The 1153378-nt window shown below is 40.2% G+C and overlaps 31 protein-coding genes and 2 long non-coding RNA genes across 77 annotated transcripts; 20 read left to right on the plus strand and 13 right to left on the minus strand.

Moving 5' to 3' along the window:
• Positions 1–1815: 1815 nt before the first annotated feature.
• On the plus strand, positions 1816–7691 carry naa30 (N-alpha-acetyltransferase 30, NatC catalytic subunit). Its single transcript, XM_047388959.1, has 4 exons — positions 1816–2853; positions 4541–4664; positions 4803–4858; positions 6306–7691. Exons 1-4 carry the CDS (start codon positions 2029–2031, stop codon positions 6441–6443), a joined length of 1143 nt encoding a protein of 380 aa, XP_047244915.1. The 5' UTR covers positions 1816–2028; the 3' UTR covers positions 6444–7691.
• A 589-nt stretch (positions 7692–8280) lies between these two features.
• Positions 8281–29017, minus strand: LOC124882522 (armadillo-like helical domain-containing protein 4). Of its 4 annotated transcripts, XM_047388954.1 has the most exons (9): positions 28224–29007; positions 25744–26612; positions 21705–22067; positions 21077–21220; positions 20828–20986; positions 20711–20742; positions 16080–16229; positions 15887–15985; positions 8281–12742 (listed from the first exon to the last, which is right to left on the minus strand). In XM_047388954.1, the coding sequence occupies exons 2-8, from the start codon at positions 26585–26587 to the stop codon at positions 15911–15913; spliced, it is 1767 nt and encodes a 588-aa protein (XP_047244910.1). In that variant the 5' UTR covers positions 26588–26612; positions 28224–29007; the 3' UTR covers positions 8281–12742; positions 15887–15910. The 4 variants fall into 4 exon arrangements, with proteins under 4 accessions (XP_047244910.1, XP_047244911.1, XP_047244909.1 ...); XM_047388955.1 differs by having other exon boundaries at positions 8281–15985; positions 21705–22064; positions 28224–29017; XM_047388953.1 differs by having other exon boundaries at positions 8281–15985; positions 25744–26609; positions 28224–28999.
• Positions 29018–29713: 696 nt separating this feature from the next.
• On the plus strand, positions 29714–36761 carry actr10 (actin related protein 10). The gene is made up of 13 exons (XM_047388957.1): positions 29714–30083; positions 30920–30992; positions 31073–31155; positions 31314–31422; positions 31693–31800; positions 33991–34058; positions 34188–34267; positions 34613–34648; positions 35022–35101; positions 35671–35744; positions 35889–35970; positions 36088–36289; positions 36441–36761. The coding sequence occupies exons 1-13, from the start codon at positions 30007–30009 to the stop codon at positions 36620–36622; spliced, it is 1254 nt and encodes a 417-aa protein (XP_047244913.1). The 5' UTR covers positions 29714–30006; the 3' UTR covers positions 36623–36761.
• A 7801-nt stretch (positions 36762–44562) lies between these two features.
• On the plus strand, positions 44563–51936 carry pgfa (placental growth factor a). 2 transcript variants are annotated; one of them, XM_047388692.1, is made up of 7 exons: positions 44563–44719; positions 46335–46368; positions 46603–46799; positions 46875–46936; positions 47013–47042; positions 47118–47172; positions 51556–51936. In XM_047388692.1, the coding sequence occupies exons 1-6, from the start codon at positions 44657–44659 to the stop codon at positions 47167–47169; spliced, it is 438 nt and encodes a 145-aa protein (XP_047244648.1). In that variant the 5' UTR covers positions 44563–44656; the 3' UTR covers positions 47170–47172; positions 51556–51936. The 2 variants fall into 2 exon arrangements, with proteins under 2 accessions (XP_047244648.1, XP_047244649.1); XM_047388693.1 differs by having other exon boundaries at positions 47121–47172.
• Positions 51937–54955: 3019 nt separating this feature from the next.
• On the plus strand, positions 54956–61234 carry cipcb (CLOCK-interacting pacemaker b). 2 transcript variants are annotated; one of them, XM_047388855.1, is made up of 4 exons: positions 54956–55378; positions 56990–57172; positions 57255–57427; positions 58475–61234. In XM_047388855.1, the coding sequence occupies exons 2-4, from the start codon at positions 57061–57063 to the stop codon at positions 59348–59350; spliced, it is 1161 nt and encodes a 386-aa protein (XP_047244811.1). In that variant the 5' UTR covers positions 54956–55378; positions 56990–57060; the 3' UTR covers positions 59351–61234. The 2 variants fall into 2 exon arrangements, with proteins under 2 accessions (XP_047244811.1, XP_047244810.1); XM_047388854.1 differs by having other exon boundaries at positions 54957–55386.
• Positions 61235–63081: 1847 nt separating this feature from the next.
• znf410 (zinc finger protein 410) lies at positions 63082–79757 on the plus strand. Of its 4 annotated transcripts, none has more exons than XM_047388301.1 (11): positions 63082–63434; positions 63591–63648; positions 63727–63859; positions 68254–68439; positions 68998–69219; positions 73839–73998; positions 75024–75205; positions 76799–76888; positions 77014–77133; positions 78292–78411; positions 79231–79757. In XM_047388301.1, the coding sequence occupies exons 2-11, from the start codon at positions 63616–63618 to the stop codon at positions 79329–79331; spliced, it is 1347 nt and encodes a 448-aa protein (XP_047244257.1). In that variant the 5' UTR covers positions 63082–63434; positions 63591–63615; the 3' UTR covers positions 79332–79757. The 4 variants fall into 4 exon arrangements, with proteins under 4 accessions (XP_047244257.1, XP_047244255.1, XP_047244258.1 ...); XM_047388299.1 differs by having other exon boundaries at positions 63082–63334; XM_047388302.1 differs by having other exon boundaries at positions 63082–63270.
• Positions 79243–92200, minus strand: entpd5b (ectonucleoside triphosphate diphosphohydrolase 5b). 2 transcript variants are annotated; one of them, XM_047388304.1, is made up of 15 exons: positions 92043–92200; positions 86754–86974; positions 86392–86471; positions 85153–85296; positions 84685–84760; positions 84244–84279; positions 82902–82990; positions 82725–82807; positions 82420–82481; positions 82031–82132; positions 81152–81295; positions 80822–80878; positions 80523–80638; positions 80074–80193; positions 79243–79380 (listed from the first exon to the last, which is right to left on the minus strand). In XM_047388304.1, the coding sequence occupies exons 2-14, from the start codon at positions 86965–86967 to the stop codon at positions 80110–80112; spliced, it is 1287 nt and encodes a 428-aa protein (XP_047244260.1). In that variant the 5' UTR covers positions 86968–86974; positions 92043–92200; the 3' UTR covers positions 79243–79380; positions 80074–80109. The 2 variants fall into 2 exon arrangements, with proteins under 2 accessions (XP_047244260.1, XP_047244259.1); XM_047388303.1 differs by lacking the exon at positions 79243–79380 and having other exon boundaries at positions 79859–80193.
• Positions 92201–93653: 1453 nt separating this feature from the next.
• Positions 93654–104823, minus strand: LOC124882117 (methylmalonate-semialdehyde dehydrogenase [acylating], mitochondrial-like). 2 transcript variants are annotated; one of them, XM_047388296.1, is made up of 12 exons: positions 104666–104823; positions 104349–104393; positions 102035–102109; positions 100689–100850; positions 100514–100592; positions 97842–98144; positions 97135–97256; positions 96843–97032; positions 96513–96694; positions 95555–95734; positions 94762–94860; positions 93654–94646 (listed from the first exon to the last, which is right to left on the minus strand). In XM_047388296.1, the coding sequence occupies exons 1-12, from the start codon at positions 104711–104713 to the stop codon at positions 94542–94544; spliced, it is 1590 nt and encodes a 529-aa protein (XP_047244252.1). In that variant the 5' UTR covers positions 104714–104823; the 3' UTR covers positions 93654–94541. The 2 variants fall into 2 exon arrangements, with proteins under 2 accessions (XP_047244252.1, XP_047244254.1); XM_047388298.1 differs by having other exon boundaries at positions 104675–104822.
• A 141-nt stretch (positions 104824–104964) lies between these two features.
• LOC124882120 (sterile alpha motif domain-containing protein 15-like) lies at positions 104965–108116 on the plus strand. 2 transcript variants are annotated; one of them, XM_047388305.1, is made up of 3 exons: positions 104992–105277; positions 105421–105519; positions 107900–108116. In XM_047388305.1, the coding sequence occupies exons 1-3, from the start codon at positions 105206–105208 to the stop codon at positions 108071–108073; spliced, it is 345 nt and encodes a 114-aa protein (XP_047244261.1). In that variant the 5' UTR covers positions 104992–105205; the 3' UTR covers positions 108074–108116. The 2 variants fall into 2 exon arrangements, with proteins under 2 accessions (XP_047244263.1, XP_047244261.1); XM_047388307.1 differs by lacking the exon at positions 105421–105519 and having other exon boundaries at positions 104965–105277.
• Positions 108117–111149: 3033 nt separating this feature from the next.
• lrfn5b (leucine rich repeat and fibronectin type III domain containing 5b) lies at positions 111150–139303 on the plus strand. The gene is made up of 6 exons (XM_047388295.1): positions 111150–111286; positions 127134–128049; positions 130126–130300; positions 133300–133633; positions 134381–134681; positions 137630–139303. The coding sequence occupies exons 2-6, from the start codon at positions 127159–127161 to the stop codon at positions 138323–138325; spliced, it is 2397 nt and encodes a 798-aa protein (XP_047244251.1). The 5' UTR covers positions 111150–111286; positions 127134–127158; the 3' UTR covers positions 138326–139303.
• A 20446-nt stretch (positions 139304–159749) lies between these two features.
• On the minus strand, positions 159750–168050 carry yy1b (YY1 transcription factor b). 3 transcript variants are annotated; one of them, XM_047387431.1, is made up of 5 exons: positions 167317–168050; positions 165672–165834; positions 162490–162586; positions 161881–162039; positions 159750–160842 (listed from the first exon to the last, which is right to left on the minus strand). In XM_047387431.1, the coding sequence occupies exons 1-5, from the start codon at positions 167861–167863 to the stop codon at positions 160660–160662; spliced, it is 1149 nt and encodes a 382-aa protein (XP_047243387.1). In that variant the 5' UTR covers positions 167864–168050; the 3' UTR covers positions 159750–160659. The 3 variants fall into 3 exon arrangements, with proteins under 3 accessions (XP_047243387.1, XP_047243389.1, XP_047243388.1); XM_047387433.1 differs by having other exon boundaries at positions 162490–162550; positions 167317–168047; XM_047387432.1 differs by having other exon boundaries at positions 165672–165822; positions 167317–168046.
• A 1857-nt stretch (positions 168051–169907) lies between these two features.
• On the minus strand, positions 169908–226546 carry evlb (Enah/Vasp-like b). 6 transcript variants are annotated; one of them, XM_047387429.1, is made up of 13 exons: positions 226159–226546; positions 192224–192392; positions 186118–186295; positions 178386–178452; positions 174815–174879; positions 174449–174696; positions 174207–174304; positions 173414–173453; positions 173191–173242; positions 173017–173074; positions 172860–172920; positions 172603–172660; positions 169908–170659 (listed from the first exon to the last, which is right to left on the minus strand). In XM_047387429.1, exons 1-13 carry the CDS (start codon positions 226161–226163, stop codon positions 170598–170600), a joined length of 1161 nt encoding a protein of 386 aa, XP_047243385.1. In that variant the 5' UTR covers positions 226164–226546; the 3' UTR covers positions 169908–170597. The 6 variants fall into 6 exon arrangements, with proteins under 6 accessions (XP_047243385.1, XP_047243381.1, XP_047243380.1 ...); XM_047387425.1 differs by lacking the exon at positions 226159–226546 and adding an exon at positions 214077–214731 and having other exon boundaries at positions 173414–173450; XM_047387424.1 differs by lacking the exon at positions 226159–226546 and adding an exon at positions 214077–214729.
• A 7568-nt stretch (positions 226547–234114) lies between these two features.
• LOC124881712 (echinoderm microtubule-associated protein-like 1) lies at positions 234115–243150 on the minus strand. Of its 2 annotated transcripts, none has more exons than XM_047387455.1 (7): positions 242926–243150; positions 238669–238866; positions 236981–237110; positions 236374–236475; positions 235413–235447; positions 235220–235246; positions 234115–234938 (listed from the first exon to the last, which is right to left on the minus strand). In XM_047387455.1, the coding sequence occupies exons 1-7, from the start codon at positions 243065–243067 to the stop codon at positions 234664–234666; spliced, it is 909 nt and encodes a 302-aa protein (XP_047243411.1). In that variant the 5' UTR covers positions 243068–243150; the 3' UTR covers positions 234115–234663. The 2 variants fall into 2 exon arrangements, with proteins under 2 accessions (XP_047243411.1, XP_047243410.1); XM_047387454.1 differs by lacking the exon at positions 242926–243150 and adding an exon at positions 239453–239797.
• Positions 243151–247087: 3937 nt separating this feature from the next.
• LOC124881697 (bromo adjacent homology domain-containing 1 protein-like) lies at positions 247088–314558 on the minus strand. 2 transcript variants are annotated; one of them, XM_047387422.1, is made up of 7 exons: positions 313954–314558; positions 262599–264356; positions 259540–259895; positions 259300–259459; positions 253158–253237; positions 252458–252549; positions 247088–252333 (listed from the first exon to the last, which is right to left on the minus strand). In XM_047387422.1, the coding sequence occupies exons 2-7, from the start codon at positions 264334–264336 to the stop codon at positions 252144–252146; spliced, it is 2616 nt and encodes an 871-aa protein (XP_047243378.1). In that variant the 5' UTR covers positions 264337–264356; positions 313954–314558; the 3' UTR covers positions 247088–252143. The 2 variants fall into 2 exon arrangements, with proteins under 2 accessions (XP_047243378.1, XP_047243379.1); XM_047387423.1 differs by lacking the exon at positions 313954–314558 and adding an exon at positions 286923–287304.
• A 94-nt stretch (positions 314559–314652) lies between these two features.
• Positions 314653–363327, plus strand: magl (MAX dimerization protein MGA-like). 7 transcript variants are annotated; one of them, XM_047387416.1, is made up of 22 exons: positions 314653–314768; positions 334062–335254; positions 343032–343494; positions 343618–343714; positions 343832–343966; positions 344060–344185; positions 346427–346540; positions 346712–347048; positions 349570–349765; positions 349840–350002; positions 350829–351001; positions 351107–351314; positions 351411–351634; positions 351770–351994; positions 355911–356139; positions 356307–356944; positions 357038–357129; positions 357212–357257; positions 357378–357524; positions 359739–359850; positions 359996–360643; positions 361669–363327. In XM_047387416.1, the coding sequence occupies exons 2-22, from the start codon at positions 334098–334100 to the stop codon at positions 362541–362543; spliced, it is 6405 nt and encodes a 2134-aa protein (XP_047243372.1). In that variant the 5' UTR covers positions 314653–314768; positions 334062–334097; the 3' UTR covers positions 362544–363327. The 7 variants fall into 7 exon arrangements, with proteins under 7 accessions (XP_047243372.1, XP_047243370.1, XP_047243371.1 ...); XM_047387414.1 differs by lacking the exon at positions 314653–314768 and adding an exon at positions 331127–331627; XM_047387415.1 differs by lacking the exon at positions 314653–314768 and adding an exon at positions 331127–331301.
• On the plus strand, positions 327547–328476 carry LOC124882492 (CX3C chemokine receptor 1). The gene has a single exon (XM_047388917.1). The coding sequence runs from the start codon at positions 327547–327549 to the stop codon at positions 328474–328476; it is 930 nt and encodes a 309-aa protein (XP_047244873.1).
• A 2318-nt stretch (positions 363328–365645) lies between the features above and the next one.
• Positions 365646–395346, plus strand: LOC124881469 (mitogen-activated protein kinase-binding protein 1-like). Its single transcript, XM_047387030.1, has 33 exons — positions 365646–365819; positions 367468–367559; positions 370837–370899; positions 370994–371051; positions 372121–372291; positions 373589–373726; positions 373842–374024; positions 374531–374691; positions 374924–375113; positions 375842–375973; positions 376081–376262; positions 376345–376436; positions 376529–376654; positions 377073–377143; positions 377980–378101; positions 378196–378271; positions 378387–378498; positions 378613–378676; positions 381528–381638; positions 381767–381924; positions 382146–382180; positions 384179–384379; positions 384459–384592; positions 384693–384832; positions 385513–385695; positions 386067–386133; positions 388254–388397; positions 388536–388699; positions 388941–389561; positions 389667–389754; positions 390687–390763; positions 391165–391253; positions 393603–395346. Exons 1-33 carry the CDS (start codon positions 365718–365720, stop codon positions 393840–393842), a joined length of 4587 nt encoding a protein of 1528 aa, XP_047242986.1. The 5' UTR covers positions 365646–365717; the 3' UTR covers positions 393843–395346.
• LOC124881470 (galectin-3) lies at positions 394916–402764 on the minus strand. 4 transcript variants are annotated; one of them, XM_047387034.1, is made up of 8 exons: positions 402633–402764; positions 402383–402521; positions 402028–402170; positions 398213–398223; positions 397468–398001; positions 397285–397373; positions 396118–396289; positions 394916–395448 (listed from the first exon to the last, which is right to left on the minus strand). In XM_047387034.1, exons 4-8 carry the CDS (start codon positions 398216–398218, stop codon positions 395290–395292), a joined length of 960 nt encoding a protein of 319 aa, XP_047242990.1. In that variant the 5' UTR covers positions 398219–398223; positions 402028–402170; positions 402383–402521; positions 402633–402764; the 3' UTR covers positions 394916–395289. The 4 variants fall into 4 exon arrangements, with proteins under 4 accessions (XP_047242990.1, XP_047242988.1, XP_047242989.1 ...); XM_047387032.1 differs by having other exon boundaries at positions 398177–398223; positions 402633–402762; XM_047387033.1 differs by lacking the exons at positions 402028–402170; positions 402383–402521 and having other exon boundaries at positions 398177–398223; positions 402633–402727.
• Positions 402765–412234: 9470 nt separating this feature from the next.
• Positions 412235–536881, plus strand: pak5 (p21 protein (Cdc42/Rac)-activated kinase 5). 3 transcript variants are annotated; one of them, XM_047388233.1, is made up of 12 exons: positions 412235–412650; positions 470532–470755; positions 473139–473183; positions 513075–513914; positions 525541–525750; positions 526070–526211; positions 526294–526448; positions 527530–527663; positions 532159–532285; positions 532706–532831; positions 532927–533061; positions 535132–536881. In XM_047388233.1, exons 2-12 carry the CDS (start codon positions 470552–470554, stop codon positions 535285–535287), a joined length of 2274 nt encoding a protein of 757 aa, XP_047244189.1. In that variant the 5' UTR covers positions 412235–412650; positions 470532–470551; the 3' UTR covers positions 535288–536881. The 3 variants fall into 3 exon arrangements, with proteins under 3 accessions (XP_047244189.1, XP_047244190.1, XP_047244191.1); XM_047388234.1 differs by lacking the exon at positions 473139–473183 and having other exon boundaries at positions 412237–412650; XM_047388235.1 differs by lacking the exons at positions 412235–412650; positions 470532–470755; positions 473139–473183 and adding an exon at positions 489464–489657.
• Positions 536882–538685: 1804 nt separating this feature from the next.
• On the plus strand, positions 538686–539724 carry LOC124882080. Its single transcript, XR_007041812.1, has 3 exons — positions 538686–538972; positions 539072–539128; positions 539465–539724. It is a non-coding gene; the product is annotated as an uncharacterized LOC124882080 (long non-coding RNA).
• Positions 539725–542340: 2616 nt separating this feature from the next.
• Positions 542341–548110, minus strand: lamp5 (lysosomal associated membrane protein family member 5). The gene is made up of 6 exons (XM_047387327.1): positions 547528–548110; positions 546932–547110; positions 546373–546504; positions 545938–546034; positions 545224–545412; positions 542341–543320 (listed from the first exon to the last, which is right to left on the minus strand). The coding sequence occupies exons 1-6, from the start codon at positions 547586–547588 to the stop codon at positions 543145–543147; spliced, it is 834 nt and encodes a 277-aa protein (XP_047243283.1). The 5' UTR covers positions 547589–548110; the 3' UTR covers positions 542341–543144.
• Positions 548111–553184: 5074 nt separating this feature from the next.
• Positions 553185–658223, minus strand: LOC124881650 (1-phosphatidylinositol 4,5-bisphosphate phosphodiesterase beta-4-like). Of its 4 annotated transcripts, XM_047387324.1 has the most exons (39): positions 657911–658223; positions 631812–631877; positions 605747–605844; positions 600465–600545; positions 598437–598496; positions 592378–592521; positions 583936–584015; positions 583688–583741; positions 582914–582995; positions 582727–582827; positions 582249–582306; positions 581286–581394; positions 579845–580055; positions 579111–579204; positions 577919–577998; positions 577749–577833; positions 577569–577659; positions 577375–577470; positions 573956–574104; positions 573189–573275; positions 572941–573085; positions 572753–572837; positions 572195–572319; positions 568989–569040; positions 568469–568571; positions 568143–568307; positions 565254–565458; positions 564615–564703; positions 564379–564535; positions 564240–564289; positions 561449–561514; positions 560840–560955; positions 560638–560713; positions 560367–560542; positions 560094–560195; positions 559616–559673; positions 559255–559341; positions 558745–558781; positions 553185–558105 (listed from the first exon to the last, which is right to left on the minus strand). In XM_047387324.1, the coding sequence occupies exons 3-39, from the start codon at positions 605828–605830 to the stop codon at positions 558029–558031; spliced, it is 3717 nt and encodes a 1238-aa protein (XP_047243280.1). In that variant the 5' UTR covers positions 605831–605844; positions 631812–631877; positions 657911–658223; the 3' UTR covers positions 553185–558028. The 4 variants fall into 4 exon arrangements, with proteins under 4 accessions (XP_047243280.1, XP_047243279.1, XP_047243281.1 ...); XM_047387323.1 differs by lacking the exon at positions 631812–631877; XM_047387325.1 differs by lacking the exons at positions 631812–631877; positions 657911–658223 and adding an exon at positions 657402–657502.
• Positions 658224–664552: 6329 nt separating this feature from the next.
• Positions 664553–836261, minus strand: LOC124882233 (1-phosphatidylinositol 4,5-bisphosphate phosphodiesterase beta-1). Its single transcript, XM_047388485.1, has 33 exons — positions 835904–836261; positions 829775–829852; positions 787795–787863; positions 741298–741438; positions 741125–741204; positions 735850–735903; positions 733360–733435; positions 731428–731528; positions 730318–730484; positions 724274–724420; positions 723122–723279; positions 717301–717383; positions 716985–717069; positions 707869–708043; positions 706999–707085; positions 706540–706610; positions 703785–703881; positions 703402–703486; positions 700648–700772; positions 700402–700556; positions 699969–700133; positions 699409–699508; positions 699130–699234; positions 698933–699048; positions 695412–695550; positions 695236–695289; positions 694770–694989; positions 693689–693857; positions 692430–692506; positions 692249–692338; positions 692066–692123; positions 690873–690959; positions 664553–668342 (listed from the first exon to the last, which is right to left on the minus strand). Exons 1-33 carry the CDS (start codon positions 836000–836002, stop codon positions 668118–668120), a joined length of 3738 nt encoding a protein of 1245 aa, XP_047244441.1. The 5' UTR covers positions 836003–836261; the 3' UTR covers positions 664553–668117.
• A 53041-nt stretch (positions 836262–889302) lies between these two features.
• bmp2b (bone morphogenetic protein 2b) lies at positions 889303–896365 on the plus strand. Its single transcript, XM_047387160.1, has 3 exons — positions 889303–889719; positions 890511–890878; positions 893627–896365. Exons 2-3 carry the CDS (start codon positions 890524–890526, stop codon positions 894529–894531), a joined length of 1260 nt encoding a protein of 419 aa, XP_047243116.1. The 5' UTR covers positions 889303–889719; positions 890511–890523; the 3' UTR covers positions 894532–896365.
• A 41301-nt stretch (positions 896366–937666) lies between these two features.
• On the plus strand, positions 937667–952708 carry fermt1 (FERM domain containing kindlin 1). Its single transcript, XM_047387057.1, has 16 exons — positions 937667–937819; positions 939200–939353; positions 943102–943199; positions 946166–946301; positions 946420–946560; positions 947668–947851; positions 947926–948028; positions 948165–948272; positions 949523–949654; positions 949832–949881; positions 950181–950305; positions 950675–950781; positions 950901–951125; positions 951217–951341; positions 951428–951569; positions 951681–952708. Exons 2-16 carry the CDS (start codon positions 939203–939205, stop codon positions 951852–951854), a joined length of 2001 nt encoding a protein of 666 aa, XP_047243013.1. The 5' UTR covers positions 937667–937819; positions 939200–939202; the 3' UTR covers positions 951855–952708.
• A 9176-nt stretch (positions 952709–961884) lies between these two features.
• Positions 961885–970290, plus strand: trmt6 (tRNA methyltransferase 6 non-catalytic subunit). Its single transcript, XM_047388314.1, has 12 exons — positions 961885–962211; positions 962362–962492; positions 963681–963790; positions 963991–964082; positions 964165–964248; positions 964354–964478; positions 964618–964788; positions 966289–966449; positions 966568–966653; positions 967309–967411; positions 969082–969168; positions 969780–970290. Exons 1-12 carry the CDS (start codon positions 962105–962107, stop codon positions 969939–969941), a joined length of 1419 nt encoding a protein of 472 aa, XP_047244270.1. The 5' UTR covers positions 961885–962104; the 3' UTR covers positions 969942–970290.
• On the minus strand, positions 970275–975811 carry chgb (chromogranin B). Of its 2 annotated transcripts, XM_047388313.1 has the most exons (8): positions 975659–975811; positions 975473–975519; positions 975294–975384; positions 972783–974085; positions 972372–972650; positions 972112–972211; positions 971824–971934; positions 970275–970645 (listed from the first exon to the last, which is right to left on the minus strand). In XM_047388313.1, exons 1-8 carry the CDS (start codon positions 975696–975698, stop codon positions 970565–970567), a joined length of 2052 nt encoding a protein of 683 aa, XP_047244269.1. In that variant the 5' UTR covers positions 975699–975811; the 3' UTR covers positions 970275–970564. The 2 variants fall into 2 exon arrangements, with proteins under 2 accessions (XP_047244269.1, XP_047244268.1); XM_047388312.1 differs by having other exon boundaries at positions 972372–974085; positions 975659–975808.
• Positions 975812–990432: 14621 nt separating this feature from the next.
• Positions 990433–999107, plus strand: LOC124881758 (solute carrier family 23 member 1-like). Of its 4 annotated transcripts, none has more exons than XM_047387522.1 (12): positions 990433–990696; positions 991067–991249; positions 993528–993685; positions 994030–994189; positions 995890–996071; positions 996337–996388; positions 996483–996639; positions 996722–996975; positions 997110–997274; positions 997372–997480; positions 997635–997730; positions 998700–999107. In XM_047387522.1, exons 1-12 carry the CDS (start codon positions 990649–990651, stop codon positions 998918–998920), a joined length of 1785 nt encoding a protein of 594 aa, XP_047243478.1. In that variant the 5' UTR covers positions 990433–990648; the 3' UTR covers positions 998921–999107. The 4 variants fall into 4 exon arrangements, with proteins under 4 accessions (XP_047243478.1, XP_047243475.1, XP_047243476.1 ...); XM_047387519.1 differs by having other exon boundaries at positions 990434–990696; positions 996268–996388; XM_047387520.1 differs by having other exon boundaries at positions 990434–990696; positions 991097–991249; positions 996268–996388.
• An 11759-nt stretch (positions 999108–1010866) lies between these two features.
• Positions 1010867–1033438, plus strand: gpcpd1 (glycerophosphocholine phosphodiesterase 1). Of its 4 annotated transcripts, none has more exons than XM_047387744.1 (20): positions 1010867–1011694; positions 1012473–1012563; positions 1012693–1012777; positions 1014448–1014523; positions 1016745–1016786; positions 1017858–1017981; positions 1018194–1018425; positions 1018503–1018665; positions 1018753–1018882; positions 1019227–1019281; positions 1019363–1019455; positions 1019528–1019602; positions 1020349–1020388; positions 1020970–1021028; positions 1021134–1021199; positions 1021287–1021423; positions 1021610–1021745; positions 1021882–1022042; positions 1028192–1028261; positions 1032156–1032300. In XM_047387744.1, exons 1-20 carry the CDS (start codon positions 1011568–1011570, stop codon positions 1032162–1032164), a joined length of 1971 nt encoding a protein of 656 aa, XP_047243700.1. In that variant the 5' UTR covers positions 1010867–1011567; the 3' UTR covers positions 1032165–1032300. The 4 variants fall into 4 exon arrangements, with proteins under 4 accessions (XP_047243700.1, XP_047243698.1, XP_047243699.1 ...); XM_047387742.1 differs by lacking the exon at positions 1028192–1028261 and having other exon boundaries at positions 1010876–1011345; positions 1011579–1011694; positions 1032156–1033438; XM_047387743.1 differs by lacking the exon at positions 1028192–1028261 and having other exon boundaries at positions 1010876–1011345; positions 1011596–1011694; positions 1032156–1033438.
• Positions 1033439–1036553: 3115 nt separating this feature from the next.
• napbb (N-ethylmaleimide-sensitive factor attachment protein, beta b) lies at positions 1036554–1045757 on the plus strand. Of its 2 annotated transcripts, XM_047388969.1 has the most exons (11): positions 1036554–1036763; positions 1038420–1038499; positions 1040107–1040223; positions 1041129–1041175; positions 1041553–1041630; positions 1041738–1041793; positions 1042624–1042708; positions 1042793–1042897; positions 1042979–1043047; positions 1043129–1043179; positions 1044702–1045757. In XM_047388969.1, the coding sequence occupies exons 1-11, from the start codon at positions 1036663–1036665 to the stop codon at positions 1044801–1044803; spliced, it is 891 nt and encodes a 296-aa protein (XP_047244925.1). In that variant the 5' UTR covers positions 1036554–1036662; the 3' UTR covers positions 1044804–1045757. The 2 variants fall into 2 exon arrangements, with proteins under 2 accessions (XP_047244925.1, XP_047244926.1); XM_047388970.1 differs by lacking the exons at positions 1036554–1036763; positions 1038420–1038499; positions 1041129–1041175 and having other exon boundaries at positions 1040116–1040223.
• Positions 1045758–1046816: 1059 nt separating this feature from the next.
• Positions 1046817–1053591, minus strand: gzf1 (GDNF-inducible zinc finger protein 1). 2 transcript variants are annotated; one of them, XM_047388947.1, is made up of 9 exons: positions 1053345–1053591; positions 1052162–1052373; positions 1050349–1051343; positions 1050078–1050261; positions 1049821–1049987; positions 1048558–1048652; positions 1048304–1048471; positions 1048056–1048213; positions 1046817–1047967 (listed from the first exon to the last, which is right to left on the minus strand). In XM_047388947.1, the coding sequence occupies exons 3-9, from the start codon at positions 1051326–1051328 to the stop codon at positions 1047251–1047253; spliced, it is 2469 nt and encodes an 822-aa protein (XP_047244903.1). In that variant the 5' UTR covers positions 1051329–1051343; positions 1052162–1052373; positions 1053345–1053591; the 3' UTR covers positions 1046817–1047250. The 2 variants fall into 2 exon arrangements, with proteins under 2 accessions (XP_047244903.1, XP_047244904.1); XM_047388948.1 differs by lacking the exon at positions 1052162–1052373.
• Positions 1053592–1079755: 26164 nt separating this feature from the next.
• LOC124881509 lies at positions 1079756–1090531 on the plus strand. 2 transcript variants are annotated; one of them, XR_007041675.1, is made up of 4 exons: positions 1079756–1079971; positions 1082800–1082874; positions 1090112–1090217; positions 1090344–1090531. It is a non-coding gene; the product is annotated as an uncharacterized LOC124881509 (long non-coding RNA). The 2 variants fall into 2 exon arrangements; XR_007041674.1 differs by having other exon boundaries at positions 1090112–1090531.
• Positions 1090532–1115107: 24576 nt separating this feature from the next.
• On the plus strand, positions 1115108–1122577 carry trib2 (tribbles pseudokinase 2). Its single transcript, XM_047388601.1, has 3 exons — positions 1115108–1116366; positions 1117892–1118184; positions 1120362–1122577. Exons 1-3 carry the CDS (start codon positions 1116097–1116099, stop codon positions 1120831–1120833), a joined length of 1035 nt encoding a protein of 344 aa, XP_047244557.1. The 5' UTR covers positions 1115108–1116096; the 3' UTR covers positions 1120834–1122577.
• Positions 1122578–1153378: the final 30801 nt, after the last annotated feature.

A 1153378-nucleotide genomic window follows, 5' to 3' on the forward strand; every position in this document is an offset into this window, starting at 1 on the left:
TAGAGACAGTGTATGGAGAGAGCAGCAGAGACAAACAAGAGCGATGTATATTGAAAGCAGGGAGGAGAGGGGGATAAAACGAGGAGTACATTGGCAAGGGGTAGAAAAAGGCAGAGGACGGGCATGTGAGAAAGAAGATAGGCCTAAATAAATATAGGCTCAAAGCAGCCAAATGTCTCTGGCAAGACACTTGTGCTCTTAGTCCCAAGCAAGCAGAGTTCTCTAAGTGATAGAGAAAGTAATTAAGAAAAGCCTGTTCGAGTAGATAGGCCTGTAAAGAAGATTTGAAGGGCAACTGATTGTGCATGTCTGATTCCAGCTTTTCAGTTAGTTTTCAGCCTCAGGCTTAGCTTTAAAAGAGCCACCTCTCTCCGATTCTCTTTCTTTGTGGTAATTCTTTAGATACAATATATGGCTTTTATTTCCTCAAAATATCTCATCATAGATATGAAAGAAGATTTCAGCATTAGCTGAGAAATATCTTAATTTAGACGTTTTTTCTGTTAGGCCACATGTGTCATGTGCACATGGTCATTTGGGTTTGAGGCTGGAAAGTTCTCACAGTGTCTTGACCAAACCGAATCACCTCCAGATAAACGGACCTGCATGAGGACAAGGTGGAGCAACACTGCCACCCAGAAAAAAGCAAAAAAGGTGCTCTCTTTACTTGATGCATCCAGGAACATCATAAATACTTTTGTGTGTCTGTGCTGCAGTAAAGCCACAGTTTATATCTAAGGTGTACATGTGGTCATGCTTCAAGAAGTATCACAATGTGTAGAGCTGTTATCAATCCATTTTCTATACCTGCTTCTTCCGTACGGGAGCTGGTGCCTATCTCAAGGCAAGAGGCAGGGTACACCTTGGACAGGTTGCCAGTTCATCACAGGGCAACTCAGAGACACAAAGGACAAACAACCATTCATACCTAAGGGCAAGGTAGAGAGACCACTTAACCTAACAGTCGTGTTTTTGGACTGTGGGAGGAAGCCGCAATGATTGTGGGAGGAATTAGTAAACAAAAACTAAAGTTACACATAAAATTGTGAAATCTTTCGAGGTTGGTTATGTCAAGCTAATCTACTAAAGCCACCTGCTGGAGAAACTGGAGTATTGCAGTTATGAAAGTAATAGCATCAACTTTGCGCCCTCTTGTGGTAAAGAGATTATGAACGTAAAAAAAAAACTATACATGAAAATAAAATATGAACGTTAAAACTGTATGTGAAAATAAAATAAATGAAATAAAATGTATACATTTATTGCACTTTAAAATATCCAAAAAAGAGGACCAATGTGCATAGCAATAAAACCAGAAAAACCCTTGATTTGCATTTGTAAATCACTGACACATTATTTAGAAATATTGATATTTTTACATAATATCCTACATTTTTATTAAATTATAAATAACTTTGTATTAAATACATTATTTATTATGGGGATTTTTGCTCCTATGGCCCCTTTATTAATATCCCATTTTTATTTTTCATTCATTTTTAGTAAACTAAAATATATAGCATAAATTGTCCTGTACTACACAAATAAAGAACTTGTATAATAGGAATAATAATATGTTGTTATTATTATTATTATTATTGAGGTAATAATTTTGCAGTCACATCCAAATAAACAGCGTTTGCAACAATCAATCTTTATCTATAACATGAAAAAAAATATTTAATTATTTCAAATTTGTTTCCTGTTGCATTTTGCTTTTTGAAAAATATTTTTTCTCAAGTCTGAAAAAATATTTTTTTTCATCAAGGCTTGAAAACTACAACTCCCACAGATTACGCTGCTGTCGTAAAACGTCTTTTTCTGTTGCAATGGCGTTTGCAGCAGCAGGGAAATCGAGGGGAGAGCAGTGACAAACGTCGCCAACGGTCACATTATCTCCTCAAAAGTGCTCGGATTTTTACGATATTCGGCTAACGGTCTTAGATATTGGTTGTGTAATTCTTCTCCTTGTGGATGAGATTGTGTTGGACGTTTCCGAAGCGCGTCTCTCCACTTTAATGCTGTGGGATGGCCACAGTGCCGCCTGGGCCTAGTAACGCACTGCCTTCATCCCCGGTTGAAGTTGCCCCTTTCTCCGGGGCAGGGAGAGGGGAGCCGGCGGTGGAAACCGGAGAGGCGCCCTACCGCGTGGAGGACTGCGTGTCCGCCGGTACGGGCAAGAAGTCGCAGCCGGTGAACGAGGTCAAAAGGTCGGCCAAGAAGAAGCATAAAAACATGCTAGCCAGGGCTAGCCCGGCGGCGCTCCACTTGAAAATGCAAGCCGGAGAGCAACAGCAGCTAAACGGCTTGGTCAGCCCCTCGGAGGACCCTGATGACCACCAGCGCGCAGGAAGCCGACCTGACAATCTCAACCCGTTCGAGGACAACTGTGACAGCAGCTGTGGCTACGAGGCTGCGGCCGCCATAAACAGTACGGAGCATTGCCAGCACGAAGGCCACAACCCCTTCTCCAAAAACGGCGACCACTCTCCTGTGACTAACAGCAGCGTGAACGGGATGCCGGCTTTCACGAGAACTGTGGCGGCCCACGAAGGCGAGAACCAGTTTGACCACACGCAGCCCACAAGAGCGTCGGGTGACAGCGACGGGCCCGGCGGAGAGGAGTGCCTGGCTGATCCGCAGCTGCAGCCTCCGGCCGCGGAGCTGGCCCGGCTCGACCTAAGCGGCTCTCCCGGCGGAGCAGGAGAGAGCCACGGCATCCGCTATGTCCGCTACGAGTCCGAGCTACAGATGCCGTGGATCATGAGACTAATCACGAAGGACTTGTCTGAGCCTTATTCAATTTACACGTACAGGTACTTCATCCATAACTGGCCGCAGCTTTGCTTTCTGGTGAGTACAACCCTGAAACCTGCTGAGATTTTGTCCTCAAGTCTCAAATATGTAATGTCCTGTATTACTGAGCATTTATCACCTGACAGTTTGTCCCACAAGACGTCAGGAGCATAAAGCAACAAAGATTTGATATTTATGCAGATTCACAGCAACTTAACTGTTATCAAAACAGATAAAGGTTGAATATTAAGGTATGATGACTTTGAATAAAAATACCATAGTTTGACAGTACACATACTCTAATAGATTTTACCTGAAGCAGGAACAATCTACAGTACTTTTAACATTGATTGTTAGAGTTGTAGAAGTTGCAGCAATCAATCGGCCAGAGATTGACCAAGTTTCCTTTAATCAGCTCCGATGATTAGTCTGCAGATAATGAAAACTCTTGATTTTTGTTTTTCTAATTGTCACATTTATCAAAACAATACAAACAAGAACTACCACCTTGTTGTGGTCTAATAAACAGATCAACAGCCAACATTTGATGCTCTTTCTTTTGAGTTTAGTAAAACTCAGATGTTTGGTGACGAGCTTTAATGCATAAATGAGGATAATCTTGTGACTCCTTCATGTTCTTTGTAGTCCTACACTATATATTACCATCTGTATTAGGGTGTGTCTCATCAGTATTGCAACAGGCTGACTGGAATGCACAATTCGTCATCTATTACTTTCCAAGTACGAGGATTTCATAGTTTGCATGCCGATAATATAATCTCAATTTAGCAAGTGTAGCGGCATCACATGATGTTATTTTTTTTTTTTCATATCTTGCAGTTTTAAAACATTTTTCCTTTTGTGCCATCAGCCTTAGAGGACAAAAATGGAATCTGCGGGTCAACAAAGAACAGATTTTGGTTTTATCCAGGAAAAGCCTGATCAGTGCATCTCTAGTTAGAATAAAGGTCTATATAGTGACTTTTTAAATGTTGGCTTAAGCTCAGATATTGAATAAAAAAGCTGCAAGTCTAGTAGTTATTTTGAGGTGCTTATTGTTGACGATATTATAGGTTACTTTTTTCTGTTGTTTGTAAAGTCACCCAACTTTAACCAGCTGATATTAGCTGGTTAATTAGTTAGGCTTTCTGATTGGGTACAGCTGCTGTTGTAATTTTCTGCGGACAGCTTGAGATTGTCAGGACGGCTTCCTGCGCGCTGGTGGCCAATCAAGGTCCACGGAGGGGCCGACCAACCGGTTCAGCGGCTGCCTAGATGTGCTGCTAGTAGGTTCACAGCTGTAGTTCTGAAACATTGTTGCTTTATTTAGATGAATTTGTAGTGCTCTTTTAGTCTCCCCACCAGGACAGTGTAGAAATATTTCTAAACAATGGAATTTGTCGTTCTTTACATGAGTGAAAACTATGTTAGACTAATTTCGGTCAGCTGTCCAGCAGTGCACAGCAACGGTTAAGGGAGATAAAAAACCTACATCTTTACGTCTAGAGGAAAGTCCGGTGGTTTGTTCCTCTGAAGTCCCATGAGACCCGAGGTTGTAAACTTCCCATCCCCAGTGGGTCAGGACTGCCACATGAGCTAGCGGAGGACGCATGATGAAATGAAAGTCAGAGGGCAGCTTGGGGACCCGGTAGATCTGACGGGATGACAGGTCTGCTGGCGTCCTGCAGCTCACCCCAGCTGACACACAGACGACCTAAGTGCTGAGTTTGTGCCTCTGTTACAGGCCATGGTGGAGCAGGAGTGCGTCGGGGCCATTGTTTGTAAGCTTGACATGCATAAGAAGATGTTTCGTCGCGGCTACATTGCCATGCTGGCCGTAGACTCCAAACACAGAAGGAAAAGTATTGGTGAGTGGCATGAAATGCTCTAAAAGTCTATAGTTCGTCCTGACTGCCTTCACTGATATGTTTTGATAAGTTGTAAGAACTTCTTTTTGGTTGCACCTTACTCACTCTCTCTGTTGGCTCGTTCTCGTTTCGTTTCAGGCACCAATTTGGTGAAAAAGGCCATCTATGCCATGGTGGAGGGGGACTGTGACGAGGTAACACCAGTCAACCAGCTCAGCTAAATCTCTCTTCTTGTTTATGAACCCAACTTTAAATGAAACTGTGAATAAAATACAGATTTCATTGAATTTCTCCACCACAGTTATTATTTGTTTAGAGCCAAGATGCCTAGATAAAGCAACACATAGAAAATGTTTATTAGGATCTGAGGAAATAGGTTTTTACTGAAGCCTATTACTAAAAGAGAAGAAAATGTGGAGGGAAATGCTGCTATAAATTTTATTTCTAGGCACGCTTGACCATCCCATCAGAAGAGTGTTTTACTTGCCCTTCCTTAAAATAATCAAATATGTCTCTAACCTTTTTCTACATCTAGAGGCTTGGTCAGATTGGATGGAGAGTTTCTTCAAACATCAGTTGTCCAAGTCCTTTACTTTGACAGGACCATTCTGACACGTAGATGGGCTTTGACCTAAACCAAGGATCACCCACCTTAACGATCCAGAGGGCCACCCTTCCACTGTCTCTTACTGAATAACATTTGTCTAGAGCTGCAAAACCTAAATGACCTTTTAGAGAAAATAACTTATCAAAAAGCCTGTTTGTTTTGCAGTTAACGAACCACCGTTTTTAGGTTTTACATCAACTGAAAACATCAAACCTTTATCAGTAGATAATGAATTTCTTTTTTAAATGTAATATTCATGGGACATTAAGAAAAGAAGCCTCATAGCTGGTGATCTAATGACAGAAAAAATCAAGTGTCATCCTGTTGTGAAAGTGATTGAATTAAAACACATTTAAAAACGACTAAAACTATCCTTATTTCTTACCATACTTCGCATTTCTATATAGGTTATTTGGCCAAAGCCACAGTGAGCCACATGCAGACCCCTGATCTAAACCATTCTATGTAGTCCTGAATGCATGTTAAGGGTCCGTTGTTATTCTGCACGGTTTTCTCTCTATTTATCTTCATGCATCTCCCCACCAACTCTGACCAGCTTCTCTGTCCCTGTTGAAGAGGAGCATTCCTGCATCATGATGCTGCCACCGCTTTGCTTCACTGTTGTGTGCAGAGCGTTTCACATGATTGCTGTCTCCCCAACATGGCTTTAAGCAAACTGCAAGAGAGACTCCTTATTCAATTCAATTAAAATTCAATTCAATTCAAAGAAACTTTATTGATCCCCGAGGGGAAATATGTTTCTTTTTTTGCATCTCTTCTATAAAGATCACACTTTTCGGATTCATATTATGAAGAATTTTGTAAGCTAGTTATTCTTTTTCTTTCATATTACGATTGTGCACTAACTTGTGTTGCTCTTTCACCGATAATCCCAGTAACACTCACTGTGGTGTGAATATTAGAAAATTCAGAAAAGCTGATGAATGCTTAATTGTTGCAATTTTGTTTGTGACGTCAAACTTTTGAACTTTGACGGCCTCTGCTCATTTACGCTGTCTTCTGTGTATCCCCAGGTTGTACTGGAGACCGAGATCACCAATAAATCCGCCCTGAAGCTGTACGAGAACTTGGGTTTTGTCAGAGACAAGCGGCTGTTCAGATACTACCTGAACGGAGTGGACGCGCTGCGGCTCAAACTGTGGCTCCGCTAGAGGGAAGCAGAAGGGACTGAGGGGTGGGGGGGGAGGCGGGTCTCCAGGTGCTGTTCACCTCTAACAGCCTGAGCTCTGCCCTTTCTCATTTCACCCCTACAACACATATATACCTTCGCACACACAAATGCACCCACACCCAGCCACCCCTGTTCAAACGCGAGGAGCTCGCATCGACACAGACACACCTTCCTTTCCTCCTCGACGTTCGAACAACTCTTGCTTAGGTGGGAAAAGACTGAAATGCCAACAGACGTGTTTTATTTTTTACGAGCAGAGCGGCTTCCGGGATGAACCTGGCACCTCATCGCACTGTGACGTGACAGAATCCGAGAGGACGGGGGGCATCGCACCAAATTATCCTGCAGAACACTGGACTGAGCAGACCTGCATGAAATGACACACAGGAAAGCAGGAAGCGCGGCTGCAAACAGCGACCGGGAGGAAATTATTTGTGAAGTTTATTTTTGGGGTTTTTTTTGTTGTTTTTTTAAGCCTTGTTTGATTGGGGAGGGTTAATGATCTAGTCTGACTCGTGTGTTTTTACTGCCACATGATTTGTTTTTCGGGGTGTGTGTGTGTGTGTTTTTGATTGTATGTGCTGCTGTTGGTTTCACTGAAATCTAAGCGAACATGTTTTGGGTGACTGCTTGGATGCGCACTGTATGGGTTTTTTTTGTTTTTTTGTTTCTTGTCTGTCCACTGGGCGTGGCGCCCCGCTGCTGTCTCCCCCATCACCTGGACCAGAGCCTGTAAAACACACGTGCTTCTGTTTATTTTAATTTGAGAGCAGGAGGAGAAAAAACGTAGCTCCTTCCTCTGTTTGGTCCAGAGCAGTTGTTCAACACAAATCAACCCACAATCATCTCAACCTTGCCCATCTTCGGGATAAACCACCCTTTTTTCCGCTTTGATGTCTTTTGCTGTGTCCAACCCTTTTACGGTGTGGTTTAGGGAGTTTAATTTCTTGTATTTTTCCTGTTTTTCCCTCGGGTACACTGCCAGCCTCTGCAAAACGCCCCCAAAACAGACTCTTTGCCAAGGATGGTGTGGTCATATATGTCCATCCGTCTCTGTTTACTAATTGACATGAGAAGTCCCATTCTTAAGTGCCACTCAATCCATTAGGAGTGACGGGAGGTAGATCTGCACTTCTGTTCCCAATGCTGGATTCCTGTTTGAGTATCCTGTGTGTATTTAAACTGTTGATAAAAAAGGAAAATAGACAAGTATTCTTAGCAGATAATATTTCGTTTTTGCTCGGTTTGTTTAGGACTTGTCCACAGTACACATGAAAAAGCAGTTGGGTCCGCAGTGCTCTTCTTGGGTGCCCTAAACTCCATCCACGACCCACCTCCAGAACCTTCAAAGAGCTCTCCAGTTCACACTAATTGGCAAAGAAATACTGCTTCAGCTGCTTTGGGTTTATTTTTTTTTTCTTTTAAAGTAAAATGAACAAAGTCAGATGCACTTCTTTGTAAATTGCTGCAGTGTGTGAGTAAGAGTGTGTGTCCTGCGACTTTAACAGCAGTGTGGATCGGTTCTGTCAAAGTTTCTGCATGGCTAAATTGGCGTTCAGTGCTTGTTATGCCCAAAATCTGCTTTTTTTTTTTGCCGACAGTATTCGAAGCACTGCAGGATGCTGGCATGTGGCGCTGTTGGAAATGTTTTACCCATTGTTAACAAGTAGGCATGGGCTGGTTTTCACTTTCCAGCTATTCCACAGTATTAAATTGTTGCAGCTTTAAAATCGCTGATATTTTTAATTGTACTGTTTCTAAATTCTTGTAAATTAGATGGGCCTGAGTCTTCCCTGGCTACTAGGAGCATTGACTAAACCAGTGCTGCCCCTCCTGTACTTGTTGCTGCTGAAAGAGGGCTACTACAATTTTCTCTTGCATCCAAGAAAGACAAATTTATCTCTTGGGAAATATTTCCAGCCACAGAAAACAAGCAGTCATTGTCGGGAAGGTAGAGAGCCACCCATATCTCTAAAAAATATTGTAAGGTTTTAAAACTACTGTTGGCAAGCTCCTAGTGGCTTCAAAGTTCAACTGGGAAAGTTGGAGGTCACCAAGCGACCCAGAGTTGACTATCCAGTTTGTATCTGATTTAACCACTGCTGTAAGATATCTATTTAAGAACATGTTTTGTTTCTATCTGAACACATAAAATACAGAGAAATATATTGCCTTGTTAATGTTAGCTGGCACCAAAGCAGATGATGTCCTTCCAACTTCCAGCATATTTATGAGCAAACGGAGAGAAATGCATGATCGGTGTGAGCTGCTAGTATTAGTCAGCAGCACAGCTGGTTAGTGTTCGGAGTCGCAGTTAGACCACGGTCAACGCCAGATCCAAGCTACAACTTCCGAGGGTAATTGAACACACCAGCTGTACTGTGTATCAAAAGTTTCAATTATAAAACTAACATAACTATTGATCCGAATCGTATGTCTATAGATTTTTAGCAGCAGTGGGAATAATAGTTGCTTTTGTGTTCTTTAAATAAAAGCAATCGCAACATGTTGGTTTTAGATTAGTTTATAAATGCAGTGAAGCTGAGCTGATGACTCCCGGCCCGGCCCATGCCTATTAATAGAACAAATATCTGCGATAATTAGAAGCTGCCATAATAGGCTGAGTGCCTCTTTTGAGATTTACACTACATGCGTTTGTTGACGGTTCCGGTTTATTCTAGATGAGCTCTTACTCTACAAGCCGAGGAACAGAGCTGCCAACCCGTCTGTGTGCATTTGAAGCCACTGATAGGATTCCCTATTTTTCGTCATTCAAATTTGTGTAACGGTGTTTTTTTTTTTTTATCACCTGTGGGGGTTGGGCGGAGTTATTTGAATATAATTCTTGTTTGTTTTTCATTTCTGTGCTACTTTAACCCATTCAGAGGTCCAGTGTGAATGATGAGCAAAGAAAAAACAATCAATATAGACCCCCAGATGCAAATTCCTGCTCGCCTGACGCCGTTCAGAGTTTTATTATGACCCTGTTTGAACTCCCGGGTCATTCTGACTGAATCCTCTGTCCCCTTGTTGGACACCCGATCCAACCGGTTGGTGTTGGTTTTAAAGGAAATGATCCCTTCTCACAACTCTCCCAAGAACGTGTCACTTCTTTGAATTTAAAACGCCTCCATTCAGATCATGATCACAGACCGAAGGGCTCTATCATCAGTTCATAGCCATGGCTTGTGGCGTCGCATTTGTTTTGTCAAATAACGTCTCAAAGATCTGGCGTTTTTAAAAGTGTCGGCCAGTCCAACTAGGTCAGCCATTCTAGCAAAAGATTTCCAGCTTTCAGTTTATTATTGGCATAACCAGCTTTCACGGCAAGGTTCCTGCAGTCCTTCAGAGATGGGCAGCACCACCTCCAATGAGACCCATGCAGCAGGAAGGGGGGAGAGCAAAATGTTGATTTATGCATGTCTGTCCCCCCCCCATGTCCCCCCTCCTCTTCATTTTGATCTGGAAATGTCAAATAGGTTTTATTTAATGTGGAAAAAGAACACAGAAATAAATTATTTGATTTCTTTTTTTAATGCTGGAAAATTGAATTGTCTTGTCTGCTGTCTGGAGCGGGGGTTTAAAACATGACACACTTTCAGCTGTTCACATGCTTGTTATCAGCACGAATGGCATAATAAGGGGCTTTTAAAATGCATTGGATCTGTTATTTCTTTTTCGCAGTGGAATTTGACATACACAACATCAATGGTCATTTGTTACACAAGTGTGAATCTATTGCAAAGTTTCTCTAACACACAAAACTACGCATACAAACTTAAATCTATACATACAACCCCATTAATATTTGGATAAATGTTACTGAGTTTCCACCAGCAACATTCTGATTGAATATTTGACCACTCTTTTAAATTGGTTTTCTTGCTTTTTGGCATTTTTAACAGGACTGAGGTCAGGTTTATGGGGAGGCCAATCAGTAAGCCTTCCACACCAAGTCTGGATTTGTGTATGTTTGTGTACCAGACTTGCCAAGAACTGGACTGGTGTTCGAAGGAGCTACATAGTCTGGGAGGATGCTAAACGAAAAATAAGCCTTTGCAGTAAATAAAAGACGACTCCTTTGAGCACGACAGAAAATGACTGTTTTCCACACAGACGAGCCTAATTTCTCCAGGAGAAATGTTTTATAGGCAGATGAGATAAACACTGAGCTGTTTGGTCATAATGAGGTCGAATGTTTGGAAAAGTCAAAGTGAGTTTTTCTTTTTTCCCCTTCACACTGTCCCAGTGGTCTAGCATGGTAGTGATAGCATCATGCTGAGGATGTGTTTTGATGCCATTGGTACCAAAACTTGGCTATAATTGGGTGTTTTAACTGGACGATTTCAAACACCCATCAAAACCAGTTTTGGACTAGATGGATATGATGTAAAGTCATAAACGCTCTGGAAAAACCCCAAAATAAAAACAAATGGTTGAAATACATCAATAAAAGTCCATTTTTATGATAAACTTCTGATCGGAACAGATTTAATTTTTTTTTTTGTAGATTTTATTTTAATAGTACATTTAAATACCGTTTGCTCTGTACATTAAAGCATTTTAGAACGCCAGCAACAAATTAAAGAACAACGAAGGTGTTTTTTTAAATTTATTAAAATCAAAACATATACAACTGGTCATACGTGGTTAATAGAATCAGACAGCCACAAGAAATGTTTATTAGATAACAACCCTTTCATATTTACAGAGACCATAAACGATTTACATCACACTTCCATTGAAACTGTATTATTGCGTATAGACAGGCACGAAGCAGATCACACTGATCAAAGGTTTCTTTATAAACAGATGTTTAAATCAGACCTTGTTGGTTATTGCTTAAAATCATCCCAAATCATTTGTAATCTTCAGCTAAGTTCATAAATCTGCTCTTTGAAGGCAGGTTAAACAAACGGATGGAAGCTCCCAGAGGTCTGGAAAGATCTAACCTTTTCCCTTACTGCCCTCAGTGTGTCTGTTTTTCCAAGCACGATTTATCCAAATATGGATCATGGAGGTCAAGGAATAGGAAAAGGTCTAGCAGAAATAAGTTTATATAGGAGTTATTTTGTACATCAGAGCGTATTTTATGCTACATGTTTTAAATAGGATGATGGCGTTCAGTGATGTTTAAACTAGACATAATGTTTACATAACTACAACGCTCAGTGAGCGTTATCACAGGGAATTGCACGTAGAAATGCATTTCCAATTAAATTACAGTCTAGTTCCACTAAATCTCATGAGCAGCAAGCGGTGGGGAGCTCCAAAGAAATGTTGAAAGGTCAACATGTTGCTTCTGTAAGACTGGTACCCATTAGGAGAAGAACAATATAGAACCTGGTTAAAGCTGTGAAGCTTTTTACAGCAACTTTACTGCAGGTAGTCACAAATGACGGCTAAGAATTTGGTACCCATAAAACAGTAAATGTTTTTTTTTGTTTGTTTTTTTACTGTGGATTCTGTACAGATTGAAACATTTTGGTCCCGTTGGTTCCTTTCTACGGCTCTGGGCGCATCGTCAGCCAGCTGGGACACCGTTCTCTTACTCCAAACAATTTACTTGGATATGAAAAGACTATATGTGGCAAGGAGAACAACCAGTATCTATACAAACAGCTCCTTGCAAAAATATTTACACCCCTTGAGGTTTTTCGCAGTTTGTCACGTTACAGAAACAAATGTCAATGTATTTTACGGGGATTTTGTGTGATAGACCAACACAAAGTAGTGCATACTTATGGACTTAAAGAAAAAGGATATGTGGCTTTCATCACGTTTTGCAAAATAAAAATCTGAAAAGTGTGGCATGTGTTTGTATTTAACCCCACACACCTGAGTCAATACTTTTTAGTTTTTGCCACAGATTCTCAACTCAACTCTCAAATCTTTCCAGGGTTGCCCTGTATTTACCTCTGTTTATGTTCCCATTATTTCTGACCCGCTTCTCTGTCGCTGCTGAAGAAAAGCGCTCCCACAGCATTATGCTGCCACCATCATGTCACACATTGGGAATGGTGACTTCATGGTGATGAGCAGTTTTCCTCCACAGACAGAGCTTTGCATGTTGTTCAAATAGTTGATTTTGGTCTCATCTGACCAGAGCACCTTCTTCATATGTTTGCTGTGTCTAACACACTGTCACTTTAAACTGGACTTCTGATTTTTCTGCAGATTCTCCTTTGAACTGGTTGTTCTGGACTGGCAACCTGTCCAGACTGTACCCCGCCTCTCACCAGTAGAGTGCTGGAGATAGGCACCAGCTCCTCCGTGACCCTGTACGGAAGAAGCGGGTAAAGAAAATGTAGAGTGGATGGATGGATGGATTTAATTAGCTGCATAAAATACCTGTAATATACACTGACATTTGTAGCTGTAACATGATAAAGTGTGAAACACAGTACGAGGTATGAATACTTTGCAAAGCACTGCATGTACACAATTGTGTGACATTTATCCTCACCAAATAGATCTTAATAAGGATTTCATATTTCATATTACTAGTGTTTAAAGATATTAATATACTATGGCCCAACTTAGTTAAAGCTTTAGTTCATGGCTAAACAGGTGTCAAGTTAAGCTATTTACTGTCAAATTAAAGTTTTTACTTCTTTTATATAAACTATCAAGAAAAGATGAAAACTGATTAAAGGATTGCTTCAGTCTTTCACATACCCAAATTATAAATCAGGATTTAAGCAAAAGTAGCTGTAAAAATACATATTTTTTTCAAAATATTTTTAGCCATTTTATGGCTGCATCGGTCCTTAGTGGCTAAACATCACAATTCATTTCAGGCCTCCTGGTGTTTTCAGCATCAAAGACCGGTAGGTCACTACCAAGGCCTTCCCAATGAATCTCTGTAGCTTTTATCAACACAGTTTTGGTGTCAGCATCTCAAGGTTTTGACGCCAGCACACTCTTCATCAGGCTTATCTCTGAAAACTGGATTCCAGCCAAAGAGACCTCTGTTTCTCTCAGTCAGGCCAACTAAATCCCACCTCGAGTTCTTAAAGGCTTATCAGGACAAACAGAAGAGTGTTTGCTCATCAGTTCTGAACAGTTGTTTTGGACACAGGACTGTTGCATAAACCCTGTCACGAGTTCTGGAGGTAAACATCAGAATGTGTGCAGAAATGCTCTTTTTGGGGATTCCTCCAACAGAACAATAATTAGAAACGTGCAAAAGTGAAAAAGAAACAATAAGCTGGACATTGCAAAAGTTACTGAGAAAATCTCTAAATAATTTTGAACTACGTGTAGAAATGACTCCCTTTTTGCCAACTCAAATATATTCTACAAATAGTTCTCACTGTTAATAAATTATGACATGAGTATGAATAACTTTGGGATCAACTGTGCAAAACTCTGTTGGTGTGTTTTTTTTTTCTTTAGGTTTTCAGCCTTTCACACATGCATGTTTATAATTATGGTAAACAGAAAGAATGCTCTCTTTAACATCGAGAACTTTGTCTATCGGAGCATTATAACAATTATTGGGTCTCCAGATTAAAAAGTGACCTAAAATGTTTCAATCGCCACTGCAAACCACATTTATTGACAAAATTAATTAACTAGCTGGTTTTTGCGATAAGCAATTCAAACAGGAACAATTTAAATGGCTCAACACTGATTTTGCAAGTAATTTATCCTAAAAAATACAAAAGGTAACTTTTAATAATGGCTGCACATTCACAATAATTCAACCCCTTCATGACAAGCATATTTGCTACTTAGCAGAGCACCTTTTTGCTTTAGTGAAAAATTACTGGTTCATAGAGAAACACCAGTTTCTGGCAGCGTTCCTAAGGTATTTTGGCCCAGTCCTCATGGACAAAGGCCTCCAAAATACTCTCGGGTTTGCATTTTTCATTCACCTTTTTCAAATCTCCCCAGAGATTTTCAAGACTTCAAGCCAGGTTGCTATGATGGATACTGTAGTATCTTCCAAGACCTTTACTGAAACTGAGCCTTGGTGGATTTTCAGATGTGCTTGGGTCAGTGTCCTGTTTGAAAGACCAATAATACCAAAGCTTCAGTTTCTTTAAAGATTGCATAATATTTTCTCTGAAGATTTCCTGGTACTTGATTAAATCCAAGTGGTCCTCCGCACGCTTCCGGCTTCCTGTTTCAGATCAATCAACACAGCCCTACAGCATCACCAAAACACTGCTATGCTTAACTGTGGGCATGGTGTTCTTTTAGTGGTACCACTGATCCATAAGCCCGAAACGTTTTGGTTTAGATTTTTCGCTCCAAATAGCAAAATCCCAAAACCTTTTTGGCTTATTTATCTTTCTGAGCCCATTGGACCAATTGTTTCTTGTGCTTTTGGGTCAGTTGTGGTGTATGTCTTGGAGTTCAAGCATGGGGCTTCTCCATGTTAAGTTTGTGCCTTACTTTTTGTACCCTTTTACTTGGTCGTACAATGCAATGATCTCTTCTCTGAACTTTCAATAATTCTGGCAACTTTCTAACAAACAATAAAACATCACCTTCAACAGTCAAGATATTGGAGGTGTTATACCTCAAGCACACCTGATGCAACAAATGAAGCCCTCTCACACCTGATTAGTAAATGTTCTCTTCAAGGGTTCAAATCGTTTTGAGACTGCAGCCACCATTAAACGAACGTTTAGTGTTGAATTTGGATGAAATGTTTGTTATTTTAGTTTTACTTACCTACCAAAACTGTTCTTGTGTAATTGGTTTATTGCACTTGAACAATGGTGCTGATGAACCTAATATGCAGTGGGGGTTGAATCCTTTTAGGTGCAGCAGTAAATCCGACTTCTAGTGTACAAAAACAGACAACAGATTGGGTGTAAAAGTTGCCACAAGAAAACCAATTTCGAGATCCTTGGCTGCAATCAAAAACACCATGTTTGGTAAAAGTCAAACACTTCCTACCAACTGTTAAGCACGGTGTTGGAAGTGGAATGATTTTGGGATGTGAACACATTGAAGTCATTGACTGGATAACAAACTCCTCTCTGTATCCCAAAGTTTGATCTTGGCCAAAAATAGGTCAATGAGTGATCCAGCATTCCTGTTATTTTATTTTAGATTGGGACAGTGTGGGATCTGTTATGTGTTTCTGTACACTTGACTGAAATAATTGTACACCCTGGGAAAAAAGATAATTTTTGTAATTGCTAGAATTAAAAGAGCATGCACTTTCTTTCTACCATGACTTTGTATAACTTGACAGACTTTCAGAGCAGTACATACATTGCAACCAGAAGGGGGTTTAAAGCTGACCTGTGTGCCGCATGTCCACACTGTGCCCTCTACTCAAGTTACATTCTGTATATCAGATCAGCCGTGCCCAAACAGGCAAGGCTGATGGGAAATGCAGTTACAGTGGCTGAGACAGTTCCCAGACCAGTCCTACAAGACCATCAGCTAAAGATCGCTCACAAAAAGAAGCCTGAAAATCCGTCCTCAGAATTCATCCTCGGAGCTGTCAGCCAGCAGCATGGCCTGATCCTGAAAACTGGTGCCAGGCTCCCGTGGTTGCTGTGGAGGAAGAAATACACGGACAGTGAGAGAAAAGATGAAGAGCTCAATCAAAGGTGCCTTAACTGGAACAACAAGTAACTGGAATACCAACCTCTGGTTGTCTGGCCTTCCTTCTCTGGTGTTTGAAGCTGTTTCTTCTTTTGCGGTGGAGCATTCGGATGCTGTAGAGGGCGCCGACAATCAACAGGGCCCCCGTGATGCCGATGCCGACGGGGGCCAACATCCCAGACACATAACCAGCCTGAAGAAGATTAGGGACTTAAGTATTTGTCCATTCTTTGTAAAATAACTCTCAGTTGGATTGGATGGAGAGACTCTGTGAACTTCAGTTTTCAAGTGTTTCCTCAGATTCTCAACTGGATTAAGGTTTGGACTTTAACTGGGCCGTTCTGACACCTGAATATTTGAACTAAACCATGCCATTGCAGCTCTGGCTGTAATTTGCAGCCATTGGTCCACAGTCAGCTCTTTGTGAAAAGTTTTTCTCTCTAGCTATATCCATGTTCCCATCTGGCCAACTTCTCTATCCCATCTGGCGAAAAGCATCCCCACAGCATGATGATGCCACCACTATGCTTCAGTGCAGTTTTCTAGTTTTATTTTCCACCAGATTTGTTTATTTGTATTTAAAATGTCTGTACATTGAAAGCAAAGTGGAACTGAAGTCACATTCCTTGTTTGTGTGCACACATTTGGTCAATAAAGTTGATTATTATTCAGATATGCTACGTTAATTTTTTTATGTTTGACACATGGGCCAAATAGTTATTTTATCGGTCATTTTTAGCAAGAACATCTTCTTCCACGTGTCTTCTGTGTCCCTACATGGCTTGTGGCAATCCCCCTACGGCTGTCTTTTAACAGTGGCTTTGTTCTTGCCATTTTTCCATAGAAGCCAGCTGTGTGGAGTGCATGACTAAAATTTGTCATGTAAATCAGTTCTCCCACCTGAGCTATGAATCCGTGCAGTTCCTCTTGGATTAGCATGGATTTCTTGTCTGATTCTCTAAATAATAATCCTCTTGAAAGTCTGCATCAGTTTAGGTGAACAGCCATGTTTTGGAAGGTATGTACTTGGTATTTTGATTCCATTTTCTGCTGTGGTCCTTGGGCTTCAAGATGCTGTTTGTTCTTTAATGCTCTCTAACAAACCTCTAAAGGGCCTTCACAGAAGAGCCGGGTTTGTACAGAAATTACATCTGAAAGCAACCAGTTGCATCGGATTTTCAGATATATTTATTAAAAAAATTGTAGTTCTTTTTTGCTTTTGAAAAACTAAAAAAAAAAAAAAAAACGTCCCATTTTCCTTCCACTTTATAAACTGTTAAAATGAGTTGATCTATCACATAAAACTAGAAAAGCACTCATGGAGTGCAGTCCTCCGCCAAGGCAATTCAATTCAAAAATACTTTATTAATCCCAAAGGGAAATTAAATGTTGTTGTAGCTCATATTATGAAGGTTTCCTCAAAGAGCCGTTGTAGATGCTGATGGCTGTGGGCAGGAAGGATCTCCTGTAGCGCTCCGTCTTACAGCAGATCGGAAGAAGCCTCTGACTGAAGACACTGTTGTTGTAGGACAGTCTCATGAAGAGGATGCTCAGGGTTCTCCATAATGTTCTTCATTTTATGAAGAATCCGTCTTTCCAAAATGATCTCCAGAGGTTCCAGAGGAGTCCCCAGAACAGAACCAGCCTTCTTTATCAGCTTGTTGAGCTTTTTTAAGTCCCTGGCTCTGATGCTGCTTCCCCAGCAAATGATGGTAGAAGAGATCACACTTTCCACAACAGACTTATAGAAGATATGCAGCATCTTTCTGCAAACACCAAAGGACCTAAGCTTCCTCAAGAAGTACAGTCTGCTCTGTCCCTTCTTGTAGATGGGTTCACAGTTGCATCTCCACTCTAGTCTGTTGTCCAGGTGAACACCGAGGTATTTATACTCCTCCACCACCTCCACTTCTTCTCCCATGATAGAAATAGTTTTTGACTTATTCCTGTTTCTCTTAAAATCTACAATCATCTCCTTTGTTTTAGTCACATTCAGGATGAGATGATTGTTTCCACACCATGCCACAAAGTGGTCCACCACCTTCCTGTACTCAGCTTCTTGTCCATCTCTGATCCACCCCACGACTGCAGAATCATCCGAGTATTTCTGCAGATGACAGGAGTCTGTCTTGTACTGGAAGTCTGAGGTGTTCAGAGTGAAGAGGAATGGTGAGAGTACAGTCCCCTGTGGTGCTCCTGTGCTGCTGACTACCTGGTTAGACTCATAACCCTTCAGTCTCACAAACTGTGGTCTGTTTGTCAGGTAGTCTTTGATCCAGGAGATTGTTGAGGCCTCCACCTGAGTCTTCTGGAGTTTCTGACAAAGCAAATCAGGTTGGATTGTGTTAAATGCACTGGATAAATCAAAGAACTTGATCCTCACAGTGCTGCTGGCTTTGTCCAGATGACAGTGGGTTTGTTGAAGCAGGTGTATGATGGCATCTTCAACTCCAACTCCACAGCGATAAGCAAACTGAAGGGGGTCCTGATAGTTTATTATTTGGTTACTCAGGTGGGCCAACAGGAGTCTCTCTAGGACCTTCATGATGTGAGATGTCAGGGTAACATGTAGAAGCAGAAGGGTCTAGGGCTGAGGTGGAAGATAAAAAATGTGAGGTGTTACAGGACAGCTGTGGGTCCTGTGGGTCAAAGGAGGGTGGGATGTCTGTTTGGCTGTGAGCAGGAGAGGAGGATGCGAAGCTTGTTTCTGAACTGAACCTATTGAAGAATGTGTTCAGTTCATTGGCTCTGTCCAGACCTCCATCGGTCTGATCATCCTTCTGCTTGAAGCCTGTGATCTTCTTCATCCCTGTCCACACATCTCTGATATTGTTTTGCTGGAGCTTGCTCTCCGGCTTCTTCTTGTACACCTCCTTGCTGTCTCTTATCTTGACTTTAAGTTGCTTCTGTATAATCCTCAATAATTCTCTGTCTCCCTCTCTGAAGGCTCTTTTTTTCTTGTTAAGCAGGTCCTTCAGGTCACTGGTGATACAAGGTTTGTTATTGGGGAAGCATCTCACGGTTCTGGTGGGGATTATGTTATCCACACAGACGTTTATATAATCGGTTACACACCGCATGGCATTGATGTCCTCTCCATGTGGCTGGCACAGTGCGTCCCAGTCTGTAGCCTCAAAGCAACCTTGCAGATCTTCTTCAGCTTCTTGTGACCATTTTCTCACAGTCCTCTTTATTACAGGTTGCCTCTGAACAAGGGGCTTATATTTCGAGCAGAGAAAAACAAGATTGTGATCTGATTTGCCTAGAGGAGGTCTTGCTGTAGTGATGTATGAGTCCTTGACATTTGCATAAAACAAATCCAATGTTTTGTTTTCTCTGGTAGAGCAGCTGACAAATTGTTGAAACGTTGAAAGTGTAGCAGAGAGTGAAGCATGGTTAAAATCACCAGAAATTGCCACAAAAGCATTGAGGTTTTGTGTCTGTAGCTTAGCAACAACTGAGCTGATGGCATCACATGCAGTGTCAGAAACAGCAGAAGGTGGAACGTAAACTGTTGCCAAAATAACTCTCTGGGTAACTCTGGTGAACTCTCTGGGTAAATAATATGGACGAAAACTTACTGCCAACAGTTCAATATCTGGACTGTGGAGATGACACTTCACAGTAACATGTCCTGGATTACACCATCTGTTGTTCACAAGTACTGCCAGTCCACCTCCTTTACATTTGCCACTCCTCTTTAAATCTCTGTCTGCTCATATGGTTAAAAAGCCTGGCAGAGAGACGCTGGAGTCGGGGATATGATCCTGCAGCCATGTCTCAGTAAAACACATGCTACTGCATGCCCGGTACTCTGGCTGGGTCCTTTGTAGGGCTTGAACTTCATCCAACTTGTTTCCCAACGATCTCACATTGCCCATCAAAATCGATGGAAGAGATGGTTTGAACTTCCTCCTTCTCTCTCTTCTCTTAGTTCCTGCTCTGCATCCACGGCGTCTCCTTTTCAACTCATCAGGGATTTGGGGTTGTAGCTTAAGTATTATTTGAGCTTTTGAGATATTAATCAGCTGCTCCCGGTTGTAAGAAACAACCCCGCTGCCATGGCAATGCATCATAACAAATGTCCAAAAATAGAAAGTATTAAGAAAAATCCTCCAAGCTGCACAGCATCCGACACTGGAGTGGACAGTCATCCAAAAAAAATCAACTGTATCCACCACAAGAGGAATAGTTCCCAAAAAAGAATAAATCAGAATCAAAAGTAACAGAGCTACTCCAACCTGCTGCCACCTTGAGCGGCGCAATTCTAGAAATAGGGTCAATAGGGTCATTGACAAACGTGAGCTTTTTTCTGTACTGATTAGCTTTATTCTTGATGACTTCTGGGCACTGCATGTCAGCTGCTGCCAGGGTGAGGAATTCCAAGTTGCCCCACCATGGTCAAGAAATAAAGAATCCTGGATCTAGATGGTGCTCCGCATCACCACCAAAATCTAATCATCTGTTCCTTGTTCTAATACGCACCCCAATAACCAAATTTGTTTATAACCTTTTCAGATATTTTCCAAACAGACGGAGAGACATAACTTCGTTGGCAGAGGTAACAAGATACATTGAATGTGGTGGTTGTACAGTAACAATAAATTCATTTTGAGGACATGCATGAAGCTCTAAAACCAGGTGACATATGATAACAACAAGGGGCAGTCTTACCTTTTCTTTGATCAGCTCTGCCCAGCTACGCACTGGAATAAAAAGAACAATGTTGATATGATAAACCCATCTCTGGGCTGTTCACAGCTTTGTAAAGATGTTCTTGTGTGTTCATACTCAGCCCTTGGTTGCGTTGAACCCAGACTGGCGGTGGAGGGATGAGACTGTACGGTGCCTGAGTGGAGGATGTTTTAGTCATTTCTGTTAAGTCTTCTTCACTGTCTTCTTCCACCGATTCTTCAGAGTTCTCGTCGTCCTCATCCTCATCTGGCACCTCTGAGGAGAGAAAAAACAAAGACTGCAACAGTTTAGAAGGGACTTTGCCCTAAAAATGTAGAAATAAAATACACATATATCATGTTGTACCCTCAGGCTCCATCCCCTCAAACCCTGTTCTGGATTTGTGCAGGAGCTGATGGCTCGCCATGGTTGTCATTGCACTGTGGAAGGATGGGTGGGAGGATCCTACTGATGGCATGTTTGCTTCAGAGTTTGTGGTCCTCACAGCATCTACATGTATTAGATAGATAGATAGATAGATAGATAGATAGATAGATAGATAGATAGATAGATAGATAGACAGACAGACAGACAGACAGACAGACAGACAGACAGACAGACAGACAGACAGACAGACAGACAGACAGACAGACAGACAGACAGACAGACAGACAGACAGACAGACAGACAGACAGACAGACAGACAGATAGATAGATAGATAGATAGATAGATAGATAGATAGATAGATAGATAGATAGATAGATAGATAGATAGATAGATAGATAGATAGATAGATAGATAGATAGATAGATAGATAGATAGATAGATAGATAGATAGATAGATAGATAGATAGATAGATAGATAGATAGATAGATAGATAGATAGATAGATAGATAGATAGATAGATAGATAGATAGGTCATTATTACATGTAGAATTTGGTCACCTTCAGACTAATTTATAATGCTGCTCACATCAAATTGCCTCTCTCACCTTTCCCCAGATGATCTTTCTGCTCAGTTTGGAGACCCAAGGTGCTGACTGGCTCCAATAGCTCAAAGCCAGATGCCTGCCAAGGTGAAGTCCAGTCAGATAGAAAGACTGGGGGTTCTCTGGAAGGGCCTTCGCTGTCTGTGTTCATTGCGACGAGCTGGTCCGGGTCCACCTCCGATGCTGGCAGCAGCCTGGTTGCCAAGGTACCAGGAGACCTGACTGGTGTGTGGGAGACCACCATTGCCGCCCCGGCTGGTCCCTCCTCTGTGACATCTTCAAATGGCTCGAAGATCAGAGGAAGAGCCTCTGATGACATGGTGGCCTCTGTGGCGTCATCCTGAGAGACTGGGACCGCCGTGTCTGCTGAAGTTTGTATCAACACAAGAGCAGATATACAATGCCTTGCAGAAATATTCATTTTTCATATTTTTTCACTTACAACCACACAATTTAATGTATTTTGTTTGATAGATGAACACAATGTAGACCCTAATTGTAAAGTTTAAGACAGATAATGCAAGGTTTTTAACATTTTTTACAAATAAAGTTCTGAAAAGTGTGGCGTGCCTTGGTATTCACCCCTTCAACATCATACTGTGGGTATGCTTTTCTTCAACAGGGACAGAGAGGCTGGTCAGAGCTGATGGAAAGATGGGTGGACCTACGTACAGGGTAATCCTGGAAATAAATCTGTTAGAAGCTGCAAAAGACCTCAGAATGGGAAAGGGATTCACCTTCTAGTAGGACAATGAACCTCAACAGACAGCCAGAGCTACAATGGAAGTGTTTAAGTGAAGGCCTATCCATGTATTAAAATATCCCAGTCATAGCCTAGATCCAAATCCAATTGTGGATATAGATCCAGAGTCCACAGACTCTCCCCATCTAATATGGCTGAGCTTGAGTCATTTTGCAAAGAAGAACAGGCTAAAGTTTTAGTCTCCAGATGTGAAAAGCTGGTGGAAACGTCCCCCAAAACACTTACAGCTGGGACTGCAGCAAAACGTACTGACTCAAGGGGGTGAGTATACTATAAGTACACAGCACAATTTTCACATTTTGTTTGGTAATAAATGTTGATAGCCATATAACATTTGCCTTCATCTTCACAATCATCCATGTCTTTGTGTTAGTTTATCACATAAAATCACAGAGAGAAAAAAAGCTAAGGGGTATGAATACTTATTAGAGAAGGTTATTAACATGCGAATTTAAATTAAAAGGGTCAAACGTTTTGGAACATTCAAAGAAATACTGCAGTCTGACACTGTTTTGTGATCATTTTGGGTTCAATACTGAAAAAAATTCAGAAACAATGAATGTTGACTCCTTCAGTCTTTTAAATAAAACCACATCTGACAGCTGAAATAAAATATGTATGTTTTCCACTGGAAAACAACAACAGATCCAGTAGCATATTTAGTATTTATGACAGAGTAAAGCTGCTTGGAAGTTAAGGCAGTCTATCATACAAAATAAAATAAAAACTTTAAAATGCTCTTTGAGAGAATCAAACATCAGCAGTGGGATAGTCTAAAGAGAGAAGTCAATTTAGTTTAGGACATCTCTAATGAACCCCTTAGGTCCATGTCTTATCCATAATCCTTTCACATGTTGTCACTTTAAGAATTGGGGCTTTTTGTCAGCTTCATTTTCTTTTTGAAATAGGCCTTCCTCAACAGGCAATCCCACATGGGCATATACAGGTCCTTCTCAAAATATTAGCATATTGTGATAAAGTTCATTATTTTCCATAATGTCATGCTGAAAATTTAACATTCATATATTTTAGATTCATTGCACACTAACTGAAATATTTCAGGTCTTTAATTGTCTTAATACGGATGATTTTGGCATACAGCTCATGAAAACCCAAAATTCCTATCTCACAAAATTAGCATATTATTAAAAGGGTCTCTAAACGAGCTATGAACCTAATCATCTGAATCAACGAGTTAACTCTAAACACCTGCAAAAGATTCCTGTGGCCTTTAAAACTCCCAGCCTGGTTCATCACTCGAAACCCCAATCATGGGTAAGACTGCCGACCTGACTGCTGTCCAGAAGGCCACTATTGACACCCTGAAGCAAGAGGGTAAGACACAGAAAGAAATTTCTGAACGAATAGGCTGTTCCCAGAGTGCTGTATCAAGGCACCTCAGTGGGAAGTCTGTGGGAAGGAAAAAGTGTGGCAGAAAACGCTGCACAACGAGAAGAGGTGACCGGACCCTGAGGAAGATTGTGGAGAAGGGCCGATTCCAGACCTTGGGGGACCTGCGGAAGCAGTGGACTGAGTCTGGAGTAGAAACATCCAGAGCCACCGTGCACAGGCGTGTGCAGGAAATGGGCTACAGGTGCCGCATTCCCCAGGTCAAGCCACTTTTGAACCAGAAACAGCGGCAGAAGCGCCTGACCTGGGCTACAGAGAAGCAGCACTGGACTGTTGCTCAGTGGTCCAAAGTACTTTTTTCGGATGAAAGTAAATTCTGCATGTCATTCGGAAATCAAGGTGCCAGAGTCTGGAGGAAGACTGGGGAGAAGGAAATGCCAAAATGCCAGAAGTCCAGTGTCAAGTACCCACAGTCAGTGATGGTCTGGGGTGCCGTGTCAGCTGCTGGTGTTGGTCCACTGTGTTTTATCAAGGGCAGGATCAATGCAGCTAGCTATCAGGAGATTTTGGAGCACTTCATGCTTCCATCTGCTGAAAAGTTTTATGGAGATGAAGATTTCATTTTTCAGCACGACCTGGCACCTGCTCACAGTGCCAAAACCACTGGTAAATGGTTTACTGACCATGGTATCACTGTGCTCAATTGGCCTGCCAACTCTCCTGACCTGAACCCCATAGAGAATCTGTGGAATATTGTGAAGAGAACGTTGAGAGACTCAAGACCCAACACTCTGGATGAGCTAAAGGCCGCTATCGAAGCATCCTGGGCCTCCATAAGACCTCAGCAGTGCCACAGGCTGATTGCCTCCATGCCACGCCACATTGAAGCAGTCATTTCTGCCAAAGGATTCCCGACCAAGTATTGAGTGCATAACTGTACATGATTATTTGAAGGTTGACGTTTTTTGTATTAAAAACACTTTTCTTTTATTGGTTGGATGAAATATGCTAATTTTGTGAGATAGGAATTTTGGGTTTTCATGAGCTGTATGCCAAAATCATCCATATTAAGACAATAAAAGACCTGAAATATTTCAGTTAGTGTGCAATGAATCTAAAATATATGAATGTTAAATTTTCATCATGACATTATGGAAAATAATGAACTTTATCACAATATGCTAATATTTTGAGAAGGACCTGTACATGTAAATATAATTGTACACCTTGTTTTCAATTAACAGTAATTAACCACATTTTATGGTTCAATTTCACAAGCAACACCCTGGTCTGATTAGCAGGTGTCCTGGGGAATCAAGAAATCCCTTAACTAGAACCTGTCCCACAACATCAAGTAAACTTAAAGGTCTAGAAAAACAACACACCATGTCCCAATCTAAAGTAATTCAGAAACAGATGAAAAGCAAAGTCACTGATATACATGGGCCAGGTTGATTTGGGTAACATTTTTCCTTCATATATAAAAACCCTCATGAAATCCATTAAATAATAACCTGCTGGTCTCTTTACTGTAGCCTATAGGTGGAGAACGCTGGATACAGCAGTTGGTTCTCCAAAGACTCAGATAACAAACCCAGCCACCAGCCCTCTCCTGGCTGTTGTGATGTTCTCTTTTTTCTGACTTGAATCAAGAATAGAAAGTAATTAGACTGCCACGGGTCCCCGCTGGGGTTCAAAGTGGAGCGTGGAAAAGCAGGCGCTTTCTTTGTCAATCATCAAAGCCAATCTTTGCCTCCACATACATTTTTAATGAAACGTCTTAGAGAATAATGAGGCAAGCTGGGAAATATGTTGACTTGAACATGGAAACTTTAAAGGCAATTAAAAAACAAAAAGAGAATGTTTGGCCCAAACTAGAATACATTTTCTATCAAGTTTGTTCCTGCATGCGTAAATTTTAAATATTACCTCCAGCAGGTCTTGCTGCCTCAGTCCACAAGCTTTCCAGGCCATCATCTCTGGGCATCAAGTTTAATGGTCCGATTTCAGGTAAAATACGATCTGAAGGAGAGGATTTTGTTGGTCCATCATGGCCCCAGACTGTCAGATGTGTGGAAGTTTGAGGAGTGACCAACAATAATGGAGGTATGGGACTGAGGGAGGCCAGTTTTGGAGACCACAAGGGAGTGTTTGGGGGCTTTGTGGAAGACTGCAAGGTTTCTTCAGAGTATTCGTCCTGTCCATCAAAAGCAGACGGCCTTGTCCTGTCTGTTTCACCTTGTTTGCTCTTTTGGCTGTAGAAAGAGTCCATCTGTGGTGTAATGGAGGCCCAAAAACTACCTGGAGTCCGTGTGTGGGTATTCATGTCAATGTCCACCTGTTCTCTCCAATTTTTTGGACCTAAACGCTCACCGTTGACAGGTTTGTCCTCTTTTACACTATCTACATCTTCCTCTACAGATATGCTCTCAATCTTCTTTCGTGCCTCATGACCAGCCTTACTCAACCCAAATTGTCTATGAACGCTGTCCCCATTTTTTGTCTGCGTCACTGGACCTATCCCCTCCGGTCCTCCATGTGGGCCAGTCCCTCCTCCTGCACCTACATTCAATATGAAGCTGGTAACATGCACTTTATCCAAGGGAACCGACTCTGTGGAGTATGTTACCTCATCTGTTGGTACTGAGCTGGTACAGTGCTCTTCACGGGAGCTGTCCTGCATCTGGTTGAACCCCGGGATGTAGGTGGGGGCTCCATAGACATAGAGAAAGGTCTCTGCCAGGAGGAACCCCTGGAGAATAGGGGACATCATCTTCTCTGTATCGTCTCAGTGCCTGCTGACAGACAGTAGGAGCAAATGAATAAATGCTAACAGGCTTAAAGAGAGGTGGGTGGAATACCTGCCTACGGGTTTGCAGTGTTACTAGACATACATGTGGTCGGAGCCAAACCAGGGGTGACAAGGCACAACACATTAAGGTGTCAGAATTTCATTTGAAGGCTTTTTAACATGTGCTAACCACAGAAAACAAAATTGACTGAACATTTTCAGATGCCTTGTTTTGATTTTGGAGGTGCAGCCAGTTCAGGTATTGATATGAATGATATGGCTCATCACCCAGGGCATCATCAAATCAAAGGGAGAACTCACACTTGAAAAATTAAACAAGGTTATGTCTCATTTAGACAAGTAGGTAATTGTTTTTTTTGCATGTCCCGTCAGTGGGGAAGCTGGCAGGGTCAGGAAGGTGTCCTGTTTTGCACAAAATTTCTGTCGTCTTTTTCCCCACCATAAGACAATAAAATATGGCATTTTACATGTAAGTGTTTTGCTTCTACTTTCACGATAATAAAATATTTTTGCTAAAAAAGCATTAAGCATGTAAAATGCATTTGTTTATATATTTAGGTAAGAATTGGTTCTCCATTCTCTGGATGAGCCAACATCTGCAATTTGTGGCTGAAGGCTGCAGCACTAAATATCAGTGTCATATCATTGCAGCTCTTTTTAAAAGACCTGCAGTCAAACAAATTAATATATTTTTTTAGTTCTTAGTAGTGCTGACCAGTCATAAAATGATAACTGTTTCTTGCAGAATATTTTCTGTGCAATGGTTCAAATCTTAACAATTACTAATGGGTTTGTGGGGCTGCAGATTTATGGCTTCACACAGGTAGTGATAGGGAGTTTTTGATGGTGGTGAGGGGATAAACACCATTTGCACCATTCATTTTAGAATTGCCAGTGGGTGCAATCTTTCAAATTCAGATCAAAAGCTCTTTCGTGTCAGAAAAAAAGAAGGGAATGCAGAAGAAAAATAAGAATGAGGAGGAGGATACAGAGAGGTAGAGGGAAAGTGGCAACCAGACGGAGAAAGAGAGATGAAATCTGACACAGCAGTCATCAGCCCCTCTTCACTTCTGCTATAAATAACACTAGGTTCCCTATCCTATAGGATCAACTTCAGGTGGCTGTTTGAATGCAAATCTGTGCATTATATAGAAATGTACACCCAAGAACAAATGCAAAAGGTACCCCGCATGATTTGTGCAATAATCTCCCCTATAACATAATTGACAGGTTGACATCCATTTTTACTGTCTCAGGCAAGAGAGAAAAGAATATCTCACCCAGTCGATGCAACATACAATCAATGTTTCAATCAAACCCACTTTCCCTGCCCGTGCAATCCCAGTACGATCAATAGACTCGACCAACTCTGTCAGTATGCGCATGCAGACCACCTCCCACCACCCGACAACATGACCACGCCAGCATCTAGACTGTAAACAAAATCCCCACTGCGGTACTGGGTCACATTTACCCAGTATGACAACTCAGAATCAGCCCTGAAACCGCAACACCATCAACGTCGCAGGCTGCTATCGAGAGCCGGATCCGCGCAAAATCAGCTGAGTCGCAAACGGCTGAAAATAAAATTAGTTACCTTTTTGAGCTCATGATGGATTTTTTTTGCATTAGGAGATTGTAAAAAATGCTAAATGACTCTTGTATGTCCAAATACAGGCTATCAGCGTGGTCCAAGGAAGAAATCAAGCTGGAGAGGCTTGTTTCTGTGCAGCTCAACGTCACTGTCTCTATACGTCTGCTTCTTAAGTGCTGCCACCAAATGCTTACAACATGCAAGGAAAATCCGCCTCTTATTTTCAATATTTCGTTTTTTTTTTTTTCTTCGAGAGCACATCTTGCTTATTTTATGGTCATTCTTCGATACGTAAGATTTGCGATCCACTTGTTCCTGCTTTCCGCCGCCCTGCAGGGACACAGCCCATCAGGCGGACTGTGGTGCTGAACGGACAGCTCTTTCACCTCAAATTACAGGTGGTCTGCTGCAAATAAACAGGATAAGACAAAGTCTCGTTTCCAGATTATCACAAGCCACTTAGAATGCAGAGAAAACATATGAAAGACGAAACCAAAAGTCCACTTTTTGACCTACATGCAAAACGGCAGGTGTGACATAAAAGTAACGCTGCACGTAACCCTGAACACACCATCCCCTACTGTGGCATTCTTCAGCATAGAGAGTGATGTTGGTCAGAGTTGTGGAGAAGATGGATGGAGCTAAATACAAGGCAATCTTGAAAGGAAACGAGTTTAGAGGCTGCAAAAGATTTGAGGCTGGGGCAGCATGGAAGTTGCTCTAAACATTCAGCCAGAGCAAGAATGGAGACGTTTAGATGCAAATGTATTCATGTGTTAAACACTACTTCTCTTGATCTATCATATAAAGTCTGAATAAAGGTTAGAGGTTTTCGGTTGTAACTCAACAAAATGTGATTTTATTTTTGCAGGCTGCTAGTTTGACATTCATTTTATAAATTTTGTTGGACCAACTGTAGGCTAACATACTGATTTGAATACAAAAATACTTATAAAACATGCTGTAGAAGTATAAGGAGACTGTATATTCATTGCACATCCAAGCAATCTGAACAAATGCGTCAGACCTTTTACATCAATAATAACACGCCATTACAGAAATCAAAATTTAATATAAGGGGCTCAAATAATATGGCGGGAAGGGTTTGATTATGTTTTCTTTTTTAACGACTTTTCATTTTAAAAAACTTGTTTTGTCATTTGTTTAATGATATTAAGTCGCTGTGCTAGTATCTGCACTCATTCGTGGGAAATTAGGTCAGCTCTAACCAGGACAGCAAATAGGTGACGTAGCAAAATAAGTCGATTTATTTTAACGTAGTGATCTATTTCTAGTAATCCTCAGATTACCTCCTTAACTGTACCTATAAATTATTATTGTCGGTGTCATTATAATCAGGAAAAATAAATCAACAGCACTGTTTTTGTTTTTTGTTTTTCTTTTTTGCGGAATTCGTGTAGAAGAGGGTCGTTGCCAGGACAACAACTGCGTTTCAGTGCTTCAAGGAAACTAGAGATGATTCAATCAGACTTTGCATTGTGAGTTTAAATCTGCAGTAAACCCGTTTGTTTAGACGCGGCTTTATAAATTTAACGATGCTAATTTAAGTCTTGTTTAATCTGAAATTACTGGACGGAAAATTTGCCTCTCTCTTACATGTTGCTAAGTTTCTGTCTTCTCATTTGGATTTTCCCAACTATCCCTCCCGTCTTTGAAGAAGCAGCCCTGGTCAAGAGGAAGAAACTCGTAGCTTTTAAATATACAATGCAAAGTCGTGACTGTCGCAGTTAATTACTAAAACCATTTTCACCAATAAAATAGTAAAATGCCAATATTTGATGGGCTGGGAAGTGGAGGAGAGAAGACAGCGATTGTGATTGATTTGGGAGCGGCATACACAAAGTGAGTATGAGTTGCTATCACATCATGCTACCGCTACCAGGTTAGCATGCTAACACGTAGGCTTTGTTTATTTCAGTTTTTGCTTGTGTGTTTATTACGGCGTATGACAGATAGGTAAAAATTGACCGTTAGTGGTTAATTCTGACATTGGACTATATTCATTCAAGATAACAAGGTGGTGGGTGTCTCTTACATGCTAAGCCTAATAGCTAATGCTAGGTTAGCTATAACTGTGCTTTTTAGCTAGGCTACGTTGAATTATAAGTACGATGAAAGCAAAACAATTCTAAATGCCATCTATTTGATTGTAACTATGTTGCCAAATAGTGTCCTACTCTTATTGTTTGGGTTTTGTTAAGACAACTGTACATATTTAGGTATAGAGAAACTGACTTCAAGTCACATGAAGATCAAGATGACTTCTCTTTCAAATAATGATTTCCTTTGTCCGTCCCACAACATTGGACACAGAGGCCCACTGCTAATCTATAAATAGCTGAACACTTTTTAGTGATTTCCTTGTTCTTGATCAGTTTTCTTTATATGATGAAGTTGTTTTAATTAAGTAAGAATAATTTTCTGCATTACTTTAAAAAATCCCAATAGGTTAAGGTAGTGTACAGATCTTTCTGAAATTTTCAGTGTGAGATTCTACTATCGCAACTGGTATTTTAGGGCTTTTTTCACATCTTTGCCATGGGTGGCAAAAAATGTGTGCTCCTTTGTGCACCAAAAGCCTCACTCTGCACCCGTATTGAAACTGATGAGGCTTGGTTGTAGATCTTACCAGATCTGTCATAGATGCCAGCTCTGCTGAAGGAGTCTGTTCCTTGTAGATGCGGCTTTGCAGGGGAAACGGGGCCCAGGTTCATAATTCCGAGCGAGATCCGGAAACCGGGGCAGCAACAGGTAACTTATGATTTGTTGTAAGTAAGCAGTGTGTGGGATAGCATTATATGTGTCCTAATTGTATGTGGTGTCTCATTCAGGCCACCAAAGTGGTCCAGTACAACATCAACACAGAAGAGCTTTATGCCATCCTCAAAGAATTTATCCACATATTGTACTTCAGGTGATGTTTTCTTTTTCTCTGTAATGAGTATCGTTGTTACAGAACTGTTGTATAGTTGCAGTAACCAAACATCACAGATCATTCCCATCAATGATCCATAACATACATACATAACTGAGTAATGCAGCCTAATCAAGCTAGAATGTATCCCTGATCAGGCACCTGTTGGTGAACCCTCGCGACAGAAGAGTGGTGATCATCGAGTCCATCCTTTGCCCATCCCACTTCAGGGAGACCCTCACCAAGGTCTTCTTCAAACAGTTTGAGGTACTGCAAGAAAGAGAAACTGTGATAAAGGACAACCACTGATCATGTTTGGTGTACGGGTTACTGGGGATGATACTCTTCTTGACTAATGTTAGACCAGAAATAGTAAACCTAATTGTTTTATCCACTGCTTCACAAAACAATACAAGCTCAGTTGTAATGAATGATATAAGAACTTATCTGATGCTTCTAAAAGACAAACGTTTGGATTCAGGTTGAACTCTTTGGCTCTAAATCTATGTTAATTTATTTTATTTTATTTTATTCCAGGTGCCGTCTGTGCTGTTTGCTCCCAATCACCTCATGGCCATCATGACTTTAGGCATCAACTCTGCACTAGTGATGGACTGTGGATACACAGAGACACTGGTGCTGCCTGTATCCTTTACATATTGGTTGTGTTTAATAACCCCCCCCCCCCCAAAAAAAATAAGTGGCAGGACTTTAATGTGGTGTTATGCAAATAATTTAAAGGGAACATATACGATATCTAATGTAAGTTTCTGTTAGGAGGTTAGTAGCAGTTCGTGTCTTTCCTACAGTAGATCATTGGATATGAATCCAGATGAGCTTGTCTTGGAGGCTCAAGCTTACGACTAATAAAGAGTTGCCAAAACTAAAACGGACTTTTATGGTCTTAAACACCACCAATCTTAAAAAGTAAAGCAGTTTATTCAAAGGTGTTCTTTGATAAACTTTTAAACGGTTACATTCGACGCTTATTTTTGTAAAAACCGGCAATTATTTCCACAGAAATTGATGTAGGTGGCATTGCATCTCCTGGGATGTTTCTGTATTGAAACATATTGTTAGAACTGAACTTACAAATCAGTCCAGGCCAGTATAACTCTGATTTAAAAGCAAGGCAGAGTAATCTAAAACCACGGTATGTTTTTGTCTATTATACCAGATAGTTACTCTGACCGTAAATGTTTTACATGTTTCATTCTTGGGTACATGTGTTATTAAATAATCATCGATTTAACTGTAAATAACCTCACATTGTAAATATGACGATGGTTTAAAGGTTAATGGCATTGTTCCGATTGGAGTTGTTTCAAGACGCTTATGACCCCCTTTCAGTCTAGCTTAGCTTAAACCTCCTGAAACAACTAATATGGATTGATAGCAAATGGAGACGCCAATATAGTTAAATTGTAGATATGATGTTAATAGATGTTCACTTTAAAAATCCCAAACTATCCCTTTAGAGGCTTGATGCATTATAGTAGATACATGGTACTCTGAAAACTGAAGCAGCCATTGCTGGAGCTTTAAACGCAAAAATATTTCTATTGTTTTTGGTTCATAATGCTTTAAGACTTGACTCCATTATTCAGTTCTGGTTTTTTTTCAAGTGTGTGTGTGTTCTTGTACTTGTTGCTGAGTGAGAACCATTTTTTGTATTTTTATCGCAAAGTGAGGACATTTTGACAAAGTCAAAGACATTTTTCTGGTCCTCACTTTTTCAAATTCCGTTCTTGGGACAGGGGTTAGGTTTAGGACTAGGGTATGAATTGAGTTATTGTTAGGGTTAGGGTTAGGTATTAACTGGTTAGGGTTAGGTTTAAGGTCAGGGTTAGGCACTAAAAATCAAGGAAAATGAATGGAAGTCAATGGAAGTAACCGAAAAGTCCTCATAAAGGTAGTAAAACACGGATGTGTGTGTGTGTGTGTGTGTTAGCAACTTTACTGAAAAAGGTGCATGTGAATTCTAAGGAATTTATTTACCAGAATTGTGTCTTAGCCAACGGAGGGATCCATTTAATTTTGGTTGGAGTTTTTTTAAAGGATTCTTCACCATTATGGGATAGGGCCAACTTTAACACTTTTCCATCTATTTCCACCATAATTAAGTTAAAACATAATCATATGTTCTATCGTACGGCAAAGCTTCTTGATGATCGCAGCAGAATTCCAGATTGGGTGATGAATGTGGAAAAATATGGGGGCAATAGAAAATGTGTTAGTGTAAGGAAACAAATAAAGCTAGAGATTTAAAACTTACACCAAATTATAGCTGGAGCTCTACTGGTTCAATAAGGTGCTAACAGATTTGTTAGTTTTGAACTAATAGTGATATAAATGTGAATCCAAGTGCTAGTGGTAAGAAATCAAATATAAAAACTCCAGAAAGCATAGAACTGAAGCTTTGTTGTTCTTTCACTGAATTGGAGTAGCTCACTTTGCCACGTGGAAATCTACGGTGTCAGTGACCCTACGTTGGGTGGAGGAGATATGCAGTCTCTGGCTGTCTTGTTGTGTTAAGTAATACTTCTATCCAATAGTTTTTGTGGTAACAAACATACTTTGTAACGCAGTTCTTTCTAACTTGTTGTTTATAACTTTATGTTATTAAATAGGTAATTTAAGTTTAACATTAAACAATATTCTGCTTATGTTGGTATTTTTATCGTAAACGTGGGGGTTAAAATTAATCCTATTTTCTTCTCTCAGCTTCTTTAGTACATAAGGTTCTACAGTGCTCTACTGGTGTTATTTGAAAAGTTGTAATCAGGATGTATTTTTGGTATTTTCCTGATTGCCACCTTCACTTTGCTACATCAGATTTATGAGTGTACTCCGATCCTGCCAGCCTGGGAGGCTTTGCCTCTTGGAGGGAAAGCCATTCATAAGTAAATACCTCATTGCGATTTCTTAGCCCGTTAATATTTTATTTTCCGCTCACTTCACTGTAGAGGTAATGCCTGTCTGTTCATTTAAAATGGCATAATTTGTTCTTTCATTGTGTTTTCTTGTTATAGAGAATTAGATGGATTTCTTGCGGAGCAGTGCACCGTAGACACAGACACCACCACTGGGCAGAGCGTGCCAGCTGCCATTGGTAATTCAGATCAGTAATTAAAAACAAACAGCAGATTGAATCACTGACTAAGTCTTAGCAGAAAGCACAGCAGGACTGGTATGAATTTAATGATCATTTTCTAGTTATAAGAATAAAGACTGGCACATACTCTGAGATCCAACAGTAATGTAGAATATAACAGCAGTCACAGCTGCTAAAACAGATTAGAAACCAGTTGAATCCTAATTAAATGTAACACCAAGCAGTTATAATGGATGGTTCTTTGCAGCAGTGTCGGTTTATATTCTTGCATCAAGTGATTTTAGCATCATGGTTCTAATTTAGTGATACCTTTTAAAACAAATGAAGCAATGTTTTCCTCAGGAACTATCCCAGAAGAAACGGTGGAGGACATAAAGGGTGAGTTAAATTAGCACTTTCTTCAGTTGCTCAATGAAGATCATGAACTGATTGCAACCAAATGCAGCATTCATTTTGTTAACGATGAATGAGACACAATATTTCAGTAACAACAAGCAGAATGAAAGTCACATAACTTTAAATGTCTAACTCAACAATAAGCTAAAGCTACTGGTGTAACTCTATCATTGGGTGGATTATATAGAACAACTGATCCGATAAATATTAAAACGTTTCTACTTAGTGGTCGTTTCTCATGGGTTTAATATATGGTCTAACGTGCAGGTAATGCCTTGGTTCAGATGTCTCAATAGATTGTTGATATTCACTGATTTATTGTCTTGATTTATGTTTCCTGTTCTGCTACTTGCAGTCAGAACATGTTTTGTCAGCGACCTGCAGAGAGGCCTCAAGGTCCAGGCGGCCAAATTTAACTTGGATGGTACAGCAGAGGTTAGTGGGATATTTGCTCTGCTGGTTGCTATAAATTGTGCGAATCAAAGGTTTGGGTTAGCAAGGTACCATTTCATTTGACCCCTTCACCAGATCGTAATTTTAACCCGTTCTTTCTGTCTGGCTGGTATTCTTGTAAATTATAGAGGTAAATACTCAGATTTTATATACGTTTTTATTTGAATATTATCTTCTGAACACTTTGTGTTAGACCCTGTTACCATTAATTGTGGTTCTTATTCCCTTTCGGGCCACCCGCTCTTATGAAGTAGGATAAATTCATCAAATCAAATTAACTAATTTCTTGCCACTGCATATTATTTTGTTCGAGACATTTACCCACATTTCCTTTCTGTAGATGATGAATTGAATATAGAATATTACTATAAAGGAGGCACAAGATCCATGGTTTGGACCAAACATCTTGTTATGGCTTCTTTTGGTACCACAGAAAAGTTGGATACAAAAAGACCAAAACCCAAACAACACTTAAAGGCAAATGGGATAAATGACCAGCATTCATGCTTTAAGGTTGTGCTGAAATCTCCGCAACTTGTTTGTCTTTACAGCGTCCGGCCCCGCCTCCAGATGTTGATTATCCTCTGGATGGAGAGAAAATCCTGCATGTCAAAGGGTCTATTAGGTAGTCTTGAGATCTTTTCAGTGGGTTTGAGTTTTTCTGTTTAGTAACGAGTTAAGCATTTTCTCTGGTATTTCTAACTGAAGAACATTTAGTGTCTGGACTGTGCCGTTTTAGTTTTCCAAGTTATTTTGTCCGGTCTTGTAGGGACTCAGTGATGGAGATCCTGTTTGAGCAGGACAATGAAGAGAAAAGTGTGGCGTCTCTGATCCTCGATGCTCTTGTGAAGGTCACTGTCATTCACTAAGTACAAATAGCAAATGAATATGTTGTACTTTGTACCTTTTTATTTTATTAATCTTTAAAAAGTTTGTGTTTGACCTGTGGAAATTGTTTTTGTCCTCAGTGCCCTATTGACACTCGTAAAGTGCTTTCCGAGAACCTGGTGGTGATCGGAGGCACAGCCATGCTTCCCGGCTTCCTGCATCGCCTGCTGGCTGAGATACGCCTCCTGGTGGAGAAACCAAAGTATAGCAACGTGCTGGCTAGCAAGAACTTCCGCATCCACTCCCCACCTGCAAAGCCCAACTGCACCGCATGGCTCGGAGGTGCTCTATAAGATTCACTTGAAGCATTTTTGTTATTACCTGCTTAACTGCTGACCCTCTGAGTGAGCAGATTTAAAAAGTGACCTTGTGGAAAAAATTTTTTTCCATTTTAAAGCTTTTCTCTCATTTTGCATTTCTCTTGTCCCCTCAGGTGCCATTTTTGGGGCCCTTCAGGATATTCTAGGCAGCAGGTCAGTGTCCCGGGACTACTACAACCAGACTGGACGCATCCCAGACTGGTGCTGCTTGAGCTCCCCTCCTCCTGAGTCTTTCTATGAAGCAGGGAAGACCCCTCCTCCACTGATGAAGAGAGCTTACTCTATGGAAAAGTAAAACAAAGTCAGCTAGTTTATCACAGAACAGTTCAGTAACCTTTTACATAACATCTCCATGCTTTTTCAGAATAACATGTTGACTTCACAAACAGCCATTTGAATGTCAGCTATGTAATATTAAAGACTAAAAATATGTATTCATGTTCTCCTTGTTTGCATGTGTAATATGGACGAATTCTCACCATAATGAAATCCCTACAGTACTTTGCTGAACGAGTAGGTAGAGTACGATGTTAATACAGGTCCTTCTCAAAATATTAGCATATTGTGATAAAGTTCATTATTTTCCATAATGTCATGATGAAAATTTTACATTCATATATTTTAGATTCATTGCACACTAACTGAAATATTTCAGGTCTTTTATTGTCTTAATACGGATGATTGTGGCATACAGCTCATGAAAACCCAAAATTCCTATCTCACAAAATTAGCATATTTCATCCGACCAATAAAAGAAAAGTGTTTTTAATACAAAAAACGTCAACCTTCAAATAATCATGTACAGTTATGCACTCAATACTTGGTCGGGAATCCTTTTGCAGAAATGACTGCTTCAATGCGGCGTGGCATGGAGGCAATCAGCCTGTGGCACTGCTGAGGTCTTATGGAGGCCCAGGATGCTTCGATAGCGACCTTTAGCTCATCCAGAGTGTTGGGTCTTGAGTCTCTCAATGTTCTCTTCACAATATCCCACAGATTCTCTATGGGGTTCAGGTCAGGAGAGTTGGCAGGCCAATTGAGCACAGTGATACCATGGTCAGTAAACCATTTACCAGTGGTATTGGCACTGTGAGCAGGTGCCAGGTCGTGCTGAAAAATGAAATCTTCATCTCCATAAAGCTTTTCAGCAGATGGAAGCAGGAAGTGCTCCAAAATCTCCTGATAGCTAGCTGCATTGACCCTGCCCTTGATAAAACACAGTGGACCAACACCAGCAGCTGACACGGCACCCCAGACCATCACTGACTGTGGGTACTTGACACTGGACTTCTGGCATTTTGGCATTTCCTTCTCCCCAGTCTTCCTCCAGACTCTGGCACCTTGATTTCCGAATGACATGCAGAATTTGCTTTCATCCGAAAAAAGTACTTTGGACCACTGAGCAACAGTCCAGTGCTGCTTCTCTGTAGCCCAGGTCTGGGGAATGCGGCACCTGTAGCCCATTTCCTGCACACGCCTGTGCACGGTGGCTCTGGATGTTTCTACTCCAGACTCAGTCCACTGCTTCCGCAGGTCCCCCAAGGTCTGGAATCGGCCCTTCTCCACAATCTTCCTCAGGGTCCGGTCACCTCTTCTCGTTGTGCAGCGTTTTCTGCCAAACTTTTTCCTTCCCACAGACTTCCCACTGAGGTGCCTTGATACAGCACTCTGGGAACAGCCTATTCGTTCAGAAATGTCTTTCTGTGTCTTACCCTCTTGCTTGAGGGTGTCAATAGTGGCCTTCTGGACAGCAGTCAGGTCGGCAGTCTTACCCATGATTGGGGTTTTGAGTGATGAACCAGGCTGGGAGTTTTAAAGGCCTCAGGAATCTTTTGCAGGTGTTTAGAGTTAACTCGTTGATTCAGATGATTAGGTTCATAGCTCGTTTAGAGACCCTTTTAATGATATGCTAATTTTGTGAGATAGGAATTTTGGGTTTTCATGAGCTGTATGCCAAAATCATCCATATTAAGACAATAAAAGACCTGAAATATTTCAGTTAGTGTGCAATGAATCTAAAATATATGAATGTTAAATTTTCATCATGACATTATGGAAAATAATGAACTTTATCACAATATGCTAACATTTTGAGAAGGACCTGTACATCATGCATGAAAAAATATAGACAGCACCAGAAATTACCTAATGACTTGCAGAAGCATATACTGTGTTGAAATTTTAAATGCCAACAGGTCTGCAGTCACATTACGCAGGAACATGATGTACGTGTATCTTCACACTCATTCAAGATTTGCATCAACTTTACTGAAAAAGTGACTCAAACAAAAATTCAGCTGAATTAAGCAGAAATGATCAAGATGGTGACTTAGTCATCTTTTGTTTTTAAAAACAGAGTTGCTTAAGTAACGTTATGTCTGTTGGAGTGCAGAAATTTCACTGTGACTGTCAATACCCATGGATATTACGAATAAAGATTTTGCACTTATTTATTATTATAGTTAGCTGTTGGAGGTGGTTTGTCATTATTTCCTCAAACCTAAGAGGTTCTGCGTAAATTGGATCATTTTATCCTCCTAATTAAATAATCTAGATGGTTTAAAATTTAGATACGCACACAAATGTGTTAGCATTAGGCGGATTAGATGTTGAATTCAATCACACGATTTAGACACTCTTGACAAGAGGTGAAATTCACTTATTTAAGTGATAATATGTTTGTGTGTGTGTTTTGGGCTATTTAAAACATTCCTATGAAAATAACTCTGTAAACCATCACAGCTACAAATAAATGTTCAGAATTGAGTCTAATCTGGATTTGATTTTAATTTTTTCATCTACGAATCAGTCTTTCATAAAACAAAACCTAAACCTTATTTTCTGATTGTAGGGATTTACTTCTGGATATCACCTTGAATAGTCCACGGATGGTTGGTAATCAAACGAGCAAGCTATTAATCGCATTCTTTTAAAGTAATGATACTGAGTGTTCATGACCCAAAGGTTATGTATTCAAACGGGCCAGATATTCACTACTACTAAGAGACTAAATATAATAAAGCATAACACCATACCTTGCCACTGACCTTCCAGAAAAGTCTACTGCTCTTTCACAAGATGTTATGTAACATTTGAGTCATATTGGTGTTATAAAACAGTTTGACTCTTAAAATTGTGAGGGCCTAATAAACTGTTAGATTAAAGAACGCCAAACATTTTAACCAAGAAAAAGCTTATTTTCCCTCAGAGTGATGAAAAGACATAAAAAGTAATTTCATTCTTAGTTAAATCTTTGAGGTCTAAATGTAAGTGGCAATAACCACGTATCAGAAAAGCAATTCTGTATTACATTCTGAACACTATAATTAAGGATTATCTCATTTATCCTCAGGATGAAACGTGATTAAAAAGAATGCAAAAACATTGGTGTTGTAAGCAGCAATGTCTACAGTCATTGGAAAGTTAACCTACTTTAACTGCTTCAAGTCCCTTCAAAATAACCTCATAGGAGCAGAAGTCTAGTTAATTTGAATGCAACCTGTTAAGGTTACTGTTCAGTTTTATAAATTTTAATTTGCTTATTCAGAAAGGTTTCAAATAATCCATAATCAACTGTACGTATCAACATTATTAATTCCCTGGATGATAACGTGATGATGTTTTAAATTGTTAAAATGTGAGATATTTTGCCTACTGTGATAGCTTGTTGACATTTTAAGAACTCAGAAAAGCCTCTCTAACGTCTGAAAATGTCTTTTAGGAAGATAGTGGAATCCATTGTTTATTGGTTGTCTATGGTGACATAGCCCCCAGGTTACCCCGAGTCTGCTTCTGATTGGTTGATCAGTCCCTCATGACGACTCCTCCCGCTGAAGTGCTTCTGAAATTTGGACTCTATCTTTTGAGACTGGTTTGTTTTAAACATGTTGTAGTTTGCGTCATAAAAAGTTACAATCTTCAACTTTTGGGTAAAATACCTCCAAGATTTCATTTAGCTTTTTTCACTGTACGCCTCAAATGTATATTCAGTGTCAGTAGATTCTTTATATACACTACTCACAAAAAAAAAACAAAAAAACGCAAAACTGTTAGATCCAACGTTAACTTCTTCAAAAAAGAAAGAAGAAATTCTTGACCTTCGATTGATGTTTAATGATTCTGTCAGACCTGTCTTATGGAGCTACTGTCTGATCACAGACTCACAAAACTGCTCTCAAACCACTGGATAGTCTTTTCAATCAGGCCTTGAAGGTTTTGCACCAAAAGCCAATCAGATTTAATCACTGCAATATTTTAGGTAGATTCAGTATTTTCAAATGTCTCAATGGACTTGCACCCAAACCTCTAAGCGACTTTAGAAATAAACTGGAGTTCCACTAAAGCAGCCTCAGATGGCAAATGTAAGGTGCCTTTCCATAACACATCTTTTGCTCAAAGTATTCTCTCTGTGAGAGGTACTGGATTTTGTAACTCGCTTTGTGTCAATTTTAAGTGTGTGACCAGATTCAGCATTTAAAAAAAAAAACAAAGTCCTGGCTGTGTAAGTAACAGCAGTGTAATTATGTATGTGAAAAATGTGAAAGATGCTGTATAATGTAGGGGTGTGACGCCGTCTGCACAGCCATTATTGCCCTGTTGAGTTAATCTCTGCCTTCATGAACAGAGTTGCATCTGTTTGGTCTTTTGGGTCTCATAAATCAGTCGGCTCTGCTACGTCTCGCTACTGTGGGCTTGGGAACCAGTAGTATAACCCACAATGCACCTGCAGCAGCTGAAAGTGTGGGAATTTTGATAGTTTGGGGATTTAACATCGGCCGTAAAAACAATTAGCAGAGCACCAAAGTAAGTATTTCTGATTAGGACCCTATTTGCCTCTCAGTCAGAAAGTGTGGCGTGTATGTAATTCTTCACCAAACCGTCTCAGTGTTATGTTTAATGTCCGGCCTGTGAGGTTTTTTTTTTCAGCTATGACCTTGTTCACATTTACAGCAGTCCAGTCCCTCCTGCTGCTCCAGATGAGGGCAGCCCCACACTCCTGCAACTGGAACTGGGACCTGATCCTCAGTAAGGTTCCCAGAGACAGGAAGCAGCAGCTGTCCGTCTGTCCTCTGTTTGTCCAACCTGGATGTCAGGAAGGGGATTCCCTGTCATGTGGCTGAGGAATGATAAAGTAGTTTTTAAGACTGGAGTTTCATTATTCTCATTAAAGATGTTATTGTTGTCTTTTGTTTCCAAATAATATAAGGCCTTGCAATAGTTTTCAGATCCCTTGAACTTTTCTACATTTTGTCACATTACAGCCACAGACGTCAGTGTATTGAGATTTTGCATGACAGGCCAACTAGTAGTGCATAATGGTGAGGTGGAAGGAAAAGGATGAATTGTTTGCACGGATCTGACAGCCATGCTACGCATTTGTATTCAGAAGTTCTGAATCAGTAGCCAGAGAACCATCTTGTCCTGAAATTACAGCTGCAGGTTTGTTAGGGCGTGCATCTACCAGCTCTGTAACACTGTAATTTTTGCCAATTTGTTTTTTTTCAAAATACCTCAAGCTCCATCAGATTGGATTGAGAACATCTGACCAGCAATTTTAATTTTTGCCACATATTCTCAGATTTAATTCTGGACTTTGACTATACCATTACAAGACGTTCCATTGGCCTCATGTTTAGGATGAACCTCAGTCTAACTCTCCAATCTTTTGCAGCCTCCAACATGTTTTTCTTCCAGGATAGCCCTCCATTTAGCTCTGTCCATCTTCCCTTCAGCTCTTATCAGCTTCCCCTTTCCTGCTAAAGAAAAGCATCCCCGTGGCATTATGCTGCCACTGCCATGCTTCACTGGAAGAATGTTGTTTTCAGAATGATGTGCAGTGTTAGTCTTCCACCACACACAGATTACATGTTGCCCAAAAAGTTCAGTTTTGGTCTCATTTGACCACCTGAGTGCCTCTTAGCAGTTTCTCTGATTAATGTTAGGTTCAAGGGCTGTGAATACTTGAACACAATGAAATGACATTTTTTATGGTCATTTACAATCTCATGCGCCGTAGATCTTCTGTAATGGATGCTTATTTGGCCCAACATCAAAATTAATAGTGATTTGTGATCAGATGGCAGGCTGCTTCCATCTTTGTCTTCTCCTTTAGAGAGACTGAGTGTAATAAAAATTCAGGCCAGTTATCCAGTAAACAACATTTACTCACCAAAGACGTCTGAGCTTGTCCTTGAAAAATGTGAAAGCAGCTTAGTGCTGGTGGTCCCTGCCATGCTGAAAGAGGAAACAATGCGTTTGACAAGGCTGGGTTCGCTCCCTCTGTAGACAGCAGGGATGGAAACTGTACAGTCACACAAACCATACAATAAATCTAGACAGTCACGCACTCTGTTATCTCATACACATGACTGCATATAAACATGTCAAAGACAGAAGAAGATGGGGGTTTGAGGAACATTCTGATCATTCCCGTAGCATCTGTATCGATCATGCAACAGCCAGAAGTTCAGATCATGAAAACAACGCTATTGAGGTGAAATGTTTCAACTAATAAGATGTGGAGCCTGATCCTGCAATCCAGGATTAGTTTACAAGCTCCAAACAAAGAGCTCCTTAAGTCTGTTTTAATGGTTTCAAACCATGTTCATATTCTGTCAGTTACACAAAGCATACCATCTGCAGTTGTCTTTTTTGGATGAGGTGATTATTGCAAACTCTGTCAGACTGGTAGACAGTCTGAAAATTGTTAGGTGCTGATTTAATCGAAATGCCCACGCCATGACAATTTATAAGCTTGGAGAAGTCTGAACAGACTTGAACTGGAAAAGAAAACTGTGATGCATTTCTATTGCTGTGGGTGTAAAAGTAGTGATTCATGTTCACATTTGTCGTGTTGCAACCTCAAACATGTGTATTTCACTGAAATTGTATGAGGTTTAAACAATGTAGCAAATGGTTTAAAAAAAACTCCCAATAAAAACCTGAAAAGAGTGGTGTGTATTTCTATGCAGTCCCCTTTACTCTGATACCCTTAAATGAAATCCAGCAGAACCACTTCACTTCAGAAGTCATATAATGAATAATATATGTAATTTAACCTCAGTATAAATATACCTGTACAATGAAGGCCTCATAAGATTTTAGGAGGACATGAGTGAACATATACTACAAGTCACATTCACCCATCTGCACTCACAATGTTCGGACATACGTACACCAATCCATAGAATCAATAGACGCCTTGAAGTTCATTGCCTTCAACATGTGCGAGGTGACCACTTGTCCTTTGAGCCACAGTCAAGTTGCATACTCTACAAATCTGTCCTTAATGAAATAGTGCCGAGAAAAAGCCTTTGTTGAAAGAAAGCCACAAGACGTCCAGTTTGCAGTTTGCCACAAGCCATGTAGGGAATGCAGTAAACCTGTGGAAGCAGGTCCTCTGGTCAGATGAGACCAAAGTTAAACTTTGAACTCACATGCAAAACGTATGTTTGATAGAAAATCTAACACCGCATATCACCCTGAACATACCATCCCCATGTCGAAACATGGTGATGGCAGCATCAGTCTGTGGGGATGCTTTTCTTCAGTGGGGACAGGTAAGTTAAAGTTGGCAGAAACATGGATTGAGCCAAATAAAGAGCAATCCTGAAAGACAACGTGTTGGAAGCTACAAAAGACTTGAGGATGGGGTGAAAGTTCACCTTCCAGCAGGACAACTACACTAAACTAAAAGCCGGAGCCACATGGGATAGTTTAGAATGGGCCAGTCAAAAGCCACAATTAAATCCAATTGAAAGCCTGCACCAAGATTTTAAAATCAATGTTCACAGACAGCCTCCGTCTAATCTTACTGAACTCTAGTTATTTTGCAAAGAAGAATGGACAAAATCACCATCCTCTAATGTTGAAAGCTGGTAGAGACATACCCCAAACACACACAGCTTTAATGGCAGTTAAAAATGGTTCTGCAATGCAATGACATGCCTTTCATTGCAGAATTATGCATTAATTTGTGTTGTCACATACATTTTCAATTAAATATATTAGAATCAAACAAACAATAAAAACAAAATCTGAAAAAGTCTAAGGGATGTGAATAGCTTTGCAAGGGGCTGTGCTAGTCTCACACTGTAGTAGTTACAAAAAACCAAGATTCATGAGTAAGTAAATGGAAGATGATGTAAGTGAAATTTCTCTTGAATTCTGACAGTGCTTTCCACTTAATCACTGGCTGCTCATATAATCCCTCTTGCCGTGCAATGGTACGTCTCCAGTTTCCAGCTGCTCCTCGCCCCATTTGTTTTACGTTTTCATTTCTTTCTGACCATCTGGAAGAGAAGACAGGGTAAACTCATCCTCTTCAAGCATGCAAAGCCTCAGTGACATAATGTGTTTCCTCCTGGTTCTTCTGCTACCGGTTCCTGTGCAGGTAAGAGTTTTTGCTTTTTTACTTGTTAAGGATTACCAGCCCACTCATTTCTTATTTTATGCTACTATTACATTTTCAAATTATTTTAGAAACTTTATGTGCAGTACAAACGTTTTCCTTTAACAGTTATGTTTTTTGATATCATAAGAGTCTATACTTTAAGCCCACAGCATCACAGATGTACCACCATGCTTACCAGTGGGCAGGAGGCGATTTTCCACATATTTATCTGTTGTTTCATGGCAAATTTGGCTGGACTGTTTGTTGCCAAAAGGCTCCATCTTAGTCTCATTTGACCATTTAAAGTTCCAGTAATGCATATTTATGCTTGTGATGGTAGAACATAAACAGATATTAAGGGGTAACAATAATCGTTCCAGTGAGGACTTTGTTAAAAGCTTTATTTTTTTTAACATGGATTTTTTTTCGCCAATTGTATAAATGCACTTAAATTAAGGTTCGACACATTCTAAAATTTTCAATTTGAATTCATGCTACTGCAGTAAAAGGTTAATTTATTTATGTTGCTTATCAATGCGCCAGGCTCTATGAATCATGTCACATTGGTCCCGAATTGACATAACTCTATTTTGATGTCAAATAGTAAATGCAACTCAACTATTAGTGGGATTCTTTCATCTTAATTTTTTACATGTTAATAAACATAATTCTGACTGAACCAGAAGAAATAGAGAAGTTTCAACACAGGTTTAATGTTCCAGATATTCAGAAATTTGAGTCCCCTTTTTCTTGACATAAATTCCCCACTTAGGCTTTCTGGTTCTCCAGATCTCTGCAACAATGCTCAAGGTTTGGACAGTAATGAGGGCTGATAATTACATTTACAGAACTGGATCCTTTCCAAATCGGTCCACAAAGGAAAAATGGCTAAAGCAACTATTAGTCTTAGTATTTAGGATTTTCTAGATTGATGCATGTATTTTGCATTATTTAGGTAAAGCATGCTGTGGAGCTCATTGTGACAAAAACGTAGAGCCATGTATAACATCTGTTTTAATAATGAGTGCAGCTGTTGCATGCAGCTGGTGGGGCTCTGTTGCGTCAGTTCCTAAATAATCAGAAACATATTAATGTCATCGTCCAAGTTCCTGAGTGGTCCCTGAACGTAGCAATTATAGGAGAAAATTGTGACTTGATTATAAACTATCTTATGGTTGAACAAACAAAAAATCCAAGTGCCTTTAATTGTCAGATAGTTACATTTCTTTACTGCCCTTCAGTGGACACTCATTCCCAAAATTATCACTTGCAGATTTATGTTTAAAGTATCTTTTAATCTTTTTTTAAATGCAATGTAAATAATAGCAGATACATTATATTTTTTTCTAAATTTATGCTCCTTTTACATTACGTTATCTTTTGATAGATACCTATCCAATTTCCTATCCAAAACAAAATTGTTGATCATCTATGCATTTTTTTCTTTGAATGAAATTTAGAGCATCATTATCTTACCACCGCTAGAGGGAGCTATGCGACTGTTATGTATTTGTGCCCTAATCCTTATACTAGTTCGCAGAAATAGAAAGAAAGAAAAAGTGTGTATTTTTTGGTAAAATTATTTTGTTGTTGTTTATGTTTTTTTTTTTATTAGATGTTAAACCTTCAAGGGAATAAAAGCCCAAAGGGTAAGAATGACACATCGTTCTTCTTATTTTCTGTTCTACCTTAGTACAGTTTTGTAATTTCAACTTTTAAATCTAATTTAAACACTAATTTATTGTTTGACTACTCTTTGTATTTACTACCTTGTTAATAGTCAGTTTTACAATGTATATATGTAATTAGAAAAACATAACTGTTCTATTCTATATTTGATCCAAAGTGTTTCCCGACTTTTACATTGCACCCTTTTTATGTAGCCATGAGATTCATGGAGGTGCAAAACAAGAGTATGTGCCGACCGATTGAGCAGCTTGTGAATGTGGAGGGGGAGTTCCCTGATGGTGTGGAGCACATCTACATACCTTCTTGTGTCCCACTGTTTCGCTGCTCTGGCTGCTGTACTGATGAGGCTAAGGAGTGCTATCCTACCAATAAACGCAACATCACCTTAGAGGTGAGGAAAGACCAAAAAATACACGAAACATCCAGCCATCTATTTAACCTTGCCCCTTTCCCCTTGTTTCTGTAGGTGAATCGGTCGAGTCTGTACGTGAACCTCACGTTTGTGGAGCATCAGGAATGTGGAGAGAGGTAGACCAATGTTAAACGTGACAGAAGCGTGTCCATTTTTATAAATCTGTGATACTAAAGTTGTTCTCCTTTTTAGGCTGAAAGAAACATATCAAAATAATACACGGTCAGTAAAAAAACATTTTATCTTTAGGATTTGCTCTCATCGGTATCTTAAATATAGTTTTCTCTTCCTGCATAGCAGGGACAGACCTCCAAGGAGAAACCGCAGAAAGGACAAGCAGAAGCTGTGAAAAGTAAGACTGATTTGTCTCCTTTGTGGTGCTCACACACAGGCACTTTCTCAGCATGTGCGCCTTTAAAGCTGCATTTATCAGGGAACAGGTGGAAGCAGAGCGGCTTAACCCAGACTGAAGTTAGTGTTAAACCTGAGAGCTGACTCAGAATGGGCTAATTGTAATGTAGCGCTAATCACATATTCAACCAGCAAGACATGAGGTGGAGGTTCACTAATGAGCATCATCAGGGTCATGATGAGAGACTTTCACCTGAGTTTACAGGTCAAGTTAAATGGCCTGGCAGTGATAGAAAACAGTAGGAACCCTCTCTGTGAACTTCTAGCTGGATCTGCATCATGATGTGAAAAATAGCTGATCTTTAGTCCAAAGGTTCATGAAAGGAGGAACATATTTTAATGAAATATTAGGATAGCTCACTGCATAAATAAAAGAAATAAATGTGGTTTTACAGGGTTACCATTCCATTAAAATCTAAGAAAATCAATTTTATAGCTGTTTTCTTTTTAGAAATGTTAGAAATTATGACAATGGAAACTCAGATGTGGGAGAGAGAGTGAGAGAGTAAAATTTAAACAATTAACTTACATAGATGAGAAAATAAGCACATTTATTTGAGCCACAGTAAACATAGTTTCTCTGAGTTTAAGAACAACTTTAGTCGGTTGGACTGAAGAGAAAGTATTTTCTAAATATCACAAAATGTGTCTTTATCTGCTTCAGCCAAATGTTTTGTTGCATCAGTTATAAACTGTTAATCTTCATCCTTCACTTAAACAACTAATAAAAAATTAATACCAAGTCAAATTATTGTGAAGCTTTGTGGAACACCACAATGCGGCATTCATGACTATGAAGGTGCTCTAAAAATGTTAAATATTTGGTTCTGTTAGAAAAAAGATGAAGTAAAAGTAAGCTTTTTATTCATTGCTGAACTGATTTTGAACAGAAACCCTGCAGAGTAATACAAAGAAAACAGGAATGTTAGGTAAATCACAGAAAAAGCATTGGAATGAATTTCTAAAACCAGAACGCAAAATTAGCCTGACTCCTTTTACAAAAGTAAATAAATAAACAACTAGGCAGAGAACTTAACACCCCCCCTCCCCCAAAGTTACGCCCTTGGTCGACTCTAAACCAAAACCAGGTTTAGGTTGATGTGAAGTTGGAGAATTTGGAGGTGGTCCTATATCTTCATCATTTCATCCCCCTTCTGCAATGCACCATTGCCACTTGCATCAGAGCAGTCCCACACCATGATGCTGCCACTGCTATGCTTGACAGTTAGTACAGCATTCTTTGGCTTGAAAGCTTCATCTCGTCATTGTGGCTAAATAGCTCAATTTCTGCCTGGTCTGACTAAAAGTTTTCTCCAGAAGACATTTGACTTGTCCATATGGGTCGCTGCAGATTTTAGTCTTGTTGGGGGAGGAAACAGAATACGGGTGAAACCAGAAGAGAGGAAGTAATCTTAACCACAAACAGGAAGTGCTTCATTAAAAAAAAAAAACAAGAGGTAATACACTTGTGAAAACAGAATCTAAAAAATAAAACTCATATTAAGCAGAAGAAACTATTTAACAAAGACACTAAGACAAAGCCGTAAACCCTGACAAATGTCAGCACTGTTACAAAAAAAGCAATCACTGTTTTTACATTCTATATTGCATGAAATTTGCTGGTAAATTAATTGTAGTTTTAAAATCAAAAGAAAATGACCCCCCAGGTGAAGAAGCAGCATGTAACCACTGTAAAAAAAAAAAACATAGCTGTACACCTCAGCTGGCAAATGATGTTGGCAGCTAGATCCTGTTTAAGCTAAGTTAGGTCTTCACTGTGCTGGATCGGCTCTAGTTCAAAATCTAACCTACCCAGACCAGCAAAACCTAAAAGGAAAAATTCTGCAATGAGCAGAGATTCTTTAAAACTCAGTCTGCATCTAATGAAACCTTAACTCCCTATCAGAAATCACAAGGTCTCTCATTTTTGTCCACTCAGTATTGTGTACTGTACAAAGGGCAAAGAAGTAGAGGCTCGCCCAGGGCACACTGTAATCATTATTATTAAGTTTTTTGTCTTGATCAAATGGCAGCGTTTTTTTTTTTTTGGAATGTTTTAGTGGTCTCTTTCAGTGGTATATATTATCTATGGCTGTAGTGTCACTATCAGAGATTTTTATTTTTGGGGAACAAGAGGGAATTTGAGGATTCTGGGTCAACAGCCTGCGGCACTGCCTGCAGGGTGTCACCAACTCTTCTGCTTCAAAAAGGAGAACACAGCAACAAAAGACCTACATTTTCTGAATCACTTTGCATAGAAGCTGCACATTTTGGGCTTCAGGTTACTGACAGGGTACTGTTGTATTCAACAACCTTTTAGGTTCCCTGTCATATAGTTGGAGTATGGGATGCAGACAAAGGTGGAAGGCCACAAGGTGAGGAATGATGGTTAGTTTTATAAATAAATAAATTCAGGCTTACTGGGTAGATCTTAGACTGGAAATACAGACTGGATAACATCAGGGCAGCAAACAGTAGGAACCAGTGACAAACAATGAAAACCAGAGAGCTTAAATGCTGAGGGAAGTGGAGTACGAACCAATGAACTGAGAGAGGAACTAATCAGGAGGGATATGAAACAGCTGGTGACCAGGGATGCAGGAGAACTGAGGATAAGTGACTAATAAACACAAAATGAGCAGAGAGTGAACAGAACACATCTAAATGAACTGAAGCAAGTACACAATGAGATAAATTAAAGGACATTAACACAGGGGAACCAGATCTACAAGGAAATAGTAACAAAACTAAACAGAAGGAATCTAATAAACGTGAACTGAACGAAGAACCTGGCTGAACAGAAAGTAAACAACCACAAAAACCTAACACAGACAGATCCTGACATTCCCAAGAAAAATATTTGTTGTCTCCTCTGTTTTTTCATGATCCATCCACTTAAATGAGCTTTAGAGAGAATTTGCTTTGAACATAAAGTGTTAAAACATGCTTTAGGCAACAAACAGTGTCTTGCAAAAGTATTCATGCCCCTTAAACCTTTTCACATTTTCTCACATGATAACTACAAACTTTAATGTATTTTCGAAAGATTCTGTGTAATAGATGAAAACAGTGGATTTCATAACAGTCAATAAGACGTTGGTGACCCCTACCTGCTGCTGAGAACACAGAGACTGTTTTATAGGCTTTGATACCCCAAAGGTTAAAGGGCGGAGGAAGGAGGTACTCATCATGGGTTCCATTTATGCAAGAACAGCCACCGCCTCCATCTATCTTCCTATCAAATCTGACTGGTTTCCCTGTCACTGCTGAAGAAATGTATCCCCACAGCATGATGCTACTACCACTTTGTTTCCCTGTGGGTGTGGTGTGTTCAGGCTAATATGCAGTGTTAGTGGTCCCTTAGAGACCACATTTGCCTGGTTGAAAGTTCAGTTGTGGTCTCATCTGACCAGAGCACCTTTTATATGTTTATTGCGTCCCCTACATGACTTGTGGCAAACTGCAATCAGGACTTATGGTTTATTTTTTTAACAAAGGGTTCCGCTTACCTCTCTTCCATAAAGTCAGGTTTGGTTGAGAACACACTGAGTAGATGTGCTGTCAACACATTCTTTCACCTAAGCTGTGGATCTCTGTAGCTCCTCCAGAGTTACCATGGGCTTATTGGATGCTTCTCTGATTAACACACACCTTGCCCGGCCTGTAATTTTCAGTAGACGGTCATGTCTTGGTAGGTTTGCAGTTGAGCCATACCCTTTCCATTTTCAGATGATGGATAGAACAGTACCTCTTGAATACTTTTTAAAACTTTGTGCTGTTTTAAACTTCTCAGCAGCAGCTTAATGCCTGACCTGTTGGCTGTATTCCTAGCTCACTGTAATGCTTTGTGTTCACTGATATTCTCTAACAAACCTCTGAGGCTTTCACAGAGCGGTATTTATATTCAAATTAAGTTACACACAGCTGAACTCTGTTTACTAATTAAAAAAATGTGAAAAAGTTCAACAAACTAAGATTTTTCTTCTTGGAGTTTCTGCTCGAAGATGCTCCGGAATTAAAATGAAAATGAACAGCTTAACTTTTTTTTTCTTAGTGGCGAAAAAGATTTTAAGACTTTCAGAGTTGCACAGAAAGCAAAATACTACACTTATTATGGCCAGAGTTTCATTTCGTGTTTAGGTTGCTCTGTACATTAACTAAATATATTTTTAGGCATCAAATGGTAAATCAAAAGTGTTGTAAATCAACACCAGCTGTTCAAAATAGGTCGGAATCTGAAATTCAGTTGAAATATGGGAACAAAGGAAATGATCATACAATTTATACAAATTTGAATTCATTTACTTGTATTTTGTCTTTCCAGGTGCTAATCCTCTCAAAAGAAGATAAATCTTTATTGATGAAAAAGTGAGATCAACATTTTCATCCTCTGTACATAGCTACCTTCCTGCAGTCATCCCACCAGAAGGCAGTTCTTCTTCTGGAAACTTCTCTTCACTATTTATCAAAGAAAAATTTCCATTCTTTGATCCTGGCTGCTGTTTGTTTTGGACCAAAGTCAACTCAGTCTTTAAAACCTACCTGTTCTTATGTGAGGTTTGGACAATGTAAGTAAATTACAGAATACAGAAGACTTTATGTGTATTTAAACTTATTATGTAACCGTTTGTAAACACAAATGCCATGAATAATTTATAATCAGTGAGGCATGTATGTATTTTTGTGAATAAAATATATGCAAACACCAATGATTCTTTGGGATTATTCTCTCTGAAATTTATGATGACCATTATGATCTTCATATGCAGACCCAGATTTTTTAATATACACACCAATACATTGCCTAGCAAACTTATTCAAACAACCGTTGAACCTTTCCACATTTTGTCATGCAACAACCAAAAGATTCAATGATTTCTTTGAGATTTTATGTGACACACGAACAGAAGGTGGTTCATACATGTGAAATTGGAGGAAAGGTTGCATGGTTTTCAACATTTTCATAAATAAATAATCTCTAAACAGTTTATCACCAGAGAGCTGACATTTTTGCCCATTTGTCTTTGCAAAATAGCTCAAATTCAGTCGGATTGAATGAATAACTTGTGTTTTCAAAGTCTTTCCACATATTCTAAGTTGGAGTTAAGCTTCTAACACATGCATATTCTTTGACTGACACCATGCCATTGTAGCTCTGGCATGTTTAGGGATGTCATCCTGCTGGAAGTTGAAAGTTCCCCAGTAAGGAAGACCAAGCATGCCATAATTAAGAATACTTAAAGAAATAAATAAATGAATCAAAAAATAATTACTGGGCCATAGAGTGGCTAGACATATAAATTAGAGAGCCATTACCTGCAACAAAATAATAAAAAGAACATATTTATTTAATAACTGATCAATTGATCAAATATAAATAGATATTTCCATGTTAATCTTCAACTATTGTAATTTATCTCTTTGCTATCTCTATGCTTATTTTTTATTAAAGCCACAAATTTTCAATCATACTACTTTTCTTGAACTCTATATTTTTCCTTAGTTTTTGGCAGTTTTATTTTTTCCTGCCATTTTATGCCTTTCATATTTATTACCACCCAACATTTAAAACATGTTGTTTTCCTCAAAAATAATAAATTTTTCAAATTATTTTACTGTCCTTTTATTTCTTAAGCACTGATATATTTTATCCTCAAATGTATCCTTGTTGTATTTTCTTAACCAACAGATTTCCCTGAGCTCATTTAACACTCATGACTTCCTGTATGTATTCTCAATTATGGCACTTTTGGTCCTCCATACCCTTGAGGCTCAAGTCTTTTGAAATCTGAAACAGGTTTTTTTCCGGGATAACCCTGTTTCCGCTCCAGCATCCCTGCAAAATGATGCTGCCACCACCATGTTTTGCTATTAAGATGATGCATTCAAGTGATGTGTTGTGTTAGTTTTTCACCACACAAAGTGTTTGACATATGAGCCAAATTTTGGTCTCCTCTGACCAGAGCAGTCTTCCACATGATTGCAGTTTCTCTTACATTGCTTGTTATAGACATGATACTGGATGTCTAATGGCTTTCTTTCAACAGTGACTTTGTTCCTGTTTCTCCTCGTCAGATATGTGGAGCACCACTAATAGTCGTCCTCACAGCAGATCCTACCACCTGAGCTGTGGTTCTCTGCTGCTCCTCTTGAGTTATAATGAGCCTCTTGGCTGTTTCTCTGATTAATCCACTCCTTGCTAGGTGAAATGTGATTTGATGTTTATTGAAATTTGTAAAGTACAATACAAAATCACAGTAATTACTGAGTGCTAAATGTTCAACAGAGTGGGTAGAAGTATAAACTTATAACCCACCCCTTCTCCAGCAACATTGCAATTACAGTCTCTTCCTGTTTACACAGAGTATCATACCAATATACATTCATTCTAATAATTTGCTCTCCATACATACATTCAATGACATGCTATCTATATTGACATATCTTATATATAGTACATTCTCTGATAACAAATAAATATATTCGTGACTTTTCAATATACTTCATTTTACAAAACTACTTGACATAAATCACTAACAAGAACACTATAATAATAATAATAATAATTGTAATGAAATAGCAAGATATTCATAGTTCGAACCTTAAAAGATGTTGAATTTATATTTGCCCCTTAGATTATAAAGACCTTTCTCTGAAAAAAGGTATTTGAATATTTTCTAGTAAGTGCTTATTTTTGGCTTTAAAAAAAGATACGCACTGTTTGTAAATCCACCAAGTCAGTAAGTTTCCCTAATGTAGTTACATTAATGGCTGTAATATACAGTAGCTCTGTAATTGTTGCCCCATAGCTCTGCACAACAACTGAGGAAATGTAAAGTAACTGTTTAGTTTTATTTATTTTATTAGACCTTTTCTTGGTAGGTTTGTAGCTGTGCCTTACTCTTTTTTGTCATTTGTGGATGATGGATAGAACAATGCTCTGTGAGATATTTATAGCTTAAGATATTGTTTTATAACTTTCCACAACTTTATCCCCGACCTGTCTGGTGGGTTCCTTTGTCTCAATTATGCTGTTTGTTCACTTATGTTCTCTGACAAAACTGCTCGAAACTTTGAGGTAGTAATATCACCAAATGTAAATGGTTCAAGTGGTGTTAATACCTTTGGTAAGCACTGTAGACACGCACAAAAGGTTGCTGTTTTCAATGGGTTTAAAAAGCATTGTCTTTTGCACAAACGTGAAAAAATAGAGGTATGGTTAGATTTAACAGCAAGGCTTTCTCTCCAAGTAGCCATCAATTTTGTATCAGTTAAACCTTCAAAACTTGGTCTTTTAAGATTTATTTTCTCCCCACATGTGCATGCATAATTTGCATAATCCGTGATCTTATCGTTGGCTGAACGATATGCGTAAATGCTAAGATACAAGCGGCATGCATGCACGTGTTGACTTTTTACAGGCACAGAGAGGCAGAGCTTTGTTTACTCCATGGGACATGCAGCAGAGAAGACTAGTACTTCTGCTAAGGTTAGCTCCGGGCCAAACATTTATGTAATACACCAGACGCCCTCACGTCACTATGCTCTACGTTGCCTCCGCTGTGTACAGTTGAAATCCCAATGGCAAGACAAACGCGTCGTCCTTAACTTGCCACACATTTGGCAGTAGTCACGTTTTTCAGCTGCTGGCGGCACTGACCAATCAGAGGCCCGGAGTACACTCACATGGGAAGGGGTTGCGGCCAAAACAATGTGACGTACAGAATACTCCCGAGCTGACCACGCCCTCAAGTACCAAAAAATGGATCTGCTGCTGAACTAAATATATGGTTTCTTCCCGTTTTGGGTTTAAATAACAATGACAGCTGATTTAAAGTAAGGAGAGCGATGTACTATTGTTAAAACATTCTTCGTTTAGAAGCAAACAGGACAGTTAGAGAGCAGATGATGTCAACTGTCGCCACCGTGCTCCGCATGTGACCCCGCGGGCGGGGAGGAGCGCTGGGTCCCGTGTACTGCACCGTGGGACAGCCCCATCCAGACCGTGTAGCCGGGCGGCAGCAGTGAACGACCACACTGAGGAAGACAAAAAAAAAAAAAAAAAAAAAAAAGAAAAAGTCAGCCGTAACCTGAATGAAGGTTCCTGTTCTTAGCTCCGCTTCGTAGGAACAACATCTCTCCTGAAAGTACGTGGGTGAGTCTGTTTTCTCTTGCGTATTGCATCGTGTTTTTGTACATTTTAGGTGAGTCACACTTCGTGGGAGTCGTCCTTCATTAGCATTGCTTAGCGTTTACACTGTTAGCTCTTTAAGTAGCAAACAGTAACTACAGTCCGGGGGAAAATAATCCTTTTACTGTTTCGCTTTGTTGAATGCTGAAATGTTTGAGCTATTTAAGCCCGACACACGGAGTGTTAATTTACGCATTTATACTTTGTTTTTCTGCCAGCGTTTACATTACTGACTACTGACAGGCCTAGCCAGGTCGAGGACTAGCGTCGATATCGGTTTTTCCAGAATTGCTGCGGGTTAGAGATTAAATAAAGTTAAATTAGTCTTACATGAACAGTGCCCTGCAAGGATATTCATTCCTCTTGAACCTTTTTCACATTTTTATCTCGTCACGACGCCACTTCAGTGTGTTTTATTTGATGCTTCAACACAAAGTAGCGAGCAACCCGAAAGTGAAAAGTAATGGATGCATTTATAAAGAACAACCTGAAGACGTGTGGCATGGGTTCAGGCCCCTTCACTCTGACGCCCCTAAATAAAATCAAAAGCAGCGGACTGTCTTCCAAAGTCGCCTACTTATCAAACTGGGTGTGTAGTTTAGTCTCTGCATAAATCCTGGCGTTGTCCGAAGGCATCAGAGGTTTGTTAGACAAAGTTGGTGCGCAAACTATTACACAGACCAAGGAGCACAACAGCAATGGGTTGTGCATCCTAACAAATTTAGAATTAATAAAATAGTGGCAGGAAGAAAGCCATAAGATTTCCACTTCGCAATAAACCTTGTAGGAGGGCAGCAAACATGGAGAGAGAGGCTCTGGTCAGATGAGATCAAAACTGAACTTTCTGACCTACATGCAAACACTAAATGTGGCTGAAATTGAACACATTCCCCACATTGAAATGTGGGCAGAGGTTCACTTTCCAGTGGGATAAACTTGAATGGCTTTAATGGAATAGGTTAGAACAAAGCATATTCATGTTTTGCAGTGGCTCAGTCAAAGTCCAGACCTGAATCTGTTTGAGAATCTGGGGAGCAGATAGACATACTGCTAAAGATCAGCAGCTGTAACTGCAGCGTACGGTGGTTTTACACGTGTTTACCTAAGAGGGCCACATTTGTTTGTGAAAAATAACTGAAGACTGTATTTAGCTGCTACTTAACATTTCCCCCCATACTTTGTTGGTCCATCACATACATTCCCCGTAAAATGCAATGATGTTTGTGAAAGTAAAATTACAAACGTGAAAAGGTTCGAGGAACATGAACACTATTGCAGAGTACTGTAAATGGAGAAAATGTAAAGCAACCGTAACTAATCATGGACGTTTAACTATATATTTCCAAAAGAATTGTAAATTGTAGCACCTTACCACCAAAGCCAATTCCTCGCACGTGTGAAATAATACTTGTTCTGAAGAAAGTATTTGTGGTATTTTTAATTTCTTGCCAAGTTGGAACCACAAATATCTACCTGCAACTTTAAATGTTTCTGCTCGTGTTTGTTTACTTGCCACTGTGTAATATGTCATCGGTTTGAAAAGAGGGTCTACTTGTTTCATTCACAGCTTTAACACTGAATATGCTGAGCTAGTTTTGTGAGGACTTCCAAGGACAGTGTCAGTGAAACAGGAAAAGGATGATGAGCCCCAAGAGGAAGGCAGAGAATCTCCTGAGGGCAGTAAACCAGCCGTGCATCATGAAGTGCCGAGGTTCCCACGCGGATTCAGAAAGAGACTCTGGATTTTCAGGTTCTCCCCAACCTCTGTCGCATGTTGAAGCAGATTAGTTATCCCACCTGAACCGCAGTTAACCTTTCTGTCTACTGTACAGATGCCAGTTCAGAGCACCTGAGCACAATGGAAACCACAGACTCAGAGGATTCGCCCCAGCGGGAGGCGAAGGGTGCTGGTTCCGCCCCGAAGCCCTCTCAGCTGGCGGTGGTTGGGGGCTCCTACTCCGGAGTCTCTCCTATGATCATAATGAACAACGTTGTGCTCAAGCAGGTAACATATTTGAAGCTTCCGGTCTGAAATGTGTCACCTCAGCTTTTAAACCTACATGTTCTAATTAATTCTCAGTTTTCCCCCTAAAACCGTAACTTTGAGAATCAGACATCTAATGTCTTTCTTTTACATTGTTGGCATTTCTGTCTTTGTTTTATTGTAAGATGAATATGAGTGTTCTTAAATGTGCCTATAAATAAAATGCATAATAATAATAATAACATCAACCTTTTTTGTTTAACTCTCAGTAATAAAGTTGCTATAACACTTTATTTGGATCAACGTAGAACCCATGTTTGGGTTTGACTGGGTAGATCAATCGGTAATAACTGAAGTATACCCACCAGTAGATGATAAAGATGCCTGATATTTGGAAAACAGTTTGACGTTGTTGTTGACTATTCCAGTGGCGATCATTTTGCTCCAGTCACTTTCAGAGAGCTTTAGCTTCTCCGTCACTAAGATCTCTTATCAGGTGTGAGCATCAAGGGCAAGGATTGTCCACGCAACTGCCCCAGTTTAGCAGTGCTTGAATGCAAGGTACCCAGGGTAAGATGTAAAAGCCAACCAAGTACTGCATTCAAGTTGTCCTTTGCAAATGCAATTTCATATAAATTGATACAGGGAGAGCAATTTGATATGTTGTGCAGCTCTTCTGCCTGAGATCATCTGGAAAGCTTTTTGATGTGGCAGAGAACTGGCGCAGGTGCAAAAATAAAACATTGAGATTTCAATATCAGACGTGGAAATTGTACCAACAAATTTTAGTGGCTGATTTAAATAATTGCAGTTTGCTTAAATAAATGTGATCAAAACATTTAAGATGTTCTGATGAACAAAAGCCACTTCAGGACATCTAGAGGCAGAGAAACTGAGCATTGGTCAGAGTGACTGAGGAGAAACCAATTTAGTTTAATTTTGTGGGTTTTTTTAATCAGTTTTATCTAAAGATCCCAAACAAAGACCACCTGCTTAAACTGCCATTTGAAGATTTAGGAATTAAAGAAGTTGTGGCACTGAATCACAATTCCCATTTTTCTTTTGCAGCCTGTAGAGAACCCTCCTGCTCTGAAGCCCTGGGGGTTCAGTCCCACTGTGGAGGTGGTGCAGCCTGTGGTCCCACAGCCTCAGGTGGTCTTTCTGCAGCCCGTTGTCTCCCGTCAAGCATCACGAGCCTCCAAAGAGGCCACCTCCAAGCACAGACGCTCTAAAAAGTATCTTCCAATCTTAAAGTCATACCCCAAGATTGCCCCACATCCTGGGGACAGTGTTGGTTCCTCGGGGAGAGGAACTGCTTTTTCTTCTTCTTTCTCCTCTTCATCAGGGTCAGAGAAATCTAGCTCTTTGACCTCCAGCGTTTGGGAACAATGTCAAAGAGAGAAGGTGCAGCGATCTCTGTGTAGTAGCACAAGTGACTCTGGAGCTGCTTCTCCTAGTCTTCCTGGTACCCCCAGAACCATGTCACCTCTGCTCCAGAGCAGACTTTCACTCCCTGCAGCAGAAACCAGCACCAGTGTCAATCTCGCCAAGGAGAGGCCTTCAACCGCAGTCAGCCAGGCGGGGTTACCCTCCCCCCTCTCTTTCAGTCACTCCAAAAACCAGACTCTGGCCTTGGACAGTATCTCTTCTCTAGAATACAACACGAGTGACGGCAATTGTGACACAAAGAGGAAGCGCTTTTGCAACACCTACAACATTCTGAGCAATTCCGGCCTGCTGGACATCACGCTCCGCACCAAGGAGCTTCTCAGGCAGAACCAAAGCACTCAGAATGACCTGGACCGACTTAAAAAACAGACAGACCTGTTCCTTCAGGCCCTTCAGAGCAGAGACGCCTGCGTTTGCATGAAGCTGCTCACCAGTCTTCAGGAGGAGGACAGGGAGAGAGCTGTTCAGAACTGCCTGAAAGTAGATCAGACCTAGACTGGGGCTCGGCAGTAATCCATTAGACTCAGAGGAAGACCATGATGGGGGTGGGTGTGTTCAGAGGCAGATGGACGGAAAGTAATGCGCTCTACATTACTGAGCCCTCCCCCAGACTCTCAGACAGACAGCTCACTGTGGCCTGCATTTTAGCAGTCATTTGCCTTTGGTCCCTTCCTAACACACCGAACTAACCTAAAAATCATCAAAGTACTTCTTTTTCCTTTATTTTTCATACCATCACCAGACAGACATATTTGCATTACAATCACACACCCACTGCAGCCTGAATGCAGCAGTCATATATTGTGGTCCATAATTAACATAGCATAAAAAGGATGGTTATATAATTTGACTTGCCAGCTAAACTGTTGTAAATTACACACATTTATTCCATTTTAATGTACTTCGTTGCAGAGGTTTTAATGACTAAATATTTTGTTTTTGCTTTAATCGACATGATAACTGTGCTCCACACTAAATGTCATTTGATGTCTGTATGAGGCACAGTCCGCATTATAAATTGTTTTTTTTTTTAAATAAATATAAAGTGGATGGATTTGTTGCTATTTCAGTCAGAAAAACAGTGAGCTAAGTAGAGCTTTGCTGTGCTTTGAAGATGTTTGAGGTCATCATCACTTCTCCCATTGTCTTTTACTGTAGTGCTCCAGACAGCAGACAAGCCTTACATCTAATCTTTTAAAGTTTTATGGTCTGCTGATAGATATCCTCCAAACTTTGTGAGTTAAAGGCTTTCAGATTGACTTTTCTCACACAAAGACTCTCCAATTGAAACAGTTTTTCTTTTTCTTTTTAATGCAATATACAAATAACAGTCCCGAGGTGCGCCCTGATTTTTGAGTGCTGCTCCAAAACCCTGCAGGAGGTCACAGCTTAGAGTTCAACTTTTATTTTTTTTTTTTAGATTTTCCCTTAACTCCAAATAAAACTTCTGATTTGTCATGCTTGCTCTTTAAAGCCTTAAAACGTCCAAAATTAGAAGAAAAGTAAAGATACTCCTGTAGCTGTTACAAACATGTAGAACAAGACCTGGAAAAGGGGGAAGAAAAGAAAGTGTACTTTTCCTCATGGAAAAAATGGTTTCACAGGTTCGTCTGAGCCTAAATAATTGTTTTGAAATCTTTCGCCTCAAAGAACAGCTGTAGAATGTTTTTGAGATTGACGTCAATAATCTACCTAAAATGTCATAACAGTCCTGCATCGGAAATTATTTTGTCCTGTTGGATACACGTGCACTGGCAATTGACCAAATAATACATAAGTATATAAAAGATCGGTGTAGCTATGGTTGTATATTGCCCAGTAACAGAAATGATCTACAATATGCAGAACTTCATTTGCCAGCTGCCACCACATCCTACCTCCCAGTGCTGTTTACTGTGAGGAAGTCACGTTAGGTAACCAGAATAAACCATTTCAACTTCCAAAATGTTTTCATGTACGATGGAAGGCTTTTAATGTAGTCTGAAAATTGGCAGCTTTAAATTCTGTGATTTGTGGTATAATTTAGTATTTTTTAAATTTTTAGAAGAATTGAATTTGTCCTATCAAAATGTGGACAAACAATAATAGTGTAGATATTGTGAGCTCACATAATTTCTAAAAGGTGTAAAAAAAGAAAAGGCAAAGGAACTATGTTGAATTAATTTAATAGTCATCTTGGCTTCCAGGTAATGTTTTTTTTTAATGTAAAATCCTTGGTTGTTGACCCATAAATAACTGACCAAATCATGATGTAAATGGGTTATATTGTGAACTCACTTCAACAAATCTCAGTTATGGGTTGATTCAAAATCCCGTTGGGTTGTTTTCTATGTTTAGGTTTAGGATGTAATTGTGGAATAAATATAATTTTAAAATGTTCTTGTGCATGATGTCATTTGTAATTTTATATATACAGGTCCTTCTCAAAATATTAGCATATTGTGATAAAGTTAATTATTTTCCATATTGTCATGATGAAAATTTAACATTCATATATTTTAGATTCATTGCACACTAACTGAAATATTTCAGGTCTTTTATTGTCTTAATATGGATGATTTTGGCATACAGCTCATGAAAACCCAAAATTCCTATCTCACAAAATTAGCATATCATTAAAAGGGTCTCTAAACGAGCTATGAACCTAATCATCTGAATCAACGAGTTAACTCTAAACACCTGCAAAAGATTCCTGAGGCCTTTAAAACTCCCAGCCTGGTTCATCACTCAAAACCCCAATCAAGGGTAAGACTGCTGACCTGACTGCTGTCCAGAAGGCCACTATTGACACCCTCAAGCAAGAGGGTAAGACACAGAAAGACATTTCTGAACGAATAGGCTGTTCCCAGAGTGCTGTATCAAGGCACCTCAGTGGGAAGTCTGTGGGAAGGAAAAAGTGTGGCAGAAAACGCTGCACAACGAGAAGAGGTGACCGGACCCTGAGGAAGATTGTGGAGAAGGGCTGATTCCAGACCTTGGGGGACCTGCGGAAGCAGTGGACTGAGTCTGGAGTAGAAACATCCAGAGCCACCGTGCACAGGCGTGTGCAGGAAATGGGCTACATGTGCCGCATTCCCCAGACCTGGGCTACAGAGAAGCAGCACTGGACTGTTGCTCAGTGGTCCAAAGTACTTTTTTCGGATGAAAGCAAATTCTGCATGTCATTCGGAAATCAAGGTGCCAGAGTCTGGAGGAAGACTGGGGAGAAGGAAATGCCAAAATGCCAGAAGTCCAGTGTCAAGTACCCACAGTCAGTGATGGTCTGGGGTGCCGTGTCAGCTGCTGGTGTTGGTCCACTGTGTTTTATCAAGGGCAGGGTCAATGCAGCTAGCTATCGGGAGATTTTGGAGCACTTCATGCTTCCATCTGCTGAAAAGCTTTATGGAGATGAAGATTTTATTTTTCAGCATGACCTGGCACCTGCTCACAGTGCCAAAACCACCGGTAAATGGTTTACTGACCATGGTATCACTGTGCTCAATTGGCCTGCCAACTCTCCTGACCTGAACCCCATAGAGAATCTGTGGGATATTGTGAAGAGATCGTTGAGAGACTCAAGACCCAACACTCTGGATGAGTTAAAGGCCGCTATCGAAGCATCCTGGGCCTCCATAAGACCTCAGCAGTGCCACAGGCTGATTGCCTCCATGCCACGCCGCATTGAAGCAGTCATTTCTGCAAAAGGATTCCCGACCAAGTATTGAGTGCATAACTGTACATGATTATGTGAAGGTTGACGTTTTTTGTATTAAAAACACTTTTCTTTTATTGGTCGGATGAAATATGCTAATTTTGTGAGGTAGGATTTTTGGGTTTTCATGAGCTGTATGCCAAAATCATCCATATTAAGACAATAAAAGACCTGAAATATTTCAGTTAGTGTGCAATAAATCTAAAATATATGAATGTTAAATTTTCATCATTACATTATAGAAAATAATGAACTTTATCACAATATGCTAATTTTTTGAGAAGGACCTGTAATTGAGAACTGTTTCTCATTTGTGACTGGTTATCAGCAGCATGCTTTGTTGAAAAAAAAAAAGCGAATAAAATATTAAAAATAATGTGCAGGCAATTGCTAAATTGCAAGCTGAGTATATCTAAATTAAATACTATTTTTCTTGGTGAAAATGAGCACTTTTTCTCTGCCCTTACTTTAGTTTACATGTATGACCGCTGGGTGGCGATGGTGAGACGCAACAGTTTTGTGCGAAAGAGCTGGAACATTGTACCTCTGGAGCCTCCGTAGATCAAACCTGTCCACTGTTTAGAGAAAAATGTCATGCTAGTCGACTCTGAGGATGTGTCGCAGCTAAAGCGCTGTTGCAATGAGAAGTATTTCGTTTTTAGGAGGTTGAAGAGTTTAAAGACCCAACCACGCACCCGTCGGAGTCCAGGTTTCATAAGGAAGGGTAGCTGTATTTTCGCGTCATAACCCCGGGTAGCTAGTTTTCTGCTGCTAACCAAACTAACAAGGTAACCTGTCAGCTTTATCCAGCGCGGTTTTTACTCGACACCGTCTTTTTCAGCCGTAGCTGCCCTCGCCATCAGTATTACTTTTATTCAACAACTTCAGGTGTATGTAGCTGTTTGTTGTTGTTAGCCGTTTGATGACTTTGACTCAGAGATGACCTACAGCTTCTGACCCACAGAAAGTCTGCTACTCCTTCGACGCTGATCTCATAGTTAGTTATGTCGGCTGATTGGTTAATGTTGTGTTTGTGTTAAACAGCTGAGAGCTTCACACAGGCTGACTCATGCTTTCTGATGAGCTGGACTCTAAACCAGAGGTAACAGTTTTATCATTTACATGCTGTACTATTATTACTATTATTATTATTATTATGGTTGCTTTTTTCTCTTGTCAGCTGCTGGTGCAGTTTGTCCAGAACGCCTCCATCCCATTGGTGCAGAGTCTGGAGGACTCGGGGTCCAAGCATCCCTGCCTACCTCTGTTGGCCCCAGCTGAGGGGTCCCTGTGCTCTCCTCTGGAGCTCCCACGTAGGTTCACGCTCCTGCTACTCCATGTTACCCCATGCTTTGCCAAAGCTAGGGATGTGTTTTCTTTCGTTTTTAGTCTTTTACTTTAATTACATCATAATGCAAAACAAACAAGTATTTTTATTTATTTATTTTGTAGATATCTTCTGTCCTGGCATTCATGCCCAACATATTTTTTTTAGGCACTAGTGGCATTTATTTTTTCAATTTTCTCAAAAGTGAGCTGATGGGAAATAGGGTGAAGAGAGGGTGGAGGACATGCAGTTTACCCCATGCCATCACAACGCCCCACTTTGTATTTTATTTTTAGGTGTGACATGGCAATTCTGGTTTTGAACTCTTCAGATAATTTTTTTTATTGTAATGGCTTTCACACAGAACCAGTGGGCTGCAGGTTTTTTGATAGAGGTTGTAGTGTTGAATGCAACAGAAAATCAGGGTACTATATGTCCCTAATGAGGGATAAAAGCAGATGCACCTGATCTTGGAGATTTTCATTGAACTTAAAAAAAGTGGATCATAACACATGCTGCTGGTGGATCTGTTTATAGACTGAAAATGTAGAGAGCGGGTAGTTAGGTTAGTTTAGTTAAAGTTACTATGTAGTAACAGGTAGTTACTACATAGTAACTACTATGTGCCTGTCAAAACTGAGGAGCAGGAAATGACAGCAATCTGGCCTTTTGTTTATGGGAGTTTTCTTGATTTTGCATTTTATTTGTATTAGAATACAATTCAATAAAATATGCTTAAAATAAAAAGTGAAAATAAATCAATTTCATAATTGTTCTGAAATCTCTACATTCATCGATATTATTTATGAATTAATTTAACTTATTTATCCATTAAGGTTTTTGTTTGTTGCTGTTTTTATCCTGGTGATATTTATTTTTCCGTTAATAAACAAATCAGGAATAAATGTGGGTAAAATGTCGCACTGTACATCTGAAACAAATTTTGGTAAACATTTTTTTTTGTGAAAATTTGGCAGGTTTTCTGATTTGCAATTGAAAATGTATATCTGCTATTTAAAATGCACTTTCAGCTTGTGCAAATACTATAAAGAAATCAATAAACACATTCTGTCAACTGGCAGACTTTATTTTTTAGAAAGTTAAAGTTTGGTGACAGCAATACAGTCAGCGGTCAGTTTTTTTTAAATCTAAATAATTTCAGTGTCTTTTAAGGGGGAAAAATCCTCCAGCTTTGGTTAGGTGCAGTAACGTTGATGGATCTTGTTCCCGAAGCTAATGGTTGAAGAAACCTACCCAGAGTATATCTGTAGCTTGTACTTTGTAACCGCTACAACAGAGCAACTGCTCTGTGACTTTGTTTTGTCAGGACATCAGTATTGCAGCAATTAGTTCTGCGAAAAGCAATTGTTGATGCTTTAACGAATCACAAGCAAGCTGAAGAGCGTTTTCCTAGATTGCAGAAAAGGAAGCAGGTGCAGTGAGGACGTTCTGCAGTAGTGAAGTGGGACTGACTGTCCAAGAGAAAATGGTAAATATGTTCCAAAATGTCATTTAGCTGTATCTGTTCTAGTGAATCAGAGGATGTGTTGTTTTACATGTCCGTTTATTTAGCGGGAAGCTGCAGTTGTAGTTAATCTGCCTTTGGATCTTCTCGTTTTACCACATCTCTGCAGTGGTGCTGCATTGCTTCCTCCCTAATGTTCACATCAGCGTCCTCTAACACCGTCTGGTCTAATGAGAGCTTACTGAGAGAGAAGAGCACAGGATCAGGCTGGGATGGATCCAGAGAGATCTGGCTTCAGTAAAATTACTGAATGCCACAGTGATAGTTTTTATTGTGGAAATTCCTTAAAGCCTTATAGATACAGTAATGTACGTTTTTAATTATTATTATTACTATTAGGGCATGAGATTTACATGGTACAATAGCCTTGAACCCCTCCTCCCATTTTATTGTATCACGACCTAAAGTAATTAAACATATTGATTAATATTGGGAACAATAATGTTTAACATTTATAATTCAGAACAGATGTAGTTTTCTTCTTTGCTCTGATAGTTTTTGTACATCTGTCCTTTTATTAAGTTGACTTTTAAATGTGTTAACAGCAAACCCCAGAGGTAGTTCGTCATAACAAGTAAAGCTTCAGAGACTGTAATTAAATAAGATACAAAACAGTTCTTCTTTAAGGACCACAGATTTGGAACAATTTGTCATCAGTGATAAAACGGTTGACTAGTTTAACATTTTTTATACCCCAGATAAAAGAAACGCTTAAAGACAAATCTGTGAACATTGAAGCACACGCAGTCGAGCCCCGAATCATTCTGACCCCTGGTAGATTTAATCTTTTAATTTCATCAACATGTTTTTTCTGGATGGAGAGCCCACACTGGAAACTGACAGCGGGAGCTTAAGATGAGGGTCATGGCAAGGAGGCCTTCTAACCTCATCAGCCAAAACACCAGTGGAAAACATGCAGAAAGCTGCTTAGCAATTATAAGAAGGGTTTAATTGCTGATAATTAAGATTGGTTTAAATATTTTTTATATGCCACTTTTAAATATATTTAAATAAAAACTGCTGACTTATTCGTACACGTCGTCTTCCGCTTATCCGGGACCGGGCTGCGGGGGCAGCAGACTCAGCAGAGACGCCCAGACGTCCCTCTCTCCGGACACCTCCTCCAGTTCCTCCAGGGGGAGCCCAAGGTGTTCCCAGGCCAGCTGAGAGACATAGTCCCTCCAGCGTGTCCTGGTCCGTCCCCTGGGCCTCCTCCCGGTGGGACGTGCCTGGAACACCTCCCGAGGAAGGCGTCCAGGAGGCATCCGGTATAGATGCCCGAGCCACCTCAACTGGCTCCTCTCGATGTAGAGGAGCAGTGGCTCTACTCCAAGCTCCTCCCGGATGGCCGAGCTCCTCACCCTATCTCTAAGGGAGTGCCCGGCCACCCTACGGAGGAAGCTCATTTCAGCCGCTTGTATCCGGGATCTCGTTCTTTCGGTCAAAGTTCATGGCCATAGGTGAGGGTAGGAACGTAGACCGACCAGTAAATTGAGAGCTTTGCTTTTCGGCTCAGCTCTCTCTTCACCACAACGGACCGGCACAGCGCCCCCATTACTGTGGCAGCTGCACCGATCCGTCTGTCGATCTCCCGCTCCATTCTTCCCTCACTCGTGAACAAGACCTCGAGATACTTAACCTCCTCCACTTGAGGCAGGAACTACCCTCCAACCTGAAGAGGACAAGCCACCCTTTTCCGGTCGAGAACCATGGCCTCGTACTTGGAGGAGCTGATCTTCATCCCAGCCGCTTCACACTCGGCTGTGAACCGCCCACTGCATGCTGTAGGTCTTGGCTAGAGGGGGCCAGCAGGACCACGTCATCTGCAAAAAGAGACGAAATCCACTGGTCCCCAAACCAGACCCCCTCCGGCCCTTGGCTGCGTCTAGAAATCCTGTCCATAAAAGTTATGAACAGGACCGGTGACAAAGATCAGCCCTGCCGGACTCCAACATGCACCAGGAACAGGTCCAACTTAGTGCCGGCAATGCGAACCAAACTCCTGCTCCGCTCGTACAGAAACCGGATGGCCGCTAATAAAGGGCCCCCGATTCCATACTCCTGGAGCACCCCCCACAGGGCATCACGAGGGACACAGTTGAATGCCTTCTCCAGGTCCACAAAACACATGTGAACCGGTTGGGCAAACTCCCATGAACCCTCGAGTACCCCGTAGAGGGTATAGAGCTGGTCCAGTGTTCCACGGCCGGGACGAAAACCACACTGCTCCTCCTGAAGCCGAGGTTCGACTATCGGTCGGACTCTCCTCTCCAATACCCTGGTTTAGGCCTTACCAGGGAGGCTGAGGAGTGTGATCCCCCTGTAGTTGGAACACACCCTCCGGTCCCCCTTCTTATGTAGGGGGACCACCACCCCAGTCTGCCAGTCCAGAGGCACTGTCTTAATCTTTTTTAAATGTATACTTCTTTAACATTGTTTATCTTTTGACATAAACAAAATTCTTGGTTGCATGAAAATTAATTTAAATCTGAATTTAGCAGTGCTGTAAGTGTTGTTGTTTCCACACAATGTCCGTCTGATTATTCTGAATATTATGAAAGTTTCATGCTTCATAAGGTCAGTTTTGTAAGTGAGGTGTAGTAGTCTTCTTTCAGCCAGCTGACTGGCGGTGCAGAGCAGAATCTGCTTCTCTATTTTCTTCGCTATACAGGCAGAGAAAAATCAGGTCATGTTAAACTCGTTAAAATGACTTTAATCCACAGAAATGATTATGTTAGAAAATGTAAGATTTTTAAACATTTGGCATACCTGAATACCAGAAACTGGGCCGTGCGTAATTATCATGATTTTTAGGTTTCTTGCAAACGTGTCTCTATCTTTAAAATGTTTCCCAGATGGAAGTCTGAGGCACAGGCAGGACACTTCGCCCTCGTTGCCGGAGTTTGGTGGCGTGCCACAGCAAAGCCCGTTGGTGGTCCAGTCACAGCCTCAGCCACAGGCATCTCCAAGCCCCCCAGCTATCCTGCACGACTTACAGCAGCCGGACAGCACCTCCTACGTCCTCCTAAACCTCGCGAAAGGTAGAATCGCCTTGGACCATTACTTGGTACACTGATCTGTTCATTTATTTATTTTGGGAAGTTCCTTTCAATCTGCACTGTGCGAAATCCTGAATAAACACCCAGTTATTTACTGGTAATGATTCCCAGCTGCATGTCTGGACCCTAGAACAGAAAAATGGAGAGTTCAGTTCTGAAACTGTTGGTGAATTTATCATCAGAAGGTAATTAAAAATTAACAACAGAATAAATAATAAAAGTAATGCTCTTCTCTGGTCCAGATCCAGTGGAAATAATTTTCACAGCAGAAACTCGGATCTGATCTTGTTTCTGGGCTTTTATGTTCTCAGCTCAGCAAAGAAATGAGGTGACACATTTTTATGCAAAGCACAGAATAAATTGGGCGAGAAAGAAAAAAGTTCTTTGGCAGGCGTGTTCTTGACATGCACCTTGTTTCCTGGGTCTGTGCGTTCTACCTGGTTTAAATTTAGAGCTCTGACCTAGAAGGATTCAGGCAGTTTGCTTCACCAAACTCTGGGTTTGATATCTTCTTGATTCTCATCTTCTCTCCACTGTCAGGCATCACAGCTTCCTCGGAGTCCCTGATCTTTGCTGCCGACGGTGCCGGGGACGATGAAGATGGGGGGGTTTCGTCGGGAGACTACGGGATTGACGGCACCGCCCCGTGGTATCTGAGGGTTCAGGAGCTGGCACACGACAGCCTCATCGCAGCTACACGGGCGCAGCTTGCGAGAGACGCAAAGGCCAGCCAGGACGCCAGAGCTGCAAGCGTCAGTAATGGTAAGGGGACTTTGTTTGGACTTTTTGCCCAAAATTAAAACCAGACAGAACCATTCCTTAGCGATTTTAGGTTCTGCTGAATAATATAAGTGAAAACAAGAAAAGCAGTGAAAATCATCTGGTCCAATTACTGCAAGCATCGAAGACTAAGTAGAAATGAGGTCAGGGAGATGAAAATGTTGCATAATCAGCAGCAACTAAAGCTGAGCACAGCCCTTGTCATCATAAGGCTCTAAATCAGAATGAATTAGTCACTTTCTCTTGATGGTTTTATGAGTTTGACAGCAAATATCCTCTGGACCTGTAAACATCACAGCATTTCCAGCCATTGATCATCATCTACTGCATATGGTTGGGCTCTGCTGCTCATCCATCTAACCAACCCAGCGCCAAGCACACATCATGAAAGTACCTTCACAGTTTGAACTCTTAGCTCGCTGAAAACAATTTAACAAGGAAGTCGTGAAAATGAGACATTAGAGATTCGAATTGAAGCTGGGACGAAACGAAGACATCAGGGTCTGAGCCATAAATAAATATGCAGACTATTATGTGTAATTTTACTGTATGTTACTTTTTAAAGACTGGAAAAATTGTTTGTGGTTCTAAACCTCATTTAGGCTACTGGACGTTTAGGAAATATCTTAAATTCTGACCCCTGTTTAAACCAACATGACCCCTGCTGGTGCATTGAATATTAAAGAGTAACATTATTACATTTAGTCACAGTAGACGGTTATGTTGGAGTTCGAGGTGATACATTAACGTCGAATTTTAAAACGGGTTTAAAATATACAACCCATCCACATCTGTAGCACTGAACTATGTCTGCATAGTTCAGTGCTTATTTTAAAGTAGGCCTACACATGCACACTGCACTTCTGTTTGTTGAATTCTGTGGTAGCAACATGTAAAATAATAATAATAAAATGTAAATTTAAAAGTTTATTGTTATCTTTTGCGGCTCCAGGATTTTTTTCTTTGGTGGAAGAGGAAGCAAAATGGCTCTTTTGGTAATAAAGGTTGCCGACTTCTGCAGTAGACTATGAGCAAAGCTTATACCTTCAGTAATCGTTGGTCAAAGTGGGCATGAAAGTCAAAACGGTGGGTGTGAACGCATGCCCGGTCAGCACGAAACAAAGCGGCTAAAAGGGGTGAAATGATCTGAAGTCATCAGAAGGTCGATTCCTTTTCTGGATCATTTTCTTACATCAAGTTGACAATTTAATGTCTGAGTTCAAACAGCAGCATGCAATAAAGCTGAAGCATCTACGAACATCGGACAGGTTCAACAGGGACGAGAGGTCACTCATGTGCATTAAGGTTATATTAGAGGAGTTGTTTTTGTTCACTGTTGCATGGTGTCCCTGCCGCTCTATAACTTTAGTACCTGAGCTGCTAAAAATCCACATCAGGTGAGAGCATTAAGGACGGTTGGGCCATCGACTGTCCAAAAATATGAGCTATATGCAGAGCATGAACGCAACCAAAGCGGTCGATTGTGACACTGCACGCCATCACGTTGCCATGAATTTCTGGTTCAAATGGAGCTCCTGTCTACATTGCCGATTTATGGGAAGACATTCTGTGGGCCGGGAGGCATTTCAGGATAAGAACATCATACTTGCATTAAAATACGGTGGCGGTAGTATGATAGTCTGGGGCTGTTTTGGTGCTGGCTTCAATTGATCGGACCTGCTCTCTACTAGAAACTCCTGAAGGCGAATGTCCAGGACCCAGATTAAGATTTTATGCTCAGGTTCTCTTGGATTCTGTGCCTGGACATTAATCCGAAGCACACCAGCGAGTACAGCCCTGAATAGCAAAAAAAAAAACCAAATATCTAAATTAAGGTTCTGGAGGGACCTAGTCAAAATGTGGGCTTAGATCCTTAAACGATCCTCCAGTGTGGCCAAATTAAAATAATTTCACTTAGAAGAAAGGGACAAAATTCCTCCACAGTGACTGAAACCACTAATTACCAGGTGTCTTTGTCTAATAGGAACATATGTTTGAAGATCTTTTGCTGTAGTCCAGTCAAATATAAACCTAAAAAAAGTCACATCAGTGACTTTTTTTGTTGCAGTTAAGTGTTTTATTACCAGCTGCTCACAAAAAAGCACGCATTAAACAATAACTAAAAATTTGCAGTGCAGCTAATAAACCTCAGGAATGCGCTGGCTGTCTCTAACTCCTATATTAAACCAATGAAAGTAAGACGCATGATAAACGGGCTTCTGTTTCAGAATTTATGAAGCCTGTAAAAAGCCTTGAAATACACCCGCCTTACAGAATAGTGTCACTGCTTACTAGCTGCTGTTGCCAAACTGTTTACACAAGTCTCTTTCTCCAGTTTCTGCGCATTATCTATTATTTATGGCGATATCAGTCTGGGCATTCATCCCCTCTTGCTGTGAAGCTTCTGCTTTGATTTGAAACCGACCTTCAAGTCTTGCAGCACGCAGTGCCGTTGCAACCTATTGACTCACACCACAAGTCAGCACTTTATCACAATCCGTCCTCAGCTGCCTCCACAGGCCGCCGTTGAGAGAATTCACCCATGACATTTAGGGCATTATGGCTCCCAGCTACATGTCTGATCTTTGAACACCTCCTGAGTCAGACTGTGGCTGGAGGTTGTGGCTGAAACGTAACGTGTTATTAAGTTTTCATCACCTGTCTCCGCTCTCCTGCAGGTTTATTTTTTTCCCCTGCCACTTTCAACCTTGGATGCTGCTTTTTAATGTTGTTTATGATCATTTGCACATAAGAAGTGCAGTCAAATACATATATCGTTCATGATTGGTATTTGTTTACCTCTTGCTTTGCATGTTGGAAATATAAATGACAGAGAATAGCATCATTAAAACTAAACTTCTAAATTAAAGAGCGATTTCCAGATAAAACTGAGCAGAAAATTATTTTCTTAAACCTTTTAGGGCAATTTGTGTGATGCCAATTCCCAACTTTTCAGTGAACTACAAGACTGGCACATCATTGAATTCACAGACAAAACACAAGTACAGCTAAAATAATTACTATATGATTTTTCAGTCAGTGGAACCCATATTTTATTCATTACACATAGAGTGAAATGTTTCAAGATTTAATTTGTTATTTTCATGATTCTGGCTTACAGATAACAATGAAAACCGAAGATTCAGTGTCTCAGAAAATATAATTGTGAAAAAGTTATAGCATACTCATAGAAAGTTGACTGAAAGAAAGAAGTGTGGTAGGAAAAAGTGCACCGCAGCCTTGAGATGATTGTGAAGAAAAATCCATTAAGAAATTGGAGCTTAACAAGGAGGGGACTGAGACTGGAGTCGGTGAGCCTCTACACATAGACAAATCTTACACATGGGCTACAAATGTCACGTTCCTCATGTCAGGCCCATCCTGAACCAGAGACGATGTCGGGATTCTATTAACCTGGGCTAAGGAGAAAAGAGACTGGACTGTTGCTCGGTGGTCTCAAAATTCTTTTTTCCGGTAAAAGTAAAGTTCATATTTCATTTGGAAATCAAGGTTCCAGAGTTTTTAGGAAGAGGAACAGAATCCAGGTTGCTTAAAGTCCAGTGTGAAATATCAACAGTCAGTGATGTTTTGGGGAACCATCTGCTGGTGTTGGTCCAATGACTTTTCTGAAGTCCACAGTTAATGGAGCCATCTACCAAAACATTTTAGAATGCTTCCTTCTGCTGACAGCTTTATGTAGATGCTGATTTCATTTTTCAGCAGGACGTGGCACAGGTCCACACTGCCAAAGGTACCAGAAGCTGGTTCTGTGACCACGGTGAATCCCATACAGAATCTCTCAAGTATTGTCAAGATGATGAGAGACTCCACACCCTAAAATTAAGATGACCTGAAGGCATCTATCAAAGCAACCTGGGTTTCCACTACACCCCAGCAGAACCACAAGCTGATCAGTTACATGCCACGCCGCATTGGTGCAGTAATTCATGCAAAAGGAGCCCCAACCAAGTATTGAGCGCATAGAAATAAACATACTGATATTTCTGTTTAAAATATCCTTTTTTATTGATCTTATGGAATATTCAAATTTTCTTAAGACATTTTGGGTTTTTATTGTCTGTGAGCCACAATCAACAAAACTACAAGAAGTAAAGGCTGACATATTTCACCCAGTGTAATGAATTATGTTTCACTTTCTGAAATGAGTGACAAAAAATATTGAACATCTTCATGATATTCTAATTTTTTGGACTTGTACAACAGCCCACATGGTGATGTGTGCGATGCTTTTGTTTAGTGTGGAACTGAAACTGCTGGATCCAGGCTGCTGTAATTGACGCCCTCCCACTAACTTGCATTACTTTAGACAAGTTCCCATCAGCTATAACCGCTTTACTGTCGGCTCGTCACTGGCAAAAACGGGGTCTGTTAAAGCAGTTCGAAGCAGGGAGTCTGGTCCGGCTAAAAGGGAGTGATTGCATTCAGCTTTGAATTGTTTTCTTTTCCCTGCAGCTGTTCAGCGGGTCGCAGTCGGTAGCTGGTGATTTCATAGAGTCGGGGCTCCAGAGGCCGGCCACCTTGCACTCGTGGTTTTATTACTGCACAGCCCTGCTCACTTTCTCCTCTTTCCGGTTGCCTAGGTGACCACACACACAGCTTGATTGAAGACGGGGACAAGCGGGAGCTGCTGTCTCGAGCCGGCCGCCCCCTCAACAAGCAGATCCTGCGCTGCTCATTTGAGGACTGCGGCAGGACGTTCACCTGGCCGGCTCACCTCAAATATCACCTCAAAACGCACAGGTAACATCACAGAGAGGAGGAGCAACTAAAGCTGGCAGCAAAGCACATAGAGAACCTTGCAAAAAACATTCATACCCCTTGAACTTTGACACATTGCAACCACATAAATGTATTGTATTAGTCCATCATCTGAAAATGGAAAAAGTACGACAGAACTGCGAACCCACAAACACCCGGACCATGAATCAGATAAGGAGCCAATAGGCATATGGTCACTCTGGGGGAGCTGCAGAGATCCACAGTTTAGATGGAAGAATCTGACAGTACAGCTATTAGATATGTACTCCACAAACCTAGTCTTTATGGAAAAGTGGCAAGAAGGAAGCCATAGGAATAGTTGCCTCAACCCAACTGTCTGAGGAGATGAAAATTGAACTGACATGCTGAACACCTGAAACTGCCCATCCCCCTGAATGCACGCCCCCACACTAGAACAGGGTGGTGGCAGCATGATGCTGCGGGGATGTTTTTCTACACCAGTGCCAGGTAAGCTTGTCAGAATTTTTGGCAAGATGGATGAAGCTTAATAGAGGGCAATGCTAAACAAAAAACTATTGAAGGGAACCCAGATAGGGAGCACATCACATTTGCCACATCTTGGATGTGTTGTCTTGAAGTGCGCCGTGACTGGATAGGTTACTGGACTCCAGGTTTATTTTATATATAAGCATCAACGCTTCTGAATAGAAGCTTTGTAAAAAATATTTAAAGCAATTAGAAAATTTCCTTCAGGTCACAAAAGTCCTTATAAAATACATTAAAGTTTGTGGTTGTAACGTGACAAAATGTGAACAAGTTCATACTCCTACAAAGCCCTGCAAATACACCTTATTTTAGGTCTTAATAATAGATCTTACTGAGAGATGCTGCAAATCCCTCTGGGTTTACAGCCATCAGTCACACACTGGGAGCGGTGCAAGTGGGATCTAACCTGGGCAGGAACCTTAGGGATAAGCTGAAGGAGCTTTTCTAGCTTCCCGCTAAGTCCCATGTGTATTTTTATTTTATGTTTGCTTATTGTCCAGGAACGACCGAATGTTCCAGTGCAGCGCAGAAGGCTGCGGAAAGAGTTTCTACGTGCTGCAGAGGTTGCAGGTTCACATGAGGACTCACAATGGCGAGAAGCCCTTCATCTGCAAGGAGAAGAACTGTGGCAAGACGTTCACCACCGCAGGAAACTTGAAGAACCACCGGCGCATACATACAGGTGAGAAGGAGGGGAGATGCTGGAGGCAATAACTAGGATCATTTACCGCTGGAATGCTTCCTTGGTGCAATAAGGCTGCAGATTTGAAGAGTCAGCAGAGCTGGTGCCTCCGTTTCACTGCTGCACTTAATTCAGGGTGACTTTTAGATCTTTGATGGTCAGTTTTATAGTCTGAATCCTTTAATGATTAGTTACCAGACCACATGCTTCAAATAAGACTTTTACTCAGGAAAAAAGCTGACCTGTTTGGATCATACAGTTTAGCCCAAAATAATTTTGTGATCAGATTTTCCAGTCCAGGATATTTCGACTACATTCCTCAATTCTTCTGCATTCCTTGGTTCTGGCTCCCAGAACAGCATGTTTGAGGTCAGCCCACCCGTTTTCTATTTCTATAAGGTCCAGGGATTTGTCTGACCACTCTATAACGTCAACTGTGTTGGTCTGGAACCGAGATGCTGCTCCCTTGCTAGTGGGTTATGGGTCGTCATCTTATTAAACCCCCATTCAGTAGCATTTTCTCTCCAGTATAAGGCGATATGACTGGTATGTAATAAATAGGCCTGTTACTATAGTACAACCCTACATCATGCTTCATTGTTCTCTGGCTAGACCCAGAAAGAACACTCCTGCTTTCATTTATCCACAAAATGTTGCACAGTGAACCGTCTTCTCCTATAGCCCATCAATGTGGCAAATACTGTTTTTCTGACTTTGTTTTAGCTTTTTCCCAAACCGTTTTCTGATTGTTACAGTGATTACACGTAGTTCTCTCTTTCTCATCTGTGCTTCCGTCACTCTGTGACCTTTAGCATTTTGAGCGATGTCATTAGTGTCCAGTGAGAGCATCTGCTGCTGTGAGACTGCCCAATTAGCACGTAAAACGCAAGTTCATAACACTTGGGATATTTTAGCTAAAATTATTGCACTCCAAACAGTCATCTACGATATGAATATTGCAATGACGATATATTTGCCATATATTGTGCAATAGTAACTTCTTTGATCATCCTGGAGCTGATCAGGGAGTCTTTGCCTTTTCAGCTGTTCCACCATCCATTTGAAAGGTACCTTTCTGTTTTCTTCCTCAGCATTTTGTTTTTGGGATTATTTTAGCTGAGCAGCCTCTCATTTTCTGTTATTTTCCGTTTTCCCCTTTTCCATCAACTTTTCAACCAAAGTACACTGTTCTTCTGATTGTCTGGAAGGACCTTTCAAAGAGGACTGCACGATGACCAGCATGTGCAGCATTTGTTGCCTCATTACAGAATGACCTCGCTGATTGAACACGTCCCGTTTAATTGATGCCTTAATTATACAGAATCGGCAGCTTGCATGTCATGAGTGTTGGGCTCGGTTGCTTTCTGTCACCCTACTACACCAACTAGTTAATTATCTACCATCTAGAAAAATAATTTCTACTAAAAACAGAGATTTATCCCGTTAGTGATGTTGGACTGCCTTTATTCTGAATCCAATTGTTTGTAATGTACTACTAGCTTGTTTTGAGTGGCACCTGTCGATGTCTCACTTTAAACACAGTTTATTTATGCGTTCTGTTTTCATATATATGTGTTGGTTGGCTTCTTTCAGGTGAGAAACCTTTTCTGTGCGAGGCAGATGGTTGTGGGCGGTCCTTTGCAGAGTATTCCAGCCTACGGAAACACATGCTGGTGCATTCAGGTGAGCGATGCAGAGTTTGCAGCTGCACAGCAGTTGTTTTCTTCACGCAGTCCTTTAGATGCAAAGAGATGGCATCACTTCAGAGGGGTCTATGATGTCGCCTTTTGATCGCCTGTGTTTCCCAGGTGAGAAGCCTCACGTGTGCGTGATCTGTGGAAAGACGTTCTCCCAGTCCGGCAGCAGGAACGTTCACATGAGAAAGAGACACGGAGAGGAGGGGCTCAGTAGTGAAAGTAGAGAAACAGGTTTGCATCTCACACGCGCGTGCGCCCACTCAGTGTGACAGGTGAATATGTTGATGGTTGGACTACATAGCTTCTAGCAGCCCATACTACTACTAAAAAATGTGCCCTAAGATGGAATTAATTTAAGCTTAACGTGAGGAATCGTGTTTGAAATCAGTACCTTTGTCACTTTTTTTGAGGACCAGCAGTTGAATTGTTCCTGAATGAACTGTAATATAAAAAGCAAAGACAGACGGAGGCCTGTTAAAATGACTAGTCCATAAAATGACACCTTTTAGTTTTGTACTCCTAAAGAGACCCCACCAGGCAGAACTAAATTGTCTGTTACACACATGGCCTCTAAACATGATTCTGATAAACAGGTGGATGCATAAATGGATAAATAGATGCAACATTTAGGAAATAGGACAGGAATATTTTCATATTACTTTAACTCTTTCCAGACTCAGGATAATAGTTGAATCCAATCCCAGTCTTCCAGTGTGTGTAGGATCCCTGCTTTTTGACTTCACAAATTACCGACATACGTGGTATGTATTTGGGAATCTACTGTTCTCTCATACATCAGCCGTCAGAGGGGCAAACCTGTTCCTGCCTTTTTCTCTAGGCATCATTTTCACCACCTCTTCGGGATGACAGCATCCCACAATGAGCTCTTCCCATTTCAGACCCATTGCACAAGACACCGAAAATGCATGCTTCGACAGAGACAATGACAGCAGACAGCGCATCCTCGTCTGTCATTTTTATTTTTTGCAGTAGCAGTGGGGAAGCGTCGGAGCTGAATCACCGCAGGAAATGCTGCCAAAGCTCTAATTATAAACAGATTTATTCGGGTCACCCTCCCTGAAGAGGCTGGTCGTTTGTAAGAGCCGAGCCAGGGAAGATGCAGTTACACAACAGACGGGTAGTCTCTGCGTTCTGCATAACACAATTACTGGATGAATTATTAAACTGACTTTCCTCAGGTCTAAACAACATGAAAAGGCTAAGTCGGAACGACAGCAGGGAACAGATTCATTTTACCAAGAACTTGCACTGAGATTTCCAGAAGGATTCGTTTAAAATCAGAATAGTTTATGATTGTGTGCTTTTTTTTCTTCTTCTTTTTACTTATTACAAAAATGAAAAGTTTTACTCCCTGTCTGCTCTCCACAGGAGAGGCTTTAACACAAAGCAGCCTGCTGGAGGCAGATGGTGAGAATGGAGGTGGTTTGGTCACCATGACAACAGCTGTGGAGCCCATGAATCTTCATCACGTGATGTTGAGATCACCAGGTAGGCATTGAAACGTGTGAGGGGGGGGGGGATATCTCACAGACCTATAGTTAGCACATCTGACAGTGTTACCTTGATGCAGTAAACACTTATTTGGAGCAAGCTCATAAATATCCTGTTGATGTCAGAGATGCTGAGTCAGCGTATGTTACCGATGTCCTGTTAAATTGTCTCTGTCAGTGGGGAGTCTTACTCATGCCTGATCCTTTTTAGCAGCCTAGATTACCAGGCTGCTAGTTCTAATGTTTTTACTACCTTTTATCAATCAGCATGCAGTCTCCCTGTGGAAGTTGTTTTATTTAAAACTGTAGTTTAACAACTTTATGCAAATAACGAAAAGAACTCCCCGTTTCCACATTTCTGTACCCTTTCAACTTCCAGTATTATGTGATAGACCAACACAAAGCAGAATTAATGGAGGGGTGTCCAGATGAAAGCCGTAAGAAGTCCTGGCTGCAGTTTTACACAAGCCATGTCGGGGACGCAGTTAAAACCAACATTTAACTATTGTTCAGGGAAGCATGGTGGCGGTACCGTCATGCTTTGGGAAACACCAATGCATACCAAACCTTTCAGATTTTTTTTTTTTTACCAATTTCAAAAACATGTTTTTCTTCCATTTCACAGTTCACTACTACTCTGTGTTGGTCTAATAAAACAAATGTGAAAAGAAAAAGGAGAATACTTGCTATGAGGCTGAAAGAGTTCTTACTGTAACTGGATGCAGACTGAATGGCATCTCATGGAAGCATTAGTGCAATTAGGATGTTCTCCATCCTGTTTAACTTGGCTTTTTTGTGCTTGCTTCTTTCATCACAGGTTCTGCGGACTCAGTGGTAGTCCTTTCTCAGCCGCATGAGCTGGTGACCATGACAACAGAGGGCCATGCTTACGGAGAGGACGTGGTTGCTCTGCTTTAGTCTCCCACCCTGACATACATCACGCGTGGTCTATTTCAGCAGCAGTGAACTGATGGGCACAAGTGGGGGGAAAAATCAAGACGGATCACAGTCTTTAACACTTGTAGATATGTGTAATTAGCAAACAGTTTTATTTTGATGTGCGTGACATGGCGGAGTTTGTATGAGCAACGTTTTTCCCTTGTGTTTTTGAAAACAAAACGCTCCCAAAGAAATGCAGAAACGGGTCGGAACAGATTATGAAGCTGAGACGGATGTTTCGTCAGCATCATCAGGTTTGAGATTGATATGCAGTTGATATTTGCAGACGGGGAAAAATGGTTACCTGGAAGCCCCGTTGGCTGATCTGACAGCTTACATTGTAACACACATGTACCATTATATGGTAAAAACTAACTCTTTTAAATAAAAAAATAAAAAAACTGATGTAAAAGATGGATACTGCACCACCAGCCAGCCAAACAAAGCCAAAGCACCATGTTCATCACCTCTAGTAAACATCCATTTGAAGCAAATGCAGTTCTGGCCAGTTTCAGATGACATCTTTTATTCAGCCTCCAGTGCTTCACCGGCTCTCGCTAATGCAATACTTTACAGATTTACAGCAGAATATATTGACACCTGAGAGATATAGCTTCTTAAAGTCTGTTCAAATTTAATACAAAGTTATTTCTGTCAGCTGCTGGCAGACGTACGCGTTTAGAAAAGATGGTAAAGATTGAATGTGTCTGAAGGTGAGCACCATATAGGTCAGCCGCCGTTTGTTCTTCACTGCTCCTTAGTGGATCTTCAGGTTGTGAAAGTGGTCCAACATGGCACCTAGAGCCCAGCTAGCCTCAACATTCTTCACTTTCTTGGTTAACTGGGAAGGGGAAAACAATCACTAAGTCACTTAAATATATGCGTATTTACTACAACACAATAACGGTTCGAGCAGTTACAGATAAAATTAACTTTGGCTATTTTGTTAAATTTGCCGGGTGACTAAATGATCAGACATTGCTAGTATGGTAATAAAAAAAAGTGCTCAAACTAATTTATGCAAAACCATGCTTTACTATTCAACTGAAACACAAATAGACAAATTTACAACGCCTCACCAGCCTATAAAAATGGCTGTGCTATTCCCACTGTCGCACCATAAAACAAGGCCATCCACATTGCTGGCGGTGTTATAAAAATCTGTCCAACCTGCAAGACAGTGCTGTCCTTGAAGCCAAAGCCGTCCTTTAGCAGACAAGTGATGTAGGTCAGGTCCATGCACAGGAAAGGACTGTCAGGCGGGTACTTGGTCATCTTATTGCACACTGAGCAGAAGAGAAAGATAATCTCCGTTAGGTTGAATAATCAGTCATTTGTATTCTGCTGACAGATGAGGGTCAGCATTTCAGATAGAAACCACTCAGGGTCCATTGAGATGCATGCTGTATGTCAAGTGCAGGGAGCAGCAGATCTGTCATAGTAATGATGCATTCCTCAGCCAGTCTCACCCTCTTTAGCTCTCTTCTTAAAGTCTCTGACCTGCAGCATTCCTCCTTGGACATTATCTACGACAGGGGGGATCATTACACATTTAAAATGCCAAAACAGTAATTACAACAGCTCATCTACATGCACATTTATATAGTACTAATAACAGAGCTGATGGCCTTTCAGTGCAGACTGGCAGTGGGATGGCAATTTCTATAATAACCACACAACTATGGCTCATCAAATCCCCTGATACAGGAGCAGATGACTCACATTTTTCAGCCTGTCTAGCATGCAGGTGCTGTGTAATATAGAAGGTGTGGACAGCAGGGGTGTGTGCACACACTTACTGATAAGGCCTGCATCCACGGCTCTGTCAAAGTAATAGGAGAACGCGTAGAACACATTGCTGTCTTGGAGCTCGTATGGCTGATGAATAATCCCCTTCACCACTTTAAGTACCTCCTGATAGCAAAGCTTGTATCCTGCGTGACCTGAGGGGAAAACAGAGACAGTCTTGCAAATCATGTATATTCTCTTTGAACACCGTTTACTGAAATTCTTAGAGACGTCAAGATGCATTATGCTCAGATTTATCGCATGCCCTCATTTAGTCTAAACGTTTCAGGTAAAATGACTGATTTAACACAAAGACAAGCAGGATCATAGGTTCCCTTCAACAACTTGTATAGAAATCAACTTTCGCTGCAGCCGCCAGTCCTTTGGGGTATGTGTCTATCAGCGTTGTGATCTAGACACTGAAAACTTGTCTGGTCGACTTTGCAGTATAGCTCATGCTCCATCAGATCGAATGGAGAGCATCTGAATAACAAATTTGAATTCTTGCCACAGACTCTGAATTTGATTTCGGCCCGACCTTTGAACGGGCAATCCAACACAAAGCTTGGGATGTTGTTTTCTAACTTCATTTCTAACTTATCCTGACCTGTAAGGAATGTACTACTACTTTACTATTTAGATGCTGTCTAAAGGTAATTGGTTGCACTGGATTTATTTAGGGGTATCAGAGTAAATGGGGCTGAAAACAAACTAATACCTTACTTTACAGATTCTTGCTGGTCTTTCACATAAATCCCAATAAAATACTGTAATTTGTGAGCGTTGTTAAAACATGGCAAAAAGTGAAAAAGAGTGGGAATACTTTTGCAAGGCATTGTAGTTGTTGGGTTAACTGGCACATAATCTCTCATACTTAAATCAGATCTTACCATCTGGGTCTCCGCTCACTTGGTAGGTAAGACCTCCGAAGCTCCAATCATCCCTGAACTTACTCGGCAGGCAGGAACTTTTAAAAACCTGCCACTCCAACCCTGGGAGAGCACAGACGTAATTAATCTTCTAAACGGTTCATCAGCTTCACACAAGCTTATCACGGGCTGAGCCCGCCGATAGCACACAGTTTTTACTGAGGCGCTTCTCTGATTAATCTCAGGCTATAACATGAAATGTATATTAGCATAGAAACTGGAAGTACACCCTTTATCTTGTGATCTAGATGGAGCAGGAATGAAGGAAGACACACTGATGAACTCTCCTGAGTCCATGCAGTCTTTAAGTGGCAAAGCGATGGCATTGAAGCACATTTAGGTGTGTGTACCTTCCGCGCCCAGAGCACCCAGAGTGGCGAGTCGGGCAGCCATTAGTCCATTTCCAAGATAACTGGAGGAAATACAAAGTTACGTACAGTTAGAAAACCAACCAGCGCATATAGCAGGTCACTGAAAAAACTGCCTATTAAAAACTGTGACATCAGTAAGATAACAGCAATTTTAAGTCTTTAAATATATATTGGCATTACTTTAAAATAGAGAAGTTCAAAACAAATTTGAAGCAATAATGTAACATTCCAAATATTAAATTAGACTAGACTTTATGAGATATTGGCATAATAAGATCTGTTACCTGTGAGTGTACAGTTCAAACGTTGAGTTGAGGAAATCAAATCTGGCAACATAGTCCTCCTTGGGAGCACTCTCAATTGTTTTCTGCAGCAAGACATCCATAAAATGACTCAACCGATCCAGCTTGCAAATTTTTTAATTAAAGAGTTGCTTAAAAGAATTTGCAAAATAAGCCGACCTTCAGATTGGGCAGGAACGTGATCTGTGTGGACCCTCCTCCCAAATCCAGGATTCCCACAGTGTTCTTGGCGTGTGAGTTCAGATGACCTGAAAACAATTTATCACCTTAATCCAGCATCTGCAGGAGGGAAGAGCTAATCGCTTCACACTATCTTCAAAAAGGCCTGCTTCGGCAGACATGTACCGTCTGAGAAGCATAAACATTCCTGCTCGGTCCGAGAAAGATCACAGATTTGGCTTCAGGCAACAAACTCATCCTTCATCGTTGGCTTCTATTTATGGACACAGGCGTATAATGAAATAGGATGGCAGGTCAGGAAAATGCACGCAGTCTGGATAAAACACAGAACCAAGAAACCTGGTGGTTTTGTTGAATTCATAGTGCCTTGTTAAGGTATTTGCAACACTAACCTTTTTTTCTTTGGTCTATTACCTAAATTAGGAATTTAGGTAATAGACCAACACAATGCAGTGTATTACTGAAGATTGGTGCCTTGATGAACGACAAAAAATCTGCCTCGTAACAAAAAGGATTTTTACAAACCCAGAAAACTAAGAGTATGGTGGCTTTGTTATTTATGCTTTAGGAACCATTTGTTTTTCTACTGTTTGCTCCATGAAAGTGTCGAGAAATATCACTATTTATTAAGGTCTTAAGTGCAGATTAACTGTACAGCTGCAGTACTTAATGTGGTTTGTGTAGTGAAGTAGCCAATTTGTTCAGGGGACATTCTGAATTTTCCTGTTTGTTCGGCTCTGACCTGATGCCTTTTAAAACATTTTTATCACTTTTGTTTTGCAACAAATGCCAAAACATATTGTGATAAAATTCTAATTTTATATTGCCCATTCAGATTGTAAGCGGAAGGAAAAGGATGCATAATTTTCACAATCTTTTACAAACATCTCAAATTTGAAAAGTGTGGCATGCATTTAAATTCAGCCCCGATTTTCAGCCCAAGAAAAATGTTCCCCAACAGCATGATGCTGCCACCACCGTGTTTCAGCATGGGGAAGGTTAGGGTGTAGGGTGATGTGTAGTGTTAGTTCAACACGGTCACACAAAGCATTTTGCACGTAGGCCAAAAAAGTCCACTTTGGTTTTGACTTCCTCCACATTTGCTGTACTCCACAAACGGTCTTCTCACTGCTTCTTTTTTCTTTTAAAACGTTTCTCGTTTTCTTCCACATCACAATGAAACGCCACTTTATGTTGCTCTATTGCATACAAATCCAAAAAGATACACCGAGGTTTGCTGTTGTAACGAGACAAATTGTCAGAATTTAGGCAGTGTGAATACTTCTGCATAGCCCTATAGACTTAGGTTTCCAGTACTTGCCTGTTAGAAAGTTCAGAGAAATCCAAGCCAGAATGCCTACATTTGAAAAAGAAATAATCACATATTTTAAAAGCAGTCATTTCAGGAGAAAACATACGTTCACTTTGAAAACCCTCCTGACAAATTTCACTGCAAGCACATACAAGAAGAGCTGAAATGCTGACAAACCAATTATACCACTGTACAACAGCCTGGCTTTTTCCACCACATAATTACTGGCTTTTAGGGTCAAAACGGCCGTGCTGAGAGGCTTTTGTTGTTTTTATGTGTCATCACAAAAAACATCTATAATCTTCTGTAATTTAGTTAAATGCCTTCATTAAGCTAAGGTCCTAACAGAAACTCAGCGGCGGATTTAACGAAGCGCCTCATGGATAACAGACACCTTCAAAACAACAATGCAGACGGGGGCAAAAGGGCTCGTTGGGGCAGATGTTATACCTTCGTTTGTGCCGTTCATAATGCTGACGCCGTTGTCTGGCACCAAAAACGGGGATTCGTCAAACACATGTTGAACCTGAGAGAGAAGAGGAGGAAGATGACGTGAGAATGAGAGCGTGGTAGTACAACGGTAAGCAGTTAAATGGGCCGAACATTACAGGCTGTAATGGCAGCTCATCCAGAGGTGCCCTCCGCTGGATGGGATTAATTTGTTCCCTTAGGGGCGGATTATTAAAGTATCGTTCATCTTCCAAGGTGCCTCAGGGCTATACCTCCCCCCCCCCCTATCCCCAGAAAAGATAGGCTTTGACACGGAGCTTGCAGCACTCCAGCTGCATTACTTTTCTCTGCAGCTTCGATGGATAAAAAGTACTTTCCCACGAAAAAGAGTCAGAGGTTATGAAGTCTAACATCTATCAGGTCTAACTGCTCTCTACATTGGCTGAATCTCGGAGATGCGAGTCTGACCTGGTCCAGAAGTGCCTGGGCTTTGGCCGCAGGCAGCAGGCGAAGTCCAGCCGTGGCTCTGAGGACCAGAGGAGTTCTCTTCCAGTCCACACGAGGAACTGTTTTTTTGGCCACCTTCAACAGCATCCTTACTGTTTCACCGGCCTGTGAGAAATGAAACATGAACTATAAACCAGCAGTGCTCTGACTGCTGTGGTGAGATTAAGCTGATAAACTAGTGAGATTTTATCGCCACTGGTTTGTTTAGTTCTGATTATTGACAAGTACTGCACATCAGCATGTATAACATTAGCATATTAGCAAAGATCATCATAAAAGTTTTAAATGCAAATACACAGCAGGGTTAAAAACATAACACTCATTATGACCCAAAGATTAATTTAACAGTACCATGAAATTGGAGAAAGAAAGACAGTGATTATTCCTAACAATGTTGTTGGTCCTTCTGCTTCAGTTTTATTCTAAAATGATAGAATTTTTGTTTTGCAGGTCAGAAAGTCCTCATGTTAACCCCTCATATAGAAAAGGATGTTTGACGGAAAGGGACCTTATAATTTCCACTGGACACTCCTCGAGTTGTCCTCACCATCTACCTATAAACTGCATTATCAGCATACATGACCCCTGCACTAGGACATGAACCTTTCAAATCATCTATGTGTAAAATAAAAAGAACTGGGCTAAGGACTCAGACTTGGGGTACCCCTGTCTTAGCTTTTCAAAATTATGATTTTCTGTTGATTATCACATTATTTACAGGTTATAGTATTTAATTTAAATTACTCTAAACCTATTATATATCAGTCTCATTAACTGGAGCTTAATTAGCCTTTGATAACCCTATATAAACCTGCCAGATCAACTGTTACAGATATGAAATTGAAAAAACTCTGGACTGTTTCCACTTGCAGGGAAACCTCTGGTAACCGTCAATGTCCATTACCACTGGACATGCTAGTAATAGTTGGCATCAAGAATATACTTCTGTATTTGCTCAAAAGCTCAAAGCTCTATTTATAGAAAACATCTTTTCAATGACTATTTGCTAGTTTATTTGATAAAATGGGACCACAGAGTTCTGAGAAATAAATGGCATGCATATTTCTACATGCTTTATTGTTTCAAATTTTTCTCCTCTAAATTGTTTTTCATCAGAATCTCTCATTTCAGTTTAGAGGGCATTTCTGACCCTTCCCCCTCACATCAACAGCACTGACCGGGTCCCGACAATTAACTCACCGTTTCAGGGTAGTCGGCGTATGCTGACAAACCCGGCTTTATGGAATGGAACATCTCATTGTCCAAAACAGGCAGCTGCTCTGAAAAAGCACAACATTCCACCCACATCATCAAATATGAAGCAGCTGTTAAAAGCCCTCAAATGCCTCAAACCTCTTAGCATACATATGCATGATTTATCAGGCAAATTAAGCCCTATGTGACTTATGCCCTCTGAATTTACAGGTTTAATGAAGCATGAAAGCAGAGTACACGACGAGCAAATGTGCTTGTTGATATTCACGTCGATCACCCAAAACACAAATTTGGCCTGTTAAAGTGTTTTATATGCAAAAGAGCCGGAAGGCTGTTCTTCGTTTTACCTGAGTAGCTCTGGATGAAGGTGTAGACGTGGATACGCGTCCCCGTGCTCCCCGCGTCAAACATCACAGCGTAGAAGATCCGGCTGTGGTTGGCCGGTCGGCTGAGGCTCGGGAGGATCCCGGACAGATCCAGGTGAGAGGTCTTGAACTGGGCTCGGTTTAGCCCTGCTGCGGCGAGAAGGACCAACAGAAGAAGCAGGATGGTTGGCTTCATCTTCCCTCTGCGGCATAAATGGGGGGGAGGAAATGAATGCAGATGAGTAGATGTTTTGAACAGCACTAAAGTCGCTGAAATGGCTGAAGACTTGTTCTGAGAGTTGTTAAATTACAGTGTTCCAGGTAACATGGTTGTAAGACGCTATCAGGTTATTTACACCGTCAGATCCGACCACACCTCATCACTGTCCAGCCAATAACAACGTTTACCGTCTTTGTCAGCTCACAAAGAAAGTTTAAAGATATCGCTTGACACTCCGTGGAGGCAGCTCAATAAGTTTGAACATTTCTCTACAAAACAAGTAGAATAAAATCTTTCATTTCCCATGGTCTCAGGTCAAATGCTAGAAATGCTAAAGCTGCCTGTGTGCCTCTTACAGGATTTACATGATTGCAGGGTTGTTTAATAACTGCTGCCAAAACCCCTCCACCTGTACTACTAAACACTTCACTGAGGCGTTTCTGAGTTAAGAGGCTTTTTAGATCCATTTCCCATAGATGGAGTCCTACTCAATTATTACTGGCTGCTGTGTGATGGTAAAATAAAACTTCAAATTGCTTTCGTTTTTGTGGTCTAGATGTTTGCTCATTAAATCTGCATCTGCAGAAAATGTTGCAACAAAACCCAATTAAATCTGACTGACGAGGTGTAATGCTGTCTTGCATGTAATCACATAATTTGGCTTCTCATTTTACACCTTTCAATCCATTTTAGCTGTGTTTTCAACACTTAGAGGACAGCGTAGGCACAGAAAACAGGGTCCCCTAACGTGTTTCAGGTCAAAATGTCGATTTTCCTCAACATTTCTACAGTTCTGTCCATTTCAGCTAAAATGTTGTATAAATACACAAGTTCTATATTAAATATGCCACCGATATTTCTGTTGAGGTTAGGCTTAAATGTGGAACTGACAAAAATCACACTGTAAGGAGATGGATGAATGATGGACGGACGGATGGATGGATGAACAGAAGGGAAGATGGATGGGAAATGAAGAAGGGTTAGAAGGATGAATGAAAAAGATGGAAAAACAGATTGATTTAGACAATGAAACAGGGTATAAAGTCTGGAAATACAAATATTCTTCCATACTCTTGTTTTCTTTTCCCATACCGATCCAGGTCTTGAAAATACTTCAATTCCATACTTATGCACAGGAACCCAGTAAAGGAGAAGCACGTTGAAAAATGCCTTCACTCTGGTAGTGTAACTACAGTCCACTGTGTCGTTGTAAATCAATTATATTTGCACTGCATGCTCAGCCAAAAATCATAGACCAGAGCTACAAAGTGTGTCCATCCTCCAGCTTTCACTGTGAACCATGACGCAGAAACACTAAGTGCAATGTGATTATAAATCCTTATTGATCAGACTGAAAAACAGTGCAATCAAGTGGTATTTGTACTGTAACCGTTTGAACGCTTTTTGCTGAATCAATCAACTCTGAAGCACAGATAAGGACACTTTCATTTTAGATCCTTCATTTGAAGCACGGATCCTTACCAGAAGCAAATATATAGCTTTATGTAAATCAAATGGATTATAAGTCAAGGCTTGGTTTATCTACAAGTGTGACCCCCTCTCAGGGTTCCTTACACATTTTCATATGACGATCCCAAGTTTTTCCAGACTTAACATTCCATGGTTCTCTGTCCTTTACACCCCTTTGTTGTGAGTTAGCACTATACATACAAACTGAACTGAATTAAATTGTAAAATACAAAAGTTCACTATGCATTCATTGCAGTGGTCTGGCTTTAAATGTGGACCATGTGAAAAATAGAAACAAGAATTTACAAAGGAAGACATAACAAGGAAAGATAAAGAGATGTAGGGGACAAGGTAGCATGGGAGGTAGGAGATAAGGAAAGATGCAAAGAAAAAAGGGAGATGGGAAACAAAGAATTAGGAAATAAAGGAAGAAAGGTGGGACACAATGAAGATATTATAGATTGGAGGAAATATGAACAATTCTTGCTGCCTGTCAATCTAGGAAGAGTTATGAAGTCATTCCCGAATAACTCCCAACATTCAGCAGCAAGAAATATTATTTTAAAATGGAAACATGCATGAAATGTAAGAAAATTATAAAACCAGAAACAACAGTTCCTTCTAACTATAGCCGCTTGTGAAATCCTTAAAATAAAATCTAATTCTCATTATAGTTCCCAGAAATAATAAACACTGCACTTCATTCGGTGTGTAAAATTTAATCCAGAATCGAGGATGAACTTGTAGAGTTTCACATCCCTAGACTGTTCTGAACTCATTTTTCAATGAAGATATGCTTGAAACTACTCAGCAGGAACCGCTAAACTAACCAGCTGCAAGTATGAAAAAAAAAAGCAAAACATTTGTTTTTAGAGGAAACAAGACACTTTACGAGTGTCAGATTACTTGAAAGCAGATCACATATTTAGGGATTACATTTTAAATACACTGCTCAATAAAAATAAAGGGAACACTCAAATAACTCATCCTAGATCTGAATGAATGAAATATTCTCATTGAATACTTTGTTCTGTACAAAGTTGAATGTGCTGACAACAAAATCAGACAAAAATCATCAATGGAAATCAAATTTATTAACCAATGGAGGCCTGGATTTGGAGTCACACACAAAATTAAAGTGGAAAAACACACTGCAGGCTGATCCAACTTTGATGTAATGTCCTTAAAACAAGTCAAAATGAGGCTCAGTATTGTGTGTGACCTCCACGTGTCTGTATGACCTCCCTGGGCATGATCCTGATGAGACGGCGGATGGCCTCCTGAGGGATCTCCTCCCAGACCTGGACTAAAGCATCCACCAACTCCTGGACAGTCTGTGGTGCAACGTGACGTTGGTGGATGGAGCGAGACATGATGTCCCAGATGTGCTCAATCAGATTCAGGTCTGGGGAACGGGCGGGCCAGTCCATAGCTTCAATGTCTTCATCTTGCAGGAACTGCAGACACACTCCAGCCACATGAGGTCTAGCATTGTCCTGCATTAGGAGGAACCCAGGGCCAACCGCACCAGCATATGGTCTCACAAGGGGTCTGAGGATCTCATCTCGGTACCTAATGGCAGTCAGGCTACCTCTGGCGAGCACATGGAGGGCCATGCGGCCCTCCAATGAAATACCACCCCACACCATTACTGACCCACTGCCAAACCGGTCATGCTGAAGGATGTTGCAGGCAGCAGATCGCTCTCCACGGTGTCTCCAGACTCTGTCACATCTGTCACATGTGCTCAGTGTGAACCTGCTTTCATCTGTGAAGAGCACAGGGCGCCAGTGGCGAATTTGCCAGTCCTGGTGTTCTCTGGCAAATGCCAAGCGTCCTGCACGGTGTTGGGCTGTGAGCACAACCCCCATTTGAGGACGTCGGGCCCTCATACCATCCTCATGGAGTCAGTTTCTAACCGTTTGTGCAGACACATGCACATTTGTGGCCTGCTGGAGGTCATTTTGCAGGCCTCTGGTAGTGGTCCTCCTGTTCCTCCTTGCACAAAGGTGGAGGTAGCGGTCCTGCTGCTCGGTTGTTGCCCTCCCACGGCCTCCTCCACGTCTCCTGGTGTACTGGCCTGTCTCCTGGTAGCGCCTCCAGGTTCTGGACACTACGCTGACAGACACAGCAAACCTTGCCACAACTCGCATTGATGTGCCATCCTGGATGAGCTGCACTACCTGAACCACTTGTGTGGGTTGTAGAGTCCGTCTCATTCTACCACGAGTGTGAAAGCACCACCAACATTCATAAGTGACCAAAACATCAGCCAGAAAGCAGAGGTACTGAGAAGTGGTCTGTGGTCCCCACCTGCAGAACCTCTCCTTTATTGAGTGTCTTGCTAATCGCCAAAGATTTCCCCCTGTTGTCTATTCCATTTGAACAACATCATGAGAAATTGATCGTCAATCAATGTTGCTTCCTAAGTGGACAGTTTGATTTCACAGAACTTTGATTTACTTGGAGTTATATTGTGTTGTTTAAGTGTTCTCTTTATTTGTTTGAGCAGTGTATTTAAATGTTTAAATGTTTAAAAAAAATCCTTTATCATCTGTCAGGGGACAAAATAATTGTATGCTGCTGCATAACAAATGAGAATTTATCTTACTATTTTTCACAGATGTGAACATCAATAAATGTGAATTAAAAATTAAGTGACTTAGCTTAGTAATAAAGTAAATATATAAATTCTCCTTAAATACAAAAGTATAACATAAAGAAAGAATATAGATTCTTTGAAAATATCCAGATCTTATTTTTATAAATGAATTAGTTAAAGCATGGAAAGGTTTCTTTTTTTTTTGTTGCTAATTTAGGATTGTTTAAATAAGGCAATATCAAAGTTTTCCACAAAATATCTGAGGATTTCCTTGGAAATTTTGAGATAATTCTTGAAAACATACTTGGTACCCTTGTTTAAAAAAAAATCCACATTGCTCTAATATGCTATTGTTCTGATTGGCAATAAACAAGCAACTTTTCAATTTTTTAATTGAATCAATTGCACCAGAAAATATATTTAGGTAAGTAGCTATAAATTAATTGTTGGGATATAAAGGATGAAAACGTGTATAGTGCCTCAATACAGACAGGAGTAAAGGAGATATGTTGAGTATAAAATAAAATTGTATTTAAAGTGCAAACGACTTTAACCGGAAGTGGCCCCCAATTCACCTTAAGGCCTCATCAAACCTCTGGCCGCCTCTGGCTGTGAATATCTCCTATAACTTAGTTGTTCATAACTGAAACTGCCTTTAAATTGCTCAAAAGCGACCTTTACAAGACGTGTTTCAACCCTTTTAGTGTCAACACTCTTAGTTTATTTAAAACTGAAGATAACTAGTTAGATAATTTCATCAACAGTTACGATGATTAGCATTCCTGCTACATTAGAGAAAGCTAACGGCTGAAATGTAACAAGCTAACATTAAGTTGCCAACGGTTACAGGGCTCAGCGGTGGACCAAAAGACTAGTCTTTGTTTTATCACGAAGTCCTTAAAACAGAAAAAGATCACAGCTTAGTGTCTGTGGCTAACTCGATGGAGTGGTATCTAAAGGCTAAACACTGCAGCCTCACCATGATGTCCGACTGACTCCTTCCAGTGGTGATTTCAGGAGTCGTTTGGGTTTGGTGCCGAACTAACACCGGGTTCTACGTAATAAACTCCCAGAACCCGAATCATCAGCTTGTTCCGTCTGTGATGGTTTATTTTACCCCGGAAGTAATTTCTGTCTATTTCTAAGTCATAAACGGTCAAAACACCAATATAGAATTAAGTAATTAGCCTTTTTCAGATATAGTTTGCCACTTATAGAAAAACTCGTCAGTCAGTTTTGCATTAGTTTTGCTATTTTATTATTATTATTTAGTCAAGATAAATCTAACCTTCCCAAAAACAAGCGTCCACGTGGACACGGCTTTAGTGACATCACAGGAGGCACAAAGCAACTGATCCTCACCAATTTGCAACTGGCATTTTATCCACATTACACCACACTGAATCATTTTTATGTTGCATTCACTCATTTTAATAAATTGGGGAAATAATTATAAAAATGTTAAAATCCTATGTGTAATTTGATTTAATTCAAATATTATCTAAAAGTGTTGTAGTACACTATTTTCATTAACACTCTTCTCAATTTGGGACAGTTAAGTCCTATAAAATACATGAGATGAGAACCCCTGATTGATCCAAAATAATTCAAAAACCTGATGTTTGCTGGATCTTTAGGCTCATTTCCTTGCAGAAGACTATCTGTATGCTATACTCAAGTACCTTTAATCGGTGCTTGTCAAAGCGGATAAAAAACGCCTCCTAATGGCACCAAAGAACCCAATACATGCAAAGGTACGATATGGTAAAAGGGAGGTTGATCAACAATGCTCTTTCTTGAGAGGCATTTAAGGCTCCCAGTCAGGTGGTATTTGCAGCTGCGGTCGTCCGTGCGTACTCTTCTGCCAGACATGGACAAGGCTCAATTTTTACAACCACTCTGCGCAGCATTGACAGGTGCATTGGTCATCTTCGTCCCTAGTGTAGTTTAATGGCCTTATATACCACTTTCTTTTATTTTTGTTTTTCCAAAGCTACAAAGCAAATTAGCTCTTCCTCTCATACGATGACGCCATGGCAGAAAGTGTTGGAAATGTAGGAATTTATCACCAAAAATGTGGGAAATTGGTACGCTTGGTTATGAAACCTCAAACGTCCACGGACAGTGCTCGCAGAGTCCACACCGATCACAGTACGCCCGACTATGTGGGACCCTTTCACTTGTGTTCTTTTTACTAATGCCATCTGATCAAGTGGATTTTTGTGCCTCTTATGATGTCATTGACCCAAATACACTCAATGCAGAACTAGCCGTTTTTCTTTCTTCAGAGCTCCTTGAAAACTTTGTGTTTTTATACTCCTGCAGTGGAAATCCATACTTCATTAACAAGTTATGTTTTATTACCAATATACAATTTCTAGATAAAAAAAACCCAAAACAGTACTAGATCAAATCTTTAAATCATAACCATCCTGATCATCAGCTTGGACATTCCTTAGTAGTTAATTTTACTCCAGAAATAATTGCCATCTATATATAATTCATAAACCGCTGAAACAGGAGTGTACAACATTAGTGTGTATTACTGCATGGCTTAGATTAATGAATAAAGCCCAAATGTGCACAGAAATCAATGTTCACTTCACTCAAATGACTTTTTATTACCACAGCTCACAGTGCTCTTAATGTTTTCTCTAATAAACTCAAATCGAATCGAGGGTACAAGGTTTAAAGCGGCAACATGATTAATGCTCTGATTTCAAATACTGCAGCATTATCAGTATTAACAGTTTCATCTCAGATATTTTATCACACAGGCTGATGTAGAAACCTATGACTCAAGTTCATGAGATCATGCACAGCAATCTAATCCAACCTCAACACCATTAAGGCTCCAAACTGAATCTGACAGTAATGCTAGTCAAACCCACAACACAAGACAGTATGTAGTGCAATCATAAACACTTACAATAGAAAAAGTAGAGTGTTTAAATGTTGATGAAGTAAATCAGCAGCTTTGTTCGTGTTTGTGTGTAACAGCTCGATTCACAAATCAACTGCCCTAACATCGGATAAATAAAACTGCTTGTTCATAACCCTGCGTGCAAAAATTCTAGTAGATCATTGTTTGGCAGCTCAGGAACAGAATTTCTCTCCTTGTGGAATAATTTGATGCCAGAGCTCTCAGTGGACTATAAAACTGACTGACCGTGATTAAGTCACCATCCCCCAGGTCTATTCAGGACCTGCAAGAAAACAGGTGGGGAATATAACGCCTGAAGATGGTCTCAGAAACATCCCGTGCTTATGTGCTCCCTATACAAAGAAAACATGGCTGTAATTTGTTGTTATTCAACAACTTTCACATTTCAAATAATCCTCGTCTAAAAAAAAGAAAAGGGTTTCATTTTTCCAAACAGTAAAAAGGGAAAGTTGACGATAACCGTTTCCTGAACTCTTCTGGGGCTTCTTGTTGAGGCAGGCAAGCAGTCAGTGAGGCATTAACTGTCTCTTTAGCTTAGCGTCCCATGGTTGGCATGGTGACAGCTGGGCTCGTTACGGTGGCATCTTCTGCCTTCCATTGAGACGTCACAGTCTTGATCTGAGTGAAGAACTGAATACCCTGGTGGTGAAAATGGAGCAAATTTGTCAGCGAGTCAACAAGAAAATACTATTTAAGATTATTAATGCAGAGCATCCTGAAAGAAAGGACACCATTTTTTGGTGTGTATTTTTACCTGCTTGCCATAGAAGTTGGTATCTCCTCTGAAAGAGCCTCTGGAGCCAGTGAAGGAGAACATGGGCAGAGGGACGGGGATGGGTACATTCACCCCAATCTGTACAAATGCATGAAATCATCAATGTATAACTGCAAAAATGAGTGGAGATGTCTAAAGCAGAATGAACAGACCAGAAACCAAATGGGTCTCTTTATTCCCAGGAGCTGAAATCTGGATTTTAAGGATTAAGCAGAATCTAAGAGGATTTGTTGCAAATATTGATGGAACCAGATGAATCTGAGAAGTCATACTTGCAATGCTACAACATAACACCACATTTCAAACAATTCATCTTTTTGATAAGGGGCATGTTTGATAATTACGACTGCCTACTGGAGCTCTGCTGAGCAATTTCATTCAGCACCATGTTGCACATTTTGTCGCTCAAATTGGTTTTAGGTCCATCCAACTGCATCCTGAGGCAAATTGGTCTGCGTTATTAATAACTCCGCCTGGAAACTGACAATGAACAGTGAGGTTCCACAGTGTTGTGCTTATACAAATTCATCACGCAATGACAGGCTAAGATGCTGATGCAAATGAGCTTCAAGACATAAACCACTGATGCTTTATAAATATTTTCAGCCAGCAGGAAAGAAGATTATCACAACACACAAAAAGCCCCACCAATTTAAGGTGTGCAGCTGAGATTAGCATCACTAATTCAAAAGCAACCAAATCTCCAATTAAGCTTAAAAACTTTAAAATAAAACTTCATTCTGGCATCTTTTATCAAAAAACTCTCCCTCACCTGCCCAACATCCACTTCATGTGTGTATTTGCGTGCCGTGGCTCCATTGGTAGTGAAGATGGCTGTGCCGTTGCCATAAGGGTTTCTGTTGATCAGAGATATGGCTTCATCTAAGGTGTCTGCTTCCAGGACTATGAGCACCGGCCCAAAGATCTCCTCCTTGTAGCATTTCATGTCCGGCTGAAAAGAACAGGCATTAATTAGCTCCATGTTTATACCAAATCATGCCTAGACCACATACAATAACACCCAAAAATAATGTCAACAGAATCAGGAAAGAAATAGGGAAAGCAGGACCAACTATTGCTCCAAATTAGAAGCAGCTTCCCCGAACACAGATAATGAACAAAGAGATTGATTTGAGGTTTTTTTGCCCCGATGATAATCCCTTTAGCTCCAAATAAGTTCTGCAGAAAGGAAAATTTCCTTATTAAAATTATTCCCATTCCATTTTCAGAACCTCCTACAGGAATATGCAGCCCCAGAGGAAAATTGCTAATTTTTTCAATAAAGAACCATTATAGAGACACCTGAAATCAAGTTTGTCCATGGGCCCACATTTTGTCCCACCTATAATGCTTAACCGTTTTACATTTTGTCATGTAGCAACCATAAACTTTAAGGGCCTTTTCTGGGGATTGTATATGATGGACCAAAGCGAAGAAGTGTATAATTGTGAAGTGGATGGATACAAGGTTTTCAAAAATATTTACAAATAAATATCTGAAAGCTGTGGTGAGTATATACTTACTGAATACAGACGCCTGGCGCACTTTGTAATACTTATCAAAAATGACTTGCAAAACCATATATCCAGTTCACAATTCTGCACTACTTTGTTTTGGTCCATTACATAAAATCCGAATTGAATACACCGAAGCTTTTGGTTGTAACGTGAAAATGTTTAAGGGGTGTGAATACTTTTATGGGATGCTGTAAATTCAGATTCCCAGCTCACCGTTACGTTGCTTAAGATCGTCGGTCCAACAAAGTTCCCATTTTCATATCCTCTGACGTGAACGTTCCTCCCATCCAGCAGCAGCCTGGCACCTTCATCCACTCCGCACTGGACCAAATACTCCACCCTGGCCTTTGCTTCAGGGGAGATCAGGGGGCCCACGTCAGCCCCGGGCTGATCACCTGCAGCAAAACAATGTACATCTTTAAGAAGGGCAGCATTCTGAACCAGCATTTTCTGATAAAATGTTTAATAACTGATGATACTTTAGGGCCCTTTTGAATAAAAGCACTCAACTTCTGTTGACACAGTTCCTGAGGGGGGAGTTACCTGCATTTACGCGCAGCGATCTGGAGCGCTCTACCAGCTCTGGGAGCCAGTCACGAGACTCCCCAACAAAAATAGCAGTAGAGAGAGCCATGCATCGCTGACCAGCTGCTCCAAAAGCAGCCCCCACCAGCTGGTTGATCGTGTTCTCTTTGTTGGCGTCAGGCATCACCACACCGTGGTTCTTGGCGCCCTAAATGCCAAAATTGAGGACACTTTCTGATATGTGATTTAATCACAGGAAATAATGGGTTCTCTAATGAAAGAGCGGTGCTCAGTGAAGCACTCTGAGTACCATGTTGGACTGCACCCTCTTTCCATTCTTGGAGCCCCGCTCATAGATGTACTCTCCTGCTTGGTTGGATCCCACGAAGCTGATGGCTTTGATGGCCGGATGGTCACAGATAAAATTCACAGCTACACAAAAGGAAAACATAAAATGGTTGAGCCTTTTTTTAATCTGTACCTTAGCTCTAAAGGAATAATTTGCTTCTAGATTACAATCTGGTGTCTCGTTCTTATATTCCCAGTGTGAAGTGGAAGGAAAACCTAACCAATAAACTGTGGCAAGACTTGAAAATGATCTTCACAGACAGTCTATCTGATCTGACTGACATTGAGCCATCTTGTGAAGAAAAAGGGGGCATCTTTCCGTTTCTACAGGTGCAAAGCTGGTACAGACATAGCCCAATTGTCTTGCAGATGTAACTACACCTAATAATGGCTCTACAAAGTATTGTCTCAGATCAGGTAGAATACGCCACACTTTTCAGATTTATGCGTTGCTTTTCAATTCACAATTATACAGTGCTTTGTGTTGGTTTATCGCTTAAAATCACAATCAAATAAATTAAAGTTCAAGAGGTATGGATACTTTAGCAAGGCAGTGCACACATAACGCCATTGTTTATTATTATGGGGAGTTATTTTTGGACTGCTCACTATTGTTTACCACAAACTCCCACTGAGAAACCCTGAAACATCAGGGAGCCGCAAACTCACCTGCATGCTGCCCGTGGATGATATTTAGAGCACCATCTGGTGCCCCCGCATCCTGGAGCAATTTGGCCAGGAGCATGGTGCAGCCTGGGACGCGCTCAGATGGCTTCATTAAATACGTGTTGCCGCACACCATCCCGACAGGGAACATCCACAGAGGAATCATCGCAGGGAAGTTGAAGGGGGCGATGCCGGCGCAGACTCCGAGGGGCAGGCGGTACGTGTACGTGTCCATGTCCTTGGTGATGGAAGGTAAGGTTTCGCCGAGCATGAGGGAGGTGATGCTGCAGGTGTGCTCCACAACCTCTGAGGGGGGAAGATAAAAAGGAAATACTTCACAATGACAAAACCTTTTTGGACAGGTCATACATATAAAAAATATGGATAAAATGTAAACAAATATTAGTATGATTACAGAAATCAGACATCTATTAAAAAGGATATGAGGGCCAGAACACGCTTGTTAAGTTCACCAGCCATTATTTGCATGCAGGTAACTTGATACCAATCAGAGTTATTGTTAACATAATCAAACATTTCACACTGCATTAGTGCCAACACAAATGCTAATTGCCATGCAACCTAAAGCTCAAATGTGATTGGAACCAGACAGCTTTCGTTGCCAAACGTCTTGTCCCCCACCCACAGGCGCTGCGTATTTGTATGCAGATATCTGTTTAAAGAGATTAACCTGTTACCCTGTGCCTGATTGTGTTCATTAGGGACAATTAAGAGGGCTCACACCAGCCCCAGTAAGCTCTCACAATAGATGGTGTGAGTCGGGGATAAATCCAAAGCGTGACATGAGGAGGAATGCCAGCGGACCAGTGAGACAGGATGACGTTCAGGTCTAAATCTGGAGAAGAACGTGCCAAGGTTTATGCCCAAAATTTACAGAGCTTCTTCAACTCAAGATTCTGTGAGATAGATTGCTTTTATTTCGACAATAAAAATAAATATCTGTAAAAAGTGTAGCATGCACTTGAATTCTTGCCCCTTTTAAGATGGTACCTCTAAATAAAATGCAGTGCAACCAACTGCAAAAGTCTCCTAATCTGTGAGGAGTAAAATTGCGTGTGATTTAGTCTCAGTATAATTCCAGCAGTTCTAAGAAGGCTTCAGAGGTTTGTTAAGGAACATTAGCGAAGAAACAGCATCAAGTTGTGGAGAAGTGAACTTTGAGGCAGGGTTAGATTATAGAAAAATACTCCCAGCTTTAAACATCTCTCAGAGCTCCGTTCACTGAGAGGCAGCCTAGAGGGCTTCTCTCCAGCTACTCTGGCTTCCTCCAACTGTTCGGTTAATTGGTTACTCTAAATTGTCCTTAGGTATGAGTGTTCATGGTTGTTTGTCCTGTGTGTCTGTGTGTTGCCCTGTGATGGACTGGCGACAAGCCCAGTGTGAACCTTGCCTCTCGTCCAATGACCGCTGGGCATAAGCACCAAACCCCCCCTGCGACCGTGCAGGGGGGGTTCGTTGTCAAGGACAAGTGGGTATGGACAATGGATATATGGATGGATGACGCAGCCTAGATGTCCAAGGCAACTCTGGAGGAGCTGCATAAATCCACAGCTCAGGTGGGTGAATCTGCCACCAGGATTAGTAGTGTTACATATTTGGCCTTTATGGAAAAGCGAGGGACACAGTAAACATGCAGAAGAAGGTTCTCTGGCCTACATGTAAAACACAGTGCCTGGTAAACAGCTGACACTGCATGCCACATGTGAAACATGGTAGTGACCACGTGGGAAAACGTTTCTTCAGCAGAGCGAGGGAAGCGGGTCAGAGTTCAAGGGAAGTCGAATTGAGCTAAACGCAGGTATGCAAAAAGCACTCCATAATATCTTTCTTATCGCCAGTCATTGTTAGAAAGCTGTGCAGCACTCAGTTAGTAAAACCCAATAGGAATCCATCTGTAAGTCTTTAACATCAAATAATGACACCGTGGTTCTTTTTAGTTCTGAGTCAGTTCCTTTCCTACATCACTCTGCCAGCTAAAGTTTGTATTTTAACCTCCAAACTTCATTTTCCAAGTAGTAAACTGTGACAAAAACTTGAACAAACTTCAAGCACCAGTGCCGCCCTGTTCAGCAGAAAATCTCAACTGCAGGCAGCGGCACTCCTAATGGAGCCCGTCTTTCGGCTGATAATAGGAACGTTGGCATGCCGGGATAATCTGAGTGACAGGAAACTGGGATCTGCACCAAGTACTGAAAAAATAAATACACTTTTTTTCCACAGCTTTATCTTGTAGTTACTGAAATACCTCTTTTATTAAAGTGTGCAGCACTCTATCAGTTTCTCAATATGCTTCTTCTCAATGTAATGCTGCCAGAAAGAATAAGTGCTACTCAGTGAGGCGAACTAAACAAAAGCATAGCCTGTAAAGTTGTTCTCATTGGGCAGTTAAATACACTATGTGGTCAAACTTTTATATCTGGACTGAATATTCTGATGCTGTAGCAAAACTGCTCACTGAACCATGTGGTTTCATACAAATTATAAAAAACCCTGCAGCCACCTGAGTGTCAAACTTGAAAAACAGATAAAATTCGAGACCGTTGCAGCAGAGGAATTAGGATTTCTGATGTTTTATTCAGCAGCACTCTAGTCTCATCTGGAAATCAAACCCCAACAATTCATGCCACCAGAAGAAAAGTCAACATTTTACTCACGGAGTCCTCTAAACACGTCTCCCTCTGCATCAGCAAGCGTCTTGCCCTGCTCCAAGGTGATCATTTTTGCCAGTTCTTTCTGAAACATTAGAGGCAGAAACATCCGCAGATCAGTTCAGCAGATGGGAGATCATCTACTCTGGGAGGCACATGAGAAGCCAGCAGCTTTCCCTACGATGTTATCCTTGATAAGCTGCTGGTAGCGCAGGAAGATCTGCTGCCTGCTGAGGATGGAGGTCTCCGACCACGAGCGGAAAGCTCTGGAGCAGGAATCCACAGCTGCCAGCATCTCCTCCTGAGTGGCTTTGGGAACACGTCCCACCACTTCATTAGTGGCCTGAGGAGAAAGAGATACAGCATTCAGAGTTGACTGGCAAAAAAAGAAATTATTACTTGGCATGATGTGCTGGACATTATTCCATTAAATTAACAACAGATTAAGTTTTTTTTTTCCTGTCATCTAAAGCTTTGGATTTTTATGTGATGAGATGGATATGTTCCAAGGCAATAATCACCCATCACATTGTAGCTAGACGCTAACGCTTGACAGGCTCCACAGCAGGCTGGACTCTAAGCTTGTTTTCTCTTGCTTTACAAATAACTTCACGTGAAACACCAACACAAAGTACTGCAAAATAGCAAAGTGATGAGAAAATGATGCATGGTTTCCTGTTTTTTTTTCACAAATAGAAATCTGAAAAGTCTATCGTTTGTAACCCATCTTGGCAGCAGTGGAGTTTCATCCAGTTTTTGCCCGTCCACAAACTGACCTTTTTTTCTCATTCTTTGCAAAATAGATCAAGTTTAGTAAGACTGGAAGTAGAGCATCTGTGTGCCCAGCATTAGGTCTGGACTTTGACGCATGAATATGACCCTTATTTGCGTATTTGACTTTATATTTACAGATTTAGAGTTGTTGCCTTGAAGGAAGGTCTCAGGTCTTTTGCAACCTCGACAACTAATAGCTGTCTTGCCGAGACATCCCGATACATTCTCCCACCTGAGTTGTGGATATCTCCAGCTCCACCAGAGTTTCCAGAGCCGCCATTCCCAGTCTGTTCAGGCGGATTATCATGTACTGGTAGACTGAACGGTCCAAAGATGTTCAAAGCTTGGGATATTGTCTAATTCCTTTAAACGTCTTCAGAACTTTCTCCATGATCTGTTCCTTGGTCTTGATGCTGTTTGTTCACTAATGAGCTACAAAAACGCCAGAAGCCTTCACAGGTGGGTTTTATTTAGGGGCATCAGACTAAAGGGGACTGGAAACAAATGTGTTTATAAAAATGTTATTTTAAAAACCATACATCTTTTTCAGTCCTCCTGACATTTATGCACTATTTTGTGTTTATTTGTCTATGGCAAATAATCCTCATAAATCATATTGAGGTTCGTGGTTGTAATGTGACAAAATGTGAAAATAAGTCAAGAGAGATTGAGTTTGCAAGGCACTGTAATCTCCAAAACAAGGGCAGCTCGTGCCGTCATGTGTCGCTGCTCCAGGCAGGTAGGAATACTCACAGGGTTGTGGATGTCCAGCCACTCAGACGAGCTGGACTCAACAAACTTGCCATCAATAAATAGTTTGGTTGTTGGCTGGAAGATGAAAGAAGCATATAATTAAAACCCCTTTCCTGCATGATTACATTCTTAATAACTTTACTGAAAACATGTATCAATCACTACAAAGTGTGCAGAGAGTTTTATGCCTCCTAGAAGCATTGCACGGTTGCCTGATTGCAATTAATTGAGCTGACAACACTTATTTGGTTTTATGGTTTCCATTAACCTGCGGAACGCATTATCAAAAACTATAAAGCAGGAAAAGCTGCTGGAAATAACCTGAAATTGTTTGCAAATTCAGAAAATGAGATAGTTGGTTGTCCATTTTGCCTCGGCTCAAACAAGGCTTGGAAAAGTCTCGCTGCGTGATATTAAAAGGAAAAAACTTATTAGCGATATTGTTGTTAAATATTGCCATGACAATTTCAGATGCGATAAAAACCACACTTTCCTGACTTCTCTTTCTAAACTGTGACTACGACGCTTCCAGCTCTCTCTGTGACTTTTAGCAGCCTGGGAACTTGTGTCAAGTGTGAGCTGCTGATGCAGCAGCGAGACTCCACCCTGATTGGCTGAAAATCTTATTGGTATGCAAAATGTGAATTGCTGACACTGGAAATATTAAGTAATTACCATATTCCAAAACAATCCTTGGCCATATTAATATTGCACACACTGTTATGGCTAGGATTAAATATTCGTGAGGTTCTACCTCACAACTTTTCCATTACCTCTCTGAACCACTGCCATCAGGCAAACAGTACCATAAAATCATTAGACTGCACATTATTATTGTAATACTTTGCTTTATGGAGTTGTCTGTTACCAGTTAAATAGTGCAATGAAAGAGTATTTGCCAGCTTACATGTTTCTTTTGTTGCTGCTGAAGATCTAGGCAACATGTCTACTTGGTAAATCACAAATTACTTGTGATAAACCACATTTCTTTGATTAAATATAACCAGCCACAACCAGGGCTAATTACAGCCTGACCCGTCGAATCCAGTAGAACCTGTGTGACAACATGAAGTAGGCTAAAAGATTTCAAAAAGCAACACATCATGTTCCCGAACTAAATTCTTTCACAAACAGATGAGAAACAAAGTTATTGACATCTATCAGTCCAGAAAAGTCTACAAGACCATTTCTAGTGATTTGTGACTCGAATGAACCACAGTGAGAGCCATTATTCACAAATGGAGAAAAGGTTAAACAGCGGAGAACCTTCCAAAGAGGAGGCAGCCTACCAAAATTAGCCCAAGAGTGCATCACTGATTTATCTAGGATGTCACAAAAGATCTCAGAACAATATCGGCCGACCTTACTTAGGGTCAGTTTTCATAATTCAACAAAAAAAAAAATGACATGCAGGAGAGGGTTCCAAGGCCAGAACCAATGCTGACTAAAAAGAACACCAAGGCCCGCCTTATATTTGTCAAAAAAAACATCTGGATGTTGTCCGAGACTTTTGGGAAAGTTCTGTAGATTGACAAGACACAAGGTGTACATCCTGTTACATCTGGCGTAAAACCGGAGAAAAACAGTACACCAACCGTCAAACATGGTTGTGGAAGAGTGGTGGTCCGAGCCTGCAATGCATCTTCAAGATTTGGATGATTTACCGTAATTAATGGAACCGTGGATTCTCTACAAGAAAATCCTGAAGGAGAAAGTCCAGCCTTGTCTTTATTACTTTAGGCAACAAGTCCACCTCTGAATGACTCGGGAGGGAAAAAGCTTTTGGGGTGGCCTAGTCAAAGTCAAGACTTTTATCAGATTGAGATACTGAGATCTTAGACAGTTTGTGCTTGAAAATCCACTCAATTAAACCAATTCTGCAAAGAAGAGTGGGTCAAAATTCCTCTACAGAGATGTAAAGACTCATTGTAGGTTAATACACACACTTGGTGGTGTTTGCCGCCAAGGGGGACAAAAACGTTTTTAGATTTATTGGGCAATTACTTTTTCACATAGGGATGAGTAAATCTGAAGATCTTTTTCACATGAACACAAAAATTTGTATTTGATAACAGCATTTTGTATTAATTGGGGTTATCTGATATAAATTTTGTTTATGGATGATCCGGGGGTGACAAAAACTGAAGAAATCTGTAAGGAGGGTACATACTTTTGCTCTGCACTGTAAACACATTGAAATCTAACAAAGAGACACATCAGCTGAGAGCTAGAAGAGACTATACAAAAACAAATGATGAGCACTGATTTATTTCTGTGTTATAACAGCAGCTGGGTGTCAAGTGATAGAGCTTACCACTGAGGAAGAGGAGTAGCACATGCGACCGAGCTGCAGAGGAGCCTGAAGGAAAAATAAACCACATTAACAAGCTCAAACTTAACTTGTTGCCAACGAAAAGCAGAAAGAATAAAAATCTTGTCTGAATGCATCATAGGCTTGTTATTTCTCCACATGTAGCTAAAAAAAAATCTATCTAAAACGGACATAAACTACTTGAAGAAAATGGGGAGAGAGGTTTTCAACGTGCATGACTTTGCTAGCTAAATAGCTTCGTAGCCTCGCTCAGTTAAACATGCATTTAAAGAAAAAAAAGCAATGTTTTGAAGAATTACCAGTTTTATCTTGTAATTTAAGAGTGACCGGAGGACAAGCGCTGCCATTGTGTTGAGTCAGATGTCAATTTTTCCCTCAACCGACCCACAGTCCGAGAAACTTCAGCTCCAAATGTCTTCCAGAGGACAGGACAGAGTACCTGCAATTTAGCCGATCTATAATACATTTACACGGATTGCAACCAATAAGGAGCGGCGCAGATGATTAGTAGGTCAGTGAAAACGGGGCTTAGCTCCCGTTCGCTGTTTCTTATAAAAATGGGCGGGGTAGAAATCGTTAACCACCAATCACTTCACGGCATTTAAAGCCGTGAAATGAGAAGACGCGCATTGGTTCTTGACTAGAGAAAATACTTTTTTAAATTTAAATTATTTTTTTTTTGTTAAAATGTTTTATGAAATTCAAATTTGTTTTATTTTGTTAAAATATTAGCTAAATAGGAATGTTCGAAGTCTAAGAATTAATTTTTCTTGCTCGCCATTGTTGACGCAAATATTCACGTAGCCTTCTGTTTCCATAGCAACATTTTCAGAGGCAGTATGGAGTTCTTGCAGTGGGACAGTCGAGATGTTGCAAGATGGATTGAGTCTTTAGGATTTCCGCAATACAAAGTAGGTGAAAACTAAGTCAAAACCAAATAACTACATGGGAAGGTAATGTTAAGGCAATGCTAACATTCTTAGACATTAATCAAAGTGTTCAAAAGGTACTAGCACTATTAAGTCTCTAAATTCTGGCATCTTGTCTGTTGCAGGCTTGTTTCACTGATAATTTCATCTCTGGAAGGAAGCTCATTTATGTAAACTGTAATAATTTGCCAAAACTTGGAATAACAGATTTTAAAGACATGCAGGTATAAAGAAAAGACAGAAATGTCATTATAAAAGCTTGTTTACATGGTAGGCCTAACAAAACTGTACCATTAGATAAATTTCAACTGGCAGAGTTGCATCAATGTAATATTAATGATGGCACTGCTAAGTGCATGTGCTGCACTTTATTAGTTAATGCTGAAACATCAGTGCGTTTCACATCCCTTAAGATGTAACTTTAGTCTAATCTGTTCAAAGAATTACTACAAGTCTCTTCTGAGTGCTCTGACAGTCATTTACAAGTCTCTCAGTGTCAGCTTAGCGGTGTCACACATCCTGCTCAACTCTGTTTCTTTGCATGAGGTGGCATCCAATTAAAGCTGCATGTTGTAACCGAACATTTCTTGCAACAACATATATGCTTCCAGCTCTACTAAGAATCATTTTAAGCATAAGATGGTGTGTGTGAGCTGGTAATGAAAAGACCGCAAATTTATGTTAGTTTGAAATACACCGTGCATGTGTATTCATATCTCCCGGATTTGCTTCGCATTTTCTTACATCACAACCTCAGACTTTAATGTTTTTTATTGGGATTGTGTGTGTGTGTGTGTGTGTATGTGTGTGTGCGTGTGTGTGTGTATGTGTGTGTGTGTTTGTGTGTTATATCAACACAAAGTAGCATAACTGTGAAGTGGAAGGAGAGTATACATGTTTTCAAAAAATGTTTTAGAAATGAAAATATGAAAAGTGCAGCATGTTGCTTTTATTCAGTTCACCGGAAACAATGCTTTTAAAACGAACTTATGTTACAATTACTGCTGAAAGTCTTTGGGGCATGTCTTTACCAGTTGTGCAAATACAGACTGTCTGTAATAGAGATTTTTTTTCTTGCTTGAATCTCATTTAATCTCATGTGTTGAACTTTGCTTTCCTTAATCTTCTTATTTACTTAACTTTTTGTTATATTATGTCTTTTTTTATTATTATTATGATTATAAGACACTGGGTGAGACTCGGCTGTGCATCAGAAGGTTGCCAGTCTGTTAGAGCTAAGCTCTGCAGCTTCAAAGCAGGATATATTAACAAGAGTCAGTTTCCATAATAACTTGACTTGTAGATCTCACTGTGGGTTTCGTAAATATATTTAGGATTTCTTCTGTCCTCTGTATAAAAGCATTTCACTATCTGTGTAAGTTAGAACAACTCTCTGACACACTTGCGGATACATTTGCTCTCATCTGGCAAATGGGCCTCACTAATTGATTTATACCATAATGGTGCTTGGATAATCTATTTTTTTCCTCAAAACGTCTTTGTGAAACCGCTCAACCTTGGTCAGATTGGATGAAGAGCATCTGTGAACATCAGTTTTCAAGTCATGCCACTGTTTCCTTATTCGGATGAGGTCTGGACTTTGACTGGGCCATTCTAACAAATTAATGTGCTTGATCTAAACCAGTCCATTGCAGCCGTGGCTGTATGTTTAGGGTCTTTGTCCTGCTGGACATTGAATCTCCTCAAGTCTGTTGCAACCTCTACAGGCTTCCTTCCAGGATTGCTTTGTATTTATCTCCATTCATCCTCCCATTAACTCTGGAACCGTATGTAGCCCTGCTGAAGAAAAGCATCATCACACAGGATGACCCAGATGTTTCACCATGGGGATTGTTTGTACTGTGTACTGAGCAGAGCCCCCTCATCCATAATTGCTGTGTCTCCTTCAGAGCTTGCTGCAAAATAAAAATGGGACATCTTGTGGCTTTCTTAAAACAATGACTTTCTTCTTGCCACTTTTCCATAAGGGCCAGATTTTTGGAGTGCTTGACTAAACGTTGTGCCAACAGATTATTCCACCTGAGCTGTGGGTCTATGTAGCGCCTCCAGAGTGACCATGTGCATCTTGGCTGCTCCTATGATAAATTGTCCCCTCGCAAACAGGCTATTTATTAATTAGGTTATTTTTGAAGGTATTTGGTTACACTAGATTTTATTAAGAAGTATCAGTAGTGGGGGCTGAATACAAATGCACCCCACACTTTGCAGATTTTCATTTGTAAAAGACTTTGAAAACTGGGTATAATTTTCCGTCCACTTAACAATCAGGCACTTGTTTGCTTTGGCCTGTCACATAGAATCTCAACAAAATATATTACAGTTTCTGGTTGTGACATGACAAAATGTTAAAAAGTTCATAAGTATGCCTTTTTGCATTGAAAAGGTATTACTTTGCAAGACACTGTAAGTCCATGTAGTAAATTGCTATAAAATGTTTGTTTTTGTGTATCTTCTTCTTATTTGCCAGTGGTTATGAGGTCTCTTAGACTATCCATTCTCTCAGTGGGGATCCTTTATTAAATAGATTTAGATCGTGTAAAGCCTGCATTATCAAAGGCCTCAACCCTGCTGTGCGTCCCGCAGGTCATCTGTGCTCGAGTACGTGAACTGCTGGGGATCACGGAAACCCTGTGGAGTCGCAGCATCGCTGACCCCCGGCAGGACCCTGTGGCCCTGTTCTTAGAAAAAAAGAGCCGCACGGGAGAACATGCTGAGGCCCTCACCTTCCAGCGGTTCCTGTATGACTTCTATCAGTGAATCACAACAAGTAAAGAGCAAAGAGGAAAAAAAGAAAACAAAAGCATCTCAGTGTCATTTCATAACACCAACTGTCAGCTGGCGATGACACAGATGAGACACTTACAGTAGGTCAGAGACAGGCCCTGACATTAACACCTCCCAGCAGCAAAATGTCACTGTTGTCAGTGTGGCCGATAAACAAAAGAGAAACCTTTTAAGTGTGGTTTCTGCTGACTGTCAGCATGTGTTTAAAATCACTTCAAACAGAAATGAACTGCTGGAAATTTACTGACTAGTGGGTGATCTCACTAAATGAGGGAAACAACAAAGACTGATTGCAGCACCTTTTTTTTCCCCAGACATATCTATCAGATTGTGCAAATGCAAAACAGCGTAATAAACTGATTTCTCATTGATCTTAGGTGGATGTTATGGAACAGGTTTAGGTAATTGATTCCAACTAATCCTTGGGGTAATTTTCAGAATGATCACAATAAACAGCTATTTTACAGGAAGTTCTAGAAGTGATCTTGGGCATTGTTTTCAGAAAATAGTCTTGTAAAAGTGTCCAAATCTCTTGATTACCTCTTCATTACAACCACTGAATTTCATGTTTTTAATGTGTTTTTTTATGGAAAGTTATGCATAATTGTGAAGGGGAAGGAAAATGACACATGGTTTTCAAAATCATTTGCAAATATGTTACTAATTAGTTGATACCCATAAATAAATTCAAATTATTCCCTTTTGAATTCGCCTGATCAGCAAAGAAAGTCCAGCTCTGTGTAATTTAATCTCAGTATAAATGCAGCTGTTGTTGTGATGGAGTGATGGACTCAGACCTTCAGTAAAGAGCAATAGGGAACAGTGCAAAGTTGTGCAGAAGTTTTAAGCAGCATTGGATTATAAAACACAATCCTAAACTGTGAACATGGAGCACTGCTCAAACCACCATCTGAAAATTAAAAGAGAATGACAGAACTGCAAACCTACCAAGACATGATAATCCATCTAAATTGAGAGACTAGGAAAGAACAGCATTAATCAGTGATGCAGAAAAGCAGCCCATGACAACTCTGGAGGAGCTGCAGAGATCAACAGCTCAAACAAATGACAGCTCTCACTTGTAACACTGGATGTCCATGGACATCTATTTATATCTAATGATCATTGCCCAGTCCTTGTTTTATTTAAGCTCAGGAAATAGGACTTTTTATTCCATATGTCCCAATTATATTGAGCCTAAACAGAGACATTAAGAGTCACGTTCGATTAACCCATTTTATCAACCCCCCACCACCTTTCAGCTAGGGCTGGACGATGGGAAATTATGCAATGGCATAGCCATAGGTTAATATTGTCATGATATTTGTGTGAGTGCACACTTTTCTCCCTTCTCTCTGTCTTTCATCTGTGGATCCAACACTCTTTGTGATCTTTGGTGTCTTAGGAACTGTCATCCGTGTCAGGTGTGGTCATCTACTGCTGTGGCTGTCAGTGAGACAAAAATTACATTGTGTCATTACAGAATGAGCTCATAACACTTGGAATATATGACCCAGCAAATGTTGCTTTCTACAGAGGGCTTTGCTATATTTATGCTGTTAACACTGATATTGCAAGGCTTTTCACCTTTTAGAAGAAAACAATTATTAAAGACAGCCATAAAAATTACTGTTTGCACTTTGCTATGGGTTTGCTTTTCTTTTGTGTTGGGAAGATAGATGGAGCTAAATACAGGGCTTTCTGGAAGAAAAGCAGTTAGAGTTTGCACAAAGCTAGAGACTGGCCTGGAGGTTCACTTACCAGCAGGGCAATAACCCCATACATACATACATACAGCCAGAGCTACAATGCAATCGTTTTGATCGAATCATGTTCTTGTGATACACATCCTAGTCAAAGTCCAGACAAAAATCCAATCTGGAATCAGTGGCATGAATTACAAATGTATGATCAGAGACACTTGGCTATCCAGTTAAAATGAGATTTGCAAAGACAAATGGAAATAAATGGTGTTCAGACGAGCAAAGGTGTTCGAGGTATGGATACGTTCGCAAGGTCCAGTAAAACAAATGAAGACTAAAATGCCTCAAGACAGCTACCTTATTGTCAACCTATGCACTTACAGGGCATACTTTGCCAACTTGCACAAAAGGCTATGGGGTGGGTGCATCAGATAATGATGGATTCAGTGCCAAGTAGACCCAAAGGGAGCCAGGCTTTTTCTGTTTTAGCCAGCTCAACACTTTCTTGCCAAAATTTTATGGAACAAATAAGGGAATGTTCAGCTATACAGGCTGCTATTTTTAGTTTCTCCCAGAAAAAAATGCTGGCCCATGCCACAAAGATTTTATGCTAAACAAATTGATGGATTTTCAATACCGCTTGGCTCACCTTTCATCTCATGTATGGTGAATCTGATCAACCCAGCTTTCTTTTCATAAATTCTCATAGATTATAGGTCCACTTCATTTTAATTTTTTTTTCGTGCAGCAGAGTTCAGTCTACATGAATAAATTATGATGCCTGCCTGCGAGATAGGCTGCGAGGTTACTGCTGCATCTGCCTGTGCACACAAATGGTCTCTGTGCAGCTCCGAGCGCACGAATTACCATTCCGGGCACAGCGGTGCTGGTCAAGAAATGGAGCCGGGTCGGTGGCAGACAGCGGTCCGGGGGCAAAGCGGGGAGTTCACCGCCAGCAAGCTCTCTGTCAATCTGGATTAACTCGCACTGACTGAGCCCTGCGTTGCGGACTGAAAAAAAGCCAGTGAAAGGGAGACGAACATCTGGTCGGATTCAGCGCAACACCAACCACCCAGCGCCGTGTATTAAAGCAGACCCAGCGCTCCCTACTAAAGGCGTTTTCTCCTCATCTGGATGCGCAGTAGAGGCGATCCCGCACTAGAAAGCCATACCGGGACCCCCCTTTTACCCCATCTAAAAATGAAGACATTTCAGTGTTATCTAATGGTCTGCGGGGATCGCTGGAAGGAGGGATTGCCCTTTATCCACCGGGTATGGATTTCTTGAAGGACATCGCTCCTTTTACAGGCCGTCACATATTATAGGAGCCGAGACGCATGCTTTGGGATAGCTACCTGAAATATCTCCAAGAGGCGCCGTCAGTCCCATTTTAGGCGAGCCACCCTCAGTATGCCATCAGAGCTCCTGGGAGGAAATAACAGCCAGAGCCTCCTTTGACTGGGCTTGATGCTTCATTTTCAAGGTAAATTTAAGATGTTATTGCGTGGATTTCTGCTCTGAACTCAGTTTTTTTTAAGGAAAGCAAAAACGCGACTTAAAGTAGTTCTCATTTGAATGTGACAGGGATTCTCATGACACCACTCTTGTACCGCAAGGTCAAAAAAAATCTCTTCATTCTTCGAAGCATGCCATCAAATGTAATGATTTTATTTATAGTATCTCATTGGATGCATTTCGAGCTGTTTTTTCTCTCCTACAGGTGAAACTGAGAATGGTGACTGATGTGCCCCATTATTGAGTCTTCTCTCAGCATATCTGCAGGAAAAGATTTGTTTTAAGATGTTCTAACAGCCCAGAGGATTCAGTCATATGTCTTCTGTGATTATTACTGATAAACTAATTGTACTCTATGTTAATTGTACTCATTAACATGGGATGAAGTCCCAATTAGTCTAAATAGCAAAACTGTTCAGTCCGAGAAGAGCCGCATGTTGCCAGGTGACTGAAGCACCCGTAAAAAAACAACAACAACAACAAAAAAACAACAAATATGATCATTATTGCCAGATAAGGGTCTTGCCCTTTGTGGGGTGTTAGTTATCTGTGTCCTATTATTCATGAGTGCCTGAGGCCCCATTGTAACTGCTACCCCATTGAAAGCAAGCCCACGCCTCATTCTGATGCCTCTGTTTGCTCTTGCTGCTCTGTGAATGTGCTCAGTGTTGGTACTTTCTGTGCTGCCTATACCTTCCACTGATTGCTGAGATGTGATAGGTGGCTCCTCGGTAAAGGCTGCTCTGCACACCAGCCTCACATTCACTGACCCAAATTTACACTTGCTTTAAATGAGCTGAAGAAGGGCTTTTTTTTAAGGAACTAGCCAGAGCTTTCCATTAAATAAATCCAGCTCTCTTTGGATATAATTTGTCATTTATAGAATGGCATTTAATGGTCAGGTGTATTTATTTTGTTGTAAATTGTAATTTAACCAAACTGATATTTATCTTCTTTTTCAAAAACAAGCTTCCATGCACATGCATGTGATGATTTCATTTGAGGTATAAGAAATGTTGAGAGGTTTTTTGAGCATATCAGTTTTGTTTCTGGTTTTAAATCAAATTTCTCCTTCAAATGTCTACATGGATTTCTGGAAAAACAGTCCAAAAAAATACCATGGAAGCAGTTTGTGAAGAGGACCAGTGCAGACTGGAATGTCATTATTAAGGATCGACAAAAATCATTTAGAGATAATGTTAAAGTCTGGTAGATGTGTTCCATTAAGATGATTGTCAAGTCCCAAAGATTAGAGATGCACAATCAGTCAATCAGTGATCGGTTATCCCCTGAGGAGGAATAATCTTGTAATTCATTAATTTTTCACTGGATTAAAAACTACTACATCTACCAAAAACCAGCAGCAATAATTTTTTCTTTAAGTGTTTTTAGTCCTTAGAAATAAAAAAAAATCAGAACAGGTCAAAAATCGGAATTTGGTCAGGATTAGCCTAATCAGTTAAACTCTACCAAGAACATTTCCTGCAGAACTGCTGTATCCCTGATTCAGTTGAAAAATTACTTTTGTCAAGAGCCCAATCCTGCTAATTAGAACCAACATGCATTCACCTGCTGTTCAGCACATAGCATCATCATTATTCCAGCCAACACAAGAGAGAAGTGAGAAAATAATCCCATCTCTAGGTGGTCAGAAGGAGAGATTTTTTCAGGTAAACTAAAGCAGTTTGAGCTTCATTTCCACTGGAAAATCATAAAAAGGTTATACCAGCAGAGAATGACATTTACTTGTTTTATGAGTGGCAAATATGCACAGAAACCAATCACATGGGAAAAATTAAAACAGAAATATACACACATTTATACCAGGTAAAGTTCTGAAGGTGAACATTGTCATCAGAGTCAAACTCTGGCTCAGACAAGGATGGAGACCTTGAAACGGAAACGATTTTGAATGCTTCAGAATCAGAATGTCAACATCTGTCTGAAGTTGCTCGTCCACCATAGTGTGTTTGAACACCAGTTGATCATCTCGGTTTTTGTGTCTCTTGTGATGTCACAAACCCACATTCTTTATTGCACTTTGTTTTTTGCGAAATCCTATAGTGGAAATCAATTTTTCATTACCCAGCCGTACTTTTTTTTTGTTAGTGGATTTTCTTAGAGAAAAACACACCACTGGATAGTATGTTTAAAATTCTGAATAGGTATAAATGCCACACATATGCATTTGGTCCACCAGTGTGAGCGTCATAATGTATGGCTACATCCTATTATTTAGACAATTTGTTGCTGTATGAGGCAGAAACCACAGTATCGCAAATGTCTTCGACATGGAGAAAAAAAAAAGTAGGTGCAAAGATAATTTCTTTTTGTCTGCCCCTGTTTTCACACATATAAACAAACCACAAAAAACTCCCATTAATCGTGTAGAATATTTTCAACTGTGGTATGGTGTAGTATCCAGCTTCTGTCATCTAGTACCTACCAACAGCATTATATTCACCATATTATGATTACACAAACTGACTGCAGTCATTTTGTATGTTATTTTAAATTGTCTTCAGTCATTTATATGATAATCAGCTGGGTGAACATCACAGAAATGTCACTATTCCATCACTGTTTTCACACAATTTTCCAGAAATTTGCTCTCTTGTCTTCTGCTACAGTTTATTGGCACTGGTTGTTTATCTTGAGGCATTCAACTTCAGATATTAATCTGACTGCATTTCGATGGGCATCTACTGACATTTACTTCACAGCAACGCTATGATTTCATGTGGGGGTTTAAGGCAAATGAAAAAGAGGAGCCCAATAACTTAGAAGCAATTTGTCAGATTGGTCCCTGTTGGGTTAGCTTTGGCTTTTAAAATGGAAGACCCAAATAGGGCCTATGTGAGTTTAGAAACGAATTAACAGGGTAGCATACATAGGACTGTGCATATATAGTACAAGTGAAACAAAGCAGAGGTCTTGTTTTCCTACTAAGGTCCACACTGGTATTCAATATAGCAAATACCAGTGGATAATGCCTTTCAATTACTTGCCATTAATAATGTGATATCGTGTTTGCTCCTCAACCCGTCTGGAAGGATATCATTCTTCGCGAAATAAACCTTTATCATGATGGCTAATTTTCACCAATAATAAAACAAATTCCTCATTTACACAAAACTGATAAATTATCTCACTGTAATATTTATCTGCAAGTGAGCTTAAAATCATTCCCATCAGCCTTATTTTGAAGCCATGGCTAAAGGAAATTTCAAACTGTTATTTTTGAAACCTCCTGCAGCAGGTAGCTTTGCTGCAACGCTAATGCTAGCTTGTATGCAAACAAGAACAAGGAAACATTCAGTGTCAGTGGTGTGATTTTTATTTCTGTGCTATACTAGCACCACAGCCTTATTTTCGTTTGCTTATCTGCTAATGAATAAACGAAATACTGTTTATTGCTAATTGTGTAAAGTTTGTCTTAAGTTAAGCTAGCAAATTTTACGCTGCCATAATAAGAGCTGTAGATCCAGTGAGCCCTCTAAGCCAACTAATGTTTTACGGAAATAAAACATTTGCACATACATTTTAAAACACTTATGGGGATCCCAGCTTAAAACTGTGGTTAAAAATGAACATAAAAATACTTGATCTTTTTATGTGCATGGCATGTCCTTGAACCGCCACCTTAACGTGGTGGAGGGGTTTGAGTGCTCAAATGATCCTAGAGGCTATGTTGTCTGGGGCCTAAATGCCCCTGGTAGGGTCTCCCATGGCAAACAGGCTCTAGGTGATGGGTCAGACAAAGAGTGGTTCTAGAATCCCTCATGAGGACGAAAACATCGAGGCACGTGACGTCGCCCGGTACAGCGGAGCCGGGGTCCCACCCTGGTGCCAGGCCTGAGGTCGGGACTCACTGGAGAGCGCCTGGTGGCCGGGTTGCTCCTCGCGGGATCCGGCCGGGCCAAGCCCGAACGAGAGATGCGAGGCCATCCCCCAGTGGGCCCACCACCTGCAGGGGGAACCGTGAGGGACCGGTGCAAAGAGGATTGGGTGGCGGACGAAGGTGGAGACCTCAGTGGCCCGATCACCAGATGCTTAGGCTGGCGCTAGGGACGTGGAATGTCACCTCGCTGGGGGAGGAAGGAGCCTGAGCTTGTGTGGGAGGTCGAGAGATATCAACTAGAAATAGTCGGGCTCGCCTCCACACACAGCGTGGGCTCTGGAACCCATCTCCTTGAGAGGGGTTGGACTCTCTTCTACTCTGGAGTGGCCCACGGGGAGAGGCGGCTGGCTGGTGTGGGTTTGCTTGTTGCCCCCCAGCTCAGCCGTCTCGTGTTGGGGTTTACCCCGGTGGATGAAAGGGTCGTATCCCTGCGCCTTCGGGTTGGGGACAGGCCTCTGACTGTCGTCTCGGCCTACGGGCCGAGCGGTAGTGCGGAGTACCCGGCCTTCTTGGTGTCCCTGTCGGGGGTGCTGGATAGTGCCCCTCCCGGGAACTCCATTATTCTGCTTGGGGACTTCAAATGACAGTGACACCTGGAGAGGCATGATCGGGAGGAATGGCCTCCCCGATCTGAATCCGAGTGGTGTTTTGTTATTGGACTTCTGTGCTAGTCACGGATTGTCCATAATGAACACCATGTTCAAACATAAGGGTGTCCATCAGTGCACTTGGCAACAGGATACCCTAGGCAGGAGGTCGATGATCGACTTTGTTGTCGTATCATCAGACCTACGGCCGCATGTTTTGAACACTCGGGTGAAGAGAGGGGTTGAGCTGTCCACTGATCACCACCTGGTGGTGAGTTGGATCCGCTGGAGGAGGAGAAAGCCGGACAGACTTGGAAGGCCCAAGCGCATAGTGAGGGTCTGCTGGGAATGCCTGGCGGAGCCCTCGGCCAGGGATGGATTCAACTCCCACCTCCGGGAGAGCTTTCACCAGATCCCGGGGGATGTTGGAGACATAGAGTCCGAGTGGACTATTGTAAACATGAATCTGAGAATATTATTTAATATTTAATATTAATATTTTAATATTTTACCAAATAATATTCCGGTCTGTTAAGGATTGTCCTGTGAATACCAGCCCCATTAAGGCGATGGTATTAGGGCAGAATAGAAAGGTGTGAGACGAGCTCTGGCATTATTGAACAGCATAGACTCTGCACACATATGGAATGAATTCACACAATTTCTTAAAATACAAGAATTTATTAAGAAAAATAAGTCAACTCAAAGTCAAACATATTTCAATCCACAAACTCTTTACTATGCTAAAACAATCCAACTAAACTACCAAGCAGAATTAAAGAATAATGAAGACTAATGGGCTATGTACAATATAAACAAGTTGATTAAAGATGATTAGAAATCATGACCAAAAAGATTGATGCAACATTACCATGCAATGTTTATGTTTGAGAACCAAGGATTATCTTGAAGAATCTGGAAGTGAAGTTAAGTTAGTTTTGGAACTAACTTAGAAAATAATCAGCAACATTTAGACAACCCTTCACAATGCAAGATCAGATTAAATATTATTTTAATAAAATAATGTTTTAAATAATGATCTGCTGAATAAAACCAACCTCCTGGATGACTAATTCTCAACGGTGTCTAATTAACTGCCTTTATTTATTAAAATAATATTTGAAGAAATATTATTGAGTATTTTGGAAAAGAGCCAAATCTTTCTGGAGAAATGGGGCTTAATGGTGTTTACTTAGTTATCAACTCTAGCAAATGATGTTCAGGGACTATTATTCACTAGCTTGAAAACTAACAACCTTTCTGTTGACTAGCCTTAATGCTAGCACACGTGTTCTTACCGGCTGGCCGTTGAGCTTACAAAGAAGCTAGCTAAAGTGCTAAGCTAGAAGATAGCTTAGCACCAGAATCAACACATACCTTTAAAATACCAGGGTTAAAATGCATAAGTGAGGACGGCACATTATGAACAATGTTCTGGTTGAAACCACCCTTTAAATAAAGTTTATCTTAACTTTAAAACATACAAAGAACACGGAACCGGCGCGTGCCGTAGCTAGCCTACTAGCGCTAAAGATCGCCAGGTTCCACAAAACAGAACTTCATAACATGAAAACGTTTAGATCATTTCATCCTAAATCTATCTGTTAATCTGCCCAAACCTAACCTCTGACCATGGTGAGTAAACGTTGTCCAAGGGGGATGAAGTTTGAATAAACGTCCACAGTCAACAAGCGGTTGGTTTTCAGCTAACCTCTGCGTTCGCTCTGTGAGCAATAGCGTTAGCTCCGGAGGGCTGGGCGGCTGTTCGTTACCGTAACACGGTGGTGCAAGCCGTAGTCCGTCCTTGCGGCTCGGCTTGTAGAAACAGCTTCTCCACCGGAATCTCTCCTTAATACAGTTTTGCTTCTGTGGGGCCTCGAAGAGAAAATGTAAGCAACTCTTACACCTTAATTTCCCCGTTCATGAATGAAAATACTGGATACACAGACAGTATTTCATTCTACTTAACTTTGCATATGATCGATGATCGTATGGCTTTGGATCCAGTTGAATTTATGTTTTTTTGCCAGCAAAAGACATCAGCGCGCTTTCCTCTCCTATCCAGTACCTCTGGAAGGCCGCGTGGAAGAGGAAGACTTGTGGAAAGGTGGGGGCTTTTATTTGGGTAATAGCGCCACAGGAAGTCCGCAGTTACTCCCCTTACTGGCTGTGCTGGAAGAAGGTTAATGCACTTTATTTTGAAAAGTTCCAGGAAAGTATGTACCGGAGTTTTAGTGTTGAAACCCATGGCTGTGGTCCCAACAGGACCATGTTTTCCGCATCTATTGTCGATGCTGCTGCCCGTAGCTGCGGCCGTAAGGTCTGCGGTGCCTGTTGCGGCGGCAAACCCAGAACCCGGTGATGGACACCGGCAGCAAGGGATGCTGTCAAGCTGAAGAAGGAGTCCTATCGACTCTGGTTGGCTTGTGGGACTCCTGAGGCGGCTGACGGGTACCGTGAGGCCACGCGTGCTGCGGCCCGGGCGGTGGAAGAAGCAAAAACCCGGGCCTGGGAGGAGTTCGGTGAGGCCATGGAGAAGGACTACCGGTTGGCCTCGAAGCGATTCTGGCAAACCGTCCGGCGCCTCAGGAGGGGGAAGCAGTGCTTCACCAACACTGTTTATAGTGGGGGTGGGGAGCTGCTGACCTCGACTGGGGACATTATCGGGCGGTGGAAGGAGTACTTCAAGGATCTCCTCAATCCTGCCATCACGCATTCCGTGGTGGAAACAGAGGCTGGGGTTGGACTCTTTCATCACCCAGGCTGAAGTCACCGAGGTGGTTAAAAAGCTCCGCGGTGGCAAGGCTTCAGGGGTGGATGAGATCTGCCCTGAGTACCTCAAATCTCTGGATGTTGTTGGGCTGTCATGGTTGACACGCCTCTTCAACATTGCGTGGTGGTCGGGGACAGTGCCTCTGGACTGGCAGACTGGGGTGGTGGACCGGAGGGTGTGTTCCAACTACAGGGGGATCACACTCCTCAGCCTCCCTGGTAAGGCCTACGCCAGGGTATTGGAGAAGAGAGTCCAGCCGATAGTGGAACCTCAGCTTCAGGAGGAGCAGTGTGGTTTTCACCTGGCCGTGGAACACTGGACCAGCTCTATACCCTCTACAGGGTGCTCGAGAGTTCATGGCAGTTTGCCCAACTGGTTCACATGTGTTTTGTGGACCTGGAGAAAGCATTCGACTGTGTCCCTCGTGATGCCCTGTGGAGGGTGCTCCAAGAGTATGGAATCGGGGGCCCTTTATTAGGGGCCATCCGGTCCCTGTATGAGCAGAGCAGGAGTTTGGTCCGCATTGCTAAGTTGGACCTGTTCCCGGTGCATGTTGGACTTCGGCAGGGCTGCCCTTTGTCACCGGTCCTGTTCATAACTTTTATGGACAGGATTTCTAGACGCAGCCAAGGGCCGGAGGGGGTCTGGTTTGGGGACCAGTGGATTTCGTCTCTTCTTTTTGCAGATGACATGGTCCTGCTGGCCCCCTCTAGCCAAGACCTACAGCATGCACTGGGGCGGTTCGCAGCCGAGTGTGAAGCGGCTGGGATGAAGATCAGCTCCTCCTAGTCCAAGGCCATGGTTCTCGACCGGAAAAGGGTGGCTTGTCCTCTTCAGGTTGGAGGGGAGTTCCTGCCTCAAGTGGAGGAGTTTAAGTATCTCGGGGTCTTGTTCACGAGTGAGGGAAGAATGGAGCGGGAGATCGACAGATGGATCGGTGCGGCTGCCGCAGTAATGGGGGCACTGTGCCAGTCCGTTGTGGTGAAGAGAGAGCTGAGCCGAAAAGCGAAGCTCTCGATTTACCGGTCGGTCTACATTCCTACCCTCACCTATGGCCATGAACTTTGGGTCATGACCGAAAGAACGAGATCCCGGAAACAAGCGGCTGAAATGAACTTCCTCCGTAGGGTGGGCGGGCACTCCCTTAGAGATAGGGTGAGGAGCTCGACCATCTGGGAGGGGCTCGGAGTAGAACCGCTGCTCCTCCACATCGAGAGGAGCCAGTTGAGGTGGCTCAGGCATCTATACCAGATGCCTCCTGGACGCCTTCCTCGGGAGGTGTTCCAGGCACGTCCGACCGGGAGGAGGCCCAGGGGACGGCCCAGGACACGCTGGAGGGACTATGTCTCTGGGCTGGCCTAGGGAAACCTTGGGCTCCACCCGGAGGAGCTGGAGGAGGTGTCTGGGTAGGGAGTCTCTGCTGAGTATGCTGCCCCTGCGAACCGGTCCCGGATAAGCGGAGGAAGACGACGACGACGGCATGTACGTAGCACCGACTACTAAAAATGAATATTACTGCATTCCGATGGGCATCCACTTCACAGCAATGCTATGGTCTCATTTGGGGGTTTAATGAAAAAGTCCGATAACTTAAAAGCAATTTGTCAGATTAGTCTCTGATGGGTTATGCATTGGTCTCAAAATGAAAGACTCAAACAGGACCCTTGTGGGTATAGACAAAAGTTAATATGGAAATACACATAAGACAAATCTCACACGTGTATTCTATAAAACAAATATCAGATCATTCATAGGCATTTTTCATTAAAAGGGGGAGTTTGTTTTTTGCTTTTAATAGATTTTATTTTAAATGTGTCATTCATAGAAAGAGAAAACTCCTTTATTGTTCCACATTGAGAAACATTTATCATTATGGGTAGTCGTCATCAGCAAAAGTTTCAGCAACAAAAGTAATGAAAACTGCTAAATACACTTACAATAATTATCAGCCCAAATGCTTGCTGTCTGCCAGATCAGATCATAAATAATCCCATTAGCCTTTGTGTAACTTTGAAGCAACAGCTGATGGGAGTGTTTAACTGCTATTTTTCTAACTTCCTAGATAGCTGTGCTTCCATCTAAATGGTGTATCATCTTTTACCCCTCATAAGATAGCTCCAACCACACTTTTGTTCACATGAATGAACAAAATATGAATACCAAATGAAGACATAAAATATTATTTACTGTTAATTTTGTAATGTGTCTCTTAAGTTAAGCTTGTAGATATTTTACTCACTAGAACAAGAGTGGGATAAATCCTGTCCATGTATTCGGCACAACAAATTCCAACAGACAATTCTTTTCATTCATTTCTCGATAATAAGATGATATTGTTTTTGCTTTTCATAGACTTTTTTACATAAACCTTTATTTATCCAGATACAACCTCATTGAGTTTAAAAATCTATTTTCCAAGAGGGACCTGGCTATACGGTAGCACCATTTACTATACAAGTATCAGCAGTTAGATTCATACAGGGACATATATTCATATAGTTTAAAAGCATAAAAGTTACAATAATTAAATCAAATCAGTAAAAACATAACTGACTCACGAGCAATTGCAGTTAATAAAGCTGGCAGAATATCATTCATTCTTGGAAAATCATGGTGTTCAACTATCACCAATAATAAAGCAACATCCAGTTACACTGATACTGAAAAACTATTGCAATCGCTCACCACATTAATTATGATCTGAAATTCCTGTCACTTGGCAGTAGAGAGGGAATAGATGGGTCTTTGAGGGAAGCCAGAGCTTGTGGATGTGTTACATTCAGTGTGCCTTTCAAAGGCCCAATTTTAAATTTAGATATTTTTAAGAAGCAATAGTCAATAGCTAAGTTTGTTCTTTAATGTCACAAGTCTATAGAGCCATGATTAATGGGAATTTCAGTTTTCCACTTTTCTAACTTCCTGTTGCAAAAAGCTGTGCTGCAGTGCAAACAGTATCTTGTATGCAAACAAGAGTAAATGGAAAAAGTTTCAGCTGTCTTATTTTTACTATGTCCTCCAGAACAGTACAGCTGGTTTTGTTAGAATCTTCACTTATGGAAAAAAAATAATAATTTGCTCTTTTACGCACCACAGGGAAGGTTGTAGCCCCAGCAACCCCCCACTTCCTGAAGCAATGAGATAAAAACACAATACATTTGGCCAAAAGGAACCAAAACAGTCCCATATGAGGCATAATTGTACAACAATTTGTAGGTATGTATAAAAAACAGATTTTGATGTCAAGGTTGAAGTTGCCAAACCACTAGTGAAATTAATTATGGCTGAAAATGCAATGAAAACAGTTTATTTAATATATCTGATTTGCAGTTATAGCTGTCAAGAAAAAAGCAATCTTGCTAATTATCACATCTCTGCCTTTAGGCTAGCAGCAGATATTATTCCCAGGTGTTGTTCAGAGATTCTCCATTTGTCAGCCTAGAAGTGAAATCCAGGTTACATCAGGATATGTTGCAATGGTGCAAGAATAAAGATCCAAATCCAATTTATGATTCACATTAAGATCTGAATGAGATTTGTTTTCACCAGCTCAGCTTAGACACAACATGGAAAACAAGAAAAGAGTTTTGACCGACGCTCCAACTGGGAAATATCCTGCAAATTATGTTAACATGGAATATCTTGTGATGCTGTGTGGAGTAAAACACTTGGAATTACAAGGAGGAAATGTAGATTCTAATGAACAGCACTTCTATTGATGCAGTGGGCTCTGCTTAGTATGCTATCCCCCTGACATACACACACACACACACACACACACACACACACACAGACACACAGATACAGATACACACTCACACACACAAGTCTTTCTCACTGGAAAATAATTTCAACTGCATCAGGTTTCCCATCAAGTCATTTAGGTTTTTATAATGAGCAACACTGGGAAAAGCAATTGAGACATAAAATCCAATACAGAATTAGCTGAATTTGCAGTCTCCCCGTGTCATAAATGGTGCAGCGGGTCCGTCATGGCCTTCAACCATAACCTTTCCTGTAGATCATGTCAGGCTGTCGGAAAATCAGCTGCTGATTACTTTGCACCTCAAACTGACGTTTTCAGTGTTGCCATGGCATCAAGGCTGTCACCCAAGAATTATAGCACTCTAACACTCGCAGACTTTGCAGGAAAATGAGTGTCACAGCACACACACACACATTTACACCAAAAAGGGAAAGAGATGTATGTTAGAAGGTTCACAACAACATGGTCAGGGTGGTTGGACTCAGACAGCAGCGTTCACGTTACAAAACAGAATTTCTCCCAGCTCAGTGAAAATATGATCCACTACACGGGATGCGGCAGCTCCATTTGGCTTCATATAGCAGGTGGAGAGAAGACCTGTTTCACTGCTTTGTCGATACCATTTTGCCATCATGTTGCAGCATCAGTTTACCTCCTTGACACGTCCATGCCTACTTCTGGCAGCCGGAGAATGCCCGGCTGCTCTTCCCCCAGTAACCCGGGTTACACGCTGCCATTTGCTGTTGCGTCTACAGATCTCATTAACTTCCTCACATTGGGGCTGATTTCCCTGATTTCAAGCCCAGAAATGAATATGAGAGGCATTTTCACATGATCTTCACCATAAGTTAGACCATCTGAAAACATATTCCCCTCGTGACCTCACAGGCTGATTGGCATGCGGCATGCTGCATAAGGATTTTCTTGGCAAACGCTACCCCAGGGAGACCATAGATATCCTCTGCTAAAGTATGCTGCTGCAGCACATGAGTGTGCCTCTGTAGCTGGAGGTTGTTGTGTGGTTAGCTGCCTCTATTAGGCACAAATCCACCCACCAGTGTGCATATGTGGGTGTGGGTTGTCAGTCTGCTCCACTCTCTAAGGGTGGAAGTACCTGCTCAGAGGTATTAAACAAAAGTTTGATTGACAAAAAGCAGGACTTTGTTGTCGATGCATTGATATGTTGTCTACTTTCTTGTTTATTCCTGGGCCTCCATGTCGCACAACTGTAATGAAAGCTGTAACCTGGCTGATAATGATTTTCCAGGGGCTGTGACATTTAAAGATCAAGTGTGGGATTGATGAAAGCATTAATTGATTATCTACCTATTTGTTAATGTACCTGATGAGTGCAACCTGTTATGCAAATCTTCGTGGAACAAAACAGCCGTAATTAAATGCAAATTAAAGACAGGGTAACAGAACATTACAGAACAGATTGTTTCCTGCCAGGCCCCTCTGCAGCGAGGCCGGAGAGACGGAAGGAAGATAGACCGTCCTTTTTGGCCTCACAGAACAAATCTTGAAAGCATTACCACTGCAACAGTTCTCTTCATGTTTGGCTGAGTTTTTTGCAGCAAAAAAGGCCTAGTCTCTGCAGAGTGAATCAATATCACGTCTTCAGCACCATTTGAGACTGGAAATAGCAGGTTCTCTTTGCCTCAGTGCACAACCAGACCATTCAGCAGAGGTGTTTGGAACAGAAACGTGAACACACGAATTACACCTCAGCTGTTGAAGCCTTTTTTTTCTCAGATATATATGCAGACATATTTTAAGGGAGAAAATACTGCGATTGACTCAAGTACAGCTTAAATTATTTTTGTTTAAGCTCTAAATGTGGGCTTGTTACAACTTTAAAAAATCTATATATTTATTGGGATTTTATGTGCATTTGTTTATGCCCCTTCACTTTGATTCCCCTAAATTAAATCCAGCCCTGCCAATTGCCTTTAAAAGTCACCTAATCAGTACATAGAGTCCCCCTATGTCTGATTTACCTATCTGCATTAAAACAGCTGTTCTGTGATGGCTTTAGGGTTGTGTTAGAGCACATTGTGAACAAACTGCTTTTCTATGCCAGGGGCAGGAAAAGTGGTCATATTAAATGGTAAGATGGATGAAGGTGAATAAAAAGGCAGTCCTGGAAGAAATCTTGTAGAGCTTGAACTCTTTTGAAGAAGAAAGGGGAAACATTTGCGTCTCTACATGTGCAGGGCTGGTAGAGACATACCCCCACTCCCCGCCTCCCCCCATCCCCCAAAACCCACAGCTACAATTTGAAAAAAACACCAATAGAATACTGATCCAGACGGGGTTAAATACAAATGCATGCCACAGTTTTTAGATTTTTATTTGTTAAAAATGTAATAAATGGTCTAACCTTTTGGGTTGTTCTGTTACATAAACACCCAACAAAACAGGTTGAGGTTTGTGGTTTATGGGTGGCAAAACTAGAAAATGTGCAGTGGGTTGGGATACAAATATTTTAGTAAGGCACTGTGATCATTGCTTTGAGAATAAGGACCCTGGCAGCACTCGGTTACATCTCTACACTCCATTTCTCTCTTAACTCAGGTCCACGCACCACCACACAAAATCCACAAATCTTGGCGATTTGCTGAAGTTGTCCCACATAAAAATGGGTCAGGGGAAGACGTTTATTCCTTGTCGCTTCATCAGCAGCGGCTCATAAAAATGTCAGCATGTTCTCCCCAATAATATTCCTCCCCTTGCTATTATGTGCCATTTAAAGACGACCTCGTTCCTGCCTCCTTGTCAGGCTGCACTACTTTTTACCCAGCTGTCAGCGGCTGCCAACGGGCTTCCTTCTCTGTCATCCTCATGTGAGGAGGGGGAAAAAAACACAAAGCGTGCCCCCACTGGGGTTGTGTCACTCTTACTCTGTGTGCTGTTTTCTTTGTGAGCTTTTCAGCATTCTCAGATAGGCAAAGTTATTACACTGTGAACTGCGCGTCGCCGCTCAGGTGCAGAAGATGCTTTCGTAGCATGACAGTTTATTTACTCTCTGAGAGAGCTAACATCAACATTATAGTTAATTATGGCAAATTGTTGTAATGTAACTGCAGCTGTTGTATGGCAAACAATTTTAATCATAAATCAGCCATTCTTTTTTGGTTTTTAAGATTGGTTTTTGTGCTTTTGATTAAACGTTTGTACCTTTTATGTGCACTGTAAGGGGCCGCCCAGAAGGCTGGAACCTGTATTATATAATAACTTGCAGTGTCACTTATGCTCTGATACATTGTGGCTCCCCTGTAAAGCTGTGATCTGATCTCCAAGGTCTTAGTTTTATGACATTCCACATCCCTGACAGCATCCCTGGATTCATCAAATGGATCTCATCTTATCCTCTCGTCTCGGCTGTGTCATAAGTAAAAGAAGCAGCAGAGAGAGAAGAGAGAAAATCAATAGTGAGGCATAGCACATCGTCGCTGAGGCTCCGGGTCCAATCATCCCTTCCTATTGGCGATATGATCCTGAGAGATATCAGTGGAATTCTTATGAGGCCCCTGAACTGCCAGTCTAGACTTTCATCCTTCTGTACACAAACATAAAAGCGTTGGCATTATCATATCAAAAAAAAAAAAGTATGATGAGGGGAGCGGGGCTTTAAAGGGAAGGCTGCCACAAACAAAAAATAAATTATACAAGGTTACTAACGATGTTTCACTCAAGTCTGCAGGTGACTAATTAGCTTCATGTGTAATTGCACAGCCTTTGTTTGTTTGTTCAGGCATTGACTTGCTTCGCCCACAGTTTGGATTCCGTAAGCCTCTAGCTGGCAACATTTGTGTTACAAATGCAGCGGAAAAGCTTCAGCTTTCCAGGGGAGAATTCCCTCATTTAAAAGGGAGTTATCTCACCATGTGGGTGATCACTCCAGCATTAAACATTTCACTTTGTTAATGGGGACACAAATAATATTTTCATGGTTTACATTTTTTTCTGCTTCAGAAATACAGGGTTCCTACCCATTGTTTTGTTAAATGACGTTTCCAGATTTAGCATTCCAGTTCTCAGTCCTCTATGTTACAATATAAAATACTAAAGTTCACCATGAGTTCGCCAAATATATCTACAGTGGCAAACAGAACCTGAAAGGAAGGAAGGAATGAATTAAGAACAGTAGGGCACAAAGAAGGAAGGATGGGAGGATGGACTGAATGAAGGAAGGAATAGAAGAAGGACACTAGGAATGAAGGGAAGTAGAAAACAAGGAAGGAAGGAAGGAGACTCGGAACAAGACAGGTAGGAAACAATGAAGGAAGGAAGAACACTAGGAATGAAGGGAGGTAGAAAACAAGGAACGAAAGAAGGAAGGAATGAATAAAGGATGCTACGAATGAAGGTAGAAAACAGGGAAGGAAGCAATGACACTAAAAACCAATGTAGGTGGGACACAAGGTCACAAGAAAGGAGGTGATGAAGAAATGAAGAAAATAAGGAGAAATGAATGGATGTAAGGAAAGATGGAAGGACAAGGACAGAAGTGAGGTAGGACACAAGGGAGGAGACAGGAAGGCAGGATGCAGGGAGTGAAAGAAAGGAAGGACACATGGAAGAAAAGAAGGTCCTAAGGTAGTAAGGAAGATAATGAGAAAGGAAGGCAAAAAGGACACACAGAAAAAAGGTAAGAAAGGGAGGAAGGGAGTAAGGACACACTCTGTTTCCATACCTGAAAAACACTAAAATCCAATTCCCACCTTTTCATACTATGTACTAACCCTAGAAATAGCTCAACCATTCTTGTCTTGTTTGTGTTTTTAGGTCTGGTAACCTGATTCAAAGTCAAATGGAGTTGTTCCTGGTCTTCCTGATAGTCCTCGGTGTGGCTGTGAAGGCGCACAAAGTTCAGATCTGTCCCAAACGCTGTGTCTGCCAGGTGCTAAACCCTAACCTGGCAACGTTGTGCGACAAAAAAGGGTTGCTGTTTGTGCCCCCTAACATCGACAGGCACACGGTGGAGATGCGGCTCGGGGATAACTTTGTAACCGGCGTTAAACGCAAAGACTTTGCCAACATGACCAAGCTGGTGGACCTGACCCTCTCTCGCAACACCATTGGGTCCATTGCACCATATGCCTTCAAAGACCTGGAGAACCTCCGTGCCCTTCACCTGGACAGTAACCGGCTAACCCGCATAACCAATGACACCTTCAGTGGCATGTCCAAACTGCACCACCTCATTCTCAACAATAATCAGCTCACCCACATCCACAGTGGGGCTTTCAATGACCTAACAGCACTGGAAGAGCTGGACTTATCTTACAACAACTTGGAAAGTGCCCCATGGGTAGCCATTCAGCGGATGTCCAACCTCCATACACTCAACTTAGACCACAACATGCTCAGCTTGATTCCAGAGGGCACATTTTCCGGGCTGCAGAAGCTTAAGAGGCTGGATGTAACCTCCAACAAGCTCCAGAAGCTCCCTCCTGACCCTGTTTTCCAAAGAGCTGGGGTCCTGGCAACCTCTGGGATTATGGGTCCCTCTTTGTTTGCGCTGAGCTTCGGTGGCAACCCACTGAGGTGCAACTGTGAGCTGCTTTGGCTGCGAAGGTTACAGAGGGAGGATGATCTGGAGACCTGTGCTTCCCCACAACACCTGGCTGGGCGTTATTTCTGGACTGTTTCAGAGGAAGAGTTCTTGTGCGAGCCGCCGCTTATCACCAGACACTCTCAGGTATAATCTCCAAATTGAATTGTTCACTGTTAAGACATAACACACTCTACTGTTACAGGCTCTGAGCCAGAAATGGCTTTAGCTAATCCAAGGTGCCACGTTGGGCTTTCCAGTAACTGTCTCAGCAAATATTAGCTTTCGAGCATGAGGAGTCTTAAAGAAATTGCTGGACTCACAGTTGGCAGAGTGTTGTCAAATGTCTACCAAAGAATTAGTCTGTTGTAAGACTTTTAAAGCAGGTTATCATAAAAGGAGAATATTTTCCATTGTGCAAAAAATTCGGAACATATTTATGATTGATTAGAGCTCTTACACCAAAAGCCAAAATTACAAATAAAAATCTGAAATGTGTGACAAGGATTTGTATTCAGCCCCCATTACTCTAACACCCCTAAGTCAAATGCAGAGCAACCAGTCATCTATATATTAATAAGTCTAACTGTGTGTAATTTAACCTCTGTAAAAAATCAAGCGGCTTTGTAATGGCCTCAGAGGTTTCTGAGAGAACATTAATGAACAAACAGCATCATGAAGACCAAGGAACACAGCAGACAGGTCAGGTATAACGTTGAGGAGAGGTTTAAAGCTGTGTTAGGTTATTAAGCAATATCCCAAGCTTTAAACATCACAGAAAATTATTCAATTCATCATCTGAATATCAAAGAATTATGGTACAGCTGCAAACCTACCAAGCATTTAAAAGAGAGGCAGCCAAGATGGTGATGGTACTTCTGGAGAGATGGAGGATCTGTTGACAGGGCAACTGACTGTCACACGCGTTAGAACATCTGGCCTTTATGGAGGGGAAAGAGGCAAGAAGAAAGCCATTGTTGGAAAAAGCCATAAGAAGCCCTGTTTACAGTGTGTCACAACACATTTAGAGACACATGAGACACAGCAAATATATGGAATAAGCTCAACATTTCACTTTCTGACCTACATTCAAACAGCTACGTGTGAAAAGTAACACACTGTGCTTCATCCAGATTACATTACATTTCCACTGTGAAAACATGGTTGTAGCGGCATCATGCTCTGGGCATGCTTTTTTCTTCAACAGGGACAATCAAGCTGGTCATAGTTAAGGAGGGGAGGGATGGCGCTAAATGTTGGACAATACTGGAATAAATCTTGTTAGAGGCTTCAAAAGACTTGAGACTGGGGCGGAGGTTTCATTTTGCAGCAGGACCAAGACTCTAAATCTACAGCCAGAGCTACAACTGAATGGTTTAGATCAAGTGTATCGGACTTCAGTCCTCAAGAGCTGCTGTTCTGCAACGTTTTGATGCATCTAAGATCCAACACATCTGAATCAAAGTGCTGAATTTCCTGCATACCATGCAGTTAACTTTGACACAGTCCTTCTAATGACCTAAATATTTGATTCAGGTGTTTAAGCAAAGACACATATAAAGGGTGCACTGGTTTGAGATCCTTAGTTTAGATTAGAGCATATTCATGTAGTTTAAAGACCTAGTCAAAGTCTAGACAGAAATGCAATTCAAGATCTGTGGCAAGACTTGACATTTGATGTCCACAGATCCTCTCCATCCAATCTGACTGAGTTTAGTATGTTTAGCAAAGAAAAATGTACAAAGCGTTCAGTCTCTAGCTGTGCAAAGCTAGTAGAGCCTTATCTGAATAGACTTTATTTGTGTTTCTACAAAGTATTCACTTAGGTAGACTAATTACAAATGCACATTAAACTTTTCAGATTATTAAATTAGCAGTTTTAAAACCATATGTCCCAATCTTTCTATTTCACAACTATGCACTACATTCTGTCTTTTTATAGTAGAAAATCCCAAATACACTGAAGTTTGTGAAAAGGTTAAATGGGAATGAATACTCCTGCATTAAATTGTCTTCAGCAGATCTGTTCTATGTAACTACAGAGAAAATGAACTTTAAGCTAGCTGAAATGTAGAAATACTCTCTCATATTGATGAACTTTTAAGAATTTCAATTTTACAGGGAAAAATACATTAAACAGGACCTTTAATGTCATCTCTTATCAGTGTGTCACCTTATATAATGTTTCCTGCTCTTTGGCTAACTTTTATCCCTCTGCCTCAGGAGCTGCACGCTTTAGAGGGCCAGAGTGTGACACTACGCTGCAAAGCCAGGGGCGACCCAGACCCCATCATCCACTGGATTGCGCCAGACGGACGACTTATGTCCAACTCTTCCAGAGCCGAGGTCCACACCGACGGCACACTGGAGATCCTCATCAGTACCGTCAAGGACTCAGGTCTGTTTACAAACCCCCCACCGGCTGTGCCTGTGATGTTGGCAGAACAAAATGACATGTTTACTTGGCCACAGAACATCCTAAAGATGAAGTATGTGTCTGCACTGCTGAGATAGTGGAGACCGATAAATAAATATAAAAGGAAAGGTTGAGTGACTTAGTTTCTGCCATGTACAGTACTTCCAATCATGTTCGGTCCCACAACTTAAGTGAACATTATAACCTAGTTTAAAGAACCTAACTCCCCCCTTGTGGGGTTTCTCCTGTCTTTTAGTCTTACACTATATAGCTTATGTAATTAAAAAATCTCAAATTAGACACCAAAGGGAGTCGTTACTTGCTCCACAAAAGACACAGTGCTGCTGAGTTGCCAGAAAGCTCTGTCATATCACAATGAAACATAAGTGCCTGGTCTGGCAGCAACCAAATAATTACAGTAGAAACTGTCTCTGATGTTTTAACTAATTATCTGACCAATCAGAGATTTGATCTTTTGATTTGTGTCCCTAAAGAGAGAGAAGTTTTGGTATAAAAATGTACTAGCATAGTATTCTATACTTTTAAATGAATCAAGAAATTCAGGTGTGCGACCTTAAGACAAAAATACTATATGTGTAGAAACGATTTGCATTTTTGAATCAGTTTTGAGCAGTTTTTCAGCCTTTATGCCTGATTGGACAGTGAGACATTGTTGAGTTGCATTTATATTTCTCCAGAGGTGTGTATTAAATCGCTTTTTCGACACATTTCTAAACTTTAACAGTCGACACACATTTTATTCGAATAAAACGTTTGATCAGGTTATAGTCATTGTTGATAACAGAATATTACAATTACTTTTTATAAAGAAATCTTTGAACTCAAAAGGATAAGTAATTAAATTCAGCCCCTTGTTTTGAGAGCAATATTTTGATATTTTATTTCTTTATTAATTTTTCTCTTCATTTAATGATGACAAGGCTACACACACAGGAACAAGCTGCAGTCTTTCCCACTTTTACAGAAAAGTAACGTGTTGTGGAATAATTTACAATGTTTTCTGTGGGTAATCGGGCTAAAGCCACAATATGACACAATGTTTCAAATGTTTGATATATTCATGTTTGTTGAGATTATCTGGTTTACCATTTTTACAAACTTACGATTACCTCTCCTGTCATCTTGTGAGATTTGCCAGTTTTCCACTAGATTCATCTCTTGGTGGTTTCCTATATCAGCCCTCATGATTCTTTTAAGAATGTACGAGAATGACCTTAAGTCTTATTCGAATCATGCCCCAACAATGCCCTTTCTCCTGTTTCCGTCTGGCATCCTCCAGATGTAAGACTGAAACTGAGATCTATTTCTTCTTTGCACCAAGAGCTTTATTTTCTATTATGAGGTTTTTTATAGTAAACCCCAGGGATCATGTTTTTCTGGCATCATGATACTTATCTTGACATGAGCGGGTGAGCCAAACCACTTATGGGGTTGCGGACTTTTACTTTTGTTATCTCTGGCTTGTAGATGTTTTAAGAAAATGTGCAAACATTATGTCATTTATATAACTTATTAAAAATGTAATTTTAAATACTACACAATAGTAGTCTAGATCAGTGTTATGACTAGGATTTTCAAGGTTCCTGTCTGCATTCAAAAATCTTCCAGAGAAAAATGAGGCGTATGGACTTTGTGAATATACCAGGAGATTTTATGTTAATGAATCGCCACATGGTGCAGAGCTTAGATCCATTTAAAAACTCTGATACATGTTTGAGAAAACTGCACTCATAGACAGGGAATCATCATAAATAGAAGATCTTTGTGATCTAGACAGCCCATTTTCTAGAAAAAAAATGCAGCTGGTTTTGTTAAACAGCCAATCAAACTATGCAAGCGAGTTTGAATAAAACAGAAGAGAGAGAAGCTGCTGGTTATCAAATCCCCATCAGCTGTGAGTTCATGTTGCCACGGTGAGGTTAAATGCAGCGCTGTGTCTGACTCAGATCAAAAAAAAAATCACCAATGGTTGGTCCTGCTCAGCAGCTGCTCACATAAAAACCTCTGCTAATGATTCCCTTTTGCAGCCGTGATAAAAACGATGCATTCACTAGCACATACTGGTGGCATGAAAACAGCCGAGCGAGGTAAAAAAATTTAAGCGGCTTCTGCTGCTCATTTTTATTGGACTAAATGAGGCTTCTGGTGCAAAAGGTGTTCGTCTGGCTTACAGATCTAGGTTGTTTTCAAGAAGACCTTTTTATGTCATTTCTACATAAAAATGATGCATGGGAAGGTGAATCTGCTGGCATTGTGGCAGATTAAAGAATTTGTTTTCAGCTTCTAGCTCTAGCTGATGTAGGTTTTCATTTTTATGTAGATTTTTTAAATAAATAGCTGATTTCTTCAGCATTTAAACAATGCCCCTATCTTAAGAAGTTAAGGGAGAATAATAAAAAAAAATATGATCACAATAATTACAGTAAGCCTTTTATAAAACAACAGCTTAGATCGAACTAGCACAACAATCTCATAGATAAATTCATTCATCTTTGAGAAACAAAAAGTTGCATAAAGTTTTATAAGGTAATCAAAACATTGCCTTGGCAACGGGAATGCAATCCAACAACAAATAGCTTCTCAAACATCTAACAGAAAATGACCAGCAATTTATTTGATCAATGACATCAGTAACCTTTCCCAGCAGCCCAGGTTTATTTCTAGTTTTATTTACTCTTCAGTACATAATAATTTTCATTTTATGAATCATGGTCAGCTTGAAGGTAAAAGTAAAATTTTGGATGTGCTTAGGCAGCTTTTTTTTTTTTTTTTTTTTAGGTGTTAGGTGTCTTTGTTTTCCGTTTGTATGTAAAGGAACAATACCGAAAATAATCAAAACGATATTTCCATTGCCTTATTTAAAAATCTTATTTACTAAGTATATTAAATTAGATTCAGTCTAATGTTGCATTTTGTCATCATAATCCATTATGCTCCAATCTCCGTGGCTTGTGTTTCAGGTTCCTTCACTTGCGTGGCTTCCAACCCAGCCGGAGAGGCCCACCAGATGGTGGATCTGCTCATCACTAAACTCCCTCACATCACCAACGACACAATCGCGGAGCAGGAGCCCGACCCCGGCTCATCAGATATTGCCACGGTGACCAAGACAGGGGCCGAGGCGGGAGGGGTGCCCTTGGGGAATGCAAAGACCAGCCAGGAGAAGAAGGTGGTAATCGCTGAGGCCACCTCTACCTCGGCCCTGGTCAAATTCAACTTCCACAGAAGCATTCCTGGAATCCGTATGTTTCAGATCCAGTATAATGGCACCTATGATGACTCGTTGGTATACAGGTAAGTAGAAAGATTGAGCTGGATATAAGGTTATTAATGAAAAAATTTAGTTTTCTTTGAAGTCAGAAATCCGAAACATTTTCTGATCCCATGAATCTTCATATTATACTATGAATGTCTGAATGTTTTAGGATGTTAACTCATTAAGAGCTGGCCCGGACTGTTTGCATCATTGGTGGTATCACTTAATCCCATCAGGAAGACATGAAGACTAATGCACTGCACATGAATTCATCTCCTTCAACTCCTAATCCCCCTTGTGTATTATTTACTATATGCAAGGCATTGATAATGCCTAATCAACAAAATCAAAACAGAATGTCAGCACTAAGCTGCAGACCCGTGGGGAGATAAAAGAGCCATCTTAGATTGTTTCACAAAGAGCATCAGATGCTTCAGATGCCTATCTGAAGAAACACAGCACACAGCATTCTTTCATCCCTGCTTGTGTTCACAACAGATTTACTGTCAATCACAGAGATTTCATGGGATCAATGCACCAGCTGTTTTTCCAAATGAACATTAGGTCAGCAGCACATATGGTTTTTCAGCGGTGGTTGCTAAATAAACAGAGGCGTCCTGCCCTCCCAAGCAGCTTTCCACCATTGATATTGTTGAAAGAATAAATCAAATGTCAAATAACAGATTGTGTTTAGAAAGATCCTAAGTAGCCCCCTGAGAGATAAGCAATTGTCGTGTCATTTTAACTAAACAACAGTGATCTTATTAATCTGCGTCCCACTGCAGAATGATCCCCCCGACTAGCAAGAACATCCTGGTGAACAACCTGGCAGCTGGCACGCACTATGATTTGTGCGTCCTGGCCATCTACGATGACCAGGTGACCTCGCTGACCGCCACCAGGGTGATAGGCTGCATCCACTTCACCACCGAGCCGCAGTATCTCAGGTGCCATTTTATGCAGTCCCAGTTCCTTGGCGGGACCATTGTGGTCATCATAGGAGGGATTATCGTGGCGTCGGTGCTTGCTTTCATCATCTTCCTCATTGTGCGTTACCGAGTGTGTAACCAAGGTGAAACAGACAAGGTCAGTATGGCAGCTGTTGGGTTATTTTTCAATACTTTTGTAAGTCCTTACCTTCATAAACCACTTTAAATTTTCCACATTTTGTCAATGTATTTTATCGGGATTTCATGTAATAGACCAATGCAAATTTGTGAAAAAATGACTCATTGGTTTATTTTATATTTTTTACAAATAAAAATCTGACGTTTGTGAGTCAATACCTTGCAAAACCACATTTTGGTGCAATTCCAACTGTTAGTCTTATGAGGTATGTCTCTATCTGCCTTTCACATCTGGAGGCTGAGATTCTTGCCCCTTCTTCTCTTCAAAATAACTCAAGCTCAGTTGGATTGTATGGAGATCATCTATGAACATTGGTTTTGAAGTCTTGCCAGAGTGTCTTCATTGGAGTTTGGTCTGGACTTTAACAAAAATTTTCAAACATTTCCTCTTTTTACATTTTGCATTACATACAGGTCCTTCTCAAAAAATTAGCATATTGTGATAAAGTTCATTATTTTCCATAATGTCTTGATGAAAATTTAACATTCATATATTTTAGATTCATTGCACACTAACTGAAATATTTCAGGTCTTTCATTGTCTTAATTCGGATGATTTTGGCATACAGCTCATGAAAACCCAAAATTCCTATCTCACAAAATTAGCATATCATTAAAAGGGTCTCTAAACGAGCTATGAACCTAATCATCTGAATCAACGAGTTAACTCTAAACACCTGCAAAAGATTCCTGAGGCCTTTAAAACTCCCAGCCTGGTTCATCACTCAAAACCCCAATCATGGGTAAGACTGCCGACCTGACTGCTGTCCAGAAGGCCCCTATTGACACCCTCAAGCAAGAGGGTAAGACACAGAAAGAAATTTCTGAACGAAGAGGCTGTTCCCAGAGTGCTGTATCAAGGCACCTCAGTGGGAAGTCTGTGGGAAGGAAAAAGTGTGGCAGAAAACGCTGCACAATGAGAAGAGGTGACCGGACCCTGAGGAAGATTGTGGAGAAGGGCCGATTCCAGACCTTGGGGGACCTGCAGAAGCAGTGGACTGAGTCTGGAGTAGAAACATCCAGAGCCACCGTGCCCAAGCGTGTGCAGGAAATGGGCTACAGGTGCCGCATTCCCCAGTCCTGGGCTACAGAGAAGCAGCACTGGACTGTTGCTCAGTGGTCCAAAGTACTTTTTTCGGATGAAAGCAAATTCTGCATGTCATTCGGAAATCAAGGTGCCAGAGTCTGGAGGAAGACTGGGGAGAAGGAAATGCCAAAATGCCAGAAGTCCAGTGTCAAGTACCCACAGTCAATGATGGTCTGGGTTGCCGTGTCAGCTGCTGGTGTTGGTCCACTGTGTTTTATCAAGGGCAGGGTCAATGCAACTAGCTATCAGGAGATTTTGGAGCACTTCATGCTTCCATCTGCTGAAAAGCTTTATGGAGATGAAGATTTCATTTTTCAGCAAGACCTGGCACCTGCTCACAGTGCCAAAACCACTGGTAAATGGTTTACTGACCATGGTATCACTGTGCTCAATTGGCCTGCCAACTCCCCTGACCTGAACCCCATAGAGAATCTGTGGGATATTGTGAAGAGAACGTTGAGAGACTCAAGACCCAACACTCTGGATGAGCTAAAGGCCGCTATCGAAGCATCCTGGGCCTCCATAAGACCTCAGTGCCACAGGCCTATTGCCTCCATGCCACGCCGCATTGAAGCAGTCATTTCTGCAAAAGGATTCCCGACCAAGTATTGAGTGCATAACTGTACATGATTATTTGAAGGTTGACGTTTTTTTGTATTAAAAACACTTTTATTTTATTGGTCGGATGAAATATGCTAATTTGGTGAGATAGGAATTTTGGGTTTTCATGAGCTGTATGCCAAAATCATCCGTATTAAGACAATAAAAGATCTGAAATATTTCAGTTAGTGTGCAATGAATCTAAAATATATGAATGTTAAATTTTCATCATTACATTATAGAAAATAATGAACTTTATCACAATATGCTAATTTTTTGAGAAGGACCTGTAAATATGCTTTGATTTGAACCATTCCATGAAGCTCTGGCTTTGTGTTTATGTTCGTTGTGCTGCTAGAAGGTGAACCTCCACTGCATTCTCAAGATTTAACAGGATTTCTGCTGGAACTGTTCTGCACTAAGCTCCAATCCACTCGGATCACCTTCCCTGTCCCTGCTATTGCGTATTCCCACAGGATGATGCTGCCAACACAATGTATTACTTTATTTCAACAATGGCTTTCTTCTAACCACTCTTTCATAAATGTCAGGTATAGAATGCAGAACAAATTTTTGTCCTATCAGCAGATTCCCCCACCTGAGCTGTGGATCTTTGCAGCTCTTATTATAGAGTTATCATGGTCCTCTTGGCTGCTTCTCTAATTAATGCTCTCCTTGTCAGGCCTGTCATTTTAGGTGGACGGCCATGTCTTGGTAAGTGCAGTTGTGCTATACTCATTCCATTTCCTCTCAACAGCTTTATCCCTGTCCTGTCTGGAGCGTTTCTTGATCTTCATGATGCTATTTGTCCACTTCTCTAACAACCCCCTGAGGCCTTCAAAGAACATCGGCATTTACCGGTATACTTAGCTAACATTACACACTGGTGGACTGGTGAAACTGGCTGCAATGGATTTTAAGTAGAGGTGTTATAGTGAAGGGGGTTGTAATTCACACCATTCTTTAAAAAAAATAATTCATTAATAAAAAAAAACATACATCAATTTTCCCCTTCATAGTTATATACTGCTTTGTATTGGTCTCTCATATAAAATCCCTAAAAAACACATAGCAATTTGTGGTTGCAACACAACAAAATGTGGAAAATGCGCAAGGGTACGCATACTTTTGAAAGGCACTTGTACTGTGTTTAAAATCAGGGTGTGTACAATATGTACCATGTTTCCCTTCTCTCTTTTATTTATCTCATGTCGAATCAGGCACTGGAGATGGGGGACATCCGATCGCTGAGCAGCGATGGACAGCTACAGGGTTGTGGGATCCCCAAGTCCCTCTCCAAAGAGGTTCTGCGTCCGGAGAAGAATGACAAGGAATGCCTCAGAATTACCCTCCCACCTCCAGAGCCAACCAACCAACGACCTCCTATCTCTGTACCCACCACAAAACCTTCTGTTCCGGACTGCACGGTTTCTACCTCTGCCGGCAGCCATAGCTGGCACCCAGCCTCTCCAGGAGCACCAAGACCCAAGCGTTCAGGAGCTCCACCAAAATCCTCGGAGGCCCGGCGAGCTGAAGCTCAGGCAGACGTTGAGCTCAACAACATGAACCGCAATAACTCCTCAGAGGTTAAAATGGCCACTGCCACCGCTCTCCCAGGGCCTGGCCAAACCCAGAAATGGACTGGTGCTCCAAGAGGCCCACGACCCCACCAAGGTTCCCGACATTATATGACTGTGCCTGCAGGAGGGGTGAGAGTGAACCGCAGGCACTCGCTAAATGCAGACTCATACAGGGAGCGGTGCTATGTGGCCTACCCCAAGGCCGGAGCCAGCCTGCGCTCCAAACGCAGCTTGTCGATGAGTGGAGAGCTTCCGCAGCTTGAGAGCACAACAAACATCCATCGAGCCAGGGACAAACTATCCAGGTCTGAGTGGCTGCTGGAGAGCACTTTATGATTTCGACTTCACAACCTGTGCATTCTGGTTTTCCCAGATTGGATCAGACGTCTGATGTGAAGCATACTAAGAATTTTCTGCCTTGTTTCGAGCTCCTCGCTGGGGGACATGTGGAGGGCAGGCACACAGGGTCATGGGAAATGGTTCACATTTGTTTTCTACCTTATAACCCATCAGAGTCCTCTTTATATCGACTTCAGAAAGGCACAGCAATGTACAAAACAACACCATGTAGAAAAATGTTTAGTTGTGTGAGATACCATATATCTCAGTACAACCATAAGTGTTCATGTGGTTTTGAATGCAGTAATCTAAACATACTGTATAATAAGGAGAGCATCATACAGGGGATTGGGTTAATATACTGCCTGTTACCTGAGGTGACAGAATCTCTGAAGACTTTGAACATTTAGATTTCTTGTCTTTTGACTCCACAAACAGATGGTGACATGTCTTAATTACTTTTTTTGGTGGTTTTCAAGAGATTAGGAATGTGATTTACATCCCGCAGGTGCGGGAACAGAATGTAGACAGCGCTCCAGCTCCTCATCCCAACACTCCCAGATCCAGCACAATGCAGCATTTCTTTTTCCTTTTTTCTTGTGGCACACGTAGACTCAGCCTAATACTGCCCTCCGGTTTGAATCGATACATTTTTATCACATAATTACATAAAGACTCCGCTCGGATAGGATTCCTGTCATGACCGATTCAAGCGGCAATTTGAGTGAGCACCGGTGGCATGACAGGTGCTGCAACTAATCTGTTATTACGTGTGGGTGAGATCCAGAGGAACGGTTTCTTTCCATATTTTATACTCGCAGACGTTTATCTTGTCACGCCGACAACAACCGTTGTAAATTAACTTGTCGATGTAAGAGGAGAGATAATCACCAGGACGGGAGGCCGACCGCTCTTGATTTTGCTGTTGTTTCTGTTTGATGTTTACCAATATAAATAAACCAGTGATAAAAGAAAGATTGATCTCTTTTTCAGCTTTCCCTGTGAGCTTCACCACATTTTAACTTAACGAGGAAGCCTTAAAAAAATTATCTTTTTTCCTGCACCCTCAGCCTGCAGAAGTGGTTACAATTTGGGGCTTTCTGTCGTCTTGCAGCAGCTTAATTCCTGTCTCTCCGCAAGTGGTGGACCTCTGACAGATCCCCGAGCTCTCGTGTTTGTTCAAAGAGAGCAGGGAGGCAGATGATGAAAAGAGGCCTCGCCAGTCACCGGGGACGCCGCTCGCTTGCAGATCTCCTTGCTCATCTAACAGCGACGTGTCTGTTCTCTCTGAAGCCAGCCACTGCAGAAACCTGACGCAGAAAAGGTTAAACACAGCTTCCCGCAGTGGGAACCTCTGCGCGGCTCATTGTACTTCTACAATGGCAGGACTGATGCCTTATCCTCTGAAACTGGATGTGTTTTGGATGCTTCAGGACTGATTTTACATACCCCAAACATCAGCTTTATAGCAGGGGGAACCTTTCAGGATCAGCCTCTGAGACTGTAAGTGTAAGACGTGAATTAATCCCTGTCATCTGAAGTGGTTGCATTCATCATTTAATGCTCATTACAGGTGATTAAAATGCTGAGATGCTTGGGCCAGGCCTTGGTTCATTTTGTTGGCGGGAGTCGAAGGTGTTTGTTAATAATAGATGCTTTTCTGGAGTGAGACACAGGCAGAGAGGGGTGGAGGCAAAGCGAAGAGGCCTAAATGGGAGTTTTTGTGAAACAAATACAGTGAGGAGGGTGGGAGGCTGAGACACGGGTGGAGGATAAAGAAGCAAGAGTGTGGAGAAGATAACTCAGAGATTTAGAGAGAGGTAAGACTGAATGTAGAGCAGGGGTGCAAGGGAGGCAGAAAATAGCTACCTTTGTGAGGCAACCCTGCAGCCTCGGGCTCTTAGGTATTCAGCACACCTTTTCTGACATGGTAAGCATGGAGAGGAGGCTGCAGTGGGGCGAGAGACTTTGACTGGAGGTCAGATGACAAGCAAAGCAGAGTGTAACCCTGCAGCAACATCCAAACCGCATGGTTCCTTCACCAAAGTGCACAAGCCTGACCCACTTTCTAACCCCTGTAATGTGTCTCCTGGCCCCTAAGTGGCCTCTCCCCTCCTGGCACCAACTTCTGACCCCACACTCTATTCCTGTCATGTTTCTTAGCAACTACCATCACAACTCATAATCTCAGACAGAATACAATATTGAGTCATCCCTCATTTTATATATGTTGCTTCCAATAAGCCATGCTTATTTTTTCAGGCTTTTTGAAGGTTCTTATTTTTCTCCAATTCTTGGTTGCTGTTTCACTCATTTTCAGTCCAGTACTTCCCAGACTGTGGGATTTCTCAAGTACTGGGCTATACTGGACTAAGCTTCTCTGTTGAGCTGCTCCAAAACTCAAGGGATGGATATTGTGGATTGTCTCTACAAAAAAAAAAAAAAAAAAAGCAAAGAACCGACACTTGAAATTGTCAATTATCATGGCATTTTTAAATAGTCAGAATTGGAATTCCTGACTAAACCCAATTAAACGTACATCAAGGATTAAAAACACTTGAATTCACTTAAGTTTTCCCTCGTACTGTTCCTGCTGTTCAAAGTCCATTTCACCAGAGAAAGAGCTGAAATGACCAGGGTTATTCCAAAGTAACGTGGCACTGCCCCTTCCCCATCTGTTGCTGCACCCATTTTTAAAACTACAGCTGGCAAGCCACCAGCAACATCTCTGTTAAGCAGCTGACTGTAGACTATATATCCAATCCAATAGCCTAATTGTTCCAATTAACCATTATTAACCAGCGAATATTTGTGTTACTCTATTCAATTCAATTCAGTTTTATTTATATAGCACCAATTCACAACACATGTTGTCTCAAGGCTCTTCACAACAGTCAGGTACATACATTCCAATTAATCCTAACCATTGAACAGTGCAGTCAAAGTTAGTTATTTATTCAAATTGGATAAAATGTTTTTCTGTCTAAACCCAGCAGATTGCATCGAGTCAGAGATTTGTAGCATTCACTCCTCCTGGATGAGCATGTAGAGACAGTGGACAGTGACTGGTGTTGACTTTGTAGCAATCCCTCATACTGAGCATGCATGTAGCGACAGCGGAGAGGAAAAACTCCCTTTTAACAGGAAGAAACCTCCAGCAGAACCAGGCTCAGTGTGAGCGGCCATCTGCCACGACTGACTGTAGGTTAGAGAGAACAGAGCAGAGACACAAAGAGAACAAAGAAGCACTGATACAAGAGTACTTTCTATGGGATGGAAAAGTAAATGTTAATGGATGTATCTCCTTTAGTCGTTTCACCTAGAAAGAAAGAACAGATAAACTGAACCAGTTTTCAAGGTTAAAGTCTGAAAGAGAGCACATAGAGTTAGTCACAGTAAAAGCTCAGTCATTTGCCATGTCTAGGAGAGAGAAAGGGTTAAACACTAAAAGACAGGGCTATGTGGATCATCGGTGTTGCCACAAGGATTGGGATACCTCCCTCTGTCAGACTGATTATAACCATTGGAAAAGAGAAGGGGTCATACAGGTAGCAGAAATGGAGGGTGTGTTTGCATCTCAACCATAACTGAGCCAGTTTAGGCTAAACCTGACTCCCCCTTTCTCCAACCAACAGGGAGGGAGGAAGGCTCCCTCCCTGATAACCTAAGCCACTCTAACTATAAGCTTTATCAAAACGGAAAGTTTTAAGCCCGGCCTTAAAAGTAGACAGGGTGTCTGCCTCATGGACTAAAGCTGGGAGCTGGTTCCACAGGACAGGAGCCTGATAACTAAAGGATCTGCCTCCCATTCTGCTTCTAGAGACTCTAGGAACCACCAGTAAACCTGCAGTCTGAGACCGAAGTGCTCTGTTAGGAACATATGGAACAATCAGATCTCTGATGTATGATGGAGCTAGATCATTAAGGGCTTTATGTATGAGGAGGAGAATTTTAAATTCTATTCTGGATTTAACAGGGAGCCAATGAAGGGAAGCTAAAGTAGGAGAAATATGATCTCTCTTTTTAATTTTCATCAGAACTCTTGCTGCAGCATTTTGAATCAGCTGAAGGCTTTTAACTGCATTTTGTGGACATCCTGATAGTAACGAATTACAATAGTCCAGCCTTGAAGTAACAAATGCATAGACTAGTTTTTCAGCGTCACTCCTTGATAGGATATTTCTAATTTTGGCAATGTTCCGGAGATGAAAGAAGGAAAACCTAGAAACCTGTTTAATATGGGATTTAAATGACATGTCCCGGTCAGAAATAACACCAAGGTTTTTTACTTTATTACCGGAGGTCAATTTAATGCCATCCAGGTTAAGTGATTGACTAAGCAATTTCTTTTTTAAAGACTCCGGTCCAAAGACGACAACTTCTGTCTTGTCTGAATTTAGAAGCAAAAAATTTAAAGTCATCCAAGTTTTTATATCTTCAAGACATACTTGTAGTCTATCTAACTGGTTGGGTTCATCAGGATTTATGGATAAGTAAAGCTGAGTATCATCAGCGTAACAGTGAAAATGTATCCTATGTTGCCTGATAATTTGACCTATTGGAAGCATATATATAGTAAAGAGAATTGGCCCAAGTACTGAACCCTGTGGTACTCCACAATTAACCCTGGAGTTTAAAGATGATTTATCATTTACATGAACAAACTGGAATCTGTCAGACAGATACGATTTAAACCAGCCTAGCACTGTTCCCCTGAACCCTACAGCATATTCCAGCCTTTTTAAGAGAATATTGTGATCGACTGCATCAAATGCAGCACCGAGATCTAACAGAACCAGTACAGACACAAGTCCATTATCTGAGGGCATACGAATATCATTAGTGACTTTCAGCAGAGCTGTTTCAGTGCTATGATGAGCTCTGAAGCCTGACTGAAACTCTTCAAACAGGTCATTGCTGTGTAAATGCTCACACATTTGATTAGCAACTATGTTCTCAAGAATTTTAGATAAGAATGGAAGATTGGATATAGGTCTGTAATTTTTCAAGTCATCTCGATCAAGCGAAGGTTTCTTAAGCAAAGGTTTAATTACAGCTAACTTAAAAGCTTGTGGTACATATCCATTTACTAAAGATAGATTAATCATATCTAAAATGGGGCTGGTAATCAAAGGGAACACTTCCTTAAATAATGTGGTTGGGATTGGGTTTAACATACAAGTTGAAGGTTTAGATGAAGCTAATATTTCTGATAACTCAAGAAGCTTCACAGGATCAAAACAGTCCAAACACAAATTAGGTTCTGCAGTTATTTCCAATGTTGTCTCACTTGCTGAGGATGAAGTAATCATCTTCGGGAGTATGTCAAAGATTTTATTTTTAATAGAATCAATTTTATTTAAGAAGAATCCCATAAAGTCATGGCTGCTAAGAGCTAAGGGAATGGATGCCTCAACAGAGCTGTGACTCTGTGTAAGTTTAGCAACTGTACTAAAGAGAAACCTGGATTATTCTTGTTCTCTTCTATTAATGATGAGAAATAAGCTGTTCTAGCTTGGTGAAGTGACTTTTTATACAACAGTAGGCTATTTTTCCAGATTAAGTAGGAATCCTCTAGGTGTGTAGACCGCCATTTTCTCTCCAATGTTCTAACATTGTGCTTTAAAGTACGCAGCTCTGAATTAAACCAATGACCTAGCCTCCTATGACTGATTACCTTCTTTTTCAAGGGGGCTGCATTGTCTAATGCATCACGCAATGATGAAGAAACACTGAACAAAAGAATCAATTTGTGAAGGGGCAGAAACAGAATTATTGCCCTCCACTGTGCTTTTCAGTGATAATGAGGAAATTAAAAGTGGAACAGATTCTTTAAAGGTTGCTACAGCATTGTCTGATAATGATCTACTGTAATGAAATTTTCTTTCAGGTGTGGACTACTTGGTTAAATTAAACTCAAAGGTTATTAAGAAATGGTCAGACAGGACAGGGTTATGAGAAAATATTGTTATGTCTTTACACTCAATGCCATATGCACAAGGTCCAGAGAATGAAGACAAAGGTGGGTAGGTTTGTTAATGTTTTGAGCAAAGCCAATTGAGTCTAAGATAGCATTAAACGCTATATTTAGGCTATCACTTTCAGCGTCAACATGAATGTTAAAATCCCCCACTATAATAACTTTATCTGTATTTAACACTAAATCAGATAAAAGGTCTGAAAACTGATCTAAAAATTGAGAGTAAGGGCTTGGTGGACGGTACAAAACAACAAACAGAAGTGGTTTAATGCTTTGCAATTTGGATGAGGAAAACTAAGGATTAAATGTTCAAAAGAGTTGTAGCTATTGATTGGTCTGGGACTAATCAATAAATCGGACTGAAAGATGGTTGCTACTCCTCCTCGCCCAGTATTTCGAGGAATGTGAAAATTTAAATAATTAGTAGGAGTTGACTCATTTATAGTAACATAATCCTCTTGCTGCAGCCAGGTTTCTGTGAGGCAAAATAAATCAATCTGATTGTCACAAATCAGGTCACTAACTAGCAAAGTCTTTGAAGAGAGAGATCTTATGTTCACTAAGCCACATTTGTTTTATTTTTCTTTTCGGTCTGAGTTGTGTTTATTTTTATGAGATTTTCCTGATTTCCTCCTTTTAGATTATTTTTTAACCTATTCAATTTTGGCCGTGGGCGAGACACTGTCTTAATAGGGTAATGGGTGGGTAGCAGTACAGAAGCTGCAGAGAGGAGTGTTAAACTACGACCCTGCTTCCTGGTCTGAACCCTGGGTTGTCAGAGTTTTGGAGAACTAATAAATTCGGCCATATTTCTAGAAAGAAGAGCTGCTCCATCCAAAGTGGGATGGATGCCGTCTCTCCGGATCAGACCAGGTTTTCCCCAAAATGTTCGTCAGTTATCAATGTAGCCCACATTGTTTTCTGGACACCACCTAGACAGCCAGCAGTTGAATGACAGCATGCGGCTAAACATGTCGTCACTGGTCAGAAAAAGCAGAATGGAAAACAGGGACTGTGAGAACTGGGACCATGCCTACTTCCCGTACTAGTTGTTAGGCAATGAGCTGTTCAGACAGTTTTTAAAAGACCGCAAATAATTTTTATGCTTGAAGCTTGCAAAACTGTATTACATCAACCACCAACATTATTCTGTAATCTAAAAAATCTTCTTTAACTTAAATTGAATTAACTTTAATTCCTTATTTATCATATCCTGCGGAAGTTTTTGGTAAGGACAAAATGGCTTATAACCCCGGGTGGCATGCTCTCAGGGGTGGGCCAGGAACACTTGAAAAAACAATAATTAAAACAAAACATATTTTTAGGTTGCCCTCCAAGTTGGATTTATGTTGGTTATTTGCCTGTTCAGTTCATGTTTTTGTGCTCAGTAAGAAAATTCTTCTGTATGGCGCAGCTTGGCGTAGAGGTGGTATCTGTTATGCAGCTCTAAGTAAAAGGGCTTTACGTTTTGAAAGAATTCAGACCGCATTTGATCACCTGTAGCACTCAGACTGGTCAGGTGTGACTTTATTTGATTTAACATTGAACAGGGACTCTTAAAAAAGCAGTTTAAGATGCATGCAACCTCTATTCTATTTTATTTTATTTTATTCTATTCTATTCTATTCTGAAAGAGACTTTTTAATTTTTTTTGTTTGTTTCACAATTACTTTAAACTGAGACAAGCCTGAAAAGCACAATATATAAATATATATAGGTCAGTCAAACCTGGAGTTATTTTATGGTGATTACAGAATTTATTAAACACAGTTGGTGATTTTGATAAATTATTTACTTTTATAAGGCCCAAGATCTAATATCAAAAAGATCGATAGTCTTTCAGTTCCTAATTGTCCTTTTAATTTATTCAATAAAAACTTTCAGTTGTTCTGCATCATGGGCTACATCAGACGAGCGTGTGTGGGGGTGGGTGTGGTAGAAAGCTGCTGGAGGAAGGGGTACATTTTCACTACAGGTTAGGTCGGTGTCCTGGCAGCTGTCGGTGTAGTGGAAAGCTGTGCAGAGAGCAGCTGAAACACTAGTCGGTGTTCAAAGGAAAGTTTATGAAGCAGGAGAACTACGTTTTATGTATTTTGTTTGCACAGGAACAGCTCGAGCCGCTCCGAAATATGTTATGACTTAATTGTTAACGAGTTGTGTAACAAAGAGGAAACATGCTAACGTTAGCCAAGTACTTCAGACAGCTGTTATGCATGAAAACAGTGTCAGCAGGAGTAAGACTGTAGCTATTAGTGAAAAAATTGAATGCTGCAGCATTTAAAACGTCATTGGTCAGTTAATACTGATGAAATCTAGTGTGTTGCTGTACTGTGATTTAAAGTTATGGAGATTTAAGGTATATACATTGCATAGATTATTATGTAGACTGGGACTTTGTATAGGCAAATGCCTAATCTTACGTGACTCTGAACATTATTTGGGACAAAAAAGTCCTAATCAGGACACTCCTGCCTGAAATAGTATTTAAATTCTAACATAAAAAAAAGCTTTTAAAAAACTAAATACTAACAATAAGTAATTCTTTAGCTGACAACATAACAAGCAGGAGATGATACACCAAAGGATGGTGTTGTTTTTATCTATTTATTAGACATGACTTTCAGATAACACTCATCTGTTGTAGATATTTTTTTTTCTTTTGTCCCCACATCTCTATTTTGTCCCCCAATGATCCACTTTCTGTATTTTTTTTAATTGGTCCTAAGAACAATTTTACAAACCCTTCAGGAAGCCTGGAGAAGTTTAAATCTACACAACTATTAAAATATAACATGGCAGAGTTGCTCGTTGGAAGCTCATTGGGCTTTTCATGGGATTTTTAGTTGTATCTGACAAATGGTGAACTTCCTCCAACATGGCGTCTGATAACACAGCTGACTGCTTTTAATGACCATCATGTTGTGGAGAAAAATTACATCGGGGCCCTGATGTGTCCAATTGGTTGCCAATTGTTTTATTTAGAGAGATCATCGTGCCCACTTCAACGAACTGAAGAACCTTTCAGCAGCCCAGTTCGAGGGGAGTAATGGGAAAACTGAGCTCCTTCAACAAGTGCGTTATAGCACCTTCCACTGGCAGTGTTACATTATCTACTACCCAGCAGGCAGTGTTAGTCAAAGTCACACATGAGCCATCATTTTTCTGGCAAGCAATTGTTCCTGGGAGGACACGTAAAAAAAAAAAAAAAAGAGTGAGACCGTTGAGCACAACCAAATCATCACCAGATTCATTTTGGTGGAGGAAGAGGTGGCATTGAGTAAAATATGCACAGGCAATTCCAAAGACTATGCATTATTGAGAGGAGTAAATGGGTCTGGAATGAGCATCATGGCTCATTAATAGTAAATGTGATTACGGTTTCTGGGAACACAGCAGTCTGAACAAGAAGAAAGATCATTTAAAACGGTCAAATACCAAACTAAAGGTTTGCTTGCTTACTCAGCACCAACTGTCGCATCAAACCCATGACTAAAGCCGAAAAGTGTCTCTGCCAAGTGTCTTGTTGTGATTGCCGTCTCACCCTGAAAAGCCTCTCATCTCCCTGTTGTCTCAACTAGTGTCGGCCCATGTTTGCCAGGAAAGTTTAGAGACAGGTTGGGGTGATTTTTAACAAAACTGAGACAGGAAATGTGTGAGCAGTTGGTGCCTGTGGAGTGACTCCCCTCCTGGTTGACAAACAGACTAAGTGACACACCGTAATCTGGAGGCACATTCAGAAGATCTGATTTGACATGAACCCTAATTATTGTGTTGCTCCCCCAAGGGTTTCCCACGCTGAATTCCCTCCTTACTTATCCTCTCTCTCTCTGTCTCTCTCAGCCTCCAATCTTTCTGTTATATATGCTTCAAGGTGATGGACGACTGGAGAGGCTGGCTGCAGTTTACGCCAGGCGAACATTAGGAACCATTTTCTGCTCATTTCCCTGATAGCTGCTATCTCGTATAGAAGTGATTTGCTCTTCTTCTCTGGACTGTGCTCTTCTCCGCCAGTGATGGATCTCCCCTTGATTCCCTGGTGCAGGAGATCACTGAAAGAGCAGTGCAGCAGCCAGGCAGATGTGCCAGTCGGCTCTCAACTATTTATCAACTGCTGGTGAAGGGGGATGTTTAAAGCTTCAATCACGGTGATTTACTTCAAGTGGTAATCTTGTTATCACTTCAGGCTTATGAAACCAGAGAATATGGTGTTATTTGAGGTCTTGGGTCAATATTATTAAGTGCAACCAGACATTTACAGGGTCTGGTATAATACCACCTTTTTCACACTTATAACAATAATCCTTAATGTATCAGTTTATTACTGGGACCTTAATAGCAACCAACACAAACAAGGACATAATTATGCATAGGAAAGGGAGTGTTACATGGTTTTATCTCTTTTATAAATAAAAAATGTGTAGTGTGAATTTGTATTCATCCTTTTACTCTGATACCCCTCCACAAATCCAAAGCACTATATGAATCTAGCCTTAATGGAAACATTTTTTGAAGAAAGCTGTAAGAAGTCCTGTTTTTAGTGTGCCAAAATCCATGTAGAAGAACCAGCAAATATATTGAAGATGGTGCTCTGGTCAAATGAGACTAAAATGAAACTTTTTGTCCTACTTGCAAAATGCAATAACATTTTTCTAGCATGCTTTTCTTCAGCAGCGACAGATAAGCTGGTCCAAGTTGATTCAAAGATGGTTTGGGCTAAATAGAGGGAGATACAGGGAGAAAACCTGTTAGAGGCTGCAAAAGACCTGAGACAGGGGCAGGAGTTTACTTTCTGGCAGGACTGTGACCCTAACCATACAGCCAGAGCTACAGCATTGTGGTTGTAGAGGGGACCCAAATGCAAGCACGAAGATGGCAGGTAGAATGCAGTCAGAGTTATTCTATGAATGGCTTGCTTCCAAATACAAAGTCCAAAGTAAGACAAGAAAAGCCAAACCTGAGACCGAGACCAGTAGGATAGGAAGAGGCATCAGTAGGATCTAGCACAGGATGATGGAAAACAGGAGGTCGATTTACTAAGGGAAGTTGATTACTGGGATAGGGAGCAGGTGAGACTAACTACTGAGTAAATACAGCTGGTAAAGAAATTTGAGGATCGAATTGGATTGATTGCTAAACAGAAATAAACACACAGAAATTAGAAAACTACATCAAGCAGAATGAAACTCAGCACAATAATAAGTCAAAACACAAACCCAGAAAGAAAATCAGAATCTTGATTAAAAGGAAAAGAGGAAGTAAATGGAATATAGTGCACAAAAGAAATAAGACTAACTAAAATGAAAAGCATTACACTAGCAATTAAGGAACTGGGGACTGAAACTAAACTGGTCCATGACTGATACATAAGACTATGACGTACAGAACACAAACATAAAATCAACATATCATAGCACATTCCCTTTGGAATGGCCCAGTCAACGTCCAGACGTAAATCAAATTGAGAATAAATTGCAAGACTTGAAAATTGATGCTGCCAAATGTTCTCTATCCAATCTGACTGAGCTTGAGCTATTCTGCAAAGAAGAAAAGGCAAACATTTCAGTGTCTAGATGTTCAACGCTGGTAGAGATGTACTCCCAAAGACTTGAAGCTGTAAGGTGGTTCTGCAAACTATTGACTCTGAGGCCCTGAGTACACAAGCACACCACACTTTTTTAGAATTTTTATTCGTAAAACAAATGTGGAAAAACAATGTGTCATTTTCCATTCACTTTACAAACAAGTTCCAGGGGTATGAATACCTTTCCAAGGCATTGTAGCTGTTAATCTATGTTACTCATGTTAATCCATGTCTCCATTTCACTTGCATATTGTTGAATATCCACTCAGAAATTAGAATGGCTTCAGGCCTTAAATAACCAGCTCATGGAGAGATTATGAAATAGCAATGTTTCTAAATGTTAATCTTATTTGTTGCTTAGAGTGGAGCAAGTGTACCTTGTAAGATGATACAGAAAACTGCAGCATGACATATAACATGAATTTTACACTGGGATCTGACTGAACAGCTGATGGGACAGAGCACCTGCAGATGGTCCTCATATTTAAGCCTGTGAAGGCATCTTTATTTAACTAAGAGTCTAATTTCAATATAAAGTCTTCAGGTTGATCATGTCCCTGCACTTCCACACAGTAATTTGAAATGTAGATGCAGGGGCTTCGCTCCCTTTTGATGCAAGTTCACCTTCAGCTAGAGTGAGAACGTGACAGGGATGCAGAAATAAAGCAATAATCAAACAAAGGTGTATTTGTGACTGACACGTGACGCCTGATGTTAGACTAATACAGAGAGGGGAGGAAAAACAAAGCACAGAGATAAGAGCAAGTGCACGGGATGCACACGATGTGGTTGAACAAACGTGCCATTCAAAATGTTTGCACATCTGCAGCAAATCCATAATGTAACCTAATGCCACTGGAAGCACCAAGCAGAATATAAACAGACAAGTGGCCAGACAAGTTTCCGGATGTGAAAATAACGTTCAAAACAGAAACACAGTTCTGTTTTTATGCAAATACTAAATAAAAAATTACTTTCTGAAACTAAAAGACAGAAAAAAACGGTAAAAATAAAATCAAAAGAATTTAATATGATAAAGACTTGGAGAGGAGAGCTTTGCCTATTGTACTAGTGAGGATGCTTCTTTAATTCTTTATTTAAACAACCGTTTAAAGCTTTGGTGGAAAACTTTGTAATTATCTTCCCTTTGGTTCCTTTCACTGACCAGTCACAGCAAGGGCTAAAAAAGAGCTGATTTTCTAACATGTTAAAATAATCTTTTTATAAAGATTCATGCAAACTCTATTTTTCAAAACTTTAGGCCACCATCATAAATGCATTTATGATTTTTATTCACACAGAAGCAAAACAGAGTGAGTGGAGTTTATTTAGCCAAAGTAGCTACCTGACTAAAAAGTAAGGTAGTGTGAAAATATATAGGTTTTTTATCACTCTATTTGTTTAATGTTGCAGTATTTTGAAACAGATAGTTACTCTAGTCAGATATTCTTAATTTATTCTGTTTTGCATTACATTTGACACAGTAAGGTCTGGTTTTTAATTCAGGTAACATGGTTCCCCGCCCAGAGCGTCTTTCCAATGCATTCAATAAAAGTTATCTTTAATTTGAGTCCAGAGCACGTTTTGTATTGCTTGTTTGTACGTCCAGTCAACAGTGGCATTGCAACGTAATGACACTGAAGAGGGCATCTGATTCATAGCTTCTGACTTGCTGTTAAATTAAAATTACAACACTTAGACTAATCAAATTGAACTTAAGTATCTTCTATCCTGAACAGAGATTTTTTAAAGGTATAATTTGAGATTCCTGAAACCTATATTGTATTATTTTTTTAAAAAGCAGGATACATTTTTTTTTTAGGATTTTCAACCACCTTAAATTAAGACTAACATTACAACTGCATTAATTTAGACTAGTCAAACTTCGACTGAATTGTTATTATTTCATCATTACATATAGAATAGAATATTTTTAAAATGGATATTTTTTAAATCAATGTTTCAGTAAGATTTGTCTTGAGAGTTTTCTAACTTGCCTTTACAATGTAGCTTTAATCACCAGTTATTTTCTGCAAGGAAGATCATCTTCATCGTGTTATAAACTCCAGTGGTGTTAGCAGGATGTGTTGTTACACATAAAGCTGGTTTGTTCTGGAAGCTTTTCCTAAGTGAGAATTTGCAGAAGGAAACCAAGTCTTGCTTTATATATTGTTCTGTTTTGTTCTGACTTTCTCAATATGTTGCTTTGCATTGAGGCTTTTGGCCTTCAAACAGATAACAAAAGCCCATTCACTAAAAAATATTACCAATGTCAAGAGGTCACTCAAATGACACTATAAGGTGTCAGGTAAAAAAAAAAAATTGCTTTTTTTTTTTTTTTTTTTTTAGCAATTTCTTTTTTTGAAATCCTATCAGTGAACCATAGTAGATATGAACCAGTAAAAAACGTCTTTACAACTGAAGAAGAGAGGCTTTTTCAATAGAATAGAGTGATGGTCAGAAGTTGACATGAATTCATCACTGGCATGAATGTTGTATTGATTTTAAGCTTTTATGCGTCTGAACCGCTCTTTTTTAAGGGTGGAATGGTGATACAACAAACATTTTTAGTGAGTTTTAAAAACATGACTTAGGTGCACATGTCAGATCAATACTTGGATCAATGTGCTTCAGGAAGCTGCTGAAGTTAAGGCAATTCTAGAAATTCCATGTAGGCCCTGCTTTATCCATTCCAAGACTAGTTTTGATGTATTTCGGGAACATTGTTCTTTTGGAACATCTAATCACATCCATGTTTCAACCATCAGACTCAAACTGTCATCATCAAATGAAAGGAAAGTGATCAGGTTGTTCAGGAACAACCGAGGAACCGCCAAGGCTCAACCCCATCATAAGGTAGAAGAGGGTGGAACGCCAGTGTCCCTGTTCACAATAAAGTAACTTTAACAACATCATGAGCTGAGAGGGACCATGACAGGTTCTTTAAAAGAAATACATCCTCAAGCTTGACCCAAATTTGCAGCTGCCCGCGTGGAGGATCCTAATGCCTTCTGGAGAAAGGTTTTATGGTCAGACAATATAAAGATTAAGCTATTTGGCCACAAAGACAAGAATTATGTTTGGGGGGAGGGTGGAAATTTTAAGGTGAGGCCTTCAAACATGAGAAAACTGTACCAATTGGCAAGCATGGTGGTAGTAGTATCATAATGAGGATCGGTCTTGTTGACAATTGTACTGCTACCTTGAACAAAGTGAAGATGATGAAGATATTGAAGATGCAAAACTACTGCAAATTTCAAAAACTCAGGGGCGGTGCATGGTGTAGAGGTAGATTGTGAGCACCATTTACAGAAGCTGTGAGCTCAGGGTTCAAATCCTGACCCTGTGCCCATTGCTGCATGTCTTTCCCCTTCTCTCTTTGCCCATTTTCTGTTAGTATACTGTAAAATAAAGGCCACTAGTGCCACAAAGTTAAAAAAAAAGGTCACTTCAAAGCAACAGGTAGGTGGTTGAAACCTTGGCACATTTAGGTGTCCCCATAGGACAGTATTCCCAAACATTGCTTGTTAATGAATTAAGCAGTGTAAAGTTAAGCTTCAGTAAGCTTCAGCTTTTAACACCAGTTTCTGTGACAGGAAACTATCAACTAATTTCTGTCTTTTGATAGCTTACTTGAGAGAGTGGAAGACTGTAGGTAGCTGGTTCATATCTGGTTTGAAGGACATCCTTGGATGTTTGTGTTTTCATCATATCCTTGTGGTTAATTATTTTCTTATGGGTCTTACTGTATTCAGTTGTTAATTTTGCCACATTAGTTCATTCCATTGAGTTTGGTTTCTTAGTTTTCTCTTGTGTTCTGTTCTTTGCGGATTTGGATTTAGTTCTCTTAGATCAGTGTTAGTCTTTCCCCTTGGTTAAACAATTTCTTAGTGTAGTAGTTCGTCCCTATTTGTGTTGATTAGTCTTCCTCCATCCGTCTCCTTGCTTTCCCTCTGCCTCAGCTGCTCCACATTATCCCCTGATTAACTCACATGCATTCAATGTCATTTTCCACTCTTCCCTCAGTACAAAAGGTCTTATTGTTCTTTCCTGCATTCTTCCTTTTTGTTGCCTTACTCCACCCGTGCTCCATGTCTAGTTCTTCTTCTTCTCCTGTCAGACCTGCAAGTTTTCTGTTTTATTAAATTCTCCACCATGCTCATCACAGATTCCTATCTGCACTTTGGCACAAATGTACTATTCTACAACACATTATTATTTTCCATTAAGGATCTGCTGTCCAATACTCCACACGTTGTACTTTGCCTTCAGAGTTTACATTTATATTTCCTTGTTTTTCTATGTGGTTTTTATTTAAATTGTAGGTTGTTTTTTTTTTTGTTAACTCAGAGACTGTTACTGCATCCTCAGTCACCAATTCTATTCAGTCTCAGCGCAAACTAGAATATCAATAAAGCCCTCTTTGAATCCAGTTTAAATAAACTCTACTGATTCTGATAAGAAGCGCGAGTCAAATATCTGAGCAGGATTATACCAGGACCTTACTCATGGCCCATTTGAAAAATTCTGACCTTGCATGGATTAGAGAGAATTCTCAATAAATTTAAATAAAAGTTGTGTCTCCATTTCTTGTTTTTAAAAGTCATTAAAGTTTGTTGTCATGCATACACTCTTTATTGCCTTGGCATACTGCGCAGTGTCTTAATAAAAAATTGACTTTAAAAATAGGTCATCATTCTGTCTGCAGTGCAGTATTGTGGTGATTTACCAGTCTGAAACTCCGATTGATTTTAGTGTCCTCGTAAAGCATATGTAACCTGCATCAGCATCAAGGTAGCTGTCCAGCGAAAGAGAGGATACAGGATGATGCTCTGATTGAGGAGAAACTCCAACTGAGGCAGAAAGACAGGTAAGCTTTCTATTTTTAGGCTACCGACAGGTTCTGGGAGAACTGATAATGGGACCAGAGGTGAGACATCTAGACAGGACAGGAAGCTAAAAAGTAAATTACATCATCTTCTGTGAGGAAAACAGCTAGAACTGAAACATATAGGTGAGTTGACATTTAAAAGCTTCCCAGAAAGACCCTGAGATGTTGATGTTTGCATGTTGGCAGGGTGGAGCACTGCGCTCTAACATCTGCAGCAGCAGCCCTGGTGTTCAGGGAAGGTGGGGGGGGGGCTCGGCCTTTTTCTCTTTCTCTCGCTCACACACATGCTCGCACTTCTCTGTTACCTTGGCAACGTACTTTCTGCATAGAAATAGCATCTCCTGCTGTGCACCCCCTTCACACACACACACACACGAAGCAAACTTCAAGAGATTTAAATGTGTCTTGAATAGATTTGACCTACAGAAATGGAGTTATTACTGTTCGACTTGTCATACAAGCAAATTGATTGTGTGAAAAAGCAATTTAGGAGTTAAGGAGGGATTCCCATTGGCAGGCTCTCATTTTATAACCAAGGGCGTAGAGGAAAGAGTAACCTCTAATAAAATGCTGCATTTTAATCTAATTTAATCTCTCCCTGAACTAGAATTAAGTCTAGATTATCTGATTTTTAACATCAGATCCTGTGTGGCTGCAAGCTTCAGCTCAACAAAGAGGTGGAAGATCCTTCCATGGGTGTTTTTAGGAAATGTAAAACAAATGTTAAACCAATGCAGAGAGAGCTGCAAATTTAGTCTCTCCAACAAACAGACAGAAAGAGGTTTAGTCTTATTTCACTCACTTGGGCCCAGCAAGATAAACCTGCTCTCGCTCACTGTCAGACCAGCACAGAAGAGGCAGACGAACTAATGAAAACAAATTCAGGACCTGAGATTGCTGGCGAGATCCCACTCAGCTGCAAATAAGCCAGGACTTGACCAAATCAGAGAGCGAGAGAGACAGAGTGAAGGAAATAACAAAAAAGAGATCAGCAGCCAGGTAAACATGCAGGATAACTTTTTTTTCCTTTAAAAAGGGGTTTGAACTCCTGGGAGAAAGAAGCTATAATGAAATAAGCATCTGAAAGAGAGCAGGTGTTTAAGGGTTGACAGACTTCAGCTGCATAACAAGTAGTGCATTCACTCTTCTCCCCCTGCTTTTGTCAATCAAAACATCCAGCGCTGTAAATAAATGCTCCTTCAGAAGAGGAGAAGAAGAGACAGATATCCCCAAGAGGAATCAGCTTTACATACTCTGACTTGCTTTCTCACTGGCGAACAAAAACAGGAAGGGGAGTAGGGGTGGGCTTGAACGTCATTCCAGTCAAAGTAAGTCCCAGGTAGAAGAGAAGAAAACTGAGCCTGGTTCTGAATTTAAAGCAGGAGCACCGCTCCTTCTCGGAGGCTAAAAAAGCCAATAAGACACAGAGAATGCACTGAGCAAATCACTTGATTTCCTCGACTAGCGGACAGAGGGGACAGGAGTTTTCTAGCAGGGAGCAGCTCAGGAGGAAACCAAATATCATCGACAGTTACTTGTAAAAAGATTCATGTCTTGTTACAGTGCATTTTAGGGTATTTTAATAGGATTTTTTGTGATGATCAGCACAAAGTAGTCTAGTGTATTATTGTAAAGTGGAAGGAAAAGGGCACATTTATTTTTAGCAATTAAACCTGTGGTCTACATTTGTATTCAGCCCTCCTGCGTCACTACACTGTAGAACCACCTTTCGCTGCAGTTATGCTGGAGAGTAACGCAATTAACACTCTCCCTGGTGTATGGCTGTATCTTGGTAGGTTTGCCTTTGTCTTCAGATGACGAAGTGAACGGGGCTCAGTGAGATTTTGAAAGATAAAAATATTATTCAATAACCTAGCTCTGACCTGTCTGCTGTCTTTCACTAACAAACCTCTGAGGCCTTCACTGAACAGCTATGTTTATACTGTGATAAAGTTACACTGTTTACTAATTAACTGATGTTTGAAGGCAGTTAGTTGTGCCAGATTTTATTTAGGGGTAACAGAATAAATGGGGCTGAAGTGCACATCACACTTGTCAACATTTTTAAACAATGTACCCTTTTCCTTCCACTTAACAATTATGCACAGCTTTCTCTTTGTCTTTCACCTAAAAATTCCAGTAAAAATATCTTAAGGTTTGTGCTTGTAACGTGACAAAATGTGTAAAAGACACGCTGAGAGTTGGTGATTAAATGTCTGGCGGCCTGGAGATCAGCACCATGGATAGCCCTGTCACTGCTGTTTGAAGCCTGGAGGGGGCCAAGTGGTGGGTGGGTCAAAGAACAAGATCTTAGCGGGATGCTGACACAGCTAGTTGTGCTAATCCTGCTGGCTGAGCAGAAAAAGGAATGGGCTTATGAGGAGACTCAGAAATGGCCAGCAGAGCCCCGAGAGGGGAGGATGGAAATCCTCCTGAAGGCATACAGCTTTTAGGATGTGATCCTGAGCTGAAAACGAATTAAAACTGACACAGACTGTCCTTGTGGACAGTTAGATTCAGCATGGTTTGATCCTGAAAGGAAATACAAGGATGCAAGGGTCTTGTAGTCTTATATTCTTACTAATAACATCTGTAGTTAAGAAGTGAGATTGCACTCTGGAAAATGTCAGCTACTAAATTTAGCTGGAAATCTGTTTTCACCCAATGAAAATATATTTGGCACATTTTTTTAGCCAGCCGTGTATGCACAGCATATTTAGGATGTACCTGAAGATTTCAAATGATGCTTAGATCAGAGGAGGGCTGCTCCGAAACCTGCAAGATGTTTTTTAAAAGTCAGCCTTCTGGCTTTAATTCTCTGGACTTGCGTGACATTTTTCAGCTGGGTTTTTCTGATATTTACTTGAGTCCCGGCACCACACAGTCAGTTCTGCACCACCTGTAGCAACCCGACTCCCAACCAGAACACTTTAATGGGTTCTTTTCACCAACCAGTTGTCTGTTTTACTCAGAACTAACCTTTTATTATTTAAAGGTCCGTATTCGTTCTGGGAATGGTTCAGATGTTCTGTATGCTTCAGTCTAAGGCTTCATTTTGACTTTCAAAAAGACCAGAGCTGGCTGCAGCATTTATAGGGCCCTGAGCAGAGTTTTTGGGGTCCCATTTTCAGTTTGAACCTTCTTTCTGTCAATACTTAAACTTGAAAAAAAGTTTTTATTTAACTTTTCAGATTTTTTTGCACTGTTGATTTAACATAACTGGTTTTACAGATAAGCCGTAAGCTGATAATGATATAAAATGTGTGGTCAGTAGGGGGCCCAAAGCTTTCTTATACCTTCAGCTTTCCCTGATGGAGATGCGTTTCATTTTGAAAACAAAATACACACTTCTCATCTCTGGGAGCATTGGAAACGTACCTGCAGACTACAGGCCTTTTTGTCTCTTTTGAAGGATCATCAGTTGGTTACTTAGACGTGCTTAGACATGGTTTTCTTACACAATCATAAATGTTCAGTATGTTACAAATTATATTATTAAAACCCTAAAGGGGAAAAACAAACTGCCTCATTTTCTAATGAAGTCATGGCCTAAACCTTCAAAAGTTGTCAGGTGTACAGCATAGCACGTCAGAACTTCAGGCTCAAATTTCTTTGGATACATCTCTGAAAACTACTAAAGATAAAGTTGTTAAAAACAGATAAAATAGAATATTTAATCTGTCTAAAGAGCTGTTAACTAAAAGCTTGGCACACAGTAGGAAGATGTGACAACTCCACACCTTCCAAAATTGTGCTATAGTTTTAGTTTTCACTTCAAAGTAACTATTGATTAAACTGCTAACTGCAAGTGCAGCCTTTTAGATTTATTTTGTAATGTTTTATAATGTTTATGAATGGTTTTTTTTAGTACTTCTGGACACGTTACTTTAAAGGCTTTTAAAACATCTTCATAGGCACTGCCAAGACCAGGACTGGAGAGTACTATAGATAAACAAAATCCTAAACCCTGACTGCAAAATGGTACACTAGTCTTGATGTGGCAGAAAAATAAATGGTAACATCATGGGTTCTAATGCTTATCAGGAAGTAAAAAATAAAATCTTTAGAAATCCAGAAATCTATCAGAAAATACATTTGGGATTCATAGAAACACATTTCCTTCAGGTACAATTCTCTATTTTTTATTTATCTTCCACCTGGAGAAAACATAAACCACACTCCTTCATTTTAAAGACTTTGTTGGAACGCAGATTCTTTAATGTTGTCACCAAGTCAAAAGATTCAGAGTGAAAGGTTGATGGATGATGATGTTTAAAAGATATTAGACAATATACTGCTGGCACACGCTGTCATGCGAAGACATATTTGGCCATATAGTGTCATGGCAGGCCACCATGAATTCTATCGTGTATCAGAGAACACTTGAGGAAAACGCGAGGGAAGCAGAACTGGACCCTGTGACATGACAGTGACCCAGAGTATAACAATAAATCCACCAAGTACCAGCTGGAAATTAAGAAATAGAAAGCCCTGGTCAAAGCCCAGGTCCTGATCTCATTGAGTTAAAGTTCTGAGCTGCTTGAAACGGGCTTCACATGCAAAAGGAACCTGTTAAGCATCTCACAGCGGAAAGTGACGAGTGGCTCAGATTTGCCTCAAACTGATGTCAGAAACTGGTAGATGGTCTCACTGAAGATATTTCAACCAAAGCTGGTAACACCATTAGGGAGGGTGCCCTAACTTTTTTCTCAGCTAAAAAAACAAAAAACAAAAAAACCCAAAACATTTTTTGTTGATATATTTTGCTTGATGAGTAAAACAGTTATTTTAATAAACATAGTTATTTCCCCTTCTGTTCTCAAGATAAAAACAAAAGTTTACACATCGATATTTGAACATTTCTGTCAGAATTTCTTCTTCTTCTTGCTTGGGACCAAAAAACCCCAAGAAAAAGTACCAACATCTACTGAGAATCCCTCCCAGAAAGATACAGAGAAAAACTTTAGAGTAGTTTGACAGAGTTGGAATGACCCATTTTATTGTGGGCAGCTGAAATACATGGGTGTAAATAGCAACAAAAGGAAGATAATGGTTGACTTCTGTACATTACATTCTAACAAAGAAGTGATGGTCTCGCAGTCTTTTCCACGTATGCGCCAGACCCTTCAACCGAGTACGATTATATTACTCATTCATCTGTGTTAAGACAGTTATTATAAAATATAAAGCAACTCAGGACTAAAGATTTAATTGGTTAACACTTTAAAAATCACACCTCTATCTATGTCTACTTAATTTTAATACAGCCATACAATGCAAGTATACAAGGTTATTCTGTGGTTAGAGGGGAAGTACAACCAAAGATGCAAACATACAGTTGGTTTTTTTTAAACTCCTCCTGTGTGTGATTCAGAGGGAACAAGGCTGAGGCCTTTTTGTGTCATAGTTATGATCTTATAATGCAGCAAAAGAAAAAAGAAAAACTTTTTTACTAAACACAGCCTGAGACAAGTGTACAATATGCACACTTGGAGGGAAATAAAAGCAACGCCGCGACAACATAAACGTACTAATATATACCATTGTTTCTCTGACTTCTCAGGTAAAAATAAATCTCTGATGTTTGTCCTTGGGTTCCATCTTCTGGTAGCAAAGTGCCAATAGAGTAATGGGACAGGTGGCTGGATTGTTGTGGGGGAGGCTTCTTCACGGTGCTCCTCATCCAACGTGACAACAGGCAAAAAGGGGCTTTGAGGGAAAAAAAACAACTCAATTTCAGTGTTTTATGTCTTTTAAACTGTCAGATTTTTTCCTTTTTTTTAAATTTTTTTTATAAATCAACAAGTCTCAAGGTCTTCATCACGTCTTCAAAAGAGGTTGTTTTTCGCCTTTGTGGCTCGACGTAGACGAACGGGTTCTCATTGGTTGTTTTTGGCTTTGGCGTGTGTGAGAATGTGAGACTTCAGGTTGGTGGACTGGGCGAATTTCTTATTGCAGCCGTCGAAGGGGCACACGTAGGGTCGGTCTCCAGTGTGGATCCTCACATGTGTGCGCAGGTTGAAGTCCAGAGAAAACCTTTTCCCACAGCCTTCAAAGGTGCACTGGAGGGGGAAAAAAAGGCATCCCTGATTAATCTGTTGACAGGGTGCAGTTCTTGGGTTGTTTCTGATTTGTTTTGAACAATCTTCAATGTACTGTGTTGGGAATTAATATAATAGTGAAGTGGAGGGAAAAAGATTCATATATGGAGAAAAACTGAAATTTCTAACACTGCACTTCACCATCCCCACAGTGAAACATGGTAGCAGAAGCATCATGCTGTGCAGACGTTTCTCTTTAGAAGTGATGGAAGATAGCAGAATCTTAAAAAAGAAAAAGGCATCCAGAGACTTGCGACTAGGATGGAGCTACAATAAAATGATTTAGATGGAAGCTTATTTGTGTGCTAGAATGGGCTAGTCAAAGTCCAGACCCACATTTAAATGAGAATCTGTGAAACATGGTGGTGGCAGTATCATGTCAAAGGAAGAGTTTTCTTCAGGTTACAATGGAGTGGTTCAAATCAAAGCATATTCATAAGGTAGAGTGGCCTAGTTAGAGCTCAGACCTATACAAATTTAAAACCACCGTGTCTCATTTTCCTTCCACTTTACCACTCTGTTATGCATTACTTTAATAAATAAAATACCAATAAAATAAAATAGATTTGTAGTTCTAACTAGGGATGGGCATATATATTGCCTGGCTGAGTATGCAGGTCACTAAAGTCAAAGGCCAAAACTTACAAATCATTGAGCGGGCCTCTTTGGGACACCAGTGACATGAAGTAATGCAATTTTATGATTAAACGGGATAAAGGAGTTGCATTTAATCATGTTTTTAAAACATACTGACATTTATTGCTGCTTTTATTAAACCAACAGTAAACAAAATAGACCGTCCCAATCCGAAAATTACTTTTAGTTTTAGAGTAGAGATCATTGTTGTCATGATAACTCCTTTTTTCTATACTGTACTGTAAAATATTTGTTGAAGAGATCTTGCAGAAATTGTTAAATCAGAGAGATTTATGTGCCAAACCCAAGGTGAGCCGATAAGTTAATAATGTGTCAGAGTGTGTAATTAGCCCTGATGCCAACCTGAAAGGGTTTCTCCCCTGTGTGAACGAGCTGGTGGCGTTTGAGCTTGGAGCTCTCGACGAACGCCTTGCCGCACTCAGCGCAGACGTGCACACGAGGTCCGTGGGTATGAAGATGTTTCCTCATGGCCGAGTTATCCCTGAACATCTTTGTGCAGCCCTGGGGGAATCAAACGGAGCACAGCCCAGAGTTGGCAAACAAATAATGGGAGGCTTGTCTCAGTGAGGATGTCAATATTCTATTGATGCGCGAGGGGGTTATGTTTCCTTTCATACAAATGTCAGCGACAAGTGCTCTCCGCATTTTGTAGAGCTTTTAGAAAAAGGCTCTGAAAAGAGTAGAACAACAGATCTATAACACGCTGAAGTGGTGATGCTCTGTTAACAGCCCAAACTAAAAGAGCAGACTGCTCGCAGAGCAAAGAAAAACCATTTACTTTAGCAGCTCTAGATAAAACCTGATTGTAATTGTGCATCAGTGCACTTAGGTGCTATCAATGCTTTTCAATAACCTTTAGGAAAAAGAGACCAAGCAACAATGGGCAGCATTAAACGTGCGTGAACAGTGAATTGACAGGGTTCCTGCGAGAGGCGGCATCTTTAGACTCACTTTATGAGGACAGGCTATCGTTCGGGGAGCATCATCTTCTTTCACCTTCCTGGGCTTCATTCTGATAAGAGGAGGGGGGAGTAGATGGTTAGAGGTACTGAAAAAAAAACAAACAAAAACAAAACAAACATATAAAGACATTCTGTTAACAAAAGCTTTAAACTGAAGTTTAATGTAACTCATTAAAGTAGAGATGCACCAATCAATTGGCCAATTCTCTGCTTAATCGACTCTGATCTGTTCAGCAGGTCAAATAAAATCAGATAAAGGTAGAAATAGATGCTTTGATGCACAAATGGCAATGGTGGTGTAATTCTTCATACCTGTTAGATTTAAAACTGATCTATCAAAGAACCTGCAGCCCTTCCCCTCCTCTTATATGTTAGAAAACAAATAATCTGAATCAGAATCAGCAGGCCAGACCTCAAAGAAAACAGGAAATAGCCTGATCGTTGCATCTCCACTTGAAAGCATTAATGTTTTAGCTGAGAAATCACAGTTCAGCCTAAGAGGATGTTTGCTGGTAAAGGAAACAGTTCAGTTAAGTTTCTAAGGAAGAAGTATTCCAACAAATTACCCTTTCCCTGATGGTTTTATAAAGCTAAACTACAGTCACCAGCTGGTTTGTATTTACGCAGAGGACGTTTTTCTGCTAGGATGCTGCAGCGTCCGTGGTATTTTTACAGCGACATGCCTTAATTATTTCCCATAAAACGCACACAAGTTTAGAGTTGTCCGTGTTTGATGTGTTACACAGAGTCGGCCTGACATGCAGGGCGCCACACCAGCAGCAGCCTGCTGCAGTACCTCCTGTCATAGTGAGGATTTTTACTCAGAGGTACTTTGTAACATTTTCAGCTGAGCCATTCTCAGGGCCAGGCTAAAAAGAAACAGAATAAACAAAAATAATGCTGCTGGTACTTCTGACACGTTTAAGCATGTTATTGTGACAAATTCTATAATTTTCCTGCTTTAAACCTCTAGCTTTTTATTCCCGCAGTTTCTGTTAAGATTCTTGAATTTTGACTACAAAACATTTACCTTAATAATGCTTGACCAGTAGTTGGGTCTTAATATCAGCACGTTTAACAAATCATCATTCAACCCAAAGCTGAAGCTTGATCCTGATTTGGGAGTGTGATAAAGGGCTATTTCACTACTTTTTTGCCATGTGGACTAACTTAGAACAGCTCTAAGTAAAAATGTGACTTTTCACAAGTACACCGGATTACAACAAATTCAGAATCTGCAAAGTAGTTGGATATTTCAAAGCTTTATTCTGTTTGGTTTTGTTAAATGGCAGTTTTAATGCTTTATCTGGCAATATAACCAAATCCAGATTTAAACTTGTCTAGATTTCAAGATTTTTAAGTTCTTAGTACCTTAAAACCAAAATACACATGTCTATTATGTTGAACTCAAGGTGTGATTGGGCAAACCTAAAGATATGTAATTTAAACATAAATCAATGTAAAATACATGTTTTAAGTCTTTTAAGTCCCTGCTTTTCCAGACTCTTCAAGACTGCAGGAAGCCTGGGTAACCAGCCTTACCAACAGGAGAGCTGGATAACTGCAAGGGCTTTGTAAACTACAACTAATGCCTGGAGTGAGGCCATAAATGGTACACAGGTTGAAATTTACTAGACTAAAATTGAAGATCTCTAAAAAAAGATATATAAACCAGATGAAAATTGGGTCCTTCCAGCACCACTAAACATGGCTTTATGACTATAAGTATGAACAGAGCATAGCTAAATACAACTACCTCAGCTTGTTATGCTTTTTATGCCATTATTGGCTATAACAGCAAGTTTTCATAAGGAATTTCTATATTAACCATTTGCAATAGATTTCAGATTTTATCATGTTTTTAATTTATTTATTATATCTTAGAATAAATATATGTGTCAGAGATGCATCAACATTATTTCCTCGTCAAGAACAATGATGTTCACGTTAGTCAGCGTAGTTAGTATTTTACACGGTAATAACACCAACTTTCTCTTTAGGATGGGCTGCTTTCATGTCTTGAAAAAGCTGCAGCTCCTACTGTTTAAAGTCCTGTTGATTAGATGCCAGAGTAAGCTTTCTCAGCCTGTTGCTGCAGGCTGCTGGTCAGCTGGCTGAAAGAAGGCTACTACACTCACTAAGGTAATGGCGTTATGAAACTACAATTGACAAACTCCGAAAAGCCTGTCTGCAAACGGTGGACTGAGGATTCTACCCGAGCAGATTATTCATCAGCTAATGCCAGCTTGTTGTCTTTGTGTGACTCTATAAAGAGCAGAATGGCAAAAAGGAGTAATATGAGCAATAAGTCAGTTTGCTGGAACACTACAACTAATTTTAGTGGATATTTGTTCTATATTTGTGCATAAGTCCTTAATCAAAATCTAAATAATAATAAAACACACAATTAATATTATAACTGTTGTAATTATAAATGTTGTTGCTTTAGTAGTAGTAGAAATAAATGTGGGTTCTCTGTTCTACATGAAAGCAATTAGATCATATCATTATCTGTGTAAATACTCATTTATCTATTGTTTAATCTATTGTTGACATCTAACACAACGAGGCAGCAGTGAAAGGCATCAACATCTGGATGTGAGGTCAATATTCTGATCATTAAATGCTTATCATATGAAAAATCATACTCTAGCTTAAACAACACTGGACTTTTACATACATTTTCATCTCAAAATCTAACAATACTTTGACAAGCAGGTACTTTGCCTTATTAGTCATTTTTTAACTTACATTTTGAAACATGTTCTGCAGTTTTGGGTTCTCTAAAATTAACCCCCTTTTCACCGCCTCCCTTATTTTTCATACCCTGCACACATAAACATATCCGGTCTTTATGCGTGAAAATATGGTTAAAATGTGTAGAAGCTACTGTTTAACAATAAAATAATTTTAAAAGAAATCTCTGTTACATACCACACTGTGTATACTATCAATTTCACTTTTCACAGCTTTTTTTCCCACATAACAGAATTCAAGCGTGTATAAAATAGCCCTAACATTTTAAGCTCAAATCTAAAAAAGACATGTTCTGACCTGAGAAAATCCCTTGAACAGCAGCCATAGCAGCTGCCTGCTCGTTTAAAGGCCCTGTGTTGACAGTGTAAACACGTCTGTTTACCGCTGGGAGCCGCTGACGGCGGAGACACTCACCTGGCAAATTCAGCCAGCTGTTTGGGGTCTGAGAGGTCGATCCCCGGGATGCCACCAGGGGGCAGCTTCTTCCCCGTCATGTACTCGGAGTAATCCGGAGGAGAGTTCTCCCCGACGATCTGCTCCTCCACCACTGACTCATGGTCGATGTCTTTATTGTCATCTAGGAACACATTACAGAGACTGAACCGATAACATATTGGTGGGACCCTGGCTACAAGCCTCGGGAGTCTGAAAACATCTGCTACAGCCTGCAGGCCACCTGATTATGTTAACAAGCACTTCACTGCAGCATAATTACTGAATAACATGAATACATTTACCACTTCCTCACATCCAATTTTCCTCACAAACACAATCATTTGTAAAATCTTGTTCAAATGCCACTACTTACCATGTTATTTTTATGGTTTAAAACATTTTAAAAAGTAGATTTAAGTACACTTTACCAAGCATTACATCTGAGACCGAATTTTAGTATGCCATTTAAAATAACGGGCTTTGAGAACAATAAGTGAGGGTTTATATGAACCATTTTAATAAAGGTCTTATAGTTATCTCAATACACTATCAATGCCTTTGAATTTGTTAGAATAAATCAATGTAAAAATTGATTTATTAAAATGCAAAACATCAGAAACGTTTTGCTTTCTCTGTTATACTGAATAAAAAGTGCTATTTAATCGTAGCGGTTTTAATCATCTATATCATGCTACATATTTTAATACAAGCCTTTGGGTTACCACAGAAGTCACAGAGTTTGCTCTCTGTTAAAATGATTTCTCAACAACTTTCCAAATCACATTATATTCATTTTATAAAGTACTATTTACTAATTACTATTTATTTTCTTAATTCTTTACCATAGAAATGCACTCATGCGTTAACATTACTCTTCACCAGCCAGCAGAGAGCACTAAAAATAGTGTAACACATAAAAAAGGTATGTCTCTGTCACTAAGCAGGCTACACGACTTGTTTTACCAACGCGTTTAAAATAATTATTGGAACTAGTAAATACGAGCTCTGGAGTGTCTTTTTAAAAGCTATTTATATAATGGTGACTGATTACTAACTGGTTGCTGCGTCTCTTCGCACTCCGTCGCTTTTAAGGCTCAAAGCTAAACGGTGAAGTTAACTGTCAGCCACAGCAACCACACAGAGCTAACGGCTAAATAATATACTGAAAAAAATAGTACGTAACTACAAGAAAATCATCTGTATAAAACTTAAGTCCGAATTAATACAGTCGCCTTGAGCGATAGCGACTATGATGGCACAGAAAGTGCGCCACAGTTTTGCGGCCTGCAGAGATGTTAGACCCAGTTCTCTCCCGACCCGGAGCACGGCCGCCATCTCTGCCCGGCCGCGTCTATCGCCATCTTTTCGGGGCCGCCGCCATACTTACGAGTCTCGGGGAATATGGCGGCGCCCAGCAACACCTAAAACATGGCTTCCCTTCAAAACAAAAACATTTCCATATGGTAGAGCGGGGTTTTTAATCGAAAAAACAGACTAAACGTCGCTTTTCACAACAGCGCGACTGAGCACTCCAGGAAATAGTCTGGTGCAGCAGGACAACGCCCTGGTAATGAGGCCTCTTTGCAACGGAGCTTACAGAGACTGTAAGGGTAAAGTTACTTACCCGATGCCCACATTGTAACAGAAAATTCTCCCTCCAGAGTCTTTATTTGCACCTGCTTCTGTTCCCATTTTCTCCCACCAGCCTCGGCGCCGCTTAAATAGCTCTTTTTGCCTGCTTTCTTTCCACCAGTGCCGCCTCCTCGTTTCACCCGACCCACCGAGCTCTTCCCAGCCACAGTCACTAAAGTCTGCTCGATGTATTCATCCTCGACCCCAGGAGCCGGTACCGGGATGAGGATCTGATCCTCGAATCCGCCTCCGCCGTCCGTATGCAGGTCCGAATCGTCGCCGCCGACTACCTCCTCCCGGGTCTGGACCAGGATTACCTCCTGGTGGTGGTGGATCGAGCTGGGGTCGTCCGTGACCAACGGTTGCAGGGCAATCATGGGCTGCCCGTCGTCGTCGTCGTCGTCGTCATCCCCGCCGACCACCGTGGTCTCAATAGTCTCCACCGGTATCGTCTCCACTTCTATTTCGTGCAGCTCCACGATCTCGGCCGGCATCTCCGAGCCGTCTGTCTCAATGTACAGCGTATCTCCGGATGCCATGTTGAAATCCGCCAGTTTGACTGTCTCATTCACGCCGTGTTGTGCGCCTTGTTTTCGGACCTCGCAAACACTCTCTCACACACACCCCCTTGGTCCGCTCCTGTCTCCTCTCCCTGTTCTTCGATAACAACTCTCCTCACTCCGTTCCACGCCAGTTCTCGTCGCCACTACGCTCTCATAGCCGATCATCGCGAGATTTTGTTGTGCCCAGTAAGAACGGTTTTGCTGTGATATGGGGGATTCCAGTAGGTGATTCCAACCTTTTGGATGTAAAATTTAGACAATGTTGCATAATGTTCGTAATTTCTTATCTTTTTTAAAAGTATGTTTTATTAAAGTTTACTACCTTGGTTTACCATGGTGATTACTTCACAGCTTCTTTCATTTAACTATCTCGGTTTTTCTTGTTTATATGTTATTTTTCTGATTGCCGAACAAGTCTGGAATTATTGTTTAAACTGAGTTTAAACTTATCCAATATATGGAGCATGTCAATAAAAATTATGTGTTTTAGTCAAACAACATAATCATATTTTAAATTCTCGTGCTTTCAAGAAGCATGCCCCTCGTTTTTTCACATTCACTTGTATGGGATGAGGAAGACCGTAAGTGCCACTATAAAATAAAAGAATTAATTGAATGCATAATATAAGTGACAATCTTCATGAAATATAAAATGGATAAACTAAAGTAAATGCGTAAATAATTCATTAAATAAAGATAAAAACCCATTTAAATAATGGAATTTATTACTTATTATTAAATGATGTAATTATTAAATAATTCCTTTATTCTTTTGGTTCTGTGCTGCAGTGCACAGTGGTATAATTTAAACTGTCACAGTGTCTCATCAACAAAACCTAAACAGACTGGTTAATCAATCACCTTTAACTATAACAGTGTTTGTCCCACTGACCCGAACCTTCAAATCTTTCAGGCTCAAAAGTGTCACGAATGAATAAATAAGTTGTTAATTATTACTTAAATGTGTCATGAAAGAATAAAAATTTGACATAAATACCTACATTTTAATAAACATACTTTTAATTAACTATGTTCTTAATCAAAATATTTTTATAGTTACAAAAACCATCTGCTGTGTCGAAAAACATATATTTTTTGTTTATCTGTCAGGCTAAGTGCTTAAAGTTAGTGGGTGGGATTAACACTGCTATAGTTGAAGGTGATTGGTGTAAAGTGCACTTCAACCAATCAGATTTTAGGCTCTATTTGTTCAGCCTTGAGACAGTTTAAATTGTTTCATGGTGGACTGCAACTGTTTGTACTGTATGAAATAATTGATTAAATCTCAAAATAACTAAGTCTTCAACATATTTTCTACATTTAATTGTTTAATAATGTATATAAAAAATATGACACCTTGATAATAATTCTGGATACATCTGTTTATTTATTTCTTGTATGTTTTTACAGTTTTATTTTGATTCCACATTTGGCCTTCCACACTAGGTTGAGTGTAGAGCTGACAATTTTTCAGTCTGATGATTGTATTTGACTTGCCTTGTCTATTGCTTTATTTATGCCTCCATATTATATGTACCTAAAATGTTTTATAGGCCTACATTAGTGGTTTTTGTTCAGTTAAGTATGCTTAGTTCAGTTAAAACTCCCTACTGTGGTACCTACAACTGTGCAAATACTTGTAACTCACAAGTTTCCTAGGTAGTTGTTTTTACAGTTGCTATGAGCTGCAGCATCTTATGTGGGCTAAAAGTAGGGCATCAAACTGCTTAATGCATGTATAAATTGGGGTTATATCTAAATTGCAATCCAAATAAAATCTCGGGATTATTTACTAGCAAGATTTCTAACATGTAATGAAAGATTTTAAATGATTTATCTTATTGGTAAGGTTTTCTGCATGATGGTTTCAACCGTAATTATCTTTAAACACAAAATGGCTTTTAGAAGCTCAGATGTTATCCAAATATCTGTGCAGCATCAGCTGTACCTTTGTGGTCCCTGTTTATTAATATGAACAAAAACCCACCAAAAAAAGCATAAAATAAACGAGACACCCTGATTTATCCAAGACATGTACAGTTTTATTTGAATTGATTTTAAACTCATTGTGTTTCTTTTTTTCCCCTCAAACCAGGAAGCACTTTTGTCATAAAGGGACACAATAAAATAGACAATACATCACCATATCCTTGCAGGCTGATAAAAATTTTTTATCAACAACATGATCACAAATACTCTGGTGTTTTGTTTTTATTTTTTATTTCTATTTTTACCTCAGAAGACTGCATTATCAAAAGAAGTGTACTTTATTCTTGGTTTGAAGCCCATTGTTTCTTCTTTGAGTTTCTGCCATGGTTCCAAATGTACTTGTGTTGGCAAAAAAAAAGAGTACATAAATAACAAAAAAAAAAAAGAAATGTTTCAGGTCAGGTGATTAAAGCAAATACATGGGACCCCATTGTGAATGTAGTTCAAACAAAGCGAAATAACAAAAGAAAAAAAATCTGACTCACACAGATGTGCAATAAAATATTAAAATAAACTAATAAAATAATTGTATATTTCATAAATTTCCTTTGGGCCAGAGGCAAAGGGAAGAGATGGGTAGACAAACAGACAAAGCATGTTAATGAAACAGAGTAATCAGTGCGAGAATGTAGTCCATTCATGTCTCTGGCGAAACAAACAAGGTGTTACAGAAACGGTGCCGCATTGCTTCAACACCACAGCTGAACACGATAAGTAGATTTCACAGTTTGGGCCTCTGTTCCTGACTTCTCCTCCTCCTCGTCTTCAGGGCCTCAGCAGCGGCTGCAAGGGCAATGGTTTGAAAAAAGCGATTCAGGTCTCAAAAATTATGTCGTGCTAACTCGGCTGAGTTCATTTCTAATGGCTGTGGGGAGAGAAGATGTTAAATAAAAAGTTAGGGTTAAACCGCAGGCAAGTAGGTTCAGGTAATAACCGATAAAATCGATTCTGAAGGGATGGTTCTCATGTTTTTAAATGGGGTTCTGTGGGGACATTATGTGCGGTCAGAGCTGTCTACTGCGGATAAGATGCTAACAGATTCAAGTAAAAATGAAAACGGTTTTCCTTGGACCCTGAGGGTAAATGGTTGTCCGAGATGTGGCCAGACCAAAGGGAACTTCTACTATTTTAATGCTAATCTAAAAGAAAAAAAATATGCAAAAACTCAAAAACTATTCATGTAAACACTCTTTTAAAAGCTTTTAGACTTCTGTCACTTTTAATTTAGGCAGTTAAGTGAATGATTATTCACACAGAAGATTGAGTTGGTTTGTGGTCTTGTACCAACAATGTTTCATATGAAAACACTTTGCAACATGGATGGTGATGAGATGGCAGAAATCTGCTTTGGTCTTGGTCCTGCTCAGAGTAGATGTTAGCTTTGGACTCCAGGAAAAACAGGCCTCTCTTTATCCAAACATTGTTTAAAAAGCTATCTACTGCAGATATTTTTAACTTCTCCACCAGAACACCACTTAAAAGAATCAAACTATCCCTTTGAAGGGCATTGCATGAGTTAGAGAACAGATACAGCACATATATAGAGATATTTGTTTTTTCCCCGTTGTAAGTGAAATACCTCCACATTTATTGGAACCACTAGTAAAGGTTTGTTAAATGCCTTAAAATAAATGCATCTTTTAATGCTGAAGCATAACCTCACACCAAAGATTAAAAAAAAAATCCAGCCTTTAATTTGTGTACAATTGTTTTTTTTACTTTTTTACAAAAATCACCGGTCCAACTTTGTTAGCACTCCTAAAAATCCTTTTAAAATAAATGAAACCGAATAATTTATACCTTACAATTTTAAGTTGATCAGAAAATCAAAATGCCTAAATAAAAATCCATGACTTCCTGTTTCCCTGTAATATAAATATTACCTGACAGACAGGATCCTTTTTGCTTAGATGCTCTTTAAAAAATGGGAAAGACAAGAGAACATGCAACTGAGCTAAAGCATGTATGCTGATCTTCATGAGTCAGGAAATGGCAGCAAAAATATAGTTGCTCACCTAAACCTGTCCATGTCTACAGTCAGTGCAGTTATTTTCAAAGGTTTAGGCTGGAACAACAAACAATGCTGGATGAGGACTCTGTAGCCACGGCGCACAGTGGAAGGATGGTAGGGAGGTTGAAGCAATCACCAAATCTTGGTTTAGAGACCTGGACCAATTTTTAATGGTGAAATACTACTGGTGCAAAACTTCATTTTAAGGCTGTTTACTCATCTTTATTAAGATTTGCCAATAGTTTTAAACAATAATGGGGCATTATTGTTTAATTACCTTTGCTAAGTTTTGTTATTATATATTTATACAGTTACTCAAAATGTAATACTATTTAATACTGTAAAAGAACATTACATGAACAAGGAGTGTAAATGTAATGAGCAACATTTATATTTGTTTTGCTTATTACAAATTCAGAGGTGTTTTTTTTTTACTGTATTTTCACAGTTTAGCTACACTATTCATAACGTTGCACAAAATGGAATTTGACTTTCTGGTTCTAAAGCATCTGCTATACATGCATTGGTTTTACTGCAAACATTTAGACCAGGTTTTGGAATTTTAATATTTAGTTTTCTGAGAATCTAGTGCAACCTAGTGGTCGCAATTGCACATAACTGGTAGACTGGTGCAAACCCACTGGATTAATATTCCAAACATATGGATCAAGACAGAGTCCCATCTTTGAGGTCAAGAAGTGAAAATGAAACGTACCATCAATGATTTCATCCTTCACTTTGTGCAGTTCACGGAAAACCTCATCTAAGATTTCCTATAGAGGTATAAAGAAAGAAATAAAACAAATTGGACATATTCTATAATCTGTGTGAAGTGCTGATTATCAGTTATTAGTAAATGTAGCTGATGGAAAACAGACTAATTTTACTGTCAATAAATACCAACATTAAACAGCAAATTCTGCATTGTATTAATTTCCCCTATGTGCTCACATGCAGTGTGTTTTACTTCACCTGTTTCATCCTATCAAGATCTAATGAGTCTGAGTCGCTGACACTTCCTGCTGTTCGTAACCTGTGTGATAAGAAAACGTTATATTTTTAGGAAATCCTCTTTCACTGACTGCTGCTGATCTTCTCAAGCCTCGTGCGAAGGGCTTCCAGCTCTCACCTTGAAACCATTGACCTGTCTGCAGAGTTAGCTCGGTCCCAGGGCTTCTTCGTGCCATCTGTGTGACAAGAACAAAACCACTGGATAAAATACAACAAATTTCTCCCGTGCATCAGATGATATTTGAATGTTTTGTGCAGCTCTAATATGGTTTCCTGAGCTTTGTTCTCCTACCTGTGGAATTCTGTGCACCCCGAGTGTTGGGTGATGGAGAGTTTGCATCATCCTAAAGTTAAACACAAGCGAGAGAAAAAATTTGGCTTTTAAATTTTGTATTTATTCTCATATAACTCAGCAAACACTGACAAGTAACAAGGCCTTGATTGTGTGATCACCATCAACATTATCACCATCCCTAATGAAGTCATCATTGCAGCTACAGTGCCAGTCCACTTACATTTTGACTGTCGTCAGGCTTCTCTGAAGCTGCTTTCCTTCTGGGGGAAAGAAGAAGCCTCAATTAAGAATGACACATTTCACCTAAATAAATTAATCCCAATATTGTTTGTTTAAGAAAGAAAGAAAGAAAGCAAACTTTTATGCTATGGCAAAAGAAAGTTTCCACAACTGGCAAGACATTAGTGAAAAACTAAACACACCCTATTATTCAGCAGTTCATAGAACCACCTTCAGCAGCAATAACTTTAGTCCTTTTCTGTAGACCTTTATCAGTCTCCCACATCATTTTGGAGAAGGTTTGGCTTCATTTCATTGAATCTTTAAGCCATTTGTTTCTGCACAGCTCACTAAGGTCCCGGCACATTTCAAACAGGCTGAGGTTTGGACTTTGAGCGGAGCATTTCAAGACCTTGAATCTTTTTTAATCCATCCTGTTGTAAATTTACCTCAGTGTTTGGGATCATTGTCCTGTTGAAAGAGCCAGTTTCAGTCAGGCTTTAGCTGTCAAGCAGATAGCTTCACATTTGACTCTAAAATAGAGTGATGTATAGAGGTGTTTAGATTTCTGCAGTTATGTTGCTGTACTCTACCTTGGTCTAATTTGTCCAAATAACTTGATCCAGAAGGCTGAAGTTTCATTAAGAGGCAACTGTGCAGACCCAAGTCTTGTTGCCGTATTTATTTTAGGAAGGAGAGGCTATTTCCTGGCAACCCTTCTAAACAGGCTGCTTATCCACAACTGTTTGAAAAGAACATAAATCTGTGGAGGTTTTTGGGTTGATTGCTCAGACCTTCGTGCCAGGAGAGCGTTCATCTCTTCCATCAGTCCTCCACTCCCACCACTTGTTCGGTTGGCTTCATTTTTGGTACCTGAAGAGCCTTCCTCAGGCTGACATACAGAAAGGAGAGGTCACCAACTTCTTGTTACTTTCAAATACAAACACCTAAGAAGGTGTCTGAGTCAAGGTCAGAAGACATAATCATGGTATGTTTCATAAAAATCGTAAGAAATCTGCAAATGAAATGTTCTTACTCTTTGGACACGGCGTAGTTTGGCTCCAGCTATCATTGCGGCAAGACCCGTTGGTGCAGGGGCCTCGTCCCCCTGGTTGCCTCCTCCTATAGGCAGCGGAGGAGGGAGAGGAGGCTGAGGGGCCACTGCTGATGGAGGTGGAGGGCCTGGTGGCGGTGGAGGAGGGGGAGGACCGCCCATGTTCACAGGTGGAGGTATTACAGGTGGGGCTACGGAGAGCACAGCAGGGTGACCTTGGAATGAAGAACCTGGAAACAAGTAAAACGTTAAGAAAACTTTTTATTCAACTCAGCATCCAGTAATGAGGGTTCAGTTTTTTTGCGTGTGAGTGGGAAAATGAGAACTTTGTGTCCTTTGTGTGTGTACCTGAGTTAGAGGACCGTCGTTCCCGCTCCATGTGCGCCTGCATCTGCTGCTGTTCCATCATTTGCCTAAAGGCAAAGGAAGAAAGCACAGCTGCTCACTCAGCATCAGTAAAATGCATTCATTAAATATTTGATTACATTCAACCGCCGTAACAGCTGAGACAACCTTTTAACACGGGCAGAGAAAGGTCTAAAAATTTGAGGATTTTTAGACCTTCAGTCACGTGTCAGCATGTCTCCCTCACAAAGCGTACAATGACTCGCAAAAGTATTTAAACCTCTTGCACTGTTTCACATTTTATCATGCTCCTTTCTGAGTATTTTGCTGCATTTACCAGCTTTTCTCAAATAATAGAAGGGATAAAATTATTTTCTGTTCCTATTCCTTTTATCTATTTATAACTTTTAATTTGTAGTTTCAATGTGAGAAAAAAAAAACAGTAGTCATAACAACATAAGAAATGGTGGTACATTTTCTTTTGGTAACAAAAAAAAAAAAATCAAGAAGAGTTAGGAAAAAAAAAGAAGAAGAAAAGCTAATGTTGCATATGTCTTGTATTTAAAACAAAAGATACATTATTTAAAAGAAGTAATGCAAAAATTGAGAGTGAACATGTGGCTGAAATAAAATGCATAAAAATAAACAATAAAATGTTTTGGGGGGGGTTGTTGCACTATGTTTAGTCATGTCAAAGGTTTAAATACAGTCCAGGCACAGACAGGATATTTTTGCAACTTACTCATTTTAGTACTTAAATAATAAATCTGTTTGCAAATAAGATGATGTCTTTAAGGCTGAGATCATTCAGGAGGAAGCACTCATTTAGGTTTCTTTTAATCACAATTAAAACATCTGTTAACCTACAACACTCCTGTTCATCTTAACAATTCTTTCTTATGAAAATCATATATCTTTTTCTCTCTTTCTTGAAGTCTTTTTGTGGCATATGCCTGTTTTAATGCACAAAGCATATGTATGTCACAACCCAGGAGAGAAACGAAGGAGACAGCTCCTGGGGAAGAAGCGGAGTTATCCAGCTATGAGTTGGACAGGAGAAGAGCTGAGACAGCAGAGCCTCTAATGTAACAGCAGAGCTCCTGCTGAAGATAGCATCCACTGAGAAAAACACACAGATCTGAAACTCGCTGTGTACACACAATCTCCTGCCACAATCACAGCACTAATCCTGGGAATAGTTCAGGGGACATGGGATCTGGCTGAGCCATAACTCCCTTTTCTACAGTATGTGTTCTTCTAAGCCCTGGCATTTGGATCAGCCAATAAGCTAAGCAGAAGTAGGTTCAAAAGCTGAAACAAAGACCCAGTTGTGCCAGAGACTGTGTGTGAAGTGGGTGAAGGAACAGAAGTAAAGAAAGATGAAGTGTCTTTCATAATATAAACCAGCAAGAATAATCAATCCATCCATCCATCCAGAGTTTATCTGTCAGAACACAAGTCAATACACATGCAGCAAAATACATGAGTGATAAACATTTCAGATGTCAGCTCTAAATGTCACATCACCACTGCAGAGCTCTAAATATAGACCAGAATCCTTTCTTCCTTTCCAGCACTTCAGCTTTCTCAGTGTCATTCTGACTGTTTTCCTGTGCTTTGCTCTCCTCAGGAGATGGCAGCTTCTTGTTAGAAGTGCAGAGATACTACAGGAAAACAAAGCCAGTGCAGTGTGTTTCTGTCTACTTGGAGTTTAAGCAAAACCTAATTTCATCCCACTGTTACGGCTTGAGCAATGGACGAACCCAGAATGCAGTCTAGCAGGCAGCATGATGTTAAGAGGAAAAATATTTAATAACAAAAAAACTCACTCACAGGAGGTGACGGCAAAAACAGACATGGGCAGGCTTGGCAAGACGAGGCTTCGTGTGAACAGCAGGACATGAACATGAAAATGTAAAATGTTTCCGCGCCGACTAACTGAACAAGGTGTGTTTAAATGGAGCATGATACAGGTGGAACACAAAACTGATTAACATGGTGCAGGTGAACCGAATAAACTTAATTGACAGAACAAAACGTGACTGGAGCAAAACATGGCTTGAACAGAATGCAAATCCAAGGAAACAAACTAATAGAAACATAACTAGAAAAACATGAAACGAAAGCATAACCAGATCCAAAAACTTAACTTGACCACACATGAACTAGAAGACAAAATCTAAAGCATGACTAGGAAAATAATAAACAGAGACATGATTAAAGACTGGAGCAGTGAAAAACATAAGGAAAAAACCAGAAACTCAAAACCAAACAACCCCAAATCATAACACCCACTTATGCAGTATGTACGATATCAATCAATATTTTTACTAACCCTTATCTAAGCCAGAGTAATCAATCAGTTCACATATTTCAGATCATGGAAATTACCTGAAAGTTTTAAGGGTAGTATGAGTTGCAATTAATCTGAATCTGAAAGCTGCCTTGCAACATGATGGTCTTGGGTTGAAATCCCAGCCGGCGACTTTTCTGCATAGAGCCTGCATGCTATCAAAGTGCATGTGTGGGATCTCTCCAGGTACCCCAGCTTCCGCAAAACAATCCAAAAAATGTGTCTGTTCACTCTAGAGGTACTTTAACTAGGAGTTGTGCATGTATGTGTCTCAGTGTATTCCTGTGATAGACTGGTGACCTGTCTAGGGCGTGCCCTGCCCCTAGTCTATTAGAAGTTGAAACACGACATCAGCACCACTGTGACCCTGCAAGGATAAGTGGGTATAGAACATAAATGAATGGATGGCCTTTTTTCTTTCCTTTGATTTTCTTCTTCTCTTTTCCTTACCCCAATCATTTGTATTTTTGTACTTGGTAATATCATGCTTGGGTATGGTTATCTGTTATCAACAGCATTTCCCACCAGCTGGAACAAAAAGTTTGAATTCTCTTTATTTTAAATCCAAATTTGTATGATGTTTAAGTCTGTAAAGTAATCTTTTTATGTAAGTTTACCGCTTCCTTCCTGTTTTTTTTTTTAAGGTCTCTCTTTTGGCATGGGTAATTGATATTATTCTTGATCAAAAAATCTTTAAAATAATAAGAAAATATTTCAGATTACCTTTCTGATGTCTTAAAATGTATACTGAAAGCTGCAGAAATACTAGGAATAATCTAAAAATAGGCACCAACGTAAGCAAATCCTTAACAATAGGTTTCCTACAGATCAAAGAACACAGAGAATACTCCTAAAGGTTGTACTAAAGTCACTTTGGGTGATTTGATTTCACCTTTTAAATGAAGACAAAAAAGGCTGAAATAAATCTGAATTTTTGTGACACATTTTTCCCCTCTCTTTCTGTCCCCTTAACAGTGTTGTTAACAATGTCAAATAAATCCACCAGCATCTATAAAACTAATATTCCAAAAATATTGAGATCAAACTAAGTTTATGCATTTATCAACAAAGACAGTGAATTAAAAGAACTGTTTAATTTTGGCTCTACCGCTCAGATTTAAGTTTTAAGTCCAAACACAGAGGCTTTATATTGTGGAGCTACAGACATAACCTCTGTGTCACTGTGCTGTCATTCGTGTGTTCTCAGAAAAGATGTTTCACCTTGCTCTCTGAGCTTCGATGTCATCTGAAGTGGGACCATTCTGGACCTGACGCTGGAGAGCTGGACCTGCAGAATTAAGTGAAAGCAGAAGCAGAGAAAGAAACACAGATAAGGCAAAGCTGTGCTTAATAATCTATTACCATTACTTTAATGATCATTATAATTAGTGCCAGTCAAGACAATTAATCACCAAGTGACAAGGAGTTAAAGAGGAATTAACCATTATGCTAGCTCTTTGTGGGGTACTCACTAATGTTGGATGAAAAGCATATTAATCCATGGTTTAAATGAGTGCCCATTGATTCATCAAGCTCTTATGAAGGCAAGTTAAACACCTCAGAGACATGCATCCCGGATTATCATTCATAACAGCGTCAGAAGCCTTGCAAAATTATTCAATTCAATTCAATTAAAAATAATTTATTTATCCCAAAGGAAAATTAAATGTTGTTGTTGCTCATATTATAAAGGTTTCTTCAGAGCTGGTTTAGATGCTGATTGCTGTGAGCAGAAAGGATCTCCTGTAGAGGTCGGTCTTACAGCAGATCTGAAGAAGCCTCTGACTGAAGACACTGTTGTTATATGGCAGTCTCAAGAAGAGGATGCTCAGGGTTCTCCATAATGTTCTTCATTTTATGAAGAAACCTTCTTTCCACTATGATCTCCAGAGGTTCCAGAGGAGTCCCCAGAACAGAGCCAGCCTTCTTTATCAGCTTGTTGAGCTTTTTTAAGTCCCTGGCTCTGATGCTGCTTCCCCAGCAGATGATGGTAGAAGAGATCACACTCTCCACAACAGAAGATATGCAGCATCCTGCTGCAAACACTGAAGGTCCTAAGCTTCCTCAAGAAGTACAGTCTGCTCTGTCCCTTCTTGTAGATGGCTTCACAGTTGCATCTCCACTCCAGTCTGTTGTCCAGGTGAACACCGAGGTATTTATACACCTCCACCACCTCCACTTCCTCTCCCATGATGGAAATAGTGTTTGACCTATTTTTGTTTCTCTTAAAATCTACAATTATCTCCTTTGTTTTAGTCACGTTCAAAATGAGATGATTGTTTCCACACCATGCCACAAAGCGGTCCACCAGCTTCCTGTACTCAGCTTCTTGTCCATCTCTGATCCACCCCACAACTGCAGAATCATCTGAGTATTTCTGCAGATGACAGGAGTCTGTCTTGTACTGGAAGTCTGAGGTGTACATAGTGAAGAGGAATGGTGAGAGTACAGTCCCCAGTGGTGCTCCTGTGCTGCTGACTACCTGGTTAGACTCATAACCCTTCAGTCTCACAAACTGTGGTCTGTTTGTCAGGTAGTCTTTGATCCAGGAGATTGTTGAGGCCTCCACCTGAGTCTTCTGGAGTTTCTGACAAAGCAAATCAGGTTGGATTGTATTAAATGCACTGGAGAAATCAAAGAACATTATCCTCACAGTGCTGCTGGCTTTGTCCAGATGACATTGGGTTTGTTGAAGCAGGTGTATGATGGAATCTTCAACTCCAACTCCACAGCGATAAGCAAACTGAAGAGGGTCCTGATGGTTTACTGTTTGGTTACTCAGGTGGGCCAACAGGAGTCTCTTTAGGACCTCCATGATGTAGGATGTCAGGGCAACAGTCATTGAGAATTGATTGGTCAGTTTTCTTTGGTATCGGAACAAGACAGGCAGTCTTCCACAACACTGGAAACTTCTTCTGGGCCAGGCTAAGGTTGAAGAGGTGCTACAGAATCCAACAAAGATGCTCTCTGCACAGGCCTTCAAGACTCTAGGGCTGAAATGATCTTGACCTGTAGCCTTAGTCTGTTTCAGTCTATCCAGTTGTCTCTTTACCTGACTTCTGGAGACATACCAACACAAAGTATTGCATAATATAGTAGAGATCATCTACCTAACAACCATCTACTTAAACTGACAGGTCAGGCTAAGATTTACAAGAGATGCAGCCGAATCCCATGGTAACTCTGGAGGAGTTGCAGATATTCACAGCTCATGTGGTTGAATCTGTGGACTGGTAACATTTAGTTGTGAGTTGTCCACTCCTCAAATCTAACCTTATGGAAGAGTGGTAACTTTCCATGTTACAGAAAGGCACTGTTTTGCCAATTGGATACAGTGAAGTTTGTGGTTGTATCATGACAACATGTGAAAAAGGGCATGAAGACCTATGCAAAGTGATGTGTCGGAGGACAGGAATATTTAAAGAAAGAGTCTCTAAGATACTGCCACAGAGTCTCCTCCTCATCTCTGCTGTTTTTTACTGTTTGTGCTGCGGGGTGCCTGCAATGTAATCCTTTTAACACCATTAGGGAAATCTGCAGATGGAGAACCAGATAGGGTGTGCGTTTAATTCAAGACATGATAAGATGGGTGCAAAAGCCACTTCAGCCGAGGGATTACAATTGAATCAGTGGGATATATCATCTTTTTACAATAAAGCATCCAATTTGACTGAACTCCAATGGTAACACTATTAAATGTGCTAATCTGAAGAACAGTTTCAAAGATGTTTTTTATATATAATATGCTTTAAAGAAACAACTAATTGGATAAAGTATGACTGCGATCAATCGATCTTTAGGTTTATCACAGTTTCCCTTTAGTGATCTCATTGTTTTTTGTGTAACAGAGAGCTATGAGACAAAACAGAACTAAAAATATGTTTATATTGACCATATACTGTTTTGTCTAATGAAAAGTGGGCTTTACATAATGGAGTTAGGGATGTTTTCATGGTCAGTACTCTCTCCACTGCTTGCTGCTCTGATGGAAGTGGCTTTGGCAGGCCAAGGGTGCTAATGGCTGCTATTGATCAAGTAACACAGATTCAAAAATAGCACAGACCGAACTAAAGGCGTGAGTCAAACCTGGTATCAGGTGCTTTACCTGATTTTAGACATGTGAGCACAGTATGCGCAGTGTTTACCTTACAAACAAAGAAGTTTGTATCCATATTTTTATAAAGGAAACGATAACACAAGACTCTTTGTTTCAATTGAGTCAGTGCAAAATTTACTTGACCCTCAAATAGTAGTACTTTTAAGTCCTTAAGTTGAGGTCCATCAGAATACAGAGACATACAACAACTTAAAAGTAGCTGACGAGGATGATGATGCTCACATGCAAACACCAAACCTGTGTGCCACACTCATCTGAAACATGTATCACATTTTCCTTTGAAACAACCAGACAAAAATTGTTTTTAGCAGGCCGGCCAAAGACCCAGTAACACCAGGTGAGTCCTATTTCACCATTTGCCCTTACGACTTAGCCCTTTCCCTAAGTTTGGCATGTTATACTGTATATCTGTGTCCCAAACTATTTTTTTTAGATACACATTTTTAATAAAAGGTTGAAGCTGCACCATCAAAACACACACCGATGAGAGTATATTTTCTCTTCTTTCTATGTTTTACTGCCATGTTAATCATTTTGATGCCTTGTACTGATGAATTCTGCTGTAGTCTCTTTGGTATCTTCCTTACAAGTATGAAAAAATAAGGCTGTATGCTGATGACATTTTGGTTTCTTAATTGGGTGTCTTACAATATTTAGTATTAGAATATTTCATTTTGCCTCAGTTAGTGCCTCTGTCAGCATTTTGACCAATCACTGAAGGCCGGCACTTACTCTGTAAGAACTGAATCAGTTGTTGGTTTAATTGTTGTGGCAAGAAGATTGTGTTTTTTTGGCGAGGACAATTCATACTTCACCAGAAACTCAAAATTGAAGAATTCCTGGAAAGTCTGCATCCGTGGAAAGGCTGGAATTACAAAATTTCACTTTTCTGCATTAGCCACACCCATTTAAATACCTGACCAATAACACAACTGTTGTTGGACACCAAACAAGAAAATCAAGTTCTGCCAAATTACAGTTGTGAGAAAAAGGGACATCATTCTTTTCTGACAACAATAAGAGAGAAAACAGGAAAATGTCTCCTTGAATATCTCCTTGACCCGACTAACTCAGCCCTCTTCAAATTACTACTTTCTAATTAGGTAACTGTGTTTTGTTTACCAAACATGCATTCAAATGCAACAGTGCCATGTTTTTGCAAATGTCAAATTGGATCTATTTACATTTTCTCTTAAATAATTCCTAACATTGTCTTTCATTTAGTCCAGTCAATAACCATTGATTTCTATGCACACACGCAAAGATAAATTAAAAAACACAAGTTAAGCATGGTTTTAAACACAAAAGAACACACAGCATACATATCTTTACCTACATGACATACTGAAGAAGAGAAGCCGACCGTAGCACAGACAGAGACATTGACAGACGCACTCTCCTCTGACCATCTCTTGCCTTAAGCCACCTTTACTCCTCCTCATCATCACTGTCCTCATCCATCACCTCCCTTCCCATGTTTCTCCCTCTCCTCACCTGCCCTCCTTCTTTCCCCGCTCCCCCTCCTCCATTGAACCAATGGTATCTTCTGTCATCTTCATGTAACTGACACCAGTAGCAGTTGCAGCAGTGGCAACGGCAGCAGCAGTGGCAGCAGCCGCGTAGCGCGCATCTCCGGTTCATGTTTCAAAAGGTCAGGTTTGTCTGTAGGCTGCACAGTTAAGGCCCATCCTCTGTGCATAATATGAGATTCATTTCATTCATCAGGGCTCCTCTGTGAGCTCCTGCATTATAATTTTAAGAGTCCATTGTTTTCATTTGCAAAGTAAATTCAACCAGTCTAGAGAAAAAAATATTTTGCATCAACATCAATCAAATCCCGCACAAACTTGACACAATGAGAAAAAATACAAAGAGTTGCTTATATTTTTAGATTTTTTTTGGTTTCAGCTATTACATTTCACAGTGATAGGATCAATGGAAAACTTATTGAAAACAGATTTGAACATTAAAAAGATATCAGATTAATCTTATATGAGGTATCAAAACATCACAGTAAAGAACATGTTTAGCAGAACTGAAAAATTGTGATGGAATATTACTTTTTCTAGATTTTTCTCGATACATGCTTTTCATCCAAAAAATTCAACAAGCTTTCATAGTCATATTTATCTCAAACATTGTTGCAAATAATTTTATTAAAAGGTTAGTCTTGATTAATAATATTATTTTTGATATACTATTAGTCAAATATTTTGTTAAACTAATGTATTGTTAACCTTATGGCATAATTGCCTAAGTCAAATTTTTGTTTACTGTTAAAATATCAATAAAAATACAATGTGTTTTGTCTTGTTTTCGAAAATGTTCAAATATGACTTAGACAATTATGCTATGAGGCTAACATCATGGTAAAATACATTAGATTTATTACATATACTCAATTTATCACATACGGTACATTACAGAACCCTGACACATTCTGGTGATTTAAAATTGCTTGGTAGCACCACATAATACAGACAATACTTTTCTAGAATTTAGAGGTTACTTTCAAAGATTTCTCCTGATAATTACCGGCTACTTTTAAAATTTGAAATTTTCATGTAACTTACTGGTTACTTTCCCAGATGTAATCAGGTACTTACAGGAACTTATTGGTTTTCTTCCCCTTCTGTAGTTCCAGCAAAGTTACAGAAAAGTGACCTTTGAGTTTCTGAAAAGTACAGGTTGTATGCCACCATTTTTTTAGTTTGGGCTAAATATAGTATAGCAGGAAAAATGGTCATGGTTCTTTCAGCAGTTTACCTTATAAAAGGGTTTCTGTAGTCTAATTCAAATAAGGAGTTGTACACATTTGTGGTATCTTGCTTTAAAACAATAATAAAGTCAGAACTGGTAAGGACCACACTGATGTTTGTGCGGGTTTATTTAGCTCGACTTCTGAAGTAAATCCATCAGAAAATGTGGGATTGTGAGGACAGAAGATCCTGCTTATACCCCCCTCACCACTAGAGGGAGTAGGAGACACATCTCTAGTGATCGAGAGAGCAAGAAAACATATTGTTATGACTTTCTCAAATTATATCATCCATTCTAGGTCAATGAATGTATTTCTTCGTTTTATTTCCCATACAAACATTCAGCTAAAAAAATCTAAGTTACTAATATTGTGCTTTCTGTATAGTGCAAGCATGTGTAATATGTACATCCTCTCATCTATTGGTGAGCTCGTACTTGGCAGTTGCCACTCAAGCCTCTTTGCGCCCCCGTCCCATGTCATTAAGCAGATGAAAAGGTCTGCACTCTCTAGCACGGGACCCGGGGGAGATCTTCTCAATGACTCATTCAAATTAAGAGGCTGTGGGAGGGAACACACACTGCTGCTGGTGAGGGGAAATGAGCGACAGGCTGTGAAAGCCACTCTTTCTCTGTCTTGTTCTGTCACTCCACACTTTATATTTGCCTGATTCTCTCTTTGCTACTAACCCTGATATCCACAGAGAATACTGCAGGACAAATTGCTCATCTCAGATGTGCATTCAGTGCTGACACAAAGTATTTAAAGTAGGACAAGATACATTTTATGAAGCAAACACAAACAGGAGCAGTACAATTCACTACAGCTCCTATAAACCCCTGATGACTCCCAGCAAATCAAAGCTTTCATTAATGTTATCAGTTGCACTGGTGTCTGTTATGTCAGTGTTAATAACATTAGCCAGAGTTTGTTAGAGGGCACTGTTACCAACCTCAGCTTGATTTTGACAGCTTTTATCACACTTGAGGAGGTTGCTGGACTCTCTAGGTCAGCATTTATGGTTTGTTTGCTGAGGATGCTGTGTCATGAACCAGGCTGCAGTTAGGAGATGGTCTAGGAGTTTCACTGATCTATGCTTAAGGTCTCAGGATATAGCCGATAGCAAATAAAGGAGAGTTCAGCAACGACCTTTCCGTTAAGGAACTAAAAATTAATGGACTGCAGAATGCACCTATAGGATAAATAATAGACTTTTGATGAAAAGACTACTGCAACTCTTCCTGGACCAATGTTGAAACTGACTGTAGAGGTGAAGCGAGCCATCTGCAAGCATATGCCCTTCAATCAGCTGCTTAACAGACTTGCTGCTACTAGGTTGCCGAATGTAGTTTTAAAACGTCACCTTCATGAAAGTGATAGGTGATAGTTTCTACACCATGACTGTCTTTTTTAACCAGCGGACCGCCATGCACAGTCATACCTTATATGGTATGATGGAAAACTGTAGTGGTTTTGAAACAATAATTTTCTAAAACATTGGTATACTTTGATACCAGTAAATGGCCCATGTCTTGTACGTGGATGTTAAAACAAATAGGTTTTTGGAGTTTGTGTGTTTCTATTAGGACTTATTTTGAACATATGAAATCTTAGAATGGTCAAAAATGCAAAACTCTCCTTTTGTATTTTATATGCAGCATTTTGCCTCAAGATTAAAAACAATATTTATAGTTAATGGTAGTACGGGAATAACGGGCAGCTCTACACCCAGTATATGCACTACAAAGGATATAATAAGTCTTTTACAAACAGTAAGTTCTGACATTCATTGTGCTACAACTTGAACTACACTTTCTACCCTTGTTTAGGGTAATAAAGTTGCTGTAGGCATTTTAAACTATGCATTTTTAGAAAACCCTAACCAAATATTCAAAGTGGGCTAATAATGCAATACGCTGATAATCAATAAGAACTTGGCAGTTTTTACTTAGTTTTTGCAGACTACTATTACTAGCAAAACAACTTTCCTTCAGAGAAAACAGCAGTGCATCTGGGCATCAGATATGAGCCTATTTGTGTGTGAAGTGCTTGTGTGCTGTAGAGAGGGGAAACCACACCTCCATCCTGAGCGCTGAGTACATTGAGGGCAAAGAGCATGGCATTGGAGAAGGTGGTGGCCTCTTCCTTACTGGCAAAATTGAGGCCGTAGACCTGCCTGGCATCCCTCCATTGGTGAAAGGTCGGAGTGGCTTGGTTGTACTTGAGACCTTTCACTATAGAGTAGTTGATAACCACCTGCAAGAAAAAGACAAAAGAGAGGAATGGGTCAGAGGAAGTAAAGATAAACTTTTTAAACATATTTAAGATAAATATTTTTACATCTAAAGATGGAAGACTAGGGATGTGAAAACAATTTTTCTCCTTAAGACCCAACTTTTCTTAAAACAGGAAGACAATCATTTTAATTCCCTGATTCTATTGCCCTGGTACATGACATGATTATTGGATTTTGAATTATAGTTTCATGAAGCTTTAACAGTAAGATTTGACATCTTGTGTGTGCAAGTGCATCTCAATAAATTAATCAATAAATGAAAGTTAATTTCTTCATTTCACAAAGTCAAATTCATATAGATTCATTACAAATAACGAGATGCATGTCAAGTGTTTATTTTTATGTTAATTTTAATATTGAAGACTTACAGTTAATTAGACCCAATATTCAACTTCTTCTTTTAAAATTAAATAAGACCAATAAAAAACTGTTTTTAATACAGAAATGTTGGCCCACACAATAGGCTGCTGATGTGAGTTGTCCTACAGGCATTCAGTGACACCCTCCACAAGAAGGAAGAGCAACAAAAGGTCATTGCCCAAGAAGCTGGCTGTTCACATAGTGCTTTATATCCAAGCATATTGATGGAATGTTTAGTGGAGGAACAAATGTAGGGATAAACACAGGAATAAATGCAGCCATGAGAGGCTTGAGAGGATTGTTAACCAAAGCCCACTTATGAATTTCAAGGGGATTCATAAGGCTCTAATTGTAATGGTAAGCTACATTGTAGCGACAGCTGCCCTGGGGCAGACTGACAGAAATGAGGTTGCCATACAATCGGCGCCACCAAGTCCTCTGGCCACCTTCAACAGGCAAGGTAGGTGAAGTGTCTTGCCCAAGGACATAACAATTGAGACGGAAAAAGTGGGGGTTCGAATTGGCAACCCACCGGTTACAGGACGACCCCCTACCAATGTTGACAAGTAAATAGTTATTAAACGTGTTGAAAACTTAGCTGAAAAGACTTTACAAACCAATAAAAAGCAGACGTGAGTTAAACTTTTTCTTGCCAAATAGTGTTTATGCATCAGTGTTTGAATTGGCCTTACAGCTGCTTCATAACTGTTGGTCATTTCTAAAGAATTTTACATTAATTATTAACAGGAATGTAAACTAGTCATGAATTCTTTAAAGTGGTAGTAAAGTGGTGCCCTTCAAACCGTATCTGTCACTGATTCTCAGTTAAGTGAGTTAACTAATGTAAGTACTGTTGTCTGTGATGATGTTCTAGTTAGCCATGTGCTACACTGAACAAATGTAAATTACTAATAAAAACAGTAATGTAAAATGCCTTGACTGACACCCCTAGCTAAATATTTACATGCACTTGTGGACACATTGCATGATGCTCTGCTTGGCAGTGAATGGCTGCTGTAAACTGAGTGGGCTGACAAATGTTATGCAGAAAGAGTCGTCAATATTTCTCATTGAGGAAGGGATGTGGTTGTCTGCTGCTGCATAGTCAGACTGTTACACACATCTCTTCACTCTGGTATGTCTGGACTTAGGAGATGGAGAAAAAGAAGCAAGTGTCTGACAGATGTTTGTATATACAGTGTGGAGAACAAGTATTTCATACACTGCTGATTTAGCATGTTTTCCCTCTTGCAAAGCATGTAGAAGTCTTTAATTTTTATCATAGCTACTCTTCATCTGTGAGTGACGGAATCTACAACAAAAATCAAGAAAATCACATTGTGTGATTTTTAAGTAATTAATTTGCATTTTATTGCATGGCATAAGTATTTGATACATCAGAAACAAAACTCAATATTTGGTACAGAAACCTTTGTTTGCAATGACAGATATCAGACGTTTCCTGTAGTTCTTGATGAGGTTTGCATTCATTGCACTCCATCATACAGATCTTCTCTAGATCCTTTAGGTTTTGGGGCTGTTGCTGGGCAATATGGAGTTTCAGCTCCCTCCAAAGATATTTGATTGGGTTCAGGTCTGGAGACTGGCTAGGCCACTCCAGGACCTTGAGATGCTTCTTAGTTGGCCTGACTGTGTGCTTCAGGTCATTGTCATGCTGGAAGACCCAGCCACGACCCATCTTCAATGCCCTTACTGATGGAAGGAGGTTATTGGCAACATGGCCCCATCCATCCTCCCCTCAATACGGCTGTCCCCTTTGCAGAAAAGCATCCCCAAAGAATGATGTTTCCACCTCCATGCTTCACGGTAGGGATGGTGTTCTTAGGGTTGTACTCATCCTTCTTCTTCCTCCAAACATGGAGAGTGGAGTTCAGACCAAAAAGCTCTGTTTTTGTCTCATCAGACCACATGACCATCTCCCACTCCTCAGCGGCGTAGTGTATTACTGATGGTCTTCTTGAGACTGTGGTCCCAGCTCTCTTCAGGTCATTGACTAGGTACTGCAGTGTAGTTCTGGGCTGATCCCTCAACTTCCTCATGATCATTGATGCACCACGAGGTGAGATCTTGCATGGAGCCCCAGAACGAGGGAGATTGGCCGTCATCTCGAACTTCTTCCATTTTTTTTAAATTGCGCCAACAGTTGTTGCCTTCTCACCAAGCTGCTTGGCTGTTTTCCTGTAGCCCATCCCAGCCTTGTGCAGGTCTACTGTTTTATCCCTGATGTCCTTGGACAGCTCTCTGGTCAGTTTTGTTTCTGAAAAATCGCATACTTATGTCATGCAATAAAATGCAGACTAATTATTTAAAAATCACACAATATAAATTTCTGGATTTTTCTGTTAGATTCCGTCACTCACAGTTGAAGAGTCCCTATGATAAAAATTAAAGACTTCTATATGCTTTGCAAGTGGGAAAACCTGCAAAATCGGCAGTGCATGAAATACTTGTTCTCCCCATTGTAGTTCAGGTGGAGCTATAATTATGGTCTCAGTCTTTTTGGTGTTTAAAAGAAGGTAGTTGCCAGAAAGCCAATCGCTAATTTGAGATAAACGGTGGACAGCATCTCTAGCTGATCAGGCTTCAAAGACATACAGCTGAATATTATCTGCATAAAAGTGATAAAAAATGTCATTAAATGTTTGATTGATGCCAGCCAAAGGGGGCATCTACAAAGCAAATATTATAATAGACTCAGAACCAAACCTTGTGGAACCCCTCAGGTCAGAGAGGCGATCTTGGATATTAACTTGTTTGCTTTAACAGAAAAGTCCTCCCAGATAAAAAAGAAGAAACCCGGTCAAGTGCAAAACCAGAGATATAAGCTAAGATCATCAGCCTATTCAAAACTGTTATGGTCAGTGAGACAAACGAAGATGTTTTTAGCTGTTTTACATTTGTTGTTTTATTATAGTACATCAGAAAGCTTTTTTAATGGGTAGCAATTCAGTCTAACTTTCAGGTAATGGTGAAACATATGTTAACAAAAGCTGCTTTATTGCAGTTTATATAAGACAACAGAACAGAAGACAATCAAACAGAAAGAAACTGGCATAATTATGTAAATAACATGCCAGTTAAGAACTTCATCACATCTAAATGCCTAGAAATGCGAACCTGTAAATGTTGGGACTCTAGATTTAGCACAGAATTTTCTGTTGTTGAACTACAGTTATTGTGAAAAAAAAGGTTTTGATGTGTAAATAATCTGGGCCCATATTCACAAAGACTAAGATTAAAAGTAGCTACTAGCGATGTCATTCTAAGACAAATCTTAGAATTTCTCAAATTCTCAAATTTTTCTTATTTCACCTTTGTGATAAAAGTTATTCACGAAGCATCTTAATCCTTAAGAGAGCTCCTAACGTGAAAAAATGTAAATGAGGTGTATTTGCTGTATTGTACATGTTGATGTCAGTAGCCTAAGCCTAAATGGTCATCTACAACGCTCCTCCGTCTGTGGAAAAGCTCTCTGGTGTGCTGCTATCTCCTCTATAGCTTGTGATTGGAGCAGGTACCAGAGCTGCTCACATTCCAGGCTGGTGCTGAAAGCAGAGGGAATGACCCATTGATCTGCTTGGGAATGCCTGTTTGTTCGCACCGTGATCCCAGGACCAAATTTACCTTTCAACACTCCTCTCTTCTCCTCCACCAGCTGGCTCTGCTCCTCTGTCCAGTTCGATTTTCTCCACCTTTTGTGCTCCAGTTTGTTTTGGTCATTTTACAAAACAAAATCTAATTATACAAGAAGGCGATCACAGTAAAATGCTGAATTTTCATATTAATATTAAATTAATTAATATGAAATAGACGCAGTATGAGAACGACCAGCATGGCGAGCATATAAATAAGCTACGTTCATTTTGCTAAGTTTTATCATCATAATTTACACATTTATGAATCCAGTCTAAATTCTATCATCAGTTAATTTCTCTCAATTGATAAATTAACCGATGAATACCAAATGCGCTCAATACTAGGAGCGCATTTGTTTTTTTTGTTGTTGTTGTTTTTTTGCAACAACCAATCACAGCTCTTAGAAGACAGCGTCACACCTAGCAAATGGGGTCAACCACACCTCTTCACTAAAATAGGAATTTTTGTTGTCTCCTCGCTCAGAGTCTCTCTCAGCAGAGAACAGAATCACCCTTAAGCTAGAAGTCCTTGGTAAAATTGTTTAGGCTTTGAAAGGAGCTCTCTAAAAGGACTCTGAGAATCTTTGTGAATACGGGCCCTGGTCCTTACCAGGTTCTAAAATAATTTCAACCTAAAGTTAAGTGTCCAAAGCTGTTCACCACAGATCGCTTTAATCTGTGTGAGCCTGATTTAGAATGAGCTCTTGTAAAAGTCAGCATTGCATGTAAAATAATACTTGTAGTGGGTATAATATATAAAAATGATTTTAATCTGGGAATTCAGTATTTTGTTCTGGTTTCATTTTGGCTATAGTTCACAGTACTTCGCTAAAGGCATCATACCGATGATCCACATAGCCCTGTCTTTCAGTGTTTAACCCTTTCTCTCTCCTAGACATGGAAATTGACTGAGCTTTTACTGTAACTAATTATATGTGCTCTCTTTCAGACTCTAACCTTGAAAACTGGCTCAGAGTTTATCTGTTCTTTCTTTCTAGGTGAAATGACTAAAGGAGCTACATCCACTAGCATTTACTTTTCCTTCCCATAGAAAGTACTCCTGGATCAGTGCTTATTTGTTCTTTTTGTGTCTCTGCTCTGTTCTCTCAAACCCCCAGTTGGTCGTGGCAGATGGCCGCTCACACTGAGCCTGGTTCTGCTGGAGGTTTCTTCCTGTTAAAAGGGAGTTTTTCCTCTCCACTGTCGCTACATGCATGCTCAGTATGAGGGATTGCTGCAAAGTCAACGCCAGTGACTGTCCACTGTCTCTACATGCTCATCCAGGAGGAGTGAATGCTGCAAGTCACTGACTGGATGCAATCTGCTGGGTTTCCTTAGATAGAAAAACGTTTTATTCAATTTGAATAAATAACTAACTCTGACTGCACTGTTCAGTGGTTAGGATTAATTGGAATGTATGTACCTGACTGTTGTGAAGAGCCTTGAGTCATGTGTTGTGAATTGGCACTATATAAAGGCATCATGTTATTCATTACAACAAAATGAAAATGAAATGAAGAATGAAATGAATCAACTTAGGAAGTTCTAATGAAATGTTTGACTGGCTGAAGGTTAATTTTTCCAAAGAAGTACTGGATTGTCTTACTTGATCAATGCCATTCTAACTGAAAAAATAAAATGGTGGACTGAACCACTACAAAAACCCACTACTGTATTTCTAAACCTAAATCATTGTTTGTTTGTTTGTTTTTTTAGATTAGTCATTACACACAGACACATGCATGTGAGTATATGTCTACAATATAAATATCTATCTTTTACTTGCAGCTAAGTGTCTCAGTGTGAATTCGTGGGTAGCCTAAATGTGTTTCAGGCCTCCCACAGTGTAATAAATGTCACTCCTCTTGTTACCTGCTGGTCTTGCAGCTTGACGCCAACCACTCTGAAGGTGTTGCTGGCAGTGTTGTGGTAGATGTTGATGCGGCTGAACCCCTGCTGGCCAGGCTTGATGGGGACCCACTTCTTGCTGGTGTCATCGTAGACCATGACAGAGGCCCGCGCCTGGCAGATGCTCTGCTCGCTGACAAAGACAAAGGGACGCAGAGGAAAACAAATGGTTGAGGAATATCTAAATGCTTCTTCAACTCTTCATTATTAGGCATAATGTTGTTCCTGGTTTAGTAAGATCATGAGGTTTTCAAGAAGGGCTCTTATATCTAAATGTCAGATTGCAGTTTCTAAAGTTTACTCAATGTGGGAATATTATTTATATCTGCCATTAGTACAATGATAGAAATGGAAAAACATCTAGAGTATACACTTGTAAACAAATAAAATATAATTGAATGCTCCTAATAGAGATTCAAACTTTCAAAATATTTGAAATATTAAATTTACATTTGGAAGTTTTAGATTTTTGTCTTGTGAATAGCTGAAAAGCTCAAAACTTAAGTAACAAAAAGTATAAACAAAACTGTGTATTCTGAGGTAAAAAAGTAGAGACACATTAGTGTTTCTGACATCAGTCTGTTGAAGGTTTGATCCACTCCTCACATTCAGCAGTTTAAAGGAATTTCTTGCAGATTAAGATCTGAACTTTGACTGAGCCCAGGAGTTTCCATTTGTTAATTCTTGCTGGTATGTTTTGGGTCATTGTCGTGTTGCAGGGTCCCATGCTGCTTCAGTTTTTTTCTAAAGATGGTCTCACATTTTCCTCATGGTGGGTTCTGTGATGGTGAGCTGGCCAGGTCCTGCTGAAGCAAAGCATCTACAAATCATGACATGTCCACCTCCATGTGTCACAGTTGGTGTGAGGTTCTTTTCCTTGAATGATGTATTGGTTTTTGCCAAACATGTCCTGTATTCTGGTGTCCAAATAATAGAATTTTAGACTCACCTGACAAACTTCAGTCTGGGCTTCATGTTTAACAGCCAGTGTTTCCTCCTTGCACACCTACCATGAAAGTTAATAGTAGCGAGAGCTGCTGTAGCTCCTGCGATGACGTCTTAGGGTTTTTGGAGACTCCTTTTAGCATCTTACTGTCTGCTTTCAGATTGAACATGCTCAGATGGCCAGACTTGGGCACGTTGGCAGTAGTTTTAAATGTACACTATGTTTTTCTTTTAACGAAAGGAAACAACTTGTTGCTGCCACCTTCCTGCCTCTTTTAGACTATGGCTGTCTAACATGAAGGCCAGACTGAAATGAATGGTTCTGCACATAATTTGCACTTATTAGAATCTGCTTATCATTGAGTGCTAAGGTTTATAATGAGAACCTCTTACCTATCATTGAGCTATGTATTCCTTAGTTAAATGGGCATCTCTTTCTAAACATAGTTTTCCATTGGTACAATTTAATCTATAATCTATTTATTCTTGGCTTGTTGCCTTCATATTTATCTTCTTATATGTCACGCAAACACACCATTTACAACCTCTGATCCCAGGATATCGTTACTTTCTGTGTTCCCTCAGCCCATAGAGAATTAGACAGACTTCTCTTACTCTGAACCATTAACCTGGAATCATCTGCAAAAGGTAATGAAACTCTCTGATCTAATTTATCTGGGTGAATTTAATATATTCAGGTCATAAATATAGAGAGAATGGCAATAGGCTCCTGCTTTTGTTCCTAATCATTGTTTGTGATGTATTATTATCTTAAACACTTTGACACTGCGTTTTGATAAGCACTTGTTCTGTACTTAGAATTTTATATAATGTTGGAACAGTTCTCTCTTGAAAATGAGAATTTATTTCTCAGTAAGATTTATCCGGAATAAATAAAGGTAAAATCAAACAAAACATTTTCTGTATGGATTTCCTTTAAGTTCATAACAAAGACTCATAAGCTGCTATTGTCTTTCTTAAGGGCCTCAGACAGCCCTTTGGATCTCACCATGTTTTCATTCTCATCTCATCAGTCAGAAGCGCTCCAAACTAACTAACTAACTAACCTAGGTTTAAATGGGACCAATCTTCTTCTTATCATGGTCACCTGGGTGTGATTTTAGCCATTTTTGAAGGGAATAAATGTGGTGGTCTCCTATTTTATTTCTTACCAAAAATTGCATTATATTCTACAGAAGGTTTGTTTCAAAAGGTCTGTTCTTCAGTTATAATTGTTTGGCTATATTACTTAACTTTTGTATTGTTGAAGTTAATATTAAAGAGCCACATATCCAAGTATGCTCTTGTAAGGTGTAGCACCCTCCCTCCGCAAAGCTCCACCCTGAGGGTCCAAGGTAATATTAAAACGTCTACATCCCTACCACAGGTGTTTGGGTTTGTGTTTTTACTTTGACACAGTGGAAATGGAGGGGGATGAAAAAGGACTTCAAAAAACTACCAATGCTCCCGGAAAAGGTTCCTGAGAAGGAAATGCACTTTATGTGTGTTCTACACCACCTTGCTTAAAAAACAGAACACCAGAAGTGGCATAGAGAAGAGAAATCGTTATCTAGTGAATATAAATAAGGCTTCACATCAGCAAACCTTTGAAATGAACACTCCATTTAGAAAAACAGCTGAACACAAAAACAAAGGTTCTGCAACCGAGTGAGGAACCTCAACAAGCCTCAAAGTTCACAACACCTCATATTACTGTGGACTAAAAACTATACATCAACTCATTCTTCTCTGTGACATTCACAGCCTAATTCAGATGTAATGAAGCACATGTCCTGCATCTGTTACTGTTTTTAATGGGGCACAACTGTAACGTGTGTGTGTCTGTAGGCTCCAGTGTTGGGACTGATCATTCTCCCATCTGACAGCATGCACCACAGGCTACCAAGACTCTTATTTCTCTGCGTTCTACCAGTGTAATAAAAAAAAACAAGCATATGCATAGTGTCCTGCAACCAGGACTATCCATTACTAGAGAAGATCAACAAAAGCCCATGCTGGATGTAAAATATATTAACAAGATCCTTGCCATGTGATGATGATGGTGCTTCTACAAAAACAAAATGGAGAGGTTAGAGAGCGGTAGAAGCTGAGACAGAGTAAATTAATGGCTTTACATACACTGAAGCCTATGGTAAAGATCTGCATGATAAATGTGAATAAATGAAATAGCTTGACATTATGCGTTTCAGTAGACTGGGACTAATCATATATTTATTTACTTACTTATTGCTATAGTAAGGTACTTTTTCCAGAACCAAGGATTAAAGGGGCCTTTCTAATACCTCATTGTTTCCATCATGAAAGACGTTTTTTTAAACTACAATGTTTCCACAATGGTTTGGAACAATCATATAACCAATCATATGCCAATAATTTTTAGAATGACAATCTGTAACTGCTATAAAAGATTAGCTTATTTTAACCTTTTTTGTACATACTTCCTGAAGAAAATCAACTGAAACACACAGTACCAGAATCAAACTATGTACCTCAACATTATTACATGTTCTCCTGCTTTACCGAGCTGGAGGCATCAGTAGGTATCTCCTGGTTTATATCTTACTGTTTAATCTTAACACCGCATGAGTCACTTTCAAGTGCACTCGAGATCAGCTCCAACAGGGCAATGATGTGTTTAATTTATTTTGGTTAACTCACCGAGTCCATTCATTTTTTAAACAGCGTTCTAGGCAGCTGGCTAAAAAAAGCCACCGCAGGCCTGGAAGCATGAATAAATAAGGTTCTTGTGCTAAAAGAGACTGGAGCAGACATGCAGGAGGGGATTGAGTGGGTGAAGAAAAAGGAGAGACATTCATTCTGACTGATATTTAAGGGACGCAGACTCAAACACAAACATGAACGCCTCGTGGATCACTCCATGCCATATGAGTGGAGTGTTCAGCAACTGCTGTGCAGAGCATGAATAAATCAAATGTTTATGAATTTACCATGATGTCACACACTTGTGCACCCATGGATGCATGTAAACTCAAGGCTGCAGAGGTTAAATGTCATCATCCAAACTCAGTATGTTGCCAAATAGAGCAACAGTAAAATCAAGCCTACTGGGACAGACAGAGCTGCTGCTGAATAATTTTCTCCAGTCACTATCGCAGATATATTCAACAGAGGAAAAAAAGATCTCCTTTGCATGACAACAACTTTGAGTGAATGTGTTCTTATCTTGTCTGGATTAAACAGACAGTAATCTGCTTCCTCTGAAATAAATGACGGCAGGGAAAACAATGACACCCACAGGCCACGAAAAATCCTCAAATCAACCCCATGAGGGAACAAATGCACGGTCTCTCCATCACAACAGCAGCTCTTCTTCCTGTTCAAATCTGTTTTAGTTTTGCTGCCACAACTGTGGGAAATGCTCTCCGAAGGCAAAGCAATCTCTAACACAGCATGTAGAAGGAATCCTGAGTGCAGCTCTTAAAGGGAAACTAAAACCTGAAATGGTGAAACCACACAATGCATCCCATTGGGGTGTTTAAAATCAAATGTGAGTTGCTTTTGGAAGAACAATGCTTATCTATAAAACCAGATGTTTTAGTATAAACTCTAAGAGCCAGAATATGGAACTGACCCGGAACTGACCGACGTTTGAAAGGTTCAAGACAACAGAAAAAACTGTTTCGAGAACAATTGTGTATTTATGTGTATGTGAAAGTTTGGGCAGGGCTGTGTAGATCTTACATAAATCTTGCCATGCAGAATATATAAAATACAACAAATTTCATCATGTTGTTGATTTATTTCAGAAATGTGTTCAAAGATTTTTTCCCCGATCAAAAGAAATCCCTAGAAGACTGTAAGGGCAAGTCTGTCTGTTTTAACTGAGCATTTAATAGTTGAAAAAAAATCAATGTTTGTATCTAAACGTATTTTACTTAACTAAGATAGCCTTAAAATGGTGCATATAATGAATTTTTTGCATGAAACAAGTTAACACGCATCTCTACCAGTCTGAAATCAGATTAATGAGGTCCTGTGATGATAAATACATGAATTATTCATTCAGATTCCCCAAGTTCTCACATGTTTTTAACCTCTTTAAAATATCAGATCTAAAAGGATTATTATACACACACAACACACCCACTGAGCTTTTATCCTCTTTGTCTCAGGGTGTTTCAGGTGTTTTATCAAAACCTTTTTACTCCCGTCCTCTTTCAGTCATCAATTATTAATTTCTAGGGAAAGGTGTTGGTAAAAACCTGGTTTTTTTTTGTTTTTTTTTCTCCTCCTATCTAACATCTGGTCTTGTCACATTCATTCACTCTAACCCATGATGTCGAAGCGTTAAATTCCTCTCCATCTATATTTCTGGTGCGTCCTGTCTGGTTGCAATAAAATGTCCTCTTCCAGCATCATCCCCCGATTTGAAATGAGCAGCGCAGCCATGAGCTGTCAGAGTAAAAGGATATGCTGTTGACTCACAGAAATCACAGACGAAAAAAACCCCACCACACATAATTAAATCCTGCACGCATCAAAAAATGAAAACCCTGAAGCAGGAGTCATCAGTAGCATTTTGATCTTCTCTTCTCTGGATGATTTGACAGAATTTAAATTCCCACAATAACTGGTTGGTAACAGTCTGACTGGAGGCTGATTTTCTTACATGTCCGCCTTATTTAGAGCCATCAACTGAAATCGTACTTTTCTGTGAATTGTTTTGAAGCAGAGAGCAACCTGTTATTTTTATCTGCTTCAGCAAACCATGAAGTCTTGGTTTATTCAACTATGGTAACTTACAGAAGTGTTTATAAGCTTGTTGTGTAAAATACAAAGATGTAGTGCAATTGTGAAGTGAAAGGAAAATTCGACTTTTTTGCCAAAGCAATTCTACAAAGTGTGTCATTTAAGGAGTAGGAATATATTTGCAAGGTGCTGTATGTGCATTTCTGCCAGTATGTGTAGCTTTGGGCATATACATTTGTCAGTCATGTTTCTTACAGTAATCTGTGCTGGTAGGTGGCTCAGCTATCCACAAGACAACTCAGAGCAGATATTACAGCGTAGTACACTGCAGACATCACAGCATCAAAGCTACTCTGTTGTTGCTCCACTTTCTGAGGGCCATGCTGCTCAAGGCAGCGGTACACAGACAACAAAGACAAATCGGACTAAAATAGCAGCACACACGGCTGTATGCTAATTTCAGTACTCAGGCAGTGAAGATGCATATCTACACACTCCAGTTTTGGTGCATTAAGACTGGCAAGGCATTGAAAACCTAGTAGCTGTCCTTATATTAACTCCAAGTTGAAAACAAACTTCCAGACTAAGCAAAACTAAAGGCGACATTAGGTTTTATAATGATTTAAAAAAATAATAATGTAATCTGCAAGCTTCCAAGTATGAAACAGGCTGATATAATCTGAAAAGCCTTTTTTTACTACTGTTTTAAAGGTAGCAATAAATACTTGATGTTTCAGATTCTGCAAGGCCAGCCTAAGCCACAAAGCATGTGTTACCTGGAAATGAAAAGAGTAAAGAAAGTTAATAATACACCTTAAACTAGTCATTTTAATTGTGTGGAAATTACATTGTTGTGAACAACATTTTCTGATGTAGCTGTAGATTTTCTCATTGCTGATATCCCTTTTACTCAAGCCAAAATAATCAACTGTTGACTTGTGTTGCAGCTGTTAGCAAAGCTCAAGAAATCAAGAAAACTGGTTTCAATAAGAGTTTCTTCAAATTAGAGGGAACACAAAACTGCACATACAACATAAAAACATGAACACGGAAACAGCTTTAAACTAGCCAGAAAAAGAAAATAACCACATGCTTGAAAAAAAACCTAAAATATGAGTCACTGGATCTCTAAGCCTACTTTGTCAAATGCACAACAAACCACTAAGTTAGTGTCTAAAAAGGAGCAGCAGTACAACACAAGTGACAATGCTTTTACAAATATAAAGCAGAGGGCAAAGACTATGAGGTGAAGCATCATTTCTGTCTACTGCCAAATAAAGAAGCTGTAGTTTGATGTGTAAAGCTGTAGCTATGAAGCTTTGAGGTCAGTGAAGTTGTTTGAGCAGCCCAATGAATCACTGCACCATGCTGCTGGGGTCAATGAGTCATCCACTGTTGAAAACAAGAGTACGAACCCTAATTATGTGGATGCTTGCATATTTGTGTGATGCCTGGACTATAGGAGGTTCTGAAATGTAATTTTACACAAACAAAACTAAAAAGGGCACTTTCTTAAAACTTGGGATATTTAAAGAGTTTATATCATTGTCATTTACTGGCACTACAAGCATTTTGCAAATATATTGAAGGGTAAATTGGACAAGCAGGAAAAGAAAAGCCTGGAATACAAACAATGTGATCTGTATTCTAGGCACAGTGTCTTGATTGAGACGAAGGAACTTTCCATTTACACCTTTTACTTGCAAACAAAAGTCTAACACTATGCAGCAAGGAAATCATTCCAAGAGGCATAATATTACCCATTAAACATTGCACCAAAGTTGTTGGGACCTAGATCATTTTAATCCCATTCTCAATCCGTAAGGCGTAAAATGATGTCAAGCCAACATTTGATGCTTTACCAGTTTCAGTTAGCTTTACAGAAGGAGTGTATTTATGAAAATATTTGATCATCCTTCCTAAAGAGCATTTCTGAGGTCAGGCACTGATGTTGGACATGTTGTAATTATGAATATGAATAGTTTTTTAATATTTGATATTAATACATTAATATTTGATTAAATAATATTTCGGTCTGTTAAGGGTTGTTCTGTGAATACCAGCCCAGTAAGGCGATGGTATTAGGACAAAATAGAAAGGTGTGAGACGAGCTCTGACATTATTGAACAGCAAAACTCTGCACACATATGGAATGAATTCACACAATTTCTTAATATACAATAATTTATTAACAAAAATAAGTCACTCAAGTCAAACATATTTCAATCAACAAACTCTTTACTATGCTAAAACAATCCAACTAAACTACCAAGCAGAATTAAAGAATAATGAAGACTAATAGGCTATGTACAATATAAACAAGTTGATTAAAGATGATTGAAAATCATGACCAAAAGAGTGATGCAACATTACCATGCAATGTTATTTATGTTTGAGAACCAAGGATTATCTTGAAGAATCTGGAAGTGAAGTTAAGTTAGTCTTGGAACTAACTTAGGCAATAATTGGCATACCTTTAGACAACCATTCACAATGCAAGATCAGATAAAATATTATTTTAATAAAATAATATTTTAAAGAAAGATCTGCTGAATAAAACCAACCTTCTGGATGACCAATTCTAAACAGTGTTTAATTAGCTGCCTTTATTTAGTAAAATAATAATTAAATAAATATTATTTTGAATAAAAACCAAATCTTTGAGAAATGGGCTTAATTGTGTTACTTAGTTATCAAGTTTAGTAAAATAATATTTAGGGAAATATTATTTTACTTTCTGCATGGAGTTTGCATGTTCTCCCCGTGCATGTGTGGGTTCTCACCGGGTACTCCGGCTTCCTCCAACAGTCCAAAGACGTGCCTGTTAGGTTGATTGGTCACTCTAAATTGCCCTTAGGTGTATGAATGAGTGTGTGCATGGTTGTTTGTGTGTTGCCCTGTGATGGACTGGCAATCTGTCCAGGGTGTACCCCGCCTCTCGCCCATAGCCTGCTGGAGATAGGCACCAGCTCCGCCGCGACCCACTATTGAATAAGCGGTAGAAAATGACTGACTGACTGACTGACTATTATTTTACTAGATTGAAAACTAACAACCTTTTTGGGTAAATGATCTTAGCAGGCAAGCACGTGTTCTTAGCTGTTAAAGCTAACAAAAGAAGCTTGTGGCTTATCATCAGAATCAAACACATACCTTTAAAATACCATTAATAAAAGGGTTAAAATGCATAAGCATGGACGGCACGTTATGGCCGATCTTCTGTGTTTAAAATCACCCTTTAAATAAAGTTTGTCTTAACTTAAAAAAAAAACACAAACACAGAACACATAAACTGAGCACATGTGCTGAGCAGATAATCTGCTAGCACTAAGATAGCTGAGTTTTCAACACAAATAAAACCAAACATCATAAAACAAAAAATGTTTAGATTATTTAATTCTAAACTACTTCTCTCTGCCCAAAACACAACCTCTCACATGAACCGTGCTGAGGAAAAGTTGTCCGGGCGACGAAATTGAAGAAAGCATCCACAGTGAACAAAGGGTTAACTGCAGCTAACCTCCGTAGCCGTGGGGTGGGGCGGCTCGTTCTGTCGGCCGGCCGAACTGCACGTTACAACTGTAACCATGGTGATGCGGTCCCGTTGTCCTTCCTTCAGACCGGGAAAACTGCTCCACTTGGCATTGTAGAGACAGGGTCTCTGCTAGGAGCTCTCTGGAACACAGTTTGCTTCTGTAGACCTCAGAGAGAAAAGTCAAGCCACGCTTTCCCATTCATGAATTAATACCGGATACACAAACAGCAATTCATTCCTACTGCATATGATCGTGTGATCGTATGACTCTCTTGGATGCAGTTTGAAGAGTTATGTCTGTTTGCCTGCAAAGAGACATTAGCGCGCTGTGTCCCCCGTCCAGTTCCTTTGGGGACCTGCGTGGAAGAGGTCAGTTTGTTGCAAAAGCGGGGATTTTATTCGGACAGTGACGTCACGGGAAGTCCGCTGTTACCCCTTTTCCTGGCTGTGCTGGAAGTAGGTAATTTTGAAAGTTTCAGAAACGTTCGTACTGGCCTTTCATTTTGTACCCATGGCTGGGGTCCCAACAGACAAGAAGACCTGCCTTGCATTCTCCACTCAAATTCATTCCTAAGGTGTTCTATTAGGTTGAGATGTGGAAGTTAATGGCTGCCAGGAGCAATGGTGGCTCAAGTGGTAGGGGGTTTGTCCTGTAATCGGTGTCCACTGTTCGTTTCTGATGTTGCGTATTCTGGCAAGAATACTCATGCCTTGGGCACCGCGCTGGTGGCATATGGGGTTAAGTCCACAACCTGTGTACAGAGGCCTCAGTCCTCGACGCAGGCTGTTGCGAGATTGAATCCCAGTCCGTTGATGCTTTCTGCACTCCCTTACCCCACTCTTTCTACACCATTTCCTGTCTACCTACTGTCATAAAAATTACTTAAAAATAATAAAGGCCACTAGAGCCTAACAATAACTTTAACAAAAAGAATACACCTGCCTTGTCTGCTGAGGGTTGGTGGTGACGATTGTATAGCAGCCCCACAGTCGGTGTGTGAATGTGAGTATGAATCGGTGGATGACTGATTGTAGTGTAAAGCGCTTTGGAGTCCTTAGACTTGATAAAGCGCTATACAAGAATGTTTTACCTTTCTTAAATATAGAAAGTACTCCTGGATTAGCCCTTGTGTGTTTTTTCCATGCATGCTCAGTCAGGATGAGGGATTGTTGCAAAGTCAACAACACAATGCAAGCATAGATTACATGCATGGACTACATGCTTATCCTGGAGGAGTGAATGCTGCAAGTCACTGTCTCAATTAAATCTGCTGGATTTTCTTAAATAGAAAACTTTTTAACATATCTGAATAATAAACTGAGTTTGCCTGCATCGTTTCATAACTAGCATACATTTTGAATGTACTGTATGTATTTGACTTAGAATCTTTCTGATTGGATTGAATTGACTTTATTTGACGATATTTGTTGTAAATCGGAACTGAATTGAAAATTATATATATTTTAAATGGATAAACACAATAGACACAATGGCTAAATCCACAGAAATAGTGATCTGTTCTGTTTCGTCATACCTCAACATGATGCATTAGTTAAAAAAGCCGAATTTGACCCGTGTCAGAGGATACACCGCATGTCGGTGCTCTCGATGTACAAACTCCTTTTAAAAACCAAGTGAAGTTTGGAGGTCTATAGGTACTCACTGGATAAAGCTGGTGACCTCTGTGCACTATGCACCTCCACCATACTCTGTGATTTTAAATGGCCTTCCACTGCATGGTTCAGTGTTTGAGTATCATTCTTGCCTAGCTGCTGGATCTTATGCACCTGTGGCCATGAAAGTAGTTGGAACAACTGAATCGAATTATTTGGATAAATGAGAAAATATCTTTGGCAATATACTGTAACTTTCATTATCAGGAGCAATCTGCAGAGAAATCCTTCGTCCCTCTGCTCCTAATTGTGTACAATCTTAATATTTAACTGTATTTAACTTCTTCTCATATGTCTCAGTAGATTCTTCTGTCTGCAACATTGTTTTTAATGTTCACAAACTCAAAATCTAGTTTGATGTAAAGAAACAAACAGCATTTATATTCACAAAAGTTAATCTCTTTATATCCTAATGAATTAAAGTTTTTTTTTCCGAATTTGTGGATGAAGAGAAAAAGGCAGACCACAGAAAGGCTCTTTGTGTCCCGTGGCCGGCTGCTTACAGGGAACAGGGAAATCTCCAGTGAGCAGGCAGAACAATCGACACCATAAATTGTTTGTCTCTTTTTCTAAGTCCCTCAGAAAATGTTCTCTGTTTTTGCAGACGGCAAGACAATGATGAAGAATCCTCTGGGCTGGGAAGCAGCCAGAAATGTCGCGCAGTGAAACTTCTTCTATATGCCAGCAAGTACATGTTTCTGTGTTTGTGAGAGCTGGCTACATAAAACATCAAAGCCGCATAAAGCAGAAAGAAGAACAGCTGACAGCTTAAAGATTCATAAGTGTGCTAAGGCAACAAGACGGAGCCTCAGCTAAACCTGAGCTTGCACAGAAAATGGGATAAACTGTGTTAAAATGTCTCTGCAGGCCAACCTTTGGGGCAAGTAGGTAAGATATAAGCATTCCTTCATTAACCTTATTAATTTCTGCACCAAACACGAATCTTAATGAAAGTTGCTCAAGCAGTAGCAAAATTAGTTTTTTTTTTGTCTTTGCTGTTGTCGATGTAAAGATAGAGCACATGTTGTTGGGTGTAAGCTGGTATTGCTCAGCAGAAACCTTCTGCACCTCTGGAACGTACAGTGACTGTAGATCACTTCCAAAGTATTTTTGCAGCATGCATTTGTGTTCAGCCAGAGTTAATAATTTGGAAAGTGACTTTATGCAGCAATGACAGCTGTATGTGTTTTGGCGTGAGTCTCTATTAGCTTTGCACATCTAGAGATTGAAAGTTTTGCCCATTCTTCTTTTCAAAATAGTTCAAGGTCAGTCAGAATGGATGGGGAGCATCTGTGAACAGAGAGGTCCTCCCAAAGATTCTCAATTGGATTAAGGTCTTGAGTTTTACTTATTCTAATACAAAAAATTCTTCCAACAAGTTTTCTTCCATGATTGTCCTATATGTAACTACTTCCATCTTACCATCACCTCTGACCGGGTTCCCTGTCCTTGCTGAAGAAAAGCAACCCCACAGCATAATGCTGCCACCACTGTGTCTCAACATGGAGGATGGAGAGTTAGTACCAAACATTACACACAGATGGACTGTAAATACTAAGTAGGTGACTTCTGAAGGCAATTAGTTGCTCTGGATTCAATTATTATTATTATATTTTTTATAAAGCACACTACAAACCAAAATGTAACCAGTCTAGTAGTAATAAAAGCATAAATAATTGTCTTAAGGGCATCATGGGGAGGATAATCATTGACTTTATAAACCTCAGATGATAAAAGCCAGACTGGATTACTGCACTGACCTGTTTAATGAATTTAAAATCAGTCATGGTGACATCACCTACATAAGATTAGGAATGACACATTATATGTCTGGAAAATGGACCCAAGGGGGAACATATACAAGGAGAAACAATCGGACCTAATATGAAGCCTCGAGGCACCGTATATTTAAAAGGAGCTACAGAGAATGTAAACTGTCCCAACTGGACAGAGAAACCTCCATGACTACGTCTTTAATACCAACAGGCTCTAGCCTAAAATGTCAGGATCATCAGAATAAGCAGTTAGAAGTAAATCGTTCCACTCCCTGAACTTTTCATGAATGTCATGAAGCTCCTGTGTTCTTGTAGCTGAATAAAAACCATCTTCTCTAAGACTTTAGAAAGAAAGGGCACTCAAGAAAAGGGAAATCAGCCAAGGAGACTGGTAAAAAATCAGCCAAACGTTTGAGAGAACAGTAGAATCCAAACATCCTTTTAAGAAGAGGTAGGACCACAGCATGTTTAAAAGCAGCTGAAACACAACCTAAAGAAAGAGAGGTGTTAACAAAATTTTAAATCCAGTTTTTAAATCCACTTAGTAAATTTTTATTTGTTAACATTTTTGAAAATCATGTATCCTTTCTTCCAGGGTTTAATTTCTGATGTGGTAAAAAATACTGAAACAGTTTGAACTGAAACGCAAACAATTTCTCCGACGTGAAGTGATAAATCAGCGGAGCATTACAGTTTGTGCTGACATAGTCCTGTCCTGAGGGGAAAAATCATCTCATGTTTATGTGGCCGAGCTTAAAGAATGTAAACCATCATGCTAAATGGTGGACAGTAACGTAAGCGGTCTGCATGCTCGGCTGTATTTCTCAAGTTTAGGTGGTGCTGATCTGTAGAAAGAACGGAGCTAGTGAGAGCAACATAGAAAACTCTGGAGAGGGGAATTGACAGCTAACTTTTACACAGCCAGTCTGCTCTAATACAAACAGTTATAAAACAAACCAAATGGATCAACTGCACAGAAGAAGTCTAAAAATAACTGGCCCCGGCTGAACCAGGTTCCATGTCTGCAAATCATGCTGGGTAATGTTTGGAGCTATGACAGGAACACTCCTGAAACGTGAACATAGAACAGGCTTGTGCTGTGAGCAATCGTTAAAAAAAAATAAAAAAAATTTAACAAAGTAATATTCATTAATGTTGATCCTGCAGATTAACACCAAAAACAGAAGAGCAGTTTTTAGAAGTCTTTTCAGCAGACACTAAATTGTAAAGTAACTTAAGCTGTGCCCGTTGCATAGACACAGGTGTCTTCTGCAAAACATAGCAATGATAGTCCTTTAATTACCCAAGAAAATTGCTGTAAATTCAGCTTGTATTTGTAAAGCCCAGTCCGAACCTTAAGACCCACCAGAGAGGAAACTCTCCCATGCATGCAGTGTCACATTCTCAGGGTTTATCCTGCTGCCTGTTTCAACAACGCTACGGCATGCTAATCTGTTGGCATGACAACTACAGTGGGATATTAGCTTGGCCTAGAAAATATGGCTGTGCAGAAAAGATGAATGAGCAGCAAAACATGAATAAAAGACAGCCTCAGACAGCATGCACCCTAATTACAGACTCCTCTATCTTTGCCATAAGACTGCACAATCTCCTGTCTCACTGAATAACTGTCGCTGCATGCGTCATCTACATCCTTGTGTGGTTGTATGCATCCTACTCCACATCTCTCCTTGCTTTGGAAGTATTTTGTTAGTGCATTAGAGGTTATCTGGGATGACCAAAAAATACAAGAGCCCATTTCAGCGCCATAAAACAGATCTGAATTTATAGTTTAATTCCAGCTGAAAGCTTGTGAAGAGTGTGCACAGACAGGGTGAGTTTTATTGCTGCCGCGCATGATTTCGTTAAGCATTTAGGAGTTTTCTTACCTCTCTGAGCTAATGCTGAGCCTCAGAAAAGCAGTGAGAAAGCATTTCAAGCAGGGAACAGCCACAAGAGGTCGAGTCTGAGATCAGGGTGTCAAAACATCCATGTGTGGTCAACATGCATACATTATTAATTCTAGAGGATATAAAGCTCAAATTATTATAATATGGTTAATTTGGTCAGTTTTTTATTTAAACAAACTTTTTTTGGTACAAAACTTTAATAACTGCTGTCACAAGTGGCAGTTCATGGATGAATGTCACCCTGGGCAAGTTCCTCTTTCAGCCACTCCTCATACTAAAAAACATTTATTATGTAACTTATTAGAAATGTTAAGACTTAGAAGATGTAGATCTGACAATATTTGACTTAGTCTATTGCCATGTTTGTCTCAACTTATAAAGGCTCTTATGTTATTCCAAAATAAAATAAAAAAATTGATAAATCTCAAATTGTGTTTTAAAGAATAACAGTTCAGTGTGGAATAATTCACATTAGTCTATCAGGCTATGTAACAATATGTAGGATTCCAAGCTAGATAGTCAATGTAGTTCAAACTCCTTAGGAAAAAACATCTATTTCATCCTTTAATTTGGCATTAAATTCTAAACTCTGAAACAGATCCTAACTTCATCAGGCACTACTCGATTTTCTTACATTGCTCATACTCTGCATCCTGTGCGGCCCACAGGAAGACGCCTTTTCCCATTGACTGGACAAGCAAATAAGCCACAAAAACCAGTCTGCACAACTGGCAGTTTTTTTCTTCCTCATGTCGCTCCCTGTGGTGTGCCGTCCCTGGGCAGAGAGCCATAATGCCCATGTCTGGCTGCCACATCACAAAATACCTATCCCTGCATCATCTTAGGTACTCCAACCTAATCCTTCCAGTCTAAGAAAGGACAAAAAGATGTCTGTATCTGTATCTCGGTGTTCAAAAGTCTTTTGAGCTTTTTTTCTGTTTTTGTGACTTTGCAAAGACATCCAAAGCCTCTGACATAACAGATGCATCAGCAGACAGTACACAGGGTCACTGGATCCCAGATTAGTTAACTGTTGCCCTATAAAAACAAGTTAATCTATCGTGAAACCCCTATCAGCCAACTGATAGGGTAGAAAATACACAGGGGCTTTGCCCATTTACTAAAAACGCAAAGTAGTGAACTATCCCATGAGGTTGCAGCTTTAGAGCTCCAAACTGCTCTGCTGGGTTGACATCTCTGGAGGACCTTAAGGGGTTTTTACTGTGGCTGCTTTTGTTTTCAAGGCCCAATTTTGCCCAATTTGTTGCTTTTCTGCACCTGTAATAAACTTTTTTACCAGTCTCCTAGTCTTGACTGCAGAAAAGCATTCTGACAAACTGAGGCTGCCATCACCTAGTATGACAGCAGGGAAGAGATTATTGAGCTAATTTTCCCGACGGTTTCTGTTGCATCACTATGCAGTAACAAGCTTTTGTAAAAGACCATGGTAAATCATTTTGTCCCCCTTAATTGGGGCATATGTTCTGTACATTTGAGGGAAAATGAGGAAAAGGTCAAATGAAAACTGATCAGAGAAGCATCCAAGAGGCTGACAGCAACACTGAGAAATCAGCAGAAATTTCTGTAAGCTAACATTTTCCAAAATCTTGTGGTAGATTGTGTTATGGTCTGATGAACCAAAGATGAACTTTCTGGACATAATTCCAAAAGGTAGGTTAGCATATAAATTAGATGGTGCATCACCCAAAAATACAACACACACAGTAAAACTAATTGGTGGCAGTATCATGGTGCGGGGTTATGACTTTTTAACATGAAACAGAGGTTTTTAATTGAAGTGGATTTGAATTATAAGTTCCAAATACTAGTCCGTTTTCACCCAAACCGTCAGCCAGAAAGCTGAAGATGAAGAGAAATTAAATTTTTAGCATCACCATGTGTCGTAGCATACATCCAAGTTAACAATTAAGCATGACTTCACCTGGAGAACATTAGCATTTTGGAATGGCCAGAGTCCAGAGAAAAATCGGGCAAAATATGTGGGCTGACCTGAAGATGGCAGTGGACATGAGATGTCCTCACAGTGTGTGAGGTTTGGATAACCTCACACACTGACCAAGGAAGAGTGGCCAAATATTACCTAGTCAAGCTGGCACACTGGTAGACTCCTACTAAAGAGGACTGAATGCAGAAATTATTTTTAAAATTTCTTCATGAAAGTTTTATTCTAAGGGTGTGCAGGCTTATGCCTTCAGATTATTGCAGCTATTTTATTTTTCACTATTTTATAACAGGGTGTGTGTACTTTTTAGCTTTTTGGGACTAAATATGTATTTTTGTTACAAAGGGGTTTGCCTCTATACTAAACAGCCAGACAGGTGTTGTGCTCCAATGATTGCTTGTCTGTAGCATTTTTCCATCTTCATGAAGGGAGCCATGCCTCTTTGTTAAATACGGTTCCACTGCAGACAGAACCAGAAAGTCTGCTGATGGTTTCACCATCTAAAAATAATGGAGCCTGGTGGGTTTTTTTAGAAACATAAAGGCTTCAATAGTAAGACTACCTCTAGCGAGTTTATCTACATCCGCTTAATTTAGGATATCACAAGTGGACTTGGATCTAAGTATAGAACCTACCTCTCTATGACTAACAGAAGCAAGACATTGCATTGTCAGAGCAACACAGATTCCCAATAAAAATATTTTTTATACTACATAATGAAAAACTATACTTTAAAGAAACTTTTAAAGGAATTTTTTTCATTGTAATGTTTGAGGTATTGTCTTGCAGCCAGACATTTTGTGAGAAGTTGGATCTTGTCTTAAATCAGATTTGATCAGGATGTTTCATACCATGTCCAGACCCTCAGGCTGTACTCATCTGTCCAACCGAAGCAGTGAGATCATGCTATAAACATACTGTTTTACAAAATTCAAACCTCCCATGGTGAGTGTGCAGTACACGTGTACAGAATGATCGGTCGATCGATCCCAATCAAGTCATGCATTGGTTAATTATCCAAATGAATGGGCAGAAGTACTTTGAGCTCCTGCTGAGAGGAGACAGAGCTGAAAAATGCTGGAACGAAATACAGTATATGTGAAGAGAAAACAAGGTGAAGCAAAACCCAGACGAAAGCAGATGGATAGAGAATATATAAGTTGGAGCAAAGAAAATAAATGCATGCATGTTCATAAAATAAATATCCTAAACAGTAACATAGCAGGAGCATTGACTTGGATTGTTTTTAAGACAGTACATGAGGAACAAATGCAGGGTAGGTGAAAATAAAGCTGGGGAGAGACCCTAAGGCGTCGCTCCTCTCTGGGAGGCCATTTAACTGCTGCTTTTCACACACACACACACACACACACACACACACACACACACACACACACACACACACACACACAAACATACGCACACAGAAATGCAGACAGTTCATAAATGATCCATTTTACAGCTAAACGTTTTCTGAGAAGCATTAGATTGAGTGCTTTCCATCAAAGACCACACTCAGATGTTGATGGTATGTATAAACACTCGAGGACAGGAATCCATATCTGATCCACCCTGCTCTGAAAAATACCACATTGTGGACACACTAGCCTTCCTGCATGTGCTACGAATCATCGGCCAGTGCATTGAATGACCCAGAATGCTTCACAGATTTCCAGCAGTGCTCTCTTATGATTGACATACATTCACAACAGCCTTCCTCTCTAATCTGTCAGATCACAGTGCAACGAGGGGTGGGGAATAATAATGCAGACATTTGGTCTCCTCTGGAAATCCTGAAAACCCAAACGCCTCTCCCTTCACCCTAAAACATAATCATCAAGCAATAGCATTATATCATCTCTTGAGTTAAAGTCAAAAGCTTTTAAGGTGAATGAGCAGAAAAGGTTGCACAAGGGTAACATCCCAGCAAGAACACACTGTCGTGGCATGTGAAACTTGGTGAAATCATTATTACATGGATAAATTTTTCAGTCATGGACAAAGGTTGGCATCCTTACAAATATATGAAAAAAAATCCTTTGGTTATGTATTGATGATGATTGGTAGGGGTTGTTGCTGAAATAAGTACAGGACAAGAAGAAAATTTCAAGACAATCAAAACAACCTGGACCAAAATATAATGGAGTGTATAATGGAAGTTGCAGAAGAATAAATAATCAAAACTGAAAATTAATAAAAAATAAATAAACCAGAGCATAGTGCAGTGGGTTAAGCGTGAGACCTGTGTATGGAGGCTTTAGTCCTCGACCCAGCCGTCCTCGGTTTGAGTCCTGGCTCTGTGACATTTGCCACATTTCTTCCCCTTCTCTTCGCCCCATTTCCCGTCTGCCTACTTTCAAAAAAATACTGGAAAAATAAAGGCCAGTAGTGCTGCCAAACAAATCTTTAAACAAACCAGTGACTGGCCAGTTCTAAAATCAAAGATCTGATCTTTTATCAATCTGTAAACTGTCCACCCTGGCCTTTCCACACCAAACACCTGCCTCTTCACAAAAACACATTGAGATTGTGTACATGAACACCACAAACAGGATCAGAGACAAGCAGCAGCCCTGATGGAGGACCTTTACTCTGTAGGGGCACTGGGAACAAGCTCTATTTTGTGCTGAGATTACACACACAGCTGTTTCTGTGGGCATACAAGGACTGGATAGCTTTAAAAGCTTCCCAAGTAAAATCAGTTGTATTCAATTGTACCTAATCCAACTTATCTAAATAGAATTTAATACAATCTAATTTGAAATTTTTAAATGGACAAAATCCTTTTTTTGCTGTCATTTGTTTTAATCTTTAAGGAAAAAAGTACGACAAAGCTGTTAGTGTAACTGGAAGAGTCCCTGTGTGGTCTTCTTTACATACATCCACCATGTGTTTAGCTGTGGTTGAGAGGATTGGCCAGCACTGGTTGTCATGGTTTTCATGCTATCATGTGGTGATCCTGTGGTAACCATGGAGCCCCTGACTGGTGCACATTTCTCAGTATTCTCCCAAAGCTTTTTCCAAGACATATGGCACATCTAAATAAAACATGTTTAAATGTCATTTTTTTTCACAGTCAAACCATCTTCTCCTTTCTTCTTTAATCCCACCTCCACCTATCTAACCCAGAGTCTTGTAAACATCTTCCTCTTTATTTGCTTTGGTTTTCTCACCATGCATCCCCCTCTCCCGCTATTCCTTTCTTCCCCTTCTCTGTTTCATCTTATTTCCATCATCTGTGCTTCTCAACCTCCCTGTCTCTTTTGGTTTCTCTGGAGGTCAGAAATCACTACCACCTCAAATCCCCCCACAAAAATAAGAAGGAAACTATGTTTAAAAGATATTATATAGTGTTAGTCTAAGGTCTACTTTCTGCATGTAAACATGCTCTAATACAATAATGCTTTACTTTTTACATTATGTGTAAAATCTGTCCATAGAGCTCATTTTGAAATACACAACAGGAGAAGAGATGGAATTAAATGTTTCTCGTTCTCTCTGCAATAGTATGCACAAATACCCAAAGTGGATATTCAGTTTTTAAAAGGGATTCTCTCTACTGGGTGCATGTGTGCCACAGCCCACAGTTCCTCTAGAGACTTGCTTAGTGATTGCTACAAGCTGGTCAGCTCGCCTTTATATATCTCATAAATTTGCAGCTCTGAGCTCTGCATCCATGTGCATTAAAATGTCTCTGCTATGTTTGAGTATCCATTGCATTAAATCGGATTTGCTTAACAAGATTGCTTGAATTAGTTAAGTGAAAACATCTGATTTTTAATCTCTGCAGAGGGTCACAAATATTTCTGAATATGTTTGTCTGAGAACTAAAGACGAGGTGTAATGCACAGCAGGAAATGGTCTATTGTCACATTGATTATGTAAACGACTCCACAGAAGGTCACTGATAAATACTCAGTAAATACGTCATTTTTCTCCTGACCTGGGATTTATTGCATAGAAATGACATGTTTGGTATCCAGTTAGAGAAAGATGAACTGCTATCACAACCATGAATACATTTACATTCCTGCCTTTGAAATCCTGAATCATTTTGCTTACTGTTGGTTCATGGTCCAGCTGTGACTTCCACGGGAACTCTGCCAGGCCATGACAGTGACACGCTTTAACCCAAAAAAAGCTGATTTACCAGCAATGAAGCCTGGCCAGACTAAAAGCTGCTTAGTGGGGCAGCTTTCAGACAGAGCTGTTAGAGGAGGACTCGTCAAAAGTATTTTATATTGGATTACAAGGACATCCCAAACCAGCGATGCAAAGATTGTTCCCTGGGTGATTGTAATCACTCAATTTTTCCAATTCATTAGATGCATTAAAATTAAAAAACTCCCACAAATTTTGGTCTATAAACACGTCAACCCTCACATGCCCTTTGGTGTAGTTTTTTTTGTTTTATTAAAATCAGATAAAGATAAGGAACATATGCTTTGATCCATTAATCCGTATAATCTTGTAATTCCTTCATTTGCTGTTGTATTCAAAATTATCATCTCTATTAAGGAACTTGCAGCAATCTGTTAAAATCAGAACAGGTCAGAAACAAAGAAAAATCGCAAAATCGGTAACAGCCAAGAAAAGCTTGATCAGTGCATCTCTAGGTAAACCATATTGTATTTCACGTCTTAGTTCTTGCAACACCTGAGTGCAACAGCTCCGTCCAGCACAATCACATCCCAGCAAGACAAAGAGAGTGTAAGCTGTTGCTGATCTGAGCATGCGCCTTCAGTAGCACTGCGAGCATGATGGCAGCTGTTGGCTGTCGGATGCAACAAGCCACCCTGAACACTTCCAGTTTTGATTGGAGAAAGACTAACAAAAGAAGAGAGAGAAGTACATACAGAGAGAGGACAAAAGAACCACACAGGCTCCCAAAAAGAGGACTACACATCCATTAATGGCAAATTTAAGCCAGCTGCAGCAGTATCAGCCTCTGAGTTGTGAACTTGGCCAGCTTCTTCATAGACAATCAATGCCCCCTGGTTCACCCAGAGCCTTAACACTTTTCTGCACAGCTAGCCAATGCATTATAGCATCCAGCTCCTTCCCCCTGCAAGGGCAGTCAGACACTCACAGCAGCACTCATCACATACAGAACTGCCTTATATGCTGCAGCAGCAGCTGGAGGATCTGTTGGAAAAAACAATCATGTGGCATTAACTCAGTTCTGTGTGGAAATGAAAAGCAAATGGCAGTGATGAAAGGCAGGGGATTTATCATTAATACTTGACAGATTTCTCATTCATTTATGGATTCGCTGAAAGCCTACCTGACTTTAAACTCAGCAAGCTGCGGCTGTACACCAGGTTCAGCACAGTAGATCTGGGGGAAGTAGAATCGATGCGACTGAAGGTTGATGTCCATGATGAAGGATGCAAGCCTATAGGCTACACGGGTGAAGTCCTGTTATATGCACAAAAAACAAAAAGGAAACGGCCGGTCTCAGGTGCTTTCTTCTTTGTCTGTCCTGAAATCTGTTGCTGACACTCCCACTAAAGGTCGGAGTCAGACAGGAAGATTCCAGTTACCTTTTCCACGAATGGTTACAAAGGTTGGAGAATGCTACTGCCAAAAAGGCATCTCCTTCCTCTTCATCTTCTCCATGCACTGAACATAGTCAACTCTGCTGTCTGGCACCAAAAAGGCACACTAACCTATTTCCCCACTAGCAGCTACTGTACACTCAGCAGCTGTGAGCACAAGAACAAAGATAGCTCCTGTAAAAGAGGCTCTCTCCCAAGAATTAAGAGGAAAGATGCTGGATTTCAGTCACAAAATCATCCTTTAGAAGGTAAAGATGCAAGTGTAGGCAGAAATAAGAGAAAAAGCTCAATTATGGATGAAAGACTTGCAAGAAATACGAGGGCAGTCCTCAGCCACATACAGAAGACTGGATGGGGAATGAGAGTTCTTTGGTTTTTACGCTTCAGAGGCAGAGAAAGAAGAGGGTGGGGGAGTCAAAGAGATGGAGACTGAGAGAGAGATTCCCGGTGATGTGAGGCGTTGTCCTCACACTGCCTCTCCCCTCTCTGTCTCATTGGATTATCTCCTCCCTTTCTGTGCCCCCTCCCATTCTTCATCCCTTCCCCTCCCAGCTGTTACAGGGGGGAGATGGGCTACCAGCCCTGGTTGCTGTTGGCCTCGACCCCTCCTCCTACTACCGCTCATGCCTCCTGATTGGCCAGGGTGGGAATGCGTAAGCCCCTGATGGAGAGAAGGAACAGGGGCGAACAGGACGAGCAACAGATTTTAATTCATCTGATGGGCCCTCGTTGCTTCCTCATGTATGATTTGACGTGGCATGCCAGGCTGGGGGGGAGCACACACACACACACACACACACACGTAGCCACACTGATCCAGCAGCTTATGCAGGATGTTCATTAACCTAAAGTGACGCAGGTAGAGAGAGAAAAAGAAACATGTCCATCTGCTCTGCATATTTAAAGAGCAAACATGTCTAAAGCATGTTGTATACCTCAACTTTAATACTATATTAAATAAATCATTGAAAGCTTAGAAAAGTGAGCAACAATGTTTGAAGTAGTGGTATTTGTGCGTTCAATATTGAGTTCATATTATTGAGTTCAATATTGAGCTCATTTTTGCAAATAGCGCTCTGTAGCACCAACCTGAAGGTAAAAGTCTAAACAGTTTGTGTCCAGGATGTGTTGGGTCTGCAGAGATGTTAGCTGCTCTTTTCCTGACCCCAGACCTGTACATGTCCTGGATAGAGGGAAGGTCAGCCCTGGTGATCCTCTCGTCACACCTAACTGGAAATGAGCCACAGCAGACAGTGTTGTTGAGGGTGGTGAGGGAAGAAAGTGTTTTCCAGAAGTCCATCATCACCACCACTATCTTGAGCAGGTTAAGCTCCACTCCTGGTTTTCTGCGGACATTAGGAGTTTCACAGATGGGTCCACTCAGGTGCAGTCAGGTGTGTACAGAGAAGAGGAGTGGGGAAAAAACACTCCTGGTGGCGTTGGTGCTAATGGTTCCTTTGCGAGAGAAGATGCTCCCCAGTCTCACCTGCTGCTGCTGGTCAGTCAGGAAGCTGGTGATCCAATGACAGGTAGAGGTCCGCACTGTGAGCTGGGTGAACTTTGGATGGAGGATGTCTGGGCTGATGGTGATGAAAGTCAAAATGAAGTCGACAAAGAGGATCCTGGTGTACGTCCCTGAGTGGTTGAGGTGTTGCAGGATGAAGTGTTGTCTCAAGTTGACTCACTTCTGCTGACCTGTTTGCCCAGTAAGCAAACTGTAGGGGGTCCAGCAGGGGACCTGTGATGTCCTTCAGATGCTTCAATACTAGTCACTCAAACAGGGTGTCACAGACAACAGGGTGACAGGTCTGTAGACATTTACTTGTTAAAGGATTTCACTGAAGAAATGAGAAAGCTAAAAATATGGTTTGATGGTAAAAAAAAAAAACTGTCTTTAAGTGTGAGCAAAACAAAGATAACACTGGAGAACAGTAACATGAACAAGGAACTGAAAACACAGATAAATGAAGCGAATGTTGAAATGGTAAACAAAGTCAATATTCTTGATGTTTATTATTGATGATAAACGGAACTGGAAACTTTTAAATCAGATAAGTTCAAAGTAAAATATCCAAACGTATTTCTATATCGCACAGAGCTAAACATTTGTAAGATAAAAAAGCACTTCTCACTCTGTGCTGTTTCTTAGCTTTACCATATTTAAGTTATTCTGTAGAGGTTTGGAGAAACAACTACAAAACACTACAGTCATTAATCACAATTCAGAAAGGAGCATTAAGAGTAATTAACAAGGCTCTGCACCTGGATCATACTAAACCACTATTTACACAATCACTATTATTAAAACTTGCTGACATAGTTAAACTCCAAACAGCTCTAATAATGTATAAAGCTAAAAATAACCAACTGCCAGAAAATATTCAAAAAGTATCCAAGAGAATGGAAGAAGCTTATGAGCTGAGAGTCACACGTCGATATTAAACACAGATGATTAGAACAAGAAACGTTTTCTGTATTTCTATCTGTGGGGTGAAAATTTGGATTATACTGAATGTGGAGCTTCAGCATGGTCCAACATGAAACAGTTTAAAACACGGTATAAAAAGATGATTTTAGATTAATATCAGACTTAAATAATAATAATTATATTACTACTATCATTATCAACCTTTATATTAGTGTACATTGTATTATTGTCTAAAAAAGATACGGGGGTAGCGTTATTCTGCGATGTCATTGTGTCTTCCTATTGACACAAAAGGTAGAAAACCAAAAACGTGACAGGGGCATTAAATTTAAGCTCTTTGATTAAACTGATCTTATAAACATAAACAATGAAAACATATTTTATGTGTGAAAGATTTGTGTTTGTCTTCTGCAAGTAATGTGAAAAACATTGTATATTACATTAATGCAAGCCTTACTGTGAAGATATTAGCTGGACTCAATTGCTAAGGTAATGGAAATATATAAGAAAACATTTTTTAAATATTCCTAAAATGCATTAGTTGTTGAGCTGTTTGGCTTGATCATACTTTACACACAAATGAAATTAATTTAATTGTCAGTCAGTCATTTTCTACCGCTTATTCCATAGTGGGTCGCGGGGAAGCTGGTGCCTATCTCCAGTCCTGCAGTATTCCATCTTTTTCTGCCCAAGCTCCAGTTGTGTAGCATGAACGGGGCCTGGGGCACCTCAGGCAACCTCCCCAACTCCCCAACAAAGGCTTTATTCTACAAATATCTTTTAAAAAAGTTAAACTATATTAGCCCTTGTACAAAATAAACAATTAAAAGTCACAAGTGACACCTTCTCAGCAGTTAACAAGGTCTCCAAACAGCCCACTCCCCATTTACTAGATATTCAATTAAGCTACTAGAAACTCATTGTGGGTACAGATAACTTATTCTTCTGTTCCTGATGCTACTAAGAACAGTCCTCAGCGGTGAGTCATGCAGCCAGTTTGGGAATGGCAGAGGAAAGGACAGATGGGCAGACCAGTATAACAGTATAACGCCTCAGTGAGGTGGAATGAGTTGCATGGGGAGAAGAAGTGGGGAGAGTGACACCCATGGAGGAGGGATGGGGAAATGATGGGGGCAGAAAAGAGGAGAAGTAAAACAAGTAGATAAAGGTAGAAGGGACCTCCAGCTCAGTCTGTGTGCACCCATCCCCCACCGTCCCCTGCCAGGTCAGAGCCAGCAGCAGCAGGCTGTATTCTAATATTAAACCCCACAACTCTGCTTGGAGTGAGTAAACACAACCCTCTGTGTGAGCATGTGAACACTGCAGCCAGCTGCTCTAACCTGCCTATTAGCACACAGCAGGAGGGATGGACGGCCTTCTGTCTGACATGCAGCATGTGGGGGAGACCTCCCTACAGGATGACATGAGGAGAATGTGATCGACCTTCAGCTAAATGCTTGAATCACAGCGAAGTAAGATCAGGAAAACTGAATGTTACAAAACAAACAGAGCTGATTTTCTTTTGTACATTTACACAAATAAAAGTGTTTAAGGCATTGGAAGGGGATTTTAACAGTTCATTTGGAAACCTAGATCTGTTTCCTTAATAATGCTGGCTCAATATGGTGTACAAAAGGTACAAATATATGTACTAACACAAAGAAGATGAGAGTGCATCTTTGCACATAGCAGGAATTTGTTTCAAAAGTCAAAAGACAATCTCACTTAAGAGTCCGACTTCTGACACAAAGATATGATTTACTGCAGGTTTTCACAGGTTCGAAGCAACATTAGCTGGAGAAAAGAAAGGCTATATTTTAATTTTTCACTGGCATCAAGTCAAAAAAAGCAAACCTTCCTCAAATACAGTTGAGGACAAATTAATTATCCCAGCAATGAAATATCATTGTTTAAAAGTTTTTCCTAACTAAAGTTAACTAAAGTCATACATTTACAACATATTCCACAAAAAACGGGATCAAACTGTTAGCCCAATAAACAACTGACCTTTTTATTGATGTTGGGACCCACAGCCATGAGTTACAACAGGAAATGCGGTACGGACTTTTCTGGAACTTTCACAATAAATTGCATTAACCTACTTCCGGCATAACTTAGGAATTGGGGGTAACAGCGAACTTCCCATGATGCCACTGTCCACATAAAACCCCCACTTCCCCCACAAGTCTTTCTCTACCATCTGGACTCTGTGTGAGGCTGGCCGGTGAGGCAAGCGCGCTAATGTCTCTTTGCTGGCAAAAAGACATAAACTCTTCAAACTGGATTCAAGGGTGTCATACTATCATCGATCATATGCGCTAAGTTAAGTACTGATGAATTACTGTTGAAAAAATCTGGTATTCATTCATGAACGGGGAAATTAAGGTATAAGAATTGCTTACTTTCTCTCTGAGGCCTGCAGAAGCAAACTGCCCCAGAGAAGTCCCCAGTAGAGATGCTGTCTCTACAAGCCGAGTGAAGCGGTTTTCCCTGCCTGAGAGAAGGACAACAGGAGCCGCATCACCGTGGTTACGGTAACGGGCAGTTTGGCTGGCCGACAGAACAGCCGCCACTCCCCACAGCTAAGGAGTTAGCTGTAGCTAACCGTTTAAAGACTGTGGACGTTTCTTCAAACTTCGCCACCTTGGACAACGTTCCTCACCACAGTTCATGAGGTTAAGTGTTTTGGGCAAAATATAGATGTGATTTAGATTGAAATGATCTAAATGTTTTTCATTTTATGAAGTTTGGTTTTGTGTTCTTTGTTTGCATGTTTTAAAGTTAAGACAAACTTTACTTGAAGGGTGGTTTTAAACAGAAGATTGATCATAACGCGCTATCCGCGCTTATACATTTTAAACCTTTTATTAACGGTATTTTTAAATGTGTGTGTTTGATTCCGGTGCTAAGCTTTTAGCCTTCTTTATTAGCTCCAACTGCTAACAGGTAAGGACATGTGCTTGCTGCCAAATAATATTTACCCAGAAAGGTTTGGTTTTCAATCCAGTAAGTAATAGTCCCTAAACATTATTTTACTAAATTTGATAACTAATGAAACACCATTAAGCCCCATTTCTCCAGAAAGATTTGGCTCTTTTCCAAAATATTCCCTTAATATTTCTTTAAATATTATTTTAATATATAAAGGCAGCTAATGAGACACCGTTGAGAATTAGTCATCCAGAAGGTTGGTGTTATTCAGCAGATCATTATTTAAAACAGTATTTTAATAAAATAATATTTAATCTGATCTTGCATTGTGAACGGTTGTCTAAACGTTTGCCGATTATTTCCTAAGTTGGTTCCAAGACTAACTTAACTTCATTTCCAGATTCTTCAAGATAATCCTTGGTTCTCAAACATAAACATTGCATGGTAATGTTGCATCACTCTTTTGGTCATGATTTTCAATCATCTTTAATCAACTTGTTTATATTGTACATTGTCACGGTTTACTTGATATCGGACCCCAGAATGCAGACGAGCAGGCAGCGTGATGTAAGTGAAAAAAAAAGGTTTAATAACAAAAACTCACTCACAGCAGGAGGCAGGAACAAAACAAACGGGCAGGCAAGACAGGCATGGCAAGATCAAAAAGACAAGACTTGGTTTGAAAACAAGACATGAGCATGAGAATGAAAGATGTTTCCGCGAAGACTAACAGAACAGGTGTGAATATATGGCGTGAAAACCAGGTGGAGCAAGGAGACAAATTAACTTGAAGCAGGTGAACTGAATAAACTTAATTAACAGAACAAAACGTGACTGGAGCAAAACAGACTCTTGAACACAAACTAGAAAAACATGAAGCAAAAGCATAACCAGATCCGAAAACCAAACTTGACAAAACATGAACAAGATGACAAAACAAAAGCATGACCAGGAAAATAAACAGAAACATGATTCAAAACTTGAACAGTGAAAAAGATAAGGAAAAACCCTGAAACCAAAAACCAAACAACCCTACATCATGACAGAACATAGCCCATGAGTCTTCCCTATTCTTAATTCTGCTTGGTAGTTTAGTTGGATTGTTTTAGCATAGTAAAGAGTTTGTTGATTGAAATATGTTTAACTATGAGTTGACTTATTTTTGTTAATACATTTTTGTATTTTAAGAAATTGTGTGAATTCATTCCATACATGTGCAGAGTTTATGCTGTTCAATAATGTCAGAGCTCGTCTCACACCTTTCTATTTTGTCCTAATACCATCGCCTTACTGGGCCGATATTCACAGGACAATCCTTAACAGACCGAAATATTATTTGATAAAATATTAAATTATAAAAAGAGTCTTAGAGTCAGCTGAGGAAGCATCTCATGCTAAAAACACAGTACATCAGTTTGGACTTGAGAAAAAGAATTGTTATTGCTCACAAAGAAGGAGGAGGATAAAATTAACACAGCATCATGAACTGGAGTATCAACAAGAAACTGAAAGAGCGCCGCAGCGCACAGGACGAGCCTGCAGAGGTAGACAGAAACGCCAGAACAGCAGCCAAGATCAAAAAAATGAAAGTCTCAAAGAAGTTATTACTAGAGCTCTACACTGGGATTGACTGCTAGGTTGTAACCAATAAAAAAAAAAAATCAACTTCTGCAGAGGACACACCTTGAAGCCAGATTGAAGGATGGGCAGAACAGCCTGGAGGGAGATTATGCCATCTACTATGCTAATATTGCTGAATAACAGCAATCCCCTGAGGCAGATTGGAAGCATTTGAAAGCTGTCATATGTCAAAAAACACAATATTTTTCCAGCTTTCCAACTATTCCTCTGTTATTTACTTAAATAGCTTTTTGTACTCTAGAAACCAGAATATGTTTTAGCTGATTTGATCATGAATTTTTGACTAACGTGGTTTATGACAGTTTGTCTGGAGGCCATAGACAAACACTGATTACCACGGTAAAAATGAAGACCATTACCAAAGCATTTTATAACCCCACACTGTGACTGGATGCCTCTTGGCTCTACATCTAGATTCAGATAAAACCAAACTAACTGAATATATGTTCAAATAATATGACTTAATTTACTAAATGTCTTCTCCACTCCCATGCAATGCTACATGGTGTAATCTGCTTTTCATCCCTTCATCTCTGTGAATCCACCCGCAAGCAAAGTGATAAGGAGGAAGAAGGGATTAAAGGATGATGAGAGGTGTGACAGAGAAATCTCATAAGTTTTCTGTCACACACTCTTTTCCTTTCATGCCTCCGGACTGAACAAGAGAGCAAGCGAATACAAACACTGTGTGACTCAGATGAGCCATGCTTTTTATAACACAGACCAATAGGGGAGATAGAGAGAGGGGAAGAGCAGAGATTGCTGCAAAGGAGGCGGAGAGCTTTTCATTCACAAAATTTAATTATCCCTCTTTGAACCCCCCCCCCCCGACACACACACACACACGCACACACACACACACACACGCACACACACACAAACACACACACACACAAACAAACACACATCAGGCACATGTGTGTTGATCAGCCTGACTGTGCTGCCTCTGCATGCTTAATTATGACTCATAAACTAGGCTGCTCTCACCTAAAATGAACCATTTTCATTCTAACAGAGGCAGGCACGTGTACTCACACCTGCCGCTGGGTCCAGGGTAATGTGAAGCATCCTTCTCTATATGACAGACTGATTTTGGACAAATATGGCTTTTATCCCACACAGATGTATTGTAGCTTCAGATTCATGCCCGGACATCATTGGCTAATCACCTTTCACAGATAGACCTTTCAAATGACTAAATTAACAGTGGAGGTACATGTCAAAAAGTACCAGAGTCATGCCTGTTTGACTTCAAATCGAACCGCACAACTGAGTGAGACATCTGACCTCCACTGGTGCTCACAACTCCCTGACTATCGAGACAAACTCCATCATTTATTTCAGCTCAGGCACCCGATGTACGCAAAACACTTTCTACTCCTTCAAATGTTTCACATTTTGCTATGTTATAACCAGAAACTCAGATTTTATGGGATAGACACACACTAAGTAGTACATTATTGGGACATGGAAGGAAAATAAGGCATAGTTTTCAGAATTTTTAAAAATCAAAACAATTTTGGGTTTTATGAGGAAGTTTTTGTCTTGACAATAACGAGGACAAAGACTTTAAAGCGCAAAACTGCACACTTTTGATGGCGATGAAGTTAGTTTTAGGTTGGATATTGGATATTCGTGCTCTGCAGGTTCAGCAGAGACATCCTCCTGTTTGACCCGATGCAGGCAGTCTGATTACGGGCTGCTGCTTCCTCCTCCTGCAGACGCTGGTTCACTTAAGGGCCATCAATAAATTTCTGAACCAAACACGCTATTTCATGGTGATATTGTTTTGTGTGTTTCAGGGGAAATGTTTGTGTGTCAGAACAACTGGTTTTATGTGGGATCAGCTGATTTACGATGTTAATGAATACAGTGTGCTGCCTGCGTGTAATTCAGAAAGCTGACAAGGTGACCTTTTTTTAGCCTTCAGGCATGGTTTATCATTTTTAAATAGTAAAATTATAGGAGCATAAGTAGAGCTTGTGGAAACAGGGCATAAGAGAAGTCTTGTGAACAGATCCTGCAACCTGAGCTGTGGATCTTTGTAGCTCCTCCAGAGTGGTCATGGGCCTTGTGGCTGCCTCTAATGAATGCCCATCCATTCCAGTAAGTTTGAAGATGTACCATATGCTTTCAATTTTCCCAGCCTTAGTGATGCGGTTTGTTCATTAATGATCTCGAACAAACCTCAGAGGGAAATTGGTTGCAAATGTGTCACACACTTTTCTGATTTTTATTGAAATCCGTGTATCATTTTCAACCCACTTCCCATTTATACTACTGTATGTGTATTTGTGCACATCTACAGGGCAGTTCTGTCTGTCCAACATCCATTCAGCAATCACTGACCCATTATAGTCGTTGTGCAGTGGATACCACCAACTGCTTCTGTCGATACACATCAAGCACCACAACTGTTACTGGCTCAATAGATTTCACACTCTGCTTTTAGAGTTTCATGAAACAATCCAGAATAAAACAGTTGGGGCATTAACAATGAGAGGAGGCCACAGCAGGAAAGATCATCACTGTTACCTAGCATGCAAGCAGAAAGACATTCTCTCGATAGTTTATTTTAAACAGACAAACACTTTGCAACACTTTTCAACAGAAGTTAACATATGATTATCATAAACATAAGTAATCTGAAATATTTCTTTACAATATTTCAATTTTCCTTGGTCAAGCAGGCATGGAGAAGATTTTGAATATAAGTATAACCAAAATATTAATCCATATATTCCAATTTATGGAATTTGTTTTAGTTTGCATTTCTTGTTTTTGTTGTACTCTAAGGACAAAACACAAATAAGGTGTAATGCAAAGAGTAACATTAAATGGTAAAACACAGGTGGCTCTCTAGACACCACCTGATGGCATGCATAAAAAAAACCTAGCTCTAGCACTGTACTTTAGTGCTGCATCATCAGAACAGAGCCTTAAACTCAAACCAACAGCTTCTTGTGCTCAGGTTGGACTTGGACTAAGCTCTTGCAGGAATTCAGATGACCCACGTGAAGTTGCAGGGAAGTGGTGGTTTGTTCAGAGGCGCAGTGGATGTTGCCACCTAGAGAACTACTGCATGTAGTACAGACCCTGCTGTAAGTGGCTACATGAAGAAAAAGCCCCTTAAAAAAAAGCTTTATTTGACATGAGGTCGGTAATGTGTTTGGTGAAATGCAAAGCTTGTTTTGGTATAATTACTGGAAGATAGAGACGTAAAAATTATTCTACATAACACCGGAGTTGCAGGATTTTTATTTACCTACACCTACTCCTGTGCACACCATTGCACTAATAAACACAAACATGATGCCTAGAGAAAAAGCGTTTAGGTAAATTAAGACTTCAGTCATAGAGATGCACTAATCAGGCTTGTACTTGCCAAAATGGGTATGTATGTTTTTCTTTCAGGCTTAACTTGCACTTTATTTCCAAGCGTTAAACCACAAACAATCTTATTTGAGTTAAGCTTGTCCATTTGATCGATTAAATGTAAGAAAGACTGACCATATAAAGAAGCCTAGTAAGTTCCTTAAAAGATGTAGTAGTTTTGAATCCAACAAACAATGAAAAGCTTGTCCAAATCTGTGTCAGAGCAGATTTTACAAATAAAATCTCAAAGTTGTGGTGCACGTTCGTTATCAGGCCCCTTGAGAATGCTTTGGAGATCCGCCATTTGCTGCAATAACAGCAACAAGTCTTTTGGGATATGCCTGTCCAGAATTTATTTGTGACCGAATTTATTTTAGGTCTTTCAGAGTATTGCGGGAAGAACACAAATGCATGTCACTCTTTACAAATTTTTATTTGTAAAACATTTTAAAAAGCATATATATTAGTTTCTTTTCACTTCCCAGTTATGCACAATGGATCTAGCACATAGAAGACATAAAATACATTACAGTTTTTGTTGTAACATCTTAAAAGCTGAGAAAATTCAAGGTGAATTAATTTTCAAGGCACTGTCCAAGCACATCAAACCTTATCCATAACTTTCAGTCATTACAGTTTAGGCTGGGGACTTCTAAGTCCAACAAAATCCATTCCAAAATATGCATTCCTGGAAAATAAATACCAATTAACCAGTTAATTCCTAATTCTTACACCAGTCACCTCATGATAACTCCTGTTCATTGTGGCTAACACCCAAGCTCTTAAGCCCCACCCAACGTCTGTGCAGCAGCACTGCAGCTGATTGGGTGGAGAATTTGGCTCCCAGTTACATTTCTGCTGATAGGCTCTCACGACCGGCCAGTAAACCCAGTGCTTGCATCCCAGAAACAGAGACGTCCATGCAGACGAGTATACTCTGAGCCGATTGGTTCCCAGGCTGGTAGGTGTGTGAGGGCATGCAGGTCTCAATCCATGCTCACATGATGATGATGATTTTAGTTGACTGGAAACGCTGGTAATTGCTTTGCAGAGCTGTGAAATGAATGGATGTAAGTCATATGAGAGCACCCTATACATGCCTGATTTTCTCAGGAATAATTCGTTTATACCTGCAGACAGCCTCCATGTGACACATGGCAGAGAGCGCCATAACACAGATTTCCCTCCCAACCTTCTCAACTGATCAAATCGAAAATCTGCAGCTTTTCTCTCGGCCAAAGGTCGATCTGCTGATCTCACAACACCGACGACGCGCATGTGGTGATGCGGAGACAGGTCTCTGAATAAACTGCAGCTTTATTTCCATACAGATATCATCTCACACAGATATAATCTAATGTGAAAACCCTGCACAGAAAAAGCCCAGCAATCGTTGATGTTTGTGCAGCTAAATTCTAACTCCTGCTCCTTACCTCATCTTCCTCCGCTTTCCGTCTGAATGATGTTCTCTTTCTCAAGTTCTTTGAGTCTTTATTTTCGTCCCGAATGATACAAAAACACGACAAGGATCCAACAACAGCCGCACGTCTGGGTGTCTGAATAGAAACCAAGCAGCGCAGCCGCCAGTCTGTGCAGATGTTGGAAGATGTCAGGGTGTGGGGGAAACGCCGCACAGATCTCCACAGTTTTTGCCGATATCTTTTAGAAATAACGCATCATTGTGCGGATGTCTGTCAGGAGGCTGCTCGGTCTGTCGGAGCCATTTCAGAGGGAATCACGCCACCTCCCCAGAGACAAGAAGCCAGTCGGAGTGGCTGACAGCGGCTTCTGAGGTGCCATCTTTCCCTGCCTCCGACCACTGAGAGGGAGGCTGGATGAAGAGGAGGGGAGGGAGGCAAAAGGAGCGCAGCATCTGAAATATTTATGCCAGGGTGGGTTTGTGCTGCACGGCAGCGCCCTCACTCCACTGATGGAGGAACTCGGTAGGAAGGCTGGCGACAACATGATGGAAGCAGTGGCGACACCAATGGGTGGTAGAGGGGGCGGGCGAGGGGCAATGGGCACCCAAGTCCCCCTTGGACAAATGAAAAAATATATAATAGGAATATTAGTTTTCAAAATATGAATGTATTAAAAGGAAGGGAAAACTATCAGTGGATTTCAATATTCATGTATATTTGTGTCTAGGTCACGTGCTTTTTAACGTATCTTCGAAGCTTGCTGTGATTGGCCTTGCTCCAAAGCATACTGCATAGATATCTTGTGTTGCTTTGATTTCCATTCACGCTAATGCATTATAGGAACACAGCACACTCCATTCAGAACCAAAACATGAAGCAAAGTTTGTCAGATTTGTAATCCCTCCACAGAGAGTGAGGAACTATTTATATCATGGAAGAAGAAGTGGAGGTGGTGGAGGAGTATAAATACCTCGGTGTTCACCTGGACAACAGACTAGAGTGGAGATGCAACTGTGAAGCCATCTACAAGAAGGGACAGAGCAGACTGTACTTCTTGAGGAACTTAGGTCCTTCAGTGTTTCCAGCAAGATGCTGCATATCTTCTATAAGTCCGTTGTGGAGAGTGTGATCTCTTCTACCATCATCTGCTGGGGAAGCAGCATCAGAGCCAGGGACTTAAAAAAGCTCAACAAGCTGATAAAAAAGGCTGGCTCTGTTCTGGGGACTCCTCTGGAACCTCTGGAGATCATTGTGGAAAGAAGGATTCTTCATAAAATGAAGAACATTATGGAGAACCCTGAGCATCCTCTTGATGAGACTGTCCTACAACACCAAAGTGTCTTCAGTCAGAGGCTTCTTCAGATCTGCTGTAAGACGGAGCGCTACAGGAGATCTTTCCTGCCCACAGCCATCAGCATCTACAACGGCTCTTTGAGGAAACCTGCATAATATGAGCTATAACAACAATTAATTTCCCTTTGGGATTAATAAAGTATTTTTGAATTGAATTGAATTGAATTGAATAAGGAATTTCAGAATTTTCAAAAAAAAAAAAAAGGATTTTCTGTATTTTTCTTTATTGTGTAAACTGGAAAATACCTGATTATGTAGCTTTTCTGTAAACTGAAAAATGAATATTTGGTTGAAAAACCACTGTTTCTGAGAACTGCTCCACATTTGAGTCGGCCAACTTATGGCACTGTTGAACAAGTGTGTCCCTCTCACACGATTGGACCTCATTCAACACTTCTTCTAAATTTCTTACTTTTGCATCAAGTTTTTCAATCATATTTAGGGTTTTGGCTGTTGTTGTCTTATTGAAGCACCCATTAAATGGTATCAGCATTGAGCAACATGTAATTTTCAAGTATTTCATTTATTCAAACTGATACATGACTCCTGGTATGCAATAAATAGGCCCAACACTATAGCATGAGAAACATTTCCATAACATGTCGTTTGCTGAAACTCCGCTGTACAGCGGGTAAAATAAGTATTTAAGATATCACCAGTTTTCTAAGTAAATATATTTCTAAAGATGCAATTGACATTAAATTCTCACCAGACGTCGGTAACAGTCCAGCCTGTCCACACACACAAAGAAATCCAACCGTATCTGTACATAAACTGGGTAAGGTGTAACAAAATGGAATAACGCAGGGAAAAGTATTGAACACATGTAGAAAGGGAGATGCAAGAAGCGATGGAAAGTTATGACAGCCGCCAGCTGACATCCATCAGTAACTGGAAAGTAATTCTGTCACTCAGTGTGGATTAATATCAGCTGGGACTAATTGCCTTTAAAAAAGTGTCTCATTACACTGAGAATAAACCTACCGGCAGACCCCCCTGGCATGTTTTAGGCGCATGCCCAAAAAATCAAGGTGGACGACTCACTGGAAGATCTCAGCAATTAAATAAATTAGAATGGTCAGAATTACAGAGAATTGCCCCTGTTTCCCCTGGGAAAAGGAGACTTCGACAGCGAGCTGCTGTCACGACAACTGATAGGAGTGAGACAGCTGGAAATAATGGAGTTCCCCTCCAGAACAGATTTGCTCCACTACAGAATGAAAACCAGGAAAATTATCCATCTTCTGACAACAATAAAAGGTTTGAGAACAACCTTCATTCTAAACAGTCTTCTCCTAAATTGCCAGAGAAAAAGCACCCCACCAGACCAAGAACCCTAATAGTAGCAACACAGCTGTGGATGGGATTAAAAACTTCTGCCACAAGAAAAACACAGAAGTTATGATTGTTACCAGTAACACGGTCTCCGATATCTCAGGGAATATTCTTGCAATCACAGAAAAGAGCCCGTCTCTAGAAAACCTTATTATACACTGTGGAGCCATGGATGACGTGGCTAAGAAAAAATCAGAAGGACTGAAGGAGGATTTCACTCGTCTTCTGAATATTGTTGGAGGTCTCAATATCAAGGTGTTTCTCAGCGGACCCATTGCATCGATTTTCTGTGGAGATGAGATTTATTCGAGACTTGTGATGATTAATAAGTGGTTGAAAAAAACATGCCACCACATCTGTGAACCTCATTGATATTCCATATTTTTTGGGGGAAAAAAAGACACCCCTTCAAGCAAGATGGTTTCTGCTTGAACAAGCCAGGAGCCAGACGTCTCACATCTAATCTCTTCTATTCAGTAAATAATTCGCCAGCAGCTTCGACCTTCAGCAGAGAACATTGAGTATCAACAACAATGATAACGCTGCCTCCAACAGCTCCTGCAGAAACAATCGGCCAGTTGGCAGAGAAAGAGAGGTCATCAAAAAAGGTCTCCCCGTCGAAATCCACAGGAGAAGTGGACCCCCCCATTATACCCCCCTCCCCCCAAACCCAGACCCAGACCGACCTCCCCGTTAAACCCCAGACCCCGACCCAGACCGCACAGAACTCTCCCATCTCCCCACTGAGCCCGTTTTTTGCTTTACTGGATTCTGATAACATGAAAGGAGCTCTTAAGATTGGGACCCGAATGATTCTGACATCTTCTCCATTCAACACCCCCCATGGCCGAGGCCCTGCTACTAAACCAACATCTTCCAAATGCCGCAGAGCCCCACCACCTCCTAATCTATCTCCTCCTAATCAGGACATTCAAATCACTTCTCTGTGATACAGTCTGGGCCCTAGTGGTAACTCTATCAGAAATGAGCATGTCCAGGAAAGACTTGGGCCCCTAAAAGGAGATAGTTGTAAAATCTCTGTGCTTATACGTGACAGAAAGAGCAAAGCCAAAAGGATAAGAGACAGTAATAAACAATCAACAAAAGCCATAAACTGTCAGGTACAACCACACACAGAGTTAATATCAGCAACTAAATCATATAAACTGGATTTACTGAACATTAGATCTCTGTCAGGAAAATAATTTTTAATCAATGACTTCATTACTGACCACGATCTTGATGTTATGTTTTTAACAGAAACATGGTTACATGAGTTTAATGAAGCTCCCAGTCTGATAGAGTCGACGCCTCTAAACTACAATTTTCTTTGTGAGAGCAGACAGCAATGAAAGGGTGGAGGGGTGGCCACTTTGTTTAAAGATTTATTAGATTGTAAAAACGTATTTCTGGGCAAATTTGATACTTTTCAATATTTGGCTCTCCAGGTAAAGAGCACGGTCCGAACCATGTTCTTGAATATTTACAGGCCTCCTAAGTCCAAAACAAACTTTTTCAGTGATTTTAATGAGCTTTTATCTGTGATTTGTGTTGATTATGACTGTTTAATTATTGTGGGAGACTTCAACATTCACATGGACAATCCTGAAGACAGAAGTGCAATAGATCTATGTGACACTCTTAGAAATTTTGGTTTGACTCAACATGTTAAACAGCAAACGCACAAACAGGGACATATTTTGGACTTGATCATCACTAAGGGTCTAAACATTTCCAAGATGTCTGTAACTGATGTTGCTCTATCTGACCACTTTTCTGTTATTTTTGAAAGCATCATCTGCAATGACTCAGTTTGCCAAAGAGACATGATAAGAAAACGCATCTTTAAGGATGGTGCTGCTGAAATCTTTAACCAGATTTACTCTTCTACCTCCACTTTGCCCTGTAACACTGTAGATGAGCATGTAGATAACTTTCATTCTAACATCTTGGACATCATTGACTCAATTGCTCCAATTAAAGTGAAAGTCATTTCTGGGAAGAAAATGTCTCCATGGAGAAGTGCTCCACCAGTCAAAAGTGAAAAAAAGGAGTGTCGAAAAGCTGAACGCAGGTGGCGAAAGACTGGACTCCAGGTTCACTATATTATCTATAAAGAGAGACTATACAGATATAACCTACAACTGAAAAATGCAAGGGAATCCTTCTTTTCTGAGATTATCAGCAAAAACATTAACAATGCTTGTGCATTATTTGCCACAGTTGACAGGTTAACAAACCCTCCTGTAACTGTAGCATCTGAACTCCACTCTACCAGGGCCTGCAATGAATTTGCTAAATTCTTCAATGAAAAACCCAAAAGATCAGAGGGCAGTTAGCATATCCACATCAACTCCAGTACCAAAGTTGTCTCCAACTAGAACTGATTTTGACAAAATTTCCCAATTTCACTAAATAAACTACAAAATCTTAGAAGAAATCTTATACCAACTAAGCTCTTCTTCCTGCTGTCTCGATGTTTTACCCACAGCTTTCCTTAAGAAAGCTTTGCCTGTAATAACATCTGATTTAACACCAATAATAATCACTTTTGTCAGGTGTTTTTCCTCAGGCCCTAAAAACAGCAATTATCAAACCTCTATTGAAAAAGAGCAACTTGAACAAGCTGCTACTATAGAACTACAGGCCTATATCAAACATCCCCTTCATCAGTAAGATTATTGAAAAAGCTGTGTTTCAGCAGTTAAACAACTTCCTAACAACGACCAACCGCTTCAGTGTCTTCCAGTCAGGCTTCCTGCTCACCACAGTGCAGAGACTGCTCTTGTCAAGGTGTTCAATGACATCCGTATGAATGCAGACTGTGGAAGAACCACAGTGCTGGTATTATTGGACCTTAGTGCAGCATTCGACACTGTTGATCACTACATTTTATTAGAGCGCCTAGAAAACTGGGTCAGCCTTTCTGGTACAGCACTCGATTGCTTTAAATCCTACTTGAAGGACAGGGACTTTTTTGTGTCAGTAGGTAACTTTACATCAGAGACCACAAAAATCACAGGTGACGTTCCCAAGGGTCCATCTTAGTGTCCCTCCTATTCAATATCTACATGCTCCCCCTAACTCAGATTTTAATAAACAACATCGTAAGTTATAACTATGCAGACGATGCACAGCTATACGTTACAATGTCACCAGGTGACTATGAACCCATTCAAGCGCTGGGTAAATGCTTCGAAGAAATCAATGCTTGGATGGGCCAACATTTTCTTTGCTCAATCAAAACAAAACTGAAGTAATAATCTTTGGACCAAAAGAAGAGCGTTTAAAAGTTAACACACAGCTTCAGTTAATACAGCTAGAAACCACCAGTCAGGCTCAAAACCTGGGTGTAGTGATGGACTCAGACCTGAACCTTCAGAGGCAAATAAAGACAGTAACAAGGTCGGCCTTGTCTCAGCAGGACCTTGAAAAACTAATTCATGTGTTCATCTTTAGTAGAACTGATTACTGTGTCTTCACAGGTCTGGGTAAAAAGTCGATCAGACAGCTGCAGTTGATCCAGAACGCTGCTGCCCGCGTCCTCACTAGAACTAAGAAAGTGGAGCACATCACCCCGGTTCTAAAGTCCCTACACTGGCTCCCTGTAGCTCAGAGAATAGACTTTAAAATACTTCTGTTAGTCTATAAATCACTGAATGGCTTAGCACCAAAATACATTACAGACTTGTTGTCAGTGTATCAAACACCCAGACCTCTCAGATCTTCTGGCTCAAATCTACTCTGCATACCCAGAACCAGAACCAAACATTGAAAAGCAGCTTTTAATTCTTATGCTCCACTAATCTGGGATAAACTCCCAGAAAACTATAAAAGCGGTGAAACCCTAAGTTGCTTTAAATCAAGATTTAAAACTTATTTGTTTAGAGTGGCCTTTGAATGTATTATCTAAACATTATTAGTTAAGTTTTCAGTCCAATTTTGCTTTTGTTTTCTTATCCATCATTCTATTCTCTTTATTTTTTTTATTTACCTCTGTTGTTTGATTTTCTGTATCATTGTAATGTTTTTCCTTATGTACAGCGCCTTGAATGCCTTGTTGCTGAAAAGCGCTATATAAATAAACTTGACTTAACTTGACTTAAAGTTTCACACAAGAAACGTCTCATATAATAAGCTCAACTAATAAGCTCTCTCAAAACCTTCGCAACCTAATTGTTGCAAAACGTGCTGATGGCAGTAGTTAGTAAAGAATTTCTACATTACTGAAGGTCCCAGTGAGCACTATGTAATCCGAGAGTGGAAAGAACATAATTATTACCATAAACCAAACACAACCAGGTGATTTTACCAAGATTTCAGACAGAAGACTAAAAAGATTCATCAGAAGAATTGTCCAAGAGCCAAGGACCACTTCTGGAGAGCTTCAGAAAGACCTAGAATTAACAGGTACACTTGTGTCAAAGACAACAATAAGTACTCCAGGTTATCACCATGGCATATATGCACACTAACCATGCAAGACTCCACTGCTGAAGGAAAAGCCTGTTGAAGCTCTGAATTTGCTGAACAACATTTAGTCTGGTCAGATAAGACCAAAACCAAACTCTTTGGATGCCATAATACACACAGTGTTTGGAAGTCAAAAAGGAATGCACACCACCCCAAAAACACAATAGCAGTGAAGTTTGGATGTTGGAACATGATGGTTTGGGGCTTTTTTTCAGCATAGTGAGTTCCTTTACCGAGACATGAATGATAAAACTTTGCTGCCATCTACCAGGATGATGAAGAGTAAATGATTGTGGGCATTTTAGCAAGACAATGATACCAAATATTCAACCAAGAACTCACAACTGGTCTGACAAAGAAAATAAAGTTGTAATCAGCCAATCAGATGATCTGAATCCTGTAGAAAAACAAAGGCTTTTGTACAAAGGAGCCTACTAAATAAATTTCAGTAAGCATGTTCAATACTTTTTACCTTTGTAAATTTAATATATGGACATTTGGACATTATAATGTATGTTTGAAATGTGATTCACCTTTTTACCGGTAAATTTAAACTCACCGAGGTTATATTCTGGCACCATTATGTGTCCTATGTTGTTCATTCAGCTCAGGGGGTCACTTTGCATAATTTCTAGTAGCTTCCTTTCTATCACAATGTTCAACGGGCTTGTGTTCTGAGCAGACCTGCTTTAAAGTAATCAGAGAAGTGTTACATAAGCTGGAGTTTTCTTTCTCTGCATCTTGAAGAAGTTGAGTCACTTGAAGGAGAACAAAGTCCAGAGTTCACCAGGCTCTCTACTAGACACGTTATTTAGACATCAGCTTTTTATTGTCTCCCCTGAAAAAGAACGGACATTTTGAGGTGGGATGGAAACTAACATCAAACATCAAATACACAAAAGAAATCAGTGCACACAAGTGAGTCAGTCTCCCTGACATTAAACTGTTTTGTCATGTACATTCTCTTGCTTGAACAAAGTGACAAGATCTTATGCAGAATGACAGAGCTTTAACAGAAAAGGCAGCAGTTTCAGGAAAACAATGCACAGGTTTTAGCATGCGACTAATACAACTACAGCTACGCTGTGGTAAGCAGCAAAACTAAAAATGCAGACAAGTGTTCGCTATTCTCAAAATAAATAAACATAAAACACAATATTTGACGTAGTCAGATGTGTTAGCCACAGATAAGTCCATATCAGCAACTTTAAGTGACTTGGTGAGGTGTTTTTTGGGCGCAGTTTCACGTAGATCTCCATAAAAATCCTTACAGTTTTTAAATTTTTTGCTTTACATTTTTATTCAATATTAACTTTGTAAAAACCTTTCAAGAGGAGTTGGGAATGTCAGTCTGTGTCAGTAACAAATCTGAAAGTACTGGCTGGGCGATTTGACTGGGCTGATGTAACTGGATGTTTCCAGCACTGAACTCTGGCTGGTTATGGTTTTCTGGAGGTTCAAGGTGAAGGACGGGTTCGACTTCTTCATCTGCGGCTGGCTGCCCTTCTTAGTCGGCAGAGGTCCAGGGCTGGCCATGGGTCCACTGTATGTGGGCATTGTAGATGCAGACTTGGCCTCCTCAGAAGACCCAGTCTTTCTTGCGAGGGGGCTCAGATAGATCTGCATAGTCACTAAGTTAAGTGGTGAAATGTGGTGAGGAGGCCGGGAGAATGAAAAGGGTTTGGGAAAAAGAGACATTAAAGAAACCGAAGGGTGTGAAAGGAGGATAATTCAGGAGGAAATGGGGTAGAAGAGAGACAGAAATGGATGCAAGAAGTGGGGTGAGGGTGCACAAGTTATGGTATGATGTGAAAAATAAAAAACAAAAACAAGAGCTCACACACAGTTCTATCAACTACATTGTTTTCTTCTAAATTGAAGTCTTTCTTTTGCTCAAAGACACAAAACCTACCTTTGCAGTGTGTCACGCGCCTTGTTCCTGCACAAAAAAAAAAAAACAGACACACAGAAATACATTTGATAATTATGCTCCAAACAGTAATGCTGTGGTGACATGTCTTTTGGCAAGTGATGCCGTCTCTTTCTTGGCATTTTTCCGGTCAGACAATAAAACTGTCTGAAGGCACACAGAAATGTTTCCTTACCTACACTTGGAGCAGGCTCGTTGGACTCGTTGCTTCTGGTTTATTGACACACAAAGAAGTCAGCAAGAGAGGAAACAGTCAGTGAAAGGAACAAAAATCCAGCGAAAAAATTCAGTTAAAGAGTGTTGCATAGACACATCTGTTACAGGTAAATAAACAACAACCACAAGCGGCACATAAGTAAGAGGTGGAAAGAAGACAATGGAAAGAAATGATGCATCGTTTCCAAATGTTTTTACAAACAAAACTCTGAAATGTGTGGCGTGAACTGATGCTGTGCTCTGCAGCATGAATATGATTTGATCTAAATCAACTCCAATGCACTTCAATGGAAGGTGTTTTAGATAACAGATCTTATCTGATCAGATCACCTTCTTCCACATATTTACTGTCTCCCCTGTACAGCTTGTGTCAAACTTTAAATGATAATTCTCATGACTTTCTTCTTGCCTCTCTTTCTTTATGCCAGATTTGTGAAGTACATGACTAATAGATGTCCTGCTGACAACGTCTCCCACCTGAGCTGTGGACCTTTGCAGCACACCCATAGTTTCCTGCTTCTGTGATTAATGCCCTCCTTGTCTGGCCTGTCAGTTTAGGTGAAATAGAAAATGCAACTGGTTGTGCTAGATTTTATTTAGGGGTATCGGAATAAAAAGTGGCAGAATACAAATGCATGTCACACTTTTCAGATTTTTATTTGTAAAAAAATGTTTTGCACATACCATGCATTCTTTTCTTCCACTTCACAATCGTTCACTGATTTGTGTTAACCTATCACATACCAATAAAATACACAGAGGTTTGTCGGAGTAACATGACAAAATGTCAGTCTCTTTGCAAGGCACTGTGCATGCCATAAGATGTAAATGGTTTGTTTATCAGACATGTTTTGCTGCAGCAACACTATAACTCAAGTTATGTACAGTGTATAACCTCATAATGACTGACATCCTCTTACCCTTCTGGAACTTTCTTGAAGACTGAGGCTGCAGACGTGGGTCGTGTTTTAGTGGTCTTACATGGACTGTCCTTCACGCTGCCTGGTGGGCTCTTCACACCACTAGAGAGAATAAAAGCATATTGAAAGTCCAACAGAAAAGAAGTGATGTGAACTGCAAAGAAAAGATGGAGATGAAATAAGGATTTTTTATGTCTTGCATCATCGTAGTTAGAGACCGGAAGCCTTAATTGAGCAGAGATTTACCTCTCTCTGTGTGATTATACCAGAACACCACAGAAACAGCGACAGCAGATTAAGAGACCATGGAGAGAGACCATCAGGCTTTCTGACAAACACTATCTAATGTCAGTATCATTTGAAAGGCAATTGAGAGGAAGGGGTTGCTGCTTTGAATTAAAGCCCAGTGTAGGGATAATCATTGAGCATCCATGTGTGGTGTCTCTGAGATAATGAAGGATGCCTGCTGATTGCATGCTCCATAATGAAACAGAAAGCTTCACTCTGATTAGGATGCTTTCCCATCAGTGATTTATGATGCAGCTTCCTCTCTTCTCTAATTGTCTTCATCATCAGCATGCTCAGAAGGGAGGAAATGAGCAGTTACCTTAGTGGTGGCGCTGGGCTGTAATTCCTGGCTTTAGAGCTGGAGGGCACTGTTGAGCTCTTTTTGAGGGAAGCCGCACTGGACGTCACCATGGAGATTCTGGGGGGCAGAGCCAGGGAGACAGGCCTGGCTGTGAAAACACAAATACACACAAACAAAGAGGAAGATAAGCTTGACTTTCGTTGATATGTTACTGTTTACAAAGTTAAAGTTTTATACATTTTGAATATTTTTAAGTCACTCTCAAAGCAGAAGCAGAAACAAATTACGTCAGTCACTCTCTCCAAATCTTTTATTTTAGAGATAGTTGTCCAGTCTCTTTCTGTCACTGGAATATTTCATTCTTTTCTTTATTTGTTTGTTTGGTTTTTTTGTAAAAGATCCACAGAGGCTTAAGACTGCAACAACTAATATCCTTTTCCAAAGAAGGCAAGTGCTTTAAAGCAGCCTAAAATATCCAGAATTATGGCTGCCAAGTAGACTGAAGAAGAGAGGCCAAGAAATTAATAAAAATCTAATTAAATTGTTTATGAAGGATAAGAAGACACAGCATGTTGGATTGTAGCTTTTTTTTTCATGAGTCTATTCATTGAATGTCGCTTATTTCTTATAGTAATAATTATAATAATAAGTATTATCAAAACTATTAATAATCCCCCAGGTAAAAGATATGTAAATAAAATGACATCTTTTTACCACAATAGCATTATCTCACCCTGAAAGATTTGGTGCAGTTTTCTTAATCTCCCTGACCTCCCTCCGCACTATGGCAAACAAACTTGGGTCCTCGCCTTGTTTGCCACAGTTTCTGTCATTTTAAACTTTTTAATGAATCCTCTGACAGCAGATATGGGAAACATGTGTTTAGAAGCTATTTTCTTGTAGCCATTCTCTCACTTATGAGGATAAGCACGCTCCTGCTTTACTGGAGTGGCATGTTCTCTAGTCTATCCCATTTTGAAGAGCAGTTATTAGAAATGACCCTCCACATGTTGAAATATTTATGTGCTAGGGAAATAATTTCAAGTTCTATTCTTTTTTTTTTTTTTTTTTTATTATTATTAATGAATATATGTACTCATGTTAAAGGTTGTTTTAGGTGTTTTACACATCTTTACTAGGGGTGCTAAAAATGTGGAGGCTGATGTATTCCAAATTTATAGCTGGTTAAGAAAAAATATACATTTTAACCTCAACAACAAAAACATCAACACTGCAGAGCCTTGCTGCACATCTCCAGCTGGAAGATAAAGGAATATCGTATCGTATGTTTAAACAGGGGCCTTGAACTGTGCCATCATTTTGGATCAACAGGGCATAATAGGGCTTTATCAAGAATGGCCTTAAAGAGACAGAAGCTGAAACCATGGATTTTAAATTGTGGACAATTAGTATAACAGCCATGTTAAAAAAAGGGAATTTGTTTTATATTTTATTTAAGTATGAGAGCAAATTTGTGCGGTCTCTTTAAAATAAGATTATGAACTTGCAAATACGCATTTGCTTTAGTGTTTTTTAAGGTGACACCCTTATTTTACTTAATAATAAATAAAAAACCCAAGCATGTTATATTACCAATCCCTTTGAAATCTGTTATTTTCAAGTTCTCAGTGAATCTCACACCCAAAACACTTTACTATTTACTGACCTTTAAACTATTCAGTTTCAAGACACAGACTTTTGCTCACCTTTGGTGCCTGGTGTTCTCCTTCCTGCAGCTGCTGCAGACGCAGCTGGTTGCTCATCAGTAATGCTGAGCCTCTTGAGGACATCAGCCAGCGCCAGCTTCAGCAGCTGGATCTCATCCTCCTGCATCTGCATCCTCTGCTCCAGGTAGGTGAGCCGGTCGGCCACATCCAGGCCGCTGGCTGCCGAGCTGCGGTCATCTGAAGGAAACGAAAGGAATTCAGGAGGTGAACGCTGAAGATAGATTTTATTGGATGCTTTTCTCAGCATTTCTGGTTGTGCAATCTTCAAACAGATTGTGTGAAATGTACGAATGCAAAGATTATATGGCGATCATTTTCCATAACATGATATAACAAGTGAGACAGGAGCGCTACTACATTAAAAAGAGCTTTTGAAAGGATCTAAAACCTCACTATTTGTTTCACAATGTAAACAGCAAACTTGCAGAATCTGTCCTAAAAACGTAGCTTACCAAATTATTTAGAAAAGAAAACATTTGCACATGATTTGTTTTGCAAAAAAATGATATGTTTACAAATAGAAAAAGGTTTAAGACTAAGAAAATCCCTTCCTAATGGCTATGTGATTAAAATCTGGACAATGAGGTCACACAGCTGTTGGAGTCTGCGGATCATCCTCCCTTGCTGCAGCATGTAAACAACAATAACATCAAATCAATATCTATCAAAGATTCCTCTCCTTATGATACCTTTGCTGCTATTAATTCCTACTTGATCTTCTCTTACACCAGTACCAAGGGAACAATGGATCAGAGCTGGGTACCATATGAGCTGCTGGATGCTGATGAGAGGGTAGGGTATCTCTGCTGACTGCTGCCACTGTCCTCAACCAGCCCAGACGTCTTCCTCCTTTTCTTCTCTTCTCGTGTACATACTTTTTCAGTCCTCTGTGCTCCTTTTGCCCCCGTCAGGTAGCCCTGTTCGGCCTCCATGTTATTTAGCCTGTGTCCTCTAAGATCTCATCTCTTTTACTCCATTCATGTTGCGTTCAATGATTGCTGCTTAAAGGGTGTTGAATTTCCAGCATCCAAGTGGTATTACAGCATGAGAGGAGGGTAACACTGCTCTTGTGCCTGGCTCACTCTAGGACATTATGTTGATTTGCTGAGGCTTTAAGCCTCTAGCTCAGGGTGTGTGTCTATGAAGGTGGGGGTGGGGGTGGGAAATGCTTAAAAACTAAGAAGTCTCCCAATTCGGCCTGAATTGTCTCTCCCCTTGTGTACGTGGAATTGCATGAGTGTGTGTGTGTGTGTGTATGGAAGTGGAGAGTACAATGTTAATCCCAATCCCAATGTTAATCTCTTTGACCCCACCCACACAGATAATCCCATGTCACTATTTGAGGGAAGCACAAAGTAGAAACATCAGAGCTAGACCTAAAACTGCATTGTGGAGCTGTGAGGATTCACATCTCAAATGTTGCAGCACAGGTCATGAGGGATAGTGGTTATGAAGGAGAGCGAAACAAAAACTGATGCATGTTGACGTTGATTTGCGTAAAAATAGGAAGCATCTTTTCTATGGAGCAATTTTTCAGCATGATCTGAAACAAGGCTTAGTTATAACTACAGCTGCTAATCAGTGGCTTATCCACTTTGTCACCATGATTCTGTGGAACAAGGACCACCTGTGGTACTTAGACTGCTGTTAAAGTTACTCAGCAGATATTTTGGTATAACTTATTTGTAAGTTAAATACATATTAATTAACTGCGATGAAGAGAACAACTCGGGAATGATCCAACCCAATTTAACCACTAATGGTCACACTACTACTAGCAATACGAGATAATAATGTATTTCTCTATCGCAGGATATAAATGGGGCTGCACGCTGGTGCAGTTAGTAGCACTGTTGCCTTGGAGCCTGGGTTCAGCTCCTGGCCGGGGTTTTCTGCATGGAGTTTGCACGTTCTCCCTGTGCATGAGTGGGTTCTCTCCGGGTACTCCGGCTTCCTCCCACAGTCCAAAAGCATGACTGTTCGGTCAGTTGGTCTCTCTACATTGATCTTAGGTGTGACTGAGTGTGTGCATGGTTGTTTGTCCTGTGTGTGTCTATGTTGCCCTGCGATGGACTGGCAACCTGTCCGTGGTGTACCCCGCCTCCCGCCCATAGACTGCTGGAGATGGGCGCCAGCTTCCCCACGACCCACTATGGAAGAAGCGGTATACAAAATGACTGACAAATATAAATTATCAGAAGTGCAAATAAATGTTTTTTTACTGCAGTGAACACCACGTGTTATAATATAAGGGAACAATCTTGGATATTGGGGTGGGTGTTAGCTGGGAAGCTTTGAACTTCACGAACCTTTCAGTTAATTTTTCTACCTAAAAATGTAAACTTCTGAGCAAAAATCTAACATACTGTACTGTAGCCTAAGAATATGCTTGATACGACAGTCTGAAAAAGTCCTGCTGAACCACCGTTTAACAACCCCTATCCAGGTTGTAGTTTTTGAAAAACTGAGTATTTACAAAGATGGTACTTGTCATAAAACGTTTGACATTATGAAACACAAAGTTTGGTTTACTACAAACTACACCAGGGCCTAGACCTGGACCCCACAAATGGGTCAGCGCCCTGAAAGGTACACTGCAAAGAAGCGTGTTAGCTAAGTTAGCTATATGATGTTTACAGAAAAAGCTGAGTGTTAAAATTAAAATAAATAATTGGCTAGCAAGTTACATTAAACTGCTACAAGTTCAGATTGTAAGAATGGATGTTTACAAGTGAAATAAATAGTTAAAAGCGTGATTTTGTAAAAAACAAAAAAAAACATTTAGCTAAAATTTAACCGAAAGGGGGCGGCTACAGTCCTCGAAGCGGCCGTACCGGGTTCGAGTCCCTGACCCGGCGACATTTGCCGAATGTCTCCCCCTCTCTCTACCCCTCTTTCCTGTCTGCCTACTGTAAAATAAATAAATAAATAAAGGCCACTACTGCCGAAAAAACATCTTAAAAGTTAACCGAAAAGCTTGCTAAAAAGATCTGCCAAGATTTCCAAGTTTTAAATAAACTCCTTGTGGGGTTATATCTAATAAATAATTTGTATATAATAAAAGAAATCATTATTCAACAGTTAAATAACGTTGGTATATTTGTATCTGGAAAAGGTTTGCTAACTGATTTCAAAATGAATGCATAAAGACAGGAATTTATTCTTGCCCCCCAAAAAAATTAATTACAGTCTTACAGCTTTATGAATAATTAGAAATAATAAAGAACTTTAAAAATACATCTAGCACTGCTTAGTTAAAAACAAAACATGAATAACTAAAACTTGATAGGTTGTGCTGAGTTACCACTGTGTGTCACATTAGATTCTTGCATTTTCCCAAATATAAGAAGTTATCTTATCCACCTTTTTGGTGCCACTTTTTAGACATATGACCTTTTCCTCCCAACAATGATAATCTGCTGCGAGTGAGGACTTTATGTATAATTACTAAAGCATTCAGCCAGCAGTAATCTCCCTCTCACTGAGGACCATGATCTGTGTCTGTGCCTGTCCTGGTCGTGACTTCATCCACGTGCCACTTCCATAGTCTCCATATGGGATTGGGATTAGAATAGCGCAATAATCCGGGTGCTGTAAGAGAGAATTAGCAAATGCCAAGCTCAAACTCTGCTCTAACTCAGTAACAAATAATATGTAGTCAGATTTCTTTGATTTTGTGCATAGTGATTAATGCATGCATATATCAGGAGCATGCATTGAAACACGTGTGTCAGTTTCAGAATTCATACATCTGTTTTTCCAATAATAATTGTTAAGACTGAGGCATAGCAAGTGTTTTAATCTGTATTTGCAAATGGAATAATTCAAATGACAGAACGACATCTGTCTGTTCACATCAGCTCTGCAAGGATTGACACAAATTGCAGCCATTTGTGCACAAGCATCCCTCTTATATCACTGATACGCATGTTTTCTTGTTCTTTTTCCTTCTGAAGAATTTGAAGTGAAATATACCAACATTAAAGAGTTGCCACACCTCCAGCTATATGTGTAGGCAATTGTGTTGGTATGAATACGTAATTTGTTTCTAGACTTCTGTTCAGGTATGTTGCTCTCTTTCCTTTGAGCAGCAGTGCACCTCTGAGGATCTGTAAAACAAAATGAAACCGCCTGTTCTCACATCTTTCCATGGCGGACAGAGAAAGGAACCGCCTGTGTTTAACTGATCTGATAAATTTTAGTAAGTCAAATTCTCTTAAACTCTCTCAGCTTTACCTGTCATGAAATCAGTGTCACTGTAATAGTTCTCCTTCAGAGAAGGTCTTCTCAGCAGGCTTTGGGCTGTCTCCTCCATCTGCAGACTGTGGTCATCCAGTTCCTCCATGTGTGCGTCCCTTTCTACTGTGACTGCTTGCATGGCTCTGACTAAAGATATGAGTGTCTTTTTGTCTGAACTTCCCCACAGAGCTGATTCACCTTCCCCAGTCCATGATCCCCATCTCCTGCTTTCCCTCCCTCACTTAATATCCTGTAAGCAATATGTGCACAGGGTGATGTCACTCAAAGGACAGATTAAAGACCTGGTAATCCACCTGAAGCTCGAGGGAGAACAGGAGTGTGCAAGAATGTTTTTTCTCTCTCAGTAGGTAGATAAATGTTGGAGGTAAAGACAGAATAGAATTACATAAAACCTCCTAAAATTCCTGAAAGTGTCACAGCTGCAGCACACAGCTACCACTTCAAGGAGGCAATGTATAGTGGTAGTTCCTGACCTTTCGGAAGGTCAGGAACATGTTTGAAGACAAACATGCTCCTAACAGAAAATGAAACACGGCAGAATAAGCCTGGAGAATTTGCTGCTGCATGCAAAGTTGCAGACAAGCACACAATTACACTCCCTAAAACAGCTTACATTAGGCTGCCATCCGGTGTGGTCAGCCTGGGCCTACTGTAAGGATGATGAGATCCAGAGATTAGGAAGCAGAATTTGATTAATTACAGTCATCAGGAGGACAATAAGCCGGTTGTGGTTATTAGACTAACAGGGGAAAAATACATTGCTAGATGACAAGCTAGTTATGCGATTATGTTTGGGTCTCCCACCTTGAGTGAGACAACTTTTTGTCTATTTTGCAATTTGTTGGATTGATTCTTTATACAACAGATGAGCCCATTGGCTGATTATTCAATGCATTCTGGTCAGTCGTCAACTTAAAAGAATGAATGACCAAAATGAACGAAACAAAAAATGATAAACAAACACGTTTTATGTGATCATTTATAATCTAAAGTTTTCTGTTCCTCACATGCTCATGTTTACTCACCCCTTTTATAAAGGTCCAGTCTCTTTAGTCATCATATCTCATTGTTAGACATCCTGCTGAGTCTGCAAGCATTTTGACGTGCGATAGAATATGTTTTTTGTTTTCAGAAATGATTCCTACACCATGATTTTCACATTTTGACAGGTTCCAACTACAAACGTCAATGTATTTTGCTGAAATTCTATGCGGATGATTAACCTAAAATAATGCATAGTTGTGAAGGGAAAGAAAAATCTTAAAGGTCTACTCCACTGAGTCAATTTTTTGCTGAACCACCTTTTGCTGCAGTTACAAGCCACAATTTGCTACAAATTCTCAATTGAATTTAAGTCTAGACTATGAAAATGTCCTGCTGGAGGATGAATCTTCCCCACGTTAAATATTTTGTAGTCTCCAAAAGATTTTCTTCCAAGATTGTCCTGAATTTACCTCCATCAATCTTCTTGCTGCCACAACCTTGCTTCACCGAGAGGGGCGGCATCACCAATGGAGGCTAAAAACCTACCAGAGCACCTTCTTCTACATGTTTGCTGTGTCCACAGCAGGGCTTGTGGCGATCTTATGGCTTTATTTCACCTTCCTTATGGAAAAGAGACTTTCTTCTAGCCACTCTTCTGTAAGACCAGACATTTGGAATGCACAACTAATATTTGATGATCTGACATATTCTGACCCAAGTTGTGGATCTCTGCAGCTCCTCCAGAGATGCCTTGGTACTGGTGGCTGCTTTTCTAATAAATGCTCTCCTTACCCAACCTGTCAGTTTAAGTGGAGGGCGATGTTACGGTAGGTTTACAGCTTTGCCATTCTCCTTCCTTTTTCACATATTGGATTTAACACCGCTATGTGTGATGTTCTAGTTTTTCTTTTATCCAATTTGCTTTAAATATTTTCACCAATTTATTATGACACAATCCCTTTGTCTTAGTTGTACCTTAATAAAGCAGAAATATAAGAGCATAGACAGTTTATACAGGTCCTTCTCAAAATATTAGCATATTGTGATAAAGTTCATTATTTTCCATAATGTCATGATGAAAATTTAACATTCATATATTTTAGATTCATTGCACACTAACTGAAATATTTCAGGTCTTTTATTGTCTTAATACAGATGATTTTGGCATACAGCTCATGAAAACCCAAAATTCCTATCTCACAAAATTAGCATATCATTAAAAGGGTCTCTAAACGAGCTATGAACCTAATCATCTGAATCAACGAGTTAACTCTAAACACCTGCAAAAGATTCCTGAGGCCTTTAAAACTCCCAGCCTGGTTCATCACTCAAAACCCCAATCATGGGTAAGACTGCCGACCTGACTGCTGTCCAGAAGGCCACTATTGACACCCTCAAGCAAGAGGGTAAGACACAGAAAGAAATTTCTGAACAAATAGGCTGTTCCCAGAGTGCTGTATCAAGGCACCTCAGTGGGAAGTCTGTGGGAAGGAAAAAGTGTGGCAGAAAACGCTGCACAACGAGAAGAGGTGACCGGACCCTGAGGAAGATTGTGGAGAAGGGCCGATTCCAGACCTTGGGGGACCTGCGGAAGCAGTGGACTGAGTCTGGAGTAGAAACATCCAGAGCCACCGTGCACAGGCGTGTGCAGGAAATGGGCTACAGGTGCCGCATTCCCCAGGTCAAGCCACTTTTGAACCAGAAACAGCGGCAGAAGCGCCTGACCTGGGCTACAGAGAAGCAGCACTGGACTGTTGCTCAGTGGTCCAAAGTACTTTTTTCGGATGAAAGCAAATTCTGCATGTCATTCGGAAATCAAGGTGCCAGAGTCTGGAGGAAGACTGGGGAGAAGGAAATGCCAAAATGCCAGAAGTCCAGTGTCAAGTACCCACAGTCAGTGATGGTCTGGGGTGCCGTGTCAGCTGCTGGTGTTGGTCCACTGTGTTTTATCAAGGGCAGGGTCAATGCAGCTAGCTATCAGGAGATTTTGGAGCACTTAATGTTTCCATCTGCTGAAAAGCTTTATGGAGATGAAGATTTCCTTTTACAGCACGACCTGGCACCTGCTCACAGTGCCAAAACCACTGGTAAATGGTTTACTGACCATGGTATCACTGTGCTCAATTGGCCTGCCAACTCTCCTGACCTGAACCCCATAGAGAATCTGTGGGATATTGTGAAGAGAACGTTGAGAGACTCAAGACCCAACACTCTGGATGAGCTAAAGGCCGCTATCGAAGCATCCTGGGCCTCCATAAGACCTCAGCAGTGCCACAGGCTGATTTCCTCCATGCCACGCCGCATTGAAGCAGTCACTTCTGCCAAAGGATTCCCGTCCAAGTATTGAGTGCATAACTGTACATGATTATTTGAAGGTTGACGTTTTTTATATTAAAAACACTTTTCTTTTATTGGTTGGATGAAATATGCTAATTTTGTGAGATAGGAATTTTGGGTTTTCATGAGCTGTATGCCAAAATCATCCATATTAAGACAATAAAAGACCTGAAATATTTCAGTTAGTGTGCAATGAATCTAAAATATATGAATGTTAAATTTTCATCATGACATTATGGAAAATAATGAACTTTATCACAATATGCTAATATTTTGAGAAGGACCTGTATTATTAAGACTCATAAATGATTTGTTCATCTGTTCTTCCAACCTAACAGACAGTAAAGCTCTGCTGTCTATTGTTTGTTCATGTTTGTTGAGCATTTACAAGCCTGTGAGGCTTGAAGACAATGTTGAAGGAGTTGAAACCTTTCTCCAGCCATTTTCATATACACTGATAAATATGGACTGTGTGTGCAGATTAAAACCAACTACTTGGAGGTCACAAGAGAATTTAACAGCCATCTGTTGCTGGTGACTCACTACTGCCCTTCTGTGGACATGATCAGTATAACAGCTGAATGGAAGGAAACGCCCACTTCCTGTTCATATTCTTGCACCGACCTTTGTCTTCTTCCTCTCTCTATATAAAATCATATTTAAATAATTACAAATGCTTGACCTGGTTTGCTAATTTAACAAGTATGTAATTCAACTGAAGTAAGGGATTTAATCAGAATAAACTAAAAGGTACAATCTGATCTGCTAAGTTAAATGTAGTGTGTGATGATTAAAAATAAGACACCCAGAGTCAAAGTTTTCACAAAGGACTTAAATTTTATAAATATTCTCTCAACATTACATTAAATCAGTTGGGATGATATAGTCTTTCAAATAAAATAAAATAAAAAAATTCAAGAGATCTTCAGAGAGCATGACAAAGTGACAGTAATCTGATACACGTAACTCTCTCTACTCCAAAAATATCTAAACTGTATATCCAACATTTTTCCAAATATATCAAAATATATGCCAACAATAAGCATCAATACAGGCCACAGAGAAAGCAGAATCTCACAGGTTGGTCGGGTGCTTTTGTCTAATGGAGTGAACACACACACACACACACACTCAAACACACGTCAGCGAAGGTTAGTCATTGTTTCACATCATAGTTTGCTAAACTTCTTATTCCTGAGTGCTTGCCAAGCCTTGTTGCATGGAAATTAAGGATATAACTGTCTCCATGCAAGAGCCTGTGGTTAATTTAGTTACTAAATGACAGTAGGCTATCTAAGTCCATGCATTTTGCAAGGCTGGCCAGCACTTGGGAGGATAACCCATGGGTGGCTGAGCTTTCCTTGGCTGCTTTTCTAGCAAGTTTTTGCATCTAAGATGGGGATGCAAGAGAAGAAGCTTCTGAAGCTTCACTGTAAGTGATGTTGGTGTGACAGGATCTGCACATTAACCTGAACAAGGCAGAAAGAGAGGCTCTTAGTGGTGATTCAGGCCAATTTCTTTTTCAGAAATTACTGTCAAAACCTAAATATTGCTTTCCCTCTTTCATAACTCACACCTGATCGTTTGTCCTGCAGGGTTTAATCTGAGGAGGAGGAACATGTTCTCAGTTCAGGATCTGTGGGGAATGTGCTGTTCCTCTTCTCCCGCTTCTGATTTCTCTTTCAGTCTTCAGCTCATCGGTGAAAACTCAGGTGACCATGCTGCCATTCTCCCAAACTACAAACCTAAAGAGATAGTTCAGAACTATGTAATAAAGGTTAAAGGTCATAAACAGTCAGTTTCTTACCCGCAGTAGTTATGATCTTCCTCTTCACACACATTAGCTGGTAGTCAGAGACAGACCAAGACCAAAGGAGACTTCTACTGAACAAAAATGTGTAACCCATTTATGCAAACACTATAATATTGACTTTTGTCTTTTGAATGACTTTTCTATAAAACCAGAAATGTTAAAAGCAGCAATTCTACGATAAATTTTGATTTTCACTAGTTTAAAAATAAAGCAAACATGCAATTTCTTAATGAAACAATAGTCTGATGTGTAATATCTATGGATCCAAAGCCATCTTAAAAGAAACCCATACAGGTTTGTATTTTTGTGGGCTCGTAATTTTCTACAATTTTGGTCTTCTTTTCCAAAGTGGTAGTTGGATTTTTTAAAGTAAGGTCATGTAAAGTTATTGTCACTAATAGTTCCTATACATGTAGCAGACAGATATCCTACTGCTGTGAGTTTAAACTAGGGGTATCCAAAAGTGCAGCCCACAGGCCACTTGTGGCCCTCCGAATGATTTTCAGTACGTGTTTCATCAGAACTAACATACCATCACCTTTTGGGATTAAATAATCACTGGCTTCAGTGTAGATATTCACCCAGTGCAAACATGACTACATTTTAACGTTTCATAAACTGTATGAAACTTTGGAGATTGTCCTCTTTGGTCTTGACCCCTCTTCTCTGACTAGCTTCCCGGACCAGCTAATCTACGTTCATAGTAAATGACGACACCAAGAGAATCATCTAGTGCTGGTAAGATTTCAACTGAACCTCACATAAAAACACTTTCTATCCCTTTACGATCGGTCCGGTTTCTGTTCAGCCACTCAGACTGTTATTTGACCAAATTTAGAGCTCTTGGCCTCAACAAAGCTAAACTACACATTTCTGCTATCAACCTCACTAAGTTTACTAAGGTTACAAATAAACAAATTATTTCAATCCTGAAGCACAAATAAGCAGGATATATAAAATTAGTCCCAAATAACTTAAAACTGACATCTTAATATATTCAATTGTTTTCTCCATTTAAATATTCGTTTCTTACTTTAAATATAATTATTACAGATTTTGCAAGGAAAAAAAAAAAATACTACACTGTGCATTGGCTGTCTGCTTGTTTAAAGAGTGCCCTGTGCTTCAGATATGTCCTCCTTATTAGAGGTCGTCTGGAACGGAGCTCCTAGCTAGCTCATGAGATGGCATCGGCTCCCTTATTTCTCTTTGTTAAACATCGACTAAAAACCAACCTGATATCAACTGAAAAAAAAGAAATACATATTTTTTTTCAAGATTTGTTAAGTTCATTCTTCAAAAATAGTAAGTCTAAAAATATATTGCATGTGCCATCTTAGTAAATTGACATAATAAAATATTCTTGAGGAGAAATTGTAAAAGTAGGGGAAAACTTTGAACAATCCAGGGGATTTGGGGTTTGATTTAGTTTGAGTCAGGATTCATGAAGTTTATATAGAAGGGGAAGTTAAAGATGGCTCCAGAGTGTGGGGGACCTTTCACAGCTGTGCAGGAAAGCAATCGGGTACTTGAACGAACACTGACGGGAAAACAGTTGCAGGTTTGAAGACAATGGAAGAGCGCATGGTTTGCAATCAGCAAAAAGTGTGGAACACCCTACCCCTAACCCATAATATCCCCCACCCCACCCTTTCAATCTAAACACACATCTATCACAGTGCTACATTTGCCTGCAAAGCAAGTCAGGACTGTCTCCTGAAGCCTTCTGCACATCTAGTCACATTAACAGTGTGAATACATACATAAATATACCGAGTATTTATAGGACTATATGTGAGAGCTGAGTTAAAAGGAATGACTCCAGAGCTATACTGATTTCATTCAGTTAGAAGAGCATCAAGTAACATGACAAACATGTTGGTTGACTCCTCTCTGGTCATAAAAACCGACAAACATACGCAGCCGTTACATCCGTAATGTCTCCTTCTAAAAAGACAAAAACATTAAAATAAAGGCAGTACGGTAGGCCTCACCATTCACATCCTGCCACTCCTTTAGCAGCTCCAATACAAAATGAAGAGGTGGTTAGGTGTTATTGTGGGAATGCTGTAGTGAAACAAAACATGGGAACAAGTGCTGATGAGGAGGAGAGGCATGAGGGAGGAGATGGGGAATTTCAAACTTGTGCCACATTTTTTGGTTCATCTCGGCTGGGCTGCAGAGGGCTGGGAGGGCGTGAGAAAACTAATTAAGAATCAGAATGGGCTGAACAGACTTAGTGGGCGAGAGATACGTTAACGTGTTAAACTGGAGACTGGAAATGGACTGGAAAGACAGTAGTTTGCAAAAGTATTCCCAGCTCTTGAGCTTTTTTATGTTTGGTCACATTACAGCCACAAACTGTGCTTTACTGGGAGTTTAGTGATAGAAAAACACACAGTAATGTCAAATTAGAAGAAAAACAATTTAATAAATTTATTTGGAAAAATTTGTAAAGTTTAATGTGCATTTTTATTCACCTCCCTTTGCTCTGGTACACACATAGCCTTTATAGGTCACCTAACTGAACTATAAGCTAAGTACTCCACAAATCTGGCCTTGATGGAAAAGTGACTAAAACAAAGCCGTTATTGAAAGAAGTCCAATTTGCAGTTTGCTCACAAGCCATGACGGCGACATAGCAAACATGGGAGAAAGTGCAGGCCAGATCAGTTTAAAAATAAAACGTTTAGCTTGTGTGCAAAACACTTTGCTTTGGGGAAAACTAACACTGCAGGTAACCCTGAACACACCACGCTCACTGTGGAACATGATGGTGGAAGCATGATGATATCGGTGGTTATGCAAAACACTGAATAAGGAGGGCTAAATACAAATGCATGCTACATTGTTTTTATCCAGTTTTAATTAGTAAAAACTAAATTCAAAACTACTTCTTAAAATACACTAAAATCATTGGTCGTAATGTGGCAAAATGTAAAAGAGCTTAAGGTGAATGAATACTTTAGCAAGGCACTGTTTTTGTTTTCTGGACTGTTATGTTAAGTGCATAAAGTCTAAACATTAGACATTATGTGCAACCTGACATCAGCGTAGTCTCCCTGTTAACAACGCACTTGTCAGTAACTTCTCCAGTCAATCAACAAATAAATTCCCACTTTTTGGGACTACAGATATCCTTGTTTTACAGCTTTCAACTCAGATGTGATACGAATAGCTGCTTCTGTCTCACCATATAAGTGATAATCATACATGTCATATATTATAAACAATATATGGTCATCTTCATCCTTGAGCCCAATATGAAATCGGTAATGTACTTTCAAATTTGCTTAAAGTTAAATCATTTAACTCAACTTCAGGGGGAAAAAAAAGATCCACTTCACCTAAAGCTGCTTGATTGGTTTGATTACCTGAAAGCCTCCCAAATGTCACTATATATAACCCCAGTGCCAACACCGAACATATACACCACACACACACACACACACACACACACACACACACACACACACAATGTGCAGAGTCAAATCGGGGGAAAAAGGATGACACTCTCCATTAGCTGCTCCTTCATCCATGCTTGTCGAGAGGCGTTAACACAGAGCTGACAGGGCTAGGCTTGTGTTTCCCTGGCAGCACCTGAGCGCAGCGCCGGACTGTCCCTGTGCCAGCGGCTCTCAAATGGAACAAACATGATTGTTGAGCTAAGGTGCTTTAGGGGAAACACGGTTCTGACTGGAGCCCCTCTCGACCTGGTGCTCAGCCTTGCTGGCAGTAAAGGCATGGTGGGGTTGAGGAGGGGGAGTCAAGATTCTATAAAACCAACAAGAGCTAAGCTAAGAAAAATCTGAGTGGATGGATTGAGTTTAGTTTTCCACACCAGGAATGATCGGTGCTCTGACTGAGCTGAGATTCCCTACAACATTCTAACTTCTTGGTATTTAACTAAAGGGATCTGTGCTTCATAATGTGTACATGCCAAGCCCCATCCACACACTTTTCTGGTTGTGAGGGCTCTTCAGTCCTTCAGCTGCCCGTCCACTGTGCAGGAGGGTGGACAATTTTGACGACCGATTCAAAGGTGCAGGGGGCTCCTGCTCTACTGCAAGTTCTTCAAGATGCGTCCATATCGAAAGTCGTAGACGTGCCGGCAGAGGTACACCAGCTCAGGGTCGACGTCTGTGGGCACGCAGCGGTGGGAGGGAGGGGCGAAGTCAGGGCGGAAGGGCACCATGCTGGCCCTGCCAGGTGGGGCGCCTTCGGCGCGCTGCTTCACCAAGGCACAAAATCTACGAGAAAAAAAAAAAAAAGTTGAAAAACGATGTGAAAGCAAATCTGTCAGAAAAGAGATGCTGAGAAGATTTGACACAGAAGAAATAACTTTCAGTGAAGGTTCTGAGTGTGTTTACTCACCGACAGTACTGGGCTAGAGGGAGAACATAGCATCTGTCTTCTATGCAGGCCACACTATTTTCATCCTGATGCCGAGAGGCGAAAATCTCATTCTGAAACCAACAGTGGGTGTACAGCGTCACATCACAAGTTTCTCATGCTGTGCCGAAAGACAGCTCAAGAAACAGCAACACTTTGCAGCAGTTAGCACACAGGAAACATCAACTGTTCATTAGAGATATAAGAGATGGTGTTTTCTTTGTTTTACAAGCCTCAATGCAAACAAAAGCCTCCTCTACTAAACACACTGCTGCACACTTTCACTGGAAATATTTTCAGAGAGTGAAACTGTTCTTCTCCTTGTTCTGGGGTTTCTGCAAGGCTGAGGTCAAAGAGATAACGTCTTTTTGACATTGTGGTTAGGTTGAAGAACCAAACCACTATCAACACTTTCAGGGCTGCTGAGGCAAACACAGTCACTGTCCACACACTATTATGAAAAAACAAGTGGCTTTGATCACCCCTTCCTTGCACAACATTTTGGTACATCTATCATATCACTGCTACTTGTAAGATTTAAATTAAAGCACATAAAATATGAACTGCAATAAGCCCACCCCATAACAAGAAATGTATTTGTGACACACAAAACAAGCTGTGTGATTGTCATCTTCCCACTGGGAGAAATTAATTCCAAGCTGCAGTCTGCTGTATGCCTCACCTCACTGTGTGCTCCGGGATCTCGGCCTCCCTGGGTGTGCTCAGGCCTGTAGTACCAAAAAAGGCTCATCATCAGCTCTCCTGGGGACGGGAAACATATATCAGCTGAACACTTTCTGCTGTACATTCTTGCATAGAAACAACTGGATCAGCTGATCTAAATTAAGATAAATCAATATTTAAAGTTATTACCTTCCAGGTATTTTGTCTTTAGAGTTTCTTAATTACATTTTGAGACAAACGAGACGAAGCGTTAAACACAAGTTACAATTTCACCAAATTGTAACTTAAACCAAAATTGCCAAATATGAATCAGAGGCCAACATCAGTGCCAACATCAGTGCTTATTTTACATAAAATGCATATGAATCATCTAAGGGGCACTTTCATTCTCACTTAAAAAGAAAATGGTGTCGGATCAGCAGATTGATTCCAAGCAAGCCAGGTTTCATTATTCCTAAGGTGGAAAAGCTGTAGACAATCACACATGTCCATAAAAAGCTGCGTAAAGTTGCATGTTATTGTTTTTTTTAGCGATCCTACTGATCTGCTGACACATGATGATGCATAGATTTGCCACTTTAGATTGCCCAGGGAAAATATTTTGGAGCTCTGCACGGAGCTGGCCTCAGTGTTACAGAGGGAAACCAGGAGGAACCTTGCGTCTCCAATGCCAGTTGCAGTTCTCATTATGCAGCGGTCCTTTCAAAAAGAGCTTTCAAAGAGAGCTGACTGACAGGTTGGGTATTTAAATGTCATCCCTGAGCCCGGCCATGCCAGCCATATGTTGCTCAGATGTATAAAGTTCCGCTGAACTGTGGCTTGATTTCTGAACGTTATCAGAGCTATAGACTGCACTCATATTGCTATAAGGGCACCAGCTGTAGGTGAGTATGCTTTTGTGAATAGAAATTTAATTAAATATATGTGCAACCTATTTGTGATGCGCAAATGTGTCTTACTAATGCACGTTGGCCTCCTGAACTCATGATTCCTTTTTACTATAATAATTATAATTAATCTAATAGTAATAGTTATGTTGGGAACAAACCTCCATTAGATGGCTGGCTTCTAGGTCATTTTCTATTTATTTTATGTGGCCTCCTGAATGGTTGTAAAGATTTAAAGTGTTTCACACAGTGTGTGTTGTGACAGTCTTCCTTATAGAAATGTAGGAGGCATATTCACGTCCTTATGATGATCAGCACTGAGCTATAAATGAGCTTAGTGCAGCAGCTAGACAGCGCCGTTTAGTTTAGATACACACATTGTAGAACTAAAGAGGTACGAGCCGACAAACGTTTAAATTTCAGCCAAGTTTAAGTCGCCGATGTCATTCAAGTAGTTGTTGGTTTGCTGTAACTGACCACAAATAGCAGACATGGCGTGTAGACACAGTATCTCCTAGCGTTTTTCCATCAAAGTCAACCGGTTCGACTGTCACGGCACCGTTGCTGTTGTTATTCGGACACGTGGTGGGTGCCTTCCAGTTATTTATACTACTTTGCATATGTATTTATGGGCGGACACCGGGCTGTTCAAGAAAATGGTCAGAATCAGAATCAGCTTTATTGCCAAGTTTGTACAGACAAACAACAACGTGTGACTCCGGCACACATTGCTCTCAGTGATTTTTTTAAAATAATATATAATAATGAAAATAAAAAAAAATCTTTTTAAATGCACATAAATAGACAATTGATTTTACAATAGAAAAAATGTCAGATCAGTCCAAGTATGCATGGTGTTGTTCTGGAACTCTGACAATCAAATGTTCATCAGAGAAACAGCCAGGGGGAAGAAACTGTCTCTGTGGCAGCGGGTTTTAGCAGACGGCGCTCTGTAACGCTAACCCAAGGGTAGAAGTCTAAACAGTTTGTGTGCAGGATGTGCAGGATCTGCAGAGGTTTTAGCTGCCCTTTTCCTGACCCTAGACTTGTATAAGTCCTGGATAGAGGAAAGGTCAGCCCAGATGATTCTTTCTGCAGACCTGATTGTTCGTTGCAGTCTGGACCTGTCCTTTTTTCGTGGATGAGCCAAACCACACTGAGATGGACGAAGACAGGACACACTGAATTATGGCAGAAGATGGTAGAAGATGACCAGCAGCTCCTGTGGAAGGTTCTTCTCGAGGTGCCTTATGAAGTACAATTTCTGCTGGGCCTTCCTCCGAACATTGTCTATGTGTGAAGACCATCTCAGGTCTTGAGAAATGGTGGTTCCTAGGAACCGGAAGTGGTCCACAGCAGAAACAGTGTTGCTGAGGATGGTGAGGTGGGTATCTGGGGGTGGTGTTCTCCAAAGGTCCACCCTCATATGCACAGTCTTGAGTGGGTTAAGTTCCAGTTGGTTCTGACCACGCCAGTGTACCAGCCGATCGTCCTCTAAGATGAGTCTGTATGGAGACTCATCACTGTCCTGAATTGGATCAATAACAATGGTGTCATCTGCAAACTTTAGGAGTTTCACAGATAGGTCCATTGAGATGCATTCATTTGTGTAGAGCGAGAAGAGGAGTGGGGAGGGAACACACCCCTGGGGGGCACCAGTGCTTATTGATCTTGTGCGGGAGAAGATGCTTCCCAGTCTCACCTGCTGCTGTCGGTTCTTCAGGAAGGTGTTGATCCACAGACAGGTGGAGGCAGGGAATTTGAGCTGGATGAGCTTCTGGTGGAGGATGTCTGGGCTGAATGTGTTGAAGGCCGAGCTGAAGTCCACAAACAGGATCCTGGCATACATCTCTGGGTGGTCGAGGTGATGCAGGATGAAGTGCAGTCCGAAGTGGACTGCATCATCTGCCGACCTGTTTACCCGGTAGGCAAACTGCAGGGGGTCTAGCAGGGGGCCTGTGATGTCCTTCAGGTGCTTCAACACCAGTCGCTTAAAGGATTTCATGACCACAGACATCAGGGTGATAAGCCTGTAGTCATTTAATCCTGTGATGGTGGGTTTCTTGGATACTGGGATGATGGTGGAGCGTTTGAAGCAGAAGGGAACCTCACACAGCTCCAGTGACTTGTTTAAGATCTCAGTGAAGATGGGTGCCAGTTGGTCGGCGCAGGCTCTCAGGCATGATGGGGAGACATTATCAGGTCCTGAGGCCTTCTTTGTTTTCAGGCGCTGAAAGAGCCTATTTACATCTTCCTCTGAGATCCTTATTGCAGGAAGGGGGTCTGAAGGTAGGGGGGTGGTTGGTGTATGGAAAGAATTTGTGTCTGAATGGGATGTGGAGAAGTTGGGTTGAGTTGCGAACTGCTGCTTTTCATACCTGCATTAGAAACCCTTCAATTAATTTGCCAGGCGAGGATTCTGCTCAAGGTTGGGGGAATGGCACCTGTAGGCAGTCAGGTTTTACAAACCATTCCAAACAGCAGAACGTCTCTATCTCAGAAGCTTTTCTTTAGCTCCTCACTGTAGCTTATCTTCACTGCTGTGATCTCCTTGGTCAGTTTGTTCCTGGCCTGCTTATACAGGGCCCGGTCCCCACTGCTGTGAGCCTCTTCCTTATCCCTACGCTGCTGCCACAGATGAGAAGTGAACCTACGTTTATTGTCATGGTATGTGCAGAAGGTCTTGGTCTGCACACACATGTCCTCACAGAAACTAATGTATGATGTCACCACTTCAGTGAGTTGGTTTAAATAAGTGGCTGACGTTTCAAAAACAGTCCAACCTGTGCAGTCAAAGCGGGCCTGTAACATCTGCTTTGAGTCAACAGTTCGAACCACAAGTTTAAAAGCTTTTAGTTACTGCCTGCAGGTTGGGATGAGATGGATCAGAGAGTGTTCAGGAAGTCCCAAAGCAGCCCTGGTGAAGTTGTGTAGCAGTGGTCCAGAGTGTTCTAATCACTGGTGGGACCCCTAATGTCCTGTCTGTATTTAGGAAGTTGATTGGGGAGGTTTGCACAGTTAAAATCCCCAAGAACAATGATGAGAGAGTCTGGATGTTATTATATGTTTTTTCCATGTCTGTTATCAGCTCAGGCAGTTGTTTTTCAGCTTCTGAAGTGGAGGCTTGAGGTGATAAATAATCGCCAACCAGTACAAACGAGGAGAATTCCCTCAGTGAATAAAACACTTTACAATTCATGAGAAATGATTCCAGGTCAGGACTACAAGACTACAGGACTACAGGTCAGGACTACATGTCTTCTTCAACACTTTGATATCTTTGCACCAACCCTCGTTTATATAGAAGCAGATTCTGCCTCCTCGTTTTCCCCCCACCGACAAGTCTGCTGTGCGGGGCGTTCTTAACAGCTGAAACCCTGGTATCAGAAGTGCGATGTCCAGGGTGTTCTCACTCAGCCAGGTTTTGGTAAAGCAGAGGGCGGCAGATCCGCAGAGGTCCGAGATTTTACAGGTGAGAAGAAGCAGTTCATCCATCTTGTTGGCCAGGGAACGCACATTTGCCAGTTGGATTGAAGGCAAGGGTGCACGAAGCACCCACTGTTGGAGGTCCACGAGCACGCCGACTCTCTTACATCTCCGCCGTCTCCGGCGGTATAGCCCATTGAGAGTCACCGCTTCGCTAGCCAGGATCCCTGTGAAGCTGGAGTTGATGAATTATGGTGAAAAATGCTAACACAGGATTGTCTGATGTTTAGAAGTTCCTCTCTGCTGAAAGAGACCATTGAGTGGTGGCAGAAAGCACCACAAAAACATGCATGTTCCTTTCTATTTACTCAGTATTTGGTTGGGGCTCCTTTTGCATGAATTACTGCATCAATGCAGCGTGGCATGGAGGCGATCAGCCTGTGGTTCTGCTGAGGTGTAAAGAAAGTCCAGGTTGCTTTGATAGTGGCCTTCAGGTCTTCTGCATTGTTGGGTAGATACTCTATGGGGTTCAGGTCAGGTCAGTTTGCTTGAAAATCAAGTGCAGTAACACCATGGTCACTGCACCAGCTTTTGATACCTTTGGCAGTATGGGCCGGTACCAAATCCTGCTGGAAAATTAAATTAGCATTTCCATAAAGCTTGTCAGCTAAAGGAAGCATGAAGTGGTCTAAAATGTCTTGGTTGTTGGCTACGTTGCCTGTGGACCAACACCAGCAGATGACTTGGTTTCCCAAATGATCCCTGACTGTGGAAACGTCACACTGGACTTCAAGCAAGGTGGATTCTATGCCTTTCCATGCTTCCTCCAGACTTTGAGACCTTAATTTCCAAATGAAATGCAAACTTTACTTTCCCCTAAGAAGAGAACTTTGGACCATGGAGTAAAAGTCCAGTTGTGTTTCTCCTTGGCCCAGGTAAGAAGCTTCTGACGTCTCTGATTCAGGAGTGGTTTGACCTAAGGACTGTGACATTTGTAACCCATGTGTAAAATTTGTCTTTGTGTGGTGGGTCTTGATGCACCGACCCCAGCCTCGGTCCACTCCTTTGGGAACTCCCCCAAATTCTTGAATGGATTTTGTTTGACAATCCTCTCAAGGCTGCGGTTATTCCTGTTGCTGATGCACCTTTTCCTAACACTCTTTTACCTTCCACTCAACTTTCTATGAATATACAGCACTCTGTGAACAACCAGCTTCTTTGGCAATGATCTTTTGTGGTTTACTCTCCTTGTGGACGTTGTCAATGACTGTCTTCTGAACATCTGTCCAGTCAGTAGTCTTCCCCATGATTGTGTAGCCTACTTGACCAGACAGAGAATATTTAGAGGCTTAGGCAACTTTTGCATGTGTTATGAGTAGCTGATAAGGGTGTGACACCATGACTTTCCAATATTAAACTTTTTCACAATATTGATTTCTTTTTTAGATGTACCTGTAATTATTAGTCAAATTAATAGGTCATGCTGTTGATTCCAGTTTCAAACATCCAGCATCCCGAGGCGAGTAACTTTTCATCAGTTGCGACAGAGTTACCATATTTTTGCATAATATTAAGTATTGTTATTGTTGGGTCATAGAGTTGTGTATATGCTGTAGTGTTAACACAGATGTCATATACATATCCTGAGAGTCGCAGTGCTCATCCAGCAGAATTAAGATGATTTCTACTCATCCTGCAGAAAAAAATTCTGTCACTTTCTAGTTCAGCTGTTAATCAAATTATTTATGTTAAAATGAAATGTTTTTTGTGTGATTTATAGATAATTTGCACCCTGACTTCTACCACCCTTCTTGTTTTTTTGCTTACCTGTTTTAGGGTCCTCCCACAACGCTGATATCTTGGCAACATATGGTAGGGATTTCTTCCTTGGACCAGATCGTAGTAGTACAGTGTCTCTGACACGTATCACTTCGCCGTCCCTTTCCACTCCCTCGTAACACCTCCGCATTGCCGCCTCATCTTCTCCCTGACATTAAAATTCTCTTTATAAAGAGAAACAATGTGGGAACTATCCGATACTTTTCTTTCTAGAGACAAGTAACCTACCGCAATAAAGACCTCCCTCTCTGTGGGGATGCCAACAGGCCGCCAGCCATTTGTGGCACGTCTACGGCTGATCTTCTTCTGTTTGCTGGTGCCAAGGATCGGCACTGGGGACGCCTGTTTCGCTAGGAGCCGTGTGTGGCCCATGGAGGAGCCGTTGGAGGCCTTTGTGCTCTGAGGGCATTCCTTAACTAGCTTTAACCTGGCCTGGGGCTGATCTCGGCCAGACAGGGGGGTCAAAAGGTGAGCTTTAGTCTGTGTTGAAGTGGGCACGCTGGATAGTGGACATTGGGAAATTGGCATGGTGGGGGGAACCAGAAGGGAAGGACTGTGGTCACTCTGTGGGGTTGTGTAAGCCTCTGCAAAAAAGAACGGAGGTATATTATAAATAAAAACAAAAATTTACTTTCATCCACCCTGGGCATTTTAATTTCATCCCAGTTTCATTGTACAGACTCAGTTGGTCTGGTATAACCTTAATCTTAATTCAGACAATATTAGCAAGAATAACTTACAAAGATATAACATGTTGGGCCTTGACTTGGCTAAATTAAGCAATTTATAGTACTGTAAAAACTATTTGCCTCTTTACAGATTTCCCCTTTTCTCTGCTCAATTGTTAAGTGTTTCAGCTCATTAAACAAATGCTAATATTGATCATCTGAGCAAATACAAAAATATTTTTTCAACTGATGATTTCATTTATTAGGGGAAAAAGCTATCCAATCTAGCCTGGCCCTATGTGGAAATATAATTGCCCCAGTTGTTAAATCATAATAAATTGTGATCAGTCTGAAGTGTCCCAAAGCCATTTCTAAGGCTTTGGCACAGCGGCGAACCACAGTGAGAGAAATTATCCATAAATAGGAAAAAAAAAAAAAAAAAAACATTGAACATGGACTAAGAAGAAAAACCTTTTGGAAGGTATGTGTCCTGTTACATCTGACGTAAAACTATCACAGCATGTCAAAAGTAGGACTGTGAAATTCTGGGCCTAGTTTGCTGTTTAAGGACCTCAATGACTTACCACAATTGAAATGTTGAAGGTGAATGTCCGGATATCAATTTGTGACATTAGGCTCAAGAGTACTTGAGTTATGCAGAGGGACAATAATCTAAACATCCAATCCAGTTTGGTTTGGATAACCTTTTTCCCTTAACTAATGAAACAATCATTTGAAACATGGTTCTTGCATTTCTCCACTTATCTTGAGTCTAATGTGTGATATTAAAATTTGTTTTAATTATCTGACACATTCAAGTGTCACAAAAAAGCAAAAACAGCAGAAATCTGTCGGGGAGGCAAATATTCTTTCATCACATCGTCATGCATTGTGAAAATATAATAAGATCACAGTGAATATGAATATGAAAAGATGGCAGATATAGAGAGTACAGACGCTGTGTTCTTGGATGCATCTTTTGGGATACAATGAATTTAATTTTTACCTCTGTTTATGTTTAAACACACAAAGCCTGCAGGCAAGGAAGTATGTTTCTGCTCCCAGATGCTTTGTGGTTTCAATTTTCAGTTTGTAGTTATGTTAAGAAATCATGTTTTAGGGAATATTTGCACACATTTAGAAACAGTACAACAGAGAAAAAAAACATACTAGGTGAAACATAATGTCAGAATCACCCTGAGCATAACATCCCCATTGTAAAACATAGTGGTGGCAACATCATGCTGTGGAGATACTTTACATAAGGCAGGAACAGAGATGCTGGTTTATGGAGAGACAGATGGAGATTAATACAGGGCATTCCTAGAAGAAAACCTGTTAGAGAAAGGAACTCAAGTCTCTTAATCTGCAGAGCTGCTACAGACACACATGAGAATAGCTGCAGCTTTACGTGGAAGCAATAAAACAAAGACATCAGCTATGACCCAGGCATCAATAAAGACAACCTACTGTCTAACATTATCAGTTAACAAGAGCAGAGCCATGAATTGCTCAAGGCTGCTGTTCTTCTTCCAACATGAAAACAGTCAGTTGCAGGCATCTAGAAAAAGGTTGCTTTTGTTTTGATGTGTGACATCTTGATTTATTATTGGCACGTATGTGGAATTATTCCACGTATGTGGAATAATTTAAGGCATCCTTGGGTATGTTTTCTACATCTCTGAAGGTGACACATTCATCTGCTCCAACAATGTCCAACTGTCATATATATTGCTCAAGAAGGAGACGGGTTCTGTGTGCCGGAGATCAAGTTCTGTATCGAAATGGACTGAGGAAGCCACTCAGAGAAGCTACTACTCCAAAGGCAACCTAAAAAGACAGATTACAGTTTGCAACATGCACTCAGGGGCCATAGCCTAAATTTTTGGAGACATGTCCTGTGATCTGATGAAACACTCCCGCTGTGTACAGGGGTGGCACTATCATGTTGTTGGGGTGTTTCGATGCACGTCAAAATGAATGGAATAACAAGGAAAGAACATGATGAAGAAATATTGAAGCCACGCCTTAAGGACGTTACAGCTTGGGAACAAATAGGTATTCAATGACCCCAAACATACCGCCAACTTAGATATAAAGTTAATGTTTTGGAATGGCCATCACAAAGCCCTGAATTTGGTGAGCAGAGCTGAAAAGGGGTCAGTGAGTTAGATGGGCAATAGTCAGACTCAATTACACCAGTTCTGCCAAGAGGAATGGGCCAAAATTCCAGCAAACTATTGTGAGAAGCTTGCAAAACCAAAACCTTTGAACCAAGTCATACAGTTTAAAGGAAATTCTAATGCCTTTTAAATTCTAAATTAGATAAACAAAATGTAGAAGAAATTATTTATCTTAATTCTGGCATTTAGCAATTTGAAAAGGTATCCTAACTGACCCGAAACAAAAAAAGTTTGTTTCAATGTTCGACAGTGACAAAAAAAACAAAAAACGCTATGTGTATGTAATGTATGTAAATATTCAGTTTTACCTGTATTTAATTATTGTCAAAAACAACCTATTCATCATTAATTATTGTTTTAACACCGTCGGAAATATATTTTACTTGCTTCAGTGAGTTAAGCTGAGAGGCTTCAGTGGTTTTTAATTTTCACTCACCTGTCTTAATGCTGTGTGTGCATCTGGTACAGCCTGCACTGAAAGAACAACCCCTGCCCGTTACTGCAGGCAGTGCGCTGTAGCTGTAGCCACTGATCCCGCAGGCATCGCTATAACAGGGGGAAGCCACAGAGTTGCAGTACGCGGGATGGCCTAAACTCGATGGGTGCGACACCTGACCTCCTAGAAGCTTGGATCCAGTAATATGACTGGGGCACAAACTCGTGGAGCTAAAGTTGAGAGGCCGTGTGGCCAGGGCTCCTGATGTCTGTCCAGTGTGTGTTGGGTGGGTGATGTGAACGTAGTAGCTGGGGAAGCAGTGGTCAGCAGTGCAGAGGCATGGGTGGGGGGTAAGGGTAAGTGCTCTGTGTGGGTGGGAATGTGTGAGAGATGATGGGGTTACTAGGCACTCTGGCTTCACGGGGGTCATGGCTGAGTTTAGTGACTGGTCATCTGAGTCCCCGTAGGGCTGCTGGCCAAGGAAGCAGGCCAAGCGGTGGCAGTACTCCACAGACCCCTCTGGGGGACAGCAGTAGTATGGGCTAAATTCGGTCTCCAACTGCTCTTCCTTCACCTGCTTTAGTGGGTATCCTAACATGCTACGAGACTGATAACCTGGTTTGGTCAGGCGTTGGGTGCAGTTACCCGTCTCCCACTCCACCTTGGGCTCAAAGTCTGCTTTCTTCTTGCAGGCTGTGCAGCCACTGAGCAGGGGCGGGAGCTTTTTGCCTTTCTGCTTGTGGCGCTTGTTTTGGGGTTTGACGCTGTGGTGCTGCTTTGGGGTCGAGGCTTCAGTAGGAGCCATGGAGTTGGCTGTGACCGTTGCTGTCGGTATGGCCTTTACTCTCTGTTTACTGGTGGCAGAGGAGCTTGTTAACTTCAGCAGGGCTGCAGCGTTGAGTCCAGCTAGTCGTCTTGGTGTAGGTGCATCTAAACATTCCTGACTCATCCAAACAGTTTCATCACCTCGACTAGCTTTAGCCTTCTTCTTCAGCTTAGGACTTTGGCACTGCTCAACCTTGTTGGGTGTAGAGACTTTAGTAATGTTCCCTCGTGAAGCTTTTAGACTTCTGGCTGGATCCAGAGAAACTGCTCCATCCAGAGATTCCTTCTGCCTTCTGGCCTGTTTGGCTGCTGGTTGGGCATCAGTGGCTCTTTCAAGCAGTAAACTATTCACCGCCTCAGCATTGAGAGATGCCAGTCTGCGCTTGCGTGGTTGTAAGTCTTTGAGCTCAGGATAGTCAGCTAAACTTTTATGTTTTGATTTTAGTTTATTTTTTGGTGATGACTTTGCCTTTAATCCGGCTCTGGTTTTGCCCATTTTGGATTTGGTTTTGTGCCTGTGTTTTCCTTCTTTACGTTTAGACCTGACCTTTTCACGTGAGCTTTCTTCCAAACGAGTAAGGAGAACATGGCAACTTAGCCCCTCCTCCTCTGAATTTCCAGTCCGACCACGCAGAGGGTACAACTTTCGGACTCGTTTCTTTTCTCGCCTTTTGTCAAACTTCCTGCTCTCATCTAATCTTCTTCCTTCCCTCTTCTCATTTATCCTCTTGACGTTCTGGTCTTTCCTTTGTCTTATGATCCCACTAATCTTCTTTGTCCTGCCAAAACGTAATGTACGCTCAGGCCAGTCACCGCCCATAGTGCCACCATGAAGCCAGGTATGGCTGGTATCCCACCAGTCAGAAATAGTGTGGTTCTGCCCGAGGGAAGCTGTCTGCCTTGTGTGAGCCATCACATGTTTCTCCAAAGTGCCTAAAGAAAAGAAGCAGAAGTTGGGTCAAAACTTTCATTTTTGCACATTCAGATCTCTGTATCTACAGAACACAACCCAAACCGAACCTTACTCTCTCAAATATGAAGTGCTCTAAATTCTTCCTGGTAGGGAGCTGCTTTGACTTTGAACTTGATCAAAAACAGTGGACCAGCACCAGCAGATGACATGGCACCCCAAATCATCACTGACTGTGGAAACTTCACACTGGGCCTCAAGCAATGTGGACTCTGTGCTTCTCCACTCTTCCTCCAGACTCTGGAATCTTGATTTCCAAATGAAATGTAAAATGTACTTTTATGTAAAATTAGGACTTTTGACTGAGCAATAGGGCAGTCTTTTTTCCTTAGCGCACGTAAGATGCTTCTGACATCTTTGCTTCAGAAGTGGCTTAACACAAGAATTGTAACAGTTGTAGCCCGCGTCCTGGTTAGGTCTGTGTGAGACGCCTTTTGAACCTCTGACCCAGTCATTGCCCATGCCTTGTGTATCTCTACCAAATTCTTTACTTGGTCTTTGCTCCACAATCCTCTCAAGGCAGCAGGTATTTCTGCTCCTAGTGCACATTTGTGAACACTTTTTCTTTCCACTTCACTTTCCTTTAGAAGATGTTTGGATACAAAACACTTGAAAACAACTAACTTATTTTGCAATGAACTTTTACTCCCTTTGTGGAGGGTGTCAATGTGTGCCTGTTGGGCAACTGTTAATTCAACAGTCTTTTTCAGAATTGTGTCTGCCACAACATCTGTGTATTAGTTTTATTATTTTTAAATTGGTCTTATGTAATATTCAAACTTTTCTGAGAAACAGAATTAGCTGTAAGCTATAAACATTAAATCCTTGAAATATATCACCATCTGATATATATGAGTCCATATGAGTCATATTACTAAAATAAAAATTGCAGTGCACCTTTATTGCTATGGCTTTATTGCCATGACTCCAAACTAGACAAAGCTAGACGAAGGCTCAATAATTATTTTGCTGTGAGACTCAGAAACAAAAGCAAAACATTTTCATATAGCTTTGTCACTTTAAATGGTTTTATTTCTAGCATCAACATCAATCAGAATTATTACATCCACTAAAGACAATCCCACTAAACGAAATATTTAAAAAACAGATTTAATACCTAAGCAATGAAATTGCAAAACAAATGATAAAACACACATTGAAAACAGATAAAATAATCCCCATTCATGCATTAATCCTTTACTATTGGGTAAATGGTAAAGCAAGGTCATAAACTGGAGGTCATAAAGCTTGGTAGTCCAACTGCCAAACTGGATGTTTTAAGATTAGTGAAAAAATTGTTATTAAAGCTGACAACTGTTGGTAATAAACTCTGGTAAATACCCTCATTTCCCATTTCATTTTATGGCATCGTAATACAAAATCTCCACCTCTGAGTTAGTAGAGCTATTTCATTTTTCTTAAAGGGATAGTTCAGATTTTTGTAGGTGAGGTTCTGAGGAGTTGTTATCAGCTGGCACTAATGTGCAGCAAACTCTAATGAAGGAGTCATGCTAAAGACTGGTCACCTTAAAAGAGCTAAAATCTTCAAAATGTTATACCAGTCATGTCAACTTCAATTTGTTTGTTTTACACAGCACTATTGCCCCTTTTCCACTAGCTTGTTATAGGCGGCATGGCTCCGCTCCACTCGGTCTTGCTCTACTCGGCACGGTAAATGTTGAATTTCCATTGACCTACTGACAGCTGGAGCTGTGGCTTGAAACCCCTCCTCCAGCCATAAGTCCAAAAACATGACTGGTAGGTTAATTGGTCTCTCTCAATTACCCTGTGTGACCAGTCCAGGATGTACCCCGCCTCTAACTTGTAGACCGCGTGAGATAAGCACCAGCTCCCTGCAACCCTCTACGGAAGAAGCAGGTATAAAAAAATGGAAGGATGGATGTGTCTTTAGTTATTGCCCTAGTTGTAATTTTGGACGTCAGAAATCCACTCTGGGATTGCCTTTAGTCAAGCTACTTTACAAAGGAAACTGTTGCTTTAAAATTACAATGCAGTACAGACAGTGTGATGATGGCCTGTCCAACTAAATCTACAGCAATACATATTGTCACTGAAATTCAGCACCACAAGTTAAAAGCCATAACAGAAGTCAGGGATATGAAGCAAACGATGCAGAAAAAGAGATGATAGCGTGATATTTCTATTAGTTTCATTCAGTTGTTTTTACATAAGTAGGCAATTACAAAACTGATGGCAGTGCCTATCGAGTGACAATGCAGAAATTGAGACAAACCTGCTAGTAACTGCATTTAAAGAGCTCATTTTATACAGATTTCCACATATAGCCATCTATTTGGGAGGCACACTGGAAAAGGTTTTTACGCTTCATTGTACATAACACATTTTTCGCCCCATACTATACAGCAATCCAACATTTATTGCTCCCATTTGAAAAGCTTAATTTGAGCTGTGTAAAGTTTGACTCTTCATAAAAGGCCCATCTGCTCTCTGTTATGGCAAAAGCAGTGGGTGGAGACACCAAAAACCAGCTGGTTGCTAGGTACTTTAATTTTAAGAGGAGAGAGATTTCTACGACCAGAATCTGAAGAAATGCTTCTAGAGAGTTAGTGTGTAAAAGATTCACGTGCTTTAAGGAAATAGTCACAATCACTTGTAAACACAGCTGTCAAATAGCAAGGTCTGTTTTCACAGCTCTATTTGAAAGCAGAAATGACCTCAAGTTATTGTTTCTCCAGAATGCTCTAATGACATCAGAGCAGTCCTATTATTAGGTGTCTTGAACAAATATTCAAATCTCTTCACAATTTGCTTTCACATTTTGTCACCTTATTAAAATAAACTTCGAGGTACATTACTGGGGTTTGATGTGACGGACCAACACAGCAGTCGTGCATAAATTGTGAAACAGAAAGAAATTTATACAAATAAAAACCTGTAAAGTGTGGCATGTATTTGTTTTCAGCATCCAGGGTAATTGTTTTGCTCTTTGCTGTTATTACAGTTGCAAGTCTTCTGGGGTATGTCTCTTCCAGTTTTTGTAAATGTTTGACAATTCTTCTTTGTAAAAAAAACTCCAGCTCATTGGATGGAGATGTGAAGCGTATTGCAACAGATTCTCTATTGGATTCAGGTCCAAACTCTGACTAGTCCATTCTAACAGATGATTAAGCTTTATTCTAAAGTATTCCATTGTAACTCTGGTGGTAAGTTAAGGTCCGTTGTCCTGCTGGAAGGTGAACCTCCACCCCAGGCTATGGCAGCCTGTAACAGATTTTCTTCAAGGATTGCCCAATTTATAGCTCAATCCATCTCTCTAACAACTCTAACCAGCATCTCTGTCTCTTCTAAAATAACAAATACCCACATGCTGCTGCCACTACCATGTTTTATAATTGATCTGAGGTGTTAGGTGAGATGTGCAGTGTAGGTTTCATGCCAAACATAGTTTTTTGCAAGCAGACCTAAAGGTTTAAATTTGATCTCAGCTGACCAGAGTGCTTACTATTGGTCCACCTAAATAAAACCTAAATAAAATACATCTAACTTGACAAATTGTTAATAAAGTCAGGTGAAATCACTTTTACATGGCATTGTACATTGACACTGAGAATGTTTTTTTTATTTTTCTAAAGCAGCGCTTAAAGCAATGACTCAATGTTTATCTACACAAGCTATTCAGGCAAATATTTAATAATTGTGATGTACGTTTAAAGAACTACCTAAAGAAGTAAAGAAGTAAGGGAAACTCTGGAGGGAAAAGTGCCTTCAACTGGAAAGAATAACTTTCTTTGCACATGACTTTAGCCCACATACTTTGCAGACCTTTTACATGTGCCTTTAAAATGATAGCAGTTCAACTAGACTTACTAGATCAATCACTGTTTTTGGTAGAAATCATATTACTACATGGCAAATAACTTACTAGTAGGTGTAGTAGAGTTATAGAAAACTAACACAATCAACATCCATTAAATGCATGTTCCTGAGACAGTGTAACTGAGTAATTGCTTGAAAGAGGCGTGTTCAAAATAATAGCAATGTGTAATTCAATTACTGAGGTCATTCATTCTGCGAAGAAACAGGTGTCAATTCGGTGGCCCTTATATAAGGATGACACAAGCACATGTTAAAAATAAGACATTGATTGGAGAGGGGAAATCATATAAACAAGTGCAGAAGATGATAGGCTGCTCAGCGAAAATGATCTCTAAGGCTTTATAACAGAAAGCAAAACCAGAGAGATGTGGAAGAAAACAAAAGATTCGAACAGATCGAAAAATATCCAGAGTGGCAAAGACTCAGCTAATGATCAGCTCCAGGGTGATCAAAGAAGGTCTGAAGTTAACGCTGAGTACTGTGACAATTAGAAGGCACCTGTGTGAAGACAATCTAGCAGCAAGAAGCCCCACACAAAGTCCCAGTGTTAAAAAAAAGACGTGCTGAAGAGGATACAATTTACCAAAAAAAAAAAAGACATCAACTGGCCTAAAGAGAAATGGGGAACATTTTGTGGACTGATAGAAGTAAGATTGTTCTTTTTGGGTCCAAGGGCAGCAGACAGTTTGTCAGATGACCCCCAAACCCTGAATTAAAGCCACAGTACACACTGAACACAGTGAAGCATGGGGTTTCAAGCATCAAGAGATGAGGGATGTTTCTCGTACTATGGTGTCAGTCAAAAAGTCTAGTTGCCTTATGCCCGAGAGGAAATTCACTTAAAACGGGTGTTTCAACAAGACGCTGCTCGGACCTTAATCAGAGCAGCATCTTGGTTCCAAACCAAGAAAATCAAAGTTATGGAGAGGTTAGCCTAATCCTCAGACCTTAATCCAATTGAAAACTTGTGAGGTGACATTAAAATGCTGCTTCTAAGACAAAACCAAGAAATGCAGAGGAATTGTGGAATGTTGTCAAGTCATCCTGAGCTGGAATACCTGTTCACAGGTGCCAGACTTTGGTTGACTCCATGCCACACAGATGTGAAAGACTTCTCAGAAACAGTGCTTGCAACTAAATATTAGTTCAGTGATTCAGAGGGATGATAAATCGTAAAACGTTTTCAGTTTATACAGCAAATATCTGTGTTTGTAAAAGGAAAATGGAGACACTGCTATTTTGTTAATCAATCCAATGTTCATTTTTCTTCATTTTCTGTCATGTGGTTAAAAGATGGATACAATTTTTGCATGTTTTTAAACACACTGCTATTGTTTTCAAAACAACTGTACCAGTCTACAAGCTACATATTGATTTTTTACCCACAACAAAAAACCTTCTACATGATGTCATGAAAGAAGTTTATCCTTGTTCTACTTTCCCCAGACTAATTATCTTTTTTTGGTCCAGCTTACAAGCACTTTTTGTCCTATGCCATTATGTTCCATAATTAGTCTCAATAGGATAATGAAATCCTCCCCATACAGCCACTTGACATGCATTTTTATCCAAATGTCTGTCTCTATTCCCCTCTTGTTAGAGATGTGAAGAGATACAAATGCTGTCATTAAAATCAAACACATTTGTTTAAATGAGCTTTTGATCACACTGTTGTTAAGAATTTAAGACCATTTTGCCAGGTTTAAATACATTTTAAAAAATGTTTTTAAGTTTTATCTGTGGTGGAGCAGACAAAAGCTGCAGACTGCTTAAACTTCATAGTCGATCCAGATTTGTCTGTAGTGTAAACACATTATAGGCTCACAACTTCAGCTGAACTGACATGTCCTTGAAAATTGAATGCTGACAGGACTATTCAGACATGTGGGATTCTGTCCGCCCCAATCTGACTGGGCCTGTGCAGCCTGAATGAGATGAGTGCAGCGTAAATGTGTGAAGCTGGCAAAAGCGAAGTGAACTTAGCTGCTGGGTTTCTGGACCAGATTGCTCGGAGAGTCTGTAACTGAATCAGCGAGATCTCAAAACGTCTGTGTGGTGCCCCACCTCACTAAATATTTACAATATCAAACAGCTTCAGGAAATGATGTCCTTACAGTCTCCTAACAAAACATTATCTGAGTGTTCATGAATAACAAAAACGGGTAGTGTACTGGTATTATGCGTCGTTACAGAGTTACTGAGAGGGAGACTCTTGGTTGTGCCTCTTGGCCAAGGTGTAGTTAGAGTGCCTTGCAAAAGTAATTATACCCCTGGAATGAGTCTTTTTTTTTTCTTTTACGTGCCTGTCCGGCAGAGTAGTACTCAGAATTGTTGTCCGAGTGCCAAGAAGAGGCCCAACAGATTTACTTTCACAAGTGGAGCATTACGGCTAACGCTATAATGCTCCACTTGATACATATAAAATTTTAAAAAACCCTTTATTCCGACTACTTTGGAATTATTTTAATTGGAATATACACGGAGACGGAAACAAATGGGAAAAAAAAAGAAGCAAGGCCCCAGCAAGAAGCCATTAGGAGTGAGCCAGCACACACCAAAGCACCCAGCCCCAGACACCGAAAACCACCAATACACCAGAGGGCATAGACACCAGAGACCGGCAGGGAGTGTTGCGGGGGGGAATCATTTAATGGGGGGCCACAGCCGATCCAAGAGAGGGGGCAGCCCAACACCCAACCTGACACAAAAACAGGCGCAAACAGTCACATTCACATTCCCACCCTCATGCGTACAGAGAAAAACACTCACACCCACACACCCAGCGTAAAGACACACAACAATGGATACTCGTATACTCACACACACACACACCATATACATACTCTCTACTCCCAAGTACAGATACAGATTCCCCAAAGGAGCAACTAGCATCCAGACCCAGGAGGTGGTACCCTTTATTCCGGGTTGGAGACAGGTAGACCACCCCAACACCAACCCAGAATAGTGCTAGCACTGCTCGAACTCGAACAACTCCGGCCCAGACCCCAACTCCCCACTCTGACCACAATCCCCAACGACCCCCGTCCTTATCCGGAGAAGGAGCCAAGAACAAAAAACGGGTCCACCTGGTTCAAACGAGCCCGCCAACCAGAGCCATCCAAGGAAGAAACAGTCCCAACTCCCCAATGAATTCCAATTTCAACCACATGAGCCCCCCACCCCCCATTGACCCCGACATGAACTTCCCAACAACCAGGACACAGACATCGAACACTATCCCCTAAACCCAATCGCCATGAATACCCTCCCCACAGGGGCACACTCCCACAGATGAGCTTCACCTGGAAAAGTCGATGAAGACACATCTATACACCTCCACACAGTGCCGCTCCAAGCAACCCCGCCGCATCCCGCCCTCCACATAGATAAGTCATTTTGTCACGATACAAACAAGAACCTCAACGTATTTTATTGGAATTAAATGTGAAAGACCATTGTGCAGCATTTGCATAGGGGTAAAGTGCCTGCCCCATGTAAAGAGGCTACAGTCTTTGACGCAGCTGTCACAGTTTCGGGTCCCCAGCCTGCTGACTGTTACTGCATGTATTCCCCTCTCTCACCACCCCAAATCCTGTTGTTTACCTTACAAAACAAAGACCACTAGTGCCACAACATAAAAAATAATGTGACAGACCAGCACAAAGAAGCAACTAATTGTGAAGTGGAAGGAAAACATTACAGCACTCTTTACTCCCTTCGTCATCATCTTCCACTTCATTCAGGACTGGGTCGCTGGGGCGGCAGACTCAGTTGAGACACCCAGACATTCCTCTCCCCAGACACCTACTCCAGCTCCTCTGGGGGAAGCCCAAGGCGTTCCCAGGCCAGCCGAGAGACATAGTCCCTCCACCGTGTCCTGGGCTGTCCCTTGGTGCTCCTCCCAGTGGGACATGCCTGGAACACCTCCCGAGGAAGGCGTCCAGGAGGCATCCGGTATAGATGCCAAAGCCACCTCAAGTGGCTCCTCTCGATGTGGAGGAGATGTGGCTCTACTCCGAGCTCCTCCCGGATGGCCGACCTCCTCACCCTATCTCTAAGGGAGTGCTTGGAGGAGCTGATCTTCATCCCAGCCGCTACACAGTCGGCTGCGAACTGCCCCAGTGCATGCAGCAGGACCATGTTATTTGCAAAAAAAAAGATGAAATCCACTGGTCCACCTTGGCTGCGCCTAGAAATGCTTTCCGTAAAAGTTATGAACAGGACCGGTGACAAAGGGTGGCCCTGCTGGAGTCCAACATGCACCGGGAACAGGTCCGACTTAGTGCCGGCTATGCGGACCAACTCCTGCTCCACTTGTACAGAAACCAGATGGCCCCTAATAAAGGGCCCCTGACTCCATACTCCTGGAGCACCCCCCACAGGGCACCACGAGGGACACAGTCGAATACCTTCTCCATGTCCACAAAATACATGTGGACCGGTTGGGCAAACCTCCATGAACCCTCGAGCACCCTGCAGAGGGTGTAGAGACCCTTTACTCCAATATCCTTAAATAAAAGCCAGTGCAAACAATTGCCTTCAGAAGTCATACATAAACTGTTTCTGGTTTAATCTCAGTATAAATCCACCTATTCTGTGAAGGCCTGAGTTGTTTTTAAAGGGAAACAGTAAACAAACAGCATCATGAAGACCAAGGAACGAAGCAGACATGTCAGGGAAATATGGAGTTAGATTGGGGCCATAAAGTTTGTCCGAAAACATTTTTTTGAAATTGAAAAGTAATTTTGAAACTGAAAAAAAAAAAAAAAAGGATTTGAAAGTTAAAAAAAATAAATATAAGCTGAAAAATATTTTAGTTTCAGTATTTAAATCTACAACACTTTTTCAGTTTCAAAAATATGTCAGTCAGTCAGTCATTTTCTACCGCTTATTCCATAGTGGGTCGCGGGGGAGCTGGTGCCTATCTCCAGCAGTCTATGGGCAAGAGGCAGGGTACACCCTGGACAGGTTGCCAGTCCATCACAGGGCAACAAACAACCACGCACACACTCATTCATACACCTAAGGGCAATTTAGAGTGACCAATTAACCTAACAGGCATGTCTTTGGACTGTGGGAGGAAGCCAGAGTACCCGGTGAGAACTCACGCATGCACGGGGAGAACATGCAAACTCCATGCAGAAAGACCCCTGGCCGGGAATCAAACCCAGGACCTTCTTGCTGCAAGGCAACAGTGCTACCAACTGCGCCACCGTGCAGCTCAAAAATATGTTTCAGTTTCATATCCTTTTTTTTTCAGTTTCAAAAAAATATTTTCAGACAAACTTTATGGCCTCAATTTAGCTCCACAGAAGTTTTGTTTGGGTTATAAAACAAACCCCAAGGCTTTGAGCATCTGGCGGGGCACAGTTCTATCTGAAAGAGAAGAAAGTATAGCACAATAGCAAAACCACCAAAACAAGACCATAGATATAAACTGAACGGCTAGGCAAGGAGAGGACTGATCAGAGAGGCAACCAAGAACCCCATTGTAACTATGGAGGAGCTGCAGAGATCCACAGCTCAGGTAAGAGAAACTCTTGACAAGACAATTACCAGTTGTGCACCCGTAAAACGTGGCCTTTAAGGAAGAGTGGCAAAAAGAAAGCCTTTTTGAAAAAAAGAAACAGTTTGCCACAGGGAGATGGTGCCAGTTCAGCCCAAAAATTAACTTTTTTGCCCTATATGCAAACAATATGTGGCAGAAAACAAACACTGCACATCACCCTGAGAACGCCACAGTGAACCATGTTGGTGGCAGCATCATTCTGTGGGGATGTGTTTCGTCAGCAGAAACAGATAATATGGTGAGAGCTGATGGGAAGATGAATTCAGCTAATTATGGAGCAAGGTTATCTGGCCTGTATGAGGAGACAGTGGTAAGCAAAGCATATTCATGTATTAGAAAGGTCCAGTCAACGTTAAGACCCAATTAAACATTTTTATTATTTAATCTATAACCAAGACCTGAAAGTTGTTGCTTACAGACTGACAGTATACTGCTTATATCCAACCTGACTGAGCTTCAGCAGTTTTGGAAAGAAGAATGGACCATGTAAAGTTGTGCAAAGCTGGTAGAGACACACCTCGAAAGCCTTGCTGCTGTGATTACAGTAAAAGATGATTCTACAAATGTGGACACTACACACATTTCTGATTTTATTAGTGTAAATCTTTAAAAATAATGCATGGTTTTCCTTCCACTTCATAAGTCTACACTACTTTGTGTTGGTGTATCACATAAAATCCCAAAAACATACCATGAAGTTCGTGGTTTGGAGGTGACAAAATGTAAAAATGTTCAGAGAAAATAAACATTTTTACAAGGGACTGTAATTTAGTGGTGTTACCTTGTGGTCTGAGAGAGACACTTGGGTCTCAAAAGACATTTTAAAGACTAAAAGGTGCATTTAATTTTGTTCCAGTAAAATTAATCAAATATCCTGACAGATAAATGACTCTTAGCAACTGAATAATCAACATCCATCATTTTCTGTCAATCACCACTTTCCAGTGTAAGACCGACCCAATCAATCACTCAGCCTTCATCAGGTTTTTAAACCCTAAACACAACGATCCACAATCCAGTAGATCCAATCAGGAGGTACATGCAGGTTAATATTTCATGGTGCGACCTCCACTAAATGTCAATCTCTCGTGTGCAAGCTCTCTGACCCAAATGCAATTTAGTTCTTTAAACACAGTTGAGCCTGGTGATCCTCAGGAAGTAATTTCCCACTTATGGGAAGATCAATGACCCTGTGCTCTATCTCTAATTGGTTGGAAAGCAGAGCATTAGATTCTCTCAGGGCATCAAACAGCAGACGCACCAGGACTCTTTCACTGTGCTCACATGCGGACAGTTTCTCAAGAATCCACTCGAGATCTCATGGACTCAACAATAAAGAGACATTCTCTCAGAAGATGCACTGGTTTCTGATTATTTTAATGATATAAAAGCCAGGAGCTGTTATAGATTTACTACATGCCTACATTCAATTCAGTATAAAAATACAAAGGATGTGATGCAAACTGCACATGAAATGTGATAACATTAGTTCAAGGCATTATCTTCAAGCATAAGCTGGACCTCCCAGAGGGTCCAAACATAAACTAAATAGAATCACAACATGACTTCCAAAGGGAGTATTTTACCCCACTTTGAATAATGAACCATTTATAAATGGCTCCTCAGATTTTTGTGTAATGTCTTACTGCTAAATTGACAATATATCTGGCACATCCACAGAATCCATTAATGTTTCACGAAGGGTAGCACTATATAACAACATTAATAAATAACTATGTGATAGTTATATGTGGGCAGTTTGCTATGGAGTATTTGGTTTGGTATAATGAAGTTTGTCCTTAGAATCAGTTAGGTTGGAAGGTAAGGATTAAATCTCACTTTAAAGCCTTACAAAAAGGCCTAAAAACAAACAAGTAGAACATTTGCATATGATAGGGTAAGACTATTTTAAGCTGTAAGCATTATATTCCACCTAATTAAGGTGTTCAGATCATGAGTTACAACCATGGCAACAATCATCATGGTAAAGACTACATTTTCTATTCTAACATTGCATGTTTGGTATAAATTCAGGCATGAAAGGACATCATGTTTTAACTTCTTTTTTCCACCATGGCAGCCTGTGATTGGCTACAACAGAGTGGAAAGTAGTGAGATAAACAAACTGTTATTCAATAGTATAAAGTAGGTCCCATGTGATGAAATACAGCCACAATAAAATTAAATGTGTAAAAAACATTAAGTTACTAATAAATCCTACTGGGTCAATGAGACTATGATACTTCCCCAAGGGCAGATGTTTTATCCAGTTGGTTTGTGTTTCTGGAGGTTTCTGGAGATAAAACCTGGTCCAGAAATCTCACCAAGATCCTCTGTTTTACTGTTAACACTTACCTTTAACTGAACTTTGCTGTTTCACAATTTTTACACAAGCTTTGAAAGAAATCCCCCCCCCCCCGTTTTTATTATCATAAAGAGAAAAACAGGCACATAAAAGCAACCATCTACCCATATACAGTACAGACCAAACGTTTTGACACACCTTCTCATTCAAAGAGTTTTCTTTATTTTCATGTCTATGAATATTGTAGCTTCACACTGAAGGCATCAAAACTATGAATTAACACATGTGGAATTATATACTGAACAAAAAAGTGTGAAACAACTGAAAGTATGTCTTATATTCTAGGTTCTTCAAAGTACCCACCTTTTGCTTTGATTACTGCTCCACACACTCTTGGCATTCTGTTGATGAGCTTCAAGAGGTAGTCACCTGAAATGGTTTTCCAGCAGTCTTGAAGGAGTTCCCAGAGATGCTGAGCACTTGTTGGCTCTTTTGCCTTCACTCTGCGGTCCAGCTCACCCCAAACCATCTCGATTGGGTTCAGGTCCGGTGACTGTGGAGTCCGGGTCATCTGTCGCAGCAGCCCATCACTCTCCTTCTTGGTCAAATAGCCCTTACACAGCCTGGAGGTGTGTTTGAGGTCATTGTCCTGTTGAAAAATAATTGATGGTCCAACTAAACGTAAACCGGATGGAATAGCATGCCGCTGCAAGATGCTGTGGTAGCCATGCTGGTCCAGTATGCCTTCAATTTTTAATAAATCCCCAACAGTGTCACCAGCAAAGCACCCCCACACCATCACACCTCCTCCTCCATGCTTCACGGTGGGAACCAGGCATGTAGAGTCCATCTGTTCACCTCTTCTGCACCGCACAAAGACACGGTGGTTGAAACCAAAGATCTCAAACTTGGACTCATCAGACCAAACCACAGATTTCCACTGGTCTAATGTCCATTCCTTGTGTTCTTTAGCTCAAACAAGCCTCTTCTGCTTGTTGCCTGTCCTCAGCAGTGGTTTCCTAGCAGCTATTTTACCATGAAGGCCTGATTCACACAGTCTCCTCTTAACAGTTGTTCTAGAGATGTGTCTGCTGCTAGAACTCTGTGTGGCATTGACCTGTTCTCTAATCTGAGCTGCTGTTAACCTGCGATTTCTGAAGCTGGTGACTCGGATGAACTTATCGTCCGCAGCAGAGGTGACTCTTAGTCTTCTTTTCTTGGGGCGGTCCTCATGTGAGCCAGTTTCTTTGTAGCGCTTAATGGTTTTTGCGACTGCACTTGGGGACACTTTCAAAGTTTTCCCAATTGTTCGGACTGACTGACCATCATTTTTTAAAGTAATGATGGCCATTCATTATTCTTTACTTAGCTGCTTTTTTCTTGCCGTAATACAAATTCTAACAGTCTATGCCGTAGGACTATCAGCTGTGTACTGTATCCACCTCCTGCACAACACAACTGATGGTCCTACCCCATTTATAAGGCTTGAAATCCCACTTATTAAACCTGACAGGGCACACCTGTGAAGTGAAAACCATTTCAGGTGACTACCTCTTGAAGCTCATCAACAGAATTACAAGAGTGTGCGGAGCAGTAATCAAAGCAAAAGGTGGCTACTTTGAAGAACCTAGAATATAAGACATATTTTCAGTTGTTTCACACTTTTTTGTTCAGTATATAATTCCACATGTGTTAATTCATAGTTTTGATGCCTTCAGTGTGAAGCTACAATATTGATAGTCATGAAAATAAAGAAAACTCTTTGAATGAGAAGGTGTGTCCAAACTTTTGGTCTGTACTGTAGTTACAAAATACCTCCAGACCTATCAGCTCATTCAGGTTAATTCGACAGTGCTGCATACATGCTTGGACACTCCCGGGAACCAGGGTGAAATGGTACACAAAACTCATGGTTCGGGATGTAAATCAGTCCCAGGCCACAAAATGTTGTTTGTTCAACGGTGTGCAAAGAATGTTAACATTGTCTGAAAATACTTTGATTTTAAAATGATTAAAAACGACCAGTATGGAAGTGACTGGAGATTTGGACCATTCAATAACGTCACAGATAAGCAGGCTTAAACAGTGCATGGATAGATTAAACAACAAAAGAATCACAGGAAAATGGTCAAGGTTGTTGATGAGAATTTTTAAGTGTGCTGACATTTGATTATAAAAATAAACTTAAGAGTTGTCTTAATAGACAAATCCAGACAAATCCAGTATATGAGTTATACTTGAATGCACCATAGAAGTGCATAGATGGGAAACGCCTCCTGATTGATGGACTCCCCTTAACACAGTAGCAACATTTTGTCATGTGTCTTCTGCCATAAAGGCTGGCAAGCAGCTGGATTTGGACTTCAGTGGACTTTTATATTTATAGTTTTTGTTTACATTTGGCTTGAGGTCATTTCAGGTGAGTAATTAAATTTAGTTTAGTGAGTGAGTTTTGTGCCTAATAGCTGTTGAAAAACACTCCCATAAAACTTTGGTATGCTCCACCTTTCTTTTTCCATTGTAGCTGAACAAGAAACTATAATGATCCCAAATAACAGACTTTTAAAGTTTTTAAAGTTCCACACTGGAACATATGCCCCTTTTTCACTGGCTTCGAATTTACCCCACTTGACTCCACTCGGCTCGCTTTGCAAGCATTTTCATTACTGTTTTTTCCGTACCGGTAACTACTTATTTGGTCCCTGCTCCTAAGCAGGTCTGACTGGGGCTGAGTCGGGACTACAAGTGACATGAACATACTGAAGCAGGTTCTTCAAGACAAACACCTTCAGAGCTTCAAAAGACAATTCTTCAAAATACTTTGTGATCAGATGAAGAGATCCGAAGCAACAACGGTGGAGTGTGAACAATCCTGTCTCCTGATCCAAGTCAGTTTGTATTGAACAAAATAAGAGAAACTGACATCTGGGCTCCACATCTGTCCTTTATTGATTTCAGATTCACCTTCGCCTGTTGTACTCATGGTGATGCAGCAGGTTTTCGTCAACTTATGTAACCATTGCTGCTCTTTGCGCGTAATGCACGGATGTGCAATGTCACCCAATAAAAAGGAAACACTGTAATTATAAATGAGGCGAATACCGAAACTGAATCTGATATTGGCATTGACATCTATGTGCTGCTTGTGTTTAAAATATCAGGTGAGTGCAATGTTTCTGCTTTCTATGGTTTATAGTATGTGTGTCATTTGACCTGAATATGATATATGCACACCCAGCCTCCACAGTGCATAACAGAACTCAGATAGAGGATTTGGTAAATGACTAACAAGGAGATGCATGGTATTGATCACTGGGACGTCAGCGACAGCTGTTAAAAGGAACAAGAGTCTAGACTTGCTAAAAATATAGTTTTTTTCACTATGACACCAATCTCAAGACTATTAGGATCTTCAAATAGAGATTTGCCAGATTTTTATTTACACAATATAAAAAGACGCATCATATAACTTATTTTCTCACAGTCTGATGTTAAATCAGACTAAAAGTTTAATGTTTTAAATCAGTTAGAATTTTTACTTAATTCAAATTCCTAAGTTTTCATACACTAAGATTGCTATGCTTAAAAGCTACTGGAGAAGTCCAGATGATGGTGTCATGGCTTTGTAAGGTTCTCCCAGGTTAATTCACAGCAATAATTGGAAGCTCACCTCTGGATGTATTTTAATGCAACCCAAACAAACTGCTTCCAAAATGACATCATAAAAAAGATTTTTTTTTAATTCAAATAAATCACCCCACATATCAGACAGATCTGTGGACCTCCACAAAAGTCTTCACAAATCTGGTTTATCCAGTTTTTAAATGCCTGAAGGTGCCATCTTGATCTGTATGTGCATGGGAATTTCCAGTCATCGTACTATTCCGGTTGGGTTCAGAGATGAACATGTTTTGGTGTGAAATGTGTGCATCATCTCCAGTAAAACAGCAAAAAGACCTTGTGAAGATGCTGACAGAAGCTGGTAAGGGAGTATCATTATCCACAGTGAAACGAGTCCTGTACTGATGGCCTGAATGGCCGCTCAGTGATGAAGATGACACTACATTAAAAGTCAGATTACAATGTTCCAAATGTACTCAATGGCAAAGATACAAATTTGTTTAGAGGAAAGGTGTGTGAGCAGGGTGGCCTATAAACCTGATTCGTTACACCAGTTCTGTTAGGAGGAATGGGCCAAAAGTCCAGGAAACTATCGTGAGAGGCTTGAGGAAAAAAAAAAAAATTCAGTTTAAAAGACAATGAAACCTTTAAGAAACTTCTCTTTCTTGTTGTTCTGGCATTTAGCTAATAGTTATGCCTGTGCTCGTCCTAACTGAGCTAAAAGACTGAACATTTATTTAGACTTAATGTCAGACTGAGAAAAAAAACTTGGGTCATTTCAAACAGTGAGTGAAAACATCTGGTTTTAACTGCATTAGGGCAGCACAATATGAGTAACCTATTTCATTGTAATACTACTGAGGAAAACTTTTTTTACCGTTTCACTACGTCCCCTCAACTCTCAGTGAGTTTCAGTTATCTGAGCCGTTAAAAATATGCATCCAGAGTGGGCTTTAAGGGCAGACAGAATCCATCCATCTGAACAAATATATAATCAATATACAGAGTGTGAATGCCTGACACTTGAAATATAATATCCTAATAAATACTGATTCAAGCAGTCGTCTGTGACTGCAATATAACACACACCGGGAAATATGGCATCAGGCTTAGAGGAGCTAACTCTCATTCCAGTAGCTTTGCACTCAGCTGTGAACTGCTTCAACCCACCCTAAGAGTCAGGGCATAAGACACCAACAGAAGCACCTCACCTCCAGAAAGCCAAGATGAGAACCTTACTACACCTTGAGATCCTGTCTATTAATAACACAAAAAGGATGGTTGACAAGGAGCAGCCCTGATGGCCAACCTTGGCTTTGTCCTGAGGAAGTTGATACAGCTTTTGCTTTTGGTACAACGGCTCGATTGCCCCTAAACGCATCCCAGGCACCCTGTCCTCCAATCAGCTCTGCTTTGTTAGTAAAGCAAAATTCTCTCTTCTGGTTAATCGTTTCAGTGAATATCGATTAAAATAAAGGATTTGCCAATAAAGATGGCTAACCAATCAATCTGAGCACCTTGGGTTAGATCCCAATCAACAATAGAGAAAGTAACTGCAGGGCAAAGGAGACACCAGGGAGGACACAAACAGTGCAAACCACATAAGAGTTATAGTTAGAAGTCAGAGGGAAGGAGATACATCTAATCTCTGACAGTGAGGTTAGAAATGTAATCTGTGTTTGTGTTTCAGAGAGCGAGTGCACAAGAAAACCTCATGGTCACAGAGGTTTAATAACAGCCCATTCTTGAGACAGACGGCAATCAGGCAACAACTTCTTGTCAGAATAACAAGTCATGGCCGAGCCTCGCAGACCCCGTCCTGTGCAGCTAGATGTTCCCAAGCAATGGGGACAGATAAATATGCCGGGGTTTTAAAATAGGAAAATAAAGATTGTTTGCATTTATAATTTAGCGTCCAACTGATTATGTTTGTGCCCGGTACCAGCAGAAGCTATAGTGACACTGTGGCTAACAAATACAATAGATGGTGGAAAAAGTTTAAGCAATGGTGAAAAACTTCCAAAGTCCATGTTGACATAATGCAAATAAAGGATTGAAAGTGGACTGAGTCAGAGAAATGCTGTGTTTTTACTTCATTTAATGGCAATTTGAGTAGTGTTCAAGCTCGACTGAAAAAACACCTATTTAAATCTAGAAATGATCCATGTATTGATTCAATGTTAAAAGATGATTTGAGTAACTGCTTACAGATGAATAGATCATTCAAGCTTCTATCTGGCCTGCAAAGACAGCATTATTCACAGAGGCAGTGTAGAGAACCATCATAACTCTGGAGAATCTAGTGACAGAACAACTATTAGTCCTTCACTCAACAAAGAGTCTGAAGAAGAGAGCCATATGAACCAGGTGCTCTGGTTAGATGAGACCAAAATTCAACCTAATGATTTACATGCAAATCCTAGGTGTGGCATAAAAACTAACACTTCACATCCTCCTGATGACACATTCCCACAGTGAAAGATGGTAGTGGCAGCATCATGCTGTGACAATGCCGTATGTGGGTTGATGTGAAGATGAATGGAGCTAAATGCAGGGCAATCCAGGAAGAACACCTGTTTTAGGCTGCCAAAGGCCTCAGACTAAGGTAGAAGCTCACCTTCCTACTGGACGACAACCCTAAACACAACTCAGAGCAACCATGGAAATGGTTTAGATCAAAGCATGTTCATGTGGCGGCATGGTCCAAAGTTCAGACTCAAACCCAAAAAAGGATCTGTGTTGGGACCTGAAAATTGATATTCTCACACTCTATGTAATCAGACTGAGCTTGAGGTGGTTTTGCAGAAGAATGGGCAAAAATTTCAGTCTCTAGATGTGCAAAGATGGTAGACACATACCACAAAAGACAAGGGTTCTACAACGTACTGACTTAGGCAGGCTGAATACAAATGCAAGCCGCATGTTTTAGGCTATTAATCATAAACTGTTTTAAAAACTATACATACTTTCATTCCACTTTACAAATATATCCTAAGAATGCACAATATATTGCAAGCTTATCGCTACGGCAATATCACTGTACGTAATATCCATATATATGCATATTGCAAAAAACTGCCTGGACTGCAGCAGGTTTTAGCTAATTATTTAAGTAGGAGGCATTCAGGCTCTCTATGCCAGTAATATATTTGGGCACTACTACTGCTTGTCCAGTAACTGGGTAAACTACTTATCATCTGGGGTCTATGTTTGCTATGAGTGCAAAGCAAAAAATACATCAACAGTCTTCACTGATTTTGTTATTTATCACAAGTCATATAGTCATCATTATCATATAGTCAACATAAACAAATGTTTCCACATTGTGTAAATATACAGGTCCTTCTCAAAATATTAGCATATTGTTATAAAGTTCATTATTTTCCATAATGTCATGATGAAAATTTAACATTCATATATTTTAGATTCATTGCACACTAACTGAAATATTTCAGGTCTTTTATTGTCTTAATACGGATGATTTTGGCATACAGCTCATGAAAACCCAAAATTCCTATCTCACAAAATTAGCATATTTCATTCGACCAATAAAAGAAAAGTGTTTTTAATACAAAAAACATCAACCTTCAAATAATCATGTACAGTTATGCACTCAATACTTGGTCGGGAATCCTTTTGCAGAAATGACTGCTTCAATGCGGCGTGGCATGGAGGCAATCAGCCTGTGGCACTGCTGAGGTCTTATAGAGGCCCAGGATGCTTCGATAGCGGCCTTTAGCTCATCCAGAGTGTTGGGTCTTGAGTCTCTCAACGTTCTCTTCACAATATCCCACAGATTCTCTATGGGGTTCAGGTCAGGAGAGTTGGCAGGCCAATTGAGCACAGTGATACCATGGTCAGTAAACCATTTACCAGTGGTTTTGGCACTGTGAGCAGGTGCCAGGTCGTGCTAAAAAATGAAATCTTCTTCTCCATAAAGCTTTTCAGCAGATGGAAACATGAAGTGCTCCAAAATCTCCTGATAGCTAGCTGCATTGACCCTGCCCTTGATAAAACACAGTGGACCAACACCAGCAGTTGACACGGCACCCCAGACCATCACTGACTGTGGGTACTTGACACTGGACTTCTTGCATTTTGGCATTTCCTTCTCCCCAGTCTTCCTCCAGACTCTGGCACCTTGATTTCTGAATGACATGCAGAATTTGCTTTCATCTGAAAAAAGTACTTTGGACCACTGAGCAACAGTCCAGTGCTGCTTCTCTGTAGCCCAGGTCAGGCGCTTCTGCCGCTGTTTCTGGTTCAAAAGTGGCTTGACCTGGGGAATGCGGCACCTGTAGCCCATTTCCTGCACACGCCTGTGCACGGTGGCTCTGGATGTCTCTACTCCAGACTCAGTCCACTGCTTCCGCAGGTCCCCCAAGGTCTGGAATCGGCCCTTCTCCACAATCTTCCTCAGGGTCCGGTCACCTCTTCTCGTTGTGCAGCGTTTTCTGCCACACTTTTTCCTTCCCACAGACTTCCCACTGAGGTGCCTTGATACAGCACTCTGGGAACAGCCTATTCGTTCAGAAATTTCTTTCTGTGTCTTACCCTCTTGCTTGAGGGTGTCAATAGTGGCCTTCTGGACAGCAGTCAGGTCGGCAGTCTTACCCATGATTGGGGTTTTGAGTGATGAACCAGGCTGGGAGTTTTAAAAGCCTCAGGAATCTTTTGCAGGTGTTTAGAGTTAACTCGTTGATTCAGATGATTAGGTTCATAGCTCGTTTAGAGACCCTTTTAATGATATGCTAATTTTGTGAGATAGGAATTTTGGGTTTTCATGAGCTGTATGCCAAAATCATCCGTATTAAGACAATAAAAGACCTGAAATATTTCAGTTAGTGTGCAATGAATCTAAAATATATGAATGTTAAATTTTCATCATGACATTATGGAAAATAATGAACTTTATCACAATATGCTAATATTTTGAGAAGGACCTGTATATCTAATATCATGCAGCTCTAGTTTAGCCCATAAAATCTTATTAAAATACATTGTATTTTGTGGTTTTAATGTGAGTGTTAAAAAGTTCAAATAGTATGATGGTTTCTTACTGTACAGTAGTCCTGAACTGCCTGTGTTCTATCCAAACCTTATTCAATATACTCTCCGATAAAAAGGGACTGAAAGTGGTTAAGGTAACAAGAAGATGTTGATTTTTATTCCTTAAACAAACTACAATAAGCAACTTTCAAGAGCAGAATACCACCACGAGTTCACAGACAAGGTTAAATACACAGTAATGAATTCCTTCTGACAGGGCTGCTCGCTACCATGTATTATGGGCCTTGTAGTTTTCAACAGCATACTAACACCAGATTTCTATTTCCATGACTACAAAGCAGAGAACAAATTAAGGCAGCCAGCGCATTTTTCAAAGTAGAAAAAGCAATGAAAGAAGAACAAATATAAACATGCAGGACATCACTACGTGCACTTTAAGGTCTAGTATGGAAAATCTCAATATATTTAAGAGTTTTTAATGTTTAAAATCGAGATTATTACATTTATTTGTGATATTTTGAGTGTGATGTTTCTTGTTTTTCCATTTCACCTCTAGACATGCTCTTCACTTCTATAAAATGCTAATTCACCAACATTTTAAAATCAAATACAACTCTGTGTGCTGCATGTCCTTAAATTCTGAGCGTTAGGTGCGGGTTAGATCTGGATTACAGTTTCTATCCATCCATTCTGTGCATAACTGTTGTTCTGTAGGGAATTGCTTGGGACCGCCTATCCATGTGTGATGCAGTCCATGACTGGCTAGAAAAACAAAGACAAAGGCAGACAAGCCTGCTCATATTCATACCTGTGCCCAAATCATAATCGCTGTTTGAACCCAGCATGATTTATAACTTTGGAGTGGAAATCAGAAGACTTCAGTGGAAGCCACACCAGCTCAAGCCAAGCAGGCAGGACAACTTGCAGATTCTGCACAGACAGGCCCCAGTGGGCAGCAGGTTCAAGCCTTAAAAACACCCTTCATGTTAGGTAACAGACCTACATCCTGCATTTTAAAGCCAGCCAGTAAATTACAGCATACCATTACATATCACACGTTTCCCCCAGCTGAAGCTTAAAGAGGTGAAATATAAGTTAAATGTTTGTGATGAGGTGGAACAGCCCAGATAGATTAGATCTGGGTAAAACTGAGTATAGTTCATCAGACTTTCTAGGAACTTCTGGTCCTAGAAAGTAACTAGAAAATAACTTCCTATTTTACTAGGATGTAAATATGATGTGACAATGAGCTCCTTTCTTCAAACTAGGAAAGACAAATGAACATGACATTCAAATTAAAGGTATTTGTTTGTGGGTCACCTGATCTTACTCATCAGCCTATGTCTAAAGATAATATTTTTATTTTCAGAACAGATTAAACACATTACTTTATAATCTGGTTCTTTTTAAACCAAACTAAACTTTGAGATTAAATTCTTCTTCTGCAGCTTATTAAGCCTTTATGAAAATAAATTATGAAAGCGAAGAATCACTTTTCCGTGAAATTAAAGAATATACAGGTGGCTATGTTCAAAGGCGTATGAGTCACATATTCAGAACACATTGCATGATAAAAAAAATAAATAAGTTGCTGGCTATCAAAACCACTCTCATCATCACCCTGTATTTCACCTGCAAATAAACATCATCCACTCGCTTCTGCCGGCAAGTTTCAGGGTTCCTTGTGGAGCCACATCAAACGCAACGCACGCATCAAAAATAAATAACCGGTCAGGTGAGGAAGCTGAGAGCTTCTTACTTCACATTTTCCGTGCCAGATGGGCTGAACCCGAGCCGCCGCGCTGGCTGGCACACAGAGTCCGATCAAGAGGAGGTAAGAACCTGAACCATTAGATCACTGCTCCTGTTTTCACCGGGACAGTCTCTCCAGCTTTGATCTGGATTGGCCACTGATGCAGAAATCCACACGTTTGTATTAAGAGTGTAGAAATATGCAGACAGAGGCCCAGGAATACGGCAGGATGGAGTGTACAGTACAGCCTGCCGTAGCTGCCCCTCTGAAGTAGCCAGCCAGGCTCTAAATACGGGCTGGGGAGAGGAGGAGATGAGGAGGAGGGGGCGCTTTACCATAACACACACAACTAAAGGGCAGTCACCCCTATCCTGAACACACACCTATGATTGTCCGGGTTGTGTATTACTCACACGGTGGCTGTAACGGTCGCGGTCCTGGTGGAGCGCTGGGAGGTTACGGCTCGCAGCGGCAGCCCCGTGTGTCGCTTCTGCTGCACGAAGCGGAAAAATGGGCTCCGCGTTCCGTTCCTGGCGGTCGGAGCAACTTCAGACAGCGACGCGATACACCGAGGTGTTAACTCCTTCCCTTTCCTCCTTTTTCACCAGGCAGAATGGGGGGGGGCTGCAAATCCGCAGCGAAGGAGGGAGGCAAGGCGGGGAGGTGGAGGGAGTCGGGACTGGTGCGGCGGCGGAGCTCCGCGAACTGGGAGAGCTGGGGAGGAGTGGAGCGGGGAGGACGGTCGGTGGCGCTGCCTGCTAGATCTTCTCTCTCTCTTTGTGTGTGTGTGTGTGTGTGTGTGTGTGTTTGTGTGTGTGTGTGTGTGTGTGTGTGTGTGTGTGTGTGTGTGTGTCTGTGCTTCCTGGTTGGGCTTCCACCGAATAACAGAAACTTAATCTAAAGGCAACAGCGCCAGCACGGACCGGCCCGACTGGCTTTATGGACCAACAGCTGTTCCTGGATCAGAAGGTGCGGTGCGACGGGAAACTAAATATGTGCAAATTTCTCGGTTCCTCTCCATTAAAACGCTCTGCGCTACATGCTGAGAGATTAATGTCAGGCCACTGCCACCAGTACACCTACCGAGACCCGAGTCAACCACCAGTGTTTTACTTTTAGATCTATTTTAACAGGTGAATAAAAGAGACCTACAGACTAGAGTGGTTTTAGTGTCAAAACTCAACACTTAGTATAGTTTACTGTGTAAACGAATGTCATTCCGTTCCCTTTAGATTAAATTATTAATAATAAATTAGATCAAAAAGGAAATCCGACTAAATGTCTATATGAGATGAGTTTCTGTAAAATGTTCAGAAAATTCAACACTTTACTGTGTTGATGCGGTAACATGACTCAATAAGAGGTCTTACTGTAATAGTTATCACAAGAGCTGCAACCCTCCAAATAACAGATTAAAACGGTTTCCTTGATAGAGATGGTAGGTTTAAATCCAACATAAAATTAAGGAATTACAAGATCATGCCTAGTATTGCATCACAGCATATGTTTCTAGCCTTCATCGAATACTTATTAAATAAAAACAAAGAACATCAAAGTACATGCTCCTGGTTGATATGTTTTTAGACAAAAAACAGTGGGTGTATTAGTTTGGTTGCATTTAGTGAATAGGAAAAAAAACAAAAAAACTGCCAATTACTATTCAGAGCAGATCAAGAGAAAATTTACAGGTTCTGGTCTCTGGCCAGTTCTTTGCAGCATCTCTAATTGTTACAGACTTAAAAAGGAACTAATGGAAACTACACTGCTCTTCTGTAAAAATAGAAAATTACAGGAGGTACCATTTATTTATTCTTCATCGCTTCCAAGAAGCCACTACATCTTAGAATTTTCTAGGCTTTCTGGCGATACCTTAGTTTTTTCCTGGACATTGAGGGCTTCTAGTTATTTTTAGTGCTTTTATCTGACAGTTTTCAAGGGAAATGAATGTGTCCATTTAGCAACTTTAACCTTTACTGGCCCATCCATGCAAAAACATCCTAAAGAACCTTAATAGTACCCTTAGAGACTTTTTGACAAGCAGCATATAATTACATTATTGCCATTTTTAGTTAAATCTACAAAACCCTTCACAGTTAGCAGTTTTCACACAAACTAGATGATTTTTTTCAACCAAAATAAGCAACTACAACAATGTCTTATTTCTCTCTACTTTATGAGAAAATCTCCAACAAACATTTGTTTATGTTTTATGTTTTAAGGATGAGAATTTTTGTTTTTCTGTCTCCGTATTAACCTTGCCCCAATCTGCAATGCAAAAAAGTTAAAAATGCTATTTTATGCTGTGTCAAACAACGTAATTCTTGGTCATTTTTAAAAACAAATATACAACTGAAATGCAAACAAATAGTGTTTTCTCAACCCAAAAAAAAAAAAATTTAATGTTTTTTTAAATAGGTTTGTTATACGTGGACACAAAATTGTTCATGTTTTGAGTAAAGTTAATAGAAAATAGTTGAGTAAAGTTAATGGGACAGAGTTAAAATGCCATTTCCAGAAAAGCTCTATAAGACTTTCAGAGCATTTGGAGAACTGAACCATTGCCAGACCAATTTAAAACGATCAACAAAGTCTGGCATCTTGGAGGCAAAGTATTTGCAAATAAGGAAAAATATGAAAATCCTTCACAGTGTTGTTGATCTTAACCAATATCTTCAAATCTCTGTTAAAAATTGATAGTTTTCATTTGTTTATTTGAATTTTGCCATAATTCAATCGTTTAGTATTTAGAATTATATTAAAAGCCTATTTGAACAATATGAACAAAACATAAAGAAGGGAATCCACACATGCTCTATATATTAATAAAGGAAGAGGAAGTGGCAGTCAGCTGAGTCATAACTAGCACTAGCTACCTCTTTCAGTTTTACTTGTCAAAAAGTTATAGTTTTAATAGTTTACTAAGATTTCATCAAATGATATCCCTGCTGAACAGTTTTTGAATCAATATGTAACTTTGTCATTCTAAATAAAACAAGGTTAATTACTGAAAGTTACCATTTGTACAACAGTATGAGTGTTTTTTTCCTTGTCTGTCATTATGGCTGAAAAGGTTATGGCCCCATTAAATTGGCAACTCTTATAAAGATGCTTACAAAGCTTTAAAACAATTTGTTGTCATTGAGACTGTGTCCCAAAGATGCCATGTCTTATTGCACTTCTCTAATTGTGAGCTTTTTTTTTTTACTTCTTTTGCCATCCTCCTCGTTCTACATGGTGCTGAACTGTTAATTTTGGCAGTACATTTAATTTTAGCATTAGTCTATTGACTAAAATGTCATTTCAGCAGACTGCTCCCAAAGAGAAGTGTCTTTATTGGCTAGTTTGTGACTGGATTACCTCTTCCTCTAACATTTAAGTCATAGTTGTATTCGTTGACATAAATGGCAAATGTTTACGTTCCAGTTCTTGTCTTTCTAAATTTGATTTTATTTTGCTTTTCGTACATAAAATGGTCATTAACACAATACCTTCTTCACAGTTTTATTCAATAAAATTAAAAGTAATGCTGAGTCTGCATATGGGTAAATTTAGAGGAGCAGCTATTTTTTGCAGGCATTTCCTGATTTATTTTAAAAAAGGTATGTTCTCTATTGTTCCCTATTTTGAAGAGTGACTAAGACAAAGGAGCCTGTGTGTAACATCATTTAAACATGGATTACTAATTAACAAAGTCTAAACATTCTGATAATTGTAGAATATGTTATTATATATATCTATGATATATTCTAGAATTGTGCCACTCAAGGTGGCAGCTGGTTGGAGTAGCTCTACTTTTTATTCTGACAAATTCTTTTTAAGAACTCAAATTCCTCTTGTGTTGGATAAAAATAGGTTTTTTTGGAAGATTATTCTCTCCGGTATCAGATGCTGTGCAGCTGGAAGGATTTTGCTGAACTCTTTTTACTTTTGGACATTTTTTAGGATGCGTCACCTAGCAACAGGGTTGTTTTTTTTTTTACAACCAAGAGCAGCTGATTAATATCTCAAAAGCTCAAATCCTTGATGAGTTGAAAAGGAGGCACCATGGATGCAGAGCAGGAGCAAAGAGAAGAGAGATAAAGAGGAAGTTCAAACCATCTCTTCCATAGATAATGATGGGCAATGTGAGATCATTGGTAAACAAGCTGAATGAACTCTAAGTCCTACAAAGGACCCAGCCTGAGTATCAGGAATGCAGTATTATGTTTTTCACTGAGACATGGCTGCAGGATCATATCCCTGACTCCAGCGTCTCTCTGCCAGGGTTTCTGACCATAAGAGCAGACAGATACGGAGAGGAGCAGCAAACACAAAGGAGGTTGACTGGCGGTACTTGGGAACAACAGATGGTGTCATCCAGGGCATGTTACTGTGAAGTGTCGTCTCTGCAGTCCAGATATTGAACTGTTAGCAGTAAGTTTTCATCCATATTATTTACCCAGAGTTCGACAGTGTTATTTTGGCAACAGTTTACGTTGCACCTTTAGCTGTTGCTGATGCTGCATGTGATGCCATCAGCTCACTTGTTGCTAAGCTACAGACACAACATCCCAATGCGTTTGTGGAAATATTTGGTGATTTTAACCAAGCTTCACTCTCTGCTACACTTCCAACGTTTCAACAGTTTGTCAGCTGCCCTACCAGAGAAAAGAAAGCACTGGATTTGTTTTATGCAAATGTCAAGGACTCATACATCTCTACAGCAAGACCTCCTGTAGGCAAATCGGATCACAATCTTTCCACAATCTTATTTTTCTCTGCTTGAAATATAAGCCCCTTGTTCAGAGGCAACCTGTAACAAAGAGGACTGTGGGAAGATGGTCACAGGAAGCTGAAGAAGCCCTGCGAGGTTGCTTTGAGGATACAGACTGGGACGCACTGTGCCAGCCACATGGAGAGGACATCAATGCCATAACCATAACCAACTATATAAACTTCTGTGTGGATAACACCATCCCCTCCAGAACAGTGAGATGCTTCCCCAATAACAAACCTTGGATCACCAGTGACCTGAAGGACCTGCTTAACAAGAAAAAAGAGCCTTCAGAGAGGGAGACAAGAAATGATTGAGGAGTATACAGAAGCAACTTAAAGTCAAGATAAGAGACAGCAAGGAGGTGTACAAAAAGAAGCTGGAGAGCAGGAGTCAATAAACTAAAGACATTCTTCAATAGGTTCAGTTCAGAAACAAGCTCAGCATCCTTCTCTCCTGCTCACAACCAAAGAGACATTCCACCCTCCTTTGACCCACAGCTTTCCTGTCACACCTCAAATGTTTTATCTTCCAGCTCAGCCATGGACCCTTCAGCACCTCTTCAACCTTAGCCTGGCCCAGAAGAAGGTTCCAGTGTTGTGGAAGACCTCCTGTCTTGTTCCGATAACAAACTCACCCATCAGACCTTTTGCCCTGACATCCCACATCATAAAGGTCCTAGAGAGACTCCTGTTGGCCCACCTGAGTAAGCAAACAATAAACTATCAAGACCCCCTTCAGTTTGCTTATCGCTGTGGTGTTGGAGTTGAAGATGTCATCATACACCTGGTTCAACAAACCCAATGTCATCTGGACAAAGCCAGCAGCACTGTGAGGATCATGATCTTTGATTTCTCCAGTGCATTTAACACAATTCAACCTGATTTTCTTTGTCAGAAACTCTAGAAGACTCAGGTGGAGGCCTCAACAATCTCCTGGATCAAAGACTACCTGACAAACAGACCACAGTTTGTGAGACTGAAGGGTTATGAGTCTAACCAAGTAGTCAGCAGCACAGGAGCACCACAGAGGACTGTACTCTCACTATTCCTTTTCACTCTGTACACCTCAGACTTCCAGTACAAGACAGACACCTGTCACCTGCAGAAATACTCAGATGATTCTGCAGTCGTGAGGTGGATCAGAGATGGACAAGAAGCTGAGTACAGGAAGGTGGTGGACCACTTTGTGGCATGGTGTGGAAACAATCATCTCATTTTGAACGTGACTAAAACAAAGGAGATGATTGTAGATTTTAAGAGAAACAGGAATAAGTCAAAAACTATTTCTATCATGGGAGAAGAAGTGGAGGTGGTGGAGGAGTATAAATACCTCGGTGTTCACCTGGACAACAGACTAGAGTGGACATGCAACTGTGAAGCCATCTACAAGAAGGGACAGAGCAGACTGTTCTTCCTGAGGAAGCTTAGGACCTTCAGTGTTTCCAGCAAGATGCTGCATATCTTCTATAAGTCTGTTGTGGAGAGTGTGATCTCTTCTGCCATCATCTGCTGGGGTAGCAGCATCAGGGACTTAAAAAAGCTCAACAAGCTGATAAAAAAGGCTGGCTGTGTTCTGGGGACTCCTCTGGAACCTCTGGAGATTATTGTGCAAAGAAGGATTCTTCATAAAACGAAGAACAGTATGGAACCCTGAGCATCCTCTTCATGAGACTGTCCTACAACAACAGAGTGTCTTCAGTCAGATGCTTCTTCAGATCTGCTGTAAGACGGAGCGCTACAGGAGATCCTTCCTGCCCACAGCCATCAGCATCAACGGCTCTTTGAAGAAACCTGCATAATATGAGCTACAACAACATTTAATTTCCCTTTGGGATGAATAAAGTATTTTTGAATTGAATTAAACTTAAAAAAGTGAAATATAGATAACAAAAATGAATAACATTTATAGGAATTTTTGGGCTTTCAGATGATTGTTGTACTGAGGATTTTGGTATTTCCCAACATGTTTTTACTCCTAATGAATAAACTTACTATGTTTCTGCAGTAAAAAAATGATTTGTTTAAGGGATTATTACACACCCTTATCATCATAGGTGCCAATAAATGCTGAGGGTGCTGTACTTCAGTGATTGAGTCTAACTAATCTTCATCGATTTGCCACTTTTTAACCACAAAACTTAAATCTGAGCTCTTTCTTATTCCTTCTTGTAAAAAAGATACAGTACAGGCATGGACTGTCATTTTAATTCCATATTACCTGTAGATTGTGTCTGTTTTATCTTTTACTAATGCCACAGAAGTGCTTAAAAAGCTTTTCTGTTGAGTGTTATGTAATCTGACAGAATCAAACGCTGCCATCAATGAAGCAGCCACTTTTCAACTTAATCTCAACACCAGATCTCTTTCAACACTAGAAATGGAAAATAATCTTGACAAAAAAAAAAAATCAGACAAGGTGAAGCGGCCAAATGCACACACATGCAGCATGAACCTGCATGTATAGAGACTGAATCAATAAACACAATTGCAAAAGTATAGGCTGAGCTTTTAGTGCTTTACGAAAGCAGTGCGAATGATTTTGTCACTGTACAACATTAAATAACCAATATGTCAGATTTTTACAGAAGCTGATCTAATCAGCTGTTTTATAACATTTAAAAAGATAAAAACAAAAGTGGCACAGTGGTTTGAGCGAGCAAGTCTCTGCACAAGCCCCTGGGTGCAACTTGCATAGTCTTACCCTATGATACGATGCTGAGAAAAAGTATTTGTGCCTTTACAAATTTCTTCTGTCTGGCTTTTTTGTTACTCTTAAATGTTTCAGATTATCAAACTAATTTTAAAATCAGACAAAGATAATCTAACTAAATACAAAATGCAATTTCCAAATGATTATTTCACTTAAGGGATAGGAGCTATCCAGAGCAGTCTGGTCCTATGTGGAAAAGTATTTGCCCCCTAAACTTAATAATTGGTTGTGCCATCCTCAGCAGCAACATCTGCCTTCTGGCATTTGCACCAACTGGCAATTAGATTTTTTTCTACAGGAAACTGGAAACCTTTGTCCCACTCTTCCTAGTAGAATTATTTTAAATTCATCCACTTTGGACATTAACAGCATGTCAAAGGTCTAATAGAAATGCCATAGCATCTCAGTCAGTAAGTCATTTTCTATACCGCTTCTTCCATAGTGGGTCGTGGGGAAGCTGGGGCCTATTTAAAGCAGTTTATGGGCGGGAGACGGGGTACACCTTGGACAGGTCGCCAGTCCATCGCAGGGCAACACAAACAATCAAGCACACACTTATTCACACACCTAAGGGCAATTTAGAGAGACCAATTAACCTAACAGGCATGTGTTTGGACTGTGGGAGGAAGCCGGAGTACCCGGAGAGAGCCCACGCATGCACAGGGAGAACACCATAGCATCTCGGTTTGGTTCAATTTCGAACTTTGACTAGGCCACTTCAAAACATTTTGGACTATTTTGATTTTATGCTGTTTTTTTAAACCATTCACAGGTGGACTGGCTGTTGGCCCGAGTGTGCTTGAGCATAAAGTCACAAACTGATGGCTTGACATTCTCTCTCAGGAAATTCTAGTACAGGGCAGAGTTCATGATTCCATCAATTAGGGCAAGTGATCCAGGTCCTAAAGCACTAAGCACTTCTATGTACCAGTATCATCACAGTACCTCCGGTACCTCTCATCTCCTGTTTTTATTTAGACTGGAACAGGATGTGTTGGTTTTGGAAATCTTTTAGCCTACTTCACATGTAAGACAGATTCTTACTAAGGTTTTTCTTGATTCCACAAATCTGACAGTATTTAGAGCTGGGTGCGTTGGGGAAATTAGACTCAGTTTTCCAAAAGCATGTCATTAATTACGATCAAAATTATCATTTAATGAGGGAGGCACTTTTTCCAAATGTTTTCTCTTAATAAATGCAATCATCATTAAAAAATAGCCTTTTTTTCTGTTTTTACTCCTGTTTTCTTTTATGTTATTGAAATTAGTCTGAGGATCAGAAACATGCAAGAGTGACAAAAACGCAAAAACAGAAGAAATCTATAAGGGGGCAAATACTTTTTCTGTTTCGAAAAGCAGCACAAAAAAGTGACTTGTAACACATAATTGAAACTAGCGCTCCCATTCAAAAGGTGTTGATGCTGAACAAAATGCTGAAACTATGGAAACTGAGACATGTTTCACAATTTCCAGGAGAACTAAGCAATCTCTCTCAGTGAATCCATGCTCATCCAATGAGTAAATATTGAGATTCCAGCCAGCTTTTCCAAATGTCTCAGAAAATGCACTGAAAAAGCCAAATAGGAATGTTGCCTTTCTTTTTTGTCCAACTTTACTATAAAGGTTACATAGCATCACTAGGAAGCAGCTGTTTTCACACAGAAAGAGAAATCTTAGAAAAATGTATAAGCAGACGATATTGGTCACACTAAATTTTTGCTGAACAGCATCAACTAAGCTTACCAAATAAAGTTAAAAAAGACAAGAAATGACCATCCAGATATTAAAAGCACAGGTTATTTAGTGACGGACTTGCACAGTCCTGAGCTGGATGTTGAGCTTTGCCAGCTCCGCAACCAAAACGCTTCGTTACCTTTTCATTACGACAGACACCATCAATTTGTCTCAGGACGCAGTCTTCCACCCAGATACTGAGCGAGTCAGAGTCCTATCATTAGAGGACTATTACACCCTGTCCGATGCTGTAATGTTTTCGAACTGTGCTGGAACAGAAGGAAATAGCATCCGATCCCCCTGCCTCGCCCACAGGTGTATTCATTCTTTCATCCTTAACTGCCACATGTCAAAGATGCCCCTGTCTCCCACAGGATCTTAGACAGTTATTACACTGTGCTTAACATCCTGATGGTAAAGATGCTGCTGGCACTGGTGCAAACATGGAGTCCTATATGAAAGGGGTTATTAATAACAGGAGGCTATAAGAGAGGCCAGGCTTCCGATGAAAAAGAAAGCATGAAAACGAATATAATGAACGCTACAGAAGTTTTCTGCCAAGGTCTGTTTTTAGTATTCATGTCCACAGTAATGACACCCAAGACTTATTCTGCTGTAACAGGCCAACCTCTCTGCAGCAGCAACTGATATTTAGAAGGGTTTGAAATAACAATTGTTTTATTAGGTATGTAATGATGTTGTCAGCCCAGGCAGGAACTGTCACTGGGGAGCAGAAGCGTGCTACAGATGGAAAAATTTGTCTTCTAACAGGAAGAGGACATTGTGAAAAGGTCGGTATGACGGCACATTTTCTCTAATAAATTAGAAGTGAAGCAAACAAAATCAAACTAAATAGCTAAACATGCTAAACATTTTTCTTTCATTAGAGGGAAATATCTCCAACAAAACATAAATCATTGAAATACCAAAAGAAGAAATACCAAAAAAGCACCCGTTACTGTTCACTAGCAACAATTATTCAGCTACTAAAATACTATGACATATTGGTTATTATTGTTACCAAAATGTAAACTGTAACATTTATTTTGATACTTAGAGTTAAGCAACAATATCAAGTAAAAACCTGTTAAATTCAGTTTTAGGTCCAATGTGATTATTTCACTGAACATTATCCCTTTTTGCCTCTTTAACGAGGGTATAGCAACCAAATATTATCTAGTTAATTAGTCAGGCTATCTGCTCTGGTGGTCAGCTTATATTCACTTGCTTAACAGACATGCCACTCATGGTATGACCGTAGTTTTTAAACAGTGTTAACATTAATAAGAGTAATGGGTTGCCCTATCAGCCTATTTCACAACCTCAAATATTTCTGACAGACAGACAGACAGACAGACAGACACACAGACACACAGACACACAGATAGACAGACCACAAGTTCAAATTAATAACAATAAAATATTTATAGTGTAAAGTCAAGCCAAACAAAACTGCAAAAGTGTGCTAACGTTATAACATCTCAGACAGATTTACAGGATCTATAAATCAATGGTACAACTAAAGCATGAAAAGCATTGTTAGTGTTGTATCCATCTTGGAGAAATTAATAATTCGACATAAAAATAAGTGCTCCAAATAGTGCTCCCTAATAGTATAATTAACAGATTATGCTCTCAGGTTTTTAAATTCTATTGAAATTCTATTGAAATAATCCAATGCAGCTTTTTGGACCTACTGATCAAACATAGTGGTGCAGGATTTTTCATACAGTCAAGAAAGATTTTATAAGGAGTATCAGTTCAAAGCTGAGAGTCTTACTTTAGTCTGTCACTGACTGATTAACATATTTCCCACAAGTCAGAGCAGCTAATAGAGACACAGTGTGCGGCGCTCCCAACAGCTGCTCAGCCTCTGTAGACATCTGCTTTCGTCAAATCCTTTTTCCTAAAATCTGTTCAGAAAAATCTTCAGCCGAATGTTTGACTATTTCACAATGGTTTATTTAAAACTGGATTACTATTTTATATCACAGAACTCCGTGTCAAGCAAGATTACCCAGAATGCAGTTATACTAAATGAAATCAAAACGCAGAGGTCTACTTTCATAACGCCTCCCTCCTAACTGTCCATCTGGTAGCTTGAAATACACAGAGCAAAGTCCAATTTGAAGCCTAACAGCAAACTTCCTTTTACAGAGAGTAGACTATAAGAAGAGTGGGTGGTCGATTTGTTTTTCCCAGCTCCCCAGGAAAGCAACTATGTTCGCAGACATACACCGGCACAAAAAGAGACACACCTACAGCAAACTCCAAGGTCTGAGAGAGGGATTGCTGGCCCAACAGACTCAGTTTACCTCACCCACAGATTTAGACCTGATCGCAGGCATAAAAATGTCAGAAGCTCCCTGGACCTGGCAGGGCAATGAACATAACTTCAGCTATTAGGACAGAGGTTTAATACTAAAGAGGTCATAGGAGGTTAATTACAAAATTACAGCTAAAGCACAGTATTATTCCTCTGAAGAACATGACCAAAAGGCCAGCTGCCAAACTAGCAAGGTGAGACAGATGTAACAACCAGAGGAGCAAATAAACAAGAACAATCTTTTCTCAATAAAATCAGGCAACCATGACAGTAATCTTGCTCCTTATCAGACGATGCCTGTACAGGGTCGCTCAAACACCAGCAAATATTTGCTGTATATTTGCTGAAACACCAGCAAATATACAGGGGTTGGACAATGAAACTGAAACACTTGGTTTTAGACCACAATAATTTATTAGTATGGTGTAGGGCCTCCTTTTGCGGCCAATACAGCGTCAATTTGTCTTGGGAATGACATATACAAGTCCTGCACAATGGTCAGAGGGATTTTAAGCCATTCTTCTTGCAGGATAGTGGCCAGGTCACTATGTGATACTGGTGGAGGAAAACGTTTCCTGACTCGCTCCTCCAAAACACCCCAAAGTGGCTCAATAATATTTAGATCTGGTGACTGTGCAGGCCATGGGAGATGTTCAACTTCACTTTCATGTTCATCAAACCAATCTTTCACCAGTCTTGCTGTGTGTATTGGTGCATTGTCATCCTGATACACGGCACCGCCTTCAGGATACAATGTTTGAACCATTGGATGCACATGGTCCTCAAGAATGGTTCGGTAGTCCTTGGCAGTGACGCGCCCATCTAGCACAAGTTTTGGGCCAAGGGAATGCCATGATAAGGCAGCACAAACCATCACTGATCCACCTCCATGCTTCACTCTGGGCATGCAACAGTCTGGGTGGTACGCTTCTTTGGGGCTTCTCCACACCGTAACTCTTCCAGATGTGGGGAAAACAGTAAAGGTGGACTCATCAGAGAACAATACATGTTTCACATTGTCCACAGCCCAAGATTTGCGCTCCTTGCACCATTGAAACCGACGTTTGGCATTGGCATGAGTGACCAAAGGTTTGGCTATAGCAGCCTGGCCGTGTATATTGACCCTGTGGAGCTCCTGATGGACAGTTCTGGTGGAAACAGGAAAGTTGAGGTGCACATTTAATTCTGCTGTGATTTGGGCAGTCGTGGTTTTATGTTTTTTGGATACAATCCGGGTTAGCACCTGAACATCCCTTCAGACAGCTTCCTCTTGCGTCCACAGTTAATCCTGTTGGATGTGGTTCGTCCTTCTTGGTGGTATGCTGACATTACCCTGGATACCGTGGCTCTTGATACATCACAAAGACTTGCTGTCTTGGTCACAGATGCGCCAGCAAGACGTGCACCAACAATTTGTCCTCTTTTGAACTCTGGTATGTCACCCATAATGTTGTGTGCATTTCAATATTTTGAGCAAAACTGTGCTCTTACCCTGCTAATTGAACCTTCACACTCTGCTCTTACTGGTGCAATGTGCAATCAAGGAAGACTGGCTACCAGGCTGGTCCAATTTAGCCATGAAACCTCCCACACTAAAATGACAGGTGTTTCAGTTTCATTGTCCAACCCCTGTATATATATATATATAGAGAGAGAGAGAGAGATAAATATAACAGTGGTGTATGAAATATCTGAGTGGGAAACTGGAAAAGGCTTAATGAATAGCCATTTAAACACAGATATCCTTGAAGCAAAACCCTTAGTGAATATGAATTGTAACAATAGATTTCACCGATATAAATCAGTCAAGAGAATGTTAAACACAGTGAAGACTTTGTTTCAAATGCTTCCTCAAAAAGGACTCCAGTCCAGATTTTGTTGGAAATGCTTTCTCTGCTTGACTTCTATAAAAAAAAAAGTACATTTGGTTCATGGTCACCATTTTGGAGAATAAGGACAAACTATCTGCAAGAAGATGAAGAATGCAGGAAACAGAAGCAGCAGTAACAATATCCTTAAAGATAAAAATGTAAATACTGTAGGCCCTTTGCTTTACCTGTGATGCATAGAGACAACATTGGTTCAGCCTTTTTGTCTAGTAGTTACCCACTGGGAACATTTTCAGAAAACATCAGGTACAAAACTTGAACTCAAAACAAGTAAAAGAGCAGAAGCTTTTAAAAAAATGGAGGGGCGTGGCGCTGATGGTGTAGGGGTGAAAGCGTGCGACCTTATGCAGAGGCTATAGTCCTCAAAGTGGGTGTCCAGGGTTCGAGTCCTGGACCCGGCGGCATTTGCCGAATGTCTCCCCCTCTCTCTACCCCTCTTTCCTGTCTGCCTACTGTCAAAAAATACAAAAATAAAGGCCACTAGTGCCAAAAAAAATATCTTTAAAAAAAAAGAAAAATGGAGCGCAACAGCTAAATATTTGCATTTAACGTAATTATTTAAACAGTGTTTTTGGTTTTCACTGGCTCCATTGGAACGCCACTGAATCCAGTTGGATGAACGAGAGGTGTTGGCAGCTAACATCTTTCCATCCAGACAAAAGCAGGGGGTCCCCTGTGAAACCTACATGTGATGATGTGACACATCTGAGCTAAAAGCTGAATGGAAGTGGTGGGACTGTATCGACAAGTTCTCCTTCCAAGACACAAAAGCTTAGATTTTCAGTTTAAGTGCAGTCCTTGTTTCCTAAGCAAAATATTCTATTGCTCTCCCTTAAAACTTTTCTGCTTAGTTTTTGTTTTTTATTTCCTCTTCACAGTTTCTTTCAGTTAAGGCAAATAGCAATATTTAAGCCAATTTTGTCGAATAATAAATGCATTATCTGAACTCATCAAGACTATTGCAATGCACTTTATGCCGTGGTCAGTCAAGCATCCCTTTCACGTTTTGAGCTTCTTCAAAATGATTGACTTTTGACTGGTACACACAGACATGGGAACGTCTCTCCTATTCTGTCCTCTCGCCATTGGCTCCCTGGGTAACAGTCCCAACTAATAGAATGGTAGTGTATGACTGTGACATCACTGCATTCTTTGGGGTGTGCTTGTTTTATTCGCCGCCGGCATTGGTAAACGAGCAAAATCCAACCATGCGAGCTGCTGATGACAGCAGCTGAACTTTTGTTTTTAGTACTGATTTGGTTTCAATTGTTCACACCTCCAATTAGAGGGCACCGTAGACTGTCTCAGACTCATTACTGACAATGACAACAAAGATAGACAGGAAGAAGCAGCTTTGGGTTGACAGAAAGTCAAAAGATCATTTCAGGGCACAAAACAGGTTTTCAGGCAGAGCAGAGCATATTTGTACTTTTTTTTTAAGTGTAATAACTGTCTATGATCCATACCTGTGGGAGACAGGGGCATCTTTGACATGTGGCAGTTAAGGATGAAAGAATGAATACACCTGTGGGCTGAGGCAGGGGGATCGGATGCTATTTCCTTGTGTACAGGCTTTTGCAAAGGATTATTAGTTAATGCCCAGAGCTGGGATAAAGGAACCGAAAATAAACACATATGTTTTATATAACAAGTCAAGAACAACTGTAATTACAAGTATTTTATACTTAATTTAAGCTTTGAATTTTATCTGTTGGCAGGAATCCCTTCCTAATTCACCCTGGATTGCTTTTATGGCTCACCTATTAGACCTGCATAGCTATAAAATAACAGGTCTAGGTGTGAGTCATTAGAGGACTTCCACATTAAATTCTATGACATTTATGGCTCAGTAAAATGGGGCGCAGTCTGTTAGCTCAACGTGAAAAATCTGGTAAAGAAGGTAAAGGAAGTCTGTTAAAAATACCTTTTAAAAGATTAATGTTCAACTATAATAGAGATGTATACCACAGGGAGTGGCCTGGAAGATCAGTGCACTGCACGACTGCTTCATTTCAGCCCAAAAAAATACATTTGGCAGAAAACAAATCATACAGTCATGCTAAAAAGAAGTAAAACCTCTTTGGATGCAACGGTAAAAAGTATCAGGTCACTACCAGCCACTACCCTGTCATTATTTATCAAACAAAGACAAAGCCAAAAAGCAAAGTCATTTTAGCCATCTGTAGCAGCGATAACTAAAATAAGTGCTTTTTAATACAGAAAAGCACTTTTTTAGGTTATTAAGTTTCCCAGACTGTTGTGGAGAATTTCAACCCACTCTTGTTTTATGAAATTACTCTCCAGCTGCATGACCAAAGTTCAACTGGCCTTCATCTGACATGAGGATGCTATCCTATTTAGAGTCCATGGTCAACTCAGTGATTACAAGGTGCCCAGGTCCTGTGGCTGCAAAACAAGCCCTCAACCACCACCCGTGACAGTTGGTATAAGGTGCTAACACACTGTGTTTGGTTTTCCCCCAGCATGGCGCCGGGCATTTTGGCCAGACTTCTCTACTTTGGTCTACTATGTTCACAGGAAGTTGTCCCAGAAGTCATGCAGTTCGTTCAGATGCAAATATAAGCCTTACTGCAATATTCTTTTCGTAGAAGAGGAAACATATTCAAATGAGCCATAATGTTTAAGGTTTTTTTATTCTAATGTCATAATGTTTAGCATTTAACATGCTAACACTAACTACGATCACTAAACAGTTTAACTTTGGGGGGGATTTGCTTTGACATCCACTACTGAAGGTACTAGCAATCAGGATTTCCCACTTGCAAAAAATTTCTCTCTCTCTATAATGAGAAAAAAGAGTTTGGAAACAGCCATTTCCAGATTGACGGCCAACAACTGCTTCTCCAAGATCATTGCTGATGTCTTTCTAACTTGGCACCCGAATGCTCCAGATCGAAGGTGCACCTTGCCTTTTGTCATAACTATTTATTTTAACACTCCAAGAAAACTCATAAAAGGCTAACAGTCACCAGTTGCAAACTATGTGCAAAGGAGTAGCCAACCGAGATCTTTTAGAAATGTCTTTAACTAACCAACATTTCTATTTCCCCTGACTAAAGGCTACAGATTCAAACTTGGACAGACCACTGGTGCGCCAGGTTTTAATATTATTGAAAAGGGTTGTGAGGCGAAATAAACAAAAACAAGTCTGCTGAGGTTGTTACTCTTTCTAGAATTTTGTTCACCATAATTTTAAACATACAAGTTTAATTTTTTAGTTTACACATTAAAGTTCCCATGCTATTGACTCGCCACCCTAACGTGGTGGAGGGTTTGTGTACCAATGATCCTGAGGACTATGTTGTCCGGAGCTACAGCTAAAGCGATTCATAGATCCCGATGAAATGGGTGACCACAGAAAAAGGTGAACCGCGGGAGAGTGGGGCAACCTCCTGGCAGCAGACCTAGGGGTAAGAGCTCGCCGGCGAGCGTCTGATGGTTGAGAATTGGCTCCTGGGGCTTGGCCGGGCACAGTCCGAAGAAGCTACAGGAAGCACCTTCTATGTTGGCCCACCATCTACAGAGAGGAACATTGGGATCAGGCACCATCCAAGTTGGGTGGCAGGAAAAGGACTGAGGACATCATTGTACTATGCAAGGAGCACGTTAAAGATCTCCTCAATCCGGCCACCATGTCCTCTGCAGAGGAGGCAGAGCCTGAAGTCTCAGGAGAATTTCGATTCCATCACTGTGGTAAGTCACTGAAGACTGGAGTGGCAGTCCCAATTTTTTAAGAAAGGGGACTGGAGAGTGTGCTCCAATTATTGAAGGATCACACCTCCATCCAGTACTATTCCTAAAAGTCCCACCATTATTCATACATGTCATATTTATTTATCAACAGTGCCCATTAAATTTCATTCACCGAGTATGTTTTGCCAACACTTATGTGTTTTGAAACAAACAAAAGTTTGATAGCAAAGCTGTAGAGGGTTTTTCCAGTGCTCATCCCATGTCTACTTGAGTGGTTTAAATGCTTCAGGTACTGCTTTGTACTTCACATTTAATAAAATGGGTCAAAATCTTGCCTAGTCATCTCCAATATACATCTGTGGAAAATTAGGGGAAGCACTTGACTTTGAATTAATGCAACAACCATTAGCCTATGGTTAGCAGATTCCCATCATATCAAATAATAATTATAATTATTTGATATGATGGGATTTCCTATACGTAACCCAGAGCAACCAAAAATCTAGGCAAAAAAAACTTCAAACAGCTATTAGCTACTAAAATAGCTAATGATATAGAGGAGCAGGATGCAGTGTACAGTCAATCACTCAAATTAGAAATAAGGGGGTAATATCTACTGACAATATAGATGTAAACACAATGGTTTTTTTTTATTCTACCAGACATTGCACAGTTCCTCCTCACATATATTAACTTTTTGGTTATTGAGAATTGGTTTCAAAATATCAATTTGCCTATTTTGGATCAAGACATAGTTTTTAGTTTGGATAGTTTGGAAAAACCAATTTCCAACGTAGAAATTAAAGTGGCCAACAAGATGGACGAATTGCTTTTTCTCACCTGTAAAAATGCGAACCTCTGCGGCCGCCCTCTGCTTTACGAAGCTGAGTGAGAACACCCCGGACTGCGCACTTTGGATACCAGGCTTTCAGCTGTTCAGAGCGGACAGCAACGCGGACTTATCAGGAAAACAGCGTGGAGGTGGAATCTGCTTTTATATAAATTAAGGTTGGTGCAGAGATATCAAAGTGTTGAAGAAGACATGTAGTTCTGACCTGTAGTCCTGTAGTCCTGACCTGGAGTCATTTCTCATGAACTGTAAACTGTTTTATTTACAGAGGGAAGAGGTTCACAGCAGTGGGGACCGGGCCCTGTATAAGCAGGCCAGGAACAAACTGACAAAGGAGATCAAAGCAGCAAAGATAAGCTACAGTGAGAAGCTAAAGAAAAGCTTCTGAGAAAGAGACGTCCTGCAGTTTGGAATGGTTTGACAAACCTGACTGCCTACAGGAGCCATTCCCCCAACCCTAATCCTCGCCTGGCAAATCAGTTGAATGGTTTCTAATGCAGGTATGAAAAGCAGCAGTTCACAACTCAACCCAACTTCTCCACATCCCATTCAGACACAAATTCTTTCCATACACCAACCACCCCCCTACCTTCAGACCCCCTGCCTGCACTAAGGATCTCAGAAGAAGATGTAAATAGGCTTTCAGCGCCTGAAAACAAAGAAGGCCTCAGGACCTGATAATGTCTCCCCATCATGCCTGAGAGCCTGCGCTGACCAACTGGCACCCATCTTCACTGAGATCTTAAACAAGTCACTGGAGCTGTGTGAGGTTCCCTCCTACTTCAAACGCTCCACCATCATCCCAGTACCCAAGAAACCCACCATCACAGGATTAAATGACTACAGGCTTATCACCCTGATGTCTGTGGTCATGAAATCCTTTGAGCAACTGGTGTTAAAGCACCTGAAGGACATTACAGGCCCCCTGCTAGACCCCCTGTAGTTTGCCTACCAGCCAAACAGGTTGGCAGATGATGCAATCCACTTGGGACTATGCTTCATCCTACATCACCTCAACCACCACCCAGGGGTGTGTTCTGTCCCCACTCCTCTTCTCCCTCTGCACAAATGATTGCATTTCAGTCTGTGAAACTCCTGAAGTTCACAGATGACACCACTGTTATTAATCTGGACAGTGATGAGTCTCCATACAGACAGGAGGTGGATCGGTTGGTACACTGGTTTGGTCAGAACCAACTGGAACTTAACCCACTCAAGACTGTGGAGATGATGGCAGACCTTCGGAGAACACCACCCCACATACCCCCCTCACCATAAACAACACTGTATCTGCTCTGGACCACTTCTGGTTTCTAGGAACCACCATTTGTCGAGACCGGAGATGGTCCTCACACATAGACAATGTTCAGAAGAAGGCCCAGCAGAGGCTTTACTTCCTAAGGCAACTCAAGAAGTTCGTACTTCCACAGGAGCTGCTGGTCATCTTCTACACTTCCATAATTCAGTCTGTCCTGTGTTCCTCCATCTCAGTGTGGTTTGGCTCATCCACAAAACAGGAGAGGTCCAGACTGCAAAAAACAATCAGGTCTACAGAGAGAATCATCTGGGCTGACCTTTCCTCTATCTAGGACTTATACAGGTCTAGGGTCAGGAAAAGGGCAGCTAAAACCTCTGACCCCACACATCCTGCACACAAACTGTTTAGACTTTTACCTTCAGGTTGGTGCTACAGAGAGCTGTCTACTAAAACCAGCTGCCACAGAGTCAGTTTCCTTCCCCAGGCTGTTTCTCTGATGAACACTTGACAGTCAGAGTTCCAGAACAACACCATGCATACTTGGACTGATCTGACATTATATTTTCTTGTAAACTCACTTGTACATCACTTATACATCTAAAAAAATATTTTTTATTTCCATTATTATATAAAACAAAACAAAGAAAATCTTCACTGAGAGCAAAGCGTACCAGAGTCTAGTGCTGGGCGATAAGACAATACATATCGTGGGGACTTCTCTTCTATCATTTCTAACATCATTTTATCAATTATTCAAGCACATATTTCATAAAGTAGGCTACAATGAATTTATTAGTGTTGTCTCTTTGCATACACTCAGTTTATATATGTGATAAACAAGAATAAAAAATAGGTTTTTCACAAAGAAGCTCCATCTTGTGATTTTGCGACATGACGCTGCTTTACGTTATGTGACTCACATGCCGGTTTGCGACAGGCTTTACGTTATTTAACTCATGAGTGCTGAATGATGGAGGCGACAGAGGCTGAAGTCACATACCCGGGGTTGCAACAAACAGAGACAGGTACGCAGGCAACCCTCTGCCCCCTCCCTTCCCTGAGGACATCTGTGGACCTGCTCAGAACTTTGTGGCCGGTTGATGTACATTCCAACGAACCATCAAGGACAATGGCCTCTGTGACAGTGCTTAATGGACTCACTTGCACACACTCACTTGCACACACACACATGCTCAAGATAAACATATGCACCCCTCACACCACCTTCACCGTTCCCAGCATGATGTTGTTTTGTAAACTTGTTGCTTCTTTGTGCTGAGGTTTTTTGCAATCTCAAACTGTATCCTGCTAAGGATAAAGTGTGAAATATGATTTTTTCCCTCTACTTACCTAATGTGGCCTCTTTTCACATCTAGCATGGGCTAGAGTGGGCAGCAAAGCCTCGGTGACCCGTCCCCCCCCTTGTCTTGTGTCATGATGTATGTTTGGATGGGTTGTACTGGAATTCTAATTTCCCCTTGGGGATCAATAAAGTATCTTTGAATTGAATTGAATTGAAGAAGCTCTTTTACCAAAATGGGGGGTATATCTGTGATTTGGATACATTTTGGGTTTAAGAAGCTGCTACTGCAGCTCTACCTCTGCCTCATCTGTTGTCATTTGATACACATACAGGTCCTTCTCAAAATCTTAGCATATTGTGATAAAGTTCATTATTTTCCATAATGTCATGATGAAAATTTAACATTCATATATTTTAGATTCATTGCACACTAACTGAAATATTTCAGGTCTTTTATTGTCTTAATACGGATGATTTTGGCATACAGCTCATGAAAACCCAAAATTCCTATCTCACAAAATTAGCATATTTCATCCAACCAATAAAATAAGTGTTTTTAATACAAAAAACGTCAACCTTCAAATAATCATGTACAGTTATGCACTCAATACTTGGTCGGGAATCCTTTGGTAGAAATGACTGCTTCAATGCGGCGTGGCATGGAGACAATCAGCCTGTGGCACTGCTGAGGTCTTATGGAGGCCCAGGATGCTTCGATAGCGGCCTTTAGCTCATCCAGAGTGTTGGGTCTTGAGTCTCTCAACGTTCTCTTCACAATATCCCACAGATTCTCTATGGGGTTCAGGTCAGGAGAGTTGGCAGGCCAATTGAGCACAGTGATACCATGGTCAGTAAACCATTTACCAGTGGTTTTGACACTGTGAGCAGGTGCCAGGTCATGCTGAAAAATGAAATCTTCATCTCCATAAAGCTTTTCAGCAGATGGAAGCATGAAGTGCTCCAAAATCTCCTGATAGCTAGCTGCATTGACCCTGCCCTTGATAAAACACAGTGGACCAACACCAGCAGCTGACACGGCACCCCAGACCATCACTGACTGTGGGTACTTGACACTGGACTTCTGGCATTTTGGCATTTCCTTCTCCCCAGTCTTCCTCCAGACTCTGGCACCTTGATTTCCGAATGACATGCAGAATTTGCTTTCATCCGAAAAAGGTACTTTGGACCACTGAGCAACAGTCCAGTGCTGCTTCTCTGTAGCCCAGGTCAGGTGCTTCTGCCGCTGTTTCTGGTTCAAAAGTGGCTTGACCTGGGGAATGCGGCACCTGTAGGCCATTTCCTGCACACGCCTGTGCACGGTGGCTCTGGATGTTTCTACTCCAGACTCAGTCCACTGCTTCTGCAGGTCCCCCAAGGTCTGGAATCGGCCCTTCTCCACAATCTTCCTCAGGGTCCGGTCACCTCTTCTCGTTGTGCAGCGTTTTCTGCCACACTTTTTCCTTCCCACAGACTTCCCACTGAGGTGCCTTGATACAGCACTCTGGGAACAGCCTATTCGTTCAGAAATTTCTTTCTGTGTCTTACCCTCTTGCTTGAGGGTGTCAATAGTGGCCTTCTGGACAGCAGTCAGGTCGGCAGTCTTACCCATGATTGGGGTTTTGAGTGATGAACCAGGCTGGGAGTTTTAAAGGCCTCAGAAATCTTTTGCAGGTGTTTAGAGTTAACTCGTTGATTCAGATGATTAGGTTCATAGCTTGTTTAGAGACCCTTTTAATGATATGCTAATTTTGTGAGATAGGAATTTTGGGTATTCATGAGCTGTATGCCCAAATCATCCGTATTAAGACAATAAAAGACCTGAAATGTTTCAGTTAGTGTGCAATGAATCTAAAATATATGAATGTTCAATTTTCATCATGACATTATGGAAAATAATGAACTTTATCACAATATGCTAATATTTTGAGAAGGACCTGTATATTGCTGCACTAAAATGTATTTTTCTCATTTGTGACAGTTCAGTTAAATGTTACGGAGCTCGCAAGGGGACATGGGGGATTTTTTTTTCTTTTCCGTCCCCACACATTATGTTTGCGTTCGCTCGCCATAGTTTGTGGGAGAGTTTCAAAACTAGATAACTGCAAAAATGGAAAAAACACTATACCCGTTTTTGAGATTTATTGAGTTTTATTTTGAAATCGGCCTTAAATAAAAGGATCTTCAATCAGACTTGAAGACAGTTATTATCCACAAGCTGTCAAACTACTGAACTCTGGACAATAATACTGCACGAAACCACATCGGTGACACTTTATTTGCTTATTGCTGCTGCATGATGTGTACTTTTTTTTGCACGCCATTAGTGCTTTTGTTTTTATTGTGATTTGAACGGTTCTTCTTATCGTAAGCATTTAATCGCATTGTTGACTGCATGTGAACTTGCATATGACAAATAAACCATACCAATGCCATATCTGTGCTGTTTGTTTTGTGAGCAGTTTTTCATCTGTGCTGCTGTTCCAAAATGCACAGCTTTCTCAAGGTGTTTAACAACTTTTGCGAGCGAACGCAAAAGTATTGCATGGGGACACAAAAGAAAAAAAATCCCCCATGTCCCCTCGCGGGCTCCGTAAAATGTCACTTTCAAATAAAGTTGGAAAAAAGTAAGCGATTATATTATTATGTCATATTTTTCAGAGAATAACAGAAAAATTGGGGGTATATTGTGATATATATCGTTATTGTGATATAATATAGTCTATATCGTGATATATGGTTTTTTCCATATCGCCCAGCACTACCGGAGTCAAATTCCTTGTTTGGCAATATAGCTGATTTTGATTGAGACACCATTTTTCACTCATTTCATTATTGTTGGTTGCACCACCTCAAAGACACTGCATGTTCACTCCATCTATCACAGATGAAGCATTAAAGATACAGTTAAAGTATGGAGTTAAATCAATGTATGTGAGGATGCATTCAGTACTTTTAAACAGTACTAATACTTAATATTGTTAAAACACATTTCTTTAGATATCTGCAGCTCAGAAACTTCATTTCATGTAAAATTGATTTTTGTCCCTTCATTTCCATTTCCATCTCTCCTGGATGAAATTTTCAAATGTAAACCACAAGATAATGGTCCTGTAGGTACAATCTATGAAATATTGAACATTTGAGTCACTAAAGATCAAAGGAGGGAGATTTAGGTGAACAAATTTATGAATAATTGTGGCGAAACATTATAAATTGTCATGATCTGAGGGTATTTGGGATTTGTTTTGGACCTTGTTCATGATTGTTTTCCATGTGGTGCTTTGGTTCATTTACTTTAAGCTTAGCTTCTTGTTCTGATTATTGTGTATGTTTTCTAGATGTCACCTTTATTCCTTACTTATTGTTGTATTCTGTTCATCATGCATTGTAGTTTATGTTCTGTAAGAAATTCCTTTAGCATCTCTGTTCAGCCCCTATATGTTGTTTCCACTCCCTGCCACAGTCAGCTTGCAATCAGCTTCGTTTGGTCCACCTGCCCTTTGCTAATCAGTCTCCTAGCTTCACCTGTGTGTATTTTGCCAAGCCAGTTTTATATCCAAGCCTTTTTTGTCCACTTCATGTCTGCCTGTAAGTTTTTGTGTATTTATTAAACCTTTTATTTTCACCGATCTGCCTCTGTTACTTCCTTTTTTTCATGCTTGGCTGCCTTTTTTGAACATTTTAAAATTGCAAATGATGAGAAGAATTAAATGTAATATGTAAGTGTGTGTGATAATGTATTTATAGTTTATAAACTTTTAACAATACTTTAAATACATGTTATTGTTATTTGTAATATAATTTCTAATGTTCCAAATGTATTTGCTTTCTCTTAAGCTCTCTGGCTATTGTATTCATTAGCTTTTTTTGGGAGAAATGGGTAGTGGGGGATAATGGGTTTGCTGTGGTGATTACAAAAGGGAACAGCCAAAAAAGAAGGAGACAACGTTTTCTTGTAGGACTAAAGAGTATAAATACCAGCAGATGTAGTCTAGTGCTATTGAGATTTGACTGATCTCATAAAGAGCTCTGGGTTTCTATCTTGGTTTTAGTCCTGAAAAAAAAATGGAGTGATCAAAAGGAATAACTCCATACATCACTTTTTGCTCTCAGTGCTGAGAATCAGCTAAGGCCCCGGGAGGGTTTATCTGTCATGTCTTATAACAGCATAACCCGTTTAAATGAGCTCATTGGCAGAACAGACAAACTACAATGTGGGCTAATTGCTCTGGCATTTGTGAAGCCTCTTCATTCACCTGAGCAAAGAAAGCAAAACCAGCACCCGGTTACTCCAGTTTTGTTCAGTGGATTTTCAATAGCTCATTAGAGGCTCCACCCGATTCACACAAAACAAATTCCACAAACATGAAGTACCTTAGAAAAACATTAATTCCATTTAAAATTTCCCCTTAAGTCCAGAGTTTTATTTGCTTTTGCTGGATACAGTCTTATGAATACCAATTAATAATGTAAAGTAAATAAATAATTCAAATGTATTTGTTGTCTCTTGCCTTTTATTTTCATTTATGGAAACACTGAGGCTTAGTGTTTCAGTTTAGACCAAAATAAATGTGTTTGATGTACCTTAAAAATTGTTGTTAGTTGTTTTAATCACCCAAATGATCTGTTAGGTAATTTTTTTTTTCAAATAAATATATACTGAAAAACAGATTTGATACAGAGGCAAACACTTTATAACCCTGTGCAAGGTCTGGTTTTCCATCTACAACATGGGCAAAAGGACTTATTGTTTTAAAGATGAAAATATAATTCTACTTTACAAATGGGGGCTTTCGACTGAGTAAAAAGAAATGCTACATGTCAGTTTACTGACTTTTATTTTAACTACTTAAAAAGACAAAACATCAAAGGATCACAATTAGCGTTATTGGCCAGGATTGGGTGCACAAACAAGGAAATTGACTGATTTCGAGAGCTTGCAGCATACAGAAATCAAGTATAAAAATGTTAACTTTAGAGGAAATAAAATAAAGGATAAAAGGAACAGTATGTACATATATGTGCATGTACAGCCATGTTTAGATAAAGAAAAGAAAAATTAGAAATGCAGAAAGGCAAGAATATTTGTTGATGGCTTTATGGCAAATGTAAAATAATTTTTTCTAATTAAGCATTCTTTTTGCGAACTGCCTCGAAACTGCTAATATGCAATTTGATGGCAGTGAATTACCCCAGAATTTCAGCTTTTAAAACACCACGTTTGTCTTAATTTCTAACCAACATGAATGATCTTGGCATCATTTGAAAATTCTTTAAATGCTCTTGAGAAAAAGCCCCCCTTCCACTAGTTAAATAACAAATTAACTGGGCAATACCACGTTTTTTGAGTTTTTCCAGTCAATGCCAGACCTGATGGCTACTGAACAAGTAGAATAAAGAAATCCTCTGAATAAAACCTTTCGGACAAAATGAGGTAAGCCAGAGCTCTCCAAAAACAACACACCATGTCTTGATCAAAAGAACAAATTAGAAAGAAACTCATTGACATCCGTCAGTTTAGAAAGGGTTGCAAGCCATTTTTAGGCTTTGTGACTCCAGTAAACCACAGTGAGACCAAGCATTCACAAATAACAAAAACATTAATCATGAGTGAATTTGGAACCGTGAGTTTTATCTCTCTAGCAGAAAATCCCAGCCATCAGTTTGAGACTTTTAGCTCAAGGTTACAGACAATGATCTGAATCACAACAGCACGTCCACTTCTGGATGGCTTTTTTTCTCTCAAAAAATTAAATCATTGTTTGAAATGTGCTCTGTTTACCAGTGTTATCTTCGTCTTACATTAAAATTTGCTATGTGATGTGAAACACTTAATAACACACACACTACTTTATTTTCTCATTTTTATTTCTAAAGAAAAAATAAGGATTAATTTTCCTTCCATTTCAAAATTATACACTACTTTGTGTTAGTGTATCACATACATCCATCTTCTATACCTGCTTCTTCCATACAGGTTCACCGGGAAGCAGGTGCCTATCTCAAGCGGTCTACGGGCGAGAGACGGGGTACACCCTGGATAGGTCGCCAGTCCATCGCAGGGCAACAGAGACACAGGACAGACAACCATGCACACACTCATTCATGCCAATTAACATTTAGTCATGTTTTTGGACTGTGGGAGGAAACCAGAGTATCCGGAGAGAATCCACGCATGCACGGGGAGAACCTGAAAACTCCATGCAGAAAGACCCCGGGGCAGGAGTCAAAGCCAGGACCTTCTTGCTGCAAGGCAACAGTGCTACCAACTGCGCCACAATGCAGCATGTAGCTATCAAAAATAAATAAATTGAAGTGTGTGGTTCAAGGGGTGTTAACACTTCTACAAGCCACTCTATTCACCATAAAGTTTTAAATCCCACGTGAACGCGCAAGCACACATGCACACCCTTTCCACGTCGATCCCACCACCCCGTTACCCCCAACATGCAGAGACACATAACATTACCCATGTCAGAAGCTACAGGGTCCAGGCGGTTGATCTTGTGGGACTCCTTTTCGGGGATAAAGTACTATTATCGCTTTCCGCTTGTGCTGTGTGCTGGAACAACACATTCAGTCCGATTGTGCAACACTCCAGCATCCTGGTTATTATATATATATATATTATTTTTTTTTATTTCATATATATAAATATATATATATATATATATTTTTTTTTTTATAATATATTTTTTATGTTTTAGATAGATAGATAGATAGATAGATAGATAGATAGATAGATAGATAGATAGATAGATAGATAGATAGATAGATAGATAGATAGATAGATTGATAGATAAGCGGAAAAATTGGCCATGCAACCCTAGCTCTGCCCGAATAAAACATATAAATAAATAAATACAACCCAAGAGGGAAGGTAATGTGGAGCACCCGCTACTTACCGTAACGTAGGTTTGTGTGTCTCAACTACCTCTCCTTGTCGCAGGCGTCAGAACAAAAAAAACCTTTTTATATCAAAAGGTAACCCTCATCCGACTGGTTAACCCTCGCAGCTCCACTGAAGGGAATTATCTCAGATATCACCGATGTTTCCCCGCTCCAGTCGAGAGACGACCTCAGCTGAAAAGAGACAGCAACTGAGTTCCCGTAAGAGAAGGCAACACTCCTTTTTTATCCGAGCTCTGCTGGTGGTGTTTTTTCCCCCCACGCTATCCCGTCCACTCTTCCAACAAAACCTTTAAAGAGTTGCCGTTTCCGAGAAGGTCGCAACACGTCGCTTTACATCCGCCACTTAGCATTAAAACGCAGCTTTCCGTTTGCGCACCAGCTACTGAACAACAACTAGCAGCAGCAGCAACAGCAGCGGCGGCGGCAGCACAACACGACTGGCTGACAGACTGGGTGGGCTGAGCCCCCCTCCTGCCGTGCGTTGCCGAGAAATCCTCTGAAAAGGTCTTCCTACGCTTCTTTTAAAATATAAGTGACAAATGAGCTTGACACAAGAGCAGACACAACATCAACATCCTACTTTTCTGCGCTGAAGCATGTGATGGCAACATGGTGTGCCTTTTTTTTTTTAAAGGGGAATCAACGCGTAAGTGCAGGCGGCATGGCGGGGAGGGGGGCGCATCATCGGAGCCAGTAGCTTCCCTCTTTACTTTCTGGAAAGGATGCGCTGTGGCAGTAATTGGACACGGTGATGAGTGCGAGGAAGCCCGGAGGCACCGGCGTGTCTAAAAGTCGGGGCCGGACTGAGGTATAACCGAACTTTGCAAATGTTTAGGGGGCCCCAGGAGAGCTTGAATGCAAATCGAATAGGCTAATAAGTGCACTAGCTCTTCCCATACAGTTGCAGGTCGATTGGAATATCTTTAAAAAGTTTATTCATTGAAATAATTCAATCCAACGAGGTAACCTAGAAAAAATATAAGAATGTTTAACACGTCATAAAAACATCAGCATTTGTGTGATGACAGTGTGTGTGGTACGCCATTGACATCAGCACCACTCATAAAATCTGTTAGGAGGCTCCCCTTAGCAATAATGGCTAACAAACTGAGCATAGCGATCCTGTTGTCTGCAGAGCAAACGCTTCAGATTTAGATTATATATCCCACCTTTTTACTTCTCTCATCAGAAATAATTTCTGAGTCTTGTTTATGCTTTCAAATCCTGCTGCTGGTTGGTTGCACAAACCATGTCATCACTACATCACTCCTTCCATGTGTGAAGCCGGCTCACCCTCATGCAAGTCAGCTGATGGGGTGGGGATTGTGACTACCTCGCTTGGCAAGTCAATCACGTAACAGGGTCGGGTTGACTTCAACTCCCCTAATTGCATTGGTTCTTCCACAACACACACATTGATGGCAAAAAGGAGCCTTATCCCTCCTTCAAGTGCATTGTGAAACAGTCTGTAGATTCAATCACACAAAGTCATTTATTTCAACCATTTAGTTCTGTTCGTTTTGCCAATAAGGGCTTACAGCAAATGTAACTAAATTTAGATGTTACACAAGACCTGTTAAAAACACAATTTTTAATCACAGAAATGTTATGTTATTCATCCATTGTCAATCCCCATTTATACTTGCAAATGGGGGGATGGTTATCTCAAGTGGTAGTTGGACAAGGCCATGGACAGGTCACCAGTCCATCACAGAGCCAGTCACACACAAGACACGTTTTTGGACTTTGTGAGGAAGCCACAGGGCTCATGCATGTGAGAACATGCAAACTCGATGCAGAAAGACCCCGGGATGGAATATGAACTCACAGCTTTCTTGCTGGTACCAACTGTGCCATGTCTGCAATAGCCATGTTATGCCCTATATAATCAAGGGAATGCCTTAACAGTTGTCCAGTGGACAGGCTTTGACATCCTCAATTAGGAGCTTATCCACAAAAGCTCAATGCTAATGAAGCTGGATGTTTACATATGGCCTGTTTCATTTTCTCTGAAGTCAGAGATTGGATCTGAGAATACGTCAATTTCCAAGTTCAGTGCGTTTTGCTGTAAACCAGTAGGATCGATAACAACAGATTTGTGAAAATTAAGTGAGTTCCAACACTAAAGGAGCATGTTCATGAACATAGTGTACTCTGTGGAGCCCTGGTTCACTGAGCTACATGCCATCAGCAGTGCTACTAAATAGTTTATACTATTATTAAATTATATATAATTTTCACTGTGTTTTATTTCTGTGGCAACCATGTTGGATAGCGAACTGGGAGTTGCTAGACCACTGATCCTTTTAGACAAAATTCCAATTTTGGGGGCGTAGTTGTCATATTACTGTCTTGGAAGTTGGAAAATCTGACCTTTGAGTACCAGGAAAATGCACTAATAGTGCTGCATGCAGGTAGATTTTTATTTGGCTGTATATGATCAAGAGAGCTAACCGCAGTCTTGTAAACACTGAAGAGTAGTCTTCTGGTAATCGAACTGTTGTGAGTTCGATTCCAGCTTCCACTTTTCCATGTGTCTTAGGGCAACACTCAACTCTTAAGTTACATACAGATAACTGTATTGTACATGCATCTGTGTGTAAAAGGGTAAATCTGACTTACATGTGAAAGTGCTTTGAATGAGAAAATAACAGTGGGTTAAACAGCCTTTTGCTAATTAGGCTCCGCACTCTGTATACGTGAACTGTTCAATGTCCTTATTTTTCATCTCTCTGCACCAGTTAGGATAAAATACACGAAAAGTCAGCAGCAGACAAGATTATTACCTGACCCAAGTATTCATCGATTTCACTATTTGCATAAATGAAAAACAGGAAAATAATATCCTGATTATTTTTTACCTTTATGCATCTTTTGAGCTCAGCAGAACTTTATAGATTTACAACAGAAATCAAAAATAATAAAATGGAAATGTTTAAAATGAGCACATTATCTAAGGTCCCATTTACTCAAATACTTTTAAGTGACATGACATGATTGTCAAGCAGAGCATGTTCTGTGATCCAGTCAGTTGAATTCATCAATGGCTTACAAATGAACTGTAAAACAGGTTTTATTGTATGCAGAATATAAAAAAGCATGCACAAAAAAGAAAGCCTGGAGAATATAAAAGGGAGCTTTGTTGTGTTGCACTAAGGCCAGAAAACTTTACAGGAAATAGCAAAATTCCAGTAGGAGTTCACATTCAATACATTAACTATTTGTCTAGTAGACACAAAACCTTCATACAAATAAGCAGGTGATGATCAACTGTAGCAAACCTTGCTGTATTTTGTTTGCATGACCTTATTAATGAAAGTTATTGGAAGATCCAGACTTTGAGACCCTATACAGTTTCTTTTTCGAATTGGCTACCCTGATACAAGAAGCTGAAATAAGCTTCCTTCATTGGGAGGCTAGACTCACTCTTAGAAGAAGGCGAGGAGCTCCCTCACCTGGAGGACTACAGAGTATAGGTACTGCTCCTCCACATCCAAAGAAGTCAGCTGATTTGATTCCGATCTGGCACCTACCTTTGGACATTTTCCAGGCATGTCCCACTGGAAGTAGATTCTGGGGCAAGCCCAACATTCACTGGAGTATTGACTGTATGCCCCTGTTCAAAAATCTTAAGACTGGGAAAAAAGTTACAAAAACATCCAGATCATGGGACCATGTAGCATGATTCAAAAGAGGGATCCATGTTATTCTCTTGGAAGAAGTCCTTTGCCAGACGGGTGTTGTGAACTGCAGCTTTGCCCTATTGAAAGACCCAATCATCACCTTTTAGACTAACCCCTACGTCAAGAGAGATGCCTGCTGCAACAATACAGATAGCCAGTTGTGCTATGATGTCCCTGCACAACCTGAACCTGAAAAAGCTCCCAGACCATGATAGATTCTCTTCCATGTGCCACGTGGAAAACATCTGCAGAGGCATCTTTTTGTCATGTCAGTAACGTTGAAAGTCACCAGGACTGCCTGTATATTTTCTTTCTCCGCAGAGAATAAAACGTTCTAATACGTTTCAATATCGCATGTTTGGTGCTGGCTTCTAAAGTCCAAAATCTGGACAAAACCTGGCCATTTAAGATGTTTTTATTCTTTAAGTCCTTCTCTCACAGATGCACAGTCTCATGGTTATTGGACTGCAGTCCCCATCAGTAGGGCCCTTCATTTCGGTCGAGAACTGTCTGTATCTTCACAGACAATCCATCAGATCCTCCAACTAGAATAATTATGGCGGGGCAGGGGTCTACCACTTTTCTTTTGTGTCTTGTCTTTTGAGAAATTTATAATGATTCTTACTCAGTCCAATCTCGCTTGTCAAGCTCAACATTCCTGCGGAGTTTAAATAGAAACAGAAAGACATTTGCCTGTGCCCACAGTGGCTCATGACATTGTTAATACCTGACAGAAAATGACATACAAGTCAGATTTATGCACAGATGTTGTGTGTTAAAGTTATGGTCTTACACACCTGAAAAGCAGCCAGTTTGTGTTTATATATGATTTAAAATAGTTTTTCTTTTTTATCTGTTTTTTTCTCTTCCTATTTGTTCTTTTTTAATTTTGAAGCTCTATTTAGAATCTGGTTAAGATCCACCAGCACAAAATATGTACACTTGCAATGTCTTCCACAGTTTTAAGATTGTGATAAGGAGTGTAAATCTCTTCTAGCCTAGGAACACCTTGAGATCCCCCTGAATAAGATGGAGAGTGTCATTATGTCGAGGAATGTCTGGGTATCCATCATGGACCTGTTGCCTCCACAGCCCCAGTTCAGATAAGCTGAAGATAATAGATGCCGTTCCAAACACCGAGATCATTGGTAAACATTGGTTTGGTCAAAAGTATTAATATAAATTAATCTTTAAATGGTAAATGACTTGTACTTGTTTAGCGCTTTTATCAAGTCAAGAGAGACCCCAAAGCGCTTTGCACTACAATCAGTCATCCACCCATTCACACACTAACAGTGGTAAGCTACGTACATTGTAGCAACAGCTGCCCTGGGGCAGACTGACAGAAGTAAGGCTACTATACACTGGTGCCACCAAGCCCTCTGACCACAAACAGCAGGCAAGGCGGGTGAAGTGTCTTGCCCAAGGACACAACAACAACGGGTGGGAAAAAAATCCAGTGTTAAGAAATATCTTTGCAACACTTCTCCACACTATGCTGTTATTATTTTGGACAACTCTCTTTTACCAGTAGAACAGCACTTAGTCTTCTATGCGAATATTTCACAAAGAGAGAGTGATCTCCTTTAATTATCCCTGTTTACACAATATCTCTGGAGAGTTCTGAGTCCTGGGTCCCCATTGTCTTCTTCAGTTAACCTCATGGGTCTTCTAGAAAATTTTAAGTCTAAGATGGTGGTAGAATACGCTTCTGTGTTGGTACGGTGGTATGCTTTGGGTCACTGTCCAGCTAAAAGATACAGTAAAGACCATTTTACAGTTTTCAGGTAGAGGCCACGAGATTTTTTTTCTGGAAAATGGTCTGATATTTAAGAGTCCACGATGCTATGCATTCTTACATGGTTCCCAGAGCTTTTGGAGGAGAAAAAGGCCCACAGCATATCAGATACTCCACCATACCTAACGGTAGGTGCTTTTCTACATATAGTATCCATATTTTGTTTCTTGCCAAACCCACCTGGAGTGACTGCTTCAAGCCTCAATGTTAGTCTCTTATGATTCCAGTTAAAGTTCCAGTAGCATTTCATAACTTTGTATATTTATGCCTGACGTGGTGGGAAGGAAAAATATTTCCTGGTAATGATCCCAGACATTCATTTGGCCTGTAGATCTAACTCTAGATGGCCAGTTGTTATGGAGACTTAGTTGCAACATGGCACTCTATGCTCAGGTTATCTAGAGCAGTATATAAGCATGTTTATGCCAACTGTTATTTTCTTATAGACATTTCCTAACTTCTGAACACACGATATCACACATCTTCGTTTGAATGGCATGTTCTGTTGTTTTTCCTATTTAGAAGAGTGGTTAAACGAAATGGACCTTGTCATGAATTGGTGAATGCAGGCAGGTGAAAAGAAACAATGTTACTTAAAAAAGGAAATTCAAAAACTAGAGTCTATGGAGGAATCCAGAAAAAAAAAAACCACAAGAGGACTTGACCGGAGGATCTGAACAAGAGCTGAGTGAGAGATATTTAAATTAGAGAGGTGATTACTGATCAAGGAGCTGGTGGTTGATTAGTAACAGGATGCAGCTGTGAGGGAAGGCAAGTAACGAAAGTTACGAATGTAACTACGGTTCTATAAATCCAGAGGCAGTGCTTCAAGCACTGAATGATCATTCTTGCGCATGCGCAGGTCGAGAAATTAATAACATGGTCTTATGTGACCTACCGGTGGCTCACGTGAGTCTATATAGTCACATGACAACGGGAGTCCAGTCCCGACAATCTTCTCACGAGCACGCAGAGACCGAGGGACCGAGCGCTCTGGCGGTCATCCGGGATTCATAGAACCGTAGTTACATTCCTAACTTTTGTTCTATTTCATCCCTACTGACTGCCAGAGGCGGTGCTTCAAGCACTGGATGACGCATACCAACAGGGTCCCGAGGGATCCCACGGAGACCCCAAGGAACACAGCAACACCACTAACCTCAGCGGGACGCAGAAGGCGGGTGTTCCAGTATTCCCTGCAGGGGATGCGGCGTGGCAACGTTCACCCTGTAAAACTTGGCAAAGGTGCTTGGCGCCGTCCAGGAAGCAGCTTCACAAATGGCCTCCAGAGGCACCCCAGTCATGGCAGCCCACGAGGTGGAGAGGCTCCTAGTGGAGTGACAACGCACGCCGCCCGGCAGGGGCTGATCCTGCAAGGAGTAAGCCACAGAGATCATCTCCACAATCCAACGTGCCAACCGCTGTCTAGAAAGGGCCTGACCCTTCCGAGAGCCAGCATAACAAACGAAGAGACAGTCAGTCCGACGAATGGGTGCCGTGTAGCGGACATATGCCTCAAGCGCTCGGACAGGGCAAAGAGGCTCAGAGGGGGCACCAGGATTAAATCGGGAAAGCCGGAACGACAGCACACTGCCAGCCACTGCAAGCACCTTTGGCACAAAGGAAGCAATAGTCCACAATGTAACACCGGAGCCATCCGGGTTCCACCGACAACATGGTTCAGACATAGACAGAGCATGCAATTCCCCCACCCGTTTGGCAGAAACTATGGCCAACAGGAAGGCGGTTTTCAGGGAGAGCCACTTGAGGTCCGCCCTCGTAACGGGCTCAATAGGGGGGGACTGAAGAGCCGCAAGCACTAGTGACAAATCCCACATAGGGGCCACAGGGCGCCTGGGCGGACACAAGCGCCTGGCACCCTTCAGGAACAGTGCGACATCCCCATGCCGGCCAACAGAGCAACCACCAAACCCAACATGCCAACGGGAAATGGCTGCTACATACACCTTCAAGGTGGAAGGGGATCGCCCTAGATCCAGCAACTCCTGAAGGAAGGACAGCAAATGGGAAACAGGACAGCGAATAGGGTCCAGTCCCTTACCACGGCACCAGCCGGCAAATACCGCCCACTTAGCACCATAGGCGGCCCGCGTGGACGGTGCCCATGCGCCAGTCATGGTCTGTCCAACCCTGCCCCCATAATGGGAGAAGGCAGAGCCTGCACCTGTAGAGGCCAAAGCCAGAGTTTCAGGCGGCCCGAATCGGGGTGGAGAATCGGCCCCCCATCTGGGAGAGGAGGTCTCTCCTGGAGGGGAGGCGCATCGGCAAGCTGGAGCAGAGCCTGCGCAGCAGAGGAAACCAGGTCCTCCCCGGCCAAAAGGGGGCTACCAGCAGAAGCTCGTGCCTGTCCTGAAGAACCCTCAGAAGCGTCTGGGGGATCAGGGGAAACGGGGGAAAGGCGTAGAGAAGGGTCCGGGGCCACTTGTGTGCCAGTGTGTCGCAGCCCAGAGGACTGACACTGTCCATCAGGGAAAACCAGAGGAGACAGTGAACTGCATCTCTGGAGGCAAACAGGTCCTCCTCTGCCCTGCCGAAGGTGGCCCAAATGCGATCCACCACCTCCGGGTGAAGCTGCCACTCCCCCAGAAGTGGCACCTGCTGAGACATTCTGCGGACCCGGAATATAGGCTGCCCTGAGGCTGGCAAGGCTTGGTGCCGCCCAGACCAGGAGCCGCCGGGCCAGGGACAGTAGTCTCAGAGACCTGGACACCCTTGGTGATTTATAAGGAAGACAACCATGGTGTTGTCTGACCGGACCAACACATGTCGTCCCAGCAGCCCTGGAAGGAAAGCACGGAGCACCAGGAACACAGCCATCAGCTCCAGAACATTGATATGGACCCCACACTGCCGCGGGGACCACACCCCTGAGCCGCACGGTCTTGCCAGGTCGCTCCCCAACCCTTGGAGGAAGCATCCGTATGGACGACTTCCCTCCGACACGGAAGGGGGCCGAGCTGGACACCTGCCATGATGTAGGACCCGCTCCGCCACTGGGACAGAGACTGTAGGCACCGAGGCACAACCCAAAGCCGTCGGAGCCGGTGAGTACGCCGGGAGGGGTCCAGGCCGACCCCGTTCAGCCACATCTGCAGGGGCCGCAATGAAAGAAGCCCCAGAGGCACCACGCTGGCGGCAGCAGTGAGCATGCCCAGAAGACGCAGCCACTCCACAAACCGTGGAGCCCTGCCAAGACGGAAGCTTGGAAGCACGGCCAGGATATTGCCGACGCGCCGAGGAGAAGGACAGGCGGTCATGGAACCAGAATCTAGAACCATGCCTAAGAAAATAGTCACCTGGGAGGGGATCAGGCTGCTCTTCTCCAGGTTCACCCTCAAACCCAGCTGACGTACATGGGCGAGCACCGTCCGGGTGTCTTGGATCGCCTGATCGCGGGTTGCAGCACAAATGAGCCAGTTGTCCAAATAGGGCAGGATCCACAGTCCCCGTGCCTGCAGGGGGGAAAGGACCGCTGCCACACACTGGGTGAACACCCGAGGAGAAAGGGAAAGACCAAAGGGAAGAACCCGGAACTGGAAGTGCCTCCCGTGAAAGGCAAAGCGGAGAAACCGCCAATGATCCGAAGCAATGGGTACATGAAAATAGGCGTCCTTCAGGTCGATAGCCGTGAACCAGTCTCCCAGGGAGATCACCTGTAGGACCTCCCAGGTGGTCAACATATGGAAAGGCAGAACCTTGAGAAAAGTGTTCAGACCCCGGAGGTCCAGAATTGGATGAAGACCGCCGCAAGGTGCAGATATCCCGGTCCAGGGCCCGAGCCTTCATCGGGTCGCAGATGACGGTCATCTTGGCTTGGCTGGGGATAGGAGGCCGGCGGCGGAACTGAAGACGGTATCCCCGGGACAGAGTGGACAACACCCACGAGTCCGGGGCGTGAACAGCCCAATAACTGAGCTGGCCCGGGGAGAAAAACCCGACCGCCGGCTCCAGAACATCACAGGCGGGCCCCCTGGCCCCGGGAGGGCCTGGGGAAACGCCGACCGGAATGAGCAGACCAAACTGGGTGCAAACCCTGGGCCCCACCATGGTCTCTTTGGGCCCTAGTCGGTCTCAGTCTAGGAGCCGTGCTTGTGGACCCCAAGAAAGGGACAGGAGGGGGGAGGGAACCCCGGAACAAGTCCCCAGCTGCCCCAGCAGCAACTGGCCGGCGGGGAGGTCTATGGAGACCCGCCAGCTGCTGCCGTGTTCTTGAGGCCTGGGCTGTACGCTGGCCTGCAGAGAGGCGTCCAACAAGCCCTGAGTCGACTGGTCCAAGGGAACCGACTCCAACAAAGAGGAGAGGCCCAACATCAGATGGGAGGGGGAGTTCCCTATGCGGCCCATCCGGGCACCTGAGTCGTAGGCCCTACACAGCAAATCGTCCGTGACACGGCATTGCGGTCGTGGACAACGGGCATTAGTCCTCAACACCTCATTGGGAGGAACGATGAGGGAGGCAATGGCAGACTCGACTGGGGGCATGCAGCCCAACCCAAACTTGGGTGCCTCGTGCATGGCAGCCAGGGCCCTGCCATCCGCTGTCGGGCGGGAAAAGGCCCTTGTGTCCGTCCAGCAAGCATGCAGCTCCTGGACGTACTCTGCTGAGGGAGGAACAACAAGGGCGACCTCGGCATCACAGCGCCAAAAGAAGGCACTAGATGGAGCAGGCTGGGCCAAGGGAATGTCCAGCTGCAAACAGCCCAGAGCCGTTTTAATAGCTGCAGTCACCGGTTCCCCCGCACCTCCCAGGGAGGCACCGGAGCCCGAACCTAAGGTCCAGGAGCCCGATTCCGGAAAGAGGGTGCCCGAGGCTGCAACCGAAATAACATCATCCTCGCAATGCGAGGACCCGCCCTGTTCAGGAGGGGAAGACTCACTGCGGCCACCATCCGCCCGGAGAGACTGAAGGAGGGCCTTCATCTGGGCCAGCTCCGTAGAAAGTTGGTCCACTCTAGAGGACAGCCCTCGCCGCTTGGCTCTTCTCCCAGATGCCAAGGGCACATCCTCAGCAGACCGTTTCGTGGAGGCCGCACCCTGTCCAAGCGGCAACGGATCCTGCTGGACAGAGACCGTCCAGTCAACAGGCTGCTCCACCGAGGACAGCCAGGCCAACCGCACCGCTCGGGGCAGAATGCTGCAATTAGAGCAGGCATGATCTGAAAGCGCCTCCCTGTGATGGTCAACACCAAGGCAGGGAGGGCACATGTCATGACCGTTCTTCAGTTGTAGGGGAGCCGAACAGGACGCACAACAAGGATTGTCCATGACCCAGTGGACAGATGGGGTCGAACAGGCAGAAAAAACGCCGTCAAGACCCTGTTACAGCAACAAGCCGTAGGACTCAGCACGAGCAGAAACGCCACCTGCTGGTCGGACAAACAGGAATAAACAAAAGCGAGCAGCAGCTACTGCCGAAAACTAAACGGACTCAGCACGAGCAGAAAACGGCACCGGCGAGTCAGACAACCAGGCGAGCCAAATCAAAGCGAGCAGCAAACCACTGCCGAAGAAAGTAAATAGACTCAGCACGAGCAGAAAACACTACCAGCGAGTCAGACAATCAGGAATAGCAACGTATAAATGAATGAACGGACTCCGCACGAGCAGAAAACGCTACCGGCGAGCCAAACAAACTTATCAGAAACCCTGGAAGAAAAGGCAGCTTGCGCAGCCTCTGGAGGGCAGAATCATCCGCAGCTCTGACCACAAACGATCACGAGGCTCCCAGCAGCAAGCAGCAAGAGGAACGAGGAACAAACAAACACAAGTCAACACCTGCATTCATCAACCTGCGTGCGAGAAGAAGGAAGGGACTGGGCTCCCGGTGTCATGTGACTATATAGACTCACGTGAGCCACCGGTAGGTCACATGTGACCATGTTAATTTCTCGACCTGCGCATGCGCAAGAATGATCATTCAGTGCTTGAAGCACCGCCTCTGGTGGTCAGAGGGATGAAATAGAACTGCAGTTCAACTGAGAAAATTGAAGAAAAGCATGAGGAATCTGAAAACAAGTGAGGAACACCAAAATAAATCTAAACATAAAACCAAGTCCTAAAGATTATGACAGGCCTTCATGTCAAATTATATTTATAACCAGGAAAAACATCCTGGGTTACTAATTAAAGGTTCCTAGACAATTGGATCAACCTAAAAAGTAACAAAGTAAATATAAAAATTATTTGGTTACAATAATTTTAAAGAAACTGTTATGCGGCACCAGAAATTAAAAATAAAATTCAGAAGACTTTTTTTTTCCACAGAATAAACACAAAATTAAACAACAGCTTTTTAAAATTATTTTTTTATTATTATTTTGGTAATATTATACCAATGCAATAAAAAACCCATTTATTTCAAATGTTATTACCACAGCCCTGCAATGGATTGGCCACCTGGGTGTACCCCGCCTCTCGCCCATAGACCGCTGGAGATAGGCACCAGTTTTCCCACAACCATGTACGGAAGAAGTGGGTATAGAAAATGGACGGATGGATGGATGTTATTAACACATTCTTAATCGGAAATGCTAATAACTTTGGAGGGGGCTCTAGTAATCTTGGTATTTGTAACTTGAAAGTTTATAGCTGAGATTAATGTAGTATTTCCTTAAAGCTTTTAAAATGGGTACATATTTACTATTTGTTAGCAAGCTATTTAATTGTGGAAACTGACAAACACTAAATCAAGGAACTAAATGTTTTTAGGCTATTTTAGCATGTTAGTATTGCAAAGTGTTTTCTGGCTTTTAAAATAATAATGCGCAGCAATCCATTATCTGTTTGCATTTCTATCAAATACAATCTATCAAGTGATCTGTAAACAAAAAAAGGACAACAAAGCATGACAGAAAGAACAGTTAATTTAGATCAGACCTGTAGTCACAAGTTTTTACAGTTTATAGTTAAAATTTGTATTCTACAGTTGCTGGGCGGTGGTAGAATGACTACAACTTCCCCCACTGTCCAAGCTCATTGTGCAACACACGGATTACCAGTTTACTGCCAGTGTGGGGCTTATCCTTAGTTACATGCGCTCTCTGGGATTCACAATCAAGCTGAATCAGGATGCAGGGCTTAGTTAAAGAAAACGAAGGCTAACAAGACAGTACCAAACACAAAAAGAGACAAGTCGGAACATGACCTGGTCCTGCGCCAACACCAAGAGTCCAGAAGCCCCTGTTCCATTAAAGTGCTTCCTCTGTTTGTTGACTGCGCACACAAGGGAACATGTAGTAATACTGCCATTCTCTTCCAGTCAGAAAAACGTACAAGATTAAATAAAGTTTTCTTCTTAGAAGAAAGAGGTTGACAAGAGAAGGTTATATCACAACTCATCAAGGTATTATAGTGTGGTGTGAATGTGTATGTTGTATTTCTCTAGGAAGCATCGAAGGTTTAATGCTTCTCCTTAAAATGGATTGGTTCTTTTTATCTTTTCAAATGTAGAATCATTTACCTGCTTAGATGAATCTAAATCCATCCACCTATTTCCTATACCTGCTTTATCCTCGCAGATTGGTCCCTCAAGCACTAACCCTCTAGGGGTCAATGGGCGAGAGGTGGGTTGCAACCAGGACAGACGGCCAGTGCGTCGCAATACAGGAATACACTTGCAAGGCTAAAAGCAAAATGTATTTAGAGGGAATTTATTGTCGCACAGAAAAATCATTATGTGTCAGTTTTACAAGAAATGTCAAATAGTGTAGCAGAAAACATCAAATGCTAAAGTTTTTCTAAAGCCACTTAGTGGAACAAACATGTTGTTCTCTAAAGTCAGACATTGGTCTCTAGATGAAGTGTTGAAAAGCTCAGCAGTAAGACTTTAATTACTCCCAGCCTTCCATGTTTGCAACAGCCTCTTGTTTTTCTGTCTCTATAATCAGCACAGCCAATCACCAATTTAGATGCCTGCCCTCTTTGAGACCTTGATAACAAGGTTGTATGGCTAGTGAGGCAGTATGATAAGGAGAGACAAAATGAATTTCAAAACTTTGCTTCTTGTAGGAAAGAAATTTTGCTGCCTCATTCTTTGAAAAGACCACAAAAAAAGAGATTTTGTTGGATCCAGCTTAATTTTAACAATGTTTCGCCTTACTGTCAACCTCTTAGGCTTGAGAATGTTTGTTTTTTGCATAGGATTGGTGGGTAATATGTTTGTCATCCTTTCAATCGTCCAGACCAAAGTGTCCCACATTAAATCGTTTGACCTGTTTCTCCTGGGACTCACGTCAGCCAACCTAGAGGAAATTGTCATCATAAACATCTACAATGTTAACATTGTTGAGACTTTCTTCATCACCACCAGCGCTTGGTGGTGTCATTTGCTTAAGTTCATGACTACCTTTGGTAAAATGGCCAGCATCTTTTTCACGGTCGTAATCTGCATCTTCCGCTACCAGAAGCTGAGAGACATCAAGCACAGGGGGAGCCTCCCGATTTGCCTGGACAGCATCACATCTGCCTGGACGCTGAGTGGAGTTGGCGTGATGCTCTCCACCCTTCTCAGTCTCCCAATGTTTGCCATTACTCCTCAAGGATCTGTGGAAAACATGACGGAAAACGGTGCGAGCTGCCATCCTGACTTCTTTCATTGTGGTGAGAATTACTGTCCCACCCTCAACCGTGTGTATAAATACCTGATCATGCTCCTGTGCCACCTGCTTCCCCTGATCATTGTAACGTTTACCAGCTGCTTGACCATTACTGTGCTCATGAGCCAGACGAATATGGTAACAACGGAGGATAATGTTAGATGCACAAACCACCACATTGGGAAGAGTAATGGACTCCATCGAAGTACGGTGGCTGTGCTGGCAGCCATGGGATTATTTCAGATAGACTGGACTCTCTACCTAATCCTTCAATGGACTTTTAGCCTCAGTGACAATCCTTTTTGGGCTGAAATAGAGTTCTTTATTTCAACTTCCTATACGTCTTTTAGTCCATATGTGTATGGGATAGGGAGTCCCTTTTTTTCTTTCGAGAAGTGTAAACAATTGTTTAAGATTTAAACCCGCTTTGCTCTGAATTGCTTAATCATTGCCGAGCTCTTCTTTTTTTGTAACAGCACAGTAAAATCTTTAAACTTAAACCGCTGGATTATTAGATAGATTTACATTTACTGCCAAATTATGGCCCTGCTTGGGGAAAATATTTTTTCTCATTTCTTAAAAAGATTTCAGCCCCTATATATTAAATTTAGTCTAAACAGCAGCCTTTTTAAACAGCCCAACAGGTGATCACAATTCAAATAGTGCCTGTTCTTTTAATGCACCTCTAAATACAGTACAGAGGCTTTTAGTCCTGTGAACAGAACATCATGTTTGTAGTACAAATGAAGAGAAGAAGCAAATCATTTCATACAAAGACCTGACATCAAGCAGTTGGAGACAGCACACCTGTTCCTACAAATTAACGACTCTTCAGTGCAAATTTTCCTGACAGCAATTGTGAATACACTCATCTTTGTGAAATTTGTTCCACATAAATGTCCCAGTAGCCCAATTAATCTGATTGTAAATTTGGCTAAGCAAGTCAGACCCAAATCCAGGTATAATGACATTATAATTGCTGTTTATTATGCACTATCATGTATTTTCCTATATTCAACATATACATATGAGTAAAATGTAAATGGTGTTTGATTTTAGTAACTCAGGTACATGCATTTGAACTAAATCTATACTCCCAGAATCGTTACCCGTAGCTTTGTATATGATTAAGCAACATAAACATGGCTGCTTTATGATCTTATAGTCTTATATTAGAGTTTTATAACTGTAATTTCAGTTATTATTTATTATTATATTTCATTTTGGGACCCATATAAGTATGAACATGGGTTGAAATTGGGCTAATATGACAGATTAAGACCCCAGATTAAACTAACAAAAACACAAAGTGACATCATGGTGGTAGGTAATATTTATTAGAGTTACATAACCACATCTGCCTACAGTAGACTATGAGTTTGATATAGAAAATGATCTTAAATCATCAGTTGTCAAAACTAATAAATAACATCCCCATAGCCATACAAATTACTGTACATTCAGTAGGAAACACCATCAATAGAAGGCACTTTTTTACTGAAAAAATCTGTACGAAGCAAACCAAACAGCAAACATACTGAATGGAAGGGGTACAAATATCTTCACCTAAGAGGGTTATTTAATGTCAAGGGTTGTCAAATGTCAAGAGGTTTCAACCAGGACAACTCTGGGAAAAAACTTGGACCCATTTGGGTATGTGTTACAAAATTTGAATAGATTTTCATTAATAACTGTTTGAGACCCAGCTAAGATCTACGTAAGGCACTGAACTTGTATTGCTGAGATGAGTTTTATTTAGATAACATGTGGGTCCCCTACAAAAGCCCCATTGTGAACCCGAGCTACTTATCCAGCCTGAGCAAAAACCAAATGGGGCCCATAAACACACATTGGTTGGTCACTTTCTGCAGCTGATGGTTAAAGCATCTTATTGGAAGTTACTAGTAAAATACATGAGGTTATTGATGGCTGTAAATTTTTTTTTTAAAGCGAACAATCTACAATACTGTATTAAGTGCTGTAAAATTAGGTAGCATAATAAAAAAATCTCCTGATAAGTTTGATGGTTACTTCTAGAGATAGCTATTTTTAAATCGTCGTCCTAAAAGGACACTTTCAAGGTTTGCAGAATGTTTAAATATCCACCTATTTCTTATCACCCAGGACACAAGAGCCATTTTGTTTCTAATCTGCCAAAGACTATTACCTGAGTTTTTACTACATCTAGACATTCTTAAGTCTTTGGCAGGAAGGTATTACAAGCACTTAGAAAACAAAAACGTGTTTATGTAGACTCAACACAGCCTGGACTATATCTGATCTGAGGAAATCTACAGTCAATACAACTAGAAGGAAGTAGTTTTTTTTGGTGTTTTGGCTTATTTGTGAATGTGCACGTTTGTATAAAAGGGCCGTTTAATGTGTAATTTGACGACTCAGACGCAAATGGCTTTTAACATTCAACATATTTTGGGGTGGTGTATGAACATAAAATATGTTCAAATTACGAAAGGCAAATAGTGTTACTGTAGACGACTTAGAAGTTTTTTAATAAAGTTTTGGTTAGGTTTAGGTAAAACATTAAGCTAGTTTTACACAGTTTTCAATGAGCCTACTGATGTGTATCAGTCCATAAGAATATATGCTGCATTTGGTATGTGGTTTTCTATTTAGTATCAAACAAACTCAAGGAGAATTTAATATTTTCCATTTTAATTATAACCAATAAATAAATACGATGCTTTATTTTTCGCTCAAACCGCGTGCCGCCATCTTTTTAAACCCCTAGGCCAATCAGCTGTGGCAAGATCTTGTTTAGGCTTAATACTTTAAATTTAGTTGTGTTGTCAAATGCTGACTTGTTGTGGTCGTTAATTATTTAAAATAAAATGTGAATCTCTGTGCTGTTGCTCAAAAATTACTTTTTTCGGACATTTGTCGTGTTTAAAAAGCCATTTACAACATGCTAAAACGAAGTGACCAGTAGAGTTGTCCGAGGGGAGCAGCCTTCCCATTGGCTACCGGAGCTGTACGGTTTTGCTGAATGTGCTACGTCACAGCCCCAGAGCACGGATATGTGTGTGTGAGTGGGGCAGTGAGGACAGTGTGTTTGTGTGTGTGTGACGCACAGTGGGTAAGAGTGGAGATGAGATCGAAAAGGTTGAAGTGAAGGAAACCCACAGGAAGAAAGGCGAAGTGTCACGCCTTTTACAGTAAGACCCGCGAAGCATTCAGCGCGACTTGCACAGAGTTGTCTCTACCGGCTCGCGGATAGCGAGCTCGAGGTGAGAACAGAAGGAAATAATAATAATGAGCTCGTGGATGTTGCCGGACTCCCGCCTCTCTCGCGCCGGCGGGTCGGGAATCACGCGCCATTGGAGGGGGTGATATACTGTGCATGCGCTTCTGGCTCAGCGGCGTGCACAGGTCGGTCGATGCGAGCACAGCGGCGTGGCTCTCGGCCTCCATTTGCCAGTTTGTGTTCATGTTCGAGGAATTTGCCAAGGGTGGTTTTTGGGGCCAAGACGACGCGCAACAGTTGGAGTTTTGCCGCAGACGTCACCGTTACACCGTGCCTGTTTGACACGAGGTGTCGGGACTGCGCTGGGAGGTGAGGTTTTAAGGAAACATGCAACTTTTCCAACTCTGTGAGCGGCGGAGCGGTCGGCCTTCCTCCCTGCTGCAGCGTGTGAGAAAAAAAAGCTGTTGTTTAACTCCTGATATTAAAAGCCTGACTAGTTCTTTTTTGGATGGAAAATACTACCGTGTATGACGTGTGAGTAAATATTGTTACCACGCTGGTTGTAACCAATATAATCCGCTCTTTGGCTTTATTAACACCTTCATTGTGGAGTATTTGTCTGCTGGTGTGATTACACCAGCGTGGGGGGCAGGATAACAACAAAAACAGGTCACCTTCCTGGCTTGATGATTGCTGTTTAACCAAGGTGGTTTTATTTAAGAGCCTGTGGAGAATGTTTTTGTTTTTTTACGGAAAAATACAGGCCCGCGTTTCAGCTACGGATGACATCGAGCAGCCGATTGGTCAGCCAACTAAAAGTGTTTTCGTGCTCTATTTCAAAGTCTGCCATTCTCGGGCTGTACATAGAAATGGTTAGGGTAAACTTAAAAAAAAAAAGACATACATGGCATCCTGTTGGTAGAGATTTTTATTTAAACATTGCATCGGGAAATGTAGCCATCAAATGTAACTTGTGACCAAATTTACTAAAATATCCTAAAGATTATTTACATCAGTTAGATGTTTAAAAATACAAATTTCACACTTGATGTGGTAGAACTCGTCAACATTGGCTTCCCCTGAGGCCGGTGTTGAGAAGTTGTCCTAAACTTAGCAGCCATGTTTTCCAATGCTGTGAACTGCTCACCGTCTTGTAGTGGTTTTTCCTGATATAGGAGTTTGAATTTCATCTAAAAAAATATGTTCTATAAATCATCAATATTACTCAGATTACAGCTTGAACAGTCGTTTCAGGAGCACATTTGGATCTTTTTCAAAAAAATTCTGAATGGCTGTTTAGGTGCTGGTTTTGTGCTGTTTAGGCACACATCTTCTTGGGTGTAATGATTGCGGTCGCTACACCTCTGTGACTTTTGTCGCCATTTTATAATCAGCTGTTGGTATTTCATCCCTACCTACTCCCATGTTTGTTCCTGTAAACAAGCTTTGTACCTATGTACTTAAGCATGAGTTATCATGGTAGGGTTGCTTAAGGGTTCTTGTGGTGGTTACAGTGCCTTGCAAAGTATTGGCTGTTGAGCTTTTTCACATTTTGTCATGGTAAAAAATATTCAGCCACACCTGAGTCAATACTTTGTAGAACCAGCCTCTAAAAGCTTTGTACACTTAGACACAAAAATGTTTGCCTCTTCTTCGATGCCATACTCTTTCCATTTTCAGATGATGGACTGAACAGTGCCACCTGAGATGTTCAAAGATTGGGATATTCTATTAATGCTTTAAAATTCCCCAGAACTTTCTGACCTTTCTACAGTCACTAATGCTCTCTAACAAACATCTGAGGCCCTCACGGAACAGCTGAGTTTATACCAAGACTTAATTCAGCTTTTTTGTAACATGCTCTAAAAAAGCTAGGACAGGGCCATGTTTACCACTGTGTTACATCACCTTTCCTTTTAACAACACTCAACAAGCATTTGGGAACTGAGGACTAATTGTTGAAGCTGGAATCCTTTCCCATTCTTGCTTGATGTACAACTTCAGTTGCTCGACAGTCCAGCGTCTCTGTTGTCATATTTTGTGCTTCATAATGTGGCACATTTTTAATGGGTGACAGGTCTGGATTGCATGCAGCCAGTCTAGTACCTGCACTCTTACTATGAAGCAATGTGGTTGTAACGAAGAGAATGTTTCTAGGCATAATCATGTCAGAAAGTCAACAGACAGGTCAGAAAGTTCTGCTGGTTACCCATGCAATGGGCACTACCACACCCCCATACCATCACTGATGCTGGCTTTTAAACTTTGCGCTGATAACAATCTGGATAGTCCTATTCTGCTTTGACCCGGAGGACACAACATCCATGATTTCCAAATACGATTTGAAATGTGGACTCTTCAGAGCATAGCACATTTTCACTGTGCGTCAGTCCATCTCAGATAAACTAGGACCCAGAGAAGCTGGCGGCGTTTCTGGGTGTTGTTGATTCATGGCTTTGCATGGTAGAGTTTTAAGTTGCACTTGCAGATGTAGCGACGAACTGTGTTAACTGGCAATGGTTTCCTACACCCGTGTGGGTGCCCATCTGTTACAGAATCATGTCTGTTTTTAATGCAGTGCCCCCTGAGGGGTCGAAGGTCACAGTCATTCAGTGTTGGTTTTCAGCCTTGCTACTTACATGCAGAGATTTCTCCAGCTTCTCTGAGACTTTTGATGATATTATGGACTGTATGAACTTCTCTGGATTTGGGGTTGTATGTTGAAATTAGTTGTTATAACCTGACAAATTGTGAAATAAGATCAAAGCATAATGTTTCAGTAAAATTATCCTTGTTTTCTCAGGAGCCAAATGCAGTGTGATGTTCACAGCCATTGGTTATGTCTGCTTTGAACTCTGAACTCACAGCCACGGAGGTCACCCATGCACTGGAGGAAGAGGAGGGCAATTTGCCCTATGTTCTGCTCACAGACCCCCCTTCTTCCGTCCCTACTTCACATCCCTCCCGTTTAACCACTGAGAGACCCAATTTCACCACTGACACCATAATGGAGAGTCAAGCCATCTCCATGGCAAGTAATGAATGTACTTCTACTCTTTCCTCACCTGTTGAAGGAAGCCCAGCCAAGCCTCCTGTTACACCATCTTCTATACTTGAAGAGACTTTTGGCCACAGCCCCGCTACCTCACAGATGGCACCTGCATCAGACTCTTTAAAAGGCCCAGGAACAAGTCTAATTTCCATTTCCGACTCGCCACCTTGGGTTTCTACGTTGCCATCTAGCACATTTGGCTGTCCAGACTCAGGAAAAGATTTTCCTACTGTGCTCACATTCAAAGGTGTCACTGTCACATTGGAGAATAACAGCATATGGAAGCAGTTTTGTGAGTGTGGAACTGAGATGATTCTTACTAAACAGGGTCGCCGCATGTTCCCCTACTGCCGCTATCGTCTGTCTGGTCTAGACCCTGATCGGATGTACAGTCTTGTCCTGTCCATTGTTCCATCAGGTCAATATAGGTATCGGTGGAATACCTCCAAATGGGAGGCCCACGGGCCGGCAGAGCACCAGTCTCAGGGCCTGATCCGAGCCTTTCCCCACCATTACTCACCCTGTCCGGGATCAGAGTGGATGAGCTGCTTGGTGTCTTTCTATAAACTCAAGCTGACTAATTACTTCCAGGATCAAGAGGGTCATATGATCCTGCACTCCATGCATCGCTACATTCCTAGGCTTCACATTATTCCAGTTCTGGATGGGGAGGCACCCACACCTGACAAACCTGTGGTCATGGGACCTGAGAGCATTACCTTTACATTCCCACAGACCGAATTCATGGCAGTGACGACTTATCAGAACTTTCGAATCACCCAGCTGAAAATCAATCATAACCCGTTTGCCAAGGGCTTCAGGGAGGACGGGAACAACCCCCGTCTTAACCGAATCCTTCCACTTCCTGTGAAGACTGAAACCCAAACAGAGGTTCTGAAACTTGCTGAACCCAGTGAGCAACAAGAGGAGGTGATGGATCTGAGGTAAGTTGCTATGGCTTTCTTATGCACCTCACACTTCGTTGGTATTACTGTTATATTTATGACATTTTAGACTACTGACAAAAATTTCCAATGAATTCTGGGAACTTTGTTGTGTATTGTGGAGTCAGTAGTTTACACTCACATTCACCATGGGCAAGAACGTCAGTGATTAATGGCTTTTTAAAGAAACATCCTGTTTTTGAATTGTAGTTTTTATAAACTAGAATTGGTTCAACAACTCTGAATATATTTGGAATTTCTCTGGTCAGCACAGTGTTTTAATAGAAATATACACCTTCTTTACTATTTGATTAAATGTTTACTTTGCAGAGAAATCACACATTTTAAGGATAGTTCTGATTGGATACTTAACCTCTTACCTTGCCAGAAATGGTAGAGCTTGTATAAATTGCTTGGTTTTCTGGCATGAATCTAGCCTTTAAACATAGAGCCTAAAAAAATTCAATAGGCTTGCTTATTGTTAGCCTTCAATGTCCTGATGGATCCCCCAGTAGCATGTACAGGGGTTGGACAATGAAACTGAAACACCTGTCATTTTTGTGTAGGAGATTTCATGGCTAAATTGGACCAGCCTGGTAGCCAGTCTTCATTGATTGCACATTGCACCAGTAAGAGCAGAGTGTGAAGGTTCAATTAGCAGGGTAAGAGCACAGTTTTGCTCAAAATATTGAAATGCACACAACATTATGGGTGACATACCAGAGTTCAAAAGAGGACAAATTGTTGGTGCACGTCTTGCTGGCGCATCTGTGACCAAGACAGCAAGTCTTTGTGATGTATCAAGAGCCACGGTATCCAGGGTAATGTCAGCATACCACCAAGAAGGACGAACCACATCCAGCAGGATTAACTGTGGACGCAAGAGGAAGCTGTCTGAAAGGGATGTTCGGGTGCTAACCCGGATTGTATCCAAAAAAACATAAAACCACGGCTGCCCAAATCACGGCAGAATTAAATGTGCACCTCAACTCTCCTGTTTCCACCAGAACTGTCCGTCAGGAGCTCCACAGGGTCAATATACACAGTCGGGCTGCTATAGCCAAACCTTTGGTCACTCATGCCAATGCCAAACGTCGGTTTCAATGGTACAAGGAGCGCAAATCTTGGGCTAAGAAACATGTATTGTTCTCTGATGAGTCCACCTTTACTGTTTTCTCCACATCCGGGAGAGTTACAGTGTGAAGAAGCCCCAAAGAAGTGTACCACCCAGACTGTTGCATGCCCAGAGTGAAGCATGGGGGTGGATCAGTGATGGTTTGGGCTGCCTTATCAAGGCATTCCCTTGGCCCAATACTTGTGCTAGATGGACGCGTCACTGCCAAGGACTACCGAACCATTCTTGAGGACCATGTTCATCCAATGGTTCGAACAATGTATCCTGAAGGCGGTGCCGTGTATCAGGATGACAATGCACCAATACACACAGCAAGACTGGTGAAAGATTGATTTGATGAACATGAAAGTGAAGTTGAACATCTCCCATGGCCTGCACAGTCACCAGATCTAAATATTATTGAGCCACTTTGGGGTGTTTTGGAGGAGCGAGTCAGGAAACGTTTTCCTCCACCAGTATCACGTAGTGACCTGGCCACTATCCTGCAAGAAGAATGGCTTAAAATCCCTCTGACCACTGTGCAGGACTTGTATATGTCATTCCCAAGAGGAATTGACGCTGTTTTGGCCGCAAAAGGAGGCCCTACACCATACTAATAAATTATTGTGGTCTAAAACCAGGTGTTTCAGTTTCATTGTCCAACCCCTGTAAGTTTCAACCACCAAGCTGTGGAGGTGGAATTGAAGATTTTTAATGTATTCCTTCGCATGATGCGAAGGAATACATTAAAACTGTATGGTTGTGACTGCATGTCACAGCAATCAGAGCCCCACATACACAAATACTGCTCTTAAAAAAGCACTATTTTATAAAAAGGTTCTTTAGGACACCAGTTACAAAAAGAAGTGTGATTTTTTTTTTTTTATAATCACTAAACTGCACACAGGGTTCAATTCCCGACCGGGGGTCTTTCTGCATGGAGTTTACATGTTCTCCCCGTGCATGCATGGGTTCTCACCGGGTACTCCGGCTTCCTCCCACAGTCCAAAGACATGCCTGTTAGGTTAATTGGTCACTCTAAATTGCCCTTAGGTGTATGTATGAATGAGTGTGTGCATGGTTGTCTGTGTGTTGCCCTGCGATGGGCTGGCGACCTGTTCAGGGTGTACCCCGCCTCTCGCCCATAGACTTCTGGAGATAGGCACCAGCTCCCCCGCGACCCACTATGGAATAAGCGGTAGAAAATGACTGACTGACTAAACTGCACACAGTTTCAGTTGCATTTTATCATATTCATAAATATATTGAAATCTATATACAGGTCCTTCTCAAAATATTAGCATATTGTGATAAAGTTCATTATTTTCCATAATGTCATGATGAAAATTTAACATTCATATATTTTAGATTCATTGCACACTAACTGAAATATTTCAGGTCTTTTATTGTCTTAATACGGATAATTTTGGCATACAGCTCATGAAAACCCAAAATTCCTATCTCACAAAATTAGCATATCATTAAAAGGGTCTCTAAACGAGCTATGAACCTAATCATCTGAATCAACAAGTTAACTCTAAACACCTGCAAAAGATTCCTGAGGCCTTTAAAACTCCCAGCCTGGTTCATCACTCAAAACCCCAATCATGGGTAAGACTGCCGACCTGACTGCTGTCCAGAAGGCCACTATTGACACCCTCAAGCAAGAGGGTAAGACACAGAAAGAAATTTCTGAACGAATAGGCTGTTCCCAGAGTGCTGTATCAAGGCACCTCAGTGGGAAGTCTGTGGGAAGGAAAAAGTGTGGCAGAAAACGCTGCACAACGAGAAGAGGTGACCGGACACTGAGGAAGATTGTGGAGAAGGGCCGATTCCAGACCTTGGGGGACCTGCGGAAGCAGTGGACTGAGTCTGGAGTAGAAACATCCAGAGCCACCGTGCACAGGCGTGTGCAGGAAATGGGCTACAGGTGCCGCATTCCCCAGGTCAAGCCACTTTTGAACCAGAAACAGCGGCAGAAGCGCCTGACCTGGGCTACAGAGAAGCAGCACTGGACTGTTGCTCAGTGGTCCAAAGTACTTTTTTCGGATGAAAGCAAATTCTGCATGTCATTCAGAAATCAAGGTGCCAGAGTCTGGAGGAAGACTGGGGAGAAGGAAATGCCAGAAGTCCAGTGTCAAGTACCCACAGTCAGTGATGGTCTGGGGTGCCGTGTCAGCTGCTGGTGTTGGTCCACTGTGTTTTATCAAGGGCAGGGTCAATGCAGCTAGATATCAGGAGATTTTGGAGCACTTCATGCTTCCATCTGCTGAAAAGCTTTATGGAGATGAAGATTTCATTTTTCAGCACGACCTGGCACCTGCTCACAGTGCCAAAACCACTGGTAAATGGTTTACTGACCATGGTATCACTGTGCTCAATTGGCCTGCCAACTCTCCTGACCTGAACCCCATAGAGAATCTGTGGGATATTGTAAAGAGAACGTTGAGAGACTCAAGATCCAACACTCTGGATGAGCTAAAGGCCGCTATCGAAGCATCCTGGGCCTCCATAAGACCTCAGCAGTGCCACAGGCTGATTGCCTCCATGCCACGCCGCATTGAAGCAGTCATTTCTGCAAAAGGATTCCTGACCAAGTATTGAGTGCATAACTGTACATTATTATTTGAATGTTGATGTTTTTTGTATTAAAAACACTTTTCTTTTATTGGTCGGATGAAATATGCTAATTTTGTGAGATAGGAATTTTGGGTTTTCATGAGCTGTATGCCAAAATCATCCGTATTAAGACAATAAAAGACCTGAAATATTTCAGTTAGTGTGCAATGAATCAAAAATATATGAATGTTAAATTTTCATCATGACATTATGGAAAATAATGAACTTTATCACAATATGCTAATATTTTGAGAAGGACCTGTATGCTCTCGTGAAACCAACAGTGGAGAAAAATTTTAAAAATAATAACAGCCAACTGTCAAAACAATACAGTCAAGCCATGTTTTGCCATTTGAAATGGAATGGCGATACAAGGGTCTATAGGTGCAAAGTAAACTTTCAGGTTAGGGGAGTGTTTTTCAATTCTGGTCTCCGAGGCACACTGCCCTACATGTTTCAGATGTTAACACACCTGCTTCAGATGGTTGCAGTTCAGCAAAAGCCTGTTAATCAGCCATCAATTAAAATCAGGTGTATTGAAGCACGGAAACATCTAAAGCATGCAAGAAGTGTGTCTTGAGGACCAGGGTTGATCAAAAAATGTAGAACAATCCCTCAATAGAATGCAGTGGCAGAATAGAGGCCAGGCCAATTGATGAAGCTTCTTGTTTGCTCCCTAACATCTTGTAACTTTGAATTTAGCTCATTTCACCCATTTGGAAATGTTTATGTGAATCATGTAGGCAGAATATACCAGATTTATTTTTTATAATTATTTAACTACACTGTTTAATGTCAGATTTCAAAGTTCACGTTGATGCATTTGAGCGGCAACATATTAGCCTTATACAGGGCATCTCTACACTATAGTATAATAGTGTTGGATGGTAGTGGTATCAAGGATTCCTATATAACTATAGTGAGAGTAAGGTCTGTACCTCCGAATATGGCAGCTTTAGTTTGCTGTTTTGCTTCAGACACTGAAAAAAAAAAAAAAACAGATGCCGAAACGTATTGGAGGAGAAACCGTGAAGTAGAAAGTGTTACAGTACTGTTATTACACATACTTAAATAATTGAAAGATTAGTTGCACCATAAAACAGATTTCTGTCCATTATAGCTATGCTTAGGGACATGCTGATGAAACCAGGAGAACTGTGCAAATCCAATTGTTAAATACTGTTTAAGGCATAAATTATTCACACCCCTGGCAAATTTAGGTTTAAAGGAAGTCTTTTGGTTTAATTAACATATTTCTTCAGACTGGAAGTAATATTAATATTTTCAAGGGGCCCAGCCAGAGTCTAGAATTTATAGAGAGAGCTAAAGATTATGGTGATGACAAGGAGGTCTTCAAGCCTCCAAGACTAGAAGCTCATCACCATAGTTGAATAGTCAAAATACCAATGGAATAATGTGGAAAGCTGGTCAGTAGTATAAAAACTGTTTAATCTCTATAAAGCCAGGTTAGATGTTCCACATTTTTGACATCGCATTTTTTTATTTAACTGATAATAAAAACTGACACTCCTTTTACATGCATTTGTTATCAGAAACAAGCTTCTTGGTTGAATAAAAAACAACCTTAAATTTAAACCTTCCAGAGGTATAAGAAATTCTGGGCTTAACATTATAGATGAATATATATATGTATATTTACTTAAGCCTTCATATTGAAGCTTGTTTTAACGAAGACATGCAGTTACAGGGGAGATTTCTATTTTAAATTTAATGTAATGGATCAACACAAAGTAGCACGTGATTTAAAAGTAAAAAATATTTGTTTTTAAAATTTCCTAGAAATAAAATTCTGAGAAAGTGTGGCATGGGGACAGCACATTGGAGCCACCATTCCCACAGTAACACATAGTAGTGGAGGCAACATGCTGTGGGGATGCTTTTATTTAGCAGGGAGGGGTAATGTGTTCAGTTGATAGGAAGGTGGGTGGAGCTTAGTAAAGGGCAATACAGGAAAGAAACCTATTAGAGGTTGATACTGGAGTGAAGGGTCACCTTCCCACAACGACCCTAATGATACAAATTAAGCCATCCTGTGAAGGAGAACTGGCTTCTGATGTAATTGCAGTGAAATGTGGTGCTGCAAAGTGTTGTCTCTGGGTAGTAAAAGACAAAGCACACCATATTTTACAGGTTGTTAGAAAACTACATTTCCTTTCTTCCACTTCAGTAAGAAAATGCACATACAATCCTTATAAAGGAGAACGGGGTTTGTGGTTATAACATGACATAATGCAAAAAAAAAAAAAAAGAAAAATTTAAGGGGAATAAGTACTTTTGCATGACACTGTAGAGTTGTAATAAAGCGAGTACAGCCACCTTTGATTTCCAGATGTTTTGTACATACCTGGGGTTTTTTCAAACCTTCCAATTTTGGTTTTGGTTCTTCTTTGTTCAGTAAATAATGATATGTTGGAGTCTGTTGTGAAATACAGGCAGATGTCCTTACAGCATAATTACTAGTCAGGGTGCAGAGACTTGATGCACATCGGGCAGGTTAATATTAAACATACTGCATCATTTGCAATGAGGATTAACTCTAATATACATTTATTTAATATGGACAATACAAACATAAACTACACGCATCGTTCCTAAGTGTTGTAGCAGACTTGCTAATTTTCAACACCTGTCCATAGAATGAAAGACATTAGGTCAGTGTTTAAAAGAATATTCATTACATCTTTCCATGTGAACAGGTCAGCCCAGAATTAACCTATGGCTTTAGGCCTCATACTAAAGACGTTAATGTCCGTCTTTAGTATGAGGTCAGTGGGGAGAGAGTTCCAGAGTTTGGGTGCCTTAAAAGAGAAACAGCACTGTTCAATGGATGTTTTAAATTAGAACTAGACAGTGCTCACGGACAGAGGCTTGAGTGGTAGGTCTAAGAGAGCTTTGACATCCTAATAATAATATAAATTTAAAAAGCCAGCTGTGTAGGTATTTTTACCATCACTTGGAACAACCTTTTAATTCAATTCAGTTTTATTTATATAGCGCCAATTCACAACACATGTTGTCTCAAGGCACTTCACAACAGTCAGGTACATACATTCCTATTAATCCTAACCATTGAACAGTGCAGTCAGATTCAGTTATTTATTCAAATTGAATAAAAAGTTTTTCTATCTAAGGAAACCCAGCAGATTGCATCGAGTCAGTGACTTGCAGCATTCACTCCTCCTGGATGAGCATGTAGAGACAGTGGACAGTCACTGGCGTTGACTTTGCAGCAATCCCTCATACTGAGCATGCATGTAGTGACAGTGGAGAGGAAAAACTCCCTTTTAACAGGAAGAAACCTCCAGCAGAACCAGAACCAGGCTCAGTGTGAGCGGCCATCTGCCACAACCGACTGGGGGTTTGAGAGAACAGATCAGAGACACAAAGAGAACAAAGAAGCACTGATTCAGGAGTACTTTCTATGGGAAGGAAAAGTAAATGTTAATGGATGTAGCTCCTTTAGTCGTTTCACCTAGAAAGAAAGAACAGATAAACTCTGAGCCAGTTTTCAAGGTTAGAGTCTGAAAGAGAGCACATAGTTTGTTACAGTAAAAGCTCAGTCAATTTCCATGTCAAGGAGAGAGAAAGGGTTAAACACTAAAAGACAGGGCCATGTGGATCATCGGTAGAGGGTGAGCATTAATTAAGTTGTTGCCAGCAGAAGCTCGGACGATTCCCCTCTCCAGAAAGGTGTCACAGGTAGACACAGAGCCAGGCCAGGTGTAGCTTCTAGGAAGAGAAAAGAGAGAAACAGGTTAAAAGCTGAAATAACAGCAAATAATGCATAATTTAAAATCACGTAATTGTATGAATGTAGTAAATGTTCGTTGTAATTGGTTACACATCGTCAAGAGTTTCCCAGCACACCCTGTGGGTGTCGCCAACTTGTAAAAATGTGCTGCACGCATTTCCACCATCCCTTTGTACACAAGGCTCGGATTATTGTGTGTACTTTCTTTCTATTGACATATCTTTACATTTTGATTTTTCTTGCTGTTAATAATCATCTCTCTGTTTATGTAGCGCAAAGAGTCAAGGTCCCTCAGCTCCATCTACAAATGCACAAGAGACTAGACTGGTGCTGAAGCCTATAATGTCCATCCCATCTAGTAATGGTGATACATATGTGCCCTGTATAAGGGGCAAACATTCACTGGGTGAGATTGTTCTCGGCCAGAACCAGCCTTGTGTTGAATCTAAGAAAGAAGACAGCGCCATTGTTACTCCCAAGGCAAACTTATTTTTGAGGATACCGCCTAAATCAAGATCCAATAACTCTAGTTCCTCAACGGCGACCCCGGGAACATCATCTCGGTTTCGTAAGAGTAGGAGGAGGATCAAGCGACGCTGGACAATGCACAATGGAAGGTCTTGGAAAGCTGCAGCTGCCTCTCCCAAAGTGGCCCACAGCCCATCATTGACCGTCGCTATGCAACCAGAACTGGATGAGATAGAAGGCCTGCTGTTTGTGTCGTTCACCTCAAAGGTAAAACGGCTAATGAGGCACACATTTCAAAAGATTACAGGCTGTACCACAATGAGGAGATATAAGCTTGTTGGGTTGTTATTGAGATGATTCTCCTGAAGCCTTAACTGTTTTATGTGACAGGAAGCACTTGAGGTTCACGTCAGAGACAAATTAGCAAACACCTCATCATCAGTACCCCCTGTGACCTTAACAGGGCTGATGGAGACGAAGAAGTTGGGTAAGGAACTGAATAACCTTTCTATAATTAACTATGCAAACATTGCTTGGGAAAATGCAAATGCTGTTTTACGGTTTAGCTATATGCATATAAATATTCCTGTTAATGCTCCTGTAGAAGACTTCTGTGGCGTCTCCATGGAGGAGAATCCAGAGACTGCGGAGGAAAAAACTGCTCAATTAGAGTCTCTCCTCCTGGATGACCTGAGCATTCTCAAACACAGGCAGGTCATCCATCCAGTGCTGCAGGAGGGTGAGTTCATTTAAACACCTAAACAGGCACAGAGTAAAGGCTAAATAAGGCTGTGTGAATATATTCACCAGTTTACTCTTAATCTATATTCAGTGGGCTTGAAGTTGAGCTCCTTAGACCCAGGCACGCCTGTTGACTTGAAGTATCTGGGTGTTTGTCTGCCACTACCCCCTTCAAGCCTGCACGACCAAAGCAGCGCACCAGCTATATCTCCTGCTGGTAAGTTAGACAGATGTGGGATGTTTCTTTTTTTAATACCAGTTGCACCATTTAAGCTCAGATTCTGATTTATTTTTAGACACAAAGCACAGATTTAATTGAGTAACTTGAATCAATTGAAACGTTAGAATGTCTCTCCTCACTGTTAGCTGCTTAAGCTAAAAGAAAATGATAAAGTAGGAACTATTTAGTCATAACGCAATAAAAAATAACTGCTACATCATCAATTACTAATTTAAAAATAGAAGTAAAACGATGCCCTGCGATGGACTGGCGACCTGTCCAGAGTGTACTCTGCCTCCCGCCCATAGACTACTAGAGATAGGCACCAGTTCCCCACGACCCACTATGGAAGAAGTGTAGAAAATGACTGACTGAAGTAAAACTAAACGTATAATTGTTTATGATATTTAAAGTTTAAAATTATTTGTGCAAAACAAAATCTAACAAATTTATAAAACTCAATATTTTGGATTGATTGCCTGGATTCAGCATTATATTAAAAGTATTATCAATATTTACAAACATACACCGAAGACACCAGAATGCCTTTTGTTTTAAGTTATATATGTTTTTGGCTGTTTAAAACTGGCCTGTATGGCTCTCAGTGATATTAGCTGAGTTAAAAATCTTTAAACCAGAAAAACAGAAAGAAAAAAAACATTTGCATTTTCTCGAGACAGTGGCAGTAATATAGTCTCTGTTTTGTCAAATAATGTGAACTAGTTATTTTGTTCTAGGACTGCTATCTATTATCTAACAATGGGACTAAGCTACCAGACCTCTGTCTAGTGCAGCCATTTACGGTCGCCGGGCCACACCCAGAATCAATGATTTACGGTGAAGAAAGCACAAGGGTTATTTAGTTTTGACAACATTACCCTGAAATGAGTGCACTACATATCTTTGAATAGACCTCTAGCAGGAACTTTGCAGCCTGATAAATGTTTAACATGAATCGGTGCATTTTACATTTGAGTGAATCGGTTAAAGGGATGAATCGTTCAGCTGTGATCTAGGAACTGCAGCAGTGCATTAAAAACACCCTCATCAGCTGACTTGACAGCATGAGTCCCCACATGATTCACATGTTGCTCTTTTGGATTTTTTGGGAGGAGGCTCAAACTTGTCAGGACCTGGAACGTTCCCTGAGGAAATCTTTTTTCTTTTTGATCACAATGGTGAGAGGTCATCTGCAACCTTCTACATAAATAGATGGAAACTGCATCCATCTGCTGGAGTTGATGGCCATGTTTGCATCCCCATGTACTCGATCTGCTTTGTGGATCCGGATGCAGAAATTGGGCAAATTCTGGGGTGAAGTGCAAAGTATCAATTATCATCCTAGAGACAGAATAGAGGAAATAACATGATGAGAATACCTGACAAATAAAAATATATATCACCTCTAGTCCTTGCAGGAAAAACAGAGGACATGATAATACTCTTCTCCTGGAACTTTCGTTTAACCTTTTATTTTACCCCGGCTGTCAGTTTTGTACGTTTACACTTTGGTTTCCACAGCTTGGCTGCGTTACGTAGATTACATCCCACAAAGAGGGGGTTTCCTAATCGAGGAGTGTTGCTAGGATCTGTGGGACACAGATCTCTGCCCACTGCAAAAGAAGAATCCAGAATGCGATTAAAACTGTGAAATAAGACAGATAAAGTATTTAGATTGTTTCACTGTGGTTATGGTGGCTTTCTGGAACAACACACAGAATACAGACAAAATCAACTGTCTGAGTTTTAAACTGGGCAAACCTCTTTAAACCTGCCATGTAGCAACACTCTACGTTTCTGATGAGTTATGCTTGTATGTAATTTTAGATGTTTTAAGTGGGAATAAATGTGTGGGTTTATCCCTGACCACAAATAGCAGTTTTTAATAGCAGTTTCTTATTGTTGTTAAAAGTTTTAGAAAAATACAGGTTTCATAGGGTGTTGTAGTTTTTTCTACAGACCTGTATGTTCAGTGGGGAGAAAACCAGCTTAATGTCTCGCTGTTTTCAGCTGATTCAGAGACCCCCTTCCTGTTGTCACCCACTCAGCCAATTAACCGCATACCTAATCTTCTAATTAGTTTCACCATAAAAGTCGGCTTTAAAAACATTTTGAGACTATCTTTAGCAACTGAATACCATTGGTTTGAAGAGATTAATGGAGCCACTTATGTTTTGAACTCATGTCTGAAGGGCCAAAGATCGCTTAGAGCAGTAATTCAGTATTTGTCCTTCGCAGATGAGGAATTACCCTTTATCTCCAGAACAGGAAAAACAAGCGATGTAACAAAAATAAAGGGGTGGAGAAACAAGTTCACCAGAAGCCAAGAAACATCTGCTTCTAGTAGTGAAGGTAAGGACTGTTTCTCTTGTAGCTTTGGGGTTCCTTTTATCAAGCAGTTGGATTAGTGTAGTCATTCTAATTACTAAAAGATTAACTGAACTGAAACCAGCAGCTTGATGCGTTTGTGTCTGATTCATTATTCTTCCTAAATAAATTCAAGTTTTTTTTTTCTTCCTGAAGGATTACAGAAGAACCTGTCTGCCTTCTGCAGCAACATGTTGGACGAGTATTTGGAGAGCGAAGCTCAGCAAATCAGTGAGCGTGCTGCTGCCTTCTCCTCAAACCCAGAGGATGCAGTGGCCTATCAGCTGCCTGCCAAGAGTTCCAGCTATGTGAAGACTCTGGACAGCGTACTGAAGCATCGAAATGCTGCATCCAGAGTCTCAACTGGTGCCAACAGACCTTGTCCTTTGTCTCGCAAAACCACACCATACTCAGCTCCTGAAGCCCCCAGTCAGGCCTCATATACAGATCTAGAAGGTGCTGCTGGGTCCAGTTACGCTGATTATTCACAAAGGTAGGGATGAGGCTTTTATCTCCCATCTGATGCTTCACATTTTGTCACATTTTTGATGTGGTTTATTTGTCTTGAGAACGAAGCTGATTTGCTTATGGAGAGGTTTCTCTACTATTATCTGCAACTTGCTTGTTTCCAAGTCCTATGGGGCATACATTTTGTCAACATGTAGGGTTGTTCAATAAGCACCACAAAAAACCCAACAAGGGCTAAGAAAAATGCAAGGGGCACTGGTTTTAGGAAGATGCCAACTGAGAAGATTAATTTTTCATTTATATTTACGGTTTATCTTTCAATAGCTTTAAAGAAGCAGTTTAATTATGAATTTGTGAAATTAAAATTTGAATCTCAAACCATAGCACTGAATTATGACATGTTGCATTCCATGTTCATGAATCTTCATGTAAACTTCATGTAGATTTTCAAAGACCAATGCTGTTTGTGACACAGTAAATACGGTACGCTAGAAGTTGGTGGTTTAAACCGAAGGAAAAAACGTGTAAAAAAAGTGAGCTTTTTTTTAGAGTTTACATGATTGAAAATTCAGTCTGAATACATCCTGTTATTTTCAATATACCCATTGATGGAAAAATCAATGGGTATAAAATCCCTAATCCTTTCTGTTACCTAAGAAAGGCTTAGTTTCTATTGTTCTGATAGGAATAAATAAGTGTTTATGCCTTTATCTGATAAAGAATTGTTACTTGTTTATCACGTTTTTTTTTACTACATATAGGTAGGTAATGGATACATTTATTCATTTGCTTGGACTGTGGCACTTTTAACACTCCAAAAACATCAAGGCTTTAAAGTTGTGCTTTCAAACTTGGTAAAATTTCATTCATACATATTAGTGCTGGGCGGTATGACAATATTTATTTATTTTTAAAGATTCTGACGATTTCATGGTATATCACAGTATTTTTTCTTTTATCTATTTATTTATTTAATTTTTTCCATGACTGGGCTTTAATATGTTTGTGACTTATTTTACTGTCAAAAGTACAAGAGCACAAGGCTGCAATCAAAGTATCAATTACTTTGTCCCATAAAATTGCACAAATATGAGTCAGTATGAAATTGCAGAAGAGTTGCCGAATGTATGCTGTTTATATTGTACAAAGTGTAACATTAAAAGCAGAAATAAAAAGAAATATACAAACTTTAACACGGCTTCGTTTTCCAAACAAAATATTTTAAGAGGGTTCAATAAACACTATAAATTAACCTAAAATGCTTAATATTATTTTACAATATATTATTCTTAAAGCCAAGGCATTAAAGTTTTTAAACGTCACAAATAAAACATGTAACAAATAAACCGTCTAAGTTTCGATGTGCATTAATATTCACCCTGGAATGACACACCTCGTATCCACAGTTTAAATCATTTATTTGAACCCGTCTCTCTCGACTGTCTGTAGTGGGACCATGTCCTTGCATAGGTGGATTGTTCCTACACTCGTAATATTGCTCCACTTGTTTTTTTTTTTGGTCATATGCGGTGCCTCGAGAAAATCCTTGTTCAAATGATGTCTGACCCTTTGGCTCAACTGTTTCACTGCTGCTACTGGTTGACGGTGTTGAACCCGACGACCGTGTGACATATATTCTTGGTATTCCAACACATGTCTTTTGCTGAGGTGTTGAAATAAGTTGCTAGTGTTAGGACGCCTGCAGCCACAGTGGCTCGACATACTTTAAAATATACAGCCTTTTGGTCTGCGTCAGATTTTTTTTAATCCAAAACACATCCAAACTAGAGACACAGCTCCTCTCTTGGGCACAAGTTGTTCTTTTTACATCTCTAGTCTCACTTTCTTTCTATCCTCCATCTGTTTTCTGTGCTTTAATCTAATTTACAATAGTGACAGAGACTTTCCCAGCTGTTAGCTAACAGAATGTTATGCTACCTGGCTAGCTAGCAAGCTCTACCTTGTCTGCCGTTTAGTGATGCCGTTCCACGCAACGCTCTGCAGGGCTTCTAGCGGCGAACAATGTTATATAAATTGCTCCCTGTTGGAAGTGTCGCATTTCGCTCGTGAAGAACATTGATAGTAAGGATCTAATGACTAAAGGAGCTCCAACCATCGCAGATTTAGATTTGTTTTCTCATTATTAGGGTGAAGTGTTTTAAAGCAACAGTTAAGTTGCTGTTAAGTCAGCCTATCATAATCAAAATAAAAATAAATCCATGCTTTTCGATGACATTGTTATAAGTGTAATTATCAATGTTTTAAATTGCTTTAGCAGCTGTAGAAACACACATCTATCTCTGTACAAAACCTTTTTTCTGTGGTTTTGTGTTTTATGTTTTAATTTATTCCAGCGAGTTTGTCGGAGCTTGCTTAAGCAAGCTCAGTACTAACTGATATTTTTCCATCAATGGGTATTAAATGATCTCCTTGTATTTTTTTTATCTTCACTCCAGAAGTTCCGGTTATGTTAAACTTTGTTGTTAATATGCAAATGAATCATTTTAGCAAATGAAAGGTTGCAATTTGCCCCCTGTCTGCTTCAGATTGCCAACCAGCCAGTCAGGAACCTATCACAGACCTGGTCAGAGCCAGGGCCAGGCACACAAAGCTGCAGGCTTCACAAAGATCCAGTTCAGACTGATGCAGATGGAGAATACAGCATTTTACCAGGGCCTGAGCAGGACACACCTGACTCCAGAAAGGCTTTCTACAGCTCTGTCTGTCATAATGAGTAAAGAGGTAACAGAGACTCATCAGAAAGATAACTTACGGGAGAAAAGTGCCTGAACTTACCATGTCTCTCTTTCAATCAGACCATGCCCCACGAGATCCCGTTTCGACATAATACTGTTGGACCTCAGTGTGGTCAAGAGTTCTGCAGACTGGGCTGTGTGTGTCAGAGTTTGCAGCAGCTAAAGACAGCCCCCGACCACTGCAGACGGCCTGAGTGCATGTTTACCTGTAGCTGCCTCAAATGTAAGATCTTTAAGCTGTTTCAAATGGGACGAGCCCAGTCTGATTACTTTAGGGTTTTTGTTTAGTGTTTTTCTGACAGGCGGTGTGGACAACCCCTTTAACATTTTCACATGTTGTCATGTTACAACCACAATCTTCAATGTGTTTCAGTGGGAGTTTATGGGATGTACCAACATAAAGTAGTGCATAATCAGGAAGCAGCAGAAGAAGGATACATGGTTTCATTTGTTTTTTTACGAATTATATACTAAACATGTGGCCTGCATATGTATTTAGTCCAATGAGTCAATAATTTTGCTGCAGTTACAGCTACAAGTTTTTTTTTGGAGAAGTCTACCACGCTGTCTAGCCCTCAAGGGCTGGTGTCCTGCAATTTTTAGTTGTGTCTCTGCTTTAACTCACCTGAATCAACTAACTAGGCCAGAACTAAACGTTCCCTGCATGCTGAGGAGACAATTCTGCCATTTGATTTAGGTGAGTTGGATTAGGGACACATCAATAGCTAGCTCTTTGGACAATGGTCAGGTGGGATAGAGAGCATCTGTTGTGTCACAGATTCTCTTAAGCGTTTAGGTCTGAACTTTGACTAGGCCAGGTTAGTGAAAGGGGCTGAAAACAAATGCACACCACAATTTTCTAAATTTTGATTAGAAGAAAAACAAATTAACTCATCATATTATTCCTCTTGACATTCCTTTATTTAAGTTTAACTTATATAAATATTTAAAACGTCATAGCTTTTCTCCTCCTAACCTGCAGTGATATTTCTACCTGCTCATATTACAGATTTGATTGGTTAGCTAATGCTTTTTTCCCTATCCTTCAGCCCGGATGGATACAGAACAATCACCCCAGCCTCACTTTGGTTCCCATGCTGGTAAACTGTGGAACCGCAGCGTTTATGATGAGGATGTAGAACCGCTTTACATGTCCAAAAGCGCTCCATCTTTAGCCCCACCAAAGGTCCAGAAAACCTGGACATTTTGTCCAGCACCCCCGGTAAAATAAAATTTCTCTCTTGAATTAGATTGTGTTTTTCTGATTATTTGCCATATCTTTAGTAGTGATAAAAAAAAAAAAAGTGAATTAAAATCATGATTGCAGATACGTGAAGAGGATAAGGATCCCGTGTACAAGTATCTGGAGAGCAAGATGACATGCGCACGCGTCAGAGAGTTTAATAGCCTGCCACCACCTGTCGTCACCTTGGGCACTGCACTTTTTCACCAGAAAGACAAACCAACACCACAGAACGTTGTTAAAGTCGTCACTAAACCGGACAACATCGCTGAAGTGACTGATCAAAAACCAGGTAAAGAAGTTAAATTAATATTGAAACACTTAAAGGCTGCTCTGTGGTCTTGTATATTAAATGTATGCATCACTGTGTATTTATGTGCCTGTGCAGTAGAAATGCCTTCTCAGGATACAAAAGCAATAAAAGTAAAGAAGCAAATCCAGATCCAGTCGATGTGTCAATGGAGAATGGACCGTAAAATGGTGCTGGAGGGTTTGTGTGAGCGCATGAACCAGAATCGGCTTCACCTGCTTTTCTACATCGGGCCTTACTGCATAAGCCCCGTGACCAGAGTCATCTTAAAGACACCCAGCGTCACCGTCATCACCTACAGGGTGGGTTTATGTTGTGGCAATTTGTCAGCAGACAACAAATCGAAAGCGTATTTGACTCTTTGTTATTTCTGTGAACGTTTTACTGGCTACCACTACAGTGACAATATTGTTGGATTTTACCCCATGTGCTTTTAGATGCAAATCAGTAAACCAGAAAAAGTGAGCAACTGCAAGGAAGAATCTGATGAAGGTGAAGAGAAGTGTGACGGGAAACGCTTTGATGGAAATACTGAGGAAGAGGTGGCGGGGGACCCTGGTAATCGTTATGGGGCGATTCCTTTCCAGAGTGGAGCGATCCCTGCTGGGAGACTGAGAGCCCGGAAAAAGCCTCCAGGCTGTAAAGCATACGGACTTATCCAGGTACTTTTAACATCAAAGCAGTGCACCTTTTCAAGGCTGTATTTTTATTTTGGCTTCAATCACAATATCAACTTATTTTATAAAGAAACAATTGGTGTGATTATTTTTGCCAAATTCTGCTTCCTCTATGACTTCTGCAGACCCATAAGTCTACTTTCAAATTCAGACTGTTTTGGAATTTGTTCATAGGAGTTTTTTATCCTATGCGTTGAGTTTTTAGACTGAAAGATCAGTGGCTGAGTCTGAAATGGTCACTCCAGCTTCTGATCTGTCTTTAATGGGATCTGCAGAGCTGTTACCGACTTAGAGCAAAGACATCGGTCCGTGAAAAAACAAGTGTGTTTGGGGCTGCTGGTCAACTGCAACCCTCTTTAAAACACGTTATGAGCTGCAATATGGAAGTCATATCAACACAGAGAGGATGACAAGCCCGCTTTGGGATTCCTCATCATCAAGCTCCTCTTCTGATGCAGAGATCATCAGGAGAAGCAAGAGTTGAGCTAAAGAAGAACCTTGCAGCCTTATGTGTCCACTTAGATATTCGTTTACTTATAAGTGACAAAGCTGCACTGGTTTTAGGTTGAAGGGCTGTTAGAACATCAGAGAAGTTTTCTCAAACTGTTAAACCCATGTTGGTGCTGAGACGGCTGTCCTGTAGACTGAATGTCTGAGCATCTCCTCACAGCCATTTTATAATAATAAAACGTGAGTTACTGTAGAAAAAGCAGTTTTTAATGATGTTTGAAACATATTTGGGTCATATTTAAATGACTGAAAGCTGGATTTGTTTTACACACCTAATTTTACAAAAAACATTTAGCGTTTGGTTTTACTGAAACACTTTTTGCTGTGTTTATTATTGATATTGAATGTGGTATATTTCTTTATCGAATTGTTGAAACAACCGAATGATTAGGCAATAAAGTGTTTGAAACTTGTTAAATGACCGTAATTAATAATTGTGGTTTTATTTTATTTGCTATTTTATTTTCTATAATTAATGCCATAGATAAAATGTAAAATTTCTGATCCAGTGACATAAATGTAACATTTGCTACAAACTCTTACTGGAGTTAGGACTTTTCTAAATAACTATAGATAATTAAATGCAAGATTTACAGTTTGAATTAACTATTAATTCCTTTTTTTATTGAATCAAAATCAAGGTTTAATTAGAAAAGCTCATGGTCAGAGGTCCATTCAGCATTCACTTTTTTAATCCATTGCTCAATAAAATGCAGCCAAAGTGCCACCTCTAGCATTACAATAAGTATTATTTGCTTATTTATAAATCTTCAGTCCAGAACAGCCTAAATATTCAACTTATTAAAGACCAAGGAGCACTTATTTAAAATGTAGTAGAGACTGTAAGATACAGATGAAACCAGATGTGAGAAATAATTTTTATTCATATTTCTGAAGTTTACTCACACTTTCTTTGTGTTTGGAGGAATTGGCTTTGAAACTGTAGGACTTGGGTCCAACGTCATTGGTGTCCCTCTTATCTCTTAAATTTTGGCCCATTCCTCTTGACAGAACTGGTGAAACTAGGTGTGTAGGATGCCTTGCTCACACACACCTTTTAAAATCTGCCCACAAACGTCGATAGGACTGAGATCAGGGCTTTGGAATGGCCACTCCAAGTCATTGACCTTTGGTTTATTGTCCACTGGTATGACCCATTTCTGGTATGACCCATCTGTGTCCATGCTTTAATGCTGTGGGTGGTTAGAGACTTTTTAACATAAAGTTCTTTCCTCGTGGTACCGTCTATATTGTGAAGGGCACCAGTCCCTCATACCTTGACGTGATGCTGTCACACCAAATCATGCATTCCTGAGACACAGAACCTGTCCCCTACCTGAACCATATGATGGCTAGATGCTCCCATGCTGTTTAAACTTCAGTGTAATTGTTTGAACAGATGAACCAGACATCTGGTAGTCCACAGTTCTCCTCCTGTTATCTCGGCTGATTTCTTGTGATTTTTCTCATGATGTCACCGAAGGAAGCTGTGTGTTTGTGATGTTGCCTCAAAATAAACTGTTCAAACAGATTAAATGCTTTTGAGTCAGAGTTTAATATCAAAGCAGTTAAATCTCTGGAATATTGATCTGGTCAGTTCAGCTCAGCAGTAGAGGGGGTTGTTAATCAGTTTCTGCTGAGTTGGTGTTAATAACAAATGCACTAAAGGGGCAACAGTGAGACGACCCCAAAAACAGGAATAGTTTACCTCGACCCTACAGGGGTTGCACAGGCAGTCCAACTCCACCAGGGTGGTACATCAATGTGTGCCGTTGCCTGAAGGCCCAGCATAGTCTGAAGAGCATGGACGAGATTCCAGGAGACACTACTCTAGGAGAGCTGGAGAGGGCTGTCGGTGGTCCTTAACCCATCAGCAGGACCAGTATCTGCTTCTTTGGGGAAGAAGGAACAGGATGAGTACTGGCAGGGCCCTACAAATTAAAACCTCCAGCGGGCCACTGGCGTGAATATCTCTGGCCAAACTATTAGAAACAGACTTCATGAGGGTGGCCTGAAGGCATGATGTCCTCTTGTAGGCCCTGTGCTCACTGCCCAGCACTGTGGAGCTAGACTGGCATTTGGCAGAGAACACTAGAGTTGGCAGTTTTGGCACTGGCACCATTTTCTTTTAACAGATGAGAGCAGGGTCACTCTGAGCTCATGTGACAGACGTGAAAGGGTCAGGAGAAGCTGCAGTGAATGTTATGCTGCCTGTAACATTGCTCAGCATGATCGGTTTGGTGGTAGGTCAGTGGCGGTCTGGGGAGGCATATCTATGGAGGGACTTACAGACCTGTACAGAATTAACAATGGCACCCTGAGTACCATTGGATATCGGGATAAAACTATTGGCCCCATTGTTAGACCCTTCCCTGGTGCAGTGGGTCCTGGGTTCCTCCCAGTGCGAGATATTTCGCGGCCTCATGTGATAAGAGTATACAGGCAGTTCCTGGAGGATAAAGGAACTTTTACCACTCAGTGGCCTCTACGCTCTCCTAAATCCAGTACCTCTCTGGGACATCATGTTTAGGTCCATCTGACACCATCAGCTTGCACCTCAGACTGTCCAGGAGCTCACTGATGCCCTGGTCAGTATCTGGGAGGAGATGCCCCTAGACACCCTCTGTCGTCTCATAAAGACCATGCCCCAGCGTTGTCAGGCATGCATACAAGCACATGGGGGCCATACAAACTACTGAGTACCATTCTGAGTTGCTGCAATAACATCTTAGCATATTATACTAGCCTGTCGCAACAGTTTTTCAGTTCATATGTCTCTGTGACTTCAGATTAAGCCTTCTGTGGGTTTTCATCAAATGATGTGGCATCCTTTTGTCTCTAAAACATTACCCATTCCATATCAGTATGGATATCCAGCATGATTTGTTTGTCATTTGAAATCTGATGTGTTTTCAAAGTGTTCTTTTAATGTCTTGGAGGTAGTATACATCCACGTGTGTTTATCCATTTAACTTAAATGAATTAATCTTTAACTGTAATAAACTTCCAACTTGGAAGAAAATAGTAAAAAATTCTCTCATTCTGGCATTTAGGAAAGATAAATAATTTTGGTTATCCTAACTGACCCTAACAGGGGAAAGGGTCGGTCTGATTTAATGTCTGATAGTGGCTTTTTATGATCTATGTTATTTTTCATTTGGATTAGCTGTATGTAGTAATGAGTTTGTGAGGTTATTAATTGAAATGTTATCTGTCTCTTCACTGTAAATTGTGTTTGCAACGAGCAGCGGTAAAATTCAGTTTGCAGGCTTCATGTGTCGACAAACAGCAATAATATTGATCACTTGCGTTAATGTCAATCTCCTGGATCATAAAAACCAGCCCTAATGAATACTTTTTTTAACAAGTTTATCTTGCTGTTTGTTTTCAGGTAAATGATAAATGCTACAATCACGCCGCGCTGTTGCTTGGTAACATGGGGTCTCTGCATCCTGCCAACCGTCTTGCAGCCCATGTCACAGGCCGACTACAAGCTCATAAAATGCCTCGGATGCAACAGTCAACGAACGCAACCACCTCACCAGAATTACTTCATGTGAAGGCCACAAGCACCTTCGTCCCTCTGTTTATGGATCAGAAGGCAGAACTGCAGCCCAAAGGTGAGGTCGTCTGACATAAATCAGACTGCTGTCAAGCTTTTGTTTTGGACTAACACAACAGAACTTTCATGTTTCCAATCATCTTGTTTCCCATTGTTGCGTCATGTAGAATCATCTGGTAGTTATATTCCCATCTAACTACTGCTGCATATTTTCTGTTTCTGCAGCTGATTTACCCAAACCAGACTCTTTGAGTAACAGCTCCAGAAACATGGTGCAGGGTTCACAGAAGTTCCAGACTGGAAGCCCATCTGGGCAGCCATTTGTCCCCATCCAGCAAAACATCCACAGCAGCTCCACGTCCTCGCCCGTCTCCCTCACGGTCTCGCCGTCGCTGAAAAGCCCCAGCTTCCTGGCTAAGAGTGGGACTTACTCATTTAGAATCTGCCCTCCATCCACCCAGGCCGACGGAGGCCAGAGGCCTGGCGGCGTGGCCCTGCCGGGAGGCTTCACCCTCATCCAGCTCCCAAAACCCGGAGCTGAAGGAGCCGGAGAAAAAGCGAAACCTCTCGACGCTACGGGCAACACTTCAGCTGAGAACAAAGACAGAGTTTCTAATCTAAGCCACTTAGCGAGGGAGTGGGTCGGTTTTGACACCTTCAGCAAAGTTAGGACCTTACTAAGTAGCGACTTGCCTGAACCGGACTCCTCCTCTGGGCAACTTTCTGAGGAGAAGATGCTGTCCGGTAGGAACAGCAAGGAAGATGACCTGCTGCAGACTGAGAATCAGCAGGGGTTATATTTCGATATTTCCTCAGAAGAATTAAGCTCCGACTTTTCGGACTACGATGAATGCGAAGAAGAAGTAAGCCCTTTTGCCTCTATTCCGAAAAGATCTTTAATATATCGTATTGTCATTGTAGTGGCTCTGTGAAATTGCTGAAATTTGTTTCTTCAGGATGAGATAGTGGATATTGAAACTGTAGAAATGAAACAAGAAGCCATTTCTAAAATGAAAAAAGATGCTTTGGTGAGATTACAACAATCAAGGTAATACATTTGGACATTTTATCATTGAGGTATCAAAAATACTAAAATATGACTGAATGTGATGATCTGTCTTTGTCTTCAGGGATTCTGCAGACTATTGTGAAAAAATGGAGGAGCTCAATGAACCGGTACTGGCTATAAACCGCTAACTAACCCTTTTCGATGGAGCAGTTAGCTTATATTCATAACACAACTAATATGTGTTATTCTTGTCATCTGCTTTGTGTCTGATTTAAATAAAAAAAAAGAATGCTGAGTACAAAGAGATGAGGGCGCGCAGGAACCACTCGGCGGTGGAGAAGCTGAGACGCTGCGAACAGCGAGTCCTGTTCGATAGACTGCAGAGTCTCCTGAAACTGGATTCCAGATCTTCCAGGCTCCACGTGCTTGCACTGGTCAGTAGTCCTCCAGTCTAGGTGGAAAACGGGCCTTGGAAGTATAAGGCTTTAGTCCAAAAATGGGTTTTAGGGTTGTGCCTGTTCACTTAATCAGCTCCAAGCGACAGATTCGCGCATGAACTTTTCCTGTTGATTCAGGCACTGTGAAGAATACTGAGCAGAGCACAGAGAACATCTGTCAAAGTTGGTGAAAATATCCAGGATAAGCCTTTTTGTTCACGTTGCACCATGACTGATAACAGGGACCAGAGGAGTGAACATTTGTTTCAGTACCTGAAAATCCTTTGACCATTTAATCTGGCAAACATTTCCAGAAAATAATGATTCTGCAGACGTCTGCTAAAGATTGTGGTGTGCCCTACTAATGTATTCATGACCTCTATAAGTTTTTCAGGTTTTATCACATTACAACCACAACATCTAATGTATTTTGTTGAGGATTTATGTTAAAGACCATAAAGGCCATTGAATGCCATTCATTTGTATATTCAAGGCTTTAAAGAACCACCTTTAAGTGATCTTACAACTGTAAGTCTTCTATCCATATTCCCCTTAGCACTGATCAGTCTCCTTGCCTCTGCTGAAGAAAAGCATCCCCACAGCATGATGCTGCTTCCACTGTGTCATGGTGGGGTGTTGTGTTCAGGGTGTTCAATGGGGGGTTTTCATTGACATCACTGAGGTCGCCGGTCTGCCATCTTGGGTGTCTCCTTATAGCTTCACGCATTTCAACATTGCAACGTTGCATACTTTTTCAACCATGTATAATTATCTAGAGTCGTTACAGCCTCCTGATAAGGCCATGTACCTCAAGAAAATTGCGATCATCAACACGGTGGATCCATGTGTTCTGCCTGTTGGTTGGTTCGCACAACAATTTTTTCATAGTCACAACATAGGCAAAAATCCATAAGTTCAATATTGCCTTTTATTGGGTAATTGCATATTAGTTATATTACTAGATAATACATTTACAGTATAACAGTAAAGGTAAGTTGCAGCCTACATCTAGCTGGTCAAGGCGTGAGAGCGCAGCTTACTGAAGTAGGTCCCAGTGCTGAGTGCAGCTCAGCATCAACTGATCAGCTCACAGTCTTGGCAGACTACCTTCCAGAATATTATTACAGTAAATGTAGACGATCATTATTTATTCACCTGTCACAAAATGTGCACAGGCGTGAGTGAGGTTCAAGCCGTCCAAATCCACCCTGGATATCCGATTCAGCCACTGTAGTGGATGTTGTGTACTCCGTGTTTTTGTTTTCTCACACTGATTTTCTATCATGGTTGGCAGACGTTAGACTGAACGTTGGTCTTGACCACCACGCACAGCACAACCCACAATTAAGCACGTTTTCCCCATAGCTAAGTTGAATGGTCTGGAATTTTGCTTAACTGAAAAGAGGCTGCAGCTGCCACCCAAGATAGCGATCGCGAAGTGTCACGTGACCGCGACGTCATGTGAGAACCCCCCATTCACCCAACACCAGTGGGCAAATAATTCAAATTACATCGTGGCAAATTGCAAAAAGGACTTCACATGAGTTACTTTCAACAGTGGCTTTCTTCCTGCCTGTCTTCTATAAAGGTCAGATTGGTGGAGAGGATAACCATTAATTTAAACAGGTTATCCAACCTGAGCTGTTTGTCTCTGCAGCTCCTCTAGAGTTACCATAAATCTGTTGGCTGTTTTTCTGATTATTGCCCTCCCTGCACCTGTTGGTTTTAGGTGGGTTGCCTATGTTCTCTTAACAAACCTCTGGGGCCGTCATAGAACCGCTGAGATTAAATTATACCCAGATGGACTCCTGACTGACGGCAGATGGCTGCAGTGAATATAAATTCAAGGGACTAGAGTAAAATGGGCTGAAAATAAACTAATGCAATACTGTTTTATTTGTAAAAAGTATTAAAAACCATGTATTTTTTTATTTCACGTAACAATTGTACAACGTTTTGTGTTGGTCTATCACTTAAAATCTGAATAAAAAAAAAAACATTTAAGTTTTAATTGTGACAAAATGTAGAAGTTCAGTGGGGGGATAATTTCTTTTAAAGCGCTGGAGTTTTATGTAGATTTTTTTTTTCATTGAATACATACTGAATATAAAGAGAGGTTTTACTGTTGCAAGGGTTTCTGCTAGTTGTACCTTTCCTTAGAAAGTGTGTATCATCATCATCACCCTTTTTTTCATGTTTCTGTGTTTCTAGGCTGTAAAAGAAATTGAAAGTCTGGGCAAGACGTTCAGATATCTTAAATCGGAGAAAGAGAGGCTGCTTCAGGCCCAGTCTGTCTTTTTAAAGAAACTGTCCATGTTGGCTGGTAATTAGTTTGTGTTTGACTGTCAGCAGATTTTATCTTTGTCTAAGATTAGGAGATGCAGCTGCTCATGATTTGAATATATGTGTAGGTGTTTGCTGGTTCCTTAATAACCCAAACTTGTGTTGTATAAATTTCTGCTGTTTAGGGAAATCTGAGAGCCTGATTGAAAGCAAGCTGAAGGAGATCTTTGAGCGGCAGAAACAGCGCGAGAGGAATATGAAATGGAAGCCTTTCTTCTCTCACCTTCTGCAGAGCAAAGCTGCTCTTCTTCAAGCCACTGCCCCTCCTTCTGATCTCCACCCCTCATCGCCACCTCAGCATGACCTCAGCCCTACAGGTCAAGCCAACCTGTCTGAGACTGCAAGAAACAATTTACAAATGTTGCTCTCCCTGCTTCATCCTTTAAAAAGGCTGGAAAAGGCTCCTGATCAACCTATTGGGAACAAATCTATGCAAGGTTCTCAGCCTAAAGTGGTCCCAGACCATGTAGTCACTGCACCATCAGCACCACAGATGGAGGTTCACCAGAGAGAACCTGGAGCTTTGGGCCAACCTCCTTCAAAGTTAGATGAGAACCAGAAAGAACCTGTTAATCCAAGCCAGAGCGCCATGCCTTCTTCTTTAACAAACAACCTACAACTCCTGGATAATTTGGCACTGAAAGTCGCTGCAGCCACATCTGGATCCTCAGGAGCTAAAAAAAGAACAGTAGTTATCCCTTCAAGGCCGTTTGCTCTTCCTCTGATTCGTTCCAAAACTGGCAGACTCATACTTCCCTCCTCCATGAAACCACGTAAGCTAACAGGAACCTTTTTACACTCATACTCTGATATTATAGATGCATCTCTCTGTGAATTAGAATATCATCAAAATTATTTTATTTGAGTAATTCAATTAAAGTGAAACTCCTAATTCATAGAGCCAATAAAAATGTTTCAGATGTTTACTTCTGTTCATTTTGATGACCATGGCTTACTGCTAATGAAAACACAAAATTCAGTTGAAGGCTGCTATTTAAGCAACCTGGGCATCCTTTAACACCTCAGCAGTGCCATAGAATAATCACCTCAGATCTGATGCAGTAATTCAAGCAAAAGAAACCCCGACCACATACTGAGTGAATTCATTTACCAGCCCCTTTATTAGGTACACCTTGCTTGCACCAGGTAAGCCTCTTCATGCTTTCAAAACTGCCTTAATTCTTCACGTTCTTTATATATTTAGGTTCATATTGACATAATATCATCACTCAGTGGCTGCAAATTTACCGACTGCACATCCGAAGTACAAATTTCCCGTTCCACAACATCCCAAAGGTGCTCTGTTGAACTGAGATCTGGTAAATGTGGAGGCCACTGAAGTGCAATGTTGCGTGTTCAGACGTTATTCTGCAGATCTTGGTTGTAGCAAGGAAGTATTTGAGCTTCAGCTGCCTTTCTGTTATCTCAAACCAGTCTACCCATCATTCTCTGACATTACGAGGCACTTTTATCCAAACCTCACATGATTAGAACTATGTGATTTATTTGAGTAAACGAGCGACTGAACAGGTTTACCTATTGAAGTGGCCACTGGTTGTATACTGAACAGCACCCATGTATTATTCAGACTTTCTAATGAAACTGCATTTTGGGTTTTTATTAGTCTTAAGCCAAAAATATCAAAAGCAACACAAGTAAACACTTGATCTATTTATCACTTCCTTAGAAACTTCACTTTTTGATTTGAATCATTTAAACTTTTTGCTGATATACTAATTTATTCAGGTTTACATGTTCTTACAGTAAGTTTAATAAACCTTATTGTATTCTCTCACAGTTGGTAAAGGTTACTACACCCTTATGGTGATGGAGCCCAAGAAGGGCGATGGGGATAAGGCCAGCTCTTCATCTAATGCGGAGCCTTCTTCTGTGAACCCTTCCAAGAGTTCGGAGAAAACCACCTCTTCTTCTGAGCAGCCTTCAGTACCAAAAAGCAGATGTGCAATGATGGACAAAACTGCACCTTCAGAATCTGATCCAAAGAGTTCAGGTGCAGCGAGTCCCCTCTCTGACCTCTCCTTTCTTAACAAATCAATCGTTGTACCGTTGCTTGACACACATGCCACTGAGGAGGACCAAGAAGAGACGGTTCCGGTCTTGATTAGAACTTCAACGACTCACTTGTGTTTGAAACCTGTAGGTCAAGTTCCTCCGCCTTCTGCCAAGCCTGAGCAAGATTCTAGCCCTCTGTTTGTTCCTTCGAAGAGCCATCAGAGTCCAGATACTAACAAAACTGAGGTAGAACCGACCAAGATGAGTGACGGTAATGTACGCCGGCTACATGAACTGAAACAAAGTGATATTACTGTGGAGGAGATAAACGTAAGGGTACAGGACACCCCAGGAGCAGTGAGGGAAGCTGCTCATAAACCCACCTCAGTCAAACGAGGCAGAGGAAGGCCTCCGAAAAAGAAAGTTGTTGAGGGGCGAAGTTCTGCTGTGAAGCGACCAAGAAGTCCAGACTCCAATGATTACACCCCCATATTTTCTATGACGTCTCTCAAAAGCCCCAATTCACCAACATCACAAGGGGAGGGGTTCACTTCCAGACCGTTAACACGCGCCTCTCTGGGAAAGGACTTCCCCAGTGCGAAGAAACGGTCCTGGATAGATATAGAAAAGGAACTAGAACCGGACCTCGAGTTTGTATAGCCTCTACAGGACAAGATGGACTCACTCAGATTGGTACCTCACAGTTCTCTGCTGCAGCAGCGTTTTCAAACTTGACATTTTTACCTCCTTTGCTGTTAATTGGTGTCAACATCAAACGCAAGCTTCACCACATGTGCCTGTTTAAAAAAAAAGACAAACGTTCAGGGCCGTGATTAACTACCTTACGCTGCTGTGTTTTTATATGTCGGTGAACTTCATACTGTAGAGAAAAGCCGCATACAAAGAGCATCACTTGACTGCTGAATGTATGAGTAAAGTGTGCTTACTACCGCAATCAGCTCTCATCAGGACATTTTCTAAAAAGAAGTTGTCTATAAATGTGACAAACATGTATTTCTTTTTTTAAAACCAGCTCGATTACGTTGTACTTTAACTTGTTGGTTAGTGTCATGCAGAAAAGAATAAAAACTGTAAAGCCTGAAGCCTTAGGAGGGGAAGTCTTACCAAACCATGAATTGCTACAATAACGAATTCTCTGTTTTTACCTTTCAATTAAATCTTTTTTTTAGTTGCACTTTATCTTTCTGGTAGAACTCAAGCAATAAAACATGTTTATTCTTCAGCTTGTACAAAAAGGCTACTGACCTCTACTCTGAGATGTTAGTCAGAGGTATCCTCATTATGTATAAAGCTAATCTTTAGGGATTAGCCCACGTGAATATTTTGTTTGCTTTTTTTAATGGAAGACTTTGGTTATGATTATTTTGAAACACTGGTTGTTAATTTGACTGATTAATAAAATACCTGGTTTTGAAAATGAAAAGAAATCCGTATTCTTTGTTTTATTTTGAAAATGGTTGCTCATAATTAAGCCATGTTCTTTAAAGTTCCTCCGAAAGGACAAGCACTATATGGTGGCTCTCAAAAGAGTTCACACCCCTGCTAAAGTGGCAGGTGTTTATTATTTTAACATTTTTCCCACTGTCCTCCTGAAATCCGTCAGAAGGAGAGCATATAGGTACAATAGCCTGGTTGCATAAGTGTGGAAACCCTTAAAGTAATACTTCAATAAAGCTCCCGATTCAATTTTAGCAACTGGTCATTTTAAGCAGGACTTTATAAGCATTCCACATCTACACACTGCCCACTCTGCCTTGCAAAAGTCCTCACACTGTGAGGACTTTCTTGAGGCTACCCCACAGGTTATCTTCTAAGTTTAGTTCTGGATGCTGGCTATCCATTCAGCCACCCTCCGGAGGAAACTGATTTCGCCCACTTGTATCTGGGATCTCATTCTTCCTGTCGAGTTTCATATCTCATGACCATAGGTGGGGGGGTTGGAACATAGACGAACCAGTAATTCTAGAGCTTTGCTTTTAGGCTCAGCTATTTCTTTATAAAAGACCAGAGCATTACTGCATTCCTGCTGATGAAGCTCCAATCTGCCTGTCCATCTCCCGTTCCATCCTACTATCACTGGTGATCACCAAGATACGTAAACTCCTCTGCTTGAGGCAGAGACCGACCACCAATCCAGAGGGGACATTCCACTTTTTTCCAGTTGAGAACCATGGCCTCAAACATAGAGGAGCTGGCTCCCCACTCAGCAGCGAGCCACTCCAGTGCACGCTGGAGGTCATGGCCTGAGGAAGCCTACAGAACAACAAAACTTTAATCTTCCTCTCAACCATTACCACTTAGATTTGAACGTATACTTGGACTCTGTGATACAAAAAAAAAAACATCCCTCCATCTTTCTAGCAGAGAGTTTGGGGTCAAAACTAGTATTTAAACCTGCTCATCACTTTATCTGCTTTGATAAACACCCCACTACTATCTATAGAAATGTTGACGCTGCCAGCACCATGTTTTACTGTGAACATTGTGTTTTGTTGATGATGCATCAGTGATGTTATTGTGCCAAATGTACCTTTTAAATTTGATGCTCAAAGCTTCAAGTTCAGTTTCATCAAACTAGAAGATATTCTACCACAACATTTTGAGATATTTTAGAAAAATGTGTCATTAACCACAAGAAGACAAACCTGTGGGCTGAAAGGCCATGCGGTGAGAAAAAACCTCTTGAGAAATGAACATTATGTGAAAATATTGAAGCAACATCTGAACACATCAGCCAGGAAGTCCAAGCTTAGGCACATAAGGATCTTCTAAATACACAGCAACCCAAAGTATACAAACAAAATCGACTGTTGTGGAGTTTCAACGAGTCACAAAGTTTCTGAGAAAATCTGTGGAAATGTGTGTGTGAGCAAGGCAGCTTTACAACCTGACTCGGTTACACCAGGAGGAATGGGCCAGTGAAATATATGACTTCTAAAACTCATATCACTTAAAAGGCAATTCAATCAAAAAGGTAAGTAAATTATGAAAACTTTATATGAAAAAAAAAAAAGTTTCAATTATTCTGGCATTTTTCAAATAAAAATAATTTTGGTAATCCTGACTGAAAACAGGAAATGTTTAGGTGGGTTTAATTACACAATTAGAATATAAGGATTTTTTAAATGCAGTGTATGAAATATTTTTGTTTTCTCTCTGACATGTTTGAAATTAAAGAAAAAATAACTACAAGCAAAACATTTTCTGCATGTTGTTCAAACACTTGTGTGTGCTTACTGTGCAGGTTTCATATTATAGCACAGCCGCTGAATGATGATTGTTTATCGACTGCTCTTATAACAACTTTAATACACCTTCAGTGTTTAGACGACGCATATAGCCTTTCATTACTAAAGGAAGTGCAGATTGTGTTCATCCAGAAAAGTACTGAACTGTTTACGTCTTTATCAATCCTCAATAAAGTCCGATGTGAAAAGCATTAAAAATGGGCTACATTTTCTTCATCACGCTTGAGTGAATCATTGTAAAAATGTAAATAGGACTCTTAAATTGCTTTAACTTGTCCATTAAGAGCCGACTGATACGTGTGAGATTAGAGAACCTTTTGGTCGCCAAAAACAGCCGAGGACACACAAACATCCGCCAATCAGCTCCAGGGCTGGCCCCATATTCCTCTCTAATCCCATTAAACCAACAGAGCCGCAACAAAAGGAATCATTGATGTAATCATGGGACCAGAGATTAGGGTCCACATGTCCCTGCAGCACCAGCGCTGTCCGACCTTGTAAAGATCTGCAGTTTGATCGTGGAAGGTGATCTGTTGGTTTTGTTTCCTGCAGGACTGCGCTCAAAATGCCCGGCGACGGGTTCACCATCAGAAGTCGCATCAGGAATTTACTGCGGTCACCTTCAATCAAGAACAAGAAGAAATGCAAGGAAAACCTCACCAGCAAGGTAAGAAGTCCTCCATTAGCGACGGAGTACTTTGACAATCTGAGTTCAGGCAAAAACATTGAGTTAGTGCATGTAACAAGTGTTCAAGACAAAGATAAGCGTGTTTCTTTATAGTATAGTGCAGGGGGGGTTCAAAGTATAGCCATTGGAATGCTCCTGCGCACCCCCCTGAAATATTAAGTGCAACAAAAAGGATTCATATTTCATTAATATCCTTTTTTATTATTTTATTTTGCTTTGTTTTCATTCAAATACCATAAACATTTAGTGATTTCCACACAAAGCGGGCTTTGGCGTGCCCACTCATTAAACTGAGCTCGATTCAGAAAGTGTCTTTTGATGCAGGAGTGACCTCTGTCCTGTTTCTTGTTAAGATTAGGCGAAACCACTTATAGACCCACAGAATAGAAAACAATTGCTCTCCAAAAAAGTTAGGAAATTGTAAGGATGTCTTTAAATAAGGCAAACATGGAAGACATGTTGTGAATCTAAAATGATTTGAAGATCCCTTTTGTATAAAAATCTTAAGTATTTTCGTAATTTCTTTAAAATATTATGTTTAGTTTATTATTGAACAGATGAACATAAAAAGTTGGCAATAAAGTCGTTTTTTGTTTTTAATTGAAAAAAAGAGTATTTTAGACTTAGCAAAAATGTTTGAACACCTGTAGTGCACTCCTAACCGTTAGTTATAGATGCATGCAAAGCTACAGCTGAACTGGTGATTTAGATAATTTAAAAGCTAAAATTTATCATTTATTTTCAAACCATCAATGCCAACCCAAGGTATAAGCAAACTCAGCAGCTTAGGGACCCCAAACCAACATGAGTCCTTGACTTCTTACACGGACCATAGATCTCAGTATTTAAATTTGTAGTTACAGTAATAAAGCCACTGAAGCCATGCGTTTTTATGTTAGCCTGATATTGTTCTGATCAGCTGTTGAGTTTGTCATTATGACTGCATGTGTGTTAGTAGGACACCATAAACTCATTTGCATTACCCTTACACTTCGTTGACACAGACTGTGCTTCACAGTGCCTAAGACAGGCAGCAGGAGTTGAGCTAGTTGTCACACCTACTGTTAAAGGCAGAGCTTCAACATCTCTTCTAAAATGCTCATTGTACATGAAAGAAAGAATACAATCCTTTTTTGTCATTTGAAAATCAAAAGAAGCACTTGAGGTTATATGCAAAGTGTGAAAATGGTACTACTGTGCCAAAGCTTTTAATTTATTAGCATTCCAGAATCAGATGCTGAAATCACATCAAACTTTAATATGTTCAAATTTGTCACTGCTTTTTTAGATCTCCAAAAGTGCAACTTAAGAAAATCTCAATAAATTAAAAAGGGATTTAAATATCTATATAATTTTCTAAATATATTCTGTTTGTTAGTTTTGTATGTTATTTCTAGCTTTGTACAGTATTTTTGTCTATTAGTCAGTGTTTTGCACCTTACATCTGTTGCATTAACTCCACTGGCACACATGTTGTGACCTGCCTCCCTCTCCTTGTGTTTTCATTCATTGACACGGATGCTTAGTTACGTCACTGTTGGCCGGGCTTCCATCTGTTTGTCCACAAGCTGTTCTCAGAGTGATAAAAACCTTAGTAAAAAGAGATCTTTTTGTTGTGTCTCTACAGGTGACTTTGGAGAAGGTGCTGGGGATCACCACTTCAGGAAACAGTGGGTTGACCTGCGATCCCCGATCTGGACTTCTGGCCTATCCTGCAGGGTAAGACAGTTATCCCAACATCTGCCCTTTATCTTATCAGCAGCACACTCTTGATCTTGTATCATATCTACCTTTTGCAGACGTTTAGTGTGCAAATTTGTGTGATCAAGTATCTGTGAACCATCTGAGGGGAGCTGAGGAGGAGGGGCCAGTCGGCTTCCTCAATCAGAGAAAGTCCAAATTTTATTTATGCCGTCGTTTATGTCTCTCTGGGTTCTATTTAGGCACGGATTCTTGTGTAATGTCACACATTTCCACATACAGGGACAGTAGCTGTGTTTACCTTCCCAGATAAATATTCAGCTGTGTTACCTCACAATCCTGGGCTGCACGGTGGCGCAGTTGGTAGCACTGTTGCCTTGCAGCAAGAAGGTTCTGGGTTTGAATCCTGGCCGGAGTTTGCATGGCGTTTGCATGTTCTCCCCTGGTTCTCACCGGGTACTCCGGCTTCCTCCCACAGTCCAAAGACGTGCCTGTGAGGTTAATTGGTCACTCTAAATTTCCCTTAGGTGAATGAGTGTGTGCATGGTTGTTTGTGTGTTGCCCTGCGATGGACTGGCTACCTGTCCAGGGTGTACCCCACCTCTCGTCCATAGACTGCTGGAGATAGGCACCAGTTTCCCCACGACCCACTGAATGTTCTTGAAAATTTAACTTAACTGAAACAGTTAAGTAACATTTAGTCATGCAGTATAAGCACAGTTTCTGATAACAGTGTTGAATCTGTGCTGCATGAAGTCAACCAACCTGTTAACTGGTTAAAGGACTGCATTCCACTGTTTCTCCGGGTTGCCTGGTTTTGCATCAAAAACATAATTTTTAAGGTCAAAGAGCAAGTTTTACTTTGGATTAAGGTCCAAGGATTACAACGGCCTCTCCAGAATGTTAATCTTGCTGCACACCCACTTTTCACAGACTGAATGACCTCACTGATTAAACTCCAAGATGCTATTATTCTATTATTCCCATGTGAAATAATGATGTAATCACACAGAATCAGCAGCACACATGTCATGATTGCTGGGTCTGTTGGTTTTGCATGACTCTACCACACCTACTTATGAAATTTACAATGTAGAAACACAATTTCTATAGATGAATGTGTTTAGTAGTACTGAACTGCTATTTAGAACACAGCTGGACAGATAATACTGCTATACAGGTCCTTAAAGTTGCAGCATCTTGAGATGTTTTTGCATGGTACATCTTGTGCTGGTGTACATAGGCTCTTCTCAATGAATATGTGTATGTATGGTGTTTATCAATTTAGGCATTAAACTTCATAAATTGAAATCTGGCATTCCACCTGCTGTCTCAGTTTAAATCTGTACAAGCTGTGGTACAAGGAATGTACTTTCTTGGCACGGCTCTCAAGAACTAGCTGTTCTGCAACAGGAGGACCGCTAATCTGTGAGCTGCCAATGAACAAAGTGTAAAGAGGAAGTGCTTCTCACAGGAGGCATTGTTCTATCTCAGTGATTTGAATATGGCAGAGAACATTTACAGATCCATTTTTACCTTCTTATCAGAATTTCAGTTTTACTGAGAGATTTTCAGAGCAATAAAGAGGCAATTTATTGTAAAACAAAAAGACATCAATATACAAACTTTTTTGTTAATTGTTAGATTACCACGTTCTCCCCAAACAAAATAGTGTCATGCAGATTTAAGAAAAGACAGCATTTCTCTCTGTCTACAATGTCAAAATGTGTTTGAAAAGTAAAAGGTGGAAAACACCTGCATAAATATGTTTATTGTTGTCTAGCAATAGCTGCAAAGTGGTTGAGGTTGATAAAATGGACCAAACATGTCTGACTTTTAACATGGCTGTTTAGTCTAAATTCTGATGGGATTTACGGGCTAAATAAGCCCAGTTCAGTGTTTTTCTTATCTAAAAACAATGAATGATAAAACTTTAATTGCCAAATAGCGATATCCAAGAAACCCTAGTGTTTGTTTTTGTTGTCACTTTCAAGTTTGTGTATTGTATTTGAAGCTACGTAGCCTAGCATAGCAAAGTACTGAAAAAAGCTAAAGGGTTTCAGTAAAAGTAATGATTTTGGACACTCAGATTGGCTTTGATTAAAACTAACACATTCCAACACCACCTAACAACTTTCAGACACACTTATTAAATAAACTCAGTGATTATAGGTCAATTTTATTGTCTTTGAATACAACAACCCGTCCTTAGCTAACTGTTGTAGCTTTATAGGTAGCACACCTATTGAGAAAGTATCAGAAGTGTATATTTTCTAACTCAATATTCAAAATTGATACATAAAACCATTTCTAGCTTTAGAACTGACCCTTAGTTATATTTGTTTTTGGACAGATTTAATTGAGGTGACTACATGGAGCTATGTCGCTAATTATAGCTTAGACTCAGATACAGTTTTAAGTTAGCAGTGTATGTTTTGTGTAATAAGTGCTATTTTGTTTAAAGACTACACTCTGAAAAGTACTAATCAATTAATTATCATTTGATAATCACTTAAAAGTGAAGATTTTTCATTAAAATGATGCATTCATATAAAGTGTTTAATGATTTGGTCATTCTTTAAATTTTTAAAGGCTTCATTGGCAACTGGCAACACAAATCATTGTCATTTAACAAAAAAACTAAATCTGTACAATAGGTTTCTGTGTGTTTTGCTAGAGGAATTACAAGGACAACATAGTTTAAAGGTAATTACAAAGGTATGATTTTGGATAATTAAACTAACAATTAAATGCTGCACATTATTTCTTAAATAATATTTAGCAATAAAACACTAATACACTTGTCATTTTTTTAATTAACTACTTTTGAGAGTTGATAAAAAGACGTACTAGTACTACGTCATTACCACACATGAACTAGTAACAGATGTGCTGCAGGTTCTTCAAAGGGTAGCAGTTCTGAATCAGAAAATTAAGGAATAACAAAACTATTTGCATCTGTCCCTAACCTTTATCTGATTTTTATTAAACCCAACAAGGTGCATCAAAGTGCATGCCAAATCAAAAATTGTTTGAATTTCTAAGTTTTGATGCGTTAATAAATAGGGGGAAAACAATAATATTTTTCAGTTTTAAACCTGCCGATCGATGATCAAAGCGGATAAAGGGAAATTTTGACTCTTCCAATCTCTGGCTGATTGATTGGTGCATTTCTAAAAGTAAGGGTGGTTAAAAATCCTTTGCCTATTCATACGCAAGAAACATTTTCCCAGATCATTTCCACCTCTCATGTAAGTATGTATTTCAGCTGTTTTTTTTTCTTCTCTTTCTGAAGGTGTGTGGTGGTCTTGCTGAACCCCAAAAAGAACAGACAGCACCATATTATCAATACTTCTAGGTAAATCTGATCCATATTTATAAAGGGGCATCATAAACTGTCAATATTTCCCGAAAAGTTAAATGACGATACATTTTCTGTCTCACTTCCACAGGAAAACTATCACAGCTCTGTCATTTTCCCCTGATGGGAAGTACCTGGTGACTGGAGAGGTCAGTTTCCTTCCTGTCAATATTTATAGAATAAAACTCTATTTTACAGTAGAAATGTGATTACTTGCTAGTTTGACTGCAAAAGACTTCATTTCTGCACTGAGTTGATAGTTTGCACGCTTTATCCCTGCCAGATGCAGGCTTGTTGCTGAATAAAGTTTCGTTTATTTTGATCCATCTGTCTCCATGGGTATAAAGTGTGCTAAAACCTCCACCCCTTTGAGGCATTCAGGTTTTGTCGTGTCTCAGCCTAACATGTCTTGTCATTGAAGCGTCTTTACTCCACAGTCTTGGCATTACAACATGGGCCTTGGTTCGATGTGCTACCTTAATTCTCCCCTGCCAACCAAAGCCGATTACAGACTTCTCAGGACAAGTAGATGGACATGCGCTGGTTGATATGAGGACGGAAATCAAAGTTCAAAAGACCAAAATGCACCAACTGTTGGCACATTTTAAGTGTTGCACCTTTCAATCTGAAACAGCTGAAGCTATACTACTACAGGCCACTTTGCTCTGTGCTATCTGTACACTTTTATGCTCAAAGGTGCACAAAAGCATCATAGCTTTTTACATGATTTAATTTAAGCCTTTAAAAAGTTGATGATGTTTCTGAGTAAATTATCTGATATCTTTTACACACCCTCATTTATCAAACTGAGGCTTATTTGGATTCAAGGAAAAGCTGACAGCAGGCGGGATATCTGTCTTGTCTTTCCTTGTTTTCTTTTTGTCTTTTCCACATGCAGTTTAGAGTTACTTTAGTTCAGTATCCTTCAGACTGGCAGTCCCAATGTCCATTGATTGCAGCCTTAATAAAAAAGGAGAGCACAAATAGCCCGCCAACCTTTTGATCACTTGGAGGCAAACGTGCACAGGTAGAGACAAGTAACTATTCTCAGTCAGAGGACAGGGAGGATTAGCTCTTGCACAGACAGGGAGACTGGATGGCCAGGTGAGCACTGATCTTAACCTGGCAAAGTCCACTACATTTCCACAATGAAAACAAAGATGGCACATTAATAACTACATACTGTTGTTCTCTTTCTTCCCAACTTCCTTTCATCAGAGCGGTCACCTACCAGCAGTGAGACTGTGGGATGTTGCCGAGCGAAGGCAGGTGGCCGAGCTCCAGAAGCACAAATATGGCGTTTCGTGTGTGGCCTTTTCTCCCAACAACAAATTCATAGTCAGTGTAGGAAACCAACATGACATGATGGTTAACGTCTGGGCCTGGAAGGTTTGTACCATTTCAGAGGTTTGCAGTAATCTTCATTCATCTGCTCACCTTTGCCATGTGAACATTTTATGTCAGTCCGAACTGGTATTAATGGAGTAAAATAATATGAATATCCAACAGCTGCTCTCAATTTTTTATATTCGTACTGAAAACAAAGTAACTGTTGGGAAGGGGGGTTATAAAAAATAACAAGAAATGGCAATGGTTCCATACGTAAACACACATTTAAACTGATTCATTTTAAATCAAGTGACAGCACTGAGTCTTTCTTGGCATGAGTCTAACAGTGTGCCACATCTTGACTTAACAATTGCTCACTCTGTCGTGCCAAAGCTTAAAATCTGTCAAATTTTTGAGGAGTGGTTGGATTTAAACCCTTTGCCATTTTAAACCTCGCATTTCTTCTGAGGAAGTCAATTTCTGGTTAATTTGGATGGAGTTGGACGCGCAGTGATGCTGAAGAAAATTTATTTTTATCTTCAGCTTTCATCTAAAAAACAAACAAAACAAAACACAATGCTGCCACCTGTTTTACTCTAGATATGGTATTTATTTTGGTGATGCTTGATTATTTTTATACAAACTTTTGGCATTGGGACCCAAAAGTTTGAGTTTGGTTTCTTCAGACCAAATTCTCCTACACAGACCTGTTTGACTTGCAAAGTGCATTTAAATGACATTGGCACTACAGAAATGAACCAGATTACATTTAATTAAATGTAAACCTTGTCTTTATAAAAAAGCTTCTGACCTAAATTGTATGTTTTACTAAAATAAATGTAGAAACTAAATTAGCAAATACAGATGCACTCACAAAATATACAGTCCTGTAGATTGGTCATTTCAAGACTAAAGATGCATAAATTCTTTCATCCATCCATCCATGCATCCATCCATCCATCCATCCATCCATCCATCCATCCATCCATCCATCTATACCTGCTTGTCCTTGCAGGGTCAAGAGAGGGGTGGTGCCTCTCTCACTAGGCAAGATATTGAACATTATAACGTTTAATAGTCATCTTCACCTAAAAGTGGCTGATTTTAAACAATTGTTTCAAAAAACCCACCCATTTCCTCCTACTCTTTTGTACTGAAAGGCCAAGTGGATGCAGACTGGCTTATTGTTTAACACACAAACACTGAGCGGGGGGGCAGATTGCCCATGGAGCGCTAAACAAGCACCGCAATGTCAAGTTAGACTTTTTTACGGATTCTAATATTTGACATAAAACTAAATATTGCTATCAACTATGTAGATCTGGTTCAAAGGTATCTTTGTGCTTTTCTCTTACAGAAAGATGTAGTTGTGGCTGCAAACAAGGTGTCCAGCAAGGTGACAGGTGTTTCTTTCTCTGAGGACAGCTCTTACTTTGTGACTGTTGGGAACAGACACGTCAGGTTCTGGTATCTGGACCACTGTAAGGCCAGCAAGGTATTAAAGAGTTTTTGTCTATGGTAATAAAGAAACTGGATTCTCATACTTGAAGTAAAAAGAAAATGAGCCCATGTTTCATCTGTAATAATATTTCCCTTTATGTTGGATACAGACCAGTACTCCCATGCCTCTGCTGGGCCGCTCCGGGCTGTTGGGGGAGCTGAGGAACAACTTCTTCTCTGATGTTTCTTGTGGGCGGGGCTCTCAGTCTGACTCCACCTTCTGCATAACCTCCTCTGGTCTGCTGTGTGAGTTTAACAGCAAGAGGATGCTGGACAAGTGGGTGGACCTGCGGGTGAGTGACGTTAATGGATGCTTGTTTGGGCCTAGTAACTCACTCCCCTGTTGACCACAGAGGATATCAGTGATGCTTTGTTATTCCATTCAGCGAAATGTGATGTACTGGAGCTGTTGGATCTGGTCCAAGCACTCTGCATCATATTCATCCAGCCATTATTATGGTTCTAATTGCTGTACGCCATTAATACTTTCGATAAGTGACCATCTGTTATGTTAACCCTGTAATGGCAAATGTATCACTTTTGATATATGTCTTGGATGTCTCCTTCTACAACAAAGTCCCAGTGGTGGGAACAAGTATTTGCCCCTCACAGTTTTCTTCTGGTTTTGCTACACTTTTAGGATGATAAAGCTCATTTGATGGTCATTTACTTGTTTTCTGCCCTCTGGTGGAGGATCTAAATACAAGAAGTGGCAAAGAGTCAAAAATGGCTGTGCTTGTTATGATTGTAAACAGAGCTGTGTACTAAGTTTGTCCCCTTGTTGTGTCCTCTCTCTCAGACTGGTGTGGCTCAGTCCCTGTCTCTGTCTGAAGATATGATCTTCTGCGGCTGCGCTGATGGAACAGTGCGAACCTTCAGCCCGGTCGACCTGCACTTTGTCAGCACGCTGCCGCGGCCTCATCCCCTCGGCTCTGACGTCTCAGCCGTCACCGAGGCCAAGTGAGGAGGAGCTCAGGAGTAACACAGCACTTTCTGGCAGCCATCCAGTGATGGGCCAAATCAACGACTCTGTTTATAGAGCTTCTTGTCTCACGTGGCATTAGTCCACATTCTAAAGCCCTCCCAAATGCCTCGTTTGTTTTTTTAAAGTAGTATAAGCTGAAATTTACTCTATTCATTCTTTGATACTGATTATTTTTTTTACAATTTATTCCAACGTTTCCTCTCACAGCCATCTATTTAACACCAAAACAGAAGACCGATGCCCAGACGTCATTGCAGTCACCTATGATCCTGTGAACCGCTGGCTCAGCTGTGTGTACAATGACCACAGTTTGTATGTGTGGGATGTTAGAGAGGTGCACCGGGTCGGGAAGGTGAACTCTGCCCTCTTCCATGCTGCCTCTGTTTGGGACCTGGAGGTAAACACATGCAGCATTAAGAGGTTGTGTAAAAAAACCTCCTCTGACACAATAACCCCTGAATGGCCCCTTAACGATAAAACAACAGAGTGAATGATTAGGTTATTGATGGATAATTGATAAATAGATAGATACTGATGGCAGATCACTTCCAGAACTTTTAGGAATTTTTCCACATTTTGTCACGTTACAACCACAAACTTCCATGTATTGTGCCGAGCTTTTATGTGATAGACCAAAGCAGAGTAGCTCATAGTTTTAAAGTGGAAGTAAAATGAATTTGTCAGCACAAATCTGTAATGTGTGGCATGCATTTATATTTATTCCCTGCATGAGATCTGTTGCAATCAATTGCCCTCAAAAGTCATCACATTTCTGAAAAAAGTCCACCTGTGTGTAACATAATCTGAGCATAAATAAAATCGTTGTAACAATAGAGTTCTCCCAAGCAAGGTATAATCTAACTTCCTTACTGTTGTACCATCGATGCTTTCTTAGTACACATACTGCAAACGAGGAGTTGATTTCTTTTCTTCCTATAATTCCTTGTGAACATCATCCATTGACTAAAATGATAATGAAGATGAATGATAATTTCTAAGACTTTTTCTATTACTTCTTCAGTTCAAAAATAAAAATAAAATAATAAAAAGTGTGTATTCACACTTTTTGCTGTTGCAGCATCCTGCTGAATTGAATTAATATTCCCCAGTCTTGTCATCATTCAGGTGTTTCCAGATGTTCCTGGGGGGTTGGCCGCAGGTTTGTCGTTAAGTACATTCTTTACTTGTTCAGCTGACAGCACCATCAGAATATGGAGGACGGAGGACTCAACACAATCCCAGAACATCCTCAGCAATGTAAGTTTGGCTTTATGCTACAAGTTTCTTTTTTTTCAAACATATTGAAACTGAGGTAAAATACCCCCCATGATTGGTCGGCTTTGTACTCATTATTTGTTTTACAGGATCTATTGAAGATAATTTACATAGATGGAAACACAGGCAACCTGCTGGATCCAGAATGTAATGTGAACACAGAAAAATCAGGAGATGTGCAGACTGCAGAAATCAAAGCAGGCATCAGGACCATCTGTGTCAGTCCTGATGGCAAACACCTGGCATCTGGAGACCGCAACGGGATGCTGAGGTGATTTATGGGGGCAAAAACAGAGAACAACTGATGGACTTGTACGACCTTCTGTCTGTAACGTGATACCACTCTTGTGTAGGGTACATGACCTCAGCAGCATGGAGCAGATTCTTAAAGTGGAAGCCCATGATGCTGAGATCCTCTGTCTGGAGTACAGTAAACCAGAAACAGGTCAGTTGTCTGTGCCTATGCCTGAAATGACTGAGTGTGTTTTAGGATAAATTTACAATCGCAGTGCATTGACATGGTTTCATTACTGCCAGGTCTAAAGCTGCTTGCCACAGCTAGCAGGGACCGTCTGATCCATGTCTTGGACGCAGATGATAGCTACAGCCTGGTGCAGACGCTCGGCGAGCACTCCTCATCCATAACAGCCGTCCGCTTTGCTGGTGAGCCACTTGAGACGCCAAAGACATCTGACGGCTAATCTATTCTTAATCCTTGCTATTATCACCGCTCAGTCACACACAAAGTCCCACTTTTGTGAGCTTACAGGAGCGCTTCTTTACATAATTAATGAAATCTACATGCATTGTTAATTTGGGTTTTATCTGTTTGCTGGAGCAAAGTCCTGCTTTTCCCTCATTTACCTAACATATGTGCATCAGTTACAGTCGTTGATTTATTATTAAGTCTGTAATTTATGATGCTTAACTAGTGTGGCATCTCTAGATTTTTCCATTGGCTGTAAATCATAATTAAACACCAATAAGAGCATTTTGATAAGAGCTTACCCATTTATTTTTTTGCCCATCATAAAAGTCTGGCGATAAATAAATCATTTAATAATTGTATTTTGTTCTCTAGCCAATGACAACAAAGTGAGGATGATTAGCTGTGGAGCAGACAAGAGCATCTACTTCCGCACAGCACACAAGGTAACATCTGAGCAACATTCTGTCCTTCTTTTATTACCTTTTATCTGACATTTACTGTGGAACATACAACAAGCACACTTCCAAATACACATGGGTGATGGTGCAGTGTTAGACTCTTGCCTCAAATGCTGATTTGCATGTAGGCTAAAAAAATCCACTTTGGTCTCATCAGAGTAGAGCCTTCTTCTTCTGCATGTTTGCTGCCCTCCTATGTAGCTTGTGGCAAACTACACACAGGACTTTTGATGTCTGTCTATCAGCTCTGCCACTATGCTGTTCTGTCAATAGATTCTCCCACCTGAGCTGTGGATCTCTGCATCTCATGGGTGCTTCCCTGATTAATGCTTTCCTTGCCTGGTCTGTGATTTTATGTAGAGAACCATGTATTGCTGGGTTTGCAGTGTGCTGGGTGATGTGTTGAACAGCGCTCCATGAGATGTCCAAAACCTGGATATTGTTTTATAACATCTTTCTTCTTGAAAATTCTCCACAAATGTGTCTCTGACCTGCCTGGTGTATTCCTTGGGTGTAAATACTTTTATAAGGCACTGTAAAATGCTGTGTAAACTTGCTTTTGGTTCAGTCAGAGTTGCATAAGCTACATATAGCTTCATAAACCTCATACATGATTTAAGTCTGGGCCTCGAATCAATACATTATGTTCTGTGGCAGAAGTGGCTGGTTAGTGTTTGTAGTTAAACTTTCCATCAGCATCCAAACATTTATTGAATCTTAATGCTAGTAGGTAATCTGGAGTTTAGTTACACAGTTCAGAGTTTTTCTATGAGAAAAAATGTGCACCTCTCTTGCTGACATTTTGATTTTTCATGCTGCAGACTGACAGAGGAACAGAGTTCAGGCGTTCTCACCACATGGTGAGGAAAACCACACTTTACGACATGAGTGTAGACGCCACCTGCAAGTACGCAGCTGTTGGCTGTCAGGACCGCTGCATCAGGTGAGTGTGTGGGGCCTGTGTGTTTTTTTTTTCTTAAGGGTCACATGGTTGGCGGTTTGAAACATCCTCAGGCTTGTTCTTTTTCTGAATACAGGATTTTCAACATCAGCAGTGGCAAACAGAGAAAGCTCTACAAAGGATCACTGAGTGAAGATGGCAGTCTCCTCAGGGTAACATCTCTTCTCCAGTTCACTGTGCAGAGGCTGCAATATATATACATATATACACACACCACTTATACACACACTTCAGGAAATAAGGAACTCTCTTTATTTGTTCCAAAAGGTTCAGATCGATCCATCGGGTCAATATGTGGCCGCCAGCTGCTCCGATAAAAACATCAGCATCTTTGACTTCTACACGGGGGAGTGTGTTGCCACAATGTTCGGTCACTCAGGTAACGGAACCGCTTCGAAGATTACGTCTATGAGCTGCTATTCGTATTTATCTGAAAAGAAATAAATACTGTTAGCCTGGGTAACATCATAAAGTGTCGGTTTTTGTTTTGTAGAAATTATCACTGGGATGAAGTTCACCAACGACTGCAAGCATTTAATCTCTGTATCAGGAGACAGGTGAGAGAATGGTCTTTACTTCCTACTCACACAGGAAGGTGACTCAGAACCTGACACTTAATGTTCACAGTGACCCATTCTTGACAAGTTAACACAAGAACTGCACAATGTATTTTATTTAAAAGGCTGTTTGTGGCCTTAGATATCTGACTCGCTGATGGATATGTTGCTACTTTTGATCTGTGGGAGACAGGTCAGCCCTTTATTCTAAGGAGCAAAAATTTTGTCTTTTGCAAATTTCACTACTCAAAACATTGTGTTTGAACAGAAGGACACGGCACCCTCAGCCATCTGGAAATTGTACCATAGATATGGTACAAGTCAATGTGGACCTCCTCAAGTCGAACTAGACTTGAGGAGGTCCACAAATGCCTGTTCTGACTTCTTTTGATTTCTCTGTGATGTCTTACAACAAAGTTGTGTTTTTGATGAGTCGCCTTAAAATACATCCAAAAGTTTGCCTCCAATTAACTGAAATGTTTCAGAGGCTTACAAAGCTATGATATCATCATCTGCGTGCAAATAATCTTAGTGTATGTAAACGTCTGACTCAATAATCCAACTGACCTTAAAAAGATAAACTTTTTGTCTGATTCAATGTAAGACTGTAAGTTAAAAAAGGTTATGGGTCTGGTTTCAGCTGTATTTTAAGTGACATAATAAAAATTAAGATGGTTGTGGATTAGATTAGACCACAGTGAACTAGAATCAAACCAGTCAAAAACAAAAGCACATCTTTTCCGTGGGACGCAGGTGGACTGTCAGTGCTGCATGTCCAGCTGTAAATAATCCATCCTCTAAGCAAAGAACATAAGCAGGAAAAGGTATTAGTGTTGTAGTTGTTTTATGCTCTAAGGTTAGCGGCTCTGTTGTCCAGACCCCATCTCCAGGCCCGCTGTCTAATGTGTGTCCTTTCTCGGTTATCTGGCTGCCTAATACCTATAAAATAAGGCATTTCTAAATTGCACCAATAGTGTTACAATTCCACTTTGATTAAGCAGCAAATTTAATTGCACAACTGTCATGTAAAGCCTTACCCTTCTTTTAATAAAACAATTTACCCTATTGCACTTCAAACAAGAAAACACACATTAAAGTGCACAACAACTTCCACCTAAAAATCGACCCTTTTTGCTTTCCTTGATAGCAAGGAAATACATTTTATTTTTTACTCAGTACTCAGTAAATTATTTTAAATGTAACTGAGTAAAATACTTAAATCAAATTGTACTCAAGTAAGAGCAAAAGTTCAGCTTTTGTAAACTACTGAAAGAAATGCAAAGTACAGACAAATTGTATTTAATTACAGTAATGCAACTTAATGTAACTAGATACGTCCCACCCCTGATTAGGCAATAAATCCGTTGTTGAGAATTAGCCTAATAAAATACTGAATATTTACTGCAGGCTAACATAACTTTCCCAAGTAATGTGAAGTGATCTAGGACTGTCATTCTGACATAGCAAACAGCTAACAACTAAGATAAAAACAAACAGGCCTACGTATATGTCCAGTTTGTGAAATATTTGGAATAGGAAACAAATCAATTAGAAAAATCAACACCACTTCCAGGTAATAACTATTTAACACAGTACAGGCTACATCACAACATCATTACCTTTAGTAATTATAGTAGCCCAATGTTATTTTCCCATGTAGTAGTTTAGTTTTAGAAGAATTTCAATCTTCAAAAGGGTAATATTTTCTGCTGAAAACCAAATGTCGTCCTAATCAGCTAAACGTAAACAGCGTCTAACGTTACTAATTAATAGTAAGCATCTTGCAACAGGCTACAGCCAACATAAGACTTTTTTAGCTCCAAGAGATGACACAGCTGCATACCTTTATTTTTTACTTGTTTTTCCTCATCTTCGTTTCTCTTTTTCCTAAACTGGACACTTGAAGGTTTTGAAATTTTTTGTCCATCTTCCATGTGTGTAATTGGCACTCAAGCAGAGTAGTAGGTTATCACCACCAATGCCCCAACATCAGTCAAAACTACTTAGGCCTGAAGTAATTTACCCTCTTTGGAGTGCAGATTCATTTTTGTTTCATTTTTTTTTCTGCGTTTCATGCAAATAAACTGCTATATTTACAATTTAATAAATGAAATGTGCTTTGTGATAGCAAACTAATTGTATTAGATGCACTATAAGATGCATCCCTGGCCCAGCAAGGGAGACCAGAGAATCCTCCGCTCCCCCTTCTTCCACAACATGTGTTAGACCTCAGCAGCAAACTACACCTGTTGAACCTGGTGGAGAAGGAGGGCGGTGGAGGGGCAGGCACTCATGGAGCCCTTGACAAAATGCCACCTTTGGCAGCTGACTACATCACCCATATCAAATACCACAGTAGCAAAGCAGTAGTAGAGTGTTTGTGCAAACTGGTGAACTTATATCTAAGCCTCTTTTAATCCTCATCATCACTCAGTATAAATACTTCTAAATTACTAGTACTATTAGACTCTTCCTCGCAATTTTGATTTCAGGAAGCCTTTTGGCTGTTGTGTTTACCTTTGAGGCTGCATCTTTGACACTTTGTCATAACCGTTAACTGCAAGCTTTGGTTCGGGTTTGGCTATGACTGAAAGAAGACTTATCTTTTGTTTGTTGTATTTTTTTTTTTTATAAAACTAGTTCACCAACTGGTTTATTGAATCATTTATTACAAACAATAATAAAATAAATCTTAACAAATTCTGTATTGGAGCAGTGGTCATATGTAATAAATTTCCATCTTCTGCATTAGAGGAAATGACTCTGGAAATGTGTTTGCAGATGGTTTCCATAATTGTTACAATGAGATGAAAACCTAAATATTTAATGCTTGTATGCTTTTCTCCCCCAGCTGTGTCTTTGTCTGGCGCCTTGCTCCAGAACTTACAATTGCCATGAAGGAGAGGCTTTACCAGATGGAAAAACATCCAAACTCACCTCGCTGTGGGGATTCAGGAATGAGGTGGAGACACACGTGCTTATTTTGAGCCTTCACAACAGAACCAGCGATTCTTTCTAATGAGTTCTGTCCTTTTCATACTGATGCCCCACAAAATCTCATCATTATAACGCCTTGCTGCTTTATCGTAGGCAGGAGATGTACAGTGCTCCTGCTCTGGTTGGTCTGTCCTCTGACAGCGACCAGGAGAATGAGGTGGAGGACACGGAGGAGAATGAAGACACTAATGATGCAGATGACAGCAAGAGCAGCGGCTCCTCTAACAGCTGCCATGGAGAGGATGACACAGGTAGTGTCACAATGTAAAAAGAGCAACTTTAATAAATGTATTGGTTAATAAATGGATGCCCCCCAGCAATAGACATGAGCAGCTGATCAACAGTTGTTTTGCTCTGTTTATAGTTCCATGTGGAGGGCTAGCAAATCTAACAAAGCCATGCAACAGTAGAGATGTCATTATAACTTTATGATTTTTCAACCACACTATTTTTCTCTTTTATCCAACATTAGGCTCAGAAGAAGAAGAGGACTGGGAGGAGAGAAAGGTAACAAAGTTAGAGGTTTTAAATAAGCTAATAACAAATCAATTTGAAAAACGCCAAAAACGTTGTATTTGGCTTACAAGAAGGCATGAATGTTTCTGTGTATGCACTACCCTGAAAAAGCATTCATACCCATGACACCCTCCACATGTCGTCAAGTCACAACCACAAACCTCAGTGTATTTTATTGACATTTTATGTGATAGACTAACACAAATTAATGCGGAATTGTGAAGTGGAAGGAACATGATATTGTCAGGAAGAGATGCTAGAGAATGCAGACAGGCAGGTAGAAGCAGCTCGGTGAGTAGAAACAACTTAATAATAAAAAGGCAAAAACTTACATCTTGGTATGAGGCAAAAAGCAGGCATGGACATAGATAGACTTGGCATGAACAAACATAATTAACCTGCGAAGGGTATAAATGGTGCCACATGCAGGTGAGACAGGGAGACTGATTAGTACGACGCAGGTGGACTGAATGAAGCTGATGATGGTGGTAATGGGTGAGAGTGGGAACCAAAACAGGACTGGAACTAAACAGAAAAACAAGGATGCAATCTAACCAAAGGAAATATCTTAAAGATAAAACAGAACTAAAACACGCACCATGAACAATAACGTGCCACCTGGAGAACATAAACAATAAATATCAAAAGCAAGACCCAAGAAATAATAATACACAAATGGTGTAAACAACCCCATTAGAAGACAAACTAAACCCAAAGATCTACAAATCATGACAGATACATAGTTTTCAACAGTTTTGTATACATAAAAAAGTGTTGCATACATCTCTATTTAACCCCCCTACTCTGATATCCCTAAATAAAAATCCAGTGTAACAATTGACTTTAGAATGTTAATGCCAAAGTTATTCATATAGTACATTTAAAAACAACTAAAACTGCCCAAAGTGCTTCATAATTTCACCAAACAATAATAAAATAGAATACATAATAAAGATGTAAATAGAATATAATAAGGCAAACAAGAGCAAAAATAATACGGACTTTTAAAAACTATGTCATGCTCTAATCCGTCAAAGGCCAGGAAAAGGAGATGAGTTTTTGAAAAGGAGATGAGTTTTTGAAAAGGAGATGAGTTTTTGCCAGACGTTTACAGGATTCTGTGCTCTAAGCATTACAGACATATATAGGTGTCTTATTCCACAGTATTCAGAGATCATCTAATAAGCGAATAAATTCCATCTGTGTGTCACATATTATCAATATACTGTAAATCCAGCTGTCCTGTGAAGACCTCAAGGAGCACCTTACAGGTTTTGGAGAAGTTTAAAGCAGGGTCACTTTATAAAACAGTTCCCAATGCTTTGAACATCTCACGGACCTCTGTTCAGTTGAGGATCGCAAACAAAAAAATCAAAGCCCAACTGCAAACCTACCAAGACTTGTTCTTGCAAGCAGAGTGTTATTCAGAGCCAAGAGTCTCATGGTAACTCTGGAGAAGCTGCCGAGATCCACAGCTCAAGTAAATGTGTTAAAAGGGACAACCAGTAGTTTGTACACCACAGCTCTTGCCTGTATGGATGAGTGGCAACAAGAAAGCCATTGTTGGGAAAAACAAGTCTTGAGAACCCCTGTTAGCAGTTTGCTACAAGCCACAGCAACGATGTAAAAGGTGTTCTGGTCAGACAAGACCAAAACTGCATCAATTTACACTTCTCCTTATCCTGTTTCACAGCATCCCAACTGTGAGCATAGTGGTGGCAGCATCATGCTGTGGAGATTATGCAGGGACAGAGAAGCTGGTCAGAGTTAATGGGAAGATGGAGGGATCTAAATACAAGGCAGTTCTAGAAGAAACCTGTTAGAGGCTGCAAAATACGTTTCTTCCACTTCATAATCATATGCTGTTTTATGATGGTCTGGTAAATCCAGATAAAATACCCTAAAGTCTGTTTTTGTAACATGACAAAGTGTGAAAAGCCTGGTATAAAGCACTGTACTGCATCTGTTTATTTCCTGTTTCCTGTCCAGCATGGGGCTGTCAGCCACGTCATTTCTGATCCCACCAAACAACCACGGAGACGTTGGTCTCGTCGTATTGGTTCACTGGAACTGATGGTAAAATCCATGCTGGACTTGAGGCAACTGGAGACCTTTGGTCAAAAGAAAACCCCCAACTGCCCCACTCATGAAAGAGAGAAACAGAGCAGCTCCAGCCTCCAAGACCCTGAGGTGAACAGATGTTTGTGCCTTACGAACTAATGGTAGGGATTTGGATGCAGGTTTTTAAACCTGGAACGGTCATTTTCAGGAGCAGCAGTTGGAGGAGAGATGTAGAAGGCGCCCAGCTTGGCTGCAATCAGCCACATCAAAGTGTGTCAAGGAGATGGATGGATCGGTGCTCTTCCCAGAGGAAGATAAAGATGACACAAGTCCAGTGGATGGGTAACTCTTCAATTATTCCACGCTGTTTAAATCAAGGGAAAGCAATGTTAGGTGTTAAGTGTTTCCTCCCTGTTTCCATGTCCCTATTGATGCCCTGCAGTGATTACATGGTGACAGTGCAGCCCTGCAGCCCACAGAGACAAATGATCCGCACTGAGAGCCAGGACAGCCGCAGCCCAGACAGCGCCTGCTCGCTAGGCTACGACAGCAGGGAGTCCAGCCCAGATCGCATCCTGGATGGTGAGGTCACTCTGATAAGATTCATACACCCTTCAACTCTTTAGCATTTTGTCACATTACAAATGCAAACTTTAATGTATTCCGTTGTATGAGTTGAGCAAGGACTAATTATTATTATTATTGTTTTTGGTCTACATGCAAATACTATTCGTGGCGATAAAAGAACATCAAACATCGCCCCAAAGGACACGATCCCTTTGGTGAAACATGGTGATAGCAGCATCATACTGTGGTGATGATTTTCCTCAGTAGGGACAGGGAAGCTGGTTAATGTAGATGGGGACATGGATAGAGGCAAATCCTTGAAATAAACCTGTTGGAGGCTGCATAAGGCTTAAGATGGAGGCAGAGGGGGACTTTCCGGCACAACAACCCATGTATCATTTTCCTTGTACTTCATAACTATGCAGTGTCTTGTGTGGGTCAATGTAATGACATCAAAATAAAATGCATTAAAGTTTCTTGTTCTAACATGACAAAATGTGAAAATGTTTTTAGGGATATAAAATCGGAAGGTATCCACCAAGGTCCGGCTTGACATTTAGCTGGTTTAGAGCGACCTTTTACCCAAATACTAAATGCTATACAAGCAGGAAAGTCGAGTGCTGAAGTGGTTTTCCTCATGTCTCCTTTGTGCTACAACTTCTGTCAGTTCCTCACCTTGCTTTCATTTCCTGCAGATGTGGACTCTCTAAGTTGTGGCAGTCCTGATAAGGAGAACGAGGAGGAGGAGGCTGAAAGGAAGACTGTGCTAGTAACGAGTATGGATGAAGCTCTGAGAACAGTGAACGACACTCATGATCACAGTCAGGAGGACTTCCTAAAGCAGAACTTTGAGACCTTGGCAGAAAGCTGCAACTCAGGTAGGGCTGAACAAACCTTTACATATCCGTTTAAATTAGCAGTGACCAGACTGAGTTCTCTTTAATGTCATTACTCTCAAACAGAGCCCAGCTATTGGAAAAGGTGGATGTGAAATGTTTTCTTTCTGTAACAAAGTAATCCAGATATAGACTGTGAAGTTTTGTTCTGACCTCTCAAACTCTTTAAGATATTGAACAGAAAATCCCAGTTTAGGCATGGCCTTAGGCCTTTTATGTCTCACAGTATCTCAGTATTTCTTTCAATGACCCCACATCCATGTGCAGAGACAGACATTATTGATTCCTCACCTGGTCTCACTTCCACTTTCTGTTTCTGTCTCCATCTTTCTGTTTTTTTTTTCTTTCTGCAGCTGAGCAGAGCAGAGTCCCAAGGCTCAGCATGTCTTCACGCTTCCTGGCCAAAGGACATAATAACAGGTACTGCTTACCACCTCGGGCCGATATGGACCCTCGACTATAATTATAAACCCTTGTGGGTGCTGACAGGCTGCTCTGTTAAACCATCTGCGTACCTTCCTGATCTAGCTAAGATGTCAGTTTGATGTTTCTCTTTAGATTAAAGTGATTTGTTTTTTCCTTTTATAATAGACTGCATGGCTTTTCAAGCAGAAAAATATGTTTAATAGTTTGATATAAAAGGGGAAAAGTCCTTTCAGAATAAGAGATACAAAGCATTGCATTTTGTTACATTGCAACCACAAACTTTAATGTAATTTATTTGGATTTTATCTGACAGATCAACACCAAGTGGTGAATAATTGTAGAGTGGAATAAAAATTATACAGTTTTCCATTTTTTCTATATTTTATAAACAGTATTCCAGAAAATGTGACATTGATTTATTCAGACTCAGTCATTTGTTAGTTTGTAAAAACCACCTTTTGTCAGTTCTTTCATCTAGAGACATACATTATATTTTTGAAAAAAGCTGAAGCTCACCCAAGTTAGATTTGTGAACAGCAATTTTCAAATCTTGCCCCAGATTCTAAGTTGGATTTAGGCCTAGACTTAGGCTGGGCCATCCTTGCCATGACTATGCTTAGATCCAAATCATTTCATTGCAGCTCTTGCTGTGAGTTTAGGGACATTGTACTGCTGCATAGCGAATCTCCGCCCTGGTCTCCAGTCTTTTCTTTCAGTGTTCCACTTTCAGCCAGTCAGTCATTTTCTGTACTGCTTCTTCCATAGTGGGTTGCGGGGGATCTGGTGCCTATCTCCAGCATTCTATGGGCAGCAACACACAAACAACCATGCACACACTCATTCATACACCTAAGGGCAATTTAGATTGACCAATTAACCTAACAGGCATGTCTTTGGATTGTGGGAGGAAGCCAGAGTACCTGGAGAGAACCCATGCATGCACGGGGAGAACATGCAAACTCCATGCAGAAAGAGCCCCGGCGGGGAGTGGAACCTTCTTGCTGCAAGGCAACAGTACTACCAACTGCGCCACCGTGCAACCCTGTGTTGCACTGTACTAAACCTTATCCATCATCCCATCAGCTCTGACCAGCTTTCCTGTGCTCACAACATGATGTTGTCACCACCATGCTTCACTGTGGGGATAGTCTGTTCAGGGTGATGCGAAGTGTTTTTTGTGACACAGAGTATTTCGCATGTAGACCAAAAAAATTTAGTTTCCTAAACGTAATATTATTTTAAAATCTAACCATGTTTAAAACTACTGTCTGCTGTGTTCCTTGATCTTTCATGAGGCTGGTTGCTCACCAATGTTCTGTAACAAATTCTGAGGTTTTCACAGAACAGCTGGATTTACACGTAGATTAATTACACTCTAATTAGGAGACTTCTAAAACACTTGATTTAATTTACGGGAATTGGATGTAAAAAAACATGCATCCATTTCCTTCCATTTCACAATAATAGTTTACTTTGTGCTACTCTAATGCCCTTTTTCCATGGGCTCTACTTTCTAATTACTGGCTTTTCCAGCCTGGTACTAGTTGTCTTGGTTCTTCCTCATCTGCATCGGGGCTAAGAAGGCCAGAATGTATGTGAACAGACTGCTGTTCACTGGTTGGCCATGAATGTGGTCAGCCGTATGTCAGCGGCACAAGAAAGTGTTCGCGGAGGTAGTGGAGACAACGACAAGTGCAGGAAAAAGATGTAATGCAGTGCAGTCCTGTACAAACCATTTAAATCAGTCTCCCTATTATCAGCAGCTTAGCAGGGGGCACCAACTCCCTATTGACTCCACATACATAAAAGCCATGGAGAAATTGTTCAAGGGGCAAATTTTTTCATCTTCTGTTCGTTTGGCCCACTTTATATGTTGCCATGGATAACTGCCATTATAGCCTGTATTAAAAACTCCCAGTACAAGTGATACTGTATGAATACTTCTAGCAGCAACTGCAAAGCCCCAGCAGCTTTAAATCTCAATAACTGACATAGTATGGACTTGATTGTACTTCACACACCTTAGCGTGATATGGTCAGCTTCACTACCAAAATGTGCACAAGGAAAATAAATGTTTGCTTTTGTCACTCTGCAATCACTTCCCTCTGTTTAGACCAGTACCTCCATTTGCCAGAGTGACTGAATCGGAACAAGAAAACAAATCTGCTAAGCCTCCCGTGTCGAAGGTTCGGCCCTTGATGGATGAGAGCAGAAGGATGGAAGACAGGATGCCTGTGTCCCCCATCAGAACTGAGAGGTAATGAAAGCCCAGACCTTTGTCAGAAAAAAGTCACCATTATGAATTTTTCATCTGTTTACATGGAAATGTATGTTATTTTCTCATTCATTTATAACTTTAGAATCAAATATATAAAGCTGCTATGTATCATCTCAGCAGGCCTCTGGAGAGTTCTTCTCCTAAACTTCGGCCACTGAAGAAAAAGACGTCCTGGTCCCCTGAATGGAGGAAGTTGAACCCTACATCAACAACTACATCCATGCTAGACATACCAGCTGGTTTCCAGAAGTCCCGTTCTGCACAGAACTTATCTACCAACTGTATGTTTTTTTTATTTATTTGTTCCTATAATTTCTGGCTCTGACTTTGCAGCGACATTTAATGTTTCCGCCTGGCTGCATTTGTTGTTAATCTTATTTCTTCATCTTTACGCAGAATTTACCTTTAATCATGCTAAATTAATCAATTTACAAATGTTAAACTATCTCGTGTACATATATAAAATAAAGCAAATATTTTGTTTGAAGAATTCATAGAATCTTCTTATCTCTCCTGTTCTAGCTTCTCACTCCCCTGTGCCCACTAATGTCCAAAGGGAGCTGCAAAAGAGACCTCAAGAGCTGCTTTTAAATAACAGCACCTCCAAGCCTTCCTTTTATTTCTCTTCCCCATCCTCTGGGTCACCACACACCCCACCATCACCCCCACCATGGGAGAGCCCCAAACTAAAGCCCCAGCACTCCTACATGAACCCCACAGCAAGCTCCAAGGCCAAACGAAGCCGATCCACCTCTCCAAGGGACAATTTCCAGTCTTGCTCACCTCCTCATTCCCCATGCTTCCCTGAAGCCAGGTCACCCTTGGAACTGGAGGTGGAGTCTAGCCTTCTCCCCTCATCCTCTGTCATCACGTTCACATCCCCCATCTCATCTGACTCCTCCATTTCATTGGGTGCTCTCTCAAAATCGTCCTCTCTGGCTCACCCTCATCATACAGCAGCCCGTCTGACCCAGAACACCCAGCCCTCTCGCATCCCGCTCCCAAAGCAGCCTCTGGGCCCTCGGCGCAGCTTGTGCCTGGATGTGAAGCCGATCCCCGGTTGCTCTGCATCCAGGCTCAGGGCATCCACCTCTACTATGGATGTTCGCTGTGATATTTCACGGTCTCCTGATAAAACACAAGGTTAGACAAAAAGAGAAGCACACGCTGTGGAAGTTGCACACTGACACACAGCTAAGGAGCCAAATACTGTATCTAACAAGATGTCTATACCTCTGCTGTTTTCAGCACGATGCAGACAGCTCTCTTTAAGTTTGGATCCTTCTTTTCCAAGTTCACTGCCAGTGAGGCAGAATAGAGACACCTTTCCTGAGAGGTATAGTTAAACTTGGTTTTAAAGAAGCAGTGGTATACATTGTTTTTGCCAAGGTTTTTACACCTCTTTAACTTTTACACTATTTGTCACATTGCAACTGCAAACATCCATGTATTTTATAAGATTTTATGCGATAGGCACCAAGGAGACTAGTGGATTACTGTGACACCTAAGGAAAGATTCATGGTTTCCAAAATCTAAAAAAAGTGTTGAGTGCATTTGTTTTGCACTGGTTTTCTCTTATGATTGCCCTCTACTCCATCTACCTTCCCATTAACTCTGACTTTCCCTGTCCCTGCTAAAGAAAAACATCCTCACAGCATGATGGTGCCACCACTATGTCTCACAGTGGAGATGTTGTATTCAGGGTGATGTGCCGTGGTTGGCAAAGCATTTTGCATGTAGGTCAAAAGAAAAAGGATTCTCATCTAACCAGATCATTTTATACTCTATGCCTCTGGTGCCACAAAGAAAAAATAAGAAAAAACCTCTGCCTATAATGTCTTGTTCCTTCTTGTTCATGATGCTGTTTGTTTACCAATGTTCTCAAACAAACCTCCGAGGCATTCACAGAGCAGCTAGATTTGTACTGACAGTAAATTTAACGCTGGGGGACTCCCGACAAGGAGCTCTCTGGAGTTGCACTGGATTTTATTTGGCGCTATTAGAATAAAGGGAGCAAAGTAAAAAATGATTGCCACACTTTTTGCATTTTTATTTGAAATCATTTTACTTCACAGGTATGCCATACTTTGGTATGGTCTTTAACATAAAGTTCCAATAAAATAAATTGAACTTTGCAGTTGAAAAGTGACACAATGTGGGAAAAAAGTGCTTTTGCAAGGTACTCTTAGGCATTTCTCAGTATGTTAACTTTCCTAGGAGCAACATTCCCTCTGTAATTAACATACATTTTTGACATTTATTCCCAGTGTTATGGACGGAGTTCAGGTTGCTAAAGAGCGCCCTCTGGTGTCGGAAGAAGAGCGTACACCGAACCCACAGCCAGGTTTGACCTTTCAGAATACAAATTATCTTAATCCCTGCAGTTTCTATGTGCCTTTCGTTAGTTTGTTTTTATCGCTCACTTAAGATCCTTTGATCATAAATCACTGTTCATATCACACGCTGCATGCAGGATTATTATGACATTTCATGCCTCCTCAAAGGGTGCACTCTGTTTTTAGGTGTCAAATCAAGTCATTCACAGAGAGATTTAACTGCATGCACTATAAATTTTGTAAACTGTTTTGTTACTTTTCATTATCTCGTAAAAAATCATCTCCGATCTCTGATCAAAACTGCCTCCAGAGAGAGACACATTGTTGCTTTGTTTTCTTATATTTGGAAAACTCTGATTTGCAGCTCGCTGTGATAAACCTGAAAGTTATTCTTTCCATCTCCTCGCAGCAGATCACTCAGTCACCTTGGAGACTTGCAGACGAGCCGTTACTGATCTCCACCAGAGTCTGAGGGAAGCTGTCGTTCTGTATACTGCGGTGAGTGAGTTTGGAGTGTGTGTAAGTAGAAAAATAAGGCAAAGCGACTGTAAGAAGGAACTAAAAAGAAAAACAAAGTGCAGAATAAATACATGAGCAAAAACATCAGAGACAGCCCGTTTTTCTGACAGAAACAGTTAAGCAAATTTATCTAATGTATGATTTTTTTATTTGCATCTTTTAAGAAAAGAAGTTGAAGCACTGGCCTTCATGGTTGTTTCAGTTATGACATTTCATGATCTCAGCTTTTGCAGACTTCCTGTAGCCACCTGCAAGTTTTCACGTTAGGAGTTTTTAACTCCATTGTCTTGAATCAGATTTTTGCAAATACATTTATATGCGGGCTGCACGGTGGCGCAGTTGGTAGCACTGTTGCCTTGCAGCAATAAGGTCCTGGATTCGATTCCCGGCTGGGGGTCTTTCTGCATGGAGTTTGCATGTTCTCCCTGTGCATGTGTGGGTTTTCACCAGGTACTCTGGCTTCCTCCCACAGTCCAAAGACATGCCTGTTAGATTAACTGGTCTCTCTAAATTGCTCTTAGGTGTATGAATGAGTGTGTGCGTGGTTGTTTGTGTGTTGCCCTGTGATGGACTGGCGACCTGTCCAGGGTGTACCCTGCCTCTTGCCCATAGACTGCTGGAGATAGGCACCAGCTTCCCCGCGACCCACTATGGAATAAGTGGTAGAAAATGACTGACTGACTGACATTTATATGCCTTTCTGTCAACTTAATAAGCTTTTTGCCAGGGACAAATGAAGTTTGTTTTCCTCTTCATTGGTGAGAGGTGTACTTAAAAAATCCAATAGTTTATTCATTGCAGATCTTTATTTGCACAGTTTTGGTGCCATTTGATGACTCATTAATAATGTTTGCTGGTGTAGATGAAAATTTGAATTCCAGAGTCTGATGAAGATCCCCGAAGTTCTTTCGCTGTCAAATATGGAGATTTCGTATAGCGTAATGGCAAATGTAGAGGCAGTTTGGTCTGACCTATTTTGCAGACTGTTTGCAGTCTCCACTGTAACAGCTAACTACTGTCTATTTTTTATTTTTATTACATCCTAAACTCATGACAACACATCTACATGAAAACTTAACAGACAAAACTCTATCATCTAAGACCTCAGCCCAAACTGCACTCTGAAATAAACTCAAAATGTTTACTCAATAGCTCAGTGAAATTTCTTTTGGTTCCACTGTGGACTTTGATTTGGATATAAAATATATTTGTTTTTCAACTTTTCTCCTTTAAGGCACATTTCTAATTTACAACGTGTGGTTTCCTCTTGTGAATTAGAGACGTTATTCATACATTTCTATGATCTAACTTAAATTACTTTAATGACCTGTTTATAGGATTAAATAAACCATCTCTTTCACAGCTCCAAGATATACCAAATGCTTCTTCCAGACTGCAATAATGCTCTAGTAAATAAACTAATATTTCACCTACTTTATACTCACGACTAACTCCCAGTACATTTTTAGTTCTGGTTTTTATTCCCTTTTTTATTTTACAAAGAGAGGCCCGAGTGGCCAGGCTTAGGATTTGTTAGTAGAAAAATGGACCTTCAAAGTAATGCTAAAGAAAAACCTCCCTGCAGCATGATGCTGCCACCATCAGTGGGGACAAGTTATTCCGAGTGAATTGGTATTTTTCCTCCAAACATAGTACTTTGCATGTAGACCAAAACGTACCTTTTTCCCATGGGAGCTACATAGCTCATGGGAGACTTCAAATAGGACTTCTTGTGGCTTTCCTTGAACAAAGGCTTTCTTCTTGCTACTCCTCCATGAAGACCAGATGTGACTGCACAACTAATAGTTGCCCTGTTAATGGATCCCTCCTGAGCTGTGGATCTTTGCAGCTCCTCTAAAGTTGTCACTTGGCTTCTTCTCCTACTAACCCCCTCTTTGCTCTCCTGTCAATTTGAGTGATGTCTTGGTAGATGTTCGTTTCCTCTTCATATGTTGGATGTTTTTTTTTTTTTGACTTATTTGCCTCTTCTCGTTTTGCCCCTTTGAAACACTGTGGAGTCAAAGTGGCGAATAGAGTGAGAGAGGAGTACAGATTTAAAATTCACTGAGAGGCATTAACCCTTTTTTCTGAAGTTGAGGCATTTCCTAACCAATTTCCCAATGAAATTATGCATTTATATTTCAGCTGCATTACAAACTGTTGCTCCAAGATTTAAGAATTTAAAATGTTTCACCACACTAGGTTTAATTTAATATAAAGATTTATCATGTAAATTCTAAGAAACAGAATAAGACATTGACAGGCTGGATATACATATCCATCTCCCTTATGTCTGAATGACTGGCTTACTCTGTGTTTTTACCACAGTTACTTAAAAATGACCAACCACAGACCGAAGACCAACAAGAGATGAGGAACCTCCTGTCTGAGGCCCTGTCCAAGGTTAAGGCCGAGCTGTACTCGCTGCCTCTCAGTACCTCACAGAGCGAGGGGCCCCCGGCGACCTCGGTGTTAAACAGCGGCGGAGACAAGGCCCTGGCTCTGCTGGAGCAGTACACGGAGCTGCTGCTGAAGTCTGTGGAGAGAAGACTGGACACTAAGACCTGAACAGATGGGCTCATGTTCAGTAGCCACAGACGCTGTAAAGAGACTGGACAGCACAGTGAACTGCACCGTTTCTATTTGCACTAAGTGCAAACATTTTATGCACACACTGAAAATCCTATTGTTAGGATAACATGGAATAATGGTTGCTGAATTTTAAGCACTGAAATAATTCTTAGTTTATGTTTTCTTCTGTAAGGTTGCCTTGCTTTTAATGTTGCCATACATTTTTAAAAATATGTTCAATAATGTTTATGTTCCTTTCATACAGGATGTTTTTCAGTACTTCCAGAAATACAATGATTTTGTTAATGACTAAGAGTTATTGAATGAAAAATTAGCAATGCTCATGGATTTCAGTGGATTTCCCTTGAAAATAGAGCAAAAAAAAAAAAAAAAGTCTGCATTGGAAGCTCTGTTGAATATTTCTGTGCCAAGAGGATCTTTATTATTGCTGAAATAGGTGTATTCTCAGTGCAGCCCTTACTGTTTAATATCTACGTTTGTTGATTCAAATCCTGTTTATACTTTTGTGTTGATTTTTATGCTCTGAATATTTTGCAAAAACTTGTTTTAATCTGTGTGCAGTTTAAAATCGCTGCTCTGTACCCTTTAAATTTGTATTTAAGAATCATTCCACTTCACAGAACACCTTAGTGTCACATGTTTACTTCACAAAAACATCTTAGTTATTGACTTTATATTTAATAAGCAAAATAATGTAAACAATTAAACTCTTCAAACAGACAAATAAAAATGCAATAAACTATTAACTTCATTACAGAGGCTGTAGTTTGTGCCTGCTGTAGCTCCATGTAAGACAAATGTACTTATCCATTATTAATGTATCATGCAAATTTGCTCATAAAAGAATTTGCAAGTCAAACATTGCATGGATATGTGCATATTTTGATGCATTTCTATTTTATTTACCACATTCACTAAAAAACATGAATTGAATCAGTCAAAAAATAAGAGAAAAAGCTTACAGTTAGTCAGAGTTTTGTCATCATGATTTTGTAAATGTAAGGTTTGAATTATGTGTGTCAAGAAGAAAAAATATATAATAACTGGAGCAAGATCTGGATATTGCTTTAATGTTAAATTACTGAAAAAGCAACATTATTATTAGTTCAAACAGACCAGTTCAATTAATGACCCCTAGAAGTAAACATGTTGCGGCAACACTATTAGACTTTTTTGACCCAACAAATATGTTAATTTCAATCAACAAAATAAGCTATACTCTGAGAAAAACCTAAATTGTTCTCTGAAGTTTGATACATATTTGTTTTTTATTTCTAGTTTTACTCAGTCATTTTTTAAGTGTAAAATAAGAAACAAACTGCAAAACTCTTTATATTAAAGCATATCTTTGTTTCAGTCAATCACTCGTGCTTTTTTTCTGAGTTCACAGGCAAACAAAATCTGTCGGCGGTTTGTTTGTTCCTTAGGGAAGCGTCTCCACATTGACATAAGTGAGGATGACGTCGTTCAGGATGTTGATCCGGTCGATCTGGTTCAGCTCTCTGATGCGGTGACGGAACTCGAACAGCGGGATGTTGTTCACCGCCACCCTGAAGGCCTCAGGGGTGCACAGGATCTTCATCTGGGAGAACACAAAACAATGGAGCAGCACTTTCAGCCAAACTGGGAATTTTTTATGAACCTGGTTGCCCAGTAAAGAGCGAAACATCTAAAATATCCCAGTCACTGCTTCCATGACACATTCTGTGTTCTGCCACACCTTTTCCTAACACTGCAGACAGTAGCACTGCCGGACATGGCTCCTCAGATTAAACGCCTCTTGGTTGTTACATGTAATTATTGTTGATGTTACAGAGCAACATGAGACCCCCACTGACCTCCAAGAGCCTCCCTGCAGTAAAGCAGCACTCTTATCTAGGATCCGGCTGCATAAACGACTTTCCAACCCTTTCCACCTTTTCCAAACGTTAGCCTGACATTAACCATGAGAAAGTGAACCATGAGAAAGTGATCTAGAGTCAGTTACATGCTGTACACCATTGTTAGCCTAATTCAACATTAAATGTTGAATTCCTGCACATTCTGCTGGCAGTTAGTAGATCCCAGGTGTGTCATTGTATCTTAATGTGAGTTTAAATTACAATGTTATATATTTCTTTATGTAATTGATATCTTACTCAGTTTGATTTAATGTAACAAACAGTAACCCTTTTAGAGGAGTAAAAGATGATCTAAATCCATTCAGTTAGGTCTTAAATCCTATGTCAAAGTCTGAATCTGGTTTGCTCACCTCAAAAGGGCTCCCAGGAGCAAAAGGGAAGGGTCCCTTAAGGTCCCTCTCTTCCGGGCCCCAGCGATCACCAACTTTGTGGTTCCGGACCACCACCTGCTTGCCCCCCTCGGTAAAACGTGGGTTGATGTGAAAGGCAATGTCATTGCCTCTCAGGAAGTTCACTGTGAACCTGAGGGGAACCAGGTTGCTTATATTTGATCCCTTCATTCTCCGCATAAAGTTTTTGCACAATATCATGCATGCCATTTAATGTCATGTCAACCACAAATGCCTTTGTGCTTTTTATTGGGATTTAATGCAATAGACCAACAGATAGTAGTGGATTACTGTGAAGAAGAAGAATATGTATTTTTCTTGTCAGAGAACATTAGTGAACAAACAGCATTATGAAAGCTAAGGAACATAGCAGACAGTTGAGGGGGGAAAGTTGTGGAAAAGCTTCTAGCTGTGTCAAGTTGTCAAACAATGTCCTAGACTTTGAATCTCTCCCAGAGCTTTGTTCAATTCATCAGACACGGAAAGAATATAGCACAACTGCAAGCCTACCAAAACATAGCTGTCCACCTAAATTTAGGTGGGAGAATCTTTCAACAGGACAACTACTGTAATCGTCTATAACTTCACAAATCTGGCCTTTATGGGAAAGTGGCAAGAAGAAAGCTGTTGTTGAAGAATGCCGTTTACAGTTTGCCATAGACAATGTTGGGGACACAGCACATATATGGGAGAACGTGCTCTGCTCTGATGATCCAAAAATAGCACTTGTTGGGCTACCTGCTAAATGCTGGAGAAAAACGAATACTGCACAGTACCCTGAACATAACATCCCACCTCTGTGAAATATGGTGGAGTCAGTATCATGGTGTGGGCATACATTTCTTCACCACTACTTTCCCTGGAAACAATGCGAATGCGGATTTAAGAGTATGAAGCTGAATAGACAAAGACATCTATTTATAAATAAAGAAAGTAAAGGACTGGTCAGGCTTAAAAAGCCAAACGAAAGACATCCATGGACATCTTGTGTTTGGGTGATTCTGTTGGTCTAACACAAAAAATCCCAATAAAATACATGAAAATGTGTTTGTAACATGAGAAAATTTGAACAAAGCTCAAGAGCTGTGAATACTTCCAGAAAGCACTGCGTGTTAGATATATGCTCACATTTTGGCATTAGGTTTGACATGGCCCAGGATTGTCATCATCATTTTGTCATATACTCCTCGAGCCAGGTTTAAGTTGTACGGCACACTCTGCACAGTGAGAGAGAAGCATAACAAAGCCTCATGAAAGCACAGCAACAACACTGTGTCGTAGATTAATGTTGGGTTCCTTGTGTGTACTGACCATAGGTCCAGATGTAGGGGGAAGCCAGTGTGGTGGCATCATTGATGGATTCTGTCCAGGCCATCCTGACTGTCCCGGGTTATAAGGCCAACCAGGGTGAGCAGGCCAGCCTGGTAGACTTGGATGGATGGTGGCAGTTGGAGTAATAGCTGGAGCAGGGACCTGAGTTTGAATTGGAGCAGGTTGCTGAGGCGGCTGGTACTGAGTGACTGGCCAGCATGGCTGACAGGGCTGTTGGACTGCTGGAGATGGAACCTGAACTGGTGCTGGGACCATAGCTGTGGTTGGTGCTGGTGGTGTTATAACTTGATTCGGTGCTGAAACTGAAATTGGAGCAGGAACAGAAACTGGAGCGGGTTGTGAAACGGGCCAGCAGGCGGTGTTTGGTTGTCCGGTCCAGCATGGCACAGGCTGGGTGGGCTGCCCAGGCCACGCAGGGAACCCAGCTCCGGACGGTGGCAGGCTGGGCCAAAGGGTGCCGGCCTGTGGAGCAGAACCAGACGGCGGGCAGCTGCCACACAGAGCATCAGCATGCTGAGATGTAGGAGAGGGGGAGTATGGAGAGAGAGGGGGGTCAGGAGCCAGCAGGGAGATACGTGGGAGAGACAGAGTGGACAGGATGGAGGAAACCAACTTGCAGATGCAAACATAAGCAAACAATTAAGCATTTATATTCAGGGTGAAATAAGAACAAATATCTCATTCTTACCAGTGTGGAGATCTGAGAATTTGATGTGCTACTTACATCCATGCTGCCTGTTAGAACAAGAATGGGTTCAGTTCACTTACTTTAACTTCTGTTTTCTTTCACAATCAAAAACTGACAGAAAAAGAAAGAAAATGGTCAATGAAGCAACTGCAAGTAATGAATTTTCTTGAATATTATTTACTTGACATGATAATGCACTGCAGCTTCACAGAGCAGAGCTGAAATAATTCTTCCAAAAGTGGTCCCAGCTGGTCAGTGGGTTGATGTACCAATAATTATTATTTCTAGGTAAAAGCTACTAAACCTAATTTAGGTTTATAGTTTCAGTTTTTCAGGGTGTTCAGATTCCATAACCTCAACACAGTTGCATTTCCTAATGCAACTATTTTCTATTCCTGCACACAGTTGATCAGACATTTATGGATTATATTATATGTAACATTTAACACCTAACATACAGGTCCTTCTCAAAATATTAGCATATTGTGATAAAGTTCATTATTTTCCATAATGTCATGATGAAAATTTAACATTCATATATTTTAGATTCATTGCACACTAACTGAAATATTTCAGGTCTTTTATTGTCTTAATACGGATGATTTTGGCATACAGCTCATGAAAACCCAAAATTCCTATCTCACAAAATTAGCATATCATTAAAAGGGTCTCTAAACGAGCTATGAACCTAATCATCTGAATCAACGAGTTAACTCTAAACACCTGCAAAAGATTCCTGAGGCCTTTAAAACTCCCAGCCTGGTTCATCACTCAAAACCCCAATCATGGGTAAGACTGCCGACCTGACTGCTGTCCAGAAGGCCACTATTGACACCCTCAAGCAAGAGGGTAAGACACAGAAAGAAATTTCTGAACGAATAGGCTGTTCCCAGAGTGCTGTAACAAGGCACCTCAGTGGGAAGTCTGTGGGAAGGAAAAAGTGTGGCAGAAAACGCTGCACAACGAGAAGAGGTGACCGGACCCTGAGGAAGATTGTGGAGAAGGGCCGATTCCAGACCTTGGGGGACCTGCGGAAGCAGTGGACTGAGTCTGGAGTAGAAACATCCAGAGCCACCATGCACAGGCGTGTGCAGGAAATGGGCTACAGGTGCCGCATTCCCCAGGTCAAGCCACTTTTGAACCAGAAACAGTGGCAGAAGCGCCTGACCTGGGCTACAGAGAAGCAGCACTGGACTGTTGCTCAGTGGTCCAAAGTACTTTTTTCGGATGAAAGCAAATTCTGCATGTCATTCAGAAATCAAGGTGCCAGAGTCTGGAGGAAGACTGGGGAGAAGGAAATGCCAAAATGCCAGAAGTCCAGTGTCAAGTACCCACAGTCAGTGATGGTCTGGGGTGCCGTGTCAGCTGCTGGTGTTGGTCCACTGTGTTTTATCAAGGGCAGGCTCAATGCAGCTAGCTATCAGGAGATTTTGGAGCACTTCCTGCTTCCATCTGCTGAAAAGCTTTATGGAGATGAAGATTTCATTTTTCAGCACGACCTGGCACCTGCTCACAGTGCCAAAACCACTGGTAAATGGTTTACTGACCATGGTATCACTGTGCTCAATTGGCCTGCCAACTCTCCTGACCTGAACCCCATAGAGAATCTGTGGCATATTGTGAAGAGAACGTTGAGAGACTCAAGACCCAACACTCTGGATGAGCTAAAGGCCGCTATCGAAGCATCCTGGGCCTCCATAAGACCTCAGCAGTGCCACAGGCTGATTGCCTCCATGCCACGCCGCATTGAAGCAGTCATTTCTGCCAAAGGATTCCCGACCAAGTATTGAGTGCATAACTGTACATGATTATTTGAAGGTTGACGTTTTTTGTATCAAAAACACTTTTCTTTTATTGGTCGGATGAAATATGCTAATTTTGTGAGATAGGAATTTTGGGTTTTCATGAGCTGTATGCCAAAATCATCCATATTAAGACAATAAAAGACCTGAAATATTTCAGTTAGTGTGCAATGAATCTAAAATATATGAATGTTAAATTTTCATCATGACATTATGGAAAATAATGAACTTTATCACAATATGCTAATATTTTGAGAAGGACCTGTATGATACTTAAGCAGGAGTGGAAAACATCGGTGTGTAATGTTTATTTTGGTCTAAGTCTACCAGGGCAGGTTGAAAAAAATCTAAGTAAACTCTTTAGCTGTTGTGATATCCTTTGCTTTTAACAGCAAAATCTCGTCTGAAATTTCCCAATTCACTTAATATCACAAAGCACTTACTGTTGAAACCAGGTGTTTACATACATAGTAGGAAAAGAAACATAATGTCATGGTTCTTGGGTGTTTTGGTTTTGTTTTTCTATTTGTGTTTGTGTTTTAAACATTTTTGAGTTCTTTATTACCACATTCAGTTGTTTATTATTGTAATTGTGATTTTGCCATATAGGTTCATTCCTTGTTATAAGTTTCTTAGTTATGTCTTGTTTTCGGTTTGTTGTAGTTTCCTTTGTTTCTAGTTCTGTTCCCTCTCTGTTTATTATTCACCTTCGCCTATGGTCTCTTTGTTTTGTTCTCCTCCACAGCTGTTCCAAATTTCCCTGATTAAGCTCACCTGAATCCTAGTCCACTCTCCACCTTCCCCTCAGTATTTAACCTTTTATTGTACATTTCTGGTTCTTTCTGTTACGCTACCTGGGCTCCATGTCCTGCTTACCCTATGAACTCCTTGTAAGTTTTCTTTGTTATTTCAGTACTGAAGACTGTTCTCATTTGCTCCACCATCAATTTCTGCACGTGGGTCCTCTTACTAAGCACAATATGGCACATCATTTTTTTTTTCTCAATCACACTAAACCTTTTCCATTTTAGGTTAGAATTATTACTATTTAATAATAAATGCTTGAGTAATGAGAGAGAACATTTTTTTGAGATTTTTTTAACTGACTTTCATTACAAAAGTTCAAAATAGAATATCATAGAAATAACCTTATTGTCCCTAAGTGGGGAAATTCAGGTGCCTTTCTTATGTTTTAGTACTTTTTCCTAGTACATTTTCTTAGTATTTGGTAGAATTTCTTTTAAACTGTATGATTTGCATCAAACATTTTAGGTATCCTTTATCAAGCTTATATATGGAGATGTTGCTCCAAAATTGACTTAATAACTTATTCCATGATTATATCTACTTTGTCAAGTGCACCAGTCCCTTCTGCAGCAAGACACCCACACAACATGCATCTGCCACCCTGGTACTTCACAGTTGGTATGGTGTTCTCAGGCTTGCAAGCTTCTTCTGTTTTTCTCCAGATGTAACGATGGTGATTTTCACCAAACACTTTAATTGTAGTGTTATCAGACCACGGGACATGTCTACAAAATTTGATATAATTTTTTTAACTGATGAACTGATGAAAATGGCACCATCAGACACCTGGAAATTGTACCCAATATTGAATCCGACTTGGGAAGGTCAAACGTTCTCCTCCTTGTACCTCAGCTGATTTCATTAGATTTTCCTATGATATCCGACTCAGACTTTGAGAATTAACCTATCAGAAGCTTAGTAAACATTTGGTTTCAGCTGTTTGTCATGATGTTTGGTTTTGTTTGTCCCTTTTAAACTTTGAATTTTAGTCATTCAAATGTGTTAATTTAGCAGTCTCAGGGTTATGTTGCCACTGCTTGGCATAAGTTTAACCTGTCTTCCCTTGCAGCAATATAAAGGTAACGCAATACTTTTATGAACATGCAATACAGTTTAATTAGGATTTATGTAATAATAAAGTTTCAGTGTTGCTGCAGAAATTTTATTTAAGTAAAATAATGTAAAGTTATCTTCCAGATTGGTAGGAAATCTGCAACAGAAACGGATAAGAACATTGGTTACCTTTCTTTGGGTTTGGTCCTCAGGTGCACACAGAAGCAGGCTGCTGTGGCTCAGGATGTTTGACTGTGGCCGATCACAAAGTAAAAGCCTTTTATAGCCCCAAATCCTCACACCAGCAGGCCCCTCCTTGCCTCATCATCTGCCTGCCAGATTAAAACGTGAACCCCCGCCCCCCCCAAAAAAACAAAACCTTTTCCGTTATCTTCAGGGTATTTCACACAAGTTTAAAGCTTAAATGTTGCCACATTTTAGAGTTAGAGTTATCTTAAAATACAAATATAGGCACGGAAACAAAAAAGCAACAAAGTGGGCACTGTATAATTTTTAAATCTTACTGTGAATCATATAAACATACCAAACAAAATGTACCCGGGGATGAGGTGCTGTTGTTCCAGATGAATTTTTCTTTATTTACCTAACCAAGCTCCGAAAACAGACAATGGATTGTTTTTTATGCTGACGGTGGTCCAATTCACCACTAAGTAGTCATGGGACTGTGAAAGTGTAACACAATTATTTAAGATAGTCGAGGAAGTCAGGACCTGGTGCTGTTTGCTCTGTGGTCACACGATTCACGCACTGATGGCTGAAAGGTCACACATTACCTCCTGTTTTACCTCCACGTTGATTTCATTGTTTCCCTTCTGGTAGAACTCCTGCTTTAATTCTCATGATTATTCTTTCTCCACCAGCTTCGATCTGCTCTTCATAAACATGAGGGATTGCAGGGTCAAACTCTGCCAAATAATTTTTTCTGTGATTATCCAATAAATCACCATGACAACAGCATCATAACAACACACGTGGATCCACACAGTTAATGTGCTTTGCATCACCTCGTTATTAGATTACCTGTCATCTGAGCTGAAAAATGTCTGAAAAAGCAAATGCTCAGAGAACGACACAATCTTGCAGCTTGCAGTTCTTGTGCTGGTTTTACATTTTTAAACTCCAACTAAAGACAGAGAGCTTGCCAGTATGTTTACGGCAATATTTTCTGTCACCAGTGGCCCCAGAGTCTAAAAGCCTTTAGGCTGGATTTCAACAATTTGAAATTACTGCTGCAACAATGGGAGGTTGTTAAACAGTGAGAGCGAAGCACAATTACAATGATTTACTTATGTTCTGGTAAAAATAAATTTAAATAAACTTACAGTTATTTGCTAAAGTATTCATATGTCATGGAATGTTTACATTTTGTCACACTACAGCGGGGAACTAAATTCTATTTTAGTAGGATTCTGTGCGCTAGGCCAACACATTGCAAAGTAGAAGAAAATACTTTTTTGCTGAATGGTTGAAATTGAGTCAGATTGGAGGGAGTGTAACTGGGAATTGAAGTTTTGTTGTCCTGCTGGAAAGCAAACATTTGATCCAGTTTCAAATCTTCTGCCTCCACCAAGTTTTCTTTTAGGATTATCCTCTACTGGGCTTTCAACAGCCAATAAGTCCATGGTAACTCTGGAGGAGCTGTGGAGTTAAAGCTCAGGTGGGGGAGTCTATCAGGCAGTCACTCTGAACACCATCTCCTCAAAAAAACATGGAGGCAGCATAATGCGGTGAAATTTATTTTTTGGTGTAGACAGGAGAGCTGGTCAGTTGATAGGAAAATGCATGGAGCTAGGTACAGAGGGCAATCCTGGACTAAAACCCTGTTAGAGGCTGTAAAAGACTTAAGACTGAGGCAGATGTTCACCTTCCAGCAGGAAAATGTCAGGATCTGTGCCATGTTTGTTTGTTTGGTGCTGTTTGGTGTTCTCTATCCCCCTGATTACCTGCTGAGGAGTATTTAAGGAGAAGGCTGCCAGCAACTCACTGCCAGAGTGTTACCCTTAGTGGTACAGCTCAAGCCACATTACCTTTGTCTTGACCTTGCATTGTACTTTTGTTAATTTTGTATTTGTTACCTTGCAGGTTTACCTGAACCTGACTTTGCCTTCTGCATTGAACCCTGCCTGGATTACCATCTTCTGGAAAGAAGCTATCCAGCTCCATGAACAAAGACTCAAGCCTCTTGTTACTTCGTTGGATCACACCGGCTGGCAGCCTCCTGATTCCTTCATTCCTTGGATCTCCTTCTACGAACCCTGTCCACCCTCATCCATCCACTGCACCAACTTCAGAAACTCTTGGACCTACTAAACATCCTGGCACACCAGTATTCACCATCTCCTGTCTCACGGGTAAACAACCCCTTGGTCTTTCCACCCCCCTCAGGCGGATCTCCATCAATCCAGTAAGGCAGAATTATTATTTAAGAATTTAGATCCAGAGTTATCCCTTGCTTACCGTTCTGTTTATTTTACAGTTGGTATCCCGGTTCCAGTTCCCTGCACATTTCATTACACTGTAAATAAACTCATTACCGTTAAACTCAGTCTCCTGAATTGCTTTCTGCATGTGGGTCAAATCTGTTCGAAACATTATGACAGAAAATGACTCTAAACATACAGCCAGAGCTATGGTACATTGTAATGGTTTAGATCAAAGCATATTTATTTGATAGAATGGCCCAGTCAAAATCCAGACCTAAATCCAAATGAGAGTCCGTGGAGTTTCCAAAAGCCCTCTATCTAACTGAAGGAGAATGATATGTTTTTTAAAGAAGGGGCACACATCCATTGAAAGGTGTTTCTACACACTGTTTTACTCATGGGTTCTAGATACACATGCACATCAAACTTTTTATATTTATATCAATAAAGTTTTAAAAACCACATTCCCTTTTGACCTGTCCAGGGTGTAGCCCGCTGCATGCCCAATGACTGCTGGAGTTAGGCACCGGTCCCCTCACGACCCTGAAAGAATGAGCGTGTATAAAAGATGGATGTATGGATGTTTTCTTTTCCTTTGTGTTGGTCTGCTACATGTAATCTCCACAAATTACGCTGGAGTTTAAAGTTGTGTTATAAATGCGAAAAACTATTACAGGGCTCTGCTACTGACTATGTTGGCCTACATTGTCAAATTTGACAGCATTTCAAACATAAATGTTCCTCTAAGGATTCATGGCATGTTTATTTTCTTCCTCTGCATAATGTCAGAACAGATCTTTGCTGGGCAACATCCCAAAGCATTTGGTCCACAGTTTGCATCCTTGAGCCCTCCTAGAGTCCAAACTGGCAACATTAACTTCCTCAACCCTTCTAAGAACTCCATTTGGCCTCAGCAGCAGGACTAATTTGATGAAGAGCAGCGATAGACACATACTGCATGCATAACAAATATAGCTCAGTTTCAACTTGAGAGCAAATTACAGTGCTTCACTCCAGTGGATGTTTACCATGTGGTCCTGACATGTGCCTTTCAATGAGAGGGTGAGAGTAATGATGTCACTCACAGGAGATATTCTTTTGTCATTTCAGCCAATGAGAAAAAAAGGAGGGAACCATGAGCCATGCTGCTGTTAGGCAGAAGAGAGCTCTCTGGCAGGAGAAGGGCTTTCCAGAGTGACGAAGCAGGATTTAGCCTCTAGTAAGCTCTGGGCCTTGTTCCAGAAATCGTAAGCACCAATCTTCTCACACCCTGACGCCTTCTATCCTATCTGAACATCATGTCTTTCTTCTTAAATGCACAATAACTAAATGAGTGAAGTGCAAACAGGCAGCTTTGTGAGGTAATCCCACTGTGACTGGCATTTGTGATTTATTTTGCTTTTGTGCCTTCAAAGACTGAGTGAAAGATGAAATCAGGGGCATTGTGTGTAAGAGATAGTAAGAGTGACACAGATACACTAGACACACTATTGCCACAGTTGCCATGGGGACAGCAGTGTGCATGTGTGTGTGTGTGTGTGTGTGTGTGTGTGTGTTTATTTTAGAGACCTGAGTGTTTGAGTGTTTCTGAGAGTCTTTCTTGATTGTCAAGTAGCCAGATTACTATCACAAATTACAACAGTGTTGTTCTCCACACATGAGCGCTTGTTTACGTTTCAGCCGTAACCAACAGCAAAGTAAACTCTTTATAAAGCCATGCACTTCTATAGTCCACCACTAGATGGAGACAATAAAATTTACCCTTCAGTGTGAGTGAGATCAATGCTCATTTGGTAGTTAACCCAATAAATGTTCTGTTCCATCTGCACAGCTGACATCTTCAAAGCAAACATTGCCACGTATGTATGTGCTTCACTAAGAAGCCGGATCATCAATTAAAACACCACAATCGGAAAAATGTTTTCTCTTAATACAATTTCCCAAATCATTCTATCAGTCTTGTTACGACCAGCATAGAACAAGTTTGTCTTTTCATCATCCTTCACAAAGCTTTAAAGGAACCTGAAGCTTTACTTTAATGAACATCAATTCAGAGCTGTTGTGTGCCAGACCTTCCAAATAGATTTACCCACCTTGAATCTTTTTCACATGACAGCCACACACTACGATCTATTACAAGATATGTTAGTGTCTATGAACATCAGTTTTCAAGTCCTATCATGTATTCTCAAATGGATTTAATTGTGGACCTAAAGTGGGCCATTCTAACACATCAATATGGTTTCATGTTATTATTGTAGCTCAGGCTGTATGTTCTGGGTTGCTGTGCTGCTGGAAGGTGAACCTCCACTTCATTCTTAAGTCTTTTGCAGCTTCTAACAGGTTTTGTTCCACGATAGCCCTTACTTGTAATTAGATCCATGCATCTTCCCATCAACTCTGACCAGCTCTCTTGTCCCTAAGGAAGAAAAACATTTCCCAGAGCATAATACTGCCACCACCATGTTTCACCAGGAGACACCGTGTGTTAAGGGTGATGTGCAGTGTTAATTTTCCACCAAAAAACGTTTTGCATGTAGGTCAAAAAGTAAAATTGTGGTCTATCTGACCAGAGCACCACCTTCCACATGTTTGCTCCACCTATTGCCTAATGTAATCACAAGAATTCTTATTCTTTGTTTGTTTATTCCGTTGCGTCTTTGCGGGACAATTTGGGGACTTTGCCATGCACCAAAACGCGTAGGATTTTACCCAAAATTGTTCCCCGCGTGAAATTCTTGTTCCTTAATGTTGTCGTCAGTGGGCGTGGCCAAACCACTTAGCCACGCCCCAAACGTGAGATAGGCCGAACCTAAGTCCTACAGATCTGAAATTTGGCACACTGCTAGAGCTCCTCAAACCAAGAAAAAAAGTATCTTGGAGGTATGCCCTAAAACGCACAGGAAGTTGGCCATTTTGGGTCAAAGGCCAATTTTTGTCCGTTTTTCACTTTTACTCACCTCGAACTTTAACGAACTCCTCCTAGGGATTTTGAGCTATCGGGTTCATATTTGGTCAACATGCAGTTAAGGGATGGGGGATTAAAAATTATCAAAATTGTGAGTTTTCGGCCATGTTTAGGGGGCGTGGCCGGGGCACGAACTTGGCATTTGCGCCGAAAGTGAAAAATTGCAATAACTTTCCCAAAGAAATGTCAAATCACACCAAAGTTGCCATGAAGGAGGACATTCGGGTTCCCGACGATCATATGGGGTCATATGCTGACATCATCAAAGCCACACCCCCTGAGAACAGAAAATCACTTTTTTTACTGGGAAAGGTCGCTATCTGTCTGTCTACACTCAATCAACTTGAAAGTGTGTCAGAAGACAGATAACTAGTGGGTCTAACTTCGTTTGAAGCACACTGACTTTTCATTGAAGGGCGTGGCGTGGTGGTGCGGCGTAGTTGGATGTCACGCCATGGCCATACGTTTGGCTTTAATTTCCACATAGATCATCTGATCTGCACCAAATTCAATGTGATTGATCCTTGTCCAGTCCCCAACAGACATCTGATGACATATTTGGTGGGCGTGGCCTAATTCGTCCACAGCGGCCCTAGAATATTTAAAAAAATCAGCCCCAAGCCATGCTTTGACCGAGAATTGTGAAATTTGGTACACATATGTAACTTCTCAGGACCTACAAAAATATCTCTTGGAACATTGGTCCAAACCCCACAGGAAGTCGGCCATTTTAGATTGAAGTTGCCATTTTGACCCTGTTTTGGGCGTTTCTAGCCCGCATATCTGAGTGAACTCCTCCTACAGCTTTTGACTTAGAGACTTGAAAATCACTCAGTATACTCTTAAGCCACTGGGGATCAAAAGTTATCAAAAGCTTTTTGATACATGAAAGCGTGTGGGCGAGGCCACACCTCAAAATATGACTTCTCGCCATAAAAGACGAAATTAATATAGCTCCTACAAGGAAACTCACAGAGACCTGAAACCTTCTGAGATTGATCTGCCTCTGGCCCTGAACAATATTCACTGATCAAATGCTGACATCATTGAAGCCCCGCCCCCTGAGAGCAGGAAGTGTCATGTTTTCCTTTAGAGAGTCAATTTTTGATGTTCTTCACCTAATCAATGTGAAACAGTCCCAAGTAACAGATACCATAATGGTCTAAGACAGTCGCCAGTACTTACTGCTTTAGCTGGAGAGTGTGGCTATGATGGCGTGGTGAATTCTGATGCCACGCCACAGCCATACATTTGGCTCTAAATTACACATGCATGGTCCGATTCACTCCAAAATAAATATGGTTGATCTTTCACAACCCCCAAACAGCTCTATTGGATTACATTGGAATTTGGATAAACAGCGCCCCCTAGGTCACTTCAAGGGCTATATCTCCCTCATACATCGTTGGATCCACTTGAAATGTGGTATACATGATCATGAGTTAATGATGGACATGTTGACACAGTCAATAGATGACATCACTTTAGCCCCGCCCACTACTAAATAAATGAGTGTAGCTTCCATATGGAAGGTCCGATTCACTCCAAACTGAATATGGTTGATCTTTGTCAGCCCCCAAACAGCTCTATTAGATTACATTGAAATGTGGATCAATAGCGCCCCCTAGGGCACTTCAAGGACTATATCTCCCTCATATGTCATCGGATCCACTTGAAATGTAGTATACATCATGACTGATCAATGCTGAACATGTTGACACAGTCAGTTCATGATATCATTTCAGCTCCACCCACTAATAAAAAACTCAGTGCAGCTTCCATCTGGAAGGTCGGATTTCCCCCAAATTTTAAATGCTTCTCGCCAGATGAGAACTCTGCATGACTGAAGATCATATGACATGTTGCTCACAATCCCTCCTAGTGGCAATGTGTGGAACTTAATGGCAGCCTCATCGGTCATGCGCAGCTGGCGATGCCAGGCTCCCACGGTTGCTGCACAGGCCGAGTTGCGCTGAGGTGCGAGGGCCTTCAAGGCTGCTTGCAGCTTTAATTACTTGTTGTTTTCTTTCAAAAGTGGTATTCTTATTGACACTTTTCTAAATTGCAGATTTATGGAGTGAACAACAAATTCCAATTTACTATCTGCAGATTCTCCTACGTGAGCTATGGATCTCTACAACTCCTCCAGAGTTACCATGGGCCTCCTCATTGCTTCCCTGAGTAATGATCAATTTACCCAACCTGTTAGTTAGGTGTCAGTTGTCTTGGAAGCTCTGAGAGTGTTGCAAGATTGGGATAATGTTTTATAACCTATCCCTGACCTTTCTGCTGTGTTCTGTTGGTCTTCATGATGCTGTTAATTCACTAATGTTCTCTGAGGCTTTCACAGAACAGCTGTATTTATACTGAACTTAAACTACACACAAGTGGACTCTATTTATACTTGATTTCTGAAAGGAATTTGGTGGCACTGGATTATCAGAGTAGATTCTTTCAGGTTATTTTGTAAAAAAAAATTAAACCTTCTCTCCTTTTGCTTCTTCTTATAATCATGTAGTCCTATTATTATACAGTGTTTTGTGTTGGTCATAACTATTAATCCTAATAAACGACACAGAGATTTGTAGTTGTAGTGTGATTAAAATCTGCTGCTACAGCCAAATTAGATCCCACCCTGGAACTCATATATATTGTAAATGAAAGAAAACATCTCTTGCCTGACTCCATCTGTGTTGAAATGTGAAAAATAGATATGGGTGTCAAGTAAACCCATAATAATTTAGGCTTTAGCTGTAAAACGCTGAGCCAGTGGGGTGTTCCCACTGCTTGAAGGGGCTCACATTTCCCAGGAGATTTTTTTTTTTAGGTAGATAAAAGAGGAGGGAAGATGGTGTCAGTTTCTAAAGTGCATGTCTAACTTTCCATAAATCTGCGGTGGTGTCACATATAGGCACCAAATGTTATATATAGGAGCCAAACTATACTGGCTAAGAAAACATAGTGATTACTTCCACTGTCTACCAGTAACACGAAAGGATGTTATTGCATATTTTGTCTGTAACTCATTCCCACTTATTAAAGGAGAGATTACACACAAGCACTCTGCTGTCACAGTGGGTCAAGCTGACTGGCTCCTTAACATTCCCTGACTGCAGTCTTTGGAGGAGCCCTGTGCTACAAACTGGATGTCAGGAAGTGAGATGGAAGATCAATGAGGGCTGTGACACTGTGAGAGTTGGCAGGCAGTGTCACACTGTGTGTACTCTCTACTGTGGGGCAACAGACTGTGTCTCGTCTTATTTAAGAAACTCTAACACATGGACTTATGCCTAAATTAACCTTCATTAGCTCTTAACTTTATACAGAACTGACTTGCAGGTTGTTTTTTAAACCTGAAGTGAAGTTCACACAATTTACATTTTGGTTTTTTTCTTCTTGTCTTTAATGCAATTTTTCTAAAACAGGATTTAATTAAATATACCAACACAAAATAAATATACAGTTAAAGGGAAATGGAAAATGCTTTTCAAAATAGTGTTTCATATAAAAATCTGAAAACGCGACAGTCATTTGTTTGGTTTTTAGCAATTTTTACTCTGACACACCAGATTAAATCTGGTTGGGAAAAAAATCCTCTTTAATCTTGTTAGACAGTGTCATGATCCACCTGTGTGAGTTGTCTTCATTTGTATTTGTGTTATGATCATTGGGTTTTCTTATTTTTCAGAGCTTTCCATGTTCAATTTATCTCTGTGTTCATTGTTATTGCGTAGGTCTGGTCATATTAGTTAATTATTTTATGTTAGTGATACACTTTTACTTTGTTTTGTGTTTTGGTTCATCTTCCTCTCTGTTCAAATAGTCTCCTTCACTTGGTTTCTTGTGCTCGGTACTCTCCCTCCGCTGTTCTGCATTCCACAGCGCTTGGTGAAGCTTGGTGGTGTTCGCATCGAGCTGTGGGAGTACTTTTCTTCAACAGGATTTGGGATGCTGGCCAGAATTGATGAGAAGACTGATGGAACTAAATACAAGGTATTACACACAACAGCCAAGAGGCCCATTGTAAATGTGGGCACAACTCAGGTGGAAGGACAACTAGAGAGGCATTCCACAAATCCGAATTTTAAGTGAAAACAGGAGGAAGGTATTGTTAACAAAAAACTCCAAGAAATACCACTTGTAGTTTGAGATAATATATGTAAGGGACATAGCAAAGGTCAAAGCAGGTGCCAAATTTTGATGTTTTTGCCTACATACTAACCTTTGTGTCTTGTGGAAAACTAAGGTACAAAACCAGCCACCACCATGGAAGATGGTGGCTGTATCATGCAGTGGGAAAACCTTTCTTCAGTGGGGACAGGGAAGCTGGTCATAGTTGATGAAATGATTAATAAAGAAAAATACAGGGTGGTCCTGGAAGAAAACGTGTTGGAGGCTGTGCAAGACTCAAGAATGGGGTTGAGGTTCATCTTCCAGCAGGACAGTGACCCAGAAGATGGTCAGCGCTAGAAAAGAATGCTTTAAATCAGTGTAGATTCATGTGTTAGAATGGCCTAGTCAAAGTGCAGAAAAGAATCCATGTGAGAATAATTGACAAGACATGGAAATTTCAGGTCAAAGATGCTCTCCATCCAATTTGACTGAGCTGAATCTATTTTGCAAAGAAGAATGAATGTTTTTTTGTAAAGCTGGTAGAGACATACCCTAAAAGTCTTGCAGCTGTAACCACAGGTATTGACTCAAGGGGGCTGAATACAATGCATGCCACAACTTTTCAGAATCTTAATTGCAAAAAAACTCGTGACCCTTCAAACTTGCATAAACTGTCGCATAAAACTACCATAAAATACATGTCTTTTTAATGTAACATTACGTGAAAAGTTTCCTGTTGTGTGAAAACTTTTTTAAGATACTATAGTAGTAATCTTTAACATTTTCTATAATTATGGACCTGTATGCTCACAAGTAATTCAAACAACAAAATCAATTGTACAGCCCATTTGTTTTTTTGTTTTTTTGTTTTTTTAAATCATTGCTGTTGCTTTTTATTTTTTGTTTGTTTCATCCCTGAACGAATCAGTGATAATCGACATGAAATTAATCTCTCACTCAGTATGGCTTAGCACATGACAGCACTTTAAGCCTCTGGTGCAAACGTGAACCTTGTCGTACGGTATCCATGAGTGGAAAGTGTCTCTGTGGTGCTGCACAGTACAGGTGCTCCGAATATCCAGTCAGCTCTCCGCCCTTCTCTGCGCTCATTCGCTCTCCCCAGCAGCCCGGATGTAGCGCACAGGACCGCACAGTCCTCCACTCAAGAGATAATAACATGGCGCTGGCAGACACATAACGGTGCTCATCACTCTAATAATATGAACAAGAACAGACTAAATACAAGCCGGCGGGACATGTGAGCTCTTCGACCCCCAACACAAGCAGGTAGGTGCGGAGGAGGATGCTAGCAAGACGCGCTCTGACGACGCGATAATGGTTAAATCAAACAAAACGTGTCTGCTGTTATCTTCTTGTACAGAAGGGGTAAAAAAAAAAAAAAAAAAAAAAAAAAAAAGCCCGCTTTGCTGAGGTGAAATCCGGGTCCGATGGTTTAATTTGTGTTTTCGGCTCTCTGTCCGCGGGGGTAAGGGTCCCCCTCCATGCCGAAAACAGCAGTGTCATTCTGGACTGGTTTGCGTCGCTGCTTACGGCGCGTCGGTGCAGAAATAAATCTGTCATTTTCTAGTGCATGTGTGTGATCATGGCTGTCAGGCGCTCCGTGCGTCGGCCGCTGTCCTTGGTGTTGAAACGGGTGGGCAGCGCACCTATATGCACGGTGCAATCACTTCCCAGTGCTCTCCCGGCTGCTTTAAAAACCACCTCACTAATGCTTAAACGAAGAGGAATTGCTGTCAGTGCTTGGAGGTCGAAGAGGAAAAAACGTTACAACCTTATACTATATGTGTGTGTGTATGTCTGTCCTCGTTGCTATATGTATATATTTAAGCACAAGAGCATCTCTTATTTTGTAAATCCGCTCTGCTGCGCCAGGCAGTGAGTATGACAGTGTAAGTCATTTGACTGCACTGCTATTTTTGTTGTTTTTTTGTGCTAAATCTTGCAGACAGCCTTGGTTTGAGTGTTCTGTGGCTAATGCAGGCCAGGTAGGGGCAGGAACAGATGGCCTGTTTTCAACTTCAGTCTAGATAAGAATGTGTAGACGAAAATTAAAAGTGTTGGCTTGGCACTCTGAGCAGGGGTTCCTCTCACTAAGCTCCTAATTGCTCTAATAGCAGCACTGATCATAGAGGAGACAATAACAGGCTGTCACAAGCCTCTAAACATGGCATAGAGATCACTGACCGTGATGTAAATATAAAGGAGGCTAACTCAGACCTCCAGTCAGAGGTCTTTCTAAAGCAAGGATCTTTACCAGGAGCAGATTCTAGACTAAATGATTGTCTGAACAGCGATAAAATAATTGCTTTTAACATTTTTAAACTAAAAAGTTCAAATGTTTTTGTTTCTGGGACCCACTTGTGGAACTCATCAGCGAAATGTTTGCACCAATCAGTCAACCAGAGACAGCAGATTTTTCTTTTGACTGGCTCTGATAAAGGGGCTGGAATATTTTTTTCCTATTCATTAAATAAACCATTTCTAGTCTATAAGCTATAGCAAGTTATTTGATGCATTTTTGTTTATTATTTTCATTAAAGTGTGAAAATGGATACATGCATAAAGGGGTATAATCTTGTAATTCCTTCATGTTCTATTACGTTGTATGTTGTAGTCCTTGGAACCAACATGTCAAGGTCAAGTTCACATTGCCAAAGTAAGATGCTAGTATTTTTTTATTATTAAACAACCTCAACCCTGGTAGCACCTGATTGGCAGCTGAACTACCAAGGAATGACAACCAGAGATCTTTTTTGAACCACTTCTATAAAACTAATAAAACACAATGGTGTGCTGAGAAGTTGTGATTGGGTTGCATGTGATTACATTTGAACAGACTCAGTCAGAATCAGAATCAGAATCAGTTTTATTGCCAAGTTCGTACATACAAACAAGGAATTTGTTTGATGCCCTTCCACAATAAAAAAACAAATATCTCTGTTAGCACTTGAAACTGACAAATATTTCATGCCATCTCTTACTGTTCATTTCATATTTAACACAAATCAGACTTTGCTTGTGATTTGGTTGAATATTTCATATGATTAACCAAATGCAAATGGTTTACTCAAATAAAAGATGCTTGCCTTAATGTAAAGTTTAGTGGTAGCACCTTTTTGAAGCAATCCCTGCTAACAAGCAGTCTCTGGTCTGCACTGTGAGATGACTGCATTTGCCAACAGGTAGTTTGGCCCACTCTTCTTGGGCAAACTGCTAAAGCTGTCTCAGGTTTGAAAGGTGGCATCTTTATGGTATAGATACATAGTTGCTCAATAGGATTACAATCTGGGCTCCAATGTTTTCATTTTAGAGCTTTTAGATTTAAAAAGTTTATCGTGTTGGAGGAACATTGAGCTGTGATTGGAGCTGAGCTTTCTGACACTGCATCCTGTCCATAATGAGTTGGTGCCCTGCACAGATTGAAGGTTCCCCTTGCCAGATTCAGCAAACCTGCATCCTGGGTATTACCTGTGGTCACAGGAAGTTGCTTGGAAATGGTCTTGCAGCCTAAAGCTTTGACATGGGTATCTATGAGCTCTTTAGGTAGTTCTCGGCCTTGTTTGCTCTGGGCCATGTTCAGTATAGGTCACACATTGATACCAAACTACCCAGTAGCATGTTTGTTCCCTTTTTAAATAGGCTGAAAGAATATTGGAGAGTTAGAATTAAAGTCTAACTAAATTATTGTTTAGAGGGAAATAAAGTAATGTTTTGCTGAGCTGGAAGAGTTCCAACAAATTTGTTCTCATCTAGAGCTTATTCATATTGTGACCCTTTGTGCCATATAAAAGACTGAAGAGTTGAACTGATAGAAACCGCATCAGAATGAAAATTGTCCTGCATAGAACTGCAGCATACCTTTCTAAAGGCAAGGTTTTCCATTGCCCTAGTCCTGCTGACTCGCCAAGGAGGGATTTAAGGACGCTCTTTATACGTCCTTCAGAAAATGACTGGGTGTGTTACTGTAAAACCTGAAGACGCTTATAAGCTGAGTCAATGTGTTGGTCTACATTCGCTTGCTTGCACCTTTCCTGTTTAACCACTCTGTAATGTATTCAGCCCGAACGCTGAGCACAACAGCTTTACATAATGATCAAAGCTTGAGGGATGCCAGAGCATGGCTACAGCCGGCAGTTATAATAATAATAACCTTTGAAGTTATCACAATCCCACAACCTCATCCTCATCATACATCATACTCTTCTTCTCCTTTTCTAGTCCTCGTTCCCTCTCCGTTTCTCCTGCACACACCCACACATACATACTCGCATGGACCCACTTGAAGGGCCTCTTCTGTTGAATGTTTCTGGATGTGGGGTGAGCACTTGAAAGAGGAAAGTGATAATGAACACATGACAAACTATTTTAGTCCCTATGGCTCGACACTAGACTGCTCTTTGTTGTCTGTGAGGAGGCAGCCTCTGCTGTGTCCACAGATTCACAGTTACGTAAGAGTCAGAAGGAGTTGTACATTGAATAATCTAGCCAGAAGATGAGTTAATGCTGTTTTTCTGTACGTACATGTCTCTGATGGTGGTTTCCACTATAGTCCCTTGCAAAATATTTCACATTTTGTGATGTTACACACAAACTAGTGCACTAGTGTTTCTGCACAAATGACAAATCCGAAAAGTGTGCATTTGTGTTCAGCCACCTTTACTCTAATATTGTTAAACAAAACCCAGTGGAACAAATAACCTGCAGAAGTCACCTAATTAGTAAACAGAGTCCTCTTGTGGGTAATCTAAGTCTAAATACAGCTGTTCTGTGAACCAAGAGTATCCTGATGTCCAAGACACACAGCAGACATGTCCAGAATAAAGGTCTGATGAAGTTCAAAGCAGGGTTGAATTATAAGCAATATCTTAAGGTCTGAACATCTCACAAAGATGCAAAATTCATCATCTGAAAAAAGAAAATATGTGACACAACTGCAAACCTAAGACATGGACATCCACCTAAACTTTAAATAAAGCATTAATCAGAGAATAAGTCAGGGGGCCCAAGGTAACTTTGAAGCTGTAGAGAATCACATCTCAGGTAGGAGAATTTCTTGACATGAAAACTATTAGTCATGCATTCCACAAATCTGGCCTTTGTGGAAAAGTGAGAAGAATAAAACCTGCCACAAGCCATGTAGGGGACACAACAAACCTGGATAATTTTGCTCTGGTCTGATAGCACGAAAGTTTTACTTTTTATGCCAAGAACTGTGTTACAGGAAAATATCACACTGACTGAACACATCGTCCCTGCAGGGACACTTGGCTTTGGCAAAATCATGCTGTGGAAGTACCTTTCTTCAGCAATGACAGATAAACTGTTTTTTGGGTATATGGATTGGTGCTACATACAGGTCAATCTTTTAAAAAAGCTTGTTAAAGGCACCAAAAGACTGGAGTGATGGTTCTAGAGTTACAACGGGATGGTTTAGTTCAAAGCATGTTGATTAGTTAAAATGAACTAGTCAAAGTCAGGACATAAATCAAACTTAGAACCCATGGCAAGACGTGAAAATTGCTGTTCAAAGGTGCTCGGCTTCTAATCTGACTGAACTCAAGCTATTTTGCAAAGAAGAATTGGTAAAAATATAGAAACATAACCTAGAAGTCTTGCAGAAGAATATGGTTATTTAAAATATTGACTCAGGGAAACTGAGCAGAACTCTGAGTCACCCAAAGATGTTTGTTTGTAAAAATCTAAATAAATCATGTTATTTTTCTTCAAATTCAACATTGTATGCTCTTTCATAATGGCCTGTTATATACATTTCTAATCAAACAGACAGGAAAGATTTGAAGTTGTGCAAATAGTTATGCAAAGCACTGTAAAAAAAAAATTGAAAGCATTAAGTTATTAGCATCTTGTTGAGCAAAAAGGAATGACCAAAGCTGTCCAACAAATGTTTAAATAAAACGTAGGGTAGAGAAAGGGATAGAATGAGATGCATGTTAGGGTGTTAGGGTAAACAAGACGAAGAGAAACAAAAGAGAGGCAGGTGAACATAGGCAGAGGGAGGCAATGATGGCAAGATAGGATACAGCCCAGGAGGATAATGGAAAACAACGATGAGAGAATAGAGAGATAACTAAAGTGCTTGACTGGGTTTGTATGTGCAGGATGATGATGAGGAAAAGGAAAATGGGAAATATGGGCGTCAGAGGGTCAGACTTTTGCATTTCTCGATCTTTTCAGGTTTCAAAAAAAGAAAATAAAACACCTTCCTTGTGTTTTTTGCATGACCCAACAAAATGTTGTATTAATTTGTGTCAGCTACTATAGGAAGGCAAAAAAAAAAGAAGAGAAATGAAATCCCATTTTACATGGGATCGGCTAAGAGCAGAAAAAATTTTCCTACCCCATCTTGTGTATTTTTACGTTCAGTGATGGTTTGAAACCCCCATCTTTGTTTTACTGTCTATAACTGGAAGAGCTTGATTGACACTTTGCTGAAAGGTGTGTGTGTGTGTGTGTGTGTGTGTGTGTGTGTTCCTGTTTGTGTGTGTGTGTGTGTGTGGATCATAAGGTTAAAGCTTCAGAGGGCGCTGATGAAGAGGCCTAGTTAAGCTTGATTACCCGTTGATGGCTGAAGGCAGCAGAGTGCTGCCTCTGCCTCTTCTGCTGTAAGGTCCACAACACTGGGTCTTACAGTTGTGTCATATGCCCCCAGGCCTGAGGGAGCTACTGTGTTTCTATGGCCATTGTGTTTAGTGAATTTGTGTGCTTCATATCCGTTTTTTTTTTAAATAATTAACATCAAGGACGTCATAATCAGGATTTTTTTGTCCCAGATACAGTCATTAAAAAATTAGGACACCCAATTAAATATCCAGTTCTTTATTTGTTGCTGGTAAGGAAAGTGATTTAATTGCAATCAAACAAAAATTGACCTTGTTTTAGTCACTGAACAAAATATCCATATCTATTCAAGGTGAGAAAGAAATTGGGACAAGCTACCCGCCAATACCCTGTGTTTCTCTGTTTGGCTGAAATATCTTGAGTTAGATGCTTTTTGTAGCCGTCTACCCAGTCTCTGTCATTGTTCTGAGGAACCTTTGACCCAGTCCTCCCTTTCATCTGTGAGATGTTTGAGGGACTCCTTGCATGTGCAGCCCATTTCAAGTCCCTCAACAGCATCTCAGTGAGATCAGTATCTTGGCTTTGACTTGGCCCAGGATTTTCCATTCCTTAATTCTCAGCCAGTCCATGGATTTACTGGTATGTTTTGGGTCATTGTTGCAGGGTCCAGGTCTGCTTCAGCGTTAACTTTTTTATACATATCTCATTTTTTTTTTTCAATTGTACCATCATGCATGCAGTCATGTTGGAGTTTGGTTTTGAAAGCTGAGTAAACATGAAATCCTGTGCAAATGATGAAACTCCTGCTTGCATAAAACAGAACTGTAATTTAAGGCAGTTTGTAAAAGAAATTGTAGTCAATAAAAACTCTTAAGCTAAACATTTTCTTAAGTTACAATTTTTTTATCTATATGTTGAGTTTTGTCCTCACATCACCATTGTTTTAGTTGCTGTTACTCTTCTGGTAAAAGCCAACTGCGGCATATGGGCTTAAACCCAAAAGAATCAGCAGGTCTTATCCACAGCTATACGTTCATGGCTCTCATATTTTGTCTATATAAATATAGCTTACCCACTTGTAACCTTTCTATAATTCTTTAAAGAAAGGTTCTCAAGGGCCCCCAGAGGTTGGAAACTCAGGTTGATGCCTTGTGTTAACACTTTATCTAAGTTAAAGTATAAAAACAGCATTTTTCTCATTTTCATACAGCTCAAGGAAATTTGTTTTGCATTTGAATCAGAACCAAATTCTGAATATCCTTTATGCCATTGTCACAAGTACAACAAAACATGGAAAAAGCTGTATGGTCTGTGCATGAGCAATAACTAATAGAAAATAGAAGCAGTTTTCAAAAACCAACTAAAAACATAGAAAACAAAACACTTGTACACACATTCACATGTGGTTCATTTGTTTGCAATGATTAATGGCTGGAAAGTTTTCATACCCTCTAAACTATTTTTCTTTTTTTTTTACAGCTTGTGACGTAACAACCGCAAACTTCAATGTAATTTATTAGGATTTTATGTGATAGATAAACACAAAGTAGTGTGACATGAAAAGAAAGGTATACAAGGTTCTCAAAATCTTTGCAATATGAAATCATAACAACATACTGTTCATATGTATTCAGCAATATTTACACCGCAATTAAATTACACATAGATGGACTCAATTTACAGTACTAATTATGTGGCAGCCGAAGGTAATTGTTTGCACTGGATTTTATTTAGGGGTGTCAGAGTTGTGTTTGATTTTTTTTTTCTACTATCTGCATTACTTCCTCTGGTTTATCACTCGTACTCGTCGTCTTCCACTTCATCTGGGACCGGGTCGCGGGGGCAGCACACTCAGCAGAGACACCCAGACGTCCCTCTCCCCAGACACCTCCTCCAGCTCCTCCCGGGGGAGCCCAAGGCGTTCCCAGGCCAGCCGAGAGACATAGTCCCTCCAGCATGTCCTGGGCTGTCCCCTGGGCCTCTTCCCGGTGGGACGTGCCTGGAACACCTCCCGAGGGAGACGTCCAGGAGGCATCCAGTATAGATGCCCGAGCCACCTCAACTGGCTCCTCTCGATGTGGAGGAGCATCGGCTCTACTCCGAGCCCCTCCCGGATGGCCGAGCTCCTCACCCTATCTCTAAGGGAGTGCCTGGGCACCCTATGGAGGAAGCTCATTTCAGCCGCTTGTATCCGGGATTGGCACCCGCTCCATTCTTCCCTCACTCGTGAACAAGACCTCGAGATACTTGACCTCCTCCACTTGAGGCAGGAACTCCCCTCCAACCTGAAGAGGACAAGCCACCCTTTTCCGGTCGAGAACCATGGCCTCGGACTTGGAGGAGCTGATCTTCATCCCAGCCGGTTCACACTTGGCTGCGACCTGCCCCAGCGCATGCTGTAGATCTTGGCTAGAGGGGGCCAGCAGGACCACGTCATCTGCAAAAAGAGACGAAATCCACTGGTCCCCAAACCAGACCCCCTCCGGCCCTTGGCTACGTCTAGAAATCCTGTCCATAAAAGTTTATCACATGAATCCCTATTAAAACACATTGAATAAGTTCAGTATAATACTTGAATTGGTTTTGCTTTGTAAAATGAACGAACATCTTAAGCTTTTGTTCAAAGGATCATTATCGAAGTGAAATTCTGCTTCTGCAATTTAGCAATATGTCATCAATTATTCATGCTCTGTTCAGGGTGTGCTCTGAAAAACAAGTCAGGCTGGCCATTTATTGGCTTTTTTACAGTTTAGTTTTACTACAATTACCAGCCAAACTAAAAAAAGTCACAAACCAATGCTTTGTTGGACTAGCTTTAACTCTGGTGATTCATGCATTCGCAATGGCATTGTTTTGACAAGTCCAAGTTACACCATTTATATTTTTCCGGTTGCAGCTGTTGTCTTTGACAAGATCTTGCAGTGATGCTTTGACAGCTGGACAGTTTTAAAGTCTTTTGTAGAAGTGTTTAAAGTCTGGGTTCTGTTTGAGCTCTGATTTATTTATTTTTTTTACCTCATCCGTCCTAGTCAGACTTTAGTCAGACTTAGTTCAAGTGTACACTGTGACATAGAAAATGTCACAGAAAAATGAATAATTTTCAAATGTGCCCATGCCATGAATGAACTTTTTTGTTCAAAGCACCGGGTTACCAGCTCTTGTCAATTTGGTATTCTACTGGTACTAAACCTGTACCTGTGATAATACTGCATCAGAATGCTTGTATGATTGACATATGGCATGATTGATGCATCACTTCATCATCTGTGTTCAGGTGTGATCCAAAACATTATTACCTATCAAGTACTATCAAGAGATGATGGTCTCTCAGAACCTTTTTCAGATTTTGATGTGTTGGGCACCTCTCATCATAATTTTCGAAGGTCTCGTTAAATGTTTTTTATTTTTGTAATGCAAACAGAGATGCAATCATTTTCCTACAGAAATTCTACAGAACTCCGCGGTATATGATTTGTTTTTTCTTATTTGAACCCCTATCAAACTATTATGTGTCAGCCTTGTATATATACACTTTCAACTAGAAAACGTTTGTTCCATCATTGCCATTCTACGCATCTGATGCTATTGTAAATGCAATGCAATTTCAATTCAGGCCAGGCACCCACAGTTTTTGGGACATCTTGAAAAGCTCTTTTGAGACACTATATTTACTGCGCCTCTGCTATGGAATTTACATAAGCGCAGCCTAAACGCACATCCCCCGATTATAGCTTAGCTTACTCTGATGCTGTGCTATGCAGATGCTCTGTCTGCAATGTTTAAAATTCACTCACCTCAGTATGCTGAACATTTTAAGTAGCTGACATGGTGGGGGACTTGAATGCTATGACCACTTGAGGGCACTCATAGGCTCTGCATAGAATGAGGTTGTCAGGTTATCAAAAGGATAGATAAAGAAAAAAAAAGTGCTACTCTCCAACAAATTGTGTGAATTCTCCTCTTTTAGTAACCAATATGAGCCAAGTGGTCAAAGCTTGAGTCAGTCACGATTTGATGGCTGCTGAAGATGCAATACATTGGAAACTTTGACTTTGAAACACCAATCCAACTGAAGACAAAGCCCTCTAATTTTAACTTCAAAAGTAATAACAGAGAAAAAATTAAAGATGTAAAGATGAAGGTGAGAGATAAACAGAGAAAAGTATCCTGAAGGGATCTTTGGAGTCACTCGGAATTCTCCATCGTGATGTGAGTCAGCACAGCGTTTGTGGCGGTTGTCAGCGGGCTCTCGCTGTTTTGTTTTGTGATTTGAGATCAGTCAGGTGGAATTGCATCAAAGCAGACATGAACAGTGACATTCATTATGGCTCAGCTTGATTCATCACCAACACCCATATCCCACACCCCCATTGGGAGACTTCAAAGGTTCATGATGCAGGCTACAATTGCACTAAAATTTGCATTTAAGCATTGGTCCTGTTCAATCCAACATTTAACCTGCTCCATTTCTGTTCATTCTGCTTATCTACCAGAATAATTTTGAAAGCTTAAAACTGACTATTAACTTTACACAGAGGCAATACTGAACTTGTGTAAAAAAGGTTAACCCTTGCCTCAAATGCAAATTATTGTAGATTTATGACGTTGTCTTTTTAAAAAAAATATCAATATTCCTTTCAGTTTAAAATAAGATCTTGATGCTAAGTGTAATATATACATAATGTGAAAAAGACTGATGTTAAAGCAACTGTCTCTCTGTTTTCTTGCCATGCATGTGTGGCATTTTGAATAGGTTTAAATGTTAGGAAAAGAAGCACATTTTGTAAAAGATAATTTTCCAGCTTTCGTGGCAGTTGTTAGTGGTCTCTTGCTGTTTTGTATATACTGAGAAGGTAGCAACTGCTAAGACTTGACACAAGCAATGCACTGCTCTCACACTGACCAGAAAGTGCTTGGAATCCCATTTGTTCAGACCGATAAGACTGAAATGTTTACAATTAGCATTATAGGCAACTCAGAACTCCATTTTGGTAAACTGATTATGCAGGATAGATTACCCTCTGATTTGTTTGAGGCCAAACAGTCAAATCTGCCCTAACATTTGATTTGTGACTCTATTAAAAACAAACTCATTCATTCCCAGTTTGAGCTTTCAGTCAAGATTCCTGCCATGCTTCTGGTGAAACACAGAGGATGTGGTGACATGTCGGTTTGTCAACACCGAGTTGGTCTACTGGACAAATGTACTGACATGGTAATGATGTCGGTATTTCGGTTGGAGAATGTCACAACTTGGATGTAATTTATCTTTTCCCAGCTCTCCTGCCAATGAAGAATAATGTGTTGATTCAGTGCTTAGTATGTAAGTCACGGCGCATAAAAGTCCCTTAGTGGAATGTTTTGTCATTATCTGTGTGAGCATTTTGTTTACTGCATAATTATCGCATAAAGAGATGCACAAACTCATGAGAGCCAGTGCTGGAATTGTTGAATGACTAAATAAATATGCACTAACATGCCTACACTTTCATGCAGGCAGCTAATGATGTTCTGTAAGATGGAGCTCCCAAATGAACTTTCTCAGTTGATTAAATCATTTGACCAGCGACACAGAGGGGCACCCTTTGATGCTTTGGCAAATTTCTAGAAAAGAGGAAAGTAGCTGATTTTTTAAAACTTAATATTTTATTGAGAGTTTTTGTTTGTGATAGGCCAACACAAAATCCTTCATAATTATGAAGTGGAAGAAAAATGAGATGAAATTTGAAATATTTTCTAAATGAAAAGCTGAAACGTGTGGCATTCATTTTTTTTTCGGCCCCCTTTACTCTGACATCCCTAAAAAATCTAGTGCAACTATGCCTCAGAGATTTGTTAGAGAAGATTGGTGAACAACCAACATCATGAAAACCACTGAACACATGTCAGGAGGAATTTTGCAGAGACCTTTAAAGCAGGGTTAAGCTATAAGAGAATATTGCAAGCTTTGAACATCTCAGAGGGCATTTCTAAAGCTATTGTCAAAAATAGGAAAAGTGTGACACAAGTACAAACCTAGCAATACACAACCATCCACCTAACCTGACAGACTGGGCAAGGCGAGCATTAATCTGAAAAGAAGGTAACTCTTGAAGATCTGCAGAGATCCACAGCTGAAGTGAGAGAATTTAAACAGGATCACTTTTAGCCATGTGCTCTACAAATCTTTATGAAGTAGTGGCAAGAAGAAAACCACTATTGACAATGAAGGGGACAAAGATGACACCAAAATGTAATTTTTTGGCAAACATGTGTGTAGTACTTTATACTACAGAAATTACTACTGCACATCACCCTGAACACAAACTATCACGTATGGTGGTGACAGCATCATGCTATGGGGATTCCTTTTTTCAGCAGGGCCAGGAAGCTGGTCAGGGTTAATGTATGGGTTTAAATATTAGGCAGTCAGACTGCAACAGACTTGAGACTGGGGAGAATGTTTGTCTTACAGCCAGACAGGGACATAAACATACAGCCAGATCTACAATGGAATGGTTTAGATCAAAGCATATTCATACCTTAAAAATCACCCTGTCAAAGACCATATTTAAATCCGGAAATATATTACAAGATTTGAAAATTGCCATTTACAGGCGCCCTCTAACCAATCTAATATAGCTGGAGCTATTTTGCCCTGAAGGATGAGCAAAGATGTTTGTCAGTTTTAGTTAAAGCTGGTAGATATACCCAGAAATATGAATGGTGGTTCTACAAAGTATTGCCCCAGGTCACACTTTCCATATTTCTTTCTTTTTTTTTTTTTTTGCTGTAAAAAAATGTTAAAACCCTGTATCCATTTCCTTCTACTTTACAATTATGCACTACAATTATGCACCACTGGGCTATTAAGTAAGATCTGATCAGAGTTATTGATTGTAACTTTACAAAATGTCAAATCCATCTTTTTGTTTGCTGTCTAAAGCAAGATTGTACAGGTGACTTGGTGTCACACTGACTGTCCATGTTGAGTTACATCAACTGTGTGTAAGTGTGCTTTAGCAGCTTTATCCACTTGTTAGCTATTTGTACTCCAGGGGAGTCTGTTTTATAGTAGCTTTTGGTTTTATTGAAGCCATTGTTGCACAGCTTTGGTTGTAGAATGCTCACATGTAGCTCCAATTAATTCTTGCCAGAGCTGTCTTTGAACCCCCTGGTGTGTTTAGGAGGAGAAAGTCCTCAATCAGCATTACAGAGGAGAAGTGAAAGAGGAAGGAGGAAGGGGAAAGTGTATGCTGCTGTAATATAAATGGGTTGCTCTTCTTTGTTTTACTTCTTTGGATGTCTGCTGGCTGCTAATTAGAGAATCTACATAGAATGAGAATTAATCACATAAAGAGGCATTACCCTAAAGTTGAGTTAGATGGAATGGGTGTAGTTTATTCTCCTGTACCAATAATCAGTCAGTTTTACAACAAAGTGAGGCTTTCTTAATCTTAAAAAATCCATAGCAGGATCAAGGTCTATTGCCTGTGTCAGCCTTGCAGAGAGTTGTCTTACTTCTTTTGCAGTGCTCCATTTATAAAGCAGTCCTCCTAATTGTGTGTTTATGCAGCATGCTACAATGCATTGTGAATTATTTGGGTTTGTTTTTCCCTTGAAGTACTATTACCCTTCCAGCTAAGCCTCTTCATTTCCTCTGCCTCATACAAGTGTGCCACTGTAAATTTCATTCCCTATAATTTATCCATCTCCAAAAATGGATCATGCATCAATGCATGTGTGTGTATGTGTACTCAGCAATAGGAAATATTCTGTTTAAGGGGGATGATTACTCTGCCCCTTGTGGTTTACAAGCAGATGAGGCAGTGATGTTTGCTACTTTCTCAGCTATCTTCACTCAGTCTTCTTGGTGTGAGTCGGTGTGTGCGTGCATGTGTGTGTGTCTAAGTAGTACAAAATGAATTTCAAAGCTTGCGGGTGTTGGTTCAGATCTTCACAAGCAGCAATGTCTCTGAAAGGCAATGAATGACTAAGCCTATTTAGTGGTTTAGCAATCTACAATCATTTGTTTTGCTGACTGTCTATTAATTTACAACTGCACCATGAGATTATTAGTTAGATATCATCTGATCACAATACAGATTGAAGTCATTTAGGAATAGGCGATGCCAAGTCCCACATCTTTACTTTATTCAAGTCAGTGACACGTATTTACTGTATTATAACACTACGTGTTATAATACCAGTTTTACTTTACGACAGCAACCAAGGTTTTTGCAGGTCAGCCTCAATGTGTTCTTCTAACTCAGGGTTTAGTAGGTCACAAAAGTTATTTCCTGACTACGTGTCAACCTAAAGACACTTTTCATTAGCGTAGCATTTGTACAGCTACCGTTTTAGAAAGTCTCATCTTGCTACTGCTGATACTGTGTAGTGAACCATATGATCTCAGCAAAGTAGAGTCCCGGGTAGCTCACATGACACAGAGAGACACAGAGCAGGTGCAGTCTGTTTTTCACCATTGTCTTTGTGGTAGCCCCTGTGACCTGATCTAGGACACAATAGGGAATCTGATTAACCTGGCGTACAATGCAGTTTTGCAAGGGATGCACAGAAAAATAATCACAGACAGCAGACAAATTACAGGTATGTGGAAGTGAGTTTCTGCAGGGACCATGATACTGATCATTTAAAGCTGTGTTTGGAAACTGGAGTTAAAACCTTGCATCAAAGCAGATCTCCTTATCTTGGTTCATGTAAGTCCCTTAACCCATATGCAGTAATCCAAAGTTTCTTCCATTAAAAATACCTTTCTGTACTACAAAGTATTTATAGCTTTCACATTGAAGTATGTGATGAGCATTGAACAATGAATGTGGAATGAATGGACATAATAGAATGAAAGACAGTAGCTGAACAAATTATGGTACCAATGGTTTCATGGTGTGCAATGTTCTTCTGTGCCTCTTAAACATATTTTTACCTTTCAGATTTGTCTAGTTACCACTTTGACGGGTTTCAACCTTTAGTCTGGTCAGAATTAGTATCTGGAATGTGACCACATAAAAGTCTAAGAGTGCTTGGACTAATAGTTTCCTATCTGGGCTATAAATATCTTTTCTTTTTTTTTTTTTTTCCAAGGGTCTTAGATCTGAGAACAGGCTCATTCTTTCTGCACACTCACATTTAGTCCCACTGTGGTCCTAATCCCGGTACATTATCAGCAAACATCAGTGTGGGAAGTCATGCGGACTGGAATGAGTCTGTGGTTGAGCCTCAAACGCTGCGAAGCTGGGATCCACTGATGGGAACGTCTCTGCTGGACGCATGTCCTCTTTTCACACCAAAGCCCACCACTGCCTAGCGGCTCACATTAGCTTGGAAGCCTCTTGGTGAACAGAGAAGATGGGCTATATTTAGTTTTGCTTGTAGTCAAGAGTCTGTGTTGTCAAGAGACCAGTGAAAAGTCAGATGTAGTTTTCCAGCAACATTCTGCAGTAGGAGCCAATTCTCAGAATTGTTTCTTCAACTAAATGTGCCACATATGTTTTCTTTCCAGAGCGGACATATCTTGTTTTGTTCTTTAGAGACCTGAAATAAAAGATTCCTTATCCATAAAGGCTTGTGAAAAGTCTCTGTGTATCTGTATTGATTTACAACAGCGACATTAAAGAAATTACGTTTTACCTCTTGCTGTTCTCAATCATCTCACTGTGTTTAGTTTTTAGTTATTCAGCAGCTCTAACTCAACGTATTACGTCTGCCTTTTGAATGTGGATCGCTTGTCAAGACCATGGCTTACTTGATGTGCTCAATAAACTCTATGTACATTTACAAGTTTGACCCAGCTTTAATGTTTATGTAAGGTGGGTTTAGCAATTAGAAACATTAATCTGTGACATGTTGTTTATGGTAGGGTCTTTTAAAGCTTTAAAGTGTGTAATGATGCTAGTCAACTTACCTAAAATATGAGTAATGTTAAAATTAAGACAAAAATTAAATATCTGTTCATTTTCTGCTTTCTAGCAGAACTCTTAAAGTTGACAATCACATCTGACTGGTTTCTGGAACTGTTCATTATCTCAGCCCCCTTGACCAAAACCCAGTTCATTTGTAAAAAGTTACCCCAGAGCATAATGCTACCACCACCGTGTTTCACTGTGGCTGTATGGTGCTTTTTTCAGCAATGTTTAGTGTTGTTTTTCTGTTTTTTCTTTTAATTATCACCCAAAGGTTCATGTTCAGTTTAATTTGACCATTTAGCCAGGCCTGGATATTTTCTTTCAGTCTTTGAACTTTACTTCTAAGTCCGGAAATATGGACAAGACTGTTGCCACATTTGGAACACAACAAGTGCTTGACAGGATTTTCTGCTGTTTCTGCAATGCCATAAAGCATGTGCCATAGTCATATACAACTTTAGCATGCTATGTATAAATAATACTGTAGAATGTTTTTTTTTGGCTGCACGGTGGCGCAGTTGGTAGCACTGTTGCCTTGCAGCAAGAAGGTCCTGGGTTCGATTCCCGACCAGGGGTCTTTCTGCATGGAGTTTGCATGTTCTCCCCGTGCATGCGTGGGTTCTCACCGGGTACTCTGGCTTCCTCCCAAAGACATGCCTGTTAGGTTAATTGGTCACTCTAAATTGCCCTGAGGTGTATGAATGAGTGTGTGCATGGTTGTTTGTGTGTTGCCCTGCGATGGACTGGCGACTTGTTCAGGGTGTACCCTGCCTCTTGCCCATAGACTGCTGGAGATAGGCACCAGCTCCCCCGCGACCCACTATGGAATAAGCGGTAGAAAATGACTGACTGACTGTTTTTTTACTCCTTTGCCAACTGGTACCTTTGTATAATGAAATCGTTTTGATCCTTTGCAACTTGTCTGCAAACTATGACCTCAGCTAAATAAAGAAAAAAAGCAAATGTGTAGAAGATCCTACAGCAAAGATTAATCACATTAACTGTAATTGATGGTAGGTGTGAACTCAAGAGGACTGAATGCTAAAATTAAACTAAACAGTACTTAAACAAAATATTAAGGGTGTGAACTAGGGGTGTAATGTGATCTCTTACCAGAAGATCTAGCAGTTTTGAAATGCTATGATACTGTATCTCTCGTGAGGTCTGTTTTACAAAGCGCTAGTTAGTAACTCTATGCGTTACATTAACGCTCAGCATGGACTCCTGCTTTACTTGCACTGCCATACTTGCACAATGATCACCTGCACTGTTGTATTGCTCTTGCATCTTATACTGCTCTACATTTACTCTCACTCACTTAAAACTGTGCACATATATTTATATTATATTGTAGATATGTTTATACTGTTTAATTTGTACTGTATTGCACCGACTACGCCAAAACAAATTCCTTGTATGTCCAAAAACGTCAGTCAGTCAGTCATTTTCTACCGCTTATTCCATAGTGGGTCGCAGGGGAGCTGGTGCCTATCTCCAGCAGTCTATGGGCAAGAGGCAGGGTACACCCTGGACAGGTCGCCAGTCCATCGCAGGGCAACACGCAAATAACGACGCACACACTCATTCATACACCTAAGGGCAATTTTTTAGAGTGACCAATTATCCTGACAGGCATGTCTTTGGACTGTGGGAGGAAGCCAGAGTACCCGGTGAGAACCCACACATACATGGGGAGAACATGCAAACTCCATGCAGAAAGACCCCTGGTTGGGAATTGAACCCAGGACCTTCTTGCTGCAAGGCAACAGTGCTACCAACTGCGCCACCGTGCAGCCCGTCCGAAAACGTACCTGGCAATAAAGCTTTTCTGATTCTGATTCTGATTCTGATTAGTGGCTTTGAGGGACTTCATCTGGTAAAGTAAATGATAAATGATTTTTATGATTCCCAGATTTGAAGGAGAGAGATTTAAGCTTGAATTCCTGTTGAGCCTGTTTGAGACTCTAATTCTGAAGTTAGAAACGGAGTACTTCCTGCTTTGCTGCATATTGACAAAGTCATGTTGCTCGTTGAGCTGGCTGATACTGCTCATTGCAAAAGCACTGAAGAAGCCCTGTCAGTTTTAAATAGCTTTTTTGACAGCATTTTGGGTACTGTGATAATAGCACAACTAGGCAGCTGCTAATGACGCTGTCTTGCTAACCAGATAATTGCAGCTTTTGAATTTATATATATATATATATATTCCATTTAAGGTGGAAAATCCACTGTAGATGCAACCCTCTGAGTCAGGAGTCAGGAGTTTGTGGGTTTGGACAGGTTGAGTTTAGATGTAGATTGTTGCCTATATTGATCAACTACTGTATATTGTTTTTGGACCTGCACCTACATTGAATTGCCATTTGTCGGATCGATGCAACTGATACCCCTAACTGTTGAGTGTTGTTTTTCTCTGTCATTTATCCCTTTGTGTTTAGTACATTATTTGCTTGTGAAAATTACATTGTAATGTCTAATGGATAGTGCTTGAGACCCAGCAGTTTAATATTGGCCTACATGCACTCTGTATCCCCATGTATCATTTGTACTGTGCAAGAGCTGGAAAAGAATCTTGCAGAAGTCAATAATAAAGTGCAAAAGTGCACTTTAGTCAGATCTCACATCCTGCCTGTGGGGAGCCCTGTATATACCCAACTGAAAGCAATGAGCATTGATTATCTGCACATAAATGACAGTGAAGCCTGTTTTCACACAGGTCCAGGGGTTAGTTTCCCCCTGGGTTGTTACCAGTGAATTGCACAGCTCCCTGTAATAGTATTCTTTTTTTCCACAATTTTTCATGTCACAACCTTAAACCTCGGTGTATTTCATTAGGACTCTATTTGATAAACCAAGGCTGCACGCTGGTATAGTTGGTAGCACTGTTGCCTTGCAGCAAGAAGGTCCTGGGCTTGACTCCTGGCTGGGGGTCTTTCTGCATGGAGTTTGCATGTTCTCCCCGTGCATGTGTGGGCTCTCTCCGGGTACTCCGGCTTCCTCCCACAATCCAAAAACTTAACTGTTAGGTTAATTGGTCTCTCTAAATTGCCCTTAGGTGTGAATGGGTGTGTGCATGGTTGTTTGTCCTGTGTGTTGCCCTGCGATGGACTGGCGACCTGTCCAAGGTATACCCTGCTTCTTGCCCATAGACTGTTGGAGATATGTCCCAGCTCCCCTGCCGTCCTGTACGGGTATAGAAAATGGATGGATGGATGGATGGATGGATGGTGATAAACCAACACACAGTAGTGCAGGATTGTCTTGTGCATGTGAAACCTAAATATAGTGGCATGCATTTGTAGTCAGCAACCCTTTACTCTGATACCAATAAATGAAATCTATGCATGAATCGCCTTTGAAAGTTACCTATTCACCTGTTTCTATTTCAATCTCAGAATAAATTCAACTGTTCACTGAAGGTCTCTGAGGTTTTTTAGAGAACGTTATATAGCAAAAAGCATCATGAAAACCGACAAACACAGTTTCAGTGTTTGTTGGTTACACATGCTAACCTGAAAACACCATCATGGTGGTGGCAGCATCAAGCTGCTGGGTGTTTTTTCTTTGCCAAGGACAGGTAAAGTTTGGTCATGGTAAGAATATGGATGGAGCTAAATACTGGACAATGTCTGTTAGAGGTGCTGCAAAACATTTGAGACTGGGTGGAGGTTCACCTTCCAGCAAGACAACTACCCCTAACATACAGTCAGAGCTACAATGGAATTGTTTAGATCAAAGCCTATTCATTTAAATGTGTGTTTGAATGGCCCAGCCAAATTCTAGACCTAAATCCATTTGAAAATATATGGCAACGCTGGAAGATTGTTGTGCAGAGATACTCTTCAGCGAAAATGACTGAACTTGAGCTATTTTGCTAAGAAGAAATGGGCAAATATCTCAGTGTCTAGATGTGCAAAGCTGGTAGAGAGATAGCCCCAAACGACTTGCAGCTGTAGTTGCAAAGAAAGTTGATTAACCAAAGTATTAATTCAGGGGCTGCTGAATCCAAATACAAGCCAAACCTTATGCAATTAAACATTGCATAATTTCACTCCCACTTCAGAAGTGTACACTGCATTTTATTGGTCTATTGCATTACATTTCAGTAAAAGACAGTAAAGTTTGTAGTTGTACTATGACAACACCTGAGGTATTAATACTTTTGCAATGCAGTGTAGATCACTCTTTTAACAATATTCCCTGTGTTACTACAGCTACTGTGCTGTCACAGGAAATGTTTGCAAGAGCAGGCGGATGACTGATTTGACTAACCCTCATTCAGTCAAGAACGGCTTATCTACATCTTTTTTCCCTGGACCATTTGGCACCTTGCTGTTTTACATCATTCACACAGTTCTTTCACTGCAACACCAATTACACCTTCTAATGAGCTCGAAGCACATCTGTTGCTCAACAGAACTGCTTGTTTGTTAAAGCTAGGCTTCAGCAGTATCTGTCAGGTCTAGATGTGGGAACCATTCTGCAAAATATTGTGCTTTAGATAAGATAGAAATGACCAGTGGTAATGTAGGTCAACAGGTACACACTTGCATCTATCTGTAGCTACAGACAAATGGAGGGGAAGTTAAAGTAGTCAGATGTTGGCACTGAGTGACTGGTTTAAGCGGACCACGGGGGGGACACGATGGTTGCTAAATCAATGTTTTTTAAGTATCGCAGCTCAGTTTGTAGGTTAGACTTATCTCTCTGCTTCCATGTGTTGGCTATTGTTGGAGCTCTGAGTCACAGTAGGCTGTCCTATTGAGATAACCCCCTGAATTGGGTCTGTGCTGTTGTTTATTTCCACTGCAGTTAACAAGCAATGCATTTACCAAGCCTTTCTTTTGATTTGGAGCATGAAACCATTTTATTTTCTACAATTTAAGGTAGAACAGTGATCATTGTTGACAGATTCATTTACGTTGATATGCTTGAAGTTCTGCTGCGATGTAGAGCACGCATACATGGGTTTTACTCATGCCCCACTGCTCTTGTATTTCTATTTTTTTTAGCATCAGGTACTTATTAATTGATGCTAACAAAAAGGTCATATATTTAAAAATAATACCTCTAACCTTTGCAAGTGAACACAACACATGGACATGTTCGGGATTATTGCAGAACCATCTTAAAATTTTCCAACTAGTATCATTAGTAACATTATACATTGCCCTAGTGCACTATCTCCCAGTCCTATCCTTGCACAGCAAGTTTTAGATCACAATTTGTAAAGTTAAAAGATAGACCATTCAGCTCAACTGGTTTTTCTCAAACGTTTAGTTGACACTGGACGACAATGTCAAAAACATTTCATGAGATTGGAACAAGATTGGCCTTTACAGCATGGAGTGCTTCTCTGGTTTGTGTGGTCTTCTCCTGGATCAATACCGTATCTGCTTACAGTAATTAGCGACTTGTTTAGTTTACATTCCTGCAACCCAGCCAAATATTACCTCCGAAGCCTGTCATTTACTAGACTGTGCTTTCACCTGATGGACATTTTTATTTTAATCGTTAGGCTAAAGCATAATGCTCAACCTTTGCTTTGACTTGTTAGTTTACACCTGTTTTTTCCTTTTTGCATCTAAAACAGAAAGGCTTAACATATCGAGAAAGAAATATGAAACAAGCCCAGCTTCTTAAGCTTTTGCATCTAGATCTTTATACTTGAGCAGGAAGGGATAATTAAAATTAACACCAAGAATCAGTTAGATAATGGTGGTGTTTATAGGTAAACTATTCTTGAACAATAACTAAGGTTGTAATTGCTTAGTCAGCAGAATTATTTTTTTCGGCTAATGCATTGAAATGGATAAAATCTATGTGAGTGAGAGAAATTAGTGTGTTTGCATAGAAGAAAAATATCCTTAAGTGGTTGATTGTTATGTTGGTGTACCTAAGGGTTCTAAACTGCAGACTTTGGTGCACACAAATCTTAATTAGTTTATCAAACTTGACTAAATACAGCAAGAATTTTCTAGGAAAGAGGGACCCAAATCCTATTCTTATACTGCATTTTTTTCTTGGAATAAGTCAAATGTGCAAAGCCCTTTTTAAGTTTTGATTTATAAATCCCTTTCCTACAAAATAACTGACTACTTTATTTGTTTAATTAAAATATTACAGTCTTGGTTGATTGAGCAGGTAATACATTTTTTTGTGCTTTTATTTTGTTAAAAAATTACATATTTTCTGTCCCATGAGTACTTTTTAAAATTATTTTTGGTGGTAGTGGCCTTTATTTTGTAAGTTGATCAACAGGAAGAGAGGGGAAGACATGCAGCAAAGGTCAACAGACCAGGACTCGAACCCGTGACGGCTGTGTCAAAGACTGTAGCCTCTGTACATGGGTCACACGCTTCACCCCTGTAACATAGCTGCGCCCTGGCTCATGGATACTTTTGACTTGACAATTTTGGTCCATGTGACAAAACGTTTGGCCACCAATGCCATTACACGTTCAACTTTTTTCTTAGGATAGCTCATACTGTACCCATAGAACCAAGGAACATTGTAATGTTTTTACATTTATCCTTTGAAACTTCAGACATTATTCTGTAATTTAGCAGATCATATGTTTTAATGTTTTTATATAATTTATATTCAACATATTGAAGACTGCGGATGAACAGTAGCCTCTACGGTAAAATCTGCCACCTTTACATTATTGATTGAAGGGCTCAGCTTGTTCAATATCCATTGTCCTTTTCCAATAAGCTATTTCCATCCTATATTTTGCCCTAACTATATAGACTTTGGCCACTATTTACAGCAGTACAACACACATGTCTCCTTTCTCAACGGAGCAGGAACATCTACCTTAAGGCAGACCTGTCTCAGTCACACCATGGAGTGGCTGACTTGACAAATTCTTACATCTTTTACATCTCATCGTGAACTATTTTCCCACAACACCAGGAGGGAAGGCTTCTTGCTTAGCTTTCAAAAATAAACTTTTAAGTATAGGGTATAACATGTTTTTATAGGTAATGGTCTTACCTATATTCTAATAAACTACATTTACACATTTCTTTACAATATGTTGAGGATAATTTTAATGCTTCACATTTATTTGATTTTATGCCTTGTGGCTTTAGAGCTTTTGATAAAGACGAGGAAGTTACAGCATTGAGGGTCACTGCTTTGGCTATATTGATAACTCTCTATCAGTTACTCCTAGCTTGATGCATGCACACATACACACACAAACACACACACACACACACACACACACATACAGGGGTTGGACAATGAAACTGAAACACCTGGTGTTAGACCACAATAATTTATTAGTATGGTGTAGGGCCTCCTTTTGCGGCCAATACACCGTCAATTCGTCTTAGGAATGACATATACAAGTCCTGCACAGTGGTCAGAGGGATTTTAAGCCATTCTTCTTGCAGGATAGAGACCAGGTCACTACGTGGTACTGGTGGAGGAAAACGTTTCCTGACTCGCTCCTCCAAAACACCCCAAAGTGGCTCAATAATATTTAGATCTGGTGACTGTGCAGGCCATGGGAGATGTTCAACTTCACTTTCATGTTCATCAAACCAATCTTTCACCAGTCTTGCTTTGTGTATTGGTGCATTGTCATCCTGATACACGGCACCGCCTTCAGGATACAATGTTTGAAACATTGGATGCACATGGTCCTCAAGAATGGTTCGGTAGTCCTTGGCAGTGACGCGCCCATCTAGCACAAGTATTGGGCCAAGGGAATGCCATGATATGGCAGCCCAAACCATCACTGATCCACCCCCATGCTTCACTCTGGGCATGCAACAGTCTGGGTGGTACGCTTCTTTGGGGCTTCTCCACACCATAACCCTCCCGGATGTGGGGAAAACAGTAAAAGTGGACTCATCAGAGAACAATACATGTTTCACATTGTCCACAGCCCAAGATTTGTGCTCCTTGCACCATTGAAACTGATGTTTGGCATTGGCATGAGTGACCAACGGTTTGGCTATAGCAGCCCGGCCGTGTATATTGACCCTGTGGAGCTCCTGACGGACAGTTCTGGTGGAAACAGGAGAGTTGAGGTGCACATTTAATTCTGCCGTGATTTGGGCAGCCGTGGTTTTATGTTTTTTGGATACAATCCGGGTTAGCACCCGAACATCCCTTTCAGACAGCTTCCTCTTGCGTCCACAGTTAATCCTGTTGGATGTGGTTCGTACTTCTTGGTGGTATGCTGACATTACCCTGGATACCGTGGCTCTTGATACATCACAAACACTTGCTGTCCTGGTCACAGATGCGCCAGCAAGATGTGCACCAACAATTTGTCCTCTTTTGAACTCCAGTATGTCACCCATAATGTTGTGTGCATTTCAATATTTTGAGCAAAACCGTGCTCTTACCCAGCTAATTGAACCTTCACACTCTGCTCTTACTGGTGCAATCTGCAATCAATGAAAACTGGCTACCAGGCTGGTCCAATTTAGCCATGAAACCTCCCACACTAAAATGACAGGTGTTTCAGTTTCATTGTCCAACCCCTGTAGATGCTAACAAAAAAATGTCATTGTTTGCCCTGCAGTGCTGTCTGTCAATCTCTTTTTATCAGGCTTGCTCTCTGAAAGACCTGCCCTTAGTTTTAAAATAAGAAACATTTGCCTCTCCAGTCTGGCAGCTGATGATGTCTGCATACAGATGTTAGCCCTGAAGCACTGAAACTAATACCATATGGCTGAGGCTTCTTTTCATGTGCAAGATAGCATTTGCATTTTATTCTCCATTGTTCTTCATGTTCTATTGTTTGGATATGCCTCCTTTGCTTTCTGACTGACACATCTACTACTATGTATTTTTACGTTATTTTCATTTCATTTAGTTATAGGCTTCCTTGTTAGGGTTCTGCTTTTAAAACAAATGCCTGTCAAATTCACTGGTTAATATTTGACTATACTCGTACTCGTCGTCTTCCGCTTATCCGGGACCGGGTCGCGGGGGCAGCAGACTCAGCAGAGACACCCAGACGTCCCTCTCCCCAGACACCTCCTCCAGCTCCTCCGGGGGGAGCCCAAGGCGTTCCCAGGCCCACCGAGAGACATAGTCCCTCCAGCGTGTCCTGGTCCGTCCCCTGGGCCTCCTCCCAGTGTGACGTGCCTGGAACACCTCCCAAGGAAGGCGTCCAGGAGGTATCCGGTATAGATGCCCGAGCCAAAGGGCAGCCCTGCCGGAGTCCAACATGCACTGGGAACAGGTCCGACTTAGTGCCGGCAATGCGTACCAAACTCCTGCTCCGCTCGTACAGGGACCGGATGGCCCCAAATAAAGGGCCCCTATTCTATACTCCTGCAGCATTCCCCACAGGGCATCACGAGGGACACAGTCGAATGCTTTCTCCATGTCCACAAAACACATGTGAACCGGTTGGCCAAACTCCCATGAACCCTCGAGTACCCTGTAGAGGGTATAGAGCTGGTCCAGTGTTCCACGGCCGGGACGAAAACCACACTTCTCCTCCTGAAGTCGAGGTTCGACTATCGGCCGGACTCTCCTCTCCAATACCCTGGCGTAGGCCTTACCAGGGAGGCTGAGGAATGTGATGCCCCTGTAGTTGGAACACACCCTATGGTTCCCCTTCTTATGAAGGGGGACCACCACCCCAGTTTGCCAGTCCAGAGGCACTGTCCCCGACCGCCACGTAATGTTAAAGAGGCATGTCAACCATGACAGCCTCACAACATCCAGAGATTTGAGGTACTCAGGGCGGATCTCATCCACCCCCGAAGCCTTGCCACCGCGGAGCTTTTTAACCACCTCAGTGACTTCAGCCTGGGTGATGAAAGAGTCCAACCCCGAGTCCCCAGCCTCTGTTTCCACCACGGAATGCGTGATGGCAGGATTGAGGAGATCCTCGAAGTACTCCTTCCACCGCCTGATAATATCCTCAGTCGAGGTCAGCAGCCTCCCACCCCCACTATAAACAGTGTTGGCGAAGCACTGCTTCCCCCTCCCAAGGGGCCGGACGGTTTGCCAGAATTGCTTCTACTCGGACTCTGTCTCCAACATACCCCGGAATCTGGTCAAAGCTCTCCCGGAGGTGGGAGTTGAATACATCCCTTGCCGAGGGCTCCGCCAGGCGTTCCCAGCAGACCCTCACTATGCGCTTGGGCCTGCCAAGTCTGTCCAGCTTTCTCATCCTCCAGCGGATCCAACTCACCACCAGGTGGTGATCAGTGGACAGCTCAGCCCCTCTCTTCACCTGAGTGTCCAACACATGTGGCCGTAGGTCTGATACGACAACAAAGTCGATCATTGACCTCCTGCCTTTGAACATGGTGTTCATTATGGACAATCCGTGACTAGCACAGAAGTCCAATAACAAAACACCACTTGGATTCAGATCGGGGAGGCCATTCCTCCCGATCACGCCTCTCCAGGTGTCACTGTCGTTTCCCACGTGGGCGTTGAAGTCCCCCAGCAGAATAATGGAGTCCCCGGGAGGGACACTATCCAGCACCCCCGACAGAGACACCAACAAGGCCGGGTACTCCGCACTACTGCTCGGCCCGTAGGCCGAAACGACAGTCAGAGACCTATCCCCAACCCGAAGGCGCAGGGATGCGACCCTCTCATCCACTGGGGTAAACCCCAACACGAGACGGCTGAGCGGGGGGGGCAACTAGCAAACCTACACCAGCCTGCCGCCTCTCCCCGTGGGCCACTCCAGAGTAAAAGAGAGTCCAACCCCTCTCGAGGAGATGGGTTCTAGAACCCACGCTGTGCGTGGAGGTGAGCCCGACTATTTCTAGTCAATATCTCTCAACCTCCTGCACAGACTCAGGCTCCTTCCCCCCCCCAGTGAGGTGACATTCCACGTCCCTAGAGCCATCCTAAGCATCCGGGGATCGGGCCACTGAGGTCTCCACCTTCGTCCGCCGCCCAATCCTCTTTGCACCGGTCCCTCACGGTTCCCCCTGCAGGTGGTGGGCCCACTGGGGGATGGCCTCGCATCTCTCGTTCGGACTTGGCCCGGCTGGGTCCCGCGAGGAGCAACCCAGCCACCAGGCGCTCTCCGACGAGTCCCAACCCCAAGCCTGGCTCCAGGGTGGGACCCCGGCTCCGCCGTACCGGGCGAATTCACGTGCCTCGATATATTAGTCCTCATGAAGGATTCTTGACTGTTGAAGGCAAATCTTAGCAACTGTTTGGGTCTGTATATATTTTTGTTTTTACAAAAGTCTGTCCGTATGGGTGGCTTAAAGATGGAATTTCTTTTCACTCTGTGGTTCTCAAAATGTGGTGTGGACACCTAGTGTCAAGATGGGGGATGGTGGCACAAGATTTTTCTGAGATTTATTCATCTGTTTATTTAGTTTTGCAAGCAGAACTAATGCATAGTCTTATAATGTTGCAACATGGACATTTGTCTGTGTTACACAATCAGCACGTCTGCGTATCCACAGTAACAGGGAAATGCACGAAAAGGCCAGTCTGTCCAGCTCATGCCAGCAGACGTTTGTTTCTTTGGTAGAGAAAAGTGTTGGTTAATGTGAGAAGATTTTGTTTAAATGAACTGAAAGCTGCGAGCAGAATGTTAAAAAGATTGAAAAAGATATGTTGAAACATTTCATTTCATGTAAGCAGGGCAAGATTATTTTGGAGCTGATGACTACCAGGAATGTAATAAAAAAACAATCTCAGTGAAGAATGAAGCACTAAGCCACCAAAATGTGATAAAGTGACCTCTGCAGCTCACTAATTAGGGACTGGATATTTCTGTTAAAGACATGCTATCAGCTTTGTTTCTTTGCAGACACAATACTTGTACAGGTCTCTGAGATCTTATGGTGAGGGGCTGCGCATGATACAAGGCTGACAACCAGAGGTTACGCAGTACAGAGCTATATGCAGGTGCTAAATGTTTGCAAACCAAAGTTTGCACGTGTTTGTAATTCTTTAACCTAGAGATAAAGAACTTCCCATTTTTTGCAACCAACACTGCTTATGTTATGCAGGATATGATGTGTGGGCATTTGCGCACAGCCATCACTGTGGAAAATCACAGTCCCCTTTTTATTAAAGTTTTCTAGTTTTTCAATTTTGTAATGAATTCCACTGATATCTTCAGTCCCCACTATACATCAGAAATGTATATATATATATATATATACTGTATCTTTGTAGTGTTGGTATGGCTCTGATACAGATACAGTTAGGCATGTGGTCTGTGATAATTTTCTCGAAGTGGAGCGGAGACACTTTGCATAGCCAAATCAGCCTTAACTGCCATAATTTTAGATGTCTCTTCCTGTATTTAGTCTGCAGCTCCCCACCTCCACACTGCTTATCTAACCCCTCTGCATGTGTGTTTATGTTCACTTAGAGAGAGAGAGAGCGAAGCCCTCAGAGGTGGCGTGTGTTTTTATATACAGAAGTATATTTTAGCCATAAGACACATTTCTGTTTCTTTGTAGGCAAAGTGAAAACTACACAGCATACTATAGTGCAGCATATTTTTATTAATTGGAAGTATGAGCCTTTTTGGGAGTTATGTCATGCTGTTAACACTTTCAGTATATCCTGTTCACATGAGGTTTTGAGGAACTAAAATCTACTGTTCTTTCGAAAAGGTATAATGTTAAAGAAAAAGTTTCCTGAACATTTTATGCTGACTTATTTTGTGAGTTCTGCATTTACTAGATTTAATGTGAAATAGTTAAAAAGATGCCGAATGTGAAATCTGACAAATCCTCTTAAAGGTTTTCCTTGTTTTTAAGATTTTAGCGTGTAGTCCTGTGCTTATTAACTGCCAAAACAGGAAATAAATCCTTTTTTATGCCATAATTTTAAGGCTGTTCATTATCCAATTCTCCTGTCAGAAATAGGTTCACAATCAACAAGGGTTTTGTTAAATTTAATAAATCAAAAATATAAAAAACATATTTCAACAAATAGATGAATGACTAGGTAGATCCCAATCCAAACCCAGTTTTTTTTTCATTGTGATCCAGATCAGGACTTTTTTAAGAGGTACTGGAGTCCCTGACTAAACCCAACTCCTGATAGCTATTGTATGTCTGCTATCTATGATTTTATTTTGACTATTCAAGATGATATAAGATAGGACACTATTCATCTCCCAAGGGGAAAATTGAATTGTAACAGTAGCAAAAAACAGAGTAAAAAAAAGAAGATAATTTGAAGAAAATTAATAATAAAAACAAACGCTAGATATATAAATAAACACTATACTGTTTCTAAAATGAAGTTACAACAAATATGCACACTATATACATAGAAAGAAAACACATAAATGAGGTAAAACATAATGTATTAGCAGTATTGTACCGGTTCAGTTTATTGTTTAGTTTGTCACCTCAAGAACGTCTGGAGGTGATTACTGGCAGTGTTGTGTCTAGAGTCTGAGGTGTAGAGGCTCAAGAGGAAAGGTAAGAGGACAGTTCCCTGAGGAGCCCCTGTGCCGCAGACTACCACATCTGACACACGGTCCTGAAGCATCACATACTGGGGTCAATCGTTGAGGTAGTCGGTGGTCCATGGAGCAAGAGAAAAGTCCACTCCTGCCTTCTGCAGCTTCCTCCTCAGCAGTGAAGGCTGGATGGTGTTGAAATTACTGGAGAACTCAAAAAACATGATCCTCACAGTGCTCCCAGGATGGTCTATGGTGAAAAGGCCTGTTGAAGAAAGTAATGACGGTGTCCTCCGCCCCTATCCTTGGACGATACACGAACTGAAGATGGTCCGGTCCAGAGCTCATTAGGGACCAAAGGTGTTTTAGTACAATCCTCTCCATTGTCTTCATCAGGTGCGAGGTTAGCGTGATTGGCCTAAAGTGTAGATTCTCAAAATTTAGCAGGCTGCGTAGCTGCTCCAAGTTGAAGACTTTTTAATGTAAGGTTCGAGTTGGAGGAGCAAGTCAATAGTTCATTTGCTTTGTTAAATAAGAATTTGGTTTCTCCATTTCCTGTACAATTGACAGGATCAGTTAAAAGTGAATAAATAAAACACTCTTCTTCCCTCATAAAATAAATATTTAATAAATTTCTCCTTTATCAATTGACCCAGAACCCACTTTACCCTTTCACACTCTGCTTCTATACTAACTGGACCTCCTTCTTCATCGGTAGAAGAGATGCATGATCTTGAAAGTCTCTTTCTGCTTCTTTTTTGGGTGTTTTTCCTCAGCACAAGGCCTGTTCCCGGCTATCATCTCACCATTGTGGGACATGGCCGTTCAAACTCGGTTAGACAATGTCAGTAAAATGGGGTGGGTCCAGGATTAAACTGTCTGGCTGTGCTTCAGCCCAGGGTGCTGGCGTAGGCATTTTTTGTTCGTGTCCTGTGTGGTTCACATTGGGAATTATCAGAGCATGCAAGCAGGGTAGCAGTAGCAGCTAACATTGGGGGTTGCAGTGGGTCGTGGACTTGACCTGATTTGTCAGCCTGATGACATTAGAGAACTGTTGTTCCTCCAGCGACTCTATTGGCTCGCAATTCAATGAAGGGACTGTTTTTTGTTTGGCTGAATGAAAATCAAGATGCATAATTGCTCTATCAAAGGAGACATTTGACATCAAAGTGCAAGATCTGTGGAGGCTCTAATTATCCCTGTTGCACTATGGACTATCTAGAGCACTTTGATATCTCTAAAGAAACAGGCAGTTTGTTTCCAGGTAAGAGCATTGAGCGTGTGAAAGTAACATAAAAAGAGAAATTAGACACATTCACCATCACAGGCCCTTAATCTAAGATGCTCCTTGATCATGTCAAGTCTTCAAACTTAATTTAAATGAGATATGTTATAGCCTCCCACCATGTTGTGGAAATTGTGCAAAAATGATAAAAAGCATCTTCATCTGCTAAAGTTGTTTACAACTCTGCGAATCCATCTACAGGCAACGGAGGGTGAAAACATGTTTCTGTGTAAACAGTTTTTAGCCAATTAAATCATCTGAAGGAACAGGGTTTAGAGCAAAGGAGTGAATGCAAGTGAAGGAGAAATGAGCTGACCAGTAGGCTTTAAGTAAAAGAAGATATAAAGAGCTTACGTGAATTTGATAGAAAGACAAATCGGTGCATTTACCACCGTTTAAATCAAGTAAAGGTGCACTTAGAGAGCGTTAACCCACTTCTCCAAAACATTTGACCTTTCAGTTGAATTAGGAGTCCCCCTGCTTCTATTTTCAAATGAGGATGACAACACTGTCCCTCCCTCAGCTTGTTTATTAGAAAAATATATATAATTTTCATGTTGTGTTCTAAATTATGGATGAAACTTATTTCCATTTTTGTGCATGAATGAGTGTTGTGCATCTCAATACCAAAACTCGGCTAAATTAGAATCTTAGGCGTAGAAATGTAACATGGTGTGTTGTTGCCATGGAGTGTTAACATGCATATAGCGACCAGAAATAGACACAGTCAACACAGATACCAGTGCACACACATGTGCAGAGTTCATTTTCTTACTGCAGAGTGTGTGTTGAGGTGTTGTTACGCAGAAGGGGAAGTGCCTGTGGAGGCTCAGATGGTGACAGATGGTTTGGAGACAAATCAGCCTGGGAGTCAGGATCTCTGCCCTGGGACCAGTAACCCTTTTAAGCAACTTTGGTACAGCGTTTATAGAAAATAAGACAGTTTGATAATCCCTTTGTATTATCTCCCATAATATTGAATGTTTGTTTTGTGTGCACAGGGCATTAAATGTTATGTAAGGACAGAACATTATACAAGTGAGAAGAAAAAGGGTTTTGCTCTGTGTTGTACAACACTATGCATTTTTAGCTCTTCAAGCTGTACTTAGTGCCAAAGCCCTACAACTATGACAAAATACGTGCACGATTCAAAGACATGCAGGATTGTTCCAGTGCAGGTTGGTTTGCTTTAGCTGTACTGTGAAAAACAAAATTTATATGCGTTTTTAGTGCAGCCTAATTGGAACCATCCGGTTTTTTTGGTGTTTTTTTTATGAAATGTCGATTTGCGTAGATTTCAGTCATTTGGTTCCAGACTGTTTGTACACTGGGATATAATATATATAGATATAATGTTTTGACATTTTTATTTATTTATCTCAGCTAAAGAAAATTATGATTTTTTTTGCACCTAAACAAACAAAATAAATAAATCTATTGTTTTACCTATTAAACAAAATTGTGTATTCTAAGAAAAAAGTTAGGACACCCTACCCATTAATAGCTGTCAGCTGTTTGGGTTGAAACAATGTTTAAAACAATGACGTTTGACCCACTCCTGATCCTTAACTGACTCCTTTCCATGCCATGCCATGCTCTACTCCGACCTCCCAATTGGTCAATGCTCATTTCAGCCACACGTATTCAGGATCTTGTTCATGCAGTAACGGTCGTTATCTCATGATCATCAGTGAATGTAGATGGAGCTGTTAACTAAGGGCTTTGCTTTTTGGGTTTGCTCTTTCTTCACCATGACGTACTAGAGTAGTGGCCGCATTACTTCAGACAAGGCACCAATTTGTCCATCCATTACCCGCTCCATCCCTCACAAGAAAAGACACGTGATGGCTGGTGCTCTTTTAGTTTCCATTTAATGACTGTTCATGTTTTACTCGACTGGATATATTGTATTTACAAACAGACACATTTTTCTTTCTTGACAGAAAAATGTAGTAGCCTTTTTTCAGTCAGCTGACCAAAAGTGTGCAGCAAGATTTCAGTACTATGCCTAGCATCTTATTAAAAATACATAAATCTTTAGAAACATCATGATGGAACATTTGAGCTGTCCTTTTGTTTAGCATGTGTCTAATCAGCAGACTTTTAAAAACATACTTTTTGCTGTGAATCAGAAAAAGGCGGACCCAAGACTCAGCCAGACACAGTACTGAAAGTTTAAAAGGTTTATTCAGCCACAGGAAAACGTCACACAGGTAACACTCCTCACAGCTTCCAGAAATCACTGAGGCAGAAAGAGGGATTAGTGACTTGTAGTGTCTCCAGATTTTGCAGGGATCAGAAAAGCCACTAACCTGCTTTTGTCTTGAGTGGAACTTGAAACCCAGAGGGGAAACCTCAGTGGGCGGCAGCACAGGTAAGAAGTGACTCCAGGCTGAATAATCCGAGGGCTAGGCTGGCTCAATAATCCAAGGACAGAAACAGGGTCAACGATCGGAACAAGAGGCATCAGGCAAGGGGCAGGCAGAGGCATAAACCAGATGTAGGAAACAAGGTCGACAACCAAAATCCAAATAGTCCAACAGGGAGCAGGCAGAGGCATAAATTCAAAAGGCAAGGCAAGGTAAAAAACAATGATCAGACAGGAAGGAACGCTGGATATCTACTCACACGATGACTTTCAAAAATCTGGCACCATCTGCTTGTCAGAGTCAGTATATATCAGGGAAGACACAGGTGCTTGGCATTCCACAGATTGCACTACACTGCAGCAGCCCCCAGGTGCATCTAATCTGCTGATTGCAGCCAGGAAGACAGGGTAGAGCAGACGTGCCAGAATCATAACACTTTTATTACAAAAAGGCAATACTATATATTATGTTTCTCAAAACGAATCATGTTGGTTCTTTAGCCAAACATTCCCTTTTTTTGCAGCTCAATAGTACGTACCGGACTAATCATTACAGTTTGCAGGCACTGTCACAGCTCACTCCAGCTTCACATCCAGAGCTATGGGTTCACAAATCTCTTATTTCATCTATGTCTATCCACATGCAGTTTTATCAGTAGTGACATTGTTACTCTCCTGTAGAATCACCTTGTAGGCATTAGTTTGAACACTGCAAAGTGTTTTACAGTCTGCCCATAAACTGAACCTCAAGATTTGCTTACGTGGCAGCCAGGAGAAGAGGTGGAGTAAGTAGGTCCTCTGGCATGAACTCCTAGAAGCCTGGACACTCAAAGTACAGTCCAATTGTTGTTTGGACTGGTGTGAAAGAGGAGCTGCTGAAAGCTCTGTGGGAGTAAATTTGGACTGGACTCATAAACAGATCAACAGTTTCCATTGACTGTGTTACCAGCATTCTGAGTTGTGTATGTTTGGTGTTGTCTCTTTGCAGTTGAGCTTAGACTATGAACTTAAGCCCTGCTAGCTTTTAATAATCTCATCCCCATGTAGGTCAGGGGTCACATTCTTTCTCCGATGCTTACACACCAAAAGCAAATCTTGTTGCTCAGAAAGCAATGTATTATTAGGTTTATAATATTTGTTGAAAATTATTCAAAACACAAAACTATGTTGCTCGTAGTTCACGAGCAAACTTACACCTTAATCTCTAATCACCGGTCCAGCCTTTTTATATGTCATCGTCTAGACTGCTAGACCTTGCTTCATGCCACATAACTTAACAGATTTTTTTTGTCCAGTCTAAACCAACAATTTACCACAGATGCTGTAGAATACTTCATCTGATTCAGGTGGAAATCTATCTAACCTACTGGTCTGTCCTCCCCTCCTTCTCCTGCCGCACCACCTATCTCCCCAGCACCCAAATGTACTCAGTCATTTCAATAACCTTTCATTCTTTTGCTGTGACAATGCTGCATCTTTGCTAACTAAATGTTTCTGCTTTTCTTTTGCAATCTCACTCTACAGATGTAAACACCTTAGTCCGAAAATATCATGTAACTCTACACTTAATAATTACTTTCAGTTATTCTTGCAATGTGTTTCTTTCAAAAAGTGACTGGCCATTCTTGCTCATCTTGATGTTTTTCAAGCTTGCTGATTTCAAATAAAACCAGCTGCCATTCCCTTATCGCTATCAAAAAGTATTTTTCTTTACAGATGGTTCAGTTTTTGCTTTTTTTCTGTCGCACTTTAACAATTTACGTCATCATTTTTTCTTATGAAACCCAGATAACTTGACGTCCAAGTGATGATTTGATCTATTAAGGAAATTAAGGTTATCCAAATCAAGATGGTCCTACATAAAAATTGATTAACCATCTTGTTAAGTCATTATTTAACTGTGATTAACTACAATTTTTGTGAAGCTGAGTTTAATGTCACTAAATCGAAACGGGGCATATACCTTCACAGCACTGTGCATACAGAATGTAAATCCATCCCTTGCTGCACTTCTTGTCTTTCTGGAAGGTAATCTTATATGTGTACAAGGTTGCATCAGCTCAATGTCATTAAACACATTTTTAATACTAACACGTCTTCACCAGGTTTTGGCCGTCAGTACAGAGGCAGGTGGTTTGTATCCATTTGGTCCCCAGTGTTCAATTATCTCCTGGCAAGGTCTGTCTGCTCCTACTCCTCGCCTCATGATCCACACCATTTTAATAACCATCACTTATCAATTGAGAATCTTCCTTAACATTACCATTCATACTTCTAACTCCTTCATGCTCGCACTCTATTAAGGTGAAGTGATCTACACCTTCCATCTTTACTCTGCTTCATGCTTAGGTTCATAGCCTCAAATGGTTGTCTTTAAGACATTATTTGATACAGGACTTGAAACATAGTTATTTAACATTATTGTTTACCAAATTTTTTTAATGTACAGCATATCTTTCGAGTCCTATTTAATGAGACCCTTCTATACCAAAGCCATGTCCACAGCATCAAGACTGGGTGTCTCGGGGAATTAAGGATCTTGTACGCTGATTGTCTCAGATGCTATTGCTTCATCTCATTTAAACATTGGCGTTACAAACTTACACCAACTTTCTGTTCAAACTGCAAGAATGTTTATATTAGTTTTGCAAATTAAATGCGATTCTATATATTCTATAAGTGTTGGAGTGACTGAGGATTTATGTGGCTGTAGCACAGAGTAGCTCAGCACTGCCACTTACTGGCCTGTTAATATGTACTGCTTGACAGCTGGCTAAACGGTGGCCACTACATTTTTCTTTCAATCATTGGGAATGCTAATTTAAATGTTTGGAAATATTACTATTTGTGATAAACATAGACACCTAGGGTGTGAAAGCCATCTCTCTTATTAAGGTAAAACTACAGTAGGAACACTACAATGGCCTTACTGTTGAGTAGCCAACTGCAAGCTGCTCAGTTTGTATCAGTTTCCTTTGAAACTCCATCAAGCACACACTCTTCCCAGCCCCATTTAGTCCTGCATCTTCAGCAGTTGTAAGGGGTTATGGTGTTTTTTGTTTGTTTTTTTACAAGGTACAACTTTCATCCAGGGTCCCTGTACTGATTACCCATCACAAAACCCCCAGGTGAACTTTTTTTGATCAGTCCATACCTGACCAGAGATGATAACTCAGGTTTGTACAAACATGCTGTACTAAATTACTTAATGCTGTATTAAATTATTAAATTTGTGTCATAGAGCAAAATAAATTTAGCTTACATTTGCCTTTCTCTTTTTGTTAAGCTACCGGGTCATTACAAGGACACTTCTGGCTGAAAATATCAAAACAAAAGCCCTTCCTATTCTTTTAATTCAGAGGTTCAACGTTCTCTCTCATTTACTCTCTACAAAGACTTTGCTCATTATGTTGAAATTTATAGCATACATTTGAAGATCTTTACTATTTAGACTTTACAACACAGGTTTTAATGGTGGATTTAGAAAATGGTTTCCCAATATCATTTACAACTATCCAACTTAGAATGGGGAAGAGACAATCCCACATAGTGAAGGAGTGAACAATAAAAGCTCAGGGATTAAGAGGTGTTAGAGAAATCATTACAAAAAAGAAAATATTTTTATAATATTCTCTTAGAAAAGTTGGAATATACTGTAGGGATCAGGGGAACAGCACTAGGCTGGTTTAAATCTTATTTGTCTGACAGATTTCAGTTTGTTCATGTAACTGATAAATCATCTTTAAACTCCAGGGTTAATTGTGGAGTACCACAGGGTTCAGTACTTGGGCCAATTCTCTTTACTATATATATGCTTCCACTAGGTCAAATTATCAGGCAGCATAAGATAAATTTCCACTGTTACGCTGATGATACTCAGCTTTACTTATCCATAAATCCTGATGAGCCCAACCAGTAAGATAGACAACTAGCATGTCTTGAAGATATAAAAACTTGGATGACTTTAAATTTTTGCTTCTAAATTGAGACAAGACAGAAGTTGTCGTCTTTGGACCGGAGTCTTTAAAAAAGAAACTGCTTAGTCAATCACTTAACCTGGATGGCATTAAATTGATTCCGGTAATAAAGTAAGAAACCTTGGTGTTATTTTTGACCAGGACATGTAATTTAAATCCCATATTAAACAGGTTTCTAGGATTTCCTTCTTTCATCTCTGGAACATTGCCAAAATTAGAAATATGCTATCAAGGAGTGACGCTGAAAAACTAGTCCATGCATTTGTTACTTCAAGGCTGGACTATTGTAATTCTTTACTATCAGGATGTCCACAAAATGCAGTTAAAAGCCTTCAGCTGATCTAAAATGCTGCAGCAAGAGTTCTGATGAAAATTAAAAAGAGAGATCATATTTCTCCTATTTTAGCTTTCCTTCATTGGCTCCCTGTTAAATCCAGAATAGAATTTTAAATTCTCCTCCTCACATATAAAGCCCTTAATGATCTAGCTCCATCATACATCAGAGATCTGATTGTTCCATATGTTCCTAACAGAGCACTTCGTTTTCAGACTGCAGGTTTACTGGTGGTTCCTAGAGTCTCTAGAAGTAGAATGGGAGGCAGATCCTTTAGTTATCAGGCTCCTCTCCTGTGGAACCAGCTCCCAGTTTTAGTCCGTGAGGCAGACACCCTGTCTACTTTTAAGGCTAGGCTTAAAACTTTCCTTTTTGATAAAGTTTATAGTTAGAGTGGCTTAGGCTATCTTTCTTATCTTTTACCTCCGCCTTCCTCCCTCCCTGTTGGATGGAGTAAGGGGGAGTCAGGTTTAGCCTAAACCGGCTCAGTTATGGTTGAGGTGCAAACACACCTTCCATTTCTGCTACCTGTGTGACCCCTTCTCTTTTCCAATGGTTATAATCAGTCAGACAGAGAGAGGTATCCTTGTGGTTTTTAGTATAACAATGGCCATCAGTGGACTCTAGATGGACAAACTTTATCAGTTTATTATTTTACTTAGTGCCCCTACACGTGGCCTGTTCTGGGGTGGCCAGGCTCTGGCACTCGGTGTTTGGTCAGGCCTCCCCTGCGCCCCCTCGCCGTTACGGACCTTTTATGGGGTGCCTTGAGATGACATTGTTGTAAATAAGCGCTATATAAATAAATAAACTGAAACTGAAACTATCTCTGTAGTTATGCTGCTATAGGGTTAGGCTGCTGGAAGACATAACGACCACTTTCACCCTCTTCGCTACATTCTCACACTACTCTCCAATTTTGCATTATTTGCTGTTATTTCAGTTTTTAACTTTATGTTCTCTCTCTTTTCTCTTCCTAGAAGCTACACCTGGCCTGGCTCTGTGTCTACCTGTGACACCTTTCTGGAGAGGGGAATTGTCCGAGCTTCTGCTGGCAACAACTTAATGCTCACCCTCTACAGATGATCCACTTGGCCCTGTCTTTCAGTGTTTAACCCTTTCTCTCTCCTAGACATGGACATTGACTGAGCTTTTGCTGTAACTAATTATATGTGCTCTCTTTCAGACTCTATCCTTGAAAACTGGCTCAAAGTTTATCTGTTCTTTCTTTCTAGATGAAACGACTAAAGGAGCTACATCTACTAACATTTACTTTTCCTTCCCATAGAAAGTACTCCTGGATCAGTGCTTCTGTATTCTTTGTGTGTCTCTGCTCTGTTCTCTCAAACCCCCAGTCGGTCGTGGCAGATGGTCGCTCACACTGAGCCTGGTTCTGCTGGAGGTTATTCCTGTTAAAAGGGAGTTTTTCCTCTCCGCTGTCGCTACATGCATGCTCAGTATGAGGGATTGCTGCAAAGTCAACGCCAGTGACTGTCCACTGTTTCTACATGCTCATCCAGGAGGAGTGAATGCTACAAATCTCTGACTCAATGCAATCTGCTGGGTTTCCTTAGGTAGAAAAACTTTTTATCCAATTTGAATAAATAACTGAATCTGATTGCACTGTTCAATGGTTAGGATTAATTGGAATGTATGAACCTGACTTTTGTGAAGTGCCTTGAGACAACATGTGTTGTGAATTGGCGCTATATAAATAAACTGAATTGAATTAAGAATATGATTTTCTTGTAACTTGTGAATTTAGGGTTGAAGGTTACTCATTGTTTAAATGAATCCTGAGTTTTTTTATTCTTACTTAATAGCTAATTTTTACTCTGAAATGACAAGTTTACAGCGTTGAAAGTGAAGATATGTAAACATGCCTGTGCGATGAAAGTACTCCCAATGCTTAAACATATGTTGGTATCTGTGTGTATTGCTTGAAGTGATGTTGTGCTGCACATTCATTTGTTGCAGTGTTGCAACGTTGGTTTATGTCCCTTCTTTCCTTCCAGTATTTCTTTCTTTAGATCCCACTGTAACCACCTGCTTATGTTACCCCTCAGCGATCATGCCCTCATAAACCTCCCACGTTCTGGTGCTCTCCCATCAATCTATCGCTCCATCTTTCCTGTTTAAGGCCACTAATTTAGCCTGGCTGGCTCTCCTCCCTGGCAGCAAAGGAAATGACAGAGAGTGATTTTCATGATTGCATTTTTGGCATGTCTGTTTAAAGTTTATTTGAGAAATGTACCCTGGTGACTCTTCATTCTATGCATCTGTAAGAGTCCCTGCCAAGTCAGAAGAGTTAGTCAGTCTCTCAAAGCAGATTTAATTAACACTTCGCAGTCAGTGGCCTCTGTTACTAAGTAGCTTGTTGCTAAATTCTATTTATGAGCAATTTGACAGAAAAAGATACTTATTCATTTCCTGAGTCTGCATATCTTATTGCAATATTCACAGGATTTAGTGTTTGTAAAAGCGTAGATGTTTTATAGAGGCGTTTTTTTTGGTTTTTTTTAGCTTGTAAGAAAACTAACACAGCTACGCGGTGGTGCAGTTATTATTATTATAACAAGAATTTTCTGAGTTCCAATCCCAGCTGGAGCCTTTTTGTTTGGAGTTTGAATATTCAGTCCAAAACATGCATGCTGCCCACACCAACTAATGGCTTCTGTCCAAACTGGTTGTTCCAGTCAGTAATTGCTTTTATGGCTTTCGACATCCAAAGATCAGTTGAAGATCAGGTCTGAACTAGTCAAAGGACTAATCCTAGTAAATATTTTAAAATATTTCATCCTAAAATATCGGTAATACTATGTACTGTGACCAACACACAGGCTAACCCATCAGCAGCAACAAAGGTTTGTTCCATTCCAAGTCTCCCAGTTCTGATCTAATGAAATTTACAGACCAACGCATTTCTCCTGCCAGTTGAATAAATAAGAAGCTTTTCAGATTTTTTTCTGTCTCTCTTCATTAATAAATACAGTCAGCTGTTACCACAGTGGAGTTATTTGGAAAGTACAAAAAGAAATATTATATATAGGTATTGACGAGGATTTAGTTTTTCTGAATGACATTTTTTTTAACTGTTTGGTTCCTCATACAGTTCCTTGCAGACATATTCACACGTCTTGAACTTTTTCACATTTATGTTACAACCACAAAACTGCATCATGCAGTGGCAATGCATTTCTTTAATAGGGACAGAGAAATTGACCAGAGTTGATGGTAACTGCAGTGAAAGGTGGTTCTAAAAAGTGTTGACTTAAGGGGTCTGAATACAAACTTATGCCACATATTTGAGATTTTTATTTGAAAAAATGCTGAAAACCATGCCTCTCTTTTCTTTCCACTTCACTATAATGCACTTCTTTATGTTTTGCTGACAGGGCTCTGCACCTGGCTTCTTCAGAGCTGCAAATGGCTCTTTAGACCTGACTCAGTAACTCTCATTAACTCTGTCCCAAAATTATAGATCTAAGCAATAGAATTCTAAATCAACCATGAAAGTAAAAAAACAGGTTTTTATCAGTTTTTCTACATGCAATATTTGAATTTTTTGTTCACTCTTTTGTGGACATTCAATGCAAATATTATATACTCAGAATTGTTGTCTGAGTGCCAAGAAGATGCTCAAGAGATTTACTTTAACAAGTGGAGCATTACGACGAACGCTATAATCTAATAAAGTTTATATATATATATACATAATATATAAACTTTATTAGAAACTGCTTTGGAATTATTTCCATTCCAATAGACACGGAGACAGAAATGAAAAGGATAAAAACAGAAGTAAGAAAAAGAGAGAGGTGGGGCAAAAAGGAAAAAAAGAGAAGGAAAAAAGAATAGGGGAGAGAAAGAAGGGTGAAGAGAATACAAGATAACCCACTAAAATATGGCTTCTACACCTGCAGAAACATATATAACAGCATTGTTACGGAAAAATGCAAAGTACTAATGAATGCAAGATGTATTTAGTTGCAGCTGTGGCTCAATATAGGTGTATCTGTTAACTCCTGAATCCAGACATCTGTGGGTGTAAGTGTGAGCGCGCTTGTGTATATACGCTTTCTCCATAAAAATATGTGATAGCAAGTGTGAGAAGCCACAGACCTGCCTCTCTGGACCCGAGACCGGTACGGAGGAGATCTGAGCCACAGAAATCCAAAGGCCCCCCCAGAGCACAGGGACCCCGGGAGGACCACCTCCAGGAGTACCGCAACCCCCCCAGAGAAGGGCAGAGGAGAGCCCCAGGGAAACCACTCAGCAGCCAGAGTGAAGCCTCAGGGAGCTGCAGCAATGTGTCCACAGGCCCCTCCGGCAGACATCTACGCCGGACCAGATCCAGCCATCCAGAGACCCGAGACCCAGGGGCACATTACCCACAAGCAGAGGCTCGACAGAGCGAGGGGGCCCAGGTCCTGGCAAGCAGCCACCGGGAGTGAGCCAGCACACACCAACGGACCCAGCCCTAGACACCAAGAACCACCAATACACCAGTGGGCAGAGACACCAGCCACTGGCAGAGTGTGTGATGGGGGGCCTAAGCTGATCCAGGAGAGGGAGCAGCCCAAGACCCAACCAGACACGAAAACAGGGACACACAGTCACACATTCCCACCCTCGTGCGTACACATAAAACACTCACACCCACACACCCAACGTAAAGATACACAACAATGGACGTCATACACACACTCAGACAACCCATACATACACTATACCCCCACTAGTCGGTTTCCGAAACCAAATTTACTGAAGGTTGCTAACAAGAATTCCCAGTTATCTCCATCAAATGCTTTTTCTGCATCTAGATATAATATATTAGTCTCAATGTTTTTACTGCAGGAATAATCTATTAAATTAAGTAATCTGCGTGAATTTGGGGATGAATGTCTACCTTTTATAAAACCAATTTGGTCAGGATGTATTATGAGAGGAGTTACCTTTTCTAGTCTTTTTGCGAGGGCTTTACAAATTATTTTGAGATCAGCGTTAATAAGGGATATGAGACGGTAGCTGGTAGGAAGTACTGGGTCTTTGCTTGGTTTTAATTGGAGAGTAATGTTGGCAGAATTTATATTTGGCGGAAGTCTGCCATTTTCCTCGGTTTTCTGCAACATTGTATGGAATGTTGCAGCTGAAACATTCCAGAATTCTTTGTAGAACTCTGTTGGAAATCCATCTGGGCCTGGAGCCTTTTTTACTGGGCATGCTTGTGAGACCTTCTTGGATTTCTGCTGATGTCAGTGGTACATCCAGGGCCATCGCTTGATTATCTGATAATTTAGGAAGTGTTACTTTATCCAGAAATTGATCAATGTCGTTACCTGACTGGCTTAGCTGTGGTGAGTATAAAGCTTTGTAAAAATCTCTGAAAGTGCTGTTTATTCTTTTAGGATCGTATACTGTATTCCCTGTCGAGTCTTTAACAGCAAACATAGTTGTCTTTCTTTAATTATTTTTAGCTGGTTAGCTAAATAGCTAACCATGTTCAAAGTTTTCTATTCAAAGTCTTTGTACTAAGAATTGAGTTTTTTTGTCAATAATTTCATTTAATTCTTGTTTTGCTTTACGTAGCTTGCCCAGCATTTCCTCTTCCTGGGAAGCTTCTAACAGTTTAATGGTTTCTTCTAATTCCTGAATATGTTTGTTTTCTTTTTTCTTCTTATGTGATTAGAATGAGATTATTTTACCACTCATCACTGCTTTCCCTGTCTCCCAGACTACAGATATTGATGTCTCAGGGAGGTCGTCAACTCCAAATATAAAGTCAACTCTTCTTTAAAATATGTGATAAAATCTTCATCCTTAAGCAATGATGCATTAAACCTCCAGCTTTTGCTTTGTGGGACTTTTTTTTGGTCTTATTTACTAGAGTTAAAGAAAGGAGCATGATCGCTGACAGCTATAGGGTGTATCTCGGTGTCTGAAATGTCAGTCAACAACGAGCTGACTAAGAAATAATCCAGACGAGAGTAAGAGTGATGGACATGTGAGAAAAAAAATTATATTCTCTGGGATTAGGGTGAAGAGATCGCCATGCATCGCAAGGTCCGTAATCACTCATGTACTGTTTAACTATATTTATTGCCGACTGTGCTGAGTCCCTGTTGTGCTCAACCTATTTCTTAATTTGAGCAATCCAAGTGTTCAGACAGTGCAGAAAAAAAACGTATGGAAGAATGGGGGGTCATCAGCATTTTAGGCATGTATAATGACAATACATAACTTTTGGTTATATATAAATATTTTTATTATTATAAATCTACCCTCTGGATCTATAACTGTGTCTAATACTGTGAAGTTAACATTTTTGTGAATTAAAATTGCTACTCCTCTTTGCCTAGAATTATAGTAGGCAGAAAATAAATTAGGAAACATTAGGTGATTTAAGATCATTTGCAGCTGTGGCTGTGGCAGACTGTCTGCCTGTAGTCTTTTAAGTTGGTTAAAAATCTTTAACTTTTTCTCTCTGGTGCAGGCTCCATGCACATTCCATGTGACAAACTTTAGTGTACCCATAGTTGCACAAGTAGCTAAAGTTGGACAGCGCACGTCACCATAGAAACAGAGAAACCCAAGTAAAATCATGATTAGTGCTTGGGGTTGCCTGATATAAAGTCCATGAGCAGAGATATAGCAGAGAAAAAAGAAAATTAAGAAGGTGCTGGGGGTAGGAGGGTGTGAGAGATATAAGGTTAGATTAAGAATTATTTGTGTGTGAGTGTGCATGTTTGTGTGTGACAGAAAGAAAAAAGAGTGACAGAGAGGTGTGGTAACAGACAAAATGAAAGGAGACAAAAAGGAGCAGATACCCAAAAGCCCAGCCTTGGCATCTAACACTGTCAACATCATGCTGAGCTGTGCTTTTTTAGATTATAATTGCCAGTTATCTAACCTCCTATCTAACCATTGTTATATGTTTTAGATTTACCTGCTGTTGCTCCTAATAAAGTCCTGGAGTGATCTCCCGGTCCCCGAACAACTGACCATTAATATAGAGCTTATCTACAGCCACTGTAGCTCTGGTGCCTTCTGTGATATATTTCTTCCTGATTAGGAATAATACTCGCCTCCAATTGAGGATCTCCTTTAGAAACTGGTCATTAACGCTGGAGTTCATTCCCTGTAGCTCTCTGCCCTCACTTCTGACCTGCTTTTTTTGCCTGTAGTGCTCAAACCTCGCTACAATTGGTACATACATGCCTTTTTGATGTAGTCAGTCAGTCAGTCAGTCATTTTCTACCGCTTATTCCATAGTGGGTCGCGGGGGAGCTGGTGCCTATCTCCAGCAGTCTATGGGCGAGAGGCAGGGTACACCCTGGACAGATCGCCAGTCCATCACAGGGCAACACACAAACAACCATGCACACACTCATTCATACACCTACGGTCAATTTAGAGTGACCAATAATAAACTTATCAGTTTATTTTACTTAGTACCCATACACATAGCCCATTCTAAAATGGCCAAACTAACATTCAGTAGTTTACTCTTACCTCCCCAACAACCCTACACCATTCCAGGCCCTTTGTGAAGTGCCTTGAGATGATGTGTTGTGAATTGGCGCTATATAAATAAACTGAATTGAATTGAATAACATTCAAAAATTCATTCTCTTTTTGAAAAAAAAAATAAATAAATTTTCTTGATTTTAAAACCTAAAAATAGAAATAAGATGATGTTATTTTAACATAGATGACAAAGTTTTCTATAGCACATATTTGTAAGTTTAAGAGGCATCTTTTATTAAAGGGTCATGCAATTTTGTCGGCTCTTTAACTGGACTAAGGCAAATTGGCTCTTTGGACTGTAAACCTTGCTGACCCCTGGCCTATTAAAAATAAATTAACAAAAATTGATTGAAGTTTGGGGGCTGCACGGTGGCGCAGTTGGTAGCACTGTTGCCTTGCAGCAAGAAGGTCCTGGGCTTGACTCCCGGCTGGGGGTCTTTCTGCATGGAGTTTGCATGTTCTCCCTGTGCATGCGTGGATTCTCACAGTGTACTCCGGCTTCCTTCCACAGTCCAAAGACAGGCCTGTTAGGTTAATTGGTCTCTCTAAATTGCCCTTTAGGTGTGTAAATGAGTGTGTGCATGGTTGTTTGTGTGTTGCCCTGCCCAGGCAACCTGTCCAGGGGGTACCCCGCCTCCCACCCATAGACTGCTGGAGATAGACACCAGCTTCCCCGCGACCCACTATGGAAGAAGCGGTATAGGAAATGAATGACTGAATGAAGTTTGTTGAAGTAAATGTAATGTGTCTAGAAGGTAAAACTTGTCAAAGTAAAGCCTACTAAAATTTTCTTAATCAAGTGATTTTTCTCTCTCACTTAGGAACATCAGAAGTTAAATGTAAAGGAGTACCACTTTGATTTATTTTACAAATATGTGCAATAAATTCTGTATAAATTGCTGTATTTGTGTAAATAGTTTTTGTTTGCCTTGTGTATGATGTTCATGTAGGTAGATCAATTTAGCCTCTGCACAGCACATATGATCTGTGCTAAAGCCATAACAGAGAGCGAGACGGAAAACAAGAAGATGGGCTGTTGTTGTCAGAAGACAATGCTTCCTTGATAGGACTGGCACAATAGTCTTCTTTCACAGCTGCCACAACAGAGTCATGACATTTTGTTCTTGTTACGGGGCATTGTGCAAATACCTAGGCCAACAGTTTCACAATAGGGCACACACAGAGGTCCCAAATCACAAACAGGATGCTCTCTGCACAATATACATTTAACTGCAAACTGAATACAAACCTGCATGGTGTGAAAATGTTCTCTTTGGTGGCTGCATTTGCCCTTACGTGAAAAGACAGCAAATCTATTTATACTTAAGAATTAATCCAGCTGTTTCTGTGACCCTAACCCTGACATCAGCAAACACCAGTGACCCTTCTAAGATAGATCCTCTTGTTTAACTTTTGCTTCTCTGCTTGCATGGAGGCTCTCTCCCCTTGCTCTGTGTGCTTGCATTCTGTTACTTTTAACTTTTTATCTCTCAGCCAAAAACTACAGAAATGTTGAACTAAGCTACTTTAAATAATTGACACTCAAGAATTGTTTAAGGATTTTTTCAAGAATTTGTTTTAAAATTTTAATTGCTTTTGAGAAAAGGACCAGACAATGCTAGGAGCAGCTGCACCTTTAATGGCAGCACAAGCTAATCAGTACAAGATGCCTCCCTTGCAAATAGCATGGTGACTGATTTCTCATAGAAATACCGATGAACATGGAAAACCATCCAACAGAGAAAAACCTTATTATACACACAGGAGTATTTGATGTTCTGAAGCCAAAATCTGTTTTGATTCTGGCACGTCTGCTCTACCCTGTCTCCCTGGCTGCAATCAGCAGATTAGATGCACCTGGTGGCTGCTGCTGTGCAGTGCAATCTGTGGAATGCCAAGCACCTGTGTCTTCCCTGATATATACTGACTCTGACAAGCAGACGGTGCCAGATTTTTGAAAGCCATTGTGTGAGTAGATATCCAGCATTCCTTCCTGTCTGATCATTGTTCTTGACCTTGCCTTGCCTTGCCTTTTTGGATTTATGCCTCTGCCTGCTCCCTGTCGGACTATTTGGATTTTGGTTGTCGACCTTGTTTCCTGCATCTGGTTTATGCCTCTGCTTGCCCCTTGCCTGACGCCTCTTGTTCCGATCGTTGACCCTGTTTCTGTCCTTGGATTATTGAGCCAGCCTAGCCCTCGGATTATTCAGCCTGGAGTCACTTCTTACCTGTGCTGTGGAGATCACCGCCTGCCGCCCACTGAGGTTTCCCTTCTGGGTTTCAAATTCCACTCAAGACAAAAGCAGGTTAGTGACTTTTCTGATCCCTGCAAAATCTGGAGAGACTACAAGTCACTAATCCCTCTTTCTGCCTCAGTGATTCCTGGAAGCTTTGAGGAGTGTTACCTGTGTGACGTTTTCCTGTGGCTGAATAAACCTTTTAAACTTTCAGTACTGTGTCTGGCTGAATCTTGGGTCCGCCTTTTTCTGATTCATAGCAGAAAAATCTGGCCAAAAATGGACCCATCACCAGCACAACAGTGACGTACCCACGTTGATGAGACCCTTTCCTGGTTGGGTTCCAGCATGGAGGAAATAATTTCCACATTACGTTCTGGCAATCTTGTCTCTGAGCCGCCACCGTCACAAAGAAACCACGCCCAAGTGACATGGACAACAGCAGAGGTAAGGGAGCCACGCCTCTCTCCGCCTGAGATGTTCAGGGGAGACTCAGACCAGTGTCGAGCTTTTCTAACTCAGTGTGAAATTCATTTTGAGCTTCAGCCGTCATCCTTTCGCACTGAACGTTCCAAGGTGGCGTTTGTTATATCTCTGCTGGCAGGAAAGGCAAAACAGTGGGGAACTGCTGAATGGCATAACAGGTCTGCATCTTGTGATCTTTATGAAACTTTTTCCAAGGAACTCATTCGAGTTTTTGACCCGGTCATTCCAAGTCGTGAGGCCGCAAGAGAATTATTGTTCGTCAAACAGGGTGATCAACCTGTCTCGACCTATATAATTGACTTTCATCTGTTGGCTGCAGAGAGCCGTTGGAATGAGGCAGCACAAATGGATGCATTCATGAAAGGATTAAACGAAGACATCAAGGATGAGCTAACGACCCGTGACTATCCTTCTTCCCTGAAACAACTCGAGGATTTGGCTGCTCGCATTGATATTCGGCTGGCAGAGAGAAGGAAGGAGAAGCGCCATGAGAAGGGTCGCTCATCATTAACTCAGGTTTCTGCACACCGGTATGAGAGAAAGAGTCTGTCACCTCTCACTGAGGAAAATGATAATTGTGAGCCCATGCAATTGGGCAGAACCAAGATTACCCCTGAGGAGAAAGATCGTTGGAGAAGATTCAAGCTCTGTTTTTATTGTGGAGAGAAGGGACATTTAGCACTCAGGTGTCCACTAAAAGGACAGGCTCAGCAGAGGAATGGAGGTCTCTACTGAGCCGAAGTCAACTATCTGCCTCCTCCTTCTTGTTTTCTGCCCATTTTCAAACCTCTTCTTTGTCTCTCCAGGGGGCCGTGTTTATTGATTCAGGAGCAGATACTGAATTCATGGACGAAACATTTGCAAATTAGAATGGCATAAAACTTATTCCGTCAGCTGACACAAGAAACGTGCTAGCTTTGGATGGTCACAGCACGAACAATTCACATCTCAGGACGGAGGAGATTACCTTAACTGTTGGAGGTAATCATCAAGAAAAAGTAACTTTCATGATCATTAATTCACCTGAACTTCCTGTAGTCCTAGGGACCTCCTGGTTGCAGAAACACAACCCTCACATCGACTGGAAGAAAAAAGAAGTTCTGGGTTGGTCTGAGTCATGTTCCGCTGACTGTCTTTTGTCTGCTGCTACGGAGGTCAGTGTGGAGAATGAGGTTGAGGAGACCTATCCAGATTTATCCAAGGTACCGCAAGAATACCATGATTTAAAGGAGGTTTTTAATAAAATCAAGGCCACAGCTCTGCCACCCCATAGACCTTATGATTGTGCTATTGATTTGCTTCCTGGCACATCACCCCCTAAAGGCAGAACCTATTCATTGTCTGGTCCAGAGCACAGGGCCATGAAGAGTTACGTTGATGAGGCATTAAAGGCAGGGCACATTCAACCCTCTTTCTCTCCTGCAGGTGCTGGTTTCTTTTTTGTTGGGAAGAAGGATGGTTCATTGAGACCATGCATTGATTATAGAGGCCTTAATGAGATAACAGTTAAAAATAGATATCCCTTACCACTCTTGAACACAGCTTTTGATCAGATGCAGGGAGCCAAGATATTTTCTAAGCTGGATCTAAGGAATGCATATCATCTGGTCCGAATCAGAGAAGGAGATGAGTGGAAGACGGCTTTCAACACACCTACGGGCCATTATGAAGACAAGGTCATGCCATTTGGACTTACTAACGCTCCTGCAGTTTTTCAGTCATTGGTCAATGACGTTCTAAGAGACATGGTGGATCAATTCGTATTTGTTTATCTTGATGACATACTGATTTATTCTCAAGATCTGGAAACCCACAGAAAACATGTCAGAGCTGTTCTCCTGCGTCTTCTCCAAAACCAGTTGTTTGTCAAGGCAGAGAAATGTGGGTTCCACATAACTACCACTTCCTTTTTGGGCTTCATCATTTCCCCAGATCAAGTGCTTGTCGACCCCTCCAAGGTTAAGGTCATATTGGAATGGCCTGTTCCAACTGATCGCAGGCAGCTTCAAAGATTTCTGGGCTTCGCAAACTTCTATAGGAGGTTTATTAGAAATTACAGCCTGGTTGCTACTCCCCTAAACGCTCTTACCTCTTCCAAGGTAAAATTTGTGTGGAATAAGGATGCAGAGAAGGCCTTCAATAGGTTAAAGGAACTCTTCACGTCAGCTCCAGTGTTACGGTCTCCTGACCCAGAGAGACAGTTTATCGTGGAGGTGGATGCCTCAAGCACTGGGGTCGGAGCTGTATTAAGCCAAAGAGGTGAGGATGATCGTGTTCACCCATGTGCCTTCTTTTCAAGGCCTCTGTCACAGGCTGAGCGGAATTACGACGTGGGAGACAGAGAGTTATTGGCTGTCAAGTTGGCGTTGACAGAGTGGAGACATTGGCTGGAGGGGACTAAGGAGCCGTTTATGGTGTGGACTGACCATAAGAACTTGGAGTACCTGAAATCAGCAAAATGGCTAAACCCCAGACAGGCTAGGTGGGCTTTGTTTTTTGCTCGTTTTAATTTCTCCCTATCTTACAGGCCAGGGAGTCAAAATGGCAAACCTGACGCCCTATCCCGGACTCAAGAGCCTGAAGAATCTCAGTCTGCGGGTGAAGAGGAGTTTATCCTTCCTGAAACCGTCAGGTTGTCTGTGTCCCGAGTGGAGGTGGAAAGGGAGGTCCAGGAAGCCATTAGAGATCTGCCTATCCCACCATCATGCCCACCTGACCGCTGTTTTGTCCCTGATTTGCCTTGTGCCTAAGGTACTGGAGTCTTGTCATTGCTCTCGTTTAGTTTGTCATCCAGGAATCAGCAGAACCATTCAGACAGTTCGAACTCAGTTTTGGTGGCCATCGCGGGTAAAGGATGTCAAAGACTTTGTTGCTGAATGCACTCAATATTGTCAAGCCAAGCCTTCTCGTCAAACCCCTGTGGGGTTGTTGCACCCTTTGCCAATCCCCCGTCGCCCATGGTCACATATTGCGATGGATTTTGTGATAGGTCTACCGGTTTCTAATGGTCACTTTGTACTACTAACCATAATTGACAGATTTTCAAAAATGGTTCATCTGGTGCCCTTGGAGAAGCTTCCATCTGCTAAGGAGATGGGTGAGATATTGACCCGAGAAGTTTTCAGGCTTCATGGAATTCCAAATGACATTGTTTCCGATAGAGAACCCCAATTTGTGTCACGTTTCTGGAAGGAGTTTTGTTCGTTGTTGGGAATTTCTGTTAATCTTTCCTCAGGGTTTCATCCTCAGTCTGATGGCCAAACTGAGAGAGCCAACCAAGAAGCTGAAACCAAACTTTGTATATTATGTGAGTCTGACCCGACCAAGTGGTCACAAAATTTGCCCTGGGTTGAATATACCATGAACTCTATGTAATCAAGTACCACTGGTTTGTCTCCTTTTCATGTTGTGTTTGGTTTCCAGCCACCCATGTTTTCAGTAGAGGCTGACATTCTTTTGGGAGTCCCACGGGTCACGGGATTCCCACGGGATTCCCATGGGAATCCCGCGGGACGGGAGACAGCATCAGTAAAGATCACATGATTGGGATGGCATAGGATAAAAAAATGAACGGGAGCAGATGGGAGCGGGAGCTAAGCAATAGGAGGGAAAATAACTAGGATCAATTGTCCTTGGAAATGTAAAACTGAGACTTTGTTATAAACTTTAAGAAAAAAAAACTTGGATCGACGCCGCCATTGTGTATTTTTTTTTCCAAGAAGCCTATACTATAATGCGAGTCAAACGAACTACACGACCCACAAGCCAACAGTGCTTCGCTCGATGTTTTCCACCTGCGTTCAGGATGGAGGGAGCAAACGCAGGTGGAGAACTGGGCGTGGTAAAATTGGATTTGCAACGTAAAGTCAGAAGTAAGGACTTATCTATTAAACTCATAGAGCTGACACGAAAGTCGCAAATATTACCGAACTTCAGGAGAGTTGAATGTAGCGGTTTTAACACGCAGTCTGCTGCTTGTAAAACGTGTTTAGTTGTAATCAAGTTCACCAGTGATAAAGGGACACTTGTAAAGCAAATTCTGGATTAAATCAGCCCTGCTTATCTTTATTCATCAAACCAAAAGTACCATCACATGTCAAGTCTCATCTGACCAACAAAACTGCTCCATGTGCACTAAAGATTTAAGAGCCTTTGCCACAGTGAAAGGGAAAGGTACGGGGCCCGCAAAGGGACATGGGGGAATTTTTTTTTTTTTTTTGCGTCCCCACGCAATACTTTTGCGTTCGGCATTTTGGAACAGCAGCACAGATGACAAACTGCTCGTAAAACAAACAGCACTGATATGTCATTGATATGGTTTATTTGTCATATGCAGGTTAACACGCAGTAAACAATGCAATGGAATGCTTAGGATAAGAACCGTTCAAATCACGATAAAAACAAAAACACTAATGGCGTACAAAAAAATGTACACATCATGCAACAGCAATAAACAAATAAAGTGCCACAGATGTGGTTTCATGCAGTATTATTGTCCAGAGTTCAGTAATTTGACAGCTTGTGGATAATAACTTTAGTCTTTTAGTCTGATAAAAGATCATTTTATTTAAGGCCGATTTCAAAATAAAACTCAATAAATCTCAAAACGGGTGAAGTGTTTGTTTCATTTTTGCAGTTATCTGGTTTGGAAACTATCCCACAAAGTACAGGTCCTTCTCAAAATATTAGCATATTGTGATAAAGTTCATTATTTTCCATAATGTAATGATGAAAATTTAACATTAATATATTTTAGATTCATTGCACACTAACTGAAATATTTCAGGTCTTTTATTGTCTTAATACGGATGATTGTGGCATACAGCTCATGAAAACCCAAAATTCCTATCTCACAAAATTAGCATATTTCATCCGACCAATAAAAGAAAAGTGTTTTTAATACCAAAAACGTCAACCTTCAAATAATCATGTACAGTTATGCACTCAATGCTTGGTCGGGAATTCTTTGGCAGAAATGACTGCTTCAATGCGGCGTGGCATGGAGGCAATCAGCCTGTGGCTCTGCTGAGGTCTTATGGAGGCCCAGGATGCTTCGATAGCGGCCTTTAGCTCATCCAGAGTGTTGGGTCTTGAGTCTCTCAATGTTCTCTTCACAATATCCCACAGATTCTCTATGGGGTTCAGGTCAGGAGAGTTGGCAGGCCAATTGAGCACAGTGATACCATGGTCAGTAAACCATTTACCAGTGGTTTTGGCACTGTGAGCAGGTGCCAGGTTGTGCTGAAAAATGAAATCTTCATCTCCATAAAGCTTTTCAGCAGATGGAAGCATGAAGTGCTCCAAAATCTCCTGATAGCTAGCTGCATTGACCCTGCCCTTGATAAAACACAGTGGACCAACACCAGCAGCTGACACGGCACCCCAGACCATCACTGACTGTGGGTACTTGACACTGGACTTCTGGCATTTTGGCATTTCCTTCTCCCCAGTCTTCCTCCAGACTCTGGCACCTTGATTTCCGAATGACATGCAGAATTTGCTTTCATCCGAAAAAAGTACTTTGGACCACTGAGCAACAGTCCAGTGCTGCTTCTCTGTAGCCCAGGTCAGGCGCTTTTGCCGCTGTTTCTGGTTCAAAAGTGGCTTGACCTGGGGAATGCGGCACCTGTAGCCCATTTCCTGCACACGCCTGTGCACGGTGGCTCTGGATGTTTCTACTCCAGACTCAGTCCACTGCTTCCGCAGGTCCCCCAAGGTCTGGAATCGGCCCTTCTCCACAATCTTCCTCAGGGTCCGGTCACCTCTTCTCGTTGTGCAGCGTTTTCTGCCACACTTTTTCCTTCCCACAGACTTTCCACTGAGGTGCCTTGATACAGCACTCTGGGAACATCCTGTTTGTTCAGAAATTTCTTTCTGTGTCTTACCCTCTTGCTTGAGGGTGTCAATAGCGGCCTTCTGGACAGCAGTCAGGTCGGCAGTCTTACCCATGATTGGGGTTTTGAGTGATGAACCAGGCTGGGAGTTTTAAAGGCCTCAGGAATCTTTTGCAGGTGTTTAGAGTTAACTCGTTGATTCAGATGATTAGGATCATAGCTCGTTTAGAGACCCTTTTAATGATATGCTAACTTTGTGAGATAGGAATTTTGGGTTTTCATGAGCTGTATGCCAAAATCATCCGTATTTAGACAATAAAAGACCTGAAATATTTCAGTTAGTGTGCAATGAATCTAAAATGTATGAATGTTAAATTTTCATCATGACATTATGGAAAATAATGAACTTTATCACAACATGGTAATATTTTGAGAAGGACCTGTATTGCGAGATAACTCAAAAAGTATTGTGAGCAAACGCAAAAGTATTGCGTTACGAAGCAAAAGAGAAAAAATTCCCCCATGTCCCCTCGCGGACTCCGTAGAAAGGCTTCATCAGGGGAAGATATTAAATAAATATGTTGTGAAATAGAAAAAAATTGAATGTACCATTAAATGTACAATTTATTTTAATACATCATTAAATATTAGTGTACCACTAATTACATCATGTCGTCTTTAAAATTATACTTAATTATTCAGTGGCACATTTCTTTGCATAATATTCCATTTCATGATATAATGGTACATTTATTGTTTCTAATGATGTATTAAATAAATAAATGGTACCTTTAATTTAATGTTCTTTCATGTTACATTTACTTCACTTATGGGACATTCACAACATTTATTTATTTAATGATGATTTTATTGTATTAATTTTGTCCAGTTTGACCCTCCATTCTTGATGCCTGTATAGGAGGTCATGTCAGAATTTGAATCAGGTGTTCTGGAGCAGACACACATCTAAAACTTGCAGGGAAGGGGTCCCTGAGGACCAGGGATGTGAACCATTGAGGTACAGTTTCTAAATTGTGAAGGTAATGCCTTTTTGCCCTTTTGTTCACCAAGTACAGTTCTCTTGCTAGGTGCATTTTTCTTTCGTTTCAGCAACTTGAAACATAAAAGTAATGTCATTGTTCAAAGGAAACAATCACTTAATAAATTAGTAAAATACAACTATGTACATTTTGTTTATTCAGCTAAGATAGGCATGGTGTGTTTCCTTGTTTAATATTTTATTATTCCTTCATTATTATTCTTTTTACTTTAACTGGCCTTTACTACAGCTAAAAACAGGGACCTAACTGGTCCTTCAAACAAAGAAATTGCCAAAAGACTAAATGAAGAAAACAAAAATGGGAGTGGCACAGGAGTGGGAGTTGTTCTAAATGGGAGCGGGATGGGAGTGGGAGTCAATTTACCAGGAGTGGGACGGGACAGGATTTTTTTCGTTATGCTGGCCTGGGATTGGGATGGGACAAGACATTTTTCTGTGGGAGCGGAATTGGACAGGAGAGAAAATCCACTCCCGTGTCACCCTCTAGTTTTCAGTTCAGGAGAGAGAAGCTAATGTTCCGTCCGCCCAAGCGGTTGCCCTAAGGTGCCAAAGAATATGGAGAAAGGCCAGGAGGTCGATGATCAGAATGTCACTGGTTCGGTCAAGAACGGCCAACCGGAGACGGATCCCTGCCCCTAAGTACCCTAAGTACCAGGTGGGGCAGAAAGTTTGGCTCTCCGCCAAGGACCTCCCATTAAGGGTAGAATCCCGAAAATTGGCACCCCGATTTGTTGGACCTTTCCCAATCTCAAAGATCATCAACCCTGTCGCTGTATGACTGAGATTACCCAACTCCACCAGGATTCACCCCACGTTCCACGTTTCTCAAGTCAAACCCTTCGTGGAGCCCTGACTCTGGAGTACAACTCTTCATTTTCAAAATTTTTTATTCTGTGAATCAGACACCAGCTGCTTCGGCCACAAACAGGAGACGAGAGAGTACCAAAAAACTGGTAGAACAGTACTGGCAACAGAACTATGAGATGCACTTAAAATATTTTGGTTTTATATGATGAACAGCCAACACACAAAAGGGGACATATATTTGACTTAATCTGTAAGGGCTTGAACACTTCCAAGGTGTTTGTAACTGATGTTGCCATATCTGACCACTTTTCCGTTATCTTTGAAAGCATAATTTCCATTGACTCAATTAGCCAAAGAGATATTATAAGAAAACGCTTTTACTGAAACCAAGTAACTCAGATAATTAGCTGGTAGATAACTTCATTCTAAAAATAATTTCAGACTTTATTGATTCTATTGCTCATATTAAGGTAAGGGTTGTCTCTGGTAAGATGAAATCTCTGTGGAGAAATGCTCCACGGGTAAGAACTGAAAGTGCCGAAAAGCGGAACTGAGGTGGCGACTGGACTCCAGGTTCACAAATCATCAATAAGGAGAGACTTCACAGATATAACTTACAACTGAATGCAAGGGAATCATTATTTTCTGAAATCATCAACAAAAAACAATAATAATGCTCATGCCTTGTTTGCTATGGTCAACAGGTTAACAAATCCTCTTGTGTCATCTAAACTTCACTCTGACAAGGCCTGCAATGAATTTACTAACTTCTTTACTAAGAAAATTAAGAAGATTAGAAGAGTAGTCAGTACATCAATATTCCAGACCCAATGCTGTGTCCAATCAAAATAAATTTTAACAAAATGACACAATTCTACCAAATCAACTACAAAAACATGTAGAAAATTATACATCAGCTAAGCTCCTCCTCCTGCTGTCTCAATATTTTACCCACAGCTTTCTCTCAAGAAAGTCTTTCCTGTCATAGCATCTGATTTGATTCAAATAATAAAGTCATTAATGTTGTCAGGTGTTTTCACCCTAAAAAAAGCAATTATTAAACTAAGTCGGTCATTTCAAAGATTAAAGGACTATTGTCCCTGGGGGATCTTAAAACCATACGTTTATCTGTAGTTGAATTGATTACTGCAACAGTGTCTATACAGGTCTGCCTAAAAAGTCAATAATGCAGCTGCAGCTGATCCATAATGCTGTTGCCTGCGTCCTCACTAGAACTAAGAAGTCCATCACCCCAGTTCTAAAGTCCTTACACTGGTTCTTTGTGTTTCAGAGAATAGACTTTAAAATACTTCCGTTAGCTTATAAATCACAGAATGGCTCAGCACCAACATACGTTAAAGATTTATTGTTGTTGTGTCAACCTTCCAGACCACTCAGGTCTTCTGGTTCAGGTCTACTCTGCATCCCTCAGAACTAAACATGGAACAGCAGCATTCATTTCTTACGCTCCACTAATTTGGAACAAGCTTCCAGAAAACTGCAAAAATGCTGAATCCCTAAGTTCTTTTAAATCAAGGTTAAACCCCATTTGTTCAGAGTTTCTTTTGATTTTTCTGTTTAAACTATTAACTGAGACATCATTCATTTCAGCCTGCAGTCCAACTTTTATTTACTTTCCTTTATCTTGCCACTGCATTGTTATTTATGTTTTACTCACTGCAATGTACTTTTTTTTTTAATCATGTAAGGCACTTTGAATAGCTTTGTTGCTGAAATGTGCTATACAAATAAACTTCCTTGCATAAAGGGTGAAACTGTTGGTTTCAGCTATTGTATTGTTTGAATTTTGTTTCTGTGTGGCCTCCCAGCAGCAGCTTTGAATTGAATATGCAACTCTTGGAGTAATCGCCAAACCTTTTACCTTCTAAACCGATAAAGATAAGAATGAGCCACCCTTGTTGAAGAGACAAATTGTGTAATTTTATCCCCTTAAAGTGTCGCAAGAATTGTAAACATTAAAGCAGTAGTTCATTAAATCCTATCTTACATGTAAACCCTAATGTTAAAGGTAAAACTGTGTCGATTTCAAACTTATTTTCTTGTCATTGTAACCTAATTTAAATGTGTTTGGTGAAAGAAAAAAATACATTACTGTCCAGATACAACACACAGTGTGAATGTGTACACGTCCTCCCCCACTACTCTGCAACACTAGTAATGATGTGTGAAAATCTGTTGTAGTGGGATAATCTCACATTAACTACATATATTCAGTGGGGGAAAGCATCTCACATTAAGAAGTAGTTTTTAAAGAAAATTCCTGGTGGCACACTTCTCAGCACCCCTGCTGATTATACGTTGTGTAATCCCCGTTTGCCAACGAAACAGCACTTTAACTAGCTGCTTTTACAAGGTTGGATCATGCAGCTGATAGAAATCAGGTCTGAGGACCGAGATGACAATGGAAGAACATAGATTTTGTGTCAGGAGAACCCTTTCTGTTTTGGTATGGCCCTATTTTTTCCATCATGATATCCTGGTATTTCAAAGGGTCCATGTGTGATGCACTCCAAATATGTTCCCAGGGCCTTGGGGAGAGAATCGGGCCCACAGCATCACAGATTGTATACATATTTATACTTCTACTGAATACAATTAGTGCTGTTTGACAGTTCAGTTGTACTTCTGAGTCTAATTCTTGTTACATTGCTGATTTAATCATCAGTATCTTTCTCTGGCTCTGATGGATTGCACCGATAGATTTGAAACCAAAAAGGCTGTGATGAATGAAAATTTTTTATTGTCTATCTCCATGTCATCGGATTTGTCATCGGAATAAAAAAAACACTAAATATCTGAGATTTTAAGTCCATATAGCCTATATTCTGTTCCAGTGGTTTTAATTTTTTCATCATTGCTCTTACTGGAGATGTTGGTTTCGAATCTGATGAGGTAAAACACATATCGGTCTCACGTGAATGGCATGTCGTCTTTCCTATTTTGAAGAGTGGCTCAGAAAAATGGGCCTCTGCGTCACGACACATTCATACAAAGAGAAAATTATTGATTACTGACTGAAACTTTCCCACACCCTGATCAATTTAAAAAAGTGAAGTATAAAATGTGTTTTGCTTACATTAACTTAAGAGAACTTGTTAGAAATAATGAGTGTGACAGCAATGATTTTGTAATCCAAAGTTAATGCTGGATTGTTTTTACGTATTGAATAAAGGCTGCATTAGTCTTAATTTGTCTGCATTAAAAGAATGAGAGCTGAATTTATTGCAAGAAATTTTATAAAATTTGTACCAGAAGACTACTTGTCAAAAATATCACGCTACTAATTTAACCTGGCCTTATTTCTGTACAGTATTAATGCGGGTTTCCTTTGGGTTGCCAGGTTTGCCAGGGTTTTCCAGCATGTTTGGGAAGAAGAAGAAACGGCTGGAAATCTCAGCTCCGTCTAACTTTGAGCACCGGGTCCACACGGGTTTTGACCCACGGGAGCAGAAGTTCACCGGACTGCCACAGCAATGGCAGAGCCTCCTAGCTGACACTGCCAACCGGCCCAAGCCCATGGTGGATCCCTCCTACATAACCCCCATCCAGCTGGCGCCAATGAAGGTACAACACGAATGTGCGGAAGGCATCTTCCCTGGGCGCAGAAGACAAGTCAATACTATGTTCCCGTCTGTCATCATTTGTCCTGTATCATCTCTGTCTTCACTCACCTGTATCCCTTCTCTTTCTGTCTCTGTATGCTTTTCTTTTAGTTTTATTTTCTTGTTCCAGTCTTGTGTCTTTGTGTCCTCACTCTATGTAGGTGTCAGTCTCTTCTCACTGCTTTTCTTCCCACCTGTTGCACTTTCCAGTTAGAGAGGGAATGGATAATACTGATAATACATACAATCTGGCCACAATAACTCATCAAATATCCATTTTGATGCTTTAAACCTTCACTAAGAAACATCCAGCAGCAATGTATGATACATGAGCCAAGTTGACACATCCAAAAAGCTAAACCAAACATTTATTAAACAAAACACTGGAAGATTTTGCTATGAAAAAACTCTTGTAAAATTTATGTCAGGGTTTTGGTGACATAATTATTCTTAATTTGATAAAGACTGAGTGAGTCTTTGAATTTCCCTGGCTTTCTGTTTGTGTTGATCTAAAATATTTTTTATGTTTGAATTTAAGAAGCTGCAACCGATAGAAAATTGGTGATCTTTTAGAAATTATTTTCAAATAGAGAATATGCCATAACAGTGCCTTGCAAAACACATATTTGTGAAGTGGAAGTAAAATCAGAACAGATGTGGTGTTATTTGTTTCAGGCTTTCCTGAGTCGATACCTTGCAGACCCAATTTGAATTGAAGCTTAGCTGTAAGTCCTTTGGGGTTTGGGTCTACCAGCTGTGCACATCTAGGGACTGTTCTTTCTACATTACCTCAAGCTCTGTCAGATTAAGTGCAGATCATCTGTAAACCTAAATCTTCTCTTGCCACATATTTTCAATTTGAGCTTGGTCTTGACTTTGACTGAGCCATTCCAGGATTGCCTCCATCTATCTTCCCATTACATCCACCACACATAGCATTATCCACTCAGGCCAAAAAGTAAAAAATGTGTCTAATGTGACCAGAGCACCTTTTTCCAGATATTTGGTATATCTTGTAAATGGGTTGTTGGAAACTTTAAGAGGGACTTTAGTTTTTTCCTTTCTTTTTGACACTCTTCCTTAAAGACCAGATTAGTGGAGTGGGTAACTATTTGTTATACTGTTTACAGATTCTGCATCTCTGTAGCTCCTCCAAAGTTACAAGTTGTCTGATTCCTCTGATTAATGCTGTTCTTGCCTATCCCTGTCACTATAGGTAGACAGTCACATGTTGATAGGTTTACAGCTGTGCTATTCTCTTTCAACTTTTAGATAATGGATTGAACAGAGCTCTTCGAGATTTTCACAGCTTGAGATTTTGTTATACAACCCAACCCTGGTTTAAACATCTCCACAGCTTTCTCACTGACCTATCTGCTGTGCCCCTTGGTCTTAATGGTCCTGTTTGTTCACTAATGCTCTGGAATAAGCCTCTGAGATTTTCACAGAGCAACTGCCTTTATGCTGAGATTTTACTGGATGACTTAGCGGTCTCTTCCTAACTGGTCTCACTGGAAAGTATTATAGTGAAAATGTTTTAAAAGAACCACATATGGTTTTCCTTCTACATTCACAGTTTCACATTAGGTTGTGTTGGTTTTTCACAAAAAAATCCCAATAATATTGAAGTTTCTGGTTGTAATGTGCCACCTTGAAAAAGTTCTAACTTTGCAAGGCACTGTACCTGGCAGACAATGCAGCACTACATCTGGAAGGACTTTAATGTCCAATCATTCCAGAAATATGCAATCAAAACCAAAGTTACTTTATTTTTGTAAAATGTATCTAATTTATCAATTTAACATTTAATGCTGCTTCATCTGAAACCATTTTGCATGCTGATGTTGCTCTTCAGTCTGTGTAACTCCTCTGTGAATGTGCGTTTCCTCTTCTCTCTCTGAGTGTCTCCTCTGATGTGTTGTTGTTCATTAGTTCTTCCTAACATGTCACTTTGACACGTTCAATCAATTAAAAACAGTCAGTGATTATTTAAACCACCTTACACATTTCTCAAATTGCACCTTGATACTTCTGCTCAACTTTCAGTCGGTTGCACCAGAACAATATTTTGTTGCTCAAATTGAGTCACAGTTTCTCTGTTAACCTATACCTTTCAAACACTTGTATTATTTGCAAATGAAAGCTCATATGGAAGCCTGTATCTCCATTGCCTAGAAGTAATTTAGACCAAATGGTCTATTAGTCCCTGAGGAACCACTTTCAGGTCCTCTTGACAAGAAAACTTGATGTCAGTTTAAATTCAGTTACGGAGAACAGCAATATGCCACAGGAGATATCTCTGAAGAGGGGGAAACAAGAAAATAATTCTCTTGCTCTCTTCACAGATATCTCCCCAGAAAGTCCGGTCGTCTGAAACGCCGTTGCCCAAAGTATGACCTCCTCCTTCCTTTCTGTTTTAAACCCCCTCCCTCCTTTTATTTTTTTCTTTCCTAACAGTCACTCTCACACAGTCCCAACTCAACCGTTTTGTTTCCACATCTCTCCCCTGCTGCCTGCTGCCATGCATTTTCAGGTGGAGGTGGTATGACAGCAGGGACAGGGAGGAACGAAGAATGACTCCACACATGACATAACTACATTGCTGTGCCGAGTCTTTTCGTAGAACTCATCTCCACTGTTCCTGTGTTGTCTTTCGCATGAACCTCCCTAGAAGATAAGACTAACTCCAGTGGCATGCTCCCTTTGTTTTCCCAATTGCTCCAGAGCACCATTGAAAATGATGATGAAGATAATCATGATGATGATAATGATGGTTGCTGTGATGTGAAGAGCATGTTGTCATGGCAGCTGATTCTGCTCTGATAGAGGCCAGCACTCTGTAGAAAATGGGTCACAGAGGGTTTGCATGCGTTAGAGGAACCCTTCGTTTCATATCTTCTTTGAACTCAAGCTACTCAAGCTTGGGGCAGAGGCACATTTCCTGTCCTGTTCTTTCCTCTACTCTTTAACTCTGCTTCTCTGCTGTTTTCAACATGGTAAAACAAGATTAACATGCTGAAACATGACAATACACAACTGTGTGCAAGATTGAGTAAAGCATAAGTAATGCCAAATTTAATTAAATTTAATTCTGTTCATTCAAAATCTAACTATTATTTCAACTACTTCAAAAAGTAGAAAAGCTATGTGTCTGAGATACAAATGTTTTTGTAAGATGTTAGGTTTAAACACCAAACACTTTCACAATTCTGCACAAAGAAAGACACAGAGAAGTTAGTTCATTTTAACCTGCAGGTGAGAGTGTCTCAGAGGCTGCTCAGTTACAAGCCTCCACACCACACTCTGAGACAGCCCCTGCTCTCTCTGCCTTTTATTGATAAGAGAAGAGGCCCTGGTTACAAAATATTCCAAGCACAAAAAGGGAGGGATGCACACTCATAAGATTAGAAACAGCTGCACCGACAGAATGTTCCAGAACATCCTGTCTCTATCTTGCAGCTCTTGTACATATAAGATATAATCACTCTGAACAGCAAGCTTCACTTCTATTAAAGTTAAAACATATATAATCATTAATTAACCCTAACATTTTCCTCCTCTTTATAAATGTTTTAAACACTTGATACATCAATCATTAACCTTTTCTTCTCAGATTTTCAGTTAAGACATCATGGTGTGTTTTATCTGTACATGTCATTAAAAAAAGTAGCAGGAGGTCTTTAAGTTTACTGTATACAACTAATTGTCGTTAGGGTCAGGATACAGATCAGGGAAATGCAGAGAAGTCTCTTCTTCTTCCTGGTCATCATCATCATCATCACTGGCTCCTTCTGTCTCCTCAGGTCTCAGGAGGGCATACATCTCTGACATTTCTGTTTTGACTGGCTGAATAGCAGAGGTTATTATACGGGTGCACAAAGCTCAAACATTTCTCCAAACTCATCCCACATTGTGGTGTCAACTCCAGAATGATCTTTCATTTTGCTGTTAAGTGACCTAAGGCCCTCCAGGGCCTTGGTGAGGCTCCCATCAGCTGCGGTGTTATTTGGAATAAATGTACAACATTGATGCCCAAATATTGAACATACTCCACCTTTTTCAGCTAAGAGCATATCGACAGCAATTCTATTTTGGAAAGCCATTAGAGAGGTAGCTGACAATTGTTCATGGATGGCTGAGAATCCTTCTTCAGTTTTATTTCCTAGTCGTTGCACATTGTAATGGATGTAATTGATTCTATCAACGTTTTTATTTATTGTGCACCACCAGCATATGGTGGATTCAAAACCTGCTGCTACTTGATCTGCTAACTTATATTCATCAGGAACTCCTCTTGGTATTCCTATGCTATCTATATAAGTAGGGTCGTCTTTACTCCATCCTGATCTTTTTGCTCTATTTTTCCAGGTATGTGGAAATATACTGGCTACTGTTCCCAACAACTCTGCCACTGAGAGTGGAATGACAGACACGGGAAATATTAATGACACTGATGCACACAAACCAGTTGTGTTGTATGGCAACCTGTCATACAGTTTGTCGTCCCCACACCACCACCAGATGTCGCTGCGTGCTTTAGGTTTAAAGCTGACACCTACTGTTATGGTGGAGGTACATTGATCTTCATTAAGTCTGCTTATGTTTGACCCCACACCTGTTCGGTTTATGCAAGAAAAATTTCCTGGAGCAACCTTATTTGAAAACATCGGTTTTTGTTTTTCAGCTGTAGTCAAGGGATAAATCTTATCCCACATAGTACAGTTTGTTGAGAGTCTTGTGCTGTTCATTACTTCTACTAAGCATTTTTCTGTCAACGTTGAGGGGACCACCTGTAACAGTGGTCTGGCTCCCATACATACTACACAATCTGTTTTTACTGCCTGGGCAGCCTGTTCTGCCATTAAGAGCCAGTTGTTATCTATTTTAGATATTCCTGTAGTTATTTTAAACCAGTCGTCTGTGGTCAGGTTCTCAGGATCAATTCTAACTCCTTTCTCTACTGTTTTTTGAGAGAGAGTCGTTGTATTCTTATGTTCACAAATAAACAGTTGGAAACTGGGATCCGTCCCTGATGAATAGGCCCATAGTAAGAATCCCCAACAAGAAGTGTTGTACCCAGGGGGTGCTAGGGAAGTTTTCGTAAGGTTCACGGTTAAATATACAACTGAACCTGTCACGTTAAGTTTGAACAGTTTTTTCTGGTGCTTTGCATATGCAGTAGTGCCCCACGTTGGGGTCCACTCATTATTTGCATCAGCTACTATTGTGGCCCATTGTGTTTGTTTTTGATCATTAGTCAAGTACCATTTGTAGTTTTTATAATCTTGGCCTTTTGTGCTCGAATGGCTCAGACTGGTAAGTGGAATGACAAGACTTGTGGTGGTATTTGACTGCACACACACCATTAATCCAAATTGGTAAGCTCTTTTTGTTCCACACCTGTTATTGTCGTCAGATTCGTCAAGGTCAGATGACCGGGATCTTTTATGCAGTGTTCTATGATTTCTTTCCCATATTAGCAGGGCACCTACAATTATGATCGAGATGACGCCCCCTATTATCAATATCTTTTTGTGTGTTGGCGTGAACATCTTTCTGTAGATTGGCGCCCTTCCTAAAAACCTGTAACAGAGCTGTGGACAATCTTCACCGGTTTGAGACAGCTGCAAACTATGATTGCAGCTCCCTTTGTAGCCGGACTTTCTCTGAAGGTCAGATGAAGAGCTACAATGCTACAACAGATACCACAATGCTATAACCACAACACAAATTATGATGGTTAGAATAAACACTGCTATTAAGAAACTTATTTTAGTCCCCTTTTTGGTCTGAAGTTCCCTTGTGCATTGTGTTTAGCACAGATCAAACATGTTCTACAAAAATTTTTTGAATAAGAGTTAAATCCATATGTTGTGTATATTTTGTTCACTAATCCTACCATTCCTCCTCTCGAGACATGAGAAACTCCATGACTCGAAATTGCTGCCCATTTGTATAGGTTTTTTGGTAGGATAGGTTTATTTTCTGCACAGTGTCTGTTCCTGTGGTGTGTGCCGCACATTTGCATATTGCAAGCTTTTTTGGCAGTTGGACTGCTTGCAATAGCTCTGTTAATAGTGCTGCATGTGTTACAGGTTTTCCAGTGGAGGTAATCATACCCCTATTTTTCCAATGTTGTGCAAAAGTATGCGTTGTTGCATATGCATACTGACTATCAGTGTATATTGTTGCACTTTTTCCTGTCATTAATTTGCATGCTTCAGTTAAGGCTACTAACTCAGCAGCTTGCGCTGAGTAGTGTGAAGGGAGTGCTTCTGCTTTCAGTACTTTATCAAGAGTTACTACAGCATATCCGGTTTTTGTTTTACCTTTCTCATCTTTTTTGGAAGACCCGTCTACAAATAATGTTTCTCCATCTGTCAGAGGGGTATCTTTTAAGTCTTTTCGGCTTTTTGCTATTTCTTCAGATAATGTTTGGTTTAGTTCTTATTAAAAATAAAAAATAAAAACTCACTCACTGATGAACACAAAAAATGAAGGGCATATTATATCTTATAATCTTAGTTTGTTTTACCCAGTTTTATAGATACAACATACAGTTTCAGTCAGCTTTGTATTTAGTTCAAGTAACTAAAGTTTGTTTCAATTAACTCAAGTTTTCTCTATTTCAGTCCAGTCCAGTAATTCTGTTAAGGTTAATTTAATCTTATGTTAAGTTTGAGTCTAATTCAATCATTTTGAACCTGACTGGAAAAAGTCTAAACATCTGTTAAAATCTTTTTGTTTTACTATAGAGAACTGACCTAATATTATTATGGTAATGTTGAGGACTCTAATTTTTACATAACATGAAACAGACATTTATTTCACAAAAACAGAAAGTCAAACACAGACATTTGGCCACATGAAAGTTTAAATAACCTGTTTGTAAAAGAATTAGGAAAAATTGAAGACAGATCTATGAACTTTCCTATAGTTATCAGTATTTTTAATACAGGTAGAACCTTTGCTATCTTTATATGATTTTTCGGAAAAGATTCTGGAAACCTTATTAAGATATAAATTTGGCAAAGATCATCAGAACATCAGACCTTTATTAGCGCTTTTAATGTCTCTCAAAGATGCATTACAATGAAATCAGTCATTCCCATTCACACACATTCACACACTACTTACTTATTTCTCTGTCAGAGTAATTTTTATTTGCAAAGATTTGAACATAATTTGACTTCTATTATTCTTAAAATGCACATTGTTTCCTCATAACCCCTTTTGTTTCCACAAGGTCTGTTTTGAACGCTTCAATTCTTTTTTTTTTTTTTTTTTATTCACCAAGAATCAATAAGGTGGTCTTAGTGGATCCACCTTAAAGGTGTTATCTGTTGGGTGTCATGTTATCATTGTCAGGTCAGTGAGGTTCATAAGTCAGTCAGAACCTTGGTCATTTGTTCTGTGCACATAATGTTTCATAGATCCAGCCTATGATTAATCAGCAAAACGTCCACCTATAGGAGAAAAAATGATTGTTAATAAATGAGCTGCATTTCCTAGGAACACTGTCTTCCTCCTGGATGAGCATCACCTGTTGAAAAACTTTCATCATTGTTTGTTTCACATATTCAATCAGATCTTTATATTATACCAGTAGGTGAAGTTGTTAGTATCTCATGTAGACTGACATATACTGTTGCATTTGGAGAAGATCTCAGATTAAATAAACTTAGTTAGAGCTTCAATCCAGGTTCATTTTATGTCTGCAGACTTTAGCCAATTTTTCTTTTCTTTCTTTTTTTTTTTATACATAAAGAGCAAGATTCAAAACATTTTCAAAAGGCAGATTGTGGCAGAATGTAAACAAAACTGCTTATTGATTGACAAAATAACATTCAAGCACACAATCACCATATTAAAAGGCTCTACTTCTAGAGAATCACTAAACTTCTGGGGTCCGGTTTTGGCCCGCGGACCTTGAGTTTGACACATGCAGGGTAGAGTTACAATTTTTTCAGACCTTTCAGCAGAGACAGGCTTCTGCTGTTTGCAGAAGTTTTATCTTTGTTTTCAGGCAGCTGCATCTCTTTGTCAAGGTCGTTTCACAGAGCTGAAATTTAACTTCTCTCAAAGAGGAAAAATCAAGAATGCACACAATCTGAGCCAAATATGGAATTATTTCCCTGTAAAATGAATCTTTTGCATTTTATCATGATATTGTTGGTAGTATAACACCATAGAATGATTTTTAAAGCACCTGTTTCTCACTAATGCTTGCCTACAAAATCTTTTACTCTCAGATTACTTCTTTAACAACATTCTGTTCTCTCTTCTCTAGTCATTGTTCACTGGGTTGTCCAGTTGGACAGTTTCCATGTTGTCCACATTGTCACCTCCTCTTTTAACTTCTTTTACCACGTCCTCTAAAACCACCTCTTAGTCTTTATAATTTGGGGCTACCTTGGTATTCTAAACTGGGATGGGTGGCAGTCCGCCCCCCTTTATTTGTTTTCAGTTAAGCTGAAAGTTTTTTCCTGTGCTTTTCTTAAGGCCTCAGTATTATGGCTATGTCAGTTAAAAGCTGCTCTTATTGTTGTTTTTTTTTAATTCATCTTTTTGTTTTAATCTGTTTATCAACTGTGTGCACTCAGGGACTGAAAAGTCCCCTTTGAAATTATAATCTGGCAAGGTTTTTTATTGTCTCTTGAATCTTTTAAATGCATAATCTCCAGTTTAAGATCCCCGTGTAGTTTTAGGATTTCAGTGATAATTAAGTTACCTGAAAATCCGTATTTTTATGCCATCGTGCACATATTTCTGTTAAATCAGAGCTTTTTCTCTGTTCTTCCCCCATTGTTCTTTGTTATTTTTCTCTTTTTAGTTTTCATTATTGCTAATTTTAGATCCCCTTGTAATTTTAAGACATCCTTTGTATCTAATTTGCCCAAAAACCCATGTTTTTTATTTTTTATTCCATCTATGACAGATCATACCTGCTCCTTTTACATAGTTCTCCATAAACTTTACCTCCCCTTCTAAGTCAATTAGTTTACTTTGTTTCTCTTTACTTTGCCCCTTTCCCATTTTGAACTAGATTTAGATCCAGTATGTTTTTTAATACCTGGTGTATTCTAAATACTGGATTTATGTATTTGAAAACAGGATGGTGATCAAGAAGTCAGTTGTGGTAAAATCCACTTCAACCCTGTTCAGGTGGGATTTTCTTGCCTACAAGCATCCACAAAGGCTCACCATTTACTATCTGTTTTCAGTTTATATGAAAAGTAAGGACCTAGTGGTCGTTACGATTCCATTCATTCTTCCACTCGTTTTTCAGTCACACTTTTTTACGCGTTTTACTCTTACTTTAATTACTTTCACAAAAATATAACAGAGGACTCCGCCGTCCTGTGTAGAGTTTAATTAGTCTATTTCAACTAAGGGAGTCTACCCTCCTGCGGAATTTAACTGTCTATTTTAATACAACAGAGGACTCCGCCGTCCTGTGTAGAGTTTAATTAGTCTATTTCAACTAAGGGAGTCTACCCTCCTGCGGAATTTAACTGTCTATTTTAGTTCACCTGATAGTGTCTAGAATTGTCAGGGTTTCTCTATACTGTACTATTTTAGGTCATTTGCATTTCATCACTCATTCCTTTTAAATGAAAGACCTACTCACTGGTTCTCTGTGTCCTCGGGAGTACCGTCAGCCGTCAGACCCCAGCCTGTCAGGGAGGGACCAGTCCCGGAAAGGGTATTAGTACTGTGGCCACAGATTTGTCTGGAATCTCACTCACCCACTGGGATCGTCAAGCATCTTGGTCTCCGGCTCGAAGGACCATTTATGTTAGGTTTAAACACCAAACACTTTCACAATTCTGCACAAAGAAAGACACAGAGAAGTTAGTTCATTTTAACCTGCAGGTGAGAGTGTCTCAGAGGCTGCTCAGTTACAAGCCTCCACACCACACTCTGAGACAGCCCCTGCTCTCTCTGCCTTTTATTGATAAGAGAAGAGGCCCTGGTTACAAAATATTCCAAGCACAAAAAGGGAGGGATGCACACTCATAAGATTAGAAACAGCTGCACCGACAGAATGTTCCAGAACATCCTGTCTCTATCTTGCAGCTCTTGTACATATAAGATATAATCACTCTGAACAGCAAGCTTCACTTCTATTAAAGTTAAAACATATATAATCATTAATTAACCCTAACATAAGACATGAGTTTCTTTTCAATGTTTAGGGGTGAGAAATCACTCTGTTTAAAACTGGATGACCAGATGATAATATCAGAGCCTTTAAAATGATCATTAGAAACTATGGTTTCCTCTAAGCAGCTTGTTTACTGACTGGAGAAAAAATCTCTTAAAGGTAGTTGTTCATTCTGTTTTTCATAGTTGGAGACTCAATCTAAAGTCTAAAAGACCCCCGAAAATCTTGCAAGTCTTTAAATGTGCTAAACCCCAAGGGGCTTCAGGATGATCAGAAATGTCCTTTCCATCACACAGCCCCTACAGCACAATTAACAATATGTTTCATGCAACTTTACAGTAAATTAGGATGTTGAAAGTTTGATTTTTAACATTGTAACAGTTGTAATGCAGTTCAAGAACCTGTTCTGTCAACTGATAAAGGAAATGTTGAACCTTTTACCACAAGTTGGTTTTAAGCATCAGACTATCTTTACTGTGGGCAGCCGGGGCTCAGTGGCAAGATGTTCGTCCTCACCTAAAAATAATGAATGCTTCTGGATTGTTTAGTGTTGGGCTCAGTGGAGCTCATAAATAACATTTATGAGTAATTTATAAGAAGTATATACAAGGCATGAAGTTGCATTCTGGGACTCATGTTAAATGTGACAATATCTAATACCAATGCCTGTGAACAGCCTTCTACTGGTCACAGTTTGCTCAAATCTTTCTCCATCATATTTTCGAGGTTGTCTTAGTTTTGTTTTCATTAAACTACTGATCACTTACCTTACTCGCTTTGTCTCCATGCAAAACAGTCTTCCCTAATCCAAAACCTTTTTGTTATTTATACTTATATGTTCCCTTTGGACAGTTACCTAGGTCCACCCATTTCTAACATTGCCAAGCTTCTCTGCTCTCATGTTTTCAATGCTTTTGTTACGTTGGCATGACTATATCTACAATAGGGCAGTTCTGAGTTAGCTTCCAAAATCAGAGGTAGGTTTTAGACATAGGAAACATGGTGACGGTAGGGGAAATAGTAATAATGTGCATTTTTGGCAGGAGACAGAGGTGGTTTGTCCGGCCAATAAATACATTGTGGATTGAGACTATCCGTCGGATAATCGAACCTCGGATTCAGGAAGAGCAGTGTGGTTTTCCTCCTGGCCATGGAACACTGGACCAGCTCTACACCCTCAGCAGGGTCCTGGAGGGTGCATGGGAGTTTGCCCAACCAGTCTACATGTGCTTTGTGGACTTGGAGAAGGCGTTCGACAGTATCCCTCTAAGAATCATGTGGGGGGTACTCCGGGAGTATGGGATACCAGGCCCTTTGATATGGGCTGTTAGGTCCCTGTATGACCGGTGTCAGAGCTTTGTCCGCATTGCCTGCAGTAAATCGGACTCGTTTCTGGTGAGGGTTGGACTCCGCCAAGGTTGGCCTTTGTCACCGATTCTGTTCATAACTTTTATGGATAGAATTTCTAGGCACAGCCAAGGTGTTGAAGGGATCCGTTTTGGTGGCTGTAGAATTGCGTCATTGCTTTTTGCAGATGATGTGGCCCTATTGGCTTCATCAGCCCGTGATCTACAGCTCTCATTGGAACAGTTTGCGGCTGAGTGTGAAGCAGCCGGGATGAGAATCGGTGCCTCCAAGGCCATGGTCTTAAGCCAAAAAAGAGTAGAGTGCCTCCTCCGGGTCGGGGGGGAGGTCCTGCCTCAAGCGGAGGAGTTCAAGTATCTTGGGGTTTTGTTCACGAATGAGGGAAAAATGGAGCAGGAGATCGATAGACGGATCTTTGCCGCATCAACAGTGATGCGGGCGCTGCACCGGTCTGTTGTGGTGAAGAGAGAGCTGAGTCAAAAAGCAAAGCTCTCAATTTACCAGTCGAGCTACATTCCCACCCTCATCTATGGTCATGAGCTTTGGGTAATGACCGAAAGAATGAGATCAGAGATACAGGCGGCCGAAATGAGTTTCCTTCGCAGGGTGTCTGGGCTTTCCCTTAGGTGAGAAGCTCGGTCATCCGGCAGGGACTTCTCCATGTCAAGAGGAGCCAGTTGAGGTGGCTCAGGCATCTGGTTAGGTTGCCTCCTGGACGCCTCCCTGGCAAGATGTTTCAGGCACGTCCCACCGGGAGGAGGCCCAGAGGAAGACCCAGGACACGCTGGAGGGACTATGTTTCTCGGCTGGCCTGGTAACACCTTAGGATTCTCCCAGACGAGCTGGCCCAAGTGGCTGGGGAGAGGGAATGCTGGGTCTCTCTGGTTAGGCTGCTGCCCCCACGATCCCGACCCCGGATAAGCGGAAGAAAATGGATGGATGGATGGATGGATGGATTGAGAAATTAACCCAATTATGTAGTCTGAGATTCTTCTTCTTCTTTCTTCCTTTTGTTGATTGTAAGTGAGGTATATTACACAGCACTGCCCCTACAATTACCAGTGATATTGCTCCATTTGTTGCATTTTGCTTTCCTTCTGCAGGGTCCCTGATGATGGGCTAAAATATGCAAGGAATACAGGGGTTGGACAATGAAACTGAAACACCTGGTTTTAGACCACAATAATTTATTAGTATGGTGTAGGGCCTCCTTTTGCGGCCAATACAGCGTCAATTCATCTTGGGAATGACATATACAAGTCCTGCACAGTGGTCAGAGGGATTTTAAGCCATTCTTCTTGCAGGATAGTGACCAGGTCACTACGTGATACTGGTGGAGGAAAACGTTTCCTGAGTCGCTCCTCCAAAACACCCCAAAGTGGCTCAATAATATTTAGATCTGGTGACTGTGCAGGCCATGGGAGATGTTCAACTTCACTTTCATGTTCATCAAACCAATCTTTCACCAGTCTTGCTGTGTGTATTGGTGCATTGTCATCCTGATACACGGCACCACCTTCAGGATACAATGTTTGAACCATTGGATGCACATGGTCCTCAAGAATGGTTCGGTAGTCCTTGGCAGTGACGCGTCCATCTAGCACAAGTTTTGGGCCAAGGGAATGCCATGATGATATGGCAGCCCAAACCATCACTGATCCACCCCCATGCTTCACTCTGGGCATGCAACAGTCTGGGTGGTACGCTTCTTTGGGGCTTCTCCACACTGTAATTCTCCTGGATGTGGGGAAAACAGTAAAGGTGGACTCATCAGAGAACAATACATGTTTCACATTGTCCACAGCCCAAGATTGGCGCTCCTTGCACCATTGAAACCGACGTTTGGCATTGGCATGAGTGACCAAAGGTTTGGCTATAGCAGCCCGGCGGTGTATATTGACCCTGTGGAGCTCCCGACGGACACTTCTGGTGGAAACAGGAGAGTTGAGGTGCACATTTAATTCTGCCGTGATTTGGGCAGCCGTGGTTTTATGTTTTTTGGATACAATCCGGGTTAGCACCCGAACATCCCTTTCAGACAGCTTCCTCTTGCGTCCACAGTTAATCCTGTTGGATGTGGTTCGTCCTTCTTGGTGGTATGCTGACATTACCCTGGATACCGTGGCTCTTGATACATCACAAAGACTTGCTGTCTTGGTCACAGATGCGCCAGCAAGATGTGCACCAACAATTTGTTCTCTTTTGAACTCTGGCATGTCACCCATAATGTTGTGTGCATTTCAATATTTTGAGCAAAACTGTGCTCTTACCCTGCTAATTGAACCTTCACACTCTGCTCTTACTGGTGCAATGTACAATCAATGAAGACTGGCTACCAGGCTGGTCCAATTTAGCCATGAAACCTCCCACACTAAAATGACAGGTGTTTCAGTTTCATTGTCCAACCCCTGTAAATTCAGAAGACAGATAGAAGGCTCCATGTGTAGGCTTCTGCTTATTTACCATGGAGCATAAATGGCCCTTTACTCATCATTTCTAAGTCAGATTGGCTTTCACGAGGTAGTTAGAAGTAATCTGGTCAAAACAGTAACGAAGGAAACAAGGAAAAGTAAATGTAAAGGGAAACAAACACTTAAAGTCCTGGTCAGAGGAAAGAAAAATGAATATTTTACAAGCTGTGAGATTTGCCAAACGGAGTGTTGCTAAGTACTAATACATTTTTATTTTCCCTTTGGGCAACCTTGTAAAATCTTTCATTTTAAAATTGTAAACAAGAGAAAAATACATTTAATCTCCCAGAAAGCATCAAGAAATACATCATCTTCGGTTTACTGTCTTCAGGTTGGATTTTATTCGCTTGGCTTTTCACAGTGACAAGTTTTAACCCTTAAAGTTTAAATCTGGGTCACTTAACTCGCATTTTAAATCCACTGCTCTTCCTCACAGCGTGCAAGCAAACAGGGCACGCTATGGCCCATGACAGATTTATGGGTCAGTGTACAAGTTTGCACAGGGGTACATTTTCATGCATTTGGAATGCAAATTTTTGGTTTATGTTTTCAAGATTTTTCTAGCAAGTTGTACTCCTGATTTTTAGGGTCAGTTTTCAGGAAATAACTGTAGGTCAATGTCCTTCGAAGTGATTAGAGCGCAGCTGTGTTTTTTTTATGGATGATCCTGACTTCCAAGGCAGGCTTGGTTATTTATAGTGTCCCACCTATGGCTCGATTTCTTCCTCTCCTGGTTGCCGTGACACTTAATTGACATGTAGCTTGTTCTTCATGGCAGACTCCTCAAGCTCTGTTTGCTAAGTTTGTATATGTGTGTATGTGTTTATGGCCACACCAGGTGGGCGCGAATAAATCGGCTTCCAGTCTGGCACACCTCCGGAGCTGTCTTCATTCACACAAGGTGTTGAAAAAGGCTGACACATTGGATGCGTGTGTTAACCTATTAAAGTGTAGATGCTACTTTATCAAATAAGCATTTAAATAGGTCAGTGGGGTCATCATACTGAAATAACTGTGGCCTTGGGCACAGTCGCTCTTCGTTTATTCACAAGGTTTGCAATTTTGTTGTCAAACTGCTCACCTCAGCAGAGAGTTTGTGTTGCTTAAAGGTTTCACTATCATATACAATCTATTTCACCCAGCACTTGCAAGCCCTTAGCACACATGCTAATCCAAAACTCTAGGCTGGCACAGTGTCCTAACAACATTTCCATGCTTTAACATTTGTCTCTAAAACTGTCTGCAAAGTGTGTGATTAGTGCAAACCTTCACTGCATATCATGATTTGGTCTTGCATATACACTTATTATCCCTGGTTGTGGCTATTGAAATTAAACAATGTGTTACAAAAAATGTTTGTATAAAGGTTTTCATATAAGATCAGGGTGGTTGTTTAACTTTTTTTCCTCCTTATAAACAGAATAATAAATTAAAAACTTTGGTTTACTGACGTTTTCTTTTTCTCTGATAATAACATTTCATCATGATCTCCAACACTTTAATGTGACCACCAAAAACAAGAAATCTCTAAATGGGCAAATACCTTTTAACAGCAGTGTAGTGTGCAGGTAGGTGTGTACTTGCTCTGTTGACGTGTTACATTCATTAGAGTGCAGTTGCTTATATCAATATCAGGCTTGTGTTACACCTTGGCTTTGACACCTGTAAATGGCAAGCTCCTTTGAAGCCAATAGGGAATTTACCACATTGACATGTTAGTGTGTGTCTGCGCTTGTAAATGGTTGTGTTTGTGCATGCTTGCATAGGTATTTAGGGCTATTGGCTTGTAAATGCTATCTGCTCGTTCCTGGTTGCTTATGTTTTCTCAACATTGAGTCAGTATTTCTTCATTCATTTAAGAGACAAAAGGACCTGTATGGGGAACAAATATATGTATGAGCAAAGAATTTATTGCTAGCACATTCAATTAAGTTTAAAATTATTCATACCCCTTTGCAGATTTAGGTTTAACGGACTCTTAATTTTATCAACACGTTTCTCCTTGTATAAAGGAGAGGTGCCCAGAAACCTACCAGCACACGGTTTCATACAACTGCATTTTTTTGTGTGCCACACTTTTTAATTTTTGTCACTACACCAACTTGAAGTATATTTCCATACAGCTCCTGTAAAACAGTTTACATACCCCAATAAGTAAAAATGCTGGATTAAAGAAATAATCTGTGCTATTTTCTGAATATATGTCTTTCAGTGGCTTTAGATGTATCACTGGTTAACTATACATGAAGGCCAGTATAAATTAGGTAGCTTCTTTGTGACTTAAACTAATGTCATTGTGAGTAGATCAAAAGCTGTGCTTTTAGATTCCACACTTACAGCGAGATCATAACTGGTAATTTTCTTACTCATGTTGAAGGTCTTGGTACAGATGAATGAGATGGTATTCTCTGTTGACGTTGCTTAGTGCTGATGGTGGTGCAGGTAGACTCTGTGGCTAAGAGACATTGATTGTAGCCCATTCATATGGATATCATTGGAGGGGTCAATGATTTTCTTGTCATAATAAATTAAATGCCAGTATTAGTTTGACACATTTACTTTTTGAAGACCTCCTAGAAATTATTTTCCTGAATCCATTTTTTTGAATGCCAGTTCTTCCTTATTTTGCCTACAGTTTTTGCAATGTAAATCATTTTCCAAACAATCTACTACTATTCCCCAGATATGTGAGCTTCTTGTAGTTGATCTGTAGGTTTACATGTAGTGCAGGTATAGTGTAGGTGGAGGCGGTGGTGGTGATATTTTAGGGAGCTGAACAGCTTGCTGCAGTAAAAACCATTATGGCTCCTCTGAAAATATCTCAACTTACATCACATCAGAAATATACACCTAAATACAAGATTGTGAGCTAAACTTGGAGAAGGACTTGTGTAAGTGAATTTAATCCTTTAATCCAAGTCAGAAAGAAAGAAGTATTTTCCTAATTGGGGATCTCACAACCAAGGCTTTTTAAAATGATATACAGTATATCTGAATCACTTACTACAGCTTATTTTTTCAGCTACATGCCACTGAGCTGTGTGTCTGCTTTCTGTACAGCATTTCTTTTAAAATCAGAGCCTATTCATGTGTGGCTTGCATACATGAATAGGGTTTTCTATAACAATCTGTTTCTCACCCTTTACCTAACAGTAACGGTGAAAGACAGACTGTATTGGCTGCTGCAGCTTCCTGTGTCTCTGTGTTATGCAGTTTGGTCTTCACTCTTTGCTGAGCTCATGGGGCTCTGATATCCCTAGATGCCCTGGTAGAGCTGGATAGGGAGCAGCTCAAGCACTTCACAAGGGTGGCACAAAGAACTAGAAGTGTTGATGTCGTTTTGCTTTGGTTTATATAAAATCTACTCTAGATAATGAGTAGTACATCCAGCTACTGAAACAAAAAAATTATTTCCATCAAAACAGCAATGCAGCTTCTGGCTTACATCTGCTGTTTTGGCATTGAAACAACGTCTTAATGACTTTACCACCTTACCACCTGTTTACCTTCTAAAACTCTTTATGTTGCATTAAAAACAATTGTCAGCAAATATATTACAAGCATAGTGTCTGAATGCATGATACTTAATATAAAAAATAATTTTTCTATGTATTGTGCAACCCTAGGCATTAAATTATATGACATTCAAAGTATAAAGAGCTGAGTTTATGAAGCAGAAAAACTTATTGTGTAACTTTTGTCCTCTAAAACTTTATTGGAATATGTTACAAGCCACATTATCAATAGGTTATATCAAAACAGAGGAAAAATGCTAATTTTAGCCTAGCTTTTGAGTAAACTGCCTCTCAGTCTGGCAATCCGATTGATAACTTTAGGTTTTGCAGTAGGAAAGCACTTGCTTGACTGCATTTCTTCCAGTGTAAAGTTTAGAGCAGATGGGATTATAGTGGCTGTTTTTTTTAGGAGTTTGGCTTGGCTCCTTAGTTTCAATATAATTAACTTTTAAAGCTTGATTACACCGAGACACTTTGGACAATTTTATGCTCCCAATTTTGTGGGAACAGTTTGGGGATCTCCCCTTCCTGTTCCAACCGGACTGTGCACCAGTGCACAGCGCATGTCCATAAAAACCTACACAGACTCTTGACCTCAACTCGAGAAAAAACCCGTGTCATGAATTAAGGGGGAGACTGCGAGTCAAGCCTTCTCACAGCTTCCAGTCTCTTTGAGGCAAGTTTTAAGAAGTCTCCAAGAAATCTCTCATTCTGACATTTAAGAAAAAGAAATAATGTTGGTAATCCTAACCCTCCTAAAACAGGAAACGTTTTTCATGTCAGGCAGTATGGAAAACAAGTTTGTCTATTTACATTCAGTGTACGTAACTATCTGGTTTTCACTGTTCATGGTACTAATTTGAATTAGGTATCAGACTGGGACTCAGACTGTATTGTCATTCTTAAATGGCGTGAACCTCTATTGAGTGCAAACAATCCCAAGTTAAAAATGTCTGGAATAGTCAACAACCAAATGGCTGTTAGTATGACCTACAGGGATATTTGGTGCTGCTGTAAATGTCAGTGGGTCAATTGTCCACCTCCCCCCACCAGCTTACTGTCAGGCTATGGTGAGGGGAAACTCGATCATTAGGTTTCTCAGCAGATATTTCTGTGGGCTTGGAGCCCAGCTTACAGTAAGGCCATGCAGCTGCAGACAGCCGAGGGGAAGTATTAGGGCAGGTGGGCCAGGGGTGTTTTTGGGGCTGTAGCATGCAGGAGGACTCAATGGTCCAGGAGCCAGTGAAGCCCTGGCAGTTTGCGGTTTAAGGCGAGGACGGTCAAATAAGCGATGAAGACTGAAGAGGCAGCACTGGTAAAACACCAGGTTCATAAGCAGTTACAGGTAGGGTGTTTGACATGCTACATTACTTCTGATTCAAAACTGCATGTTGGCATGGAAGCTATACATAGCTTTGTGTGCAACAGGTGCTTAGTGCCAGCAGTTCCAGACACTCGTAAGACAAAATGGTGATGGTACGGGTAAGATCAAACTACAGCAAGCAAAAATCCGACTGTCGTTTTTGCATTTGCATTTGCTTCTGACTTCAAAGCTAGTTATTTAAAAAAAGTTAAACTTTATGTTTGGAAAAACTGTTGCAATACATCTTGACATTTCATGATTTATGGTTTCTTATTCTCATGTTTCATGATACAGTTCAGGTTTGTGCCCTGAGCAAAAGCAATGCAGATATTTGTGTACCTTTGCTGTATATAAACATTCAGAAGGTGAGCTACTAAAAATAGCATTCCTGATTTTAGTGGGTCACCCAGTCCTTGCTTCGGGGGTGGAAATGCAAAGCTTTGTCCTTATTAAATAAGGAAGGAGGAATTGTGTTGTGGACATGGGCATGCCAAGAGCTGCTAATTTGGGGAAAGCATTTTATTGAAGTGTGTTGCAAACATTGGGAAAGCTCCAAGACGATAGTCTGGCTGGATGGGAGCTGAATGAGGTCTAGACAAGTGTTCACATAGGGAGCAAGTCCAGAATCGTCTCATATGTCTCCTCGATGCAAGTCAGCAGTCAGACAAGTTTTGGGTTTTGTGATGATTTAGAAGAAAACAAAATCCCAAATTGTTAATTAAATACAGCGCTGGCCACATTTATTGGCACAAAATGATGTAATCAGACAGACAAAAATATAAAGTTATGTGCAAATTCTGGTATTTTAAAGAACAAAATAAAATTAGTTACTATCCACTTCTGATTGGCATGTCTGGTAAAGATTTATAAAAGACATTTGAACAAATTCAGCTTTTATTTCAGCAGCTTAATCTCATACAGAAAATCCATACGTTAATTTAGTGACATTTATTTAGTGGGCAAAAATATCCTGCGTTAAAAAAGTAATTGTTTTCAACAAAACCAGCAGTGGCACACTTACTGGTAGCCCTAATGATTCCCATTAAACATGTATATACTTTGTTGATTAGAGTTTCTAGGAACTTCTAATAAGTCATATGCTGTCTCCCACACCCTCCCATATCTGCCCTGCTTCAGCTCTGTGTCTTGTCTTTCTTTTTGGAGCCTCTTTTTGCATATCTTCCAAATTCTGAGTTATGGATTTGGTCAGCTGGTCTCTCAATGCAATTGATCGAATTTTCTCGACAAGAAGACAGGGTGAAGGGGAACCCTTTTGCCCAGACGGGCCATTTTTCTCTGGATACACGATGAACTCCTGGCAGAAGTGGAGGATTGTGTGTTTGTCAATAATGTCAGTCGAGGATGTGGAAGATATGTACACAATTGGATGTTTGATAACAGGATTTCTGCTTTTTGGAGTCGGTGGTTACCTGGCATATCGAGAAATTCGGAAAACGTCAGCAGCTGTTGTGGCCATTGTAAAGCTGCCTGGCATGTATGATGGGATCTTCAGGGCGATCAGCACTCAGACTGAGATGTTACGTGAGCTGAATTGCAGACTGGATGTGATCCTTACACAGAATCGCAGGCAGGTTGCGATTCCTGGACTCAGGGGTGAAATGGGATAAATTTTAGAGAAGTTGTTCGCTCGGATCTGGCGGAAAGAACCTGGAATTTGGCTGTTTGGATTTGCCTTTGAGAAGCACCAGCGAAACTCTCAAGGCTGACGGAAAACTAAGAGTCTGTCTAACCCAAAACAATTGTTGTTATCTGAATCTGGCTCCCCTGCACAGCCTTGATGGGTATCTTCAACTTCTCCAGAAAGTTATGTAAACATGACGCTCTGCTCCCTCCCTTCCCTGAGGACATCTGTGGACCTGCTCAGAACTTTGTGGCCAGTAGATGAACATCATTAAGGACAATGGCCTCTGTGACAGTGCTTCACAGACTTACTTTGCACACACTCACATGCTCAAAATAAACATATGCACCCCTTCACACTGCCTTCACCGGATCCCCTGCATGATGTTGTTTCGTATATATGTTGCTTTAAATCTTTACTTATGTTTGTGTTGCTTACCCCTGCTGAGGTTTTTTTGTACTACTTCAGACTGTATTCTGCTTAGAATAGAGTCTGAAATATGATTTTTTCCCTTCCTATTTTTCTTTACCTAAATGTGTGATTTCATTACTTTTCATAGACTGTCAGATTTCTCAGAAGGATTATCAGCAAAAGCCAAATTTTATTAGTATTTGAAAATTTGACTAAAGCTATTTTTACACCAATGACCAGAGAATTTTTTTATTTCTTAGAAGGACTGTATTACAACTATTTCATACAAGTGAAAGCCAAACATTATTAGTATTTAAAAAGTTTGGACTAAAAATATTTTATACCAGTGACCCAGCTTATTTGAATGATGGGACCACAACTGCCTCATACCAGCAACCTCAAGGATTAATATTATCATTTTTCTTCTAGCACCGGATTAATTCCTGACCACAGAGGACTTAATGAGCTAATTACCTCTATTAGACAGATTGGATTAAAACCTGCTCTTACCAGTAAACTCCCAAGGATTATTAATGTCAATTGATTTGTTTTTCTGTGTTTGATGTTCTGTATCATTGTAATGTTTTTCCTCATGTACAGCACTTTATGTGCCTTGTTGCTGAAAAGCGCTATATAAATAAACTTGAATTGACTTGACATTACTTTCTGCTTCCCTGGGGGGTAAATATGATGTGACACAGAGGGCCTTTTTTTTTAGCCTCTGGCCCCCTGGCTAAACGAGGACTCATAGTTATTTTGCCACCACACAAACAGTGAGCATGATGGTGAAGGATGGTAAAAAACCTCTGAGGCTCAGTGTTAGAGAACTGCTGCAAAGAGGGTCATCTTTTGGTCATCAAGTCTCCACAACAACCATTAGAGGCTATATGTACACACCAACTGCTTGTGTCTTTTCTGTCTTGCCAACACAAACCCTACTGTAGCTTTAACTGGAACCGTGCACTTTGGTCAGATAAGACTAAGATTGAGCTTTAAGACAACAAACACTCCAGGTGGCTTTTGCATGAAATAAAGGGAGAATATAGTGAGAAGCATCTCGTTCCCACTATCACATATAGTGGAGGATCTGTGCACTGTGAACATTGTTAGAGTGCATGACATTGTTGACTCTTTAAAAAAACACCAGAATATAAAAAAAAAAAAAAAAACATCTGGTGGCTTCTGTCAGAACATATCTCAGTCCCCAAATCTAAATTCTGTAGTAAACCCGTGGGCTAAGCTGAAGACAAGAGAAATCCCGGGAGTCTGGATGATCTAGGGAGATTTTTCACAGAGGAATAGTGAAAGATCCATCTCTCTATATAGTTCAAGGTTGTTAAAAGTTATAGAAAACTCACTGGTGTCCTGTTTGCCAAAGGGGGGTTGTACAGCATGTTAACAGTAAGGGTGTAAAAAATTGTGGCACAGCTGATTTTGCTGGACAATTATTTCATTAAACACAAACAATCACCTGTTGTCAGTTTATAAAGAGAATGTTGTTGTTTGTTTGCAACAAATTCAAACTAAACTATTGTTTTTTAAATAGTTTTGTTTTACTGAGATTATGCTGCTGCAATTAAAGATGAGCTTATCTGGAGGCTTTTTGCATCTTTAGGGGAGCCGAGAATGTGGCCAGCACTTAATAATTTAAGGTATTTCTTTGCTCCAGATCTGTCAAAATACACTTGTTCCCTTAACCATCAAACACAATGACTCTGGCAGTCACCGAACTTTTTATTAAACAGAGCAGAACTTTGGAGTTTGTGATCAATATGCATTTAATTTCACGTTTAATTTGATTTGGGCTCCCTATGTATTACTTTCCCACTCACATTGATCCAGGATTAAATTGGTCATAGTAGAAATAGACTAGAAGGAAAATAACTCCTGATTGATATGTGTCTGTGCACTCACGTACCCTCACACAGACATAGGGAGCATCTGTCTTGCTTGGCACTGAGCTGCTGTGGATGGCGTTGATTTAGACTTCTCTTGTTCCTTCCTTCGCTTCTCTTCACCCAGCGCCTCCTCCTCCTTTGTTCCATCTCTTTGTCTTGATGCAATGCTGCCACTCATGGTCACATTTTGCAAAAATAAAACTCCTCTCACAGATGCTTCAGAGCCAAAGTCGGCAGCGAGTTTTGGCTTTCAGCGACGTGCACTGCACTTTGCCAGAGGAGCTGAAACTGTCCTGACTTACCACCATCCCTCAATGTCTGAAAGTAGACTTTTTGGACGGGCTTTTAGGCAGTGAATTTTAAACAGGGAAAGCATTACTTAAGATGATGTGTCAGACTTTAAGCCCTGCAATTTCATAACGGTTTTACAGTGCAGCCCAATTTTTTGATGAGAAACTGCAAAGTAACTGCTAATCCTCTTGAACACATGACAGTAGCTGCTGCTCAAACAGTTTGGTGTAAAGCGGTTTAATGGCTGGACCTGTGGTATCCTCATGTGGCCAGGCTGCAAAGTGCAGCTCCTGATCTTGAAATGTGGAAGACTTGTAGGTGACCATATGACTCACTTCTCTTGCATAAATGTATTTTTAAAGCAGGAAGTGGAATATTAATCTTTTTCTTGTATAAACATACAGTTTATCTGTTCTCTTTTATACTGTATGTTAGATAAGCACAGCTCTAACAGCATGAGTGCAGTAGGTTGCTGGATCAGAATGTAATGTTCAGGATGTGAAAAGCAGGAGGGAGCTCATGTTCAACTTGAGGACTCTGGCAAGTGCCAGATTGTACAAAAAAACTTCCTCTAGGTTTAATAAAGAATACTTGCAGTACTACAGTTTCCTTAATTTAGAGGACCATGTATACGTGTATGTATATATATATATATATATATTGCAAAAAAACAGCACTTGGTTTCAGAATAAAAAACTGGTCATTGTTTGGGTTTAAACTTACAATGTAAACAGTTACTCAGCTCTGTACCATAAAATCATAAAACCAACGCTCTACAGCTGAAAAAGTAGAAAATAAGCAACTTTTGATAAGAAAATGTCATAGTAAGTGGAGAATAAATCTACAAAGTAACCTGAGGATTACCTACTGATGGCTCTCAACATTTTCAGGCCAAGACCCAGAAGAAAAAGTTTCCCGACCCCCTGTCTCAAAAAGATGTTATCAGTCAGTCAGTCAGTCATTTTCTACCGCTTATTCCATAGTGGGTCGCGGGGAAGCTGGTGCCTATCTCCAGCAGTCTATGGGCGAGAGGCAGGGTACACCCCGGACAGGTCGCCAGTCCATCACAGGTGCTGAGGTCCCTTTGTCATAGTTTGTTTGGCTGGTTAAAGTTATTTATGTCTCTAGTTAAAACTAATCTATCCTAAATTATTTACACTCAGTCAATCAGAACTGTTTCAGCAGAAGCTTTTCCTCTGACAGCCTGGTGTCACACATTGCAGGGATTATCATCCTGTAGCATGGATTTAGACTTTTTATTGATAGTATTCTATACAGAGTGTTTTATGGTAATGTAACAGGACTTACCAATTGCTTACCTAAGGGGTCTTGATTATATTTCATTTTTCTATGTTTGTATTGATATGGATTCATCTGAATTACAACTAGCAGATGTCATTACCGTTTAAATAGCTAACATGCTGTTAGTATAGAATTGTCCATAAAAAAACTTGAATTGTGGTATTGTTATATACCATAAGTACAACAATCAGAATATTGTGGCCGAGTTCTGATGTCTAGTTTTTGTGAAGCTTTAAGCTGTCAATACAAATATTACCCAATTTCAATTTCTCGCTAAGAGATAATTTCCGAGGATATAAGAACATCATTAAAAATATCTTGCTTAGCATCCCTGCCATAAGCAGTCATTAATTATTTATATTAGAAGCAGAAGAGATATCATGACATGTCTCTGTAAAAAATAAAGTTTTCTTTTGTACTTCTTCTGATATTTTAAACATCTCATTGATATTGAAAATAGCAAACTTTGAGTCTTTTCTCAGTAGCAGCATCCAGACTGCAGAGTGTTGTTGTCACCATGAACTATTTGTGCTTTAGTATAGTTTGTTCCCTGATCAGAAAAATATGTGATTTTTTTAGGTTCTGACCAACCGGTCACATGTCAGGGCCGATCAAGCTGAAAATCGACCCCAGCTAATTTCTTGGTGCATCTAAGGCCTAATTCATACCTCCTAGTTTGCTAGACCCTCTGCTTGACCATGGAGGCTGTGTGACAGATTTTGTCATCCTTACCTGCGTAATGTGGTCCGCTTGGACTTTCTTCAGGTCTGTGTACAGCCCAGATTTTTCCAACTGGCTGTGCTCACCTACATTAGTAATACAGGTCCTTCTCAAAATGTTAGCATATTGTGATAAAGTTCATTATTTTCCATAATGTCATGATGAAAATTTAACATTCATATATTTTAGATTCATTGCACACTAACTGAAATATTTCAGGTCTTTTATTGTCTTAATATGGATGATTTTGGCATACAGCTCATGAAAACCCAAAATTCCTATCTCACAAAATTAACATATCATTAAAAGGGTCTCTAAACGAGCTATGAACCTAATCATCTGAATCAACGAGTTAACTCTAAACACCTGCAAAAGATTCCTGTGGCCTTTAAAACTCCCAGCCTGGTTCATCACTCAAAATCCCAATCATGGGTAAGACTGCCGACCTGACTGCTGTCCAGAAGGCCACTATTGACACCCTCAAGCAAGAGGGTAAGACACAGAAAGAAATTTCTGAACAAATAGGCTGTTCCCAGAGTGCTGTATCAAGGCACCTCAGTGGGAAGTCTGTGGGAAGGAAAAAGTGTGGCAGAAAACGCTGCACAACGAGAAGAGGTGACCGGACCCTGAGGAAGATTGTGGAGAAGGGCCGATTCCAGACCTTGGGGGACCTGCGGAAGCAGTGGACTGAGTCTGGAGTAGAAACATCCAGAGCCACCGTGCACAGGCGTGTGCAGGAAATGGGCTACAGGTGCCGCATTCCCCAGGTCAAGCCACTTTTGAACCAGAAACTGCGGCAGAAGCGCCTGACCTGGGCTACAGAGAAGCAGCAGTGGACTGTTGCTCAGTGGTCCAAAGTACTTTTTTCGGATAAAAGCAAATTCTGCATGTCATTCGGAAATCAAGGTGCCAGAGTCTGGAGGAAGACTGGGGAGAAGGAAATGCCAAAATGCCAGAAGTCCAGTGTCAAGTACCCACAGTCAGTGATGATCTGGGGTGCCGTGTCAGCTGCTGGTGTTGGTCCACTGTGTTTTATCAAGGGCAGGGTCAATGCAGCTAGTTATCAGGAGATTTTGGAGCACTTCATGCTTCCATCTGCTGAAAAGCTTTATGGAGATGAAGATTTTATTTTTCAGCACGACCTGGCACCTGCTCACAGTGCCAAAACCACTGGTAAATGGTTTACTGACCATGGTATCACTGTGCTCAATTGGCCTGCCAACTCTCCTGACCTGAACCCCATAGAGAATCTGTGGGATATTGTGAAGAGAACGTTGAGAGACTCAAGACCCAACACTCTGGATGAGCTAAAGGCCGCTATCGAAGCATCCTGGGCCTCCATAAGACCTCAGCAGTACCACAGGCTGATTGCCTCCATGCCACGCCGCATTGAAGCAGTCATTTCTGCAAAAGGATTCCCGACCAAGTATTGAGTGCATAACTGTACATGATTATTTGAAGGTTGACGTTTTTTGTATAAAAAAACACTTTTCTTTTATTGGTCGGATGAAATATACTAATTTTGTGAGATGGGAATTTTGGGTTTTCATGAGCTGTATGCCACAATCATCCGTATTAAGACAATAAAAGACCTGAAATATTTCAGTTAGTGTGCAATGAATCTAAAATATATGAATGTTAAATTTTCATCATGACATTATGGAAAATAATGAACTTTATCACAATATGCTAATATTTTGAGAAGGACGTGTATATCTGTCCAAAGGATGATGCCAAACACACAGCAGATAAATAAAACAATTAGAGCACAAACGGAAAAAGGAAAATAAAAACAATAAAAACAAAGCTTGTATTTTAAGGAAAACACTAAGGAAAGATCGGCAGATTTTATTTTATTTTTATTTGATCTCTCAGAAACCACAAGGACAAAAAACGCTTTGGTTTGATTTCTCTTCTCTTCTCTTCTCTTCTCTTCTCTTCTCTTCTCTTCTCTTCTCTTCTCTTCTCTTCTCTTCTCTTCTCTTCTCTTCTCTTCTCTTATTTTGTGTAGACATTGTATAAACCAGTACATTATGACACTTTAGTGGAGCTGGCTGTGGTTCAATTGAACTAAAATTAGTATGAAAAGGGGTGCATTTTTGTCAGAGCGGTATTTATTTATTTTTCCAACCATGAGAGTCAAATATGACATAAAAGATACAGATTTGAATTCGTTAGTCTATGTGCGTGTAACTCTTTTGTGATAGTGAGAAAGAGGATTTGAAGCAGGGGAGAGGGGAGCCAGTTTTCTGTAGGGGCATAGAACCGGCTGACAGGACTCAGATTAATGAACTCTGCTGTGTAATTAATCTTTGGGCAGCTGTCTGTTTATCTGTCTCTAAGTTGACAAGAAGATAAGTGCAGGACGGGCAGTTTGATCCCCACCTCTCTATTCCAACTTTCTTCCTCCTCTCCCACTTTTTGATCTAAAACTTTATCTCACAGTAACACACATGGAAACTCTTTCAAGAAAGATAAGCTCACCGACTCATTGGGATCATGTATGTGCTCATACTGTCACAGCAGATTTATTTTTCCTATTATTTCTAATCATTTCTGTGGGCTACACAGCCTGAATGATTGTGCTCAGACAACCAGATCAAAGACCTTTATCCAAGCCTTACTGCAATGATGAACTAAAGAAGGATTTGGTTCAACTCTGCGTTTGTATTTTGTTTTGCCTTCTCTACTAATCCATTTTGCTGGAAATCACTGGTGATTCCATCCCCTGCCCTCTGTGTGACTTATGCATCCGAGCCCAGTAGCTAAGGCACTGCCCGACTGAGGTCAGAGGAGACTAGGTCACACTCTTCTAAACAGCCAGCGCATAGCAGAAATCATGTATCTAGTGGAAACATGGTAAGCTTCCTGCAGCATGATGCACACATGAAGTATTCTGTAACCAAATTATCTAAATATTAAATGATTATTGTAAGAAATCTTTTAAATCTTTTCAAACGTAAATTGAAGATGATGGATGGATGGATGGATGGACGGATGGATGGATGGATGGATGGATGGATGGAAAAGATTTAATGCACAATAAATATGTTTTAGATAATGATGATGAAAGAGCCCTAGCTGGTAACTTTAGACCTTTTAATGAATTACTTTAATAAATTAATAACTAATGTCAAAAACATAAGTTTATAATATCACACATACAACATTGACCTTCTCAGGTCCGAGCAACTTGTGAATGTCCCAAAAATTCTGCAGAGTTAATCTGAATCATAGGATTCAATCCTATCCAATTTAGGGTGCAGCTACCTCATACAGAGATATTTACACTAAATCACCACCAGATTCCCATGGGATTCCCATTGACCAGTTAGCCCTTTTTCTGCTTCTGGTTTTTTCATGGTCTGACCCACCACCTCTTTTTTTTTTTATGCTAACAGACTGACCAGAGTTACATTTTTGTGCTGCTTCCTTCTCTGCATTCTGATGTGGTCTGTAGAAATGTAATAAACGAATGGTATAATAAATGCTGGGTATAGTTGCCTTGCAAGCATAATTCAGACCCATTGAATTGTTTCACATTTTGTCATGTTACAACAGCAAACTTTATTGTATTTCAACTGATTTTATGTGATAGACCAACACAAAGGTGCCTAACTGTGTATTGAAAAAAAGTGATACATGGATTTCTAACTTTTCTTTTTAATAAAAATCTGAAAAGTGTGGCATGTTCTTGTAATCAGCTCTCTTAAGTCGATACTTTGAAAAACCACTTTTTACTGCAGTTACAGCTGCAAGTCATTTGTGGATTTCTACCAGCTTTGTTCATTCAGAAGCATATTCTTTTTTTTGCAACAAAGCTCAAGCTCAATAACATTGATGGAGATTAATTTTCAAATCGTGCCAGAGATTTTGCATTGAGTTTCAATCTGAACTTTGACTTGTCCATTCTAACATGTGAATAAGCTTTAATGTAAACTATTCCATTGTAGCTTGACCTTTTTTTGTGTTATTGTCCTGCTAGAAAGTGAACTTTGGCCCTAGCCTCTAACAGGTTGACCTCCAGGACTGCTCTGTATTTAACTTGACCCATCTTCCCATTATCTCTGACCAGCTTCCCCGTTCCTTCTGAAGAGATCCCTCCCCCCAGCATGATGCTGCCACTACCATGTTTCAGGTGTGGATCTAGCTGTTCCTCCCAAAGGTTCCATGGACTGCTTGGCCATGTCTTGGTAGATTTGGTGTTGTTCCCAATCTTTTCATTTTCAGATGATGAACTGAACATTTCTAAATGACATGTCAAAAATGTCTGGTATTGTTTTATATCCTAACCCAACTAAAAATCTTCTCCACACCTGAAATCCCAATACAAGACATTGTAGTATGTAGTTCTGGGTTCTATAGTTGTAAATACTTTTGTAAGTCACAGTAGAGGTTTTTTAAGAACTGCTTGTATTTATTGTTTATCATTACTGCCCCCTTTAACATACATGCAAGATGCCTGTAGCATGCGCATATATGTCAATCACTAAATTAATTTGAGTTGAGTACCCCTTCTTTCATGTTATTATATTAAAATAACATAATGTTGGGTGCAGTCATAATGACTGATCTGACGAATGACTATGAGGATGTGAATCAACAGTAAAGTTGATGATGAAGCGCCACCTGAGGTGACTTCTTTAAAGAAAGAGTAGATAAAGTTGTAACATTTACGGCAGACACAAGGGGTCACCGCTGTTTTAGCTACAAGACAGTTCAAGAGGCTGATTTTCCTTTAAACAAACCCTCTTAATAACTTTATATTTTATGTTTTTAAGTTTATGATTTTTATGCAGCTTTGTAGACTACTGTTTTAAACCTATCTGTTAGAATTAGCAGTGTTCAGTGTACAGACTCTGCATCGCAGGATGAAGTGATGGTTATTAACTGTTGTTACTAACTGCTAGTAGGAAAGCCTGAGGAAAAGCTCAAGGCCTGTTAATCATGAAAATGTGGCTAAATCCTCTTTGGTGTGTTGGCTAATAACGTGTTAAGAAATCTGACGTTATAAGTCTGTCTTCAAATATTACCAGGTGAACCTGATTATCAGGCTGCAGTGTGATCCAAAGCTCCTGTTTGACTGGGCTTTGAGGTCAGGATTAGGGCTTTTTATTAATAATGTTGATGTAAGATATGAGCCTCAGGGGACCAGAACCCGCGTTTCTTTTGTCAGTGAAATTTACTCCTCACTTTTTTGTTTCTTTTTGTAGATGTAAATGCTTGGTTTTGGTGATGTTAAAAAAATGAGACATTGATAAAAAATTTCAAAACTTTCCTCACATATTGTGACATTATCCTATACATGTCAAATGAACAAATGTGTTACAAATTTAAAACAAATATGTGCAATGACCCAATTGCATAGGCATCTGTCTATTTAAACTAATACTTAGAGCACCTATTGATTTTATTACAGCAGGTCTTCCTTGCTTGGAGTCTGTCACATCTCGATATGGCAATATTTACCACTCTACCTTGCAAAAATAAGTCTATCACACTGTGGGGACATTTTTTTCCCCAGCCTGCTTCAGGTGACCCCAAAGATTTTCTGTCTGATTTAGATCTGGGCTCTGGCAAGGAGATTTGCTTGGACCAAAACAAAATGCAACAAGGTTATTACAGCTTTTTACTTTTATATTTCTTACTCTACGGTGAATGACATTTTTTTAAATCTCAAAAACCTGGGATTTTATGTGGGTGTAGAATCATCGTAACTGTTAAATCTGGTCAAACAATTGCAAAAGAAATACTGAGTGAGACCAGAAGAGGGCAGCAAAACACAAAACATCGTCTAGCTCTTTACCAAATCAGCAATCGTTCGTATTATTTTAAGCTTTTTAAAAAAGATTCTTGATTTAAATTTGGCAAACTTCTCTGGTTTGTGTGACATATAATATTTTATAATCGAAATATCAAACTTTCTTTCATTTTTACGTGAATAGATAAGATAAAAACTGGAAATCACAGGAAAACTGGGCTTATTTGGTCTAATTAATCAGCTTTAATTATTATTTTATAGCTCAAACATTTGTTTATTGAGTACCCAGCACAAACTATAAAGCTCATCTTATTGTACCCTGAAAAAAAAGTTTCACAACAAAAAATACAAAATGATTCCATTTTTACTGGTGTTTAGATTCAAAACAATATACATGTTCTAGCTAAAATAAATAAAAATTAAACTCTGATTTCAATCATTTTCATTTTATCTTGATTTTGTTCCGACTTTGTAAAACAAAACCTTTTTTTTCTATTAAACTATTGAAATTTGGAGAAATTATTTGAAATTAGGAACTTCTGTAGCACCTGATGAAACAGCCTGGTTCAAAGTGGGGGTTTTGGAGTTATTTTTGCTAAAATTGCAGTCTTTCTTTTGAATTACAATAAAACAATTTTGCACTTGTGTTTTGATTAAATTTATTTTCAGTTTTCATTCAGCAAGGCTTTCTCGTGGAAGGATATTTTCAAGTTGTTTGATTTGGTGTTTTAAGGAGTCTGCTACCAGCTCTGGTCTTGTAAAAGTTAGACCATCTGTGATTATAAGAGCATGCAGCCCGTTACATGGTGGGAATTTGTTCAGTGGAAACAGGTATTTACCCATCCAGCCATCCATTTTTTTATATGCCTACCCGAACTTAGGTTCTAAAAGCCCAGAGTGGATAACCAGATATGACTTTCCTCAGTCCATTCTGGGGAAATTCCAGCCTTTCTGGGTCAGACCCATTTTTTTCTTGTGTCCTTCTTGTTGGACATGTTCAATAACCAACTGAATGAGAGATCCAGGTGGCATTCCAATTTTATTCCTATTTCTCCAGCAACTCAATTTAGAACTCACTCTGGATAATGGAGCTCCAAGCTTAATCCTTATGGCTGGCTTTGTTCACCATATGAGGGAAGCTCATGTCTGATGACCATAGGTGTGTATTAGAACATACATGGATCAAGAAACGTATAGGTTTGCCCTTCATTACGAATCCTTCTTCGTCCCTCAGCCTAAATCTGGATGTCCTAGAAATGCAGCAATCTGAGATTTTAGTCCGATTTCCATTCTCTGGTTTTTGTAACACTTCCACCTGCTGATACTGATTTCCTCTGATCCCAATTTCTCTTCAGAAAAACAAAACAACTGACATAAAAAGATCATTCAAAATATGTTTTTTCTAGCCATCGTGCTATCATTATATATATTTAAATTTTATATCCTCTGTTAGTGCAGTTAGCATTAGTAAAACATTCATTGTCACTGTGTGTATTACTAATGGATATGAACCCTACCCTTAACTGTGAGATTTCCAAATCCAGTTATTTTTCTTGAGAGAAAGAGGATAAAAGCTCAAAAGGACAAAACAGGGCAACTTTGTTCCGCGTTTAGTCTTCCTGTTATCTGCTGCAACAGTCTGAATGAACTGTAGAAATGTCTAAAGATGTCATATAAAATAAAGTTGCCTTTTAAACTTCTCACATCTGTATTTTGGGTGCTAACTAGACTCTTCTTCCATCAGTAACAACATCCACACCAAAGGTGGTGGTGTTAGCAAGCTGGCAATGCTTACATATGATGCCTTCAGTGCTAGGAAAGAGATTTAATTTTTGACCGATCCGTCAAGCTAAAATACAACTGATTTCTCGGTGGTAGTCTATGAACATCCCGTTCCATCCTACCATCATTTTCAGATGAGACAACAAGATACTCGTACTACGCTCTTGAAGTAAAGACCCATTTCCAAGGTGAAGTAGTGGGGTAGTGGTAGTGTGGGTGGCCCATATTTATAGTCCATAATCCTTGATGCAGCCCTCCTGGGTTCAATTCCTGACTTTGAGATCTTTGCTGCATGTCTTCCCCATTCTTTCTTTGTCCATTTCCTGTCCGATTACTGTCAATAAAGGTCACTAGCGCCAGAAAAAGTTTTATAAAAGGAAAAAGCATAAAGTAATGAATAAGGTAATTATTTATTGTATTGCGGATTACTATAGTGACATATGAGCTTCAGAGATGATGATGGTCAGCATTTTATGATTGTAGAAAACAGTCTATGGGGAAATTTACATATTTTTGAGTTTAAAAGAATTTGGACTTTTGCAGCACGTTGCTGTATGATTTATGTGCAGCAGAGGGAGTTAGAGAACATCTTAACTCTTAAAATGAGCCAAGTTTTCATCTTAAATCCATTTTTTGTTAAGTCATGTAAAGTCTCTTTTATTTAAAACTATCTAAATAAATGAAGTCTAATGTATATTTGCTTCTGGCATGATTGTTTGATCTTGCTTCTGTTTGAGTATGATGTATAGGTTGCTCTGTTCAGGCACTCCTTAATCAATGGTGTAGGTCATCTGCTCCTCAACATTTTCTCTTTGAAATCATCCTTTTCTTAAGGCAGTCAATGAGCTTGTGTTCACAAAGCGGTCACTGGTGCAGTGGGATAGTGCACTGCAGGACGAGAAATGGCAGATGCAATATAGTAGTGTTGTTTGTGTGCATGTGTGCAAGGAAATCCCCATGCGTACTATTTTTTTGTTTTTATCTCTGCAGCCTGAGTCGTGACAGAGAGCCTCAGAGTGCCTGCGCTGGGTGTAATACACAAAGTGTGGGAGAGAGAGGCAGAGAGTTAAGATGCAGGTGGTGGTGGATGAATATTTTTGTTGCACCAACGTTCCCTCGTTACGCTTTTAAGTACATCAGATAATGTTGGCGAGCGAATCAAAAAATGTGGTCTGTGCAGCTCTGCTCCAGCAGGACTGTGAGAGTCGGGAGTGGGTGTATTGAGTGGGTGATGTTCTTGGTGTGTGTGTGTGTGTGTGTGTGTTTCTGAAGCAGAGATAAAGGCTCGAGGTGTGGTAGGTGATGTGCTTTAAGAGCATGATCACACAGCAAAAAATCTAGCCACTGAATCTTGTTAATGTGAAGCACAAGTATACCAATGCAGCAGGAACTAGCTAATCAAATTCAATTGCAATTAATTTTCCTGAAAGTGTAGAATTTTGTTTCAGGTTCAATTTTTTAAGGAAAGGAAAGGAACTTTGCAATCCGAAAGTTGTGGGTTCAGTTCCAGCTTCCTCCAGCCATGTCAATGTGCCCCTGGGCAAGGCACTTAACCTCAAGTTGCCTACCAATCCACATGCCGGTGTATGAATGTGTCCGCATTTGTATGTGAAATATGGTGAATGTGTGTTATCTAAATTTACTAATTAAAGAGTTTTGAGTCTTGTTCTTTAGGTTTTGTTCCTTTTCTTTGCTATAAACACTGTATGATACACCTAAAAAAAAAAAAAAAAATATATATATATATATATATATATATATATATATATATATATTTCATTTTTTGTTTTTACGTCAGGTAACAAGGTTAGATTTTCTTTCTTGTCCTAAAACTTTCTTTATTAAATCACAATCATACTGTAGAACAGTTTATGTCTTTGAAGTCACAATGTGAGCTAGTGTTTTGGTATACTCTCTGGGTTTATTGTACCTTCAGCCTCATGTATTAGCCTTTTGTACGTCTATACTGTAGACTCACATTATTACTCTGCTGCCTCTGTTAATACATTGTAGTATTTCCCTGCACACTATTGTGAATCTGCCTTGCTTTTCAATTAGGAAGATGCACCACTTTAAATAAATAAAACTCAAGCATTTCTTTACATCTGATACTTTAGTACAAATAATGGGAATCCCTGCTAAGCCACTCTTTCACTCATTTTTTGGGACATGGAAAACATGGTAAAAGCGTCAAAACTCAAACACGCTATATTCATTAAACTTTATAAATGCACCACTGCCACAAGATTTCAGTATGACCTGATAATAACGTTACTTAATCTCGTGCTGTGCCGTGACAGTGGTTTCTCTGCACTGATAAAAGGATCCCTCACCTCAGCATGACAATTGCTTGAAGTGGCCAACTCCAGAGAGCAGTTGACTCAGTTTACTGGCTAACTCGACTAATAATAATTTAATAATACAATGATATTTATTGATGATGCTCTCATGGAACCAAAAGTGGAAAAAAGTAGTTCAAACAGCAAAAGTAAAATCCCAACTATATTTTTTTACTTTTAAGGGTTCGCAAGCATAATCAGTTAGAGTTCATAAATATCATATTACATCATATTCTCTAAGTTCAAAAACTGTCATTTTCCTATTTATTTTTCACTTTGTGAAAAATAAATAGGAATAGTAAAATTATGTATTAAAATACAACAAACTACATAGATGAAAATATAATAAAATAAATTGAATATATAAAATCATTTACGGCTCAATCTTACACAAAATAAACAAAGCAAAATTACTTTTTAAAGGTATCTTTAATGTTTCTGAGCTTTGAGCTGTTCTAATATAGAAAGGCAAGCCAATCCATGAAACAGGAACTGTAGATGCTGACCTCGACTTTTCAGTTCGTATTTTGGAAAATACTTATTTTGGTCATCTTTCCAAACGTACATCTGTAGGTGTATTAATCACAATCAAGTTTTTCTGTATCATGCCTAGTTTGTAAAAAAAATCTAAATAAGATGCTTTAAGGCAAAGCAAACTTTAAATGAGTAATTTACCTTCAAAAACGTACCTTTAACAGAATACTTATCAATATTCATCCCCTGCATAAAATAATTTTATACTGAAAGATTTTATTTAGATGAATTATCAAGATATGTGTGAATCTTTGTTTTAAATGACATCAAAATGTAATAAAACTGAGTTTGGAACCAGCCTCAAACAAAAGCTGCAGTGCAGAGGAGCCTAGCAGCAGAGCTACAGAGCTGCTCCCCCCTCCACCTCCTCCTGTTCTGCTCGTCAGCTGTCCCGGGACCCTGCTGGCCAGTGAAGCGCATCCTCCCAACCAGGGTTCTAGGAAGGAGTCACAAGAAGGGCAAGCTCATTAATTATCTCCCCCTCTCTGCCTCCCTCCATCTTCTCGTCACACCCTCCCTTCATTACCAGCAAGGTTAATCCCCCTCTTATCTCTCAATGAGCCTCATTTTTCATGCTCTCTTTCTACGTCACTCCCTCCCTCACCTCCATCCTTTTCCTATCTTTCTCTTTTTATTACAGCTGACTCAGTTTCTTCCTACATCTTTTTGTTAACTTCTCCCTATATATACCCTCCTAAACAAACTGTATTTTGTATTTTTCCTTTCCTTTCCTTTCCTTTCCTTTCCTTTCCGTTCCGTTCCGTTCTCTGAAAAGGCCATGCTGAGTTGAGAGAGTAGATCTATTACAGCTTATCACTAAAGGACAGGCCAACGGCGCACGCTGGTGAAATATAGCCGCTGTCACCACTGCCGCCGAATGCGACCCATATACGAGGCTCACCAAGCTGTAAGGACGATGGAAGAGGGAAGAGGAGGGAGGGAGAGTGGAGCACAGGAGCCAATATCAGCCCCTTAATTCAAATTAATCGGAAGATTTCCTAGCTTGATGCAAACCATTTGACAGTGATTTGGCACACAATTAACCTTGTCTCCCTTTCGCCTTTGCACCTCTGTCCCCTCCTCAGTTTTAGTCATCTGCGTTGTTCTTTCCGACTCCCCCTGCTGTATTGTCATGCTCCTTTGACTCAGTCCTTTTGATTATGAACCAAATGGGGATGATTATGTTTTATGAGATAACCGGCACTCCCCGATCTTGTTTGCCAATTGAATAAGTTCTGAATCACCGACATGCACGTAGCGTGACGTGATGTGGGAGCCTCATCTTTGGGGTTTTCAATTAAGATGAAAGGTGAGATCTTTTCTGAGTAAAGAAAATAATTTTTATGAAGCACGTTTTGATTTTTGTTCTTTGCTACGTTTTTCCTATGTTTACAATGTGGGCCTCAGCCTTGTGTATGTGCTACAATACCTGTCCAAAACATGATAGATTTCCATTCAGTGGCCTGTTTTAAAGACGGTCGAACCTTCAGCAGCATCCTTTCAGCTAGATTTTACTCACTGCTTTTATAGCCCTTTTCACCTTGGGTTGCAGTTCATGACACCAAGCAGCCTACAGCTGTCAAACAGAAGTGAACAACTGGACTGTTAAAGTGGGGGAGGGAGGTTTGCAAAATGATGAAGCTAAACAAGGGAAGGTGTGTGAAAGCACCACTTATACACGATAAATAATGACTTCTGAATATTGAAGCCACCGTTTGATTCCTACTTTGAAGAATAAAGCAGAGGAGTTCATACCTTCTAAAAACTAGACATTTATAGACTTTTTATTATGGCTATTTAAAATTAAAGTGAGCTTCTTGTTTCAGTAATACTACATTGCTATTTGCTTACCTGGATAATCTAAGAAACCTTTGCATGTTTGTTTGTTGGTAAAGATGCATTAATCAGAATTTTCTAGCCAATTTCTGATTTATTTATTTTTACCAAGAGGTCCCTTCAGATTAATGTCTTTTTCAAGGAAGAACTGACCAAGAAAGTACACCACTACAAATTGGCAGTACAACCTTAAAGTTTGACAATAAGCTGAAAATGCTGTACAAAAACAAAAGCATAGGCAAGGTGCAAAATAAGAGAATGATATTCTACTACGTACATCTTTACATTAAGTCTGAGATTTCCAAAGTGCTGCCAAACATTTCCAGATCCAGCATGTTCCATGACAGACAGAGGATGAAAACTCAAACGAATAAATAACAAGTTAGCTGTAAAACCATTAGCCCTTTTATTGAAAACACAACATACTTTCATTACCTTCTTACACCTTTTCTGGTTCCTCTTGTTTCATTAAGTTCATCAGTGATCATGTGTATCACAATGAGATTGCAACATTCAAAGCCTGGTGTGATAATCACCACCTTATGCTGAATACCAGTAAGACAAAGACTCTTGATCCTAGGGGATAAATGACAAAAATGTTATTTAACAGGTGCACACCTTTAAAAACCTTGGTATCATCATGTGCAACACTGTGCTGGAGCACCCATGGTGACTACTTGTGCTCCAGATTAGCCCAAAGACTACATTTCTACACAGACAGGGTGTTTGGAGTCCAATCTGAGATCATGCACATTTTTTTATAATGCTGTCTTTGGCAGTATAATTAGAAATGACATGGGTGTTTGGTTTGGCTCACTTACAGTTTTGCTTAAATTTAGACTCGTGAACATACAGGGGTTGGACAATGAAACTGAAACACCTGTCATTTTAGTGTGGGAGGTTTCATGGCTAAATTGGACCAGCCTGGTAGCCAGTCTTCATTGATTGTACATTGCACCAGTAAGAGCAGAGTGTGAAGGTTCAATTAGCAGGGTAAGAGCACAGTTTTGCTCAAAATATTGAAATGCACACAACATTATGGGTGACATACCAGAGTTCAAAAGAGGACAAATTGTTGGTGCACGTCTTGCTGGCGCATCTGTGACCAAGACAGCCAGTCTTTGTGATGTATCAAGAGCCACGGTATCCAGGGTAATGTCAGCATACCACCAAGAAGGACGAACCACATCCAACAGGATTAACTGTGGACGCAAGAGGAAGCTGTCTGAAAGGGATGTTCGGGTGCTAACCCGGATTGTATCCAAAAAACATAAAACCACGGCTGCCCAAATCACGGCAGAATTAAATATGCACCTCAACTCTCCTGTTTCCACCAGAACTGTCCGTCGGGAGCTCCACAGGGTCAATATACACGGCCAGGCTGCTATAGCCAAACCTTTGGTCACTCATGCCAATGCCAAACGTTGGTTTCAATGGTGCAAGGAGCGCAAATCTTGGGCTGTGGACAATGTGAAACATGTATTGTTTTCTGATGAGTCCACCTTTACTGTTTTCCCCACATCCAGGAGAGTTACGGTGTGGAGAAGCCCCAAAGAAGCGTACCACCCAGACTGTTGCATGACCAGAGTGAAGCATGGGGGTGGATCAGTGATGGTTTGGGCTGCTATATCATGGCATTCCCTTGGCCCAATACTTGTGCTAGATGGGCGTGTCACTGCCACGGACTACCGAACCATTCTTGAGGACCATGTGCATCCAATGGTTCAAACATTGTATCCTGAAGGCGGTTCCGTGTATCAGGATGACAATGCACCAATACACACAGCAAGACTGGTGAAAGATTGGTTTGATGAACATGAAAGTGAAGTTGAACATCTCCCATGGCCTGCACAGTCACCAGATCTAAATATTATTGAGCCAGTTTGGGGTGTTTTGGAGGAGTGAGTCAGGAAACGTTTTCCTCCACCAGTATCACGTAGTGACCTGGCCACTATCCTGCAAGAAGAATGGCTTAAAATCCCTCTGACCACTGTGCAGGACTTGTATATGTCATTCCCAAAACAAATTGACGCTGTATTGGCTCCAAAAGGAGGCCCTACACCATACTAATAAATTATTGTGGTCTAAAACCAGGTGTTTGAGTTTCATTGTCCAACCCCTGTAGTTAGAACACCTATGAAAATGATTGGGTTGCATTTTCAGCCTCTCCCCTTAAAGTCTGTTTATGTTTTTATTTGTGTGAAATGCAGCTGTTACCTTTTGCTTTTTGGTACGTTTGGGTCATTTTAGTACAATGAGGATCAGCCTCAATTAAATAGATGGACATGTGGCGGTGAGCACAGAGAAATATTTGTGCTTTTATTAACTACGGAAGCTTTGCTGTCATAGATGAAGAGATGAGGAGAGGGAAGTGCATTTGTCATGACAATATACAGTATCTGTGCCAGCATAATATTGTTTAAGGAATCATTGTCTGAGGTTTTCAGAGACTCTGCCTCAGCACATGTGACAGGAGACTCCACAGCATGACAGCTACGTGACAGTACTGTCAAAGAGTAAAAACTTGCTGATGTAACACTCTGGCAACGAGAGTTGGGTTTAACAAACACCTGCATTAGAGCAAATATCCATGCAAACACTGTAGGCTGGTTTGCAGCTGTAAGCAAGATTAGATTTCTGAGAAGCACTAAGAACTTGGTATAAGTTTAGGGTTGGTTTAGGTTAGTGTTATGAATTATGAGCCAAAATCCATAAAATTCATGTTTGTTGTTGAAGTTTTCTTTGCACAAATACAGTATCTCAAAGCTTAGTGAGTGTTCACAATAAAACAGGAAGCAATTTTTCGGACAACGCTAAAAATGATTGAACCTCAAAATGTATTTACTGTATAGTTTAGCAGGTTGGGCTTTTAAATGTGCACAGCAATCACATGAGGGAGAAATGATTTAGGGGATTCTTTTATATATAGGGAGATTTAAATTTTCTTGAGGTTGTAGATACTCAAAATACCAAAAGGAGATGGCATAACTCATGTAGTTTACACCAAGCAGAGATTTAGGTAAAACACAGTTAGAATTAGAGTGCCTTGCAAAGGTATTAATAGTGTGAACTAATGTCAACATTTTCATATTATGTCACAATACGACCAAAGAAACGTAAGTTATTGGAGTTTCATGTAACAGACCAACACAAAGTAGAGCATAATTGTGAAGTGAAAGGAAAAGGGTAATTGTATTTTTAAAATGTTTGGGTATTGAATGTCTAAAAGGTTTAGCATGGATTTGTATTCAGCCCCTCTGAGTCAGCAAACTGTAAAACCACATTTTACTGCAATTACAGCTGCACGTCTTTTGAAATGAGTCTTTTTTCACATTCTACTGTCAGTATAGCTGAAGCTCTTACCCCGAACTCAATTCTTTTGCAGCTTCCAATAAGATTTTATTCAGGACTGCCGTGTTTGTACCTCCATCCATCTTCCCATAAACTCTCCAGCATCCCTTGTCCTTGCTGAAGAAACGTATCTCCCCAGCATGAGGTTGCCTCTGCCATGTTTGACCACAAACCAAAAAGTTTCCATTTGGTCTTACCTGACTAGAGTACTTTTTTCCACGTGCCCCCTACATGGCTTTATATGACAAAAGCTGTCTTCTTGACATTTTTATATAATGGTCAGATTCGTGGAAGGCATGGCTCACTCTATATGAAATTTTATAAACTTACCCTTTTTTAAACTTCTCCTTAAATGTGTCCTCAACCAATCTGGTGTGTTCCGTAGTCTTCTGCTGTGTGTCCACTGAAGTTATTTAATAAATCTCTGGGACTTTCAAAAAACTTTAAAATATTAAAAGTGGATTTCTTTTTAGGGTATCAGAGTAAAGGGGGCTGAATACAAATGCAGACCACACTTTTCAGATTTTCATTTGTGATAAATTTAGAAAACCATATATCATTTTCCCATTTACTTCACAGTTAGTCAAAATTTGAAAACTTTCAGCTCTGTCTGATCAGCCAAAAACCTCTCAATAGATTATGTAACAATATAAAATTTTAAGTAATAAATAATCTCCACGGCTCAGCCTTCCCTCATCATTTGTTGTTCCAATGTACTGTTTTATGAAATGTTAGACAAATTGAGAGAGATCAGATAAAAGGTATTGGATCAAGTTTTGCCTTTATTTTCATAATGTGAAAGCACTGAGCCTCATTGTACAAACGATGCACACGCACCATGCAAGCACGCAGATTATATTCATAGGTGCAAGGCAGCAGCTTCGGTCCCCACATGACTCACGACACAGCCTTGTAAAAAGGCTTAGCAAGGTAGGAGGGGATAAGCAGCACTCTTCATGTGCTTTGAAGCAGATGTAAGCATGTTGGCCCATTCTCTGCTCTCACTCTGACTTACTCATTTTTTTTGTAGGTGCATGTTGGTGTGCTCATTTGACTCTTAAGCATGAAGCCAAACTTCACGACTATTAATGTAACCTGATCAGCCCACTGAAAACGAAGCAAATCTGTTGTGAGGGAAATGGGGCAGGAATTAGCTCCCTTAATCCACAACGGCTTTTTTTTTTAGCTTACAAGGTATTTTGCCATTTATCTGAATGCACTTCTTAGCATGCTTTTTTTTTTACAACTAGTGGTTCTGTAGACTGATGCCTGCCATTCTTTGAGATGACAAATTTCAGGATTCCTTTACTGCAAGTGATGATAAATTTCATACTTGTTACAAAGCCATGATACAAATGAATTGAAATTGGTTGATTAAATATGAATTTCAGTTCATTTAGTTCCTTTTAGTTCTTTTCAGCTTGGAATGAATAAATTATAACCTAATCTATGAACACAGTGACTGTCTCCATTGGGCTTTCAGCTTTAAGGCTGTCTTGTGTTAAAATTAAATGTCTTTGTTCTTCCTTTAGACCATTGTTCGAGGGAACCGGCCACCCAAAGATGCATCCATTAACGGCCTGCTAGAGGAGTTTGACAACATTTCAGTAACACGCTCCAATTCCCTGCGTAAAGAGAGCCCACCAGGCGTCCAGCAGGCTGGAACCAGTTCCAAACCATTAGGTAGTGGTCATCTCGCTGCTCTGGAGGAGAATGGATTCAACCACTATTACTCCCGGTACTCATGTGATTTGGATACCTCCAGTAGGGACTTCTCCCTAGAACCTGGCAAGCCAAGCTTCTCCATAGACGGAGAATGGGCTGTTGGCAGGCATTACCGGTTCACCAAGCAGAATGGCCATTCTCACCCTATACGCAGCCACTTCTACCCCGACGCCATGCCTCAAAAATCAGACTATGGGAAGCTTCCACCAGACTATCATACCTATTTGGAGAGTAAAGGGCGCTCTACTGATGAGGTGGCCTCCACAGTTGGTAGTGGAGTGGGCTCTAGCGGCTACTACCGAGCGTCAGTTGGAGGCTCGTCCAGCCAAGACTACCGGGACACTTCAGTTGGCACGCCTTCTCGTGCCTCTCTTCATAGCGAGCAGATAAACTACCCAGACAGCGAGTGGAGCTATGGTGGCTTGCGAGACGAATATGACAAGAGACCCAAGAGCTCCTACATGACCCAGACAAGCCCGACACCAGCTATCAGGCAGCGATCTCGGTCAGGGTCCGGGTTGCAGGAGCAAAATGTTCCCTATGCAGCCAGTGGCGCTTTGAGGAACCCTCCTCAGGCCCATCCATACAGCTCTTACACCTACCCTCGCCTCTCTGAGAGTCTCGCCAACTCACAAACAATAGGCAAGGTAAGCATTTTAAAACACAAAAACTGTCAGTTCTGCTTATGAAAAGCATTTATGCAAGTAACATTGACAAGGATTTTCCTGGTGTTTGCTCTAAATTGCACTATGATCAAATTATAGGAAACATGTTTCAGCGCTCTGCTGACAAGGCTGTCGAAACATTTCAGAGAAAATTACACAGAAGTATCCCTACATTTAGTTCTATCTCTCACCCACCACCAGTTCTTTTTCAAAATCTACTGTTTTTTTCCTCCTTTTTACTTCCCATCGCTCATTATGATCTTTAACTATAGTCCTTAGGCCTGATAGATGATGTCAGTTTTAATTTACTCTTCCCTGAAGGAAGCAGGAACTGGCACATAAAGAATTACTCCTCTGCAGTGGCCACTGTCGCTGCAAACAGATCAATTAATGGTGATGCCAAGTGATTGGAAAGGAATGTAGAATGAAAAAAAGGGTGAGAGTCTTAGTACATGACAGAATCATATATATATGAATGTCCCAAGGGAGAAATGTTGATACAGAGGCTTTAATAGGACCTAACTAAGGACAAATTTTTTTGCTCATATTTGCTCAGATGAGTTACATTTTATTCTGGAAACAAAAGCTGTTTGACTCCTACTTTGACTGAAAAAGAAAATGTCAGCAATTGCAAATATTTAATCTTTACATATTTGATTTTACAGTACAGTTAACTTTTTGCAAGTTAAACTCAACACCCTTAAAGAAAATCTACTTATTACAAAATGAAGATATAAAACGGCCCAATTTGTAAGACTACAAAACTACTTCAATTAACTGCTGCATGGCAGACCAAAAATAAAAAATATTCCTCTTATTACTAAGTGGAAGAGATTGAGATGGAGATCTTACAGAGAAAATTTAGGTCAGGTTGCATGTTTTTTGTGTGTACATTCAAACAGGCATATCATCTGCATAGAAGCCAGCGCAACATGTATACATAGAAATGTACTTACCCAATGTCATGTTGAAAATACATTAAATATGGATCAAGTACATATTTACCTGAGAGTGATTATAAATTTCTATGAGAATTGTCCACTTGGATCAATGAGTATATTGTAGGTGTGTGACAATACAGCTGGCTAACAAGAACAGACTATAGCTACAGGATATTGGGTGCACAAGAACAAGATAAGACAAGATTTTAGTAATATTTTTGAAAAACAAAACTAAGAATCACAATTTTTGCCTTTTTTTTATAAATACATATTTCATAAAATCACAAACTGTATGATTTATTAATTATGTTCATGCTTTTCTAATTGTAAAGTCGGAAAAGCAGTTTAAATGCCTGGTCTGAATCCAGGCTGAACAGCGAGTTAATCCAGACATAGCCCACGGTGCATAAAATGCTGACTAAGTTGTTGGTTATGAGCTTTGCAGTCCGAAACTAGAGCAGGTTAGGACTACAAACAAGGTATAAATTGTCATTTATCCTGCTTGTGAGTTAAAAGCAAATTAACTAAAAAGCTGCTTTTCGGGATTTGGTTCTGACCAGCTGAAAGAGTAGCCTTCAGTATCAGGCTCGGTTGACCCAGCAGGGCAACTAGAGGAAATGTTCCTTTCTTACTTCAAAATAAAAGTCTCAAACATAGATACAAACAGGTTTCAAGCTTAAAGCACCCATCTTCATATCGAAGACCCATATGAATAGCTTACAATTGCATCACCATAGAAAGTCACCTGCTGACATCAACCTGACACACTCTCCCCAAAACAACAAATCATTTCTATATTAGATCCTAAAACTACCATCTTTTTTTTGAGTGAATGCCCATACTGGTCTAAACCAATCTCAGGAGGAGCGACATTTTCCTTGGTAGAAAACAGTCAAATAGTAGTAGTAGTAGTAAAACATGATTATCAGCAAGAGCAAAGCGGTCATTTTCTAAGATGTTTGAAGTCTTTGCATCACTCCTCAGAGCTATCAAAGCCTCATTAAGCTCATTACTCACTATTGATATCACAGCTCACCACTTTTCTTCCTTCCTTGTGGTAAGTCGGGCAGCTGAGAGGGAAAACTGGGTTTGCTGATGTAGATCCCAGGGAACTGCAGTGAAAACCCATTTAACCTGTGTGCCTCAGTAAATAGCCACTCGGAGAAAAACAGCTAGAGAGAATGCAAGAGTAGCAGAAAACTGATGCAGGAGAAGGTCATTTTTCCTTCCTTTTTGTTTTTCATTGCATTGCAAGTTTGTGCATCTGGAGCCTAAAGACATGCATTACTATTTTTTTTTCACAGATTCATAAAATCTGCATTGAAGATGAAGATTGGACATTAGATAGGAAGATTTATAAGAATGATGTTTTCAATTAAATTTCACAGCAGGAATTAATTTTTTTATATAAAAGTTAAAACGTTTACATAGATATGAAGGTTTATTATAAAACTATGGCATATTCTTATTTAGAGGTTTGGGTAATTCAGGGCTAACATTAGAGTACTGCTCCAAATGAGAACAATGTTACTTAATTGGCTTAATGCTTTTCTTGGTTGTTTAAGATCAGACAGAAAACGAGTAGCATGGCCCACCCCTGTTTCTCACTTTTGTCACTGTTTGCCATTTCTTCTCTTTCTCTGCCTCAGAGCACTCACATCCCCCCAAAGTAAATCCTTCTCTTTCCCTGCTATTGTTGGGAGCTGTTTGGGATGTAATCGTAGACAGCATGGAGTCTTCTCTCCCCTCTCTCTGCCTCTGTGTTTCGAGTGTAAGAGCTCAGTGCGGCAGCTCTCAGTGACAAATTGATGTTGCGGCACTTTCCTTTTCTGCAGCCTTAGCATAAAACTGGCCGAACGATGTTCCATCGCGGAATTCAATTTCACAGTTGAGTTAGGTTGTTGATTACCCTGCCAAACTCAGATTAATGTGCATTTAACCAACATGGATCAGGAGACCCTTGGCTGACAGCCAGCTCACAGCGCCGGCCGACTATGGATGAGGTTGAGGAGGGCGGGACGATGGGGGCAAATAAGAAATGGGGATCCCGGAACCCCCTCACACACCTGTCTCGCGCTGATTGATTGAAAGAGTCCATACCATGTAATTATACACCATCCCAACACATCAGAACTCCTCCTCCTGCCCTGTCTGTACACATGTGGGAGTGTATATGTGTCAGTGTAAAGACAAATAGCAGTGCGCCCACAGAAGGAACCCAATAAAGGGGAGGATAAAGGGTTTTTTAATTTACTCTCAGTATAATAGTGAAGGAAAAAAAAATACTGGTTAAACATCATTCCTGAAAGGTTGACATTAGTAATTTAATTTAGTCTGATACTCAGCGCATTCATTTTTTCATTTTTACTAGTATAGTCTTAGTATAGTCTTTCCCCTTTTATTTGTCATTTATATGAATTATTATATTTTTAAAGAGAGCTTTATGGAAACTGATAATACATATGAATGTTTAAGAATCAATTCAAATTCTATTTGAACATACTTATACTTATAATTATTAATAGAATACTTATTAATAATGTATTATAATTTATTTGTTATTTAAATTAATCACATCACACATTTACGTGGTGGAGGGGTTTGAGTGCTCAAATGATCCTACAGGCTATGTTGTCTGGGGCCTAAATGCCCCTGGTAGGGTCTCCCATGGCAAACAGGCTCTAGGTGATGGGTCAGACAAAGAGTGGTTCAAGAATCCCTCATGAAGAAAAAAATATCGAGGCACGTGACGTCGCCCGGTACGGCGGAGCCGGGGTCCCACCCTGGAGCCAGGCCTGGGGTCGGGACTCGTCGGAGAGCGCCTGGTGGCCGGGTTGCTCCTCGCGGGACCTGGCCGGGCCAAGCCCGAATGAGAGACGCGAGGCCATCCCCCAGTGGGCCCACAACCTGCAGGGGGAACCGTGAGGGACCGGTGCAAAGAGGATTGGGTGGCGGACGAAGGTGGAGACCTCAGCGGCCCGATCCCCGGATGCTTAGGCTGGCTCTAGGGACGTGGAATGTCACCTCGCTGGGGGGGAAGGAGCCTGAGCTTGTGCAGGAGGTCGAGAGATATCGACTAGAAATAGTCGGGCTTGCCTCCACGCACAGCGTGGGCTCTGGAACCCATCTCCTTGAGAGGGGTTGGACTCTGTTCTACTCTGGAGTGGCCCACGGGGAGAGGCGGCGGGCTGCTGTGGGTTTGCTTGTTGCCCCCCAGCTCAGCCGTCTCGTGTTGGGGTTTACCCCAGTGGATGAGAGGGTCGTATCCCTGCGCCTTCGGGTTGGGGAGAGGTCTCTGACTATCATTTCAGCCTACGGGCCGAGTGGCAGTGCGGAGTACCCGGCCTTCTTGGCGTCTCTGTCGGGGGTGCTGGATAGTGCCCCACCCGGGGACTCCATTTTTCTGCTGGAGGACTTCAACGCCCACGTGGGGAACGACAGTGACACCTGGAGAGGCGTGATCGGGAGGAATGGCCTCCCCGATCTGAATCCGAGTGGTGTTTTGTTATTGGACTTCTGTGCTAGTCACGGTTTGTCCATAACGAACACCATGTTCAAACATAAGGGTGTCCATTAGTGCACTTGGCACCAGGACACCCTAGGCAGGAGGTCGATGATCGACTTTGTTGTCGTATCATCAGATCTTCGGCCGCATGTTTTGGACACTCGGGTGAAGAGAGGGGCTGAGCTGTCCACTGATCATCAGCCGGACAGACTTGGCAGGCCCAAGCGCATAGTGAGGGTCTGCTGGGAACGCTTGGCGGAGCCCTCGGCCAGGGATGTATTCAACTCCCATCTCCGGGAGAGCTTCGACCAGATCCTGGGGGATGTTGGAGACATAGAGTCCGAGTGGACCATGTTCTCCGTATCTATTGTCGATGCTGCTGCCCGTAGCTGTGGCCGTAAGGTCTGCGGTGCCTGTCGCGGCGGCAATCCCAGAACCCGGTGGTGGACACCGGCAGTAAGGGATGCTGTTAAGCTGAAGAAGGAGTCCTATCGGCTGTGGTTGGCTTGTGGGACTCCTGAGGCGTCTGACGGGTACCGTGAGGCCAAGCGTGCTGCGGCCCGGGCTGTGGCAGAGGCAAAAACATGGGCCTGGGAGGAGTTCGGTGAGGCCATGGAGAAGGACTACCGGTTGGCCTCGAAGCAATTCTGGCAAACCGTCTGTCGCCTCAGGAGGGGAAAGCAGTGCTTCGCCAACACTGTTTATAGTGGGGGCGGGAGACTGCTGACCTCGACTGAGGACATTATCGGGCGGTGGAAGGAGTACTTCGAGGATCTCCTCAATCCTGCCATCACGCATTCCGTGGTGGAAACAGAGGCTGGGGACTCAGGGTCGGACTCTTTCATCACCCAGGCTGAAGTCACCGAGGTGGTTAAAAACCTCCGCGGTGGCAAGGCTTCGGGGGTGGTGAGATCCGCCCTGAGTACCTCAAGTCTCTGGATGTTGTTGGGCTGTCATGGTTGACACGTCTCTTCAACATTGCGTGGCGGTCGGGGACAGTGCCTCTGGACCGGCAGACTGGGGTGGTGGTCCCCCTTCATAAGAAGGGGGACCGGAGGGGGTGTTCCAACTACAGGGGGATCACACTCCTCAGCCTCCCTGGTAAGGCCTACGCCAGGGTATTGGAGAGGAGAGTCCGACCGATAGTCGAACCTTGGCTTCAGGAGGAGCAGTGTGGTTTTCGTCCCGGCCGTGGAACACTGGACCAGCTCTATACCCTCTACAGGATGCTCGAGGGTTCATGGGAGTTTGCCCAACCGGTTCACATGTGTTTTGTGGACCTGGAGAAGGCATTCGACTGTGTCCCTTGTGATGCCCTGTGGGGGGTGCTCCAGGAGTATGGAATCGGGGGCCCTTTACTAGGGTCCATCCGATCTCTGTACGAGCGGAGCAGGAGTTTGGTCCGCATTGCCGGCACTAAGTTGGACCTGTTCCTGGTGCATGTTGGACTCCGGCAGGGCTGCCCTTTGTCACCGGTCCTGTTCATAACTTTTATGGACAGGATTTCTAGACGCAGCCAAGGGCCGGAGGGGGTCTGGTTTGGGGACCAGTGGATTTCGTCTCTTCTTTTTGCAGGTGACGTGGTCCTGCTGGCCCCCTCTAGCCAAGACCTACAGCATGCGCTGTGGCGGTTCGCAGCCGAGTGTGAAGCAGCTGGGATGAGGATCAGCTCCTCCAAGTCCGAGGCCATGGTACTCAACCGGAAAAGGGGGGCTTGTCCTCTTCAGGTTGGAGGGGAGTTCCTGCCTCAAGTGGAGGAGTTTAAGTATCTCGGGGTCTTGTTCACGAGTGAGGGAAGAATGGAGCGGGAGATCGACAGACGGATCGGTGCGGCTGCCACAGTAATGGGGGCACTGTGCCGGTCCGTTGTGGTGAAGAGAGAGCTGAGCCGAAAAGCAAAGCTCTCAATTTACTGGTCGGTGTACGTTCCTACCCTCACTTATGGCCATGAACTTTGGGTCATGACCGAAAGAACGAGATCCCGGATACAAGCAGCTGAAATGAGCTTCCTCCGTAGGGTGGCCGGGCACTCCCATAGAGATAGGGTGAGGAGCTCGGCCATCCGGGAGGGGCTCGGAGTAGAGCCGCTGCTCCTCCACATCGAGAGGAGCCAGTTGAGGTGGCTCGGGCATCTATACCGGATGCCTCCTGGACGCCTTCCTTGGGAGGTGTTCCAGGCACGTCCCACCGGGAGGAGGCCCAGGGGACGGCCCAGGACACGCTGGAGGGACTATGTCTCTCGGCTGGCCTGGGAACCCCTTGGGCTCCCCCTGGAGGAACTGGAGGAGGTGTCTGGAGAGAGGGACGTCTGGGCGTCTCTGTTGAGTCTGCTGCTCCCGCGACCCGGTCCCGAATAAAGCGGAAGACGACGAGTACGAGTACATCACACATTTAAATAAATTTATAATAGATTTTCTTCATCCACCCATACTTTCTTAATCCCAAAGGGAAATTAAATGTTGTAGCTCTTATTATGCAGGTTTCTTATGAGCAGTTGATGCTGATGGCTGTGGGCAGGAAGGATCTCCTGTAGCGCTCCGTCTTACAGCGGATCTGAAGAAGCCTCTGACTGAAGACACTCTGTTGTTGTAGGACAGTTTCATGAAGAGGATGCTCAGGGTTCTCCATTATTTTCTTCATTTTATGAAGAATCTGTCTTTGCACAATGATCTCCAGAGGTTCCAGAGGAGTCGCCAGAACAGAACCAGTCTTTTTTATCAGCTTGTTGAGCTTTTTTAAGTCCCTGGCTCTGATGCTGCTTCCCCAGCAGATGATGGCAGAAGAGATCACGCTCTCCACAACAGACTTATAGAAGATAGGCAGCATTTTGCTACAAAAACTGAAGGACCTAAGCTTCCTCAAGAAGTACAGTGTGCTCAGACTAGTTTAACAGTTTTATTTTATTTTATTGTCTGTAAGTCACCCATACTGCTTCAATTTGTAATTTCCGATGATATTTCCATGTCAAAACTAGTTTTTGTACAATTCACTTTTTAGATTTTCAGTTTTATTTTATTTTTATTTTCAGATTATCAGTTTTTACAACAAAATAGTTAAGTTTAATTATCTGCTTTCTTTTTTTTCAGAAATCAGGAAACAAAAAAGTGCTTAACCTGGCATCTAATTTGACATTGTGGTAAAATGCCATTTCACTCATTTTGGCAACTGGATGAACGTAAATAACTTACAATCTATATCGCTTGGAAAAATATTCTACTATGTTTACTAGATTAAGCATTGATCATTTTTCATACATATTTGTTTCACAAAATCTCCTTTAAAAAAAACAAATGTCGATGCTTTGTTTGGCTTCTAGATTAAACCAAGGTCAACATTGGTTCCAGTTGAAAGTATAGAAGTAAAAGGATCTAGAGGTCAAAAAACAGTTAAATAGATTTTTTATGACAGTGTTTATCTGTTAGTAACTTAAACATCAAAATGTTCAATGAGTTAAAAAAACTCAAGTTGTGATGTGACAAACAAAAAACAGAGGTCGTCATAAAACCTTTAATCAATACCAAAAAAAAAATTTTTACTTCACCAGAAATTCTTATTCTTATCCTTTTTATAGAATGGAAAAATATGTAAAGTCTGCAAACTTAAACTTTTTTTATACAGAGTTTTCTATTTTAATGTATCCTTACTTAGTTGTCAGATTAAATTTCAGACATGTCCAGACTTCAAGTTTATCTAGAAAACCTGTCATTTGTTTTTACTGCTTTTCTTTGTAACCTTGCAGAAAGGCAGTAAGCCATGATACATGAGATGAGTGCCAGACCTGAAGTTTTTTAAAGTTTGTGTTTGTGCACACAATTCTGGGGTTTCAGATCTGAATTCCCACTAGCGTCCGAGTTTGACCCTAGTCAGTTTTTTGCAGCTTAGGAGCAGTATAAGAGAGGATAAAGATAAAATATGATTCTAGTTCAGAGGAGTGAATATTTGTGCCTGGTTGTTCAAGGATAATGTTTCTTCAGACAAGGCGTGTGGCCGTGCTTGTAGGGTCTGACATCTGACTCTGTAGCATCCTTCACTAGTCGCTATGTAATGCAGAACCAAAGTAAAATTGAAGAGCATACATAACACATACATAAACTTTTCACATTTTGTCAACTTGCAACCACAAACCTCGGAGTAATTTATTAGGGTGTCATGTGACAGACTAATACAAAGTTGTCCATAATTGTGAAATAAATAAATAAAACATTTATTAAAAACTTTCCAATGTGAACAGCAATTGTTAAGTCTTGTCACATATTCTCTATAGGACTTAGGTCTGGACTTTGACTGGGCCTTTCTAATATACAGGTGCTTCTCAAAATATTAGCATATTGTGATAAAGTTCATTATTTTCCATAATGTCATGATGAAAATTTAATATTCATATATTTTAGATTCATTGCACACTAACTGAAATATTTCAGGTCTTTTATTGTCTTAATACGGATGATTTTGGCATACAGCTCATGAAAACCCAAAATTCCTATCTCACAAAATTAGCATATTTCATCCGACCAATAAAAGAAAAGTGCTTTTAATACAAAAAACGTCAACCTTCAAATAATCATGTACAGTTATGCACTCAATACTTGGTCGGGAATCCTTTGGCAGGAATGACTGCTTCAATGTGGCGTGGCATGGAGGCAATCAGCCTGTGGCACTGCTGAGGTCTTATGGAGGCCCAGGATGCTTCGATAGCGGCCTTTAGCTCATCCAGAGTGTTGGGTCTTGAGTCTCTCAACGTTCTCTTCACAATATCCCACAGATTCTCTATGGGGTTCAGGTCAGGAGAGTTGGCAGGCCAATTGAGCACAGTGATACCATGGTCAGTAAACCATTTACCAGTGGTTTTGGCACTGTGAGCAGGTGCCAGGTCGTGCTGAAAAATGAAATCTTCATCTCCATAAAACTTTTCAGCAGATGGAAGCATGAAGTGCTCCAAAATGTCCTGATAGCTAGCTGCATTGACCATGCCCTTGATAAAACACAGTGGACCAACACCAGCAGCTGACACGGCACCACAGACCATCACTAACTGTGGGTACTTGACACTGGACTTCTGGCATTTTGGCATTTCCTTCTCCCCAGTCTTCCTCCAGACTCTGGCACCTTGATTTCCGAATGACATGCAGAATTTGCTTTCATCCGAAAAAAGTACTTTGGACCACTGAGCAACAGTCCAGTGCTGCTTCTCTGTAGCCCAGGTCTGGGGAATGCAGCACCTGTAGCCCATTTCCTGCACACGCCTGTGCACGGTGGCTCTGGATGTTTCTACTCCAGACTCAGTCCACTGGTTCCGCAGGTCCCCCAAGGTCTGGAATCAGCCCTTCTCCACAATCTTCCTCAGGGTCCGGTCACCTCTTATCGTTGTGCAGCGTTTTCTGCCACACTTTTTCCTTCCCACAGACTTCCCACTGAGGTGCCTTGATACGGCACTCTGGGAACAGCCTATTCGTTCAGAAATTTCTTTCTGTGTCTTACCCTCTTGCTTGAGGGTGTCAATAGTGGCCTTCTGGACAGCAGTCAGGTCGGCAGTCTTACCCATGATTGGGGTTTTGAGTGATGAACCAGGCTGGGAGTTTTAAAGGCCTCAGGAATCTTTTGCAGGTGTTTAGAGTTAACTCGTTGATTCAGATGATTAGGTTCATAGCTCGTTTAGAGACCCTTTTAATGATATGCTAATTTTGTGTGATAGGAATTTTGGGTTTTCATGAGCTGTATGCCAAAATCATCCGTATTAAGACAATAAAAGACCTGAAATATTTCAGTTAGTGTGCAATGAATCTAAAATATATGAATGTTAAATTTTTATCATTACATTATGGAAAATAATGAACTTTATCACAATATGCTAATATTTTGAGAAGCACCTGTATATGAATATGCTTTGATGTAAACTGTTCCAATGTAGCTCTGGCAGTTTTTTTAGGTTTTTATTTTGTTTTTGTTTGTATTTTGCTGGAAGGTGAACTTCTGCTGGTTCTCCCTGTTTTTTGCTCTATTCATCTTCCCATCAACTCTGACCAGCCTCCCTGTACTCAGCGAAGAAAGCATCCCCACAGCATGATGCTTTAACTGCCTTTTTCTCATTGTGAGGCAGATGTGTTTTTGCTGATACAGGAGCCAGAAAGTATAATTTCATTCTTATCTGACCAGAGCGCCATCTTGAACATGTTTGCTCTCTTCACTACATATCTTGTGGCAAACTGCAAATGGGACGTTTTATGGTTTTCTTTTAACAGTAGCTTTCTTTTTGCCACTACCACAAAACTCAATAAAAATACATTAATGTTTGAGGTAATGGGAAGCATAGCATTTTACACTGCACACTAAACTCCTCTGGAAGTCTTTCTTGTAAGTAAAAACATTTCATTTTTGATTCACTTGGTGTTATTTTTGTCCTGATTTTACCTCCTCTCATTGACGGTGAGGAAGAAGACAATGACCAAGAGGATGTAGAATAACTTGGTTCTACTCTATTGGGTTTAAATAAGATCAAACTGTTTTCCACATGTGCGACTACTATGACAACTGTTTTCATCTCCTGCAAAGAATTCTCTTTTCTCCAAAAGGTATTTAAATGTTTGCAAATCCTTCAAGATAATAGGTGGGCATCAATTTTCAGGATACAGGACCCAGGACAACACAGCCTAAATTACCATTTACACTTGCATCTTCTTGTGAAAAAGTCAAAATAAAAGCTAATCATACCAAAATAACAAGTTAACAACACCTTGGTTGAGATACACCAATTTATTATAATTATAGTGGTTTGCAGAAGTAATCATACCCCTTGAGCCTTTTCACACTTTGTCACAACCGTCTTTGCCTCTACATTTAGCCAGTCTCAACCAGGAAGCTTGAAGAAATCTGATTTTCACAAACCTGGACAGTTTCTTTGGATGTTTGCATCATGGAAGCAGGCACAAACAGGAAAAAGGCAGAGGGAAGCACTCACCCAGGGTGCCATTCTTGCAAAAATTGCCAAATTTCAGCCCCCTCTGCACCCCTAAATAAAATCCAGTGCAGTACTGTATTTTAGCCTGGTATGAGCATGTTGGGCTGAATCAGTGAAACATCATTCAAAGAGCCCTACTATGAGTTATCTTTTCATCTTTATGTATAATGTTAAGTTTAAATGATCAAAACTGCTGCTTTTTTTCAGGGTGATTATGAGCGTTCATCGCGTGATGAAAGTCCCCAAGTTGCAGGTGGTGACACCTACCTCCGAGGACCTCTTAAGCTACCTCAGAGCCACACCAAACCGCCTGGCTACCCACCAGCACACCTACCTTATCCCCCCATGTTTCACCATTACAAGCCCTCTCCTTATCATCATCCTCCCTCCCAGCCCAGCCCACCGTACACCCCTCAGGTACGGTATGTTCACTTCTTCTCACAGGAAAAGGGGAAGAGGCTTTTCTATGCACATATACAAATAAAATTTAACGTGGCATAATAATAATTTAAACAGAAACAACTTATGTCTTTTTTCATGTGGTGATAATTTAATTATTAGGACAGAAAAAGAGTGTTTTATGGTATCAAATATATAATAAGTCTAATTTCCGCATTTTTTTTTTCGAGCTCCGAGCCTTCTTTAAAAAGATAATACCCTCAAAATTAAAACAGAGAAATGGTTTCTCTTTTTTTTTTTTCTTGATTTGCATTTCAATGTGTCTGTTTTCATCCAGGGGGCCTACTCACAGCCTTCATCACCTTACATACCCCCAGGGGCTTATCCTCCTCCTTCATGGGGGTCAAGCTCTGACACCCAGCCCTCCAGGGTCTCCCACGAGCAGTTCAGAGCTGCACTTCAGCTGGTGGTCAACCCAGGTGAGAATGGCAGAATAGAAAAATGAACATGATACTGTGATTTCTTTGCAGTAGGATTAAAAATGGCTTTGCTCGCCACCAGGCGACCCTCGGGAATACCTGGACAACTTCATCAAGATTGGCGAGGGCTCTACGGGTATCGTGTGCATCGCCAGCGAGAAGCACAGCGGCAAGCAGGTGGCGGTCAAGAAGATGGACCTCAGAAAACAGCAGAGGAGAGAGCTGCTCTTTAACGAGGTGAGTAAAAAAACTGGTATGATTTATTTCAAGTATTTTAACACCTTAATCCCTACTACTACTATATTCCTATTGCAGATGAGGCATTATCCCAGTATGTTTGTTTTCATGTGGAATTTAATGGATTCCTGCACAGCAATTATTTGTCACAGATTGTTGACAGCTTAAATAAGCAGCAGCAAAACTGGAGTTTGTCTAAATAGCATCATTAAACATGCTACTTTGTGTAGAATACATCAATATAAATCTCTCTTGCCAGTTAATAAAAAATTGTTAATTCCACCTCTATTTCTGTGAAATAAAGCAAAGGCAATTAAATCACTAACACATTTCTGCATCTGTAATTTCATTTATTTGCAAATTGAACAAGTGTTTACTCTAAAACCCTTAAGCAAGTAATTTATTCAGCAGTGCATGTACACTAACGCGGGAAATTTTAGCAACGTTTTTTTTTTTACTGTTTCTTTTACAAATGGTCATATTTGCAGATAAACTGCTTCTTAAATGGTAGAAGGAGTGGACCTATACACTGATTCTAGTTTCTGTGTTTTGGAGAGACAAAGAGACTGGATGCATATATGAGCACAGATTTGAGGCAGTGGGTGTTCACTTGGGAACCAATTTGCTTCTTGTAATCCTGTTATTTCTGAATGTAATCCTATTAAAATTAAACCTCCATAAAATCTGCATCAGAAAAAGGAAACTTTTATTTTATGCAATAAATTACAAGGTATAGTTAACATTACTAAACCCGTAAATGTTTTTTTTAGAACCTAATTTATTTTCACTTATAAAAATCTCTGAAATTTTAATTAATCACAATGGATTTGATAATGATGTTGCTGATTATTGATTATATACTTTTTGAACTCCTTCAGCATGGTGATTATATTTTACAAAAGCTGTAAATTGGGTTTTTCTACAGAGAGAAACATTTATAAGTAAAATGTTTTCCAGTGTTTTCCAGTTCAGCCTTTATACAAATAAATAATATCTTGGCTGATACTTCCTTATATAGCACATAAAACCGAACAAATGTTGTAAATGTACTAATAGTAGTTTCCATCATTCTCTGTTAAAGGTGGTGATCATGAGGGACTATCATCATGAAAATGTTGTGGACATGTACAACAGTTACTTGGTGGGAGACGAGCTGTGGGTGGTCATGGAGTTCCTGGAGGGTGGAGCGCTCACTGACATTGTGACTCACACCAGGTAACCAAACACATTTTTAGAAATACTACTTACCAGAAGGTGTATTATTTAAAAAATACTGCTGACATGTGCAGGTGTTTGCTTCAAACTTTAATATAACTAAAGGTTCATGACTTTAAATTTACTTTAAACTGATTTTTTATTTATTTTTTTATTTGGACAAAATAGTTTCCAGTCTTTTGCCTAGCTGTGGTCTTGAATTTAGATAGGTAGTAGACGTCACAGTTGTATGGTTGAAAAGGTATGACAAAATACTCGACGTGCCAGTTGTTGTGAATAAATTGACCATTGAGTAAATGTAACTGTACAACACATAGAATTTCAACAAATTCAGCCTCATTAAACACAAAGTAACAACCTCTCTACTGAGGATGCAACAATATGAAGAGTTTCTATCACGACTGTTGTGTACAAATTATTATGAGTTTCTTAAAGTGTCTTAAAATAAGCCCAGAGTATTAAGAGTGGAGCTGGCAGCATTAGCAAAAAATGGAAAAGCTTAGTGGCATTTCTACTGTTCATTTACACAACAATAGTGCACGTTTTTTTCTCTGAAGACTGAATGAAAACGTCTCGGTCTCTGTTGTCGTGTAAACACAAAAAACAGACTCTTCCTGTATGGGAAAGCCCTGGCGCAAGCCCAGAATGACTGAAATCATCAGATATTGATGCGCACGAGCACAATATCACAGCTGCCGACCAGTTTAAAACCCACAGAAGACGAACATATCAGAGATTGCAAAGTAGTTTAATTTGGTGGCGGTTCTCATTTTCTCGCGTTTTCTAAATAGGAAGTGTTTGTGCATGTTGTTAAGTCTTAAAGAACATACTGCCTACTGGTGGTGTGGCGGGGGAATGACATCATTTTCACGTTTCCACTAGTGTCGTGTGCATGGAGATCGTATTTAAAATGCTGTCATGTAGATGTGTTAATCAGAAAAACAATCTAATTTTCAGTGGATCGTTGTCGTGTAACAGGGCCAGAGTATCTGTGGAGGGAACTAGAGATTAGGGTCATGGTTTGAAGCTCATCACCAAAGAGAAATCTATAAAACACCAGTGGAAGCAAGCAAAAAGCGGGTAAGCAGTTATAAGAAGGGTTGGATTGCTGTAATTGCTAAGATTATAAATTATAAATTGATACTCCTTTTGCCTTGTTTTTGTTGTCTTTTAAAAGATGCCTGACTGATTCCCTGTCAGAAACAAATGTCTTAGTTGAATGAAAATAATTTCAAAATCTAAATCTGCCTGGGATAAAATGTACAAATGTTTGTCTTGAAATTGAGAGTGTGTAAATATAAATAAACGTAATATAAGTAAATGATTAAATATATTATTAAATATTTTTACTGTCCTACCAAGGATAAGCAGATTCTCAAAATGGATAGTCCTAGAAATCTAAGACCTTGGAAATCCAGCTAAAACTTACGTTGTATTAACCATTCAGCAGTAACTGTGGCTGCTGAAAATTCTACATGTTTAATTTCCATGTAATTTGTAATATCCTTTAATATGGTAATTATAACTGTTTGAGATTTTATCATGGTTATCAATACTTTTTGCCATCCAATAAAATGTAAGAATTTATAGTGAGAACAAACTGCAGAATAAATGACTGGTTTAATGTGAGTTTATTTAAAGAACAGTAAGATGCATTCTGGTGAAACATAATAAAGGTGGATAAATGCAATCCAGAGCCGATTCACCAGTTTAAGATTTTTTTTCTACTCACCAACTTTCTACATTGTGTCAGTGTAGTCAAGTTGTGTTTCTAAGTGGCCTTTCTCATTGTTTTAGGCTTACTTTGTGCTTGGTGTATAATTACAGTCATTTGCGTTGAGTGTCAGCATTAACACCGCGCAGTGTCGTCTGCTAATAACACGCTTTGTTGGGGCCGAGCACCGCTGCTGCCGTGAAGGACTTTGAACGGTCTCCCACGCAGATGTTTGCCTGTTTGTGTTGTGTGTGTGTGTGTGTGTGTGTGTGTGTGTGTGTGTGTGTGTGTGTGTGTGTGTGGGAGAAAGTTTAAACACTCATGAATGCTTTTGGAAATACTGACGGAGACTCACATTACTTCACTCACCCTGAGCTTTGTTACATTTTTGAAATGAGTACATTTAGGCCTCTATGAATAGTGTTAAAACATACCTGCAAGAGTCTGTCACATGGAAAGACTAATTTCCAACAGCTCATGTATTAATGCAAAATTATGTCGAGAGACAAAACAGCCACTGAAGTTAAAGCGGATGTCTTAAGCATTGGTAAACCTACATCAATCAAACATATTGAGTAAGAGAAAACTGGAACACCCAATGTAAGTCTCATACTCTACCGACTGAGCTAGCTGGGCTGCAAAGCTGAATTTTTTGAGTATACTGATCCAGAAGACAGACAGACAGACAGATCCAGACAGACAGACAGATCCAGACATACTTTTCCTTCCTTTGAAGTTGCAAGTTGAAAAGGTTATTTTTTCACTTAAATATCATTTTTAGATTTAATGTCCTGACTGAACTACTGAATAATTTGGCCTCACTGAGTCTGATGGCTACAGTTGTGCATTTTTCATTCTTGGTAATTATGGCCGGATTAGTCCAGGTGAAATCTTAGAAGTACTTCTGTGGAGCTCTTTGTTGCTTTAATAATGGCTGCATGTGCATTGTGTCCTCATTTGCTTCTTTTGCTCTTGGCAGCCAGCACACACAAAAACACCCACACTCAAACACACTCTCTCTCACACACACATACCTCCACACACACACACCCAGACGAGTTACCAGTGGCGTAATTAAAAAATATAGTACAGATGTCATTTAATGAGTATTTTTAATCTATATTATATGCCACATTTTTTTCTTGTGTGTGTTATTCTCCTTCCCTTAACAACCTCTCCAGGCTCATTAAAGCTGTTTTCCACACTGTCATACAATTTACTTTTTCACTGAACATGTTATTCCATCATTCACCTTTGTGAGTGCGGTGAAGAGGTAGAGTATACTTGGGGGGGGGGATAAAGGGAGATTGCAGAGGTGATTTTTTTTTGTGTACTCCTCTCAGTTCTGTTCATTTTAAGTTAACCAGATGGTATTCTTTTTTCTTTTTTCTGAAAGCTCATTAAACTCCTGTGATTGGAAAAGCATACATGTGTGACTAAAATAAAATAATAAAAAAATGAAGGAGAAAGAAAGAAATCTGCTCCAATCTGGAATGTGATGTGTGTGTGTGTGTGTGTGTGTGTTTGTGTGTGTGTGTGTGTGTGTGTGTGTGTGTGTGTGTGTGTTTGTTTTAGCCTGAGGGCTGTTTTTGGGTGAATCCATCTACAAGAGGATGAGAATAGTGTGCATTGAACGCAGGTTTTTTGACTACATATGCATGCACAAACATCCAGGTGCAACATGCAACATATCTGTATGTCCCTTCATGGAATTTTTTGCATATGTAAATGAGGAGAACAAAAATGCACATGATGGCCTGGCCAGCTGGGTCTGGATGTTAATGTTCAGTGAGGCTGTGTGGGCTCAGTCAGATGAGCTACATCGCCCTGTCTCTCCATATGGGACCCTCCTGCCTGCTTGCACATCATGGCTGCTGCCACTGTAGGCTACAGGGGGATATTTAACAAACTACATCTCTAAACCTCCTCATTTTCTTTGGCTAAGTTAGTGTTTTTATTAACCTTCACAATTAATAGACGTCCCTGCCTCCAAAACAGAAAAGGGTATTTATTGTCTCAATTTTGAATATATATTCTATTAGTCACTAATTTAAAAAAAAATGTGTGCTGAAATGTGTGCATAAAAATAAAATTTTTATGACGGGTTTGATGATATAAGATTCTAATGATATAGTATAACTTGTGTAAAAATACCACAATATCATGGTATATCAAGTTAATTTTAGAAAATTACACAAGCAGAACCTGCTTCGCACGTTTCTACTGGTGTTTGGTGCTTAAGTTTTACCTTGGTGATGAACTCCACGTCTTTGAGATTGGAAGACTGGAAATTTATTAGTAAAATAAAATTATTTCTTTAAGTCTAAATCTGCTATGGGTATGAATAATTTGGGGCTTAACTGTATTGATTATTAAAGTTAGTGCCTGCAAACTATCCTGCAAGCACTGTGAAATTTATTTGTTTAATCGAGGCAGCAAGGGCAAGAACAAGGACTTCGTTCTTGCCAGAGATTTACTTCAAAAGAAACCAAAGTTCAGAACTCCTGAAAAGGAAACTTTACAACTTTTCAGCTTCTGTGTTTTAACCATGCCCACTTCAAATTTGTAACTAATCATGCAATGGCTGTCAGAGGCTACACAAGAAGAAGCCAGGATTAATGATACGGGTCCAGCAAGCTAATATTATTTGGTTAATCACTCAGACTACTAGTAAAGGTTTTACAGCTTTGAAAGCGTCACTGTTTACACCCTCGGTATACTTTGATACTGGTTACCAACCTTTTCCCACGGCTGTGTTTGTTTCTGTGCATGTTCCTACAGGATGAATGAGGAGCAGATTGCAACAGTGTGTCTGTCGGTGCTGAGAGCCTTGTCCTACCTGCACACACAGGGCGTCATTCATCGAGACATAAAGAGCGACTCCATTCTCCTGACCAGCGACGGAAGAGTAAGTGCATTTGATGCAATTATTGGTGTGTTTTTTTATTGTTCATAATATTCATTCACAGTCTTCTTCTGATGCCATCACACAGTTTGTCTTTAAAATTGTTTCCTTAAAGATACTGCAGGCATTGGTCATTTTTTGACCTTAATGCACTCTCTGACTTCTTCGTGGGTACTGTTCTTATACAGGCAGTGTGTAAAACTCATTCATTCATGGATCACAACTCATGCCCCAGTAATTAAATCCTGCATAATGCCTCCTAACTACTTGATAAGACAAGATTAACTGGGGCATAATTAACTGCTAATTGGAGAAATTAGTGTCTTCTGATGAAGCTCCTCATCACATGGGATCAGGACAATTCTGATCTGATATATTTGCCACTACATGTCCTGATGGCAGATCTGTGTGTGTGTTTTGCAGATCAAGCTGTCAGATTTTGGCTTTTGTGCCCAAGTTTCCAAAGATGTGCCTAAGAGGAAATCTCTTGTGGGCACTCCATACTGGATGGCACCAGAGGTCATCTCAAGAATACCTTACGGGACTGAGGTTAGAACATGTGCACCCACGTTACTGTATCCTTACAGAGGGGTCTTTGAGAGGATTTTGTTAATAGTAAAACTTTGGTTTCTTTGTTTGTCAAGGTGGACATCTGGTCTTTAGGTATTATGGTGATCGAGATGGTAGATGGGGAACCTCCTTATTTTAACGAGCCCCCTCTGCAGGCCATGAGGAGGATACGAGACAACCTGCCCCCACGGCTAAAGGAATCTCACAAGGTAAGGAAAGTAATGGCACAAGTATATTAAAGAAAAGATGGGAGGATGAAGTTAAAGGTACACATATTATTCAGTACCTATCTTTCAATATTCAGGAATAAATTCTGTGCATCACTTACATAAAAAATCTTTATATATCACATTTAATAGTAAAAGAATTCATAAAAAATAATATTGATGTTTATGTAAAGGATTTGTAACTACTAATAAGAGTTCGAACTGTTTTCTGACCTTAAGAGGGAAAGACGTAATATTTCTATGTAGTTTTGTTGAACATAAAAATGTGATTTATTATAGAATTATAGTTTTCTCACATATCTCTTTATTGTTATTACCATACTTGCTCATTTTGGGAAAGCCTTTTTTCCACTTCAGGCTGTATGGAAGTTGCCTGTTCGATCCAGATTCTGAAACATAGTTTACTAGATTAATCTTGGAAAATTCACTGTCCACCAACATCTAGTGAAGCTCAGTTTGCAGTACATTTTGCTAAAGTAAAGAACTGGCAGAAGGGAGAAGGACTGTGACATGATATAAATATGCTTATAGACACACAATGCTATCTAGTTTTATGTACCACTCCTGTTTTTCTAACAAATCTTAGCTCATAAAAATAATTTACACAGTAACTTCCACGCCAAGTGGAGGGATAAAGGATGAAGGTGGAGGGCTACCTGGAAGCAGAATAAAGATGTGACACAATCACACAAAATTCTACTAGTTAGACTATTAACACATAAAAAGTGGCAATTATATTGATTCAAGTACACTGACAGCACCTTAAACAAAGCTAAAAAGCTGACAGAATGCAGAATACACTAGTAGTATGCATACAAAGATTTAATTATTAACATTTTTTCAAGACTGGCTTATAAAGAAGGGGGGGGCAATAACTTTGACAGTAGCAAACTGACAGTTTTGACCTGATAACACAAAAGTATACAAATTAGCATAGCAATCAGCAGTAACGTAACAATATAACAATATGAAGGGGGTAAGCAGAAAACACATAGCAATGCTGACAAGATGACACAAAATATGCGCATTAGTGCATAAGAGCATTATTTAGCCACTTGTAGCAACTTTTTTCAGCAGAATAACAAACTAAGGGTTGATAAAATGTGCCAAATACATTGACTAAAGTAATGTAACAGTAGTATTTACTAAAGTAAAGAGCTGACAGAATGTTGACTGCAAACTGGGACAAGATAACGCAGCAACTAGCTAATTAGCATAGAATGTCATTTAGGCACATTTAGTAACATTTTTAGCAGCGATGCCTGTAAAATGTGCAATTGTGACAGGATAATAATTAGGGTGCATCTAAAACATTTTGGGGACTTTAGCTCCAAAAAAGTGAGAAATTAAAATTATGATAGAGACTGTTTCAGATGAGGTGAACTTTGAACAATCTGCTACACATTAGGCTTTTCATGGCAGAAATTTTGACCTAAACAAGTAGGGAAAACACAAAAGCTAATGAGGGCTGCATTTATTTCTGCATTTTTCAAAGCTGGTTGTTAGTATAATGTAATATTATCAATGTCTGCAATATCACAAATGCAAAAGATTGCCTGAATGCTGTATTTGGAAGGCAAAATAATTTCAGGGGCCATACAATGAAACTCTTCTTTCAAATAAAAGTTTTGCAAGATCAGAAAGCTCAGTGACAGCTGTGGAGACTTTGTGATAAAAGAAAAGAAAGTGAGCACATTGAAAAAGGTGAGTTAATCGTATTTAAAATCGTCATCACAATATTCAACAGTATTATATAGTAGTATACATTTTTTCCTAAAATCGTACAGTCATGCTTGGGTTTGGGTAAAATATCAAAACTAGAACTTCATCTAAATTGAAAGCAGTTGTCATTAACATATCTGTGGTTTCCCTACTACTTGAACTCAAAATATCTGCCGAAAAAATAAAAGAGCTCTTTTGTATTCACTGAATTAGTTTTGTTGTCTTTTTGTGAAATGCTTCTAACTTTTGAAAACTGTAATTAGTGTATTATAGTTTATTTTATGAATAATTAAAAAGCTAAGAATAAAAACAAGTCTGTACATCCTCCAGGTATCGTCCGTGCTGCGTTCCTTCCTGGACATGATGCTGGTGAGGGAGCCATCACAGAGAGCCACTGCCCAGGAGCTTATCCAGCACCCATTCCTCAAGTTGTCCGGACCCCCATCCTGCATCGTCCCCCTCATGAGACACTACCGCCATCGTTGACCTCCTGGCCTAAAGCTGTCCTCTTCCACACTAAAAACACGTTTATTCACCCCTAAACGGTGGCACCACCCTCACCCAGTCGAAACAACCTACTGCGTGGTGGCCCGCCACTAACACCTGTAACCGTAGATTAGCCTGAGGAATATTTTAATATGTTTAAAAACACATGCACACAGAAAAGAAGAAAAAAAATGTCTACAGCTTCAACAGGAGAAAACGAGCGTCCAGTGGCAGAGGAGCTATCTGGATGCACTTTTCTTTCTTCCTAGACTCAGAGTCTTTAGCTGCACGTAGACTCATAGTAGCCATCAGCCTTCCACAGCTTCAGAAGGGTGTGCTGAGGTGCTGGTGAGGCGGAAGGACCTATGTGACCCCATTGCTCCAAAGTAGAGCAGCAGAGGGCCAAGCAATCAGCGTGAGGAGAGAGGCTTTTGACCGTCATTGGTCCATCATTTAGAGGGACAGGCTGCGTCCTAGCAGCTTGGATGCAGACAAGGTCACTCACATCTCTCTTTTCACACACATGTCAAACACGAAAATGTATTTTAGAGCAACTTGTAACATTTTCTGTACAGTTTTGATAATTTGCAGTATTTTATTGTGTCGTAACTATTGTGATATGAGCAGTATTAAATAGAATTTCTGCAGAGATCTTTCCTACTGTTTATAATCCAGTTTTTGCTTAAAGATATAAGAGATATTCCAAATAAATCCAGCTAAACCTAACTGTTACTAAAAGTACTTAATATATTTATGATCTCACATTTGTAGACAGAACTTCCATTAAATGTTTAAAAAAAGGGTCAGAATTTTTTATGACATTTGGAAGTATTTATTTATTTATTGGAATCAGGGGGATATTTTTTATTTTTAGGGTGGCCTTTTTTGTTTTGTTTTTTTTTTTTTGTTTGTTTATTTATGTTCCTAATGCACGTTAACAAACAATGATATCAGTTGCTATATCATCCAAGCAATACCCCAAACCTATGTGTAAAACCACTAAGCCCTGCTTTTATGATACCGTAACACCATGCATTTAAATGTAGCACAGATTGAGTGGATTTGGCAAAAAAGGGTTTTCTTGTCTTTTTTTCTTTCATATTAGCAGTTCTAAAGGGTTTCTTTAAATACTTAGAAGTACCTCCCCAGCACACAGAGATCAGGATGATGACAAAAAAAAGTCTACTCACATCCTCACTGTCATTGCCCCACCTCAGTCTCCTGCCTTCACCGGAACCGTGCTGCCATTCTCATCTCCAGTCGGACCAGGGGAAAAGTGTTATCCTCCTTCCTACATCCTCTTTACCCATCCGTCACTGTGATATGTACATATGACTGTGAGCGTGGGTCTGTGTTTGTCGCAGAGCAAAAGAGTCGGAGCGTGTTTATCTCTGTACAGCATCTGAAAGCGTGTGCCTGCGTGTTGTTTGTGCGTGTGCCGCCAGCTAATCCCTGACACTAGGTCAACATCTGAATGAGTTAAACTTATTTGTGGTTTTGGCTTGTACAGTGATATTGCATGTTTGTTATCAGTGAAGCTGGTTTCAATTAAAAAAAGAAACACACATAAAATAAAACATCAAGATGTGTTGCATGGATTTTTCTTTCATCACCTTTTCCGATCTCCTCGACGTCTCTCTCTCGGTGTCTCATATCAAGCAGGGATGATTTTTGTTGTTAACAGCACACTGTTGGTTTGCTCTAGAGAGCTGTGTTCAATCATCATCACTTTATTTTCTCTTTGTTTTTTTAAGTCTTTCATGTTTTCTAAATTCAAAAGTTTTCATTTCAAACAACTCCACCCCAACTTCACCTCTTAGGAGAGAAGCAAAACGACACATCCATGGATTGGTGTTCCTATAATATATTATGTTATTGCTCTTTCTTTCCTATAAGCTATTTTCCACTGAAACAGTAATGGAATATTGATTTAGTTCAGACAAAGAATGGAGCTTCTTTCTCAGAGAAGGAGGCATGAGCCCAGTGAATGAAAACATGAAATGTATGGGGATGAAGGTGGCTACAGCCTTCTGAACAGGAAAACATTTTTTATGTTGTTAAAAATGTGTAATAAGGATAAAGCTATAATGGATTATATCAATGTTCATAAACCCAAAATCTTCCTAACCTTTCAAAAACAAAAGAGGAATTTATTTTTCTTTTCAGAGAGATATCTATGTTAAATTAAAAATAAATGAGGACTCTCATGATTCAGAACTGGTGAAAATAAACACAAAATTTAACATTCTAATCAAAATGAATAAATGTGACAAGTATTTATAATGAATAAAATCAAGAATTCGATGTATTATTATATTAGTCTACACAGTACTGCTTATTAAAATAATAAAAATCTATGAAAATAACACCAGACATAACAAAAATTAAACCCAATTAAAACCTCCAAATGACCAGGAACGTATGGGTTTTTCGGATGGTCAAAGGAATATACCTAACATTAATCTAAGAATGAAAAGTGCAATAGTAAAAGTCAATACCACAGTCAACTTTGCTTTCAGGACTAGTCGTCCTGTTAAAAAATTTGTGTGGTCTCCACAAAGCTGGCCTTAATGAAACAGCAGCAAGAAGAAAGCCACTTTTGAAAGACTGGCAGAAGAAGTCCAGTTTGCCACAAGTCATGTGATTTAAGGTGCTCTGGTCAGATGAGTCCACAACAAAAATTTTGACCAACATGCAAAACACTGTGGAGGACAATTAAAACTGCACATCAACCACAGCACAATGTCACCACTGTGAAGCATAGTTGTGGCAGCAGCATGCTGCGGAGATACTTTTTTCAGCAGGGAAATGGTAGCTGTTCAGAGTTTATATGAAGATGACTGGAGCTAAATACAGGGCAATCTTTGGAAAAAACAAACTCTCAGAGGGTGCAGAAGACGAGACTGGGGGAGAGTTTCAACTTTCAGCAGGACAACTGCCGTAAACATGCAACCAGAGCTACAATCTAATAGTTTCATCAAAGCATATACATGCACTTATAATAAATGCCATAGTCCAGACCTAAATCCTACTGAGAACCTTTAGCATAAATGTGAAAGTTCACAGATGATCTCTGTCCATTCCGACTGACCTTGAGCTATTGCACAAAGACAATGTGCAAAACAAAAACCAGACTCCAGATGTGAAAAGCTGGTAGAGACATACCCAATTTGCAACATGTTTTTGTAAAAAAAATAAAAATAAAAATTTTTTTGTAATCGTTTATAATTTTCCTTCCCCTTAACAATTATGTTTCCTGTTGTTCTACCACAGAAAATCTCAATACAATCCTTTAAGTTTGGAGCTGTAAGTCGCATGGGTGTAAAAATCTATACAGAGCACAGTGTATACAGCTTCTTTAAGTTCTTAAAAGGTAGAAATGTCATATATTAAAAAAAGAAAGGAAACTAGGGTCTTTTAAGTGAAGAATTGATGGTTTTCATGTGAGCGACGCTTACGTCCACGTTAGACGAATAAGCTCAAACACCCATTAATAAAGACCTGAGCAATGAAACGGATATTGAAAGGCATAATGTTAATTAAAAGACACCTGTGAAGTTTGCTCCCGAAAACACCCAATGTCGACATTAGCATTAGCCTTTTTGTCGAACACAGTTTAGTATGCTGTTTCCATCTGTTCATTAACATACTTGGGAATGTAAATTTCCGAGAAGCAGCTTCTAAGGTAAAGTTGAAACTGACGCCGAATTCTTGAAATATTTCAATGTTTTTTTAATTTTTATGTAATAATTGACGCTGCCTTTTATTTTGGCCACATTTACAGCAAATTAAACAAACGGAGCGTAAAGAGGCTAAACTACTGGGTGAAACCCGTTTACAGGTGAGTTAAATTGCACTTTAAGAGTCTGTAAGTGTTTCTTTTGTTTTTGTTTTTGCTTGCATGGACAACGTAAAAAGGGCACAAAGAGCATACCTTCTGTTGCCATGTGGTGCCCGAATGAATGACTTGTGCATGTTTTAAATGTCTTTCTTATTGTGGTTGTAGCGCAGCAGCGCTCAATCCCCTGCAGAGGGTTTACTGCGGCTTTAAATGTTGCCATAGCAACTTGATTTATTGATATGTGGAATTTTGGGGCTTTTATAAAGGCAATAGTGGCAATTTCTCACTAAATGCCTTTACATACTCCATAAAAAATAGAAAAAATTTGTTTTTTAGTCGAAGAAGCAAGACCAAAGTTCTTCGTTGTCGGGAGATGTCGTCCTTCCCAAGATCTCAAGTACAGGAGTGAAGGGGAGTCCTAGGTCCCACTAACATCAGCATCTTTTAGCGTAGTAAGCACTCCTACCTCAAATTTCTGACTGGACACCACACAACAAATAAAGTTCTACCCAGAAAATGTGAAGCAGCACGAACAAAATGATGTCATTTTGTTTTAGAAGTTCTGGGATGGAGAGCAAATTTCTCTGCTCTTGTGGGGTATACAGGTCCTTCTCAAAATATTAGCATATTGTGATAAAGTTCATTATTTTCCATAATGTCATGATGAAAATTTAACATTCATATATTTTAGATTCATTGCACACTAACTGAAATATTTCAGGTCTTTTATTGTCTTAATACGGATGATTGTGGCATACAGCTCATGAAAACCCAAAATTCCTATCTCACAAAATTAGCATATTTCATCCGACCAATAAAAGAAAAGTGTTTTTAATACAAAAAACGTCAACCTTCAAATAATCATGTACAGTTATGCACTCAATACTTGGTCGGGAATCCTTTTGCAGAAATGACTGCTTCAATGTGGCGTGGCATGGAGGCAATCAGCCTGTGGCACTGCTGAGGTCTTATGGAGGCCCAGGATGCTTCGATAGCGGCCTTTAGCTCATCCAGAGTGTTGGGTCTTTAGTCTCTCAACGTTCTCTTCACAATATCCCACAGATTCTCTATGGGGTTCAGGTCAGGAGAGTTGGCAGGCCAATTGAGCACAGTGATACCATGGTCAGTAAACCATTTACCAGTGGTTTTGGCACTGTGAGCAGGTGCCAGGTCATGCTGAAAAATGAAATCTTCATCTCCATAAAGCTTTTCAGCAGATAGAAGCATGAAGTGCTCCAAAATCTCCTGATAGCTAGCTGCATTGACCCTGCCCTTGATAAAACACAGTGGACCAACACCAGCAGCTGACACGGCACCCCAGACCATCACTGACTGTGGGTACTTGACACTGGACTTCTGGCATTTTGGCATTTCCTTCTCCCCAGTCTTCCTCCAGACTCTGGCACCTTGATTTCCGAATGACATGCAGAATTTGCTTTCATCCGAAAAAAGTACTTTGGACCACTGAGCAACAGTCCAGTGCTGCTTCTCTGTAGCCCAGGTCTGGGGAATGCGGCACCTGTAGCCCATTTCCTGCACACGCCTGTGCACGGTGGCTCTGGATGTTTCTACTCCAGACTCAGTCCACTGCTTCCGCAGGTCCCCCAAGGTCTGGAATCGGCCCTTCTCCACAATCTTCCTCAGGGTCCGGTCACCTCTTCTCGTTGTGCAGCGTTTTCTGCCACACTTTTTCCTTCCCACAGACTTCCCACTGAGGTGCCTTGATACAGCACTCTGGGAACAGCCTATTCGTTCAGAAATTTCTTTCTGTGTCTTACCCTCTTGCTTGAGGGTGTCCATAGTGGCCTTCTGGACAGCAGTCAGGTCGGCAGTCTTACCCATGATTGGGGTTTTGAGTGATGAACCAGGCTGGGAGTTTTAAAGGCCTCAGGAATCTTTTGCAGGTGTTTAGAGTTAACTTGTTGATTCAGATGATTAGGTTCATAGCTCGTTTAGAGACCCTTTTAATGATATGCTAATTTTGTGAGATAGGAATTTTGGGTTTTCATGAGCTGTATGCCAAAATCATCCGTATTAAGACAATAAAAGACCTGAAATATTTCAGTTAGTGTGCAATGAATCTATAATATATGAATGTTAAATTTTCATCATGACATTATGGAAAATAATGAACTTTATCACAATATGCTAATATTTTGAGAAGGACCAGTATTTATTCCATTAAAATGTCAGCAGTAAAGATTGGCAAAATGTTTTTTTAACTAAAGCGCAATAAAGGTAGCCGTGTTTGTGAGAAAACGACTATGTATATATACATGAAAAAAGTTTTTTTTGTTTTTTTTATTGATGATTTGATCATAAATGGGGTTTAGTGTTTTTTTTTTTTTTTACTGAAACATATAGATTTATAGAAGATGTGGAGCAGAGTCAGCGTCCCACATGTAAAAAGGGATATTTTTGAAGAGTTTTTTAATAATATGAGTCAGTGTGAGTTAAAAACCTGATTGAAGGGCTTGGTGGTTGTGCTGCGATTAAGCCACCGTGTTTGGCTGTCAATATATAGTTATTTTTCTGAAATGCTGTGCTTTAGATTTATGCCAAGTGTAACATGACACACTCCTTATAAGAAGTTCCACTTTTGTCTTTTCAGTCCAAAAAATAGTTTCCCAAATATTTTGGGGATCATCGAGATGTTTTTGGCAAATGTGAAATGGACCTTTGTTATTTTTGGTCAGCAGTGGTTTTGGCCTTAGAGACTGGCCAAGAATGACATCCATGGAAGAGTTCAGTTATTGTTGAATCATAAACACTGACCTTAACTTAGCAAGGGAGGTCTGGAGTGGTTTAGATCTTGATCTGGGTTCTTTTGTGAGTAATTTTGGTTGGCCAGCCACTCCTGGGAAGGTTCACAGCTGTTCCACGTTTTCTCCATTTGTGGATAATCCCACTCATTGTCCGCTTCAGCTTTAGAAATTGTCATGTAATTCTTTATAAGATGATAGATTTCAGTGACTTTTTGGATAGCTTTTTTCCCTTAATTAAAAGAAAATCATAATTTAAAAACTAGTTTTTCTATTTACGTAGGTTAACTTTGCCTGATATTCAAAGTTATTTGATGATGTGACAAAAGGAAACTGTAACAGGAAAAATACTTTTTTACATCACTGCATGTAATTAAAACTTTTTTTTTCTACATGACAAACACGAGTTTGAGTAGTGTAGAGAGTAGTGTGATAAATGCTGTAATATAATTGATTTAGTAAGGGTGTATCCACCAATTTATTTCAAACATAACAGAATACGGCACGATTGCATCAGCAGAAGTTTATGCATAGACCTTAAATCTGAAAATAATATACACATTTTTTTTATTAATCTCCACATTTTCATAAATACTTACTTCTTTTTTTCTAGTTTTGAAGGTCTTATGTATCTGACCTTTAATATTTTTCTTTCTTTGATTGGTTTCTTACATTGGTGCAGATAAAGGGTCTGATGCCAAGGCAAAACTGCACTGTACACTACAAGACGGTCCACTGTCAACACTATGGCTGCATTCTGGATGTATGAGCACAGGGATAAGAAACAAAAAAATGGAACAAAGTTTACAAATGCAGATGGAGTCCAAAAGCAGATGTTTCAAACAGAGAAAGAAAAAACAGGATAACCCCTGAAAGTCAGGAATTTAGAAATGTCTTGAATGACAAGTTGGATCAAACATTGTTATAAACCAGCTTGGGGAAAAATATTTTCCTGAAAATTCTATTCACTTTAATTGAAACTACTTATGGCATTGACTTTAAATCCAGCAGCCATTTTAATTAGATTTGGGTGGGTTTACTCTCCAAATACACTCATGCTGCATCCAAAACTGTCCAAATAACTCATAATTTAACAGTTTAAAGGCTCCAGTGGGCAGGGCAGACCATTAACATTTTCCAATCAGGGACTAAGGCCAATGTGGGGGACGCAATCCTCAGTAGTATTACATGGACATTGAAGAGACGAATCTGTCAGAAGGAGAGAGGTGAGGGTACCACTGACACATCACGGGACTACATGTTCTTGTACATTGAGCGATCTCTGGGGAGCTGTGGCTGAGTCGCTGTCAGCTTCAGGTGGAAGTGGTAGATGGTGAGCGTGATGATGATTATTAGGCCAAGAACGAGGCCCAGGATGAGGGGGAGGGTCTCCTCTAGGTGCTCCCGCTGGTCTGTGATGCACTTATAAGCTGCAAAGAGAAAAGAAATATGAATTGCATCCAGAGGTGGCAACATTTATAGAAGTTTTGTGCTCTGTAACCTTATTTAGATTTCCTGGTTCATGTTGTCAGGTTTTGGAAAACTTATCCTTAATCTTTAATGCTTTAAAGATTTCATGATTTTGTCCCTATAAATTATGCAGAAACTTTGTTTTACTCGAAGCCTGTGCAATTACATGTATTATGTTGATGCAAGTTGTTAAAACATAAAGAATGGGACTTAACAGATGCTTTGCCAAATGTTGTATTGTGCTTGAAAAAGTATTCATAGTACTTGAACCTTTCTACATTACATCACGTTACAACCAAACACTTCTATTTTTTATTTTATTGTATTGTAATGTATGTAAAGGACCAGCATAAAGCAGTGCATAATTGTGAAATTGAAGGAACATAATGCATGTTTTTCCAGGTAAAAACCTTAAAAGTCCGATGTGCATTTTATTAAGCCTCCCCAACACTCAATACTCTGTAAAACCACCTTCTGCTGAAATTACAGCTGCCAATACTAGGTGAATGTTTCCATTTTTGCACATCCAGCAACTAAATTTTTTTGTGCATTCTTCTAATGAATCATTTCATTGTAGCTCTGTCTGTATATTTAGGGCCGTTGTGCTGCTGGAGGTAAACCTCTGCCCTAGAGTCGTCTGCGGTCTCTAACAGGTTTTCTTCCATTATCACCCTGTATTTAGCTCAATCCACTCACCAATCAAATCTGACTAGCCTCCCTGCTCCTGCTGAAGGAAAAGCATTCTCACACCAGTTATTCGAGAATGAACCATATTACAACAGTGGGATGGTTCCTTCAGGATGAGTGTCCAGCAGTAGTTTTCCACCACAAACAGCAATTTGTTTGTAGGCCAGAAAGTTAAATTTTTTTTGTCTTATATGACTGGAGTACATTCTTCCATATGTTTGTCTCCTACATGGCTTGGAGCAAACTGTTAACAGGACCTCTAATGGTCTTTCAAATATGGATTTCCTCTTGCCACTTCTCCAGAAAAGCTAGATTTGTGTTATATGCACTACTAATAGTTGCCCTGTAAACAGGTTCTCCCACAAAACTGTGGATCTCTGCAGCCCCTCCAGTTACCATGGGCTCTTGGCTGCCTCTTTAATCAATGCTCTCCTCCTCTACATGTCAGTTTAGGTGGAAGTTTATAAACGAAATTCAAAACAATGTATCGTTTTCTTACCTTACAAAATTATGCACTACTTTGTGTTTGTCTGTCACATAAAATCCCAATAAAATACAATAAAGTTTTTGGCTGTGCAGTGATAAAATGTAAAAACAGTTCAAGGGTTATGAATACATTCGCAAGATACTGTATTATGCATTTTTCTCCTTTGTATAGTGTGTTTTAAAGCACTGCTGGGTGATTCGGAGTAAGGAGGACACAGAATGCACTATGCATATGGTTTAAAGTTGAAGGTGTTTCTCCCTGTGGACAGCTGTAATGCACACAAGGAGAAAGGCAGTGAAGCTTAGCCCAATATAGTTTACTGCAGCTGAGGCAACCTGATTCATCCAAGGTGATTGGACAATGAAATGCACGCAGTGTTCCTATAAAAGCTGCAACAAGGCACAGATACCACAAAGTCCTAATGACCTCAACCTCTTTCCTTCCAGTCTTCCTCCCACTGCGCCCATTGTGTCTCTTGTGCATCCCCAACCCTTTCTTTTCTCATTTCACCCTACATGCTCCCCATAACGCAGCAATAATTTTCCTCCCCCCGAGAGTTGAATGTCAGAAAAAGATGTACAGCTCACCCCCCAGGATTTCTCATTATCATCATCATCATCTGTTGTTCGTCTACAACATGACCTGGAAAAAAAACTGCTGCATGAGAAAGTGTCTTCTGCCATTCTTACGTGCACTGAACATGAAGTCCGAGGCGATGTCAAAGGGTTGGATCTGGATGTCATACATGGAGACTGTGATACCCTTCTGGTGGTCGCTCGAGATGAGGGTAACGGTCTGCTGAGCCAAACACACATAGGAGTGCCCGGCTGGGGTCACCAGGGCCGAGAGCTTGTGGGTACTGGCTGTGTGCTTTCCAGCTATAGACGGAGCAAGAGGTGGGACTTGTTAATAAAGGCAAATGGATGGCACTGAGATTGCGTGCCAAAGTGCTTCTTTCAACAGGATGTTGAAATTTGAAATAAAGTTGGTATAATTTCATGTCGAGAGCAAAATATGGGTAAATCCATTCTGTCATGGACAAAACTAAATTTCATGAACTAAAATTACAACTAATAAACGATTTCTCTTTTAGATATTTTGATAAAGGCACTGAAGTGGACAGTGCTTAAAGTATGCTCAATTAATCATATAAAATATAAATATCTACGATAATGAGTAACAGCTAAATAATACAAATCAATACATGAACAAAATTGGTAAATATAACACTTCAGATTTGACGTTCAAAAGCTTTGATTAAAGGTTTATATTTTCCTAAACCTTCCAATGATATTCAAATAAATGTGTTGGAGAAATGCATGAGTCTGTAACTCCAGCTGATGGATGCAGAAGAAATGCGACCAGGGGTGTAAAGGAGCTGCTGTATTGTGAGGAACACTTACGGTTGTATGCGTTAATGAAGTGCGATGTCTCCGAGGTGTCGTAGACGAACTGGATCTTGTTGATCTTCCACACCTCAATACCCTTTTCACGGATCTCCTGGATAAAAACATGCAAGAATGAAAACGCTGGTGTACATTCTCAGTCACCCAGGACATGACGATCCCAACAGCTCAAGCAGAACACAGGTCCAGTTGCCTTTTACTTGAGCACTTAGGAATGCAGGAGTCAAGGTTGGCCTGCACACTGAGCGGATTTCTGTAGGGAGATTTCTCTACAAGTTGTAGTCATGAACAAAATGCAAAGTTTTTACCAAATCTGTATTTAAAAAGATACTGAAATTGTAACATTTTTTCTAGACTCAAAATAATGACATGACGTAAATTATGTTAAAATGAGTCGGTTGTATAGTGCAGATGATGTTGCCGTTGATGCACCTTGGAGAAGTAAATGCGGAGGATATAGGCGTTGTTCTTCCAGGAGATGTGGATTTCCGATTCGGTGCTCCCACATATCCCCTCGATTTCTGCCCCACGGGGCAGCGTGAAAGACGCCTGCTCTGTGATGAGCTACAAAAAAAAAAAAACATAAAAGAAAGACAGGTTGCGCGCTTGATTCTAAACTCTTACGTTTTAATAAAATTAAATACTTTAATAAAATGTTCAATGATTGACATAATTTGCTGTGGCAACAAGAAATGGTGTGTAATCACTGAGAAAAGAAACACCCTTTTTCCGTTCAGCATTTTATGCACTGCTGCAAAAGCTGCTTTCATAGTCGCAATTTAAATGCATTGATACATTTCTCCTAATTTAAATAAAAAATATGTATTTTAATGTGTAATTTGAACATAATTTACTTGTTTTCAGTGCGTCAGACTTGTTTTAAGCCCAGTTTGATCCAGAGAAAACCTTTAACAGTTTTATGCAGCGTGCATCCTTTTTTTTTTTTTTTTAAAGCTATAATAATTAAAATGCACGCGAGGGAAATCCTTACGTCTATCCCGTTAAGCGCGAGCACGTCATATGGCACGAGGAATTTGACGGCGAACTCCACCATCAGGCACGTCGTTCCGTTCTCGCGGACCGCGAAGATTGCTTTGTCCGGGTTGTCTGAAAGCCCAGATAGGTTCTCTCCCTCCTGCTCGGCCAGCACCACGGATAGCACCAGCGCACCTGATAACGGTAGAAACACACCCCGTGGAGAAAAGAGCTTGGTGTCTGCCCGGTAATAAATGGTTGGCACACACTCATGCGCACAAGCAGCCACACAACATGCAGAATCAGCACAAAACAGAAGGACTGATCAGAGGTTGCAAGGGTGAAGTCAAGATCTGAATAAAAACACTGAAAGTGAAATCTGTAGCATCAGGGGAGCAACAGCTCCTCACCAAAACATCAGAATGCATTACTTTACACTTCAGCAAAAAAACTGCCAACTCATGGAAGTTAAAGAACGTATACAAACAACGTATGCACCTTAAAAAGCACGCATACATGCAGTAGGTGCATGCGCGTGCACGTGTCCACTCCGCAGAGGGTAATCACGACATTCCGACAGACACGCAAACACACACACACACACACTCTTACCACACACACAAAGCAGCAACAGTCCAGCGCTCTCCTTGGTGCTGAAATTGAGCCGCCCCATCGCTACCAGCTTCCCTGGCGCTGGGGAAAAAGGGGGGCTGACGGACTGACTGGGCAGTCTGGACTGAACCCGCAAAAATAAAAGAGAAAGACCGACAGGGAGGGTAGGCAGTGAGAAAGAGAGCGCGGGGAAGGAGAGAGAGTGAGAGAGTAGGAGGGTTGCCTCTACTTAGCGCCAAGAAGTGACGCTCAGATCATCGTGAATGCAGCAAAAGATGCCTCCAGATTGGATGCGAGACCCGGTACAAACGACTTCCATCTGTCCGAACCGACCTCGTCACTCCTTCAAGGTGGACAGGTGTCAACCCATTGACAGCTGCAAGTCCGAGATACCTCTACACATTATCAGTCACAAATAATGATCCTTCTTCGTTGAAAGTAAAGTGAACTTATCTCCTGTTTGCGGCTATTCCCGCAATGCTGTAGTCTCCATCTCTGTGAGAGCAGCTGGAGGTTCAGCTGAAATGATGCATGTCTAGAGGGAAACGCCGACAACTTCCCCCTCTCTCCCTCCCTTCGACTGAAAAACCCCACTCCCTCAAGGTTGCAGCTCGGTGTGTTAGAGTGAGAGCTGACACCAGATGGTTTAACTTGCATCAAGAAACATTAAAGCCATAAAATAGTGTCCTCACTCAAATTACACTGAATGCAAACGACTAGAGTAAAAAAAAAAAAAAAAAAAAAAAAAAATCATCATACAGTTTCTAAGGTAACTACCTACTGTATACACAAATCAAATCTTGACCTTAAGTCTTACTAGATTTGCACCAAACCATCTCAGAGATCCGAACCAACCTATTTTGCAATGATCTGCTCTGATTGGTAATCAGCAGGTTCACTCTGACGAATCGGTTTATTCCCCTGTTCATCAAAAGCATTAAAAATGAGATTTCTCTCTGTTTTTGTCTATAAAGTAACAACCAACATAGAATTTGATGCATTTTTCCGTTAATCTTGTAATACCTTCATTTAGTTGGATTCTTGGCTATCAAGTAACCAGCAGCACATATTTTCTTGCGTGCGTATTATACTCCTTTAAAAACCAAAGTTAGACTGGATGAAATTAGAATCGACATGTCATACTTAAAAAGCCTGATTGGCTCTCTATCGATGTTCATTAACTAATAGCTATCACTATTCTACATTTAATGAACCAAAAGTTTTTTTTTTAAAGCTTTTCAGTAGTGGCTTTTTAGTTTTATCTGTTCAGTTCTAGCCACCTTGAGGATATACTAATTTGGATCACTTAGAGGTTTGGAGATGATGTCTCGAATCCTTGTTGAATGACGTGGTAAAAGTCTTTTATGCACGGTAAGATTTCATATCACCCTTCTTTCGTACTTTGGTGCAAAACACTATTACGCAACATAATAAGTGTGTGTTTTTTTTCTTTTACACACAGGGCACAGTCGTTTAAGAGTTTGTCTCTTTGAAGTGAAAGTCAAACTCGCAGTTGACGGAGCTGATGCTGTCGACGCTGGGCTTGCTGTCCACCCGCGGATGCTTTGTGTCCTGGGGGAAAGTTTCTGATCGTGGGATGCGGCCTATTGGCACCTGATTCTGTTCCAGCTCTACAACGACCTTTTTGAACTCCGGGGAGGTAAATCTGCGGAAGAGTTTATTAGTCAATGCTGAAAAGGTTGTTGCAGTAGAGGAAGAAGCTGTGGTAAACTGAAGTGGTTCAGCCAAGCTGATTGACTCGTTGCGTCTTCTCACTGTCCTGGATTTACGCACAGACTCCAGAGTGCGCGCCGGAGGTGTTGGGCTGAGCATACTGGTTGGCAGGCTGCATCTTTTCCTATAGTAGCACTCGTTAAATCTTCGCGCACGGAAAGATTTATCTCCTCCCCTCTCAGTCTCACATTTATTGGGGAGAATTGGAGTCAGTAAGATGTCTAGAGCGGATGTCGCACTTGGTTGCGACATGTTTCTTTTTGGCTGGGGGGGGGGGGGAGTAATTTTTCTGCATCACGGCCGTTTAGGAGAGGCGGCAAGTGATGAGTAGAGGATGGCATCTTTTCTTGAGTGTTGCGTTGTTTAGAAATTGGGTGATTGTAAATCCCTGGCCGGGGCGCAGGAGTGCGTACTCCAGAGAAGAAGATATCCAGAGGACTCGAGGAGTTATGTTCTCTTTTAAACTCCATCGGGGGCAAACGATTGGGCTTTATCTGTGGTATTAATTCCAAGGTGGCATTTTGAGACATGTCTGCACGCTCACCCATTTGGAGGACTTCAAGAGTGTTTGCTAAACGATTAACTTTTCTCTCAAACTCGCCTTCATCAGCCTCGCGGCTCCTCTTGGAGACATTGGTGAGCGCAGAAATGCACTCTGTATGACCGAGGAACTTGGCAACTTCAACAGCAGAGTTGCCAGCTCTGTTTTGCCTGTCTATCTGCAGACCTAGCCTCTTGAAGGCTCTCACCAAAAACTCCACTACCAAGTTGTGATCCGCTACAGCCGCGTACATCAACGGAGTGTTCCCCCAGAAGTCCAGGATCTCTGGATCTGCGCCGTTCTGGACCAGGATCTTCACCGCGTCCAGGTACCCCTTCTCACAGGCGTAGCTGAGCGCAGTGCGTCCGTTCACATCTTGGTAGTTGACACTGGCTCCCCTCTGCAGTAGAAGCTCTATGAATTTACATCGTGTCTGGCCATCGGGAAGCAGGATGGAGGAGATGAGAGGTGTCTGTGCGCCGTCCGCTGTGGAGTCAACGATTTCTCCATCCAGCGCGTCCAGGACAAACCGGGCCAGGTGGACTTTATCCTTGGACATCGCATCAAGGAGGATTTTTGTGCCCGTCTGTCCAGTAGTGTTGAACATGTTTCTTCAACAAAACCAAGGTTTATAAACTCATGTCTGCTAGTCTGCTTCCGGGGAATGTGTCCTGGCAGACCTTCCGATCCGTTTATATAGGCTAGTGAAAGCGAGGTTTCCGGGGACAACTCAAGCATAATTACCGGGCTTTGTTCTACTTTCTGATGGAAATACCTCGTTTAGAATAATAAAGAGCCTCTACAATGGAGCGGCCGGTGCTTAAGAGGGGAGCTGGCATATGAATTAAGCCCGCATTTGTTGAATAGGATGAAACAGATTTTGAAATGAAACAGGGGCGTGTGTTGTCCACTCTCTTTGAGTATGGAGACATCAGACTGCAATGGGGTTACGGAGAGGGTCGTTGACATTTGTTGCTGACATATTAATTAAGCGCATTTTAAAAGTATTCACACCACTTGAGCTGTTGCCCAAAATAAACATCGACGTTAGGTTTTGTATTTTACTTCATACACATCAACGCAAAATGGTGCATAATTGTGAAGTGGAAAATGAGACATGGTGTTCTCTACACTAAAAAAAATCTGATAAGTGTGGCGTGCATGTTTTAATCAGCCCTGTTGAGTCAATACTGTAACAGCATATGGAAGTTTTTCTGTGGTATGTCTATCAGTTTGTATGTATTCATTGCAAATATCTCTGGTTCAGGCAGACTAGATAGTTTATGAACATACATCTTTTACATCTTCCTACAGATTCTCAGTTTGATTAAGATCCGGACGTTGACAATTTGACAGGGCGGTTACAGATATGGGCGACGTGGTCAGCTGGCATTTCGTCAAGGGCGACCGCCACCGCCAAAAATAAAAGTATTATTTCATATAGCCTGCCTAGCCTACATATCAGCTTTCCATCTCCCATTTGCAGGGAGCGGGCGCCCTCCCCCAGGTGCAGTGGGTATATATACCTTGGTGTTGAGGTCTGACACATAGGTTGTGGAAGAAGAGGAGGCGGGATTTTCTCATCTCAGGGGTCTGGGGTGCATCTTATAGCGCACCTAGTACAATTAGTTCGCTGATTGCTCCAAAACAAAACACATTTCCTTCAGAATGTTGTGAACATAGCCAATAGTTCACAGTGTATTTGTGTGAAATCTCTGAAAAAATAATACAAAATCGAATCTGCACTCCAAGGAAGGTGAATTACTTTAGGTCTTAGTAGTTTTGACTAATTTGGGGGATTGGTGGTGATAACTTACTACTCTGCTTGAGTGCCAATTACATACAAGGAAGATGGACAAGAAAAGGTCAAAGCCTTCAGGTGTCCAGTTTAGGAAAGAGGAAAATCGAGCAAATGATAAAGGATGAAAGGTGTTACGTAGGCTATAGCATGTGGCGAGATAGGTTTCCTATTAATTAGTAACGTTAGACGCTGTTTACGTTTAGCTGATTAGGACGACATTTGGTATAGATTTGTAAAATGCACGACTAATAATAGTTATTCTGTTAGACTATTCTCCTTCTTGAACTGTGAATCTCAGCAGCTCCTCCAGAGTTACCACAGGCCTCTTGGCTCCTTCTCCCATGTCTTGGTAGGTTTGCAGTTGTGACAAGCTGTTTTCAGATGATTGGCTGAAAAGTGCTCCATGACACGCTCAAAGATTTGGATACTGCTATATGCTTAGCCTGCTTTAAACTTCTCAACTTTTTCTCCGACCCTGTGTGCTGTGTTCATTTGTTTTTGTAATAGTGTTTGTTCATTGCTATTCTCTAACAAACCTCTGAGGGCTTCACAAAAGAGTTGTATGTACAGAAGATTTATATCACACACAAATTAACTCTATTTCCTAACTAGATGACGTCTGAATTCAGGGTATCTGCAGGTTTCAGAAAGTCAAATTTCAGACTTTTTAATGGCACCTTGAATGAAATTTAAGACTCCTACCAAAAAAAGAAAAAAAAAAGAAAACCTTTATATTTAGGGCATGGTAGCGGGATCCTGCTGTATTACAATCGAGTGTTACATGTGTGTCACACAACGAGACACATTCAAGTTTAGTTTTTGTCAGTTTATTGAACATAACATGATAAAAGGTGTGCTCTCTGGTTCATTGTTATATGAAAAAGTGCAAAAAAATGTGCTCGCAATTTATGAGTCACGGAAAATCAAATGAAACATCTCCTATCCCCTCATTGTCAGACTGGTGCTTGACCATTGTGTTTAAAATCCACAAAACCTCCGACTTAAGAGTTTGTGTCGCACCAACTAGCGATAAATTTGCACACAAAATAGACGCAAAAAAGCTTATTAGCAAGGCCATATTAGCAGCTAGTTACCTGTAGTCTCAACTGCCTCTAGTCAAAAAACGCAATGATGTCTGTGTGTAGCTCAAACTTTTGTTTGACAGAAAATCCCCGCGAGAAAAACTACGTATACGAGAATAAACGACATTCAAATGGTCCAGGCACCTTTGAGACCTGTGATTAACGTATTTAAAGCTAATTTAGATTATTTCCCCCCCCTGAATTTAAGACATTTTAAGAGCCTATTTTTAGATACATGAATTTCAGGCTTTGTAAGGCAACCTGGGATAGCAATTTTTTGCATAATAGTTTTTAAGGGCCACCTGAGTAAAGGAGATGAAATTTCTTTCCACTTTACAAATATGCACTAATTTGTGACAGTCAATCACATTAAACCCTCACATTGCAGTTTGCGATTGAAATATGACCAAATATGAAAAAGCTAAAAGGTGTGATTACTTTAGCAAGACACTGCAAAAATCGACAATTGTTCTTTGAAAGGACACAACTGAGCCATGGGTTAATGTCCCATTTTTACACCTGGATTTATTGATACACGTACTATAAAACAGTATTAAAGGAGCTAGATAACAACAGTATTGTCAATGCTATAAGTTCAACAGTACAATATAAATACAAAAACACACACAGAATGTCTGTTGACAAGCTACAATTCAGATAGAAAACAAAGAGATACAGTAGAAACTATAAGGAAATGAAATCAGGGATGTTGCTGTGCAAAAATAATCTGATTTTTTTTCTTTATTTAGGACAAACTCAAGATCCAAAGGTTACATGTTTCACACAACAGAAACAATCAACTAGTGCAAAAAAGCCTCTATAACATAATCTTAAACTACACATTATATAATATATATATGTATAATATTTATTTATATATACCTCCATACAAATAACCCCTTAATTTGGCATTTTATCATTCAGAAAATAATTTAAACATCCTACCAGACACTGAGTGGCACATTTGAAAGCAATGGAATAAACTTTAAAAGCACTTTTTACTCATTTTTATCTCTGTTCTAGATATGTGGTGAGAGCTTTAGATTCTGTGGTGTGGTGTAGTGAGGGCAGACAAGGAAACACAGAACGAATGATCAAGAAAAGAGGCCAGTGCTTGATAAAATATTCTTCCCCAACATGACTGCCTGTCCCCACGCTCTTAAATGAAAGAACACAGGTGATCAGAAAGACAAGTACAATCCAGCAGATTATTTACATGAACATCTCATATACCTTATTTTATTACAGCAGAATAAAACAGGAAAAATAAACAATTTCTCTATTAAAAATAAAGACCAAAATGCTAACAAGTGCTTTTTGTCCCTGGTTTTTAAAATTTTGTCACATCTTTGTGTCATTTGGGGTAAATGCTATACCATGCATCATTATATTACCTACCATCACATTTCTCTTCTGTAGAAGTGTTGGTTAAGGGCTCTATTTAAAACCATCTATACTTCCATGAACATAAGTATTCTGCTGCAAATTTAGGCTTTCTTTATAATCCCTGCAGTGGATATTGCATGGCAGTCATGTCTGCTAAAATAATTGTAAGGTTTTATGTTTCCTGATTTACAGTACCAGTCAGAAGTTAACATACATTAATCATGGGCATTGATGCCATGTTAATTGTGGGATTTTAATCAGAAATTTGAACAGGTGGAATGTTGGCAAGCTAAACTAATTTAAAGAATTACAAACCAAGAATTAGGTGACCAAGTTGGTATTGTGGACTTTCTCTAACCTCTTGGTATAATGCTGGGTGGATACTTGACAACTATTCTTATTAGGAATGGGAGTGTTCATCTAACTTGCTTACTTCCCAAGCACATGCCCAGCTTTTATGTGTAGTCCACAAATGTGCAATTGGGCTACGGGTCGGGGTCAGTCCAGAAACTCTGTTTTGGAATAATTCTGACCCAGCTTTGTTCAGCCATGTGACCCAAATGGACAACTTAAAATGCTAGGTTTGTTTTGGATGGTGAAGAACAAACCCACAAAAACCAATGCCCTATTATAAACTGGAAGCTGCTGCGACACCAGTGTCCCTGTCCATGGTAAAGGCGGTTTAACAGCAGCATGTAGACGAGCCAAATGTCTTCTAGGGAGAAATTTTATGCACAGATGAGAAAAAAAATTGATATTCAGCATCAATGACAAGGAAAAGGGAGGTTTTTTTTTTTTAAACTTACGAACACAGTAACTGTCAAAAATATTGATGGCAACATCATGCTGTGTGCCTGTTTTACTTTACAGCATTAAGGTTCTGAAATGACCTCAACTGTACAGAAAATGTGTTAACTGTTCTTAAAAGCTATGTCTGTGCTAGGACATAAACCATTTCAGATAGATTGTCAAATATTCAGCCAGAAATAGGGCGGCACGATCTTAGAAAGTTAGAACACTGTGAAAAATGCTAATATTGGAAACTCACGGCGCTGCTCCCTAATCAGCTAATTAACTCAAAACACCTGCATAGGTTTCCTGAGCCTATAAATGGTCTCCCAGTCTTGGTCAGTAGGCTACACAATCACGGGGGAAACTGCTGGCTGGACAGATGTCCAGAAGACAGTCATCGACACCTTCCACAAGAAGGGTAAGCCACAAAACGTTATTGCTAAAGAAGCTATATGTTTATGATGTATCCAAACATTTATAGAAAGTTGAGTGGAAGGAAAGTGTGGTAGGAAAAGCTGCACCAGCAACAGGGATAACCACAGCCTTGAGATGATGGTCAAGTAAAATCCTAAGACGAACTTGGTCTACAAATGTGGCATTCTTCATGGCAAGCCATTCCTGAACCAGAGACGTCAGAAGCATCTTTCCTGGGCTAAGGAGAGAAAGAACTGGACTTTTGCTCAATGGTCCAAAGTCCTGTTTTTCAGATGAAAGTAAAGTTTGCATTTCATTTGGAAATCACTGTTCCTGAGTCTGGAAAAAGAGTGGAAAAGCACAGAATCCAAGTTGGTTTGAAGTCCAGTGTGAAATTTCCACAGTCAGTGATAATTTGGGGTGCCATGTCATCTGCTGGTGTGTTGGTCCACTGGGTTTTCTTAAGTCCTCAGTCAAGACATCCACCTAGAAGGATATTTAAGATGCTTCCTTCTGTTGACAAGCTTTATGGAGATGGAGATCAGGCAAACTGGCCTGACCTGAACCCCATTGAGGGGTTCTATGAAGTACTGTCAAGGGGAAGATGAGACGCCAGACCCAACAATGCAGATGACCTGAAGGTCGCTATGAAAGCAACCTGGAAATAGCAAACCTACTACATGAACATCAGGCTGACAACCACCCTGCCACACTGCACTGATGTAGTAATTCATGCAAAAGGAGCCCCACCAAGTATTGAGCGCATAGAAATTAACATACTTTTCAGAAGGCCAACATTCCTTTTTTAAAATATACTTTTTATGATCCCATCTAATATTAAAATTTTCTCAGACTAAATTTTAGATTTTTATTATCTGTAAGCCATAACCATCAAAATTACAAGACAAAGGATTGAAATATTTCACTCTATGCTATGAATGTACACGAGTTTCACTTTCTGAAATGAGACAAGATGACAAAAGATATAAACTTCTTTACGATATTCTAATTCTTTGAGATGTACCTGTATGTTGTATAATTGTTCCACCTTGAAAAAAGAACAGTTAAATGCTTTATTAATTGACCGAAATTATTTCACATTCACACCAAGAATGTGTGTAAACCTCTGCTCAGCACTGTATATTGAACCAGGAAACACTAATAATTGATAGGATAAGGAGGCTAAAGTGTAATCAAAGGCCTAATAATGGACTCCTTCAACATTACCTGAATAGATGAGTTTGGTTTTGTCAGCCTGTAAATCAAAAAAGGCTATTGGATGCAAGTATGGATTAATGTTATCAGACTCTATTGGGCTCAATTTTAAAAGGAATTTTAAGTCTACAACTTAAAACAAGTGTGTAATGCAAAAAATGCTCATCATCTTGAAATGGTAGATTTTATTGCCTCTGGTCATGTAAAAACAAGTATAAACCACCATAATTTTTAATAACCTACTCTGTGTTTTACCCTCTGTTAGAGTTACTTATACAGACAAAATTATTAATAGTTGTTTAGATCTTTGAGGGAAAGATGAATTCACTCTTGCATAGTATGTATGATCCTGTGGCCCAAAATATTTACAGTCATAATAAATTAAAATCTGTGTTCCGATGAGGCTCGTTTGTCAGATTAAAAGTAACTTTTGTAAATGGCCTTTAAGCAGACATTAAACATACTTTTCATTAATCCCACATATCTGTATTTTTTTTATTGGTCTGATGTAGTAATCTGATCTTCATTAGTTGTAAGTGGTAAATCATCATAATTAACACCAACACATATCAATCTATACAATGTGTTTGTGATAGATACTGAAATAAATTAAATTTTTAATAATATTCAAATTTATTGAATATGATGAGAGAGCTGTATTTAGCTGGAATCTGATAAATGAAAGGGTCACAGCTATTGCACCATCTATTTTACTTTCTGTATTAAATACTAAATCAACTGATAATAACTGATGTGTGCATTAATTATCTTTGCGGGTTTTAAACTTAAGACATCGGTATTAGTGAGGGATCGGGTTCTAGGAGGAATCTTTAATATATTCTGACTGAAAACCAGAGAATCATACAGTAGTGCACTGCTACATTTCTCACATTGAACAACCTATCCTATACAAAGTGCTGAGGACAGGACTGGTGGAGTGTGTATAGTGTAATTCATAAAGTTTATTCACTTGTGCTGAAGTAACATAAAGTCTAACACCTCTTCTCCCCTCTTTACATACTATATCTGAGTTTATTGGGTGCCAATTTAAAAAAATAAATAATTCAACAAGAAAAGATATCTGCTGTGTGTGAGAACCATGATGCATGCGTGTGCTTGATTCTACCAACAGCTGAAGCTTTGACTGTGTATAAAATCACTGAAGTCGATGACTGAAATCTACATACAGTGAAGGAGGACGGGGTGTGTCTGTTTCTCTGTTGCTTCATCTGCGAAGTCATTTCCTGTCCTGATAAAAGTGGTTACGCCCCCAAGTTGTACAGCAATAAGCAGCAATGGCTCAGTGGTACAAGGTTGGTTGGTGGGATAAAGGTGCAGAAGACACGAGGGATGGCTGGAGCAAATGGAAGAAAAAAAGCTTCCACCTGTTTGTGAGTGAAGATAAGGTTAATATTAGACTGTTTAGGATGTTGTTCTCTGCACTGTAGAGGATGCTCTGGAGGGGGAGTGTTTCTGCACCGCTGTGTGTGTTTGTATGATTGTGTGTCAGTGTACATGTGTGGGCTCGTGACCCGGTCAGTTGCTCAGACCACCGTGGCAGGTCTGCGGTCCATCTCCTCCTCCAACTTCACCATCTGCTGCATGTCCTTGGCCTTTGAGGAGATAGAAAATGGAGTGACTCAGACACAGATGTGACTGGAATGTGGACGCTGAACATTTAGCAGAGAATTCATCCATCTTTTGCAACAAATTCCTGTTTACAATCTCAGTTTCCAGTTTATGACTCTCACAGAGGTTGTTTTGCTGTTTAGATTATCAGAGTAAAACATATCTGTGTCTTTTCATGCTACGTAGAAGTGATAGTTGTCACCAAATGTCAACAGATGGATGCTGTCACATGCTATGAATGTAAATGATTGTGAACTGGAATGAAAACACACTACATCAGGTTGTGAGCTAGCTTTTTTTTTGCTTCGTAATGGCTGGTGAGTCATGGTGATAAATGAGTCAAGCTGCTAGCTGGCATGCCTGACACCCTCAAGTGCTGCAGACTCGAAAGACAGGGTTGAATTTAACAATACAGAGTAATTCCTTTCCTCTAAATTGTGCCATTATTATAAATAGTCTTTAAAAAAGCTATGTCACTGAAGACAGATTTTGAAGAGGCTTTTAAAGAAAAGTAACACCACAGAGAGGGGAAAGAGAAATACACAAAGGGAAACGTGGTCATGAAAAAAACAGACACAAAGCTGGTATCAGAGGTAGAGTTGATAGATGATGATGACGCCTACCTTGAACCTGTTTGTTTGCATGGTGTGATTTCAAAAGCTGTGACGGAAGAAGCAAATCATATTAAAAACAAAAAATGAGCATACATGTTAGACATGTACAGATGTGACAGATGGTGAAATACAAACATAGGGGCATGACTTTACACAGTGCCCCCAAAACCAGCAATTATAAAAACGGTTTAATTGCCGACATAGATCCAACATGGACGTCTTGTTACTGAATGTTTCACTTTAAAAAGTAAAGTTTATTCATGTTTTGCTGAAGACGCAATGAAGTTAGAAATAGGAAATGCAGTTATAACAAGAAATGTTGTGTAGCCATGTTTGTAAAACACTTTAAGCTAAACTAACATGTTAGACCAACTGAGGTACAAACTGCTGTTCTCCTAGAAATGACAGACCTAAAGTCTTATCACAGAACCCAATCAGCAGGCATGTGGTTTCCACTACAATCCACAGCTGGTGAAATTCAGGCTCTTTTAGTTCATTATTTTCTGCTTGGTGTTGTACCTGCTCATTGTGCTTCTCCAGTTTATCCAACTGCTCTCTCTGATTTTTCTCCAGCTGCTCCATCTCCTTCTGATGCTTCATGGCCAGCTGGACACAAATCAGAACATAAACAATTAATGACTCCAATACAAAACAAGCTTGAAACTTACTTGATTGCACTGTATCAATTTACTAGCTGTTACTGATGTACATTTTTCCCCTGATGCTTTCTACATGTATAAAAAGTCTCTCCTTCTCCGTTCCTCTCTTTCTACTCTGTTTATTAAGTCTCATAACAAATAAGTCAGAGGTTTGTTTTTACTATGATCTGTCATACTTATTTAACAAAGCTTTGTGGTTAGGTAACAGTTTATATACGTACCCTCTTCCTCTCATCCAAAAACTTCTTGGTGTTGCTGCTGTTTAACTCCCGCACTCTTCTAAATGGTAAAAGCAATCATCACATAAGAAAAACAACTAGTCATGCAGTGCTTTTCACCCTGTTTTTTTTTTTTTTTACCCTTTCTTACAGTACAAACACACTTCATGTATTTTATTTATACTTTGTGGGGGGAGGAGAAAGAAAATGCATGATGCTGCCACTGCCATCGGTCAATGTTGGGCTTTTTATATGTAGAAGGTTTTGAAATCCATGGATCATTTCCTTTCCATTCAATTATGCACTAGTTTGTGTTTCCAATAAAATATCTGAAATTACTTTATTGGGAACCCAAACTGGTTATTTTAACTAGCTATTTGTTTAAAATAACAAAATGTGGAAAGGGTCAAGAGGGATAATGAATGGTTTTGTGAGGCTCTGCACATGCAGCCAATTCCGCTAGTAAAGCCAAGTGACCCACCTCTCTCGCTCTGCCTTGTTCTTGATACTCTTGTCTTGGCTGATGGCTTTACTGTTTTCCATTGACATCTTGGCCTGGCTGGCACGCATCTCTTTGCTTTGCCTGAATTGCACATTTCCAGAAAAAGTGACTAAATCCAGCAATAAAAGCAACATGGATTTTTCCAAGCCGATGTACGGTAAGAGATATTAAAATAAAATGTCATTGTTGCTCCTCTACTGTGTTTGACAAAATTATAAATATGAATACAGGGTGTCACGGTGTGCATCCCACCTGTCATGGATAAGTTTGAGCTGCATGGTCTGCTGCTCCTGGACACTGGAGAGGAGCTTCTTTAGGTGCTCACACTGCTGTGTAACATGACTGTCCTTGATCTCCTGCTCTTCACTGCTGTGACTACTGATCAGCTCTGACCATTCCTTAGTGTGTTGTGCTGTGATGTCTTTCACCTGTGCACACACACACACACGGCTTGGTTAAGTGTCGAACGTTTTCCAAACAGCACCGTCTGTGGCTTTGTAGAAGACATGTTGATTTTTGATACCTTTGCTTTATGATCCGTGGCAAGAGTTTGGATCTTGTCTTCCGTCTCCTTCTTGAGCTCTTGGCAGTTGTTCTCCCTGTAAAAACACAGAAGTGATGTTAAGATAAAAAAAAAAGCATTCAGATTTCAGTTTTACACTGTCAGTGGGCTTAACTCATGTTTTCACAAGTTGATCATGTTTGTTTCATGGTTCCATGCTTACCCTCGCTTCTTGATGGCTTTCTCTAACAGTTTCTCCAGATTAGTCTTTTCCTTTTCATGGAGGGACACCATCTTATCCACTTGAGTGCAATGGGCTTTCTGCATTGCATTTTGATCCTGTTGTACAGATACAGTGAACAATAGATCACTTTGTCTTCTGCACTGCTACAGTTCTACCTTTGATTCAACAGCTACATTTGAAATAAAACAGGCATGATATAAATTAATGTGTGTTGTTCACACTGAAGAATAATGCAACAGCCACCTTCTTACGGTCAACAGATGTGTCCAGATGGTGCCAATATTCATATGTTGCGTAACAAGGGTAATACTGTGATGATTAAGGAGCTAGCATCCACCATGGTCTCCATGGAGATAGCTGGTCAAAACAGAACTTTAGCAAGTCTAATTTCTTTGCAAAGCATTCGTCACATGGTCGTCTTGTTTGTTTACAAAGGACTATTTGTGTTTCTGTAAGCAGGTATTAAATGATGCAGCAGAAGATGAAAGGTTCCAGTGTTTCCCTTGTTCGGCTTCTGGTTTTCTGAGCTTCGATTACCATCAGCAATGAGCAGCAGCCACTCTGCATTACCAACAAACTCCCACCTACCTTTGACTGTTTCTTCTTTAAAGCGTTGAGCTCCTTCTGCTGTTTTTTAATCAGCTTTAGGTAGCTCTGCAATGGGAGACACAGATGTAAGGTTGTCTTGTTTTGGCACTGAACAGAGCAGCCTAGTACAATAAGATGTCCAGAAGCCATGTACAGGGCCTTGCAAAAGTATTCCTACCCCTTTATCATTTCCACATTACAACCCCAAACGTCAGTGCATATAGATGTTTCCACTGCAGGAAACTCTTCAGGATCTATGGTAAATGTTCTCCACCCAGCAGTTCCAGTTTGGATGTACCTTAAGCTTAAGGTTGAGTTTTGTAGTGGGAGGATCCTGATCATTTCTCACTAGTTGAACATCCCAGCATTTTATTTCAGTCATCTTTCAGGTTGTACTCCTCTGCAGGTAATATTTTCTGTTAACTTTAGATTCAGCAGGACGTCTGTAGTTTTATTTGCAAAGACAACATATGAACCCAGCCAGCCATGCTGAATATCACTATGATCTATTGTTTGCATTCAGATAAATTGATCAAATCTACCAACCTTTGGTAAAATATGTAATGTATATTTCAAGGAAGAGCAGACTTCTGATTTTAGCATCTCCAATTAGAGACAAATGCTCTTTTTAAGAGATTATAATCAGTTAAGTTTGAATACTTTTCAGAGTTTAAGATACAGATTATGGCAATTACAACCACCTAGGATAGTTGAACAATCACTGATTTTAGGTTTGAATGGAGCAGAAGCACAGCAACAGCTATTTCTGTGTGATTACTGTTACAAGACACCTCTCGTTGGCTTTAATTATTAAAAACCTGGAGATTATTACAAATTTCCTTTTGAGTTAAGTAATTTTATTTACATCTTAGAGCTTTACTGATATAAAACTGTCAAATTATATCTTTTTATGCAGCATATTGTTATCCCAATACCAACACATTTTCACACATTCTGTACTTCTACATAATGTACATAACCAGCCTGGGTTTCTATCCCACAGTGAAAACTGACACAAAAAGCAGCCTGGTCTAAAGGTTCCGCTACGTTAAAGTGCCTGTGACACGCTTTTCCCACAAATACAGAACTTGAAAGAAAATATCTTAATATCAAAGGAATTGGGCAATAATTGACATATTAGGATTAAAGATGTGATAAAAGACAATTGTGACACAAAGTAAGCATATTTTGTTGTTAAATTTTGCAAGTCCAAAGTCACCGGAAAATTATGTCTAAGGCGAAGTCTCCGGCCAGCCATTGTGTGAGCATCAATGATAAAGTGTTCAGGTAGAAGCCAAGTTGCGTTAAAAACAGCGTTAATATGGTGCAACGGTACATTGCTGGTGGTGGCAGCCATTAGTCTGCACTACTTTCCTTAAGTGAAGAGGATCAGAGCTGCCTGGGTCAGAGCTGGAAAACTGACGAGGGACAGATGCGTGGGTCCCACCAAGCACAGCCCGTTGTGATTGGAGGACTTCTTGTCAAACTGCTTCGAACAAGAAACCTCTGAATTCACAAGAGAAATGATGTCAAATGTCAGGATATCTGACGGATGGAGAATGTTGAGGTTGATGCTGTAGCCACGCATTTCAGTGCATCTGGTGTGAAAAGATCCCCAAAGAAAAGGTTGTTGCTTTTTACTTTGTGAAATATTTATGAATGTTTCCTTTCCATAAATGTTATTGGATTTAACATAAAATTCGATGTCACAGGCTATTCAAGTTCTGGAGAACTCAGGAATCATCTTACATGACAATCTGAAACCAGGTGAAAAAGGATACATGGTTTTCAAAGTTTTTATTTTATAAAAAAAAAAAGATCTACACTTTGTGGTATGAATTTGTATTCAGTCCCTTTTACTCTAATAAAATACAGTTCAATTAATTGCCTTCAAAAGTCATCTGTGTGTGACGTGATCTCAGTATAAATGCAGCTGCTCTGTTGAGGTTTAGATGTTTTTTTAGAGAGCAGAGAACTAACAGCATCTTGAACACCAAGGAACACAGCAGACAGGTCAAGTTTGAATTTAAGGAGACGTTTAAGGCAGGGTTAGGTCATAAAACAATATTCCAAGCTTTCAACATCACACTATTCAATTCATGGCCATCCAGCCTAACCTGACAGGCCAAGCAAGGACAGCATCACTGTTAAGAGAAAGCCAAGGGAAGTCCTGCTTGCAGAAGTCCACAAGCCATATGGGAAACAATGCAAATACATTGTGCTCTCGTCAGATGACACCAAAGTTCAATTTAGCTTATTTTTCTATAATCAAAACACTGTTTCTGGTGGGAAACACACTGTCTCCATGGTGAAAGATTGTGGTAACAGCATCATGCTGAGGGGATCATTCACTTCTTCTACTGTTTTGCAAAGTACTGACTTGGAGGCACTGAGTAAACATCTACACACAGTAACTCTGTTTACAAACTGGGTGGCGTCTGATGGCAATTAGTTGCATTTGATTTTAGTTTAGGCATATCAGAGTAAAGGGGGTTAAATAGAAATGTACTTTTCAGATCTTTAATTGTAAAAACATTGAACACCATGTGTTCTTTTTCATCCAGTTCAAAAACATAAGTCACTTTGTGTTGGTCTTCACATAAAACCCTAATAAAATACATTAAAGTTTGAGGTTGCAATGTGGAAAAATGTGGAAAAGATTAAAGACCAAGAATCCTTTTGTAAGGTGCTGCATTTTTACTCTAATCAAGCCTTTATTTTTATTCATTAAATAAACAATAAACACACATCTTTAAAGACTGAACCAGATATTGACTACAACAGTACAAACCTTCATCAGCTTTAAGTCATCAATGCTCACATTAGGCACAAGCGCAGCATCTAAAACAGCAGGAAAAACGAAAAAAACTCAGTGTGTAGAATAAAAACAGGATGCATGTTTAAAAAGTCAACAAGAATTCAGGATTTACCTTTCTTGTTCTCATTTGTGTTGTTTTGAATAGAGTTGGAGGTCTGGGCCATATCTGAGCTGGCTTGTTGTGTCACGCTGGCTTTCCCTGTGTCTCCTTTTCCTTTTCCCTTCTTGTCATTCCTTGAGCTTCCATTGGGAACATCTGCTATGTCATTCTATTAGACAAAGGAAATACTTAAAGGATAGTGCTTTTATTGCAAGAAGGTAGTTGCTATCCATAGTTGTCATGTATACCGTGTCAATCCCCAGGGCCTTCATCTGGTCAGCTCTCTTCTCAGCTATGGTCAAAAACTTCTTCGGATCCGATAGAGCATCCACAATCGCTGCACACAAAAATTACTTAGACATGTGGCAGTTAAAAACGTTCACTATCCTTCAGATGTAACATGTGAATAAGCAGGAAAAAAATCTCATCACTTCTTTAAACAACCATTTCAAGAGAAGAGGATTTGAGCAGTGCTGTACTAGATATGGGAGAGAGAAGCTAATAGTCTCAGTAATGGCTCCTCACTCCAAGCCTCTTGGCTTTATTTAATGGCAACTCCAATTGCCCAACTCATTTGTATGCTTGTGCTTGTATGAAACTGTCTGCAGATTTACTGTCGTCACTATTTGTGCCGTGCCATTACTGCAAATGTTAAAGCTAACCCACCAGAGGCACAGAAGGAGAAGAGACTTGCTATACTTTCTATTTCTCCCCTGCTCTCCCTGTAGGCTACAGACGCCTTTTTATTATCAGCCATGAATAATCTGAGCACAATTAAATATTCTAAGTTAGGATGAGAAGCACGTGTAGTTTTCTGTTTAAAAATAACAGTTCAAGCAAATAAATGCACATAATGCAGCGAGCTTGTGTATTCTTGCTGCCCTCACCTCCAAAGCCGTCGGGCACGTATGTCTTCAGGATGATTTGGCAGAAGATGGTCGGCAACGACAGAGGCTTGTTGCCTTCGTTCCTCAGGGAGATGTGACGGTAGCCAGCCTGCAGGCCATCCAGAGGCAGGATGCGCTGCCCAATTAGCTTGTTGTTGTCGTCATAGACCGCGATGCGTAGCACTGCCAGATCTGGTAAGATTACCTAGATGGTAGGGATGTAAGAAGAAAGGTAGGGAGTGAAAAAATATTATTGATTAAAATAATGGTGCAAGAAACACAGAAGGCAAATGCAGCAAATAAAATACAGGACCCAAGTTAAAGCACAAACTTATCTTTAAAGAAGAAAGTCAAGGATGAAACTGAAGGCACACTATTAAGAGATTACACATATCAGACAACAGCACATCAGAGCAGCGCACTACTGACGAGGCCATCACCTCCACAGTTAGTGCATGCACTGATCACAACACTCACAGCCTATGAATGCATGCTGTTTTATGAAATAGAATTGGGGAACAAATGCGTGCAATTAAATATAAAGAATAAAAGGCTGGAGATGAATGGTTGGAGGCACCATCTGTGTGTATGCTTACATTTCCATTTTTGTAGTATGAGTGCGAGCACTGCTGAGGTATAGTGTTTGCTCAGCGTCATCTTGACAGCAGTATGTAAGCACTGAACGTGCGGCAGCATCTGCAGGCATTTGTAAGCGTGGAAACAAGAGACCTGACAGCAGCTCTGGGTATGATGCCCCTCTTTGATAGCAGTGTGTGTGTGAGAAAGAGAGGAACAGAGTAAAGCAGCACTGCGGCAGGATTTGATGGATGATGTGTATTAGAAAGCTGGAGTCACAGTCATGGCTGAGAGACTTCTTATTCTGCTGAAAGCAGCACTATTAGCAATACATTACTCCATGGCTTTCTGTCTCGGATCTTTCATCAGATCCTGTTTTCCTTCTTTACCTGTAATTATTTTTTCTTTATTTCTAAATGTCATTTTTTAACCTCATTTCTTTTTGCACATGTGTGATTAGATATAAACTGATGCACGCTTCCCGTTTGGCTCCATGCAATTATTTTCTTACTCCTAGTGTCATCCCAATGTTTTTTTCTCTTCCTTTTTATAATCTTAATATATTTTTTATTTTTAAAATAAACCCATACACATTACGTTAAGATGAAACCAAAATTGAACTTTTTGGCCCACATGCAAAACTAAAGCATGGTGGGGATGTTTTTCTTGCACTGGGACAGGGAATCTGATCAGAGGATGTAGCGGAGTACAGGGTACTAGGAAAAAAAAGCTGTTAAAAGCCTGAAAAAGCATTGAGAATGGGGCAGGTGTACAGTCCAACAGGATGACAACCCAAATCACACTTGTTTTACACTTTTCAGAGGTTTATTTGCACACAAACTTGTCATTTCCTTCCACTATACAGATATAAAGCATTTTGTGTTGGTTGATCATTAAAACGTCCAACTAAATAGGTTGAAGTTTGTTTGCGACATGCAGTGCAGGCTTTTTTCTTTCTGCTCTCGGTGGAGAAGGATGCTTTTCTCTGTCTCTATGTAAACATGACGCTCCGCCCCCTCCCTTCCCTGAGGACATCTGTGGACCTGCTCAGAACTTTGTGGCCAGTTGATGAACATCATTAAGGACAATGGCCTCTGTGACAGTGCTTCACGGACTTACTTTGCACACACTCACATGCACACACACACACACATGCTCAAAATAAACATATGCACCCCTTCACACCGCCTTCACCGGATCCCCTGCATGATGTTTTGTATATATGTTGCTTCTTTGTGCTGAGGTTTTGTTTTGCAATCTCATATGCTGCTAAGGATAAAGTGTGAAATATGATTTTTTTCCCCTCTTCTTACCTAAATGTGTGATTTCATTACTTTTCAGATTTCTCAGAAGGATTACCAGCGAAAGCCAAATATTATTAGTATTTGAACATTTGGACTAAAGCTGTTTTTACACCAATGACCAGAGAATCTTAGATTTCCTAAAAGGATTACATTACAACTATATCATACCAGTGACAGCCAAACATTATTAGTATTTAAGAAGTTTGGACTAAAACTGTTTTATACCAGTGACCCAGCTTATTTGAATGATGGGACCACAACTGCCTCATACCAGCGACCTCAAGGATTAATATGATAATTTTTCTTCTAGCACCGGATGAATTCCTGACCACAGAAGACTTAATGAGCTAATTACCTCTATTAGACAGATTGGATTAAAACCAGCTCTTACCAGTAAACTCCCAAGGATTATGTCATTTGATTTGTTTTTCTGTGTTTGATTTTCTGTATCATTGTAATGTTTTTGCTCATGTACAGCGCTTTGAGTGCCTTGTTGCTGAAAAGCGCTATATAAATAAACTTGACTTGACTTCCTATGCATTGGAGAATTTTCAATGTCTGGATAAGTATGGAAAAATATTTGTATATCCAAACTTTATTCTCCATTTCATTGACTAAATGTTGTACTCATCTGCACACCCAACCTCTCCTCCTCTCTTCCTTCCCTGACAGTGTCCAACCGCTTCCAGTTTTTATAATACCACTAACAGCTGACTGTGGAATATATAATAGTGAGATATCATGACCTACTACACAGGTGGCATCCTATCCAACCGTGCTGACTGAACTCCTGAGAGCCTCCAGAGTTTATAAACTTGTGGCCAAGGAAAAAATTGGAACACGTTAATTCACTCATTTGCATAGGTGATTGCTTACGATTGGCAATGTAGTGGATCAGTAGTAAACTCATTGTGAACTATTGGATTTCATTTTGAAAAACAAACGGTTAAACTGGTATGGTTAAACTGAAAGTATCTGTTATTGCTTCCCGTCATTTCTTGCTTCATACCTTTCTGAAAACAAAGGGCTCTTCATTGTAGGCTGGATTCAGTCCATTGTTCATCACCATACGTGTGCGGAACTCTTTCCGGATGGTATCCGTAGGCAACCCATACATGTCAACTTCAACATATGTGCCAATTTTTTTGTCAGATAGAAACTGTCCTGAGAACACCTGAAATTTAGCAGCAAAACATGGCTTAATGCAGATTTTAAAAATTATGTTCAGAATTATGTAAGAATTCAATAGAAAAAAAGGTGAATGTAAAAATCATATAAATGCTACCGTGGCCCTATGCTTGTAGTCATAAACCATCAGTTTTCCTATAAGCTAACCTGGACACTGCAGGTTGCTGCAATGACGCCATCCACTGGCGTCTCTGAGAAAGGGTCAAATGTCCTGTCTGACCGACGCATGAAGTCAGGCTTCAGCAGGTACCTGAGCACAGGAGATAAAAAAATCCATCTGTGGTTAAACTCAACTGAATACTAATATTTGTAAATCAAAACATTTCTTCTTACATTTCTGCAAATCTCTCTACTGTATCAAATAAAACTCCATCACTGGGAAAATATTAATAATGACAGTTGTCTGCAAATGTCCTGCTGTGTTCACAGATGACATTCCTAGCATCAGCAGTAAAATCCCTCCCCTCAGGGACAGTATTAGTCAAGGAATAGAGACGACGGTGGGAAGAGAAAGATTTAAATTAAGGCACAGACAATTGAAAAGCAGTATCCTTTTTCAAAGCACTTGTTGGCTCTCAGGGGCAGATCGTAGCTACTGGCAATAAGTAATGAGATGTGACAATTTGTAATTGATGAGCCTTCAAGAAGACGGAGAGACTGAACTCACCCGCAACAGCCGTTGTACTCAAACTTTCCTTGGTTCAACTGCATGGCCAGATCTGAAAGAGCACAGGAGAGAAAGAAAGGTGTTTAACAGCAAGTTTTTACATAAAATCACAGCAAACTGAAGAAAAAAATATCATGAAAACAGTCAAATAAATCTAGGTATTTGCAAATGTTTTGTTTTTGACTGAAAAACAGGGAGAGATTTCCTACATCCTCTAACATCTTTGCTGCTTTGCCCTTAAATAATCTACCCCCAGGAGCTCCACCTGTTGTGTAGAAGGCCTCCAGCACTGCACATGCCCAGCATACAGCAGACCATATGGTCAAGCCGCTCTCGCTTCTAGACACAGAGCAGCAGCTGCTTTTAGACAGGCATAACTCACAGTATATAGGTGTTTGTGCACAGTTTAAAAACGTTATGGTCTTACAAGAGAAGTCCACAGTGTGATGCCAAAAAACAAACAACAGCAGCAGCTGAGGAGACAAGCAACTAAAACATATACAGCATCAGCAGGCTGTTTGTGTTAATATTTGCATAAGAGGCTTGAAAACAATTCTGCATGTCCTGCAGAACTTCACAGCTATTGATGTGAACTTGGAAATAAGAACTGAGGAGATAAACATGCATGTAACTTGAAGAAGTCAGAGTTTAAGAAAATTAAAAACTTGATACTTGAACTTTGGTTCCACACAAAACCATCTATTTGTATTCAGCATCCCTGAGTCCATACTTTGTAGAAGAGAATTTCCCAGCAAGTACAGGTGGAAGCTTTGCAGACCTCAATTTAAGGATCATTGACCTACTTGAAGATTTAGCTCCACCCCAGTTTTAAGTCTAGGATCTACAGAGGTTGGACAATGAAACTTAAACACCTGGTTTTAGACCACAATAATTTATTAGTATGATGTAGACCAATACAGCATCAATTTGTCTTGGGAATGACATATACAAGTCCTGCACAGTGGTCAGAGGGATTTTAAGCCATTCTTCTTGCAGGATAGTGACCAGGTCACTATGTGATACTGGTGGAGGAAAACGTTTCCTGACTCGCTCCTCCAAAACACCCCAAAGTGGCTCAATAATATTTAGATCTGGTGACTGTGCAGGCCATGGGAGATGTTCAACTTCACTTTCATGTTCATCAAACCAATCTTTCACCAGTCTTGCTGTGTGTATTGGTACATTGTCATCCTGATACACGACACCACCTTCAGGATACAATGTTTGAACCATTGGATGCACATGGTCCTCAAGAATGGTTCAGTAGTCCTTGGCAGCCCATCTAGCACAAGTATTGGGCCAAGGGAATGCCATGATATGGCAGCCCAAACCATCAATGATCCACCCCCATGCTTCACTCTGGGCATGCAACAGTCTGGGTGGTACGCTTCTTTGGGGCTTCTCCACACCGTAACTCTCCTGGATGTGGGGAAAACAGTAAAGGTGGACTCATCAGAAAACAATACATGTTTCACATTGTCCACAGCCCAAGATTTGGCTATAGCAGCCCGGCCGTGAATATTGACCCTGTGGAGCTCCCGACGGACACTTCTGGTGGAAACAGGAGAGTTGAGGTGCACATTTAATTCTGCCGTGATTTGGGCAGCCGTGGTTTTATGTTTTTTGGATACAATCCGGGTTAGCACCCGAACATCCCTTTCAGACAGCTTCCTCTTGCGTCCACAGTTAATCCTGTTGGATGTGGTTCGTCCTTCTTGGTGGTATGCTGACATTACCCTGGATACCGTGGCTCTTGATACATCACAAAGACTTGCTGTCTTGGTCACAGATGCGCCAGCAAGACGTGCACCAACAATTTGTCCTCTTTTGAACTCTGGTCTGTCACCCATAATGTTGTGTGCATTTCAATATTTTGAACAAAACTGTGCTCTTACCCTGCTAATTGAACCTTCACACTCTGCTCTTACTGGTGCAATGTGCAATCAATGAAGACTGGCTACCAGGCTGGTCCAATTTAGTCATGAAACCTCCCACACTAAAATGACAGGTGTTTCAGTTTCATTGTCCAACCCCTGTAAATGCCACTCTTTCTTGCCCTGTATTTAGCTCCATCCATATTCACATCAACTCTGACCTGCTTCTCTGCTCCTGGTCCACAGCATGATGTGTCAAACAGCACTCCTTAAGGTTATCTTTAGAATGGTTTTCTTGCCACTCTTCCATATGACCAGATTAATGTTAGATGTCCTGCCAACATATTCTCCAACCTGAGCTGTGGACTTCTGCAGCTCCTCCATAGCTGCCAATAACCTCTTGACTGATTCCTGATTAATACTCTCCTTACCCAACCTGTCTTTCCAGGTGGATAGCCATGTCCTGTTAGGTTTGCAGCTTTGCTATATACTCTATTTTTGGATGACTGATTGAACAGTGCTCAATGAGATGTTCAAAGCTTGAGATATTATTTTCTAACTTAACACTGTGTTAAACCTCTCCACAATTTGATCACAGGCCTGCTTCCTGTGTTCCGTGGTGTTCACGATGCAGTTTGTTCACCAACCTTCACAGAACAGCTGCATTTAAATTGAGATTCAGTTATAATCGGAGGGACTGTTTACTAATTAGCTGACCTTATTAAGCAATTGGCTGAACTGGATTTTATTTAGGGGTCTCAAAGTAAAGTGGGCTTATACGCACGCCACATTTATCGGTTTCTTATTTTATGAAAGGTTTGAAAAACATGTGTCATTGTCCTTACTTTCACAATTCTTCACTGCATTGTGTAATCACAAAAAACCACAATGTAAAACAAAGTTCGAGGTTGAAATGAAACGGGTAACACACTGAAAATATAATAGTATGATTAATTTAAAGCTCATTATATTGAAGTAGGTGTCATAAATATCAACATGCAGCAATAAATTTGTAATGCAAGCATAAAAAGGTATTAGTGTACATATTTTAATCCAAACTCTACCGAGTGAATATAACTCCTCTTTTATTTTTTTCATTTTTTCATCGTGTTTAGCAGCTGTGTTTCCTCTTTCAACCACGTCATGTGCATAAGATCAGAGGCACTTTCCTAAATTGGAGGAAAACGTAATAAATATACATGTATCAAAGTGTCATACGTTCAGTGTTTTGACTATAAAATATAGTCAAAAATGTCAGGGGTGTACACACTTTTGTGAGATACAATATGTGTGTGTGTGAGGTGAACAGTCCCATGTTGCATGCTATGGTACCTGGGGTCTGGAAGTTGAGGGAGACCATCTGGCAGCCTGCGTTCCAGAAGATCTGAGGCATGTAATTACTGGAGTCCACCCTGCCTCCTTTGGGGTAGATACGGCTCATCTGACGCTTGTTGTAGCTGCACTGATGCTCAGGAAAATGTCAAAAGGGATAAAAAAAAAAAAAAGAAGGAGTGTGTTGGGGTGACTGAGTGTGTGTGTGCATATCTGTTTTAAACAGACTGTAGGGATATTTTTAGAGTGAACAGCCTGGGTCAAGTAATCCCACTGCGTAAAGAAGAAAAAAAATGCACAAGTTCATCTGACCAATCTGCACAATATAGAAACATACTAAGCTGGAGAGGCTACAAGTTCTTTGACAAGGAGCAGAAACAAATGTGGCTGAAAAACATCAGCTGTGGTGCATCAGGAAGCAACGATTTATGTGACCTCCATTTCTTTAAAGAATGCAGGAGTTCTCACATGTGTGGATCATAACATCACAAGGTGCTTTCCTTCATTTTATCACATCAATCTAAATGGGCAATGACCTCAGAGAGGCTCAGAGGATACTTGACAAACTCGATGGCATTAGTCTTCAGATAGCCCAGGCCAACCGACTCATTAAAAGATGACATGTTGTGGTGGATATTCCTCTCTGAAACACAGGAAACAGGATGAAAACAAGTTATTTGCCTTGGAATAATAACTAAAAATACATCAAATTAATCTGTATAAGAAAAAAATGTAATGACCCTGACCTTCTGCAACATCAAAACACTGAAACTTAACAGGCTGTGCATAGTTGACCATGGCAGAGAGATACGGGTGGATATTTGTGGTTGCCGACTCATATTTATATTGAGCTATTAGAGCCTCCTCAGAGTCCTCTGCCACATCCCCACCCTGCACAGGACAGAGGAACAGTTACATATTACCTATAAATAGATATCTTGCACAAATTAAAAGAAAACTCTTGAGGTACGCAGAAACATTGGCAGGCACTTGCCTTCTTACTATTGTCTTGGTCAGATGCCTCAGAGATATCTGTGGCATCTGTTGCTTCAGAAATCTCTGTTACCTCATCATCAGGTACCTGGAAAAAGAGTCCAATCATGAGCAGCCCCGTAATTCTTACACAGATGGCTGATCTAAGTGTCGGTATCATTTGAGGTCACTTTTCTTTCTTTTAAATATGGACTGAGTTTCGCTGCTAAATCATTTAAGACATTAATTCTGTTCGATCTGTTAGTCTCTAATGGCACCTGAGAGGAGAATCGGCACCACCAACTGTTTGTTTGCCCTTTTTGGGTAGTTTAAGCTGCAATTTAACTTCCAAACAAAGCAGCCCAACGCTGCTGTAGATACATGTAAGGTTTACCTAAAGATTACAGAGGCAGGAATCACATGATGCATTTCAATGACATTTTCATTGTTTTGTTGATTTTCAAGTTATTTATTTTAAAATTAAAAACAATATAACATGAGCCTAGTTTCTTTCCCCACAATTAGCTACAACTCTGCACAAAGATTCCACAATCTTTTCTGAACTCCTAATAAAAGAAAACACAAACAACTGCAGTGTTACTAAATGTGAAACTGAGAAAGCAAACTGGAGAAACAGAAGTCAAGGTGATTTGGTGTCTTTGTTTGAAAATAGCAGCTGAATGGGGAAGAAAGAAACAGTAACGCTGTAGCGACAAGTCAAAGTGATTAAGTTGATAATAGTTGTGTAAATCTGTTTCTCACAACTCGATCCTCAAGACACAGACCAACCTTTTTGATGCTGTTATTGCACTCTGCCTCTTTTCCCAAGCTGATGGTGTTACTCTGGCAAACACTGCTGGTCACTTTGTCACTGGTGGCTTCTGACAAACTGCTGGGAACCTCTGAATTCAAATCCTTATCCTCAGCCTCTTTTTCTCCTACACCGACATACACAGAATAAAAGTTACTTTTAATCCAAACATTTATTTTAACTCCTTTTCGTTTATTTATTAAACAAAATAGTGAAAGGGAGCTCTTGTTCTTACACAGAATCAGACATTTTCTCTGAAAATGACCTACAGTGCCAGTCAGAAGCTTGCATATAAATGAACAACATGAAATGATTCATGTGAACTGTTCTGTTGCAGGGTGGAAATGAGTGTACAACAAACAACTTGAATTAAAAACTACATTGGTGTGTATACTTTTTAATTTATTTTAAATTACTCTATTTCACATAGAATCAAAACAAACATACACAGACAAAAATATATACATACACCTTTACTCAAATTTGGATACAAGCCCCTTAGCAAGCTACCCTTGGAATAAATGTGTTTTGTAGCCATTTACAGGTTTCAGGAATAACTCAGGCTAAATATTTGACTTTGGTTTGTTTTTAGACACCAACTTAGCTTTTTCAAAAAATTATCAAGTTGGGGCCATTCGAGGAACTCCATATTAGCCTGCTTTAGCCATTCTAAAACATAGTGTATCTGGGATCATTGTTTGAACACCTATGTCCAATTTCAAACCTCATACTCGTCGTCTTCCGCTTATCCGGGATCGGGTCGCGGGGGCAGCAGACTCAGCAGAGACGCCCAGACGTCCCTCTCTCCGGACACCTCCTCCAGTTCCTCCAGGGGGAGCCCAAGGCGTTCCCAGGCCAGCTGAGAGACATAGTCCCTCCAGCGTGTCCTGGTCCGTCCCCTGGGCCTCCTCCCGGTGGGACGTGCCTGGAACACCTCCCAAGGAAGGCGTCCAGGAGGCATCCGGTATAGATGCCCGAGCCACCTCAACTGGCTCCTCTCGATGTGGAGGAGTAGCGGCTCTACTCCGAACTCCTCCCGGAAGGCCGAGCTCCTCACCCTATCTCTAAGGGAGTGCCCGGCCACCCTACGGAGGAAGCTCATTTCAGCCGCTTGTATCCGTGATCTCCTTCTTTCGGTCATGACCCAAAGTTCATGGCCATAGGTGAGGGTAGGAACGTAGACCGACCAGTAAATTGAGAGCTTTGCTTTTCGGCTCAGCTCTCTCTTCACCACAACGGACCGGCACAGTGCCCCCATTACTGTGGCAGCTGCACCGATCCGTCTGTCGATCTCCCGCTCCATTCTTCCCTCACTCGTGAACAAGACCCCGAGATACTTAAACTCCTCCACTTGAGGCAGGAACTCCCCTCCAACCTGAAGAGGACAAGCCACCCTTTTCCGGTCGAGAACCATGGCCTCGTACTTGGAGGAGCTGATCTTCATCCCAGCTACTTCACACTCGGCTGCGAACTGCCCCACTGCATGCTGTAGGTCTTGGCTAGAGAGGGCCAGCAGGACCACGTCATCTGCAAAAAGAGACGAAATCCACTGGTCCCCAAACCAGACCCCTCCGGCCCTTGGCTGCGTCTAGAAATCCTGTCCATAAAAGTTATGAACAGGACCGGTGACAAAGGGCAGCCCTGCCGGAGTCCAACATGCACCAGGAACAGGTCCGACTTAGTGCCGGCAATGCGGACCAAACTCCTGCTCCGCTTGTACAGAAACCGGATGGACCCTAGTAAAGGGCCCCCGATTCAATACTCCTGGACCACCCCCCACAGGGCATCACAAGGGACACAGTTGAATGCCTTCTCCAGGTCCACAAAACACATGTGAACCGGTTGGGCAAACTCCCATGAACCCTCGAGTACCCTGTAGAGTGTATAGAGCTGGTCCAGTGTTCCACGGCCGGGACGAAAACCACACTGCTCCTCCTGAAGCCGAGGTTTGACTATCGGTCGGACTCTCCTCTCCAATACCCTGGCGTAGGCCTTACCAGGGAGGCTGAGGAGTGTGATCCCCCTGTAGTTGGAACACACCCTCCGGTCCCCCTTCTTATGTAGGGGGATCACCACCCCAGTCTGCCAGTCCAAAGGCACTGTCCCCGTCCGCCATGCAATGTTGAAGAGGCGTGTCAACCATGACAGCCCCACAACATCCAGAGACTTGAGGTACTCAGGGCGGATCTCATCCACCCCCGAAGACTTGTCACCGCGGAGCTTTTTAACCACCTCTGTGACTTCAGCCTCCGTGATGAAGGAGTCCAACCCCGAGTCCCCAGCCTCTGTTTCCACCAGGGAATGCGTGATGGCAGGATTGAGGAGATCCTCAAAGTACTTCTTCCACCGCCCGATAATGTCCTCAGTCGAGGTCAGCAGCTCCCCACTGCCACTGTAAACAGTGTTGGCGAAGCACTGCTTCCCCCTCCTGAGGCGCCGGACGGTTTGCCAGAATCGCTTCGAGGCCAACCGGTAGTCCTTCTCCATGGCCTCACTGAACTCCTCCCAGGCCCGAGGTTTTGCCTCTGCCACAGCCCGGGCCGCAGCACGCTTGGACTCACGGTACCCGTCAGCTGCCTCAGGAGTCCCACAAGCCAACCACAGCCGATAGGACTCCTTCTTCAGCTTAACAGCGTCCCTTACTGCCGGTGTCCACCACTGGGTTCTGGGATTGCCGCCGCGACAGGCACCACAGACCTTACGGCCCCTCCTTGAACCGCCACCTTAACGTGGTGGAGGGGTTTGAGGGGTTTCAAACCATCTGACCCAAACACTAACCTCAGATAAAATGTAATTGGTTTGTATGTTTAGGGGCAAGCCTCAATCCCCCAGCGCTCACGCAAATACTGACAAAAAAAGAAAGCTCTGCTCTAAAATCAATCACATTTCAAACTAAACTCAACTTTGAAGGTGCCTAATGCATTCTGGAAGAGGGTTTTAAACTCAGACGAGACAAACATTGAGCTATGCTGAGGCATGGTGGGGGAAGCATTATGCTGTGGGGCAGTTTTGCTGCATGTGGTATTGGTACGTTGCAGAGTATATGCAACAATAAAGGACTACCTCAAAATCTCCAACCATATATGGTTGAGACCAAACACACCTCAAAGCTTGAGAAGAAGCAAACATTAAGCTTCTGAGTCCAGCCATCCAGTATAATACAAATTATAGACCATGCTTTAAAGCAAGGACCAACATGTGCACCTAATTCTTGTTTGCGAGACTAATCTCAGTTGTTCATGTATCATCATGCCACTCTGAAACAAGAACTTCTCAAATACATCATTAAAAATGAGTATATCATTTAGGACCAGATTCAAGTCCTGCTGCACCTTAATACATAAGTAAAATGTATCATTTTACACATCAAACACTGTTAAAGTCATACTCAGCTGACCATTCTCTGTGTCGTCCTCATTCTCCTCTCCCATAATAATGGCAGGAGTGTTGGTCTCGCCTGCCTCCATGTGCTTTTTTAAAGCCTCAAGCTGCCCTGTGTTATACATTCACACACAAACGTTTAAGATCATAGTTACTAAATGTGACAGCATATTTGGACGAATTTAAATGTATATTCAACTGTATACGTACTCTGCTCAACTTCAGGTTTTAATCGTTTATTCTTGATGAGGATTTTCCTCTTTAGATCATTTGGAGAGGGTAAAGGGTGGCCAGGATCCATCTGAACACAGACAAAAACATTTCCATGACTATGAGCTGCTTGTTATACAAAAAGAGAATTCATTTCAATCAGAGAACGAGACAATTTACCGGGTAGTTCTCCAGAGGCTGCCTGAGAAGGAGGTCGCCAAAGATCTCCTCGCAGTACTTGGCCATCTTATACTGCTGTAGTTTACTAAAACCAAACAAAAACAGATATTGAACAAACTGAACATTGACATGTATCAGATACATTTGGCTCTTATTGATTGAATATGTACCTGCAATGATTTTCAAAGGACAAAATAACAGGAGAATCTGATGTGACAAATGCCGTCTCCTTGATCGCTTGGATCACATCCTGTGGGGATAAAAACAAAGAGTAAAGATGTAAGGATATGCAGTTACACAGTATGAACACAAGGTGGCAGACAAATATTACATAACACCAAGACAGTTAAAAGTACTCCTCATTTCTGTATGCAAGGCCTTCTGTTTCTTCTGTTCTGCTTTTTGCACTCTAGAAATAAACCACTGAGGAAAATTGAAATTTTTGATCTCGGGTGGCTTGACACACTCTGTTTATGATGTTTATTTGAAACCGAAACTTTTTCTTTTTGGGTGACATTAAATCAGACCAGACATTTCCTGTTTCAGGTCAGTTAGAAGTGCTAAAATTATTTAAATTTGCTATATAATGGGTGTGATAATTAAGGATTTTTAAAAACTTGCTCTTAACTTTCTCCTTCCAGAACAGTATGGTGTTTACACTTGCTTGCATATAATTGCTTTAACAAATGGGACTTTCAGGCATCTGGCAATTTTACACAAGGATGAACCAGAGAAGGTGAGGTTCACAATTTATTTTCTTGATATTTTGGCTTCTTTTGATTTTCATTAAACTCAAATATTGTGAATTAAATCTTAAAAAAAAAAAAAACGTCATCCTTGATTTACCAAAATGTGTAAAGGCTTGGTAATTTTACTGTATGTACACTTCTGAATTTCAAAAACTAAATCTCTACAAACCTCTCTTTTGTTATTCTGGTATTTATCAAATAGAAATGCTTTCGGTAATCCTAATCGACCTAAAACAGAAAAGGCTGAATCTGATTTGATGTCAGACAGTGAGTAGAAAAGGTTATGTCTTTATGCAGCAGATGTAAATATCTGGTTTCAACTGGTTATGCATGTGGGTAAGGTGGATGTCTAAGTTCTGTCCCTACTGTCCCAACTGGAGGATGTAACAAATTAATGGAAGGAGATTGCGAATGTAGCACACCTATTCAATCAATGCCTGGTTTAAAATGTTGGTACTTGTTAAAGACTTTTATACCAAATTATGTTTGTTTTTCCCTGTTCTGGGTCCACCTCAGATACACAAAGCAGAGGAATCCATCTATGAACAGAACTGAGAAGACTGTTCTGACTCCTGAATATATCAGCTTATACTGAACTGCTGTGGGTGTTCACCTTGAACAGGATATCTGTGCACATGGCCTTGCCATGAGTAATGATGGGCTCCTGGTCCTCCCCTTTGCCATCCCAGCAGTCCAGCTCCACACATCTGATTAATAAACAAATGGAAATCAAACTGCACATGGATGCATTATAAAATATAAACAGAACACAATGTACATGGATAATTTACACTTTAGTGTATTTTACATGTCAATATGGTCTGTGAAGCAGGAGGACAAATTTCTCAGCAAGGGTTGTTTATGAATGATTAACTGGAGCTACATGAAATATGTTCCAAGCCAAACTATCAACGAGTCATATCAAAACACAGTAAACATGCTAGCATTAGCCAAGCCCTTCAGCAAACTGCTTTCCAAGAAAACATTGTCAGAAGAATGAAGACAATAACATTTTATCAAGTCGGATAAATATTTAGAAACATGAGAACATCTTGCAGAACCCCTGATGGGAACAACTCTCTAGAAAGACATGTACTGTACTATCCAGAACATCTTTGTTGAGCAAGTTAAATGGGACGCAATGTCAGTATTAATGAAGACGATGCAGTGTGGTATTTTACAGAACTTTAAAGTTTTATAGATATACATTACATTGATTTCAATGTAGCATCAGATTGGGACTCTGCATCAGTAAATGCTTGTTGTTAAATGACTGATTGTCACCTGGGTCATATAATCAAGACATCACTATTCATTATAAAAAAAGATCATCTCACTGTATAGTACCTGCATCCAGACAGCAGGACCTGGCGGTACATCTCCACTGATGACTTTCCTCCAAACTGTCTTCCTGTCAGGTATGTATTGTGGGAGGAGCTGATAAAGTAATGAGCCAAAGGCTGATCCATGTCTTGGTACAGCTCTAGTCTGTCCAGGAACACTGGAGCATTTTCGTCTGACATTAGGTATCGACAGAACCCGTCACTTGACATGCAGCCTGAAGAAGGAAGATGGCATTTGGTAGGAACAGAGTAACATACCACATCCTGATCTGCACAGCAATACTGGTAACAAGGCTTAAAGCTGTTAAATTTGAAACAAACAGACTGCTTGTATTTCAGAATAAAGAATTAGAGATGCACAGGAAATTAATCTGGTGGCTGCTTTATTGGTCCAGACCAGTGACCAGCTGGTTAGAAATCCTAATTTCTAATCTCTAGTTTATTCTGTGTGTTTGCTGTTACTGATTGAAGAATACTCACTGTTAGCAATTTCGATTATCATGTTAGCAACATGCCGAGACATGTCTTGGGTTTGCCAAGGCTATAAGAAGCAGGACTTTCAGCAGATAACAGGAAGGCTCAAAGGAGTACAGCAAAGTCGCCGTTTTACCCTTTTGACCTTTCAAAATTAAGGCGAAGGTCTACATTTTCTAGGGAATGCATATGGAGACTGTTGCTTTAGTAACACTAACCATGCTAATCTAGCTAATCACTGAAATTAGATGCAAAAGAAAATTTGGAATGTCAACTTTACGATTATTTTATCTTTCTTTTAAAAAAATGAGTGTTCACTTCAGTTACAAATAACTCATAAACACTCATGACTGGAGGGCTAGAACACATTTTGAACACTGTTAAAGAACCGAGCCAAAGGCTGATCCATCTCTTGGTACAGCTCTAGTATGTCCAGGAACTCTGGAGCATTCTTGTCTGACTCATAGGACTTTAGGAACCAGTCACTTGACATGCAGCCTGAAGAAGGAAGACGGAAATCGGTGCATCTCCATTCAAAACACATCCTCATTTACCATTTAATCACTCCTTGGTCAGCAGATAATCCTGGGGGAATTCTGTTAATTGCTTTCACAAAGATTATAAACAGTTAATAGGCTTTTTCATTTTCCCCTATAGCAAGTTTCAGGCCTATATTATTGAAAAGCAAATGTCAAATCTGCATGTGACTAAAATGAAAAAGACATGCATAAGTCTCTGTTGAGGTTTAACTCCTGTAGATCACTGTGGTCCAACTAATGTGCATTATTAAGAAGCAGTGCTGTCTCTGTAACAGTTGTCATGATTATAGAAAATAGATAGAGGTTTAAATTCAGTAAATATCCATTTTAGTTATGTGCTTTGACTTTTCGTACCTCCAAGGTTACACAAGCAGATGGCAGCAGAGGCAAAAAAGTCTCTGCCTCCTGTTTTCATTCATGCATTGCTTTTACCTTTCTTCTTCAGCTCTTCATCCCTTTCATATTTCTCGATGATCTGCATGGCTCTTTTGGGGTCGTAAAATGGAAACAGAATCTCATTTAACCTCGGGTCACGTTGGTTCTGCAGAGCGACAGAAGCACAGGTATTAATCACTTGTACATTATGTACAGGTCCTTCCAACACAAATCAGATCTAATATAAACACTTCTTAAGAAACCTTCAAACTACCATGCTTTAGTAACAATCAGTACAATTTGAAAATGTAAAAAGTAATTCACATTGAGGATTAAATTTGTGCAAATGGTAGAAAAAGGATAGAGAAATTTCCATTTTAATTTCAGATATGTAGTATTCATTATTCTATTTGTAATGACTAGGTTTAATGGCATGTCTTAAACAAGGTGTCATTTAGATCTTAAGTCAAAACAAATCACTACAAAACAAGGCAATTGATATGTGCTGGAAGGTTTGAAAGGAGCTCTGACAAAAACATTGCAGTGACAGAGCACATTCTTATAGCCAAAGTGGGAATTAATCCAGCGGAGTCCGGAGCATGAAGCAGCACAGAAGTGACTGGACAGCGAATGCAATGAGCAGGTATTCAGCCAAACAGAGGACGACGGCCGCAAAACACAGACGCACAGCAGGAAACGGGATGAACCAAGCTGGACACAACAGGATGGAAACCTCTTTCCACCTGTTGTCATGACAACACCAATCAGACAATGGGAGGCAAACCTTGCTAAGGGATGACAGGGGGCATGGGATGATAGGCTGCATGCAGAGTATGGTAGCTGGTGGAAGTTGCCCTTCCAGACTAACTGAATGTTGTTTAATTGGATTTTACTGATGGTCAACATGTTGGAGGACAACTTCTACCCACAGCAGGAAGGGGGGAGAAGGAGGGGAAGCTGCAGAGAGGGGCTGGCTGAAGCCAAATACACAGAGAAGTTAATGAATGATAAACAGCTTACTTCATTCAGAAAGCTGACTAACTGGTCTACAGTTAAATAATCTGTTTTGTTCCCATTGCTGCAAAGGAATTATTGGAAAAGAAAAAATATTGTTATAATTCTTAAAACGAACATACACACATCCATTCACACAGTCGGTTAAAATGAACAAGAGCTTTGTGTTACACTTTTAGTCCAAATTTGTTAATATCCTCTTTTTGTTTGAATGTTCATTAGACTGATCCCAAATAAGTGCTGAACTGAAAGCAGGTTAGGCTGTCCAGGCATAGTTAGTGTAGCAGGAGCAGAAACATTTATCCAAATTATACCCAATGTTTTCCAACAGTTCTCATGTTTATTTTACAGAGCATATTATTAGAACAACAAAGTGCTATTTTTTCATTCGTTGATCGGTTATATTCCTTGGTATGTATAAAACCGGTGACCATAGCAGTTACAAAAACAAGCATGCACACAGGTTTGAAACAGGACAGCTTACATTTTTTTGAAGAGCTCCTCTATATCTGTGCGAGGGCAGATCTTCTGGGTCAGCGCGTAGAAAATGTCAAAGGTAAAGTCTGAAGGTTCAATCTCATCATTCTGCAGCGATATACAGAAACATCATAGACTATAAGGTTCATTGTACAATAAGTGATTAGATGGAAGTAACTGGCTCTCAATTTTACCTTTCCACTGGGAAGACCTAAATCCTTCAAAGCCTGAAAGATCCCTTTCTCTGTTTTCCCTGATGCAAATGTTCTTGTAATACTAAAAAGGAGACAGGAAAGTAATAAGTAGGAAAACAAAGATTAGCCAATCATAAGTAGTATAAAGTGGCTTTAAAAAGCATTATTGGTTTTTAACATTTTTGCAACAGAAATTTCCATTGGAGAATCTACCAAGAGTAAATCTAGTTGTGCACTCCAGAAATATGGCCTTGTGATACATTGTGGTGGCAGCATCATGCTGTGGGGTTTTTTTTTTTTTTTTTTTTTTTTTTTAGCAGATACTGGGAAGCCACTCGCAGTTAATGGATGGAACTAAATACAGGGCAGTTGTAGAGAAAAACTTGTTCAAGGATACAAAAGACTTAAAAACAGGGGCAAAGGTTCACCTTCCAGCAAGATAATGGTCCTAAACACACAGCCAGAGTTACAATGGAGTGGTTTAGATCAAAGCACATTCAAATTTTAGAATGGCCCAGTCAAAGCTCAGTAGTAAGTCCAATAGGGAACTTGTGGTAAGGCTTAAACATTTCTTTTCATATATGCTCTATAACAAATCTTCAGAGCCAGCATGAATAACTTTCCTTCAACTTAAAAATTTGGTACTAATGTGTGTTGGTCTATACATTTTTAGACTGTAATATGACAAAATATAAAAAATAAGTAAAAGGTGTATAAGAATAGTTTGCGAGGCACTTTGAAACATGTTCAGAAATGTATAAAATGTATTCTTACCCTCTAACAGGAATCTTCCCATTTACGTTGGTCAGGAAACACATCCTCATCCAACTAAATAAGTAAAATAAAAACACACAAAAACAATCAAAGAAAAGGTTAAAGACAGGTCCTGGGCGTAAATGAAAAGACGAAAGCAAGACATTGCAGACAGACCTAGCAGGCCGGTAAAATCCTCTGTAAACGCTGTAGTTTACAGGGCTTAAAGTTTTTTCCTAGTACTTTCAAAATACCGTGAATACACTCACTGTTTCCTGAGGCATGTCATTGGACACACGTTGTTGGCCTTAAAGTTGTGGATCACCGACCTCAACCCCTCGATCCATTTCTGTAAACAGCCAAACGCAAGTACTAAAAATTACACATGAGCACACTGCTGCCCCCTACAGACAACGACCTGCATACAGAACAGACCGTCTTGATGAAAAGAAAATGCAAAAAAAAAACAAAACATCTTGATCTGCACAATATGGGCATAATTTCTTGACAAGTAGGTGAGTCACAATAAAACATTTTGCTGGACAATAAATTGTTCCAGAAAGTATTGCGATAAACGACAATATTGTCATTTGGAGACCATTTTCAACTAAACAAGGATAATGACATAAGAATGCAAGTAGCTACACCCTCTCAAAGATCAATAAACTTTAATTTCTAAAGAACATTTAACAATGGAACTAGAAAACATTTTAAATATCCAAAATAAATAAAGAACCAATAACAATAAATAAAATGGATTATGAAGTCTCTGTAATCAAAATAGCCCTTCAAAAAATATTAATTATTAGGCTCAGACAGAGAAAACGGGCAAAACTGCTTGTATTATAAACAAAAGTGCAAACTAACAACAAAAGCACTCCATTTGACTCAGCCGAGCAAATGCCTCAACAGACCATATGCGAATCTGTAGCCACTTTAGTCTGTCAGATTAAATGATTAAACGCTCCAGTGATTGTGGACTGTCGGGAAGACGAAGACGGCCCGGTTATAGTTTTTTTCCCAGCTTTGGAAAATTGCATGGACGATTTTGTTTTAGGTGCAGATGCAGGTTTGTTGTATTGCCATTTTTAGTTGCTACTGTTTTAGAACAAATGCAACATACCAGCTCACACAATTTAAGTGTGGTTCATCACAGTCATTGGGTAAGTGCTCCCACACTGCAGCAGTCACATTCAGCTTTGAAACCAATTTAACCTCTGGTTTTTCAAATCTCAACTAGCGTTTCTCTGGCTTGCTACCTCCTCATAGGGCTCTCATGCTACACTGAGGTACATAACAAGACCTTGTGCCTGTCAAGTACCTGACGCAAGAGTTCACTCCTCCCTATGCTAAGGAAATGAGAAGGGGAGGGGTCAACCAGTCTCTAGCAGGAAGAGAGGGAGACACAAGGAAAACAAACAAGCATGCAAATGATTAAGCTAATTTTAATTTATCATGTGATTAATTTAATCCATGCAATTAATTGATTTATTGCATATTGTGACAGGCGTATTGACAGGACAATGAAGAAAACTCAAATACACATGATTTGATATTCTCCAGCTGCTGCAGGATTAAAGAAACAGCTGAAAAAGGCTTTCCAACTAAAACACTACCTGTTACATCAGCAGAAATGCTATATAGTATGTTTATATTTTTTTTATCTCTGTGCCTTATCTCTGCTTGCACAGCTAATTGTTTGTGGTATCATCACAAATACAACACTTTTGAAACATCCTGTCCAGTGGTCTCTTAGTGTCGTCTTTAAGGTTAGAGACGCTCATTATGCTGTAGTGTGTTTGTGTCCAGTTGAAAGAAGCAGAGGGACAGACAGACATGTAGGAAAGGAATCCTACACTGTGAGAGATGAGCATGTGCATCTGAATCATCTGAATCAAGGCTAGCAACATGCTGTGATTTTTAGTCATAATAACTTTTTTATGTCATAGTTGGTGGCTCTCATTTTTGCAACACTTCATTTTCAGAATATTTTCAAGGACCAACTCTACATCAGACAATTGGGAAAAGTTAAACCAACTATCAGAAATTCTTCAGGGAGGTAAAATATGATTACTCAGTATGAGTTGTTGATGCATTTCTTCTTGCTCTGACTCTCAATAACTGCTCGGGCATCTGTCAGCATAATGGTGGATTGCAGACTTTTTCCACTGGTTTTCATGCAGCTCAAAGCTGCCTGTAATCTTTAAGATTTAAATTAACTTTCATCAAAATGTTGCTGCATGAAATTACTTCCACTTTTAAGAAACATATAGCACATTTTTCTCTTTTCTGTGTTACAATCCTTAGGGACAAAAAAGAAAATCAGAACCAGTCAAACTTAGGTTCTGCATGTCAGACCTAAAACCTTTGGTATCAGCCTGATCAGTGCATCTCTTCTTAAAATGATAGAAAAATCAAGTTTTATTATACATCTGTCCTGCTTATTCCAGTCACCATGAACACATTCCTTTTTTTTTAAAAAAGACCAAAAATCTACTACACCCAACAATGGCAAGAGTAAAGATAATATCACAGAGTAAAAGACTTTACTGGTTAAAATAATAATAATAATAATAATAATAATAATACATTAATTAACAGAATTTTTCAAATTAGTTTAATAAAATGGAGAAAACAAAACAGTTTTTATGAAAAAAAAAAAACCTAAACAAAATGGTAAAGTATACAATACAAAGACGACAACTGGAGCTCATGTAAGGAGCTGCCACAAGTCTGATGCCATTCTAAAACACTCATGTCAATAATTGTTGAAAAAAGTCGAAGACAAAAAGCCAAAATAACTAAAAGCAGAAGTGCAGCATTGTCTCAACAAGATACAGAAGAGAGGCAGCGAAAACGATATATTCCAATGCATCTATTTATCACAATGACTCAAGGCAGTGTGTAGGAGGGGACAAATACACCATTCTGCATTCTCCTCTCTTTCATTCTTAATGAAATAGTTGCTCCGTGTGGGTGGTACTCTAGCCTTTATATAAAGTATATTATTGAATTAATTTTGGCTACACTGTAGCTGCCAAAAAGCCTTTAGGGATGTTTTTTGTTTTGCAACATGCTTTTTAGGGATTTGTTTTGTTTTGCAACATGCTTTGTGACCCTCGGAGAATTCTGGCTTCGTGGGTTATTAAACAAAAGTGCCATGTAATACAGATCAGTAATGGATACCAGCTATATTTGCTAACTGACTGAAATAGGATTAAAATCATCCCTGGTTCACTCTTGTATAGGCATTATACAGATAGATGTTTTGGAGTCAAGATGGCGCCTTTGTGTGGCTTCGCTGGTTTTGCTTCTTCCACCCGTTTGCACTTTTAAATTTTATTTTTAACTTATTTAGTTTTTATAAGTCTGGATAAAAACTTTGGCACTTTTGCTGCCCGTGTTTACGACCGGGATGCGCTGTTGGTGATCAACCTCCGTTTGTTTGCTGATCACCCGGGTGTTTTCTACAAAGCTCCAGACGCAAAAAACGAAAAAGGGGATTTACAGTCGGAGTCTAGGTTCGTTTAAGACGATTGCGTAGATTTTCAGCAGAGAAATGGGGACTTTTGCGTTGTCTGCACATTGTGGCTTCCAGCTGGGAGTCGGACACGTCACCGGGAGCCGGACTAGTGGGGACCTCCACCTGCCTGTCATCAGCATTTTACTCACCTTGCATGGATGGAGGTCTACATGCTCACCATTGTAGATTTCTTCGTCGCAAACGCTCCGCCGATTTGCGCAGTTTAATCTGCGTGCCGCTGATGACGGATGTGAGAGCTGCTAAACTATCATCTCTGTGCATGGCTCTCCTCAACGTGCGCTCCATTAACAACAAGTCTTTTGCCTTGAACGAACTGATTACGAAGGAGTCTCTTGATTTTATGTTTTTAACAGAAACATGGCAGCAAAGCTTGGATTTCGTTCATCTGCAGGAACTCTGTCCAGGAAACTGTTTGGTGCTTCAAGGCGGTGGACTAGCGGCCGTGTTTAAAGACAGTTTCTCCTGCAGACTTGTTAATCCAGCTCCATTCTCTACTTTTGAGCTACAAATAATCAAAGTTGTCTCTTTTAATATATTTTATTGCATTTTAGTATACAGAATTCAATGGGCAGCTGTCCTCTATCATTGAGCTGGACAACATTTTAATTTTGGGTGATTTTAATTTCCTCCTAGTCTTTTGATCCAAAGAAGGATCATAACTGTGAACACACCGCTGAAGCTTTTATTTCTCGTTTTGATCCTGCCTCCTTAGATTTTAACTTCATGAATGTGGACTTAGCGGTTTCCTGTTTCAACACCTACTGTAAGGACATTTTGAACCTCATAGCACCTTTAAAACAGAGCACTGTTCAGAGCACAAACTGTCCTTGGATTAATAAGGAAATCATGACATTGAGAAGAACATGTCGGAAAACTGAACGTTTATGGAAACGCGCTGATCTGGTGGTTCACAGGCTCCACCTTAAAGACCTGATCACCTCCTTAAATGAGATGCTCAAGAGTGCCAGAGCCAGTTATTTCGCTAATCTCATCAAATCTAAAGGATGAAATCCAAAAATTTTATTTGAAACAATTAAGAACATTATTTCTCCTTTCATCTCGAAGTTTAAATTATTTCACGGACAAAGTTGCCAACATCAGAGGCACTATCTCTCCTTCACCTTCCCACTGTCTGGACCCTTGTCTTCTGACTTCTGAGAAGTGGTCCTCTTTTACCCCAGTGACCATTAAGGATATCACAAATCTATTGGCGCATATGACACTGTCATCGAGTCCCCCTGATGTCCTCCCTACATTTCTTTTTAAAGATATTTTTAATTGCATTGGTCCTAGTGTAGTAAACATGATAAATTCCTCTCTTTGTTCCAGATCTGTATCTCACTATTTTAAATGTGCTGCTGTCTGTCCTCTGCTAAAGAAGCCTAACTTGGACTCTTCTCTGCCTGAAATCTACAGAGCTATCTCCAAACTTACTTTTATGTCAAAGATCCTTGAGAAGGTTGTAGCACAACAATTGAATTCCTTTTTAGAGGAAAATGATTCTATGGACATTTTTCAGTCTGGTTTTCGCAGATAGCACTCCACAGAAACAGCATTATTAAAAGTTTCTAGTGATGTGTTGATGGCAGCTGATTCTGGAAACTACACAGTGTTGGTTTTACTGGACCTGACTTCAGCTTTTGACACTGTGGATCACACTCTTCTTATCAACAGACAGAGATCTTTATGGTATTTCTGTTTTTATTGTATTTACGCCCTTTAGGTTTTATTTTAAAACGCTACAGTAATGTCTCATACCATGTGTATGCTGATGATATTCAGATATACTGTTCATTTCGATCCTCTGAGTTATATAAATTGACTGAACTTAGTTACTGCCCATCTGACATCAAAATATGGCTGAATGACAACTACCTGCAGTTAAATGCAAACAAGACTGAGACTCTTATAGTTGCTCCTGACGATAAAATTGCTGAAATCAGGAAGCATCTTACGTTCTTCAACCCTTCGGTAAAAAACAGTCTCCGGAATTTGGGTGATGTATTTGACAGTTCTTTGTCTTTGGACAATCATTGTAAACTGTTAGTTCATAACTCTTTTTACCATTTAAGGAATATTTCAAAGCTGCGATCTATTTTATCACAAAAGGAACTAGAAATGATTGTCCATGCGTTTATTTCTTTTCGTTTAGACTACTGTAACAGCCTTTTAGCGAGTCTAAGTAAATCCTTCATGGCTCGCATTCAGTCTGTGCAAAACGCTGCAGCCAGGCTTTTAATTAAGACCCAAAGGACAACTCACATATCTCCTGTTCTGGCCTCTCTGCATTGGCTCACTGTGCACTTTAGGACTCATTTTAAAATTGTGGTTTTAACTTTTAAGGCACTTCATGGTGAGGCTCCCAAATATATAGTGGACCTTTTGAAGCCTCTCTGTCTTCCTAGGAATCTGAGATCTTCTAATCAGATGCTGCTGACTGTTCCCAGAACTTATTTTAGAACCTGTGGTGACAGACCATGCTCTCCCTCTATCACTGCGCTGCTCCGACTCCACTGACTCTTTTAAAAAAAGCCTTAAGACATATTTATTCAAGCAGGCTTTTAGCTAAAATTTTGTTTAACTGATTTCTTATTGGGGCCTGCCATAGCAATGCATGGGGCAATGCATTCAATGCCCCATGCATTGCATGGAGGCACCTATTACTATTCACCTCTAAACTGGACTCTTTATTATTTTTCGTCCGTCCAGATTAATGCGGCCCGAACCGCAGCGTGCACCCCCACAATATATATATCAAAACGACCGGCTCGGTCCCGTGAGGTGTGCTATTACTTTTATTGGCGTTTCGAGTAATTAACAAAAAACCGAGCCCCAAAATCCCATAGGAATGAATGGAGTCAGGGGCGGAAGGAATCCTCAAATTTCACTGTTTTTGAGGCTCTACTGTATTGCCATACTTTCACCTAGAAACACAGTTTGACTTTCAGTTTGTAGGAAAATCCGCCGGCTCTTCAGAAATGAAAACCGTTTGTTGATAACTGCTACGGTTTCTCTAAAATTAGACTCCAAGCGACACAAAGTTTGAGACAAAATCACACTCTTAACAGTGGAGATGGCAGTTACTAGAGTGTAAAAAGAGGGTTTCAACTGGCACTCACGACCACAAATTTCGCTCTACAGTCACAATTTTCGGTCAGATTGTAGGGCCGGGCCTCTGCTTTCACACAATAATTTCAAAATTGTTCTAAGTCTCATAGATTTCTGTCAAAACACCCTCGATCGCCAAGACTCACAGGAATTCTGTAGGCCTTCTCCCATGTATTATCAATGAGAGCTTGACCTGTAATCCATGAGTGACACCATTTATTTCCATAATCATATTTTATACTGTGAATGACATAGAGCTATGAAAATCTCCATGATTGGGGACGAGGGATAGCTGTCGCCCACAGTTTAAAAAAATTTCAAATACCATGTACGGATTCCGAGACATTAGACTTTGTTCGGGAGCATGTTCAGGCATTTTTGTCTTTTTCTCCATTTTCCCTCTCTTTTAACCCAGTGTTGTGCCTTAATTATTATATTTTCAACAAAAATGTGTTAATATTCTCGATCCCCTGTCCGTTCTGATAAAAACGGTCCTAGAATGACATCGATTGCCCCTACGGTTTCCGAGTTATGGCCAGTTGTTTGGGAGCATGCGCCTCCATGTTATAATGCCTAGACCAGGGGAGACACAGAGTGAGGTGAGTGAGAAACAGCAGGTGTCAAGTTACACTGACGCTCTTTTCTGATTGGCTGATTCATTCCTCACTGTTCTATTTATAGCTCTGTGTATCTCCTACTGTATATGTCTGGATGTGATTCTGTCTTTCTTTCTGCCTCTCTGTGTCTCACACTGGGACACACACCCACACACACACCCACCCACACACAGACACACACCCACACACACACACACCCACACACACATACACCCACACACAGACACACACCCACACACGCATGCATGGATTACTATCTTTCTGAGGACTTTGCATTGACTTTCATTGATATTCATTCATTTCTATGGCTTAAACCTGACCTGACCCCTAACCCTTTGACCATCTTCATAGGAGGCAACTACATGGCGGCCATGTTGTGTGGGGAACTTAAACAGCATGTACTGCTGTTCCAACATCCACACAACAGTGATTGACCCTAAAGGTCAATTTCTTTCATCACCCTTCCATGCTTACTAATGATTATTTAAAGCTTATAATAACATACACAATGGTTTTAGAATAGCAAGCATGTTGTATATAACTAATAGAAATAACACAGACCTGAAAGGACAACCATGCTTGATTTTCAAAATAAGACAAAACCTGCTCTACAAAATAAAAGCCTTTAAACAATAGATGACTGCAGGAGTGGGCTTCACACTACTGTTGGAGCTCCCCCAGTGATGGGAATGGGACTATGCTGGTCCTTCGAAACAGGCTTACTGAAACTTCCAAAATAAAAGCCCACCCCTTCCATAGTTACTATGGATTTTGTGAGTTGACAAGTGCATAGAAAATGATTTTTAAATAGCAAGCGGCTTCTATTTAACTAATGGAACTAACCCAGGCCTGAAAGGACAACTATACTGGACTTTCAAAACAAGACAAAAATGCTCTGCAAAATAAAAGCCTTTACATTTTAAACAATAGATCATTTCCGGACTGGGCTTCACACTAATGTTGGAGTTCACCCAGTGTTGGCCTTTTCAAATAAGGCTTATTGAAAATTTCAAAATAAAAGCCTCAGTCTTCCAGAGTTACTAGTAATATTTTAAGCTGATAATAGCATAGACAATGAATTTTAATAAAAATAGCAAGCTCCGGTCCCAGAAGCACGCACCAAGAGGCAGGCCCCATCTAAATTTCTTCCGAAATTTTCTAGTTGTTTTTATTATTTTTATGTTCCTTTTTTGTAAAGCACTTTGTGACTTTCCATGTCTATGAAAGGTGCTATATAAATAAAGTTTACTTACTTACTTACTTACATACATTATTTATGTAACATAAGGTCTTGAAAATAATTTCTAATAGGACTTCCATTAAAACGCCTTGATTCTTTTGTTTATTGTCAATTGGCATGTTGTGTTGGTCAAGTTGTGGCTCAACAGAGCTAACAACCCATCAGTCAGACAGGCCTCAATGAAAATTAAAACTGCATTTACCCTGGCTGTGTCCGGGCTCTCTGCCACCATGAACATGAAGCTGAGGTTCACGAGGTCAGTGCCACTGCAGATGCAGATGATGCATCCTTCCAGGTCTGCCTCCGTCTTTCCCACAGCCTCAAATGAGGACAAGATCTTTGGGTCCTGGGAAAATAAGGTAAGGTCATAAAACTGAATGTTGAAAGGTGATCGAAGGCAAGCAAAGTTAAAACACGTGACAAAAAGGGTGAAGAAACATCTTTAAAAGTAATTTATTGTGGGAAGGGGATTCATGGTGTTTCGGTTCGGGAGCATGTGTTTGATATCTGTGTCCTGGTTGGGGGTGGCCCTGTGGGGAAATTCATGTTGGGGTTCATGGGGGGTTGGGGGGCTCATGGGGTTGAGATCGGAATTCATTGGTAGGTTGGGACTGTTTTGTTCTGGAACAGCTCTGGTTTGTGGACTTGTTTACACCAGGTAAACCAATCTTTTGTTCGTGGCCCCCTCTCCGGATAGGGACGGGGGTCATAGGGGGCTGGGGTCAGTGCGGGGGGTCGGGGTCTGGGCCGAGGTAGTTCGGGTAGTGCTGGCACTAGTCTGGGCTGGTGCGGTCTGCCCGTCTCCACTCTGTAATGAAGGGGACCACCTCCTGGGTTCAGGGGCTGATTGCCCCTCTGGGGTATCGGTACCTGGACCTGGGAGTATGAGTGAGTGTACGACGTCCATTGTAGTGTGTCTTTACGTTGGGTGGCTGAGAGTGTTTTTATGTGTACGCATGAGGGTGGGAATGTGTCATTGTAACTGTGTGCGCCTGTTAGGTTAGGTGTTGGGCTGCTCCATCTTAGGCCCCCCATCAAATGTGGGCCCTATTTCTTCCATGCTACACTCCCTGCCAGTGGCTGGTGTCTCTGCCCGCTGGTGTATTGGTGGTTCTTGGTGTCCGGGGCTGGGTGCTTTGGTGTGTGCAGGCTCACTCCTGGTAGCTGCTTGCCGGGGCCTGGGCCCCCTGGCTCTGTCGGAGCTCACTTGGGGGGTGATGGCCCTGTGATCTCGGGGGATCTGCTCTGGCATAGATGGCTGACGGCGGAGCCTGTGGGGTTGTCGCTGCAACCCTCTGGGGCTTCGGCACTGCAGCTGCTGGGTGGTTCGCCTGGGGCTCTCCTCTGTTCTTCTCTGGGGGGGTTGCGGTAGTCCTGGCGGTTGTCCTCCCTGGGTTTCCGTGCTCTGGGGGACCTTTGGATGTCTATGGCTCAGATCTTCTCAGTGTCTGTCTCGGGTCCAGGGGGACAGGTCTGTGGCTCCTCACACTCGCTACTGCATATTTTTAAAGGAGAAACCCTTATATACACACAAATGCACTCACACAACACCCACAGGTGTTTGGATTCAGGTGTTAATTAACAGATACACATATGTTCTATATTGAGCCCCAGTTACCACTAAATACATCATTTATTCATTAGTACCTTACACTTTTCTTGCTTCTTTTTTTTCCCCTTTTTATATATTTATTATGACAAGGTTTATAGTGCTGGTCAGACATTTACATACACGCATCACCAGTGGCATGAATGTCATATTAATTGTGGCCTTTTAATGATGGCTTGAACAGATTTTTTTTTTTTTTTTCTTTGCCAGGTTGGCGATGATAATAACACCCCATACAACATCAAATACTTTAAAACATTAGAATTGAGTACACAAGTTAAATTTCTTTTTTGCATATAAGCCTGTAATTCACACAGGTTCAAAACTATGCACACAACCTCAGGTATATGCATACAACCCCACTGATATTTGGATAAATATTACATGTTAAAAAGGGAAATCAAACTCTCTGTTGCCATCATGAAGTTTCTGGCATACTTCTGGCTGGATATTTGACCACTACTCTTGGAAAAAATGGTTGTTAAACTGGCTTGTATGAACAATCTACAAATTTTCAATAGTACTGAAGTCGAATCTTAATGTTAGTCTGAATTATGCATTCCAAAACTAGCTATGTCCAAGTTCCAATAGTCTGACCCAGTCTGACTCTGATTACAGGAAGTTGGTCTGGATATGTATGAAAAACTGAAGGCTATGAATATAACCCCGGTTCTATGATTAGCATGAGTGAGTGTCTCACTATGAGGACATAGCGTCAGCCGTAATTCAAAAACAAGCTCCCCTCTTCCTCGGTCGCAGCAAGGATAGGTGGTGAGACACTTACTCATGCTAATCAGAGAACCAGAGTTATAGTCATAAGCTTATGTTCTCTTTCATAGCATTTGTTTTGTGTTTCACCATGGCGAGTAATACTGACTCCCGGATTGCCGAACATGCCCAGTTTAATGGCAGCTGTTCCCAGTGGCCAATCAGTAAAGGGCTACACCATGAAAGCCTACACTTAACCTTTATGTGGTGTTCGGGTCTGTGGGACCACGTTCATTATTTACTGAAGGAAAAATGATACAATTAATTTACATTAATTGTAAATTTGTTTCCACTCATATCATGATTTTAATAAATTTTCTTACGTTTTAAATAAAAGGTTCTAAATGTGCTCTAACAAAGGTAAAGGGCAAATATTAACCACATATTTTCTTTATACTACTTGAAATTGGGATGAAGTAAACATCTGTTGAGTATTTTTACATAAAAGTGTTTGATTGTGAGGCATTACAAATCACAAAATGCAACGGGTCCACCAGACCCAGAAACATTGGATGAGTAAAAACAATATGAACACCACACAAAGGTTATGACTGAATGTGCCAAAAGAGGCGCATTCACATCAAGTTTGTAAAATCTAGCAGTTGTATTGAAGGAAGCCCAGCAAGCAGCTGCACACACCTCCTGAATAGAGACCATTTTAAAAGTGTCCACGAGGATGGAAGCCCCCTAGTGGAATGTGCACAAAGACTAGGCGGGGGCTGGAGGCCCCTGCTACAATATGCCAATGCTACATGTGGCTATGGCCAAGACACAAATAACTGATTGGTTTTCCCAAAACCTTGCGTCCTGTCCAAATAAATCCACAGTGCACGCACTGGACACATTATGTAAATGCCTTTGCTCTTCTGAAGCAAAAAAGAGGGGTAAAAGGCAGCCAGCTCTGTCGTAGAGCACGAACCCACAACTTTTGGAACAAAACCCGGAAAAAGTTATTACATGCTTGATGCACAAAAAGGGCATACTTTTCACCAACCTGCTTAGATAAGGCCAGAGCAAGCAGCAAAGATGTTTTGAAATAGTATATAGTTTGGTATAGTAATCTAAGATCAACTTCTTCCAAAGATTCAAATGGAGAACAAAAATGAGATTCTAAAACAGAAAGTCCTACAGTGGGGCCAAAGGCGTCAAAGGGCGTGGGCAATTTACGGCATGCCCCTTTCATTAAACAACACACCAATGGATGCTGGCCCACTGTTTTTCCCCAAAGCCAACATAACAGGTTGAAATAGCAGCCAGATATACTTTTATGGTTGGAAAAGCTTTGCTTTTGTCAATAATGTTCTGCTCACCAGCTTACAAAACACCTAATAGAGGGTGCTTTGGTACACTGAATGGATTCAACAACACCAAGAGGAAGTCCATCTTGATTCAAATTGAGCCACACAAGGGCCAAGCAAGCCTAAAGAGCCAGCCTTTCTGGATAAGGGTGAAATATCTCCCCTTAGCCTGGGGAGCCACATGAGTTGGAAAATCTCTGCCAACCAGTCCTTTTCTGGCACCGTGACGCTTTCAGGATCATGGACAGACCTTACTCTTTCACCCTGGTCAGAGTGGGAGAAATCAGAGCTACTGGAGGTGATGCATGGAGCAGAGACCCCGGCCACTTTTGTGCCAGAGCATCCATCCCCAGCGAAGCTTCATGGTCCCGCAGGAAGAAGTAAAGTGGGCATTGAGCATTCTCTCTCAATGTAAACATGTCCACAACAGCCTGACCAAACCTCAACCAAATTTGCCTCACCACCAGGGGGGGGAAGTCTCCAATTTGCATAATGTGGACTTAATGTGGAATAACAGGTCTGTACCATAAATCAGGGTTGCTGCTGCATGAGTTACTTCTCTGAAAGTAACTCATGCAGCAGCAAGTAAGTTCAAACTGCTCCCGACTATCAGGTTGTGTGCCAGCATGTGTAAGCAGGGAGATCTCAGCCCCCCTTTTGTGTTGATGTAGGCCACCAATGTAGAATTGTTTGTCTTCAGCAAAACAGTGCATCCTCTCAGCCAAGGAACATGAACAGCCATCATGCTCTAGACAGGTTATGTGAGCCAAGTGCATGCAAGTCCCCCATTTTCCATTAATCCAAACAGTCATGCCGCACACACAGGGTGTTCTATGGACTATTCTTAGAGGCCAGGACTGTCTCAGAAAACAAGCGAATTTAATGAGTTCTACCATTTCCTGAAAAGAATCATATCCAGCCAGAAATATACACGACTGCATGCGGTTTCTCTGCAACTAGCAGAGGGACATTTAACCAAATAGTAGGGGTGAATGTACATATTTGAGGCTGTATGTATCATTTTTCACTTGCGAGGATTAGAAGTAAACCTGATTTTAATTCAAACATTGGCAGCTAATTATTTACAAATTAACTGAAGTGCTGTGAAGTGTAAATCTGAAAAATTAAACATCTCCAATGTGTCATTAAACTGCCAAATGATGAGTATATGTAACCTGCTGACTGGCACTTCATGTCCTTCCAGTTGAGAATAAAATCCACACACAAAAAAGAAAATCACAGCATCACCTCTCCCACTCATGTTTTTTTTTTTTTTAAGATATTTTTTCGGCACTAGTGGCCTTTATTTTTGACAGTAGGTAGACAGGAAAGAGGGGTAGAGAGAGGGGGAGACATTTCTTTGGTAAATGTTGCTAGGTCCGGGACTCGAACCCGGGACAGCCGCTTTGAGGACTGTAGCCTCTGTACATGGTTGCACGCTTAACCCCTACACCATCAGCGCCGCAGTGCCCACTCATGGTTTTAATCAAATATCAGCTTTGTCACTGCAGGAGAGACTAATGTGAATTTGTTGTATGATTGAATTAACAGCAACAGGCGTTGCAGCTTTACAATCTATCTCAGCTATCTCATCCATCTTCTCTTCCTCATTGAATTATTTAGAACAGCTGTGTCATCCCTTGTGGAAAAGCCCTGCTATCGCCTTCCTGCAAATTACAAAACAGCATGCAGCGTTTAAACAAATACGAGGAGCTGCTATCAACCTGCAGCATCTGTATACGTGTCCTCACACATGCACATCAACACTGGACCAAAAAAACAGCCCATCAGAAAAACAACCCATAGAGCAGGAACCCTAACCCCTACCCTTTGCAGAGGGGGGCTCTAATAACAGCAACCATAATTCACACAGTTGGAATTTAGTCAAATATTACATTATATTGAGACACCATCAATAGTGCACCAAATGAATCAATATTTAATATAGAGAGAGACCCTAAAGGTTTCTGGTTGTGTGTGTCTGGTTCACTGATTGGTTGCCAGATGCAGTGAAAAAACAGACTCCTGGTTAGCCTGTCTTTGCTATTTCAGGATCACCTCATTATTATAGGATAAAGTTGTTGTTTTTTTTCCTGACAGAAGCAGAACATCTCATACTGTTAGTTGTTGATCCAGCATTGTGAAGTCCTTGACCCAAAGGTTCTCTGACAGCTTATTATTACAAAGGCAACATTATTTATTCTTCTCTGTAGGTCGAACAAACACCAAAAAACAACCTCAAATACAACCTGTGGCTGAACTCGGCCAGAACTGTATAAATATTAAGATGTTAAATATTTCATGTTTATGTTGTGCTAGTGCCCTTCATAAGGCTGCTATTTGTTAGATAAAGTCATCAGTGAGAAGTCAATTGGGATTCTCAGGTCATGCATTACATGTTGCTAAAATACACCACTGAAGCTTTGACTAATTTTAGGCATGAATAATTGCCTGACAGAACAGTCTCCCTAGATTTTTTCTTAATTCAGGAGTGTGAAAGTGAGAAAACAAGCCTGTGTTGTGGGAAGAGAGTGTACATCTTAGTGAACCAGAAGTGAGAAGATTGTCTTTCTCAAAAAGTCTCACCTTAGGGACTGCACCGACACGGATACTGTTGATAAGAGAACACTCAAGAACCTGGCCCTCCTGTGGGAGACACATATGGCAGGAGGGTTAAAGAAACCTAAGAAGGTTGGAAAAATACATTTGAAACCAGATATTTAAACACATTGTAAAAAAAAGAGACAAAAAAAGACACATAACCCTTATTTATCACTGTATGACATTAATTTAAACCAAACAATTCCTGTTTTAGGTCAGAAGTTCCAAAATTATTTGTGTTTGCTAAATGCAAAATATGAAAGATTTCTTTCAGCTCTTATTTCCCTTGTGATTTCACATTTTTGTGTACCACTATTACTTACTTACTAAGAAAACATACCCAGAGTAGTGTAGGTGGGGTCTAAATCAGCTACGTCAGCTGGAGTCACTCTAAACATTCAGCTAGTTGAGGTGACTCTTTCTAAGTGCAGACACACCATAGCGAAGCATGGTATGTAGTGTTACTACAGGGTAAGTGCTGCAACATCTGAGCATCACTTACGTAGATTCTGTTGCAGTGGTATCTGTTTGGTATCTGTAGCTTCTGAGTTGTGACATGCATTGCGCAGTTTTTCAAAATCTCCCAAAAGTCTGTAGCAGCCTTGGTTAACCGATGATAAAACTGTGTGTACTCCAGTATCTGATGTATAGAAAGGCAATGCTGGAGCGATATTTACCCAGGGCCACATATCTTACTACAACAGTGAAATGCTTGGCAGATGAGCAACAGTGTGATGGAGAAATGAAAATGTTGCCTGTTTTTTCATTTTTTAGTTTCTTTTCACCTGCCAAAACAAATTACAAGGCTTGTTATTTCTTACAAAAGAGAAAAATCTGTCAGAAATTGAAAAGCACATAATGAAAATTTTGATTACAACAGAAATGCTTGTTATGGAAGCAAATCGTTACCATATTTCAAATGAAAAAGCATTTTCAGAAATGCTTTTTCATTTTAAGAATGTGGCTGCATTGTTTGATTCATAAATGAAATTAGTTATCAATAATCCTATTTGCATTTTAATTTTCTTCATCAAGACTGCTCATTCTTTCACTTAATTAAAATGAAAAAGAAAAAGACATTTGAGATTTATTTTTCAAAATGTACCCCAGCAAATAGATACCAAAATTCAATTTGAAATGTAAAATTTGAAAATGAAAAAGCATTTCTAGAAATGCTTTTTCATTTTAAGAATGTGGCTGCATTATTTGACCCATAAATAAAATTAATAATCAATCATCCTATTTGCCGGAACTGCCAGTTCTGCCTGTCACTGCCACAAATTGAGCTCGGCCCTGCTGCAATTCAATCAATTTCTCAGTACGTTTGCAATGTAATGCAATGCAGACGTGCACAGCGCCCCCTACCGAACAAGATGGGTAGCTCGGTCAGCAGGGAGCTGAGGAAGAGCGGCTGCTGACATCACTCTGCTGCGCCCGCCGCTCGGAATGCTTTTTCATTTTCGAGTTCTGGGCAGTACTTTGCGGGCAGACCACAAAAACGAAAAAGCAATGTCTGCTTTGTTTTCTTTTTGATTATGGCATAAAATGTGAAGTCGTGAAGAAGAACATAACATGCAAATGCAAATAGGATGATTGATTACTAATTTTATTTATGGGTCAAACAATGCAGCCACATAAAATGAAAAAGCATTTCTGAAAATGCTTTTTCATTTGAAATATGGTAATGATTTGCTTTGGATGTATAGGACTGTGTAACATTAGCAAATAAATGGTTGTAATAAATGTAAGAATTAACAGTCGTTTTTGCTATTTATTCCACTAAAATGAACCTCATAAAAATGTTTGCATTAGTGAAAGCTGTACTTTCTGCACTTAGCAAGTGTTTCCATGCTTTTGCCTTTTTTTAAAGGAACCGAAGTGGGGCCTGCTTCAGGAAGGTAGAGAATTGCATGAAACATACTATAAAAAGCTTTGTGATAGAGAACTGAGTCTTTAGAGTATCTCCTGACATGAAAAAGGATAGTTCAAAGACAGATAAGGAGGAGATTGTACCTTTCCCTCACTCTTCCATGTGATGAAGAAGCCATATTCATCCACCTTCATCTGAGAGTTGGGTTCAAAGAGATATGGGTCCTGAAAAGGAGAACTGCAGTTTTATAAGAGAGCCTTAATTGATCAAAGAGTTTTATTTCATGTAGCCTCACATTACACAACCTGCAGGGATTATACAATCAGACGAGTGGATGGAGCCTCAATACGTTCTATAGGAGAAATCTACCTTCCAAGACACACACACACACGATTGAAAACCTACATTGCCAAAGTAATGTACAAATACATTGAATATGTACCCATATATTGTGTTTAATCTAGATAAAACCTATCAGTAAGGCAAGAGATAAATGTGAACATAAACATCTGGCATACGCTTACAGGTCCTTCTCAAAATATTAGCATATTGTGATAAAGTTCATTATTTTCCATAATGTAATGATGAAACTTTAACATTCATATATTTTAGATTCATTGTACACTAACTTAAATATTTCAGGTCTTTTATTGTCTTAATACGGATGATTTTGGCATACAGCTCATGAAAACCCAAAATTCCTATCTCACAAAATTAGCATATTTCATCAGACCAATAAAAAAAAGTGTTTTTAATACAAAAAACGTCAACCTTCAAAAAATCCTGTACAGTTATGCACTCAATACTTGGCTGGGAATCCTTTTGCAGAAATGACTGCTTCAATGTGGCGTGGCATGGAGGCAATCAGCCTGTGGTACTGCTGAGGTCTTATGGAGGCCCAGGATGCTTTGATAGCGGCCTTTAGCTCATCCAGAGTGTTGGGTCTTGAGTCTCTCAACGTTCTCTTCACAATATCCCACAGATTCTCTATGGGGTTCAGGTCAGGAGAGTTGGCAGGCCAATTGAGCACAGTGATACCATGGTCAGTAAACCATTTACCAGTGGTTTTGGCACTGTGAGCAGGTGCCAGGTCCTGCTGAAAAATGAAATCTTCATCTCCATAAAGCTTTTCAGCAGATGGAAGCATGAAGTGCTCCAAAATCTCCTGATAGCTAGCTGCATTGACCCTGCCCTTGATAAAACACAGTGGACCAACACCAGCAGCTGACACGGCACCCAGACCATCACTGACTGTGGGTACTTGACACTGGACTTCTGGCATTTTGGCATTTCCTTCTCCCCAGTCTTCCTCCAGACTCTGGCACCTTGATTTCAGAATGACATGCAGAATTTGCTTTCATCCGAAAAAAGTACTTTGGACCACTGAGCAACAGTCCAGTGCTGCTTCTCTGTAGCCCAGGTCAGGCGCTTCTGCCGCTGTTTCTGGTTCAAAAGTGGCTTGACCTGGGGAATGCGGCACCTGTAGCCCATTTCCTGCACACGCCTGTGCACAGTGGCTCTGGATGTTTCTACTCCAGACTCAGTCCACTGCTTCCGTAGGTCCCCCAAGGTCTGGAATCGGCCCTTCTCCACAATCTTCCTCAGGGTCCGGTCACCTCTTCTCGTTGTGCAGCGTTTTCTGCCACACTTTTTCCTTCCCACAGACTTCCCACTGAGGTGCCTTGATACAGCACTCTGGGAACAGCCTATTCGTTCAGAAATGTCTTTCTGTTTCTTACCCTCTTGCTTGAGGGTGTCAATAGTGGCCTTCTGGACAGCAGTCAGGTCGGCAGTCTTACCCATGATTGGGGTTTTGAGTGATGAACCAGGCTGGGAGTTTTAAAGGCCTCAGGAATCTTTTGCAGGTGTTTAGAGTTAACTCGTTGATTCAGATGATTAGGTTCATAGCTCGTTTAGAGACCCTTTTAATGATATGTTAATTTTGTGAGATAGGAATTTGGGGTTTTCATGAGCTGTATGCCAAAATCATCCGTATTAAGACAATAAAAGACCTGAAATATTTCAGTTAGTGTGCAATGAATCTAAAATATATGAATGTTAAATTTTCATCATGACATTATGGAAAATAATGAACTTTATCACAATATGCTAATATTTTGAGAAGGACCTGTAGTTCTTCACTTTACATGAAGAAGCTGTAAAACAGGAATAAACCTGACCATGTGCTGTACATTGGTCAACAAAAGGATAACAAAACTGACAATTGTTTCGACACACACGTGTTTGACCTTGAAAACTGAATAAGAAATCTGTGACCAGGCAGGCAGAGTATTATGCAGTAGCGAATGCAAATTTGAATTCCCTTTCCCTCTGATCTGAGATGGCCAAAAACATTAAAGAGGGAAAAAATTAAAAGAGGTTGATGCTGAGAAGTCACTCTTCTAATATTAGCAATGGGGAACAATGTGACACACACATCTACATGTAATGCATTATTTTAGGATGCTGCTGCCATGAGATACATGGCCACAAATAAGATGATGCTGGCCTGTTGTTTGGTTGCAGCCTGTCATCTGAAACCACCAGAAAATGGAGAAAACAATCAATTTTCCATTGAAGAAACAGTGAGGCCTCAGAGAGTGCAGCTAAAAGCTTTCACTATCATCCGAATTAAGGCTGACCAGGACTTCATTTTACGAAGTAGTGAGTTCTATGAGGGAGATGTTATGGGCACACTACCTTAATAACACCAGAAAACTAGATCCTATGATGATAAAGAAATCTAATATTAAGGTTTCAACTTTCATCTCTCTGAATGGATGGATTCTTGGTTGACCTAGACATTTGTCCTCTCTGACCTAGATGACACATCAATGCGTGTATATGCATAAAACTATATCTTATATATAATTTAAAACTAACTACAGTGCCTTGCAAAAATATTCATACTCTTTGAAACTATTTACATTTTGTCACATTACAATTACAAACGCCAATGTTTTTTGGGAGGATTTCTTTTTGACAGACCAACACAAAGTAGTGGATAATTGTGAAGAGGAAGGAAAGCCATACATTGTTTAAGAAAAAATTAAAATGTGGGAGGCATTTGTGTTTAGTCGCTCTGAGTTCATACTTGGCAGATTTGTCCCTTGCTGACAACAGCTCTGTCATCTGTGGATTTTACCTCCATTGAAATTCACGCATTAGTGCACCATCATCTGTCAAAAATAGACTCGATTCGTGTGTCTGACGGATGACGGAGGACTCTTCGCCATGCCGCAGCACCACAGAGCTAGTGTGAACTACCGCATTGACTGGAATTGCATCTATTGGCGACACAGAGCAAAATGCAAGGATGATGAAATCAGTGTCAACTAGGGGTCACACAGAGTTACGCTAGCTTCTACCCTGGTACAACAAATCTTGATAATATTTTGATGACAACACCATTCATCAAAAATCAATGTTTGTGTTTTTAGTGTTGCGCAGTCCTAGTCCTCAGTCTGCCTTCAGCAGCTGTCAATATGAGGCTGCACAGTCCCATAGAAACTAAACACCAGACACATCTTGACTGACTGATTTCCTATCAGGGAAATAATGAAAGAAATACACAGAGGAAGAAGCCCCTTGGCACTTGGCATGATGTATTTTAGACAACATCTCTTTAACCTTTCACTCCCATGTCCCATGGCTGTGGACTGTCAGAGAAGGAAAATACATTTTAAATGTCTCTCTCAATAAACACATTGTAATTACTGCAGATCTATAACCCATTTAAAACCTTTCCATTGTACTTCAGAACACTTAATGTTTTCTAAAGAGGTAGAGGAACCTGTGTTAAAGTAGTGAAATTGCATTCTAACTAAAGTTTAAAAGCACATCAAATGTTTTGATGGATTTCAATGTGCATGCATAAGTGACGTGTTAATGTCATTTAAATTGACCTTAAATGTCCCCTACTGCCTTTACAAAGTTTAACTTTCATTAGATTGTTTGTTTTTCAAAGTAAACTACAGACATAAATAATCAGATTTTAGAATATAATTAGCCCTTAAGAAAAAAAAAAAAAAGAGGTATGATGAAAAGCTGACCTTATTAACATTCAGGCCAGTTCTCAGCATGCTCTGCCTCTGCTTGGCTCAAAGTTCACAGCAGCAACACACTGAGGACGTTAATCAAAAACCATGGCGGCCCAGATTTAATTGCTCTCTTTGATATGACTGTGGATTTGATCGTGGCTTTCCGTGCATCCGTTCATGTTTTCCACTGGGCTCTAAGAGAAATCTGCCCTCTCTCTGACAGCTGCATGGACAGAGATGACTGAGGGGATTTCCTGGTCCACACAGGGCTACACGCATATCTTTCTGTTGGTGTGGATGCATTTGGGTGACATGCTTTGCCTTTGCCTGTCAAATGTTCTACCAAAGTGTCCTCATTATGTTCATCAGAGGAAGTATGAGCCAAAACAACATTTGCTGAAGTCTACTGTTATAAAGACATAAACAGACTTGACTTTGAATACAGGATTTTCCTTTCATGTAAGAACTGTGCACTACATTGTGTTGCTCTATCACATAAAGTCACAATATAATACACTGAGGGTTGGGGTTGTGATGCCACAAAGGTTCAATGGGGTATGAATGTTTCTGGATGGCAAAGAAACCTATTTTACTACAAACATTATTACTGTACTGTAGGGGTGCACCAACTGATCGGCTGGCCAATCTATCAGCCCTGATTTTCTTAATTGTGGCAGATCAGTCATCGTCCGATACATGTGAAACCTATCTTATCCACCGATCTTATCTATTTGTCTAACTTATTGTGCAAGTTTTGACAGAAGACTAAATGAACTGCAATGCTCTAAATGTTTCATTTATATTTGAGAGCAATGGCTCATGTGCAGTTTAAACAAGTTTGTATTGTTTCGCAGGTATTTCTGTTTTTGAAAAAAATAAAATTGAAACTTTGAATGTGTATTGTGACCTTATACCACCTGACATTGTCGGTTATAAAAAAAATAATTTTTTTTAAAATCCGTGTCAGCCAAAATTGGCAGGTCAGGCTTTTTAAAGATTGGTAATCGGTGATCGGCCAGAAAACTGCTATCGGTGCACCCCCACTTTACTTACTTTATTTAGTGATCTGTTCAGTTTATTAAGCTTTATTTCCATGTAATTCTTTAGTTTTGTTATTGGGTTGCTTTGACTTTATATTGCTCTTCTTTGGGTTTACATTCATAATCAGCAGCTGTACCACCAGATATTTCCAACTTAAGTTAGATGATTTGTTCAGCATGCAGACTGCGTGGACTTATACAATGACACAAAAAAGAAGGCGACCCATGAGGTATGTGCACTTCTATAATTAATGCACATCATACAATTATCACCTCACTATGATTATTTGAAGAAGTAGCATTTTATTAAGTAATTGCCTTACTGATAACAAAATCATAGTTCACCTCATCAAACCTGTCGAAGGAGGCACCTTCTTGCATGAACTCGGGCAGGTGCTTCTGCCAGTTGAACTCGTAGGACTTTGTCATGGCTGCTCACAATCCTGTGACACAAATAAAAGGAAAAGAACAAGTTAGTCCAAAAACACGCATGCATGTTAACTGCTGACTCTATATTTTCATCTGAGTGACTCGCCATCTCTCCGAGGTGAACTCACCTCTTGTTCAATTGCTACTGGAGGACGGTTCATAAAAACGTCTCTCAGGCTTGAATGTGAACAGAAATGGCAGAAAACTCCTGACAAACATGACCATGCATTCACATACACACATCTGTGGAGGAAAAACGGCTTTATAATGTCAATTGCTTGCTTAAGGGTGGTGTATTAACAACCAAACAAGAGTCCAGCTGCACCACATTCAACAGAAGCTACCCTATGCCCCTACACTCGTTAGTGTCAGGCCTATGAGGGCTATAAAATAGCTGATAATTGATAACACACCGGACTGACTAGTGGATCTATATTGTTTCCAGGTGAATGACCCAACTGGGTTTACATTTGCAGTAAGTCTGAGTGGGTGCTAATTTGAACCTGTGCATTTTCAATGCAAGAACAGCACCCATGATTCCTGCAGCAATTCATCAGGCCAGTATAGAGCCATCAGGCAGCCCTATTTTTCAGCCCAGTTATCAGGCACACAGACCTTATGTACACATATTGTTAGGTAATGACATAAGAAGACAGGGTAGATTGAGAAAACATCAGCGCTCTATGTCTTAATGAAGTAACTCGTGGATGGGATTAAACACCAGAGTGCGTCTGAGAGCCTCAGAAGGTGGGATTGTTTTGATCTTGTACACATTGTATCCTTTATCAAATACAAATCAAGCCAGTCTCAATTCAAATGACCAAGTAACTAAGTAGGAAACTAATATTGTAGATGACACCACCCAAATACGGCTTTGTCTTTCGTAAGCCTTAAAATGCGTCAGGCAAAACTGTGGGGGAGTCACTCACATGAGAATGTGGCATGCTATGTATAATCTGAGAGTTTAGCTAGTCATAAATCATGGGAATACAACGAGGTGTGAGTTCCTCAAGCAAAGTTCCTCCATGCTCTTCCTTCCTCTTCCTGTTTAAGTGCTCCCCCATCAATCAGATTTCTCTTGATTACACAAAACAAAATATAACCATTTGAAAAGCCATTGGCATGGAAACTGCTGCTGTTGTCAAAGAAAAATCAATATTGTCATAAATGGATATTGGCAGGCGAAATCTTTAGTACAACTGGAGATTGGAAATCTTCCCAAAAAAAGCTGACTACTCTTACTCTTAGATCCAAAAAAAACCTAGCTTTAAGACACTTTTTTTACTAATCAGTCACACAAAAAGAAAAAAAGAAAATTGAAATCACTCATATTTTTGCACATCTTTTTTTTTTCCCTTTCATTATATTTTTTCTATTTTTATGCCAAATTGTTTTCGGATATCTGAGAGGTCTGATACCTCTTGTCTGTAATTTTGACGTCTTTCTTGGGTCATCTATGCCACCTTTGTTTGTACTTGTATCAAAATTTAAACATAATTGACGTGAGACAACTACTATGTTCTGCTACACACTAGTTTGCATCACCTTCTTAAAAGAGTTATATGATCCATTCAGTAGCTCCAGCTGACAACTCTCATTGTGATCATTTTTCTAGTCAATCAGCATAGTCATGAAAGCTGTCTGTAACAGCTGACAATCTATTTTATCATTTACTTCAGCCATGAAGATGGCAACAACTAATATTATAGTTTTCTAAATAATGGCAAAACCCCTTAATAACCCCTCTGAAACGTATTTTTCTGAAATTGTGGTGTCACATTCAGATGATAAAGAGAGACAAAAACTATCTGGTTCAAGCCTTAAAGATTATCATTAGGAACATCCCTGGATCATATATTTTAGTGCTAATGTTAAAATTATAGGTATAGGAGAGTATAGGAGAAACTCATTGAAAAGAAAAGAGCACATAGGAACATGAAATGACAAAGATAACATAGGGGTGGAGAAATAATAAATAGGAGAAGTAAACCAAAGACTCAGGCAAAAGCCGGTGAAAGAGCACTTTACATAAAAACAATAGAGAGAAAACCAAACATATGTGGGAAGCAAAACAAAGAGTGAGACAGCAGTGTCTGACTGGAGAGGCTGGGGTTGATACAGTGAAAGTGTGTGTGTGTGTGGGGGGGGGGGGGGCATCTGCTTTTGATGTGTGGAACACTGATCAGAGACAACATCAACAGAAGTCAGAGAAAAGACCTAGCTGGGTGGACTACAGCTCCCCCCTGGCATGACAAACACAGATGAAATGAGAGTGCTCAGATGTCTGAGGGCTGTCATGATGAAAACAGAGTAATTCTGAAAAGCCAAACACCTGGACAGCAGGTATAAAGAGCTCATCTCACACCTACATAGTGGTTTAAAACATGAAAAAAATAAGCATTGGAAATGTTCAATCCTCCAGTGAATCCAGATAAAAGTTTAATACACCCACTGATTACCAAAGAGTGACACTGGACTGTGAAGGTAAGGCCACACAACAAACAGCCACTGCATAAAGGGAAGTAAAAGACAGAGGACAAATGGCCTCAAATACAGACAGTAGGCTGGTATAAATATGCTGCATTGTAGTGAATATTATTGAATAAGCAAACCTAATTATTGAGAAAATTATTATTATTATGTTGGGTCTGCCCCCTCCCTGGGCTGCCAAGTTAACGTGGTGGAAGGGTTTGAGTGTCCCAATGATCCTAGGAGCTATGTTGTCAGGGGCTTTATGCCCCTGGTGGGGTCACCCAAGGCAAACAGGTCCTAGGTGAGGGATCAGACAAAGCGCAGCCCACAGACCCCTTATGATGATCAATTCTGGCTAGAAATAGTCAGGCTCACCTCAATGCACGGCTCTGGCGGAGCCTGGGGAGACTGGGGACCTTGGGGCGGGCAGTGTGGAAGAGCAGTGTGGTTTTCGTCCTGGCCGTGGAACACTGGACCAGCTCTACACCCTCAGCAGGGTCCTGGAGGGTGCATGGGAGTTTGCCCAACCAGTATACAGGTGCTTTGTGGACTTGGAGAAGGCGTTAGACTGCGTCCCTCGGGGAATCCTGTGGGGAGTACTCCAGGAGTATGGGGTACCAGGCCCTTTGACACGGGCTGTTAGGTCCCTGTATGACCGGTGTCAGAGCTTGGTCCGCATTGCTGGCAGTAAGTCGGACTCGTTTCCGGTGAGGGTTGGACTCTGCCAAGGTTGCCCTTTGTCACCGATTCTGTTCATAACTTTTATGGACAGAATTTCTAGGTGCATCCAAGGTGTTGAGGGGATCCGTTTTGGTGGCCTTAGGAATGCGCCTCTACTTTTTGCGGATGATGTGGTCCTATTGGCTTCATCAGCTTGTGATCTACAGCTCTCATTGGAACAGTTCGCAGCAGAGTGTGAAGCAGCCGGGATGAGAATCAGTGCCTCCTAGTCTGAGGCCATGGTCTTGAGCCTCCTCCGGGTCAGGGGGGAGGTCCTGCCTCAAGCAGAAGGGTTCAAGTATCTTGGGGTCTTTTTCACGAATGTTCTTGTTCATCTATGGTCATGAGCTTTGGGTCATGACCAAAAGAACAAGATCATGGATACAAGTGGCCGAAATGAGTTTCCTCCACAGGGTGTCTGGGCTCTCCCTTAGAGATAGGATGAGAAGCTCATTCATCCTGGAGGGACTCAGAGTAGAGCTGCTGCTTCTCCAGGTCGAGAGGAGCCAGTTGAAGTGTCTCAGGCATCTGGTTAGGATGCCTCCTGGACGCCTCCCTGGTGAGGTGTTCCCGGCACGTCCCACCGGTAGGAGGCCCAGAGGAAGACCCAACACATGCTGGAAGAACTATGTTTCTCGGCTGGCCTGGGAATGCCATGGGATTCCTCCAGACGAGCTGGCCCAAGTGGCTGGGGAGAGGGAAGGCAGGGTCTCTAAGACATGTTTTTTCACTTTAATGTCTTAAATGTTGCCAGTCAAGGTTGCTTTTTGTTTTGTGCTTGTTTTTGAATTCTTAAAGCCTATTTTTAGGATACCTTCAACCAATCAAGCAAATAAGGCAATCCTGTGGCAGGATTTGTACTGGGCACCTCTCTTTAAGCCTGAAATTTAATCACATATTTTGCGGTACCTTATGATAACTGTAAAAGTGATGTTAAAAACTCAGTCAAGAGTCAAGAGCATAGTGTTTGTGGCTGTGAACCTCTCACGGTATACAGTAAGAGTGTTACAAACAAAATAATTCAACTAGCCCTTTATTAAAAAGGTAACTTCACAACAACAGTAGGCATGATGCCAACCGTACACAAAAATGACAATCATATATATTTTAAAGCAAAAACGCAATCAATGGTGAATTCAATTTGTACTCAAAAGTTAGAATTTCAGGCATATAAGTCGGAAAAAAAAATAAAAAATTTATATGCAAGCCAAGCCCCTCTAGTGGTACCATCAACCACCAGAAACTAATAACTCAACTCATCAGCTTTTCTATATACTCAAGAAATGGTTAGAACAATTTTTTTATTTAAAATGCAGTCTGTTAGAAAACAGACCACGAAATCCATAATGTATGACAACAATCGGAGTACCACAAGGTTTGGTCTTAGGGCCATTGTTATTTAGCCTCTACATAAAAGATATATCAAGCTGATGTCCACCAATTGTAACATTTCCAATGTATGCTGATGAAGCTGTTCTCTATGTGTATTCCAAAAACAAAGATCAAGCTGCACAACAACTAGTCTTGAGTAATGTATGTCAATAGAAGCTTCCCAGCTAAGATGTCTTTTCAATTCAATTCAGTTTTATTTATATAGCACCAATTCACAACACATGTTGTCTCAAGGCACTTCACAACAGTCAGGTACATACATTCCAATTAATCCTAACCATTGAACAATGCAGTCGGAGTTAGCTTTTTATTCAAATTGGATAAAAAGTTTTTCTATCTAAGGAAACCCAGCAGATTGCATCCAGTCAGTGACTTGCAGCATTCCCTCCTCCCGGATGAGCATGTAGAGACAGTGGACAGTGACTGGCGTTGACTTTGCAGCAATCCCTCATACTGAGCATGCATGTGGCGACAGTAGAGAGGAAAAACTCCCTTTTAACAGGAAGAAACCTCCAGCAGAACCAGGCTCAGTGTGAGCGGCCATCTGCCACGACCGACTGGGGGTTTGAGGGTCTTAATGTGTCTAAGACTGTAGGTTTTGCTAAAAAAGTCCAGGAAACCCAGAACTGACCATCACAGTCACATTTTGAAGTAATGTAGACTGTTAAGTTTAGGCAATAATGTTACACACATTGATTTTATTTTAAAATATCAAATATCAAAATACCTTATGTATATACGTATAAATCAACATGGTAATAAAGCAGATGGAAACCAGCCGTGGGCTACAGTGTAAACAACTTACAAATACTGTGTATTTGTTCAATATTATGCACAGATGCACAAAAGATGAAACTTGTAGCCTCTGGCTACAATTGTGTATATTTTTCTTCTAAACGTTTATCAATATACCCTTTTCCTGTTGAAATATGCAAACTTGAAAAAAACATTTTAACAGTTTTTGAGGTTAGTAGAAATCATAGATTGTAATTCATCGGCCCCACCACAAATTCTTGTCTCAATCATTAGTTTTTTTTCCCCCTGGTAGACAATAAATAATCCCATACTGATAATCTCTACTTGTTTCCACATGTACACTGCAACATGATTGAATAGTGCTATGAAAACAAACACAAATACAAAATGCAAGAAATTATGAGTTAAAAGCCTCACAGACGAATATCTTGAAAATATATAAAAACGTTATACTCAGGTAAAAACAATGAAATGGAATTGTAATAGAACAAAGAGATAAAGTAATGATAACATTAATGAAATACCATTCTACATAATTGTTTATTCCATTAGAATAAATGCAATTTAACTATTTAACCCAGGCAATTGTTTTTATCAAATTTGGTTTCCTGTTCCTCTGAAAAAAATCTCATAATACTGATTATGAGTCTCTAATTCCAACTAATTGGGTTGTGCTGTCCTGTCTGCTGTTAGCCTAGATCCCACCACACTCCACTGTATGCATTAGGTAACATTTTACTCAGTGGGATCAAATCTGTCCAATGGCAGTGCAGTGAACGAGTTTGTTAGGCTAGCCAGCACGCCTGGGCCTCTGAGCTCCTTGAAGTTTGAGTGTGCACGTGAGGAGCTGTGGGAAGCTAGAGGAAGTCAGCGAGGTCCGAGCCCCCTGTCCAACCCCTGACAATGAGATAATTACGACAGATAGGAGCCCCACGAGGAACTTGTCTAAAATTGCAGCTAGGGTAACACCCAGCGGTCCCACAACTCATAAACTAAAATTAGGTTATAGCTACATCAGTCAGTCAGTGGTGGAGGGGTTGACTGGGGACATGCTCAAACGGACACATGTGACAACAGAAAAAGAGCTCCATAAGACCGTCACAAAAACCAGACCTCTAATGTAATCCATACGCTGCAACTGGAACAAAGTTTTCCTTTTAAGATTAAAAACAAGCGAGAACACAAAACAAAAACAGGAAAATGGTTGTTTTAACGATGCATGTTTGGTGCTCTACCCAATTGTAGCACAAAATATTTAAAGTGAACACATTTGCTGTGTTAAGCACCATGCCACTCTAAATGTACATATATGTCCATATTATATAGTAAATTTACACATAAACTAGTGGGTAAAAAAAACCTCCAGCAGAACCAGGCTCAGTGTGAGCGGCCATCCGCCACGACCGACTGGGGGTTTGAGAGAACAGAGCAGACACAAGAGAACAAAGAAGCACTGATCCAGAAGTACTTTCTATGGGAAGGAAAAGTAAATGTTAATGGATGTAGCTCTTTTAGTCATTTCACCTAGAAAGAATGAACAGACAAACTCTGAGCCAGTTTTCAAGGATAGAGTCTGAAAGAGAGCACATATAATTAGTTACAGTTAAGCTCAGTCAATCGCCATGTCTAGGAGAGAGAAAGGGTTAAACACTGAAAGACAGGGCCATGTGGATCATCGGTAGAGGGTGAGCATTAAGTTGTTGCCAGCAGAAGCTTGGACGATGCCCCTCTCCAGAAAGGTGTCACAGGTAGACACAGAGCCAGGCCAGGTGTAGCTTCTAGGAAGAGAAAAGAGAGAACAAGGTTAAAAGCTGAAATAACAGCAAACAATGCAAATTTGGAGAGTAGTGTGAGAATGTAGCGAAGAGAGTGAAAATGGTCATTATGTCTTCCAGCAGCCTAAGCCTATAGCAGCATAACTACAGAGATAGCTCAGGATAACCTAAGCCACTCTAATTATAAGCTTTATCAAAAAGGAAAGTTTTAAACCTAGCCTTAAAAGTAGACAGTTTGTCCATCTAGAGCTCACTGATGGCCATTGTTATACTAAAAACCACAACGATTGGGATACCTCTCTCTGTCAGATTGACCATAACCATTGGAAAAGAGAGGGGGTCACACAGGTAGCAGAAATGAAGGGTGTGTTTGCACCTCAACCATAACTGAGCCGGTTTAGGCTAAACCTGACTCCCCCTTACTCTATCCAACAGGGAGGGAGGAAGACTTCCTCCCTGATAACCTAAGCCACTCTAACTATAAGCTTTATCAAAAAGGAAAGTTTTAAGCCTAGCCTTAAAAGTAGATAGGGAGCCTCACGGAACAAAACCGGGAGCTGGTTCCACAGGAGAGGAGCCTGATAACTAAAGGATCTGCCTCCCATTCTACTTCTAGAGACTCTAGGAACCACCAGTAAACCTGCAGTCTGAGAACAAAGTGCTCTGTTAGGAACATATGGAACAATCAGATCTCTGATGTATGATGGAGCTAGATCATTAAGGGCTTTATATGTGAGGAGGAGAATTTTAAATTCTATTCTGGATTTAAGAGGGAGCCAATGAAGGGAAGCTAAAATAGGAGAAATATGATCTCTCTTTTTAATTTTCATCAGAACTCTTGCTGCAGCATTTTGAATCAGCTGAAGGCTTTTAACTGCATTTTGTGGACATCCTGATAGTAACGAATTACAATAGTCCAGCCTTGAAGTAACAAATGCATGGACTAGTTTTTCAGCGTCACTCCTTGATAGCATATTTCTACTTATCTTTTAAAAACTTTATTAACATATTGTCACCGCAAAACAAATTAGTTTCACTGCTTCACATATAAGAGGAGAAAATTACATGAAAAGTATTCATTTTCAAAATCAACTTCTCAAGCAACATCAGACTTGTTCATACAGTAGTTTGTCCTGTAGAGGTGAACACAGACACAAAGAAAAGTTGCATCAAAACTAGAGAATGACACAGGGATTGAACAAATGCTTTCCTCACCAACCCCTGCTGCAGAGTGATTTTGGTTATGGCTGCACAACAGTAATGTGATTTGTTAAAACTAGCCAATGAAACACAATGTTGATGATGAATCAGATTAACTGATCCCCCCTCCCTTTCGTTTTGGAAAGTATCAAAATGTTTACAAACTGTTTATAACAACTTAACAGAAGGTTCTGTGTGATAAACCATCTCAGACATCAATTTACATTATTTAGTTTCTATGTTTTTTTGCAGCACTTGTGGCCTTTATTTTTTCATTTTTTGACAGTAAGCAGACAGAAGAGCGGTAGACCTGCAGCAAAGGTCGCCTTGGACGAGAGTCCAACCCATGACAGTTGCGCCGAAGACTGAAGCCTCTGAATATGGATTGTGTTTTATCCCTGTGCCACCGCCGCACCCCACATCAATTTACGGTTTAACTATGATGTCTCCATGTCTATGTATCAGCACAACCTTCGTCATAATTTAGCTAATATTTGTCTTCCAGCTCAGCAATTCCACAAAGAAAAATATTGCTTCTTTCTCTGTCACCATGATTGCATTGTCTAATACATAAGATCACTATAACTGTATAAGATTAGTGTTGATACCAATAATACAGAAAAATATAAAAAATGCACTAAACAGTGCATCAATTGGTTTGGTAAAATAATCTGGGAACAGACAGTCCTAAAGAATCAAGAGGGACCAAACATTCAGTTCAGTTACATGTGCTTGAAAAAACAAAGACAATAAAATGAAAAATACATGGATGAATCCTGCAGGTCATGGATAAAAGGTTCATTACAAGGACTTTGTAATGGACCATGAGTTTTCATGTCTAACTTTAAGTCACACTATCCTTCAGGATAATCTCCTACACAAACACTCAGCAAAACTAAACTGTACCTCCATCCACAGATTCTGTGGAAGATCCTCGGATTCAAGTCGAGACTCTGGCTGGGCCACTGTAAAATGATAATATTCCTTCCATTAAGAAGAAACATTCTGGGAGAAGAAAAAGATTACCTTGAACCCTAATCTGCCAAGGGAATGAATAATTTTAGGATGAAAATAGTGTCGTGTCATAATATACAGTGCATGGTCTCTTTTAGGCGAACAGTCGAAAAATAATAAAGTTTAGAGCTGTACCGAGAAATCGGCTAGTAAACATAATCTGCCTATTTTCAGCTCAATCATCCATGATGGTACACTAGCTGGTAGGGAAATTAAAAGTTGGGTCTTTTTCCAATCTGTGAAAGTACCATATGAAGTTCTATCACGTCACGATAGCAACAATAACAATCTTCTGTGTCAATGGGGTTATTGAGGGAACAAAATGCAAAAACTATCTATTTTTAATATCAGTAAGGGGTTTAAAGTGAAGTCAGAGAAAGCATAGAGATGTAAGAAGCAATTTAAATTATATATATTATTATTATTCAGGCTGCAAGAGAGCAAGCCTTTCAGTGCATACCAGGAAGGCTGAAATAATTACAGCAAAGCCTCTCTGTTTAGGCCTTTCCAGTTTTCAACCTCTGCAATGGAACACGGAGAATTTGGAAATAGATATTTATGAAATCTTAGGGTGTAATTACACTGCTGGTCTGGTCCAGGGATCAGTAAAAGTAAGAAAATTCACAACCTTCAGTTGCCGTAGTTTGCTTTCACACAGACTGGACAACATCATGCAGTTGCAACATATTATTTCGGGAGCAGTATTGCTCCAGTATTACGCTGATCGAGAAGAATAAAAGCACAAAGAAGAAGGTCTGTCTCATCAGGGTTTCTGTTGCTACTACATTAGTGTTGAAATGTAGTTTTGCGCCTGCACCTCTTCACTACTCCACGTAGCCCCATGAGAAATTTTCAAACTCTTGTCTTCGGATTTGCACTCTTACCATGTTTTTCTTCTTCTACTCAAATGTGCTGCTTTTTCTTCACATCCCATAGTATGCTGGTAATTGCATGCATTCACACTGCAAGCAAACTGTCCTGGAGTCCAGATAAACATTGCCGGCAGTTTTAACCGTGCCAGGGTTAAAACTGCCGTTTCAAGGTCTGGGATGGGTTCACACTGGCATGATCCCCTCCAGAAACCGGGCTTTGGTACGGTTAAAAGTGTTCCAAAGATCTGGTGTGAAAGCACTGTTAAAGTAAGGATCTACATTCTCTGGGTTATTCACACAAAGACTGCTGTTTTAGTAACACTAATCATCCCAACCACCAAGATATTTTAAAATGTCAACCCTATTTTACAGCACCTCTGCTCTAATATAAATTAATAAGGGCTCCTGACAGGAAGGTTGAAAAATATTCTAAATGCTGTTCCTTTATATTATAATTTTTAAAGAATAATTGGACTTGACTAAGATTGGTACAAGCAGGTAAAATCTTTACAAAAATCAGAAATCAGCCAGAAAACTATGATTGCTGTATTTCTAAATTTAAGTAAAATAAGGTATTACTTATGTTAGCAGAGGGTGGCCCCTTAAAGGATTCTGTTCAAAAATTCATATTTTTTCCAAATGCAGTTGTGTTTCTTTGTGATTAAAATAAAAACAACATAACTAATTATTATTCTTATGATCAAGTCGTATTGTCATGCTAACTGCATCTCTAGAGAGAGGCATTTAACAGGATTATGAAGATTTATTAGAAAAGCTACTACCTATTCCAGTTGTTTTGGGATGAGAAAAATAAAGCATGACAAGGAAGATAAAGATGGAGAACACTTTCAGCTGTCAGATAAGATGATTCATTCACCCGTTATATGTCTACATGTGCTTATGTAAATAATAAAGCTTTTGCTACCGAGAATAATGTGTTCGGAAGGATGCTTGTGTTGTGTTTGGGTAAAGTGCACGTTAGCTGAAAGTGTACACAGCCAATGGTCATAGCTGGTTTCCACTGAAACACAGGCATGTTGCCTTGCAGCAAGAAGTGTACATTTTAATCTGCCTCAGTATGTGCCGAGTGAAAAACACCAACGTGCAACAGTATATTAATGCTTGCACACTGCTGTGAGCACATGTAACATGGTAAGAAAATTAGGAAAGCAATACAGTTCTTTAAAGAAAGAGTTTAAATAGTCCTCTGTGTTCTGCAAAAAAACACTATGTGAAAGAGTAAAAACACAACAAAAAATTCATCATTTTGCTGAAACAACCACTGTTCTTGACTATAGAAATAAGACAACTTCACAGCATTTCCCAAATTGCGGATTTTTAATTATAACTTCTTCTACAAAACACAAGCAGCTTTTCAAATTTAATCAGGAAGTCTATGATACCACTAACCAGGATACAAAGAAAAGGTACACAGTGCTCCATGTCCTAGGAGCAAAGTACAACAAGCTGCTGCTCTGAGAAAACATGGCTAACTCCATTCAATATCACAAGCAGATTAGAGCCTTCTGCTGATGGCGGGTTTGTTCAATTAAATTATTGTGAATTAGATTAAACCCAAACATCCACTTTGGGACAGAATCCACTGAGTATTCACTTGTTTTCACCTATTTTTCTGTACACATCAGCGACATTGCTCTTAAGCTCAGAGTACAATACCATACAATTGAAGCGTTGACACTGGATAAATGGTGGTCTTAAACTCGATGCCAGACTTAGAGGGCAAGTTTTTTATTACACCTGTATCCTGAGCAAACAGCCTAAATGAAGGTGAGATCATTGCCAATATCGTTTGAGTGTATTTTTACATTGTATTTTAGTGACTGGATATGAGGTTGGTGTGGAGAAAGCATTAATCACTGAGTAAACAGACTTCATCAGGATGGACATCCTGTCTGTTTTGTATGCATGAGTATACAGTGCAGAAGATATCCAATTTCACACGGTATCATATCTCCGAACACCTAACAAAACTCGGTGAAGCATGCTGACTTGCAAGAAACAATTTATAAACAGCAGAACAGGCAGTGAAAATTATGATGCAAACACTAATTTATTGTAAAAATGTACTGCAGGATTCTCTTTAACCAGGTTACAACCTGAGTTTACAGAGCAGCAGTTTATCCTGCTGGATTTGATTGTACAATGGCTTAGCCAAACTTTTACCTTCACTTCAAGTTTAAACAAAACACTAATACTGCACATTCCCTGGAACACACCATCCATACGTGAGACATGGTAGTGGCAGCATCATGCTGTAGGAATGTTTTCCAACAGCAAGAACAGGGAAGCTGGTCAGATGGGAAGATAGATGAGGGTAAATATAGACAGTCTGGAATAATTCTGAAGGAAAACCTGTAAAAAGCAGCAAAAGACTTGAGACTGGGGCAGAGGTTCGCCTGTCAGTTGCACAACAACCCTAAAAATACAACCAGAGCTACAGTGGAATAGTTTAGAATAAAGCATATTCATGTGTTGGAATGGCCTACTTAATAACCAGGCCCAGGTCCAATGGATTATTTGTAGGAAGACCTAAAATGTATGTTCACAGATGTTTCCATCCAATATGATCAAGCTTGAGCTATTTTGCAAAGTGAAATAAGCGAAAAAAAAGCAAGTGTTTGTGGGATGGTGACATAATTAAATTGTTAAATTAATTATTGAAGCCACTGGCTCTCAAGATAGTCAAGTTGAGCAAATATGAATCTAACCTGAAAAGAACTTGCAGATCACTTAATTCAAATTACAGCGATTTGCTTCACATTTTGTCATCTTTATATTATTTACATGCTACTTTTATCTGATTCTTTATTCAACTTCAAGTAAAATCCTCCGCTGAGCTTCTTTTCAATAATTCTAGTAATTATTTAACAAATCCTAATTTTCCACATGTTCTAAACTATCTGAGATTAGTTTAAATTGCTTCTAAATGGCCAAACATAAGTGCAATATAACAGCATAATTATAATTCTAACAATGTTTGATCTGTTACAGTAATACGCATGTATTTTGCCATAAAAATAAAAAATTATAAACTGATGATTGTTATACAAAATGATTAGCAGATATAATCTAACTAAAAGGTTCTTTGCAAGAAACCATTTTGCATTTCAAATTCATGGTCAATTTAATTCTTAAGCTTTTGTCATGACATAAAATGTGACTGCTAAATAAATTCTCCGGTAAAAATGGCTAAAGTAATATTACGCAGCTGAAGGAAAAAATATATGTATTTCCTGAAGTCCGACGACCCTCTTCTGCCATCCTCTTTCCCTTTTTTAGTTGAGGATCACTGTGCTCACTCATGCACCTCGGCCACAGTTTACACAATTAGCTTAAGCCAGAGATGGAAACTTGCTGCCTTTCAGCAGCTGCAGCGCCCAGATGTGGCCTGACAGAACATACAGAGGATGGACAATGAAACTGAAACACCTGGTTTTAGACAACGATAATTTATTAGTATGGTGTAGGGCCTCCTTTTGCAGTCAATACAGCGTCAATTCATCTTGGGAATGACATATACAAGTCCTGCACAGTGGTCAGAGGGATTTTAAGCCATTCTTCTTGCAGGATAGTGGCCAGGTCACTACGTGATACTGGTGGAGGAAAACGTTTCCTGACTCGCTCCTCCAAAACACCCCAAAGTGCCTCAATAATATTTAGATCTGGTGACTGTGCAGGCCATGGGAGATGTTCAACTTCACTTTCATGTTCATCAAACCAATCTTTCACCAGTCTTGATGTGTGTATTGGTGCATTGTCATCCTGATACACGGCACCACCTTCAGGATACAATGTTTGAACCATTGGATGCACATGGTCCTCAAGAATGGTTCGGTAGTCCTTGGCAGTGACGCGCCCATCTAGCACAAGTATTGGGTCAAGGGAATGCCATGATATGGCAGCCCAAACCATCACTGATCCACCCCCATGCTTCACTCTGTGCATGCAACAGTCTGGGTGGTACGCTTCTTTGGGGCTTCTCCACACCGTAACTCTCCCGGATGTGGGGAAAACAGTAAAGGTGGACTCATCAGAGAACAATACATGTTTCACATTGTCCACAGCCCAAGATTTGCGCTCCTTGCACCATTGAAACCGACGTTTGGCATTAGCATGAGTGACCAAAGGTTTGGCTATAGCAGCCCGGCCGTGTATATTGACCCTGTGGAGCTCCCGACGGACAGTTCTGGTGGAAACAGGAGAGTTGAGGTCCACATTTAATGCTGCCGTGATTTGGGCAGCCGTGGTTTTATGTTTTTTGGTATGTCACCCATAATGTTGTGTGCATTTCAATATTTTGAGCAAAACTGTGCTCTTACCCTGCTAATTGAACCTTCACACTCTGCTCTTACTGGTGCAATGTGCAATCAATGAAGACTGGCTATCAGGCTGGTCCAATTTAGCCATGAAACCTCCCACACTAAAATGACAGGTGTTTCAGTTTCATTGTCCAACCCCTGTATATGTGCTAACTAACATTTGGATATAAATGTCAGAGGTAGTATTATATTTTCCAACAGCAAACACTTTTCTTTACTTTCAGCTAAATAATTTCTAGTTCAGTTTCCAAAGTGAATGATAAAGGATTATACATTTCTTATAAAGCAGGTAGGCTGTTTAACAGGACTACATGCATTTTCCTGCAAATGATTTTAAACTACCTCTTTAAAAAAGCATAACTTACATAAGATACATTTTTTGTTTAAATAACACTTTCTGATGCTCGCAACGTGTTTTAAGATGAGACAGAACCCACAAAAGATGGGACAAGTCATATAAAACAATAATATTAGACCTGATTGAACATCTCACAGATAATTTAATAATAGTGCAAGTAGTACCCATACCACCAGCTAATGGACACACATTTAGCTTAGTGGACTTCCAGTTCACTTCTTATGTACCCAAAATATTCACCCCTTTCCTCATTTCCTTTCTCTCATGAAGCAGAAGGACATTAATAGCTGGTTGATATCAAATTAAAAATAACCTCAGTGTTCAATGAAGTTAAAGGACTCCAAATGTGTGTACTACAGTATAAAGATATTGAGATTAAGTGATTTGTGTCAACAGACACAAACCTGCAAAATGCAAGAGCTTCTGTAGTGCAGATGTGAAGATCCAGGTTTGGTGATTAAATCTAGATGCAATGGTTTTCATGTCTTTGCATCCATTTAATAATTAGTTACTCTTCGCCTTTATGTAGAAACTTGATCTGCCCAAATATTTGATTCAGTGAGCTGTTTCTGTTGTTAACCTAAACACTTTGGTAAAAAGCAGACAATGACAACACGAATGAGTCGAAGATCGTGGATGCAGTAGAAAGACTGTAATTAATAGCAACTATCCTTATTACACACTTGAGACTGGGACATGCTGTGAATGTGGAGGCATTTCTCAACGTCAGGTTGGGCGTGTCCAGCAAAAAGCACCAAGAGTGGTGAGCAAAGTATTCATCTTGTTCAGAGACAGTTAGAGATACCACAACCCTCTATACCTCTAGTTATCCAGCCTTACAGTGTTCCTGAGAACGGCGCTTTCAATGCATTTGAACTTCCTGACCATCAGAACAGCAACTTTTAAAAGTAATACCAGTGTGAGATTAGAGCAACATTAAATGTTTAGAAAGCAAGACAAAAAATTACACTTTGAAAGGTAATTTATTTTTTATGGGGTTTTTTTATGTTTCAATGTTCATAATATAGAAAATGTATTTTGCTTAATGACTGATCAACACGTCTGCAATCTTCCAGACTTTATAATTTTGGACTAAGCCTTTATTGATTTTAACAAATGTAAAAAGGGTGTTCGCATTGTGCACTAGAATTGTTGGACAAGGCCTGTATTTGTAAGGTAGTTATTATACTAAGGTATTAATTAGGTTTACTCATTTACATTATGTAATTGATTTGCTTTGTCTTGTTACATTGCATCACACCGTGTTTCCTAAAATCACTGAATCATACTGCCTTATGATAGAGGGGAGAATTGTTATATTTTAAATGAATTAGATTGTTGTCGATTTATTGAGATACGTATCATCTTGGGTACAAGCAAGTAATGCATAACCCTCCTGCACTTTGGGTGGTCTGGTACCCATATATCATTGTGTACCTCAGTTTTGAGATCATGGTCCAGTACAACCGAAAAAAGAACCAAACAGACTGACAACTAACCTTATTTAATATGAAGTTGCAACTCTAATTTTAAAGGTAACTGAAGAAAGATTCTCACTTGCTGTATATAGGCTAATTGAATAAACATTTATATTCAGTTTGAAATGAACAGGACCCTACAGGCCATATGCCAAACAAAATCTTTGATTAACTGAAAGGAACCTTCATGTTATGAAAGTAGCTGAAAACACAAAAACTACAAGAATGTTTGTTTTAATTTATTTGCCATTAACTTTATGCGTAGTGTAGTAAAGAACAGAGTAAGGCAGCAATTTTCCTCTTTTCTTTCTGCTCTTGGTGGTGGAAGACGCCTTTTCTCTGTCTCCCACACCTTCCCATATCTGCCCTGCTTCAGCTCTGTGTCTTGTCTTCTTTTTGGAGCCTCTTTTTGCATATCTTCCAAATTCTGAGTTATGGATTTGGTCAGCTGGTTTCTCAATGCAATTGATCAAATTTTCTCGACGAGAAGACAGGGTGAAGGGAACTCTCTTGCCCACACGTGCCATTTTTCTCCAGATACACGATGGACTCCTGGCAGAAGTGGAGGATGATGTGTTTTTCAATAATGTCAGTCGAGGATGTGGAAGATATGTATATAATTGGATGTTTGATATCAGGATTTCTGCTTTTTGGAGTCAGCGGTTACCTGGCATATCGGGAAATTCGGATAATGTCTGCAGCTGTTCTGGCAATTGTGAGGCTGCCTGGCATGTGTGATGGGATCTTCAGGGCGATCAACACTCAGACTGAGATGTTACGTGAGCTGAATCGCAGACTGGATGTGATCCTTACCGGGATCGCAGGCAGGTTGCGGTTCCTGGACTCAGGGGTGAAATGGGATAAATCTTGGAAAGTTGTTCACTCAAATCTGGCAGAAAGGGACCTGGAATTTGGCTGTTTGGATTCGCCATTGAGAAGCACCAGTGAGACTCTCAAGGCTGACGGAAAATTAAGAGTCAGCCTAACCCAAATAATTACTGTTTTTCGGAATCTGGCTCCCCTGCACGGCCTTGATGGCTGACTATAATCAACCTCTCCTGGAAGTTATGTAAACATGACACTCTGCTCCCTCCCTTCCCTGAGGACATCTGTGGACCTGCTCAGAACTTTGTGGCCGGTTGATTAACATTCCAACGAACCATCAAGGACAATGGCCTCTGTGACAGTGCTTCATGGACTTACTTGCACACACTCACTTGCACACACACACATGCTCAAGATAAACATACACTTACACTGCCTTCACCAATCCCAGCATGATGATGTTTTGTAAACTTGTTGCTTCTTTGTGCTGAGGTTTTTTGCAATCTCAAACTGTATCCTGCTAAGGATAAAGTGTGAAAGATGATTTTTTCCCTCTACTTACCTAATGTGGCCTCTTTTCTCATCTAGCAAGGGCAGCGCCTGTGAGTGGGCAGCAAAGCCTCGGTGACCCGTCCCCCCTTGTCTTGTGTCATGATGTATGTTTGGATGGGTTGTACTGGAATTCTAATTCAATAAAGTATCTTTGAATTGAATTGAAGTACTCCGTAAATAAAAATTATCTACATTACAACTTATCTATTAGAACTTAATGTAGACTCTGCGACATAGATTTAGTTTCGAGTGTGATTTCTAAATCCCTGCTGGTGTATTTAACAGCAATTTAACAGCTTGCCATATATCCACCACCTATATCCACTGCTAATGCTCTAACACCATAAACCAGAAATAAGTGCAAACTACCAAGTCTATAAACTCCTGCATGCCATCATTACCAGCAATTCCTGTATTGCTGTTATTATACAGATAATTTTCACCCACAAATTTGCTCTTAACACAATGTGATAAGAGTGCAGCTATGAAAGGATGGGATTCATTACACCCATAGCCTGTACCAAATGTAACAGCAGCAACATCTAATAAAATACTCAAACATTATGAAAACGTATATATTCTCAACTACAGCAATAAACTGATCATTTGAGGCAACCAATACGGCTACATCTCTATAATCCTTTCTGCCTCGTTCATAACCAACAAAACGTCTTTTTGAGGCATCTGCTATCTGGGCATTATCACGGGTTTGCTGAGTAAACTAGCTGAAGTAAGCAACGTTTAAAAGGTATAGCCCATCTGATGCATTGGTGTTACACGAAGAAGCTTTGTCAAGTTCATCCCTCAAATTTCCTTTTTCATGTTAAAAGATTTTCCATCTAGTGCTTTGGTTTATATTGTCACAGTGGTCAACCGTTTAACAAGGAGGCTGATGTAAAGCCATTAACAGAGAATCACTTGGTAGATATAATGCTATTCTTTTCACCTTTCTATTGGATGTGCAAATGGCTGACTTGTCAGGATTTCATCTACATCTTCTAATATTCACAGATTAGTCACAGGATGGTGTGAACTTTTATAAGGTCATGTATCCAGTGGTGGTAGGGGTGGGGATTCAGGTACACATTGTGATTTCTGGGTTAGGAGCGCTTGAACTGGAACTGTGTGACCAGAACATTACACTGAAAGAAATGATTTGAGAATGGTAAATACAATCCATGCAAATGCTTTAAAACATACCTTTACATATTGAGCAGCAAATGAATTGGATTATAATCGGTAAATTCTATCTACCCTACCTTCTTGTTAACAGTATCAAATGCAACAAAAATATCTCGTATAAATAATATAAAAAGATTCTTGGTCATACATTGCAATGTGCTCATGTGCCAGGAAGTAACCGGCCTGCTACGCCATTCAGCATACTAACCGCCAATCTGCTGCTGGGCTGACTGTGGAGCCGCCACATCGAAGGTAAGTAAAATTACTCTATTAACTACATTTTAGTTTGCACCGTATTGTACATGCTGACTTATTTGTTGTTTTACAAGAGTTCTAGTCAGCATGTTTTATTTAATGTGTCATGTACGCATTTGAAGCAGAATGTTTGAAGCAGTGATTAGGCGGACTTCTTGGCTGTTTAATTCATTAGACTAAAAACGGGGACACACTGTCATCCAGTGGATTTTGTAGCCAAGTTGTATGCACGTTGTTTAGTGCTGACATGAATATGTTCTGCATTATTTGGCACCAACTATTTACTGGCATCACACAGTTGATTCGGCCGCTGTTAGTAATGGCGAGCTGAAGACATAATATAACATCAATATCAGCTAATTTAAGCATAATTACACATGACTGTGTGCTTTACCGTACCAGTAAACAGAACTGGGGCCTCTCTAAGGCCTCGGTAAGTTCATGTTTTCTACTACTGCTCCATTACCTCAGAGCAGTATCCACAGAAATTCACATTTTAGCCAATTTCAACCTGTACGGCGGCCCTGGGATGAGCTTTTAGGTGGGATGTGTATTTTCAGTGTGTCTAATATGTGCATAGATGAACCAGCAGAGAAACTTAATTTTTTTTTATAGCATCTCCATCAGGCCCAGTTATTAAAGAAATTGTTCTGAACAGTTTAAAGAAGCATAGCTGTAGTTTTGATCATTCTGTGATTTCAGAACTGGTGAAAAAACCCATTCTGTGCTGCTTTAAGGGTAGATGGGCCTCTAAGTACTCAAGACAGGAGAGAGCAATTTATAAAAGGAGCATCTCTCACTAACTGAACCAGTTAAATACATCCTTGTTAGTGGTGAGAGAAAAAAACATCCCAGTATGTACCAATCCTCCCATTATTGTCTCAACTTGTAAACAGGTGCTACTGGATATTAATCATTACATGATGGATCTTTGCTAAGAGAAAACAGCTTATTGGTGGATATGAACATAAACTACCACTCCTTCCTTACATAGATGACTCTGAAATATGCAACCATGCCTCTTTCCTTTCCCCTCCTATACAAAAAACAGCTTCTGTTGAAAAGTGACTTGACCAAGAAAACTGAATTATACTGAAATCTTCTATTGTTTATATGCTTAAATTAAACATGGAGGACGACCCGGACCAAACCATGAAGGTGCTTGTGATCCATAAATCTATGGCTGTGGTAATCAAGGGAAACAGAGTGCTGAATGGGTGTGGAAATCAAACCAAAACATGTCTGTTGTTGATGGGTCTGATCTACGCTCTCAACCTCAAGTATCCCAAGATGCTCCATCATGCCACAAGAAAGACTCATCTGTTTAATTTTAGAAACTTGTGGCAGGTTTATAGAATTCCAAAAATGTGTTTGTTCTATTTATTTGTTTTCCTGGTTCTCAGTGATGTTCATTGAATTGCCATTTACCAAATTCTCTCCTTGGCACATACAAAAGAGTGCATACTTGAAAGTGACCAGCTACAACTGACTACAGCCTTCCATGGTCTTCTTAACAGAAAGATATCAAGCTACTAATTGATAAAGTGACAGAATCTCCCTGATATTTGGGAAAAGTGGTCTGTCTGAGGTTCTCTGCCTGAAATTGAATTTTTTTACACTTCAATGGATTACAATACAATTTCATAATTATGTTTATTTTTATTTTTAATATATCAAACATTCTGCATTTTGCATCCTGCCACTGCAGTTTTGATCTTTGATTCCCATTACTTGTGCAGCCCTGTTGGGTAAGCAGTGTGAATTACTGTTGAATAGTCAAGAAATGTATCTTTGTAAATGTTTTGTGAACTGCAGCATATTTTTGATGTGACTGGAAGGTCATTTTGTACCATCTTTGTTTATTTTTGAGCATGTTGTTAATTAAATTAAAGTTGGTCCTATCAGAATAATCTCATAGGCCTGAAAATGCATTTCTTAAGTAAATGTAACCTTCCCCTTCCCAGTAATAGTTAATTATATATAATAATTATTATTATTTTTTACTGACAATAAAAAAGCATTAATATACTACAAGGTTATTAGCATTGAAATGTATACAAAAATTTTATGTAGACTTCCCTTAATTTCTCTAAGTGTTTTACATCTGTTGAAATGAGATATTTAGTACAAAAATTTGATTAAATTTACTCAAACAGACTGAGTGCAAATTGTTACCTTAGGTTTTTTAGGTAAATTATATAGATTGGTTTTTACAGTGATAGGAAGCCAGGCAGTGATTATGCAAGTCTCATTTTGTCCTCATAGTCAGTCCATGTTTTATTCATGAGATACTGTCATATTATTAAAACATTATTATTAGCAGACAGTCTGCCACACCACTAAAACACTTTATATTGTTCTTCAATTTGTTTAGTCTCTTTAAGCTAACCCTATGGTCAGAACAGAAGCTTAAATGCTACGACAGTCTAATTTTCTCTTCTTCCTTTGGCTCAGACACAAAGACAAAAACTATGCTGCTAGAGCCAGTTATCATAGGTAAACATGGAGTACAAAGGTTTGAACAGAACATCTATTAATCCGTTTTTTAAAGTGATTTGCGGACATCAGTGGATGTTTTATACTGATACATAAGAAGTTAAAACCAAAGAAAAAAAATGCTTGATAAACATTATGTCCACAAACAACACTGAGGTTGCCTCACTAGTCTGGCTGTTGCCTCCCTGCTGGAGCCATATGTCCTAGTTGTAGCATAAACTGTGTTGTGTCCTCTTTGTCCAGCCTCAGTTTTTTCCTTCCCTTAAAACTAAGATTGCAATTGTTAAATAACTCAGACAAATAGTGCTTCCAATGGAGAAACAGTTTTTCGTGGATTAAGATTAATCCAGCCTCTTCACCTCTAATTCCAAGGAGTTTACCCACATTTACTGCAATAGATTATCTTTTGAGCAAAACTCTTTGTTCTAATGACTTAAAAGGTCTTTTTTGTTTCAGAACAGTGCATTTTTAAATTATTTATCAACCTTGAGAAACATTAAAAACCAAGATACTTCCAAGATTCTTAGGGTTTCTAGCTAAAAAAAATCTGATTATATTTGGACTTGATTGGTAATGTTTACTGTTGGGATGCACTTAGAGACACAAGCACTAAGGCTTATTCTAATTTTGGTATAAATAAATTCAAATGTAGCTTGAGATGATGAAGGTGCAAGCAGAAAAAGCTGTGACTACGTTACATCATGGGGTCAGAGCTGCACTGCTCCGTGCACCACTGTGCCATGACATTCTAATTTAGACAGGATTAGGAAGTCTGAGGTTCATTTTACCGTGCTACGCATCCATCACAGGAGGCTGATCGAGGTCAGGTGTACCCAAAAATGGTCAGAAATACTTAGGATACATAAATACACAAAGTATGCTGGGTAACCAAAGAGAGGTGCCACACAGGGTTCAGAATTCTATTTACAAATTGTATGGGTAATGAGGTTTCTTTTGTTAAACTAAAATATGTATATGTTTCCGCAGATAAGCACTACATGGAGCAAGACAGAATACCTTAGGGTGGTTTCAAATGAACAGAAAGATAAGAGATGGACCCCAGATTGGCAACACGCAAATTCTTTGCCTTATATTTAGTTCTCCAAGAGGAATATCTATTTGAAAGAGATTCTACAAGCAGAAAACAGAGGGTTGAGAGTTTGAACAAAACAGTAGAAGGACTGAAGGGAAGAGTGGGGGCTGCTGAAAATTAAGGGAGTTTTCCCATTGCCCAAATAAGTACCTATCAACAGAAAACCTGTGCCCTGCTTAGTTGTGGATAAGGCAGCCAGCAGAAAAAAGCTGTGGAAAAAGAACATGTCCATATAGAGAGGGAAGCCAAGGAGAGAGCAAAAAAGAAGGGCCAAGGGTTAAATGCTTCCCCAGAATGAGAGCTTTCCACTAGCATGAACCCAGTGAAGACAGTCTCCCCAGTCCCAGCTGACTAACACCCTGAGGGTGTACTGTGAGCATGACTGAGCACAGTCAGTTGAAGATTTGCCCAGGAAAATACAGTTTTTAATGTTTAAGTCCCATGTTTAACAGTGATCTAAATGACAACAGACATGGGAGCTTTATTAACCTTCAGAGCAGAATTAGTCTTTTTCTGTCAGAAGAAGTACAGGTCCTTCTCAAAATATTAGCATATTGTGATAAAGTTCATTATTTTCCATAATGTCATGATGAAAATTTAACATTCATATATTTTAGATTCATGGCACACTAACTGAAATATTTCAGGTCTTTTATTGTCTTAATACGGATGATTTTGGCATACAGCTCATGAAAACCCAAAATTCCTATCTCACAAAATTAGCATATCAATAAAAGGGTCTCTAAAAGAATCCAAAAGATTCCTGAGGCCTTTAAAACTCCCAGCCTGGTTCATCACTCAAAACCCCAATCATGGGTAAGACTGCCAACCTGACTGCTGTCCAGAAGGCCACTATTGACACCCTCAAGCAAGAGGGTAAGACACAGAAAGAAATTTCTGAACGAATAGGCTGTTCCCAGAGTGCTGTATCAAGGCACCTCAGTGGGAAGTCTGTGGGAAGGAAAAAGTGTGGCAGAAAACGCTGCACAACGAGAAGAGGTGACCGGACCCTGAGGAAGATTGTGGAGAAGGGCCGATTCCAGACCTTGGCGGACCTGCGGAAGCAGTGGACTGAGTCTGGAGTAGAAACATCCAGAGCCACCGTGCACAGGCGTGTGCAGGAAATGGGCTACAGGTGCCACATTCCCCAGGTCAAGCCACTTTTGAACCAGAAACTGCGGCAGAAGCGCCTGACCTGGGCTACAGAGAAGCAGCACTGGACTGTTGCTTAGTGGTCCAAAGTACCTTTTTTGGATGAAAGCAAATTCTGCATGTCATTTGGAAATCAAGGTGCCAGAGTCTGGAGGAAGACTGGGGAGAAGGAAATGCCAAAATGCCAGAAGTCCAGTGTCAAGTACCCACAGTTAGTGATGGTCTGGGGTGCCGTGTCAGCTGCTGGTGTTGGTCCACTGTGTTTTATCAAGGGCAGGGTCAATACAGCTAGCTATCAGGAGAGTTTGGAGCACTTCATGCTTCCATCTGCTGAAAAGCTTTATGGAGATGAAGATTTTATTTTTCAGCACGACCTGGCACCTGCTCACAGTGTCAAAACCACTGGTAAATGGTTTACTGACCATGGTATCACTGTGCTCAATTGGCCTGCCAACTCTCCAGACCTGAACCCCATAGAGAATCTGTGGGATATTGTGAAGAGAACGTTGAGAGACTCAAGACCCAACACTCTGGATGAGCTAAAGGCCGCTATCGAAGCATCCTGGGTCTCCATAAGACCTCAGCAGTGCCACAGGCTGATTGCCTCCATGCCACGCCACATTGAAGCAGTCATTTCTGCCAAAGGATTCCCGACCAAGTATTGAGTGCATAACTGTACATGATTTTTTGAAGGTTGACGTTTTTTGTATTAAAAACACTTTTCTTTTATTGGTCGGATGAAATATGCTAATTTTGTGAGATAGGAATTTTGGGTTTTCATGAGCTGTATGCCAAAATCATCCGTATTAAGACAATAAAAGACCTGAAATATTTCAGTTAGTGTGCAATGAATCTAAAATATATGAATGTTAAATTTTCATCATTACATTATGGAAAATAATTAACTTTATCACAATATGCTAATATTTTGAGGACCTGTACATTTTTAAGTACTGGTCAAGCACAGACAAAAAAAGAGAATGGCAAGTGGCACAAGGAGAAAACCTGTCTTGACAAACAAAACACCCCGCAGATGTTGCGCTCTTCTCTGATGCCCCTGGTCTCCATGGCAACCTTGCCGGCCAGTAATAGCCTCCAGCTCGGCCGGCTGCAGCAGCGTTACAAAGACGTGCACTCACATTAATCCTCTGAATGAGATCCCAGCGTGTATTTATAGCGAGGCAGGAACTTCCAAGGACCCGCAGGGACCCACCCTCCCTGAGGTATTACCAGAGAACATGCATCTCTAAAACAACTGACTCTGGACTCCCGTCATTAAAAAGGCTAGACAAAAGACACACACGCACACAAACAGGTGCATACACACGTGCTTAAAAACAGATCTGCCAACTCCCATGGTTCTAGTAAACAAGGTATGTAATTGGCAAAAACAGATAGAAGGAATTAAATATTAAAGCTGGCTTGTGCTTGGTCCAGTAGGTGCAAAGAATACAGATCGAAAAGGATTTAGAAACATAATTTATTTTAACATTTATTCAAGGTTCAAACAAACTTTCCATGTAACAAATTTCATTATTTTTCTTTCTCAAATTTACAGTATTCCTGGGCAACTTTTAGCCAACATTAAAATAAAAATCCAAAAAGTTCACTATGCATTTATGGCAGAAAGTTTTTACTTATTTTGGTCGATAAACTTTATGAGGAACCTGTAAAAACCAAAGACAGACGTACGTACGGACAGACGGACATGACCTAGGAAGATGCTGTATAATCCATTATAAAAACCAAACATTCTGTTTTTCCTTAAATGTATAAAATCGGTTTTATTCTAATACATAAAGACATGTATGTTTATGTCAATTTTCTATTAGGTACCAATCACAGAGACCTCCATCTACTGTCGTTTGCTATAAAAACCACTTTACATCATGCCCTTTCATAGACATTAACAAGAGATTGTGCTCCATTTTGTAAAGGTGAGAGCAATTTGGAGTTCAAGCCAGGCAGTGAGCTGATGATTACGTAAAAGACTGAAATCCACTGAGAGCATCTGTGATGGTAGCAGGAGGTGAATCTGAGAGTACTTACCAGGTGACAGACAGTAGGACAGAACACAGAGGGGAGGGGAAACACTGGAAAAAGCACCAGTCCACTCTAGACAAAAAAGAAAAAGAAGGAAAGTGTGACATCTGATGTGCCAACGTCTTTATTAAATTTATTTTGTACACTTACAACAGTATTATACCCACAGGGGAGACTTTTACACAAAAACACACACACAGCAATGTAATCACTGGCTTCAAGTGATTCTCCTCATCCTATTTGGTCAGAGCAGATTTTTAATTATTCTTTTGGCTTCTCCTAAATAAACCTTTAATGGGAAGCTGCTTCCCTTAAGAAAGGCAGCCTTCATCAAACCGAGAGTTGGAAATGAGCTGGCGAATTACACAAACTGTGCCTGCCTCCGCATCTGCTCTGCTGTAACTTTTGAGCGACAGGTACGCGAGCGAGACGTACAGAATCCGCTAAAAACCTAACAGGCAAAGGCAAAGCCAAGGTGGGGGTCATAAGGACAGGCAGAGACATGATGTGATTAGGCCAAAATTGGAATGGTACAGATGAAAAAGAGGACATAATCCTCTTCTTAGTGGGAAATTTCATAGCTTTATATCTGCACCAAGGACAAGACGTTTCTTAAGATTTCCTCTAATTTGCAGAAATCTTTATTCTGCTCTCCTTAACTCATCATCATTGCCCTGTCTGGGTTTACTCAGAGCAGGACAGGAACAGGACAATAATGGTTTAGTTATACAATCGCTATGCAAGATAAACTTCCCCAGATAAGCATAGACACTACAGGAAACTGGATTTTTTAAATTTGCCTGTTTTTTACTATTAAACGTGAGTAACAATAGCATCCTTTCTCTGGGTTCTTTGTTCATTACACAGAGTATTTCTCAGTAAATAAAAGTGAGTCATTGACTGTTTTAAGCGAAATTCTTTGTACTGACCTGATTCATAACAATAAAAAGAAGCTACACAATATTTTTTATGTGAATAACATCATTAATAATTAATACTTTTTCAAAATAGGCTTTCAGCTTATTTTTGGCTATTTTGTGCTTCATGCATCTTTCACATAAAATAGCCATAAAAACATGCTTAGGCTATTTGACAAGATATATTTTTACGAAACATTAAAGCAGAGGTCCCTGACCATGAACCTCAGGGCCCGCTGTCCTGCATGCTTTAGAGCATATTCACACCTACAGTTTTGTTTACTTTAGTCTAAATCAGTTGATGAGTATGTTAACGTTTAACGTTTTCGGGTGGTTCGGTTTCTTTTCACACAGAGAAAACTCAGAGCGAACCAAAACCTGGCACTGCAAACCACGTGGGAACAGTCAGTCTGTTTATTGTTCTAATGTGTCTGGGGCGGGGGTATCAAATGTAAATATAGGAAGCAGATGTTGTGCTCTGAGCTAGTTGAAAAACAGAGAATTATCTTATCATTAGTGTGTTTCTGGTATTATTTCAGGCAAAAGCATCTGAGCAGTATACCAAATGATTTTGAGAAGATTTCTAAAGAAGTTGCATGGGGCTTCATGCTTTATTTCATTGTTTATTAGCTTGTTTACTCTACAGCATCCCACAATGCAATGCAAACCTGGCAACGGTTGTTTTGGTCTGCACCCCAGTGCGATTGTTGTTTTCACATCCACAAAAACAAACTGCACCAAGGGCAGAAACAAACCGGAGTTAGTCTTTAATGGACTTCCAAATCTGGTTCTGATATATGTTTGGGATCACTGTTCTGTAGAACCAACAAATCTTTAAGCAAGTGGAGGTGCCAACAACCATGACAACAAACTCCACAGCTGAGAAAGGTGTGAATTTGGAAGCATGATAGTTTATGTAAAAATAAATGTAACTGGAATATATTTTGCAGAAACATCCATTAATGCTAACATAATGTTATTCCCACCTCCACACACATGTAAACACAAAGACAAATTCTACATTGTTATTAGGATCCAAATGTACTCTACCAGTAGTGAGAATCTACACTACCAGTCAAAAGTTTTATAACTCCTTTCTCATTTAATGGTTTTCTTTATGTTTATGACTATTTACATTATACGTAGATTCTCAGTGAAGGCATCAAAACAGTGAATGAACATCTATGCAATTATGTAGCAAACAAAAAATTGTAAAAGAACTTTAAATATGTTTTATATTTTAGATTCCTTAAAGTAGCCGCCCTTAGCTGTGATGACTGAAATATTAACCTTTGGCCAACTCTCAATGAATCTCTGGGAAGTTCTTTCAAGACTCTTTGGAAAACCATTTCAGGTGACCAACTCATGAAGATCCTGGAGAGAATACTAAAAGAGCAAAGCAGTCATCAAAGCAAATGGTGGCTATTTTGAAGAATCTAAAACATAAAAGTATTTATACAGGTCCTTCTCAAAATATTAGCATATTGTGATAAAGTTCATTATTTTCCATAATGTCATGATGAAAATTTAACATTCATATATTTTAGATTCATTGCACATTAACTGAAATATTTCAGGTCTTTTATTGTCTTAATACGGATGATTTTGGCATACAGCTCATGAAAACCCAAAATTCCTATCTCACAAAATTAGCATATTTCATCCGACCAATAAAAGAAAAGTGTTTTTAATACAAAAAACGTCAACCTTCAAATAATCATGTACAGTTATGCACTCAATACTTGGTCGGGAATCCTTTGGCAGAAATGACTGCTTCAATGCGGCGTGGCATGGAGGAAATCAGCCTGTGGCACTGCTGAGGTCTTATGGAGGCCCAGGATGCTTCGATAGCGGCCTTTAGCTCATCCAGAGTGTTGGGTCTTGAGTCTTTCAACGTTCTCTTCACAATATCCCACAGATTCTCTATGGGGTTCAGGTCAGGAGAGTTGACAGGCCAATTGAACACATTGATACCATGGTCAGTAAACCATTTACCAGTGGTTTTGGCACTGTGAGCAGGTGCCAGGTCGAGCTGAAAAATGAAATCTTCATCTCCATAAAGCTTTTCAGCAGATGGAAGCATGAAGTGCTCCAAAATCTCCTGATAGCTAGCTGCATTGACCCTGCCCTTGATAAAACACAGTGGACCAACACCAGCAGCTGACACGGCACCACAGACCATCACTGACTGTGGGTACTTGACACTGGACTTCTGGCATTTTGGCATTTCCTTCTCCCCAGTCTTCCTCCAGACTCTGGCACCTTGATTTCTGAATGACATGCAGAATTTGCTTTCATCCGAAAAAAGTACTTTGGACCACTGAACAACAGTCCAGTGCTGCTTCTCTGTAGCCCAGGTCAGGCGCTTCTGCCGCTGTTTCTGGTTCAAAAGTGGCTTGACCTGGGGAATGCAGCACCTGTAGCCCATTTCCTGCACACACCTGTGCACGGTGGCTCTGGATGTTTCTATTCCAGACTCAGTCCACTGCTTCCGCAGGTCCCCCGAGGTCTGGAATCGGCCCTTCTCCACAATCTTCCTCAGGGTCCGGTCACCTCTTCTCGTTGTGCAGCGTTTTCTGCCACACTTTTTCCTTCCCACAGACTTCCCACTGAGGTGCCTTGATACAGCACTCTGGGAACAGCCTATTCGTTCAGAAATTTCTTTCTGTGTCTTACCCTCTTGCTTGAGGGTGTCAATAGTGGCCTTCTGGACAGCAGTCAGGTCGGCAGTCTTACCCATGATTGGGGTTTTGAGTGATGAACCAGGCTGGGAATTTTAAAGGCCTCAGGAATCTTTTGCAGGTGTTTAGAGTTAACTCGTTGATTCAGATGATTAGGTTCATAGCTCGTTTAGAGACCCTTTTAATGATATGCTAATTTTGTGAGATAGGAATTTTGGGTTTTCATGAGCTGTATGCCACAATCATCCGTATTAAGACAATAAAAGACCTGAAATATTTCAGTTAGTGTGCAATGAATCTAAAATATATGAATGTTAAATTTTCATCATTACATTATGGAAAATAATTAACTTTATCACAATATGCTAATATTTTGAGAAGGACCTGTAGTTATTTCATACTTTTTGTTTACTACCTAATTACATGTGTGTTCATTCAAAGTTTCATTGCCTTTTGTGAGAATCTACAATGTAAATAGTCATGAAAATAAAGAGACCCATTAAGTGAGAAAGTGTATCTAAACGTTTGACCGGTAATGTAATTGTAATATTTGATTTCTGTTGAATCACCTAGTCACATCTGTGAGGAATCCCTGGAAAAACAAACAAGGAATTTTTCTGGGGAAAAAATAAATAAATAAATCACCATATAATTTAGGAAGGTAGGTCACTTAATAAAGTAATCACACAAAATGATAGCCAAGAAATGATCGTAAAGTTAAAAGTAAACAGATGGTTGTATGTCGCCTGCCTCCTATCCCTCTACGTTTCCTTTTTGTTTGGATGATTCTCTCCCACAGCTCATGCAGATCAAATCTACTTGTCAAGTGGTCCCACCGGACAAGAGCTGTTCACAGGCCTCTCCAACCACTGCAGAGGATGGCTGGGTGTACTCTGCACCTAAAAAGGTAAGCCATGTTCTGTATACAAATCAGCGCATAAAAATATACACATAGTCCTGTAGTTATACAAATGCTATTCTGTTGCTGCCAAGGGACCAAACCACAGTCTTACTGAGGAGGGTACCAACTTAGCGAAACCACATTGGGCTGCTTGAAACTTCCTTATTTAAATAGTCATTTTTGTTCTGTGTTCAATTACCTAACAGATTGCTTGCAAACGGCAACCCTTACCTAAAAAATAATAATCACACAGATTTTACCATTTACCATTTTATTACTGGCTTTGAAAGCCTGAATGCATGGCACTACTATTATTAGCAAATTTTACTGTAATTCAAGCAGTTGTTTGCTTTTGTCAGAATTCTGGCTGGATATTTGAACAATCTTTATAAGAAATAAAAATCCAAGGTTCCAAGGAAATAATAAAGTTCATTTATATTGTTTGGCACCAACTCAGCTTTAAGCATAGACCATAATAATTCTCAATAAGATAAAAACGAAACAACAGTCTGTTTCATCCAAAATCTGTTTTACCAGCAGTAAAGCATGGTGGTGGTAGCATCATGCTGAGGGCCTGCCAGGAGTACTGTTGGTTTAGGTAAGGTGAATGGCATAGTGAACAAGGAGAACTACACCAAATCCTTAAATTGACAGTGACAGTAGCAACTTGGACACAGTTGGATGATCCAACAAGTCAATAATCCTGAACACACATCTTAACTGATTTAACTCTGGAGTAGACAAACTCCTCAATTATTTAAAAGTTATGCACCCAATTCGTTTTAAAAAAAAATAAAATTGCATGCTATATCATCATTCAACACCCCAAAATAGGTTTAAATAAATTAGTAAAAATCCCCAAAATGACTGACTTACCATCAAAGATGATTGTACGTAAACGTCTTAAACGACAAATCTCCAACCTTTCAAACATCACTGACTGGATGCTGAGATGCTGTGGTCGTTGTCTAGAGGAGTTGGGCTTCAAGCATGCCCCTTATGGCTGACAAAAAACGAGGAGAACCTCAGCCAAATGAAAGACTTTAACCAATAAGCTCACAGTCTAATTGCTAGTGTGACTGTCTATCACCATCTTATAAATGCAGTTCATTGAAGCTCTTAACAAGTGTTCTTGCTAGTCTATTTCAGCAGTTAATACTCAGTAGCAAACAAAAATCCTCAGTATTTAGCCATCTAAAATAACCGCTCACCTTTCCAGGTAACATGCAGCGGTGCTATAATAATACCTTTGATTAGAGCAAGGGTTAAGAGGCTAATAATCTCCCCCCTGCCTTTCACAGGATTTAAATGGTGCGAACACTGGTGGGTCTACCATCATCACTCAGCAAACGACAGCTCAGTAGGAGAAATACACAAGGGTGCTGATTAAAAGGACAGCTAGTACGCACAATCCCAGAGGTATCATAAGAATGATATGGCAGGGGAAAAAATTATACATCTATGTTACTCAAAAAGGATTCTTAAAAACTAACTAATGTCCAAACGTTTCATATGCGAGATTAATCAAGTGAAATTTGGCTTAAATGAGGAGAATGTGGATTTATCAATAAAGACTTTGATAGGATATTGAACAATCTAATCACATACAATTGAGGCGACCCAAACAACACATTTGTTTTCCAGCACAGAGTAAAACAAAGTTAATGTGACCCAAATTTAACAACTATTTCTATTCTATTCTATTTTCTATTCAAGAACTGCCAAAACAGGCTTCTCTGTGGTTCTCACAGAACGTGGACATCAAAATAAATTTTAACTCTGATAGTTAAAACATTTTTATCTTAGTGGTCAGGAAAAACCTTGGTGGTAGTTGCCATACTTTGAGATCTCTTAAAGAAAGAGGGCAGGTCTGATTTTCCTTTCAATAAAATAAAAAAATATATAAATGCAGATGATTTCATAGAGGCTACCTATTATCCAACCAGAATAGCCATTTATTGTTTATAGACGTCCCATTTAACAAATTTGTTCTTCTCCAAGGTGTATCTGGTGAGATTTCCCTCTAGCTGAGCTTAATGGGGCATGGTCAGTTTTTTGGTAGCAAACAGTGGCCAGGTCTGTAGGCTGCCCTGCTCACACACACATACCTAATAAATTCTGCTGGCAGATTTTCTATAGGAATAGGCTCAGGGGCTTTGTTATAATCACTCCCAAACAATAAATTGTGGTCATTTAGCCACTTTGCAAATAATTGAGTTTCATGCTTCAGGTCATTGACTCTGTTCACTTTGGATAACGACACTTTCTTACCCGCTTCAGCCCAAATATTTACAAGGTCTTTTCCTTTTGATTTGGGATCCGTAACTGTTTGAACAGGTGAACGTGGCATCTTCAGGCATCTGGTAATTATAGTTCCAAAGAAGAACCAGACTTGTGGAGGTCCACAGTTACCTTTCTGATATCTTAGCTGATTTCTTTTAATTTTTCCATGATTTCTTCTCATGAGTTGGTAGTGTGTTTAAGGGGTTGCCCTAAAGATCTGCCTCCATTTAACAGAAATGAGAAATAAGAAATCAGAAGCTGACAATGCAATGATATCATCTGAGCTTTCCTGAGCTGTTTAAAAGGCATCGTAATCTTAGTTTACGTATACTTCTGACTTAAAAGTAATTAAAAAAAACATTTCTAAAAAACATAATTTTGATAACTCACCAAATATACATGACTGAGAAAATAATGTTGTGTCTTTATATACCATGTATGTACATATCTGATTTCAACTGTATAAAAGAGAAAAATAGTTATTGTGAAAAAGCAATATATAGTAAGCTACTATGTGCCACAAAAAACATTATATTTTTATAAGTTATAAGTTTATAAGTTATAAAGTCAAAGTAACTGGAATTTTCACAGCTACCACAATGTGTTTTCTAGGCTGTTTTAGAAGTGAAGAAAATGACAGTTCAAGTGCTAACAGCATATGTTCCCTCCTCAGGAAATCGACCCAACCCAAAGAAATGACGCTCCGTTCTCTGTAGGTTTCGCATAAGCTGCTCTGCTGCCATGAGCAGCACCTGCCAAAGTACAGAGAGGACACCTTCATTTTTCCCTCACATCAGCTATGTTCTTCCTCAGTACTGCTCCTTTGAGAACATCATCTCCCTGACCTGTGGAGCACTCTGAGAAAACCCATCCCCTTGTTTATCATGCAGCAGATTCCCACGGAGTGGAGGGGTCTGGCTGGATACTGACCATTGAACATCAGAAGACGCTCTGCCCCAGAAATACAAAATTATCTGATTGGCATCTCTTAAAATCATATATTTAACCATGTTTCTTTTAAAAGGTAATTAACCAAAGCATGACCATAACATGTAGGGATTTCACCTTGGACTATATCTTATTATTTTATATATGCCACCAGCTTCCGTGGCAAACCTTTTTTTATATAAACTGTTTTTGTGCAAAGTTAACTTGAAATGGCTTTAAACTGGGCATGGCACGTGGTGCAGTGGTCCCTGGTTCGAGTCCCGACCCTGGCGACCTATGCTGCTTGTATTCCCCCTCTCTTCACCCCATTTCCTAATTTAGAAAAGATCGAGAATACTCGACAGAAGATTGGATGAACCATCGGTTATTTATTGTCAAATATAATTGAATTCTCTAGTGCAATCTCATCTGTTTATTGCCTCTTCTACTTGCTTAATTTGTGTGGTGGATTCAAAAATTAAATTGCGCTCAACGCATGCAGCCCCGTCCCAGCCAAAGGTTGGGAGCATTTAAACAATTTATTGCATTAAGGTCAAAGCTGTTGTCTCTTCAGCCACAAACAGAGCAGAAGCAGAAGTTACCAAAGAGATAACATCACTTGTTTGAATGTATTACTGTTTTAAATAACAGAACAAGTTCTGATCTGAGGAGGCATTACTTAAAGCTTTGGTAACAACATCTGTCTGTATCACAGAATGGGTGAACCATCCAGCCATCAGAAAGAAGTACTGATTGAAGCTAGGAATCTATTAGACAATAAATGATTGAATGGAGCTCATGCAAATATACTGAACTAATAATACACCGCAGTAGGTTGTAACTGTCAAATGTAAAGCACAGTTAAAACCATGAAAGTACGACTAGAGTGTGGTACAGCAAAATAAAGTGACATAATGGACATAAAATGGTTGCATAGGAAAGCAGCTTGTTAATTTACATTTAATCTAGTTAATTTCACTTTAAAAATAGAGAAAAGGTCTTTGATTTATGCTGTTATCCTCCTCCAACCCTCCTCCTCAGTTGTCCCCTGTCCCACCCTCAGCGTATTGCATTTTAAGCAAAAAAACTTGGATGTTTTTTTTAAAGGAATCAAAATATCATGTATTTCTATTACTCATAAAGTAGGCTTAAGTAGTTAAATTAAAAATCTGCAGAATGTTTATTATCCGATTATCAGATTAATCATCAGAATAAAATCCATAGTATATTCAATTATGTAATATTCAATTATGAAAATAATATTAGCTACAGCCCAAGCATTATGTCCAATAGTGCCACAAAATTAATTAAAAAGAGAAAAAGTTTGCTTGCTGACGTTATTTTAGCAAAACCAGCCTTTGTATCTACTTACACAATTAAAAGCACAAATATTTAGCACCAGCTAATAGATTTTTGCATCTGTCCCTTACTCCCATCGTTGCTCATGTTTTAGGATTCAAAAATCTTTGGAATTTTTTAATGGATTTGTCCTCTAACATACACTTCCAACTATGAGAATTTACATAAACAAGGGCGCTCAGTTCATTAAAGGTGGACTCTAACCAAGCTGCAGAACCATCTGTAGGAGTATCAGTGGAAACAAAATATATCAGAGTTCAATTTCTATTTTTGAAAAACTAGCAGACATTGGACAGCTGGCAAATCTAAGTGAATGAATAGCATTTAATATAAATTAGGTGTGGTGATGGCTAAATCCTAGTTTAGAGCATTCATTTTATGCATATGGAAACCCTCAATGTAGCATAAATATGTGTAACTATATACATGTTTATGCTACATGTGTATAACTAATACTCAAAACTTTGGTAAATTATTCAGCATGATACACAATCACTTGCTAGCTGCAGTCCTTGCCCTATACTTACTATGGCCACACAGGTTAAAGCCCGACAAGTAGCATTCTCACATGATCGTGATCTCACAAATCTTCCAGCAATCTAGCGATATCCCACAGGGTTAAATGCGAAGTACACCGTTAGACCAAAGAACGTGTGAAATTGAAATTGAGTCTGAGTCAAAAAAAAAAGAGGTATTCGTAGCGATGCAGACAACAATGGAAGAAGAGCGAAAAATAGTCAAACAATGAGAGAAATCCACAGACACCAAAACATTTCACATATACTCTGACTTTTCAATTCTATCTTTTCTGTGTGATGGTGTCAGGAGCCAGCTCCCCGAGGGCTGAAGAGAGACAGGCAGCCAGAGCGGGCAAATGCAGGCGGAGAGAAAAGGTGAGAGGGAAGATTTTTTTCTGCTTAGTGAGTCATAGAGAGGCAGCTCAGAGAGAATATCGCTTCTTTCGCCTTGGAGAATGATGGACGACTGTCCTTAACGAGGACAAAATTAGGTCGGGGTCTCTCAGGACATGCACATCTCTCACACACAGGGAGAGCACTTCTCCCTTTCCACCATTATTCTAGCTAATTAGAGGATTACATTAGCAGGAACCAATAACAGGAAGCCATTCAACCTCAGCTAATACTTGTAGCCATTAGAAGGTATAATTTGTGCTGGCATGACATGGAACACTGTAGAGATGTATCCTCTGCAAAAATCTACAGACATGCACCACTTTAATGTTACTTAAACCCTTCACAGGCCTTGAATCTGTAACACAGGATAACCTGTCTAAGTAATTTCATTTTGGCTGTCTATTGCATAAATATTCCAATTATAACTCAGTGCATAGATGACATGATGACTGTAGATGAAGCAGTAAATCACATACCATATAGCATGTGGTGCATGAGACTGAGAAGGACACTGGTGAGGAAGGAAATAGGAGAACACATTTCTTGTTGGCTGGTCATTAATTTTACAAAGATCTTTTTACTACTTCAAAAGACCATCAGAATTAAGCACTTCAAAAGACATTAAATAAAATTTTGCGAGATATTTAAGACCTAGATACATTTTTTCCAGCATCTGTCGTTAATTGCATTTAAGGTTGTGTGCAAAGAAAATTGTATATTTAAAATTTTGAATCTAATAAACTCACAATTACTTGAAGAATTGAGTTTTTTCATGGAGGCAGGAGTTTCAGTGAGACATTAGAAGATTTGCTGCTTGCTGCTCAACAAGGTAACCTATCAGGGCTCTGCTGATGTGCAGTAGACTCTGCACGCTGTGTGCAGCATAAAATCAGATTGTAGATGCAATTATTTTTCACTCACAATTCAATCCAAATAGCATGTGGTTCGTTATTCCACATTTTACAGCTCGGTGTAATTGACAAAGAAGTTGTTCGTTGCACATTTCCTTTAGCATAGCAGAATTTTTATTTCACCACACTAAAAATCCACCAGCATTATAAGATATGCGTTTCGTCAACATTACTGGATGTTTATAAAAAGGAAATATGTTTGATATTTAACAGAGTCTAGTTTTTTCCTAAATGTTTGACCTAGATTTTATTGATGCAGATCAGAAATGTACGGCTGCACGGTGGCACAGTTGGTATCACTGTTGCCTTGCAGCAAAAAGGTCATACGTTTGGCTCCCGGCCTGGGGTCTTTCTGCATGAAGTTTGCATGTTCTCCCCGTGCATGCATGGGTTCTCACCGGGTACTCCGGCTTCCTCCCACAGTCCAAAGATATGCCTGTTAGGTTGATTGGTCTCTCTACATTGCCCTTAGGTGTATGAATGAGTGTGTGCATGGTTGTTTGTCCTGTATGTCTCTGTATTGCCCTGCGATGGACTGGCAACCTGTCCAAGATGTACCCTGCCTCTCACCTGTAGACTGCTGGAGATAGGCACCAGCTTACCCATGACCCACTATGGAAGAAGCGGTATAGAAGATTAATGAATTAATGAATGAGATCAGAAAAGGTCACAAGTTAGTTTTTCCAAGTCCAAGTGAAGCCTGAGAGGCAAAACCAAGTCAGGTTTCAATTCTCTAACGCCAAAAACAATGCACTGCTGTAGGTTAGGATTTAAAACCCAAATAATAACAATTATCTGTCCATCTGTTAATATTTATCAACATTTATTTGAATATTTAATCAACAATTATTCTATAATCTTTGAAAAATGAATTCAGGGTGCAAACAACTGCTATAGGCAGATTTGTATCATTTTGAAAATCATAAATATAAACAGGCATTTATGTTCAAAACAAAAATCATAACCTGAGATTTTAACCTGCTGGGGTTGAATTTCTGAATGAATCAAGCAGAGTACTATTTGATTATTCTTTGCAATGTCAAGTCTAAATACTAAAGATGTTCAAAACATAATAATAATAAAAATAATAATAACAACAACACAACAACAGCATAATGAGTGAGGCGCACAGTGGCCAATATGAGTAAGAATGAGACATTTGTGAACGAATACACCAGAGAGTGCTTTTATTTTGGTACTTTCAGCCAGATGCCTCCTTATAATGAGGTTGTTGCTCATGAGCGAGAGAAAGGCAGAGATAAGTTTATTTTGCTCTGCTTTATTATGCTACAGCTAACATGAACAGATTGTGATGAGCCTGTAGTCTGGTAACGTCAATGGCTAATCATCAAGTGCATCCTTTCACAATAAATCTTGCAAGTGTGAGGTCTTTGTTTTTGGGACTTCAGTGCAACTTGAGTGATTCTGGACACACTTCCTGCAGTCATTATTTATCTACATGTCCTTTTCAAAATATTAGCATATTGTGATAAAGTTCATTATTTTCCATATTGTCATGATGACAATTTAACATTCATATATTTTAGATTCATTGCACACCAACTGAAATATTTCAGGTCTTTTATTGTCTTAATACGGATGATTGTGGCATGCAACTCATGAAAACCCAAAATTCCTATCTCACAAAATTAGCATATCATTAAAAGGGTCTCTAAACGAGCTATGAACCTAATCATCTGAATCAACGAGTTAACTCTAAACACCTGCAAAAGATTCCTGAGGCCTTTAAAACTCCCAGCCTGGTTCATCACTCAAAACCCCGATCATGGGTAAGACTGCCGACCTGACTGCTGTCCAGAAGACCACTATTGACACCCTCAAGCAAGAGGGTAAGACACAGAAAGACATTTCTGAACGAATAGGCTGTTCCCAGAGTGCTGTATCAAGGCACCTCAGTGGGAAGTCTGTGGGAAGGAAAAAGTGTGGCAGAAAACGCTGCACAACAAGAAGAGGTGACCGGACCCTGAGGAAGATTGTGGAGAAGGGCCGATTCCAGACCTTGGGGGACCAGCGGAAGCAGTGGACTGAGTCTGGAGTAGAAACATCCAGAGCCACCGTGCACAGGCGTGTGCAGGAAATGGGCTGCCAAAGGATTCCCGACCAAGTATTGAGTGCATAACTGTACATGATTATTTGAAGGTTGACGTTTTTTGTATTAAAAACACTTTTCTTTTATTGGTCGGATGAAATATGCTAATTTTGTGAGATAGGAATTTTAGGTTTTCATGAGCTGTATGCCACAATCATCCGTATTAAGACAATAAAAGACCTGAAATATTTCAGTTAGTGTGCAATGAATCTAAAATATATGAATGTTAAATTTTCATCATTACATTATGGAAAATAATGAACTTTATCACAATATGCTAATATTTTGAGAAGGACCTGTATATTATAAGCGGATATTCGTGATTATGGCGTTTACATTTTAAACTGTCTAACATATTGGATTACTAAAACAGCAGTTTCTGTATGCATTCAATAAAGAATGTAGATCCATACCCAAATGTGAAGATTTAAAAAAGCTAAAAATGTTTCACAATCCGCACTATCCATGACAGACAGAAGCTGAATTCTCAATAGCTTAAAACAGAGCAACTTTGCCGTATTCCGTTAAGCCTTCTTGTTATCTGCTGAACCTCACGCTCTCTTGCAGCCTGAAAGTACCGCAAACATTTCTTGACAGGTTTAGAAAACTCATTTTGACTTTAAAAAGCTGTTTTTATGTCTGTGCTTATGCCTTACTTGTTTTTAAACACCTTATTGATGCAGAAACTTCCTTCATTCACAACAACCACACCGAAGACAATTATTACCGTAACCCTTTAATGGTGTTTACTGGTTGGAAAGAGATTGAACATTCGACTTTCCAACCAGTTGGTCACCAAACAGGGACAATCAATTGAAGTTCAGCCAACCAATTTTTGATTAATCTCTAATATTTATTCAATCCCCACAAAAAATAAAAACAAAATACAAAAAAGTAATTTGGGGGTTGAGTTTTAAAAGGAGATAGTTTGGGGTAATTATTGTTAATATCCTAAATTCTGATTATAAACATGACGTACTATACCAGTATATGTAATTTTTATGGGATATTATATCACTGTAGGAAAAATGTCCTCCAGCATTTACCAGAAGAAGATTTAAAGCATTCCCCTTATGATGTACTTAGACTGTGACACTTTTCTAAACTTCATCTTACTCCCACAGTCTGTTATGATAGCCATCTAATGGATTTCAATGAGAAGCCAAGCAGAGTGTTTATCGACATGCAAGAGGTTTTGCGAAATATGTAAGGGGCCCTATGACAAATATCAGGCAGCGGTACATGGGTGGACACCGTTTGGCTGGTTATTCTGCATGTTTATTCTCTCCTAGCATTTGTTGGTTTCTCTGTGTGCAATTTTTATTTTATGAAGTGTAAACATTAAAGAACCCCTGACAAAAACAACATTAAAACCCGCTTTGTCTTTCAAGAGATAAAACAAATAAGATCATAAATTAAATCCACTGTAAATACTCAAGGACATTCCACCCACAGATTTCTGCATAGACCCAGGAACTCCCTCAGGGTTATTAGATTCTGCATTGGGAAAATAACTGAAAGAAAAGTGAACAATGCATTGTACTCATCATTTTAACATAGCTGAATTGCATAATTGCAGTCTTGTACAGTAGTTGGCCAATTACAAATACTGCTCTGACAAACATGCACAGACTCATGTTACTTTGTTTTAAGGAGATATAACTTTGACACGCTCATTTTAGCAACTAAAACTGTATCCAGGGCCCTGGATCCCCCTACCCTCTTCCCTAGCTGTAACCCATCCAGCCTTTAAACACCAAGGCATAATCAATGCAGCTTCACAAAGACACAAACCATCTCCCTCTGCTTTTCCAAACAGATGGGAACAATGCTGCAGAAAGAGGAAGAAGAAACATTCCTGCTGTTTATCTAGTCATCTGATCTGGCCAGCTAGTCATGTGTTGGAGCTGAGTTGGAGGCTTGGCTGGACGCTTTGGGTTAACTCCTGCCAACCTAATGTATTATGTTTTCCTCGTCTATGCTTATTTTTTAATGGGGCTCTCTCTTATAATCTGAATAGGGCGTTCATACAATAACCATATTCATTGATTTAACAAAAAAATATCTCTTACTTCCTAACTTTAAATTTGGACAAAGTAAAAAAAAAAATCCTGTAAATCTGCTGACTTCAATAATCCTCACCAGTGTTTTGTAAAACCTGTATTTATATGTCTTTCAGTATAATAATAGCTATCCAGGAGAGGAAGGTACAAAGTCAAGTTTTGCATTCTGGAGCGAAGGTCAACAGTTTAATTGGAAGTGCAAATTACGTTCACATGTAATCCCAAAGTGGATTGAGCCACGGGTAAAGTGAATGTGCACACTGCAAGAGTGTGTGCATTTAGCAAGAGGCAAGGGAGGAGTTCTGGCGTATTTTTAGACCTGCACGTGTAGTCTAGTTCTGACTTTTATTACCAAAGCGTTGTTTTTACTCCTCAAAGCCTTTTTCAGTTACACCAGGGTACTTCAGCAGCGACTGGTGACTCAGCTGAACTACCAGTGCCAGTGTTTTGCAAGAAGTAAATATTAATTTGATGACTGTGGCTTCCATCTGTTGGCTTAACTGTGAGCATTTCCCTCCATTTCTGTCCACGCTGCTTTCATTTGCCAGCTCCCTCTCTCTTCCCCTTTTTCTTCCCAAATCTGCTGCAGGCTAAGGGTCTGCAAACAGTTCCCTGTCATTGTATTCCCCTTGCAGCCACAGGCTCCCACTATTGATCTCTCTCTCTGTTTCTGAGTGGCAAAAAGTGATGCTGCATATCTTATAATCTACAAAATCTGAACTAGTCAGGGTTGATTATGGATTTGATGCAGAGGCTGGTAAGTGGAGCCAAATGGAGTGGGTTATTGGTGCAAAGAGCAGGGGGTGAAACAACCTTTTAGCTGTGTCACGGACCAGTGGAACTAAACATCCAAGATTACAGTGTTCGTAGCTTAGATACTTGTCAGTTTGGGTTCACAAGCCAAATGACCCCGTTAGTTATGCTTGATATTTCTTAGCATAGAAAAAAACGAAACCTGATGTTACAACAGCTTAAATAGGCATTGCTGAATGTAGTATATTTCTCCCTGTACTACGAAGGAGAGAATTAAAGCTAAAATAATTAATTAATTACTCTTGATATAACACTTTTATAAATGTATGTGATGTATAAATAACACTAATCTTTTGTTTTTTCAATGGGCTTAGATAACAAGCTGCTTAATAAGAGTCACATTCTTGGTCCAACTGTTTGTCATCTGCATGGTTGCACCCTTGAGTGACACTCACAAACACATTTTCTGCCAATGTCAAGGCCTGGAAATTTATCTGCTGGTGGGACAGAGTTCCAGGGTGTTGGATCTATGCAAATATTTGCAGTGCAAGATTAGCTGTGTTGACTCTGTGGCAGGTCCAGCCAACACTGATGCAACACTGCAGCTGCTGCTGATAGCACTGGCATCTTAACCGTCCAGAAGGTCCTAAAGCTTTTATATGAAAGACTGACCTTCACTATTGCAGATGCTGATATTTTTTCTATGGAATTTAACGAATAAAAGAAAAAAGATGTTCAGGAGGCTTATTGATAGAGTAGTTTTTTTTTATAACAGAATATGAAGGAATTATCAGGTTCTCCCTATTTATGCATAAAAGCGTGCCTCAGCTTTATCTGATTTTTATTAAAGTCAAAAAGTACATTAAAGTAGATACTGTTGGTTGATTTGTTAATAGAATGAAAATTAAGATACATTGTAGTTTAGATGCATTGAAGGATTTGGAAAGACGTCTTTTAAGTATTTGTCTAGCAAATGTCTTGTCAGTGACAATCAAGGGAAAACAGAGCAATTCTCTTCTCTGAACATTTGATTTCTCTATCCTAAAGTGTCATTAGATTTTAACAACATTTTAACGCTCCAAAGAAAGTTTTTGATTAATGTTTTTTCAACTAATGTTGGACATCCACACCCATTTTCTGCTTAATTCTGATGGTAAATTTATTCTATGTCAGTCTTTACTTCAATTCTACAAGAACAAATCATTTTTAAATTATTATGCTGCACAAAAATGTGCTGCTCTTGTCAAACATTTGTCTTCAAGAGAGCTACATTGCAGAAGTGTTGAGATGGACCCAGGTTGAACAACTGTTGTCATGTTGAGGTAAAGAGCTGGTTAAAGAAACTAACACTGTCACTCAGGCAATCTTTCCCTTGTTAGTTGATTCTAGAGATGCACCAATCAGGCTTTTAATGGCTGATACTGATTTTTACTAAATATGGTTTTTTTAAGGACTAAAAGGCATGAAAAAGCAGATCAAGAGAAAACTTGCAGAAACCGACCTCTGCCCAATTAATTGGTGCATCTTTAGGTGACTTAATTAGTAAAACATGAGTTATCAGAAAACCTATGTTCTGAGATTAAGCATCCAGGGACCCCCATTTCAGGTCGTTGTACAGTATGCAAAACAATTAAAAGGACTGGCAACCTGTTGTATCAACCCTCCAGACCACTCAGGTCTTCTGGGTCAAATCTACCCTGAATCCTCAGAACCAGAACCAAACATGAAGAAGCATCACTTAGCTCCTACGCTCCGCTAATCTGGAACAAACTTCCTGAAAACTGCTGAATCTCCGAGTTCTTTTGAATTAAGGGTAACAACCCATTTGTTGAGAGTTGCTTTTGTAAACCATTAACTAAAACATATTGGTAAAAGTTTATACTGGGGATAAAGGTTAACCAGGATTTGCCTCCCTGTAACAGACAGCGCAAAGGACCTCGCTATCCACACTGAAAAGCAGTTCACTGTAAAAGACCCCCCCACTTGCCTTCCCTAGTAGAAACACAGGGAAATCAAATGAACAGCAATGACTCAACTCTGATACATGAATGCCATGTTATTTATCATGGTTGAAAAAGACAAGTGTATTGTGTAACCCAATCGGCACAATAGAACACAAAATAGAAATTTATTGAATTTGGAGCGATTTGCATTCAGTATAATCGGATATAAATTGGACCCGATTGTCTTTTAATGAAATTTCAGACTTTTGTGTTTTTATGAGCAGACAGAATATGGTAAGTGGTTTTATTTAGATTTAAAGAACACAGAGTTCAGTGCGCTTCATAGACTGTGTGGTTTAGGTTGTTATTGAGGTTTGCTATACTGACGCTAGGAAGCGGAGGCATGAACAGTCATGTTATTGTTTTGGCTCCCTTGCCAAAAATAATCCAATACAATGCCTGCAGTCCACTACTTCTGACAAAGTGGTAAAACGTGAAGCAGACAACCCAAGCATCAAGCTAAATGTTAACTTAGATTGCATTAGCAATAGCCGCTAGGTAGCTAATAGCTGCTGGAGAAGAGGACTGCTCCTGTAGTTTCCTTTTGCTTGTTGTAAGGAAGAAACACCTTTAAAAAGCCTTACCTGTACATTCATAAGGTCCAACATAGAGCTGCATTAAACACTTGGTGGTCCACGGTGGGTTCAAATATCCACCTCATCTGCAACAGCTTGTCTAAGACGATGTTTAATAGACAACCAAAAACAAAAACTGGGAACGTTTATGAGAGATACCTGAAAAAGACTTAAATGATCATTTTATTTTCCTTTATTTACTCACCCTCAGGGCAGAGTTTCACCTTCTATAAACATAACCCTGTGTGATCAGGAGGGAAATACTACCTAATCTATCAGCTACCTCCAGACGAGAAACTTTTTCTTTTAATCAATTCTTTAAATGTTTTAAAATAGAAGTGTGTTTAGTTTTTTTCCAACAACAGTGTTTCCCTTATTCATTGTCTCATTATAGTAATGGGTCCCTTGCATGAACCCAATACAATTTCATTCCCTGCTTTGAATAAATAAACACTCAAAGCGTGCACCAATCAGAAATAGCATTCATGCTACACAACATTAATGTAGATTATATCATTAATTCCAGACACATTATGGAGCACTATCACATCTCAACTTCAGCACACTGAGCTTGGCACAGGGGAGCATACAGAGGCATACAGCAGCAACAGCCCTCATGCAACCTACTTATCAGTGAGTAATGTCTGGCAGTAGATCAGCAAATGCTGCACATCACACTCACATGAATGAGACGGTGAAAAATTTGCTTTGTTGCTTCCATCATTCAGCGCAAATGTGGTAAACTGCGTGTTGTCAGCAGCAACTGGTTTGCAATGTTTAATGCTCAAACGCAAAAAAGCATAAACATTTGTGTAGTAAGGTAAGATCGTATATATTAAGCAAATTATATTACTGATAACTATAGTGATACAGAAGAGATGAAGCTGTATGTTTCATGTACATTATACATATGTTTTAATTAGCTGATGAGTGATACAGACTGGGTTCCATAGTAAGCCATGTGAGCCAGAATAGAAGAAACTAATGCTGCAGAAGTAGTTTTCTGGGAAAGGAGCCCTTTAATCAATTGTTACCAGATAGCTTGAAGCCCTAACCAGGGCTAAGGGGAAGTAATACAAGAACTCGCCAGTTCAACATCAATATTTTTCAGTGAGAGAGGCTCATACCTCAGCTTGCAATAGACCAAAAAAAAAGGACACACTGTAAGAGCCACAGAGAGTTTCACAAACCGCATTAACATAAATCTGGACTTATTTGGCAAAGGCCTACAACCTCACTATCCAATGATAGATGTCCCCATAACATCCTGGTGTTATCCCTTGTAACAGAAAATACAAAGGGCACACACAACAGACTCGAGGGCTGTAATTCAACATGTTTTTAACATCTTACTCCAACACTAAGTATGTCAGCTGGTGTGCCAGGCTGCCCGTCTGCTGGCCTTTTACTCCATCTGGCTGTCGGAGCTTCCACTTCCACAGATCCTTTGGCAAGGTGGTAAAACATCCATAAGGACGACTGGCAAATCATTCAAGCTTCAGCTCAGAAAAAAACAAACTGAGGATGCTTTATACTGGACTTCTGCCAGTATACAATATGCTGAGAGTTTCACACTTATAATGGACTGGAACCAATATTTATATTTATACTTTTCACTCCATGATAAAAACTAAATCCCTTCCATGATTATGGCACTCCTTACTAGAAAAGCAATTTAACATTTGCTGGTGCAGACCCAGCTTTAAAGTGTAATCCATACATTTATAGAGGTTTTAGGTCAGGCCATTTCATAAGCCTAATCTTAGCCTGCTCTGGCCATTCTAAAACCGGTTTTGATGTGCGTTTAGGGTCATTGTTCTGTTGGGACACCAACGTTTCAACCATTTGGCCTGATTTGAGCAAAAGCTGCTGCTGCAGCAAAACACACCACAGCATGATGCTGCCACCATCATGCGTGACAGTTGGTACAGTGATCTCAGGTGCCGTAACTTGATATAAAGCTTTTCTTTAAAGACATTTTTTTCATCCATGTGAGTAGCTACAAATTTCATCGAAAGGGTCTAAATTTAAAATCTTGAGTTTCTTTCTAGGTCAGCGCTCTCTTGGTCTAAGTTCTTCTCAAATTTGCACCACTCTTGACAGTGACTCTGGTGTTTGAGTTCATCACATACATCCCAACCAATTTCCTTATCTTTACTTTCCATCCTTAATGGATGGATGAAACTTATATACAATGGGTCTAAAGGATCCCAAAACATATAAAACAGGCTTCGGTATAGGTTAAGACAGTTAAGCTGAGGCTTCTGAAATGATCTTCCAGAAGCCCTAACCTCAATCCTGTTAAAAATCTGTGGACTATGCAGAAAACTAACCAACGTAAACGAACCCTGCCAATTCTGCTAAGAACAGTCCAGCCAGAATCATGCTAAAGGTTATAGATGCCTAGAAAAGCATGTGGTTTCTATGACATTTAGCCAAATATTAATGGGGGTTAATGTATATATATATATATATATATATTATATATATATATATATATATATATATATATATATATATATATAGCCTTAAAAGGGCCTGTATATATAGTTTTAACAGAAACTCAAAATAAATTCTAGCCAGTGCACCCAATTATTGTTCACAAGAAAAAAAGAAAAATAACTCAATTGTGGGATTTTGTGCAAAAATTCCACCCAGATTTGCATGCAGCTTTAAAAGCCAAACATAACACAACATTCATTTGTATGGCAAGTACATGTAAACTGCATTTACATGTAAAATGCATTTGCATTAGAATTTTTACATTTATATGTATTTTAAAAGCATTCATAAAAATGCAAATTAGGAAAGCAGGATGTGATAAAACTACATAGGATGAAAATGTAAATGAACTACTACAAGTTGTTAAAGCTGAGCCTGTTCCGACTGAGCGTTCCAAGTCATAAAATAAGCCGTGCAATATGAAAACAAGGAGAGGAAATGAGCAATGGAGCATAAAGTAAACTGCCATGAAGTGGAATTCAATTTAAGTGCCACCAGTAGAAAAATCTCCAGCCAAGCAAATCAATAAAATGTTGGCAAGCTCACCACAGCATAACCACAGGAAAAATTATTCATTTTCTTTTACAGAACATACGCCTGAAACCCATTTTATCGTATAATCTCTCAAATATTTTTTTAAATAATAATACATTTTAAAATGTTTCCTTGTTCTTCTATCCCCACTTTCTTTTTATCAGTAAGCCCTGACATAGGCTGCATTGTTTGGGCCACAGCACCTCAGACAATAAGTATTGTTGATATGATTGGCTCAATGGAGATGGAAACAAACAAACTGCAATAATTGTTCAATCTGTACCGCTGTAAATTAGGTTAGATTGCATCACTACCTACTTTGTTGCACTCCAGTTTGATAAATTTGTACTCTGATGTGCTGGGGTTATTACTCAGCTGCAAGATAAATATCTGTAATCGCATTAGTCAGAAGGAAATTGACAAGAATTAGAAACAGGGGCAACACTTAAATTGACCAAAAGCTGTCTGCTTACATATAGTGTTGCTAAAACAAATATCTTAGAATGCAAGCAATAACTAAATAATACCTAAATCTAGAGATGCACAGAGAAATAGGTCTTTAATTTCAAAGTTTAATTGGTCTTGGAGAAAACAGTGTGGAAGCTGTTACTGAGAGAAGACTCAAAGTTAGCTACTCCACTGAGTGAGTTGTTATTAAAAAAAAGGTCCGAGAAATAAGAGATGTAAGAAGTTATACGCAGATAACAGGAAGGCTGAATGGAGTGCAACAATATGAGTTTTTAACCTCTGTCTGCCTAACATGCTTATTTTGAAAATGTTTTCTGCCTTTTGGAAATCTCACAGTTAAAGTAACAAATCTACATTCTCTGAGCAATAAGCACAGACTTCTGTTTTAGTAAGGCTAGCGGTGTTAATAATGCTACTTGCTAACATAAGATGCTAAAGCCTGGTTAATAAGTCAGCTTCATCATCATTTCGAAATATTAAAACTCCGTCTTGCTGCGACTGCTCTCTTATACCCACAATGTGATGTCAACTCTGCTCATAATATAAATAATTAATCAGCGCTCACAGCAAGACTAGAAAAAAGCCTGAATGCTGTCGCTCCATATTTTCATATTATAGTTCCTAAACAGAAATTAGAGTTGGCTAGGAGTTGGAATTGGCAGATCAAAAATCAGAGATTGGAAAAATGATATAAAACTCTGATTGGTGTATCTCTATCCAAATGAGTAAATGAGAAAAAAAAAAAAAAAGCAGCAGGATATACATTAAATCTTGACACTATACTTAAAGTACTATATTAAACCCAAAACACACAGGACAGGATGTATTGTGCGTTAAAATCCTTCTCAAAGGTGTGTGTGTGTGTGTATATATATATATATAATATATATATATATATATAGAGAAGGTCCTGGGTTCGATTCCCGGCCTGGGGTCTTTCTGCATGGAGTTTGAATGTTCTCCCCGTGCATGCGTGGGTTCTCACCGGGTACTCCGGCTTCCTCCCACAGTCCAAAGACATGTCTGTTAGGTTAATTATATATATATATGGGCTGCACGGTGGCGCAGTTGGTAGCACTGTTGCCTTGCAGCAAGAAGGTCCTGGGTTCAATTCCCAGCCTGGGGTCTGTCTGCATGGAGTTTGCATGTTCTCCCTGTGCATGCGTGGGTTCTCACCGGGTACTCTGGCTTCCTCCCACAGTCCAAAGACATGCCTGTTAGGTTAATTGGTCACTCTAAATTGACCTTAGGTGTATGAGTGTGTGCATGGTTGTTTGTGTGTTGCCCTGCAATGGACTGGCGATCTGTCCAGGGTGTACCCTGCCTCTCGCCCATAGACTGCTGGAGATAGGCACCAGCTCCCCCGTGACCCACTATGGAATAAGCAGTAGAAAAATGACTGACTGACTATATATATAAATAATATAAAACAATTGCAATGCTAAAATAAGAAAAGTAAGAAAATAATAAAAACACATGAATGCCCTCAGCTAACTTTTAAGCTTTTTAATCCACCTCTATTAATCAGAATGCCTCCTAGTCTGGCTTTAAACCACAGGTAAAGGATTGGTATTGTGTGTGAGAGCGTAATGTTTGCCTCTGTAATCACCAAAGTCAATATCTCTGAGAACAATTTGTTTGTCTTCACACAATCATCCCAGACTTCCACAGGTAGAGGAGGACACACACGGTTCTGTAGGCAAGAGGAAGACCGTTTTCAGTTTTACTATAAAAGGCCACTTGATTAAAAGCTTGTTGCCGAAAAAGACATTTACGACGCTCCGTAACGCACCTGTGAGCAGCAGTTTAAGAGCAGAGAATCGGGTTCCTCTGCAAATATGGCTTATGGCTCCTAAAATAAATAGGTGGACACAGCAAGTTGGACAGAACCTGTGGAGTAGTCCTTTAGGTGCCCTCTGCGCTTATTCATCAGTTAATTTTAGGAGCTGCCAAGCCAGGTGAAAATGACGCAGTATGCTCTAGTTGCAGAGCAAATAGACAAATGGAGTTACTGCTACTTATTCCTGTGTAAATAGGGCTGTACCTTGAGCATGCATGTGAAGAAGCTTGTTTTGAAAGAAGAATCCTGTTTTCCGGCTCTTTGTAAATTAAACAGTGGTGACTAGGGCTCTTGCATCAAAATAAACCAGATATATCTTCCCCTAACTGAAGATGCTACAGGCTGATACCTGAAACAATTAAAGATGAGTTCTAATCATTTAATTAATGCTCATGGATACACAGAAAAAGAATAAAAGATAAACATTAAAGGCATGTGGTCTGATGCATAACTGGAATTTATCTTCTTGGATTCAAAACTATGTCTATATACGAAGCTGAAAAAAAAAAAACCTGCAGCCCATTTTTCCGTTTCATTGTCACTGGTGGAAAAATAAAAAGATCAGAACCTAGGCTGTCAGACTTTCATAAAAAAGGCCCGGACAGCCTGAACTCTATCCTGAATATCATTACAGTAAATAAAAGCAAGTTCATAATACGTGGGATATATTGGCCAACCACTATTGCACTCCACAAAGTCCTTTGTGATAAGAATATTGCACACACTGCGATGACGATATTGTCCAGCCATAGTATACAAAGGTTTTAAAAATATATAAACAGCTGAAATTTTCCATTGCATTGTTTCTACAGTTTAAAGTCCTTTTAATCTGATGCCAGAGGATGGAGCATAGAACACAGAGCTGCTCCTCCACCACCTGTTTCTGTGCAATGACTGTCAGATAGCAAAAGAAGAAAAAAAGAAGCCCCCAACACTTTTCCTTCGCTCACCAAAAACAAAACAATTCAGCCATTTGGAAATAATTATGCTTACAAAATCTATGAAAAGTCGTGACTTGGAAACTAAAGGAGCAACACTAATCAGTTTTATTGTGGTGAGTGATGCTTTAAAACTAAAGCTGGCTATGAGCTACGTGTCTGTTAAGCAGCCGACTGCAGGCAGATAGCCCAACTAGTTAATCAGCTAATATCAGCTTGTTATAGCCCCAGTCTTACTCCATTAGGAGCAGAATAATAAAAAGGATAACACTGCACCTCAAAAACTGGAAGAATACTAATTTGTTGCTGATGTGGATGTACAAAAAAAAAAAAACAATAAATATATGCTATCAATAAAATTTTTCTCACTAATATCTATCACATTATTTTCTGTTTCAATAAAAAGCAGCTGGATCAGGTTATACATTTTTGTTTAAAGATTTTGTGTAAATGGTATCTTCCCTCAATCATCATACCTACAGCCCAAAGGTTTGACATTAGAACATGTCATCTGGAAATTGGTCTGAAAATAAGCTGCAAAATATAGCAAGATTTCACTTTAACCCATAAACCTTTTTAGGAGAATCTGAACGCATGTTGTTAAGACATGTGTAGCCTGTTAACCTGTTCTGCCTCCAACTTATCATTCCACAACAACAGCTCTCTGATTAAACACAACCTATAATTATACACCAGCATGTATTCAATATAAAATAAGAAACTTCTCTCTCCCTTGTAGCTGCAGCAGCGGTTAACAGCATGCAGCCTGGTGGGATGGATGCCCAGCAGCTGCAGAGTACTGATTTATTAAGCAGTCTTGGGACATTTTCTGCAGATTATATTATCATTTCATCATAAATCTAACGGGTCGACTGACAGTAAGCACAGTAAAGCATGCGTGTAAATGCAAGAAGTACCCGGCTCTGGATGTCCATTAGTTGCCCCTGCCTGAGTGCACTGTGCTTGTCATCCCTCTGCTCTGTCCCGCTACAGCTAGCATCTCTGGCTAGCCTCCCAGGCTCTGGAAACTGCAATAAACCTCTGCGCTTTATTGCAGTTTCAAGCCGCAGCAGCTGTCCGTCACATTTACCTGGAAGAGGAGCCAATCCCGCCCAGCATTAGCAGACTTGGTGCGATATCTCCCAGCTAAATGCCCATTTTAGTGCGTCTGACTAGCTAGCTGTGCGACGCTACGGTCTCCAGCGGTGTGTGTCACAGAGTTATGCAGAGGATGAGTGGTGTCTGAATGAGGAGAGCAGGATTTGGAGGGAGCCTCTTAAAGCCCGAGTGATGGAGTTCAAACGAAGGCTACATCATTCGTCATGTATTTAAATTCAACAGTTTAACGAAGAAAACGACACCATAACTCCAAATGTTATAATAACAGCTACAAAAGACATTTCCGAAAGCCTCATTTGTTACTTACGTGATTTCGGCGGTAGAGAGGAGGCTTTAATCCGACGGCGGACAGAGATAATGTTTGGCAGAGTCCTGCTGGGGATTTCTCTCTCCCTCTCTATGTCTGGCTCCCAGTGTGTCCTCCAGCTGCTGCTCTATCCCGTCTCTCCACCCTGCCGGAGCGTCCCGGTGCTCTTGTAACACTCGCCCTCCAGTGGAGAACGCTTTGATTAGGGGAGCCTCTTCTGATAGGCAGCGCTTCCCTCTTGCACCCAGCGCCGACAGAGACTGAATGAGTGCTCCTCTGTTTGACAGAAGAGTGAGTCATCCAGCAGAGCCACATCCAGATCCTCCCCCTGTTTCTAACAGCTGACTACCGTAGCTTCCATGCGCTGATAAAAGACAAACAGTGCCTCCTCCCTGACTCTCCTCCCTGACTCTCGTCAGTAACGCGCCACCCTACAAACTAACTGTATACACCACAGATCAATATTTATCAATAAACTATTATTTTTGCTTTCACACCCTTTGAAATGTTATACTAATGCAAACTTTTGTTCCTTCACATTTTCAGAACACAATTCCATACTTTCCAGACAAAAATTCTGATCCCCCTTAAGCCCATCCTAGTAAAAATACAAAACTGAAAAATAAAACTCTTTCCCCTAACGGTTAGACTTAATAAATCCAATTCTTCCATTGTCTTTCACTTATACAAGATTAGGCGGAGGGGATATGTTTAGAAGGGAAACATCCCTCTATCCAGCCTCAATCTCCAGCTCATTCTGGGTGATCCTAAAGTGCTCCTGGCCAGAAAGGATATACAGGTACATCTAAAAAAATTTGAATATTGCATAAAAGTGCAATTTTTTTCATCTCAGAAAGTAAAACTAATAAATTACATTGAATCATTACACAGAATGAAATATTCCAAGCCTTTGAAAACCCAAAATCCAGTGTCTCAGAAAACTGAAAAAGTTCATTACTCATGGTGTCAAATCCTAAACAGCTAATTAACTCAAAACACCTGCAAAGGTGGGCTGCACGGTGGCACAGTTGGTAGCACTGTTGCCTTGCAGCAAGAAGGTCCTGGGTTCAATTCCCAGCCAGGGGTCTTTCTGCATAGAGTTTGCATGTTCTCCCCGTGCATGCGTGGGTTCTCACCAGGTACTCTGGCTTCCTCCCACAGTCCAAAGACATGCCTGTTAGGTTAATTGGTCTCTCTAAATTGACCGTAGGTGTATGAATGAGTGTGCATGGTTGTTTGTGTGTTGCCCTGTGATGGACTGGCAATCTGTCCATGGTGTGCCCTGCCTCTCACCCATAGACTGCTGGAGATAGGCACCAGCTCCCCTGTGACCCACTATGGAATAAGCAGTAGAAAATGACTGACTGACTCCTGCAAAAGTTTCCTGGGCCTTTGAACAGTCTCTCACTCTGGCTCATAGGCTACACAATCATTGGCAAGATTGCTGACTTGAGAGATGTCTAGAGGACACCCTTCACAAGGAGGGTAAGCCACAAAAGGTCATTGCTGAAGAGGCTGGGTGTTTACAGAGTTCTGTATTCAACCATATTAACAGAAAATTGAGTGGAAGGAAGAATTGTGGTAGGAAAATGTGTACCAGCAACAAGGAGAACTGCAGCCTTGAGAGGAGTGTCAAGCAAAATCCATTAAAGAATTTGGAGGAGCTTCACAAGGAGTGGACTGAGGCTGGAGGCGGTCCATCAAGAGTATTAGAACCGGACTACAAATGTCCTATTTCTCATGAGTTTCAGTCAATGCAGCCATCTACCTGAAAATTCTAAGTTACTTCATGCTTCTCTCTGTTAACAAGCTGTATGGAGATGCTAATTTTATTTTCCAGCAGGACTTGGCACCTGCCCACACTGCCAAAGCTGGTTCAATGACCATGGTGTTCCTGTTCTTGATTGACCAGCAAACTCCCCTGACTTGAACTCCATATAAAATCTATGGGCTGTTGTCAAAAGGAAGATGAGAGACACCAGACCCACATGACCTGAAGGCAGCTATCAAAGCAATCTGGGCTTCTATTCCATCTATGCAGTGCCACATGCTGATTGCTTCTATGCCACCAATGATGGAGTAATTCATGCAAGAGTAGTTCCAACCAAGTATAGAGTGCATAGAAGTGGGCATACTTTTCAGAAGCCTGACATTTGTGCTTAAAACATCATTTTCTGAATGGTCTAATGTGATATTCTAATTTTCTGAGACACCCAATTTTGGGTTTTTATTACATGTGAGCCATTATCATCAAAATTACAAGGAATAAAAGCTTGAAGTACTGTATTTTCCTCTGGCAAAAGATATTGCACTTTTATGCAATATAAATTTTTTTTTAGATGTACCTGTATATATTTTTAATAGTGTTTAAGTTGGGGATTTAGAAATGCAAATCTAAAAGCTTAACGTTAGACTTCCATGACCAATTTTGATTAGTGCTTGGGATTATTGTCCTGTTCGAACACCAAGCGGAGTCCAAACTTCAACCATATAACCCAATCCATTACACTCAGGTGAAAGGAAGATGCAAGAACGCCAGTGTCCCAGTCCACAATGAAGTGAGTTTTACATTGACAGGGACTGAGAATGCCAGCCAAAATAGAAGCTTATTCACCAAATCTTATAACTTTAAACATTTCATTTGTAGCTGCCCACGCTGACTAGCCCAGTGCCTTCTGAAGAAAAATATATGGTCAGATAAGACCTAGATTGAGCTGTTTGGCCACGCTGGGAAGATGTATGTTTGGATGAGTCAAGGCGAGGCTTTTAAAAAAAAGAATTCCGTACCAAATCTCCAGCATGGTGGTGGTAGCATTTTGCTCAGGGGCTGTTTTGCTACCAATGGCGCTGGTGTAGTGCAGAGAGTTGGTAGAATCTTGAATTAGGATAGCATCCAAATTCGCCAACATCACCTTAAATCAACCACCAGATTAGTGGTTAACTTAGTGTTCCAGTGGGACAATTATCCCAAACACACATCAAAACTAGTTTTGAATTGATACAGCTGACTAATATGAAGGTATAAGAATGGCTTTAACCCCTTTGAAAATTTAAAAACAATGATAAAAAAGCAATGCGGTGCTTGGTCCGCATTTCCGGCAGTAAGTCGAACTTGTTTCCGGGGAGGGTTGGACTCCGGCAAGGTTGCCCTTTGTCATAGATTCTGTTCACAACTTTTATGGACAGAATTTCTAAGCGCAACCAAAGTGTTGAGGGGATCTGTTTTGGTGGCTGTAGAATTGCGTCTTTGCTTTTTGCGGATGATGTGGTCCTATTGGCTTCATCAACTCGTGATCTACAGCTCTCATTGGAGCTGGCCCAACTGGCTGGGGAGAGGTGTGTCTGGGTCTCTCTGCTTAGGCTGTTGCCCCCGCGACCTGACCCCGGATAAGTGGAAGACGATGGATGGATGGATGGATGGATGGATGGATGGATGGATGGATGGATGGATGGATGAAAAGCAAGGTCCATTCCAGAAAACCGAAAGAGCAGCCAATTAGACAGAATCATGTCAGCACCTTTTTGATGGCAACAAAAAGGTGTTTGGTTATCTGAGAGTTGCCTATGGAGATTTATCCAAATCTTATATTTTGGATAGTATTTGAATATTTATTGTGTATATATGTAATATTCTTCTATCTACTCCTATGGATCTTTATCCCTGCCTTTTTATCTATCAACTATGTTGTCCAATGCTCCACACCTTTACATGCATGCTGCATCTTATGAACATGTCTGTGTATGTGAGAACACATTTTACCTGCGGATTAGCTATAAATGAATAGCCAAAGTTTTATGAAATTGAATGTTTGAGCTGGCATGTTTAATTATTTGTGTGTGGATTAGAGAAAAAATACACAATACTTTCAAACTTATGCATCCAATATCTTATATTAAAAATTCATTCCAGCTCTATGTTGCTATGAGTCCACCCTAAAAATTAGCTAAGCCATTGCAAATTGTAAAATAATATGACATGTAGGCACATGATGAGTTTATGAGAACTTGACAGGATCTGTCCCTACTTTAAGATCCATCCCTGCTGTTTGTAACACAGAATCTCTCTTTACAACAAAACCAGTCTTCACACTCAGCCAGAGGCAATAGAAATTACATCACTGGTGTCTTCTTTTAGAGTTTTAGAAACCACTGTTAAACAGTTTTTAAGCAGTTTAAATAATAAACTTAGACAAGTATTAACTAATCGTACAGTTTAAAATCAAAGATGGTTTTAAACATCTCCCACTCTACGATCAATATGATTTGAAATAGACAAACAACCAAATAAATGTATACTTTAAACTGTAACTATAACAACGTTAGAAAAACTCTGGAGCAAGGAAAATGTGACTGTTTTAGGTTTTATTTCATTTAATAGTCCTGTAGAGACAACGTTTCCTTATTTACAGTTAGAATTTAATCCAAATCAGATTAAGATTAGGTTTTTGTGTTGGCCTTCTTGGCATTAGGATTAAGGTTAGTTTAAGTTCACATTAGGGTGGTTTAGGCAAAGATTGTATTTAGGGACCAAAGACTGAAAGTACACCACTCACATGTCTGTGCCTCCCTCTGTGTGTGTGTGTGTGTGTGTGTGTGTGTGTGTGTGTTTGCTTAGTGTACCTGCCCAGTAGCACTCTGCAGTCATCTCCTCTTCTGCTGCCCTGGTGTGCCTCATTAAAGCCCAGTTACAGGACACCTCCTCCTCTTCATCCCCGCAACAGATGGACAGACACGGGCCATAATATTCCATGGAGTTCAATGGAGGGGCGTCACTGTTTATGTAACTCAGTGAATCTTATTAAAAAGCTGCTCTCCTCCCGTCCTGAACTTGGGGTTAATTAGCGCACTTCCTATAGTTGCCGGCATGCACAGAGGCCTCTGACTGGTCACAGCGGTTGCTAAGGGCGACTGGGCTCGCCCTCAGCTCCTGTTGGGATTTGACTGAGTAGCTGTGACTGAGAAGGAGATAGTGTTTATGATGTCTGAAAAACAAGTAAACAACAGCATCATGCAGTTATAGACACAGTTAAAGATTTGCCCACTCGCCAGGACACAAACAGCAGGTGTAGGCAGACCTACGGGGAGAATTCTCACACCACGAGTAAGCAGCTTTGCTGCTTTTTGCTGTCGATGAAAATGTGTTTTAGTCTACATTGTTATATGTGTAAAGATTGTGTATTGCATAAAAAAATGTATTTGAGAATGTCCCCGGAAACAGAAATGGGCCATTTCTGCATTGTTTTTTAGTTTTCCTGAGGTCTGGTACTCAGTCCTCTTCTGGTTATTTGCAAGATATTGTTACCTAGGAGTGGATACAAAACGTAGGTCTTCAAGGCTGCCTCCTGCTCTCCACTGCCCTTGAATGTGATCATACAAATAGACACACTCCATGCAGAGTCCTCTTGCCTCAGATGTGTGCTACCAAACTCTCCATAACTGGGTTGCTTACTGTTTCATGAGTGACCTGCTTCCTTTAAATGTGGCCCAACTATTTTATCACACACATACTTTAATGTGTTGGAGATATGCTCCAAACGGAAATATCTCATCTTTGTTGCATTACAAAGACTGAGGGTGAGTATTTTATGCTCAACAATATTTTAAAGGGATGGTTCAGGATTTTTGAGGTGAAGTTTTGTTATAAGGTTGTAAGCAGTTTATATCTTTTCTGCAATAAATAACTCTTGACATCTTGACTTACACAAATAAGGTGTATAAATACACATTATTTTGGTCCTGGAGGCTAAAGGTAATGGCTTGTCAGAGAAGGGTGAAGACCATAGCGGACTTCAGTCATTTTTAAACAACTCAAATCTTAAAAATGTCATATTGCTTTTAGGAAATGCTATTTTATGAATTTTGACAACTTCATCAGGTTTGCATTGGACATTTACACAGACGTTGAGGGTTATTTACATAGTAAATGGAGGTTTGAGACGGTGTGTCACCGGTGATCTTCCTGTGTGAGATTTAGCCCTGATCAGAGAACAAACCATGCAAAGCCGAGTCAATGTCATCAATAAGTAGCATTTGCTTAAACAACTATACTATTTTGCCTTTTACACAAATTTACTTTTGGATTAAACAGTTACATTAAATGTTCTGTTCTGAGTATGTGTTTCAGACAGGAAAATCATCAGTGGCGCAATGCCTCTAACCTTTATTTTGTGTGTAAATAATCCTTGACGTCTGCCTAACTAAACACCCAATGCAAAAGTGATGATGGTTTCAAGGCTTAAAAACAGCATTCTCATAAACTGCAATGATATCTTAGAGATTGGAGTTGCTTAAGGAGGGTACAAGTCCGCTTTGCTCTTGGCCCCCTTTGGACAAGCCATTAACTTCAGTCTCTGGGACCATCTAATCTGGATTTATACTAAATAAAAATGCCAAGAGAGTTATCTACTACAGATAAGATAAACTGCCATTAACCTTTAAACAGAACCACACTTCAAAAGTCAGAATCCATCCCTTTAAGGGACACAAAATGAAAACTCAAGAGCTGTTTCACATTTAAAACCAGAAGGTAAATTTATGTATGCAATTAAACAACAAATTCCATACATAAACACACAGTTTTAACACAAAAAGGAAAACACAATACTGAACTGACCAATGACAAAATCAAGACACACAACCCCATTTCAGGAAAGTACAATAAAGCCACATTTATTTTAGTTACAAGCAATTTCCCTTCACACTATATTTTTCTCCTAAATTTCCTATACTTTAACATTTTCTGAGTGCATACATTTAAGTTAATATGGAGCCTGTTAAAAAAGTGGTTCAAGGCATAAAAGAAAAACGTCTCTCCTCTCTTACGAGACACTGGTCAACTACTGCATCACATACTCACAAGCATCATCAGTAGTGGTACTGTACTAAAAAGTGCACACGGTCTATTCAATACAACTTCATATAGTACATTAAAATGGCAATATAAACAGTGATGCATTTCATACATTCAACATCAAACATGACAAACCCATTCAAAGGCACAGGACTCTCACATCAACATCATCTTTTTAAAACTGAATTACAGGTACGGCGTCACCTCAAAATCAGCTCATTTTATTTTTGTCTGAAAATTATTTAATGTCACATGACACACTTGAGAGCTGAATGTAACTGGGCAGATGGGAAGTTAAAATATACTTCCCCGTGTGTAGTGAATGGGCATAGTTTACATGGGGAATAGAATGAAGCTGAGCATTACAGGAAAAGTTCAGGTGTTATTAAAATGAGGTTCTGGCAAACAATTATAAGCTGTTCATATCATAGCTGCAACAGGCGACTATTTTTGCTTCATTTTTATTTAGTATAAATGCATATTAGAAGCTCTCATAGGCTATTGCTAATGTCTTGCCTGACAGGGGCAAAAAACAAAGTAGGTTTTGGACCATCTTAAACCATCTCCTGTCTCAAAAACGGTTTATAGAGATAAATAATCATCAAAATGCTCAAATCTAATGTATAATTTAGTTTAATCTTATATTATCTGAAAACTTCTTATAATACTCTATTTCCATTTGGAAAGTGGTTGTTATCCCCATTTGGGCCAGTCAATTGTCATGGAATATTAGAGCTATAGCCCTTGACCAAGCCAAAGTAACTAACTGACTTCCTGCTGGCTGATGGATATTTACTGGAGTCCAATAAACACTAAACACATTTCCTTAAAGATTTTCTTAAATAATTTACTATAAATGAAAAAAATGACCTGTAATAATCGTTTTTAATCAGTTACGAAATGACCCACTGGTAGGTTTGAACTGAGCCATGTTTGGTAAGAGACTTCTCGTGGCCGATAGTTCCAAATTTAGTAGAAGCCAATGATTATTTTTCTGACAAATCAAAATAGGTGGTGGTTCAACACCAGTGATCTTCCTGTTTAAAATACATGTCAAGAACAGAGCATGTAATATGTTGTAGGTCAAATTAGCAACCAAACAGAAAAGTAAGGTTGAGTAAAAAGAAATTAAACAAAGTTTATTAAAATCATTGAAACATATTTTGCTTTTCACACAATTCCAGTTACTTTGAACAAAAAACTATTTGCATATTCCGTCCTCCATAGTTGTTTCACACAGGACGATTACTGGCGCACCGTATCTTCCCTCCGTTTGCTATGTCTATGATCAATGTCTTCTATGTAAACGACCATCCAGTGCAAACCTGATGACCTGATGAGGTTCATAAATTGTCGTTTGCATAAACTGTTATGTTTTTTTGAGAATTAAGTTATTTTAAGTCGGTATAAGTCTGCTGCGCTCTGGGCCATCTTAAAGCTGAACGTTAGCTTCAGCCCACCGGGGCCAACTATCCTGGATCTATAGCAGATTAGATATTAATGGTTTGTACCCTTATAACAGAACCTCACTAAGCTGTCCCTATAAGAGTTGAGAGAAACCAAAGATGTCCTAATGGTAAATAATGTAAGTTTTGACCATTTTGTATAAAGTAAAGCCAACAAAGCTGCCAATAAATTTAAATATTATTACATTCAAATACTTAAAATATTTAAAAACTGCAGCTGGTTACATGATAGACAACGTTTCTTGGAAATAAAATAATTGTAAGAACCTTTCTGAAATATGGTTTTTGGAACAAATTTAAGCTTTATTATTTATGCAAAATCCTTATTTAGAACATTGTTAATTTGCGTGGACATTTAAATCTAAAATTGCATGTCTTAGCTAATTACTGTATTTTGTCGCACTTCGTGGAATTAGCTAGAACTCAGGAAGAGTGAAGTACTCATGTGCTCTACATGTTTTTGCTCAGAGATTACAAGCCAGTAATGTTATATTATGTCACATTATTTGCAAAATGTTCTTATGTTATTGGATTTAAAAATTGTATTACATCATTGGCAAGTAATTACGTTATTGGCAGCAATACATTTAAAATGGTCAAATTTAATTTGTTACTGGCAGGAATTATGTCACTGGCCATTATTACATTATTGATTGCTACATTTTCTACTGGAAAAAAGTGGAGCAATTTCCCCAGTGTTTCCCCACTTCCGACTAAATCTATTCAAACTGGGTGAATGCTGAGAAAAAAGGCAAGGGCAGGTATGTTTCCTATAGTCTGCACCATCTGCTCTGAGTTTTGAGTAAATCTAAGCAAAATCCTATGAAGACCAATTATTTGAACGAAAACAGGAGGTTCTTGTGTTAAATTGTCCTTGCTCTATCTGTTTTAGCTGAAGAGGGCAAATGTAAAGAACACAATAAGCAATCAGTTTACTTCAGGATGCAGCCAACAGATCTCAAACACAGTCCCATTTCCACAGTGTTAATAAAGCCACATTGGGTCAGCTATTTTGCAGGTTCAATCAAAATGTACCAGAGAAAAAGTCAATTTACATAAATAAACATCTCTGCTACACAGCTATTGTAACATGTACAGTTGTTAAAATGCATGCACACACTGTACAACAGGCTATCCCTTCTCTTCCTGGTGTGACAGAGTTGGCAGTAAACAATGTAAAATGTATTAAAAACTGGCCAAAACACAAAAAGAATGATAAATCACTGCATCATATTAATAGTTAAAATGTTGAGTTAAAAAAAAATCATAGCAGCAACACAAAGGCTTAGTTCTGTAAGAACAAAACAGGCTTCTGGATTAAAATAGAGTTATGTTGTTTTAAAGAGTTACGTAGTTTTACACAGTGAGGCTTCAGTGCAAACATGAAGGGGTGAAATTCAATCTTCCAAAGATGGAAACTCTAAAGGCTGAGTATATAAAGGTTTTGATTTTTTACAGTGCAAGTCGACTCAACTGAAAATCCACCGTAAGACAAATCAGATCTTGTCACACAAAACCTCTCTGTCATAGCATCATGACAACGGAAATTATAACAAAAAGAAACTACTCTGTCTGTGCAATAGTTCAAGTAAGGTATTTCCTGCAAATTATTAGTGTTCAATAACACATCATGTGGCCATACCGAAAGAGAGGACAACATACAGATTAACATACAAATACACAAAAATAACTATTTACATGAAACAGTTTTCTGGACAGAACTTCACTCTAAGCTGAGAGGACCTCTACTCACCCAGTAAGGCTCATATTTGATCTAATCCTCCCATTGGTTACACGTAGGAACAAAGTTGGGGGCAGTCTCATTCTAAATCTGTGGTCACAACCTCAACGACCAAACACTGTCCCAGTACAGAGAAAAAAGGTTAGATCCCTAAAGGGCTGTGTCGAATACTTGTTCTGAGGAGCCCTCCTCCATGTCGTCCTCAGACTGTGACGCCTTGTGGTTGAGCCTCTCTGTTGTTGAGGATGCCACAAGGTTTCCAGGGAGGCTGTCGTCACAAAGCTTGGCCTTACTGCTGTCCTGAACAAACTCCTGGATTTCCACAGGCAGTCTGCGAAACTTGTCCTGGTACTCTTGGTCCAGATCACTCTGCAGCTGCAAAAGAAAAAAAAACACGTCAGGGAAGAATTTGGACAAAAACTGTAAAAAGAAGGTTAGAAGACTAGATTTTATATCAGCGTACAGCATATTTGTTGCTTAACTGTATGGTGAGTCAAACACATCCGTAGTCATCCTTCTGAAGTTCTTGCCAAGATACCATCTACTGGGCTTTGCAAAAGTATTCACACCTCTTAACCTTTTTCTATTGCAATCACAGACTTTTATGTATTTATCTGACAGAACAGCATAAAGTAGCGCATAACTGAAGTAGAAGGGAACAAAAACAAAATAAAAATTCTTTACAAGCAAAAATCTGAAAAGTTTGCCATATATTTGTATTCTTTTGCTCTGATGCCCCCAACTAAATATACACTCACCGGCCACTTTACTAGGTACACCTTGCTAGTACCGGGTTGGATCCCCTTTTGCCTTCAGAACTGCCTTAATCCTTTGTGGCATAGATTCAACAAGGTACTGGAAACATTCCTCAGAGACATTGGTCCTTATTGACATGATATCATCACACAGATGCTGCAGATTTGTCGGCTGCACATTCATGATGCGAATCTCCCGTTTCACCACATCCCAAAGGTGATTTATTGGATTGAGATCTGGTGACTGTGGAGACCATTTACAGTGTGCAGTGAACTCATTGTCATGTTCAAGAAATCAGTCTGAGATGATTTGTGCTTTATGACATGACGCGTTATCCTGCTGGAAGTAACCATCAGAAGATGGGTACACTGTGGTCATAAAGGGATGGACATGGTCAGCAACAATACTCAGGTAGGCTGTGGCGTTGACACGATGCTCAACTGGTACTAAGGGGCCCAAAGTGTGCCAAGAAAATATCCTTCACAATATTACAGCACCATCACCATCCTGAATCGTTGCTACAAGGCAGGTTGGATCCATGCATTCATGTTGTTGACACCAAATTCTGACCCTACCATCCAAATGTCGCAGCAGAAATCGAGGCTCATCATACCAGGCCATGTTTTTTAAATCTTCTATTGTCCAATTTTCGTGAGCCTGTACGAACTGTAGCCTCAGTTTCCTGTTCTTAGCTGACAGGAGCGGCACCTGTTGTGGTCTTCTGCTGCTGTAGCCCATCCGCCTCAAGGTTCGACGTGTTGTGCGTTCAGAGATGCTCTTCTGCATGACTTGGTTGTAACGAGTGGTTATTTGAGTTACTGTTGCCTTTCTATCAGCTCAAACCAGACTGGCCATTATCCTCTGAGCTCTGGCATCAACAAGGCATTTGCACCCACAGAACTGTCGCTCACTGGATATTTTCTCTTTTTTGGACCATTCTCTGTAAACCCTAGAGATGGTAGTGCGTGAAAATCCCAGTAGATCAGCAGTTTCTGAAATACAATTGGCTTGTGTTGAACATCTTGTATGCATGACTTATAACAATTAAAATCATAAGAAGCCCCATTTGCAGTTTGCCACAAAGAATTTAGGGGACTTGAACATGTGGTATAAGGTGATATGGTCTGATGAGAAAATTGTGCTTAATAGCCTATAGGCTATGGAAAATTTGGCACATGCAACCAACCATGGAAAACCTTCTGCAACAACCATATGCATCTTGTTGTTTACATTTTTTAAAATATTTTATTCAAAAACAAAATGCCTCTGGGTCAGTCTGGCTCTTTGTACCCTCATTTTTAATCTATATATTCCTGTTTCATTCATTCCTGCTTGCATTTAGTACTTCACCCCTTTCCTGTCAGCCTACTAAGAAATAAAGGCCATTAGTGCCAAAAAACCCTTTAAAAATGGCAAAAGGGAAATACCCCATTTAATACAATTAAGTAACTAAAACAGTAAAATATATCTATATCCATCTCTATTACCACTAAGTACCTTATCGAAGCTAAAAGGGAACAGGGAAATTTAAAAACAAACACACAAGAAACTAAATCATTTATATCGTAAAACAGAGCATGAGAACAGGTTATAAATTAATGCCATAACTAAGAAAAAGCCTTTAGCTAATTTTCAAAAGATCAGACTGAATCAGAGCAACACAAAGATAGAGGCAATGCATTCCACAACTTAGAGGCCATGACTTTAAAAGATCTGTAACTTCTGCTCTGACTAACTGATCGCAGACTACAAGAAAATAATGCTTACTACTTCAATGCCTTGTACCCATAATTTAGCTACTGCTAACAGAGACACGAGCTGGACTACATTTGACTTGGAAGTTGTAACTCAAATCTGTGATAGACATCACACAGCAGAACGGTGAGTAAAAATAGAGTTTAATAAGTAAAAGCAAAAACTTACAACAGGCAGGGGGTAGCACATGTAGAACAGCAGAGTAAATAAAAAGCATGGCGCAGGTGAAAACAGAGAAACTGATTGACATGAAGCAGGTGGACCGGATGAAGCTGATTATGGGCTGACTCTGGCAGGGAGTGGAAACTAAAACATGAATAAGCTGAACAGAGATGCAAGGAAACGATCTAACCAAAGGAAAATCTTACAGATGTACCCAAACATAAAATGGACCATATACAAAACAAGTAAAAAACTAAACCTAATAGAATGAACTAAAGCACCACATGGAAAATATAAACAATCAGGATCAGAGGAAAAACCAAAAAACAAAACTCAAACATCTGCAAATCATGAAAGAGCTTCACCAACGGTATCAATGCAAGCCGAGAATATATTTTTGTGCATTTTTATGTGCAAAACCCTTCATTGTGAACTCATACTGAACCCTTCAAAAGTGCAAATCAAAAGTTCATCAATGCAATTATCACAATTATACATGCAGTAGCCAAATTGGATTTTGAGGTAATGGTTGAATTAAACATATACTAAGAGATATTAATAGTTTATCATTAATCTTGTATGTTTGTAGTTTTTACTCTGAAGCTTTCTTAGCGAGAAACAATGTAAGGTTTAAAAACAAGCCATGGCTTAAGAAATGAATGTGGCTATAAAGCTGCATCATTCTCTGAGGGTGTTTCAGTAACTACATTAGCAGCCCATAAAATTCTCTCCAGCAGCATTACAAATGACTGCTCATGTATTAATGTGTGGACATATACTAGAGGTCACTGGACTTTGTTTTGTTCTCAGATTTGAGGGAGTCTTTTTAAATCTTTTATACAGTGAGGTGAACACAAGGTCCTGCAAGCCAACATCTTCATGAAAAAGCTGCTACATTTGATCTAATAATCCAGACCTAGGTTCTCTCTGAACCCATCTGTTACACACTCCCTCCTCTCTCTGAGTAATAGAAAGGAAATGTTTTCTCCGAGGCATAGACACCCCCAATGATTACACATGACAAGATTCTATTCATTCCATTGTGAGCCAATAATTGCCGTAATGCTGATTTCTGTTTAACTACTCAGCAAGCTCCCAGAGGAGGGCAGTAATTAAAAGAAAAAGCTCCTAACGTGAATGGTGTCAGAGTCTCCTGGTGCCTACCAGCATTCTAAGCAATCAAAAATACCTGTATGTGCTTGGAGGAGTTTGACAGGATCCATTTAGCTACCCTCAGACTAAACTCTGACTGCGAACAGTCCTAATTGCATAAAAAACCTAATTTCCAAAAATCTGACAAGGTAAAATAAAGACCTCCAGACATGCGTATACAAAACTCTAACAGAAAGAAAGAGAAACAACCATCACAAATGATCACAAAATAAACTAAACTAGCATGCACAGGCCCTCTGACCTCAACTGTCACCTGTCTCAATGGCACCTGACCTTGTTTCTCGCTGCAGATGTTAGGCTTACCTACCTTCAGCCTGATCTGGAGTGTTTTGATGCCGAGTGTGAAGCTGCCAGGATGAAAGCAAGCTTTTCTAATTCTGAGGCCAAGGTCTTCAAACTGAAAAAGGTAGACTGTTTCCTCCTGGTCTGGGGTCAGTTCAAGAATAATTATCTTGGTGTCCTGTTCGTGAGTAATGGTAGGATGGAGCAGAAGATGGACAGACAAATTGGGATCTTGACAGCCGGTAGGCATCTTATAAGGAACCTTTTGCCTTGTTTTCATCATGCCCAGCTAGGAGATGACCTCGGTACATGAACTCATTAGAGGGGAGAGATATGCGTTCTGTCAGGGAATGCCTTGGGATGTCAGAGGGATGTCTGTCCTTTTCCTCCAAGACCTGTTAACCCCAATCTGGGATAAGTGGCACGGGATTATGCATGTTATTTTTGGATAAAAATGTTCCCCCTCCCACAAAGGAATATGCACTGCTGGTAAAACTATTAAAACAATGCTTTGAGATAATTTTCAAGGGTTTATGCACAAACAAGACAATCCACTAAAACACAGAGGTGATGGATGGTGGAAAACACAATCATATGCTATAGGCTACTTTACCAAAAGTATTCACTCATCTATCCATGCTATTGAAGGATACAAATCTCTTCCATGGCCACAGGTGTATACAATCCATCACCTAGGCATACAAAATGACTCTACAAACATTTATGATAGAATGAGTCACTCTGTGGAGCTCAGTAAATTTCACTTTGGCACTATGATGGGATGCCACCTGCCCAATAAGTTTTGTTGTGAAATTTGCTTGCTATTTAGTATTCCATAACGAACTGTTAGCAGAATTAAAACAAAGAGGAAGCTATTGGGAATGATAGTAACTCAGTCACAAGTTGCACCCAATGTGAAATTACAAAGTGGGGCCAGCGGAGGCAGAATTAAAAGCTACAGACCTCCGAACTTCATGTGGCCTTCAGATTAGCACAAGAACGGTGTTTAGAAATTTAATGGACTGGGTATGCTTGGCTGAGCAGCTGCATGCAAGCCTTATATTAAAAAGTGCAATGCAAAGTGTCAAATGCAGTGATGTAAAGCACACCATCACTAGTTTCTAGAGCAAAGGAGACATATTGACCTCCACTCAATTATGCTTCTCTGTCTAGCATTCCAATGGACAAGTCTGTGTTTTCCAGTTTCCAGAAGAACGGTACTTGTTTGACTGTGCTGTATCAAGTGTAGGGTATGAACGTAAAATGTAATCCTTTTGTATACAAAACATGTTGGACGATGCCATGCTCCCAGTTCCGGGAGGTCTCCTTATTGTCCCAATGTGACTGAGCAATTGTGCATAAATCAAGATAATGATATGAATGAGTGAGCTTGGTGTGGACCTGGCCTCCAAAGCAGCTTTGGGATGAATAAGAGCAGAAACTGCCAGCCAGGTCCTTTTAGCCAACATCAGTGTCTGACCTCACAATTCCTCTTGAGGAAAAAGGGTCAGAAATAAAAAAAAAACTCTGGTGAATATTATTGAAAGCCCACACAGAAGAGCTAAAGCTGTTAAAGCCTCCTACGTTGAGCCCATTTCATATTAAACTTAATGAATAAGGAATGGGATGTCACTCAAGTTCATAAGTGTGTGAAGGCAGACAGGCAAATATTTTTGGCAATATACTGTATTTCCCTAACTTCAAATGACAGATCAAATGGAGCAACAAAACATATTAGTGCTCTGCTCTGGGTCATAGAAATTTAAATAAAACCAAACAGTTAGTATTACATAAGTAGTAAAGGCTTCATTTTCCAGTTTTGTTGGCACCGTGCATAAAAAAAATGGATAAAAAAATGGAACTGCATTCTTTAAAGCTCCATAAGGCAGGTTATTTCTTCACATCACTCTCTCTATTTGATACACCTATCTGCCTGAGTTAAAACATGATGCCTCATTGATACAACATTTTAAAGTGTAGGCAGTAAAATTTAATCAGGCAGATTCAAACACCTACAATAAGTGATTCAGATTGCCTTTGAATTGAGGCAGCTCCTGACTAGTGTCTCCCTGGTATTTTGGAGCAGCAGCTCACAGCAGCGCCTGCTCAAACCCCCACCCAGCACTGCATTTCAAGGTCACCTTCTCCTCCTTCCATGCGTCTCTACCTCTCTTTTTGACTTCATCACTCTCTCTGTGGGTTTCACAGAACGGACATATACCACGTCAAAACTAGATGGCTAAACACGCACCACAGCGACACACGGCTTCCCTGCTCTGCAACGTGTGAGACCTACTTGAGGGTGGGACAGTCTGCACAAACAAAACCTTGAGTCTTTTACCCTTTCTGATGAGGCACAAACAGCTTCTAACTAAAAATTGTCATCTTTCCCCCACCTGGCTTATGAGAAGGTTCTGAAATGACGGAGTGGAGAAGTCTGTGAATGCCAGGCACCTCTCAAAACGCAAGTGCTTGTCTTCTTCATGTAATCAGCAACTCAGAAAAAACTGTCTTCTGCTTGAGTGCTGAGTGATGAAGACAGCACTTTTCTTTCTCCAAAGGAACAGCTTGAGTTAAAAATAGTCTCGTTGAATGACATAGAGACGGCTGGAGCACGAAACAAGCAACAAGAGCCGCAGTAATTTGACTGTTTTCCTGATCTATGGCTTCTAACTGACACCTTTTTGTCTGGCAGTAGTTGAGGAGATTAGGAACAAAGACACATTGATCACGGTGAAACATAACCTTTGATATTTTTTGTTGTTTTTGTCTACTCATCATGAATCAAACTATGACTGCCAAGAACATTGTTTTTTCTAAAGTGGTTTAAAATAAAAAAAGCAACTGGGCTACAGTTCAAACATAAAACCTTTTTGCCAGCACTACTAAAAAGGCTTAAATAATTTTCAACTAATCATGGCTTAACAGGGACAAATTGTGCTACCTTCAGCCAGCAAACACTGCTCTACAGGTCCTTCTCAAAATATTAGCATATTGTGATAAAGTTAATTATTTTCCATAATGTAATGATGAAAATTTAACATTCATATATTTTAGATTCATTGCACACTAACTGAAATATTTCAGGTCTTTTATTGTCTTAATACGGATGATTTTGGCATACAGCTCATGAAAACCCAAAATTCCTATCTCACAAAATTAGCATATCATTAAAAGGGTCTCTAAACGAGCTATGAACCTAATCATCTGAATCAACGAGTTAACTCTAAACACCTGCAAAAGATTCCTGGGGCCTTTAAAACTCCCAGCCTGGTTCATCACTCAAAACCCCAATCATGGGTAAGACTGCCGACCTGACTGCTGTCCAGAAGGCCACTATTGACACCCTCAAGCAAGAGGGTAAGACACAGAAAGACATTTCTGAACGAATAGGCTGTTCCCAGAGTGCTGTATCAAGGCACCTCAGTGGGAAGTCTGTGGGAAGGAAAAAGTGTGGCAGAAAACGCTGCACAACGAGAAGAGGTGACCGGACCCTGAGGAAGATTGTGGAGAAGGGCCGATTCCAGACCTTGGGGGACCTGCGGAAGCAGTGGACTGAGTCTGGAGTAGAAACATCCAGAGCCACCGTGCACAGGTGTGTGCAGGAAATGGGCTACAGGTGCCGCATTCCCCAGACCTGGGCTACAGAGAAGCAGCACTGGACTGTTGCTCAGTGGTCCAAAGTACTTTTTTCGGATGAAAGCAAATTCTGCATATCATTCAGAAATCAAGGTGCCAGAGTCTGGAGGAAGACTGGGGAGAAGGAAATGCCAAAATGCCAGAAGTCCAGTGTCAAGTACCCACAGTCAGTGATGGTCCGGGGTGCCGTGTCAGCTGCTGGTGTTGGTCCACTGTGTTTTATCAAGGGCAGGGTCAATGCAGCTAGCTTTCAGGAGATTTTGGAGCACTTCATGCTTCCATCTGCTGAAAAGCTTTATGGAGATGAAGATTTCATTTTTCAGCACGACCTGGCACCTGCTCACAGTGCCAAAACCACTGGTAAATGGTTTACTGACCATGGTATCACTGTGCTCAATTGGCCTGCCAACTCTCCTGACCTGAACCCCATAGAGAATCTGTGGGATATTGTGAAGAGAACGTTGAGAGACTCAAGACCCAACACTCTGGATGAGCTAAAGGCCGCTATCGAAGCATCCTGGGCCTCCATAAGACCTCAGCAGTGCCACAGGCTGATTGCCTCCATGCTACGCCGCATTGAAGCAGTCATTTCTGCCAAAGGATTCCCGACCAAGTATTGAGTGCATAACTGTACATTATTATTTGAAGGTTGACGTTTTTTGTATTAAAAACACTTTTATTTTATTGGTCGGATGAAATATGCTAATTCTGTGAGATAGGAATTTTGGGTTTTCATGAGCTGTATGCCAAAATCATCCGTATTAAGACAATAAAAGACCTGAAATATTTCAGTTAGTGTGCAATGAATCTAAAATATATGAATGTTAAATTTTCATCATGACATTATGGAAAATAATGAACTTCATCACAATATGCTAATATTTTGAGAAGGACCTGTAGATCAGCTCACATAGGTTAATATTTGTGTTTCTTTTATGTGTTGAACATTTGCTGCAGTTTTTTTTAATACATTTTGTGTATGTCAGTAGCTTTAAATGTTTCACTTTTAAAAGCCTAATCAGGGACAAGGCTTGCAATTTACTCTTTGGGTAGAAGGCCAATGGACAGAAAAATGCAATTAGCTCTTTTTTGGCCTGCAAAGAAGTTGATGGCAGGAAACTAGCATTGCAAATCACTCTGAATACATCATCCTAACAATGAAACACGTTGGTGGAAGCATCATGGTGTGGGGATGGTTTTCTTCAGCAAAGAGGGGGAAGCAGGTCAAAGCTAGGAAGATGAATGGAGCTAAATACAGACCATTCAGGGAAACAAAAAACTTTTCAAGGCAGCAAATGGCTTGAGGCTGGGATGGAGGTTCACTTTGGTCTAACACATAAAATCCTATAAAATATATTGAAAATTGTGATTGTAATGTGACACGATGTGAAAAACCTCAAGGGGTATAAATACTTTTGGGTGGCACTAATAGTCATATAATAGCTTACATTTTAAATTATTATCATTGTTGTTATCTTTTTTTTTGCTAGTATTTGGTGAACAAAGTTCACTTTTGTTAAGGTTATGGCCTTTGTACCAGCATTTAGCAAAGACCCTGTCATTTAAAATCAAGACCTTCTGATTATACTGACTTCCCAAACCTTATCTCTGTAATCAACAGCTATAAATTCTGCTGACTGGCGTGGCTAGAACAGCAACGCTTAGAGTTTAAAGTTGAGAAAGAAGTCTCTGTTTACCCTAAACCAGGTGTTAAAAAAAGGAATAATCAAATGTTTATGAAGCATGTTGGAGCAAATGGCAAATACTAGAAGCTTCCCTTAATTCCTCATTATCTCCAGTGTACTAATGAGTTACAATGAACATCAAACCCCAACTCAAAGATGTACATTTATCCTCTATTTGACCCGCTGAATGAACTCGCTGCTCTCTCCTGACTGAGATTTGAGTGGACGAGATGCAACGCATTGCTAATGAAAGGAAAGAGTGGAGGAAATGTGGAGAATTCACAATGGCTATCATGAAAATTACCAGCAATAACATCACATTTGAATTCACAACTGAATGTGAAATTGTGCAGCCATGTCAATTACCTAAAAACATTTGTGCATTAAAAATCAAACAGCACTAGTACTCTTTTGCAAACGGACTGAGCCAAGATGTTTTAAACAATATCTAAATGTTAGTGGAAACAAAAAGGACTTACAAGATGAGATGGGTAATTGACCAACAAAGGTGCACCAAATGACTCGTAACTCGTAGCTTTAGCTCATCCTCAAAGCTTTTCTTAGGAACTGAATTTTCGACCAAACTTTTCCATTTCACTGTAGAGACGCCTTTGGGTCAGTTTCTGTTTGGACACCAACCAGCAGCTGCAATGATACAGCCAGCTTTTTGAATCTGTATCTCATCTCTGGAGACTTGCCATCTGTCAACAAACTGTATCTACACCCATACACACATGTGCATCCACACACACACACCCACACACACATACACACACACACACACACATTTCTATCTTTCTTAAAATACAACACTCAGTGACCTTCTTCACCAGCTGTCCTCATTCTGAGAAGCTATCGAGGGAACCAGAGAAGGCCTCCAAAGAACCACATTAATTATTTGCTTTGAGCTGCTGTAGCACCAGTAAAAAAAAAGAATAAAAAATTTCACCCAGCCCACTACTGCACTAAATGTATCTACAAACCTTTGATGTGTAAAAGTGACAGTTTTCTGACCTTGAGACTGACTAAGATACCTAAACAGAGTGCAATTAGGTTGAACACCTGTCCAAGAGAAAAGACACGGTCACAACCTTGTTACCTTTACGGTGTTTTAAAGAAAAAGACACTTTGGCACAAATTGCAATTAGTAGATGTGTGTGAGAGAGCAGCAAAGCCAGAGAGCACCATCTTTTCATTTATATCTTTCTCCTGTAGCGGTCATAACTGTAGCAGCAACTTAATGTGAAATAGGAAAAAATAATAAAAATAAAAACAAGCTGGAGTCTCCTTTTTTAGCACTGTCTCTTGTTCTCTGTGTGTGTTTGTGTGTGAGAGAGGGAGACACTGACCTTTCGTGACTCCTTACAGATATTTTATCTGCAGCTTTGCAGGTGTTTTTCTTGGACCCCTCTCTTCAGTTCCAAGAATGTCGAAACACTTTGCCACATGTGTGAAATAATGAATGTTTCCCCTAAAAGGTTTGCTTCCAAAGGGAAGTTTAGCTATGAAATGTGCTTGCTGGTATTTCAATGTTTTTATTTCAGATTCTGTTATAAACTGAAGACATTCTTACCTTACAAGGTGGGTAATCAAACACATTGTTACTTTATTAAACATTTATTTAATATATTTAAATATGTTGCATTTTCAAAATACTAAACACTAATAAATTGAAAGCCTTTTTTCCCAATGAATGACACATTTGTTCACAACTGGAGCCCTCAAACCACTACTCTGAATGATTACTGGGTTTATGCAGGTGGATTTTAAATCGTTTCTCTTCCCTGACGATGTCCTGGTCTTTGAGGTATTCTTGGCATCCATCTGGTCTTTAATTCCCTGGTAACAATCTGACAGATATTCAAGTGTATGTTCAAATTTCTTTCTGGCATTTATTTTGCTGCAGATTTATTATTGTTTGCTTATAGTAGGTCCAGTGCTGCAAAGTGTCTCTTTAGACAGCTCTATGTTTTCATCCAGAATCATTATATTATATTTTTCCTCATCGTGGTATTTCCTCTGATGGCTGGATTAATGGCTGACAAAAACAAAACAATAAATTCATAATTGCAAGCTGTAAACACTGTTGAACTGCAGTGTCTTTTTGTCCTTAAACTCTCTTATCTTATCTAACCATTGAAATAACCACCAAAGGTTTTTCTCCTTGTACAGGAACAGTTTTAGAGAATCTACTGCCCTGCTTTTCCACACCCATTAAGAACCAGTCATGTGGAACGTCTGCTACAGCATCTGCCTTTCTGATGGTTGATCCATCACAACGGCCTTCATAATTTACCTTAAAGCTTGAACAGCTAGAATTTCTTTAGAAATCTTTATTGAGAACTGTTGTGTATTACAACTGGAAGAGAAGATGATACAATGCCACAACGGACCGATTTCAAATGTATTTATCTGCATTAAACTTTTTCACAATTTGTATGTCAATGTATGTCATAGAAGGTTTAAATGGACCAAAACAAAGTACAACATAATTGTGAAGTAGAAGGAGCATTATTTCCATGATGTTTTATAAATACAATCTTTAAAAGTGTAGCATGTATTTGTATTTAGGCCCTCTGTAAACCACCTTTTATAGCAATTAGAGCTGCTGGTCTTTTAGAGTATGTCCTCAACAGCTTTGGTTGTCTAGAATCTGATTTTCTTTCTCTATACATCTTTGCAAAACAGCTTATGCTCACTCAGATTGAATGGAGAGAGTCCATCAGTATTCAAGTCTTGCATAGGCATTGATCTCAACCAATCCATTGCAGGTCTGACTGGATGTTTAAGGTTGTTGTCCTACTGAAAGATGAACTTCCACCTAGTGTCAAGTCTTGTAGCCTCTAACAGGTTTTCTGTGTGAATTGACTGTCTTAAGCTCCATCCATCATCCCACCAACTCTGACTAGTTTCCATGTCCCTGTTGAAGAAAGGCATCCCCATAGCATGATGCTGCCCTCATCATGTTTTTCGGTGGGCTGTACAGGGTGACATTTAAAGAACTTTATGCTTGCACTAGATTTTATTTGGGGCTATCAGAATAAAGGTGAATATAGGTGGCCCCTACTTGAACCGCCACCTTAACGTGGTGGAGGGGTTTGAGGGCTTGAATGATCCTAGAAGCTATGTTGTCTCGGGCTTAAATGCCTCAGGTCAGGTCTCCCATGGCAAACAGGCTCTAGGTGATGGTCAGACAAAGAGTGGTTCAAGACACCTCCAAGACACTTTCGTGAGGACCACAAAATCTAGCCACGTTACGTCGCCCGGCCCGGGGTAGCCGGGGTCCCACCCTGGAGCCAAGCCTGTAGTCGGGACTCATCAGAGAGCGCCTGGTCGCTGGGTTGCTCCTCGCCGGACCCGGCCAAGGGTCCTCGTGGAACCCTCCCGCGGGAGGCCGCAGGTTCCCTCTGCAGGGGACCCTTGGCCAGGTTCCCTGCAGGGGGAACCATGAGGGACCTGTTCAAAGAGGATTGGCAAGCGAACGAAGTTGGAGACCTTGGCGGCCTGATCTCCGGATGCTTTGGCTGGCTCTAGGGATGTGGAATGTCACCTCGCTTTGGGGGGGGGGAGCATGAGCCTGTGTGGGAGCTCCCCATAGCATGATGCTATGTTGTGGTTTACCCCAGTGAATGAGAAAATCGCATCCCTACGCCTTCGGGTTGGGGTGTTCATCAGTGCACTTGGCACCAGGACACCCTAGGCAGGAGGTCGATGATCGACTTTGTTGTTGTGTCGTCAGACCTTCAGCCGCATGTTTTGGACACTCAGGTGAAGAGAGGGGCTGAGCTGTCCACTGATCACCACCTGGTGGTGAGTTGGAGCGCACAGTGAGGGTCCGCTGGGAACGTTTGGCAGAGTTCCGGGGGGATATTGGAGACATAAAGTCCGAGTGGACCATGATCTCCGCATCTATTGTCGATGCTGCTGCCCGCAGCTGTGGCCGTAAGGTCTGCGGTGCCTGTCGTGGCAACAATCCCTGAACCCGGTGGTAGACACCAGCAGGAAGGGATGCTGTCAAGCTGAAGAAGGGGTCCTATCGGCTGTGGTTGGCTTGTGGCACTCCTGAGGCGGCTGAGGCCAAGCGTGCCTCGAAGCGATTCAGGCAAACCGTCCAGCACCTCAGGAGGGGGAAGCAGTGCTTCGCCAACACTATTTACAGTGTGGGTAGGGAGCGGCTGACCTCGACGGAGGACATTATCGGGCGGTTGAAGGAGTACTTCAAGGATCTCCTCAATCCTGCCGTCACGCATCCCCTGGTGGAAGCAGAGGCTGGGGACTCGGGGTTGGACTCTTTCATCATGGAGGCTGAAGTCACTGAGGTGGTTAAAAAGCTCCGCGATGGCAGGGCTTCGGGGGTGGATGAAATCCGCCCTGAGTACCTCAAGTCTGAGAGCGTGTGTTCCAACTATAGGGGGATCACACTCCTGAGCCTCCCTGGTAAGGCCTACACCAGGATATTAGAGAGGAGAGTCCGGCCGATATTCGAACCCCGGCATCAGGAGGAACAGTGTGGTTTTCGCCTCGGCTGTGGAACACTGGACCAGCTCTATACCCTCTGCAGGGAATAAGGGGTTCATGGGAGTTTGCCCAACTGGTCCACATGTGTTTTGTGGACCTGGAAATGGTATTCGACTGTGTCCCTCGTGGTGCCCTGTGGGGGGTGCTCCAGGAGTATGGAGTCAGGGACCCTTTATTAGTGGCCATCTGGTCTCTGTACAAGCGGAGCAGGAGTTTGGTCTGCATTGCCGGCTCTAAGTCAGACCTGTTACCAGTGCATGTTGGACTCCGGCAGGGCTGATCTTTGTCACCGGTCCTGTTCATAACCTTTATGGACAGGATATCTAGATGCAGCCAAGGGCCGGAGGGGTCTGGTTTGGAGACCAGTGGATTTCATCTCTTCTTTTTGCAGACGATGTGGTCATGCTGGCCCCCTCTACCCAAGACCTACAGCATGAACTGGGGCGATTCACAGCCGAGTGTGAAGCGGCTGTGATGAAGATCAGCTCCTCCATGGTTCTCGACCGGAAAAGAGTGGCTTGTCCTCTTCAGGTTGGAGGGGAGTTTCTGACTCAAGTGGAAGAGTTCAAGTATCGTGGGGTCTTGTTCACGTGTGAGGGAAGAATGGAGCAGGAGACCGACAGACGGCAGTAATGGGGACGCTGTGACGGTCCGTTGTGGTGAAGAGAGAGCTGAGCCGAACCGTGAAGCTCTCGATTTACCGGTCGGTCTACGTTCCTATCCTCACCTATGGCCATGAACTTTGGGTCATGACCGAAAGAAGGAGATCCCGGAAACAATCCGCTGAAATGAGCTTCCTCTGTAGGGTGGCCGGGCACTCCCTTAGAGATAGGGTGAGGAGCTCGGCCATCCGGGAGGAGTTCGGAGTAGAGCTGCTGCTCCTCCACATCGAGAGGAGCCAGTTGAGGTGGCTCGGGCATCTATACCGGATGCCTCCTGGATGCCTTCCTCGGGAGGTGTTCCAGGCACGTCCCACCGGCAGGAGGCCCAGGGGACGGCCCAGGACACGCTGGAAGGACCATGTCTCTCGGCTGGCCTGGGAACGCCTTGGGCTCGGAGGAGCTGTAAGAGGTGTCTGGGGAGAGGGACGTCTGGGTGTCTCTACTGAGCCTGCTGGCCCCACGACCTGGTCCCTGATGAAGTGGAAGACAACGAGCACGAGACGAGTACGAGAATAAAGGTGGTTAAATGGAGGTGCACATCCCATTTTTCAAAGTTTTATTTGTAAAACAAATTTACGAACTATGTATCAATTTCTGTCCATTTTATAATACAATATAGTGCTAGCTTGTGTTGGTCCACCAAATAAAATGAAAAAGATGATTTTTACAGACATTTCTGGTTCTAATGTGACAAAATGTTCGAAACAATTCAAGGTGGATGAGTACTTTTGCATACACTATGTAGAATTGAACCAGAGGAATAACAGTGCAGGGTAAAAAAAGATTAGTAATGCCTGAGATTAACTTAAAATAATGTTTTTTTTCTTGTGAACCCTTCATATGATTTTTAAATCAGACATAATTTGATATTGATTTACTGATTTATCAATTACAGTATTTCACAGATTATTTCCTTTCAAGTTAATAAAAAGCCTAAATTATATTGTTAGACTAACAGGTAAAAATACATATCATCAAGTTTGTGGGTTTGCCACTAATACTAATCTGTTAAAACAATACAAAAAGACTAATGTTTCTACAAAATGTAAAAGTCAGCTTTCCTTAATATTTCTTTATCATGCATTTTAGAAGGTTACTCTGACTAACGTCCCTCAAAATCCATCTGCCTTTCATTTCTTTCTGTTTACTGCTTCTTCCTCACAGCAACGTATTGGAAGTGCTATCACCTTTTCATTACCATATCTCTGCTGGTGTATTCTGATGAAAAATCATCTCTATGTGCTGATGGCAGAATTCTCAGAACCAAACTGTGTTTGGGGGACAGTTTTCAGCAGGAGTTCTGCACTGAATGTTTCTTAGATGGAGCGCAACCCTGGAGAGCATCATTAGCACATGTGGGCATACATAATGAAAACTCGTGCACTGATCTAAAATAGCAGCTAGCATAATAGAGCAAAAGAGTAACCAAGCGTGCTACATGTACGCGGACTCACATGCACAATGGATTTTACCTCGCCGCCTCTGGTTTGTACTCAGTGTTCCCTCTGGCTAGTTTGTGTGGATGTGCACATGTGTGCACACAAGTACATTATTGATGCAATTGCACGCTGGGCAGCGCTGATGCAGATCAAAGTCTGTGATGAGGGTGGCTACCTCTACAGCCCCCAGTGAAAGAGATTCAGGGAGAAGGTCATATACTTGCTCTGTTTGTATTCAACTTGAAACCCCATGTCTTCTCCAACCTGTTTGATCTCCTTCTGTTCGTCCTCCCCCTCCCCCTCATACTTTTGTTTTTTTCTATCACCAGTAACCATCCCGAGATTGCGTCACAAGGACTCAGATCCAAATTAACAGATTGCAGAGAGTCATGAAGGAGAGAGGATAATGTGAGAGGTGGGGGGGAGGGGGGGGGGGGGGATCAGAGTTTCCATGACAACTGCACAGGACTCCTGCTTGACGAATGAAGCAGCGTGTGTGCACCTATATGGGTGTTGATTTGAGGCTTTCACAGTAGGGAGACACCGTGTTTCCATTTTTACTAATAAAACAAAAAAAGTAGGTGAGCACACTGCAGTGTTATGTGCATTCAGATGACACACACATGCACCAACACACAATGCTGTGAGCCACAATGCCTTGTCCATACTGTTTACACCTTCATCACATCTATAAAAGTGTGAAAGGAAACTACTCATTAATAACCTTCTCTAGTGAGATTACAGTTTTCTTTTTTCAAGATCTTAACAGAAACCTTTCATTAAAAGGTCCATGTTAGATTAGATTTCCACCCTACCTGAAGAAAGAAAAAAAAGTATAGGGTTAAAAACAAAGAAGCGAAGAGTCCATAACAAACTCAAAAATCTTAACCTAACCACGACTGCTTTTATGTAAATTAGGTAATTCAACCTTTAAAATTTGGCCTGAAATTAGATAAAATGAGAACAACACATCATGACATATGGTCTTTAGGTACACCTTGCATCATCATGCTGTGCACTGCTAATTCCTATGGGGTGTTTGATTGGTTTATTAACAGGATCTGAGTGTGAGCACATCTTGTGAGTGACAATCAGCCACCATGTCTCTTTCTCTCCAGTTCAAGCTAACATCCATCAGAGTCTTAGAAGTAGAAGCTGTAGATAGTGATTAGGTTTTTCAGCAGCTACAGTGCCTTGCAAAAGTACTTGCACCCAATAAACTTTAACATTTTGTCTTCTGTCTTCTACTCTATAGAACCATATACACTCACCGGCCACTTTATTAGGTACACCTTGCTAGTACCGGGTTGGACCCCCTTTTGCCTTCAGAACTGCCTTAATCCTTCGTGGCATAGATTCAACAAGGTACTGGAAACATTCCTCAGAGAGTTTGGTCCATATTGACATGATAGCATCACACAGATGCTGCAGATTTGTCGGCTGCACATCCATGATGCGAATCTCCACCACATCCCAAAGGTGCCCTTTTGAGATCTGGTGACTGTGGAGGCCATTTGAGTCCAGTGAACTCATTGTCATGTTCAAGAAACCAGTCTGAGATGATTCGTGCTTTATGACATGGCGCATTAACCTGCTGGAAGTAACCATCAGAAGATGGGTACACTGTGGTCATAAAGGGATGGACATGGTCAGCAACAATACTCAGGTAGGCTGTGGTGTTGACACAATCCTCAATTGGTGTTAAGGGGTCCAAAGTGTGCCAATTTGGTTGACGCCAAATTCTGACCATACCATCTGAATGTTGCACCAGAAATCGAGACTCATCAGACCGGGCAACATTTTTCCAATCTTCTATTGTCCAATTTTGGTGATCCTGTGCAAATTGTAGCCTTAGTTTCCTGTTCTTAGTTGACAGGATTGGCACCCGGTGTGGTCTTCTGCTGCTGTAGCCCATCCGCTTCAAGGTTCGACGTGTTGTGCATTCAGAGATGCTCTTCTGCATGCATTGGTTGTAATGAGTGGTTATTTGAGTTAGTGTTGCCTTTCTATCAGCTCGAACCAGTCTGGCTGTTCTCCTCTGACCTCTGGCATCAACAAGGCATTTGTGCCCACAGAACTGCCGCTTACTGGATATTTTCTCTTTTTCGGACCATTCTCTGTAAACCCTAGAGATGGTAGTGCGTGAAAATCCCAGTAGATCAACAACCATGCCACGTTCAATGTCACTTAAATCACCTTTTTTCCCCATTCTGATGCTCGGTTGGCACTGCAGCAGATCATCTTGACCATGTCTACATCCCTAAATGCATTGAGTTGCTGCCATGTGATTGGCTGATTAGAAATTTGCATTAAGGAGCAGTTGGACAGGTGTACCTAATAAAGTGACCGGTGAGTGTGTAGGTGTCATTATAGCTGTTTGGGGTAAGTCTGTATCAGTCTTGAACATCTAGAACAGAGGTGTCCAAACCTTTTGCCAAATTGAAAAGTTTTCACAGGCCACAAAAGGTACATATTATTTATTCATTGATAATGCAAAACTATTTTGTTAGATTTTTTGTTTTTACCTGGTCAATAAAACAAATAATACAAATAAGAAAAGACACAAAGTAGTCAGAATTTTCATTTCAGATCTTAAAATTTAAAAAAATAAAAATGTTAGCCCTGTTTAAACAGAATGAGCCAGTTCTTTTTCTTCTTCTAGATTTTTTTGTGTGTGACCTCAGTAACAAGAACAGGAAAGAGGTCTGACTACCTTCAAAAATTGTGGTTAGTAAGAGATGCTGAATACAATCTCTGAATGAACAACATGTTGAACCTTTAAACCAGATGGGCTACAGGAGCAGAAGACCACACACGATGCCACTCGTATCAGCTAAAAACAGGGAACTAGCACAGTTCACACAAAACAAAAAGTGGACAATAAGAGATTGGAAAAATGTTGCCACAATTTCCCGTAAACAAAATGAAAGCATGGCATTATGAGCAGTGTAGATACCTTCTGATTTCTAGTTCAAGTAGGCTGATGCCAAAGGTCAAAGAACTAAATGCATCTCAAACTAGTTTCTTGAACATGACAGCGAGTTTACTTTACTTTGCAGTAATGGCTCTCACAGTCACTTGAGCACCTTTGAGATGTGATGGAACAGGAAATTCTCATCATAGATGTACATAAGACAAACCTGCTTCAATCACATGATCTCTTCAAAAGCAATATCAATATGGACCGAAATGTTTGAGCAATGTTTCTGACACTTTGTTGAATCAATGCCACATTAATAACAGATTGCTTTCACAGAACTGCTGCATGAAAAAACCTGATCATGATTTTAGTCGGTTAAGAGATTAAATCCATTACATGAGAGTTTGGAACAAAATATTGGATCTTTAATATAAAGTCCAAATTGAAAAGGAATATGATTGGAGCAACCTATTTTTTTTTTTTTTTTTTTAGAAATTTAAGAAGTTATCATGTAGACAATAGGTCACAGAATATGGGGTTCAAAGACAAATTGTTCCATATGCTGTTTTCATTTTCCAAACTTATCCTGACTGGAATTATACCCAAATTGAATTCTATCATTTTCCAGTCCTGTCAGACTGTAGGAACCTGTCCATTAGAACACAGTTTCTAACACAGATGCTTACATCACTGTGACTCTTCTGCTGTGGACAGCATTCTGAATTTCATATGAACATAACGGCAGGAGGTGTTTGCTTGCCGCCTCCAGAGTTGTGTCCTCTGACACCTGCTAATTTTCTATGCTGATGACTGCCACTCCATGAAAGCTGCAGAGATAGCTGATGACTATAACAGCCTGACAAAAGTGAATTACATTTGCAATGGCTTAGTTTTTGTTTAGAACAGCCTGAGACAGATAGTGATAGATAGGTGATAATCAATTCAGTGGGGAAACAATAAATGCTAACAGGGTAGAATTCCTCCCCTTGAAGAAAGCTACAAGATATGGTTGATTAGATTGGCATCGTAGCATTACAGCAGTCATAGGACGAATCCGATAGCCACCACAGAAATACCGTAAAAAGAATAGTTACATAACTTCATTCATTCACAGTTGGCATAAAATACAATCAATATTAAAAATAACCTTATCAATGATGACCTCATCCTACCATTTTCTCCTTTCTGTAGAACATCTTACTCCTCTCCTGTGCACTTTTATGGAAAAATATGGACAACTGAATGTATGTGAATTATTAGACTAAATGTCTGTTCTTCACCTCCCACACTCAAGTCCAGGTGGTCTCAAAGAGATGAGGCGCTGTCACTTTGAATGTAGGAGGTTATGAAGCTGTCTTCAGCAGAAGATTTGATATTCGAGCTTCTCTTAGGGGGAGAAAAAACACTAGCTCATGAGTTAAATGGTAAATGTACACTGCCTCACATCACAGCGTCTCTTGTCAAAATGAGGCATTTTCACATTCCGTTGTAACATGGCCTTTATAACAGTAGATCATCCACTTGTTAAAACAAATAATTCACAAAGGATTAAGAAGAAGAGAAAATTGCAACATTTCTTACTTTAACTGAATTCAAACAAATGTGTAAATTATTATACGCATATCTCCAGTTTTTATTTGTTCCTGCATTTCTAAGTCAAAATATGCTGAAATGCTACAAGCTCCATCTTTTGGGGATAAATGCTCAGTTTGGCCTTAGTCTCTACATCTAACTTTTTCAAACTCGTCACATTGCAATAACCCAACACAATGTGGAGCATAATTGTAAAGTCTAAGAAAAGGGACACGTGGTTTTTAAAAAGTTACAACATAAGTCTGAGCACTGGGAGCCAAAGTCAAAGAAATATGCTTTGATCCATAACATTCTAGTGTAGCTATGTTTAGGGTCCTGATCTAACAGGTTTTGATCCAGCATTACCCTGTTTTTAACTCCATTCATGTTCTAATTAACTCTGACTGGCTTTTCTATTCCTGCTGAGGAAAAGCAACCCACCAGCATGATGCTGCCAACCCCATGTTTTACTGTGGTGGTAATATGTTCAGGAGGATTGTTGGTTTTCTATAACACATAGTGCTCTTCTTGTAAAGACAAAAAAGTCAAATTTTGTCCTCAACTGGCCAAATCATGTTAGTTGTGCTCCCTACATGGTTTCAGTCAAACCTAACAGGACTTCTTGCCGCTCTCTTTCAACAATGTTTTTTTTTTCTTACCAGTACTCCATGAAGGTCAGATTTCTGGAGTGTACAGATAGAAGTTGTCCTAAATCGACACTATTAAAACACGTACAATAAAAGGACTATTTTCTCAAAAACAACATTTAAAAAAACAAATAACTTTAAATACTGATATAAAAAAAATAACCTATAAAACATACTATTTGCGCCCTTTTAAATGTAATACCCTGATCCAATTGCCCCAAGCAGTAGTACTAGTAGAACATGATAATCTGTGTTATTATTGTAACAGTAATAATTATGGTACATTTTGTGATTTGTCTTATTAGGATCAGGAAAAAGTTGGACATTTGGGTTCAAGACATTTATGGCTATGTGTACAGAATAAAAATATATGCTCAAAATGATTTGCCTAAGTGATTTTTCTGCCAAGTAGCGGATGTTATGAAGGACGCTGCCAAAGGAATCATTAACAAGGGGCACTGAATCCAAGCACACTGCTGGGGTGTGATCTCACAATACACAGGCCAATCTGCTGGCCCTTATGGTGCAACACCGCTGTGATATACACTACAAAATGCTGCAATAAATAACAACTCACAATATCTCATATAATATACTGGCCTAGGTTTGCTAGGTTTTATGTCAATAATGGCTCACTAATGCTAAATTAGTGCTTCACACCAAGATGCACAAATGCTCTTACCAAGCTCTGCAGAGGCACGGCTGTCCTAAAAGGAAGTTCACAACAACAAGGTTGGGAACATACAAGTAAAACACATGCTAACACCTCCATGTGTAAACCAGAGTGATAAACCTACAAGGCGTAAATCAATACGTATGGAGGCATTAATAACACATTGCTTTCATGCCTTTAACAAGGGCCACAGACTGATGCAGCTTCAGCAAGGAAGCGGATGTTATAAAGCAAATGTTTTCAGCAAGCATGTAAATACAAAATTTACAGAGGTCTACATTTAAACATTCACAGACATAATCTGATGCTAACAATATAGAATAAAACATTACTAACCAGTAATGGTTCCAGAAAATCATTTGGGAATGTACTGTACTGGGCTCACTAAAGATATATTTTCATCACAAACAGGGTTGCATATAGAGAATGTGGTTCAGATCGCCATCTAGTGGTTGAAACATTTAACCACCATTCATTTAATGACTTGAGTTATGAGACATATATTACAAAAGTTATATAACTTTTTCCTCTACTTAACATATAAACATATAAAAATCCACAAAATAGGATTTTTGATTTGTTTGTTATAATTGGTAGGTTATTTAAAAAAACCTAAAGACTATCCTAAGACAGTGTCAGTGTTAATGTAGCCATAACAGGTGTAATAAAGCTTCAGACAAGCTGTAAGCAACATTTCTTTTATTTTTTTTTTTTTATATGACATTTACTTATGGAAAAACTACATCTTTGCCCCAAAAAGCAGCCTTGCATTGTTGACCTGCTAATGACTGTACATGCCATGCAAACGTTGCGTCCATCAAATTTAACTTTGCTAGGGTTTTATTGGCTCAATTAAAAAAATCCAGAACATAAACCAAACTTATTAGTATAATTTGTTTTCCAGTGAGACCTGCACCCCATTTATTGTAAAACAAAAAACAACAGCTGATTTATCATTATCATTCTTTCTAAACACCTGTGTACTCTAATGAGAAAACATGTATTCTGTGTTGCAAACTCACCTTTGGCTTTTCATCCAATATTTGCTGCCGGATCTCCTTGTGCTTCTCTTGTAGCCTCTCTTGTCTTTTACTCTGAGCATCTTCCAACTATAAAGGTTAACACATAGTTTGAGGTCTCTTAGCTATGGTGCCTTGCGAAAGTTACCCTTTTTGCATATAAAAATCTGCAAAGTGTGGCCAAATTTGTATTCAGCCCGATCAATCAACACTTAGTAGAACCACCATTTTCGGTAATTACAGTTGAAAGTTGGGGCATATCTCTACCAATTTTACACATCTAGAGACTAAATGTTTTGTCGATTTGTGTTTGAAAACAGCTCAAGCTCACAGTGGATGGTAAGGATCTGTGGACACACATTTCAAGTATTGCCCCAGGTTCTCAACTGGATTTACATCTGGGCTTTGAATCAGTCATTCTATTACATGAATGTATACTAAACCATTAAATTGTAGCTCTGACTGTATGTTTACAGTCATTGTCGTGTTGAAAGGTTATTCTCTATGCATGTCAAATCTTTTGGAGCATCTAACAGGTTTCCTTCCAGGACTGCCCTGTATTTAGCTACGTTCTCAACTCTGATCAGGTTTTCTGTTTTTGCTGAAGAACAGCATCCCCATAGGATGATGCAGGAGATGAGTTCAGATCAATGTGCAGTGTTAGCTTCATAACATTTTGCATGTAGGTCAAAGTGTTTCCATTTTGATCTACTCATCTGATGAGAGCATATTCATTACATATTTGTCTATCGCCCCTATATGGCTAGGCAAACTGTAAGCAGGGCTTTTTACGGTTTTTGATCTTCTTGCCACTCATCCAGGAAGGCCAAATTTCTGGAGTGCAGGACTAATAGTTGTTCTGTACACAGATTGTCCCACCTAACGTGTGTATCTCTTGACTCCTCCAGAGTTATCATGGAATTGCTGGCTGCCTCTTAGACTATTGCTCTACTTGCCTGGCCTGTCAGGTAAGGAGTGAATAGGGCTGAATACAAAAACACTTGAAACTTTACAGATTTTTATTGATTTAAGAAAATCATTATTTGCCTTCCACTTCTCAATTATATGTAACTCATAGTTGGTCTATCACAAAAAATCCCATGAAAACTCACTGAATTTGCAGTTGTAACATGAAAAAAAAGTGAAAGGCAATGTTTCTTATAAATGCCTACATGAGGAAAGCAAAGCCTGCTTACCCGTTTAATATACTGCACCACCTCGTTGACAAAAGATCTGTTGATCTCTAACTTCTCTCTGAGGGGGACAAACCCACCTAAATTAACACATTTAGTCTACAGTGACCTCTAGTGGTCAATAAATTATAACACCCAATTCAAAGAAGGGAAAACAGCTTACAATTACTTCTTGGAAAAACTTACTCTTCTGTTAAATTCTTGTCTTTAGATTTCGCTTCATTGATCTTCTCTTGTCTTTTCTTGTCCATTTTCTTTTTCAGATCCTTCTTCTCTCTGTCAGTGGTGGAACACAGTCAGGACACATTAAAAAGCTGATGGGATTGCTCTGTATTTGTCTGAGTATGAGTGATAAACTCAATCTTACTTTTCGCAGATGTCTCTGAGCTTTTTGAGCTGAGCACTCTGGCTCTCCTCTGCTATACTTGTCAGCTTCTCGACCAGCTGGGGAACAACAAACAGACCCATTCTGTGACACAGAGAAAACACTAAAACATCAAATTTGATTCATGGTTTATCTTAACTAATATTTATTTCACTTAAAGCGGCACATGTTGTGTTTCTGATTATAATGAAGCAGTAGTCAGAACAAATAAACAGCCCAACTGCTGTTAAGACTTGTTGCTCATCCTCATCACTTGTTAGAATATTTCTAACACGTCAGCTGTGTTCACTGCACAGATGCACTGGACCTGAACCTATTCAGTTTTCCACATCATCAAACAGAACATGAGCACAAGCAGCAAAATGATGTCTGTCAAATTCTTCAGGGGGATTACCCAGAGTTGATTGCAGCCTTCATTTATTCACTCATTTGTGCTTGCTTTTCTAAAGCTTGGAGACACCAGGTGGCTGTCAGCACATCATCCATCAGAGACAAGTCAAGGCAAGCTGCAGTCTATGTGAGGCACATCTGTTTATTCTAGGGAAAGTAACCACATGTTCATGTTTATATTCTGTATGTTCACAAGTAATGTTTATGTGGGAACAATGACTTATCAACTCTGGTATTATCCACTGTAAGATGGATACTGTTGTTTAAAGACACTGACTCATCAACCAACTTTACACAAGACTCCTCAAGCAACCTGGAAACCTCTGACATTGTCAATGGTTCAGGAATAGCTTAACACAAGAAATGTGATGAAACTCATGTCCTAAAACCGTATATTTGTGATGGCTCTTGAAGGTCTGGCATGAGCTGGAGTCTTTTTGAGTCTCTTTAAAGCTCTTGAACAGCCTTAGCTTCCCAATCTTCTTAAGGCTCAGATTATCAATGTTGCTTGTGCACCTTTTTCTACCATCAACATGCTTTCATACGGAACTCCAGGCCAGCTTCTCTAGCGATGACCTTTTGGGACTCATCCTCCTTGTGGAGGGTGTCAAAGTCTCTCTGATGTGATTCAGCAGTCCTCCCCATTTAAAAATGAATTTTCATTGGTTTCATATAATATTTTGAAAAAATAACTTTGGATTTAGTTTGCAATAATCATCACTCTGTGTAATAATTCTTTATAATATATGAATTTTTTGAATTGAATTACTGGAATAAAATAATTATTTGATAACATTATAATTTACTGAGACACGCCTGTATGTATGGTGTGTGTTTTGCTGTGTGTATACCTGTTTGATGTGTTCTCGTTTCAGGTATTTCTCACTGTAGTATTGCTCTTGGCGGAGTGTGAGCAGCTGCTGCTGTTGCTGCTCCTTCAGCTCTGCCAGTTTCTGGCCGCACTCCTGGTCCAGCTCACAAAGTTCCTGGTCCAGAGTCGACAGGGAGTTTTCGGACCGACTTGAGATAAATATAAAACACAGTGAGACACACACACACATATAAACAGCCTCCAATTACGAATCCTGCAAATATATATTTTTGGGATCAGTTTATTGGTAAAACTAGAAAAAACAAATGTAGGAAAACATACAAACTCTAATTATTGTGACCATCAGATTAGTAACTTAGTAACTATTAAGTTATCTTAAAGATAAGTAATAATAATCAGAATAATTACAATAATAATAATAATAATAATGAAACAAACAAATGGCAACATTAAACATAACCAAGAAGAAATTATTATATTAATCTGGAGGTACTTTTTAAAAAAGGATTCATGCCCAGAACAATAAACTGATTCATTGAAAATTAATAGTGACTCTTCAAATGTCCCTGAGGCATAAGCAAGTCTTTTTAAGCTACAAAAGGTTAATCTTAATACATCTTTACAATTTGTTTATAATGTAAGCAGCTTTGGATATGTCATGTATTAGATGGTATATTTAATAAAGCACAGTTTCCTAATTGTTAACTAAATGTATCACATCTTTCTTTGTGCTGAAGTGCTATACATTTTTTAGGTAAACTCTTTTAGCTGGTGTTGTATCTCAGAACATAAATAAAAATGTCCTTTCAAACTAAAAGCTTATTACAAAAGAGACTGGCGTGACTGTAGTTGGTAAGATTGGAAAATGATTTCATAAGTGAATAAATATAAATAGAACTGAATTTCTGGTCATTTATTTTCTATATATAAAATATCCACCATTTTAAACATAAAGCTAAAGTTTAGTTATAGTTTAGCGTGGGTCAGATATTAAGTTATGCATTTACATTTCAATCAACCTAATCTTAACTTAATTGAAATTGTATGAATTCAAACAACAAAAATATCATAAAGTAAAACAGGAGAAAAGCATTACCTACCTTTTCTTACCGTCACGTTTGTGGCTCTTCTGCAGGGTCGAGCGCCGCCTCTGATGCTGGCTTTGCAGCTCAGAAACACGAGCCGTGTGCTCCTTGATAAGCTCGCTTGTTTTGCGATGATGTTTTCTAACCAGCTCCTTCATCTCCTTGTACTGCTTTCGCTGCTCTCGGACAAACCCCTTTTGCTGCTTCAACTCCTCCACTGTCTGAGCATCCAGCTCTGAACATAAAGGATGGAGCATCAAAACAAATTAGAGTGATGATTTTTAAAACATGAAAAGACTACAATTTGTAAAATTACAAATTTTAAATTTTTGTTTTTAATGAGTCAAGGAAGGCTTACTAACAACAATTAGTTAATGAAAGTAAAATGAATAATATCAGTTAGAGATTTATGCCCAGACATTTCTCATGAGTATCCAGGGACCATTCTTGAAACCAACAGTATAGACATTTTAAACCCTACCGGTGAGGACACTCTGTATGATGTCTTCAGTCTTCACTGATGGTTTCAGTGAACCTGTTACCCCAAACACATTAGGCTGTCAGTGAGTTACACAGGTAACTGAGAGAATATTTGGTCCTCATTTACAATTAATAATTTAAGTACTTAGTTTGTAAATGGCTAAGACAGTCTCGTACCAGCAGACTGAGGCTGATGGCCGACCAGCGATGGGGGTTTGGGGGCGATAATTGGAGTGTGACTCAGTCCGTTCTCTGCAGGTACTGCTACCCGCTGGTCCACTTTAGATTCTGAGGGAGCATCACTTCCTGCCTCCACCTGTTCACCACATTAAACACGAACAAGAAGCAACTTAGCTTCGTCAGAGACAGCTGGACTCAGGAGAAAACAACAGGTAAATGCTTAATTATTGTAACAAAACTAAGGATTTAAACTTTTTAAAAAGTGTATAATTAGCAGTAAACCCAAAGCAGTTTTAGAACTTCTTTTAGCTAATAGTTTAATGTTGATCTCCTTCCTCTTTCTAGTTTCAAAGCTCATTTTTTTTACCAGCGTTGTGCAGGACAGTTTGTAGACATAGCGTTGGTAGCCAACTCTTAGCATTGCTGATGGTATCGAGTCCTAACAGGTCTTAATTTCCCATTGGCCCACACCGAGTATGCTTTTATCACCTAAACCATAATGGAAATCATTTAAGGCAGAACTTTGCTCTCCTTCTGTTCCCTCGCCACATTTATGCCCTGCCTTTCCACGCTCTACCTAATATGGCCACTGCTGCCATGGTCACAGCATGAAACAAGCATTCCTCTGGGATAATCATATCAGCTGGTAAAGCAGATAAGAGAGGATCCTCAGGGACAACCATCCTTTCCAGCCCCTTTACTAATAATCTTGTCCTGCCTTGTCCCTCGTGTTAAAGTTGTCCTCATTTTAATATTTCAAATTCTCAAATTTTTCCTTAAATATCATTATAATTTCTTTTCCCTGTTGCTCTGGATCTACAACTAAAATATCTTTGTAGAGATTATGATGATACTAATAAATCTAATCTCCATCGTCACAGATACAATTTCAATAATATTTCTAACCTGTCATGGTACGACGTCTTGGACTTTGTTGTGGTCTTGTGTTTTCGACTTTTCATTTAGTTTGAGTTTTTGTCTAGTTCCTATAGTGGTTGCTTTCCTATTACTTATTATAGTTTTCTTATGATTATGGTTATTATTATATTTGTTGTTGTTCTAGTTCCCTTGTCTTCCTTGCAGTCTCTAGTTTAGTTTTCTCATTTAGTATCTCTGTATTTATTTCTGGTTTAGTATTTTGTTCACTTTGCACTCTTCTAGTTTACTAGTTTATTTTCTCTGTTCCTCCTCGTCTTGGTTCCCCTTCTGTGGATTATTTTATTCTGTGTTAGTTCCCTTTATTCTGTTCTTTCTAGCATAGTTCCTTATGTTTAGTTTCTATAGTTCTAGTTCTCCCTCCTAATAGGTTAGCTTTAGTTATTGTTTACTTTTATTCTAGTTCTCTGTTTTTTACTTTTGTAATCAGGGTCTCTTTATGGGTTCTTTGTTTATTCTTAGGTTGCCAGGTCTTAGGTTGTTGTTCTTCTGTTTCCCTCCAGTTTCCCTGTTTCCTTTAGTTCATGATTATTCTAGATTTCTTATGCTCCATTTGGTTATTTATCTTTGTCTATAGGTTTTTGGGTCTGTGTCTCCTTATTGTTTATTAGTCCCTTCACCATGTTTTAGTCTATGTATTAGTTCCACCTGTTCCTCCAGCCTCCCTGCCTCCTTGTCACACCTGTTCTTAGTTCCTTTGATTATCTGCCTTTGTCTCCCTCGGTATATTAGTTGGTCTGTGTTCTTAGTTCCACGCTGGTTCCTTCCGTTCACCACCCGGTTCACTACCCTTGCCTAGTACTGTGTGTATTATGTTCCTGCAGAGTAAACTTTGTAAGTTTTTGGATTTTCGTCTTGTGTTTCTACCTGCAGTGTTTTTGCCACGTTTTGGATTATTCTTTGAAAAAAGAAGAAGACTCCTTTAAACATGCTGCTGCCTAGCTCTAATCTGCGCTTTGGTCAATTTAAACCTCAGAATGTGACATAACCCCTTGTCTTTATAACATTTTTGAGCTTTGACCTTTATATCCTAGCTCACCTTAAGACCTCTGGCACCACAAAGACAGATGCTAAAGAGCTGCACACTTTAATGCATTAATTGCTTCTTGTTTTGCAGCTTGTTATACTAGGTGCCTGATTTAATAATTGCCACTCTTATTTTAACATTGTTAATGGCCATCAGTAATGAAAATAAGCAAACAAGTCTTTGGTTTATTTGGCCAAATAAAAATTTGTTTTGCATACGTTTAGGGAAATGCCCAGTGATTTGAATTTTTAAAAGATCCCTCTGTATTGTCTCTGACCCACTTGACTGTTGACGTAAGTGAGCACCTCTGTATCGTTTTTATTTGGATGTAATTTCTGGTTAGTACAATATATTTGTCAGTCAGTCAGTCATTTTCTACCGCTTATTCCATAGTGGGTCGAAGAGAGACAAAAAAATATATCTTTTTGTAGCAGTCTCGAAGTCCTAACAAGATCGAGGTATTTCTCAAAAAGTGTAAAAATAACACCTCTCTGTATCAAGGAGAAATCTCAATCAGAATGGGATATCTGGATAGTTGAATGATGAAATGATTCATGGATTTAAGTGATTCACATAAGGATAAAATGAATTGATTGAAATGTTTTATGTTGTAAAATTAATATATGTAGTCTATTCAAATATGTGATGTAGTAGTTTGTGATCTCTTGTGAAAATAAAGAAATACATACTTTCCTGAACATGTTTGATCCTGTTTTTTTCACTAAATACATGTAAGAATGGGCCTTGGGTTTTGCTGTGTGCTTGTTGTGCTGTTGCTGTCTCCTGGTGTCACTGACACCTCACTTGGAAATTACAGTTTTTCATTGGCTGAAGCCGACAATAGGTCCCACACACCCAACCTCTCCCCTTGCATAAATGCATGCCTTATGGGTTATACTGTACACATTTAACATGCACAAACGACTAAGTGAATTTGGTACTCTGAACCTTGTTACCCAGTATCGACTTTAGTGCTACTATATACTTAGCTCTGTAGATGCAGTTGTAACATAAAAAACCCACTGGTACCTTCACATTTAGCTTAGCATATTGCAGGTTTGTGTTTTAAAAGTGAAAAGTGTGTAGGTCAGACTGGAAAACAATCTATAAACTGTACTTTAATATGTGGGCAGCTTTATACTGAAGTGAACACTCAACATTTATTTGTCATGCAAATACAAAGCTTCAAAAGAACTGAAACAAAAATGTCACCTGACCATTTCCTGTACACCATAAATTTATCATGAAGTGAACGGTGGCTAAAGGTCCCACCACCTACAAAAAACCCAGCAAAGTAAACTGGCTTCAAACGTTAAACACCAAAACCCTGGGTATATATTAGCATCCAAAGGTTTGTCAGAAACACAGGGTACAGCTAAGTATTAGATTTGGGTTTTATATCTCCTTTCTTGAACAGGCCCCTGCTGGTCTCAGCCTGTTAGATCATTGAAATAGTCAACATAAGAAGCCACATAAAACCAAACAATATTAATCAGACATCAGGGTAAAATGGGTTATATGTGAGATGGAGGGGCTTCTAGAAATGTTCAGATACCTCTTTGTCACCCTCATCTTCTCCTCCTTCTTCTAAAGTGAGAGCAGCCAGCTGATTAGCTCTCTGCTCCATCAGGTTGACATAGCGGATGGGGTTGGACAATGCTTCAATGACATCTAAGGAGCAGAGAGAAAACATTTTGGTAAGTTCGGATGAGAAGTCAGGATCTTTATTTCCTTTCTCTGTCCGTGACTTACCTGCAAATGTATCTGGGACGTAGTCCTTCACTTCAACGTAAACAAAGAGGGCAGGTAACATCAGTGACTGGTTCTTCTCATTCCTTAGACTGATATATCGATATCCTGAAATACACATGAAAAGTTTTACACTTTAGCAAAAGCATAAAATGATGCGCTTGATTGTCTTCAATATTCAAATTTTTAAAAATATATCTGTTGATATATACTGTTTATTTTTTAAGGATTGTTCTTGAACTATGGTTTGAAATGACATTCATAAGAAATGAGGTTTGTCACCTGGCCGGATGGCTGAAACAGGCATGATGCGGTGGCCAATAAACTTTCCTCCTTCTTCAAACACGGCTATCCTCAGTGAAGCCAGTGTGGGAAGGACAACCTAAGGATAATAGTATAGACAGCGTTTTTGTATTAATGTTCCATAATCTGTGATCATATGGACACAGTCTAGGTTAGAAGACATATCCTGATTTTTAACCCCTTACTTTCATGCATTTTCATTCATTTCTAAGCTGAAAACACCATACTCTGCTAAATTATTCTGTAACTGTAGTAATTTTCTTTACCAAACTTCTAACGTTTTTCTTTTTCTAGAACTGATGTAGCAACTGTATAAGTTTCCTTCATTATTTGTACATTTTGAATTTATTCTTTTATTTTGAAGTAAACTTGGAATCAACAGCCATTATGAAACATCTGTAGGCAATTCAATCTCTTTTCTGCATGTAACGGACCAGGGACTTTTAGTTTATTTCATCAATAATATAAACTTGCTAAATTAATAATTCCTCAGTCTGTGAAGCTTTTTGTTTTTAATAAACGAAGCATAGAGTTTTCACCTTCTTGAAAACAATGGCCTCCTCTTCCCAGACAGGGTTGATGGCATTGCCCTGAGATGTCTTGGTCTTGAATGCTTTTCTTTTGGTGTCAACTGGCAGGCCAAACATATCAATCTCCACGTATGTGCCTACTTTCTTATCGGTCAGGAACTGACCTGAGATGATCTGTAATGAGTGAAAAGTAGGTTATACCAAGACTGAATAAAAGAAATCCTGAATCCAGAACCAGAACAAAAACATATATTAATCACATTTACACTCAGCCAAGCACCATTATTACAAAGATTTTATCGAACTCCCAACGCACTTTTAACTAACACTTGACAGATAAACAAACCCCTCCAGCTGCATAACCTCACGTTATTCAATCAAGTACAGGAAATACAGACAAACCTACTGAGGATACAAGGGATCAATATAAACATACACACACCTTAACAGACAGTGTGTTGGCAACTATGCCATCTACTGTGCTTTCAGTAAAAGGATCGAAGTGTTTGTCCGGCCGTCTCATGAACTCTGGTTTGAGTCTGAAGCCACATTTCCCATTGTACTCATACATGCCCAGATTCAGCTGCATCGATAAGTCTGAGGAAATTAGAAAGGATTTATTTTTTTGTACACTGTAGACGAATAAAACAGTTTGATTTAGTGAAAAGATGTTTTCGTCTTCCCTTACCGATGGTTTGGAAGTTGAGAGCCACCAGCTGACAGCCAGCATTCCAGAAGAGCTGAGGGTTGTAGTTGGATGAATCGACTCGAGTACCTTTAGGGTAGATCCTGCTCAGCTGCAGTTTATTGTATCTGAATGTAATCAGTTAGGTAAAGAACAGCATTGCCTGCATGTGAGTACACTGTGAACATATCTGACAGCTCTGGTCAAAGTTTACATACACTCAGGTACATACGATTTATTTGAAACAGTCTAGAATAAGGGTAGAATATTTAAACCACAAGCTAGGCTAAACGGTTTATGTCAACTCGAAGTGGGTGTACAATTTTGAAGCTGTATCTTGCAGAGTCAAAATTATACATACAGGCCCGTACTTACACATACATACACACCAACAAAAACATAGTTAAATTTAACTTAGCAAAATTTCCTTTACCCACATCCTTTTTGTAGAAATCAACAAGCTACTGGCCTGATCTTTGACTACACTTTTTTATCAGATTTAAATTGGTTGGTTTCCTTCCATTGAAAGGGCTTCTGAGCAAAGATCACAAAATTTGAATAGGGTTGAGGTCAGGGCTTAGAGATGCCCATTCCAGCATTTGATGTGTGTTTCAGGATCATCGTCCTGTTGCAACACCTCCATCCAAGTTTTTAAGTTTCAACTCTTTCATCTTAACTGTCATCTCCACAGTGAAGTACGTTTACATCACCATGGATTGAAATAGTTCTGATCAAGAAAAGAGCGTCTGCTCCAACATGGACACGTTCAAGGTTTTCTGAAATTCCTGGCACACCCAGACAATATGGACAACCCAAATGACTTCTTGGAAAGGGTTGTATTTTAAGACAAGATAAAGACTGTACCAGCTGTTAAACATGGTGGTGGTAGCATCATGTTATGTGGCTGTTTTGCTACCAGTTTTAAATGTGCATTGCTAAAAGGGGATGGAATTGTCGCATTCTGAGGTTTAGGTTGACCAAAGCGCAGACAAGAGCTTGGCAGCAGCATGTTGTAAAAGTCTTAATCTTTTTTCAAGGTTTTCCAAGCGTAGCAAAAACGTAGCAAAATCACTGAAGGTACATGCATGAGACAAATCCAAAACTTACTTAAGTACTCATTGCAGGAACGTAGCAAAAACTGAACTTAATGAGAGGTTGTGAACGGAAGGAACCAGCGAGGAACACAGACCAACTAATATACAGAGACATGAGAGGGTAACAAAGGGCAGACAATCAAAGAAAACAGGGAGCAGGTGAGACATGGACGCATGGAGGCAGAGGGAGCAGGTGAACCTAATACAAAGACTAAAACATGAGGAAGGGGACTAATTAACAAGACAGTGAGCAGACCTAAACGAAACTATAGACCAAGATAAAATAAAATATAAGAATCAAGAATAAACAAGAACTAAAGGAAACAGAGAAACTGGAGGGAACACAACAACCTAAGATCTGAGGACTTAGCAAAAAGAACCCATAAAGAAACCCTGACTACAAAAGCAAACAAACCTAAACCAACACTGATAGAACAAAACGAGGATGAAGCAGAGGACTAGAATAAAAGTAAACAATAACTAAAGCTAACCTATAAGGAGGGACTGGAGAATAAAGATAAACTAGACGAACAAAGCTAAGAGGGACAATGAATGTAAAGGGAACTAAAGCCGAGTAATTAATAACTAAAAGAGGAAAACTAATGACGAGAGGAGTAACAGAAAAGAAACAAATAGAAATAAATAGGAGAGTGCAAAGGAACCAATACTAAAACATGGACATAAAACGAGAGCAAAGTTAAGGAACAAGAGAACTATAATAATAATAATAATAATAATAATAATAATAATAATAATAATAATAACAAGGAAACCATAACAAGAAATAGGAAAGCAACCACAAAAGGTATTAGGAGCAAGGGGAGAGAAAACAACAAACACTAGGAGGCAGTAGACGGAAATTAACAAACAACCATGACTAGAAAACCAAACTAAAGTCAAAACACAAAAAACAAAAAAGTCCAAAATGTCGCACCATGACAAGAATAATGAAGAAGGAAGAATGTCTCCCAATTTGTCAGCTTCACCTCAAAACAACAGCCCTTTAAACTTTGACCCCAAACACTCATCCAACTGTTTTATGTCAATGCAGTCCCTGAGATGGCCGCAACTGACATTCTATTGAAAATCTAGGATTTTGTTTAAAACTGTAGTAAAAAATTCAACACGAATTAAGTCACAAGCTGGTTTACAGCTGTTCAATGTGTTATAGAATGTAAATAACAAAACACATAAAAACACAAATATCAGTGGTGTATGCATATATTTGAGCCTATATGTGTAATTTTAAATACAATCCACAATAAAATCAGACATCAGAACCCCATTTTTATATTTAAAAAAAATAATTAAAGATATATTTTCTATTATTAATACATCCCAAAAAGAACTGTTCAAATGAATCAATAAAAGGCCAAATAATTATGACCTTCATGCCAGTGATTGCATGTATGACCTAAACTGTATCTTTGAAGGGGTAGACTTTAAATGTCAAATATGTACAGTATGTTGCCAATGATCTCATCGTTGCTTTTATTGAGCAAATTGGCAACACAGAAAAAAGGAGAGGAAAAAGCAGAAAAGCAGAATGAAGTGGGCCTTCATCTGTTGTAACTCATTATGAGCAAAACTGAAATCAGAGAAGCATAACAACAAATGTGTTCTAGACAGTAAAAAGCAGAAAGCTGTGCTTAAACAAGGATACTCCACAAACTCTACTGGAGACTTTGTCAGTTGCTCCAAAGCTTTGGTCTCTACGAAAGAGGACATCTGGTAGCTCCGGCTGATCTCTGCAGATTAATACAGGAATATTAATTAAAGCAGCTGCACAGTTTGTCACTGAAATCTGTTTGGTATTGTGAAAATAGACATTTATACAACAATGCATTATATGTTGGACTTTTTTTCACACTTCTCACCAGAAAAATGTTTTCTATTTCATTAATCTTCAATTAAAGTAAACCATAAAACAGGTTACATGGAATAAAGATGAAGTAAAGACAATATTGTTGGTTTTCCTGAGTATGTCTAAATGAAGACTGGGTAACTGTCTTTATTATTGCACTTGTAAAAAATGTTCTTACTTACTTTTGGACATCTCAAAGGTGTAAAACTTGACTGGCTGGATGTAGATGACCAGGTTGGACATTTCCTCTGTAGCGAACGCCTCACTGCCTGCTGTACCCTGTGTATGAACAGACGCACAATATGTTTAAGCCGCTGTCACACTCTTTCTTTTCTTGCCATGCATGTGAGAATGCTCAAAAATGCATGTTACGTGGGTCCAAACATAAAGAAATGAAGTGCATTTTGCACAACACCTAAAGTCTTGTGTGTTGCTTTTGATGCACAGATGTTTCGCACAGATGTTCTGTATTGAGATCAAGGGTTTCAATTTCACAGTATTAAACTGCACCAGGATAAGTTACATAGACTTTATTGTCTAATTTTTCCATATTTATAAAGAATATTTGACCATCTGGTGATGACAACTGATTATTCTATGAGTGCCCTCAATAAGTGAAATATTTATTAAGAGAATTATTCACACAGTAAGTCTGGCTGCAACTTCAAACAGTTAACGTGCTAAGATGACTCAATCTTCATCAGTGCTACCAGAGCAACTCTATAGTGTAGCATGAGATTTAGTTGTGTTCTGATCTGAAATAAACATGATCTAACTCTGCTGCGACATTTTGGGAGCACCTGTGTCGATTCCGGGGCAGTGTTGCTTATGTGTAATACATATGGCATGTCAGTACACTGGTGGAACTTCACCCACTCAAAACTGTGGAGATGATGGTGGACTTTCGGAGAACACCACCCCCACACAGCTCCCTCACCATCCTGTCTGCAGTAGACCACTACCTAACAAGTAAATAGAGCCCACCTGTGTGTAAATCAATCTACACTCACCGGCCACTTTATTAGGTACATCTTGCTAGTACCAGGTTGGACCCCCTTTTGCCTTCAGAACTGCCTTAATCCTTCGTGGCATAGATTCAACAAGGTACTGGAAACATTCCTCAGAAAGTTTGGTCCATATTGACATGATAGCATCACACAGATGCTGCAGATTTGTCGGCTGCACATCTATGATGCGAATTTTCACCACATCCCAAAGGCGCTCTATTGGATTGAGATGTGGTGACTGTGGAGGCCATTTGAGTTCAGTGAACTCATTGTCATGTTCAAGAAACCAGTCTGAGATGATTCGTGCTTTATGACATGGCGCATTAACCTGCTGGAAGTAACCATCAGAAGATGGGTACACTGTGGTCATAAAGGGATGGACATGGTCAGCAACAATACTCAGGTAGGCTGTGGCGTTGACATGATGCTCAATTGGTACTAAGGGGCCCAAAGTGTTCCAAGAAAATATCCCCTACACCATTACACCACCACCACCAGCCTGAACCATTGATACAAGGCAGGATGGATCCATGCTTTCATGTTGTTGACGCCAAATTCCGACCCTACCATCCGAATGTCGCAGCAGAAATCGAGACTCATCAGACCAGGCCATGTTTTTTAAATCTTCTATTGTCCAATTTTCGTGAGCCTGTACAAACTGTAGCCTCAGTTTCCTGTTCGACATGTTGTGTGTTCAGAGATGCTCTTCTGCATGACTTGGTTGTAACAAGTGGTTATTTGAGTTACTGTTGCCTTTCTATCAGCTCAAACCAGTCTGGCCATTATCCTCTGAGCTCTGGCATCTACAAGGCATTTGTGCCCACAGAACTGCCGCTCACTGGATATTTTCTGTTTTTCGGACCATTCTCTGTAAACCCCAGAGATGGTAGTGCGTGAAAATCCCAGTAGGTCAGCAGTTTCTGAAATACTCAGACCAGCCCGTCTGGCACCAACAACCATGTCATGTTCAAAGTCACTTAAATCCCCTTTCTTCCCCATTCTGATGCTCGGTTTAAACTGCAGCAGATCGTCTTGACCATGCCTACATGTCTTAATGCATTGAGTTGCCGCCATGTGATCGGCTGATAGGAAATTTGCGTTAATGAAACAAAACCCCTACATATGAAACACTGTATGTGGCTGAAAATCAACGCTGCACCCCATCCTCAACACACAGTTAAACAAGGTCATGGCAGTATTATGCTCAGAGTTAGGTTGCAGGATATTGAATACCATGTGATGAAAGATATGACTTGCAAGAAACAAATACATATTTCAACAGTATACTGTAAATGTCTCTCTACTTTAGGGTCACTGCAAACATACACCCCAGATAATGAGTTTATATAGCTTGAAAAAAAATGTAATTCATTATTTCCATTTCAATAGCAAGGCTATATTGAAAAAGTCTGGCCGATTTCTGCTGTTTTGGCAATGAAACAATTTACCACTTTACCTTCTGAAATATTTCTGTGCTACAATAAACAACAAGTATCTGCAAATATATTGATGGGAAAGAGAGTCCAATGATGGTATTAAATAAAAAGCTAATATTAACTGCAGTCTCTTTGCAACATGGATACTGAAGAATGAGCTGAAGTTCTACTCCCTAGATGTGCAAAGCTGGTAGAAACATAACCAAAAAGTACCAAAAGGTTCTGATTCAGTTGTGGCTGAATACAAAAAGTCACCACAGCTCTAAGATTTCTATTTGTAAAAAAAACAAAACACAAAATGCAATTAAATATATATAAAAAAATCATTATCCTTTCACCTTTCAGTGAGGCACTACTTTAGGTCGGCCAAAGTTAAAATTCGCAAAAAAATCATTTTGTTGTCACAGAAAAAAATCCATTAATCTGAAAGTATTCAAAGGGAATGAATACTTACTCAACCCACTTTAGATGTGTGACACTTGCTCCATACATACCTCATCCATTGAGCCCTTTTTACAGTCATCATCATCATCATCCTCATCATCGCTCTCAGCCTCCACCTCACCTAGAATATTACAATTGAATAAAATTTTATTGAACGCTTTATGACATTTCCACGCAGATGAAGCAAATATCCCACTGACTTATATAATGCAGACTTTTAATAGTTTAATCTAGTAATAGGTTCTCTCTATTATGTTTAAAATAGAAAGTATCCCATTAACAAGCTTAAACTGGTGAAGCTGAGTGACAGATAATATTTATTTTAATATTGTTTAGCTTACACTCACCTAGCTCCTTTGCATGCAAATGAGAGGCTGACTCTAGATCTTCTTCTAAATCTGAGCTCACACTGACACAGGAAATTATGTCTAAGATAATGGTCAAACTGACCTATACCTCCAGCATAATAAGGACCACACAAAAGATTTTAGGCAGAGGTCATTACTCACCAATAGACTTTCTGCCATGTGGTCTCAGGTTGAGCTCAGCACTATCAGAGGGTTGTGAGGAATCAGCCATCTCTTCTTTAGTTGACCCTTGGAGGAAAAGAAAACAGTTTTTTTTATTTTTTTATGTTTTTTGAAACTCAATTTCCAGTTTGCACTTTACTATTTTGATTTAGTTATTTCATTCTTTGGATGACATTTTCTTTAGATTCAGTTCTTTTATTTTTTAGATTACCTCGTTCATAAATAAAAATATTTGCAGTCACATCTTTAAATATTGACCTAATAATTGACTCTGAATCTGCGCACCAGTTAAAAGGGTCCTGACTGTGGAACTCATTTTCTATCACCAGGGGGCAATATGTACAAAAATTACAGTATCTCTATAACCACACAAATAAAGATAAGAAAATGCATAAATAAACAGTAAAGCATGCATGTACACACATATTAGAAAGCCCTAATCAAATGTGCCGCACATTGTAGTGCGGGTGTCCACAAATCTGAGAAAACTCAAGCAGGGGAGCAGCTGTGATGCAGTTACATCATGCACACACAGCTGCATGCACACACAGACACACCGACAACTTGACGGCTGCCACTGGCTCGTGTTTAAGGAGCCCCAGAAGGTGTGTGCAGCAGCCAATAATATTCTGGGCTGATGGAAAGGGCCAGGAAAATGATAAAATGCTGAACAACAGTACAGTTTTGCTCCGCTGCTTCAGTCTCTGGGCAGCAGAGAAGTTTTGGTCCACAGCACAGATGGAGCCAGGTGATTACATTTCACATCATAAAACATAGGTCACACTGTCTCTTGATAAGTTTTTTTGTGGGAAACTTAAGAGCGTTTGTGCAATATTAGAGGGGCTTCACCTGCACTAGGAGAGGATGGCTCACATACGCTGGAAGAATCACTGTAGGTGTTGGAAACCTGCTCAGACAGCTTTTTCTTGGTGCTTCCATCGGTTTTTTGATGTTTCTTTTTGTTCTTCACCAGGATCTTGCCCATCAGCTCCATGGGGCTGGGAAGTGGAACTCCAGCTTCAAGCTGCATAGAGTGCATAAGAAGAAGGAAAGGCAAACAGAAAGGAACAGTTAAAATGGCAATGTGTTTCATTTTAGACTCCCCTAAAAGTGTGACTTAAAGCTGAAAACAATTTTGAGTTGAGTTATTTAAATGTAAATTTGTGTTAGTGAAAATGAAAAACAAAACTCTGGAAATCCTGAGAAGCTGTGATGATGACTACTGATCAACACCTCAATCAGCCTCTTGGGAGGAAACTAAGCATTAAACCCAAACTTACACCCTCACAAGAGAGCAAGCCTGAAGTTGGCAGAGTTTTGAATTATTAATGGGGTGCATTGTTTTAGGATCACTGTGTTTAGCGGTATCAATAATTAATTTCTTAAAAAAGGTTTGCAGTAATGTTGAGTACATGTACACATGCACAGTTGCAGTGCTACCAATGTATAAGCTATGAACATAATTGCATTTCTTCACTCTTCCTGAATGTTTACAAGAAAAGGGAGTGCAGTGATTTACACAGCAGATTAAGACAAGATTTAACAGCCTAATAACCTACTTTCTACCAACAGCAGACACAGACTCTGACACTGAAAAGATTATACATCCTGTTTGCATTGGCTTTAAATGGTTCCACTTACAACACTGGATGTGGCATAAAATCTCAGCTCCACACAGATGCATTAAAAAGGTAATTTTATGAAAGTACAACTTGGCTGTGTTCAGGTCAGCCTTTGCCCTAAAATCCCTAACTTGTTGATGTGCTTTACTGTACTGTTTATACCTAATTTCCCCTCATGCCATATACTTTACGCTATAAAACCTTTTGAGTGACCATCGTTCACTATTCTTCACCCATAATAACATGCCATGCCTTAGGTTAACCACAATAACAAAAAATGCTACACTTTCAATGTGTAGGAGGATATAAAAAACTATTTGTTGATTTTTAGAATTTTTTCAAGGCAGTTTTTGTTCGTGCTGCTTTCAGTTATTGCTTAAAGCGTGGGCTCTGGAACCCATCTCCTCGAGAGGGGCTGGACTCTCTTCTACTCTGGAGTGGGCCACGGGGAGAAACGGCGGGCTGGGGTGGGTTTGCTTGTCGCCCCCCAGCTCAGCTGTCTCGTGTTGGGGTTTACCCCAGTGGATGAGAGGGTCGCATTCCTGCGCCTTTGGGTTGGGGAGAGGTCTCTGACTATCATTTCGGCCTACGGGCCGGGTGGTAGTGTGGAGTACCTGGCCTTCTTGGCGTCCCTGTCGGGGGTGCTGGATAGTGCCCCTCCTGGGGACTCCATTATTCTGCTGGGGGACTTCAATGCCCACGTGGGAAACGACAGTGACACCTGGAGAGGCGTGATCGGGAGGAATGGCCTCCCCGATCTGAATCCAAGTGGTGTTTTGTTATTGGACTTCTGTGCTAGTCACGGATTGTCCATAATGAACACCATGTTCAAACATAAGGGTGTCCATCAGTGCATTTGGCACCAGGACACCCTAGGCAGGAGGTCAATGATCGACTTTGTTGTTGTATCATCAGTCCTTCCGCTGCATGTTTTGGACACTCGGGTGAAGAGAGGGGCTGAGCTGTTCACTGATCACCACCTGGTGGTGAGTTAGATCCGCTGGAGGAGGAAAAAGCCGGACAGACTTGGCAGGCCCAAGCGCATAGTGAGGGTCTGCTGGGAATGTCTGGCGGACCCCTTGGCCAGGGATGGATTCAACTCTCACCTCCGGGAGAGCTTTGACTAGATTCCGAGGGATGTTGGAGACATAAGAGTCCGAGTGGACCATGTTCTCCGCATCTATTGTCGATGCTGCCGCCCGTAGCTGCGGCCGTAAGGTCTGCGGTCCCTGTTGCAGCGGCAATCCCCGAACCCGGTGGTGGACACCGGCATTAAGGGATGCTGTCAAGCTGGAAGGAGTACTTCGAGGATCTCCTCAATCCTGCCATCACGCATTCCCTGGTGGAAACAGAGGCTGGGGACTCAGGGTTGGACTCTTTCATCACCCGGGCTGAAGTCACCGAGGTGGTTAAAAAGCTCCGCGGTGGCAAGGCTTTGGGGTTGGATGAGATCCGTCCTGAGTACCTCAAGTCTTTGGATGTTGTGGGACTGTCATGGTTGACACGCCTCTTCAACATTGCGTGGCGGACAGGGACTGTGCCTTTGGATTGGCAGACTGGGGTGGTGGTCCCCCTACATAAGAAGGGTGACCGGAGGGTGTGTTCCAACTACAGGGGGATCACACTCCTCAGCCTCCCTGGTAAGGCCTACGCCAGGGTATTGGAGAGGAGAGTCCGGCCAATAGTCGAACCCCAGATTCAGGAGGAGCAGTGTGGTTTTCGTCCCGGCCGTGGAACACTGGACCAGCTCTATACCCTCTACAGGGTACTCGAGGGTTCATGGGAGTTTGCCCAACCGGTTCACATGTGTTTTGTGGACCTGGAGAAGGCATTTGACTGTGTCCCTCGTGATGCCCTGTTGGGGGGTGCTCCAGGAGTATGGAATCGGGGGCCCTTTACTAGGGGCCATCTGGCCTCTGTACAAGCGGAGCAGGAGTTTGGTTCGCATTGCTGGCACTAAGTCGGACTTGTTCCTGGTGCATGTTGGACTCCGGCAGGGCTGCCCTTTGTCACCGGTCCTGTTCATAACTTTTATAGACAGGATTTCTAGGCGCAGCCAAGGTCCGGAGGGGGTCTGGTTTGGGGACCAGAGGATTTCATCTGTTCTTTTTGCAGATGACGTGGTCCTGCTGGCCCCCTCTAGCCAAGACCTACAGCATGCAGTGGGGCAGTTCGCAGCTGAGTGTGAAGCGGCTGGGATGAAGATCAGCTCCTCCAACTCCGAGGCCATGGTTCTCGACCAGAAAAGGGTGGCTTGTCGTCTTCAGGTTGGAGGGGAGTTCCTGCCTCAAGTGGAAGAGTTTAAGTATCTTGGGGTCTTGTTCACAAGTGAGGGAAGAATGGAGCGGGAGATCGACAGACGGATGAGTGCGGCTGCCACAGTAATGGGGGCGCTGTGCCGGTCCGTTGTGGTGAAGAGAGAGATGAGCCGAAAAGCGAAGCTCTCGATTTACCGGTCAGTCTCTATGTTCCTACCCTCACCTATGGCCATGAACTTTGGGTCATGACCGAAAGAACGAGATCCCGGATACAAGCGGCTGAAATGAGCTTCCTCCGTAGGGTGGCAGGGCACTCCCTTAGAGATAGGGTGAGGAGCTTGGCCATCCGGGAGGAGCTCGGTGTAGAGCCGCTGCTCCTCCACATCGAGAGGAGCCAGTTGAGGTGGCTCGGGCATCTATACTGGATGCCTCCTGGACGCCTTCCTCGGGAGGTGTTCCAGGTACGACCCACCGGGAGGAGGCCCAGGGGACGACCCAGGACACGCTGGAGGGACTATGTCTCTCGGCTGGCCTGGGAACGCCTTGGGCTCCCCCCGGAGGAGCTGGAGGAGGTGTCTGGAGAGAGGGACGTCTGGGCGTCTCTGCTGAGTCTGCTGCCCCCGCGACCCGGTCCCGGATAAAGTCGAAGACAACGAGTACGAATACAAGTACAAAATATTCGTCTACTGAAAGCATGTACATGTACGATACAGTTTATGCTCTCAATACTTAGCTGAGTCTCCTTTTGAATGAATAACTGGATCAGTGTGGGATGGAGACGATCAGCCTCTGTCTCTGCTGAGGTGTTAAGGAAGCCCAGGTTGCTTTTAGAGCGGCCTTAAGCTCATCTGCATTTTAGGTCTAATGTCTCTCATCTTCTTCAGGAGAACACCCCTTCTTCATGGAGTTCAGGTCAGGAGACTTTATTGACCAGTCAAGCACAGTAACACCATGGTCACTGAACCAGCTTTTGTTACCTTTGTCAGCCTGGGCAGGTGCCAAGTTCTACTGAAAAATGAAATCAGCATCTCTGTAAAGCTTGTCAGCAGAAGGATGCATGAAGTGCTCTAACATTTCCTGGTACAGGGCTGAACTGGCTTTGGACTTGATAAAACACAGTGGACCAACACCAGCAGATGACATGGCATCCAAAATTATCACTGAGTGCGTGAACTTTACACTGGACCTTCAAGCAACGTGGATTTTGTGCCTCTCCACTCTTCCTCCACACCCTGGTACCTTGGTTTCAAAATTAAATGAAACATGTATTTGACAAAAGAACTTTGGACCACTTCTCCACAGTACAGTCTCTTTTCTCTTTAGCCCAGATAAGACATTTCTGACATTGTCGTCAGTGCAAGACTGGTTGAATCCGAGGAATGTGACATTCTACGTGGTGAGTCCAAAAGCATGGACTTCATCTGCAGTCCATGCATCATAACTCTCCTTCAAACTCTTTAATGGGCTTTCCTTTATAATTCTCCCAAGGCTGGGATTATCCTTGAAGCTTTGGGACCGTTTTTTTACCCTATGGTTGCCCTCCACTCAACCTTCCGTTAACATGTTTGGATACAGCACTAAGTGAACAGCCAGCGTCTTTAGCCAAGACCTTTTAAGGCTTACCCTCTTAGTGGAGGGTGTTAGTGACTGTCAACTGGACAACTGTCAAATCAGCAGTCTTCCTCTTGATTGTGCAGGCATAACATTTCTGTATTAAAAGCACTTTTTTTTCTGTCTTTTCTAGTATTCAGATTTTCTGAGAAATTGAATTTTGAGTGTTAAAACACTGTCATTAAATGCTTTAAATACATTCCTCTATGTGTAATGAATCTATTTAATACACAGCATTTATCTTTTGAATTCGATTGCTGAAATAAAACGATATTAACCTTTGGTGACGTGCACCTATAGTTTTAACTTTAATTTAAATATTTACAACATAACCTTTATACTAAAAAACCAATTTCCCTTGAACTTATTTTTCAAAAATAATGTCATTTTATACCTTTATACTGTATAACTCTTTAGGACAACAAATAATTAATTTAAAAACTAGGTGATATGTTGTATGGCCAGTAAGACCACTGACAGTGATGGAGTATTGACATTTCAGCTTGAAGCTGCATCATCTTCGGTGGGTGGAATATTGTTTTGCAGTCTGCAGTCTGCACTTGCTTCGAGGTATTATTCTCAGTCCAGTCTCCTTTCTGCCTGAGTGCATCTTTGCCTGTCAATTCTGGTTTGTCAGCAGCTTCAATCAAATCCTTTATAAGACTAAAAAGAACTACAAGACAAACATTTTCATTTTCAAAAACATTTGGAATATTTTTTTTGTTGTTTTAATGAAGATATTTGTAGTACGCAACCTACATGAGCTTAATGAATGAGATGCAATGAGCAACCATTAAACAAGATTGAGTCTATTAAATATACATGATACAAAAAACAAATAAGACTAATAAAACAGAAGTACAGAGAGTTCATTGAAATTATGCTTAGTTTCTCCTGAAAAGTGCTTCAAATGAAAGTAATTGTCTAATTCATATCTAAATGTGATAGTCAAGTAATTAAATGGTGAAAAATAATGACTTTTTTTGTTTTTCAAAGATATGCTGAATAATGTGCTTAGCCTTACTTTGTATATCAAATTTGTTTCAAGCTTTCAGCCATTCAGCCTTTTTTAAAGGGTGCGAACAAACTGAACATGGGCCAGATAAGCAAAGCCGAGAGCTGTCTGAGCAGATCAGAAAGAAGATTGTAGATACTCATAAAGACCAACTCTAAGTGGCTTCATGTACATGTGGCCATAGTTGTTAATATAATTAAAAAGTATAAGGTTTAGGGGGCTGTAGCCATCTCCCAGAGTGGAAATAAGAAGAAAGGCAACCCAGAACGATTAGATGGATACGGCGGATGACAGAAGAAGAGCCAAAGAAGTTGTCCAAAACCATTCAAGCTGAACTCCGAGGTCAAGGTACGTCACTTTCTGATCACCCCATCCAAACCATAAAAGGCTCCATGGAAGAAGACCCATGAGGGTGGTCCTACTTACAGAAAAATGCAAAAACGCCAGACTGTCACCAATACACCATCCAAATCCAATGGTTTCCTACCTACTATGAAACATGGAGGGGCTGTGGCAGATGTGATTTGCAGGTCACAATGAGGTCTCTATCACGACATCCTGGAGCAAAACATACAGCCCAGTGTCAGAATGTTCTGCCTCATTCACAGGTCGTGGGTTTTCCAACATGAGAATGACCCAAATAATACACCTAGATGCACTCAAAATTGGCTGAGAAAAAGTAGTGTGCTGCACTGAAATGGCCTCCATGAGCCAAGAGTTTGATCCAATTAAAAACATACACTTGAAGGCCACCCTTAAAATCTGATATAGTTTGAACAGTTGGCTCAGAAGGAGTGAGCCAGCTGGATAGCTCTTTGTAGTAAAACAACAAAGTTCGCTTGTTGGGTCTGTTTTCTGCAGAAGATGCCGCAACAAAATCAGAAATTGAGGGTGCCATCTTTTTATCCATGGCATTTTCATCTGTTTATTTTTCTGAAACATTTAACATAATCAAAAATCAAAAGCAAAGTTTGATTTGTGTTAAATATGGAACAAACCACACTGGATACTATTACACTTTCAGTTTTAAGATGTTTCAGAGATAATTGTGTTTTTTTCTGTATTTGTTAATTGTGGAAGGGAACCAGCAAATCAGTCTGCTTCTGTAAATGAAGTAAAAAAGGCCTTTGTGAAGAGGAGATGAAGGAGGAACTTCAGTTCTATGAATGCCTTAATCCTCTTTGTCCTCACCCTTGGTTGAGCTGGAACCAATCTAGCTATATTACCCTATCTGACACTGTGCCTATGGACTTGTAGAGCTGATATTCCATTCGATATGCTGTATACATGGCTGCCTCACTGCCAGAGGGGGAGTGGTTGTCATTGCTCTCACCTTTCCCAGTTATTACAAGCTCAGTGGTAAAAATCTCATTCTTCAAAAGGTACCTTCTATCTCTGTTTCTCCAGTTCCTCCCTTGGTGTGCCTCTTATCCTTTCCCTCCCTTTCACTTTCCCTCTGCCACTCTATTCAAAAGGCTTCTCCCTGATTTATACTTCAATGTCAAATCCAGTCAGAGGGCTGCAATTCTCAGTGGACTGTGTCTTTGGCAGGCAGCAGGACTGGTGGAACTCCCTGCGCGTGTGAGATAATGCTGTCTCAGCGTGGTGGGAACTTTGTAGTGTTGTACCAACAGGGACAGCAATTTCCCAGCTAAACAAAATGCAAGGGGAATAACTTCTATGCTAAAGTGTGTGTCCTGTATGTCCAGAGGAGATGAGTTGCTGCATTTTCAAGTTTGTGGAGACAGTGTGCATGTGAGAGTTTGTGCGATAAGCGTCTATATTTGCCTCGCGCGGAGGCCCTGCGTCATCACACACACAAAGACGCCTTTTGGGTGGAGGGGGAACTAGGGGAGGGTGGAGCGTTTGGCCACAAAGGGACAATGCAAGCTTTTCTGTAGTAGCCATGGCAACAGAGGAAAGGCTGATAAAGGGCTGCCAAGAAAAGCCATGTTGTGCTTATAGCATAAAACACTTTCATTTAATCTTAAACGCCTGTCATTTCCAGTCTCAGTGATGGCACAGAGGTGATGCAGACGAACAGGAATGATCCTGCGATGAGTCATCCAAAGTTGGCTTCTGTGAAACGTAAACAGTTGCTGGTGTGTTTAAGTGAAAGAGACAGACATCTTTGAGAGGGTGGGAGAATTTGATGTAATTTCTATATTTCTATTTAAGTAGATTCGAATAGATGTAATTAAAATAGAACACCTGTTGCTCATGTTCTCTTCACACTAATACTGATGATGCAGGTTCTTACACTTGTGCCAATAGTTATATAGTTATATTTATATACAATGCCTTGCAAAAGCATTCATACTTATGTACAGTTGTCCCATTGCAACCAAAAATTTTAAAGGTTTTTATCTAAATAACCAACACAAAACAGCACTGAAATTTAAAGTGGAATTTAAATGGATTGGAGATTTGATAGAGAGCATCTGTGAACATCAATTTTCAATCTTTGCTGCAGATTCTCAAATGGATTTAAGTCTGAACTTTGACTGGGCCCTTCTAATTAATACCCTTGGTTTGATTTAAACCAATCCATTGTAGTTCTGGCTGTATTTGTATGGTTGCAGTCCTGCTGGAAGGTGAATCTTCACCTACTGCTTTAGGTTATAAAACAAATTTTGATCAATACCAAAATCATGATTATTTAAAACAATTTTGTTTTAAATTTGAAAAAACAGAAACAAAATACTGTACACATTGTACTTAAAAAAGAGTGAAGTACCCTGAGGCCTGAAATCTTTTCTGATAGATTTTAAACACATGGTACACTTGGAAACCTACAAGAAGTATCAGTCAAAAAAACAGCTTGTGGCAAACTGCAATGGGGACATCTTGTGCTTTTCTTCATACCATTCTTTAAGAAAAAGCTGTATTTGTACTGAGGTGAAATTCTGAAGGCAACTGAAAAGCATGTATCCTTTTCCTTCCATGTCACAATTAGAATTAGTGACATAAAATCCCAATGAAATACATGGAAGTTTACAGTTATAATGTCACAACATCTGAAAAGGTTTAATGTCTATGGATATGCTCACAAGACACTGTAATATCTAAATGATTGAATAGTTGTTCTTTCATTTTAAGAGGTTATTTTGATCTAAACTAATTTTAGATCAAGTCCACAGAGGCAATTTGAAGCAGCTGAAAATCGTTCGTGCACCACTGTAATGTTTTATCATCTTCATGGTTTTTTTTTAATAACTTTTTGTTAAAACAATAGCACGTGTTGCGTTTTGGCTCAAAAATTACACTTTCTAAGGACAACATGCACACTTCTTCGGCTCCTGAGTGCACTCAACCGTAGGTTAATAACGTCTGAACACTCCACTGCATGACATGTTTTATGTATTGGGTTGCGTGTTAAAAAGAGACAGAGTTGCTGAAAGTGTGAATGTCATGAGCACGTGCAGATGTAGAGTGTGTTCGAGCATCCTATGTACTCACAGGATATTTCTCCAGTGGTTCCATCAGTAATGCGTCTCCAAATATTGACCGGCAGTACTCTGCCATCTTCGCCTGCTGCTTTGGTCTGGGAGTCATCACAAACACACACACAGACACACAATCATGATTTCTCTGCTAAATGGCAACACATTGAATATGTATGTTCCTCCCCTGAAATCCCCTTGGAGCTATTAAAGATAGAACAACCAATCAAATTCTTCTCCTCAACCCAGTAGCTGACAGATGACAAATGCTTTGTGCTCATCAAAAAGGTCAAAAATGGTAGTTGCCAACTTGAAACAGATTGCCGACTTACGAGTCCACGTGGTTCTCAAAAGACAGAATGATAGGAAACGGTGAGGTCTTGAAGGCACACTCTGCAATAGCCTCAATCACTTCCTGAACACAAAAGCAAACGGAAGAAATGATGAAAACCTGCATTGGGTCAATATACTGAGGTGTAGACAAACCTTTCAGGACTTCAATTTCAAGCGCTTTTGACACAAGATAGGTGAATCAGCGAAACAACGTGAATAAAAACTATTTTAATTACTGTGGTGTTTTATTATACAAAGATGTTTTCAAAATCTTAATGTTTGTTTTTATATATATGACCAATGAGGTGGTGTCACAGTCAGAGGAGATAGTCTGAGATCACATTTCTGAATCACAGATTGTCTAAATCAATTACACTTTTGTTAACAACAGTGCTCTGTTAAGTTAATGACTTCATTTCCATTTGCACCATCTCTTTCAATAAAATCAGCAGCCCTCTTTATTTGTAGCTCTCCTCCATCTTTCACAGCTCTCCTCTTTTTGTATTTCACTCTAATTCCATTAGGCTTTTTCTCTTTGTCTCATTAGATTAGAATTTCCTCTATCAATCAATTCACCCATTTATTTTTCCTTTCCCTTGACATCTACTCTGCTCCTAAGATTTTAATGCCATCTTTCTCCTACTTTGAAAGCAGTTTTTCCTCTTGTGCTAGCCCCTTCTTGAAACCTCAGTTATTCACCCCTCAGCTTTTCTCCTTAGGACAATTCGGTGCATCTGTGTCTCATGCAATTTGCAGTATGCATGTCCCACTTTTTGCTTTTCTTCATTTTTATCCAACTCTGCCTTTCTTTGTCATATCTTAACCCTTACACCGTATGTTAATACTGTCAGTGTTTTATTCACTGCTGTATGCAATCAGAAGACATAATAATATTTATGAATAAATCATGCTAAGTTATGCACTTCTTGCATTTTCCATAATAAATGTTTGTTTTGGTTACACAGTTGGTATTTTTATAGGTAGTAACTGTTTTTACAATTGGGAGTTTTGGATTGTAATTGTAAAAACAGTTACTACCTATAAAAATACCACCTGTGCATTTGGACTTTACATGTTCTCCCTGTGCCTGCGTGGGTTCTCATCTGGTACTCCGGCTTCCTCCCACAGTCCAAAAACATGACTGTTAGGTTAATTGGTCTCTCTACATTGCCCCTAAGTGTGACTGAGTGTGTGCATGGTTGTGTGTCTGTGTTTCTATGGGCGGCAGGTGTACCCCACCTGCCGCCCATAGACTGCTGGAGATAGGCACCAGCTTCCCTGCGACTCACTATGGAAGAAGCGGTATAGAAAATGACTGACTGAGTTTTGGATTCAGACATTGAAACTAAGAATAAAAAATTTCAAGGAGTGTTAGATGTTACAAACTAAAATTCGTTTTTACAAATGGGAGCTTTAGTGTTAGATATTACACATCAGAGAAGTTATTACTACACCCTTCTACTCCAGCTGGTTCCCATGGTACACAGCACCAAATGTGTAACAATACTCTTTACTATTTCTGCCAGAATTAATTAACTAATTTATTTATTCATTCATTTATTACATTATATTCAAAGCATTTCCAGAAAAGTTAAAAGGCTGTGAAAAACAACTAAGTAGCGCTTAGGGTGAAAAGATGGCATACATGGACAAATTGTGCTCTAGCTTGGTACTTGTTGCTGGGAGACCAGAGAAGGTGGTGTGTTTTTAAGACTGCAGTTTGATACAGCATATATCTGTCAGATGGTCAAAGAACAGCCCTGAAATTGCATTTACAGATGAGGAGAAGGAAGAGCAAGCTGCTGCTAGCAGGAAGTAGGTTTATAAAATGCTCTGATTTAACAGAGTTTATGCTTCCATACTCCTTTTATTGTGCTGGGAATCCAATCCAGCCACATAGAGAATGAGGACAAAACTGCTAGGAATGCACTGCATTAACCCATTTTAATTACAGGTCCTAGGAAGGAGCAGTTCCTCACATCTGGAATCCCTGTGACATCATGGTAGTGTACTTCCTCTTGGAGAGCCCAAAGCTCTCCACATGTTTATTTAGGGAGGACATGTGCATGAACGTATTGATCTCGCTGGCCAAGAGAAAGACTGCATCTTCGAAGAAAACCTTGGATACAAAGTAAAGTACGGTCTGCTGTCTATGTATCCAGTTGTGATGATCTGCTTGGTCTAAACAGAGTTACATTCACTCAAGGGGGTTCATATAAGGGTGTAATACGTTTATCTCAAGACTGATAATGATCATACAAATCACATTCACCCTCAAACACACCGATGCCGAAATCAACCCAAAAAGCCGCCAAAATACCAGCGTCACAATTCCAGCACCCCTTTCTTTGTCATATTTTTACCTAGCAAAATGTCTTATCTAACATTAACATAGACCATGGTAATGTTACACGGTGACTGTCCCCCGATCGTAAATAAAACTAGCCACCAGAAACTGGCTGTCTTAGCTCCTGCAGAAAGAACCTCAGCCATAGATTCTCCAAGAGGAAATGCGTTGTCTCTAATTACAAGGCGTTTTTTCCTACTACTGCCTTGAAGAAGACGGCATCTGAAACAACAGCTCTGAATGCCTGACATGTGCGCCAGTTCAAGCAAATGCTTAACCCAGCTGCTAGACCAAAAGCATGTCTGGTCCGACAAGGAATTGTCCACACCAGAAGAGCATTGACACAGACAGACAGATTTGCGTTTTGCTGCCAGCTTTGGCACTCAACGCTTCAAAGGCAGGTGTGTGTGTGTTTGTGTAGAAAGTACTGGGAGAGAATACCATGTCACAGCAAAACTCCCTGCTCTCCAAGTCAAGGAACTGCGTGTTGTCTGAGTTAGACGAGGATGGCTTTTCTGTAGAAATCCCGGCTTCCAGCTGGGCAGACCATATGGAATATGAGGACAGGTTAGGCAAGATGGAGCAGGAAGCCTCTCCTTCTCAGTATCACCTGGAGCCTCATAGTGACCATGACGGCCTAGCATGTTACGGTCCATCTGAGGATGATGGTGACTTTTCTGCAGGTCAGTGTACTGCTGCTGCTGCTACCTCCCTATTGGGCCAGGACAACAATTTGTTTCTCTCCATTAGCATGCAGCTGAAACGTTGGAAGTCGAGTGACCCACTACTCCTCCTGCTCAAAAGGTGTCTTCCAGCAGAGCCAACTAAGGTTAAAACCTCCAGCCCATGTTCCCGAATTTTGTCTCAGAGTTCACATCCTCCTGGAAAAAAGGTTTACTACCCGTGTAAGAGTGCCTGACTACAGACAGTATGTGGATCTGGAGGGCGCCGACAAAGCTTGATTGGTCAACCTTCCGCCCATAGAGCTGTCCCTGGCAGCTTACCTGGTGCCATCATACAACCATGGTGAGAGTGGCCCTGCGGCCCTTCCCTAAGGAAATGCAGATTTTCTCCATCCCAGCTGGAGAAAACTTGTCGCACTCAAGCAATCACAGTTTGTCTAATTGTTTCTTCATTTCATAATAATTAGTCACTGAAAGACTTGGTGCACACAAGAAAAAAGAGTTTTTCTTTCTTCAAGCAGAGTTTAAAAAAAACATACATGAGTCTGTAATGAAAAACAGTAGGGGTAACCTACAAACTCAAATGCTTCTTATGAGGCACATTAGTGCAGAAAGCAAAGATTGCTTGAACTTCTGTGAAAGCATCATTAATAAGGAATGATAAAATGGGTATCCAATGTTGCTGTTGCCCTTTTCAACCAAAGCCCATTCAACACTTTTCAGCACAAATGGCAAACAGCAAAAGCCTTTTCAGCAGAAACCACAGTTTGGTTCACATCATGAATATGTTAAAAAGACAGTTTGGGTACCAACCTGGGAATTCTGCAACACACACCATTTACCCACACATGTACCGCTTTAGTAAATATAAAATTAGATATAAATTAGATTTGTAAACCACAATAATTGATCACTGTGTTGGACCATGTTTTGCTGAATATTGGACCATTTGCATGTTGCTGGACGCCACCAGGCCTTCTGGCGTTTTCGGCCATTTTGAATCCCAGGACAGTCCGCTACCACAAATCCCAGCGGCCACCACGGCTGATAGAAAGGGGGCGTCGCAGCTCTGAGGCCACAGTCAACTATATAACAGAGGATGACACGGCCCACCATTGCTTTTCACGCTGGAAACCGGACCAGCAACTGAAGCGCATCCCTCTCGAGAAGAAGTCCCGCGTGGATTTTATTCATTCTCCTCCGTTGGCCAACGAGAAAAGTAAGCGAATTAAACTTACAGAAATAAGAAGGCTTGTAAGTTTTCAACTTTACCGTGAGTTTTCAAGGAGACGCAATTTTTCCTCGTTTTTGTACCAGTCGACTAGTGACGGTCTGTTTTCTACCTTTCTACCATGGAGGCCACCAAGGAAGAAAACGGACAACGGACTGCTTTGCCGAGTGTCCGCGGACGCGTGTAACTCTTCACGCCCCCCCTCCCCCCCCCCCTCCCCCCTCCCTCTGCTCAGAGGAGATAACGCAAGTAAAATCCACCTTTTATTTTTATTTCTTTATTAAGAATAGCTTGGGCAGGGTAGAGGAGGTTTTAGTGCAATGTAGAATCGCCACTTATAGTCTAATGTGTTCTGAATTGTATGTGCATGCAACATCTTATTGAAACTTTTATGTGCTGTGGATATCTGAAAGCCGCTGTGCTTTTCAAGCTGTGCGTGTTTCGCTGCGTTGTTGTAACACCTGAGAGCAAGCTCAGGGCACATTATAAAGTTGGACTGTTATAACCTCATGGTGAAATTCTACCGTTTCCTTTGTTTCCAACTTCATGTTTTACTGGTTTACCGCCAAAAAGGTTTATGATCCTTTGTGTGCGCTGAGTTTACAACTTTGCTTGGGGGTTTTATGACCACCCGTGTCCCGCTGAGCTACACTTTTTGGCGGGCCGCTCCCCAAAACTCCGCTCCACATTATCATTTGTTTGCCATAACTGCTGGTTTGATTCCATACACACCCACTGCTGTTTTGTTTTATTTGTTTAGTTAGATATTTTACCCTTTTTGTGCAGGACTTTGCATGTCTGATTAGGTGAAGATTATTGAATCGTTGTGTTTATTTTGTGCAAGAGTGATTTGTCAGTCAAAATAAGGTCAAAGTTCCCCACGTTTCGGCAGAAACGGTTGATTAAACAGTGACATATAGTAATAGTTATCAATTATTACTGAGTATTTAATGGTTGTAATTATCAAGGGCTTTGGGGCTACAATTACAACACCAGAGGACATCTCTGGCTTCGATTTTTGGTTAAGAAATTAATTTAGTCAAATTATGATTTTCCATTATAATTATTGAAATATTAATTAATCAATAATCATAATCCCAACAAGTGAATGGCATTCAAACTGACACTGCTAAATTGACTGATAATGTATCAGTAGAGCACTGAAAGTCAAGCTGAGCATACAAAAGTTTCCACACCCCTGTAAAAATGAGGCCATCATAAAACATCTGAAACATTTTGATGAAATTAAAAGAATGAAATATAACTTTATTTTTAGAAAAAAATAAAAAGTTTTAAATGATTTTAAGAACTACAAAGTTTGTAGTTGAAATGCAGTATATTCAGTTCATATTTAAATTGATTTAAGCACCTTGACATTAAATATACTGTATATTATATTCTGAATTTGGCAAATCATTCCCTTCTTATTGCAGACATTTTCAACTTAAACATAGAGCCAGAAAAAGAAATTCTTGCCAGAAAGCCCTCAGAGAGGAATATGTTTCAGAATCATCTGCTCCCCAATCCTGCATCAAGGGGTTCAGCTTTTTCATTTTTACCTTAAAAGAGATCTCAGTTGTCATTGTAAACCCATGCGTGATAACAGGCTCTTCCTCTGTCGTGCGTCCTTTCCAGCAATCCAGTTCAATACAGCGGCACCCAGACAGAAGGACCTGTTTGTACATCTCAACTGAGGAGTTCCCTGCGAGCTGCCCCGCTGCACAACACACACAAGCACACACCAGCTCATTAATCCTCTCAGTTGCTGGCAAGCAGTAAAAAATAGCAGAAGTGTCTAATGCAGGCAAATCTCTTTAACTTGCCACCATTAGTGAGGCAATTATCACTTTGCATTAGCAGTTTGCTTTCCTGCAACATTAAAAAGAGCTATGTGAAAGCGAGAGACTCTCACTTCATTACGCTGATTTTGTTTTGCATCTTTTCAAAAGTTTTCTTTCACTGTTTTTTTCTCTTTTTGATTACTATCCTTCTCAAACCAGCAAGGGAGGTTTAAAAAAACATTTTTGTGTTAGTCACTATTGAACACATGATTAAGATGCCTCTGTGGCATGGACACAAATCTGTCCTTTTACGTTGCACTTACTTGCTCCCACTTAGAATAGTAAAACTTGTCTCACTTTGAAAAGAGGTAAAGGAAGCTGTGTTCGTGAGAAGAAAATCAAGCACCTCTTGTTTGTTTTTCTCATTTCCCCATTTTGGGGCCTATGAGGTTGAGGCATTACAGAAATTCAATTTTTTTCCACTGCTGGAGAGGTCTGATTCACTTCAAAGATTCAATGCACTTCGGTTTTCTCTGAGAATAGATTTGAATAGATGAATTCTAATATCCATTGAGGAGAAAATGGCCCCTGTATTGCAAAAGCCTCAGCGGAACACTGCCAGGAAGCAGTTACTGTGAATACCAGTCTGCAGAAATATTCAACTACTGAATGACAATGAAATGAGTCTCATGCCATGACTTGATTGGATAACCTCTTGAGAGGTAATACGGGAAAGGAAGCTTGAGATGCACCATCAGATTTGATTGACTGACCAGCAAAGTATTTGGTTGAATGTTCTCGCTGGTAGCACGTTAATTTTGATTCTTAATGCATGACTGATCCACTTATTTGTAGAAGAATAAAGGATGCACCTGTGCAATTAGACAGACTGAGCTTCTTACTTTTTGACTCACATCAGTGTGCACGTACCCGTGAGGTATGTGTTGTGTGAGGAGTTAATGAAGTAGTGAGAGAGTGGATAGGTCATGTCTTCACTCTGGTCCAGCTTCTCTGGGGGAATTATGCTGTTCTCCTCCCCGTTCAGATATCGGACAAAGCCCTCCATCGAGATCTGACCTGCATGAAAACAATACATTTGGAGCAGTCAAGGTGATATTTCAATTATTTTCTCTCTTTCATCTGAACAAAATCTCATAAACACTGCAGAGTATAAACGGTGTACATAAGGTGCATTGCATACAAAAGTGTATTTACCATGGCTATACATTGCCTTGCAAAAGAATTCACACCCTTTGAATTTTTCCAACTTTTGTTACATAATGACCACAAACTTAAACACATTTTACTGGGATTTCATGTGACAGACCTACCTTAAGTAATATGTAATTATAAGATGCAAGAAAGCATAGCATGGATTGGTTAATAAGTCACCCTCTTTAAAGCAGGGTTAGATTATGAAAAAATATCCCAAACTTTAACAAAAAGCATTTATCCTAAAATGGAGAAAACACAACTGGCTGCAAGAAAGGGTCCACAAATCATCAATGTTCAGCGCATAACCTGTCCTACAGAATCCCGGGGTAATCTAGTCCTACCCACAGACCTGGACCTTTTATTCAGGAAAGTGTGGATCCGGAAAACCAAAATTACTTGGGTAGAATTGTGTCGAAACGTGTGGAGGACATTTAAAATCCCGAGTTATGGCTGGAATTTCCTGCAATGGAAAAGTGTGTATGAGAGTGTATTAGTCATACTGTCCATAAATCTGGCCTTTATTAAAGAGTAACTAGAAGGCAATTGCTGAAAGACACGTTCTGTCACATATGACCAAAATGTAATTTTCTGACCTACATGAAAAGACTGTGATGTAGAACACTAATACTGCTCATAAACAGAAACACATCATTGTCCCGCAAAGGAATATAGGCAGCATCATGCTGAGGGGATGCTTTTCTTTAGCAGTAAAACTGACCAGAGTAGATGAGACAATGGGGTAAAATACAGGGCAACTCACTTAGGTTCACCAGCAGGACAATGACCCTAAATATACACCTAGTGCTGCAATAATATGGTTTATATCAAAGCATATTTCTGTGTTAGAATGGGCCAGGCAAAGTCCAGACCTAAATCTAGATGAGAATTTGTGGCAAGAGAATGAAAATTCACAGTCCAATCTGGTTCTACAAAGCATTGACACAGGAGGGCAGATCACACCACACTTTTCAAAATTCAAAAACCTAATTTAATTTGCTTTCCACTTCACTATTATGCCCTCTCTCCAAAAAAAAAAAGAAAAAAAAAAAAAAAGAAAATCTGTTTATGGTTATCATGTGACAAAACACATAAGAAAATCAAAATGTATGAATACTTTTGCACAGCATCTGTTTTTACACACAAATATCTTGGACAATTGTTTTAGTTATAAAAAAAAAAAACCTAACTCATCTCATACATATTGTACTTGGACTTCAGGCAGTTATTATTCTGAGTTAGGAATACTGTCATATGCTTAAATATGTAAAATGTTTCTCCTTGTTCAAGCCATTGATCAGACTTCAAATGTATTTTTTTGTATTTCAAGCTCCACTGCCTTAAACAAACATTGTTACTGTTGATAATAAGTAATACAAGGCTATGTTACAGATAAGCTCCCCCTCAGTCTGTTCTTTCTTTGCTTTGAGTCACTGTCAAAGACACACTTTTGCTGCCTTCATTGAGCTGAAAAAGTACTTACCAGAAAATCAGAGAGTAACTGTCATCCATAGGAAAGACTGATCTGCAGCTATATGATCACAAACGACACACACAAAACCTGCACTGATTCAATTCTGATCTCAGTGCAAACTCTATAGCCAAAATACATCCTCCACCTGCACACCCACTCTCCAATAACATTTTTCTAAATATGCTAAGTAATGCAAGTTTGATGGGTGCAGCAGGTCCCTCCGGCCACTTTATGCTAATTAATGCGGTACCGCCCTCTGCAGAGTTGCTGAGCTAATTAACGTTGGCTGTTGTGCGTGACATCTGAGCTCAGTTGCACTCGGTGTCTCACTCCCCTGTCGCATGTCAGGATGTTCTGTGGAAGTCTTAGGTCTGACATGCACATCAGTCATAAGGTTTCTTCAGCTCTCAAGACATTTGTAGGCCACAGTGAGGGAAAAATATGTTAACATAGCTAGGATCACATCTGTAGCAGAGTGAGACTCTACAGGAGTTACACAAAAGATGAGATTTAAAGCTGAATTTACATCTGGGTGGGAAAAATACTGCTATTAGACTGTGCCCTGACTGTAATAATGACCTGAAAAACACGTCTTTTAATATGTGAAAATATGATATCAGTTATCCAATGTGAATGGATAATACTTTGAGAGTCTCCTTTCGTTCAGCATTTTAATCATACCTTTTGAGCCAGCACAGACTAAAAAAGTAAAAAATAATGACAGAGCACTGAAACAATTATTGAAGGATATAATATTCAAATACTCATTCATTAGTTTTAGAGGCAAATTCTGAGCATCTGCAATGAAAGTACGAGTCTCTATACGATGCCTTGCAAACACATTAATACTAGGAAAACGGCAGTACAAATGAAGATGACTGTCGGGATCTGGGTTGTGTGTGTGTATATTGTGCTTGCAACATTGTCTCAGTGTTTCATATGGTGCTGGAGTTCTCCGGTATGCTGGGTGACAGGTGTGACTTATTCTGCTGATTGCACAGAGGAGTACTTAAGCAGGAGGCTGCCAGCACTTCGATGCCAGAGTGTTTTGCCTTCTGTGGTAATGAACTCAGCCAACTCTAAGTCTATGCTTTGTCCTCCGATCTCAAGTAACTTTGTTAATGTCCCTTCACAGGCTGAGAACCTGAACCTTGGATTTATATCACTGAACACTGACTTCGTGTCCGCACGTTTCTGGATGATCAAGATTATCTGCATTCTGAGGACTTCGTTTCCTAACTACTGTTTCCATCTGGACTAAGACCAAGCTGGCAGTTTCCTTCTTCCTCCGTCTCCTGGACCAAGGCATAAGCGTACCCTATCCACCCTCCAATGCAAGTATCTGCACAACGAGCTTACTCCAGAGATCTCCAAGTTCACACAAACAGCACCTAAGAAATCATCTGAATGAACTCTGCTTCGACAACCTGGATCCCGAATCCCTCTACCCCTGGCGACCTGACCGCACCTACTCAGTAAGCCGTTCACTTGATTATCATTGTTACTTGTCGTTCGCTCAGTTTCATTTAGTTCCCTGTTTTCACCAGTTCTATTCCCCTCTTCCCATACAGTTGGAGATTCGTCCGTTCACGTTCCTGATTATTTGTGGCACAATAAAACATCATTTGACCTATTCTGTTTCTCCGGAGTGTTCTTCTGTATGTGGGTCAGATCTATTACGAAAACAATGACATTGACCAGGGAAAACACCAGCCAGCACAGTGATAACATTTGGAGAATGCTTAAGTCAGAGGTTATATAACAATATCCCAAGCTTTGAATTTCTCAAAGAGCACTGTTCAATCCATTCCCTGAAAATGGAAAGGGTATAACACAACTGTAAACCTACCAGGACATGGCTGTCCGCCTAACCTGCCAGGTAGGGCAAAGAGACCATTAATCAGAGAAGCAGCCAAGAGGCCCATACTTCCACATTTCAGGTGGGAAAAGCTGGTCAGATGAGACCCAAACTAAACTTTTTACCTAAATGGAAAATCTGATGCTTGTGAACACACTAACATTGTACCAACACTGCACCTTGGACGCACCCTCCCCATGGTCACCATCTTAACATGGTAATGGTTTGCAAGACACAATATTAGCTTTAAATCTTGACATTTATTAAAAAGCCATGTAACTGAACATATGAACAGTTTTACCACACAAATGTCCTTGAGAGTGATATAAAAAAACGATGTAGAAAAGTTCATAAACGTGTATGTGAAGGTAACGTGTGGAGCTCTGAATATGGTCTGCAGAGCAGATGGCAGCACTTCCTCCAGCTAGATAAATACTTCAAAAGGGGAAATCTGTTACTAGGACAGGGAAGGGCATGCTTCCAGAGAGCCCAGGACAGGATGAACACACAGCATCGGCGTGAGAGATCACTCCAATCAGAGTCGGCCACATGGCAATGAAGCTACAAATGCAAGCATAATTTTTCCTGTAATTTTAGAACCCATTGCTCTATTATGTTAGAATAAATGTAAAGTAGGCACTTTACTCTGGAGAGATTATTAAAATCACACCCAAGTCTCTGCCTCAGTCAATTAGGGCCAATTTATATTCAGTGAAATCTGAAACAGAACATGCACATCAGACTAACATAATTATGAAACGGTGAAGAGATTTTTTGATAAACCGCCTCTTCTGGACAGATTAGCATTCATAACATTCTAAAACACAAACACCATGTGTCAAAGGCCCTAAAATGAAACAGTTCTTCAAATATTGAAGAATATTGTAGAATCCTTAGGTTGAGAAATTAATTAGGGATAAAATGAAGAGGCAGGATAGATTGAAATGCACAATTCAATGGGACTTCACATAATGACTTAGGTTTTTCATGTTTCTTGTGTCTTAAGGGGAAAATGAACAGTAAACAAATTCCAGCACAATAATAAATCATATGCAATATTTATCATGCAATAAACTGGCGTGGTCTACATTTAAAAAAAAGCTGAAATGATTTGCTCGACAATAAACAGAACATGGTGTAAAGCAAGTCCTGTTTTGGCACAGTTATGCAGCAAACTTTCCAGCTGAGATAAAATTTGAATTGGCACACACGCGATCTTGTTGCCTGATATCTGGGGTGGGATGTTCTCCAGTTCTGGCAGCGATTGGCACCTCAGAGGACATGAAAGCACAGCATGTCCATTAGTGTTGGATCCCCTACACTCAGCCACCTCAGTCCTTTATGAATAATTTTTCTGCTACTGATATTTAAATTTTACCCCTGAAGCTCATATTTAAATTTTTTTTTCAAATAAGATATTGTTTCTGAATGTATTTATTTATGATCTCGGTGTGCTTATTGATGTTTGTCAGGCATCTCACTTGTTTCCTGCCTCCAATATGAGATGTGCTGCACTGAAGTCCTGGTTTTATCTGCATCTTAAATACAGTAAGACATATTGACAGCTGAGAGACTGCAGAGTTTTGACATCTGAACAATAAAAAACTCCTTTAGTATTACAAAATACAATTAGTATTTTGGTTATCTTTTCAATAACAAGCCTTTTTAATAGTACCCAGATCTTCAGAACAGTTAAAAGGCAGTGACTTCTAAAGTGTTGAAGGTAACACTTTTGATTGTCAGTAAGTATAGATGGTAAAATATGCCAAAAATATTTGTTGGAATTGAGAAAAAAAGGTCCTGAACATAAATTGCTGTTTTGTGCAGTCTTTTCATAGTTCATTCAAGTACAACTCGAACACTGTATTGTCTATACATGAAAACAACTCCGAAGGGATTTAAACATTTTGTATTTTCAAATGACCCTGACCCATTACAGGTGCTTTTGTTCTTCTATGATCTATCTACGCAAGCATTGTCTGTGCCCACTTATACTTTATTAATTGACAAAATCAAACCAAACCTCCAGTCATTTCTATACTGGCAACATTTAGAAAAACATGTTCAGTTTGCACTGAGGTGCACTGTGTAATTTCTGTTCCGCTTACTTATGGTGAGGTGAGAGGTGAAATCTAGTCATGCACAGGTGTTCCCTTTTTATTCTCACATAATCACAAATTAGTACACTACATTTGTAGAGACTAAATGTTGTAATTTCTAATAATCTGATACAGTTTTAGCTTTTATCAGTTTTAGCTTTAATAAGTATTCATAATCAAATAATCATAATTGTGCAACATGATTAATTGGTGTGAAGGTCTTTTTCCCATGCCAATTTGTTTTGCAAACAAAGAGGTAGAACCAGGGTTTATCAAGGATTCATTTTACACTCATGTATGTAATTTGGGTCACATACAGCAGGTCTCTGACCTTTCTGTGCAAGTGAAGTGTTGGGTTCATATTTGTCCACCAGCAGCTGAACTTGCTCTGGTTTGAGCGGAGGGTAGAGGATCTCGTTAAGACGAGGGTCTCGTTGCTTGCTGTTAATGAACTCTGTCATATGCTCCACTGTGAGGTACGGGCGACTCTTAGCTCCACTGTGGAAAGGAAGCAATCCAGAAACATTACAGAGAGTTGTGCTTGCACAATATACAAAAAAAGAATTGGAGATGCGAGCAAAGAAAACAAAGGAACATCATGGAGGGGAGGAGCTGTAATTACAGCACAGGAAAACTACAGAAGCGAGAAGGAACAGCCACTTATGTCTTGATTAAAATGGCTTTCATATCTAAGACTGTGAAAATAAATTATGTTCCCTGTATCCTTCTGGCTCCTGTGCCCCCACACTTAGCGGTAATTAAAACCTAGATTTATGACATGAAGTGACACCAGTCGTGCTGTCATGCTAGCTCATCTCATGCTCTGAGTCACTAGGGGCCAGGGGCCAGTTCAGAGACAGCAGCATAACAGTAGACTTAAGTTGTCCCTCGGTAAGATGCCCCTGGTTTGGGACTTGTTACGTGTTTTTATTTGATAAAATAAAAAGAAACATAAGTCTATATTAGTTTATATTTATATGGGGTAAAAAGAGGCATCTTCAAGATGTTCACTTGTAACATGTAACAAATGGCAGAAATGTAATGATATGTAAAAATAAGGATTTACATGCATACATGTAAATCCTTTAAAGATGGATACAAGAAATAATCGGAAGAAAATTAAATTGTTTTTAAAAACTAACTGTTGGATACTTTTAATAAAAAAATAAAATATATCCAAGTTTTGTTTTTTAGATTTTTTTGTATCATAAGTAATACATTAGGCTTTTGTAGTCATCTAATGATCATAACCAAAATTATGCATTTTGTGAAAAAATTAGCAACATGTATTGTTGATAGAACAGGTTTTTGAATGAAGTAATAACATTGATGAACACATAAGAAGTCTCAGAAACACGTGTAACAAAAAATATACACTTGTTATTTTAGGGATGACAATTTTATTTTCTAAACTGTGAATCAGAAACAACAAAGTTCTTACACTTCAGAGAAGATGTGGTCTAGTTCTGGTCGAGAGCAGATATTACTCAGGAACATGCTGTAAACCTCTGGAGTGAAGTCCTCCTGGGGGATGGAGTCATTCTGCAGATGACAGCAGCAACAGGGTTAAAGGGATCACATACAAATTTTGCATATAGGGGAGAAGGTGGGCTGTAGTAGTTTAGAAAAGCTCCAAATCAATGAACACTGAATTTAGGCCTGAATTGATCTTAAAATAAACATTGCTTAGCATTTAAATGTTCTAAAAATAGCACAGAATAAAAGTAATATTTTGAGTGAAACACACATCCCAAATTGATTTTTTATGGAGACCGGCAAGTGTCAGCAGGTAAAACAAAAAAACAAAGCCGGTGCAGAGGGTTTGAGAGGGGATGATCAGCGCACAGAGGATAGGTTCTGCTTGAAACAACTTTTTTTTTAAATTTGTTTCTATGAACTTAATTAAAAAAAGAAAAACAGTTTTTTGTACATGTTACAATGCTTTTAGGTATGCATAGCAATCATTCTGGAAGTTTCCACCTCATGAAATGCCAGGTTCTAAATAATTCTGTTGAAGCATGTTTGAAAAGCAATGTCTGACATTCCTTTGTTCATTTTCATAGAATTATTATTCATTATTACCTTTGTCAGATTCAAGTTATTTCTGTGACCATTGTGGGTTTTTCTTTCATTAACCGAGGGGTACCAACAATTTTGTCCACGGGTGTATATTCTATATGAGCCATGTTGTGTGGGTGTGCAAATTACATCCTGTACTGTTTAAATAAAATTATTGCATCCAACTCCCTGATGTTCTGCATGAAACCCAGATGTCTTACTCATTCATTAACTTTTCTTTAGAAGATCATCTCCACGTGGTTACAGCTATGAAAATTCAAAAAATCAACAGAGCTGCTTCCAGTTTGCACCCACAGGGCAAGCTCCTTACAGCGCTATCACAGCCGAGCAGGTATGATAAAGACAAAGTACACTCAGCAGCAGGCAGCAGCAATGTGCCAGCAGGAAACAGAGCAGAACCAGAGGGTATAAGAAAGAAGGAGAAGGAGAAGAGAGGGAGGCGAGGAGGGATGCACAGAGAGGGCGACACAGGTAAAGCCTTGCTGAGACCCACTGAATCATTCAAAAGACCTTGGTGTGAAGCATGTTGCGAATGAACTTCTGCCTGTTGGGGTGTGTGTGTTCGAGGGATTAACAGCGATACCATTTAGCTGTAATTACTTGTGCTGTGGAATAACAGTAAATCCCAGCAGACCTGCATACAGCAACACGCTTTTTCCCCTCTTGATGTCTTTCATTGTGCTAATTATGTATAGCTTTCTCTGCGTGTGTGTGTGTGTGTGAGAGTGTTTATATTTCTGTTTACGTTAAGAAGCCATTTATTACAGCCTTATTGTCTGCTCTCCTGCGTGTCCATATGTTTCAGCATGTGTTTAGAACTTCATTAAACAGCAATTGTCACTTTCAAGCATGTAAATGGCTTAATACTCCACTGCTGGGAGCATAGAGATGGTGCCGTGGGATGGCCTGCTTGAGAAGGCAGCTTTTCTCGTGTGAAATCTGAAAAAAGGTAGAAATAAAGCAGCTTTTGTCGTATTTATTGCTCCTTCTGGGTCTGCCTGTTGCATTACAATGAAAAGGTTCTGAGTGGGAAGCCATGCAAACATCCAGCAAGTATGACTCTAAACAAATGAGCAATGCAGCAATCAGTTATTGTTTCAGGAGAATGGATAATGGGCTAAATGGTGAGAGAACAGACTGATAGATGGATGGAGAAGATTAAGGAGCTTTTAGATGATGATAAGCAGGAGGGGAGATAGAAAAGAATCAACACACATGAAAGCAGATTCATAGACAGAGGAAATGTGTGGGCATAGTAATAAAAAAAGGAAACTCCTGTATTTTGCTGTCTTACTCTGCCAGAAGGGAGGTTGCAGTTTTCCAGTGCTGTCTCCACTCGCTTCCTGTCTGCTGAGAACATCCTGAAGATACTGCAGGGGGACAAAAACAGCTCCTCATGAGTGAAAACAGAAAGTGTCACACTGACAGAGGAGTTTCCTCACTGATCATCTGTATTTCAAATCCTATGAACACTTTTAACCGATGCTTATTCAGGATATCCCACACGAGACTTCTATTGTCCTGTGGGGAGCTACCACTTTAAGAATAGGTCAGAGTAAAAACTACAGAGAAAAAAGATCAGAAGACAAACTATAGTGAGACTCTGCAAAGTAGAGGAAAAAATAGAAGAATATGAGAGGAAAAAGGAGAGAAAGCACAACCTACCTTCATGAATAAAGCCTTGAAGTGAATTCATTATTTTTCTTATTGATTCACTTTTTGAAGCAATAAGAAAGTGTTTAAATGTGTTACTAATGTTTCCACTCAGTGACATGATGAGAAAAACAAATAAGTGGAATAATTTCACCAAACTGCTCTATAAAATGTATTAAATGGACCTTTAGTACAATAGCAGATTAAACACTGTGGCCATTTCAGTTCAAGGCCTCATGAATTACAAACATCTTATCATCAAATAACGCTTTATTTATTCCGGAAGCTGACATAAACAAGAACAAAGACCCAACATGTCCTATTTTTTCTATGACTGCCCCTATTCAGTTAATACATTAAACTGAAATAGTCTTAACATTTTTGGTCTATAAGCCTCTTTACCCAACAGCATACAATTTGATGCATATTTTCTAGTATAAATAGGCATAATCTTCTAAACCACTACCTCTCCCAATCATCAATTACATGTTTTCCTTTTTTATACAAATAGACCTTTGAATAAAGAAATATGAATCATTTAAAATCTGAAACTGCAGGTCAGACCTCAAAGAAAACCATAAATTGGTATCAGCCAGTATAAGCTTCATTGGTGCATGTCTGATTAATTATATTGGGTCTATTTGTAAGTATTTCTAATGTTTACACTCAATGATATGAGGTAAACAGATAATTAGGATAATCTTAGACAAAATGCAGAGTTAATATATTTAATAAGTCTTAATTACAATAGAATAAAAAACATTCTGTGACAATATTAGCTCTTTTGAATTACATACATCTCAACTTCAATAACATGCATAAACAAGGCTTGATTTCTATGTCAAGCTGATGTAAACCAGAAGAAAGATCCAGAAGGTTATAGTTTTTCTCCTTCCATGACTACCTTTATTGCTGTTGTCAAATCATCCCAGTAATACCATTAAATAGAAATGCACCAATTAATCAGCCCGAAATCAGAATCCAACAATTTTCCCTTTATCGTCTCTGAATGCTGATCCCCTGTTCAGGCAAGTCAGCTGTTATGTGATATAACAGGCTATGGTCCCTGATCAAACCAAAATAACTATGAATCACCTCTTGATAGTGGTGTTTATATATTGAAGGCTGCATTTCCTTGCAATAGAGTATGATAAAATTATAAATATTTAGAAAATAATTGGATGTTGTACGAAAAGTATGAAATTGAGAGGAATGACCAACACCTGCTGCAGACACATTTATTTTCACACAAAACAAACATAAGACTTAAAACCATTTTTACCAACATTTATTATCATCTTTCTACATTATAAATGCACAGAGATGATAAAAAATAAAATGTCCTAATTCATTCATCTCTGTAACAGTACATATAAGCCATGTAGTTTTTGCAGGGTGGTTCAGTTCCTGTCTTCAGTTTTATTTTTAAATACACAGACAATAAATATGATTTACTGCAGTGAACTGTGGTTCATTACGGGTGCCACATGATTGTTTAGACATGTTTTCTTCTGCCATAGAGTGTTTTATTATTGGGTGAGGTATGCCTGTGTGGATCTATGAGGACACACTGTACGCTCAGTGGGTGAGCTCTGTCAAACTGACATTACTCATGCAGACATGTCCTCCCAACCAGGAGGTTAATTCCCTAAACGGTGAGGACTGTGTCGCTGGTTCTCTGTTTTGACACCCACCGCTTTCCACGTTGGCTCTGAGGTAGGTTATCACAGAAGGTTACCGTTGCTCCCTGAAAGCTCAACTTGAGTAATGGCAATAGAGGGAGTTGGTTTTTCAATGAGCTGGTGACAAAGTCCTAGACAAAAGACATCAATACTCTCTATCCATAAACACATAAAAGATTTGCTTTACACACCCAAAAATACACTAGATAATTGCCACTTCAATAACAAAGAAGATAATATGCATTGCATTAAAAATAAGAGAAAATACTAAAATAGAAAAGAGTTGGGATTAGATATTCCTATATTATGCAAACATCCAGAGTAAGGCTGTGGATGTTAAAGTGCAAAAATGCCTGGAGTAAAGAGTAGAGGCAGAGCAAGCTACAGTATGCAGTGATCAAAAGAGCTGAAAGGTGCCAGGGGAGAGAAGGTGAGTCAGAAAGACTTACTTCTTGACAGGAATTCGTCCTTCAGGGTTAAGCTGCAGCTTCAGTCGAGCATATCTGCAATGGACGGAGAACACATCTCAAACCAAATGCAAACGCAGTTTCTCTGTATGAAATTTCTGGACAAATGTATTGTCTTTGCATGTGTGCTTGTTTTGTCTCCTGTGTTTTGCATTGAGGATGGTGTGTCCAGTGGGATGTGCAGTGCAGTTTTCCACCAGACATACAGTTTTTAATTTAAAGCAAAAACTCCAATTTCAGTCTAATCTAACCAAAGCACCTTCTTCCACATGGTTAACGCCTCCCCTTTATGCCGTTTGACAAATTTCAAATGGGACCCTGTATTGATTGCTTTTTGTCACTTTTTTACATAGGACAATTTTTTGGAGAGCATGCCCAATTATTCTTTCAAAATCTCTGACGTGAGCTTTGGATCTCTGTTGCTCATCCAGAGTAACATGGGCCTCCTGGCTGCTTCTCTAATTAAGGCTGCTGTAAAGAAAGCGCTGGGTGCTATGCACCTCTTTAAAACCCATAATTATTTATGTGTTACTTAATGGCAGACCAGATGCAAAGCTGAACATGCTACCTGCGCCTTGCACAAAAGTTTTAAATATTTTATCTTCGATTCAGTGCTCTTTGATGTCATTTGAGCAGCTCATATCGGATATCATCATATACATGTTTACAAAGGCCAAGGTGGAGGAGATGCTTGTGATGCCCCCAGTATCTTTTGACAAGATTAAACACGTATTGTCACATAACAAAAAATGCTGTGATTTGGAAGAACAAGTCTGACAACGTGGGAATAAAAGGTGGGGTTATAAAGCGATCAGAATGAGATGTGCATTTTTATCTTACAAAAACTATTAGCTAATACAATTGTTTTTCCTTACATTAATTTCCTCTGGCACCAGTGAGTGTTACCATATAGAGAGTGAATGATGATACTTTTGTCAAAAGCTGAAACTCTCGTCAACATATCTGCACCCTTTGTGTGCCGTGCTCAGCGCTCATCTCTCTTTCCTTTGGTCCTAGTCCCACAGCTAGCTCCGTGCTTGCTATCTCTTATCTGAAAGTAGCATGGTGCTCTCCTTGTCAGGCCTGTCAGTATAGGTCATATCTTGCCAGGTGCATTTTCTGAGATAACCAAAGATTGTAATATTGATTTATTGCTATACACTGCTTCATACCTCTCCACAGATTTCTATCTATAATGTTCTTTGATCTTCATGATGCTGTTTGTTTGCTAATATTATCTAACATACCTCTACGGCCTTCACAGAACAGCTGGATTCACACTGACATTGAAATGCACAGAGGACTTACTGATTAGAGGACATCTGAAGTGCTGTTGGTTGCACTGGATTTTATTTATGGGTACCAGAATGAAGGGGGTGAACACAAATGCACACCACAGTTTTCAGGTAAAAACCTGAAAACAACATATCAATTTACATAATGCGGAAGAATTCAATTGGTCTGAATAGTATTGCGAAGCACTGCAGGTGCTTTCAATGGAAAAAAGTAAATGGTACACCTTCTACATATATTGTGTTTTATGTTATTTATATGGATACAAGAAAATTGTACTTTTAGGTGTAAAATAACACACACATCAAAAAACATACACGTACACTACAAACACTGTAGTGCATTAAGGGCACCGTTTGTGTGCAAATATAAACATTTCTATCAGTACATCACCCAGTGAGTGCACATGTAGAGTTAACTTTGCATACCATGGAAGTCTGCCTATATTTAAACTGTGGTTAATCCCTGGAAGTCTCAAGAGTTGGCAGTGCAGAGCAGTACAGCAGCAGCAATGCGGACAGAGCAACCTGGGCTATAAATAGCTCAGCTGCAACAGGAGCTATCATTACAGGTTGGGCTTTAAGTGGCTGCTGGCTAATAATTAATTTCCATTACAGTGTCCACTTCTTAGAGCAGACTGGCTGCCTGAGGGAAAGTCACAGATGGCTTTAATGGTTAATGAGGGACAGACTTGTTTTTTCAAGTATGTTTCTACAAAAAGAGAACAGTGTCAACTGATAATGAACTTTATCCAAACAGCTAGAATTAGCTTCCATAAGAAGGCAGAAAAGAAGAGAAACCACAGAGATAACTAAATAAAACTGGAAGAAAATATTTGTTGGGATATGGCTAAATTTTCTTTGTAATTGTCCAGTTTCTAAATCCTTTTTATCAAATGTGATCTTATTGCCAAATGTGCTGTTCTTGTTCTGATCAAATAATTGTCTTTGTGCTAAGCAGATCACAATAGAACTTGTAGCTAACGTTCATTCAAAAATCTGCTGGATGCTATAGTTTCCTGCTGCTGGCAACATGTCTTATCTTCCCTACTATTAAAAAACAGATCACAGCCTTGAGCGTCACAGAGAATTGACCACATGCGGAGAAACATCAACATCATTTCAGGGATAAAGCCTCCTTATGCTGCAGGAGTTGGAGTAAAAACTATTGCCCAATTTGTAACCAAGCAGTGCACAAAAGCTACTGCTGTGAACAACCAATGTGACTGGAAAAGCTGCTCATTTCAATTTTATTCAACCCTCTCTATGCTATGTGGTCAATGGCCACTTTTATTGTCTCATAAGTCAATTAGCCTCCTCAGGGGTGTGAGTTAATGGCTTCCATTCGCTGATAAACATCAGACAGCAGGGGGATGTCACCAAACACAGCACTGGGTATTCACTAAAAGCAATACCTCACATTTATGTTTAAGCTCACTCTGCATGATCATCATTCAGTCTTGAACTGTGAGGATAAATCATTGTGGACATTGAGTGTGTGTCTCACAGAGACGACATTGATGTAGTAGGCCGTTTGACACAAATAATCCACAAACATGGGTTTGTGTGGGAATAACTGATTATGAGTGTTGTACTGGAGGCAAAGCCATTTACAAGGTCAAGTGGTTATTTCTGCAACACAATATTTGCTGTGTACTTTTTCATGCATGTGGTATTTCAATCTGAAAAGACTCACAAGGAAAAGGGATGGCAAGGTTTTAATGATGTGAAATGACATGGTTATTTCTTTGGCGCTCGGACCTGGGAGGAAGACATGAATGCTGAGAATGACATGAGCTAAAATGAACATTTGAAAGGCTTAGATTTAGAGATGTTTTCCCCCTGATCCGACACTGGTGGTGGATTGGCGGCCAGGGAGCGAGGAAGCCAGGAGTAGATGTGAAGGAAGATGGCGGAGGTGCAGTGGAGGAGGGATGAGCTCAGCTGACAAGCGAGGATGAACACTGCTGAAGGTCCTTTAAAAGCGAGGCGTCGGAAGGTGATTGGATGGAGAATCAGGCGGACAGGAAGCTGATTAGAAGGCCGGGAGACGCACAGAAGGGTCATTGAAAGGTGGAGGCGGTGAAGGTGAGTCTTTCATTCTGATTTTTCGTCTAAACTCTAATTTATACAGGTATGCATCACCTTTTTTTGGCATCTAGAACATAAAAGTATCATGATGTGTGGATTTGAAGTTGGACAGGATGTGGGATGATCATGATAATAAAGATTTATTGATAAAGAACTAGCTTAAGTCAAGTTGGTCTGATCAAAATTCCATTATCCGCTTTCTCTATTATTTTGTAAATATGTGACATATTTGCCAGCGCCTCTAAGCTGCCAGGGGTGTGACTTTAATTAACAGGTATTGTGGATTATTCTGATTGGAAGAATAATGATGCAAAAAGGGGTGATTTGACATGGACGCAAAGAGCTGCACTCCACAGGAGGATCTTTAAGTAATCAATTGGAACATACATGCATGCTCTTTGATCGGCACCCCTTGCCATTGAAACCTATGTATTTAGGCCTACACAAAGAAATAACCAAAAATAAACACAAAATGGAATGGGAATACTAAAAAATCAAGTTCAGACACATTTTACGCTTGAAAAGATGTGATAATCACTTTTTATTTTTTAATTTATGTTTACTCTGTCTATATTTTTTTACAGCAATTTTGATGGGCCGGCAGCGTAGAGCCTCCTGTTGACAATCCGCCACTCATAGATAGATAGAAGATGCTAAAATGAATAAGAGAGCAGCTCCTCTCCCTGCTGTATACCATGTTACAGACTGGAGTCAGCTGTTCCCACTTAAGCTGCAGAAGCTGCAGGAGGTCTGAGACATATGGCACTCAAAGAGGAGAGCCACACCTAAACCACAACATGCAACTCTGCACATAACACTGACCCTTATGGAAGAGCTGTAAGAAGAAACCTATTGTTGAAAGAAAGCCATAAGAAGTCCCATGTCCTGTTTAGCACAAGCCATGTAAAGGGCACAGCAAACAGGCGGTAAGAAGATCCTCTGGTCAGATCAGACCTAAAATAAGATTTCTGGCTAATAAACACTGCACTTCACACTAAAAACCATCATGAAACATGGTGGTCGCAGCATTATACTTTGTGGAAGCTTTTTTTTAGCAGGTACAGGAAAGGTGTTCAAGGCTGATGTAGATGGTTGAAGCTAAATACAGGTCAATCCTAAAAAGCAAACCTGTTAGAGGCTGCCAGAGACTTGAAAATGACTCTAAACAAACTGTCAAAGGTTTAGTGAAATGATTCCAAAACATATCCATGTGTAGTAATGGCCACATCAAAGTCCAGACCTATATTTAATTGAGAGTCGGTGGGAAAACTTGAAAATTGATATTCACAGATGTTCTTTACCTAATCTATGTGAGCCTGACCTATTTTACGAAGAAGAATGTGCATCCATTTCAGTCTGTTGCTATGCAAAACTGTTAAGGGACAAACCTCAAAAGACTTTTAGCCGTAACTGCAGCAAAATGTGGTTCTTACAAAGCATTGGCTTAGTGAATACAAATGCATACTACCATTTTGTCAAACACAAATAAACAATTTTGATTTGTAAAACCTTTTTTGAAAACCATGTATTTTTTCCTTCCACTTCAGAACTTTGCACTATGTTTTATTTGTCTATCACCTAAAAAAAAACAGAGGTTTGTGGCTGTAACATGACAAAATATGCTAAAGTTCAATAGGTATTAATACATTTAAATAGCATTATACATAAGAAATACAAAGTTAGCATACATAGTAAATGTGCCATGTGCTTTTCTGTATTGTACAGCTCATAACTTCAGTGACACTAGAAATGAATAGCATCTTTGTGGCACCGGAAAACTTAATTCTCATGTCTGTATGGGGAGACATGGGTTTTTACATTTTCTCCAAGGCTGCCTTAGTGTTTAAACTGGCTTGTGTGTTCAAATGACATACGCTTTTTCAAGGCAGGCCTCTCTGGACATGTTCTGTGCCAAAAGGTTAGATGCCAGGTTGAATAATTCCTCTGCCCATTCCTTTAGAAAATAAACCAACACACATCATGTTATAATATTTTTATTTCATAATTTTATCATTGTTTTAGTTGTGCTGATTTTAAAAATAAATACCTTTGCAATCTCCTCTTGAAAGGCCATGAAGTTCAGGTAAGTGATGTTGACCATGTCAGTGCCGCTAACCACCGTCAGCATCCTGTTCTCCATCTTCCCCGCCAGTGTGCTGACATCCAGCAACTCACGCAGCTTTGCATCCTTTGGAGTGAAACACACAAACAAAGCAGAAAAGAATCACTACAAAGATTTAAGAGAATAAATAAAAAACTGTTTTAATAACACTATGTGGGGACAAATCACCCAAACTTGCATCCAAAAACCACCAGGATAAACAAACTTTCAAGGAAAAGAAAATGATGCTAAACAGACCATGGAACAGGACAAGGAATGTTCTTTTGAGGAAGTGAGAGACAGCCCTGTGCTGTGTTATGAGATTTTGGCTTTCAGAACAAAAACCCACTCTGAAAGCACTGAACTGAAACAAGACCTGTTAGCGTTTGGAGTATTCACTTCATCTGAGAGTGATTTGACTGATTAATGATCATTAATGATAATGATTAATTATCTCATTAATTAAAAATAAAGATTTCTTATAAATTACAAATGAAAAATAGTACATTTTCTGATTTAGCATTGTGACTGATTGTTAGAAGACATACCAATTGTTGTCCTAAATCATTTCCAAATTCCTCAAGATAACCCTTGGTTCTTAAACATAAATGAAATCCTCATTGAACTCTCATATCATTGCATCAGTTTTATTGGTTCTCTTGTTCCTTTATTTGTACATAGTTCATTAGTTTTCTTTACTACTATACTTCAGTTTGCTTGTTAGTGGTAGTTGAATTGTTCTAGCCTGGTAAAGAGTTTGTTTGCTGAAATATTTTAACTTGGAGCTGAAGATTGTAGTAAAATACAATCTACAATGCCTCAGAGGCACAAGACACCAGATTGACAACCTTCTTCCACTCCCCTTTGCAGCTTAGTACGCACGTGGCATACATACTGGACGCTCCGGTTTAATGAACACAGCAAAAAGCTTTGTAAAGGATTCTGCAGTGTAAGCAAATGAGCTCCCGCTAATTTAAGCAATCAAAAAAATGAGCATTGTGTCCTGTGTGATGCTGATAAATGTCCTCTACACATCCCCCACGTCCCCAAATCAAATTGTGCAGCTCAATGCCACCCCGCTGCCGCCCCACCCCCATAATTATAACATTTTCAGACAGAATGTTTTTCAGTTTGTGGTAAAAAAGTAAAGATATTTTCTATGAATGCCTCACAATTATAAATTAACCATCACTGTGCGCAAAATGTTTGTTGTGCATCATTTACTTGTTAAAAATGCATGGTTCTACCACTAATAAACACACATATATTCTCATCTAAATAAGATTCTATCAACCTCCACTTATGTATTCTGTAAGCGACCAGCTGCATGTGAAAGTGTAAAAGCAATTTGCTATAGCATACAATACTAAAGCACAAGTTGAAAAGCACCATGGATGGCTGCCAAGGATGAAAGGCTTCTCAGAACAGACAAGATCACAGTAAGATGAGAATTTCATTTACTAAGGCACTTGAACGTCAATGCAATGTGATACTGTTTTGATTGTACTTGCAGCCTTTAGCTGAACATGCTGCTTATCCCGTCATGCGCAGTCAGTGCAGAGCTATAGTGGTAAGAAGCTGAAGGCACTTAAGGCAACCTGAACATCAGCAACTGTGATAGGAAAAGAAAAAAAAGGCGAAGTCAAACAAGTGGGCCATGCTGGGGAGGAGTTACACCATAAAGAACAGCTGAAATAATGACAGAGTATGAAAGCAGCAAAAGGAGAAAGGGCTCGATCATGTGAATGAAATGTAATTTCTACTGGTGCATACAAAGAGACTTTAGAGGCAGGCCTCAGGTACCAGTTATCATATGACTGCAGTGGGGAGAGGGTGGTTTGGGATTTGAGATGAGAAAAAACGTATTTAAAACTTCTTTTCTTAAACCTCTAAATATCCAGTTTCTAGAGTGCATATGTATGTACAGGTCCTTCTCAAAATATTAGCATATTGTGATAAAGTTCATTATTTTCCATAATGTCATGATGAAAATTTAACATTCATATATTTTAGATTCATTGCACACTAACTGAAATATTTCAGGTCTTTTATTGTCTTAATACGGATGATTTTGGCATACAGCTCATAAAAACCCAAAATCCCTATCTCACAAAATTAGCATATTTCATCCGACCAATAAAAGAAAAGTGTTTTTAATACAAAAAACATCAACCTTCAAATAATCATGTACAGTTATGCACTCAATACTTGGTCGGGAATCCTTTTGCAGAAATGACTGCTTCAATGCGGCGTGGCATGGAGGCAATCAGCCTGTGGCACTGCTGAGGTCTTATGGAGGCCCAGGATGCTTCGATAGCGGCCTTTAGCTCATCCAGAGTGTTGGGTCTTGAGTCTCTCAACGTTCTCTTCACAATATCCCACAGATTCTCTATGGGGTTCAGGTCAGGAGAGTTGGCAGGCCAATTGAGCACAGTGATACCATGGTCAGTAAACCATTTACCAGTGGTTTTGGCACTGTGAGCAGGTGCCAGGTCGTGCTGAAAAATGAAATCTTCATCTCCATAAAGCTTTTCAGCAGATGGAAGCATGAAGTGCTCCAAAATCTCCTGATAGCTAGCTGCATTGACCCTGCCCTTGATAAAACACAGTGGACCAACACCAGCAGCTGACACGGCACCCCAGACCATCACTGACTGTGGGTACTTGACACTGGACTTCTGGCATTTTGACATTTCCTTCTCCCCAGTCTTCCTCCAGACTCTGGCACCTTGATTTCCGAAAGACATGCAGAATTTGCTTTCATCCGAAAAAAGTACTTTGAACCACTGAGCAACAGTCCAGTGCTGCTTCTCTGTAGCCCAGGTCAGGCGCTTCTGCCGCTGTTTCTGGTTCAAAAGTGGCTTGACCTGGGGAATGCGGCACCTGTAGCCCATTTTCTGCACACGCCTGTGCACGGTGGTTCTGGATGTTTCTACTCCAGACTCAGTCCACTGCTTCCGCAGGTCCCCAAAGGTCTGGAATCGGCCCTTCTCCACAATCTTCCTCAGGGTCCGGTCACCTCTTCTCGTTGTGCAGCGTTTTCTGCCACACTTTTTCCTTCCCACAGACTTCCCACTGAGGTGCCTTGATACAGCACTCTGGGAACAGCCTATTCGTTCAGAAATTTCTTTCTGTCTTACCCTCTTGCTTGAGGGTGTCAATAGTGGCCTTCTGGACAGCAGTCAGGTCGGCAGTCTTACCCATGATTGGGGTTTTGAGTGATGAACCAGGCTGGGAGTTTTAAATGCCTCAGGAATCTTTTGCAGGTGTTTTGAGTTAACTCGTTGATTCAGATGATTAGGTTCATAGCTCGTTTAGAGACCCTTTTAATGATATGTTAATTTTGTGAGATAGGAATTTTGGGTTTTCATGAACTGTATGCCAAAATCATCCGTATTAAGACAATAAAAGGCCTGAAATATTTCAGTTAGTGTGCAATGAATCTAAAATATATGAATGTTAAATTTTCATCATGACATTATGGAAAATAATGAACTTTATCACAATATGCTAAAATTTTGAGAAGGACCTGTATAAATATGTTTGGGGTATCTGTGTATCCATGCATGCCGCAATGTGTTTTGCAAGGCACTCATGATGCTGGTTAGCAGCTGTCGTCTTTCAACATGTGAACTCCTTTCAGACACTTAACATTCAGGTGAAGCTTCCGCCCGAGGAAGAAAACAGACCTTTTCTGCCTGCATTAGTTTGTCGCAAGGCCCCACCTGTCGCCAGGTATGTGCTCAAACTGTGCCACACTCTATTGGACACAAGGAAGGGATTCGGACTGGCAATGGGAAATCAGAAACACAACAGGTCATTAGGCCCAGAGCACGAAACTTGTCTAAACTCACACACAGACACACTAACATACACACCAGCTCAGACACACAAAGCCAGACACTTTCAAAAACCCAAAGCTGTATCCTCAGATCAAGCCATGTATGCACATAACTGATGATGCTGTTCATGTTACTAAATATACACACAAGGGCATCTGATTAAAGAAAATGTCAGCATGAATGATTGACCCATCTACTCACACATATGCCAGATCAACAAGAAGAACAAGCATAAGATAATAGCATCAAATTCACGTGTTCTTGTTACTGTAAAAATATCAGTTTGATGCTGAGAGTCTTCTTCATTATGAAACTAAACATGTTCATCAAGGGCCTTTCCCATCAGACTATCACTTCAACGATTTTGTGAGTGTTTTAAAGGTGCGGTAAAAATGCAACAATGTTGTCATGCTGTCAAAGAGAAACCCTGGAGGAGGAGTAAGAGGAAAAAGCACAAGGAGTGGCATCTTGGGTTTATAATCATACAATTATTGCAGAACAACCTAAAAAACATTAACAACAGGCTTCAAGGGCTTAGTGTGATCATCTCTAAGTAATCAATGAAAGTACATAGATATTGATTTTGTGTTGATTATTCTGATTGTACTCTTTCCAGTATTCACAGAGAACAGTTTAAAATTAATGGCACAACTGGCAAAGCAAGGCTGAAACTGATGGTGGAGATATAGAAACCATGTCTAAATTTTCTTGGAACATTCCTTGACTGATTGAAGGCATTCTCATGCAGAGGTTATCCCAGTGGTGATAGCATTATCGACCAGGAAAGCAGTGGGGAATAAACCTAAATCCTGAGTACTGCGATAAGCGTCTTGCTATTTCTTACACTCAAATGAGGCTCTATATATTTGCAATGATCCAGCATTATTTGAACAATTTTGGAGATCCGGGAGACTGTAGCATAGTCTTAATCTGGTGTGAAGAGGGCCTAAACATGTTCAGTAAATGTAAAACAGATGTATAGTTGTAAAGCTGTACAAAGGGATACAGAAAACTGTAATCTAAACAAATGGCAGTAATACTCAGGTCCCAAGAACTGGTCAGGTAAAAAAAAATCATTTTCCAGAAAGGGTTAGTTTGCATTATTCGCAGCAAGGTTGTGGAAAATTACTATCAGTAATAACTCCCTTAGTTGTAGTAGAAAGATGTCAGGCAAATAGTGTAAATAAATCATTAGATTGGTGCAAGATAAGCAAGCTAGTTAGATGTAGACTTTTTGCTCACTTTAGTCATTTCAATTATTTCAAAATGAAAGTATTTATAATAGTGGGAAACAACCATATGCTAGTAGTGAAGACTTATACTGTATAGTTTCACAAGAGACTTTGTTTACGTGTTGCACTGTTTTGTTCTGCCGAGCCTGTCACTGGTGTCAATCCACCAGATCAGCTACAACTTGCCAGAGTGTTCCTGGTCTGCCAAGAACGGAGCAAACGTTTGGATTTCGACTCAAATGTACCGCAGCATCAAAAATGGTATACTCCTGTGCTCTCCAGAACTGCTAGCTGTCATGATCAGCTGATTTGCCAAACCAAGTGATGATGCAGATTTATAAAAATCTAGGCCTAACTAGCACATTAGCTTCCACCACTCCATGAATATACTTCCTTTTTCCAGCAAGTTCATAGAAATGGCATCTTTCTACAACAGGTACGAGAATGATTAGCGATAACTTCACGAAACTTCCCATCAGAAAATAATTTTAAAAAAACACCTTTCAAGCACCTGTTGTTGTTAGACCATAAAGAACCAGATTTAAAACAGAGCTTGTGACTACTTGAGCCTGAAAATATTTCCTTTCCTAAACAGCTGTACACATTCCACTATTATTTTTCTAAAACTTTTCAAAAAGGGTTTGAGATATTTTTTTAAGGAAATAGATACTTTTCAAAACTATTTTATCTTAATTTGATTAACCTCTAAGAAATTCAAAATATTTATTAAAAATCTCAATCAGTAGCAGCAACATTTAAATGACAACTAAGCAAAGCCCCTTTTAGGCCACTTTATAGTTTTTAGGAGTTTGTGTGCCTCATTACATGCATGTACTAGTTTGCCAGAGTTACAGTCTACAGAACATTTTGCTCTCAGTAAAGCTAATCCTAAAATGACTCCCTCTCTTGGCGATGCAGTCATTTATTTAAGAGCGTTATGCTGCACCAGCTGAGCATGTTTTAAACATTAGTCACATCATACTTACACAGACAGAAAGCACAGAAACACTAATCCTATTAAATGAAAGAGCCCTATTTTTGCCACCATGCTGTAGTTGGTCTTCCTTATAATCTACAAGGAGTCTGTGCACTACCAGGCATGCAGTGACTTCACATTCTCCTTGCATGCAGGCTGCAAATCCCACAAATAAAATACACATACACACCCACTGCACCTGAACCGCTTCATGTGCTGCTCAGAGTATAAAATGCAGAGATAAGCAAAAAATGACCAGTAGTATGTCAGCAATCAGTCATTTTCTATATTTAAAAGGTCAAAAAGGTGAAATGCTTGCACATAAATGCAAAAAGATTACTCACACAAAATAGGACAGATATGTTAAAGTTAGAATAAATCAAGACTTCCAGCTTCCTGCAAAACACCCTCTCAGTGAGGAACTACAACACTGAGCATTTCAGCTACAAAAGAACCTCATGTATCCCAGCTTTACAGCTTTTTGCTGAGCGAACAGTGTCCTTGATTCAGCTTCCATTCTAGCAGCCATGTTTGCATTTAGTTTCCTGACCCCCATGCAGAATCATGCAGATAACTCAGGATGGAAATGGTAAAGGGTTTATTTACAATAGCACAATAATTTATGTGCACAATAGCATCATTTCTACAGGCCCATGTGCACTACCACTACAGCTATGCCCTTTCTTACTGTAAACGTTATCAGTGTGAAAATCATTTTACCAACTTTTGTAGCTCAGGGGCAAGCTCAAGCATAAAAAGCTGCCTAAGAATAAAACACAGATAAAAGACTCACAAACAACTGCATGGTAGGCACGATCAAAGAAAATGCATGAGAAAGAGAAGGTGGTTTAGGGAATCAGAGGGATCTAAATCAAAGACCTCCTGCCTTTGATTCCTGGGCTTTCACCTCCTTCTCTCCTTTGCTGTCTGAATTCTGCATTCATCCCCATCTCTTTATCTATGAGGCAAATTGTTTCTGCTTCTTTTTTACTATTTTTCTGTTTATAATTGATTTGAGCGCTCAAGTGTTGATCACCAGAGTTTTATGAGGCGGAGAATTGCCCAGAGGACCAGGAGTAAAAGGTCAGTGCCTCATCAGTCATTTATCTGGTGATGCATTACTGACCACAGAACAGGTTACTGACTACTTTCATGTTTAGCTTTGTGCATGAGTGTTCTGCAGGTTTAAGTCACAAAACAGTCTTTTTTTAGGTTTTCTTATGTATGTTTTTATTTAGCCACATTGCTCAATTTATGTTACTTGCTGCTTATAATTGGTAAACTACTGAACATAGTTTGCAGAAAGAACAATCACCGCTTTTTAAATTAGTCATCATCAAGGTACTATGCCTTGCAAATGTATTCATACCCCTTCATGAGTTTTACATCAATTTCGTGAAATGGGCCAACACCAAATACTGCATAAATGTTAATTGCAAGGAAAATAATACAAGGTTTGCAAAGTTTTGATACAAATAAAAATCTCAAGAGTACTCTTCTCTTGATTATTTAGCCCCTTCTGAGCCAGTACTCTATCTATCGTTGCAAAAACAAGTATTTTAGGGTATGCGTATATAAGCTTTGCACATCTAGAGACTAAGGTTTTCTCACATTCTTCTTTTCATGGTTCAGTTAGATTACAAAATATCCCGACAGCATCCTCTCAGCATGATGCTTCCACCACCATATTTGGCAGTATCGATGGTGTGTTCAGGTTAAAATATCTGGCTAGTTTTCTGCATTCCCAAATTATCAATTTTGATCTGATCAGAGCACATTCTTCCACCTCTTTGCTGAGCCCCCATGTCTTGTGGCAAACTGCAAACAATCTTTCTTTCAACAATAGTTTTCTTCCTGCCACTCGTCCGAAAACTCCTACAGGACTGACAGTTCTTATGTCGACATATTCTGTCACTTGGGTTATGGATGTCTGCAGCTACTGCAGAATTATCATGGGCCTCTCCGAAGCTACTATGAATAATTGTCTCTATGTTTGCCTTGCCAGTTTATGTGGATGGCCATGTTCTGGTCGGTTTTTAAATGATTTAAACTGACTTTAGATGTACTAATTTGCCCCTGACCTGGCTGGTGTGTTCTTTGGTCTACATGTCACTATTTGCAATCAATACTATCACAGAAAATCCCAATAAAATATGTTTGAAATGTGTAGTGGTAATGTGACAAAATACATAAAGGCACCATGAACATGTTCCTTTTCTTTACACATTAACTCAAAAGACAAAATGAATAAGGATGAGTTAAAAAAAACTCTGTGTCCTCTGTGTCATCATGAGCACTAAAGTTGACTGCATTTGTCCATTGTGGTGTCAATGGTGCTCAGTCATGCAATGCTGCACAAGCTGAGGAGATGCGTGGGAGGAGGCTGAAGGCTCACATAAACTGAACAATCCTTCATTGCGGCTCTTCACTTGGGACATTTCATTAACCCCGGTGCACTGAGACATGAAACATGGGATGGAAAGCTGGAGAGAGGGGGTCAGGGGGGACTGAGGGCAGACAAGCACACCATTTCCAAAATGTCAGAGTATCAGCAATAACTTGTGTTGACAGCAGCTCATGTACATGTGTTAGGAAAGAGGCCTGATGTCAACACCCTATGCTAACCAGACACCAGTGGAGCCGAAAATCATGGACTTTGATGGTAAAGTGAAAAGCTAATTTTCCAAAAAGAGCAGTTAAAATGCTCTGTATATCTTCCACTATCATGAATATTTTAATAACAGACCTAGCAAACTTATTACAGCCATTTCTCTTACAGATCAGACTTCATTCCAATGTACCACTAGACTTCGGTTCCACTTTCATTAGATCTGGTGTGCGGCTGGACTGAACACTTCAGGTAATAATATCTTTAAATGAACTGTGGACGTGGCTCCAAAGATTTTCTCCAAAAACGTATGAATTTGAAAATCCACTTATTATTTCACTCAACAACAGAGTGGAAGTATTCATTAAATGAGCACGATAAGATAATTAGACTATTTGGAGCTCACTTGTAAGCAGCAGTCCCTGTCAGAAAGGCTCTCTGCTTCATTAATCTGACATTGAGTTAGGATGCAGCAACACCTTTACCTACCAATCACTTTTACAAAAAAGAAAGCTGAACTGCATTAAAGTCACGGTAACAAAGAAACACAGGTGCAGTAAAAAAATCCAGCAAATGATCTGATGTCAGTGATGTGAAGCAGATTTAAACTTTAAAGGATCTTCTTTCAGTAACTACAATAGTAAAGCTCATGCTTAGTGGTACTACGAAACAGGACCAAAAAGAAAATGTGGCACCAGGAAATAAATACATACTTAAGATCATTACTTAAAACCAAGAGCTGATCTGGTAATTAACCATGGTGCAGCAATCAGCTTGTAATTGTACAAACCATATTTTTTTCAAATATAACACAATAACTGTATGTTACATAAAAAAATCTATATAGCTATTGAAATATTTGTGTGGCTAATGTTAATATCCAGATGGCAACTGTGTATTCAGCTTGTTAGATCAAGTCTCCCTGCCAGAGATGTCCACGCTGACACAGATGTTAGTTCTGAAGAAGCTAAAACTAACAGAGAATGTTGGAAATATTGAAATAACACATAAAAAAGAAAGAAATAACTGATAACGTCATCATAATATTCAGAATATTATAGTAAATCACATGATTTTATAATAATATGCAGTCCAACTATAAATAAAGCTCGTTGCTCCCAGTCTCTAAAGTGTTACAACAATTTGTTTGAGTTCCGAGGTTCTCAAACTTTTTAGAACGACTACCACCTCAATAAACTCTACATCTTAGTACCACCATACTGACGGACATTCTTAGCCATTGGAACACCGTGGCGGGTTGTAAGATGTGGTTTTTGAATGTGTTCCATTTTTTACTCAGAAATTAAAATTTCTTCAATCTAAATTAAATAAAAATGAACAGCAAGGTCCAAGTTGGAAAGCTACAGGGTTTCTTGCCAAATCCAACTTTAAAATCCAATATGGCTGCCATCTGTAGAGGGCTAAAAATAAATAAGAAATTTAATAAATAAACTGTTTATCTGTTTTTCTGATTATTTATATCTCAACTAATATTTTAAGCAGCCAGTAGCCTAATTTAGAAAACATGATTCTGCAGTATGAGAACAAATTGCAAAGAAATACATTGCTATAAGAAGTTAAAGGTTTAAAGGTAAATGGGTAACAGCACAAACAGCTGCTTCATCCTGGTTCACTGTTGTCTGCTTCAGTTAATACTGAAAGATCTCAAAAATCCTTCCAACAGCAATTATTTTCAAGAAGTTTCCAAAGAAACTTGAATGTCTGTGGGTGCTAGCATTACATCACAGTTACTTTCTTTGAATTTAAATTGCTAGTAATCGATATAAACATTTTTTCCAAATACCACCCAAAAACCACCATCGGTAATTTTAAGAAAGACCATGACCGAATATAAACTTAAACACACAGTTTGGCAATCAGGGTTTAACTTGTTCTCATATGATCTGGTTTCATATTAAAGACTATTTTCACAGAAAGTCCTGTGCTATTTAATAAAGAAAAATAACTAAAAGTTATTCCTAATTTTCAAAAAATAAAAAAATATAAAAAAGCTTCTGTTTTGAGTTACATTTGCAGCAATTCTGTTAAAATATGTGTGGTGAACATGTTTCTCACTGAATTTCAGCAAACCAATGTAAACTGCACAGCGACATAATAGAGAGGATAATCCCTTTCACTATACTTGTATTTATGCCAAATTCAGAGACGTGACAATAAACAAATATTTAACTAAAAACTCACTTTAAAATCAAAGTTGTAACCCAGAGCAGGATATGGATGGTTTAAGAAGAAGTATAAAAATCAACAGTCTAAGGTTCAAAACTGAGTAAAGACATAACACAGAAAAAGTTTGAAAAGGAATCCAAAAGTCACCTGCCTGCTATCAAAGTGTTTCAGTGGAATAAAACGGCTGATGTCTGACAGCCGCTGAGAGCTGAGAATGCAGCCTTGGCAGAAACTCTTAATTCAGACTGCCACCTCATGTAGAAAAAACTCTTGACATCTCATTCAGGCAGCTGTGTCACAGAAGAGAAACACATTCTTTATTGGAAACACAAGGGGGATGCTTGACAGCATATGTTTGCAAATCACAGCCCCCTCAAAACCTAAAATATCTGACTAAACTGTCAACCAACTCACTAGTTTATCAAAGTACATACAGTTGGTTGGCTTTTTGTGGGAATAGCCTTGTTGTGTTTAATGAATAGGAAAAAAACTGATTTTTTAGAATTTGACCAGCTGATGAAGTAAAAATTTGGCGATAGCTTGACGATTGATTGGTTCATCTCTAGTAGTATTGTTTAAAAACTACTTGCACAAAAAATCTAGATGAATAAAAAAAATATTAGCCTGTTATCAGTGTGTTTTTGCATTCAGAGGAAAGCGGCAAGAAGGTTATTTTTGTAACTGTACCTGTAACAAATAAATTGTTATATTGTTTTAGCAGTAGTAGGATTATTTACAGATTTTCTGTTCTTAAAAACAAGCCATTAAATCACATAATACATTTTAAAATTACATTTTTGTAAATTACTATGATGCTGTGAAACAGTGTTTTTTGTACTCAAGCTTATCATACTGTGAGAATCTCATGCCTACCTTAATTCAATCCATCTCTGAATGCAGCTGTACTGCAAATCAGGGTTTTATGATTGTAGTTTGTACAACCCCAAAGATCAGGCTGCTAGATCACAGAGACACAATGGACGCTTGGAAGCTAAGACATAAAGATAAGCCTCATATTTGTCAAAATTAATCCCCAAGTTCTTCTTATTCTGGGAACGCCACCTATTGATTCTCTGAAACAGTGCTTGTTGTATACAGCAACAAACTAATGTCTTTCTTTATTTAAACACATTTTTGCATAAAAGACTGCAATCATTTAGGTATGTGTTCACAGGGTTCAAAGAAGAGCAAATAAACAGAAAAAAATGTAGACGACAACTCCGACTGTGTGTGAATCACTTTGAGGAATAGACGGAGAGACAGGAGGGGCAAGGGGCAGGCTTGATGAGGTGGAAGGAGTCTACCTGGCATGCACTCTTCCTCAATCGGTCTGACCTCACATGAGGCGGACAGGAAGGTAAATGCAAAAACAGGGGGGAGCTGAACTCAGATATGCCACACAAACTTCAGCAGGAGAAAAATAATCAGCAGCTGTGATTCATGAGTTCAGTGGTCCTTATTAGAACAAGCACTAAACAAAACTTGGAGCGCAGTAGCACACAAGGCAAACAGCGGAACCAGCAAAATAAAATTCTTACAGCTCAGGTGGATTAAACTTTTAATGAGGTGTGAATAGTATGTGGTGTAATCAAATATGATATTGAAACCTATAAAAAAAAACAAATTAAACTTTTTCAAGTTAGAAAGAAAGAAATATACACACTTAAAAGTGCTGGAATAAGCTTCTGATGCAAAAATGCTGTTGGTCTTGTTTACTTCACAAAAGATGATAAAAAACATTATTTAGGTAATAAGAGGACTTTCTAATTGTCTTACGCTTTTCTCCATTTGTCACTCAAATGTATGTTGCGTATGTCAGTGTGTCTCAGGTACCCTGTTCATTTCTTCCACCCACTCTGTCTGACTCAGTCCCATCACTTTGTAAGATGAATGGACCCCGTTCTGTTCAAGCCGCCCATGGTGCTCCGCTCCATCAGTAGGGCTGCTAAAAACAACTCCCAGGTGCCAGAAACTAGCAGGTATGTACATATGGCAATTAACCTGTAGTCACACTGAGGCTCTCGTTTTGTGAAAGCAGACATCAGTAAAAGTAGTGGAATGCTAACCGCTGGCACGGTTATATACAGTGCCTACACACAGGGACACATGACACATGAATGGCATTCAGGAAGACACAGATTCACGCCCACACAAAGACTAATGAACATGCTCGATGCAGAAATAGATGTGGAGCAGAAACAGCCAAGAGACTGGTAAAACATTCACATTTCTAGTGCCTCATTTAGCCACAAAAAAAGAACAAACTGAGCGTTTACACAAAGAATGTTCTGATACAGAAAACCAGTAAATTGTCTTGTCAAACTGAAATTCAACATTTATAGACACAACCATGTTTGTGCTTTCAAATCAACAAATTTGTCTGCTGCTGCAGAAATCTAATTTTTGGAATATCTCCTATAATGAATACATCCTGTCTGAACTCCCATAAAGTGTTTTTAGTTAAAGTCTGAATTATAAGCACTTTATGTCTTGAAAATGAAAAACATTACTTAAGAAAGGAAATCATATTAACTTGAAAACAAGGATCTTTCCAGAAATTTTCAGATAATCCACACAATCTTAAAATTATGTTTTGTGTCCGAAACAGATCCCAAGTGTTTCAAGTTTTTTTTTTATACATGACAGGGACAGTTTCAGAGTCCCTGATGAAACTCAGCTCTTGATACCTGTTCCAGGTCTACTGTCAGAGTTTTTGTCACCCACACCCTGAGAGAGCCAGAGCCAGCCCTGGTTAGAATACAAAACTGTCTATTTTAAGTGCGTTGCTTGTATGCATCTATGTGCACATAGATGGGTTTTCCCTGCTAATCAATGTCTTTCTGCTGTTTATAATGGCTCTAAAAGTAAAGAGAGACTGCAGGGGCTGCTGCAGCTTTCTGTCTGACTGTGTCATGTGATTTGCTTAGATATCTCAGATGAATCACTAGTCAATACATTTCAATAACTTTAAGCCTTCAAACCAAAATGCTTAATTTATGATGCAGGAAAACAACCTTTCCTATGTGGACAAATTGTCTACACATGATCAACCCGCACTGCACTGAAATGTATAATAGCGAATTATAAAAAAGTCAAATCAAAACACATTTTAAACATGCTAACATTACGTTGTCACTTTAGCAAGAAAAAACATCACCAGGTGCAATATGTGATCTTATTGAAGACTATAACTGTATATTTCAAGTCAGACTTTTATTTCACAAAGAAACAAGAGTTAGTACAGAGGTGATGACTTATCGGGTTGCAGTATGCCGAGGTTGACCCGCAGAAGCTTTGGTTGAAGAGGCATTTCTTCCATTAAAGGTGTTCATGCACCAATAAAAACAACACAACTGTCCAGATCTCAATATCCTCACATCTTAAGCCCTAAGGGGTTTTAGAACAATTTCCGCCTGAAATTACATAGCGTAAATAAATCAAGTATAGCTCCACAATTATAAGGCCTAAATGCAAACTTTGGATACCTGTGTAAAGGTAAGACATAAAATAATATTTTTCCAGTGGAACCACTATTGTAACTGTTACTATGTCTGATTACTATGTCCCCCAGTGGGCCCACCACCTGCAGGGGGAACCGTGAGGGACCGGTGCAAAGAGGATTGGGTGGCGGACGAAGGTGGAGACCTCAACGGCCCGATCCCCGGATGCTTAGGCTGGCTCTAGGAACGTGGAATGTCACCTCGCTGGGGGGGAAGGAGCCTGAGCTTGTGCGGGAGGTCGAGAGATATCGACTAGAAATAGTCGGGCTCGCCTCCACGCACAGCGTGGGCTCTGGAACCCATCTCCTTGAGAGGGGTTGGACTCTCTTCTACTCTGGAGTGGCCCACGGGGAGAGGCGGCGGGCTGGTGTGGGTTTGCTTGTTGCCCCCCAGCTCAGCCGTCTCGTGTTGGGGTTTACCCCAGTGGATGAGAGGGTTGTATCCCTGCGCCTTCGGGTTGGGGAGAGGTCTCTGACTATCATTTCAGCCTACGGGCCGAGTGGTAGTGCAGAGTACCCTGCCTTCTTGGCGTCCCTGTCGGGGGTGCTGGAAAGTGCCCCTCCCGGGGACTCCATTATTCTGCTGGGGGACTTCAACGCCCACGTGGGGAACGACAGTGACACCTGGAGAGGCGTGATCGGGAGGAATGGCCTCCCCGATCTGAATCCGAGTGGTGTTTTGTTATTGGACTTCTGTGCTAGTCACGGATTGTCCATAACGAACACCATGTTCAAACATAAGGGTGTCCATCAGTGCACTTGGCACCAGGACACCCTAGGCAGGAGGTCGATGATCGACTTTGTTGTCGTATCATCAGACCTTCGGCCGCATGTTTTGGACACTCGGGTGAAGAGAGGGGCTGAGCTGTCCACTGATCACCACCTGGTGGTGAGTTGGATCCGCTGGAGGAGGAGAAAGCTGGACAGACTCGGCAGGCCCAAGCGCATAGTGAGGGTCTGCTGGGAACGCCTAGCGGAGCCCTCGGCCAGGGATGTATTCAACTCCCACCTCCGGGAGAGCTTCGACCAGATCCCGGGGGATGTTGGAGACATAGAGTCCGAGTGGACCATGTTCTCTGCATCTATTGTCGATGCTGCTGCCCATAGCTGCGGCCGTAAGGTCTGCGGTGCCTGTCGTGGCGGCAATCCCAGAACCCGGTGGTGGACACCGGCAGTAAGGGATGCTGTTAAGCTGAAGAAGGAGTCCTATCGGCTGTGGTTGGCTTGTGGGACTCCTGAGGCGGCTGACGGGTACCGTGAGGCCAAGCGTGCTGCGGCCCGGGCTGTGGCAGAGGAAAAAACTCGGGCCTGGGAAGAGTTCGGTGAGGCCATGGAGAAGGACTACCAGTTGGCCTCGAAGCGATTCTGGCAAACCGTCCGGCGCCTCAGGAGGGGGAAGCAGTGCTTTGCCAACACTGTTTATAGTGGGGGCGGGAGACTGCTGACCTCGACTGAGGACATTATCGGGCGGTGGAAGGAGTACTTCGAGGATCTCCTCAATCCTGCCATCACGCATTCCGTGGTGGAAACAGAGGCTGGGGACTCGGGGTTGGACTCTTTCATCACCCAGGCTGAAGTCACCGAGGTGGTTAAAAAGCTCCGCGGTGGCAAGGCTTCGGGGGTGGATGAGATCCGCCCTGAGTACCTCAAGTGTCTGGATGTTGTAGGGCTGTCATGGTTGACACGCCTCTTCAACATTGCGTGGCGGTCGGGGACAGTGCCTCTGGACTGGCAGACTGGGGTGGTGGTCCCCCTTTATAAGAAGGGGGACCGGAGGGTGTGTTCCAACTACAGGGGGATCACACTCCTCAGCCTCCCTGGTAAGGCCTACGCCAGGGTATTGGAGAGGAGAGTCCGACCGATAGTCGAACCTCGGCTTCAGGAGGAACAGTGTGGTTTTCGTCCCAGCCGTGGAACACTGGACCAGCTCTATACCCTCTACAGGGTGCTCGAGGGTTCATGGGAGTTTGCCCAACCGGTTCACATGTGTTTTGTGGACCTGGAGAAGGCATTCGACTGTGTCCCTCGTGATGCCCTGTGGGGGGTGCTCCAGGAGTATGGAATCGGGGGCCCTTTATTAGGGGCCATCCGGTCCCTGTACGAGCGGAGCAGGAGTTTGGTCCGCATTGCCGGCACTAAGTCGGACCTGTTCCCAGTGCATGTTGGACTCCGGCAGGGCTGCCCTTTGTCGCCGGTCCTGTTCATAACTTTTATGGACAGGATTTCTAGACGCAGCCAAGGGCCGGAGGGGGTCTGGTTTGGGGACCAGTGGATTTCGTCTCTTCTTTTTGCGGATGACGTGGTCCTGCTGGCCCCCTCTAGCCAAGACCTACAGCATGCGCTGTGGCGGTTCGCAGCCGAGTGTGAAGCGGCTGGGATGAGGATCAGCTCCTCCAAGTCCGAGGCCATGGTACTCGACCGGAAAAGGGTGGCTTGTCCTCTTCAGGTTGGAGGGGAGTTCCTGCCTCAAGTGGAGGAGTTTAAGTATCTCGGGGTCTTGTTCACGAGTGAGGGAAGAATGGAGCGGGAGATCGACAGACGGATCGGTGCAGCTGCCACAGTAATGGGGGCACTGTGCCGGTCCATTGTGGTGAAGAGAGAGCTGAGCCGAAAAGCAAAGCTCTCAATTTACCGGTCGGTCTACGTTCCCACCCTCACCTATGGCCATGAACTTTGGGTCATGACCGAAAGAACGAGATCACGGATACAAGCGGCTGAAATGAGCTTCCTCCGTAGGGTGGCCGGGCACTCCCTTAGAGATAGGGTGAGGAGCTCGGCCATCCGGGAGGAGCTCGGAGTAGAGCCGCTGCTCCTCCACATTGAGAGGAGCCAGTTGAGGTGGCTCGGGCATCTATACTGGATGCCTCCTGGACGCCTTCCTCGGGAGGTGTTCCAGGCACGTCCCACCGGGAGGAGGTCCAGGGGATGGCTCAGGACACGCTGGAGGGACTATGTCTCTCGCCTTGGGCTCCCCCCGGAGGAGCTGGAGGAGGTGTCTGGGGAGAGGGACGTCTGGGTGTCTCTGTTGAGTCTGCTGCCCCCTCGACCTGGTCCCGGATAAGCGGAAGACGACGAGTACGAGTAAGTTAAAGCATATATGTTCCACAAAAGTAGAGGGCAATGTGCCAGGCGGAAATGGCAGTTAGGCAAACGGTGCCAAAACTTTTCCAAATGTGTTTTTCACCTCATAAAAAGGAAATAAAAGGGAATCTGGTCAAATAAAAGTGCTGATTTCCATTGTAGGAGTTCTTCTGCATATGACATAGCCTTTGGTTAAGACATTTACCCTTTGTATCATCGAAAGAGTTGCAAACATAACTGGAAGCTAACCGAGTAGCGTGCAAGCAAGTAGCCGGCAGACAGCAACTAGCAGACTGTAATGTGTAAGCAAATTACATCACCAGAGAAGGTGCTAGAAAGACAAGTTATGCCTTGCTAGAAAGGTGAGTGTCTCTAGTTTGTTATGATATGAGAGGTGGGGGTGCTGCAAAGAGAAAGGTGCTTTTTGTACCGTTTTGTTTACAGAGTCAGCAATGTCTGAGGGACCTTAAAATGTCATCGCCTGTGTTTAAGTTGCTTTAAAACTAGAAGGTATTCGTGCAAAACTCATTTCGGGAATTGTTTTGTGAATATTAAAGCCTCTTGCGATATATATAAGAAAAGAAATGGTGGCGTTTTACCTAGTTTTATAGACCGCCAAAAAGGGGAATGGTCTAGAAGGCACGCTGGCGGGCCCGTCGGGCTTAATTCAATCATTTCAATTGAATTAAATGCCAAACAATCACAACACTACTTTTTACCAGGTAATACTGATAGGACTGTAACCATCAAGCTCACGAGACACGACAATACACGATATTTGGATTGATGACAACAGAACGGGATTTTAGCAATATTTTTGGCAAAACTCAGACTCCCCTTTATTTGATTAGTAAAGGTCTAAAAAATCTTACATTTTATTTTTAAGAGAAACCTTTCAGTTAAGAATTATCTAGTTCAGGTTTGACTAATATAATTTTCAATTTAACAAATGCAGTTCTTACAAATTGGTCTTTTCCGCTTGTCATCATGTCCCTATATATATATATATATATATATATTTTTTTTTTTTTTTTAACCAAATACCACAAATACTGCCACACAAACAACTTAAAAGTGATGGAGGCTTCCTCATTGGTGTTGTCACCAAGTGTTGTCAACCAGCTTGAGTAGACGTCTTGATTAACTCATCACAGCCAGTACATACATCACCAAAGTTACATGCTGACTGCAACTGGATAGCAGTTCTTGCGACAGACTTTGCAGAGAAATATTGCTCAGATTGAAGTTTGCAAGATCTTGTGGTATGAGATGTTGCTGCAACCCTGAATATTAATGAAAGGTAATGTATGTTTTATCCAGCATAAAATGTGGTACTTATTTTAAGGAGGTATTAGACTTTTCTTAAAAGACATATACAATTAGAGATAAAAGGTCCTGATTCAACTAATCAGTATATTATTACACTGAAAAAGAAATGGAGAAATTTAGGTTTTTAAAACAGAATTTTCACTGAGTTATAAAAAAAAAAAAAAAAGGTTCAAAAATCAAATGCCAACTATTTTTCTATTAAAAATACAGCAGAGAAGATCTGTCTATAGTGCCACTGCCTTGTGTCAGTATTACTAAGTCAAGTCAACTGTCATCGCACCCCTCAATCTAAAACAACCTCTTTTCCTCTGAGTGGTTTGGAAAAAAGGGCTTTTTGCAGAATTTGTTTCTCCCTCTGGCACTGTGCTAAGGGTCCTTTGGCACACAGGGTTCATGTAGAGACAGGCCCACCAGGGAAAATGTAAGCAGGGAGGTCAGGGAATAAATAATTCATCAGTCCCTTGCGCTTCAGTCCAGCCTTAAGGCTGTGAATATTCTGCCATTGTTGCTGCAGTAACGAGGCAGCATATGTTCTTTCTCTGTGGTTGTTTCCATTAAACCTTTAGTTACAATTTTTACTCCATTTTGCTCCATCCTACCAAAAGCATATGCGTTGACTGTGTACAGGACACTAAGCAGATTCCAGCCCCAAAGACATCTTTAGCCAGATCCAATTGGGTTTATTAGGAAACATTCCCGGAGGGAGGGCTGTGCAACATCAGAAACAGTCAGCACATTGTTTAAAGTTATAGTGAAGCTGACGAGAAGGAACTGTGCTTTGTCTTTCTGTTAAGGATGGATTTAGAGGTTTTCTTCTGAGTTGTTAATAAGAATGATGAACAGCATTAGTGCAATACTACAATGTAAGGCCAGCAATTATTTTAAAATATACTCCACTTAGGGACAGATCGTTTATCAATATCAAGCTATTCTAAGATTTTATGAAGTTATGGTTTCTAAAACTAGAAAAACATTTACCTCTTAGCGCCACAATAATTTAAAGTATTTTAAATAAAAGGACAGAGGAAGTACCAGAGTGATGGCAGTGTTGTTTTATGCATATGTTCAGATTTATGCAGAGTAATGCAGCACTGCCCCTACCCTATCTGTTTGATTTGATTTATTTATTTGAAAGGGGACAGTGCAATTGCAATTTAATAAAAAACCTGGCAATTCATGAGTTAAAAAAGCCAGAATTAGAGTTAAGCAGAACAATACACAGACAATGAAATACAAATAAAATAAAGCACAACATATGCATTTTCTTTTGGTGTTGACAGGTGTATGAATCAACAAGCTATGTTTCAAATTTTTAGTGAAAGCCTTGTATGTTGTTAATTGTCTGATTCATCTGGTAGTGAGTTCCATTGTTTCTCTGACTGATTAACTCTGAGAGAAGAGCTAGGGATAAATTGTGTGTTACCTTATATATCATGCATAAATCTGCAAATTTGCGAAGGTCAGTCCAAGTTAGAAAACCATACTTATTTAATATACTACAATGATGGTAGTGTTTGGTTTTTTTTTAATCATTGAACTATTAGAAGCCTGTGACCACCTAGTTAAACAATAATAAAGGTGGCTAAAAATCAGAGCGATATAAAGATTATTATCACCTCAGTGGATATTCAATTCCTAATTGAAGAAAAATTCACAAGATTTAGCTGGACTATTTTACATATCCTGTCAACATGACTTTTAAAGGAAATGTTAAAGTCAATCAATTGTCCCAGATATTTAATTTGGTTAACATTCAGTTGTTTTTCACCAGCAACCCATATATCAAGTTCATGGAAGCTTCTGTTTGTTTCACTTAAAAACATGCTGACTTTTGGAGACATTCAGATATAAACTGCACTCTAGCAGCCATGTTGTGAAATTATTCAGTTTATTTGCAACAATGTCTTTGGGTTAGGGTTAGGGAAACTGACCTCTAGATAAGAGAGGGCTATTTAGACACACTGTGACAAGCCAGTTTATACACTGCTATACTGGGAAATAAATTTATTTTAGGATATGCATTAGCTCTACGAATTTGTCCTTAAAATCCCTTAATAAACATTTGAGAATCCTAGCTGAGAAATGTGCAGCTGTAATTATAATCCTTTGTCTATAGTCATCATTTAACCTCTTGCCATCATTAGCTCCCCTGTGACACAAAGAGCCTGCTGTCCTAACATCCTCAGACCATCTGTCAGCCCAGGCCATGCCAACTCCAAACCAACCAGCCACCTACTGCTCTCACATAACGCTTCATTTGGCTGGGCATCTGTGTGCTCCACTGATGTGCCAACAAAGACTGACTGAATATTTAAACAAGCCTTTGGATATTTTACAATATTCAAGTGGTCACCTTATTTGTGATCTATGTTTGTCATAATAGCAATCTAGGGAAATGACATGATACATGTTGATAAAGCTGCCACCTCTCATTGGTCACAACTCTGGGAGTCATCTTTCATAAAATATGATTAGAGGCCCACGTTTGTTCTCTGTCAGACACAACAGAGACTTATGGCACCAATCTCAATGGCTCTATAAACTTACATGGTCATTCTTTGGTGTATTTGGCTATAAAAGGGCCTTTTGCACAGTAATTTCACTGTCAGAAATAGTTTCTCAAACAATGGAATTAAATGCTTTCAATCTTTACTCAGAATTTCAGTGATATAAATAGAAATGCTTGCCTTGGTACTGGATAATGGAACAGATACTGACAAAAAGGAAAAGAAATACAAAAATAAAAAAATGTAAACATTTTTACTTATGTATGCTTTTCTGAGCAAAATAAGATCGTTAATTTGCAGGAAGTGATCATGTTTTAAAAGAGTAAGCTGTTAGCATCTCTGCAAAGTGTTACATTTCTGATACAGAATCTGCAGTCTGACAGAACCTTTCCAACAAAACCAAATGGCTACACAGAAAACTGCCAGAGCTTTCGAAGAAAAGAAAACATGCCCAGAAAGTAAAACCGTTCAAAAAGAAAAATGACACAGTATGAAAGTTCTTGGACTCAAACTTACTTTACTGACTCATTATTTAACTGGGAATATTGTGAGAAATAAAAAAAGGCAAATGTTTGTCCGCCTTCATTTACTGTGCACCTCTAGAAAAGAATTAGTCGAAGAGATTTTTGTGGTCTCTGGGGCAGCAGTATTAGGAGCTGGACATTTTCTTTACTAACACTTCTGAGATTTACAATAGAAAACCAATTAAGTAAGTGTGCTTACATGGGTGGAAAGGACTGTTGGCGGGACTGAGAAAGGTCACCTGTCACTTTATGTCTTGGAACCAAAGAGGTTATTTCTAAGTACACACAAACACACATTCCCTCACATTTGAGGGTAAAGCCAGAAAATGATCACATAAGCACTCCTGCTCATATGTGCTACATTTATTGGTCTCACTTATGTGATTGATAAAGTTAGGGGCTCACCTGTGCAGCAGAGGCAGCAATTAAAAATATTCACCGAAGCTCCTTTCTCATCGCATACAAAGTATGTAATCTGTTCACATAACTGTAATTCAGAGATTGAAGATAAGGGTATAGATAAAACCATGGCAAAGATATTGATCATTCCAATTAAATCTGGACAAATTAGACTAGAAAATAAATTAACCTGTTTTCTCCTGCAGTATTCATTTCTGACAACGCCTGGTTTGCAAAAAGATATTTATAATTCTGCTGTTTGCAAATATTTTTTCATTACTGCTGCTTTAATAGTGTTCATAATCATTGCCAAAATGATTTAGGTGTAATATTTCAGATAAATATTTAAATAATTTAAGTTGTTTTCTTTCCAAAACTACTAACATTCACAAATTAAATGAAATTTGGAAATGTGAGGCAAAATAAAAACAAGGTTTTGAGGCAGTAGGCAAAAAAAACTGCTAATATGAAAAAAAGTTTTATATGTATATGTGACTAACAGGTAGACTTTCAAGTAGTTAAGAAATATATTACATACTGAAATTGTTTACATTATTTACATGACTAAATATGTTTCAGGTAAAAATGTGTTGACACTGTAAAACATGGAATTCAGAAAAATAAAAACTAATAAAAATAAATATATACACTTCATACAGTTAAAGCCAATATCAATCCCTGGTAGATTCAAACATAAAATTATTTTCATTTAACAAAGAAGTTTGTTTCTAATACCCTTTTTTATTCAAAATGGAATAATCAATCAGACCCTTCTTATCATTGCTGACCAGCTTTTTGAATGTTTCTACTGTATGTTTTAAATATATCTTTCTGAGGTTGGAAAGCCTCCATGCCATTACCCTAATCTTGAGCTCTTCTACAGATTCTCTATCAGATTCAAGTAAGGACTCTGACTGGGCTACAACAAAATGTTAATATGACTTCCATTCAGAAGAAACATGTTGATAAAATTAAAAGACTCCTTTAAACTTAACCCTTTTCAGGGCTATGAATAATGTTGGGCTTAACTGCATGGACATGCTTAGTATCCAACCAGAAAGGCAGTTCGTTATTAAAGGCCCTTGGAAAATTACTCCAACATACTTGTTACATGTGTAAAAAAATTCTAATGTAGTTTTTTTTTTTTTTTCTCTAAGGGGGTACTTACTGAAAGACAGTTTGGAATGCTTGTAAATGGCTTCAAGCTCTGCTATTTAACTCTTTGTTTCCAAAGCTTTTTAAATGATCATTTCTTTCCATTGAGCTTAAGGGTGAAAATTCACTTTTTATATTCTGTGTAACACAATGCTTACACAAGATGTCTGTCATAGCAATTCCTTAAAAAGACTCCAGCTGATCCCAAATACGTTAACAGCAGAGACTGAATTACTCCTACACATCCTACTTGGCTACGATCCTACTTGGCATGACAATAAAAAGTTTCCAATAAAAACTTAATTCCACTAACTGACTGTAAAATTTACAAGAATGTTAAAACCATTCTCATTTCCTGTGTAAATAATGATGTCTTGTATTCCTCAGGTGTTTGGGGTTTGGTTTTCTTTTGTGTCTTTGTTTTCACCATATTAGCTCATTCTTTTATGTTTAGTTTCTTACTTATTTCTTGTGTTTTGTGCCCTGTGTATTCTAGTTTAATCTGTGTGGTCAGAAGTTAGTTTTTTCCCCTTGTTTAGTAGTTTTTTTCTGTCTTTGTTCAGCACTCTGTGTTAATTAGTCTCCCTCCCTTAGTTTCCTTGTTTCTATTCTGCTCCACATTATCATCTGATTTACTCAAATGCATCCAATGTAATTCTCCATTATTCCCTCAGTATTTAAGCCTCTTGATTGTCATTGTTCTCTGCTGGATTCTCCCATTACTATCCGTTTGCCTGCCTGTTTCTCCATTTCTCCCATAGCCCTGCCTGTTATATATCATGTCCTCCTTATGCTGTTTTCTGTAAGTTTTGTTATCATAATTAATAAACCGTCACTATGCTCCTCCTACGCTCCTGTCTGCACTTGGGTACTACTCCAAAGTCATACAACATGACATGACCAGGTTCTTTCATATGTTTGAGATCTCACTGTACAACAACAACTGTCCCAAACATTACATTTTCAAGATCATTTTCAAAACCCAATAGATAGTGGTAGTTTGAGCAGGTGACTCTGAATCCTGATAACTTGACAAGCTAACATTTCATAAAACACAGTTTCTGTATTGTCAATACTTTATTATATATATATATTAATAACTTTTTTTATACTGCCATGTGGTTTGTGCCATCATTTGATGTTTCTCAATACCAATATATCCTACTGTGTGGCTGCTGCAAACATTTTAATTGATCAAGGATGGCTGCTGAATCCTTTTAGGATTTAAATGGTCATGTATAAGAAAACCCTGAAATGATATAGCAAACGCCCAAGTAAAAAGAAAAACTGTGAAGATTTCTACAAGTGAGAAGTCCATATTAGTGGTTAATTCTATCTTCTGAAAGGAAAAGCTGCTTCTCTCCTTAGGTTAGGACTAACAAGATCAGACCCAACTGCACAGTAGACAATCCTCTGAATATTGATGTATCCATTGTTGCGTTGGTGTTATTTTCTCAGATATTATAACACAGGGATAATTATCAGAAATAATTACATTGATTGACTTTTTGAGAACTCATTTAAAATCAATTCCTCCAAATCACAATGTGACCATAATAAAAACCAATAACACACTGCTTAGAGTGCCATTTATCATAAGTTTGCAAGATTAAATCATTAGGCCACAGGGACTCAAACACTGGCATTCGCATAACCAATGAGGACCCCCACCACACTTACAAAACAGCTGGTTGTTCAATATATTGATAAGGACATACTGATTGAACTTCATGGATAAAGAGCTGAATCAAGATCAGCGCCGCAGATGGTCGCCTCGGCGTGTTGGTGCGCATTGTTTTGTTTTGTTTTTTGCTTTAAAATGGTCTTCTGTGATGGTACCCGGAGCTCTCTCACCAGAGAAGAACTCATGAACATCAGGGCTACTACACCAGAGGAGTTATTTCCCACTTTTCTGCCTACTGCTCTGGAATTTTTGGACATTCTGGTCAAAGGTGCGCTCACCTTTGTTCACGCGGTGAAACGCCGGAAGAGAGGGAAACGGGCTGGGGTGCTGGTACGTCTTCGCCAGCGTGGACTACGAACACCGTTACCTGGAATATTTCTCTCTAACGTGCGCTCACTTCCCAACAAAATTGAGGAACTACAACTGCTGTTGGGGAAAAACAGGGACTTTTATTAATCGGCAGTTTTGTGCTTCACGGAGACGTGGCTGTGTGGATTAATACCGGACTCTGCGCTGCAGCTGGCAGGATTCCAGCTCTACAGAGCGGACAGAGACACGGAACTCTCCGGCAAAGCGAAAGGTGGAGGAATCTGTTTATATCTCAACAGTGGTTGGTGCAACAACGTGACAGTGATTCAGCAGCACTGTTCTCCAGACCTGGAATCCTTCATCATAAACTGTAAGCCTTTCTATTCCCCCCGTGAGTTCGCTTCGTTCATCCTGGTCGGTGTTTACATCCCGCCGCAAGCTAACGTGCAGGTCGCACAGCGCATGCTCGCCGACCAGATACTGAATGTGGAGCGGACCAACCCGGACTCCTTAGTAATCGTCGTTGGCGACTTTAACAAAGGTAATCTCACCCACGAACTCCCCAAATATAGACAATTTATAAAATGTCCGACCAGAGAGGACAACATTCTGGATCACTGTTACACCACCATCAGAGACGCTTATCACGCCGTTCCACGTGCTGCACTGGGCCAATCCGACCACATCATGGTCCACCTGATTCCTGCATACAGGCAGAAACTAAAGCTCTGCAAACCTGTTGTGAGGACAACAAGGAAGTGGAGCAGTGAGGCTGTGGAGAATCTCCAGGCGTGTTTAGGCTGTACAGACTGGGATGTGTTCAGGACTACTACCAACAGTCTGGACGAGTACACAGAGGCTGTGACTTCCTACATCAGCTTCTGTGAGGACAGCTGTGTACCATCATGCACCAGGGTGAGTTACAACAACGACAAACCCTGGTTCACAGCTAAACTCAGAAGGTTAAGTCTGGATAAGGAAGAGGCCTTCAGGAGTGGGCACAAAGACATATACAGAGAGGCTAAGTACAAGTTTGGCAAGGCAGTGAAAGAGGCCAAACGACTGTACTCTGAGAAGCTCCAAAACCAGTTCTCAGCCAACGACTCTGCGTCTGTCTGGAAAGGCCTCAAGCAAATCACCAACTACAAGCCGAAAGCCCCCCACTCCATCAACGACCGACGCCTTGCCAACGATCTGAACGAGTTCTACTGCCGCTTTGAAAGACAAAGGGACAGTCCTGCAACCATCCCCCACGACGCCCCCCAACAGCTGCAGCCACAATCCACCACCCCCACCTCCCCAACCTCAAGAGGGGCCTTGGCACCTCCAAACCCCACCCTGAAGTTCCCCCCCACCAGCCCCCTACCCACGCCGAGGATGGCTCTTTCCATCCAGGAGAGGGACGTCAACAAACTCTTCAGGAGACAGAACCCCCGGAAAGCTGCTGGTCCGGATTCTGTCTCACCAGCCAGCCTGAAGCACTGCGCTGATCAGCTGTCTCCAGTCTTCACAGACATTTTTAACACCTCACTGGAGACATGTCATGTGCCAGCCTGCTTCAAGTCCTCCACCATCGTCCCTGTTCCCAAGAAGCCAAGGACCACAGGGCTTAATGACTTCAGACCCGTCGCCCTGACCTCTGTGGTGATGAAGTCCTTTGAGCGCCTTGTGCTCTCACACCTAAAAGACATCACCGACCCCCTCCTGGACCCCCTGCAGTTTGCCTACAGAGCCAACAGGTCTGCAGTCAACCTAGCCATTCACTTCATCCTCCGGCACCTGGACTCCACAGGAACCTATGCCAGGATCCTGTTTGTGGATTTCAGCTCTGTCTTCAACACCATCGTCCCAGTTCTGCTACAGGAGAAGCTCTCCCAGCTGAGTGTGCCCGACTCCACCTGCAGGTGGATCACTGACTTCCTGTCTGACAGGAAGCAGCGCCTGAGGCTGGGGAAGCACGTCTCTGACTCCCTGACCATCAGCACCGGTTCCCCCCAAGGCTGTGTTCTCTCTCCTCTGCTCTTCTCCCTGTACACCAACAGCTGCACCTCCAGTCACCAGTCTGTCAAGCTTCTGAAGGTTGCGGATGACACCACCCTGATTGGACTCATCTCTGATGGTGACGAGTCCGCGCACAGATGGGAGGTGGACCATCTGTTGGACTGGTGCAGCCAGAACAACCTTGAGCTCAACGCTCTAAAGACAGTGGAGATGGTTATGGACTTCAGGCAGAACCCAGCCCCACCTGCCCCCATCACCCTCTGTGACTCCACAATTGACACTGTGGAATCTTTCCGCTTCATGGGAACCATCATCTCCCAGGATCTCAAGTGGGAGCCAAACATCAGCTCCCTCATCAAGAAAGCCCAGCAGAGGATGTTCTTCCTGCGGCAGCTGAAGAAATTCAACCTGCCAAAGACTATGATGGTGCACTTCTACACAGCCATCATTGAGTCCATCCTCACCTCCTCCATCACCATCTGGTACGCCGCTGCTACAGCCAAGGATAAGGGCAGGCTGCAGCGTGTCATTCGGTCTGCTGAGAAGGTGATTGGCTGCAGTCTACTGTTGCTCCAGGAACTGTACACCTCAAGGACCCTGAAGCGGGCAGGGAAGATTCTGGCTGATCCCTCCCACCCCGGTCACAGACTCTTTGAGACTCTCCCCTCTGGCAGGAGGCTGCGGTCCATCCAACACTTTTTTCCCATCTGCCATCAGCCTGGTTAACAAAGCCCGGAAACCACCCTGACACCCCCCCGCCCCACCCCCCCCCGGTTTACTTGCACTGCCATACTTGCACAATGATCACCTGCACTGTTGTATTGCTCTTGCATCTTATACTGCTCTAAATTTACTCTCACTCACTTAAAACTGTGCACATATATTTATTTTTATTCTATTGCACCGACTAAAACAAATTCCTTGTATGCAATAAAGCTTTTCTGATTCTGATTCTAAAAAGTCAGCCAAATACCACGGACTGCATACTTTTAGAGTATCCCCTGTCTGAAGAAAAGATTAAATAAATTAAAGATTCATTGCTGTTTTAGTCCACAGAAATTACTTCCAGCCCAAGCTTTTTGTAGTCAAAGAGATAACTAATCTAACTAGTCTTTGTCTTAGATTTTCTTAGGAGGCTTATTTAGGAGGGTTTAGAGAAGAAGCATCTACTGAAATGTAATCAGACATTGGTTTAATGCTTATCTTTTATCCACTGAATCACCACTAAAAAGGCTGATTGTTAAGTATAAATATTTTGCCAAACTTAACACCATTTAAACCCATTATGTTACAAACAAAAGTTTATTAAAATAAAATGGATACATTGTTTAAATAGGGTGATTAGAATGACTAATACTTGTGATAATAACGAAATTTATAAGAAGCCGGACTAAGCCTCATCCGTTCTATCTAGACACAGTAAGGCCTGAGAGATTCCTGCCATCTGGAATTAAAATGAAAGATAAATTTCTGTCTGTGTTAAGTCCAGTGTTTTTTTTTATGAAACAAAATGCTGACTTTAAACTGGCATCCAACTTTAGAGTCGAGTCTGAGCGCTGCTGTCTTTCCTAGTTCTTGATCACCTCCTCTTCCACAGGGATGACTGCTGGGTTACAAAATGTCACATCTGATTTTACTGCAGGCATCAAGTGACTTGAAGAAAGGTGCCAAGTCCCACTAGAACAGAGTGACGCCAGCATGGTGACTAAAGAAAAGAACCATTGCATGCCAGCAACCCAACAGACCAGCAGTTCATTTGTTTCTACATTGGAACTTCATGTTCTGTAATTTACTTTGTCAGCAGCTAGCTGCTTATATCAAATGAAACTCAGTCATCTAAAAATTGACCTTCATTGAATAGTAATTTGACAAGAAACTGGGTGTAGAGAGAAGGGGAAGATATGCAGCAAATGGACCGAGACCAGGAATCGAAGCCAGGACAACAGCTTTGAGGACTATAGCCTCTGCACATGGTGCACCTGCTCCACCAGCTGAACAACCCAGTTCCCAAAGTTGTGCATTCTTTTGGTAACATTATGCAATAAGCTTTAAAGTGCTAAATATAAGCTTTTGTTTGTATTTATTTTTTGTTCATTCCCACTATAACCTTTGTTTGTTCTTATTGCTGTGTCTGCGTTTCTTGAGACAATAACTTGCAAAAAATAACTACTTTACTTCTGAAGGCAGCTATGTTACCTGTTTTTTATTTGAGGGCATCGGAGTAAAGGAGGGTGAATAGATATGACACGTCACATTTGTCAGAATTGTGTTTTGTGAAAGCATTTGCACATATTGTATAATTTCTGCTCCACTTAACAAACAATCACTTAACATTTAAATTTGCTTGCAACATGACAACATGTGAACATGCTTAGGGGGCACAGGTATTGGTGTAAGGCACTGTTGTTCTGTTTGATGACACTGGAGGTAATCCAGAGTGCACAGACATAAGTAGAAAAAACACCAACATTAACAAGAAGAAATAAGACACTTGTATGGAAATCTTGAAATTACCTATCTTCGATTTTTCAGTGGGTGATAATGAGAAGACCTTCACACTTGGGGAATTCATCTGTGTGTGGTAATCATCTATGTAATTGACTGAAGAATCAAACCCAAACCATCAGGGTCCAACACGTTAGCCTTTTCTTTTCTTCTTTGCAACATTGCCTCTGCTCTCATCTCCTGCCAACCAGGAGCTTATATCAACCCGTGAAGCTGATCAATTTCTTGCCGATGGTTGATGATGAATAGCTGCAGTTTCTTTAATGAAAGTCCATCAGTTAATGTGCGTGTTTACTTTAATCACCTCTTACTGCAACCTGCCATTTGCCCTGTGACCAAACCCACAGATCAAAGTGATGGCCCACAGCAATCGTATCCAATTTCTTCTTCACATATTGGCACTGACTAAACTAGCTAGTGTATCAGATTGAAAGTGACAGACTAACTATGAAGAGGTAGAGAGAGCCAAATGTGAAGAGACAATACATACTCTTTTAGCACGGTGCATGTTTATGACAGTGACCTCCATCGCTAAGACACTAAAGCAGGATTGCATCTGTGTTTCCTCAAGTGTGTTTAGAGAAGAGCATGTCCAAAATGCAAAAGCGTGGAAGTTCCAGACCTGCAAACTGCCAAAAAGCAGAGTGAATTTATGACCTAAATGTTTCCTGGCCAAATACATATAAAAACAATGAATGATCTTATATTCATTGATATTCTCTATAGTGTTTTCCTCTGCATGTCTGGTTACTTTCCTGGGCTTAAAGTCTTAATATTGTTTTTATGTCTTGATATATATTTTTTAGCAGTCACCAATAATTTCTAGTGTAATAAATGTTTCATGTACATGATGCCAGTTTTATTGAATAGTGTGATATTTTTTCACATTTGGATAAAAATCTATACATATATACACATGAATTTCTTACATTAAGTTGTTACATGCTTTGACGGCCGAAGATACTGTAGCTAGTGGCTATTATGGATGGATTTCTTTAAATAATCAATCAAATAGGTAACATTAGTGTTTTATGTAACACTAAATGTTATGGAGCAAAAACTAAATATAAAAGTATTTAAAAAAACAATGACCTTTACGTAAAAGTTTGTCAAATGCTTCACACAAAACATAAGGTTCACACTGAGTCAACTTGACAATATTTAGAACGTTTTTTATATATGACCACATCATTACATTGTTTTCAATGAACTTACTACAATAAAACCAGTCAAACTAGGTAATATAGTTGTAATATAATCAAACTTATTATTGTCTTTAAACAGCAATTTAAAAATTAGACTGATGCAGAATTTGGTTAAGATACAAAAATTAACGTGAATTGGAGTATTTGACATAAATTATGTTTGAACTGAGTCTGTTCAACTGTAGTTTAATTACAATAGATTTTATTTTGGATCAGATTAAAAGAAACTGTACTGCATGCCTTCAGTCTCAATTTATCACTCAGACTCACACATGAGAGAGGCAAATTATTCCCGTCTAAACCTACAAACTCACAGCTCTCAAATTATCAGCATTTAGTAGAACAAAAGGCATTTTTTAGACTCTCTTTTTTTCAAAATAGCCTAAAAAATGGGCTAAAGCCCACTATTTTGAAAAATTATAGTAGTTTAGAATCTGTTAGTAGAAACCAGGATCCATGATTGTCATAATAATTACTATTTCAATATATTCAAAATAAAAAAAAAATGTTTCTTTTTACAAGATAATTATTTTAGTCAAAATCGATATAAACGGAGTCCTTTCTCATCTTTCAAAGTTGGCACACAATTGGGGCGTGGCGCTGGTGGTGTAGGGGTTAAGCGCACGACCTATAGAGGCGACAGCCCTCGAAGTGGCTGTCCACTTTCTGGGTCGGGGTTAGTGTCCCCGACCCAGAAATCTTTGCCGAATGTCATCCCCCTCTCTCTTCCCCTATTTATCCTGTCTGCCTACTGCCTCTAGTGCCGCACAACAAATATGTAAAAAAATAAAATAAAAAAGATGGCCAACAATTTTGCACAGCAGCACCACAGAAACACAGATGCTGGTGCTGTAGCTGGAGCTGGAAGTTTACAGCTACTGCAAAATGGCAAGTACATCCACAGAAGAGTCCTTTTTAGTGAAAAAGTCAAAAGGAAAGTGTTGTTAAAGGTATTTTGACTATGAGACAGATAAGCCCTGGTTTGAAAGCCCTCTGTGTATTCTGGCACAATTTTACCCGAGTAATTTTACTTTCCCGGGGTTCATAGTTAACAGGTCCTGGTCTGGAGGTAAGAGTTCATTAGATTACCATATGATTGTTAAAGGGTGGGATTATGTGCAACAAGATATCCCACAGTGGATTGCGCCACCAGCACCAAAAGGTAAGTGTACAAATTAATCAATTTTATTTATACCACAAATTTGTCCCAAAAAGTTGCTTTAGTATATTTTTAAGCAAGAAAGTAGACCTCAAAACTTCATCTGTGCAATCAGTACATCAAGAATGTCCCTATTTTGAAATGTGGCCTGGAGTTTTTGGAGCAGCTATGCTCCTCATTGACAGGCTGTGGTGGCTACAGGCTTAGCAGGCGGTTGGAGTGACATTTTCCTTTACCTGTTGTCTGTTTGCAGTGGTGGAAAGTTGACATAAAATGTTCAGTGTATGTGGAGAATAACTGCAAGTACCAGAACATAAACTATATTATTTTTTAAAGAAATTTTCCTGACGATACAAATTCATTTAATTCGTGTTCCCAGAAATTTTTTGACATGCAAATTCCATCCATCCATTTTCTATATCTGCTTCTTTTGTACAGGGTCGTGGGGGAGCTGGAGCTCTCCAGTGGTCTATGGGCGAGAGGCAGGGTACACCCGTCAGTCCGTCGCAAGGCAGCACACAGGACAAACAACCATTCCTAACAGTCATGTTTTTGGACTGTGGGAGGAAGCCAGAGTACCCAGAGAGAACCCACGCATGCTCAGAGAGAAAATGCAAACTCATTGCCGAAAGACCTTCTTACTGCAAGGCAACAGTGCTACCAACTGTGCCATCGTGGAGCCCACATGTAAGTGCATATAAAGAAAACTATTTCAAAACAGTACACCTTAATGATCAAGCAGTGGACTTTCTCCTTTCCTTGTACATAAAACACACATTTTCCTAAGATTTCCTTGTCATGTATACCTAATTTAGTGAAATGTGAACTCTTTATTTTTCCATTTTTCATACGTTTATGCAGACAGCCCTGCAGGGGCTTCCCAAAACAGGGGCTTCCCAAAACCTCCGAGTGATTCTCTTCACCCTTGTCTCCTACCATCATCTATTCCACTGTCTACACATTGTTTTACATTATATACATATTAGCTTATGATTAAACAGTCAATGTATCACTTCCCTGTAGTTAGTGGTTGATTGTTTTTTGTTAATCTTTCTTTTTTTGTTTTATTTATCTAATAAACACAATTTTTAGTAAAGACATTTTTCTGTTTGTGCTTTAGATATCTGATATGAGTTTACCTGATTATTATCATAATAAAATAAAAATAAGTGTGTTAATAAGTGTTTAATTATTGTAAATGAATAATGTATGTGTAAAGCAACAACTTAACAACTAAAATGTATAATAATATAATCCTTTCCTGCTTTTAGATCCAGTGCAAACCTAAGGCATAATGTATGGAATTAATCAACTGCATAACTCTAAAGCTGCTCATCGTCTACAATCATTTTTCAATTGAGACAAAGTAATAATTTATAAACTAATACTCTTTTGAGGGAAGTAAAAGAGTAAAGCCGGCTGTGCTTTTCCATCTTGTTTTGGGAACAAATGGCTGACTACGGTTTTCTCTTACTAACAGTTTTCTCGAACAGAAGAGGATAAAATAGAACTCAATGAATTACAAGAAAGACTGGATAGCGTATATAGGAGGAAGGCAGAAGGGGCCAGACTGAGGCTGATGGTCACAGCAAAAAAAAAAAAAAAAAGCAGGAAACTGTAGCAACCTACCCTGCTGACGGCTAAAGAAAATATTATGCAAAATTACCAGAAAGACAGAAAGTGCACAGTGCTGCTGCTGAATATATTTGCATGGACCTGATCCTTGTTTACACAGTAAAAAATATGTTTTGTATGTGCCAGATGTAAGTTTGTTTCAAATGAAATTTATTTTAATATATAATGATCCTTTATTTGTCCCACAGTAGTAAAAATTATTTGTATCAATGTGAAATGCGAATGGAAGCACAGAGCAGAAAACGATAGAAAGATAAGCAATTATAATAAAATACAATAATTAATCGACTGAATTAAAGGAACACACTTACATAAAGAATAATCACCCTGTGCTTGCAAAAAAAGTTGCCGTGCTATTAGAAATAGTATTTTTCTTATCAATGGAATCGAGTTTGAAATTTTAGAATCATGACAACTCTTGTGTGTATGTGTTAATTTGGACATTTTGGTAATTTTGGTAGAACATCTAAAATAAATTAATAATTCATTAATTCACTCATTCATCAATTAATTAACTGAACTGTGTAAAAGTGGGAAGGTTTACATTCCCATTGATGTTACATGTTACATTGCATTATTGGCATTTACTGAAAACAAAACTGGAAATCTTTACACAGATACAGACAGAGTTAAATCAATCATCATCTGAGTAGCTGTTGTGTAATATGGCCCTAATGGATTTAGTGAAAATTCATTATATCATATAATTCGGCATCAACAGCACAGACAGTTTTATAGTAAGGATGTAAAGACTGCTTTTGTTTCTTCTTATGGTAGACTGCTGTAAAGCTTTCTGTGATGAGCATGTCAACCTTTTTCATCTTAAAATACAGAGTAAAATACGTTTTATCATATTTCCATGCAATTTGAACTTTTTACAGTGTAGTGTTTTCCAGGGTCGCACAGAGGACCTGCCCACTCTTTAAATCAATGAATATGAGAGGCTGTCATAGTTGCAGCTGAGGCTCAGGCCGTGAAATTCTTCCCGATCAATACATACCGGACTGATTAGATGATGCAATAAACAGACACACTGAGAGCTTTGTGCATATAAAAAAAAAACAACAAAGAGATTAAAAGCATTTATCTGGTTGTACTGGAAAAGGCCAATATATACATTTGATCTTTTGCAAAACACACCTTTCTAAGGTCGACAGTCTAAAAGGAATGCCAGGACGATGCCATTTCACTGTCGCATGGTTACTGCAAGTATGTTTTTATCACTATTCAAACATTTGATATAACAGCTGCTTTGAATATGTAATGAATAGGCCTGCTAGATTGGTGGAAACAAGCCTGACAGTGGCTTTTGTGTTTTCAGTGGAACTGCTAGGCATTTGTTGCTGTGGTAGATTAAGCTTTAGTTGGTTGGCCACACAGAGGAGGAGTGATGAAGACCTGCTGGCCTCTCCCAGATCCTTTTACATTCTCAGGGAGACACAAGCTGCTCTGTGTTAAGAAGCAATACTTGCTGCTGTAAGGTTAGATAGCAACAAAGGTAGCAGCTACTTTCTCTCTCCACACAGAGACAAAGGAGACTAACAGCTTTTTAGAGGAGAGTTTTTGCCATGACACTGATTTTTAAACAGGAATAAAGGATGACATTAGTCATACTGATTTAGAAACTTTAGCTACATGTTTGTTCTCAAGGATTTTGGTTGGTTTCAAGTTTTTCTTTAAAGAAAGTATTGTTCATCCTCTTTTGTGATTGTGGTGACTTATAGAGCATATCATTGTTTAACACAGAACATTTTCTTCACCTTAACATAACCTTCTATTTTTACGCCGGCCAGATTTTGTTTATGTTTGCATGTTCTGGTGCAAAACTGTGCTGTTTATGTATATCACCACTGATGCTGAGAGGGCCATTCCTCCTACTGCAGGAGTTTTCCTGGTCTTAAAAATTGGAGGTAAAATATAAATCCTATGTCCTTATGCAAAGAGCATAAATGTATTTGCTAAATAACTACAGTAACTAGGATATTGAGCTGTTAATTAGATGTCTGCCCTTAATTCATACAAAATAATACCTCCATAAACCAGAAAGAAAACAATACCAACTCACACATGTAAAATGCCACATACTTATAACAAAGCTGAACTAGTTGTAATGTTAGCTGTACATAAAAGCATAGAGATTTGATTAGCTTTATACGTGGTGCTCCATAGAAGAGAACATGTTGTGCAGGAACAAGCAGTTTAGATTATTTAATTAAGGGACAGTATGAAAAGATGGTTTGGAACACGCGGGACTATTATACAGCTATAAAACAGGGATTTGTTCATAACAAACAGTAGTGTGTAAAATAACTGCAATTAAAATCAAGATTGTTTTTAAGTGACGAAACCATACATGCCAAAAAACTATTCAACTGTGTCACTATTTATTGTAAAGAAAATATGGAATAGTATAAAAGCAGAGCCTAACAAATACATGTCAACGCCAAGCTTTGGGAACCACCTCAGGGAGCAATGACCGCATCATTTGATATAATTACCCTTTGTATGACCTCTACATTTTATCATATTAATGTGAAAGAAATCTTTCTGACATATTACTCAAGAGTTTCTTGACCCACCTGCAGAAATAATCAGTGGCGGACAGGTAAGACAGAATTGGTAGTTTTATTTAAAACAATAATGCTGGATCTGACCAGCAGAACTCAGCGACCAGGTTCGGAAAATCCGAGGTGGTGGCTTGGGGGCCATGTGAGCGTGTTATCCGAGGTCCAAGTGGTCCGAGGGCGTGATTGACGGAGCGGTCTTGCTCTAGGACTGGAGAGGACTGGTTTCAATAAAGAAATGTGAAAATCAGGGTGAACCTGCAGACTGGGAGGAAGGTTCAAACGGACCGAAGTGGGGCCGAGCACTGCTTGAATGGTGTAGGGGCCAATGAACTTAGGGGACAGTTTTTTTAGAAAAACCCCTGAGGTGCACATCTCGGGTTGATCACCAAACTTGTTGACCCGGGGAGTAAGAGGGAGCCGGGACCCGGTGCCGGTCAGCCAGTCTCCAGTGTCTCGCACAAGTGCGGTTCAGAGCTGAAATTGTGCGATCCCACACCCTTTTATATCTACGGATGTGGTGAGAAACAGAGGGAACGGCAATAACCTGTTCTTCATTTGGACAAAGGGGTGGTTGGTAGCCTTAAGATATTTCAAAAGGAGTAAACCCTGTGGCTGAGGAGACCTGGCTGTTATGCACGTATTCTATCCAGGGCAAGTGCAAACTCCAGGAGAATGGGGTGGATGAACATACACATCAGAGAACTGCTTCTAGTTCCTGATTCATCCTTTCTACCTGTCCATTGGTCTGGGGATGATAGCCTGAAGTTAATGTTACTCTGGCACCTAAGGCGGAACAAAACCCCTTCCATACACCGGATATAAACTGGGGTCCCCAATCCAAGAGGATCTCCTGGGGAATCCCATGTAACCGAAAAGCATGTTTGACTAGCAACTGAGCTGTTTCACAGAAAGTGGGTAATCTCTGTAAGGGAGACGAAGACAAACTGATTCAAAAAGTCCCTTAACACACTGTTAATTAGTGATTGGAAAACCGCGGGTGTGTTGGTAAGCCCAAAAGGCATAACTAAGTATTCGAAATGTCCAATAGGGGTCTTAAAAGCAATCTTCCACTCGTCACCCTCTTAAGTCAAGTTTTGTGAAAACTGTGGCAACCTGAACTGGTTCGAATGCTGAAGTTAAGAGAGGTAAGGGATACTTATTTTTTATGGTTATTTGGTTAAGACCCCAGTAGTCGATGCAAGGTCTGAGTGTTCCGTCTTTCTTGGAGACAAAGAAAAATCCTGCTCCAGTGGAGAAGATGAAGGTCTGATTATCCCCGCAGCCAAGGATTTGTTGATGTATTTCTGCATAGTCTCTCTTTCCGGGTTTGAGACGTTATACAACCTGCTGGAAGGGAGCGTAGCTCCGGGAAAAAGGTCTATTGACCAGTCAAAAGGTCGATGTGGAGGCATGGCTATAGGTTTACTAAACACCTCTCTTAAATGGTGGTACTCAGGTGGCACGTTAATTAGATCAGACGTCTTAACATCCTCGCTGCTCTCGAGGGGCGCTGGCGGCACGTGGGCCATTTGCAGGCAGGAAGAATGACACCGGGCACTCCAAAACTCCACCCGACCCTAAGCCCAGTTAAATTGAGGATTGTGGAGAGCTAGCCATGGACAACCCAATACTATAGGGGACTGTGGTGAGGGAAAAACATCAAGGGTTATTCTCTCATGGTGATTTCCTGAAGTGATTAGTTCAATCTGTTCTGTCTTGTGATTGACATGAGTAAGTGATTTACCGTCCAGGGCTTTTACTCCGATGGGCGTTGGCAGAACCTGGGTGGGTAGATTTAGTTGATGAACTAGACTCTCATCAATGAGGTTCTGCTCACAGCCCGGGCTCCACCAGGGCTAAGCAGGGAAATGATTCATCATTCATAACAACAGAAGCTGGGAGAGATAAACAGGAGGATTGCTCATCTAGGTGCCCACCAGGACTCCCGTTTTCATTGGCGGGCTCCCCCTTTTGGCCGGGAAGGGCAGTGAGCTACAAAATGACCGCCTGGCCACAGTAAAGGAAGATTCGATTGTCATTTCGTCTTTGTCTTTCTTCAGGGGTTAGTCTTGCCCTTCCCACCTGCATGGGCTCCTCAGGAATCTGGGTTACTAGGGGCCTGGGTGTGTCCAATGCTGGAGAAATCATTGAAGCTTGTCCTAACGAACCCCTTTTGGTTTCTCTCCCTTGCTCTTTCCCTTACGCGGATTCTGCAAATATTTCGCGTCATTTGTGTGCTTTTGCCCGCTTGACATTCCGTGTGAACTCCGCGTTGGCCTTTGGCAACAAGCGGCAATGCTTCGCCGTATCATCAAATAGGAGGAGCTTCCATCTGCTGCTTGCTGGTTTCAACTGAACATGGCGGACATGGATTTCATGGATAATTACGGTGTTTTACCTGTGGAGAGCCGAAAAACGCCGCCGACGTCAACATCCCTGGGTTCACCAGATTCTTCAGGGACGGGAACAGTTCAGAGATTACCACCACCTACTCCAGGAGCTGCGTCTGGATGACGGTCCATCTGTCTTTGGTGAGTAAATAAATCTCAGCTCAGTAAAAAAACAGCCGATTTTTAATGTCCACATCTCCTAAATATAAGATATGTGTGCCTAAACATAACCCGGCCAGGTCCTTTTTGTACTTGTCTCGGTAAAAGTAATTAGTTGAGTCATACAACTCTGGCTTGCTGCACACCGCCACCATTATCTGGTCCTCCATCTTCACTGACAACCGCTTCTTCTCTGCTGTGGTCTTTCACCCTACGTCACAGTCACATCCATTCCCTGATTTGTAGACGCGACGTGAATTTAGGAAAAAGTTCAGATTTTTCAACTTGTCCATCACTCTCGCTTTGCTCCCGCTTCGCTCGGCGTGCCTTCCGCGCCGCGTCCTTCGGACCGCGCCACGCCGCTCCGCTCCTGAACGCGCCTCTACATAGGGATAACATGTAAATTGGCCGCTCCTGTCGCAGAATCCGCGTTCAGTGTGAATGCACCTTTGGTCTATTATCTGTCTTGATGGCTAACAAAATTAAGTCCTCCAGAGCCTCTGGCTTGTCCCTTCAGGGTAGCTCGTCTTTTAACTGCTCATTTAGAGCGTGGTGGAACGCTCCTTTAAGAGCCTGATTGTTCCACCCAGAAGATGCGGCAAGAGTGCGAAAATCAATGGCAAATTCAGCTGCAGTCCTGTTTCCATGTCTTTGATTCCATAATTTTCAGGTTCTGTCTGGGCCAGATTCAGTGTTGCCAAAAGTCAGTCTAAGCTCGATTTCAAAATCTTGAAAAGTCTGATTCAACAAGGTTTGAGAATTAAATTTTACTTCAGCCCATCTGAGGGCTTTTTCTTGAAGTAATCCTACTACATAGGCAATCCTAGAAGCATGATCTGGGAGTGAGGGTTTCTACAAAAAACTAACGAACACCGGAGCAGGAAACCCCCGCACTTCCCTATTTCTCCGTCGTAATGCTCCAGGGTGGGATAGAGCACATCTCTTCTGCGAGGAGCCGGAGGAGGGGACAAAGATGCGGCGGCGCCGGCTTTAGAGGGAGGCAGTACTGAAGACAAAACATGGTTAGATAGACTCTGGAACGAGGAAGTGAGCTGGTCAAGTCGCTGTAGAGTGTAATTCTGTTGTTCGAATAGTGTTTTCAAAAGAGATTCTTGCTGGGCATATGCCTGGGCATTTGCCTGAGATGGTTTGGACAGCTCCTCCAAGTCACAGGCCATGGTACTCGACCGGAAAAGGGTGGTTTGCTCTCTTCAGGTTGGAGGGGAGTTCCTGCCTCAAGTGGAGGAGTTCAAGTATCTCGGGGTCTTGTTCACGAGTGAGCGAAGAATGGAGCGGGAGATCGACAGACGGATCGGTGCGGCTGCCGCAGTAATGGGGGCACTGTGCCGGTCCGTTGTGGTGAAGAGAGAGCTGAGCCCAAAAGCGAAGCTCTCGATTTACCGGTCGGTCTACGTTCCTACCCTCACCTATGGCCATGAACTTTGGGTCATGACCTGGGAACGCCTTGGGCTCTCCCCGGAGGATCTGGAGGAGGTCTCTGGGGAGAGGGACATCTGGGTGTCTCTGCTGAGTCTGCTGCCCCCCGCGACCCGGTCCCGGATAAGCGGAAGATGACCAGTACGTGTACGAGGTTCGGATAGGGCACCAGCGATTGGTTCTGCGGGGGTCAAACTGGCCTGTTAGTTCTGACATTACTCGAGACTTTTTTAACCCACATGCAGAAACAATCAGAGGCAGACAGGTAAGACAGAATTGGTAGTTTTATTTAAAACAATAAGGCTGGATTTGACCAGCGGAAGTCAGCCACCGGGTTCGGAAAATCCTAAGTGGTGGTTTGGAGGCTGTACACAGTCTGTGTGAGTGTGTTATTCGAGGTCCGATTAGTCTGAGGGTGTGATTGACAGAGTGGTCTTGCTGGAGCGGGCAGGCAGGTTGATGCGGTGGCTCTTGCGAGGACGATCCGGAAACTGTCCAGGGTTTAGTTGTCGGAGGGTTGTGGTTGAAAGGTCCAGGGTTGCAGCTCACGGAGACCACTCGACGTGGACCATCAAGCGAAGAATGCTCGTCCCGCAGTTCCCTAAAAGCACCTGCTGATGATTGCCTGCAAGTGTGCAGCTGTACTGCTGCACACCACGGCCACCGGTAGACGCTCCTCGGGGAAACAACAGGAACTCACACAGGAAAACACACAGACTGTGACACTTGCTCAAAATGTTTTTACAATGATGCTTCAGTTCATTAAAAGATGCAGGCATTTATTTTTGTACAACCCTCTAAAAGTTTTTAGTTGCATTTAGTTGCAAAATGCAGTTGGTATTATTGATACATATCATAGCCATCTTATTGCCAATTTTCAGCTTTCAGATACATCTCAGATTTGATGCTGGAATGGGTTCATACAGATAATATGCCAATTAAAGCCTGGAGAGTGGGACATAAACTTCTCAGATATACTTGCAGACTTTTCTGAGCTCTCACTTCGACTTTAACATGATGGACTGAAATAAATTTAGAAAGAGATTTGTAAGAGATTCATAAACCCTTTCAATACTGAGGGGCTGCAACAACAGCTTTTCTAAGATTAATGCTGAAGTGTTTCATCTTTTTGGCATAAAGATCAGCAAACTGCTAAAGGTTCTGTTGGTATAGAGGTGCTAATAATCAGAAAAAGGTTTAACTAGGCTTAACTAGCCACTCTGAGGGTGTTTTAGTTGGCAGAATGCAACTTAATTATTTGATGTCTCAGGATATATCATGTGTTGAAGCCTTCTCACAGTGAAACAAACACCACATGGCCACCCCCTCTCCACTCTCCCTCCAAAAAGACACACACAAACAGCAACAAGATGGAAATAAACATTGGCTATTAATATCGGCTCAGTTTTACATATGGGACTGATACCTGTTAAAAAATGACAATGCCGATGCTGAGGCCAATTTACTGTGCATGCGTGGAGTTAAAATGCAAGAAGTGCACACCTGGAGGGGAAGCGCATCTCATATAATGGGGGTTGTTTTAGACAGAGTATTCTTGCATGTCTGTTCTTATAAAGACTCCCACAAACGTCAGGGCTTGTTGAATGCTGCAGGCAGCTGTGTTTGAACTTTAATTTCTTTGTACCAGTGGTGATTACATTTTGCTTGACATTGTTTCAAAAGAGTTTCAAGTTTAACATTGATTGAGTAACATAAAATAAATATCGCTGACATACAACTTTGGTCCAGTCAACCTTTCTTTATCATTACTGAATGAAAAACTGTAATGTGGTTATAAGGCAGGCTGAAGTGATTACTTGGGAGTTCTCAAACTTTTTTGTTTCGGTGCTGCTTTTAGTAGTTGCACAGCGACATGTAGAGTTACAGGCACGAGTGTTTTTCATGGGTACAGGTTTAAGACAATGCTGTATTTATTCAGTACATGGTACACCAAAGAGCCTGTAGTGAACATCATGTGTATGAAAACATGTGCCACCCAGGTCATGGTGTCGAAACTAAAGGAGGGAAAACCCATTTCTTCTCCTAAAAATGCATTGTTTTGAAACTAAAGTTAAAGCAAAGTTAAAGCAAAGTGTTAATATCCTGCACAAAGGACGCTTAAAATGTACTTCTAATTGAATCAGGTGTTATTTCTAAATCTTTTGCATAGGTTTGTGTATCAAAATCTAATTCCCTGTAAATAAATGTTGAAACTTACTTTATTATAACTGTAATAATAAACAGTTTGCAGTATGCTTAGCCTACTGTATGTTTTTAATAGAACAGCTCAAACAGGGACTGTATACAAGGCAACTATTTGTATTTTTACTGTCCCTGATCACATAAACTGAATTGTAATTGTTTGTTTTTTATAAAAACAATCAGATCACAATATACATATTTCTTGGTCCTTTTTGTGTTAATAACATAAACTGTGAAAATGTAAATTTTTTTGTTATTCGAGATCTTCATTCTGTACAAGCCAACATCCCATCCCAAATTATAAGCATATTTTGCACTGTTTTCTTCTTATTTACATGGAAAATCCGTCAACTGTTTGTATCCACATGAAATAAATGATGGGTGATCCGGTGCTTTAATCAACCATGTAAGAGTGTGTGACTTATTTAGGATGCTATCAAATAACACACCCCTCTTTTGAAACTGGCTTTCTAATCAGCCTTAATGATGACGGAGGGAGGACACGTGCTAATTACCATCCATCGCCATTGCTTCGTTAAAAAAAGGATTTAAATTTTGTCCCAATTTGTCATATTACTCAGCACACGTGTTTCTGTTCCTTGTGTGGGATCTGCTTCTAGAAACATAATCAGTGTGGGAATAATAGTGAGCATGTCCTGCCATGGAAAGTATTTATGCTGTTTGTCTTCATACAGCAAACATATGAATCACAACTTAGCAAAGGCAACCAGTGGGCAGGGTGGCAAAAGTTCATGGGAGGTGAGGGAAGATTTCCACACACTGTGACGAGCCAGTGAACACACTTGTGCGTTCCAAAACATAATGATGCTCAGACCGAAATTCAGATGTTGTTCAAAGACAATATACAATGACTGGAGCTCCAGAGGATGTCTATAAAAAAGAATATTAAATAGAAGAGGCAAACAAAACAAGCCTTCTCATCTGGAGCTCATTTCAGGTTTGTCTGTTGGTAATAATGGAGTCTGAGTGGACCCTTGAGTAGCACAATAAAAGCACAACTGAGTAGTTGATTTTTCTATTCTTTTAGATTTTACCAACCTGTTTTTATGCCTAATATTTATTTTTATTGGAGGAATGGATATTAATAATCTGTTTCTCTCGCTATGGACTATTTTTCATACTCTGTCATTTAACATTTGGGATGTGCTGAATGCTACAAAGGTGAAAAATCAGGAGACTTTCTTGAATGAATATGGGAACTCTATTATCAGATTTTTATTTAGCTCAAGAATGACCCAGTTAAGGACAGTCATTTGCACAGATTAGCTGATCTAAGGAGCAAAGTTAGCAAGATGTTGTTTAAAAATAAAATGAAAACAAACAATTTGTAAGAAGCTCTAAAAAGGGCAGTGGAGTCTTTTTTTTCACTTAAATGATACTTTGAAGAATTTTATGTTTGAAGTCAGAAGAGAGAGTTATAATTTGGGTAACTAAATGAGATAATGTTTCATTTTAAAAATTCTTATGTTTAATAACCAAGAGGACATTATTTTTAGGTTGTAAAGAGTGCTCTAAAAACTGGTGCTTTTTGTAAAAACAAAAATAAAAAAAAAGGTAAATGTCTATTGTATAGTAAGTTGTACTTTGGCAATTCTAGTTCTTAGCTGCACCAGTGCGGTAGGTAGTTGAGTTAACCATGGTGACACAGCCATCAAACTCCATCAGTTCGCTAAAACATAAAAAAGACCTCCACCATTTCATCTTGTGGTAAAGAGAAAAAAAGAAGCAAGAGTGACCATAAGCTAAGGAGGAGATGGATGAGGATCCAAGCAAAGGCTTCAGACACCCTTGTATCAGACCTTCTTCAGAGCATGGATCCTCAAATTCTTTATTCTGCTGAACCACATATTCTAAAGCCAGCTCAAGCGAAGACAAACATTTTCCATGCTGCAACATTGCCAACCAAATCTGGTCCTATTTTGTCTCCAAATGACTAATTGAAGCTCTATAGTCATCATTAGGATTTTTCTGATGTTGGCTAAGAGCTGTAGCATGGATTTGACAATAACGTCTAGAAGGTGAGGCAATCTTTTTATAGGACTTGCTGCTCTTTAAATTAATGATTTTTGCCATGCAAGTGTGAAGTTGATAGAAGCTGACCTATATGCCCCAATGTGAAAAAAGAAAGCCTGCCGTATGCTTCTAACCGACAACTGTTATTGACTTTACATCATTTGTGTGTCCGTCCTTCATTCCTCTAATCCTGCCTTTGGGCTTCTGCTGAGCCGACATACAAAGAAAACGCGTCCAGACTTTGCCTTGTCTCTTTCAAACTGCTTTTATCTTCAACAATCTTCTCAGAAGTTTTTGTTTTATTCCATCTCTTCATCTCATCAACTCCTCAGACACCGTCTCATTGGTGCTACCGTTACAATGACCAGGGCGCACAACAGCTCCATCTCCTAGCAATGGATTTCCAATGCTTTGACAATTACATATGTCACATGGTCATGCCTTCTCCCTTGGCAATATCTGTCTGTAAGTCTCTTTAGAAATGCATGGTTCTTGTTATTCTCTTAAACTCCCCAAATACAGAGTGCTTACTGCTCAATTCCCACTCACCTCACCTGTCATGCAGTGTCAACCTTATAAAGCCTTAGCAGCCATCCAGTCTCAAGCTAAGAACGACAACATCCAAAAAGCTTTTTGCAACCTAATTTTTGGGGGACCCTGTTTAGGGGGTGGACTGTATATTTTCCTGTTATGCTTGTTCGAGATTAAGTTTTTTTACATATATATTTATTTACCATCCCATTATCTACTCACTTAGCTACAAACATACAGTAGCAGAATATTTCTTTTATTATACACAAGAAAACAATTTTATTCCAATTACACTACCAGCAGAATAGAGACGTCTCCTGAAATACACTTGGAGCATCTTGCTAAACATCAGTCATTACATCCATTTGAACCTATTTGAGTCTCATCTTACCATAACTCTTTGCTAGATGAATGCAGACAGCATGTGATTCATGGTCAGGCTGGCCCCACACACCAAATTCATTTTCTTTGGAAAAATAACCAACATTAACATCATCCAAAAATGTCAGTACACCCTGTTAATAATGTGGTGTGTTCCTAGAGACATTAGAAAAAAAAACATCCTCGTTACTGTATCATTTGCACCACTCCCAAAGATGTCTGCAAAAGTCTTAAAATAAATGGTTGTTATGGAAACTATGCAATTTGAAGATGCCACTCTTTAGTGCAGTTTCTAATGGTGAGATTTGGAGTTTGTTTCGTTTTTACGTCCCCTAACTTTCAACTCACTGGCCAGATAACCCGAGATTCTCAGTTAGGTGTTTTACACTTTTAAACTTTAAAATCAATGCTCAAACTATAGATGTGGGTAAGTTTAGGTGAGTACATATTTTCCTATAATCACTTCCTGGCTTATGAAAATCAACCCAGATATGCCTAATTGAATAACATGTCAATGTCTTTCCAATTTTTAAGATGAAGAGAAATTAGCCCTATTGTCACCTCAGGGAAGTCATTGCTTCCTAATGAAAACTTCATTGACATCTTCAACAAGGCAAAGTAAAAATTGTAAAAATACTAGTTACATTAACTTTCAGTTACTGCTGTGGATGTCAGCAGTGATTTTGTTGAACTCAATTATTTCTTAACGTTGATCCACCCCCACCCCACCACCAATTGAGTAAATGTAATCAAATGATTTTATTTTTCAAACATTTTCTTTTTAAAAACCTTTGTCAGGGTGTCGTTAATTTTTTTAGGAGGCTTCATATACAGTATTAGTCTAATGGAAGATAAACCTACATAGGCATGGCAAACCAACAGAAATATTTGAATTGTTGACGTACCTTTGGTGTTTTCGTGCACTTTCCATTTCTGGCATCTTTTATGCATGCAATATCCAGCAGGTCTGTGTCCTGAAAAGTAGCAGAAAAACCGAGGAATTAACTTTTTTTCTTATTGTTTCGAAGCTGATTTAAACAAGAAGAAAATGCTATATTCATTAAAAACATTAAAATTCAGCATGATTGAAATCATTTCAGGAACCCAAACACCTGTGTGTGTGTGTGTGTGTGTGTGTGTGTGTGTGTGTGTGTGGTTTCCAATCCAACATATGGCAGTAATTCAGGGAAGACAGACTTTGCTCAACAAGTGTGCCACAAAAGAAGAACTAAAGCAAAAGCTTCTCAAGTTCATTAAAGACCTCTAAATATACAGGAATACAGCTACACAAAACAGACAGAACTATTTAAATAAGGAATACTATTTTGCATCAAAGTGCTTAAATTCCAATTGTAAAGAAGATAAAAGGGACCTAGATGTAAAACATTTTTAAAATAAATGGTGTTCATCTGCTGCATGATGCTTTGATGTAGCATCTTATAACAGCTTGGTAGGACTCAGCTGTGTGAGTGGTCGTTTACTGGCTGAACCTTAATGAAGTCAGCTTTAAACATAAGCTCTAACATTAAAGTAAAAAGGTTACTTATGGTCTCACCCTGAGACTTCTGAAGCTTTGTTTTTTTCATATTTCAGAATTTCTACCCTCTCATGTTGCTGTTTAAAGACACAATACCTGGTCCACTGCAGCAGTTAGAGTTGAATAACCTGTTTTAATTACTTAGAATTACTCAGAACCTTTAATTACTTGGAACTTTTATAACAGGTAGCTTTTTGTTAGAAAAACAGTGTTTACTTGTCAAGCTATACATTATTTTTTAGCAGGGAAGGATATAGGACAGAGGACTCTTTTCATCTTAAAATGTAAACGTTTGACCCACAAACAACTGAAACCACAAATTTACATGCATTCTATAAACAGAAAACCTTTTTTCTCGCTGTCATTAAATAACACTAAACATTTCTTGATATCCTGCATGTCAGTATGATCTCCAAAATTATCTTTACTTCAGACTAACTGCCAGGCTAACTAGTGAGAGAAGTTTAAAGACTTATTCAAAAGCCTCAGAACTTTACATACTTTTCTTAATATTTGGTGGAATTGTCTATTAAACTGTATGACTTGCTACAAATGTTTTCTGAATCCTTCCAAATTTTTCTTACATTAATGTAAGAATTTAAGTCCATTCCTCCAGTCAGAACCAGGTCAGGTTAGAAGGCCACCCTACACACCTTTTAAGCTTTTCTACGGGACTGAGATGGGACTTTGTGATGATCAAATCAAAACACTGACTTTGTTGTCCTTTAGCCAGTGTGGTACTAATTTGGTCGTAGGATCCAGTAGACCCATCTATGCCTAAACTTTAACTTTATAGCTAATGTCTTCAAATATTGATTTAATAGTTCCACATAAATTTACTTTCCTCATGATGCCATCTTTTGTGAAGCACACTACCCCATAAAGCAGCACACTAACTTTTCTCCCCCTAAACTTTAACAGTGGTCATTACAGCCAAACATGTACATTTTAGATCATTACTTGTGATAATTTGGTTCCTAGCAACATTGGTGATGAATGTTTGGTGAATTTTATCACTGGATAATAGCTTTGAATGAACTCAAAATGATTTTTATTTTTGGATAATCCTTCCATAAGTCGGTTACCAAGCTTTTAAAGCAGCCTGGATAAACAAAGGAAGTAATATCTGTCAATCTAGAATAAGTTAATAATCTCTTTCTATTAACTACCTTTTCTTATTTCCGAATTTGTTTGCATTTTGTTTCTAGCAATGTAAATACACAAATTGCAACTGCCTAGAGCACCATTGGTACCGTCTTCTATAACCACTCCCTAAATTTGTCTGAATTGTTTTAACCTCCATCTCTCCAAAAGAGAGCTAGGGCATGAGGTGGAAAATTAACCAGAGCCAACCATGAGTTACCTTGAAATTATCTGAGGAGACTGGAGCCAACGGGGCTTGACTCCATTTCTAACCCCAACACAGTTATCTGATCAAATCTGTGAGGTGGGCGGAAAATTGCTCCTGACCATATTTCCTTATCTGCAAATGCATACATAGTGTGACACGTCCTTCAACACAGAATTTAAAATTTCTATCATATTTCCATATGTATGTTTTTCTACTTGGTAGAAATAAAAAACACAAATAGATGCAGGGATAACAAGTTTCTTTCACAATAAACAAACTACTGTGGTTTCTTTTTTATTACACTATTACAACTATAATAAAACCTGAAGCAACACTGAAAAACTGGACAAATATGATTCATCTACCTAAAAGTGCTAAATCTTCCAAAAAACAAGTCTGAAGTTGGCTAATTTTTGATGAAGTCATAGAAGAGGATGGAGTAATATAAATCTTTGCTCTAGCATGTGTACCATCAGTTAGTCTTTCGCTGTTTGCCCAGATTGAGCCTTTGAGTCAAAGGTTAATACCTACACTGGGCCTGCCTTTGAAGTCTCTTTAGAGAGATGAAGCTCCACATGGGGTCTTGGTGCAACTGTGAAGCTTCAGGAAGTATCTTGCTGATATAGTTCTTTTTTTGCCCTCTAGCCCTGTAGAGTTAACACAGCTTCAATGTGGTTAAGCGTCATCTGTTAACCTATAAAGAGGACTTCAAAAACTCAAACAGCCTGTATAGGTTACAAACTGCTTGTGTGAGTGATGGTTATTATATTCTTTGTACCATTTAAAAAATGGTAATAAATAAATAAAAGCTATGGACATTTTATTTATTTTACCTTAAATGTGCAATTGTAGACTTTGCAGTTGGTTATTTAATGCATTTTTTTTAAGCCAGCTAGTTTAATCATTATTTCTCTGAGATGATTTTATTAACATTTTTTTGGACACATGAATGTTCTTCATTCCTTTCATTGAAGTCATCTCTTGATTTATCACTCTTCCTCTGTGTCATGCTCTCTGATTTCAAATCAGCTCTTGGGGCCTTACAGTGTGTAACAAAAACCGTGAACGTGGTTCCAAAGCTTATTATCAACCACGGCACGTCCAGGAAGCAAGCATGGCCAGTGGGGAGAGAAACTACAGAAATTAATGAACATGTTTAACCTGCACTGGCCTCAGGCGTTGTTTTCCATGCCTGTTTATGTCTGCAGTGGTACGCACCATTTGCAACAAGCTTCATCCTAAAATGAAAAACATTTCAAGGGGCAAGACCATTTTCACTGACCTGCTTTGAGATAGAATTTTCATTCTCTTCAGACACTTTGTCTATGTGCAGCTAGAGCCAGAAGTTCACATGCAATAATTATGGCTGCCATACTAATTTCCAACTTTTAATAATGCATTTATTTTCTAGGAAGGAACAATTATACAAAGACAACCTAAATAAACTATAAATACACTAAATAGGTGTACATCTGTGGATCTCTAATCCACACGGGTTTAAATATTATGTGGTGCTCAATAGTGGCGCAGGGGTGGAGCGCTCGACCCATGTACGGAGGCCTTAGTCCTCGACGCAGCCCATTATGGTTAGATTCCCAGCCTTTTGACCTTTGCTGCATGTCTTCCCCCCTCTCTGTCCAACCCATTTCCTGTCAGCTCACTTAAAAAAATAAGAAAACTAAAGGCTACTAGTGCCACAAAAAAACAAAAAAAAATTATACTTACAGGCTCCAATATATGCAAACACCCCCTTTAATCCCTCAACAAAAAACAGGGCAACCACATACATTTTGTAGCCATCAACACAATCTTGGCAGAACTTTTACTTAGGTATTTTTAGTACTCTTCTTATCAGATCAGAATTTGTAGAGCTCATTTAAAGTGTTTGGTTTTCTTGCACGGACAAGGCTTTTAGGCACAGTTCATACATTTTCAATAAAGTTGAGGTCAGGGTAATTGCAGAATCTTATTGATTTTCAGCATAATCTATTCCAAACTCAGTTTTAATGTGTACTTGAGATCATGCTTATGTTGAAAGCTCTAAATGTGTCCAAGTTCTAAACATCTAAACTCAGTTGTCCCCTCTAGATGGAAGGAAATTGAAACACAGGAACCACCAAGACTCAAAACAATGGAAGCTGTTACAACACCTGAGTCACTTACAAGACGATATGAAAGTTTTACGTCTTCATGAACTGAGAGGGTGCTGACCAAAGAAGAAACACCCGCTCCAAAACTGATTCATTCAATCGTGACTAAAAATTGCAGCTGCCCCCACTGACTGGCCAATGTATTCTGGAGAAAGAATGGGACAAAATTTTGTTATTTAGCCAAAATGACAGAATGATGAGTCAAAGGTAAGCCTTTACAAGTTAATAACACTGTACCATCTATCAAGCACGTGGTGGCAGCATCATGCTATATGCTCTTATGTTATGTTATATGACTGTTTTACTGTCAGTGGTGCTGGTGCATTGGCCAGAGTGAATAGAATAATAAAAAATGATGACTGCCTCCAAATTCTTCAACTTCACTTTATATACAAATAATAACAGCTTTATTGTTTGAACTTTGAAACAGTCGGGTGTTTTACCAGAGCAACGATCCCAAACATTGAATTACTTTGATAATGTTGGCTAATATTAAGCTGCTGAAATAGCCCCATCGTCAATACTACCAAATATTTGTGATCTATGCTGAAAAGCTAATTCTGTAACAGGTAATCAGTAGTTGCCCAATTTTAATTAGCTCTACAAATATTGATAACAACAGTTGTCAAATAGTCAGCCAGAATTAAGCCTTATGCTTGACGATGGCTACAAAACATTAGCTGTTTCTTTGCAACTTGCTAATAGATATTTAACCCAGTGGTAGTGGGGGTGTATGTAGATATGTGAAATGTATAATTTTGACCTTGTGTGGATGATAAAAAATGGCTAATAGGTATAAACCTGTGCCAGCTGTCATGGTATGACATCCTTGGACTTGGTTTGTGTTTTTGTATTAACCGTTCTTAGGTCTATGGTTTCCTTTATTGTTAATTAGTTCCACCTGTCCCTTATGCCTCCATGTCTCCTTGCCACACCTGTTCTTAGTTCCTGTAATTACCTGCCTTTGTTTTCTCCGTGTATATTAGTTGGTCTGTGTTCTTTGTTCCCCGCTGGTTCCTCCGTCATTATTCCTCGTTCTCTACCCTTGTTTATGCTCAGTTTTGCTACGTTACAGAACTATGTACACATGTAAGTTTTTGGCTCAACTCATGTTTGTACTTGTTGGATTATGTTGCATTTTGGAGACCTTTAATCAAAGAAAAGTCTTCCTCTCATCATGCGGCTGCCAAGCTCTTATCTGCCCTTTGGTCCAATCCAAACCCAGAACGTGATATTAGGAACCAGCCATAAACAGGACCAAGCAGACAGAGCTAAAGAACTTAAAATGTGGATAAAGCAGCAAGGAGACGCTACAAGCTATGTATGGAGAGGGTGTTGAGATTTTACCTTCGCCTTTGTTGCTGGAGGAGATGGAGTGTCTCGGTGTATCTGACCGGGTCCCCATGGATGTATTACCGGATCGGAATCATACCTCTCCAGCTTGTTCCTCCTCCAGGCGACGTCCTCCTCGCCGCAAGCGCTCCACCCCAGCTGCAGCAGCTCCGCCATGTTCAACCTGCTCACAGCTGCTTCGCCGGAGCCATCCACATCAGCAGCGGCTCCTGCGGAGCCATCCTCGTCTGCAGCAGCACCTGCTGCGGCCGAATTCCCCGCTGGTTTCGGCTCCCGCCCTGGACGACGTCGTCGCCGCGGAACTGTCGCCATTGGGGAGGTTCGGATGGGCGCCTCCAACCCTTCTACGGAGGGTCCATCCGCCAAATTCTGCTCGCGGCTTTCTTCCCCGGAGTTGGTGGAGGGTCACCCAGCGCCCTCTGCAGGTTACCAGTCACCGATGCAGCCTCCAGCCCTGAATTGGGTTCAAGTCAGGCTGGAGAAAATGAAAGAGGGTTTCATGAAGGGACATTGCTGTGATTTTGTGTTTCATCGAATGGATCATCCAGAGGATCTGAATCTGGTGCACTCTGTTCTACAGGCCGAATTTAATGCGGAGGGATGGCTCGACGCTCCAGCTCCTCTTTCTGCTGGAGGTCCTTTCGACCCCCTTCTTGTGGCCGTTAGAGCAACACAGAGCTCCAAGGATTATGAGCCACAGCCTGCTGCCAAGCCTCTGGACTCACAGCATGCAGCCAAGCTGCTGGACTCACAGCATGCAGTCAAGCCGCTGGACTCACAGCATGCAGCCAAGCCGCTGGACTCACAGCATGCAGCCAAGCTACAGGACCCAGAGTCCAGAGAGGGGTTCAATGGAGAGCCGCCTCTCATCCTAGTTCCTGAGTTTCCTGAAGGGTCCGAGGACGGACCGCCTCTCATCCTAGTTCCTGAGTTTCCTGAGGGGTCTGAGGACGGACCGCCTCTCATCCTAGTTCCTGAGTTTCCTGAGGGGTCTGAGGACGGACCGCCTCTCATCCTAGTTCCTGAGTTTCCTGAGGGGTCTGAGGACGGACCGCCTCAGATCTTGGCTCTAGGACCCACTGACTGTGTTCCTGTGCAGTCTGACCCCACAACTGACTCAGGGCCGGACACACCACAGCCAGACCCAGGATCAGACACGCCACAGCTAGACACACCAGAGCCTGACTCTTTGACTGACACACCAGAGCCTGACTCTTTGCCTGGCACACCACATCCCGACTCTTTGCCTGACACACCACAGCCTGACTCTTTGCCTGACACACCACAGTCCGACTATGTGATGACTTACTTTTTGACTGACCGTACGCCTGACAATGCACCTGACGACTCTAAGCCTGGGTCCATGCCGGACGCCACGGCCAAGTCTTCAGGGTTTCTGCCTGGGTCCAAGCCGGATGCCAGGTTCAAGTCTCTGAGGATCTCGCCACGTCACAGACCGCCTGACTCCTCGCTTCGTGGGATTCCCGGGCATCTCTGCTGCCGGCCTCCAGGCAGCCTGCATCCTCGCCGCAGACCTCCGAGGCATCTGCATCCTCGCCGCAGACCTCCGAGGCATCTGCATCCTCGCCGCAGACCTCTGAAGACCTCACTTCTTGGGTTCCTCTGGCCACGTCGCCGAACTACTGACCTTCAGCTTCTTCGTTGCTGGCTTCTCCGCCGCTGGCCTCCAGATCATCGGCCTCTTCGCTGGCTACGTCGCTCCAGGCCTCCAGAACACCGGCTTCTTCGCCGCTGGCTTCGACGTTGCCGGCCTCCTGATCGTCGGCTTCTTCGCTGGCTACATCGCCGCAGACCTCCGGATCGTCGGCCTCTTCGCTGGTTACTTTGCCGCAGGTCTCCACCGCTTCACCGCCGCCTGCTCAGAACTCTGTGGTGCAGGTCCGGTCGCCCGCCTGAAATCTGTGCCTGCTGGGGACGACTTCCTGGTCGCCCGCCTGAACTCTGTGCCTGCTGAGGACGACCTCCTGGTCGCCCGCCTGAACTCTGTGCCTGCTGGGGACGACTTCCTGGTCGCCCGCCTGAACTCTGTGCCTGCTGGGGACGACCTCCTGGTCGCCCGCCTGAACTCTGTGCCTGCTGGGGACGACCTCCTGGTCGCCCGCCTGAACTCTGTGCCTGCTGGGGACAACCTCCTGATCGCCCGCCTGAACTCTGTGCCTGCTGGGGACGACCTCCTGGTCGCCCGCCTGAACTCTGTGCCTGTTGGGGACCACCTCCTGGTCGCCCGCCTGAACTCTGTGCCTGTTGGGGACAACCTCCTGGTCGCCCGCCTGAACTCTGTGCCTGTTGGGGACAACCTCCTGGTCGCCCGCCTGAACTCTGTGCCTGTTGGGGACCACCTCCTGGTCGCCCGCCTGAACTCTGTTTTTTGTTTCTGGCCCTCCTTCTGAGGCCAGAACGTGATACCAGCAAATTTAAATTAATCATTACAAGCCCAGAATTACTATGAAACTCATGCCCATGGTGATATATAAACTTTTCATTGGCACTTTTATGTTGGGATGTGAGGTGATTATTCTTCATGCTTTATTCTGAATGAGTCTGACTTTACATGCAAAGAAATTTGATGTAAATTAATTGGTTGCATGACAGAAGGTTCTTCAGCCATTTGAAGCTAAATGTTTTCATAGCTTTATTGGTACCGGATGAGTGCATGAATGGGTGGGACTGAAAAGGGTAGAAAATATCAAGAAAACATGAAATGGAAGATTGAGAGAAGGTAACAGCAAGTAGGGAGAATGACATCCACAGGGTGGCTTGCTGATTTGCCAACAGCAAACTTTTACAGCCTGCAGGTTCAAACTGTACACCACAGGGTTCAAAAGCTCTGCTGAGTAACAAAACAGACAAGACGCAAAGGCATTGAGGCCAGGGGGGAGGAAAAGGTAAAAACATACACAGAAACTTAGGGGTTAGATGTCTGCTCCAGAGTCAGTGTGGGATATGAATATATACACCTGCCACAATAGGTGATGTCATAACATAGTAAATCAATTTACATTGTTTTAATTGTATGTATTTATAAAGTAAAAAACACAGTATTATCCCTCATCTGATGAATGTTTGTGTCTTGAATTCAGTCAAAGGCTAATGACAAGCGCACTAATAACCTAACTATTTATGCAAACTGGTATGACATGTCGGGGAGGCCTTGAAGGCCTGGGAACATAGTAATACCTTGTAAATGCATTATGCAAACAAGGACTGCATTGTACAGGCCAATAATATACTGCAACAATATTTCCACAGAAGTGCTTTTCACAGCTTCATAGACTAAGGGTCAAAAGATCCTTGCCATGGAAGTCACCCCATTATGGTTAACAGAGCTATTACTTATGTGTAACAAAAGGCACTAAAGCTGTGCAGGTGCTGTGCCTGTCTCTGTAAGTGGTCATCCACCGACACTCAGCTGCCTGGAAACATCTTGTTATGAGGAAAAGTGGTTTGTTGAGAGCTGTGCTTGAACTTGTTTGAGAGTTGCATCCTCTCTCATACACTAACCATGGATTCCTAAAGCGCTGGGGTTCTCAAACTTTATGGTCAAAGGTCCAAATCTGATTTCAAGGTAAGTTTGAAGGTCCAGAACACTAGACGATGAGCAAATCTCGATGGTTAAATTAGCTTACAACATACAAGCAAAGCAAATTACACTTTATGCCTGAAACTGTGAAGTCTTGACTCTAAGCCACTTGACAGCAAAAAGCAAGTACTCTGACTTTATGAAAAAATTGGACATAAACTTGACTCTTTATTACTTTTCATGCCTCGACAAATAAACGTGTCTTACTTTACAAAGGAAAATTACCAAAGTAAATAACTAAACTTAAAGTGCAGCAAGACGCAATAATATCTAAACAGCTGTCGGTAAAACTTACAGATACCTTCAATGAGATGCCTAAATGTAGGACCTAGGAAAATTAGCTCTATTTTTTTCGAAGTTACATTTTATAATTTACCAAATTCTGTTTTCATATTTGGTAATTCCATGTATTACAAAAAAACACATTCTTTAACCTTTAGGCACCCCCCCACCGCTATCACCACTATGTGGATGGATTGATGGATTATGTAATCAATATAAATAGAACAACAACCGCAATTTCTTGTGTATCTTTTCGAAAAGCTCACAAAAATCCTGCACGTTATCTCCAACTATTTGTTTTATAAATTAGCAGCACACATTTCATGTGACAGGAATAAACGTTTTATTTTTGTAAAATATAAGCTCTTCAAAGCTCTTCACAAAACAAACAAAAACCCAACAATAATAAGGATGTTTGTGTAGTTTGTTTTGTGTTTTTTTTTACAGCAACCAATATTTTGTAACATCTGAGTTTGTGGACATTGTTCTTTGCTCCAACACAGAGTTAACTTGGTTTCACAAAGCTGCTATAATGTTTCAAGGATTTTATGGCAAATTCCATGATTCGGTTAGCATTTTCTGCAGCATGGGCTGGGTTCGGATTGACATGCTGTTTAGTCCATACAGCACCGAAGTCTGGACTTTGAGAAATGCTACAACATGCCAGTGATAAAGTCACATACCTTCTCACCTGATGTGACTGAGTAGGAGAGCCTCACACAGGCCAAAGAGCGCTTATCTTGTTTACATTTCCTGTATTTTGCATCTGGTTTGGTTTTCTGACTTTTGAAAAAGCACATACAAAATGTCTTTAGGGTCTTTATCTAGGGAATACATATGTGCTGTGTTCAGACAATGCCCACTCTTGGCAGTGACCAACAAACTTTCAAAGCAATGACACATCACAAGCCAGTTTTATTTGCCTTCACCGCTACTGTGACATTTAAAAAGGTAGGGAAGGCAGCTGCTACTCTGCCATTAAAAGGAAAAGAACTTGCATAATCTAAAGCAACCTTAAGCATGGTCTTGGGTCTCTGGCTCCTTCTCTCCCTTTTTCCTTTTTGCCCCACCTCTTTCTCTTTTGTGCTTCTTATTTCTTTCTTTTCGTTTCTATCTTTGTGTCCGTAATAATTGAAATAATTCCAAAGCAGTTTCTAATAAAGTTTATTTTAAAAATATCAAGCAGAGCATTAAAGCGTTAGTGAAATGAAGAACATTATGGAGAACCCTGAGCATCCTCTTCATGAGACTGTCCTACAACAACAAAGTGTCTTCAGTCAGAGGCTTCTTCAGATCTGCTGTAAGACGGAGCGCTACAGGAGATCCTTCCTGCCCACAGCAATCAGCATCTACAACGGCTCTTTGAAGAAACCTTCATGATATGAGCTACAACAACGTTTAATTTCCCTTTGGGATTAATAAAGTATTTTTAATTGAATTTGAATTGAATTAATGCTCCACTTGTGAAAGTAAATATGTTGGGCTTTTTCTTGGCAGTCAATTCTGAGCACTACTCCGCCAGACAGGACACGGTTAAAAAAATGTGCTTATGGCACCAGGCGCGTGATGTTTTCTGAATAGCCCCGGACTTCTTGACAGAAGAGATTTAGAAGTTTTAAAAAGATGCAGCCACAAAATGATATTGGACTTCACATTTTTATTTAAAAACAATCAGATTTTTTCAATTGTGTTCCATATAATCCCGTCCCGCTCCACCTAACCTGACCATGAGTTAAAACGAGAAGACAAAAAATAGTTATTTGCGCATTCGTGGGCATCCATGCGCAAATAATAAGCCAACTTTATCTATGAAGTTAAAGTTTAGGCATAGATGGGTCTACTGGATCCTACAACCAAATTACTAACACACTGGCTAAAGGACAACAAAGTCAGTGTTTTCATTTGGTCATCACAAAGTCCCATCTCAGTCCCGTAGAAAAGCTTAAAAGATGTGTTGGGTGGCCTTCTAACCTGACCTGGTTCTGTCAGGAGGAATGGACTTAAATTCTTACATTAATGTAAGAAAAATTTGGAAGGATTCGGAAAACATTTGAAGCAAGTCATACAGTTTAAAAGACAATTCCACCAAATATTAAGATAAATAATAAGCCAACTTCAGACTTGTTCTTTGGAAGATTTAGAATTTTTAGGTAGATGAATCATATTTGTCCTGTTTTTCAGTGTTGCTTCAGGTTTTATCATAGTTGTAATAGTGTAATAAAAAAGAAACCACAGACGTTTGTTTATTGTGAAAGAAACTTGTTATCCCTGCATTTGCAGGTAAGCCCAAGACGGAACAGCAGTTTACTCCAGGTTGACCTGCCTCCTTCATTACGTGAAAAGTTACACTGAGCGGCTCAAACAGGGCTCATTTCAGAGCAACCACGGAGCCAACCGAAGAGTGGGAGCCTGGTGCATGTGTGTGTTCAGGAACAGGTGGACACCGAATGGTATAACCAAGATGAAGATAGCGGTAAAACCTGAATTCTGACTCAAAATGGGCAATTGTAAGTTACAGCTAATCACTGATTCACCCAGCAAGACATGAGGTGGAGGTTCACTCTACAGGGTCATGATGAGGAACTTCACCTGAGATACAGGTGAAGTTAAATGATCTGGCTGTGATAGAAAAAAAGTAGCAACCTTATCTGTGAGCTTCTAGCCGGATTTGCATCATAAAATATCTGGTCCTTTACTTCAGTCAAAATAAAAGCATTTAATCCCAACGTAGCTGAACACATTAAAAGGTCCTTTAGATCATCACATTGCATCTCATTACAGCAGCCAGTCTTACAGTCTAGTTCTACATGTAGACAGAATAAAATGTTCCTCAATAAACCAGGCTCTATGCTATATTTTAAACACCACAACTTAACACCCTTTCCTCTCAAAGTGTTTAATAATAAGAACTGCACTAATGTCTGACATGCTCAGTGCAGAACAAAAGACTGTGTTGAAAAATGTTTCTTTTATTATTTGTGGCAGGCCACATTTCTTCAGAAGTGGAATGAAGGGCTGAAAAGATGGCGATAAAATATAACAGGTTCATAAAAGAAGGAATAATTTTAATAAAATGTTTCGAAAGCTCTTCGCGTAGTAAAATAAATGTGTTTTAGGATTTTACCATTAGCCTAAGATTTAGGAAAATCAACTTTACACCACTTATCTTTTTTGAAATATAAGAATAAACACAATGGAGCCTCAGGAGTGGAACGCTTTGATGAGAATGTAACATTTAAAAAGGTAATTTATGTAGATGACAAAAGAAGCACATTTATCAGGCCCATAGTAAACATCTCTGAGTTTAAGAAAACGTTTTGTCAGCAAAAAGTCAGATTAAGTTATTTTCGAAATACCTCAAAATGTGTCATTATTTGCTTCAGCAAAATGGTTTTTCATCAGTCCTAAACTCTGTTTCTCCTTGTCCTTCATTCAGCTTCTAACAAAAATAAAAAGTAAAACTATTGCAAACCTTTTTTGTTTGATTCACAATAATTTACATTCAGTCTAAAACCAGCCGAGACAGAGAACTGGTACAATATATCCTATATTATTTAGATTTTAAATCACCTATAAATTGTCTTATTGAAATCTAAATATTTTGGATTTGGGCTAAAGCCCCCAATGTTTTGAGACCCTAAAAACGCCCCTGTATGGCACAAAATATTCTTTTTCCCGCTTCCATGTTATGCAACTCTCCTGTTAAATAAACAAAAACTGTCTATTTTTCCTCATAAGGATTTTCACTGACAGGTTTAAAGTTAGCTTTAACATCACATAATGACTCTTTACTTTTTTTGTTGAAGAACCTTTTTATTAATAGCCTTGATTTCCTTTTCTTTATAAGACTGTATTAAGGTGGACGTTGATCTACAAGCATAATTATTAGTTTGGCTATATGAAAATAATTCAGCTTTGTTTTGAATATTGTTGCTAGAAGGACTAGTGGGAGTTATTAATCTTCTTTTGATGGTTGACTGTCCTGTGTATAAAGTGTTGAACAATTGTATCAAAAAGGACCACTGTGGCACATTTTCATAACATCTTGACAATCCATAAAGCTCTTACAATGTCTGCCACTTAGACTTGTCATGGTCATTTAACTTGACCATTCTGACATCTGTAAATGCTTTGATGTGAACCAATCTGTTGTAGCTCTAGCTGTATGTTTAGCATCATTTTCATGCTGCAAATTGAACCTCCACCACAGTACTGATTCTTTAGTATAGGGACAGATCAAAAATTCCTTTGGCTTTCTTTTAACAATAGCTTTCTTCTTGCCACTCTTCCATAAAAGCCAGATTTGTGGGATGAACAATTTATAGTTGTCCTGTCGACAGATTCTTCCATCTCGGCTGTGGATTTATTCTGCTCCACCAAAGTTACTATGGCCAGTTTAGGTGAATGGCCATGTTTGGGAAGGTTTAAGTTGTGCCATACTTTTTCCATGTTGGATGATGCTGTGCTTTGTGAGATGTTGAAAGATTGGAATACTTTTTTTTTTTTTTACCAAAACCTGATTTAAACACCTGAATCCATGACATGTGTTCCTTGGTCTTCATCATGCTGTGTGTTTTTCGATGTTCTTTGATGTTCTCTAGACCTCTGAGTCCTTCAGAGAACAGCTGGATTTATACTGAGATTAAATTACACACAGGTGGCTTGACTTCTAACAGCAGTTAATAGCACTTGATGCTATTTAGGGGTATCAAAGTAATAGTAGCTAAATAAAAAAATGCTTATCAGATGTATTTGTAAGAAAAACGTACTCTGTGCTGTTCTATCACATACACATGGATTGTACAAGGAAGCAACAATCCACATTTATGTTTGTAAGTTGAAAAAAAGTTCAAGGGGTATGAATACTTTTGTAAGACACTGCCACTGTCAATATGCCAAAGTAGATCAGGAGGCTTTTTCAAATGTAGTTTTACAAAGAGTACCAGAAAGTAAATATAAACAGGTAGAATATTAAAAATCTACGTACTAAAGATTCTTCTTTTACTGCTCTCACAAACCACGTAAAAGGCTTTTTCATGTACCAATATTTCAAGTATTTCAATATTTCTTCACTTTCAACATCTCGTTATTGTTTAAACAGTCACATCATATCCTATATTTTGACAGTAAAAGCACACCAATTGTTAGCAGGAAACCAAGGCAGTGCACACTGGTATGCCACTTGTTCACCTCATCAGCAAGAGATTCTTGGTTATCAAAAAGTCAGTATTTACCGACACAGCAGAAATAATGAGGTAATTATAAAATGTATCTTGGTGGAATTGCAGCGACTTGGTTCCATTACAGCTTAATTGTAATGAAACTTGCATATAAATATAGATTCAATTTCGCCTTTCTGGGATATGGTTCAGCAGAGATAAAAAGACTTAGGTAGAAAATAAGACCTGAAGAGGTAGGTTTACTTGACTTTGCTCATTAGTTTCAGCTTTTACTGTCTTAGACAGATGAAAAGAGGACAAAGAGATTAGGGGTCAGAAGAAATAAAGAATTAAAAAATGAAACAAAAAAATTTAGTAAGGACTGAGAGAGAAATGGGAGAAATAACAGAGGCTTAGCAACACAGGAACATGGCCACAGCTGATAATGGCTATCAGCAGCCGACAAGCTTCACAAAACAAACCAGTGTGGAGATAAAAGCTGCAGGAATCATTGTTCTATACATAAGCGTACGCGTTCCTGCTTTCAACCACATTCAACTTGGTAGCTATGCAGGCACCTGCTTGAACTGCACACATACACACACAACTCCTTATCTCTATGATTTGTCTGCAGTGTCCTCAGTGCTCAGTCATTGGAAACACCTGAAGACAGAGCAATGATGTGAGCGGTTCCTCAGCTCACTCTGGTCACCCTTTTGCTTACACCATGCTCAACGAATCAAATCTTGGACACCCACTTGTATGCGCAGTGACAGATAGAGCGTATCGAGGTATGCTGGATGGAGTGTGTTCCTCTGACAGATGGTAAGCGGGACGACAAAGAAAGCAAAGCTGCTTCACTCATCTGCCCATCATCCTTCGCTGTTCTCGACTGCCCAGCCTTTGCTATGATTCTAGCTGGATTTCTGTTTCCCCTCCTTCCTCCATTGTATGTCCTGCTTCTACTGTTTTGAACGTTTGCCTCTTGTCCTCATTTGTCTCACCTTTCCTGTTCTTGGATATGTGCCCCCTCAGTTTCTCTTCATCCTCCCTCTTGTCATCTTGCATCTTAACAACTTTCAAGTCTACAGATGGCAGTTTACATACACATAAACACACACACACACACACACACACACGATTTCTCCCTCCATCTTCCTTCATCCATCTCCAGTAAATCGTTTAATTCCTCTGTCTCCTTGGCATCCTCCAGGCACAATGGAGAAGGCTCTTATCTGCTGCAGTGGAGCAAAATTCTGGCATCCCTCTTCGGAGTTGAAGAGCAGGTGACATGTTCGTTATGTATAAACTGAAAATACCTGAAGAATGTCCACAGAGCACCAATGTAATTGAATGGCAGATCAGATACAAACACAGTAGGTGCTCATGTAGGCTATCTCATTCATGTAGACACTTTATCAGTAATAAAGTGGTTTGTTCTCTTCTTTCGTTTATTAAAAAAAACAAAAACGAAAGATCTTGTAGGCATCTGCGCAGCATATCCTGGTCTTTCTTCCCGTGCCTGAACATTTAACTCTCCGAGTAACAGGTCTCAAATAAATGAAATTATTCAGACATTTTCAATTAACTGAAGGTTTATTGAAACTATTAACTGATAGTGAGCAATATGTCAATGTGTTCCTCTGCTCAGATCCTATGAGAACCACAGCCAGTGGCATACACAGCACAGTGCTGGCTCTCATCTGTCACATAACATCTTTAGATGTGTCTTAGGTGAAAACTACAAGGCCTTTAAAGTCAGGACAAAAGCAGGCTGCTAAAAAATGCATTTCTTATTTGCATTTCTTACTTTCTTTCTACAGGCAAATCTGTCTGTCTCTTTCTTTCTGTCTATGACTCTCTCTTAAATATTCTTCTTCTGATCCATTCCTTCTCCTTGCATTTTCCTTTTCTCTTTTTTAAATCAGCACCACACTGCTAGAAGGATAAAGACAGAGAGCAGAAGATAGAGCAGTGACTCTCAGTGCAAAGCTAAGACATTTATTCCAGCACCAGTAAAGCAGTGATTTTGCACTGTTTCTGGGAGAGGCCTGTTTATGTATAAGACTGAAGAAAAACAAATAAAAGCTTAAAACTACAGTGTATAATATGACCTAAGTTTTTACAAAAATTAATCATACTGCTGCTAAAATTATGTAACATAGTTCGTTAGTTAATTTACCTAATTAACGACACAAGCAGAAAGAAAAAAGTGGAAAAGAAAAGAAAAATTAAATCCACAATGTAGCAAATTTGCATAAAGGCAAAGGCACAGAAAATGTCACTTCTTAGAATAGAAACCAACAATTACTATTACTGTACACAATAAATGGTTATATAAATATTGTTTGTCACAGTTATATTTTTTTTGTTATTTTGATTTTGATACATGGAAGTCAGTTAAAATATAGAAAGAAATACCTGCCCTAAGCTATATCACATTTTGCTATTCGCTTATGTATAGAATTAAACGGATATAAGAAGCTGATATTAACTGGTTAATTAGTCAGGATATATGCTCAGGTACAGCCTGCTGTTGACTGCTTAAAGACACCCTGCTCATAGTAATACAACTTCTTCTTCTGTGGTTGTTTTTTGGAAAATTTGACAACTCTATGCATGGTGAATGTAAAAGCACATCATGATCAGATTATATATTCTGCCCATATAAACACTGTTTTTGGATTTTTTATTTTTTTGTTTAATACAAATATATTTGAATCCAAGAAATTGTGCGCAGAAAGAAAAACACAAAGTTCAGGCAGGCGACCATGAGGCCATCCTGAGCGGGCACAAAGTTCAGGCGGGCGTCCATGAGGCCGTCACGAGCAGGCACAAAGTTCAGGCAGGCAACCATGAGGCCGTCCCGTGCGGGCACAAAGTTCAGGTGGGCGACCAGGAGGTCGTCCCGTGCAGACACCAAGTTTAGGAGGAGTCCAGGACCCGCTACTCAGAGGCCTGATCAGCCGGTGACGGCGGCGAAGACCTGGAGGTTGATCAGGATGCCGGCCGAGCAGAGTAGAGGACCCTCGGTCAGGAGGTCGGCCGCGCCGAGTAGAGGACCCTAGTACATGACCCTCGTACAGGAGGTCGGCCGCGCCAAGTAGAGGAACCTGGGATCTTAGAGTCAAGCCTAGAGTCAGGCGCCTCATAGTGTGGCGCCTCATAGTCAGGCGTTGAGTCTGGCGCCCCATAATCAGGCGTGGAGTTGGGTGCCTTAGGCAAAACGTCAGTCAGGGCTGCAACAAAGTCAATCTGGCCTGGAACACAGTCAGTCTGCGCAGGAGCACAGCCAGTCGGCTCAGGAGCACAGCAAGTCAGCTCGGGAACACAGCAAGTCACCTCGGGAGCACAGTAAGTCAGCTCAGGAGCATTGTCAGTCAGGCCTGGAACACAGTCACTGGGCCCTGTAGCTATGGTCATAGGCAGTCCACCCACGGACCCCTCTGGCACAGGCAATAGAGGAGGTTCGTCCTCAAACCCCTCTGGAATAGGAAGTAGAGGCGGTCCGTCCATGAACCCTTCTCGAAAATCTGGAACATGGATTCGAGGCAGTTTGGCCTCGAATCCCTCTCTGGAGCCCCGATGACTTGAGCTGAGGCGTCCCTCTTGCGACGTCCTGTGCGGCGTGTGGAGGAAGTTGAGGCACACTTGGGCTGTATAATGGCCGCACTCAGGAGACATGACGTGGGCTGACCTGCAGCAGCACTCTGAAGACCTGACAAGGGCTGCTCAGTACCAGCTCCCTGGAGACCTGACGTGGACTGAGCTGCAGCACCACTCTGGAAACCTGTCTTAGACTGCTCATCTGCAGCGCTCTGGTGACTTGGCGTGGGTGATGGTGGACGGCAGTAAAACTGCCTTACTGCCGTCTCATAATCCTCCTCCATCTGTCTGATTCTCTCCCAAAGTTCAGGAGAGGAATACAGGAGACAGGTCCTTCTGAAGGCTTTAAGCTGGTGTGCATAAAACCTTAAACGCTCCTCCAGCTCCTCTTGTTTTGCCTCAGAACACCGGGCTGAAGACGGCATGGGCGGAGCTGCAGCGAGCCTGGGAGACAGTGCTGTGGCAGACGAAGACGCGGGCTTACTTGCTGCAGCCCTTACGTAGGCTGGCTGGGAAACCGCCACTCCAGACGTCACAGCAGCGGCCCTGGGATACTCCTTGCTGGCTGAAATACAGGAAGGCGCTCCGCACCGACGTTTCTTGCGGCAGGAGGAGGACGTCGGCTTTGCTGCCGGATCTTGGTGTGCAACTAGGGAAGTATGCTGAGAATGGAGCTGAACCGCCTCACACTCCATCTGCTCCAGCAGCAGTGGAGAGGGCAGAACCTCCAGATCAGATGGAAGATTTTTCATTGCCTCCTCCATCTGCTGCTGAACCCAGCGATCCCTGGCGCTCTCCTGCCTACCGTCCGCAAGGTCCATGTTTGGCGGAAATATTCTGTCAGGGTGGGTGCAGTGTAGGACCCCAGAATGCAGACAAGCAGGCAGCATGACGGTAAGTGAAAAAGGATTTAATTAACAAAAGACAGATTAGCTAGGTGCAGGTGAACCGAATAAAGTAGATTGACAGGACAAAATGTGGCTTGAGCAGAATGGAAATCCAAGGATACAAACTAAAAGAAATATAACTAGAAAAACATGAAACTAAAGCATGACCAGGAAAATAATAAACAGAAGCATGATTCAAGAACTGTGAGAAACATATAAGAAAAAAACAGAAACCAAACAACCCCAAATCATAACACATACCATCTGGCCTGACATGGTGTCCTTTTAGTCCTTTTAATCAACACATGAAATAATTTTAACATTGATAAAGATTCTGTTGCAGGTTCTGTAATAAATAAACCCTTATTAACTATTGTTGGTTGTATAAACTAAATGAATGGAACCGAAGACTTCCAGTGTGCTGTGGCCTGGTATTACTGATTCAAGAGAATAAAACATTTTGGCTTATCCTTACAACTACAGTGCCTTGCGAAAGTATTCGGCCCCCTTGAACTTTTCAACCTCTTCCCACATTTCAGGCTTCAAACGTAAAGATATAAAATTCAAGTTTTTGTGAAGAATCAACAACAAGTGTGACACAATTGTGAAGTGGAATGAAATTTATTGGATGTATCAAACTTGTTTAACAAATAAAAAACTGAAAAGTGGGGCGTGCAATATTATTCGGCCCCCTTGCGTTAATACTTTGTAGCGCCACCATTTGCTGCAATTACAGCTGCAAGTCGCTTGGGGTATGTCTCTATCAGTTTTGCACATCGAGAGACTGAAATTTTTGCCCATTCTTCCTTGCAAAACAGCTCAAGCTCAGTGAGGTTGGATGGAGAACGTTCATGAACAGCAGTCTTCAGCTCTTTCCACAGATTCTCAATTGGATTCAGGTCTGGACTTTGACTTGGCCATTCCAACACCTGGATACATTTATTTGTGAACCATTCCATTGTAGATTTGGCTTTATGTTTTGGATCATTGTCTTGTTGGAAGATAAATCTCTGTCCCAGTCTCAGGTCTCTTGCAGACTACAAGAGGATTTCTTCCAGAATGGTCCTGTATTTGGCCCCATCCATCTTCCCATCAATTTTGACCATCTTCCCTGTCCCTCCTGACGAAAAGCAGGCCCAAACCATGATGCTGCCACCGCCCTGTTTGACAGTGGGGATGGTGTGTTCAGGGTGATGAGCTGTGTTGCTTTTACGGCAAACATATCATTTTGCATTGTGGTCAAACAGTTCGATTTTGGTTTGTCTGACCAGAGCACCTTCTTCCACATGTTTGGTGTGTCTCCAGGTGGCTTGTGGCAAACTTTAAACGAGACTTTTTATGGATATCTTTGAGAAATGGCTTTCTTCTTGCCACTCTTCCATAAAGGCCAGAGTACAAGTGCAGTGTACAACTGATTGTTGTCCTATGGACAGACTCTCCCACCTCAGCTGTAGATCTCTGCAGTTCATCCAGAGTGATCATGGGCCTCTTGGCTGCATCTCTGATCAGTCATTTCCTTGTTCGAGATGAGAGTTTAGAGGGACGGCCGGGTCTTGGTAGATGTGCAGTGGTCTGATGCTCCTTCCATTTCAATATGATTGGTTGCACAGTGCTCCTTGGGATGTTTAAAGCTTGGGAAATCGTTTTGTATCCAAATCCGGCTTTAACCTTTTCCACAACAGTATCTCAGACCTGCCTGGTGTGTTTCTTGGTCTTCATGATGCTCTCTGCGCTTTGAACAGAACCCTGAGACTATCACAGAGTAGGTGCATTTATACGGAGACTTGATGACACACAGGTGGATTCTATTTATCATCATCAGTCATTTGGGACAACATTGGATCATTCAGAGATCCTCACTGACCTTCTGGAGTGAGTTTGCTGCACTGAAAGTAAAGGGGCCAAATAATATTGCACACCCCACTTTTCAGTTTTTTATTTGTTAAAAAAGTTTGACACATCCAATAAATTTTATTCCACTTCACGATTGTGTCCCACTTGTTGTTGATTCTTTACAAAAAATTTGAATTTTATATCTTTATGTTTGAAGCCTGAAATGTGGCAAAATGTTGAAAAGTTCAAGGGGGCCAAATACTTTCGCAAGGCACTGTAGTACCTCATCAAAAAAACAATATTCTGTTAACTTCCAACACAGTCATTGACACTGTTCTGCTGAGCGGTGGCATTACAATTTCACCACTTTAGTGTGGGTTCTGAAATTGAAAAGATAAAACTTCAATAAATCAGACTGCAAATGAGTCTCTAATATTATGATGTAGCGGCCAAGCTGCACAGTCAGTTTACCGCCACTCAGAAGTTGGATGAAGTTTAACTGCTTTCCTGTCAGAGAAACCACAGATAATTATGTGTGTTTGTCATCGGGTTCATAGGAAAAACCGCTGATGCATACAGAGCAATTATCAGGAAAGCACAATGTAGTTATAAAGTGAAAATCTGCCTAAAAGGTTTTAGTGGCCATCCCGACTTCATCTTGTTGGCTAATGCACAAATAAAAACTGATTTCTCCAAATCCTACTATGTCTCTGCTATAATGGGCCAGGTGTTGTTCCTCTTCCTCCTGTAATGTATCTCTTGAGAAAGGCTCTGGGGAAAAAGCTGGTACTTTAAGTATGGTGTTCTACTGTGCTTCTCCTCTTGCCCCCAAGCACCTCAAGCTGTTTAAATTTGATACCTTCATGTCATTTTACCAAATTGAATTGACTTTAGTGGAAAGTGAAGAAAAGTGACCCACATTTGTGACACACTTAGTTGCTCAAGCGGAAATGGAACAGGAAAGAGGGGGCATCCAGAAGAAAAAAAAATACAAACAACAGTGTTATTGATAGACAATTACACTGACAACCAACATTAAGCTCAAAGGCTACATCTTACAGTGCATGGCAAAGGTTAGGAACATTTTCACATTTTTAAGAGCACAAAACTAAACTTGTATTTTATCGGTATCTTATGTGACAGACCAGCACAAAGAAGCACATAACTGGTAGGTGAAAGGAATAGGCACAAGTTGTGCCTCAACTGAATTGGCTTTTTTGTTTTGATTCAGTTTGATAATGGATCCTTGTAGATGTTACATTACATTAGTATAACTGGCATTACAAGCCAAAAATGGGCTTCTGGTGTGTTATTCATAATCATTCTGCATAACATTTAAAAATGGAGAAACTACATGTCCTGTTAAATGTATCTTAAATTGAAACAGCAGGGTCACAGTGATGTGTATAGCAAGGGGAAATCATGGCCCCATTTGTTATCTATGGTTTTCTGTACTATCAATCCAACCGACCACTCTAGGTCTTTGAAATGCAGTTAAAAACCTCTTTTCCCTGTTGCTCATTAGAGCAATTGGTCATTCATTTATGTGCAGGAAGCCCTGAAGATTGTTCAAAAGCAAAAAGCCTGTAATTGCCTTATTAACAAATGGGACTTGAGTGTAAGCCATCAATTGTACTGATGCCTCCAGCAAAATGAATTCATTGAGGCTTTGGGATGAATGTGAAACAGCCTGCCTTAAACGTCAGTTAAGAGTGGAAAACATCAGGAGAGAGAGGGGCAAAAAGAGCAAAGAACAGCACCAAAATTAATGAATTAAAGCAGTGTGATCATCTGCAAATAAAGTGATTTAAAACCAGTATTTAAGACTTAAAATCTCAGTGAATTTTTGTTTAATTCCAGGATGAAGCTTTTGAAATTCATTTTCTTGTTGTCTCAGAAGATACTTTATCAGTCCCATTTTATTCAAATAATAAGTCTTAAGTTGTCCCTTGAAAATCAACAAATCAACAAAAAGGAAATGTTAATAAGGAAATTTGTCATTAAGGAAGGAGGTTCTTCCTAAATGAAAACAACTGATCCTTTATTAGTGAAACTAAAAACAGACAAGTCAGACAAGGTTGTTCCTTAAGTTATGAAAATATTGATCGCTTATTTGCAACTGTTCCTTAAGTTATGAAAATATTGATCGCTTATTTGCAACTGTTCCTTAAGCTAAGTTAATCTATTTGATATCAAAGTGACCATTATTCAGGTTCAAGTAATTAGGCCTTTTTATTTCAACTTCCAAACAAACCATGAACCTATTGTTTATCAACAAACGTCACTTCCTCTCATTTAGAGAGAAAGAGACAATACAGAACACCTTCATTTTTAATTAAAATGAGTCAAGCTGGAAAAATGCAGTTGACAGAGTAACATAAGGAGACATTTGTGTAAATTACACAACTTTGTGGTTTCCATTTTATGACTTTCACATGAAATATAAAAGTTTGACTTATAAATGTCTTATGTGATTTTGGTGAACCTAGTCTACTATAGAGCATTGCTGTCAGCTGCTGAAATGTGTAGACAGTCCCCACACTATGTTAAGCAATTTCAGCCCCTGGTTGTTGCTGTCCTATGTGTTTCAGATGTTACCTTGTTTGATTGTACCTGATTTAAAAATGATTGGTCATTAGCAGACTCCTGCAATACTCAGTGACAAGCTGAGAGAATAATTCAACCATTTACAACTTGCACATTAAACAGAAACAGATCTAAAGCATGCAGAGCACCAGCCAAGGACCCAAGGTGCCCACGACAATTGTTCTACTTCCAATGTGTTTTCTTTAGTTTCCCCATTTAGATCAAGCCAAGGTCCACACAGAAAATAGAAGCTAAACAAAGCACCTTCTGTGCACACACACACCGGCGTTATTATAAATCCACCCATTTGTTTTACTGAACCATGGGATCAGCTGTTACAGCTTGTTTTTATTCTGTCCCCTAGACCTGGCTGGGCTCCATAGAAAATACAATTGTAAGTTTAACCTAGAGCAGCAAACTGAACTTAGAAAAAGCCCAGTTTACAAAGAGCACAAAGTCTGAACATTTAATGAAATTTATCTTAAAAATAGCTTTCAGCTAATATTCACTTGTTCATAAGAAGACATGCCCAGATTAATGTGTAATACTAACTGCAGAAACTCTGGAATTTTACATTTCTTTGTGTTGCTTCTAAATGCTTCAAAAAATTGGGTTTGTCCTTTTTATTGGATCCTTCCCAAAGCACAAAGACAAAAACAGCAAAATTATTCATACTGGTATGAAGCAGTAGTAACATTAATGATGAATTTGGCTTTAAAGCTCTCTTTGCCCTAAGGCATTGTGCAGAGGAGGTGTAGATAATTCAAAGTATAAAGTTCTGACGACAATATTCTTTCAATTAAATTTTTCATCTGTCTTTTCTCTGACAGCACAGATGAAAAAGAAGGAAACAAGAATGGAAGAAATTAAATACTGAGACGGAAATCTGGTTCACGCCACATAGTTTCAATTAAAATAAAGGAAAGCTGAATTGCATACCAAAATGGGGCACTTTTGTTTCTCTATCTATTTCAAATCCTGGCAGGAAAAACGAAAGATGTTTTAATATAAAAATTAGCAGGATTCACACTACCAGTCCAAGTTTGGACACACGTTCTCATTCAAAGGTTTGTCTTTATTTTTACAACTACCTCTGGAAACTCCCTCAAGACTGTTGGGAAACCATTTCAGGTGACTGCTTAATGAAGCTTAATGAAGCTGTCAAGAGTGTGCAAATCTGAAATCAAATCAAAGGGGTTGGAGATCAGGGATCTATAATATTAAAGATATTTTGAGTTATTTTACAATTTTGTGTTTGGTCTCAACTTACAAAAAACAAGCTGATGGATTGTCATAGCAACTGGCCTATAAGCAGAAGGGAGGGGGTGGAGGAAGATGGAGCAAATAAGCCTTAGAGGATTCTCATTAGGGCTGTAACAATTAATTGGATTAATCCTGATTGATTAATTAATTATTGAAATAATCATCAACTAATATAATAATTGAATAATCGTTAACCTCTGAAACATACCATTTGCTGAAAGAACAACCCACTCAGAACACTAATTAGGCCAAAAGTGTACAAAAAATATATGCATCTCGCATTTAGGATGACAAACTTTCTTTATCTGTAAATACGCTCTGTCCAGAACTCCTCAAGTGGCATATCTTTAGCTTCAGTTGGTTGAAATTCTGTAAAAAAAAAAAATCCCCTATTAAGCACCTTTTGCTATCCTATTATTAATCCAAAAAATAATCAACAGATTAATCGAGTGTCAAAATAATTGTCCCTAATCCTATCTTTTTACTAGAGGCATTAAAACATGTATACACATCTAATAATTTATTTTTATTTATTCACCTTAAATCTTTTTGGTCTTTTAGTCATTTTCTTTACTTTCTCTGCTGTGTCTGATCACAGTGTAAACCAAAAGTAATTCATGGAGAAACTGAAATTTGTTGAACTTGGAAGTTGTCCAAACATGTCCAAAGGACCAAACAGCCAGTTGCATTTATTCACCACTGTCAGACTGTCAACACTAATCTCTACTAACACAGTGAGCTGTCTATAGGTCTGCATTTATCATTTTTTGTTGCTCACCACCTTCATTGCTCAGCAGCTTTGAATCTGGTCTCTGGTTGCTTTTAAACTCCATTGCTGTTGTTGGGACCCCAGCCATGGGTTACAACATTAAAGGCCAGTAAGAACTTTTCTGGAATTTTCAAAAATAAATCACAGTAACCTACTCCTAACTCAGCCCAGAAACAGAAGGACAGCAGACATCCCGTGACTTCACCGTTTGAATAAAAACCCTGCGTTCCAACAAACAGACCTCTTCCACACAGGTCCCCAGTGGAGCTAGAAGGAGAGACAGCTAATGTCTCTTCGCTGACAAGGAGATATAACTCTTCAAACTGGATACATGAGAGTCATACGATCACACGATCGTATGCACAAAGTTAAGTAGGAATGAATTGCTGTTTGTGTATCTGGTATTCATTAATGAACGGGGTAATTAAGATACAAGCATTGCTTGACTTTTCTTTCTGAGGTTTGCAGAAGCAAACTGTGTTCCAGAGAGTTCCCAGCAGAGACCCTGTCTCTACAACGTCGTATGGAGCGGTTTTCCCGGTCTGAAGGAAGAACGAAGGTACCGCATCACTGTGGCTACAGTAGTAACATGCAGTTCGGCCAGGCTGGCAGAACGACCCCCGACCCCCCAATTACCCAGGACAACTTCTCTTCAGCACGGCTCACATAAGAGGTAGTGTTTGGGCATTGAAGACTAGGTCAGAGTTAAAAAAATCTAAATAATGTTTGTGTAATGGCGTTTATTTTTGTTTGTGTTGAGAAACTCAGCAACGGTAAGTGCTAGCAGACTAACACTCTGTGTTGCGTTTTTATAGTTAAGACCAACTTTATTTAAATGGTGGTTTTTAAACACAGAAGATTGGCCATGAAGAGCCATCCAAGCTTATGCATTTCAACCCTGTTATTAGTAGTATTTTAAAGGTATGTGTGTGATTCTGATGACAAGCTATAAGCTCCAACTGCTAACAGCTAAGAACATGTGCTCGCCCACTTTATGAGTCAGCTGAAGATCATTTACCCAGAAAGGTTGTTGGTCCTCATTCAGAATATTTTCTTAAATATTATTTCAACATTTCCTGAATAATATTTCCTCAAATATTATTGTACTAGACATGACAACCAACTAAACACCATTATGATCCATTTGTCCAAAAATGTTTGGTTCTTATTCAAAATAATATTTCCTTAAATACTTATTTTAATAAAAAGAGGCAGCTAATTAAACACTATTAAGACCCATTTATCCATAAAGGTTTCGGTCTAATTCAAAATAATATTTCTTAAAATATTATTTTAATATTTCCTTAATAATATTACTTTAAATATTATTTTATAACATTAAGGCAGCTAATTAAACACCATTGAGAATTAGTCATCCAGAAGGTTAGTTTTATTCAGCAAATCATTTTTAAAATGTTATTTTATTAAAATAATGTTTAATCTGATCTTGCATTGTGAATGGTTGTTTAAAGATATACCACTTATTGCCTAAGTTAGTTCAAAGACTAACTTAACTTCATTTCCAGATTCTTCAAGATAATCCTTGGTTCTCAAATATAAATAACATTGCATGGTAATGTTACATCACTCTTTTGGTCATGGTTTTCAACAATCTTTGATTCACTTGTTTATATTGAACACGACCCATTAGTCTTCCTTATTCTTTCATTCTGCTTGGTAGTTTAGTTGTGTTGTTTTAGCATAGTAAAGAGTTTGTTGATTGAAATATATTTGACTTTGAGATTACTTATTTTTGTTAATAAATTCTTGTATTTTAAGAAATTGTATGAATTCATTCCATGTGTGTGCAGAGTTTTGCTGTTCAATAATGTCAGAGCTTGGCTCATCCCTTTCAGTTTTATTCTAATGCCACCGCCTTATTGGGCTGGTATTCACAGGACAACCCTTAACAGACCGAATTATTATTTAAGAAAATATTAAAGTATTGATATATATTAAATAATATAATTATATATTCATAATAACATCGCTGTTTGCTGTTAGGGTTTCTGTTTTGGCACATAAATCAATACTTACAATGAATGTAGAAAGTACAATGTCTTTATGTAGTATATATACTACTTTGAACTTTGTCATGTTATGACCACAATCTTCAATGCATACTAATGGAATGTAAGATGAGGAACCACACAAGCGTGAAGTGGAAGGAATTTGACACATGATTTTCAAAATGTTTTGTTTAACAATGAACGGAAATGTGCAACGTGCATTCTTATTTTTAACACCACTACATTAAATCCAGTGCAACTAACTAACTATTAGTTGTGAAAAGGCCTCTGAGGTTTGTTAGAGAACATTAGTGAACAAAATTATGAAGACCAAAGAACACATCAGACAGGTCAATGATAAAGCTGTGGAGAAGTTTAAACCATGATACTTCACAAGGAGCTTCAGTAATTCACAGCTAACGTGGGAGAATCAACTATTAGACATTCATCTATCCATTCATCTATCCATCTTTATTACACATCACACCTGACAGGGTCGTGTAAGTCATTGAGTGAGAGAGGAGTACCCCTTAGACAGGTCACCAGGCCATCGTAGGACACCATGGAGACACATGGGACAAACAATCATGCATTCACACACTATGAGGCGAGTGTGCCTCAGTGGGAAGAGAAGTCCATTTGCAATGTTAAAGTTTTTGGTTTGATTTCATCTTCCTCCTGCCCCATGTTGATGTGTCCCTTGGCAAGGTACTTCACCTCAAGTTGCCTACCGACTGTGTGTCGGGCTATGAATGTGTGCATGCTATTGAGGTAGACTGGGTCATGGTTGTAGTGTAAAGCGCTTTGGGTCATTGGGATGACTGGAAAAGCGCTATATAAATTCAGTCTATTTACAAATGTAAATCCTAATATGTTTCTGTGCTGCAGATCACAAGGTTCCTTACATTTAATACGTGTCCACATATTATTTAGTATCACCCCGTTAGACATAGCTTAAAGACATGTTGAGTCTTTTTTAGGAAAACAACTAAGGATAACATAAATATGTGTCACATTATTTAGAACTACTCCTGTATTTTTTATTTCAGTTGGGTGAAACTGTAAGACCACGGTGGTCGAAATAATAAAGCAAAAAAAGGAAATAAACCCTGAACAGGCTGACGTCGACAGATGCGGTTGACTTGTAATGTTGGGCTCCACTCACAGATCAGTTCTGTCTGACATGCAAATTTATAACCAACAACTTCTGGAGCAGCTTGGGCTCTGTTGTACATTTAAATCTATTCAAATCAAGTTGTTCTTTTTTTCAGTGACGGCTACAAACTCAGACACAAACACCTGTCTGTGGGTCTGACACCACTGAGCCTCACTACTACATGTTCATGGTTTGAAAGTTTCTATTGGCTTACCATATTGACTGCAAACCATAAAATGGTTTCTAGACCCCAGAGGTATCTTAAATTAAAGCGAAATAGTAAAGGTTTATTCCTCGAACACAGTAGCAAAACAGCAATTTGTTTAAGTCTCTGGAAGTATTTAACACTTTTTAATATGCTGCAAGGTCATAAGAAAAAAAAAGATTACCTGCAGGAAAAAAAAAAGTATGATCAGTAGTTGAAAAAGCAGCTTGTGCTGAGGTGGTAATCAACACAGATAGCAATAAAAAAGGGCCCTAACAGTTAACACCAGACAAACAATGGAGATGGAGAGAGCTAGAATCAAACAGAAATCGGAAGAATGAAAGTGAATCAAACCTTTCAGTTGAGTCAATTTACAGTAATCACTGTAAACACAGCATTTTAGTGAGCAAGATAGAAATTGTATTATGCCCTTAAGCTGTAAAGAGTAAGGCATCCTTATTTTTTACGTTACATGTAAGAGAGTGTTTTCTGAAAATAGTAGACACTATAATCTAGAAAATACACTTTTTATAAGACCTTGCTTTCCCATTCTAATATTTTCCGTGTGTCACAGTGTGCTTTCCAGTCATTATAGAGTATATAGTTAGCAAGCAATATGAAACTGCAGTCTTTGTGAAGAGTGACGGTTAAAAATAATCCACACAATGGATATTATTTATGAAAAAGAGGTGTAGAAACAGGCCAGTATAAATGTTATAAATACCTGGACTCATGAAAGGATTAATAAGCCTCTTCATTCTTCTGTCATTTTTAAACAGGCAGCCAAATACTTTATGCTTGATTAGACTAACACAAGCTGTTGTCTTACAACAAACAAGCTCCTAACCCAGAAATATGATTTATTTATGTAATAAACCTGTAAAATGGTTTGGGTGATTTAATTTTAGAATTCTGATTTTGCTTGTCTCAAAAAGGGTTGAATTTTATTTATGACATGAAGGAAGGTTTATCTTGCAGTTTGTGTTGTACAGCTACAGGCCGTCATGATGGATAATCTCTAGATCAATCAAGACCAGCATGGAAAATGGCATTTGGGCTAAACTGTCTATTAATATAAAGTTATTGAGTAATGGTGCTAAGTTAGGATAAATATTAGAAAAGCTAAATTCTCAAAGTAGAAGAGTTCTTCTTATTCTCTCTAACCTTTTAAGCCTAAATACTGAACTCCATAAATGTTATCTTTTCAGAGGCAACAGCAACATCAATAAATTCAATCTAGAGATGCAAGATTAATGTTATCACATGAATTCTATGTCTTACTGTCAGTGCTCTTATTTGCTGCCAAATCCAAACTGCTTTTGCTGCTGCAACACCTTTGTTTCTGTTACCCTAGCAGACTCTGCTGAAGCTTTGGGAATCACATAGAACAGCTTTGGCAGTGGGAACCATTTAATCAGCCAAAGGGCTCCTAAAGGAAGAAAAAAAGAAAAGAAAAAAACCTCTTTTGGATCTGCGGCACTAGGTATTGTGAACAAACTCCAGTATTTCAAGAAAGCTGAATTAAAAAGTGCAACATACCTCCTGCTTGTCCTTTCCTATAGTATCCCTGTGTGCGGTTGTTTGTTTGTGTGTGTGTGTGTGTGTGTGTGTGTGTGTGTGTGTGCGTGTGTGTGTGTGTGTGTGTGTGAGTGTGTGTGCATGCGTTTGTGTGAGTGGTTGCCTACTTGAGCATGTATTGTTCCCCAATCCAACAGAGGAGAGAGTTCCTAATCTGAATTCAGGGAGAAGGTCTGACACAAACTAAGCCTGCTTAAGTCATCCAGAAACTGCTCAGCCTAAATGGTTTGACAATGTTGCTCATTGTTCAGTTTTTTTTCCTGCTTTTGAGTCTGCATTTTTCAAAATGGCTTTTCACTCATCAGAGCCTTAATCTGACAGCCAGCATCATGACAAGCTCTCTAAATTTACAGTTCTTCCCTGCAAAGAAAGAGAATAAACTTTCTTTATAGTGGTTGTTTTTGTTCAGAACACTTTCAACTTCAGGAGATAAAAATACTGTCATTGTCAACAGATAACAGGTAGCAGGAAATCCCAGAGTGTCGGGCCGAGTACAGGAAGCAGTGGGGAAGTCCTAGTCCAACCGCCTGGTTAGGTTAGCCTATTTTAGCTTAGCTTGGCAGCCATACCAGTCTGTAAGCGGCGCTCTGCTGCTGAAGTTTTGAGGTCTACTTTCTCACTTAAAAGCATCTTAAAACTACTTTTTGTGACAAATTAATGGTATAAAAAATGACAAATTTGTACACTAACCTCAGCCATTATTACTGCTGGTGGTGGAGTGCCTTGCTCCACACAACCCTGCCCTTTTAACAATACCGGGGAAATCTGGAAAGACCTACCTGAGATTAGGACCTCTTTCCCGTGACCTCTTTTACCATTATTTGAAAAAGGATACAATAATATATTTTTAACTGCTTTCGGTATTTTGTATTAGCTAGTAGCAGAATTAGCACATTTAGAGAAGTTAGTATTACCAGCTGTATATACCATTAAATGTGTGCTCTGTATTCCCAGTAGCAATATCAGACACTTCTCGTAATTGTGAGATTTACAAAAGATGTCCAACATTTAATCCAACATGTGCCACAGAAATCTTGCTGATGTTGAACTTGCTCTTATTGCTGAAGTTCCACCTCCTGTTTAAAAATAGCAGCTTGAAGTAACAGCTAACATGCCTTTATAGACAATACAGTTTCCTTTCTTGAAGTTTCTGGCAGTTTTGGGCTTTATCTGACTTCACTTTCACAGCTCAGTGAAACTGATAATAACTTCTTCCCTCAGAACAAAACTTCCATGCCAAAGAGTTTTGTTATGCATTCACTGATCAGAAAGTTAGGAATTTTGTGTTTCCGACTGGCGAAATTCCACATAGGACCTGTCAAGCATAAAATCAGTTGATTCCAGGCATCAGACGATTTTTCTGCAAATATCTAGTTAAATGCTGTAAAATTAAGTAGATGCATGTGTGACTAGCCTTAAAAGCTAGCAGTTTGCAGGTAAACTATTTACAACAGCAGGCAGCAGGCTCTCATCCATCTGGTGAGTTGAAGTAATTTGTTTAGCCTTTTCTATCTGAAACATGTTCACTTTGAAATGGATGCAAACGAAAGCAAGCGGCAAGCACAACTTATGGCTGTAATATGTGATCTACTGATACGGGAAGTTGCGATTACGATGAATTATACACAAATGTTTTATTTGTGTATTTTGTCTTGTAGAACCACAAGCACCCGTACCTGGTACCTGAATCTGCTTATTAAAGAAACTGTAAAACATCATCTGGTCTGATCATTGACTTGGAGGTCATAAAGGCATTTAACCAGTGCACACTCCACAATCACCACCATAGTAAACTGGTCATTAATCTTTGAAATCACCATTACAGTTAATGCATTCGGTTATGTTAAGAACCTTGTTAATCAAACACTGTAAAGGAATCAATTTATGTTTATTTTGTAGTTTTCACTGTGCTGGAAAGTGTTTTGCAAATGCAAGGATTATCCTGGATGCTATGGGAAGGAGAAATAAATATCTGCACTTGTCCGATACTCTTTTCTGGGATTTTGTGATGTCAAGGGCTTCTACATATAGGCTGTGAAACTTTAAATCCTGGAAACTGCTCTTTTCTAGTCAGTCTGAAATATAAATTTGTAAAAACAAAAGACAAATGGTCTACGGTATGCTTTTTTTGTTGTTCCTATTAATATTACAGCATCACAGCATTTTTCGAAGTCAGTCATCGATTTTGATTTTGGTGTGCCACCTCAAGGTTTTTAATGGGCCTATGTGCCCCTATGTGAAAAATTTAAATACAGCTGTATTTTAAGGAATTTAGGTATTTTAGTTTTTACTGAGTAAAGATTTGAAATGTAATCCTGGTAGTTTTAAAAGTACCTGATCCAGTCATTCTGAAAATAAAATGTCAGACTAAACTATGTCACCAAAATGCGAAATGTGCTAACATTTCACTTCCAGGGGCTTTGTCATATTTATTTTCCTATTAGTTCTCATCCTCACTCACTCTCTTTCTCTGACTACTGATACAGGCAAAATATGGCCTTTGTGTGCCCAGCTATAACTTGGCAGAGGCCACAATTCACTTTCAGTCGATTGGCTGCAGATTTATGCCCTGTCTCTCAACCTCATATAGTTGCTGACGGAGGTGGCGGAGCAGCAGGCTCTGTAATCACAGAAAATTGCTGTGTGGGTAAAATACAAGTGTATGAATTCTGCTATAAAAGAGTAGACAGAAAAGGTGTGTGTGGTTTTGTTAAAGTGTGCATTATAAGGCTGCAGCCTTGCTGTGCATTAGCTCAATTCGAGATTCATTTAGAGTTGGCTGTTGCATACCAGCTGTCAACAGTGTAAGTTTGGTTTTGGCCCAGGGTGGTCTGTGTTTCACCTCTAACAATCATTCAATGCCATACGCTGAGTGCTTGTCCAGCGAACGTCCTGAAATTGGCACACTGCTGAAACATAAATCTCCCAAGAGAAAGTGTTTAACCTTTTGTTACAACCACAGCCTTAGTAGGATGCACGCACTGGCATACATTCTCTCACACACGCACATATTCACACAAAAACAATAATATCAGTTTCTGATTTTAAGTCAGAACGTTCCTCAGAATGTTCCTCAGCGAGACCAAGAGATAGAATATGACATTTCCAAGGTGTGTGCTGTCATAAGGCAACCATGGCAAATTAATCAAAAGGTTCCTAATTTTTCGGCGTCACTCCACCTCTCAGTGTTGCGTCGCTCTTCCCACTTAAACCAGCTACAACCACTACATGTACAAATTATTTTTACCCTGTGCATCCACCTGTTCATGGCTGAACATTACCAGAATGTGAGTCAATTGGAGGACTTTGGGTTTGCTGCACCCTCTGTTGAGAGATTTAAGTGTCCATCTTATAAATGCGGTCATTTGAGCTGAATCAGAATATCTAAGGATGACTTCATTTTGTTAACATGACTGAAACTACAATGTGGAAAAAACACTAAAGAAGTTGGAATGGAGCTTCAAATGTAAATAAAAACTAAATGCAAGGATTTCTTTTTTGAAGAGTTCCCATGGTATTTGGTAGACCACCATTTTTTGTGTGCCATGCAGTTACATTCTGCCTACTAATAATATATTTAGCCAGCTGAATAGACTCTCACTCCCCTGGATGAAGACACTTAACATAGAAGATTGAGGCTGAGATGCCAAACTCCTGGGTAGTGATGACTGAAAAGAAGGCAGAATTCTTTTTTTTACAGTAAAACCACAATTAAGATTTTAGTACGGTTTATGCTTGTTGTATTTTTTAAGAAAACACAAGCATTAAAGCCAAGGAACATTTCTAAACATTTTATTTATTTAAAGCAATTTTGCCAACTTGCGTCATGTACAATCAACATTTAGTAAGAGAATAGGTCAAACGTGAAGTACACTTGGTTCCAAAGTGTTTAAAAAACATTTTAATATAAAATGTAACCAACAACACCATTCAGTCACTGTCATTGAATAGATTTGAAAAAACTTTTATTTGTGAGGACAGAAAAACATTTTTTATTAATAAACGAGGAAATTGTTTTCTGATTTTTCTGTGCAAATATGTGATGTTAATACATTCATAATGTGGGATGGGACTGCTTGGTGTCATTATCAAATCGCTTTTTCCACTTGTGAATTTGTGAAAATGTTTATTGAACTCAGTCTTTCAAAAGGAAGAAGAGAACTAACAGAGACAAGAAAAGATGGCCGAATGAACTATGAACCAAAAACATGCGAACATGGGAGATTTACAACAGCAATAACTTACATAGCAGTGTCCTGAGTGAAAATTAAGCAGTGTGGAGCATGACAACAGAGCTAACACTACGCTCAGCTCTACACAGTTTGCATCCGTATCCAAGCAGAGAAAGTGTAAAGCCTTTGCAGCTACATCAGACTACTGTATTTGGATTTTCTGCAACAGGAGCAGCATTGTTAGAGGTTTTGCTTTGGCAAGAGTTCACCAGTGAAAGGTGGGAAGTGAAAAATCAAATTAAGCTTGTCACTGGATCCAGGCGCTTTGAGCTCATATCCTGAATTGCTGCCATTGATAGGTCACCTACATTTCTACTGCATTTCCCTGAAAAGTCATTCAATGGCAGGATAAATGTATCTTTTTATACTTCCAAAGGTTCTCTTACAGAATACTTAAATACTAAAATACTGAAAGGAAGAAAGATTGCATTTACCAATATCAAATAAAACAAAGGTTGAAGATCAGCTAAAGTACAACATATGCAAAATTAAGGTTATATTTCACATATTTTGCAATTCCTTTTAATTCAAATTCAAATTCAAAAATACTTTATTAACCCCAAAGGGAAATTAAATGTTGTTGTAGCTCATTATGAAGGTTTCTTCAAAGAGCTGTTGTAGATGCTGATGGCTGTGGGCAGAAAGGATCTCCTGTAGCGCTCCGTCTTACAGCAGATCTGAAGAAGCCTCTGACTGAAGACACTTTGTTGTTGTAGGACAGTCTCATGAAGAGGATGCTCAGAGGTCTCCATAATGTTCTTCATTTTATGAAGAATCCGTCTTTCCACAATGATCTCCAGAGGTTCCAGAGGAGTCCCCAGAACAGAGCCAGCCTTCTTTATCAGCTTGTTGAGCTTTTTTAAGTCCCTGGGTCTGATGCTGCTACCCCAGCAGATGATGGCAGAAGAGATCAGACTCTCCACAACAGACTTATAGAAGATATGCAGCATCTTGCAGCAAACACCAAAGGACCTAAGCTTCATCAAGAAGTACAGTCTGCTCTGTCCCTTCTTGTAGCTTCACAGTTGCATCTCCACTCTAGTCTGTTGTCCAGGTGAACACCGAGGTATTTATACTCCTCCACCACCTCCACTTCTTCTCCCATGATGGAAATAGTTTTTGACTTATTCCTGTTTCTCTTAAAATCTACAATCATCTCCTTTGTTTTAGTCACGTTCAAAATGAGATGATTGTTTCCACACCATGCCACAAAGCAGTCCACCACCTTCCTGTACTCAGCTTCTTGTCCATCTCTGATCCACCCCACGACTGCAGAACCATCCGAGTATTTCTGCAGATGACAGGAGTCTGTCTTGTACTGGAAGTCTGAGGTGTACATAGTGAAAAAGAATGGTGAGAGTACAGTCCCCTGTGGTGCTCCTGTGCTGCTGACTACCTGGTTAGACTCATAACCCTTCAGTCTCACAAACTGTGGTCTGTTTGTCAGGTAGTCTTTGATCCAGGAGATTGTTGAGGCCTCCACCTGAGTCTTCTAGAGTTTCTGACAAAGCAAATCAGGTTGGATTTTATTAAATGCACTGGAGAAATCAAAGAACATTATCCTCACAGTGCTGCTGGCTTTGTCCAGATGACAGTGGGTTTATTGAAGTAGGTGTATGATGGCATCTTCAACTCCAACTCCACAGCGATAAGCAAACTGAAGAGGGTCCTGATAGTTTTCTGTTTGCTTACTCAGGTGGGCCAACAGGAGTCTCTCTAGGACCTTCATGATGTAGGATGTCAGGGCAACAGGTCTATAGTCATTGAAGACTGATGGGTGAGTTTTCTTTAGTACCGAAACAAGACAGGAGGTCTTCCACAACACTGGAACCTTCTTCTGGGCCAGGCTAAGGTTGAAGAGGTGCTGTAGAATCCCACAGAGCTGCTCTGCACAGGCCTTCAGGACTCTAGGGCTGACATGATCTGGACATGCAGCCTTATTCCGATTCAGTCTCTCCAGTTGCATCTTCACTTGATTGAGACACACAGGTGGAAGGGGGTGGAAGCAAAGGAAGCATCAGCATCTTCTGATATGGTTGAAGGCAAACATGTAGAAGCAGAAGGGTCTAGGGCTGAGGTGGAAGATAAAAAATGTGAGGTGTTACTGGACAGCTGTGGGTCTTGTGGGTCAAAGGAAGGTGGAATGTCTGTTTGGCTGTGAGCAGGAGAGGAGGATGCGAAGCTTGTTTCTGAACTGAACCTATTGAAGAATGTGTTCAGTTCATTGGCTCGGTCCAGACCTTCATTGGTCTGATCATCCTTCTGCTTGAAGCCTGTGATCTTCTTCATCCCTGTCCACACATCTCTGATATTGTTTTGCTGGAGCTTGCTCTCCAGCTTCTTCTTGTACACCTCCTTGCTGTCTCTTATCTTGACTTTAAGTTGCTTCTGTATAATCCTCAATAATTCTCTGTCTCCCTCTCTGGAGGCTCTTTTTTTTCTTATTAAGCAGGTCCTTCAGGTCACTGGTGATCCAGGGTTTGTTATTGGGGAAGCATCTCACTGTTCTGGTGGGGATGATGTTATCCACACAGACGTTAATATTGTCGGTTACACACTCAGTCATGGCATTGATATGGACGAAAACTTGCTGCCAACAGTTCAATATCTGGACTGCAGAGATGACACTTCACAGTAACATGCCCTGGATGACACCATCTGTTGTTCACAAGTACTGCCAGTCCACCTCCTTTACATTTGCCGCTCCTCTTTAAGTCTCTGTATGCTCGTATGGTTTAAAAACCCGGCAGAGAGACGCTGGAGTCGGGGATATGATCTTGCAGCCATGTCTCAGTAAAACACATAATACTGCATGCCCGGTACTCTGGCTGGGTCCTTTGTAGGGCTTGGAGTTCATCGAACGTGTTTCCCAACAATCTCACATTGCTCATCATATTCGACGGAAGAGATGGTTTGAACTTTCTCCTTATCTCTCTTCTCTTAGCTCCTGCTCTGCATCCACGGCGTCTCCTTTTCAGCTCATCAGGGATTTGGGGTTGTAGTTGAAGTATTATTTGAACTTTTGAGATATGAATCAGCTGCTCCCGGTTGTAAGAAACAACCCCGTTGCCATGGCAATGCATCATAACAAATCTCCAAAAATAGAAAGTATTAGGAAAAATCCTCCAAGTTGCACAGCATCTGACACCGGAGAGGACAGTTGTCCAAAAAAAAAAAATTAAATCAACTGTATCCACCACAAGAGGAAGAGTTCCCAAAAAAGAATAAATCAGAATCAAAAGTAACAGAGCTACTCCAACCTGCTGCCACCTTGAGCGGTGCAATTCTAGAATGTATAATGTACATAAGAATGTATATAATGTATAGAATGATCTCAGTATTATCAGGCAATATGTTGTATAAAAAGCAAGCTGAATCTCAAGTCTCTTATGTTACATAGAGAGGTGGTGGCATCACGATGTGGGCTGGTGCAATTGCTGCTCCAACTTGGTTATATAATTTTAGAGTGGCTTAAAAATCAATCAACAAACAATCATGTTTTTAGAGTTGTGTTTTTTTGTTTTTGTCTAAGATGAGTTATCAGATTCGTTACTCATGCTCAAGTGAATTGCCACAACGGATTATCATTAAGTTCCTAATTACTGTATGTCTATGGGAATATGTTTAAAAGGAATATTTTTTTAAATATTTGTGCAAAACCTTGTGGTTACATCAAACAATTATATACTAACTATCTCTAACAGGAGCAATGAGATCTTTTTCTGGCAAGTGTCCATTAGTAAAAAGGGGTTTTGCTGGAAGGAAAATATTTAAACAGCTTTCTAGTTTGGGGATGGGACTTTTTCCTCACCAAACTGGTTCCAACCCTGGTTTAGAGCTGTAACCATAAAACTTTCATTGTAAAACTAGTTCTATCTTGGCACCAAATCTATGTTTGCTAGAGAATATAAATGCTTTTACGAGGAACAAAGAGAGGGCTCATCAGCTAATGTTTGCAATTACAATTCTAAACATGGTTGGGTCTTGAAATAGCACTAGGTAGTATCAATAAATCCTTTTTAAACGTGTGTGTTTAACTTCTGCTTGCATTGCTGTACCAATCAGAGATAAAAGACCAAATCAATATTTTAAAGACCCTTTAAAAACACTGACTGTTGTTAAAAAGAGGGGTCCTCAAAACTAGGGGTTGGGACCCCATTTACGGCTGTGAATCAACGAGTGTGGGGTCTTGGGATCCTTTTTGGAAATTAAACTAAATAACAAAAATAATAACAGTAGTCCATTTATATTCTAAAATGTTAAAAGAGATGAAAAACAGTACTTACAAATCGATAAAAGCAAATTGTGGGTTGCTGATGCAATTTACATTGTCACTGCATCCCTGTTTAATTAACTTAGTAGAAATGCTTGTACACTCAACTGATAGTGGGGGTCATGATCACTGGAAGAAACGTTTTTAGTGACATAATGGCATGGCACCAAGCTGTCTATCTAACAGTGGGAAATGACTTTAAATGCTAACTTTGTTTTTACAAAACCACTTAAGATTGGGCTCTGGCACCAGCTTTGGTTTAGCACTGGAAATGCTTTGGTTACTGAAAGCCCTAAATGAATATTGGTTCAAGAAGTTCATAAAATATCTGAATCCAGCAATGGTTATAACAGTTTAAAAGTCAGCACATTTGGCATGCTGAGTACAGTTCTGCTATGCTTCTGAAGAATCCAAGGAATGCTTTACTCTGCAGGCCATCAGGCTGAGTCTCACAAACATGCGCAACAACTGGACAGAGCATCACAGCTTGTTTAAATTGGTCTGTTGAACAGATGTCTAATACCGTTGTGAATAAAGACAAGACAATTCATCTTTACAAATACATACAAACACACAGTGGCATAAGGGAGATAGTGAGTGCCTTTCTTTCTGCCCTAATAGAGTTTTACCCAGGCTTTGCTTGGTATCAGCTTGAGTTATTATGTGTGAGACAGGACTGTTCTCAGTGCTGGGAGACTGAGCAGACATCCACATCCATAAACACACACACAAGCAGATTCAGACACATGGATGCAAAAGCGTCATCATTCAAACGCCTTGCCTCATAACGGAGGGATAGGAAATAATAGTGAACTTATTTCCTAGTCTCTCTTAGAAAGTTACACTCTCCCTGCCCTTGTTAATTGTTTAATAAAACCATACACTTTCCCTGCAGACACTGTCTCTTTTTCCGCAGACTGTGTATTATTTACATTAGGCTGGCAACCTAATCGCATCCTTTCTCTGGTACAAAACAGGAGTGGAAGACATGTGTTTGGGCTTGTGTGGCGAGGTTAAGTCTCGGCCAGCTCTCCTGTCTGTGTTGTGCTATCACTGCAGTAAAATATGCTCTAGGAAAGCATCAAATCAATGGTTGCTATTAATTAGTCTCCGCCAGACTACGACTTCTGATAAAGTTTTACACATATATAGAACAGGAACACATCCCAATTGAGCTGTTTGGGGGCATTGGACAAGCAGGTCTGTACTCAAGACACCAACGTAAACAAGTCACTGAACTCAACAGCTATACTGTACAGTATATACAAATAAACAGAACAATCTGGGTGCAATACAAATTATGCCCACTTTGAAAGGAGTAAACTAGGAAGAAAGACTTGATAATGTCACATAATCTGACAGAAGTAATTTCACAGCCTTGCTCCTGGTGTTAACCATAGCTGAAGGGTAGAAAACACCATACAACATATTCTCACAGATATCATGTTAAGCACTCAAGGTAAAATAGTTTGAATTTCTGTCTCTTTTTCATCATAACTATTTTACTGTTTAAATTGAGAATATAGAAGACAAACCTTCTATTGTAGGAAGTGTTGCCAGACACACAATCGTAGGTAACTGGAAGGCACCAATAAAGAGACACAAGTATAGTCCAACCAGAAACTGGTAATTTTTTCTCATGTTCACATGATAAAGTTTCCCTGTATTTATTGTAAACACAATCAGAGAGCTTGCAACAGATCTCAAACACTCAAAGATCTATTTTAAGTATTTAACTAGAAAGACCAATGAGGCCACAACTAAACCTAAGAGTGCCACTATACAATCCCCTATTCAACATATGGTGATGAAAAGCAGATTGTATAGTGGTAGCAGCCGATGAAGATGTTCATTGTTGCCACCAGTTGGTGATTTTTGATTTGGCAATGTTTGAGTTCTCAAAGAATGAAGCACTAAAATATCTCAAAATAACACAGCAAGGCATGGGCCGGTTACCGTATTAAGGTATACCAAGATTTTTGAAGGTTATGACTTCAAACCACTGTCTTCATACAGCTATGACGGTTAAAAACCCTCTAACTGAGATGCCACAAAAAGTGCAAATTGGCCAGTGCTTTCTGAAGCTGTGTGGATTATAGAGTAACATAGTGCTGCCCCCTTCCCCCCACATTGCTGCACACTGCCAGTCAGATGGCTGATAAGAATCCTCCTGCATTTTGATCCTAATTTAAAAGACAACTTCAGTTTTTTGATAGATTTCCAATTGCAAAAAACACGACACTCATGGAATACAAACTAAAGGAAAGGCATTGATCGCCCTTATTAAGGTGTCTTATTAGAACTTCGGTTTGCAAGCTATGAGTGGCATTACTAACAAGCAGATGACAGCACTCTGACTGCCTGAGCAGACTAATTAACCAGCTATTATCATCTTCTTATACTTATGTTACTCTTTAAAGAACACAATACAAAAAAGGCACGTTCTGCAAAAAGAACTTCCTACTAAACTTAGTTGATGTTTTCTCCATATTTTTGCCTATGTCCATGTATCAAAATAATAAAGCAAGAAATAAATACTACACAACATTAATATAACTGTAATGATTAATATGTTAAAATATTTTAACAATAGGAACATTTGTTTCCTTATGGTTTGAATACAGTAAAAGCAACAAAAACAAAATTTTTCAGATAACAGTCTGATAATGTTAAAGAACCATGGTATGTCAATTCTAGATTTTCATTTAGATTATCAATTTATGCCTAAACACAACCATAACCAACTAGAATCTGACCTGCATCACTGGGGCCAGACTACATTATAAATAGTTTGTAAACACAAAAGGAGGTCCAGCTATTTGTGTAACTGAGACTACAGACAAATACTATTATGTCTTAACTTTGACACCTGTTCCAATTTAAGCTCGAGACTTTGACCCACAAAACAACTACGAAAACCAGTCTGCTGCTGCTGTTGTATTAACTTAATCTTATATAAAAAGAATACAAGAGCAGTGAAGGTTGAAGTTCAGACTACAAGGTTTTACAGTACAAATAGAGTTTTATAAATAGACTTGAAAAGCTGTCGTCTTACCTTGTTCTGGTCGATCCAATACAGGAAGTATCCTTTGGGGTCAACTGTTAGAGTCACCGGGGTCACAGTGGTAGAATCCTTTAGTAAAAAAGAAAACACAGCTCGAATCAATCAGTGAGTCCCTGTGTAACACCAAATCCCTCTTGGGGCTTATGAGTACATATGGCAGAATATTCCCTGAGTTAAACCAGTTAATTTCTCTTTGAGCATCAAAGCATACTTTTTCTGACAACCCTGGAATAGCAGACCCTGAAATGACATTAAAACTGCTGTTTGTGTTGTAGCTGCACACAATCCTTTCCTTATAGATGTGGCATCACCACAAACGACCAACGTATTTGCTGCAGCTGCATTCAAAGCTACAGGTTGTTTTAAATCTGATGTTTACATTTTCCCTTCTTGGAATGGTATATGCTTTCCCATAGTTTCTACATACAAATGGTTCCATGTTTCACACACACACACACAGTTTGACCCTGAGGCGTACATGGCAACGCCAGATATTATTGGATGCTTCTATAAAAAGAAAGACTCTTTGCCCTTTTTTTTCGGCATCCACTGTGACAGAGGTTCAGCTGCACAGTAGCATATTGTCCTCTTCAATCAGCCATATCTGTGAGATCAGAGAAATCAACCCAAATTTGTTGCCCAGAGCAAAAAATCATCAAAGCGTCTTCATGAGGAGCATTTGGAGGCAGAGCTAATGGTGAGAATCTGCTACACATGTCATATTTGGGCGTGATCCCATGCCACTTGGAGTTTAGCATATCATGAAAGCATTGGACTGAGAGATGATAGACAGCAGATTCAAATGTACTGTGGTGCAGAGAAGCATAATAAATAAATCATTTCATTCTGTCTAAATATGACAGTCACATTCCATGGAAAATGACACACCTGCTCCATGGCTGAGCATGTGGACACCGAAGGGAACCGAGAGAGAAAAAAAAATAAAGGAAGAAAATAACTAAGCAAAAACTAAATGAGTGACATGTTCAGAGTTAGAACGGGTAAAGTGCTGTATCCGAGGCATTTGCGATGGCAACTCAACATTCGCATAAAATCTAACAGAGACTCAAAAGGAACACTAATCTTTGCAGGCTTGATAGAATGACAAAAAGATACCTTTGAAGAAGGGATCGGTCACATACTATAGGGTAAGGGCAGAACATGCCACTTCATATTAGCCTTTTGTAGAGTGGCATGCAAAACTATTCAAACCCCTTTTTCATTTCTTATTACATTATAACCACAATCTCAATTAATTTAGGATTGCAAGTGATAAGAAAACACAGAGTACTGCATAATTTCGAAGTGGTGAATTTAAATTGTAAATGGTTTATCAATAGTTTTATAAATGGACTGTTGATTAAAATGAATTTGTATTAGTTGTTTATATGAAGAACGTCTGGGAACTATAATTTTTAAGTCTTGCCACGTATTCTCAATTGAATTGAGGTCTGGACTTTCAATGAGCCATTATAACACTTGAATATGCTTTGATCTAAACTTGTTTATGTCTATTGTCCTGCTAAATGTAAAACACCTCTGTCTTAGTCATGTGTAGCATCTAACAGGTTTAGTCCTGTTTTTAGATCCATCCATCTTCCCATCAACACTAACAAAATTAAATGCATCCCCACAGCATGAAGCTGCTACCACTATTTTCTTATAATGGGGACCGGGTGCTCATCGATGTAGAGTGTTAATTTTTTGCAATAAATTGTGTGATTAGGTGACTTTTGAAGAGTGTTTTGTGTTGCAATTTATTTAGGGATACTAGAGTAAAGGGGCCATCAGTTTTTAGGTTTTTACTTTCCAAAATTGCTACTTTGTGTTGATCTATGACATAAAATTCCCCCTAAAAAACACTGAAGTTTTTGGTTGATTCCTGAAAAAAAAGTCAAGAAAGTTCAAAAAGTATGAATACTTACGCAAAGGCGCTGTAGATAAGGCCTTTCCTACCCAACACAGGTCATATGGACAAAACTCTGTTAAGTCAATGCCTGTCTTCTAGTTCTTCCAACTCTACTTTTACAGATAAATATCAGATTCCTGCACTCAATAAACATAGTCATTTCTATAAAATGAATTAATAATAAGGTGGATCAACAACTTTTCATAAAAATGTTCGAATTTCCCTTAAAGTAATTTGAGTATTTATTCAGTAACAGGATGTGGCATTTAATGGATGGGTTTTGATGTTAGTGGAAGAAATAAAGGATAGTTTCTGAGCTCCGGTAATCAGCCTAATGATGTGAGAGCAGTAATTTTCACCAGCTTCTTTCTTAATGTCTTAACTCTCCATGGCCACCACATCAAACACATTAGGCCATTATTGAAGATTTTCTCATGGGATTAAAAAGCGCAGGTTTCTGTGGTTTACATTAATGCGGCTCAAAAAGAAACCGACTGTTGTTTGTTTCTTTTCAGAATACTCCTATTGTTTCTGGTGGTCCAACACAAACCAGTTTCAAACTGTTTCAGTTTAGCTATTTTTAAAGTCATTTGACTAGACAACCTTAGCAAGCTGTGGTCTTCTTTTTGTGAAGCGACGGGAAGAATGAGTGACTACTGGCACACTTACAAAAGTACAAACACCCTGAGGTAACTGATGCCTGGCAAGAAAGACTGCCATTATTTTTTTACTGAAGCATCTGTAGCATTAGCCATCACCTAAGGGGGAATGTTAGTGAGGAGACAGCACATTTCTGTTCTGTCTCCTAATGACATCTCATGCTACTTTTACTGGATTTTAGGCTGCCTTGTGCAGCCAGATAACATCTTATTCACAGTGCATCATAAAAAATTGGGGGGAACATAAAGTAACCTTAGGAAAATCTCTGTTTACTAATCCAGTATTAGTGGTGGCCTTTTGGAATTCTCAGAGTTAAGGTATGAGTCAAGGAAACACACAAAGAGCCTGTTGTTTCAGTAATAGTAATGTTAGCGATAATCATGCTAATCTCAAATATAAGATGCTAAAAATAGATTCAAGTGGGAACTGTGCAATTATTTATTCTTTAAAATAATTAACCTCTGTTTGCAGCAGTTTGTCTCTCTCACACAGTGTGACAGCGCCTCTTGATATAAATCCCTAATTACTAGAGACAAAAGACTAGAACAAAGAATTGTACTGAAGGTTGTTATTCATAGCGCTTTCAAAATAATTGATATTTCGATATAATCAATACTTGAAAATTAAATTTTTCATAAATACTCATTTGCATTAAAATTGACATAAACCGAACCATTCACATTTTCCCAAATTGTCGCACTTTTCCAGGCAGCAGTGCTGTAATAACAGAGACATTCAGCCCCTCAGAGATGGGTGTTTGAGAAAAATTTAAAATGGTCAGTAAAGCTCCTGGATGACAAAAGCTAACTATATCAGTTTAGATATTAGCTTCACAGACACGGACACCTCAATGACGGTGTTCTGTCAGTCTGTTCTGAAATGCGCTTCCAGGTGCAAAGTTACCCAATATAAGGCAAAATTTTCAGAAAGAATTAATTTGTAAAGGGCTGCTGCTAAATACAACACAGTAAAAAATATGTTTTGTATGCGCCAGATCTGTGTTTGTTTAAAAACACAATTTTAGTATAGAATATTCCCATATATGTTCCCCAGTAAAATGTATTTGTATCGACTGCAAATTGACAAGCAAATGAAAGAATTGACACAATGGCAATCGCACACAATGGCACACTAAAAATAAGCAATTATTAAAATACTTGCATAACTGAATCAAAGGTACGCAGATATTTTAACACTCAAGTTAAGTGTTATCTTGTCTACTGTTTTGCCAATCAGAGAAATTACACTGTTAAATGATTCAAGAGGGCAAAATTGTCCCCTACTTATTGGTTTTGCCCTAATTAAGGAGCTTCAAGGAACTCAACTAAAACTTAACTAAAAAGAACCCTGTGCCTTCTAAAAGTAGTATCAAAAATGGTGTTGAGTAAGAAGTTATTTTCTTAGCATCGGATCAAGTTTGAAATTTTTGTGTCGTGATGTATTTAGTTAGTTATAGTTCTTAAAGAGAAATAAAATTAGAATCAATTAAAATTGGTTTCAGCAAGTCAAAGCTAAATGGAAATTGGTCTAAAACATCTGATTGGTGCCACAGCAGTAATTAAACTCAAATGCTCGGTTTAAAATGACTGAAGAAATTCAATAGAAAGGCATAAATGTTTCTGCATGTCTAAAAGTTGAAGTGGAGATAAATAAGATGCCTCTGCCTTTCTGTTCGACTTCAGTAGCAAGGTCAGCGACTTCAGCAAATATTTATAGATTGTTCTGCTGTTCTTTTTTAACAATCAACTAACAAGCATTTGTGTGCTGGGGTCTACCTCAGTTTCTCCTACCGTCTACTTTTCTATAAAATCGTTGCTGTTCAGATATCATAATACAGTGTATGATTTCTGCAGTGTGAACTAATTTTACATCTTTCATATTCTCAGAAAAACAAAATGTAATTTTTACCAAAGTAGAAAAATAAATAAATAAAACCCACACCAGAGAAATGAAAGAGGCACATCCATGTCGGGTTTTTTGTTACATAAATTCAATGTGGAAAAAAATTAATGAGGAGCCCACAATCCAAAGCTGTGATAAAAAGAAAATCATTTAATGTAATTCTTCTCCACTGCCAATTCATTATAGCCCCCCATCTCTTAGTCGGGCCTCCTATTCTGCTGTGGTATTTTCCACGAAATGATACATTGAGGAAAAAGGAAAGACCTGTATGGGAAATGACATGGAGAACCTGTTTGTGGGTATGTCTGTATTTCACAGGAAAGGCCTGGCAGGCATTTGGCCCTGATATACGGCTGCTTGTGCCAAAGGCTGCGCACAAGAACTGTTGTTAGAGGAAACGACACACACTTGACGCACCTTTTCACAACAAAGATAAAGCTGATGGACGGACCACTCTTTGGTAATTGAGTTAAATAATTTCACAAGTCCTCTGATGATTGACGGAGTGGAATGTTTGCGAATGTGCATGATTTCTTCACTGCTCTCTGGACTGACTGTATTCACACTTCTATATCACTCATCCATCTGTGCTGTCCTTGGCTCACCTGGAGTCGAAAATCTGAACATTTTCACCAAGGAGCTCATAAATATATATTTCTATATGGTCCTAAATTAAAAGCAAAACAGTTTATTTGAAGAACTGCACAAATTACACGAAGTATGATATTTAATGAAATTTATAATTTCTTTCACTAATAGTTCAGGCATTCACCACCATTTAAAGGCCATCTTCAGGTGTTTTGACAAAAAAACAATAATAATAATGCAAGGGAAATACAAGATACATAATCATATACAAATTCTCACACATCCAAGCCCACATCCAGATTGAAGAAAGCATAGGAATGCATACAGCTATTCAAATTGGTAGAGAGGAGATTGCACAAAAAGTCCCTTTCAAATTGTTCTTTGAAGACAGCATGGCAGAAGATAAAGTCATTTGACTTAAACTTAATCTGAAGAGTGACAGCTTTATGTGAAGTCAATGCAGGGTTATTATGCCCCTATGCAGGGCATAGGGGTCTAAGTAGTCTGATGAAAAGGTGTGCTTTACTGAACTGAGGTCATTTCGTATCAGCTAGAATATTGTATGGTGATAAAATAAAAACATGAAAATAAACACAAAAAGAAGAATCTTGTCAGTAGGTGACGTGTTGATTCTTAATCTGTGGCACATAATACATTTAACATTTTTTACAGTGAACAATTGAAGTGAGATAAGTTTAAAAAGTGAATTTCATTTATTGATCAAATTGTTGCACACATATATTGAAATACGCACGTGTAATCACTCGCGTGGACTTCCAAATACTCTGCATTAAGATGTAAACAAAGCGCATGTCAGGGTGCTGCGATCTTGCCGCATTTTTACATTTAAGCATGAAGCCAACGGAATGAACCCCAGTCACTGCAGTCCCCCACTGCAAATAAATCTATCCGCTATGTTGTTGCACGAGTCACTTATAGATTGTGTAACATGCTACATTCTGGAGCATGTGCATAAATAATAATAATAAAGCGAATATAAATTATTCAGAAATATCGGTATAAATAAAAGAATTACTGCTGTCGTGTTGTCCATTACTTACATCATCCCATTTCATAAATTTGCTGCCCTTTCTGAGGCACTCTGGCACGGACACTGGCTTGAGCTGCAACGCATGAACTCCAGGCTGTGCCCCAGCCATTGACTCATCTACTCCTCTCGACGCACGGCACGGCCAGAAATGAGTCTGTTCCCTCTCTCCTTCTCTTATCTCTCCACGTTTCCTTATTTAAATCCTCTCAAACGCCGGCAGAAGAAAGTCCACTTCCACTACCACTACTGCTTGTATGTCATGCCCGCAGTGGCGGCGGTGGCGCGTTTCGGTTTTGGAGAGCTGTGGAAGTAGGCGCAGGCGCAGCGGACCGGGGCCACTGACTGACCGACAGAGTGGCATGCAGCTAAAAACGACTGCAAGAGAGAAACAGAGCAGCGGAGAAAGAGGGAGGCATCTGAATGAGTTTCACGTCTGGTTTGAAATTGGAGCTACAAGTCAATGCGAGAACAGGTTTGATGCTTTAAGCGTTCTGGCGCCTCCGTGTGTCCGTGGTAGTATGATGCGCGCACACTAGCCCCAAGCTGATAAATGGGATGTTATGTAGCAGGTGCATACAAGGCTTACGCCATAATACCATTGTATTACAAATCATATTTTTTCTGTTTTGATAAATAGCTGGATGTGGCCTCATGATGAGAATTGTTCACGGGAAAATGAAAACGAATATAACATTTTTTATGTACACAAATAGTCATAAATTAATACATCATGGAAAACTTAATTTATTTTAGTAATTCCAATCAAAATTCATGACACATAGAAGTAAATATTTCAATGGAAGTTAAGGCAAAAAATTGTTTCAGAGAAAATTACAACATTACATAATGTCATAGTATGGTAGTACTGTGCAGAACCAATGTGTAAGCAGGACCGTGGGAGAGGCATGGAGAGTTTAAATATTTAATAGTGACAGTGAACAGGTGAACTTACAGAAAAAGGCAGGACATGAAAAACGGGTAGAGTAACTGGCATGGAGCAGATGCAACGGACATGGAGAAGGTAAACCAACAGGCCGACCATGACAAAACAGTGGGATCCAGCGGCAAGCACTGAAAACCAAAGAGTTTAAAGAGGCAGATTGGCAAAATGACCAATGAACTACAAGAGTTAATCTGATAAAATGTGGAGCAGCTGGTGGCAAGTTGAATGCAGAGCAAGTGATGGAGGGAGGATAATGAACACAGATGAGAAGAAACACAGATGAGCAGGTACACAGAAACACTGAAATGAATCTAACTCAAAATGTACAGGAAATCAATCAAATCCCACCTGAAACTGCTGGCTAAGGATAAGCGTAAATACAGTAAGATTGTTATTCACGCTGGCGGTAATGACACCTGGATACGCCAATCGGAGGCCACCCAAGTTAGTGTGGCTTCGTTGTGTAAGTTTACCAAAACAATGTCGGACTCCGTACTTTTCTCTGGTACCCTCCCTAATCTGACCAGTGACAACATGTTTAGCTGCATGCTGTCGTTCAACCACTGGCTGTCTAGGTGGTGTCCAGAAAACAATGTGGGCTACATTGATAATTGGCGAACATTTGGGGGAAACCTGGTCTGATCCAGAGAGACGGCATCCACCCCACTTTGGATGGAGCAGCCCTTCTTTCTAGGAATCTGGCCGAATTTATTAGTTCTCCAAAACTCTGACAACCCAGGGTTCAGACCAGGAAGCAGGGTTGTAGTTTAACACTCCTCTCTGCAGCTTCTGTACTGCTACCAACCCATTACCCTATTAAGACAGTGTCTCGCCCACGGGCAAAATTGAATAGATTAAAAAATAATCTAAAAGGAGGAAATCAGGAAAATCTCATAAAAATAAACACAACTCAGACTAAAAATAAAAATTAAACAATTAAATGTGGCTTACTGAATATAAGATCTCTCTCTTCAAAGACTTTGTTAGTTAGTGATCTGATTTGTGACAATCCGATTGATTTATTTTGCCTCACAGAAACCTGGTTGCAGCAAGAGGATTATGTTACAATGAATGAGTCATCTCCTACTAATTATTTAAATTTCCACATTCCTCGAAACACTGGGCGAGGTGGAGGAGTAGCAACCATCTTTCAGTCCGATTTATTGATTAGTCCCAGACCAATCAATAGCTACAACTCTTTTGAATATTTAATCCTTAGTTTTCCTCATCCAAATTACAAAGCACTAAATCCACTTCTGTTTGTTGTTTTGTACCGTCCACCAGGCCCTTATTCTCAATTTGTAGATCAGTTTTCAGACCTATTATCTGATTTAGCGTTAAATACAGATAAAGTTATTATAGTGGGGGATTTTAACATTCATGTTGACACTGAAAGTGATAGCCTAAATATAGCGTTTAATGCTATTTTAGACTCAATTGGCTTTGCTCAAAACATTAACAAACCTACCCACCTTTGTCTTCATTCTCTGGACCTTGTGCTGACATATGGCAATGAGTGTAAAGAAATAACAATATTTTCTCATAACCCTGTCCTGTCTGACCATTTTTTACTAACCTTTGAGTTTAATTTAACCGAGTACTCGACCCCTGAAAGAAAATGTCATTATAGCAGATCATTATCAGACAATGCTGTAACAACCTTTAAAGAATCTGTTCCACTTTTAAATTCCTCAATATCACAGAAAAACACAGTGGAGGGCAATAATTTAATTTCTTCCCCTTCACAAATTGATTCTCTTGTTCATAGTGTTACTTAATCATTACGTGATGCATTAGACAATGCAGCACCCTTGAAAAAGAAGGTAATTGTTTATAGGAGGCTGGCTCCCTGGTTTAATTCAGAGCTGCGTAATTTAAAGCACAATGTTAGAACATTGGAGAGAAAATGCCACTCTACACACCTAGAGGATTCTAGAGAATACTTAATCTGGAAAAATAGTCTATTGTTGCATAAAATGACACTCCGTCAATCTAGAACAGCTTATTTGTCATCATTAATGGAAGAGAATAAGAATAATCCTAAATTTCTCTTTAGTACAGTTGCTAAAATCAGCCATCCATTCCTTTAGCTCTCAGCAGTCATGACTTTGTGGGATTATTTTGAAATAAAATTGATTCTATTAAAAACAAAATCATTGGCATACTCCCGAAGATGATTACTTCATCCTCAGCAAGCGAGACAACATTGGAAATAACTGTAGAACCTGATCTGTGTTTGGACTGTTTTGATCCTGTGGAGCTTCTAAACCTTCAGCTTCAACTTGTATGTTAGACCCAATCCCAAATAAATTATTTAAGGAAGTGTTCCCTCTGAACATGTGTGAGCATTTACACAGCAATGATCTGTTTGAAGAGTTTCAGTCAGGTTTCAGAGCTCATCATAGCACTGAAACAGCTCTCCTGAAAGTCACTAATGATATTCTCCTAGGCTCAAATAATGGACTTGTGTCTGTACTCGTCCTGTTAGATCTCAGTGCTGCATTTTATACAGTCGATCACAATATTCTCTTAGAAAGGCTGGAATATGCTGTAGGGATCAGGGAAACTGGTTTAAATCTTATTTGTCTGACAGATTCCAGTTTGTTCATGTAAATGATAAATCATCTTCAAAATCCAGGGTTAATTGTGGAGTACCACAGGGTTCTGTGCTTGAGCCAATTCCCTTCACTATATACACAGCTCAAAAAAATAAAGGGAACACTTAAACAACACAATATAACTCCAAGTAAATGAAACTTTTGTGAAATACAACTGTCTTAGGAAGCAACACTGATTGACAATCAACTTCACATGCTGTTGTGCAAATGGAATAGAAAACAGGGGGAAATCTATGGCGACTAGCAAGACACACTCAATAAAAGAGTGGTTCTGCAGGTGGGGACCACAGACCATCCTTTCTGGCTGATGTTTTGGTCACTTTTGATTGTTGGTGGTGCTTTCACACTCGTGGTAGCATGAGACGGACTCTACAACACACACAAGTGGCTCAGGTAGTGCAGCTCATCCAGGATGGAACATCAATGCGAGCTGTGGCAAGAAGGTTTGCTGTGTCTGTCATCCTAGTGTCCAGAGCCTGGAAGTGCTACCAGGAGACAGGCCAGTACACCAGGAGACGTGGAGGAGGCTGTAGGAGGGCAACAACCCAGAAAGCAGGACTGCTACCTCCACCTTTGTGCAAAGAGGAACAGGAGGAGCACTGCCAGAGACCTGCAAAATGACCTCCAGCAGGCCACAAATGTGCATGTGTCTGCACAAACGGTTAGAAACCGACTCCATGAAGATGGTATGAGGGCCCAACGTCCACAAATGGGGGTTGTGCTCACAGCCCAACACCGTGCAGGACGCTTGGGATTTGCCAGAGAACACCAGGATTGGCAAATTCGCCACTGACGCCATGTGCTCTTCACAGATGAAAGCAGGTTCACACTGAGCACATGTGACAGACGTGACAGAGTCTGGAGACACCGTAGAGAGCGATCTGCTGCCTGCATCATCCTTCGGCATGACCAGTTTGGCAGTGGGTCAGTAATGGTGTGGGGTGGCATGTCTTTGGAGGGCCACACGGCCCTCCATGTGCTCGCCAGAGGTAGCCTGACTGCCATTAGGTACCAAGATGAGATCCTCAGACCCCTTGTGAGACCATATGCTGGTGCAGTTGGCCCTGGGTTCCTCCTAATGCAGGACAATGCTAGACTTCATGTGGCTGGAGTGTGTCAGCAGTTCCTGCAAGATGAAGACATTGAAGCTATGGACTGGCCCGCCCGTTCCCCAGACCTGAATCCGATTGAGCACATCTGGGACATCATGTCTCGCTCCATCCACCAACGTCACCTTGCACCACAGACTGTCCAGAAGTTGGCGGATGCTTTAGTCCAGATCTGGGAGGAGATCCCTCAGGAGACCATCTGCCGTCTCATCAGGAGCATGCCCTAGTGTTGTAGGGAGGTCATACAGGCACGTGGAGGCCACACACATCATGGGGTAAATTTTCACTGTTATGCTGATGATACTCAGCTTTACTTATCCATAAATCCTGATGAGCCCAACCAGTTATACAGACTATACAAGCATGTATTGAAGACATAAAACCTTGGATAACTTTAAATGTTCTGCTTCTAAGTTCAGACAAGACAGACGTTGTCGTCTTTGGATCAGAGTCTTTGAAAAATAATCTGCTTAGTCAATCCTTTAACCTGGATGGCATTAAATTGACCTCTGGTAATAAAGTAAAAAGCCTAAGTGTTATTTTTAACCAGGACATGTCATTTAAATCCCATATTAAATAGGTTTCTATGATTTCCTTCTTTCACCTCTGGAACATTGCCAAAATTAGAAATATCCAGGAGTGAAGCTGAAAAACTAATCCATGCATTTGTTACTTCAAGGCTGGACTATGGTCATTCTTTACTATCAGGATGTCCACAAAATGCATTTAAAAGCCTTCAGCTGATCCAAAATGCTGCAGCAATAGTTCTGATGAAAATTAAAAAGAGAGATCATATTTCTCCTATTTTAGCTTCCCTTCATTGGCTCCTGTTAAATCCAGAATAGAATTTAAAATTCTCCTCCTCACATATAAAGCCCTTAATGATCTAGCTCCATCATACATCAGAGATCTGATTGTTCCATATGTTCCTAACAGAGCACTTTGGTCTCAGACTGCAGGTTTATTGGTTGTTCCTAGAGTCTCTAGAAGTAGAATGGGAGGCAGATCCTTTAGTTATCAGGTTCCTCTCCTGTTGAACCAGCTCCCAGTTTTAGTCCGTGAGGCAGACACCCTGTCTACTTTTAAGGCTAGGCTTAAAACTTTCCTTTTTGATAAAGCTTATAGTTAGAGTGGCTTAGGTTATCCTGAGCTATCTCTGTAGTTATGCTGCTATAAGCTTAGGCTGCTGTAGGGCATAATAACCACTTTCACTCTCTCAGCTACATTCTCATACTACTCTCCAATTTTGCATTACTTGCTGTTATTTCAGCTTTTAACTTTATGTTCTCTCTCTCTCTTTCTAGAAGCTACATCTGGCCTGACTCTGTGTCTACCTGTGACACCTTCCTGGACTCTAAACTTGAAAACTGGCTCAGAGTTTATCTGTTTTTTCTTCCTAGATGAACCCACTAAAGGAGCTACATCCATTAACATTGACTTTTCCTTCCCATAGAAAGTACTCCTGGATCAGTGCCTCTGTGTTCTTTTTGTGTCTCTGCTCTGTTCTCTCAAACCCCCAGTCGGTCATGGCAGATGGCCGCTCACAGTGAGCCTGTTCTGCTGGAGGTTTCTTCCTGTTAAAAGGGAGTTTTTCCTCTCCACTGTTGCTCAGTATGAGGGATTGCTGCAAAGTCAACGGCAATGACTGCCACTGTCACTACATGCTCATCCAAGAGGAGTTAATGCTACAAGTCACTGGCTCAATGCAATCTGATGGGTTTCCTTAGATAGAAAAACTTTTTTATCAATTTTATTAAATAACTGAATCCAACAGTGAGGAAACAGATCCTTAAAGAAACTCAAACTCAGATACCTACAACAGGCAAATCATGACACATAAGACCAATTAAAAAGTTATTTAAGAAGGAATGTCTGCTTTGTCTGCTTACTTAACAGTTCGTCTCTGTACTGTACTGGGTATATTCACTCAGCACCTGGTCGGTGATCCTTTTGCATGCAGCATGGCTTGGAGGCGATTAGCATGTGGCTCTGCTGAGGTGTTAGAGAAACACAGGTTGTTTTCAGCTTCTCTGCATTGTTGGTTCTGGGATTTAGATCAGGAGAGATTGATGTCAAATAAAGCACAGTGGTACCATGAGAATTAAATCAGGCACTGGTGGCAAGTCCCATGCTAACACCTGAACTAACTTTGAACTTAATAAAACACAGTTGTCCAACACCACCAGATGAGAAAGTTCTGTGATTCTCTTTCTCCACACTCTGGAACCTTTATTCAACATGAAATGCAACATTATCTTCATCTTAAAACGTGACTATGGACCACTGAGACTAAAGAATGTGACAGTTGTAGCTCATATCCTATATACATCTCTGTGGCTCCTTTAGAAGTGACTCGACCTGCGTGCTCTACACCCCCCACAACACTGTGGTTATTCTCATTGGGCACCATTTGACCAGATTTTCCAGCCCACAGGCTCACAGGGAATTTTCTATCCACTCTGATCTTTATTTCTTTTCATAGCTTTTTAGTTGGATTAAATTCAGGTTACTGACTGGGCCACTGGATCATTGTCTAGCTCAAAACAATCCGCCCTTGTTTCATCTTTAGCATTCTTGTAGAAGGCAATTGGTTGTTGTAAAGAATGTCTGGAAAAATCTTTCCATGGAGGCATATCTGTGTGTTGTTTGTATTTAAACATAGACCTAAAGCAGTCCTTTCTGATAACAGTCAAGGATAAAATGACTTAGGTTATCCCAGGGATGGATGGATGGATGGATGGATGGATATTATTTAGATCTAGTGTTTTGTAAAATACCTTGAGGTGGCCCTTTTTGTGATTTAATTCTTTGTAAATAAACTGAATTGAATCAAAATCCTTCCTTCAATCGTAGTCTGCCAGCGTCATTATGTTCCCACCTCCACACGTCAGTGTTGGTATGGTGATTTTTAGATGAAGTGGATGGCCGTTTCTCATCCAAACATGGTGTTTGAACTGATATTTAAAGAGCTTGACTGCACTGAGTGTACATTGGACCCATTGCATGATCACATTACTTATTGTTTTGTTTGAAACATCTGTACCTGCCAAGTCCAGATCATCATAAAACTATCTGTGTTCAGTCATTGGCTCTTAGGGAACACTTTGGATTTTTTTTAATCAAATGCTTACAAGGAGCACCTGGTCTTGGCTCACTTATGGTGGTCAAAAGTTTAGAAATACATCTGTAACCGATGCCCCCACCTTGCCAGTAAGCTTGGAAAGGTCTTGTGAGTGCCTTCCTCCATTGTGAGATACTTTTCTTGGAATACCATGGTAAAAAGAAATACTTTAATACACCATCAATTAGATCGGTTTGCCTGATAAATGTGCAGATGTTAGCTGTTTGCCATGCCTTTCTGGTGCCAGTTTTCAATACTTATTCCAAGCACAATTCCAATTATTATACATAAATTATGAACTTGTTTAGATTTCTTTGTATGTGTGGATTACTTGGGCTGTAATTGGGTTGGCGTAAATTTTATGTCAGAAGCCATATTAGAAATACATTCACTGAGAAAAACATTGAAACATTCAATATATTTTCACCATGCTGTATATGACATGACCTCAGTGTTTTCTCAGCAAAGTTTGGCATCATTATTATTTTCAGTTCTGTAACAGCATAAAGTGTGAGAAAATCATAGTCACTACTAATTGAAGAAGTCATTCTCCACCCTTTAGACAGCATGCACACTGACGTTTGTTTCAGTGCCCACACATTGCTCTGAGCATATTTATTTCTTCATGATTTTCTTCTTCAAATGTTGTGTGAGTCAAGGCAGCCCAAGTGCCTTCGGGAGTTTTTTAGGCTGTAACTCTATTACTAAATAAAACATTTCAGTCCTAGAGGCTTTGCACCATCTGTACTTTTTGTTTTCTTTTGGCTAATGGAAAAAGAAGGGAGAAAATTACATTTTATGTCCGCTATGTTGTTTCCTTTTTGTGGCTCTCTGTGGTCAGTCACTGCCTGACTGTGAGATAGCAGACCGCTCAAACACACCGAAGTCAAACTGCTGCCTTTAATGTAAAATCTAACTTATCACTACCAACTGACTGAATGTGAAAGACTAGGCTAGATCTCAAAGAAGAACATATGGATACCATAGGGAAGATGCTGGAGATGGATGTGGAGGAAAATGGAAGTAAGTAATGGGATGACTATCTATGATACTTTAAATATTGAAATACTTTTATATTACAAATGAGTCAGTATCTTTCTTGCATTAGACATTGGTATGCAAGATGTATTTTCTGAAACTGTAAAATCCCCTGCAGCATTCACACATAAAAAATAAAGAAGAAACAACAAAACACAACTAAGACATTTCCAAAATATCAGTTTTGTCTTTAATATCAGCTAAGATTATTACATTTTTATTTCAGCTCATCCTATGAATTGAGGAAAAAAGTGGTTTGTGCAGTTTTGTTGTTTGACTGAACCTGTTATTCTTGAACAAGTGACTGTGCTATTTCAACTGAAAGAGGGAATCAAATCAAGGCTATTTTTATTAAAGCTTCATGAGTGACCCTATATGAAATCTGAACTTCAGATTTAGATTAATTATAAATATTATCTAGCTATCCTTCATTCTGAATTTAGAGGCTTTTTGTCAGGATCTGTGCTTTGTCTGTTTGTTTGGTGCTTTTACTGTGCTTAGCCCCTAGATGGCGTTGAACTTGGTGGAGAGGTGACAGGTGTTCATCATTCCCTTGATTATCTGCTGAGGAGTATATTAGGAGGAGGCTGCCAGCAACTCACTGCCATATCAGAACCAGTCCAATAGCAGCACTTCAGGTAGAGATGGGAGAGATGCCATTAGATTTAAGAAGGAAACAGTTAGCATTAAATTACTGGATAAATTTACAAGGCAATAATCCGGATCATCCCACACGTGATATTTTAAAACCATGCTGGGAAAAAGAAAAAAAACAAGTTAAGAGTTTTGGTTGGATTATCAATAATATAGCAGAAAAATTTCAAATATATGAAAAAGAAATAAGTTTAATGTTGCCTTTGCCAGTAGTGCCACCGTGGCTGTTACCAGAAGCAGTGGTGGATATGGCATTGATGGAAAAGAAAAAGGATCCAAAATGTAGATTAGATTCAAGTATAATACAAGAATATATAAACAATTACTATCATTATGTCCAGATTTACACAGACGCATCAAAAACAGATGAAAAAATAGGAGTAGCATTTGTAATACCAGAATTTAAAATAAAAGTAGGAAGGAGAATTACAGATGGATTATCAGTATATTCAGGAGAATTATTAGCAATATTGTTAGCAGTGCAGTGGGTGGAGGATATAAAACCATTAAAAACAATCATTTGTTCAGACTCAAGTTCAGCATTATTAAGTTTAAAACATAATCATTCAGAGGGTAGACCAGACATTTTGTTGGAAATAAAACTTACTTTATTTAGAATACAAAGAATGGGATTAATATTAGTGTTTTTATGGGTACCAGCACATGTAGGAGTTGGAGGGAATGAGAAGGCGGACAGGATAGCAAAGAAGGCAACACAAAACAACATTAGCTTTATAATAAATATTAGTAGGTCAGAGGCAAGAAATATAATTAAACAGAGAATCAGGAAAGAGTGGCAAAAAAGGTGGGATGAAGAAAAGAAAGGAAGATGGTTTTACAGAATCAACAAGATAGTAGGAGAAGTAAGAACAGGAAGAAGGAGTAGAAAAGAGGAAAGATTAATTACAAGATTAAGAATAGGACATACAGGACTTAATTCTACATTGTTCAAGATAAAGAAACATAATACAGGAAAATGTGATTATTGTGGAGAGGAGGAAACAATAGAACATGTAATATTGAAGTGTCAGAAATATGAACAAGAAAGAACAATTTTAAGGAGAGAATTTGTAGGTATTAAAGAAAATTTTATATTGAGAGATACTTTGCAAAGAAGTTTAGGTAGCAAACATATTCAAATTATAATTAGATTTTTCAAAAGCACTAAATTAATAAATAAAATTTGATTGTTGTAATAGTAAATAAGATTTAAAACCATGAAGAACCACACTCCATACCAGTTGGTGGCGGTAATGCACATCTTCAAGTTATTTGCCAACTGCCAAAAAACAACACAGAAGAAGAAGAAGAAGAACTCACTGCCATAGTGTTGTCCCTTAGTGGTACAGCTCAAGCCACATTACCTTGTCTTGTTCCTTGCCTTGACCTCTTAGTAATTTGTATTTGTTACTTTGTAGGATTACCAGAACCTGACCTTGTCTTTTCGTATGGAAGTCTGCCTGGATCTACCACTTCTGGAAAGAAAGCTATCAAGCTCCATGAACAAAGACTCAAACCTCTTGGATCTCACTGGTTGGCAGCCTCCTGAATTCTTCACTCCTTGGATACCATTCAAGAACCCTGCCCACCCTCCTCCTTCCACTGCACCTACTTCTGAAAAACCCTGGACCATCTTATCATCCTGGCACTCCATTATCCACCATCATCTGCCTCACGGGTAAACAACTATTTGGTCTCTCTGCTCCTCACCCTCTGGCGGACCATTCCTTCAACCCAGTAAGGCTGAATTATTATTCTTTAGTTTTGACCCTGAGTATTCCCTGCTTACCAGCCTGTTTATTTTTACAGTTGGTTTCCTGGTTCCAGTTTCCCTGCCTACGTCACTGCACTGTAAATAAACACTTTACCGTAAAACTCTGTCTCCTGAATTGCTTTCTGCATGTGGGTCAAATCCGTTAAAACAATATGACAGAACACTCTGGCCAACCAGACCCAGCAGAAGCGTTCAGGAGAACTCTATCTGAACAACATCACCAAATCATAACACATGATTCTTCCCTCCGTTCTCTGTTTGAACAGCAGAAACGGACCAATCAGCAGATTGAACTTCTAGCCTCCTTGTTTCAGCACACCTTGAGTAATTTCTCCGCCCCGGCAGTAGAGGGCGCTTCAGCCTCTCCGGTTTCTCAGCAACTTCCGCACTCACGCGTCGTCACTTCCTCGAATCCTGAAACATTCTCTGGTGAGAAAGAAGATTGTAAGGGTTTCCTTCTACAATGCACTCTAGTTTTCAATCACTCCCCACAATCCTTTCCACACAATTCAGTTAAGATTTCTTTTGTCCTTGGGTTACTTTCTGGAAAGGCCTTGAAATGGGCAGAGGCCCGTTTTTCTAACTGTTTGGATTTTGGTTGCACCTTTTCCGAATTTGAGGAGGAGTTTCGACAGGTTTTCTCCAGTGAGAAAGACTTAACCACTAACGCTCGCAGTCTATGGTCGATTAAACAGAGAGACCGGTCTGTTGCTGAGTTTTCCATTGATTTTCGCACCTTGGCTGCAGCTTCTGGATGGAATGACAGTGCTCTTAGAACCACTTTTTTTCAGTATTTAAATGAACCTTTAAAGGATGAGTTGGCATTAGTCGACGAGCCTAAAACTTTGAATGGGTTAATCAAGTTAGCCTTCAGATTAGATAACTGAATGAAAGAAAAAGATCTGGATTAGAACGAAGTTCAGTTAGGACTCATCACTTTAACTCTACACCCGAAACTATTCGCTCCACTTCTGCCTCGCATAATTCAAGAGCTGAACCCATGCAGATTGGGCGAACTCAGCTGTCCCCAAAGGACTGAGACGCCGCCAATCAAATCAATGTTTTTACTGTGGCTCTACTGATCATTTTCTCACAAACTGTCCTATTCGTCCTCGAATCACACATGGAACCAAACCGTTAACCTTAATTCTTTCGGGAAATCATAGGGAAGAGATTTCATTTTTTGTGTTTCCCATAGCATTAAACTCTATCGTTTTGGGCTTCCCTTGGCTCAAGAAACATAAACCTCACATTAACTGGGCGGAAAGCCGTATTGAATCTTGGTCCACTAACTGTCTTTCCTCTTGTTTACAATGAGCAGTAGCTTCACTCCCCTCCGAGTCAGATCCTGCAGATAACGAGATGTTTGATCTCTCTAACGTCCCTCCAGAGTACCACGACCTCAGGTTAGTTTTCAGTAAATCCAAAGCTTTGTCTTTACCCCTATGACCCTATGATTGTGCTATAGATTTGCTGCCCAGTGCCCCCTTGCCTTCCAGTAGGCTTTCACATCTCAGGACCAGAAAGAAAAGTTATGGAGGATTATATTAATGAGTCTCTGGTGACAGGATTAATTCGCCCCTCTTCATCTCCACTTGGAGCAGGGTTTTTGTTTGTGGAGAAAAAAGATGGCACACTACGCCCTTGTATTGACTATAGGGGGTTAAACCAAATTACAGTCAAAAACAAATACCCACTTCCTCTCCTGTCCTCAGCTTTTGAACCAGTTCATGGTTCAACCATTTTTTCTAAGCTAGATCTCCGTAACGCCTACCATCTAGTTAGGAACCGCCAGGGGGATGAATGGAAGACCGCTTTCAAAACCCCGTTAGGCAATTTTGAATACCTGGTTATGCCTTTTGGATTAAGTAACGCACCAGCAGTGTTTCAGTCTTTCATCAATGACGTACTTAGGGATTTTTTGAACATTTTAGTTTTTGTCTACCTGGATGACATCCTGATCTACTCCAAAGACATTAAAGAACACACTCGTCATGTCCGCTTAGTTCTGCAAAGACTTTTGGAAAATAGACTGTTTGTAAAGGCTGAGAAATGTGAATTCCACAAATCATCAATCACATTTTTGGGTTACATCCTGGAGGGTGGACAGGTGCGCTCGGACCCAGAGAAGATCAAGGCAGTACTGGAGTGGCCTGTTCCAGACTCCCGCAAGCAGCTACAACGGTTCTTTGGATTTGCAAATTTTTATTGACGATTCATCAAGAAATTTAGCTTAATTGCCGCACCACTCACCGCCTTGACCTCCACAAACATTGTATTTTCCTGGACACCTGAAGCAGACAAGGCCTTTCAAGCATTAAAAGAGAGGTTTTCTCAGACACCCATGCTAGTTCATCCCGATTCTTCCAGACAGTTTATTTTGGAGGTAGACGCTTCTGATACAGGTGTTGGTGCCGTATTATCTCAGCAGTCAGCCGCAGATGGAAAACTTCATTCACGTGCTTTCTTTTATCGTCATCTCACGAGCGCTGAAAAGAACTACAACGTGGGAGACAGGGATCTGCTAGCAATAAAGCTAGCTCTCGAAGAGTGGAGACATTATTTGGAGGGGGGTAAGCACTCCATTTTAGTATGGACCGATCACAGAAATCTGGCATACTTACAAACAGCTAAAAGACTGAACCCCCGCCAATCACATTGGTCATTGTTTTTCTCTCATTTTGATCTCTCCATTTCTTACAGACCAGGCGCCAAGAACGTCAAGCCGAATGCTCTTTCCCGGCTTCATTCACCTGATTCCACCAAGAATGATGCCGAACCCATTGTGCCGTCCCATTGGACCTTTGGAGCCTTAGTTTGGGAGGTAGAGGATCTTATAGACGATGCCCAACGAAACAAACCGGACCCTGGTACTGGTCCTCCCAACAGAAAGTATGTACCTACCTCTGTTAGGTTTAGGCTCATCCGCTGGTTTCATACATCCAAATTCTCAGGTCACCCAGGGATTAGCAGAACCATATCACTCATTTCAAGACGGTTTTGGTGGCCATCTCTTCATAAGGATGTTACTGAGTATGTGCAGGCTTGTTCAGTATGTGCCAGACAAAAATCGAGCAACCAGCCCCCCTATGGGTTACTTCAACCTCTCAATACACCCAAACGCCCTTGGTCTCACATCGCTCTGGATTTTGTTACAGGTTTACCCTTATCAAAAGGGAATACTGTCATTCTCACCATTGTTGAACATTTTTCTAAGTCATGCCATCTTGTACCTTTTTAAAAAAAAAAAAAAAAAACTCCCATCTGATATTCGTACAGCCCAACTGTTGGTTCAGCATGTTTTTCGCCTTCATGGCATACCCCAGGACATTTTGTCAGACCGTGGTCCTCAATTTATCTCTCGTGTTTGGAAACAGTTTTGTTTGGCTCTTGGGGCCAAGGCCTCCCTGACTTCTGGTTATCACCCCCAATCTAATGGACAGACAGAACGCATGAACCAACAGATGGAGTCCATACTTAGATGCATGACCACAACCGAACCACTGGACTGGTGTGTTTTTCTCCCCTGGGTCAAATATGCTATAAATTCACAAGTCTCATCTGCAACCGGCCTCTCACCTTTTGAGATTTCCCTTCGTTATCATCCTCCTTTATTTCCAGCTGATGAAAAAGACATTGGGGTAGCATCCGTTCGGCACCACATACGCCGTTGTAAACGGATCTGGGGAAATGCAACCAGAGCTCTCCTTCGTACAACAGACCAGAACAAGAAGTACGCTGACCGCAGACGGCGGCCTGCTCCAACGTACCATCCTGGTCAAAAGGTTTGGTTGTCCTCCCGAGACATTCCTTTGAAGGCTATGTCAAAAAAACGGTCTCCTCGTTTTATTGGCCCCTACACTATTGACTCAGTCATCAGCCCCTCTGCTCTTCGTCTACGTCTGCCTTCCAGCTTACGTATTCATCCTGTGTTTCATGTCTCACAAGTCCAACTTTTCATTTCCAGCACTCCAAGCACCTCAACTTTCATCACAGCAGAGGAAATGGCTTCAAATATTAAGTGCTTTGGCTTTTTATGTGATTTTGGAGTACTTCTTCCTCTCTGAGTTGCCTTTCAGCCAATGCTGATACTGGACAAATTTCTCTTTGGATAATTACACTCTCTTATCAGCTTCAGCCAGCATCTTGACAAGTACCTTTCCTTTTATTCAGGGGTTGATGCACCCATTTTGCCCCAAAATACCTTCATTTCTGGGGCATAGAATATTTATCCTTCATTCCCATGGTGTTTACATGTGGTATACAAGGTATAGTAATCCTAAGGTATGTGCACTTATGAATTTAAATAATAAAAGTTATAAAACAATTTCATTATTTTGGCATCTAGCAATTGTGAATGATTTCTGCTTAAAGTAATTACATTACAGTGTATGTAAATATCTGGTTTCAATGGTATTTCTAATTTCTAATCTCCTGCCTTACTGAAAACACTTACTTCAAAAAATACACTTGTCTGCTGGAAGGGAAACTTCACCAAAAAATGTTTTTAGTTATGTAAAAAAGATAGCAAAATTTGAAAAAGAATGTAATCTGTTCAAATTTAAAAATCCCTTTTAGTTCATTTAAAGTGATCCAAAGTCATTAAATAGTACAGAACAAACAACTTCAAAGATTTGCAACATTACAGGACCTTCGAGCAACTCTGGCTGATTAGGTAAAAGCCTTTACTGTCTGACCAGAACATTAAAGGAAAACCACAGTGCTTTGTAGAAGCAAATCATAATTATAATTGGCCAAGACTAGCTAGTCAGGAGCCGTGAAGAATACTGCTGTAAATTTGTTTTTTGTGGGGCATGTGTTCAAAAATAAATAACACCTTTTTTCCAATAATAAAAGAACTGCCTACAAATCAGAAAGTGTTGGATTTCTGATTTGTGTTTGAAGTAAAAGAAAGAATAGTGTTCAGACAACAGAACTAAATTACAGCCAATAGAACAGATTGATGACCTTAATGATTATGCTATTAGGTTTTTACAGAGTAAGTCATTGGTCAGCTTGCCTTTTAGTAATGAAGAACCTGTGCTGTTTTGCATTCAAATCGAGGTTCAATCTTTTAGGTTAAAGTGTGTTAGATTCTGCAAATTGTGAAGGCAGCAGAGTCTAAAACACAAATTCTCTCCCTGAGCAGATCCTGGTAATAGAGAGCTACTGTAATGAGTGATCAGCTTCATATCTGGAGACAAAAGTATGGGCAGTGACAGTGTACCATTGTTACATGCACACAAAGAAGCAGGTGTTCTCAAACCAGCAGCTTTCAGTATCAATATTATGTCAAGAAGCTGCACATTTACCGTTCCTTTAACCAATTTTGATTATTAATTATAACATATTACACCGATGTAAGCAGCTCTCTCTTTGAAGTCATAATACTTGGCTGTATAAGAACACAACAGTGTTTATTTCCTACTAAGCACAGACGTAAAAAGCATTTACTATACTTGTTGTTTCCTGCAGGGGGTTGTGGAAGGGGACTCAGGCCAATCCCTGCTGACACACAAGGAGAAGCAAGGTAGTTGGCAACTACATTCTCTCCGTTGTCTAAGGAGATTAAAAAAATTTTACATTAGGCACTGACACATTTTATCTAGTGACCCCACCATAGGCCATAGTTTTAAAAGGCGTCCTATTTTTGCAAACAAGCGGGCTAGGAATTCAGGAGATTCCTTAGTTAGAGCAGACAGTTATATTCCTCCTTCTCATTTTTTGTCTCAACTAGCAAGTGGTAAATTCCCCTGTTCTAGGTGCGCTTTGTGCAACACTTTGATTAAAGGTAATGTGCTCCTACATCCTCATACAGGCAAAAAGTTTCTATTTCACACAGGGTTACTTGCTGGACTAAATATGTTATATATCTACTGAAGTGTCCTTGTAGCCTTGTTTATATAGGTTAAACTAAAAGAGTTAAAAATCAGGATTTCTGAGCATATAAGTAATATTCCTAATAAAGATGAGAGGTCCCCTGTTGCTAGACATTTTATGACAGCTGGCCATGATATCTTTTCACTGAAATTTCAAGGCACAGAAGTAGTGCCTGCACCTAAAAGCGGAGGTGATGGAGATACAGGGGTTGGACAATGAAACTGAAACACCTGTCATTTTAGTGTGGTAGTGTGGGAGGTTTCATGGCTAAATTGGACCAGCCTGGTAGCCAGTCTTCATTGATTGCACATTGCAACAGTAAGAGCAGAGTGTGAAGGTTCAATTAGCAGGGTAAGAGCACAGTTTTGCTCAAAATATTGAAATGCACACAACATTATGGGTGACATACCAGAGTTCAAAAGAGGACAAATTGTTGGTGCACGTCTTGCTGGTGCATCTGTGATAAGACAGCAAGTCTTTGTGATGTATCAAGAGCCATGGTATCCAGGGTTTTGTCAGCATACCACCAAGAAGGACGAACCACACCAACAGGATTAACTGTGGACCCATGAGGAAGCTGTCTGAAAGGGATGTTCGGGTGCTAACCCAGATTGTATCCAAAAAACATAAAACCACCGCTGCCCAAATCACGGCAGAATTAAATGTGCACCTCAACTCTCCTGTTTCCACCAGAACTGTCCATCAGGAGCTCCACAGGGTCAATATACACGGCCGGGCTGCTATAGACAAACCTTTGGTCACTCATGCCAATGCCAAACGTCGGTTTCAATGGTGCAAGGAGCGCAAATCTTGGGCTGTGGACAATGTGAAACATGTATTGTTTTCTGATGAGTCCACCTTTACTGTTTTCCCCACATCCAGGAGAGTTACGGTGTGGAGAAGCCCCAAAGAAGCGTACCACCCAGACTGTTGCATGACCAGAGTGAAGCATGGGGGTGGATCAGTGATGGTTTGGGCTGCCATATCATGGCATTCCCTTGGCCCAATACTTGTGCTAGATGGGCGTGTCACTGCCACGGACAACCGAACCATTCTTGAGGACCATGTGCATCCAATGGTTCAAACATTGTATCCTGAAGGCAGTGCCGTGTATCAGGATGACAATGCACCAATACACACAGCAAGACTGGTGAAAGATTGGTTTGATGAACATGAAAGTGAAGTTGAACATCTCCCATGGCCTGCACAGTCACCAGATCTAAATATTATTGAGCCACTTCGGGGTGTTTTGGAGGAGCGAGTCAGGAAACGTTTTCCTCCACCAGTATCACGTAGTGACCTGGCCACTATCCTGCAAGAAGAATGGCTTAAAATCCCTTTGACCACTGTGCAGGACTTGTATATGTCATTCCCAAGATAAATTGACACTGTATTGGCTGCAAAAGGAGGCCCTACACCATACTAATAAATTATTGTGGTCTAAAACCAGGTGTTTCAGTTTCATTGTCCAACCCCTGTAAATTCCTGCTACAAACGGAAGCACATTGAATCCTTTCCTTACAGACAGTAAACCCAAAGGGATTGAATGAAGAACTGGTGTTAATTTGATGATTTCATGAACGTCTATGCATTGTTATGTTTATATTTGTATTGTATGTTTTGTATGTTGTTTCTTGAGTGCCTACTGATTGAACTGGCAGTGTCCACACGGATGTTTCTTCTTATGGCTGATTGCCTAGTTTGCCTCTGCTTGGCTTAGTTGTTTTCTAACCTCTATAAAGACACATTGATTATATTGGATCTGTAATAAGCTGACGAAGGCATGTAGCCAAAATGTGTCCTTTAATTTCTGCCCACATTAAATTTAAAGAATTTCTTGGAGTGCTGGTTATCTGGATAATTTTGTTTTGAAGCAGGGTAGTCCCTGCATAGTGTGACACTCAACAGGTTTTAAATTGGGTCAGGATTCTCTATGGCTCAGCCCCAGCAGCATACTGTATGTATGCACATAATGTTTTACTTTTCTTTGCTGTCTTCAATTTAAGGGGTGGACAATGTAAATAAAAATTTCATACAAGTGTCTTTCAGTAAAATCTCTATTACCTTACAAAAAACATAGCTGTGAAAAAAACTTGTCAATTACAACTGTCATTTTGTAACTATGTTGACATATTTACTTCTTGAAGTACAGAACAGTCAAAGGTGTACGTCCCCTAACAAATTTCTTCTGCCTTTGCTTTTTTGTCACACTTAAATGTTTCAGATCATCAAACAAGTAATAATTTCAGATATAAGTATAAATATAAGCTGATCAATAACAAAATACAGTTTTTTTAATTTAATTTAATTTTTTTAAGCAAAACAAATCTATCTTAACAAAGCTGGCCCTTTGTGACAAAGTATTTGCCGCTCCTGTGATGAATTATAAATTATCGGTGATTAAGCACATGTTTTGAAAAGCTGATCCTCAGGACATTTGATAAACTATTCTGTGGGCGGATAAGACAAAAAACCTTTGGGTCCCATGACATCCACATCTACAGTCACACATGGTGGTGAAAGTGTGATTGTCTGTGGCTGCTTTGCTGCTTCAGGACTTAATAGGACTTCAGTGCCTTGCCCATAATTGATTGAACCATGAATTCAGCTCTCATTCAAGAAATCCTAGGGCGCTTATGCTTGAAAACCTTTCAAAAAATTTTAATTTAAAACATTCTGTGAAAAGGAGTGGGTCAAAATACCCTTAACATACTGTAAAAGGCTAATTTCTAGTTCTTGTAAATGCTTGTTGACAGTTGTTGCTGCCAACCGTGGCACAGTAGTTTCACATAGAACCAGGCTTGATAAGTTATTCCCTTAATAAACAAAATAATTATTTAAGAAACAGCTTTTTTATTCACTCAAGTTATTTTTGTCTGATATTCAAATTTGTTTGATAATCTGAAATATGCAAGTGTGAGAATAATAGCAACAATGAAAGAAATCTGTTAGGGGTCAAATACCCCACCCTAGCTTCAACATATTTTTAGGGGTTAAAGGTCATGGAAAGCCACAATTTTCTTATGGCTGCTTGTAAACTTAACAAACAAGATGATGAGCCTTAGTTAAAATATAATGCAAATTACAGAGGCTATTAGTGGTTCCAGTAGTGCAGCAAAATAAATTAGAACAAGACTAAGTAATGTTTGCTAATCTGAGCTATTGTTTCTCTTGAGCACTTACTGCAGAAAATGAAATTTTTGGGTTTATTCTTTAAAATTTCACAAAAACATGACATCCTTTAATGTTAGTTGATGAAAGTGTCTTATGTATCTATCAGAAATTACTTTCCTTTCCTTTCCCTTTCTCAAGACTCGAATTGGTGATAGGCACCAGCCCCTCCCCTGGTACACACTATAGGGAAAGGTGGGTATAGATAATGGATGGATGGATGGATGGACATTCTTATTGTGGCATAAATAATCTTTCACTATTTTGTTGATGAATTGCAGCACAGTCTTTTATATGTGTAAAGGAAAGATCACTGAGGATTATCCTTCATGGAAGAGCAAAGGGTCTGTTTGTGTTGAAATCCAGTGTCCTCATTCTGAACCCAAACACAAAGAACAAAAAAAGCATGTTAGCAGCATCTACTGGATCTTCCACGGCACTGCATTTTAGATTGGATTTGGCATATTTGCAACAATTACAAAAGGCACAAAATGTTGATTTCTTTGAAGTGCTGTTGCTCTAACTTACTCACATTAATTTCAACATAATAGCTATTATTACTTATCAATACTTGTACTACTTGATCATTGGTGTATCTGGAATAAGTAACAGTTTAGATCTACTATAAAGTAGAAATTAACACCCTTAGATAAATGCAAAAAAATCCAGAATGCCTTTGAAATTTTTATTTTATTTTCATTTTATGTGCACCAGGGCAGTTCTTCTTAGGTATATCTGTAGAGGTGTTTAGATATGTTTTTTTTTTTTTTTTTGGTATTTTGTAAAGCATTCCTTTCAGAAAAATAGAAAGTAGTGATAGAAAATCAAGCAAGAGGCTACAAAGTCAAAGACCAATTTAAGTTTAGACAAAAACAATTGTTTACACACTGAAATGGTTTTGTTTACCCTTTCATACAGTTTGTACTCATTTATGTGTCCATTAAGAAATAATTTGCCATTTTGGCTATTAGCATTATGGCAAATTGTGTCTAATGGTGTTGGTGTGTTCTATTAGTCCCTTGGAGCCCAATTGTTGGGAATAAAGATCATATTTTTCTTATTTACTTTTCTTGCGTTGCCTCTTGAGTTGCCCAATGCTAGCTCTGAGTCCTGAAGGCAGCTTGTGAACATAGCTGAGAAGGGTATAAACTTTAACGTTGCATTTGCAGGCAGGTTAAAGAGTGGTTTTGCTTATGAAACAGAGGAAAGTGCAGTAACACATATGGTCTAAGAAATGTTAACAGAGCGTTTCTGTTAAGGTTGGGCCCCAGAAAGCCCAAGGCTAATGTAACGTCTGGTAATAATTTCACTAAGAGGGAGTGGTTTAATGGATTAATAGTTAATTGTCTAGCATAGATTTTCTGAAATGATTTTATAGATCTAACACTGCTTTGGCCTTCTCAAACTACACTTTAGAGGGCTCAGACTTCACAGGATATGTCTACTACATCTAAAGCACAGAAAAATAGAAGCACTTATATACATTGCCTACTAAAATATTCATACCCTTGAACTTTTTCAAATTTTTGCCACTTTACAGGACACATGGATATGCTTTGATCCAAACTATTTCATTGTAGCTCTGCATGTTCAGGGCTGTTGTACTGCTGGAAGTTTTACGTCCTCCCTAATCTCATGTCTTTTGCACTCTCTCAAATGTTTTGCTATGGAAATGTAATGTATTTGGCTCCATCCATCTTACCATTAACTATGAGCAGCTTCTCTGTCATTGCTAAAGGTTCACCGTGGACATTGTGTGTTCAGGGTGATGTGTGGTGGTAGCTTCCTCCACAAATGAGGCCAAAGAGTTTAATTTTGGTCTCATCTGACCAGAGCAACATTTTCTACGTTTGCTGTTGCAGGGGCAACGTGGAAACTAGATTTCACGTGGCTTACTTTCAATAATTACTTTTCTTGCCACTCTTGCATTAAGGCTAGATCTATGGAGAGCACAGCTAATTGTTATTCAGTTGAAAGCTTGTCCTGCCTAAGCTGTGGGTCTCTGCAGCTCCGCGGGAGCCTGTTGGCGTTTCTCTCTGACTATAGCTCTCATTGCTCTGCCTGTCACTGTAGGTGGATTGCCATGTCTTGGTAGGTTTGCAGTATTTCCATTTCCAGAAGATGAATTTACTGTCTGTTTTGTTCTTTGGTATTCATGATGCTGTTTGTTCACTAAGGTTCTCTAAGGCCTTCACAGCACAGCTCCACAACTAAGATAAAGTTACACTTAGGTGGACTCTGTTTATTAATTAGAAGACTTCTGAAGGTCTCTGGGGTTTTATTTTGGGGTTTGGGTGTAAACTCTGTTGAAAATAAATGTAGGCCACACTTTTCAGATTTGTATTGGTAAAAAGTTTTAGAAAACCATATATAGCTGTTTATAATTGGTCTTTCACATATAATCCCAATAAAACATGTACGTTTGTGGCTGTAATGTGACAAATGTTGAAAAAGATGTGAAGTTCAAGAGAAATCAATACTTAAAATGTACTGTGTAAGTTTCTGTGCATTGTGACAGTAAATTAAATGTTTAGCATGTTGGATGACAATTACAAATACATTTAATATAACACACACAGTTAAACGTAGTGCATTTAAGAATTTCTGTGATCCATCTGTGTGAGAGAAACCAATAAACAGCTTTTCATGATCAACACAGCTAATTATGCAACTATAGTTTATTTTCCTTTGGATTATAAAGTCATCAAGTTAGGGGTTTCTAAATGGCTGCAGTTCAAAGGCTTCCTCCACCACTCATAAAATAGTGAGTATGTGCTGGCAGCTCTAGCTACTACTTAGTGAGGACAGTTTCTTCAAACACACCAGGGATGTGGTTTTTGCCTATAAAAAAGACCAAAGCCTTACTGGAACTTTCAAAGCTTTAAACGGAGCAGTAATTCAAGTTCACCAACAGAGAGTGCTGCGGGATAACTTTGCAGTTACATGGTTGTTCTCTGCTTACAATTAGGAATAATCCTCCCAAGGTTCAGGAACTTCATTGTCTATTCTATTGAAATTCTTGGTAACTAACATAACACGGAACATATGCAGTGAAAAATGATATGTTAAAAACTTAACAGCTTGCAGAGGGGCCCCAGGACTTGAGACTCAGGTCAAATTATGAGTCTAGAGAAAAATGCTGAAGCCCGTTTCTTCCCTGATGTGTCTCTACTCACAGGCATGTGTGTGAGTGGGTTTTCTTTTCCTTTTTTTCTTCTTTTTTTGGACATGATTCACACCTGGAGTTTTGCTGGGACCAGAGGAGGTTTTAATATGTCCCATTCCTTGGTCTGTTCTGTGTGTAACCAAACACCTCTAATCTTCTGCCTCTATTGTCTTATTTCAGATTGAGGAGTGAAAAATCTGGCAGGTGTTCCTCCCCTTAGGCTACAGACTTCAGAATTCAAGGAAAATAGAAATTGCGAGCTGAAATGAAATGAATGGGAACATGCATACAAATACACACATATATATATATATATAAATATACAGAAAAATTCAAAACCATAGGTTGAGATGCAAGTTTAAGTGTGTCGCAAGATCACACAACCAGTGCTGTTACATGCAGTGTAAACATGTCTGAGGAGTGTGTATTAAATACTCATTACAGAGGACTGGGCAAGCTCTGGGAGAGACTGGGAGAGAAAACAAACAAACCCCACAGGGTGGCTTAGAGGATTGGTGAGGGCCCGAGAGAGGCCTCTCCCAGAGTAATTCAAGTTCAATAACTGACCCTTAACCTTACTCTAACTCAGGTTACACAGTTCTGGTGAGACAGATTATAGGCACAGTTTTCTCACAGCTGTGGACACTATACACCTCTACAGGAGCTTTACATACAAAACACAGACACACTACCAATAACAAAAAAAGGTCAGTTGGTAATGTCAACAATCAACTGAGTATTCTTGAATATCAAATGGCAACATGGATGACAGGTTCCCAATCTGCACACATTTTGGTATGATGTAAAGAAACTGGGACCACACAGAGGCCTTTCACAGCCAGGAAGGAAAAGACATCATTCACCTGCGGAGCCGCAGCTGGGCCAGTTTCATTCTGTCAGAAAGGGCTCGGTACATGAATGTCAAAATTATCAGAGAAGGAAAACACAGCCTCCTTAAACTACTGATAAACACAAGGGATGTTTCAGGTTGAACTGGTGTAAAGTAATGCGAATCTCAGCAAGTCAGTAAAGTGACCAAATTGCAAGACTTGTCTAATTAAAGTTTAAAACAATAAAAAAGATATGTATTTGCTTTACGTGTGCATGTAGTACCTTGCAAGAGTATTCATAGCCCTTGAATTTTAAGTGCTATGAAAACCAAGTATTTTATTCGGATTTTATGTGGCTGACCAGTACAAAGTAGCACATAATTCTGAAGTAAAAAGAAAATTTTACACACAAAACAACTTAAAAGTTGTTTTGTGTGTAAAACACACACATATTTTTGACATCTAGAGACTAAACTCTTCGCCCACCCTTCTTTGACAAATATCTTAAGCGCAGTCAGATTGGATCAAAGAAGTTTCAAGTCTTGCCACAAATGTTTTATATATTTTCAATTGCAATATCTAAACTATTGCGTCGTCCAGCTGTAATGTAAATCTACGTAACAGTCAGATATCTTTGGCAACCTTGACAACTTTCTCTGAAAGGATTGCCTATTTTTTAGCTCAATCCACCTACCCACCAACTCTCACCAGCTTCCCCTTCCCTGCTGAATCAACCCCAAAAAATGATATTGCCATCGACATGTTTCACTGTAGGGTTGATGTACTAAGGGTAAGGGTAAGTTTTCTACCATTGGGTTTTCCATGTTGACCAAAAAGTTACATTTTGCTCTAATCAGACTAGATCACCTTTTTCAACATATTTGTTGTTTCCCTACTATGGCTTGTGGCAAGCCGCAAATCAGACTTCTAATGGCTTTCTTTCAACAATGACTTTATTGAGGCTACCTTCTATAAAGGGCAGTTTAACTCCTCCAGAGTTACCAGGAACATCTTGGCTGCTCTGAAAAATGCTCTGCTTGCCAGGCCTGTTAGTTTAGGCTGACAGCCATGTCTTGTTAGGTTTTCAATTGTGCATTAATCTTTCGTTTATTCTTTAAAATGTGTTATGCTGTTTGTTTACTATTGTTCTGTATTAACTATCTGATGCCTAAGTAGAACAGCTGTATTCATACAGAAATAAAATTACACTGGACTAGATTTTATTTTTGGATGTTCAAGTTAGGAGGTGGCTGATTACAGATGCATAGCCTACTACAACTTCAGATTTTTACTTTGTAAAGAAACTTTAAAAAGCATTTATCATTTCATTTCTATTTACATTTATCCACTTCTTTGTGTTGTTCTGTCACATTAAATCCTAATAAAATACATTTAAGTTTGTGATGTGCATTCACAGGGTATGAATACTTTAGCAAGGTACTGTAACTGTGCATACAAGAGAGGAAGCTGAATACCTAGTCACGAAAGTTATCAAAAAACCTCAGACATTTCATATTTACAAAGAAAATCAAAGTTTTTCATTGTTCGAATTATTATTTGCTCAACATTATCCGTCTGTAGCATGAATATAGATTTTGCAACTTCGAGAAGAGGCCAGCGGAAGGGTTGCAGATGCCACAGTTGTGGCTGCAGCCTAAAAATGGTTCACATCCAATGCTGTGTTAGCATAACCACTGTCACGTGTTTGAGGCAGACATAGGGAGGGAAAAAGAGATGGTGCTATTTAAACTTAGCTTTTACAGCAGAATAATGAGCAACACATACTAAATAAGAAACAAATGCGTGTGCAAATCAATTGTCATTCTTTTTAACAGCTTCCCTCCAAGGTAATGCTTTGACTAAGAGACAAAGTCATACCACACATCTGTGCCTTGGGGCATCTTTGGATCTTTTGTGAAGCGTAACAGCAGATGGGGCTGCAGGCCTGTCGCATTGCCTTTCTTTTATCTTTTCCTTTTCATTTAATCACTGCCTGTACAGGAAAAGACAAAAAATGACTGAAATTGTGAGTTGACAAATCAGTCAGGTATCAGATCTAATAATCCCAGCTCATCCTCTATGGAGATGACAAGTTGATTTAAAACATCTTGACAAGCTGGTGATGTATAAAATGAACAAAGATGTGTTCTATGTCTCTCATGTTACTACCTTTATAGTTTCTGCATTCATCTTTAAAGTGGCTTTTTAAAATCAAAAAAGCAACAGGTATACCTGTGTAAATAAAATAGGTGTAATCACGCCCTCTTTTCACTGTGACATTGTTATTTAGAATGTTTTTTATGAGCAGATCTGCCAATCAAGATTACACAATACATCTATTGTCTATAGCCTGGTATGGCACAATTCCAGCAAGGGCTTACAACTCCTGTCTGCTCTGATAGCAATCTGTGGTTAAAGAAACTCAGGGCTGGGCCAAACCAAGAAGCTAGTCTATAGTCCGTTTTTTTGCCCGAGAAACAGTTTTAAATAAGGATTAGTTTGGACTAAGCTTGACATAGGCGTGTGCCTAGGGCCAGGTGCTAAGGATCAGGCTTTGTGCTGCGGTGGAGCTTTTTCCTTTCGAGTGGGGCTAAATCCTTTTAAGACAGAAAATGTTGATGTTTACATCCTTGCTGTGACCCTATCTTGGCCTTTTCACTCAAGCATTCCTGCCATAGCTGTGACATCTAGCTAAGCTTCAGGACACTAGAGGGATAGTGAAAACAACGCTTAATCACAGCCACAGGGCAGCCCCCCCATGATAACAATGAGACCCTTTAACCCCTCAGTGTTTGTGTGTGTTCCTAATTGTAAGTTTGCATGCATCTGTTTCATTGTTGCAAAGGACGGATTTCCAGAAAGGCACCCTCATCCTTAACACTCGGATTATGCGGTCATTCATTGTAAAAAAAAAAAGTTACCTTCTGTTTCTCAGAATCAGCATGGAGGTTGGGCGGGAATCCTGTCCAGACTATCACATTTTCAACACACATCCACAGATTTTTCTGCAGAAAGGCATGTTTACCTGGAGGAGAATGCTTATGCAGCACATTGTTATCTAATATGTACTGAATTAAGAGCCACAATCACAACTTCAAAAACTATGCAGCTTTGGCTATTTTAGGTGAACTTGTATAGTAAAGGAATATTTCTGTAAGAATAAATTTTTAGATGAGCTTTGTTATATCTACATGCTCTAAGAATTAAACTCCATTCTTGTAGAATGCCACAGTTTTTGCGTCATGATGTGAGGGGAGCAGATTGAGCATTATCTAAATCTGTGTTGCCAAAAAAGCTGTTGCAAACTTTAGCTGTGGATGGCTGTTAGTGCAAGCTGAGGGAGGACTCTGGCAGCAGAGTGCTGAACTTGAGAAGACAGGTCAACATAGGTCATCTGAGTCCAGCTAAACAAACATGTGCTATCAAAGAGGACATTTTCTCTCCAATCTGCAAGTTTTCATGTCACAGTTAGTGTAAATTCACTAGAAGACGCCAAGGGGCTTGTGCAAATTAGTCTCTAGTCAGGAGAACATTGTTAAATGTAAACGTGTATGAAAATCAGCAAAAATAATCAAGGAGATTTCATCTATTTAAATCTTTGTAATAAAAAAAATATCAACACTTGCTCTGTTCTTTTTCAGCAGTTTATTTAATTTCATGCACACTCTATATGAGTATTATATTTTAATTTCATGCTAAGTTCCAGCAAAAGAGCTGTGTGCAGCTTTGTCACACAGCAATTAACCACCAGTGAGGTTTTGGCTCGAAATCCATGCAACGTTTCAACGGCTTAACAGCCATAACTTCTCCATCCTCTTTGACTCCATAATCTGTCAGCCTGCCAGATAAAGGACATACTCTAAGGAGGGACTGGGCTTCTTATCATGACATGCACATGTAAATGTACCTGCACACGTGTGCACTTTCGCATGGCGACTACACTTAGACACGCATTGGAAAGACACAATAATTCCTATAGTTGCTATTGTAATTTATGACATTAAAACACTGCAGGATTGGCAGCATGGCACCATTGTCTTCCCACAAGGTGATAAGCATTTCCTGGGACGTGAATCTTCTTTTCCAACCAGGTGGGATACTAAGCTTAATCCAAAGCTAACAGATAAAAGTTGTACATCTGTTTGACATATAAAGTAAAAAAATAAAAGTAAACTAAATAGATAAGGAGGTGTTCTTTCTGTCAGAAAAAGTAAATAATCTGATAGAATAGGATTTAAAACTTAATAACAGCAATTTAAATTTTGAAAGTTGAAAGTGCCAGCTATAATAAATATATATATTGTTTTCTCATACATTTTTTTTCACTTGTGTTTTAAAAGCATATGTAAATCTCTGCTATGTCTCAGTGGTTGTGTACAAATGTTACTCAGACTAAAAAAGCATATGTTCATGTTGTATTAACGAGAACAAGAATGGTTTGTGAGTGCTTCACTAAAAGGACCTCCCCCACCATATTGTAAAGATTTTTCATCACATGAAAACCAACAGGGGGTGGTATGCATTCAGGGTGAGTCGCTTCCATGTGCCATGTCCACCTAAATTAGTTGGGCTTCGCATCAAGCAGCATCTGGTTCCAATATGAAGCCAGGCGGAAGGGAGGGTGCCTCACTGTGCAGCGGAAAATACAGCCTACTGTACCTTTAAATAGCCCTCAGGAGGCTAGGGATACTGCTGCTATCGGCCTGTCCAAAGAATCTTTCTATTTGGCTTTACACTTCTTCCCTTTGAGAGAGGACAAATGTACAATTAGGCAGGAATGCCTGCAATGCTGTTTTCCAAGCCTATGTTCGCAGAGCTGGCTTAAGCGTATGGAGGTTTGAACAGTAGGAGGCTACATGCCATAAACCTCCTTCACTGTTTCGTGGTAAGATGCACCATCAAAGCCCAGCCAGGCTGGGTTTCTCCAGTTCTACTGGTCCGTGTTAGGGTTAGCCTCTTGTTGTTCTGGTCCTTCAGCAGTTTACCGAGCCAGGTCTTTGACTGCGCTGATCTGTGGCGCAAGTCAGAAGAACCTTCCTCCTTGTCTTTCCCGGGACAAGATGCACTTTAGAGCTTACCCATAATTCAAAGGTTTCCATCTCAACCATAATTCACACTGCACTCTACCCTAACTAAAGGGGCTGTCTGTGACTATGGTGATTGCATGTTTGTCAAACGAATTGTCAGTGCAGCAGTCTCTGTAGGAGGAGGAGGAGGTAGGATCAAAAGCTTGATGGCATGCTATAAGAGCGTGTACAGCAGTATCATCCTCTTAACATATAGCTGATCCCAAGTATAAAAGAATTACAACAATAGAGACACAATTGTAAAACATTAACCAAATAAACAATAAAATCATGTATTTTGCTGCTCCAATAGTGGTGCTAATTCCTTACAGTTTAAGGAATGTGATGGAAGATCAGATCCAGTGCCTTGCAAATGTACTAAGAAATCATAAACATTTTTGCATTTTGTTACATTACAAACACAAACTTCAATAGATTTTATGGAAACTATATGAGAAAGACCACACACAACAAAGTAGCAGGAAGAAAAATGCTACATCATTTTCAAAACTGTTTATGAATAAAAATCTGACAATTGTGGAATGCATTTGTATTCAGCATGTTAGCTACTCTGATACCCCTAAATAAAATCCAGTGCAACCAATATCCTCCAGAAGTCACCTAACTGGGTTTGTGTAGTTCAAAACTCAGCATAAATATGGCAGTTCTGTGAAGGCGTTAGTGGTTTGTTAGAGAAACAAACGTTGTTCTTTTGTTAATGAACAAACTGCATCATGAGCACATGAGATAGGTCAGTGTTGTAAAATTACAGAGCAGTTTAAAGCAGTTTTCATAGCTCAAGATTAATTTGTTGTGCATTACAAAAATCTGGCCTCAGCAGACAAGTGGCAAGAGGAAAGGTAATGTTGAACGAAAGCCATAAGAAGTTCTGTTTACAGCTTGCCACAAGCCACAAAGGGGACACAGCAATCATGTGGAAGAAAGTGTTCTGGTCAGATGAAACCAAAACAGACCTTTTTTGGCCTAGATGCAATATGTTATGAATGGCAGAAAACTAATACTGCTTGTCAGCCTAAACGCACCATCCCCACAGTGAAACATGGTTGTGACAGCATCATGCTGTGGGGATGCCTTTCTTCAGCACTTACAGGGAAAGACAAAATATCATAAAGTTAAAGGGTTATGTATACCTCTATACTAGCTAGGGGCTGTGGGCTTTCCATCCTTCCTTCCCTCTTTTTTTACATAAAAACAGTGGCATGTTTGTTTAAGTTCAACCCTTGTGCATGCAGCAATTACACGCACAGCAGGAAGGTTTTAACAGATTTATTGAAAATGATCAGAGTAATGGATGTCTGGGTTCAGGCTGAAACTCTACCTGGACACAAATGACGAGAGGTAAACGCTTATTCCCTGGGTTGGTGATGGCACGATAATGAAATAGAAAAGGAAAACATGACCTTACTGTTGATGATGAATGAGGACGTCCTTGAGGATGAGGTGAGCAAACCCTCAGAGTCTGAGGTTGACAGGTGGTGGTGTTTGGTGGCTCGGTAATGCAGGGTCTCTGTGTCTTTTAATGCAGGAGGAGGTATGTGATTGAACAGATGAAGCTGGAGGGTGGACAGGCAGGTGAGTTGATGGTGAGAAGCTGAACAGTGAGAGTGACTGTTTTTAGGAGGACAATCAGAGGAGCAGTTAGGAGACTAATGGAGATTAATGGTTCGGAAAAGGATGTTTCCTAAGATCCAAGTAATGAGGAAGCAGAGCATCGGAACGTGGAAACTTGGAAGCGACCATGGAACTGGTTCCACACCGAGTGAGCAAACAATCTGGCATCTGCCTCATGGTATCTGCTCCTCATGGTATCTGCTCCTCATGGTATCTGCTCCTCATGGTATCTGCTCCTCTTTAAGCTCCTTCTGGTTAGCCCTGAGAAGTTGCAGCTGTGGGGCCACACCTGGCAGTCACACCCAGCATAGAAAAGGTGAGACAGAGACAACAAACACACAACAACCTGCACACAACTCTGTGAAAATAACAAGTAGTTATTTTGGTAAACTGTTTTTGTTAATCAGCTATACATTGTTTTTTTGCCAAATTACATGAGTCAGCATGGGAAATTCGCCTATGTGTACTCCAATATTGGTTTCTCTCAAGCTATATTGACAGAGCAAGTCTTCTCTGTTCAAAGTACATCTGAAAACGATTAGGATTCAAAAAAGGAAGAAACAAAGCGATAGTTGTCAATTATTATAGTATTCTAACCCAAGTTAAGCTTTTTCTGCAAAGCATAGAACAAAAATGTGGTAAATGTAAGAAACAAATCCTGGGCAATCATTGGAAATTTTAAGCACAGCAAGTCTGTGTTTCTATTTGAAATGAGTGCGTGGAGTCCAGAGCGAGTGACACAGTGGGATCAGATAAGGCTGATGACAAGGCAGAGGGAATCGATGACAAACTTTTGACAGTTTTGGCCCATGTCTTCAAGCCAAGCCCTCCTGCTGACATACAGATCGCAGTGCAGCTCTGCAGATACCTGGGTAATGTGTAAGTGATTAGTATGGCTGTCCAGAGGGAAACAGAGCAGAAATGGCCATCTGAGGTATCTAGAATTTTGCTTAAGATGCACATAGATAAAACGTGAAAAACTAACGCTATGTATCTCATATTCACACTCACTTGTGTTATGAAACCCTTGGCTTTTAACCTTACATTTTGGAGCAAACAGAGGCAGATGGAACAACAATTAAACGGCATATCTAAAACAGCAAGCAGTCAAACACTATCTTGGTGCTTTTAGACTGGAATAGCGATTGAGACTCACCAATAGCCAGCGAAACAAGTGATAACCAGTAAAAGTAATTTTATTAAGCTGTGACTTCCTCCCTTTTCTTTTCCTACATCAGAGGTTCAGAGGTCAAGAGGATCTGTCAGCAGCGACAGAAAGGATTATGGGTGAAGGCATTCCATTTGCAGTCATTACTGCTCTCCATCAGCACCTGGTACTCAGTCTCCCCCCTTTTTTCTCATCCTTTGTCTCTGTCTCTTCTCTCTCATGTCCTCTGACAGACTAAGAAGCAATTAGTGTCACATTAGCGATATCCAGAGTACAATTTGTTAATCATGCCAAATGTTATGAGTCCTAATCTCCTGATCAGTTTATTTTCTTGTTTATTTTATCGGCTGTTCTGAATTAAATTAAATATTAAAGCTTGCATTAAGCTTTAGCCAGCAGCACCCCTGTAAAATGTATGAGCAAAGACTCAACCTTGTCCACAGCTATTCAAGCTGTTACTCTAAATTCCTGTTACATTACAATCACCTATCCAAATACAATACCATAAGAGAAGGAAAAATGAGTATAAGCAGCAATGTGAGGTTTGGACCCCTGCACTAGAACCCCAGCCCAGTGGGATTCTTCACATTCCAGGCCGTACTGGAGCTGGAGCTTGTAATAGATCTGAGCAGGCCTGCTGGGCTCAGCGATGTGGCCTGTACTCCTCTCCATAGTTTTAAACTTTGGACAAAGACAGGTTTCTCTCCTTGAAGGTTGCATTTCTGTGAACAGCTTTCTTCCGTATGTCATGAAAAAGCACCCCTGAACACACTTCATTCCTTCTTTCCAGCGTACTCTCCTGCAACTGTACCGGGATTGTGGGAGTTTACATCACTGCTGAGCAAGAGGCTGGGTCTTTTTGACAGTAATGCAAGGGACACTTGTTTACCTAACCTTATGGGTCATGGTGCAGTTTAGAAGGGAATGAATTACTTCATTTCAGGGTTTAAATTAAAGGGTTCCTCCTCTCTTGAACTTAAAACAGATTTGTGCATACTTCGGAATGAAGCAAAGTACTCACTCTGTACACATGGCTTTCTTCTGTGGTTCTAACTATAAAACAAAAGTGGCAAACGATTCCACTGATGGCAACAGGGTCATATACTGCAGCTGTTTAGGCTTCTTACCTCCATATAGAATTACAATCACATATTTTTAGATTTTTTACATATACAGTGCCTCATAAAAGTATTATATCCATGCTTATGCATTTTATCAAGTAACAACCACTTTCAAGTGGGGTTTTATGTAATAGATTAACACAATATAGTGCATAATTATGATGTGAGAAGAAAGAAAGGTAACTTGGTTTTAAAAAATCTTTACAAACAAAACCTGATTAATCATGGTATTATGTTAGCCCCACTGAGTCACTGCTTTGTAGAACCACCTTTTGCTGCAATTTAATCAGTAAGTCTTTAGGGGAATAATTCCAGCAACATAACTATTTCCCCATTACAAATTATCTCAAGCTCAGTCAGACTGGATGAAGAGGGTATGTGAATAGCAATATTCAAATCTTGTTACAGGTTCTTAGTTAAACATAGGTCTGACTGGGAAATTCCAACACATTAATATTCTTTGATGGAAACCATTAGAACTCTGGTTGTATGTTTATTGTTGTTGTCCTGCTAGAAGGTGAGCCTGCATTATAGTCTCAAGTCTTTTGCAGCCTCAAACAGGTTTTCTTCCAGGTCACTGCTTAATAATTCCCCACAGCATAATGCTGCCACCACCAAAGGGGGTTGAATGTTTTTCAGATTTAAATTTTAAAAATTCTGAAAACCACTTATCATTTTCTTTCCACTTCACTATTAGACCCTACTTTGTAGTGCTGTAGTACTTAAATAGGGACAGAGAACCTGGTCAGTCAATGGGAAGATCTAAATACACGGCAATCCTCAAAGAAAACCTATTAGAGACTGCAGAATGAAATTAGATGACAGAATATTCATTTGTTAGAATGGTCTAGTAAAAGTATAGCATCTTTTGCAAAATTTTAAATTCTTTGAAAATAAGAAAGGGCAAAAATTTCAGTCCGTACATAAATTAAGCTGGACACACTCAAAAGGAGCTGCATCAGATCAAGAGTAAAACCTTTTAGTTCATTTTTTTTTAATATGAAAACCATATGTCCTCCTTCTTCTACTCAGAACTAGGCCCTATTTTGTGATGGTCTATTACATAAAAGTTCAGTAAAATACAATGAAGTTTGTGGTTGTCATGTAATAAAATGTGAAAAAGAGGCATGAATCCTTTAACTAACTCTTTAGCTAAGGTTCACACATATAGTAACATGTTTCTTTCATTTACTCTGACATGGTGTAAGTTACTTCAGCGGCTATTGGGCAACACCATATTTGAAGAAAATTGCTACCTCATGTGCCTTAAAAAACCCACAGAGTTTTGAATAGGACCTTTTAAGAAGAACGTAGTGTTTCATTTAGAGTTGGTGGTCATTTTGGCAATGAGGTTTTACCACCATGGAGCCTTGGAAGCATTTACACTCACACATGGCATCAAGGCCTACTGTGGTGGTGATAAAGTGCTTTAGAGAGGCATGGACACCATAAGAACACAAATTAGAGCTCATCTCTCCTGTGCTTCTCCCACACAAAAAAGTTCAGAGCTTCAGGAGAACCCTCTCCATCTCAATAAAGTCTCTTTTGCCACTTGTTCCTCAAAGAGGAATTGATTAAAGGCCATTTTAAACGACTTCCTTTTCAGAGCTATTATTTCTCAATAACCAAAGGAGAGCAGTTTGAGATCAACAGTCTAATCTGTTGTTTCTCTCTCCTTATTGGTGTTTTTGTTAGAGCCTAGCAAAAGACCTCACCCCATTTTTCCTGTCAATCATCAGGTTGTAATACTGGGGCTCATGGCTGTAACTTAAGACTGCTAAAGAACTCACGTATGGGCATTTTTTTAGAGAACAGACTGAAATAAGTCACTCTACAAACCCTCTGACAAATAGCCTATGCCACAAAGAGCCTGTAACTCTGCCGCCCAGGAAAAAAATGCTTTGAAGCTGCAACAGAAAAGAGGACCTCTTCACTGCAAACAGTGCTGTGCTGGTGCAGTGCCTAAAAATAAGGAGGAAAGAGCAGATTTAGGTAAAAAATAAATCCTCAAGTTGTTTATCAAAGAAAAAGAAGGAGCCTCTGACAGAGTTTGATGCGAAGAACTACTCAATCAAGTACAAAGCATTAATTATTTGATAAATCGCTACATATTATTCATTGCAAGCGCAGAGTGAGTAGAAAGTCAAACTTAGTTATAAAAACACATAGCAGATGGGACAAAGTAATGAAAAACTAAGGACGAATGAGGACTTTTCATTCTGTGTCAGCAGAAACACAAACAGTTTCACCCCTTGCTCAGGGCTCTAATCACAGCACCCCATCTCCATTCTACTTCAAATGCTTCTGCAAACACCTGCTTGTATCTCACCTTTGCATCTGTGTGGTTAAAGACCTCCCATTTTTGTTCGCCTCAGATAGCTACCCCTGGACAATTATTTCTTCTGTGGCCATGCATCACATCTCCTCTCAAGATGAAGAGCTTGACGAGATGAAAAGCAGACTGTCTGACTCTTGGGGAGGGGAAAACCCGTTGTAAAGTAGAGACCTTCAGGTGAGAAATGTGTGGTTTGGAAAAAAACTAAAGTTGCATTCTTCCAGGTGGTCCCAGACACCCTATCACAACAGAGTGCTCAGATGGAGTGGCATCAAGAATGCATTAAAAACAATGCGGCTGTACGTTCATATCTCTCTCGCTTTAATGATTAATCAGATCAAACCAACTTTTCATCTGTTGACACCAGTGTTCTCTGAGCTCTTTCTACCTGTCATCTGGACAAGTAATAACAAGAAGTGTTATGTCTCGCTGCAGTCTCACAATCACCTCTAAAGGCTGAGGCGCCTAGTCTCTAAGACTGTTGTAAAATACTTTAGGCCAGCTACGACTATAATGTATAATCGTCTGCAAGATCATCAGCATGAAAACGTCTCATGTTTGGAAATGTGGCTTGAAAAGTTGCTGGATGTCAAAGACGGTGACTGAAAGGTTAAATTTAGTTGAACTCTAAATCATGCATTCAAATAATACATTACAATGGCTTATAAAATTATTCATACACCTTGAAATCGTTCACTGTTGGTCACATTACAACCTTGGATTTTATGTGATAGATCAACATAAAGTGCCTAATGCGAAGTGGAAGCAAAAAGAAACATGGATTTCAACCTTCACAGTTAAAAAAGTGAAGAGTGTGTTTTTATTTACCCCCTTTGTTTTAGTTTCAATTAATAAAGTTTCCTTCAGAAGTCACCTTATAAGTATAACAGATTCCATCTGTGAGTAATTTAATCTCAGTATGAATCAAGATGTTCTGTGAAGGCCTCAGAGGTTTGTTAGAGAACATTAGTGAACAAAAAGAATCACAAGACCGAGAAAAACAGCAGACAGGTCACAGACAACGTTTAGGAGAGGTTTAAAGTAGAGTTTGATTATATGAATAAATCCCAAGCTTTGGACATCTCACAAATCCACGTTTAATCTGTTTCATCTGAAAATGGAAACAGTTTGGCACAACTGCAAACCAACCAAGATATGACTATCCATCTAAACTAAAGGCCAGGCAATGAGAGCATTACTCAACGAAGCAGCCAGGAAGCCAATAGTAAATCTGGAGGACTTGTAAAGATCCACAGCTCAGGTAACATGTTTACAGGACAATGATTAGCTGTGCACTCAAAAAATCTGGCTTTTTTGGAAGAGTGGCAAGAAAAAAGCCATACATGAAAGAAAGCCATAAATAGTACCATTTGCATTTTTCAACAAGCCACACAGGTGACGCTGCAAACATGTGGAAGACAGTGTGCTTGTCAGATGAGACCAAAATAATTTTTTTAAGTTGAGTTTTTAGTGTCATGTGTGGTGACAAAATTAACATAGCACATCACCCTGAACACACCACGCCACAATGAAACATGGTGTTAGCAGCAGCATGCTGAGGGGATGTTTTTCCTTAACAGGGAATAAAGCTGTAAGAATAAACCATGTGAAAGACCTGAGACACAGAGATTCACCTTCCTGCAGGACAGTAACCTACAACATACAGCCAGAGCTTCCGTGCAGTGTTTTAGGTCAAAGGATATTCATGGGCCTAGTCAAAGCCCAGATCTAAATCCCATTGAGAATCTGTGTCAAGAATTGAAACTGATGTTCACAGATACTCTCCATGTAATCTAACTGAGTTGGAGCTGCCTCGCAGAAAAGAATGGACAGATATTTCAGTGTCTACATCTGTAGATATCTGTAGATATGTTTATACTGTTTAATTTGTATTGTATTGCACCGACTCCGCCAAAACAAATTCCTTGTATGTCCAAAAACGTACTTGGCAATAAAGCTTTTCTGATTCTGATTCTGATTCTGCAAAAATCATTTTATGTTTTCTTTTGTAAAACCTTGTATTAAATTCCTTCCATTTCACAATAAAGAGCTACTTTGATTTGGATGATCATATAAAATCCCAATGAAATAAATTAAAGTTTGTGGCTGTAATGTAGGAACACGAAAAAGCTCAAGAGGTACCAATACTTTTGTAAGGCATTGTATGTTGCTGTGGGGATACATATATAATTTATAAGACCTGACTCTAAAAATCTACATTTTTATAACACATTTTGCATTTTAAGTTGGATTTACAGCTTAGCACGCATTTTCATTCAGTCCTCTGCAGGCTCTGGTCCCACTCTTTTTCACCTTTTCCCTGTTTAATGTCACTCTATCAAACATGTCCTGCTTGCTCCAAGAGTCACCACCTCACTGAACAGAAATGTAAACTCTGAGTCCACTGTGTCGCTGGGGAGCAAGATGTGACTTTTCTCCCTAAAGTGCTGCTTTCAGCATTGATTTCAAGTGTCAAAGCACCAGCCGGTTTTCAACCAGAACCCACAGATGACTTTTCTAATGGTGAAACAAAGCTGGCTTTTGTGCTTTGGTTCTGGGAGACTGTTCAGTCTTGTCATGTACATGTGAAATTAATTAGGAGGAAATACTAAAACACTTGGGTGGAAATTGCTTTTCACCAGATGTTCTACATATGAGGATCAATTTAGTGTTCTTAGCAGAACAAAATGACTATATAACTTCTGTGCTTGCCTCTTTGATGAAAGCCAATCTGTCATTCAAGGCACATAAAAAGAAGTTAGGGTTGTATGCTACTGTTTGTTCCACTTTATGGAGTCTTAGGTAATGTGATTATTTAACCAGGTTACAAAAACACAAGGTTTCATTCTGGGGTAAAATGTGACATTCTGACAAGAGGCCCAGTGTTCTTCGATGATCCATGCATAAACCAACGAGTGGTCCTTTCCTTGTCCCTTGCTCCAAACGTAAAGAGGCCAAATAATCATAGATAAATCATTGTCGGATGTGAGATAGCCATCCTAACGCAGCTAACATCTCAAATATCATGCATTTGTGTTTTGGGAAAATAATCAGACTTCACACACTTCTGTGTATGTTGGGGTAAAATGTACAGGCTACAACGACAAGGCAGGATTTATTAGGAGATCTGAAATAAAAAAATTTTACACTCAGTCTGTCTTGGCACCTTTTCTACATGACGCCAAATTGTTTAAACAGCAAGTTAGCAACAGAACCTTGCAAAAGTATTAATTTTTTTCACATCACAACCACAAACATCAGTGTATTTCATTGGCATTTTATGTGATACAACAACACAAAATAGTGTATAATAGTGAAGTTGATGTATTTGCAAAATAGCTCAATTTCAGCAGGATTGGATTGAGAGTATATTTGAAAAGCAATCAACTAGACCATTCTTGTAAACTAGTCCAGTGTAGCCCTGTCTGTATGTTTAGTGTCAATGTCATGCTGAAAGACCCAGTCTTTCCCAGTTATTTACAGCTTCTAACAGGTTTTCTTTCAGAATTGACCTGCATTTACCGTAGGTCCATCTTACATACACTTCAACGTGTTTCAGCATCCCTCCTGAGGAGAAGTATCCCCACAGTATGATGCTGCCACCACCATGTTTTACTGTCGGGGTGGTGTATTAAAAGTGATTTACAATGTTTGAATTTTGTTCTTCAAGATGCTGTTTGTGTCTCAATGTTCTCTAACAAATCTATGAGACCTTCATAGAACAGCTGTAATTATACTGAGTTTAAATTTACTAATTAGGTGACATCCGAAGGCAACTGGTTGCACTGAAATTATATCTAGGAGTGTCAGAGTAAAGAGGGATTAATACAAAATGTATACAACACTTTTCAAATTTGTATTTGTAAATCATAAATAAATAAAAATGTCTTTGTCCTTTAAATGCACAGTGCTCTTTTGTATTGGCCTAATACCAAAAATCCCAATAAATACATGGTGGTTGTAAAAATAAATTTGCAATGTGCAGGTAGAGAGACAGCTTGACATATTTAACACAAAATGTAAAAAAAAAAAATATATATATATATATAAATAGTAAATCTATATCTATCTATATATATATATATATATATATAGATATAGATATAGATATATATCTATATCTATATATATATAGCTTACATACACGCATACACATGGTAAATGGTAATGGTGAATGCCCTGCCTGCACTTGTGTAGAGCTTAATCAAGTCCCCAGAGGCTCCAGAGCGCTTTACACTACAATCAGTCATCCACCCATTCATCCACACATTCACACAATGACAGTGGTAGCTACAATGTAGCCACAGCTGCCCTGGGGCAGACTGACAGATGCAAGGCTGCTATACAATTGGCGCCACCGGGCCCTCTGACCACCATATATATTGGCCTAAAGGGAGCTGGCCAGTCAGAGGTAGGTGACTTAAATAAAAAATACAGCAGCTCTACCCGTAGCTTCTGTTGCTCGGTGTATATTCGAGAGAATCCAAGCCATCTGGAGTCTGTTTATCTTATTACAAATGGAACATAATGCTAATCTGGCATGTGATGAGAGAATCTGAATTACAGACAGGCTGCATGAAACAGGTATGAACCTTCATTTGATTTTCTTTAAGGAGGACATTTAATTTAAGGCTAGATTTTGCCTACCTGATTATTCATTACAGTAAGCTTGCCTATAACCGTATGAAACAGGATAAACAGAGGAAACCGCCAATTAAATCACATTCCAGGGAAGATCGGAGGGCTTACTGTATACAGAAGAGTTAGTTTAGTGGCATAAATATTTACACAAACTGCCATGAATTAAGACAAATGTTACCAGGAAATAGTCTACAATGTGAGAGGCCAGAGCAAGGGTTTGTCTAAATTTATTGGCGTGTGTTGAATCCTACATTTTTGAAAACTCTTTTTCTGCCCCGACTAGATGAAACAAGACAACTGCTATAAATCATCCCACTCTAACAGTTTTCTCAACATTTTGCGCTTTTCTTTCAAATGGTTGATGTTATATGAACATTAACTTTCCTTTGACATTTACAGCAACTTCTAAGTTTTAAAAGTAGAGAAAGAGGAAAAAGCGAGACAGAGATGGGCGGAGATATGAATAGTTGCATCAGACTGGCCCTTGTAGAAAAGTTAAAGATATATACTGCATGCCCAGGGAGTGGATGTCAGTTAAATGTTTATACAGCTGCTGGGAAGATTATTATTATCATGAAACCACACAGCTATAATGTCATTCTGTGGATGCCAGAGTACAATCAGGTCCTCCCTATAGCCTACCAGGCTTCTCTCTCCCTCTGTCGGACATGCTGGCCCTTTCTGTTCCCTCAAAGCTGAACGACTGGGATCAGACACAGCACGATACCAAGGTAATCCAAAGAGACAGTGAAATGGATTTGTGCCAGAATAAATTCAGCTAGTGTTTGAATTGTTCCTATAACTGTATATACTTTTGTATTTGTCTTACAACACACATGATCAATTCACTGCCAGCTGAAGAAATATAGAAAAAGGTCAGATGTGACACTTCAACATTTTGTTGGACCTCCTTTAACTTTGATTGTTATGATAAGCTTAGAGTATAAGATGTCACAGCAAAGTTCTTGCTTCATTGATGGAAGAGTTGGACTGCTGTGTCGAGTTGTTCTACAGCACATCCCAAAGATTCTCAGAAGGATTATGGTAGTCAGTCCAAGTGAGGAAATGATGCCTTGGACTCACTGAACCACTCTTTTTAGAGAATGTAGCCTGATAAATCCTGGCTTCGTCAACCAGTGTAAGATGGTTGAACTCACAGCATCAGTTCAACTGAAATAACTCGCAGCCAGCTGAAGCATATCTATCACTAATCTCTATATTGTAATCTAAATCATATCTGTATGCTTTATTTAGATCCAGGTCTCTTTCATTACAAAGACATTTTGTCTAACAAACACGAATTGTGTTGATGAATGCCAAACTTTATTAGAAAAGATGTAAACATGAGGAATAAAAATGGGGATCTGACAAAGACCAACCTAAAAACTGAGACGTTTGTGGTGGTAATCAACAACAGTCCTTAAGGATGTTATATATCTGATATCAGCTGAAATTATCCCTCCTCAGCATCTCAAGTTCTGCAGAGGCTTGTTAATGACCCATTTATTTTATATATGTGTTCTGGGGCAGAAACACGTCTTATCGTTGCCAGATATTAATCTTTGAGGACTGGACCAGTGATTTAACAAATATATCAAAGCTTTGGTCATTAATTCACTGAAACATTGTGTGGGATAATCAAAATATCAAAAATATATTCAAATCTAAAGCAGAGCCCAGACACTCAACAGATGAAGCTAATTTCCAAGATCTTATTATTTCAGACATGATTCATATCTTATAATTATAAGTGAGTATTGGAACATAGATGGACCAGTAAATCATTCACATTTGGCTAATGACTGCTCCACTGTGCACCAAAGAATAGGTATGTAACCAGATAAATAAATCCCAGTTAGTTCCACATACTGGAGTTATATGAGCTTTGCATAACACCAAAAATGAAACAAAAGCAAAATGCTAGCTTATTTCATTTTTTTTAAAGAACATGAAAAAGAGAAAAATAAAACCATCCTATCTTAGTGTGAAGGCTCTATAGTAGCAGACTAGCAAAGCAGGATCTGTTGACTACTACTAATAATTGACACTAATTGTTACTTGTCTTCAAAGCTATTACCATCTAAACATGTCTTATCAGATGTGAATTACCTAAAGTCCACAAGGTCAATTAATACTTCACTTGTCATGACACAGAGAAAATACAATGAAAACAATGCAAAATAGAAAAGCAGAAGAACAGTAAAATAACTTGTTAAAGCGCTGTTTTTAATTGAAAGATTAGTTAAATGCACCAATACACAAAGTGATTGGGTGAATAACCGAATAGAATAACCATAAAAATTTGTTTGGTCCCTCTGAGCACAAGAGTTTATCTTTGATATATCTTTGTAATTTTGTATGTCCTCTATGATGATACGAAAAGATGCGAGATTAGAGATTGCTTTTATAAAATGAGAATGCATATTCCTCGTATATTTTGTTCACTGTTTGGCATCTTTCTAATTCTGCACTCCAGTTTACAGTTAGTTTGGACTTGAAAAAAACAACAGAATCACTGTTTCAATTCTAAATGTTTGGTGGTCACCTGCGACTAACATATTCTTTATTCCACTGCAGGAGCTGGACTTTGATACACTGTGATGATTCAATATCAAAAGCATTTTAATATTTTAACTGTAATGTATACAGTAAAACACTGCAGAAGATCATTGGAAAATGTACAACATGGTCTGTAACCTCTAACAGGTTAGCTCCCAAATTGCCCTGTGTTTAGCTCCACCTCCTGCCATTGAAGTATACAGAGTACTGAAATGGCATGGCATGGTTCCTTCATTTGTTCTTGACTTTTCTATGTGTAATCTTTGTTGCTGGTCCAGTTATGCTAACTTTCGAACAATCAAAGTGCACCCTGGACAGGTTGGCACTCCATCACAGGGCAACAGAGATACACAGAGCAAACAAACACTGAACACACACATGCTCAAACCTAAGGACAATTTGGAGACCAAACAGTCAGGTTTTTGGACTGTGGGAGGAAGACAGTACAATAAAAGAACCCACACAGGAATGGAAAGAAAATGCACACTCCATGCAGAAAGACCCCAGGCCAAGGGATCTTTCTCAATAGTGCTAACTGTGCCAACGTATAGCCCTTCATTACATACAAATGGATTTCTTTTAAGTGCTTATCACTGTTTATACAGCTAATTCTGTTGAAATACAAACAAAAACCCAAAATCCAATTTCTCAGATAATGGTAATTTTACATAAGACCAATGCCAGTATTATGGAGGTGCTCGGCATGTGACTGCAAGAGTGTTAAGGAATCCCAAGTTGCTTTAATAGCAGCCTTATGATGGTCTGCATCTTTGAGTCTGGTGTCTCTTATCTTCCTCTTGGCTGGTTACATCCAGTGCATTATGGCCATTTATGCAGGTATTGGTACCTTTAACAGTGTGGGCAGGTACTAAATCCTGTTGGAAAATGACATCAGCATTTCCATGAATTGCTTTAACACATCCCTGGTAGTCAGCTGCACGGACGTTAAACTTTATAAAATACAATGGACCAAAAGTCACTCTGTGAACAACCTTTTGAAGTACTGACTTCTGCTGCAGTCAACATCCTGTGCATCTAGTCCAAACTCTTGAATGAGCTTAGCTTCACAATTCTCTCAGGTCAGTAGTTATCCATGTTTCTTATGTATATTTTTCTGCCACATGTTTTCCTTCCACTCAGCTTTCCAGTAATCTACTTGTGTACAGCCCGTTATGAACAGCTAGCCTCTTTAGAAAGGACACTTTGTGGATTACCTTTCTTCTAAAGGGTGTCAATGAGTGTCTGCTGGACAACTGTGAAGTCACCACTCTTCAGCATGACTGTGTAGGCAATAACATGGTCAAATTATATTTTTGGTTTAAAAATCCTTTTTTTAATTTTGCCATTTAATGAGAACCTGAATTTCATTTAAGGTAAGCCATAATCACTGGCAGAATGAAATCACTTGCAGATATCACTTAGTGTAAGGGATCAATGTGAGTTTTACTTTTCCAATGAAATTACTGAAATAATTACTGAGATGTACCTCTATTTTCTGTTATATGGCAAGCATTAAATGCTCAAATTAAAGGTGCTTGCACTCTGTGCATTTTGGTTACATCAGTAATTGCCAGGGAGCAAGGTTATCGAAGCATTAAACCACAAATGCAAACTTTTATGGAACAAACTAACAAGAGTGCCAATATTCATGTTCACAATGTCTGCAAAGATATCTGTGCATTTGACAAGATAGGTTTCTGTGAATTTTACTACTGAGAAAGGAATTAGCTCTGATCTTCCTGAGCTGTTAGTTGGCAGCAATATTGTTTATTAAAGAAAAGTCAGAGAACCTTACTAGTGTACATACTTATGTTTTGCATGACAAATGTTAGTGACATATTTTACACGTTATACACATTAGTCAAGATTAACCCTATTATATTTAGCTGTTCATGCACTGACCTTGCTCTGTACGATATGGGGTGTTTTGCTTATGTAACCTTCACCATATCTCACATAGAAGCAATATCCAACGTCATCCAATATCCTAATCTCTTATTGTGTAGCTAAAATGTTTTTTTTTCTTAAGTGATGAGCTTTGTTTGGTATTACTTATGGCTTCACACGCCAGATGAAGCAAATGAACACTATTGGTCTCTCATCTTGGATGATATGTGAGCAAAAAATCAAGTTCTGTTTAACTGTGAAAGACACAAGGCTTCAATCACAAAGTTTCGACGCATCATTTTGGCTTCCTAAACATTTCTAAGGCATCAAATTGCAAATGAGTCACTTTTGTTTTAAACTGCTGTTTAACTAAAATGCCAACAAGCAACAGCAGTGGGAGTTTAAAAAACAATTTAGGTCTCCAACCAAGTGTTGCATTAGAGCTGCATAAACAACAATTAATGGAAAACATCTTCACTGGCAATGTCAGGCCTTAATACTGTCATGTATGGATACTTCTGCAGTGCTTTCCCTTCTTCCTCAGCCTGTAAACAGCTGCTTGTGCTTAAGTGGTAAAATGTAAATCTTAACCTTGGCTGTTTATATAGTCCAAGCTTCTAATCATGCAGAGGTATAATTGAGTGACACGTGGTGTTTTTATGAGTGGAGCTGCATTCACAAGACAGATCCCTGTATTTAAGCATTTCTTTAATTTCTTCTTTAAAATGTAAGTGGATGAATCTCATCCAAATTAGCCTGCTAACTGGGGATATCATTTTTAAATGAATAAATTATATTATATTGCTTACATTTCTATGACTTGTTAGTATTTTATAGTCAGAGCAGAAGGTATTCCATATGGCCAGAATAAATAAAAAGGACATTGTAGTATTAATGAATTTTATGAAATAAAACATGAAACTCAATACTTTGTTTCTAAAGTCATCTAAAAAAACACACAATAATGATGATTACCACTACACTAGTTACACCGATAATTACAAATGTTACCTCTGGATAAGGGAGGTACACAGGCTGTCTGATCAAAGCTACATTGTCCCTTATTTACAACAAAAATTGAAACATAAACAAATAAACACTGAGCCAATTTGCAAAATTATTCACAGCTTCTCATCAGCGACCAACCTCAGTGCAGCTCACAACCATATGAGCAAGCTTTAGACCCTCTCCTGTGATCTCTGAGAGCCCGTATAATCTGGAGGTGGACTTGTTGCTCAAATTAGTGGGTAGAGAAGTGTGCCACATGTTCAGTATCCATAAATATTGACTCTGGCTTTCTTGTTGCCCATCTTTGACCTTGGTGGGTTTCCATTTTGGGACAAACCTATAAGAAATGTGTTCCGTTTGACCACATTCTCTTTCATGCACCACGTGGGCACGTGCTCTGCATAGTCCAGCAGTCGTGCTTCTGCTGTCAAACACATGTGGATTGATGAAGATTTTATTGGTTTCTAAATTAAAAAGGCAAGTTTGCTCAGTAGCTGAATTAGAAGTGAGCCGATGCAACAAATTGTTTACTGGTTTCAAGCAATATCTCTGAAGATTATCTTTCTGAATACATGTTACAGTGTGTTAAGACTACATTTGGTTCAAGGTAGGGGAATGCAGGCCTTGTGTCTGGCCAAGCAACTGTTAACAGCAGGTGAAAGGCTAATGGTTGGATCTGCAGTGTCATCTCAGGGCTTTGTCTGACCACTGACTCGAGGAATGTACGTGATGACAAGAGAGGTCTTCGCTCCCCACATCTACCTCAACGTGAGCACATTCACAAAGCACATACTGTGACATACAAAGAAATGAGCTTGTGCAGGGGGCAATGAGTTGTGTCCTTCATCTTCGTCAGAATCTACTAAGTTTTGAAATATATTTGTACACCTTCAACTTTACGTCAGGTTAGAGCCACAAACCGAAATGTGTTTCATTGAGATTTTAAGTGATAGACCAACACAAAGTAGTGAATATTAGTGATGTGAAAGAAAATTAAAGAAAGGTTTTTATTTTAATTGTTTTACAAATGAAAATGTGTGTTATGGCATGCATAGCCATTCAGAACCCACAAGTCACTACTTTGCAGAACCAAGTTTCCCTGCAATTTCAGATGTCAGTCTTTTCATATATGTTTCTAATAGCTTTCCCTATGTAGAGATTCAAGTGTTAACAGTTTTTGTTCAGATTTACCTTGTATTTAGCTCCATTCATCTTCCTATCAGCTCTGATCAGCTTCCTTGTCACTGCTAAAGAAAAGGATTCCCACAGCACGGTGCTACTACCCCTATGTACTACTGTTAAGATGGTGAATAATATTAGTGTTCCACCACACTTAGAGCTTTGCACATAAGCCATAAGTTACCTTTCAGTCTTGTCTGACAAGATAACCTTCCTCTAAATTTGTGTTGCGTCTTCTTCATTGCTTGAGGAAAACGGCAAATTAAACTACTTATGGCCAGATCTTTGGAGTGCATGGCTAATACCCTTTAGGCTGCTTCCCTGAATACTTTCCTCCTTGCCCAGCCTGTCAATTTAAGTTCATAGCCATGTCTTGTTAGTATTGCTGTTGTGCTGTACTTTTTCTGTTTTCATTCCTTGGTATTTCTGATGCTGTTTGTTCACTAATATTCTCCAATAACCCTCTGGAGCATTAGTTCAGGCTACATTAACATACATTTGGACCCTTTAATTAGGAATTAGGTGACTTGTATAGACTGATTTTATTTAGGGGTATCAGAATACAAATGCATGCTACACTTTTAAGATTTCATTTATAAAATCTTTGGAAACCTTACAATGGATTCTTTATACTTTTGTTATAAATGTATGTGTTACACATTATTTTCCTAAAAGGGGGTTTCCCTACAAGAAAAAGATTAATGTATTAGATTCGTACATGATGGCAGTTAGACTGTGTATTATTCTTTTGGTATAGTGCAGTATTTCCCAAGGTGAAGGCTGTTTGGAACATACTGTACCAGGGAAAAGGGCTGATTTTTATTTGATTAAAAAGTGTGTGATTGACACAAAGGGCCCTGTGTGCTTCATCATGTAAGGCCTAGTGTGGTGCTGTTCCTCAATACGTCACTTGCCGCGGTTTTGCTTATTATTCTTTTCCAGTTGTCAGCAAAAGGCGGTAAAGTATGATGACAAATGTCAGAACATCACCCTTAGGAAAACAGATAACTAAACAAGAAAAACAAAGCTGAAGAAAGACACCATGCACATTCAGGATGTCGCTTCCAGGTTTAACAAATTTCAGTTTTGTCACTTCTAACTATATAGACAGTATGCCTTTGAGGCTGACCGTATGGTCCCTATTGTTGAGACAAGAGCTTCAGTTTATCCGATCACAACAATGCATAGCTAAATGTTATTATGAGAATATCTTGATGTTCCAGAGCACTTTTAGTCACCTGTGAGTCCAAAAAAGAAGAAATGAATTGCAAAAGAATAGCGAAAAAAGTATTGTCAATGTTATAATATTTGCTACACATAGCTACATAAATCAAAGAATGAATCTGTAAATCCTCTTCTTCTGGGTTGATCCTTATGGGAAATTCTAACAATATATTCTAAATATGTACAGTGGCTTGTAGAAGTGTTTGCAACCCCTCTTTTAACATTTCTTTTCTACATTTTGCCCATACAAACTATAGATTTTGGTGTATTTTAATGGGATTGTATATGCAAAACAAGATATGGTTTACAAAATGTTTTTAAATAAAAATCTAAAAAGTGTGGCCAGCATTTGTATTCAGTCCCCTTAGTTAATCAGCTCAGTGAGATTGGACTAAGAGTGTCTGTGAGCATCAATTGTCGAGTCATGCCACATATTCTCAATTGGATTTGACTAGGCCTAGAATGGCATCAATATACTTTAATTTGAACCAATCCATTGTAGCTCTGGTTGTATGTTTAGTGTTTTTGTCCTGCTGGAGGATAAACCTCTAACCTAGTCTCAAGTCTACAGCGGCATCGAACGGATTGTCTGTGAAGACTGACATGTATTTAGCGCCATGTATCTTTCCATAAACTCTGACCATTTTATACGTCCCTGCTGACATGGGAACTGGTCTCTACAGTGATGATGTGTTCAGGGTGATGTGCTGCGTTAGTTCTCTTCCACACATAGTGTTTTGCATGCTATAACATTATATTTTCATCTCATCTGACCAGAACATCTATCCTTGCTGTCTGAGCCATTACTTGAGGCAAACTTTTAAGATAACTTCTTTTTTTAATTGCTTTCTTCTTGCCACTCGTTAATATAGACAATTTAGTATAAAAATAATAACTGTCCTGTCAAGAGCAGCTGTAATTTTAACAAGATTAAATTACCGGTGGACCAAGTATGTAATTAGGGGACTTCGGTTTGCAATTGGATTTACTGGAATTTATTTTGGTATATCAGAGTATGGGGGCTGAATACAAATGCATCCCACAGTTTTTAGGTTTTTATTAAAAAAAAGAAAACCATTTATCGCTTTTTCTCCTTTTAACACTTATGCATTACTTAGGGTTGGTTTGTCACATATCCCAAAAAAATACACTATAATGTAACCTAATGTGAAAAGGTTTTGTGGGGTTTGCATACATTTCAAAGATCCTGTTACTGATCTTAGGCAAGCCGTTGGAAAACCCTGTCTTTATGTTTTTTCAGTTAATGCTGGTAATATTTCCAGTCAAGTCAGAGGTAGAGGTAGAGCAGAGGTAGGGGTAGAGCATCCAGTAATATTGCCAAAAAGGTTTGTAAACTGTCCAAAGAATGTCCCAGAGTCATGTCTGTCTCAGTGTCTAGGTTTTCTGCCATGACTCTAAAAGGCTATTCACAGATATCACTAACAAACAAATACTTCTTCTGCTTGTGGTGAGTTAATACTGTCTGGCCTGGCTGAGTCATAGTTTATCCTCTTAGAAAAGCCCCACATCCCCCCAAAACAAGTCATTCATTTATGCCTCTGATAGCGTATCTCTACCTGCCCTCTCTGGCCACAAGGGTTTCACTCTGTCATGTTGTCCTTTCAATCAGCATGTAATTGGATCAGCGGCAGGGAAGTGATAAGCATGATGTATCTGACTGAAAACAATGATTTATTACTGTATCAGAACCGCATGATCTTCTCAACCACTCTGATCAAGTCCTTCAGCACATTCCTCAGTGCAGCCCTGACAAAGTTGTGCCAAACAACACACACACACACACACACACACACACACACACACACTCTTGTTTCGCTATATGTAGTGAGGACCATGTGTTGACTCCCATTGACTTCCATTGATTTTCAGTCCCTTTCTATGCCCTAACCCTGACAATAACCCTAAACCTAACCATTACCAGTGCATGCCTAACCCTAACCTTAACCTAAAGTCAATTCACATCTTAGTCCTAAACCTAACCGTTAGCAAAATAGGTCGTGAGGACCAGCAAAATGTCCTCACTTTGGTACAAACGGTCCTCAATTAGATGGTGAAATTGGGTAAATGGTTCTCACTGTGATGCCAAGACAGGAACACACACACACACACACACACACACATTACAGAGATGTCTGTGCTGTCTGAACACTCATGTTCACACGGTCATTCATTAAAACCACACACACTAACAAACAGAGAAGAAAAATGTGAGAGAGCATCAGATAAATCCCTCTCTTTCTAATCCTCTCACTTGTGTGATTAAAGATGCTCACAGCTTGCTGTGAGGCCTTATCCTTCAATCTAAAGTATCTAAATGCTGTGCAGCTTTTACCTGGGCTTGGGTTTAGAGTACTGGAATCACCGAGTAGTGTTTTGGCAACAGCACAGACCCAGCTATCACTGCCAACAGATTAACAAGACAATGAAGCTGATCTTTATGAATGGAATAACTGTTTTTGAATTAAGTTGAATGGAAAAGATGGGGCAGATTATATATATTTTAATATTAACCTTTTTTTAACTGTGATAAAAAGGACAACAAACTAGAAACGTTAGAGAAACATCTTAAATCATCCCATAAAACTACTAAGATTCATTGTTGGGGATAGTTAGATAAAAGCACAATGCACACTAATGCTGGTAATGGCATGCACCCAAGAACCTCTCTGTATTTTAATTGCCGAGTGATGATCTGGGATAATCCCTCATATAATGTTATTGTACTGACACAAGACAATGATATCTTGTGATTTATGTGGGATTCAATTTGTGGCTATCTTTCGAAGAAAACACAGCTGCCCGCACCCCATCATTACCTAATGGAGGTCACAGGAGAAAATCAATGAAGCCTTTTCTTATGGAGATGACATAAACATTAATGCTGCTTACTTGAACCCACAAGTTAAAAACAATGTTGAAGGTCTTTGAGAGCATGTACTGTGCAATGTCCTGCCTCACCTTAACTAGAATCACCATAAGGAACAAACACAATGTGTACTTTAAGGTAGAAAAGATACACACAATGTTAAAAATTGACGAATCAACACTGCCAAAGAAATGCATTCTATGTAAAATATGGAAAATATTATTGTGGCATCCTCACTTACAGCTTTTAAAGTTTTATAGTTCTGAAACTGTAATTTATGCAGTAAAACATCTATTAATATATTGATAAACATTGATATGTTGGCTTGTTTCTGATCACTGATTTTGTTCTTATCTGTTGATACCAATTTTAGGTGAATGATTTCTCTTTAAGAACTAAAAATAACAAAATAGTTTAAAGTTTAGGATAAACTGTCTTAACAATAAAATGTTAAATAACACACTTGTTTTTCAAAAACAGCCAGAAGCTACTGAGTTGTGCTGTCTGGATCACCAAAATTCTTCAAATACAGTACAATCATCTAACTAATGGGACAAATGTATCTAAACAAGTAAAACTAACAAAAAAAGAATCGCTACATATCTCATTGACGTCCTTACAGAACAGATTATAGCTCCCTAACCTTTAGCCTCTTTTGTTTTCCATAAAAAATGTAGACATCCATATACCATATCATATCTATTCAAAATAAATAACAGCAGTGTCCACCTTGATGTTTGAGGGAAAACCCTCTAGTTTAATGTTGTGTTCGACTGTTAAATTATGTGTACATTCATTGTAACTATAAAAAAGCTTTCATGAATGAATATTCTACCAGAGGTGATGTCATTTTTACAAAGCAGTTAAACAGAATTTTATAAATATTTCAAAAGTAAAATAGAGTTGATGTGTTCAGCTATTATTTGCATCTTATGTTAATGATTAGCATGTTTTTTTTGTTTGTTTTTTTTTTGCAGTTAGCATGGTTAGCAATACTAACCAGACACGTGTAAAATGGGGTAATTCTAGTCACCAGCAGATTTTTCAGAGCAACTCTAACCAAGACAAATTGATTACATAGTTGACATTTTATGCTGTCTATAGCATCTTATGTTAGCATTTAAAACTATTGGGACAATTAGGATGAGTAGCACAATTAGTGTGGTTAGTACAATTAGCATAAATAATTCAGCAAGTTCAGTAAAACTGGCCGATCCTGGCCAATTTCTAGGCACAACTCTACTGTCAACTACAGAAAAATGAAAGGAATAATCAAACCAGAAGAATATATGTAAAATCAGCACCATGTTCTACATGCACATGGAGTAAAGAGAATTAGAATGATTTTCCAGTCCAGCTAAAACAACGAACGCAACTTTGTGAGGTGCCTTGAGATGACACGTGTTGTAAAATGGCTCTATATAAATAAAATTGAATTGAACTGAATTGGTCACCCCTATACATTTTAGGAAAAGCTTTGATGAGTATATTTATTTATTTGTATTAATATGCACTCTTTTTGATCCTGTAAAAAGCTCACTCTTTGAAAGCTTATCCCTAACTCCTAGCCCTACCCTGAAATGATATATGTATATATTTAAGTAAAAAAACAAAAAGTGGGAGTTAGAGCATTTTTAAAATCATGGACACTAAATTTTGTTGGGGCAAAAAAAGAAAAAAGAACATGGTTACATACCAAATGTCCTGCTTTTTGGCGTACCAGTGCAAGAAATATATTTATATGCACACACACACACACACACACACACACACACACATACACTGACTATTAGGTTATTCTGAAACAAAAAAAAACAAATCCTAAAAGCACATTGTGTGTTTGTTTGTATTTTTATACAAGACCTGAACTTCAAGTTATTCAATAACAGCAAGCCTCAATAAAACTGCTGTGGCTTTTGGTTTTGACGTGCCAACCCAAAATAATTCGTGGCCCCAGTCTGGCCAACGTTTACGAAAATCTTTGGAGATGCCCCTGGCAACTCCTTATTGAGTTTTCATCGGTTGACCTAAATCCAACAAATAAACAAGTTTGTTACCAAGTTAGACACTGCATAATCAGTTACATTTTCTTGAAACCGAGGAATTTATTTAATTTCTTAGTGTGATTAAACTAGAAAACAACACATCTTTGAGACTGTGTTGCAAATGGTTTTAAAAGTGAAAAGTTTACAGCTCTTAGAGGCTGAATCAGATTTTTTCTAAACAAAAAGGGTAATTATTTGTGTTTTCTATAATGATGTTTCCGTCATAAAAATATTCTAAAAAACTAATGCTCTGTTGGGGTCACGCTTATAAAAAGTAGGTGGGTGCTTGAATCTAATGTGTGACATCATTGCAGAACAAAAAGAGTCGCTTCGAGGAAGAGAAGGCACCAATCAATAGAAGCACTACGGTGCCGCACTCTCCCACTCGCAGGAACAGCTTCTAGAGGGCTGACACTTCAGTGCGCTTCTCTCTCCAACTTCCAGCGCTGCTCCATTTATGACTTCAGTGAGCTTTTCGTCTCTTTTTAAGATGAGCAGTCAAAAGTCTTTACACTTTCCTCGATTATGCCAACGCGTAGCCGTTTCCTCATAGATTTAACATAGACCAGTATTTTTTTCTCTACGTATATACTGACCAAGACCTAACTCAACCCGCAGCTGGTGAGAATATGTGCGAAAGACAATCGGCGAACGACATGGGCTGTCATTGGTCCCCCAAGGAGAAGCAGCGTGGATTAAACACGAATTAATGTGGAATTTATCGGAGCTCAAAGGTGGAACGACGACCGGACACAGCGCTTTCTCGTCAGGTAAAGAGGAACTGATGAATTTGTATAGCATGACAAACTATTAAAATAACATTTAAGAAGGTATAAAATAATTCCTCAACGAAAAGTTCTCTTAACGATTTATAAGTTGTTCCCCTATTCCTAGAAACATTTACGCACGCAACTAAATGTTGCCCTTTATTGAACAATAAACAGTAAAAGGAAATCAGATGAAAAAGCTGTTTACGTGAAAATTGTATCGCTAAGATACAATTTAGTTTTTAATGTTTTTTGCATGCTTTTCCAGGCTACATCTGGCTCTGGTACGCACGTCAGATCTAACACCTGCAAGCCTCTTGAAGTAACTCTAGCCATTATGATTACATGACCGATAAAGCCTCTGCAAACAACATCGTCTGTCTGTAATGCTGCTGCTGTGCATATTGTTGTCTCTTTTCTTCTTCCTAATACTGGTTGTGACCTTTCGTTCTGCACGTTTTCATACCACACCATCGAACATGGTTTCTTATCTCTTCAAACTGGAGACCTTATGTCTGCAGCCTTTCCCCCTCCTGAAATTCTTTGATTTTTGATCCACCTCTGCCATTAATTTTTTGCCTTGATATTTTTATGAATGAGTTCATGTCAAGCCCAAACATCTGTCAGAGGGCAGAGTATAGCCAGTGGGTTTGTCTCTGTTCTACTTCAAAGTGTAGAGGTGTCTCCTATTCCAATGGAGAAGATCAGAAAGTGTTTGGGAATCCCCCAATGTGACTACCTGTGTGCCAATACTTAGGTGCCAGTGTACTGACAGAAACCAACTCTTTCCACAGGGACTGACTGATCATGGTCGCCGTGGTCCGCTCTCTCATGGTACTGCTGCTCACTCAGGTGTTGCTGGAAGGTGCTGCTGGACTCATCCCCGAGGTCGGCCGGAGGAAGTACAGCGAATCTGGGAAGCAGAGCCCGGAGCGGTCAGAGAGCTTCCTCAACGAGTTTGAGCTTCGGCTTCTTAACATGTTCGGGTTGGGGCGCAGACCCACCCCCAGCAAACAGGCTGTGGTGCCACAGTACATGGTGGACCTTTACCACATGCACTCTGCGAACGGAGACCACAGCACTAAACGACCCAAAACCATGGGAAAGCACGCAGAGAGGGCCGCCAGCAAGGCCAACACAATTAGAAGCTTTCACCATGAAGGTACGTATTACTGACATACCTTCACCTGTCAGCTCTCAGACAACCCAAACCCATATTTAAACATGACTCAGTGCATCAAGCAGAGCTTCACAGTCTTCGCTGTTTTATGGAGGTTTAGTCATTTACGCACGACATGCATCCAAGTTATTTGTAACTCTTTAAAAAAAGTCGACTCAGTTTATAAACAAGCATCTCACGCACAATTTAACTAACTCACTTATATGCAGTGATGCAACGGCAAAGCAAACACGCTTCTAGCAGCTGTCACAGGCTTCAAAAACATCAAGGGGCAGAGCGGTATCCCTGGGGTAATTTGTTTCTTAATAATTGATGGTGTTTGCGTGGGCTGTGAAAACTGTTTTTCCAGACACGCACCACAGAAGTGGGATAAAGGGCGGTGTGCCTTTTGCACAGGTGATAGGCATCACCCTGTAACTTCAAAAAACCCGGCATTATAGCAACACAAACTGGAACAAAGTCATCGTGTCAGACTGAGTCAAGACTGAAATTATTTGGTAAAGGTAGGAAGGAGGGGTTGCTTCCTTTTTCTTTCTAAATCAGGTCTCTCTCTCCATGATGTGCACAATTATGCATGTCCCTGTATCACCATAACTGCTCCCTCAGTCTAGAGGCCACGTGGTGACTGCTAAAGTGAGTTCTTCAGTTTAGCTTCATATTAAAACTTCTGCTTAGATAAAAATGACAGAATAAACCACAGTAGTAAACAAATTAAACTCTTTTTAAACAACATTGAAGTGGGTTTTCTGGATGAAATGTAAACATAGATTTTCTTGCATGTAATCATATATTGCCTGTTATAATAAATTTAATGTCTACTAAAGCCTACAGCAGCTTTGTAGCCACTATTCAACTTCCTATGATCCAAGTAGCTGTTTTTACAGTATAGAAGTTACTAAGTCCACTGGGGCCCTACACAGAGTCCTCATACAGAGTCCTGTGTTTGACTGGAGAAGTTTCCATCAGGGGTGAGTCAGAGGGGTGGTAGAGTGGTGTCTTGGGTGCTCTCCAAAGCCCTAGTGTAATGACACCAAGTGGCTAAACTGACACACTACAAACAAGCCTGGCCTGAGCTGCAGGGCTGAGTGACTGCTCCCAACCGAGTTCTGGAAACATCTGCTCTCAGCCAACACACCTTGACACCAATGGCCATTACAAATGTGTTTAGACTGTATTTACACATGCTCCCCCTGGCTCTTTTAACCTGCACTTACAGAGCTGCATAGTTCCTAGTCTTCTTATGTCAATGACATTGTAGTTATTGTTGTGCCATATAATAAATATGTATGTACAGATGTTAATGCAACACATCAAAGGAAAAAACTTGAGCCATTCATCACATCTGTCATTTGATATTAATTTATTTGGAGAATCAGGTTTACTGCTATCGGTTTTCAGAAATGACCATATTCCATGCCAAAAAGAATATTTCCACTATTACAAGGCAAGCGGTGGCCAGTTACAGGTCCTAGATGAATGACTTGACACTAGCCTTTATTTCTTATTTTGGCATGCAGCACAAAAAGAAATTAGGAATGTTGATGCACTCATATCTGCGGTTCACATGTTTTTGACAAGCCTGAGCTTGTTCACAAAGCAGTCTCAGAGAGACTGAAAATGCTGTTGCAGAACAAAACTGAGAAAACAGTGATAAAGGAGTAGAAAGCCGGAAAATAGGATTTGGGGGCTAAGAGAACGGACAGAAAATGAGATTTCTATGCTGATGAAGGAAAGGAAGAGCAGGATCGGGAATTGAAGAGAGGGAACGAGACACAGGGGGCTTTCCCACATCAAATGAGAAGTGATGAGTCTAATTGAGGTCTTTGTGCCTCTGGAGGGATGTTTAAGATGAGATGGTGGAATTTCCTAAATGCCTCCTTTGAAAAGCTAATAGTTTTAAGGTTTGTATTTACTTTGCCACACCAAACAGATTAAAATGATGGCCTATACATTTTCTATGATCTTCATAAAGTAAAACTTCAAAGCAGGGCCGCCTGAAAGAAAATTGCAGCTTTTACTAACACTTCTTTCATTTACTGTATTCCATGGAGGGGAATACCAGTGAACATAAGTATATGTGTTACTTTCATAAGCCACAGTACATTTTCAGTAGATATATAAATGATAGAACAAAGATTTTGCAAGTTAATGGAAAATATATCCCAAATTTATTCCAAGAGCAACAATCGTCCATAACTTTGTGCATTCAAAATTCATTAAATGTCACTAAGCAAAAGCTGCAAGGATTGTGGCAGATTCTGTAAAATATTGTCTCATTTGGTATTTCTTTAATAATTTTTATATTGATTTCCACATTTCTCAGCTGTTGATAATCATATTTGATCACGATTCGTTGTTTGCTCAGAAGGAAATTTTGTCCAGCTGCTCATTGCCTGTGCAAATGAGCCATATAAAGGCAGGCTAACTGATCTTATCGGAAGAAGGGAGCTCACTGCTTTTATCCTTTGACATTTCACTCGACAATTTCAAGAGCCTCACACTAATGATTGTTTTACATAATAATTGTAATTTGCCTGTGATCATACCTGATAAACTATCTGTTTTATCTACTGATTAAAAGATTAGATGTTAATCAGTGTATATTGGGAATGTAAGTGATGCAACCATTTTTCATGCCAGTCCTTCTTTAATCATAAGTGCCAACTTGTTTCATCTTTTGTTTGCATAATCTAAATGACACACTGTGACTGTCTATGTTGTTTTCTGTAGAATCAATGGAGGCCCTGGCCAGCCTGAAAGGCAAAACAACCCAGCAATTTTACTTCAACCTCACATCTATCCCTAAAGAAGAGCTGATAACCTCTGCAGAGCTCCGCATTTACAGGGATCAGGTCATTAGAGCTGCACCCCCTAAGAACAGCAGCTCTACTGACGGTGCTCTCGCTGGAGGCCTCCATCGTATTAACATTTATGAGATCTTCGGAGTTCCAGTAGGCTCTAACAGCACAGAACATCTGGTCCGTCTGTTGGACACCCGGCTGGTTCAGGACTCTTTGAGCCGCTGGGAGAGTTTTGACGTGAGTCCTGCTGTATCTCAATGGACTTCAAGGAAAGGCTCCAATCATGGCTTCATGGTGGAGGTGCTTCACCCAGAGGAGGGGGAGATGGACACACAGCATTCCCAGAGAAGAAGCAAGCACGTCAGGGTGAGCCGGTCCCTACACCAGGACCAGGACTCGTGGCCTCAGGCTCGGCCCTTGCTGATAACTTATGGTCATGATGGCCGTGGGGACTCAGTACTCCATACACGGGAAAAAAGGCAGGCAGCACTCCGGAAACAACGCAGGAAGCATCAGCACAAGGCGAGTTGCAAAAGGCATACCTTGTATGTAGACTTTAGCGACGTGCAGTGGAACGAGTGGATAGTGGCACCCCCTGGCTACCATGCCTATTATTGCCACGGGGAATGCCCCTTTCCATTACCTGATCACCTTAATGCAACTAATCATGCCATTGTGCAGACACTTGTCAATTCAGTCAACTCAAACATCCCCAGAGCCTGTTGTGTGCCCACTGAACTCAGCCCCATTTCATTGCTTTACCTGGACGAATACGAGAAGGTGATTCTGAAAAACTACCAGGACATGGTGGTGGAGGGCTGTGGTTGCCGATGAGAAATGGGTTGTGTGGACAGAAAGTATGAATGGGCAAGGGAGAGAGACTGATTAAACTTTACTATGGACACCCAGTTTCCCAATGAAGACATTTATTTATATGAAAGAAACAAAAAAATAGAGATATTGAGGAAGAAGAAAAAAAACTATATATATGAATATATTTATGTCTACATAAAGTTGGGAAAAATAAATGTTTTAATCAAAGGAATATTCCTTTACTGGTTCTGAAAAAGCATTTCTGTTGTACATTTTGAAATGGGTGCAATACCACATGAAGTATAATGGTCAGATGTTTATTTTGTATTTATTTCTATTATAACCACTTTATTTGTAAATAAATAATGTGTATTTATCATAAAAAAACATGCAATTAGTCCAGTTTTCTAAGATCAGCACCAGCTGTATCTGGGAGGGGGACTGGAAGGTGAAGATTTGTGGCTGATGTGAAGATGACTTTAAATGCTGACTACCAAAATATAACACTACACTAATTGCAACTAAAGCAATGAAATGTTTTGGTAATCGTAATTGGAAACTAAAAGCAAAGATCACTAGTGTAACAAGCTGCAATGTAGTGCAGGGTCACACGACAATTTTCATGCCCACAAATGTAATAGACTCCCATGGGAGGATTATAAAAACAGCCAAGCATGTTTTTACACATTACATGTCGATGCAAAGATTCCTGGGAACAATCTTCCAAGAGCTAGCTCCCATGTTTATTCTTCTCCAAACCAATATTATCAGAGGGAAAAAAGTGTAACTGCAGCGCTTCTGTGGAAGCTCTGACATGGTTTATTTACAGTAAGATCCGACATTGAAAGATTGCACACTGTGGTAAACAGGGGACACCAACAAGTCCATACCAGGAGAGGACTTTACTGGCACTTTAGTTAATTAGGATAAACACATACCTGCTCCTGTCTATATGCAGCATAAGCTCAGACAAATTACCACAACAATGTCTGTCTTTCCTCTGATAGATTTGAATCAGGTTTTAATAAGTTTAAGCTTTTAAGGAAATAATATATTGTTTCACAGACAGGTTGAAGCACATAATGCACTGGAAGAGTAAGATACTCATGTTTTATATGAAGTATCTTACATTATAAGTCTAAATCCTAATACATTTTAGTGGGGATCTTTCCCTTACAATATTTGAGATACACAAAAAACAAATACACAATCCGAATGAAAGAGAACTGGTCAGAACTGCTCCAAATAAATCAGAGGAGATCATCTTGTGTTGCCATAACATCACATCAATTAAAAAGAGACAAAGGAGAAATCTAAAAGAGTTTTATGGAGGAAGAATGCATATAAGAGTGCATTAGAAAGAATTTCGAGGCATCACAGCACAGCTCAAAATACTTAAAATAGAATGGTTTAATGTGAAAGCACATTGGGACCAAGGAATGTTGGTTTTCAATCTCAGACACATGCATATGCTTGCATGGAAAACCAATGTGGTTGTTTTTTTAGTCATTTATTCAAGGATATTTATTCAAGGCTTTTTGTCTTCAGAAACAAATGTGCATTAAACAAAGATACAATTGTTACTTATGTGGGAAACAAATGAAAACATTAAGAAGAAGCCCTAATGCTTCATAAAGGAGTTGTAAAGTTGCACAGTCTATATCAGCTCATGTGTCCTCAAAGTCGTCATGTCTATTGAACCTTTCCACATGCTGACACTTTAAAATCATAAACCTTAGTGTATTTTATTGGGATTTGATGTGACAGACTAACACAAAGTAGTGCATAACTGTGAAGTAAAAGGAAAATGATAGATGGCTTTCAAATTATTTTATGAATAAAAACCTGAAAAGTGTGGCGTGCGTTTACATTCAAAACCATTGAGCTATTACTTTGTAGAACCACATTTGCTGCAATTAAAAGCAGGTTAAGGTGTTTGGGGGTATGGTTCTACAAATATTGAACATCTCTAGGCCGAAATATTTACCCATTCGCCTTTGCCAAATGGCTCAAGCTCAGTATGATTAGATGGAGACATAAGTCATGCCATAGATTCACAATTTGATTTAGGTCTGGACTTTGACTGAACCATTCTAACACACAAATATGCGTTCATCAAAACCAGTCAATTGTAGCTCTGGTTGCATTTTTAGGGTAATTTTCCTCCTAGAAGGCGAACTTCTGCCTAGCCTCAAGTCTATTCCAGTCTCAGACAGGTAATTTTCCAGCATTGTCCTGCATTTGGCTTCACCCATCTCCCCATCAATTCTGACCAGTTTCCTTGTCTCTGCTAAAGACAAGCATGCTGATAGCATGATGCTGCCACCACCATGTTTTATGGAGGGGATTGTTTGACCTGGTTGATTTGCAGTTTCCGTTTTCTACTGCATACAGCATTTTGCATGTTGGGCAAAAAAGTTAAATTTTGATCTCATCTGACTAGAGCACCTTCTTTAATATATTTATTGTGTTTCCTGAATTGCAGCAAGTATGGCTTTCTTCTTGGCAGTCTTCCATTATTATCTATTAACTAATGTTTGCCCTTCCCACAAATTTTCCCACCCGAGCTGTGGCTCTCTGCAGCTCATCCATAGTTAACATGGGCCTCCTGGCAGCTTCATTAATTAATTGTGTCCTTGCCCAGTATGTCAGGTTAGGTAAATGGTCATGTCTTGGTTGGTTTGATGATGTACAATACTGTTTCCATTTTTGGATGATAGATTGAACAGTGCTCTGTTCGAAGCTTTGGGGTATTGTGTTATAACCTATCCCTGCTTTATACCTGATGTGTTCATGGGCTTTATAATGCTGTTAGTTTACTAATGGTCATTAACAAACCTCTAAGGGGATCACAGAACAGCTGAATTTATATAGAGATTGAATTACACACAAGTGGAATGGACTTATTTATCAGGTGATATCTGGAGGAATTTGGATGCACCGTATTTTTTAGGGCTGTCAGATTGAAGGAGATGGAATACAAATATATGCTATTTTTCAGATTTTTAATTTGTTACAAAATGGCGAAAACCATTTCACCTTCCAGTTATAACCTATTTTGTTATTTATCCTATGAAATCCTAATAAAATCCATAAAGATTCATGGTTGCAATGGGGAAAAAGGTTAAACAGGTGTGAATACTTTTGCGAGGCATTTTAACTATGTACCTGTTTTAATATATCATCTCAACATTGATACTCAAACCCATACCCCTTCGACGTTTCAAATTAATTTGTTTTTTACTTGTTTTTGTTCTATCTTCCATCTTCACCCCCTCTTGGTACCATCTGGTGTCAATTTTTTCTTTGTAGATCCCACCATACCACAACACTACACATGAGCTACACATACATCCCCCAGTAGTAGTCCTATTTTAATGGATTTAGGAGGAAGTACATTTGCTGGCACACTTAGCAAAAAATCAACACTGAAAATCTAAACTCCACAACAGTTCCTGCCACAAATGCCAGCAATAATGTCAAGAGTGGGATGTGGGGATTTCTTGAGTTAAAAAAGTGTTACATTTTGTGGCTTTATAGTTCAAGTCCATAAAGCTTTCATTGGGTTGGGTGGAAATACTGCTCCCAGAGTGGGCGACACATGGGCAGCACTCCCAAAACTCCACTTCTGCACCCCATCCCAGCTGAACTGGGTTCCAGTTGTACTAAAACGCGGCCACTGTTTCACCATCTACTGGGGTTTCTCATTTTTAAAACCCTGTTAGTATCAGAAAGCTCCTAGGAGACCACTTCTAAACTTCTCACTAAGGAGTGGGGGTCAGAGGTCAAAGTAATAAGGACCAATTATCTCCACCCATTCTGACTGACTTCAAGGCTCATCACGTCATCATGGTCTAGTGGCTTCGAGTGTGGTCAGCCACTGGATTGAATTGAGAACGTGTTTGTTTTTTACAATCCATTCGTTTTATCCTGCTTAGAAACAATCCTTACTTTAGCACCATTTCACCAGAGATAATGATTCATGGTCGAGTTAAAAAACACAGCAGTTAGTTTGTGTATTTAGCAAGTTTCTCTTCACCTGCTGCACAGACATGGACAAAGGCACTTTTAGAAAACCGATTCTTTTTTCCTTCCTTCACTGCAAACATCTGGCAAATCAGTTAAAGGTGTCCTTCACTGTCTTTGTTTACACACTAACGCACAACAGAGCAGCCACACAACTGATGTACATAACACTAGGAGCTGGGGCCCACTAGAATGGCAGGGCTTGTTCATTTTGTTTGTTGAACAGCAAACCTCACCATCTGCAGTTACAAACAACCTGAATCTTAAGGGTTATAAAATCAGATTTCCAGATTTCTGGCTGGCCCAGAATTGGAAAATATGTGGCTGTGCTGCGCATCTTTGATGAAAAAGAGGGCTTGTGAGATCTCAGCGGGCTCTGTGCCAAAGTGGGAGATGAAAATTAGGAGAAAGCTGCCACTTTACAGTCTTTTCTAAGTTTGGATCTTTTCTTCTTTATATGCAGAACACACTAATTTTAGAGGTGGTGTACATGGTGTTTCTGTATTCCGAGAACAGCCAGCAAGATGACGTCCGACATAGCTAAGGCTGTGGCATCTGTGCAGCAGCTATGAACACATCAAACAAACGGGCGTCCACAGTTTCTGGAGCAGAGCAAAGATGGAAATTACTTTTCCAGAATGACTGCATGGTTGATAGTGCTTTTACATTTATACACTTATTGCCTTTCATTTTTTTTTTCTAAATGTGTGTTTCTACCAGCACGTGAGAACTAAAACATATCTCTAAGAATGGCTCAAAAATGGATCATTTCAATCTCATAAATAAAAGTAATTTCCCATTGTTAAAACATTACCACTGTATCATTGCATTAGTCATAAACCTAGAAGTAAACTATGTTCTGGGACTGCTACTTCTGCAAGAGCTAATCATCCATGCAATTAGAGAGCAAAATGCCGTAATCATTCCTCTCGGTTACATAGTTTTATAGAATAATTTGGTATAAGCACGTGAATTATCAAATAATTTCTTAGACCAGAACCTTTTTTATCTATAGATGATCAAGAGTATCAGAATATCCTTTACTCTTATTTATGGCCTTAGCCATTCATATCCCATTGCCTTCACATGGTTTTTGGTACTCTGCATTCAGTAAAATGGTAAAGGTTTATTAAAATCAAAGTTAATAGTGATATATTTAGATCTACCAAAAAGATATTTCAACTAGTTCAATTACTTTAACTCTATAATCAAAGGAATGGAGTTCAAGATACATACTTTGGACTTTGAGACCTGACACTTTGGCACACATGATATGGAAAGATTTCCATATGGCACACATGTGGACAAAGAGGCTCGAGAATGGATTTGCCTGTAGACACTGACCCTAGATCAGTGTAGCGTTTTTGCCACTCATGGTTACAGATAGGTTTGGAGTGCAGGGTAAACCCGACAGATCCTGGAACTTTGCCGTAGGGCGTCTCCTACACACCGAGCTTGAAAGAGTTTTTGTGGTTACGCGAGCAGCCTCCATCTTTGTAAGAGGAAGTAAATAGATCAGTCAAAGGGAGCAGCATGACATCCCCCGGCATGCCTGTTAAATAAATGTCAATCTCAGACACTGTAAATCTCATGCATCGCCACAGTTACAACATCAAAACTGCGTTTGCATTTAAAGCTGCCAATGTAAGGAGAGCTGTAAACAAGGACCAGGAAAAATTTACTGTATCACTCATATGCAAAGAATTTATATGCATTTTTATAGAGACGTTCTTTGGCTTTTTTTGGCTATAGGACATTATATTAAGCCTCTTTCAACAAGTGCAGTTCACCAATACAACAGTGATGCTGTTGTCACACCACTGAATCCTCAGTGCCATCTTGTTGTGTTTAGGCACACACTGGCATATTGCTATCCCAGTTTATGCTATGTTTGCACAACCAAAGAGAAACAGTGTGGGCTTACTGAAAACATCTTTTTTAAGGCACAACCAATGGGTACAAAAAAAAAAGCTTAGGACAGAGTATGCAATCAGTCTCTCTTCTTGATCTTGGCTACTGAAAGCCTGCTTGTTTTAGATGTTCAGAAGTTTTGGGCAAATTTATATGGTTCCAATGTGCATAGAGAGGGTTAGAATGTAAGTAGGTTGGGACTTCATCAACACTTGTAGTATTAAGAAATTCAATTCAATTCAGTTTTATTTATATAGCACCAATTCACAACACATGTTATCTCAAGGCACTTCACAAAAGTCAGCTACATACATTCCTATTAATCCTAACCATTGAACAGTGCAGTCAGAGTTAGTTATTTATTCAAATTGGATAAAAAGTTTTTCTGTCTAAGGAAACCAAGCAGATTGCATCCAGTCAGTGACTTGCAGCATTCACTCCTCCCAGATGAGCTTGTAGAGACAGTGGACAGTCACTGGCGTTGACTTTGCAGCAATCCCTCATACTGAGAATGCATGTAGTGACAGCGGAGAGGAAAAATTCCCTTTTAACAGGAAGAAACCTCCAGCAGAAAAAGGCTCAGTGTGAGCGGCCATCTGCCACGACTGACTGGGGGTTTGAGAGAACAGAGCAGAGACACAAAGAGAACAAAGGAGCACTGATCCAGGAGTACTTTCTATGGGAAGGAAAAGTAAATGTTAATGGATGTAGCTCCTTTAGTCGTTTCACCTAGAAAGAAAGAACAGATCAACTCTGAGCCAGTTTTCAAGGTTAGAGTCTGAAAGAGAGCACATACAGTTAGTTACAGTTAAGCTCAGTCAATTGCCATGTCTAGGAGAGAGAAAGAGTTAAACACTAAAAGACAGGGCTATGTGGATCATTGGTAGAGGGTGAGCATTACGTTGTTGCCAGCAGTAGCTCGGACGATTCCCCTCTCCAGAAAGGTGTCACAGGTAGACACAGAGCCAGGCCAGGTGTAGCTTCTAGGAAGAGAAAAGAGAGAACAAAAAGTTAAAAACTGACATAACAGCAAATAATGCAAAATTGGAGAGTAGTGTGAGAATGTAGCGGAGAGGGTGAAAGTGGTCATTATTTCCTCCAGCAGCCTAAGCCTATAGCAGCATAACTACACAGATAGTTTCAGTTCAGATTATTTAGTTAAACGGCACTTATTTACAACAATGTCGTCACAAGGCACCCCACAAAGGGTCCCACTGATGGTCATTGTTATACTAAAAACCACAAGGATTGGGAAACCTCCCTCTGTCAGACTGATTATAACCATTGGAAAAGAGAAGGGGTCATACATGTAGCAGAAATGGAGGGTGTGTTTGCACATCAACCATAACTGAGCCGGTTTAGGCTAAACCTGACTCCCCCTTACTCCAACCAACAGGGAGGGAGGAAGGCTCCCTTCCTGATAACCTAAGCCACTCTAACTATAAGCTTTATCAAAAAGGAAAGTTTTAAGCCTAGCCTTAAAAGTAGACAGGGTGTCTGCCTCACGGACCAAAACCGGGAGCTGGTTCCACAGGAGAGGAGCCTGATAACTAAAGGATCTGCCTCCCATTCTACTTCTAGAGACTCTAGGAACCACCAGTAAACCTGCAGTCTGAGAACGAAGTGGCCTGTTAGGAACATATGGAACAATCAGATCTCTGATGTATGATGGAGCTAGATCATTAAGGGCTTTATATGTGAGGAGGAGAATTTTAAATTCTATTCTGGATATAACAGGGAGCCAATGAAGGGAAGCTAAAATAGGAGAAATATGATCTCTCTTTTTAATTTTCATCAGAACTCTTGCTGCAGCATTTTAGATCAGCTGAAGGCTTTTAACTGCATTTTGTGGACATCCTGATAGTAGAGAATTACAATAGTCCAGCCTTGAAGTAACAAATGCATGGACTAGTTTTTCAGCGTCACTCCTGGACAGAATATTTCTAATTTTGGCAATGTTCCAGAGGTGAAAGCAGGAAAAAGTCTTCAAACAGGTCATTGCTGTGTAAATGCTCACACATTTGATTAGCAACTATTTTCTCAAGAATTTTAGATAAGAATGGAAGATTGGATATAGGTCTGTAATTTTTCAAGTCATCTCCATCAAGCGAAGGTTTCTTAAGTAAAGGTTTAATTACAGCTAACTTACAAGCCTGTGGTACATATCCATTTACTAAAGATAGATTAATCATATCTAAAATGGGGATGGTAATCAAAGGGAACACTTCCTTAAATAATTTGGTTGGGATTGGGTCTAACATACAAGTTGAAGGTTTAGATGAAGCTAATATTTCTCATAACTCAGGAAGCTTCACAGGATCAAAACAGTCCAAACACAAATCAGGTTCTGCAGTTATTTCTAATGTTGTCTCACTTGCTGAGGATGAAGTAATCATCTTCGGGAGTATGTCAAAGATTTTGTTTTTAGTCAGTCAGTCATTTTCTACCACTTATTCCATAATGGGTCACAGGGAAGCTGGTGCCTATCTCCAGCAGTCTATGGGCAAGAGGCAGGGTACACCCTGGACAGATTGCCAGTCTATCGCAGGGCAACACACAAACAACCATGCACACACTCATTCATACACCTAAGGGCAATTTAGAGTGACCAATTAACCTAACAGGCATGTCTTTGGACTGTGGGAGGAAGCCGGAGTACCCGGTGAGAACCCATGCATGCACGGGGAGAACATGCAAACTCCATGCAGAAAGAGCCCCAGCTGGGAATTGAACCTAGGACCTTCTTGTTGCAAGGCAACAGTGCTACCAACTGCACCACCGTGCAGCCCGATTTTGTTTTTAACAGAATCAATTTTATTTAAGAAGAATCCCATAAAGTCATGACTGCTAAAAGCTAAGGGAATGGATGGCTCAACAGAGCTATGACTCGGGGGTTTAGCAACTGTACTAAAGAGAAACCTAGGATTATTCTTGTTATCTTCTATTTATGATGAGAAATAAGCTGTTCTGGCTTGGGGAAGTGTCTTTTAATACAATAGTAGTCTATTTTTCCAGATTAAGTAGGAATCCTCTAGGTGTGAAGAGCGCCATTTTCTCTCCAATTTTCTAACATTGTGCTTTAAAGTATGCAGCTCTGAATTAAACCAAGGAGCTAGCCTCCTATGAATGATTACCTTCTTTTTCAAGGGGGCTGCATTGTCTAATGCATCACGCAATGATGAAGAAACACTATGAACAAAATAATCAATTTATGAAGGGGCAGAAACAGAATTATTGCCCTCCACTGTGCTTTTCAGTGATAATGAGGAAATTAAAAGTGGAACAGATTCTTTAAAGGTTGTTACAGCATCGCCTGATAATGATCTACTATAATGAAATTTTCTTTCGCGTGTGGAGTACTTGGTTAAATTAAACTCAAAGGTTATGAAGAAATGGTCAGACAGGACAGGGTTATGAGAAAATATTGTTATGTCTTTACACTCAATGCCATATGTCAGCACAAGGTCCAGAGAATGAAGACAAAGGTGGGTAGGTTTGTTAATGTTTTGAGCAAAGCCAGTTGAGTCTAAGATAGCATTAAACGCTATATTTAGGCTATCACTTTCAGTGTCAATATGAATGTTAAAATCCCCCACTATAATAACTTTATCTGTATTTAACACTAAATCAGATAAGAAACACAGCTTGGTAAGCATACTTATGCTTTTTAGCTTGTAGCATTATTGGAAGGCCTTGAAGGACGATCCTGATAAGGGTCACACATGTTCAGTAAATTAAATTTTGTTTTTTGTAGGTTTTTTTTCTATAACCCACACCATCCCTTATAGATGTTTTCTTGCTCTTTCTGACTATTCAAATTTAGCATTTAGCTTTTAGCCTCTTCTAGCTTCTAGCCTGTTTGCTGATGCTTTTAAACACCTCTACTTGCAAATGTGTAAAAAAAAAACAAACTGCAAGTTTGACGGGTTATTCTTAAAAATATTACGATTGGTTAATTCTTCAGTGATTCACTTAATAATCTGTCAATAATTTTTTTTCCCAGTATACTACAGCCGAAACATATTTTGTAGCCTTTTCGTTTCTTTAATCAAACTGAACATTCCTGGTTTTGGATCGGTTAGGATTACCAAAAATATCTGTATTTTCCAATGTATCTTTCAATTGTCAAAATGCCTGCAGGAGGATGTTTAGAAATTTCTCTATTACTTTATTTAAATCTAAACGTTTACAAGTGTTTCCTTAGTATTTGGTAAAATATTCTCTTAAACTGTATGACAAATGTTTTGGGTATCCTTCCACAACCTTCTCACGAAGGCTTACTAGAATTTAGGCATTTTTATCCTGAAAGAACTGGTGTAACTGAGTCAGGTTTGAAAAAGCCTTGCTCACACACACACACAAACACACACACACACACACACACACACACACACACACCTTTTTTAGCTCAGTCCATAAAATTTTATGGGACTGAGATCAGATCTTTGTGATGACCGCACCAAAACACTGACTTTGTTGTCCTTAAGCCACTTTGTAAATCATTGGCAACTAATTTGACAGTAAGATTAGGGTCATTGTCCATTTAGACGTCATTTGCACCCAAGCTTTAACTTCCTGGCTGATGTCTTGAGATCCTACTTCTATTTTGAACATAATGTTCTTTCCTCATAATGCCATCTATATTGGGAAGTGCACCAGTCCCAACTGCAGCAAAACACCAATGCAACATAATGCTACCAACCCTATATTTTACACTTCAGATGGTGCTCTCAGGTGTGTAAACTTACCTTTTTGTCCAACAAAATTAATTATGGCCTTTATGGCCAAACAATTTAATCTTTTCCATCAGAGCATCGGACATGTTTCCAAAACTTAGGGTATTTGTCCCCGAGTGCATTTGAAAACTGTCATCTGTTTTGGTTTTTTTTTGACTTTTTTGTAGTAATGGATTATTCCTCACTGAATGGTCTTTTTGCAAATATCATTTCACTGAAGAAAATGATTCATCTCAGAAAATGAATCTTATATATTGTATAGATTGATTATGCAAAGATTAAAATATTTCAAGCCCTTATTGCTTGTAATGTTTAGAAGTATGGTTTGTAGATAACAAAAAAAACAAAAAGTAGTTTCTCAGAACATTCTAAAATAATAATAAGTTAAAAAAAACAAAATATTTTAAAGAGAACTGTCAGGCTTTTGAAAAGTATGTTAATTTCTATGCACTCAGTATTTGGTTGGAGCTCCTTATGCATAAATTACTTCATCAATGAAGCGTGACATGGAGGTGATCAGCCTGTGGCTCTGCTGAAGTGTAAGGGAAGCCCAAATTGCTTTGAAAGCAGCTCTTTGGTCATCTGCATTGCTGGATCTAGTGTCTCTTATCTTCACCCTTAGCTGATTTTGGTGAGGCATCATGTGCCATTTCAGGTGACTACCTCTTGAAGTTCATCAACAGAATGCCAAGAGTGTGCAGAGCAGTAATCAAAGCAAAAGGTGGCTACTTTGAAGAACCTAGAATATAAGACATATTTTCAGTTGTTTCACACTTTTTTGTTCAGTATACAATTCCACATGTATTAATTCATAGTTTTGATGTCTTCAGTGTGAAGCTACAATATTCATTGTCATGAAAACAAAAACAACTCTTTGAATGAGAAGGTGTGTATATACAGGTCCTTCTCAAAATATTAGCATATTGTGATAAAGTTAATTATTTTCCATAATGTCATGATGAAAATTTAACATTCATATATTTTAGATTCATTGCACACTAACTGAAATATTTCAGGTCTTTTATTGTCTTAATACAGATGATTTTGGCGTACAGCTCATGAAAACCCAAAATTCCTATCTCACAAAATTAGCATATCATTAAAAGGGTCTCTAAACGAGCTATGAACCTAATCATCTGAATCAACGAGTTAACTCTAAACACCTGCAAAAGATTCCTGAGGCCTTTAAAACTCCCAGCCTGGTTCATCACTCAAAACCCCAATCATGGGTAAGACTGCCGACCTGACTGCTGTCCAGAAGGCCACTATTGACACCCTCAAGAAAGAGGGTAAGACACAGAAAGAAATTTCTGAACGAATAGGCTGTTCCCAGTGCTGTATCAAGGCACCTCAGTGGGAAGTCTGTGGGAAGGAAAAAGTGTGGCAGAAAACGCTGCACAACGAGAAGAGGTGACCGGACCCTGAGGAAGATTGTGGAGAAGGGCCGATTCCAGACCTTGGGGGACCTGCGGAAGCAGTGGACTGAGTCTGGAGTAGAAACATCCAGAGCCACCGTGCACAGGCGTGTGCAGGAAATGGGCTACAGGTGCCACATTCCCCAGGTCAAGCCACTTTTTAACCAGAAACAGCGGCAGAAGCGCCTGACCTGGGCTACAGAGAAGCAGTGGTCCAAAGTACTTTTTTCGGATGAAAGCAAATTCTGTATGTCATTCGGAAATCAAAGTGCCAGAGTCTGGAGGAAGACTGGGGAGAAGGAAATGCCAAAATGCCAGAAGTCCAGTGTCAAGTACCCACAGTCAGTGACGGTCTGGGGTGCCGTGTCAGCTGCTGGTGTTGGTCCACTGTGTTTTATCAAGGGCAGGGTCAATGCAGCTAGCTATCAGGAGATTTTGGAGCACTTCATGCTTCCATCTGCTGAAAAGCTTTATGGAGATGAAGATTTCATTTTTCAGCACGACCTGGCACCTGCTCACAGTGCCAAAACCACTGGTAAATGGTTTACTGACCATGGTATCACTGTGCTCAATTGGCCTGCCAACTCTCCTGACCTGAACCCCATAGAGAATCTGTGGGATATTGTGAAGAGAACGTTGAGAGACTCAAGACCCAACACTCTGGATGAGCTAAAGGCCGCTATCGAAGCATCCTGGGCCTCCATAAGACCTCAGCAGTGCCACAGGCTGATTGCCTCCATGCCACGCCGCATTGAAGCAGTCATTTCTGCAAAAGGATTCCCGACCAGGTATTGAGTGCATAACTGTACATGATTATTTGAAGGTTGACGTTTTTTGTATTAAAAACACTTTTCTTTTATTGGTCGGATGAAATATGCTAATTTTGTGAGATAGGAATTTTGGGTTTTCATGAGCTGTATGCCAAAATCATCCGTATTAAGACAATAAAAGACCTGAAATATTTCAGTTAGTGTGCAATGAATCTAAAATATATGAATGTTAAATTTTCATCATGACATTATGGAAAATAATGAACTTTATCACAATATGCTAATATTTTGAGAAGGACCTGTACAGGGGTTGGACAATGAAACTGAAACACCTGTCATTTTAGTGTGGGAGGTTTCATGTCTAAATTGGACCAGTGTGGTAGCCAGTCTTCATTGATTGCACATTGCACCAGTAAGAGCAGATTGTGAAGGTTCAATTAGCAGGGTAAGAGCACGGTTTTGCTCAAAATATTGAAATGCACACAACATTATGGGTGACATACCAGAGTTCAAAAGAAGGCAAATTGTTGGTGCATGTCTTGCTGGCGCATCTGTGACCAAGACGGCAAGTCTTTGTGATGTATCAAGAGCCACAGTATCCAGGGTAATGTCAGCATACCACTAAGAAGGACGAACCACATCCAACAGGATTAACTGTGGACGCAAGAGGAAGCTGTCTGAAAGGGATGTTCGGGTGCTAACCCGGATTGTATCCAAAAAACATAAAACCACGGCTGCCCAAATCCCGGCAGAATTAAATGTGCACCTTAACTCTCCTGTTTCCACCAGAACTCTCCGTCGGGAGCTCCACAGGGTCAATATACACGGCCGGGCTGTTATAGCCAAACCTTTGGTCACTCATGCCAATGCCAAACGTCGGTTTCAATGGTGCAAGGAGCGCAAATCTTGGGCTGTGGACAATGTGAAACATGTATTGTTCTTTAATGAGTCCATCTTTACTGTTTTCCCCACATCCGGGAGAGTTACGGTGTGGAGAATCCCCAAAGAAGCGTACCACCCAGACTGTTGCATGCCCATAGTGAAGCATGGGGGTGGATCAGTGACGGTTTGGGCTGCCATATCATGGCATTACCTTGGCCCAATACTTGTGCTAGATGCCAAGGACTACCGAACCATTCTTGAGGACCATGTGCATCCAATGGTCCAAACATTGTATCTGAAGGCAGTGCCGTGTATCAGGATGACAATGCACCAATACACACAGCAAGACTGGTGAAAGATTGGTTTGATAAACATGAAAGTGAAGTTGAATATCTCCCATGGCCTGCACAGTCACCAGATCTAAATATTATTAAGCCACTTTGGGGTGTTTTGGAGGAGCGATTCAGGAAACGTTTTCCTCCACCAGTATCACGTAGTGACCTGGCCACTATCCTGCAAGAAGAATGGCTTAAAATCCCTCTGACCACTGTGCAGGACTTGTATATGTCATTCCCAAGACGAATTGACGCTGTATCCCAGGAAAGATTAGGTACATGGAATCTGAAAAACATGTTCAAAGCCTCCATTATGGGTGAAATTTCTGACAGAGGTGTCCCAAATTTTCTTTAACACCCTTTCTTGTGATCACACGGTGGAAACCATAGAAGCTGAAGAAAAACAAAGGTTCAACAAAGGGTCTCTGGAATCAGCTGAATCACTCCAGTAATTATAGAAGCTAAACTCGTGCAGGAGAATTTCAAGCTGTGGACTAGGACTTTCTGTTTGCCTTAAAGACGTTCTGGCTCAGAAAGGTAAAGTGAGTCCAGTCCCAGGTTTTGCTTGGTATAGGTCAGGGGTCTGGAACCATTCCATTCCAAAGAGCCATCTTTGCCCTCAGTCCAGTAAATTAAAACCAGTTTATAGCTGCAAATGTTACGTGACCTTCTGAAAAAAGACAATTTATAGTGATATCTAATAAGAAATGTGTTGTTGTGTTTAAAGAACTACAATTTTATTTTTATTTTTAAAAATAAAACTTTTGCAAAAAGAGGATGATTACATGTTCTTCTATGAGATGTTGATATTTGTGGAAAACATGAAAAAAAGTACACAGAAAAATAGATTAAGAAATATCACTGTTATTTTAGTGTGGTGTTGTTGTGGAAATTCAATTGAGTAATTCCGTGAAAAAACAGAAAAACCTCAATTTGTTATTATATTAGTATTTAAAAACATTAGTTGGTTCTTTATTATATTTAGCCAAAGTTATTATTAGCAACTATGGAAAGCCACTTGGTTATGGACCCCTGATATAGGTGGACAATGGGTGACTATGAAAGGGAACATGGCAAGTGGTGGAAAGGAAAGTTTGTGAATCCATAAAGTTTGGCTGGATATCCAGGCTGTCCAACTAGGGGCTATCCCTGGGGCAAAGAGGTTGTACCTACCTGTTTGCCTAGAAGCCCCCTGAAATACTGCAGGTCTTCATTAAATCATATAATTTCTTCCAAGGTGGAATTAAAAAATTATGAAAATATCAATACTTCTATGGCCAGAGCTAACCTTTAGATAAAACACAATTGAAGTGTCAGCAAAATTCTCGTATTACTGAAAATGAAAGCACTGTCACATATTTAGAGGTCTCAAGAAGCACCTTGAGGAGTCCACAAACCCCAGCACTCGAAGCACGAGTTGCTTCTAGTTATGAAAATGTGAGACCTGTTATGAAGTTCAAGGTCTCACTTGGTGGTCTATGAGAACAAGCTGGTGCTGAACCTTTTGTTCTTAGAGAAGATTATCAGGAGGCTGCTTCCAGATGCAGTACACCAGGGTAAACAGACTCCACTTCAGTGGGTGGTATGGAACCAGCCCGTTCCCCACACTTTTCTCATTAGTGTAATAAGCTTTGTATAAACCACTGGACTGCCATTGTCAAGGACACACGCACATCTCCTTCATTCATCTATCCATCTGTCCATTTGGTACACATGTTGCACATCTCCATGCTCGGGATATGCAGGTTAGTAAAAGCTTAAATGAAGAACAGAAAACATATATTAATCAGACTAAGAACCTTATAAAGTAAACGCTCTATAAATGAAATCTTAGATGGAAATCAAAGCAAAAACAAACGCTAGATCTCCAAACTAATATGATGGATATAGTACAGAGAGTCATCAGATTCCTGAAAGGGAAAATGTATTTGTTTTTGCACACAAGCTGCATACTTGTTGAAAAACACGTTTGTTATTCTGGAAGGAGCAAGAAGACAGATGCCTATAAAGCAGGCCCAAATCCTGGGGGACTCGGCCAGTTAAGCCACCAAGTATAACTCAAAGTCCTTCACATCACACTCCTACAGCTGGTCATTGGCAATGCAAAGTCTGCCTCACCAAGCTTCCTGTGACTCACTTCCTGTCCCCGCCCTGCACCTGCACTCCCCTAGGTGATGTCATGGCAGGTTTTTCTATTGGAATCTCACTACTGAGCACACTCCCCATCTAGCAAAATGTGCATATGCACGTATGCATGCATGTGTTTATGCTTGTAAATCAGCATGCCAGGTACAGACATCTTTAAACAGAGGCTTAGTGAACGTAGGCCTTCATAACTTAGGTGATGACCTGCACTTTTATCCCAAGACTTTGGTGACAAAAACACATCAACTGAAAATAATCAATTCAGGGTAACATAAGCCAGTGAGTATTTATAAACACTTCCTTTAGCCCCATCCATTGCCTTATAAAGTCTTTTCACCCTCAGATACAAAGTGCTTGTCAAAAGTCAGAGAAAGCCTTTCCAAGATATTTGTACAATGTCTTGCAAATGTGCTGAACATTTCATATTTTGTCACATAACATCAATAAACTTCAGGGTATTTTCTTGGGATTTGAAAGACAAAAAGCTTTTGTGATAACTTAATTTTGAAGTGAAAGGAAAAGACAACAAAGCTTTTTAAAATTTTTGGTATAAATAAAAATCTAAAAAGTGTGGCATCCATCTTTATTCAGCCTGCCTGGGTGTAGAAAGAATTGTAGAAAATTCTTTCACTGTAAATACAGACGTAAGGATTTTAGGGTAGGTTGTGATCATCTTTATACATCTAGAGTTTCTCCTCTGCAAAAAGGCTCAAGCTTTGTCAGACTGGTTTGAGATTCTGTGTGTACAGCAAGTTTTGCTACAGGTGTGAGCTATGACTATGACTGAGCTTTGACTGGGTGATTCAAACACATGACCATGCTTTCATTGAAACCATTCCATCGTATTTCTGGATGCAGGTTTAGGGTTTCCCCCTGGAAAGTGAACTTGCGCCCCAGTTTCAAGACTTTTGAAGCCTCTGATAGGTCTTCTCCAAGCTTGCCCTGTATTTAGATCCATGAATCTTCCCCTTAAGAAAAGCTCCCACACAGCATGATGACACCACCACCACTCTTCCATTATTTTCAACCTGAGCTGTGGATCACTACAGCTCCTCCAATTACAATGGAGCTGAATACATATGCACTGCACTCTACACTCTTGTTCTTTATAAAAACATTTAAAAAAAAACTGGCATAATTTTTCATCCACTCTTTGCCAGTATGTCTAAAAACTAATAAATTACACAGAATTTGTGTTTTTAATGTGACAAAATGTGAAAATGTTCCACAGAATACTTTTACAAGGCACCCTTTAAGTTTCCTTCTGTGATCCTTTCCACACCTCTTTAAAGGATTATAAAATGTGTTGATTGTCATTATCATCATCGGTTCTGTACCATTTGGTTTTGATAGCTGTCATTTGACGTCATTAGTTATTCTATTGGTTATCTATGGGACACAGAACTCTGTCCTCCCTTTTAGTGTGTTCTTGCACAACAACACATCTGGCTGTCATTCTGATAAATGATGTAGACTAGAAAGAGTTGAGAATAATTTAAGGACAAAGTCTAACTTTCTAACCAATGTGTTTGTTTTACAATTGCCATTGTTTTCTTATTACCTGATTTATCATCACCTGTGAACAAAGCAGCCTTAGTGTATTGTGCCATTTTTACTTAAACAACATAAGTTATTTAGTTTAACAACAACACATAATGTTTTACTTCTACCGTAAGTATATTGTATGTATACTTAGAAACTTTCTTCCCTTATTAGAATGGGCAGCATTTAGAACACCGCAGTTTACCAACATTCAGGAGTTGACATTGGCCTTCATCTTCATAGTGACACTGTGCAAACACCGGGCGTTCTGTTGACTGGGGCATAAAATAGTGCTGTTGGGTTTAAGGTTTCCAGAGCGGATCAGGGCTGCAGTATATTGAGTCCATGTGGGGAGTACGTTTTTAATCTGAGCCTTACCCACAGTCCTTCCTGTTTCTAATTTGGCGCTGCAGCGGTTTTGTCCCGAGGCCAAGAGCCTCTCTTCCACAGAGTGTCTATTTCCTCTGAAGTGAATAGTAGCAGGTGTGCTGGCCCGAGAACCCTAGGAGAAGTCTGCTTATGAATGGCCCACATCTTACTCTTTCTCGTTTGCCTTTGTTTTCTTTTTTCTTCCTTACATTCTTATTTTTCAGTGTGTCTCACATTCTTTTCCTTTTTTTCATTTTCTTTCCGTCTTCCTCTGCTGTTTTGTCTTCACCATTTTGTGGTCTCTTTTTTGTCTCCTTCATCTTTTGTTTTATTGTTCTCCTTTGCTGTATTTGCTGTCTTCAAGATCAAGAAGAACACTTGGAATAAGTCATAAAGAAGTAGCTTGTCATAATGAAAATACCAAAACAACATAAACAAGGGCACCTGAGTAACATATCAACATGTTCTAGACATCTAAGATGAAAAAACACATAAAAACGTCAAGACTTAAGTTAGTTCTTGAAATAAGTTCAGAGAAATCAGCTTTGATTTTTAGAAACGCAGCTAGTTACGCACAGTCCAATTTCCATCAGGAACTAATTTAGCTTATGCAACTGACAAATGTGCACATGCAGTTAAAATCCCCCACATAACAAGAACAATACATCTATGTATGCAGGATGACAGAAATGTGTGTGTGTGTGTGTGTGTGTGTGTGTGTGTGTGTGTGTGTGTGTGTGTGTGTTTGGGAGAGATAAAGATACAGAAAGCAATCATCTCAGTATTGAGTCTCTTGTCATCGAGTCAGCTTGATGGAAACAAAATGCGTCCAATCTTTAAATGGAGGAGACATGTTGTCGTGCTGCTTCAAAGAGGCTTTGCGTTTGGAGTGAACCTTTAGCGGCCTTTGCTCCCCTCCCTTCCCTAAAACACACGCTCTAATGAGTCAGGCTTTAAGGGGTGCAGCCTTTGTAAGGCAAATGAATCTTATCGAGGTTAAGTCATATTCTTAATTATCTGAGAGAAAAGCTGCAAAAGTAACCATGTTTGGGGCCAGTGCTGTGTGACTAAGCTCAGGGGTGAAATCCAGCTGCAAAGCCATTAAGGAAATGAGAGTATAACTAAAGGGTTGTTTAACAGAAACACATGAACTCTTAATGATGTTTGTGTTTCTTCAATTTTGCTTCCACATCATTGTGCCAAGTTGAATTTGCTGGAAAGGTTATGAGGGGATGCTGCACAGTGTGTTCCCAGTAAATGTGAGAACATGAGATTTAAAATCTAAGAACTCTTAAAGTAGTTTGATAAAAAAAAAATATAATAATAAAAAAGGAAATGTACTTTGTAAGTTGTTTCTTCTAGGCAAATTTTAACACTATTACTAAAATTACTAACCCAATATTATAATGCTTCCTACAATATCACCCTAAATCAATCTATAAAATTTCATAGCGCTCATTTGGACGTTTAAGAAGCAGCCTTTGACCCTCTAACAAACAATGGACATACTGCTGCCTCTGTTTAGGCTTCATCCCCCGTTCTGCTTCCTGATTTTCTGCCAAAGTCAACTACGGGCATTTTCGTTTCCAGCCGTGGCATTTCCGGCATCTGCACACGCTTGTGTTTACACAGGATGTTCAAACTCGATGCAGATTACACAAATCCAATTTGGAGACTGAGTTCAATCACCTCTTTTATTTCAACATTAAGTAGATGAAGCAGGGATCCAGATCACCACATCCATTTCCAGGAGGATTGGGTAAGGGTAATGAACTGTACATCAGTAAGTTCAGAAAGTATTTTGGAGAAGGCAGATGGATGTCATCCATGAGTTCCCACACGCTTGCATGTGGTTGAATTTGTTCAGTGTAGTTTAGATAGTATTTTTAATGTATTTTCAAAGAATTTTAGTTCTTACTAACAAAGGGCTGAGAAGAAAATAAAGGAACATGGGCATGTTTAGTACAATTCCCACAATTGCTGTGTAGGCCACGTTTTATGCTCACATGCCAAGACTAAACACACGTACACCAGCTCTGTGTTATGAACCTTTTTTCATCTTAAATCAGATAATCACTGATTACTTAAACTCAGGAAACACAGTATAGGTCAGACATCATTTGTGCCAAGTTCAGTTTCTCATACTGTGGAACAAATCATTTCCAAGTTTGGCTGAGGGCGACCTACAGGCGTGCTGGCCCAGTCCTTTGTTTGAGTCCGGCTACAACTCAGGATTGAGATGGGAAATGCAGCGGAAGACTGGATGGTCTCTGACCTTTTCACAACTACAAAAGGACCTTCTTTGTGTCCAGAAGGGCAGTCATTTGTTCAACAGGATTTTAATTACTGCTCATTTTAAGCAAAAGCCCTCTTTGGCCAGTGTTTGTGTTCTCACCTGGGTTCTCTGTAGCATTTGGGAGGGGCCTTGACCTTCCAAGGCACCTGTTTGGCCAGCATAGGGCTGCCAATCTGTCCCTAGCTGAGGCAGCTATCCCACTTCTTTGGAGCAACTCTGTTCAATGCGGCTAGTTGTCTGCCTAATTGTATCACATTCTGCGTCTTTGTCCTGACATTCCCTGGGCAGCTAAAGGTTGCCAAAATCTCATCCGCCACATCAAAAGGGCCCTATTAACCCCTGACCCCTGGTTGGTGTGTGTGGACAAGGTTGCTCCTCACACCCAACCGGGCCCATTAACACGTTGCCCCGCAGCAGAAAAACTATTTTGACGGGCTGTAATTGGTGCTAAGTGATGGTGGACAAAGGCCCCCTCTGTGCTGCCTACTGGACTGAGCAGTTCTGACCACTCTTCGAGCTTCACGCTTGACATTTCCCTTCTGAGTCCAATCTGAGGAGAGAGGAACTGGGGAAGCTCCTTTCCTGGACAACCACCTCCTAAATTTCTTCATCTTTTCAACCCCCTTCCGTTTGCCAAGGCGCTCCTTTGAAAATGTGTGATAATGAGGTTGTAGAGGGGAGAACATGCTGGAGCAGAATTGTATGGTCAAGATCAGTGGAAGCTGATTAGTCCAATGGCAGACAATTCCTTTCAGAGCAACCCTAATTAGTTTATGTTAGCTAGTGAAGGTCAGGGGGCGTGTTTGACTGAGGCCTTTTCTTTAAATGCCACAATGGTGTTTTGATCTGTAGATGCAGGTGCAGATTTCGGCTGCTTTTATGTTGCAAATCTACTTTGGGTATTGGTTGTATGGTTGAGTTGCAAAATGACCCAGACAATGAGGTCTTTTACTGGTGAGTATACGAGTCTGAAAACTAGCCTCCAGCTATCTAGCTTTTTTCCCTTTCCCAGGCTTTCTACATTCATTAGTCATAAACTGTAAAAACATCACTTTTCAAACAACAAGGGACAGCACCATAATTTTGTATGTAGGATTTATTGTTTTTATACTAAACTAAGGCAAGTCACAACATCTGAACAAGCTAAAACTGAAGAGAAATATTTTACTGTCTAACTTGTAGTTCACCCAGTAAATTCAGGTTCTTTGAGTGAATTATTATGTCCTCCCTTCCTCACTCTTATTGCCATTTACAGTAACTTAATTTATGTTAATTGCAAACTTACATTTTTTTATTCTATAACTGCAATCCCTAATGCCCCATTGTTGTGTACAGTGTGAGTCCATGGAAACAGTCCTATGGAACCAAGCCAAGGCTTCTCTCACACAAACCTCTATACTTAAGACAGGTCTAACTCCCTATCCCGTAGGCCATGCCATGCTCTCATCCCCGTATTTAACATTCTGACGTCAGACAGGAGCAGAGGAGGCAGCAGAGGCGACTTTAATACTAAATCTCTCACCCTGTCATTATCGGCCTGTGCGACCGCCTATCAGAGGCCTGTGAGTGATGTGGGAAAGCCTGGGCCATGTCTTCCCAACTCCTGCAGACCAGGCCGCCTGCTCTGTCCAAACCAAACTGAAAAATAAAGGATAGGCACAGTTACAGCTGACATCAATGAGACACTGGGCTCTTTATGCCCACTCTGTGGTTAAAAGGAGAGAAGCCTGTATATTAATCTCTTTCTAGTCTTTACTCTTAGGTTTTCTTCCTCTTTCGCCTTCTTACCACACAAACAGCATTTCTGGGTCCTCCATTTTATTACCACAAAATAAAACAAAGGCAGAGAATGCGCTTTCTAATATCCATTGCCTATATAGTTTCTCTCCATTTCTTAAACACATGCAGGACGGAAGCAAAAAGAAAAGAAGAATGGTCAGGGCTTGGTTCATTTGCGCGATGGATAGAGCAAGGCACCAATATGATGCACAAAAATGTTTTAATGTTAATTTGCTCATTAATAATTGCTCAGGTTGTTTCGTTTTAACCTGAGCAAATTAGTCACATTATTCTTACATTCAAGACCCCAAAAGCCAACTACATATAATTCAACAAAAAAATGTTGCCAAATTATTACTCTATAGACAGTTTCACCTACAGTAATCTTACAAAACGTTTAATGGCCCTCTAACAGTTTTCTGTTTTGACACATTTCAACTACAAAAAGTTTAAGTTGGGGTTTTATGTAATAGATCAACACAAAGTGGTGCATACTGTAAATGTGAAGAGGAAGGAAATCATGTATGGTTTTTAATGTCTTCTTTTTTCAAATAAAACTGTTTTTTGTTAGATTAAAGCACAAAAACAGCTTTTGTGTTCATTCCACCTGAATCAATACTTTGTAAGACCAGCTTTTGCTGCGATTACAGCTTCAACTCTTTCGGTGTATGTCTTTACCAGAATGGCACATCTAGAGACCAAACCATTCTTCTTTCTAGAGTACTATATCGTAAGCTTTGTCAAACTGGATAGAGAGGATATGTGACCATCAATTGTGTTTTGGTCTGGAGATTGATTGGGGCATTCTAACACAAGGATGTGCTTTGATCCTAACTATTTCATTGTAGCCCTGGCTGATTGCTGGAAGGTGAAGCTCCCCCTAACCATAAATAATTTGCAATCTCATGCAGGTGTTTTGTTTTTCATCATTTCCCTATGATTAGCTCCATTTATCTTCCTATCCATTCTGACCATTTTCTTGAAGAAAAATATCCCCAGAGCATGATGTTGCCACCACAATGCTTCATTATACTGTAGATGTGCTGTGTAAATGGCTTGAAACCAACTTTTTTTCTGGACTTTTTGTGGATTTCTATCTGCAATTTCCATTTTCTTACCTCATTTTCATAAAAGCCAGATTTATTAATAATAGAATAGTGTTCCCGTTGCTTGTCAGCCTATCAATTTATTAGCCATGTCTTGGAAGGTTTGCAGTTGCATCATCCTCATTTTCTTTCATAGATGATCGCTTCAACAGGGTTCCGTGAACTGTTCAAAGCTCGGAAGGTTGTCTCATAACCCAACCCTACCTTAAACTTGCAGTGTGTTTCTTGGTTTTCATGATGTTGTTTGTTCTGTAATATTTTCTTACAAAACCTCTGATGCAACTGAATTTATATTGAGGTTGTTTTAAACACAGGTGGACTCAGATGGGCTATTTATGAATTGGGTGACTTCTGAAGCCAAATAATTCCACTGGATTGTATTTAGGGGTATTGGTAACGGAATTAATGCAGCTGTGCCACTCTGCCACTTTTCAGATTTTATTTGAAAAAAATCTTAAAAACTGCTTCTAAATTTTCTTAAATTTCACAGTTATGCACTACATTTTGATGCTCTAACACATGAACTTCTAATAAAATACATTGAAGTCTGTGGTTGTGACATGGCAAAATGTGAAAAGTTTAAGGGGTGTGAAGACTTTCACAAAGCACTGTGTTATGTTAGTATAAAGGTATAGAAAACAGGGTTACAAACAAGTCAAATACTGACTATAAGTAACCACAGTATTGTCTTGACACCTGTGGTGGTAAAGAAAGGAGCCCAAACATGCCAACTGAGTCAGTCTACCAGGCCATATGATGTGGGCCTTTATGAGAGGACACCTGCAGCACCCAGTGCCCCCAGTCAGCTTTGTAAAAACTCTGATACTGGGTGGGGGCAAAAGGGGGAAAGCAACAGGGCCAGTCCCAGGTTTGGCCCCGAAGGCCATAACTATCACTCCAGTTCACGGGTTGCCTTTGGCCCTGCTAACTGTTCCATGAAATGGGCCCCAGAAACAGTGCAAACCTCCCAGAAACAGGCAGCTCACTGTTAACCAACAGTGAACTCTTTGTGTGAAAATTGTCAAGGCTGGCCTTTTCAGCACCGGTCCTGCCTTTCTTTTGAGCCTCAGCTGTGAGCAAACAAAACAGGCTTAAAGGTTTGCATGATGGTAAGCTAGCTTGACGGCTATTTGTATCTGTGTTTGTGTCATTGAGAGCAACGGAGTTTGTGCTTTCTCTGTCCTGCAGGTGGGCCTTCAATGATAATGGTAAGAGACTACTGTCCAAGTAGTTAATTAATATGCGGTATGTTATGCTGTAATTGTTTTTGCATTTTTCACCTTGTGGTATTTTTAAATACAGTATATATATATATATATTCAGAAAAAAAGTCAGTAATAGTGTAAATCCTCATGTAAACATTTATTTTCTGAGTGTGCATACTGTGCAGACCTTGCAGTAAAAGTGCTTTGCGAGTTTGATGTTAAGGAGCCTATTTAAACTCTATATAATCTATATCATATATATAATGCGCTTCTGTTTGAATGCAACAGGTTTCTGATTAGTGTCCTACACACAGTAAGTTTAAGAGCAGTCAAATAATTAAATGCTTTAAAACATCTAAGGAATGTTTTTATCACTTCATTGCAGATTGCAGTTTTTTTTTCAAATGATTATGACTGTTTTGTCAGAGCAGAAAAAGTTTAGTAAACCTATTATTATTATTATTATTATGCAGGGTTTAAATTCAGGCTGAAATGGACCACTAATTAACTACAGCGTTAATAAAGTCCTCAGAAGCAGTGTTCACTCTTACAGCTGCGTGTAACACAAAGAAGCTATACAGCATGGCAAAAATGAGCTACAGCTACTACTGTCATGGCATGAATAAATACTTCAACATATTTATTGAGGTGGATAAACTCTGAAATAGCAGCCTTTTTCATTTTTTTTTCTCCTGTTGGATGGAATGGAAAACCAGTAGCACTGGGTTTAACCGCTGTTCACTTTGCATAATCGCTCCCAAGGTTGCTGTTTTTTATTTCTAGGCGTCCTGGGCCAATATAATTCAATTTTTGTGGTGAGGCCAAATTTTTGCAGCTTTGCTTTTGCTTCTAAACTGAGATGTAGTTTGGGTGAAGGAGGTTTGCCTTTCCCACCACCACTGCTGCCTAGTCAAAGCAATAACCAGATTCACTGTCCTTCAACAACAATGCTGCTTAAAATATTTACCTAGCAACAAGGTGAACACACATAATCCTTAGCAACAAAGTTTCATCACACCTAAATCAACATATTATAATGCACTAAGCCACATACTGGATGATTTGATGGCAATGTGAATGTTTACTACTTAGGAACAGATGACACAAACTAAATGGAGTCAAAGTCATTTACAGTTAGTTAAAATTCCCTGCTGAGAAGCCCCGTTAAATGTTTCTTCCACAGACTTTGCTAGGAAATATTTGCAATGGTTTCCATCCAAATCTGGGTCACTCGGTTCTGCATTCACGGCACAGGTGAGCTGGACCAGGTTTGTTTGGCTTTGGTCATTGGCTGTCCTTTCCTTTCCACAGAACTGGGAAAGCAGCACCACAAACAGCTTGAGACAACAAGAGATGCTTTTGTCCAACTTACCACAGCGAAATGACACCGCTAATCTGCCTGCTGCCAATGTTGTCCAGGTCTCCTCGGACAGTCCCTAGAGGCCACAGGACCTGCTGCAGGCCAGTCGAAAGGAGGCAGGAGAGTCATTCTGCATCAGCATGCAGATGAAAACAACCTCCTTCACATGGCTTGTATTTTGGCTCCCAAGCCTGTAATCATGGATAATTAGCTTAAGAACTCAATTCCGAGCTGGGTCTATTTCTTATTCCTGTCACACTGTCAGAAAATATATTTACCTACCACTTTTCCCAACTGTCTCAGGACATGAAGGGAGGCTTGACTGATCCATGGAAATCAGGCCGGCATGTGATATTTATTGTATGTATTAAAAAGTACACTTCAGTATTTGACATTTAGCAATGGAGAATGATGTTATGATCCATTTTAATTTAGCTTTAAAAGGCTGGGATTAAAGCCTTTTGAAAGTGTATAATGAAATGAATAGAATTTATTTTATAATTTTGTTACTCAAGTTATCAAAAAACTGTTTTGTTAAACACGGTGGTAAGTGAATCCTCTTAGATGGAAATGATTGAGGGAATCAGGATGAACCAGGATTAGAGTTGAACCGAGAAATCAGCTGATATTATACTTGACTAGCAAGTGGTGACCAGCCAGCCAGAAACAACAAATCTGATCTATTTTTCTGTAGGTGAACACATCATTTGTGGTAACGTTGCAACAATTACAACACTCCTCTAAGTGGAAGTTGTCACTGAAGGAAGAAAGCTCTGCATCAGTAAGGAGTTTAAAATTACATCAGGGGAAGCAGAAAAGCAATTAGAAGCATCTAGAAAGGAAACAATATACTACGAAAGCATTCAGAATGTCACGTCACTGAAGCAGGAAGTCACACGTCAGAAGATAGCAGCAAACCTGAACCCACTACAACAAGTTTTATCATTTTTTAGAGTCCAACTTTAGCTGTAATGGAACATGTTCCATTTGGAGAAAATTTCAGTTTTTTGAAAATGTCACACTCAAGGTAATGTTCAACCTACTACACAGAAAATACACGTCTACAGTTTGTAATGCTAAGCTACTCTAACTATGCTCTAGCTATATTAGATTCTACAGACAGATTGAACGAACAACTCTAAAATTATCTGTCTTTGTTTTGAAAAAAAAAAGACTATTTAACTGCAGACCTGAGTAAAACTGACTACTCTCTCTCCCACAGATAGCAATGTCGCTCCTGGTTCTAATAAAAACAATAATCACTCATGATTGGCTCCATTTAATAGTTTAAATAAATTAAGGAATCTGCTAATAACCTCACACACCTGACAATAAATCATAATTTATAGTGTCACAATATTAAGCTTGACACAACTTTAATTTCTTTTGAATAATCTTGTAAAAAAAATTGATTGTCAAAAATGTAAGTTAGGTGTAATTGGTTTTCAAAAGGTGTGGAGGAGGTGTTACTTTCTACTAAGTTCTATTTTGGTACAAATACATCTGTGCCATAGTTTGGAGGATTTTACTATGCTTGTAGATGTTAAGTGAGGCAGTGCTGTACCCTTGTCCTTTTTTCAGAAAACCAGTGTTTTATAAAATACAATAAAAGAAACAAATAATCACACAATTTCTAAATGGCTCATTCTTTGCCAGAATGTGCAAAAACATCCTACTACACTTCACTAGAATGCAAAACTTTAAGCAACATTTACATTAATCAAAGATAAGTTCTTTGAATAAGCTGTCTTTTATGACAATATGATACGATTCTTTCTCATACGGTTATATTTTTATATATATAATTCAAACAAAAGTAGAAAGGCATTTCCTTGAATGTAGCTATATGAATCAAGCAGCATATCATGGTAAGGACTCACTACCAATGTCCAGGTCATCCTCTCACATAAAGTGCAACCACCATTTTTCTGCCATTGACAGCAGTCACCTTACAGTGGTCTTGCTGCAGGTTGTTATTCTTCTTCATATGAAAAACATCTGCACACTTTTTCTTTCTCGCTCTGCCCCGCAAAATACTTTCCTTAACTACTCTGAATATATTCCAAGCATTAATTATTCCAAACATTATCTCAATTTCTCTGTATTTTTAAGGCAAGAAAAAGATAACATGTATATTGTAAAAGTCTAAAGGTGTCACTCTATAGAGAAACTGGCAAGATAAAATTCTGGATTTGTGAGTTATGCTTTATTTACTATGTTTTTATCATAAAAACCCCACATTGAATAAGACAGCCATACACGGCTGCTGGTCTAATTTGCTTTAAGCATGTACAAATAGGACGGCCCACACTGACCATAAAAGTAGAGTGCAGGTTTTGCTCAACGCGGCACTTTTTTCTGACCAGAGGCACAGGGACGCCTTCCAACAAACAAACAGATCACAAAAGGAAAAACACACACAAGCACTCTCTCACATGATAGTTAGAAATACAGCAGAATAACTCAAGAAGACGAACACAATCCTCTTTTGTAGCACTGTTTGCTAATTCAAATTTCCATTATATGTTAAAAAGATAAAATGGGCAATTAAGTCTGTGTGCAAATTTAAACTGTGTAAATACAGCACATTTTAAAAGTATTCATACTGCCTGAACTTTTTCACATTTCATTTCATCACATTACAACCACAAACATAAGTATATTTCATTTTTGATTTTAGGTGACAGACCAGCACAATGCAGTGCTTAATTATGTCAAAGGAAAATGAAACCTGGTATTTAAACCATGTGGTGTACATTTCATCATAATACTGGGAGATTTTAACAGAGCAAACCTCTCCCATGAACTCCCCAAATACAGACAGCATATTAAGTGTCCCACCAGAGACAAAAACACACTGGACCATTGTTACACAGCTTTAAAGGACTCATATCATGCTGTTACCAGGGCTGCTCTGGGTTTTTCGGATCATTCTCTTATCCACCTCATCCCAACCTACAGACAGAAACTAAGAGCTTCCAAACCCAAGGTTCACACTGTTAAGAAGTGGACTGAGGAATCAAAGCAGATGCTACAGGTTTGCTTTGAATGCACAGATTGGACTGTTTTTGAAACCTCAGCCACTGACTTAAACCAACTAACTGATGTGGTGACATCATACATCAGTTTCTGTGAGGACATGTGTGTGCAGACCAAGACCTTCTGCACCTTTGGGAATAACAAGCCATGGTTTACTCCACACCTCAGGAATCTGCGCAGGGAAAAGGAAGAAGCTCACAGCAGTGGAGATTGGGCGCGGTACAGGCAGGCCAGGAATAAACTAACAAAGGAGATCAAAGCAGCCAAGAGAAGCTACAGTGAGAAGCTTAAGAACATCCTTTCTACTGGTGACACTTCAGCTGTATGGACTGGTATGAGAAACCTGACTGCCTATAGGAGCCCCCCCACCCATCGTGAACAGAGTCGTCTCCTGGCCAACAGTCTGAATGGCTTCTACTGCAGACATGACAAGAAGCCATTCACACCTCAAACCATCCCCTCCACATCCCATTCAGGAACAAGTTCTTCCCACAAAGCTACCAACCCCCTACCTTCAGATCCTCTGCCTGCACTAAAGATCTCCGAGGAAGAGGTAAACAGGCTCTTTCAGCGCATGAAAACAAAGAAAGCTGGGGGACCTGATAACGTCTCCCCATCATGCCTGAAAGCCTGTGCACATCAACTCGCTCCGCTCTTCACAAGGATCTTCAACAAATCACTGGAGAAATGTGAGGTCCCCTCCTGCCTCAAACGATCCACCATCATCCCGGTTCCCAAGAAACCCACCATCCTAGGATTAAATGACTACAGGCCTGTAGCCCTGACGTCTGTGGTCATGAAATCCTTTGAGCGGCTGGTGTTGAAGCACCTGAAATACATCACAGGCCCCCTGCTGGACCCCTTGCAGTTTGCTTACCGAGCAAACAGGTCGGCAGATGATGCTGTCAACTTAGGTCTACACTTCACCCTGCAACACCTCGACCACCCAGGGACGTACGCCAGGATCCTGTTTGTAGACTTCAGCTCGGCCTTCAACACTATCATACCAGACATCCTCCACCAGAAGCTCACCCAGCTCAACATACCAGCCTCCACCTGTCAGTCAATCAACAGCTTCCTGACGGACCGACAGCAGCAGGTGAGACTGGGGAGCATCTTCTCCCAATCCAGATCAATAAGTACTGGTGCCCCCCAGGGGTGTGTTCTATCCCCACTCCTCTTCTCCCTGTACACAAATGACTGCACCTCGTCGGACTCATCTGTGAAACTCCTTAAGTTTGCAGATGACACCACTGTCATTGGACTGATCCAGGACGGTGATGAGTCTCCATACAGACAGCAAGTGAATCGGCTGGTACACTGGTGCGGTCAGAAATACCTTGAACTGAACCCACTCGAGACTGTGGAAATGTTGGTGGACTTTCGGAGAACACCACCCCCATACACCCCCTCACCATCCTCAACAACACTGTATTGGCCGTGGACCACTTCAGGTTCTTAGGAACCACCATCTCTGAGGACCTGAGATGGTTTCACACATAGACACTGTTCGAAAGAAGGCCCAGCAGAGACTGTACTTCCTGAGGCAACTCAAGAAGTTCAACCTTCCACAGGAGCTGCTGGTCATCTTCTACATTGCCATCATTCAGTCTGTCCTGTCTTCATCCATCATGTGTATATTGTACATTGTAAATATGTATATTCTGTAATACAAAAACAAAACCAAAGAGCAAAGTGTACCGGAGTCAAATTCCTTGTTTGTATGTACGAACTTGGCAATAAAGCTGATTCTGATTTGTATTCAGCTCTGTAAGTCAATACTTTGTAGAACTGTCTTTGGCTGTAGTTACTGCTGCATTTCTGTTGGGGTATATGTCTGCAAGCTTTGTACATTTAATGAAATATTGTCCATTGTTCTTTGTGGAATATTTTATGCTTAGGCAGCATAGCTGGAGAGGGTCTCCATTCGTCATTTTTTAAAGCTTCCCACACATTGTCAATTAATTGTCTGTACTTTGACTGGGCTGATTCTAACACTCTAATATGTTTTACATTGGGATGGTGTGTTCAGGGTGATGTGGAGTGTCAGTTTTTCAGCATTTTACATGTAGGCCAAAATGTTATTTTTTTTTATCTCATCTGACCTTCATACACATATTTGATAAATTTAAATTAATCACTTTTTCCCATCAACTCTGACCAGCTTCCCTGCTGAAGGAAAGCATCCCCACCACCATGTTTCAAGGTGAGAATGGTGTGTTTAGGAAGGCGTGCACAGAGGGTTTTCTCATACACATAGCATTTTGTATCAGTTTTGGTCTAATCTTTCACTTGTTCACTGTATCCCCTCTAGCACACTTTAAACAGGACTTCTTATGACTTTCATTCAGCAATGGCCTTCATCTTGCCACTCGTCATAATGCACTACTTTGGTCTACCACATACAATCCCAATAAAATACATCGAAGTGTATGGTTTAACATCACAAAATTGAAAAGTTTAAGAGGGGATAAATACTTTCATAATGCACATATATGCAAATATAATACACAGCCCCTATGTACATATTTTTTTACTACATTTACAAAGTTGTTTCACGCCTTAAAACTGGTACCAATGTACCTCTTGTGAGTTGGCTATACAATTTATTGCACCATGAAAAGTTTTATTTGTTCTTGAGCCATTTGCTCTGGAAACCCCCTGTAGATCCTATGGACCTTATGCATATATAAGCACACACTATGTTCCTGCACATTAATAGACATGCAAGGAAAAATAAAAAACACACAGCAGTCACGCACACAGCTGCATGTATATCTGGGATTTCCCTTTAGATACCGGAAAAATAACCAACTTCAAACAGTAAACTAGGTGCTAATGAACTGGACCCTGACAGGGTTTACTTTCTGCTAGCAGAGACCTAACCCACAATGGATCTATTCACAGGATCTCAGCCATGGAAAGTGTTGGTAAAGTAATCCCGCTAGAGTTTATGTGACCTTTTCTAACTCTCAGTACGCTTTCTCCCCAAGGCCTTTGAGGTTGGGCCAAAAGCAATGCCAACCTGCATCAGCTGATACAAGCAGAGGCTACCTGTGTTTGCATGTACCAAAATGGCAACCATTCACAACTGGTCAGCAAAGCGGGGAGGAAAAGGAGCACAATGCCATGCTTGCTTTTTCGCTGTACCTGTGAGATCAGTCATGGCTAATCCAAGCTCACTTGTTTCCTCCAGGAAAGACATGGCTGGTTGGCATCTGTCTGCTTCCATGCACATTTAAGAACCTTCTGAGAACAAGAACCTGCAACAAAGGAGACAATTTATAGTTAACAAATAATGGGCTGTTTTTCTACTGCATGTCTATGTTTCTCCACAAACTTAATAAAAATCACAGTGCTACATATGGCTTTATTCAACAAATCTGATATTCAGACTGGAACATAAATGTCAGCTTCTTCAAACTTTCACGCACACCTGCTGAAACCGACAAAGAAGTATAGACAGAGCTTTCAGCTAGAAAGAACACTCAATTCATCAGGGCTAACACCTGAAAATGTCATTGCTCCATCTCTGTGCCTTATAATTTTAAAACCGCTTAGTATCTATCTGAGGCAGATGATTACAATCTATCCATATGTCTCTGTTCATTCACATATTTTCTATGCTTTAGGCAGCAAAGCATAAACAATATGAAATACAGCCAGTGACGGGTAAAGCTATACTCTGCGATGAAAGCTGTTTTACAGTAGCCACTTTTCAGAAAGAAGCACAATATTTAAATACCTGATATCCTGTTCCAAACCACACTTCAGAAAAAAACCCTCACTTTTAGATGTGAGGGTCACACTGCACTGACAACCTGTATTTATGGCTATCTGACCTGACATCATGAAAAAGTTTTATTTCTATCAGATGTTTCCAAGCAAAGATAAGGCCAACAGAAAAAAGTTAAACGAGATGAAAAACCCAAGATAAATGTACAAACTTGTATATGTTTCTTTTTTAATCTATTGTGAATGTAGTGGCTCTTGGTTTCATATGCTAATAATGCTCATTTCCATAATGAATAAAATAGCCTTTCTCCAGACATGCCTTCATCACAGTCGGTCTGAGAAGTATGAAATTAGGCCAATACTAGCCCTCTTATAAACATGATTGATGGAGCATTTTTCTTTATAATGTGTAGAATGTCATATTACCTATATGGAAGTTTGCAACATAAGAATAAAACTATTTTCATGAAAGAAAAGTCGGAAACAAAGATGCAATGGCTTTTGCAGCTTCGAAGAATGAAACTGAATCCGACCTGTAACGTTTTCCAGCCCATGAAGCAGTATAGCTTTGTTTCCCCAGAGCCCTGTGCTGTAAAGAGCTTCACTTCAAATAGTTTCTCATGGTTTCTGACCCCTTCAGCCCTTATGCTTCTGGACAGAACATATGGGGGTATTTTGGACTGTATCCAAGGGGATGCAGGGATCAACGTAAACTGAATATAGAAGATCAAGGTGAGTGGTGCTCAGTAACGCTATGAAAATTACACCTTTAAACAATATTTACCTCTAAATCCACATTAGGTTTGATAAAGAGGCCTCTAATCATGAATCAAGGAGGACAGAGTTGTTTTTTTCTTTTTATATTCATTTCTCAGTTTCACCCAACCCATCTATCCACTATGTGCCTAAAAGAACAAATCACCCACCACCACCCCCAATGCACCTAACCCCCAAAGCGTAGGGCTCGGCAGCATGAATGGAGCATTGTGATGCGTCTCCGTCACGGCAGTGAATGTTTTCACTTCCATTTGATCCATCGGCAAGGCTGCTAATTGGGTAAGCGTGTTCCCAGGTCACCGGGAGGTTTCTCTTTCCATAAATACAGAGTGCCAGCAAAGGCTTCTACAGATGTTGTTTCCCACCCGCTTCCAAGTGGGTTCAGACCAGCTTCAGGTAGTAGATGTAATTTATTGTGTCTGAAACCACACTCCAAAAGTTTTCCTTTCTTCACTCTCCATCATCCTTAAGACTGCAGTTTATCATCTTCCCAGGCACTGCAATAATGTTCACTATTGTGCTTATTCTTGAGGTTGAACTCTGAGTACCAAGTTGCCAGCTGAATCCCAGGTGGGATGATGACGTGGACGTGCTGCCCAGATCTGAAGGGTCCAAATTGCACTATTTTCCATGGGCTGTTACATCAGTGTCAAGGTTTATGAGGTTCAGGGTTTATTTATTTGTTTTGTCATGGAATTTAAATTTCCCCTTGCGCAAGCACTCAAGACAACCTTATGTGCCAGCACTAAACACTGCAAAGTGCAGAAAGCTTAGAAACATTCACAGGCATGTTTGCTACTCCCGTTCAGTAGGGTGTGGTAAAAATGGTCAAATGGTCAGGGAAAATGACCTTCAACTTGAGTGTCTCTGGTGAAGTTTTTGTGTTAGCAAGCAACCACAAAGCTAAGATGTCCTTGAATGCTCATTCAGGGGTTTTTGTTTTCCTGGCAATAGCACTGAAACTTGTCCTTTTCTGCCTAGGGACAATAAAAAGACAAAACAACACAAACATATTCATGGAGATGACTTCTGTAATCTGGAAATTATAATCAAGGTGATCTCCATTACAGTGTTGAGTGACTTGTATGCTTTTTTTTGGATTTTAACAAGTAGGGAAAAAAGGGATGAATTAAATTATGTTCTTACAGACAGACCAGTCTATAAAAACAGTTAATTCATCTCAAAAACAGTGAGTATGAAGTAAGCTGCAGGGTTGACTTATTTCTATTGGAAAACAAAAAAGCTTCCGCTAAAAAGTTTGAATTTAGGACTCTCCCTTGACTTTTCTGAGAGCTAATGGCGCCACCATGTGGCATGAAAACTGCCTAAGTATATAAACAATGTTTATTAATATTTATCTGCAAGTGGAGGCAAATGCAAAAGCTTTGAGGGATATACACAAAAGTTTTAGATTCACTTTCTCTCTTAATGTGTCTCTTTATTTTCATGACTTTGCTCTCTTAGCATTCTTTCCATGAGCTTCATTAAGTGGTCACCTGAAATGATTTTCTAAACAGTCTTGAAAGAACTTTCCAGAGGTTCATTGAGAGACGGCCAAAGGTTAACATTTCAGTCATCACAACAAAGTGGGCTACTTTGAAGAATTTAAAATATAAAACATAATTAAAGTTATTTTAGAATTTTCCATTTGCTACATAATTGCATATGTGTTCATTCACTGTTTTGATGCCTTCAGTGAGAGTCTACATACAATGTAAATAGTCATAAACATACAGAAAACCATCAAATAAGAAAGGGTAGTACAGTGTACTACACAGTGTAGTTGGCCTGGGGGAGGGATTCATGGCATTTGGGTACGGGGGCATGTGTTCAATATCTGTGTCCTGGTTAGGGGGGGGGCTGTGGAGAAATCCATGTTGGAGTTAATTGGGGGTGGGGGGCTCATGGGGTTAGGATCGGAATTCATTGGGGTGTTGGGACTGTTTCATCCTGTGGTCGGTGGGCTAGTTTGGACCATGTAGACCCCTCTTTTGTACATGGCCCCCTCTCCGGATGAGGATGGGGGTCGTTGGGGGCTGGGGTCCGGGTCGCCCTGGTTCAGGCACCAGCCCAGACTAGCCCAGCCCACGTTCAGGTGCCGGGGCGGTCTGCCTGTCTCCACCCCGGAGAGAAGGGGACCAGGGGGCTAGTTGCCTCTATGGGCTATCTGCACCTGGACCTGGGAGAATAGAGTATGTATGTGGAGTGTGAGCGAGTGTACGACGTTCACTGTTGTTTGTCTTTACGTTGGGTGGGTGTGAGTGTTTTTATGTGTACGCATGAGGGTGGGAATGTGTGATTGTGACTGTGTGTGCCTGATTTTTTGTATCACGTTGGGTATTGGACTGCTCCTTCTCCTGGATCAGTTTAGGCCCCCCATCAAATTTGTGGCTTATTTCCTCCCGCCCACACTACCTGTGGGTGTTTGGTGTCTCTGCCCGCTGGTGTACTTGCGGTTCTCGGTGTCCGGGGCTGGGCGCTTTGGTGTGTGCCGACTCACTCCCGGTGGCTGCTTGCCAGGGCCCGGACCCCTGGGCTCTGTCGGGCCTCTGCTTGGGGAGTGATGTGTCCCGGGGTCTCAGGTCTCTGGGTCCATGGCTGAATCTGTTCGGGTGTAGACCACTGCCGGCGGGACCTGTGGGCTCGTCACTGCAACTCTGCTGGGTGGTTCCCCTGAGACTCTCCCCTGCTCTTCTCTGGGGGGTTGCGGTAGTCCCGGCGGTGGTTCTCCTGGGGTTCCTGTGCTCTGGAGGGCCTTTAGATGTCTGTGGCTCGGATCTCCTCCGTATCTATTCCAGATCCAGGGAGCCAGGTCTGTGGCTCCTCACACTCACTATTGCATATTTTTATATGCCTTGTACCTTGTATACACAAGCCCGCTCACACTCAGACCCACAGGTGTTTAGATTAAGGTGTTAACAGATGCACAAATGTTCTATATTGAGCTGGATTAACCACTAAATACATCTTGCATTCATAAGTAACGTGCACCTTTTGGTAAAACAAAACTGTTAATATGAATGTTTCTGCAGGTTAAGGAAGTGTTATCTTGTATTCTCTTCATCCTTCTTTCTCTCCTCCATTCTTTTCTCCTTCTCTCCCCTTTTCCCCCCACCTCTCTCTTTTTCATGCTTCTTATTTTTTTCCTTTTCATTTCTGTCTCTGGTTGCATAACAACTGAAATAATCCCAAAGCAGTTTCTAATAAGGTTTCTTTTATAAATATCAAGCAGAGCTTTAAAGCGTTAGCTGTAATGCTCCACTTGTGAAAGTAAATCTGTTGGGCTTTTTCTTGGCACTCAGACAACAATTCTGAGCACTACTCTGCCGGACAGGACATGGTAAAGAAAAAAAAAAGAAAACTGAGCCGAAGGAAAAAGTTTAGTATAAAAAATGCATATATAAACGCAGGTTTGAAAGGACTGTACAGCAAAGCCCATTTAGGAGTTTGGGTGAGCTTCAGATGGCGTGAAGGAGATAAAGAACTGGACTGTTGTTAAGTGGTCCAACCTCCTATTTTCAGGAAATTTAACATTTCATTTGGAAATCAAGCTCCCAGAGTCTGGCGCAAGCGTGGCACAAAATCCAGGTTGCTTGAAGAACAGCGTAAAGTTTCCACAGACAGTGAGAATTTTAGGGACCCATGTCATTTACAAGTGAATATAATTTACAGTATGGGTTTTCATTAGCTATAAGACCTAATCATTTGACCGGATTCCGAGGGCTGTTGGAGACATAGAGTCTGAGTGGACCATGTTCTCCGCATCTATTGTCAATGCTGCCGCCCGTAGCTGCGGCCGTAAGGTCTGCGGTGCCTGTCGCGGCGGCAATCCCCGAACCTGGTGGTGGACACCAGCAGTAAGGGACACTGTTGGAGGGTAGTTCCTGCCTCAAGTGGAGGAGTTCAAGTATCTTGGGGTCTTGTTCACAAGTGGGGGAAGAATGGAGCGAGAGATTGACAGATGGATCGGTGCGGCTGCCGCAGTAATGGGGGCGCTGTGCCGGTCCGTTGTGGTGAAGAGAGAGCTGAGCCAAACAGCGAAGCTCTCGATTTACCTGTCGGTCTACGTTCCTACCCTTACCTATGGCCATGAACTTTGGGTCATGACCGAAAGAACGAGATCCCGGATACAAGCGGCTGAAATGAGCTTCCACCGTAGGGTGGCCGGGCACTCCCTTAGAGTTAGGGTGAGTAGCTCGGCCATCCGGGAGGGGCTCGGAGTAGAGCCGCTGCTCCTCCACATCGAGAGGAGCCAGTTGAGGTGGCTCGGGCATCTATACCAGATGCCTCCTGGATCAGAATCAGAATCAGAATCAGAAAAGCTTTATTGCCAAGTACGTTTTTGGACATACAAGGAATTTGTTTTGGCATAGTCGGTGCAATACAGTACAAGTTAAACAGTACAAACATATCTACAATATAATATAAATATAAGTGCACAGTTTTAAGTGAGTGAGAGTAAATATAGAGCAGTATAAGATGCAAGAGCAATACAACAGTGCAGGTGATCATTGTGCAAGTAAAGCAGTGCAAGTAAGCAGGAGTCCAAGCTGAGCGTTAATGTAACGCATAGAGTTACAGGTGTCCTGTCAGCAAAAAAAGGGGGGGTGTGGGGGAAAGGGGGAATGTCAGGGTGGTTTCCGGGCTTTGTTAACCAGGCTGGTGGCAGATGGGAAAAAACTGTTCTTGTGGCGTGAGGTTTTGGTCCGGATGGACCGCAGCCTCCTGCCAGAGGGGAGAGTCTCAAAGAGTCTGTGACCAGGGTGGGAGGGATCAGCCAGAATCTTCCCTGCCCGCTTCAGGGTCCTGGAGGTGTACAGTTCCTGGAGCGACAGTAGACTGCAGCCAATCACCTTCTCAGCAGACCGAATGACACGCTGCAGCCTGCCCTTATCCTTGGCTGTAGCAGCGGCGTACCAGATGGTGATGGAGGAGGTGAGGATGGACTCAATGATGGCTGTGTAGAAGTGCACCATCATAGTCTTTGGCAGGTTGAATTTCTTCAGCTGCCGCAGGAAGAACATCCTCTGCTGGGCTTTCTTGATGAGGGAGCTGATGTTTGGCTCCCACTTGAGATCCTGGGAGATGATGGTTCCCAGGAAGCGGAAAGATTCCACAGTGTCAATTGTGGAGTCACAGAGGGTGATGGGGGCAGGTGGGGCTGGGTTCTGCCTGAAGTCCACAACCATCTCCACTGTCTTTAGAGCGTTGAGCTCAAGGCTGTTCTGGCTGCACCAGTCCAACAGATGGTCCACTTCCCATCTGTACGCGGACTCGTCACCATCAGAGATGAGTCCGATCAGGGTGGTGTCGTCCGCAAACTTCAGAAGCTTGACAGACTGGTGACTGGAGGTGCAGCTGTTGGTGTACAGGGAGAAGAGCAGAGGAGAGAGAACACAGCCTTGGGGGGAACCGGTGCTGATGGTCAGGGAGTCAGAGACGTGCTTCCCCAGCCTCACGCGCTGCTTCCTGTCAGACAGGAAGTCAGTGATCCACCTGCAGGCGGAGTCGGGCACACTCAGCTGGGAGAGCTTCTCCTGGAGCAGAGCTGGGACGATGGTGTTGAAGGCAGAGCTGAAATCCACAAACAGCATCCTGGCATAGGTTCCTGTGGAGTCCAGGTGCCGGAGGATGAAGTGAAGGGCTAGGTTGACTGCATCATCTACAGACCTGTTGGCTCTGTAGGCAAACTGCAGGGGGTCCAGGAGGGGGTCGGTGATGTCTTTTAGGTGTGAGAGCACAAGGCGCTCAAAGGACTTCATCACCACAGAGGTCAGGGCGACGGGTCTGAAGTCATTAAGCCCTGTGGTCCTTGGCTTCTTGGGAACAGGGACGATGGTGGAGGACTTGAAGCAGGCTGGCACATGACATGTCTCCAGTGAGGTGTTAAAAATGTCTGTGAATACTGGAGACAGCTGATCAGCGCAGTGCTTCAGGCTGGCTGGTGAGACAGAATCCGGACCAGCAGCTTTCCGGGGGGTCTGTCTCCTGAAGAGTTTGTTGACGTCCCTCTCCTGGATGGAAAGAGCCGTCCTCGGCGTGGGTAGGGGGCTGGTGGGGGGGAACTTCAGGGTGGGGGTTGGAGGTGCCAAGGCCCCTCTTGAGGTTGGAGAGATGGGGGTGGTGGATTGTGGCTGCAGCTGTTGGGGGGCGTCGTGGGAGATGGTTGCAGGACTGTCCCTTTGTCTTTCAAAGCGGCAGTAGAACTCGTTCAGGTCGTTGGCGAGGCGTCGGTCGTTGATGGAGTGGGGGGCTTTCGGCTTGTAATTGGTGATTTGCTTGAGCCCTTTCCAGACAGACGCAGAGTCGTTGGCTGAGAACTGGTTTTGGAGCTTCTCAGAGTACAGTCGTTTGGCCTCTTTCACTGCCTTGCCAAACTTGTACTTCGCCTCTCTGTATATGTCTTTGTCCCCACTCCTGAAGGCCTCTTCCTTATCCAGTCTTAACCTTCTGAGTTTAGCTGTGAACCAGGGTTTGTCGTTGTTGTAACTCACCCTGGTGCATGATGGTACACAGCTGTCCTCACAGAAGCTGATGTAGGAAGTCACAGCCTCTGTGTACTCGTCCAGACTGTTGGTAGTAGTCCTGAACACATCCCAGTCTGTACAGCCTAAACACGCCTGGAGATTCTCCACAGCCTCACTGCTCCACTTCCTTGTCGTCCTCACAACAGGTTTGCAGAGCTTTAGTTTCTGCCTGTATGCAGGAATCAGGTGGACCATGATGTGGTCGGATTGGCCCAGTGCAGCACGTGGGACGGCGTGATGCCTTCATCGGGAGGTGTTCCAGGCACGTCCCACCAGGAGGAGGCCCAGGGGATGGACCAGGACACGCTGGAGGTACTATGTCTCTCGGCTGGCCTGGGAACGCCTTGGGCTTCCCCCGGAGGAGTTGGAGGAGGTGTCTGGGGAGAGGGATGTCTGGGCATGTCTGCTGCCCCCACGACCCGGTTCCGGATAAGTGGAAGACAACGAGTACGAGTAATGAGTCTATAAATTATATTAATTTTAGTTGTTGAATTGAGTTTAAATAAATGACATTTTTGATTATATTCTAACTCACTGAGGAGCACCAGTAGGGTAGAAATTTCATTCAAGTACATCAAATGTAAAACCCCTTTATGCCCTTCCTAACCTAAACCAGAAGGTGGCAACCTTATCACAATTCAAAAGCAGAAGAAAAAGCTTTCACCAAACACACACCAACACATTAAAAGCAACAACCCTGACCATAAATCAATATGACTAGTTGTATATCTGTGGAAAATAATATGCACACATGTCAAATAAATACTAGCCTTCAGTGTACCGGACGTTTTATTGTAGTTTCATAATCAAGCAAAATAACACGGAAAAGATGACCTGAAGTGATTCATAGGATTTATTCATTGAGCAAGGTGTGGGCATTAAGAAAGGTGGGCTGGTTTGGCTCAAGTTAAACATTACTCATCCCGATGCTCTGGTAGTGCTCCTCCTGTTCCTCCTTGCACAAAGGCGGAGGTAGCGGTCCTGCTGCTGGGTTGTTGCCCTCCTACGGCCTCCTCCACGTCTCCTGGTGTACTGGCCTGTCTCCTGGTAGCGCCTCCAGGCTCTGGACACTACGCTGACAGACACAGCAAACCTTCTTGCCACAGCTCGCATTGATGTGCCATCCTGGATGAGCTGCACTACTTGAGCCACTTGTGTGGGTCGTAGAGTCCGTCTCATTCTACCACGAGTGTGAAAGCACCACCAACATTCAAAAGTGACCAGAACATCAGCCAGAAAGCATAGGTACTGAGAAGTGGTCTGTGGTCCCCACCTGCAGAACCACTCTTTTATTGAGTGTGTCTTGCTAATCGCCAAAGATTTCCCCCTGATGTCTATTCCATTTGAACAACATCATGTGAAATTGATTGTCAATCAGTGTTGCTTCCTAAGTGGATAGTTTGATTTCACAGAAGTTTGATTTACTTGGAGTTATATTGTGTTGTTTAAGTGTTCCCTTTATTTTTTTGAGCAGTGTACATGGTGAATTTATGTTACCACTTAGTTATGTTCAGTTTATAAAAAATAGTTTATATGTATGCTTGTTTTTTACTGGGTTAAATTCCAGTATTACAGATTTTACATTACACACAAAGAAACAAGTGATTTGATCACCATGCTTTCACACTGCATGCAAAAGATATATTTGACCAGCTGGATGGTCTATAACTGTTGTTGAGGCACATTGTACGCATATACTGAGTGGCATACAGAAAACGGTTTCGTATGAGTCAGGAAAATGTGGGTTAATCTTAACCTACAATTTTTCTGTCTTTTTGTTGCCAACAATTGTTATTTCTTTACTTTATGTAAATATGGAGCATTGCATTAAAGAACATGTTTTATTTTCTTATTCTAAAAGTTTGATTTAAAACCTAAACAAATATCAGTATCACAACCGTTAATCAAATGGTGGTGCCATATACACAGACGACTAAGAAAACAGACAAATGAGGAGCAGAAGAAGCAACATAGAAGTAAAGCTTGTTTTTTAGAAACAACGTGTAGGGAGAGCGATCTTTTCCCAATCTGGATAATTTATCTAAAAAATTGCAATGATTTGCTGATAAGAATTTACTTTTTTTTCTTCTCAGTTCGCTTAGTCTTCTTCTCTTCTGAGTAAACTTACAAACTAGCACCTTATCACTGCTTAATCCACGGCAACAGTGCTTGTTTCTTTTTTTGCAGGATGGTGGTGGTTTACAACACTGACCAGGTGAACTGGACCTGTATTGTGCTAATTTTTTACCACACTTTTCCTTCCACCAAACTTTCAGTTAATATGCTTGCACACACAGCACTCTGAATAGCCAGCCTATTTACAAATTACCCTTGTGGCTTAAACTTTGCTGACTTTCTGTTGAACAACTGTCAATTCAGCAGTCTTACAGTGTTTTTCTTCCCTGGTTCTCAAGGCACACTGCCCTGCATGTTTTAGACGGTTCCCTGGTTCAGCACACCTGATTTTAATTGATGGCTGATTAACAGGCTTTTGCCTGTGCAACCATCTGAAGCAGGTGTGCTTAAATCAGAGAGGTTTCTAAAACATGCAGGGCAGTGTGCCTTGAGAACCAGAGTTGAAAAACACTGAATTGTAGGCAATAACATGGCCATAACGTAGGACTTTGGGTCTTGCATAAGATTGAAATTTGCTTAGAAACTGAATTTTGGATTTTCATTTGGTGAAAGCCATAGTAGTCAATATTGGCTGTAACAAATGTTTGAAATGTATTGCTCACTGTGTTCTCATTTACAGCTATATAACACGAAATTTTCACTTTTGCAATGAATTACTGTACTAAAACGTTTTGATAACGTCATACATTTTCTAGTTTATCGAACTGCACCTTTGTATAACCTATACATGACTATGTTTTTACCACAGCGTGAGTTGTTAATTACACCGTATTCATTTCTACATATTAACTGAGGGCATTGATGTGCTTTAGCTAGAGTTTACGCGATATCAAGAGGATAAACGCATTTCCTCAAGCTCTGAAGCTTTCATATACCTGACTATTTGACTTTCATGAGGTTTTTGGAGTTCAAATGTATAATAATAATAAGTACACCACCATTACATTTCGTCTGGCTACATCGTGATTTTTACACAATCTCACCTGTGTGTTACTCAGTCCTTACCTGTGTTACTCATCTTGGTAACGTGTCTCTTTGGTCACTTCCTTCTACGTTTCCATCTTCTCTCGCTTCCTTACCTATCTCAACTGGGCGTGTTTTTTTTTTTTTTTGTGCTTTTTTTTTTTTTATTCCCGAGGGAACTTTTTACCTCCCGATTCATTTCGCGTGAAAGGAAAATTTCTAAGAATAGCTCACTGGCAGAAAACCTAAGTCAAGGTAAGAACGCTTTCACATTCAAAGTAACTTCGACGTAACCGCGTCGGGGATAACGTCCCCGTTATGAGTGGCAGAGAGTACCCAGCTGCGTGTGCTTAAAACGGGACCACTCTACCTGGAGCAACAGCTTCATCATAGGTGTCGTGAATCAGTTAGGCCAACAGAGGAGGAAGTACCTGCGTATTACTAGGATTCTAGTTTTTAAGCCCACTTAGGAACTTTATCATCTTCTGGGAATATTAAAATCGTTTATATGTTGTTGTACTGGCATCAAAATGTGTGATTAGCTGTAAAAGAAGGTCTCCTATGCTGGAAAGAGGGTGTTTATAATGTGTAGCTCTCTTTGTGTATAAAAACATTTTGTATTTGTTTTGTATATATTTCTTTTGAAAAAACAAAATATCTAATCGTTTAGTATTGGAAGTAAAGCAACATATCCATATATGTTACCAGAGTTTAGTTTTGCTCTTCTTCTGTTGCTGGTGCAACATTCTGGGTGCCAATTCATCATGCTCTAACACATCTCAACAAGTCTTCCCTCAGCAGGCTCACATTTTTAACTGTACCCTGCAGCTGCACACAATACCATACAGCAGCACAAAGATAATAGAGCAGGTTCATTAAATCTAGCCTCCTTGCAGCACAGTTTCACACAACACTCACATCCAGTGAGCTGTGTGGGACAAGAAGTAAACAAGTATTTTCTGATGATTACACCGTTTTAGGTTGAATTGTGTCGGTGTGTGTTATTTCAACGTATTTCAGACATCTGAGTAAGACAGCCTGGTGCAGTGTGGGCTGATTGTTGTTTTCCACATTCCCTCTTGCACCAGATTCATGTCCCTGCTCATCGCATTCCACAGTCGTGCCCTCTGGTCTCCTCCCCCATTCACCCCCCTCTACTTACAGGCTTCAGGTCTTTCATCTGTTCACTTTGTTTCTTTAAAAAAAAACAGTCAATTGTCCAGCAGATCTGTCCTATTTTGGAAAGGGGAGTTCTGCAGCCTCATCTCCTTGGTTGTGCCACCATGCTTGTATGTGACGCTGCTATTAAAAATGTATTGGCTGCTACAGTAGGAGTAGTTCAGGGGTCTGCAGTATCATTGCAGAGACAATGCAGTAGTGAGAAAGTTGTTTCACAAGAGGCTGGATACAGACTGTTTGCGTCAGTGATAATGTTGAGGAACATTAATCCACTGGCATGGGTTTGTACCCAAGATGTTTCCTAATGTTTCCTTACAAAATTGCTCAAGGAAAGACTCAACATACTTTAATAAGGTGAAAAACATTCGGCAATAGTGTCTCCATAATGATAAAAAGTCAACACCAAAGCACATAATCATGTTTTTTTCTGCAATTTTCCTGTCTCTTTATAACAAGGCCATGATCAAAGCTGCAGAGATTGGAGAAACATCATGGCAGCTGTCTGTGCATGTGGATCAGAAACAAGGGGACGAGTCCATGAAATTCAAACTCAGGGTGAAAGGGGACTTGCACATTGGAGGCGTCATGCTTAAGTTGGTGGAAAAAATCAGTAAGTCTCTAAAATCAATGAGAAGTTGCACTAGCTTTGTCATTATTATGCTTTATTTAATTTGTCTTATGTCTGCTGTTGCAACAGCTATGTTTGTCAAGCCACTCCCTTGTTTGCTCTGCATTTTTCCACACTGCTGTGCCATTGTTAAATCTCAACGCATCGGCATGTGCAGCCTTAGGGGGCAAAGTGTATTCAGAGCCTTATCTGATTTCTCCTTGGAGTCTTCCATAAACATGGTGGAGCTAGAAAACGTAATATGAGGGGATTTTATTTGTGAAGTGGCTCCAAAATCATGAGACATAAGTAGATGACTCAACAGCTTGTCATCAACAGATGGATTTCAGCCCTTTATTACAAGATGACATCAGGTAGACTCATTAAACCACACCACCTACACACCAGTGGATACAAGGAGTATTTATGTTTCTGTTTTAAAGTACAGCAAATCCGAATACTGAGCAGTTTTTTCAGATAAATTATTCCATGTCATCAGTCAAAGGGCTTGTAGGTAAGGACCATTGTAAAGACTATATGTTTTTATGTATAATAACTTGCTAAAGTATTGATTCCCCCAGCTTGTCATGTTACAACCACAAACTGCAGAGGTAGGAAAGCTTGTCAGAGTTAACGGGAAGATGGATGGAGCATAGTCATAGAAAACGTGTTAGAGGCTTCACCTTTTAGCAGGATAATGACCCTAACCTTATAGCAAGAGCTGAATGTATTAGATCCATGCATATTCCTGGTGCACACAAAGTCTATATGTAAATCCAGTTGAGGATCTGTGGCAAGACTGTCATAATCTGACTGTTTTATGTTTTTGGATTTTGTGTTCTATTTACTTTCTTTGCACAGCCAGGTTCTTCTCTTGCGTTATTTAAGTTCATTCAGGTTTATTAGATTCTTTCGGTTTAATTTTGTTACTTCCCTGGATTCCAGTGTTGGAAATGTTAGTTTATATTTCTATATAGATCCAGTTCCTACCTGTTTAGGCTCTTTTTGCAGTCGCATTGTTTCCTCCCAGCACTCCTGCTAATTACAGGTCCTTCTCAAAATATTAGCATATTGTGATAAAGTTCATTATTTTCCATAATGTCATGATGAAAATTTAACATTCATATATTTTAGATTCATTGCACACTAACTGAAATATTTCAGGTCTTTTATTGTCTTAATACGGATGATTTTGGCATACAGCTCATGAAAACCCAAAATTCCTATCTCACAAAATTAGCATATTTCATCCGACCAATAAAAGAAAAGTGTTTTTAATACAAAAACGTCAACCTTCAAATAATCATGTACAGTTATGCACTCAATACTTGGTCGGGAATCCTTTTGCAGAAATGACTGCTTCAATGCGGCGTGGCGGCAATCAGCCTGTGGCACTGCTGAGGTCTTATGGAGGCCCAGGATGCTTCGATAGCGGCCTTTAGCTCATCCAGAGTGTTGGGTCTTGAGTCTCTCAATGTTCTCTTCACAATATCCCACAGATTCTCTATGGGGTTCAGGTCAGGAGAGTTGGCAGGCCAATTGAACACATTGATACCATGGTCAGTAAACCATTTACCAGTGGTTTTGGCACTGTGAGCAGGTGCCAGGTCGTGCTGAAAAATGAAATCTTCATCTCCATAAAGCTTTTCAGCAGATGGAAGCATGAAGTGCTCCAAAATCTCCTGATAGCTAGCTGCATTGACCCTGCCCTTGATAAAACACAGTGGACCAACACCAGCAGCTGACACGGCACCCCAGACCATCACTGACTGTGGGTACTTGACACTGGACTTCTGGCATTTTGGCATTTCCTTCTCCCCAGTCTTCCCCCAGACTCTGGCACCTTGATTTCCGAATGACATGCAGAATTTGCTTTCATCCGAAAAAAGTACTTTGTACCACTGAGCAACAGTCCAGTGCTGCTTCTCTGTAGCCCAGGTCAGGCACTTCTGCCGCTGTTTCTGGTTCAAAAGTGGCTTGACCTGGGGAATGCGGCACCTGTAGCCCATTTCCTGCACACGCCTGTACACGGTGGCTCTGGATGTTTCTACTCCAGACTCAGTCCACTGCTTCCGCAGGTCCCCCAAGGTCTGGAATCGGCCCTTCTCCACAATCTTCCTCAGGGTCCGGTCACTTCTTCTCGTTGTGCAGTGTTTTCTGCCACACTTTTTCCTTCCCACAGACTTCCCACTGAGGTGCCTTGATACAGCACTCTGGGAACAGCCTATTCGTTCAGAAATTTCTTTCTGTGTCTTACCCTCTTGCTTGAGGGTGTCAATAGTGGTCTTCTGGACAGCAGTCAGGTCGGCAGTCTTACCCATGATTGGGGTTTTGAGTGATGAACCAGGCTGGGAGTTTTAAAGGCCTCAGGAATCTTTTGCAGGTGTTTAGAGTTAACTCGTTGATTCAGATGATTAGGTTCATAGCTCGTTTAGAGACCCTTTTAATGATATGCTAATTTTGTGAGATAGACATTTTGGGTTTTCATGAGCTGTATGCCAAAATCATCCGTATTAAGACAATAAAAGACCTGAAATGTTTCAGTTAGTGTGCAATGAATCTAAAATATATGAATGTTAAATTTTCATCATGACATTATGGAAAATAATTAACTTTATCACAATATGCTAATATTTTGAGAAGGACCTGTAGTTTTATAGTCACACTCCCTCAGTATTCCTCAGTCTCCCTTCCACCAGCTGCACCTGATTCTCTCCCTGATTATCCTCCTCAGTTCATTGGTTCATACTCCACTTTCCTCAGTATTTAAACTCTGTGTTTTATTGTTTGCAACCGGTTCCTATTGATATCTGTTCTGAATGCTGCCTTGTGTTTTCCCTGCCATGTTTCATGTCTAGCCATTTTGTAAGTCTTTTGTTTATTATTAAAAACTACTTCTCTACTCACCATGCGGCTCCCTTGCTCTGTTCTGGACTTTGGTCTGACCCAAAACCAGCTCAGCATGACAATGACTTGAAAGATGGTTTTCACATATGCTTTTCTGCTTAACTGGTTGAGCAAAACTTAGATGTGCAAACCTGGTAGCGACGAACAATAGACTGTAATTCCAGCAAAATGTGGTTCTACAAAACACTGGTTGATTACAAATACACAGCATATTTTTCTTATTTTAATTTGCTGAAAAAAAATAATTATGTATCCCTTTACTCCAACTTCACAAATATGTGTTACTTTACTTACTTATTTTTAAAACACCTTAAGACAACCGCAGCTGCAACAAAGTGCTGCACATATAAAATTGAGGAAATCTTAAAACATAAAATAAAGAAAGAATGATAAGAGCAAACAACTGAAAACAATAAGCTCAATAAAAACGGAACAAAGTCTCAGGCCCAGTCAAAAGCCAATGAATAAAAATGTGTTTTTAGAAGAGTTTTAAAAGTGGACAGTAAGGTGGCTCGTCTGATATGCAAAGGGAGATCAGTCCGTAAACCAGGTGCTTCAACACTTGTGTTGGTCTATTACATAAAATCCAATTAAAGCACGTTGATATTTTGTAAACTGCTGAAATTGAAACGCTCTCGTGGTATGAGTAATTTTGCAAACCATTGTTTATAAACATAGCCCTGTTTTGGTTTTTACTAAGCTAACAAATAAATTGAACTACCAAACTGAATCACTTAACCCTCATAGATAGAAAAGATAAAGGGCTTTTAGACCCTAGATGTGATTCTGCAAATAGAAGTTGTATGAAAGTAAGATTCATTTTATTTTATGTGTTTGCCTACAGAGGCTGAGCAGGACTGGTCCGATCATGCACTGTGGTGGGAACAGAGGAAATGCTGGCTGCTCAAAACTCACTGGACGTTGGACAAATATGGGGTTCAGGTAAACCGAATACAAGCCTGAATTAGATGTTTTGGACTCATAACAAGTTACAGTTCTCGCAGTTTCCCTAGAGTGTATGCAAGGAGTTAGAGAGCTATTTCCATGGAAATGGCTCTTTAGTCAAGGAATAATGGATAAATCCTCTGTGCTACCAGGCTTGAAAGTTGTGGAGCTGTTATTTATAGCTGATCTTGGAGGCTACTAAACAAAATCACATCCAATTTCAGTCTGATGACTCATTTATAACTATGTCTAATGGAGCAAGAACCATCTAGTGTTGTTGATATGTATATACCTAATCTTTTACAGTGATTGTTTGTTAAATAGTGCACATAAATGGAAAATAGAATGTTTAGGAGGTTTTGTGCATGGCAAAACCAGATTAAACATTATTCCAAAATGAAATACTCGTACTCCTACTCATTGTCTTCGGCTTCATCCAGGATCGGGCTGCGAGGGGAGCAGACTAAGTAGAGATGCCCAGACTTTCCTCTCCCCAGCCAAGAGACATAGTCCCTCCAGCGTGTCCTGGGCCGTCCACTGGGGAGAACAAAGGAATGTGATCCCCCTGTAGTTGGAACACCCCTCCGGTCCCTCTTCTTGTGACGGGGGACCACCACCCCGGTCTGCCAGTCCACTCACCACCAGGTGGTGTTCGGTGGACAGCTTAACCCCTCTCTTCATCCAAGTGTTCTAGACGTGTGGTCTAAGACGCACAAGACTACAAAGTCGATCATCGACCTCCTGCCCAGGGTGTCCTGGTGCCAAATGCCTTGATGAACACCCTTATGCCTGAACATGGTGTTTATTATGGACAATCCGTGACTGGCACAGAAGTGCAATAATGCAACACCTCTGGTTCAGATCAGGGAGGCCATTACTGCCAATAACACCCCTCCAGGTGTCACTGTCGTTTCCCATGTGAGCGTTGAAGTTCCCCAGCAGAATGACGGAGTCCCCGAAAGGGGCACTATCCAGCACCCCCGACAGGGATGCCAAAAACGACTGTCAGAGACCTGTCCCGACCCAAAGGTGCAGGCAGGTGCGTCTTTAGACCTGGTCTTGTTTTCTGAATAGCCCCGGCCTTCTTGATAGAAGAAATTTAGAAGAATAAAAAAGATGCAGCCACAAAATGTTATTGTACTTCACATTTTTATTTAAAAACAATCAGTTTTTTTTTTTTCAATTGTGTTCCATAAAATCACCTCCCATTCCACTTAACCTGACCGTTAGTTAAAAGGAGACGACACAAAATACTTATTGGCACACTCGCGGCACCGCAAACGCGCAAATACAGCCAGAGACGGACTTCATTCTGGAGAAGTCCAAAGCAGCAATTCACTGCAGGGCTGTCGACCTGCCTCGTTCATTACCTGAAAAGTTACACTGAGCGTCTCGAACAGGGCTCATTTCAGAGCAACTGCGGAGCCAACTGGAGAGTGTGAGCCTGGTGCGTGTGTGTGTGTGTACAGGAACAGGTGGAAGTAGAGCGGTTTTAACTGTACCCTGGCGAAGATAGCGATAAAACCTGCATGCTGACTCAGAATGGGCTAATTGTCAGTTACAGCTAATCACCCAGCAAGACATGAGGTGGAGGTTCACTCTAATGAGCATCATCAGGGTCATGATGAGGAATAGAGAGCAGAGGGACTTTCACCTGAGCTACAGGTAAAGTTAAATGATCTGTCTGTCATAGAAAACAGCAGCAACCTTCTCTTTGAGCTTCCTGCTGGATTTGCATAATGAAGTGAAAATATCTGGTCCTTTACTTCAGTCAAAATAAAAATATTTAATCCTAACGTAGCTGAACACATTAAAAGTCTTTCAGATCAACACAATGCATCTCATTGCAGCAGCCAGTTCTACATTTAGACAGAAAAAAGTGTTGCTCAATAAACCAGGAAAATATCTCCTGGTGCCAAAAAGAGAAAGAAATCAATAGAAAGTGCAAAAGTAAGCCTCCCTTTTCTCTTTCATATCTTGTGTGCTGATTCTAAACATACAGCTCTGGGTTTAAAGATACAGTATAATTAAGAAATAAATCATAGCATGTAATCGAGGTGGACCATTAATTAGTTAACTATTTTATTTTTCTTAATTACACGTGTAATATTATATAAACTAAACAAATTAAACAAGGATACATTTTTTTCTGAAGGTGAGACATACATACCATATGTATACAGTTATTAATAACTGTAATATTAGTACTGATAAGGTCCAGGATGAGGCTCTATGCTCTATTTTAAACACCTCAACTTAACACACTTTCCTCTCAGTGTTTAATAGTAAGAACTGCACTAATGTCTCACATGCTCAGTGCAGGACAAAAGACTGTGTTGTAAAATGTTTCATTTATTATTTTTGGCAGGCCAAATTTCTTTAGAAGTGGAATGAAAGACTAAAAAGATGGCGGTAAAACAGAACAGGTTCCTAAAAGAAGGAACAATTTTAATAAAATGTTTTGAAAGCTCTTGGCATAATTAAAATAAATGTATTTAGGATTTTACCATTTGACTAAGATTGAAGAAAATCAACTTTATGCCACTTTTCTTTTTTGAAATGTAAGAATAAAGACAATGGAGCCTTAAGAGTGGGACACTGAGAATGTCACGTTTAAAAAGGTAATTTATGTAGATGACAAAAGAAGCACATTTATCTGGCCCATAGTAAACATCTCTGAGTTTAAGAAAACGTTTTGTCAGCAAAAATTCAGATTACGTTTTTTTTCTAAATACCTCAAAATGTGTCATTATTTGCTTCAGCAAAATGGTTTTTCATCAGTCTGAAACTTTCTCCTTATCCTTCATTCAGCTTCTAACAAAAAGAAAAAACAAGTAAAATTGTTAACTGGGGGGCGACAAGCAAACCCACCCCAGCCCGTGGCCAAAATGAAATGCAATAAATAAAAATAGTGGAGAAAAGTTTGTTTTTTTATCTAAACCTTGTATAACTTATCTCCACAGGCTGATGCTGACCTGCGCTACACTCCCCAGCACAAACCACTGTTGCTACAGCTACCTAATATGAAAACCATCAGAATGACAGTCTGCTTCTCCAGTATGGTGTTCAAGGCGGTGGATGAAATCTGCAGAGTTCTCAGTTAGTTTATGCGGTCCCTGAACATGGGATTTTTCTGTCCTACAAAAAAATTAGGACACATCCTGCTTTGCATATTCTTCCTGATCACTCACAACTTCTCTTCTTTGCACCATTATAGACATTAGAAGATCAGAGGAACTCTCTCTGCTGAAGCCTCCTTATGATTCCTCCAAGAGGAAAAAGAAGAAAGACAAGAACTTGCCTCAGGAGGACATCTGGGACATATGGGACTCGCTTAACGTGGGACAGGGAGGAACAGGTACTTAAAAATGTATTTACTAGAACTAAAGCAAGGCCTTCACTGCACACTAGGTTTGGGGGAAACCCTAGTGATTAGACTAGAAAGTGTGAAACAATGTGAAAGCAGTAATCTCTAAAGAAGATTTTTCTTTTATGTCAAAACTGAGTGTGATAAATGGATATTTAAATCCTGTGAATGTGGAAAAGGTTGACTAAAAGTTGGGCTGAATGATTTGATGCTCAAATGGCTAAATTCAGACATTACTGATTCACAGATTTTATGTTTTATAAATAGTTCATGCACTGAGAATCATCAATGACCACAATTTGGTTTGTAAAGGCCTCAGAATGTCTATCATTTCTAAATTCAGATACTGTAGAGCATTGAACATCTCCTGAAACACTGTTCAATCCGTCATTCACGAATGGACCGAGTAAAGTACAACTGCAAACCTACAAAGACATGGCCATCAAACTAAACTGATAGTCCATGCAAAGAGGGCAATAATCAGAGAAGCAATCAAGACGTCCATGGTCCCTCCAGGGGAGCTACAGAGCTCCATAGCTCAGTTTGGAGAATCTGTCTACTAGCTACGTACTCGTCACATCTGGTCGTTATGGAAGAGTGGCAAGAAGAATGTCCATGTTAACAAAGCCATAAGAAGTCCAGTTTGCCACAAGGCATGTAAACATGTGGAAGAAGGTGCTCTGATTGGAAGAGACCAAAACCTAACATTCAAAACACTTTGCATGGAGGGAAACTGCACAGCACCCTGTACAAACTGAACCCACATTGAAACATGGTAGTGGCAGCATCATGCTATGAGGATGCTTTTGTTCAGCTTGGACAGGGAAGCTGATCAGAGTTGAAGGTGTAATGTTAGAATGTAAAGCTTCAAATCTGAAAGAAGCACCTGTTATGACATTTAATTTCTGTCACCTTTAGATTGCCATCGTGTCTTGTGCCGTCAATGTCAAATGTTTGGTCTCGGTGTTGCTTTTTCATCACAGACTTTGTTTTCATTTCTGCTTACCTCCCACAGGTAGTTAATCCAGTTAAGTTAAATCTTATTTTATTTTCCACAATTTCGTTGTGATTATTAACCCTGAATTATCCTCAAACAAGGCCCTATATACAACAAGACAATGACAGCAACCTATGACCCGGAGAATGGGATGCCCATGTCTGCCACCAGCCTTTGGTTTGGAGAAAACCCCTTAGCTGAGTCTCAGCCAAACCTACCCCCTACAGAGCTAGGCAAGATGTACCATCCGCTGTCGCTTGTGGACAAAGCAACCAACATCGCAGGGTAAAATCAGAAACCCTTCAGCTCGTCTTATCAGTATATTTATCCCCAGATCATCTGACTCTTTGTTGTGACAGGTGGCTTGACTCGTCTCGTTCACTCATGGAGCAAGACATTCAGGATGATGACAAGCTGTTACTTCGCTTCAAGTACAATGTCTTCTTTGATCTCAACCCTAAAGTAAGATGGTATATTCCATTGGGGGCAAAAAATATACGTTTCATTTAGGAAATTCCCTGAAACAAAACATGAGCTGTCTTAGCTAGAGTTTCTACATCTAAAGTTGATTGTCCTCTGCATATTTCTTGTATTTCAGTACGACGCTGTCAGGATAACCCAGCTGTACGAACAGGCCCGGTGGTCCATCCTGCTGGAGGAGATCGACTGCACAGACGAAGAAATGCTGATGTTTGCTTCTTTACAGGTGAAACTGATGCCAACACAGTCATGACAGTTAAAGCACAACTTGGTAAAATAGCAGATTTAGATGGATGTATATTCTCTTGTGAATAATAAAATCCCAAATTATAAATAAATACTATTTTGCACAAATAAACATTCCGTTCATAATTTAGCAAATACAAAGTGCTTCTTGTTTTATACGTATCTATAGTTCTTGAAAACGTACTTGTTTAAGATTATTTAGAAGTAATTTCTTACTTGACCCCCTTTTACCTTATATGCTCTATCCTTTATAAGTACAAATCACCCCCATTTCTTACAAAACAATCATCTTAAAGTGGTTGATGAAATGCAGCCTACAGTTCCTTGCAAAAGTATTCATACTCCTCGATCATCTATGTTTTTAATTGGATCAACTGCACTTGGTTGCAGTTGATTTTATTTAGAGGTATCAGAGTAAAGGGCACTGACAAACATTAAGATTTGTATTTGTAAAAAAAAAAAAAAAAAATTAAAACTATATATTTTCATTTCATGCAACATTTAGAACCTCTTGTTTAATTCAGGTAAACTTGTGAAAGAGATTAAAACCTGGGTTGTAAAAAAAAAAGGAATATGAATAAAACTTAATAAATTTACATTGAACAACCTATTAACATGTCATTTACATTGCAGGAACTGCTGTTAAACACTGCTCCTACAGGATAAAAAGGATTAAAGCCCAGTTTCATGCTAGTTTATAATCATGGTTCTTTGGGGCTACAGTAAATCGGAATTAATTTGTTTGGAGCACGTTATTTTTATGTGTTTAAGCTCAGAATGGAGGATACTGGGTCTGGTATCTAAATACACAAATAGACCTGTCAGGACATGAGGAAAATCCCACTCTGTGTGGGAAGATAAGAGAGAGAGATCAGAAAAGAGACAGAGGAAGAAGGACTAACCAAACCTATAAATTCTAACTCCCCCACAAAAAAACTTAACGAATCTAATAACTACCTTTTATGTTTTAGAACTAATCTTCCTCTTAAACAAATTTCAGCCATCCTGGACTTTTATTTTAAGGCAGAGATTAAGAAATCACAGTGAATCTGAAGGAGTGTCTCTTTACCTACAGACTAGTGCAAAGACTGGTATGGAGGGCTGTGTCTCTGACTCATGCCAGTCTTTTTTCATCGCTACATTTGTCCAGTTTGAGAACTTCCTAAGGACTTTGCAAATGAGAGATCTTTGCTCTTCCATTTTTCTAACCAAAACGAATTTTTTTCTCAGTATCACATTTGCAAACTAACCATGTCAAGTGAGCCCCTGGAAAACTCCAGTGAGCCAGAGATCGATGAAGTAGAGGCTGCCCTGTCTAACCTGGAGGTGATACTCGAAGCCGGACATGCAGACAGAATTCTGGTAAATTTATTTTTGGGAACAATCGATCACTGGAGTCACAGCCAAGTGAAAACTTTAGCCTTAAGATTAGTTGCAGCAGAATACCTGATTTTGGGTTGCTATTAGTAGGCACGACTTTACTAATTTATCCCATGATGATGTAAGAGATTGACTGAATGTTGTTTTTCTTGCCTCCAGGAGGACATTACAGACATTCCAGAGCTGGCAGACACCCTTCGGCTATTCAAGTAAAAATTCCTTTTACACATGATTATCGAGGCTTGGTTGTCTGCCACTACCATTTTTCTCTTTCTCTGTGTTAAGACATTTCCATGTGAAGTACAGCTAGCCTAATTCATTTTCCCTAAAAATGCTATTATCAAAAGATCATAAACTTATTGCGGAGACAATATCAGTGAAGTGCATGACTTGGGTTGTTGTTTTAACAAATTCAGTGGCTTTCAGACCTCTTGGGTAAATATTCTGCAGAAGCACTGAACTGTTCATGTTGTTTGGGTTACATTGATTTGTGTGTGTGTCAAAACAGGCCCAAAAAGTTGACCTTGCGGTCATACAAAGACTACTGGTTCGTTTTCAAGGACACCACTATCTCTTATTTTAAGAACAAGGAAGCCTCCAGCGGAGAGCCAATCGAGCAGTTGCACCTCCGAGGTCAGTGGCTGAAAGAATTAAAAACTAAATTATCAGTGTTTTGCCCATTTAGTGACATTAGACATTAAACAACAAACTTTGTCACAAGTCATGTAGGTCACACTGCAAACGTGGAAAGGGTGCTCTGGCCAGATAAGATCAAAACTACACTTTTAGGGCTACATGCAAAATGCTATTTGTGTAAGAAAAAAATTTTTTGTTCAAATAACCTTGAACACACCAGCCCTAGGTGACACAGTTGTGGCAGCATCGTTGGGTTGAATCTCTTCAGCAGAGACAAATAAATTTGTCAGACTTGATGGGAGGAGCTAAATGAGAACATTGCTTTTGCTCTTAACTGAATTACAACATTTGACCCTAAATTAACAGGATGTGAAGTGGTCCCAGATGTCAATGTTACAGACAAGAAATTCGGCATCAAGCTCCTGCTCCCAGTTGCTGACGGGATGAATGAAGTGTACATCCGATGTGATAATGTAAAAGCCCACTTTGTTTCCCAAGTTTTTTTTACTGTATCTATTTTAATTCCCTATTATCATTATTTTGGGCCAGATTTTCATGCAAGTATCTGTGAACATTCTTCTCTCCGGTGTAGGAAACACAGTATGCAAAGTGGAAAGCTGCATGTATTCTAGCCTCTAAAGGCAAGACGATGGCCTACAGTTCCTATAAGACAGAAGTGAAAAACATCCAGTCTTTTTTGCAAATGAAGAGCCTGGCGCCCCCTCCTGGTCAGGCAGCTCCAGACCTTGATGCCATGGAAATGAATGCTGAATGTTTCGTTTCCCCTCGCTACGGGAAAAAGTACAAGACCAAGCAGGTTTGCTTGACAGATGCCTCAGATATATCTGTTTTCACCAGCAACTATGCTAAATATAATTGCTAAATCTGCTTCTCATGGTTGCATCTAGCTGACTGCACGGATCCTGGAAGCCCACCATAATATAGCAAAGCTGTCTTTGATGGAGGCCAAGATGCGATTTATCCAGGCCTGGCAGTCACTTCCAGAGTTTGGCATTAACTACTATATTGTCAGGTAGAGTGCCGATATTTTGGTACCATGCAGCTGTCATCACATTTGATCAACATATTTAGAAGATTCTATATATATTTGCTTTTCAGATTCAAAGGTAGCAAGAAGGATGAAATTCTTGGGATTTCATATAACCGCATGATTCGTATTGACATGTCATCTGGCTTGCCTGTCACCACATGGAGGTTCGCCAACATGAAGCAGTGGAACGTCAACTGGGAAATAAGACAGGTGAGAGATCAGTCCTCATATAGAAATATATATTTTTGGTGTATTTATCCCCAAACAACACTGCTTCACAGAATTAAAAAAAAATCCTCAATATGTTGTATGTGACTTCAGGTGACCATTGAATTTGACCAGAATGTGACAATAGCTTTCTGCTGTGTAAGCTGCGACTGCAAGGTGGTCCACGAGTTCATTGGTGGTTATATCTTCCTCTCCACACGATCAAAAGACCAGAATGAAACACTTGACGAAGAACTGTTCCTTAAACTTACTGGAGGCCAAGAATGAACAAAGAAATATACGACTGTCCATTTTGTACTGATCTTCTTGCTCATACTAGCATTAAGCTGCAAAAGAAAATGAACAGTAGGGCACCGTCATTGAAACACATTTTCCTTTACAGAACCATATCACGATTTGTTATTACTTTTGTCATTTATGCACAAAATGATGACGTTGATGTAAATATGTAGTTAGGATTGTCTTTTTAAAACATGGATGAGCTGATATGTGCGAGAAGCTAACTTTTTTTGTCAAATAGACGCATTTCTCTGAATATAGTGTCACAAAATGTAAAGAATTACACTGCTTTTAATCAAATTAGTTGTGTTTTGGTTATAGAGGATCCAAATGCAGGCTAAACCAGAGGCAGAAAGATTCAGGGAAGAGTCTTTTAATGATAAAATAAACAGGACTTACAGTAATGTCCCGAAGGGAACAGGACAAGGTACCAGCATGAAAAAACAGCGAGGGAAATGGAGCAACAGAGAGAAGCACATGAAGAAAGCTAAATACAAAGAATGGGCTGATATAGAGACACCTGCTAACAATAGCAAACAGAGAAATGAACTGCAGAAGAAAATCACAACAAGGAAATTATCAGAATACAAACAGTAAAGAAATTCACAACCATACACTTCAGGATTGTGACAGAATTGTGTTTTATTCTTGTTCAAAATGTGTGTAATTCATTTTAAGCCTGAATTTTGTTGAACTATGTTTACAATGTTGTAATATAAAAAGTCCTGTACCATGTACTTCTAAACAGTCAATTTTTCACATTATTTCTCTCACTATACAGTTGAAACCAGATATTGATGTACACTGTACTGTGTGTCTGACATTAAATCAGAATAAACTTCTGTTTTGTGTTGGTTAGGATTACCAAACTTATGTCTATTTGATAGATGCAGGAATAATAAGAGAGAATTATTTTTAAATTACTTCAAATTAAGAATTCAACATACGTTCCCTTAATTTTTAGTAGCACCGCACTAAATTGTGTGACTTGGGTCAAATGTTTTGGGTTTCCTTCCGCATGTTTCTCACAATTCAAAATATTGAAATGCACACAACATTATGGGTGACATACCAGAGTTCAAAAGAGGACAAATTGTTGGTGCATCTGTGACCAAGACAGCAAGTCTTTGTGATGTATCAAGAGCCACGGTATCCAGGGTAATGTCAGCATACCACCAAGAAGGACAAACCACATCCAACAGGATTAACTGTGGACGCAAGAGGAAGCTTTCTGAAAGGGATGTTCGGGTGCTAACCCGGATTGTATCCAAAAAACATAAAACCACGGCTGCCCAAATCACGGCAGAATTAAATGTGCACCTCAACTCTCCTGTTTCCACCAGAAATGTCCGTCGGGAGCTAAACAGGTTCAATATACACAGCCGGGCTGCTATAGCCAAACCTTTGGTCACTCATGCCAATGCCAAACGTCGGTTTCAATGGTGCAAGGAGCGCAAATCTTGGGCTGTGGACAATGTGAAACATGTATTGTTCTCTGATGAGTCCACCTTTACTGTTTTCCCCACATCCAAGAGAGTTACGGTGTGGAGAAGCCCCAAAGAAGCGTACCACCCAGACTGTTGCATGCCCAGAGTGAAGCATGGAGGTGGATCAGTGATGGTTTGGGCTGCCATATCATGGCATTCCCTTGGCCCAATACTTGTGCTAGATTGGCGCGTCACTGCCAAGGACTACCGAACCATTCTTGAGGACCATGTGCATCCAATAGTTCAAACATTGCATCCTGAAGGTGGTGCTGTGTATCAGGATGACGATGCACCAATACACACAGCAAGACTGCTGAAAGATTGGTTTGATGAACATGAAAGTGAAGTTGAACATCTCCCATGGCCTGCACAGTCACCAGATCTAAATATTACTGAGCCACTTTGGGGTGTTTTGGAGGAGCGAGTCAGGAAACGTTTTCCTCCACCAGTATCACGTAGTGACCTGGCCACTATCCTGCAAGAAGAATGGCTTAAAATCCCTTTGACCACTGTGCAGGACTTGTATATGTCATTCCCAAGACAAATTGATGCTGTATTGGCCACAAAAGGAGGCCCTACACCATACTAATAAAGTATTGTGGTCTAAAACCAGGTGTTTCAGTTTCATTGTCCAACCCCTGTATATTCAGTGCTACTGTCTATTTGGAAGACCTGTTTGTGCACAAGCTTTAACTTGCTGATTGAAGTTGCTTCGTTATTTTCATGTAATGTTCTGTCCTGGTAATTCTATCTGTTTTGTGTAGTGCAACAGTCCATCCTGCTTCAAAACATCTCCACAGCATGATGCTGCCACTTCCAATATTCCCATCTGGGGTGGTGTGAACAGGCTTGCCAACTTCCCCCTCTGTCTTAGTTGCAGTGGTCATTATGGCCAAACAGTTTTATAGTTTTATCACATCACAGGACAGGTCTCCAAAAATTAAAATAAGGTCTTTGTCCTTGAGTACACATGCAAACTATAATCTGGCTTTTCATGTTGCATTCGGGGTAAAGGCTTCCCTCTTGAGTGGGATCAGGCACATTCAAGGTGGATGATGAATCTTGCTTTTGTTTTGGGGTTGATACACACACGTTTAGCACCAAAACACATTCGTCACTAGGACACAGAACCCGTCTCCTTTCTGAAAGTTATAATAGCTGGACATTCCTGTGATATTTATACTTGTATAAAATTGAGAGATCAGATGACTATGGCACCTTCAGGCATCTAGTAATTAAACCCAAAGATGAACTAGACTTTTTCTTTCTACTCTCGGTGGAGGAGGACACTTTTCTCTGTCTCCTGCACCCTCCCATATCTGCCCTGCTTCAGCTCTGTGTCTTGTCTTTCTTTTTGGAGCCTCTTCTTGCATATCTTCCAAAATTTCGAGTTATGGATTTGGTCAGCTGGTCTCTCAATGCAATTGATCAAATTTTCTCGACGAGAAGACAGGTTGAAGGGGAACCCTTTTGTCCAGACAGGACATTTTTCTCCAGATACACGATGGACTCCTGGCAGAAGTGGAGGATGTCGAAGATGTGTACACAATTGGATGTTTGATAACAGGATTTCTGCTTTTTCTTCCCTTTTGTCAGGTGTTTTTCCCCAGGCCCTGAAAACAGCAATTATCAAACCTCTATTGAAAAAGAACAACTTGGACAAGCTGCTACTACAGAACTACAGGCCTATATCAAACCTCCCCTTCATCAGTAAAATTATTGAAAAAGCTGTGTTTCAGCAGTTAAACAACTTCCTAACAACGACCAACCGCTTCGATGTCTTCCAGTCAGGCTTCCTGCTCACCACAGTACAGAGACTGCTCTTGTCAAGGTGTTCAATGACATCCGTATAAATGCAGACTGTGGAAGAACCACAGTGCTGGTATTATTGGACCTTAGTGCAGCATTCGACACAGTTGATCACTCCATTTTATTAGAGCGCCTGGAAAACTGGGTCAGCCTTTCTGGTACAGCACTCAATTGGTTTAAATCCTACTTGAAGGACAGGGACTTTTTTGTGTCAGTAGGTAACTTTACATCAGAGACCACAAAAATCACGTGGCGTTCCCCAAGGATCCATCTTAGGGCCCCTCCTATTCAATATCTACATACTCAGATTTTAATAAACAACAACGTAAGTTATCATAACTATGCAGACGACACACAGCTATACGTTACGATGTCACCAGGTGACTATAAACCCATTCAAGTGCTGGGTAAATGCTTAGAAGAAACCAGTTCTTGGATGTGCCAAAACTTTCTTCAGTTGAATCAAAACAAAACTGAAGTAATAATCTTTGGACCAAAGGAAGAGCGTTTAAAAGTTAGCACACAGCTTCAGTTAATATGGCTAGAAACCACCAATCAGGTTTGAAACCTGGGCGTAGTGATGGACTCAGACCTGAACCTTCAGAGGCACATAAGGACAGTAACAAGGTCGGCCTTCTATCACCTAAAAACATCTCCAGGATTAAAGGACTAATGTCTCAGAAGGACCTTGAAAAACTAATTCATGCGTTCATTTTTAGTAGAAATGATTACTGAAACGGTGTCTTCACAGGTCTGGGTAAAAAGTCGATCAGACAGCTGCAGTTGATCCAGAACGCTGCTGCCCGCGTCCTCACTAGAACTAAGAAAGTGGAGCACATCACCCCGGTTCTAAAGTCCCTACACACTGGCTCCCTGTAGCTCAGAGAATAGACTTTAAAATACTTCTGTTAGTCTATAAATCACTGAATGGCTTAGCACCAAAATACATTACAGACTTGTTGTCAGTGTATCAACCACCCAGACCTCTCAGGTCTTCTGGCTCAAATCTACTCTGCAGAACCAGAACCAGAACCAAACATGGAGAAGCAGCTTTTAGTTCTTATGCTCCACTAATCTGGAATAAACTCCTAGAAAACTGTAAAAGCGCTGAAACCCTAAGTTGGTTTAAATCAAGGTTAAAAACTTATTTGTTTAGAGTGGCCTTTGAATGTGTCATCTAAACATTATTAGTTAAGTTTTCCGTACAATTTTCCTTTCATTTTCTTATCCATCATTCTATTCCCTTTATTTTATTTAATTACCTCTGTTGTTTGATTTTCTGTATCATTGTAATGTTTTCCTTATGTACTGTGCCTTGAATGCCTTGTTGTTGAAAAGTGCTATATAAACAAACTTGACTTGACTTTTTGGAGTTGGCGGTTACCTGGCATATTGAGAAATTCAAAAAATGCCAGCTGCTGTTCTGGCCATTGTAAGGCTGCCTGGCATGTATGATGCGATCTGCAGAGGGATCAACACTCAGACTGAGATGTTACGTGAGCTGAATCGCAGACTGGATGTGATCCTTACACAGAATCGCAGGCAGGTTGCGGTTCCTGGACTCAGGGGTGAAATGGGATAAATCTTGGAGAAAGTTGTTCGCTCGGATCTGGCGGAAAGGGACCAGGAATTTGGCTGTTTGGATTTGCCTTTGAGAAGCACCAGCGAAACTCTCAAGGCTGGCGGAAAATTAAGAGTCAGCATAACCCAAATAATTGTTGTTTTTTTTAATCTGGCTCCCCTGCACGGCCTTGATGGCTGGCTATCTTCAACTTCTCCAGAAAGTTATATAAACATGACGCTCTGCTCCCTCTGCCCCCTCCTTTCCCTGAGGACATCTGTGGACCTGCTCAGAACTTTGTGGCCAGTTGATGAACATCATCAAGGACAATGGCCTCTGTGACAGTGCTTCACGGACTTACTTTGCACACACTCACATGCACACACACACATGCTCAAAATAAACATATGCACCCCCTCACACCGCCTTCACCGGATCCCCTGCATGATGTTGTTTCGTATATACAGGTCCTTCTCAAAAAATTAGCATTTTGTGATAAAGTTCATTATTTTCTATAATGTAATGATGGAAATTTAATATTCATATATTTTAGATTCATTGCACACTAACTGAAATATTTCAAGTCTTTTATTGTCTTAATACGGATGATTTTGGCATACAGCTCATGAAAACCCAAAATTCCTATCTCACAAAATTAGCATATCATTAAAAGGGTCTCTAAACGAGCTATGAACCTAATCATCTGAATCAACGAGTTAACTCTAAACACCTGCAAAAGATTCCTGAGGCCTTTAAAACTCCCAGCCTGGTTCATCACTCAAAACCCCAATCATGGGTAAGACTGCCGACCTGACTGCTGTCCAGAAGGCCACTATTGACGCCCTCAAGCAAGAGGGTAAGACACAGAAAGAAATTTCTGAACGAATAGGCTGTTCCCAGAGTGCTGTATCAAGGCACCTCAGTGGGAAGTCTGTGGGAAGGAAAAGGTGTGGCAGAAAACGCTGCACAACGAGAAGAGGTGACCGGACCCTGAGGAAGATTGTGGAGAAGGGCCGATTCCAGACCTTGGGGGACCTGCAGAAGCAGTGGACTGAGTCTGGAGTAGAAACATCCAGAGCCACCGTGTACAGGCGTCTGCAGGAAATGGGCTACAGGTGCCGCATTCCCCAGACCTGGGCTACAGAGAAGCAGCACTGGACTGTTGCTCAGTGGTCCAAAGTACTTTTTTCGGATGAAAGCAAATTCTGCATGTCATTCGGAAATCAAGGTGCCAGAGTCTGGAGGAAGACTGGGGAGAAGGAAATGCCAAAATGCCAGAAGTCCAGTGTCAAGTACCCAGAGTCAGTGATGGTCTGGGGTGCCGTGTCAGCTGCTGGTGTTGGTCCACTGTGTTTTATCAAGGGCAGGGTCAATGCAGCTAGCTATCAGGAGATTTTGGAGCACTTCATGCTTCCATCTGCTGAAAAGCTTTATGGAGATGAAGATTTCATTTTTCAGCACGACCTGGCACCTGCTCACAGTGCCAAAACCACTGGTAAATGGTTTACTGACCATGGTATCACTGTGCTCAATTGGCCTGCCAACTCTCCTGACCTGAACCCCATAGAGAATCTGTGAGATATTGTGAAGAGAACGTTGAGAGACTCAAGACCCAACACTCTGGATGAGCTAAAGGCCGCTATCAAAGCATCCTGGGCCTCCATAAGACCTCAGCAGTGCCACAGGCTGATCTCCTCCATGCCACGCCGCATTGAAGCAGTCATTTCTGCAAAAGGATTCCCGACCAAGTATTGAGTGCATAACTGTACATGATTATTTGAAGGTTGACGTTTTTTGTATTAAAAACACTTTTCTTTTATTGGTCGGATGAAATATGCTAATTTTGTGAGATAGGAATTTTGGGTTTTCATGAGCTGTATGCCAAAATCATCCGTATTAAGACAATAAAAGACCTGAAATATTTCAGTTAGTGTGCAATGAATCTAAAATATATGAATGTTAAATTTTAATCATTACATTATAGAAAATAATGAACTTTATCACAATATGCTAATTCTTTGAGAAGGACCTGTATGTTGCTTCTTTGTGCTGAGGTTTTTTTTGCAATCTCAAACTGTATCCTGCTAAGGATAAAGTGTGAAATATGACTTTTCCCCCTCTTCTTACTTAATGTGGTCTCTTTTCTCATTTACCTAAAGGTGTGATTTCATTACTTTTCATAGATTTTCAAATTTCTCAGAAGGATTACCAGCGAAAGCCAAGTATTATTAGTATCTGAACATTTGGACTAAAACTGTTTTTACACCAATGACCAGAGAATCTTAGATTTCCTAAAAGGATTGTATTACAACTATATCATACCAGTGACAGCCAAACATTATTAGTATTTAAAAAGTTTGAAAAAACTAAAAATATTTTATACCAGTGACCCAGCTTATTTGAATGATGGGACCACAACTGCCTCATACCAGCGACCTCAAGGATTAATATTATAATTTTTCTTCTAGCACCGGATGAATTCCTGACCACAGAAGACTTAATGAGCTAATTACCTCTATTAGACAGATTGGATTAGAACCTGCTCTTACCAGTAAACTCCCAAGGATTATGTCATTTGATTTGTTTTTCTGTGTTTGATTTTCTGTATCATTGTAATGTTTTTCCTCATGTACAGCGCTTTGAGTGCCTTGTTGCTGAAAAGCGCTATATAAATAAACTTGAATTGACTACTGAGGTCCATTGTTCTCTTCCTGATATATTTGCTGATTTCTTTTGATTTTTCTGTTATATAAGGAAGCAGTATGTTTGAGGTGTGCCTCCTCTTCTAAATGAACCCACCATCATCATCTGGGCTTTCCCAAGTTGTTTAAAGCAGTGTTCATCAACCCTGGTCCTCAGCACACTGCCCTGTGTGATTTAGATGTTTCTCTGCTTAAACACACCTGATTCAGATGATTGCACTTCAGCCAAAGCCTGTTAATCAGCTGTCAATTAAATTCAGGTGTACTGAACCAGGGACACATCTGTAGGATGTAGGGCAGTGTGCCTTGAGGACCAGGGAAGAAAAACACTGGTTTAAAGTAATAGTGATCTTAGTTAATGGGAACTTTTGATTATTATTGTTGCATGACAAACTTGGGACCTATTAAACAAATTCCTGAAGCTTCAGCATAACAAACCAAGATGCAGTGATTTCCATGTGCTTTCCTGATCACCACCTTTGCTTTCAGCAAAACTTATTTAAACAATGAGTCCTCCGTCATGCAGCAATGATGCAAATTTGTGCATTTTGACTTGGACCAAAGTTCTTGAATTTGGAGCTGCCAGATGCTCTGTTCCGATTAATCTAATTCTTTCTGATAAATTTCAGTTCAGGTCATTTTTTGCATAGTATTGTGGTCTGTTTTTTGAGAGTATTAAAGTAGTTTCTATCTAGAGTAAGGTTGGTAGACGTCCTACCAGAGACAATATTGTGAAGTTAGTGCACTTACTTTACAAGATGTGTGTAAGCGCGCTTAACTGTCAGACAACAGTAGTCATCAACATGCAATCAATGAGCTGCCTTTATTTGAAAGAGGTTACTCAGGGTCTCCAGGAGCAGGGGTGCTCAGAGCATGGGCCACTGTTGTGTCTTCTAAACTATTGTAATAGTTTTTATATAATTTATATACATTTTATATAATTTATTACCAGCTAGCTGTTTCTGGGGAAGCGTCTTTTAGAGTTTCACCTTTTTTGAATACCTATTAAAAGTTTGTAGTGAAAATAAACCTTCAGCATGATTTCAAATTGCATATCCTGTGAATGTTTTGCAGAATCATGAGACACCAAATAAGTTTTTGTCCTGAATATAATCAGTTTGAATGTGTAGCAGACTTCAAAATCACTTGAGAGCTAAAAGTCAAAGTAACATTTTTAAGATGTTACAGTTATGGCATCTATATAATTTAATCTTGTGATTTATGTTGTTTATGTTTTAAATAGACATCAACTTGGTGTAAAATGGCACTTTTTTAATATGCAGGTGTACTTTTTATGGGGTAATAGGAAGCCATCTATAATTGTAATAGCCATGGTGCTTTCAAAACAACATTTACTGGTTGAGCGATGGGATTAGCAATCAGTTAATCTGAATTTAGAATGATTTGGTCATTTATCAACTCTGGCCATAAATGCATAATGCAGGCAGCATATGTCATATATAGTTAAAACTAGGAAATTCATAACAGTGGTATATTATGAGGCACTACAATTCACATCACAGATTAGTATGACCTTTTTAAATATACCATATAAAATCAATATTAAAGCCATCTCAGCATTATAAAACCAGTTTCAGCTACTGTATATTAGACAAATGTTAGAAATTAGATGCTATGAATTGTCTTAGCATTGTCTTAGCATTGTAATTGTAAGACAATTACAATGCTAAGACAATTACATTGTCTTACATTGTGTGAAAAATTGCAGTCTGCTCCTTCTTGCAGCTCTAACATATCCTTCTTTATTATTCCAAATAATAAATAAGTGTCCCAAAATGATTACAGTCTCAAAGTTTAATTTATTCTCAATACGCTATTGACATCAACAAAAATATACATCTATATAAGTTGTCATTTGCATTTTTTAATACAGGTTGTTTTTGGGGACTAAGTCAGTTTAATTGAGGGGTGTTTTCAGTAAATTGTCAAAGGGGTGGCAAAAATATACATTTACATAAAATTGTTAATAGATACATTGCAACTCTAAGTTGAAACTCTCTGTCCTTTCTTAAATATTTACATAATTGCTTATGCATGATAGATTAACTGTAAGTAGGGCCCCATACAATCCTATTCCGGCAGGCTCTGTATCTAGTCAATAAACAGAAAAACATATTTATAGAAGATGTTCCATAACATTCAGGGAGATATTTTGTTGTGTTTAAAATCACCTCTTATGGGATTGAGCGAAAGGTTCAAGGAAGGATCCGGACCTGTCTTTTTTCATATTATCCATAACGACGTATATAACATATATTTTAACATTACTGCCACAGGAACAATTAAAATCTGAGCAAAATTTCAGTCGAAACGTGAAGAAAACCCGGCATTTTTAGGTATTTCGCTAATATTCTACATTTTAACTCGCACTTCTCCCCTATTGGCCAGGAAGATGACTGACGTCTTTTTAGCCAATCAGAGGCTCTCGTGCTCAGACGCCATGCCAATTACAGTCGGCGTTCGTTTAACACGTCTTCGGAGGCTAGGGAAGTGAAAGCTAACACGTGGGAACAACAATTTAACGCATTTGTGTTTATGGTTAAGGATAATTAAGTGCCAGTGTTGTGTTTTGTCTTATTTAAAGCACTTTTGAATATTTAGCTGAAGGCGGTGTCTATATATATGAGTTGTGTTTCCAGCTGCTCTGCATAGTTTGTCATGGCGCACAGCGAAGATAATGATTATGAGTACAGAATCAAAGAGGGGGACCACGTAGTGTTGAAACGAGGGGACGTGTACAAAGCGGTGCAAATTCAGCGGAAGAAGTAAGTCTGATACGTTAATGTATGCAATTTAAAAAGGTAAACACCAGCTTCAATTTATTATGTGATAAACTCTTCTGAGGGGTAAACTGGGTTTATCTGGTGATGGAGTGAATGCTGAACATTGACAGTATGTGGCTGGTTTGCACACAGAAAGGTGATTTTTGAGAAGCAGTGGATCCTCCTGGATAACGTTGTGGGACATCTGTACAGCACCACATTTGAGGTTGCCTCTGGAGGATCCCTGCAACCAAAGGAAGACAAGGAGACAGAAAGCTCCACAGGTGTGTCATACATGACACACATTTCATCCAACTGTGTGTACCTACCCACACAAAAAAGTGCTTTTTTAATAGATAATCAAAATGTGATGACTCAACAAATGTTGTTCAGTTCTTTGTGCCATTGTTCACTTCAGTCTTCGCCATATATGACAAATATTCATGAAATCTGTGAATCTGTACCTCTAAGTTTAGCGTAGAGCCCAGAAGTGTCAACAGCTGACATTCTAGACATTTTTTTATTTTTTTTGTTCTGCAGAATGGTTTGATAATAAATTGCTCCATCTGGGTGGTTACACACAAAAACATGATTCAAAGATTGCTTCATAAATATCATGTATCAACATACTTTTTCACATTTTATTATTATTTTTCATAAATACCAGCATGAACATCTGTCCTTATCATACAAGAATAATTCAGGAATTGTCTGAAAACCTGACTACTTAAATGCCATGTTTATCAGCCTGGGAATGTTACAATTGGCAGCACCACTGATTCTGATAATTTTTACTTTAGTTGCAAAGCTATTGATCAATACATAGCTCCACGTGAATGCCTAGAACACACAAAAATGCTTTTCCAAGCGTACTTATGAAAATATTATGGATGCATAGCTTTGTCCCCTTTTTAAAAATGAGATTATAAAAACAATTAGCCGCAGCGCTGATTGGGGCCATTTGTTTTTTCTTCTTCTAATTTCATTTATTTCCCACCCCATATATGAAAATTGGTCGATTTTACATGGTAAATTTTCCTCATCTAGCTATTTCAAAAATAGGGAATGAGAAAATATTAAAATCAAACTGGACTGACAGTGAATACCAAAAATGTATTTTAAAATCAGAGTCAACAGCACTAAAAATGCCAAAGAAACAGGTCGCGGTATTTAGTTTTAAAGGCATGTGAAGGAGCTATTTAAAAAAAAAAAAAAGAAATCACGATAAATTTTAATTCGTGCATTCATCAAAATGCACAACCTGGCCAAATTTGAAATTTGTATCTACAAATCCAAATCTCTGCAAATATTAAATTCAAATAGGAGAAAAACTGTCCCTGGATCCAGCAGGCTTAAATACTACAATTTTTCAGGTTGTTTTAATGTGAATATGCCAATGTTTAGATATCCTGTTACTGCTTCATTTTATTTTTCATTCTCTGTGTCTGTGTGTGCATCTGTGTGGCCTCTAGATGTGAAGGTGGCAGGTACAGACAACAGGAACATTGTTGATGATGGCAAATCACAGAAACTCACTCGAGATGACATTGAGACGATGAAAGAGCAAGGTCTGACGGATAAGGTACAAATGTAAAAGCTCTTCAAAAAAAAAAAACTGATCAGAACAAAGGCCGTATTTTTCGTTTCCAGATGGTCAATCACCGATCACAGTCAGTCATGCATGAAATCATCTGATCCTAATCACTATCTGATTTTGCTGTGCATCTCTAGTTAATATTAAATAGAAACGAGGAGAGTTGATGTATATGTTTGTGTCCTCAGGAGATCATTAAGCAGCTCATAGATAACAGCGCAACGTTCAGTAATAAGACTGGATATGCCCAGGATAAGTACATTAAGAAGAAGAAGAAAAAGTGAGTCACCGCTGATCAAACACGCACAGGCAAATTAATGCAATTGTGTTAATATTACTGGGCTCATCTTATACCCTTCCAGGTATGAAAATACAGTGACGGTTCTGAAACCAACGTGTCGCATCATAGCCATGATGTACCACGGCCGCGAACCTGGGAAGATCTGGTGAGATTGCAAATTGAAAATTAAGATGTTTGAGAGTTTTTCTTAATTATTGATGAGATGGTAACTGTGTGTGTGTGTTTGTGGGTTTGTGTTAATGTGATGCAGCCATTTACGATATGACACACTGGCACAGATGTTGACTCTGGCAAACGTCCATGCTGGCAGTAAAGTTCTGGTGTTCGAAACCTGTGCTGGACTTGTACTGGGAGCCATCATGGAGAGAATGGGAGGCAGGTTTTCTTTAACAAGCTGTGTGCACTATTAATATGTGAAAGATTTAAGCTCTTTTGGTGGCTGTCTTTGTGGATTTTGACCAAAGCCCTTCTTTTGCCCCTTCATGTAATTACTTTCTCTTTCCTCCCCACCCAGGCTACGGCTCAGTGATTCAGATGTACCCAGGAGATGGGCCTGTGCGGGCGGGGGTGGAGTGTTTTGGCTTCCCCACACATTTTCACGATATGCTGCATGAGTTTCCCATCTGCCACGTCAACGCTTTGCTGGCAGGCACTCTGGACACCGGTGCCAAAGACCCCACTGCTGGTTTGGCATTGACAGATTTACTACAAATTAAGGCTGAACTACCAATCATAACCAGGATTTTTTTTACTTACCAGCTCTGCAAAAGTGATCATATGTTTTTCACCTTTTATTTACATTTTGTCACAATACAGCCACAATTGGAAGTTGTTTAATAGACAAATGCAAAATAGTGCAGAATCATAAAGTGGAATAAAGGATACCTGGTTTCAAATTTTTTAACAAACAAAAATCTGAAAAGTTCATACTTTGCAGGAGCACCTTTTGGTGTATGTGTTTATTAAGGTTGGGCGATATGTAACATTTTTCTAACCAATATTCGTCACTCCAACAAATGATGATGGGCAATATAGTCACGCAGGTAACGTTTGGACATTTTGTGGGCGGAGCAATGTAAACAGCCACAGAGTGATTTGCCAATTTATAACACAAATGTCCAAAAATGGAGGAACTAGTTATCAAAAAATAAATACAAGTCTACACTAACCCTTTGACTTTAAACCTGATGAAAGAGGTAAACCACAGGATGTAACTAAAGCGATGTGCCGCTTATGCAGATGTATAGTTCCAGCAAAGGCTTCAAACATGATGAACTTGCATAAGCATTTGCGTGTTCACCATCTGGCTGAGTATGTTACACTACCATTTGTGTGCTCACGACCGGCTGCTCGGAACAGTGTGTCACATATACAGCAGTTTGATGTGGAGACTTTTTCTTGCCCAGCAGTTTGTGTGACACCACGGTCCTAAAATCTTTTGCCCTTAACCCGTAGGTCACAAAAAAACAAAATATCGCTCCGACCTCCACCACAGTCTGAAGCCTTTAACAGGTTTTCTTTCCAGGATTACGCTGTGTCTAGCTCTATCAATGTTTTTATTAGTTCTGATCAGCTCCCTTGTTGGTGCTCAGAAAGAGCACAGCACAATAGTGCAGGAACCATGTTTTAGTGTGAGGATATGTTCATGTTGACATGCACTGAAGGTTTTGCTGCTACACATGGCATTTTGCATGCAGGCCAAAACTTTATCCCTGACCTGTCTGCTATTCCCTTTAGGCTTAACAATATTTGTTCAATTGTGGATTTTATTTAGGGGTATCAAAGTAGAGGAGGCTGAATACAAATGCAAAACAAACATTTCAGAATATTTGTACAAATTGTTTGAAATCATGTAACTTTTTCCTTTGACTTCATGATTACTGTAAGTGTAGGCAGTGTCTTACCTACTGTGGGTAAATGTATTTTGTTTTAGACAGCTACACAGACTGGGTTGAAGCGTGATGGTCTATTTTTTTTGACATGGGTCTTTGTTGCAAACGACAAGCTGATGCTAAAGTGCTTTGATTTTAAAAACAAAAGGTTGTTCTTTTTATTGGCCTGTTCTCAGACCCAGTCAGCTTGACTCCCCTGTTCCACAACCTCTGTTCTCCAAAATGAGTAATGAATCATTCTGACATTCATTTATTTCTTTTGTAGCTTTACTTTATCTCTTCTAACATTGTAGAAGAAAAGCAACTGAGGGTGGCTGCAGTGGAGGAGCAAAACCAGCCTGAGGCAGAACAGCAGGAAGGCAGTCCAGAGGAGGAGAATATGGTGACAAACACAAGTGATGATGGGGGCCGAGGCCAGGAGAAACTCGAGAAGGAGAAACGGCAAGAAGCAAAAGTATCTCCAAAGTTTGACATTTCCTTTTAGGCTGTACCAAATTCAGTTAATTATCTAAAAGAAGTCAGGTAAATAAAGTAATTTGTTATGTAAATAAAAATATACTTCTATGTTTTAGGCTCAAGAAAGAAAGGTGAAGCTAGAGGAGAAGCGAAGGAAGCTGGCAGCTGCAGCTACCCTGCTGGAAGGCAGGAATGCTGATGGGTTGGTCTCAGATTATTTGTCTCTGCATTGAGATTTGTTTCTCTGCAGCGCTCTGCTTCTCTCCGCATCAGCCTCTTTCTATCCTGTCTCCGCTTTCATCAGTGCTTTGTATTAAACAAAAGCCGTTAAAACAGATTCACAGATGGAAAAATTATGACTGATTAAGTCATTAACCATGTCCATAATAGCCATAAAAATAATGTGCATTTCTCTGGACTTGAAGTGATTACTGTGCAGGGCTCTTCCAAGGTGAACACATTGATTGCTTTGCAGGTAACTCCGACATAAAATAAAAGAGCTTATAGCTTTTATGATTGATGGGTTAGCTATAAGAAGGTGACAACTGTGCCAGAAGTACAAGTATTGATCTTTTTCGCTCATAGACTTCTCTATATCATAGATGCTTTACAGTGAGCTATAAACAATAAACAGAGCAGTTTTCCTCTCTGTCCTAAATCAGCCCTTCCTGCTGATTCTCATCCAGCTATAAAACAACAAAAAAAAGTACTGTGTTGCTTGAAGCACTGATGAGCTGAATTACCATCCTGCCTTGCTGCACATTTCCAATTACAGAATGTGCTGATGACATTGCTTTCATTTGTTTGACATGTTTGCTTGATCATCTATTTTTTTTTTTTTTTTCTCCCACTCGCAGGTTGGTGATAGCAAGTCATTTTCACCCTTATTCTGTTCTCTTGGGCTTGCTCAAATTCCTCTCTCCTTCTCGGCCTTTTGTAGTCTTTTCCCAGTACAAAGAGGTAAGAGAATCGTGTGTTATGCACTCCAAATAGTGAAGCTAGTGTAACAAATGATAAACTGTTCTGGGGTTCACTGCCCTCGCCTTCACCTGGTTGAAATTCCTGGAAACAAAATTGATACGTCAGTGAATGAGGGAGCGAACAGCCATCATCTTCCCCAAATCTTCTTCTTTTTATTACAAATTCTCAAAATCATAAATTAATACAAGCAACAATAAGCAGTAAATGTCCCCTATTATGAGTCTCAGTGTTCAGTTGTTTTTAAATATAAACACATCATTAAAGTAACCTGGGTTATGAGACCTCAGTGGGCAGCATCCTTTTCCACAAACATTCACTAAAATAAGCCTTCTTAGGATAAAATAGTTTACCCGGTCTTGTTTTCTTTCCCTTAAGTGCATTAATTTGTAATGTTATTACATGCAGATTTACATATCATTGTGTTTACATGACAACGTTAACCTTAAACGTTCTTATGCTTTGAATCACTTTCTAAGAGACTGGTATAATTCTGGGAGCTACCTGAAAACTCTTAAACAGTAAACATCCTTTCTTTAAACATTAATAACCCTAGATATATGCCGGGATTAAATGGCCTTTGGAGCCAAACACTCGTCACCCGCAATAATAGAAAGAACGGCTCTAATGCTCGGTTTCTCACATTAAAACTCAGTCACAGAAGTCATCACAGATTCAACCCATCACTCTACAATCACACACTACCAACCTGGAAACAGAATTGATATGTCAGTAAATGAGGTAGCGGACCACCATTATCTTCCCCAAGTCTCCTTCTAAGGAAGGACGGAGGGACTCCACACCTTAGGTGCCGCAGTACAACATCTGTATTTCGGTTCCCCTCTCCTTATTTTTCTCTTCAAAATCAAAACTATCCTTATTTATAGAAAAATAAAATATCAAAATTATGTTTACCTTTACTGGTATTAATTAAGCAACGTATTAAATGACAAACAACGGTTCAACACTCTTGCCTTAGGGTGTATCATATGTGCACAGTCATTTCCATTTTCCTAATTGTTAACAATAAATAGTTATTAAAGTGTGATTTATGCTTAGAGCTAGAGTGCTTTGCAAAGTATTCATATCCCTTGTTCTTGAACTGGCCTAAGAACGGCTTTTTGAAAGAAAGCCCAGAGAAGTCCCGTTTGCAATTTCCCGAAAGCCATGTTGGAGACACAGCAATTATGTTGAAGAAGGTGCTCTGGTCAGATGAGACCAAAATTGAGCTTGTTGACATAAAAATTAATATGCACATCATCCGGATCACACCTTGCCCAGTGTGGAACACGGTGGTGGTAGCATTATGATGTAGGGGTGCCACACTCTTCAGAGTTTTATTCATAAAAAGTCCTTAACAGTTTTTCTTTTTTTTTTTTCTTTCACAGTTATACACTATTTTGTGTTGCTCTGCTACATAATTATACATTGAAGTTTCTGGTTCTAATGTGACAAACTGTCTCTTGATATTTTTTATTAGGGAAGAATTTCCCATGAGACTTCCTTGCTAAGAGCTGCTGTTGGAAATGATACCCAGACTGTTCTGTCAGAAGTCTGCCTCTAATACCTGTCATGCTTTGGTTGACTTTATGTGAATGGATTATTACCTATATTTTCTAATTTAAATTATTTGTTTTTGTCCTTGTCTACAGACACTAATTGAGTGCTACACAAAACTCAAAGAACAAGGTGGGGCTATCAACCTGATGCTCACGGACACCTGGCTCAGGCAGTACCAGGTAAATGCTTACACCCTGAACAAGCATTGCATCAGTTGGATTGAATTGGTGGTTTCTTTTTCAGGGTTCCTACACGGTCTGGATAAACGTAGACTTCAATTTCAGTATTTCCCTGATCTTACTTTCCTGATCATGGAATAGTAAAATGCAGTATGGAAAACATTAGTATGTCAGGACCTTTATTCTTGATCCCATTGTTTACATGATCAAATCAGAATTTCTACAAGCAAGTTGCGCTAATCAGATTTATTTTCCCTTTTAATTTTAATAAGAAAAATGCTTCCTGTCCAGCTATCCGTTTATCCGTCTGTTTATCAATCTGTTCATCAATCTGTTCTTTTATCCCTCCATCAATCTATCATCTCTCTGTTCTCCTATCTGTAGATTTATCCACCTCTTAGTCAGTCTCTCCATTAATCCACGTTAATCTATCCCTTAACCCCATGCAGCCATTGTTTTAATACTTTAATACAAGCGTAAGAAACTTTTCTTTCTTTGTGCTAATTTGTGGTACTTAGTAGACAAAGACAGACTTGTTCCCTCCTGTGAGTTTTCTCTCAGCTGTTCCTCCAGAGTTAATTCCTCCTGACTGGTCTCTGTTTTGTCTCCAGGTGTTGCCTGACAGGACCCATCCTCTGCTCCTGATGAGCGGGGGTGGAGGCTACGTCCTCTCAGGGACAACTGTTGCAACGGACAACTCCAAACCAGCAAGCTCCCCACCAGCTGAGGAACCGGCTCCAAAGAGACAAAAAGTGAAAGACTCTGAGGGATAAACACACGCAGAAGGATCAAATCTTTCAGGGGCACGTTGGCGTCACCTGCAGGGATTTTTCTTCAGACTCTGTTGAACTGAAGTGACACTTCTGCAGAAAAGAAGAGGGAGTGTCTGGTTTGCAACCATCAGAGCACGTTCTCCTGTCTTTGTCCTCACATCAGCTGAGAAGTAAAGTGTAAGCCCAAAACAGGTCATCTCAGCTCGTGCACCCCTTATATAAGAGACGGGTGAAATAATTTCTTTAAGTGACAAGTTTGTGTTACCTCCCTTGTGTAAAATATGTTTTAAATGACGGAATGTGACCTACTTTAATTCTAGAAATAAATTCAACTTTTATTTGGTCCCAGGATAACTCCTTTTTATTGAGTGCAAACAGAGTGAGCTCTTGAATACATTGCAATAATTTGTATAAGATGATATTTTCACTAAACATCTATAAACATCCAAGCCTTTCCCATGCTGTTTAATTAGACGCAACATCACAAAAACATTTAATAAAGCAGGTAAGGTGTTGCAAGCCTTCTTGCATTATTTTTGTTTCATTTTAAGACTAAGCACATTAAATTGGCATACAAACAATAACTTGGCATTATTCACAGACAGTAGTAAAATGCTCTAGGATTATGCAGCCTTGTCATGCAACTTGGCTGCGATTTTCTGCAGCTCCATATCCATTGCTGCCAGGTTTTCCAGCTCTTTCTCCTGTGGGGAAAAAAAAGATTTTAACATCAGCAACAACAAACATGTTACATCATTATTACAGTAATTGAAGCCATTCAGACAGGTCTCTGAAAGGTTGTATAAGGTCTCAAGTAGAATTTGATTTGGGCACCCACTGCCCACCAGCCACTGACTGCACTTTAATAAATGTTTGTTTGCGTTGGAAAGAAGAGTTTAATTAGTCCAGCTTACATGCAACACGTACACAGAAAATTGGCAATGATGGAGATTGTTGCCCAAAATCATTGTATAAGTAAGCTGCAGAAAACATTAAACTAGTTGCCTTAAATTATAACCATGTTAAGTTTTTTATTTTTTTTAATACGCATGCCAACAATTTTAAATCTTACATTAAAAGAAGAAAAAAAATTGAAGCAGCAACGCTGAGCAGCAGCTTAGTTTGCATTGCTTTGGGCCGGCTCTGCATTCATATTTGCTACAGCATTTATGTAAGCCTGTTCCCATGTCAGGAGGACACCTCTAAGGTTGATGACTCACTTGGGTTACATATTCCTCTATCCTGCAAGATGCAGTGCCGTGAAACTAATGAATCACTTTGACACTGCCTCAGTAATTTAGTTTTCCTGCTCCAATGTATTTGATGAGAGAAGGCAGAAGTCCTCCACTTTTTTTTTTTTTTTTTTAGCATCTTTGAGCTGATTACTCTGAGACTGTAATCATTTGCTCCTTGGTGTGATTACTGCAGCAGTCATAAAATACTGCTGTGGAGAAGTCAAACAGGGTAAACAAGAATATGTTCTGTGGTGAGGCAGAGTTTATAGGTCCAGATACTTTCTGGAACCTGACCAGATGTATATTCACATAGTTCTAGGATGCCTCCATTGAGACTGGAGATTTCCAATAAGGAGTTTTTTGCTCCCAGTAAAGCGTTTCTGCAATGTGATCATGGCTTTATTAGGTGAACCAAATTCAGTGTGTCATTTTGGCAGAGATGCATGCAAAAATAAAAAAAGATTTCTGTTCCCTCTTTGCAAATATTAGATTTGCAATATTTACGTTTTGGCTGCATCCTGGTTTCAAGGTTGCAGTTAAAATCATGCATTTGAAGACAATTTGTTCTGTTGTCTTCTTTGCATGAATATCCAAACATAAAGAAAGCCTTGTACTTGGATAATCAGTTAAGAACAGCATGACTGAACCTCCTGTGGAGTGAGCGTTCTCTGCTGTGAGCTCCTCTTCACCTCCTCATTAGTGGAGTGGTTAGCCAGCTGGTTTAACTTGTAACTCAGCACTTTGGTCAGTTCATCCATCTAAAACAAACACAGAACAAGGAAACATTTCAACTATGCTCTCTGGCTTGGAAGATATATGCATGTTGTAAAACTTTGGACGGCTTCATTAAGGTCTGCAAAGCTGCAGGCCTTCATATATAGATAATAAGTTTAATACTAACAGTTAAAAATATAATGATCATCTTTGAAGCTCACCTTCGTTGATGTTGCTGGTTGTTCATCTGAATCTCTTTTAAACCACGCAGGGTGGTAATAGCCTTTATTAATCCAGGGATTGCGCTTCTCAGCCAGATACCTAAACATGAGCAATTTAGATGCCAGATATGTTCTGTTAGCGCAAGCAAACAGCTTCATGTTGGTTCATTTGTACCTCACCTCTCTACTACTATGAAATCTATACCATATTGCATATAAAGGGGCAAACAAAAAAAAAAAAGATAATTTAGGTAAAATACCTTAAAGCTTCATCTCTGTCTATTCCTTCTACTGTGTTCTCTTCCGAATCTCCCCTCTGCCCCATCTCGTCCTCTGATGATCCTCGCTTGTGAAGTCTTCTCTTATGGTGGTATCGGTGTGTGGGCTTCCAAATCCGCTTTTCTATCTCTCCATCTTCATTCTCTTCTCTTTTATCGAAATCCCAATATTCCTGACTGCGCTCTTCCTCTGATTCTTCCATGCCGTCCTCTCCAAGCTCTTCATTGCGCTTATGTTTCCTCTGGTGGAACCTGCCAGGCCTCCAGTCCCTCTTCTCTCTTCCACTATCAAAGTCCCAGTATTCCTGGCTCCGATCTTCATCTGGTTCTTCCCTGGCTTCCTCTGGAAGTGCCTCATCACGTTTGTGCCTCCTTTGTGAATGCCTGCCAGGCCTCCAGTCCCTCTTCTCTCTTCCACTATCAAAGTCCCAGTATTCCTGGCTCCGATCTTCATCTGGTTCTTCCCTGGCTTCCTCTGGAAGTGCCTCATCACGTTTGTGCCTCCTTTGTGAATGCCTGCCAGGCCTCCAGTCCCTCTTCTCTCTTCCACTATCAAAGTCCCAGTATTCCTGGCTCCGATCTTCATCTGGTTCTTCCCTGGCTTCCTCTGGAAGTGCCTCATCACGTTTGTACCTCCTTTGTGAATGCCTGCCAGGCCTCCAGTCCCTCTTCTCTCTTCCACTATCAAAGTCCCAGTATTCCTGGCTCCGATCTTCATCTGGTTCTTCCCTGGCTTCCTCTGGAAGTGCCTCATCACGTTTGTGCCTCCTTTGTGAATGCCTGCCAGGCCTCCAGTCCCTCTTCTCTCTTCCACTATCAAAGTCCCAGTATTCCTGGCTCCGATCTTCATCTGGTTCTTCCCTGGCTTCCTCTGTAAGAGCCTCATCACGTTTGTGCCTCCTTTGTGAATGCCTGCCAGGCCTCCATGTCCTCTTCTCTCTGCCAGTATCAAAATCCCAATATTCCTGGCTCTGTTCTTCATTAGGTTCTTCCTTTTCTTCGTCTGAAAGCTCCTCATCACGCTTGTGCCTTGTTTGGTGATGTCTGCCAGTCCTCCACTCCCTCTTGTCAATATCCCACGATTCCTGACTGCGGTCTTCATATTCCTCACCCTCTAAAGGTTCATTGCTACGTTTGTGGAGCTTTTTCTTGTGATGATAGCGATGCGTGGGTTTCCATATGCGCTCATCTCTCTCCTCATCCTCCTGCCTTTTGTCAACATCCCAGTACTCTTGACTGCGGTCCTCCTCTGGCTCTGCCCCATCTTCCTCATCCCGCTTGTGTTTTCTTTGGTGGTGCCTTCCAGGCCTCCAGTTTCTCTTCTCTCGTTCTTCACTCTCTTCGTCCTCTTCACCGTCCTCTGACCTCCTTTCTACCTCTCCCCAACTCTCCTGACTCCGCTCATAATCTTCCTCTCCTCGTTTGCTCTTCCTCTGGTGGAATCTTCCAGGCCTCCAGCCACTCCTTTTCTCCCGTATTTCTTCCTCATTATTCCCGTCCCTCTTCTCTGTCACACTCCATGATTCCTGGTTCTGCTCATCTTCAGGGGTTTCCCTCTTTTTCTCAACAGATTTCAGGAGTGCCTCGATGTCTTTGACATCTGCTGTCTTTGCCGTAGGTTCCCCAGCGTGAGAGATATCCTCCTGAGTTACAATCGCCTCAACATTCTTTTTGTTCGTTGGAGCATATTTAACCCCTATGATAGAAAAACAAGCAAGAACATCATCGAAAACCGAGTTTGGTTTTGTTTAGCTGATTTCAGAGTTTGATACAGTGCCTTGCAAACTTCATCTAAGGCATAAAATCTGAGGACAGAACCAACCCAAAGCAGCACATAACTGTGGAAGTGGAAAGAAAATGTCCATTAGTTTTTTTTAACATGTTTGTATGTTACCCACTTTACAGTGTTACCCCTAAATAAAATCCAAAGCAGCCAACTGCCTCAAGAAGTCACCTAATTAGGAAATAGTCTACCTATTCATAATTTACACTTGGTGCAAAAACAGCTGTTTTTCAGTGGTGTGTTTGAGGACACTAGTGCACAAACAGCATCATAAAGATCAACGAACGCAACAGACATGTCACACTCCAGGGATAAAGTAGAGCTATTTAAATCTGGCCTTCATGAACGAGAATTGTTAAAAGAAAGCCATAAATGTCCCTTCTGTAGCTTGGCACAAGCCACACAGGGAACACAATAAAGATGTCGAAGAAGGTGCTCTGGTCATATGAAACCAAAAATGAACATTGGCCTACAAGCAAAAATGCTATGTGTGAAGGAACACTAACATTGTGTATCACACCTCATGTTTACTGTGAAATGTGGTGGCAGCATCATGCTGTGGAGATGTTTTTCTTTAGCAGGTGAAGGAAGCTGATCGTAGTTGTTTGGAGTCTGGATGTAGCTAAATACAAGTGCAATCCTGGAAGAACCCTGAGAGATTAGAGTGGAGTTTGACTTTCCAGCACGATTAACGACCTTAAAAATACAGTCAGAACAATGGTGTCAATATATGTGGCAAAACGTAACGCTTTTTATGCTCTTCACCCAGTCTAAGATTGAGAATTTTTTTTTTAGAAGAATCTACAAAATCTGAATACATAAATACATTCTTTTGACTTTAAAGGGACAAAATGTCAAAAACTTTAAGGGTTTTAATGCTTCACTGTATATTTGGTGTGTTACCTCATACCACTTTGATTTTAAAATTAAAACTGCAAAAATAAGAAAGTCGTATTTTACACTGTTACTGTTTAAACCCACCCACTTCTTGGAATCTCAGTATCGCAATACTTGAATTGTTGCGCATCATCAAACAATAATCGTTAAAGTTTCCAGCTCTATTCATTAAACCTGAAGGAGGGCAAAAAATATACAATACTAGAGTTATTTTTCCAACAAACCTGCTTGGAGAATATCTTTGCATTCCTGATCCAAATGAATGTCCGGCTTGGAGAGCGCCTTGGACAAGACTTCAACCAGACATCGTGCTACCTGCAAAATTCAAAGAAATTATCTTATCATGTTCAAGATAATGACTTCATCATGTAATAATTCAAAGTTTTAAACTATTCAAGCATACCACATCTTCTCTCTGTCCCTCTTTTCCTAATGGAAGCGCTACAGTTTCTGCACAAGAAAAAAAAAGAGGATTAAGAAAAATGCGAAGCTGTTAGAGTTGTCTCTGTCCATGGTGCTGAATTGATTACCATCTATCTGCATGCATGCAAAAAAAAAAAAAATAAATACAAACAAACTTTACCCCTACCTGCAAGGATAGCCAAAACGATAACAAGCGCAGTTTTCATCCTGTCGAAGTGAAAGTACAACCGGAGAAAAGTGACCCAGTTGTATCATCAGCTCTCGTCCCTCCGCAGCCGCAGGAGAGAGCTGCGCTGACTGGGAGCAGGAGCCGAGGAGCGCCTTAAAATAAGGAGGGGAGTGGGCTGGAGGTGCGTGGGAGGACGACTCAGGGCTCGGATAATGTCATGACTCATTAGACCCGATATGGAAAGTGACCTGAGCGAAAGTCGATACACGAACTAGGTCGATATTTATTCGGGAATACATTTAGTCAGTGTCACGATTCATCCAGATGATAGCCTACACCGTTTTTAGGGGATGTTGCGGTCGGGGTTTTTATGTCGTGCTCATCATGAGATGCCTGATGGGACAGGGGATGTTAAACAAAACATCACGAAGGCATTGATCTGATGTCTAAATCCCTGAATAACCTGAATACTTGGTGAAGATTCATAACCGGGGAAACTATTGAAAACGGCATTTTTGAGCGAGGGCGTGATAATATTATAGCTGAAACAGTAACTTTTAGAAATATAATTTAACCTATACAAGAACTCTTCATTTTAATAAATGTGTGAAATAACCATTCCCTGCCACTTAAACATACTTTCCCAGAACTTAAAAGCAGTTTTCTTGTACATCCATGATTTGTCTGCTTTGATAAACCCACATGTAAGTGGTCGACGTCACTGCCACCCACTGGCTGAACTGTGTATTTGCACAGGCCATCCCTTCAGTGTACACGGGATTTGGCATTCGTTTGTGTTTTGCCTTTGAAACTCTTATTGTACCGTCAAAACGCACAGTAATACTGAATAAATACCAGAGTTAAAGTTGTCTTGGAGAATCGAGCATGAATACTCATTTACTTTGCTTTTTTAACAATTGTAAAGCCATATCATCTACATCTATATCTATTCTCTCTCTCTCCCTCCCTCTCTCTCTCTCTCTCTCTCTCTCTCTCTCTATATATATATATATATATATATATATATATATAAAAGAGTGTTAGCACTTGCAGAGCTTTTAATGCAAATGTGCCAGACTGGATTGCACCAAACCTTTATTTGTCTTATGAGTCACTGGTAGAGGAATTTTTAGAATGGTTCCCATCGGTGGTTCTTGCATGAATGGCTTTCCACCCCTTCTGCTACCCCATACACATCCGAAAACATCTTCACCACTCTACGGACTATGGATGGATTTCAACAATTAGTTTAAGATAAGGGGGTTCAAACATAAAGTTTTCACACAATACAATGTGTTTTAAGCATTCATAATCACTACTGAGTAATCCAGTTACAGTTTGATATCTATATGATATCTATATAATAATCTATATGATTTTCACGCTTGTCTCAATCTAAGTTGATCCTGATACCAAGAAGGCATTGAAACAATTTTTTTTAAACAGCCACAATAAAGGAATCAAAACATACCAGAATCTGTTACTAGATTAATTATCTACCAAAATGGTTGTCAATAGCAAATAAATCATAAAACATGTAAATATCTCAACGACTTTTAAAGCAATGGTTCATGTCAAGAAACTGCTACTTTTCTAACTTTCTGCAGCAGCTAGTTGTGCTGCGGTGCTAAAACTAACAGGTAATTACACATTTTGAGACTTGGTTTGAACTGTGATATTTTTTAAACTGGCCGTTACACTAAGGGTGCTACAGTTAACAACCTTTTTGTTAGCTTCTAATGAAAAATTTATTATATCCTTCACTGCAACTTGAGCACAGTGGCTCTTAAGTTCAATTGGTTTTCCAGCCTATAGATATCTTTGCTGGGGATTTTGTTGCTCAAAAAATGTTTTTTTGTATACATAACAGATCCTGGTGCAGATCAGATCAGCATCAGCATCAGTTTTTCTCCAGGATGTATTTGATGCAGGAAAAAGGTAGAAAGCCTACAGATAAATGGAGGCATACCCATTTAAACCAAATTATGCAAAATAAATGGCCACCTGAAGAGAAGAATTAGTAAATAACAATGACAGAATGCACTGTCGAAATTAAGACATGTAAGGAACCGCAGATGGAGAAAAATCACTTATAGAGTACACGATGTGCCACTTGATTCCAAGAAACAGAGGTAACCAACCTTTTGGGATACTTACCTCTATCAATGTTTGTGTGCTCAATAATAAGCAGACAAATAAATAAATAATATTAGAGATTTAAACAGGCCTTGACAAAAGTAGTGTCCTTTCACATTGAGCCCAGTCAAATTTCATAAACTATAGTAAACTGAAGAAATGGAACTAGGCCTGTCCTCTTAATTCAATGGAGGATAGATGTAAGCAATAAAGAGTGAAGAACCAGAACCACTGTATAATGCTATACTTGATATGCATAAGGAGCCGAATTGGGCCCAATATTTTTGCAAGAATAAAAATTGTGTTTGAGGGTGTATTTTTAATCTAAAGGCAGTACAAAAGGCAAAAGTTTTCTCTTCCTCACAACTTTATATGAAACCAGACTGTGCATGAACTGTATCATAAATTGGATTGGACTGGATGAAACTGAAATGAGCATTGCCAGAGCTCAAACATACTGAACTCAGCTCAGCATAGCTCACATCATTTAATCTGACAGCTCCTGGGACATTCTTTTTGGCACTTCATATCTGCTCTTCTTGATCCCTCCTGCTGCCGCTTGTTATTTCTCATTGCATGCACCTTCATTCACACAGAATTAAAACTCACATGTGACCAGGCTGATACCCAAAAGTTAAAATGATTCTGTCTCAAGTGTGGTGATAAACACTTTAACATTTTTACACAGCAACCACTGACCTTTGTGTGTGCCAAAGAATGTACAAATTCAATCATGTCTTAAAACCCGAGAGCCCAGAAACTGCAGCGGCTGCGAGCAAAATGAGAGCTTTGTGTTCCATAAATCTGTCTGGCTGTGCTTTTCATGCGTACATGACTGGTTACAGATATTTGTTACTGCAGACAGCCTCCACTGGGGTAAAATAATAACTGGTCAGAGCATGAACTGTAATGTCAGATGGTGTATTGTGCATTCAAGCAATTCATGCTCATCTAAAGCTGTTGATCGGCCCAGTCTTTGGTGTAATTTATAGTATGACCACCTTAGTTTTACGCATTATGTTCAGTGAGCAGAAGCATAGTGAGGTTCTGCTGCAGACACTGTATAGGTCTTGTCTGAGTGGCTCACATGATTCATCTACTTAGTATCAAAATAGGCAAAATAGGGCACTAACGGTTATTTTGCTAATTGATTAATGTGTCGACTACTTTTTTGATTAATCAATTAATAATCGGAAATCAGAAGATGATTAATAGGAGATTTTTTACTGGATTTGAACCAGGTGAAGCTACAGCTATTCTACTTGAGGAGTTCTGGATAGGGCATATTAACCAACAAAGAAAGTTCTTCCATCTTAAACCCAAAATGTATACATTTTTTGTACAATTTTGGCCTAATTACTCTAAGTGGATTGTTCTTTGAGCAAACGGCATGTTTTAGTCTGTATACTCCAGTTAACGATTATTCGATTACTAAATTAGTTGAGGATTATTTTAATAATCAGTTAATCACGATTAATTTGGTTTATCGCTTCAGCCCTATATCAAAATCACTGATGAAGAAAACACTTTTCTGTTTTTCTGTGGGTGTGTGCATTTCCATATGTTCTTCTGTCTGTGGCTCTCGGCCGCTGCTATTTTTCTAGCCCTGATAAATGTTTTATTAAGCCTTAAAGACATAAGAGTACAAAGGTGGTGCAGAGGGGATTTGAGATGCACAGTCCAATGTGTTTGCATTAGGGTTAGGTCCGCTACTACAAATCCCAGCGGGCACTGCGGCTGATATGACGGGGCGTCCCAAGACTGACGTCACAGAACACTATATAGGAATGTTGCCCCTTTAAGGAGGTGCTTTCCAGCTGAAACCGAGACGCGGTTATCACGCAACTGGAGCATCAATTCTGGAGAAGAAATCCCATGTGGACTTTCATTCATTCCCCTGTTGGCCAACGAAAAGAAAAATTCATGAAAGAAGTTTCTGGAATAGGAAGGCCAGAAATTTCAGTTTACTGATCGAAGACGTGAGTTTAACACGTAACCAAAAAAAAACCACTGAGTTTTCAAGGAGACGCAATTTTTCCTCCTTGTTTTTTTTTTTTGTTCCAGTCGACTAGTGACGGTCCGTCATATTTTTCACCTTTCTGCCAAGAAGGTCACAAAGGACGAAAAACGGACTGCTTTGCTGAATATCCGCGGACGCGTGGAACTCTTTAGGGTGCAATCACAACACCAGAAGACATCTCTGGCTTCAATTCATAAATAAGGATTTTTGGTTAAGAAATTAATGTTCTCAAATTATGATTTTAAATTATAATTCTTGATAAATATTAATTAATCAATAATCATAATCCCAACAGTTTGCAACAAAACCACTCCCCTTTCATCACTGATCATTTTGCATACATGAACAAAAGGCAAGCTGTTGATGAATGCAATGCTTTTGTTGCATGAAGGCTTTGAGTGAGCTTTGATCTTTGGTCAGGACAAGCTTTGTGTTTGGCTTTTAACAACCGGAAACTATGATGATTCTCCAAAAAGAACAGACGAGCTTGTGCACAGCCCTCTTTGGTCAGAGACACTTAATTCCGATTCATATTTTATCTTATTTGAGGCACATTTTGCTGCAAAGATTGCACTTTTTGTTGTGGACCCTCTTATTAGTGATCAGTCTGAAGTAGAATCTGAGACTATGCACAAATTAAACCAAACTGTAAGTGTTAGGTGTAACAGTGTGGGCTGGTTGCTGCAGTTTTAGGATGTTTACTGTTTTGCTGTGTTTACATGATGAACGATTTTAGCTGCTAAGTGAATGATTAACTCCTTAAAACAGGATTAAAGGTTGGATCGGTTCAACACTTGATCTCTTACTTTAGTATTATGCTGACAGGATGAAAGAATAATGCAGTGAAATTGTGTTTGGTTGTGTATGCTGAAGTAAAAGCAGGGACTTGCCAAGGCCACCATTAACTGATAATGTTAAATGATTAAATGCTATCTGTTTTTAGTTATTTCAGGTGACACCCAAATTAAAACACACAGCTATTAGTGTAATAGTTGATGAATTCACCACAAACATTTTAATACATGCCAGATCTTTAAGATTCAAAGATATCGTGTATTTAAAAAACAGTGGAAGTTATTTTTTACTTTACAAACAATAGCCTTTGAATTTTTACAGAGTTGTATAGGTAATTACTTAAAAGTTAGTGAAGAAAATCAAAATTTGCTTTAAAAAATATTTTAAAGGTCAAGTTTGGGTTAGAATTTAAGTTGATGTAGAATGTAAAGTCTTTCAGTCAGTGAAATTATGAATTGTAGCTGAAGATTTTGTTGCTTGCTTTCTGTTTCTAGGTGATGTCTGCACTGGTACAGACATTGAAAAGCCTATTTTTTTGTGTGTTTGTTTTAAACCTGTGAAAGTAACTGTTTAACACTTAGATTTTTGTAAAGTACCGAAATAAAGTCATTATGGCATTTATTCGGTCACTCCTTAGATATCACAAAGAGCAGAGTTTTTATGTTTTCTTCAAATTTAAAGTCTTAGTCATTAAAATGGATGTGCTGGCTCTTCACTTTGAACACATTTGTAGCACTGAAAATACAACTGTAACTTATTGTTTATACTCACTGAGAAAAAAAACAAAATCCTGTATTATTGACACAATCGCCACACCAAACACAGCCAAACCCACCACTATTGCAGCACATCTAATATGAATTATATCAAGCTTATAAGAATGTAATTTGCTGTTGAAATCTCAGATACAGTTTATGTCAAGCCTAAAGGTCTCACATCTACAGGTATTATTAAAGATAAGTCCTCCTAAGTGCCTGATTTGAGGTCAGTGTGACTCTCTGAAGCTTTACACCTATTGACAACAGTTAAACCTTTAAACCTGAAGGAGAATTTGGGCAAAATAATCTAATTTCTCTTTCACTGCTGTCTGAGTGCTGACTTCAAACTACTTGATGTTATCACTCCTGTGAGGAACATTTAACATCAGTGCCCATTAAACCAACAAGCAGAAGGTCACAGCATTGAAGGCACCTCAGGGCACTATTAGTCATCTTTAATAATGTTGTGGATCTTCTATGAGATGATTTTAGGGTGTAGTTTTGTCATTTTTTCAATCTTCCCAGATATTATAGGGTATGTTGTATTACTCTGAAAACCTGAAATGCACATATCTCTGCTTTTTCATTCAAACTGTGCCACAGTGTTAAATTAAGACTCAGAATACTTTGCTTCTTAAATAGGAAAGAGTTGTATGTGCAAATATTTTACAAATGCTTGTTCATGTAATGTTTTGTAGGTTGTGAGTTGGACCAAAATGCTGGTAGATATTCTAGTTGAGCATAGTGAAGGATTTTTAACAATAAAACAGAAAACTTGAAATGTCTTGAGAAGGGCAAACTGGACATGGAGCACAGACAGAGGAACTGGCAGTCTAACGGAAGAATCGAGTAAGGAACAATAAATAACCAAGAGCCTAAATACTGAGGCAGGGGTGGAAGAAGCCAAAGGAACCAGAGGAGCTAATCAGAGGAGATGTGGAAGATCTGAGGGAGGATGAAAGCAGAGAAGGTGAGGAAGGGAGATTTATTAACAAAAGGGGTCTAAACAAGGGGAAAACACTAACACTGATCTAAGAGGAAAAAAATCCAAATGCACAAAGAAAAGAACAACAACTAAACTAAGAAACTAAACACAAAGGAGTGAAGTAATATGGAAGCTCCTTCCTAACATAAAATGAACACAAATCAATTAACCAAGTATGGCAAGACCTATAGAACATAAATACACAATAAGGAAATGACCAAAAATACAAAAACAAATGAAAACCCAAACACCATTGTTCAAAACAATTTAACCTTGATCTATAATTGCAGTCTCAACAAATAAAATTAAAAAAGTGAAAGTCCATCCATGTTAGGAATTGTGGTTTTGCAGTCAGACCCAGGCGCAGAGAGGAGGGTTGGATGAACACAACAGGTTTATTAGACAAGGACAGGGAACTTTAAAATTAGCACAAAGGAATAACTAATAAGTCAATAATATAAAACATAATGAACAACAGGGAATAGATGAAAACAAACACACATACACAAATGAGAACCAAAACCTAATTAAAGATGAGCCATTACTTCCTTACCATTCTGTTAACCAGTTACTAATTATTGGATCATTCAGCTGTACATCTTTGAAACAACATCAAAAGTATGGTGGTGTTAGTATCATGCTATGGGGATGCTTTTCTACAGGGTAGTAAGGCTGATCAGAGTTGATGGGATAATGGATGGTAAATACAGGACAATCCTAAAAGAAACCCCGATTAGAGGCTGCAAAAAACCTGAGGCTGGGATGGAAGATCACCTTCCAGCAGAACATCAGTCATAGAAATACAACTAAAGCTTTAATGGAATGGTTCAGATTAAAGCATATTTATGTTTTAGAATGGGCCAGTCAAAGTTCAGGTCTAAATCTAATTGAGACTCTGTACCAAGACTAGAATATTGACGTTCACAAACACTCTCCACACAATCTGACTGAGTTTGAACTATTTTACAAAGAATTGTTGAAAGAAAACAGCATCTAGATAGAAAGGTAGTAGCATACCCCAAAAAGACTTTCAATATAATTGCAGTGAAAGATGTTTGTACAAAGTATTGACTCAGGGGATTTTAACAGACTTATGAATCTATTAACCTCCACTTCACAATGATGTGCTACTTCGTGTTTTCCTATCACATAGCATTTTTAATAAATACATTGAAGTTTTTAGTTGTAATGTGGCAAGATTTGAAAAGGTTTAATACTTTTCTAAGGCACTGCAAGAAAGTTGAAGCATTCAATTTATGTTGCTTGCAGCCATGTCAGATTTACACTAGTAAAAAAAGAGTTAGTTCCCCACTAGCCCCTGGCACATGTAGCTCTCAAACCTTCCAAGTTCGTTCATTCACTTTTCGTCTGACCTTGCTTCATCTGCTTTCCCTTTTTGGCCCTTGCCTCTTTTTATAGCTTGCATTAGTTTTAGTTCCTGCTTTGTAGCTATAAAGCCCTTCAGGGCAATGCCAGAAATACAAGCTGTCTGGCTTCACCATCCTGAAAATGTAGTGCGGTACTGCAGATTCTCCATTGTTGTATTTGAGATTGATCTTCCTCTTGTTGTTTTGAAAGAACAAATTATAGCCATGTTAATATGGTTAGTTTATCAGAGGGAGCCTTTGACATCATTTGTGCTTTTGTTTTCTGTTCTAGGTTCCAGATATATATAGTTATCCCGAATGGGCTTTTGTTTTGACATATTAAAGTGATTTTTTGCAGATGACGACAGAGGCAAAGCCCAGTAAGGCAGCAATAGAGGATAATGAATAAGGAACGTGGAGTAGGGCTGATATAAAGACTTGATTTCAACATGTCCCATCAAACAAAGATTTTTGAGTTTGTCTGTATTCATTTCAACAATATGGGCCCCTAAATGTCACAGCTATACCACTTGAACAACCCAGTGTTGATTAAAAGCAAGAATGAATGAATTGATGGCTAATCATACTTCAATAAATGCTCATAGCATTTAAAAGTTGCATGATGGGAACACTACACTGATGATAAAAACTGAAAAGAGGAAAGCAAATGCTGCTGCAGCCCATTAAAAATTTATTTACTGTAGATCGTACATACAAAAGACTTGTGAACGTCCTCTCATATGTGGCGGTCATTCTTTTGTTGGGTAATAAAAAATAGATGATGACATAGAATCAGTAGCTTTTTTCCTAAGAAAAAAAGCTCATTGTGTGGCTTAGTGATGGCAAAGCCAGAACAATTTTGACAAGTTCAATAAAAATATTCAGAAAGATTTGGACTTACCTATGATATATTGCACCACTTAGGAATATTTGTCTCCACTTTTACATAGCCCAGAGAGGCACCTCTTTAGCAGGAGACAATTATGAAGTAAGACCTAAACGTTTACTGATGTGTTGTGATAACCTGCAGACATCATGAAGTGTTGGTAGAGGGATAGGCAAGATCAACCTTTAGGTTCAAACTTAAGGCAGAGTTCGGTGAGGCCATGGAGAAGAACTACTGGTTGGCCTCGAAGCGATTCTGGCAAACTGTCCGGGTTAGGGTGTTGTGCTTCGCCAACACTATTATAGTGGGGCTGTGGAGCTGCTGACCTTGACTGGAGACATTATTGGGCGGTGGAAGGAGTACTTCGAGGATCTCCTCAACCCTGCCATCTCGCATTCCCTGGTGGACGCAGAGGCTGGGGACTCGGGGTTGAACTTTTTCATCACCCAGGCTGAAGTCACCGAGGTGGTTAAAAAGCTACATGATGGCAGGGCTTCAGGAGTGGATGAGATCTGCCCTGAGTACCTCAAGTCTCTGGATGTTGTGGGGCTTTCATGGTTGACACGCCTCTTCAACATTGCGTGGCAGTTGGGGACAGTGCCTCTGGACTGGCAGACCGGGGTGGTGGTCCCCCTTCATAAGAAAGGTGACCAGAGAGTGTGTTTCAACTATGGGGGATCACACTCCTCAGCCTCTCTGGTAAGGCCTATGCCAGGGTATTGGAGAGGAGGGTCCGGCTGAACCTTGGCTATAGGAGGAGCAGTGTGGTTTTCATCCCGGCCATCGAACACTGGACCAGCTCTACACTCTCTGCAGGGTACTCGAGGGTTAATGGGAATTTGCCCAACCAGTCCACATGTGTTTTATGGACCTGGAGAAGGCATTCGACTGTGTCTCTCGTGGTGCCCTGTGGGGAGTGCTCCAGGAGTACGGAGTCAGGGGCCCTTTATTAGGGGTCATCCGGTCTCTGTAAAGCGGAGCAGGAGTTCAGTCCGCATTGCCAGCACTATGTCGGACCTGTTCCCAGTGCATGTTGGACTCCGACATGAGTCCCCATGACCCAGTCTTGGATGAGGAGGAAGATGATGAGTACGAGTAGATTATCTAATATGCATGTTTTTGGACTGTGGGACGAAGATAGAATACCTTGAGAGAACCCATGCATGCACGGGCAGAACATGCAAACTACAAACGGAATCTCTGGACCTTCTTGCTGCAAATAATCCTAACACTGCACTGCCAAAGCAATCCCACTTTTTTAGATGTTTTATATAAACATTTCTTCCAATTGAAGTCCATGATCTATGTTTCCTGAAGGGGCTGAGGATCCAATTGCACTGTTGTGCTTCAGTAGATATCAACTTCAGTAGAGCTATCATGACATTTAGTTCAGTTTAGTTTCCAAGGTTTGGAATTTCATCTCTTTGTTGGAATCTGGGGATTTTCTGTTTGTGTTTTGCCTGCTACTAACTTTGCTTGGTCACTAGAGGGAACTGAAGCACCAGCTGGTGAAGGAACAGGTATTCGTCAGTCCGTGATTGCTACTGGGTGTATTTAAGCCGGAGGCTGGTAGCACTTCAGTGCCTGAGTAATACCCTTCAGTGGTACAGACTCAATCCAAGATTTCTAAGCTTTGCCTATAGTTTCTTTTGTGCCTTGACTTACCTTTTGTGTGCTCCTTCTCAGGTCCAGACTGCACACTCCAGCGTTCGCTTTGATCAAGTGGACTCTTAGTATTTCTAGGTTAAACTAGTTGACCCTCCTAGAATTCATGACTCATGCATCAAATTTTCTCCTGGACACATCCTAGCTGGCAGCTTCCTGGCTCGACGACTATCCGGCCCAAGTGATCAGCAAACCTTGCTTTGCTCTCCATGTGCCCTCCAGCAAGCCTCCTTCACCTGTGTTCCTCTCTAACTCCCTACCTATCGTTTATGGTGAGAGGACCAAGCCTCTCCTACCTCCATCAGAAGTCAAGAGGACCTTCCCCTACTGAGCTCCCAGACTCCACAGCTCCATTCCCCCTGGCGGTTCCTTTTCCAATCTATAGTAAGACAGAAATAAATGTAACCATTTATTCACATTTTCCTCCCCCCAATATCTGCTCACCTGTTTCCCTTCTTCTGTGCAGTTGGCGGTTCCTGGTTCCAGATCAGTGTTAGACTTCATTGTGGAAATAAACTTCTTTAAATCTTTATGATTCTCTCCTGAGTGGTTATCTGCATGTGGGTCAAACAAATCCCTAAAACTATGACACTCTTAAGCTGAATGTAATTTTTTTTTCTTAGTTTGTGTATGTTTTCCTCTTTTTACAGACCCAACCTCCGATTGGCAGTGAGGATTCAAATCCAACATCAGTGGAGAACTTCGGGTAAATGTCTTGTTGGTATTTTTCATTCTAATTTCAAGCCAGGTTTTACTGAAGAATCAGTAATGAACATGGCTGAAACACTGAGAATAAGTTATGTGCTCAAAAGTGTTGGTGCCATAGGCGCAGAAACTGTTGCACAGAGTCACTTAATGGCCGTTAATTTTTCTTAAATGAATATTTTCACAGTTTACATTAAGTATATCTAAATATTCATGAAGAACAGCCTGACCTGCTTCATTCCTAATTTATTCAGCTTCTAAATTATGCTCATCATGATGTTCTCATTAAAGAACTCATTGAAATCTTAAAACATTTGACTGAAATAAAACCATTTAATGAAACACTCTGCATGAATAAAACAGTACACAGAGGAAGTGGCAAAGAATTATAAATGCACTTACAGACATGTGCTCATTTTTTGGTTCTGAAAGATTATCCTAATATTAAAATATAATTAAAAGTTGTGGTTCACTTCTGGTCCTCTTTAAAATGTTTCTTTATATGGCTGAATTTAACTCCCCTCGTACTCGTACTCGTTGTCTTCCACTTTATCCGGGACCAGGGCAGCAGACTCAGCAGAGACGCCCAGAAGTCCCTCTCCCCTGACACCTCCTCCAGCTCCTCCGGGGGGAGCCCAAGGCGTTCTCAGGCCAGCCGAGAGACATAGTCCCTCCAGCGTGTCCTGGGCCGTGTATGGAACACCTCCCAAGGAAGGCATCCAGGAGGCATCAGATATGGATGCCCGAGCCACCTCAACTGGCTCCTCTCGATGTGGAGGAGCAGCGGCTCTACTCCGAGCCCCTCCCGGATGGCCGAGCTCCTCACCCTATCCCTAAGGGAGTGCCCGGCCACCCTAAAGAGGAAGCTCGTTTCAGCTGCTTGTATCCGGGATCTCGTTCTTTCAGTCATGACCCAAAGTTCATGGCTATAGGTGAGAGTAGGAACGTAGACCGACCGGTAAATCGAGAGCTTCACTTTTCGGCTCAGCTCTCTCTTCACCACAACGGACCGGCACAGCGCCCCTATTACTGCGGCAGCCGCACCGATCCGTCTGTCGATCTCCCGCTCCATTCTTCCCTCACTCGTGAACAAGACCCCGAGATACTTGAACTCCTCCACTTGAGGCAGGAACTCCCCTCCAACCTGAAGAGGACAAGCCACCCTTTTCCTAATTCCACAATTGAATAAAATGCCCCCCCCCTTCAGGACAAATATCATTTGGAAACATTACTCAGTAAGTTGGAGCTGTATTCTCTTTTTTTGAAGTTCATGTTTAAACAGATCCTACTGACCCAGTTTTTTCATCGTGTCAGTGCTTTCAATATGTGCAGTAAAACCCGCCCTTCATTTTGTCTGATAATTGCAGGGAAGACGGAGTCGCTGTGTTGTAATTCAGAATGTATTATTCATTTTGAACTTTATTTGTGTTTAATTTAGCCTGCAATGCATCTTTCAAGAGGTGGTTACGGAAAAACCCAAGCTTGCCACATCTCAATGATAAATTCATTGTACATAAACGTTTAAATATTTGACCATTTCTAAATATCTGTTGAGATGCAACAGTAAGGAGCAACAAAGTAACACTATAATCTGTACTTGTGCAGATCCTGTGAATGGCAACATTGCGGGAACAACATTGTTTGTGTGGCTGTGTGTGTGTGCGTGTGTGTGTATACTTTGTATTGTTAGTGTTTTAGGATTTTTTTTTCTAGTATATTTACATATTTTCTCATGACAGATAGGCATTATGAGGACCAAAATCAAGTCTTAATGTGGAGAAACAAACCATTTGTAGGATTAGGGGTTTAGGTTAGGGTATGAATTAATAGTTTTTTTCTTTTAAGGTTAGACAGGTACAGGTGTTGGGACAATTAGGTTAGGCCTTTAGGTTAGACACAAATGGGGTAACATAGATTAATAGAATATGATGTCATAATAAGGCTGGAAATACAAATGTGTGTGTGTGTGCCCTTTGGGAGAGTAAGTGTGTGGTCAACAAGAAAAAAGGAAGATAAAAGCTGCTATTTTAAATTAATAAGGTTTCGTGGCACAGGAGGTCAAGTTAACCTGTTAGCTGATCCTGTGCTACATAGAGATAAAAACACAGCACAACTTCACTCAGAGGCACCCTGCACGAATGAACAGAGAGGGGACATAATCTCGTCAGAGTAGAGGCTGTGATGACAAACCTGCTGCTGTGAATAGCGATGACAAAAGTTAATAAATTATAACAGTCCAGTAAAGGAGGAGCAGAATGGAGGAGCCAAAAAAATCAGTGACTGGATCATTTATAATGACGCAGCGCAACAACCCCTGCAAGTTTCAAGCACCACAGCTTTTGTTCGCTTTTCAGCTTGTTCCACTGGGGGCAGTAGCGGCCAGCCAGTGGCATATGCAATTTCCCTCCATTTTGCACCTGTTATCTATTGAACGTGCAATCTTTTAAGATCATGCGCAACACGCCAACCTATTGGTTGCACAATTTTTGGGGGGCAAGCAATTTCACATCCCTTTTTTGGAATTTTTGAAGATCAGGCCCTAAGATTTGAGCGGTTTAAAAGGGCACTTCTTACTGAAATGCTGCGTCAAACCCAGAACATGAAAAACAAAGCTTCCATTTGGCTACAAAATGATGCCGCCCTATATCTAAACATTTCGCCTAGGGTTAATGATGTGCTACACTGCAGTAAACAACAATAAAGCTTAGTGTGCTGCAAAGACTTTCATTTAGAATATCAATGATTCTCAACATGCAAGATTAACAGCACTATGTAAGTAAACCACATCCATCCACATCCAAAACAGCTGCGTAGCACTGACTAGTGTTGGTTTCACATCTGTGTTGCATCTCTGTCCAAATAAATTATGATCATGTTTTCATGATCTATAATAATAATAAAGCATCCCAACAGCATAATGCTGCCACCAACATGTTTTACCATGGGGAGTGTTTCTTTTAGTTTTTTTTTTTTTTAATGTGGCCTTTTGTCTATAGGCTAAAAAGTTAAATCTGATCAGGGCAGCTTATTCCATATCTTTTGTATTCTACATGGTTATATAATAAGTAAACTTTAGTTCCAAGATAAAATCATAACCTCAGCTGTAAATGGGTTCATTAAAATGTATCTACCAGTAAAAAAACAACTTTAGAGCTCTCAAAGAGATTAAAGTTTTCCTCCGTTGACTCACCAGTCTATAAACCTCATGCTGTCGTTGGTTATATTGTATTTTATCTTATCTCTTCACAAAAATACAAAACAAAATCACTTAGTTTTTGAGGTTTGAAATCAACGATTGAGATTATAAGTTTAAAAATGTATTTAAAAATTACATTTTTATATCTGTTTTAAGGTTACATGCCTCGTTATTGTATGTTGCATTTGAAGCAGGAGAACTTTCCCTCCCTGTTTGGCACAAGGTGGTAGGTGATAAGGAAGGTACGAGACGTGCAGCAGTTTTTCCTTTGAGACCATGTCGGCAAGGTGGATATGATTTTGAGAAACTGTTCAGTGTCTATTTTTCCTGGAATCAGAGCACTTTGCTTCTGTGCCTCTGGTTCACTTCTATAGACCTGGGTTAAATTATAGACTGTAAAAGACACTTTCTTTTTGCAGAATCACTTTATGGCTCAATTTCTACAACAGCTTATTGTTTCATAGTGCAGTTACAATGGACTCAGTGAAGAAAAGCAGTGGACAGGACAACCTTGCATTTGATGTGAGTACAATTGCTCCCTCTTATAAACCTATCTGTGCTTATGTTTACATTTACTTATTTTTTGTCATATATATATATATTATATAGATATTGTTCATTCACTGCAGTTTGTTGATTGATGATGATTGATTTCCATTTTTGAAAGCATTCTCTGTTTTCATTTTTCACACCTGCCTAAAACTTTTGCAGAGTACTATATATATATATATTTCCAGGTAAGCTTTGATGGTTATTTGTGTAGAAACTGCAAGTAGATTTAGCCCAGAGATGATAGATGAGTAATTGTTTGATTGAAATAAAAGTGACCCCTTGTCATCTTCTGAGTCTTTACAATTTATTCTGCTTGTTTGTTTATATGTGGCTTTGCTAGAGCAAATTCTCTTTTTTGTTGTGTGTGGAGGTGCAGATGCAAGAGCAAGTCAATTATCAACTCGAGACAAAGGCAGATAAGACCAACCAGAGCAGCTGTGTGGCAGAGGAGGACAGAAATAAACCAACCTACTGTGTGACCGATGTCCCTCCTTGGTACCTTTGTATTTTCCTGGCTGTTCAGGTGGGTGTACTGCATTCTGAGGTGGAGGTGACAAGGCTTGTTTTAATTACAGTAACCAATTTCACTGTTTAATGAAAATCTGAAATTTACTTCTAAGCTGCACACTATCTGTAACAAAGCTAAAATGGAAGAGGAGCTCCTTCTCTATAAGAATTAAGATGAAATAAATCCTTAAATGTTAACGACAGGCTGGCTTCCAGATGTCTAGTAGAAGTTTATTTTTGAGGGCCCAATATCAAGATTCCTATTTTTCTAATCTAGAAAGATAATTCAAGACAGTAAAGGAGCGGAAGCAAAATTAAGGTTTTTCATGCAACAAACCCTGGAATCAACTAATTCTAAAGATTCTCAGCATAAGCAGAGTAACTGCCTGTTGGATCCAACAAATGTTACCTTCTTCAACTCAGTGGACCATGGGTGTATCTCCTCAGATATGCAACTCCCTTACTGTCATCTCTCTGACTCAGAGACACACCTCGGTGCAGCAGACGTCTTCCATTGGTTCACAGATGTCCCTTTTAAAAAGGACAGTGGCAGTGGTAAAACGGGCTTGGACATCTGGAGTCTTTTACCTTTTGATTCAGAACCGGGTTATCAAAGCAAAGAAGGCTCACATGCAGAAAGAGATGCATTTGAGAGACCAGTGCAGCTGCAGGAATGTCAGGAAAAATCTTCTTTATGAAAGGTTAGCATACTATTATAAGGAAAATTAATTTTTTCTTCACTTAGAGCTCATTTTGCCAACATAGTGCCAGAATGAACTTTTAACCCTCTGGAGATCAAATGGTCAAGTTAATAGGTTAAAGGATTGATTGTTGCTACATCAAATTCTTTCTATTATGTTTCACTCACATTGTAAAATATGTGTTGAGAACATTGTAGTTTAGTTATTAACACTGGCTGATAGGTTCTAAGGGCTGTTAAAGGGAATTTTTAAGCTAAATCAACTGCCAACTTCCCTCTTCTATGTACGGAGAACTAAGGAATAGCCCCATTTTCAGTGAGCGATGGCTCCAGATCAGTTTGTGGATTGCCTACTCAGGGATTATTAAAAACCATGCTGAGGAGGGCTACTTTGCTCATGCATGCTATCGTTTTCTATCCTACAAACCAAAAAGAAGACACTTTAAACATATGTCTCACCTTGTCCTATCCTGTTCCTATTAAACATAAAATCTATGATGAAAATCTTAGCAACTGAGAGGAAAAGATGAAAACAAAAAACCCATGAGCTGCAATGATAGGGAGAATCTACAGCATCGCACTGCTTATGATGTGCTTAGAATCTTCCTCTTTTGAATTTTGATGTTGTTAATGTCAACATATCTCATTTCTGGCACACAATTTTAATTGGAATCCTAGAGACTGTCCCGATGGAGGTTTTTTGAAAAATTGAGAAAAAAAATCTATTTATAAAATATCTGGCAGTCAAAGAGGTAGAAATGATTACATGAGGTTCACAAAGAACCAGAAGCTCGTGTTTGCTGATTTTTGTTGAACAATTGCAATAATGACGCAGTGAAGGTCACAATAAATATGGATTTGAATAAAGAAAAAGTGTAAATGTCAACAGTCTGCTTGAACAGAGGCTCGGGAAACAGCAAGAGAGTATCTATCAAGGACTGACTGAACCAAGAAGAAATAATGCTGGGCAGGTGGATTACTTGATTGCTAAATAGGCGGAATGAATGCAACAAATTTCAGTTATGCTGAATCTGGAATCTGGAACAAGCAATCATAAAACTATTAAAGTACATGTGAAATCACATGTGGAATTAGAAACACATCTATGGCACCAGCAGAGGATTCCGGGATTTGTAGCAATAGCCATGCATGTGTTGTCTACTGATGGGCCAGCTCTGATGGACATTTAGAATTATGTTTCGCGCAAAGCTCACCACACTGAGTTTGACACATATGACTTAGAGAAACCGTGAAAAACCGAATAATGGTATAAGAACTAACACAACAGGAAATAACACTAGGAATTAAAAACACAACAAAAAATCCAACATATTGTGACAAAATAATGGCTGCAAATTTAGAATTCAAACAAAGATAGAAATTACAGACATGTTTGTAATTTGTCTGTGATAAAGTGATTGAAACTTGCTAAAACAGAATATCTTAATGAAAAGCATTCAGAACAGCACTTTAGTGCAATGCTGCATGCCTTTTCTCAAACCAGAGAAATCAGACATATTGTCTGAACCAACCTTTTGTTCAATTCTGTTTGTGTGTCATGTTTGTATCAGTTTCGTGTTTATCTCCTCCACAGCACTACCTGACAGCATTTGGTGGAATCATTACCATCCCCCTTATCCTCTCCGAGGGACTATGTCTGCAGCATGATACTCTGACCCAAAGTCTTCTAATCAACACCTTATTCTTTGTTTCTGGCCTCTGCACCATTCTGCAGGTTACCTTTGGTGTCAGGTGAGAATTCCTGGTTTAGGAGCAAAAACAACACCCCGAGAAGATCCTAAAGTGTTTAAAAATTTGGTAGTTACACAGCAGCTGTCCCAACATTGCTCAACTGCCTCTGTTTTAAATTATGTCCTTAATATAAGTTTGCAAGGGCCAGATCTGGTAGCTCCATGGTTGCTTGCATATAGCCCACAATATCTTACAGTACTAATAAGTAATGCATGTTCCCTTGGTTTAGATACCAACTCATAGTGAGAACCTCTAACCTTCGCAGATGTACATCTTGCAGCTTAAATAATTATACTCTTGATTGCATTCCTTTTCATGTGTTGTTTTCTTTGTCGAACTTGAAGACTTCCTATCCTGCAGGGAGGTACTTTTGCCTTGGTGACTCCAGCTATGGCCGTGTTATCTTTGCCGGAGTGGAAGTGCCCGGCTTGGACCCAGAATGCCAGTTTGGTCAACACCTCCTCCCCTGATTTTATTGAAGAGTGGCAGAGCCGCATGAGAACAGTGAGCCAACACAAATAATGTACTTCTCAATCCCAGATAGTTCTTAATTCATTCAAGAAACAGTGCCTTACAAAAGTATTACTAGCTATTAGACTTTTTCATATTTTGTCATGGTAAAAAAATAAATTCAGTGTATTTTATTGGGATTTTATCTCAAGGCCCAGCACAAAGTAACACACGATGGTGAGGTGTCAGGTTGTTATACGATTTTTTACAAGTGAAAATGAAATTCTAAAATATGTTGTGTGCATTTGTATTCAGCCTCCCAGAGCCAATATTTTGTGCAACAATCTTTTACTGCGATTACAGCTACAAGCCTTTTAGAATATATCTTTATTTGCTTTTCACATCTAGAGATTGATGTTTTTAACCATTGTTATTTGCTAAGTAGTCTGATTGGATGGAGAGTATCTGAGCAGTAATTTTCAGGTCTAGCCACAGATTCTCACATAAACGTATTTTGACCTAAACCATTTGATTGTTGCTCTGGTTGTGCATTTGGGATTGTTGTTCTGCACGATAAACCTCTCCCTCATTCTTTTTGAGCATCTAACATGTTTTCTTACATGACTGCCCTTTATTTATCTCCCCCTTAAATCTAACCAGCTTTCCTCTCCCTGCTAATATCGAGCATGTCCACAGCAGTATGTTGCCAACAATGTTTCATTATGAGGATGGTGTGTTCAAGGTGATGAGAAGTGTTAGTTTTTTTGCATCACATAGTGGTTTGCAGTGTTGCCATAGTGTCATACTGTGGGGTTGTGGGTAGGACCAAAGTGCAGGGAAGGAGACGCCAGGAGTCAGATGGCAAGTCCGAGATTTATTGTTCTCACTCATGGACCAGCTAGGGAAACCAGAACCAGACCAGGACATAGGATGCACAACCAGGTACGACCAGGACACAGAGATAAGTACGACCCAAGGACACAGCGGGGAACAAAGGCAACGAAGGAACTTAAATACAAACAGGAATACGAGACCAGGTAATTAGGAGAAACAAGGACCAGGTGCGAGCTAGGCTGTGGTAAACAGAAGGAAACAAGGACCAGACCGGGTAAAATAAACAAAAAACAAACTCAAAAACATAGACACTGGCTGGATACGACACATAGTTGCTGCATTTCAGGATGATGGGTTGCACAGTTATCTGCGAGATTTTCAAAGCTCCGAAAGTTATTTTATAACTTAACCCTACTTTAACATTTTCGCTGTGTCTGCTTTGATTCTTGGTCTTTATGATGTTATGTTTTCACTTTTTTTTTATAACAATCCCCTGAGACCTTCACAGAGAAGTTGTATATCTACTTAGATTAATTTGCACATGGGTGAAGTTTAATTACTATTTGAAGGCATTTGGTTGCAGCGGAGTTTATTTAGTGGCATTAGAATAAAGAAGGTTGAATGTATATGCACTTCAGGATTTTACTTAGAAAAACTATTTTGAAACCAGTATCCTGTTCCTTTAACTTCATAATTATGTGCTGCTCTGTGTTGGTCTGTCACATAAAATTCCAACAAAATGTTGTGAGGTTTGTGGGTTTAAAGTGGTAAACTATGAAAAAGAAAAAAGTGTAATGAGTACTCCTTAATGGGACTGTATGTGTTTTCTATTCTGGGAACTATAACAGCTCATTGTCATTATTAGAGTGAAAGAGTGACAATAGTGCTCATTCTTCTGGTTATTGTGTTTCTGTCCACAGCTGCAGGGCTCTATCATGGTGGCCTCTGTCCTCCAGATTCTTGTTGGTTTCTCTGGCCTCATTGGGTTCCTCATGCGCTTCATTGGCCCCTTAACCATTGCCCCCACTGTGTCTCTTATAGGCCTGGCTCTGTATGACTCGGCTGGAGTAAAGGCTGGCAGCCATTGGGGCATTTCTGCTTTGTAAGTAACTTCTCAGAAAGAACACTATTTAGCTCAGTTTTAATTTAGGAGCTCACCTTTTAAAAATAGAATATAATAATAGAATTTCTCTCACCTGAACTTGTGTTTTTACTATTTAGAGCATAATCTGTATGTCTCAACCATAAGACTGTTTTTTTATTATTCATGCTTTTATGCTTCTCTGTCATACTCACAGCACGACAGGGCTGATAATTCTCTTCTCTCAGTACCTCCAGCTCATACCAATTCCTGTTCCTTCATGCAGCAAAACCAAGAAAAGAAAAAACTCAAAGTTTTATATCTTCCAGACAATGCCTGTATGATGTCTTCTACTCACATTCTGTGACATGCAATAAGACTACAATGTTGATATTGGAGCTCTAATCCATACTAATATTAAATGTCAATTAGATTCTGCTGGGCATTGCTGTCTCGTGGTTATTCTGTTACCTCCTCACCATATTTGATGTCCTACCATCTGATTCTACTCAATACGGTCACCTAGCCCGCACTGATGTGAAGAGTAATGTGGTGAGCAAGGCTCCCTGGTTCACACTGCCATACCCTGGTGTGTAACTTTACCAAAAACACTGCTTGCTTGATTGATTAAAATACCAATTCAGTGATCAGCTGTCTGACGTCTCATTCAGGCAAGTGGGGAATCCCAACTGTAAACTTGGCAGCTGTGGTTGGGATTCTGGCTGGAATAATATGCTCCATGGCAGAGTCTGTGGGAGACTACCATGCCTGTGCCAGGTTGTCAGGGGCTCCTCCTCCTCCAAAGCATGCCATTAGCAGGGGAATCGGTGTCGAAGGGATTGGCTCTTTACTGGCGGGGGCCTTTGGGACAGGCAATGGCACCACATCTTTTAGTGAGAATGTGGCAGCTCTTGGTATCACCAGGGTAAGTGTTCCAGATCGGTCGCTTTTTCTTGCCTGTGTTTAACGTTGCTTTACATTTTTCCTTCAATTTGACACAGTTCTCATCTTTCACAAAATAGTGTTGAAATAATCCTTTTTTATGCACTTTGCTGACAGGTGGGTAGTCGGACTGTAATTCTCCTAAGTGGTTTTCTCATGATTTTGATGGGATTGGTGGGCAAAATTGGAGCCATCTTCACTACCATTCCCACTCCTGTAATTGGAGGGATGTTTCTGATCATGTTTGGTATCATATCTGCTGCTGGAATTTCCAATTTGCAGGTAAGTCTGTCATAAATATACAGGAATATTGTTTTTGTTGTTGACAAATGCACTTTTCCCAGTAGAGGCCCTTTAGGTAATCTTTCTTTTTGGACAGTTTACAGATATGAATTCTTCTCGGAACATCTTTGTGTTTGGTTTCTCCATTTTTTCGGCACTTGTCATTCCGAACTGGATCATGAAGAACCCCGGGGTTCTAGAAACAGGTACACGAAGAATGTTGTATGATTTATATGCTACTGCTTTAATCTTTCATAATAATGCTGTTAGCTGTTTCTGCCTTAAATGGGGAAACAGTGAACATGCTTTCAGAAAACCAAGCTGTTATTTCATCTCGTGTCCTTTGTGCTTGTGACTCAGGTGTCAAAGAGGTGGACCAAGTTTTGCATGTATTGTTCACGACCCATATGTTTGTAGGAGGGTTCCTTGGCTTCTTTCTAGATAACACGATTCCTGGTAAGCTGAAGTGCACAATTATTACTGTGTTACAAACATTTTGCTTTGACTTTAGGCACAGATATATTCAATCACAATGAGTGAGCATGCCCTGCAGGAGAAGGTGGAAACAAGCATTCATTAAAACAGTTTACACTCATGTGTCTTACTCATTGCAGTTGCTTAGAATGCCTAGCAGAGTTTTTTCACATTTTCTTTTTGTTAGAATTAATAAACCAACAGAAAGCAGTGCATATTACAGAAATGAAAGGAGACAAATACATTATATTTTTTTACCAATAAAATTCAGAAAATTGTGGTCTACATAAGTATTCAGTTCCCCTTAGCTAATATTTTGCAGAACCACCATGTGCTGCAATTACAGTCTTTTGAGGAATGTCTCTACTGTACTTTGTCTTGGTCATTCTAATACTTAAATATGCTTTGATCTAACTAATTCGATTATAGCTCTGGCTGTATGTTTACAGTCGTTGTCTCTCTGGTGAACCTCTGCCCCTCATCCATCTTTCCATCAATTCTGATAATCTTTCCTGCTGCTGCTGAAGAAAAGCATACCCAAAGCATTATGCTGCTAACACCATGCTTTACTTTGGGGATAGAGTGTTCAGGGTGATGAGCAGTGTCAGCTGTTTTGCTGAAGTCATTTTACAAATAGGTGCTCTCTGTTTACTAATTCAGCACCTTCTGAAGGCAGCTGGTTGTGGTGGATTTCATTTAGGGATGCTAGAGTAATGGGAGCTTCATATTCATGTATCACATAAATCCAAATAAAACACATTGAAGTTTGTAGTTCAGAGGTATGAATATTTATGCTATATACTATATAAGAATGCTTGACCAGAATTGGGCTTTTGTGCTTTTCTCCCAAAACAAATAATAAACTTGTAAGTGGTAACTGTAGTGCAACTGGAACAATCAACATAATAATTGTAAATCGCTTTGCATAAATGTACATTTGACCTCATTCAGGGACCAAGCGTGAACGTGGCCTCCTCACCTGGAACATGGGACATCCTGAAGGCTCCAGTAAGGCCTTGGCATCAGATAAGGTCTATAGTCTCCCGTTTGGAATAACTTCTTGCCTTCAATCAAAGTCCTGGGTCCGTTACATCCCCTTCTGCCCACAGAGCGATCACAAGTCAGAGGATGACATACAGAGTCGAGGGACTGAGCAAATGACAAGAGTTTAAACCTAAAAATAAAAATTTCATTAGATCACAAAGATGCTATTTTTCTTAAAGTCATGGATTCTGTCAGGGTTTTTTTTTCATTGTTGGTTGATTGTTAAATATACGGTAAATATAGTTAATTGTAGCATATTCAATTAATTGTAAGTTGCTGATAATGTGAAATTGTGAATAAAAAGAATTCTGTTTCCCCCTGTTCCCACTTTATTTGACTTAAAATATACAAAAATACAACTGTGTTTATTTTGACAAAATGACAGCTCAATAATGTTTCTGGTCCACGTGGATCAAACATTGGACAGTTTCTTCATACGCATACAAAATAGTAAATGGTGTCTCTCACATTCTGTCAACACCAAAAAGAGAACTTCTGAATGATTAAACTGGTAAAAACTTGTACCATCTTTCATTATCCTTCTTTAAGGTCACAGATCAGAAGCTGAAAACCAGAATGTTGTGCTCCTCAATTTCCTCTTTTAAAGGAAATTAAATTCAGCCTGAGGATATAGTTATTATCATACATCCACATCTCCACATACAGACAGCTGCTAAAAAAAAACCACAGCAGCACTCGAGCTGTCATTGTGTTTCCTTTACAAACACAGATAACACATCCATCTCTCCTGTTTACCTTACATGCTGTCAGCTCTTTGTCTCCATGTTCATTTCCTCTGTCTAACCATCTCTGACAGGCAGATGGGAGATGGTGTAATGTTTTGAAAGTGGACCCAGCACACCTCCCTAAGGGCCATTTTGACTATTGGTCAGTGGTTCACTGCCCACTCCAATGCTATTTCTGCATGGTGCAGTAACACCAGGCACTACAGATTTGTCTGCATACTGCTGTACCTTGAAAATCGTTGATATCCCCTAACCATGTTCATATTTTGTCATATTGCCAGCACAAGCTTCACTTTATTCTATTGGGATCTTATACAATGGATTTTTATATAATGGAACTTTACAGTACAGCTACAACCCAAACATACAGCCAGATCTACAAGGGCGTAGTTTGGATCAAAGCATGTTCCAATGGAAGAATGGCCCAGTCAAACTCCAAACCTAAAGCCATTTGCATCTTTGAGGCAAGACTTCAAAGACGCTTTCTATCCAATCCCATTGAGCTTGAAATAGTTTGCAAAGAAGAAATTGTTAGTATCTAGATGTCCAAGAAGGAGCATACCCAATCAGTCTTGCAGATGTAATTGCAGCAGTAGGTGATTCTAGTATTCAGAGGTTTGATTTAGAGATTCTGAATTCAAAAAACACACAAAGCATTTAAGTTTTTTGTTTTTAATTGAAAACCATGTATCTGTTTCCTTCCATTTCACACTTGTGCTCTATTTTATTTTGATTTATCATTAAATCTTAATAACAGACATTATATATTGTGGTTGTAATTTGACAAAATTTGAAGAAAGTTCAAGGTGTAAGAATAATTTTGCAAGGGACTGCACATTTTAGTGAGAGCATATAAAATGGGGTCTGCTGATATTCTTCAAAAAGTTTTCTCAGTAGGGTTTTATGTAATAATCAGGCAGCTATTTGCATTTTTATTGAAAGTAATGATGAAAGAGAGTCATGCCAATCTAGGGTAGCTTTAATTTATTATTTCACAAATGTTCTTTCTGCATGGAACTTCTGCCTTAAAGGAACAAGTTTTTTTGCCTTTTAGTATACTTGTAGGATCTCTGCTGCTCCCCTTCTGGTTGGTTCTGGCAGCTCATTGTCTGCAGCTGCAACGCATTCTCCTAATGAGCTCATGGGCTTCTTAAGGTAGCTGCTGATACAGACCTTTGCTGGGGAACCGGTCGGCGGAGCGCGAAACTTTGATCTGAAAACGCTGGTCTACTTAGAACCCCACAGTGGTAGAAATTATTTACTTTTGGAAGTGGTGGTAAAAGGCATAAACTGATATGTGAATGGTTCAGAATGGATACACAGGAGGACAATATGGACTTTGATGAATGGACGCCAGTAAGTAGAGGGAGAGGACGCGGAAGAGGTAAAGCAGAAGAAGGGAAATTGTTAGACAGCCAAAGGAGTAAAAGAGAGCTGGAAGAAAACAGTTCTGAAGAAGAGAGAGTAGTTAGGAGGAAAATTGGAAGGGAAGAATGTAAAATAATATTAAAGATAAAAAATGAAGAAGAAAAAGAGAACCTGAGTCCTATTTCACTATCTAGAGAAATAAAAAAAAAGATAGGAGATGTTGAAATGGTGAAGGTCTTGAGAGATGGAAATATACTGGTGGTGTGTAAAACCGAAGAACAAAGAAGAAAGGCTTTACAAGTTGAAAACATTTGCAAGAAAACGGTGACGGAGAGGAAGATTATAGGAGAAGATAAAATCATTCGGGGGGTAATTTATGGCATTCCTCTGGAGGAAGATATAGACAAGTTAAAAAAAAGCATTGTTGGTGCAAAGGTAAAAAATCTCAAAAGACTGACAAAAAATGTAAATGGTGAAAGAGTAGGAAGCCTGTCAATTTTAATAGACTTTGAAGAAAAGGTGTGGCCACAAAATGTTAAAATAGGATATCTGAGTTTTTCTGTGAGGCCTTTCATTCCTCCACCACTAAGATGTTTTAAATGTCAGAGATATGGTCATGTAGCAGCTGTCTGCAAAGGAAAACAAAGATGTCCAAAGTGTGGAGAAGATCACAGAATTGAAGATTGTGGGGAAGAAGTACAGGAAAAATGTTGCAATTGTGGAGGGCAACATAGAGTCACATTCGGGGGATGTGAGGTAAGGAAGAAAGCAAAAGAAATCCAACAAATTAAAATGACTAAAAACATAAGCTATGCCGAAGCAGTCAAAAATGTACAGAAAGAAAGATCAAGGGATGAAGGTCAAATTAGGATTCAAGATTATCAACAAAGAAAAGTAGAATCAGAGGAAAATGTTACAATGTCTGTGGAAAAACTGATATTATTCATAGCATATGTCATTAACTGCACTGAACAGGCTAAACACAAAACAGAAAATATTAAAATAATAGTCAGAGGAGCAGAAAACTTCTTAGGGTTTAAAGAAGGATCTTGGGAAAACATTAATAAAAAGTTGGAAACAGATGGAAGGCAAGGAGGAACCCCAGCTGATAGAAATATATGATAATATTACAGTGGAATGAAAGAAGATTAATCGCTAATGGACAGGAATTTAAAGGGTATATAGATGGAATTGAAGAAAAACCAGGAATTATATGTATACAGGAGACGTGGTTAAAGCCAAACCTAGATTTTGTGTTTAAAGGGTATAATAGTATCAGAAGGGATAGACTAGAAGGAAGTGGAGGAGGATGTGGAATATTTATAAAAGAAGGGATACAATATCAGATATTAGGAAAAGGCAAAGAGTTAGAATATATAGTAGTTGAAATTTACAATAAAAAAGAAAAATGTAAAATAATAAATTTTTATAATCCATGTAAAATATTATCATTTGAGTTGATGGATGAATTAATGGGATACTTAGAAGGAAAAGTAATCTGGTGTGGAGATTTTAATGCTAACAGCACATTATGGGGAAAATGTAATGATAAAAATTTATTAAAAAGTTATTGAAGAAATAATGGAAAAAATAAATTTGGAATGTACAAATGATGGAAAAGGAACAAGAATTAATGTAAAAACAGGTACAGAGTCTGTGATTGATTATAACAATAGTATCAAATTGTTTAGCTAATAACTATGAGTGGGACATTGACAAAGATACAACAGTAGGCAGTGATCATTACCCCATTAAAATCATAACAGGAATATTAATAAATAACAGGAATACAGGATTATATAAAAGATGGAACTTTAATAAGGCTGATTGGGAAGATTTTTTATATTTAAGTCAAAAGAAATTGGAAGAAATAGATGAGTCAATTGATATAAATAGTTTAAATATAAATATCTGTAAAAATATTTTACAGGCTGCAGAAGAATCAATAAAAAAAGGAGGAAGAAAGAACGATAAAACAATTGTGCCATGGTGGACAAAAGATTGTAGTGAAGTAATAAAATTAAGAAATAAAGCATTTAAAATGTTAAAAAGTAACCCAATTTATCAGAATCTAATTGAGTACAAAAGAAAGCAGGCAAAGGTAAGAAAGATCATTAAACATGCAAAAAGAGAATATTGGAGAAACTTTTGTAATACCGTAGGGAGAGAAACAAAAATTGATCAAATTTGGAAAACGATTAAAAGAATGAAGGGTATTAGAAAAGAATATGGATATCCTATATTAAAAATAGATAATATAACTATAACGGAAGATAAAGAAAAAGCAGAAATATTAGCTAAAACATTTAGTAAAATTCATAGTTCAAATAATATTAGTGAAGAGGGAAAGAAAGGTAGGGAAATCACAAAGAAGAAATATAAAGAATTAATGCAAAATAATGTAGATACAAATAAATTAATAAATGAACCATTTACACAAGGAGAATTGAACTTTGTAACCAGGAAAACAAAAAATACATCACCTGGAAAAGATCAAATGTACTATACGATGATAGAACATCTTAATGACAAAGCAAAAGACAAAATATTAGAATTATACAATAAAGTCTGGGAGGAGGGAGAGCTGCCACAGAGCTGGAAGGAAGCAATAATTATTCCAATAGCTAAACCAGGAAAAGATAACACAACACCAGAAAATTATAGACCAATCGCATTAACATCAAATATTTGTAAAATAATGGAAAAAATGATTTATAATAGATTAACATATTATTTAAATATTAATGGATATATATCTAGAAATCAAAATGGGTTTAGAAAAGGGAGAAGCACAAATGACTCTGCATTATGTTTAGAATATGAAATTAGGAGAGCACAAATAAACAAAGAAAATGTAGTAGCTGTATTTTTTGATATAGAAAAAGCATATGACATGATGTGGGTTGAAGGATTATTAATTAAATTACATAAAATGGGTATTACTGGAAAAATGTTTAACTGGATTAAAGATTTTTTATCAAATAGAACAATACAAGTAAGAATTGGTCAAGAATTGTCAGATAAATATATAATAGATAATGGTACTCCTCAAGGAAGTATTATAAGTCCGTTATTGTTTTCTATAATGATAAATGATGTATTTAAAAATATTGGTAAGGAAGTCGGTTGCTCACTATTTGCAGATGATGGAGCTATATGGAAAAGGGGTCGTAATATCAAACTTATTGAAAATAAAATACAGGATGAGATTATTAGAATAGAACAATGAGCAAATCAATGGGGATTTAAATTCTCAGTGGAAAAAACAAAAGTAATTGTGTTTACACAGAAAAGGAAAAGAGAAAATATAAAACTAAAATTATACAATCAAGTTTTAGAACAAGTAAAAAATATAAACTTTTTAGGCATATGGTTTGATGAAAAAATTATATGGAAAGTACATATAGAAAAAATCATAGATAAATGCAAATAAATATTAAACATTATGAGATGTATGGCTGGTATTGATTGGGGAGCAGATCGAACATCATTAAAAAGAATTTATACATGATTAATTAGATCAAATATTGATTATGGAAGTATAATTTATGGATCAGCAGCAAACACTCATCTTATAAAATTAGACAATATACAACATCAAGCTTTAAGAATTTGTACAGGAGCAATCAGAACCAGTCCAATAGCAGCACTTCAGGTAGAGATGGGAGAGATGCCATTAGATTTAAGAAGGAAACAGTTAGCATTAAATTACTGGATAAATTTACAAGGCAATAATCCGGATCATCCCACACGTGATATTTTAAAACCATGCTGGGAAAAAGAAAAAAAACAAGTTAAGAGTTTTGGTTGGATTATCAATAACATAGCAGAAGAATTTCAAATATATGAAAAAGAAATAAGTTTAATGTTGCCTTTGCCAGTAGTGCCACCGTGGCTGTTACCAGAAGCAGTGGTGGATATGGTGTTGATGAAAAAGAAAAAGGATACGAAATGTAGTTTAGATTCAAGTATAATACAAGAATATATAAACAATTACTATCATTATGTTCAGATTTACACAGATGCATCAAAAACAGATGAAAAAATAGGAGTAGCATTTGTAATACCAGAATTTAAAATAAAAGTAGGAAAAAGAATTACAGATGGATTATCAGTATATTCAGGAGAATTATTAGCCATATTGTTAGCAGTGCAGTGGGTGGAGGATATAAAACCATTAAAAACAATCGTTTGTTCAGATTCAAGTTCAGCATTATTAAGTTTAAAACATAATCATTCAGAGGGTAGACCAGACATTTTGTTGGAAATAAAACTTACTTTATTTAGAATACAAAGAATGGGATTAATATTAGTGTTTTTATGGGTACCAGCACATGTAGGAGTTGGAGGGAATGAGAAGGCGGACAGGATGGCAAAGAAGGCAACACAAAACAACATTTGCTTTATAATAAATATTAGTAGGTCAGAGGCAAGAAATATAATTAAACAGAGAATCAGGAAAGAGTGGCAAAAAAGGTGGGATGAAGAAAAGAAAGGAAGATGGTTTTACAGAATCAACAAGATAGTAGGAGAAGTAAGAACAGGAAGAAGGAGCAGAAAAGAGGAAAGATTAATTACAAGATTAAGACTAGGACATACAGGACTTAATTCTACATTGTTCAAGATAAAGAAACATAATACAGGAAAATGTGATCATTGTGGAGAGGAGGAAACAATAGAACATGTAATATTGAAGTGTCAGAAATATGAACAAGAAAGAACAATTTTATGGAGAGAATTTGTAGGTATTAAAGAAATTTTTATATTGAGAGATACTTTGCAAAGAAGTTTAGGTAGCAAACATATTCAAATTATAATTAGATTTTTCAAAAGCACTAAATTAATAAATAGAATTTTATTGTTGTAATAGTAAATAAGATTTAAAACCATGAAGAACCACACTCCATACCAGTCGGTGGCGGTAATGCACATCTTCAAGTTATTTGCCAACTGCCAAAAAATAACACAGAAGAAGAAGAAGAAGAAGAAGACCTTTGCTGGAACATCACCTCAGTTATGTGGACTCCTGCCTGTCTGCCTATCCGTCTGCCTGCCTGTCTGCCTGCCTGCCTACCAACATCTGGTAATATTCCTTCTTAAGGACTGCACTGTAAATATTCTCATCACCAGTACTCTCTCTCTCTCTCTCTCCTTGGATTCCTGGGTTTACCTCCTCCTCCTCTGGCTTCTGGACAACTCCAACTCAAGATTCCTTAAACAAAGTCTACAGTAGAAATAAACCTCATTTACCGTCTTATCCTGTGTGCTGAGTCTGTTTCATCCTCTGGTTTTGTTCTAATTCGACTATCTAAGCAATTCATGATAATACTATTATCTGTCTTTCCAGCTTTGAAGCCCTAAGTAGGACCAGTTGCAGATTGAAAATTACAAGAAATTCGAGTTTTATCTGTTTGGCATAATTATGAAAGGGAGGGTGTTGAATTACCCCCACAAACCACATTTCACTCTAATGAGACTCAATGCTAAATAATATCTGGTAACACAAACATGAACATAAGAGTAAACATATTCCATCTCATTTATGATCCATGTTAATGCAGATAGGGTAGATTTGTATTTGAAAACCCCATTCTGTTTGGAGAAGCATTGTAATGATGTCATATTACTTTCCAGCTTTGTGAGCTGGCATTTCATTATTTGTGCATTTTTTCTGTTTGTTTTCATTTACAAAAGCCCAAAATATTCTTCTAATGTTAAAAATGCCCTAAAGGATGTTTTAATTTTTATTTTAAGCTAGGAAAATGAAAAACTCCACAAACTAACACTAGCCTTTTTGCAAAAAAAAAAAAAAAAAGTGAGGAAACTAAAGCTGATACATTGTTTCTGTATACCTCCTCAGCACATCAACCCGAAGCACCTAAAAGCTCCAAAACCTACAATACACCACAGTACGAACGTTATATCAGTGTGTTAAAGGTTAGCGAAACAGAGATGCTTTAGTGAGTCTGACAAATAGCTTGTTCATCTTCTGAGCTATTAATGTGTTTAGACAAGAGATGAAGGTGGATTTTAGAATACCTTCTAGAACAAAAAAGAGAGAAAATATTGACATTTGAGACAAATCTATTTGTATAATCTTGTATATTGCAAAGTCATTAAATAGAAAAGCCTAGTAATTTGTGTTCCGTTACAAAAGCTGCTCACCTAGATGGTTCTACAAACACACTCAATAATGAGACTGTTGCTTTACTGCAGATTGCAGGTGAAACTCAAAAGTAAAGTAGACACTTACTCATTTGGCCCACAAGAGGTCCTCAGAAAACTTTAAAAGGATCTCAGATATGTATGGTCCTTTTTACACTTTGAATTTGTGGTGTCACTGTTAATTTTCTTTATTCTAAAGCTTAAACATTTATAGAGTGAACTCAGTGAAATTTTGCAATCTAGAGACTAATGTTTTGCTCTCCATTTTGAGATTGGAGTGCCAGTGCGTGAAAATGCACAGTGTTGTGGCTGCAGTGTTTAGTGTGAAAAGTCCAGTCAGTTTCTTGCAGTGACAACAATAGTTTTGTGTTGCAAGTAAACCACTTTCAGCCATCTTTTTTGAAAAGTACTTGTTTGACAGCATATTTCTAAACTGCACAGTCTTTGTATTGTTAATTTCTTTACATTCTACAACTCTCCAGGACCAGGATTTATTGAAAGCTTAAGAATCTGTATATGTTATTTTGTTCAACAAAATTTGCCCTCCATTTACAGGTCTATACACAAATTGGGATGGAGAAAATGCCGGTTAGCAGGGACAACTAATGTTCATTTGTGGTATTCATTTTCTGTCAGCCTCAGTGTCAAATGCTGTGAAACAAGAACAATAACATTAATCTGTTTTGGGTTTGATCTTTTCAGTAAACAAATGCATGTTCTGGCCTCGTTCAACCAGATACAATGTAAAAAGATCTTTTTTGAAAAAAGATACTCTTTTTAAAGAACAGATACTCTCTGATCTGAATTCATGGTCTAAATATCTGTTTCTTAAAGCTGTGTGTTAAGTAATACTAAGTTCACCTAACAACATCAGTCTGTATTCTAAAGGCTCATTCTGCTGGAAATTCACCTGAGGTTTCCACAGATCCAGTGAGCTGAGGACAAATATCGTACCTCTCTCATTTCTTCTAAGGTAAGTATCCTTCACAGCTGACACCAGTCTTGCTTCAGAGCCATCACCTTCAGTCAGCAGTCTTTCCCAGAATTCCACCTGCTGGACTCTAATCAGATCCATTACGAGAAGAGGAACATCTGTCTAGGCTGTCTGCAGATAACCCAAATGTCTGCAATTACTTCCATCCTATTCCCTGCCTTGCCTCTGAACCTAAATTCCAGTTTTTGAGTCACTTTCTGATGATAATTTGTTTCTTGCTTGCAGAGCAATTCTATGTTCTTTCAATATTTGCTTTTAATTCCAGATGATCTGACTGCTTTCAGACCGTTATCCCAAGAAATCCTGCTTACCAAACTCCCACAAGGCTGTTTTTAAAGCTGTTTTCTCTCTTTATTCTAGCCCTCGATTTAAGAGCTCCTTTCTATTCACTCTAAGCTGTTAGATTTCCAGCCCATCTACAGTTTTTTCGCTGTTTCATGATCCACATCTCTTCCACTTCCCAGTTTAGTAGGTTTAGTTTAAACTCTTTAAAATGAAATGAAATATTAACCCTGATACATCTCTCTTAATGCTTCATGGTTTTAGTCTGTTTATTTTGCACTTCCACATGTAGTAGTAGCTTACAGAAACCCTTGCTGCTCTTTAGGTCCATGCTTTTCATCATTATTTTAACATTTGCATTTTTTTCTAGGTCAGACTGATCCCACCCAAACCTGGGTCGGTCCGATACTGTTGTAAATTATGAGTGTTCATTAACGAAGTCAGCCAAGAAACTGGAAACGTTTAGGAAGAACACTTACCTAAATTAAAGCTTAATTCACGGAGTAATCTTCTGCAGCATATCTTTCTGAACAGAGGGAACTTTTTCTGACATCAAAATAAAATAAAGGTGTTATTTAAACTGCCATGTTTTTATGTATATACAGTGCCTGGCAAAAGTATCGATTTTTTCCCATTTTCCTTTTTATCTAACAGCTATAAACTTCACTGGATTCTCTGGGAGATTCATTTGATAGACCAACTCAACTTTTAAAACATAAAAATCAATAGTTTTGTGGGCTTAAGTCCCTACTAGTTATGGATATCTCAACATGATATGTTTGCCAATTCCTCTTTGCAAACTAACTCAGGCACAGTCAGATTAGATAGAAAACATCCCCGAACAGCCTTTTTGAAGAATTCTGACAATTCCACCTGCACCATCTTTTATTGGTAGGATGATGTGTTCAGGCTGGTAGTTTTCCACCACAGTGCTATGCATACAAGCCAAATGGTTCATTATTGATCTCCTCTAACCAAAACGGCTTCTTCCAAATGTTCCTCTGTATGGCCTTCTGCAATCTTTGAATGAAACTTCTATGGCGTTCTTTCAACAATATTTATATTACTAGTTTTGCGAGGCGTTGTGTGGGTGTAAAAACTTTAAATGAAGATTTTACACCCTCACAGTATAGAAGCAAACTCCTATACTGTGATTTAAATACATCGCTGACACGAAATAGACGAAAGGGGCAAAATAGCGTGATATAATTATACATTTTTATTTAAAGGCGCCTTTCAGGGCACACAAGATCACCTTTTTATAAGTAAAAAGCAATAAAAGTAAAAATAAAGGATAAAAACTCGGAGAACAAAATAATAGGACCCTGGTGCTTAATCGTGGTAACAAATGAGCATTAAGCAAGGGGCGACCTGCAGGTGACAAAATGTATCTTTGTTGTCTTAATGTGCAAGGCCAGAATAGTTACAGTCAAAGCATATGGTCAAAAAAATTATTAAAACCTTTCATTTAGAGAAAAAAAAATAACCTCAAACATATTTGGTGCCTATAAAGTTTAAACACGCCTTTCATTTCCTCCCAGATGTTTAGTTTAACAGCAAAAATAGACGTGTAAGTCCTGATGTTTTACGGTGGTGAAAAATAACCGGACTAATTTTACTGTGCCGTGATTAGTGTGATAGTGTTTGCCTGCTGAACTAAAACGAATGCCTCATATAGGCCTATATTTAGATTTCAGCGTTCCAGGCAGACGCTTTCGTAGAATGAGTCTTGAGAAACGACTTGTTATGAGCTCTTAGGAATGGCAGCAATCATGAACAGCCAAGGGCGCGGGGTTCTTGACGTCACTTTCAAAAACATTTTGTCCTATCCTGTTCAAACCCCGCGTAACCACCGCCCTAATTCGCAAAACGACTCGTTTGCGCGATAGAAAAGTGTAGGTTTTAAAACCATGATTGCGGATGCTATGTTGCGTGTTTTTCATATGATAAAAATCTCCGGACGCTGCTGGTCAGCAATAAAGTTGACATTAGCAATCAATTTTATTTAGTATAGCATCTGAAATCATCACTTAAAGAGCATCACACTCGTTATTAAGGGAGGAAAGGGAAGGCTTTAGAGCAACATACAATATATTTGATGGGGGACATTTTCGGGTTTTCGAACAAGTCAGTATGTATTATTACTATACCGTCTGGGTTATACATCTAAACTGTTTAAACGCCCTTTTGTATTTGTTAATTTTTGTGGTAACTATTATTCCAACGGACCTTGAATGCATCATAGGGACACGCCGCAGATCCGGAGCAAGGCGGTATGAACCAGTTTGTAAATTACCCAGCGGAACCAACTCGAAAAATGTAGAGAATGCTTTCACAATAAAGGTCATTTTGTTTAGTCTTGATGGAGTCTGAACGTATGAGTGTGTGGGTGTATGGTTGTTTGACCCGTGATAGGCTGATGAACTGTGCGGGGTGTATCCCCGCCTCTCCCCCTAATGAGCACTAGATATAGGCACCAGGTTATTAGCGTCAGGGATTGGTGAGAACCTTTCTTCTTTCTTTTGGTAAATCTAATTTCAATGGGGGTTTTCATTATTACTTTTCCAACATCTCGTTCATCTATTATGATAACCTTTGTTCCATAATGCAGAAACACATTAGTGAAAATGTCAGTTGATTTTAATTTGAAAACTATTCGCCGGAACGCGTTTGTTCGATGCGGTTCAATGATGAACATTGGAAACGGCGTTTAACAGAAACAAGCACACCTTGTCTTATGGTTATACCGGTTATTGTGATGCGAGGTTTTGATTAAACTTTACGGGTAAAAAAAAAAAAAAATCTTCCTATTTATCTCTGGGCCTCACATCTGTTCCCGGAATACATTTTACAATCTTAAATCGGAAGCTGATGATGTCAGCTGTTCACTCAGATGGCCCAATTTTCGTTCTCTCAGACCGATGCTTGAAGAACCGGAGTGTGCTGTAAATCCGTCATCAGTGCCAAGAACCGGGCCAGAGCTTTAGGAATTAAGAAGGTACTCAACATGTATTTATTTCTACTTCGTCAGGTATTTTGTAGCAGTGTCTGTTTTTGCCCGGGGTGGTACTGGATATAACTGAATAGTTTGCCACGAGGTGTTTATCTGAAGCTGTTAGGAGTAAGTGTTGTTTTCAGTCAACAGTAGGCACATGGAAAGTGTTGCAACATCTCTGTCCTCTGAGTTTAATGGTTTTACTGGGAGCTGTAAACCCTGCTGATGTTTTGCAGCCTGTTTGCATTGCCAGCGTGTGTGTGTGTGTGTGTGTGTGTGTGTGTGTGTGCGCCTGTTTCAACGATGGACACCGCCCAAGTGACCTTGGCTGTCAGGGGAGAAACCTCTCCAGGTATGTCTGAACTTACTCTGGTGCAAATAACTACAACCCAAACCCAAAGACGTCGTTTGCTGCTTTTAAATGTCCATGGTTCCTTTCACAATTTTAATCTAAAAAATGTATAATTCCATTTTTTATATACGTCTAAACTTACATTTCCAGAGCTCTCAGTCGTTTCAGTCAATTTAGTGTAGATCTAAAAGTTCACAATGATTTTCTGACAAATAACTCTCCAGAGGTCACACTTTGAATATGGGACGTGGGGAAAAAAGGAGCACATTTTGTAAGTAAGGAAAGGAGGAAGCAGTGTAAGATCCTTTCTTAAGGAACAGAGGAATGAAGAAAGGGAGGATGGAGTGAACAACAGAAGCAACATGTGAAGGAATGATGGAAGAAATAATGGCATGCAGGAAGAAACAAAGTGTGGAAGGACAGAGGGAAGGGGAAGACTAGAGGATAGAAGACATAGAAGAAGGAAGGAAGGAGCGATGGACGAGATAAAGGAAGGATCAAATGATGTACAAAAGTGATGATGGAAGAAACGAATAATAAACGACCGAATAAAAAACTAATGGAAGAACGAAAGTTGGGAACGAAAGATGCAAGAAGGACAGAAAGATTAACATTTTTGAGCACACCCTGCTCCCCAACAGCTGATCTGAATAGATTTTTTTTTTTTTGTTTCCTGAGAAAGTGGCAATCATAATGACCTTTTTAGTATCCTGTGACATCTATTAAAAAAACAAGAAAAATGTGATCAAACGTCAGCCGTCATTTTGGCCATTCCTAGGTGAGGTGATCGCTGTTGTTGGCAGCTGTGAGGCTCTGGGAAACTGGAGCTGTCAGAAAGCGGTGATTCTACATCCTCTAGGCGATGAGGGGTATGTGAAACATCTATACATCAATACTCTCTCTTAATTCTAGATTCACTTTAAACTTAGTTAATGCAGAGTAGGCGCATTGTATTTGATTTTGCCTAAAACATCCGCTGTATTTTGATTTGATCACAGGCACAAATGGACAGCAACGATCTCTGTACCCAGAGGGGTTGTTTCCAAGTATCGCTATTTTAAGGGCTTCTTCCTGGAGTCAAAGGTGAGTTGTTTTTCTTTGGTATTCTGTGCCAAGTACATGTGTTTTTTTTCTGATAATCGTCATAATGGTGATGCCGTTGATTAATCTTTTTTTTTCTTCTAAAAGTATTAAGGTTTAACTTCTATGTATACTACAGTATGTAGCTATAAGTGCTGTTCAGTGTATTATGGCTTCATGACATAATTAATTTTTTTGCAGGTCATCAACAGAGAGAAATAATTTTTAACTACCTGTATGTCTTATTCATTGATTAATTGTCCAAAGTCACCACTAACTTGAAATGGATTCCTGAAGACATGGAAGGATGAATGTTAGGAGCTAGGATTGTTTAACTTCTCTCTGTTCACGCCTGGCATTACTGAGCTCTTGGCAACAAGAGAGCCGGCCTGCTCAACAGATTCCAAACCTGATGCCCTGAAAACACTTTAAACAGCATTACACCAGCTACACGGGAGCTGAGAAGCACTGCTTTGGATAATTAACCAAAACAACCACATCTTCCCTTTGTGTTCAGTCCTACAGCAACACTGAACAGGGCCAGCAGAGCAAGGTGAAGAACATTAGATGAACTCCTTTCTTTGCTCCTTTAGAAATAAAGAAGGCGTGCTCCTCCAGTACAGCTTGTAAAGTAACTTTTGACTGCCAGTGTAATACTGGACGCTCCTTATCCTCAAAGCTCAGACAAGCCCATTTTCCTGTTGTTCCGCTTTGTGTTTACTCTCTGTCAATATCCAGTTATTATTTGTAGCATGTGCCAAATGTCTCAATCTTACAAGGCTGATGCACAGATCGGTTGTTTGTAATGCCGTGTCATGCTTGAAGCTGCCCTGTGATCTAGTCATGCAGGATGACCGGTAATGCCTGGTGTGAACAGAAACAGCTTGAGGTCAGTTATTTGGAAGGTCCAGCCTCAAACTGACCAGCTGCTTTGTCTTAATCTGTCACGTGAGACCTGAGAGCCACAGCCAAGGGCTCTTTTAGCATGATAATCACTTTGGGTGAATATCATGCTATTTACCTTTTTAGAAGTAGACGTAAACAAGTCGGAGGCATTTGAAGGTTCTTCTAGTTTTTGGTGACTTTGCGGAGATTTAATTTTTTTCTTTCTTTTTTTTATTTATATCAAGGGCCGAGCTTGCTTTTGTGCAGGACTTAGTTGATTTTATATTAAGTTTCTACCAGATTCTGATTTTAGAAGTTGTTTGTTTTGCCGCACTTGGGGGCTTGGTGCTGTCAGCAGAACAGCAGGGTGAAATCTATTTTTTTTTAAAATTTTTTTTTTATACATCTATGGTTGCAGATTTAACTAATGTAGTGCAATTTTCTTTAAGATCCCAGCCTTTTTGTAATTATAAAATTGATGGCTAAAAATGTCTTCCATATACCTGCACTATTGTTGCTAAACATAGGATTCCATATATTTTATGATCTAAATAAAGAGACAATGCTAGGGTTTCTTTCTTTTTTTTGACATTCTTTCACTGACAAATCCACTTTTCAGATTTCAACCCACGGTCGGTGCCTGATCCAGCTGGGGAATCGTTGACTATACGAGTTCTAACCGCTTTCTCGCTCTCTGGTCCAAAGACATCTTTGCGACCAGCTTGAACGGTAGATTTTGTCCATCTGACATGAAAACCCTAACATTGTACCCAACATTGGAATTGCAGAGTGCAGGTGGCCCATGTCAGGTGATAGTCAATTTGTGGGAGACCCATCATCAGCCCCGCACGATGAGCCCCACAGGTATAAACCAACAAAAAACAAACCTGTTTGCTTGGGGTTGGCAGTTTGTTGTACTCAAATCTCTCACAACCTCTCTACTGTAGCTTAAGTCACTAAAGAAAGTTTTGTTAAAATTTCAGAGGACTGCAGTGTTTCCTCCAAAAAGAGCTCACTGTAATTAGTTTTTTTTTTTTTTGATGCTGTGTGGATGCTTTGGGAGGGAATGGTGAGTGTTCTTGCTGCGCTAATATACAGGTCCTTCTCAAAATATTAGCATATTGTGATAAAGTTCATTATTTTCCATAATGTCATGATGAAAATTTAACATTCATATATTTTAGATTCATTGCACACTAACTGAAATATTTCAGGTCTTTTATTGTCTTAATACGGATGATTTTGGCATACAGCTCATGAAAACCCAAAATTCCTATCTCACAAAATTAGCATATTTCATCCGACCAATAAAAGAAAAGTGTTTTTAATACAAAAAAAGTCAACCTTCAAATAATCATGTACAGTTATGCACTCAATACTTGGTCGGGAATCCTTTTGCAGAAATGACTGCTTCAATGCGGCGTGGCATGGAGGCAATCAGCCTGTGGCACTGCTGAGGTCTTATGGAGGCCCAGGATGCTTCGATAGCGGCCTTTAGCTCATCCAGAGTGTTGGGTCTTGAGTCTCTCAACGTTCTCTTCACAATATCCCACAGATTCTCTATGGGGTTCAGGTCAGGAGAGTTGGCAGGCCAATTGAGCACAGTGATACCATGGTCAGTAAACCATTTACCAGTGGTTTTGGCACTGTGAGCAGGTGCCAGGTCGTGCTGAAAAATGAAATCTTCATCTCCATAAAGCTTTTCAGCAGATGGAAGCATGAAGTGCTCCAAAATCTCCTGATAGCTAGCTGCATTGACCCTGCCCTTGATAAAACACAGTGGACCAACACCAGCAGCTGACACGGCACCCCAGACCATCACTGACTGTGGGTACTTGACACTGGACTTCTGGCATTTTGGCATTTCCTTCTCCCCAGTCTTCCTCCAGACTCTGGCAACTTGATTTCCGAATGACATGCAGAATTTGCTTTCATCCGAAAAAAGTACTTTGGACCACTGAGCAACAGTCCAGTGCTGCTTCTCTGTAGCCCAGGTCTGGGGAATGCGGCACCTGTAGCCCATTTCCTGCACACACCTGTGCACGGTGGCTCTGGATGTTTCTACTCCAGACTCAGTCCACTGCTTCCTCAGGTCCCCCAAGGTCTGGAATCGGCCCTTCTCCACAATCTTCCTCAGGGTCCGGTCACCTCTTCTCGTTGTGCAGCGTTTTCTGCCACACTTTTTCCTTCCCACAGACTTCCCACTGAGGTGCTTGATACAGCACTCTGGGAACAGCCTATTCATTCAGAAATTTCTTTCTGTGTCTTACCCTCTTGCTTGAGGGTGTCAATAGTGGCCTTCTGGACAGCAGTCAAGTCGGCAGTCTTACCCATGATTGGGGTTTTGAGTGATGAACCAGGCTGGGAGTTTTAAAGGCCTCAGGAATCTTTTGCAGGTGTTTAGAGTTAACTCGTTGATTCAGATGATTAGGTTCATAGCTCGTTTAGAGACCCTTTTAATGATATGCTAATTTTGTGAGATAGGAATTTTGGGTTTTCATGAGCTGTATGCCAAAATCATCCGTATTAAGACAATAAAAGACCTGAAATATTTCAGTTAGTGTGCAATGAATCTAAAATATATGAATGTTAAATTTTCATCATGACATTATGGAAAATAATGAACTTTATCACAATATGCTAATATTTTGAGAAGGACCTGTACAGCTACAGAGGAAATGCTGCAGTGCAACAAAATCCATGGCCTGTTATTATAGATGTATTTAGTTAACAAGCCATTGTTTGGGTTTTATGCAAAAAAAGCTTTTTTAACACGAGCCAGATAGGAAGAGTAGCTGCAGCCACATCTACATCTAATGTGATGTCTCACATTTTCCTGGTTTCTTTGTTGTGTTTGATTTATTTCTCAAGTTAGTTCTGTCACAACACTGAGGTAATGTAACCTCGGTCCAACCAACTTTATAAATTGTAGTTGGCATAGAAATAAATTGGTTCTTGACTTTGTTTAGGTTGAGGCAAGTCGAATTCAGAGCAGATAAAACTTGGCACGATATTTTAGGAGATTGCTCTGACCTGAACTTGTGCGTTGCAAACACTTCTAACTTTTTTTTTTTTTCAATTGCAGCAGCAGAAGAGGATCTTGACGATGGAGAATTTGGACTTCACAGTAAGTTTATAAGTAGTTGGTCACACAATTCAATTCAGTTTTATTGATATAGCGCCAATTCACAACACATGTTGTCTCAAGGCACTTCACAACAGTCAGGTTCATACATTCCAATTAATCCTTACAATTGAACAGTCCAGTCAGAGTTAGCTTTTTATTCAAATTGGGTAAAAAGTTTTTCTATCTAATGAAACCCAGCAGATTGCATCCAGTCAGTGACTTGCAGCATTCACTCCTCCTGGATGAGCATGTAGAGACAGTGGACAGTCACTGGCGTTGACTTTGCAGCAATCCCTCATACTGAGCATGCATGTAGCGACAGTGGAGAGGAAAAACTCCCTTTTAACAGGAAGAAACCTCCAGCAGAACCAGGCTCAGTGTGAGTGGCCATCTGCCACGACCGACTGGGGGTTTGAGAGAACAGAGCAGAGACACAAAAAGAACACAGAAGCACTGATCCAGGAGTACTTTCTATGGGAAGGAAAAGTAAATGTTAATGGATGTAGCTCCTTTAGTCGTTTCACCTAGAAAGAAAGAACAGATAAACTCTGAGCCAGTTTTCAAGGTTAGAGTCTGAAAGAGAGCACATAGAGTTTGTTACAGTAAAAGCTCAGTCAACTTCCATGTCTAGGAGAGAGAAAGGGTTAAACACTAAAAGACAGAATTTTATTTATGGGTATTGGAGTAAAGGGTGCTGAATACTAATAAAGGAGACACTTTTCAGGTTTGTACTACAAACCTATGTGTAATCTTGCTTTCACTTTATGATCATGCACTTCAGTGTTGGTCTAAAACAACCCCCCCCCCCCAAAATAAAACGTTTGGGGTAATTTTTGGGTGTTACGTGACAAAATGGGAAAAATCTCAAAGGTTATAAACACTTTGATACAAAAGCAGTGCATGCAGCTCATTCAGGCACTTGTTTTGTTTTGTGCCTGCCAGGAAATTCTTTGTATGAAACAAAGAGTAGCTTCCTCCCTGCTATTGTAGCTGCTGCAGACTCTGTGCTCAGCGTTCATGATGGACCGAGTCAGTGCACTGCCCTGATCACATGCTGTCTGTTCTCTGCAGATGGGGTGAAATGTGTTGACTCAGGGTGGCTGACATGCCAGGCAGACATTCGCCTGCGCTTGCACTATTCCAAGAGGCCTCCGGTGTCAATCACCAAGAAGAAATTCAAGAAGTCACGCTTTAGGTAAGGATGCAGCTCAAATGTAACTGCAGAGAGAGTACATCATGAGATGTTCCATACTACTGACCTCTTACATAAGGGTAACAGTAAGCCTGTGTATGTAGTTATATTTAAAGTAGATAAATATAAGGTACTGCTCGCCAGGTTTTTATTTTTTTAAGGGTATATTCAGTGTGTGACTGTATTTGGGCTTTGTTCCCCTCTTGTGTATATAGGATTAAACTTACATTAGTGGGTGTTGAAGAGGAGGAGGAAGAGGAACACAACCCTTCCTCCTGGCACAAGATAACCACCACTCTGGAAATTAGTTTGATCACTGTCAATGGCTACAAGTCGCGACACTCTCAGCCGGAGTGTGGCTACGCCCTGGAGCCCTCCAAGTGGACTGAGTACAGCATCCACACAATGGACCCTGACAACCTAGAGCTTACCTTTGAGTTTTTCGAGGTAATTCTGCCTGATAGCTCCGTGAAGAAACATCAAAACGTGCTTTACATGCATCCTGATCCGGATCATGATTACAGGAGGATCTGAGTGAGCATGTAGTCCAGGGAGACGTCCATCCTGGACACGTTGGGACAGCCTGCCTCCTCTCTTCCTCGTTTCAGGAGAGCGGCAAAGATACAGGAGTAGCTACTCTTCCCATAATGGGACGAAACTCCAGGCAGACAATTGGAAAAGTCAGAGGTGAAGTCTCTTGTTCTAAAATATTTACCTTATGCATATCCTCATATTGCCGGGTACAGCTGTATTGACTCTTGTTTATGTCTTTAGTGGAATACCTGGTGATCCGCCCCATCCAGGGGCTGCAGTGTGACATGAGCTCCTCGTACACAAAGTACTGGAGAAAAAGAAGTACTGTGGATGTGGGTCACAGAGGAGCTGGAAGCACACATGCTGCTAAGTGAGTTGATCAGTCAATTCTGACCTGGGTGTCAGTGATTAGCTTATATGTAAAAATAACATTTCAAACCCACTCAGTCTATTGTCATTTTATTGTATATTTAATAGCATGCAACAAAGTTAGGTAGAGTCTCTTAGGAATCTTCAGCAGAAGTTAGGTGTGAAAAATATAAAATGGATAAAAACCCAAAATAGATTGTAGTACCTCAGATTTTAAATGCTTATTTAAATGCTTTTTCCATTTTTTTTCACAGAATCTCTAGCTGGCAAAATAAAGCATTAATGTAAATGAAACCAGCTGTGGGTTGAAGTGTCTTGTCAGTTGTTCCTGTTCTTCTTTTACAGACACCACAAAGTCAGAGAAAATACAATTGCTTCTTTCAAAAGTGCTGCCAAGCTTGTAAGTTTGCAAGATCATAAATGTCTAAATGAATGCAGCCATTTGCAGAACACTTACATCAACATGCTTGTTTGCCCGCAGGGCGTAGCTTTTGTGGAGTTTGATGTTCACCTCTCCAAGGATAATGTGCCTATAGTATATCACGATCTGACATGCTGCATCTCCACCAAGAAGGCAAGTTAAAGCTCTTTGCTCACAGATCTGGTAGCTTGTGTGGCACTAACAATTCTGTTTCTAACTTGGCAGAAAAATGACCAGACTCTGGAACTCATTGAGGTCCCAGTCAAAGACCTGACATTTGATCAGCTGCAGTTATTGAAGGTCTGCACTTGCTCAACATGTTTGTGGAGATTGCCTGTTGTCAAGAGAAGACTAGAACAATGCGCTACCATGTTTCTGTTAGATGGCTGCTAAATTGTTAAACTGAAAAGGTAAAAGGAGCAGAAGCAGGACTGTATTGAAAGGATATTTATGCGTACGATAGAAGGCATCTGCTTTTTTAAAGCTATCTTGCTTGATAAAACTATGTTGAAGACATGCTAGTTATGTTAGTGGTTAGCCTGGTTTTTATTGTACTCTAATCTCTTCCTGGTGTTGAGGTAGTCAACCCAGACTCACCCTGCTTTTTAAACAATATTTGCTCAGCCTGCTGGAAGGTCACCAGACTAGGCCTCACACAAAATCTATAGCACCCAGACGCCATCATACAATACTCTTTAATTAGGAATTTTAGCGCTTATTCAGTTAATTAAGCAGGATTCCTGACCATCGACTCAACAGTTGTAAGATAATGCTGATTTTTGTCTTGTATTGTACTGCTTTGTGCACTGCAGCATTTTGTTTATCTGCTTGTTCAGATAAGAGCCGCTAGTTCCGTGTTGAGATTATTGGAAGCAGTGACATTCGAAATACCTGAAACATTAGTCAAAGCTAAACTCTTCCTCCCACCGATCTGATGAAAATATCAACAGCCGGAATGGGTTCATGTATCATTGATTAAATGAGTAATGTGTTGCCTACCGCTGTAAATGTGGCATAAATAAATGTGTGATCTGTTTCTTGCCCAGGTGGCTCATGTCGGTGCAATGACAGGAAGTGATCACAAAGGTAAGGTGTGTGTGTGTCTGTGTTTTCCCCTCTGTCCCTCACCCCTTTCCTGTTAGGACTTCGTAGAAAAGATTTGTCTTATCTGTAAAATGCTGTTTACATAATAGTTGGAGGTAGCCCTGTGTCACAGGAATTGGTTTCATTTTAGCTTTGTTACACAATCTACTGTATGATGTAGTTCAGAGGTCAGAAGGGTTTTTTCATCTTACTCTGGACGGGCTTATGAATGTTCGTTCTTTATGTTTTTGAGACAAGAGCTAGATGTGGCCTTCTTTTATTTAGTTACCTTTACTACCAATCTAAGTTAATGCTGAACATAAAAATCATTGTTTTCAGTTTATATGGATGGCTGAATAGATAAAACCTTAACGTTATTCTGGAGAAAACGTTTCATTTTGCACACCTCATGACTCCTGTTGTAATGATGGAAATTCAGTTCTGGTAAAAGTTTGCTTTGCTCACCTTGCATCACATGAAAGTTGAACAGAAGATATTGTGTAATCGGATCAGCTGATAATTTGGATGACGTGTGAACATTCCCACTGTTGTTTTTGTTTGTTTGTTTGTTTGTTTGTTTGCAGATCTCCTTGATGATGAGGATGAAATCGATGAACACCAGCCATTCCCCTCGCTATCGCAGGTAAAGTATGTTGTAATGGTGGTTTTGCCCTAAATGCTACCTGCATCACCCTGACATCTGTATGTCAGAGAGAAAATAATCACCTTTATCTCAAACTCTCCAAAGATATTCCAAGCTGTTCCTGAAAATGTTGGTTTTAACATCGAACTGAAATGGATCAGCCAAATGAAAGTGAGTATTTCAAACCAGACTTTCAGAGACAAACAACTAGCATAATTGGTAACATAAGCTGATGTCTTTAATGCTTTGTTTTCACAGGACGGAACGTGGGATGGGAACTTGTCCTCGTATTTCGACATGAATACCTTCCTGGATATTATTCTTAACTGCGTTCTGCAGAAAGCTGGAAAAAGGCGCATCATCTTCTCATGTTTCGACCCAGATATTTGCACAATGTAAGTTTGTTTATAGCTGAAATATTCCTTCTGATAAGCCTGTAAAAGATTATTTTAAAATCATCTGCTCTGCAGATGATTAAAATACATTTTTTTTTCTGCTGTCAAATGGATAATGGATACCTCTGAAGGATCTAAACTGTCTTCCCAGCAGTTCATAAAATGGCTGTATAATTTGGTCTACAGGGTGCGACTGAAGCAGAACAAGTACCCCATCCTTTTCCTGACTCAGGGAGTTTCAGAAAAATATCCCGAGCTGATGGACATTCGCTGTCAAACCACACAAATCGCCATCAGCTTCGCTCAAAGCGAGAATATTCTGGTGAGTGATTTATACTCTGGTCGTTGCACAGCTAAAAATGTAATACATTGGGACATTTTAAAAGATGGGAAATAAGATTAAGTTTAAATGATCTGATGTCTTCTTATTTGCTGAACTTGATGTTTTGGTCTTGCAGGGAATCAGCGCCCACACCGAGGAGCTGCTGAAGCACCTTAACTACATCAGGGAGGCTCAGTCTAAAGGCCTGGTGGTGTTTAGCTGGGGAGATGACAACAACGAGCATGAAAACAGAATAAAGCTGAGAGAGCAGGGAATTGATGGGCTCATTTATGACAGGTAAGCTTAAAATTGACCATATTTTAAGCTGCAGCATAAGTCTACATGTTGACTTTAAACACAGAATACTGTGCATCAGATATTATAATTTACCCTATTTAGTGTGCTTGTACTCCAAGTCAGTTATTAGACCTCATTTAAAACACCAGCTATTATTTTTTTTATTGTTCCTGTTTCCATTTAGGTGTGTCAAAAAACACTGAGGTACAACTAACTGTAGGGCCGTACTTTGGAGGTATCTGATCTTTTATAGAATTAATTGAAAATTAGAAACGCCCAACCTTTTATTTTGAGTATGTTCATTCAGTTGGCCAAATAATTGTGTGAACTGTTTTTGGGAGCATTAAGCCATTTTGTTTCGCATTGTTCAGAATCAGCTTTATTGCCAAGTTTGTACATACAACAAACAAGGAATTTGACTCCGGTACACTTTGCTCTCAGGGTTTTTTGTTTTAAGATATATTCTGCATATATCTTTATGTCCTTAAATACATATATACAATATACACATATACAAGGTGGGATTGCGACTTTCAGTATGATGTTTTGTACTCTATTAAATGTTCATCAGAGAAACAGCCTGTGGGAAGAAACTGTCTCTGTGGCGGCTGGTTTTAGTAAACAGTGCTCTGTAGCGGCGGCCTGAAGGTAAAGCTCTGAACAGTTTATGTGCAGGGTGTGTGGGGTCTGCAGAGATTTTAGCAGCTCTTTTCCTGACGCTAGACCTGTATAAGTCCTGGATGAAGGGAAGGTCAGCTCTGATTATTCTCTCTGCAGACCTGATTATTCGTTGCAGTCTGGACCTGTCCTGTTTTGTGGATGAGCCAAACCACACTGAGATGGATGAAGACAGGACAGACTGAATGATGGCAGTGTAGAAGATGACCAGCAGCTCCTGTGGAAGGTTGAACTTCTTGACTTGCCTCCGGAAGGACAGTCTCTGCTGGGTCTCTGTAGTGCTGCTAATCAACATAAAAATGACTCCTGAGCAGCCCCACAGCGTCACAGATCCTCTGCTGTACTTAATAGTGGGTGCTTTTCCACAGTCTTGGTCACATCGGACCAATGCAGATGTTTTTAGTTAAAGTCCCAGCAGAGTTTAACAAACTCCACGTGGTTGCTTTTGTGATGGTAGGAAAGGAAATATATATTTATTTTTTGCATCGTTCTCAAACAACTGCTTGGCACATAAATGGTGTCTAATGGTAGTGATGGAGACCAGGTTACCTGAAGATGCTGCTCTGCAGCAGTTTTTGTTCATCTCATTTATTAAAAAATTATTAGAAGTTCCTAGAAACTCTGATCAACCTAATAAAAAAATATCTTCTGGTGTCATTTATTAATAGGATTTTTAGGGGTACCAATATTTTGTGCCACCAGTGATTTTGTTAAAACAATATTAGGTACTTAACATGGGTTTTTTGCAACTGAATAAATATACTCAACAAAATGTATTTTTTGTCAATAAATATGTACTTATTTATTTTCTTATTTTAAAAAAGAGCAATATTGCATATACTCGTACTCGTCGTCTTCCACTTTATCCGGGACCGGGTCGCGGGGGCAGCAGACTCAACAGAGACGCCCAGACGTCCCTCTCTCCAGACGCCTCCTCCAGTTCCTCCAGGGGGAGCCCAAGGCGTTCCCAGGCCAGCCGAGAGACATAGTCCCTCCAGCGTGTCCTGGGCCGTCCCCTGGGCCTCCTCCCGGTGGGACGTGCCTGGAACACCTCCTGAGGAAGGCGTCCAGGAGGCATCCGGTATAGATGCCCGAGCCACCTCAACTGGCTCCTCTCGATGTAGAGAAGCAGCGGCTCTACTCCGAGCCCCTCCCGGATGGCCGAGCTCCTCACCCTATCTAAGGGAGTGCCCGGCCACCCTACGGAGGAAGCTCATTTCAGCCGCTTGTATCTGGAATCTCGTTTTTTGGGTCATGACCCAAAGTTCATGGCCATAAGTGAGGGTAGGAACGTAGACCGACCAGTAAATTGAGAGCTTTGCTTTTCGGCTCAGCTCTCTCTTCACCACAACGGACCGGCACAGCGCCCACATTACTGTGGCAGCCGCAACGATCCGTCTGTCGATCTCCCGCTCCATTCTTCCCTCACTCATGAACAAGACCCTGAGATACTTAAACTCCTCCACTTGAAGCGGGAACTTCCCTCCAACCTGAAGAGGACAAGCCCCCCTTTTCCGGTCGAGTACCATGGCCTCGGTTTTGGAGGAGCTGATCCTCATCCCAGCCGCTTCACACTCGGCTGCGAACCGCCACAGCGCATGCTGTAGGTCTTGGCTAGAGGGGGCCAGCAGGACCACGTCATCTGCAAAAAGAAGAGACGAAATCCACTGGTCCCCAAACCCGACCCCCCTTGGCTGCGTCTAGAAATCCTGTCCATAAAAGTTATGAACAGGACCGGTGACAAAGGGCAGCCCTGCCGGAGTCCAACATGCACGGGGAACAGGTCCGACTTAGTGCCGGCAATGCGGACCAAACTCCTGCTCCGCTCGTACAGGGACCGGAAGGCCCCTAGTAAAGGGCCCCCGATTCCATACTCCTGGAGCCCCCCCCACAGGGCATCACGAGGGACACAGTCGAATGCCTTCTCCAGGTCCACAAAACACATGTGAACCGGTTGGGCAAACTCCCATGAACCCTCGAGCACCCTGTAGAGTGTATAGAGCTGGTCCAGTGTTCCACGGCCGGGACGAAAACCACACTGCTCCTCCTGAAGCCGAGGTTCGACTATCGGTCGGACTCTCCTCTCCAATACCCTGGCGTAGGCCTTACCAGGGAGGCTGAGGAGTGTGATCCCCCTGTAGTTGGAACACACCCTCCGGTTCCCCTTCTTATGAAGGGGGATCACCACCCCAGTCTGCCAGTCCAGAGGCACTGTCCCCGACCGCCACGCAATGTCGAAGAGACGTGTCAACCATGACAGCCCTACAACATCCAGAGACTTGAGGTACTCAGGGCGGATCTCATCCACCCCCGAAGCCTTGCCACCGCGGAGCTTTTTAACCACCTCGGTGACTTTAGCCTGGGTGATGAAAGAGTCCGACCCCGAGTCCCCAGCCTCTGTTTCCACCACGGAATGCGTGATGGCAGGATTGAGAAGATCCTCGAAGTACTCCTTCCACCGCCCGATAATGTCCTCAGTCGAGGTCAGCAGTCTCCCGCCCCCACTATAAACAGTGTTGGCGAAGCACTGCTTCCCCCTCCTGAGGCGACGGACGGTTTGCCAGAATCGCTTCGAGGCCAACCGGTAGTCCTTCTCCATGGCCTCACCGAACTCCTCCCAGGCCCGTGTTTTTGCCTCTGCCACAGCCCGGGCCGCAGCACGCTTGGCCTCACGGTACCCGTCAGATGCCTCAGGAGTCCCACAAGCCAACCACAGCCGATAGGACTCCTTCTTCAGCTTAACAGCATCCCTTACTGCCGGTGTCCACCACCGGGTTCTGGGATTGCCGCCGCGACAGGCACCGCAGACCTTACGGCCACAGCTACGGGCAGCAGCATCGACAATAGATGCGGAGAACATGGTCCACTCGGACTCTATGTCTCCAACATCCCCCGGGATCTGGTCGAAGCTCTCCCGGAGGTAGGAGTTGAACACATCCCTGGCCGAGGGCTCCGCCAGACGTTCCCAGCAGACCCTCACTATGCACTTGGGCCTTCCAAGTCTGACTGGCTTTCTCCTCCTCCAGCGGATCCAACTCACCACCAGGTGATGATCAGTGGACAGCTCAGCCCTTCTCTTCACCCGAGTGTCCAAAACATGCGGCCAAAGATCTGATGATACGACAACAAAGTCGATCATCGACCTCCTGCCTAGGGTGTCCTGGTGCCAAGTCCACTGATGGACACCCTTATGTTTGAACATGGTGTTCGTTATGGACAATCCGTGACTAGCACAGAAGGCCAATAACAAAACACCACTCGGATTCAGATCGGGGAGGCCATTCCTCCCGATCACGCCTCTCCAGGTGTCACTGTCGTTCCCCACGTGGGCATTGAAGTCCCCCAGCAGAATAATGGAGTCCCCGGGAGGAACACTATCCAGCACCCCCGACAGGGACGCCAAGAAGGCCGGGTACTCTGCACTGCCACTCGGCCCGTATGCTGAAATGATAGTCAGAGACCTCTCCCCAACCCGAAGGCGCAGGGATACGACCCTCTCATCCACTGGGGTAAACCCCAACACGAGACGGCTGAGCTGGGGGGCAACAAGCAGACCCACATCAGCCCGCCGCCTCTCCCCGCGGGCCACTCCAGAGTAGAACAGAGTCCAACCACTCTCAAGGAGATGGGTTCCAGAGCCCACGCTGTGCGTGGAGGCAAGCCCGACTATTTCTAGTCGATATCTCTCGACCTCCTGCACAAGCTCAGGCTCCTTCCCCCCAGCGTGGTGACATTCCACGTCCCTAGAGCCAGCCTAAGCATCCGGGGATCGGGCCGCTGAGGTCTCCACCTTCGTCCGCCACCCAATCCTCTTTGCACCGGTCCCTCACGGTTCCCCCTGCAGGTGGTGGGCCCACTGGGGGATGGCCTCGCGTCTCTCGTTCGGGCTTGGCCCGGCCGGGTCCCGCGACGAGCAACCCGGCCACCAGGCGCTCTCCGACGAGTCCCGACCCCAGGCCTGGCTCCAGGGTGGGACCCCGGCTCCGCCGTACCGGGCGACGTCACGTGCCTCGATATTTTTTTCTTCATGAGGGATTCTTGAACCACTCTTTGTCTGACCCATCACCTAGAGCCTGTTTGCTATGGGAGACCCTACCAGGGGCATTTAGGCCCCAGACAACATAGCCTCTAGGATCATTTGAGCACTCAAACCCCTCCACCATGTTAAGGTGGTGGTTCAAGGAGGGGAATATCGCATATATTTCAAATTAAATTCTCTGAATGTCCACTGCAGTCTGCCTATTGTGATGGTGAAACACATCATTCAAATAGTCTGGCTCTGGTTCTGCAGTGAACTGCCTTTTGCATTTTTACTGCGGGCTTTGGTCAGAAGGTTTGTTTAGTAGTTGCTTAACCATAAAACAATTCCTTCGCTACATGCTTCTGCTTAGCAGAGATCACAGAGTTAGTGAATCACTGTTGTTTTGCAACGCGTTCTTTGGACTTACTGTCTCCACCCAGGAGCCAAGAGTCCAAAAAATAATCACACACAGGGCTCTAACTCTGCCTGATTAAATAAAAATTATAATGTAACATGAGATGCACTAGAAAAGTCATATGTGTAGCTTCTCAAGCCCAACATGCAGATTTTTTTCTGTAGGTATTCTTTAATGTCAGCTGTCATGGTACATCATGCTTTGTCTATTTCCAATAGCACACACCCTACACATTTGACCCCGGGTTGGATCATGGTCATGCTTGAGATTTTTAATTTAGATTAAATTATTGAACCTTATATCATTTAGTTGAAACGTTGAAAAATCTAAATGTAATGTAAGCTGTGAAACGATAAACTATTTAAATGGTAATCATTGTTTTTACATTACTTGATTTTACTGAAGTTAAACTAATAAACTGTGGTTCTTATTTTCAAAAAGCTGCATTATATGCTACGGGTTGCTACTATTGGGTCAAATTTATAAAGTAAAATTTTATCCAGCCTCAACTTTTTAAATAACCCTGTTCTGTGCCACGGTTTTGTTTTTAATGTAGGTGAGTGAAACCTGTTGCTAAGCAGCCAACATCCAAGTGGCTGCTTCCTTTCTGGTTTGCATAAACAAGGCTGTTTATTGACATTATTGTTTCAGGGATTACATACTTATGTAATCCACTGGCAGTGTTTTGTATCATTTGGCACCTGTTTTTTCTTCTAGACTAAAATACCTCTTTGTTTATTGACTAGTCTGAGTGTGAAATTAACGAACATGGTGTGCCAGGACTGCTATGTAAAGTTTGGGAGTTAAACAGATTCCCGTGGTCCTTGGAAAACTGTGTCATCAGCAGTTGTTAGGCCATTTCTCTTCTGTGTCTCCATGCAGTGACATTTGCTCGATATTCATGTCTGCAATTTGGTCCAGACTTTTGCAGACCTCTGCAGAAAGCAGATGGAAGCGTAGGAACCAGCCCCCTTTTATGTGTTACTACAGAGGATGTGTTTACGTTACTGTTATAACTGTGCCTCTTTCTTACAGAATTTGTGAAAGCTTGCTGCCATATTTTGACTCAAGTTCTCCAGACTCCTGTAACGTCCCTCTGGTTCCTGTGTGTTACTTACTTTACCCCACTTAATTTCTTTTTGGTCCCTCTTCCTAAATGCTACCTGAATGAATCCTAGTCATCAAATACTGCTGGAGCACAGCAGTGTTTCTTGACAATGATACATGAGGCGGTTGACTTATCATATTTCCTGTGGCTTTTGAAGATGAAATTATAGTTTTGAGGGGATCTTTAAAACTATGATTGTACCAAACGCACTTTTTTTGGCTTTGATAGGTCAGCTGCCATGGTTATCATTTTTGAAGCCGCATCACATCTGGGCACTAGTTTGAGAATGCTTTAAATTCCTCCTTATTGATGTTTGCTGCTGTTTTTCAGTTAGACTTTTTTACTAAAAGTGGCACCAAGAGTGAAATGATTTTTATTTGCATGAGACTGGAGCATGATCTGTTGGCTCCTGAATGATGGGCTGTTATTTTTTTTAATCAGATTTGCATAAAGCAGGTTTAACCCTGCTTTATGGGGTGTTGTTGCAACAAACGATGCATGCCAATATGCAAATGTCCAAACTAGCTTGATATAAAATCATTTATTCATTATAAAATGTGCTTCGACATCTCTGGAAATTTGATTTGATCTCTCAGCATATGTTTAATGTTAACAAAATGCACTTGGATGATCTGCCTGTACTTGTTGCATAAACAGTTTGAGTTCTTGAAATTAGGCATCAGCCGGTTAACAGCTTGAAGATAAACCAAAGGTTATAAAAAGTTACGCTTGTCAAAGAAAGTACCGCAATGACCAACACTTTCTCAGACTGTTAGGAGCACAGAGCACAGGAAGCAAACTCCAGTCCTCAAGATGCGGTGTCCTGTTTTAGATGTTACCCTGGCCTAACCTGAATTAAATGAGTAGTTCATTAGCAGGTCTACAGAACTTGATCACATACTGGGAAGGTCATTTAGTCATTTATTCGGCTGTGTTGGAGAAGGGATACGTCTAAAACATGAAACTTGAGTGGAGCTGGCTGCCCCTGGCATAGAGTAATATAGTTCTTCCCCTCTCCCACCTGTTGCTGCACACTGCCTGTCAGATGGCTGAAAGAAGACTACTTAATTTTTCCCTTGCTTTTTGAAGCTTGTTATACTTGTTACTTTCTAAAATGGCAGAAGGGATAGGATCATGTGCACTTAAAATACAAAATTAGACTTCTCGTACTCGTCTTCCGCTTCATCCAGGACCAGGTCGCGGGGGCAGCAGACTCAGTAGAGACACCCAGATGTCCCTCTCCCCAGACACCTCCTCCAGCTCCTGCGGGGGACCCAAGGCGTTCTCAGGCCAGCCGAGAGACATAGTCCCTCCAGTGTGTCCTGCCCCATGAGGGAGACAGTCAAATGCCTTCTCCAGGTCCGCAAAACACATGTGGACCGGCAAACTCCCATGAACCCTCGAGCTTTTTAACCACCCCAGTGACTTCAACCCAGGTGATGAAAGAGTCCAGCCCCAAGTCCCTAGACCCTGCTTCCACCAGGGAATGCATGATGGCAGGATTGAGGAGATCCTCAAAATACTCCTTCCACCGCCTGATGATGTCCCCAGTCGAAGTCAGCAGCTCCCCACCCCAGGTGGTTTAGCTTTGCCAATACCCTAACCCAGATGGTTTGCCAGAATCGCTTCGAGGCCAACCTGTAGTTCTTCTCCATGACCTCACCGAACTCCTCCCAGGCCCGAGTTTTTGGCTTCTGCCACGGCCCTGGCCGTGGCACACTTGGCCTTACACTACCAGCTTTCTCCTCTTCCAGCGGATCCAACTCGCCACCAGGTGGTGATCAGTGGACAGCTCAGCCCCTCTCTTCAGCCGAGTGTCCAAAACATGCGACCAAAGGTCTGAAGACAACAAAGTCGATCATCGACCTCCTGCCTAGGGTGTCCTGGTGCCAAGTGCACTGATAAACACCCATATGCTTGAACATGGTGTTCATAATGCACAATCCTTGACTAGCACAGAAGTCCAATAACGAAACACCACTCAGATTCAGATCGGGGAGGCCATTCCTCCCGATCATGCCTCTCCAGGTGTCACTGTCATTTCCCACGTGGGCATGAAGTTCCCCAGCAGAATAATGGAGTCCCTGGGAGGGGCACTACGCAGCACCCCCAACAGGGACGCCAAGAAGGCAGAGTACTCCGCACTACAGCTCGGCCCATAGGGCGAAACGACAGTCAGAGACCTGTCCCTAACCCGAAGGCGCAGGGATGCAATCATCTCATTCACTGGGGTAAACCCCGACATGAAATGGCTTAGCAGGGGGGCAACAAGCCAACCTGTCCCAGCTCAACGCAAGCCACTCCAGAGTAGAAGAGAGTCCAGCCCCTCTCGAGGAGATGGGTTCCAGAGTCCACGGTGTCCGTGGAGATGAGCCTGACTATTTCTAGTCAATATCTCTCGACCTCAGCTCCTTCCCCGCCAGCGAGGTGACATTCCACGTCCGTAGAGCCAGCCTAGCATCTGGAGATCGGGCCGCCAAGGTCTCCACCTTCATCCGCTGCTTCATGGTTCCCCCTGCAGATTGTGGCCCCCCTGGCTGATGGCTTCTCGTCTCACGTTCAGGCTTGGCCTGGCCGGGTCCTGCGAGGAGCCACCAGGCGCTCTCCGACAAGTCCCGACTCCAGGCCTGGCTCCAGGATGTGACCCCGGCTCCACCGTACCAGGCGATGTCACGTGCCTTGATTGTGTGGTCCTCATGAAGGTGTCTTGAACCGCTCTTTGTCTGACCCATCACCCAGAGCCTGTTTGCCATGGGAGACCCTACCAGGGGAATTTAAGCCCCAGACAACATAGCCTCTAGGATCATTTTAGCACTCAAACCCCTCCACCACATTAAGGTGGTTGTTCAAGGAGGGGAAAATTATACTTTAAACTACTAAATTCAGCTATTTATTCTTGAACTCGGCATAAATCTACAACAATCAAAGCAGCAAAGAATTGTAATAAGTTATATTAAGAGCTGTAAGGATCCTATTCTGTTTTAAATGAAAGCAGTTGGATCATTTTAAGCTCTGTTTGTTTTTCTTTTCAAATACAATCCATTGAAATTGTATTTTTATGCAAGGTTATTATACCATGACAATCGAATACCGGCCCGTGCCTACTTTGAACTAAGGGGTGATTTCACTGGCCTCTCTATACTATCGGCCCTCGTTTGTTGAACCCTTACTTTAGGGTTTTAAATATGGCTATTTTTTGTTTTGTTCTGCCACTTTATCACAGTAATTGAAAGGGGTGTGCTAAAGAGCCTTTTTTTTTTTTTTTTTTTTTTTTTTCCTTTAGCAGACAGATTGTAGATGCCAGTTGCAGATGGTAGTTTTATCTGCAGGACCTTATCTGCTCCTGTGCAGGTTGAAAAAGCAAATCAACAAAAACAAGGATAAGGTGGCACTTAACCCATAGTAAACTGTAATCCAGGAATGGGTGTATTGGTTTGGCAAACCTTTGGGTGTTTATCTAGGAATTTCATTAAAAATGATCATTTAAACCTCATTCCTGCAAGCAGAACAGCAACCAGTGCAATCATTCTTCTGTTTTACTATGACGTGCATGAGAAATGTGTGGTTTATTATCAACTTTTAAAGAAAGTTAAAACCCAAACTTGCCATCTTGCATTTTTCCCCCTCGAACTTTGATAATGTTTAAAAGATATAAAATGTATAAATCTGCCTAGCAACGGTGGATATTTGTATGCTTTGCAAATTTCATTAGATTTTATAATATAGACAAAGATGCGATTCAACAAAGTTATGTTACCCAAATAATTTTAAGCTCATTTATTTCATGTGACCGAGTTTCTCAAAACATTCTTAAGTTTTGGATGTGAAAGCATCAGGCATCATTGGGAATCGATCCTAACTCCATAATTGTTTCCTCCTTTTCCCCTTTAGTATCTGTGACGCTCAAGGAGAGCAGTCAAACATCTTCCAGGTAGAAGAGCAACATTCCCTGCAAGAGGTCATTACAGAGGAAACCCTAAAGAGCTCTACCTGCTCCTGCTACTCCATTCCCTGCTCCCCAGTAACATGTGTCGCCCCCAAGATCCACCGTGGAAGTGCAGAGTCTGATTCCGGGCTCAGCTCTTCATAGAAACCCAACTACATTGATATTTCATTACATTGTTTTGCACATGTAAACTGAAACTGACCAAAATAGGATTGGTTAATAATTGACCTTTAGTCTGCTTTCTTCTGTCCTCAGATATTCTGTTGCCACTTAAAAAGTTAGAAATGTAGCCAAAAAACCTCAACAGACCATGCAGGTGTACGCATTTGTCTCACACAGGCTAGGTCATACATCTGAACAGAAACTGTTCAAATGTGAAGTCACATATAGCTGTGCTTATTTTTAAAGCCAATATGATGGATCCAAGTAAAATTTTAACTAGATGTGACCGTGCAACAACTAGGAAAAATATCATTGTTTCATGTTGAAAGATGTTTTGCTTATATCTACATGCATACAATCATCACCACTACGTTGCTTAATGTTATCTGAGACAACATGACACGGGTTTTAAATCAGTGGATTATTGGGTCAAATTTGCGTTCTGCAAGCTGCACAATGTGCAATTAGCTGCCGCTGCTCTTTGCCATTAATTATTATGCTTTTTTTTTTCTAGTGGAGCAACTTGATGCACTTTTAAAACCATGGTGGGAATGATTAACTTCCTCTTCATTAAGTGTAATTGAAAGTACTTTTTCCATATTTTAATGCCTTCAGACTTTTTAGTGACTTTAGTTATAGTTGGCTATTATTCTACATTGCATATTGTATGTACTGCATAATTGAACTTCACATATACTTGATTTGAGGAAAAGCAGAAGAATGTTGTTTTTGCCATAGTGCACATGTAAACCACAGCGTTAGGGGATTTATTTTTCATATTTTTATTTGTTTCTGGTTTTTAGTTTCAATATGAGCCATCTGTCACTCTCAGCAGAAATGGACTTATGTAGAATTCCCACCTCCTGGTGAATCCATTTCACTTCAGAACCAACAATGTCTGGTCCAGATTACACATCTTCATTTGTAAAATGTACAGTCTGATCAACAATGTGATTAATGCATGCTTGCCTTTAATGTATACGTAGATGCATATGGATGGATGAATAACTGAACCGTATGTATAATATGTGGAATGTAAATAAACTCATATATTTGCTCATTTCTATACTGCTTTAGTTAACATGTTCATCTTGTAACATGAAACCACTGAACCTGTGAATTACAAATGCAAAGCTTGAACCAACATGTTTATTCTGAACCATGTACAGTTTTTAAGGTGGTGTTAAGTGATATATCTCGAGGTGTACTTGCAAGTCTTTCAGTCACTCTTAACAGTTGCAGCACCACCTCAAGAAATGCTAAGCTCCCAGTCATGTTAAAACAGAACTTGGACTGTCATTCATTGTGCAATTTAAAACAAAAAACCATAAATGGATTTAACCAAATACCAGACACTCCATTTCCTGTACCAAGAAATACAATAAAAATGAGAAAATAACTTTAATCACATCTGCCATCCATTTTAAGCCCTTTTGATATTTGCAGGTTCTGTAGAGAATTTACAGGCACTGCATTAGAACCCATTTTTTCCCAGTTGGAAGTTGCCCACTTAAGCCTAAATATAACCTCCAATGTACAGTATATTTTTTTTAAGATTTGTTTTGCAGCGCCGATGGACATTATTTAGTTGTTTTTTTTTTTAAAGTAGACAGAAAATGGGGTGAATATTGGGTAAGACATGCAGCACAAGTCGCCGTAGCTGGGACTCAATCCAGGGAACAGCCAAGTCAAGGGCCAAAGCTTCTCTATACATGAGCTGCATGTGCCAGCACTGCACCCGTACAGTATATCTTTTTTTAAAAATTCCCATTTAGAGCAAAGATCATAATTAGATTGAACCACTCAACTGGAGTCCAATCGCTCTTTCCTTTACTTGTGTGCAGATTCCTTGTGTGCAACTTTAACTAGGACTTGGTCACCCCTAAAGTTTCCAGAGAGCAATAAACTGTCATCTGCAATTAAATACAACATCCTGCATTCTGAGAAAGTGGAATAAAATGCGAGTGCTAGTGCCATTAGATCATTTAAACAGCTTTGTTGTTTTCATTTCCTGAAGTCTTTGAGCCATTAAAAACGATTATCAACCCTCAGTATCACTGATAATAAAGTTTGGGTTGCCAGGTACTGGAAAATCCAACCTGGCATCAGACTTTGCTAACCTGAAATCACAATTTAAATAATCAAGGCCATACATCATCTGGTGTGAATGCCCAGTTACACTGAAGTGCAATAAAGATGTAATGATTTACTCATGCACACACTGGCCATTTAAAAATTGTGCACCAAATATTATGTTGATCTTGGTATGCTGTAGAGTAGGAATGCCAGCAGTTTTATTGTATATGCACACACATGCACAATTTCATATTCTTACTAATGAGCAGCAATTAACAGAAAAGCATGCACTGATGCATTAAAACCAGACTAAAATGTTTTCAATAATGTGAAAACTGATTAGTTTATGCTGAAAATACATGCATTAATTATTTGTGCAGAATGCAATAACACAACAATCTAAGCTTGATATAGTTAGTCACATCAATAAAGGTGCAAAGATAATAGTGTCCACTAATGATAGGAGTGGGGATTTTTTTGCTTCTAAATCTAGCGTCCTTTTGCATTGACACACTGATGATAAAAAAAGTTGAATTGCTTCAATCAATAAAACTATGCACGTATGGTTTATGATCAAGTTTATCTTTGCTTAGAAGAGACACGATTACAGTCATCAGCAAAGTTGATGTGAAATTCACCACGACTAACAAAATTTCTTTCATTATTTAACAACATAAAAATTGAATAGCATCACAGCTGTGATAAGTGTGGTCTAGTCATTTGTTAATAATAAATAAATGTCAATAATAGCTAGGAGCACTGATGGTTTCAGGTCAGGGTTCATGTCAGGTGGTGACTGTCTGGGTGGCATCACCATGAACTTTGGCAGAGTTTTATTGTGTTCAGCTGTGCTCATCCTTTGATAAGGTTTTACAATTTAGATTAAGGTAAAGATTACTAACATATTCCCAAAGTCTCTTTATCAACACTATATTTCACTGTGAAGAACTAAAATCAAGTTTTGCTATGCTGTAAACATATCAGCACCACTTTAAGGACAGATTTAAACAGATTATATACTTTTGCTTGAATATTTCTCATGAATTACAACTTGATAGAAATCAGAATTTAATTAAATAAGTAATGTGAATATCCCTAGAACAGCTGAAACACAAAAATGTGCAAGGACAAGCGGGTATAGATAATGGGTGGATGGACAGATAAGATTATTGCTTTTAACAAGCTTCAACCCTAATCAGAACTATAAGTAAACTATGAAGAGAGTGGAGTGTTTAAAGTGTTTGGGTGGTTTATCCAGAATATTTTGTGTTGCTTTACTATATATTTTATTTTTATGCATTAATGTAACAAACATCCAAAAGGGGCTTCAATTTAGATCCCTTTATTAGGTCAGTTGCCAACTAGAGGTTAAATATGCATTTTCACACACACACAAAATAAATTAAATCCAACCAAGAGACTCATACTGAAAAGCAAGGTTCCACCATATGTACGTATTTTATTTATATCCAAATGATGACCTGTCTAGGCCTATTTGTGCAGTGTACGTGTAACCTCAAAACAGTAATGATGTAGGTTAATGAGAAGTAAAAGGGCACTTTTTAATCCAAATCAAAATTATTATCATTCAGAAAATCTGATGCCATTAGCTTTAACGCAGTCAGATATGGTGACTATCAAAAAATAAAAAATCGGCTAAACGCATCACGGGTCATCTCACAGCTGAATGTTCTCCTGCTGCTGAGTTTAATAAAAGCAGAGTTAAACAAATAACGTTGACTTCACTTCCCGAAAGTCACTACTGATGTTTTAGCGTCCTCTGCTGGCGAATAAACAACATGCAAAACCGCAAGTGGTGAGATTTTTTTTTTTATTCAGATATCCAGAAATGTTGCATTTATCTGTAGAGAAATTAGAAATAGACCGTTAATTTATACGGCTGAATGCAATTCATGCTACTCGTAAAAAAAAAAAAATCCCTACATTGGGAACTGCAGTGACATTTTACGTAACACGGGGCAATACAGAAAAAGGCTTCCTTTTTATTGGGAGTCGTAGTTTCTGTTACAATGACAGCAAGTGTTGTTGGGCTGTGAAAAAACTCAAGCTCCCATGATGCCCGTTTCCTAAAGCCACAAGCTGGGTTACGCCTACGCTAAATCGACTGTAATCCTTACTGTACACAACTGAATCCTCTGCGGGTATTTTTAATTCTTCCTGCGGCTGCAAGCTTTCTCCAAATACGCTAAAGAAATGGACAACTCCGGGAAAGAGAAGGAAGCTATTCAGCTAATGGCCGACGCTGACAAAAAAGTCAAGTCTTCCGGCTCCTTTTTGGGAGGGATGTTTGGAGGGTAAGACAGCACTGCACCAAAGACCAGCTAGCGACCGTCAAATGTCAGCAGCAAACTTGGCACGAAGCCCAGATGTACCTTTAACCTTCTGTAAGGCCAGGTTATAATATTAGCAGCGAAATATTGTACTAATTCATTTTAATATTCAACCAGGAAGATGAAACATGACACTAGTTGTAAAAAGCACTGTAAATCAGTGAGTTAAATGAGCTGTTATCAGTGTAAACAAAGCAGAAAAGCCAGAGTTTCCATTAGAGTCGGCTCAGCAGACTGTTCATGCAGCCTCAGAGGGTTACACTGTGCTATATTTCAGTTGCAATATTCTCTACTATTATCTATTATTTAAACAAGTTGTTTAAAAAAAACTAATAGATGACTGAAGTTCACTTTTAAGTAGCTTCTGGCTACATTATCAGTTATGTTTAAATAAAAATGCGTCTAAATGAGGAAAAAGTGTCCTAAATTTATATGAAAAAATCTGTTCCTGCGAAATGTAATCCGCAGATAATCGGACCTGTACTTCTGAGTAATTGATTTACCAAAATGTGTGTTAATCCCTAAAGGTGTTTTAGAGACTTAACTCTGCACAAGAGCAGATTCTCTTACAGATGTGTGTGTAATTGTTAAATGGTATAAAAACAAAACAATACCACGGTTTTTAAAGCGTTTTTAAAGAAACAAATTGATTTGCATTCATCCCCTTTACTCTAATACCCCTAAGGGCCACCAATTACCTTGAAAAGTCACCACACCATAGAGGTTAGGGGTAAAGTTGTGAAGAAATTTAAAGCAGGTTTAAGTTATGAAACGATACCTGAAGCAAAACTACAAAGAAATGACTACCATTTAAGCTGATAGGTCAGGTAAGAAGAGCCTTAATCAGAGAAGCAGACAAGATTCGTATAGTAACTGTGGAGGAGCTGCAGAGGTCAATTGATCAGGTGGGAGAATCTGTTGCAACAACTGTTAGTCTTACACTCCACAAATCTGGCCTTTGTGGAAGAGTGGCTAGAAGAAGTCATGTAGGATGTTCAGAAAGAAGGGTGCTCTATAAAATGTAACTTTTTGGCCTATATACAAAAACACTATGTGTGAGGGGAGACATAACGCTTCACCCTGAATGAAGCATCTCGACAGTGACGTACCAGAGAGGGAGCACAATGCTATGGGACTGCTGTCTACAGCAGGGCCAGGGAAGCTGGTCAGATTTGTTGGGAAAATGGATAAAGTTAAAGACAAGGCAATCCTGGAAGAAAACAGGTTAGAAGCTGACAACTTTGTGCTACTTTCTGTTGATCTTTCCCATAAATACCCAATGAAACATATTAAAGCTTGTGGTTCTAATTTGACAAAATATTTTAAAAAGTTCCGGTTGTATGGAGATGTTTGCAAGGTATTGTATTGTAGCTTTCATCTACCATAATGTTTGACTGCCTTAATACTCTCTTTGTAACCCTCTGCCTTGATTTAATGACCCGAGTGATTTTACAAGTACATAGACCTTCCCCGGGGCCAGGTTTGACAATATATTGCTTCTATAGAGGGGTGTAGACTATCTAAATACATTTCCAAACCTGAAATTGCTCCTCGCTGCCTGCATACAAATTGTAAGAATATTTACAACAAGAGTTTCCTTCTTATTTTTTATTTCCCTAGAGGACATCACAAAGTAGAGGAGGCATGTGAGATGTACTGCAGAGCTGCCAACATGTTCAAGATGGTCAAGAACTGGAGCGGTAAATGGATGTCCAAACCTAACAATTTTTACATTCTTTTGAATGGTGTGAGATCTCATTTTATATGCTATAATTATACACTGCTCCAAAAAATAAAGGGAACACTTAAACAACACAATATAACTCCAAGTAAATCAAACTTCTGTGAAATCAAACTGTCCTCTTAGGAAGCAACACTGATTGACAATCAATTTCACATGATGTTGTTCAAATGAAATAGACAACAGGGGGAAATCTTTGGTGATTAGCAAGACACTCAATAAAGGAGTGGTTCTGCAGGTGGGGACCACAGACCACTTCTCAGTACCTATGATTTCTGGCTGATGTTTTGGTCACTTTTGAATGTTGGTGGTGCTTTCACACTCGTGGTAGCATGAGACGGACTCTACAAACCTCACAAGTGGCTCAGGTAGTGCAGCTCATCCAGGATGGCACATCAATGCGAGCTGTGGCAAGAAGGTTTGCTGTGTCTGTCAGCATAGTGTCCAGAGCCTGGAGGCGCTACCAGGAGACAGGCCAGTACACCAGGAGACATGGAGGAGGCCGTAGGAGGGCAACAACCCAGCAGCAGGACCGCTACCTCCACCTTTGTGCAAGGAGGAACAGGAGGAGCACTGCCAGAGCCCTGCAAAATGACCTCCAGCAGGCCACTAATGTGCATGTGTCTGCACAAATGGTTAGACACCGACTCCATGAGGATGGTATGAGGGCCCGACGTCCACAAATGGGGGTTGTGGTCACAGCCCAACACCGTGCAGGACGCTTGGCATTTGCCAGAGAACACCAGGACTGGCAAATTCACCACTGGTGCCCTGTGCTCTTCACAGATGAAAGCAGGTTCACACTGAGCACATGTGACAGATGTGACAGAGTCTGGAGACACCGTAGAGAACGATCTGCTGCCTGCAACATCCTTCAGCATGACCAGTTTGGCAGTGGGTCAGTAATGGTGTGGGGTGGTATTTCTTTGGAGGGCCGCATGGCCCTCCATGTGCTCGCCAGAGGTAGTCTGACTGCCATTAGGTACCGAGATGAGATCCTCAGACCCCTTGTGAGACCATATGCTGGTGCGGTTGGCCCTGGGTTCCTCCTAATGCAGGACAATGCTAGACCTCATGTGGCTGGAGTGTGTCAGCAGTTCCTGCAAGATGAAGACATTGAAGCTATGGACTGGCCCGCCTGTTCCCCAGACCTGAATCTGATTGAGCACATCTGGGACATCATGTCTCGCTCCATCCACCAACGTCATGTTGCACCAGGAGTTGGTGGATGCTTTAGTCCAGGTCTGGGAGGAGATCCCTCAGGAGACCATCTGCTGTCTCATCAGGAGCATGCTCAGGCGTTGTAGGGATGTCATACAGGAACATGGAGGCCACACACAATACTGAGCCTCATTTTGACTTGTTTTAAGGACATCAAGTATTCAATGAGAATATCTCATTCAATCAGGTCTAGGATGTGTTATTTGAGTGTTCCCTTTAGTTTTTTGAGCAGTGTACATGTGGTATTCCTCTAGCTAAAAAATAAGAAACCACATGCCTAGGTCAAAGTGTAATTGAGTGCATCAGTTTGAACACATGTTTTTTTGCTCTTATTCTTTTTTTCAGCTGCTGGAAATGCTTTCTGCAAGGCTGCCCGTCTGCACATGCAGCTGCAGAACAAACATGACTGTGCCACCAGTTTTATTGATGCAGGAAATGCTTACAAGAAGTCTGACCCTAATGGTAAGACTGCATCGAGATGCAAATACATACAAATGTGGACATCGAGATAAACCTGCTAAAATTGACTGTTTTATCTATTCTGACTCTGCATCCCCATGATGAACTCTTACACTCTTTACATCATATCAAGATATAAAAACCTAACTTTTGTAGCGATAAATGCTATTAGTTTTTGTTATCCTGATGTTCTCATGTTGATATATCCAGATTTCCTCTCTAAAATAGTCAAAGGTTTTTCCCTGACTTGCATGTATTATTCCTTTTGTTTGTTTGCTTCATTATGGTCAAAATGAAACTAGTGAACGAAAAATATATTTTTAGAATGATGCTGGGGCTGATTTTGTTTATCTTCAACCCTTTGGCACATAACATCTGACAGAACAGGAGTGGAATGCAGTTAGAATATGTAAACAGTGGTTGTCTTCAGCTTCTTACAGAAGAACCTCATTGTTTGATCACTGCTTGGGATGGTAATAATGGTCTGTGAGCCCGAACTGGTGGACTCCAACCATTTTAGAGATGCTTTAGTAATTTATTTATTTTTTTTCAGCTCAATGAGCATCAGAGGTCCTTAGAAGTGTGCTCTGTTAATTTAATCGATTAAAAACCAACATTGATGTTGTGAAAAGTCCAAATGGACTTTGCAAACATTGGTTTTAATGTCACATTTATCTAAAATTGAAAATTCCAAATAATCATGATAATAATAATTATTATTTTGTGATAAAATTGTACATATTTCAAAACCAAAAGGGTAAGGAACCTCTAATTAATAATCAATATCTGATTCTCTATTATTCAACCCATTTCATTCATATGATATATTATTCCACATAGATACATTATCATTCAGAGTAAATAGCTAACGTCTAACTGTTCCCTCCTCTTTCCTCTGTGCTGCTAAGAGGCAATCAAGTGTTTAAATGCTGCCATCGATATATACACAGACATGGTAAGATGCACTTAGAATACGATCATCTGTGTTCTGCTTCATATCCATACATTTCCATACATTTGACATTTAGATCTCTGGATGTCAGGTGTAATTTCCTTTGAGTAAATAGTGCTGTACATGCAATCACCTGCAAGGTTACAGATATTTATACATAAAACCTTTTTCACAGTTTAATTATTTTCTGTGCCACAAATCAGGAAGTTATTGCTTTTGCTTTTAATTTCACAATGTGTGATGTTTTTAACTGCAAAGTCGCAGCCTACCACCTGATGGGGCCCTAAATTAAACATGGAACACAACATGTTTATTGATCTGTTTGCCGTCTGTTAATAGATCCAGTCAGTAATGATTTTTTTGTCCTCCTCTTCCTCCAGGGAAGATTTACCATTGCTGCCAAACATCACATCAGTATCGCAGAAGTCTATGAGTCTGAGCTGGTTGATATCGAAAAGGTAATACAGTCAGAGGCTGTGTGCAACCAGCCATTTTAATACTTTGGCTGTAAATGTTTTTATTTTAGCAAAATTTGTAAGATGTGTTATTTTTTTTTTCTGGAAAGGCTATTGCTCATTATGAACAAGCAGCAGACTACTACAAAGGAGAGGAGTCAAACAGGTACTGCTTCTTGTCATGGAACCTGTTTTAACCCTGCATTACGTTAATCCTGAATCCTTCAGTAAGACAGCATATACTCAGGATTTCTACGTAGTCTGGAAAAACAAGACATTTGATTTATTTTCCAGATCTGGATAAGTGGAACAAACAATAGAGTATGGAAAATATTTATATTTTATTAGTATCCCTATCCAATTCCCTGAAAGTGGCATCAATCTGTTAATTATCCATCCATCCATCCAGACTTTTGACACAACCCATGTGAAGGAACCCCGCATTTTTAAAAACAAAGACTACAATTTATAAGATTCTTCTGTCGATTTTGTTTTGTTTTTTCAAACATTGGTGCCTTAACATCTGTTGGGTGTTTGTTACAGTCATAAAAACATGAGATGAACAATCATTGGGATATGTTACTGAGTACAGCACCTCTCAGGCTGCTTCCATATTTCCTAGAACACCATGTTTGCTCTGGTTCATGGAAGGCTCGTATCTCGAGTTGACCTGGAACAGCATCGTGGAATTTACAGAGCAGACCCCTACAACCATAACAATGTCACCATTTTTAGTACCATTCATTGTTCCTTTGTTAGAACAGGGCAGCCTGACAGACTTTCTGTGTTCTGCTGAACATCTTCCAGCTCAGGGAGGAGATTGCAGCAGTTTTTCATTTTATTTACTTCAGCTTCCTTTGGTACATCTCCATTCCCTTTAGCTCTGGATAAAGTTTTAACCAAGCAGTCAACATAAACAACCGATTTTACTACCGTACATTCACAGGCTGTGTTATTATATAGACTTAATAATTTATTGGTGATGTCTCGCTTTAGTTCTGCAAACAAATGTCTGCTGAAAGTGGGATCTTACTGTGCTCAGCTGGAACAATACCAGAAGGCCATAGAGATCTATGAGCAGGTGTGTACTTCATATTCTTTGCTTACTTGTTGTCAACAACCCCTCATATTCTGATTCATCTTACATGATCTGACTGTTATCAAGGTTGGAGCTAACACGATGGACAACCCGCTGCTGAAATACAGCGCCAAAGAGTATTTTTTTAAAGCATCCCTGTGTCATTTCATTGTTGACGAGCTCAACGCCAAGGTTAGTCCAAACGTCTAACGTTGGGTAAGGATTTGGGTTTGTGCTGCTGAGGAGGACTTTTTAACATGTTCTGCTTAACAGATTGCTGTTGAAAAATATGAGGAGATGTTCCCTGCTTTCTCAGACTCCAGAGAATGCAAGTTGTTGAAGGTACCTGAGTTAACCACTGAAGGTTCCCCCTTGATCTGTTCTTTCTCTGACTGTAACTTACTCCTTTGTTTGTGTAAACAGAAACTTCTTGAGGCTCATGAGGAACAGAACAGTGAGGCCTTCACAGAAGCAGTAAGTCTTCTTATGCCCTATTTTAATCTGTTAAATACTGAGTTGCAAACGTATTCATGTCATGTTACAATCACAACCTCCAGTTTCAAGATATCAGTCCTGTATCAGATTTGTACATTTAGATGCTTACGTTTTGGCATTTATATTTGTAAAACTCAGTCACATGGGATGAAGACTGACTTGGCCATTCTAATAAGCTTTGATCTAAACCAGCTCTGGCTGTCTGTTTAGGATTGGGATCCAACTGGAAGGTGAACCTATATCCCAGTCTCAGGCCTTTTACACACGTAGCAGGGTATTCAAAAAATGAATATCTCTCCTACATCGTTTTTAAAAATATCGTACACACGAGAGGTTTTTCAGAAAAGTTTTCATCCAAACCACCCTGCTGAAATACGCCAGGAGGTTCGCTTGTGTGGACAGAAAAAGTTGTTTACTTCTTATAAACACAGTTTTAGAATATAAAGCTGATAAAACACAAGATAGTGTCGATTGGGAATCGTTCATCATTCATTTTTACTCCACTGTACGGCCGAGTCTATTAACAATGGTCGCACATTTGACGTCAGCGCCGCAATATTTGCACCGAACCGTAAAAGTCTGTTTGATCATGGACACACGCAGGCTTAAAAAGGGAGTTTTTATAAATCTCCACTTTCGTCGGAGTTTTCAGAATTATTCGTTTTTAGTGATATAAAACGGAGTTTGTGTTGATGAAAGGCCAAAACGCATAAAAAGTTATTCGTTTTCCCAGATATCCGCCTACGTGTGGACAAGCCCTCGGTCTTTTGCTGCTTCTAATAGGTTTTTTTCAAGGGTTGCCTTTTATTTCACTTCACATTAACTCTGACCAGTTTTCTTGTCCCTGCAGTAGAAAAGCACCCCCACAGCATGATGCTGCCACACAGCAAATGCATGCCACACCTTTCAGATTTTTATTTGTAAAATATTTGGATATAATGTTTTTAACGATTTCTTTCCATTACTCAGTTGTTGTTACTTTGTGTAGGCTTGTCACATAAAATCCCAATAGAATACATAGGTTTGTGGTTGTAACGTGACAACTAGGGCTGAAACAATCATATTAATCGTGATTAATCGATTATTGAAATAGTTGTTAACTAATTGAATAATTGAATAATTGTTAACTGGTGTATACAGACTCTAAACCATGCCATTTGCTGAAAGAACAACCCACTCAGAGCAGAAATTAGGCCAAAACTGTACAAAAATGTATACCTTTTGAGTTTAGGATGAAAACCTGTGTGTAAATATGCCCTGTCCAGAAGTCCTCAAGTAGCTTTAGTTTCACCTGGTTCAAATTCTGTAAAAATAAATCTGCTAATAAGAGCCTTTTGACTATCTGAATATTGTTCTGTTAATCAAAAAAAGAGTCAACAGATTAATCCTTCGCAAAATAATCGTTAGTTGCAGCCCTAGTGACGTGAACATTTTCAAGGGGTGGGAATACTTTTAGAAAGCACTGTAGCTCATTGTGTGACTCATGTCCACCTGTTTGCAGGTGAAGGAGTTTGACTCGATCTCCCGTCTGGACCAGTGGCACACCACCCTCCTATTGCGCATCAAAAAGACCATCCAGGGTGATGAAGGGGATCTGAAATGAAAGAAATCCATGGGTGGGAATGCAGCATGGAGGGAACAGTTTCATCACGCATGCTTTCACACACACGTGCACACAAACACACCTTGCAGTGCACTCTTTCACACTTCCCTCGCCATTGTCGCACCAGGAGGGGAGTGTTTGCTGACATTTTTCAACTTTTTTTCCCACTGCTCACTGTTGTAAGAAGCACTAGATTCTGTTTTTGTTACAAGCTTATCCAAACCCAGTCAGAATGTAAATCCTCTCGCCCTCACCTCTGATTAGAGGATTGCTGCACACCTTTTTCAGCTGAAATCCTCCCTGAGGGGTTTCAGAATCTAACGCTAGTGCTGACAGGAGGCTCTGCATGTTTTATACCTTTTATTAGTCAGACGCTTTGGGTTTTTTTTTTTTTTACTCAGTTCAATGTGTAAACCTGTTTTAGTTATGCAATGGGCCAGTTTGTTATGTTATGTTAGTTGAAACCGATAATGAAATCCATGCTCTCAGTATGTTTTTTTTTCCACCATATGGAGCGACTACTCTTGAAACGTGGCAACAATATGCACAAGTGTTGACTGTTATATATTTATATCTGAACAAATTAAATCATGATTTTATTACTTTTATTAAAACTCTAGGATGTGTTTGCTGTAAGATTTATGGTTTAAATGTAAAAAGCATTCCTTTTAATTAAAGAGAACTGACACGACGCCCTTTACTCTTTATTTCTAGGGCGGTAATCTTGGGTTATGTACGTTAAAAGTTGCTTGAATGTGTTTTTTGATGTAGTGCACCTTCCAAACAACCAGTTGCTTAGCATGTCATTGTGTGGTGTAGATTCACTAGTGTTAGCAACACCAAAGGTTTTACAAAAGGAATCAGAAACTCTGTACTCACCTTCCATTCAGAACAATGGGCCGTGGACATGAAATGTATGCCTGTTTAAATTAAAAATAAAAACAATAAATTCAATACTGGGGTGTTTGTGAGCTTGTGTGAAACTTTTTCTTTTTAATTTAAATTCCAAACCTGCAGCTCCCATCACTCCTGATATGCACTCTTGATCGCTGCGATCGTTGTATTAATTTTAAGCTTATCCATTCCAGAACCGGTTTTTATGTGACCCAAAGTGTGACCTCGGACAAACGGAGGCTTGCTAAGATGTCCAGGAACCATCAAGGCTTCAAGTCTGACATAAACTGGATGATGTTGGAACAACTGAGTCCCTGTCTGCAGTGAAATGAGTACATTAACATAGACGAAGGCGTCTTCTTTAAGCTTGACAGAAATTTCTCACTTTGACAAACCAAAGAACTGTTTCGTAGTTAGACTAGACAAATAATATGCGATATGGTCACAGTAACAAGTACAATATATGGATGGTGAGGCTTTCAAAACCAGAGAACACAGGAACCAACTGTCAAGCATGGTGGTGGTAGCATCATGCTAAGGGTATGTTTTGCAGTTAAGTGCATTCCAGATAATTGATGGGATATTGATGGAAAGCAAGCTTCTTCAACTTCAAGTCAACAGCTAGACGGTTGAAACGTCGACGCAATTAAGTGTTTCAACCAGAGAATGATCCCAAACACACATAAATGGTTTTAGAGATGAAGCAGAACGTCGTTTAGCTTCTGGAATGGCCCGGATCTCAAGCCCTCTGAAAATGTATGGGTTATGCTTAGGTCTGGGACACAATTTAAATGAGCTCCACCCATTCTGCTAAGAGGAGCAGCTTGTTGATGGCTACAATGGCATCTGGTTTCTCTTCAGCTCCTAAAAGGCTTTTATCCAAACTAGTGAGGGTGTACATATATCTGGAGCTTCTTTATATATTAAGTTGACCTTGTGTGAATTTTAAGAAATCCACAATAAATTCCTGTACACCCAATTTGTGCTTTTAAGTCATTAGTTATTTGTTGTATTGCCAGCCCAGCCCACCCACCATAAAGAACAGATCAAATACACAAATGCCCCAAATTAGAATGAGATATTAGAGGATGTAAACTGCAGGCAGTAAAGCACACAGAATCAGATTTGCCTGATAAATTTAATGGACACAGTAATCCTAATTCTCATGTATGCAGTAGTAATATACAAGTTAAAACCATGTTTTATAGCTAGTATAGTAATCACAACAAAATACAAGTCGATAGCATTTTGTTTTCAATGCAGTTCAATGTGACAGTTAAATGACAAACTCAGATCATATTTATGATTATTAAACACTGGCCTGAAAATCATGACTACGATTCATCAGATGGTTGCAAAACCTAAAAATGATGCATCAAGTAACAATAGATTGTTTGTACATAGTTCCATTTTGGTTGTTAGTGAAGATCTCTAAGGATCAGTGGAGAGGAAGAGAAGAAGCAATGTTAGCTGCACCGTTTTACCTGTCATTGATGCTGTGTGAACAGCGATGTGCCACAAAAACCTTGATCAGAAAGTCGAGAAAGTTTCTTCTACACTTCATTTTGATCTTTGGTGGTTTCTGCTTCATCTGCTCTCTGCTCCGTTCTACAAACCTCATCCCCAACGATCACAGTCTCTATGTCGGGGTGTAATGTATCAGTCCCGGAGAGGGAAGCTGGAGCAAAAACGGTCTGTGTGGCAGCTGCTTCAAGCAAAGATGTTGCAGAGACAGTTGAGATGTCTGACACTGAAGCCAACAAGGTCTCAGAAACAGGGACAGAGAGGGTGGGAACAGACAGAGAGCTGGAAGGACCCTCAGAGGTCAGCGCCTGAGCTACTGATACTGGTATAGAAAAGGGGACTGCGATGGCCGAACCATCTAATGAAATAGCGCCTGTGCTGCTGGTGGCCACGATGGGCTGAATCTGCGTCCCAGGTGGGACCTCAGTGTGGATAACTGCAATAGCGCCGACACCCCCGTGGCTAACCAGAGCGATGGTTCCGTGACTGGCCCAGTCAGCTGGGAGAGTAACCGTCTCAGATGGAATCACCACTGTTTCTGTGCTGGTTTTGCTTGCATCATTAGCAGAACTTGGAATCACAGTCCCAGCACCTGCAGAACTAGAACTTTTGGTAGTTGTGCTCAATTTTTCCTCGGTCCCTCCCTTTTCTGTCTTTTCTTTTGTAGGAGACTTGGGCTTCTTCTCCTCCACGTTTCCCTCCAGGACAACCAGGTAGGTTTTCCACGGAGTATCCGAACCATGGATCTGTTTAAACAACCCCAATAAAACAATGAATGTTCCTTTTCTTAAACAGATACTTTATTTGGCATTTTGGGAGAGAATCCCTACTCACCATGGTGTGCCTGCGCAGGGTGGATTTGTCAGTGAAGGTGCGTTTACAGAGCCCACACATGTAGGGCTTCTCTCCTGTATGAATCCGCTGGTGCCTCTGGAGCGCATTGAGCTGGGTGAAGTGTTTATCACAGACTTTACAGCTGTACGGACGCTCACCTAAGCAGCAAATTCAATAAAAATAAATAAATAAAAATCAGAGTGCACAAAAACAACTGCTTATACTAAAATGTGCGTAAATAACATTACCCGTATGAATTTTTAAATGCTGATTGAGAGAGTTCCTCTGGGCGAAGCCTCTACCACAGTGCTCACACTTGTATGGCTTAGAGCCTGTGTGGATGTTGGAATGATGCCTCAGGTACTCTTTGGACGCGAAGCTTTTCCCACAGGACTCGCACATGAAAGGTTTTTCTCCTAAACCAATAGAGTTTGGTTAGTCGGCTGTCTTTGTTCAAACTCATTTTGAATAAGGTTTAAACCAGGAAACATGGTTGTTTTACCCGTGTGTGACCTCTTATGATAAGCCAGCATATGCTTCTGAGAGAACCGGGCGTCACACTGATCACATGCAAATGGCTTCTCTCCTGTGTGAGTCCTACACACATATAAACACACTTATTATTATACTTATTATTATTTATATACGCACGTGCCATAGTATAAAATAAAAACAACCAACAGTGGTTACATCCTGTAGTGCCTTGCAAAACTAATCTGATGCCCTAAATCAAAACCTTGGAGAAAGATCTTTACACTTTTTTACTCTCAACAGATTACTCACAATCAGAGTTAGGGCTGGACTTTGACTGGGCCATTCTAACACATGAATATGCTTTGATCTGAACAGTTCTATTCTAGCTCTGTATTTAGGAACTGTGAGAAACAGGTTTCCTTCCAGGATTGCCCTGTATATAGCTCCATTCATCTTCACCTCAATGATCAGTTTCCCTGTCCCTGAAGAACATCCCCACAGCATGATACTGCCACTACCATGTTTTGTCATGGCGACAGGAAACCATGGCTCAGGAATGTTCTCTTTCATGGGTGTGCTGTGTCCCACATGACTTGTAACAAACAAACTTTTCTCATGGCTTTCTTCATGCCATATTTCCATTAAAGGCCAGATTTAGGGAGGGCAAAACTAATAGTTGACCTATCAACAGATTCTCCCACCTGAGCAGCTGATCTGTGCAGCTCATCCAGAGCAACCACAGGCCTCCTGGCAGCTTCCATAATTAATGTTCTCCCTCCTTGGCCTGTCCATTTAGATAAATGGATATGGCTTGGTAGAAATGACGCAGTACATTTGAACAGTCCTCTGTGAGCTGTGAGTGGTTTTTCTTCTCTATACCTTTCTCCCTGTCTCTGCTGTGCTCCTTGGTGTTCATGCTTCATGCTGCTGTTTGTTCCCTCGTGGTTTCTAACAAGCCTATGAGTCCTTTAGAGAATGGCTGTATTTATGCTGAGATTAAGTTACCCATAGTTGGGCTCCATTTACTAATGAGGTGACTTCTGAAGGCATTTGGCTTCTCTTTGAATTTGCTTTGGGGGTATGTAAAGGGGGCTGAAGTAGGTGCTACTTTGTGTAGGGTCCATCACATAAAATCAGAATAAAATACATAAGATTGCAGTTGTAACAAGACAAAATGTGGAAACGTTGAAATATCGGCAAGGATCTTTAAATTACAAAGCAAAGATATACAGAAACGGCATCTTTAGGCTAAAATCCCACATAAGAGCTGAACAAAGCTCAAACCTGCTACCTGTGGTGCATCTTGAGGGCAGAGTTCTGTGTAAACCTGGCCCCGCAGACGGTGCACTCATACGGCTTCATGCCCGTGTGCGTCCTCTCGTGCAGCAACAAGGCGGCTTTGGAGCTGAGGGACTTCCCACATTCGGAGCACACGTGCCTCATATTTCTTTCATGTACCTGAGATGCAGCAGGGATGTTCAGCTGTTCACGCAGACAACCTCGTGACTTTCAGAAAAACAGGGTGTGATGGGTTTCCTAACTCCTCACCTGTCTTTTGTGGCGCACGACATCCTTCTTCCGTTTGAAGGTCTTCGTGCAGGAATCGCAGGCGAAAAGCCTCTCGTTGCTGTGCACATGCTTCTCGTGGATCTTCAGATTGCTGCCGTTTGCGAAGGTCTGCATGCACGTCTCACAGCGGTGGATGACGTGTGCTTTCACACCGTGGTACGTGCTGGGCAAGAGAACAACTTAACTTGTCATCTACACCATGAGGAACCTTAGCGACAGTTAATAAAACACAGGAGAACTATCAAGTTACCTGATGTGCTTCAAGTAGCTCTTCTCATAATGAAAAGTCCGCTGGCACTTGTTACAGCTGAACTGGGCCTTGGAGAGCCTTTTAACATTCTCTTCAAACTCTCCTTCCTCATCTTCGTCGTCATCCTCCTCCTCCTCCATAAATAACGGATCTTGAGGATCATTACTCTGTGCATCTTCTTCAAAGTCCCAATCATGCAATTCATCAGAGGCTCCGCCCTGAACATTGTCTTGCACCTCATTCTCCTCGTTTATGTCTTCTTCATTCTCTGGTCCGGATTCTTCTTCAATTCTTTCCTCAGACTCATTCGTTTGGTTTTTATCCTTGGGATCCTCTTTCGAAGAGTAACGCAAGCGCCTCTGGAGCACTTTACGGCCCGCCAGCTTCAGTTTCAGCTTTCTTCCTTGCTTTGTTGTTTTCCTTTGAACAGTTTTTACCTTTTTTTTACCGTCTTGTTTCTCAGGGCTCGGTGGAGAGAGCTGACGCTTCAGATGTTGCGTCTTTGCTTCAACTTTCTCTTTCTCAGCACCATGTAATTCACCTCCATCTTTGACTTTGGAGCCACAGGTTTTCCTTTTGGGCCTTTCCAGAACTCCAGCACTCAAGGCATCACTGCAAACCACCGACAAACTCTCACAATTTAATAATCGCGCCACTTCTTGAACGTCGCCAATCTTGTTCCTGGCGACCTCTATTTTACCAGTGTAGACAAACTCCAGATACTTCGAGAAATCGCTCGAGCGCATGTTTGAGAGCAGCAACTTAGCTTGGTTTGCATCCTGAGACAGGAGAATCTTCTGGAAGTATCCACTGGACGCAGCCAGAATCAGCTGGTGGGCCTGAAACTCCTCCACATCTCCCAGGTAGTCCACCTGCACCGTTATGTCACACAGTTGTCCCTGCATCCTCATGTGATGCAGGGAAGCCAGAAGGTTTTCATGGTGGGACTTTGAGGTGAGCTGGATCACTTTGATCCCCATTTATCGCTCCTGGTGCTGAACAGAGACCCGGAAAAATTGAAAACACAAACAGATGACATGTAGTTACTGTAAAGGTGTTCTATCAGATCTGATGTATGTCCCCCAATGGGTCATTATGGCAGTGACCTGATTGGGGGCTTCTGCAGCGAGTATTTTCTCTGCAATGTTTGCACTTAATTTGAAATTTCTTCAGCTTGAAAGACAATATGAAAAATAGTAGAGCCAAACTTTCAAGTGATTTATCAGGGGAATGAGGACAATCATATTCGGTCGGTTTTGGGGAAACGGCCGTGATGTCAAAGCATTAAAATAATAGGGAGATTTTTTTTTTAGGGGCATCATCTTCCACACATCATCTAATTTAAATGTTAAACAGCACTGTTGAAATGTTCTGAGTCCCTTATTTCTCTACATTTGCTTTCGATGAATCAGACTTTAGCTCAGTGAAAATAGTAATGAGCAATTATCATTTACACTTTTTAAAAGAACATCAAAGTTTTTCTCGTGACATGAGCTGTTATTTACTCTTTCGATAGACCACATAATACTGATCCAGAGCTATAAACAACTTTATGAAAAAATAAACTGGATTATTACTTTAACGGTCTGGTTTAAATAGTTAATATCCCTATAAATCCATATGTATTCAGACCCCTTTCCCCTGACACCACTAATTACAACTCTGTTCAACTAACTGCATGTAAAAGTCACCTCAATAGAAAACAGAGTCCACTTGTACAGAATCTACTCTCAGTATTAATCCAGCTGTTCTGTAAAGGACTTGTTTTTATTTTTTTTATTTTAGAGAATAGAAAATATCACCCTGAACACACCATCCTGATGGTTAAACATGGCCTCATGCTGAGGGGTTGCTTTGCTGTAGCAGGGATCAGAAAGCCGGTCCAGAGTTGGTGGATCGATGGATGGAGGAAAATTCAGGGCAAGAAAGCAAGATGACCTAAATGCAGTTTGGAATCTGTGGCGAGTCTTACAGATTGCTGTTGACAGATGCTCTTCGTCTCTCTATGACTGAGCTTGAGATAATCTTGCAAAAACAAAACAAAAAAACATTTCAGTGTCTTGATGTGCAACGCTAGAGAAATACCCCACAAGACCTGCAGGTGAAATTAAAGTGAACATTGGTTCAACAAAGTATTGACTAAATATAAATGCTTGTCACACTTTTCTGACTTTTATTTGTAAAAAAAGACCATGCATCATTTTTCTTACACATTTGCCTCGCAATTACAGACTACCTTGAGTTAATCTACCGCATAAAATGTATATAAAATAAGTTGAAGAGTAGGGTTGTGATATAGCAAGATGTGAAAATAAATCTAAAGGGTATGAATACTTTGTAAGGCATTATATCTTTCGGGTTCTGTTTGGTCTTTTTGCTATTTGTTACAGACACAAATTTTAAATTGATCATGCTTGATGCACCATTTCTTTAGTCTTGAACTCTTCCACTTTTTAAATGTTTATGCACACATTGCATACCATACTGTAAAACACAAAAAACAAATGGAAAGACACATACACTCCAAAGAAAAACTTTGAAATCAGACTCATTCGAAGGATGGCACATTTTAAGGATGGTTTAATTACTTTTGCACATCCTTTTACATGTACAACATAGACCCGGTTAGGCAACAGTCTTGCCTTAAAGTGTAAAAGGTTACCTAATATTTCATTAAACTCAGATGCTTATTGAGCGACCTCAGCTGACATGTCGTTTCTCACGCTGTAAGATGCATCTTCACAAGAGAAAACATTAATTTCCCTCATAATCCACTCTGAGTTGACACCATTGACTGCTGCTCAAAGTAAATGCTAGCACTAGCATCGCAGAGAGAGGGTAAGGTGGCTACATTGGATCTAAAGCTAACACTCGGCACCAAATGAGTTTATATGTAGGCTGTTGCACAAACTGATTCTACAGTACATTGCTCGCAGAGTGCAGCAGTGACCGTGTGGCAGCCAGCTAACCATCCAACATGAGTTAAGTTTTCTTACCGTAAGCTCGGTAAAATGGCAGCCCTTCACTTCCACAGCGGAAGGCACTTCCTGCTGAAGTCCTTCACAAAGACCGGTCCAGGCTTTTCACAGCAGTGACATCCGGTGACATAGTCGCTGGTTTTGAATTTCTCCTTCGTTTACGATGTCGTTTAAGCCGTGAAATACAGAGTGTAAAAGCTTACTTTGTTTGATTTTTAAAAAAGCTATCGACTATCATAGCGTTATGTAACCGAATTAAAATGAGCGCATTTAATATTGCGCTCTAGTTATTTTGCATGTAGCTACTCGGTGCTACTGCGCATCATCTTCATTTGCAGAAATGTGGTATTTATTTCAGGTGGTTGCATTTTTTAAGTACTAATCACGGTTATGCGTGCCATTGGGAGAGAAAAAATGGCTGTTACGGTAGCTGCTTTAAGAAAAATCTACGAATAAAGTAATATTACCGTAACGTTCAACACAAATAACTGGAAAATTAGTACGTTTTCCACGCATTGATCACCAGTGTCCACACGATGGCGGTATTGCGCAGAGAGAACATATATTTAGGCCTTTGATATGGACTGCAGGCTGGAACCATTGTTAGACCTGTTGCCTTGCAGGGAGAAGATCCTGGATTTGAATTGCAGCATACCTGGTCCTGGGTTCAAATCCCAGGACTTAAACAATTCAGCTTTCTTTATGTAACTTTCTGCATGGTGTTTCTATGTTCTCCCCGTATGAGTTCTCTCACAGTAATCCTGCTCTCTCAGATAGTTTAAAAACATGCATCTTAGGTGAATTGGTTTGTCTAAATTGCTCTCGTGTATGAGTCTGTGTGTCTGGCGACCTGTCAATCATATTGTAAACTATAGTAAACACAGATGATAGAAATATGGTATCATCCATAACTTGTTTTTGGGTACAGCACAATGCTTACAGATACAATCCAGTTTTAACTATAATAGATGCAATTTCTAAAATACTAAGTTTTAAAGATTTAAAGGGATTTATAGAAATGACATAGTTTCTCCACAGAAATTAGTCAGGAAACTGATAAAAACTGTTTAACTTTATCTGTGAATCAGAAAGTCTGAATCCCTCTCAAGCTCAAGATGTCCTGATTCATTTGTGTTGGTACTTTGGTTTTCATTTTATTTTTATTGTGATCATTTCTAGGTTGCTTATTATTGTTGTTATGGTCTTGCCATATTCAGTTCATTCTTTTCTGTTGAGTTTCTTTCTCATTTCTTGTGTTTTGCTCTCTGTGGATTTTGGATTAGACTCTTACGTTAGTATAACTCTTTTTCCCTTTGGGTTTGTAGATCCTTTTGTGCTTGGTTCGGCTCTCTTGTTTTCTCTCTGTGTTAATTGTCTGCTTCCCTCAGTGTTCCTGCTCTGTATTCTCCCCATTTGATCTGCATCCCTCTTATTAGACTCATTTGGTCTCAGTGTCACTCTCCACTTCTCCTTAGCATTTAAGCTCCATGGCTTTTATTGTTTTGTGCTGGTTTCTTTCGTTACACCTGCCCTGGTCTATGGTCGGCTTTCTGTATGCATTCAATGTACAGGGGTTTGACAATAAAACTGAAACACCTGTCATTTTAGTGTGGGAGGTTTCATGGCTAAATTGGACCAGCCTGGTAGCCAGTCTTCATTGATTGCACATTGCACCAGTAAGAGCAGAGTGTGAAGGTTCAATTAGCAGGGTAAGAGCACAGTTTTGCTCAAAATATTGAAATGCACACAGCATTATGGGTGACATACCAGAGTTCAAAAGAGGACAAATTGTTGGTGCACGTCTTGCTGGCGCATCTGTGACCAAGACAGCCAGTCTTTGTGATGTATCAAGAGCCACGGTATCCAGGGTAATGTCAGCATACCACCAAGAAGGATGAACCACATCCAACAGGATTAACTGTGGACGCAAGAGGAAGCTGTCTGAAAGGGATGTTCGGGTGCTAACCCGGATTGTATCCAAAAAACATAAAACCACGGCTGCCCAAATCACGGCAAATTAAATGTGCACCTCAACTCTCCTGTTTCCACCAGAACTGTCCGTCAGGAGCTCCACAGGGTCAATATACACGGCCGGGCTGCTATAGGCAAACCTTTGGTCACTCATGCCAATGCCAAACGTCGGTTTCAATGGTGCAAGGAGTGCAAATCTTGGGCTGTGGACAATGTGAAACATGTATTGTTCTCTGATGAGTCCACCTTTACTGTTTTCCCCACATCCGGGAGAGTTACGGTGTGGAGAAGCCCCAAAGAAGCGTACCACCCAGACTGTTGCATGACCAGAGTGAAGCATGGGGGTGGATCAGTGATGGTTTGGGATGCCATATCATGGCATTCCCTTGGTCCAATACTTGTGCTAGATGGGCGCGTCACTGCCAAGGACTACCGAACCATTCTTGAGGACCATGTGCATCCAATGGTTCAAACATTGTATCCTGAAGGCGGTGCCGTGTATCAGGATGACAATGTACCAATACACACAGCAAGACTGGTGAAAGATTGGTTTGATGAACATGAAAGTGAAGTTGAACATCTCCCATGGCCTGCACAGTCACCAGATCTAAATTTTATTGAGCCACTTTGGGGTGTTTTGGAGGAGCAAGTCAGGAAACGTTTTCCTCCATTAGTATCACGTTGTGACCTGGCCACTATCCTGCAAGAAGAATGGCTTAAAATCCCTCTGACCATTGTGCAGGACTTGTATATGTCATTCCCAATACAAATTGACACTGTATTGGCTGCAAAAGGAGGCCCTACATCATACTAATAAATTATTGTGGTCTAAAACCAGGTGTTTCAGTTTTATTGTCCAACCCCTGTAGATTTTCATTGTGTTCTTATTTAATCTTTCAAACTGACCATGTTGCTCCTCAGTTTCTGTCTGCACTTTGGTCCTCCTTCACTTTACACCGTATGAAATCAGATGCATTCAGTTAATTTCTTCTCATCACCTCTTCAAGCAATTTTATTTCTGAAATTGTTCAGTAAATATTATATAGTCATTTAAAGAAAACCAAAAAATTACAAAGGAGCAGTATTAAGAACAGTAAACCTGGTTAGATAGCTTATGAGAGCAAGTATGAGTTCCTAAGTTGACTGTTGTAAGTAAATGATAATATTGAATTTTGAGACTTAGGTTGGTGAGCAATATCTGACTTTCCAAATCAAAATGCTGGCTTCGGTGGGCATTCCAGTTAATTTTGGTGACTTGTAACTCTGTAACTCTACCAAGTGCAAATAATATCAAAGTAGTAATCCATAATTCCAATAATATGTGACATAGTAATATAAATTACATAAAGATTGAAAACTAAAAGTACTATAGTTATACTGTCGTCAACTGACTGGGAGTACTACATTAATATGAATGTGAATTGGGCAACATGCATTCAGACCAAGATTTATCATCTGCAAAATGCTGTCATTCCAAAGGAATATGGAAAGCTACTTGGTAAGTCTTTGGGGAACTGCCATGGAGCTGTCAAGTGTGCTTTCTTTCCTCAGGAAATCCATATACCTTACATTTGTCCTAATGAATTCTGCAAACACTGAATCTGGTCTGTTCTGGTGAGTCATGCTTCTCCCTAGACCAACTATGTGCAGACTTCAGCTCTGACCTGGAACACTATGTTCAACCAGCTTTTATTAGAATACTGCAATGCCACACATAATTCCTACAGATGACATTTAACTTGCGAGCTGGTCACTAGAGATCCGCATATCCTGCACAGTAACTTCAGATGCACATTCTATGACCATGTCATTATTTGTAGATGTTTAAGGTTTTTGGGGGGGTCTTGTCTCTGATCGTTTATGCTCTCTAGATGGTGCATTATAGTTTATTCCTTAGATTTAGTTTCTTACTTATTCTTGTATTTTGTTCATGGTGCATGTTTAGTTCTGTTATTTCTATTCAGTTCAATTCAATTCCGTTTATTTATATATCACCAATTCACAACACATGTTGTCTCAAGGCACTTCACAAAAGTCAGGTACATACATTCCAATTAATCCTAACAATTGAACAGTGCAGTCAGATTCAGTTATTTATTCGAATTGGATAAAAAGGTTTTCTAAGTAAACCCAGCAGATTGCATCGAGTCAGAGATTTGTAGCATTCACTCCTTCTGGATGAGCATGTAGAGACAGTGGATAGTCACTGGCGCTGACTTTGCAGCAATCCCTCATACTGAGCATGCATGTAACATGCTCAGTATGAGGGATTTCTGCAAGGCATGTCTTTGTATTTCTGTTGTGTTTCCAGTCATGCCACTGCCGTTTTTATCAGCTTATTCATTCCACCTGCGTTTACACCCTCCTTGTTTTCACCTGCACCGTGGCATATACAGGGGTTAGACAATGAAACTGAAACACAATAATTTATTAGTATGGTGTAGGGCCTTCTTTTGCGGCCAATACAGCGTCAATTTGTCTTGGGAATGACATATACAAGTCCTGCACAGTGGTCAGAGGGATTTTAAGCCATTCTTCTTGCAGGATAGTGGCCAGGTCACTATGTGATACTGGTGGAGGAAAACCTTTCCTGACTCGCTCCTCCGAAACACCCCGAACATCCCTTTCAGACAGCTTCCTCTTGCGTCCACAGTTAATTCTGTTGGATGTGGTTCGTCCTTCTTGGTGGTATGCTGACATTACCCTGGATACCGTGGGTCTTGATACATCACAAAGACTTGGTGTCTTGGTCACAGATGCGCCAGCAAGACGTGCACCAACAATTTGTCCTCTTTTGAACTCTAGTATGTCACCCATAATGTTGTGTGCATTTCAATATTTTGACCAAAACTGTGCTCTTACCCTGCTAATTGAACCTTCACACTCTGCTCTTACTGGTGCAATGTGCAATCAATGAAGACTGGCTACCAGGCTGGTCCAATTTAGCCATGAAACCTCCCACACTAAAATGACAGGTGTTTCAGTTTCATTGTCCAACCCCTGTATATATACTGGTCAGGTTCATTCACTCCTCACAAGGTTCATTCACTCCTCACAGGTGAATACTGTTTTGCCATGCCAAACCTGTCCATATCCTTGACTGTTTTTGTTCATATTAAGTCTACCCATGCCTGCTTCTGCCTGACTGTAAGCTTTCATTTTTTATTTAACTTTTCAACTCACCGTGCTTCTCCTGCATGTATGTCTGCAACTGGGGTCCTTCATACACCACATCCTGACAGACCATGAGAGTTTTAGAGATCTGGATAGATGTGGATATGGCATGGAGTACTGTCATGGATCTAAGCCTAAACTTTATTGAACTTCATATTAAATGGAATTTAATTAGAACGAACACCAAGGGTTTACACATTTTGATGAAGAATGGACTTTCTTTTGAATGACAAGCTTAGCTTTCCATTTATTGAAAGGGTTTTTGTTCATGAACAGTTTGATAAATCATTGAAAAACTAAAGTCAAACTCAATAAACAGACTGGCATTGAATAGATATGATAAAATTTGGTTGTTTTACCTTTGCAATTCCTTGTGACCATCCTGCTTTCTATTAGAGAAGATTAAAGCAGTCTTGGTTCAGGACTCGTTTGCGATGTTGGCACAGTATTCATTGTCTGAATAAAAACATCAGACAGGAACTGGCTCCTTTCATCGCTGCCTGACATGTGTAATCAAGGGGGTAAACATAATGGCTGATTGTTGAAGGAACAAAAGGTCAAGTAGTCATTTCAGGAACATGTCCTTCTAATTCACTTTCAAAAGTGATATTAGTTCACTTTCATTGCTCAAGGGCATGTCATGTCACTCAAATGTGCACAGGATGTTGACTTGATAAAGGCAAGGTTTCACATATTCCCCAATAACAGCCAGCTGTATCAGCATACCAATAAAGTTTGCACAGTTTTGTGTTGTGCTTGCTGTGCTAGAATGGAATCCTCCAATCAACTGAAAATACCAATGTTGGCATTTCACATTGCAGTGAGTTGCAGGAACAGCAGAACAAAACATGCAATGTGTAATTAAAAAGCAACTGATTATTTATTTTAAGCTTACTGAGTACACATTGTTACAAAAAAGAAAAAAGTCTTTTCTGGTGATAATTTTGTCTGGGCTAGAATCAGTGTCCATGCTGTAAAAAGCACATTACTGCCGCGAGGGTAAGTTTGTCAGTGTCCTTACAGAACCTCTCTGGAGCTTCTGAACAGGACTGACTCTTAATTGCAGTAAACACCAGAACATTTTATGGAAGTTTGGACAGTGGAGGTCCAAGAATAACTGCAGTCTTCTTTTTCTGTTTGTCCAAATCACCGCACAGTTGTTGCCAGACCATCACACTGCAGTCCAATGCAGTGCTGTGTGGTATCCTTCCTTTCCTCTTCACTCAGTAAACTCTGTTAGCAGAAAACACATTTAATGCATTCTGACTTGTGTTTTTTGTTGTTAATGAAATGCTCCAGCTCTAAGTTGAACTCTATTAGTTTTATCCAAAAGTAGAGAGGGGTTTTAGTTGTTTTAGAAAAAGTGCATAAATCTCCCCCATTATTTACATAAGGAAGAAATTAGGATTCAAATATTACACTTGTTTATGCAATATAGTCGAAGGTAAGATAAGGTAAGGTAAGTTTATTTATATAGAGCTTTTCAGTAACGAGACACTCAAAGCGCTGTACATACAATTACAATACAATCACAAAGAAAATAAACACAGATACAGACACAGAAAAACAAATCAAATGATACTACAATCCTGAGAAATCTAAAAATCTCTGGCCAACATTACAATGATACAGATAACATTAATAATCCTTTGGGTTTTACTGGTAAGAGCTGGTTCTAAACCAATCTTTCTAAAGAGGTAATTATATCATTAAGTCCTCTACAGGTCCTTCTCAAAATATTAGCATATTGTGATAAAGTTCATTATTTTCCATAATGTAATGATGAAAATTTAACATTCATATATTTTAGATTCATTGCACACTAACTGAAATATTTCAGGTCTTTTATTGTCTTAATACGGATGATTTTGGCATACAGCTCATGAAAACCCAAAATTCCTATCTCACAAAATTAGCATATTTCATCCGACCAATAAAAGAAAAGTGTTTTTAATACAAAAAACGTCAACCTTCAAATAATCATGTACAGTTATGCACTCAATACTTGGTCGGGAATCCTTTGGCAGAAATGACTGCTTCAATGCGGCGTGGCATGGAGGCAATCAGCCTGTGGCACTGCTGAGGTCTTATGGAGGCCCGTGATGCTTCGATAGCGGCCTTTAGCTCATCCAGAGTGTTGGGTCTTGAGTCTCTCAACGTTCTCTTCACAATATCCCACAGATTCTCTATGGGGTTCAGGTCAGGAGAGTTGGCAGGCCAATTGAGCACAGTGATACCATGGTCAGTAAACCATTTACCAGTGGTTTTGGCACTGTGAGCAGGTGCCAGGTCGTGCTGAAAAATGAAATCTTCATCTCCATAAAGCTTTTCAGCAGATGGAAGCATGAAGTGCTCCAAAATCTCCTGATAGCTAGCTGCATTGACCCTGCCCTTGATAAAACACAGTGGACCAACACCAGCAGCTGACACGGCACCCCAGACCATCACTGACTGTGGGTACTTGACACTGGACTTCTGGCATTTTGGCATTTCCTTCTCCCCAGTCTTCCTCCAGACTCTAGTACCTTGATTTCCGAATGACATGCAGAATTTGCTTTCATCCGAAAAAAGTACTTTGGACCACTGAGCAACAGTCCAGTGCTGCTTCTCTGTAGCCCAGGTCAGGCACTTCTGCTGATGTTTCTGGTTCAAAAGTGGCTTGACCTGGGGAATGCGGCACCTGCAGCCCATTTCCTGCACACGCCTGTGCACGGTGGCTCTGGATGTTTCTACTCCAGACTCAGTCCACTGCTTCCGCAGGTCCCCCAAGGTCTGGAATCAGCCCTTCTCCATAGTCTTCCTCAGGGTCCGGTCACCTCTTCTCGTTGTGCAGCGTTTTCTGCCACACTTTTTCCTTCCCACAGACTTCCCACTGAGGTGCCTTGATACAGCACTCTGGGAACAGCCTATTCGTTCAGAAATTTCTTTCTGTGTCTTATCCTCTTGCTTGAGGGTGTCAATAGTGGCCTTCTGGACAGCAGTCAGGTCGGCAGTCTTACCCATGATTGGGGTTTTGAGTGATGAACCAGGCTGGGAGTTTTAAAGGCCTCAGGAATCTTTTGCAGGTGTTTAGAGTTAACTCGTTGATTCAGATGATTAGGTTCATAGCTCGTTTAGAGACCCTTTTAATGATATGCTAATTTTGTGAGATAGGAATTTTGGGTTTTTATGAGCTGTATGCCAAAATCATCCGTATTAAGACAATAAAAGACCTGAAATATTTCAGTTAGTGTGCAATGAATCTAAAATATATGAATGTTAAATTTTCATCATGGCATTATGGAAAATAATGAACTTTATCACAATATGCTAATATTTTGAGAAGGACCTGTATGTAGGGGAAAGCATCTTGTGCTAAGCTTTTACTGGTACTGAAGTTGAACTAAGTAATAACAGTCCATTGTAGTCTAATTAAGAAAGCTGGGTTATTGGTGTAAGAGCAGCCAAAGCCCAAATTAATAATAATATTTGTTTTTTTCTGGTAATCCTTCTGATAAAACTAAAAATCAATGAAAAAGTAATGAAATACTAATAATAATTGGCGTTTGCTGGTAATCCTTCTGAGAAATCTGAAAATCTATGAAAAGTAATGAAATCACACATTTAGGTAAAGTAAGATAGGAGGAAAACAAATCAAATCATATTTCAGACTATTCTTAGCAGAATAGAGTCTGAAATAGTACAAAAAACCTCAGCAGGGGTAAACAACACACACATAAGTAAAGATTTAGCAAGTGTACGGTGGAATCTTGAGGGTGCAAATGTAAGTCTGAGTGTGTTTGCAAAAATTAGACTGTCAACACTGATAGAAGCGTCATTGTCCTTGAGAAGAGAGGTGGAAGTTTTATCAATCGGCCGCATAGTCCTATCAGCACACAGCTGGTAGGGGAGTGCTGGGGAAGAGCGTCGCGTTTATATAACATCCAGGAAATATTTTGTCGATAGCCAGTTAGCAGAAGTTGCCAAGGCCACATTGGGGAGCCAGATTTAGAAAAACAATAAATGTTGTAGTTCAGGCAGTTGTGAATTTCCAACTACCTTAAGAGTTTTACTGGTATGTCTCAACTGCGAATCTAAATAGCCACATTTCTGGTAGTTTCCACAGATGTTGAGCGTACAACTTCTCCAAGATTATATCCTTTAACCTCTGAGTCCAACCGCTGCCAGGCTGCGATTCTGTTCAAGAATTGTGTCCAGCTTGCGATTCGGCTCTCTTAACATTTCAGTCTGAGTGTTGATCAGCTACAGACTCCATCCAACAACGCAGGCAGCTTTGGAACGCTTTGAACAGCCGCCCATGGTTTGCGAATCACTCGATAAGCCAGGTAACCACCAACTCCAAAAAGTAGAAATCCTGTTATCAAAAGTCCAAATATGTACACATTTTCTATGTCCTCGACCGACATCATAGTCTGGCACACAATCTTCCTCTGCTGCCAAGAATCCATTGTGTATCCAGAGAAGAATGTCTCATCTGGACAAGAGGGTCTCCTTTACCCTGTCTTCCTGTTGAAAAAAAAAATATTTTATCAATTACGTTGAGAGTCCAGCTGACCAAATCCATAATTTAAAAGTTTGGAGGATATGCAAAGCGAGGCTCTGAGAAAAATACAGACAAAATGCAGAAGCAGGGATCAGAGGGGAGGGAGGGAGAGAAAACGCATGTGTCTTCCACCGAGAGCAAGGGACAAGGCCAAGTTCATTTCGCCAGAATACACAAAGTAAACCAAATTAACACCCTTATCCTTCTATTCTTTTCATTTTACGATAGCTTGATGCCCCAGCACAGTAAACTAGTTCAAAGTATTGGTTGAATCCATGAAACCTCACGGTAACATATGAAACATAGGGTGGGATGTCTGTGGGAGAGGGGTGGTGCAATGTCAGCCTAAGTGTCCAATGTCTTTTGTGTCCTCAGCGTAGTCCGAAGGTTGGGGTGGTTGTATTTTTTCTTCTGGGGTGGGGGTGGGTGGGTTGGCCTTGGGTGGGGTCGGGCATTTCTGTTTCAGATTCCGGTTCCTTGTTTCGGTTCTGATTCCCGACAATTCTCCATTCCGGTTCTGTTTGGGGGATGGGTTAGAGGCTGACTGACTAGAGTTGTTTTTGGGGGGGGGGAGTGGTGTCTGCTTCTTGGCGGACGTTGGATTTGGCTCTGTGGACGTTTTGCCTTTTGTGGGCTTCTATGTAGGTTTTCTCGCAGTGCTGCGTACGGCTGGTGTATCGTGTCAGGAATGTGATGTTGCGGGGGGACTTTTTTATGGGCTGGTGGGGGTGCATTTGGTCTTTGTGCACGACTTTTGTTTTGGGAGCAGTGGTGCAGAGTAGCCGGCCTTCGTGGCATCCCTGTCATGTGTGCTGGACAGCACCCCTCTCGGGGACTCCATCATTCTGCTGGGGGACTTCAAAGCCCATGTGGGAAATGACAGTGACATCTGGAGGGCTTTATCGGGAGGACTGGCCTTCCCGATCTGAACCTGAGTGGTGTTTCATTACTGGACTTCTGTGGCAGTCACGGATTGTCCATAATGAACACCATGTTCAGGCATAAGGGTGTTTATCAGTACACTTGGCACCAGGACACCCTAGGCAGGAGGTCGATGATCGACTTTGTAGTCTTGTCTTTGGATCTTTGGCCGCATATCTTGGACATTTAGGTGAAGAGAGGAGCTGAGCTGTCCATCGATTACCACCTGGTGATGACTTGGATCCGCTAGAAGAGGAGGAAGCCGGACCGACTTGGCAGACCCTAGGATATAGTGAGGGTTTGCAGGGAACATCTGCCGGGGGCCCTCGGGCAGGGATGTATTCAACCAAACCTGGTGTTGGAAACCAGCAGTAAGGGATGCCGTCAAGCTGAAGAAGGAATCCTATTGGCTGTGGTTGGCTTGTGGGACTCCTAAGGCGGCTGATAGGTACTATGAGGCCAAGTGTGCTACTGCCCAGGCTGTGGCAGAGGCAAAAACGCAGGCCTGGGAGGAATTCGGTGAGGCCATGTAGAAGGACTTTCTTCTTTTTTTCTGCATCAATAATCACACATTGGTCATGACTACTTGTTGCAGTGTTTGCTGCTGTATCTATAATCAAATTAGGCTTTATCAAATTGTCATTAAAGTGGTCATGATAGGTGTTTGTGATTTGTGACTTAGTTTTGTATTCTGATTATTTTGGGTAGTTTTTTTTAACATTAATGTATGCAATGCACAGTTCATTTGTCTTGTATTGTGTGTTCTGTTCTTAGGGCATTTGTTTAGATTAATGTTTTAGTGTTAGTATTTAGCTTCTGTTTCAGTAAGATCCTTTTGTGTCCTTTTTAGTTCCCTCTTGTTAATATCTTTGTTATTTTTTTCCTTTCTCTCATCTCCTCAGCTTACTCCCTTACCCAATGGCTCTGTATTTCAAATGGTTAGTCTCACCTAGTTCTCATGCAATTCAATCACCTCTCCAGCAATTAAAATCCAGTCAGTTCAACCCTTTTTTTAGATTCTTGCATTGCCCTTTTCATCCGTGCCAGTTTTCCTGTGCTCCTGTTGATTGTCAGTGGCTTTCCAGTTTCTCTCGTGCCTCTTCTTGTTTTTGTAAGTCCTTATTCAATTAATGCTTGCCTTTAACTGTGCCTGCCTCACATTAATTTGACAAAACAATATTATTTCTGTGATGGGTGGATTATTTTCAACTGGACGAGGAATCAAGACAAACAGAGCATCTCCATTGGTGGTGTCCACAGAAAACCGTGTATGTTTGCTTCTTTAACTTTGTCAACAAAAAGCCCGTGAAGAAAAATCCTTACCCAACCTTGTGCTTGAGCTACAACAGGGAAGAAATGTGGGCTTTTGAAAAGGAGTCGCACTACACTACATCAGATCCCATTTTTCTGTCCCTGACAACATTCTCTGCATCAATGAGAATATTCTCACTCAAAATAATTTTTTTACATGTAAGAATGCTGATCCGGAAGTTGCAAATCATACAAAGCATTATGGGCTACATCTGTAAGGTGGGTAGAGAAAACTCCTGTTTTAGGCATATTGCTCAAATAAAAACTGCTGAGTTATGCACCATGTGTCTGAATCGGTTAGCTGAGAGGAACTGGTGAGTGTCATTTGGAGAACGGGATATTTATGTTTCTCTCCTGGACCTGTTATCTCCATCCGTCCATCCATGTATGGAATATAATGCCTGTTAAGGCAAATTCAGACTTGAAGAATCAATGCAATGTTAGTCTTAACTAAGCACAAATTTTAGCATTGCACCTTTGCAATCATATTATAAACTTACAGGGGTTGGACAATGAAACTCAAACAGCTGTCATTTTAGTGTGGGAGGTTTCATGGCTAAATTGGACCAGCCTGCGAGCCAGTCTTCATTGATTGCACATTGCACCAGTAAGAGCAGAGTGTGAAGGTTCAATTAGCAGGGTAAGAGCACAGTTTTGATCAAAATATTTAAATGCACACAGCATTATGGGTGACATACCGGAGTTCAAAAGAGGACAAATTGTTGGTGCACGTCTTGCTGGCGCATCTGTGACCAAGACAGCAAGTCTTTGTGATGTATCAAGAGCCACGGTATCCAGGGTAATGTCAGCATACCACCAAGAAGGACGAACCACATCCAACAGGATTAAATGTGGACGCAAGAGGAAGCTGTCTGAAAGGGATGTTCGGGTGTTAACCCGGATTGTATCCAAAAAACATAAAACCACGGCTGCCAAAATCACGGCAGAATTAAATGTGCACCTCAACTCTCCTGTTTCCACCAGAACTGTCCGTCAGGAGCTCCACAGGGTCAATATACACGGCCTGGCTGCTATAGCCAAACCTTTGGTCACTCATGCCAATGCCAAACGTTGGTTTCAATGGTGCAAAGAGCGCAAATCTTGGGCTGTGGACAATGTGAAACATGTATTGTTCTCTGATGAGTCCACTTTTACTGTTTTCCCCACATCCGGGAGAGTTACGGTGTGGAGAAGCCCCAAAGAAGCGTACCACCCAGACTGTTGCATGCCCAGAGTGAAGCATGGGGGTGGATCAGTGATGGTTTGGGCTGCCATATCATGGCATTCCCTTGGCCCAATACTTGTGCTAGATGGGCACGTCACTGCCAAGGACTACCGAACCATTCTTAAGGACCATGTGCATCCAGTGGTTCAAACATTGTATCCTGAAGGCGGTGCCGTGTATCAGGATGACAATGCACCATTACACACAGCAAGACTGGTGATAGATAGATTATGTCATTCCCAAGACGAATTGACGCTATATTGGCTGCAAAAGGAGGCCCTACTCCATACTAATAAATTATTGTGGTCTAAAACCAGGTGTTTCAGTTTTATTGTCCAACCCCTGTATCTGAGCAGTGCGGTTTAGCAGACAATTTATTCGATAAGCTGCAAGAATAAACTGCAAGAATAACCTACAGTACAGACCAAAAGTTTGGACACGCCTTCTCATTCAAAGAGTTTTCTTTATTTTCATGACTATGAACATTGTAGCTTCACTCTGAAGGCATAAAAACTATGAATTAACACATATGGAATTATATACTGAACAAAAAAGTGTGAAACAACTGAAAATATGTCTTACATTCTAGGTTCTTCAAAGTAGCCACCTTTTGCTTTGATTACTGCTCCGCACACTCTTGGCATTCTGTTGATGAGCTTCAAGAGGTAGTCACCTGAAATGGTTTTCACTTCACAAGTGTGCCCTGTCAGGTTTAATAAGTGGGATTTCAAGCCTTATAAATGGGGTAGGACCATCAGTTGTGTTGTGCAGGAGGTGGATACAGTACACAGCTGATAGTCCTACGGAATAGACTGTTAGAATTTGTATTACGGCAAGAAAAAAGCAGCTAAGTAAAGAAAAACGAGTGGCCATCATTACTTTAAGAAATGAAGGTTAGTCAGTCCGAACAATTGGGAAAAATTTGAAAGTGTCCCCAAGTGCAGTCGCAAAAACCATCAAGCGCTACAAAGAAACTGGCTCACATGAGGACCGCCCCAGGAAAGGAAGACCAAGAGTCACCTTTGCTGCGGACGATAAGTTAATCCGAGTCACCAGCCTCAGAAATCACAGGTTAACAGCAGCTCAGATTAGAGAACAGGTCAATGGCACACAGAGTTCTAGCAGCAGACACATCTCTAGAACAACTGTTAAGAGGAGACTGTGTGAATCAGGCCTTCATGGTAAAATAGCTGCTAGGAAACCACTGCTGAGGACAGGCAACAAGCAGAAGAGACTTGTTTGGGCTAAAGAACACAAGGAATGGACATTAGACCAGTGGAAATCTGTGCTTTGGTCTGATGAGTCCAAGTTTGAGATCTTTGGTTTCAACCACCGTGTCTTTGTGTGGCGCAGAAGAGGTGAACGGATGGACTCTACATGCCTGGTTCCCACCGTGAAGCGTGGAGGAGGAGGTGTGATGGTGTGGGGGTGCTTTGCTGGTGACACCGTTGGGGATTTATTCAAAATTGAAGGCATACTGAACCAGCATGGCTACCACAGCATCTTGCAGCGGCATGCTATTCCATCCGGTTTACATTTAGTTGGACCATCATTTATTTTTCAACAGGACAATGACCCCAAACACACCTACAGGCTGTGTAAGGGCTATTTGACCAAGAAGGAGAGTGATGGGGTGCTGCGTCAGATGACCTGGCCTCCACAGTCACCGGACCTGAACCCAATCGAGATGGTTTGGGGTGAGCTGGACCGCATAGTGAAGGCAAAAGGGCCAACAAGTGCTAAGCATCTCTGGGAACTCCTTCAAGACTGTTGGAAAACCATTTCAGGTGACTACCTCTTGAAGCTCATCAACAGAATGCCAAGAGTTTGTGGAGCAGTAATCAAAGCAAAAGGAGGCTACTTTGAAGAACCTAGAATATAAGACATATTTTCAGTTGTTTCACACTTTTTTGTTCAGTATATAATTCCACATGTGTTAATTCATAGTTTTGATGCCTTCAGTGTGAAGCTGCAATATTCATAGTCATGAAAATAAAGAAAACTCTTTGAATGAGAAGGTGTGTCCAAACTTTTGGTCTGTACCGTATGTTTAACTAACAAGAGGGTTTTTTTCTTCCTTCTGCCTGCCTGGTTTAGAAAATACTTTCCTTTCATTGATGAAAAGATATACAGCATTCAGAGATGAAATTACTTTCCAAATGGCCTCTGACTCACCATCTCTATTCCCAGTGCTCTCTCAGCCTCCCTTTCCTCCTTCACCCCCCTCTCTCAACCTTCAGTTGTCCTTGTGAATGTTCTGTCTATTGTAACTGTATACAGCACTTATCACTTCAGACGGCAGAAAACCAGCTCAAGGACTACCGCCCACTCTTGTAATGCTCATAAATAGACTATTTGTCCAGGCTTATCAAGCACCTTACCCACTGAGTCTGTGTGGGTGCTTGTGGACATTGTGTTGCTCATACTGAAATAGAACTTCACTGCTGTCGTGTGAGGGCGGATTTGAGCCTGTAGCAAGAGATACCAGTTTGAACAGGAAAACTGGTTGTTGTGTCGCTGACAATCAACTACAATGACTCAAAGTCTGTTTGCTATCTGCAGCCCTCTAAAACAGGTGTCACCTCTGCAAAGTTTTTTTTTTTTTTTTTTTCAGAACACAACACTCTTAAACTGCGTGGGATTTGACCATCAGCACATTCCTGGAGAGCTGGATCCCCAGAAGCAACAATTCCTCCATCCCCTCTTCCCTCCCTTCCTTCCTGCCGCCCTCGTGTCATCTCCTTTGCTTCCGTGGATTGCATCACTCGTCTGCTTCTTGGCCTTTTCTTGCTCAGACCCTTTAATCACATTTGGCACACATACAAATCACGCTAGTAAATATGCACACACCACAGTCTTGCACACACATTCACGGTGGGCAGGAGGCACCCCTGTCAGTCCTCATCCTGGTTTTGTGGCTTCAGCTGAAATTTTATGGTTGGTTTGAGTGGAGGATTCTGGAGGTTTTCCAGCTTCCCTTCAAAAGCTCTGTTCTTTTATTTCTCTCCTTCCATCTCTCTTTATTTTTCTCCTCTCTTTCCTGCCTCCTTTTTGTTTTTACCCACTTGCCCTCAAGGTCAGAAATATCCAGCGGTTTAGGTTTTAATCCCGGTGGATATGCCTTGCCTGACTCCCACTCTGCCTCTCCCTTCCTTTTTGCTTTTCTTGTGTTTGCTCAAATGCACATCCACACACAGACACACTTACTGTAAGCACACTAAGCCTCACTAATAATTCTCATTCAGGAAATACGTGGAAAAGCATTGCCGGTTCCAGCAGAAGACTGCACAGGCTGTCCAGTGTGTAACATTGAACATGGCATGAAACAAAAATCTGTTCAATCTGTGACTATAAAATGAGTGATCCTTATTGTTCCTCATGGCCCTGGCCACATTAACGAAAAACCTGTGGGTTCATGTTTTCCCTAAGTTGTGCAACATGGCAGAGGCCCAGGACTTGTGTAATAAAGGGGGGCCCTGGCTGCCTAAAAGAACACCAGTTCAACCATTTGTTTTCACCTCTTTGGCTTAATGTAGAAGTCTTTGTCAGGCAACTCTCTTACTCTCTGTCTCTCTTTTATGTTTATTAGCTCACATCAACTGGAAAGCACTTTTCAAACTGGTCCAATAAAAAATATCTTCCCAATTTTTGTTTAATATGTTTCAGTATTTGAGTAAAGAGATTCAGGTAATTCAGTACCCAGTGAGATCCTATGTGCAGGAAGAACATGCGAACTCCATGCTGTAAAATCCCAGGCCAGGATTCAAATCTAGGACCTTTTTGCTGCAAAGCAGCAGTGCTAACAATTGCACTGCCATACAGCCTGGGCTCATTACTTTAAATATAAAAAAATATTCTGTAAAATATATGCTGAATATTTGGCAATATTAGATCACCTAGAAATTTAATGTAGCTCTATATGTCCAGATAGGAAACCTCAGTCCTCTTGCTGGAGTTGTTTTTCCAGGCCAGTCTGAGGTGACAGACTTAAGTCCCTACTCATTTCAAAAATGCTATATATGATGCTGCCAATCAGTGACCAGATACAACATCATACAATTGTTTGCCAGGTTGGCCATGATGTCCGAGCTCCTAAAACCTAAAAAAAACATAATCGTAGCATCTACTTTCCGTGAGAATGAAGCATGGCCATTTGTGGGAGATTTAAGTAATGGCACTTTGACATGATGAGTTTTTCACAAGCTAAACTCTGAGAGCCTATTCCTTATATGGCATAATATCACCATTCCACTCATGGTGGGTAGCATACCCCAGCATTGTGTGTATTGGAAGTTTATAACCTCAACTCAAATAATACTTCCTGTAAAATTCATATTTTTTAACACTTTAGATTAAACAAAGCATACAATTATCCTATTACAAAAACAGAATAATCTTTGCAACAGTTTATTGACTTATAATCTATCTGAACACTTTCTTCATGTCTCCACAGCATATTGAATATCCTGTTAATATGTCTGGGTTTGAACTGGGTCAGATCAGTTTCAGGGCTTTAAGAGGCACGGTATTTGAAAAGAATTTCTACATCAGATTACGTTTATTTTGACACGGGAAAAGAGAAAGTCCCACTAAAATAATCCACATAAACTTCTTGGTAAGCGCTGCACCTCACTGCCGGGTTTGGGCTTGTTGACACAACTGTTCAAGACAGATTGGCCTTCAAATATGCAGCTGGTTGTCAAATATACAGTGCCAAATTAACGTCAAGGTTTCCTCCCAAAGTTTGATGTTCTCAATTTTGCATTTGTCCATTTTCTTTGGGTAGTCTCCCAGAAACAGAGTAGACCACAGATATGAAAACACCTTTGCCCAAGCATACAGTTTAGCCGGCTCAACATTTGCTGAAACTGAATTTACTCTTTTTAAAATAGTTTGCTCAGTGTTTTCAGCTTCTTATTTTAAATGTAAATGCAATTATTTGATTTCTATCAGACTTAAGTATGAACAAAGCTTCAATTAAGAAAATCATCCGAAATGCTAGAAGAAAAGTGAAGGGGATTACCTTCTAGGTTTGATGTTGCCTAGCAGTAGGTGGAAAATTGAAGGAATTTATAATGTACGGGTACAGTCAAGACCTGAAAGTTAAATTAAGAACAGTGTTTCACTGTTGTCGAATTTTCTTAAGAATCGACGCCATGTTCTCATATACAGCCCAAATGGGCTGCAGCTATACAGAACATAAGTAAACACCTTTAAAGTGGGGATTAGATTAAAACAGGCAAATGCAGGAGAACAAAAAAGAAAAAATACAAACGAGTGAACTGAAGAGAACTCTGAACCTTATGTGATGTCACTGCAGGCAATTAGGAAGCTTGTCTTTAGGAAGGTAGATTGTATCTTAGATAACCATTTAAAGATTTTTTTGGCAGAGGCCTTTATTTTTCAGTTTTTGACAGTGTGCAGACTGGAAAGGGGGGCAGACATTTGGCAAACATCGCCAGGTCTGGGACTTGAACCTGGGACAGCCGCAAAGAGGACAATAGCCTCTATATATGATCGCGCGATTAACCCCTACACCACCAGCGCCGCACGCAGGTGACCATTTCTAACAAAATAATAAAACAAAAAGAAAAAAATTAACATGAAATGTTTATCTATAGGTGATGAATTATATTCAAAGTGAGCTGGATGGATTTTACAGAAAGTTCTGGCTATTTGCTTTAAATTATATACTTTCCTGAGTTAGGCGGAACATTTAGGGAATCTTTACTTTTAATGTACTGTCAGGACGTTTAAAAAGATTGTAATCTATTCCCATCTCAGTCACACAAGATCCAAATAATCTAAGGAAACAGACCTTTATTGCAAGAACCACCTTTTCTCCCTCAGTATGAACTCGGCTCTCCATAAACATCCCTCTAAAAACGAAGTCCAAATATGGAGTGGAGAGTGGGGAGAATAGTATGAGGGCAGGGAAATGATCTTTCTAGTTGTTCTTGCCATGACTGACACATTTACTGTGAAACAAGACAAGTAGTGGGTATGTTTGAGACTGATGGACAAAGACACTTTAAGAACAAGATGGAAGTTAATGCCTCTCTGTCACGCTCATACTGACATACAGAAACTAAAATGTTGACTTACTATCTATCTAGCTTTGTCAGCTAACTGAGGTTACCAGAACTTATTTTTTCTTAACCAGGATGAATAGGAATTTTGCTGGGTTACAACCATCACAGCAGGACTGCAGTCCCTTTTTAGATCCTGAGTGTACTCCTCAATACCAACACTGCTTGTCACTTTTTCCATTATGAGCTCTCATTTGATCTGCTCCCATCAAAACAGCCTTCCGTCTGAGACAACTGTCACCGTTCATCCATATTACAGAGATAACATGGCCATCTTCTGTGGTTTGGTGGTGTCAGATGAGCTGAGTGTGGAGCAGACTGTCAGAGGGGAGGAGAATGATTCATTGGGTTGCTCTCTAATTGAATGATCCAGCATTCATCGTGGGCATGATGGTGAGATCACTGTCCATCATTAGACTTGCGGGTTTTGGAACTGAGCTGCAGAACAGAAGTGTTGCGCACTTGAGTCTTGGTTTGCCTGTCTAAGTTTAATCACAAACTGTAACCTCCTAATTTTCTTTGACACTTCAGAAAGCCCTTGTCTAATAATATCATGACCCATGAAGGCCTCAGCTGGTTTGCATTTGTTTGCATGAAACACATTTGGTGGCAAGTTAAAAATTACAACACTAATCACTGAATGATGTAATTAGTGATCTTTAACAGTGTCCGGTCTGTTCATCTGAAGCTTTTCTGTTGCATTTATATAGAAATTTCACACTGCTTCTGTCATTTTCCTTGGATTAATTTTACAAAATAATGATTACTTATTTGGGGAATTTTATATGTTAATGATGAGTGTTCTGATTTCACCTTTTTGTTGTTATCAGTGCAGGAAAAAGGTTACAAGCAATACAAGTTTTGCTTAGTATTACATAGTGTCTGTTCTCATTACAGAAGATCAATACGACAGATGAAACATTTTTCCTATGGGTGTTTATAAGAAAAAGGTTTATAATGAGAATTAAAATGTTGGAATTTATTTCTAGCAGACACATATTGTAGCTGCCTTGGAACACAACTGGTGGAGTGTTTGCTATAACAGTGCAAATTAAAAAGTTGCCAAATCAGTTGGAAAAGGTTTCAAGGTTGTCAACAACACAAGAGACTTCATCATCTGCAGTGATGTCCAATCTGCCATATCATAATGAGGGAAACGTTTAGGACAGCAGTAACTTTACAGGCTATTTTTCATTCTAACCTTCATTGTCAGCATCAAGTAGGGACTGAGGAATTAGAGTTAACACAAATGATCTTTGGCAGGATGTTTGGGCTCTGCCTGAAAGGTATGATGTGGAGCCAAGTCATTTGGGGGGATTCACAAAATAGAGCTGAGGCTCTTTTGTGTCAAAAGGAGTAACTGGAAATGGTTTGGGGATCTGTCAAGGACTCTTCTCGTGTAGCTTTTTCAACTGGTAACTGACCAGGGGGCAGATCCAGGACAGCCTAGAAAGATTATGTCTCTCAGCTACACATCTAAGAGGAAAGCACTGGCTGCTCTGCCTAAACTGCTAGTGTTTTCACTTCAACTGCATAAGAATTCGAAAGTGGAAAGTTAGATGGATAGAATAGATCTGTACTTTGCGCATGCAAATTGATAAGCTGTCCCTGGAAAGTCATTAGCTTGATCAATCTTTCCATCAACTCTGGCCCGTTTTCTTGCCCATCTTAAAGAAAAGCATCCCTTCAGAATGTTGCTGCCACCACCACCATGTTTCTCAGAGGTAATGTTGAGTGTATAGTTTTTCACTACACATAGGGTTAGGCATGTAGGCCAACAAGTTTTATTTTTGGTCTCATTGGACCAGAGCGCCTTCTTCTACATGTTTTTGTGTACCCTATATAACTTGTAGCAAACTTTAAATAGGAGGTCTCATGGCTTTATTTTAACAATGGCTTACTTCCTGACACTTGGCCATATTTGTGGAGTGCATTAATAGCTGTCCTGCTGATAGATTCTTCCACCTGTTTTGTTGGTCCCTGTAGCTTTTCTAGAGCTATCGTTGGCCTTTTGCTTGCATTTCTGATTTTCAGATGATGGATATTATTTTACACCTAGATCCTGGTTTAAGCCTGTCCACAATTTTGACACTGATCTGTGTGGTGTGTTTATTGGTCGTTGTGGTACTGTCTGTTCAATAATGCCCTCTAACAAACCTCATAGTAAAGGGAACAGTATGCATATTCATGATTCATGATTTTTGTTTTTGTAGAAACATTTGGAAACCATGTATTTAACTTCTGCCTCACAACAATGAACTACTTGGTGTAGGCACATAAAATCCCAATAAAATACATGGAAGTCTGTGGTTGTAATGGGGCAAAATGGATAGCATTATTGGAGTTCATTGCACTCTATGGCATGTAGGCTAAGGAAATCTTTATTATTGTTAAAATAACTTATTCATAAAATGTGTTCAGCATTATTGTATAGAAAGGAAAGGAAAATAAAAAATACACAATTTCTATAACTCTAATGTGAAGTATCTTTAAAAATGATTCCTAATACAGTGCCTTGCGAAAGTATTCGGCCCCCTTGAACTGGTCAACCTCTTGCCACATCTCAGGCTTCAAACATAAAGATATAAAATTCTAATTTTTTGTGAAGAATCAACAACAAATATTGGATGTGTAATCTTTTTTAACAAATAAAAAACTGAAAAGTGGGGTGTGCAATATTATTTGGCCCCTTTACTTTCAGTGCAGCAAACTCACTCCAGAAGTTCAGTGAGGATCTCTGAATGATCCAATGTTGTCCCAAATGACTGATGATGATAAATAGAATCCACCTGTGTGTAATCAAGTCTCCGTATAAATGCACCTGCTCTGTGATAATCTCAGGGTTCTGTTCAAAGCGCAAAGAGCATCATGAAGACCAAGGAACACACCAGGCAGGTCCGAGATACTGTTGTGGAGAGGTTTAAAGCCGGATTTGGATACAAAAAGATTTTCCAAGCTTTAAACATCCCAAGGAGCACTGTGCAACCAATCATATTGAAATGGAAGGAGTATCAGACTACTGCAAATCTACCAAGACCCGGCCGTCCCTCTAAACTCTCATCTCGAACAAGGAGAAGACTGATCAGAGATGCAGCCAAGAGGCCCATGATCACTCTGGATGAACTGCAGAGATCTACAGCTGAGGTGGGAGAGTCTGTCCATAGGACAACAATCAGTCGTACACTGCACAAATCTGGCCTTTATGGAAGAGTGGCAAGAAGAAAGCCATTTCTCAAATATATCCATAAAAAGTCTTGTTTAAAGTTTGCCACAAGCCACCTGGGAGACACACCAAACATGTGGAAGAAGGTGCTCTGGTCAGATGAAACCAAAATCAAACTGTTTGGCCACAATGCAAAACGATATGTTTGGCGTAAAAGCAACACAGCTCATCACCCTGAACACACCATCCCCACTGTCAAACATGGTGGTGGCAGCATCATGGTTTGGGCCTGCTTTTCGTCAGCAGGGACAGGGAAGATGGTCAAAATTAATGGGAAGATGGATGGGGCCAAATACAGGACCATTCTGGAAGAAAACCTGTTGGAGTCTGCAAGAGACCTGAGACTGGGACGGAGATTTATCTTCCAACAAGACAATGATCCAAAACATAAAGCCAAATCTACAATGGAATGGTTCACAAATAAACGTATCCAGGTGTTGGAATGGCCAAGTCAAAGTCCAGACCTGAATCCAATCGAGAATCTGTGGAAAGAGCTGAAGACTGCTGTTCACGAACGCTCTCCATCCAACCTCACTGAGCTCCAGCTGTTTTGCAAGGAAGAATGGGCAAGAATTTCAGTCTCGATGTGCAAAACTGATAGAGACATACCCCAAGCAACTTGCAGTTGTAATTGTAGCAAAGGGTGGCGCTACAAAGTATTAACGCAAGGGGGCCGAATAATATTGCACGCCCCACTTTTCAATTTTTTATTTGTTAAAAAAGTTTGACACATCCAATAAATTTCATTCCACTTCACAATTGTGTCACACTTGTTGTTGATTCTTCACAAAAAATTAGAATTTTATATCTTTATGTTTGAAGCCTGAAATGTGGCAAGAGGTTGACCAGTTCAAGGGGGCCAAATACTTTCGCAAGGCACTGTACGCTTTTACTGTGAAACAATGTATCCCAAATAAATCAAAAACATTCATCAAGTAATACTAATAATAAGGCTGATTTAGTAAGTTTTTAGAAGAGGCAGAAAAGTAAGAGAGGGTGCTTGACCTCCTGTAAGAACCTGAGGAGTTTAGTACAGGTTGTCTTGATTGTTGCAACAGTACAGCTTCACAGATTAGCTGTCAAGTTTGAAATGATTCAGTGGAACTAGATCCATGGATCTGCTCCACGCATCTCTTCAGAACAATCAAAAGGGAACTTGTCAGCTTTCTTAACAAGTTGAGTACAGTGTTATTTTGATACTGCATACATGTGTGGGTTTGGGGGGGCAGTCACTTTGACTTTCCCTCTGAAGTGCAAATCAGTTAGTTGGAGCAGGCAATCTTTTTCAAATGTGTCTATTGGGTCTCACATCAGAGCACAAAGAACCAATTTACCCTTTCAGCACCGCACAAAGTAAACATGCAGGCTGCAGTCACAGCCTCTCCTCCACCCCTTCCTCCTCGTGCACGAGTGATAAAAGATACGAGGACCGGCGACCGGCTGCTGGGTACACACGTAAATGGACAAAGTGATCCAGTTTGCCTCATTAGAGCAAAACGCTGTGTTCCTGGTGACACCAGCAGACCTCGGTTGTCATGGAAACCATGCAGTTTTGTCACAGCCTCTATCCACATCTCTCTCATTCTCCCTCTATGTTTTTTTTCTTTCATTGAGGGGACAGTCAGATCACTGATACTCTACACCACAGGGCTATGACTCATGCACATCCTCTTGCATCTGGAACAAAAAAGGGGTGGGGGAAAAACACAGTGCGTATACACACACACACAAAAGAATACACACATAGAGACCGGTGCATACTTTCTGCAGACTTCACTGTAGTTGTATGCAAATGTGCACTGATGGATTTATTGATGAAATAGCGACTATGCTTTACACTTTGAAAGCTGCATCACATTTTCTAACTCTCATCTCAGAGTGAGAACATTTCTATTAGTCAGTGGGATCTGGACCCTTAAATATCAGATAGATTATGTGCTTTACTTGCTGTTTTGTCTCACAGATCAGATGATGTGCTCGGCAATATTCCTACTTATTTAGGCCACTGGAGAGCAGAATATGTACAACTCTATGGAGGCAAAGCCAGAATGTGATTGATATGGAGGAGAATGACAAACTTAGCAAGCAGAACCTAATCTGATCTGCAACAGGATATTGACTGAAGCAATATGATTTGTTTTCCAGTTGCGCCGGGGGTATTTGATCTTTAGGAAGTTTGGACTATTGCAATCCACATGACATACACATGCACACCCTAAGGTACAAGGTAGAACAAAGAGATGACTTACCCCAGTGTTGCATTGTTCTTCTGCCACTGCCTGCAGCTGTTTCATCAAACTCCCTCATCTGGCAGCTCTTTACGTGCTTGCCTGGTGCACACACACACATCATGACCATTTATCTCTCCTGCCAGCTTGATCTGGTTGTTCATCTCTTCAATATTTTCCTAACTCAGATGGACACGCATTACTCACCCCCCTTCCCTCTCTCCTCCCTCTATTTCGTTACTACATCTGGCTAAATATATTCCATATATGGAAGCATAGATTAGGGTTAAAAGCACATTTAAGAGATTTAATTAGGTTTTTGTGTTATTGTCATTGTCACAATTTCTCAGCTGTAGCATTGCTGTTCGTAGGCAGGTATTCAATAGATTGTGCATTTTCAGTTTTAACCTGTCTCTGCTGTCTTCATAATATTTTATCCGACATATTAACTAAAGATAGTGCATACTTTTTAAGTAAAATCAAAATGAAAAACATCAATTAAAATAGAAGCATGTGCCTTTGCCATTACTCTGGGTGAGCTGCAGAAATCCACAACTGAGGCAGGAGAATTTGTTGACAGGATAACCAGCCATGCACTCCAGAATCTGGTCTTTATGGAGGAGTGGCATTGTTGAAAGAAATCCATTAAGATTACCGTTCGCAGTTTGGCACAAACTGCCGGGGACACAGTGAACATGTGGAAGAAAGTGCTCTGGTTAGATGAGACCGAATTCTAACTTTTTGGCCTATATGCAAAACACTATGTGTTGTGGAAAACTAACTGCAAAGCATCCTGATTTCCTGATTAGGCTTGGCTTCTTGTGTTTTTGCCATTTCTAGTTTCTTTCAAATATCCCTTTAGATAACAGGACAGGTGTAACGAGAAGAACATCCTACAGTGACAGTTTTTCTATGACTTCATGACTTCATTCGCACTACTAATAGGAAACGCCAAAAAATAATGTAATAGCTGGTCATTTGCTGGGAGAAGTACAGAAATATACACTGAATTATGCCTATATTGGTCATTCATTCTTTATTTTGTTTCAATAGAAGAAATGACATGTGCACATTTTGTTAATTGTTTTTGTTCCAAAAATAAATACAGCCCAATCTGCTTTGCTTTGTATTGTTTCCTTTATCATTATTCAGGTCATTTATGTTCACTGCTGCCTGCCTTTTCCAAGACAGGTCTCAGTTTTCCGTTCTGCATGCACTGTGACACGTCTAAGTAATTAAACAGTATGTACCCCTCCAACAAAATTAGCCACCACCCTCATAGAACAGAGAATGAACGCAGCACTGGCACACATGTAGGAAATTTGCCTTGTTACGGTTTGCTTTCAAAGCTGTTTGTATCCATCTTGCAGTGCATTAAATGAACTAATGAGATGTGAAACTGGCTGTTAAAGTCCGTGATTGCGAAGTGTGGGCCTGATCTCATAACAGAGCAGCATGAAACATAAAACAGGCAGCTATTTTCTGGCCAAGTGCAAATCAAACATTGGTTAACAAGAAAGTGGGAGAGCCTTGTATTCGTCTCGCTGGAGTCTGGTCTAAGCGGCGCATAGCTGATGAGTTTCCTGCTTTAGTGCTTCCAACCAGTCAGCCAGCCGCTCCCTGGCAAACCAGCCTGTGTATGACTCATCACATGGAGCATGTGATCCTTTTTTTAATGCACGCTCACACTCACACAACTCCATTTATTGGCTAGGGGGGTTCCCTCCCCAACATTGCACGCCACTGCATAGAAACATCCCTGGAAGAAAACAGTAAAAAAGGGAAACCCTGCATATCTGCTTGTGTGGGTGTGCGTGTTTCTTCTAGCATGTCTGCTAAAAATGTTTGTGTTCATTGCAGGCTGAGTGGATGTGTGAAGGGGAGAGTGCTGCTTTTCCTATAGGCCACAGTTTGATGAGGGATGAGTCATCCAGATGGAGACCCCGAGGAACGGAGGCAGGTTGGTGATTCACCTTGTTAAAAAAAGAAAAATCACACTCAGGGAATGGGATAAGTGGATGTGTGTGTGTGTGTGTGATCTTTGCATTAACAATTCTTCATGCTTGTACATTCAGCAAACATACAAGTAAATCCGTGTACATAACAGCTTTTGCAAACACACTCTGTAATACAATCTGCATGTTTGGCTATCATACCAATTATGGGTCTAAAGTTTGATTTAAATGTTGGTGTGCTTTGAGCTGTTTTTGTTCATCTCTCCACACTGTGTGGAGAGTTGGTGTGTTCATGTATCAGAGAAATGCCACAGGGGATTGTTGCCTCTATTAATCCACCCACCCTCCACCTTTTATCAGCTTGCTGAAACAATACAAATGGTGAACTGCAACATGGCTGTGAGCATCTGCAGCTCATATGCAAATGTGAAATAAATGATCTCATTATTTTCTTGTCAGATATATTTTGAGCCTTGAATACAAATGCAATGAGAGAAGTGAATTAAAGCTATTTATGCTAAATTAATATTCTAGTGCCGCCAAATCTGCATAATCAAAACCTTTAGTGCCTGTGTGAAGGTTTCAAATAATTTTTTTTCCAGCTTTAAAGACTTGTAGCTTTTCTCCATAGATAAATAGTCGAAGTACCATTGAAAACATGCAAATTTTCTCACTTACAAAGCATGTAGAAGTCTGAAATTTTTATCATAGGTATTCAACTGTGAGTGATGAAATCTAAAATAAAAATCCAGAAAATCACATTGTGTGAATTTTAAGTAATTAAGTTGCATTGTATTGCATAGCATAAGTATTTAATACATCAGAAAAACAAAACTTAATATTTGGTACAGAAACCTTTGTTTGCAATTACAGATGTCAGACATTTCCTGCAGTTCTTGATGAGGTTTGCATTCATTGCACCAGAGATTTTGGACCACTCCTTCATACAGATCTTCTCTAGATCCTTCAGGTTTTGGGGCTGTTGCTGGGCAATATGGAGTTTCAGCTCCCTCTAAACATATTTGATTGGGTTCAGGTCTGGAGACTGGCTAGGCCACTCCAGGACCTTGAGATGCTTCTTAGTTGCCCTGGCTGTGTGCTTCAGGTCATTGTCATGCTGGAAGACCCAGCATGTTCTTAGGGTTGTACTCATCCGTCTTCCTCCAAACATAGAGAGTGGAGTTCAGACCACAAAACTCTATTTTTGTCACATCAGACCACATAACCTTCTCCAACTCCTCCTCTGGATCATCCAGATGGTCACTGGCAAACGTCTCGACATGCGCTGTTTTGAGCAGGGGGACCTTGCGTGTGCTGCAGGATTTAATCCATGTAGTCTGTTACTAATGACCTTCTTTGAGACTGTGGTCCCAGCTCTCTTCAGGTCATTGACTAGGTACTGCAGTGTAGTTCTGGGCTGATCCCTCAACTTCTTCATGATCATTGATGCACCACGAGGTGAGATCTTGCATGGAGCCCCAGAACGAGGGAGATTGGCCGTCATCTTGAACTTCTTCCATTTCCTCATAATTGCGCCAACAGTTGTTGCCTTCTCACCAAGCTGCTTGGCTGTTTTCCTGTAGTCCATCCCAGCCTTGTGCAGGTCTACTGTTTTATCCCTGATGTCCTTGGACAGCTCTCTGGTCTTGGCCATTGTGGAGAGGTTGGAGTTTGTTTGATTGAGTGTGTGGACAGGTGTCTTTCATACAGATAACAAATTCAAACAGGTGCAGTTAATATAGGTAATGAGTGGAGAACAGGAGGCTTCTTAAAGAAGAACTAACAGGCCTGTGAGAGCCAGGATTCTTACTGGTTGTTAGGTTATCAAATACTTATTTCATGTAACAAAATGCAAATTAATTACTTAAAATCACACAATGGGATTTTCTGGATTTTTATTTTATATTCCATCACTCACAGTTGAAGAGTACCTATGATAAAAATTAAAGACATGCTTTGCAAGTGGAAAAACCTGCAAAGGTTACACTGCAGAAGTGTAACAAATGCTTGTTTTCTCCATAGCTAAAGTCAGTGAAAAGGGAGAGTCTGTCTTTCTACGTTCTGAGGATTTATTTTCTACAAATAATAATAGAAAGTTAGAAGAGGAATTCTATTATGATAAGGAAATTGCTAACATCAGAGAACATCACACCAGGAAATCGAAGCAATTCCTTTAAAATGTCATTTTAATGTGCAGTATTAAGCAAAAATCTGAGCCGAAATACCAATAGCTACAACTTTCTTTACGTAGAGATGTTTTTTCACCGACATTTAAGGTAACTTTAGGAATTTCTGAGGAGTTATGGACGGTCGGCATTCATCAATACAATGTCATTCAGAGGAGGAGCTCACAGAAGCCAAAATGAGCAATCATTGTCACCAATGCTGCAGTGGTTAAAGCAGTCAGAGCCTATCTCCTTACATTAAGATGATTTATCAGCTGGGCGGGATGCTTGGCTGATGATGAGGCAGTTATCTACAATAGACAACAGCAAGATCATCAATCTTCTGCTCCAACGATGATGATACAGGGGTCTATGTGTGTGTGTGAGAGTGAAAATAGATGTGTGTTTTTTTGTAGGAAAAGTAGGACTTGCTCAATCTCAATTGTCTGGTAAAAACGGAGCACTCTGTCTTCTTCCCTGCATCCCTAACTTTAGACATACTTTTACACACACGCATCTTTTAAAATTTTGACATCTTGCTTGTCCTTTTTTATCCTTGTATTCATATTTCTTACAGATTCCTCTTCTTTTTCATCCATTAAATCACAGTCTCACATTTTCTTTGTCTCCCCATTCTAATCTCCACTCTCCTCTTCCTCTCTCCACAGCTGATGAATGGAGTGGAACGTTCCCCCACAGGATAACTAAATGCAGTTGCTGTACTCTACGTCCTTCAGCAAGCTGTTAAGTATAGAAACACACTTCGAGTGTTATGCTCGCTCTGCTGTTAACATTATGGCATGACTTTGGTTACACTTATCACTGCAGAGACTGAGTGTGTTTGCTCCATTGAGAAGTAGAACCTTGGGATGCAGCTTACATAAAAGAAGAATGATATCAGCATGTCACCAAATAGGACAAGACCATTAATTTCCAGCAAAATACACTGTCTCAGGAAACACACGCTCATTTTGGGACTGGCTGATTAATATGCATCGATGTGGAAACAATAGAAAATAAAACCATCTAAACTATAAATGCATTTAAATAAACACTGTATTCATTATGAAAGACACTTATTATCAGTTACACACTGAGAAATCATGACAATACAGTAGATAATAATGCTATAATCATCGGTTCTATTTCAGTAATGTTCTTGTCCTATATTCCGGGAGGTAAATTTAGTTCTGTCTTAATCACAGCTAATCATGGCCATACATATACATGTTTTATTTTGTTTTACTGCAAAAAAATCCAAGATATCCAAGAAATGCATGGAAAGCTAGTTTAGCTCTTTACATGAAAGAAAGCACAATGCACAAATAGTGATGACACTCAGTACGAGGCAGAACTCAAGAGGACCAAAGATTTAAAGGGTCTTTCACCCTTATTGGCATCTCTGGTTAACATGTTGAAAAAGCCTTGAAATAAATTCATCTTTTATTTGAGTAACATTAACTCACAATATAAAAGATTTGTTTTTAATAAATGTAGACTTTACTCTTTTAAACGAATGAAGACTTTAAATAAGTAAATATGAAATGACAAAATGAACAATTTCACTTGGCTACTGGCCACAAGGCTGGAAGAGGACTCAACTTTATTGTGTCACCAATCACACTGCAGTAGATGTTAGGGGAAGCCTCGACAGCTCACTTTTAGATAACTGCAGAAAAAGTGGCATCTTGAGGTCAACACGTCTCTATAATGAACCTTAAATGTTATCTACATACCCACCCAAACATTTTATGACCTATCATCACAAATGTAAATGTGTGGAATTACATGAACTCAGCTTAGACCTGGAGCTGCCAGTACTTTGATAGTGTATGGAACCATGAAACCTTTTGAAATGCGAGATTTTAAATAGAAATCTAGTGGACTCTGTCACTGGGTCTTTTAGCAAACAGATGGCCAAATCAGCACAAAAGTGGTTTACCAGACACAAAATAAACCTTACTCTGTGGCCAGGTCTGTCTGTAGACCTAAACTCTATAGAACTCCTGTCAGGTCAGCTAAAAAGAATTGAAGAGAGGATCCAGAACTCATTAATCTAGAGAGATTGTGCAAAGTGGTCAAAGACCCTTTACTCTGTATGCTCCAAACTGGTGAAAGGTTACAGGATAAGTCTATATTGTCCTACAGCTGACAAACATGTGATGTTCTCCAGCCTTACCCACAAACTCTACAACTGTAAGCCCTTCGTTTTTCTGTAATTCTTCCTATAAACACTCACACAATACCTTACTTGTTTATTTGTTTGTTTGTTTAATTAATTGTACAACCCAACAAGGCAACAATGTAGCCAAAGAACAGCAGGGTTTTGTAGAATGGTAGTTTCAGTTAGGGTTACAGTGGTAAAATGTGCATTTATTACATTTAACGTCAGAGTAAAAATAACAAAAATGTTGCAGTATTGACTATAGTAAACAAATGATGGATGTTGTCTCTTTGTACATTTTATACCATAAAAAAGAACTTTAATTGAGGTCTTTGGAGACAAAACAGTTGTACCTGAACATTTTCATCATCCACTGCAAATTAAAATTTTTGGTGAAATTCAAAATTGTTAAGGTGTTTATATTAAGCAAATTACACAAAATCAAACAATATTACAAAGCTTTATCAAATTTCAAAACTTAGTTCTACGTTTAGTGACTGCTGCAGTCTCTAAATTGTTTAAACCCTACAGCAGAACTTCCTTACAAAAGCAGACATCTGTAAATCTGGTGTGGTCTCGGGAACACCCGATCCAACCAATCAAGGACTTCATTAGTTGCATCACATGTGCTTGAAGATATAACACCTCAAATACTTTGACTGTTGAGTATGGGTCTAAAGTTTAATATATTAATATAATGACTGTTTGACCATGATATTTCATTGTATGGTACAAATGTGGCTAATTAAAGGGTCATTGTACTGCATAAACAAAGAAAAGGATACACAAAGATAGCAAAGGTGAATGTTCTTTTAGATACAGCTGGAAACATAGTTTACACATTTAAAGTTAATAGAACAGTGACTACACCACCTGGAGGTGACAAAAAGAGGAAGGGCTACAAGTCTGAACCCCAAGAAAACACAACTACTGACCTAGAAAACTTGAATAAATTTAGGCCGAACTATTTATGTTTTCTGTAATTAACTGGGTATTAATTAGCAAGCTCCATTTCAGAGTTCTGTGGCATGATGCACATGTTAGCTATGTAGGAAAACAACTGTTTTATTTTATTTTATTTTACTGGAAATTTTAGATCACAAGTACTTCACTTCATAATTAGAAGTGTTGATAAACTTCTGCATTGGAAGATACAGTAGTTTACTGTTTAACTGGTTCTGTACAAAAAAAGTTGCATTTGAAGTTAAAGAAAGGTCAGAAAGTAATTTTCTACAATAGTCTCTCCTTGCTTACAAATACAGGTATTCAGTTAGTTTGAGTGCATACCATCTAACAGAGACAACACACTGACATGGTGTATCCTTTGATCTTGAACAAGTGAGCCCTCATCCTTTGTTTTGCCACTGACTGCATTGGCATGGAAACGTCATCTGAGTTTGGAATCCCAGGCCTGATCAGCAACTGGGTCACATGGAGAGCAAAAGAGGCAAAGCACCCGGAGAAACACAACGTTGTGCAGCAAACCTCTTTAGCTGCATTTGCGGTGTTACAAAGTAAAGAAACCCCTGACTTATTTCACCACCAGGATAAAAAGAATGAACTCCGCTTCTTTCGCACAACATCTATGATGCAACACACTGTACACTTAAAGTATAATCTATCAGCTATAAAGCTTTTTTTGCTCTTGGTCTCTATGTTGGAACATTTATCTCGCTTTCCTTTTGATACTCAAGGTAGATAGTGGTATGGAAGTGTAAATGTAAAGGAGGCCGGAGGAGCAAGAAGGCAAGACAAGGTCAAAGATGACCCAGTGATTATCCGTTGCTTGAGGATACCTCAGCACAGAGATCCAGCCCAAGGTGTACACAGCTCCACTAGCATTTATGATCCTCAAACCAGTGAAAGATTTAGTGTTACAAGAGTTTTGTGAGTCTTGGCCCACTGCCACAACTCAGCGACCTTGTAAAAGTATCTGCAGGACAGCATGATAAATTATAGATGTTGTTCACAACAGCAACAACAACAAAAAAAATCAGGGAAGGCAAAAAAACAAGTTTCCAGCAGGAAACTTCTCTGTTTCTGCCTTACACCTTTTTGCATTTAGCAGTAAATGATGGCATAAATGATGTAAAGAGATATAATCAATGTACAGACAAACACTCGCTCATACTAGGGTGTCTGGGCTGCGCGGCTCTTCTGCTCGGTTAATGACTGGCATTCAGTTACATCATTCTTCAGAGAACGGAAGCTCGGATTACAGGAAAGGCAAACACAGGCCTCTGGGGTCTGAACAAGATGTGTGTGTCTGTATGCAGTGTGCAATTGCTTGTCCTGCACCCTCCTCTTATATGAAAAATCAGGATGTTTGACACGTTTCTCTAGATGCATGCAATATCATTGGGCTTCAGATTTCATCATTTAGTTTGACACACTTCTAGAACTGTTTGCAAAGTTTAGAATCAGGTGTCTATGCTGTATAGTGCCTTGGAAAAGTATTTGTACCCCTAAAACTTTACATCAAAGCCACAGACTTCAGAGTATTGTATTTGGAACTTTTGTGATAGACCTACAAAACGTAGCACATAACAGTTAGGTGAAAGAAAAAGGATAAATTGGTAAAACCATTTTTAGAAGTAAAAAATCTGAACAGTGAGGTATTTCTGACACCCCTAAACCGAACCCAATGCAAATTCAGAAGTTGGCTGATTTGCACATAAAACCCACCTGCGTGTAATTTAATCTCAGCATAAACACAACTATTCTATGAAGGTCTCATGTACCTGAACCCACCGTCTCCTCAATGAAACACGGTGGAAGTTTTTTTATGTAAATTTAAATTGACATTAACGTAAACTTAGTTGCTGCCAGCATCATGTTTTGGAGATACTTTTCTTCAGCACAAACAGAGAAGCTAGTCAAAGTTGGTGGGATGATGGGTGGAACTAAATGTAGGACAATTCTGGATGCAAACCTGTTAGAAGCTGCAAAAGACATGAGCCTGGGGCAGAGGTTCAGCTTTCCGCAGAACATACAGCCAAAGCTTCAGTGAAATTATTTAGAGTAAAGATTACTCAGGTCTTAGAATGGGCCAGTCAAAGTCCACCCTAAATCCAATTGAAAATCTGCGACAAGACTGGGGTGGTGTACATTTTATATTTGTTTAGTTGTCATTTACTAACTTGTCTTGTCTCTTAGACTATGTCAGTATCATTGTGATTTTATGTTATGTTCATTTTATTATTTTTTTATTTTTGTGGCAAAAAATGTATAAAACTTGTTGTATTTGTGTAAAAGACTTGGAAAGTATTGTTATTAGACCACTTGCAGTGAAAGGTGGTTCTACCCAGAGAGGCTGAATACCCATTTTCCAGATTTATATTAGTAAAGATTATTAAAACCTTGTCCTTTTTCAGTTTCATAGTTATGCACTACGTTGTGTAGGTCTAACACATACATTCTCAATAAAATACACAAAACGTTCTGTTTACTATGTAAAACTTCAAGGGCGGTAACACCTTTTTTCATGTATTTCTAGGCTGAATACATTTTGCAAAGTACTACTTGATAAATGTACATTTTGGATGTATGATCAATCAAAGGACACGTTGTTATTATTGACTCTAAAATGGTAGCTCACTAAAATAAGAGCTAAAGTAATTGACAGATGTTGAGTTTAGGGGTACTTGTTCACAGTTTCAAACTCCACCTAGCACCTAATTTATTTTCTTTGCCAACAAGCGAGTGAGTTAAACCAGAGCTCTGTAATTAACAAGAAAAAACAGGCTTGCAGATGTCCCAAAGTCAATTGAACATCAATAACTCCAGCTGAGGCCAGTGACTTTGTCTGCCTCAGTCTCATCAGTCAACCACATCCTTCTTCTCTCCCTCTCTGGCTTGTCTGTGTCCTGTTGTGCTTTCTGTCTCTAATTAAAACTCTGGTCCCTCTCTCCTCCTTCTGTCCTCGTCAGACGTTGGGGCTGATATGAATTTCACAGTCTGTTTGAAGCTGCCTCTCAACCATGTGGGTGAACAGGTGCCTTTCTGCATGCAGCTGCTAATCCTGTCGTTTCTTTTTCAGCATCTTAGCAGTGTGCTCTGCTCACCCTGCTACTTTCATCACAGTGATTTGAACAAAGCCATGGGATTGTAGGCGGTAAAGTGCCATGGCATGTGCATTGCTACCAAATCAGGATTCAGATATTATTAGCAGTAATTCATTGTTACACTTGAAAATTTTCATGTTTTTTAATTGTTTTAAGGCATTTTTTCTGTTATCAGAGGGCTAAATAACTATAATCTTAAAATTGTTGATAGCCTATGCTTCAAACTTCTAGAATATTAAAATAACCTATACATTTAAGTATGAAAAACACTGCTCAGTGCATTAGTTTACATTCACAATCCTATATACAAGTTCTTCAGTTAAATTGTCCAAATTCTGTTAAAAATTAGTTGATGGGAAGATGGATGGAGCTAAATTCAAGACAATACTGGGGGAAAACTGTTAAAGCCTACAAAAGACCTAAATAATTGTAAAATTGATAACAAATGACATGGTACACAAAACAAACTGAAATGCATGTGTCATTTTCCATCAAGTTATTATTATGCACAATTTTACTTTTGCTCAAGGACAAAAAATCGCAACAAAATACATTCAGGTTTGCAGTTGTAATGTGACACAAATTCTATAGCTTTGAAAGGAACTTTAGTTCATGCATTCATTTGCACTTTTAGAGAGATATTTTACAGGGATCATTTTTCTGCACTTCCTCAAAGTTAGGTTGGCCATGGGAGAATTTCTTTGCCATCTCTTAATAATGATGTTGTTTATCTTTGAATCTGTCTCCTGACACTGATGATGATCTAAATGAAGTTTTTGTGCAAATATACCAAATTCCTTTGGACAGGTAGTCTGCAAAACTAGATCAAACAAGAACTATATATTCCTTTAATTAATGCAAACATGGGGCTGGATATGTAATATGTAGATTTTTGCTATTTAATTTTCCAGTAACCATTTACAATATTTACAGTCTTTCTTGCTGATTTGCACTGTAGGAAGTCTACTCAACCACACAGTGGCCTCATACATGTCTGGATTTCCATTTGCATTTGCACTTAATTTAGCAAAAACTAGGCCGTCATCCTACATGTCTTCAGAGGCTTGAGTAAAAGGAAACATCCACACATTGTACATTTTCCTCTCAGCTTGTTTCCAAAGAACATTACAATCTGTGCAAAATTTGGATTTGAGCAGCTAGTTCTCCTTTTATTATTTTGAAAAAACATAGATTTTTTGCCTTTAGGCTTCAGTAAGCTGTGATTCTCTGTGCTGTGATGAAACTGTTAACTGTACCTTTAAAATACCTTTATGCTTTAAGAGACAAACTTGTTGAAGTCTGAAGGGTAATTAACAAAATGGCAGGAGAAAATCAACCCTCATCAGTGATGAAATTTTCATTTTAGCTTTGCATGCAAAACACAGCCTCTTCCTCTCTTGTTTTTACTATCTTGCTGGATTCTATAATGCGATTCAGCAAGATGACAATAATGTGGCCTGCAAGTGCCATGTTCTGACCATATGCAAAACAGTCACTCTATTCAAAGGAAGACAAGGCTGTTAAGATGTCAGTGATAAGGAAGAGCGTCTTAAATCACCCTAATTTTAATATTACTTTTTCATGGCTTTCACACACAGAGGCTGTTATCTGTAAAATGCTAACTGCCCAGATCTTGTCCTTGACCTGCTGAAAACTGATTGGTTGACTTATTGTTTTTTTACAACTATCATAGTATGTGATGTGGTCTACTTATACCTAAACTTAGAAAGCATTGAAATGTCATATCCACAGGGCTGTTTGCAGGTTGGTGCGTGTGTGTGACCAGCAGTTGATTCCTCACAGCTGGAACTCGTCAAGCCAAATCAGGAGGACCATATAAAGGAGCGGATTCCCTACGGTAAATGCCAAATTGTTTTGCTCCATGAATGGCAATCAGGCGTATTACTTCTTAGTTCCTGTGTTTTTTTATGTTCCATGCTTACGTCTTGTCTGTTGTCTCCTCTTCAAAAAAACAATTTCCCAGTTCATGCTTTGTTCCTGGATTCTGGTGTTCTGCCTCTTTGTTCAGTTCATTGAAGAACTGAAGTCAAAACGGTGAATATCCTCACCCCCTCCCCTGGTTCATGCTATCAGGACCCCTCTACAACCATCACATTACTCAACTACTTGTCCACTCTCAGCACTCCATCGCCTCTCCCGTCTCCACCTAAAAGAAAGAACAAGGAAACCATTACCACCAAGCATCACTCACCACTACCTGCCAATCTCAGCCTCTGTGGGTATTCTCACTTTCCTCCTTTGGAACTCTATATTTCCAGTAGTAAGCTAATCATCACCCATCATTTCCATCACATCTAAACCATATTCCTATATATATATATATATATATATATATATATATATTCATATCTTGCCTCTCGTCATCCATTTCTTCACTTTCCGTTGGTGTCTGTAATTGTTGCCCGCATGAGGGTCTCAAACAAAACCAACATGAAGACACAAAAATCCTTTATTTGTGTTTAGCCAACGGCAAATTTTAATTAATCTCAAATTGTATTTTAAATAATCTCTGGTCACTGTTAATTTCAAATGATCCCGTTTAAGGTGTAACCAGTCTAAGAGTTTGATCTAGAGATGGTAAATTCAGTCCAGACATTTTCCTTTAATTTAGCTTTGACTCAGACACCATCAGGGAGCTGTGGTATATAGCTAATTTGTTTTTACACTTACTGGAAAGAGAATTGAGAGCAAATACTAACATATCACCAGAGGTGTATAAAGTGCTCAAAAAAAAAAAAAACATGTAAAAGTGAAAATACCTTAACAGAATATTACTTTAGTAAAAGTGAAAGTCACTGATAAGAAAAGTATTCAAGTAAAAGAGAGAAATTGGGGTGGGAAAGTAAAGTACGAAGTATTTTTGTACATAAAAAGAAGCAAGACAAACTATTTACTTTACTTAATTTGGGTAAAAACAATGGAGGTAGAATTTGTGGAAAACCCGATTCAGCCCTAAGAAAACATAGTATTCAAATAGTACTGTCCATAAGAACTCAGAATAGCACAAAAGCCATCATGTAGAATGACGTGCATCCATAACTGTGCTGTCTGCCTGAGAAAGCTAAAAGTGCCTCCTGTAAGAATACAACAAAATGTGCCCACTCTGTCTTAGAGAAAAAAACAACCAAAGTGCATTGTGTCAAAATAACTTACAAACAAAACAAAAGAAATTTCACAACACTTTAGCACCAATAATGCTGAATGGTTTAGTGGCTTCTTTATCGTTTATCAGCCAAATATTGTTGCGAGGTACGGCCATGGATGATTGTCTCTGTGATCCACAGCCAAAACAGATGTGCTTGATGGTTCGCAAACTTCTTCCATGTCTTCCTCCACTAGTCATTGCCTTAACATACCCACCAATCCACCTGTAATCATCACGACAGCGCAGTTCTTCTTCTCTTGTTCACATGCCGATTCCACTTAAACAAATCCTTTCATGATAAATTCTGATCATATTTAACTGTCTCACTGTCTCAGATTTTTAAGTAAAAAAGTAAAAGTACATTTTTATGTTTCTAATGTAATGAAATAAAAGTAAAAGTCTTGATTTAAAAAATAAAACTTAGTAAAGTACATATCCTCAAAAAAATGACTTAAGTACTGTAGAAGTACAAAGTAAATGTACTTAGGTATACACTTCTGCATGTCACTGACATGGTTCAGAGGACATTCAAAGAGTAAATTATGAACCAAGGCATCCTGAATAAAAAATTATTAATCAGCCCATACAGGTTGACCCAAATATAAAGAAAATCTTTAAATCGTGCAGAGGGATACTAAGGTATAGGTGAAATACATGACAACAATCTCATTAAAAAGACATTTTTCTGCCTCTCTTTGTATCATTGCTTCACTTTCTTGCTCCCTCTTTCTCACTCAAATATGCAAAGGAGGCATTTTCAAAAAGATGCAAAGAGATCAAAAGTTGGAATTCAATAAATTTCACAGTCACAACAAATTCACTATATAACAATAACAAAAATGTTGCAGTATTGACTATAGTAAACAAATGATGGATGTTGTCTCTTTGTACATTTTATACCATAAAAAAGAACTTTAATTGAGGTCTTTGGAGACAAAACAGTTGTACCTGAACATTTTCATCATCCACTGCAAATTAAGATTTTTGGTGAAATTCAAAATTGTTAAGGTGTTTATATTAAGCAAATTACACAAAATCAAACAATATTACAAAGCTTTATCAAATTTCAAAACTTAGTTCTACGTTTAGTGACTGCTGCAGTCTCTAAATTGTTTAAACCCTACAGCAGAACTTCCTTACAAAAGCAGACATCTGTAAATCTGGTGTGGTCTCGGGAACACCCGATCCAACCAATCAAGGACTTCATTAGTTGCATCACATGTGCTTGAAGATATAACACCTCAAATACTTTGACTGTTGAGTATGGGTCTAAAGTTTAATATATTAATATAATGACTGTTTGACCATGATATTTCATTGTATGGTACAAATGTGGCTAATTAAAGGGTCATTGTACTGCATAAACAAAGAAAAGGATACACAAAGATAGCAAAGGTGAATGTTCTTTTAGATACAGCTGGAAACATAGTTTACGCATTTAAAGTTAATAGAACAGTGACTACACCACCTGGAGGTGACAAAAAGAGGAAGGGCTACAAGTCTGAACCCCAAGAAAACACAACTACTGACCTAGAAAACTTGAATAAATTTAGGCCGAACTATTTATGTTTTCTGTAATTAACTGGGTATTAATTAGCAAGCTCCATTTCAGAGTTCTGTGGCATGATGCACATGTTAGCTATGTAGGAAAACAACTGTTTTATTTTATTTTATTTTACTGGAAATTTTAGATCACAAGTACTTCACTTCATAATTAGAAGTGTTGATAAACTTCTGCATTGGAAGATACAGTAGTTTCTTTAAATCGTGCAGAGGGATACTAAGGTATAGGTGAAATACATGACAACAATCTCATTAAAAAGACATTTTTCTGCCTCTCTTTGTATCATTGCTTCACTTTCTTGCTCCCTCTTTCTCACTCAAATATGCAAAGGAGGCATTTCCAAAAAGATGCAAAGAGATCAAAAGTTGGAATTCAATAAATTTCACAGTCACAACAAATTCACTACAGTGCAGCTTGTTTACATATTTGCTCCAATGTAATTCGCAGATCCTACAAGCTCATCTTGAAACCATCAGTGCCTTCTCAGATAGATCATTTTCTGTATGATTGCATATGGAAAATCTTGGTTTTACAATATGAAGTTGTTAAAGGTCAAAAATGAGCACGTTCTCCTCCTCCATCTGGTTATGATGAATCAACTTTAACCTCTAATTTCTGCTGCATAATAGGTCTCATGTCTGCAACTCCAATCTCATGCTTTCAGTCTGTGAACCTCACATCTATTTCTTAAACTAGGTCTGCTGAGTCATACACACACATTAGCACACACACAGTGAGGTCGCATGCAGTTGTGCAAACATACGTTTCAACAAATTTCCTCGTGCCATGTAAAAAGCACACATTATATGATCTGTTGTAGAGCATAAAATACAGTGGCTTGAAAATAATTTACATCCCTTGAGCCTTTTCATCTTTTGTCACTTTACCACCACAATTTCCATGGATTTTAATGGGATTTTTTTATGATAGATTATAGTTTATATTCAGCCCCTTTTATTCTGATGCATTTAATACAATTCAGGAAACCAACTGTGCTCCGAAGTCATGTATTTAGTTAATAGTTTCCCTGCATTTAATTTAATCTGTGAAGCTTTTCTGTGAAGGCTTCAGAGGCTTGAAAGAGGACACTAGTGAACAAGCAGCATCATAAAGAGCTGCATGTGGTTTTCTACAAACCAGGTATGGGCACACTGCAAATATGTGGCAGATGTTGCTCTGCTCACATGATAATATATTAGACCATTGTGGCCCACACACAAAACACTGCTCATCACCCTGAACAGACCACCCCCACTGTCAAACATGGTTGTGGCAGCGGCATGCTGAGGAGATGCCTTTCTTCAGCAGAGAAAAGGAAGACAGATGGAGCTAAACACAAGTCAACCCTGGACGAAAAAGACTTGAGAGAGGCTGGAAGTGACAAATCCCAAAATACTTGCAGCTGTAGTTGCAGCAAAAGGTTTCATTATGGAAAAAACTAGTAACCGTGTCTCATACTGCTACTTCACAATTATGCACTACTTCATGTTGGTCTATTAAATAAAATACATGGGAGCTTTTGGTTGTAATATGAAAATTATTGAAAAGTTCGAGGGGTATGAAAGCTTTTAAAATGCACTGGAGATGGTTAATGAGGCTGGCGTGCTGATAATGTTCTCCTTAGGAGCTACTGGTTGTTTAAACATTAAAAAGAAAACATTTCTACTTATGTTTTTAAGAGGAGAAATTCACCAGTTTAAAATTGTGAATTTGACATGTTTCTAATGTTTTAACATCATATCTATTTCAGCATGCACCAGAATATTACCCCCTGAAAGCAACATTACAGCCTGATGGCAAGAAGCAAGGTGATTATGATGATAATTGCTCACAAAAACAGAGGATGCTGTGAAACGCCATTATGCGTGCTGGTGGGTGGAGGCCATCATGTTCTTGTTGTGCCTAGTAACCACATCCACCTCTGCGCCCACCTTGCTCACAAATAGGTTCAACCACTTGAGCTCATGCACTCCTACAGTCCAAACATCCGTTTGGCTGAATTACTAAATCAGTTTAACCTCTTTGCTCTCATGCAATTTTTATATCCTCCTTCTACCTGTTTGAGTTGGCAAAATCAATCAAAAAGGATAGAAAAAGACATACAGACAATAAAGCCAACCTTCCGCTGAGAAGATTTAACTCCACTGAACAACTGAAGTGGATGGAAGAAAGTTCTCTATAATTGTATTCATCTCAGCAGTGTCAGGCTGACATGCTCACAGTTTGAAGATGAGCTTGATAACACAGTGTGATCTTCAAAACATCTGTTCTCTAAATCTGTCTTAATATGGCTGTAATTTGTTGCACATTCTTGCACAAAGAAAATATATTCATGCACCTTTACTTAATAATGTCATCTGGCATTGTTGTCCCTTGGCCTTATCCATTCAAGCAAATCTCTTCATTGCTAACGTTTGTGAACACTCCTTCGTATTTACATGCTTCAAGAGACGTCAGCCCTCATCAGCAAAAAATCAAGGTGAGGTTAATCTCCCTGGGGCGAAGCACAGCCACCAGCTGCATGTTTCTCACTTACCCTCCTGCCTTGCATCATGCTCTGATGATAGCCACAACAAGAGACCTAAAGTTGGAGAGACAGCATGCTGCAGGGCTCCTTGCTGAAGCAAAAACTGCCAAACTTTGCATCAGAATTTCTTTTTTGAAAGAGTAGGTGTACCCACATGTGTTCAAAAGTTCCACAGAGATAACTGTAACTACAAACCACAAGGTTGTTGATTTCCTCGAGGTAAATTTGCACTTTTTCCAAATGGAACACAAATTCATTGATCACCACTGCTACTTAATAGATCCATCTGCACTGAGTTTGTGTCCAGCTATGATGAATGTAAGTGCACCAACGCCCTGCCCCCCTGCACACCATGAGAGAGAGGCTTTCCTGTGACACTGTCCATTAATGCCTTCTAAATGAGCCCTCCCGCATCTCTGAAAAGACATGTGAGATGTGTGAGACACCACAGACCAGTGTTTCCTGTCTTCCAGTAAGGATTTCCACGTGACCTGGCCAGCAGAAAAACACAAGATGCTGAAGTCCAGACTGCCTGAACAAAGGCTCAATGCAGACTTCAAAGGAAGCAAAGAAGCAACCAAGTGTTAATTTTTTTACTTCCTTTATTTTCACACAGTTGTGCTAATTTTTTTATGGTTTAAAAGTTGCTACGAAACATGTAACACTCAGAATGAATCACATGGACATCATATCTTCTTCAATATTCCACCATTGAGTGCATAGAATGTTCAGATTATGAATGTTTCTGACTTATATTAAAGTCATCCTCACTGGCAAAAATAAGTCTCACATTTTTCAGAGAAACGCTATGATAAATATGCCTTGTTTTAGCTTCCAGCTCCATATCAAAGTATTGATTTCAGAGGCTTTCTACAGGTATTAAACATAGAAGAAAAACACATAGTGTGCTTTTCATCTACAGTACAGCAAAGTTACAGTGATATTACGTCTGAAGTCTGAGCCAAAAACTCTCAGCTAAAGGTTGGCTTCACTTTGAAAGTGCTTGTTGTGCAGACACAGCCGAGAGTTCACCTAATGCTGAGATAGTTGCAGGGTGCCACAGGATGAGTCTAATTATAGAAAAATGAAGATATGCCAGGCTGGAGACAATATTCTCCTTTGGAAGGTCTGCTATACTTAATGTTGCCCTGTTCCGGTAGTTATAACCAATATTCGTTCTAGGACCTGCAGAGCCTTGCAAAATTATCATTTTAATTTTGTCTCATTACAACCAAAAACTTCAATGCATTTTATTGGAATTTTATGAGATGAACCAACACAAAGTAGTTTTTAAAAATAGCTTAAGTGCATTTATTGTAGATAGATAACATCAGTGAATTTCAATCTTCAGGTAATGCAACAGATTCTCCATCAGATTTAGGTCTGGACTTTGACTGGGCTACTTTAACAGATTAACATGCTTTTACCAGAATTACCATTGTGGTTCTGGCTGTATGTTTAGGGTTTTTGTCCTGCTTGAAGGTGAACCTCTGTACCAATCCAAGTCTTTTGCAGCCTCTCAAAGGTTTTCTTCTAGGATTGCAATGTGTTTAGTTCTATCAATCTTTTAATCACTTATGACAGGCTACCCTACCCTGCTCTGTGAAATCACCCCCCCCCCCCCCCCGGGTGATGCTGCCACCATAGTGTTTTACCATGGCAATGGTCTCTTCATAGTGGTGTGCAGTGTTACTTTTCCTCCACACAAAGCATTTCATGATGACCAGAAAGTTTTATTTTGGTCTCATCATACCAGAGCAGATTCTTCCACATTTTTGGTGTGTCCCCTACATGGCTTCTGGCAAACTTTAAATGGGACTTCTTATTACTTTTTATGAACAATGGCTTTTCCTGTGCCATTGTTCTAAAAAAGGCCAGATTTTTGGAGTGGACAATTGATAGTTGACCCAATAACAAATTCTTTAAACCCTATAAACCCCTTGGCTGCTTCTCTGAGTAAGGCTCTTCTTGCCTGGCTTGTCAGTTTTGATGTATGGCAAAGTCTTTATAGGTTAGCTGTTGTGTCATACTCTTAATATTGGGATGGGGGGTAGTCCTCAGTGATATGTCCAAAGCCTAGGGATAGTATTTAAAAAGAATCTACAACTGCATGACATTTCTCTACAAATGTATCCCTGAAGAGTTTGGTGCACACTTTTCAGATTTGTATTTGTAAAAAAGAAATTAAAACGTTTTCTTCTACTTAACACCTATTTACTACTTTGTTTTAGTTGATATTAAATACATTGAGACTTGAAATATGAAAATGAAATATGAAAACGGGGTATGAACATTTTTGCAAGGCACACATATTTGCTAGAACGGGAAAGAAAGCCTGGGCTGTCACAGTCCTTCTTTGGTAAAACCTCAGTTTATGCACGCTTATTATAGAACAATAAACATGTTGTACACGCAAATACATGATAACACACCTGTGCACAGACACACACACACGCGTGTAAAGCTGCTATGGGAGAGCAGGAGCTACAGTGGAAACTGTGAGTCATGAGCAGTTGCTATTCAGAACTTAAATTATTGTGGTAGTGAGTCACAACAGGGGCTTCCTGTGTGTTAATTTCTGTGCCTGAATATGTGAGCAATGGAGGCAAACTCAAACTCATTCTGTAATTTCTACTGCACATACATGCATACATGCAATGCATATGTAGGAAAAGACTAAAGAGAAATGAGGAGAACAAACAAAAAAGAACAAGCACAAAAGTGTTTCGTGGGCAGCTTATAGGTGTAGGCAATCACGTATTCTGTAAATAACATAGAAGGGACATTTTTATTTCTTGCTAATTACACATGTTACAGATTGTTCCTATTCTCATCTTTCATACCTCAAATCCTGCCCTTCCGAACTCAGTCCAAGAACCTCTGTCTATGCAGATTGTAAACATAACAGGGTTGACATGTCAACATGACTCTGATTAACAATCACACAATTTCCAGAGAGATAATGGTGGCTTTTAAAATTCCAGTTGCACTAACACGATTTTGCAAACACACACACACACACACACAATTGGGTGAGCATCTATGCAGAGGGCATAATGACCTGTAGCAACACTGAGATGGGTCTGTGGTAGCGGTGGCTTCATAAGAAGGATGCCTTGATGAAAATTAATGCATTGTGCTTCCTTGTCATGCTCTGCTTCATTTCAGTGCTATCACACGACTTTTGGCAGCCGATTAGCAGTCATGGTAATGTGCCACAAAATGTTAAAGATAGTAGTTACAGAGCAGTCGCCACCCATGTATACAGCAGTTTGCGGACCTGAGAAAAAAGCCGGTTCATTCTGCATCAGGGATGGAACACAACAGTGTTTTGGAGTTTACGTTGCAGCTGTCATTTTTAAGCAATCGTGGAAAATTATGTGGACACCAAACATCCACTCGAGACCGCAGCTTAAAATTGTTAAGGAACTCATGATTGCTCGTTGTCAATCGGAAGCGTTTGTTGGGACACAAATTGGTGTGAAAATGTCAGTAAGAGTGATTATGAGACAGGAAGGTGGGAGGATTTGAAACTGAAACCAGCCCAAATGGAATCAGATGCATGTTCAGTCAACCACCTTCAGCCTACTGCTGTCTGCCTGAAAGCGTCTGACCTTTGGTAATTAGAGGGATGTGGAAACTTTTCATTAAAAGGTTTTAAACTCACACGAAACAACCATCCAACAGCAAAAAGGCACAGGCAAACTGTAATTCAGTCTTTGTTGTGCCACAGTATTGAATCACTGGCTTTCTAACAGGCTTTCTAACACTAGAGAGGGAGGGTAAAAACAGAACATTTTGACTTTGCTCCACTTCAGGCAGGCAGGCCAGGAGGAATGAAGCGGCTGACTGCCTCAGATGACTCATCCCCATTGATGAGCTTAACAGCCATCAATTCCACTCAGGGGAACAGGGCCTGGGATTGCACACCCTCCCCCGCCACCACCACCACCACCCCAACCCACTGCACTTTTGCCTGGGGTAGGCTTCCTCTACTCTTGTGCTCTCCCAGTAGAAGGCCTGGAGCTTACAATTAAGCTCTGGCAGTGGGCCATGTGAGAGAGAAGCAGGGAGCAGGCAGCAGCCATTCATTCCCCTGGAGTCTCCAGTCAGATTCACTGTAACAGAGACTGAGCTCAGACTGGGTCTGTTAAGATTTTTTTTTTTTGCATTGAAGCAGAGGTACTCCTCTTCTGCAGAAAGTTTTCATTACAGTTAAAAAAGGTAGCAAATGAAATGAAACTGAGCTAATTTTTTATAGTAGTTGCTGCCTTTTCCACAGTGAAGCCTGTTTTACATCAACATGGACTCAGAGGGGGAAGACCAAGGAAAAAGCACAACTCAAAACTCAAAGCCTTCATGGATGACTGAAATGTGCAGCTGCCGACTCTGCCAAACCAAAGGTCTTCTGGCTCAGAGGAAACAAAGATAAAGGTTTGATGGCTACAATAATAGAATGATTTTTAACTGATTAAAGATAAGGCTTTCAAAACTATAAACACTATGCCAACTTTCAAGTATGGTGGTGGCAGCAGCATCATGCTGAGGATCTGTTTCGCTGCCAGTAGTACTGGTGTATTGCACATAGTGGATGAAATAATGAAGGACTGCCTCCAAATTCCTCAACTTCACCTCACATCAACAAGTTGAAATTTAGACACAAAAGGGTGTTCCAACAGGACATTGTCCCCAAACACACATCAAAACTGGTATTGGATTGGGTAAAGCTGGCTAATATCAAGCTTCTTTAATGACTCTAACCTCAGCAGCACTGAAAATAACAGAAGAGGGGTCCAAAATGCTGCCAGAATTGTGCCAGAAATTTAATGATGACTACTTCTGGGCAGTTTACCAAAATGATGGGTAGGGTGTATGTATGTATGTATTTAAGCCTACATGTATCATTTTGACTTTGGGTAGATTAGAGAAAATCCACAATAATTTCACCTAAACCTTTTTTTATTTCATTGAATGTATAGGTTTTATTATCATTCCTGTCTGGAGAAAGGACAGTTCAAACAAATGAATTAAAGCTCCAAATCAACATGGCATTTATGTCCATAATAAGTGTATGTACACCTCTGGCACTTCTGGCAAGGACACAGGTAGGATGTTGACTACTTTCTCCACAGAACCCCACTTAAACGCTCAAATATTCTCATTTAACTACCTTGTTAACAATGTCTTTCAACGTCTAGGGAAGGAATGTTATTTCTGACCTACCTGTGCATATCATTTTTATGCCTAGTCTAAAATCTAAATTCTTTCTGTATCAGATAAAATGTAGCATAGTAAATGTCCCTGAATCATTTTCATGTGTAGTTGCATTGAATAAAAATATTCAGGTTTTAGAGACATTTCTAATAACTAATGTCCTAACATAAGGAGTTCTGTTACAAATATAAACTATTGCAGCAAAACTCCAAGACCTGTATCTTGTCGGTCAATCATGTTTACCAGCCTTGAACAGGTTAAGAACAAAACAATTAACTCCTAACAATCACTAACAATCTTAAATTAACTGTTGCTGGATATTTGCAATTTTCATCCCCACCCAAACCCTTTGTGTAATGCACTTCTAAAATATGACGTTATCGCCATCCCAGAAGATTGCCTTTTTGTATGCTGACACTTCTTTGGCAGTTATTACAGCTGGAGTCACAGAGGTCACCTCAACATATTGTGCAGGTTGTCGAAAGCCACCTGTTCTTTGTCATATGATGTAGTGGCTTACTGCCACTCGCAGCACACGGCAGAGCAGTACTACACCAGTTTAAACTGCTTCCCCCAGTAATTTTGCAGAGCAACATCTGCAACAAGCGGACAGTTTGTGCTGTCGCTGTGCCGTGCCCCATACAGAACCTCAAGCTGCGCTGCAGGAGAATGATATTATTAGGTACAAAATGTGCTAATCCGTGTCTGGAATCCTCTGTGGCTTTTAAAACAACACCTTAAACTATCCCAGAATTTCATTGCTCTAATTATGTTTCTGAGGAGCGTGATCAGTTTGTCATCTGTTGCAGCAGCAGTGTGCCTGTTGGAGTTGTTGTTGCTGCTGTGATGCCTTTTAACATTCTTTATCAATTAATATCGTCAAGGCACTTGGGCACTCTTACTATTTTACAAAAGCAACTTGGCTTTGAAATGACACCCAGGGGCCCTTTGACAATAATAGAAGTTTTCGAAATCAGAAAATCAACACCAAATGTAGGAGGTGACTAGGGTGTTATGAAGTTCTCATAGTTTCATAACCTTGTTTCCTTGTTTAATCTAGTTTCCCTGTAATTATGCAAAATTCAAAACAAATATGTAGGACATGATCAAATTTTTTAAATTTAAAACAGAAAAACAACTCCGACTTAAGCATGCTCTGGTCGCAAATTGGAAAAGCAGTGGGATTTGCTAATGGTGGTATGTATAGAGGAAGGGAAGCGCAGCATTACCCTATGCTTCATACAGCTGTAGAAAGGCTAGGACAAAGGATATGACTTTTAAAACTTTGATATATCTTGATACAGGTAACCTAGAGCTGGGTACCACACCTGTTTAGTCAGAGGAAGTACTCTGTGAAGAAAAAAGCCTTTTACTCTTTCACTCTACATATCTAAGCTCCCACCGTAGAAAACAAACGTCTCTTTTAAATTTATTTCAATAAAAATTGGACGTAATAGTAACTTGCATTGCTGAGATTGTTTTTATTGTTGTTACAATGTGCTTTTTTACAGGTCACATCCCAGCAGGAAATGGATAGAATTTGCCAAGTCTGCAATAATTGCATCATGTTTGTGTTATTTGCATCTGCACATGCATAGTTTTAGAGCATGTGTGCACAGGAAGCGTAATGAGATTTGTGAGAAAATTTAATCAAATGAAAAGACATGCATCTGTATGAATCTGGGGCTGAATAGCTCAGTGGGGAAATCTTAGCATCATGCTTTCTGGGATTTGATTTTAATGTGAATGTTCTGTTTCTCTTTAAAAAAGCATTTAGAAGACCCCAGATGGGTACATTCATAAACAGACAAATTTGGTGGGATGGCAGGTTGGAATGACTCCTATTTTGCTTATGTTTGACAGTATGCGGTAAACATACACAGACCCACACCTGTGAGGTCAGCATGAAAACATAGCTCCAGTCAGCAGAAAGAGCATCGCTAAAGTGGTGCACCGAGAAACTGGCTGATGAGCTGTTCTCATCCTTAGCTCTTATCTTCTCATCTGTAGAGGTGGAAGTGACAAAATTTGGAAGTCACTAAATACAAATACAGGCACTGTCCTCCTTTGAGAAAGAAAACCCATGAAAGATACAGTCAGAGATTATATCTTAAGGGTTTAAAATACATAATACCCCACCTCAACACCTATTTACATGGCTTTGTAAAACATACCAGACTGGTGATCTAACTGTCTGTCTTGTAGGTTGTGAAAGGTTATGGTAAGGGTTATCTGAGCTGGCATTTTTCAAAACCTTGCAAGGAAGTACAAAGAGAGGGCCAAATTTTTCAAACTAACAATCGAAAAGAACAAAGGGTATGAATGCTGAGGATGGTGATGACTAGAACAATGAACAAGGTGTTGCAGCAGAGGGAGAGCATAAACCGAGGAACTCGGGAGAGATGGCTAGAAATGGGACAGAAACTCTTGTAAACACAAGGAGAACATGAGGAGCAGGTAAACAATGATTAAATCAAACATGACTAAACACTAAAGTAACAAAAAAGCACAAGACTGAAAACCACAAAGCAGCTCAGTGACATTTTAAAATGAAACCACCAAGTAAATCAAACACTGTGGACCAGAGCAACCAGATTACCAAAATAAATTTAGGAACCACAACTCCAAAAAAAACCCCAATAGCAACACAATGTCCTTCAACTCATGATACAAAGAGTTTGTTTCTGTCAGTTTTCCTGCCCAATGAGGGATGACCTGTTGGGATTACATTCAATTCACGTCGGTTCAATTCAATTCAGTTGACTTTATTCATATTGCACCAATTCACAACAAATGTAATCTCAAGGTGCTTTACAAGACAATTCATCTTGAATCAGTACTTTACAATGCAATACAATACAATCATAAAGACCAGGGGTGGCGCACTCGTTTGAATTAACTCCTCAGTTTGACTGGAGTTTGGCAATTCCACCAATTCATTTACACACAATCTAATTTGACCCAAGTTATAACACAATGGAGTCAAATTCATTTTATAATGCCATCTGGAAAAGAGTTCTCCATCTAAGGAAGCTCCAAAGATTGTATTGAGTCATTAACTTTGCAGCAGTCCTTCAACCTCAGCAAGCATGTGGCGACAGTAGAAAGGAAGCCTTTCCTTTTTTAAAACAGGAAACCTCCATCGGTGTTAGGCTCAGTATAGAAAAACACAGATGCCAAGTTAGAATTATCTTAACAGAGACCTATACTCCAAATGTAAGCTCTTGCACTATTCAAAACAGTGAGTAAGCCAAAAAGGTTTGAAACTGCCACAGATGGCAATCTCTCCCTTTAGAAAACTCGTTACTTAATTAATTTCTAAATTAATGCTGTACATTCTTACCCAAGGTCAGTTATTTTTCAACACAATGTCTTCTTCCAGATTTTCACAATATAAAAACAAATATTTAATGTCTTCCTTGAAGCAACTGTCTACAGTAAAACCTTGTGTCTTGGACTTTACCTTTGAGAGTACAAACACAGAGGCAATCATTGTCACATCATGTTGAGAAGCCTTTCAGACGAGCAGTGTGTTGAACTAAGTGATAGAAGACTCAGCAGCTGATGTCTGTGCTGGCATTTTATCAATTTCCGTTTCACTTTCCTGCCTCTACCTTAAAGTCAGCTGCAGTTTGCTAAACATTTAATTCAGTTGTGTGTACCAATGCCCAATGCTGTTATCCTTCATAGTTATTGAGAAGTGCTTCCTTTAAAAGGATTTCATTTCTACAGATTTCATTTTTATGTTTGATGGTTTAAAAACTGTTTAGACATTGTTCCATCCCATCAGGTGAAAACATTGAAGAAATGCTGTTGCGTATAAAGTAAATATGGCATAAAGAAGCTGTAATTCACTTCAGAAGAATGAAGTGGCAGTAATCCGACTATAATCATGCAATAATAGAGTTGTGTGACTACGCCGTGATGTATAGTATTGCAATAGTGAAGTGAATCATGACGCCATGCCATGATTTTCCTTTCTAAGGAGGCATGAAATGTACCTTTTGACATAAAATGTTCTCTCCCAGGAGATTAGAGCATGAGGTGCCTCAAGTGTAATTTCCTGTGCGTGCACATGTGTGTTTGTGTTCATGTTTGTGGTCCTGCATGATATTCTCTGGAAGACAGAGGCAGGTTGCCATGGCAGCAGCTTGAAATAAGCATAAATTGCAGTGATATATGAGTGTGTATGAACTTGCTTATCCGTTCTCGTCCAGAGGCCAGACTGGGACAGCATGTTCTCATCTTGTCATCGCTTATCATAAAGGCTGTGATCCACTAAAAAGACCTGTTTTCAAGCAACTGTCTGTAATTCAAATTCAATTCAAATTCAAAGATACTTTATTGATCCCAGAGGTATCCTCTCAGTGTGAATGAAAAGCAGAGACATTACGCATGAAAGCTACGTGCACAGAAGTTGCATTTAATTTGTAAAAGTCTTTGAGCAACTCTTCATTACCATTCATGCTTTGCTAAAAGCCATCTAAAAAGACTTCATGGAGATCAAAATTGTTTGGTTCAGTTTATGTGTTACCACTTATAGACGTTTGTCACACAGAATGTTGTAATTATGTGTACAGTGCATCAAATGAGCTATAGATTAAGTAAAGGGAAAGGAAATAAATCCAATTTCATTTTACAGCTTGCATATCTAAATATGTCTAAACAATGTCCTGTCTTTTCAAAGCATATTCATGTGTTAGAATGACAAGGTCAAAGTCCAGACCTAAATCCAATCAAAGATCCATAACAAAACTAGAAAACTGGTGTTCATAGATGCTCTACATTTTATCTGACTTAGACTGACACATTTAGCAAGAAACGCTGCAGAAAATGTCAATCTAGACGTACCAGTGTGGTAGAGACATATCCCCAAAATTCTTATAGCTGAAAATGCAGAGAAAGGTGCTTCTATAAAGAACTAATTCAAGTGGCAGAATACAAATGCATGCCACACCTAATTTTTCTGCCACTTTACAATTATGTACTACTTTGTTGGCAAAGGAAATCTAACTAACATGCCTCCACAACCTTGCACGACCAGTATATGCTGATTACCTTCTCTACTTTGGCCTCATCTTTCTAAACAGATTGCTCCAGAAGTCTAACAGTTTGTTCAGAAACATTTTTTAAACTTACAAAGTGCTGCTATGCATTTTTCCAGAAAAGACCTGCATGCGTTTTTCCAGTTATACTGTCTATGAAGGGTGTTTTCATAACTGTAACACAAACCTCGAGAACTTCATCTAATAGCATTTCATGGTCTAACCTCAGGGTGAACATGTCCACAAGTATATCCACTGTTTAAAAGTCTGGCAATTATCTCAAACATTTTCCACATCTGAATTATCTCTTTCTGTGGTGCGATGGACTCCACATCCTGTAAGTTCTCTATTTTATCATTCATAAATCCTAACTGTGGTCATATCACGCTCCTGTCTTCCCTGGTCTGACCCCAAAACTGCAACACACAACGCTTTTATTGGAGTTTCCAGGGGTTCATGATGACATGCACTCTAAGTTCCCAGGGCCTTGGAAAGAGTATCACATCATACTAAACAATCCTGTTACCTTCAAATTTACTGACATCTTTGATCTTTGCGGTCAGTTTGACCCCAGCAATTTAAACCACCAAAAATTTTAAAAACTTTAATTGCTTCCTAAATTTATGTGTCAGGTACTTCATGTTTATTTGAGACAGATCACAATAACTTTTCATGTTTGGAAAGAAGAGTGTTTGCTGGAAGTTGAGAGAGTAAAGGATGGTCAATGCTGATGCCATTATTCTCATCAGTTGAGAATGCGTGATAATCAAAGTCCTCCTCGAGTTATCCTAAGTCTCAGACATGTTCTCTTCTATGTCACCTTTGTGGTGAAAGAGTTGTAACAACATCTCATTTACAGAAATTCTTTCTTATAAGTTATTTTCAGTTGAGACAAGAGCAGAAAGGAAGAGCACACAGCGCCAAAAGAGATAGTTCAAAAGGTTGCTGTGCAAGCTTTTATATGTTTGCTCCACCCCTAAGTTGTGTGAAGGATCAACATCTTCACAGGAATGGTATTTTCCTGCCCCCATAGCATGGGAAATATCAAGCTTCTCGCAGTGTTTCCCCTTCTCTTCAGATGAAGAGGGTTGGGCCCTCAAGTTGTTTGAAGATTAGAAAATCTCGTGATATAGAGACCTCAATGTCATCCAAAACATCCAAAACAAATGTGTGTAAAATATTACCATTTCTTATGTCTTATACAGCTAAAACGGCCTAGAGTCAAATTAACCCCAAAAAACACCAATGCGTACAACATGTGTACAGGACATTAGAAAAATATTGTCATGTTAATTTTATGTTTACCCATATATCCCCGTTAAATTAGAAAAAGTCACTAAATATAAACACATTAAAATGGTTTCAAATGGGTTTTTTTGAGACTTAAACATTGAATGGGGTCAAATGGACCCCAAAGTTAATAGGAAGGTTAACTGTACATATGAGGTGCTTTTTCACATATTCTTCCTTTATATCATGCTAGACCCACCTGGAGTGTTTTTGCAGAAAACCTCAGTGTTGGTCTGTTCTCATCAAAATCTTCATTTTTCCCTTAAAATCTACAAGCTGGTAGGACCCAAAAGGTTTGGTAAATGTTGCAACCTACCATTTGGCATGGATGTTATGCAGATTTGGTGTCTCCAAGAAGCCACTCTTTACTGCAGTTTTCTGATGGTGAGATTTTTTATCTCCGTCATGACCGTGTAAGGTGGCAAGATATGCTTTTGGTTTTAGCTTAAGTTTTGTTCAGCTTGTGCATCTTAACAATGGCCGTATCAAACTGAACAGAAGAATCACTGTCTGTACTCCAAAGCTTCAAGGAAAAATAAAACCCCTAATGTGTATTTGTACTTTTCCACTACATATTTTCAGATTGAGCACTTATGTGGTGTCAAAATAATGTAAAAAGATTACTTCCAGGCTGCAAAGTTCGCACAAACCTCAGCTTAAACTGAGAGCACTGCTCTAAAAGCAGGGAAAAAATGTGGTTAGCATCAGGCTACCCTTACTCACAGCATAGTGTTGCATTTCTTTGGTAAACCAGAAAAATAAGTCCATTTTCTAATCAAAAGTGCACTTCCAGATCCAAGATTGGTGACATATAAATGAGTGTTCTGACTGAAGTCATACTTTTGCCAAATCCAAACCTTTTAATGCAGAATGATTAATGAACTAAATTAATTATTTTCAACATGAACACACTAAAGTCAGGAAAATCCATTTCCAACTTCAGAAACTGGAAAATAAGCGCTGAAGGTTTGTAATAAGTGAGGTGTCTTTGTCAGATATCATAAAGGCAGTGACTACATATTTAAATCATTTATTAACCTGTGGCTTTAGTTTTGCCCTGTAGCAGTTTATATCAGCACTTAGGGTGCATCTGCCATCTTACAAATTCCAAGAGGTGCATGATTGACTGAAACAACACCAAATTGTGCAGCATTTGTATAGCTTGAGCAGGACAAATCTCTCCTCATGGATCAGAATTTGTGACAGTGAAACATTGTAAACAAGAGGTGTATGTTAAAAGCTATCATATACTATGGTTGCAGTGTATTGCAGGCTAACCATTAAGGGTTCTGTAATAATGGATGCAGATATAGCAACACCACAAAGTATCTGCAACACATTAGCGACTACTATTTGTCTTTTCTTGTAGTTTTAAGATGTGTTTGAAGGTTTGGCATCCATTCACACTAATGGCTCTGGCCTTTTAAATGACGGGAACAAAGAAAAGGGCAATGCAAAATAGCTTTTCTTTGCTGGGGGTCATTTGTAGAGCTAAAGCCGCTAATGTTGTGCGATTTCACTTCAAGAACTGTAATACGTGACTATTATTAACCTCTCTGCTTCTGAGCGAGTGAGTCACCCTGTCCGGTGACTGGGCTGCCACAAGTCAGCTGTCTGACTTCACCGAGGAGAGATCCAAACCAGTGACGCCAATGCCGTCTCCACCTCAAGCCAAGATCCTTCCTCTCTAAGTTGAAGCTTTCATGACCTCACACACAAACAAACTGCTAACACTTCCTGCAGCCTCGGGGAGGAAAATGGAAATGTGCCCCACTAAGAGCTGCTTCTCGGGAAGCATATCCTGAATTCATCACAACAGAACATATTTATTTCACTTTGTCTGATGAGGACAGCAGATTTACTGTTTGTGAGAGGTTGGCAGGCTAAGGGAAGGTCAGTGGAAGTGCCATTGTTTATTTAACCTACTCAAGGGTCCCCTTGGGTTTGCTGCGCTGCTGACAGGATGTGTTTTCTTTCATTTATTTATTTTGCATTCATAGTGTTTTGCAAAGGTATTCATACCCCTTGAACTTTTTCACATTCTGTCATTTTACAACAATAAACTTCAATGTATTTCAGTGCATAAGTCTTAAACAGAAGGAAAATAAAAATCTGAAAAGTGTGGTGTGTATTTGTTTGCAATGCCTTTTAGTCAATGTTTTATAGAACCACCTTTAATCGCGGTTACGGCTGCAGGTCTTTTGGGGTATGTCTCTACAGGCTTTGCATGATTATAGAAACTGAAATCTTTGCCAAAATTTCTTTGCTAAATATCTCAAGAACGTTTTTTCTATTCCTGTGCAAAATCACTCAAACTCAGCCAGATTTGGCAGGTGGTTTCATATATTTTCAGGTATTCCTATAGATTTTCAGTTTGCTTTAGTGTCTAGAGTTTGACTGGGTCATAACTCAGGAATATCCTTGGACCTAAGCAATTTTTTGTAGCTCTGGCTTTATGTTTCAGGTTGCTGTCTTGATTGGAGGTGAGCCTCTATCCCAGTCTCAAGTCTTTTGCAGCCTGTACAATGTTCCAGAATTGCCCTATATTTAGCTCCATCAATTTTCTCATTAAATCTAACCAGCTTCCCAGTCCCTGCAGAACAAGATCTTTCTCATAGCATGATGCTCAACCACCATGTTTCTAGGAGGGAATGATGTGTTTGTAGCAAAATGCAGTGTTAGTTTCTGCCACACAAACATTTGCAAATTCAGATTTGGTGTTATCTCACCAAAGTCCCTGCTTTCACATGTTTGATGCGTCCACTAAACTGTAGGGGTTGTGGCAAACTCTCCTTCAAATAACCATTCTCTAAACTTCTCCACAACTTTATCTCTGACCTGTCAGGTTCGCTCTCTGGTCTTCATGATGCTGTTTGCTCACTAATGTTCTCCATTGTAAACCTCTGAGGCCTTCACAGCTGGATGTATAATGATACTCTAAATTGCACACATGTGAACACTATTACACTGTATTTACTAATTATCCAACTTCTGAAGGCATTTAGTTACACTACACTGGATTTTATTTAGAGGTATAGGAGAAAATGGGTGTTTAAACAAATGTACAACATTTTGAAAACAAAGTATCCTTTTCCTTCTCCTTAACAATTATGTGTTTAAAACGAAAATAAACAACATATTTGTTGGTCTATCATGACAATTTGATAAAACTTTAATTAGCATGAAAACTTTTACAAGGTACTGACTGCATATTTTTGCACAGGCTTACCTAGGAATATGTTAGAGGAGAAGGAATGTTTGTGCTTTAGTGTTTCATAAAGAGCGGACCAATTTATTGCTTTGCAGTCGGATGTCTGTAAATAGATTAAATGTGTAGCATTACAAAAAGTCAAGGAATGTATTCATTCATGAGCAAGAACTCTTCCATTAGCAGTTCATTTGGTAAATCGTGCAGCTTGAACATTCTACTTTTGTTTGATGGCAAACGTGCAACAAGTATCTGTAAGGAGAGAACACCTATTTGTGAGTTCTAAAACTAACGTACTAAACCTTCTGATATTGGTATGATGTCATTTCTTATGCAGTTTCAGGGTTTGGTCTGAGCCCCTTTACTTCAACTTTTAGATCTTTTGTTTTATTATTGTTCACAAATCATTTGTCTTATCCCCTCCTCATTACATTTTTCTAATTACTACCCATTTTTACAAAAGTCTTTCTTTTCTTTATTATTCTTTGTCATACCTTCTTTTTCTTTTACCCTTTGCCCAACTGCCTTGCTCACCCTCCCTGTACATCCAAATTTATCTCATATGACTACATTTCTCATTTGATGTTACCTACAGGGATTGGATGTGACAGCACTAAATGATTCTAGCTGATATCTGGGAGGGCAGACAAGCTGCTTTAACAGCAGGCATTTGGCCACTGGCTGAATGTAAAATTGGAGTCAACTGGTTCATCTGAGGGAGGCTTTGTTTTGTTTTTCTTTGAATGGGTCTTTGATTGCAAACAGCAAGATGAAGCTCTACTCAGAAACAAAAGAGATATTGAGTTGAGACAGTTTTCCCACAGTTTGTGATTAACACTTCCCAGGGAATTAGGGATATGACCCATCCTGTTGACCTCTTATTCAAGAGAAATCCTGTTTCAGTGGCACAGAGTTTACCAGGTAGTAATGGGGTCAGTATGGTGGTGTGTCTATGGACTTGATGAGCTTCAAAGGTTGCTCTCTAGTGCACATCCCTGATGTAAATAAGTCACACAGAGTATCACAGAATGAGTGCAAGAGGAATCTTTGCAGATTATTATTTTCAAATCATGCACAGCTGTGGTTTAGGCTTAACAGAATCCCCATTTGGGGTCAAAGCCAAGGCCAAATGCAGATAAGCAGCATCAGACTGAAATGTGCCACACTATACGAGGATCCAGTTTGTTCCATACTAGCTTGTAAGGTTTCCATAGTTGAGGAGCATGTTCTTATTGTTCTCTGCAGAATTTGTGAAGCGAAAGTGAAGCCATTGTAAAGTGAAGAGTGTTCCAGCATTGTAACAAAGAACAAAGTGGGTGGCTCACTGAGATTGTATCTCAGAACATACATACACATACGCTTGAAAAGCTTGTGGGTGCAGCCACATTCAGCAAAAGTGAGCCGTTGTTTTGAGATGAGAGGCTTCTATGTGAAAATTGCATTTCCATGCTGCGGGGGTCTATCTGGGCAGAGAGTGAGAAATGAAGGTAGAGAACAGTGCATGAGTGCACTGCCACTGTCTGTGAGCAGATGAATAGGGGTAAAATCAAACACTTCTATCAGTGTCTTGGGTCCAGCTGCAATCATTCCTCTAGCCTCCCTGGATTCCTACGCAGAATTGCACAGTTCTTCTGTCATACCTTGTGGTAATCTTGGATGAACAAGCAGGGAAAAGGAAAACTCCAATATTCTGTGAAACACATCCCAAAGCCATAACTGTGCACGTCAGCAATTTATTACCCCAGACACCTCAAAGCATCCAGTCCTTGGCCAGATGTTAATACATTCTAATAAAGGTTTATCAGTGATCTCTGAGTCCACAGCATGGTTGTATACATACATATACATGGATGTTTCTGGTCTAAAGAAGAGGTACGTATGCAGGAGGGGGAAGCACTGCTTCCCCCTCCTGAGGCGCCGGACGGTTTGCCAGAATCGCTTCGAGGCCAACCGGTAGTCCTTCTCCATGGCCTCACCGAACTCCTCCCAGGTCCAAGTTTGTGCCTCTGCCACCGCCCGGGCCTCAGGAGTCCCACAAGCCAACCACAGGCGATAGGACTCCTTCTTCAGCTTGACAGCGTCCCTTACTGCCGGTGTCCACCACCGGGTTCGGGGATTGCCGCCACAACAGGCACCGCAGACCTTACGGCCGCAGCTACGGGCAGCAGCATCGACAATAGATGTGGAGAACATGCTCCATTCGGACTCTATGTCTCCAACATCCCTCGGAATCTGGTCAAAGCTGTCCCGGAGGTGAGAGTTGAATACATCCCTGGCCGAGGGCTCTGCCAGACGTTCCCAGCAGACCCTCACTATGCGCTTGGGCCTGCCAAGTCTGTCCGGCTTTCTCCTCCTCCAGCGGATCCAACTCACCACCAGTTGGTGATCAGTGGACAGCTCAGCCCCTCTCTTCACCCGAGTGTCCAAAACATGCGGCATCAAAATGTATGTTTAAATATATTTTACCCCATTCTTTTTCTGTATATACTTGACAAAGCAGCTAAATATGCTAGTACGTACAGAGTCCATTTGTTATGTCATTCTCCCAATCTTTGAAAGACAGAGGAGAATCTATGGTGATTTTATCCCATTTAAAGTGTAAAAATGTATATTCCCACATGTTCTAATGAAGATTTGTTGACATGAAAGAAAACTTTTCCAGAAGTTGTCAACAAGAATACAAAAAGCCTCAAGGATTATAAGAGTACAAAATTAGTTAAAAGTATTTTACATTTTAATGGGCTGAATAAAATATATATATACAGTATATATACTGTATATATATATATATATATATACAGTATATATTGTGTTTAAGTAAATTACAAAAATCAGATATAGACAGATAGATAATCTTTATTTTCTTTGGCTCAAAGTATTATAGCAGTACAAATGTTGCCATGGTGTGGGAGGAATCCCCCCCCTTGAGTGACATTTGAGAAAGAAACTAATTTATAACACAGTATGTACAGTAGCTATGCTCTGTTCCACCAACGCTACATTTATATTCCTGGGGGTGTAGCCACAGTGCACAACTTTTTTGCCCCAAAACTTTATTAAACACCAAGTAACATTACAAAATGGCTTTTGCATGTAACAGTAGTATTAAAATATCCATAGTTATAAATCTCGATAAAAAAGCCAACAAAGTAACAATAAGAAAATTTAAAAGAAAATAGTAGAAAAAAAACTAAACAAGAGTGACATATTAATAAAGAAATTAGAAGAAGACAAGCAAAATAAAAAACAAGAAAACCCCACAAATATTAATTACAATAAGATTAAATTATTCCTTGAGGGTAGCAGGTTTTCCAAGGCATTTATAGTTGGGATTGTCCTGCCATCTAAAAGTGCAGTATATGTAAATGTTCATAGAAGTTAGTAGAACCTTAATGTTTGGTTTTTGATGTAAGTTATGATATTTACTATAAATTATAAACAGGTTAACAATGAACCATATGTTACCCAGTTCAATTTTTTTCTATACCAAACAAGATATTTCTGTTTGTAAAGTAAATGTTGATGTTCATCTTTCTAAGATGTTGCATAAATCTGTGTAATAGCAGTCTGAATCCGAGTTTCTTCATAATCCAAAGAAAACATGCATACTGGGTATATATATATATATATATATATATATAAGGTTTTCACAAGATAACAGTTATGGATCATTTTAAAAGAGACCTCCTTTACCTTGTTCTTCAGTATATTTTTTCATATTTAACCAAAACAGTCAGTCAGTCAGTCATTTTCTACCGCTTCTTCCATAGTGGGCCGCAGGGAAGCTGGTTCCTATCTCCAGCAGTCTACAGGCGAGAGGCGGGGTACACCCTGGACAGGTCGCCAGTCCATCGCAGGGCAACACACAAACAACCATGCTCAACCAAAACATTTTCAAGTTAATTTTTTCAAAATGGTTTGCCCAGTTAAATATCTCTTATGATATTTGTCTTTTTTTAACCTAAAAAATAGGCAGAAAGAATGAATATAAATGGTAATTGGGTCAATCTATGTTGCCAAATTGTCTTTAATTGTAGGTGGAGATGATAAAAGTTTCAATACAATGCTGAGAATGGCATCAAAAACAACAGCTTACTCTTTGGGTGGTACAGGAAACTGAAAATATGTTAAAAATTGTTACCATGATAATGATTATTGAGTAACTGATGGACAAAATATATTTTCAAACCAGTTTCTAAAGAAAAGTGTTGGAATTTTAGATGTAGTGCAGTTAATAAAAATGGTAAACCACCATTATTGTTAAAAACATGGAGGAGAATAGAATTACAAATGAATTTGGATGTTTTTGACATACTGAAATTTAAATGTAGTGTTTAGAGAAGAAAAATTAGGGGCTTCGATTCCTCCACTTTTCCTATTCAAATGACTTTTACTTCTTCAGATGAAGTAAAAAATTATTTTGTCAACATTTGTACAAACATGTTTGGAAACATCTAGAGTGAAAACGGGTATTCTAGTCTGGATAAACGTGTCTTTATAGGAATGTTGTAGCTATAATGTATCTTGTGGAGAGGATGTAATGGGAGGTAATTCACACTTGCTTAAGGTTAAGCGTGAGGTAAAATTTTAAGGTTCTGTCCTTTAAAAAGAGGACAGTCATCAGCAAGCTGGGAGATTACTATATGGTTTTTGATGTGAGTGTGACGTCAGGGGGCGGGTTAGCTGGCTCGTCTAAATGTGTGTGTGCGCGTGCGCGTGCATTCAAACCCTCCCTCCCCCTCCTTCTCGCAAAGCAGGAACGCAGCTCTCTCTCTCTAGAGTGTGTGCAGCTTCCCTCTGCACTGAATGAACTAGATTCCCGGCCACGTAAGAAGCACAGCGGTACCACGGGAGAGAGGATGTCCTGCTGAATCAAGGGATTGGCCTGGGAAAATCGGCCGTCCCTTCCTTCCTTCCACAAGCTTGCAGCAGCGTACACACGCAACAGACGACACATTTCTTCCATTGGATAAGTTCGAGCGGAGGATTGAAAGCGACGACCCTAGCACACAAAGAGCTTCAGCAGTCTCTCCGGATGGGGGCTTTCTCCTTATGACAATCACCGTGCATGGATGTGATCCCGGGGAACAAGGCCGTGCACTGACCTGGTACTCGTTAGCCAAGCAAGCTAACTAGTTAGCTCCGCACCTGCTTGCAAACCCCATACGAATTTCAGCAGCAATTATTAGCTCAGAAACTTGCTTAATTTGTTTGGCTGGTGTATTCTTTACATGCGACTGCAAGCTGTGTCCAATTTGTTGTTTCCGTTTTACGAAACGTGTCTTAGCATTTTACCGGCGAGATAAGCTAGCGGACCGTTGACTTGGCACCCTTCATTCATTTTAAAAGCTAACTTTTGGTAGCCTTTGTTTCAGCTTTTGTCTTGCATCCACGTTAAAGAAAACGGGACGTGGTTGCACAAGGCTTTCAGAGAGCTCTGGTTTTATAGTCAGGTACTTCACACAGACTTCATTTCATGAATGTGAAACAAAAGGGAGCAAATGAGCAGTGGACAAATTAAACCCTTTTTGAGTACAGTTTCTCGTCTGTTGACACAAAGCCAAAGCACGGTACTGTAAATTCAGATTATTTGGATTTTCTTCATACATATACGTCAGGAAAACATTTTAAACTATCGGTTGAGCTAGCGGTGCCCTAACCAGAGAAGAGGAGAAAACGGAGAAAACCTCGCTCTTTTCGTGGAGATTTCGCATCTATTCCTCATGAACATACAGAGGTCAAATCCAATCAACATTTCACGTTATGGGAGATCGCGACATAAATCGCACGACTTTGAAGAATTGTCTTGCATAAGGACTACAGATTCGAACCAGAGTTTCAGCCCAAACCTCGGGTCCCCCAGCCCACCGGAGACCCCGGACTCCTCGCACTGCATCTCCCGCATCGGGGACTACCTTTTGTTGGAGCCGCTGGAGGGAGACCACGTTTTCAGAGCCGCCCACCTGCACAGCGGGGACGAGCTCGTATGTAAGGTGAGTAGATCCTCAAAATAGGCAGCCTACATTTTTTTTCCTACACGCTTCAAACACATATTTCTCGTTTTTTTGTTTTTGAAAACTAATTTTATTGCACAAAGCGCAGAGAATACGTAGTACAATAATGCAGATTTGGGCTTTTGCTGGATGCATATTGCACCAAATCCTGCCACCTCAACTTTTAAATTATTGCTTGCATTGTAAAAAGAGAGCTGGCAGCCCAGCCTGATGGAAAAAGTGAATGGAGTGAGCTGTGTGGTTTGGATTGCATGATGTAACGTTGACAAAGGAGTGAGTAACCACGCACACACACTCCTGTTAGACCTCTTCTGGCATACCCGTAGCTTCTCCCTTTCACAGCACAATACTGTTAGCAGTACACCATCGAATGGATGTTTGGCATGTGAGCATTGTCATGTGCTCCACACTGCTCAAAATTCTCATAAGATTTGAATATTTAACGAGCTGATGAGTTTGGAGGGATAATACAGTTGTGCAGAGTTTTTTCTTTTTTGGCTCTTGACATGATCAGCAGGTCAAAAGCTGAAAAAGCAAGGGTTTTGTCCTACTCATTAAATGCATCAAGAATTCCCGCAATTTGTGGCCAATAAAGACATGAACAGATAACAGTCGATGCACGTTTTTGGGTTTAATGAAAATCTGGTTAGGGACATATGCTTTGATGCGTAAATCTAGTACTTTCTTCATTATTTGTTGGACTGTGAACCTCTGCTTCTATTGATGAACCTGTAGCACCTCCTTTATTATATTCCTTTGTAAAATAAAATTAGAATTTGCAGCTCAGACCTTAAAGAAAACTGGAAATCAGTACTTTTTTTTATTCTGGCTGCTGTTTTTTTTTTTTTTTTTACTCCAGCCAGTAACTACTGTCAGTATAAAATAAAACAGCTCCTTATGTCATTTGTGGCACATATTGACTTTCTCATATTTCTGATTATCATAGCCGTGATTCTTGTCCCTCTGCAGCATTTATCCCTTAAACGGCCTCTTCTGGGATGATTAATAGAAACAACAACCACCCTTGGACCCATAAAGCATGGCATATCCAGTAACCTGCCCCTTAGACTCGTGATAATGTTTCCTCTGCCATGAGAAATGAGTGACCTTTGGCGCTGGTTATGAGGTAACTGCTGTGTGTCTTCATCTGTACTGACCTCAATACAGCGACAATCAATCCCCCGCTTCCCGGATTGATCATTTTGATCATCGAATGCTGGGTACCATGGTAAGCCCAGCAGGGTGTACTTTGTATTAAGCAGTGGAGCCTTCTCACCTGAACTGGTTGTACTGAAAGTCAATTGGGGGTTGCTATGGAAACAAACAAGACACTGCAACCCCAACACAATAAAATGCACTATTATGATTCTTTCACTTTAGCCTTACTTCTAGCAAAAGGAAAAAAAAATAAGTCTGATGCTAATTTGAAGTTGTAATTCATCTCTACTTGTGCATCACTAAATATGCTGACAAAAGAAAACAAACGCTCCTGTCATATTTGTAGGTTTTTGACATCGGCCGATACCAGGAGTCGCTGGCGGCCTACTTCGCCCTGGGCCAGCATGAGCACATCAACCAAATCCTGGAGATTTTGCTCGGAGAAACGCGGGCCTACGTGTTCTTCGACAGGAGCCACGGCGACATGCACTCTTTTGTTCGCACCTGCAAGAAGCTGCGGGAAGACGAGGCAGCTAGGCTCTTCTATCAGATAGCTTCAGCCGTGGCACATTGCCATGACAACGGACTGGTCCTCCGTGACCTCAAATTGAGGAAGTTCGTCTTCAAAAATGAGGACAGGTAAGCTTCAGCAAACCTTGGCCTCTGAGTGTCTGCAGTAACTGAGCACTGTGGCTTTTTTCTCTGTCTTTCATCAGTCCACTTGGCATGGTGTTATGTCATATATTGGCTTAAACAGTGGATGGTGTAAGCTGAGTCAAATCAAGAGTAGCGTGGTGTTCCTAAATGCATTTGCCCCAGTACTTTGTGTGCGTATGGTTCATTAGTGGAAATATCTTATTTACTGTGCAAGTGAGCAGGTAATCATTAGCTTAACAGGATGCCTGCACTAACATTGGATTAAGAAGCACAGTCAGATAAGCTGCTAGGACCAGCTTTTGGATGGCATATGATCAATCAAATTGAGACTCCAGTCTACTGTAACAGTGAGCTGAACCTGACAATAACACATATTCTGACACCTGCTGGCAGCAATTACGAACTACAAAGATGGCATCTGTTGCTACAGCAACCCTAGAGCAGATTTTCATTAAGAGAAGTAAAAATAACTATTCAGAGTTGAGGCTTCACACTTTAACAATATCAGGCTGACTTCTTAGGTTATTGCTTTTAGCCACTGGTGCACTCTGCTTGTTGGCGTCTGAGAACGAGGTGTCAGTCTTTGGCACGTACTGTGGAAAAAGAAGTTGAGCTGCTTCATATACTTAGTAACAGGCCCAGTAACCTCCAGTGGTCCAGGACTGAGACTTGCACCCTATTTTAAATCATTAGTGTCGTTGTTTTTACGAGTGACCTCTCAGGGCAGAGTGTGGATGAATATATTCTGTATGGCCTGTCAAGACTTCCCTGTGTGATGAAAAAAGGCAAGACAAATAGGCTTTATGTTCTGAAATATGAAACTCTCATTTGGCTGAATCTCAAATCTGTTACTAAATGCCGTAGTGCAGAAGCGAATGAATGACTAGAAGCACAAGATGACCCTTGAGTTGGCTTTAGTTTGCTAAATTGATCATTTTTTTATCTTTATATACTTACGCTGGCTTTTCATAAATCAGCAGGCTTTTTAACGAGCTTATTAGGGATGGGCTGGTTTGAGTTTCTCACCGTATGCTTCAATTAAAAATACTGCTGTTTCATTGTAAAACGTAATGTATAAGCTTTTATTTAAAACAGAAAATTCTCCCTTTATTTCGATTTCTTTTTATATACGATTTAAGCATAATTAAGAAACCACTACATTTCATAGTAATTTATCATTGTTTAGTAGATTATTGTACTGTTTCACGATTCTGCCCTTCACATTGTAACACAAGCTGATGTTAGCCGAGCTGTATTCAGATAAAGCCTGCAGTCCTGAAGCTAGATTCCCCACAATAGCTGACTGGGAATATTAGACAGCAGAGGTTATTGTTCTAGTAAGCAAGTGCAATGTGTAGTAGCCTTAATTCAGCCAGTTAACATGCAGTGTGAAGCAATAGGTGGGAGAAGGGCAGTACTGCATTGCTCTGGGCTCCACGTGTGATTCAGTGATTAATCTGGGTTTAATCCTTCTTATTGTGTGTTTAAGCCTTTGAAGGCACAGTGATAGGTTTTCCTATTCTGACAATGAGCAAGGAGCAATTAAATTAAACATGGTTCTGAATATCACTGAGGAGGAATGGATGTCTGACTCAGGAAAACACAGCAAAGATCCTTATTTGAATGCTACGCTCTGTAGCATAATAATGGAATAATTATGCTATGGATCAAGGGCTAATGTTAAATGTTTTTACCATGTGTTGCACAGGTTTTTATGTCTAAGCTAGTGTTTCTTGGTTTTCCCAGTAGATGGAATGACACAGCTATTGTGTTGTATATTGGTTTTGGTTTATGAACACATGCAGACTGCAGCATCTTAAGTTATTGTTATCAGGACACGTAGGGATATCACAGTCATGAGGGGCTTGGAATACAAATCTGGGACAGGGGAGCAGAAGTAAAAAAGCTTGGGGTTTTTATTTATTTATGTAGAGGCATTTTAATAAGCCTCCAATACAGTTCTTTTCTTTACTTTAGTGAGATGTCATGGAGCTTAAGGACTTGTATGTCTCAACTACTTCACCTATAAAAAAAATTCTTATAGTTTTTACGGTTTAATTGCCTTGAACAAATGATTCTCTAACTTTCTTGTTACACATCTGCTGATCTTTTTGTTTAGCAATGGACTCATTGTGTTTTTGTTTCTCCTTCGATTGCAGAAGCCTTGTTAAACTGGAGAGCCTTGAGGACTCTTATATCCTTGCTGGTCTTGACGATTCCCTGTCAGACAAACATGGCTGCCCGGCCTACGTCAGTCCGGAGATCCTCAACGCCAACGGCAGCTATTCGGGCAAGGCAGCAGACGTCTGGAGTCTGGGTGTCATGCTTTACACCATTCTCGTGGGGCGCTACCCTTTCCACGACGTCGAGCCAGGATCTCTGTTCAGCAAGATCCGCAGGGGCCACTTCAACATCCCCGAGACGCTGACTCCGAAGGCCAAGTGCTTGATCCGCTCTGTATTGCGTCGGGAGCCAGCGGAGCGCCTCACCTCCCGGGAGATCCTGGATCACCCTTGGTTCGCCTCCTCTGGGGTGCTGGGGGGGTTACAGGTGCACAGTAGAGGGGAGAGGGAGCAGGAGCAGATGGTGCCTGAGGTGAACATGGAAGAGGAGCTGGAGCTCTTTAGCTGAACTATCACCAAGCACAAAACAGATGACACCGCCACGGTCGGCTCGCCACTTCATCAGCAGAGCCAAAAGAAAAAAAACAGTAGTTTAGAGATAAATAGATGAATTTGTTACTCATAATAAAGGTGTTTCCATCCTGTTTTCCTTTTCCACCACTTCATGGAAAACCTTGAGCTTGGCATGACAAATGGCATCTATACATCATCTGGTGAAGCTCTCCCCATTTGGGATGTTGCTGCCAGACATGCAAGTTGCAAACAATGTAGCAATTTTTCTTAAATGTGTTTTGGTTTAATGTGGTGCTCATACGAAGTTGATGCACTTACCATTTTTGACACTATTAAACGCATGAAAGGACATATGAAGACGGTAAACCAAGGACAACCATACTAAACGAACTGCAGCACCACACCTTTTCCTACAGATTTTGCGTTTTTTGCGTTGTCATGGCTGTTGCTGGTTATAGAGCAAGGCCACAGACCCAGAGTTGGAAAGGGCAACCACACGTTTTGTTGCTTAGCCGATACAACTGAGTTGGGACCACTGGGAAACAGAGCTGTCTGTCTTTTTGTCATCATTACTCAAAAAAAAATGTCTGACCTCAGTTTTGTTTTATGGTTAGGTTTAGTGTATCTCAATTTTGCAATACTGACAATTCTGACAGTCACTAATCTCCTTGGTGGCCTTTTTTCAGTTATGACTCTGTCTCTTAAGCTTCAATCATATTCTCATTTTCTGTATACCATCATTTATTGCTTTTGTTTCTAAGCTATTCTAATCTGTTCCTGCTGCTTTAATATCTTACCTTAAACCCTTTCATCCATTTTCCATGTAATCATCCCAACATGGCATCAAGCACTTGGTGTGTTAAGTTAACGGACACTTCCACCTTCTTAAAATTAGCTTCCTTTTATTTAAATTTCAGTTGTAGAAGCGATAACGTAATGTTTATTTAAATTGTAACAGCTATAAAAAAAATATATAAATGAATATAAATATATATTTAAAAACTACATAGCAGGGTATTTCTTTACCAAGAGATTCCTTTTTCATGTATGATGTAGGCAATATTTTGACACAGGACAGGTGTAAAGAGAAAATGCGTCTGTCTAAAGTTTTAGTAAAGCAAAACACCATCTATGCCAGTATTCCTGTGCCCCCAACAGGCAATGCCACCCAGCCTCTCCTTGATTTCTTTTGGAGGAAAAAAAACCCCTAGAAATGGGATCTTTAGTAGTGGTATTGCTATTCCATGTTCACTCCATGACCTCATGTTAGTTTTCCTACTGCCTGTGTAGGTTCTGTGAAAGGATCATGCTCAGATTGGGTAGCAGTGGACATGTTTTGTCGTATCTCAATGTTACTTGAATTTGTGTTTTTTAACCTAGTCAGTGGCATGTGCTCCATGAATGATATAGCCTGCCTAGTGAGGGTAAGGGTGGGTTGGGGTGAGGAGGATGTTTTCTTTTCAAGAAAAGCTATTAAACAGGAAAAAAAAAATCTTAATTTACTACTTTTCTGAGTTGCTTTTCAGTTAAAATACGGCTATAACTTTGTTTCTGTAGACTGAGTTATCTTTTATTTAAGTTGGTGCTGATTTTGGTGCTAATGTTTAGTTCTTTTGTTTTCGTTCCTTGGCGGGTGGGGTGGTGCATGGTGGGATATCTGCCTCAGATGTTCAGATTGTATTGTAACAGATTCTGGTGTTTTGTCCAAATTTATTCAGTAAATAAATTGTGAAATGATATTTGACTTTTGTTTTTCTTTCATGGAAAATAAAAATAATTTTTAGTCTAGAATGTTGCTTGCAAAAATGCTCACCTTTGCCTTCTTTTACCAGCTGCTGAATTATGAAAAATGAGTTTAATTGAAGATGTAGAAGGATTTATTTCTAAAGCTACTTGCCAGACTTTTCTGTAACATCAATCAAACATACTCTAGATATAGTTGGTCTCCTAAAATATTTCATGGACAGTTTCTCTATTTACCATTGTATCTGTTGGAAAACTTTACTTTGTCAAGTTTGAATGTACCCTCCCAAAAACAAGCTTCCATGTGCAAGTTCCTCTGGTGACATCACATAAGGAAACATCTTCTTTGACGTCCTTTTGAGTATGTCCAGTTATACTTTTTTTTTTTTTGTGTGTTTTAAAAAGTCACATTTGGAGAAAAATACATAAAATTCAGGTATATGTACAATAAAACACATGGGCATGGTTTGTGTAGAAGGCCGGGCCAGACTGCAATAGAACCCAGATGCTTAGAATCTGTCAAAGGTTGCTTGTTCTTCATGTTTACTAAGGGTGAGTTCGATTTGTCGTAGAGGTCAGAATTATATTGTACCTGATTTGGAACAGAAATCCTCCACAATCTTTTTGCTAAGTCACTGGGTATTGTGATGATGTGCATCCTGAGTTTTGTCAACATGTGAACAGAGCAGAAGGCTAACATTCTGTCACTTAAAGGCGTGCAAAGAGCTATTCAACTAGAATCCAGCTGACTGCCAAGTGCCTTCACTAATGTGAAATTGTGTGCTACTCTGACCTCTAGTGGTATCATAAAAACACTGAAAGAGGCCACATTTCACTGCATTCAACAGTATCTTTGATTTAAAAGAAACAGATGACATTTATATTGTTGGAGTTTTGTACGTTCAGAATGTGACATCAGAACTGCATAAAATCATTGGCTTTTTATTGTTATTGTTTAGAAAGAATTATTTAGTACACAAAAGTAAACACATACATATAGTGCGCTATAGAAGTATTCATACTCATTTAATTTTTGTCACATTTTGTCACTACAACCACAAATTTAAATTCTTTTTTTTTTAACCAGCTCCAGACCCGTGTTTCCACCACATCCATGGCAAGACTTAAAAATTGCTGTTTCCAGAAAGTCTTTTGCAAAGACAAATGGGCAAACATTTAATTTTATAGATGTGCAAGCTGGGGGCTACAAATATGTGAAAACCACATATCCATTTCCTTCCACTATTTCATGTTAGACTATCACATAAAAATGCTATAAATACATTACATTTGGGGTTGTAATGTGACAAAACATGAAAAAGGTCAAGATGCATAAAAAACGTTGCAAAGTACTGTTAGTTCTATTTGTAAGTTTGAAGGTTAAACACGTTGTGGTGTTAAATTGTAACAGGAGATGTTTAAAATTCAATCTGTTTCTAGGTCAGCAGTCAAAGCAAAGCATTTTTTACAATATGAAATCCAAAGATTTGGGTTTGGATTACTCTGGAGGATTATTCCAGTGTACCAGCAGTGGCTCTCAGTTTTAAGATAAATGTGGTTGTGCAAAACATTCCATACCAAGTAGCACTGAGACAGCAGGAAATTTGCACCGGATTTACCTTTGCAGAAGCAAAGGTAGTTTGATAGAAAACCGTGCAGAAGAACTGTCAGAGGATTGGTAGCAGCCTTTAAACCAGATCTAAAGAGGATACACAAAACCAACCTCTGAGGGAGAAAATGCCAGACTTTCTTATAGATGGCTGGTGTATAGCAGAAGGCAATGGAGCTATACCACATTTTTAATTTGTTCATCTAATGGAGGAAAAGTGTTAGAAATGTCCCATCGTTTTACAGTGAATTGATTGTAGACAATATGTTTTCGAAATGCTTTTACTGTCTGTGTCTGTAATGGTAGACATGGATGCGGATTTATTAAAGCACCACAGTATGTAATTAGGACTGTGACTAATTAAAAATATGTTGAGGATACAATCTTGGCAGTAACTGCTTGGAAGCTCTGCAGCGTACCTATTAAAGCATAATCCTGTTTCTGTTTTTTTAACAGAATCTGTGCTACTACATAAATCCAAAGAGTCCTACCTGCAAACGTCTTTACCGGTTGCAGAGATAGAGATTTAAAGGCTCACTGAAGGCCAAGAGCAGCACTGTGAAGAGCTTTGTTTCCCCCACTGCCTGCTTGAATTGCCTGTAACAGCAATGATTCATCTCTTGTTTACACTAGTCATTTACTGCCTTGCTCTTCCAAAATCGGTCAAAATGTTGATACTCACAAACCATCTCAGGGCCTAGAAAACACTCTTAAAACATCCCTCAATCCACGTCTGTTTGGGCAAAATATTTGATGTGTTTGGATCTTAATGTAAAACCAAGGAAATGCTGTAGCTGCTTAGTTCAACAGAGGAGGAGGGGGAGGGCTCAAATCTTGAATTTTACCCAACCCTATCGGTGTTTGGTATTTCTACGTGTTTTTCCAAAATATCCTCAATTTTCACAACAAAAAAAAACAATGTTTATAATATGGAGCAGCTCCATTATCAGCAAATGGAAAAAGAACTTCAAACATATTTTTTGTGAGATTTATTAGCCAATAACTTGTATTAAATATGACTGCTTGCAAAACATGTGCAGTGACCTGCTGGCCTGGAAAAACCCTGCTGTCACAGTAATCTTCTTTCATGATCCAATCTCCGCAGAGCTTCATATCAGTATGAGATAACAGATGCAGGGAGGAAGTGGGCTGTTTTTTTGATGAATAGGAGATATTAATAATCCTTTCTCTTTACTGTGGGACACAGATAAACTATGGAGTCTCAAAGGAAAACTGTGGAATAGGAAGCAGCATTTTAAAGATTTACTTTTTTGTATTTTCTCTGTATTTGAGGGCCCACCTATGAATGTTTTTTTTATTATTTATTCAGCCTCATGGCTAAATCGGACAACTTAGGATAAAATAAACAAAATACAGTGCTGTGAAAAAACATTTTCACATTTAGTTTACTGCCAGAAACTTCTGGTAGTAGAGGCCTGGTTCTGGCAAACTGTGACTGCAACAAACACACAACGGATTTTTTTTTTTTCTTGTCACTCTTTTCAAAGCAATGCATCATTTTCCTTCCACCTCACAATGATGCACTACTTTGTGTTGGTCTATTACATAAAATCCCAAATAAAATTCATGAAAGTTTGTTGTTTACATGGCTCAGCTCTTATTGTGCTAGCTATCTACTTAAGCACCCTACCACTTCTGTGATGGTTTCCTTTTTGTAACACCAATATGGGATTTTATAAAAATGTTGTCATTGTGATAACCAGAAAAAATATAGGAGGAGTCATCCATGTCACGTTGCTGTGCATTAAGGTAGATTTTGTATTCTGCAAGAGCACAAAACCAGAGAGTGAGGTTTTACTGTACACCATTCGCTCCTCAGTTACTCCTTCTCAGCAGGAAGATAAGTATTCTGCAATTCAATTAACTCAGCCTGAGATCAGTTTTGATTTTATATAACTCAGGGGAGAAGCTTCGCTGTCTCAGAGCACTGAAAGTTTTTCTCTGTTCTGCCAAGCTGCTCCAATTAAGGTTAATGGCATGGTTGTGCAACAATGCTGCCTCAACAAGGCCCAATTTCAAACACTGTTGCTATTGTGCTTTGGCAGAATACAGGCATGCCCCAGTGGAAACAGTCTTCTATAAAGGTGATTCAGTGAGCCTTTTCCCTGGCGAGACGCACCACACATGGGTACCCTTGGGTGTTCTGGCAGTGAAGTTTCTGCGGCAGGGCACCAAAGGAAACAAACAGACAACAGATGGCCTCTGTTGTCCTCTATCCAGCCATGAGGCTTCTGCTGGCTCGGGGTTACAAAGCTCTCTGAGCAACAGAGACACAGAGAAGCTTGGGATTCAGTCAGGTGGATGCATGAGTCATGTGTGAGATGGCACCATGTTTTTGTACCAAAAAACTATTTTCTAACTGACCAGTAATCATTTATGGAACCAATGTTCTCTTTAAGAATTAATTTTGTAAAATATTTACATGTTCCACATGAAATACAAATGGCTATTGGAAGGGTCTCAAACAGCTAGTGGAAACAATCATGCAGCAAAAGTCAAAATTTTGTATAGAAGTATAAATAAAAGAGGGATTAAAGTTGATTGTTTTCAACACTAGATGGTGCTGGAATTTTAACTTCACATGGTGCTGAATAAATGCCGACAAAAGGGTGGCTTTTTTCTGGACTTTCTAAGAGACAACAACATCTGATTTTTCAACCACAGTTCAGTTATATTGCTTTTTTTTCTGTTGGAGCTTTGAAATGTTCCATAACCACCCATTTTCATGATCTAAGTCATGTTACCTGATCATTCTCCAATCCAAATTTTTCTATTGGGGAGATCTGATCAACACTGTAAATTAGTCAAAGATTGTGGTTCAGCTGACAAGTATCAACACTTGGTAGAAGATATTCTGATCAGATGAGACTAAAATGGTGGTGGTAGCATCATGTTGATTTCTTCAGCAGCGACAGAGAAGCTAGTCAGAGCTGTTGGGGAGTTGGATGGAGCTAACATCAGAACAGTTCTCGTAGAAAACCATTAGAGCCTTAAAAAGCCTTGAAACTAGGGCAGGGATTTACCTCCTAGCAAGACACTGAAGCATTTATAGTCATGTGAAAAAATTAGGCAACAATATAAAAGTCCACGTCTGCATATAACTGGAATATTGAGTTGACGGTATGTAACCAAATAACTAAAACTGAGAAATAGACTTTTCAAATCTTTCTGAAAACATGAAAATAAAAGCAATAAATTACGGGCACCCCCTACATTTATTCCCACTGACAATGGCTAGAATTACTCACAGGGGTATCCCAACTAGGGCAGATGATTAGAACATTATTACTCGGACATTAAGTGTCTAAATAATTCTATTTTAGACAGATGAGTCTAAAATTGAATTATTTATACACCAGAAAAAAGGACATTTTTTAGCATAAATCAAAAAAGAAAAAAACATTCCAGGAAAATAAGCTCATACTCACTGTGAGGCATGGCTTCAGGCCTGGCCAAATCACCATCATAGAATCCTCCATGACTTGTACTGTGTATTAGAGGGCATGTGAGGAAGATGTGAGACCATCTGTAGAAAAAATTAAAGCTGAAGTGGAACTGGAGCCTTCAACACTTCAAGACCCAAAACGGGCCAGTAAATCCAGCAAGAACCTGGCTGGGAATTCAGAAATAGAAAGTTCTGCTCAATGTCAAAGCCCAGAGCTTGATGTGATGGAGATGCTGTGGGGTGACTTGAAACAGGCTGTACATGCGAGAAACCTCAGATCGATGTCAGAGCCTGGTAGGTGGTTACAAGAAATGTCTCACTGAACTTATTTTAAATTTCCTCAGAAAACACATTATTGTTTATATCTTTTGTTTAATGAAATAAACATTTTGGTCTTTTTTGGTGCAACTAAATCACATTTTTCCATAAATAAATAAAAAATATAAAAAATTAATATGTGAATGTTTTTTAATAAGGATCTTAATATTTGATAGAGGTGGGGTGGGGGGGCTGTCTCTGTTAAGACTTAGCTGTTTACAGATTCTCACCATCAGGTCTCACTGAGCCTAAGTTATTTTGTAAAAAATAATGTTTTTTTTTGTCTCTAAGTGTGCAGAGCTTTTACAGAGATGCACCGACAGAAATACAGCCATGACTGAAGTGAAAGGTTTATGGTTCTACAAAGTACTGACTCAGGGGAACTGAATACAAGTCAATACAAGCCACACTTTTTAGATCTTTATATTATAAATTTGGAGTTATTTGTGTCACTCCATGAGTATGCACTCAGGGTTGGTTTAACACATAAACTATCATTAAAATACATTGAAGTTCGGGATTGTAACAGGACAAAATGTACAATAATTTAATGGATATAAATACTTTTGCAAGGCACAGCAGGGAACTTAAAATTTGTTCCCAGTCACTTTATTGTTGTTTTTCTTTCCTTAACAAAATGTGTTTATTATTTAAAATCATTGTCAGGCCCATTTTTTTAAAGTCTTTTTGACATATTTTGTATTCTTACTGTATTTGTCCTTTCTCCATTTTCTTTATGTTACTCTGACATTCTTTTCTCACCTCATCACAGGTCCCACGGTTTACTTATTATCACACCGACAATGTGTGCCAATCCTTATTCTTTTGTGTTTTCATGTCAATTCTGTTCACAACAGATTCCTGGCCTGTGCAGCACCTTTGTTTTCTTTAAAATAGAATTTATCATTGTTCTTTATTCACCTGTGTTTGGAGCTTGGCCTGCATTTGCCTCTTCACCATCATCAAACAACTTCAAGTGACAGCTTCAAGGGTTTCAAAGCTAGTAAAAATGCTTGAAAGCATGTGATAAAGTGCTAATGCGAAACAATAATAGATGTTATGACATGAATTAACCAAATCTTTTCTCTTTTAAATTTTGTCATATTATTTTCTCCAAATTTAATACCAATGCACTTATTACTTCCCCTTAAAAGCCTTTGCAGTGGAAGCCATGATGGTTTCATTATGGTAATTAACTCTTGACTGTCAGTCAGCGTCAGTACATACTCACGGAAGCGTGAGTGCCTTCCACAGTAAAAAAAGCAGGATCAGTCCAGTGATTAAATGAACATTAAGTATAAGAGGTTATGCGTCTGTCAGGCCTCACAAGCAGCTACAGGAGAAAGGAGAGCACAATTTAAATTAAGTGCTCGGAATATTTTTATGTTATTGTCTTGTATTTGACAAAACAACCCCCAAAATGTTTGTTTTTATTGACTGTTTTACCAATTATATGGCTAGTAAGCAGCATAATCAGAGCCTTGAGCTGACTAAATTAGAGAGTCGTTTTGCGTGTTTTCTTTGCTTTTCACATTTTCCGTCAATACCCAATTATCCTCCCTTGCCACTGACAGAACCTGACTTAAAGAGCTTTTTTGTTGTATTGTTCTTTAATTGCAACAATTCTGAGTGATATGACTCCTTGATCAACTGCTGGAAGCTTTAAACCCTGCATAAATAAGGTTAAACTCAGGCAAATGGAAGATCAAGCATGCACTGCCCTGGAGGCTCCTTGCAAAATAAGTTTATTCGCTTCATTTGTCACTTTTCTCATAAATGGAAATAAAGTGGCAGAGGATTCTTTCATTGAGCACGACATTTCTGGCTGTTACGGGTAGAAAAGCCAACAGCAACTAGAAGATGGTCCTTTTTTAAACACCTGCCATGAACTCTATTCCACTCTAGAATAAGAAACAGCAAGAAAAAAACTTGCTATTTATGTCTCTGCCATTCTTAGTGGAGCAACTCGCGCTGCTAAATTTCAGCTGCAAATCATGGAGCAGTTTCAGTGCTGGCGTGCTGACTTGTAGCCCCCAAAAGGTTTAAAATCATCTGGCTCAATGAATCAGTGTCTTGACTGAGCCAGATTGGCCGACTGTGCCCAGTGGGAGAGATAATTGGGTGAAACAGGTTGTTTTTGTCCCTGTGTTTTCTTTCATTGCAGCCTTAAAAGAGGTGAGAGTGAGGCTGGAAAAAGGAGAAAACAATGTGGACTTCACATTTAAAAAAACATCCATGAAGTGTCTAGACTTAGTTCAGGTAAAGTTTAGATTTTTCCAAATGTGAGCTGGAGCACCATAAAATCCTGCAATGTAGGATTTTATTATTTTATGGAATAAAATCATGGTAACATGTAGGCTATACATAAAGTTACATTCTTAATCTAAATAAGATGTTAATTACTTGTTGTTTCACAAGGTCTTTAGATATTAAAAAGTGGTTCTCAAAAGTGTATACATCCCTGTTAATACTGCTGTTTTTTTTACCATTCACACCATGATAAGCCAATCCATACTTTTTCTACCTTTAATGTTACGATAGAGAGACCTCTTCACACCTGCTGTTTGCACCCGCTATCAAACGGGGTCATTTGTATTCTATTACAATAGCCATAGCATGCAGAAATGTAACAAAGGATCAAAGTTATCTTATTGCACAAAGATGAAGACAGTCATCAATAATTGAATAAAAGTACAGGACAAAGGTGATACAAACTCAAAATTTTCCCAAAATTGATGACAAAAGCACAAGACAAAAACTAGATAGGGAGTTCTTCCAAGAGGTTCCAGCAACACTGAAAGAGTTGCAGCAGGTTCCAAGATGTTCTGTACACACAATAAATTACAAAAGGTATTGGGTCATACCACCAAATCAAGGAATTTCAATCACTTCCATGGCTGCGGGTATATAAAGTTTGGTGAATAGAAACCTGACTGGCCTCCTGATCTCAACATTCTTAAACACGTTTGGGATGAATTAGAGCAGAGGCTGCAATTCTGGTTTTCTCATTGAACTAGGAACACATTCCTTAACCTATTACAGAGTAGTTAGTCACTATTGCTGGCAACTGTGGGTCCATCAACAAATTGGCCTTATAGATTAAGAATGGGATGTCATTAAAGCCCATGTTCATGTAAAAGTAGACAGGCAAATACTTTTGGCAATATAGTGCATGACAACAACCTGCATCATTCTCATATGCCTAGATTAAGAGGAGAGGTTGCTAGACCGATGCCTTTTCTTCAAAAGAAAACATCCAGGCCTGGTCAAAATTCTATAAAGCCTTTTTGAGAATGTGTTGAGGTGTGAAGGAACCAAACTACAACTTCTGAGCAACAATTTCAAAAAGTATGTTTAGCACAGAAACAGCAATGGGCATCACCAAATGGAGAATGTTGCCCACTGTGAAAAATGGTGGTGGCAGCATAATGCTCTTACCGGTTACTTTTCTTCAGATGCAACTATGGCTTTTGTCAAGTTGAATGAAATTATAAACTGTTCCAAATACCAGTACGTTTCAAACCAAAACCTTCAGATGTCTGGTGGAAAGCTAAAGAAGAGGGACTTGATTTTTTCAGCATCCCAGTGAAACAGCTGGTGCAATCTTCTTTCCATTTTCAGATTTAGATCATGTTGTTTGTTTGTTTAAGTTCAACAAACCCCTTACTTAATGGCATCAGGGTAATACGGGCTAATTCAAAATGGATGGCACTACTTTCAGATGAAAACTAGGTATTCATTTTTTTCCCACTTTTATAATTATGCACAAATTTGTGTGGCAGCATCACATAAAATCCCATGAAAATCTTTTTTAAGTTTTATGTAGTAATGTAAGAAAATGTGGAAAAGTTTCAGGGGCATCAATACTTTGAGTGTTACAAAGTACAAATAACACCTTTTTTGGAGCATACTGGGCTTAATTTTGCTTGTAAAGGCAATGCTTTCAAGCTAATTGGCATACTCATTTGCAAACTTCTGCCACTACATTTCGTGAGCATGCAGGAAAAGGGATCTCTTCTTCCCTCTGGAATCTTAATATTTGTACAGATGGTTCTTGTATTATGAGAATACAGCTGCCTGAAAAATGTGCTTCTGTCTTTTTATTGCTTCTCCTGCCTTGGTCCCATCAGATATGTTACTTTTCAGATGTTTGCGTAGAAGCTTAGGGGTATCAGTTTGCTCATTCTTTGGACTATGTTCAAAAGGATTAATAAACCTTTGCTGTTTTCATAATCTTGCCTTCCTAACAGTGTCAATGAAGAAATGTTTGCCTTAACCTGTTGAAAGCCTAAGATATCAGAAAAAGTTAGTTGACAAAGTTTTTCTTTGGTCATGTTGTAGTTGATGTTTTTTTGTTTAAATTTAAACCAATTAAGAAAACATTTTTTTATCTATATCTATAAGAGCTGCAATGCATAAACAATAGCAATATCTACACTTTTGTTCAGAGGTGTTTTGGATTCCTTATAGAAGCTAAAACTCCAGTCACTTTTAAAATAAGGATTAGGTGCAGAAATTTGAATTTCTGCATGTCTTCACATTACTCTCTTCACCCTTTTCCTGTCAAATAACTGTTGAATAGAGGCCACTGGTGTCAAAAAAATAAGGATAGGCTTGAATATATCCCCAAATGCTCATGTTGTTAAATGTCCTTTAACAAGCTAAAGAGAAAACCCACATGTTTTAGTGCCATCAACAAGCTGAGCTGCTTGCGTTGTTTCTGAGAGGACATTTGACAGCTCTTGTTATCAGAATTGGTACAGCTTTTAAGCATGATTCAAACGTTACCAATATGGGTTCTGGGCCATTCTAGTAGCTTTATGCAGTTTGTTATGTGTGTTTGAGTTCATCGTTCTGTTGAAACATCAAATGCTGTCCAACTTTCACCTTTCTAGCTATGACTTGGAAGAATTTGGAGGTAGTCATCCGTCTTAATTATTTTACCTGGACAACGGGCAGCAGAAAAGACCCTCAACAGGATGCTATAACTACCATGCTCCATAGTTGATATGTTCTTATGTTTGGAGACTTCACCTTTTGACATGCTTCTTGTCATGGTGACAAAAACATTTTTTATCTTATCTGACCATGAAACCTTTTCCTGAAGACTTTTGGCATGTCCATATGGATAGCTGCAGATTTTAGGTTGGTTTTGGAGCAGGGTTTTTTTTTTATGCTCGCCACCCACTGCGATCATGTTAAACGTCAACTGTCTTCACTGTGAACAAAGACACTGGTGTTTCAACAGCTTCAAATCCACACCCATAATGAGTGTATGTATATTTTTGATCAGACGGCTGCAGCCGAGTAGATAAATCTGCACCGCCGACCACGAAGTTGCAAACAATGCATTAGCTGCTACCTCTTAAATAATAACTAGACTGTGTTGTCTGTGACTAATTTTCATGCCAATTATGAAGCCAAGTAAGAAATTTCGTCTTGTCCCTTAATCCCAGTGATCATTTAGCTGCGTTTTTAAATTCACACTGTGAGATGAACAGTTGTACACACACACACACAAAAACACCTACAATCTCGCACATACACAGAGACACAATAGATGGCCCACAACTCTGCGGAGCTGTGATGTAATTAGACTTGGTAATTGGAAAAGAGCGCTTCGCCACCTGCGGCAGTGAGAGTGTGAGTTTTGTGGTCATCTCTACAGAAATAGTCCTGATAATTGTTTTGGATTCCAGAGACCCATGGCGGAGGACGGATTTGACAGTACAATTTCTGGTGACTCTCAAATTACATCTCAAACTGCAATAAAAATGCTGGTATAAAGGACCCTTGTGAATAATTTGCAGGGTTTACATTCATAGGGCTTCCAATATAACTCGGTTTCATCCATATAAAAGAGTTTCTTCAATATCACTGCGAGATGGACCGGAATTCAGCTGTATGGAAAGCACAAAGCACAGCACCCTGAGAAATGTTTAACATCTGTAAATCTGGGTTAAACAGAGACAAGGCAAGAAATACTTTGATAGTTTCTGAAGGTGATGTCATTATGAATTAATACAGGCCAAGTACCAGAACCCAAAGGTTCTCCTTTATCAGCATTTGCATTTTTTAAAGTTTCAAATCTGAGAATCTTCCTGAATATAAACTTTGTTCATCCTGATTTAACACAGCATGTTTCTGAAGATGCCTCGTTGAGGATATTTGCTGCTATTCACATACATATATGCTGCTAGTCAGAGAGTCAAGGCACCTTATTAATGATTTACCAACTTCTTTGCTGACCACGTTTAGAAGAAGACAATGTTCGAAGACAGAAGCCCAGCTGTTTCATTTCCAGCCAGATATGGATTTCCTAATGGATAAACAGAGACTCGCTGTCTCCTCGTTTCCTCGTAATAGGATAAATGTGTAGACTCTCCCCTTTTCTGTAATTCTGCTCACAACAATGCTTCCAGTATGAGTCTTCTGCTCTGTGGTTTATACTCAGCTGCTGAAGTAGAAGCCACTTTATAATTTTTACTTCAATCCACAAACTTAAAACATTAATTTTAAATTGCTTGATTTTATTGTACAGGCGTAAGCTATGAGAAGTTTTCATTTCAAAAACTAAAAAGATATTTAATTTAAAATTCAAAAAATTGCATTATCTTCTTTTACTGTGAAGGCTGATTTACTTTAGAATCAGCTTTATTACCCAGGTTTATGAATAAACAAGGAATTTGAGTTTGGTTTCCATCGCTCACATCGTATAGCAGTCCAAATAACAAAAACCGCAATGGGTAAAAACACTTAAATAAATAAGGATAAGGAGCAGTATGTACAAGTGTTTTTTAATGTACATAAAAGATGGAGGGCAGGTTGTGATAGTGCTAATATGCTTATTTGTTTCCAGCAAAGTAGCTGACTACTCTGACTGTGAGGTGTTCATTGAGCTGGGGGGGAAGAAACTGTCTCTGTGGCCATTAGCGCTCTGTAGCACCGACCTGAAGGTAAAAGTCTAAACAACCTGTGACCAGGATGTGTGGGGTCAACAGAGATGTTAGCTGCCTTTTTTCTGACCATAGACCTGTACCAGTCCTGGATGGAGGGAAGGTCGGCCCTGATGTTGTTGGCATTCCACCACAGCAAATATTTTTCTGTTCTCCAACAAGCTCACTCTGATAGCATGTTGTTCCACTACAGCTAAGTAATACTGATTTGTTACTTCACAGAACCTCCATTTAAATAAATCCAAACTAACCATTTAAAGTACTGCTAATTCATATTTTATGTATAATCCCAACATCGGATTTCCTGATTTAGAGATCGATACAAATTGGGCTTATTTAAATGCCATGTTTTCTTGTCTTTCCACTTTTGAATAGTTAGCTAAGAGAAATGGGCCATCATAGTTTAACAGGAAGCCACTGATCATTAACTGAATTTATTATTTCTCCAAAACTCAGACAACCCAGGGTTCAGACCAGGAAGCAGGGTCGTAGTTTAACACTCCTCTCTGCAGCTTCTGTACTGCTACCCACCCATTACCCTATTAAGACAGTGTCTCGTCCACGGCCAAAATTGAATAGATAAAAAAATAATCTAAAAGGAGGAAATCAGGAAAATCTCATAAAAATAAACACAACTCAAACTAAAAATAAAAATAAAACAATTAAATGTGGCTTGCTGAACATACGATCTCTCTTCAAAGACTTTGCTAGTTAGTGACCTGATTTGTGACAATCCAATTGATTTATTTTGCCTCACAGAAACCTAGCTGCAGCAAGAGGATTATGTTACTATAAATGAATCAACTCCTACTAATTATTTAAATGTTCACATACCTCAAAATACTGGGCGAGGAGGAGGAGTAGCAACTATCTTTCAGTCGGATTTTTTGATTAGTCCCAGACCAATCAATAGCTACAACTCTTTTGAACATTTAATCCTTAGTTTTCCTTATCCAAATTGCAAAGCACTAAAACTTCTTCTGTTTGTTGTTTTGTACCATCCACCAGGCCCTTACTCTCAATTTTTAGATCAGTTTTCAGACCTTTTATTTGATTTAGTGTTAAATACAGATAAAGTTATTATAGTGGGGTATTTCAACATTCATGTTGACACTGAAAGTGATAGCCTAAATATAGCGTTTAATGCTATCTTAGACTCAATTGGCTTTGCTCAAAACATAAACAAACTTACCCACCTTTGTCTTCATTCTCTGGACCTTGTGCTGACGTATGTCATTGAGTGTAAAGACATAACAATATTCTCTCATAACCCTGTCCTGTTTGACCATTTCTTAATAACCTTTGAGTTTAATTTAACCGAGTACTCCACACCTGAAAGAAAATTTCATTACAATAGATCATTATCAGACAATGCTGTAACAACCTTTAAAGAATCTGTTCCACTTTTAATTTCCTCAGAAAAACACAGTGGAGGGCAATAATTATGTTTCTGCCCCTTCACAAATTGATTCTTTTTTTCATAGTGTTTCTTCATCATTGCGTGATGCATTAGACAATGCAGCACCCTTGAAAAAGAAGGTAATTATTCATAAGAGGCTGGCTCCTTGGTTTAATTCAGAGCTGCATACTTTAAAGCACAATGTTAGAAAATTGGAGAGAAAATGGCGCTCTACACACCTAGAGGATTCCTACTTAATCTGGAAAAATAGCCTACTGTTTTATAAAAAGACACTTCGCCAAGCCATAACAGCTTATTTCTCATCATTAATAGAAGAGAACAAGAATAATCCTAGGTTTCTCTTTAGTACAGTTGCTAAACTTACACAGAGTCATAGCTCTGTTGAGCCATCCATTCCCTTAGCTCTTAGCAGTCATGACTTTATGGGATTCTTCTTAAATAAAATTGATTCTATTAAAAAGAAAATCTTTGACATACTCCCGAAGATGATTACTTCATCCTCAGCAAGTGAGACAACATTGGAAATAACAGCAGAACCTGATTTGTGTTTGGACTGTTTTGATCCTGTGAAGCTTCCTGAGTTATCAGAAATATTAGCTTCATCTAAACCTTCAACTTGTATGTTAGACCCAATCCCAACCAAATTATTTAAGGAAGTGTTCCCTCTGATTACCAGCCCCATTTTAGATATGATTAATCTATCTTTAGTAAATGGATATGTACCACAAGCTTTTAAGTTAGCTGTAATTAAACCTTTGCTTAAGAAACCTTCGCTTGATCGAGATGACTTGAAAAATTACAGAGCTATATCCAATCTTCCATTCTTATCTAAAATTCTTGAGAAAATAGTTGCTAATCAATTGTGTGAGGATTTACACAGCAATGACCTGTTTGAAGAGTTTCATTCAGGCTTCAGAGCTCATCATAGCACTGAAACAGCTCTGCTGAAAGTCACTAATGATATTCTTATGGCCTCAGATAATGGACTTGTGTCTGTACTGGTTCTGTTAGATCTCAGTGCTGCATTTGATACAGTCAGTCACAATATTCTCTTAAAAAGGCTGGAATATGCTGTAGGGATCAGGGGAACAGCGCTAGGCTGGTTTAAATCTTATCTGTTTGACAGATTCCAGTTTGCTCATGTAAATGATAAATCATCTTTAAACTCCAGGGTTCATTGTGGAGTACCACAGGGTTCAGTACTTGGGCCAATTCTCTTTACTATATATATGCTTCCAATAGGTCAAATTATCAGGCAGCATAGGATACATTTTTACTGTTACGCTGATGATACTCAGCTTTACTTATCCATAAATCCTGATGAACCCAACCAGTTAGATAAACTACAACATGTCTTGAAGACGTAAAAACTTGGATGACTTTAAATTTTTTGCTTCTAAATTCAGACAAGACAGAAGTTGGTGTCTTTGGACCAGAGTCTTTAAAAAAGAAACTCGTACTCGTACTCGTCGTCTTCCGCTTATCCGGGACCGGGTCGCGGGGGCAGCAGACTCAACAGAGACGCCCAGATGTCCCTTTCTCCAGACACCTCCTCCAGCTCCTCCAGGGCGAGCCCAAGGCGTTCCCAGGCCAGCTGAGAGACATAGTCCCTCCAGCGTGTCCTGGGCCGTCCCCTGGGCCTCCTCCCGGTGGGACGTGCCTGGAACACCTCCCGAAGAATGCGTCCAGGAGGCATCCGGTATAGATGCCCGAGCCACCTCAACTGGCTCCTCTCAATGTGGAGGAGCAGCGGCTCTACTCCGAGCCCCTCCCGGATGGCCGAGTTCCTCACCCTAACTCTAAGGGAGTGCCCGGCCACCCTACGGTGGAAGCTCATTTCAGCCGCTTGTATCCGGGATCTCGTTCTGTCGGTCATGACCCAAAGTTCATAGCCATAGGTGAGGGTAGGAACGTAGACCGACCAGTAAATTGAGAGCTTTGCTTTTCGGCTCAGCTCTCTCTTCACCACAACGGACCGGCACAGTGCCCCCATTACTGTGGCAGCTGCACCGATCCGTCTGTCGATCTCCCGCTCCATTCTTCCCTCACTCGTGAACAAGACCCCGAGATACTTAAACTCCTCCACTTGAGGCAGGAACTCCCCTCCAACCTGAAGAGGACAAGCCACCCTTTTCCGGTCGAGTACCATGGCCTCGGACTTGGAGGAGCTGATCCGGGATGATCCGGGATGAAAACCACACTGCTCCTCCTGAAGCCGAGGTTCGACTATCGGTCGGACTCTCCTCTCCAATACCCTGGCGTAGGCCTTACCAGGGAGGCTGAGGGGTGTGATCCCCCTGTAGTTGGAACACACCCTCCGGTCCCCCTTCTCATCCACCCCCGAAGCCCTGCCACCGCGGAGCTTTTTAACCACCTCGGTGACTTCAGCCTGGGTGATGAAAGAGTTCAACCCCGAGTCCCCAGCCTCTATTTCCACCACGGAATGCATGATGGCAGGATTGAGGAGATCCTCGAAGTACTCCTTCCACCGCCCGATAATGTCCTCAGTCGAGGTCAGCAGTCTCCCGCCCCCACTATAAACAGTGTTGGCGAAGCACTGCTTCCCCCTCCCGAGGCGACGGATGGTTTGCCAGAATCGCTTCGAGGCCAACCGGTAGTCCTTCTCCATGGCCTCACCGAACTCCTCCCAGGTCCGAGTTTTTGCCTCTGCCACAGCCCGGGCCGCAGCACGCTTGGCCTCACTGTACCCGTCAGCCGCCTCAGGAGTCCTACAAGCCAACCACAGCTGATAGGACTCCTTCTTCAGCTTAACAGCATCCCTTACTGCCGGTGTCCACCACCGGGTTCTGGGATTGCCGCCTCGACAGGCACCGCAGACCTTACGGGGGACCTGCGGAAGCAGTGGACTGAGTCTGGAGTAGAAACATCCAGAGCCACCGTGCACAGGCGTGTGCAGGAAATGGGCTACAGGTGCCGCATTCCCCAGGTCAAGCCACTTTTGAACCAGAAACAGCGGCAGAAGCGCCTGACCTGGGCTACAGAGAAGCACCACTGGACTGTTGCTCAGTGGTCCAAAGTACCTTTTTCGGATGAAAGCAAATTCTGCATCTCATTCGGAAATCAAGGTGCCAGAGTCTGGAGGAAGACTGGGGAGAAGGAAATGCCAAAATGCCAGAAGTCCAGTGTATAGTACCCACAGTCAGTGATGGTCTGGGGTGCCGTGCCAGCTGCTGGTGTTGGTCCACTGTGTTTTATCAAGGGCAGGGTCAATGCAGCTAGCTATCAGGAGATTTTGGAGCACTTCATGCTTCCATCTGCTGAAAAGCTTTATGGAGATGAAGATTTCATTTTTCAGCACGACCTGGCACCTGCTCACAGTGCCAAAACCACTGGTAAATGGTTTACTGACCATGGTATCACTGTGCTCAATTGGCCTGCCAACTCTCCTGACCTGAACCCCATAGAGAATCTGTGGGATATTGTGAAGAGAACGTTGAGAGACTCAAGACCCAACACTCTGGCTGAGCTAAAGGCCGCTATCGAAGCATCCTGGGCCTCCATAAGACCTCAGCAGTGCCACAGGCTGATTGCCTCCATGCCACGCCACATTGAAGCAGTCATTTCTGCAAAAGGATTCCCGACCAAGTATTGAGTGCATAACTGTACATGATTATTTGAAGGTTGATGTTTTTTGTATTAAAAACACTTTTCTTTTTTTGGTCGGATGAAATATGCTAATTTTGTGAGATAGGAATTTTGGGTTTTCATGAGCTGTATGCCAAAATCATCCGTATTAAGACAATAAAAGACCTGAAATATTTCAGTTAGTGTGCAATGAATCTAAAATATATGAATGTTAAATTTTCATCATTACATTATGGAAAATAATGAACTTTATCACAATATGCTAATATTTTGAGAAGGACCTGTAATCTGAACTGAAACTATCTGTGTAGTTATGCTGCTATAGGCTTAGGCTGCTGGAGGACATAATGACCACTTTCACCCTCTTCACTACATTCTCACACTACTCTCCAATTTGGCATTATTTGCTGTTATTTCAGCTTTTAACCTTGTTCTCTCTTTTCTCTTCCTAGAAGCTACACCTGGCCTGGCTCTGTGTCTACCTGTGACACCTTTCTGGAGAGGGGAATCGTCCGAGCTTCTGCTGGCAACAACTTAATGCTCACCCTCTACCAATGATCCACATGGCCCTGTCTTTTAGTGTTTAACCTTTTCTCTCTCCTACACATGGCGATTGACTGAGCTTAACTGTAACTAATTATATGTGCTCTCTTTCAGACTCTATCCTTGAAAACTGGCTCAGAGTTTATCTGTTCATTCTTTCTAGGTGAAACGACTGAAGGAGCTACATCCATTAACATTTACTTTTCCTTCCCATAGAATGTACTCCTGGATCAGTGCTTCTTTGTTCTCTTGTGTCTCTGCTCTGTTCTCTCTAACCTTCAGTCGGTCGTGGCAGATGGCCGCTCACACTGAGCCTGGTTCTGCTGGAGGTTTCTTCCTGTTAAAAGGGAGTTTTTCCTGTCCACTGTCACTACATGCATGCTCAGTATGAGGGATTGCTGCAAAGTCAACGCCAGTGACTGTCCACTGTCTCTACATGCTCATCCAGGAGGAGTGAATGCTGACTCGATGCAATCTGCTGGGTTTCCTTAGACAGAAACACATTTTATCCAATTTGCATAAATAACTGAATCTGACTGCAATGTTCAATGGTTAGGATTAATTGGAATGTATGTAGCTGACTCTGTGAAGTGCCTTGAGACAACATGTGTTGTGAATTGGCGCTATATAAATAAAACTGAATTGAATTGAATTGAACTGGTTCTTCAACTCTCTGATCAACTTAAAAAAGTAAAGTATACTTTACTAATATACTTCAGTTACACTTATTTCATAGTGACCGTTAGAAGTACCGTTTATCATGGCTCCAGTGATTATGAAAAAAAAGAAAACACATTTTTAAATAGGATATTTTCCCCCAATGTACTTGGATTAAAGGTTTCATTTACATTTTCAGTGCAATATTATGCTACTGCAATAAAAAGCTGCCTTCATTTGAAGTCTTTTAAACATTTTAACCAGGGATATCCGGGTGCTGTATATACTCTTTGGTTTTCTTAGCACATTACAAGATAATTTTTTTTAATGAGGCTCTTTGTAATGCCAAGGATATTATTGTTTCATATTGTTTTCTTTGTAATGAATGTCTGCATTTTTTAAATAGTTTTTCACATTGCATTGTATCATCCTTCCAATTATTGCTCTTTCCAATCATTTGGAAACTGGTTAAATTGATCTTTGCCAGTTTGCAAGACAGATATGTGTCCATCCTGACTAAGCACAATCTGGCCCATCAGTAGACCAACTGATTTGTACACTGTGCTTCATTGTCAGTGGGAAACACATCTGGGCTGCAGGTAGGTCAAGCCATGCTGGTGAAAGTCATGCAAGAGAAGGTGTAGCACTGTACAGCTGAATAAAAAGACAGAACCTGTGGCAATATATATCAGCTTACCATAATAGTCTTTCAAAAGTTTCTTAAAGGAGAGTTATGGTTTTTCCTGTTATACGCAAGTTTCAGTCACATGCAGCGCCGTCTTTTGTGACTGCACAGATGGGCCACTAATGATCTTCTCGTGTGAAACACACACTGACTTCAGAACATATAAAGTGCCTCTGTCAGAGTCATGAAACAAATAAAAAATAAAACCCATAGCAGTAAATAAGTCAGTAAAAAACTTAATATTAAAGCAGGGGTGTCCAAAGTTCTGCCCAGGGGCTCTTTGTGGCCCTCAGAATGATTTTCTGCACAATTCAAGATGGTAGAACTTTGGCCAACCAATACTGCTAGCTGATATCAATGGACACCTTTTTGAATTTTTTAGGCCAAGATTTTCCTTGACAAATTAAAGTCTTTACAAACTGAAAAATATTATCAGTCAGTCAGTCAGTCATTTTCTACCGCTTATTCCATAGTGGGTCGCGGGGGAGCTGGTGCCTATCTCCAGCAGTCTATGGGCGAGCCAGCAGTCTGAAAATATTATTTATAGCATAAAGTATTTGTCTTTTATTAACCACAATTTTTGCTTTCATTTTAGTTTCATAGAGAGTAGGACCACAAACATCCATTGATTTCTTCTCAAAACTTGGCTAAATACTAAATACAAGCGTTTTCAAAGAAAGAATGACCCATTTCCCATTCTTAAAATAGAAAACAGTCGACCCACAATAATGTAGAACTTCTTTTGTACATCAACCATACTACTTTCTGTATCTCATTAAAATGCAGGTAAAACTAAAAATGCCCTTTTTGTAATTAGAGTTGTTTTAAGAAGGTACTAGTCCGCTTTGGTATTGTCCCCCTTGGACTAGCCGTTAGCCTTAGCTTCCAGATCCAGCTAATTTGGTTTTCCTCAAAATATAAATCCCACGAGATAAATTTACTGCAGGTAAGATATTAATGGCTGATAATTCTTCAGCAGAACCACATGTCAAAACTCTGAACTATCACATTATTTGATCTTTTGCAGATTTCTAGAATACATAACCCCCCATAATTTAAAGAGATGTACTTTTTTAGATTATATCTGCTGAAAATTAAAGAGTTCTGCCTTTAAAAAATATTGTTGAATTTCCTAAAAAATGTTTATACTCCTGTAGAACATTTAGACCTTAGTAGGCCTTTAGAGCACAATGTTTTCCATGTGAACTTATGTTATAAATAAAATATATGTAACTTAGGAACAACTTTGCAAGAGAACACCTCTCGGAGAATTGTAACTTATTTTTTTCTAAACTAATTTGTATCTTTTTTTGTGTGCACATTTTCCCAGCGGCCTAATATTTCTACTTTTAAAAGCTGTTGGTTATGTACTACACAGCAAGATTAAAAATATCTCCTGAGGTTTGACTTTAGTTCCCTTAATAAACTTAAATTGAGATTCAGTTTTGCATTTCACAACAGTTAAGCATTTTTTTTTAGAATCACTAACATTAAAAATGCAAATGATGTGCACAGTTTTACTTGTTCTGATGTTGTATGCATATATTAGCGTCTCTCACACACACCAAGAGGAGAATCAAAGAAATAAAAAAAGCACTAAGGAAGCAACACTAGCACACATACTTAGAGTAGGCCAGTCTGGACACAGAATTGTTCCATTAATGAAAAAAGAGAGTCCTTTTTCAGTTCTGTTTCCCTCCTTTTGAATTATGCAGAAAAAAAGATACGACCTGCAAAATAAAGTGAAACTCATGGAAGCCATTTGTTTTTTAGTCCACTGCCCCCTGAGCCCAATTACAGCTGTTTACATGTTGCAGACTTTGTCACGTAGAGTAAAGGGCATGAATAACACAATGCCCCACAGAACCTCTGGCACTCTAGTTAAGTAGATGCTGAATAACCTGCAAAAATAACAAAACAAATTTTTTAACACTCCCACACAAAATTTCAACAAGGCCTTCTTTCTGTTCAAATATGCCTCTTATTTACTTTCTGAAGTACTTCTAGTTTAATTAGAATTTATGTCTCAATTACTGGCAACATTTTCATTGGGCTATAAATTTGACATGGCTTCTGCACTCGTTTATTTTACTTGTTTTTGTTTGGCATTAAAATAGTTCATCCCAGTACTGGTATTTGACAAAAAATACTCTAAGCATATCTTTTTCCTGTCCCCACAAATGCAAATACACTGCAGCTTTATTAAAAGTGAGACAACAAAGGCACATTCTTCTGATTCTTACAAATCTTGCATTACATTTTATGGGCTGGATATCTTCCACGACTTTCCTTCTTCCCAATGAGAGTCTCACTACTAAATAAAAGCCCATTGACTTCAAATGTCCCCGGAAAAGCTTGCTCCATCTTTGAACACCATGCTAGTATTCCTTTGGGAGACTCACTTCATAAAACAAAGATCTCAGATACACCGCTTTAGTTGTAAAATACAAAAGCCCCCATTTTCTAATTTAGCCAAGTACCTGCAGGCTCGCATTTGCCTCAGTCGGCTCTACAACAAATTAACACACACCATCGCACACCATCTCGCTCTCTGCCTCTCGCTGAAAGGCACAGCTGAAAGACTCCTGAAATTACCGCAGAATAGAATTTGACCCTCGATAAGGCCTGCTATCTATTCTGCCGAGTGTGACATTTTGATGCAACGCTGGATGCCTGGGGAGTGAAGAGCACTCAAGTATTTTATCCAAGCATTTGAGAGTGCATACACTTAAGGTGTGTACCAGTGAGCAGGATACTACTACCATAAGTGTAAGGCTGTGTTTTTGTATAGCACCACTTTGCTATTTTACATAAAATGTATTCAACATATGCAGTGCCCTGCAAAAGTTACAATACCCTTTCAGCATTCTCGCATTTAGTCATGTTACGAATGTAAATTTCAAAGTGTTTTGAGGGGATTCTGTGTGAGAGACTAAAACAAATTGGTGTATAATGGAGATGCAAAAGGAAACTGATACATGGGTATCAAAATGATTTTACAAAGTTGAAAAGTGTACCATACATTTGTATTCAGCCTGAGTCAATACCTTGTGCAACCAGCTGCAACCAGCCTTACATTTGCTCTTTCTTCTATGCAAATTAACTCAAGCTGAGTGAGATTGAATAAATGGATGGTATCAATTTTCACAGATTCCTTAGTCGATTTTTAACTCTGGACTTTGATTATGCCATACTCCCACATGAATATGCTTTGATCCAAATGTTGCCTTCCCAGAAGTTAAACCTGCACCCCAGTCTCAAGTTTTATCGGATTGACTTGTATTTAGCCACATCCAGCTTCCCACCAACTTTGACTAGCTATCCTGTCCCTGCAGAAGCAAAGCATCCCTACACCATGATGCTTCAACTGCCAAGATTCACAGTAGTGGTGGTGTGATCAGGATGATGACCAGTGTTAGTTTCTGCCACATTTAGCATTTTGCATGGAAACAAAAAAGTGAGTTTTTGTTTTCCTCTGAACAGAACACCCTGCGTGGCATGCGGCAACCTGTAAACAGGACTTCTTATGGCCTTCGTTCATTAATGGATTAATTCTTGTAATTTTTCCATAGGAGCCAGATTTGAAGAGTGCACTATTGTCTTCAGATTCTCTGACTTGAGGTTTTGGATTACTACAGCTCCTCCATAGGTTACCCCAGGTCTCTTGGCTGCCTCTCTAATTACTGCTCTCCCTGTTTGGCCTGTCAGTTGATGGTCGGATGGTAGGTTGATGGCCTTGGTAGGTTTGCATTTGGGAAACTCTTTTTATGTTTGGACTGGACCGCACTTCATAATATGTCCATAAGTTGAGATATTGTTTTAAAACCAACTTTATCCCTGACCAATCAGTGGTGTGTTTCTTGGTCTTTGTGATGCTGTTTGTTCACCAATGTTATCTAAACCTCTGAGGCCCTTACAGAACATCTTTATTAATCCTGATAGGTAGGTTCTCAATGTGACTTCTAAAATAAATTGGTTGCACTGGATTTTATTTAAAGATATCAGAGCGAGGGGCAAGAATACAAATATTTACCACATTCTTAAGAGCCTTGTTTGTGGTTTGTAACATCACAAAGTCAGTACATTTATAGCTGAACATACTTTCATTCTTAGACACCAAGAAAGATGTTTGAATTTTTATGTCCTGTATTTTTCTGACTGTGGAGCAGAGCTTTCAGTAGGTTTTACAATAAACGTGGAAATATTTGACAGACTTTCACCCAGATGGATTGTATGATTTTAAGGTAACACTAGTATTTCAGTTCAGGAAGAACGCACAGACTTTTTCCTGAATCTACAGTCCTTTGGGGAACCTTTAAAGAACCTTCCCTCATGGCTCCCTGAAGGTTAATGGTTGGCGTAGAACTTCAGGGACCTTTTTCCCACAGCAGAGCTTTGATACCTCTCTGGGGATGAAGCACAGCTGTATTAATGATGGCCACTTTAGGGCAGATCCACTTTTTGTGTTTGCTGGCTCACTGTAGCATAGTACTGGGATAAACTGAGTCATTGTTTTTCCCACTTGAACTTTTGCTCACTGCCAAAAGTCAAAATATCCGGAGGGAAAAAACGTCTATATAGTAGGAAAATAAACTAAACATTTTTTCAATACACTCACCAGCCACTTCCTTATGTACACCTGTTTAATTGCTTGAGAACTCAAATAGCAAATCAACCAGTAACTACAACTCAATGCTTTTAGGCATCTATACGTAGTAAAGATGATTTGCTAAACCTTAAACTGAGAATCAGAATGTGGAAGAAAGGGGTTTAAAGAACTTTAAAAGTGGCAATGATTATTGGTGCTGGACAAGCTGGTTTACTTGGAGTTTCATTCAAAACCATCTCTCAAATTTAGAGAGAATGAGTCCCAGTCTAAGTGGCTGTTCTGTGGATGAAAAGACCCTGTCAGAGGTCAGGGAACAATAGACAGACTGGTTTGAGATGATAGACAGGCAAAAGCAGCTCAAATAAGCACTCGTTACAACAAAGGTACCGTACGCCATGTCTGAGCACAAAACATGTGGAACCTTGAAGCAGATGGGCTAAAATAGCAAAAGAACACACTGGGTAAAACTGGTTAGTTAAGAACTCTGAGGCTACAGTTCATACAGGCTCATCAAAATTGGAAAGTATTAGATTAGAAAAACAATTCCTGGTTCAACAAGGGTCTTTTTCAGCAGGAACATTCAAATGGTTGGATTAAAATAAATCCTGTCATATATCAAAGGTTCATAGTGCCGTTTCGTTTTGCACAGATTAGCTGAGTTTTTGCCAGTTCTGATGGCGACTTCCAGCAGGATAATGCAACACGATACAAAGCTCAAATCATCTCCAGTGTCATAAACATGGCAATGAGTTAACTGTACTCCAATGATTTCCACAGACACCATAACTTAACCCAAAAGAACGCCTCTGAGAATGTGGTGGACAGATCTGCACCAACTGCACAATGCCATCGAGTCAAGATGGACCAAAATTTTGAAGGAATGTTTCTGACACCTTGTTGAATATATGCTACAAAGAACTAATGCAACTTTATCCTCCTACCCTCACCTATGGCCATGAACTTTAGGTCATGACCGAAAGAACGAGATCCCGGATACAAGCGGCTGAAATGAGCTTCCTCCGTAGGGTGGCCGGGCACTCCCTTAGAGATAGAGTGAGGAGCTCGGCCATCCGGGAGGGGCTCAGAGTAGAGCCGCTGCTCCTCCACATCGAGAGGAGCCAGTTGAGGTGGCTCGGGCATCTATACTGGATGCCTCCTGGACGCCTTCCTCAGGAGGTGTTCCAGGCACGTCCCACTGGGAGGAGGCCCAGGGGACGGCCCAGGACATGCTGGAGAGACTATGTCTCTCGGCTGGCCTGGGAACGCCTTGGGCTCCCCCCGGAGGAGCTGGAGGAGGTGTCTGAGAAGTGGGATGTCTGGGTGTCTCTGCTGAGTCTGCTGCCCCTGCGACCCGATCCCGGATAAGCGGAAGACGACGAGTACAAGTACTAGTACGAGTACGAGGACGAGGACGAGAACTAAGGAATATCTGAAGGCAAAACAGGGGCCAACGTGGAACTAACAAGGTGTACCTAATAAAGTGGCCAGTGAGTGTACTTTTAAAGTGGGAGTCTTTGCGTCCATTGCCATTCTCCAGTGTTGACAGTGTGTGACATAGGTAGATCTTAGCTATATGGGTTACTCATAATAACACTAAAAAAGACCACCGTTACAGTAGGGGACCCTATAAAATTAAAGCAGTTCAGTCATTCTTTATTCGGTTTTTAACATGCAAGGCATGACAAGAATATTCTGCACAGGTGTTTTCACTTGAGGCTGATTGAAGCCCAGATTATGCAGCCTTGTCTAAATAAGTGACTGATAAAGCTGTCAATCAAATAGATTAGACACGCCCCCTCAACTCTGGGGCAATAGCTAATCGAGGACAGCTGGTTTAGTTTTGCTATGAGCTGAAGCTATAAGGTGGAAGAGAATGCAGGGGACAAAGTCAAAAGCAGTCCGGTGAGGTTCTGTCTAGGCAGCAAAGTCAGTTTTTGAAGGTTGTTGTCAGTATTCGAAACAGTTTCTGTAGATTTAAATGCTCTTGTCCATGTTAATTGCACATTTAGCAGCCAAGATAACGTCGAGCTATGTGAATGTTAAAAAGCTATCAGTTTAATTGAATTCATGTATAATTAATGAATTGTTTGCACCTGCCTTGTTGCCACGACGTATCTTTGTGTCCTTCACAACAAAAGCATATCATCCATCTATCCTTCAACTTTTGGTTTATCATGTCACACTGCTTTTTGTATTCTAGGAAAGTGTTTCGGGAAACAAAAAGATAATAAAAAATAAATAAAGGGACATTGATTTCAGGCAACCTGTACCACACCAGGGAGAGGGCTGTTGATTTAGCCCTCTAATCAGGGACTGATTTACAACCAGAATGCTAAGTTGAAGTAATTACCAGCATTGACACCGAGTAGGACGCAGAGGCTGCACAGTGTTGGCTACACTAATAAACCAGCTACAATTTGACCAGTAAAGCTGGTGCAACATTGCATAAATCATATATGAAAATATTTTTTATTTGTAAATGTATTTTACTTAAAATGTCAAGATTCTTGTTCTCAGGTGGATCATTTTGTACAAATTTTTTTTAGTTTGTAACAGTTCTGTGTTATGTTAACTCAAACTCATGCCAACAGCCAATATTTAATGGTATAAAACATTTGCACAATAAAACAGATAATGGCATCTTTTCAGAATGTCAAAATCCAGAATAATCTTCCCTTTTAATATAAACTAAAAACATACAAACTCAGATTGATCAATAACAAATCATTCAATTCAGTTTATTTATATATCACCAATTCACAACCCATGTTGTCTCAAGGCACTTCACAAAAGTCAGGTTCATACATTCCAATTAATCCTAACCATTGAACAGTGCAGTCAGATTAAATTATTTATTCAAATTGGATAAAAAGTTTTTCTGTCTAAGGAAACCCAGCAGATTGCATCGAGTCAGTGACTCCTCCCGGATGAGCATGTAGAGACAGTGGACAGTCACTGGCGTTGACTTTGCAGCAATCCCTCATACTGAGCATGCATGTAGCAACAGTGGAGAGGAAAAACTCCCTCTTAACAGGAAGAAACCTCCAGGTAGAACCGGGCTCAGTGTGAACGGCCATCTGCCACGACCGACTGGGGGTTTGAGAGAACAGAGCAGAGACACACAAAGAATACAGAAGCACTGATCCAGGAGTACTTTCTATGGGAAGGAAAAGTAAATGTTAGTGGATGTAGCTCCTTTAGTCGTTTCATCTAGAAAGAAAGAACAGATAAACTTTGAGCCAGTTTTCAAGGATAGAGTCTGAAAGAGAGCACATATAATTAGTTACAGTAAAGGCTCAGTCAATTTCCATGTCTAGGAGAGAGAAAGGGTTAAACACTGAAAGACAGGGCCGAGTGAATCATCTGTAGAAGGTGAGCATTAAGTTGTTGCCAGCAGAAGCTTGGACAATGTCCCTCTCCAGAAAGGTGTCACAGGTAGACACAGAGCCAGGCCAGGTGTAGCTTCTAGGAAGAGAAAAGAGAGAACAAAGTTAAAAACTGAAATAACAGCAAATAATGCAAAATTGGAGAGTAGTGTGAGAATGTAGTGAAGAGGGGGAAAGTGGTCATTATGTCCTCCAGCAGCCTAAGACTATGGCAGCATAACTACAGAGATAATTTCAGGTTATTTATTTATTTATTTATTTATTCATATAGCGTTTATTTACAACAATGTCGTCTCAAGGCACCCCACAAAGGGTCTGGAACGGCGCAGGGGCGCCGGGGAGGCCAGACCAAACCATCGAGTGCCAGAGCCCAGCCACCCCAGAACAGGCCACGTGTAGGGGCACTAAGTAAAATAATAAACTGATCAAGTTTGTCCATCTAGAGCCCACTGATGGCCATTGTTATACTAAAAACCACAAGGATCGGGATACCTCTCTCTGTCTGACTGTTTATAACCATTGGAAAAGAGTAGGGGTCATACAGGTAGCAGAAATGGAGGGTGTGTTTGAACCATAACTGAGCTGGTTTAGACTAAACCTGACTCCCCCTTTCTCCATCCAACAGGGAGGGAGGAAGGTAGAGTTAAAAAATAGGGAAGATAGCCTAGGCCACTCTAACTATAAGCTTTATCAAAAAGGAAAATTTTAAGCCTAGCCTTAAAAGTAGACAGGGTGTCTGCCTCACGAACCAAAACCGGGATCTGGTTCCACAGGAGAGGAGCCTGATAACTAAAGGATCTGCCTCCCATTCTACTTCCAGAGACTCTAGGAACCACCAGTAAACCTGCAGTCTGAGAACGAAGTGCTCTGTTAGGAACATATGGAACAATCAGATCTCTGATGTATGATGGAGCTAGATCATTAAGGGCTTTATATGTGAGGAGGAGAATTTTAAATTCTATTCTGGACTTAACAGGGAGTCAATGAAGGGAAGCTAAAATAGGAGAAATATGATGTATCTTTCTAATTTTCATCAGAACTCTTGCTGCAGCATTTTGAATCAGCTGAAGGCTTTTAACTGCATTTTGTGGACATCCTGGTAATAATGAATTACAGTTTTTCAGCGTCACTCCTGGACAGGATATTTCTAATTTTGGCAATGTTCCGGAGATGAAAGAAGGAAATCCTAGAAACCTGTTTAATATGGGACTTAAATGACATGTCCTGGTCAAAAATAACACTAAGGATTTTTACTTTATTACCAGAGGTCAATTTAATGCCATCCTGGTGAAGTGATTGACTAAGCAGTTTCTTTTTTAAAAACTCTGGTCCAAAGACACCAACTTCTGTCTTGTCTGAATTTAGAAGCAAAAAATTTAAAGTCATCCAAGTTTTTACCTCTTCAAGACATGCTTGTAGTCTATCTAACTGGTTGGGCTCATCAGGATTTATGGATAAGTAAAGCTGAGTATCATCAGCGTAACAGTGAAAATTATCCTATGCTGCCTGATAATTTGACCTATTGGAAGCATGTATATAGTAAAGAGAATTGGCACAAGTACTGAACCCTGTGGTACTTCACAATGAAACCTGGAGTTTAAAGATGATTTATCATTTACATGAACAAACTGGAATCTGTCAGACAAATAAGATTTAAACCAGCCTAGTGCTGTTCCCCTGATCCCTACAGTATATTCCAGCCTTTCTAAGAGAATATTGTGATCGACTGTATCAAATGCAGCACTGAGATCTAAGAGGACAAGTCCATTATCTGAGGCCATAAGAATATCATTAGTGACTTTCAGCAGAGTTATTTCAGTGCTATGATGAGCTCTGCAGCCTGACTGAAACTCTTCAAACTGGTCATTGCTGTGTAAATGCTCACACATTTGATTAGCAACTAAGGCAGAAGAGTGAACTGTGTGACAAGACTTTAAAATTGTACTAAATTAAAAAGCAATAAATCTTAAACGAACATATTTTTTTAGCAAAAACATTTTGGAGGCAATTGTCAGATTATTTTCTTAGTAACTACAGATGTCGCATGTATTGGATTTTCAAATTATTGCTTTTGTTATTGACTTTTTTTTTTAAATATCTCAATATGAAAAAGACTGCTAAAATCCAATATTTGGTGGGCTAGAATATTTAAGGACCCATGCAGTAAAACTCTGATTACAAATGTTATATCTGGCCAGTTGCTTTGCCTTTCGGGGTCCTTGATGCCTTAGCTTCATAGATTTTAGTGACCAAGAGGCTAAGGCTAAAGAGAAGTGGTGGGTCCATCATGATAATGGAAAAGTGAGATTATATTGAGAAAATGTGACCTAAACTATAGTATAATTCCAATATTTAACAACAATATTTCATTGGTTTCCCTAATTTTGGGCATTATTTGTCAAAAAAACGATAACAATGCTGTTATAAACTCTCATCCATAAAGAAGGGGAAGAAACCTAGAAATATTCTAGAAGGGATATTTTATTTTACACATAACATTTTTTTGTATTAAGGTAATACACACAGCTACTTACAATGTTACTCTAGAGTAATAGTTTCACAGAAAATTTATTTTGTTTAAAAGGAAATGTTTCAGCAGGAGATGGTTAAAAAAAACGTATTGGAACAAATAAATCCTTTATATATTTATTTAGGTTGCATTTTCTGTGAAAAGTTCTGCCACTTGTTCTGCCAAATAAAAAAAATGACTAACCTAAAGGTTAAGGACTCTGGACTTCTATGTTTTGACTGTGGACTCACCTTTTGGGCTTGCATATCATGCGTTGAATGGAAAGATGTGAGGCTTACTTGTGATGTAAAAAAAAAAAAAAAAATGACTTGGTCCCACTTCTGACCTAAGGATGCAGTTTTACAGCTACAGTCGTTGGCCCACACAAAAAAGATTAATTGGTACAGAGGACATCATTCTATTACCACAGACACTTCTGCTGAGTCCTCCTTGGCACCAATAAGCCCATTCATTGCATCTTTCATGAAGCCATCTTGCTGTGATGGTGGTAGTTTGTGAAGTCGTGAAACATTATCAATACCTAAAAACTCAAAACATTTAAAATCTATTCTAACAAGGTGGCAGGTAGACCTTTTTCATACAATTCATTGACAGGATTTGACTTTTCCAATAACTGTTATTAAAGTAGTTAAAGCAAAGCACACATTTTCTCAATCGCAAATCTTAGGACAGTTCTTAACTATTACCAAGTTTATATTTATTCATATTGGCCTTGCTTTTCTCTGCTGGATACTGTACATGATTAATAACAGTTGACAGAACCAATGTCAACTGTTCAAAATGTTCTGATAGGATTCATTACTAAAACAATGTCATGAACATAATTCGAATTGAATCTCTATTGAACATTATATTTACAAATTATGTTGCAGTATAATTTGTTATTCTGACAATGGCTAATATTTGATACCCTTTTTTATGACAGAATAAAAATTGATAGGGAAGTTTTGAGCTGATTTTGGAGGACAGTCATCAAATTTTCATGGTCCTCAAGGTAATTTCCTGTTGTTTT

Source organism: Girardinichthys multiradiatus, chromosome 15 (assembly GCF_021462225.1).
Source record: "Girardinichthys multiradiatus isolate DD_20200921_A chromosome 15, DD_fGirMul_XY1, whole genome shotgun sequence".
Classification (NCBI taxonomy): Eukaryota; Metazoa; Chordata; class Actinopteri; order Cyprinodontiformes; family Goodeidae; genus Girardinichthys; species Girardinichthys multiradiatus.

Bases quoted from the DNA above. Each gene is read 5' to 3' on its own strand.
- naa30 (XM_047388959.1), top strand. From the start codon at position 2,029: ATGGCCACAGTGCCGCCTGGGCCTAGTAACGCACTGCCTTCATCCCCG. The intron at 2,854-4,540 runs GTGAGTACAACC...CCTCTGTTACAG, and splicing joins GGCCGCAGCTTTGCTTTCTG to GCCATGGTGGAGCAGGAGTG. The intron at 4,665-4,802 runs GTGAGTGGCATG...GTTTCGTTTCAG, and splicing joins ACACAGAAGGAAAAGTATTG to GCACCAATTTGGTGAAAAAG.
- LOC124882522 (XM_047388954.1), bottom strand. From the start codon at position 26,587: ATGATGTCCCCTATTCTCCAGGGGTTCCTCCTGGCAGAGACCTTTCTC. The intron at 22,068-25,743 runs GTAATATTTAAA...TACAAACTTCAG, and splicing joins GGCAGCAAGACCTGCTGGAG to CAGACACGGCGGTCCCAGTC. The intron at 21,221-21,704 runs GTGAGAGAGGCA...TAATACATGTAG, and splicing joins GAAAGATCATCTGGGGAAAG to ATGCTGTGAGGACCACAAAC.
- actr10 (XM_047388957.1), top strand. From the start codon at position 30,007: ATGCCAATATTTGATGGGCTGGGAAGTGGAGGAGAGAAGACAGCGATT. The intron at 35,102-35,670 runs GTTAGTGGGATA...TTGTCTTTACAG, and splicing joins ACTTGGATGGTACAGCAGAG to CGTCCGGCCCCGCCTCCAGA. The intron at 35,745-35,888 runs GTAGTCTTGAGA...CCGGTCTTGTAG, and splicing joins CATGTCAAAGGGTCTATTAG to GGACTCAGTGATGGAGATCC.
- pgfa (XM_047388692.1), top strand. From the start codon at position 44,657: ATGCAAAGCCTCAGTGACATAATGTGTTTCCTCCTGGTTCTTCTGCTA. The intron at 46,369-46,602 runs GTAAGAATGACA...CTTTTTATGTAG, and splicing joins AGGGAATAAAAGCCCAAAGG to CCATGAGATTCATGGAGGTG. The intron at 47,043-47,117 runs GTCAGTAAAAAA...CTTCCTGCATAG, and splicing joins ACATATCAAAATAATACACG to CAGGGACAGACCTCCAAGGA.
- cipcb (XM_047388855.1), top strand. From the start codon at position 57,061: ATGATGAGCCCCAAGAGGAAGGCAGAGAATCTCCTGAGGGCAGTAAAC. The intron at 57,173-57,254 runs GTTCTCCCCAAC...TCTACTGTACAG, and splicing joins AAGAGACTCTGGATTTTCAG to ATGCCAGTTCAGAGCACCTG. The intron at 57,428-58,474 runs GTAACATATTTG...TTTCTTTTGCAG, and splicing joins ACAACGTTGTGCTCAAGCAG to CCTGTAGAGAACCCTCCTGC.
- znf410 (XM_047388300.1), top strand. From the start codon at position 63,616: ATGCTTTCTGATGAGCTGGACTCTAAACCAGAG. The intron at 63,649-63,726 runs GTAACAGTTTTA...TTCTCTTGTCAG, and splicing joins AGCTGGACTCTAAACCAGAG to CTGCTGGTGCAGTTTGTCCA. The intron at 63,860-68,253 runs GTAGGTTCACGC...AATGTTTCCCAG, and splicing joins CTCTCCTCTGGAGCTCCCAC to ATGGAAGTCTGAGGCACAGG.
- entpd5b (XM_047388304.1), bottom strand. From the start codon at position 86,967: ATGAAGCCAACCATCCTGCTTCTTCTGTTGGTCCTTCTCGCCGCAGCA. The intron at 82,482-82,724 runs GTAACAGATCTT...TATTTCCTCCAG, and splicing joins TTTGAACTGTACACTCACAG to TTATCTTGGAAATGGACTAA. The intron at 80,879-81,151 runs GTAAGTGTGTGC...CCCCTGTCGTAG, and splicing joins CGTGGATGCAGGCCTTATCA to ATAATGTCCAAGGAGGAATG.
- LOC124882117 (XM_047388296.1), bottom strand. From the start codon at position 104,713: ATGGCAGCGCTTGTCCTCCGGTCACTCTTAAATTACAAGATAAAACTG. The intron at 104,394-104,665 runs GTAATTCTTCAA...TTTTTCCTTCAG, and splicing joins TAAATTACAAGATAAAACTG to GCTCCTCTGCAGCTCGGTCG. The intron at 102,110-104,348 runs GTAAGCTCTATC...TTCATCTTCCAG, and splicing joins GCTACTCCTCTTCCTCAGTG to CCAACAACCAAACTATTTAT.
- LOC124882120 (XM_047388305.1), top strand. From the start codon at position 105,206: ATGGAGTTCTTGCAGTGGGACAGTCGAGATGTTGCAAGATGGATTGAG. The intron at 105,278-105,420 runs GTAGGTGAAAAC...TGTCTGTTGCAG, and splicing joins TAGGATTTCCGCAATACAAA to GCTTGTTTCACTGATAATTT. The intron at 105,520-107,899 runs GTATAAAGAAAA...TGCGTCCCGCAG, and splicing joins CAGATTTTAAAGACATGCAG to GTCATCTGTGCTCGAGTACG.
- lrfn5b (XM_047388295.1), top strand. From the start codon at position 127,159: ATGGAGTTGTTCCTGGTCTTCCTGATAGTCCTCGGTGTGGCTGTGAAG. The intron at 133,634-134,380 runs GTAAGTAGAAAG...GTCCCACTGCAG, and splicing joins GATGACTCGTTGGTATACAG to AATGATCCCCCCGACTAGCA. The intron at 134,682-137,629 runs GTCAGTATGGCA...ATGTCGAATCAG, and splicing joins ACCAAGGTGAAACAGACAAG to GCACTGGAGATGGGGGACAT.
- yy1b (XM_047387431.1), bottom strand. From the start codon at position 167,863: ATGGCATCCGGAGATACGCTGTACATTGAGACAGACGGCTCGGAGATG. The intron at 165,835-167,316 runs GTAAGTAACTTT...ATGTGTTCCTAG, and splicing joins TGTTACAATGTGGGCATCGG to ATGACAATAAAGACATCGAC. The intron at 160,843-161,880 runs GTTGGCATCAGG...TTCCCCCTCCAG, and splicing joins CAGGGGAGAAACCCTTTCAG to TGCACCTTTGAAGGCTGTGG.
- evlb (XM_047387424.1), bottom strand. From the start codon at position 214,171: ATGGACATCAACCTTCAGTCGCATCGATTCTACTTCCCCCAGATCTAC. The intron at 178,453-186,117 runs GTGTGGTTTCCC...TTAATTCTGCAG, and splicing joins ACTCAGCGCTCAGGATGGAG to GTCCAGCTCTCCAGCGTCAG. The intron at 172,661-172,859 runs GTGAAGTAAAAC...ATACCTCTATAG, and splicing joins ATCTTGATAGGATGAAACAG to GAAATCTTAGATGAGGTTTT.
- LOC124881712 (XM_047387454.1), bottom strand. From the start codon at position 239,621: ATGGAGGCCGAACAGGGCTACCTGACGGGGGCAAAAGGAGCACAGAGG. The intron at 238,867-239,452 runs GTACCCAGCTCT...CGTTTCCTTCAG, and splicing joins AGCATCCAGCAGCTCATATG to ATGACCGCAGCTCGGCAGCC. The intron at 235,247-235,412 runs GTAAGGAAACAT...TTTTTTGTGCAG, and splicing joins CGAGCCTGCTCCAAGTGTAG to GAACAAGGCGCGTGACACAC.
- LOC124881697 (XM_047387422.1), bottom strand. From the start codon at position 264,336: ATGGCTCACACAAGGCAGACAGCTTCCCTCGGGCAGAACCACACTATT. The intron at 252,550-253,157 runs GTGAGGCATACA...TGTTGGTTTCAG, and splicing joins ATCCCGGAGCACACAGTGAG to AATGAGATTTTCGCCTCTCG. The intron at 252,334-252,457 runs GTGAGTAAACAC...TTTTTCTCGTAG, and splicing joins CCTCTAGCCCAGTACTGTCG to ATTTTGTGCCTTGGTGAAGC.
- LOC124882492 (XM_047388917.1), top strand. From the start codon at position 327,547: ATGTTTCGCCTTACTGTCAACCTCTTAGGCTTGAGAATGTTTGTTTTT.
- magl (XM_047387416.1), top strand. From the start codon at position 334,098: ATGTCTGCTTTGAACTCTGAACTCACAGCCACGGAGGTCACCCATGCA. The intron at 357,258-357,377 runs GTACTGGCTATA...ATAAAAAAAAAG, and splicing joins TGGAGGAGCTCAATGAACCG to AATGCTGAGTACAAAGAGAT. The intron at 359,851-359,995 runs GTAATTAGTTTG...TCTGCTGTTTAG, and splicing joins GAAACTGTCCATGTTGGCTG to GGAAATCTGAGAGCCTGATT.
- LOC124881469 (XM_047387030.1), top strand. From the start codon at position 365,718: ATGCCCGGCGACGGGTTCACCATCAGAAGTCGCATCAGGAATTTACTG. The intron at 373,727-373,841 runs GTATTAAAGAGT...TGTTGGATACAG, and splicing joins ACCACTGTAAGGCCAGCAAG to ACCAGTACTCCCATGCCTCT. The intron at 378,499-378,612 runs GTAACGGAACCG...TTTGTTTTGTAG, and splicing joins CACAATGTTCGGTCACTCAG to AAATTATCACTGGGATGAAG.
- LOC124881470 (XM_047387031.1), bottom strand. The intron at 397,374-397,467 runs GTCAGTACACAC...CTCACTGTGCAG, and splicing joins CCCCTACATCTGGACCTATG to AGTGTGCCGTACAACTTAAA. The intron at 396,290-397,284 runs GTGAGCATATAT...GGTTCCCCTCAG, and splicing joins GTCAAACCTAATGCCAAAAT to GTTCACAGTGAACTTCCTGA.
- pak5 (XM_047388233.1), top strand. From the start codon at position 470,552: ATGTTTGGGAAGAAGAAGAAACGGCTGGAAATCTCAGCTCCGTCTAAC. The intron at 513,915-525,540 runs GTAAGCATTTTA...GCTTTTTTTCAG, and splicing joins ACTCACAAACAATAGGCAAG to GGTGATTATGAGCGTTCATC. The intron at 526,212-526,293 runs GTGAGAATGGCA...GCTCGCCACCAG, and splicing joins TCAGCTGGTGGTCAACCCAG to GCGACCCTCGGGAATACCTG.
- lamp5 (XM_047387327.1), bottom strand. From the start codon at position 547,588: ATGGGGCGGCTCAATTTCAGCACCAAGGAGAGCGCTGGACTGTTGCTG. The intron at 546,505-546,931 runs GTAAGGATTTCC...TTTTTTTTGTAG, and splicing joins TCGCGCTTAACGGGATAGAC to CTCATCACAGAGCAGGCGTC. The intron at 543,321-545,223 runs GTAAGAATGGCA...TTCTCTTTGCAG, and splicing joins GGACTTCATGTTCAGTGCAC to CTTATAAGTGCATCACAGAC.
- LOC124881650 (XM_047387323.1), bottom strand. From the start codon at position 605,830: ATGACAAAGTCCTACGAGTTCAACTGGCAGAAGCACCTGCCCGAGTTC. The intron at 600,546-605,746 runs GTGAACTATGAT...TCTCCTTTTCAG, and splicing joins CCTTCGACAGGTTTGATGAG to GACCCATATCTCTTTGAACC. The intron at 564,704-565,253 runs GTGAGGGCAGCA...TTTTGTGTGCAG, and splicing joins CGTGCCCGACGGCTTTGGAG to CGATTGTGGATGCTCTATCG.
- LOC124882233 (XM_047388485.1), bottom strand. From the start codon at position 836,002: ATGGCTGGGGCACAGCCTGGAGTTCATGCGTTGCAGCTCAAGCCAGTG. The intron at 703,882-706,539 runs GTATGTATGGAG...GTTCATACACAG, and splicing joins AAAAGGGCTCAATGGATGAG to GGTACAGCAGGCAGTGAGGC. The intron at 700,773-703,401 runs GTATCCTTGTTT...GATTACATTCAG, and splicing joins TCTCCAGTAGAGTTTGTGGA to ATACAATAAACTGCAGCTGA.
- bmp2b (XM_047387160.1), top strand. From the start codon at position 890,524: ATGGTCGCCGTGGTCCGCTCTCTCATGGTACTGCTGCTCACTCAGGTG. The intron at 890,879-893,626 runs GTACGTATTACT...TGTTTTCTGTAG, and splicing joins TAGAAGCTTTCACCATGAAG to AATCAATGGAGGCCCTGGCC.
- fermt1 (XM_047387057.1), top strand. From the start codon at position 939,203: ATGATCAAAGCTGCAGAGATTGGAGAAACATCATGGCAGCTGTCTGTG. The intron at 943,200-946,165 runs GTAAACCGAATA...TTATCTCCACAG, and splicing joins TGGACAAATATGGGGTTCAG to GCTGATGCTGACCTGCGCTA. The intron at 946,561-947,667 runs GTACTTAAAAAT...TCCTCAAACAAG, and splicing joins CGTGGGACAGGGAGGAACAG to GCCCTATATACAACAAGACA.
- trmt6 (XM_047388314.1), top strand. From the start codon at position 962,105: ATGGCGCACAGCGAAGATAATGATTATGAGTACAGAATCAAAGAGGGG. The intron at 962,212-962,361 runs GTAAGTCTGATA...GTTTGCACACAG, and splicing joins GTGCAAATTCAGCGGAAGAA to AAAGGTGATTTTTGAGAAGC. The intron at 969,169-969,779 runs GTAAATGCTTAC...TTTTGTCTCCAG, and splicing joins CCTGGCTCAGGCAGTACCAG to GTGTTGCCTGACAGGACCCA.
- chgb (XM_047388312.1), bottom strand. From the start codon at position 975,698: ATGAAAACTGCGCTTGTTATCGTTTTGGCTATCCTTGCAG. The intron at 974,086-975,293 runs GTTTGTTGGAAA...TTTCTATCATAG, and splicing joins CAAAGATATTCTCCAAGCAG to GGGTTAAATATGCTCCAACG. The intron at 971,935-972,111 runs GTGAGCTTCAAA...TGTTTGTTTTAG, and splicing joins AACCAGCAACATCAACGAAG to ATGGATGAACTGACCAAAGT.
- LOC124881758 (XM_047387519.1), top strand. From the start codon at position 990,649: ATGGACTCAGTGAAGAAAAGCAGTGGACAGGACAACCTTGCATTTGAT. The intron at 990,697-991,066 runs GTGAGTACAATT...TGGCTTTGCTAG, and splicing joins AGGACAACCTTGCATTTGAT to AGCAAATTCTCTTTTTTGTT. The intron at 997,275-997,371 runs GTAAGTCTGTCA...CTTTTTGGACAG, and splicing joins CTGGAATTTCCAATTTGCAG to TTTACAGATATGAATTCTTC.
- gpcpd1 (XM_047387741.1), top strand. From the start codon at position 1,011,568: ATGTTTTGCAGCCTGTTTGCATTGCCAGCGTGTGTGTGTGTGTGTGTG. The intron at 1,021,746-1,021,881 runs GTGAGTGATTTA...TTGGTCTTGCAG, and splicing joins CTCAAAGCGAGAATATTCTG to GGAATCAGCGCCCACACCGA. The intron at 1,022,043-1,032,155 runs GTAAGCTTAAAA...TTTCCCCTTTAG, and splicing joins GATGGGCTCATTTATGACAG to TATCTGTGACGCTCAAGGAG.
- napbb (XM_047388969.1), top strand. From the start codon at position 1,036,663: ATGGACAACTCCGGGAAAGAGAAGGAAGCTATTCAGCTAATGGCCGAC. The intron at 1,040,224-1,041,128 runs GTAAGACTGCAT...TGTGCTGCTAAG, and splicing joins CAAGAAGTCTGACCCTAATG to AGGCAATCAAGTGTTTAAAT. The intron at 1,042,898-1,042,978 runs GTTAGTCCAAAC...TCTGCTTAACAG, and splicing joins TTGACGAGCTCAACGCCAAG to ATTGCTGTTGAAAAATATGA.
- gzf1 (XM_047388948.1), bottom strand. From the start codon at position 1,051,328: ATGGGGATCAAAGTGATCCAGCTCACCTCAAAGTCCCACCATGAAAAC. The intron at 1,048,472-1,048,557 runs GTAAAACAACCA...CTATTGGTTTAG, and splicing joins TCATAAGAGGTCACACACGG to GAGAAAAACCTTTCATGTGC. The intron at 1,047,968-1,048,055 runs GTGAGTAGGGAT...TTGTTTAAACAG, and splicing joins CCCTGCGCAGGCACACCATG to ATCCATGGTTCGGATACTCC.
- trib2 (XM_047388601.1), top strand. From the start codon at position 1,116,097: ATGAACATACAGAGGTCAAATCCAATCAACATTTCACGTTATGGGAGA. The intron at 1,116,367-1,117,891 runs GTGAGTAGATCC...TCATATTTGTAG, and splicing joins GGGACGAGCTCGTATGTAAG to GTTTTTGACATCGGCCGATA. The intron at 1,118,185-1,120,361 runs GTAAGCTTCAGC...CTTCGATTGCAG, and splicing joins GTCTTCAAAAATGAGGACAG to AAGCCTTGTTAAACTGGAGA.